Genomic DNA, 1,120,000 nt, shown 5'->3' with positions numbered 1-1,120,000 from the left:
TCCTAATGCTGTGTTGAAGGAGACAGCACTATTAAAAGTCAGGAAAATCAGCCGGGCGGTGGTGGCGCACACCTTTAATCCCAGCACTCGGGAGGCAGAGGCAGGCGGATCTCTGTGAGTTCGAGGCCAGCCTGGGCTACCAAGTGAGTTCCAGGAAAAGGCGCAAAGCTACACAGAGAAACCCTGTCTCGAAAAACCAAAAAAAAAAAAAAAAGTCAGGAAAATGAACAGAGAGTGTGGAGAGAGAGAATGCAGTGTGGCGATGGCCCTAAGGGTAACCTTCAGTGTGCTATCTTTTTTTTTGGGGGGGGGGGGCGGTTTCGAGACAGGGTTTCTCTGTGTAGCTTTGCGCCTTTCCTGGAACTCACTCTGTAGCCCAGGCTGGCCTCGAACTCACAGAGATCCGCCTGCCTCTGCCTCCCGAGTGCTGGGATTAAAGGCGTGTGCCACCACCCCCCGGCTCAGTGTGTTATCTTACATACTTCAGTAAACCGAGTGCAGGAGAGGGTGCAGGAGAGCAATGCACTGCGAGAGCAATCGGATGTTACCGAACGAGGTTTTCACAGTGCGCTTGCGCCAGACCTTTCTTTGTTTTCTAGACTTACACCAGATCCTGTTGCAACTTCATTTCAACAGAAGAGATGGTTTCCCTGTATTTAAAAAAATGTAAATATTTTAACATTGCACAATATTTTTAGTCAGTTTTAAAAGAATGAAGATGCACTACAAATTTTAGTTTTCTGTGTAAAATATTATGTTAGTTTAAAATATTTAAGAAATTGAGATTCCTCTCCCCCACTTTTAATAAACCTGTTTCTTCTTTTGCCTTTCTCTTGGTGTTTTGAGACAGAGTCTTGCTGCATATCCCAAATTGACCTCAAACTTAACAATTCTCCTACTTCAACCTTCCATGTGTTTGTATTTCATGCTTATGCCACTGGTTCAGCTACCTACATGCTTTTTTATTAAGACAATACAGTAAATATTAGTAATAGTTACCTGATTTCACCTGATGACATACCTATACAAAATGTAAGAATTTGTGCATTTTTTAATTAAGTGTGTGTGTGTGTGTGTGTGTGTGTGTGTGTGTGTGTATGTATGTATGTATGTATGGTAGTGGGGGTTTCTATGTGTACATGGGCTCGTGTGTGTTTGGGTGTGTATGTACATGTGTGGGTGGAGGCCAGAGACAAACTTGGGTATCATTCCCCAGGAACTAGCCACCTTTTTAAAGATAGTGTCTCTCACTGGCCTGGAACTTGCCAAGGAAGTTAGGCTAACCAGACCAGCAAGTCCCAGGAGTCTGCCAGTCTCTGCCTCCCTGGAGATGGGATTACAAGTGAAAACTACTATGCCTGAGATTTTTTAAAATGGGTTCCGGGCATCAAACACAGGTCCTTGTGGGGCAAGGAAAATATTTTACCAACTAAACTGTATTCCCAGGCACCACTAATTGCTTTTGTGTTTAGTTAATAAAACAGCTTTCTAGTAACTGACTTGATTAGCCAATTGCTTTGGATCAATTCTTTTTTTTTTTTTTTTTTTTTTTCGTTTTTCGAGACAGGGTTTCTCTGTGTAGCTTTGCGCCTTTCCTGGAACTCACTTGGTAGCCCAGGCTGGCCTTGAACTCACAGAGATCCGCCTGGCTCTGCCTTCCAAGTGCTGGGATTAAAGGCATGCACCACCACCGCCCGGCTGGATCAATTCTAATAAGGGGGCTGGTACTTTTAAATCTTTAGTATTGACTGCCAACATTCTAGGAAGCTTAACACCCTCTATGTAATCTAGCAATCTTACATTCTAAATGTCTTTGTATATTTCCTTTTGCTGTCGCAAAATACTTGAGCTAGGTATTGGCTCACTGTTCTGGAGGCTGGAAGCAAAAACCACAGTATCAGCTTCTGTTCAACAAGTGAGGTCCTTTCCTGCTGCAACATCACATGTAGCAGAGACACCATTCTCCCAGATTAAATCATTCTATTGTAACCTGCAGTCAGAATTCCAGTTTACCAAACCAATTCTTGAGTTCTCTGGAAGGGTAAACAAGTAATAGAGGAAAGGGGAGTAGTCTACCCTAGTCTTCAAAGAGCCAGAAATGAGAAAGCGACAAGTTGATGGAAGAGAACTGCATCCAGTGAGAAGCCCAGGAGAGAATGTGGGAGTTAGTTGTATAATTAAGGTGGTACCTAAAATCCGGGGAAGCAGGGGGCCTAGCAGATGTTAGGGCAACTGTCTGTCCTCTGGGGGATAAATCAGTCTCACTTCGTACCCTGAAAATTTTTTCAACTGATTAAAGAGTTCAATATAAAAACCAAAATTCTTCATGCAAAAGTACTGGAATAAATAGTGATGTGCTGATCTTCATGAAGAGGGAAACTCAATTGAGAAATGCCTTCATGGGACTGGCCTGTTGGCAAGTCTGTGGGGGCATTTTCTTGATTAATGATTGATGTGGGAGAGGCCATCCCACTCTGGGCAGTGCCACCCTGAGCAGGTGGTCTTTGGTAGTATATGAAAGCAGGCTGAGCAAGCCATAAAGAACAAGCCAGGAATCAGTGTTTCTCTGTGGCTTCTGCTTCAGTTCTTGCTCAAGGTCCCTACCTTGACTTTCCTCAGTGAAGGATTGTGATCAGGACACGTAAGCCAAGTTGCTATTGGTCATGGTCTTTATCACAGCAATAGGAAGTAACTGAGACAATTAGAGACTGTATTTAATGTCTTTGAAGACTTTGAAATGGGACAAAAGATGAAGGAATCAAAGTTTATGACTTGGGTAGAAGTTTATTTGTCTGATTCTATAAAAATGTCTATCAACATAACAAAACACATACGCACATGAGTAGTATCCCTAAGACATGTGACCAGGAGAGATGCTCATTGCAGCCATACATTAGGGATAAAAAGTTGATTAGATTGCCTCTCAGCCATAGCACTCTATGCTTCTGTGATACCTAGGAGGCTCAAGATCCAAATGGAAAGGTCTCTGTCCATCTATCCATTCAACAGGTTGATGAGAACCTAATACATAACCCTTCTTGCCATACATAGTTGCTGAAGATTAAACTATGAATTAGACACAGTGAATTCTTGGTAAGCTGGCTATTTGGGAAGACAGATCCTATCATCAGTTACTGTGGTAAGAACACAATGCAGAACAGAGCCCCAAGAGATCAGTCAGTCTTGGAACTGAGCACCATGTGTTATTCTGCATGTGTCTTTGATGTGTCTTTTAATCAACCATTACAAGCAGCAGTTTTGACAAATAAGGGTTGTCTTTGACTTACAAAGTGTATAAAACTCTTTTAAAACATTGTCAATTGTAGGGGCCATGGAAGTCTTTGTGTTCACAAGCATGCATTAGGGTAACCTGCAACATTAAGCACACAGAGCTGTTCCTTCAAGAGAAGAAATGCAAAACCTATTTTCTGCCCAGAAGGTTGAAATGGATGTCCTTTCTAGCCTGGTGACTTTTGTGCAATCTGTGTAGCCAGACACTTTCCTAAACTGGATCTTCTGAGACCCTTCTCAGAAACCTGTTTTTCTCAGTCAATCTATAGAAGCTATCTTTATGGAAGGTATCACATGTACTTTACAAAGAGTTTCAATGTAGTCACGTCGGATCTCATTTAGCTTACTTTCCTCCTTGGAGAGATTTAGGTCTGCTTTGTTGTGTACATGAGATTGAGTTAATCATCGCAAGAATAGTTTTCACCAGTTGTGCTGAGCTTAAATACTCCTAAAACAAATGACTCATGTTCAGACCCCCCAAGTTTGAACCAACTCCAGCTATTTAGTTGTGTTGCCTCGAACTTCTTTCTTTCCTCTGGTAGCTTGTCTCTCTGCTGCCTGTGAAGGTCACAGAGGCCCCCACAATTAATGATTTGATAAATGAGGTTGTCTGCAAGTTGACTGGTACTTTATGCTCAGCACATTTATCTAGGACAGCTCAAAGATGACTCACAGAAAGAACACACTTGTGTACTTGGTCACCAGTCAAGAATGTCACCTTTCAGCACTCTGGAGGCTACAAGTCCCATCTAGAGACCATCAAGGTATTTTGTTCATGCACTGTCTTCATTTCATAAGCTGTGCCTCATGTGTGTGCATGCACGAACAGCATGATCGGTCCATTTTGAGTGAACACCTTCCCTTGGGTAGAAAGCAGCATCCTTTGGGACTAAGGCGGTGTATTTGCCTTTCAAGGGTATGCAAAGTCCCAAAGATTTCTCGCCTTGAAACAAATGACATGAAATTCAAGGGACAAGAAGGGAAATAGTAGGACGGGAATAGTGTGGGTGTTTGGAGATAAATATGGTTAAAACACCTTACCCACATCTGTCATAATGAGACACACTATTTTGTGCAATCAATATACACTAACTTAAGAAAGAATTTGGATCTTACTTGTTTTTCAGGCCCTAGTCTTCCCTTTTCTCTTAGATGTTAAGAAACATTGCCCTGGATATAGGCAATCTTGTTTCCAGTTACACAGGAAACCATTGTCTTCCTGAGCAGTTCAACCACAATTCTGTTGTCATGACAAATCAAACCCTTGGAAGCCCTCTTTGTCAGCTACGTTTTTGGAAAAAAATAAACTGAAATCTGCATCGCGTGACAAGCCCCAATGAAACAACAACAAAAAAAAGTGATTGTTTAGTTTATACTGCTAAAAATCCCACCAATCCAGAAATCAACTTGTTTGTATAAGAAAGGTACCCCTCCCCTAAGAAAGACACCTGTCTCCTTGGCCTTTACCTTCAGCTTTGAGAACAGAACTTCCTAGTCCTCTGGGGGAGATTTCACTTCATCTTGATTAAGAATATTGGCAAAGATTCTAAAAGGAAGGTATAGATCATATGGCATGGTACTTATGTACCAGAAATTATTTAAGCTTCATAGAAGCTTGTTTTCTTCTCTCATCCAGCTAATGAGTTGGATATAGCATGTCCTCACTGTATAGATGATGAAACCAATAAATAGATGTTACACAAGTTGTCAATGGTCCCACAAGGCAGCATTCATCCCAGAGAGTCTGCTCCTCCTTCTGTGTGCCGACACTGCCTGCAACCTCACACAGCAAAGGGAGGAAGAGACCTTTCCAAATGTGTCAGGACAACTCTAGTTGACTAAGCTTTGCTACAGGTCTTGGAGGTCACTGCCCAGATCCATTTGTCAATGTTTCTGCATCTTGGAAACTGCTAGCAGCTGGAGACAGGGATGAGTAGAGCAGACATTGCTGGCAGAAAGCATTTTAACAAGGAAAAGGCAGGATGAGGACTCCAAGCATAAAAGCCAGGTTCTGTGAAACACAGATTCAAAGAACAAAGGAAATGGTCCATCACAGAGCACAATCCCAGAGCCATGGAAATGAAGACTGTGGCCCAATATATTATAATGCTTCATCAAATCCCAACATCTTACAGACTTCATGGGCCTGTGAATACATGAGACTCACTAGTCAAATGTTGGTGATCTAACCAGTACCAGGATGATAAAATAATTTGGCATGATTTGGTGTAGGGAACAGAGGAAGGCTTGAGTGAGTGAAGTCTGGAGTGAATGTGTATTTTGACATGGGCAATGCATGGTAGGGGACACCCAAGGCCTCTCGGAAACATGAGAAATCAGAAAAGCTGTTACCCGTATGCTCCAGGCTCAAGAGAAACTGCAAGGCATTTCCTCAGGATCTCTGGGTTGAGTGTTTAGGAAGACTGGTCAGTGTGTACAAAGACTCGCAACTGCAGCTTCCTCCTCCCCAATGTTTACAGCCTGACACTGCTCACCCACAGAGACCTCCTACTCTGGGATTAGCTATCCCCTCCCCCTGTACGAACCTTATAAACAGGCTGTGGTTCCAAGCTGGAACAGTAGTGGTTAGAGAACCAGCAACACCCACCCCCATCCCAGTTTCACTGTCCATGTGTCTGTGTATCTGTTTTCATTCCCTAGCCACCGCTAGCTGGGGTTCTGGGGGCCAAGCCAGTAGGATGGCAGCAATTCCACAGTAGGGTTCATTGTGTCAAGGAAACATACTACAGTCATAGTGCAATTCTAAAAGGGCAAGAGACAAAGAATTCCGGCTAGTGAAGCAGATGTGCAGTCCTCAGAGCAGCAGAGGTTGTGTTTGCAAGATGGAATGGGTGAGCCGGATGCTTTGGTTCTTCGGAAAGTGTCCACCCTGATCCAGTCATGGCACAGTCATTTCTAGCTCAAAGATTTATGGGCTAATATAGAAGATTGCCAAGGGGTTATTACTGAAGGCTCTCTCTTTGACAACCTACCATGTTGCCTGGCAACAATTTCCTTGTTGATTTCATATCTCTTCTTATCATTGTTTCTGTAACTTCGGCAAATCTATCCCTATTCTGTTCCCTCCCACATGAAATGAAGTTCCTTTATATTCTGGGATTGCCAGGCAGCAGGAGAAAATGATGGATTCATCAGGCTTAATTGTGACATGAAAAGCCAGATACTTAGCTATTATTGTAGCCTCAACTTCCGTTTGAGTTTAAAGCAATTCTCACAGCTCCCATTGACTATTAAAGCACCACCTGCAAAGCCTGTGACAGCAATCACAGTCAGGATAGAAGAAAGCAGGATGTGAAATCTCAGCGTTCAGATTCATGTGCTGGGAGGATTTGGCCAGAACTAGACTACCTGCAGGGCAGGGGAGGTCTGATCTTTGAACAACATAAAGCAGGAAGACATGGGTCCTTTTTCTAGCAGTCAAAATGCTGGAAGAGTCTTAAGTAGATCAGGAGAAATTGGAGGACTGTATCCTGACAGAAGTCAGGTTCATTTAAGCCAAGAGGAATTTTGTTTTCATGTGTCTATGTTTGTGGTCTGAGTGCCTGTATGTATGTGTGGGTACACATGTGGTGTGGGTGCAGGTACATGTGTGTGGAGGCCCAAGGTGTCTTCCTTGATTACTCTACCTTATATATCAAGGCAGAGTCTCTCACTAAGCCAGCAGCATGCCATTTCAGCTGGTATAGCTAGCCGATTTGCTCCTGGAATCACCAGCTAGGTTTACCAATGGTTGCCATACCTACCCAGCTTGTACATGGGTTCTTGGGCTCTGGAACACCAGTCCTCACACTTGCTTGGCAAGGACTTTGTCCTCTGGCCTTTTCCTATGCCTCCAAAAGAGAGTTGGACAATTAATTATTCCTTGTGGGTCTTGGAGCTTCTATGCTCTGAGGTCTCCGGCAAATGCCTAAAACTCTGTAGCCAAGCTGCATCCATTACCTTCGAATTTTATATACTTGTAGTTTGAAGATGAAATGTTTGGAACATTTGTCCCCAGTGAATGGTGCCATTTTGGCAGGTTGTAGAGACTTTAGAAAGTAGGTCCTAATGGCAGAAGTCAGTCACTGGGGGTGGGCAAATGAATGCGCAGCTCCTGGTTCCTGTGGAGCTGGCTGGTTTCTGTTTCGTGGTCTTCTGGGACATGACCAGCCTCCACCCCGTTTCCTTTCTATGCTATGGGCTGCTCCGCCATGCCTTCCCTGCCATGATGGCTCCAAAAAGCTTCTCTCCCTGAAAATGATTTGGCATAGCAATGCGAAAGTAACCAATATAGGCCTTTTTACAATAAAAAAAAAAAATGCTTGCTGTGAAAATAATCTTTAGTTGCCATTTACATCGTAGTGACAATCAGTCATTTCTATGTTTGTGAGGACGAAGAATACAAGTCCAATGTTTGACAAAAGAGGAATCCCGAGGGCTCTGGGCTCAGGAGAAAGGACAAAACGATGCCTGACTTGGACACCCTTACTGTACTATGACTTTTCTTTTTTTCTTTTTTCTTTTTTTCTTTCTTTCTTTCTTTCTTTCTTTCTTTCTTTCTTTCTTTCTTTCTTTCTTTCTTTCTTTCTTTCTTTCTCTCTCTCTTTCTTTCTCTCTCTCTCTCTCTTTCTTTCTTTCTTTCTTTCTTTCTTTCTTTCTTTCTTTCTTCTTTCTTTCTTTTTTTTTTGTTTTTTGTTTTTTTGTTTTTTGAGACAGGGTTTCTCTGTGTAGCTTTGTACCTTTCCTGGAACTTACTCTGTACCCCAGGTTGGCCTTGAACTCACAGAGATCCGCCTGCCTCTGCCTCCTGGGTGCTGGGATCAAAGGCGTGCACCACCACCCACCAGCTGTACTATGACTTTTATAACACTGAATCCACAGATAACAATTACAGATGTATCTTGGTTTCTCCTTCTTTCTCAACAGCATTACCATTTTCATCATCCAAAGAGCTGTAATTATAGATCCTTAGGGGGGGCTTATTAAAATCTATGCAATAATGGAGATTCAAAATACATTGAGACAAAACCGATAAAAATGAAAGGAGAAGTTGGCGAATCTACTATTATAGTTAGAGATCATGGCACATGTGTCTGGGGAGACAGGACTTTTGAAATGGACTGACTTTTTAAAGAGGATGCTTGAGTTGGGTGGAGAACTGCAGGATAGTTCTTCAGGGGACCTTGGACCAATATAGTCCCTTACCTACTTCTTATTCTTAAAAACCTGCATTCCCAAGGATATTAGGAGTACAAGAGCCCGAGAAAGAGGACTTTTTTCTAGAAATCAGCTGTCTTTCTGTGCTTTAGTTCAGCTTGTCAATTAGCCCTGGGAAAATAAAGCCCGGGATAGTAGCATACTTTCTGGTCTCTCTCCATGGTGGTACAAAGAAGGCTTTCATGGTAGAAAATCCATCCACTCACGCATTCCTTAGCCTTGGGGCTCAGTTCCAAGGGCACCCTGGGCTTCCACTGTCTCATGTTGCCTGTCTGTAACTCACTGCCTGTGAGTATGTTTATCTTACTAGACACAGGTAAGTGGAAGCCAGTGCACAGTAAGATGGCTTCACAAAACCTTTCTAGACCTGTTTCCAGCAAAGATGTAGAAACTGAGGGAACTAGACTGAAGGTCATGGGAGTTGGATTAAGTATAGAGTGGAGGGGCCAACTTTGTTACTCGCATGCTTATCAAAGTGTCCTGACTCATCACAGTCTCTCTTCCACAATTCACTTTAAAAAATGTGCTGGTGTTGTGCTTGCAGACAGTGTTAAGCAATTAATTCAGTGAGGGCTTGATGTTCCTAAGACTGCATAATTGGAAGAAGTTATGATCAAATGTATCATCTGTCAAACTGTAATTCTGATCTTTTTATCTCCACCATGGTCAAGTTGCTGTCACATTGCAGGAATTAGATTAAGTGACTCAGATGTTCCTTTCCTGTCCTATGATGATATGTCCTGTGGCTGAATCAGAGATTGTCACCCAGCTCCACATATTTATGTTTTAAAACACAAGGAAAGCAAACCTCAGACGGACATCACGGAATGAACGTTTGACACACCCTGGCTTTGCAGGTGTCAGAACAACTACTCCTGGACAGGTCCGAGCACAGCAAAGCAATGGCAGTCACTTCTATAAATATTCAGGACCACAGAGAAACACCTTTACTATGACCACCAAGCTTACTACACAGGGGACTTTGAGTTCTATGACAAATACTTTCTCTGTACCCTGGCATTTTGTAAGTCAGTTAGTGCATGTCACATACAGCTGTGGTGATGTAGATTCTCATGTGGCGCCAGATGTAGATGTAACCAATCATCTCATCTCCCACATTGCCATGGTCTAGCTCCATCATGCACCCCACCTCACTTGTGTTTTTGATGCAGCTACAGCTGAGAAACGTACTGCACTGCCTGGGATACAAAATACACGGCTTGCTTAGTGACAGGACACGTTTGTTTTGAGACAGGGTCTCTCTCACAAAATGAAGGAGTTGATTCCCAGATATAGTATCTGGGAATAGCAAAGGGTATAGTATAATAATACCAGCAATGTGGTAGACTTTTAAAGTCATTATCAGAAGTAATACAGCCAGCCATGATGATAATTTCACCTCTCAAAAGGCTAAGGCAAGATGCTCAGTGCTGCAAGGTGAGTTCCTGTAAATTTCAATCTTCAGTGATGAGTTTCCACTGCAGTTAAGTTCTGCAGATGAAGAAGGTGAAAAATAAAGATGATTACCTTGAGCATGAAATGGCCCAGCTAGGATTTGTATTCTAGTAGACTCACTCCTGGCCCATGCTCCTCACTGTGCATGGATGGCTGGGCTGCCGACAGAACCTTGGGGATGGGGGCAGAGGGCAAGGCGGGGCAGGGGGAGTGTGCAAAGGCCTCCATTCGTCCATTCTACAAAGTCTGGCTTGTAGGCTGTCCATCTTATCACAGCCTATGTGGGTGTCACAGCAGGAGCTGTGCAGAACATGAACTGTGTGCCCCCTGGTGGCTCTGACTGCAGCTGTCAAAAGTCACATGAAGACTGCTCTAGGCTGTGGAAAATCATGAGGGGAAATAAGAAAAATCAAACCATGAAACAGGTGATGTAGGTTCCCAACTTTCACACACACACATGCATTTGAAAAGTACCCAGAGGACATACATATTCACAATAGTTACCACTGAGGCAAACTGTTCCCTCCTCTCTTTTATTTTTGCAGTGATCAAATATTGCTTTTGTAATCAGAGAAATAGGCTCTATTTAAAGATGTCACTTTATTTATCATGTTGATCATAAACACTGAAAGCAACCTTGGCCTGAATTGGTCACTGGCAGGTGAACTGGGCTGAGGTGCAGCTTCCAGAAGAGTTTGTCCAGCCTCCACCTGACTCCCGCCGGGAAAGCAGCCTTGAGGACTACATCTACATAGACCCCAGGGAAACATTATCCATTCATTTTCTTATTTACCAAGTATGTACTTTCACATCCTATATGCTAAGCTTGGTGGAAATACAAGAAGAAATCAAAGGCAGGGTGTAGTAGGTAGCCATTCTAGCTTTGATCTGGAAGTTTCAACCCCCACTGAGGCTTTGGTAACTGTCATGCCTACAAGGTGGGGCCAAGAGAGGACCCTGAAGACCCGAGATCCAATGCGCTGCTCTCTTGGTTCCTGGAGCCAGGATGCTGGAGGTAGACCGAGCAGAATTCTCCAGAGAACACTGCCGGACTGCGCCACACCTTTCCCAGACCCTGTAAACTATCCCTTCACTTGTAAGTTATCCCACAAAATAAACCTCCCTTTTAACTACATGGAGTGGCCTTAATAATTTCACCAATAGCAGGGCCCATTCAGGACCTACACAAGCTTTCTGTTTCCTCCTGTCTTCCTTAGTTACAAGTTCAGTTTGGCTGCTGTTGAGGGTGTGACATCTCTCTTGGGTGTGTTTAAAGCTTGTAACAAGTGGTCAAGAAGCGACCAACTTGCATGTGTGGTTTACATCTGGTATTTTACTGTTCAGATTTTTTTTCTAGTCGCTGAGGTGTGCAGGAAGTCTTCTCTAAGACAGCAGTTGTATTCTCCACATCTCCCTTCAGCCCCACCCCTACCGCCACCCCATGCCTGTGATGTGCATGTGGTGGGGTGCACATGCAAATGCGTGTACGTGCACGTGGAGACCTGAAGTTGATGTCAGATATCTTCCTTGGTTACTCTCTACTTTATGGGGCAGTTTCTCAACTGAACCCAGAAGTTGCCAATTCTGGTCAATCTAGCCAGCTTGTCCCTGGGTCCCATCTCTGTCTCCTCAGTGTTTGGATTGTAGGTGGCCATCACACCTGCCTGGTGTGGCTCTTTCAGTGAGGTCTAGGGATCTGAAGTGCAGCCATGTTTGTCAGAGAACAGCTTTGTGAAGTTGCTTCTCTCCTTCCCCCTTTCCATGGTATGGGAATTGGAGTTAGAATGGCCCCCATAGGCTCGTATATTTGAACACCTGGTTCCCAGTTGGTGGCACTGTTAGGGGCATATTTAGGAGGTATGGCCTTGTTAAAGAAGTATGTGACTGCAAGTGGGCTTTGAGTTTATTACTTGAATTTCTTTTTCATTTATGTGTATAAGTGTTTTGCCTGCATGTATGTCTGTGTATTGTGTGCATACAAGACCCATGGAGGTCAGAAGAAGGCTTCAAATCTTTCTGGGATTGTGAACCACCAGGTAGGCGCTAGGAATCAAACTTGGGGCTTCTGCAAGAGCAGCCAGTGTTTTTAACTGCTGGACTCACACCATTTCCAGTTGCTCTCTCTACTCCTGCTTGTGGCTTGAAGATGTGAGCCTCCAGCTTCTTGTTCCAGAAGCCATGTTCTGCCCTTGCAATCAGGAACTCTCATTCCTCTGGAACTATAAGCCAAAATAAACTCCTTTTTTTTTTTTTTTTAAGTTGCCTTGGCCATGGTGCTATCATAACAGAAAAGTAACGTAGGTTCTAGGGATTGAACCCAGGTCTCCAGGCTTGTATGGAGCTGTTATCTGCTGAGTCATCACACGCACTACTCGTACCCAGAACACTGTGCTTTCTAATGCAGTATTAATAAAAGCTGGGTTCTCATTTAGAATTGACAAAATGCCCTAGTTTGAAGATGTGTATCTTGAAAAGATGAGTGATTATTTTTCTTACAGCAGCTGGAGAGGTTCTCTGCAAGTCATTTATATAACATCATTGAATCTTAGTATGCTATACCAGGGTAAACAAAACCTAACAGACCTGGGATGTAAGGAACGAACTGAACTGTTCGGTGCTTCCCATTGCCATTTTAGAATCTCAGCATGACCTTAACACATGGCAGCAACACAGAGGAGCTGCCTCCAGTTGGCAAATGTCCTGACTCCCTTATACACTGAGTCTTACTGAATTTTCCTTGGTATGGGCTATACTATCCCATTCATGTGTGCTGTGGTACATGGTGTCTTGGACAGTGAAGATCTGCCTTTAAAAAACGGGCTTTCCTATTTTAAGATTCGTTGAATTAACAAAAAGCACTTCCCAACTTCCACATGACTTTACAAATGAGGACTGGAACCACGTCTGTTTTACACACTATGATGTCTTCTGTTGAATGACTAGTAAAATGATCTTGGACAGTACTATGGTCTGAAAGCTTGAAGAACAGTGTTCAAGGATCTCAGTGGTATTTCAAGAAACATATCAGAGGGAATGGGAGACTCATTTTGAATGGAACCACTTTTAGGTTCCATGACAAATATACTTCTTAGCTCCAAGTGACTTCATTTCCATGTTTAGAGAATGCAAACCAATGAAGCACTGAGTAGTGAATCCTAGTGAAATATCAGTAAAGCTGATGCATTAGTCCCGCATGAATTTCAGATTTTCCCGCGCTTCATCAAAATTATAAAAATCTTGCATACTTCCCTAGAAAAAACAAGGTAAATGCCAGGCGTGGTAGTGCACGCCTTTAATCCTAACACTTGGGAAGCAGAGGCAGGTGAATCTCTGTGAGTTCAAGGCCAGCTTGTTCTACAGATTGAGTTCCAGGATAGCCAGAGTTACACAGGGAATCCTTGTCTGGAAAAACAAAAACAAACACAGACAAACAAACAATAAACCAGGAAAAGAAAAATGCACTAAACAGGGGAGTTAGTTGCCACATGATGTTATGGGTCAGAAAGATGATGGGAAAATTCAATGAAGAAAGCCAGGAACCTGCTTATTCTCCAAAGAAGTTGTCTCAAAGTCTTGGGGTCGTCATTCACAAGGAGTTGAGTCGGGGCAATCTCTTCCTACTCCACGCCACTGTGGGACATCTGAAATGGAAAACTCCAAACACAGCCGACAGTTTGAGTCCTGTTTAGTCACCAGAGGACACACCTGACTGATGCTGTCTCCCTGCTTGTTACTCAGCATGCAGGGAGCTGAACCTTCACCCACAGGCAGATAACAAAGGGGGCCCCCACTATCTAAGTGGAAATCCCCAAGGACTGACTTCCAGGGTTCTCAACAGAGAGCCTGAACAGGAACAAAACCGACATACTGCCCTTCCATCCGTATTCAGAGCTTCCAATTTCATGCTTGACATGAGGACAGGAAAGTGACACAAGAGACCAAAACAAAGGAAAAGGAAAAGGAAAAAATTAATCTTAGGGAGTTCAGCAATCATCAAACAAGTAATACAATAAATACAGGCTTCTGGGGTGTCAGGGGGAAGACAGGATAGAGAAAAGAATGAGAAGAGGGAGGTGGAAAGGAAAGTACTTAAGAGAAAAACAGGCACTGGGAAATTTAAGACAGGATGGCGGCAATGAAAGAGTAAAAACTATAGAGGTGAAGAATTTTCCCAGAAACTAGAGTAAGAATGAAAAATGAACAGGGGTGGGATCAGAGTGGAGGACAGTAGAGTACATCCCTCCCCAGTAAACTCCCCAGTGGTACTCCAGCTAAATCTACTCACCTCCCCACCCTGTCCAGCTCATTCCTGATTTACTTTTCTATGTAACACAATACTAGCTTTTCACTCAACAAATGCAAGACTGTCTCTTTCATTCACTGGTATTTCTAAGATCAACGAGACCGCTTAGTGTAAAACAGGCAATATTTAATGAATTAGACAGAGAAAGGTCCCTAAAAGTGTAAGACAGGAATTTCCATCTAGAAAGGTCCTACCAAATGCACACAAAAACTATTGAAAACTTTTTACACACCAGAAACAGAAGATTCTAGAAGCTTTGTTTACAAAACAAGGATACCAGATCAGAATGTCCTCAGACTTCTAAGTAACACATGGGAAAGTAGAAGACAATGGACAACTACTTCCTCACCTAGCATGTATTCCCAGTCAAACCGTCAGACAAGTCTAAATGTAGACTATAAGCATCACTTGCAGTCTTTAAGGGTCTACACTAGCTCTTCTCAGCACCCTTCAATGATAAAGCTACTGAAGGAAGTATGCCACCTGAGCAAGAATGAAGTCTCTGCCTTTCTAGGTTGATAAAACTAGATATCCTGGCAGTGAGACATTGTGCAGAAAACAGTTATTCTCACCAGGAAGGCAGAGACACTCTCAGGATGACAGGTGACATCAACTCTCAATTGCCTAAGGAATCTCTAGGAGACATTACATTAAAGGAGTAAGAAGAGACCCACTAACTCCTGTGGAAATGTACAAACTGGTCCTCAAAAAGTTTGAGAAAATTTAGCATCCAGCCAAATCTAGTGATAGTGACATAACTTCAGGAAACACAAAAAATAAACTGTATTTACAAACAGAGCCACATGTAAATAAGGACTACTAGTCTTGGGAAAATACTTGTTGCAGAATTTGTTTAACTATGCAAAGATGTGTTGCATTTGTTTATGTAAAGACATGTTGTATTTGTTTATGTTGCGGAATGTTTAACTATGTGAAGATGTGCTGCGTTGGTTTATGCTGTAGAATATTTATCTACATAAAGATGTGTTGCATTTGTTTAATTATGTAAATATATGTTGCTGCTTTACCCTGCCTGCCTAAGGCACCTGTTTGGTCTAATAAAAAGCTGAACAAGCCACCTATAGCGAGGGAGGAGGTATGGGCATGACTTCTGGAGAGGGAGAGTAAGTAGGAAGAGGAATTTAGGCTGAGGAGAGAAAGAAAAGGAGACAACAGGGAGACATCAGGGGCCAGATAGACTCAGGAAGCAGGAAAGTGGGACATACACAATGAAAGGAAAATAAAAAGCCCCAAGGCAAAACACAGAAACAGGTTAAATTAAGTTAATTTAGCTAGTGGGACAAGCCTAAGCTAAGGCTGAGCATTCATAATTAATAATAAGCCTCAGTGTGTTTATTTGGGGGTTGGAGGCCCAAAGAAAAATTCCAACTACAAGTACTGCAGTCTTTCATAGGCCACTTAAAGCTACACAGGTACAGTCCTTTAAAACAAACACACACAAGAGCTGGGTGTAGTGGCACACACCCGTATAATCCTAGCACCAGAGGAGCTCAGTGAGGAGGACTACAAGTTGAAGGGCAGCCTGGGCTACACAGTGAGACCCTGAATGAAAAACAAAAAATCCAATTTTCAGAAAAATTCCCTGCCTTCTCAATCTTCTGGTGTTTTCTCATTCACAGTATCCAGTTCTTGGAAATGAGATGGTGGCAGACGCTGGTGCCACCAACCCAAGGAGGAGAACATTGGAGAATTGAAGAGTACTTTGAAATAGTTTTATTGGCTCATAAGACCTTTGCATATAAAAAAAATACCCAAATCACTATGCAGTATTAAATCACAATTACATTTTCTTTTACCAATTGAAACTACCCAGAATATACATTTTTAAAAGAAAAAAAAAAAGCCTACTGAACAGAATTTTGAAATGACATTATGACTTAAATACTATGACAAAATAGATAATTCCTTAAAACATTAATTGCACAAAGCTGCCAGGTATTTTCATAAGCATAATCATTGCACAGAGTGCAAATGAACACAATTTCAATGGTACACATTTAGCTGAAGTAACCACCTCCACCTATGGAACTCTTAATATCTGGCATAAAATGTTGGTCTGTTTTAACTTTTCCCAGGCAACCGTCTCCAAGATCCAGTGACTTCTGGCCTTCCTCAAGGTACAAGCATCTTATTCATGGCCTAAAAGTCAACACCGCCTCTGCTTGAAGAAGTCAATTCCTCTCAGTTCCTCAGGCAGGTAGTCCTGGTCCACAGGCTCGCTGTACATAGGGTTGTACTTGTAGCCTTTGCCATAACCCAAATCCTTCATCAGCCTGGTGGGTGCATTCCTCAGGTGCAGGGGTACGGGAGGCAGGGGCCCCTGATGATTCCGCAGACAGGCTTTCACATTGTTGTAGGCACTGTACACCTCAATGGATTTGGGGGCTCTGGCAAAATAGACCACACACTGGGCCAGAAGCACCTAGGACACAGAAGGGCATGTCACCAAGAAGATACCATCAAGTTTATGTTTAGCAAAGTACTTTATGCTCTCACCTAGTTAATTCTTCAGAGATTCCCATGTTTGGTTGTTTGTTTTTAGATAATTTTTATAGCCCCACCTCCTTTCACTTAGTCTGGACAATTAATAACAAATGGAGAAAAAGTCCTATGATGTGAGAGGGAAGCTAGACCAGTGGTTCTCATTTAACCTAAGAACTTCTCACTAAATCAAGTATTTCTTAAGCCCTGATTCATAAAACAGTTGACTGGGAAAGATGTCCTGCATGGAGGTGAACCTTTAATTTCCTGTCCCCAGAAAGCCTGGAACACTTCTGAGCCGCAGGACTCCTGAGGACAGTTTGAAAACACGGTCTTGTTTCAAGTGATAGTTCTATAATCTCAGTCATTCAGGAGGCTGAGGCAGGACGGTCTCAGGTTCAAGGCCTACCTGGGCTAGGGAATGGGTTAAGGACTATTTTGAGCAACTTATAAGACCTGTTTGAAAAAGTTAAAATAGAGTTGTGGATATAGCACAGTGGTAGAGTATTTGACTAGCACGTATGCATTCTGGGTCCAAGCCCCAATGTTACAAAGCCAAAATCAAACCACAACTTCATTGATAGGAAGTTCTCATGTCTCTAGGAGGCTAAGAAAACAAACAAACATAACCAAGTTTAAAAGCTAAGCAGCTTGCTCAGTGGGCCTAACACACCAGTGATGAAGGCAGAACTTACATTCAGATCCACAAAGGACAGGACAGATTTGCAAAGAACTGAGCTGGTATCTTACCTCACACTCGGGCATGCCTATAAAGTGACAGCCTTGGTAGGCAGCAACTGCTTGTGCTAATGCTGATGGATCTGCCAGACCTGTCATGCATAAAGAGACAAAGTAAAGTGTAAGTCACAGCACACCGTTGATCCGACCTGTCAGGGCAACAACTACTGCATGCAGGCTTCGGAACAGGACACACAGCACAATTACACCAATTCATCTCTGATATCCAACCACATTAAGCAAGAACTATTTATTGAGTTATTGTTGGTGTCAAAAATGGCCTCTTGTGGATAAATATATTCTAGTAGGAAAAACAAGAGACTACATATGACAAACAGAAGGTGCAAAGGCCATGAAGGCATTCACAACATTTTATGAAAATATAAAGTCTACAAGATTAAGAAAACAAAATCTTTCCTGATCTCTGCCTTGAATGGTGTCCAGAATCTCCCATTTCTACCTCAAGAACTATCCAATGAAAACCTTAACATTTGGCTCCAAAGCAAACCAGAAAATATCTCTTGCATTTCGATATTCTGAATGATCTTGAAAAACCATTCCTGAAGAAGAAACAGAAATGGTGACTCTATGAACACCATCAAAGCACATGCACATGAAGATACAGACCACTGAGCTCATGACAAATCTTCCTTTTCCTACCTATTCTGCATGATTACATGACTTTCTTGGTCCAAGAGTAACCACACATCTCCTCTCAAATCCCCCACCCCTAAAGACTCTCCTCCACTCACCAATGTCCTCGCTGGCAAACCTCACAAGCCTCCTGGCCACGTAGAGTGGGTCCTCCCCTCCCTCCAGCATCCGTGCCAGCCAGTACAGGGAGGCGTTCTGGTCAGAGCCACGCATAGCCTTGTGCAGGGCAGAGATGCAGTTGTAGTGCTCTTCTCCTGCACAGAGAGAGAGAGCACTGTCACGTGGCTGCCTTGTGTGCCTACCTGGCCTACAAAGCAGACTCAAACAGGCCCCAGGTACGCTGGGGAAGGCAGGCATGACAGCTGCCCTCCAGCCATATTCAGTGAGGTGAAACCTGGATTAATGAGCCCCAGAGGAGCTCACTCAGGGTCCCATGACTGTTTCCTAGCCAGGTCTTGTTCAGAGGAGAAACTCCTGATGACTGCACACACTGGGGACACACAGATACAGCTGGCAAAGGGAAGGGAGAAGACAGGCATTGTCAAGAGTGGTCTCTACCACAGAGGATTACCAGAGACCAGAGAGGTCAGAGAGAAACTCAGTCATGGTTCCATCTTCTGTCCTCATAGTCTATTTGAGTAAAACCAACCGGGCCTGCTCATAGGCATCAGAAAGGAGGCAAAGCGGGAGGGACAGCTATTAAAGCCCATTTGTTCCTCAGTGTCACTGCCAGCTGACACCCTGGTATCTAAAGCTCATGGTCATGAAACCACAGACTGTGTGGGGACACTTGTGAGGCAGGATCTGAGGAGACTGGCAGATGAACTAATGGTTCTTATCCTGAAAGTATTGTAGTTCCATCTTAACCACTGGCTTCAGTCCATCCTTAATCCTCGATTCACAAGCAAATCAACAAAATGTATTTTAGAAAAAGCACTTAAGTACAAGGAAATTAAAGATAACAGTTGTCAAAAATAAGCGGTGCTCTCTAGACATGTTCCCGTGTCTTTCTGACCATCCTGTAAGCTTAAGGACACGACACCTGAGAAGGCAAAGAATACTGGGCCTACAGAGAAACACCTGCTTTGTGGTCAGTATGAGCTACAACAATGCGACTGTGTTCTGGTGGGCACAGCACTCTGGCTCCAGGAACAAATCCCAGCAGCTGCTAAGATGACATTTGGTCTTCAAATAGAATGACAAGAAACTGGCCTACCAAAGGGAGAATAGCTGCTAGGCTGATTGCAGGGCCCCCAAACTCCAACTCCCAAGGAAACCCAAGCCAGATCAATGGCAGGAGCCCCGTTACTAAACTTTCATGAATAAGCAGTGTCCCCTCCTGGGGCTTCTTCGATCAAGAGAGCCATGGACCCTGTCTGGACTGAAGTGTCCTAGATAATCTAGATGGTTTGGGTCCCTTTCTGCCTCTCTGGTTTAGATGCTCCAAACCCTGAGCCCTCTGTAGGGCAGGGCCCAGGGTTGGGAAGGGATAGGAAAAACCTCTAGTCCGCGACCTTATCTGTCAATCCTATATTCTCTAACACAAAGTTACTCATCTTTACTGGGTTAACACGAGAGGTAATCCAACTGGTACAGTGAACCAAAGAACAGGCTCTAGCCTTAGGTAGTTTAGACTTGAACCTCAAACTCTCTATCAATGCAGACGTTGGGAAGTTTCCATGCTTCAGGGTTCTCACTGGGTAAAATGGGGTTGTTTCAAACACACAGACAGGCCTTGTACAGAGCAAGCACTACAGAAGAACTAACTATACCTGCTAGTGTCAATTACTAGCTTACACTAGTAATAACTCCACTTTGCTTTTATTATATACTGCTTGATAGTTGGAGATTTTATATTATTAATCTAGAAGCATTAGGTCAATGCAGGGCAGACCCTTTGTTATCACTCAGAAATTTTTTCACTCTGATATAGAGACATTTGAACTACTTGCTGGGTCATACTAGTGGGCAACTGTGTTGTGACATAAAAAGAAATAATAAAAAAAGTCTTCTAATGGTAGGATTTTTTTTGTTGCTTTTTTTGTTTGTTTTGTCATCAGTTATAAAAAAGCTCTGAGTCTAAGCTAACACATTTCTAGGGCAATGGTTCTACAGTTCTTATTTATGGAGTAACTTGTAAAAGCACATTTCTTGAGAATGTAAATTATGTGTGTCCGATAATCTCACATAGAGCAGACATGCTGGCATTAGTGGGCAGTGTGAGCACACTGGTATTAGAAGGGCATGATGTATGGGGTCCTCAAGGCTGTGCTACCAGATAGCTTCCACTGCCTTCAGCTCCTCCTGGAACAGCGAAGAGCTAGAAAGAAGATGATCCCTCATACACAACTCCCTAGGGCTAAACACCTCCAAGAGTGACTTCTTTCAGTAACATGGTCTAGGTAGAGAGCCTCCACCATGAGGCTAGCATGGAGGCATATGCAGGCAGTAAGCAAGCACATCTTGGGAAGTACATAAAATTGGATTTGAGGATCAGTTTTTAGCACATGCTTTATGAACGGAAAAATTTTATGTAAAGTAGGGATAATATTAATAAGCTACCTTCTAAGGTTGTTTTGGAAATCTAAAAAAGAAAAAACTGTAAAGCACTCAAAGATCATTCATAAACGTTCTATGGACTTTAACCAGTGGCCTGATAAATATAAGATGGTTCAGTCAAAGGAAAGGCTCTTCTGGGACACTCACAAGGGGCGATAAGGCCATTGCTACTGAGCCTCCTAAAAAGGCTAAAAGCAAAGTGTGGAGCTATGCCTAGATGTTTTACTTCTCTGCTTTTCAAGAGCTGACAAGACATTCAAGGGAGAGCATGGGAAAAGGCCCCCGGCTGAGGCCACACCCAGCACAGCACAGGTGGGACAGGGGTGTTCAATGCGTTCTTAGCACCATTTTCACCACCCAGTACTATCAGCTGGGGTGCTTTGGTCACTCAGAAGTGCAGCAAGCCAGCTCACTCATGAGAAGCAGTGGCCAGGACCAGAATCATTCTCCAGGCCCTCCCCAATTCTCTAGCCAATCAAGAGAATTCTCATCATCAAGAAATACCAGAATGAAGGCATAGTCAATGTGAGACCTGGAAGGTTCAATTATCAACATCTTTTTTCTGGCAGGACTTTTAAAGACATGGACGTAGTTATGCAATACAATACTATTCAGAGTCACACAAATGTTCTAGAATAGGGGTCTGCCTAATCTACAGTAATCCATCTTCATTCTACCTTTCATAAAAAAGTTACAAATATGCTGTGCTTATGATATTTAATATTGCCAGTTCACAGACTAAATAAGAGCTGGGATATCTACCATCTATAAGCATGTTTCTACACAAATACCTAGTACACACTGTAAAATTAAAAATGTTGAGGCTACTACAAAACAAAACTATCAAAATCCTTGTAAACTTATCTTTTAGACTGAAAATGGAAGATTTTAACTCTCAAATAAATCAGTAAGTCTTTACTCACTTACTGTATTTGTAAATGATCACAAGAACCACTGTCAACTGAATTCACGTGCTTTTCAAATTGCTATATTCTACCAAGTGCCACCAGACAGCAAGGAAAATCTCTATCTAACAGCCTTACAAGATGAAGCCTCCAACTCCAACTAACTTTTTTTTTTTTTTTTTTTTTTTTCAAGACAGGGTTTCTCTGTGTAGTTTTGGCACCTGTCCTGGATCTTGCTCTGTAGACCAGGTTAGCCTCGAACTCACAGAGATCTGCCTGGCTCTGTCTCCCAAGTGCTGGGATTAAAGGCGTGCACCACCACTGCCCAGCGAAGCCTCCAACTTCAAAACCCAAGCTCTTCTTATTCTTATCAAAGCAGCTTGTTTTATGCCTGTTTTCAAAGGTCAGCCCCGTGTGTGAGGCTTACTTCTATTACAATATGCAGATCAAATTAGGAATCTAGGGTATGCTTTGGAGCTGGCTGAAGGTTAGAGGCTGGAAATGAACCATGGGCAGACACTTGTCCCCAAGTTCTACATTTCCCCTATCTCAATTCCTCACCTGCACGGTCATATAAAATGTGAGACCGCTGTAGGCCTTCTTTCACATCATTCTCAGTGATCAGAACTCGGCTAGGAGAATAGGTTTGACCACTCTTCTTACAGAACATCTTCCTAGAGCTCAACCTAGCCAGCACTGCCAGTTGGAGTCCATTCAAGCCAGTCCGTGCATCTCCATCACTGAGGTAAGCCAGAGTGTCCACTGCTTTATCTTCTATGAAAACAGAAGGCCTGCAATAGAAATCAGTGTTCATTAGCAACACATTCAAGTCATACCTCATTTTGTAGCACATCTTAATTAAACTTTAACTTCAGTAAGCATTCCAGTTCAAAGGTTTTGCTACTTATTCTGAATTCATATTATTAACCTAGATAACTAAGCATTTTTAGACTAAGGACTGACCAGATTTTCTAAGTCCTGAGGGTATGTCAGTACACTTGACCAGACATGAGCTACAGGGTATCTCACTCTATCTCATAAGGTGAGGCTTGATATCATATTCTATCTTATGAGCCACAGAAGACCTCACTGTTCCTTTATACAAGCTTGTACAAGGTAGGACAAAAATACTATGCAAAGTCACTGTTGACAAGTGGGTTGTCTGTTTTTAGCCTATAGAACAGTGAAATCTACTAGATATGCTAGTACCTCATGATAGTATATGGAAAGCCTATTTCAAGGGTAAATCACATCCGATGACACAGGAACACACAGATCACCTTCCAGACAGGGTAACAGCATCATAGTAGATTACTCTCTAATCAGAAAGCCCAAATCCCTCATTTTACAAACAAGGATCTCAATTGCTCTGGCACAACAGACCAAGGATCAGGTCTTTGGAATTTGGGCTGTGGCATTCCTGGATGGCTGCATATCACTTTCTGTGGGTACCAATCATACAAAATCTGCCCAGTGTAGTGAAGAGCAGCAAGTATTTCACTCTCCTGGGAACTGCTTAGAAGACTCTCCCAGAATTTGAGTAAGCCACCTAACCTGTTAGGACTGAAATTCACACTAACATTTATTAATTTACACATTTTTTTCTGTTTTTTTTTTTTTTTTTTTTTTTTTTTTTTTTGAGGCAGGGTCTCTCTATGTAGACCAATGTAGCCTTAACTTTAGCAAATGCCTACCTGTTTCCCAGTGCTGGGATTACAGGCTTCTGTCATACAGTCTGGACACAATCACACTTCTAAGTTCAGACATGCATAAGGAAAGTCAAACAATGATTATTTTTCAAGCCTGATTTAGTAAACTTTCTCTTCCCAATCTAGTTAGCCATCTAACACATTTCATTATTTAGGATACTTCTGATGAGTGGATAGTTGTATTTTTTGAAGGAAAAATATGCTTTTTAAAATTTACAGTACATCCTTGTCATTTCTTCAGTTGACATTATTTCTAGTAACAAGTCCCGACCACAGCTGACCAAACTAGTTACCTGGAAAACAGTGCACAGTGAATGGGCTGGGCTGAGAAAAGGTCTTGAATGGGAAGAGGGGATTCTGCTTGTCTGCTGCGGTCAACATAGAGTTTATTACTATCTACCCATCCACAAAAGTGACCTGCCAATCTCCATTTCATTCAGGGAAAGATATATGTTTGATGTTTTAGAAACAGCCTCATGGGAGGGAGATAGGAAAACTAGAATCAACCAAAAAACTCACCAAAATTTACTTGTAAAAAGCCATAATGAAACTTAATCCTTTGTACAGTATTAAAAATAATTTTTAAAATAGGACATTCTTCTCTTTACCAAAGGTGTCCCAGATTTCATTAGGTGTCTTAGGGTTTCTACTGCTGGGATTAAACACCATGACCAAATGCAACTTGAGGAAGAAAGGGTTTGTTTCATCTTATACTTCTAAGTAACAGTCCATCACTAAGGGAAGGAAGGATGGGATCTCAAGGCAGGAACTGAAACAGAGGCCATGAAAGAATACTGCTTACTCGCTTGCTCTCCATGATTTCCTCAGCCTGCTGTCTTATACAACTGAGAACCACCAGCCCAAGGGTGGCATTGCACTCCATGGGCTGTGCCCTCCCACATCTATCATTAATCAAGAAAATCTATAGACTTGCCTAGAGGCACGCACTTTCTCCATCCCTGTGCCCAAATGACTCTAGTATGTCAAGCAGACAAAAAAAGTAAGGGCACTACAGTTCTCATATGTAGCTTGCTAATACTACTTTCTTCTCATACTCTTAAGGACCACCTAAGCCCCATAGCCCTAGTGACTGGCCTTCTTCCTTTCTAAAGGCAGTTCCAGTCAGTAGACACTTCACCAGGAGATTCAACACACATCTATCCTACACCCATTAGCATTCTGTAGAGTCTAGGAAACATTTCTCAGCAGCAGAAGGGATTTTCTGGAAGATGAACTAAAAGAAAATCAGTAGACACACACTAAAGAGGACATGTAAAGTAAGGACCAGAATCAGAGGGGTGTAGCCCATTATGCCTGAGTGGGAAGGGCATGCTAAAGAAGTAAGGGCTGGGAGGAACAAAGTCACCTAACTACCTCCTTTCTGCCTTTGAACTAAAAAGCAATGCCTTCCATCTCCCAGGAAATCTTCCTAGCAACACAAAAAGTGGGGGCTGTCAAGCATGAGGCGTGCTGTTGATCACCACTTTCACCTCAGCATTCCCAATAAACACTGAGTGCAATGTTTCAGAAGGTCATTTTTTGAAATTATGTTTATTATCATACAAAGCAGCAGAAGTGGGGCTCTGTCCTTCTGTTGCAGTCCCAATGCCTGGTAGATATCAGGCATTCAGTGTTGTATAATGAGTGGACTAATTTAGCTTTCTAACCATCTCATGGTAAGACACTCATTTCTTAAAAAAAAATATGAAATCTTATTTTCTTATTAAAAAATAAGATTCCTATTTCCATAAACTAGAGATAACAATTACATTGTCATTTGTTAATTTTCTTTTATGATTCAACTAGCCATTAACAGTATAGCTAATTTTTAAAACAAAATTGGGATTATACTGTATAGTTTTATATTTTTCAGATAAATAGCTGCTCAGACCTCACTTCTAAAGCAAAAACATATTATATTAAACCTCCAAAAAGTCAAAGGGATAGAAACCACACATTGGCAGACTATTTTAAAATTAGCACTGTGGTATATGCCCCTCTCATGAGTGTGTCCTTTATTGTTTCAGATTTATCAACAGCACACTGACTAAGGCTTCGAGAGTGGACATGGGGTTTATTCTCCTGGGAAAATTAGGACCCTTCCTTAGACATCTGAACTCTTAACCAAAGTGTATGTGTGTGGACATATGTGTTGGTGCATGTGGAAGCCTGAGGTTGATACCCAGTATATTCCTCAATTGCTATCCACCTTATATACTGAATCCAGAGTTTGCCTATGGGGCTAATCTAGCTAGCTGACATTACAGTCAAGAGCACCACACCAGGTTCTAAAGTATAGGTCATTCTGCTATTACAGTTTGGAGTCACAAGAGTCATCACTCCTTCATCCATTTAGATATGATTCATATTCACAACGCCCTCCGTCTGTCCAGAGTATTTTAGAAACAAAATAAATCTGTCAGCAACTCTGTCCAAATAATAAAAAGGGGGCTGTGCTGATGACACTCACTGGTCATAAGCAAATCACAAAATGAAAAATCTCCTCTCAAGAATACTGTGCAGGAAGTTCTAAGGTTCTACCCACAACTTAGCTACGCCCTGAATTCCTGCTTTTATAAGCTTTGAAGAGTAATAATAACATAAAGTGTATTAAAATACTCTGGGAGCAGTGATATAGCTCAGCAGGTAAAGGTGGATGGTGTATGTGCAAGCCTGGAGACCTGAGTTCAATTCTGAGAACCTACATAAAGGAGGAGCTCCATGATTAACAGGCACTTGTGTGTGCGTTCACACACACACGATTAATAAAAAATTTAGGGGCTAGAGAAATGGCTCAGTGGCCATGAGCATATAATATTCTTGCAGAGGACCCAAGTTTGGTTCCTTGAACTAATGTGGTATAGCTCATAACTCCTTTCAGTCTTGCTCTCAGGGGATCCAACACCCAGTTCTGGCCTCTTATAGCACCTGCATACATCCACAATGCACAAGCCTACATAGTGACACATTAAAAAAAAAAAACCTTTAAATAATCAAAAAATATAATACCCTGTGACTGAATGAGACAAGGAGACAATTTATACTATGAATGATAAAACAGGAGCCAGTGAAATGGCTTAGTGGGCAAAGGTGCTTGCTGCCAAGCCAAATGGTCTGAGAGTTCAATTCCTGGAACTCACATGGAAGAAGAGAACTGACTCTCAGAACTTGCCTTTTGTCCTTCATACATATATACATCACACACACACACACACACACACACACACACACACACACACACACACACACGGGGGCAGGGGGATAAGATGGGAATGATTTCAATTTGGAAAGAAGCTTCAAATATTAGAGAATTATGGGTAAAATCTACTTTAGGAAAAGGCTGACCAAAATTTCATAGCATCCTGGAATAAAATAATAAACAGTAAGTTATACTGTAAAGTAATAAACAGGGGCTGGTAGGATGCCTTAGTCAGTAAAGGCTTTTGCTTAAGCCTAAGTTCAGTTCCCCGAACCCACATGGTGAAAAGAGAGATGAGATAGAAGTTGTCTTTTAACCTCCACATACACTTCATGGTATGCATGCACTAAAACCCACACACAAAATAAATGTAAAGCAAAATAATGAAAAATAAATAATATGGCCATGTATGGTAGCCCATGACTTTAGTCCCAGCACCCAGGAGGCAGAGGCCAGTAGCTCTGCGTTCAAGACCAGCCTGGCCTACACAGCAAGTTCCACGACAGCCAGGGTAATATAGTGAGACCTTGTCTTCTTTTTTAAACAAACAAACAAACAACAACAAAACATAATAAACGCTCTGTAATAAGAAAAAATTGGCTAAAACAAATGCATTGGAAAATACATTCTTGGTTAACAAGACACAGAAGTAAAACAAAATTAGAACCAAGCTTCTCCAATTGGAGAACAAGCTTTGATCTTAGTTGAAAACGCCTTCCTCTTTTCTAGAGGCCTGAACTCTTTTCGCATGTTAGTTTTTGTTTGGGGGTTTGTTTGTTTGTTTGTTTCCAACACATGATACTGGAAAGTGAAATTCCTTGTGACTTCATGGGAGAACCAAAAACAGCCTGGTTCATGTAACACAAAGAGGCCAGAGCTGACATACCTGTAAAAGCGCAGTAAGTGGCACTCCTATGGTGGTGTAAGCAACAGTTAGCTGTGAGGTTGAACTTAGGCCCACTCAACAGGAGAGAAATCATGCCTGGCACTAGAAATCTAGCCACCTTCCTCGTACTAGTGAGACCACAGATCTTAGAAGATAATCTACTACTGCCACTTTGCAAAACCAGCATATCTTACTACATTTTAAATCTTATCCCTATACCCACAAACAAATGCAGCTATCATGCCTCATCCAAGAAGTTTCTCTTTACAGCAAAGGGAGACCATCATAGAAAACCACAACTATACACAAATGCAGAGATCGACAGATCACGGGGAACCCAACCCCACTGGATACATCTAGATCACAACTCTTGCATATAGACTCAGGGAACATCACATTGGACAGGGAGGTTTATTGCAAGGGCCAAAACACCAGTAAATCTGCTGTAAAATATTATTTCCTAGAAACTGCTGCATAAACAAGACCTGGACAATGGTAGTATCAACAGGCATGCTAACCTAGAAGGGAGAAAATTTCACAGGGTCCCACCCCTACACCACAAACTGTATGACTACTGGAGAGGGAGAATTAGCCTCTGGGAGGGAGGGGCTACAGGGAGGAAAGGAAGGGAGAAAGCAATGCAATTCTATTACAAATGTATTAAAAAGAGAAAATACAATGTATTCTATACTCATAATTTACTCTAGTTGGTATCTTCTACTGCAGTGTTTGACTACCTTTCTTTTGCTCTTTGGTGGTAGAAAACATGTCAAAGGCAAACAAAATAATTAAAAAAGTAAAACTTGCTAGGAGCGGTAACTCAGTGGTAGAGCATGAGTTCCTGTTAGTAGGCGTGGGAGTGTGAGAAGGGGAATAAACAGCATTTATATAGCTCTCTTGCTTGGGGGCCATGAGGCTACCTTGTTTGGAATTCCTGGATTATAGAGAAGAACCACAACTCAGGCACAGCAGTCTACACAAGGATAGACAACTTGTTCACCTTCCACCCTGCTCTTAAAACCCTGCCTAGCTAGACAATCAGGTAGCCATTCTGGTTTATCATCTCATCCTCTTCATCTCCACAGGGATGCACTCTATCTGGTTCACAAACAACTGCTTCTTCAGGTGTTCTGCATATACACAAGTCCTGTGATCTTTACAGTCTTTATCAGCAGCAAGCAGAGTAGGGTAACAGCAGTAGTTTATACTCTCATTCTCAACAGATCAAGATCACCAACCATAAACTACACTCAGCCCTCGCTTTCCTCCAAAATTAACCCACCACACAGGTAACACACTTCATTTTTTGCGTCATATAATCAGAACGTGTTTGCTATTCAACACCTTGTATCCAGAATGTGTTTGTAATCCTAGCATGTGGGAAGTAGAAAGCTCTACAGATCAAGTTCAAGGCTAACCTGGTTGCATGAGACTCTGTCTCAAAAACAAACAAACAAACAAACAAACAAAAACCCCAAATTTAGATAGATGACAGACAGACAGACAGAATGAACCTCCTTCCCTTTTTGAGATAGAGTCAAATGTAACACAAGCTAGCCTTGAATGAGACAGCCTAGGATGACTCTGAACCTCACATCAATCTTTTTTTTTTTTTTTTTTTTTTTTTTTTTTTTTGGTTTTTCGAGACAGGGTTTCTCTGTGTAGCTTTGCGCCTTTCCTGGAGCTCACTTGGTAGCCCAGGCTGGCCTCGAACTCACAGAGATCCACCTGGCTCTGCCTCCCGAGTGCTGGGATTAAAGGCGTGCGCCACCAACGCCCGGCCCTCACATCAATCTTGTCTCCACCTCCTAAGTGCTGGATTATAGACATATGTCATCATGCCATTTTTGCAGTGCTAGAGACCAAACCTAGGACCTCCTGCATGCTAGGAAAGCATTCTCCAATTAAGCTACATTCCCAGTCCCAAGAGAATAATGACTTAATATTTTTCTATTGTTGTTACTCAGCATGTAAGTTTCAATTGTTGTATCCTTTGTTTGTACTGTTTTAGACAAACAAGTACATTGATCTCATTATTAGCAAAAGAGCTTTAATTTTTAGTGGAAAATTACATGTACACTAAACAACTGTTTTATAATAATTTTAGCTGGGTGTAGTGGTACATGCCTTTAATCCCAGCACTACAGAGGTAGGTGAAACTCTATATTTGAGACTAGCCTGGTCTACAGAGTGAGTTCCAGGATAACCAGGGTTACAAAGAGAAACCCTGTCGAGAAAAACAAAAAATAAACAATAAAAAAGTTGTGAATTATCACCAAAGTTTGATTTGCATACTTGTCTTATATACTTGGGGTCATATCAGTTATTGGATGACAAGGGTCTCTAGTGTACAAAGTTTAAGGAACTCTCTTGTACACATGACCATAGCAGAGTCTTCTGGCTTTTATCACACTACATGCTCTCTACAGGCACAGGAATGTACTTTTCAGCACTCAGCCAGTATCTAGGATATGCAGGACTTTCAATGCCTCAGGAATGCTGGGATTAAAGGCCTAAGGAATTTTTTTTACAGAGCATGCAGGCTGGGGTGGAGATGGGTGGAGCTTAGTGGCTAAGCTTATGAAAAGACCTGGGTGTGAACCCCAGCACCAAAACAAGCAAGAAACTGAATACTTCTGTCCTACTGTAATGGGGATGCACATGTATACAGTGTGTGAGAGAAACAACACCCAGAGTAGTCCTAGACACTGTACTCGTCATCTCACACAGCCTTCAACAGTCTAGAATTTCTCTAGTTTCTATCTAGAGCACCAAAATACAACATATCAACACAATGCACACTCACTCTTCCCAGAGAGGAACCAATGACTGGGGTCAGAGTCTTCTCTTCTAGCTAGATCAGTGTAACCAAATCTGATTAGTGTGTTTAAGAATGAACACACAGTTGACACCAGTTAACAGAGATGTGAAAGTAAAATTTTATCCTCAATAACTGAAAGACAACATATTTTATTCTCGTGGTCCCAGTACTGGAGTCACTAAGCCGTCACGGTCAGCTTTCTTACTATATTACCTATATTACTACAAAAAGAGAAAAAAAAAGGGCTGTAGTTCCTATCATTGGACATCTGCTGCATAAACTTTGACCTCTCGTGGCTTTATTTAGAGAGTAAGCTGATGGGTGGGGGCATCCTCCCAGCTCCATTTTTGTGTAATTGACAGTTGATCTCTTACCACCATGGCCATTGCTAACTGAACATTCTCATTCATTCATTAAAAGTAGTTAGGGGCCAGAGAGATGGTTCAGTAGGGAGAGGTGCTTGCTGTGTGCCTGATGGCCTGAGTTTGATCCCCAGATCTGACAGTAAGAGGAAACAATGGGAAAGTTGTCTTTGAACCCTACACAAGTGCAATGGGATACATTTGTTCAGTCTCCCCTCCCTGGGTCCACACCACATGCACATACACAAACCACACATGTTTACAATTACACAAAACAAACATGCAATTAAAAACTGTAAGTGCTGTAAAGTGACTTAAAAGGTTCTGGGAAATAAAGAATTTGGTACAGAGGACTATTTATTACATAGGGGCTTGGGTGGCTTCTCTAGGCTGCCAGTAGGCAGATCAATTTCAGATGCAGCCTACAAAGTGGTACACACCTTGCAGAGAACCTAACAGTAATAACAAAACCATTTAAACTCTGTCTGTTCTTTTATTATGACTATGTGCTGACTGCTGTAAACAATGCCAGCAATAAAATACTCTCTGGCAAAATGAAAAAAAAAATTATTCTTGGCAATTGAGGTGGCAGCTACTTATTTCAGGAAGTCATCTAAAATATGTTTCTTTTTCTGTGACCTATGACATCTCCTAACTTGTCAAAAATGATAGCAAGTCGGCCAATGAATGGAATTAAGGCTAATACTTATTTTACTGTGCTTATAGCATATAAAAAAGGATATTTTCATTAAAGCAAAAGGTTCTCATACCTGGACAACAATCTCCCATGAAGGACTACACCAAAAAGTAACCATATGGCTCATAATAAAAGCTAGGATTTATTCACACCCTAACCAGACACCAAGGATGCAAAATATGCTTGACAGGGTGCTGGGGCTATAAACAAGACAATCTTCTGTTTTCTTAGCATTGCTAGGAAGGTGGAGGACAGAAACAAGCAAGAATGAAAAGAAGCCATAACTGGGATCAACTCTAAATGAATGACAGAGGAAAACATAAGAAAAACGTGTTGGATATGGGAGGTTTGCACTGACTGTGATACAATTTTAGCAGGTTAAGAGTGGCTGACTTATTCTGTATCTGACTCCTAAGTTTAGTAACTATATGAAATTTGAATTATTCTGCTGGATCTTCTCACACTTCATGTGCCTGCAGATCGACTAGAAATCTCTTAAAGCACAGACACCCTCCTCATGAGGATGAGATCCACAGTTCTACTGACCTCATTTCAATCATGGCAAAGCAATGCGTGGAAAACCTTGAAGAACTTGGAATGACACGAAATAAAAATGACCCCAAATAAGCAGGACATAACACTGCATACACATTACAACAACCAGCACACAGGATAATAATAGTTTCCTACAGCTTAGGTAATTTTCTTTTCTTCCCTTTTTCCTTTTCAATTTGTCTTTACCACATGCTGACATGAGTCTAAATTTGCCCCCACAGATTCTCTGCATTCTCAAATTCAATCAGTCTTTGACTGAAAAAGAGGGTTTTTTTTTAAATGCATTTTTACAAACATGTGCAGATCTTTTCCCCTTTGTCACTAGCTCCTAAACAATAGAGAACGACAGCTATTCAAATGGCATTTATATTGTATTAGGCGTTATAATCTAGGGAGGGTAGAAGCATAGCTCAGTTGTATAACATTTGTCTGTCATGAGCAGGTATTGAGTTGACTGCAAAAAAAATTAAAAAACTAAAAACAATCTAATCAGAATTTAAAGTACATGAGAATGGGAGAAAATGTGTGTAGATTGAATGCAAACACTGCATCTTTTTATGTAAAGTATGCAAGTACGTGATATTAATTTGTAAAGGGTCCTGGGACCAATCCCCTCTCAGGGACTGAGGAGACTATACTGGATACAATGACCTGAGAACTACAAAAGCCCAGCCCACAAGGACTCCTGATAGAGCACAATAGGCTCAGAACAGCAGGCCCCACACTTTTTTTCTGCCACAGTCCTAATGGCCATTCCACCACAACTATACTCTGTAATAAAGCAACCTCATTCTGCCCAGGGATCCTCGGCCTTCAAGGTTTTCATGAGGCATGGTGGTGGCATTCTTCCTACATGTAAGACAGGAGCAAATGGAGAGTCCAGACACAGAGAGAACTGCTGAAACCCAAAACCTGAATACTTTAATCCTCACTGAAAAGTGGCCCCAGAACTTGGCCTTGGAGCAAGCACAAGCAGCTGTTTGGTCCATGGCATGAGGAGGTGGGCAACAGCCTCTCCTCAGACCACATTATGTTCCACCGCATTATTTCAGCCAGCACATAACCAAGGACTTCTGAAGAACATTTCTAACAATAAAGAAAACCTCTGATCCTAAAACTCAAATGGATTAACCATGACAAACGCTACAGGGTGGTCATGACGCAGAGTTAAGGAACAAAAGGGATGAGACAGCCTCTTATTTGTCACTTTCAATTAACTTCCTTACTTTCATGGAAATGAGTTTTGGAGTATGCAAAATGCTGTAAGTCATTGTATGATTAGATCTACATTAACTTCCCCCAATACTCTGAAAAACACACTGTGGGGCAAAAAGAAATCAGAATCTAATACAAATCTCCAAAGGTTTGTAAATTAATTCTAGAAGTATGTATCTATTGCCTCTATTTAATAAGTGGCTAGGAGTCTTTAAAATAAGGTTTCCTATAGTCTTTCTACAACATTAAAGCTCAAAGAGATGTAGACATACCTATCAGTAGCCATAAGATGCACCTAAGAAGGGAAGCCTGAGGGAGGTCTTGAGGGCAGGAGTAAACACTTTCCTCCTTTATTTTCCTTACTGGCAGGACAGTTCTTCTCTGCCACCACCGCTCCACTGGCTGAGGCCCAGCCCTCTTTGGCCCTCTGCCAAGAGATTCTCAGGGAGGTGTGGGCGTCCAGGAGCTGCACACAATCTACTTACTCAGAGCTGCAGTTGCTGCTGTGGCTCAGAGGGTCAGTAGGACGGCTAGAGTCGAGGACATGGATTCCCAGTGAGTTGATAGCTCTCATTAAAATAGTCACCATTGCCTCTACTGGAAGCTTCTCAAGAACAATCACCCGACAACGGCTCAGAAGAGCGGCATTGACCTGGAAGGAAGGGTTCTCCGTGGTTGCACCAATCAGTGTGATCGTCCCACATTCCACGTGAGGAAGGAAAGTGTCCTAATCATGGGAGGAAAAGAGAAGACAGTGATTCTACCTAACAGCCATGTGCAGAATCCTAGGTAAGTTATCTATTCACTCTTTCATTTTCCTAATTTTACCTTTTCAGTATACTCCTCAGATATAGCAGATCAATTTCAAGAATACGCCTCTTGATTAATATGTGTAAAGCTCAACTTTGGGGTACAGTGTCTGAGCCTGGTCTTTGCTGGAAGAGTATGATAGAATACCTACCTTTAAGTACAGTTCTAACAATTTCAACATAAACTACTTCTTCGCTTAGAAAAGCACCTTCTACCCAATGATGAACTAGTACACTGTGTGTATACTTGTACATCAGCTGTTTACAGAAGACCAGTGTTAGTATTTCTAAAATGTTCTTCCCCTACAAGTATTCAACCATTCTGTTACTGTTCTTAACAAACTGGTGAAGAGACAACCACCAGAGTCTGTCTAAATGGGAAATGCCAAGTCAATGGTCCCATATGAAACCCTGAAGCCAACACCAGGCAGGACGCAAAAGTGTCATTTTACTCAGAACGATTCAAACCAGGAGAAAGAAGCTTTACTAGTTTTGTGGAATATTTCTAACTGCAGTTAAAAAGCTGCAACAATGCAAAGCAAAGAAAAAAGTACGCCTGAACAATTTTTTCCTATTTAGGTAATTCAAAACAAAGCTTTACATAAAAACAAATTGTATCATTTTATTTCTAAAGGCCTTAAAATAAACATTTAGAACATTATCGTATAATATTTATCTTGACAAGAGCTAGAAGGCACAGAAAACAGAAAATAATTTTGAACATAAAAATACTGGGGAGAAATAAAACCACGAATTGGGGTGGGGTGGGGTATAAGAGCCAGATTCTAGGGTTTTCATAAGCTTGATAAGTGCTTTATACTCTAGATTGTTCAACTGGTCACATTGTCTTTTTAAAAGTTGGAAACCGGATCAAAAGATCCTTTTCTTACACGGACAGTTCAGAGATAAAGCAATCATCTCATTTATCAGAGGGGGAAAGCATTCTCTTGTCATCTAAAAATACTACAAAAAAAAATAAAAATTAAAAAAAAATGGAGACATAGGCTTGATGGGTGACAAGCCTCTGTGTCTTGAAGACAGCTAACATCTGTTGCATTTGTATACTGCTTTATACTTTCCAGAGTGATCTTACATTCTATGTATCCTCGTTTATACACATAACTTCTGAAAAATAGTAAAAAATTAACATACCTGCTGAGATTTATTGAACCGATGAATCTCATCAATAAAAAGGATGGTTTTCCTTTTGAAAAAGCTCTTTTCATTCTGAGCCTGCTTTATGACATCTCGCACGTCATTTGTCTTGGCATTTGTTGCAGACAAGGTCACAAACCTTATGCTGTGTTTCTTGCTGTTGTTGGCTATGATGTGAGCCAAGGTGGTCTAGAAAAGGATGACATACAGAGTTTGAAAAACTCGCCAGACAGACTGGGCAGCATGCTTAGGTACCACAAGCAGCACCCTGAGTACTTAACCAGCTACAGTGAACATGGAGGAAGGCTGAAGTACAAAGACTACAAAATTTACAATAAAAATAGGAAGATGGTTAATTCTGACCGCCCCCCCCTCTCCCAACAACTCCTTTTGATTCTTTTTTGGTAGACTCTTTTAAGATCTTATGAATCCCAATAAAGAATAGCAGTCTTGATTTAGCAAAGCCAGGGTGACAGCTGTGACCTCTCACCAAAGAGAAAATTCTTTCTCCTTTGGCCAAGAGTATAATGTTGAAGGCCCCAGGATAAGAGTTGATCCCCAAACCAAGCTCAACTGGGAAGGCAGCAGATTAGCTGAGAAAAGCAAAATGAATGGTTCCTGAGGGCAAGGACAAGCAGCTAGCAAGTGAGACACCACACGCCATTCTGAATGTCCACTCTAGGAGGAAATTAAAAGCAGCAATTTGATCTTATTAATAGTTACCAGAAAACAAAGGAAAGACTGAAGAAAATCTCTTCATTCAGTACCTGGCACTTAATGGGTGCTCAATAAAAATGTATTTGCCATTATTATTAATACCACTGTTAGCAATTCAGTATTAAATATGGGAATTTTTAGGTTGCTTACTGAATGACAAACTGTTCCTGAACAGAAAGGTGGCGCTTTTTTTCTCAAAGTTGTACAGCTGAGTGTCATTAGACACTGGCTGCTTGGTAACAAATCCCAGCTTACCTGTGCCTTTTGGAATTCGGCTCCCATGTCATACAGGCTTATGACTATCAACAACGGCCTCATTGGGCAGACTTGGCCCAGTACATCTCTTGCATTCAATCCTGCATGACTCACCTCTCATCTCCCTGCAGACTTTTCTAAAGCCTACAAGCATCAATAGCTGAATAGTCACTCTCATGTTGTCACACAGATGTCAGAAGGACCACTAATGCCACTGACCACGCCCCTAAACAGAGTAACCAATCTGGGACGAGTAGGCAAGGTGCCAACAACTAAACAATCAGCATTGTATTTTGGAGGCTGGCAGTGTAGCTCAATGATGGAGTACAGTGCAAGGGTCGGAGCTTTAAAAAAAATGTTATCTGAGGTACATCTGATTTATGCTTCACCAACGCGAACATGAGTACAAGAAAGGCACAAAAGAAATGATGTATTCCAGAAAATAAAAAGGTGTGGTTGAGAGATGAACTGCAAAGAAAAACAGGATACATATCACGAATGTGCCTGTGTATGAAGCAGCCTGACCCTCCAATCAAGAAGCGTTCTTGCCATTCAATCCTGGGCTCATTCTTGACTGTCTTTTGGACCGGACACCCTATGAACAGGATTGACAGTTCATCACATTTTCTTAAGTATTCTTTCAGTGACCTGTTCTTTATACCCATGACACCCTAGCCAATTTCCTCTGGCTGTGGTAAGGACACGAAAGCATCAATGCTTTCCTAAAGTGGAAAGCAGTATGAGAAAGTTATGGAAATGCCTGTTGAAACGCTGCACAGAAGAGCGATTTCTGTTAGCTCCAAAAACCAGTCAGAATAAACCAACTAGTGAGAAGGAAAGGAAGTATGACAGAAAAAATTTAATTACTTTTCCACAACAAATGGAGTGTACAAAATATTTCTTCCTCAATTTTTGCGGCATGCCCTTTGCTTGGAATTAGGTCACTAAAAATCAGGGATGTGGGGGTACGTAGGAACACAGCCCGAATCTCAGTCCTCATCTTTGCATCTTGGTTAAGAAATTCACGCATTTTCCTTTGGAAAACGCCCAACAAGGAGGTCCTGGGAAACTGGGTGAATGACACACTTGCTTTCTCATTACAAACTCGGCTCACGCACCGGGACCGCGCCCCCCAGGCCTCCCTTTCCAGAGGAGGGATCGGGAATTCTGAGGACCGCACCCGGCTCCGAACACCTCCTAACACCTCGGCGGCCCTCGGCAGGAGTGGCACTCACCTTGCCGCAGCCCGGCGGGCCCCACAGGATGAGCGAGGGGATCTCGTTGGTCTCCAGCAGCGAGCGGAGCAGAGTCTCCTGCCCCACGGCCCGACTCTGCCCGATGTAGTCCTGCAGCGTGTCGGGACGCATCTTGTCTGCCAGCGGCTTGCCCTCCAGCATCTGTCGGATCTCCTCGGCCGCCAGCGCCCGGGGATGCGAGCGGCCCGCGCTGACTCCGAACGATGCATCGGCGGCGTCCGCGTCCCAGTGCCCGGGGTCCTCCTCGCCGTCCACGTCCGCGTCGCCATCGCCGTCCACCCCCGCCTCCTCCTCCTCCGGAGCCTCCGCCTCGTCCCAGCTGTGCGGAGACGCACTGCCCGCCGCGGCGGCGGCCGCTGGCCTCTTCCCCAAGCCCTTCCTGCTGGGGCTGCTGGAGCGGGCCACGGGGAAGTCGGGGATGAGGCGCGCGCCGCTGGGCGTGGGCGGTGCGTCGTAGCTCTCACGGCTCTCGGTCTCGCCGCCGTCATCGCCCTCCTCGCCCTCGCCCTCGCTGCTCTCGGCCGCCGTCGGGGTGGCGGGCTGCTTCAGCGCCGAGCTCTCCGACAGCCGCCGCCGCTTGGCGCCGGGCGGCGAGGGCCCCTTAGCCCGCTCCCCGGCACGGTGCGGCCCGGCCGCGGGCTCCGCGTGCCCCGCGGGGTGCAGCAGCAGGCAGCGGTCCAGGTGCGAGTTGATGTGCGCGGCGGGCATCATCTGCTGGCACACGGGGCACTGCACCTGGTGCAGCTGCGACAGGAAGGGGTCGTCTTCCGGCCCGCTCACCTCCATGGTGGCCGCTGCCCTCCCCGGCGCCCGCACGGCTGCACCTGCCCCTGAGAATGCCGACGCCCGCCGCTAGGCCCCGTGCCGCGCGACCCTCGCACGGGGAGGCAGCAGGACGCGCGCGGGCCGAGGGAGGGCGCCGCTCATGCCTCACGTCCCGAGCTCCCGCGTCAACCCGCCCTCGGCCGGCAGCTGGCAACGCCTCGCGCGTCCTGTCGGGAAGTGTAGTCCAAAAGCGGGCAGCATACCCTCGCCACCGGTTGCCCCTATCGCCGCCGGCAATTTCTCGCATTGCGCTCTGGGAAATGTAGTTCACGGGCGCTTGAACGGGTCTCTCGTCTTCTTCCGTCCCTGGGAATGGCCTTTCTGAGGCGTTGCCTGGACAGGCGTGATACGCGTGCGCACGCCTGCTCAGTGCCGGAAACAGCGGTCTTCCGCCCTTCGAGGGGTGCAAAAGCGGAGAGGAACTTGGGAACTTAATTGGCTTTCCAGGATTTTGGCCTTGTGGGTGCGAAAACAGAGGTGCTGTAGTCAGGAAGAATTATTTGTAATAAAACAGAAACGGAGTAGAAATATGTCAAACGTGCCTAGAAAACTGGAGAAAGGACCTCGACTGGAAAAAACACAAGCGGCTACAGAGTGCACAAAAAAGTTCAACTCAGAAGGCACCTCAAAGAAACTGCAAAAAAAAAAAAAAAAAAAAAAAAAGTTTCCCTCCCTTGTCCCCTTTATTTTTTTTTTAACCTATGAACCTGTCACCCAAAGTACTTGCTTAAGAGTTACCTCATTGCTGATACAATAGCTGTAAACTGACAAGCATTTTGTTCTCATAAAATGATGGTAGGCATCCCTTAAAGGTGAGTACCAGCAGACGGAAGCGGGAAAGGAGTACCATAGACATTTATAAAATACTCGCTGGGTGCGGTGGTGCATACCTTTAACACCAGTACAAAGGAGACACAGACAGGTGGGTCTCTGAGTTTGAGGCTAGCCTAGTCTACCTATTGAGTACCAAGCCAGCCGGGGCTACATAATGAGGTCCTGTCTCAAAATTTTATTTGTACTTTTATTAAAAAAAAAAAAAAAAAGCAACATTGATGTGTTAGTCTACATCTATGTATTACTGCTTATGGTTTTATGCTTTTCTGTAAACCCCTTTAAAAGATGCAAAATGGGCTGGAAGAGGTGGCTTAGTAGTTAAAATCCCTTGCTGCTCTTGCAGAGGTCCCTCAAAGTTTGCAGCGCATACTTGGTGGCTTCCAGCTGTTAACCCCAGTCCCAGAGGATCTGACTCCTTGTGGCCTCTAGGGGCACTGCACCTACGTGGTGCACAGCCGTCCAGGCAGGCAAAACACCCTTACATATAAAAATATTAAATCTTTAAAAGATACAAATGCAGATTGTGAGGACAGAGTCTTGTTAAGTCGCTACGGCTGGAGTTCTCAATCTCTCCAATACCTGGGGTCACCGGAAGTATCAAATTTTCATTATTGTATTGTTGATAATCAGAAGTTAAATGTATTAAAGGAAAATGAAGACTTTTATGAACTTTGACAAAAACTGAATTTTTATTTCATCTACTACCCAACAGTATACCACTGAGAGTTCTATAGGAACTCTTTTTTACTCACTGTTCTCCCACTGAAGGTTTAATTATCTTAGTCTATGAAGTAAACTGGCAATAGCTAATGTGAGATGAAATTACAAATTCTGTTACATACAAAAGATGTAATAACATTAAACTCAAAGAGGAACAAAATGGCTGGCTCCTACTGGAAGAAGTGGGGTTTCTGGGGTGAAGGAAGGTGGCCCAATCTCTGGGAGGCACCCCTTTTTAAAATGTCATTGTTTTGTGGTAGAGATTGAAGCCAGGGCCTTGTGCATAGTAACCATGTGCTCTACCCTATCTTCAGCCTGTTCCTTCTGCACATGCCATTTGTTTACATATAGGAATGAGGTCATTCTCCAGGTTCCACCTCTATCTCTAGCCTCTCTCGATCTATGTACCTACCTATTATCTGTCTGTCTATCTATCTATCTATCTATCTATCTATCTATCTATCTATCTATCTATCTATCTATCTATCTATCTATCTATCTATCTATGTACCTATTTATCTATCTAACTTACTCCTGAAGACAAGAATAGAGTTGAGCCATTTGAATGTACTATGAGGTTAAAATGTATTAGATTTAATTTCAAGTTATCTGGAATCGAGTGAGTCACATGTGGCCCTGGGCAAAGCTACTTAACTTCTGGTCCTGTTTCCAAATTGAGGAAGAGTAAGGACCTCACCATCCATCGTGAGAACTGAATGAAAGTAAAATTAGTATAATGCCCCTGCATTTCTTCCCAAACCTTATCTTTTTGAAGTTCAAGGTTTTCTCCACTAGATGGCGATGGTACAAAAATTAACCATACCAGCAAGCACTTGAAAAAAAAAGTCACTCTTAATTTTGTATTGCTTAGCCAAACTTAGTTTGTTTTTGAATCAGCATAAATTCACATACTCGTAAACTCTGTTGTAAAATTACAGAAAATGAAATCTACTCAAACCAAAACCCTAGAATTGGATTTTCTCCTCTAGGACTTCACTGATGGTTTTTTTTTTTTTTGCTGTCCTTGAGTGCTTACTCTGTGCTGTGTAAACCATCTTCATTCTCCTGCCTCAGATTCAGAGTGGGAACCACGGGGTCCTCAGAGGCTGGAATAAGACCTTCTAATCCAGATGTTCAATGAACACAATCATAGTGATACCCTGACCACAATGCTAAAACATAGGTATACTGCGAGCCTCCCCAGGAACATAGGTGTACTGCGAACCCCCTCAGGAACATAGGTGTACTGCGAGCCTCCTCAGGAACATAGGTGTACTGCGAGCCTCCTCAGGAACATAGGTGTACCTCGAATCTCCTCAGGAACATAGGTGTACTGCGAGCCTCCCCAGGAACATAGGTGTACTGCGAGGCCCCTCAGGAACATAGGTGTACTTCGAGCCTCCCCAGGAACATAGGTGTACTGCAAGCCTCCCCAGGAACATAAGTGTACTGCGAGCCTCCTCAGGAACATAGTTGTACTTCGAGCCTCCTCAGGAACATAGGTGTACTGCGAGCCTCCTCAGGAACATAGGTGTACTGCGAGCCTCCTCAGGAACATAGGTGTACTTCGAGCCTCCTCAGGAACATAGGTGTACCTCGAATCTCCTCAGGAACATAGGTGTACTGCAAGCCTCCTCAGGAACATAGATAGGTGTACTTTGAGCCTCCCCAGGAACATAGGTGTACTTTGAGCCTCCCCAGGAACATAGGTGTACTGTGAGCCTCCTCAGGAACATAGATAGGTGTATTTCAAGCCTCCTCAGGAACATAGGTGTACTGCGAGCCTCCTCAGGAACATAGGTGTACTGCGAGGCTCCTCAGGAATAGAGGTGTACTGCAAACCTCCTCAGAGGGCTGCTGAACCTCTGAACGTTGTTTCACACCCTCATGTCCATATTCGAGTCTAGTTAATCCCATGAGGCAAGCATCTCAGCCGTCTTTAGTCACCTTTGTCAAAGCTAGCCCTCTGGTCATTTGCTGTTATTGCTCCATGATCCCCCTTCCTTATTACTCAAAGCGCACCTTTCTTTTTTCTGCATTCTCTTGGTTCTGTGCCACATCGATTATTCTTGGTACTGCAAAGAGGACTTCTAAATTCTCTTTCCTTACCTTTATTGATATAAAAAAGTATGGATTTTTAAAAGTTAGTTTCTTCCATACCTGCAACCTCCTGGTAGTTTTAAGTGCTTTTAGGTTGACATGAGTAAAACCAGCCCACTGTCTCATGCACATATAAGCCAAGGTTGTGGCGTCAGAGGTTTGTGAAACAGAAGGAGCTTCTTTCTGTTGAAGACTGACACTGACCCAGGAAGCATGTTCAGATTTATCATGCATTTGTTGGCATCAATCCAGTTCATAGGGAGAAACTGCTTACTAACAGGATGGTAAGAAGTCGACTGTTTAAGTGTCTTGCGCCCAGGCATAGACAGACAGTCATGCCTTGTTCCAGATCGCATGTTTTGCATACTCCTTTCCGTGAGAAGTATCTGGTTTTGTGTGAATGGTGAGTTTGGAACAGCAGAGGGCATCAGCTGAATGAGCAGTTTCCTTCTACACACGCTCCACTAGGGGATAGCTAGCTCATGTTTTTGCTGGTTTCTGGCAGGTTCTAGAGGTAGTCCCTGCAAAACAACTTCAAAGAGCTATGTTTACTTTATACCTAGTCTCTAGCCAATTTCATTTGTAGCACAGAAAAAAAATGTATCTGATCTTCTTCCAGCTGGCACAGATCTTCCATAACTGGGGTTTTCCTGAGTGATAGATAAGGTGCCTGTGTTGTCCAAACAGGGCAATGTCCAGTGTTCCTTAGGGATGGAATTTGGACAGTGACTTAACCAAGTTTGCCTATAGGATGAACCTCCAAAAAAAAACAAAAAAAACAATGGATTCTTGGTGGTGAACACACTGAAGTGAGGGAGTGTGCCACACCTTTGTAAGCAGAAGAGGGGGCATGGAGCACTAGGCCTGGCCCCCAGGCCATGCTGCTAGAGTTTGGAACTGGGTATCCCCCAAAGCCTCGTGTGCTAAAGCCTTATTTGCCAACCTGTGGCACTACTGGGAGATGGTATAACCTTTCTGAGATGAGTCCTAAGGAAGTTAGGTCACTGGATAGGTGTCTTGGAGATGGTATAACCTTTCTGAGATGAGTCCTAGAGGAAGTTAGATCACTGGATGGGTGTCTTTGAAGAGGATATTGGAATCCTAGCCCCTTCCTGTTGCCTTCCTTGCTTCCTGGCTGCTACGAGGCAGCTCTCTCCTCTTTATTTTTCTACCCTGGTATTCTATTGCCTCACCACAGGCCCAAAGACAACGGGGTCAGCTGATTCTGGTAGACCCTGGAAAACTCGAGTCCTGATAGCCTTTCCTTCTTTAAAGTCGTCTCAATCATTTAGTAACAGCGATGGAATGAAGAACGGACAGACACATGGACAGTGTAGCTGGGATAAAGTGGGAGTTTCTTTTAACTCTATGCCCTACAACCTGAAATGTCAGCATGTTTATTATGTACATTCCAGAATGGGTGGTGGTGCCAGGAGGTGTTAGCCTGGGTAGGAGGTCTCAGGAACCCAGCCATCTCAGGCCATAAACACCAGAGAAGAGAAAGCTGAAGTTGCTAGTCTCTGCACACACAGACCAATTGTTCTTAAGTACTCAAACTTGAACTCCCGAGGAGAGCTTTGCCGCCCATGTTGGGCCTGGCCCACATGAGGAACCACCTTTGCCAAGACTCTGAAGTCCTTGTCAGGGTTGTTCCCATTGTCAATAATACACAGGACTTTAACACTCAGGGCTTTCCCCTCTCCCTAACACACTCCCTGTTTCAGTCTCCTTTATAATGAAACTTGAATCACTTAACTATAGCTTTTCTTTTCAGTGAGTTCTGCTAAGTTTTCTCCTTAACTATACCACATTTGAACCTTACCAGTCAGAAATGAAAGTAGTTTTTAGGATGTCAGTTTAGTGGGAGCCATTGTGTGGAGAACATTGCTTTTAACCAGTAGAGGATGTACCAACTGAGCAGTTTAGTGTCAGAACTTAATTGCAGAATATGCAGCTGGTATCGGGATAATTCTTTTTGGGTTTTCCATTCTAATACTAAATGTTGTCAAGTTATTGGAGACAGCATGTCTCTTTATCTTATGAACGTTTGACAACATTCTATATTAATCCCTACTATAAGCAACAAAACTATTAAAGCCACCTTCTTAACTATGATTTTTTTTGCTTCAACCAGCAGCTGTTGTGATGTTTAATGATCAGAACGGCGCAGGGTTCCCCTAGGTTTGGAACCCGTTACCTCTCTGCATAGAGTGCTACTTTGGCATCTCCCTGGCCCCAGGCCGTTTTGTTGCTCTTTGCCATAGGCTTAGTTGACCCTGACTGTCCCTCATAGCAGTTACCTGGCAGTATCCCAACTGCCAGTTTCTATGTCTGTTTCCACTCCTCCTGCCAACCTCCACCAGAGGGTAAAGTTCTTCCCCTTGCCAGCTCAGTGCCAAGTACTGGGCCTCATATGCTGTGGGCTGTGCTGGAACAGAATCAGCGGGTGAAAGCATCTGGGCAGGCCTAATGTGTAGGCTTAACTCATTTTGCCCAAGGCTAATGTTTGGAACATTCTGTTTCTCCTGGGAAAACCACCTGACTGAGGTTTTTAAATAAGTAAAAGTCAGATGAAGACTTACTGCTGATTTAGATATGCAGAGAACTCTTACAAAGAAAAAGGAAAAAAAAACATTTTCAGAGGAGAGATTAAAATAGTCATCTAGGAAGAATGAAGAGATAAATCTAGAAAGAAAAAACAGGTTTTTTTGAGAGCAGTGAGATTGATAAAAGAGATGCGGTGGATATGCCATACATTTGTTTTTTTCTCCTCCTTTACTGAATTGGATTGGAAGTCCAATGGCAAGAGGGCTGAAGGTCAGAGATGAGCAAAACTTTGATGGAAACAGGGTTCCCCCCCCCCCAAGATCTGGAAGGACCAAAGCACCCATATTCCCAGCTTTGGCTCAGGGAAGACCTGCTCGAAGCACCTACAACATAGACCTTGGGGTTGTGTGTTGGGTACCTCAGCAGAGCTAATAGTAAAATCCTTATCAGTGGCTTTACTGACGGACTGATTGTAGACACAGTGGAGCCTTTGAGGAACTTCTGGAAACAAGTAGAGGATATACCAGGCTCTGCTGAGTGCCTGCTGGGATGAATGGTAAAGAAAAGGGAAGAATTTAAGAGACATTCCCTTAAAAGTATTTGGAATTTATTTGGAGATCAGTAATTGGTGCTGCCAATATTTAATCATCCAGAAGAAAGGGGAAAAAAGAAATGAACGTTGGCTTGTACCTGATCCCACATGACAAACAAGGAATTCAAAGTAGAATTCAAAATTGGTTTCACTGTAATGGTGGATTCTGTAAAGCGTCTACACGTCTTCATGTCTTTATGTAGATGGTTTATTAGAGTGGACATAAGCAGTGCTGATCATAAAATAAGTTAAATTTGACTTTATTAAAATGTAAATGTAGTTGTTGAAAAGACATTTTTGGATGCTGGGCAGAATGACTCACATCTGTAATCTCTGCAATCGAGAGGCAGAGACCAGATAATCTCTACAAATGTAAAGCCAGCTTAGGGTACAATCTTTTTTTTAATAAAAAAAAACTTTAGGAAAATGAAACTACAGTCTACATGTGAGAAAAATGAGAAAGTAGATTTGTGTTCTTAATATGAAAAGAGATCTCACTACAATAGCAAAACAAGATAATTCCATTGTAGATGAGTAAAAGTTCCAAGACAAGATATTTGAATAATCAAATATATAAAATTTTAATATAAAATTAAACACAAATTAAAACCACAACCGATGTCACCCCATCCCAACCAGAATGGCAGAAACAAAAACTACTGACAATATTACATTTCAGCGAAGAAAATAAATACTAAATGTCAGACTATTTCTACTCGATGTTTTAACTATAAGCACTATGATGTAAGAAAAAGAGAAAGCAATAAAAGGGTTGGGACTGTACCAGAGGAGTGGCACATCTATATTTGTAGGTTGTATACACCAAAAATTATGTATAGAAAATTATTCTGAGTGATATCAGTTTAACAAGTTATCTGCTTAAAATATTAAATGTTGTAAATAGGCATAGGTAGAAAGAAGCCTAAAAACAAAGCATGAAGTAGCATCACAAATATGAATTACCTAAGAATAAATCTGATGAAAGATATGAAGAGGTGGTTTTCTTCCTCCAGAAGAGGGAAGCTGTATAATAGACATGAAGGAAAGTGTAAAGGAGTGTGATAAATGAAGTAATATTCCATATTTGCAGCTCCTAACACCCTTTAGTGTAAGATATAAATCATTGCCAGACTCATTTATAGATTCAGTTCGATCCCAGTCTATAGGCTGTAGGTGAACTTTTCTTTCCCAGCCACCAGTCCCAAGTAACCACAGAGACTTATATTAATTACAAATGCTTGGCCAATTAGCTCAGGCCTGTTACGAGATAACTGTTACATTTAAATTAACCCATATTTCTTATCTATGCTTTGCCATGTAGCTTGGTACCTTTTCTAACTAAGTACAGTATGTCCATCTTACTTCTCTCTGCGTCTGCTGGCAACTCCTCTTCTATGCCATTCTTATTCCCATAATTCTCAGTTTGGTTCTCCCACCTAGCTTTATCCTGTTCAGCTATTGGCCAGTCAGCTTCTTTATTAAACCAATCACAGTGACATATCACACAGTGTAAAGGAATATTCCACACTAGGCCACATGTATGTGTGTGTGTGTGTGTGTGTGTGTGTGTGTGTGTGTGTGTGTGTGTGTAAACTAACAAGCTGATTCTACAAAATTTTTTTTTTTTTTTTTTTTTTTTTTTGGTTTTTCAAGACAGGGTTTCTCTGTGTAGCTTTGCGCCTTTCCTGGGACTCACTTGGTAGTCCGGGCTGGCCTCGAACTCACAGAGATCTGCCTGGCTCTGCCTCCCGAGTGCTGGGATTAAAGGCGTGCGCCACCACCGCCCGGCTATTCTACAAATATTTTAAATATGCTAACAATAGCTAAGACATCCTCAGCGGGTGGAGGAGCTTGCCAAAAGACAACCCCAAAGTTTACAGCTATTACTACAGGAAGGAGACTGTCTTAAAAATTAGTGAAAAAAGGATAGATTTTTCCATAAGAGATACTGAAAGAATGTATGGAAATAGTGGACCTACTATAGTTCATAACAAATTTCTATATGGGAAGTTCAAATTATGAAGCATTTAGAAAATAAAATACTGTAGTGATATTTTGTTGTACTCGAATAAAATTTGCCTCAAGATCAGAGGTCAGAGCCAGTCACTAGATTAAACATAGAGGTCAGGCAGTGGTGGCACACATCTTTAATCCTAGCACTGGGGAGGCAGAGATTGCGATTGGTCTGAATCTCTGTGAGTTCAAGGCCACACTGGGCTACATGAGATTGATCCAGTCTAGGAGAGAAATAGAGCCAGGCAGTGGTGGCACACACCTTTAACCTCAGTATTTGGGAAGCACACACGTCATTAATCCCAGCACTAGGAAGGTTGAGATAGGAAGTGAAATGGCTGGGTGGAGAAAGGCATAGAAGGCATGAGGAGACAGGAACTAGAGGCCCTTTCAGCTGAGACTCAGAGGCATTCAGTCTGAGGATTCCTGGAGACAGGATCTCGTCTCCTTTTCGGCCTGACGATTTGGTAATGGTAAGAAGGTTCTCTAGTGGCTTGTTTCCTCTCATCTTTCAGCACTTACCCCAATATCTGTCTCCATGTTTTTATTATAAGACCATTTAGGATTCATGCAGGAAAATACAACAATATCAAACACAATGTAAATTTATTTATAAATAAAATGTAATATATCAAACATAATATTTAACACATATTTGAAAATTCCTACATAGTGATAAAAATAATAGGAAATTTATCAAAGCATGAGATTAAAACCCTTACATGTGCACTTAATGGAAGCAAAACTTGCATATATATGTATATATAATATATGTACATATATGAGAACTTCAACCATTTAGTCATTGGAGACATACAATTTAAATGTTTAAAATGCTATATTGTTACATGGTCACTAAATTAGCAAAAAGTGTTAAAAGCAGAGCAAAGAAACATTACTGGGGCGCTAGTGGGAATATGTTGGTACTTATATTTATATGCACTGTAGTGTTCATAACAGCCCCAAACCAAAAACATCCACAAATCAAGTACTAGTATAACAAGAACATAAATTGTATAGTTTTGCAATATAATGTTACCTAAGTAAAACTAGTGGACACAAAAGTATAGTAAGCCAGAGAAAGATGATTTGATTGAAAAATGATGCAAAAGACTATAAACAGTATGGTTACATTCACACACAAATCCTGAACTACCATAAAGTTATATGTTTACAATGCACATGTAGGTGGTAAAACTATGAAGAAAACACAATTATCATCTAAAACCTCAGATTAGAAGTTAGTTGGAGAGGAGGTAAAGGAGTGAGGTGTAGGAGTGTCACCTGGTGGTGGCTTTGTGAGTGGTCATTATTCTTTTTAAGCTATACTTACAGTTCTTTTGTGTTTTCTATGGGTAACAGCCTGGTGAAAGGAGAAAAATATTTTACAGGTACACTGTGGAATAATAAAATACTCAAAAATATTTTGCCTTCTAGAATCTAGATTAAATTTTTAGCTGGTACCCTTTGTTTGGGGGGATTTAGTAACATTAATAGCAATAATAGTACCAATAATAACCTTAAAAGTTGCCATCTGTCAAGTCCCTGTGATGCATTAATCACTTTCACCTCATTTCTCACCCCTCATCTCTGTGGGTAAATGTTATTTATTATTCTCATTTAACTGTGAGAAGAACCAAAGTTTAGGACAACCACACAGCCACTCTGAATATACACAGTGAATGAACCTCAACTTCAAACCTCAGCTCACTCTCTGTAACGCCAAGGGTTTCCACTAGGCTGGTTTTTTTTATTGTGGTATTTACCATTCATTTAAGTGGAATTTCATTCATATTAAAAAAAAAATAGGGGCTGGAGAGATGGCTCAGAGGTTAAGAGCACTGACTGCTCTTCCAGAGGTCCTGAGTTCAATTCCCAGCACCCACATGGTGGCTCACAACCATCTGTAATGAGATCTGGTGCCCTCTTCTGGCCTGCAGTCATACATGCTGTATACATAATAAATAAATAAATAAAATTATCTTCCATTAAAAAAAAGAAAATAAAGAAAATAAATGCTTACAGACCAATGAGTAACTTTAGAAAAGCATAGATCATATCTGTTGCAACAATCTTGTCTGACATTTTTCTATTCCTTTTCTCTGTATAGTATCACTTACTTAATATTTATTGGCAGTGTATCTTTTTATGCATAAAAATTAGGAATGTTGATGGGCATAGTTGTGATGTCTTTAACCCCAGCACTTTGGAGGCAGAGGCAGGTGGATCTCTGTGAGTTTGAGACCAGCCTGGTTTACATAGTGAGTTCTAGGACAGCCAAAGCTACATAGTGAGACTTGTCTCCAACAAAATAAAACGAACAAAAATTTGGAACCTGCTGCAAATACTGTTCTAGAATATTTCATTTTTCTCCCAACTTGACCACTACATTTATTTTTATATGGGTAAATATGACTAATGAAATGTTTCTTTTTCTCATGGAGATACTATCCTATTTAAATAACTCTTATATTTACATTTGATTTTAATGTTTTATTGCAATGTATTATTATCATCATTATTATTGGCAATGCTGGAGATTGAATACCAGAGACAGATACTCTGACCACTGAGCTACATCTTTACCCCCTAATTAATGTTTTAAATATAAAAAAAAGTCACTATGGATAATATCTTGGTAAATCTACTCCTTTGAAATAAAACTCTTGAAAATACATTGATGTGTTCCAAGGGTGTGCTCAAGGTGCGTTTCATAATGGTTAGTTGAACTTTCATTTCCAACCAAGTGTGTGAGAGTAGGAGCATCCACCCCACCTTGCCCAGCTTCCTTCACAGTGACCATTTGTTCTGGGTGAGAACTGGGTTGGCAGTTCAGTCTCATATTGACTACAATGTGTCTTTTCAGACCACTGAAGAATTTACACGCAAATTCTTCAATACTTTTGAACACAGAACAAAAACTAGCAACGTACTCTGAACTATTCTGTAGTTGCCCAGTTTTCTTTTACCTTTCACAGTAAATAACACATCCCAGTTGTAGGTGAGGTCTTCACAGGTCTCCCCATCAGCCATTACTGTGCCCTGGACTGCAGGGTTTTTTCTTGTGGAAAATTTCTCCCCTGAGTCTTGCCCTCTGGGAGAAGTTCGCCAGCTTTGGTGAGAGCATGACTTGAGGTTTGCACTTCTGTAATTTCATGCCTCGTTGCTATCATAAGCTGCTTCTAGCTCCTGAAATCCTCTTTCAATTTAGAAGGTAGAAAAGCATGTCAACATAAATACGCTGTTCTCCCAATTCCTAAAACTAGAAAACGATGATTCATGCCATGGGATGGGAGTTTCATGAGTGGGCAGCAGCCTCCTAGATGCCCTCTGCTTGTTTAGAATGGATAGTCTCAGCAGTGGTATGAAATTTACCTTGTCGAAAGCATCTTGCTTTCTTCTTGCCTACTTAGGCTTAAAGAACCAACGGGAGGGAAATACACATGGGGGATGTGGAAAGAGGCAGGAAGACTCCCGCAGTGTTGGGGTGGAATTATAAATATGTGTGCATTAGCATGTAATATAAAACAGTAATTATTTTCACTGTTATGGCCAGAAGCAGTGACACCACAGTAGCAAGGTGCATCCCTGTTCCCAGTTCTTGATTTTTAAAGAGCATCTTCATGACTTGGTTTTGATTTTGAAATGTCTTTCTTCTTTAAAAAGAACCAGAGTTCCTCGAAGGAATGGAAAATTCCAGAAATAGAGTGAAAATGTGGAGGAAGTAAAGAGTAATCAAAAATAATATTGGTGTATCAAAAGTACACAACACCTAACGCAGATGCTCTCATTGACCAAGTATGCAACAATTGTAGCATCAAAATGAAGAGTTAAGGTGGTTTTTCCTTCCTTCCTTCCTTCCTTCCTTCCTTCCTTCCTTCCTTCCTTCCTTCCTTCCTTCCTTCCTTCCTTCCTTCCTCCTTTCTTTCCTTCCTTCTTTCTTTCTTTCTTTCTTTCTTTCTTTCTTTCTTTCTTTCTTTCTTTCTTTCCTTCTTTTCTTTTCTTTCTTTCTTTCGTGCGTGCGTGCGTGCGTGCGTGTGTGTGTGTGTGTGTGTGTGTGTGTGTGTGTGTTTGGTTTTGTTTGGCTTCACCTTGTACTGACACTTAAAAGGGACAGATGCAGGTTCAGGATGGAAGCATTGTGATTTAAAAGAATGCCAGTTAGGGAGAATGGGAGAAATGGTAGGCTCAGAAAATCACTATTACATAATCGCCATTGTAATCCACCCAGTCAAGAATAGATACTAAAGACCTAGGCATTGCTGGAACACAGAATACTCACAGAGTTTCATAATTTACATATCATTTAGAAAGAGATAAATATAACTTTTACGTTAGAGAAATCTGGTGGATACCACCATAATCAGATCATCAAAGTTACCTTTACTAACTAATGATGGCACAGGTTGACATTGTGTGCCACCTGTTTGGATATCCTGAGAAAAATACAATATTTCTTTGGCTTTCTTGCCATAAATCTAACTTGGTTCCATGAAGACACAATTAGGCATTTCAAACTGATAATTTATGAAGCCATATTTGTCTGGAGTTTTCACAAACAACAATTTCACATAGAATAAAAGGAAAAAAGAATGGGGTGACTGCTTCCTAAATAGAGAAAGGAGGATTTTTAAAAAGACTTTAGAGAGAATGCGCTATGGGATATTTGATGGACAGGGTCCATCACATGACAGGTCATGTGAGAAAGGTCTTCCTTCTGAGGACACATGCTCGTGCATGTAGGGATGAAGTGCCGTAGAAACTGCAGCCTCTAGAAAGGAGACAGAAACAGCAGATATGGAAAGCACTGACGCTCAGTGACAATAAGAAAATAGTATATAGCTATTTGCTGTACCCTTCTTGTAATGCCTCTGCAGGTTTCAACTTTAAAATTTATCCATTTTTACTGTGCTGGGGGAATTGAACGCAGGACCTCATGCACCTTAGCCAAGCACTTTCCTACTGAGCTACATCCTCCTACTGAGCTACATCCTTAGTTTCTAGGTTTTGCTTTCTGGTTTTTTTTTTTTTTTTTTTTTTTTAAGATTAGGAAGCAAAGACATACAACAAAATGGTATAAAAGTCATATAAAGCTTTGGAAACTTTCACCAGTTTATTTATGAGCATGATGCATTTTGTTTCTAATGAAATATTTTCTAAACATCATCCCAGTGATAGGCATTTGAATCCCTAAAAAATAAAATGGCACATAATTAAAAGAACAACTAACCCTACCACTGGAGGAATAAACAGTTTTTAGTCTGTTTAAAAAATTAATTTTAAATGATCCCATTTATGTTTTTATGTAGTTTTGTAACACCTCTTTTGTTTTCATGTTTTAAACAGTAAAAGGAACACAGAAAATTTATTACATGCCTAAGAAATATGAGTTTGTTTCTGTGTCAGGGCCACATATATGCCAGCAGGAACTCCACCACTGAACTCTGCCCACGGCCTGCCTGGGAGTTTTAGACTCCTTGGTTTTTGTTACAAAATATTTAGCTACTTACTCACTGTCACTTGGAAAATTGAAAGGTCCAATATCAAATGGACTGTAAACAAGTCTGGACATTTGGTCACATCATTACCCTCTTGGCTGGAAGTATCCTGTCTCCAAGGAGACAATAAGTGGTAGGAGCTAACTTCATATAAGCACGCATTCTTTATTAATTACAAAATCTCATGTTAACGTGGTATTTGTACTAGAGGGAAAACAGGAGACTCTTAACTCTCACTCACTCATGTGTTTCCTTTCTTCAGCCCCAGGTGACCCAGTACTGTGGGTTTAATTTATGCCTCCCTGGATCCCAGCCTTGGTCACTTGGAACAACTAGCTCCACACTGCCCAGGAGCACTCACCCTCCCACTTCTTTTCACAAGATTAGCTTTAATGAATCATATTAAAACCGAATTTTCTTTTTTCTTAGTGACATTAGTAAAGTATACTTTGCAGATCATAAGAGTTACTTAAGTATACAATTCAACCGTATTTTTTTTTGTTTTTTTTTTTTTGTTTTTTTTTTTTTTTGAGACAGGGTTTCTCCATGTAGTTTTGGTGCCTGTCCTGGATCTCACTCTGTAGACCAGGCTAGCCTTGAACTCACAGAGATCCGCCTGGCTCTGCCTCCCGAGTGCTGGGATTAAAGATGTGTGCCACCACCGCTCAGCTAACAATTCAACGGTGTTGGTGTTTTAAGACATTTGGTAAGTTGTCTAACCATTATCACCACCATGCACCATCCAGTGAGATCTCATGTACAGCTAATTCCTATAGACTGGTTTTTTTTGTTGTTGTTGTTTTAATAAGATACCATAGTATGTGGCCTTTGTCTTTTTTCATTTAGCACCATATTTTAGTCCATTCGTGTCAATAGCAAGCATCCATATTTTGTTTCTGACTAGTATTCCATTTGCATGGACATACCACTTCGTAATCTCCCTTCATCAAACTAACTAATGGACATTTGGGTTGTTTCTAATTGTGCCCATTGTGTGTATTGCACCTTCCAACATGTGTGTGCAAGGGTTGCATGTTCTTGCATTTTCATTTCTCTTCCCTGTGTACCCAGAAGTACTAGACTTACAGAAAACAACTTAAACTGATACTCCACTTTCAAATGTATCTGTGCCATTTTCCGTGCCTACCCCTAGTCTGACGAGAGCGCCCCTTTCTTCCCATCCTTGCCGTGTTCACTTCCTCTACCTCTTTAACACTTTCCCAGTGGACGCAAATGTTATTTTTTTTTGTGATTTGAATTTTCATCTTCCTGATGACTGATTCTTAGTATTTCTGTATTTATTTTCTGCCCGTCTACTCAAATCCTTTGTCCACTATTAAAACTGGGATGTATGTCATCCAATTAGTGAGTTGTAGCAATCTTCTGTGTGTTCTGGATATGAGCCCTTTATCAAATCTGTGCTATCAAAACATCTTCTCCAGGCCGTAGCCAGTCTTTTAATTTTTCTAATGCTGTATTTTAAAGAGCAAACCCTGAATTTTGACGGAGTGCAATTTATCAATTCCTGTATTTAGGTTCATATTCTCTGGTGCTTTATGAAGGTGTAAAATGTAATTGTTAGGCAGCTGGAATGAGGTAGTCTTTCATCTGAATTTTGATATCTATGACAATTGCTCCATGTTTGTGTGTAGAAGGCTTGTTTTTCTGGAGACATTCAGAAAGCTGTGTATAAAGAGAAACTATCAACATTTCCTGGCTTGCTTTGAATACCAAGCAGAAGGTGAGCTGTCAATGATGCCAGTTCATGTGGCTCTTCAGATTTCAATCTCTTCCTTGGATAGTGCAAATGTTGCCTAAAAAATTAAGGAATTCTGTTCTTTATTCTTGAGAATTTCATACATGTATACAATGAAGTATATCCATCCCCATTTCCCTCCTTCAACTCTTCCATGTCTCCCTCCCAACTTCATTTCCTCCTAAAAAGAATGATTTTCCCTCCCCTAGCAGCGATCAACTGCTCATAAGGGGTGAGGCATAGAGAACAACACCCTCTTGGCTGGTTTGATCTTGTGCAGGTCTTGTGCAGGTAACTACACCTGCAGTGAATTCATAAGTGTAAGCCATGTGACGTCTAGAAGACAGCACACTACAGCACTCCTCTGTGCCCTCCAGCTCTTACAATGCCCTTTCTTTACTGATGATCCCTGACAATTGGAAGTGACATAGTGGGGGAGGTGGTGGTGTGGATAAATATATCCCAGTCAGTGATGAGCACTCAGTTACCCAGTGAGCTTTGTACCAGTCATAGTAAGAGTTACCCAGTGTCCTTTGTACCAGTCATAGTAAGAGTTACCCAGTGAGCTTTGTACTAGTCATAGTAAGAGTTACCCAGTGTCCTTTGTACCAGTCATAGTAAGAGTTACCTAGTGAGCTCTGGATAACTCTTACCACAACTGGTGCAATTCTCGTAACAAATAACTGTGCCCCAAATCAAATAGAACACTTAAATTTCCTAAAGGAAGTTAAATTGATTGATGTGCTCGATTTTGATTCTTGCCCTCAGACTAAGGGAGTGGTCAAAGCTTACAGAGAAAGCCGAGTAGCAAACCTCCACCTACCCGGTCAGTATGAAGAAAAAAAAAACTAGCATGGAAGAGAGATTTCTACTCAGAAACTTTATGAGCAGCCCAGATGGATATTCTGCAATGCCCATCTACTGTCTTTCCTTTACACACTGTGTCTAATTCATCACAAATCCCGATATGTGAAATGTGGAAGCATGCATGGGATTCTAGAACCAAAAAAAAAGTTTTAGAGGAAAAATGAAGAAAATTAACTATTGGATTTTGTTAAGAGTGGTGTATCTGCTGGTCCTGGCTTTCTCGTGCTGTGGCTAGGAGCCAAGGAGATAGGAATTCTGACTTCATTTTCATGGTTTGACTGGAGGCTGTGACTACGTACATCTTCCTTATTCTGAGAAGGATTTGCCTTTGCCAGCATTTGTACACAGCGTTATCACACCTGCAAAAGTTGATAACCTGAAATCGGTTCAGCCTTTTGAGAATACTTTATTGAATAATGCATCTTCTTGAAGAACTATGTTTTGGAATCCTAGAAAAATAGCAACAGTTCTGCTTTTCAAATAAGATTCTGCTAGAGTCCTCCAAATGCTACTTAAAATGGAAAACACCCATTTTTGTCTTGACTGGAAAACATTGATCTACATTTTTAAAAAAAAGAAGACGAAGAAAGAAAGAAAAAGCAAGGGTGCCCGAGGCTGTGGTGGCAATAGGTCTCAGAGGAATTGGTAAAGGGTGACAGCTGTCTGGGTCACGAGCAATTAGAGAGCCGTCTATAATGTCAGTTTTAGTTTGTCGGCAATGTAAACTTTATATCAAGAAAATATATCTAGGAACAGCAGAACTAGGAAGGTGGTTGCTTTCTTGATGAATCAGGAAAAGTCATGGTGTCACTCATAAGGACAGTTGGTGAGAATTCCACCTCTGTTCTTTGTACCTACCTGGATATGTGTGCCTTTGACCTTCCCCCTAAACTAGGGGGAGTTAGAGACCTTTTAAATACAATTAAGTATTGAATAAACAATGCTTGCTAAATGCATTCAGAAGGCACCATATTACATTTGGATCTCTCCATAATCATCAAAACAAATGTGTATGTAACTGTGGGCTCCCATACCTTGCATCCTGGTTGCTGCAATCAGGTCTGAGAGGACACAAATCCAGCCCTGTAATTACAAGGGAACTGAGAGAGGATGGTAAAGGTGATATTTCATCCTGCGTTCTCAATTCATCATCTCCCTACCTGACCTTTGAAATGGAGCCATCAGCTTTGAAAGGCCTGGCATCTAAAATTAATATTCTTCCCCATCTGACTAAGGAAGCAACAGCTGAGCAACATGAGATCAAGGAGCATATTAGTTTAAACAGGGGCTCAGGGTGGCATTTGAGAGAAGCTACTTCCTCCGGTGGAGACACTTGTCTCTCCAGATGACTTCTTCCCACTGAGAGTGAAGTCTCTTACCGGAGAGTTCTACAGTCGATCGGAGTCTGCAGATTCCTGTTCTCTGCTGGGAAGAATCCTCCTCTTGTGAAGTGATTCAGACTCCAGGATGTCCTCCTACAGACGGTATCACTCGGGCTGATTGTCACTGCCCCTCCAATCCCCCTTTTCTCTCTATGTCGCTCTAAACAACAAGGGGTTTGAAACTTCAGACAGAGTCAATGCTTAGTGTTTCTTTATGGAATGATTATGTGTTAAACCCAAACTTTTGTTTTAATATGTTAATTTTATGACTTTCAGTATGGCCTGCGATTCAACATTATATCTATCGACAGTTCACCATTAAATAGACATGCACCTGTTCTTATTTTTATAATTTTTTTCAGAGAAGTTTACAAAATAATAATAATGATCTATAGTGTATCTGTAGAGTTCTGGTTGACGTTATTTGCATTTTAATTTTTTTGAACCTAAGTACTTTAGGCAATATATAGGATTTTGTAGAGTATTATATTTGAAATACTTTATAACTCTAGTAGATTATTTTAATCTATGAATTGTAAAAATGAAAGGTGAAGTTTCACTGGCAGAATTAGAAATGATTTTGAAATAGAGAAAATGAAGCAAATTTCAGAGAATTTCCAGCAGGGGGCCTCGGGGACTAGCCACAGGAAAGCACAAATTCAAATTTTCCTTAATCTTTCTCTCCCTGGATAGCCAAGTACTGTGTGAATATGTAGATGCATTCATGTGCCTAGGATTAAGTGTTATTTTGCAGTGTGTGCGTTACCTAATTTGAATGGGGAGTATTTCAGAGAGAGCACGCAGAGCCGAGCTCTCGGGGCACAGCTGTTAGTAAAGGTTCAGTGAGAGGTGTGGGGCTGCATTCTTCATCCGAAACGAGTTTCTTTTGAAAGATCCCTACCAAATGTCTGAAGATGTGGGCGGGGGCCTTGCGGTGTGATTCAAAGGTAGGGGTGCTTGCCTAACATGTGTGGGTTATTAGGCTCAATCCCCAGCACTGAATAACTTAGAGACTGAGGTGCAGGCAGATAATTGCTGGGGTGGAGACACTGCCCAAAAGGAGGTACAATTTCAGAGAAGAGGCAGGAGCCCCTCTTCCTGGACAAGCCTTTCCTGCAGGACTGTGAGGAGCAAGCCTTCCAATGCCAGTCAAAAACCCCACTCCTCAAATTGTGTTTTAACCCATCACTTGATATGGTGGAGGGGTTTGAAATTTGCCCCTTATCTCCCACAGCTTGGCTAATTTCAGTCTGTGAAGAAAAAAAATCTGGTAATGACTAGACACCTAGAAAAAAACACATGCTCACAGCACGGGAGTATGAAACTCAAAGCAGGGTGCATAGTGGTCTTTTATTGAGAGCCCGAAGGGACAGAGTGTGGACTCCTGGGGTGAAAGGAAGTGGGAAGTCTCTGGAATGTCGAAGGAGGGGCGAACAGACACCAAGGATGTGAATGAAATCTTTCAGGTGGCAGCCACCTGTGGTCATCTCTGCAGGGCAGGTGACAGACCCTCCTGTCTCATCTTCCTGTAGGTGACTCAGTCTTTCTTGGGTTCTAGAAAAGGGGGGGGGTATATTAGATAGAAATACCTCTATTTCATTTATTACTTTTTAATGTAGATGGATATAAAACTTCCTTTTTCAAAAGGATTTTCCCAGCCATTCCTGTGTGTACAAAGGTCTGTGGTTTCTTTAATCAACGTGAAATACGTCGCATAAACATAACTGGGGTCAGATGTCTTACTTTCTCTCCATGTATGTCTTGTTTAATTCAGTGAAGGATGGACATAGTCACCTGGGAGGGTGCTTCTTACTATTTAACTTTGTGGGAAAATGTAAAAATAAAAGTTTCTCAATGGACAAAGTTTCACTGTGCATATCGGCGTTGCTCCTGATTTTGGAAGTTGATAGTGAGTAAATGACTCCAACTTTTCTTGTTTCCTTCTTTTATAGTCAAGAGAAAGGAGTGCTGAGAAGTCAGGACTGTGTCCTGCTTTACAAGTCGGAGACCGAGGGAGATGAGAACTCCACCCCTGACAGCAGCCTGCTCAGACTCACCACCAGCATGCTGAAGGTCAAGAGGCTGGAAGAGATCAGCTCCTGCCACAGCAGCAACCCCCTGGAGAAAGTGGCCTTCTTCCAGTGCATGGAAGAGGTGGAGAAGGTGAAATGCTTTCTGGAGGAGAATTCTAGTGAGCTGGATCTGCAAGCTGGAGACCATGAGGTAATCACATCCGCCCTCATCTCACGGCTAATGCTCTTTACGGGACCCCCTTCAAGTTCAGTGTTGTCACGTATGTGTAGAACCGAGGAAGCCTGAGAGCAGACACATTTCCATTCCCTTCTCCGAGGATGATGTGTAAACTCTACACTTGAGCTGGGTTGTTAGAACAGAAGCCTTTGAATGTGTATTTTACCTGCAGTGGCTGAGAAACTTTGAAGTGAGTTTCTGGGGACTGGGAGTGTAGCTCAGTGGTAAAGGGTTTGCAGAGCATGCCGGAGACCCTGGGTTCCATATCATCACCCCTCTCAACCAAATATACATGTACACATACGCACATACTTAGGGAATATGCTTTGGAAACACACTTTAGAGAAGGATCATTGAAAATATGTGTTTGGGCTGAAAACTCAGAGAAGCACCCTGGGAAGACAACTGTACAATTTGCAATTTCCAATTTCCCAAAGACCCTGAGCTCTGTGAGAGGTAGAGTTATTGACAGCAAAGTCCAGAGAAGGGGCATCATTTCTTGCCGACAGCATGATGGTATAAACCTGCGCCCACTCTGCTGAACCAGAGCTCTGAGATGCACCAAATTCAAACACAGAGTTGCCTAATCTGATCAAGGAGATGATAGGTATTATGAGAGTAAGTTGGTTAATATATCCAGCACTGCTACCACAATACTGAGAAGACCCCTCACTCCCACCCACACCCATGCCTTGCCAGGGACCTCCACTCAAGTAAAGGGGCATATCCTTGACTATACTGTAGAAAGGAATTTCAAGATGATTAGGGAGAAACAAAGTTGGCAGCTTTATTAAATAAGTGAAAAGAGCTAGTATGTGTGTGGGCATCGGTGTGTGTGTGTGTGTGTGTGTGTGTGTGTGTGTGTGTGTGTGTGTGAGAGAGAGAGAGAGAGAGAGAGAGAGAGAGAGAGAGAGAGAGAGAGAGCGAGAGCGAGAGAGCTGGGGGGGGAACAGTACATTTCAAGACATGGGTGTCCATGCACAATGTCCTCATATATGAGTCTGTGGATTTCTAAGTTACATTGTTCAAAGGCGTGGGCTACAGAGATGGCTGAGTAGGTAAAAGTGCTGACCATGCAAGCCTGGTGGCCAGAGTTAGAATCCAGGAACCCACAAGAAGGTGGACAGAGGAATTGAGTCCACAGAACTGTCTTCTAACCCCCACACATGTGTGGTCGCACATGAGCTGCACCCCATCTCTCTCACACACATAATAAATAGAAGAAACTTAAAGTATTGATTTACAACAGGTTTAAAGATTAAGCAAAATTTAAAAGTTAAGTAAAAACTATAGCGGCTAGAGGGAAGCTCCATGGCTCAGAGCACATACTGACTTTGAAAAGGATATGAATTTGGTTCTCAACCCCCACAAAAGATAGCTCCCAACAGTCTGTGACTCCAGCTCCAGGGGACCAAACATCTCTGGCCTCCATAGACACAGCACTCCAGTGGACTCACCCTCCATCTCAGGTACATAATAAAAATGAGCTGGTTTACTTACTTTTTCTTAGAGAATTTCCTTTTGCAAATGAAATTGTAAGGTTGTTTTACAATGTGTACTGTATAGATTTGGAGTGAGAGGAACGCTAATATGGTAAAACTCACGGCCCTAAACTCCTGGGCTCAAGCTATCCTCCTGCCACAGCCTCCCAGATATCTGGAACTATCTAGGTGCATGCAACCACCCCATTACTTAGATCCAGAAGAAGAAATTGTCATAGGCAAAATATAAGTGAGATATGAAAGACACCCTTGCAAGGACCGCTAATAGCACAAACAGACAGAATTTATTTTCTCCTCATGAATTTCTGAAGGAAACAGAAAAACACTCATCTTTCATCACTTTGCACAACAGAAATCAACTAATGGTTTACATGGATTTGATTGTCAAGTACATTTGTTCTCATAATTCTGTGATATAATTTTGTTGCTGTTGTTGTTTGGATTTTTTTTTTCCAGAGAGGGCCTTGTGTAGCCCAGGCAGTCCTTGAACTCCATGTGTAGCTTAGGATGACCTTGAATTTCTGATCCTCCTGACTCTACCTTCTATGTACTAAGATAACATGTGTGTGCCACTGTGCCAAGGTTATGTGATAAAAAATTTTAATTAACTGCCTTTAAAGTGTGAGGTAATGGTGAGTTGGACTATAAGCTTTCTTAGGAAGAATTACTTTTATGATTACCAACTGTTTTAGAAAGTTCCAAATCTAATTTGGAAGTTTTATATTTTGGGGTTTGTAGGGGAAAGATTGAGTCTGCAGAGACCCTAAAGGAAGTAGGCAAACACTTTGTGGCCGGGCCTTTCTGGCTTCCATGCTACAGTTGACACCATCAAAGGTAGAAACCAGCGACAAGGAGTGCCATATGTCCCGTTCAGTTTTTTATTTATAAATAGAGAGGCCCAGGGATGTCAGCAGTCAGGACCCCTGTTCATCTCTGGCCCTGTGGAGAATGGACAGGTACAGGTGTCGGCGGCGGCTCAGAGTTCTTTCTATGGTTTGCAAAGCCCAACCTGTGGTGGCAGCACAGCCAGCAGGCCTGGCAGCTGCCAGGTAGAGAGGCCACCTCAGCAGCTGGGGTGTGTGGACACAGCTGGGCTGCCAGGGCTCTCTCCATCTTCTGCAGGGCTGCAGCAGACCTCTACCGCGTCACTCTTTTCTCTCCTGGGACCATTAAAAAGGCCTGTCCACTTTCTCACTTGACTCTCGTCTCCCCCTTCCCATTCTCTTTCTGAGAAGATTAGGGCCACTAATGGTAGAAACATTTGCTAGCTGCACTGAAAGGCAATTTTCACTGGATTTCAGACACTCTGGGGATGCAGCTTTGTTCTGGAAGCTTGGAATACAGTTTCCAAAAGCAACTTTATCTGCTCTCAGTCCCCAGAGCAGAAGAACTGTATATAAATTTAACAGCCTGTATTTGTTAAAATAGTTCAGTGAAACTTGGATGCTTTTTTCTTTTCCGGCTCTTAAGCGGGATTTTCTATTTCATTTGTTTTCCCTGCGCTGAGTTTATTTTAAACTATCTTTCTCTTCCTCTAGTTTTTTTTTTTAAAGGTGGATTGTTAAATACTTCATATTCTACTCCTCTGTATGTGAAACATTTAATTTATTTTATAATTTTAACTTTGTTCCTTTAATTTTTCTTTATTTCCATGTGGTTCTGTTTTCTAATGTCCTTTTCCCTTAAATAATACTGTGGATTTTAAAAGGTTTATGACTTAAAGGGGAGATTCATGGGCTTGCTTTTATGTTCTCCTTTTCCATGCCATATCTCAAAATTAAAGCCTTTGAAGGGTGGCATAGGCCTCTCCCCAAGCAAGGAGCTGGCAATAGATAGGAAGTGACAGTCACCTGTCCTAAGAATAAGGCCATAGCTCAACCTCCCTCCCCCCAGATGTTCTTCCTCTTCTTCCTTTATACCACACTTGTAAGCTCTCCAATTCTTCAGCTCAGTCTCAACCTCCACTGGGCCTTAAATCTGTGCATCACCAACACCCTATAGTCATCACTTCTGGGTCCCCTCCAAACTGACTCCCCACCAGCACGATTATCTTACCTGCAAGATTTCACACAAGGATTCTCCTCTCCTCTCTAAAATGCTCAGTACGAAGCCTATATTTTATATTTGCCCCTGGGCCATGTCCTTGTCCCAGCCTCCCCCTCCCCCATGAGGACATCTGCAACACTCTTTCAAAAGATCACGCATATATGGAAATCAAATAAATGGATGAATAAAGTATGTTTTCAGCAGATAACCACGTACCACAATACGCTAGATCTAAACTTGTCCAACATATACATTGAAATCAAGCAGAACTTAGCAAAGAGTTGATCTGAGTGAGGAGCCTAATAGCCACCATGTACATACTATGATGTTATAAATGCTAAATAGTTCTCACAACTATAATTGTAATTACTTTGATATAATTAAATGCAGAGTTTTAATCAAATTATTATAGCCATACTTTGGTGCTATGGACACAACACAATTTCAAGGATATGCTATACCCCCAACCCATACAAGGATATGCTGTGTCCCCTGTGCCATAGTTCTACATTTTATACCCAAGATGATTTATGCTCATCTCCCTTGGTTTTCCCCACCTTCCTGTGTGATCCTATTTCCTGTCATTTCCCATGAAGGCTTGGTCCCAAGTACAAAAACTAAGAGGGATTAGAGTATGGATGGTCCTTTTACAAAAATATGTCTTTGTGGACCACTCCTCCAGAATTGTGCTTATAGGGCTGAGTTGAGGTGGATTACTTCTGAATCTACACTCATCATGATTTGTATGGAAAAGTCTCCTTTAGTAAGCTCCAGGTTTCAGGGCTGGGAATGTACTACAGTTGATGGAATGCTTCTTTAGCATGCAAGAAGCCTGAGTTTGAGCAGCAGCACCACATAAACTGGGCATGATGACCCACTCTGTGCCTGTAATGCTAGCATTTGGGAGGTAGAAGCAGGAGGATCAGAAGCTGAAGATCATTCTTAGCTACACAGAAAGTCTGAGGCCAGCCTGGGTTGCCTGAGACCTTATCTCAAACACAAAAGACAAAAAACACAACAAAACAAAAACAAAAACTCAAAATACAATACTACTACCAACAAAAACAGGTTCAATTCTTCCCCGGTACCATCTAGAGGAGAGATTAGGATGGCCCAAACAGACACAGGGTCTCACGGTCCCTGGGGTGCTTCAGTGCCTCTCTCAGATATTCAAAGACTGAACCAAACCAAACTATTTCTTAGCCGGATGGGCAAAAGACAAGAGAGGGTTGGGTAAAGCATGGGTGTCTCTGTTTTGATTGATGCCATTTCCTGACAGCTGATGTGAAATTTTACCACCAGCCGTATTAACAATGACTGTTCTTAGATCTCAAAATAGCATAGTCAAGGATGAAGGTTTTTAATTTTTGAAGTTACATTCTTCCACTCCTTTTTTTTTTTTCTCCTTGCCCCAAAACGGCAAGAGAAAGCTTCCTAGCTGGCGTTGGCCCAGCAGAGGCAGCTGATACCAGTTATGACGCAGCTACTAGTCCTTGACCAGGGGACAAACACATGTGTGTCAGTATAAATTATTGCCAGCGATCCCTCTCAGCCCCTGCACCTGTCTCGGATCTGTCACAAAGAGCCATCATCTGTTTCCTTTTAAAGAAGCAGAGTATTAGTTGGTCGTGTAACCAGAGATGCCCAGTGTAGGACTGCACAAAAAAAAATCCCATTGCAGTCCACAATGCCCACTCCTCAGAGCAGAGCAGGGAGCACAGGGAACTTGAAAAGTGGTTTGCTAGATCAGGGCAGGGAAGGTACCTACAAAGCCAGGGACTTCGCAGCTGCTCCCAGGCAATGGACTCCATACTTCAAAGAAAAGACTTCTGGATTGTAGGTAGCGTGTGCCTTCTGTCGTCTTCAGTCTTCTGGCGCCTGTTTCGGTCAGTGGTGACATGGGGAGGCCCCAAGCAGGCCCCTGCACTTGAGGATGCTCAGGTAGTGAAATCCTCTTGAATGAGGGCAGATTCATTTTGCAATTCTTTTTGAACATCTCCAGCTCAGAAGCGGTGCTCACCAAAGGCAGTTGGTCCATGCCTTGCTGGATCCTTGCCCAGGACTACTGTCTTAGGAGGGGCTGGGATAATAATAGTGACATGTGGCACCTTTCATCATTTCTAGCAATTGGGCCAACTTTCGGGGAATCTTGAAGCAGCTGTATCAGGAATTAATTTAAGTTGGTGATCTGTTTGGGGTAGGAGAGTTAAAAATAATGTTGGCATCACTTCATTTTTTTGGTCCTTTTTATATGTCGTGGTTATAAAAGAAAAACATAGATTTGTCCTGTTCATAGGAAATCTGTTGTAGGCTCAGCAACGAAGGGTGCTGAGTACTTGAATTGTCTCCTCTCATGCTTTGGGCTGCTGCTGATACGGTTTTTCATCAAACACAGAAGCCATTTCTACAATGGAATTCTGTGGGCAAAATACAGTTCTGGAAGAGAAGTAGTTCTCAGTCTGAAGAGTGTAGTACTTTCTGAGAGGTGTTCATTTCCAGGAAAACAGCTTTCTCCGTGTGCTTGATTACTTTATTCATTATCATCTGCTAAGTCGCTTTCAAACACTTCAGCCAGTCTAGCAAACACCCCAGAAGACCATGAGGGGCAGCACTCTTCTCGGAAGGCAGGCTGGCCGCAGTGTTCCTCAGCACCTTTATTCTCCTCCAACACTCCCCCCATTGACCTCTTCCATGAAATGTTATTTCTTTTCCTTCCTTAATTCTTTTCTGAATGGCTGGAGAGGGGGCTCAGTTGGGGAAGTACTTGCATTGCAAGTGAAAGGGCATGAGTTTGACCCCAGAACCCATGTGAAAGTATCGGGCATGGTGACCCATTTTTAACCTCGATGCTGGATCTCAGTGCTTACTGGCCAGCCAGTCCAGCCTAATAAGTGAAGTCCAGGTCACTAAGAGACCTTGTTTCAGAAGGAGGTAGGTGGTGCTCCTGAGAACAACATCTAACCCCCAATCCCCCAACACACACACACTTACATAAAATTGTTTGTGTGCATACAGTACTAGGCATCAATCTCAAAGCCTTGAAGTTCCCAGGTAAGTGTTGCTGGGCCACATTCCAGCCCTTCCCATGAAATTTATTTCTACAAATACCCTGTTTGATGTATATATCCTTGATGCATTATATGTGTGCTCATCCTGTGCATATATAAAGAGTAAGGTTTTCTTCATCTCTTCTCCCCAGAGAGCCAAAGCCCCACTCGGGTGCTCTTGCTGTACTGGCAATACATGATTTACAGTTTAAAAAATTTCCAGGAGAGGTGGTTTGATAGCGGTACATACATGCATGTCTTACATCTTATCCTATGAGAACCACAAGTTCTGGTTCTTGGTGGTTTTCAGATGATACAGCTCTATGTTTCCCCAATGCCTGAGCCTTTCCTGGAGTCCTTGCTGCATGGACACTTCTGTGATTATCAAGTTCATGTTCAAATGAACAGCCAAATCTTGGAATAATTTATTAAGTTACTTTATCTATCTTAGTTGAGAACAAAGTAAAATTAGTGGGAGAAAAACAGCAACAGAAACAAAACAAAACAAAACAAACCTGAAGCATATAAAAACCTGTCTTTAGGCTAGTCCTAACATCATGGTTGTCTGTCTATTCAGACCCAGTCACTGGTACCCAAGCATTAATCATGTCTGGCTGTTTAATATATATTTTTATGGGAACTATCAGGAGCACTACATTTCTTTCATGAGAAATGCTATGAGAGATTTCAGCTTCTGTGTGGAAAGGAATGGTATTCTCTGAAGCTCTGGGATGAGCACTACTGGTATTTCTACCTCTGGTATCTGACAATGAAAAGGTTAACAAGCATTTAGAAGTACCACATATATTCTTTTAAAGGTTCTTATAGCTTTTTAACTGTAAAGAAAAGCTCATTTATGTCAGATTTACAACATAACTATCATCTTTTTCATCACTAATGATCATTTATAATGCTGACAACTGATTATCTTTGAAATTTGTCCAAGCACAACAGTTTAGAGATTAGCTTTCTCAGGGATGCCAGAGAATCCATTTGTAATGTTAATATGTTGTCTGCAGTCAAGAGGTAAAGGCTTTCTGATGCACTGTGTATAGATGCCTGCTCTTGTATAGTTCTATATACCTTTGAATATACAGATGAGTAACCTTACTGTGTATGTTGTTTCGGTGTTTCTGAATAATCAAAATTATGATAATTTTATATCATTTCTGTTAGTTGTTTTAATATGAAGAAAGTATCTTTATTTTCTACCAAAGTTAAAACAACAGATTCAATATATATAATTGCTCCTAGTTATGTCTATGTTTCTAGGTAAGACAATGCTTAACACATGTCTTAATGAAATTCCTAAATATAATTTACTGAACTGTGTTCCCATCCATTTCCTCAAACAATTATGGTCGTAAAATGTCCATTTATCTATTAGCATTACCCAGACCTCCATTTTTCAGACTATCTTCATGACTTTCACTGTACAATTGACCCTCTGTATCCATGAATTACACATCTGTGGATTCAGCTAGCCATGGAGAAAACATTATGTCTGTACTGAACATCTGCAGACATTTTTCCTCATAATTATTCCCTAAATAATAGAGAATAACAGCTATCAGCATTCACACTGTGTTAAGAATTATAAGTAAGCCAGAGATGATTTAAAACATAGGAGAAGAGGTGCATGGTCATATGTAAACCTTGTGCCATTTTATATAAAAGGCTAAAAGACTTGGGAGGGCTTCCGGGAACAGATCTCCCAAGCATACATGCCAAAAGATATTCTTTCACGTTACTTTTATTTTTATTAATATGCCAATCCATTTAAAACATTTTTAGCAAAAGCAAAATTGCAAGTGTGCTAAGTATAGATTTTTCAAATGCACAGCAACACACACACAACATAAATTTTAAAATGATTTGTTAGTGCATGACCTCAGAGAACCTAGAAATCTCTCACAACTAAGGTGGTCCCTGGGGCACCTGCAAAAGGAACTCTTTCCAGATCTTTGCCCAGAGGCATTTATTCCTCATTTTCTGTTTAACATGTGGTAACAAAGTCCAAGGACCGAGGCAAGCAAGTAACAGAGAGTCTTCTTTCTAGAGAAAAGGGGCAATTGTAAGAGGCCTTTAGTATAGAACATTGATGCTGGGAAAGCTTGCTTAGGGTTTTTATGTGGCTGCATGTCTAGTGTCCCCAAATTGCCACTCCCAAATTCCCATAAGAAAGTAGAACCTGTAACCAGGGCTTACGTTTGGATCCTTAATTTGAAGATTGACTCTGAGGAACAGGCCTGGAACCTCTGTGTATGACATAGTGAAAGGAGGAAGCTCCAGCATGGCGCTGACTGCTGTATGCAGGGCTCATAGTTTTGTGCCCCTGTTGTAGGACTGAAGGCCACCTGGCTCTGGCTCTTTTGCTAAGTTTAACAGGACCTATGGCATCTTCAGTTGCCTCTGGGTAAACATGATTCACCTGGTGTTCTCTCAGTGAACTCTAGGAAGTGGCAAGCTGCCGTAACTTGGAGGGGAACAGGAAGAGACCCTATTTAGTTGCCTCAACAACAGCTGGAGCAAAAGGTAGACCAGACTGTGTAAAGAACAGAGAGAGGAACCCTTTCAAATACACTGAAGTTTCAAAGTTTAGCCTCTGAGGTGTGGCAATCAAGACAGTGTTCTTTTGCTCACTTGGGGATTGATTTTTGTTGTTGTTACCAGCTCATTTTTGTTTTACCAGTTTCCTGCTTGCAGTGTTACGAGCTCATTTTTGGTATTGTTGACTTATCTGAGGGAAAATTGCTCAATTTACGATGAAAGTCATGAGGATAAGGCTTCATTGGAGACTGTGGTTGAGCATAAGGGAGACAGTGCATGGCTTTGGGTCCCAGGATTGCTTCTTGAGACTTGGGAAACAAAGCTTTTATATACATGCAGCCTTGTGGTGCATGCCTTTAATTCCATTACACAGGAGGCAGAGGCAGGCAGATCCGTGAGTTGGAGGCCAGCCCGAGTTACATGGTTACACCCTGTCTCAAAATAAATAGTTCATACTTTAAGCCCTCAAAGGGTGGGCTTACCAGGTACACTGTTCACTGTTGCACAGAATCCCAGGATATCGGCATACCTCATCAATTCTTTCTGTCCACATATGGTTTTGCATTTGATGTAGACATAATGTTCATGAATATTGGGTCTTCCTGCACCAGGCTCACAAACAGTGGTAGAGGTGCTTACCATCGCTCCCCACAGCTCTCTGGGGGTATTTGTTATGAGGAGAGAGTCAGCTTCCTGAACCTAGTGGAAGCTGCTTTCTGGAAGGAGCCAAGTTTCAGCGGGAGTCTTCGGTGGGCATCAGGGCCTCCCCTGCTCTGTCTCAGAGGCGCACACCAGTATTTCTGCAGATAGCTGGCGTCAGTTAATCTGCTGCACTGGTTGGTTTTACCTGTCAGGGTGCCACAACATGGAATCGCCTGGGAAGAGAATCTTAAAAAGGGATCATCTAGATCAGATTGGCCTGTGGGTGTGTCCTTAGGGGGTTATCTTGACTGTTAATTGCATATGAGAGGGACCCTAGACTGTGTAAGAGTGAAGAGCACTAGCTGAGGATAAGTAGCAAGCAAGTGCTCACTTATTTTCTGTTCATTCTTGACTGCCAATGTGATGTGACTAGCTGCTCAGTTTCTTGCCTTGACTTCCCCAACGACAGATGTAAGCTGGGATTGTCAACAGGATAATCCCCTCCTGTCGCTTGAGTTTTCCACCTCGCCCACAGTCCGGACAAATCTCTGTCACCCACCAGTCCCACAGCCGCTCAGACCCAACCAAATAAACACAGACACTTATATTGCTTGCAAACTGCATGGCCGTGGCAGGCTTCCTGCTAACTGTCCTTATCTTGCTAACTGTGCTTTTATCTTAAATTGATCCATTTCCATACATCTATACCTTGCCATGTAGCTGGTGGCTTACTGGCGTCTTCACATGCTGCTGGTCATGGCGGCGGCTGCAGCCTCTCTGGTCATGGCGGCGGCTGCAGCCTCTCTGGTCATTGCGGCGGCTGCAGCGTCTCCTTCTGCCTTTCTGTCCTTTTATCCTGCCTAGCCACGGCCGATCAGGTTTTATTTATTAACCAATCAGAGCAACTTGACATACAGACCATCCCCCAGCACAGCCAAGTGCAGACCATCTCAAACACCTGCACTCAGGCCCATGGTCCTAATCATCCTCTATACGGACCTGCTGGGTAACGCCACAAAGAACCTGAGAATGGGCTCCCACAGGACATACAGAACATCCCACAGCACTTCCCCTTTCTTTTTTTTTTTTTTTTAAAAGGAAGGTTTTAACTTTTACACATCTCCAAAGTCAGCTTGGTATATTTGGGAATTTGGGCGTAGCTTCTCTTAACTACTTCCTGCTGGAGGGGGGCGCTGTATCTTATGGGGATGCAAAGAAAATTTTAGGATCATGGAGTAGTCCGTGAGACCGTATTGTCTGAGCCAGTTGCCTTGAAACGATTCTGGATGTTGGATCATCTGGGCCATGGTGTCATCGGAGACCTTTCAGGTGGTCTTGGCTGGTCAAACCTGATGTATCTTAATCTGGAACAAATCCATAGCCTCTGGCTTTCTGTAGAGACAAAAACAGAGTCTCCTTTCCAAAGTAACACATCCTTATATCCAAATTTTAAAGTCAAGATATCTTTAATATATACATATTGGTTTAACTCAACATCTTTTACGATCAAATGTTTTTCTGCAGTTAAAAATCCCAAAGACAATATAATCCAAACTCTCTGTGTGATATCCATCTTTACATGGCTTATTTTTTATATTACTTTTACTTTCTCTTTAACGACTTTATTTTTTTAAACTTTCTATTTCTTTATATAACTGTCTATGTTCCTTTTCCTCTCTCTTCCAAGCCCCAGGAACCCGCCAGTAACTCAAACCGGCGGCTGCCGCTCATTTGAGAGAGAGAATTAGGAACTGTGGGGCGTTTACCGACGTCACCGTTCCTGGAGAACTTACCGACGTCACCGCTCCGTGTGTTGAGTTCTGAATCCTCTTTACCACGCGAGGATTCTTCTCAGATCACACTTTATTGGAGCGCCTCTTGGTTAAGGGACTTTGTCTTTAGTATTTTTTTTTTTTTCATAACACCGGCCTTTATCCCTGTTCATTTGTCCTTTTTCTTTAGTCCCTTTTTTTTTCTTCTTTTTTTCTTTAACCCTTTTTTTCTTTAGCCCTTTTTTTCTTTAGCCCTTTTTTTCTTTAGCCCCACGTTGGGCGCCAAATGTAGCTTGATTTTTTCGCCTTGCCCACAGTCAGGACAAATCTCTGTCACCCGCCAGTCCCACAGCCGCTCAGACCCAACCAAATAAACACAGACACTTATATTGCTTGCAAACTGCATGGCCGTGGCAGGCTTCCTGCTAACTGTCCTTATCTTGCTAACTGTGCTTTTATCTTAAATTGATCCATTTCCATACATCTATACCTTGCCATGTAGCTGGTGGCTTACTGGCGTCTTCACATGCTGCTGGTCATGGCGGCGGCTGCAGCCTCTCTGGTCATGGCGGCGGCTGCAGCCTCTCTGGTCATTGCGGCGGCTGCAGCGTCTCCTTCTGCCTTTCTGTCCTTTTATCCTGCCTAGCCACGGCCGATCAGGTTTTATTTATTAACCAATCAGAGCAACTTGACATACAGACCATCCCCCAGCACAGCCAAGTGCAGACCATCTCAAACACCTGCACTCAGGCCCATGGTCCTAATCATCCTCTATACGGACCTGCTGGGTAACGCCACAAAGAACCTGAGAATGGGCTCCCACAGGACATACAGAACATCCCACAGCACCCTCCCTCCCCTGTGTTGCTTTTTGTTGGTGTATTTGTCTCATCAACGGAAATGAAGGATGGCTGACCACTGTCCACATGCAGTCAGAGGTGAACTCAGAGTGGCCCCTCAAAACCAGTGCCGAGGATTGCCCTGAGGACAGAGACAGTTTCCAGTTTAAACCACTCCAGGGACATTCTTCATGTTCTTTGAATAGCAGTGTGTGTCTGTCCCTTTCTGTCATACTGGCATACTCTTAGGGTAAAATAAAGGAGCATGCATATATGAAGATGCTTTGTAAAATGTGAAGGCTGTCACTGTTACTATTTACAGTGCATTGCTTTCTTAACATCTGGGCCTCACACCCTTATGTCTTTGTACTGGCTGCTTTTGTGTGCCAACTTGACACAAGCTAGAGTCATCAGAGAGGAAGGAGCTTCAGATGAGGAAATGCTTCCACGGGATCCAGCTGTAAGGCATTTTCTCAGCTAGTGATCAATGGGGGAGGGTCCAGCCCATTGTGGGTGGGGCCAACCCTGCACTGATGGTCTTGGGTTCTACAAGAAATCAGGCTGAGCAAGCCATGGGAAGCAAGCCAGTAAGTAGCACCCCTCCTTGGCCTCTGCATCAGCTCCTGACTCCAAGATCCTGTCCTGTTTGAGTTCCTGTCCTGACTTCCTTCCAAAAAATGCTTTCCTCCCCAGCTTGCTTTTTGGTCATGGTGTTTTGTTGCAGCAAAAGAAACCCTAACTAAGACAGTCTTCTTAACACATGGACATGGCCTTAAGCATGGAGACCTTAAGCCTCTGTATGTATCTGCCTCCTAGTATTTATTTTAATAATTTTCTCAACCTTGTCTACTGTTTTTCAGAGAGAAAAGTCACTCGATTTATGAGTCCATTTTATGGAATTAAGATGATATATGCTTTTTAAAATATATGCTCATAAATCTTCAGTATTAGTCCATAGCTCGTGGCTTCACCTAGTTGGAGGTTCTGCTGCTTGCAGATTATGGTGGCACTCTTTGGTAATTTTTTTTTGTATGTGTTGGTGCAGACACCCTAGAGCACTGTACTGTGGTTGTGACTCAAAGATTGGAACTTGGTATACAGTTTTATGGTCAAACATGTGCCTACGATGCATAAGGCTTTCGATTTGACATTTGACAGACAGACAGACAGACAGACAGACACACACACACACACACACACACACACACACACACACACACAGACTTAAAGCATAGATCCTTGGAGGCTGGCTTATCCAAATCTTTGAAAAGAGGGTTCAACAAATGGACTTGTCCATGATTCCTGACAATGAGGGAGGACTCTTTCTTTCTGAGTTCTCTCCAGGCTGATCTTCTGTACTGCCAGAGCCGGCATTTTTTTTTTCAGAATTCTTGTCTCTGTTAGGGGGTCCGTCCCCCCCTTGCCGCCTCTCCGACTGCCCACATTGGATCTACAGATCAAGATCTGGCTCAGTTTCTTGAGTCCTGCAGGCCCTCCTCCAGCTGGTAAACCACCAGCCAGGCCCTGGCTCTAGCTTGTCACTAAGTGTCACTGGTGCTTAATTTCCAAGGGTCCCAGCACCACACCCATTCTCTGAATGCCTCAGCATGGGAGCTGGAAGCCTGAACAGCAGGGGGTGAGTCCAGAGACTTCTGCTATAACAGGTGTGGGGTTAATGATCTTGTCAGTGGCCCAGGCATCAGGAAATTCTAAAAAAGGAAATAACTAGGCTGGAAGCCAGTAGTGAGTGCACTCACATTCTAACTTGACTGTTACCTTCCAGTATTTGTATTCCACACATGAACAAGCTAGGCCCATCCCTACCTTTTCTATGTAGCTTAATGCTCATATTAATGAAATTAGGATAAGGGGTAGGCATAAAAATGAATGTAAACCTTTAATTCACAAATGTATCTAATCCACCCATACCAGAGTCTGTTATTTAAATAAATAAGTCTAATTCATTTAAACCATTACGTATAGATTTTATATTACTTAAAAAGCAACTATTACCAAGCTAAAAAGGTACTGTGTTGGCTATGCTTAGATGCCAATAAAAGTTGTCAAACACATGAAAAATACATGAAACTCGCTGACCAAAGCAATTTCATTTGCTCATGGGCCCTGATCATCTCAAAAAGAGACAGAAGCTGGCAAAACAAGACAGTTCCTTTAAGTGTTTAACAGGCCTAGATTCCGTTTGTGCATTCTTTTCCTTTTAGTAGAGATGTTTGGTTAGGGGTCCCGTTGAGATGACTTGGCAGGCCTTAGTATTCAGAAACATAAGAACTGATGGCAGTAGGTCTCATTTAGTTCTGAGGTTTCTAGAACAAGCATATTACACTAATACATTATCCCTCCCCAGGGCTGGGGATGCAACCAGCCCATGGTGGCTCTCATTCTGTGCACAGGTGCTGTACCCCACTCCAATTTTTATGTTCTTAGGGTTGTGTTTGCTGATTACCTACTTAGGATCAATGCCTTTAACCTGGTTGTAGTTCTGTATTTACCCAGGCATTTTATTGTAAACAGTCCTCCTTGCTGTGTGTCTACTTGTTCTAAGAACTTTATAAACAGGGTGTAGCTCAGGGCCTTGCCTAGCACTGTAAAGCCTTGGGCTCAGTCTCTAGTAATGTAACAGCAAAAACTCTGTGACAACCTGAGGAGACAGATCCTTCCCTGATTGGTCACTGGCATTGATGCTACATGTTCCAGGCACTGTGCTAAGGATTTCCCACACAGTGTATGGCACCTGTCACAGTAGCCTCACGAAGCTCTTTGTCTACAGGCAAATAAGACTTACTGAGACTAGGAGCTTGACCAAAGTGATACAGCTGCATGCATACTACGGTCTTTCTTTCTGAATAGATTCATTTGCTCAACATTTAAAACCAGTTATATGGCTTAATTGCAGAAATTTTTACTAGTGTTTCTTAAAAAAAAAAGTAATTTGCTTCTTAGAGAAGTTTTGGGTTCTGAGCAAAACCAAGAGAAAGCTAGAGTTATGCATACATAACACATCTCCTATAGTTACAGAGCTCTGCATATATAGTCCATCTCCCACAGCACAGATCTATGCGCAACTCCTCTAGCATAACCGTGCTTTTGTTCTAACAAACAAACCTTCACTGATATTCTATACTCTATACTGAGGCTCATCTCTAGTGTTGTACAGTCTGTAGGTTTGAACAAATGTAAAATTTCAGGGATACACCATTATAGTAATTTAATTAAAACAAAAAGACGTTAAGTATTTGTAGACAAACAGGATTTTCTAAATCCTCATATGATCTGAAGTATTTTTCCAATTTAATGACTGTTTCAACTGTTTGCTTTTCAAATACAAATACAGGGAACAAGCAGGTAGGTTTTAAATGTCCACATTGCCAACCAGCAAACCCAGGGTCTTGTTCGCAAATGTAAGGTAACAGCGACCTCCAGTGGTAAAAAGTTGAAAAGGCTCGTGTGGGTATAAGGACCTTTCAGGCTTTTCGGGTTTTTCCTGGCGCTGAGAATGGAACCCAGGGACTTTTGCATGCTTGGCAAGTGCTTTACCACTGTGCTGCACCCCAGGCCAGGGTATCTGCAGTTGTTCAAACCAATGCTAGGACTTTCTCAACCCTGCTTGAGAAAAGACGTAGTATCCTGCCTCTGATTTGTTTAAGTATGCATAGTAAGGTTAAATTATAACCTAATACCACCAGCTCTTTAATACTTTATTGCTTTTTTTGTGAATAGCTCCTATGAATTCAGTACATTGTTAACCCAACATAAGTCTTGACTATCAGATGCAACTGACATTTCACCAAATCCAGCTTTAGGAAGGCAGATAGTCCCAGAATATTCTACTTCTCTCTTTATAGCATGGCTTGGTGTTTTCTGCTTGCAGCCTTGCCTATTTGTATTTCACTTTACCATGATTGCAGGGTGAGGCATTTTCACTTTGCAATACAGACTGACAGATGTATGACCACATATTTGAATTTCATTTGGCCTCTTGCTACCTCTGTGACACTGAGCATGTTCCGTAGACCCTTTCAGTGACCTTCAATGCCTGAGATTAATACTACTGGCCTCACAGAGACTTTGCCTAGTGCAGTTTGCACAGAGCTTGTCACAGAGAACACAAGAAGCTCAGGAAAGAAACAGTACACTTCCCTTGTGTGTAGACTGGACACAGGACCTCACACAAACCCTGTCTACCACTTAGCTCTGCCCTGGGCCCAGCTTTCCCTAACCAGGAGCCGCCAGGCCATTCCTCACCTGGATGCATCTTCTCTGGGTCCTGTTCTCTTTCCTGCTCAGAGCCCCACATTTACTTTCTGGGAAGACATTGCTCCTTTCATGTCTTTTCACGTTTCACTGCTTTCTGTGGATGGAGGTTTCTGGGTGTCTGAGGCATCTAGGCTATGATCTTTAGCCATCTTGATACTGCAGTCACGCTTGGCTTTTCTCATCCCCACCATCACACCCTATCAGACATCAGCACAGGCTGTGATTTATTGAAATATGCCTTGCATTTTCTTCATCCCTACTGGAGTGATGACAAAATGAGTTCTTTTGCCCCACCGTCATGTAAGGATGTATACAGAAGAGTTGCTATCAGACACCATGAAGAGGGAAAAAGGAGTTCCGACAGGAATGAACGGGTCCGCAGTACCAAGGTCATGTGACTATGCAAATACTGTGTGATGGGATCCTGCTATCTGACTGCATAAGAATCAAGCAACATGGGCTCCACAGACCTGAGGCGAGGCAGAAACCATTGTTTTACTGGCTACCCACTACTAAATATCCCTCAGGAGCCAGGAAGTGAACACCTAGGTCAAGCCTGGTGCAGATTGTTTATAGAAATCATCAGCTCTGAAATTTTGACAGTTAGTATTGTCAGTCTAACAAAAGGAACAAAAGAGATCCTTTTGGTGTCTAGAATCTTGTCTTTTCAAGTGATGCAGAGCTGTACCCAACATGAACCTAGCTGGCAGATGCAGAAAAGCTCTGTTCTTCACTCTCTGCTCTTTGTTCCCTGAGAACTGTCATGAGTCCCCAGCTCAGGAGCCCAGTTACTAACATGGCATTGTATTCTAATGAAATTTTCTGGGAATAAATTGAAGATTGGAAAGTCAACAGCCATAGCTCTTAATTTGGTCAAGCATGTCCAATAGAATATTAAATCCCAGCCTTGCCTCGTGTTCTGTGAAGCCTACACTGTTCGATTCTTACATATCAAATGATAGGATCCCACCACACAGCATTTACTTCTTGCTTTTGGTTTTATAAAGATACATTCACATGAATGGAATTAGTTCTAGTTTAACATTTTATTCATGCTGACTCCTATTACAGTCCATAAAATATTTATAAATGAAACTCATTAAAGTTTATTTTCAATTATTCTACTTCAGTATTGTTTCCCAACTCATAATTAAGAGCTTAGGGAGCTGTAAGATGGATGTGGGGGTTCATTTCTTGATTCTGGCATCCTTTGTACCTAAATTCATACCCCTGGGGTCTGTCTGCTCAATAGCTGTATGATATTATTCATTCAATTTTTCTTTGTCTCGGTTCTTGGGACATCACATTGGTGAAATAATGTCAATTTTGTCAAATTATTTGGGGGAAGAATTATATAAGTCAGTGGCTTGGTACCTGGTACAGAGATGCAACCTCCACATTGACCCCTGTTCCCACTGCCTGGTTATACTCCACACCTTTGGTCATTTTCTCCCCTTGAGACAGCTTCTGAAATCCTTGAAGACCAGATTCAAATCTTATCACCGTTCTAATCAACTTGAGTCCCGTCACCTTTCATATACACTGTTTTAGCACCCCATGCCAAGTGTGTGGAATCTTTGGGTGTCCTTTATGGCCATTATTGTGTTGCAGGTAAACTCTTCCATGCCCAGAAAGCTAGAGTTCTCTCTCTCCATGGGGATTATTCCCTATTTGTTTATTTTTGTAGCATATCCTTCAATGATATAAGTCCATTTGCATTTGTGTACTGTTTATACCATTTAGGTTTAATTTCTTTTTTCAAGTTTTAGAAGTGAAGGTGATTGATACCCTTACTCAAATATTTAGACAAAGTAATGAGTATGGTCAGTCAGGGTATTTGAAAAACTTTGGGTTTGCCTATTTTTTTCCCCAAGATCTTCAAAGAGGATACACTAGAGTGAATTTTAATATGGTCAGTGTGGCCTGACATACCCTGACTATCAATATCAGCAATAAGAAAGATACCTGTTGTCCCAGGTGCCTCTGTCCCTGCTGAAAAAGGAGGCAATCTATTTCTCCTCAGTCAAAATGTGTTACTCTGCAGTGGTATGAGCACATTGGAAATTGTTTCTAACAACAGCAGTAAGGCATTGCCCAGGTTCTGGTGTCCCTTTTAGACTCAATCTAGAAAGATTAACCCAACTTAAATTGTTTTATAGGTTCTACTCTAGCAGTTATTATTTTATGGTGATGTAAAAATGGCCATTCACCACACACTAGAATCTCATTTCTCACCCCCCAATGCCTGCCAGCCAGTGTTGGTGTGACCAGGGGACTTGCTCCAGGTAGAAGCTCTCAGGCCCACCCTATGTGATCTTACCTAGGTGAATGTTACTGTTTGAAAAGCACCAGAACATTAATTACTTCCTGCAATTGAAAAATGAGAGATTAAGTTTTTTTTCCCATGAAAAAATGAAATGTGATACTAGTAAAGTTGTGCATATATGCTTATTCTTATCTAGGTGATAGATGCCTGTATATTCACATTTATATATCCACATATGTATATTAAGTATATGTATTTATAGTGATGTGTATATGTGTGTGTGTATGTGTGTGTGTGTGTGTGTGTGTGTGCGTGCGCGCGTGCGCGCGCGCGCGCGTGCTCCCAAGCTTCTCTCAGGCTAGTCCTTGAGAACTAGGCAATATCCTTTCTTGAACATTTTAAGAGCATATTTTCCTTGATAAAATAAATATGTCTATTAATAGTTGTTTCCATTAGATTTCCCAGGCAGACAAAACACAGAACTTGTCCCTCAGCCAGTCAGATAAGCTGGGGTGAGGGGACATGTGAATGGCAGCACACCCTGCCTTCCCTGGAAGGGTCACATTCATCCCCAGGGAGGTGGTCTGGACATTAAGTCCTTTACCCATTTGAAAAGAGGCGATTGTGTGACAGGACACCAAGGGACTGTGCATCATGGAAATTCCTTGGTCTGCCCTTGTCAGCAAGGCAGCAGGTGGTTTAATTGAAAGCCGTGTGTGTGCTGGGTAAAAGAACGGGCTGTGAGATTCCCTGTTGTCATCGAGTCACTCCTGCCAGTCACTCCTGCCAGGTGCTCGCTGGCAGGCTTTGTGAACCTAAGTGCCTGAGGCAAGGAGCCGCTGGATCTCGCTGCATTCTGTCAAGGCTAAAGTTAGGTTTGCAGTTCCTAGGGTCACATGGAAAGGTCAATAGTGTCTGGAGCTTAGGGCTCCATCTGGGCTTTGCTACTTTGTTAGCTCAGCACCTTGACTTCTAGTGCATTATGTGACACCCTGGTATTTGTTATGTGTTGGGGGAAGAGCCACTGGAAATAAGCATCCCTTGGGAACTCCTAGGCCCCACAAGAATCCTTCAGCAAAAACTGCTAGAGTGGGACTTAGGAGTCCATGTCTTTAATAACCCCAAGGTTCTAATGAAGAGCGCTGTTAGCGCTCTTCTTGGGCAGTCATTGGCTCACTATCCAGATTCCTCTCTTTTTCCCTTTATGCTTATGGCTGACAACTAAAAAGATATTATGTGACTTCTGGGGATTTGTGAGGCTATAAAAACCATTAAATTTTAAAATATTGACCTCTGCCTGGGCCAACTACTCATTAACCCTGCCTCCTTTTATTGAGTTAGTCTTTTGGCTACTTAGGTGTCTTTGCAGAGTGAAGCTGAGAACGAACATACCTTAGATCGCTTGAGGAAATGCTATAGGCCTATGAGCCAATTGGGTTTCTTCTCCCTTCTGCTGCTTACTTGGTTTCTGTGGTCTTTGTTTACAGGGGCTGTGACATGGGCACCTTCGGGGACTGGAGTTTTCACACACTAACTTTCCTTTTTCTGGCTTGGTGCTGGACATGGAATTCAGGACCTCACCGAGCCACATTGCAGCCCATGTCTCCCACCTGTGTGTGAGTTACATCAACACTGGAATAAGAGACATCCATGGGGTTAAGAGTTGGGTTAACTCACTGCCTATTGGATGAGATGGCTTTCTTTAACAGAAGGCTAGCTTCTTCTGAGGTTTAGTATAAGGGTATTAACAGGTAGTTGTGGTAGCAAAAGTGATAAGTGCAGTAAGTTAAAAATAATTCTGAAGAAGAATATAGGCTATGGTGGACTTGACGAAGACTAGAAAATCCCTTTGCTCTAGGTGGAAGCAGGCAGAAGGCATCTTCCTGAACAATTATGAAGCAGTCCATCTTTCTGACATCTATTGAGGACCGACTAAAATCCAACTCCACAGCATTAGCTTAAATTGCATCTGGAAATAGACTCAGAGAGCAGACAGGGACAGAGGTCAAGGAAGGCTTCGTGTCTGGGAGGAAGAGCCAAGACTGGGTGGAGGGAAGCCCAAACTTTATGCAACATGGGTCACTCCCAGGAGAACTGAGGCACCAGCCCAGTCCCTTTGGCCTTTCTTGCAAGACACTCTAGACTTTCAGTTTTAGCATTGGTAGAAGATTGCAGTCTCCTGAGATGTTGACCTGACACTTTCCTGGACCCATCAGCTTGGCAGGCCTCAAGTCTCGCTTAGCACACATAGCATAGCATCTCATTCCTGGTGTCGTTTGAGAACTGGCTGATGAATTCTGTGAAGATCAGGCTCTTCTTGGGCAGGCCCTGTGTTTGTATGTGGGGTCCAGGTTTCAGATTCTATAAGCTAAAACACAAAGATCTATTCTACTCTGCATAAGCTGATTCAGAAGGCTTCTTCATTAAGTGCTTCCTGTATACCCAGATATTCACAATGATCTTAGAGGAGGCCAAAGTAACAGGATTTCCTGTGCCTACCATGACTAGCTATGGAACCAGCTTTCTGTGTAGATACAGAAGCACAAGTTAATGCTTTTGCTCTCATCTAGACTTCTGTGGAGGATAAACAGAAACTATGTGTCAAACGGTTAGCCCTGTGTCTCACATAAAGTCAGCACTCAGCAAATGCTAGCTAAAATAATTACTGATATTATTGTTAATGCTACTCTAGAAAGTTATTATTTTGTTGAGGTTGAAAGGACTGATTATATAAATCAGGATGAAAACAAGACAGAAATTTGAGCATGTGTTTTGGATCCAGTAACCCCTCCGGGTGTGTCCTGTACCCCTCTGGGTGTGTCCTGTAACCCTCCAGGTATGTCCCACAGATGCAGTCAAACTGGCTGGGCCAGGGTGACTTCTGAGACTGCTAGGAGAATTTTTTGTGTTCACTTATGTGTTTGTAAAGTGAAATGCCCTCACATCCCATCAGCCTGATTGCCTGTTGACCTAACCACTATACAATGGGACAACATTGTGACTGTCTTTTATTAACTTCTTTTTGCTGCTACTTCATTTTCTTTACCAATAATCTCAAAATGCCAACTTCAGAACCAACTCTCTGGGTCCTTTGGAATAGAAGATAAATGGAGCATATACTTTAGTTAGAATGCCCCCCAACACACACATACACACACACACACACACACACACACACACACACACACACACACACACACATACACATGCGTGCACTGATGTGTTGCCTGGGCATGGTGGTACAGGCCTTTAATCCCAGCACTCAGGAGGCAGAGGCAAGTAGATTGCTGTGATTTTGAGAACACCCTGGCCTATATAGTGAGTTTCAAGACAGTGAAGTTATGTAGAGGGATCCTGTTTCAACCCCTCACCTCTCCAAAAAACATATGTTAAAGGCATAAAATTACTCCTGCTGGATGTTGGGTGGTGGTGGTGGTGGTGGTGGTGGTGGTGGTGGTGGTGGTGTGTGCAAGAGAGAGGAGGAAGGAGGGAAAGAGGAGAGAGAGGGAGAGTAGGAGAGGGGGAAGGGGGAGAGAAAGAGACTTATGGGAGGTAGTGGACCTTCAGGAGGTGGGCTTGGCACTATGGGAAGTGGCGGATCTTTAGGAATGGGGCCCATTAGGTAGCATTCAGGACATTAGGAACATGTACTTTGAAGGCATAGAGTGACCCTAGTTTCTTCCTATTTCTAGTTTTCACTTCTATGGCCATTTTGCTCTGCCACACATTTCTACCGTGGTGTATTATGTCACCACAGACCCCAAAAGACCAGGACTGATCATTCATGTCTTGGAACCTTAAACACTGTGAGTTCACCTCAAATACTTCTCTTTATAAAGGTTGGTTGTCTTGGGTATGTATAGAAATGGAGAGCTAACACAGCATAGAAAGCTGGAGTCACAGGGAAGGACATTGATTTCCTTCATGAGGATTTACTAGGAATGATGGATGGATTAATGAAAAGGTTGGATACACAGTGGTGAATAAAAGAACCAGCCTAACCAACCACACCCCACCCTGGTCAGGTGATAGAGAAGGTTGCCGAGGGTTAAGGTAAGAGCAGGCGCAGGAGAAGTCGACAGCAGGGGATTTAACCTAACCCATAGGATTAGAATGGCTTCCTGAGAAAGTGTAGTTTCAACTGGCTCCGAAGAACGGCCAGGTTAACCCAGTGTGGCCTAGAGCAGGTCCGCCATGAAGACTCCATGGAGAGTTACAGAGCATAGGGCAGAGCGTAGAGTGGTTGGGGACGGTCACAGCTAGGGCCAGTGGTTGGGGGCCTTTTCAGGCCTGCCTTCCTGGAGTCTCCAGAGAGTGGAACACCAAGGTGACACAGTTTCCTTTCTTCAGGCATGGCCTGTAGCCTGTAATATTCTTCCCATATTTTGGTTACCGTTAAAAGTTAATTCTGGCAATCCCATAGCTCATTCCTGGGACCTCTTTGAAATAAAATTATACGTGGTGCCATTTCCCTTCCTCCTGAAATTCCTGTTGCTATATTTTTAGTACATTTCGGGGGGAGTAAAAAGCATCACTTACTCCTCGTTTTCCATACAACTGCTCCTGATGACTACCTTCTTTTAAAGAGGTTTTCAAAGGCTCTGCAGCCTGAATTAACTTCTCTGTGAGAAAAGGTCTTTTGTGGTTTATAAATTTTAATGCAGGATACTAACTGCCAGGATATTCTTGGACCACAACCAGGGCTTTAAGCAGCCTCCTGTAGCAGCTGAAATGAGGCCAGCCTGACCTGCACCTGGACATAGGGTCCTTTCATCCTTCACGTTCAAAGTCAGGAGACCTCCTGGTCTCGACCTTCGGACAGCAAGACTTTCCTTTTAAAATCCATTTCCTGGAAATAGGTCTTTGCTGTGCTGATGGATAATTTTTCACTTCTTATTTTCTTAAGGTACATAAATTCTTCTTTTTCTTCTTGCAAATAAGTGAAAATAAGGTATGGGGGTCCAGGGTCTTCTCCATACGAAACAGCATAAACCATTGCTGTCCTAGATTTTTAAATTCTTCATTAGCAACAGGGGATTCCTACACTGCCCTATTCATTCCCTATTCCTCTTCAAACACTGAACTTATTATTTTGATCAAAAGTGCTGAGTAAGAGAATGTTGCTGAAAATTACCCTCTTAAGTGAATGCCTGAGCCTTTAACCACACAGGGACCTGTTCTGCTCCCATGGCTATTTAGAGGCCCTTAATCAATGTGGCAGTGAAGAAAAACAAGGTGTTTTGAGACTTAGTGCCTGCCTTGTGCTTTATGCATCCTCTTTCTTCCCCAATACCAGGAAATTCTCTTGGAATAGAGAGCCACTCTAAGCCAGCCAAGTGCATTTTTGCAAAATTTTAAAAGACGCTCCCTCCGGGACTGTAGATAGACAAGGACATCCTTCTACGTGCACTGTAGACTCATCTTGGCCAGCTGACATTCTCTTCTTTGGGCTTAGCCAAGGGAGCACAAGCTGGCTCATAGCAAATTTGACTCTCTGGAGAGCAGCTGTGTTCAGTGTGTGAACTATGCACTACGGGTGGCCATCTCTCTGGACAATCCCCGCTGCTCGGCCTTAGCCAGCTGCCCATTGATTGCTGTTGAGCTGCTGATACTAGTCAGCGGGATGGATAGTGGGGTATGGGTAAGACAGCTGCTTTCTGGGTGGAGGTGTGACGATTTCTTGAGCTCAGTGGTTCGGCTGGGGGAAAAACAGCCTAAATGACCTTTTGTGGTTATATAAATGAAAAAAAAAAAAATCACAGAAGCCATTGCAGAGCCTTTGAAAACCTCACAGAAGTGTCCTCTGTGTTTGTCAAAAATTCCCCTCCCAGTGATTTCGGTATGTAAATGCTAAAGAAAGCCCCTGAGAAGGAGCCTCCTAGAAAGAAATAAAATGTGACCATTACCTCCTCCAAAATGAGGGTAAGGCTTACATAAGCACATTTGAAGAACTGATTTCTATGTGAGCACAGATGGTAGACATCAACAGGAAGTGGGGACATCCTGGGGACCACTGCATTGCATGGAGGAAAAGCAGCCACCAGAGATTTCATTATTATACTGGGCACTGGGGTTGCAAATACAAGGCAAAGGTCCCCAAATGCCAGTACTGATGGGCACAATTACTGTTCTTCAGCTTCTTTCTTTCAGCTACTTAGTGTCAGACCTGAGTGGATTCAGTCCAAGTAAGACTGAGGTCTCAGGGAGTCAACTCGTTGGGAACAGAGTTAACAACTGCTTTGAAAAACAAGAGAAAGCACACGTGAAGCTGCGTGATTTCCATGTCAGGGACAAAAAGGCCTACCAGGTGCCAAGGAATTTTTGGTTTCTATGGCAACGAGAACAGAAGTCCATTCTGTGAGCCCCCAACTGGTTCTTAGCCTGCGCCTCCCCTGGAGTGCTCATGCCCAGGAAGCCAGAGGAGCAAGCAGGAAGAGAGAGGTCTCAGATAGGAAAGAATGCAGAGCTCCAATGCAGATGGCCTAAAACATGGGAGGGCAGATGGGCTTAGGCCACAGGGAACTGATTAAGGAACTTTCAACTTTCAAAGGCCAGGCCTTACCAAAGTGTTTGATTTTGTTTCCAAGCTCTTTCTTTGGATAATAAATAAAGGATGAGTTAAATAAAAGATGTAAAGCTGACCCTCTGGAGGGGAACCAACCCCTTCCCATTCTGCAAAAAATGGCCAGGTTTCACTGCACTGCTATGACCACCATGAAAGACACTTAAAAGCAAAGTGCACACTCAATACTCAAAAATACTCAAAAGCAAAGTGTACACTCAATACTCAAAAATACTCAAAAGCAAAGTGCACACTCAATACTCAAAAATACTCAAAAGCAAAGTGCACACTCAATACTCAAAAATACTCAAAAGCAAAGTGCACACTCAATACTCAAAAATACTCAAAAGCAGTGGGATTTGCTGCTTGAATGTTCACCCCCACCCAGCACTAGAGAAGGAACCCAGGGCCTTTAAGTGTTAGGCAAGTGCTTTACCATTGAGCCATGCTCCTCAGTTCTTGAAACAGTTGTTTAAAAAGATATAGCTCTCCTACTTAGCACTGCCTGGCCTCAGCTACATTACTTAGCCTTTCAAGTGTATAATGTAGGGTGTGTGCTTGGTATGTATGAGGCAGAGGCAGACATTAATTAAGGACTGTTCAGATCAGAGCAAGCCGATCCTAATGATAGTTATTAATAGTGATCATAATGAGATAAGAACTAACCCTTTCAAAATACATCAAGCATTCCTGACCTAGGCAATAAAAGTCTATGATCTTTATGTTCAAATACAACTCTGGGTTCTTAAGTGTTCTGAAAGCTTAAATCACTGATATTGAAAAAAAAGAATGTTTATTTATCCTTTCAGAATTTCATGCCATATTTTTAATCATATTCATTTTCCTTCCCCATTCTTCCCAGATTTTCTCCCACCTCCCTACCCACCAAACTTTAGAGTCTCTCTCTTTCTCTCTCTAAAATATGGCATGCTTCATGAATTTGGGTGTCATCCTTGCACGTGGGCCATGCTAATCTTTTCTGTATGGTTTCAATTTTAGTATATGTGCTGCTGAAGGGAACAAAGGATCACTGGCTTTTCTTTTCTGGGAAAGAACACTGTGCCTGGAAGTTAGCTTCCATCTCTCTCACCTGGAGTACAGATGGGGCTTGGGACATGAGGGTCTCTAGTGTCTCTTGTTCTACAGTTGGCATCAGCCCTCCTGCCCACCATCTTCCTACTCTTCTGCCCACCATCTTCCTACTCTTCTCAACTTCCGAGAAGTTTGTGAGACTTTCCAGAGACTCCTTTGTTTCCAGAAGGCAGAATCTTAGAATGGTAGAGATTTCTCATGCTCGAAGCTGTGCAGCGGCTTGGTTTTGTTTTGGCAGGCAACAGCCTTTGAGTTTTACTTAATGGAGCCCATTCTTTAAGACTCAGGAAGACAGACAAAGAACAGAAAGCAAGTCCCAGGTGCCCTTGGGTCCTGCCCTTGCTGCCAGCACCTCTGCTGTATGCACAGAGAGAGGCCTTTGCAAGGACCACCTTTTAGATCACATTCTAAGATGTCCGCAATTTGAGTGCATTAGCTACCACAAAATGGGTCTTTCCTGCTGGGAGGTAATCATACCATGTGGAGGTATTTACTTGGTAATTTATTGAGCCAGAGTTGTTGGTTAAGTGTAGACAGAGCTGACAATCAGGGGGCTACTTTGGTTTGTGGTTTCTTTGAATCATTCCAACTTTTCTCTGTGCTTCCTCATCTTTGGTGAAAAACCAGCAACTCTGGGCATGGCTTTTGTCTTCTCTGCATTTGAGCAGTTTTCTCATGGGTGGAAAGGAGAGCACACCAGAGTTAAGCAAACACCTATCCCTGGAGATCTGGTTTTGTGCTAAATGCCGGCCTCCCTTCTAAAAACTCTTAAGACCATTTCTTGGAGAAATGGATATGGCTTTGTGTGCCCAGATCCCCTTCTCTCTTCTTACCCACTCAATCTTCTTCTTTTTTTTTTTTTTATTATGTCTATCTAACCCAAATGAAATTGTGTCAGCAGAGAGTCTCAATACTACTATTGGACTTTCATATGCAAGGCATTATTTCCTAAATATATTCAATATGTGGACAAGGTTTTTTTTTTTTTTTTTTTTTTTTTTTTTTTTTTTTTTTTTTTTTTTTTTTTTTTTTTTTTACAAGTATTCTGATGCTCCTGCCCATATGAGGCATTTGGTAGTATGTGCAGCTGAAAAAGCAATAAGTAAGCCAAGAGAAAGAGGTGACACCCTGGGATAGCCTGCTTCTTGGGAGACGCCCTCAAATCAATGTTTTAAAGATAAGAGACCAGGAATGTTCACTTTGGTATATAAAAACAGACCTTCCAAATACTGAGATAATTATATCCCAGAGTAGGCTTCTGAAGTAAGAAGCCCATGGCTAGATAACCACCTGCCAGGCTTATCATAAAAGGTCAAATGCTCTATATACACATGGAGCTTCTGTACTATAGAATTATTGAAAACAGTAAATCCAGACAAACTGAATTCTAATGATATGCACTGCCAAACACATAAATTTATTTAAATATGCTCTGCCTATCAAGATTTAACGTAAAAGAGAAGTTCAACATCTTACTTACCTACAACGCACTTTCAGTAGAGTTTCAATATGCTTGAGTTTTGTGTTTCCTGTGTTATTGGAATATGAGGCTCTCCCCATCTCATGTTCTTTATTACCAGTAAAACATTTGATAATTTTCTCGTCATGTGGTGTGAGATTTGTATCCTGCTTAAAACATTAGACTTTGTAGGCTTCCACTATTAACTCCATCGTTACAGAATAGATTCCTCAAGATACCCAATAAATGATAAGCTTTGGAGTAGGTTCAAGTGTCTTGAGCTTTTGGGCAACAGATTGAAAAGAAAACAAGAAAGTCAAAGGATGGATTTCTTGGTGTGTAGCCAGATGTCACTATAGCTAATACTTGAGATAATCAATCTACAGGAGGAAAGGGTTACCTGAGGGTCAGTTTTTGATGGCAGCCCATTGACTGAGCTGACTCAGTGCTTTTAGGCCCCTGGTAGAGTAGCAGCACATCACAGTAGAAGTGTATAGCAAACCAAATCATTCACCCTGTGGTCAATAAATAAAAGAGAGTGAGGAGGGGTTGAGAGTCCCACACTCCCCTCTAGGACTTATCTCCCCATCCACCACCACCCATGTCTTCCCACTAGGTCCTCCCTCTTAAAGGCTCTACTGCTTCCCAGTGGTACCACCCTGGAAGCCAAGCCTTGAATACTTCATATCCCAACTCTAGTACATGTTCTTTTCTAAACAATTTCCCTCTGGCTTTCATTTACTTTTCATAGATCATATCCTAAGCATGGACTGACCAAAGACTTGTAATTACTTTTCTATGTGAGCTAGGTCTTGATTTCTCCTTAGTGGGATCAAAATCAGAGGTGCCATTTTATAGCTCCTGTATCTTGGGCCTTCTAGGATTCCTGTCCCTGTCCAAATCAAGCCCCTATGACTCCTTAGATTGGGGATGACTAAGCAGTTACAAGAATGTCCAGTATGTGGATAGTTCATCTGAGGTAGATGCTGGGCAAAAAGAAATGTCACTTTTGGTTATAGGAAGAGGACAATGTTTTGTTTAAAGTGCTCAGTCCACAAATCCAGTGTGAAGGGTGGCAGCAACTGATCACAGTAAGACTTCTATGAGTGTTAGAAGCCTAATGAAGGGCATCCCTCTAGCCAGAGATGACTGGAGCCAAAATGATCCACAGCTTGGCCATCTCCCCCTAAGCTCTCAATGAATATCAAAAGCCCAATTCTGAGTTTCTGAGGCTCTCCAACTAGACCATAAATGAAGAAGAAACATGGAACAACAAATACAGACCCAGTACTGCCATTAAGGACTGGAGAACCTTACGTGACCCAGGGCAAAGGATGTCACTTAGCTATTTTGAGAAACCTTTGCATCTTCCATATTTCTACACAGTTGATTGCTGGATTTCTTGAGCAAATTTGTCTCAAATTAGACCTGTAAAGCAAACTTTCCTCCATGTTTTGGGAGGATAGGAAATAGAAGAGATACGTTTCAAATCTTTCTTAACCACTTTAGCAATTGTTAGCATTCACATAGCTTTTTAAAAATTAAGGAAAGGGCCTGGAGAGGTGACTCAGTGGTTAAGAGCATTTTTTGTTCTTACAGAGGACCCAGGCTCAATTCTAAGAATCCACACAGTAGCTCACAAACATTTGTTACTCTAGTTCCAAAAGGACCAATATTCTCTTCTGTGGACCCCAGGCATGCATGTGGTATACATTCATATATGCAGACAAGACTTTTACATACATAAAATCTAAAATAAAATGAAAGAAGTATAAATATAAGAAGCTTCTATTTTAATGAAGAAATGCTAATTATTGAGATGATATAGCAATGAATGTCATACTAAATTTAAGAAAATCCATTTATATAATATTCAGTGTTTAATATTGTTATGTATATTTATTTTTGGTATAGTTATTATATAGTTATGTGATATGAAGATTCATATAGTTCTAAATAGTTTTCATGAGTATAGCAATCCATATTTCTCTTCCCATTTCTTCTTCACCAAAGGTGAACATTTTCATTTAATTTATTCATTCTTTTGGTACTTGCCTTGTATATCCAAATAGTAAGTGTGTGTTCTTTTTTATTTTCATATTTTTTTTTAAAAAAGACTTCTTTAAAAAAGGAAATAAGAATTATATCTCTCCCACCTTCCACCTACAACACACTCCTCATACACACAGCTTCTATCTCCAACACACACATACACACACAAACACATACACACTTATACTGTTCTTCTTAGTTCTGTTCTCCCAACATGGTATCATTAAAATTTTTAGTTAAATAGAGTTGCTCTGGAAAAATCCTACTCCTGGCTGATAGCAAGGTGGAACATTATCATAACTTTACTCTTTTCTAAACTGTTTCCCTCACCCTGGAGTTATTGGTTGTCTTGATCTAAAACTTTTTTTTGATTAGTAAAAAAGTATTATTATCTCAAAACTGAGCTATTCACTAATTATCTAAATCATTTCTACACACATTTAGATGTATTAGTCTACAAACTTTATGTTCTTGGAGAAAATTCTCCAGATCATTTCTGGTCAGTCTTGACTTTATCCCATTGTACCCAAAGCCCAGCTGGAATGGTAGGAGGCTGTCTGTCCTCCGCAATGGACAGACAGCCTCTGTTGTATTTTTTTTTTAACTTCTCATTTAAGTGGACTATAACTCCCACTTGCTTCCTGAGATGTGATGGAGAGCTGTAAATTCTTTTGAGACCTTATGTTTCTGAGTGTCTTTTAACTTGGGTGGTAGACTTATGAAGGTTCAATATAGAACTTAAATTGCTTCTCAACCTTTTCTCTGTTCTGCTTGAGATTTAGCTTCCTTGGCAATGTTTGCTTCCAAAATTCCACTGGTGTTACCTCCTCTGTCTTTTGACTACGTGTGTGTTTGCCATGCTCCAATCTCTTTACTGCGGTTTGACTGACATCTGAGGAAGCAGCAAGGCACAGTCTTCCCCTTCCCCCAACTCCACCTCCTCCTCCTCTCTTCTCTCCCTTCCTTCTTTCTCCCTAACATGCATTCCATGTACTAGCCTGTTTGTGTGAAGCTGGCTGGACTAGTTTCCCCACACGTGGGTGGACATAACTCAAGAGTGCTTGATAGAAAAGGTGAAGAGGTGAATTTCACTGGGAGTCCTCCTGGATGGACCATGTTAGCAGCATTGAGACCTTCCTATTCATTCCAAAGGGACCGAATACCTTTTAAACAACCCAAATCCCTAGTGTGAGGACTTCTGGCATCATTGTTAGATACCCAGGACAACTTCACATAGACATTGCTCCTTCACAGCTAGAGATAATGGACTCGGTTAAAGTTTATCTTTGTCTTATTTGACAAGAAGAAAATTCGGTTTTAAAATAGCCTTGTAGGTGTGGGTGTAGGTGTGGTTCAGTGATAGGACATGTTATCTAATACAGGAAAGGCCTTGGACTCTATTCCCAGCATTGAAAACAAAACTAATGGACAAGCTTACAAAATGGTTGCTAACACAGGTAAGAGAAAACCCTAGTGGTTATTACTGGAACCTTTGTGGGTAGAAAAAACAACTAGTTTTTTCCATTACAAATGCTGCCTGATGATGTGAACTTGATGTTCCACACGCTTGACCCACAGTTTGGTAATTTTCAAATAGACTTCTCATCTATTTGAACTCGGAATTGTTTTGGCTTATCCTTATGAAAATGGTGGCAAGACAAATTGTGATAGATCAGATGTCAGTTATAACTAATAAACTACTAAGCACAGGCCAGATGATGCTGCAGATTCTCACAGCCAGTTAATACTGACTTATTAGCACTGTCCATTCAGTATTTGGACAGACCGTTATTGTGTATTTTATTGCTTCAAACTGATTTTCCTGTGGCATTGTCACCCCTTTTGATTCCTTCAGGACTGTTAGGGAACATGAAGGCAAATTATGACTCTGCCTGCCAGGTCACGGTGTTGACGTTTGTTTTTCCCACATGCTGCCCATCGGTCTTCCTCCCTCCCTCCCTCCCTTTCCACTTCCTTCTCCTTCTCCTCTATCCTGGATAAAAATTCAGTGTGCTTTTTGTACGTGTGAAGCTGGCGGGAATGTTTTTCCCCATGTGTGGGTGGATGTAACTCAAGAATGTAGCCTGAGATTTAGCTGCACATCCTGCCCTTTGAAGAGACTTTCTGTGAAGAATGCTGATGTTTCCTGGGAAGCCAGGAGACTTGCGCTCAGAGGCAGACCCTATTTTTGTACGGACTACCACAGCAGTCAGAGGGTGTCAGAAGGATGAAAGAACACCCTATTGTGATTCTAGAGACTGGCCTTGGAAAGTCGCTCAGAGACCAGAGAAGATTGGCTTTTCAGCTTATCAAAAGTTAAAATGACCAACCAGCGCTCTCCGCCCCTCCCTCCCCCCCATCCTTCTTTATGTAAGAAGGAGAAACATTCACAGACCCCCCCCCTTCTTTATGTAAGAAGAAACATTCACAGACTCCCTCATAGTGGCATCTGTGCTTCTGTTATTTCTTGTTGAAGAAAGCAAAAACATGGCAAATGGTTATTTTTATTCATTATTCTTTCAAGTAAATGTGATTCTTACTAACCACATAGGTATAAGTGCCATGGAATGACCCAGCAATCAGACATTTAGTGTATCAGCTGTGGATTGTATGCATCTTCTAGCAGAGCCCTAACTATGGCAGATCACATATGTGAGATTTTGAGCCCTGTAACCAAGAATCCTGGTTAGAGAGTTTAGAGCCCAAATCTTAGACTCAACTCATATGGGTCCAAAGTAATTTCTGAGTTCCTGTTGCCGTACTGTGCTTCCCACAGCTTGAAAATGATAAGTCAATAGAAGAGCAGACAGTTCTCTGCGGAAGATTCGCATTCAGTTATGCTTCTTTTATTAGCTTCCCCCTATCTATCTGCAGCAGAACCTGAAGGACATAGCTTCATAGATATCTGTGTGGACAGAAGAGGGGAGGGAGAGGATTGGCACAGATTCCTAGCAGTCTTTGGCTTGTCTGATTGACAGACAATGCTGGCATGTGTCTAGGCTCGTGTGCACAGCAGAGTCTTGGTGTGTGAGACCACAGGACTCCTCACATCTACAACACTCCATGGCTCTGGGAGAAATCTTAGGGTATGGGGTTCAAGGTACTTCTCAAAGCAGGCAGTTGAAGATAGCAGTGAAGAACACTAAATGGGGAGTCAGATGTGGATCTGAGTCCCAGCTATTCATCAAGCAAGTTGCTGACTCCTCAGCAGCTATTTCCCCTAGGAGAAGAGAAATATCCATTGAGTATTCCTTATCTGAAAGCGGGGATTGGACGTGTTTTATATTCTGAAATATTTGCATTTAATAATTACATACTTGGAGACGGGGCTGAAGTCTAATGAAACCCATGTATGTTATAGAGGCACCTTACATACATACATTGACTGTCATCTTACACAGTGGTTTTAGTATGTCATATGAGGCCGAGTGTGGTGTTTTTACTTGTAGTATTCTATGGTATTCCAGAAATTTCAAGTTTTGGATAACTTTGCAGGCTTATAGTATAGTTTGTCTACTGTTTTATTATTTTTTTTAAAGGAAATGTCTTAATTCAGAGTCTCAAACACATCCATCCTCAATCCATAAGACCTCCAAGTTGAGTAGTCCAAGACTGTAGTCTAACTTCCAATTTAGGAGTGGGGACATACAACCTGCAAGATCCCCACCTCTCAATCCTACTTAGTAGCTACTTGGGGTGGCACAAGGTCACAGGCCCTCTGTCAGCCACCAATACCCACAGCAGGTGTCAATTAGATTTCAGAGGTGTGAGGCAGCCTGTGCCCTGGAGGTCTGCTTAGGGACTGGCCTTACAGTTCAGGGTTTTCACTTTTTATACTAGCTCATTTACAGATGTTTGATCAGGTGTGAATTTCTACCAAAAAGACTGTAAAAAAGAAATTTAACACGTGAGCCTGAAATGCCTTACGAAGGGTCAGACTTTACAGGAATTACCACTGGACTTTTAAAATCTGAACAAAGTTGTTTTCTTTTTCATTTCCTTGTGCTGCACTTGGCAGGAAGGTTCAGAAGTTCACAGTGGCCACACTGGCTACTGTCACAGAGCCTCTGCTCCTCTTTTCTCCTTCTTTACCTTGCAGTTGCCCAGTGGTCTTGACCATCTATCTGATACTTCTTTCAGTTCCAAGCCTCGGGAATTAAGGACCGTGCAGAAGAGATTCCCTGCTCTTCCGCTGTGACACCTGTCTCTTACCATTATAACATCAGAGGTCTGGCGAGCTTATCATTTGCTGATCCAGTTCTGAGTGCTTCCCATGCAGTCACCCATTAGGCAGTTATGAAAACCATAGCCTGCCTACGATTGTGTGCTAAGAAATAATCAGGTCAGGATTTGAACCTAGGTTCTTAACCAACTATAGAGCACATATGGCAACCATTTTAATAAATGTGTCAGTTTCCCCCACAAAAGGTCCCACTCTGTAGCACAGGCTGGCATTGAACTCATGGTAATCCAGCCCCTTAAATGCTGGGATTACAGGTGTGCCTTACCACATCCACCAATTTTCAGCATCTTTCAGGGCACAGTTCAGGCTATATAGTTGCACCCACTGACGTCAGCTATCTCCAGACACCCACTGACACCAGCATCCCCAGAACTCTTTCATCTTCATAAACTGAAAGTACATCCATTAAACACATGTTACCTTCCTAGCCCTGGGAAAGTCTTGCTATCTTCTCCATCTTGTGAATATATCTATTCCAAGTTTTCCTGCAAGCACAATTACATACTCTTTATCCTTTTTTTTTTTTTTTTTTTTTTTTGGTTTTTCGAGACAGGGTTTCTCTGTGTAGCTTTGCGCCTTTCCTGGAACTCACTTGGTAGCCCAGGCTGGCCTCGAACTCATAGAGATCTGCCTGGCTCTGCCGCCCGAGTGCTGGGATTAAAGGCGGGGGCCACCACCGCCCGGCTCTTTATCCTTTTTTTGATTGATGGGTTTGACTGAGAACGATGTTCTTCAGGTTTGTCTGTGCAGAAGCATGTTAGAATGTCCTTCCTTCCTTAATGCTGCTAAATATTACATTGTAAGCACTTACCACATGCTGTTTACTCTTTCTCTGTCCCTAGATCTTTGGGTTCTACCTTTTGGCTGTTGTATGTGAGCAGTGTTGCTGTGGACACAGGTGTGCTTCTAGCCCCATGTGATGACCAGATTTATGTCAACTTGACTTGAGCTAGAGTCATTTTGGAAGAGGGGACCTTAACTGAGAAAATGCCCCCATGAGATTGGCCTCTGGGCAGCCTATGGTGCATATTTTGATTGATAATTGATGTGGTAAGGGCCAACTCATTGTGAACAGTACCACCCCTGGGTTGGTTGCCCTGGGTGCTGTAAGAAGTCAAGAAAGTCATAAGGAAAAAGCAAGCAAATAGCATTCTTCCATGGCTTCTTCAGTTCATGCCTCCAGGTTCCTACCCTGACTTCCTTTGATGATGGACTGTGATGTGGAAATATAAGCAAAATAAGCCTTTTTCTTCCCAATTTGCATTTGGGCATGGTGTTTTATCACAGCAATAGAAATTCTAAGATACCCTGCTTTCCATTCTTGTATGTATAGACCCAGAAGTCCCTGAAGTGCAATTGCTGGATCACATGGAAGTGTTATGTTCTCTCTTTTGAGGGATTTCCACATGCTTGATCATAGCATGGAACCATTTTACATTCCTGTTAACATTGCACAAAGGTTGCAGTTTTTCTACTTCCTTAGTCATATCCCATTTTTGACAATAGCCATTGTTGTAGAATGCACCTCATCATGGTTGGGTATATATTATTTTTCACACAAGCAAAAAGTCATTCTTTACCCTGACTTTGGATGGGAGTACCCACCACCTATGCTTTGAAGAAAAATTTAAAAGCCATATCTGCCACTGAATGGCAACCCAGGACACATTTGACAGCCTATACTTAAGCTAAAGAGGGATGTGACCTTTAACAGGTACTGGCTGCACCACCAGCCCTTGCTGTTCCTTACTGATATCCCAGGAGTATCTGGGCTGTGAATCCTGTCCTGACTCCTTGGGTGGGGAATGTGCTGCCTAACACATTACTAGGGGCAGCTTTCTGTGGCTGTTATGTAAACAGGGCAGTGTCTTTCCACGTGTAAGGGTCAAGCATGGACACTACTCCAATTTCAGCAGAGGTGACAAGGACTCAACACTGAGATCCACACATGGAGAACCTTCTATTTTAGCAGTAGTCAGAGTATCAATGCACTGCTATGTTTGTGTAGAACTTGAAAACGCTTGGTCAAGGAAAAACTAAATTGAGTGACCATTTCCTTATTTGCCTTTTTCTACACTTTCACATGTACACTGTACATTATTCTCACAACGGACAGAGGCAGATGTTGTTTATGCCTTGCTCAAGGGCACATGGTTGGTGAGAAGACGTGGGATCAGAGCCTATGTGTTATTCAGTTTTCTAACACTGTGAGAAAGTTCTGGAGATATTGGTGTATCAGGAGGGAACATTTATTTTGGTTCATGATGTCAGAGGTTTCAGTCCATGGTTGTGTGGCTCCATTGCCTTTGGGCCTAAGGCAAGGAAGACCATCATGGTGGGAAGTAAGTTATAAAGAAGCTTGTTCATCTAATGGTGACCAGAAAGTAAGAAGAGAAAGGATGATGAGTTCCCATTATCTCCTTCAAGGGCACAGCTATAATAACCTAACTCCCTCACACTAGGCTCTACTTCCTGAAGGTTCCACTCTCTCCCAGTGCTATCAGCTGCTGTCCAGACTTCTTACACATGGGTCTTTGGACAATGTTTATTCAGACCACAATGTCTGGCGTCCAGCTCCAAGTCAGTCTTTGGTTTTGACAGAAATGATCCCATGGAGTGAACACTTGATGGATTCGAGTAGCTTGCCTTCTTCAGGACTTTTCTGGGCTTGAGACAAGTTACTCTGTTGTGTGGTACAGAGAGTGTTCACCTATGCCTTAGTGTTTTGAAGTTCAGTGTAGGAGTTCAGCTCGGTGAGGACAGGCATATCTCAAGGGGTTTTCTTAGCCACCAAATCCCCCTGCAAACAATTATTGTTTAATTTGGTTGAGTCTCTTCTGTTTGTCTTAAATTTATTTATTTTGGTGTGTGTGTGTGTATGTGTGTGTGTGTGTGTGTGTGTGTGTGTGTGTGTGTGTGTGTGTGAATTTGTATGTGCTCATGTGTATAAACATGCATGAAGATGCCAGATGTCAATCTTGAGTATTGTTCCTCGGGAGCCATCCATCTTGTTCTTTGAGACAGGGTCTCTCGTTGGCCTGGAGCTCGCTGATTAGGCTGGACTGACTGGCCAGCAGGCCCTAAGGACCTACCTCTTTCTCTGCTTCTCCAACACTGGGATTTCAAGTGCACACCACTATACTCAACTTTCTAAAAGAATTTTATTTCTTTATTTTAGTTTTGGGGGGTATTGTATGTCAACAGTGTAGGTGTAGAGGGCGGAGAACAGCTTGTAGGAATTTGTCCTCTCGTTTTACCGTGTGGGTCTCAGACGTCAAACTCAGGTTGTCAGGCTCTACAGCAAACACTTTTACCTGCCAAGCAAGTTTGTCAGCAGCATTCCCACCATGTCTTTCAGTGGTGGGTACTGGGGTCACAGATATGTGCTACTGTGTCCAGCTTTGACATGGGTGCTGGAAATCTGAACTCGGGTCCTCGTATTTGCATGGCAGGCATTTTACTGATGGAGACGTCTCTGCAGCCCCGACCTTGGAGTCTCAGGTGAAATTTCTTTACACACCAGGCTCTGTCTTGCTCAAAACTCCATAATTTCACAAATAAGTCGTAAATGAAAGATGATTTACTTTAGTTCATAGTTTTGGGGGTTTTACTCTAGGGTCAGGCAGCTCCACTGCTTTGGGGGCTTTGGGGGGCAACATATGGCAAAGAGCCTGTAGTAGAATGAACTTCATCTTATGCAGTTTGGAAACAGAGAGAGAGGGAAGGGCTGACACCCTACAATCCCTTTGAGGATATAATTCTAGTGATCCAAGATGTCTCACTAAAACCTCAGGTCTTAACAGTTCCACTACCTCCTAACAGTGCCAGTTCAAGACATGACCTGTAAAGAACATTGCAGATCCAAATTATAGCAACAAGCTAATTTAGAGCATGAGATGTTGATGTAAGATGATGTTTTCTTTTTCTAATACATAGAGTTCGAAATCCTTGGCTTTGGAAATATGACTCGGTAGGTAAGAGCACTATCTGGGCTAGTGTGAGTGCTCGAGTTCAAATCCCCAGCACTCATGTCAAAAACTAAGTGTAGCCACACTTGAGCTTTTAGTCTCAGCATCATACAAGGTGGAGAAAGGAACATTGCTGGGGCTGCTGGCTGCCAGCTTAGCTCCAAGTTCATTTAAAGACCCCGTCTCAAAGGAATAAGGTGGCCAGAACAGGATATCTGATGTCCCCTGACCTCTGTGTACACACACACACACACACACACACACACACACACACACACACACACACACATACACACACACACACACACACACACACACACACACACACAAACTATTCTTCTATTGTTTTAGAAGAATAAAGATATGTCTTGAAATGATTGGGGTAGAGCTGAAGGCTGGATGACTTTACTGAGAGGAGTGAGAATAAATGTACTTGATGTTCATAGATGCCAAGAAGACTAGTAGACAAGAGAACTGTCAGGGCATTTTGATGGCCAATGTAAGGAGATGTCAAAAAGGACAGAGATAGGCATCCCGAGCAGGAGGCAGGCCACAGCAGCTGTGGTGAACAAGTCTAAGCATCTTCTAAGAGAAGGGACACAGCCTCAGCTTTAATAGCTGCATGATTTATAAATAAATGCTAAATTTGCTAGATTTTGTTTTTATAAGATTCCATATCAGAGTCGCTCATTAAGAAAGAGACCCCATGATTTCAAGGTTTCAAGTCACGCAGGATAATGTATATATCCCAGAAGATGAATGCAGCTCTTCCTGTAATGTAAAGACTCTACGTGGAAGTACCCACTTCCTCTATGGGAGCCACAACTTGTAGTTATAAGGTGGAGTGCCAAGTAACAAGCTAAGAGATGAAGTGGGTTAGGACGTAGAGTCTCAGCTGACCCAGAGCAGCAGCCCTTGTCAGTAGCCGTGAGGATCCTAAAGCACTGGGTGGTTATCATGGCCTATGTCAAGGTAAATATACATTTTTTTGGTGTTGTGTAATCCCTTTGGTTAGGTGATTCATTTCATCCTTCTCACACAATCAAGATGGCAAAGATGATTATATTGTGGGGCAAACCTGCAAAGGTAAACTCTGACAAGCAAAGGTCAACTCTTGTATACTCTGAAATCACTCACAAAACCATTGCAGAAAAGGGAAACCATATGTAATGATGAAAGGCTAAGTTTTAAAAGTGGGGTTTTTATTAAGGAATATTACTCATAAGCACACATAAATTTTCTTTATTACATGTGTATGAGAGAGTATGTATGTGTGTGTATAAATTTGTGTGTGTATGTGTGTGTGTGTGTGTGTGTGTGTGTGTGTGTGTGTGTGTGTAGGACAGAGGACAACTCTCAGGAGTTTGTTCTCTCCTTTCATTGTGGGTTTGAGGGATCAGCCACGTTTTTAATATTTCTAAATACAAATATGTTTGTAGATGCACTGTCAGATTTCCCAGTTTTTTTTTTATTTTGAGCTAGTGTGATTATTTTCATGAATTTAACAGGGAATTTCTCTTTAACATTGCTTATTATTCGAGTGAAACATCGTTTAGAGAAAGTATGTCTCAATATAAAGCTGAGATTATTGCTATCAAAATTCCTATTTCTAAATGTTAATAAATTGGATCTTTTAGAAGGAAAAGGTTATGTTCACTCTATGAAAGTGAATTTGGTTGAACTGGTACTAATAGAAGCAATATTTTAATAAAAACATAATGCATTTAAATGGAGTGCAATTTCATTAAAAATAAATATCCATTTTGTATAATAAACCATCCTTGGTTATTTAATCATTTGAAAAAATACAGATTTTAGAATTTCGAGTTGAAGGTTGTTTTTTGTTTTTTTGTTTTGTTTTGGCAGCTGGAATCCCTGTTTTTATAATGTTAATTTGACTTTGACGTTTATTGTCTTAATAATTTTAGTAGAGAAAAATTTCAAGTGATATAAACTAAAAGTAGAATTCATAAAATGTTCTCAACATGTTTATAGCATTTACCTGGAACCTGAGCGTGCTCCTTTTCACACTAGATTACTAGTCTATTAGACAGGAGAACTTCATGCCAATACCTTTAATTTTGTTGGAGTGAATAAAAAATGAACAGCATTGTAATTACACAAAAAGCATTTTCCATGTTCAACTTTGATGGATATTGTTACAGTGAGTTACATATTGTGCACATCTGCTCCACCAATAATGAGATCAGTTTGAGAAGTATATCAGTACAGAACTGAGTCACATCAAAATGAAAATCTTTATTAGTGATTGTTCAATGACAAATTGAACTGATCTCATTATACGTATATTGTAAGTATATTTGGACTGCCACTTAAATTTTAATATGAAAATAAGGATATATGATCAGAATATCTGGGGAAAGTTATTTGTATGTTTTAAAGAAGTTTCTCATTTCACAATTTAGATTTCCTTTACGCAATTTGCTGAACTATCTCAGGCTGTGATTGTGACGCGTAAAAAGGTTTAGTAATTGGAAGAGAGCACACGCCTACGGTCCTGTGTTGTCTCATGCAGCATTTGCTCGTGATATGTGCTTCAGGTGGTTGCGTTTGTGCACTTCTGTAGGGCAGTGTTCACCAAGAAGAAAAAGTTGATTAAGCAGTCGGGCACACACAGCTGCATGTAGTAAACACAGATGGAGCATGGCTTTCTATGGGACTTCTAACTGGAAACAGACTTTCGTTCTGTTCTTGGAATACCCAGAATTGAACTTTCCATCTGCGATTGTGGTGTGCTGCCAAGGCCAGCTGTCACCTCGTTGTAAGCATTTATTTATTGGGGCTCTCAGTGTAGGGGAAGAAGAGCAAATCTGCATTCGTTTGCTTCCTAGGAGCACATGCCCTGCCCAACACATCTTTTCTTCTCCTCTGGAGAGATCTGCGTGGAGACTACCACTGCCAAGGAGGGAAGGTATCCTTCACAGTTTGCAAGCACTGCTCAGGCTGAGGCTGAGTTCAGGAATTTTCTTGATACCACAGGACTGCTAAGTTAGATCACGTATACCCTCTCCTCAGCCCATGTGCAAACGCTAGGCTTTACAACAAATGGGATGCTGAGTTTGTGTACTCCATTCACCCTGAGAGCCACAGGTGGAGACACTTGGGAAACTTGGTCGACTGAGTCCAGCAGAATTCTAGTTGATGTCCCAGATGCAGTGAGAGAGCCTGATCTTAAAGCCCAAATAGAGCTTATGCCTTCTGAGAAGCAGACATGAACTACCAATGCGAAGAAAATAAGTATAGACTGCTTTCCCCCCATGAGCTACAGAGACATTCTTAAGGAGGAACCCCGGCACTGGGAAGCCATCTTCACAATGGAGGGCAGCTTCGAGGAGTGAAGGTACTTGGCAAAGCACCTGAGAAGTGGTTTCTCGTGTCAGAAGCTCCAGGCTGGGCTCCTTGATGGTGTCAAGCTTTCCTCCAGTTTCTCTGTCATTCTGTGATTTTATAAAGCTGAAGGTACAGTAGATAGCATATGTGATATATAGTTAGGCTACCTATTTAATTGACAGTAAAAATGTTGTCAAGACCACCTCGACCCAGGGCAGGTCTTACTATGTTGTCTAGGCTAGGCCAGTCCTGAACTGCTGGGCGAAAGTGACCCTGCTTCAGCTTCATAGACAGCTAGGTCAATCAATATAGTGTTCCCATGCTTAGATGGGAAGGACTTTAACAGTAATATGTAAAGGCATTTATTCTATACCTGAGTCAATGTCAGGCATCAAAGTTTCATCAAATATTTCAAAGGAAATAGCTGCTGCTTGCTCTTGCCTTCTGGAAAAATTAGATTCCAAAGTTAGAATACAGTGAACAGTGGCTGTGGCAATGACTAACTCCAACCTCTCCTTTCTCATTGAAAGTATCCATGAAGTGTCTCTGTGCTAATGTGTTAAAGAAGCTACATGTTGAAGAAGTTACAGCCAGTGCAGCGATGTGAATAACAGATCTTAACTATGCACATTAAACAAATGAACATTTGTAGTGCGTGTTCTGATTTTGATTAGGAATAAGACATTTGTTGAGAAAGTGGTTAAATGGTAAATGACTTTAAAAAACCACACTAGGAATAGAGTTCCAGATGTGAGTGGTGACATTTGCAGTCCTCTAAAGGTCCAAGAAGACTATAGTTTTTCATAGAGGTACAGACTGGCAATTTTCCCTACATGAAAGTACTTTGGGGCACTAGAGGACTCTGGGAGCTGGATATCAGGGTCTGCTGCTGAAGGAGAACAGTAAAGTGTATCCTATTGCAAGCTCTCAAGAAACGTTTATCCAGGCATTCAATATGCTCAGTCACTGCCTGGAATTCATCTCTTCCAAGTTGCTAATGAATGAAGCAGTCAATCAATGCTTGTCTGGCACATGCTGGAGACCAAGTTAGATGTCAGAGATACTGAGATGCCTAGGCAGGGTCAAATATGCAAACCAATACTTCCAACATGGTCTGATGTTACACATGTGTGAGGTTCATGGCCAACCAAGGTAGAGAATGAGGATGTGGGAGAAGCATTTTTGAGAAAGAATCTACAAAGGAACACTTTGCCAAATTAGGTCTTGAATAATGCATGAAAGTCTACATGCTTTTTTCGTAGTATGGTTTCTGCACCACTTGCATCAGAACCACTTGCAAACTTGTGAGGGATGTCCTTAGACTCTAAGCCAGATTAAGACTATCAGAAGGGAGGAGATTTATAAATTTTAGGACCATTGCCCCAAGCTCTAAGATTGAAAAAATGCATTGATAGTAACCCTCTATTTCACTTACTATCCATTACACTCTTGATTTTCAAAGTCTTCTTTTCACTGTCCCATTGCCAGTTAACTTACAAAACTAGCAAAGGGATAGCAAGAATCACCTGCTTTTTATTGAAAATCACATGGCCAGCAGCCCACTTTTATGACCAGGTTATTTCAAATTCTATTGCTCTTTCCTGGTCAGTATTGTTTACTTATAGGGATTCAGCAGAACTCAACTGTCAGAACACACTACATTACAGTACAGTTCTGGAGGCCCCCAACATGCCTAATACTGACCCTCTGGTTATTGGTTATATGAAGGTCCCAGCAGGAAGAGAGAGGGGCTCCTGGAAGTCTTAGGACATTCCTAAGTAATCACTATTTATTTAGCAATCACTATAGAGGTTTTTCTGTGCTGAGAACCAGTAAGGTACCAGGGCACCAGCTGAATAATTCTTTGATGTCCACAACAAAACCAAAAGCAATGAGACAAAAAGATGAAGCACGCAGTAAGGTATTTACGCTCATCATGAACTGAGGATTCAAACATACCAAGCACAGCTAGCCTGGTGGTGCGTGTTTGCAGTCCCAGCACTTGGGAAGCAGAGTTAGGGATAATCCTGAGTTCAAGGTCAACCTGGGTTATACAAGAAGACTTTGTCTCAAAACTGGAACAAATGTAACAACCAACAAATAAATAAAAAGCTTAAAAATAGAAATAGACAAGTATAGATTATTAAAAGGTATATATTTTTGTGTAATTTTAAATTTTATTTATTTTAGTAAAGTCATTTGACATAATAATTATGTATTTTTATGGGACACAAATTGATTTTCAATCTATATATCCATACCATAGGAAGATTTCATTAAAGCTTATTAGCATATCCATTACTGTATCGACAACTTCCCTTTTTTTGTGTATGTGGAGGGGATGTTTAAAACCTATTCTTTTCACTGTTTTGAAGTATGCAATACAAAGTTAGTTCTAGTCACCATCTGATGAAACAGTTCACCAACACCTACTCTTCTGGCTGGCAGAATTGAAACGTTAAACTTTTGAATACTGTCTCCCCATAGGAACTGGGTGAAAAAGAATTACTTTTTATCCCTTTATGTTAATAGTCACCTTTTAAATGAAAACAAAACAAAACAAAACAAAACAAGTTAAAACACTTGTCTTCCTCATAACTGTATTCTTTGCACTGGGGGAGCCAAACAGGATACACAGACTTGCTTTCTGCATACAGGGGTTCCTGCACTTGTAGTTTCAACCAACTGAATATTTGAGCATGTACAGACGTCATTATTTCCTAAGTGTGGAGTATAACAACCATTCATACAGCATCACACTGCACTGAGCATCATTAGGAAGCTATTGATAATTGGAAGCATGTGGAATATGTGCCATTTCCATGTTGGTGCTACACCATTTTATGCAAGAAACCTAAGCATCTGTGGATTTAGTGTCAACGGAGATCCTGGGGCCAGTCTCCTTCAGATACCCTGCCGGCTGTATTTCCTGTTCTTTGGAATTCACTATTCCATGGTTGCACCGGTCTTAATGTTTCTTTTCTCTGAGGGCCAAGCCTGACCATTCTGTAGATCCCAGAAATTAGTAGGAAGTTCTAGGAATGGTATATGAACCATAAATTGTCTTTTCCCAGCTCCTGCTGGGAGTCCCAGTCATTGTCAGAGTCTGGACACTCTAAGAACCTTATTGAAGTCATTCCCAGTGGTGGGTTCTCAAAAGTGACTCCCTTTGAGGCCAGCAAACAGACAGATCAATGTTGTCGGCCACTTTCTGTTCCTCACTGTCTTTGCTCTGAGCTCATGAGGTAAGAGCTTAATTAGCTGGTGAGGCAGCTAATGGATGCAACATTAAATAGACTTATAAGGCAATCACAAATATTTGTGTAATTTTCACACCAGTTCATTGTATGGATTTTCTTGTCCCATATCCTCAAATTTTAATGTGCATAGGAATTATCTGAGGACTGGTTGAAATGCAGATTCTAGGTAGTGAGGGAGGGTCTGAGGTTCTGCCTGCCTGCCTTCATTCCTTCCTACCTTCCTTCCTTCCCTTCTTTCTTGTGCTGGTGACTGGACCCAGAGGCATGCACGCCAACCACCCACTGTCCCTCTGAGCTGCTCTCCCAGCCCTTGTGTGCATTTCTAAGAGGCTTTCAGGTACTGCTACTGCTACCAGTCCCCAGACCTGTCTTGAATAGAAGGGGCCAGACAACTAAAGGTTTAGTGTACTTAGAACCAATTGGGTTTTAAAAATATTTGTTTATTTACTTAATGCTACGTGCACGCTATGGCATGTGTATGATCAGAAGACGTTGAGGAGTTAGCGCTCGCCTTCCACTATGTGGATTCCCGGGATTCCACTCAAATTGTTTGGGTTTACCAGCATAGCCATCTTACCACCCCCATCCCACCCCAACTAGTTTTTCTCTAGGGTTCATATTACATGTACCAAGTTTAGGGACATTTTGAAGAGCTTTGTAGCTTCTCATTGCTTTAAAATTGTAACCTTCTAAAAGTCATTCTGCTTCATAGTGTACTGTAGTGTTTCCTACTTGGGGGGAACAAGCATAAAGCAAGTCACTAGGAGCTTAAGTACTTTACCCAGTTAGTCTAAGTTTAGCTCTCCGAGGTCCCTACCACCCAAATGACTACACATCCCCTTACCCTAAGAGACACTGTTCTAGCCAGGCATTGCCAGCACGGGACACGACAGAGGGGGATAGCGCTGACAGGACACATGGTTGGGGCAGGAGACAGGAGATGAGGGCATAAAAGTGAGTCTAAAAGAAAATGCATGCTGAGAACACCAAGTGAAATGAATGCTCTTAAAACTGTCTTCAGTAAAAGAAATCAAAAGGTTTATTGGGTGATGAAAAAACACTGTAAACTTCATGTACAAATCTTCCAAGATCTAGTCTTGTGTAGTATAAAAGGAATTTTATGTGTAGGACTCAATTTAACCAGATGACTGTAAAGGAGCAATGATTCCATGTGAATTTGGTTTTTCATTCTCCGACTCATGTTCACAATTTCTTAAAAGTGGCACTCCTGTTTTTAACATGCTCAAGTGTTTTCCTGCTGCAGAGTCCTGAGGTGGCCAAAGGCCACCATGGCTTATGGTTTCTAGATTTACTTTTATATAAAGATCAATAAGTAATTCTGTGCCTTGTCAGATGGTGTTTCTCCCTATCAGCTTGAGTCTTGACCTGGCTACTTAAAACATGACCAAGAAACAAGCAGAGGGTCTTTGGACAAAGGACCAGAAGTGTGGTTAGGGATAATGGCTTTTTTATTTTACAGTTCTCCTTGGGTACTCCATAGGTCACTTTTGCAAGGGGTGTTGGGATCCCCAGGGTCATGCTTTAGACTGCTTGGCAGCTAGTTTTGTATACCTGGGTCAAGGGTGAGAACGAGGCAGTGGTTTGTAGATACTCTGCCATGGATGAGATCAAAGGTGCATGCAGGTTTTGTGGGACTGAGGAATCAGCACTTGACAAGCAAAAAGGACCGACCCAAACCAACACAGGTGGTGACTGCAAAGGTTGTGGTATGCTACAATCACACTACTGTGAGTGGGGTTAGGAGGACCTCCAGGTTCCACCCCCTTTGCTACCACTTCTATTCAAATCTTCAGGAGCATTCACAGAATATTTGTCATTGAAGAATATGTGGAGCAAAAGAAGGCAGATGTGGAGGTAGGGTGGCAGGTGGGTCAACAGGTTCGGAAAAGTCATTGTCTTGGGAAAAGAGCAAAGTCAGCGTGCCATCTGGGGAAGGAGGGAAGTAGAAAGAAATGTAAGGTGCTGAGAAATGACCCAGCGGTTAAAAGCACTGGCTGTTCTTCCAGAAGTCCTGGGTTCAGTTCTCAGCACCTACATGAGACTTACAATATAACTCCATTTCCAAAGGACCCAACACCCTCTTCTGGCCTTCTCAGATTCTAGGAACACTTGTAGTACACGCACATACACAGAAGCAAAACGCTTACATAATTAAGTAAAATAGGTAAAGTTTTAAAAAGGAATATGAATCTTTTATAAGGTATCTTAGCCTGGTTCAGCTCAGCCATCTGGTATAAGATGAAGCAAAATAAGATATGCATGACAGAGTACCCAGTGGGACTAAACATTAGGGAAAACATATAATTTTCTTTTTTTAAACTGCTTTTTCTAACATTGACAGAGATAGGCTGGGTCACAGCATGGAAGGGAGCATTCACAGTTGTGACCCATAGCCTGTACCTTAATAATGTTGGGGTAGACACTGGGGGTCCACACTCTGTCTTCTGTGGCCAGCCTAGGTCACTGGTCTTCTAGAATTCTTTCAGACATACCATCTATGTGGGCCTTGGGTTTTGGGTTTGCTTAGCATGCATGAGGTCCTAGGTTCAACCCTCAATTAAAAGAGAAAAGGCCTTTGTCAGCCAGCAAGGACTGACCCAAGAGGATGATTGGAAAAACATGGTACTGTACTGGCTTTTTCTGCTGGAGAAGGCTGAGGGACGCAGCAGTTTGCTCTTCAAGATTAGAACAACAAGAACCCAGCAGTCCACCTTATATGTTCATGTATCCTTCATTTGACAGATGGTCTAATTAGACTTCGCTGAACTGGCGGCTTTAGCATCAGACCCCTGAAGTCCAGTTTTCATGGTTCTGAATGAAGTACTGTTCACAGATTTGTGGACACGTCCCAAGGCTTTCATTTTCTGGGCAGGGTTATTTACTCAGGTGACTGATCCTGCTTGATGTCATCCACAGCTCAGGGAGGAGCTGCCCGCTCAGTTCTGAGGTCAAGGCCAACACTTTCCTTCCTGGTTTCGGTCCATGGGACCCCGTCCTAGCTTATCCCATGCCAATGCCCACAACACAGACTGTACTGTGTGAGAATTCTTCCTGTCTGACCAGCGACCCAGGGTGTTTTCTCTGTGTTTAGAGCGCAGGGAATTGGAGAGCATCTGCAGATGAAGAAAAATAGGTCTGTTTGCAAATGATCTCTAAGATTAATCTTTCATCAGGCTGGTGAGATGTCGCAGCAGATAAAGATATTTGCTGCCACGCCTGGTTCTCTGTACTCAGTTTCCAGCACCCACACGGTGGAAGGAGAGAATCAACTCCAGCAAGCTGTCCTCTCACTGCCACACTCTGCTGTGGCACACTCACTCTAAACAAATAAGAAATAGACACAAGATGTTACAATTAATGTTTTATATTCAAATAGGGAGACGTAAGTCACTATTTCTTCTAAAATCCTTTCTGTTTGTATTCTGTCAGGAATTATTTCTTCTCATTGCTCCCATTAAGAACCTAGTTAAAATTTAACAAAGTCATTTTAAATTGTTATAATTTTGTTTTTATATTACTAGACATTAGGTTAAAATGACCGGAAAGTGTTCACCATGGCATTACCACAGCGATGAGACACAAAGCCACTATTCAGGGAGCAGGTTTGGTTCTGTTCCATGTGTGATGTTATGAATTTACTGTTCTGAAGCAGCTCTAATCCCCAAATGCAAGGATGTGATTATCACGTAACATTTTGTTCTGAAGTGAAGCAAGGGGTATGCGCATTGGTGGCAGGGATGCATGGGCAATGGTCCTCAGGGAAACCTTGCTTTCCTGTGAGGAGCCTAATGGCAGAACACGCCCACACTAGAAGAACCATTTCTGCAGGCACGTCCTCCCTTCAGCGCACATTGCTTTCCTGAGCAGTTTTTTAGAGCCCCAAATTCTCCTGTTCAAGTGCTAGAGGACCAAAAATAGAGCGAAGGCTCCATATACCAGTCGGAGGACAGATGTGTCCCTCAGTGGCACAATGACACAAGAACTGACTGCAGGATTGTTGAAGTCTAGTGAAGTTTCACTTTCCCTGTCACTGGTCAGGTGAAGTCCATTTTTTAATTGATTTCTAAAGGATTGTTTTTATTGAATGGGTATGAAAGAGGGAACAGGCAAAGTTGGACTTGTGGGTTAATTTCCCACCCAGTTATCTCACCGCTTCCAGGAGAGTCGAGGTGTGGCTCAAAGTGGGTTTGAAGTACAGGACAGAAAGGAACTCCTGCCCTGGCAGTGGATGCTACTACCGCACATGGTTGGATCCTTTGGCAAGTCAAATTCTAGAGGTGACATGGGTGTAAAGTGTGTGATGAGCAATGAAAGCAGGTGTTTGAGCGATGAATCCTGACCTCATATAGAGAGTTTATTGTAGAAAAAACACCTGGTAAGAAATTAACCGAGAGTTCTAATTATGTGCTTGTTCTTGAACCAGCTAATTAGAATGTTTTCCCCCTCCAAAACAGACAATTAAGAAAAATCAGAATATGGTTGAAATAGTGTTGCCTAGTACGCTACCTTGCTTTCTGTTATGTGTGATAAATACCAAGACCAAAATGTGCCTTGGGGAAGAAAGGGTTTATTTGGCTTACATTTCCTGATTGCAGTAGGTCCTGGAGGGAACCGGGACAGGAACGCAAGAGAAGCAGAGGAAGGAACCATGGAAGAACGCTGCTTCCTGGCTGGCTCTCCATGGCTTGCTCTCCTTGGCTTGCTCTCCATGTCTTGCTCAGCTTTCTTATACCACCCAGGACCATCTGGGTGGTATTGCCCACAGTGGGCTGGGCACTCCCACATCAATCATTAGTCCAGAAAATGTCCCACAGACATGCCTCAGGCCAATCTACTGGAGGCAGTTCCTCAATTGAGATTCCTTCTTCTGGGTGATTAGTTTGTGTCAAGCTGATAAAAACTAACCAGCATGCTTAAAAAACTGGGTCTCTGAAATATTTGATTTTGCATAGTTATCAGTAAAAGGTTAGCCCACTCTAAAATATTCACCAATTATATACATTGATAATGTGTGTGCATACTTATTTTTAGAAAAAACATTATAGTAACACATAAATTATGTTTGCCTAATTTTATTAATATATATCTTAAGATATGTAAAATATAAAAAAAGAATTGTTACAAAAGGAATTGGCAGGCACTGGCAAAGGTATCCATATGCAAATTCATACATATTTTTTATTTTATTTATTTATTTATTTTGGTTTTCCCAGACAGGGTTTCTCCATGTAGTTTTGGTGCCTGTCCTGGATCTTGCTCTGTAGACCAGGCTGACCTTGAACCCACAGCTCTGCCTCCTGAGTGTTGGGATTAAAGGTGTGCACCCCCATTGCCCAGCCATACATATTTTTTAAATGAATGAATAGACAAATCTATTTTTTGTCCATCTCAGCCAGAACTGTGAATGCAGCAGAGAAGCACATCCCTCTTTGCAGGATGATGGGAATGGTTTTATGAATTTCTTCTTTAACAGTATTGATCCTGACTTCTATATTCATAGAAAACAAATGTCATTTTTGGATGACAGGTAAAATGTGTCCATAGATCTGTGTCCTGTTGTATGAACTTCTATGGAGGAATTGAAATGCAAAGTGAAATGCAGAATAAAGGTTCACATGGTTGCTACATAGGGAGAGAAAAGGAAAAAATACTAGTTCTGTTTATTAGAGACACTTCAGTTCCTCTAGATGTCAGTATTACATAGGGAAATAAAACTATAAATAGCCTGTGGCAATGAATGGCGGTCTTGCATTATTTAAATGGTAAAACACATGCGACTCATAATTACAAAAAGGAAGAGCAGCCCTGCTTGGTGACTGGCTCCTGTGTCTTCAGCACTGACAGTTTCCATGCTTGGCCAGGCCAACCTCTGAATGAAGAATGTGGACACCTCACGCTCACCTTTGCCAGGATACTCGTGGCCCGGACTGGTTCCACAGAGTTCTGTGGCCAGACTCTCACTTTTACATATTCTGATGGGCTGAACTAAATGAACACACACCAGGTTTTATCGTTATCCAGTTCACTTTGCTCTTACTGTCGTGTCTCTGCCACACAGGATGAATCCCAAAGCATGGTGCCTGCTAATACACCAGACATTTTCATTTCAGAAGGGAAATTACCAAGAGACAAATATAAAACGCCATCAACACAATTTGTTCAACTGCCTTACTTGACTAACTTGAATATAGACTTTTCAGGTTAAAATGAAATGATCTCTTTCTCCCCTCTTCCATGTTAATTCTAATCTTTTAGCTAACGAACACATGTGTCTTCCTTGCTGTGTTAATGCTTTTTTTTACACTCCCTGCTCTTGCTTTTCTTATTCTATGATGCATACTCTTCAGTAGATCCCAATATTAACTATCCAGGTTGGCTAAAATCCCTTTCTATACCAGGAAAATAGTACAGAGCATGCTGCCACTTAGAGAAGAGACCAAACAGAGAAATGAATTAGAATCCTGACTTCCTTATAAAAATGTGGTTGATGGTCAGCCTCTCTCAAAGGATTCCTGTGAATCACCAGTGAGTTAACCATGCAGAGTACACTGAAGAATTTCTAGTAGACTTGTCTGTGCTCAGTACATGTAGCCATCATTGTTATTCTCATTCTTATCTCCATCATCATGAACACACTATTATCATCATCATCTTCCCTGTTATCACCATCATTACAGCACCATGACCACACTACCATCATCATCATCACTACATGATGTCTCTAGTCTAAGTACCATGGTCATAATAAACCCAACACCTAGTAGGAAACAAACTGACCAAAACAGTTCAGTGAAGTGTTACAGGGAGCACTGGTATTGGCCTAAGTGCCAAGTTCTGTGCCCACATGCAGAAGTAGCAACTGGCTTTGCCTAAGGAAATGGAACATTCTTTACTGCCATCTCTGTACTTGCACATAAAAGTGAGAGGCTTCCTATAGCTTTGCTCTCCACCCTTGGCTTCCTATAGATGTAATACATGCGACTCTGTGTGGTGAGGCGCCCATCTGGAAAAAGGAAGCATTTTCATAAGGGTATTTGCAATTTGTCTTAGGCACAACAGTGTGCACTTATGTGATACTTCATATTTGCAAACCCCTTTGAGTTCTGCTCCAAAGAGTGGGGAGACTGATTTTTCTGTGGCTTCTTCATATGACTTTATCAATTTACAATGTATAACTTAGAATTTGTGTGGGCTAGCTAATCTTTACCTTTCACACCGTGTATGAAGAGTTTGTTATGCTAATCTGGGGAAACTAGTATTGTGCGAACATGTAACTGTTTGGGAGGAAGGCATTCTAGGGAAAGGAAGAAGCAGTTGTTAAGCTAACTGCCTTCATCTCCTCCAGGTAGTTCAGAAAGCTCATTCACATGTGTTCTCTGATTTTTCTTCAGTTGATATGTGAACCAAATCAAAACAACTAAAACGGAGGTCAAGAGCAGCTTACAAGTTAGCCGTACCCATCAATGAGATCTTGCAGATGGGTTACCTTCCACACCATGACAGAATTTGTTGGAAAATAGTGAGCTCAGCCAGCGGTGGTGGCGTACACCTTTAGTTCCAGCACTCAGGAGGCAGAGGCAGGCAGATCTCTATGAGTTTGAGGCCAGCCTGGTCTGCAGAGTGAGTTTCACAACAGGCTCCAAAGCTACACAGAGAAACCGTGTCAAAGAAAGGAAGAAAGAAAGAAAGAAAGAAAGAAAGAAAGAAAGAAAGAAAGGAAGGAAGGAAGGAAGGAAGGAAGGAAGGAAGGAAGGAAGGAAGGAAGGAAGGAAGGAAGGAAGGAAGGAAGGAAGGAAGAAAGAAAAGAGAAAAGAGCTCATTTTGTTTTGTTTGATATTGCTGTCTATACAGAGTGTCATTAGTTCAGACTATTTTTCAGGTTATATGACTATCAATTTCTGTGTCTTTCCCCATGTTTGAATTACATAGTATAATAGTTTCAGCTTGGGACAATTTTTGCCCTTACTTCTGAGGAAATTTAGTAATCTTTGGAGACATTTTGCTTTACTAACATTATTTTTAATTGGCAACATTTCAGATAGACAAGAATAGGGCTGAGATTTTTATTTTGCACAGCAGGGTAAATATAGTCAGCAATAATGTATTATGCACTGTAAACTGAGAAATTAAATTTCAAATGTCTGGAGTCATTTTTTGGTTATCACAGCTGGAAGGCAGGCTTCTCCTGGCACTGGTGGGGAGAGGCCTGGTATAATGCTTAAACATCATGTCATGCTGTGATGCTCTTTACATGAAGAATTGAATAGCCCATGTCAGTAGCGCTGAGGCTAAGCAGTGTGTATACTGTAGGTAACCTTAATTGCTTGATTGTATTCCCACAGGCTGAGGAAAATGTGTGGTCCAACCCTGCGCTGAATGAAAGGACAGTTGTCAAAGGTGGAAAGACATCAGCACTCACAGGTAACAACATCCTTAGGAGACTCAGTGGTTATGGAGAGACTCTGCTGTTTCTCTTATTTGGAGAAAATCACACATTCCTAAATCCTGTGGGGAAGAGGGCTGTTTTCTTGATATTTTTATCTGATTGGCTTTGGACTTGCCAGCGATAGATAAGAAAATCTTGACACACAGTTTTCAGTCAGGGGGCATATTTCATTCTGCCTTGCTTTTGAAAACTTAAATCTGTTGTTAAAAAGAAGCCAAACTAGAGATGCCATTGAATGAAGCCAAAATTAAAGTGGTCATGTGAATTCTTCATTAAAATGTTTTGTGTTCTGTGGCTTCTAGAGAGACCAGACCAGAAAGACCACTTCTCCTCCGAGAAAGAAAAGGTTACCAAACTCAACAGGAAAAATGCTGAGAAGACCAACACTTCTGAAGGCCAGAGGAGTTATACCATATGTCATAAGGAAAGACAAGACGAGGCAGACTTTGTTCCAAGGAATTCCACAGAGATAAGAGAGAATGCAGGTGGAAAAGATGGTCCATGCATAGAAAATCTGGAGAGACAAGAAAGCAGCATCCTGGGAGATAAGCGAGACACTGAGGATAAAAATGGATGTCCATCTTTCAAAGGAGGGAAAGATGAGCTTCCTTCTACGGAAGATACCAGAGGGTTAGCAGCTGAGAAGAGAGTTTCAATAGCTGGGAGTGAAACCGTGCTGGGCAAACACTCAACTGAAAATCAGCACATGGATGAAATGAATGGCGGCCCATCCCACAAAAGGTAGTGTTACAGTTCTACATATCCACAGCTCCTGTCTCCTGAAGGCCTTTGTGCTGTGGTATGGGAGGCCATTTTGGAAGAAAAATGAAAATGTTTTTAAAGGCAATGTTTAGAATGCACTCCTATCTTATATTGATTTTTCATGACTACATTTTCCTATTATTCTGCTATTCCTCTTTCTTCTTGCCAATATTTTCAGTTATTTCCTCCCTGCCTCCCTCCCTCTCTCCCTGGCTCTCTCCCCAACTATCCATCTATCCCTCCCTCCCCCTTTCAGTTCCTTTTCCCTTTCCTTCTTTCTTTACTTCCCTCCACTGGGGATGGAGCTCAGAGCCTTGTTCAAGCTAAGTCTACACTTCCTCCCTGATCCCCATTTGATTGTGTCTAAGTCTTAACACCAACATTAAGATCACGAATTTTGATATCTTCAATAATCAATACTACTTAAAGAACAAGTAAAAAGATTTATTGTTTAGCAATGAAAACATATCCTTTCTAAGGCTAAGAAATAATGATTATGTTGAGTTGTAAATTAAAAACCCAAATCTGAAGGAGTTGACCTAATTCATTATAACTAAGTTTCTTAATTAAAATTAAAATGAAGAAGTGTCATGTACAAATTCAGGAATTTTTGTATCCAATTAAAGTTGGCTGCCTTAAGTATGGTATTTGTTTGGAGCAAAGGGTATCCAAACACCTCTGATGTCTTTTGGGGGTCTTTAAGATATAATTGTTTCTTAGCTTTAATGTAGTACATTTTAAATTAATCTTGAAGAAATCTAATTCCTATATATTAAACACTAGTCATTATTGAAGTCCATCATGACAAATTGTGCTTAAGAAGACCAGCAGCTGCTAAAATATGCCAATTAAGCCAATTCTTCCACCAATGATGGTTCTTCTGTGGCTGTCAATCTTTAAAGAGCTACTGCTTCTTTCCTATAATTTATCTCTTCTGATAATCTAGTTAGGTTTCATAAATGACCACTTTTGGTTTCACAGTGAGGTCCTTGGAAGACTCTCTGTGTCTAGTAATCTACTTAGATTTGATGTCCTCAACTGCTGGACTGGTCACCTCTGTGTCACAGAGTGCATCCTCTTTGCCAAACACCATCCTAAGGAAGTCCCAGTCCTAAGAATTTTGACAATCTGAACATTTTTTTTTCCTTGAAACATTGAGAGTTGCAAATGGATTTTATTTTCCAGGTGCATCAGTAATATAAAGGCCATTTCCATGCCAGGAATCCTGGGAAATTCAGTAACAGGATCCACTTTTCAGAATGCTGAACAGACAGAGTCTGCGGGCAGCAGTAAGCGCAGAGTGGCAGAGGAGTGTTTCCTAAGTGAGGACAAGAAGAAGAGCAGAATGGATGTAGTGAGTATGGGGGAAGAGCCCACAGTTACAACAGAGGAAACCAGACAAGCCAGGAGCCTGGATGATAGACCTCAAGATGGAAAAACCACCTCTAGACAGCAAGACCTGGCAGTCTCACTGGGTAGGAAATGTTCTATGTTCTGGACTTTCAAAGCTTCCTAACTGTCCCCAGCAAGCATTCCAAATGAATTTCTCTTATCCTAACAGCTTTAAGAAGACACATGCCATATTAATACTATTAGTGTGTTTAACCTGAATACTCTTTGTGCAGGCAAAGGAAACAGTCCTGTCTGTCTGTCTGTCTATCTATCTATCTATCTATCTATCTATCTATCTATCTATCTATCTACCTACCTACCTATCTACTTATCTCTCTATTATCAACTATTTATTTTAGGTGTGTGTGAATATGTGTATAGTATATGTGTGATGCCGATAAACATGTGTGCTCAGGGTGTACACCTGTACATGTGTGGAGGCCATAGGAGGACACCAAATGTTCTGCTTTATCATTTTCCACCATATTCCTTTGAGACTGGAGCTAGGCTGGTGGCCTCAACATTGGGATTACAGGCGCAATACTAGACTTTTTACATAGGTCCTAGGGATTCAAACTCATGTCTTTAGGCTTGCACACAAAGCACTTTTACCCAGCCTGAACAAAATCTGAAGCAGTGAATGCTTCCTGAAGAAATCTCTCCTTTTTTATTTCAAAGTATTTTTATGACATGAGAGGTGAATATTTACATAAATTAGATTCAAAGATATTTGTGTTATCTGAATATAAAAATGCTAAATTAATTAAACAAAATTAATATTACTATTTGATAGTATACCTAGAACAAGCTAAATGATCAGGAAATATATATATTGGAAAAATGCCAAATTTAAAAATCATAGCTGTTTTGGAGCCAGTCAGTGGTGGTGGCCCACACCTTTAACCCCAGCACTCAGGAGCAGAGAAAGGCAGATCTCTGAGTTTGAGTCAGCTTGTCTACAGAGTGAGTTCCAGGACAGTCAAGGTTACACAGAGAAGCCCTGTCTCAAATAAACCAATAAATGAATACATAAAAAAATAAAGAACATAGCTGTTTCCACTCCCCTCTCTTTGTACCCTTGCTTTATGTGTACAGTAGCTGTTTTAATAAGTAAATGAAGATGAACAAATTCATGGACAGCAATGGCCATGGGAAAATATGAAGACCATTAGGAGAATTATTATTGAGTAGCTCTGCATGTTAGGATTCATGCTGATGTGGACTATCACTTAAATATATAAGATGGAAGGTGGAAAATGGGAGAAATTGAATAGCTAGCATATAACTTACATAGTTTTATTGGGTGTTTTATTTCCATTCAGCCATGAAAAAATCATCTCTGTACTTTAAATGACTCTGAAATAAAGCCTAAAACATTTTACACAGTAGTATACAACATCAAATATTTCAATGACACAAAGAAATAATTCATGTTTCTTCTTTTTATCTCTGCTTTAGTCAAAATATGGATAATACAGGATCAGATTCCAAAAAGACAAATCAATTAATTTCTCATGGTTAAATGAAAAATGGTTTCAGGCTTGCAAGCATTAAGAAAAATGTGCTGGAGACAAACCAAGACTCCCGTCCATGCTAGGAAAGCACTTTCCCACTGTGCTTCAGCTCTAGCCCTGAAAGTGTTTGATTGTCTTGGGATGGCAGACTTTCCTCTGCCTTGCATTGTCTAGAAGTTACCCTAAAGAGTTTGTGAATAACATTGTCTCTCAGAGACACCTGATAAGATGGCCATGAGTCACAGACCATTCCTACGTGAAATGGAAATGTGTATTAGGCTCATCGGGAAGAAGCCAGGATTATATTTCAGTTTTGCATGAGCTGATTTTTACTATGAGATGTGCTGCTTGATGATGGAAGGAGGTCAGACTCCTTGATGGACAGCCCTTTTCTTCTCCTCTTATAGATGATGTCCCTGCTCCTGCAGCCCCATTTGACCATCGGATCGTAATGGCCAAACACTCTGCAGTGGACAGTCTGTTCACCGTGAGCAAATCTGAGATCCTAGGAGGGTGAGTGAGGCTCAGTTTGAACAACGTCTCAGTAAAAGTAGAGAATCTTCCCAAGGCAGGGCCTAAGAAATGTTCTCTGGTCCTGACTCAAGAACTGCAAACACTAAAAAACAAACATTTTAAGAGGTTTTAACCATTTTTTGAAAATTGTCACTTGTCCCAGATGGTTGACATGGTAGCTATACTTTGCATTTAGCATCTGTTTTATTTACTATGTCATAATATCCGAGAGTAGGAAAAACCCAATGAGTCAGCAGAAGAAGGTCCAAAGGCAGGTTTAACCCTTAGGAGGTGAAATGCAGGAGTGCATGCCATCTATGTATTTCCAGGGGCGTGGATTTCATCTTTCCACCACTCTTGCTGGTTTTCCATTCCTGCTGTTATAGCTTTCATTGCTGTTTCCATTTCAGTTGATTGCTTTCCTCACTGAGGAACTCATCTGAGTGTCATCTAGGTGCACTGTCTGTTAAAGAAGGAAGATTAGAGTCCATTGGGGCAGGGTTACACTGGGGGACCTTTTCCTTTCCTGCTTCAGCCACCATCTCCCAATGACTTCCTGTAACTCAAAGCCTGCCTAACAGGATTTACTGCCATCCCCACGTTTATGTAATGTAGTGGAAAACAGCAATTATATACGCAACCAACACGTGGAGGATACGCATGATGCCTCAGTGTGGTTGCCTCAGGATGCTAAGGGGTAATCAGTGAATTTTGTAAAGTCTTGTCCTCTCCTTACCATTCCATATTCCCTTGCCCTCTGCCATGTAGAAACACCTGAACTTCTTCCTTGGCAGCTGATCTTGGAGAATTCCCTCCGGGCCTGTGGGGATAGAATGAGGGAGAAATGAGGATTCAGAACCCCAAGTGTAAGACTGAAGTGTTTGGGTCTTCAGGGACTTCAGTGGCAAACCAGCAACTATACCTCTGAAGGAGAACAGTTATTTGCAGAAGAAACTTTGAAATAATTCCCAGGGTTTGTCCTGCTTTGGGGGACAAGTTTTGTCAGTGGCTCCTTTTAAAGTTCTCCTCTGCCTCTTTGGGCATAGTTGGATTTGAGGTCTGATATTGCTTGTTATGGACTCCCCTCAACATTGGTGGCCATGCTGTGCCCACCCAAAACCAAAAATGGTTAGAGGAGCATAATTAGGTGTGCATTGTTTCAAGATGTGGCATGGCCACCAAGCACATGTTGCCTATGAGTGGTAAGGAGTTATGCAGTAGCTTATCTTTTTCTTGGAGGAGATACTGAAACAGGCCAAATACCATGGAATTCTTGGCTGTTTTTCTAGGTTTGTCTCCTGCACTGTGGCATTAGGGTATTTATATATCAGGCTCATCATTTAGGTTAAGACTCTCCCCCAATGTGTGTAAGAGCTCAGCTACTAGGCGGCATTATTGGGGGATGGTGGAGTCCTTAGGAGGTGGAGCATAGCTGAATGAAATTAGGTCACTAGGAGTATGTCCTTGAAGGGAATAGTGGAACCTCAGTGGCTTCTCATCCTCTCCTACCCTTTGCTTCCCAGCTGCCATGGAGTGAGCAGCTCTCCTCTCACCATGATATGCTGTGCTGTCCATGCCCAAAGCAACAGGGCCAGTTGACCATAGGCCGAACCCTCTGAAACCCTGAGTCAAAACCAACCTTGAACCTTTAGGTTATCTCATGGATTCCATTCATACAAGGGAATCTGATGAACACAATACCTCATGTCTGTGTTTAGCTAGCATGAGGATACCAGTTTGGTGTTCCAGCATGGATCCTATGAAGTGGCCTCAGTATCAAGGTCCTTCCAGAACGAGACATGTGAGAGCCTCAGCATGGACATATATCATTGGAGACAGACAGTGAGGACATCACTGCTGACCAGACAGTTCTAAGATTAGTGCTAATGATGGAAAAAGACATTTTTTTAAAATCACAGTGACATGTGTGTTCATGTGTGCCAACACAGAGGGCCTCTAGAGTGGATGTTGGAATTGAAGTAGCCACTTATAAATATTTATAGTAGTACAGAGTAATTCTCCAAGATCCACCTACTTCTGTGGTGGTTGGGCTGCTACGACTCCTGTACACATCAAGCATGGTCACCCTCATATCTGCAGGGAACAGGAATGTGGTCTTTTCTGGTTTACTGTGTTGTTAAGGGACCTTCCCTGTCACTTTCTTCCATGATAGCCACCAATACACAGAGCAGAGATATTTGTCCTGACTTACTTTATTAAATAAGCATTAAGGGAAGCAAATCAACTTGCTTATGTGTGTGCATTTCTGAATATGATTATGTGAGAAGTGTTAGTATTCTGTTTCCTATTATACTGAATTACTGAGGCTGGGTACTGCATAATAGATATAGGTTAAGTTAATCTACAGTCCTGGAGAGTCAGGAGCATGGTACCAGTATCCACTTGACTGTGGTGAAAAATCCTTTGACTGCATCACATCATAGTGGATCACATCATGGAGAGTGAGAGAGAGAGCTAGAAAGGAGGAGGGAGAGGAAGAGAGGAGACAGAGACAGAAGGGGGAGAGAGAGGAGAGAGAGAAGGAAGGTGATAAGGTTTGCTTTATAACTACTCTTTCTTGAGAACTAATTAGGGCCCAATAAGAACTACACCAATTCATTCTGAAGACCTCTAATGACACAGTTACTTACCACCAGGTCCCAACTTTTAAAGGCTCTATACAACTACCAACACCACCTTCGTTCTGATGACTTGGTTCCTACCGCTTAAACCTGTGGGGACACACTTAAATGATATGCATAGCAGCAACTGTCTTATTAAAGTATTAAGCTGATATCTAAGCTAATCTAAATGTCTTCATTGGGTCTCTTTGGGCACAACATATACTTTTGATTTTATGTATCTACGTGCAATGTTATTGTTATTTTATTTAAATGCAGTTTCTAGAACATTTTTTTATACACCTGACCCACAGGTTGTATTGTTCATATGCTTTCAAATTCCGATTTTCTACATTCATATGCATTCAGAAAGATTCTATGGTATCTACAATAGCGTTTTTCAAGTTTTAGTATGCTTATGAATCAGCTAAAAGTGCAGACTCCGGGACTTCACCTTCCTGCCTGCGTAGGGCAGATGCAAGGTCCAGGAAACTATTCTTTTTGCCCCAGAAGTTATTTTTAATGTCTATGCTAAACAAATAACATTTAAACACAGGATAAGGCTATCAGATATTTATCTAAGTAAAACACACAGAGATATATTAACAATTCAAATTCTAAAATTAACCATCTTCAAAGAAAAAAAATCTTGATTAAAATTTTCAAGTTTAATTATTCCTCTTTAAAAATTTCATTTTAGCCGGGCGGTGGTGGCGCACGCCTTTAATCCCAGCACTCGGGAGGCAGAGGCAGGCGGATCTCTGTGAGTTCGAGGCCAGCCTGGGCTACCAAGTGAGCTCCAGGAAAGGCACAAAGCTACGCAGAGAAACCCTGTCTCGAAAAACCAAAAAAAAAAAAAAAAAAAAAAAAAATTTCATTTTATAATGGACAAAATAGATCAAAATTACCTTTCAAAATTGAAGTATGGCTTAAAACTAATCAACTACTTCAACACCATAATGTACAAATGCAACTTAGATGTCACTCTGTTTTAAACACTGTCATTAATTCAAAATTCAAGTGAAACCTTGGGTACATCTACAGGAGACACTGACCGTATTCCTCTGCCCTAACCAGAAATAAGTATTAGCAGACCGCTGAGGCAAATTAACTTCTAGGATTTAGGTCAAGATGACAGACATGAGTATAATTCAAGACATAAGATTTTCAGGCCCCCCCCATTCCTTTCACATAGTAGAGCTCTGTAGTGGACAGTGTTTCCGACTTGGAGGAATAACAAAAGACAAACACAACTTCCTAGGGGGATATAGGTGATCCACAGAACTCACCTTGGCCAATGCCGTTCCTGATGCTGAGACACACTTGCAAGTTTGCTCACTCAAGAGACAAATGCCTGGGAACTCGTGCTGTCCACCTGGCAGGGACTGATGTGGGGCCCTGCAGACGACAGTGCCTCACTGAACTGTCTGTTCTTTGGCAGGGGGCGTTTCGGCCAGGTTCACAAGTGTGAAGAGAAAGCAACGGGCCTGAAGCTGGCTGCTAAAATCATTAAGATTAGAGGTGCAAAGGACAAGGTAAAGGCCATTGGAGGTGCATCTCCTCTCCCTCTGGGCCAGTCTCCACCACACTAGTTGACTCTTTCCTTCTCCTCAGGAGGATGTGAAGAACGAGATTAGCATCATGAACCAGCTGGACCATGTGAACCTCATTCAGCTCTATGATGCCTTTGAGACCAAGCATGACATCATCCTCGTCATGGAGTAGTAGGTGTCCTCTCCCTCCCACCCATGTTCACACACCTTCTGCACAGTGCTCATGACTCAGCCGGAACCATGGGCAGTGCACCATTGGATCTGAGTTGCAGGAGACACGAGATCTTGCCAGAGTTGGAAGGGAAACTGTTTCTAAGTGCAATCTCCCAGCATGACTCACAGATCAGGTGCAGCAATACAAAACAGATGCAGCCTGTATCAAAATAGATGCAGTTCTGTTGTTCCAAATCAAGGTTGGATTTTATCCTGTGCAACCTAGAGGAACATGGTTTGTGAACTTCGACTCCTTCAACAGTGATTTCCCTTACCCTCAGGAGTATGTTCTAAATAAAACATTTAGTGGATGCCTAAAAGTGGAATGGTACTCACCCTACAGGCACTTAAATGCCCATGGTAAAGATTAACTTCTCAGTTAACAGCTCATAGTGAAAGAAAGTGATTATAACAATACATCAAACAAAAATTATGTGACTGTAGTCTCCATCTCAGAATATCTTGCACTGTACCAATCACAGGTGACCGTGAGTAGCTAAAACCGAGCAAAATGAAGCTGTGGATGAGGGGTGGTTAAGCATTCAAGAGCACAAAACACATGCCAAGCCCCTGATGCTAGGCCAAACAGCTTCATTTCAGAATCACTTATGTAAAAACTCAATCAGCTCAGGTGGTAGAGTGTCTACTTAGCATGTGTGATGCCCTGGTTTTTATCCAAAGTCCTACAGAGTCCTACACCAGCACACTTACCACAAAACTCAAGCAGTTCTAATAGTTAACAGACACTGAAAGTTTCTTTTGTTTGCCATGGTGAATAAGGCATTTGGAAAACTACTGTGTCCAGCACTGGCCACATAGAAGCCCTTTGCCATTACACTTAATCTAAGAACTCAAAAGGTGAAACCTTGACTCACTTTCTGTTCACACTGGAATCCAACCTCAGTGTGTCCTTGGGTTCTCTTCACCACTATCTGTTAAGTGTTACACATGCACTCAGCCACCAATGACAGGGACTTTGGGACTTCAGATGTGTGACACTGAAGGTCTATACATAAGGTATACTGAAGGTGTCCACCATAAGCATCATGTAACCCATACAGCAAAGAAGGCAAGGAAACACCTGTTGTGAGAGCTAGAAAAACTTGGGCAGCAACTTAGCACAGGAAAAACACATGGTGTTCATGGAGTCAGGACTGAAAGTTCCACCTCTTCCCTCCGCAGTGTGGAGGGTGGGGAGCTGTTTGATCGCATCATTGATGAAAACTGCACCTTGACAGAGCTGGACACCATCCTGTTCATGAAGCAGATCTGTGAGGGGATCAGGTACATGCACCAGATGTATATCCTCCACTTGGATCTCAAGGTAGGGCATGATTTTCATGCTGTGAAATGCAAAGCCTCCTTAGCTCTTCCCCCATGGTCAGGGGACCTGTGAAATATTATGTACCAACCTTGGAAAGTTGTGTTGTCTCTGGTCATGTTTTCAGGAATTAATAAAAATCTGGATTTTTTTCCTTTTTTTTTTTTTTTTTTTTGAGAGGTGTCTTGCTTCTTTACCTAGCCCAGCCATGAACTTCTGAGCTCAAGCTATCCTATCAAAGTCAGACTCCTCATTTGGTGGGAGAGACTCATGTCACACCACCTAGCAAAATCCAGATTTTCATCTCATTCTTAACAACTGTCACCACTTTCGGGGACTAATATTTGCATGCCCATCTTTAGAATCTTTTGTTGAGATTATTATAAATTGTCTCTATTAAATCAACACAGGAGGTCGTTTCCCTAAAAGTGTAGAATTAAAGACAGCACCATTCCCACAATATTCCTGCCATCTCCTTACTATCAGATTACATGGTGAGAGTATTTTGGTCTTTAATTCCAAAGTTATAGTTACCATTTCAGCTCTTAAGAATCCCCAGTAGCCTCTTGAATTCTTCTAGGAAACTCCGGTTTGGGATTTGCTTTCCTGTAGGTTTGCTAAAACACCAAGTAGAAGCCATGGAGAACGGAACGCAGGGCAGCTGGAGGGTGGGGATGCAATGCCAAAGAGAAGCGAGGGTACTTGTTCACAGAGCAGAAGCCATGAGGGAATCCAGTTCATTTCCTTCCTCCTCTTTATCTCTCTCTCTCATTATGAAGTCTCCAGAACTGGACTGCCCATCACATGAGATAAGACCAACGAAAGACTGGACCCTACCTAATAAGCCTGATCCAGTCTACGTTAGAGTTACTATCATAAAGTGCATCTTCTTGTGTGGCTTGATCATTTCCTCATTTCCCTGTTTGCACAGCATGACAGTGAGATAAATTGTGTATTCTATGTAACATACCATATATTGTAAGTCTCCAGGGAAGGTACAGCTGAATAAATCTGGCCTCCTTAAATAGGTTTCCATGGGCCTCTCTTCCTACAACTTGGCTTCCCTTGCTGTCTTGATTTATGTGCCTTGCCTTTCCCATTCACTGTTGCACAGGAGGAGGAAGGGGGGGAAGTGGGACATAAAACGACCAAGTCAGAGGTTAAAAATCATTAGCAAAGTCCTTGGCCACGGACTGAATATGATAACGCGCATTTTCAAGGAGCACTTTTGTTCACTGTAGATATTCTACAGATATCCCTAAAGAGATTTGATTGGCAGCTGGAGCCAGGAGCTGACGTATCATAAGTCAAATGATTCCGTCTGTGGCTTTGTAACACTGATTGAAGACTTGCAATGGGCAGTTTTAGTTATGGCTTATATATAAAGATAATAATAAAGGTGACAGCTGGATGGGTCACGAAGGACCAGATTTTTTTTCAGAGAGCTCCTTGGAAGACAAAAGACTGGTGACATTGAGTGTGCATCACTGCAGGGAGTCAAGAGGTGACTCTAAAGTATTCTTTTTCATCATTTTATTTTCTGAAAATCTTAGATGATGGGCAGTCTTAGTTTTAGTATCATAGAATTTTTTTTGAAGTGTCCTCTGTTTATATTCTGCAAAAGAATTTTCAGGATACAATGGTATTCTTTGATAATAGGACAGCCTTTACTTGTTCAACCCATTATTTAAGCATGACTCCAAATGCTCTAGTACAGCACCCACCTCTGTGTAAAGTGGCTTTTATTCTCAGACATCTGTTTTAGAGACATTTTAGGAAAGGGCTTCCAAAGATATTATACACAACCAAATGGGCGATTAGATATTGATATGAAGATACTACATCATTTCACGAAGTGTGTCTGGGTTTCTGCCTCTCTTGGACCTCCTTTCCACCAGACAGGATGTGGAAGGAGGTGTGGTCCATATAAAAGATGGGGATGGAATCCTGGGTACCTGGCAACTTCGCTATGCCCAGCTCTTAGTGGAGTTGAAATTAGAATTTAAGAGTTCTTGGCTCTTCTTTGAAAATGCTATTTCTTTTTTTTTAATGGATGACCTTGGCTTTAAATGAAATTACTTATTTTTCCCAGACTTAAGGTTTTCTATCCCAATAAATATAGCTACATCAGCAGGACATTCCAGGGACACCGAGAAGTAGTGCTATAGCTTGACTTTGTTCCCCTCCCCCAAGCCTGTCAGATTAGCAGGCCAAGTTTTACAAGCATCTAACTCCAAGGGAACACTTAGTCAAGGATTTTAAGCACTGAAACCGAGCTCAGCAAAACCTTGCAATTTTGGAGATGAAGAATGAGTAGGAGACAAAAGCCTCCCTTTAGCATGCGACTTTCCCATAGACAAAGCACACGGGAAAAGTCTGGAGGTCAAAAATGTTCGCACTGTATTGCGTATTCAGCGTGGTTGTTTAAGTGAATCAGGCCATTTCTCTTGGAACTCGTAAATCTTGAGGGAAATATTCCTCCAAGAAGGAAATATACTTAATACTTTAACAGGAGGAGGGCTCTGTCAATTCTGAGCTGGCCTCCACCAGCCAGTTTGGAAAGTGCTGGAACAGCCTCCCCTCTCTGTCTCTCCTCTAGAAGGCCCATGCCTGAACTCATGCATTATGGCAATCCCTAAAACCATGAAGAGGGACAGGCAGGGTAATGCAAGGTTGGCAGGCTACCCACAACCTCATCCACCACATAATTAGAGAAGAAAATACCCACACAGACAAGCCAGCCCCCAAGTGAAAGGCCTGATATGTTTTTCCTGAGCATCTTGTATTTTTAGTTGTGGTTCAAGGACAATTTGAGTGAAAGATGGTTGTTTTCATTGCTAATGTGTCTCTTTCTCTGGCAGCCTGAGAACATCCTGTGTGTGAATCGGGATGCTAAGCAAATAAAAATTATTGATTTTGGATTGGCCAGAAGGTATGTCCATTTAGATGTAAGTACAGGGATAGAGGTACGGGATGGGAGCTTCATTCTTTACAAAGACTATCTGACATGCCCCAGATCTCATGCCTTCATTGAGAGTTAATTTAATGAAAATTACTTTTACCCTAACCCTGTTAAAGTTAAGATTTGAACATTGAGAAGTTTCTATAACACAGGTAATGGAAAATGAAAAGTAGAAACTTAGTCCAGTGAAGTTTATTAACTTATAATAAATTAGTTTAGAATTTGTGTTTATCATAATTTTTATATTCCATTTATAAAGAGAATATTTACTTTAAAATGTTAGTAGTTTAAACAAGGCATAGAGGGTTCTGATTTCTTAGGGAAACAAATAGTTTATATGGGTGTATTAACAGCTCAGCACACTAATACACAGAAAACAGATGCTGTGGATTATTACAGCATCTTGTCAGTTTGGAAGGGGTTGTTCTGGCTATGTGCATGTGAAGGGACTGTATCAGGGTATTTGTCACGACCCTATTCAGATGTTCCAGTTATTCAGAGAGGGTTTTCTTACAACAGTTTCAGAATATTAAGGTTTTATAGGATTTATTTTTACTTTTGAACCCCTGGAATATCAGTCAGTTTTTGACACTACCACAGATAGGCAATTTCTGGCAAAAGTTAATTTATTTTTATTTGCTGCATAACTGAAGGTGGTTTGGCCTTATAGATGGTGTCTGTTTTCAATGAAGTTCATTAGTTTTGATTTTGGATTGACATGGCCCCCCTCCCTTCTTGTTCCTCAATTTCAGATACAAACCCAGAGAGAAGCTGAAGGTGAATTTTGGAACCCCAGAATTTCTTGCCCCTGAAGTTGTGAACTATGATTTTGTTTCCTTTCCTACGGATATGTGGAGTGTGGGCGTCATCACATACATGCTGTGAGCACCTCTTCCATCTCTCACACACTCTTCCTGTAATCTGTGAATATTCTAGGAAGCCTCACTAGAATCAAAGCCTTGACCCAGGTCTTCTAGAATAACATAGTGCCATCTCCTATTGCTTAGGTTCTGTTGAGTCTTACAAGTGAAAGGAGTGAATTCCTTTCCCCACTGTATCTGAAAGAAAAAAAAAAAGACATGAATGTCTTCTTCACAGGTCCCTTTGAGTCCCAGGTTACCAAGAGCCCTAAACACTGTTTGTTTGTTTGCTTGCTTGCTTGTTTGTTTGTTTGTTTTATAAAAATCCTAGTTATTGATCTCTTTGGGTCAGTGTACACTGATCTGCTTGGATTGCACCTCAGCAATGATATTCTGGGGTTTACCTTCTGAGTATGTGACAGTACCTTGTCTTGCCAGCTGTAAAATACTTGAAAAAAAATCTTGTTTTATTTTGAGCTTTAAAGTATAGCTATAACCTTCAATGCTGCAGTCGCTTAACTGGTAGTTTGGATGAGAGACATAGGCATGGTCCTGGCTGCAATGACGTATTATATACTTATAGTTTATTGATATTTTCCTGCTTTTATTTTTAAATGGAAAAACTAAAATGTATCCTATCTATAAGAGATTCAAAGACTGTTTTAAAAAATACTTACCCTGAATTCTGTGTCTTGTAGACTCAGTGGCTTATCCCCTTTTTTGGGCGATAATGATGCAGAGACGCTGACCAATATCCTGGCATGCAGGTGGGACTTAGAAGATGAAGAATTTCAGGACATCTCAGAGGAGGCCAAGGAGTTCATCTCTAAGCTCCTAATTAAGGAGAAGAGGTAAGCCAAGTTCATCTCGTGTTGTAGGAGGAGTAGGGATGATTAGGTGTAGAGTGAACCATGGAGTTAGTAGATTCCATCCTCTCAGTGACATCCATAATGCCTGTGCAGACTCTGAATGCAATGAGGTTTGAATCCTTGACCCAATCTGTTAGTGACTAGGACTGTTTCAGTCATGAGGCTGGATGGGACTGAAAATTTTGTCTCTTTCTGACTTTTGTAATCAAGTTCCGTCAGTCAAGCCCTTCTGGTCGACCTCAGGTGACCTACCGTTGATCCCTTTCATGTCTATCAACAGTTATAGGCCAGACAGTGTCATCTGTGTTTTTGGACATTATTTCTTTTAACCACAGCTCTTAATTTCCAGAGGGAGAAGTTTCTATTGTGACTACTTTATGATGAGACAGTATGTAGTTACTCTATGATAACACTGCTAGGAAGGGGCAGAAATGACACTAAATATGAGTTGATCTTCCTCCAAGCTTACACTCTAGGCTGTCATATAGCTTTATCTTTTCCTCTCATGCAAAAAAATTAATTTAAATTTTAGTGGACGAACGAGTATGATATTAAAGTATAGGGGCTTGAGTTTAGAGTGACAGAATGAGAAGGTCACTTTAGATGGCTTTACATATGAATTATATGACAATAGATCACATTTAAACTCTTCAGAGCCAATAACAGCTGCTTTAGTGTCCTTGTAGCATTTAGGCCCACTAGTAAACATGATTGTGAAGGAATAGGGACGAGGATCTTATGGAGAGTAGGAGAAACAACCTAGGTAATGGCTAATGGTGTTAGGTGAGGGATTTTTTCACTTAAGCACTTAACTGGCCATCTATTGCTAGGAAATATTCCAAGGCTGGCCTGGAACTCAGTTTGTACAGCAGGCTGGCTTCAAACTCATAAAGATCTGCCTGCATCTATCTTCCAGGTGCTGAGATTAAAGGCATGCACCATCATGTCTGGCAAGATTGGTCTTCTTAGAAAGAAATGATACAAACCAGTTGATAAAATAATGAGGCCAGTTCTGAGTCTCTGGAGCAGTGGTTCTCAACCTTTCTAATGCAGCAACTTTTGTTGCTCAAATTTTAAAAGGTCTTTTAATTAAAAACCCTGAGCCACATATTGGGGTAAATGCTGAAAGATCAGAGAGACAAAGGAACAAGCCACTGCCACTTGTCACCTCACCAACTCCATGAATTCTCTGACTGAAATCCTCTGAGTCTTCACCCGAAAGACTCAAGTCGAAAAAGTCTGTTGTTCTTGTCTCCTCACACCTTACATACCTTTCTCCACCCAGCCATATAATTTCCTGTCTCAACTTTCCTAGTGCTGGGATTAAAGGCATGTGATTCCCAGTACTGGGATTAAAGCTGTGTGCCACCCCTGCTTGGCTCTGTTTTCTTTCCTAGCCTGAGTCAATCTCATATACTCCAGGAAGGCTTTGAACTTACAGAGATTCAGACAGATTTCTGCCTCCCAAGTGCTAGGATTAAAGGTGTGTGCCACCACTGCCTGGCCTCTATGTTTAATCTAGTGGCTTGTTCTGTTCTCTGATCTTCAGGCAAATTTTATTAGGATATACAATATATCACCACATTTCCCCCTTTTTTGTCTAAAATAATAAAAGAAGATTATAACTAATATAAGAAAAACTATGTACAATAAGTATATACAATATATACAGTCAATCATTAAATTAACAATGTCCAGTCCATTAACATTTGACAGATTAAGAGAAAATACTCCATTATATATCCTATTTTGGTGAGTCCAAAATGTTGTACCTAATTCAGGTTCTATCCTAACTTGTATTCCCAACCGGATACTATCTTTTGATGTCTTTCAAACTTATATACTTTACACCTTTTTAGTGAGTTTCTTTTCTGAGTTTGTTAACAAGGAAAACTATAACTATAATGATCTAGTCTTCAACTACCTCAGAGACCCAAGAAGGAAATAATAATACCTAAGTAATCAGGAAATGCAAGCAAGCAATTTCCAAAAAATGTGAGAAATGACAGAAACAGCTGGCTGGCTGTCACCCAAGGTTCCTCTGCAACATTGAGGCATCCATCTTGAGCCTATAAGCCTAGCATATCTGATGGATTCATCTGTGAGGCAGGATTTTCTAAAGGGCTTTGCTATCTTGTCTTGGCAAGGTTTGGCAGCCTTTTTGTGTGTGTGTGTCCTGCTTGTCCATTTGAACAGCATACTGTCAGCAGTTAAGGTAAGGGCACTTTCTTGCCCAGTGGCTAACTTTTGCCACAAAGAAAGTAAACTCTATATGGAGTTTCTTTGATGCCCATCATCTTCTCTGAAGTATATTGGTGCTGTCAGGAGTAGACATGTCTCTTAGTCATAAAAAAATCTATTTTATTAAAACATCATAAATGCCATATTCTGTAGATCTCTGAAGTGTTTGAAGATGACCTGCCTATCTAAAATATGTTTCTGTTTGACCTTAAAAACATACCTAATATGACTTACAAGTTTGATTGTAATGACTAACTACTAACTTGCATTTCTTTATTTCTTAATTAGTTGGTAATAATAACTTTAGAGGACTAGCAATTTGCATTACATTGTTAAATGAACTGTATAGGCACAATACCTTGAACAAGATTAGAAGTATATGTACAGTATTTTCTAACAAAATTAATCTCAACTTTGTATCAATATACAAAATTTGTTTATAATATACAAAAATCCAATCCAATGTAAATATTTAAAACTAGTAGTTGCTTTTTAAAAGTAGATTCAATAATCTACCTTTTTATCTCATATATTCCTGTTTATTTCTTTCCAGAGTAGATTTAATAATCTACCTTTTTAATCTCATATCCATATTCTTTTTTTTCTTTTCAGAGTAGATTCAATAATCTATCCTTTTATCCTATCATTTCTATATCTTTTTTCAGAGTAGGTTCAATAATCTACCTTTTATCATATCTCTCTATATATCTATATATTCTTTTTTCTTTTTTTTTAAATAAAAACCCTGAATTTAATCTCCTTTGTTTTAGCTTTTTTCCTGACTATTAACAATTAACAACTTGTAACCAACAATTCTAAACAATGACAATTATCTATAACCCATTGAAAGGCCAAAAGCCACCCACCCCACCTCTTGGCAATGTGGGCATTGTGTTCTGAAAATTACTTTCTGCTCTCTGGGGGCAAAGGCATCTTTAAGGGATCCTGAAAAGAAAAATTTTGTGTTAATTGTCAAGTCCTGGGAGAGGTAGCTATATCATTTGTTGTCCAGTTGCATAATGGAAAAGTGCAGGGCTTGTCTCAAGTTCTGGTTAGAGTAGTCTGTTAGGTTGAATCATCTCAGCTAGCCATCTTGAAATTGTCCTGAGCAGTTTGTAGTCCAAAGCTGATCTTTAGGTGGTGTTTGTCAGATTGGTGGCATTATCATAATCCTGATGAAATCATTGTTGTGGGGTCCTATCATCTTTTCAGAGACTTCACCCTTTAATATAACTCCTCATGTTATAGTGACCCCAACCATAAGATTATTCTCATTGCTACTTCATAACTGTAATTTTGCTACTTTTGTTATTTGTTATTATGCAAATAATAATTTTGTTAATGAATTGTAATGTAAATAATTTTGGAGATAGAGGTTTGCCAAAGGGGTTGCGACCCACAGATTGAGAACCACTGCTCTAAAGAATGAAGTGACTTAGCTGAATAAAAGCATCAGTCTGAGAGGAGGGGCAATTTAGAGAGTTAATTTATTTGTCCTTGACTTTTAGGCACAATAACAGCCAAGGTTGTTAGTGTTCCACATTTATGGATCCTAAGCAATATAGAGGTGTAAAAATGCCAGCTTTTTTAAACTTTGGAGGATGAAGAACTCTACATTTACTGTGCACTGTGTGTGTGTGTGTGTGTGTGTGTGTGTGTGTGTGTGTGTGTGTATGTGTGTGTGTGTGTGTTATGTGTGTTTTTAACTCCTGGATACTCCTGAGTTATGTGGAGATAATCACTAAATTTTCATGTAAGGAAAATGAGGTTGAGAGCAATGGAGTCACATGTACAGAACAGATCCAGAAGCAGGTTTTCTGGACTCAGGCGTCTTGAGTCCTGCCTACTCCCACAGTCTGGGGACTCGTTAGTATCCAAGAAGTATCAGATAACATTTTGACACATGAGCACCTAACTTAGTCTTCAAATCAACACTTGGATGAAGCTCAGGCCAAATATCACTGAGTTCAAATAAGTATCCGGGGCACAAAAATGAACATGAAATATTATTAAAAGTCAGTTATGAGTACAGTCTTAATAACTTAATAGATTTCAAACATTTTTCATTGGAGTGCAGAAATAATCATCTTTCAGCACGATCCTGTTGGAGTGGTCAAGGGACCCAATAGCAAAATCCTTAGGATCCTAAATAGAACCATGTGAGGTTGGTGGAGCTGAGGCGTTTTTAATAACTTCTGCATGTTCAGGGTCCTGTAACAGTGATTTTTCCTCAATAACTTCATTGTAAGTGAAGACTTGCACTTCAATATTTGGCATCTAATAAAGTAATCCTCCATACTGAAGCTTCATGACTGCTCGAAACTATTTGATGTTTTTCAGAAGTTGCACTCATAGTTTTTAATCTGAAAGGTTATTTTAATGTGATATTTATCAGTACACCAAGTGAGTTTATAAAGTTTAGAGTTAGGATGTAATATGACCTTTATTAATCTTCATGTTATTTTTTTGAAAATTTGTAAACCTTTTTTTTAATCTCCAAAAGAATATAGTTTCTGTATAAAGTAATCTAATATATTCTATTATGATTATGATAACTCTCCCTGTTCTAAACTCTCCAATATTCCTTCATTCAAAAGTTAGAAGCCATATTCAAAAGATTTCCCATGCAAGCTGCTTCTGTATTCATTGAGAACTACTGTAGCATTTTATTCTTATAATTAGGAAACATGCATTTATTTCTCAATGATCTATTAAGAGTTCAACTTAAAAAGCTCAGATGTCATATCACAGAATAGTTACTTATATTTGAAAAAGTATTCAATTATTAATAAGAATTTGATCATTGTCTTGTTTTTTATTACCAATGTTGTTTCTGCGGTTAGAGCTGATAGTCACCTCTGAACATTTTCATACCACACAATTCCAGAAGACAGGCTTCAGTGTGAGTTAGCCACTCTACCAAAGCCTGTGACGAGAGCCAGAGGTAGATTGCTGATGCGGTCGTCATTTGGCGTGCTCCTCTAACCTGTTCTGAATTCCCCTTCAGCTGGAGGATAAGTGCCAGCGAAGCTCTCAAGCACCCCTGGCTGTCAGACCACAGGCTCCACTCCAGACTGAGTGCACAGGTGACCCGGCTTCCTGTTTCCGTTTGTCTGCTTCATCAAATTCTACGGTCAACTCGGCCTTGAGTGAGATTTCTCATAGTGTCTTTGCTCACAGTTTCACATCTTGTGCTAGAAATAAATTGCTTCAAGTATTTTAATTGACATTAATGTTATATTTTATATATGTTTCATAGATTGTCTTTAGCATTATGAAATCATTGTATCTGTTGTAAAATGTATTGCACCACAGACTCACACACATATATAGATATATGGCCTGAGATTTATAAAAACAGTTTGGAGAAGATATGCTAATATACTTTTAGGAGAATGCTCTCCCTAAAACAAAATTCATAATTCTAAATTCTCTGTTTACCTTGTATACTTTATTCTCCTCTGGGTACCAGATCTTCTAATGCTCAGCTTTGGTATGAGCATATGTTTTAGCATATGTTCAAGAGATTTTTATTAGAGTACTTACTGAGGGTAATTGAGTCCATACTATTCTAATTTCTCTTAGGGTGAAATCTCTCTCTGCTCCCATCACCTTAGTTTTTGCATTCCGACTCCCTCATCTTCTTTTTGGTAGAGATTTCATGCATTCATGAGTCTTCTTAACCTTACGTCAAACTCATCTTCATCTTACTTCACTAACAACTATTCTTCCAGCAAAGAACATCCATTATATGGCAGCAATCAGCTCATGAGCATCTCCTTTTTCCTTCCTGTCTCAGTTCCCCCATCTCATATTTCATTAATCTCCAAGTTCTATACCTTGTATGTTCTAATTGAATTAGGAATCTCTCCAGCTCTCTCCATCCCATGTTGCCCTGGCCTGGGACCTGCTCCCTGAATTGCTACAGTAGCCTCCTGACTGTTTCTCTGCCTCATTTGCTTTTTTTCTCCCAAATAACCATGGATTTTTGAGATAACACGAAAGCAGATGCATTAAGTAACTTGACGCTTAGGCTTAACTGGGATAGAGGAACATGGAGACAGTTAGCAACCCCACCTTCAGCTTCCAGCTTATATGGATGTCTCTGATGGGTGCATTGGTTGGGTAGCTGGTGCCAGCCTGGGACAGTACACACTCTCCACACTTCCATTTATTCCTGCTCTTCTCTTCATCATCCCCACTCCCTGGGGTTTGGAAAGGAACTTCTCTCTGACCAGCAAACCTTGGAATGACTCTACTCCAGGTTCTCACTTTTTCCACAGCCAGTTTTTATTGAAATTAAATCTACATCTAAATTCAGCATCAGTACTGAGTTTTATTTGTGTCTGAATATACCTTTCCTTGATAATTGGTACTGATGCCAAATAAAAATAGACTTATTACCTAGCCAGTACCTCACCCAGACTGCATAAACTGCTTATTAGGATGACCAGCCTATTTTGAGCCCACTTTCCACCAATGTATTTTTAACCAGGAGTCTAAATACACTTTGACATGTCAGGACAATATAGAAACCACAGCAAGGAATTAATGACATTATACAGACTAAAAAGTGTTTTAAAATACTTTAAATCATGTGAGCACAACTACAAAAATCAGCTTTTTGTTATCCCACCCAACCTGCAATACCTGAAGCAAATTGATATCATAAGAAAATAATTTTTAAAATCTCCATGCATAAGTCTAGTCATTATTAAAGTGATACTTATGTGGAACTGACTCTAACTGCTTTACAAAGATTAACACATGCAACCTCATGCTGCCCTCATGAACCTGGCATTATTACTATTGCCCACTTTGTAGATGAGAACACTGAGGTGGGGGCAGGGAAGCATTGGAGTATGGGCAAAGCTTTATCACGCTCCTGATGGATGGGGAGGGGCTTGGAGCTTATTTCCAGACCCAGTCTAGTACTATATATGTTTGGTGTTCCCGGGTGCCTAAATACGACCAGTGCATTTTATTTTTCAATAAAATACAGGTTAAGCATCCCTTACTTACAATGCTTGGGACCAGAAATATTTCAGATATTGGATCTCTTCAAATTTTGGAATATTTGCATATAAATAATGAGATATCTTAAGAATGGGCCCCCGATCTTAGCATGGAGTTCCCTTGTTTCATGTACACCTTATGCATACCGTCTTCAGGAAGTAGTGTACAGTGTTTTCAGTGCCCTGCATTTTGCCTGTTAGCACAGAAAGTCAGGTGTGGCCTTTTCTACTTACAGAGCCATGTTGGAACTCAAAAAGTTTTAGGTTTTGAAGCATTTCAAATTTCAGATTTTTGGATTAGGGATACTAAACTGTGTTGAGACTAAACTTTTGCAGATTTACTTTTGAAATAATCTGTATCTTATATGTTCTCTAAAATAAGAATTTACATTGTATTAAAATATTAATTCTGATCCCAAACTACCATTTGACCTAACTTTTATTTTAAAGTATTTTATGTTTTCTTATTTATCTATTTTAATTGTTTTATGTTTGAAAGCTCTTAACTAGCTTTTGATCAGTTGAAACATACCCATCTTCTCTTAAGAAGCTTGTTTTTCCTCTCTTAGAAATTAAAGCTTGGGAATTCTCTGCTTTCTGTCTTAGACTTTAAGGGACACACTGCTCTGTCTTATATCCCCAACAATACACCACACATCCTCATCAGAAACAACCCTCTCATCTATCAGAACTCAGTAGGTACCTCCTACAAAATTCCTCAGTGCTCTGGAGCCAGAAGAAAGAAATGTGAGCAAGGATGATGTAGCTTCCTTTCTCCTGGAACAAAACTTCCTTCTCTCTTTCTTCCTGTTTTCAGGACTGCCCACTTTGTGCCTGCTCTTCTCCCAGTGAACAAAAACAGACTGTAGGCCAATACTCACTGCCATTCATACTCTACCAAAGGATTTCCTTACTTCCAATGTCTCTGTTAGTCATCTTTTCATCACTATAACAAATATACAAGATGATGAAGTTCTTGTGCTAAGTTTTCTTATTTTACATCACAATAATAATCTCATTACTATTGCTCCCGTGGAGATGTAGAACAAGACAGTTCGCTGTGGCCAAGAAGAGAAAAACAGCGAGAACAGGCTTGGGTCCTATTGCCCCCATCAAGGTCATGCCCCCAGGGACCTTTTAGAGGTTCCACCACCTCCAAGTAGCACCACAGGCTGGAGATTAACCTTTTATTTAGCACATGGGCTTGAGGGTGGGACAGCTAAAATCCAAACTGTGTCATGACAATCCCCAATCAGAAAGTCTTCGGACATCTCCCACTGTTCACACCAAGACACCAGACCAGCAGCCTCAGCTATTCTAATACATCCTAAACTCTAGTCCTGTCTCAATTGCTCTTTATCACCTAGAATCCTGTTGACTAAAGCTGATGTTCAATGCCACCTCCTTTACAATGGCTGTAGGATCCCCATCTGAGACCTTGTCTGTCTTCTTAAATCTTCCCATGCCCCTTAACTACACTGACCGGAAGCAGCCATGCCCTTTAGCAGTCATAGTCCCAGTGTCGTGAGTACTGGCTCTTTTGCTTTGCCACAGTGGGCTTTGAGCAAATATACATTTGCAACTTAGATACAGTGAGGGAGGAAGTGGGTTGACGTGGCTTCGGTGGAGGGAAGGGAATCGATGACAGGATGTCACAGTACAAGGGAGGGGGAATGGGTATGTCTATCAGAAGGCTGCTGACAATTTTATCCTCTTGGATGTCTCTAGAAGATCACCACAAACCCAGTAGTAAATTATCAGTTCTTCACATGCTGTCCTATTGTAAGTCAGAACCTGATTAAACCTGTTCTAATCCTTCCCCCACTGTCTCTGTTTCCCTAGAAGAACTCTAACTCTGGTGCTCAGAACCTCATGACCAAATAACTCACGAAGAAGCTTATTCAAAAGGTTGGTCTCAAGTTTCCCCCACCTCCTGCCATGGGAACACATTTGCTTGGGGATAACTAACTGGGATTTGCACCCCAGGAAAACCAGATTCCAGTCATCATGAAAATGTACTTCTCTGGTCTTGGGACTGTTTGCTGAGTGGTGTCTGTGTATTGCTTGCGTGGATGGGGTAGGAGAGAAATGGGGTGTTTCTTGTACAGACATTGAGTGACGCAGGCCGTGTTTGGGCTGGTGGGTAGAAGAAAGCTCCAATCAGATTATTGTGTTTTCTTCTTTCCAGCTTTATCATGTCATGGGGAAGAAGTGCAGTTCCCTATTGTGTGCATTGTAGGTAGTCCACTGCCCCAGTTTGCAGAGTGGTCGCACTGAGATAACACAGACAGAGCCCTAAAACTTCTTAGCTCAATGGGCTCCAGGCTTTGCACAGAAATTGTCTCAGGTTACCCTTATAGTTGTGATACCTGGGAAAATGAAAGAGCTCACCCAAGGCTTTGCAGACTTTACCTGCAAACAGTGGAGTGAGATACCCCATTATTCTAGAAGCTAACACCCACACCCACAACACAGCAGCTGCCCCTGACCCTGGCTGTGCTTCTGACCCCAAGAAACTCACGCATGGGTTCTCTGCCCCATGTTCAGTTCCTTTGGATCGTTAAGGGATAGTTTGGGGGGCATGCCTTCTTTTATACCAATAATAAATTCAAGGCATGTTCTAGAGAAGACAGAACACAAGAGAGACTTAGAAATCCCGACATTCAGCGCTTAGAAAGGGCTACCTCCCTAATCTTACAAAGTCCATGGTCATTCTTGCAACTAAATTTTAACAACTGCACAGGGCTTACATTTTTGCAGCGGGCAACTGGTCTTTCTCCCCCCACCCCCACCTCCCTTTTCATCTTGTGGTGCCTGGGACCAATCCAGAGCTTTATGTATGCTAAGCAAGCGCTCTAACCTTGAGCCATAAACTCCAGCTCTAACTGGTTTTAATCTTTCATTCTGATCTGTACTTTTTCTGGGCCCAGGGTTTCTGCTTGTCTGTCTGCCAGGATATAGTCTTTTAAGTGGCCTTGAATCTTTTAGAGAATAAGATGGAGAGGGAAATAAATCAGTATATCATAGTCAAAGGCTCAAACCAGGGTTTGGAAAGCACGTAGCCTTCTTCGTCAGGGTTATTTAAAAGTCTTTCATTTATTTAGAAATCTATGAAGAGTCAAGGAGAAGGTTTGGGCTTTGTGTTTACAGGACCATGCTTGCTCGTCAGAAACTGTAAGGGCACTCAAGGGAGAGGAGGTGGAGGAAGGGAGCTCTTTTAGGCCCACAGGAGCCCTGGGCCTAAGCGACAGCACTCAGCCACAGGCGGCACTGGGAGCTGTGAACAGCCAGGGCTCCAGGCAAGCAGGCCAATCCCCATCTCCCTTCTCCCCCACCCCTTCCTTTAGAAGCAGCTTTGTCCCCAGCCACCACAAACCCCCAGGCTTTGCCACAAACCACCTTCCCACAGAGAGCACTGGAGTCACTCTTGAGGCCTGGTGGGAATGAGTGCTCTGGGTGACAGGAGGTTGCATTCCCAAGGCGGGCCTGTCGCCAGGGTCTGTGGGGGGAGAATGAAGAGGAAATGGCAGTGGGAGGAGGTGAAGTCCTTCCATGCCAAAGCTGTCACTTTGAACCCAGGGTGATGGAAGACAGTGCAGCCCATGTAGGGGCGGAAACGGAAGCATGGAGCTGGTCACACCATACCCATATCGCTGGGTAGGCTCAGCTGGAATTGCTGAGCTCAGACAGGTTGGCTTCCTGACGGTCTGGCGCTGCTTGCCTCTCTTCCCTGGGTTCCTCTAGCCCCTTTGGCCTTCGAGGCTCCTTGCAGGCCAGCAGGAATGATTTCAGATCTACACGATCTTCCTGCTTCATTATTTGCTTTCCTCCTTTTAGTCTCAATTGTAGGGGTAGAATCCAGCCTTATGCTTAATGTGCATGGGGTCTCCTGCTTGCCTGGAGCCCTGGCTGTTCACAGCTCCCAGTGCTGGCTGTGGCTGAGTGCTGTCGCTTAGGCCCAGGGCTCCTGTGGGCCTAAAAGAGCTCCCTTCCTCCACCTCCTCTCACTTGAGTGCCCTTACAGTTTCTGACGAGCAAGCATGGTCCTGTAAACACAAAGCCCAAACCTTCTCCTTGACTCTTCATAGATTTCTAAATAAATGAAAGACTTTTAAATAACCCTGACGAAGAAGGCATGTGCCACTATTTTTAAATTAAAAACTAAATGTAAGTATTAACTCAGGATGGCAAACTCCAGACCAGCCTGGCCTACAGAATGAGTTCAAAGTCAGACCAGACAACTTACTAAAGCCTGTCTCAAATTTTAAAATTATAAAAGAGAGCTGAGGCTACAACTCCCTGGCAGAGTGCTCACTCAGTATATGCAGAGCCCTAGGGTGACAGGAGACACCAATTCTCTTTATCACACACACACACAAATGTGTGTGTGTGTGTGTGTGTGTGTGTGTGTGTGTGTGTGTGTGTGTGTGTGTGAATGTAGGCAACTATCAACACTGAGCAAACCCACTTGAGAAGATGAGTGAGGCTTTGGGAAGATCTTATACATGAAACTAAGTTTGAGATGAATATTTTAAAAAATTTGGTGGTTAAAGATTATTCTTGTGGAAAAGAAAGAGATGTAGGTTCTATGAATAAGGCACAATTCACAATGTAAATTGAGGAATATAAGTCTCCTTCAATCTGTTAGAGGTTTCCAGATGCACCAATAAAACACTTAGAACCAGCCTGGTAGCTTTCTGTCCATTGTTTCCAACTTTAAGTCTTCTCCCATCTATGAGGCATAAAAATTGAGATGTTGCTTAGAAAGGAGTCTGGGCCGTAACAATGTACAAATCTCAATCAGAAGTGAGAATATGGTCAGCTCTTATCTTCATGCAGCTCTTATCTTTGGATCCATTCAGCTGTAGACAGAAAATATTTAGAGGAAAAAAATTGTAGGGAAAAAATGGGGAACTCGTCATTGTTCCCTAAACAATGAGACATAATTATTCACAAAGCCTTATACTGCTGGCATTATTAGTCACCCAGACATGATTTCAGACACGTGAAAAGCGGTATGTGGGTTTTACACAAATTTTATGTTACCTTATTTTAGCTTCTGTGGATCCTGGCATCTGTGGGAGGGTCAGTGGAACCACCCCCCACAGATACTGGGGGACCGAATCCCCTGCCTAGCCCAAATTCTCACTTTGACGCTGAAATCAGGTTGACTGTGGACTGATGACAACGGCCTAGGAGAGGCCGAGCTTCAGATGAAACAAAGAGGGCCTTGTCTTTCAGTATTGCGAATAATGTTAAAATGCTCAAAGGGACTTAAAAAAAAAAAAAAAAAACCAACCAGTCCTGGTGAGCGGTGGAATCTGTCAAACGTTTTCCTTCTGTCTCACACACATACACACATACATTATGAAAAATCATCTGTGGTTTTCCTAAGGGGCACCACCGACTAATTACAATTTTAAAGTCCTGCTGAATTAACAAGATTGGTATTTTGTTTGCTTTGCAGGAAAACTGCTGCGGTTGCTGCTGCTTTGAGAAGGCTTCTGGAAAAATCAGCAGTTCTGGTGCCTTGACCCCTGTGATGACTGGCAGCCATAGCACGGGCAGCCTTGAATTTGAACTTGGAGAGGCTTTTCTGTGCTCAGCGGGTGACCCAGGGCCATTCCCTAGGGGCTCAGGCAGATGCCCACATCCCACTTAGTACACAGAGGGGAAGCTGTTTCTCTGACTTCTTGGCTTCTTGTGTTTCGATGTTTGTTTTTAGTTTTGGATGTTAGCGGGGCAGCGGGTATGCTAGGCTATTTCTCAGACTACCAGGGCAGTGCTTGAGATCTAAAACTCTGGAGGATGTATTTGGAGAGAGAAAATGCCTTCCAGTCATTGCCCTGTGCTCCTCAAGGGGGCAATTACATCACCAGGAAAATTCTAAGGTTTGGACACTTTGATTTGCATTTCTATGTGGTCTGAAATGGGATGAATTCAACAGATAATTAGTTTGCTGGAACGTAAGGCCTCTATGGCAAGAGACTTCACACATGGCACCTTCCATGTATTCTTAACTCTCTCCCAAGTGCAGCAGTTTCTACCCAGTGCCTGATTCCATGTTCAGATTCATACCACACCTTTCCACAGAGTGCGCTTTGCTCTGGTCTAACGGGCAAGTTCATTCCTATTAAACATGGTGGTTTGGGGAGGTGATGCAAGGATATCTCTTTGTGGTTAGTCCTTAAAATGACAACCTTCAAAAGACAAGAGCTTCCTTCACGGCCTAGGTGTCACCAGTAGGAGATAGATCTGTGCATCCTGGGGAAGGGCAAGGCTCGGTGTCCAGTGCTGGTGACTAGAAAGTGGTTCTCCAGCTTCTGGGTAAACTGAAGCATTTAGAAGACCAATAATCATAGTTATTCAAATTCACAACTTGCAAATTCTCACAGGCATCAACAGTTGTGAGATGATAAGGCAAAACTGATTTCTGGTTGAAAACTTTTTTTTTTTTTTTTTTTTTTTTTTTTGAGACAGGGTCTCCTTATGTAGCCTTGGCTGGCCTGCACCCTGCTATGTTAACTAGGCTGGCTTCAAACTCATAGCTGTCCACTTGTATCTACTCCAGAGTTGTGGGATTAAAGGTACATACCATCATGCCTGGCATTGGATGCAAACTTCTTATTTCCTAGCTCATGGGCCATTTGCTGTCAGATATTTCATAAGGAACATGAGCATGAGTGTAGGTGACATTTAGGGTATAGAAAGCTTTGGGGCTATAGACAGCAAAATGGGCAGTATTTCCGTATGAAGACAAAACTTTGCAAAGCTCCCTGAAATCCCACTGCACACTCAACCTCTCCTTTCCAAAGTGCTGTTGTGTTTAGCTCAGCAAAAATGATGCCCCCATTTTTAGCCATAATTTGATGTCACCATTGCAATGGGTAAGAATGACCTAGTGACCCTGTCATTGAGGGCCAACTTAAGGTACATGGCTAATCACTAAACTCTCACAGCCATACATTTGTCTACCAATAAATAATGCCTCCTTATAGTATTTGCGTTCCCAACTCTGAAGTAAATGAGAAATAGGTGCCGTTCAGTGAAGGCCAGTACTATTTGTTGTGCTAGTTGTAAAAATCTGCTCCTCTCAGCCAGTGTTCTCATGCTGTGACATGTCTTCCTTCGGCCCGTGCATTCACCCAAGGTTGGTTTCTCATATCCCTATTAAGCTTAAACTCTTTCTTTCTTTCTTTCTTTCTTTCTTTCTTTCTTTCTTTCTTTCTTTCTTTCTTTCTTTCTTTCTTTCTTTCTTTCTTTCCTTCCTTCCTTCCTTCCTTCCTTCCTTCCTTCCTTCCTTCCTTCCTTCTCTCCTTCCCTCCCTCCTTCCTTCTTTCCTTCCTTCCTCCCTCCCTCCCTCCCTCCTTTTCTTCTGCTTCTTCTCTTCTTTTTAAAAAGAAAACACACACACACACACACACACACACACACACACGGACAGGTTGGGGGAGCTCTGACATCAATGTTCTATTACTGTGCTGTGCTTAGCTGATACTGTCCACTGAGTGTGGAAAAAATACAAGCCAGTGCATTCATTAATCCTCCTTGACCACAGCAGGCTGGCATTCACTCAAATGCTAAATGGGACACAAGGGTCTGGTTGGAAAGCCTGAATGGAAGGGCATTTTCAGTTCTAGGCATGGGACTCTCCTCCAGCTGAGGACAGAGATCTTCTGCAAGACATCAGCTTTTGTACGAACTCATCTTGGCAAATACTTGGTCCTGCCACATGTGAAAGGGACAGCTTAGGTCACATGCAGGCATGATTTTCTGGCCACCTGAATCTACATAATGACCCCACAATTAATGGGTATGATTTCTTTAGCTTTTGTTTTTCAGGTTTAGAAAGGAGGCTGCCGAGAGGGGCTTTTTGGATGTGCAGTTAGGCTTGGCCATTTGGATAGGAAGGTGGGTAGTCCCATGACAACAGCAGCATTCTATAGCCAAGTTCAGTCACCAAGTTGATGATTACAGACTGAGTTAGAGTGGTGCAGGAGATGGTGAGTCTGGCTTTGCCTGTCCCCTTGACCCACACCCACACGAGGCTGCTCCAGTAAGAGCCTGTAACTGGTTAGATGTCAGCTGTGGTGGGAAAGGCTTCGCAAAGCTGGGGACTCAAGCCAGATGTCAGTGTGGACTCAGAAGTAGAGTCTGGCTCTCCATCAACTTTTCCAAGAGGCTATCAGGATTTTGAGGGGGCTGTCTCCCATCCTCTTCATGAACAGGAGGGCTTCGCTCACCTCCCTCTGATGCTTGGAGAAGCTGTTTTCTTGAGCACATGGGGTCACAAGGCAGCAGCGGGCGTTTCCTGCTGTTCAGAGAGAGACAGCCTACAAATAACTTTGAAGTGAGTCCATATTCGGAATTTGGAAGACATCAACACTTACCCAAAATCAGCTGATATTTAAGAACAAGTAGGAGAGGGCTTGTGCCTCCATTTGCTCCATAAAAACCTTTGGAAGAAATTCTTCGCTGAGATAGCTTAGGGCAAAGCTTTGCAGGTTAAATTAGGTAACACATATGCACCGAGACCCATTAGTTTATTTGTGGTGGCTTTTTGTCCAAGTGATATTAATTTATTTTGTTTCTTTAAGAATGTAAATAGGCATGTATACTTTGATGTTCTGAAGAACATGTGAGTGATTATGGAAATTAACATTGTCAATTTTCTTCTTGCTTTGGAATCCAAATATGGATTTTATATTAAGGAAATGAAAACTATGCTCTTAATTCATTCCTTCTCCTCCCCCTGTACCCTACTGATCCCCATTATTCCCTCACCAGGGCAATGGGGTGCCAATGTGCATACATGTGCTTGTTTAGTTTGGGCTGGGGGCCAGCTCATTTGGGAAATTTATTTATAAAAGCAGAAGCAAGAGGGGGAGGCAGGCAGGGGCCTGTGGGCTGCAGTGGTTAGGCTAGGCTCTGCCATCCCTGTGGGCCTCACTGGCTGAAGCTCACTGTTCAGTGTCTCCAGAGCTCAGATACTGTGTTTGCTTTTTAATTTTTTTCTTCACTTATTTCTCCTTTTCTTTAGTTAGGATTAAGTCGCTCTTTTTCATTATGATATTTGTCTAAGAGCCAGCCAGCCTGTCTGCCTGCCTTTCCCTCCCTCCCTCCCTCCCTCCCTCCCTCCCTCCCTCCCTCCCTCCCTCCCTCTCTCCCTCTTTCATGCTAGAAATGAACCCCAGGACCTTTCACATGCTAGGCACATGCTGTACCACTGAACTGCACATTAACTCCTCCGTGACCTTTTGAGATGAAAATTTATTTTCCAAATGACAAAGTGTCTCCAGTGCCACAGGAAAGTAGATAAGTGACACATTCAGTGCTGGCTTCTAGATGCAGATCATGTCTGTGCAGCTTGAAGTCTGCAGTTTCTCAAATTAGAAGTCCTCCACATGTCTTCTTGCTCCATTTGGACTACCCGTTCAAAACAATAGCAGACACCTAACCCTGAGTGGAGAAGCTAGACATGTGTGCATGTGGCTGTCACCCTTGCTGACAAAGTCTGTGTGTCCTGAAGAGGTTCATTCACGCAGATCAGAACTGAAGTGAATGGTGTGGTAACTTCACATGTCATGTATACTTTTTATTTCTAAGTGTAGTAGGAACATTTGGTTGTATTTCTTTGCCTTAAGAAGGTGTACTTTAAGTCATATATATGTATTATATTAAAGAACAAAATGGATCTTATTTATCTTTGTTAATGATCTAAATTATTCAATAAAGAAGCTTTGGCAAATGCAACACAAATCCTGTCCTTTTTGATGGTCTGATGATACATAGCATTAAGATCTCTAAGGTACCCTAAAGGAGCTTCATATTTATAGGGGCTCCAGAACCATCTGTGTGACTAGCAGACACCCACAGGAGGAAAGTAGCTGTCCCACTTTGTCATGATTGTTCCAACGTTCAGCTCTTTTTCCTATTGCTCCAAAAATATTAACCAACATTATATATTGTGTGTGTGTGTGTGTGTGTGTGTGTGTGTTTGTGTGGTCTAGGGCCAGAAAGAGTGGAGTAGAGCTGTCCAATCTCTTTAACACAGCTTCATAACCCCTCATCATCTGCTAGTGAGAACTCCACACCATGGGACCTCAGTGCCGAGTGGCTGCCCTGCCATAGGCTACAATATTGTCTCTTGGGGTTGAGTGTCCACTCTGGAGATATAACTGTTCAGCTCCCAAATCTGTGTGCACAGCTGGAGCTATACCGGAACTGGTTGAGGCCTGCAGCGATGTGCTCTTGGGCTGTCCCTACCCATGCTGACATGCGTTTTCTAGTTCCTCTGTTGGAGGTGGGAAGAGGAAGCTTGCTTTTCACCACAGTAATTGCACTCCCTTCAGGAATCCAGTCTCTCCGGCCTGAACCTTTAGGTGAGGCACCGGACTTGTTCCCCACCGGAAGGAAGCCACATTCCCTCACCACATCAGTGTTTATGGACCTACTCTTTCTCAGAATTAATTTCCCAGTGTACAGTCTCAAGGACCTACCACTTGGGGCTGAGGGCCAGTCAACCCCTGTTCTCTTTTGTCCCTCTCCCAGGATGAACTGGAGAAGACAGGTTTGTCTCTCTCAGCATGCTACAGAAGGAGACTATCAGACCCTTCCTGCTTCCCTTTCCACTCCCTACCAGGAAAGTGGGGCACCATTCTGCCCTCATGACCCTAGTTCTGAGAAGATGGTGTCCTCCTGCCAGTAACATCTTTCCATACCTCCTAATGTAGGTGTCCTCCTTATTTTCAGCTTTCTGTGAACATCACTCAGTATAAATACAGTCTCCTACAAGAGTTATCTTTGTATTTAGCTGGCTCATGGGTCCCTCATTGATCACTGTTATTTCTGGAAACATCCAAAATATTCTTATATGGGTGGATTTAGGTACCACCATGTCAGGGAGACTGGCCTCCTGTGCTAGAACAGTACAGTAAATCACCTTTGCAGCTGCACTGGTCCTTCTCAACACAACTGCCTAGACAGTGGTGCTGCCACTAAGCATCCCTCCAGCAGAGACAAGTCGTCATTGCAAACTTCTCTGATGCAACTAAAAGCTCCCTGCAGTCAGAAGCCAGTGAAGGTGATAAACAGATCCTCCCCCTCATCCCCACAACCTGTCTTCTAGGTAGGATCCGATACAAGGATAACAAGGTTTGGGCTGAATGAGGAGACACATGCACATGGTGACTAGCAAGTACACGTATGGACAGACAAACTGATATGTTAGTCTGGAAAGGCCCACACGTTTTAGCCTCTTAGGGCCTTTGGAGGTACTCTGTATGGAGGGTTCAGCCAACACCAATATGACAATATCTGCCCCTAGTGAAGTTACAGTCATGATGGAAGCTTGGTTCATTCAACTGGATCAGGTGACAGCATCCTTAATGAGTGGGCAAACTAAGGTGCAATGGAATTAGAAAGTCTGAGAACCACCCTTAAGAGCATAGGCTTCTGGGCTTTTGAATTCTTTGTTACTTAGCATTAGATTGCCCAGGAGGAGCATGGAGCATGCCTGTGGTCCCAGCTGCTTAAGAGGCTAAGGCTAGATGATCAATCATATGAACCTAAGAGTTGATGAGTAAGATTATGAATTATATTCCTACTATATTATAGTCTCATTCCTCATGTAAAGGTGGAAATATATGTGCTGCATTTCTGGCCAGTCCACATATTAGATGCTACCCACTTCACCAATTAAAAATAATTGCAATATCCATTATGCTAATTAAAAAGCTTCTGTTATTGAACAAATAAATATAGGGAAAGAAGACAGGAATTCTAATTTTAAACTCTCCCTCCTAGCTTCTGGGTTACAGTCTTGATTAAGTCAATATTTTCTGGATCTTACTTCACTTCTGTATGAGCATTTTGTAAGACATCACAGAAAAATTCACTCTACTTGGCTACAAAATCTCACATAATCCTTCCTGGAAAAATCCTTTTTTAGCTTCTTCCCTTAGTTTTCTATTGAGTAGGCTGAGGGACACACAAGTCCCTAGGAGTGGACTCCTCCTCCCTGTGTTCCCCTGAAGGCACTCTCTGCTCCAAAATGCTGGTGACGTGAAGTCCCCTCCCGCCCCCCCAGCACAGCACATCATCCCAGAACCCTTGCTGGGGCTAACCCACATTCCCAGCAGAACAGCCTTGCTGTGCCTCACTCCCTTTTAAAGGAAATCCTACAATGTCTGTCGCGAGTTGAAATAGCAATGGCGAAGTTCCCTCTGAAAGTCACCATCTGCCTCCCTCTGCCGCGTGCACACATCTCACCTATTCACCCCAACTTTATCATTGGGAAGCACTAGCTGGAGCATCCTGGAGAGATTCAGGTTTCATTTCCTGTCTCCTGGGCTTCTCTCTTTTTCTCCTTGAGTTCTCCACATTGAGGATTGTTTTATTTTACTTTTTCACAGTGTTGGGGATCCACTGATTTATTTATTTATTTTTAAAGTCTAAAGATTAGAAATTGTGCATGTATTAGTGTCATTTTAAGATCTTCCTGTGTCCATGTGATAGCTTTCCCACATCATCTGTGGCATTTCCCTCACTCCTTCAACCTAAAGCTATATTAAAGCCACAGCTTTCTAGGCCTCTGATGGGCCATGCTATGGCAACTTTTCATGGTTGGCCTTCATGGGTGGAATGTTTTAGACATTATAATGTAGATTCATCTGCCTTTAGAACACATAAGCACTGAAGGATTAGGTCATGGTGGTGGTGTTATTCTTTATTATAGCCATGGACAGAAAAGCCATGACTGGGGCTGGAGGATTTATTTCTCAATGTTTCAGTGAAGAGCTGACAAACTGATACCAACCATGGCAGAAGCCTCAGTCCCTTACCATGGAGACTTTCCCACAGGGCTGATCCTGTGATGGCAGGCCTCTCAGAGTGATAATCAGAATTTCCACAATGCCCTTTAGTGTGGAAGGAAATGGAATAGGAAATGAAAGCCATGATGAGCATTTTGAAGGCGGTCATCATTCCACCCTCCAGATCCCCAATGAGACACAATCCTACCACTCAAAACATTTTCCCACTTCAGTGCCTCTCAAAGTCAAGTTCCTCAAGGCATCAGCTCAAAGTCAAGAATATCATCTTCCAAGTCTAGTCTCACTGATGATGCATTTTCTCGAGGAAAGTTCTTTAAAGTACAGTCTGTCCAAGTTCCAATAAGAGAACTAAAGAGGAGAGTTATTCTTCCCCTCCACAGACACCTGATAGACAGTGATGGACAGGTCAAGACAGAGAGAGGAGGAAAGGAATCATCTGAGTCACTGGTCCAGAGCAGCTGTGTAGTTGAACATATATAATGGGAGGCTCTTGTTTTGGATTCAAGTTTACTCAGTCCCGGGCCTGAGTTCCATAGACCTTGGCTCCACCTTCCGGGCTTTGGTTCCATTCTGAAAGTCATTCTCATCCACTCTCAGGATGGTGAGTGTGCGTGTGCAATCATGCATGTCTCTCAGCCTAGCTCTGTTCTGCGCAAGTTTGAGAGTGCGGAGGCCATGTTGCTCTTGAGTTCTATCTGCTACTTCAGTCTAAGCAGATGATACTTTCGATGATACGTTCTTCCTAAAAACTCTATAATTTCCTATGAATGTTGAGACCGACTCCATTAGACAAAGTCTGTACCTGCAAGTCCTTCCAGAAAAGCTCCTCTCTAGTTTGATTTTTTGGTAAACCTCTGGAAGCTCTACTGTTTGATAGAACATAGTCCTTGGCATTTCTTAGGAAGGTCTTGGGAAAAACTTTTAAGTTCCTGCTTGGGTCATCCCTTTTTACCAGTGTGCCTGGATTTGATATTTGCTGAAAAGCCCTTTCTTTGTATTCCTTCTTTCCCTCCCTCCCTCCCTCCCTCCCTCCCTCCCTCCCTCCCTCCCTCCCTTTCTCCCTCCTCTCTCCCTCCCTTCCTCCCTCCCTCCCTCCCTCCCTCCCTCCCTCCCTTTCTCCCTCCTCCCTCCCTCCCTCCCTCCCTCCCTCCTTCCCTCCCTCCCTCCCTCCCTTCCTTCCTCCCTCCCTCTTCTCTCCCTCCCTCCCTCCTCTCTCTTTCCCTTCCTCCCTCCTCCCTCCCTTTCTCCCTCCTTCCTCCCTCCCTCCTTCCCTTTCTCCCTCTCTCCTTTTTTAAGGAAGAAAAAGTTTGTTTCAGCTCACAGTTCAAGGTTACATCCATCATGGTAGGGTTTGGTACTGCAGCATACAGTTTTCACGGCTGGGTGATACCACTGATGGTTTTTCTACCCCAGTGGCCTGCCTGCAGAGCACTCTGACACTATGAAATCTAACCAGCCTGAAGAAAATTCTCAGGTCAGTTCCAGCTAGAGTTTTCTACGTTCCGCTACCAAAGTGTGTTGTGTTGTGGTGATGTATTGTGTACCCTAATAAAATTTGCCTGAAGATTAGAGAACAGAACAAGCCACCAGATTAAACATAGAGGTCAGGCAGTGGTGGCACACATCTTTAATCCTAGCACTGGGGAGGCAGAGATCCCACTGGATCTCTGTGAGTTCCGGGCCACAATGGGCTACATGAGATTGATCCAGTCTAGGAGAGGAACAGAGCCAGGAAGTGGTGGCACACACCTTTAATCCCAGTACTTGGGAAGCACACACACCTTAATGGTTGGACATAGAAAGGTATATAAGGCATGAGGAGACAGGAACTAAGGCCTTTTCAGGCTGAGGAGTCCTAGAGGTAAGACGTGGCAGTGGCTTGTTCCTTTGTCTCTCTGATCTTTAGGCAAATTTTATTAGGGTACACAATATATCACCACTTTATGTCTTCAGCAATATGGTCTTACTGTCTAGCTCTTGTGGGTATCGACAATAACTTTTGTTTTTGGGGGCCTCTGAGATCTTTCTGATGAATGTGGAAGGCACTTCACACCTGGCAGTGAGATTTTCATTTAATAACCCAAGTTTTCTAGGGGAAGAACAATTTATCCACTCAGGATAACTCTTCAATCTCCTTTTTAGAAAAATTATATTTTAAAGGCAGCTTATAAAATAGTAGGTTTTCACACATCTTAGGTTCGGTTGACCTGTTTCTAATCCCTCCTTTCCCATGTCCCGCTACCTCCCCCGCAGCTTAAACCTCCAGCTGTGTCCCAAAGTCTGCTCCCTCTCCTTTCATAGCACATGTGTTCTACTATTCTCTCATCTCTTCAAACATCTTCCCTTCTCCTCCTCACAGGCCGTTTCTAACTCTCTGAGCTCTACCTATACTCTAAACTAAACACACAATTTACCTCACTCCAAACTAAACACATATTTTTTCCTTCCTTCCTTCCTTCCTTCCTTCCTTCCTTCCTTCCTTCCTTCCTTCCTTCCTTCCTTCCTTCCTTCCTTCCTTCCTTCCTTTCTTTCTTTCTTTCTTTCTTTCTTTCTTTCTTTCTTTCTTTCTTTCTTTCTTCTTTTTTGAGACAAGGTTTCTCTGTGCAACCCTAGACCAGGCTGGCCTCAAACTCACCGAGCTCTGCCTACCTCTGCCTCCTGGGTGCTGAGATTAAGGGCGTGTGCCACAATTCTAAAATTCAAAACTAGGATCCACATATGAGAGAACATGGGATATTTGTTTTCCTGGATCTAGATTACCTCAGCATAATATTTTTTAATTCCATCCATTTCCCCACAAATTTCACTTTATACCTGCTTTTTTCCAAGGTCCATTTGCTTGGAATACCCTTTTCCATCCTTTCTTCCTGATAGTATCTGTCTTCTGTGACATGATATGTTTCTTGCAGACAACAAGTAAGTGGCTCATTCTTTTTGATCCAATCTTCTCGTCGGCATCTTTCGATTGGCTAATTGAGCCATTACTACTCAGGGTTATTTTTAAAATTTATATATTGATTTCTGCTGTTTTATTGACTTTGTAGTCTTTTTTTTTTTCTCTTCTTCTCTTGCTTAGTATTATTCTAGCATGGTTTACTCTTTTCTGTGGCCTTATGGTTGGATTTAGTTTTCTCTTTAGTCAGAAAAGTGCCTATAAGTATCTTCTGCAGAGATGGCTTAGTGCTCATAAATTCCTTTAGTCTATTTTTGCCATTGAAAGTTTTTCTTTTAATTTTCCCTTCAATTATGACAGATAGTTTTGCTGGGTATAATATTCTGGGCTGACAGCTGTTATCTTTCAGAACTTGATATATGCCATTCCAGGCTTTTAATGTCTCAGTTGAATAATCTAATTGTGACAACAATGTCTTTATTATGGCATGCTGTTTATCTCTTGCTGCTTTTAAAGGACTCACTCTGTTTTGTGTATTTACTGTTTTAATTATAACATGACCAGAGAGGTTTTTTTTGTTTTTTTTTTTCCTGTGTTTTGTTTTGCTTTTCTGGTTTTGACTATTTGGTGTTCTAAATGCCTCCTCCTGGATTAGCATCTTGTTTCCTAACTCTGGGAAATCTTCAGTCAAGATTCTTTTGGAAATGTTTCCTATGCCTTTAGAATGTGATTCTTCTCCTGTCCACATAATGAGCAAAACTGGTCTTGTCAGGGTGTCATGTATGGAATTCCCACTGCACCTTCTTGTTAGTTTATCTCTGTCCTTGTTGGATTGTCCCAGTTCCTCCACCTTGTCTCCAAGCTCAGATACATTGCCCTCTTCTTCAGTGTCTTTTGCTTAGACGTTCTACAGCATCTATTTAATTTACTGGATTTATTTCCCATGTTTCAAATTGGTTTGTCTTTAGTATTTCCATCTCTTTGTTGAATGCCTGTTTCATATTATCTATCATCTTATTTCACTCAGCTGTTTGTGTCTTTGAACATATAATCAGTATTTTGGATTAACTAGGATTTCATCTAATTCACTCTTAGTAGGTATCATTGTTATAGGATTAATAGTTTTTGGAGGATTTTTTTTGTGTGTGTGTGTGTGTGTGTGTGTGTGTGTGTTTTCCTTGTATGTATTTCTTATGTTACTGCATTGGGATTTACAAATCTGTGTAAATCTTTGCTTGGTTCATTTTTAAAATCATCCATATTCTTTCAGTTGAAGTATTCGCAATGTTCAAGTGGGACTTGGATATGATAGCATTGATTGCAGTTTAGAAAATAGTTGCCCAAATTAAGAGGCTTGGGTGCCCACTGGTGTAAACTGTATGTTATTCCCTGAGTAGGATATTAATTGGGATTCGACCACAGCTGCTTGATGTTACTAACATGCAATTTTCACACTAACCAATTGACAACAATGACCCTTTGACTTCAGTAACCATTGCAGGGTAAACAACCAAGGGGTGTTTGAGGTATATCTTGGTTTTAGTTAATAAAATTAGGACTGACAAGGATTAGTTATTAGATTGGCTTTGGGGGAAAAAAACCAAAACACCTCAGGGTGGTTAAAGTAGCTAGGAGGGGAAAGGTGACATACTATTAGGGTCCACATATTTTAGAAACTGTTAAAGCTATGGAAGGTCGTAATTAAGATGTAGAAGGATGGGGCAGGTAAAGATGAGGGAAAGAAGAGAAGAAATAGGAATGAAAGGGGAGAAGACGAGGCGTGGCTGAAGCATAGTAAAGAATGCCTTATAGTAGAGCGTGCAGAGATACAAACAGCAGTCCTAAAACCTAAATGAACAATGTTCAAAAAGGAGCAAAACCACAAGACATATTTGCAAAAGTAGAGATCAATTTGTGGAGAAGATAAGAAATAAAGAACACTAATGGAAGGAATTGCTGGCACAGCTGTGCTGAATCGGAAGATGATGTTCTTCCATCCCTCTGCTTCTAGTACGTTCTCCGTGACCTGGTGTTCTCGGGGTTCTGGCCTGTGGGGGGAGGGAGGTTACACCTTTTCTGGCAATTTGCTTGACTCCTACATGCCAGTGTTTCTAGTCCTGCAGATCTGGTGTCGATGAAAAGCCACATTCCCTGCAAGCCTGGGCTCCAGTATCACAGCATTACCACTCGCTTCCCTGAAGAGAGATCCCTCCAGCTTAATAAATTGGTTCACAGACCGTGTCTCTTGCATAAGATCAATCGTATCAGGTACTATCTTTGCTGTTCTCTTTCTCTGAGTTTCAGTGGTGAGGCTCCCTAGTCCACCATCTTACCCAGAAGTCCTCTATGTCAGCATCTTAAATGTTAAGGAGGTCCCTTTTCCTAGGTGTTAACATCGTTTGACGCCTGAAGTTGGAATTTCTGAAATTTTTCTCTCTTTTTTGTTGTTTATTGTAAGAGGCAAGAAGAACTCGGGAGTGTTTTCTGTGTTTCCCGGAAACCTCAGCTAGATCATGCAGCCCAGGAGCTCCCCATTATTGCAAAGACAGCCTGTTTCTTTGAACTTTCCAGGAGTGCACAACAGATCTCCTGTCTCCAAGTTCAAAGGGAATTTTCTTCACTGTCCTTAACATCCTCACAGTCTTCTCAAACATTGCTAGGATTTCATGAAACACTCTTTTAGGTTCTTCCAGCTCTAAATACTTTCCTCAGCATCTTTACAGCTTCTTCACATGGCTCTTAATACCAAGAACTCTTTGGGGTTTAACATGAAGTACTAAACTTGCACACTTGCACAGTACTTGACCAGTACTTGCATAGTACTCACCCTCCCTAGCACAGTACCTCACACTGTCAACACCAGGGCAGTAGGATTCATTGTAATTCTAAAGTCGTATGCGTCTTCTCTTTCTTCGAATAATTTTTTATGAACTTTAAAAAAGAAAACAAAGCTAGTCTTGTCTACCTGATGAACACTGAAGTCCGCCGTTTCCCACTCCTGCACAGTCCTGGCATTACCATGACATGCTCTCCGTGTCGGAGTTATCATTTGTTTTCTAACTGTATTAATTTTTTTCCCTTCTACCTATCCTCAGTACTTCAGGAGTTGAGGCCTTACTTTTGGCGTATTGATTCTTTTCTCCAGTTCTAAGCAGAGACAGTCCCTGAGCACATAGGTCCTTATTTGGCTGGCTTTTGGTGAGGCACAGTTCAACACTACTGTAAGACATAGCGGATAAAGTTCCAGAATTATTTAAAGTCGCATTTTCTTTTGCTTTAGACCTCCACTTTGTTTCCTTTCTATGTCCCATCCGGAGGCTGATGGCAAGAGGATAAACTGTTATAAAGTTAACTTTCCCTAAGTAAGAATTAGGCTCCATGCTCATAATTTTAAATATTTTCTTTATATGTATGCTTAAATATGTCAATGTGAGAGAAAATAACCCAACAAAGTTATTCAGAATTCTTGCTAATTAATGTCTGAACTTTTCCCCTTCAATTATTTCACACACCTGTTCACTGTAAATTTCTTCATCCATTTTTATATCATATTAGAGTTGCTCAGAACTTGGATACACACCTGAAGTTTTTCTGAATTTTAATTATTTTCAAATTAATTTTACTATTCTGGATAATTTTGAAATTACCCATATGTTTAATAAAATTGTACTTTATATTTCAAAATTAATATTTTCTAAGTTTTCAAAAGATAGCATATGGTCTGCTTTTATGAATGTGTTTCAAAAACTTGTTTAAAATTCCTTTCACTCTGAGCCTTCTGATTTGTCCCAAATCTTATCATCCAATGAATAACTCAGCAGCCAGTTTCTCGGGCAATCGCTCACAGATTTCCATAGTGAAATACATATTCATGCCAAGCCCACCTCTGCCAAGTTTACATCAGCCGGGTTCCTGCTTGGGTCACTGTTTTCTTGTGGCGGTTTTCAGTTTCCTTCTGTGGTACTCTTCAGTGGTCTCTTGCTGCAGAAAGTGCTGCTTTGCAAACTTGATATCCACACGGGTCTCCGAGTATCACCTGCTGCTTAGTGGGAGCCCTTGACAACACTGAGACCTTGGTCATGCCACAGGGAGGAGCAGATTCGATAATGATCAGATTCCTTCCTCCTCAGGCTTTGCTCCTGCTGGACCAATCTGTGTGGACTTCTCAAAACAGAGAAGAGGGCACCAGGTTCATGTCGGCAGACTAAGGCTTCCACCTGCTCACAGTGAACAGTGTTTATCCTGTATGTAATCATTTGTAAAACATAATAACCAGCTATTTTCATTTGTTATTGGTAGTTATTCAGTATGATGTCATAGAGCCAACTAGGAGGATAAAAGTTAAACAGATGTATATGGTATATGAACTTCTGCACTTTAAAAATAATCACTTCATTTGACATATTCACCTGCACACAAGTACGCACATTCACAGAGTTGTAATAGACCATGGTAGAAAAATAAAATGAACACACAATGGAACTTCATTTGATCGATATAAACCTGACCTGCAGAACCAAACTCCTAAGCCAGTTCTTATCTCTCACCATTGTAACTCCCTTTTACTGTGAAGCAGATAGAATAATGACCATTGGATGCCATGGCCACATAAAGTAACCGGAGAGTTACTGAAGGCACACTCCTTTGATACATGCCTAAAGCTCACACATCTGAGTGACTGTGATCCTCCAGCATCATCCTCTGTATCCAGGGTACTTTCTCAACTGTTTTCTTTGCTTGCATTATGTTTGAAATGACTCCAGAAATTTCCCTCCATCTCACATCGTCAAGGCGATGTGAAATCAGATAAGCTTTGCATGTGTTAAGGTCAGTGTGGGCCATGTTCTGCTTGGAGTCTTTCGAGCATCTTGATGCTTTTCATCAAATTTGAAAGCTTTCAGCCACTCCTTTGATATTAGTTTTGCTCTTCTCTCTCGTCCATCTAAAGATCCCCTTGGCAGGTTGATGCCATCCCACAGATAATCAAGGCTCTGCTCTTTCTTTATTCACTTCCGTCTCTGTCTTGTAGACTGCACAACCTCGTTTGATTTATTTTATGGACCATTGATACTTTATCCAGCTAATCCAAATTCATTTTGGAATCCCTCTGGTAAAATTTTCACTTCAGTTATTTTGCTTGGTCAGGTATTGAATCACTAATTAAAATGAAGTTCTATTGATATTTTTATTTGTTGATATATCACTTTCATACGTAATTTTGTTGGGCATTGTTTCTTTGAAAATATTTGAAGTAACTCTTTAAAAGGCTTTTTATGCCTGGCATGTGGTGCAGGGCCATAATGGCAGCGCTTGAAAGGTGGAGGCAGGGGGATTGCTACAAGTTTAGTACTGACTACACAGTGACTTTTAGGTAAGCTGGGCTGCACACCAAGATCCTGTTTCCATAAAAGTCCTGTGATAAGTCTCAAAATCAGACTCCTTGGACAGTGCTGGGCATTGCCAACTGACCACGTTTCTACTGGACAGTGCCTGTCCTTCATGTGGGCCACACTTGCTGTTTTCAGACAGTGTCTCAGAGATTTTGCTTTCAGGAAAACTGGACATTTAAAGGTAATAAAATGTGGCTGCTCTAAAAATCAGACTCCTCCCTCCCCAGGCCCTGCTCTGTCTTCTGTTGAGGATAATGTCTGTCTGATCATTATTTTGTACTGATTATGTAAAGTGTGTATTCCCTGTCATTTGTGACCTCTTAAGTCTCTGCTCAGCCGCCTTAACCGGTGGTCAAATTAAAGATTTGAGGAAGATATTTTCAAAGAATAATTGGAAATAAATTTTAAAGATAGCGATCAGATAGACAATTAATTAATTTTTTAGGTAAGTCTACTTTTTGCTAAAAAGCTTCCTCTGGATTGGGCCACATCCTAAATGCAACAGTAATTTAGAACTCTGCCTTGATCTTCATTTCCTATTTTCACAAAGCTCAAAGCCAGAGATGAGCAGTTGTCTTTCTTGGACATTTCATGGAGACAGCCTGGACAGTATGTGACAATACTTTCTAAAATCTCATTTAAACATCCAGTCTTCCAATTTTTCCTTTACGGTGTTTGGACAGTCTCTTGTTTTGCTCCAGCTGGTAACCCCACCTCAGGCAAACGATAGCCACTGACCATTGTCAGCAGATGACAGGACACAGGACAGCACACGGACCCCTCCTTCAGTGGGCTGTCAGGTTGGTTTAAACCATAATAATCTCTGCACACAGGAACGTCCCCCCAGATTGCCAGTTAGATGTGACTGTGACGGTGCCCTCAGGATGGAAGTCTGCAGGACTGTCACACATCCATCGAACCTTGTCTGGAGCCCGCTCAGCTGCTGGATTTCAAGACCACTGTATGAGCGCCTTCTCTCTGTTATGGGCTCCTGACAAGAAGAAAACTTCAACAGGGAGGTGGTATTTTCAGCTCATGGTAGAGGTGCAGTCCACTATGGCAGGGATGTCACAGCAGCAGGAGCTTGAGGCAGCTGGTCACACTGTATTTGCAGTCAGGAAACAGTGATGAAGGCCCGTAGTCTTCTCACAGCAGTACACAGACGAACACCCCCGTGCAGCAGCTTTGCAGATAAAGCCATGGCTACGTTGACGCCTTCATGTCTATGATCCTTTGGTGGCAGACTAGTGTCACTGAGTTTTGTACTCTGCTATCCCAAGTTAAAGTGAAGTCTCAATGTACTCACTCAGAGAGGCAGGTCGGCCCAATGAGAAACTAGTCAGGGAGTACTGGAGCATGTTTACTTGTGTGAAAAGTCTTCTGGTACCCATTGTTCATAGTTATCACAACTAACTGAGCTTACACTTTGTGTCTGGCACTGTGCTGAGGTTATTATCTTATTCAGGCTTCACAGCTATCCATACACTGCTAGGACGTTGAGATAAACCAGTGGTTCTCAACCTGTGGGTCATGACCCCTTTGCCAAGCCTCTGTCTCCAAAAATATTTACATTTTGATACATAAAAGTAGCAAAATTACAGTTATGAAGTAGCAACAAAAGTAATTTTATGGTTGGGGGTCACCACAATGTAAGGAAGAGTATTAAAGTGTCACAGCATTAGGAAGATTGAGAATCACTACTATAAACCATTTTTGTTTTTCAGCTAGGGAAACTAGGCCTTATATAGCTAGGTAACATTTAGGTCATTTGGTTAGGAAGTGGTCAAATTGAAGTTCACCTTCTGGGCTTTCCAAACTGAATTCTACCACACGACTGCCATAGCCTATCCACAGGCACACGATAAACATTAGCATGTGTGTGCTGAGCTGGCAAATATGGCGTCAAAGCATTGTAGAGAGGAGAGACTCAGGAAAGAATGAATCCATTTGATCAAATTTAGACAACGTTCCATTGTGAAGAATCTTCCCAGGGGTTCCTGAGAAGATGGTCCTCCGACATGTGATGGCATGTCAGCTGTGGTCATCACGGCAGCCAGCACCATTGTGGTTCTTCCTGATGTGTTAAGTGGTAGCATGCTTCTGTTCTCTGCAGACTCACACACACTTGCCTCCCTACACAGTGTGCCGCCCATGGAGGGTTAGGTGCACATGGGTTCATACATGAGACATCACAGACCAGCAATGCTGGCTAAGGATGGAAATTGCTCTCTCTCTCTCTCTCTCTCTCTCTCTCTCTCTCTCTCTCTCTCTCTCTCTCTCTCCCTCTCCCTCTCCCTCTCCCTCTCCCTCTCCCTCTCCCTCTCCCTCTCCCTCTCTCTCTCCTCTCTCTCTCTCTCTCTCTCTCTCTCTCTCTCTCTCTCTCTCTCTCTCACACACACACACACACACACACACACACACACACACACACACACACACACACACACACACACACGACTTCCTGCCTGCTTGCTCTTCTTACAGAAGGCCATGATTCTAACCAGAAAGACAAGGATGTACATTTGGGAGAATAACTCAGCATCTTTCCCAGGTCAGGCCCATGTTGACCTGGTGGCTACTGGTTGTGAACACATTTGTGAGCTTACCGTGGAAGATGCTTTGTGTCTGTTGTCCTCTGTAAAGTCCATCTGTCCCATTACTTCTATCCTTTGACTCCTAGTCCAAGGCTTTGTTCCTGTCTGTCAGCCATTCTGGAGCTGTTTAGATCAGTGCAGGCTTTTTGTTGAGTACCGGTTCCTCCTGAGGATAGGCTGGCCTGGCACTTAGCCACGGTGCTCAGCCAGGTTCTGGAAGTTCTGAGGCAGACAAGCACCACCACTGAGAAGGGGTTTTGTTCTGAAGAGCCTATTTACCATCTCTCCCCTTTCTCCCCATTGCCCTTCTAGGACTGCCTGGGGTTTTGAGTCTCCTCTGCTGGGAGGAGCTGGCAAGAGTGTGTTCCCAGATAAAAGCTTCTCAAAGAATGAGACCTTGACTCTCAACTTCAGCCGGAGTGACCTCCCCTGAACAGGAGGGGCACATTCAACTGATATTTTGAAACATGGCAGAAATAGGATGAGCCTTCCCTGCCAAAAGTTTAAAGAGCACGGACTCCCCCTGTGGCCTTTTGGAAGCGGCTGGTCACCTTTGAAGCTCTGGTTACAGGCCAGTGTATTGTGAACAACTCCAGGGTGAGGCTCGGGAATCAGATGGTCCAAAGTGCAGCTTTCCTGCCATGTAGATCTGTGGCCTTCACTGTAGATGCAAGGCACAGGGGCAGGAAGTGTGCTCTGGAGGACCTGGCCAAGGTTAAAACTAAGCCACTGAACTGTCTGCCCCTGTTCCTTTAGGACATGGCTTGGTGTAAGCCTCAGGCTGAGAGCATATAGTAATGATCTGGTACCTCCTTTTATCCTAGCATTAAGGAGACTCACATGCTGGATTGCCACCATAAAGCTTAACGGCCAGTAGCAACCCATAGAAGTCTTCATGCTCACCCTACTGCCTCCTAGCAGCACTCAAGGGGCTTGAAAGCAGCTCAGAATGAACTGCCCTGCTCTGTAGTTTCTCTAGGGCTGATATATTTGTGCATCTTTAATCATAAAAATTGCCCCTGATGGCTTTCTTCCCTGGGCTCTGAGGCTGAGAAGTGGCCCACCCTCCTACTCACCTGGTTTCTGTGTGGCCGACTCGAGGAGCTCTAAACATGCACAGACAGATGCCTTAGCGATCTCCCTTCAGCCCCAGGATCTTTCATAAATCCCAGATGGTACCTCTGTTCATGTGCACACAGCCCCATAGTAGAGACCCTCCACCAGTGGGAGTTAGGAGCTGGTGGAAGATGCCAAGTCCCTTGTCCTTTGGACAAAAGCATTGTTGCAGTTTGGATCTGGAACGACTCCCAAAGACCTGGGTCAGAGGCTGGGATCCCAGCTCAGTGTCATCGTGACAGGACGGAACCTTAAAGATGGGCCTAGTGGGAAGCCTTCTGATGATTGAAAGTGTGCCCTTGAAGGGACTCCTGAGACCCAAGCCCTTCCTTTTTTCGTTTTTCTTCCCATCTGCCATGAGGCGAGAATAGATGCTCTGCCATGTGCTTCCTCTGTGATATGCTGATTCCCACAGCCCAAGAGCAACTGGCCATAGACTGGCATTCCAAAACTTCGAGTCGCCACCCTACATTTTCCTCACAAGGTCATTATTTCAGGCATCCATGCCATAACTGGACCCAGTTTCTGATGCATGTTTTTCACCGTTCCTCAGCAGGTCACTTGAGGGCCAGCCCGGTTGCCCACCGTCACCCAGCCACAGTCTCTGCTGACTTTTCTTACCGTTCAGTCTCCTGTCTCAGGGCCTCGCCTTGCTTTCTGGAATTGCTTTCCCAGCAAACCACCTGCACCAGAAGCACATTCCAGACTCCACTCTCAGAACAGTTCAAACTCAAATAGACACCAACTTGATGCCCTGGGCTACCATACAAACTACCAGCTGGTAGAGTTACTTCAGCTCACCCTCTACCACACACACGAGAGGAGAAAAGATACGTGGTTCTTTGGACATGAACCAACCCTGACCTTCAGTTTTAATGTGATCGTAGGATGAATGTTGCTTCTCCACTTTTCCCTGCCATGGATGTCCCAGGCTCTAATTTCTGTATTCAGAACTCTCTCATGCAAGGCTGGAGTCAACCAAACCGATGGCTAGGGCTCCCTGAGAACAGTGTTTATACACCTCCTTGTCATCAACCTCTGCTCCCCAAGCTGTGTCCCAAAGAGTGGCTTCCCTGCTGGCTCTTCTGCAAAGAGAGGCTGTGACTCACTCTTATTCTGCTAACCTGGGAAACAAACTTTCTCAAGAGGGCCCACTGAGTCCCCCTTCTAACTGCAGCCAAGTGCCGCAGAAGTGAGCGACACTGGTCACAGGTAGCTGAGGAGCAACAAGTGTTGGCCACTCCAGGGCAAATGCCACCGTGATAGTATTAAAAAGAGGTGGGATTGGGAAGAAATGACTTATCCTAGCTTTCCTGAGTCATTATTTTCATGTCCTGGAGGTCAGATATTCGAAGCACACACACTCTACACTTGTCACATACCGTAGGGACAGTGGGATGAAGGTTGGTAGTTTCATACAGCTATCTATACATTCAAGATATGGGATGTTTCCATGACTCCAAAACTTTCTAGCATCCCTTTGAAGGCGATCCTCTCTCCTGATCACCAGGCACCAGTCCCTGGAAATCATGGACTGCCCTGAGCAACTAGTTTTGCCTTTCCTGGACTTTTCCATGAGGGCATCAAGCGATGTGTGTTCATTTGCCTGCCCCCCTTCACACTGTCAGCACGGTGTTGGGCTCTACATGCCCTGTGCCTTCCCCTCGCTCAGCAGTGTTCGGGGCTTTGGCTGCCCAGACTGCCTATTCATTGATCAATGACTCAGCTGACCCGTTCCTGGTTGTATCTGTCTGGTAGGGCCAGGAACAGTGGCACTGGAGTCTGTGTGGACATGTGACTCGTTTCTCCTAGGAAATCAAATATGTGTGGACTCCTGGGGCAGATGTCAGTGCATTTGCCCTATTACCATGAGGTTTTCCGAAGTGTTTGTACCAATCCACTCTTCTGTCAGTAGACTGTAGGAGTTCCCATCACCCCTCAAAGCCACAGCCACGTGGCGGGAGCCAGTGCTGTCTCCACATGCTTTACATTTACATTTCTCTGATGCATGGTACATTGAACAGCTTTGCATATGATTATTGTTCAGCTAAAACTGCTGCTAAGCAATATCCTAAAATACCCTCAAGGGATGCATCCACCCCTAGGGTGGATCTAATTACCCCTGACTTACAGATAAAGATCTGAGCTCTTTAGTAGGGGCTAATGACAGAACCACATTGCTTTTTGCAGAACTGGGGTTAAGACAGGACATTGTTCCCACCTTCTTAAAGGGCCTCGCAGGTAGAGATTATCAGTGACCTCAGATTGAGGCAGGCTGGTGGCAGATTCTGACTTGTCTATTTTGTCATTATTTGACATCAGCTGTCTGACATTGCCCCTCGAATCAGCTAAGCCCTCCGCTGTTTCTAGTAGACTTAACAGATGGTGTCATCACATGCGCAGTTAGCAAGCCTGACAGTTACTTTGCTGTGAGGCTTTCCCTCCACTGATGTGGTCGGATTGGGGTTTGTAGGAAGGAAGCCTCTCCTTTGCCGTCCTGAACCCGGGAGCGCGTGAAAAGAGCCTCGTGTTGCTCAGCTCCCGTCTCCAATCCGTTGATGTCCCAGATGCTTTCTACCCAGTTGAGTTGTTCTTTTAACTAGATGCTTAGACTCCCGTGGGTGTAAATGTCTACCCAGATCTGTAAGCAGAGAAGTAAGACGGGACCTTAGGGGAACTGGAACCCCGAGGGGGTTAGCAATAAGGTAGGAATGCACATGAGAGGCAAAGGGAGGTGAAATGAAATCAAATACAGACGCTATTGGGCTTCCCAGGAGACAATCCCCAGGAGGCAGAGGCCAGTTCAATTCCTTGTTGGGGAACTAGAGTTAATGAAAAGAATCGCGTCTTTCTGAATTATTATCACCTATGTTTGCCAGTTTAGCAACCTTGTCTATTTCCATGTAGTTTTTCAAAGAAATACTCAAAAGTTAGGAAAAAAGACCCATAGACATATTTCTAGGAGGAGTATAAAAGGGAGGATCTGGGGACTGACTAGTCTTAGGAAAAAAGGTTTTCAACTAGTGAAGGGAAACCTCAACTTCCAGGACCTTAATGGAGAGGGAGACTCAAATAATGGTGTGATAGAAGAGAAGGGCTGCTGCCCTGGTGGTGTGTGTATGCATATGGATGCACACATATGAATGAGTACACCCATGTGTGCACACACACAGGGTATACCTGCATATGTACACGCATGTGTATGGACTCGTGTGCGTGAGCATGTAGAACATGCTTGTGTGCAAAGGTACCATGTGTGTGTGTGTGTGTGTGTGTGTGTGTGTGTGTGTGTGTGTGGTGGGGGGTGAGAAGTGTGTATATGGTGGATATATAAATGATGTTCGGGGTTCATGTGTTGAGTGTGAGGAGGGGGTGTCAGTGGGAAGATTCCAGCAAGGGCATCTCTTTGGTTCTTATTGGTCCTTTGCTCTTTGGGGCAAGTTAATTGTCTTCAAGCCCTGACTGTTTTGAATGAGGACAGAAAAAGGGCGTTCTAAGGCACTGTGACTGAGGAATGAGCCTCTGAGTGAGGAGGGGTACACAGGACTCCCCTTCGGGCCTTCACACCTGTGTTAATGATTTTTGTGCTTCTCCTTAGGACTACCATTTCACCAGAGACCAGCACTCACTGCCAAAGCTCTTCTTCCTCCTCCTCCTTTTTTCAGGCTTTAATTTTTAAAATTATTGAGTGATCTTTTATTTTTATGTGTGTATGGTTGTGTGAGCTTATGTGCCCCATAAGCTTGCAGGATCCTGTGGGGCAGAGGAGGGCACTGGAGCCCTTGGAATGGGGGTTAGACAATTGTGAACTGCCATAGGGGTTCCGGGAATTGAACCCCAGTCCTCTGGAAGAGCAGCCAGTGCTCTTAAGCCCACAGCCACCTCTCCAGTCCCTCCAGCATCTTTGAAGTACCCGTTGCGATACGAAATGGTCGCAGTCTGAGTTGCCGGGATTGCCGTCAACTTGGTCTGACCGTGACACCTTGGCTGTACTTACACGCATTGCGATACCACATTGGCTGGACCCGGTGGCTCAGACTTGTAATCCCAGCTACATGGGAGGCTCATGAGGGAGGAGGATGACAAGTTCAAGGTCTGCCTGGGCTTTAAATGAACTCAAGCAACTGAATGAGACCCTGTCTAACAACAACAAAAACACAAAAACGGGCTGGGGATATAGCCTAGTATCGAGGTACTCTGGGTACTAGAAAAAAAGGAAAGATCTAGAAAAACCACACTGGACCCGACCCTGTGTTTGTGCAGATTTGTGTCAGTTAAAAATAAAAGTAACTAAAACCATGATGAACTTTCGCTACCAGCATGCTCAATTAGAGCAGCCCCCAGCTCTGTGCGCCACAGCCTGCAAAGTAGCCCTCTCCACCCACAGTACAACCCGTAGCGAGGCCGGCCAGTTTTAGCACATCACCCTAGCTGCTCGGAACTGAGCCATGGATGGTGCAGCTTGGTATGCAGCTTTGAGAATCTGTTCAGGCCATTTTCCCATGTAGCCAAGGGTGGAGACAGAAGGTGGAGACAGAAGTCCCCGGGCCACAGAATCTGGGGGAAACGCCACCAACACTAAGACAACAAGGTGGGCTTCTGCCAGAAATTCTCACTGTTAACACTCAGGCATTTTGGATAGCTCCATTGTCCCCGGCAAAATGATAAGCACAACTGGGGCTCCCCCGTCCCCCAGCATTTGAAATGCTCACCACACACGTGTTTGATACTTACAACCCTTTGGGTAAGTGAAGAATGGATGTGGAGCCTTTCATTTAGAAACTGGAAGTAAGATGACTACTAGGATGTGAAAAACAAGTGGTTACTTCAGACCGCCTTTGTTTTAAATATTCAAACGCCCAACAGGCAGAGATGGCAAGCTTCCATGGGAAAGTCTGCCCGTCTTCCAGCCACAGCAATAGTCTGGGGTTTTTGTTCTCTGGTACATACAATAAAAGCACTTTAGATTCAAGTAAAATCCGGTGATAAAATGCTGGTTTAGTCACTTAGTGGTGTTGCAGTCACCCACTCGCACAGAAACTGTCTGTGAGAGCCCATCATTGGCTGTAAACAGGCTATATTTAGATGACTTCCCATCCCGTCTCCTTCCCAGACCTGGCCAGGGCTATGGTGGCTTCCCACTCAGTCATTTTTGTCCTTTGGGTCTTGTTCCCTCATAATCCAGGGTTTCTCACTTTTCCCAGGCTCCATGGAAACCACTGTGTGGTTGGACATCGGCATAGTGCCCCACCCAATCAGGACGGCTACCAGACCATGGGCAGCCCTGGCCACAAGGAGGGTGACTTTATGATGTTGGGGATGTGTGGTCCAGTCTGGCTGCTGCTCACCCTCCAGATGCCACCCAGGCACTAGGTCATGAGGACTCTGAGGTTCCCCAAAGTCTGAGTGTCCTGCTTCCAGCTCCTAGCCTACTTTTCGGTGGCGAGGTCTGGGGTGCAGCAGTAGAAGGAAGAAGAAATAATGGGGAGTTCCGGAGGAGGCTGAGTCTCATCGTGAGCTGGCTTTCAGTAGATCATGACTAATTACACCCACTACTGTATTGCTTTCTGTTCTGAGACACCACAGCGAGACATTGCCTTTTTGTAAAGCTCCCAGGCAGAGTGTGATTGTCACATCAATCAGAAGCGGGCAGCTGAACCACCTTGAGATGGTTGTGATAAAAAAAAAAAAATCCATTTGGCCGAGGGCAGGAGTCTGCTATGAGAAGTAGCATGACCATTCTAGTTTGGGGAAATAGATGCAGAATTGAGTGCAGGGACTTGAACAGATGTCTACATTTATTTCCACAACTGTGTTATTTACAGTCACTTGAAGGGGGAAAACAACATCCACTGACAGGCAGCTGGAGGAGCAAATATGACGAATCTCCGCAGTGGGATACCCTTCAGCCTCAAATAGGAGAGAAACTGTGACGCGAGCTATGTGGATGGGGCTGGCGACTTAAGGCTACACGAAACACGCCAGTTGTGAAGGGGCAAGTATTGTTATTCCACTTCAGTGGGGAGCTCAGCGCAGTTCATTCACGAGGACAGAACGTAGAATGTCGGATGCTGAGGGCTGGGAGTCAGTTCTGGTCAGAGATGAGGACAAAAACCCAGGGGCCAGACGGCAGTGACGCTGGCACACATGTGAATGTTCTTTTGACAGTAACTGCCCCTAGGAATGGTTAAGCGGACAACTTTGTACTAGATATATTTTCCTACCATTACAAAAAGGAGATGCCTTAAAACCAGCGGACACTTGTTTCAATGGTAGAGGAATCACCACTCGCCCCATTCCACCTAAGGGAGCCCTACTCTGGGGCCACCAAGTGCCAGGTCAGTGGTGGGGAAGGGCTGAGGTTTCAGAACATGGTGTGGCGTCCACACACATTCCTCATTTTATTCCTTTCCTTTCCTGAGTTGTGTTATTTATTACTTCATTCCAAAACATCACTTGTCTGGGTCTGGAGAGATCTCAGTGGTTAAGAGCACCTCTAGCAGAGGACCCGTGTTCAGTTCCCAGCATCCATGTGGTAGCTCACAGCTGTTGGTAACTCCAGCTCCAAGGGATCTGATACCTTCTCCTGGTCTCACTGGGTAATAGATGCACATATGGTGTATAGCCACACACGTAGACAAAACCCTTGTACACATAAAATACAAATAAATAAATCTTTAAAAATTCATCAGCAATGAAACATCACTTGTTTTCAAAACTAACACTTCTACTGATCAGGCAATTATACCCCCCCACACACACACACAAAGGACAGCCATAATGAAGCTGTGCTGTGTTATGATTGTTTTGAGACAGGCTTCAGGCAGCCCAGACTGGCTTGAACTCTCCATGTAGCAGTGACTGTGAACTCTGGATCCCCAGGCTTCCACCTCCAATTGCTGGGGTGACAGGCCTTTGCCACTTCCCCCCAGTTTTGGAGTTCTGTCACGAATATACAGTATTTTTCTACTTCATTTATAAGTTGGCGTTTATGAAGCATTCCTTGGAAGAAACTCTGAGGGCTTTTTAAAGAATCCATCTTACCCATCGTTTCCACACAAAAGTGTGGCGGGATGACAGTCAGGAATCTTTTAGTTTATGAAGAAATAGTGAGTTAAGTAGCCAAGATATACTTAACTTGCTTAGAGGGAAAAATACCTACAGGAATATGCTGTTCTGGACTCCAGTCCTCCACCTAATTCCCAGGTTCACTTATGGGTTTCTTCCCACCCTAGGTTGGAGGAGTTTACACTGAGCCATTGAAACTTTAAAGGGACGGCCTGGGAAATAGGCTTCACCACACATACATGTCCGGCTACCAATGACTGTTCTGACTGGACCTAGAGGGAGGTACTGAAGCCAGGTTTTTGGTTCATGGAGAACCTAAATTATAAGTTTATAGAGTACACAATGTGAAAACTAAACACAAAAACTTACAATAATGGAACATGGCATTTTTGCCTAATGCAAGAAAGAAAAAACAAACTGTTATACTCTAAAACAATGGGATTTTTACATGGGTTTTCTCCTTTGAGTCTTTGTGGCTTCAGCACTTCCTGGGGGAGTTCTTTACATTGCTCAATTAGGATTTTTTTGGGATTAGTGGGAAAGCTTAGTACAGAGACTCTGGAGTGCAGCCTGCATTCTTTGGGCGTCCTCCTCAAATTAACCACCAGAGGGCAGTGTTGTCATTCACTAGCACCCTGGGCCCCGCCCCCTTGGGGGCTGGCAAGCTCTTTCCAGCCTCTAGTGCTTATAGTATTTTGTGTTATTATTTTTTGATTTATAAAGCGCCATTCCTCAGCAGATTTCTCCTCCCCCCTCCCCCGCCCAGTTTCAGAGAACCTTGCAGAAGCAATCATGAGTAAGAAGTACAAGCCCCTCAAAGCATACGGTGGTGGACTGATGGGAGTGTTCAAGTGGATACACACAAAACAAACAAACAAACCAACCTGGGGTACAGGACCTGGCCCGAGTAGGGAGGCTTCCTCAGCAAGCAGGGAAAACGACTGTACCCAGTCGGGCCCTTGCACAAATGTGTTTCCACAAGAGAGGGAAGATCGACTTTGAACTTCAACAATCCATGCCCATGGAATGCCCATGCAGCCAAGACCTTCTGGGGCAGAATCAACCTTGGTATTTGGTCCAGCCCTGCCCCTGGCTTCAGACCACTGTGCTCCTCGTGACTTAGGAAAGGATGTAAATGAACCCAGTGGACCCACCAACAGCAAGCCCGAGGAGGGCTGGAAGTGCTGAGTCCTGAGGGCCCGGGGGTAGGGTGTGTTACCAATGGGTCTTTTTAAGGATAGCCAAAAGAGATTATAGCCTGCCATGGGGCACTGGAAAAGAGCAGTCATTAGTGGGGCAAATCAGAGACGCCTAGGTAGATGGGATAATAAAAATGAACAAGCTGATCAAAACAGCACATCGAGTCAACAGATACCAGGAGACGGTAGAGCTGGCCAGCTGCTGTGCCCAGCCAGGAAGATCAGGGCCCCTCCAAAGCTATTCGCCCCAAGCCTCCTAGCTCCACAACCAGGCTGCCACATTTCATTTTCATTTTTGGCAGTTTTCACAACCCTCCACCAAAGTGGGTGTTAGCTTCATTGTTTTCCAGATGAAAAAACAACAAAACAAAACTGTAGGTCAGATGTTCAAGGCTACACAGCCCAACAAGATAAATACAGGAGCTGGGCACTCACTCCCACTGGCTCCAAAACACCAGTTTCTGGCAAGTGTTTTGCTGGCTTCTCAGGCAAGGCTCGGTGACTAAGCGCCCAAGCGTGAGACACAAGAAGGATGTTCACCTTTATCTCATGACAATTCTTGCCAGCAGAGAGGAGGAGGAGGGATGGCTAGTGCTGGCCTTGTCTGTTCTTCTTGCTGTCCCAGCCCAAGGGTGACAGGCGGCCCAGATGGCACTGGTCTCTCTACGGTGGCCTGGGTTGCACTCTGCTCTTGTTCTTCTATCTCTGCTCAAGAAGCAGGGGGAGGTGGGAGAAGTCACAGCCCAGAGGGACAAGGAGAAGACCTTGTCTGAGTACACAGCCACAGACTAGTCAGAACAAGCCTCAGACATGACATAGGACATTGTCAGCCAGGGCCAGCAGGTGGCATGTAAACTGGGTTCGAGAAGGGGGCAAATCATGGCTATGTGGAAAAAAAAAAACCCAAACCTTCGATGTGAGCCATGTAAAATATTTTCTTTTATTATTGAAACAAGACCAGTGTTTCGCAGAGGACTGAGAAATCTCTCTCTACTACAAAATTGTGAGACGTGGTGGGAAAAGTCACCGAGAATGGTTGATGGTATAAAACGTGACTGGGTTCCTGTGGGGTGATGATACAAAGAAGGACGAGGATGACGGAGCTCCCAGAGAAGTAAGTTTCAGGGAGAGGGTGTGGAACTGGTGCCAGTGCGCCCCTCCACTCCGCTGGGATTTGGGAACGGATGACACCCGACCGAGGCTCCCAAGTCCTCTCAGGAATCTAATCTAAGGACGGGAAAGCTAGTCAAGGAGCTTTGCCACCAGCTAGCCTGACAACTTTCTAAAAATTGGATCCCAAAGAATGGAAGGTGGGGGCGTGGCCGAGAAAATAAAAAACAAAGGAAGGCGCCGTGGGTAGGGAGCTCAGCCGTGTGTGTGGCTGAGCTGGCGTTTCCATGGTGGGCCCGGGTTTCGGTTGTGTAACCGCCGGCCAACTGTCATCCCTCAACAATGAAGCCCTGGTGAGGGCTCACTAGCCTATTTTTGTATAACACATTTGTGGACTCCATTCAAAAGCTCTGTGGTGCCAAGATAAAATAAAGACGGGGTTGAGTCACAACCACCTGGCTCTGCCCTTGGTGGGTGGTACTGGCAGGGCAAGATGGCCTGGAGTGGCATGTGGGGGTATGTGCTTGTGACTTGGGTTGGCTTCCATGCTAAAACCTAGATGTGTGGAAACAACGTCCTCTGTCAGTGCCCATAGGGCCCTGGCACCCTTGCAGCCCATGTCAGAACATTAGGAAGTGGCACCAAACTCATCAGCTCTCATTTTCCTGGGGTTGTCTGCCTTGAGAGAAGCAGCGCGTCTGTGGAAAGTGAGTCTCCCCTGAGGACTTGGCTTGGAGGGTTTAAAACCTTCACCGCTTTCTGAACCTACTTCTAGATGTCTGGCATATAAATTATTGACTTTTCGCTTCAGATAATCCAAGGAGATAAATACTATTGCATCTATTCTGCAGATGTGGAAACTGAGGTCCTCAGTAGCTTTATGGCTCATGCAGGTCACAGCTGATGGGGTAGGTTTGGAATCTGAAAGTCAGGTTTCTGGTTCACAGCATTTCCATCCTCCTCCTCATTCCCATGTTTTCTTCTCATTAAAAATTACGTCATAGATTTGATAAAATAAAGTGGAAACTCAACCCAAACGCCATCCTCTGTGGAAAAATCAGGGATGAAAAATGAGCTTGCACATGCTGGTATTCCAAGCACTTGGAAAGCTGAGGCAGAAGGTTGTGAGTTCAAAGACAGCCTTGGCCTCAAAATAAATAAATAGATAGATGATAGATAGATAGATAGATAGATAGATAGATAGATAGATAAACAGATAGACAGCCAGCCAGATGAATGATGGGAAAAGAAAATAAACATATAAGAGAAAAAAGAAAGACTAGGGCAAGACTTTATCAGTTATAATTAACAAACAGCTCCACACTGCCTTGGTGAGGTGTCCATTCCTCTTCCTTAAGGAGTGTCAGTAAACAAACCAACCCGCAGGCATCTGAGGGCAGAGCTGAGTGGCTTGACAATACTTGGCATCCAGAGCCTCAGTGAAAGTGACTTTGTTTTTATTAGTGAGCAAAGTGTGTTGTGTTATGATTTACTTTTCTGAGTCAGAGGAGAGACCCAAACAATTATTTGGCTGTGGAGTATTTGTGAGGTCCCAGTGGAAGAGGCTATGATTTGATTTTTAACACACATTGACTAATGGCTTAATAATCTGAAAGAGAACTGACAGAACCCTGATAATAGAAGATGAATTTGGGTTGCAAGATCTGAAAATTCTGATCTCCAGGGAGGTGAGTAGATTAAAGATGGGACAGTTGCTTCTTGGTATTGTATGTGTCAGGAAAGAGGGCTTGCTGAAGAACGAACATACCCCAAGGTCTCAGTTACACAAGAAAGGGGTCCTTCTTGTGCGTAGTGATGCACACCTACACTTCCTGCAGCTGGGAGATGATGAAGGTGGGAGAGTCAGAAGTTCAGATTCTTCAACTGTGTAGCAAGTTCAAGGCCAGTCAAAGAGACTGTCTCAAAAAGCCAAAATCAATCAATCAAGTATAAGTGTACTTCTTGCTCATTAAAGGCAAAGTCAGGCTGCTCTCCAGGACAGCTCTGATCTACCCATAGCCTTGACGTTTGGAACACGTGGCTCCCAAGGTCACCAAGGCAAGGAAGAGAGACCCAGAGGACAAGTGGCAGCTTTTATGATCATAGCCTGATGCCAAGATTGAGTTTGTGAACTGCCCAAGAAGGACAGGAGTCAGTGGGGGCTGCTGAGCCAGCCTTCAGCACGTGCTTTAAGTGAGTTCTTCATTTTCTCTAGGGTGTATTGGCACAATTTGGGGTAATGGTTCTGGAAGTTTGGAATCAGAACTGCATTCTGTGTTGGGAAAGCTCATCAGTGGTCTTAGGATACACTCTGAGTCAGACTGGTATCACAGGCAGATCCCTAATTACATCTTTTAACAAACAATGCCACATTCACAAGTTAAGGTGAAAGCATGTTTTGGGTGGGGAAGGCATTATCTAACCCAACACAAACACCATTTGGGAAGGACAAATATTACCATCATGTCATATATGGCCCAGACAGTTATTACAACAGAACTAAGCTTTTTTGATAAAACTGGACCCTTCTTTGGGTCCCTTTTTAGCCACACATATTTACGTGTTTCCTAGTAGATCACAACCCCCTGCTTAGTTAGTTAGGCATCTTTCCAGCCCACATCTTTGTATTTTCGTCTCAGCTTATATTTTCCATAATTGAAGCTTAGGAATGGTTTGTCTTTTAAAAATTTGCATAATTGGCATCTCGTTAAAGTATTATTTAAGACTATTTTGCATAGTCAGCATTTCATTGGCAAATGGAAAATCACAAACTATTCACTCTGATGAATATACTGTATTATATCATATGAGTATGCTAAGTGCTGTTTATGAAATCCATTGACAATTTAGATTGTCTTCAGATATTTTCCTTACAGACTCTAGTAGGGCTCTTCAGAGAAAGAGAACCAATAGGCCATATAGAGACCTTAAGCTATCTGTATCTCTCTATCTAACATGGACAAAATAGAGGGAAGAAGAATGAAGAAAAGAGTGGGGGGGGTGGAGGGAAGAAGAGAAGAAGGAAGGATGAGAGACAAGTGTGTCCCATCTTCACATGCTGCAGCTTAGACCTCAATCTTCCTGTGGATCCATATGTTAAAGGCTTGGTCCTGACCCATGCTGTCCCTGGGAGGTGGTGGGGCTTTTAAAAGTGAACCTAGGATATTGGGAATGTGCCCTTGAAGAGGATTGCAGGGTCTGCTGCCTCCCTCCTCTGTCTTTTGATTCTTCAGCCATCCCCACCCTGGTGTTCTGTCTTCCCACAATTCCAACAGCAGCAGGAGCAGGGTCAATAGACCTTGGACTGCAGCTTCTTTCAAAACTATGGACCAAAGCAGGACGCTCCTTCAAAGATCTATAACTATCTCACTCTATGTAGCATCCACCGTGTTTAGTTTATCATCTCAGCTGCCTTGTCAGGGTGAGAGAAGGCTGCTGGCACATTTAGAGGAGATTCAGCATACCCGCAAGGGCTCCAGTCAGCTCACTGCCGCACCCACTACGTCTTACAGGCTCACTCACATTTTGTAGGTTCAAACTCAAATAAACAGTAGCTCTCTGGTCCCCTAATCCATTTTCAGGACCCCTTGCCACCCATGGACATTTCATGAATTGTTCCGGCGTCTATGTTACTACTCAGAGATGGATGCCTTGCTTTCTTCCCAGTACCTGTCTGCATTTCCATTTCTCCTTTGCAATGCCCTCTGCAATAATCCCAACACTGGAGTGTCTCAGCCTTGGCGTTCTTGGCAACTGGGGACAGAGAAGCTTTGTGGAAGGGTTGACCTATGCACTAGAGGATGAGTGTCCATGACTCTATGTAGCAGGAATCTTAAAAGTTCTTATTAATAAAATCAAACCCGAGGCCAGTTATTGGGGTGAATACTGAAAGGTCAGAGAGACAGAACTAGCCACAGCTTTCTCACCTCGCCGGATCCTCAGTTGGTTCTTGTCTCCTCAGACTGGAGGCCTCTGAGTCCTCATCCGGAATGAATCTCAGCTGAATTACTGCTCAAAAGCCTGAATGCTTAACCAGCCAAATTCTTAACCAGCCAAAAGCCTCTAGTTTCTGGTCCTTACGCCTTATATATCTTTCTGCTTTCTACCACCACTCCCTGGGATTAAAGGCTGGCTTTCTGGGATTAAAGGCATGTCACCATGCTTGGCTATTTCCAATGTGGCCTTGAACTCACAGAGATCCAGAGGGATTTCTATCTCTGGAATGCTAGGATTAAAGGTGTGAGTGCCACCATTTTCTAGCCTTTGTATCTAGTGGCTGTCTGTTCTCTGACCCCAGATAAATTTATTAGAGTACACAATATTTTGGGGAACACAGTACCACCACAACTCTACCCACTAGATGCAGGAGTACTCACCCCTTTTTTTGTGACAATTACAAATGTCCACAAACGTTGTCAAATACATCCAGGCTGGCCAAATCACCCACAGTGAAAACCAGAGACAATGGAAACTCTGAAATACAGAAATGGTGGCAGATGCTCCCAGGAAAACCCCCTTTGGGACATGCTGGTGGGGGGAGGCAGGAAGGAAGGGAGGGAGGGAGGGAGAGGGGGAGGAGGAGATGTGTAAAAGCATTCCCACCACCTGGTGTCCTCTCTAGCAGCACCTGCTTTCTGGTTGATCTTAAGGCTTAGGTTCTGACCAGAGTTCTCTGCCTGAATGTAAAGGGAAATAATAACTTCATGAGCAAGACAAATCAAGAGTAAATATAGAAAGAATCTGTCTTTTATTTTGATGGCAGGAAGTGATAGTAACCTAACAGGGAGTTTTGCTTAAATTTTCTGTCTCCTTAATTGAATTTTCTCCCTTGCTTTCACAGCGGGGACTAAGCTAGCAGATGTTATTATTGCACCCTGCCTTTTGATGTTAAGGGAACTTTAAGGCAACCAAGATAAATAAGAATAAGAGTCATCCTTTATTTATAGGTCAGGTATCTGTCAGTCACTGCAATGTAAGGCAAAGATCTCAGAAGAAGCCAAGATGTTCTGCAGTTCCCAAGATGCACAGCATGGAGTACCTTCACAGGGAATTGTGGCTGTGCTCACAGAGAACTTCATCCAGTCAGACGTGGAGTTCCGCTACTGGCTGTCCATGCAGCAATTCAGGAAATAGTGACTGTCACTGCAAGTGGAGAAAAAGGATTGCTTACACCCTGCAGAGAGAAGATGAGTAACAAACAACAAGAAACCAAGAGCAGTAAGACAGTAGTATCTTAAGACCTCACAAGCCTTAGAAGCTTGAGGTTCCTTAGTCTACGCGATAAATAGCCATAGGTATTCCACTCTTCCCCTGAAAAACATTACAGTAGAACAGAGCACTGGACACATATAAAGATGGTACGGAGTCATCAAGACAGGTTAATTTACATAAAATTAATTATCCCTTATACCAAGGCAGTGTTAAAGCATCTTAAATATAACTGACTCAAGAACAGTGTAATGGCTGGACAACACAACTGTACTTCTTGAGGCTAGGGAGATGGCTCCATGGATAATGTGTTTGCTACACAAGCATGAAGACCTCAGTTTGGATTCCCAGGACCCATGTAAAGAGGCAGGTTTACTAGTGTGCAATTATAATCCCAGTGCTGAGAAGGGAGAGACAGGATCACAGGGGCTTTCTGGACAGTTTGACCAAATCATCAAGCTGCAGTTCAATGAGAGACTATTTCTCACTAAGCAAGGTGGAAGGAGCTGGAGAAAGACATACAACATTGACTTCTGGGCTCCATATGCATGTGCACAGGTATACACACACACACACACACACACACACACACACACACACACACACTTCATGCCACTGGCCTGTAGAATTAAAAATGAACAGGAATTGTCTTCTTTCATTATTAGGATTGAATCCAGGGCCCTGTGTACTAGGCAAGAACTCTCTGTTGAGCTCAATTTCCTAGCTTGTTTTTTATTTTGGGGGGGACAGGGTCTTACTAAGTTGCCTAAGCTGGCCTTGAACTTTCTGTGTACCACAGCCTGACCTGAGATTCTTTCATTTTGGGGCGGGAGGAGGGTAATTTATGATTTTATAATTCTTTAAAAATATTTCAATTATTCTTTGGAAATTTCATAAATATATTTTTCTCATATTGACCCCATTACCATCTCCTCCCAGATCTACATCCAACCCCCACCAACCCAATTTTGTGTCCTCTTTTTTAAACACAGGGAGACCAATTTGTTCTGCCCAAAAACTCTTGGGTGTGATATCTACCCTGGAGCTTGGTTGACCTACCAGGAGCCACACCCATAAAGAAAATTGACTCACCTTCTCTCCACAGATATCAATTGCTGATAGCTCTCAGGGAGGGGTGTGACTTTGCATTAACCTCTCCTCCATGCTGGGATTTTGCCTGGCTTGAACTTGGGTAGGTTTTGAACATGCTGTGAAATTGCTGTGAGTTCATGTGTGTCCAGTAGAAGCAGTCATTCACCATCTCTGGCTCTTATAGTTTCTCCACTCCCTCTTCAGTGATGATTTCTGAGCCTTTGGGAAAGGAGTTTGATATAGAGGTTCCACTTCAGTCTGAGCACTCTGCAGTCTCTTAAGTTGTATATGTTATTAATTGTATGTCTCTGTATTAACTGCCATCTACTACAGGAAGAAGCTTAGGTTGAGAGATATGCTACTCTATGGCTATAACAATAAGCCAGTTTATATAACCACTTAGCAGAATAATAGTAGTTGATTCTCCCTTACTACTTGCTGGCCACAGGTTCTTGGTCCCAGGAACAGTGCCAGGTATGGGTTCCATCCTGTGAAGCAAGCCTTCAATCCAATCGGAAAGTGTTTGGTTGCTCTAACAACATTTGTACCACTGCTGCACTAGTGGGTGTATCTTGCCAGGCCAATCATTATTGTAGTTCACAGTGTTTGTAGCTGGGTCAGACTGTTGATCACTTCCCCCCTCTGATAATAATATTCATAGAACTTTCCAGAACTATGACACCTAGCCAATAGAAATAAAACTTCTATGGCCTGGAATGATTTTATCTCCCTGCTTTAGCCTCCCAACTGTCTGGGATCATAGGCAGGTATCATTCTGCACAGCTGTTTTGAATTTATCATAGTTTAAAAACTTTAATTTCTAAGATAGTTGAGGGTTTCCCAATGTATCCGGTGTGGTGGTGGTGGTGGGGGGTAAATATAACCCAAATGGTTAAAGTAAAAAATAAATGTGCTGAGTTGGAGGTGTAGGTCAGTGGGAGAACATGTGCTTAGCATAAGATTGAGTTTAATCCCCAGCACCAAAAATAAATAAATAAGCTATGCTATCGAGTAAATGGGTGAAACTAGCAAAAAAAATCACCCTGATTGAGGTATTTCAGACCCAGAAAGACAAATATGGTATGTATTCACTTACATATGGATAGTAGCTGTTAAGTTAATGATAACCAAGTTATAATCCATAGAACCACAGAGGTTAGGTATAGAGTAAAGGACTAGAAGGTACATATAGATCTTATTAAAAAAGGGAAATAGAATATATGGATGGATGGAAGGGTCCTGGTATGGGAAGATCAAGGGCAGAGGGTGAGAGAGGGAATATGGGGAGAGATAGCTAAAATTAAGGGCTATCTGAAGAGTAGTATGGAAGCCTAATACAATAGAAGTTTCCTAAAATATACACATATATGAAGGCAATCTAAATGATATTGCCAAATAATGAAGAGACAGGGTTCCAACTGGCCATTTCTTGCCACCAAATGAAGCAGCCAGTACCAGAAATGGGTTATATCTTGTTGGCCAAAGGAGTCCCATGGGAATCCCCAAACAACACAAGCTGTTGCCAAGGCTATAGGTTGTTCTCAACAAACTGACAAGCAGGCCCTATTGCTAAAAACAACATTTACACAACTCACTGAACATGGAGAAGTTGAGCTGGAGTCTTCACCCCACATTCTAGTGTCTTTGGTACAGGAAGGCATTCTGCATGCTACCAAAAGAGAAACATAAACACCAATCCAGCCACAAACTTTTTGATCTACAATGGCGTCCTGCCTGCAAGATATTCTAGGGCAACGGTGTCCCAAAGCTTGCAGGAGTAACCAACCAATATTTGATTTGATGTAAGGCCCACTCCACAAGATGGAACCCACACCCAACACTGCTTGGGTGACCAGAAACTTGATAGTCCAGAGACTAAGGGTGAAACCAAATACCACTGTTCTGAAAAAAAATAAAAAGTAGCAATAAAGTGATTCCTAATGACACTCTGGTATACTCATAGTTCAATGCCTTGCTCAGCCGTCATCAGAGAAGCTTCCTCCTGCAGTAGATAGTAACAAATACAGAGACCCACAACTGGACAATGTGGGGAGAGTGAAAGACCTTGGAACACTCAGCCTCAAATGGGATGTCTCCATGAAATCCCTCCCCTCAGAGCTCAGGGAACCCTGAAGAAGGTGAAGCAGAAAGTATCTAAGAGCCAGAGGGGACAGAGGACACCAAGAACAAAAGGCCTTCTAAATCAACATGAGCAAAGCTCATATGAACTCACAGAGACTGAAGCAGCATGCACAGGGCCTGCACAGGTCTGTACCAGGTCTTCTGGGTGTATATTATGGCTTCCAGTTTAGTGTTTTTATGGGATTCCTGAGTGTGCAAACAATCTGATTCTTGTGTCTTCTCTTGTGCTCTTTTCCTTCTCTTTGATTGTCTTGTCCAACCCCAATGTGATGGTTTTTGTTTTATCTTACCATAGTTTCTTATCATCTCTCAGAAGCCTATTTTTTTTTTCTAATGAGAGATAGAAAGGGAGTGGATCTGGATAGGAGGGGATGTGGGGAGGAACTGGGAGGAATAGAGTCAAGGGAAATTGTCATCAGGATATATGATGTGAGAAAAAAAAACTATTTCCAATAAAAAGCAAAATATAAAATAAAACACCATGATTAAGGCAAAAATAAGCAACAAAAAATAAGCTGCTTAAAGGGTTAAAAAGGATTGCCTTGATGGCTCTCTCAGTAAGTCTTTATAAAAGCAACGTAGTGAGTGAAATGCCACTGGAATTTATTCAAAACTAGTAAATAATCATATTCTAATGAAAAGAATGAGATGTCATGATTTTGGGGGCCTGGGTTTTATTTTTAACTCTGACAATGAAATATGACTACAAATCTAGTGGTTTGGTAATGGAACTTTCCCATACTCTGAGGCTGGCTCCTCTGATGAGTGTTGGCGAAGGGTTTCCACATGAGCAGTGAGAGCTGATGGATGAAGACATCCACTGTCTCAGCTGATAACAACGAACAGATTCCTGGTGGCACGAACTGGGCAGAGTGTCCATCGCTCATCTCTGGATTCAGAGGCATGCCTGGAGAGACTTACTAGCAGTCATAATGGTCAGGCTTTAGGCGCTGACTCACATAAACCCACACCACCGCCATGTTCCCAAGACCACACTGTCTTGGTACATTGTCAAGTGTGCAGGTATGTCTCAGTGTCCTGTCAAGTGAGAAAGTTGCTCATGTCCACTTTCTGAACCTGAGCCCTGACAGGGTATTTCCCTTGACAGTTCTGTGTTCCCTGGCAGAGCTGGAAGAGAACTGCATAAGGGGCATAGATCATTGGCCAAGACATACACTGTGTTTGGAAATGTACTTGGTTTGTACAGATGACCTTTCTGAGTGCTAACAGTTTGTTTGTTTGTTTGTTTGTTTGTTTGTTTGTTTTTAAGACAGAAAGGTTTGCATTAGAATTCTTCTTTTTTTCCCCTTAAAGATTTGAGAACCCTAATGTTCTTCTAATGATTTTAAAATGCATTTGATCTGATTGAAGGCAAACAGATTTATTCAAAACCTTTCATTTCCATCACACACAAATCTCCAAGCACATTTCTCAGCTAGGACAAGGGGAGTTGTGAGAATAAGCAGACGTCCCCCACTCAGTGGACACACAGTCTTTGGGGCAGAGTTTGAACATATCAACTGTCAGTCCACTGGGAAGCTCTGGGCAGCCAACTGGGGTGCCATTCTCTGAAGAAAGGAAGTTTTTTTTTTTCTAAATCGTTTCCATAGGAGAGAACTAACCACACCAATTTTTGCTTCAGACTTTCTAGACTGTTTCTCCAAGTCTATGGAGGCTTTTCAAACCAGTTCCAAACATTCTTGTCAAGTTGAAATGGCTCCGACTCTCTCGTCCAAGGGCAGAGACATATTTGAATGAATAGGGTGTGAGGTAGTTTTCTGAGAGTTGTTTGGATTTCAGGAAGTGAGCAAGATAAGCTGAATGGCCTTTCCTGCTCTGACTCTAAAGAGAAAGAGAAAAAAAGTCTTGTCCGTGCCCAAAGATACTTGAGACAAACCACTGACATTTCCTAAGTTCAAAAGCACAGAAAATCTAAGGAAAAGGGAAAATCAGAGCTAGAGGTCCGGGATGCGGTAGAGACATAGCAAAAGAGCCACACAGATCGTGACAAGTGAGGACAACCATGCAGCTCCTGAGGGTGTGTTCGGTGCTGTTTGTTTTTGTGTGGCGCCTGTGCAGTGAGAGGAAATGGTGGACACCTGCGGGTCTGCCTGGCTTCCCTTCCCTTCCCGTGCGGTTCAGTCAGGAAGAGAAGTCATTTGGTGGCACTGATAGACCATTCCGCAGAAAAGTTCTACGTGGCAAAATAGATGGTGTGGAGCCAGGGTGTGTATTTGCTTTTCTTGACTTTATTTATTTATTTAAAACAAGTAAAGAGAGGCAGCCTGGTGTCCCCTCCATTGTAGGACAAACCAACATGTGAAGGAGGGTTTATATGCAGACCTCTTTGGATGTCCTAGCTCTAAGCCAAGCTGCTGAGCAAGAAGAAGGGAGCTGTACTCTGACCTCTCAGGAGCTAGGCTTTTCAAACAGAAACTCAGGCATTCCAGGTTCCAGTAAGTACTCACTCTTACCCTCCAGAGGAACACTGTGGCCTGCAGCATACCTGGGATAGAATGATGTGATCCGGAAACTTGTTTGACACTGGGGATGGGTGCAGGGAGCGTGGGTTCCTGATGACTCCCACAAACAACGTTTGCATATGCTTCAAAGGAGAACTGCTTTCAGTTTCATGCCTTCTGACCTTGGGCGCACCGGGGACAGAGTGACAGAACACCAGTGGGGTATGAAACTGCACTGTTTCTCATTGTCCTTGAAGGAGGAGCTAGCTAGAGTTGGACCCCAAGAGTCTTCTAATGACCATTTATAGAAAAAAAGAGCCCAAACCCCAGCTTTTCCTTTTCACTGTATCCTACACAAACTGCAATATCCATAACAGAAAACGTTCCAGGGCTGAGAATATTGCTCAGTTGTAAAGCACTTGTTCAACGTTTGTGAGGCCCTGGGTAAAAACAACCAACCAATCAACCAACCAAAGCATTCCATTTCTCACAAGAAGTGTTCAAACACTGATGCATGTACTGTTTGACTGGACTTGATTCACAAAGCACGTAGGGCCTGGGATCCCGATCTGGTTTGTTCCGGGAAATTCATTTTTTCTGGGTCAGCCAGTGAAGGGCAAGCACTCCATACACAGCTCTGTCCATCTCTATTTGCAGTTATTGACTATGAGGGAGACTCCGATCGCTGAGCCTAGTTTTCTCATCGCTAAATTCAAAAGGGCTTATCCGATCTCTGCATCAGACATAAAGCCTATGTAGAGAATCTGGTGAAATGCCCAAGCACTGAGGCTTGCTTCTAGTCAGATACTCCAAATACAGTCTTTCTGTCCCTTTTCTGAAGAGAGGCTGCTGTGGAGAATGGCTGACAAAGCCGGTGACAGGAGGGACTGTTACCTCTCGGTATAGACTCATAGACAACTGGGGGATACACAGTTCCCAGCCACCACCTCACTAAGACTCTTACAGATTAGTCCCTGCTCTATCAGCTGAGCAGTTTCCAGGAGCTCCGTGATGAAGTTCTCTTTGAAACTGGCCCGCCCAGGACAGATGTGGGAGGGCCAGCGTAGCAGTTGGACAAGCACAGGAGTGTCTGCCTCTCACCCGAGTTCACGGGTCTAAGCTTGGTCTATTCCAGAACATTCCATCCTTTCCCCCAGAGAATGGAATCACACTGTCTTATCTCTTAAGACCCAAGGGCTTGTAGTGGCACCTAAACATACTGTTGGGCCACATCCAAATGTCTGTTACTCTGGTGCCTGCAGGTGGTGTGCAAGCTCCTCTGTCCTTTCTCTGGTCCTGCCTCATCTCTACCCCTTAGCTTTCTCCCCACCTCTCCACAGCAACTTCTGCGACATTCCTTTCTTCACTCATGAATCCCAAAAGAGCAACCGGATTACTGTCTAATGTTAGAGAAGCCTGTGGAGACCATCCTCCCTACAAGGGAGATTAGAGCGACATTTGCCGAGGTCCCTCCCTGCATCAGTCTCGAATGTACCTTTCTTCCCATGTACTGGTTCATCTGAGATGTGAGACCCCAGCTGCCCACACAGCACCCAGGGGAGAGGCTCTCTGGCTGCCTTCCTGGAGGGGTCACCTATCTGAGTCCTTCCTTGTTATGGGAGGAAAAGCACCTGCCAGTGCCTGCGGCCACTTGATCCCAGCTTCACAGCACCCTGTGGGTGGGGAGAAGGCTAGAAGGGGGAGCCAGCTGGTGAAGGCGCCAGGCTTTGCCTTTTTCCCTAGTCACTAAGCAATTCTCTCATCCCTGCAGGCACTTTACTGCTGAGATTCAGGGCGAAGGTATTTGAAGTCATGCCAGTAAAAGCTCTGGAAACAGGGATGGGAGCTTGTGCTGGAAGCCAGGACAGAGCCCCATGCTGATTCCCTATTCCTCTTATTTATTTGCATGATCTGAGCTAATTTCTCAGCTGTAATCTACACCACCCACCACCTAGGAACTTCCCAGAAGTGTCCAGCAGGGGAGGGGCGGGAATGAGAAAGAATGTACCCCACTCTTAGGCAGTGTCCATGTTGCCTAAAGACTATTCCCAGATTCTCACAGCTGATTTAAAATAAGGAAAATATGTTGGCAACAAATAATCAATGGAGGATGCCCCAATTTTATAAGAGGACAGAGATAGGACCTTATCAGAGAGTGAGTGCCACACACAGGGACCCAGTTCTTAGGTTCTTACTTACATTCTGGTCATTTTTCCTTGGATTTGTTTGCATTCGTTCTGATCTGTAAAAGTTATTGGGGCTTGAGGTGTCGCTTCCTGGTAAGGCATGTGCCCAGCTTGTGCAACGCGCTCTGTGCTCCATTTCAAATACTGAAAAGAAAAAAAGTTTAGAAAACTTAAATGCATGTTGCTAAGTGAAAGAATCTGGCCTGATATGGCCATACTATGTAATTCCAACAAAAATATCACCCTGGAAAAGACAAAAGGAAGGAAATAGTGAAAAATAAAAAGGAGAGACCGAGACAGAGACAGAGGCGGGGGGGGGGGGGGGGGGGGGGCTTAAGCAGCTACTCAGAGTGAAACTACTCAGTGTGACCCTATTGTAACTGACACACGCCACTATGCATTTGTCCAAATCCGAGCGCCTACAACACCCAGAGTGAATGCTTATGTAAACTCTGGTGAGCTTGGTGACGATGATATATCTATGTAGACTCATCAGTGGAGAGCTACCCACATCTCTGCGAGTAGCTTTCTATATTGTATGTAGACACCAAGCCGTTTGGCTATTACAGACTTAATCACCAAAAACTTGTTAAATACATATTATTTTACCTTAAAACATGCAAGGGATTTTTTTTAGACTTAAAGAAGTAAAATTATTCTCCTGTCCCGCTGCTTTTTATCGTATGTGTATCAAGGGTAGAAAGAATCAGAGTGAATAAGACTGAAGGGAAAGACTCACACAATGGCCCAGGTCTCCATGGGACACTGGGCCAGGATCCTAGAAGGACACCAAAATCCACACATGCCCAAGTCCCATGTGTGAAATAAATAAATGTTTGCACAGAACCCACCCAGAGCTTTCTCTGCACTTTAAATCATGTCTAGCTGACTCACAATATATAGTACCAGGAACATTAATCTTGTTATACTGGATTATTTAAGGAACAATGAAGATAAGTCTGCACATGTCCAGTAAAAGCTAAATGTTTCCTTTCAAATATTGTGTATCACTGGTTGGTCTAAGCGGAGGATTTAGAACCTGAAGGTTAGGAGGGCTGAGTATGCCGGCAAAGCGGCTAATGGGCATGTGCTGTGGAGTGATGGATGGCCCAGCCTTCCTAACTCGAAGGGACACATGTGCAGGCCTGGATTTCTGCAGCTCACAGAGTCCACAGCATGGCAGGGCTGGGCTTTTGTTCTGAGTAAAAGCTGAGGTCAAGATGTGGGCTGAGCTGAGTCCTTTGGAGGCTCTGGGGAAAGCATCTTTCCATTACGCTATGGACATTACATTTCCTTTACACTGTGGACAGAACCCAGTGCCTGTCGTTGTAGAACTGAAGGTCCCATTTCCCCAGTAGTCATCGTGTTGCTCCTCCGTGACTTGTGTTAGTTCCTTTGTGGCACTGTGTGAATCCCTAATAGCTTCCAAGAGGGAAACCGTACCTGGGCTCAGGTTCAGTCCATCACGGTGGGAAGGCGTGTTCATCATTGTGGGAGCACATAGCAGAGGCCCCTCGCATCAAACTGGGCTAGGAAGCAGGGAGTGGCCATGGTTAGGGGCTGGGTACTATCTTCAAGGATCACTCCTGGTGACTTACTAGTACCCTCCAGGCCCCGCCTCCTAAAGGTTTCACAGTCTGCTCAAATAGCATGACCAGCTGTGAACAAGCATTCAGAACGTCAACCTCTGGAGAATATTGCAGATTTAAACCATGGCTGATCATTTTTGTAACACTCCCTCGTGTGTGTGTGTGTGTGTGTGTGTGTGTGTGTGTGTGTGTGTGTAAGTAATGTGCATGAATATGTGTTTGCATTATGTAATTGCACAAATGTGATGTACATGCATTTGTATGCACATACAAGAGTGGGGACCTAAGGCTGATGTCACATGCCTTTCCATATCACTCTCCACCTTGAACAATGAGGCAGGGTCTCTCCCTGAACCTGGAGCCCACCCTACTTTGGCTACCCAGCTGGGCTTGGCCACCATTCCATCCAGCTTTTTCTGGATGTGTTCTGGGGATTTGAATTCTGGTCCTCATGCTTTTCTGACAACTGCTTACCCCTCTAAGACATCTCCCTCCATCTTCTAAGGATGAGTTGGCTTTTCCTCTGTATCTTTTGTCTTTGAGCCTTTCCAGCTAGGGTCTCTTAACCAGATTCAAAGGATGCAGGTAATCCAGTCAGGTCCACAGGCAATTTTTCTGTTTTAAGGTGAAGTGGTTCTGGACCATAACAACATCTGTAACAACCCTTCATAGCAGTACTTTGTGTTGAACTGAGTGACAGGGAGACGTATGTAGAGCATGGCCAGATTTCTGCCTGCCATAGTAGCCTTTGAAATGTGTGAGGCTATTGGGTGAGTAGCTTTGGGGTCTTCCCATCCTGTTCTTGCTCTTCCCACTTGGATGGCATGCTTGGCCTCTGTGCTTTGCTACTGCAGACAGCCCTGAAGCCACAACAGCTACACCTCCAAGGCCTAGCAGGAGAGCTGTGGAGTCTGTCTCTCTTCCCAGGCAGTGTGAACTTGGGCCAAGACCACCAGCACAGGTGGTAATTGTGACAATTTTCTTTGAGATCAGATTACTGGCTGACCCCACCCCCTCCTGTCATGCTCAACCCCCACCCTTCCTCAGATGGAAATGATTTGTGGACCTTAAGTAAGTGTGCTCTAGAGGCAGAGCCCTTCCTAGGTACTTTCAAACACCATTTGGCTTGGTCCCCCCCATTCTCCAGACATGTAGCACATGTTGGTGATGCTGGTTATGACTGCTCTGATATAATAGCTCAGAGGTGCGCATCTTTCTAATGGTCGGTACAAAGAGAAAGGGAAGTGTGTCGATTACCAAAACTGTGATTTGGGTTAGGGGCATTAACTAAAGTTTGCTTTTGTTCTCTGAGGAGAAAGACTATGCTAATTGTAAAAACGTGGCAGATTATTCTGCCTAAAATGCTGTAAAGGATTAAAGACCATTTCTAGGTAATCCACTCACTAGGTATCAACCTTTTCCTTACTGGATGGAGTGCTTCCTGCTTGCTCCCCATCACTCCCATGCCAAGAAGGGGCTTCTTCCACCTGACTCCAGAGTAGCTTTTGTGAATGAAACTGTCTCCTGCTATCAGTGAACTTTCCAGAAATGGGGCCCATGGTGGCTGTTGTGTCCTTCTCTTCTCTCCACTTGAGCAGCGAGCATCTGCACCAAGTCTGTTGTTTGGGGTAGAGGTCAGGCTCTGCAGGAACAAATCTTACCACTTGAGATCTGCAGTCTTTGCAAAACTGTCATTTAAGAGACTGGCATACCATAGAGAGGACAAAGCATGTGTTCTTGCCCCATTGTCCTGGGGGAATACAGAGCCTTTGGAAATGAATCCTTGTGTCAAAGTCACTGTATCATGCTACACACTTGCTAGAATCCCTCCAAATGCTATCCATACAGCCTGTCTGAACACATTCACCAATCTTTGTATATTATGTAGTGCTAGGTTATGGTTAAAGTCTTTGACTTGTTCCTTTAGAGTTTTTTCTGTTTTAAGGTGAAATCTTGGGAAATCTTCCTTGTTCAGACTTAAGAATAGTGGTTTTATTTCTCTCTCTCTCTCTCTCTCTCTCTCTCTCTCTCTCTCTCTCTCTCTCTCTCTCTCTCTCTCTGTGTGTGTGTGTGTGTGTGTAGTGCTAAGGACTCAACTCAGGGTTTTCCATGTGATAGGCAGATGCTTTACTATAAAGCTTCATGCTCATCCCTGTATTTTGACTCTTTTTAGTCAGATTATTGTCAGCTAAGAAGGCTACAGACTCCACTATCCTTTACACTGCAAAGAGCAATCTATTGCTCCTTTGGAGACTCTGAGATTCTACTAGATTTGGGACAGTTTGAAAAAAAACAATATACTACTTTTAGAGCAATTTTAAGATAGACAGAAGGGTTTGCTGGAAGGTAATGGGAGTTCTCACACACCCTCTGCTCTGCCCCCACAAATTCCCTCTGCTAATACATTTTCATTAGTGTATCTTATTTGTTACAGTTGAGAAGGTCTATGGTTTGGATTTTAAGTGTTCCTGAAAGGCCCATGTAGTAAAGGCTTGGTTCCCAGCTTGGCACTGTTGGCTGTTATGGGACCTTTAAGGGGCGGAGTCTACTGGGAGATTTTAAGGAACTGAAGCTTGTGGCTTTACGATGGGTTCTGATATCCTGGTCTCTTCCTTTTCTTTTTTTCTTCCCAGAAGCAGGCTGCTCTGCTGCACACCCCCAACCATGGTATTCTTCCCTGCCAAAGTCACAGAGACAATTAAACGTGGCCTAGAACCTGCAAAACCATGAGCCCCTACAAACCCTTTCTCGTATCAGTTGGTTCAACAATGCAAGGCTGGCTAACACAAGGATCAGGTGTTGATGCACCATTGTTAACTGCTCTGGGCTTCTCTCTTTGGTTCATTCTCCATGTTGTAACTCTATCAGGTCTGATAAATGTGTGGTGTCTTGTAGGATACTGCCCTGGACCGTCTGCTATGTTCACAGACTCATCCTTCCCTCTCCCGAAACCCTTGCCATCGCTGACAGTTTTCCTGCTTTTATACTTTGGTGTTTCCCAGAATGTTTCATGGTTGGGATCACTTTGTGTGCAGCATTTCCAGTTTTGCACCGTTCACCTAGTAACATACAGCAAATGCTTGACATAATCAGAAGATTATTGTCTGTCACTTAGGTGACTGTATTAGTCTCCTTTCTGCTGCTGCAACAAAACTCCCTGACAAAAGCAACTTAAGGAAGGAAGGATTCATTCTGGATTCACAGTTCCCCAGCAAGCACAGTCCATCATGATGGGGAAGACATGGCAGCAGGAATGTTAGGCCAGGTGGGCAGTCCAGAAGCTGGCTGCTCACATGTCATCTGTACACAGAAAGCAGAGAAAGAACAGGAAGTGAGGACAGGGTATCTAACATCAAAACCTGTCTCTGGCAATGTACTTTCTCCACCAAAGCTCCACCTCCAAAGGCTCCATAACCTTCCCAAATGGCCTCACCAAGTGTTCAAACATTGAGCCTACAGGGGATGTTTTATATCCAAGCCACAACAGTGACCAAATGGATTCTACATGTACTTTCGTTAACCGAGACAAACACTACCATTTGTAGGAAAAGGACGATTTTCTTCACATTTCGGTAATCTTGGTTGAATGTATGTCACACGCATGCTGCATTTGTCTACAACTGGTCAAGCCAGCAACTTTCTCAGAAATAGGAAAATTCAGTGTCATGACCATTACGAGAGCACCCTTACCAGCTTTCTTCAACATTCTGGACCTTTCTGTACGACAGGCAGAGCATTTAACATCTCACAGGTGTGTTCTGCACACTCACAGTTACACCTTCCTTCTCCCCTTCCCCACAGAGGAAGAAATGGAGGCTTACCAACGCCACCTATCAGCAGGTGGCAGTGTTGGGCTTGGGACCCAAGTTAGTCTTTGATCAGTGTCTATAGACTTAACCACTTCGCCTCTCATCAAAGGTGTAGAAGAAATATTACTTTGCATAGCTTCAAATGGAGCCAAGGAATTCCCTAAGCATGGGCGGTCTTCAGCTCACTGTGGGATTCTAGCAAACTCCACCATGTGTATCATGCCTAGACCCTCTCCACTACAACAGACCATTTCTCCCAGCTTCTGTGTTTGGCACAGTTTTGCTGCACAAAGTATACAATGATATTAAATAACTGGAGAGAACAAAGGATGAGAAAGTCCCCAGACTTACTTCCTCTGGATTTCAACTCCAGTTAAAATGCCTGAGGGTGACAGTGCCCTGATTACCTTTAGACTCCCCAAATGCCCACATTCTCCAGGGCCAAACAGAGCACAATGGTCTTTAAATGTCAAGTGTCCTCAAATTGAACTTTGTCCTTTATAAGCGCTGCTTGTTTAACAGGGTTTTCTTTTTCATGGCTTCAGCTCTGAGCTAAAGCCAGAGACCTTCATGCATTCATTTCTTTATCAGACATGCCTCGAAACCCATCCTTGTATCATATAGGGAACAACGAACATTAGTAATCAAATAACAGAAATCAAGGCTCCAAGTGCTATAGTGGAAGTCACCATGGGCACAACAAGGCAATGCAGCAGGGATTAATAAATTCTGCTTGTGGGTCATGGAAGGATGCACCCAGGAGATGTTGCTTGGACTGATATTAAACGGGTATGATAGGGATGCATCAATGAAGAGTGGTGGAGAATAATAGCTGGTCCTTCATATCTTTGGGTCTGCACAAATGTAGCACAGAAAATATTTCCCAGCCAGACATTGCATCTTCGCTGAGCATGTACAAAACTTTCCTTGCCTTTATTCCCTACATAATGCAGTAGGATTAATTATACAATATTCACAATGTGTTAGTTATTACAAGTCTTCCAGAGATGGTTTTAAAGATACAGGAATAGATGGTGGGTTATATAAAACACCATTGCATTTTGTGTAGGGGATAGGCATAGCCTGATATTCTGAATTCTCTGATCCTCTGAGGATACAAAGGGACAGCTGTTTGTGCGATGCATATAGGGGTGGGGGAATAGTGGCACATTTGGTGATTATGGCACTGTTGGCATACCTGAAACCTGTGATTTGAAAGGGGAATGGGGGTGTGGGATTGGACACCAGATAGACAAGGATAGAAAAGGTTTAGCTCTTAGACATGTAAGACATGAACTTGAGAAAGCACAGCATTTGTATATGTAAACGTTAACTTCCACCTGGGATGTTTTCTACATTTTAAAAATACTCCTTCTCAATTCCTATTATTGTCCTGATAACATCATCGAATTCTTCAGTGATGTTGTGTTTATATGATCACATTTGTTGTTGTTGTTTTGACCACATTCTCCCAAAAGTGCTATTTTCCCTATAGATGCAGGAAGTTCAGTTTTGAAAGAAAAAAAAAAAACCCATAGCTTTGAAAACAAAGCATTTCCTCTGCTGAATTCAGAGCCCAGGAAAGTCTGACATGAGTCATTGGTCCCAGGCACATCCTGCTCTGCCACTAACTACAGCACAGCCCCAGCCAGTCACCTGAGCCTTCTGGGCCCCAACTGCTCCAGTCAGAAAATTGTAGGGTGGGGCAGATTGCCATTCACATCTCTTTCAGATCTTCCACGGAAGTGGAAGTGTGGCTTTACCACACTTACTGACCTATACACTAACTACCCTCGAGGACAGACTGCCGTTTTGACTGCATAGGGTTTTTGTTGTGTGCCAATCTTCCACCTATCTCAGCTGGAGCCCATTAGTGTGAAGCTAACTCCCAGGTCCCAGGCATCATAGCTACCAAAGGGAAACCACACTAATGCGGTTAAACCCCAATAGCTTCCAATGGTTCATGAGAAATCTGTCTCCTTTGGTTGAGGGCACGCAGCACAAGGGTGATGTGTTCCCATTTTTTTTTCTTAAGTAAAAATGCTCTATTTTGCGTGCCTGTCAAAATAGCATCTCACTCGATTCGCAGGGAGTTACATGAAGTGTATGCAAGAAGCACTGGTAGGTCTAGATTTTCCCAGAGGGCTTTAAAGAGCAGCAGAGGGGCTGCCGTAGAACCTAGATGCGGGTGGGTGCTCTCTCTCTCTCTCTTCATTTCTCTCAGCCCCTTTAGTTTCTCAATGTCAGTAATAAGCCTCCTATGACATAGTTTCCTATAGTTATGCTGAAACATCAAGAGTCTGGTGTCCAAGTTCATTTACCACCCAGACGGAGTGGAGACGAGCTTCAGCCACAGTGAAGAGCTGTCTATACTTTTATGGAACACACATACTCAATGATGGCAGGGGTAGAATAGAGAAACTTGAACCTGTGAAAAACATTGTGTGTGTGTGTGTGTGTGTGTGTGTGTGTGTGTGTGTGTGTGTGTGTGTGTGTGTGTGTTTACATGAGCACATGTGTAGGAGTCAGTTCTCTCCTTCCACCACATGGACTCCAGGGATTGAACTCAGGTAATCTGGCTTGGTGGGAGTGTTCTCAACCTGCTCAACCACCTTATTGCCTACTCTTCCCCCCTTTTATATAAGGTAAAAACCAAGGGACCACATAGACTTTGATCAATATTTTGATTTTGTGATTGTTAATACTGAGAAAGCTTTTTGCATAAATAAATAGTATGAAATAGTAGAAGTAAATTTAGCACTTCAAACAGCAACTTTGAAAACTATCCAAACACAATAATACTATTGTAAAAAAACAAACAAACACACAAACAAAAACCTTCAAACCAAAGAAAACCATTGCCAACTAAATGTAGATTCCACCCATGCCATGCCACCCCTGTCACAGCCCAGTGTTATCTTCCACAGTGTTGTGGGAAGCTCTTGATTGTGACAGAGTTCTCCTTCCACGGTGTGCGGTATGAATGACTTGGACATCTGAGCCTTGACACTGCAGTGTCTATAAGAAATAGTATTTCAGGGGCTGGGGTGGTATCTCAGTGTGTCTGGTGCTTACCACCAAGATGTGAAGACCCCAGTTCAAATTCTAACATCTACCCAAAAAAGGCTGAACACAGTGCTGCACACCTGTAATCCCTGTGCTCGGGGAGGGGGGAGCTTGTAGCTGGAGCCCTGGCAGTCCGACAGCCCACTTATAAAATAAACACACAGGCGCTTATATTATTTAAACTGTTAGGCCTAATGGCTCAGGCTTCTAGCTATCTAGTTCTTACATCTTAAATTAATCCATTTCTATAAATCTATACCTTGCTACATGGCTCATGGATTACTGGCATCTTCACATGCTGCTTGTCATGCCAGTGTCTGGCAGTGTCTCCCTCCTCAGCCTTCCAGTTCCCAGAATCCTCTCAATTCTCTTCTCTGTTACTCCCACCTATACTTCCTGCCTGGCCACTGGCCAATCAGTGTTTTATTTATTGACCAATCAGAGCAATTTGACACACAGACCACCCCATAGCAGGAGCTAGATCGCTGGGATTCACTGGCCAGCTCTCCTAGCTTAATCAGTGAGTGTCAGGTACTCATGGGGACCCTGTCTCAAACACTCAAAGTGGATAGTTTCTGAGGAACAATATCCAAAGTTGACTTCTGGCCTACATGCACATAACCAGCCCCACCTACACAGATATACACACACTCACACACACTCACATATGCACACTCACACATACGTGTGCATGAACATGTACATACATCAGCACCTGTACACATACAAATACAAAAGAAATAATATTATTTTTTTAAATAGGTTCTTTTTTTTAAAGATTTATTTATTTATTATGTATACAGCATGTATGACCAGAAGAGGGCACCAGACCTTATTACAGATGGTTGTGAGCCACAATGTGGTTGCTGGGAATTGAACTCAGGACTTCTGGAAGAGCAGTCAGTACTCTTAACCTCTAAGCCATTTCTCCAGCCCAGAAATAATATTCTTATAATAACAAAACACAATAGTGCATTTTTCATATCTTGAGACATTATAATATATCTTGATACAATCCAAGGTCACACTAGCTTGATACTTTCAAGCTGAAGAATGGTATTAGGAAACTATTCAGTATCTGTTTTACATAATTAAAATACTGTATTTCTATAAGAGCAGAACTCTGTATGTATAGTAAAAGCACCAGCATTCATAGTCTACAGAAATCTTGAATCAGGGCCAAAGTATTGCAAAAAAGCTTTACTGGCAATGCTGTGTGTGTGCATGAGCAGTGCAGTGTGCACACACTGTGTGCTGGCAATGCTGGTGTGTGGGCCTGAGCAGTGCAGTGTGCACACACTGTATACTGGCAATGCTGGTGTGTGGGCCTGAGCAGTGCAGTGTGCACACACTGTATACTGGCAATGCTGGCATGTGAGCATGAGCAGTGCAGTGTGCACACACTGTATACTGGCAGTGCTGGTGTGTGGGCATGAGCAGTGTGGTGTCCACACACTGTTTGCTGGCAATGCTGGTGTGTGGGCCTGAGCAGTGCAGTGTGCACACACTGTATACTGGCAGTGCTGGTGTGTGGGCATGAGCAGTGTGGTGTCCACACACTGTTTGCTGGCAATGCTGGTGTGTGGGCCTGAGCAGTGCAGTGTGCACACACTGTATACTGGCAATGCTGGTGTGTGGGCCTGAGCAGTGCAGTGTGCACATGCTGCATGCTGGCAATGCTGGTGTGCAGGTGTGAGCAGTGCACTGTGCGCACACTGTATGTTCAGAATCAAGGATACAGAGAAGCGGTGCTACACACCCTGGGCAGGTGGTACAGAAATATCCGGGATTAGTTATGCTTTTGATTTGGAATTAATTTTGGGTCCTGGGTTCAGAAACGTTTGACTGATGCTACGTTTTTGTCCCCCAAATTCAGTGATGTGATTCTCACATAGGGTTGTGACCCACAGTTTAAGAAGCGTGGAACTAAACTCACGATAGATGCCTTGGGGTTTGTAGCAGTTTGAACCTCCAGGCTCATGCTTTGAATCCTCAGCCTGAGGTGTCATTTTGAAGGCTGTGGAGCCTTTAGGAGGTAGGTGGCCTTGGTGGGCATGAGCTCCCTGTGGTTAGGTCTTTCCCAGTTATACAAGCTTCTAGTTCTGTCCTGGACCCTGCCTCTTGTCCATGCATTCCTTCCCTGCAACAACTGACTGAAATCACAAACCGGAGTAAACTCTTCTCTCCTCAGGTTGCTGTTGTTGGGCATTTTGTCACAGAGATGGGAAACACAATGAAGAACAGTGGCTTCTGGCTTTTTCTTGACTTTCATTCTTTTGAATCTGTGTTACTGTATTTTTTAAGAGAAAAATCTTAAGTCTTTTCATAAAATGTTCACCTCTTCAAATCTTAAATCAGTACTTAGTACATTGGTAAACATCATAGCTCTTCCTGTGGCTTCAGGGGCCGTTTCATCCCTTGTTTCTTATTTTTCTTAACTGGAAATGGGAACACAGCTAGACCTCATTAAGTCAGAGATGGACTGGTTTACCATGAGTAGAAGGCAGAATAAGGACCCAAAGATGTTCATTCATTTCTTAGTCCCTACAGCCTGTGAGCATGACCCCCGATATGGCAAAGGAGGATTTGAAGCTGTAAAAATAAGACACTAGGGCTGTGGAGCTGATCCTGGGTCCTGACATTTCGGGATCCTCATAAGGGTCTTATGAGGGAGAAACAGAACATGACATGACATAGGGAGTAGAGGAGGAATTATGGGATGTGACAACTCAGATTGCTGATTTTGGCCCTGAGTTTTGATGAAGTAAACCACAAGCAAAAGACACTTGTATGTTTAGAAAACGTTGAAAATGTGAAGTGGATTCTTCCCAAGGCAACACTATTCTGTGAACACCTTTGCTGTGGCCCAATGATACTTGCTGTGGACTACTGACCTCCATAGCAGTGACACAGTAGTCTTGGATTGCTCCAAGTCCTCATGCTTGTGAGAGTTTGTTACAATAATAAGAAAACATACACAGACTGTTCTCTCATTGCGGGTCTAGTACTAATCATAAAATATTGTTTTCTTTCAGTATCTATGAGGCATGGCATCCAGGATCCTTTACAGGTACCAAAGTCCATGGATCCACAATTCCCTTCTAAAACTGTATTTGCATATAACCTACACGCATCTTCCTGTGTATTATTTCTGTGTCATTTTGTTTATAGGATAAGGGATATCTTCCCTTTGTATGGGAGCCTAACAATGTATATCCCCCTTTAAAACAAATGTGGCTTGCGCTTCTCCACATGTATCATCTTTAGCATCTACCGCCCCCCCTCCCCCCCTCCCCGCCCCCACTCCACTCTATCTGTGCTGGGTGTCATCTGTTGTATGGGAAACCCCCTATCTGGAGCCATCTATCTTGCCATATGATCTTCCTCAATTCCTCAATTTTTATTTTTATTATTATTGTTGTTGCTGTTGTTACTGTGTGTGCATTGATGGTGTGTGTGTGTGTGTGTGTGTGTGTGTGTGTGTGTGTGTGTGTATTGGGGAGTCACATATATCACAGAACTCGTGTTAGAGGACAACTTTGTGAAGTCAGTTCTCTCCTTCCATCTTGATTTTGATTCCTAGAACTAAACTCAGGTCGCCAGGCTTGGGTAGCAGGTGCCTTTACTTGTTGAGCTATTGTGGCCCCTCCTCAGTTTTATGTTTAAGGTCTATTGTCTTCAAAAATACTACCAAAGATAAACCTACATTTGACCTCACTCTATACCCCGAAATTTTCTCATGTCCCAGTTCCATATTAGTTCAAACAAAACTTATTTCTAAGGTCATTTATTCCTGTGCCAGCTCAAGAAAATTGTCCTTAACATCACTGCATAAAAATCAGATAGGTGTTGGCATCTTGTCTATGACTGGAGTGGCCTTGTTCAGTCCATTTCCCATGGTTTAGGTCACCTATAGATGACATTAAATGGAAAATTTCAGAAAAAGCAATTCAAATGTCTTAATTTTTATGTGACCTTTTGGTCACTTAGTAGCTGGCTCAGTTACCAGCTCATCTACCATGGTGTTGCAGATCTATGTTAAAGCAACCATTATTTCCCTTAGGAGTAAGCTTCAAGTGTAAGAGTGACGAGTCTAGCAGCTTGCATACAACAAAGAGAAGGTTTAATGTGTTCTCTTTGAGTAAAAGGTGATGATTTACCCTAGGTTTCTGCAAACAGGAGCAAATGTCTCTCACAGAGTTTGATACAGTCTGCAATGTAGGCGTCCCTAAGGATCTTGGAGTGATCCTCAAGGCCCCAAGAGTAAGGCGGATGACTACACTTAATTTCTCCTTTTGTCTCCCTGAGTCTGGTTTCCACTTGCCCCACCCCCATTAGATCATCAGGTCTGCTTGAGGATGGGAGTGGTAGTGCCTTATGTTGTTCCAGATTTCCCGTGTCATGCTATGTTCATCATAAATTTATCAAACAGTAAATTGACAACTCCCAAGGAAAGAGACATGGTATGTTCATTCACCACTGTACCATGTACGCAGCACCTGTCACAGTGAAAGCTCATGATACAGTGCCTGAGTCAATGAATGACTAGAAACAATACTGCAACATGATAATTCAAGCATGTAAAAAAAGAGAGAATAATCAGGGCACATAACTGAGTTCTAAGTTGAAATACACAAGATGTCAAAGAAATCCTATTTCATCAAAAACACAGCTAAATAAACAAAGTATCACTGGGTTATAAGCAAAAGGATTAAATATCTATGAACCCAAACTGATAATAAACAAATGATTGAATAAATAATTGGTAAAGAATACAAACCTTTTGTATGGAAAATATCAAGTAATTTGTAGAGATACTCTGCCCTAAAGGAGGGAGAACCTAACTCCCCACAATAAATTTGGGCTCAGATAGCACACACACTTACTTCCAAAATTACAGAAACTGGATTGGGGATGGGCAGAGCAAAAATCTTTCCTCAAGGAAGATATATTTGCAGAATAAGTTATTAGAAAAATAGTGTGGGATCGAAGTGTATATATACCTAAATATTAGTAGATATTTATAAATTTCCTGTAAAAGTTGAACTCAACACATTTCCTATGATATTTTAGAAATGACTGTCTTACTCCCTCGTCATTATGTTATTTTTCTAAGAATAAGTTGCAGCTGGAAAATGGAACTTAGGAATAGTTTTGATCATATCATGTATTTAATTTTCTAGTCTGTACAGTTTGGATCTGTAGTGTCCCTAAGACTCACCTGTTAAACTTTTGACCCTCTCCGCCCTTCCGGCTCATGGTGAGGTGATGGAACTTTTAGAGCTCCGTGGAAGGAAGCTAGGTTATTGGGGGTGTTTGAATGAGGGGGTACTGGCACTCCAGCCCTTTCTATTTCCTTCTTCTCTTCTTGAGCACCCTGAGGTGAGCATCTTTCTCTGTCATGTGCTCTGCCTTGATGACCTACTTCCCCAAAGACCCAAAGGCATTATTAAAGTCAAGTGGGAGAATGGCCAGCCTGATGCTACTGAAATCATGAGGTAAAGATAAATCTTCCCTCTTTTCAAGTTGGTGGATCTCAGGCATTTGTTGGTGATTAAAAACTGCTTACCAGGTATCATTCTCCCAGTAATCTGCAGAGAATTGATCCTTTTCTTGCTGACTTGTGGGACCTATCGGGAATTAGGCAAGCCACCCCTTCCACTCTGAATGAATTGATAGTGCTGTCCTCATTTGGCTTATGGAGATTACTATAATGTGGATTTGGACTGACTCTTAACTGACTATATTTTGAATTTCCTTGAGGATTCTGTTCTGTAGATTAGATGTTGGTGGCTTATACTCTTTCATCCTCTGGGATGACTTGTATATTGACATATAAAAAAAATGTGAAGCTCAGTGACAGCATGCTTGCCTAGTACCTGCAAGGCTCTGGGACTGCTGGGATTGTTCTATAGGTCGAATATATGCTGCTACTGGTGTGTATGTGTGTGTGTGTGTGTGTGTGTGTGTGTGTGTGTGTGTGTGGTGGGGTATGTGTGATTTGATTCTTTCTTTTGTTAACAAATGAATACGGTTTCCCCTAATTTGGAAGAATCTCTATGTAACACTTGTAATATTTTCCACCAGTAATTCAAATAAAATAATATTCAACATTTTTTCTGCATAAACCAATTTTTATCATCCTGGCAAAATAAAAAATTTGCTAAGTAAAGAAAAGTGATACACAAAACATTGATATATAATTTTAATGTATTTTGGTCCAAAGAAGAAAACCAAGACATTAGAATTCATTAAAGCTTTACTGAAAACATATAGGGATGACCATTGACTTGGAATTGTTTGACTTAAATTTTCTAATTTTTATGGTAATGCCAACCAAGGTAATAAACTGTGCTGTGAACTTTGAGCCTTTACAAATCAGGTAAATGATAAGCATCCAATCCTCCCTTCCAGTGAGCTGCAACTCCCAGTCAGTCCCACAGTCCCTAGCAGAAGCCACTAGTAGACACACTGTGGCATCACTAGGTCAGGATACTCAATGAGCTAGGTACAGTAAAGGCATTTCCATTTATGATATTACAATGGAAGATGAGTTCCTTGTTGTGTAACCCCCACCACCAGTCAAGGGATATTCACATCGGCCTTCTGGCTTTCAGTCCCCAGGCCACTGCTAGCAAAGCTGCCCTGAGTTGTAAAACAATGTCAGGCAGAGCCCCCATCCCAGAATTCTGCAAGCACATCTCTCAACAGCAAGGGTCCTGGTTGCTGGACACTGGAAAGGGAAAGTTAGGGAGAGACTCTATGTCACATCCTACCACACCTGTTCATTCATGCTTTCTGCTCGCATCTAGGAGCCTCAGAGAAGCCCATGTGACCTTATCCATGGAGGCTTAGTGGAGCAGCATTCTGCTCCCCGAGGGAAGAGGTTACAAGGTTAACATTTTGAATGATTCTCTGTTGTTAAAAATGTGTGGTTTATCACAACCCTAAAAAATGCCAATGACCAGGATTATCCCATTTCTCCTTTCCTGTGTGCCTTCAATTAGCTGAATGAAAGCAAACCCATGGCTTTGGAACACAACTAGCTGAAGCAAAGTGACGCACACTTCAGCGAGATGAAAGAGTGGAACCCAGAAGCCTAATTAAAAGCAACTGAGAGACCAATATTCGATCCAGAGTTTACTCACCTGAAAAAATAAACCAAGAGCCCTGGCAAGGCTGTACTGGAGGATTGTGGGAGAAAGGCTGAGAGGTTCATGAGGTCAGAGGAAGGCCTGGCTTGGAGGACACAGAACCTTACTATTCCTTCACTCTTGGAGTCAGAGGAAGGTCAGCCAGAGCCTCAGCCAGGACTGCGCTGGGACTTAGAGGCAGTTGCCATGAATGAGAGAAGAGGCCTTTGCCCTATGTGACAAGGACAGTATCTGTCCATCTTCCAATGATTCGCCTTTTACAACCTATCAAAAAGTACGGTTATTTAGACAGCATGTGCCCCTTTAATTTCCAAGCTTCCTTTTCATTTTATGCCCCCTCATTTCCTCGTTGCTACCACAACACATTACCTGTCTTAACTTCAGAGCATTTTTGGATATTCAGCATATAGACTGTTTTTGATGGCACGAGCTATCAAGGACTAACTGAAAGAATTAGCCTCCTTTACCAAAAGGAAAATTCTCTTGGTTTTGAGATAAATCAAGGCCCAAGGTCAGTCAAGAGAGGAAAAAAATAAATGAGTCCCTCTTTCATACACTGCATATTTTTAACCTACAAATCAGCTCTCCAAAGCAGAATGCTGGCAAATAAAAATGGTTCCGTGATCCTTCTAAATGTAACTGCCATCTTGTCCAAGATTTTATTTGGAGTCAAGAGAAACGACTTAAGCTAATTTTTTTGGCCCTTAACTGCTGGGGCAGGGAGGGGGGGCTCCATTCTTTTTCTTTCCAAGTTTGATATTCATTACCTCGGTTAGGGTGGGAGGTAGGGAATGTGGAAAGATGTATATGGTGTCTCTGAACAAATGCATGGGTTTCATTACTACAAATAACTGAAATGACATTCCCTCACTTGGAACAGTCTGCTCAGGAAGCAGACATGGGATGCTTCCAGCTCTGCAGGGTCACAGTTTGCTCTTCTGGGCCACAGGCTTTGTCAGACAGACTTCTGTCTTCCCCAGACTATTGACACAGAGTGGACTTAAGAAGTGACAGTCCACTAAGAAGAGCTCACACTGGCATGACTGCTGTCTCTGAAGAAATTGGAGAGCACCAGGTACCTCATATCCATGAGGCCTTTGGTGCCACCATGGGCCACAGACATCAACGTAGATCCGGGCTGTGGCAGACCCAGACGTGGTCCTCAGCAGCAGTCCAGCCTTGGATCACTTGGCTGGTGTCTGCAGAGAGGTTTTTTTTGGGGGGAGGTACTGAGGTCATGACCCTTAACTGAAAGCAATTTGCCTTGCAGGGACATGCTTATGGCAACCCAAGAGCATTCACTCTTGTTCCTAGAGTTCTGCTCCCTCAGCTTTCCTACCAATAAATAAAATCTACTGTAGTAGGCCATGGATTTGGATGGCACTCTTGTCCTGGACCCAACACCCCAAACCAATATGGAGCTGTTTGTACTAAAGGCAACTCATTCCTTCAGGAATGTTTCTGGCAGGTTCAGCAACAGAGATTTAGTCCATTATAAGGGTTGGCTGATTCGAATAAGATTGTGGCATTGTAACCAATTAAACTGTCCTTTTGCCCGATTCCATTTTTCTGTCTATAAATACTGCCTGACCGCATAGCAAGCCAGAATGTTCTGGTTCTGACAGCTGCCCAATTCACAATGCCTGATCACTTCAAGCATCTTTTGCAGGTGTGGGGTGGGGTGGGGGTGGGGTCTTGTTTTGTTTTTGTTTTATTTTTCTCAAACACAGTCAAATTTAAATCTCTCGAAGGTCTTTCCTCTGACTCTCTTCTACCCTGCCTCCCACCTCCTTCCCTTCCTTCTGTTTCTGTCTTTCCTGGCCTCTTGCTACAGTTGGACAGGTGCCCAGTAAGCTCACATGTTCAAGGTTTGGCTTCTAGGGTGCTGTTACTGGGAGGCCGTGAAACCTTTAGCTGGCCCACCTCAAGGTCCTTGTGTCACTGGGGGTGTGCCCTTGAAGGACTATGGGGCCCCCTTACTTTCCCATTTGCTCTCTGGTCATAACGTGAGAGGTTTGGTCTGACGTGTACTCCCTCCATAATGTGCTACCCCAGATCCGAAGCAATGGGGTAACCAATCACAGACTGGGGCCCCAAATTAACCTTTTCTCTTTGCAAGTTGGTTATCTCAGGTACTTCATCACAGTGATGGAAACCGACTAACACGCATTAGTTATTTCCCACCAAGAAACTCAGGTAGTGTGACGCTCACTTGCTGCTATCCAGAATGCCTGCTTTCTAAGATGGTTGTTTGTTCTTGCTCATTCTGGACTCCTCACAGAGATTTAACCCATCATATTTCTCAGTCCAGCCAGCACTAGCCTCTTTGCCTGGCTCTTCTTGTTCCTTCTATTCCCTATTCCCAGCTATTTTCCCACTCATATCTTTGGGCACAGTGTAAGACTTTGACAGAGTCTATAAGAATTAAATAAATTGTACAGCAGGGGTGATTAAATGACATGAAAATGGCAGAGTGGTTAAAAAATAGCTTTGCACTTGGATCTAAGTCACAATAAAAGGAGTTATTTTCAATCCAGTCCTCTAAGGGATAGTGTTCCATGAGGGCCATCAGAGCATGCATATACATAACTTTAGCTTTAGGATATAGGGCTTGCCAGAGAGGATCTTGGGTAGCTGAGCTCTGACTCAACAGCACCAATCAGTTCGCACTAGTCTAGGGAATACAATGAGACCTTCCTTTAAAGATATGGCCATAATGCTACCTTAGGTACAGGAACACAGAGCAAGGAGCATTCTCAGCTACAGCAGGTGCAAAAATGGTCCAAGTCCAACCTAATAATTGTTGTGTCACAGGTGCTTTATGAAACTTGGAAGAAGCAACAGGTGAAGATGGACTAAATGATAGACAGGGCACAACACCCAGGAGTTTTCTTCCAAAAGGATTCAGCCAACTGTGGCCTGTGCCAACTCTGCCCCACAATCCCTTGCGAGGGGGATTGTCCTTGGCTACTTTCAAATGGAAGAGTTGACTGGTGCAGCAGAGATGACCTGGTCCTGCAGAGCTCAAGATATTTATTCTTTGTCCCCCATACAGGAAGTTTGCTGACTCTTAGCCTAGAAGGGGACACAGAACAACTACTTCTTTTTAAGAACTAGATGACACAGTTACAGCAGAAATATAATAATGGTGAAGCATCATTGCAAGAGTGAATTATTTTTTGTGTGTGTATGTATGTATGTATGTGATATTTAATAACCCAGTACCTGAGCATCTCAGACCACATAATTCATTCTTGACAAATGATTTTTCACACAATTTCTGTGGAGGCACTCAAGGTTCTCAAAGCCTGCCTTTTCATCATTGAGAAAATCAAACAGAAAGAATTGGAGTTTAAAAGAACCTGAGAGTCCTCCATGTACCCTCTACCAACGGGCCTCCCTTCACCACAGAATGGCAGAATGTGGGACTTAGCTGTGAAGCTGTGAGGTGAAATCCAAGCTCAAGCTTGCAGACTTCTGCTCTCACATCCTCTACACCCTCAGCTCAGATTCCTTTAGGAGTCCAGGCTAATGACCTGTGAATCCAGATGCGTCACTCCCTAAGCCAACTATACAACACACCTGGCTTACAGTTCCCACTAAAATTCCTTTTCTCACCAAGGTCCTCTAAAAAAAAGAAAGAGCCAGAAATATTTATTAAGGCACCCAAGAAAAAAAGAGCAAAAAATTCACTGGCAGAAGACGCAGATCTGCAAGTTTCCTTTTTAACAATAAAACCAGTAACTGAATCCTTCTCAACCTTATTTTCCCAAACTTTTCAAGGAGAGTGGTTGATACCCCATAGCACCATAGAGCTATTTAAAGTGTAGATGTGTGTATGTTTCATTCGGGGTATTGATAGACTCCAGAAAGCTAGAAATGGACCATTGGTGTGTGTGTGTGTGTGTGTGTGTGTGTGTGTGTGTGTGTGTGTGTGTGTTGGGTGGGGGGAGTTGGAGGAAAGACCTTAATGGAGGGAGATAATAGAGTACAGGAGATATGAAAGGGGAATGGAGGACTAGGGTGAGGGAGGCTTAGAAGGGGAGAGGGATGGAGGGGGGCAGAGGAGCAGGTTGGGGGAGGGATAACTAACACTAAGGAGATTTGAAACAGCCATATGAAAACTTGAGTGTGTGTGTGTGTGTGTGTGTGTGTGTGTGTGTGTGTGTGTGTGAGAGAGAGAGAGAGAGAGAGAGAGAGAGAGAGAGAGAGAGAGAGAGAGAGAGAGAGAGAGAGAGAGACTTACTATGTAGCAGGGCTAGGCAGGAACTTGCTATGTAGATAAGACTGGCCTAAAATTCATAGAGATTCGCCTGTCTCTGCTTTTCATGTGCTGGGATTAAAGGCACGTGGCACCATGCCTGGCTGGAAACTTACTATTTTACAATGTTCTACATACACATATGCATACATATACATAATACATACACACATATAAATATACATACATACATATGTACATGTACATATATGTATATGCATGTATGTATTCCTTAGGAAAACAAAACAAAGCACACATATACATATATGTATACATTCAGCTTCTAACTTCACTGAATTCCCTGTCTCAGTAGAGCCTGTTCCCACATAGCAAGAATGTCACCAGGCTATGATCTTCCTGACTTCAAAATTCTGAGAACCTGTAGTGTTCTGACTTTTATTCTACATGTGAAGAGAGGGGTATGACAATGAATATGATAACATTAGCAGTATGTTATAAGGTAGCTCAGAGGTGGGTTCCTGCTAGGAAGCCACACACATCCACCATGGTGCCCAGAGACACACCAGACACACAGCCACCATGGTGCCCACAGACACACCATACATACAGCCACCATGGTGCAAATGGACACACTATACACACAGCCACCATGGTGCCCATGGACACACAGCCACCATGGTGCCCACAGACACACCAGACACACATCCACCATGGTGCAAACGGACACACTATACACACAGCCATCATGGTGCAAACCGACACACTATACACAGTCACCATGATGCCCACAGACACACAGCCACCATGGTGCCCACAGACACACCAGACACACATCTACCATGGTGCAAACGGACACACTATACACACAGCCATCATGGTGCAAACCGACACACTATACACACAGCCACCATGGTGCCCATGGACACACCATACACACAGCCACCATGGTGCCCACAGACACACAGCCACCATGGTGCCCACAGACACACCAGACACATAGCCACCATGGTGCAAATGGACACACTATACACACAGCCACCATGGTGCAAACCGACACACTATACACATGGCTGCCGTGGTGCCCAGGGACACGCCATCCACACAGCCATTGCTGCTGCTTGCCTGTGCAGCTGAGCACTTGTGAAAAAGTTGTTCCTTTTTTTCCTAAGAGATGCACATAATTGACTGATAACATTTCTATTTAATTAAAGAAAAAAGTAGACATCAGGATCAGCCCTTCAGTGTGCATCAGCTATGGAGGATACGGACACACACACACACACACACACACACACACATACACCCCCCCCCCCAATAAGCCCTTTCCCAACCAATTGGATAGAACACAGTCCCTGCTAAGATGGGGTCCTAGGCACTTATGAAGGTTTGGTGAACCTTCGTCAATCATGGTGAAGCCTAGAGTAGAGTCTGCATCTACCACAGTGTGTGGGCCGGGTGGTGTCTACTAACCTCAGGGCATCTCCCATTGGGTAACTGGAGTGTTTGTGTTTCCAAAACAGCTAGCTCAAAGGATACTGAAAGAATCTCTGTCCACACTGACAGGCCCAGTTTCTTCATTATTCTGACAGAAACCAGAAGGCCAATGTGAGTTTCTCTGAGTCAGAGCATGCTGGGAATAGCACTGAGGCTCTCGCTAGTGTAGAATGAAATCAGTTTCCGAGCCTGACACATAACTGGCCCCTTTGTGGACTTTTTGATCCACTCTAATTCTCTAATGTGTGTCTTAGAATATTTTGGATTTTGCTTTATTTTCTTAAGACTGTAAAGGACCTCCTTATGTTTCCATTCACTTTATTTTAACAGCATTTTTTTCTCTTAATGATTTTTTTTTCTGGAGCTATTTCTATGTGAAGGAAGTGTGGTTTTGTATTTGGAGGAAGCCATGTGTCTGTGGCCTGTTTTCTTTGACTGGTAGCAGAGTTTCGAATAGAAAACGGCTTCACACACTAAGAAGTCTGGGTTGGGGCTATGGGTTCAGTGGTTCCCTAGTCCCTCCCCCACCCACACCCTCACCAAGAAAGGCCTAGCTCTATCAGAAGCTGTACAGGAGATTGCATTTGTCCAACACGACCCTTTCTACACTTGCAATAAACTAACTGTTGTGTAATTCAAGTATGACAACATGTCCACAGCCATGCAGTCATCTAATAAAGCCTGGCTGGTGTCTCAGTCTGTTTCTGTTGCTGTAACAGAACACCCAAGACTTGGTAATTCAGGATGAACACTCCCCCCCCCCCCTCATACTTTTATAGGCTGAGAAATCTAAGATCCAGTCACCACCATCTGGCAAGGACCTTTTTGCTGTATCCTCCTACAACACAGGGCAAAAAGGCAAAAGGGACCAACTCTCCTTTTACAACAGCAGAATTCCACCCTGGAGGGTGGAGCCTTGAAGACCTAATCATGCCTTGAAAGCCTCACCTCCTAATACTGTTACCATTTCAACATGCGACCGAATTTCAACATGCGTTTAGAGCAGACAAACATACTAATCACAGCAGCCAGCTTCACAGGTGAATGATCTGGACAGCTACCTGATGAAGGTCCCAGCTCAGAAGGGAATTTATGTTTGCCTGCATGTCAGGAGAGGGCATCAGATCTCATTACGGACGGTTGGGAGCCACCACATTGTTGCTGGAAATTGAACTGAAGACCTCTGGAAGAGCAACCTGTGCTCTTAACTGCTGAGCCATCTCTCCAGTCCCCAGAAGGGAATTTATGATGGCTAATCTTGTCAGTTCAACCCTATCTGGAATCTTTTTAGAAAGAAGTCTTTGGGTATGCCTGTGAAAATATTCAAATCGAGTTCCCAGAGACAGGAAGATACATCTCAACTGTGGGCAGACCCCTGCAAGCTAGGATCCTTAACAGAGTGAGGAGGAGAAAGTGAACTGAGCACCCTAGCATTTGCCTCCTGGACTTCACCATTAAGAACTTTATTCTGACTATGAGAAAATAAACCTTTCTTTTCTTCAGCTTTCTTCACTTTAGGTATTTTGTTACATCACCACCACCAACAAAGTTACTACAGAATCATTCTGGGTTAAATTCTATTGTCATTGCCTTGAAATCATTAACATTTTTAAACAAAGGGCCCTGTAAATGATGTATCCAGCCCTGGCCTGAGTCTCAGATAAATTCTTCCCTATGTTCCAAGCCCCACCCCTTGGGGACAGTTGCTGCTGACTGGCTGTTGATGAAGCTCATGATGGTATTGTCATCTAGACATGGTTCGGCAAATCCATAGGGCTAAGAGTATTATCTCAACAAAGTGAATTCTGGGAATGGAGATGAGCACTGTTTCAGGTTGGGTTCTCAGGAAGCTGCCTCTGAGGCAGAACTGCTGGCCTATGCACCTGTCACCAGGAAAGTGGTTAGACTAACCCATACTGCATTCCAAGCTGATACAGCCCTCAGTGATCACAGCCCATCTATCTGACATAGGCTATGCCTGAAAGGGGGGATGGTCCTTAGCAAGATGGCCTTTTCAGTGTGGGGAAGTGGTTCTTGGTCAGGATGATTTTTGACCCTAGAGGACATTTAGAAATGACTGTGGTTATTACAACCAAGAGGAGGGCATCTAATAGCTAGAAGCTAAGGGTATTATAAATACTACAATGCACAGAACAGCTTCCCAAAGTGCAGAAGGAACAGCCCCAAAGGCCAGTATTGTATGATGAGGAATCTCTACCTAAGGCAAGTCCCAGGGAAGTCAAAATCTTGGCTATCTGTAGACAGGTTGCCAGAACTCAGGAAAATGTACTGTTAGGGGCTGAATCTAGAATGTCCCAAAAGGCCCATGTGCTAAAGCCCTGGTCCCCAAGGTTGTGGGAGTTCCTTTAACACATAAGCCCTAGTGAAAGTAATTTGGAGGGGATGTTAGGACCAGATCCCCTTTTCCTTCTCTTTCTTGGCTTCCTGAAGGTGAATGAGGAGTTAAATTCTGCATTCCTGCCACAGGATTCTGCTTCTCACAGGCCCAAAGAAAAGGGCCAACAGATCATGGATTAAAGCCTTTAAAACAGATTTCTCACATTTAAAAAATAAGTTAATTAAATCAGGTATTTGATTATAGTGCCATAAAGCTAACACACACCTTGTAGATGCTAAGTGGCCTTGGGGAGGAAACTCAGTCCATCAGAACAACCTATGTGGCTAGGCCTCATTTCCTCCTAGAGAATGAAAGAACAATTTTTGCATAGGCCTGGTGGGCCTCCTTGCCTAAAACTTATGAGAGGAAGTTAGTATAGAAAAAAATGACAGCCAAGACTGATACCAAAGGACAGAAGACAGAAATTGCTGTTGATTCTAGATTCCCATGCTGGTTTTGATGTTATTAGTTATTAGCACTCTCTCTCAATGCCAGGCCTGGTGTGGGGCTCTAGTGTCTCTGAGACCCACATACAGACTTTACCTTCCCTGAACAAATATCAGTAGCATCTGAACTTCAGCAGAAGCTGGGGGTGGGGTGCTGTGCACCATGGGGTTCCAGCAGTGACTGAGGGAGAAGGCCTGCTGTAACCCCGAGGTTGGCATCTTGCTGGCACCTGCTTACGAGACTCCCTGAGCCCTCTAGCCTTGCTCACATCTTATCCCTAAGATGCCACTCTCATGTTACTATGGATAGCTTAGGCGGGCTCCTCCAACTTCACAACTTGGAGGATCTGATGGAACTCAGATGTGAGGGGCAGTTTAGGCTTTGAGGTTACCCGGTGACACACCTCAGGCACTGTCTCTCTACCAGGTAAGCTAGTAGCTGACAAGGAGCAGTTTTTCCATGATGTGTGTAATTCTCTTCAGATGACCCTGCTCCAAAGGCCTGGGGGAATACATGGCAAATTTCCTGCTGGGGCTGGTCACACAGACCACAGAAGATGTATCCCACCACAGGACTCTGGAAGCTGATGGTGAATTTGACAGTGTTCTCAGCAGCAAGGCCACTACCTTGCACCATAGCCTACTTTGTCTAGCACTTCAGGTGGCAGCCTCTTTGTTTCACTTGATGTAGTGGATTGAATTATATTCCTCTAAGACAGTGGTCTCAACTTTCCTAATGCTGTGACCCTTTAATACAGTGACCCCCCAACCATAAAATTATTTCATTGCTACTTTATAACTGTAATTTGCTACAGTTATGAATTGTAATGTAAATATGCAATATGTAGGCTATCCGATATGCAACCCCCCAAATGGTCACATTCCACAGGTTGAAAACTGCTACTCTAAAAGATGTGTCTAGGTCCTAACCTCTGGCACCTATGAACTCAACTTTACTTTGATATAACTGAGGATCTTGAAATGTGTTTGTTTTATATTTGGGCTGTTGTATTAATTACTTGCTGTGATAAAATACCATGACTGTGGTGATATTTTATTTGTGCTCTAATAAGTAAAGCTTACATGGAGTTCAGAGGAATTCACTATATTAAATATATAGGTCAGGCAGTTGTAGCACATGCCTTTAATCTTAGCATTTGGGAGGCAGAGATTCATCCAGATCTCTGTGAGTTCAAAGCCACACTGGGGACAGAGCCAGGTGTGGTAGTACACACCATTAATCCCAGCACTAAACACAGAGATCTAGAGGTCTGGACAGAAAGACAGGAAGTGATAGAGCTGGCCAGAGAGAGGAAGTAAGATGGCAGGGCACAGAAAGGTTTATAGGTGTGAGTATACAGGAAGTGGCTCTCTCTGGAGGCTGAAGAGTTGGTAAGGTGAGGTTGGCTGTGGCTTGTCCTATTCCTCTGATCTTTCAGTTTTCATCCCAATATACAGCTCCAGGTTTAGTAGTTTGTCTTATACATGACCAAGGAATGTATAGAAGGAAGGGTTTATTTTGGCCTTACAGTTTCAGAGGGTCACAGTCCATGGTGGCAGAGCAGAGGTAGCAGGAGGGAGGCAGCTGAAGCAGTGGCTGAGAACTCACATCTTGAACAACAAGCAGAAACAGAGTATAACAGGCATGGCTTGTGGCTTTTGAAACCTCAAAGCCCACCCCTAGTGACACATCTCCTTCAACACAGTCACATTTCCTAATTCTTCCCAAACAGTTCCACAAACTGAGGATCAAGTATTCACACATATGAATCTGTGGGGACCATTCTCATTCAAACCACCACAGCTGGGTCCTGAATCCAATGGCAAATGCCCTAAACCAAGGGGAAGATTGGAAACATACAAAAGTACATGAGGCCGGGCAGTGGTGGTGCACACCTTTAATCCCAGCACTTGGGAGGCAGAGCCAGGCGGATCTCTGTGAGTTCAAGGCCAGCCTGGTCTACAGAATGAGATCCAGGACAGGCACCAAACTACACAGAGAAACCCTGTCTCAAAAAAAAAAAAAAAAAAAAGTACATGTGAAAGGTTGTCACATGAAGACAGAGACTGGAGTGAGCTGCCATAAGCCAAGGAGACACAGACAACAGAAAGAAGAGTATTTTCCTAGAGCCTTTCCTAGCAGCCAACATCTGGATTTAGACTTCTGGCCTCCATAGCTCTGAGAGAACTGTTTATGTTTCAAGCTACTTAATTGCTAGTATCAATTTGTTTCAGTAGCCCCAGGAAATAGTATATTTATAATTCCCAACTTATAATGGCACAACAAATGCATTTTCAATTTATGAAGGTACATTCAGTAGAAACAGAGCTTCAGATTTGGAATTTGTTTCTTTCCCAAGTACCTGATTCTTTCTGGTCAGAGGCAGGTGATATCTCAGGTGGCCCCAGTGTGGTGAGTAGAGGCCACCTCAACCACAGTGTGCTGTTGTAAGCTATGGTGATGGGTAGATTAGGGGGACTCAATGCCCCTTTGACTTGTAATATTTTCACCTCAGTATAGGTTGGTCATCTAGGAGCATCTGTATCATAGGCCAGGCATGGCACCTGCTATCTCCAATACCTCTCAGACATTGTCTCTCCTTCTTCATGGTAGGAGATGTAACAAGCGATATGTTCCTAACTCTGGAACAGTCCCACGAGACACCAGACCCCTGCATCTCTGAAGCCTTTTTGATGATGTGGTAGACGTTAAATCATCTCAGAGCTCATGTCCCACACTTTGCCATGTGTATGTCCGACCAGAGCCCCCAGTAGATTACGCTGTAATTAACAGGGATCCTCAACATAGTGGGCGATGTGACATCCCACAGGCATCCAAGTAGTCTAGCTTTCACCAGATTCTGTATTACAGGGCAGGGCAGATGAGTGGTTATGGCTTTGGGCAGAGTTGTCCATATATAATGCTATCTGTTCAAGGTAGCTGTGGTTGTCTTCCTTTATACAGAGAGATGCATTTCAGTGCATATTGTCCACCTGCTTTTTAAAAAGGCCACAGCTGATGAAGCAACTACAATCGAGACAATGATTTTGAACTTTACCCTTTGAAGATCCTTGTGACCCTGGGCAGCAATGCTGGTTGGTGAAATGGGAATGTGAATGGGGTCACCAACCCTATGTCCTTCATGTTTTAAAGGATGACCTTCATTTCTGCTGTTTCTATAGAATGCAATATTACTTTACTGATATTTACTGATATGCGTTGTGGGGGCGGGCAGTTTCTGAGGCTTCTACATGGCTTTCCCCATGACAGATCTGACTTCAATGACCAATGGCACATTTTAGAGATAGGAAAATAAACTGGTGATCAAACCTGTTGGTTCTAATGCTACCATCAGGAATGGAGACAATGATTTCCAGTGGGTCTTGTGCACATGTATGCATGTGAACATGTATGCACATTTGTGTGAATTTGTGAAGCCAGAAGACAAGCTCTAGTGCCATTCCTCAGGCACCATCCATAGTTTTATTTCAGACAGGGTTTCTCACTGGGCTGGAAATTGCCACAGAGTTTAGGCTGGCCGGTCATTAAGCTCCAAGTGGGCACCAGCGTGCCTGGCTTTAAAGTCAGGCCCTCCTCCTTGAGAGGCAAGCACCTCACTGAGATCGCTAACTTCCCGGCCTTCTTTAGTTGTGTTTTTTTTTTTTTTTTTTTTTTTAACCTACTTTAGGCCTAATCCAATGACCCACATCTAGTAGCTGGAGAAGGGGGATGGCTGCCTGGGTCTCAGGCTTGTTCACTGTCATTACATTGGAGACTAGAAGGAGACAGAGCCGGGATTTGGTGTAGATAATTGCTGAATTGTGGGGTAATCTTTGTAGCTGTGCCCAGATCCTGTACAATGGTTCGCTTTAGAGATAGGAAAATAAAGAAGAAATGAGGAGTAAGTCGGGAGAGATAGCATCGGTGCCCGGGGGCTTGACTGAGACAGTGCTAGGGCAGCAGGGACTCGGCTGAGCCCCAGACCGGGGAAGCAGGAGGGATTTGCAGGCCCTGTCTGCGTGTCTTTCCATTTTGTTTTAAGGCACAACACGATAAAAGAGCCTCTCAGTGTTCTGGCTCGCTTTTCCTGTCCTTAATTCCTTTTTATTGGTTTCTCCTTCAACTTTATACCTTTAGTTTAGTTTTGTTTGATGAAAAGTGGTTTTGGAATTATAGATCAGAAATGGAGAGATTCTTTATGTGTTTTTTTCCTGGACCCAATAAAACCGTGAGCCAGCTGCTGCCAAGTGCTGTGGTTTGGGGTCTCTCCTGCCATCTTGAGTATTTTCTCATGTGGGGTCTGAAATCCCGAGTCTAGGACCCGTTGTTACTCTATTGGCTTTCCTGTCATCTAGTTTATAAATTCCATGAAATAAAATCACATTTTCCTATCCTTCATTGACATGTTTGATTAAATAACGGTGACCTCCCACTACCTCTCTGGGTAAGTGACCACATCCTCTGTATCTCAGGGCTCATGTTCATTATTATAGATAATGAGGTACCCCTTCCTCCCTCCTTCATGTACATGAGTGATGAGAAGTTTATACTTTTAACTACTTACTCAGCTCCCAATATTTCCTAAGAGTATCCTGTTCCCCACCTCTCTCTCTCTCTCTCTCTCTCTCTCTCTCTGTGTGTGTGTGTGTGTGTGTGTGTGTGTGTATGTGTGTGTCTGTGTGTCTATATATGTGTGTGGTTGGAGTTACCAGCCAGAACAGGACACAATAGAAAGATATCATTATCTTTATCCTTCAAGAACATATGATTTAGTGGGGTAGACAAGATGGCCATGTTAAATAAAGCAAACAGAGAAGGAAAAGCTGAAATGAGAGAATAAGAAAAGCTACAACAGTCACTGACAATGAGTATTTGTTGAGCAATTAAGAGCTAGCTGCCAGGCACTGTCTAAAGCACATTGTGTGCGATAGCCTATGAAGTATTTCTTTCATTAAGTTAGGAACTGTGATTGGCCCCGCTTCCCAGGTTAGATGATGGAGGCTCTGAAATTTTAAATGACTTGGCCCAAATTGTATAGCCCCTGCAAACTGGTGACATCTTGTTCTGGAGTCTGAGCTTGTACACACAGCCAGGCTACTGCCGTGTGTTTGACAGGTTATCAGAGAGGTACAGGGAAAGAGGACTCAAAATGCTGAGCCAGGCCTTGAAAAATACTCAGAAATCAAAGGTACAAAGTCGGGGCATCTCAGCAGACAGGAGGAAGATGGGGTACACATGTCACAAAAAGGAACACATGCCGAGAACAGCTTCACAGGGCCTAGGCACAGGAACTGGCAAGGCATATCGCAGGTCCCAGGTCTTTGGTTTTTAACGTCTAGTGGCACCCCGCAGGCCTGGGCCAGTACTAACCTGGGGGAGACTGGGACCTACAGCATGAATATGTGAAATCTCCCAGTTTATTCCAATTTCCCCTTTTTGAAATTCCTTTTCTTTTACAGTAACTTTAATTTTAGTCATGTTTCTGAGCAATGGCTTTGAGATCATGACTCAGAAGTCAGAAAAAGAGACATCAGGAGATTGATCACCAAGAGGGCTAGACACAGACTCAGTGGGGAGAAAGGGAAAATCAAAGGTTCTGCTTGGGCGTCTGGAAGTGTGGCCCTGCTGGCAGAATTAGGAAAAGGAGACAGTTTGGGGGTAGAGGATCTCATTCTTGGATAATTTAAGTCAAGGGGAGCCATCTAGACAACAGCTGGAGATACAGTGGGAGGCTCTGCTGCTGAGACAGATGTGTATTTTCCTTTCTATTTCCAAGGAGTCCTGCACCACCACGCCTACATCCTCTCTTTAAAAAACAAATCTTTCTCTTACGTATGGCTACCAGACTTTTCTAGAAACTTTCAGACGCTTGTGGTCCCGCCTCTATATCTTTGTCTCTATCACAAGCCCAGCAAATCTGCCCCTGGGGGAAGGCAGTCGGGATTCCTGGCCATCCCTGGGAGAGAGAATGGCTCATTATCAGTGGTCTGTTGAACTCCGGCTGTCTTCACAGAGGGGGCTCTGACTTCAGTTAGGCCACGGTGATGCACTGTCCCAGCAGGGCTGGCTGCCAGAATCAGAGCAGAAACATACAGTGACAGTTTCTTTTCACAGATAATATCATGTGTGTGTGTGGCTGCTGACTGGAAATGTGGATCCTGTCAGGACCAGCGAACTCACTCTGAAAACACAGCCGCAATGTGTGACTGTCCAGGCTGGTGCTAGCCAGAGGTCAGGACCCAAGCCCTGTGGCAATGGGAGCTGTGAGTGCACTGACTGAAATATGGACCCTGTCAGCAACACTTCATCCCCTCAGCCTCCATCCCCATGAAGCCTGGAAGACTCCATGAAAGTCTTTCAGTACTGAGATACATTTCCTGTGTTCCAGAGTCTCCTACTGACCTCCCCAGCCCTGGAAAGGCTTGGATCACACCTCTAAAAGTGGCTTGGGAAAATATAGTGTTTAACAAAAATTATGAAAGCCGATTGTTTCAACTAGGTTCCTGCACCGGGTCCAGCAGACCAGACCCTAACCAAAATGGAGTCTTTCTTGTTAAATGCCATGTAAGTGAATTGAAACTTAAAGGAAGCAGAGGGGTCTGTTTCAACTCAATGGAAAATGTAACCCCAAGTAACCTGGTCTTATACACCAACAGGCTGTGTGTGTTTCTAGTGCTCTGTTTTCATAATCTCCCATCACAAAAGCCACTATTCTGCCACACCATGTGGAACTTTGTATTCTATTTTTTCTTATACTAGAGGCTTCTATGGTTCATAAATATCAAATTAAACAACAACTAGATTTACAAAATAGCTTTTTTTTTTTGACTTTGACAATGGGCACACGAAAGCTTTGTGTACTCGCTAAATAAGCACAGAAGAGAGAACTTCGGCCCATCTCTGGATTCCCTTTTCTGCCACTTCCACAAACCCCTTTAAAAGAATCTGGAATTGGGGCTAATTATTCCCTCCAGGCTACAGCTCACTGGTGCAGTGGCCATGCCTGTCTCCCCCTTCACAGTGCTGTGCCTTCTCCCTGCCAGGTTATTTATAAATGGCAAACACCCTTCATCACGAACTCCTCAGAAGCATGACTTTAGAAAGTGCTCCAAGAACAGCTGATGTCTTCTCTTCAAGAGGCAGCTCTAGATTTCAGCGAGCCGAAATGGGTTGTTCCCAGGGACCTCCTTGGTCACTTTTCTTCTCACCTATCACAATATTAGACAAGGTGACCTCCAAAGTTCTCTCAAAATCTCAAATTACATTATTTCTGTACCAACTGGGCCTTAAGTGAGCCTTAATCAAAGCATATTTTACACTTGCTAATGCTCAGAGCTGCCAATGGTAGTGGAGGCCCTTGAACTCTAATAGGCTGCACATTCATTGGAAGATTCTAGAAATTTGCCTAGCAATGTGAATTTAAAATAAATTAAGTGGTACATATATTTCTACCTTGTAAGAATCTATCCTAAATTCCCTCTTCCTGCTCACTACTTGTTGCCACCCTCATTGAGGCACCTTGTTCTATAAGATCATGATGCCCTCTCTCTTGTGCACCCTGCCTGTGGCTTTTTCCAGGTATCTACCACTGATCTGTTAGAATCTACTAGTGAATACTTACTAGAATCAACTTGTTATCCTTTAGATCTAACCAGTTAGAACCCATTAGACTCAGTCAATGACTTTACAGAATCAATCAGTGATGACCTACTAGACTCAATCAGTGATGATCTTCTAGATTCATCCATTGACCTATTAGACTCAACCAGTGACCAACCAGAATCAAACCGTGACACAGTAGAACTGACTGTTGATGTGACACAGTAGAACTGACTGACTTGACGAAGTGGTGTTAACAGATGATCTAGAGCAGAGGTTTTCAACCTTCCTAATGCTGTGACCCTTTAACACAGTTTCTTATGTTGTGGTGACTCTCCCTCAACCATAAAATGATTTTGTTGCTGCTTCATAACTGTATTTTTACTACTGTTATAAATTATAATGTAAATATCTGATAAAGAGGATATCTGATATGTGACCCCATAGTGGGGTCGCAACCCACAGGTGAGAACCACTCACTGGTCTAGAGGTTCCCATGGCTAGAGATTCAGTTACTGACCTTGACCAGACCACAGACCTCATGTCAAACACAGATGTGAATCAGGAAATCACACAGACTTCTGTGTCTCTACTGCCATTGAGACAGTCATCTCCAGCTTTCTGGAAGAAGCCAGTGAGACCAGAGATGGTTATACTACAGGCTCCATGAGCTAAGATTTTAACCAGACCGGCACCTCAATGGAAAGGAGTAAGCATAGCTCAGTGTAATCTTAAAATAAAACTCAGTTTCCACTATCCCCAAGCTCTCCTCCACTTCCTGAGAACACTTGATTTTTGAACAAGCCTACCATTAGCCTTCTGGATATTGTGCGGTTATAGAAAATGATGTAAGTCTGAGATGCTCCCAGCAAAGGAGAAAGAGTGAGGAATGAGGAAGTGGTCCTGGGAAGGGACTGTTGTATATTGTGCATTAATGGGACTAGCATTTCTGAGCTATGCTCTGACCTTGTATGGGCTCAATAAATAAATAAATGTTCATTGGCATAAGAAAAGAATCTATCCTACAGAAATAAACGGAAGTACAGATAAGGTACATGTATATTTATGATACATTCTGTCTCTACAGAGAATTAGAAGTAATTTAATATCCAAAATGGGGTAGTGGTTAAGTCAAGACACACAAATACAATGTAAAATCAACGCTGTAAGAGAATATTTATAAGAAACACACTTATGTTCTATGTTAAATACAGTATATAAAAGTAAATTTATAGTAGTCCTTATGTTTAGAAAAAAGATGAATAATATAAATGTGAACTTCAAATAACTGAAAATAAATGCTAAAGAACTCACTTGAGTTTAAAAAATTCTTCAGAGGGGCTGGAGAGATGACTCTAGGCTAAGAGCAGTGCCTGTCCTTCCAAAGGATCCTGGCTTGCTTCCCAGCATCAACATGGTGGCTCACAACTGTCTGTAACCCCAGTCCCAGGGGGTCCAGCGCCCTCTTTTGGCCTCATGGGCACTGTACACATGTGGCACACATGTACATGCAGACATACACACACACACACACATATAAAATAAATACACAACTTTTGTAAAATTTTTCATGATTAATTTTTTTAATCTAATTAACATGCCCATTTTATACTTTAAAAAGTAGAACAAATGTGACTCTCTAGAACTTTACCTCAGGAATATTTGTATTTTTCCCCAGTCCACTCTCTAAGTACAACTAAAACCGCTGGGCACTTTGTATAAAACAAATACGAAAACTTGAAGGGCATGGAGAAGGAAGCGTACCACCGCTAAGCATCGAGGAGTACCCCAGCAGTGAGTTTCAACAGGCAGCGAGGGGTGGGGGTGGGGGGGACACACACGACAAGACAGGGACGATTAACAAAACCTGTGCTCTCATGGCCAAAGGACCAGGGATAGAGCAGATTGGCCGGCCAGAGCTCAACAGCAAGAGCTTTATACCTGCCAAACACCACAGCAGAGAGCATTGGCTCCACCCACACACCTGCCAAACACCTCAGCAGAGAGCATTGGCTCCACCCACACAACAGCCAAACACCTCAGCAGAGAGCATTGGCTCCACCCACACACCTGCCAAACACCTCAGCAGAGAGCATTGGCTCCACCCACACAACAGCCAAACACCTCAGCAGAGAGCATTGGCTCCACCCACACAACAGCCAAACACCACAGCAGAGAGCACTGGCTCCACCCACACAACAGCCAAACACCTCAGCAGAGCATTGGCTCCACCCACATAACAGCCAAACACCTCAGCAGAGAGCATTGGCTCCACCCACATAACAGCCAAACACCACAGCAGAGAGCATTGGCTCCACCCACATAACAGCCAAACACCACAGCAGAGAGCATTGGCTCCACCCACATAACAGCCAAACACCACAGCAGAGAGCATTGGCTCCACCCACATAACAGCCAAACACCACAGCAGAGAGCATTGGCTCCACCCACACAACAGCCAAACACCACAGCAGAGAGCATTAGCTCCACCCACACAGCAACAACCAACTAGGAAGCTTGTGAAGTTAGAAGCCCAGCTCTCCCCCGGAGTGCTGTGAGGAGAGAATGGGTGAGTGGGGAGCCGTTTCTCTGTACATGCTGGGTGATGATTCTTCCCACACTCGGCTTTCCAAGGGTCAGTGGATAGCCCACAGGGAACTGGACTTTCGGCCCTCTCTGCCCCAAGTAAAGCAGAGTAACAGAAGCCAGCTACAGCAGCAGGCTTAAGAGGCAAGATCCCATAGTTGAATGCTCAAAGTGTCCAGTAAAAAAAGAAAAGAAAATCACTCATCATGCTAAGAACCAGGAAACCCACCATTTGAATGGAAAAAACAATCAATAGATGCCCACACTGAGATTGTGAAGATGCCAGATGGTCTGATAAAAATTTTAAAGTCAGCAACAAATATTTCAATAGTAGTTCAGTTCTAAGCACCCTTGAAACATTTTTAAGTCTTGGAAAAGAATAGAAAGTGATTTATTTTTGTTGTTTGTTTGTTTTGTTTGATACAAAGCAGACTCAAACAAACGTAAGAACTAAAAAACCACCAATAACCTAAAATTTAAAACTCAGTGGGAGGTTTTGGTAGAGTGGAGAAGAGAGAAAACGGAGTGAAGTTGAAGACTGAATGGTAGACGTTTACCACATTGAACATTAGAAAGAAAACAAACTCAAGAGGAACATTACTGTCTTGGTTGTTACCTTGCCTGGACTCGGAACTGCCTTGGGCTGGTGAAAGACACTTGGGTGTTTCAGAGAGGATGACAGGAGGTACAGTTACTGAGAGGGACAGGCCGCCTGCCCGTGGTGGAGACAGCTCCTTCTGGTGGGTGGCCCTGATAAGAAGAGGCCTGAGGAAAAGGGAACATGTCTGCTCCTGCCTTCTTTGCTCCTAGTGAGAGTGTCGGTCACTGCTGCTGCTGCAATCCTCGGCCACAGCAGACTCCAACTTCTTTTCAATCAACACAGAGACTCATAGCTGGTCCACAGGCAGAGAATAAGAGACTGAGAAGTGCTCAGCTCTAACTTGGGCATCCCTATCACATCCGGTGCCTGCCAAGGATGTGGCAAAGGTGGTCAGGAGATGACAGAAGCCAAAGGTAGTGGACTTCTGCAGAACATGGTAGAGCTGCTGGACATATGAACTTACGGCGGCTGTGACTGACTGCATGCGTAAGACCCGCACGAGATAGAGCCAGAGAAAAATAACACCATGAAGAGGGGAGGGGCACCACCCGCGCCAAGGAGCTATTGCAGCTGATGGCTCCTGGGAGAGGGAGAGTCCATTTTCTTCAGGGATGCAGCCCATGCTCTAGTGGATGGTACTACATCCATGTACTTACAGGTGGCACTGAGGAGATTCGGTGGATATTTTCAAAGAACCTTATGAAGTTGGGAGGAAAAAGAGGGGAGGAGGATGAGGAGAAATGAGGGAGGAGGAAATGGGGACTGGAGTTGATAGTAAAAACATATATGTACATGTGGAATTCTCAAACAATGAAGAATATATTTTTAATTATTTTTTACATTTTACATATGGAAATTGAAAAAACAAGACCTTTGAAAACTACTTGGGAAACAAAATTTTGTTATCAAATGAAAAGAACAAAAATAAACAAACAAAAGCAAGGACTGGGAATATAGCTCCGTTGTAGACTGCTTGTCTAGTGTGTGTAAGGTCCTGGGTTGACTCTTCAACACTGAAAAAAGAAAAGTAAACCAAAACCAACAGCAACAACAACAAAAAAAAACAACCAACAACTATCTGGCTCTTGGGGGGAGCATTGGCAGCTCAGATCGAAACTTTCATTTAAGCCACACATGTATATTTATACACAGTCCTGCTTGTATTACAGGTATTTGGGGGCAGATCATTGATAGTATGACTCCTTACTACTTTTCAGACATCCTTATTGTTATTTTACCCTCCTCCTTTCCTTCTGTATTATTTCCCTCCATATCCCTAGAGTTCTCATTTTCCCATTTTTCCAACCAGATCACTCATATCCTGCCATTCTTTCTATTGCTCCCCTAATCCCAGACCCCCAAATGGTCCTTTTTTACTTTACTGGTTTCTGCAGTTACTCCAGGATATGTACTCAAATCTGTAATTTGAAGCTAGGAGCATTATAGTAGAGAACATGGGATATTTGCCTTTCTGAGTTTGCGTTTTCTCACTGAGTTCGATCCTTTTTAGTTCCATCCCCTTGCCCACAGATTTCACTTCTCTTTAGAGCTCAATATTATTCCATAGTGTGTATGTACCACGTTTTCATTATTTGTCTGTTAGATGGAGGACATTTAGGTTGTTTCCATTCCCTAGCTATTGTGAACAGGACAGCAATGAACACGGTTGAGCAAATAAATACCTACAGAGTGAGTGGGACATCGAGTCCTCTGGGCATATGCCAAGGAGTGGTGTAGCTGAGTCATTTGGTAAATTTATTTTTAGCTTTTTGAGAATTCTCCACACTGATGTCCAGAGTGGCTATGGCAGTTTTCAATTGCACTAACGATGAATTAGAGTACAGTGAAATCTCAAGGTTGTTTTGATTTGCATTTCCCTATTTTCTAGGGAAACAAACCTAGTTTTAGACATTTCTTAGATTTTTATTGTCTTCTGAGAAATGCTCTGTTCAGGCTCCAAGTCCATATTTTGAAGTTTTGGTTCTTTACTTCTTTATATATTCTGGATATTAATCCTGTGTCAGACACACAGCTAGAAAAGGTTTTCTCCCGTTCTGTGGGCTTCCTCTTCACCAGTCTGAGTGTTTATTTAGCTGTGCAGAAGCTTTTTAGCTTTATGAAGCTGTATTTGTCAGTTGTTGGCCTTAGTTCTTGGGCAAATGGAGTCCTCTTCAGGAAGTCCATCTAGGGTGCTGCTTATGTTGTTTTTCCAGCAGTTTCAGTGTGTCGAGTTTCACATTTAGGTCCTCGATCCATTAGGAGTTGATTGTTGTACAATAATACAGGTCTAATTTGATTTTTCTGCATATGGACATCCAGATTTCCTGGAATCATTTGTTAAAGATGATTTCTTTTTTTCCAGCATATGCTGTTTTTTGGAGCATCTTTGTTGAATATTAAATGGCTGAAATTATATGTACTTGTGTTTGGGTCTATGATTTTGTTCCACTGGTCTATATACCTCTTTTTGTGTCAGTACTAAATTGTTTATATTACTGTGGACCTGTGATATATATCATAGGATCTGGAATGGTAACTGCACTGTAATTTTTGCTCAGAATTATTTTGAGTTTTCAGGGTCTTTTGTGGTTCCATATGAATTTTAGGGTATTTTTTCTGTTTCTTGAAGATTTACATTAAATCTGTAAATAGCTTTTGGTAAAATGGCCATCTTCACAATATTAATTCTACCAATCCATTAGCATGGGATGTCTTTCCATTTTCTAGTATCTTTATTCCTTTCTTCAGAGGTTTAAAGTTTTAATTGTAGAGGTTCTTCATTTCTTTGGTTAAAGTTTCCTAGATGTTTTATTTTCTTTGAAACTATTGTAAATAGGAGTATGCCCTTCTCTGTATATTAGTTATTGGTATATAAAAAGGGTGTTGATTTGTGCAAGTAGGTTCTGTATCCTGCCACACTGCTGCTAGGCATGAGAAGCTCTCTTTTGAGTTGTTGCTCAAGGTGATCCAAAAGTCTTCCAAAACATTATTGGCTATTTCTACTGACCTTGGTTGCCACCCAGAAATAGAAGGCAAGCCTCTATTGTCAAGGATACACTTAGGGCACAGAGCCCAGAGGTGTCTGAGCTGAATCTGACCTGAGGGCCTCCTCCCTGAAGGCTCACTTTTGGGATATGAGAAGGTGCCATGCAAGCTTCCCATTGAAGGAAGCAAACAACAGTCCTGCCCAGCTCTAACGCCTGTGAACTGCAGCAATTACCAAGATGGCACAACTACTCTAAAGGTGCAGTAGTGCCACACACACCTTCACAGCTCTGTGACTGGACTTAAGTGTCAGAAAGAGGAGAGCCATTTCTGTTACTGGAAATCTAGCCAACTACCCAGGGCTAGTAAAGTCATGGATCTCGGAGGAAAACTGACAACTTTCACTCCACGAAACCATCATAGTCTCAAACTACATTCTAAATATTTGTCCTTATACCTATAGATGAGTGTAGTCCTTACCCCTCATTGAGGAAGCTTCCTTTTGCAACAGATGGAGACTATGTATACAGAGAACCACAACCAGTCAAAATGGAGAGTAGTGGAGCCCAGTCCCAGTGGATCTATCTACTATCCAACTCCCACACCTACGGCCCGGAAATCATAGTGGAAAAGGGGGCAGAAGATAAGAGACAGAAGACCACGGGGTTTGCTGTGAGACTTTGCCTCCTAGGAAAGTCAGAAGCTATATTCATAGGGCTCACCAACATGGCTGCCTAAAAATGAGCTGAATCATGCTAAAGTGATTAGGGCAAAGTTGTGTGTGTGTGTGTGTGTGTGTGTGTGTGTGTGTGTGTGTGTGTGTGTGTGTGTAACAACATTTTTTTAAAGGAGGCCATAAAATTGAAAGAGAGCAGGGAGGGATATATGGAAGGGCTTGGAAGGAGGAAAGGGAAGGGTAAAATGATATAATTATACTATAATCTCAAAAAAGAAAAGAAATAATGAAAAATGAACAACAAAACCAAGAGAGTATAGTATCCTAACACATGCACCAAACAATATTACTGCAAAATATATAAAGAAAAAGTAAATTTATAAATAGAATTGATAGATAAAAATAATAGATAAATAGAAAATTCCAGTTATAATTAGAAATTTCAATAATGTTTCTCTCAACCATTGGTGAAGCAACTAGATAAAATGTTATCAAGGACACAGCAAACCTCCATGACAGCATCAAACAAGAGTGTCTAATAGACATGAATAGAACAATAGCAGAATGCAGGGAAGCATCCATACATTATAATCCATACAGTAGAACACATTATTGGCCCAAACCAAAAATACCTCAGGAATTATTTAAGTGTTTTAAGTCATATAGATTACATTTTCTACAACAGTAGAATTAAACTATAGTTTTATGACAGAAGGATAGCAAAAAAAAATTACCCAAGCATTTAGAAACTAAACAACATATATTTAAACAATATGTAAGTTAAAGAGGAAATGTCAAGGAAATTGAAAAAATATATTGAACTGAAAATTTAACACATCAAAATCCACAGGGTAGTGCTCAAGCATTGTGATGCCAGGGAAATTTCCATCCTTAAACGTTCAAATAGAAAAATAAGAAAAGGCTTCAGGTCAACAGTATGAGCTCCACCGTAAAAATGAACATAAAAATTAGGGGGGAAAGGCAAGAGTATCAAGCAACAAAATTTAAAAATCAGTTGATAAAATGGATTCTGTGGGAGAAAAGATTAACAAAGTTGACAGCCTGCTTCAAAGTTTCAGTGAAAGAAGAAAGACATCGTTGTGAAAACCAGAAATGGCATGGGTCATCTCGAGAGAGCCTGGAGATGCTAGCAGGGCAAGGAAGCAATGCTACACAAAACAGGAGTTTGCCAACTCAAATAGACCAAGTGAAAACCACAACTTTCCACAACTCGCCCAAAACAAAATACATTCTATGAATAGGCAAATCACCAGCAAAATTGAATTCGACTTTTAAAGACCCAAAAGTGAAATCTCAATGCCCATCTGTTTTATTAGGGAATCCTACTACATGTGCACAGAGTTGACATTAATTCTGTGCAGTCCCTTTCAGAAAATATAAGTGAAAGAAACTTTTCCCAAATAGGTATTATATTTAGTTGATCTAGTATGTGGCCTTTGTGTGTGCTAGGAATGGATTCTACCATTCAGCCACATCTCCATACTATCACAAGTAGTTTTATAAAAGTAATATTACTCTGATTAAAAATTCAGGAAAAGATAACACAAGAAGCCCCAGAAAAGGAAAGACCAGTATAGATACAAAATCCATTAATAAAATAATAGCAAATAAAGTTTGGTAACACATTAAAAATATACATCATGACCAAGTAAGGTTTATTTTAGTGGTACAAGCCTATTAAGTATTCAAAAAATGAATCAATATGAAATTCCATATTAACTTGCTTTAAAAATACATAATTAGTTAGATAAATTAATACCAAATTAATTAGAGAAAAGATGTTTGAAAAACTTCCAAACCCACTCATAAAAAGTATGAACATAGAACTTCTTCAACTTTTAAAACGATATTTCATTGTTTTATCATATGAGTGTTTTGCCTGCATGAATATCTATGTGTGTGCCTGTTGTCCTCAGAGGCCAGAAGAGGCTGTTGGATTCCCCTGGAACTTGCAGGTACAACCAGTTGTGAGCCACCTTGTACGTGCTAGAACAGCAGCCAGTACTCTTAATTTCTGAGCCATCTCTCCAGCCCAGAGAACTTCTTCAAGTTGATAAAGAAAATCTACATAAAGCCTCTGGTTAACAGTACACTTAATAGTAATCGTCTTCATGCTTCCACCCTACCATTAGAAATAAGGCAACTCTCCCTCAACATAGTACTAAAACTTTTATCCAGTGAAATAAAGCAAGAAAGTCAAACAAAATGAATACAGATCACAGTGGAAGAAGTAAAATTATTGCTATTTGTAGATGATATGATGATCCATGTGAAAAATTCCAAGGTAGCTATAAAAACTCCTAAATTAATAGTATTAACAGTAAGCTAACAAATCCAGGAATGCTATATGACTTATAAAAATCAACTGAATTTCTATTTACTAGTCAAGAACATATAAAAAACAAATGTAAAATACAGCACAATTATAATCACCAAAAATAAGAACTACCTCAATGAAAATGTAAGAAGCTGTGTGGAACTTGCACATGGAAAACTACAAGCTTATAATGAAAGAAATAAAAGGCAATCTAAATAAATGTGAAGATAGGCCCCATGTTAACAGAGTGGAAGAACCAGCACAATTAAGATGCATAATTTAGATTGATATGCCCGTTATGGTAGACAAAAGTTATTTTTTAAATCTAGCTCATAATTCCAGAAGCCTGTAAATATTCCCTCCTACAGCAAAATATGCTTGTCATGTGTGATTAAACTAAGTGTATTAGATAGAGAGATCCTGCATTAACTTCTCCTGAAGAGATATGAACAACTGTCTGTTCACTACAGAAGAACACCAGATGACAGAGCAAAATCAGTACAGTTTCACCAAAGTACAACTTGAGATATCAATGAATTCATTGAGCTTTACAAAGCATGAGCAAACAGTTACAGGGAACAGGAGTAACCCTCCCATCCCCCCAAACAACTCCATCACTGCAAAGTCCCACCCCATGATGGATTACCTCATGGAAGCAGCATTATGGAGTTCCACTCTCAATTAACCTCCTGCTTCCTATATATTCCAGCATCTCCCAAGATTCCTTATGTCTAAAGGAGGGAGTAAGAGTTGGAATCCAAGGTGAGTCTCATGGTTCTCTTTAATGAGTGTTCATAGGACATTACCATTACCATAGATCTGGCTACTATTGTATTTTTCTGCTTTAGCTGCCAAGGCTGTCAGGGCAAAGTCCCAGATGAGGAAAAAAACAATAACAAAAACAAAAAAAACAGCTGACATACAACGATGTCATTCATCGTTTGTGTGTGTGCGTGCACATGCATTGGCTTGAAATATATTCATTTGTGTCCTTCTAAGATGTCAGAGGGATATTTGACACAGATCCTCAACACCGTCCTATTGTCTTAATTTAAAATGGATCAGAAACCCAAACGAAAACAATTCAAAATTCTAAAACTTCCAGAAGAAAATTTGATCTTGACTTAATGACAAGTTTTCAGTTACCCCATCAAGAGCATGATCTGTGAAATAAAATCATGTTCAATTGATTTTGTTTAAATTAAAATTCTTCTTCAAAAGATGGTCTTGATATGTGGGGAAAAGAGAGCCTTCATTCATAGTTAATGGAATTGAAAGCTGGTATACCCACTCTGGATATCAATGATCTAACAATAAGCTTGCCTGAAGATCAGAGTGTGGAGCTAAGCTACTTGTTATCTACAGAGGCCAGGCAGTGGTGGCACACACCTTTGATCCCAGCTCTTGGGATCTCACACTTTTAATCCCAGCACTAGGGAGGTGGAGACAGAAAGTGAAATGGCTGGGTGGAAAAGAAATATAAGACAGGAGGAGACAGGGGCTCAGTCCCTTTTCAGCTGAGGAGTTGGTGAGGTGAGAGGTGGCTGTGGCTTGTTCCTTTGTCTGTCTGATCTTTCAGAATTTACCCTGATATCTGGCTCTGGGTTTTTATTAAGATCAATTAGGATTCATACTACAATAACCCATCTGCTTGTCCACAGCATTTATTTTGCCCATTTTTTGTTTTGTTTTCTTAGAGTATGTGGGGTATCTGTCCCTCATCTCTTCTTAAACGAAGAAAATGAACTGAAAATATTAGTAAATTCTTCTACCACTAAGCTCATTGAGAACAAAATATATGGGCATATCTCTATTGCCCTGGGGCACAGGAAAATATCAGAAGTCTTATTCTTAATTCCCCGAAGTTGAAGGAAGATGTCCAGTAAGTAGATGAATGAGTAAACGAACTGGTGTTTTGTTCTAGCTTGCTTCCTGTCACTGTGATAAAACATTGCTGAGAATCCACCTGGTGGGGGGAAACTGAAACAGGAACCACCGGAGGAACACCGATGACTCACTTCTTTTTTCTGGGTTTCTCAGCTATCTTTCTCAGATAACCCAGGACCAACTGCCCAGGGATAGTGTTGGGGAATATTATTTTAAGGTGTGTTACTTTTATGTTGCATTTGTTTAACTCTGTGAAGCCGTGTTACTGTGCCTGTGTAAAATACCTAATGGTTTAATAAAGAACTGAACAGCCAATAGCAAGGCAGGAGAACAGAGAGGTGGGGCTGGCAGGCAGGGAGAATATACAGAAGGAGAAATGTGGGAGGAAAGAAGTAAGCAGAGAAGGAGGAGGACTCATGGGCCAGCCACTCAGCTACACAGCAAATCACAGAGTAAGAAACAAAGAAAAAACCCAGAGACAAAAGGTAGATGGGATAATTTAAGTTAAGAAAAGTTGGCTAGAAACAAGCCAAGCTAAGGGTGGGCAATCATAATTAAGAATAAGCCTCCAGGTGTGATTTATTTGGGAGCTGGGTGGTGGGCCCCCAAAAGAGTAAAACACAACTAACAACAGGATAGCACTACTCATCGTGGCTAAACCCTCCTGCATCGATTTTCAATCAAGAAAATGTCCCACAGACATACCCACAGGCCAAGCCGATGGAGGCAATTCTTCAATTGTGATTCCATCTTCCCAGATGCCTCTTGTTTGTGTCAAGTTGAGAAAAGCTAACATGTACTCAACTCTACCCAGTCCAGAATGATACCATGGAACTCATCATCATACCACACTTCTAGCCAGAATCTCAGACAATCTTACCCATTACCCTGAGACTGGCTGCAGAATCTACGGTTAGTCTAACTGAGACTTAACTATCTGAGCTTTCTTACAGAACCCAGCAGAGATACCAGCACCCCTGAACAGTAGAAAGCAATTCTAAGAAAATGGCGTCCCTTTCTCTCAAAGGTTTTGTGTTTCTCAGGGTTATGGATGATGGTTATAGGTTTGAGGGTGGAAGAAAATACTAGATTCAGTATTCTCCTTAAGAAAATAAAAAGTGTCTCAAAAAACAGAAAAGAAAAGAAAAGAAAAAGTGGAATGGATAAGTATAAGATATTATGGTAGATTATTGTATATAATAGTAAACAAATTTAGTAAAATAGCAGCCTTAGATAATTTGCACTGTTATGGATTCTTGCATATTGATACAAATGTAAACTATTTTTATATTCCTGTTTAAGATAATTTGTATATTGATACAAATACAGAACTATATTTGTTGTAGTATACTTAGATTTCTACTCTTATTTGAAATACTTTGTATATTGATACAAATGTAAATTTATATCTGTCATACTATATGTATGTTCTACCTCTGTTTAGGATATTTTGTATATTGATATATATATTTAGGGTTATTATCATATTGCACTATACATTCTTACCTCTGTTAAAGATATTTTGTGTATTGTCACAATTTTTAAGTCATTGTCCTTTTACCATACATTTGTTTATAGACTGTTTATCTTGTTTACATGAAGCCTTAGTCCTTAGGTTATTTAGGTAGATAAGACTTACAGATTTATAGTCACCTATGCTTGTCATCTCTCTAGTTATGTTAGTTAGGTTATCCAGATTTACAGATACATAGGTCAGATGGACAGGTAATCTTCAAACACTTCATGGACCTAGAGAATATGGAATTTCAATAACTTAGAATTCTGTTGACATAAGACACAATTGATCCTGGCAGCACCAATTTGATCCCGAGAGAATGTTGGGCTTATAAGACATTTCCATTTGGAAGTTTGTCTTCTTCTTGGCACAAAATGGCCTACTGGGCAAAGAACTGCCCTTGCCTCAACTGCTGACAGTATGAATGCTGTCCTTTCTGGACAAGTGGGACACAAGGAAAAGTGACTACTGAACTCTGCCAAGACAGGGTAAGATGGTCTTTCAGAATTCCTGCTTCTGAAAATGATCTGTCAGATACTCTAGGCCTGTAGCCAATTTGAATGCACCAATGATGTTGACTGTCCAGGCTGCCAGCTGTCTCTGTCTACTCTCGAAAGACTCCTGAAAGTTGCTTGTGTTCTTTTCCCATTTCTCAGTTATTTTTATATTCCTTCTCAGTCTTTGTTTATTTGTTTTTTTGAGACAGGGTTTCTCTTTGTAGCTTTGTGCCTTTCCTGGAACTCACTTGGTAGTCCAGGCTAGCCTCAAACTCATGGAGATCTGCCTGGTTCTGCCTCCCGAGTGCTGGGATTAAAGGTGCCTGGCTACCTTCCCATGTCTTTGATGGGATTGAAGACTTAACAATTACAGTTGCAATCTTCTATCTTAGCTAGAACATATTAAGTATTAGATTCAGGCTCTTCAGGATAATGCACCTTTTGGAATAATCTCTGTAATGTTTCATTTACCCATGCTCCAGACTTCTCTGGATTTTGGTATGTGTCTCTTGTTTGATATTGTTTGTGTTGGTTGTAGTTCCATCTTGCCTAGGTCATTATCCCTTATCCCTCCTGGACAATATTTGATAATCATTCCTATTGTATATAGTTTTGTATTAGGTTAGAACTTTCTTATTTAGACAAAAGAGGGAGATGTAGTGGGTAGCTGTTCCAGCTTTGACCTGGAAGTACTACCCCCATTGAGGCTTCCAGTAACTGTCACACCTATGAGGTGGGGCTAAGACAGGAGCCCTTAAGACCTGAGATCTGGATGTGTGGCTCTCTTGGTTCCTGTATCCTGGATGCTGGAGGTAGACCAAGCAGAGTTCTCCAGAGAACACCACTGGACTGCACCTCACCTCTCCCGGAACCTGTAACCTATTCCTTTACTTGTAAGTTACCCCACAAAATAAACCTTCCTTTTAACTACGTGAAATTGCCTTAATACTTCCACCAATACTAACCAACACATGAGTTCTGTCAATGGGACACTCTTAAGTGATTTAGAGAGGGCAGGGATAGTGATGGAGAGATGCAGCAGCCAAAAGTACTGGCTGTTCTTCCAGAGGACCCAAATTCAGTTCCTAGCATCCATGTTGTGTGGCTCCTGACTGCCTCTGACTCCAGATCTAAGGGGATCAGACTCCTTTTGGCCTCCACAGGCACCCTTGCATACATAGGAGGCATCCACACTGATATGCATAGATATACATGAAAGTAATGAAAGTGAATCTTAAGAGAAAGAGAAACCTAAAATGCTGATTTCTGAATAAAAGAAGCCAATCTTAAAAGACTGCCTATTATGATTCCCTTTATATAACATTTTAGAAAAAGATAAAACCACAAAAGTGATGAACAAATCCATGGTTTAGGGTAAAGGAATATCTAAGTAGATTAAACAAAATTTTTTAGAGTTAAGACATTTTTATAGTGGACAATGATACTATGTCTTTGTCAAAACTTACTAGACCAGACAAAGATTTTCTTTGGTCAATAAAATAATGCTGGATGTTATACTTAGCAGAAAGAATGCACCTTAATGCATAAGAATTTTTAAAAATAGGTTTAAAGAGCCTTTGAGGGAATATAGGCTACAACCAAACAGTCTGAGAAAATGTATGAAACTTCACTGAGAAGTCTAAAGGAGAAGGATGCTGGTCTAAGCAACACATAACAAGTGGACAACCAAAGGTAAATTAATATGTATGTGCCTTATACTCTGGCTGACAGCGTTGTTTCTGTGAAGATGTGTTAGCTGGTCTAAAACTGCATGCATTCTGGAAAAGAACAATTAAAATAGGTGATGAATGTTGGAAGTGGACATATTGTTGGAGGTTGTAGACAATAATGAGGAAAGGTCAGAATGATGTATATAGTAACAGACTGAAGCTAGAGACGCTGATACAAACCCATGGTTGCTTGATAAACATACAGATGATAGACTGAGAAATGTCTCTGCATGTCTGCACATACAGAGGCTTTCTTGTTCTGTTAGCTAAGAATGCCCAGAAGCTATGATACAAGAAACAACTCTAGCACCCAGATCTATTCTCTAGTTAATGTGTCCTTGTCACAGAGAATAGGAGTCAGATAGCTTCCTATTTTAGGAAGTTAGATCAAGGATAAGGGCCCAGTAGAGAAGAAGTCTTTACAAACTGGCAGAGCTGGTTTCTCAGTGAGTTTTACACAGGCAGGAGCCTAAAACTAATCTCAGGAGACCTCTGCAGACAAGCTGAACTGGCTTCTGGCTTAACTCTACACAGATCCTGAATGCAGAAGCTGGACCCAGAACCTGAATTAGCTGAACTTAGCTCAGAAGTTGTAAGTTCAGCTCAGACACCTTCCTTCTGCATATGAATACTGGAGCACAGCCTCAATAAAATGCCCTTTCTGTAAATTTAGCTCAGAAGCCATGGATTTTAAAAGGCACTGGCTCACTATAATAAGATGTCTAACCTGACCACAGCTCTTGCCCTCCTTGGCTTCATGGTTCTTCTTCCACTTGGAAATTCTTAATGGGTTTTTCTCCCATCAGGTGGGTTTTTCCTGGTTTGATGCTCTCCTACTTTGTCTCCCACCCAACCAAGTTCCTGACACCCATTCAGGTCAGAAGAAAAGAAGCCTCTTGTGGGGAGTGAGTGGACTCCTGTAAGAACAACAGGACTTGGGGGTGGCCATGTCAAGGACTCCAGTGTCTCAGACTCATGGGAATGGCAAGGCCTTTTCCTGGTTTGAGTACAGGTATAGGCAGTGTGTGCAGAAAATATCAATCACAATGTCTTAGTCACTGTTCTGTTGCTGTGAAGAGACCCCATGGCCTCTGAAACTCTTATAAAAGAGAACATTTTTCTGGGGCTTGCTTACAGCCCAGAGGGTCACTATCATCATGGCAGGGAGCTTGGCACTGAAGCAGTAGACAGGAGCTACATCCTGAACTGCAAGCAGAGAGGCAGGCAGGGATGAGGGTAGGGGAGTAGGGGTGGGAGAGGGAGAGAGAGAGATTGGACCTGGTATGGGCTTTTGAAACCTCAATGTCCACTCCCAGTGACACAGTTCCTCTAACAAGGCGACACCTCCTAATGCTTGTCAAATAGTGCTACGCCCTGATGACTAAGCAGTCAAGTATATGAGCCTATGGGGACCATTCTTATTCAAAGCACAACACAGGTTCTCCCTCTGGGGACTGCTGTGGACGACTACTTCCTGACAGAGACCCCCTACCAAGAATAACCACCCTTTCCTCTTCTGGCTATATATAATAAACTCCCTGACAGAGATCCTCTACCAGGATTAGCTCACCTCCCCGTCACACAGCAGGATATAATAAACTCCGAGTTGGTGCCTCGTCATCAGAGCTCATGACTCACCTGACCCCAGCCTTTGTGTGCCTGTACCTGCTGTTTCTTCCTTCCCTGTTATCCCAGCCAGGTCAATGCAGATTCATGCAGGTCGCTGCAGCCTTTCCATACAGGAGACCCAAGTTAATCAGGCTGGCTCAATTCAGATTTCTATGGTAGCAATTCAGATTGCTGTGGTAGAACATCGTGTCCAGAAGCAATTTGGGAAGGAAAAGATTTATTTCAACTCATACTTCCACATCATAGTTCATCACTGAAGGAAGTTGAGACAGGAAACTCAAGCAGTGTAGGAACCTGAAGGCAGGGCCTGAAGCAGAAAGCCATGGGGGAGTGCTGCTTACGGGCTTGATCTTTCTTCGTTTGCTGCCAGCTCAGAGTTGGCCCCATCCACAATAGGCTGGGACTTCCCACATCAATCACTAATTAAGAAAATGCACAACAGACTGGCCTACAGGCAAATCTTATGGAGGCATGTTCTCAGTTGAGAGTTCCTCTCTTGCCAAATGACTCTAGCTTAAACTAGCCAAGACACAGGTTCAGATACTGGACATAAGGTTACCCAGCTGAACACCCAGGCTAGAAACTAAACTTTGATCCCTTCTCTTGCTGTATGTAGGAAGCTGCTTCTACCTCAACAAAACTTTGTGTGTATCCCCCCTGCCCCTGTCCTTGTTTGTGATCATAATACAGTAAACCTGAGAGCCACTGGCTCAGACTGGCTTGGGTGGTTTGTTGTAGAATATTACTTTAAGATGTGTTACTTTTGTTTATGTTGCATTTGTTTAACTCTGTGAAGCTGAGTTACTTTGCCTGTCTAAAACGCCCAATGGTCTAATAAAGAACTGAACCGCCAATAGCAAGGCAAGAGGAAGGATAGGCAGGACTGGCAGCCAGAGAGAATAAATAGGAGGAGAAATCTGGAAAGAGGATAGATCTAGGAGCGAGATAAGGAGAAGGACATCAGGGGCCAGCTACCCAGCTATACAATAGGAAACAGAGTAAGAAAGAAAGGTATACAAAAAATTGAGAAAGGTAAAAGCCCAGAGGCAAAAGACAGGTGGATTAATTTAAAGTTAAGAAAAGCTGGCAAGAAACAAGCCAAGCTGAGTTTGAGCATTTATAATTAAGAGTAAGCCTCCATGTGTGTTTTATTTGGGAGCTGGGTGACGGGCCACCCACAAGAGCAAAACCCAGCAGCAACAGTGGTTGTTGAGTTTCCTGCACCCTAGTTCTCTGGGCAACCTGAACCAAGAAATAGGCTATTTCATTCTCAGAGAACCCTACAGCACTTGGAAAAGTAGCTGGTCCTAGGGTTGGGGCAGGAAATATTTAAGATGATCTTGGCTCTGTACTGTCTTGGAAACTTGTACATTCAAGTCTATTCTGTAATAAAAAAGTAAAAAATAAAAATTAATTTTTTAAAGCAGTAAACTATCCTTTTAAGAGCTAGTATTTATATCAAAGATCTGCAAATAAGATTATTGTTATTAAGTTAGTCATAGACATATATTTTATATAAGGTAACAAAATATGTATGTTTTTAATGTCCATTTTGAGCCTGTCTCCAAGTTCAAACATTATGCTAAGTAAGAAATAATCCTTATCCTCGGTAAATTCACATATCCTTGATCTTGTGACCAGATGTCTGCATCTCTGGATGCTCACAGTTAAAGAACTCATAACCTTCTTCATTGCCAAGTCTTAGGCCTGTGACCCAGCTCTTAGGACCTATGTAGCACGCTAAGCCTGGTATTTATGGGGGTTTTGTTTGTTTATTTGGTTTTGCTTTTGAACTATTGGTTGGTATTACACATTTTTTAAAATTTATTGAAAAAAAAAAAAAAAACAGCCAAAACTTTAGTAATGTAAGCCCATCTAGTGCTCTTAGCATCCCACCCAGTAACCCAGAAAGCCGTAGGAACTTTCCTCAAGAGCCTCTCCGAGCTACCATTGCCCCTGGATTTCTGTCAGTGTGGTCTTTCTTCTATGTTCTTGGTCTGCTCAAGACTGAGAGCAGCGGTCAGGCTAGTGCCTGTTGTGTGATTGTCTCCCCGGCACTATGCAGTTTCAGATCAGGGAGCTTATCTACTTTACTTAGCATTGCATTGCAAATGCCCAGCACAGAGCCCAAGGGGCAATAGGCACTCAGTCCCTGCCCTGCGACATTTCCACCATCCGATTACACCCCTGTGCATCAGAGCGCACACAGTCTGGAGTGAGAAGGAAGAGAATACAAAAATGACTTTCATTGGGTGGAAAAGCAAAGAAACAGTTTGAAAACAAAAACAAGCACGCCAGAGAGCTGGGAACCGTTGAGGTTTGAGTGAGAAATGTCCCTCTTAAGTTCTGGCATATAAACACGTGGTCTTTAGCTGGCAATGCTGTTTGGGAAGCTTATGGACCCTTTAGGAGTGGAGTCTTGGAGGAGGAAGTACATCACTAGGGCACGCTTTGAGCCTGGGCTCACTAGGTGTGCATTCTCTTTCTCTGATTCATGTGTGTGGATAAAATATTATCAAACTGCCCAATATCTCCCAGGCCGGCCTCAGGCTACCATGCTCTCCCTAACTTCAATTGTCAGACAATTGTATCACCACAACAGAAAAGTAACGAATATAGGAGTATGTCACCAAATTTCTTCCTTCTTTAAAGTATGTAGCTGTTATATAGAACATCCTGGGAGATACTTCAGGGTATCAACACATAGCCACTGCATCTAGAACCTCAGGCACCTGCTTTTGTTTCTGGTGCAAGTGCTGGTCTGTCTACTGGGGGCTTGTGTTGTAACATTTGATCCACCACCATGTAACCGGAGTAGAAAAGTATCTCACTGCAGAACCACAAACCAGCGCTGACACACATCATCCTTTATACAAAGGGCACATGTGCCTGAGCTCCTGCAGGCGGCTACCGGGCTTCCGCCACCTTTCAGAGCCTGGACCACTTCCCTGAGCCCCCTTTAAGCCCAGGTAAAAGCTCTAAATAATGTAGTCCCTTTTGTCCTTTCAATTTACTGACGGCACTATTAATATTAATTAGTGCTAAAATGGAAGCAGCAAACAGTCAGTTTGTGGCTTCCCACGTCACTCATTTTCTGTCTCTTATTTGGGCCACACATGTGGGTGGAAAGGACTTTTGCTTCAGGAATTAGTTAAAAATAAAAAGGATCATTTTGCATCCCACAAAGAAAAGCAGTTGCCTGTCTGCCCCAACAATCACCTCATACATTCCCATTGCCGTCTGCTGGAATCACAGGCGATTTCGATCCTGCCAATTGGCAACTGTGGATTGCATTTTTAACTCACTGGGGAGTGAAGCAAGGAAAACATTTTTGTAAGGCTGTTTAAAAATTATTTGCAAGGGAAACAATTTGAAAAAAATGTGTGGCCATTTTCTTGATGTTGAAGAAATGCTATATCCAAAGTCCAATTCCAGTGGGCCAATTTTCTTCTGTGAGATTTATGAAGCAAAGGCTGCCAAGCAGACAGAAATCTAAATAGTAACATGTTTCCCTCTAACAAGACTCTAACTTAATAAGAATAATACGCAAACTACCCAGACAGTTTTATAGCACTCCGGTCACAGTATCCCACTTTCCCTTTGGAGCCCTAGGGATGACAAATACGCTCTTGTATGTCACCACCAGCAGCCGCCTGGTAACTGGCTGTCAGGATGGCCCTGGCTGGCCTTTCAATCTCCCAAAATTAATTGGGAATTTCATTTCTCAATGAGCACGATTATGCCACATCTCTAGGCAATGCAATGTTTCTACTACTCCAAAGTCCCCTCTTGGTCTTGGCAGATGGCAAGTTTGAGAGTCATTCCCTGATTTTACCCAACACACAGCAGATCATCTGCAGACTCTTACAGTAAAGTCATACATGGCTTTTCTTTTTACTGTCTTTGGGGGGGGGCGGAAGAGGGGGTTGGGGGTGGGGGGGGGGAGGATGACATAGTATCTAAACCGAGCCGAGACCCTTCATAAAATCACAGACTAGGGTGTTTCAGTATACATCAATATTCTAATCTGTTACTGTGTTTGACTTTGCCCCTAAGATTGGTTTACATTTTGAGAATGAGCATTTGATGCATGGTTCACACAAATCAATGTGAGAAGAGTCCCTGTTACAAGGACTCTGTTGGCATTCACACTTGCAGCTGAGTTAGTCTGTTTGGAGCTTTGATTCAACCCTGCATTGACTCATTCTTGGGCTGTGGCTTCTGCAGGACTGGCATGCATGCTGCTCTCCTCTGCACACCGGGCAGACACCAACCTGTTGCAGCATTATTTCCTGGTGAGAGCAAGCATGGCTTCAGAAGCCCTCTCGGCACAGTGTTCTTTAGAAACATCAGCAATCCATTAAGTGAGCTCGGCATTGCCACATACCCACTGCTTTCCAGTCTATTTACTTAGATAATTCAAGCAAATTACTCCTTAAAACAGTTTGGGGAAAGCAACTTTGTACTCCATTAGGTAAAACAAAACAAAACACCCAAATCTGAGTGTCTGCGTGTCTTCTGCTCTTGCTCCTTCCCAGTGGGCTTCATTTGAGCCGCTAATGTTACTTGCTATTTGTGGGAGAGTCGTTTGCCTTTTCTGCCAAGTAGATTCCCTGCAGTTCAGGGATACTAGGCTCTGTCCCCAGCTCCAGGCACAGGCTGGGAACATTGCTAATGCCCTGGGGATGGGCAGTGACTGAACCAGCGAGAGGGTCTGATGCCAGCGCGGCAGCTGCAGTCCAGAGTCTCTGCAAGAACAGCTACAGGCTTTCAAGAGTCCAGGACACTCTTATATCCTTCTATCCATGGGACAAAACCAGGCATGGCCAAAGGCACAAGTGGGGGCCAGGGCTCCTAGCATTTTAATTGCAATTAGAACCACGAGGCAGCTATCAAAGTGCATTTGCTAAGCCAAAGTTTATCCAAACCCTGGGAATGCCTCAGTCAGCAAAACTGGACAGGAAACCCTCCCGAGAACAAGCTGTCTCAGAAGATTTCCGTTACCTGCTGCTTCTAGTCCGACTGAAAATACCTCCAGGGCAGCCTTTTGCATGGCGGTTTGGCACCTCTCCCCCCCAGATGGAGCCCAGAAGTGCAAAAGTGCACAGAAATCAAATGTCCTGGGAGGGGAGTTGATTAAATGTTTTCAAACCTCAAAAAAGAAGAGAAATGAAAAAAAGATCAGTTCAGGTAGAGTTCAAGTTGGGGGGTCAAGCTAGGGGGACCCCTGGGGCTCTTTTGTAGTGAGGCCATTAACCGACTCCTTGAAATTGGACCCTGGAGAGCAGACCACGGGTGGCACCGCTAGTCCACAGCATCGCCATCTTTGTTTTGTGTGGTCTGTTTGTCACCGAAGGAGCCCAGAATCCGCCCGTACTCTGCACTCTGCCTTCTAAAGGGAAACGTGAGCCATGGCACAGAGGAATCGAGCGAGCATCCATTCTGAGTCAGACGCTGTTTCTATTTTCCACGTTTCCTCCAAAAGAACTTCAGAATAACCAACTGCTGCAGAGACTGGCCTTTCCTGCGGAGACTGCTTTGCTTCAAGCTGCCTTTTTCCACCGCCTTTAGCCGTCCGGTGATACCCTCCCAAGATGCTGATGATGGTGCTGGCGAAACAAATGAGCAAAACAAAAACAAACAAACAAAAGCTCAGCCTGGGCCGGGCGTGGTGGCGCACGCCTTTAATCCCAGCACTCGGGAGGCAGAGCCAGGCGGATCTCTGTGAGTTCGAGGCCAGCCTGGGCTACCAAGTGAGCTCCAGGAAAGGCGCAAAGCTACACAGAGAAACCCTGTCTCGAAAAAACCAAAAAAAAAAAAAAAAAAAAAAAAAAAGCTCAGCCTGTGTGTGTTTGATACTAAACGCTTCCACGATTTTGGCCAGTGCCGAGGCCTTTCCAGATGTCTGCGGTGGCTGCTTCCAGGATGCACTGCTGTTTTTCTGAAGAGGAAACTTGCTTCGTTTTCATTTGGGTACAAGAACAATTCGTGAAGAGACTGCCACAGACAGTGAACTGCCGCCTCCCCCCCAGAGCTCTCCCTGGGCCTCCCAGCCTCACCCTGTGGAACTGGCTACCCTTGCTAAACTTTGTCTTTAGTGACCTTTATTTTCTATGCTGCTAGCCATCAAAAGCAGGGCCCACAGGATGGAAAACATCCTAGGCATGTGTTCAATCACCAATCTATAGCCCCAGACTATACTGATTATTATTTACAGAAGAAGGCTAATATCCCCTTCAACTGAAAGAAAACAAAATCACAGTATGTCAGAACATCTACAGATAACTAGATAGCAGTCTATTATAACTGCTAACCACTGAGAAAACAGCTATAGATAACATTAAACAAATGGTGTGACCGTGTTACAATAAAACTTTATTTATAAAAACAGGCATGGGCCATCAGTTGTTTGCTTATCCCTGCTTTAGATTCAACCATTTTCCCCCCTTTCTTTTTCTTTTCATTTTCAGTGTTGAGAGTTTAACTAGGAGAAGGTTCTCTTCACCTCTGGCCCTAGATCAACTTCTGTTTATTCATCTGACACTTGATTTTGATAAAAGAATACTAACCATGATGATAAACTATAGTTTAGGTTGCCCAGGTGTCATATAAACACACATAATTATTTTAGATTTAGTTGTTTGTATTTAAGGGAATTTTCTTTGTAACATGCAGATGTTTCAGCCTAGCCCACCCTACTGAACAGGCCCCTCATATCGTCACTCAGCACAATGACAAGAGCTTGCTCAAGCTTTGACCTTGAAAGTAAACATCAGAAGTGTGTAAGCACTTCTCATCCAAAGTCAGAAGACATTTCAGTTGGAATGGTTCACAATCAGTCCTGTCTCTCACTTAGAAACTTTCCTTCTCCATGTATTCAGTTGTGACATAAGACTTTTTTCTATGTCCAGACCTGCCAGCTCTGAGCCTAGTCCAAGGACCCCGACCAGGTCTATCTGTGCCCAGAACCACAGCCCCCACCCCAAGAGATGAGATACAAGAGGTCAACCAGAGGTCACCTCTTCTCATCACATCAGAACATGTGCAGAAGCTATCTGATTGCACAGTTGGTTCCATTAGGTTAACATGTGCACATTCAGCCACACAGGTGAAATTGATTTATGCCAGGCTGCAGAGGCCAGGGGCTGCCCACCATGTGGGAAGACTAGGATTCTTCTGACTTGGAAATTGTGAGAAATTCAATTTGAATGTGCACCCTTTTCACCCCTGAGGCAAGCCTGAGGCCACCTGAATCAAAACCAGATGGTTTCTCAGGCCTAAAGATAACAAATAGCCGTTCAGAGTCCTGTCGGCAGAGGACCACCAGAGCAAGGGCCAGCCAGACATGCAGCTGGCTGGTTTCTAGAACTCTGCTGCGATGCATATTAATGTTCAGCAGATCTGGAGTGGAGCCTCAGCCCTCCCGCTACCCCCAGTGCCTAAGAACGTCCCATCATTGTAAACTGGTTATTTGAGACTGTTCAAGTGAAGCATGGAACCCCTGTGCGCAGAGTCCCACTTCCTTTACCATCTGCCCCGTGCAGGGACTGGTTTGCTTTGGCAGAGCAAGCAGGTGCCCTCCCAGCTCTGAGATCTGAGCTCCATCAGTCAGGACGCAGCGGTGACCCAAAGTCTTGGGTGGCCGCCTTCACACACACACTTCCTGTCAGCTGATCCATCTGCCACCCACACACTGAATGTCCTGAGCTCAGAGATTCCTGAAGGAGGGGGCAGCCCACTCACAACCCCAGCCTGGCCCATTGGAATTCCCAGAGCAGCTAACAAATAAAGCTCTGCCTTTCCACAAACAAGGGAGGTGAGATTTTAACATGAAGCCTGTGAAATGTGAGCTTCGAGCTGATCATTGAAATGGGGCCTTATAAACAAAGGATGGCAGTGTCTAGAAGTTTCTTCCAAAATCACCTTTAAAAAGAAAGAGGGAATCATATAGGATGTTTTCTCAGTAGCTGGGTTTATTTGGGGACCCCGATCACATGGGCATCACCAAAATAGACCCTTCTTCCTCCCAGCATACTATCACTCCCAGCAGACTATCATTACATTTCTTTGTGTCATACCAGAGACTCAGGAGAGCCCCAAGAAGCTCCATGTGTCACCAACCCCATCTCCACTGTGTAAAAACAAAGCGGAGGAAGCCCGCAGGAATTTGGGGGGCTTGGATTCTTTATCTACTCAAAGCATAAGTCATTCATTTGGGTACTCAAGGCATAAATCATGCGTTCAGATTACATCCCCCGGTGGACTTGCAACTATTTTCCTCATGTTGCCCAGGCTCTGACCTTGGTCTCAACACTGAAAGGAACCGTGAAATTCCCGCTGACTTCAGGGCCAGTGCATGCCAAGCTGTGGACCTGGTGCAGGCATAGGTGCCAGGGCCTCTTAGCCAGCACAACCTGCCTGACCCAGGCACCTGCCGTTTACTCCCCAAGAGAGGAAAGCACAGACTCGGTGGGGCTTGGTCCTCCTTGCATTACCTCTTGTCTCATAGCAAGAAGTAAACGCAGGTGGCGCATGCATCACATCGCTTACCTGTAGTGCCAGGAATGCAAATACTGTGGCATCTGGAGTGGAGAGGGGGAAGGCCTGTGTGCAAGCATCCCCTCTGAAGACAAGGCTCCCAGAGAGCTGTGCCTAAAGTCAGGGTCTCACCGACACTAAAATAGAAATAAACCAGATGTCTGCCTCAGATTCTTACTGAATCCCTTCAAGTCAGCCCGGGAAAGAGGGCTGTCACAGTTGCTACTGCATACAAAGGATCCCTGAGAGGGGTAAAAAACTTGAGGGGCAGACAAGAAAAGCTCTGTGTTCTGGGAAACAGGAGATGTAGATCCTTAGTACAGACTTCCTGGGTCTCTTTGGCATATGGCGCTTGTTTTCACAAGTACTATGTCCCTAGCACTTTGTTAGTGAGTTATGTACATTGTTTCGATGCTCACAGCAGCTTTTATTGTATGCACTTGTGTGAGACTAACAGACGTACAGAAAGTGTTTGGGCTATGATGGGGAGCTCATCTACACAGATGGTGGAGTTGGTGGGGGACCCTTAATCTTGTCCACAACTGTGTCCCTCAGGCATCATCATGGCAGACAGCTAGCTACCTCCTAGGCAGCCATATTTGCTGGCCTAGTTTTCTTTGATGCAATTATAGGAGAAGCTCAAGATGTTGATCTGAGAGAAATGTGGCTACCGTGCCCAGTAGAGACAATAGTCACTGCCAGAATAACCACATGAGTGCTAGGAAGCAGATACACGTGCCGATACACATGTATGCACATACTACATACACATGTGTATATATACTTCAAGTGCTTACACATGTGGATGAGTTGAAACTATCACTTTAACAGTCTAAGGGATCAGGAAGGAAGGAAAGGAGGTAGATACTGAAACAATGGCTCCCCATATTAGTCAGATTTTACTGCTATCCCATAACAGGAAAACTTACAAAGAGTTTATTTGGGCTCACAGTTCCAGAGGGTTAGAGTCCATGATGGCTGAGCTGAGTCAGCAGGCACCGTGGCTGGAACAGCAAACTGAGAGCTGACATCATGAACTGCAAGCAGGAAACAGAGCAACCTGAGAATAGCGAGAGACTTTTAAACCTCAGAGCCCATCGTCAGTGAAGTACTTCCTTCAGCAAGGCTGCACTACCTACACCTACCCAAAGAGCACCACCAACTGCAGACCAAGTATTCAAACATCTGAGCCTATTATGGGAGCATCCCCCTCCACCCTCTACCTTCCCACACACGTTTGTCTGCACCACACCTAGTTCTTCAAGGTGGTGCCAGGGGAAAGTCACAAGAGTGTTGGGAATGAGTTTATGCTCTGAATGCTGTGTTCCTGGACAGTGCTGATTTGAGATCAAAGGGGAGTAGCCAAGATGGTTGTGCCCAAGAGAGGGGACAGGACTGGGTTCTGTCAAGGAGGGAGTATGTGTGTACCTGTGACTGTAGGTAGCTGCCAAGGCCTCTGTGGGATTGCTGGTGAGAAACAGCCAAGGGGCAAACAGGGTTGGCAATGCCAGAGGTCTGAGGATGCACCCTGAGTTAAGATGGAATCCACATCTCAGGCAAACTACAAGGTGAGTGTAGTTTATGATGAGTCCAATCTCAGAGTATTCAGTCCAGATGCTCAAAACTCGCCACGGGAGCAGAATATGTTTGAGTTCTTTTTCTAAAATCTCCATGTGGTGTGTGTGTGTGTGTGTGTGTGTGTGTGTGTGTGTGTGTGTGTGTGTCTTGGGGTGCACATGGAGCTAAAGTGTGAGATGGGAACAAATAGGAAGCAAGAAAGAGCCCGCAGTTGTTGACCGTGGTTATCCCGATACCATAGTTGAATAAAACCTCAGAGGGTGGGAAATCTACTCAAATCATCAAATCAGAGCCTCTTGTCATAGTGCTGAGCCCTGGGCAAACACTTTAAAGTCCCTGCTGCACCTGATTCCACTGTGCAACTTATAAAGACCTATCGCATAGCCTGGTGAATGTGAATGGTGTATCGGGTAAGCGTATTTAAGCCAGCGTTAGATGGAGAAAAGATGGTAAGTCTCAGAACTGACCTGGAAAACCTGATCCAGCAAACAAAATCCTATTTGAACAATTAGTATTGGCAGTATTTTTGTTCTCTCTCTCTCTCTCTATCTCTCTCTCTCTCTCTCTCTCTCTCTCTCTCTCTCTCTCTCTCTCTCTCTCTCTCTCTCTCTCTCTCTCTCTCTCTCTCTCTCTCTCTCTCTCTCTCTCTCTCTCTCTCTCTCTCTCTCCATGTGTTAGTTGGCCATAATTATGTGCACTATTAAAATAACCTTCTGAATAACTGTCAGTGTTGGTACCCACCCTGTTCCAGCGGCAGAGGGTGCCTGTGGACCTACGGCAAGAAGCAAGGACAAATGATTACTCCTGTAGCTTATTTTTGCATTTTGAAAGAAACAGAGAAAGGGTGGATGAGAGGGAAAAGAGATTCCTCTAAAGAAGCTTGGACCAAGAGATATCTAAAAAGCTACAAATAGCAAAAGCATGAGCCCTAATGTTGGTAGCAGATGCCATAGAACTTCTGAAGTCACCAGCTCTAGAACCCCCTAGAAACCCATAGAAAAGATTTTAAGAGGCGATTCCCACACAAAGAAAAAAATAAAAAGACAATGAGCTATAAAGACAAAGATAACAAAGATTTTTAATTGCTTTCTTCTACTAATCATCTGTGCATCTATCATCTATCTATCTATCTGTCTATCTATCTATCTATCTATCTATCTATCTATCTATCTATCTATCTAAATCACAACATATATGGTACACCTTACACATAAACAATACAACGTATTTTAAAAAGGAAAATCAGAGTGGCTGCTTCTGCCCATGCTGTCCGTGGAGCAGGTCTGGTGTGGACTGCTTAGAATGTCTGCTCTAGGCTGGACACCAAGCAGCCAACCTGTTTTCACATTATTTGAAACCTTCTCATCAGGTGTAGTTTGGAGAGATGATATCAGTCAGTCAGAAAGGCTTTTGGGTCTGTTTCCTTCATATCTGACCTGTGCAAGACTGGATGGGCCAGCTCAGTCGGTAGGACCAGCAGTGAGGAGACATGGAACAGTGTCCTTGTCCATCAGGAAACATTTATACAGTCCTTCACAGCTGAGCACAGTCCGAATTGCAAGGCTTTGCTCCCAAACTATTTTAAAGATTTTGGTGGGCAAAATTACAGTAGAAATTTAACAAACAGTCCCACATGAGCTGTCTCTATACCAAATATGTTTTGATGTAGATAAAATCAGGCTTCAGAAAAATGGAAGCTTTTATTGGCAATTCACATGTATTTTCTAAGCTGCATCGGAAGTTTGGGCTTCTGAGTTGGGGATCTGGGTTTTCTATCAAAGAGCCGATCCTCTCATAGCTCCATGTACAGCAATCCAGAGCAGAGATGGGGGCTTGTTTGTTTGTTTGTTTTTTGATTTTGTACCTATTTTCTTCACATTTTCTGTATACCCTCCCTTTATACTTTAAAAGAAGTATTGATGAGGAAAAGTGCCCATTTTAAAATTAGGTCAGAGTTTGAACATTTCAAGTGTAATAAAAAATAGTAGAGAGTCTGTATTTTTAATTTTTAAACTATTTATTTATCATCATGTGTGTGTTGAGGGACAGGCACCATGGTCTTTGTATGGTGGTCAGAAGTTGACTCTGTGGAACCAATGCTCTCATTCCACCTTTATGTGGGTTTCAGGGATCAAACTCAGCTTGTCATTCTTGGTACAAGTGTCTTTAGCCACTGGGCTATTTCGTTGGCACTGTAATTTTAATTTTAAATCCAAATCTGTTGTTGTCCATTGCAGAAAAAAAAAAACCAGCTTTATCCCTAATGTGACTGTCAACCGCCTTAGTCCCTTTTTATAAACAGGACCTGCTTACCTACACATGTGGGTATACACAAGTTCAATTGTAAAACTGATTCATTTACTGTCGTGATATCTCTATGAGGGGAAGGGGGAGATCAGATCATAATTCATTTTAGGATGCAACAGAAAGCAAGGCTGATTAATTAGTTGACTAGTTCACAGAGGACCTTGAGGATGCTAACAGAGCCTGTTAGTAACCAATAAACTAGCACCATGACTTTGAGCAACTTCCTTAACCCAAGCCTAGCAATTTCAGCAACAAATTGAAATAATATAGCCATAGTTAATGTGCTGCCTGTCAAAAGAAATGATGGTTGGAAAAATGTTTTGTGAAATCTAAATTACTACCCACTTCTGTATATAATTCCACACTATAACTGTGTGTTTTATTACTAGACATTTTCTACGTGTTATATATATGTATACATATATACCAATGCATTCTTACTAAAATTGAGGCTAAGCCACCTCATTTCATAAAGATAAGGTGTATTTTCTGACTTTTGCCAAAAGGAAGATTTTTGCCCTTGGCACAGTGGAACTGCATTCATTTTAAAAAGAGATTTCTTAATGTGATTCTCATTTAACTCCTGTCTCCAAGCCCAAGCTCCAGATACAAAAGTTCTCCATAAGGAACAAGCACCTTTTGTGATCCTGAAGAGGCTTCATATTTAAAGGTGTGTAGGATGGAGACCAATCTGATGGCTGAAACATAAATTACTTTCTCTTTCAAGGAATATATGGCTCATGTCCTTTTTATTTTTTGGCTTCAGAGACAAACACTGGAGATGTGCACTCCCCTTAAATTTTAAGACACCTAAAGAAAGACACTCAGTGATTTCACAGGCCTGAAGCCAAGGCTTCTAGGCTCCCTAGGGCCAGTGCTGTTGGATAACCATCTCAAAGGTGGCAGGAGGAAAAGCTCACCAGCACTTTCATCAAGGTCACCAGAAGCCACAAGTGCCATGTTGGGCTTTGGAAAGCCGCTTCTACTTTCTAGGAAGGCATTCCAAGAATATAATCCAAATATGGGCAAGGCTCACACACAAGGATGTGAATCAGACTATGTTCAGAGTACCAACAGAAGGTTGTTGTCACATATTTTTGCATGCATATGTACAGTCATTGACACAGTATTTTCAAAGTATGTTCATTAGGGTTGGAAAAGACCATGCCACAATGTCTGATAAAAGCTACCAAGTGTATAATCAAGAATGTAAGGATTCTGGTTTTATAAGCGTAGATGTGCACGGGAAAATACAAAGACTGAAAGAGGGTAGTTCAATGTTAATTCTTCAAAGGTGTGTGTGGGGGGGGATAGGAGAAGACCTGGAGATAGCTCCATTGGTCATATGCTTGCCTTGTAAGCATGAAGGCCTGAGTTTAGTCCCCAGAACTCATGTTAAAAAAAAAAAGCAAGGTATAGTGACACATACTTGTAATTCCAACACTCAGGAAGAAGAGATGGGTGAATCCCCAAGGCTCTCTGGATAGCCAGCCCTGGCTTACTTCATGAGTTCCAGGCCAGTGAGAGACTCAGTGTCACTAAGATGGTGCCCAAAGCTGACCTCTGGCTTTCACACTCCCTCCCAAAAGAGTATTCACATTTTCATATAATATGCACAGCCTCCTCCAAAAGAAGTGTGGGATAAGAGATTATGCTGCTGAAAATATATTTTAAAATATAAGCATGGTGGCTCATGCTTATAAACCTAGCTCTCAGGAGAAAAGAGAATTGGAAGTTCAAGGCCAACTTGGGCTACATAGCAAGACTCTTTCAAAAAAAAAAAAAAAAGGAAAGGAAATCAGAAAGGAAAGGAGAGGATGCTGGGAAGAAAGGAAGAAAATACAGCTGGTGATAATAATCATGGCCACTTTCTGATGATGTATTTGAGGAAATTCAATGCTATTCTATGTTATATAGCTTTTCTATGATAATCATATGTTCTAATGGGGGGTGTTATTTTTGTCAAGAAGTTCTTTCAAAACTGTAGATTTTGTCTTGCTCAACAAGGAATCTGTGAAACATAAGAATTTACTTTGTCAACATTGTCATACCTTTCCATAGATTTTGTTCTTTTCGGTGCTTGGGAATGAACCAGTAGTCTCAACCAACTAGACAGACACTTAGTCTCAGAGCTATTTTCCTAGACCAGGCACTCTTCAGGGACCAAGTTACTAGTCATCTTCTGAACCACACGCTGTTCTGTGACTAGGCTGTGGCCGTTTCAAAAGGACTCAACTTCACAAGCAAAGCAAGTAAAGGGACTTGAGAAGATAAATCCATTTTGTTTGTTGGTCCAGAAAATACTTTTAGTGTTTTTATTTTTATGTTTAACCGTTCATTTTGGAAGCATGAACTTGAGAGAGAAAGCGAAAGAGATAGACAGACTAAGACAGAGGCAGAGAGAAAGAGAGAGAGAGAGTTCATGGCTTCCTGCTGCTTCTCAAATGGTAGGGAAGCATTATACCGCTGAGTTACATCCCAATCATCTTGCCTTCCTTTTTCTTCTTGTTTGAAACAGGGCCTCACTATGGAGCCTTTGCCTGCAGAGTGCTGGGATAACAGGCATCCATCACCATGGGTGGTGGTGCTCTTTCTTTTGGAGACTGTGTCTTGCTAAATGGTTCTTAGAAGTGACAGTTTGCATTTCTGCACAGACTAGCACAGCTCTTGATAGATGACCTTGATATCTGAAATTCAGAATGTATTTCCTGAGCATGTTCTGCATGCCACACAGCATGGTGGGAACCTTGGCTGTGGGAGAGAGGTAGGAGACAACAAGCAAGACTGGTATTTGAGAGATAACCACAGAAAGGAGGAGACAGTAGGGTTCCACCCCTCTGCTGGCCTTTGCCACTGTGAATTTCTGCACCTTAGCCACTCTCCTTTTTTAAATATTTTAGGTAAATTCTACATGTACCCTACCCAATAAAATGTAACAAACATTTCTCTTCTGTTTGTAAATCACATAAAATGTCTATGGTCAAGAGAACACACGGGAGATCAGAGACCATTGCTTCCTCTAGTCTCCTCTCTGGCATATATAGAAAGCTGTATCCATGTGGTGGTTTGAGTAAGAATGTCCCCCATAGTCTTATATATTTGAATGCTTAGTTACCACGGAGTGGCACTACTAGGGAAGGATTAGGAGTTATGGCCTTATTGGAGAAAGTGTATCACTGGGGGGTGGGATTTGAGGTTTCAAAGGCCAAGCCAGGCCCAGTGGCTCTCTCTCTTCCTGCTGCTTGTGGATCCAAATAGAGAATTCTCAGCTACTTCTCTAACATGTCTGCCTGTGTGCTGCCATGCTTCCTGCCATGTTGAAAATGGACTAAACCTCTGAAACCATAAGAAAGTCCCAATCAAATGCTTCCTTTTTATGAGTTGCCATGGTCATGGTACGTCTCTTCATAGCAATAGAACACTGACTAAGGCAATCCAGTCAGCACATATTATTCTATTAATAAAGCATCAGCACTAGAGTATTCAGGACCACCCAGGAATTAGAGTATTGTGTTTACTCCAAAGAGCACACAATTATTAGCTTGTAGTTTTCCCTGGTACTCCCATTCCATGATACTTTGAGGTCATCTTTGATTCTTGGGATTCAGAACCAACATCCTATATAGTGTTTAAAATGTATCAATAACAAAATCCTCTCCTCAACTTATTACCAGTTTAAAAGACTCTCAATTAGTTTTCAGTAACGTAGCAAAGCTAGGAAAATCTGTGGGGTGAACTCCTAAAATACATACTACATCCACCAAGAAAATGTTCTTTAAATTCCTTGTATATACTAAATATTTTTCATGTAGGCACAATGTAAATACTTATATGTATGTTCAATATACTTAAAAATGTACCTATAACATGTATTCAGTATAGGTAACACTGTACAAAGCATTATAGTATATGTCTGAATGCATGTATCATGTATGTATATAGATACTATATCTAGCGATATACAAAACACATGTAGAATGCATGCACATATGTGCAGTGGTTGTAAAGTGCCTGTAACCTAGCTGCTTCAGCTTTTAAATGTACAAACTCTTGGGAGCCTCCTAGGTCTGGGAAGAGGGGCCTCCAGGTGTTGCTATTACTACCAGCCGATGAGCTGCATTTTAAGCAGCAAGGATCTTTAGATTAATTTTATAAAGAGAAGTCAGAGCATTGGAGAAAAGTTCTGAGCTGTCAAAAATAAAGATGTTCTCTTGTAGAGCATAAAAACGCGCCTTGGGGAATACTCCGGGATGCACATGGGAATTTTGTCTTTGGAAGGCTGTGCAAGGTTGAGTCACGGTTCCGGGGCATGTGAGTCTGGCACACTACAAAAGCCCTTGGGGCTGGGGGTTGCCATGAGTAAGGGATGCTTTGGCAGCTCAGTGCCTTGCAGGTAGGGTGTGGAAGTAACATGCCTTCAAACACACAGGCCCACTGAGATATGAAGTGTACAAAATAAATGTCAGATGATATTATCATCATCACTGTTTTGCACAATGTACTGGGTCCTGTGTTAGTGGGTGTGAATATAAAAGACAAACTATTCCTACTCTAGAAAACACTGGGTGGCACTGGAGATCTTTACCAAGGACTTAGTGTGGCAAAGGCTTTGACCACAATGCGAGCTTTTACTTCCTTCTTATCATCAAGCAGAGCGTGAATGAATTTGTTTGTTTTATCATCAGTCTTAAACAGACTGGCTGGTGTCTGTTCCAACCCCCATTTAGATTTCTTAACCATCCATCTGTCTGTTTACCTAGTTATTATCTATTTATTCATATATGTGGGGATATGTATATATGTATGTATGTATTCATTTTGTTCTACATTTACAGTTTCCATGAGGTTGAAATTTCTTGTTCCTTACAGCTGCATGTGGCTCCTGGTGTTTTATTTTATTCTGCTGTTTCCATCTGTATTGTGGGTTGATCTTGGACAGTGAGCAGGGACACAACTTTCCACTTGTGGTATATACTGATCTCTCTTCATGCTTGTTGACTACTATCAATAGCAACAGTGTTTGCTCAAGAGTGGGAAGTTTGTTTTTATTTGTTTGGGTCTGTGATGGAAACTCTTTGGGGGGGATGGAATTACCTTGTTCTTGACAGAAACTTTGTACTTTATCTGATTGGATATGTCTAGAGAACTGTAGAGAAGAAACCGGGCTTCAAAGCCCACTTTGTTATCAGTAGACTTGGTTGGGATGAAAGTGAATAGAGAAGCCCAGATCAAATGTTTGTAGCAGCTAGCTGATTGTAAGGCCAAGTGCGGGCTTCAGTATGTTACTCCTTGTCGTCTACTACATATCCAACAGCTGGTTACTGACTACCTACCAGGAACAAGGATCTTGGTCACTGTGGTGAAATATGCAATACCTCAACCCATGGACATCTGTTATGGTATGTGAACATGCACTGAAACTGGAATGTCTGTCCCAATGTACATGTGCCTAATGTGCATCTGTGGGTGTGGATGCCTGTTTATGAAATTGCCCATGCATGTAAGCGAGGAGTAAGCTCACAGGTTTGAGGTGCAGACTTCTATAAAACACTACACTAGAGAACAGCAGAGGTGAGGCTAGAGCACAAGGTTTGGAAGATAAAGGCTGCTCTTGGGAGTGACACCCACACCAGGACTTGAAGGACAGGATGAACGGGAATATACTTCAGACAATGCATAGGAGGAACAAAAGTGTTTTACCAGAGGAAACTTTGTATCCCAGGCCCAAGAAGAGACTGTTTTTGAATGAATAGAGCTGTGAGTGTGGTTCAGGAAACCTGTGAGGGTCAACATGGGGGAGACAAACAGAGAGGGACCAGGCTGAAGGATGCCCCAGGAGCTCACAGCATGTTTCAGAATTCACCTGCAGCTAGGACAGTAACTCCTGCAAGGCTCTTCTTCTGTGCTTTGTTTCCTGGCAGAACCTGAAAATCTTCAAACTTGTCTCCACCCCACTTCTTCCTCCTCCTTGGTGTAAACATTGCCTAAGACACAAAAAGATCTAATTGTGGCAGGTGTGAGACAGAGGAGGAGGGGTGGCCTTTCCCTACACTGAAGCCATAGGCTCTTTGCAAACAATGATTGTTTCTATTTTCACCTTATGAAACATCTAAGCAAAGCTGTGGTTGCAATTGGATAGCATTGCTCCTGCTGGCATGCACAAGGCCCCAAGTTCAATCCCCAGCACCAGAAAAATAAATACATAAGGCATAAAACATCCATGCAGGATGAGACATCGGAACAAGTGTTTTAATAGATACCACACTCCAGAGCTGTTGCAAGCATACAAGGCCACTTTTGTGTAGCCACCAGTTTAGACCATAAAGTAATGGATAGAAAAGGCCTGATGGGGCTGTTTGGGCGGGTTTTCAAATAGTCCGCCTCCTATGAACACATGAGTGATGCAGGGATGTAAACGTGATGAAAGAGCCCCCAGGACAGCCTCAGGAGTGACCCCACCGAGGGGACCTAGGGCAGGGGTGCTCAGCATCCCGGCATCTACTAAATTTAACACGACTTGCCAAGTAAAAGTCATTATTGAGAAAATGTAGAAGTCCAGCCAAGAGCTTGGGTGATGGAAAATTAAATATAGTTGAGACATAAAATTTTACAATACAGGGATTGTAGGGCGATTGGATGTCTTTCATAGTTTAAGAATGCAGTTCAATGGACCATCTCTCAGCATTATCCTGAAAACTTATACTTTTGATTAAAACCATAAAATCTATCTTAGAGGTCCAGGAAAGAGTGAACATACCTTAAACCCAAACATTCTACCACCTGGACGGCCAGTAGTCTCATTTTCCTTCCATCTTAATTTAATTAAGGCAACCATGGCCAAGCTGGAATTCTTGTATGTGAACTTTGTGTAGGAAATTCAAAGAAATCTGAGACTTTTCAAGATTATTTAAGAGTTTACACATAGGATCGTTTTCAGGGGTTACAAGCCAGCCCCAAATTTAGCCCAAGGCTTGGAAAAATGACCCGCAATCTGCCCTGGTGCTGCTTATCTGGAGGGGTGAAGGTTGTGTGGGGACACCAGCTCGGCTGTGAGTTGTCCTACAACCATCAGGCACTGGTGTGGAGGAGCTGGCAGTGGGGAGGGAGGTCAGCTAGAGCCAGGCTGGATTGGAGTCCTGGCCATGGTCCTGCCCAGCTGTTGTTCAGTTCATTTCTACCTTGTCTGCTTCATTTACATCCACTTTCCCAACTCAGCCAGAATCACACGTTCTCATGTAATTGTACTGGCCTCGATGATGAGAGCATGGTGAGGTTTGGAATTACTAATGCCAAGATCTGTCACACTGGCGAGCATTGTGTGCCGTGAACAAGAAGCCCAGAGGAATAGAAAAGTAATAAAATAATAATCATGGTTATGAGGTGTTTAGCAAATCCAAATTTCCATGAGATGAAAAATAATAAAAAACCCTTCTCAAGATATGTCTATCCTAATAGGAAGGAATCTCATGCTATTAAATCAGTTGATTCCATTTCAAGTGTGTTTATCACCATCTTCTTACACCTGAGGAGCTTCAAAAAAAAAAAAAAAAACAAAACAAAACACAGGAGTAAAAAGATGAGTCACACATAGTCACATGTTCAGTCCTTCTTCCTTTCTCACATGAACACAATGGCAACATAGCCATGGAAATGGAAATTTTCAGTTGCTCTCCAACTCTGAGCCAAAGACTATCTAGACCCCGAGGCTATAAAGTTTATTGGGACAAATATTAGAAGCTCATCCCCAGGACCTTACAGCTACATGACTATTGCCTTTGCCATTTTAAGAGTACATGAACTCTCGGGACTGAAAAAGCCATCCTGTAGAACCAACACAAAGGTCTGAAAGTTGTTAACACTTAGTCTAGCTTTTGGGAATCTGACTGAAAAGAGCAAATCAAATAGAAAAGTCAAAGAAATACAGAAAAATCTTCAGCCGCTTCTGAGTGTTGAATCTGAGGTCTAAAACATACACCCAGGTCAGCCACTTTGATCTTCCAAGGCTAGCTGCTTCCATGCTCTAAATTAGGCTGCAGGATTTAGCAAACAACAACAGCAAAGGCGAAAGCAAGAAATGCAGCTAAATTTCAATTCCAAACCAAGTTCCTCATCCAGAATTCAAATTCAACTGAGTGTCCTGTATGGAATCCACAAACCCTAATTACAATCGACCCTCCACAGGAAGAGAACACTGAGTTGTGGAGGGATTATGTTGCATTTGCTGGGGCAAGCTCTCCGCTGGAAGCTTCTCAGTGTCGCTCTACTAACTTAGTCTTGCTCTCTGATATTTTAATTTCATTCACTTTTGATATAAGCCAAAACTGTGTGCATGTTTCTGTGAGGATGTTGGTAGCCTGTCAGGGTTTTTTCCTACCAACCCCATAGTCCTTTATCGGTTCATTTGGCCTCTGTCAAACTGTTCATTTCTTCATTGCTTGAAAAAAACTGTTGCTGTGTGTGAAATCAGTGAACTAGTGGTACATGGGAAATGATGCAGTCCATAGAACACTCTGTGAAAAACCACTTGACAATGGACTAAATTTGTCTGCCAAAGAGTGACCCAGAAAGGGAAGAAGAGCATTAGGGGATGTTCTGCTGAGGGTTTGGGACTACAGCACATATGCTTTCAGATCCAACCTCTACTCAGATTCAGGTTAGTTAGAGCTATTGATTTGCTCACCTGTATTTGAACACCCATGTGGGAAGCACCACACTAGCCACACTAAAGATCTGAAACAGTGGTTCTCAACCTGTGGGTCTTGACCCTTTGGAGTTCAAATGACCCTTTCACAGGGGTCACATATCAGACCATTATATTATAATTCACAACAGTAACGGAATTACAGTTATGAAGTAGCAAAGAAAATAGCTTTAGAGTTGAAGGTCACCACAACGTGAGGAACTATATTAAAGGGTCGCAACATTAGGAAGGTCGAGAACCACTGCTCTGGAGAGATTGGCACTTGCTTTTGTGGAGCAATGGGTCAGAGCCATGATGAAGCCCTATGGCTGTCAACCTTGTGTGGATACTCTAAACTTAGTTAAATAAAAGTCACACGTGGGGCCAGGAGTGTAGCTCAGTGGTAATACACTTACCTACTACATACCAGGCCCCTGGATTCAGCATGACAAGAATAAAATTCAATAAATGAACAAACAAGCAAATTACAAGCCTCTCTAGTCCCATTTCAAGTACTCAATGTCTGGTCATGTGGTGCTAATGGTAGCGTAAGTTATATAAAACTTCCCAGAGTGTCACAGACCTGTGGAACAGCAGGTTTGTGAGGAAAACAAATCTGGAATGATTGGGCTTTCAATTTCATTAGTTGTCATAATTAATTATGTTGCCTGGCATAAAATGGCCATTCAAGAAGTTGTGTGACAGAATAGTCAGGGCAGCCTCTTTGGAGAAGGGATCTTTGATGAGAAATGGGAATGATGGGTAGAAAGTCACACACAATAGCTAATGAGCACAGAGAACTGTCCAAGGAGAGAGGCCAGAATGTGCTAATGTCCTGGGGTTTGGCAGAAGAGAAACATTGGAAGAATAGACAGAAAAGAGAGGGAGAAGAGGAGAGAGATACAGGGGAAGGTTAGGAAATGAGCCCAGAGGGTGAGGTGAAGACCCAGTCTTCAGCTGAAGAGTGACTTACTGAGATCTATGCTTACAGCACTGCTTTTGCCTACATGGAAGTCAGAAGGGTGTGGGTGCCAAGGTCCAGTGAGACAGGTCACGTAGTTTGTTAAGAGTCCTGGTCTGCAGGGCTGACAGCAAATACCACCAACCTGGGGGTTAAACACAAAAATGTGTTTCCTTCCTTGCTGTTCTGGAAACCTAAGTTTAATATCAAGGCACGTGCAGAGCTGGTTTGTATTGAGTATTGAGGCCTCCCACATTGGCTTGCAGATATCTTCTCCCTGAATCTTCACATTATGTGAATGTGTGTGTGTGTGTGTGTGTGTGTGTGTGTGTGTGTGTGTGTGTGTGTGTGTGTGTGTTCTTACAAGGACACTCATCAGATTAGAATTAGGACCCACTCTAAAATTAATTATCAAAGATATCTCTTATTTATAAATAAGAATACACTGTAAGGTCTTTGGAACCTTAGGATACGATTTTGGTACAATTTTTCAACTTCCAACCAGTGTTAGAGGCAACCAAGCATGAAGATCTAGGGGCACCACTAAAACACACAGGACAGAAAAACCTCTGCTTGGCAGGTTCTGGCTCAAATATGTATAAAGAGTTCTATGAAGAGAACAGGGTTCACAGAAGCTATTGCTTATCAGAAGCACGGGATGTTGTAAATTCCAGCTGTCTGGTGTGGTGCTAAGCTGTCTGGTGTGGTTAGGTGAATCTCAGTGCAGTTAGCTCTAAGAAACTTGCTCAACTCTCCTGTCCCACCTCCCATTGACTCTTTCTCTTTCTCTGGAAATGACTCACACACGTTTAGGAACATCATAGTACTCTAGGATTCTACTTGGCTTTGGGCTGTACATACAGCCTCCTAACAATGCACTTGGCAACCTATGAGCCTTACTTGCATGTAGTATAAGCAAACACCCTTCTCTGAAGAATACATCTAATAACTTGTTGGTAAGTTGGATCTCCTCCCCTCCACACCAGGCTGCACATATGCCTGCTTTACACAATGAAAAGAAGTTACTACCCCTAGCAACCCCCATGCTTAAACCAAGGGAGACAGGCTGATCTGGTCTAGACTGGTTTGGGGAATATGCATAATAAAGCAAACTGTGTCCTCTGAGTGAACTTACAGGGACAAATGCCTATTTACATTTAATGCCTGCACATAGCTGGGCATGTATATAATTAAAATCAATTGCCTCATGGACACACATAAGGAACAAAGGCTTATGTAATCCAAGCCTGTCAATTGAAACAGAACCACCAGGCTAGACCCCTTAACAACCAAATCCCTCCTTCTCTTGAACCCCATAAAAGGAAGCCCTAAACACTAATCAGGACCCCTCACTCATGTGGCTTGCTGATGCTCTCCACAGTATATGGGACTCTTGTAGCCAGAAGTTTCTCTGGTCCTGCCTTGCCCACAATCCTGCAGCTGCTTATGAAATAATCACTCAGAGGCTTATGTTAATTATGAACTGTATGGTCTATGGCTTCAGCTTCTTGCTAGATAGCCCTTTCATCTTAACCCATTTCTATAAATCTATATGTTGCCACGTGGCCATGGCATTACCTGTCTGCTGGCATCCTGTTGCTCCTTCAGCAGTGAGCAGTGTCTCCCATGACTCTACCTTTCTTTGTCTCATCTTCAGTTTAAAGGTACCACCTAACCTTATCTTGCCCTGCCATAGGCCAATGCAGCTTTATTTATTATCCAATGAGAGCCACACATATTCACAGCATGCAGAAAGACATCCCACAGCAGACCTGTATGATCACTTTGCTTTGAGTAAACTTGGAGTAAAGTTTTCAGACAACTTGTAATCAGTCCTTACTTTGTTTGGTTCTTTGATAAGAGGCCACCAGCCCAGACACCTCCAGCCTAGATCATGACCACCAATAATAGAATAGACTTTTCAGTCCTGATCCTCAAGTCATTTGTGCCTGGCTTAGCCACCACCTCCTCTGGGAGGTGACAATGCTTTTCAAGAAGGTGAAAGTGTCTCTTACCCCAACTATTGTCTGCCTGACCTGGGGCAGTAGCCAGTGCTGCCCAGTCCACGACCTCTGGGTGGAGCCTACAGGAGCTGCATCACAGCACCTCCTAAGAAGTGGGGAGACACCAGTGTAATCAATCATTTCATAAGCCTGACTATCAGGAACAGCCAACTAGAAAAATCCCAAAGGAAAAAAAATCTGAAACTGACAAAAATATTTTTAAAACTGAAAAGTTCAAGTAGTAAGAAAAGTTAACAGAAACATGACTTTGAAAGCGTATAACTCAGAAAGAAAATTACATCTCAGACAGCTATGTTTCTAAGTACTGTTCTGAGCACTTTACCTGCATCATATCGTTACTGCAACACACAGGAAGGGATGTTAAGACACATTTAACTAATGAGGGCACTGGGGAAACAATGCGTTCATGTTCACACTGTGTTGTGTGATTCCAAAACTGTATTTTTAAATGCTGTACTGCAAAAGCCAAACAGCAACAAACAAACAAACCCAACGGTAAAAAGCCCCACGCTACAGATAAAAGATAGAGGAGTTAGCCTGCAACATCAGCAGAAGTTCTGAAGGGACTCCGTTGTCACCCATCTCTCTCAGTGTTAGCTGGTGGCTCTCAGCCCAGTGAGAATGAAGAGAAACAGCTTTTGACGCTCTACAGTGTCTCCTCCTGCAAAAGTGAGGGATTCCATAGGTTTATCAGGCAGGACAAGGAGAAATTTTTATTTCTACTCCTGTAAGATTCCTAATTAGGAATTATTCCTACAACTGGTAGGAATTTTAGGTTTCTTCAGTACATTTTCTCTCTACAGTGTGTGTGTGTGTGTGTGTGTGTGTGTGTGTGTGTGTGTGTGTGTGTGTGAGAGAGAGAGAGAGAGAGAGAGAGAGGAAGCATGCATGCACATGTGTTTGTGTATGTATAAATGTATAGAGAGAGGAGGCTAGAGGTTGGTGTCATGGCTCTCCCTCCATCTATCACTCTTCATATTGTTATCATCATCATTATATTATATTTTATTTATTTTTAGACAAGATCTCTCACTGAACCTGGAGCTGGCTAGTTTGATTGAACTGACTGGTGAGCAAGCCCAGGTATAACCCCGTCTCTGCCCGCCCAGTGCTGGGATTGCAGGCACATGCTGTCTCACTTAGACTCTACAGGGCTGCTGGAGATTTGAACTCCCGTCCTCATACTTGGCTGCAAACTCTTTATTGACTAAGCCACTTCCCCAGCCCCTGTTTAATGCATTTCAACTGATGGTGTTCTCAATGTAGGGTGAGTTTATTGAATTATAAATCTATGAATATAACCCCAGTCAAGGTAAGCCAAGGAACACTTGTATATAAAACCTGTTTAGGAAATATCACAAAGAAGACAATGCATCAAGATGAGAAGTTCCCCAAATTTTGATAGCATTGTTTTTATTCACTCATTCATTATTAAACATTTTTAGAATGTTTATTGTGTTTCAGGCTTTATTTCAGCACATGTGGAATAGCAATGCACAAAACAGACAAAAATCTCTGCCCTGGGCCTTATATTCCAGCAGGAGAAAGTTAGACAGTAACTCCTTAGTAACTGCTAAAGCACTGGTTCTCAACTTGTGGGTCGTGACCCATCTAGGGGTCAAATGACCCTTTCACAGGAGTCACCAAAGGCCATTGGAAAACACAGATATTTACATTGCTATTCATAACAGTAGCACAAAATTACAGTTATGAAGTAGAAACAAAAATAATTTTGTGGTTGGGGGGTCAGCACAGCATGAGGAACTGTGTTAAAGGTCACAGCATTAGGAAGGCCGAGAACCACTGTGCTAGAGGAAAGTGTGCTAAGAATCATAAATAGAGCAGGCGGATGATTTGTGACACGTGGCTTTTTGAGAAGCTGAGGTCTGATCAAATCCTGGATGGGAGTGTCAGCCTAAACAACAAAGAGGGAAGGTTTCTAAGGCTGGAGAGTTTAACATCTCGGGGGGGGGGGGGGGGGGGGCGGGGGGGGGGCGGGGGGGGGGGACATCATAGCTCAGTAAAGTGTGAGCACATTCAAATGTGGTGAGGCAAGCAGAAGGCTTTAGAGGCAAAATGAGGAGAGTGTTATAAGCTATTTTGAGTCAATTACTCTTGGCTACAAGGCCACACAAAGCTCCTGCCAGCCCAAGGGCAAACCGGTGGTTGCTGTGTAGAAGTCCTCAGGAAGTGCTTTTGTGCAAAGCTGGTGTGATTCTGGAAGAATCTTTTGTAATAGTTCTTGTTATCAGGTTTGCATAGTAACATGAATTTTTTAGCTTCATTATTTTCTTCATTCCTACTTAACACAAATGACATCCTTTCAATTCCAGTGATTTTCACAGATGTTATGGTGTTACAGATGTGGGTCTTGGACAAAGAACATTCCAGGCAGCAACCCTGAGATGCAGAATGCCTAGTTAGTTAAAGGAGAGCAAGAAGGCCATGCACAGTATCTGCACAGAGGTAATAAGGATGCATCAGATTACCTGGAGCTCTGGGACACTTCTTTCGGCCTAGGGGCAGGGTTTGAGCAGAGTGGTATGGGCCACATTCCAGTGGGACTGAGAGATCCATCATAATGTTAAGAAAACACAGGGGCAAGGGTAGCAGCATGCCCACCATTTGGGAAGTCCATGGAGGGATCCAGAAAAGAAAGCCAGCAGTGATTCCCATGGTGTGGAGTCATGTGTCCTGGACAAAAGTTAGAGCCTACAGCAACACCAGGTTTATATTCATGGTTGTGGTGATATTGTGTTCCCCAATATATTGTGCACCCTAATAAACTTATCTGGGGTCAGAGAACAGAACAGCCACTAGATATAGAGGCCAGAAAATGGTGGCACACACACCTTTAATCCTAGCATTCTGAAGGCAGAGATCTATCTGGATCTCTGTGAGTTCAAAGCCACACTGGAAACAGCTAGGCATGGTGACTCACGTCTTTAATCCCAGGAAGTGATGGCAGGAAGCAGAAAGGTATATAAGGCATGAAAACCAGGAACTAGAGCCTGGTTAAGCTTTCAGGCTTTTGAGCAGCAGTTCAGCTGAGATCCATTTGGATGAGGACACAGAGGCTTCTTCCAGTTTGAGGAAATGAGATCAGCTGAGGATTGGCTAGGTGAGGTTAGCTGTGGCTGGTTCTGTCTCTCTGATCTTTCAGCGTTCACCCCAATACCTAGCTCCAGGTTTGTTTTCATTAATAAGACCTTTTAGGATTTGTATTACACATGGTAGAGACTGGTTTATTATTTAATTTTGTGTATAGTTGTCTCTCAGCGTCTTTAGAGGATTGGTTCATAGATCTTTGGTACACAAATCCTCATGTGCTCAAATGTCTTCTACAAGATGGTGTGTCATTTACATAGAATCTATGTATATTTTCTCATGTATTTTAAGGTTTAAAACATTTCTCTATTATTTCTAAAACCTAATACAATGTAAGTGCTATAGAAACAGAAATTATATTTGCTTATTTGAAGATCCTGTTTCAAAGGAAACAAATACTTTTTATATTGTTGTGTTTTGAGACAGGGTCTTGTATAGAACACAGGATGGCTTCAAATTCACAATTCTGCTTCTATTCTCAAAGTGCTGAGATTCAGGGCATGTGCTATCATCACACTTTGATATGCTGTGGGTTTTGTTTGTTTTGCATTGTTTTCAAGAAAACAATGAAAGAAAGATTCTATGTTTAATACATGGAAAAATTTACAAGCAACTTTGACCCATTGTTGGTTGAATTAAAAATAGCTATTAAATGTATAGCTATTGAGAGCCAATTATGTATGTTTCTCATTTAATGACTGTATTAGCTATATGAGGGAAAGACTATTATCTCATTTTATAAATTCACAAATGGGCTTTCAGAGTACAAATGACTAAATAATGGAATGCTATTCATGCTCACATCTTACTCGGTGTCTTTATTTAAACTTATTTTTTATCCATAAGTGTAGAATATAGCATAAAATGGAATTTACCAGCTTCACCATTTTCAAGTTTAGACATGGTAAGTCCTATTTACATGCCAGCTCAGCCATTGCTACCTTCCATCTTCAGAACCTTTTCGTATTCCCAAACATAAATTCTGCACCCATTAAACAGCATCTTTCCAGTTTAATTGTTTGAAAAATATTGATATATTATTTTACATTTACAAAAACAAAGTCGCCTATCTGTACCCACTTACTCAGAAGATAACTCAACATTGGATGAGGTTAAGGTAGTTTTTGCAACGTGGTTAGTAGTCTTTTAAATTTTAAATCTTAGTAAGTTATATACCAGGAGAATCATCTTTCTGAATGATGGGATAAAATAAAAGGAAAAGCTGCTGTGAAAGGTAGTCATATTTCCTCTCAGTAACAAAACGCTCCTTTTTGTTGTTGTTGTTGTTGTTGTTGTTGAGGCCCTGGAGATTCAGAGGACAAGACACAGGAGTCTAGAAAACCAGACATTGCAGAACAAATCAGAGTCAAGTTAAGCCAACTTTTCATATGTTTACATAGCCATTCCCACAGTGTTGGGTCTGGGCTGTCTGTCACATCTCACCAGCCACAGTGCAACTTGCTCTCCAAAGACTCAAAGAGCCACAGTCTTGGTTTTCCCTTGCCATGGACTCACTTCAGACCTTCCTGAGAGGGTCAAGCCGCCTTCCTAAAGACCTACTTGACTTTAGGGTGTTCTTATATGGGGGAGAGGTAGGAGTTTTTGCACAGCAAAATAAAAAGTCTTCCCAGAAACCCCAGCTAGAAACACAATAAATGGGAAGGCAAGAAGGCTCTGCAGATAAAGGCACCTGCCTCCAAGCCTGACAATCTGAGTTTGCTCCATTGGACCCATACGGTAGAAGGAGAGAACCAATTCCCACAAGCTTTCATCTGTCCTACACATGTGAACCACGTATGGTGAATGTGCATGCACATGAGTATGTGCACACATACCACTCTTACGTGCATGCACACACAAAAAATTAAATAGCTAAAATGTAATGAAAATTTAAAAGAAGATCTAAAGTAATCAAGAATACCAACTGGGTACACCTATCATCCTAGCACTAAAAAGTGTGTGTGTGTGTGTGTGTGTGTGTGTGTGTGTGTGTGTGTGTGTGTGTAGGGGAAGAAGAGTACAACAGTACAGGCAGTTGAGAGACTGTATGGCTTCTGCGTACTTTCCCACAAGGATACTTTAATTACCACTCTCAATGCCTCATTATTACTATCTGACTTCAATGAGCTAATTTGAGTATAAAAATCTGTAAGACAAGAAAAACACAAATTAAAAATGCTTTAGTTCTGACGCAGAACTAAAGTTTGGTGAGTCTGTATGTTGAAGTGAAGCACAAGATAGAACAGCTTGAAGTGCTGTGTTCTATTTCTACTATGAAGGGAGAGGAACAGCTGCCTGTTGACCTTACCCTGAAGCTGTCGGGACAGAACATAATGAAATGTGGGATTTACACAGAGAGAAACTCGGGGGAAACTTCAGTTCCCATCAAGTATCTTGGTAAACACCACTTCCTTGCTAGGCAAATGCTCATATTTTTCTAAACATGCTAGCCTTTCAGTTTGGCCAGAACATAGATATTCAGCCTTGTTTATCTCTGTAAATACCTCTGTACTGAGCCAAACAGCTGATAATTTATTAAACAATAACCATCAAGCATTGTTATTTTTTTTTAATGTGTTAACTCATTTTGTCCCCATAACAACTGTAGGAAGCGAGTGTTGTTACCCACTGTGGCAGTTACTAAGCCATTATAAAATCAACTCTGAAAACCATCAAGAACCTTGGAAATGTTAAAAATAAGTATGTGAAGCTGGTCAGAAAACACCACGCATTGCATGACTGCACTTGTACTGAGGATGAAATGTCAGAAAGAGGCAAATCTATAGAGGCAGAAAGAGACTGGCGGGTGCCAGGGACTGGGAGAGAATGGAATGAAGAGTGACTGCTAGTGGGTTCAGGGTTTCTTTTGGGAATGATTAAAATAGTTGTGGTGATAGTTGTGTGACTGTGAATATACTAAGAACTATTGAACTGTACACTTTAAATGTCCCAATTATGGGTTTGTGATCACTTACAGATACCAAGATAGTAGCGGCTTGCTATATTTCCCCAAAGTTCATACATTAAAAGCTGGGTCCTCAGCTTGGTCCTTCTGGGAGGTTGTAGAATCTTTAAGGATTAGGGCCTGATAGGAGGAATTTAGGTCATTGTGGGATGTGCTTTCAGTGGGGAGACTAGTATGATGCTCCTCTCCCTGACCTCTTGTGATCCCAGCCATGAGGTAAGTAGATTCTGCCATGTGATGGCACTCTGCAATATGTCCAAACCGACAGAGCCAACCAGTCATGGCCTGATACCTTCAAAACTGAGAGCTAAAATAAATGTCTCTTTTTTAGTTGATTTAATTCAGTTTTTGTAACAGTGACAGTTGACTACCACACAGCTACATGTATCTTTATTTTGCAAATATTTTATACAAGTTTTTATTGACTAAAGTAGAAGAAAACTGTATTCAGGGTCATGAAAACTGTTATAAGGACCATGACAACAGGGTCCTGCTGCAAAGAGGCTCTACTGACTCAAGTTCCCTGTCTGGACACCCCACTGGCTGGGGCTGCTCATGCAGACCAGGCCACCATTTGCCACCTCTCTTTGACTAGAACCAGGTCTCGACAATGGGCTTCCTCCTGCAGCTTTGCAGTCCACACCAGCATGGTCCCCAACATCACAACTGTGGGATACATGGAGTTCAATGTTGTCTGGATGGCCACTAGCTGTGTATTTTGTGAATCTTGATGCTATTTCATCTTTATTAGAGACACTTTTCTTTGAAGCCTGCAAATTTTCTTCAGGGAAGCAGTCAATGGCAAAGTCTCAATAGACAGTACCCAAGTTTCCTATGCCACTTCTTCCAACCTCTGTGCTGACACAAATAAAGACTTCAGCCCAAATGTGGTGTAATCCACTGAGGAAAGGCTTCTCCACAGAGGAGGTGACCTCTGCATGCTTCCCACCGCTCGCTGTTGAAATGATGGGATCAGTCATTATGTGTTGCAGGACTGTGCCAAGAGTAGATTTGTCCTTTGGGCAACCGAGATGAATAATTGGAAGATAGGTCTTTCAACTGGCTCTTGCGCTGCCTGATAGTCATCCTCCTGCATCTGATCTTTTGAGGGTGAACATGTCTGAAGGGCAGGCTCATTTCCCCTTGTCCTTGCAGACAGAGAGAAGGTGGCAGGGGCTTTGGTGAAGAGGGAAGCATAACTTTCAGATGGAGGGGCCGATTTGCTTGGGTCATGCTATCCTCTTTGTGTGCCTAGCATTTGAACAGACAGCAGGATGCCTTCATTGCATTTCTGGCCTTGAACCAGACCAATGACTCATTGCAATGAACAGTTGCAAGCAAAGCTGTTTGGGCAAAGGGGTATTCTGCATGATGCACCACAGCTCCCAATGCCAACATGATGAGGGGAAAGGAGGAGCAAAGTGGCACACACATGGCGGAACTGAAGACAAGACAGCTGGGACTAGGTGAGAGAACGCTGTGGCCAATAGAGGAGCAGATCATTACCAAGAGGGTTGGGGAGATGGTTTTGTTTTTGTTTTTTTCTTTGGGGGCAGGAGTATCTTAGGATTTCTATTGTTCTGAAGAGACACCATGACCACAGCAACTTTTTAAAAGAAAGACATTTAATTGAGGTGGCAGCTTACAGTTTCAGAGGTTTAGTCCATTATCATGGCAGCATGGTGACATGCAGGCAGACATGGTGCTGGAGAATTCTACATCTTGATCCAAGACAACAGGAAGCGGTCTGTCCACCACATACTTGCTCATCGTAGGAGCACCTGCCCAGCCCATGCTGCATGGCAGTGGGATGGGGCTCTGGTCGTCTTCCCGTCCTGGGCGATTCTACATTGACAATTCAAGTTGACAATTCAAACTAATCATTACAACTCTCAATTGGGAACTTCTGCATCTATGTTCACCAGAGAGATTGGTCTATAATTTTCTTTTTGTTGTGTCTTTATCTGATGCAGCTATCAGCATAATGTGGGCTTTGAAAAAAGCATTTGGAAGCATCACTGCATTTCCTATTTTATGGAATAATTTGAGAAACATCAGTTTTAGTTCTTCTTTAAAGGTCTGGTAAAATTCTGTAGTGAATCCATTTGGACCAGGACATTTATTGGTGAGGAGGGTTTTTCTTTTTTGTTGTGGTTTTTTTTTTTTCTTCTGTTTCAATATCATTGCTTGTGATGGTTCTGTTTAAACTTTAAAATCTTAGCTTAACTTTGGTAGGTCAAATGCTTTTATAATTTCGCCCATTTCTTTGAGGCTTTCTGATAGGTAGAATATAGGTTTTTGACATATGTCTTTATGATCATCAGACTTCATCTATATCTGTTGTAAATTCTCCCTTTTCTTATCTAATCTTATTGAGTTTTTTCTCTTTTTCTTTTGGTGAAGTTGGCTAAGAGTTCACCAGTCTTGTCTGTTTGTTCACCTCAAAAAACCCAATTCTTCATTTTATTGATTTTTTTAAAAAATCTTTTTATTGATTCTTTGTGGATTACACACCATGCACCCCAATCCCACTCATCTCATTGCCCCTTAGTATCTGCCCTCTGCCCTTGCAACCTCTCCCCCCAAATTAAATTAAATTAAAATCTCATTGTGGAAGCTGTAGTGTGTCACAGTGAGTCACACAGTATACCCTTTAGTCCATACATCTTTACTTGCAAATGTCTTTTGGAATGAGTCATTGGTCCAGTTCTTTGGGTTCTGCTACACTATCGACACTGGGCCCTCACTGGGACTCCTTTTGGATATCCTGTTGTCCTGTGTCATGGAGATCCTGAAGCTTTGGATCTTCAGAACCAGCCCCTTCACATGTTACAGCAGTTGATAAATGGGGTGGATGTTGGGGTGAGCCAACTTGTAACCCTTAATTTGTAGTGGGTGGTAGCTGAGTTGGTCAGCCAACCATCTTTCCTGTATCTTCACTTCCAGGGCAAACTCTCCAGTATGCCCCAGCTAGCTCATCCAATGCCACAGGGGTGGGGCCCTGGAGGCTGGTTCACCAGCACCCACATCCAGCTCTACCAGGAAAGGTAGAGGGCCTGTTCTCCCAAGTGCTGCAGCTGGTGAGGGGGCAGGGCCAGCTCTCCCACTCTCATGTCTCTGAGAACAAGCTCTCCTGCCTGCCTCAGGTGGTGAGGGGTGGGAGAAGGAGGGTATTTTCCCCTTGCCCATGCCATCATATGGCAGACAAGGGGGAGGGGGGAGGGGTCAGATTTCTCACTCTCATGCCCTTGTGTGGTGGTATTGTGTTCCCCAAAATATTGTGCACTCTAACAAACTTATCTGGGGTCAGAGAACAGAACAGCCACAATATTAAACATAGAGGTTAGGCAGCGGTAGCACATGCCTTTAATCCTATCACTTGGGAGGCAGAGATCCATCTGGATCTCTGTGAGTTTAAAGCCACACTAGAAACAGCCAGGCATGGTGACTCATGCCTTTAATCCCAGGAAGTGATGGCAGAAAGGTATATAAGGCATGAAAACCAGGAACTAAGCTGGTTAAGCTTTTAGGCTTTGGAGCAGCACAGTTCAGCTGAGAGGCATCCAGTCTGAGGAAACAGGATCAGCTGAGGAACTGGCCAGGAAACTGGCCTCAGGTTTGTTTTTATTAATAAGACTTGTTAAGATTCCTGCTACACTCTTGGGGCCAGCTCACCTGTACCCCTGCAACAGGGTTGGCTATACTGCCCAGGTGAGATTCAAGGCCCTCTCTCCAGAGTACTGCAGCCTGTGAGGGGCAGGACCAGCTCTCCTGCTCTCATGACCTCAGGGCCTGTTCTCCCACTTACCAGATTTTACTGATTTATTATTATTATTATTATTACTTATTTCTATTTCATTGATGTCCCCCCCCATGTTGATTATTTCCTTCTGTCTACTTTATTTTTTTTTTTTTTTTTTTTTTTTTTTTTTTTTGGTTTTTTTTCGAGACAGGGTTTCTCTGTGTAGCTTTGCGCCTTTTCCTGGAACTCACTTGGTAGTCCAGGCTGGCCTCGAACTCACAGAGATCCGCCTGCCTCTGCCTCCCGAGTGCTGGGATTAAAGGCGTGAGCCACCACCGCCCGGCTCCTTCTGTCTACTTTAGATTTAATTTTTCCCAAGGCCTTGAGTTATTTATTTGAGATTACTCTGACCTTGTAATATAGGCACTTAGAACTAAAAACCTCATTCTTAGTACTGTCTTCACTATATTCCACAGATTTTGATATATTTTTAATTTTTTTCATTCCTTCTAGTAATAGTTTGATTTACTTATTGACTTCTTCAGTGACCCAGTTGTTGTTCAATAATGTTTTGTTGAGACTCCATGAGTTCATGTATTTTCTGTGGTTTCTTTCACTGCTGATTTCTGGCTTTGTACCATTGTGGTCAAATAGGAATGCAGATATTTTTTTTAATCTTTCTGTGTTTGTTGGAACTAGATTTGTGTACTAATATGTCATCAATTTCAGAGTGTATCCATATACTGCTGAAAATAATGTATATTCTGTAGTGTTTGGATTAAACATTCTGTAGATACCTTAAGTCTATTTCATCTATGGTGCCATTTAGCTCTACTGTTGGTTCATTTTTCACCTAGATGACCTATTTATTAAAGAGCAGGTTATTGAAGGTACCTAATATTACTGTGTTGGGGTTAATGTGTGACTTTATATCTAGTAGTATTTATGTTATGAAATTAAGTACACTTGTGTTCAGTGTATATATAATTAGAATGGTTATGTCATCTTGTCTGGTTGTTATCCTAATCAGTATGCAGTAAACTTTTTTGTCTCTTCTGATATGTGTTGGCTTGAATCCTATTTTGTAAGTTATAAGAATAATGATTCCTACTTGATCTTGGTTCCATCTACTTACAATATATTTAACCCCTCTCCAAGCTAAGATGGTGTCTATCTTTGCTGTTGAGGTGTGTTTCTTGCAGGAAGCAAAAAATGGACTCTTGTTTTCTGATCCAATCTACCCATCTGTGCCTTTTGATGGGAGAGTTGAGACCAATGATACTCAGAGTTATAATAGAAAGGTGTGTTTTAATTCCTGTCATTTGTTGATTTTGCAATTTTGGTGTTTTTCTTAGTTTTCATTTGTTTAACTAATGTCTTGATTCCGTTTATTATTTTATCTGTAGTTTTGGTGTGTTTACCATTTTCTTTCATTCAAAATATTCCCTCTAGTATCCTTTGTAGAGCTGGCTTATTGGATATAAACTGCTTCAAGTTGTTTTGTCTTGGGAAGTTTTGATTTTTCCTTTCATTATGACTAATAGTTTTGAGGAATATAGTATTCTGGGTGGTAATCAACAGTCCTTTAGGACTTGAAGTACATTGCTTCAAGATATTCTGGATTTTTAAATTTTCCATTGAGAAGTCAGCTGATGATCCTATTTTTATGTGTGACATAGGCTTCTTCTTTTTCAGCCTAGCTATCTATCTATCTGTTTAGTGTTTCAACTGTAATATTGCTTGAGGAGTTGCCTTACTTATCCTGTCTATTTGGTATTACCATATGCCTTTTGTACCTGGATAGCTATCTTTTCCCCCAGATTTTGAGAATTTTTTCTATTTTTTAAAAATTAAGATTAATTCTTTTGATTCTTTTCCTTCTATATGAATAATTTGTAAATTTCATCTTTTCATAGTACTTCACTGATCTTATATGTTCTATTCATAAATTTGAAAACTTGTCATTGATTTTAATTGAACAATCTTATTCCTCTCTTTTACCCAAAAGCCTTGATGTTCTATCATCTACAGGACTCAATCTATTGGTAAGGCTTTCCATTGAAGTTTTTATTTGGTTTATTGAGTTTTTCTTCTCAGGTATCATTTCAGTTTGTTTTTTTAAAAACAGTATTTCTGTCTTTTCATTGAATTCTATTTTCATGTTTTGAACTGGCTTCTTTACTTAATTCATCTATTTATGTTTTCTTGGAATTCATTTAGGAGATGATTTGCATCTTCTAGATTCATTCATGCATTTGTTTTTGTTCTCTTTGAATCTTTGGACATATTTAGTGTAATGAATATCTAAATTGTTCTAGTATAATAAAAACTTGGGAGTCAGAAATTGAGATAAAGACATGATAAATCTAAGGACAGCAGAGAATAGATTGGCTGACCCTCTCTCCATGTCTTTCCAGAATCCTGGAATTCTCCACCCCTGGGAAATCCCTCTTCTCTTTTCCTGTCCCTCTATAGTAAACTTCTTTTGTCCTCCAAGAACTCTGTGGCTAATCCTGGTCAGCCAATTGCTGATTCCATCCTTTGATTCAAGGTGACTTTATTGGTACAGTGAAATGGCTGTACAAACCTTTCTCCCATAACATTTCCTTCCTTTTTTCTAAATAAAAAGAAAAGGTTTTAACTCTAACATAGTAAAACTATATACAATAAGAGTAATTATCAAGTAAGAAATACATTTACAATGTCCAGTCAATTAGTATTTGTCAAATTCAGAGAACATGTTCCATTATTTATCCTATTTTGATGAATTCAAAGCTCTGTATCTAATTTACCTTCTATCATAAATAAGGACAACTATAACTATAATTATTTAGTCTCACACTCCATCGAAGATCCCAGATATAATATTACCTGAGTAAACAGAAAATGCAGATCAAGCAAGTTCCAAAACTATAGAAAGGACAGAGACATCTGGCTGCCTGGACAGTCACCCAAGTTTCCTCTGCAACATCTTCAGCCTACAGGCCTAAAATATCTGGCAGACTTTTCTATGAAGCAGGAATTTTGAAGGATCATTCTAACCTTGTTTTGGCAAAGTTCAGCAGTCACTTTCCTCTGTGTTCTGCAGAATATCTGGCAGACTTTTCTATGAAGCAGGAATTTTGAAGGACTTTTTCACCTTGTTTTGGCAAAGTTCAGCAGTCACTTTCCTTTGTGTCCTGCATGTTAGGTTTGGATAGCATATTATCAGCACTCAAGGCAAAGGCAGTTTCTTACCCAAGTGGCTATCTTTGCCACATTGAAAGCAAACTCCATATAGAGGTTCTTTGATGACCATCTGAAGTAGATTGGTGTGGCCAGAAGCAGGCATATCTCACTGTCATAAAAAGATTAGGTTAATAAAACATTTTAAATGCCATATTCTGTAGATCTTTGAAATCTTTGAAGAGCATCTATCTAAAACATATCTGTTTAACCTTGAAAACATACCTAATATGACTGCAAGTTTGATTATTATAGATGACTAACTACTAACCTGCTTTTCTTAATGATACATTACATTTTTAAATAACCTGCATAAGCACAATACCCAAAACAAGAGTAGAAACACACTTACAGTATAACAAAAATAACTTTAAATTTGTATCACTATGCCAAAATCTATACCAATGTAAAATATTTGAGGTTAAAGTTGTCTTTTTATACTATATTTTTCTATTCCCCGTTAAATGATGCCAAGCATCCATAACCAAAAACCACCCAACCCACCTCTTGAGAATGTGGGCATTATGTTCTCTAGACTGCTTTCTGTTGTCTTGGGGTGATGGCATCTTTAGGGGACCTGAGAAAATTGGGATAATGGTCAAGTCCTGGAAGAGCTAGCTGCATCATTTGTTGTCCAGTCTCCATGTAATGGGAAAATGTAAAGATCTGAAGTTCTTGTGAGAGTAGTGTGTGACCATCTCAGCTAGCAGCTTTAAAGATGTTTTGGATACAGAATTTTGAAGAAACTGTAACAGGGACTTTCTGAGAGGCTAGATCACCTGGGATGCTTGTTTTTATTGATGTCTGGTCCTTTTTTTTTAACACAAACTTTTAAAGGTAACATATATCTGTATTAACACAAGTATGGAATGTGCAGTGTGCACAAATCAATTAAAGATGATTTTTTGTTTTATTTTTTGTTTGAGTAGGTAAAAGGCAACTGTTAACTTTATAAATGTTTAGACTGTATAACCAAATATAACATAAATCTATATCCATGCCATATGAAAGGATGACATATAATAATAACCCATGAGGGACCAACAAGATTTATCATATCTCATCCAGTCTCAGAGATGTTCTCATATCAAAGGATCATCTTATACATCACCTGTCTTGTAGGTATTTTTCTTTGTTTGTTTGTTCCTTCTTTTATGTTTGTAACCAAGATTTTCAGGAAGTCGATGTAGCAGGAATATTAGAGAGTCTTATTAATAAAACAAACCCAGAGCCAAGTATTGGGGTGAAGCTGGAAGATCAGAGAGACAGAACAAGCCACAGCTAACCTCACCTGGCCAACTTCTCAGCTGGTCTTGTTTCCTCAGACTGGAAGCCTCTGTGTCCTCATATCCAAATGGCTCTCAGATGAACTGTGCTGCTAGAAGCCTGAAAGCTTAACCAGCCAAATGCTTAACCAGGCCAAAATGCTTCTAGTTTCTGGTCCTCACGCCTTACATACCTTTATGCTTTCTACCATCACTCCCTAGGATAAAGGCTTGCTTCCTGGGATTAAAGGCATGAGTCACCATGCTTGGCTGTATCCTTGAATACATGGATTTCTGCCTCTGGAATGCTAGGATTAAAGGCATGTCCTACTACTGCCTATCCTCTGTGTTTAATATTGTGGCACTTTAATGTTTTCTTCCAGGACTTTATTGTTTTCTTGGAGGGCTTTATTGTTTTCTTCTAATTTGTTTGCCCTTTCCTCTAGTTGTTTACAGCGTTCTTCCAATTTTCTTGTCTTTTCCTCTACACAAGCCTCTACCTTCTTCATGAAGTTACTCATAAGGCTACTTTCTTCTGCTTCTTCCAATTTTTGGTGTTCAGGTCTAGATGTTGGAGGCGAGCTAGGTTCTGGTGATGCTGTATTGCTCTTCATTTTGCTGTATGTACTTCTGCCTTGACGTCTGCCCATCTCCTTGTGGTTCCTTCTTGGTCTTATCAGTGTACTTGTTTCACAAAGAGCTGACAGACTCAGGAAGACTCTCTCTCTTGTCCAAAAGGGAGTTCTCTTGTCCAACTCTTTGGTCCAGAAGGGAAGTCAGGGGCAAACTCTGGTCCAGAATGGCAGTCGGGGACAGGCTGGGAGCTGGGGGCCGGTCTCTAAGTCTCAGGAAGTGGCTGGGGTCTTGGGCAAATGGGCGTGGGAGCAGGGCGCGGAGATTGCAGGGGCTTCCGGGGGGGCTGGAAGACATGCAAATTAATACCGCTGTACTCCTTTTATGACTGAACCTTGGCCTATATTACTATTTTTAAAATATAGAAATTAAGTATGAAGAAGTTAATCAACTTGGCCCAAGTCATAGAGCCATGGAATAGCAAACCTAGGGTAGTATGATTCTAGGAGCTTTCAACCATAATACATAAAGACTAAGACTCTAAATTAACTGGTCACTGCACGTGGAAAATGTCACAGAAACCAGAAAAATAGCACCTTTTCCCCTAAAGATAAAGGCTGCCTTTTCTTACCTACTCTTTGTCTTTATAGGTATTTGTAACCCACACCAGTCCAATTTCTCTGAGAAGCAGAACATCTGAGGCAAGCCAATGAGGTAAATTTTACTAACATTTCTTACTAAAAGAGTACCACTTCTAGACCAGCTTGAGAACTCCAGCATGCTTGGTCAATCTTCAAGCCACAGATTTGGGAAAACACAGGCTTGGCAATGCCATCATGTTGAGACCACAGGGGTTGTGGCTTGAGGTTACGTTTGCTACAGCAGATTTCCTGGAAGGCAATATCTGAGTACTGTTTCACCATGGCTGCCACAATAATACATTTCTACATTGACATCTGAGGAATAGCTACTCATGGTTCCTGTGAATTTTCCCTCACTGAAGTATGATGCCTATCCTTTTGTATTGACTTAACAGAGCCACAGGTACCTAGATAAACATTTTTGTGTGTCTGTGGGATTAGCATTTGAGTAAGTTGATCAGTAGACTGACTTCCTCAAGGTACCCAATGGTCTGAATAGAACAAAAGGTAAGAGGAACAATTCACTCCTTTTTGTCCTGCCTCACTGTAGTTAGAAATTTTCCTGTGTCCCACCTGGTCCGCAGCTGCTTGGACCCAAATAATCACACACAGGCTAATATTATTTTTAAACTATGGCCATGGCAAGCTTCTTGCTATCTAGTTCTTATATCTTTTTTTTTTTTTTTTTTTTGGTTTTTTTTTTTTTTGGTTTTTTGAGACAGGGTTTCTCTGTGTAGCTTTGCGCCTTTCCTGGGACTCACTTGGTAGACCAGGCTGGCCTCGAACTCACAGAGATCCGCCTGGCTCAGCCTCCCGAGTGCTGGGATTAAAGGCGTGCGCCACCACCGCCCGGCTAGTTCTTATATCTTAAATTAAACCATTTGTATTAATTTATAAGTTGCCACATATTCCGTGGCTTTACTTATGTCCCATTACATGTTGCTCCTTGGGCAGCTCACTGGTGTCTCTCCCTACCTTCTTCCTGTCTCTCTCTTTGAATTTCCTCCTGCTTCTAAGTTGCCTTGCCATAAGCCAAATGGCTTTATTTATCAACCAATCAGAGAACACATATTTGCAGAGTACAGAACTTCTAAGCCTCCATACTTACAAAAGTTGACCCCCTTATTATTTGCCCATCTCTCTGTCTATCTGTCTACTTGACTATCTGTCTATCTATCTATCTATCTATCTATCTATCTATCTATCTATCTATCTATCTATCTATCTACCTACCTACCTATCCATCCATCCATCCATCCATCCATCCATCCATCCATCCATCCATCCATCTATCCATTCATCCATTGTAGTTTAATGAGAATTGTCTCCCAAGGCTCAAGCACCTGGTCTCCATTTGGTGATGCTGTTTGAGGAGGTGGTGCCAGATGAAATATGGCACTGGGGCCATGGTTTGAGGGTTCATAGCATGGCCTCATTTGTATTGGAGTTCTTCTTTGTGTTTGTGATTAAAGATGTGGCCTCTTAGCTTCCTGCTCCGGTTGCTATGCCTTCTGCTATCTGCCAGCTGCCAAACCTCTCCATTATGATGGACTCTTATCCCTCTGGAACCAAGCGAAAATTAACTTGTCTTAAATGTTCCACAATCTTCCATAATTACCACTGCTTGCTAGGAAACAAGCATTCAAAACATGAACCTGTGGGAGACATTGCAGATTCAAGCCCTAGAAAGGAGTTAATGATTTGGTGCTTACACTGTTCTGAAGGAAGGCACTCTGCAGTTCCGTTCTCCCTCTGAATTCATGCTTCAGGTTGATCTTTAAAAGACTATTGCAGTACTTTATGAGGCTCGCTGCTTCTGAATCCCCTAATAGTAAGTGCTAGAACCAGTAGATGCGTTTGTGCCTCCTTCCTCTGAAGTACATTCTGAGTCAATGCTCAGTGCATATGCCTGTGCTTCTATGAGGCAACCATTCTTCAAGAACCTGGAGAGTGATTTTTACTGAGACTCAGAGGGCAGGGACAGCAACCCATGCCTGGAAGGGGCATTCACCCTTAGAGAGACAAACTAAAGGCTCTTCCAGGAAAAAAGAGGACCTGTATTAATTTTTCTCATTGTGCTGATGAAAATACCTGACAAAAAACAATGTAAAAAAAGGAAAGGATTTCATTTTAGCACACAGTTTGGGGGTATTGCTTATCATGCTGTAGAAGGCATGGCAGCAAGAACGTGAAGCAGCAGGTCCCATTATGTCCACAGATGTGAAGCAGAGAAAAAATGATGCTAGCACTCAGTTTGCTTCTCCTGTTTTATTCAGTCCAAGGACTGAAGTTTATAGTCTGGTACTACCCACATTCAGGATGGGTCTTCCCTCATCCATCAAACCTTTTGACGGATGCTCTCATAATCATGCACAGAGCTTTATTTCTTAAATAAATATATTTTTAGTTATTATTTATTTATTTATGTTTATCTGTATGCACATACACATGGCACAGCCTGTGTGTGGAAGTCAAGGACAATTTGTAGGAGTTGGTTTTCTCTTTCCACCAGGTAGTTCCTGGGGATTGAATTCACGTTGTCAGGCTTGGCAGCAAACATTTAGAACTGCTGAGCCATCTCACTGGTTCCTCTTAAGTGACTCTAAATCTAGTCAATTTGGCAATGAAAATTAGCCGTCAAAGAATCTGATGTGGATTTCACCACCAAGACACCAAGGGATCTCCTAGAGACAGAGAATCATATTGAGGACACTGAATAGCTCTCCTTACTGAGGGCTATTGGACATCAAGAGATAACAGTAGCTGGGCTGGCCTTGTTAAGGGAAAACATTAGCCCTTAAGGCTGCTATGGCTACTCCATCCATGTACTTGAAGGAGATCAATAGCAAAGGCTGGCCAACCTCAACTAGATGAGGGATTTAGCTACTGCTTTAGAGTATGGTTCATGATGGACAACAACACAGGTTATAAAACTGTCATTGTTTGAATCTGACCTTGACATCTATAGTTGGAATCAGACCTCTTTGTCTATGGTCTTAACCTCTCTTTCCATGTTTTCATTCAGCTGGTAAAGCCATTTGTCACTATATATTCCTACCTTAGGCCACAGAAAATGGATAAACAGGGATGCCGCTCACAATTCAGTGTGCTGGGGAACTAACTGCACTCACTTCTGTCCCACTCCCGAAAGTAACTACAGTGCAACCATTGTTCAATGTTTATTTATTGCTTATCATGTTGAATTTTGTATGTGATCCTCATCCAGCTGGTCTCAGAGGAGACATATCACCTATAGACAGGAGCTGAAAGATGAGTTATATGAATTAAGTGACTATGGTTAGTGATAGATGGATATGGCTACCTATTCATGCAACTTTTCATTCTTTTATCATGCTCAGCATTGGATCCCAGATGTGCCATCCCTATCCAGTGATGGAGAGCTGCTCTAAGCCCAGCCAACACCATGACTAAGTGGTTCCGATGATAGTAGATAGTGACCAGCCACTTATGGCAAAGTCTCTTAACAATACTAGGTCCTGGTTAGCTGGTAAAAGCTACCTTTCACCAAGTATTCAATGCCATGCTACATATATGGTTGGCACAACTTCACTCAGGACCTTTGAGAAATAGTCTGATATTTCTACTGGGGTTCAACATAAATTCCCACTGTATGCATACAGTCTCACCGACATCTAATATACTCCAATGTCTAGATGATTTCTCCATGCTCTAGTCATATTACAGGTATCTCTTAAAGCTAGCAGCCTTTCATGCTAGCCAGTGCTGGGCCAAAGCACAGCCTTGTTGTGCAAAGGTACCTGAAGAACTCAGAGGCCCACCATACAGTGTGCTCCCTCCTTTGTGGTTAGAATACACGAGGCAATCACTTATTGGTTCCTTTGGAGAAGGTATCTTGGTATCTTACTGAATCCTGGACTTCTAAACATTTACTCACCAGTCAATCTTGAGTCTTTAGGTGATTTAGTCTCTACCTTTTGAAGCATGTATATTAAGTCTTCCACTAAATTTGCCTCTAAGCCCCTGGCCCTTAGTGAGAGCATGCAGTTATCAACTGAATGAATCAGTATAACATTTTTCAGAATATCTGATATCTTTAATTCCTTGGCTTAGCAGAGGAAAATAACTAAAACTGTAAATGTACACTCATGTATATGTCACATAACTACAAATGTTGCAGGTCCATTATTTTGAATGGAAATAGAAAGCACTCCCCAACTCAGTATCAAGTCCCTGAGGCCTTATACACCTCTCCCAGCAACAGTACCACATCTGACCTAAGGACAGCATTTGTGAATGAAGCTTCTACTTCACTTAGCTTAGGGAATCTCCATAATACAGAAGAAGTAGGAAATATGTGCAAGGTTACATGGGAACTTACAGGGCCAGAATGACGACTGTGTACAGAAACATACAGAGCTGCTTGTAGATGGTAACACTTTAAGTTTCCTCCTCTTTGTTCATTGGGTGGGGTCCTGCATCAGTTCCTGGTGAGGGCATTCTTCCATTAGGTCTTGCTACTCGTGTGGTACCAACTACCTACCAACTAGTTTTCTCTGCCTTTTCAGCGGAACAGTTGGCCTGTATACATTCAGTTGCAGAGTTGCCTTGATAAAAACCATATGAAAATACCACAAAGCCAGAATACTGCTGCATAAAGGGTATTTTGTCATAAACCACAGTTTTAACATTTTAAAACTATCTTTTCCTAAGACATAGTCATTCAAGCAAGACTACACAATTCCACTCCATTCATTGTGATAGCTCTAATCCAAGAGTCAAGATGCTCGTGTGACATTTGATACCAGTCACAACTTTGAAGAGGAGAAAGGAGACAAACTTAGAACAGACGACTTCTGGGGTCAGGTTAGCACCAACCCTGAGGCGGTTCAGAGTCAGGGGCCTCACTATTTGCAGAAAAGATCCATCACCTTTATCTTCGTGATGCCTCAATTAAATAAAGGCCCTGAGAGAGGGAGAGAGCCACCTCATATTCCGATCCTTCCTTTATCATATTTCACAAACTCCACCTCATCATCCAAAATGCCCACTCATTCCCCTGCCAAGGAGAGAATTATTAGGTGCCAGCACATTCAGTAGATTTGATTGCACTCGAAAATGTTCATTTACTGTAGCAGGCTCATTATTCTAAAACTGTAATTGGAACCCAGACTGTTATGACCTCAGGAAATAGGATGTAGCAAAGCTATGCAGAAATATTAACTTTGCTGCGAAGCAGGGTAGCCCTTTCCTCAGGGAAAGTAGAAGACCTCACCCCACCCCACCCCCATCACCCTGCCTTTGTGTCCCTTCAGGAACGCACAGATGGGTGGATCTGAGGAACTTCAGACCACTTCTAATAAAAACCTGCAGTCTACTCCCTAAAAAATAGAATTTCTACTGCCCTAGAGAATGTGTTCTAGAGGCCATTAGCCTTTGGAGTAGATAACCAGACATGGAAAACTTTGGGAATGTGACATGAGAGCTGAGTGGACCAAATGTTGTGATGAAAAATGCCAAAAACATTTCAAAAGTCCAAGACAAACTGAAGGAGGAAAGGTAAAAACCAAAGCCAAATAGTTTATAAAAAGCAAGATGATGAGGGTCTGTCCAGTTCTGACATCCTACTTCATGATGCTTATTATGTTTTTGAAAATTGTTAATTAAATGGAGCTTAATTTATATTTATAACACACTGTGCACCAAATAGTCAGTGAAGAAATCTGGCTGGAGATTAATGGTTTAGACTGTAAACTCTTCAGCAAGTGGGTTTAAAATAATTAGATGTTATCCCAAGTAAGTGAACAAGGTCCAGGCTAAGCTGGGCCTTTACATTTAAGCCTCGAAATAGCTGTGTCTTAGAGACCCCATTTGAATTTGGTTTCCCTTTTTGGCATCAAGTTTTATGGCCACATGTGACTTTATAAGAAGGACATCATTATATGCGCTCACATGTACATATGAGCCATATTTGAATTTTCTAATTCCAGCCTGAACAAAGGCTAGTTTGTAGTATAACAAGACATATTTACTAGAATTAAAATGGCAGACTTATTGTAAGTTTTATAACATTAAAAATGCACTGGGAATATTTTAGACCCCAAATAATTTATAGTGCTTAATATTTCTCAGTTGGGTTAAAAATACAAAACCAAGAACTAACTTCCAATAGAAAACTGAGCTTAGGATACGATCAGATAGTTCATAGGAAAATAGAATATGTGAAATGTGGAAAAAAATCTTAATTGTATCTATTATAAAAGAAATGAAAATTAAGCCTAGAGTGAAGTGTCACTTTTCATAGCGGGTTGGCGAAATCTTATAAGCTACTGAGCTGTGGATACTTTGCACTGGGAAAATGCCCACTCATGAACAGCACCGTGGGAGTGCAAAGGGTACAGCCCTGGTCAAGGTTTATGTGACAATAGCTATCAAAATTACAAATGTATTCACCCTCTCTCCTCCTTTCTGTAACTTTACAGATAAACTTGCACATGTGCACAGTAATATAAATGTAAATAACTCAGTGTTATATTATAATAACAAAGAGCGAAAGCAACCCAAATTTCCCTCCGTGTGGAATGCAGGTTTGTTGTGCTTGGTTTTTGTGTTTGTTTGTTTGTTTTTTACTTTTTTAATGAAGAGGGTAGTCAGCTGCCCATTGCTGTGAAAAGTACTGGAGGGGATCATCATAAGCTGTGGGTCACAGTTCCTCCTGGCTCAGTCCATGGTTAGTCAATTCCTTTGTACCGGGGCCAGATGCCAAGCAAAACATCATGGTGAAGTGTGTGTGTGAAGCCAAGCTGCTCATTGTATGGTAGCCAGGAAGGAGAGAGGTGCAGGAGAGGCTGGAGTCCAGAGCCATGGCACCAATAACCTATCCACTAGGCCCTATCTGTCGAAGGTTTCGATGCCTCCTACCAATGCCACCAGCTGGGGACCATGCCTTTACATCTGAGCCTTTGAGGGACATTTATGATCCAAACCATCGCAGACTCTTTATACATGGTTATGGTAATATGGCCAGACACACAATTTTGTAGGAAATGCAAAGTGAAGGAAAAAATTGATAATATTATTCCTTTTGTGTGAAACTGAAAAGAGAGATAGGAATGTATACTTGTATTTACTGATGGTGCTGGCTAGTTTTTTGTTAACTTGGCATAAGCCAGGGTCATCTGGGAAGAAGGGATGTGGTGATATTGTAATCCAAGAAATAAAGCTTGCCTGAAGATCAGAGAACAGAGCCAGCCACAGAGTTAAACATAGAGGTCAGGCAGTGGTGGCACACACCTTTAATCCTAGCACTTGGAAGGTAGAGATCTGTCTGGATCTCTGTGAGTTCAAGGCCACACTGGGCTACATGAGATTGATTCAGTCAGTCTAGGAGAGAAACAAAGCCAGGCAGTGGTAGTAGCATACAGCTTTAATCCCAGTACTGGGAAGGTTGAGATAGGAAGTGAAATGGCTGGGCAGAGAAAGGCATAGAAGGCGTGAGGAGACAGGAACTAGAGCCCTTTCAGCTGAGGACTCAGAGGCATTCAATCTGAGGATTTGTGGAGACAGGATCAGCTGAGGAGTTGCAGAGGTAAAAGTGGCTTGTTCCTTTGTCTCTCTGATCTTTCAGCATTTACCCCAATATCTGGCTCCAGGTCATTATAAGACCATTTAGGATTTGTGAAACAAAGGAACTTCAATTAGGAAAATGCATCCATTAGATTGGCTCATAGGCAAATCTGTGGGGCATTTTCTTGATCAGTGATTGCTGTGGAAGGGCCCAGCCCATTGTGAGTGGTGCGGGTTCTGAGGTATATAAGAAAGCACTCTGAGCAAATAAAGTAAGCAGCCAGTAAGTAAAGGAGCAAGCCAGTAAGCAGCATTCTTCTATGGTTTCTGCCTCAGTTCCTGCCTTGAGTTCCTTCCCTGAGTTCCTTCAGTGACTGTAATGAGGAAGCATAGGTAAAACAAACCCTCTTCTTCCTAAGTTGTTTTTGGCCATGGTGTTTTATCACAATAGAAAGCTAACTAAAACACTGATATTTATATTTAAAAAGTTTTGATAAAACACAGAAAATATGTGTGTATAGTAACTGAATGATACTTAGAAAAGGTAGGCAGAGAGGGTTTGACATAGCTTTTGATACATCTTTGTTTAATCTTGAAATCCATGGGGATGTGCCATTAATGAAAAGTTGAAAAATTAAAATATATTAAAGAATATAATTGACTTCTAAAATAAAATATCTGGAGGATGTAATGATGGCCAGTCAGTTAAGCACTTGCTGCACAAGAATGAAGTCCTAAGTATAGACACTGTCCTGGTTGATGTTTCCACTTGACACAAACTGGAGCTATCTGGGAGGAGGAATCTTGATTGATATAATGCTTCCATCAGCTTGCCTGTCGTCAAGTCTGTAGGGCATTTTCTTGATTAATGATTGATGTGGGAAGGCCCAGAACCATGGGGTACAGTGCTACCCTTGGACAGGTGGTCCTGAGTTATATAAAAAAGCAGAGCTAAGAAAGCCACGAGGAGTTACATTCCTCCGCGACCTCTGCTTCCCACCTGCCTCCTGGTTCCTGCCTTGAGTTCCTGTCCTGACTTCCCTCAGCAATGGAGTACAACCTAAGAATTTTAAGCTGAAATAAACACTTTCCTTCCCAAGTTGCTTTTGGCCATATGTTGGGAGGCCTTCTTGGTCAGAAGTTGCAGTCTACCATGTCCTGACAGCTCTCTCCAAGGTCAGCAATATGGAGACTCCCTCCCTAGCAAGACTTCTTGCTCTGTACCTACCCTTATGATGGAGGATGGACCTTATCTGAAAGCTGTCCCTAAGCCTGGATGCCTAATTTATCCCTACTGTGACCTTGGCATAGTTCCCTGCTAGAGCTCCGCCCCTGCTTCCCATATGATAACTATGACTTGTACTAGGAGCTTTATGATAGGACCGTGCTGTTTAATGCAAATTAGGTGATGCCCCAGCCTTTGTATCCCTCTCCCTTTCTGGAATAAAGTGGAGCTGTAACACTTAAACTCCATGGGAAGCTGTCTCCTTAGACTCACAAGTCATCTGACCCTACTCACTCGCTTCTGCTTCCTCTGCCCCGTGCAGACTGATGGCCAGTGATTGAAAGAGAACCACAGTGGTGCTTTATCACAGTAGCAGAAGCCGTGACTAAGGCAGACTCGCAGTACCTGTGCAAAAATCTGGACACCGGAGTGCATACCTGTAATCTTAGCACTGGGAAGAAGGACATAGGCAGATCCCGGGAGCTTGCTAGCCAGCCAGCCTAGTCAAATGAGTGAGCTCTGGTGGCCCTTTCCTGATCAAAACATCGTGTCTTGATGCCTGACCATGCTTAAACAAGCGACCAAACTTACCCTCTCTCAGTCTGGTTCTACTGCTACAGTGACCCAAGAGTTACCAAAGTGACTGGAATTATATCACCAGGTACTGGCAATAATTTGGACGTCTGTCTTTCCTAATTTAGTATCTTGCTAAAATTCCCAAAATATAGGGGCTGGCGAGATAACTCCGCAGTTAAGAGCATTTGCTACTCTTTCAGAGGGCCCAGGTTTGGTTCTTAGCACCCATGGTAGCACACAACTGCCTAGTTACAAGTGTTCAGACACCATCTTTGTATCCCTGGAGGCACTAGAAACACACATGATACACAGACATACATTCAGGCAAAACATTTATGCACATAAAATAAATCTTTTTTAATTTCCAAAAGAAAATTTTTAACAGTTAACAACTCATTTTAAAATATCAAAGCATATATAATGTTAGTTGCTTCTGCATTAAAAAAATACCTTAAGCTATTTTCCTTATCAAGGCCTTTGTAACCCAGTAATCATAAAGGTCATGATACTAATTTTGGTCAAAATCTACAATGACCTGGTATTATCTAAAAATCTCCAGAACCTGTATTTTTACACTGATACTGCCATGTCTTAGGATGAAATGTTGTAACGTTCAAAGGTTGGCCTTGTACCTCTGTGCGACATGGCAGGACCAAGAAGCTGCTCTAGATCATCCAATCTGGAAGGATGGGGACAATGGTCACACTTGGGTTTTGTTGCCTTTTCAAGAGCAAATGGCACTGAGTGTGACAGGAAAAATAAAAGAATAATGGCAAACTCTAGAATGCACATGCTGAGGGGCTACAGGCCAGAGGCGCCAGTGTGGGCTCTTCCCTGCCCCTGGCAGTTCAAACCTAATCACAAGTGACCCAAGGGTCCTCACGTTCCAAGAGCCGCCAGTCACTAGAGGGCAGGAGGAAAGAGGTCTATTCCTTGAATAGAATGTTTCTTTAAGGGGCGGGCATCCAAACACAGACAAAGGCAGAGGGGGAGAGGGTTGAGAGCAGCAGAGGAGGAGACAGAGGAAGGAAATGAGAGAGAGAGAGAGAGAGAGAGAGAGAGAGAGAGAGAGAGAGAGAGAGAGAGAGAGAGAGAGAGAAGACATGAGGGAGGTAGAGCATGGGAGAGTGAAAATTTCATGTGTAGTTGGAGGATCAGCTTGGGGTAATCAGCTTTTTTATATCTACGTATTTAGTTTTGATTTAATTTGTTTGGATATATATGTCAAATATATTCATAAGATACATTTTTTTCCCAAACAGTTGCTGATACTTAAATGAAATCGATTTTTCTGAGGCTTGGGAAAGTATACCATATAGCAGGGATTTCAGACCTGTCACCACAGGTATGACAGAACCAGAGTTTTGTCTCTCCATGGGCTTGCATGTTTCATGTTTTAAAACAGCTGTGGAGAAAAACAAAAATATGCCCTTGAACATAGGTGCTTAAAGTGGGGAATCTTAGACTTCACAAAGGAATCCACTTTAAAACAGCGGAGCTTAGCCGGGCGGTGGTGGCGCACGCCTTTAATCCCAGCACTCGGGAGGCAGAGGCAGGCGGATCTCTGTGAGTTCGAGGCCAGCCTGGGCTACCAAGTGAGTTCCAGGAAAGGCGCAAAGCTACACAAGAGAAACCCTGTCTCGGAAAAAAAAAAAAAAAGAAGAAAAAAAAAAAACAGCGGAGCTTACAATCCAATTACATTACAATTACAATTATAATGGTTGTGAGTATACAGCACCACATGTTAGAAAAACCCACAGGAGATGCATAAAACAATATACAGAAGTTCACTGTGAGCAGGAGAGTTGTACCATGTTAAATCTCATGCGGGCACATCTCGTGTGTACATGCACACAGTAGACAACAGAAGACCTAAGCAACCAATAATGAGGTAGCTCTTATTGCTGTGTATCAAACTCTTTGTTATAATTTAAAAAGGGAAATATGTCTTGTGGTTGTCTTGCAGTATAATTAGACACCAGTAATAAAAATAGAAACTAAAAACTGCTATTTAGAAGTGAACCTACTATTTAGAACTATTTTAAAGATTTTCTTAATTCTTCAACCACTGAAAAATCAAACCCAAAATCATAGGATATTTAGAAAACTATGTTGATGAATGTTTATATGTTCAGTTTAGTTGGTCACCATCTTCAATAATAATCAATATACAAATGTAAACTAATGTTTAAAAGTAAAAAAAGGTTAATGAAAACAAGATGGGTCATGACTTATGGAGCATAATTAATTCAATGATCAAAGAAAATGTGTATTTTGCTACTTGTATAGTTAAAAATAAAGTATAAAAGCTGAGGAAGCTACACATATACTTAAGAACCTGGAAAATAACAGAATGGGCCAAAAGAAATGAGAAAGTGTGTGTTTCTATGGATGGACTTGGACAGTCATCAACTCAGCTTGTCTCCAGGGTGTGTAACGTGACCATGAGCTCATGATGGAGGTCTTGGATGCAGAAGCCAGGGGACAATGATGTAGAGACTCATTTTTCATGGTAAATGCTTGTGAAGTTTTTGAATATTTGACAAATCTGTGCATAATCTTTCATTGTGAATAAAAACCTAAGCACCTGCCTCTTTTGTTCTTTGTTCTCTGAGAAGTCAAGGGACAAAGGCTTTAGAGACAATGCGAAGAAAGATACATCACATGAAGTACTGGAGATGGGGAAACCCAGAATTATATTCTACATATACTACCCAGTCCCTGTGTATTTAGCCAGCGTTTTATAGTGTGTCATATGCTACACATACATAACCTTTTCTAGCTGCTCCAAAGCCCTTTGAGTTTGATATTTGAATATTTCATTTCATAAATATTTGGTCCTTCAAAGACTCAATAGAAAGCTGTCATGTCTATGGTGAGCTTCATCTGCCTCTCTGTCAGCACAGACTATCATTCTTAGGCAGAAGTCTAGAACTGAGGCACAGGAGGTTGTCTTCTGCTATCAGTCAAGCATGTGGAGGGTCCATGCACCAGCAGCATGCTTGAAGCCTAGGTGACAAGCCAAGCTAAAGTAAATGTGGACTGAGCCAGAGCCCAATCCAACCTTGGTACTCCAAAGGCCAAGTTTGCTGAGTAAGAATGGTCACAGGGCATGATGGCATGGTCTTTTCATGGTGGGCACCTTGGGCTTTGGAGCCTCAGGACACCTCAAGAATTCTGTTCCTTAAGGAGAACACAGCCACAGAACAGCCACAAGAGGTGGGGGGAGTACTCCCTATGGATGATACAACCATTCCCTACTCAGAACAGGTAGGAGAGTAATCACCATGAGGGATAAGGACCATGCACTCTCAGGATAGGCAAGGGAGTGTTCCCTATGGAGGACACAGCCACAGTATACTTATCACAGGTAGAAGGATGCCCCCATGGGAGACATAGCCACAGCACACCCACAACAGGCAGATGTCAAGGGTCTTCAGATCTAGTCTAGGGATGAGCATCCTGTTTCAGTTTCTACCACCTTCTGTACCTCACTGGTGCTTCCTCTTCCTCAAACTCACCCGGACTCCAACCTCAAGGACACAGAACTGACCAAGAAGGAAGAGGAATAAATCTGGGAAGGTGATTAACACAGCTTTTCTCACCCCGTAGGTGTATCTCGATCATTCAGCAGTTATATCACTTCTAGGCTTCTCTTCTACTGCATGTTCACAAGATACTGATGGGGCTCACTGTCTTGTGGGTAAGAACAGTCTAGGAAGTTAAAGTGAGCTATAGAAGACTACTGTGTTTTTATGAGAGAAAAAACCACTCCAGAATATCCCCTACATAAGTAGAAATTCAAAAGGAAACAGTCCAGACATTTTCTTCGGTAGTTTTGCTTGGAGTCCTGATGAAGTCAGCACTGAAAACACAAAGCCAAATGCACTCCAAAGACAAACTCTACCATTGTAAACCAGGATTACAACCATCCATGCAGGGCCATAGGCAGAGGGATGTAATCAAATCATATCTGCCAAAGTGTTTGTCCAACTAAAATGACCGAGGCAAACGTAAGGTCATGCTATTTGCTTATCTAATCTAGCGAACTACTTAATGTATGCTCTTCCCAGACAAGCTTTTAGCAAGTACCTACCATGGTCAAAGACTCTAGTAACACAAGCTTTAGAAGTCCAGTCAGTCTGGCGGTCAGAAAATCCACCAGTGAGCCAAATCGTTCTTACCATTTTATATAGATTTTTAATCTAAAGAAAAATAGTCATTCATGACTTATAAAAATTATGCAAAATACAAATTTTATGTCCATAAACAAGTGTTTCCTTGGAACACAGAGTCTATGAGTTCACTGTTGACTATTGCAGTTTGGAGCTGTAACCACAGGGTTGAGCCATCAGGACCAACACTGAGTGCCTTAAAGACAAAAATAGTTATTAACTGCCCCTTTACAGAAAAAAATATATTGCTGAGTAGAAGACCAAACATGAAACAAATGCCTTCAGCAAGTATGAGTTAAGTTTATTTATGAACGACAGGGAAAGAAAACTCCAGGACTGTAAAAAAACAAAACTACATGTGGGAGGTAAAGGGGCTAAGCAAGGGGAGCTGGGAATGGGGTTTGTCTTTTAAGAATGTACTGAAGGTGTATGTTCCTATAATCTGAGCTACTCAGAAAACTGAGTCTGGAGGATTGCCTGCCAGCCTGGGCAGCACAGTGAGACTCTGGCTCAAAATAAGTAAATGAAAAAATAAACCAAGTAAAACAAAAACAAAACAAATGTGGTCTGCGGAATGTACACAGCTGCGGGACTTCCTCAGAGTAACTTTCCAAGGTGATGCTGGTTTATCCAGGTCCTACCAAAGAGTCACTGTTCTCTGGGTGTGCACTTGCTATACTGCAGGGTGAATAGATGTCTAGACGTTTTTGAGACACTGTATATGACTGCATCATTCAGAAATAGAAGCCATTCCAATGTATGGATATATCAATGGGATGTCATCAAGCACACTGACAAGTCACAGATGCAAGAAGGAAATTTGTTATTGGGGGGTATTCAAAGATGAAGAATAACCAAAAGAATTGGGTAGGAAATGGCCCATCACTGCATGAAAACTCCAGGATTGTAAAAAAACAAAAAACAAAAGCCATCTCTCACTCAGGGAAGGACTGTGATTAGAAACTGAAATCCATGATTAAGGGCAGGAGAGAACAGTGAACCTATCCAATATCATGGCAAAGAGCAGGTTGCCAGGGGACGTCTCAGAATACACACCTCCTGAGGCAGGCTGGATACAGGAAACTCATGTCTTTCTCCTATACCAATCATGACGTGAGGAAGGCCACTTATTTGTAATGAGCCAACAGTTCTGACAATGTATTCTGTGAGACAGCTTGATGCTGAGCTGGTGACATTGTGTTCTACATGTGTTCAGCACACTCCATGGAGACAGATGCTGGTAGAAGGATGGTCTCTGATGGGCACGGGGGAGGATTCTCAAAGAATGTCAGAAGGAAAAGGACATTTGACCGGCACACCAGATTCACAGAAAACCCTGCCTCAGGGTAGGGAACTGTAAGGGCAGTGTAGGTCCTATTGAAAGGCTCTGGGGAAGCCTTCTCTTACCTAAGCTCCAAAGGGCTAGCCTTACACACCCACTTCCCTGCCTTTGGTTACTGTAAAGGGAGCTGAGTTACAGACACGCATCAAAGGAGCCACGCCATGACCATGCCCCAGCACTTCCTCTCAAAACCATTCTTATTCATCTCCCCAACTCCATGACAGCAAAGAGCTGTGGAATCTTCACCCAGTGCCCCAGTTCATTTCTATTCCCCAGAAGCTGTGCTTGATTTCACCGTTAATCCTATGACACCTAGCTGGGAGTTACATAGGAACCTTGACCAGACTTGGTCCTTAACTAAAACAAACCTAGTCTATAGTGTTTCACAGATGCAAAGGGCTTACATATGCAGCTTTATTATAATGCTGCAGAGAATATTTATTCCCATTTTATGGATGAGACAACTGAGGCACAGGCAGGCAAAATTATTTGACCCAGAAGCTGTGACTAGTAAATGGTGGAGTCAAGACATGCCTGACTCTTCAGAAGCCAAGTCCTCAGCAGTCCACAGTCCCAGGCTGTCCAGACACACACTAGGAAAAAACAAAATCACTGCATGAATCCAGTGCATTCCACAACAGTGACTCTTAGGATTTATGTTAGTCCTGCTTGTCTGTGGTTTGACTTCCATTTCAATTACCTGAGGTCAAGTGGAGCTTAAAAATGTCACATAGAAAAATCCCCCAAATGCATAATTTATAACTTTTAAATGGATTTTTATTAACACTACAGCATATTATAATTTATAATAATCATTTTATCATTAGTTGCTGTTGTTAATCTCTTACCATAACCAATTTACAAACTGAGTTTTAGGCTTTAAGTGTGTATAGGTGATAGAATTCCTAGCCACTCCCCCATGACTACGCATGCACTGGCAAGACAGTCCATCATCCCAGGGCCTTATGTCTAATGTAATCCGTGTGCTGTGTGATCACGTAATCTATGCAGATGTATGGCATAGCCATGTAAGCCCATATGTGCATGTGCAGAGGGAGGGGCACCCATAAAATCGGGTCCCACATGCCCCTCCCCTCTCTCCCTGCATGATCTTTCCATAGGCCTAAGCACATCCCTTCTGTTCCCCTTCCCCTAATAAACTCTTAAAGTGGGTTTTGTTGTGCCTCATGGCTTTTCTCGAATGGTAAACAGCATCTCTTAGTGAATAACATTGTGCCATATAATAAATAACAATGGGGGGGAGGGGTCCCAACATCTGTCTATAGCGCTTGCTCTCTACAATCCACAGTCCCAGGCATATGCTGAGAGTCCTGAAATCATCACCCACAACAATGGCAGACAACTGCAATTCCATGTGCCCACCCTCAAAGAACTGCTGTGTCCTTTAAAGGGAGTTATGATGAACACATTGAGTATGGTCCCGTTGACTTAGAAAGTCTTGTGCACAGACATTGCCCACCCATTCCCTTTGTCACTTTTCACTTCCTACACCTGAATGTTCAGTGTCACTGGATGGAAAGACGTTCACTGTTTTCAGTTTCCTCTAGTGCCTGAGAATGACAGAACCCCAGTGTTCTGAGGGGTAGACAGTGTCAGTTTGAATGATCTGCTGGCTAGGGAGCTACCTAATGTGAACTTGTGAGCCACTCACAATTTTCCTTGGAAATAATCTGCATTGAATGAGTCATCAATTTTATCTTTCACTTAAGAAATTCCATTAGGAGCTCTAGACTCTGAAGTAATGTAACTATTTTAAAGTTGCCTTTTTCCTAAACGCCAAATGCTTTCTGAGGGTCAAAGGTAACTTAAATGCCTCAAGTGAGCAGTGCTGGGACGGTGTATTGAGTACACACTACAGAGAGGCACCAGGAAGCATTTCCAATAATTGAACACAAGGCCACATTAAGATCCATGTTTGCAAATGGGAAGCCAGAAGTCTGGAGTTTAATGTTAAGAATTTGCCCAAGAGTACCTAACTAAAAAGCGGTGGAGCTGGCCTCACAGTGCTCTGCCTGATGTGGACACTTGCAGAAGAAAGGCCAACTCTGCTCCACCTGCATCAGGGTGTCACTCTTCCCAAGCAAGGCTCCCAGTCTCCCTTGTTCTTTCTTGCTGTCTATATAGAAGGTAGGTACTCACTATTCTCTTGCCTTGGTTTCTTTTGAGTCCACTCAATGAAAACCACTCTCAATAAAGACCTAGTATCCTGACCCCCCTGTCTGAGGGCCCCCCCAAACAGTTCAAGCCAAACAACCATCTTCCATATCCAGAGGGCCTAGTCCAGTTCTATGGGTGCTCCATAGCCACTAGTCTACAGTTCATGGGCTTCCACTAGTGTGGCCGGTCATCTCTGCACATCTTCCCATCATGATCTCGACATCCCCCGCCTGCAGAATCTCTCCTCGCTCTCATCAATTGGATTCCTGGAGCTCAGCCTGGTGCCTGGCCGTGAATCTCTGCATCTGCCTCCATCAGTCACTGGACAAAGGCTCTGTGATGGTGGTTAGGGTATTCACTAGACTGGTCACCAGAGTAGACCAGTCCAGGCACCCTCTAGACCACTACCAGCACTCCCAGGTGGGGTCATCCTTGTGGGTCCCTGCACCCCGGCACCCTGCCTCTTCCTATTCCCATGATGTCCTCATCTATCATGGTATCTCTCTCCCTGCCCTCCCATTCTGTCCCTGTTCCAGCTCGACCATCCCATTTCCCTCCCCATGATTTGGGGGATGTGGGGATGTGGGGTGGCTTGGGAGGGAGGGCTGGGGGTAGAAGGAGGGAGGAGATGGGATCGATGGGTGGTATGTAGAGTGAGTAGAAAATTTTTTAGTAAAGAAAAATGAAAAAAAAAAGAAGAAAAGACCTAGTAAACTCACTGAAGGATCAAAAGTGCCCAAAGAAGCTTAATGTGTGCTGTCTGTCAGGAGGACAAAGTCTTTGGCCGACAGACATCAAAGGCATGGGTCAGTATGATTGGGATTTCAGGCTTCAGTGAGCCAAGGAGAAAATATTTTGAAAGGCAAGAAGGTCCAAAGTCACATCATTAGCCAATTCCCACAGAGACACACCCATTCTGAGTGTCATTTCTCTACCTTACTTCCCTGTGCTGCTGAAGTGTGAGGTGTGTACAAGGCTCCTTCCTGTGGGCTGGAGAGCTGAGCTGTTTTTATTCAAACAAACAAACCACCACTACATACACACACTACACACACACACACTCACACACACACACACACACACACACACACACAAATCCTTGGTGGTATTCATCACAAACTGAATATTGTTCTAAGCACCTTACAAACGTTGATCCACATTCTTCATACTGCTGTGCTCATTTCACAGAGAGGATAAATAACTTGCCAATGGGATGGAGGTAGTGGAAAGAAATCCAAGCCCAGTATATGCCCTTGTTCTGATATTCAGAGACAAGACTAACTGATGGGTTTTCTAGCCTGAGGGTTGTTTTCACATGAAAGAATGAAAGAGAACCGCTGGCAGGGGAGGAGAATCAATGTTGATACTAACTCACTAACCCCAATAAGGGCTGAAGACCATAATTATATGCTGAAATTTCTAATATTAAAACCACAGAGTGAATTCAATGAGCTGACAACTTAGTCCTCGAACCCTGAGGCTCATGAGACACTGTACGTACAGAAGATACATTATAATGAATATGAACATTATATGATATGTACATATTTAAAAATGGTGTGTGGTCTCTCTGTTTGAGGACAGCAAAAGGCTGGACAAAATAAGCCACTCTAAATATCAAAAGAAAAGAGAAATCGGAGGAAACACACAAGTCACTTGGACTGTGTGGAATGCCATAGGCCTGGCAACAGCGCTGTCCTTGGGAGTGGTTCAAGGAGGAGAAATCTGAAGGAAGTCTGAAGGACGGAAGTCTGTTTGGTCCTTGGCTACACCTCCCCATCTGTCCATGACAGGAAGACCATTTTCTGCATCACCAGTTTCTGGTGCATGTTTACTTCAATTGTGGAGAGCTCTTGAGAAGCAGTTAGAGAAGTGAGTGCTTGTAAAGGTAAGTCTGTAGGCTGCGGCATAGATTTTATTTACAATTTCCCATGACAGTTTTAATCCTATTGGCCCTCCTTACCTTACTCTTCAGAGAATTTTTATCCACGAAGCATAGTAAATTGTCCATCCTTGAAACACGAGATAGTTTTGTGACTCTGAAAGCATTATGGAAATTATAAATGATAAGGACACTCTGAGCCAAATTTAAGTTTTATGTGACTCTTCATGATGGGAGTCTGACCCTTTGAGAGTTACAAATGTTCTTGAGACAGAGAAGATCTGATGTGCAGAAGCCAGCATGCACTAAATCATATCGTGGTACAATTATCTCCCAGCAAAAATCCATGAATTGAAGGTCGAGCTGTGGGTTGAGAGGATGGTTAGGGAAACAGGGTCCCTCTTGTTAAAACAAAGCAATTAGTTTAATATATACTGTAGGGAAAGGAGAGAGGGAAGGGAAATTCCCCTTGTCAAATGTCAAACATTTAGAATACTGCTTAAAGCAAAAGTAATAAGGCTCTCTTCATGAAAAAAAATTGGCCATACACCATGTCTAAATGCAAACATGTGTGTTCTTTATGTCCTTAATTCATTTCAACTTCTGTTAACTGGGAATATTTTTATGTGCATTCTCAGCCCTCCCCCTTCTCACTAGAACAAAAATGTGTCAGAGGGCAGGGGCAGGAATGGTGCCCACGGTCTCAAGTACATTTAGTTACCGTAAAATATTTAACAACTCTAGTATGGCTAAGCACCACCAAGCAGCTAAACAAACTTGAACTTAGAGTTCAGAGGCCAGAGCACGGGGTGGGGAGCTTTGGTGTCCTGCTGCTAATTCCTCTCTTAGAGACACATTACTAATGGTGTGCTAGTGTTTCTGACTCCGTTCCTGGAGATCAAGAACCAAATCTTCACTTCTCGAGGTTTGAGCACTTCCTAACGGGGCACTTCCGTGAGAGTTTTAGTCCTTTTTGTCACCTGGAGAGATTTTTTTTGGTTTTGGGTTGTGTGTGTATGTGTGTGTGTGTGTGTGTGTGTGTGTGTGTGTGTGTGTGTGTGTGTGTGGTTTTTGCTTTTTTTTTTTTTTGACAGTCTTACCATGTAGCCTTGGCTGGCCTGGAACTTGCCTAGACTGGCTGCAAACTCACAAGGATCCATCTGCCTCTGAATTCCCAAGTGTTGGGATTAAAGACATGTACCAGAATGCCTGCTAGCCTGTGGAGGTTTTGTTGTTTGTTTGTTTGTTTTAAATCAACCATGAGAACAAATTACTCAGATTCAATTAGTTCCATAGTCTATGGGTTCTTATAGAAAAAAAATCAAAAATAAATTTCTATCTGTTACATGAAACAATAAGAATGAGTTTCAAAAATAATTATACTGCAATAAAGAGGTCTTACCCAAATGAGTATCTACTCAATTTATCTAAAATTTTAGAACAGGTGAAATAATCTATATTTGAAAAATCCAAACAAAGAAGTTCATAACAATAGGTTGATCTGGTTATAATGAGGAGAGATTCATGGGGACGGGCCACAGGGAATATTCTGGGGTGACAGATGGCAATGTTTTATATCTTGTTAAGAATTTGGGTTACATATTTTTCAACATTCTGCAAATATACACTTAGAATGTACATTGCACTTTATCTTAATTTTACGTCCAAAGAGAAAAACTGCAAAACTCCAGTTAATGATGATCTTAAGGAGAAATGTATTGATATCTGAATTTACTATTAGATGCATCCATAAATAAGATGGCTTGAGGGCAGAGAGAGAGATGAGATAATACAAGCACAGCAGAATATGAATAGCGGATATATGCCTTTCTATTAAACCCTTTCAACGGTGTCCTGCTAAAGTGAAATTCCCCATAATGGCAAGTTACAGTGCAAAGCAGAGAAGCACTCAGAGCCATTTGGCCAGGGCCACAGACCAAAGTTCAGACTGTCTCAGACAAACTGAACACAGCGCTATCCTAGATGTGGGAAATCCTGCTTCTGTATTTAAACATTCCTCACGGCCACTCTCAGGAGACTAACATACACATTTCCTCTAGGTTATCTAAATATCTATCCAAATCCACCACAAAGTAGTAGGTTGGAGAGATGTCTCGGTGGTTTAAAAAAAAAAAAAAGCACTGACTGCTGCACTTCCAGAGGACCTGGGTTCTATTCTCAGCACCCACAGGATGGCTTATAATAGTCTATAACTTCAGTTCTAGGGGATCTGACTCCCTTTTCTGGCCTTGCAGATACAGACAAGCAGGCAAAACACCAACATACATGAAATAATATGGTATGTTTTTAAAGTTCTCATGATGACAGGCACTCCCTCATCCAGTATAGAAGCTGGAGAATTTGTGCAGCAAAGGGTGCTGTGAGATGTGAGTGGATGTCTAAAAGTTAAATGTCTGGGAAGTCTCTGGAAGAGGAAAGATTCAGTCCTTTGCCCCCTTTTAGCCTTCTGGTTCTCTTTCATTCTTTCATCTCCTTTTCTCCTAGAACACAAATGCAGCACATGGAAATACAGCATCCATCTTGTAAGCGTAAGGGTGAAACTTCCACACCAGTGATGATAACAGAGCAGGAAGATGGGTAGATAAAGCAAGTATCAGGTCTCTTTCAACTACACTAAAATTTCGTGTTATGTGACTCAAATAGATTATTACATAAATATCTTCAGGTTTTGTTACATTCAAGAAAATATATTCTCCAACTAATATTCAGGATATCTTAAATATGCTCTCAATTTTTAAAATTGTAATGTATGTTGACTTGTGCAATTCATGGGTTGAAATTTTAACTAGGAAGGAGGAAACATGGAATCCCACAGCACTAAACAAAAAGAGGGGGTCATGATATCAAGTGTGGGGAGATGATTAAAAGCAAACCAATGTATGTCTTACTGTTTCTCCACGTCACTCCTGTGACTTTACATCTCTGCGACAGATGCATGACAGAAGGGAAGGAAGATGTATTCTGGCCCGTGGCTTCAGAGGTCTCAGTTGTCTTGGCAAGGGAGGCACTGTGGGACAGCTCAGTTCATGGCAGCAGGAACATATGGTAGAGTCTGTTCACATTACTGTGGACCAGGAAGCCAAGAACAAGGTAGACACCAGGGGCAGATACAGCCTTCAAAGACCTGATGTTCACTATCTATTTCTGACAGCCAGGCTCCAACTCCGGAAGGGTCCACAGCCTCCCAAAATAACATCACAGGCAGAGGAAGAAGCTCTCAAAATAGAAGGCTGTGGTGCGGGGACACACACACACACACACACACACACACACACACATTTCCGATTCAAACCCTAACACTTGTTTAGCATTTTTGCATCAACCCTGGTTAAAACAAACATAAAAGACAGGCTTGAAAAAGAAATAAATTAACCCAAGAGAGGCCAGGAATGGGTTATAAAATGAACAGGGAAAATCATTAGTAAATAGCTAACTCCAGGATTCTATTAGTTGTATATATGGATATACATGAAATCCCAAGAGGGATTCTTTTTAAATTTATTTTTATTATTTTAAATTATGTGTATATATGTACTTATGGGTATGTACATGTGAGTGCAGGTGCTTGTAGAGAGCAGAGCATTTGGGTCTCCCTGGAACTGTAGTTATAAGCAGCTGTGAGCTACCTGATGTAGGTGTTGGGAATTAAACTCAGGTCCTCTGGAAGAGTAATATGCTGTGGGATGTTCTGTATGTTAAATGTGTTGCTCTGATTGGTTAATAAATAAAACACTGATTGGCCAGTAGCCAGGCAGGAAGTATAGGCGGGACAAGGAGAGAGGAGAATTCTGGGAAGTGGAAGGCTGAGGCAGAGAGACACTGCCAGACACTGCCATGAAAAGCAAGATGTAAGGTACTGGTAAGCCATGAGCTATGTGGCAACTTATAGATTAATAGAAATGGGTTAATTTAAGATATAAGAACAGCTAGCTAGAAGCCTACCGCAGCCATACAGTTTATAGGTAATATAAGTCTCTGTGTGTTTACTTGGTTGGGTCTGAGTGGCTGTGGGACTGATGGGTGAGAGAGATTTGTCCTGACTGTGGGCCAGGCAGGACCAGAAAAACTCTAGCTACAGTTGTATGTGCTTTAAACTGCAAAGCCATTTCACCAACCCTATGGAGAATTCTTATATACCAACTTCCAATTCCACTATCCGTGCCTAGTAACTGTATCTGGTAACCAGAACCAGTTGTATGGGATCTGGAGGTAAAAACATGCTGCACCCATTGATATCTTGATGACAAAGATGTCAAGCCCGTTGCATCCAGAGCTGACCTCACCAGGATGAGGCAAATGAGGACATTCAGGTGATTCTGCAGGCGTGGCCTCTGCTCTCTAAACGCAAGCTCTTTGGCTAGGTTTAAGAGCAATCATTTGAGCAAAATGAGATCTCACTCTATGAAAACAGAAGAGATAGAGATCTTTACCGTTCATGTTTCCCAGAAACTGCTGGCTCCCTGCCCACAGCATATATAAAACTCTGATCTGCTCATGTCTTTAAGAGTGATGACTTCACTGAGTGCTGGTATGCAGGACACTTTAGATAAGTCTTTCAGCATCTTGAGATTAAGCATGGCGTCGTTCTGAGATTGCTTAAAGCTGTCATCAAGATAGGTGGCAACACTTGGCAGGGTATGGGCAGAGCATGCCAGGCAATGGTGGCATCCTGGAATCCACATGGAGTATGTCACTGGGCACTTGCTTATTATACAAACTGAAAATGTTATACAGATTCTCCAAAGTCAAACTTTACCACTTTGACAACAGAAGTGAGAGGCCTGTGAGGTCATGAATCTAGAAGTCACATTCAGTCAAGAGCAAAAGATGGCATATTTTCATGGCCAAACCTGTTTTATGCCCAGAAAGGATTTTTTTTAATGTATTAGTGAAAATTCCTTTGTATAGATGGAAAATCGCCATACAAACACCAATGGTGTCATTTTATGGTAATTGTTTTGGTTTTGAAAACAGCAGCTGTTTTAACAACAGGAAACTGTGTTGTTTGGGGTTTAAAATTCCTGCCCTCCCTTAGTCACATACAAGGTTTATAAGAAGCCACTTTGTTTCAGTCTGTGGTGGGTGCATGTGCAATGGGTAGCCACAGACAATCATAATCAAACTGGAAATTCCCGTTACCTAGTGATATCAGAGCTGCCACAGTGATGTGGTCTAATTCGTTCCTCTTGTGTGTGGTAACACAGGTGTGAACACACTGCAATCAGCATCACAAAGGCACAGCCATAGGATTGCACAGCATGACACTTGATAACGATAATGAAAAAATACACAGTCAGTTCATGAGACTGTACTACCTGTCCTTTCCACAATGTTTTAGAATGTGCTCCTTTTGCTTAGAAAGATAGATAGCTGCAAAGCCAGTGTGGCACCAGCAGTTGCCTCAGCCATCTCTTGTTTACTGTGTCTCTTTATATTATTTCCTTTTGCTATTTTGTTCATTATAGCCCTAGAAGGCTAGAATAGGCTGTAGTCTGTGTGTGTGTGTGTGTGTGTGTGTGTGTGTGTGTGTGTGTGTGTGTGTGTGTGTGTGTGTGTTTCATACAGCCTAGGTATGTCTATGTCTATCATCTAGGTTTGTGTGAGTATGGTTCGCACCACAGCAAAGGCTCCTAGCAGCAGATTTCTCAGGGCACATCCCATCACTAAGTGATACATGACTGCATTTACCCTCAATTTAGTCATTCCCAGCAATTTTACAAGGGCTCTAACTCTACTAACTTAGTGGGCACGGAGCTTCAATTGTTGGATAGCTACATAATCATCACCTCAGATTCAAGTGTGGGAAGCTGAACTCAGCACAATGCAATCATCTGGGCATGTAGTCCTTGACACAGTTACTTCCTTCCACTGATGTCCAGCATCGTTTAGACATGGCTTGTTACCTACATCACCCACAGCAACACTGTTGCTTTGATGCCTATTTTAGTGAGGTATGAATATATACAAAAAACCAATTTATATTAGAAAAACCATAGATATTGTTTTGGTAGAATGCCTTAAGATGCAAACTGAGTTCTGTGAACCAAATGATGAAACAGATGCACAACAGACTCAGGAAAGTTTTTCCCCACAGTTCTCTTCCTTTTAATATTCCAGTCAGACATCAGTCTCTGTTGTGGGACATTTTCATCGAATCCTGACACTCCTAAGACTGCCCAATAAAGTTATACCTTGAATCAAGGGGTGGAGCCAGCAACTAGCTGACTGGAATTGGTCATAGAGAAGCCAGCAATTTGGGTAGAGAAGACTCACAGGAAGGAAAGGGCAGGGATGGCAATTTGGCTTCCTTAGGTCCTGAGAAGAGGGAAGAGATGAGTCTCCAGCAGTGTCTCCAGCCAAAAAGCAAAGTCATTAGTTGCTACTCAGCCTCTCTGAGCTAGCAGGTTTTCACCCCAGCCTTTGACTTCTGAATGTTATTGATAAATAGAACAATAGAGACTTAATTTGTGGCAGCAGCAGAGCCAGGGCTGTGGGACCAGAAGCTTCACCAGGCCTGAGTGGCTGGTGGGGCACTGACTGAGGGGCCATTGGCCACTCCCCCACTCACACCCCACAGAGAAAAATTTAAGTATCAATAGATTCATGTGCAGCTGCTAAGCCGACAGAAAAAAAATCAAGTCTCCCCACAGCTTCTCTCCCAGTTCTCTCCAAATTACTCCATGCCAAGATTAATTGATTAATCAATAAATTCCTTTGGTCCGTCTCTTCCTTTCTCTTTTCCTATTGCTCTGTGAATATCAACCAGCTCCTTCCAGATGCTCCATCACTCTCCCATGACTTTATCTCTGTCCAGTAAATACTAGCAAGAGGGGTAGGCCAAGACAGAAGCCCCTCACTGAGAGTCAGAAAATTCAAATATGTATTAATGATTTTTCCAATCATATCTATGTTGATGGGGATAAAGACTGTGCTGTCACAAAGCAACAAAGTGTCATTGTGATCAATGTGTTATTGGGGCCATTGCGTCATGTACAAATATCGCACAATGCACTTACAAAAGCCTCTATCCTACACACTTGGGTTATGTGGTATAATTGTGCATGTAGATAGTCATTGGCTAAAGTAACCATATAAATATTCAAAAAGTCTCCTTAGCCAAATTCCAACCTCTTTTCTAGGCTAAGAATAGAGCAAGATGGATATAGACTGGATCCAATTCCTACTGACTTCCTCTCCTGCCTTCTTCCCACAGAACTGGCTACAGGGAGATAAATGGGAAATGTTCTTTGCTCTATCTTCCTAACCCAAAGCTATGAACAACCAGCCTCAACATCAGGAACAAGGTGGAATCACAGACTGAAGCATGGCAGTGATGATCAGGTCCATCCTTAACTCTGAATTGTCCATCTGCTAACTGGAAATGACTTGCTTCTATCCTCACATGTAACGCAGAGATGCAAAGATTTTTCTTGAAGACGGTTCACAGCTGGGATATAATGCATGTGTTACTGGACTAAAGGGGGTCTCTTCCACAGAATCCTTTAAGTCAGTAATGTGAAGTCATCTTCATGTTCTCATTCCCCCATCTTCCTCAGTCTGAACAGTGTGGATATGCAACAAAGGATATGCTGGAGTACCACATTTTTATTTTCATAAGAGAAAGACAAATTGTTGCTTTCTGTGCTAAAAATGCCAGGGTGAGGTGGTAGGCATTTGATACTGTGGTCCCCTCCTGTTACACATTGGCCAGGGGTCAACTGCCCTGAGTTGACTCGCCAGCATTTTGTCTCATTATGTACTGTGGAGCAGCCAACTGATCCACACCCTCCTAATCTTTCTGTCATTAGTGATTGGCCCTCATTCTGGCAGGTTTCTGGCTTGAAACTGAACACTTGTGACAAGTTCTACAAAGATGAGAATTTAGCCAAGGGGCTCTTTCGTCAATTAAGACATTTCATCCCACAATTGCCACCAGGGGCTTTCCAGGGCTCATGAGGTTCCCACTGCTGTCTGGATTTCAAGAATGAAAAGAAAAATGTGAGCCCTTCTGAAGGCCTTCATTCCATCACAGGGAAAGGGGCGCCTCACCCTCTCACTTAAACGCTCGCTAGGAAGGAGACATCCACACGAGAAACACTTCCCCATGAGTGACTGTCCACTGGTGACTGTCTAGTAACTTGAATTATCTAGACAGCCAAAGAAAATAAATCAGACCTGAGATACCACTTTGGGTCTGAATTATCCAAACTGGCTGTCTAACCGGGCTGCTAATTCAGACAGGTCCTAATTCACAGGAAAATTGCTGACGTTTCTGCCACAGATGTTGAAAGTCGGCCTCGAGTTTCTCCATATTATGTTACACAGTGACTGTACAGACATGCTCTTAAGTACAATATACTTCTTATATGGTGATGTGTATGTGGTTTAAAGTCAATGGAAGCCTGGAGTGATCCTCTGGCTTGTTTGTTTGTTTGTTTGTTTGTTTGTTTACTGTTGCTGTTGCAGCCCAATTCACAATTAGTCGTTTGGTGTAAAACACCAGGCTTTACTCTGATTGGCACTTTTAAAACGTGCTTGTTTTTCTCAGGTCATATTTCCTTTTTAGATGATTTAGGAATTTTAATAAACTGTAATCCAAAAGCGCTCAAAATGTTCTCTGTGGTCTTCTGGGAAGAAGAGTCATCGATGAACCCAGGGCTGAAGCTGAATTATGTTTGAAAATGTAAAGGCCGAGCTGTCAGGTCAGTCCTTGGAGCCAGAGTGGCTGATTTACAGTATCGCCCAATTCCCCACGGATGTATAATCACTTCTTGTTCCCACTGCCTTTGGAAATTTTGTGTAACTTAAGAATTTTAATGCAGATGTAGAGTACGAAGCAAACATCGGCAAACACAAATCTAGCTTTGCCCCGAGCTCCAACTTCCACTCAGGGTGTATAGCTCCAGAGAGGGAACCTTCCTTCTCCAGCATGCTGAGGAAACCAGACACTTGACAATAAATTTGGCTTCTTTCACTAAATTTGTTCCCAAAGTTTCAGGTAGGTTATGTGAACGACATTGGTGAAAAACAATAGAAATCTTAAAGAGCCAGCAGAGCTGGCTCTGAGGTGAATTATCTTGAATTCCAAGACATTTCAAGAGCTGGGGTTTGCGCAAAGCAGTCCTTAAAACCAGTGCCCTCCAAGCTCAGGAGACAGCTTCTGTCAGTGTGTTCTCAGGTAAGGCCCAATCGTACCAAGAACCGCCCCCCCCCCAAAAAAAAACCCAAACTGAAACAGGGTCACCAAAGAGGAGCAGAGGGAAAGTCAGCTGGAGATTCTCATGCAGAATGTATACATGCCTGCCTTTGTCTTGTGATTGAAATGGTGGAAACTGTGAATTAAAAGGTCTGGGTAAATGTTCAAAGTTAATATCTACAGAATCAAATGTTATCAATGATTTTACAGGCTCACTTGCTAGTGACTTTTTAAAATACAGCTGTTTCCTTCTCTCTCTCTCTCTCTCTCTCTCTCTCTCTCTCTCTCTCTCTCTCTCTCTCTCTTTCCTGTCTGACTTTTTCTTTTTCCTAAATTGGACAAACCACAATGGGTAAGTGTGGTCAGAGACCGAATGGTCAGTCCTTTCCTAGGCACAGTGATCACAAAATGCCATTAACAATCTCCTGCTCAGCTATGATCTCACTTACTATTTACTCTTCCAATCTGAAAATACAGGGTGCAAAACCAGGAACTGTCTGTGCCTGTGTGGGACTTACAGTCCCAGGGTGGAGACAGTCATTCCATATGACAGGAACAGAGTTAAATTACAGTTGTGAAAGGGACTTCAAAGAAGAACAGGGAGCACCAAGGTCTTCCAGCGTGGAATTTGGCCCATTGGCAAAATCAAGAATTGACTCCCCTGCTGAGCCTGCAGAGCGAGCAGGGATGGGATTCAATTAGGTAAAGCTAGGAGGAAATCACTGTCCAGGCACAGATGAATATTTGAGAAGGGCCTCATCAGAGGGTGAGGCTGGGGCGGGTATGACATTCAACTGGGAGGGTTAAAACGCCTACGAGGTGACTGCAAAGAAGCCAGGGTCTTAAGCCACAGGAACACCATGTTCTCCCAAGGACAAACGAGAGCAGGCCACTGGTGGTTTTGAGTGCGTGTACAGTTGTTTTACTGAGACATTAGTCACAAACAGAAATGGTATAAGCCTGTGATTACCATTTGGATATAAAGAGTTTTCCTCAGATGTCTAATGGAGCGAAGGGCTGATCCCCAAGCAAAATAACAGCATGACACTCTTTTGTGAGATTCTGGAATCTGTCCAAAGTAGGTCATAGCTAGAGGTAATAAGTCACTTCAGGCATGCTTTTAGGGACTGTATCTTTTTCTAGGTCCCTTTTTCCTTCTGTTTCCTGTCCACTGTAATGTCAAGAATCTCCCCCGCCACATGGTCCTGTATGCCACTGTGGTATTCTTGCCAATACATGGGTTAAAGCAATCAGGTACTGAATCCTGTAAAAGCATAAGCTGAAATAACTCCTTTCTTTAAGTTACTCATGCCAGGTACTTTCTCATAGCATCCAGACAAGCAATTAGTGTGCATATGGTGTACAGTGCGATAGATATTTCAACAAACAGAGATAATATGAAATAATTATGACCATCTAGTGTTGTGTTTTAAGATCATTGGGAATTATCCAAACCTTTGGGCTTGAGTAGGGAGAGTGAAGTCAATTATACTGAGGTAGAATTCCCAACATTCTAGACTGGAGAGTTGGGGGTCCTGGGAGAAAGGTTGAGGAAGAGAGAGGGGGTGGGGAGTGATATGGAAGGGCAAGGCAGAGTAGGGCCATAGAAGGAGTAAATTCAGGTTGAGAAGAGATGAGGAGAGGTGAAAGAGAATAGAGGAAGGTGTAAGGGGTGAGGAGAAAGAGAGCTGTCCAGAGATACAGAGGGGTGAGGAAGGAAGAAGTGGAAGAGAGTGTAAAAAGATGAGGAAGGCTAAAGAGGGAAGGGGAGAGTAAACAATGGAGCGGAGGGGTGAGAAGGGAAGAAGGGTGGAGGGGTGAGGGAGTAGAGGGGTAGTGGAGAAGGATAGAACAAGGGCAGGGACAAGAGGCAGGGAGGATGGAAGGGTCAAAACGTCTGCTTGCTTTCACCCTATGTGGAATGGGAGATGCATCCTCTTTAAGACAATGAACCCAGCAAGCTCTGGGCTCCTAAGGAGAGTTGATTAGAATGTGCACAGATGGAAATACATAGCTGAAGTTTTCTCTGATCCTGCCAAACCCCACAGACCCCACAGCCACTTATAATCACTCAAAAGCTTATATTAGTTAAAACTGGTCAGCTATTAGCTCAGGCCTACCACTGACTAGCTCTTACACTTAAACTCAGCCCATTTCTGTTAATCTATATGTTGCCATATGTTCTGTGGCTTTGTCTGGGTGTTGTTACATGCTGCTCCCTGGACGGTGGGCTGGTGTCTCCCATTCAGCCTTCCTCTTCTCAGAATTCTCCTCATCTGTTTATTCTACCTATACTTCCTGCTTGGCTACTGGCCAATCAGCATTTTATTTATCAACCAATCAGAGCGACACATTCACAGCATACAGAGTGATATCCACAGCAGAAATATACCTCCTGACAGTATCTCAAAGATAAGCCAAGTGGCTTGAGTCTTAGTGGGGAGGTCCAGGCCAAGAGATACAGGGCGAGTCTTAAACTTGCAGAGGTGAAGCACAACTATAACCCGGATTGCCAATCTTTCTACCTGCCGTAAGGAGGAGGGAGCAAAGCCTTAAATGGCAGAGCCACTCACACCCTGCCTATGGCTTGAAGAGGTGACATACTCCCTAAGGCCAAGTGTGCACCCCTCAACCCATCATTTCATTAGGACTCCCAAGGGCCATGGGCTGGGAAAATCTACCTCTGCTTTCACACTAAAAAATTTCCCTTAGAAAAAAGATTCATTATTTTTATTTTATGCATATGAATGTTTTGCTTGCATATATGTCTGTGTACCACATATATGCTCAAAGACACCAAAAGAGGACATTAGGTTGCCTGGAAATGGAGTTACAGATGGTTGTGAGCTACCAGGTGAGAACTAAAAATGGAATTTGGGTCCTCTGAGAGAGCACTTAACCACTGAGCCATCTCCCCAGTCCCTAAAAATCATTTTCTTGTTCCTGGTTAGGAACAGGAATTAAGACCTTTCAGTCCAGAAAGTCATCCTATGTTGATCTCTTCCACAGAATATTGCTGAGTTCTTGCCCTTCAAGTGGCTGGGATGGTAGGCACGTAGCCCCGACTTATTTGGACTCTTTTACCCTCCCTCTCTATTTCTGTAGAACACAGATCTTAGCAGCTGGGTCCACAGGATAGGATTTTTTAATTGCATGTTTGAGTGCATCTGGTAGGTTTACCTATAAATTCCTATTATTTATTGCTATATTAAGGGAAACCATTATTATTGATATAGTTCTCAAATCTTTATTTCTGTAGCTTTCTTAATGTCTATTTCTTCTTGAAATGATCTGATATTCTTATCATTTGCATCCTTCCTGTAGGTACATGTAAGACGACCAGAGGGCTTGGGCTGTCTTATATCACCATGGGATTAAAAGATTGAAGCTTGGGCTCAGTGAGATGGGTTACCATCTAAAGCCAAGCCTGACTCACACGGAGGGAGGAGAGAAAGGACTCCTGCAAATTTTCCTCTGACCTACACACACACACACACACACACACACACACACACACACACACACACACACTGTGGCTCATACACCCTCACTTCTGCCCAATAAAATAAATAAATAAATCTAAGCTTTTGTTTGTTGGTTTGTTTGTTTGTTTGTTTGTTTTTAAAGCTGGACTGGGAAGAAGGCTCAGTAGGTAAAGTGTTTGCTGTGTAAGACCTAAATTTGGGTCCCCAGTGAGCACACACACACACACACACACACACACACACACACACACACACACACACACACACTCATGAATGTGGCCTTTGAAGTAAAAAAAAAAAAAAACAGTAGTTAGACATACCTTCAGCTGTGTCCTTGAACATATATTTAACCTCCTTCACATAGTCCTTAGTAAAACCCAACCTCAGAGGACATTAAAATCCAGGAAAGCACCTCTTATACCGTAGGTGCACTGTTAATTTTCCATTGGTCCTTTTTCCTTTTTTAAAAATTCATTTACTTTCATTTTATGTGCATTGGTGTCTTGCCTGCAGGTAAGACTGCATGAGAATGTCAGATCTTGGAGTTACAGACTGTTAGCTGCCATGTGGGTGCTGGGATTTGAACCTGAGTCCTTTGGGAGAGCAGTCAGCAGTCAGTGACCTTAACAGCTGAGCCATCTTTCCATCCCCCTTTTTCCTTCTTTTTTCTGCTCTTCCCCAGTTTCCTTTTATGGTGTGTGTGTGTGTGTGTGTGTGTGTGTGTGTGTGTGTGTGTGTGTGTGTGTGTCCTACACAGAAAAATGTTTCTCAATGTTAGAGACCCTGGGAAGTGTCAGTCTCCATGAGTTCCTGACTACTGACCACAATTTCTACACACAGTATGCTCAACACCCTAAGAGAGTTCATGAACCCCACAAGGCTCCCTGGGCAATTCCAGATCATAAAAACATAAACGATTAGACAGCTTTCAGAAAATCATTTCTAAATGTCTTTAACTCCCCAGAAATATTGCACCCTGACCGCACACCCTTCTTCCTTGTGGTGTCTTAGACCCACAGCTGGCCCCGCTAAGCCACCCGATACCAGGCCTACAGCAGGGTGCAGCATCCAAGCCAAAGCCTTCGGCACCCGATGCTCCCATTGAACCTACCCTGAGCTCCGTCTCCTGCTTCCTTCCTCTTCTCTGAAAGCCTCTGCCCCTTCTCTGAAAACCTGTCCAGACAGTTGAATGATCGCCCTGCTCCAAGGATGCTCTAGCCTTCATGTTCCTGGCTGATGGCCAAGCTCTTTATGACTCTGACCCAGCGTAAATAGGCACAAACCCATGGGCAGGATGGTTATTTTTGGAAAGGCAATGATGTTTGCTCTGGGGGAAGAAAAAAGCCACCAGGCGAGGAGTGAGAAATACTTTTCTCTTTGCTCAACGATCACTGTTTTGGGGGTGATATGGCAAGAGCCAAACATTTAGGTGATTTTCTTTTCAAAGGGTCAACTCATGAAACTTGCACAGGGACTGTGTTGTGCATTTCTCAGTCCCCAGGGGGTGGATGAGAGGGTTGATGATGATGGTTTATGGTTGTCTTCCAAACTTCACATGTTGGTGCCTAAACCCATATTCACATGTTAAAGGTATGTGTGAAGTGACTGGATCCAGAAGACTGCCCTCACGAAGAGATTCTTAATCCACTTGTAGATCAAGAGGTTGGTGAATTATCAAGGCAGTGACTTTATCATCAAAGTGAGCTCCCATGGCACACCTGCTCCTGGCTGTGTGATGTCCCATCATGCTATGACCCAGATGCAGAGCTCTCACCAGATGCTGCCCATGACCTAACTTAGAGGAACAAAAGGAGGTCACTAAGACCACCAGGGATGTAGAGCTGTCCTTTGTTTTTTTTCTTATTAATGTATTATTTTATTGATTCTTGAGGAATTTCATATCATGTGCCCCACTCCCACTCATTTCCCAGTCGCTCTGTACCCACCCTCTACCCTTGTAGTGTCCCCCTGCCAAAGGAAAACTTTTTAGGAAATAATAAAATAATAAAAATAAGATAAAATGAAAAATAAGAATATTAATTTAAAAACAAAAAAGCAAGCAAGCAAACAACAACAGAACCCTCTCTACTCCTCCATCTTTCCTGCCTCTCCATCACCTCTTTGTCTTAGTGGCATCAGGAGCTGCTGTGTATCATACAGTATATCCTTTTGTCCAAACAGCTTTACTTGCAAAGGTTTATTGTGCAATGTGTTGTGGGTCAGGTTCAAGGCCTCTGGCTTCTGGTACACCATCACTGGTGAGGTACTGGACCCTCACCCAAACTCCTCTCAGATACCCTGCTGTTGCTCTGAGTCACGGAGATCCTGTGCCTATGGTTCTGCCAGACCAGTCTCTTCATGCACTCCAGCAGGCCACCGATGGGGTAAACGTTGGGAAGTGCCAATTCAAAGCCCTGGATGTATGTCTGAGTGGTAGTTGAGTTGGTCTGACCCCTGAATGGGCTGCTGGGACCAACCCCCTCAGGTGAGGAGCAGAGCCAGCTCTCCCATGCTGGGGTCATTGGGGTTCACTATCCCAGGGTTGGTGAGGGGCAGGGTTAGCTCTCCTGTGGTGGGCAGCTCTCCCTGGGCCAGTGAGGGGCAGAACCAGCTGCACAACCCTCTCACCTCAACACATGATCCAACATATGGTTCCGCACATGGTTCGTATGGGCTCCTGTGGCCACAGGGGCAATAGACATCAACACAGATCCCAGCTGAGGCGGGGCCATAGACTTCGACATGTCCAGCAGCAGCAGCTTGGGCCCAGATGTCACCATGGCCCCAGTGACAGCACAGGCCTCTCAGATTGGCATGGGCCCAGAAGCAGCATGGTCCCTGGACTCCAACATGGCCCCAGGTGGTAGCTCAGACCCCAGGCAGTTTCCTGGCTTTTGATGGAAACAGGGGAATTGTCCTTTTTTATGATTCGGATACAAAGTGGGAGCCTGGTTGAAAGAAGTTGATCACCAGGGACATGACTTTAAATATTATACATATTTAACTCTTTGTCTCCCTGTTTCCAGTCCACTGTGAGATGAGTACCCCTTCCATATGCTCTCATTGTCATGATACATGGAGCCACGTGATCACAGACAGAATCCTCTGGACAAACAAGGACAAAAAGAAATCTTTCTCCCATTAAGTTGTCCTTTCAGACATTTTGGTCACAGCTACATGAAAGCAAGTAGCACATTCCCCTTCACTTTGTTCTTCAGAGTCAAAGAAAATTTAGGCACTGTGGCCAGCTTCTTCTGGTAGGCTGGAGACTCGCCTAAGCTCCCCACCCTTCTGCCTGGGCCCCCAAGTGGTCTGCTCTATAACTGACCTTCCCATGTAGATGAAACTCATGTTTTTGTCTCTCCAAGGGGATTGTCTGTATATTTCTGTGTCATGGTGATCTGTCATCTTCAACATCTATCTACTCCCTAATAAGAATGAAAAGTGCTTACTGGGTGCAGAGTGCTAGTTAGGAAAGTTAGACAATGGTGCTGGGTGCAGAGTACTAGTTAGGAAAGATAGATAGTCAATGGTGCAGAGTGCTAGTTAGGGAAGATAGACGATGGTGCTGGGTGCAGAGTGCTAGTTAGGGAAGACAGATGATGGTGCTGATGGTTACACCACATTATAAGTATCTTTAGTGTCGCTCAGAACCTAATACAATTAGCAAAAGAAAATGGTTAAGATGATAAATTCTATGCTGTGTATGTTAATTTGCCTGATTATGGTTTTGATCTTATTTATTGATATGAAAAATATTTAAGACTCAAGAACAGGGTTGGGGATTTAGCTCAGTGGTAGAGTGCTTACCTAACAAGCACAGGGCCCTGGGTCCTCACCTCTGAGAAAAAAAGAAAGCCAGGCGGTGGTGGCATACACCTTTAATCCTAGCACTTGGGAGGCAGAGCCAGATGGATCTCTGTTGAGTTCAAGGCCAGCCTGGACTACCAAGTGAGTTCCAGGAAAGGTGCAAAGCTACACAGAGAAACCCTGTCTCGAAAAGCCAAAAAAAAAAAAAAACTCAAGAGCAAACATTTTAGATCCCCACCAAAGTATTCCTGCTACATTTCAGGACATACTGTTCCGACTTGATGTTGACACTTCTGTTACATACATGTATCCATTAAAACCAACCACCCCATGGACTCATCTGCATCTTCTCCCATGAAGGGATATGTATGCAATGCCTTCCCTGGGGTAGGCATTGTGAAATGACAATGAAGAATGACCCACGGAACCGGAGGAATAAAAGAGAAGGTCCTTGTACAAGGCGTGGAGCTAGCATTTATAAGAGAACTCCAGTTAACTTAAGTCCAATCCCCAGGACTTCTACTACAGACACATTCTTATCAGATGCTTCAGAGCTTATAACATTGTTCAGACTTCTCCGGAGGCTGCTTAAACTTGTTATTTGCAGCTCAGAAATCCTCCAGAAGCCATTAGCCTGTATTAGTTTAAGGCCACTAAATTCTTTCCTAATGACAGACCCATTCAAAGTGGCTGGTTCAAGAGATGTACAGCTAACTTTACATTGGGGATGTTTTGTGGGCAAACTAGCCCTGGTCCTGCCTTCCTTAAGTGCCTCTTTAAATCACCCAGAAGGACTTATCCTGGAGACTCCTGGGAAAGAATGCTGGTTACATCAGCCAATGGCAGTGCTTTTCAGTCTTCCTCTGCTTCAGAACTCCCAATGGCATTCCTGGGACAAGCTGCCTGCTGTTGAATTGTGGCAGCTTAGGACTGTCGTCACTAAAGACAACAGGTTATATTATATCTGAAAACCATCTGCCAAACACTTGGCAACCATGGAAAAATTATCATAGCCACTTCTCCCTGGGGTGGCCTAAATTCTTGAATAAACTATTGCTTCTGAACAGAACATCATCAAGTGAGAATAAGCCACATATTCTTTTTTGTAATTCCCATTTATGCCATACAAATTGCAAATGCAGAACAAAATATACCCATTAAAGAGGTGGAAAACTGAGGCCCAATGTGCAAGGCATTCACCCAAACTCAGAGCTCTTAACTCAGACACATATATTTGAAGGTTCTTTGGGGACTTTACTAACCTGTGATTTCTCAGGGCCACTCTGTGCTTTCCTGGTCAGCTTTTGATTGTGCTGCATTTCTGAGACCAGCCAGCATTTAAGTTTTGCACGGAGTGATAGGGAAATATTGAAGTGTGAGGACTTTGCTCTTGGACCCAGAGGCAAGTGCCTAATGCCACTCCATGAGTCAGAAAATAAAACATCATTTTCACATCAATCTCCCTCAGTGAAAACAGTTTCCAGGACTATTGTTCAGAGAGTACTTCCCATGTACCAAGCAAGCACTGCTCCAACATGTCACCTGCATCATCTCACTTCATCCTTGTGATCACTTGTGAGGTGGACGTGATCATCACACTACTGAACGTGGAAAGCAAGGCACAGAGAGGTTATGCAGCCCTTGTAGCCCGAATTCAGCCATATCTCAATCATAGATGTGTGGGTTTGGAGCAAGCACAGATTGGGTTACATCCTGCTGAATCCATGCATGTGGATAGCACTGTTCACTTAAAAAGCATATCACATACATTCAGCCTACCCAGCGTCCCGGCTTAGCTGAGTCTGTTGTAATTATACTTACAAATCATTTAGCACAACACCCACTATAAAGCAAGGTATCAGATACCACACATGACTCACTGAACGCTGCGCTGCACTGGAGGTAAAAAGCAAGGACTGTATGAGTTAGCCTTTGTACCATTGTGAGACAGGAAATTCTTAAATAATGGGGCTGGAGCAACGGCTCAGCAGTTTGGAGCACTGGGTACACTTCCAGAAGACCCAGGTTCGATTCCTAGCACTCATGTGATAGCCAACAGTCACTTGTAACTCTAGTTCCAGAGGATTCAAAGCCCACTGTGGCCTCTTCAGGCAATGAACACATGGTGCAAAGACATACATGTAGGAAAAACACCTATACACATAAAATTACATTACATACATTAGTCGTAAGTATCTCGGTGTTCTTAACCACTGTTGGAGTTTATCACTATTAAGACTTCTGTTTTATTTAAAAAACCAACATCTTCTGCAAACATCATTATAAAAACATCTGTTCACCCTCTTCACAATATCCTCATTAGTCATACATTAGTTATACATTATACAACAGATTTCTTGAGAAACCCATATCTGCCCTTGGGAGTATACAACTGTCCTTCTACAAATGTTTCTCTCTCTAACTATTATTGCCGAGGCTTAAGTCATATTAAAGCATTTTCTTAATAAACCCCAGCTTTTCTCTACTAAACAAGTAAAAAATAAACAAGTTAGATAGAGTACATACACACACACACACACACACACACACACACACACACACACACACACTTCCTACCCAGAAGGATGAGGAAAGAATGTGATGCATGTTCCTTTGTGTTTTGACAGCATGCAGATATGTCTTGGTGAGAACACATCAGACTAGTATCCGCGTCAATTTTCAGGCTTTATGAGACAACTCAAGTCTCAGTTAGTCATTGCTGAGATGGAGACAAATAGATCTGGGGTGTCTTTCTTAGGCTTGTTACTCTTTAAACTATGGTTAATTCTTTCCTCTTTCCGCTTGGCTAGCATCAACTTTTGCCGTGAGTCTCAGCCCAACTGTTCCTTCTAGCCTCTTGAGGTCAGGTCAGAGCTATCAGTTATAGGAAATGAAAAACAGATTGTCCATGAGCAAAGATAATAAGAGAAATGCTTGAGAATACTGGAGGTGTGGAGGGTAACCAGTCCTCTATTAAATCCTTCAAAGAAGATGACTAATTCATGTGCCTTTGTATTCTTGGCACTGTGGCACAGTCACCAGCATTGGAAACATAAGGATGGCCTGAGCACATGGGTGAGGCATGAACAGAGATCCCAGTTGCTTGTCATGTCCTAGGTTGCATCTACAGTGGCATGGAGAGTCTGATTCTTTATCTTCTGTGTCTGCTTTTGGACAGAATAATGGAGAGTGAAAAGCGTGTGATATGAGACTCATCTGGGGTTGTCAGGTCCCCTGAGACTCAAACAGAACTGGCAAGGCCCCAGTCCCACATCCTGTGAGAAGCCCACAGCCCTGCCCCAAATGCTGCAGAGTCTGTGGAATGACATTCCCATGGTCCTCTCTTGCTCAAATTTCCTGTCCTGTTGATCTCCCTATCTTATCCTTAGCTCACCTTCTGCCAGTGTTTTCTCCTCTTTGCACTGTCTCAGCCTAGAACTGTCCAAACCTTTGCTCAGTTTCACCAAACTCCATTCACACTAGTCAATGGGTATGGAAAAGACTGGATCAAGAGGACTAGAGGCAGCTATTTGTCTTGTGACATTTTGTTATGGCTCTAATGAGCAGGCAAGTCCAGAGAAGTTATACATCTTCTTCCATTGTTACGCCAATAAATATTTCCTTGAATGACTTTTCCCTCTATCATCCCTGGTCTGCCCATTGGAAATGTTTTCAGCATCTCACATTTTTCTGTACATTGTTGATGCCTAACCACAGCATTCATTCACTTCTCATACAAGACATTTTCTTTGTCTCTGAATCATACCCTGACCTGTGGGCCATATCCTCATCTTTATAAACCAGCATGCCTACCTAGACACACTCTTAAGAAGATGTCTGCAGTTGATTCTTAAGAAACAATGTCCCCAGCCAACTCCAGCAGGAATACAGTGGGGAGGATTGTTAGTGGAGTGAATGAATATACTGTGAAAAAAATACTGTCAGTTATCTGGCATGTGATGGTCATAAGAAAGTGCTGAGTCCAACATGCTCCTACTACCTTCATGGAAAACATGATGCTGAATGAGACTTGAGGACAGCAAATCTCCACTCTGGCCCCACCAGCAATCTGAGGATCGGTGTATTAGCAGGCTCTCACTATATTGCCTACATTATAGCCAAAGGCCTTGTTTCTTTTTTGAAGAATCCCCATTTTGTGCAGTGATCCATTCCATCTATGATGATATCATCTCTTATCCCAATACTATAATCTAAATGTGTGTGTCCCTCTAGAACTCATGTGTTGAAACCAGTCCTCACTATGATGGTCTTAAGAGTCAGAGCTTTGAAAGTGAGCATACCATGATCGATCATGGAGCCTCAAACAGAGTATTTGTGACTTTGATAAAAGTTACAAAAAATTCTTCATCCCTTCAAGCACACATGAGTGCAGGGAAAAGTTAGCCATTTTTGAAGGAAGGAAGCAAGCTCCTCACATCAGCTCAGACATCAAATCTGCTGTACCTGGTTCATGAAATCTAGAGTTCCAATGTGAGTGATAAGCCTGTTGTTTATAATCTGCCTGGTTTGTGATATTTTGCTACATCTGACCAAATGGACTAAGATACTGTATTAGTTACTTTTCTGTTGAAATACCATGACCAAGGAACTTACAAAAGGAAGAGTTTATTTGGACATATGGTTTCAGAGAGAGGTGTCCATCACAATAGAGAGGGCAGCAAGAAGCAGGCTCAGAAGCTGGAGTGGAATGCTGAGCACTTTCTTCTTGAATCACAAGCAGGGAGCAGACAGAGCACTTGGAATGGCACAGTGCTTTGAAACTTCAAGGTACACCCCCAGTGACATACTTTCTCCATCAAGGCCACCCCTCCTAAACCTACCCAAACAGTACCACAAACCAGGGACCAAGTATTCATTCTCTTTCAAACCATTACAGCTACCCAGGAAATATTCTGATCCATTGTAACCTATTTTGTTTGTCCCATTTCTCCAGGAAGATAATTGGTACATAGATACACAGCAAGAATCCAGAGAAGGTGAGTCTTGGTGATGCCCCCTTCTCTTTTGGACACATCCTCTCTCTGGTGGGTGCTAGTCTGTACAGCCTCCATGCAGCTGGCCAGTTGGTGGCAGGACAGACCGGAGGGGAACCTAGGTCTCCAATGAAATTAATGAGCTGCTGTTCATGAGACTGTAAGTGCTCAAGCTGTTCAATCTGGTTTGAACCAGAACTTAATGTTGTTTATCATCAAAAAACAATTCAATACATCCAGAGCACAGGATTGCTTCTACAAAATATGGATTAGATTGGATCTGTGCCTCTCCAGGAGCAGTGGGGATGTTTTTGGTTCCCACAATAATTAGAGGGAATATCTCTTATGAAGTATAAGACTATTATAAAAAATATTATTGCACATTCTACAAGATTCTAGAATGTTCTGCAATACAATTCTGATGGTAAAATCTTGATTATAACAATGTATATGTCTAGAATTTAATTCCATTTACAATAAATATATGATAGCAACCCCTTATCTGAAGTTTAGTTTTCCATGGCTTCAGTTGCCCAAATTAACCACAGTATGAAAATATTAAGTGGAAGATTCTAGAAATAAACAACTCCTAAGTTTTGAACAATTTTATTATAATATATCATTATAATTATTCTAAAATTGATGTGCCTAAAGTAATGGAATATATATGTAATATGTATATATTGGAATATATATATACATATATACAATATATATAATGTAATATATTGGAAAAATATAGTGTATAAAGGGGTGGGCACTTAATTTCAGGCATCCAGTGAAGGCTTTGGAACATGTCCTTTGCAGATAACGAGGGACTAGAAGCAGCATCAACTGTCTGAGCACAGGTTTACTCCACGGGTATCACAACACCTGGGGACACTTCTTCTTTCCTTGCTGGAGTGGTCCCAGCACGTGTGTGCTCTTGAGAAGCTGTTCGGCAGACTGCACATCGCTGGATGTGCAGCAACCCCTGTGCAGCTGTTCCCTTCATCATTGCAATCCAGATGTCTCCACAAACACCCACCTGACTTCACAGTGTCTCCTGGTAAATAACTACTGAGCAGCTGATAACTGACAATTATGTTGATTTTCAAAATCTGTCCTCAGGTGGACTACATCATCTATTCATTTCTTCTGTGGGACGTCTCAGGTTGCTTTCAAAAGACAGCGGTGGTGGTGATGGTCCTAAAGGTGTGTATGTGTACAAACCATTTAAATCCTACCTGAGTCACCCACTCCCATCACACTGCCATAGTGTGCCAGGAAGAGCCTTGGGTCTGACAAAGTTCACAGCCACTTGGTGAGGTCTTTTCCAAATCCAAAAAGTCCACCAATTCCACTACTGTTATCTGAAGAATCTTGAGGCAGTACCTACAAACAGGTAAGCAATTAGCCAAGGTTATGTATGCATAGAGCGTACAAGTTGGCATCTTCTTCTGGTTTAAACTTCTATTCGACTTTGATACATAAGAGGTTCCATGATAGCCACAGCCTGACATGAATGACTGATCATTCCTGTGCAAGTAGACAGAGCATCCTCTTGATTTGTCAAGGACAGTTTTTAAGAAATCCAAGTATGAAATCACTTTCAACTCACTCCATGCCATTCACAGGTCTGAACCTCTCCATGCCATTCCCTGGCCTGGACCCCTCCATTCCATGCCATTCCAAGGCCTGAACCCCTCCATTCCATGCCATTCCAAGGCCTGAACCCCTCCATGCCATTCCCAGGCCTGGACCCCTCCAGGCCATTTCCAGGCCTGGACCCCTCCAGGCCATTCCCAGGTCTGATGCCACTCAGTTTGTAAACTCTGTTATTCCTGAATGTTGTTTGCACTTAAAGAATGGTACATACTAGACTCACTGATCCAAGAGATGATTGCCTGCATCTTTCCCACCTCCACATTGAGTAGCCTTTTATTGGTAGCATGAAATCATCTGTGGAGGGAGTTTAACACCACAGGAATGGCCAGACATTACATACTGGGACTTTCTACTCCTGGATAACTGGTTATTAAGCACAAAGTGCACACGGTGTCCAGAGCACAGGTGACACTTCTGATAATTTGTTCTCTTGGATGTGCCCAGATTTTGCACACATAGGCATCTAAGGTGGCAGACTCCTGTTCTGAAAATGGCACACTAACTATATATTTCTCTGAAGACTAAGAGTCTGCCTCTCTGTTACCAGACTATATCCTACAATATCATTTTCAGGAGGAGGTAAAAGATTTCCAGAAGGTGGTAGGAAGGTAGGTTCATGAATAGGTGAGTAGCAGGGAGGTGGAAATGTGGGCAATCTGTGTTGTGGGAGTGTGCCTGAATGTGATGTGTGTGCATGTGTAAGTAAGTGTGCATGTGTGAGTGTGAGTGAGTGTGTGTGTGCGTGCGTGCGTGCGTGTGTGTGTGTGTGTGTGTGTGTGTGTGTGTGTATGTGGGGGTGGGGTGGGAGGATGTATGGTACATGTAGTAGGTGCACGTGTGTGCATGTGTGAAAGCTGGCTAGAAATCAAAGCTAACAAACGTTGGCTCCAGCTAACAGGTCTAACACAAATGGGCCAATTGCTGGAAGTTCATTAGCACTCTCTTACTGAATGGGGCTTGGCAGTGAGCTTGTTTTCCACTGGCATGAGGCATTAAGAAAGAAACTGCCAGCATGTGTTTTAGCCAACCAGATTGTGATCAGCATGCCCCACCTGAATCTCATGCCAACCCAGCCTTTGCAATTAACACCTGGAAATCTCCAGTACTGGTTGGAAAGCAGATAAAAAAGACTCAGGGTTGGGGAAAACATGTGAAGGGGCTGGTCCAGGCCTTGAGCTCACTAACAGACTTCAATGGCAGCCCTGTAATGTAAGTAAACCTCATCTCATGAGACAGGGAAGGATGTCCTGAGCAAGAATCGCCCTGACAAGCATAGGTTCTCTAGCATCTTAGGACATCCCCAGCCAAGAGGATGCTGTAGGAGATCTCCAGGCATCTGGGGCTTTGACATAAGTGTGTGAAAGAGGAAGTGTGTGAGCATGTTTCCTACAGCCACTCTGAACGATTCTCTGCACTCTTTACTTAGCTGCTGTCTCCAGCCTCCCTCAAGCACACAGTTGATTCAGCATCAACAGTGTCCTCTGGTTCTATCCATTCCACTTTCAAACCCATTCCTCGAATAAGGTCCTAGGCCCACTGTCTCTCCCTGTGAATCTCAAGTCCGCATACATCCAGTCAGAAGGGATACTGGTCAGAACGGAATGGCTGGAGTGTCCTTCATCAGGTACACCAAGAATAAAACAAAAATAAAAAGCAAAAAACACCCAAACTGGTTATTTGTTAGGCAAAAAGAAGACCTCAAAAATTCCAAAGTAGCAAGTTGTGTTTATTTTCTATCATGATAATATATAATTATATTGTAACATATATTACAATTTTAAGATCTATTTATTTCGTTTTATGTGTGGTGTCAATGCCTGCATGTACATGTACACCATGTGCATACATGCCTCTAGCTTGCAGAGGATGGAAGAGGGTGTCAGATTTCCTCAAACTGGAGTTGGAGGTGACTGTGAGCTGCCTGAACTGGGTGTTAGGAACTAAACCCAGGTCTTCTGCAAGAGCAGCAAGTGCTCTTAACCACCAAGTCCTCTCTCCAGTCCCTATCATGGTGTTTTTATAAAATAAAATCATCATAACTTGCACAAAATAAACCCAGCAGAGATTTTTAACATCTTTAACCAATGCAGTAACCAATAAGATGCTATTTACAACTGTTGAAAATAGAATTTAACAAGGATGGAAGAGAAAGGGAAGAGAGCAGGAGAAGGGAGAGGGGGAAGGAGGGTTAAGAGAGGTTAAGGCAAGGCGCTGTCTTGCAAGTGTGATAATCCCCAGTAACCTTCCTGTCCCTTGCTCTCAACCCTGTTCACTCCAACAAAACAAAACAGCAAAATCTTCATTTATGGGGGCAACATTCCAGTTAAACACACTCAATGAATTCAATAAATTTGCAAATAGATGCAAAATCTGCCAGTTCTGCAGACAGACGTAATCAACATTTCTATCATCAAGAATTATTCACTATTATTGACTTCTTTAATTAGAGACTCCTAAAACTAGTTCAATTAGTCAAAACTCAGAACTAATCTGAAAAGATGCCCTACAAAGGGCATCTAGAACTTATTTGCCTATTTCAAACTTGTCAATTTTTTTTCCATTTTGTGTGTGGATGTCTCTTATTTTTATTAAATGTATGCATCCTTGGACAAAAGCTACTTGTTGTTGGAGCAAGAAATAACTCAACAATAACTTTTTAACTAATTTTGATTTTATACAAAAAAAAATTAGGGAAACATGTTTACAAAAAAAAGGATGAAATTACATCATTTACAGAAAATGTGAATAGAACTGGAGGTCATCGTATCAAGCAAGATAAGCCTGCCTCAGGAAGACAAGTGTCTCCTGTGTTATCACATGCCAAAACTAGATTTAATATGTATACAGAAACCAGGCATGGTGGTACACACCTGGCATCCTAGAAGTTGGGAGACAGAAACAGGAGAATTCCCACAAGTTTGAAGCTGGTCTACATAGTGAGTTCCAGGTTTACCAGAGCTACATAGTAAAACCCTGGGTCAAAACCTAACAGACAAATGCTTAAATCCATTTGTGAGGGTGTGCGTGTACATCCGTTCGTGTGTGTGTGTGTGTGTGTGTGTGTGTGTGTGTGTGTGTGTGTGTGTGCGCGCGCGCATGCGCGCGCACGCGCGCGCGCGCATGATGAAACCAGAAAGGGAACCATGTTGGGGAAGAAGAAGTCTAAAGGGAGGGGAAGAACAAGGGATGGTAATAGGGGAAAGAAAGATAAATATTACGTATTTTTATCATATATGTGGACCTTATATTTAAATCTACCAGTTAATATAGCATGAAAGTTATGGGAGCAAGGAACCAGGGGAGAGGACAAGGAAGGCTGATGAGCAGGTGAATATGAGAAAAGTACAATGATGTGCATGTATGAAAATGTCATCATGAATCCCATTAACTTTAACTACAACAAATTAATAAGGAAAAATAAAGAAACCCAGTTGCCATAAACAAATCATAGTAAATGAGGGATCTGCTGAAGCAATTGTACTCGATTCCTTGACATTCTGATTGTATGCCAAAAACTACATCATGATCCATAATAGAAATTACCTAATGATCCATCACCTGTCAATCTAGATTTTCACTAAACTAATTAGATTTTATGAAAAGCAAGGAATTAGAAATAATCTGCTTGTTAACCTTATCTGAGTCATTACTTTCTCAATAATGTTTTGGTGCCCCTGGGACATGTTACCCCAGCACAGTGTTCCATACCTAAAATGGAGTCTGACTTCTGTGAACTGGTTTTATCCATTCAAGTGTCTGTCTTTCTTGCTATCTCCCTGTGCCTGGCACATAGGATTAAAGCAAAATCCTAACAGGAATCAAAATCGAATACAGAAGAGCTGTCAAGAATAGGCTTACATTAAAACAAACAAGGCTCGAGTTTCAGGTCCTTAGCTCATGGGCTTCCTCCTGTGTCCATGCTGGATGCCAGAGGAAAGGGTCCGTGGGAGCTTTACTTGAGAGGTCCTTAACACCATGCCCATATGTTCAGAGATTATCAAAATAAGTTATAAAAATTATAAAAGCAAGATCCTTTAACACCAATGATCTGAGGTCTTCGAGGAGGTTCCTGCTGCCTCTTGAAGTTCAAGAAGACATATGCCTGTCCCTCGTGGACAGATACGTTTATGTGATTATTGCTACTTATCCCACTACAGGGATGGTGTCTAAGAATGTCCTCGTGGTGCACCATCTGGCCATCCAGTAGGAAAGCCTGAAGATTAAGGAGCACAGAAGAAAGCAGATGTTGCAGCATCCAGCTGTGCCTGGTGGAGAAGCAAGTGGCACCAGCAGATGCAGATTAAACACTAGCTGAAGGTCTTTTTCCAGTCATCACTTATACCAAATTGTACGCAGGCTTGTAAGCATCTTGTCACAACAAAACTTCTTTGTGTCTTCTTTTTTCTTTTTCAGTGGAGTGACATATTTGATAAGTTGTGGATACAGTCTTACAATGTAGAAAGAGGAAGCATCCGAGATTTCTTTAATTTTCTTTAATTACCTACATATGTGGAGGTAAGTGCAGAAAGGTACAGGTATCTGAAGAGTGCCAGAAGAGAATCAGATCCTGTGAAGCTGGAGTTAAGGGTAGTTCCCACATGGGTGCTGGGAACCAAACTTGGATCCTCTGAGAAAGCAGTATGTGCTCTTAACTATTGAACCATTTCTCCAATCCCAAGAGGAAACACTTAAATAAGCGAAGCATTGATTTGGATAAATATGAAGTGTCTTCTTTTATCAAGCCTAAGTGCAATGGAATTAAGAGTCAGCGTGGACAAGACATGATAGAGTGACTGGAGATTATTCTAATGCACATAACTGAATATTAAACAAAGAATATTCAGAACATGCAAAATATTTTTGCCAAGATGAACAGATTCTGAGTCAAAATTGTGAACAGGCCAATGGGAATTTAATCAATAGAATTAAGAATTGTACAGCCAATCTGTCTTGTTGATTTGAGACAAATTAATTACATTAATGAAAATAGTATCAAGGAATTAAGTAAGCATTATAGGAGTTTACTGTTTTGGGCTTAAACTCCTTTCCTGAGTATTAGCAGGCAAAGAGAGAGACAGAGACAGAGAGACAGAGAGAAAGAAAGAAAGAAAGAAAGAAAGAAAGAAAGAAAGAAAGAAAGAAAGAAAGGAAGGAAGGAAGGAAGGAAGGAAGGAAGGAAGGAAGGAAGGAAGGAAGGAAGGAAGGAAGGAAGGAAGGAAGGAAGAAAAAGAAAGGAGGAGAGAGAGAGAGAGAGAGAGAGAGAGAGAGAGAGAGAGAGAGAGAGAGAGAGAGAGAGAGAGATTTTCAATAAAATTCCAGGACACCTAGTTGAAACTAAGCTGTGTATATGAAATTCAGAGAATTATAGGTAACAACTGAATTTCCCAAGCATGCCAGTTTCAATCAGCATGTTAATGAAGTACTCCTGCTTGAATCCTTATACAAGAGAAGTGGCCTGTCAGAAGTTAACTAGTCAGTATTTTCTCTGTGAGTCTTCAGGCCCCAGCCCTTCAAGGAAAGCACTGAGATGATCTACAAGTGGAGACCCACAGAGGCTTCCTAGGGAGAACTTACTCAGGGTCTGAGAATCTGAGCTTGCTTTACCCAGCGGGGCTGCACAATGGGATGATTTGACCATGGGCATGGTTACCAGGTGTTTGGAAGGGTCTACACTTGGCTGTACAGTGTGCTTTGATCTAGCAAAGGGGAGGTCTTTTGCCTGCCCCTTGGCATTGTTATAAAAAGCCCTTTTGAATAAACAAAATGGCTGTTGGGTATTGACCCAGGTCCTCCCGTAGCTGTCCCATGTCTCTTTCTTCTCGTCTCCATTTTCATTCTATTTTATGTTCTTATCCCTCTCTCCTCCACCTAAGAACCCTTCAAAAGCTGGGATCTGGACTCCCACACTACACATCTTTGTTTTTGTCTCCACTTTCTTCAGTTTCTCTTGCTTATAAAACCAAACTCATAGGCCACATCAGAACACATTCTGTTTTGTAAATCAATGCCCCCTGATTCTAGAATTGGAAATATATCCAATTAAGCTCTTCAAATGTTTTTATACTTGTCTTTGGGTAAAGTTCCAAAGTTTTGTGATAAGAAGCTATTAGTAGAAGAAAATAGATAAATACATTTCACTAACCTGAAAGTTTTTGATAGATGTTTCCCCAAAATTTGACAATAGTCATAAACTGTTATATAATCAGAATTGAGTTGAAACCTAAAAGTTGTTTTTTCTAAATATTAAATAACAAAAATTAATTTTACATCAACCACCCTAAAAGAATTTCTGATTTATCTTTCTATTATCTCTGTATAAGATGTACTAACAACTGATGAGTGTAACACAAATTGTTAGAAGGTCTTATTAATAAAATCAAACCTGGAGCCAGGTATTGGGGTGAACACTGAAAGATCAAACAGAACCAGCCACAGCCACCTCACCTCGCAATTTTTCAGCTGATCCTGTTTCCTCAGACTGGAAACCTCTGAGTCTTCACCGAATGGATCTCAGCTGAACTGCTCTAAAGCCTGAAAGCTTAACCAGCTCTAGTTTCTGGTTTTCATGCCTTATACAACTTTCTGCTTTCTGCCATCACTTCCTGGGATTAAAGATGTGAGTCACCATGCCTGGCTGTTTCCAGTGTGGCTTGGAACTCACAGAGATCCAGATGGATCTCTGCCTCCCAAGTGATAGGATTAAAGGCATGTGTGCCACCATTTTCTGGTCTCTATGTCTATCTAGTGGCTGTTCTGTTCTCCGATCCCAGATAAGTTTATTAGGCTGCACAATATTTTGGGGAACACAATACCACCCCACATTTTGAGTAATCTAATCTCAGTTAGCTGAAATGCAGGCGTTGAAAAGTTAACTATAGTATCAGGTGTGATAACCTTTAATCCTAGCAGAAGCAGAGGCAGCAGATCTTTGAGAGTTTGAGGCCAGCCTGGTCTACATAAGAAGCTCCTGGCCAGCCAGAGCTACATAGAGAGACCCTGTTTAAAAAGAAATGAGAACAAAAAAAGAGAACTCTAGAATGAAAAACTGATTAGTCAAGGTCTTTATCTCAGTCAGTTCTGACAAAAATATATATAGTCAAATGTTAACTTTGAGCTTCATGGTGGAGCTTGTGCTTACAAATGTAAATACTGGGAACTGGGGTTGACAAGAAAAAAAACCATTGGGGGAGTGAGGGGACACAAAATGATTTGTGACCCAGATCTAAAGCAGATGATCACCATTTGTCATTAATAGCTAGAGTTTAACTGTGTGTTCCAAGACCTGATAAACCTATTTGCCATAGAAACATAAGTGTTCTTAACTTCTTGAAAATTGTTATAATGGTATTTGGGAACCTATTAAATGTTTCATAAATCATTAAAATTCTCTGAATATAGCATTAAAAGGTAGCTGATCTCCTAAATCTAGCCTCGTAGAAAGACCATAATCATCTAAGATGTTCTGCTGAAAACACAAACTAGTTCTGTAAAACAGAATTCATTGGAATGTAAAATAACTTTTTGTTAAGTTACAAAATGTATTATTGGCTATATAGATTTTGATAAAGATTTTCCTCCAAAACAGATTCTAGAGATATATTAAATGTATCCATTTTTAATAATAAAGAATAACAGAAATAAGAGGATAAAAGTATTTTATGTTAATCAAATTAGTATAACTAAAATTATTTTATTGGATTACTGATATGGGTTCTTTTCCAGGGACACCTTTTTTAAAATTTCCTTGAAAACTTTGTAAAATGAGTCTTAATCATATTCACCCTCTGTCCTTCCCTTCATCCACAACTCCTCCTATATTCATTCTTCTTACCTTTCCACCCAACTTCGTAGCCTTCCCTACTCGCCCAACAAAGGCCAATTTGTGATACCCAAATATTCTTGGATGTGTGGCCTTCCACTGGAACATGGTTGACTTGACAAGTGCTACATTCTTAGAGAAAACGGAGTCTTCCTTTCTTAGCTGTAAACAACTGCCGATCAGTCCTAGACTAGGGGCTAGACCTTCCTGCCCAGTCCTCCTTTTCATGCTAGGATTTGGTCTGGCATGGGCTTGCACAGATCTTGTGCATACTGTCACAACTACTGTGAGATTATATGGGAAACTGCCCCGCTGTGTCCAAAAGACTCTGCTCCCTTGTAGGAATCCACCACCTCTGGCTCTTACATTCTTTCCACCCCTTCTTCAGCAATGATCCCCGAGGCTTTAGAGAAGGGAATACCAAATGTATGTATCCTTTAGGGATTTTCTAGGAGTATTCATATATGCAATTGCTTTTTTATGAGACTTTTTTATTATGACTTTGTTACATATAAAATGATGGATATAAAGGCCAATGAGATAGTGCAGAATATAAAGGCACTTGTTCTTGGACCTGAATTCAATCCTCAAGACTCACATAATGGATGGGAAACTTACTCTCACAAGTTGTCACCTCTCCTCTGACCTCCACATGCACACTATACACACACACACACACACACACACACACACACACACACACACACACACTGTTCTTTTTAAAAGATCAATAAATATGTTTGTCAAAGATCTCTTGTTAAATTTCCTTGTCATAATGAGAATTTCAGGAGATTTAGCTCCTAAAGACATTAACTTTAGGATCTGGGTGAGCTATTCTGCTACTCCAAGTGGAATAGAAAAAGGGATCACACGACTGAGTCTTATTCAAAAGAGAATGTGATTAATATCTTGTATTTAAAAGATAACTAAATTGTTAAGATGAGCATTTTGTTAAATCCTCAGAAAAAAAATTTTTCCTTAGAAAAATTTGAAACTGCTTTTTGCTAGGTAAATTTAAAAGTTGAATTTTTAGGGCTGGCCTATACTGAGAGACAGTATTACATGGCTTCTGTCTGGGTTTTGATGCCTATGAAACATATGTGTACTTCATCAATGTTGAGATGGGTTAATTTTGCTTCTAGAATGAGAAAGTTTTCATTCAACATCAATCCATTGCTAATTATATATTTTTATAATAAATGTTATGAAATTACATATATTACTTGTGGGCGCCATGGGCCCTGGCCCCCGACTGGGAGTGGCTGCGGCCTTGCTTGCTTGACCTTGATCAGAATTCCTCCCTATTCGGATTCCCTGCCGGTATCCACCCTTCTGAATGCTTAAGGGAAGTTCCTTGTGTCCTCCCTATTCGGATTCCCTGCCGGTATCCACCCTTCTGAATGCTTGAGGGAAGTTCCTTGTTGTGTATCCTGCATTTTGGGCGTTTACTAACATTGAGTCTGGAATGTAGACCATTGACAGCGAACTTCTGCCCTCCGGGGGTTCCTCCATTTGTGCTGTAAGCCTGTACGTATTTAAGGTTTCTCCCCTCTTTCAATAAACGGCATTCGACATCCAATCGTACGAATGACTCGCTGTCTTTTGTCTCTATTTTTTAATCCGCAGCCCTTCGCTCAGACATGGTGAACGGTTAGCGGTGACGCGGGCGTTACCGCTACAATTACTATTTAATCTGGTGTGTACAACACATAATAAAATTATCAAACTAAAACTCCTATTCACAAAAAGGCAAGATTAGATTTAGAGCCCTTCTTGTATTCATTAGCTTGTTCAGTTCAATATTTATGCTTGCAGCATATTTTCTTATAGACTATGTAATATAATGCAGCATAAATGCTGACAGCTGCAACATAGCAAAATAGCATTTGAAACTTGGATATTTCTTTTCTTCTTGCTTTTTAGATGCTATGTTTAAATAAATGGATACACAATGATTATATCCTTAAGTGATATTCACAATTTGTCTGGAGTATAGATATAAATTTATATGAGGCTTATAAAACTGCATCTTATAAGAAAAGATTTATAGGTAATTAAGTTGACCTTAACAAAATGTTTGTAAGGCTATTTTTTAATGCTTTGTATTCAAAGCAATTATACTTTGTTAGACTGTTGGCCTGCTCTTAGTAAAATTTTAAAAGGGTTACCTTTCAAAACCCAGAATTTAATGTTTGATGTTTCCAGCTTTGCTTTGTTTTTTGTTTTGTTTTGTTTGTTTTGGCAGAATTTTAACAGTACTAGGGTTCACTGGAGTTTATATTTTAATGACTATGTGATAGATCTGGCTAAATAGGACTGTCACATGAATGAGAAATACTTACAAAAGAGGCGATAGGTATATTTTTGGTCATTGCTACTCTCAAAAAAATTTGTAACAAATGTTTCAAAATTGAGTTTATGGGATTATTCTAAGACCAAAATGTATCACAGGGATGTAAAACAAAAACTAACTGGGTGTCTAAAGCAACACTGTTATAGAATATTATTTCAACTAGGCAAAGATGTGTTACCTTTGTTTCTGCTGAAGAATATGACTTGAACTGTGTACAGGTGTGTTACCTTTGCTTCTGCTGTGTTTGTTGAACTATGGAAAGATGCGTTGCATTTGTTTCACCTTGCCTGCCTAAGGCACCGATTGGCCTAATAAAGAGCTGAACAGCCAATTGCTAGGCAGCAGACAGGCTAGGCAGGGCTGGCAGGCCAAGAAAAAGAGGAGAAATCTAGGCTTGAGAGAGGAAAGAAGAACAAGAGAGGGGAGGAGAGAATGAGGGACATGCCGGGGCAAGCAGGCAGGCAGATGCCAGCCAGCCAGGCATAGAGAAGCCGTGAAAGTAAGATCTACAGGAGTGAGAAAGGTCAGAAGCCCTGAGGCAAAAGGTAGATAAAGAGAAACAGGTTAATTTAAGTCAAAAGAGTTAGCCAGAAACGTGCCTAAGGTAGGCCAAACTTTCAAAACTAATAATAAGTCTCTGTCATGATTGGGGAGCTGGTTGGTGACCCAAAAGAAAACGCCTGGTACAACACTGCTTTATTTAAAACGTTTCACTTTCTCATTTTTTTTTATAATTGATTTATTTTCTTTTATATCTATGAGTGTTTTGCCTGCATGTATGTAAGTGTTCCACATGTGTGCCTGGTGCCTGCGGAGGCCAGGAAAGAGCATCATCAGAGCCTCTGGAACTGGAGTTAAAACTGGCTGTGAGCGGCCAGGCACCCTGTAATACCCAGCTGTTTTCGTGAGCTCTGAGCTCTGAAATTGTGAGAAGAGTCCCTGGCCCCGAGTGAGCGCTCCTGAGTGAGGGACCATGGCAAATGGACACAAGGAAATTACACCACTCCCACACTTTCTTGTGATGCAGGTAGTGTGCCAAGAGCTTCCTCACAGAGATGACCAAGAGCAAAAAGCAGTCCTAGTGCCCTGTATCGCCCACGCGTTCCCACGCGTGCACTGCTGACTCAGCTATACCGACTCTCCCATGTATTTTTCATCAAAGTTTCTCCAAAAGGCTGTGTAAAATCTTTTCTTCAGCATTTTCTTTGCAACTCAGAGGAAGAGGAACATGAAGGACACAACCCCAGGGCCCTGGCCCGGGGCCTCAGCAGGGTGCCGCACCGGCCAGAGGATGACAGATGTTACTTCTTCCCTGTGTGCTAGGGAGGCTGCTCTGGCCTCTTTCTGCCAAGTTAGGAAAACAGGGGCAGCTGCCAAGACAAACAACGGAGGTATGAGAGTTAACAGCCTGGGCGCACTGCGGTGTGAAGCGGACCCATGAAACGAGACATCAAGGATGCTGCTTGGAATAGCTTGAATGTCGAACATTCTTTCCCAGTGGAAGGACAGAGGGAGGGCTGCACACAGGAGTGTGGGAGACAGACCCTCGGCTGGACACAGAAAGGACCTCAAGGTGTCCCCGGGGTTGAAGGGGGGAGGGGTCAGGAGACAGTGCCCACTCTCACCCACCTTGTGTTCAGTACTCCCGCCATCCCCATCAAAAATAACATGGCTATTAAAAGGGCCTATCAAAAGAGCCCTTGTAGTTTATAATCACTTTCATCTGGCTTAGGGAAACACAGCATAAAATGTGTGTCTGGCAACTGCTGGGGCCAGGGAGCCGGGTTTATGTTAGCCAGGGCTGAGGACATTGGTGCGGCTGACAGGCGAGGCAGACGATGGTTTATGGTCTTTAATGCCTGTGCTGACATAGAGGATCGGGACAAGATTTATTTTATGCTCGGGCCATCACAGAACCCTGACAAGCAGTCATTACAAGCCAGATGACAACTGGAATGTGGTAATCACTTGACGGAATATTTATTTGGTTTTTAAAGTTTTTGGATGAATCTGGTTTTCAGAGAGTGAGAGACCACTATTAAGTCAGACTATGCCATTATTACATCCAAACCATTATACATTCTCTAGCCAATTATGTAATCCTATATGGAAAACATAACCAGAAGTAGGAAAAGCCCTGAGACCTGAGGGCTCGTTATTATAGGCCTCACCACCATAACTTCATTTGTGGTTACTACACACCCTAAATATTATTAATGGGCCAAGAGAACCCAATACTTGTAAAGTCTGGTCAGTATCATTAAATCCACGGCCCACTGTGACAGTGAATTTGATGGAGTGGCACTATGCATTAGATTACTTTTCTTCTGACTCCTTCTACTACACTTTAGGTGATAAAGTAGGGAAAATCAGGCTGGACAGTTTTATTAAGTCCATTGTCAGCCTCAAGATTTCAACTCAGTTTTTGCAAACACATCCCCTTTCACATGAAGCCACCCAAAATGTTAAATATTTCTGTCTCACATGCCTACATGTGACATTTTTAATGTTTCATGCTTCATTCAGATAAGTAAAAGAGATCAGACACACTAACGGGTACGCCACTATTCTTATAACATATGGCATAATGCTTCCTGGGTAATCTTTGGTTCAGTCCAAAGCAGTTAACAATCCTGTTTTTCTCTTCTTCGCAGGACCCTATGCAAGCATATTTCAGTACTCATTTTTCTCCCCAGGAAAACCCATCATTTTCCCCAAAGCGCCAGAAACAAGGCTGGTCTCATTTATGCCTCTCCACCCTGACGGTGGCTGCCATGCACCCCTCTGCCCCCACCTCACCCATGGTCCTATGTCTAACTTGTCGGCTGAGCGCCCACCAGGCTCTAGAAGACGTCAAAGCTGATGCCTGTCTCTTCAGGCATGTCCACGGTGTAAAAATTCACTGAGCTGTTTGCTTCTATTGGGCATATTTCTGAGTTTAATTTATACCCCCAAGAGAATAATTCATGTTTTCAATGCACGTGAACCATAACCATGGAAGTGCCCTCGCCATCTCTTCCTTGTTTGTAAGGACGAGGACGAGACGAGATAAGCAATGTCCCGCCATGCTCACTGGGATGTTGGCAACGCGGCTGCAGGTTGTCACCTCAAAGAGAACGGGTGTGAGGGAGACCCAGGGGCTGGAATCCCATCACCCATCCCTTCTCTGCTGTTTCCAGTTCCTGTCTCCTACTCATACATCAGCTCTTGAGGCTGGAGATGTGTCTCAGTGGTACAGCTCCTGTCTAGCATGTGTGAAGCCCTAGATTTGGTTGCACCAGTCTCCAAAACCGCACACAAACATACACACACACACACACATACACAAACACACACACACACAAACAGGCACACACACACACACATGCACATAAACACACACACAAACACATACACACACAAACATGCACATAAACACATACACACACACACATACACACAAACATATAAACACACATCCCAAATACACTTACTCATTGAATCTTCTCAGCTCATCACCTCTTTGCCCATTCTCTGTTCAATTTCTACTTCTTCCTGTTTTAAATTTTGTTACATTTGTGCTTAACAAACTTCAAGAAAGGGAAAAAAATAAATTGTATTGCTATGTACTTTTCCCTTGGGTAAACCTATCCAAGGAATTAATTCTGGTGTTTTGTTTTGATTTTGAATTTTGGTTGTTGGATTTTTGAGACAGGGTCTCTGAAACTTAACAGGTAGACCAGGCTGGCCTCAAACTCATAGAAATCCTCCTGCCTCTGCCTCTAGAGTGCTGGGATTAAAGCTAGTGCCACCACACCCAGCCTTCATTCAGTTTCTCTCTCTCTCTCTCTCTCTCTCTCTCTCTCTCTCTCTCTCTCTCTCTCTCTCTCTCTCTCTTCATTCAGTTTCTCTCTCTCTCTCTCTCTCTCTCTCTCTCTCTCTCTCTCTCTCTCTCTCTCTCTCTCTCTCTCTCATTATATAGCCCAGGCTGGCCTTAAACTAGTGATCCTTTGGTCTTGGCCTTGGCCCCTCAATTATGGGATTACAGGTGTGTGCCACCATGTTTTGCCACCTGGCAAAATATTTCTAAGACGGCTTCTAAAGATGAAGAGTTGGGTAAGCTCAGCCCCACTTTGTTCTCCAGTTACATCCATGGGCCTCCTGAGTCAAGATGCAGGTGTTGCCAGAGCCCTCAGGCCCAGGGTTTTTGACCAGCAGGCTGAGTCTGCATATACCTTCTGTTTTGGTCCCTGTAGACCTGCTCTGTGGCCTTCTCAATGCCACCCAGGCCTTGGGTGCTAACTCTATCCCCTCCCTGCCTCCCAGCTGGATCTGGAATGGAGGATGAAGTTAGGCTATTTATCCTCAGCACCTTTCCTGGGGGCTGTTTGACAGGTTTCCATGGCTTAGATATGGTTCCTCCCCTGAGCGTTCATGATGGGATGCTTGGTCCTCAAGTATTGGGGATGGTATAGAGCCTTTGAGGGGTTCAGCCTGTAAGCTTTTGGGACAGCTATCTTTGGGAGGGATTAATGTAGATCCCATAAGACTCATGACCTTTCACAGGGCAAATTATTTGAAGAGTGAGCACACCCCTGAATTGCTCTCTTACTCTCTATTTGAAGTGTGATCTTTCCTCTCCCACCTGCTCCCAGCAGGATGCCATCCACAGCAGTTAGGAACTTGCCAGGGACTGAATCAGTAAGGCTGTCCAATCAATATTGTCCTTCTAGCCTTCAAAACTGTGACCTGAACAAACCCCTTTCTTATCTTTAAAAAGTGAGCCTGCTTCAGGTATTTCATTACAGTTACAAAAATTGGTCTGGGATCCTTAAACTGAGGTGGCAGTTCTTCTCAAGCTATAACCACAGTGCCCCTTGTCCTCGCTACCCTATACTCTACTGCCACCTTTATCAATAATCATCTCATTAACTTCCCATCAAGTTATTAACCTTGGGGCACATCATAATTTCCTGTGGTGACCCAAATTGATATGGGGTCCAAAAAACAGCTCTGATCAAGCTCGGCCCACAGACTGAATTTCCCCTAGGCTCAGGAGGATGTTTATGACAACAAGAAAGAACCTGTGCTGCCCTTCCAAGTGTCTATTCAAAGTCTATCTATCTAAGGGTTGTTCCAGAATGCTTTTGTCCAAGCCCTTGACAGTGCACCTCACTGTTCTGGTGTGCCTACACTGCACTAATGGGTGCTATTGGCCTGGCTGTGAGGTAGAAGAAGGTGGGCTGACCCACAGACTCCCAAACAGAGGATGCATACTCTGTCTCCTCAAGTGAGTAGCTGTGTAGGTTTTCAAACAGGGATTTCTCTATGTCAACAGCACCAGACCGACAAACAGATGTTCTTAGCACCCTCCAAGCTGCTCATGTCCCTAGTCACACTACTGCCAACAGTACCCTAAAGTGTGCCTTCAGCCAAGGTTGTTTTTCTGGCTTTGTGGTTTATGCGCAAGCATTGAGCCTTTTGTGTTTTGCTGTTTGATCACATTGTGACTGTGGCAGTCATTGACAGTGATGTGTTGCTTGCTAACATGGCTGTGCAGCATTCCACGGACATATCACAGTATCATTATCTGTCATAGTCTAGAACATGTGGGATCTTTCTATGCTGGGGGCTATAAAAAAGTGTGTTGTTGTGATTAAAAAAAAACTCTTCCATGTGTTTTTTTTTTGTTGTTGGTTTCAGAACTTCTGTTGTGAGCATGTGCTGGACTATTTAAACGCAGGTGATGGGAGATCCCAACAATTTTCTGAATGACTGTAGTACCTTTTATCCTCAGCAGACTTAGGGTTTTAGTAACTTCCTAAATATATGCATGTATTAAATCCCTTTTGTTGGAATTCTGGGCCAAAGAAAGGTCCTGGTTTAAGTCTCTTATGCAAAGGCTTTTCCAGGGCCCTGGGCACGCTGGTGAGAACTCTCAAACAAACATGGCAGGCAAGTCATCATGGTCTTGGAGCAGTGCACCCGTCCCTCTCCACTCCTTCCCTTTCTAGCCTATGCTCCATGCTCCCCAGACTACCCGTGCTCCCCAGACTGCCTGTGCTCCCCAGACTCCCCGTGCTCCCTGTGCTCCCTCTGCTCCCCGTGCTCCCATGCTCCCCAGACTGCCCGTGCTCCCCGTGCTCCCTCTGCTCTCCGTGCTCCCATGCTCCCCAGATGGCCCATGCTCCCCGTGCTCCTTCTGCTCCCCGTGCTCCCCAGACTCCCCATGCTCCCTGTGCTCCCCGTGCTCCCCATGCTCCCCGTGCCCCCCTGCTCCCCGTGCTCCCCCTGCTCTCCGTGCTCCCCATGCTCCCTGTGCTCCCCTGCTCCCGTGCTCCCCATGCTCCCCTGCTCCCCGTGCTCCCCATGCTCCCCGTGCTCCCCATGCTCCCCAGACTCCCCGTGCTCCCCATGCTCCCTCTGCTCCCCATGCTCCCCGTGCTCCCCAGACTGCCCGTGCTCCCCATGCTCCCCTCCAACTAGCACTGTTTGGGGGTAGACTAACAACTTGGAGAAGAGAGGGAGAAATGAAGCATAGAGCAAAGCTGAGTGTAGACTTTTGGGAGTGAGTTGGAAAACAACGGAAGGAAAAGCAGATTAATCTAGTCCTTAAGACTGGCGCTCTTTGTAGCATCCAGCTGGGGTGAGGAGTGGGTGTGCAGTGTTCTTCCAGAATGAGCTGCCTTTTGCTTTCATCATCTGCCAGGAACGACACATTTGTTCCCATTGGAATGGGTGTATAGGGAAATGTTTTTGGATAAGAAATAATAAATGAAAAACAACTGTAGAGCCCCTTCCCAACACACACACACACACACACACACACACACACACACACACACACACACACAATTTTCAACAAGATGTTTAAATGCTACTGGAATCTAACTAGTATGGAGTCTCTGTGTTTGGTTTTAGAGCATAGATAACTTAATAAGTTCCCTTCACATTTATTCACAGCTCTAGACCCCTATATTAATTGCTGTGAGCTGCACTATCAGATTACCTCACAGTGTGGTTTCAAAGAATGATCATTTATTCTTTCAGCTTCCTTATAACCAGAACTCTGAATCCAAGTGGAGAGTGGACTGGTCCCTTCAGGATCTTCCAGAGCTGATTAACTCTATGCCCCTTGCCCAGCTTCTGGCAGTTACTAGCAATCCCTGCCATTCTTGGCTTGTAGGAAGGTTACACCAATCTCACTCTTTCCTCCCATGATGCTCTGCCTGTGTGTGTGTCTGTGTTCAAATTCCCCTTTCATAAGGACACCAGGTATGTTGGGCTTTGGTTCCACCCTTCTCCCACATGACCACACCTTGATTTAATTGCATTTTAAAAGACCTTATTTCCAAATGTTCTGTGAACATGAATTTGTAGAAGATATATTTCAAATTAACCTAACACTTACATTATTCTCGCCCCCAAACAAATGTTTTCCTTGGGATCATCACTCCTGCTGTTGGGATGGGAACCCAGATGGATGTAATGAGGCTTGAGGTGGAACCAGAAGGTGAACTGGGGGTGGAAGAGAGAACTTTTGACCCTCCTGTGATACACAGAGCCCTACCGTTGCTACTTAGGAGACAGGAGATGAAGGGAGGGAGTAAATACAGAGAGCAGCTTCAGGTAACACCGGTCAAGGTCCTACACAACAATAAACCTAGGAAGGGAAGTGCCCAGGAGAGAAGATAGTCTCTCCTCATACCCAGGGAGAAACAGGGGCTTCCCACATTTTAGTGGTTCATCAGCACTTGCTAATGACTCAGTTCCAGACAACACAGAGCACTCAACCCAACAAAGCAGAAAATCTGTGGAGACACAGTCTTATCCACAGAGATTGTGCATGCTTTTATTTTCTCAGGAAGTTTCTCTCTTTTTATCAGAATATTTGTATAGCTGGAAATCTGCAGATCTAGGAATGGTCCAGCTACCATCAGATTATCCACTGCATTCTCTCAGCTTCTATTGAATGTCAACCATCATCTAGGACAGCAGAGCTGCAAAGCCTGGTGATATTCATGTAACTCCTTCGCTGTGGGATGTCTTTCTGTATGCTGTGAATGTGTTGCTCTGATTGGTTGATAAATAAAATGCTGATTGGCCAGTAGCCAGGCAGGAAGTATAGGTGGGATAAGCAGACAAGGAGAGTTCTGGGAAGAGGAAGGCTGAGTCAGGAGTCATCAACTAGACACAGAGGAAGCAAGATGTCAATGCAGAACTGAGAAAAGGTACCAAGTCACATGGCTAAACATAGATAAGAATTATGGGTTGATTTAAGTGTAAGACCTAGTCAGTAATAAGCCTGAGCTAATGGCCAAGCAATTATAAATAATATAAGCCTCTGTGTATTTATTTGGGTCTAAGTAGCTGTGGGACTGGGCAGGACACAGGAAAATTTTCAGCTCCACTCCTTTGGTTCACAGTAAAACAAATGAAACTTTAAAGTCAACAACTATTGAGGCCAATAAGGAGGACATGAGTCTCAGTTGATCATGTACATTATCATTCTACTAAAAGAATGTCATTCATTAGTACAGCACATGCTTATCATACATGAGGCCCTGAGTTCTACTTCTAGCACCAAAAAAGAATAAAAAACAAACACCAACACAATAACAAAAACAAAAGGCAGTCAGCTCTGATCACTGACTAAAAAAAAGCTTATCACATGTGCACTCAGAAATGCCCATATGTGCTCTATAATTTTGAGTGCTATATTTTAATATTAGGTATGAGTAGGAACTTCAAATTTGTGTAGCTTTGCGCCTTTCCTGGAACTCGCTTTGGAGACTAGGCTGGCCTCGAACTCACAGAAATCTGCCTACCTCTGCCTCCCGAGCGCTGGGATTAAAGGCGTGCGCCGCCGCCGCCGCCGCCGCCGCCGCCGCCGCCGCCGCCGCTTGGCAGCATAATTTGTTAAGGAATAGTTTTACAATATATGAGTCAAAGTCAGAGTAGCCCTGATGCCCAGGTAGGCCAAGACTGCCTCCTCAGTAGCTCAGAAAAGGGGCCCTTGAAACCAGAGTTGTTTCTGCAAGGATTGCACATTTCAAATACAGCTCCTGCCCTATGAAGATGTGATCTGGATCCATGCTGAGCCTCAGGCTTGCTGGTTCTACAGGGTGTTCTTGGGGCTCTGACATCCAAGACAGGGTCACAGAAACATCCAGAAAGTAAAAACTGAGGGAAAAAACAAAACAAAACAGGACATCAGATTGTTCTGAAAATACCATGCATCTGTCACTAATTTTGTGATGACATTGAAGCTGACCTGAATGGAGCTCCTCATATCAGTCCATAAGCAAGAAGGAGGGCATGTCATTACAGAACCTTCTGAGAGCCCACAGGAGGTTCATCAGATGTTTGTACACTATTGGAAGCCTTAGTGTTGATTTAAACAACAGTCCAAGACATGGATGTGGGGACCTTTTATTCCCAAGCCCTAGATTCACCTCATCTAAGAGATCTTTTACCATGAGACATGTGTGGTCTCTCACCCACCGGAGATACTATGCATCCAGGACCTCCACCGCAGTCCACTGATAAACGTTCATGGGGTCGGCAGCTGGATCACGGTTTTTAATTAGCTTTTTCTTTCTATTAAACTCACAAATTCACTTCATGAAAGTGTTATTTAATTTCAATACAGTGTCACTATTTCAAGCAGATATTCCCAGCCACGTGTTAGGTGATAAATAATGACATAGTACCAAGTTCTGTATTTATGCTATTAATACATAATTAATAGTTACACAGTTAATGCAGTCATGGAAAAAGAGTGAACAGACCCATTTAAGTTAAAAACTTAACAAGCTTCTCAGTGGTAGAAACACATCTAAAATTAAAACTAATGAGCTTAAGTAATCATTGGTTTTGCGAATGTTCTACATGTCCAGGCTGTCAGGCATAATTTTCCTTTTAAGATTTATTTTATGGCTACACTTATAACTTACGGGTAGAGAACCTGTCTAATCTGCACAAGGCTCTGGGTTTGATTCACAGGATTAGAGAGGGAGGAGGTAAGGAAGAAGGTGTTGCCCCACGTTGAAGAGAAACAAGAAGTAGGTAAGAGCTACAGCTTGAAATAACGGAGGAATAATGGGAGATTTGAAGAGAGGGTGTGTACTTGTCGCCAGGTAGTGGGGATATAAAATAAATGCAAATATAATTTTTACATGCTATTTTCAAATGCCAAATAATTAATAAACTATGATCAGTGGAGAAACAAAAATTTGTAGAACAAATAATGAATGAATGACTGAATGAATGAGTAAAAGTTGCTTAGAACAAGATCATTCCTGTGTGTGAAGTGCTAGGGCTCAAACTGGAGGCAGTGAGAGTGCTAGGCAAATGCTTGACCAGCGAGCCACACCCCCAGGCCTTTATTTTAAAATATAACTCTCTGAAAGTAAAGCATTAAACTTGAAACAAATTCCGCCTGGAAACAGAAGACTTTGGCAAGCTCTGTGATCTTCAGAGAATTCTCTGCGTGCTCCGAAGCCATGAGAAAACCATTTCTGAATCAGCTTCAGTGAATCTTGCTGCCTCTCGCCCAGACGCACTTTCTCTTTGTCTCTTCCTCTTGTGGAGGTAACAGTGAACATCTCATCAGAGTCAAAATGACTTGCCTTCAGTGCCAGTCAGAAAAGCCTGTAAGACACAACTCACCTGTATTATGAAGAAAACTCAAACAAGATACAATTCTTCCTTGCATCTACAATATGGAGTTTTGTTCTAAAGAGGGGCGAAATGCCTATCCACAGAATCTATTCTCCATGCCTTGCCTTGGGCTGAGGCTTTGTGCCCTACGGATGTAACTGGAGCAAGCCTGCCCTATCCTTAGCTGTAGGCAGCAAAAACAGCCCTCACCAGACAGCCAGAGAAGGTCTACAGGGCTGGCTGCACACATGAAGAGCTGTGGACACTATCCTCTACTTAGGGACCAAAAAATGACTTGTTTCCCCAGGAAGAGAACATGGGGAGAAAATCTGATTTGATACAAGCATTTTTAGTGTGTCAGAAAGATGCAGGAAGCTATGAGATTTCCAGAGATTGTCCATTGCCAAGGAGCACCTTAATTCCACTGTGCATACACACACAAAGACACACACACATGCACATACACATGGTCCTGTACATGCACTGCCCTGCTCCCTTCTAATGGATGGGGGTTGCCTTACATATGAAACTTGTATATCTCACAGCATTTGTTCCTTTGAGGGCAGGTGAATTGTCACACAGGGTGTAGAGAAGCCACAGCGAAAGACCAATCAAACACAAATTACTCCTTACTGAATAGATAGTGTGGTGCACACAAGTTTGGATCCAGCCTGGGCTACATGTTGAGCCCTTGTCTCATAAAACAAAAACACAGAGACTTGGGCGGGCAGTGGGGGAGTGGGGTGGGGGTAAGGCTTGGATTCTACCATCTACCTTTTCATCCTGCCCGCAGCACTTCTTGCATCTCACCCGAGACTTTCCTGAGATGTTCAACCCTCAGAAGAGCAAGCCAGTGATTTGTCATTGATGTGTGTTTGTGTGTGTGTGTGGTGTGCTAGCATGTGAGAGGGTTGTGTGACAGATGCCCATGAGGACCGAGTTGAGACTACAAGACTTGTTTTCCCCTCTCACTCAGGCTAGAACTGAATTCAGGAGCATGTGCCAAGCCACGCTGTCCTCTGTAATAATAAGTGCCACATCTACTTCAGGCTGAGGTTCTGGGAAAGAGGCAGCTGGGAACAGAGAACCGGCTCAACATTCCCCAACCCAGGCCAGGGCCCTGCTCCACACAGCTCCCTGGAGAACACTTGTTTACTTGCGGTTCACATCTCTTGGTTTGCTACTTTTACTCCAAATCAGAGAAAAGGACAAAAGGCAGCAAACGTGATGCACATTCTTGCCATATTTCTCATCCATTAAGAACTCTAGAGTGTCAGTACTCTTGTGGGAAAGCCTCTCCTCCAGAGACCTCCCCCCACCGTGCCCCCTGCCACCACCGATTTCCTAATTACTGTGGTCTGGAGGGTTTTGACTCAGTCGTAGATAAGGTCATCATTCTTGGCTGTTTGCTGGGCAAGTTCAAATTCTTCTCAGGTTCACATCAATCATTCCCACAGACAATCAAAACATTGCACATAAAAGAACATGTCATCTTTGGTCTGGGTGTGCAAGGCTTCTGTCTGTGGAAATGCCTGTGTCTCAGACCCCTCCATCTCCCTACCCTCCGCTCCCTCTCTCCTCCTACCTCCAGTTTGCTCTTCTCCTCTCTCTCTCTCTCTCTCTCTCTCTCTCTCTCTCTCTCTCTCTCTCTCACCTCATTTCCTCTCCTCAATCTTCTGGCCTTTCTCATTTTTTCTTCTCCCCCACATCTCCGTCTCTCTCCTCCTTGTCTTCCTTCCTTCCTCTCCCCTCTCCCCTTTTCCCTCTTCTATCATGTCTCTCTCCATCTGTCTTTCTTTCTCTTCTCTCTCTCTCTCTCTCTCTCTCTCTCTCTCTCTCTCTCTCTCTCTCCTCATTTCCTCTCCTCAATCTTCTGGCCTTTCTCATTTTTTCTTCTCCCCCACATCTCCGTCTCTCTCCTCCTTGTCTTCCTCTCCCCTCTCCCCTTTTCCCTCTTCTATCATGTCTCTCTCCATCTGTCTTTCTTTCTCTTCTCTCTTCCATTTCCATTTCTGTGCATCTCCCCACCTCTGTGTGTCTCTCTTACCCCATTTCTTTCTCCTCTCTCTTCACTCCTACTTCTTGCCATCTCCTTTTCCCCTGCTCCCCCTCTTTCTCTCTCTCTCTCCTCCCTCTTTTTTCCCTGTGTCTGTTTTCTCCCTCGCCTCTCTTCCCCTCCCCATTCCCCAAACCTGAATCCTGCCCTCACCACTACTGCAGGGCAGCCCCCAACACTGAGCTTCCGACCCAAGTGCCCTGTTCACCAAGCAGAAACCACAGAATGGAGAACAATTAGAGCAGATACGATCCAGTGATCAAATATAGCTAATTTGTATCCATAATTCTTGGGAGTTACTCGCTCTGCTTCAATTTAGAAGATAGCTTCCAGACCACATGGTCCTTTCCCATAGGGGCTGCCTTTTTTGCTTTTAATTATTGAGTTTTAAGAATTCCTGCTGTAATTTGGGGTTAGCTTATAATTCTTGAAGAAGAAGAAAAAAATCTAGTCCATAAATCCTGCTGCATTCAATCACTTCCAATAATAGGCTTCTGTGGTCAAATTCACCATCAATTAGCTGTGTTCTTCACAGAGAGGGTAAGCCCAGGAGAGGCACTAGAGACACTGAGCCCATATCCTTAAATGGTGGTGTGTGGTGGGGGGCTGGAAAATCCTTGGCAAAGAGCCTTGGCTGCATAAAATATATAAGAAGAGCCTCAAAAATAGAATGTGTGGTGAGGGAAAATGAACTCTGAATACCAAGATATCCCCCTCCCATCTTAAGATATTCCAAGGGTTCCTCTGGTCAATGGGAGTTGGCAGTTGGGTAATATTGTCAATATATTTTTTTTCTTTAATGAATTCTAAGGCTTCCCCTGCCTGTAGCTAATTGATCCTGGAGCAAGAAGGCAGGGTGAACCCTCAGTCCCACCAGGTGTAAGTAGTAAAGGGGATTCTGAGCCACCAACGTTGGAGGCAAAGGTAGGAAAACCTGAGACCCTCACAAGACACCAGAAGACTTCACCCTCTCAGCCACACACTCTCAACAACCGACATCTGGGAACCAGCCTTGCACTGCACCTACTTGTTTTTATTTCCCGTACTCTGATGCTTCCAGACACAGGACTTTACTGACCTTGGTGTGTTCCCACCCCAAAACTGTGAGCTAACTCTAACTTTTTGGAGGTAGTGAGAACAGGAGCCCACGTTCACACACAACCAACTAACAGAGAGCCCATACCCTAAACACGTCCTTTATTGGGTGCCACACCCTGAGATACTATCTACCTGTCCTAACCAGTATTTGGCCCTGGGTCCCAAATCACTCAAACTGGCACCCAGGCCTTGTCTACTGTCTCATCTGTTCCTTCCCACAGAAGCAATCTCTTTCTGCAACCCCCCCTTGACTCCCCTGATCCCTTACATGGTACGACCTCATTTTGGGAACTGAGACCAATAATCAGCTCTACAAAGGCAATCATTTCCTGACCCATTGGCCTCGCTGCCCTTGAATGATGACTAAAGTCACATTTGAAAACACAGGTGTTTCCGAGCCACACACACCAGTGACCCAGGAATTCACTTCTCAGGAAGAGCAAGTCCACCTTCCAGCAAACTGACCAGAAGAAAGGGGGTAAGAAAGGACAATAAGATATCTTCAAAGAATAAATATAGCTATTTTATATACATGCATAAAATAGCATCCCTAATTCTGAATGTTTTCTGTTACATTTTCGATAATGTACATATTGTAAGAACCCATCATAGATAAAGGGGCCATCCACAGATCTCTGTGAGAACATTAGGAAGGCTTTTCTGGAAAGCTGTTGGGCAAAAGTGTGATGTGTATGCGTGTGTGTGCATGTTCATGTATATGTGTGTGTGGGTGCACATGTTTGTGTGGGCACATGGAGGCCAGAGGTGGATGTCAGGTGTCTTTTTCAACTACTTCCCACCTTTTTTTTTTTTTTTTTACATATTCTTTGAGTTTTTATTTTGTTTTTGTTGTTGTTTTGTTTTGAGACAGGCTTTCTTACTGAACTTGGAGTTTACAAATTCAGCTAGACTGGCTGGCCAGCAAGCCCCAGGGACTCTCCCATCACTACCTTCCTAGTGCTAGCTTGCCCCACCATGCCAAGCTTTTAACATGGGTGCTGGGGATCTGAACTCAGGTCCTGGTTCTCAGGCAGCACTTTACCCACTCTGTCAGTACCTCCCTAGCTCCTGGCACAAGTAAAGACTTCAAAGGGCCGTAACCTTTGATCTAGAAATTTGCCCTTTGATAATATTTCTTAAAGGAAAACTAAAGTACTTAGCAACACGATTGTCCTGGAAGTGTAGCTTGCAACTGATGAAGTGAGAGAGTTGAGATGGCAAGTAAGCAGCTAATAACAGGAAACTCAGAAAGCGATGGCAGCAGAGACGATGGGATGCTGTCGTTCCATTAAAATGTGTTAATGTTTAGTTACTACAGAGAAACCTTTATAAACTAATGGGATCAATGACCACAGCCACGTGAGCCTGGGAATACGATTCTTCAGCTAAAATGCTGGCTGAGCAAATGGGAGGACAGGAGTTTGGAGACCCAGGAGCCACATAAAAGCTGGGTGGCCATGTTGGCCCACCTACAATCCTAGCGCATCCATGGGAGGCAGAGGAGGAACATTACCTGAGCAAACTAGCTAGCCAGAACAGCCAATATGAGCACTAGTGGGTGAGAGACTCTGTCTCAATGTATAAGATGGGGATTGATTAAGGAAGACACCTACCAAGAATCTCTGCCTCCAAATGCACACGCATCCACACACTCGCACCCACATACATGCAAACACACATACACATATATGCATGCATGTGTATCACACACATACACACACACACACACACACACACACACACACACACACACACACACGAGAAAAGAACCATGTATAAGGCAGAGAATCCCAAGTGAAGAGGTATAGAACTTGTCACTGTGCATTGTGACAAGTGGAAAAGCAGGTAGGTATCAGTCAATAACACCCTGAATGCCTTAAGAGCACAAACCTCCAACCTGTGACAATGCCTGTGTGGGATGACACCATCACCCAGGTCTCTAAAAGGCTATCAGGACACTAGGGACAGACATATCACTCACAACAGGGTAGACAATGCTTATCTTTGGGTGATGAAATCATGCTGCTTTTAAAATTATTTTCTCCGTTTTATTTGCTTGTCTGACATGTCTATAATGACCATACCTCTTCTACACAAAGCAAAATGTTTAAGACATACTTTTAAAGTCATGCTCAGATTCCTAAAGGTCAGGTGGGTATAAATGAGCCTACCTTGCCTCACAATAACACAGTCATTCCCACTTATCCAAGAGGGCTCTGTTTCCAGACCCACGGTGTATTCCTGAAACCACAAGTACTGTATTTTATGCACAAATGTCGATGTAGACTTTCAGGGTTATACCGAGAAGAAATGCCTTACAGCTTCTCTCTGGCATATACAAACACCCAGTTCTGCCACTCTTACACTTTGATCCATCACCTACGCCCAAGCAGTGCAACACTATGACAGTTAATCAGGCATTCAAGACGATATCACGTGACTAACGGATGGGGAGCATCTACAGCAAGGATACACTGCACAAGGGATGTTTGTGTCCAGATGCAGAACACGACAGAGTGGGATTTTCATAACACTACTCAAAAGTAGCAAATCACTTAAATCTTATGAATTGTTTACTTCTGAAATTTTCTGTTTTATATTTCCAGACTGCTGTTGACCATGGGTAACAGGATCCCAGGAAAGCAACCTACACCGAAGAATGGGGCAGTGTGGTGAGAGCATCTGCTCTTTGGAAGTAAGACAGTCCCCCAGCAGGGTGGCCTTGTACTTGTTGAACAGCCCAGAGCTGTGCAGCAGAGATGCACAGCTGGAGGCTGGGAGGAACACCAAACTGACCGAAAACAAGCAACTGAGTTACTAGAAAATGAACCGCTTGTCTCTTATCAAACTGCCACTCTCTCTGTTCACTACAACCCAGCAACCGGATGGGGGCTCTCACCTGGCAGGCAGAGGCTGGGTGCTGAGGGCAGAGAAGTGGACAGGACGCAGATTCCATCTGTCTGGACAGACGCTAAACTGCAGCATGTTCTCACCAGGTGAGGCAGAAATGACAGAAGTTCACGGAGAGATGGAAGAAGGGAGGACCAGATCCAACAAAAGGTTAAATTCCACCAGCTGCTATGAAAGTTAACCAGCCTGAGCCCTCCTAGAGGCCACCACTCAGACAATGTAAGATAATCCTACTCCGTGAGCAACTTTCAGACAAATCTGCTCACTGCATCACAAACTGTAGCCAAGACACCCTCGTTACTCAAATCACGGGTGGCATTGCAGGTCTCAGGAAAATGTAATGGCAGTTCAGAAATAGAGCTTCAGTGAAGGAGACCTGTGTTGGGGAATATTATTTTAAGGTGTGTGGCTTCTGTTTGTGTTGCATCTGTTTACCTCTGTGAAGCCGTGTTACTGTGCCTGTCTAAAACACCTGATGGTCTAATAAAGAACTGAACAGCCAATAGCAAGGCAGGAGAAAAGATAGGCGGGGCTGGCAGGCAGAGAGAATATACAGAAAGAGAACTCTGGGAAGAACAGGATGAAGGAAAAGTAGCCAGAGAAGGAAAAGGACTCCAGGGGCCAGCCACCCAGCTTCCTAGCTATACAAGCCACGGAATAAGAGTAAGACTTACAGAAGTAAGAGAACAAGAAAAGCCCAGAGACAAAAGGTAGATGAGATAAATTAAGTTAAGGAAAGCTGGCAAGAAACAAGCCAAGCCGAGGCTGGGCATTCATAATTAAGAATAAGCATCTGTGTGTGATTTATTTGGGAGCTGGGTGATGCCCCCCCAAAAGAGTAAATCTAAACAACAGACCTGTGAGCTCAGGCTTTTTAAATGAGAGTTTTGACCAGTGCCCCAAGGAGTAACTAAAATCAGGCCACATAGTGGCAAAGTATTCCAAACTCAGAAGTAATTGTGAGCTAAGGTCTCAGAGAGCAGGAAAGAGTTGCAAGCACACATTAGAGCACATCTAAGTTCACAATCAATACCTGAAATACCACGGGCTTGGATCAGTTAACTGGCTACTAGGAACCACCTCCTCTCAAGATTTCAGGAATTCAGAAATTTGATTTTGACCTCATAAATTACAGAACCTGGAGTTATGCTCAAAAACTGTATCTTTGTGCCCATGTGGCTGTTTCCATGCAGCGTGGCCTTTTGTTTCATGTATAACTTCTTTTTATTTTTTATTATCCTGCACCTCAAATGTGGATTCTTATGTAGCTTGTAGACCTCCATAATGAAATTGTTTCTTCTTCCCAAATATGCTGTTCTTTTCAGTGAGTTCAGATATTAGAATTCCCAATGTCTCTAGGTAATGGGGAAAATTGCTTGGTTTAAAGTTAAACAGGAGAAAGAATTTCTGGAAAGAAATATTACTAACTACTGAAGAGGAATGCCTGTCAAGGGTGCCTTTTCACACGGGAGAAAGGGCCTGGGTTCTCAAGTGAGGAGACAGGCCTCTTGACTCATCTTTCTATTCCACAGCTCCAGCAAGCATTTGGTGATCAAGCTGTGATGCAAGCCTTTCAAATGATCCCCCAATTTGTTTCTCTCCTTCGTGTTGTTAGTCTTGAGGAGGAATGAGTATTAAAGATAAGCCAGGTTTTGAACGAGAGTTGGAAACAAGTGTGACCAGTCACTGTCACCCTGCAAGGAGTCCTCTTCAGTAAGCAGCATTCTCTACTCATGTCCTGCCCCATCCACCCACCTCCAAGAAAATGCATCCAGAGGACAGTCCAAGAAAATGCATCCAGAGGACAGTACGGCCGGGCGGTGGTGGCGCACGCCTTTAATCCCAGCACTCAGGAGGCAGAGCCAGGCGGATCTCTGTGAGTTCGAGGCCAACCTGGGCTATCAAGTGAGTTCCAGGAAAGGCGCAAAGCTACACAGAGAAACCCTGTCTCGAAAAACCAAAAACAAACAAACAAACAGAGGACAGTACGTTCATGTAGGGCCCTGCAGGTCTATCCAGGTCCACAGTGCACCAGAAGCTGATTACATGCATACCCACACTGACAGCTACTCTCTCTGCGGGACTGCAGGAGTCCCAGTCTCCAGAAGCTGACACTCTGCTCAACTAGCTACAAACTGAGGCCATGTGCAAACCAATAGATTGTGGGTAGTCCCTGTCTTTATCCATAAAAATGAAAACTGGCAAATAGATGGCATGCTATCCCTTCCCATTTCCATGTCCACAGAGACATTAATCTACCTCTTGTGAGATCGATTGTGAACTCAGAATCCTTTTCAACCCAGGGCTGTGTACAGTCACTACCAGACAACTCAATTGGCTTCTTTTTTAATTGAAAAAATTATCTGTGGGTTGAGGATCTAACTTAATGGTAAAGTTCTTTCCTAGAATGCACTTGGTTCTGGATTTTATCCACAGCACTGAAAACTAAAATAAAAAATAATAGGCATTTAATCCTGGGAGGAAGCTTCCTCCCAGATCTAAGGATCTATTACTGTATTAGAGGATTGTAATAACAATATACCATTAAGAATGGTCTGACAGACCAAATGAGATGTCCATCTGTCTGTTGTTAACATTAAGCAAAGGTTTTTTTTTTTTTTTTTTTTGGTTTTTTCGAGACAGGGTTTCTCTGTGTAGCTTTGCGCCTTTCCTGGGACTCACTTGGTAGCCCAGGCTGGCCTTGAACTCACAGAGATCTGCCTGGCTCTGCCTCCCAAGTGCTGGGACTAAAGGCGTGCGCCACCACCGCCCGGCTTCTTTTTTTTTAAAATTGTATATTTTTATGAGGTACATAATAGTTATTCAATGTATATATACCATGCATAATAATCAAATTAGATAATAAGCATTTCTGTCCTTCCAGTCATCGGTTGTCTTGGGAATTTCCTGGTCCTTTTTTTTTTTTTTTTTTTTTTTTTTTTTTTTTGAGACAGGGTTTCTCTGTGTAGCTTTTCCCTGGAACTCACTCTGTAGAGCAGGCTGGCCTCGAACTCACAGAGATCTGCCTGGCTCTACCTCACAAGTACTGGGATTAAAGGCATATGCCACCACTGCCCGACATTCTGGTCCTCTTTTATAGTCATTTAGAAATACAGCATAGATATTTTCACTAATAGTTGCCCTGCTAAAGTTAGCCAGGAATGACTTCTCTATTTTTGATGCTCCTCTCTGGCCTTCCTTCCACCCACCCTCACTTTATGCTTCCCACTCTCTAGTGACTGTGGGTATATGTAGTTGAATGATAGAACACTTGCTTTGCAAGCACAAAGCCCTGAATTTGATCACACACAGAGGGAACAAGGGGTGGGGGAGAAGATTGGAAGGAAGCAAGAGAAAGAAATTATCAAATTCCTGTGATGTTTTGTTAAGCCAACTCTAAATTCAGTGCTAAAACCCCATGATGTTTAGTCAGGACAGTAGCACTTCCTCAGTAACATACTTTGAACTTGTTCCCAAATAACATGTGTCATACCAGGCACAGTGGGACCTGTAGCACCAGTCTCTACCCCTGTGGAGGGACATGGGTCCCTCCTGTAAAGTATCATTTCATTGCTCAAGTGGCCATATCTGATCATAGCATGCAAGATCTATTTCTTCTTCCTGATGTCAATTTTTCAAAATCTAGAATGTTTCATCGGTCAGATAATTAAATGGATCTAGTAAGCCCAATCGCATGCTGTAAAGGAGATAATCCCAAACAGCAGGAACCGCATAACTTGCTGGTTGGAACATTAGACTGAGGGGTTCCCAACCTTAGAAGCATAGAATGTGCTGTTTGCCCATCAAGTCACAGGTACTGATACTTCCCCTGGTTGCACAGGCCTGAAAGCTCTGAGGAGAGAGACTCTACTGACCCCATCTCTAAATCCTGGAGCCTGGGATAGCACTCAAACAACAGCTGGCCCTTTCTGAGTGACTGGTCCTATCAACTGTTTCTCCAGGAAGCAGCCTTGGGAGGATGGAGATGCTTTAGAAAGTGGCCTGCATTCTATCTGAGATGTGTATTCCCCACTGCTAAGCAGTGAAAAGATCCCAAGGACCCTTTATTTCTCAGGACACTTTTTCTGGAAATATGAGCCCGAATATTGCTTCCAGGCTTGACTACAGTTTCTATTAGGCTGGTCCAATTTACTGCCTCTCCAGTGGGTACTTGATGTCCAGAGGCATGGGGGAGGGTTGAAGAATCAACATCAGATGTGAGGACCATCCCAATCTTGGCCCTTGGGCAAAACACATCAACTTGAAATGGCAAAACCCCCAAGAAAGTTCATTAGAACATCTGGCACCTTATCAGGGATTTATCAAGCTTTCCCTGCGTTGATCCAAACTCTGGTTTAATGAAAATCGCCTGTTGATGGACAATGAATGCCAAAAATGTTTCCTTTTCTTCCTTCTCCCTTCTGCTCCTCCTTCTCTCCCTCCCTCCCCAGCTTGCTCTGCTGTAAATGTTAACTCTAAAATAGTGAAGAAGCTTCATATTTCTAGGCCTGCTATAGACACTGTTTTTATCGAACATTTGTGCTTAGGTTAACCACTCTGTGTCAACATAAAGTAAGTGTCATGGACATCCATCATCCCAGCGTGAGATGGGGAATTACGTGAGGTTGAATTACCCTCAACTTTTGCAACTGGATTTCTTGGCCAAGACAACATAACCTTTTGGTCTTAATTTGTATAAAGTAAGAAAGATTTTCATATGTTTTACTGAATTTTAAGCTGGTAACTTAAACCACTCACATATTTCAATGAACTAATTGTTATTCCACTCTATTTGTGTGTGAGATGATTTAGCTCTAGAAGCTGCAATTATAAAATTAAAATAAAGAACTATATTTCAACGGAGTACTGCCCATCCACACAAATCAACAACCTTTGTTCACAGCCTGGGGGCAGAGGGTAACAGTCTTTGAAGCATCAAAATGTCCTCCCCATATGACAACCACATGCTCCTTTATTCCTAGCTCTGCTCTACCCCATTCATATGCCTCAATTTTTGTGATTCTTTCGTTCATATGAATAAGTTAGGTTACAATGGCATCCACCGAGACAAAGAAGAGGAGGTACAGTCGGAGACTAAATAAGGCACAAAAAGACTTCAGGACCAGAATTCTTGAAGGTCTAAAATGGTCTAAGGATGGAAACTCAAGAGCCCCAGTGGTCTGGAAAACATGAAAGATGCCAGAGTCTGGAAAGAGCAGTTAAAAGCCTAGGTCCTGGAAAACTGATGGGTGAGATTAGCAGATGGGAAAGATGAGTGGGCCAAAACCCACTCTGCTGGATCCTGCGAAAGTGGTGGCTACCTGCCATTGTACATGTTTCCAAACCCGTAGACTGCACAGTATCAAAAGCAAACCCTAATGCAAACCGTGGACTCCAGGGGATAATGCCATGTCAATGTAGGGTCATCAGTGGTAATAAATGTGCTGGCCTGGTTGGGGTGCTGGAAGCAGGAGGCTGTGCACAGTGAGGCGTGGAAATGCTTTGTACTTGCAGCTCAGGTTTGCTGTGAACCGCAACTGCCCTAAAAACTTATTTTTACAATCTAGTATAACCACTAGATTTTAAACAGAGATCATCTAAAATCATAGAACAGGTATAAGTTTGTCTAGAGATATGGTATCACCTATACACTATAAGATGTCCCTTTAGCAACAGAAAACTGGAGCTCATCGGTGACTTCATGTATTTACTCAACAAGTGTAAGAAAAAGCCAACCAGTCAAATAAGAATGTCCATTGAATTTAAAAGCCAAGATAAAGTTTAGGAACATTAGATATGCCTTTTGCATGGTCTAAGTATGAAAAGACCTTTAGAAGTGATAAATGCCCACAAGATAAACAGGGAGGCTCAGCCTAACCACCCTGAAGTCTGTAATGAATTTCACTGCCACCTAGCTCTGCTGAGTGCAAGAGACAGGGACCAAGGCAGAGGATCAAAATACATGTGCAAAGGATGTTGTGTTCTGAAGTATGACAAAAGAGCGGGGCCTCCATTCATGCTCAAGGAGCAGAGAATGTATGTACCTTGCCCACTCAGCCTACAGAAGAGAGGTGTGATACTGATAGTTCTCATTGTCTCAGATTTCCATCCTGTCACTTAGCCCCATGTAAATTCTAGGCTGCCTTTATTTCATTTCTTTCCTTACTTTTAACCTTATTTTTTAAATTCACTGGCAGTATATTCACATTATAAAACCTTCAAATGCTATGAAGTGAATATCCCACCCAAGCTTCCCACAGCTCCCCCACCTGAACACTGCTGCCTGAGAACCAACGCCTACACACCTTCCCTCGGGGGCCTTCACTCAAGGGCCAGAAGTGGCTAATTTAAAAACCATAGGAGTTATAAATTAAAAGAAAGATATTGACCAAAGGCAGTTCAGGGGCCTCCTCTGGGTCCCTGATGCAAACAGAACAGCAGTAGCACAATTAAAGAACATGGCTGGGACCATGCCAGAGGTGAGCCCGGATAGGACATGAGAATGGCAGTAAGGGGTGGCATGTGACAATGGATTCATGACTGTGTCTTCGTGAATCCTATGTCTTAAAGAAACAATATGAAACCATAATGTAACTACATAAACCTTGGGATTGGTTTCAAAACGACACCTTGCAGGGGAGAGTGGGTAGAAAGGAGACTGGGACAGGGCTGAGCACGGATGCGTGGAGAATGGTCCTTGACGATGCCTGGAGAATCACTCGAGCTTTGCTCTTGCATGTACTTGGAATTTTCCATGACAGAATTTCAAGAAGAAAAGAGCCCGCAGCTCTGCCTGTTTCCCTGGCCCCACCTTGAATTCTTGCTGTCCTCAGGACCCATTAAGTCCAGGACAGTTGAGAAGTCTGAGGACTGGTGATAAGTTCGGCAGATGGAACTGAGAAGGGACACAGGGAGTCTAGGTGACACTGGTATGTAACCTGACGGCTCTGCCAAGTCGAGTGCTGGACCCTGGTGGGAACTGTGAGTCACATCCTTGCAGTGACAGCCTGGAGGCTCCTGTCATCGGTGGGTGGGATAAATCCCCACGTCCTGACTTAATTTGAAACATCTACACGCATCTCCGCCCCATTGTGAAGAGGTGGAAAGGTGGGGGCTCTAGAACAGCCCGGCAGGCGCTGCAAACGCTCAGGGTAACTCTGCCTGGAATGCGGCGACCGGACAGGCAACTCTGAAGCAGATGTGGCTGGGAAGGGCCCGGGACTTTGCCCAGGAGTGAGCAGATGAGTGGAATATTTACTTTGAAAAGCAGCCTCTGTGGATGGGAAATGATTAATTCAACCATGAGGAATTCAGAATCCTACAGGGTGATGCCCTCAGGAAGAGAGGGCCCCTGTGAGAGGAGATGATTGAGACAGCTCTGCGGTGTGCAGGCACACTGAAGTCCCTTCCTTCCCACACTCACGGGACCTGGACCATGTGTCTCAATAGAGAAAAGCTGTGGCGAAAAGGGAGCGATGCTCCACTCACCTACTTTGAGGAAAGTATCAAGGGACAATTTCCAAGAGATTGAAAGTCTACAGGGGGGAAGGAAATAGCTGGAATTTCTGTTAAGGGGTTTCAATTAAAGCTTAATATCTGCAATATTAATCTCCAATTAAGGTTTAATATCCAGACTATCTAAAGAATTCCTACATCACGTCAAAAAAGACAACCCAATTTCTGAGATAGACAAAGGTCTCGGATGTGTCTTCAAGGAAAATACACAAATGCCCATTTTGCATGTGAAATTATGCCAGCGTCTTGGGTCACCAGGGACGTGTGAATGAAAGCCACAAGGACATATCACTTTATATCCTCTGAGATGACTGCAATAATATTGTTTTAAACGTGGAAAACGAGCACTGGTGAGGATGTGGAGAAATCAGAGCCCTCACACGTGACTGGAAGGAGCTTGGGACGGCACAGCTGCTGTGGGAACTGTATAGCCATTCCCCAGAAACCTAAACATAGAATTACCATGTGGACTCTGAGGCCCTGAAAGCTAGGACTTGGAAAGATAATTGTCTATCAGTCTCAACACCGCGTGGCCATTGACAAATGAGTGGGTAAACAAGCTGCAGAGCGCATGTCTGATGAAATACTATTCAATCATTAAAAAACAATGAATTTTGATAGTCCGTGTGGATGAAACCTGAAAACATGAAGCTAAGAAACCAAACATAAAAAAATACAAGTGATATGTGGCTCCTCTTCCAAAAACTACTAACACAGGAAAACATGCAGATAGAAAGTAAAGGCTGGGTTTTGGTGGTGCTGCACGCCTTTAATCCCAGTCCTCAGGAGGCAGAGGCAGGCAGATCTCTGTGAGTTCGAGGCCTGCCTGGTCTACAGAGCAAGTTCCAGGACAGCCAAGGCTACACAAAGAGACCCTGTCTCAAAAAACAAACCAAAAGAAAGATTTCAAATGGACTAGGAAAGGGTTAAGCAGAGCCTGTTTGTGATTATGAAAAATCTATTAAAATGGAAATGATGGTGGTGGCTGTACAACATTATAAACATAACTAATGCCACAGGACTGTACACCTCAAGATTGCTAAAATGGAACATTCTGTTATATATATTTTACTGTATTTTAAAAATACCGATTTTTTTTTAAAAATTGTACACTTAAAAGTAGGCAGACTTTACAAGATGTCACTTGTATCTCAATAAAGCTGACAACTTTTTTTTCTGAAACAGGGTTTCTCTGTGTAGACTTGGCTGTCCTGGAACTCACTCTGTAGACCAGGCTATCCTCAAGCTCACAGAGACCCGCCTGCCTCTGCCTCCCAAGTGCTGGAATGAAAGGCGTGCGCCACCAGTGCCCAAAGCTGACAACTTTACAAGTAACAGAAGCACTTGCTGCTTGTCTGATATCCATCAAGGCTGTGGCTGCAGGAAGGAGTGGGGGAGTCATAAACAATTCCTGCCTGGGTAGCTCCCCTGTGTTCAGGTCATAGCCACTGTTTCCTCATCCTGAAGCCTTTCAAGGCCCTAGGCCCAGTTAGCTGATATTTCCCCATGCTCCCACCTTCCACACAACTCGGAACACTCTTGTGTCTCTCTTTGGTCTACGGAGGCCTGGAGGACAGGGACACATGCCCATCCCTTTATTTCTTGGCACAGCAGCAGGCACACAATAAGCTTCCATGCATTTGATGAACGAATAAATGAGGACAACACTCACTCTGAAGGAGGACAGGTGTCACTGCATTTTCCTTAGGGAATGATGCAAGTGTGCCCTGGACCTGCACAACTAAGAGGCATCGAATTAAAACACCCTATGTTTCTGCCCATTTGGTAGACCCCACATGGGCTCTCACTCCCTTCGGACCGTCACAGGTTGTGCCTACCTTAGCTTTCAAATCACTAAAGACACTCCTCCAGGGTCCTGCAAACAATTCTCCATCTGTCACCACGGGCCAGGTTCCACCACACCCCCAGGACAGATTAGAGATGCTGTTCTCCGGCATGGCCTCTCTGTCACACTGTGCATGTGTGTATAGTGGGCAGTACAAAGGGAGGGGGCTAGCTTCTGATTCCTTTTCTTCCTTTATCACACTAACCTCTTCAAGATGCCTTGTCCATGATGTCAGTCAAAACCACAGAAATAAAATGCAGAGCATGGTGGAGTATATCTCAGCATTGGGGAAGATGAGGCTGGAAGATCATGAGTTTGAGTTACAGTGAGACCTTGTTTCAAAACAAAAAAAATATATATTAATTATAATGAAGAGGGAAGCAAGGAATGAAGGAAGGGAGTCAGGGAGGAAACAATATTTTCTAATTTTCCATTTTCTGAATATTACAGTTGGACATGAAAGGCAACATTGGTGAATGTCATCATCTCCCTGCAATGTGAGAGGTCCTTTTCATAGGCTATGAACTATACATCAGACAGCTTTCCAAATCAAAGACGCTTAACAATAATGACTTATCAACACTCGTCTAATTCCTACTCTAATCTGAAATCTACCCTAAGATTGCCCCGGGAGTCACAGGGCCCAACCAAGTCCACTGTGCACCTCTCCATGCGTGCTAATATGGAAACTACAGGCAGCTAAACATTTATTGTTTTCTCTTTAGTCAATGAGTATGTGTTGGCAATTTTTTATTGCATAATAAAGCCAGCAGAAAATGAACTCGCTCCAGTGTGTCCCCACTCTTGAAAACCACGGTGCCTCCCTCCCTTGCCCTCTTCTTCATCTGGCATCCTGCCTTGACCTTAGCTCGCTGTTCAGTGGAGCGATGGCCACAGCCTCGGGCAGTGAGCTTCCGCTGGGCCAGGGTGTCCTGCTGTCTGCCCATTTGGGGATCCACATGGTATGGACAGACTCTGGGATCAGTTTGCACCCCAAGGGGAGTTGGCCTCTGTGGATATTGCTTTTATAGACTCTGCTTGTTTCTGACTCTGTTTTTTTTTTTTTTTATGACATTCCTTTGCAATTCTAGCAGCTGTTTTGTCAAGAGTCTTAATAAAGTTTGAACTGCTAAGCGAGCTTTATGGAAATTGGTCACAGAAGCATATGCGGTACCTTTGGAGAAGCAGAGGCTAAACTGCCCCTGGGCTGCGGTGACAAAACAAGCCAGCAGTGTAGGGGAAAGACGAGGCTTGGCAATGGATTCTAACCGGGTTTCCCAGCTAGATTTCTCAAAGCCTGCTGCCCACCAAACTATTGGTTCCTTTACGTCTGTGTACCACAGCTTTTCGGAAGTGTTTGTCTACACAGCCTCGCCCAGGAAGACACTTGGATGGCCTTTAAAGCATCACATCTGCTTTGCTTGGCTCCTGTCTCATGCTTCCTCCCCTTGTACGTCAACGCTCAGGAGACTCAAACAGACACACAGCAGAATTCGAGTCTAGAAGAGATAAAAAATGCCTGCAATGCCATCAGCGTCTTCCTTTAATGAAGTATACTAAAATGTCACTCCGTGTCATTCAGTCCACCCATCTGGCTGTGGCCACAGCCTGTTCCAACTCTGACCTCCGTCTGATACCCCCGAGCTGTAATACACCCAAGCTGGAATTCTCCCCTTCCAACCTCACACACTACCATGGCGAAGAATGATTCACCAACAGACCCGAAATAATTGCTCATCTTTCTTGGGTGTGACTTCACACATTTTCTTGAATGAAACAGACTTAGAGAGCAGTAAGCTCCGGCAGGTAGCCCACCTCCCAAATCCTTCCTCATAACAAGATGTGGATGGGACACTTTGGGAACTCATTTTGCTACCAACACTAACTAAAATCGGAACTAGTTATCTAGCAGTGCGACACTAGAAGAAATAAGAGACCCTAGAACAAAAGGCTTTAGATATGCAAAATGCAACATGGGATTTGGAGGCCTTTAAAGGCCACACTTCTCTACAGATGGGTGTTTACTCGGCGTCACGGTTAGAATACTAGGTGACCCAAGAGGCCAGCCTAAGTGGTAGTCACCCTGGGAAGGAGGCACTGCTCCCAGACTTCAGTGACTATAAAATAAACAGAGGTTTCTGCCCTGCCAAATGGACTGGGTAGAGGGCACAGCAGATGCTTAGATGTAGCAGGATCTGAGTAAGCACTCATCCAGCTCCAGGACTGGCTGCTAGGAATCGCCTTGGGTCTTTCCTTTTCTCTGTCATAACCTGCTGCAGCATAAAGAAGGAGAACAAACAAGATAAGAACCTCACATCCTTCGTGATAATGCCATGCTGAAACTCCCTAGATGATTTGCAGTACCTTTCTTAATCCCCATCCAGAGTCAATGTACAGCTCATTTTGTTTTGCTTTTTAGAAAACTAATGGTCCAAGCCCAACCCATCACCTCTGTTGATGTTCTCACACCTGTGCTTCCAACAGCCAGGGGAATCACCTCTAGTTGGACAGACGTGCTTAAACACCTGGCCACGGCTTTCTCTGCCCGCACACACAAAAGCATGCATTCCCCATAGCAGACAGTGGAGGGCGATGTTGTACCAATGTGTTTCCACACATCAACCTCCCGGGGAAACTTCCTTTCCAAGGGAAAAGGGCTCTTTCCCACAGTAATACGAACATGATGAAGGATAATGAAAACAATAACTACACCAACATATTTTCCCCAGAAGTTCTTTTTATTTGTTCAGAGTGTGAATGTAGGACCCTTTAACTGTGAGAAACCGAGATAAATGAATGGCTTTCCGAAAAGGGTGGAAAGCATCAAAAATACTTTCAAGAAGGACTTCGTGGACTTTGTAACTTGATGATTTTGACTACTGTACATTAGAGGCCTCATTACAAACCATTGTTCAGAAGTTTAAAGATAATATAACAGCAATACAATATAGAAACATTCAGATTAACATCTGGCCGCAATCAGCCCGGTGTAACGAGACTCGCCGACTGCATTTCTCCGGGCACAAACCTGGCAAGAATGACAGAAGGATACACTTCTAAACCGAGAGCTGTGGCGGCTGAATGCTATTTTCAACTGCTACATACAACTTAAGATCCGAGCTAGCCACTACGCCGTTCCCTCCCCGAAGCCGAGACTCCGAAGACCCAATTGAATTCCTGCCTTTCCCGTTCCCAGAGCAAACTCTCTTCGGCTTGACAGGGCTCCTTTGTAGTCCCTCGCTAGTCTGCTTGGATACTGCTCCACACCGCACAGGTAACTCAATAAATCAATTTAAGAAGCACAGGCAAGTTTACGGCATGCTCAGAATATTCTAGAAGTAGAAGCAGAGAAAGCTGGCTTTAATTCAAGCACACTTTCATAATTCCTAGGAGGGTTGCCAGAGAGAACAGAGGACAGGCACTTCAATTTGGTTTTCAGATAAATAAGATAGTTTGGGTAGAAGTAGGTCCCCCGAAACATGTGAGCCCCACTTACGCTTTAAAAGTGTCTGTTGTTTATCTGGAACTCAGATTTAATTGTGCTTCCTGTGGAAAGAAGGGCACTCTTAGACAGGAGGAATACACAAATGGAGTTCACAGTCTGTGGTGTGTGAAAATGGAAAGAGAAGTCTGTGAATTTACATGCATTTTAAAAAATGCCTGCCGTTCAGGTTTGGGGAGAGACGGGAGACAGGTCTTTTTTCCCTTCATTACTCAGAGAGTATGCTGCTGCCAAGAGCCTGATGGAGATAATTTGGCTGATTTAATATTTGTGATGGTTTGAATGCAAAATGCCTCCCCCCCCCCAACCCCAGGCTGGGTTTTGCATGTTTGTTCCCTCCTGGCAATATCGCAGTGCTATTTAAGGAGGCTGCGGAATATTTAGGAGGTGCATCCTAGCCAGCAGACGTAGGTTACTAGGAGTAGGCCTTGACATGTTATACCTGGACTGTAGTTTCTGCTTCATTGTCTACGTCCTGCTCCACTAGAGTGATGAGTAGCTTCTGCCACAGCTTTCACGGCCACGAACTGAGCTGCTCCACAGCGTGGAACAGGAGCTGTTCCACACCTTCCCTGTGCTGGACTTAAATCTACTGAACCTATTCATCGAATAAACCACTCATCCCTTAAGTTAGTACGGCCAGGGGCTGTGGTCATCATCATGCTGAAGTAACTAATAATTCTGTTTAATGGACAACTAGCTTAGGGAACCACGTCTGTGGGAACCATGGCTGACAGCTAACAACAGGTTTCAGCCCAAGTCACAGAATGAAAATAAAGGACCTGGCTGTCCTTCCACCAAACGTAGGCAGCAGAGCAAATAGCCCACCTCAAAAAACAGCTAACGTGGCATCTGCTACTCACGAACTTCGCTTCTATCTTAACAGGACAAAAAAATCCGGCCTACGCCCAACAGTCAAGTGACTTGAAGAATGTTCCATAAGGCTTTCAGACGACAGGTAGCAAACAAAAGGCAACCTGACCTGCATGGCACCACCCTCTGCCCCACCCTACCCAAATGTCATATTTCTCCTTGATATGAAAGCTGACAGAAGGGAACCTTTGTATGCTATTGGTGAGCTTGTATCTGGTATAACCATTCAGCCTAAAGGTTCCTAAGAACTAAAGGGTAGAGTAACCCTATGGTCCAGCAATACTCTTCCGCTTATGCATCCAAGGGGACCACAGTCAGTGTGTCTGCTATCTTCGCTCTGTATTCCCTACAGCATAGTCCAAAGTAGCCACGAGATGAACCGAACCTACCTAAGTGTCTATTGACAGGTGGCTAGATAAAGAACATGTGTGTGTGTGTGTGTGTGTGTGTGTGTGTGTGTGTGTGTGTGTGTGTATCTCACTATCCATTACCCTTAAACATTTCTGTCATATATAGCAACATGAATGAACCTGGGGCATTATGTCAACTAAAATAAACCAAGTACAAAAGAGATCCACTGTTTAGTATCAGTAACAGCTAAACTCATGGCAGAGAGCATAATGGATGGCTGATAGCGATGGGGGAGGCAAGGAGGGGTAGGGAGCCAATAGTTGCAGGGGGCAATTCTCAGACAAAAGGAACAGAATTGTGAGGTCTGTGGCCCAGTATGATAGTTATAGTTATGAAAACATGTTGCATACTTCAAAATTACTGAGTATGTGAGTAAAGTATATGTTAATTGTCTTGACTTAATAACATACCTCACCCTGGACAATGTAAATATATATATATATATATATATATATATATATTCAATTTAAAATTTTTAAGTGAATAAAATTTTTTTTTTTTTTTTTTTTTTTTTTTTTGGTTTTTCGAGACAGGGTTTCTCTTGTGTAGCTTTGCGCCTCTCCTGGAACTCACTTGGTAGACCAGGCTGGCCTCGAACTCACAGAGATCCGCCTGGCTCTGCCTCCCGAGTGCTGGGATTAAAGGCGTGCGCCACCACCGCCCGGCAGTGAATAAAATTTTAAAACTCTGGAAACTAATAGAAAAATGAAATTCTATTCTAAAATTTTAAAATTAAGCAAACAGACAAAATGTTAGACTTTGCTTTATCCTTTTTTTTTTTAATCTTTGTAGTCCTGGGAACTGAATACTCCTTGCAATGAGGAACATGAAAGTTTCTTCCAGAAGTTCGCCTTCTGGCTCCCTCACTTAACTCAGTGTCTGTCCTATTTACCCTGAAGCAGAATGCTCCCAGCACCCCCAAACCCAGCTCCCAGCCCCAGGTTGCTGGACAGAAATTGCCATTTAGACTTCATCCGAAGCTTGAGAAGCTGTGGGCTTCCTTTCCTAAGGAATTAAGTGGTCTGCGCACTGTAGCGACTCCTCTTTCCCAGGATAATCCATCAAAAACATGGCCTAAGTCACGATAATACCAAGGCCCCAGTTTTCAAAGTCAGACATGAAATTATATCTCAGTGACTTCCTTTGACCCAAAAGAAAAATACAAACTGGCCTTCCTTAGCTCGCCATGTTAATGACAAAGGAAGACCGTTGGAAACACCAAGCCCACTAAGGCTGTTTTCAACTTTCCCCTCCTCGCTCTGGAGGCCTGCTGAGCTCCACTCTTTGTTTAAATCATCAGCTCCAGTGACCTTGCTCTCCATATTTATTATGCTTCAGATGAACTAATATCATAGGCGTTCCTATTTCTTAAATTCCAGGCTCCTATAAAATATACAGTGAATCTATCACTACCTCAAATGTGCTCACTACTTTGAAATCGTCCGTGAGCTAGCTCCAAATCGTCCCATTCTGAGCAACAAAGACCAGCTCTTCCATTTGTTTTGGGGAGTGCTATCTTCTTTAAGTGTACAGCTCAGATTTATGTTTTCTTTTTATTAGAATTTTCTGTATTTCTTATGCCTTGCCTGGACAATCCTCCATGGAAAACAGAGCTGTTTTAGGGCAAATGCTGGTATCATGGGTTTTCACTTTAAAGCACAGGGTCTTTGTGAATAAAAGGGAAGGTTTTTCTTAGTACTTCAGAGCTCAACAGTAACAGCAACAACACACTTGTTCTAGAATTTTAGTAATATATTTTAGCGTATTTGTATAATAATGATGATAACTTCAGTTTTAACTGTTCACAATTAAAACATCTATGATTATGTTGGGCTCAATATTGCTTAAAATAAGATGACCTAGTCTTTGCAACTCTTTCTCTTTTAAAGAGGCTATAACATTATAGTAGAAATATACTTTATTTGCTTAGATAAATACAATTTAAACACAGGTATTATAGTAACATGATAATTGCTAGCAATACTAAAGCTAGTTGAAATTAAATAGTCATATTTTGCGCATTAAGATTGACAGAGAAGAATATTGGATAAACCATTTATTTCTAAACCATCCAAACTATAGGATCTCTTTAAGACTAAATGGAGTCAGAGACTTTGAAATTATGATTAGTGTTACAAGGAGCCAGTTATCAAAACATACATCGACTCAGAACCTTTATCTATTGCTACTCTTAAGGAAGGGACCTTTCCTAGATAGTTTGTCCCTAAAGAAAATGCTCCCTGGATTTCTGAAAGCACACTATTGTGCTGGTGTACTATGTGTTTATCTTGACAGACAGAAAAGAGGAGAGTTTTTCACCACCACCCTCAAAAAAAAAAAAAACAACTTTTACTCCTTCTGGAGAAAGCATTGCTTCTGTTGATTTTGAGAGTTTTAAAATGTAGAGAAAGGTATTAGCCACCAAAGTGCCATGTGGAAAGAAGTTTATTCTACTTTTATTAATGTCGAAAGGATAAGAATGAATTAGAATAAACCCACATTATTTTTCTATATTTGGGTGGAAAAAATAATTTCAATTCTGAGCTGATTTTTTTTCCCCTCTTGAAGACACCAGTTGCTATCACAGAGCAGTGGATCTGTACTAACTGAAAGTCAGTATTGACCCTGAATCCACAGACCTGCTGAGAACCACAGGTACATGTCTCCTTTGCTCACCATTCATTTATCCAATGACGTACAGTCCCAACATCCTCCATCTTAGGAGGCAGCGATTTGAAAATGAATGGCCTCAACTTGAGCTTACACACCCACTAAAGAGACCACAAATGTTCTAAGTGATTTGAAGAAGTAAGCAATTCTACATGTTCGGAAACACCTAGAATCTAGAGAAAGTGTGATCCACCCTGTGGCTAAGACTCAGAAGCTACAGAGTGTGGAACAGTGTTTCCATAGCCCAGGACAAGACGCAAATTCAGAATTTTAAGTATGGTTTCCACCACATGTTATTGTTTGTTTTCGTGTCATTGTTAATTAAAAAGCAACAATAAATTCAGCCATCCAGTACTGGGGACAATCATGTTACTGAAAAGAAACACCGTGTCAAGTGACAAGGACTCTGAACCCCTCACACTGTGTGGCACAGTCTCCCTTCCAGGGGATACACAAACCCAACTGCCGGCCTCGGCCATCCACAAGTGGGTTAACAAATATACCTTAAAACCGAAATTCAAATGACAGCTTTGAACCGTCCGTAAAGGAATGGTTGAGGATTCCTTGGTGGAGGCCAGACTCCACTTTGAACTTAATTAAGAATTTCAACCATTCTAAGTAAAAATATGAGTTCCCAAATGGGGAGAGCCGCAGCTGCAGTTTCCAAGGCGGTTGCTCCTCTTGTTTTCTCTCCAGCCTTAGCCTCAGACAAGGCTTGTAAAGGTTCACCTCCACATCCCTGAGGCTGTGGGAGGACCCGCAGCTTTGGCAGGCCAGTGGCTCACTGAAAGTCACTCTGCACTAGCACTCCATTTATTTCTGAAATGCTGGCAAAGCTGAAAGAGCCTTCAATCCCACAAGGGGCAACATTTCTCTTCAGAAAAACTGTCAGCACAGGTAAAACAGCTGTGTGCAAATTAAGAGAAATTAGCTATTGCATCAAATTCCTGTAGTTGGGGATGATTTTCATTGACATAAACATACTGTATTCTAAAGTCATAAAAAGTAGTGTTTCCCAAATGAGATCCAGGGATACCAATGATAGCACGTGTGTGATCTATGGCCCATCTGAGAACGAAGCAGGGGAAATCACATCATCTCTAACTATCTGACTGTTCCCACTCTCGGTAACGGGGGTACCCCAGCTCTGGCAATTAAGTGGTGGGAGGAAGGTCACCCCAGGTGGAGATATGAGGACAGATTATATGCTTCTGACCCCCAGAAGGGAGCTGATATCTTACATGTCCCAAAGGTTGGCCTTGCCAAACACACAAGACAGTCTCCATCTCCTCTGTGATTTACTAGCTGCTAAGAGCATGGATGCTGTGAGACGATTTTGAAACATATGTGCAAGTATTATAAGAAGTCTGGGACAAGCAATGGGCCAAGACAGAAAGAAAATGCGGTAAAACTTTATTTGTAGGTCTAGATTTTAAACTTGGCTACTGTCTGTACGAAAACAAGGACAAGGCATGTTTGGTGCCACAGGGTGAACTACAGGAGAAGTAATTAGAAAAAAGGACAAATACAGTGGGAAAACTGAAGAGAGGAGACTAGGGGACTGGGGTGTATACCTCCCTGTCAATCAGGGCATCTCAAGGTCCTGGACTGGGAGTTAACTATGCTCATCTCTCAAGTGATGCATAGCAATTCCTTTTTGATACTGCGTTCTGTAAGTTCCTACAGCATGGAATGTCTTACAGTTCTTTCTGATGGACTATTCAGGGCATATGTCAGTTTTGTAAGGGCTGACTGGAGCCAGTTTGTCACAGTGGATTGCTTAATTTTCAGGAATTTACAAATAAGTTTCCTAAAGCAGTTATTATTACAATTAAATAAGCTATATTAAAAACAAGTAATAAGCCTATCCAGTGATGTTTTATTTTAGTTATTATTTTTTCAGCCTAATCTTTCATTTTTACCCTGTGTTCATAATTGCTTGTTGTATTATTTTAATAATGGTTTCCCTAACATCTGTCACATGATCCAGAATTTGTGTCATCTCATTAGCATCTGTGGATCACCTTTCACCACTTGAGACTTCTGTTTTAGTCTTCCTATGCCAATGGTTGTATCCTAGACATTCCTGGCTCCTGTGGATGAGACGCAGGATCTTACACGACTCCTGTGGAAAACACTGGCATTCTTGTTCTAGGAAATAGTCAGATCTACATAGGTGCAGGCCTAAGTTCTAAACCACAGTCCTCAGTCCATGGCTTGGAGGTCAGCTCAGTTTGCAAGGCCTTGCAGTATGAGGTGGATGTGTCCTCCTTGTGTGGCACACAGTGGCTCACCTCTGATGTAGACTGTGACCTGAACTTGAGTTCTCAAAATTCCGTGTGCTGATTAGAATCAGATCGTACTCTGCAAAACTCAGGGGCAAACCTAGAATCTATTCATAAACAGTACGACAGGGTGGCTTTCCCGGACTGCTCTCCTGGGTTCTCTCGAGTCTTCTCCAATTCTCCAGAGCTTTTTGATCTGAACTTTAGTTACCCCACTGGATTGAGCTCTTCCACAGCTGCACCCACATACTGGACCAAACTGGAAGAGAGCTGGAAGGCAAACAGTAAGGTAGTAGTCATGCTGTGTCCATGCTTTTCCCCATCTACTTCCCACTTAAGACCCCCCGGAGAGCCTCACATCTCGGCCCTAGCTCCACAGCCACATTCAGTGAGGGCAGGAAGGAGTCTACAGCTCTACATCCAGGCTCTCTGCCATCTCCTGTCCTCCTGAAAGACGCTGTCAGCTATTCTGTTTTCATAAACCCCCATTTTTTTCTAATGACTCCTTCAAGTTTGTCCTTTCCCAGGTTCCTCTGTGTCACAGTCTCATCCCTCTGGATTTTATCCAAATTTGAAGGATTTTAGGCTATTGTCTCCCTCAGTCCAGATACTGTTAACCTATTAAAGCAGTTGAGCATATGTTAGTTTAGCCAGTAACTGTGTTTCCTTATTCGCTTGAACTAAAATTTTAGGAACCCTGTGTCTTTTGCATATGAATATCAGATCTTTGTTACACTATTGCATTTGACCATTTTCTCTCCATTGCAGGAATTTTGGAACTGTTAACATTCACTTCTGGCAGCAGTTGGTCATTTTTGCATACTGATGTCATTGGGAATGCTGACACTGTCGTGTGCTTTGTGAGCTATCTGGGTCTTATGTAGCAAACAGAAGCCAGCCTCTGTATTCTAAGAAAACTGGGGGGTGAAAAGAGGTGGAGAAGGCAGCACCCCTCTTTGCATACTGACTTTGCTCAGCCCCTTCAACACATCCCATGCTCTCCCTGAACAAATCTAATTCCCAGAGCACCTCTCCTTTGTCAAACTGGGGGTGCGAGTTTCAACGCATGAAGAGCATAAGAAGGTTTTCCAAAGCCTAACAGGTGGGCTCCGGACAGTTGTATAGAGCTCTAGCCCACTCAGAAACTGAATCTGAGATACAGTCTTGGGACAACTTCCTGTGAAGGATATCAGATAGCCAAATGGCGTCAAAAGAGGAAAGCTAGCAGACAAGAAGACATGTGAAGAGAAAGAAAGGAAACAGATTGTGACCCAGCAGAACCCACCCCTGCCTGCATCAGCCTAGGCCCTGGTGAGGCCAACCGGTACTGTTGTCCAACAGAGCTGGGGTCCTTCTAACACCACATACAGCATAACCAACAGTGTCTCATGGATTTCTTTGTTAGAGATAATTAACTGGGGGAAAAAATGATGACTATTCCAGAAAAAAAAATCACTGAAAATATAGAGGAGAAAATCATGGATCAATAAGCCAGAGCCTGATAAAGAAAATGTTTCTAGTCCTGGGGAGAATGGAAGAAAACATCTTTTATAGAAAACTTCAATCACATACAAAAACATGACATAATAACCCCCAACAGGCTTCAATAACAATTAGCTGGTGACCAAGCTAGTTCTGCCTAGACCCTCCCTTCCTGGGGCCACCCACAACCTTACTCCACTAAATAGTTTAGAAGCAAAATCCAGATCTGGAAACATCTCCTTTATAAACCTTGAAGTAGTATGTGGGGGAGGGGGGAGTCTGCTCTAAGAAGCTACATCTGTACTCCAAGGAAAAACAAAACGAGAAAAATCAAAGTAAAGCCATAGTTGGGGGGGCGGGGTGCTGGAGGGAGTGAAATCAGGTGAAGAAGAAACAGATCCATCCCTAGGAATTATCCTCAGAATCTTGTTTTACATGTTTAAGGAAGACAGAAGAGCCCATTGTTATTTTTTTTTATACTGAAGAAAGCATACACCAGAAACCATGAGGCTCATTGGGGAACAAGACTCACTCTAAAGGGAAGTCTCCCCACCCCATTTGGTGGAACATGAAAGAAACATATCTGAGCTGCATTGGTCCATGGTGGCAACACTTTTTAAAATATATGGGCCATGACCATATTTTTAGGGTTTGTATTTATTTTGCTTCATTCCACAAGATGTAAACTGGGATATTCAGTTATAAACGAGCATTTTATTACTTCTGGGTAATTCCCCAAGAGAGAAAAACAAAGTACTTTCCCTCCAAAAAAAAAGTGATAAATATTTAATGAGACTTCTAGACCTTTTCCCACGTATAGACGTGGCTTTAGAATATTTTTATAAGCATCTGATATCTTCCACCTGAATTTAGCTGATGAATCAAAGTCCAGGTATGTATACTGAAAGAGGCGACATGCTTGTGGCATCCATGTCTGGATTTCTTCTTTAGTAAAAGGAATCCTGTCCAGTGTGTATCCTGTCATTAGAAGGTTTGTGAGTTGCCCCAAAAAGCACCAACTAGGAAACTATGGGTGAGGATTTGCACCACCAGGGTTAGCTAAATTACTAGCTACTTGAAAGGAAAAGTGTGTCTATTTTCCCTGGTCCACACAGACACATCCACATACACTGTCCATAAAGGGGCTTCTAACATCAGGTTGTTTTAAGACTCAGCTACTTCCTGAGAAGTGTGGGAAAAACCAGAAATAAATACGACAATGGGTCTTTGAATGTGCAAAGATTTCCAAGCAAAAGAAGCAATCTGGCCCAGCCTGTAGGATTTCATCAAAGCTTAGTCCCTTTCTTAATGGGTCCTAGAGCCAGGGGCCAGACCCCAGACCAGCCAATCCCACTCATTCACTCTCAAGTCACCTCCAGGAGTGTGGTTGGTAAAAGCTGCAGTTGTGAGCACCTGTGTGCAAATGTGCACTCTGCGTGCAGAGCATGGTCTCCCCCTCCCCCTTTTATTTCCTGTTATGGTGTTTTCTGCTGCCTCATTTTTATACCTCTGGTTTTCATTAAATAAAAGTCAGGAGTAGAAGACTGTAAATCTCTTTATGTTGTACGCAGCTCCAGGGCAGCAGGTCCTCACCCCTGCCTAAGGACCTCACTGCCAAAGCCAGGATTCCAGCCCTGGGGGAGGGAGGGAAGGAGGGAGGCAGTGGGGTGGGAAGGGGGCCTTCTTGTCTAGGGACTGTGAACCTGAGTATGGTTTCTCTTCTGGGTTTGTTTGCTCAGCTGGAGAGACACGCTCTGCTCCAGGACTACCAGAGCTTGTGGAAAACAGCTTCCTCCAAGACCCGACAATCCATTTTAAAGCAGTTTGGAGCTAAGAGGGAAGCTGGCTTGACATCCCATCCTCCACTTTCCTGTTTTGTTTTGTTTTTTATTCATACATGGAAATCTGAGCCTTGTAAACAGTTAATGTTTCACACCCCATCTACAGTACAATCCACCAAAGCACGGGGACTCTCTAGAGCCTTCCCACCTCAGTTATGGATGTCTTCCCACTGATCTCCTTGTTACTCCATCATCTGCTTTTCTTCTCTAATACATGCAACCACCACTGTCCACATCCCAAGGGAAACCAATGTGTGTCATCTTTACAATGTCATGCTGTTGCCCCAGGCTCAGTATAGCACTTGGAAGGTCTGGGGCCCATGGACACTCAAATGAGGATTTTACCCATCATTCTTTGTAAATGGAGTAGTGAAAGTTGATTTTCCAGAGCCTTGCCAGTGACTTTCAAGGACAGACTCAAGGGCAATGGAGAAGAAACCCTGCCATTGTTGGGCCTAGTTCCTTATCTCTCAACTGGAAGTGGTCCTAGGGCTTAAGTGTGCAGACACTCAGGTCCTTTTCCCTGAACATAGAAAGGGCACCTCAGAATAAAGGCAATGACTGATCAGAGATGACACTCAGAAGCTTCACACAGCTACTAAGTAGGGGAGGGTCAGAGGGACCAGTTCCAAATGCCTTCAAGGTCTCCAGCTGTGGTTTATATTCCACAGAGACAAAGCTTGCTAACCTTCAGGTGTCTCCAGTGAGGAGGCAAACCCTGCCCCATTGACCAGTAGCCCCAGCCTGAAGGCAGGGCCGAGAGGAAGACATGTACTCAGAGTCCATAATGTGAGCATTCCAGGGGGCCTTTTCCTAGGCTAGAAATGGAGGAGAGGAAAGCCTCTGAGCCTTACGTTCTCAAGGACCAGGAAAATGTCTCCAGGTAAAAAAGAAAGAAGAAAAGAGGAGAAGAGAGCAAAGGGAGGAAAAGGGAGTGCCAACAGGCGACACACGGGAGGGCAGGGAGATGTTCTTCGACCTTGCATTGCCATAACTCTAGCTTCTAATTTCTAGTTGTCAGGATTCATCTCCTACAATATAGAAGCCGAAGGGAACACATACTCATCTTGAGAAAGACCCCACAGCATCTCCAGATGTTTTAGGTTATCCTGCGGGGAGGAGAAAAGCCTAGGCTGAGAGAAGTAAATATGTTCATTCCCTGAAAGGAGGAAGGTCACCAAGTGGGAACGGCGTCTACGCCTTTGGAAGTATCACGTTTCTACTGAGGAGCCAGGAATAAGATATCACTTGTTAACTCTGCTAATCCAGTAAGTAGACATCGGACAACTGAGCCATTATTTGGCGCTCTCTGCTCAGCATCCCCTGACAAGGAAACAATGTCCTGCTGAGGTTAGGTGTGGTGTGTGCTAAGATGAAATAAAACTTTCAGCAGCTTTAGAAGAGGCTGATTTTTATTTTAGAGAGCAGAACACACTGAATCAGTAAGAGAGAAACTGGTCTCCCATCCCCTTCTCAGGAAATACATTAGGAAATTACTGGATGGTTTATTTGGTGGGTGGCGATTTTTATCAAATCTACCCCCCAGAACATAGTATGCATAGTGTGTGTGTGTGTGTGTGTGTGTGTGTGTGTGTGTGTGTGTGTGTGTGTATCTGTCTGTCTGTCTGTCTGTCTGTCTGTCTGTCTGCCCATGTCTGTGTGTCTCTCTGTGTTGTAGTTTTTCTCCCTAACAAAATGTCTCAGAATTATGGACCCACTCTTTAAACTAAAAGGGTGTTTCTGTCCTAGGTTCTCATTCTACTGATATGAAAACCCAAAACCTGGGCAGGGGCCAGGAACACATGAGCGTGCAATTTCATGTAGCGGCATAGCCAGAACTGGAAATATGGCAGTGTTTAGTAACACCAGACACCAGCTGAGAAACACAGTAAGACCAGTAACAGAGACACAGGGGCGGCACCCTGGCCACCTCAGAATTCTGCCCATTGCCTCTTCTCATCTAGGCTTTGGATTCAGGGAAGCTGCTCTTTCTTTTCTCCAAGAAACCCTTCACAAAGTTTAAAAAAAAAAAAAACACGATAAAGTTTGAACAGCATTGAAGGATGAGGGACAGGAGGTGGGAGCCAGAGCCCTGGGCCAGATCCCATGTGGAGTAAGAGGGCTACGTGAGCTGAAGTTCCTGGAAACCTGAGCCCTCTGTAACACGGTTCTGCATGACTTACAGGTGATTCACACACTGGTCAGAGCTGGCTGGCTCTACTATCCTTCCTCATTCCCACAACACAGGACAGGGCATGGCAGGTAAAGACAGAGGGCGAATTCAAAGCACAGGTTCAATGGCTCCTTTCTTTGGGGCCTGATCCCCTGACAATGACTGGCTTACTAGGAAGTATGAGGCTGACAAGAGAGACAAGCTGACAGATGGAGTGAATCAAAGGTTAAACCACAATCAAGAAGCCAGGAGGAGGCCCAGAAGACCATGGAGTATTTGCCAGCTTTGTGGCATCCCTAATCTTCTCTTTCCATGGGGTTCCTGACAGACATGTGTTATTCTGCCCAGCCCAAAGTCTTTCTTCTGCAAACAGTACTTCACTTCTCCTCCCTACACCAGGCTCAGGTATTTTGAGGGCTGGTTGGACACCCAGCTCATGGGATTTGGAACACATACTGGATCACCAGAGCATTCCATCTGCCTGGCCTCAATGATGGGCTTAGGGTGAGTTAATTGGCCAACCCAAGTCTAAGAGACTCTCTCCAGGGAAGTTTACAGGAAAGAAATTTCTGCCAGCCATGAAGGTAATGTGAGCCCACAGCACTCGATCTGAGCACAAAGCCAGGAAGTACAAAGGCCAAACTGAGGTACAGAGGGCAGAGGAACAGAGAAAGGACATGTCTAAATGACTTTGTTAAAGCCTGTTATGGTTCAAATGTGTCTCCCAAAAGTTTGCATACTGCAAACTTAATCCCCAATATAATTCTAAATGAATGTGTTCATGGCATACAAAGTCTGGGGCCCTTGGGAGGTGGTTAGAAATAAGCAAAGTCATGAGAGTAGCGATGCATCCCATTAGTGGCCATCTAAGATGAGGAGAGAACACATGAGTATACCTGCTTTCTCCATGGAATGCCTTCCACATGTTATGATGCAACAAGAAGGCTTTAGCAGACTCCGATGCCACGCTCTTGAACTTCCCAGATGCCAGAGCCATTCTATTCTATTTGTGTGCGTGTTTATGCATGCAAGTGTGTCATATATATGTATTCATGTTGATGTGTACACATGCATGTTGAAACCAAAGCATGATGTTGGGTTGTAGCTGGAGAGTTTCTCTCCAGCTCCTGCCAAACCCTGGCAGTCCGGCAGCCCACATATAAAATAAACACACAGACTCTGATATTATTTAAACTGTTTGGTTGGGCGCCATTTGTAGCTGGAGTTTTCTCCAGTCCTGCCTGGCCCAAGGTCAGCACAAATCTCTCTCACCTGCCAGTCCTGCAGCCGCTTAGACCCAACCAAGTAAACACACAGAGACTTATATTGCTTACAAACTGTATGGCCACAGCAGGCTTCTTGTTATCTAGTTCTTATATCTTAAATTAACCCATTTCTATAAATCTATACCTTGCCACATGGCTCGTGGCTTACCAGTATCTTACATGTTGGTACTCATGGCAGCAGCTGGCAGCGTCTCTTGACTCAGCCTTCCTGTTCCCAGAATTCTCTTCTCTGCTTGCCCCGCTTATACTTCCTCGCTGGCTACTGGCCAGTCAGCATTTTATTTATGCAGAGTGATATCCACAGCATTGGGTATCTTCCTCAATCATTCTCCAGCTTTTTTTTTTTTTTTTTTTTTTTTTGAGACAAGATCTCTCATTGAACCTGTTGCTCACTGATTGGTTAGGATGACTAGCCAATGAACTCCAGGGATCTACCTCTCTCTAGTCCCTGGCTCTAAGGTTACAGAAAGGGGACCTCCACACACAGTTTTTACATGGTCACTGAGAATCCAAACTCAGATATTCATATTTTACTGACTGAGAAATCTCCCCAGCCCTAAAATTCTATTCTTTATTAGTCACCTAGTCTCAAGTGTTTTGTTATAGTGACAGAAAACAAAAAGAAGTCTTTGGATTCATTGTAACCAAGAGCAAATTTAATATATTCAATGTATTTCTTTCCTCCTTTCTTTCTTTCTTTCTTTTTCTTTCTTTCTTTCTGTCTTTTTCTTTCTTTCTTTTTTAATGTCTGTGTTTCTTTCCTTCTTTCTTCCTTTTCTTTTCTTAACTCCATAGTAACATTCTTTCAGTTAACCAAACTAATTAAGGTGCCATAATGTAACATTCACACATATCTGTGGAAAAGGACAGGAAGCATCTGAAGCAATTTCAAATCTTCTTAGATGAGTAGAGAATGTTAAACCTAATTCCATCCAACACCAGAGGGGCTGCCCCTTGCTAAAGCTGTCCACAGCCTTGCTTGGAAGGGCCCTACTTAAAGGTGAAGACATAGTAACAGGCTCCAGTGTGTCCCGGCTTTCAGTGAAGCATGAACTGTGCTGTGGCAGTACATACACAGAGTATGACAGCAGGTCAGAGGAAGACTACTTCACTGAGCCTGATAGAAAAGGCAGAACTCACAGACCAGTTGCTAGATATGGAGAAGAAATGGGAGGACTTTGGGAGGAGAGGGACTTGAGGGCTCAGAGCAATGCTAGGTTCTGAGCTGTCCATAGGATATCTGAATGGTAGTGTCCCAGTGGCAAGTTCACACTCTGCTCTGAGAGCAAGGTGGAACTGTAAGACGGGAATGTCAAATTTGGAATGAATGCTATCTGGGTAATAAGCAGCTAAGACTACTGCAGAGGCGGGTGATGTTAGCCAGAGAAAAGAATGGGAGAGAAAGACTACAGAGAACGTCCTTGCAGGGCAAGCACATTTATAGATCATGACTGGAGAGCAGGAGCCAGGGTTTAAAAAGAAAAAAGAATAGTAAAGAGACAGACAGAGGGAGAGATGGAGATGAAGAGGCGGGGCAGGGTGGGGGAAGAGGAGGGAAGAGGAAGGAAGGCAGTAGGAAATATCAGTGAAGACAAGAAAACAGAGAACTTTCAAAGATGAAATCCATTGGCAAAATCAAGAGCCACAGAAATGTCATGGAGTAGGAACACTGGGCCATGCCCTGTGTCAGTGACCTTCTGACTAGCCTTTCCTCAGCATGATGATGCAATCACCTATACTGAATATAGAGAGCTGGGCCCCTCCAGAAATCCACTGCCTCTCCCAATACCACAATCTCTCTCTTTCCCTCTCTCCCTCTTCCTCTTCTCTCCGCCTCTCTCCTCCTTCCCCCTCTTCTCTCCTATGTCCTCTCCCTGCTTCGTGGTGAACATCTTTCTGACCCCCACTGTGGCACACTTCATCTTTGAGGCAGCACCTACTACATTGAAGGAAATAGTTCTTCAAACATTTTCCTCTCTCATATCTTACTAGATATGAGCCCTCCAGGTCAGGATTCTATATTGGTCATTGTTTTCTTTTAAGCTGTTGGATTTCAATATAATTTACCAGTAGTAAAATGCACCATGCAAATCTATTTTTTCATAGGTCCAGTTAAACACATTTCTAGGAACTCACATTCCTACCCTGATCCTTCTTAGTCAATACGATTAGGGATTTTTAATTTTTGAGCCATCTAAAAGACTTCCAGATGCTGGTATACAGATAGCATGACTGTATGCAGCTCTTGAGGTGAAAATGGAAATAAATGGGAGATATTCAATATGAAGCCAAGGCAACTTGGGCAGAGGAGGGTAAAACTAGGCAATCATTGCAGATTGGGTTTTCCTACTTTTAAACTTACATCTATGGAATCAGAGACTCTGAGGCCTTTTTAGATATCAACTTTCACTCAGCATTGTCATACCACCATCTATTCCTCACACTGCATGCACTGAGTGCGTCATCGTTTATACATCCTCTCTTTCGAAGGTAGAGTGTGGCTGCAAAGAATAATGCTGCTATAACCACTCTGGTCCATTCTTTGCAGCAGGGATAGAATTCACTGTGGGAAATTCAAGGTCAGGAATTCAAGTCCTAATGCTATCTTGGATCTTTTAATCTCAACAAACTCTAGTCCTGTACACAGGGCCAATTGACTACATACCTAATAAGTCTAATTGCCCTTGAAGTTGTAAACAATTTCCCAAGTTCTCTCATAGGAACTTATGATGATGTCCAATGGTGTCTTGCAGCATCACCATCAAGTGTTTTCTGGTTACTTCTTGAATAGAGTATTAAAATTTAAAGATAAATAGGTCAAATTTTAAATAAATCATAATACAAGGGCTTAGAATATAACTTAGTAGTGGGTTACTTGATTAGCATGTACAAGGCCCCGAGTTTGACCCCTAGAACTGCCAAAATGAAACAAAATAGTCATATATAAACTCAAATTGGTTGAAGTACACACACACACACACACACACACACACACACACACACACACTCAACAAATATCCTACCCAGACCCTGTAATGAATAACTCAAACATGAAGCACTCCTTTTCCAGGTCTCAGAAAGACCTGAAGGGAAGATGAGGCTGGCCAAAAAAGTGATGGGACTCATAGCCCTCCCTGGAAGGACGTCTGGGTTAATGCAACTACTTTTGCACACACACACAAATATGTCCAAGCCAAGGCCTTGGCAAATGCCTTGGGAGTAAGAGTAACCTGACAACCAACACGTCAGATTCTGTTTTGCTTGTGAGTAGCTGCTCCAGTTTTCACTGGCTGGAAGTAAATACTGCAGGGCTACAAGGAAAGCCTGAGACGTCTCCGGGACAGCTTCTCTCAGACACCACGGTTTGAAGTTACTGCCACTCCCTCCTTTTTAAGAACAGACTCTGACCACAAGTTTGGCCTGGGTTTGTGAGAAAAGACGTGACATGTACCTGAAAGAGAGGATAAGAGGAACTGCACACGATGTGACTTCTGGTTTGGACCCAAGCCTCTTCCTTCATCCCATCTCACGGCTCTCGCACCTGCCCAGCCCAGCACCCTGGGGCACGGCTCCGATCCAAAGGGATTTATGGGTGTTTTTCTAAGTCTGTTCACCCTCCTTGGAAACCATCCTGAGGGGGGAAGTAAGCCCCTGAATATTTAGCTTATAATGTTGATACAAAGTAATTAGAGAAATAATTTACCCAGTGGGGTGCTGATGAATTCAGGGTCATTCATCCTTGGTGGCTGGCAGATGTGGCTAAGAAATAGAGGACAAGTTTGAAAGAAAACAAAAGAGCACAAAGAGAGGTTAGGCCATGTGGGCTGGGGTCGGTCTCCAGAGGGAACAGATGCAGGTGTCTCTCAACACCCAACGAGTCTCATTCATTGCTAGCTAAACACAGCAGCACACTCATTTACTCCACCATCTCACACTGATAACATACTGGGATTTCAGAAGAAGATGGCCTGAAAAGTGCATTCTGGGAAACAAAGACACTGTTTGTTCCTGTGGCAGAAGACTCTGAGGAAGCAGTGACACGGGGACAGTCAATGGGCAGCTTGCTGGTGTTGGGGACCAGCTTTCTAAAGGTCTCTTCTCTCACAGGCTAAAGCCTATGTGAGGGCTCAGAGACACGATTCACAATTCCAGGGACACCATTTGCATAGGGTTCTCCTGGGTACTGGAATGAGCTTGAATATTATCACTGTGGTTGTGTTTTCTTACTGGACACTGCTGGATTTTAAGCTGTTTATTTCAATGCCTGGGTAAATTTATTCAGATGTTTCAGAGTCACAATGCCTATGACTTAGAGCTTTGAACATACGCGCACAATTAAGCTTGCAAAGAGAGGGCCTGGAAATGCTACAGAAGCCTAAGGAATGTTTACCCACCAAATAGAACCCCCAGCACATCCCCGCTGCCCGCACCAGCCTCCTTCTCTATGCACCTGGAATTCCAGACAGTCCATAGACCACTGTTCACTGCTTGGCTAGAAAGAGAAGGTGTAGGTCCAAGTCAATCAACATTCCCCCCAAAAGGCAAGCACACAGACTGCTAAGAAGTAGACGATGAGTAAATAATTTTGTACTTGAAGCTATTATGACCCTCAGTCATAAGCCCAAGGTCTAGTTTCTGAAGAATTGACCTTATTCTAACTTGAACACTTGGTTCTGAGCACCACTTTCCCTTTCTTGCTCCGGCCCAATGCCAGTTCTCTTTGTCCCCATCCATCACTTTGCAGGAACCGCTCTACTCAAGCTCATTATTGGCCTTCCCATGGTTAAATTCCGAGGCCAGTTTTCAGACTCTCATGTGATTGTTAGCAGCTTCATCCATCACCCACCACTCTTTTCTCCGTGCTTCACTTTCTTCCTTTGGGATTCAAGATGCTACATGCTGTCCTGTTTCCCTTCCCTCCCGTTCCAGTCTCCTCTGCTTGCTCTCCTCTACCCTCTGACCTCATATGGAGCTTCCCAAGGACACAGCTCTGTCCTTTCCTATCCCTCAGATCTATATTTGTGCTCCAGATCTCTAATAGCCCCTCAGCAACCTATCCCAAAGACCCCATAGATGTCTAATGAACATCTCACCTCCCCTGTGTCTAAAACCAGACGCATGGGTTTCGTTCTCCCAATATCAGCCTCCCGTCTCAGTTGATGACGTCCATCTCTAGAGTTTCCACACTTCTTTCTCTTATATATTCCATCCTATCCAGCTGGGGATTCTGTTGGCTCTGCTTTCCAAACTGAGCACTCTGTTCTAAGTACCAAAGCTTAATCTGGCCTCTCTCACTTTCATAGTGCAGCCTTCCTGGGTCATGAGTCCATCACTCATGCCTTGAACTATTTCTCCTTCTTCATAGCCTTCATCACCTACTAATAGACCATATAATCTACTCATTTATTGTGTTAATTACCTGTCTTCTTTCTCTGGAAGTTGAGCTGAAAGGGCCTGGGTCTTTGTCTTTTTTTGCTCCCCATTGTTCCCCAAACACCTAGAGCAGTTCTGAATGCCATGCATGCTCAATCGTCTTGAACAGAGGCAGTCTTCTTTTCTTTTCATAATTTCAAAATGCAGACTATGCCTCACCACAGTTAAGGAATGGGACTCTGGGGATGAGCATGGGAAACTGCACTGTGAACAAGCCCTCCAGCTAATGTATATGCAGGGGCACAGCAGGCAGTCAGACTTCAAGGTGGTAGTTTTCCAATTTTTTTTCTGCTCCAAAACCCTGTCTTCAATTCATAACAGATAACCACAAGCATTTAAGAAAAAAGAGGAGGGGAGTAGACAGGACCAGAAGGATTACTCTTTTAAACTACACACCCTCCTGTGTGACCTCGGAGGGACAGGGCTGGCCTCCCCAAGGTAGCCCCAGACCTGCCTCTTTTAGGAAGCTTTTTATTGACTTTACTGTTTCTAACTCATTGTATCCTTCAAAATGCCTCTCCTTGAAAGTGTGAAATGCAGACTTCCCATGTGCAAACAACTTTCTACTCTCCCACTCTCACCCCCACCCAGGCACACAAGTCTCTCCTGTGATCTGACCATCCTAGTCTGTTGTCAGCCCTGGCCACACAGACCTTGCTGTCCCGGACTGTGCCAATCCCACTTACCACTCTGATTATCTTTTCTCTGTTATGCTTCCTCAATCTACTGAATGTTACTAAGGAAAATGACAGCCACAGCCGTTATGAACTCATGTTTTTCAGTCTTTATGGGAAATAGGACTGCACAATAACCATATCTGGCCAGTGTCCCTGCCTTCCTCCACCCACAAAGTTCACTCCTACTCTTTTGGGTGTATACTATTTTCACACTGATGACTAAGATCATGAGCAATGGCTAAGATGTTAAACATTCTCAATGTAAATGAGAAACCTATTAATTCTGTACAATCAAATCAACAGGTAAATTTATAGCCTGAAGTGGAAGTTTATGTAACTGCCTATGCAGACTTGGATTTCTGATATGTATCATCAAAACATCAAGTGGCTCTCAGTATTGTTTTAATAAGTGTTGTAAATGTGGACTTATAAACGGAAGAATGCTAATAAACTGAAGGGGGAATGGTGGTGTTCTGGTTTAGCCTGATATAACCTCTGGAACTGAACAAAACTATGCGGACTGGGGACAGGGCAGGTTGGCCGGGAAGGAGGTGGCCGACTCAGCAAGAACACAAAGGACGTGCTTGGCTCCCAGATCCAACTTCTGCTGAGTTATGGCTGCAGTTTTGCCTTTGTGGTTGGGTTGTGATGCCCTGGTCCTCTCAGCAAAGCCCTCACTTGCCCAGGATTCAGCTACAGTGTACTTCTCTTTTCTAGCTAGGATGGACATGCGCCTTTGTTTGCTTCAGACTGCCCCAGTATGAAGATGGAGAAAGAACCCTCTCATTCTTCAAAGCGTCTTAATTTTAGATAATAAACTATTTGACTATCCTACTTATGACCAAAAAATCCCAGCCAATGTACAAATCACTCTTCTCAATCTCTTGAACAGAAACATCTCCTCAAATTCTTCAAGGAAACTGTAGCTCATGCCCTTACCACAGACAGCCTTAAATTCATGGGGCTCCTACTTAGAAAGACCTTCCTTTATAAGATTTCCTAAGTTGGGGCACAACACCAAGGACCATGCTGCAAAATAGCCTGAAGCTCATGCTGGAGATGCCTACTAAAGAGATTGCTTCTGGGCATCCGATATTGTTTCTCTCCTGAAGACATCCTGGTCAAGAACAGGGGCCATGGGCTTGATGAGCAGGGATATGGTTCAAGATGGATTTAGAACGTACAGCCCACTGGTGCTTTTGGTTGTGGAGGATAAGAGGTTAAAAAGAAAGAAAGAAAGAAAAGTTGAAATGATTTTAGGCGTTGGCTCAGTAAGGAAGTACTTGTTGTGCAAACACAAGGACCCCAATTCAAATCTCTAGCACCCACAGAAAAGCTGAGCATGGCTGGGCATGTCTGCAGCCCCACCATGGGAGTGCTGGAGAGAGAGAGAGAGAGAGAGAGAGAGAGAGAGAGAGAGAGAGAGAGAGAGAGAGAGAGAGATCCTAAGAGCTCTCTAGTCAGCCAAATTAGTCTAAAATGAGAGCTTTGTGTTAAACAGAAAATCCTATCTCAAAGCAATAAGGCCAAAAGTGACAAAGGAAGATGCCCCATGTCGTTTCTGGCCTCCACCTGTGTGTACATGGGCTCACATACCCACACACTCACATGCGTGTACCACACAGGTTCAACACATGCACACACACACACACACACACACACACACACACACACACACCATACACATACCCAAAAAAAAATTACATTAAATTTGGGCTTTGGTATTGATGTCATTTACTGACATTAGGGAGGAACTGACTAAGGAAATGTCATCAGAAATTCTACTGTGGTCACCTTTGACTGAAAACAACTATATGATTTCCAAATGGAGCTATTTCCCAGGTTGTTGGAGTTTGTTGGCTGAGTGGAGACAGATATTTGAGAGAGAGAGAGAGGGAGAGATGGAGAAATAAAGATTCAGCTGCAGGTAAAATCTACAATCTACAAAAATGGGGCAATCACCTAAGTATCTACAAATCTAGAAACACGGAGGACCCAGGATCACAAGCATAGCATGCCCACCAAAGGTGTGTAAGTAGCAAGCAAAGGTTAAAAACTGTGGTCAGTGAAGGGAAAGAAAACCAGAATACCCTGTAAAAACCAAGCCAGTTCCGAAGTGGAGAAAAGATTAATTGTGCCCAATGTCTAGTGGTTGTTAGACATGGCAGAACTTACTTTGAAATGAGTGCAGGAGACCTGTCACTTCAAGGAAAAGTGTAGTGATGTATGCAGTGATGGAATATGATCCTTTGAGCAAAACTTAGAATTTTGAAAATCTTATATCCACCACCATAAGCCCAAGGGGCCTGACAGCTTAGTAGTTCTTTTACTTTCATTTTTTATTACTTTTTTATTCTTATTCTTTAATTTTTTTTTTTTTTTTAGATAGTGCCTCACTCTTAGCCCAAATATCCTGGAACTCACTGTATAGCTTGTCTGGCTTCAAACTCAGACTCTTTTTTTGTCTCAGCCTCCTGAGTACTAGGATCTTCAGGGATGAGCCAACATGGCTGGCAGAAATCTGAGAATTGTTTATAAGGGGATTGGCGGTGATACTAGGAATGTGGCATGTTAGTTTCACAAGGGAAACATTCAGCATCTTGAAAGTGTGAAAACTACTGTGAAACATTTTCAGGGTGGCCAGTAAGTACTATTACTGAATCATATGTGGCTAATACCACCAGACATACAGACCAAAGCAATGTAGCAAAATACCAAATGTTGCGTTAGATTCAACTTCGCAAATAACCTTTAAAAAATTATAATTTGTGTTAGGCATGGTAGGACATGCTTGTAATCTTAGCACTTGAGAGGCAGAGGCAGAAAATTTGCTATGAGTTTGAAGCCAGCCTGGGAATAAATATAGTAATATCTTGTGTCAAAACAAACAAAAGGTATCATTTGTTTATTTTCTTAATTTATCAATTCAACAGTTTTGTTTATATAGATACTATGTTTTGGTCATACTGATGCCTAAACTCTCTCTTCTCTCCTTCCCCGCACCACAACCCTCCCACAAAGTCCTCCATCCCACCCACTTTCATGTCCTTTTGGTTTTACTTTTGTGATCTGCTGGTTTTGACCAGAACCATTCACTTAGGTATGAATACAAAGGTATTAACTAGAGCATGAATAACTCTTTAGTAGCTATATCACTGAAAGCAATGACTAATTATGCCCCCAGCACCCTGGGGAGAGAAGGGGAAGACCCCTGTATGGCTGAATCTTTGTGGGTTCAGTCTTTCTCAGGCCTTATGCAGGCAATCACAGATATGATCTTGAGTGTCACACCACCATGACATGCCCAAAAGACTGAATTTCATGGCCCTCCTTCCACTCTTAGGCTCTTCTATTTTTCCCACCCTCTCTTCTACAGTGTTCCTTGAGCCTTGAAATGGGTGATATGAATGGTCCATTTAGGAACGAGCACCTGATAGTCACTTGTTTTCAGCATCCTCAGCAGCCACAAATCTCTACATTAACTACTGTTTGCTTTGACTAAGACTGACGACAGTATTAGTCTACGGAGATGAATGTAAGTATTTAGCAGGAAGTCTGATAATGTGTCCCATTCAGCAAAAACAAGAGTATTAGGCTCAGCTTTATTACCCATGACTTCCTCAGTCACAGGCCTTTGATGAAGTTCACTGTATCGGGTATGAACTCCTTCCTTGCCCATACGCAATCCCATCAGTCGGTTACTCTCCCTTAACAGTTATGCCATTATTGCACCAGTCAGCACACTTTGCCTGGCAATTTGGCATTGTAGCATGCAAGGTCTGGCATACCACCCCTACCTAATCTGTCATGTGGTGGCCTGGGTGAGAGAAAGGTGCCCTCCCCCCCTCACCCATTACCACCTGTGGCAGGTGAGAGAGCCAGCCTTGAGGTCATATGAGTGAGAGAACTAGCCCTGCCTCTCACCAGCTGCAACACACAGGAGAACAGGGCCCTGGGCAGCACACCGACGCTGACCCTTTTGTCCAGGGCACAGGTGAGCCAGCCCTGAGGGTATGAGAGCAGGAAGGCTGACTCCCCCCTCCCCCTCATTTGCCCCTACAACAATCCCAAGAGAGGGCCCTGCACCTCACCTGGGTAAAACAGTAGAGCCGGCCCTGGTGGTGTGAGTGTGGGTGACCCAGATCTGAGGACCTGAGAGCAGGAGAACTGGCCCCACTCCTTGCTACAGGCTGCATTGGGTGAGCTAGGCTATCAGTTGGCCCACCCCAACATCTGCCTCATCTATGAACTACTGGAGGAAGTGAATGAACCTATAGATCCAAAACAGCAGGATCTCCATGACACAGAACAACAGGATATCTAAGAGGAGACCCAGTGAGAGCTCGTTATCAGTGGCAGTGGCACAGCTGGAGCTGGAGACCCTGAGCCAGACCAAGGGCTCATGGCAACCAACACCTGAGAGTAAAAGATGGAAGGACTAAAGGGGACTCAGCAGGCCACGCTGCAGCTCCCAAGACAAGATACTTCTCCCCTTTTGTTTGTTTGTTTGTGTTTTTTATTTGTTTGGTTTGGTTTGGTTTTTGGTTTTCTTTTAAAATGGGTTTTATTTTAGGGGTGAGATTGCAAGGGCAGAGGGTGGATGTAAAGGGAAAGGGAGATAAGTGGGATCAGAATGCATGATGTGAAATCCACAAAGAATCAATAAAAGTTAAAAATAAATAAATAAAAAGAACTGGTCTAGAAAAGTTTGTTGTGGCCACAGAAAACGGACTCAGCTATTACTCCACAAGATCACTTTACAAGATCTCTGATGTGGAAACAAGACTATTTTTCCCCAGACGTTTCCCTGGCCCTGGAGTCACATCCCAACTCCCCGTCCCCGAGGAGGTCCACTCACCCAAGGCACCTTTCCTGAGCAGTCACCAGGCGGTCACTGTGACTGTGCCTTTCCTTCTTTGGGGGCAGCCCTCTCTGGAATGAACAGTATATATTTACAGAGAAAAAAAAATGACAGTATGCTTTCTGTGAATAGCTACATCATTTTTATTCCACTTCCTGTTTCCATCATTTAGAGTATTTATAAAGTTTTCCATTTGATCCCTTTTTTGGACAGACTGTTCATTTGGAAAAAGTGAAAGGATGAAAGGGTGGCTGATTGAAGCAGAGCACCCAGGACCTGGGGCTACCCACAACCTCTTCGGCACTGCCTTCCTGCCCGCCTGCCCGCCCGAGGGCACAAGGGGCCACATCTAGGATGGGCTCCAGAACCAGACTGGGAAGCAGCACAGACAGTATCTACTGCACGGAACTGGCATCAGACCTGCACAGCGCACACAGCATTCAACACAGAATGTCAGCTTTCCTAGAACTCACCAGCAGCCATTACACACTCTCTCTCTCTCTCTCTCTCTCTCTCTCTCTCTCTCTCTCTCTCTCTCTCTCTCTCTGTGTGTGTGTGTGTGTGTGTGTGTGTGTGTGTGTGTGTGTGTGTGTGTGCACATACACACATGTAAAGGGTAAAAGAAGCAATTGCCCAGAAAACAGAGTTATCACAGACAGATCAAATAGCTCTTTGGTTTCTGTCTTAGAGGAATCCAGAAAGGGAAGGCCTTTTAAAGGCTGCCTCCAGATAGTCTCTCGTGAGACTTTATTAGTAGAAACCAAACCCAAATAACACAAGCAGTGAGGTGAAAGGCATAGAATGAGGGTGCTTGTCCCAGAGACGTTTCCAGCGGTCTGTTTCTCAGGGCATGGTGACTTTCTGTGCCTGGAACAAATGATTCAGCACATTTCCCAGAATGGTTTTTCAAGCTTGTTCCTTTGCTGGGTGGGAGACGTAACCCGTCCATTTATAACATGTTAATTTCAGGGCAGAGTGAAAGCCACAGATCCATAGCTCCAAAGCTAGCCCAGAACCAAAATAGAACACAGGTTGTGAGCTTTCCTGTGTGGAGTCCCCCACCCCCACCCCCCCAACCATCCCCACCACCTTCACCACCCCCACCACCCCCATCTGCTGCTGTAGAGCTTCCTCTACCGTCTGTGTTCCTCAGAGGAAAACGCCTGATTTCTTTGGAATCTCTCTGTTACATTGTGGGCCACATCTTGACATCTTGGTTTCTTTCTTTTTTCTTTTTTTGCTTATGTCTAATCTGTCTGACCTTTAGGGGAAAAATAAATACCTCTAGACTTGGCTCCCAAAGCAGTCACCACAGAACAAATGCCGGGAGTGCCCAAGTTAAGTCATGCAAGGCTGAGGCACTCTCTTGTTCAAAGTGTTTTTCCCTTAAAAACCCCTCTCCAGTCATGGCTTGCATCACAGGGATCAGAAAAGGATGGCTTTCCCAGACAGCTCGGAGAAGGGAGTGAGTCCCTGTGGCAAGTGCATCCATCCCATGGCGTTGAAGCCATGGGTGGCACTATAGACTGCCTCCCAAACACAAGAAGTGGGAGGCATGGGCACTGTGGTTTGGCTGTATTTTGTTCTCCAAGAGCTGATGTGCTGGAAGATTGGACTCCACTGAGGTGCTGTTGAGTGGTTCTGAAGGTGGCTTCCTGAACCTCACCTTGGGAAGGGATCAAAGCTTTTGAGGGAATGTGTCAGGCCTTGTGGGAGTGGATTATTTCATCAGTGTGGATTGGTAAAAGCCAAGTTCAATGGTCTTAAATCTCGTGTCTTCTCACATGCATTCCCCCCTCCCCCCATGCTCCTATTTAGTCCTGTGTTGCGGCACATCCAGGGCACCCTCACCGCACGCTTCTAGACTTTCCAGGACAGTGAGCCAGTGAGACCTCATTTCCTTCTTCATTGCCCAGTCTCGGTGCTGTCTCAGGGGCAGCTCTCAAAAGGATCAGCAACCCCTGCAAACCTAGGCTCTCTTAGAGTGCAGAAGTAGCCAGGGTGGCATTAGGCAGGACTTCCTGAGCCACGAAGAAACAGCTGTTCATGTGAATTCAGGTAATTCAACAGAAAACACGTGGGAAGTATGCTCTTCTTGAGATTTTTATTTAAATGACTGTATAAAAATCGCAGCAAGGTAGTCAGCCTTATTAAGTAACTGAACCATTTGTCATGGTAAAGGAATGGGAATTGGGAGTTAGCGTACTTCTCTACATTTCATTCAAGGGAGAAAGATGAGGAAAAACACATAATATATCTTAGGAACAGTAATGTCCTGTTATTGTTAAAAACTGCTGGGACCTCATTAGAGCCTATGAAAACATCCTCTGTGAGTGCTGAACTGCATAAATCTTCAATAGCCAAAAATGAAAGTAGGCAAGAGAGGGGAGAAAAAAGGGAAAGAGAAAGAGGAAAAGAAAACACAGCTAGAATCACCATCTACCTGCTAGTTTTCTGAACCAGTGGCTTCCAGGTTTGCCTGCCAAGTTGCTTCCCAAGATGACTTTCAATTCAGTGGTTTGATACAGTTGATCAGATTAGTAAATGCACAGGACAGGTCTTTTTTCTTCATTGTTCACACCACAGCCTCTCAGGGATCCTAGTCCTTCCTTGAGATTGCTTTTGATAAACTTCATCCTGAGACTAAAGTTGAGCCGATTTTTTAAAAGATTTATTTTTATTTTGTGTATGTATATGTGTATCTCTGTGTCTATATGTGAAACACGTGCTGTCTAGTGCCTGCAGAGACCAGAAGAGGGGAGTCAGATCCCCTGAAACTGGAGCTAGAGACAACTGTGAGCTGTCAATATAAGTGCTGGGAACTCCACCAGGATCCCCTCTAAGAGCAGCAAGTGCTCTTAACCCTGAGTCATCTTTCCAGCCCAAGCCAATTCTATAAAATTGAGCAAATTACCTAAACAAGGTCCCTAAAGCCGGTTACTGGCACACAGCCAAGAAACCTCCTTTTGGCCAAATACATTTACAAGACTATAGTGAATGTACAGTTCATTTTTTTTCTTGTGGAATTTAAGAATGGTCACAGGTAATAAGTAATTGTGTCTTCTTTAGAAGCCAACAAGGATTACAGCTTCAGCAAGGAGCTACAGGGAACCAGCAGAACCTTCATGGAAATGACACAAGGAGAAAGTTATCAATGAAAAAAGGAATCTCTCAATGAAAACATGGCCATTGTTCAACAAATACCATCCTTTTCTCTGTACGAGAGATCAGTTGGGCCCTCATTGGGCACATATATACAATACTGAATTTTCAATGTCATTATCACATGCATAAAATATGTTCATCTGGTCTCTACATTTTACTGACCATTAATTTCAAGAAACTTAAGTTTCTCTGAGTACTTATACAGTTTTCCTAAACTTTAATGTTAAAGGAAAATTATTAAATCACCATTACAATACGAGACTGTAAGGAGAGGCATGGAACTCAGTGGTAGAGCACTCCCTCCATGTCCAAGACCTTGTGCTGAGAATATTAACAACAATTATGAATTTAACAAATTTGAATTTCTGTTTATCTAAACATTTATTTCTATTTTAAAGTTAAGTGAATATTTCAAGGATTTAATAGGTATGAGTCTTTAGTATGTTTAAAAAAATTGTCAAAATGCATCAGTATATTTACACATTAACTAGTCCACTAAAAACTAATTCCTTGGCTTAAGTTTACTCTCCAGTTTTCTTGTTTGTATTCTAATTTCTGTCTAGAATACAAATTTCATCTATTTAGCCAAGAAAGCCAGGCTGTCTTATGTTAGATTTGATTGCAGATATGAGCATTGGGACCAAAGATAAAATTAGGCAATTTTTAAGAAAATTGTTGCCAAGTCACTTCTTTAGATCGCTTGAGACCTCTTTACTTAATCCATTAATATAGTTTTGAATTCCATTGGTTTTGAAAAATGAAATGTGTTTTGACCCTTTATGATCATAATCACCTTTTTATCAATACCAAGATAATGATTGTTCAGCAGTTTTTCCCTATCCAGCACAAGCTTTGCTCTGGTTTGAATATGGGACATGCTCCCAAATTTGGGTTCAGGTGTTAAAGGCTCTCTGATCCCAGTGTGGTACCATTAGGAGGTTGTGAGGCATGGAGTGAGTGTGTGCTGTTGACATGGGCACAGCCATATTAAGGACCTAAATGCTTCTGACCCAGAGGAGAGGTAAACCCTTACCCAGGTGAGGCAGAGAGGGATGCCAAAGCCGCCTCTAGTCAAGTGCAAATGTTGCCATTGTATGTAGAAACTATCAACCACAGCTTTCTCCTCTGGGGTGACTGCAGCCAGAGACTGACCTCCTATAGAGACTCCCTCCCCAACAGGATTAGCTAACCTACTTCCTGTATTCAGCTGTATGCCACAAGGCTGCCTCCTCCACACAGGTGGGCGAAATAAATGCACTGAAGCTCTGGGTTGCTGATGCAGTTGGTGGTGTCCATCAGAAAAAGTATAGCCCACTGGATCCCAGCTCTTCTGTACATATGCCTGTCTTTCTGTAGTGTCTGTCCTTTCTTCATTCCCTCGCCACCCTTCTGCTGTGGGATGGTCTGTGTGTCAAATTGTTCTGATTGGTCAATAAATAAAACACTGGTTGGCCAGTAGCTAGGCAGGAAGTATAGGCGGGACTAACAGAGAGGAGAAAAGAAAGAACAGGAAGGCAGAAGGAGTCACTGCCAGCCGCTGCCATGACAAACAGAATGTGAAAATGCTGGTAAGCCACGAGCCTCGTGGCAAGGTATAGATTTATGGAAATGGATTAATTTAAGCTATAAGAACAGTTAGCAAAAAGCCTGCCATGGCCATACAGTTTGTAAGCAATATAAGTCTCTGCGTCTACTTGGTTGGGTCTGGGTGGCTGTGGGAATGACGGGTGACAAAGATTTGTCCTGACTGTGGGCAAGGCAGGAAAACTCTAGCTACACCCTTCTCTGGTTTCCAGGAACAAGCGTCACAGGATGCAGCAAAAGGAACTGTGGGCTCTGGGCATGCAAAGCCTCAAGACAGGTGTTCAGGTCATTGGGAATATGTCTATGAAGGGAATCACAAATTCCTGGTCTCCTCCTTCTTACTTCCTAGTTTATGAATGGATGAGTTTACTTTGTGTCTTACTGTTGCCATGATAGGCTGCCTCAACAAAAGCCCAAAGCAAAGGGGCTGCTCCATCATGGACTGGGAGCTCCAGAGAATGAGCCAAACAAACCTTCACACGTTTTGAGTCAGCTGCCTTGAGTAATTTTCGTGACAGTGGTGTAAAGGCTACTCAGACATGCTCGTTTCTCAACTCCTCTTATACTCACACCCTGGTCTAATATACCTAGGTCTAAAATTTTTGGTTTATTTGGTTACTGAAAATTGTACTTCTTTTTTTGCAACTATTAAAATCTGTAATGTTGGCATAAAAACATCAACGAAAACCCAATAGCAATTTTTCATCTATTTTTGTGTAGAAGCAGCTGAGAGGGCACACTTCAGTGAGATCCTTCACACCTTTAAAACCCCAGATCTGCATGTTTTCCTCCATCTTCCTCTTTATTGGAAAACTTGATGAAATAAGTGCAACATGGAAACAAGCAGACATTCCTCCAAGAAATGGTAAAGAACTATATTAGTTTTCCTGTTACTGTAACAAAAACACCCCAGCAAAAGCAAGTTAGGAAGAAAGGGGTTTATTTCAGCTCACAGTTTAATGGTGCGGTTCACCATGGTGTGGAAGTTATGGCAGTGAGAACTTGAGGTGTCTGGTCACACCACATTCACAATCGGGAGGCCAAGAGTAATGAAAGTTCATGTTCAGCTCACTTTCCCTTTTCCAGTCAGTCTAGAACCGTAGACCAGAGAATGGTGTCCCCACAGTCAAGATGGGTCTTCCCACTTCAATTAACCTCATACCAGTAATCCCTCACAGGCATGCCCAGAGCCTGGTCTTCTAGGTGATTCTAAAGAACCCAGGAGGATGATCTATATTGTCTGTGCTTTCTTTGAAGCTTAACTTTGCAGTGTTCATGAAAAAATGAATAAAAAACTTGGTCATAATTATGAAGCTTTGCTATCATTTATCTCAGTATTTCAGCACAGTAGTTTTCCGAGCACAGTACCAGTCTGGCAGCATCGCCTGGAAACCTGGAAGAAATTAAAACTGCCAGCTAGGGAGTTACTAGCGGCTCAGTTACTAATGTACCTGCTGCTCAAGGTAAGGACCTGAGTTCGTATCTTCAAAGACTATGTAAAAGCTAGATGTGGTGGTATTCACCTGTAACTTCGGCGCTGGAGAAACAGAGACAGGAGACTCTCTGGAGCTTATAGGCCAGCTATCTTAGCTAAATCAGTAAGTTATTTGCTCATCGAGAGAACCTGTCTCAAAAAGTAAGGTGGAAATTGGCAAGGTGGCTCACTGGGTAAAGGTACAAGCCACATGAGTCTGGTAAACTGAGTTCAATTCCAGTAGCTCACGTAACTGTGGAAGGAGAGAACCGGCTCCACAAAGTTGTTCACTGCTCTTCTCACACACACATACCCTGGCATTATTCCTACATACATATCATATATGTACATATATCATACATCCAGCACATATAGTCAATAATAATAAATTAACATTAACATTTAAAAGTTGTAGAATAAATGAGGAAGATATCTGATGTGAACCTCTGACCTCTATATGTACACATATGCATATTCATATGCACCCACATGCATGTGTGTACACACATATATGTATATAAACCCCACAAATAAATAGATAAATAAATGATTCTCCTGTTCCTATCTCAAAACTGAATGAAAGACAAGTTCTGAGAGCAGGATGCAGTGGTCTGTGTCCTGGCAAGTCCAGCTGCATTGCCATGTGACTCTGGCACAGGATAAAGTGCGATGACCCTAGGGAACTTCAACCTTTCAATAACCTCCTTGGTCATAAAGAGGTTTCCCAAAAAAATTTTTTTTTTTTTTTTTGGTATTTCGAGACAGGGTTTCTCTGTGTAGTTTTGCTCCTTTCCTGGAACTCACTTGGTAGTCCAGGCTGGCCTCGAACTCACAGAGATCCGCCTGGCTCTGCTTCCCCGGTGCTGGGATTAAAGGCGTGCGCCACCACCGCCCGGCTGGTTTCCCAAATTTTAAGTTCACTCGTTTTTTAAGGTAGAATCAGCAGGAATAAGCTTGTCATGCTGGTAAAGAATCTGTTCTAAGAGACATGTTAGCCCACAGCTAAGAGTATAGTTCTCCAGTCACGTCACAGGAGAGGGATGCAGAGGAGGAAAACAACACTCTAGCAGCCAAATTACAACTTGTATCAAGAAACATGAGTCAAGCCGGGCGGTGGTGGCGCACGCCTTTAATCCCAGCACTCGGGAGGCAGAGGCAGGTGGATCTCTGTGAGTTCGAGGCCAGCCTGCTCTACAAAGGGAGTTCCAGGAAAGGCACAAAGCTACACATAGAAACCCTGTCTCGAAAAACCAAAAAAAAAAAAAAAGAAAAAAGAAAAAAAGAAACATGAGTCATGGGGCTGGGGACGTGCCTCAGTGTAGAGTGCTTGCTCAGCATGTGCAAGGCCCGGGTTCAATCCCCAGATCTGGAAGTAAAGAAGAGATGAGGGAGGGAGAAAGATGGGCAAGAAGGGAGAGAGGGAAGGAGAGAGGGGAGGAGGGAGGGGAGGAGGGAGGGGAGGAGGGAGGGATAAGGTGAGTCGTTAGAGAAGCTGCATGGAGAGAGGAGGCCGAGCTTTTGTGCGAATGGCCAAGAGTTGTAACAGTACAAAGACGGTCTGTCTGCACAGGGCCTTCAGCTGCCCTCTCCTCGCCTCTTCTAAAAAGTGGCCACGCTGCTGGGGGCAATTCTCAAAGTTGCAGAGGAGAGCTACCATGAATTCTTGATTTGCAGTCTTGGTTGGATCAAGAGTAAGTTCTCTTATTTCCTGTTTGTCCTTAGTCTGGTGGTCCCCTGCTCTCCAGAGGAGTTCTTTCATGTGATCTTAACTGACCAAAACTCATCACACAGCCCCTCTTACTTTGAAGACTAAAAGAAGCCACTCAGTCCGGATCACCTTTTATGGATTAGCAGAGCCTCCCCTGATCCACCTGAGGAAATACCCTTGGCCTTATCACCCCTCTCTCCTTGTTCTTCACTGTATCCAAGTAAACTCACTTCCAACCATGTATCAGTAGATTGGCAAATCACTCTTGTTTTAACTATTTATTTGACTATTCAATTATTAAATTTCTTTATTGTATCTCATATGCATGTGTGTGTACCTGAGCATGCATAACGGTACCATGTCCATATGTGAACCCTCAGAGGTCAGAGGAGGACTTTGGAACTGGAGTTACTGAAAGCTGGTTTTTCTAAAGACAGTGAGAATTTTTAACTGTTGAACCATCTCTCCATGCCCAGATCCTTCTGGTTTTAAGTTGAAACCATCCTTTGCCCCATATTTCCTGGAACTACTTGTTAGTCTTATATGAAACCAATGTGGGCAGGCAAAGTAGCGTATAGATATAATCCTAGCACTCCAGAGGCTGAGGCAGCAAGGTTGGAAGATGGCGAACTTCTGAGGCCTGCCTGGCCTATATAAGAGCATGTCAACAACAAACAGACAAAACCGCACCCTAGGAGTCTGTATGTTAAGTCTCCTAAATGTCTACCCACTCACTCTGACTTAGTGCGTGGTCTGATCACTGGAAAGGAAGACTAAGCAAACGCAGTTCCTCCCCTCATATGAGGTCATGAGAACATGGAACCAGAGTCTTCCTTGAGCCATTGATGTGTTTTATTCCTTCTTTTCCACAGCAACACTCTGAGCTTTGAAGCCTCTCAGCTTTGTCCTGGAGGCCTGAGGAAGGATGGGGCGGGGGTCTCCCTCCTTTGAGTCTAAGCTTTGGGCTTCTATTGCTGTCTCCTCCTCACAGATTCACTCACCTAGGGTTGCCGCAAGAGAGAGGAAAGGCCAGGCAGAAGTTCTAACTGGCAGGCAGTGTATGCATCTACAACAGTGCTCCTCCATCCACAAGAGATAGCCGAAAAGACCCCAGGGGATGCCGGAAACCATGGATAGACCAGAGTCTCTGTAGCTATAATTTTCTGTGCATACAACCAATGAGAATTGAATTCAGCAAGTGAGTGTGGAAAAGCATCAACAGCAATAATCATCAAGTAGAACAATTATAATTGTATTAAGAGTCAAGGTAAATCTTAATCTTATTGGACCACAGTTAGCCATGGATAGCTGAAACTACAAAGAATAAAACCATGGATGAGGGGAGGCCATGGTAGCGGTCCCTGTAAAACTATAGGGTCAGAATTCAGCTGCTCCTCAGGCCACAGTACCTGCAGCAACCCTTCCCTTTTACAGACTGATGAGCACCTACAGAGACATTGCCTGTGAATCTCCAGCGAGCAGGTTTCCAGGTGCCAGGCTTCCTCAAGGGAAATGAATTTACATTAAAGAAAGTGTACATCCTGCTTCCATCATTTTTTCTGCCTCCTGCAAGAATCCCTCCTGGGACGGAGAGAGTTCTGCTCTGCAATCACCTCCATTCTCAGAAATGTATGAGAAGAGACTCCCATTTCAGCCATGTGGGCCCCAATTTCCTGTCTTTAGAGTCCCCACCATGCTGCCTATCTCTGGTGCTGGGGCCTGAACTCTTTCCATATCCCCCACCATGCTGTTCTTTGTCTGCCTGTGGCATTAATAACTCTCCTAGTAAACTCCATACCCCCCCCAATGATTCAGCTCAGTGTGCTTCTCAAATGTCCATCAGAGACCTTCCAGTGTCTGGTCTTTGGACATGCAAAACTGTCTTTCTTAGTGTTTGTTTGTGGATGCTAGTCCTACAGCTGTGTGCCTGTCACAGACTCTTGAGTCATGCTTCCTTGAACCACTTTGTATTCCTGATGTTGCAATCAACAGAGATCATCTTGTCTCTCTATTGGGATCTCCCACCCTGCAGGTGGTCCTCTCATGTAAAGCCCACTTCATTATGACTGTAGACATTTATCTCCATCTATATGGAGGTCTTAGAACCCCTAAATGACCCACCCCCCATTCATAAAAGGAAAATAAATGAAGCCCGGATAAATATAAACCAAAAGAAAATAAACATTTTAATGAATCAACGTGCTGGCAATAAAGTGAGGAGTCTATCTCACTTTGAAACTTGGAATCATCCTGGAGTTTCCAGTTTCAAAGTAAGGCACAGAGCCTGGGAACCACAAAAAGCAACCAAGATCCAAACCCTTCATCTGAAGCTATGTACTGAACTCTGATGACCTTTCCTTTCCATCTGAGAGCTACACAGTGACATGAGAAACAGGAAATTAAGCCTTGAGCCCACCCAAGGTGAAGAGACTGTCACATAGAGTGAAGTCTTTGAGGTCACAGCTTTCTATGCAGAGACCAGGAACAAACCCAGCCAAGAGACGGAAGTTAAAAACAGGCCTGTCTTAACTACAATCCCCTCTCATACACAGATGCATTGATATGTTAAACATAGACAATTTTAACTCAATCTGCCCTTAAATCCGCCATGCCCCTAGGCAACTGGTATCCCCACACCCAATAATAAATTCCCATAGACTCTCAAAAAGAACCCAACTTCAATACAAGTCTCAAAAAATCCCCACAAAGTTTCCAGGAACTTAAACACAGAAGGGAACATGGTACTGTTAAATTGAATTAAGTTTGGCTAAAAGGCACTTCCACCTATATTTTAATTTTAGCCTAAAGGTTTCTCTGCGCATCCTGCACTGAAACTTAGCATGTAATGAGTTTTCATTAAAGAGTAAGAGGACTGTGCCCAGACTACAAGTAGATGCAGTTGAGCCTCGGCCAATCAGAGCTGCCGAACTGCTAGCCAATCATAGTCTGAAGGCTGCCATGTACAACAAATGCTAACTACAGCCAGTCAGGCTGTTTCTGTATGATTTCTTTCTCTGGCTATAAAGAAGCATGCACATAGAGTGAAGTGGAGCATTCTGAGCTATTTTCTATCCGAACTGCTGTATTCATAAAGCATTTCCTTGCATAAATAAGTTCTACTAAATTTAATTTACCTGATTTTTAAATTTTTATGTGTATGCATATGTAATATATCTATGTATGTGTGTGTTTTTAGTGTGCACATGTGTGTAGAGGCCAGGGATTGATATTTGGGTATCTTCCTCAATTACTCTCCACTTTGTATTTTGAGGCAGGGTCTCTCACTTGAAGCCAGACAGAGCTCACCACTCAACTGGTTTAGCTGGCCCGTCTTTCTCTTGGGAATTCTGTCTCAGCCTTCCAAGTGCTAGAACTACAGCGGCTCTTATGTGGGTGCTGAGGATCTGGATCATGAATGATCTTCACACTTAAACACTTTACCTGCTAAGCTATCTCCACAGCCCCCTGAAACCTTAATTTTTAATATCGTCATAATCAGTACCAGAACACACATATAAAACACATTCACATAGACACACACATTGCAGACTGAGGCCACTGGAAGGAGTCCAGAGGCCAAAACTTGGAATGTCAGATGTTTGTTAAGATCAACAACTCTGAAAGGAAGAGAGAGGAAGCAAGACTAAGCAGAAGAAGACGAACCTCAATGAAGCTTTAGCAAATCCATGCAGCCCAACAGTGAGGAACACTGTCTGTGGGATGTCCACCATTGGGCCAAAATGGCCTTGAGAGGCTCACCTAGGCCCTGCTGGCAAGCTGCCTTGAATATGACCAAAGCAAAGGGTGTTTGCTGACCTCCTTTCTCTCTACTGCTAGGCATCAAATTCATCCTTATGTAGGTGGTGTGCCTCTGTGTCTGATAGAGGAATGATAGACAAATAGCAAGATCAGTCAGGCAAAGATTTTAAGTATAAAGTCACAAGAAAGGACACAAAATAAAACTTAACAAATCTGCTATTCTTATTCAATGTTTTGGAAGTGAACAAGTACACTTTTATATAAAGTTTGGAGAGCTGGGGTGATAGGTAGAAAGAAAAGACCAAAACCTTCAAAGGAGCTGAGTGTGGTGGCACATGCCTGTCATCACAGCACGCAAGAGGCCAAGGAAAGGTTCCAAGTTCTCAACCAGCTTGAGGCACACAGTGAGTCCTACACCAGCCAGGCTTCCATTGGGAGACCCTTCTCAAAACCCAAACCCAAACAAAGCAAATAAAATCATAAAGGGAAGAAATTATACGGAAGTTTAACTTACCAACAATAATCAAAGCCAAGAATGAGGGAGGATTCTTCTCAGTACGCTGAGAGGAAATTACTGTCATATTTATCCAAATCCTTTTTCAGGAATGAAAAGAGGACAAACTTTTCAAACACATTATTCTAGAGAAAATTTTCACTCTGACGTACCCTTACAAGAAGAAACCTGAAAGAACGCAGAAACACACTATCAGATGAAAGAAAGCAACCAATTTTAGAACCTTAAAATTCAGAACTTATTTTTTACCAAAGAACTTCTTGAAGGGAGTGCAAAAAACAAGGGAAGGGTTGGAAGAACACTCACAGCCTACGCAGCTCATAAAGCTTGGGGACCAAGTGCCCCACTACTGATAAGAACAAAACAACACAGCTCAAAAGTAGGCAAATGACTTGAGCAGAACAGAAAATTCAAATGGGCAATGAACATATTTTCAGCTACTCAAACTTAGGAGTAATACAGGACACGAAAACTAAAAACACAACAAGATACCACTCTAGTTTGTCACACTTGTTTGGTTTGGTGACAGCAGATGTTGGCTGTGGGGAAAGCAGCTGGGTCTTCACATACTGTTGTAGAGAGTGTGAGCTAAGAACAGAGATGCTGTAGATGAGAAGGAAGGGATCTTTTCAGGTTGGGAAGTTTGATTCAGTCTTTTTGAAAAACTTTAGCTGAGGTTGAAAACTGAGATGGAGTTGGTCACACCAAGTAATTCTAGGAAGAGAACAATTTGTGAAAAAAAAAAACCCAAATGGTAAATGTCTTGGCATGTTTGAGGAATTGAATGCCAGCCATTGTGGCTGAGGCAGAAGGAGTAAGGAACACATGGCCAGAACAGCACAGGATTAGACTAGAGAGGCAGGCAGGGTCAGTCATGGTCATGATTTTTTCAGACTGTTCTACAAAATTTTATTATAATCCCCAAACCAACGAGAAGCCATTCAAAGAAGTGACATTATCATATTTATGTTTTCCAAAGATCACTCTGGTCAACAAGAGAAAAATGAGTTGCATGTGTGTGAATATGTATGTGTGTTCGTGTGTATGTGTGTGTGTGTGTGTGTGTGTGTGTGTGTGTATAAGAGTAAACATAGAAAAATTACCTTCTGCCTTTTTGAAATAATCCAACACATCAGTAATGGTGGCACAGTCTACAGGAGAGGGGGCTGATTATGAATGTTCGGAACATTGTTAGCTGGCCTTGGGGGTTTGTTTATGATAGTGAGGGAAGAAAACTTAAAGAAATACTCCACCAGTGTCAAGAGTCTGGCTTATGAAGCCAATGGTGTTGTGTTTCCATCCACTAAGATGAGAAGCAGTGAAAGATGAGGCTGAGTTCAGTTCAAAAGTTGTTGATTCTGTGATGCTGAATAGCTATTTAGATGCTTCTTTCCGGTGTGTTTGATGGGTAAATTTAGAGTCACTGGTGTCCTGGCACTGCTTACACTGATTCATGGGGCCAGTTGCCTACTCTTCCTAATTCTGCATGCAGGTTATCACCTGAGTCCACAGATCCTGGGGAGAGATTATTTACACCCTGGAATTTGGCAAATGCGATAACTCACAGAGGTGTGATTCCTTCTCCTCTGGAGGGCGATTTGCTACATGTTGACCAGCACACCAGTCTGGAAGCAGAGATACAGGTTTGGGTGTCACTGGGCAGCAGCTGGAAGTTCTCAGCTGTGCTTCATTAAGTAGGAACTCATTTTTCACACAGAGCTGAAGGTCTTAGCACGGAGTTTGCTCATGCCCGCCCCATAAAGCTGCCTCTTATTGACACATGAATGGCTGCCAGACTCTCGGGACAGGTTGGGAATAATTTTATTAGAAAAGAAGGAAAAAAGAAATGTTTGTCAAAGAAACTCAGTTCTCCTCCTGTTTGGGGCCTTGGTGAAGTGACAGGAATGAGAAACAGTGTTAGGGGTTTACGTGCAAGTTTCATTTACTGCCTTTGGAACCATTTGTCCTTGCATCTCTCGGAGCCCTGTGGCCTGGTGCCAGTCCTGCCTGCGCACCAGCACCAGGTGGCAGACCTCGTGCACACCTAGCCCCACCTGACCTTCTGTCCAGGCATAAGCAAGCAGACACAAGCGAAAAGCTCTGCCAGCGGCCTTCTTTCCACCCACAGAACTGTGCTCCTCCAGAAGCACATGGAAGCTGAGTTTAAGAAAATACAGTGGTCAAGGTGTCGGACAACTGGAGCAAGACGTGTGGCTAGTACTGCTGGAAGGAGGGCACCCCCCCCCCCCCGGGCCTGGGGAAGCACCAGACCTACGTGGTCTAGGAGCAGCAGTCCCACCCCCACGTGCCTCTCTGGAGCCAGCAGCTAGAATAATGGACAAGAGTATTTTCCTCCAGCTTAGGGTTTTACACTTCTTCAAGCGTTTTCCCATTTGTTTTTTCCATTAGCGCTATGGGATAAGCACAAGTAGCAGTATGGCCCCCTGTCTTACAAATGTGGTAGCTAAGATCCAGAAAGTCTTATGAGTGCTCCATTCCAGCCCCTTTCGGTTAACGTGGACCACCCAGCAACACTGCACTAGGACTGGGTAAAATTCACCCCAAGTATTTTCCATTCATCTTCTCTCCAACATCTTACTGTTGGCATCTCTGGTTTCCTAACCTCTCTAATTTCCCCTCCCTTCTGTTAGTTCCAGGAAATGGCTTATATATTTGCACACACAATGTAATGTATCATTCTATATGTAATTGTGTCTATTAGTTACAGTATACATTTCACCTGGTGAAACATCTGAACACACAGGCCGTTTTTCAATCAATTCCTAAGTAGAGTTCCAAGCAATGGCCATCCATTTTCATGTGTACCCTTCAAAGCGTTTTGAGGGCTGAGGTGATGGCTCCATGAATAAAGCAGTTGCCACACAAGTGCTAGTACTGGTGTTCAGATCCCAGTAGAAACATACATGCTCAGGCTGTCATAGCATCCTGCTCGTAATCCCGGGATGTGGGAGCTGGGGACAGGGGGTCACACAACAAACTGACTATCTAGCCCACCTGAGGAGCTCTGGTTTCAAGTGGAGACTTTTCCTCAGCACATGAGATGGAGGACAATTGAAGAAGATCGCAGATGTTATCCTCTGGCCTCCACACACAGATATGGATAGCTGCAAGAGCACCTGTTCACACAATACCTCCACGTGTGCAAACACTAATACACACATGCACATACACTGCTACACACTCACATGCCAAAAGAATGTTTAGGTATGTCTATTCTGAGTATAAAAGTAACATATGTGTTCATATAACACAATTAAGGAAGTCAGGAATAAGTCATCATCCATAATTAATATACTAACAAAATATTAGGTGTGATAGGAACATCATGCGGATAAATATATAGCCTACCAAGATGGTAATTTTATTGGAAGAAGAGTGATTTGAGTATATAAGCAACAGTATTTTCATGTCTGACAAGTATTTATGTACAGGTATCCATATACATAATATATATATATATATATATATATATATATATATATATATATATATATATATATAGTAAGACAGTCTCACCCAGATGTAGCAAGTTTTCTTGGACTGCCAGACCCAAATCATGATATGGAGACTTAATATTAATTATGAATGTTCAGCCTTAGCTTAGGCTTGCTTCTAGCTAGCTTTTTTTTCTTTAACTTAAACTAAGCCATTTCTATTAAACTATGTGCTGTCCTGAATCTTGTTCACCTCATCTACATACTGTCCATCTTGCCTTCCTGTTTCCTCCGTATCTGGCTGACTGGCTCCCGGCTGGCTGGCTGGCTGCCTCCCCTTTTTCTCTCTGCCCACCAGCCTGCCTACCCCTTCTCTGTCTAGTTAATGGCTGTTTAGCTTTTTATTAGACCAATCAGGTGCCTGTGGCAGGCAAGGTGAAACAGCAACACATCTTTACATAGTTAAACAAATGCAGCCTAAACAAAAGCAACATATCTTTACATAATTAAACAATTATTCTCCAACACAAACAAATGTAACAAATTTTTACTTAGTTAAACAAATATTTTATCTTACAACACCCAGACACTTCCCTTAAATCTTAGGTGGAGCCCTGGGAGGTAGTAATGGTGTTGTAAAATGTACAGTGACTATGGTATTCATTTTCTAAGAAGTCCTCAATCATGCTTGTCTCTTGTTATTCACATTCTTGTGAAGTTTCCTGCCATATTGAGCAGGGATGACCTGTATAAACAACAGGATATTTCCAGAAAAGCATGATTCCTAAGGTCATATAATGAGAACATGAGGTATCTTCCTTGATCATTTCTGGACAGCTCACCATAAGGGAAATCAGTGCCATGCTGAGAAGACATTCATAAAGATCCATAGACAGTGTGACAAAGAGAAAAGCTAAGAGTGTCATCTTAAATGGAGACCCTCCAGCTCTTGTCCCGTCTGGAGATGACCGTAGCCCCAATTGACCATTTCGCATTCACCTCAGGGAAGAATATGACTTTACCCAGCCACACCACTTTTCATTCCTGATTCATAGAAGACAAATCAAGACAAAGTTGATTGTTGGGGCTAGAGAGATTAATGGCAAAGAACACTGCCTGCTCTTCCAGAGGATCCAAGTTCAGTTCCCAGCATCCACATGGCAGCTCACAACTGTCTGTAATGATGACAAAATCCAGTGAAAGTAAGAGATGTCAGGGGCAGATAGGAAAACAAGAAATCTGGCTACCAGGTGGACCTAACCAGCACCTGACTGGCCTGACATTCAGAGAGATACAGGCTGCAGGATCTCTTTGCCATATCTCTGGAACCCAATACCTAGGTGTTATCTTGTTTTTTGACATACTTCAGGACCTAGGAAACTCCCTAGGTCTTCTGGGAGGCTCTCCTGGCTCTATCACAGGGTCACATACTAGGCACACCAGGCCTATCTGCAGCTATTTTTTCCAAAGAATACAAGAGAGCCTGATCTAGAAGCTAAACCTACCCAGAATATCCTACCAAACAACCAAGCATCTGGAGCTATGGGGGAGGCAAGGCAACTGCACAATGAAAAAACGCCTACACCAGCCCTCATCTGGCCTCAGAGGCCTTCACCAGTCAGGGTCCTCACAGTCCCTAGTAGGCCTCCAGAGAAACCCAAGCGTGTCTCAGACTCCTCAAAGCCTGCCACCCTTAGGACTGACCTTTTTCGGGTCTACCTAGAGTTCGTGTCCCTGCTCTCTTCCTCTCTGAGCATCTCTACAAATGCACACAGAAGCAACTTAGGGAAGGAAAGACTCATTTTGGCTCATGGTTTAAGGGAACACAGTCAATTGTGGCCGCTCAGTTGGTTCATCTTTGGCAGCAAGAGCTTGTGATACAATAAGTTCATATCTCAGTGGATCAGGAAACAGAGGGAATAGAAGCAGGGCCAAGTTATAACCCTCAAGACCCACCCCTAGTAGCCTACAGCTGCCAGCTAGATCCTACATCCAAATATTCTACCACCTCCCAAGCTAGCCTTACCAGTTGGGGACCAAGTATTCAAATACATGAGGCTGTGGGGAATATTCCATATTCAAACCACAACAAACAAACCACCATCGCTTTCTCATCCTTCAGGTCTACACCGCAGTTAAGCTCTCTTGTAGAACGTTCTGAAGACTTTAAGGATCTGTTTTTGTGCCTGATGTCTACCCTGGTGGTACTCCTGCTGTCAAGGCTTCCTCTCTGTTACACCAGCATATAACAGAGTACATACACTTATGACTGTGCTCATTCAGGCCTCTCTCCATAGTGCCCCATGATGGTACCTACCACCTAATATATACTCACAAAGTACCACCGGTTAAATGAATAAATATGCAGATAAATGTCTGTCCTTATACTCATTTGGAAAGCAAAACAAAATGTGTGAATGGTGTAGTTTGCTCAGCTGATGAGCCAGTGAAGGGAAAGCAAGGCAAGGACTCCCAAGCTCTTCCTTATTCGGAACACCCAGAGGTAGATCTCAATGGATAGGCTGCTCTGTAAGCATTGGAAACCCCTGTCCTTGGAAGAGGCCAGGGGTAGCAATAACTCATACAGAACATCCTGCCATCTGTCTATTACGATTGCTTAAGAAGTCAAAGAGAAGAGTACCAAGTCTTGAACTTTTTTGCTTTCCTTTGGAAACAATATGACAGACCAGGACTGGACTCTTTGACGAACTCCAGCACCAACAGATTCTCCCCAGCAGAGCGTCGGCGCTCAGCTACTGCATGACCCACCTGCAGACACAGCCCTGGGTAGTCAAACGGGCTGGGTGACACACCAGAGAATGATTAGCAGACAGATGCTGAAGCAGCTGGCCCTCCGGATGATTGGAGGCATGAGTGAGTACGCGTGCTGTAGCAGAGGCCTGTGGCTGGATGCCAAGGACTCCTACTTCATGTATCACGTGTCTGGTTGAAGACAAGGGGAAGAATGTCTTCCAGAAATCTCCGTCACCCGACATCTGGTTTAGTGCTCTTTGCTGCAGCCCAAATAAAGTGACTTGCTACTTTTAAATCAGGTCAAAGTAAGTAGAAGGGAAAGATGTTGTAATAAGAAGACTTCATTCCATCTGGTAAACCAGAAAAAGGGCAAGGAAATGGGGAAGCCTTAGTAACAGGAGCCGGGCTTGAATGGGCAGCCTGCAGTCCATTCAGGGGGAGTAAATAGCGAAACCGCCTCTGCAACAGCTTGTCTGCCGAGGTACTGAGCAGAGAGGGAAGCAACTCCACGCTCTCAAGTTTGTTGCACTGGAATTTGCTATTATTTGGAAGCAAAGCAAGAGGCCGTCTGTGGTTCTTCAATACAGGCTTGTTACCAAAGCACATGGTGTTAGACCACTGGCTGCAGCTGTCCCTGGTTAAGCAAAAGGCTCTAACAGTAGTTGGATGTCCTCACACATTTACATATATTCACTATTGTGATATTTGTGACAAAGATCTAAGGAGGTATTGTCATGTCTACTTCATGCCTTAGAATTAAGTCCACACAACTAACTAGTACATTTCCAAGCCAAGAACCAAACCCAAGGCCCCACCCTTCTCTCTAGAGTCCATATCGCCTTCTGGTTCCACCAACACATCATCATCTTATGCCACTTTTCACACAGGGCTGTGTGACTTTGGTTTCTAGCTCCAACTGGGATTCCACTGGACCCCCTGGATCCCAGTCACAGCAGGCTGTGGCTGGACCATTCCCAGCAAGAATAAGCCTCCAAGCTAACTGTGCTTCAATTCACCATCCTGTCTTCTGTGCTATTGGGATTTAGTATATTTTCCACATGGAGCATCAAGGTAACTACATAAAACTCACACTCACTTATCCTTTTTTTTTTTTTTTTTTCAAATTTGAAAAACCCAATTCCCCATCTACTCACAGAGCCTTGTCTGGAATTAACCAGACAGTGATCTCCTTACATTATAGAGTGGGTGTGGAGTTAAGGACGTGAATTGAATTTACAGTGGTAGCCTTTTCTTGCCAGGAAACTCATCCAACCGAGGTTGGAAAACCAATCCTCAAATCTTGGGTATTAATTGGACCCTTGGCCAAAGCAATCATTCTATCAGCCAATTAAGGTCCTTGGAGCAAGAGTGCACTGTCATCCAGAGCCAGCCCCAAGCCCTCGACTTTGCCCCTTTGTCTCCAGTGACTTCAGTTTCCTCTCTTCAGTCCATTGGCAAAAATTAAAGAGTGGTTAAAGCTGCCCAGGACCCAGCTACCCAAGAATATTTTTTTTTAAAAAGAAGCCACAGCTAGTTTTGTTGAAAGTTGTGAAATGTTTGTGAGTGTTCGAGGCTCCTAAAAGAGTTTGTGTTCTTCTAGGACAGGACAAAGAAAAATGGGGAGACCAAGGGGTAGGGATTTCAGAGGCCAGTTGATGGGCTGAAATAACATAGACATGATAGATTTTCAGATCCCTCTTTCCAAGCTGGAGACGGACCTTGGGTCTTCCTGTCTGCTAAGGGAGTGATTGACCACTGAGCCACACTTCTTCTCCCTCTTTCTTTCCATTTCAGAGTAGGTATCAGGGCCTATAATCTTGCTGTTTCCAGTCTCTTGTGGCTGGCAAGCTCCAAAGACATATTTCCAACAATGTTGATCATCTCTCATTGAAAAGACATGAAGGAATGCTCTATCATCCTCTAGCCACAGATTAAAATCCAGACTCCATCATGTTCTGGTTATAAAACCCTGAGCAAGGAAATTAAATTCTCCAAACTCCCATGCTCTGAACTTCAGGTTGCCAAAAGGTTTAAATGAAAACGACTTGACACATTTAACATATATAACTTATATACGCAATAAAGTTAGTAGCTATTATTCTCTTACAGCCATTTTTCTAAATCCTCCCAAACACAGACTCTTCTCTATTAAAAAGAAGTCATAAAGCAGGCATTTCTATGAGCTCCACCATAGGATAATTGCTTTCTAACTTAGAGCAGTACAGTTTCAAATTAGCATGAAGAAGAGCAAGGGGCACTTCTGTGGGAGACACTCTGCAGAGCTTCATAGTATGGATCTCAATCTCCAGCTACTCCCCACTGGGTTTCCCCCGAGAATTTTTATGTGACCCCATGCTATACAATTATATAAAATAAAATATAAACCAAATATTTTATGACAGTAAATCACTAAGAAATTAAAATAATTTTGGTATGCATGTGATTTTTACCATCTATTAAAGATGAAAGCAATTTTTCATATGACGGAAATAGAGCTGTTTATTTTTATACAAAAGATGAAGTGTTAGTTGAATATTTGATGGTGCAGGATGCAGAGAATCTTCAACAGTTTTCGTCACTGATCAAATTTGGATTTTTTAAAAATCATTAGTGCTGAGAAAATGTTATCTAACTTAAATATATAATATTAAATAAATATGAACTATGTTTAGGGTCATTTAAGAAATTGCCAGAATTCTGTTTTAATTCCAAGCCAAAATTAATTTAGCAGGTTTTTTTTTACTGAAACTTAAGTAAGCAAATTAAACAATTTCTAAAATCAAATTTTCCAACATAATACAATCCAAAGATATAATAATTTTATACTTACATGTTGAGAGATGATGTTAGAAAATATTTTAAATGTCTTTTCTGTAATTAAGTCATTGTGTTTCTATAAGAGCAGACAACTTTGTACATACAGTAAAGCACTCAATTCATAATATACAATCACAAATCTGAGTCACAGTGTTCCAAGCACTTCGGTGTTGTGTGGTATGGCATGTGCGAAACAAAGTGCATGTGCTGTCCATTTTGAACCAAGACTGCAGTGAAGTCATACATGCAACATGGGCAAGCATTGCCAGAAGCACCTTGAATTCATTTTAGATCATTGCCCGATCAGATGTAAAAGGCTGCTATGTAGACATTCACCTACAGGTACATGAATCAGGAAGTCTCTTTTGATATATGGCCAGAGAAGTAGAGCAGTAATGCAATCATAATGGTTTTGGCCAAAGAGACCATGCTCATTTGGAGTACTCCAGTCATTGAGGGGAAAGTGAAAGCTTTTTATGGATTTTATTATCTGAGAAATGGCTTCAAGCCCCAAGAGCATCTGAAACATTGAAATGATTTCCCAATAGCATACAATCCATATGGCAGCCAGATGCAATATTCACCAGTAGATAATAGGACTGGCCTGACATGAAGCTAGGGGAATGGTCCCCAGATGATGATTATCAACACAAGGCTCACTGGAGCAAGGAGCCATGAGCTGGCTAAATGATGGCACCATTGGCCAATGCGTCAGTGTGGTCTGGGTATCTGGAACAAAGTTGGGTGCATGCAGAAGCACAGAAATATTTTGTTTAGACTTTTCTGACATTGTCTCTGAGGGCTATCCAAAATTTTGGATGGTTGACTTTGCCCAAGAATAACTGAACAGCTACCACCATGAAAATTCATAAAATAACCTTGGAGTTCTTCACTTCTGAATCAAACATGAAGATTCTCATGAAGAATAATCATCTCTGACCATTTCACCCATGTTCTCTTCCTTGCATCTGCCCTGACCATTGATCTGATCAATATTGACAACATAATTTATTTACTATGATGTCAAAGGCACATGCCAAAAATTTCAAGGATTTTATCAGGAAAGAGAAATTTTTCTTCAAGGCAAAGAGATCTGACAAAGGAGACTGCAAATTATAAACTCAAGTGATGGGGAGTTTGTATGTGTGCCAGGCATGACCCTGAGCGAGTTCTCTAACTATATCTGCCATGTACAGCCTCTCATAACTATTGGCCAGTTCTGTAGCCAAACTAGGATCCCCCCAGTACCTGATTTACCACTGAAGAGACTCCCAAGGGACTCTGAATCCCTGTCACATCTACTTCACCCCAATCTTAGGAATGGTCCATGTGACATCTGTGGCCTCAATACATACCCAGATATCTAAGGCAGGATTTTGTTCCAGGAGACATTCATTCAGAGTATCTAAAATTTAGAACCATAACTGTTAAGTTTAAAACCTGTTGTATTTACAAGATGATAATTCATTAATTCCTTTAGTAGTAGAGAAATAATAACATTAATAAGATAAAAACATTAATATGTTGATCCTCTCCTATACCCACAGTGTCAATGTCTGTGAGTGGATGTCTTCGTTTTCTTTTTCTTTCTGTTGCTGTGGTAAATACCACAACCAAAAGCAAGTTAGAGAGGAAAGGGTTTGTTGGCTTACACTTCTATGTCACACAGTCCATCACTGAGGGACGTTAGGGCAAGGACTCAAACAGAAGCAGAGGCAGGAGAAAGGCTGCTTACTGGCTTGCTTTCCGTGGCTTGCTCAGTTTACCTTTCTCACATAACCCACACCCATTTGCCAAGAGCTGACACTGCTCACAGTGGGCAGGGCCCTCCCACATCAATCATTAATCAAGAAAATACCCCCATAGACTTGCCCAGTCTAACAGAGACATCTCAGTTGAGATTCCCTCTTCTCAGACAACTCCAGTTTGTGTCAAGTTGACGCTATGAGGCAATCAAAACAACACAAAGTCATGATGTCTGCTTGGTGCTGGCTACACTCATCTCCACATTATTGCCTAGACATCTCACATCCTTCCTATTCAGAGCACAACCTGGACCCAGGTACCAGGACTGAGAAGAAGAGCAGAGGAAAGTGATTATCATCTCTATGGCTACTATCCAACAGTGGGTCCTAAGAGCTCTACTATACCCAAATTCATCTTTTATCTTTTCTGAAATCCTTTGGGCCTCAGCAGATGGACCCAATTTTCCATTAAAAACAAAAAGCAAAAACAAACAACAAAAACAAACCCCTAAGATTAAGAACATGCCAACTTCTTTGCCCCAACACAAAAGCATGTGCCGTATACCCCATGGAAGAGAGAAAGCTGCCTCTAAAGATATCCCAAGGTCATTCCAGGTCATCTAAGACAGCCTGCAATGGGCCTTTTGCCTCAGGACTCTCCCTTGGGAGTGGTGCTCATTTCTCAGTCTGTGGCACTTCCTTCCTCCCTTCTGGAGCCTTTTGAGGACACTCCATGGAAGGTAAGTTTCCTTTTCACTGAGAGATTCTTGAGAGTAAGGATAGAACATGGAAGGACTCTGCAATGATAGCCCCTGATACACAGAGCCCCAGCCCCTCAAACCACTTCCTACCATAGGATCAGATGTGATTCAGAAGCACAGAAGTGTGCCTGGGCCTGGCCAGATGCAAATGTTGCCCTTCCTGGCATCTCTTCCTGCACTTAACTCCCTCCTCCCTTACAGGCATCCTCTCTCTTCCCCAGTCCAAAGCAAAGGACTGGGCAGTGCCCTCATCATTGACATGAGCTCATCTGTCCTGGAGAACACTCACAGTGCAGTGACCACTGTTAGAGTGTGGCGAGAATTGGGCAAGAGACCTGATGCTGTCATCCTGGTTTCCCTCATTCTGTGGCTGGAAATTCTAGAGAGTGATTACTCCATGAGACCATGCATTATCAAAAGTGCTACAATAATGCTCAAAAGCAAGGCGGAGCAAGTGAGAAAAGCATACTTTCTTTTATGCACGTTCCTTCAAAGCTTTCCTGTTCTATTCACATCACCATCCATTTGCTAGACAAGGATGAATAGTCCTATGATAAACTAAACCCAGGAGGACATTAGAGGTGGTAAGGTATTGAGAGATAAGGGGAGAGGGGGAGAGCTCAGGGACAGGTGAGCGTTGATCTGTAGTACTCCAGGGTGTTAGCTTAGGGGATTTGAGGTGGCTTCTTAATCTTCATTGGAATAAGAAGTAATAAAATAGAAGCAGACTGCATTGTGTGGCTTTTGCTTTTCTGATTTTGTTACTGTCTTGTTTACTTTTAAGTCCAAAGGATACACTTGAAAATAGTGATCCATAAACAGTGTCATCAGGGGACAGTAAATGGATCTGACTCACACTGTTTCCTCGTCTTTGAGGCATTGACAGCTGACACAAACAGCATTGAAGAACACCCCAAAATGATGCAGACAAATATATTTTAATGTATGGACATATACAAATATGAAAGATTATCTCAAATTGAGAATGGCTAGAATTTATTGGGTTTTTCTTTTTTTCAGTTAGTCGATAAAGTTTTTCAGAGTAAATGGGATAAATATGCTGTTTTACTTTTTAAAAACATGATCTCACTATGTATCCCTGACTGGCTTGGAACTTACTATGTAGAATAGCCTGACCTTGAACTCACTGAGACCTGCCTGCTTTTGCCTCCTGAGTGCTGGGATTGCAAGTGTGAGCCACTGTGACTTGGCAGATATGAATAATTAAAGAAATGAGTAGGTTTTAAAAAAACAGAAATATAGCAAAAGGGTAATAAATGAAGGTATTAAGATAGCATATAAAGATGGGTAGATAGATCAAAGACATGCATAGATAGATGATAGCTAGATGATGGATAGATAGATAGATAGATAGATAGATAGATAGATAGATAGATACATACATACATACATACATACATAAATGAGCTTCCTATAAGCTACTATGATAGTGTGAATATAAAATGTCATTTATTGGCTCACATTTTAAATACTTGTTCCCCAGATGGTAGGGCAGTTTAGGAGGCTGAGGAAACTTTAGGAGGTGGGGCCTAGCTTTAGGAAGTAGCTCACTGGTACTTTATTCTGTGGTTCCTTTTGTGTTGCTTCTTGTCACCATGAAATGAGTAGATGTTCTCTACCACATGCTTCTCTACATACTATCCTTCCCAAGCACGTGGAACCCCACAACACAGGCTGAACCCTTTAAAGCCAGGAGCCAAGATAAAGACTTTCTCCCCTTAAGTTGTCGGGTATTTTGGTGGCAATGCTGAGTAGTTAACACAGCCACCAGAACCAAGTAAATACTTGTTGTTTCACACAGCAGAAATCTGTTGTCTCTGATCACAGAAGTCAGAAATCAACTCGTCCAGCAGAGCCTTTACTGCCTCAGGAGCCTCAGGAAAAGTCTGTCCTTTCCCATTGTTTGGTGCATGTAGCTCCGGGTGTTTCTTGGCTTGAGGCTACATTACCCCCATCTGCCTGTGGTGGTCGTGTGGCCTCCTCTGTGTCTGTCTGTCCCTTCTCGGCAAATCTCTTACAAGGAATTTGTCATGAGATTTAAGGCCTATCCACTTCATCCAGAATGATGTCATCTCCAGACCTATCACTTGATTCTATCTGCAAAGACCCTTTGGTCACATTTACAGGCTCCAGGGATCAAGGACTTATGGATCTTTTTTCAACTGTGTGGGGATGTGGGGGTGGGGGGCCATTCGGCACATTCCAGGTAGACAAACAATAACAGATAGGCCTTCTGCATATATATTATGTTTTATTAAATTTCTCCCAGTGTCCAGTTTTACTTTTCTTCCCCTTAGTTCGGTCACCGTTGCAACCTAAGCACCTGCAAGTCCCTCGTACTCGCTTTGCCGTATCACGTTGGGTCACAAGCTCACGAAAGACTACATTTGTAAAAAGATAATTGCCAAAGCAGATGCCAGAACTTCAGTAAGACACCCTATAATTCAAATCATGAGCCCCACAGGCTGCATTTTAAGAAGGCCAGTCCTATAATAACCGTATTGTGTGTAGCTCCCCATGGCCTTCCACATGCATAGGTACACAAAGGCCCCGTCACCTGAAAGCAGCTGACACTCTAGAACGTGCCCAAGAGGACGTCCAGAGAGTGCTTGCTTGAAATGTTTTTCTGCCGAGAAATAGTCTCCATGCCCACGTCCCCAAGTCCGTGTGGTCCCTGTCACATAAGGTATGTCTGTGGAAAAGAGATATTTTGAAAGAGTATTCACCTTTCTTTAATCTGATATTTCTCATTGCTGAGAGTTCCAAGAAGAAAAAGTTGCTTGTACCAGTGAGGAGGGAAAAACTAAAGATTTCTTTCCTGCTTAACTTCCCAAATGCCAAGATCAGAAAGAGTGCCTTTGGTTCTCTTTGCCTTCCTGATTAGTCGGAGTGGGTATTTGCATCTGGATTAAATAGTGGCCCAGTTGGCATACACTGTACCTTGCCCCGAAGAGAGGAAAGAATGTGAAACGGCTGAAAAAGAAAAAGGAAAGTGTTGTGTATTTTTTTTTTAGTTTCTAGCAGGAAGATATTTAAATATACAGTAGTCAGGCATAACAAGTATGTTTCTCATTTTAATCAATCAAACATTGCTCATTTGTAACATCACATTTTTCTTCCTTTTGGCAAAAATTCTGTGATTCTGCCGATAAGACAGCAAATAATTCCTGTTTATATATTGCCACCAGCCAGCCACATTCCCGCCAGTGTGCCAAAATTCGAGAGAAATTACCATTTTTATTTTCCTAAGGAATTAATTCAGCCACTGTACAACATCTGTTTAGCCACGTTGCATGGAACACGTTTGGCCCTGCGACAGAGGTGGACCTTCCACGGCCCCTCGCCTCTAGGACTCTTTCTGGCATCCGGCTTGTGTTTGCTTGGTAGGAAAAGTTTCTGTTTTATTTTATTTTCATTTTATGCAAATGCTTTGGGTTTCCCCAGATGAACTGCACATTTTTATTCAATATGCATGTGCGCATCTCTAAGTGTGTGTGTGTGCGCGCGCGTGCGCGCGCGCGTGCGTGCGTGCATGCATGTGTGTGTGTGTGTGTGTGTGTGTGTATAATTAAGGCCTCATGCAGTTCTATATTTACTTCTATACTGACTGATATGACCATAAAGAGTAAGGAAATGTCTCATTTCCCAAGTGAAGCACTTTTATTTCTCTGAGGAGTTCCTGACTATTAATACAAGAAAATATTTTTATTACAAGAATCTTTGCAGTGTCTCAACATTTCTTCACTTTCTCTTCTGTGTTTCTGTTGAAAGTGTCTTTATTTAAAAAAAAAAAGCTTGTAGTAAGACATTCCTTTGACTAAAAATTCCATTAATAGGTCAGAACTATGTAGGAAATAAAGTGAGCTAGGACTACTGTTATTCACTTATACTTACAGTTTAATACCATATTATTAAATTTTCAGTTCCTATTAGTAAAATGGCATTTATATCCTGTTCAACTGACTGAATAAAAAAACTCCATTCCTTAAAATCACAATACCCAAATGCAGAATAAACTATAATGCTAAATTGCTTCTATTACCGAACAAAAATATAAAGCATAATATAAATGGCAAAATTTTCAGAAAACAGCTGGAAAATATTGTTCTCTCGACAGAAGTTACTTTAATTGTGAAATAATTCCCAAGCCAAGATATCAGCATTTAAATTCTTTGTCTGTCCCCTGGGTACTACTTTATGATTTTATGTTTAGCTAATAAAGGTTACTTCAGTTGTTTATTGACAGTTATGACTGTCAGTTACCAAACCAATAAAATGCATGAACTCTACTATTTGTCACAAGAAAACTGTGTGGCTTTATGGACATATATGGTACTTTTTCTGTGCACTTTATAGGTTTTGTAACCAATACTAAGGCTCTAAATATCTGAAACAGTGTCTGCCCTGAAGGCACCATTTCCCAGCTGTTACATTAAACTTAGTTACTACTTAATTGTAAGATGTTTTAATTTAATAAGTTTTATGGCTGTGCATTTAATTAGTATTCTACTCAGTCATCCAATTTTGTATGTGCTAGGTGCCAGGTGTTATGTGAGATCTAGGGGCTGAGTAAGATCCTCCCAGTTAAGGAAGACTCTGACTTCCCGGTCTTGCCCGATATTGACTTTCGAAGGTTCCAGATGCTTTCAGATACTGAAATCGGAGTAGGGGTAATGACCATTGCTTAAATGAATTAAGTTTGGCCCAAAGCTGCCTCTATATATGCAACCTGATTTGTCATGTAAACAGACTGTAACTTACTCTTACAATAAGTACCTGAGTCTAAATCACAAGCAAACAACTGTTTAAACTATGTTCAAATGAGGTCCACATGAGCTGTAAGAAATTAGCTTGTTTGCGTCTCACTTCCATTTTCTCTGGCTATAAATAGATGTCACTGTGGTGAAAGAGGGCTTTCTGATCCATTTTTGGTTTAGATTTCTGTCTGCTTCTAGAACCCATAACAAAGTCAATTAGATATCCAAACGTGGGTTGGCTGTAATTTTTTCATAATGCACGTGCCTTCCAGCTTTACCCTAATGATCATTTCAAGCAGGATCTCTTTACCATGGAGAGCACAAACGTCAATCATCATAAGATGAGGAAAGTAACAATAAGATTTGCAGAGCACCATATTGTTTAATTTTATTGGATTAGAATTACATTCTAGTGGACAGAAGGCAGCAGTGTTCGCAGCTGAGCGTGCATGCATTGTGCACATTCATCATAGCATCATCGGAACTGCCTCAGTGCTACTCAGATGCAGATGAGACATATTTACTTGCAATATATATGGTTCTTATTATTCAAGGTGCATGGAATTATTGACCCACTTCCCCTAGAGGGAAAATAACTAATAACCCTGGCTTATATGAAAATCTGATGCTCAAGTACTGTCTATAAAATAGCACGGCACTTGATTATAACCTATACCCTTCCTCTCTGGGGATTTTAGTCATCTCTAGAAGGCTTAAAGATCTAATACAATGGAAATGTTGTGTATATAGTTGTTGTGTTACATGGATCATGGAATAATGACAAGAAAAAGGAATCTCCACATTTTCAGCACATGCAATTTTTTTTTTCAAAATAGTTTCCACCCATGCTTGGTTAGATACACAAGCATGTGGAATCTTCAGACACAGGGTTGGATTCCTACATTCCTCTGGCTATGTATTTCTAAACTGACTAAGATAGAGCCTTGATGTTTGTGTGTTTCTGTTCAAAGATTTCTTTCCTTTCTTCATATGCAGTGATTTGCTGACACTGAATTCATAGCCAGCTGCATCCTAACTCACGCCTGAGAAGAGAGTGTCTCACACACACCACTCTTCCATTAGACACATCACACTTCTCACACCGAGAAACAAGACGGCCCTTCAGCACGGTGCTCACTGGTCATGTTACACAGCAAAACCACCACAAAATACAAATAAATAAATAATAAATAAATGCCAAGAAAAGGCCATGTGTGTACAGTGTGAAAATGAAAACAAAAATGTGGGATCTTGGCCAGCCTCAGTTAGGCCTATGCATGGCCACATGGCTCTGAGTGAGCCCCAGGGTGCTGCTGCAGGAATTGATTTGGGATTACTTTCTTTTCTTTTAATCAAATGGGCAACATTGCAAACATGGAGCATAATGAAGATCCAGTGTGCATGAGACATGAATACATTTCAAGCTTTTCATTCAGAAAATGTAGACAGATTATCAGTTCTCTCTCTCTCTCTCTCTCTCTCTCTCTCTCTCTCTCTCTCTCTCTCTCTCTCTCTCTCTTTCTCCTCCTGGAAATGAAACCCAGGTCCTCACAAGCTAAGCAAAGCTCTGAGCTTTATACTCCTTCATCTTTGCATTACCTCTATAACCAATACATTTCAGGAGATGATGCCCCTGAAGACTGCTTTCCAGATAACATGAAGACTAGCACACAGCCTACCTGGTGTATACACCACCGATGACCTGAGATTTGTCCTGTCTGTTTATTTGAGCATCAATAATGAACAAAGCCATGATGAAATTTTTATAATACACAGGAAACATAGTGAAAAAATAATTTATTGGATAACATACCCATAAAAGATAAGTCCAGAGACTGGAGGAATGGACCAGTATTTAAGAGGACCTGATTTCAGTTCCCAGAACCTACACTGGGCAACTTACAGTCTTCTATAACTCCAGCTCCAGAGGTTCTAATGCCCTCTTCAGATACACACACACACACACACACACACACACACACACACACACACACACACGTAAATAAAAAATAAGAATAAAGATAAACCCTTTATGTTGGAAAATAAATGAATTAATAAGTGAAAAAGTCAGGCTGGGGATGTAGCTCAATGGTAGACAACTTGTTGAGAGAGAGAGAGAGAGAGAGAGAGAGAGAGAGAGAGAGAGAGAGAGAGAGATTTATCGATGGTATGTAAATTTTATTTAGTATCATTAGAGTGTTGCATGAGCTCAGAATAACACCATCAGCCAATGACTTTGAAAGGTCTTTTGGTGACCCCAGACAAGGCAACTTCTATAGAACTGACCAAAAAAGGTTGGCTAAGGAAGTACCCTGGCTAGAAACATCAGGAGTGAATTCAACCAAAATCTAGCTAGAACAGAAAAAGTGCTCTTAAGAAGTTTTATAATGTTAAGCAAAATCCTCTTTAACTTAGAATCCGAAATGCCATCTGTCCACACTAAAAGCAAAATCAATCGTGATAAAAATGTGTACAAGGAAATCTTTCCTTTTGAAAAAAGAAACCAAGCTTTTTATATTTTAGATTTGTTTATTATCTTTTCTTCCCCCCCCCCCCCAAATCTCACAGCACGGTAACTACTCCAACCACTAAATGTGAAAAATAATTTCTACGCAGCTTTGTTTTCAAGCCTGCGTTCCTAAAATAAGTACAGAAATTACGACAGCAGTCATGCGAGTGTGGATTCTGATGAGCACGTACCTGGGCAGACCCGCGGAGACAGGACTTGGTGCCCTGCCTACTTCTGCTCGCTCGCCCCCACGGCCAGAGAACGCAAGTGTTGCTGACCAATTTTCCCCGATTCGTGGTCATCGTCTGCCTCATTCCTGGAACAGGACCGTCTTGCAAAGTCTGCCACGGTCATTCAGACGTGGCAGCTAATCACTCCCTACTCGGCACTGCCTGAACCACTAGCTACTTTTCCCAACTTTTGATTCCACCCCAGTGGAAGAGCATGAACGGGAGAAGGGCTCGTGAGCAGCCATTGTCTGTCCCTGATGAGTGAGGAGTGACAGGGGTGATTAGAATAGGTCAGGAATCCAGCGAGAGGAGATTAGGAAGCCAGGACCTAAACCAGAGGGTGACCACAGGCTAAAACCTTTTCTCAAGACACCAAGGTCAAAAGCATGGGGAGCACGGTGGAGAGAAGTAAGCCAGGATCGAATTCGAGCTGCTAGCTTTGTCCCTCATCAGCCTGGCGTTGGCTCGCTTCCTGGACCACACATACCACCCATCTTCATTTCTGGCAGCTGACGTTGTCTGCAACAAGGCATTCCTAAAAACGGCATAATCCCAGAATGCCTTTTGTGTACGGGATGATATTCAACACAGTCCCTGTCTCTTACTCCATGTAAGTAAAGGCATATTAAGCTTCTCATTGTAACACAAAGCAGTATCTTGTGCTTTCATAAACAGTGTTTTTTGCCTGGTTAATTTCAGTGTTACCCATTCATTCAATGGATGCGTGGTTTCATTTCTAAAAAGAAGGAATTATAAGGGAGAAGCCAGACTTGAGCGGGCCTGGCTGTCAAGCTTAGGATCGCCATCTAAAGATTAATGTTCCCCTGACCATTGCTGTTAATAATGAGGTAGAGACCATTTTATTCATCCTATTGGCTTACACTCCTTAGGGATTTTTGTATCCTACTCTTGGAAACCACGATGTCCAAACCATGATCTCCTTATTCAAAAAACTTAAATTTACTTTATTTCACATCAAGGAAACTTTCCCTACCAAATTAGACTGACATACATCCATATACAATTACTAGACATTACCGGTGCTACAAACGCCAGTGAAGTTTGGAGTTAGATCCTTTTCTAACTCGAAGAGGATCATACTTGCTTTCCTCCTGCATGCATTTCTTCCATATTCCATCTACATCACCTCCCAAATCAGAGTGAGTGTGTGCAACTTACATCTCATCTGCCAACGCCTTTCTGACCATGCACGTGTAAAATATGTGTATATGTTAAGATCTGCCTTCCTTTATCATCAATCCTCTGTCCCTAACTTGATGGATTCCTTAATGGGGCTCAAGTACTCCTCTCCATACATGTATATGCATGGGATGCGTGTCTACATGCACACACATGATTTCATGACACATATTTTGAGTTCTATTGCATTTGCTTACCCTGAAGGCTCACCAGCCTGGAGCTGTGTCACATTCTTCCTGCTTTCTCCTGGCTAAGGCTACTGGGAAAGCCATTCACACCAGCTCTGTGTTTGGAGAGGGGAATAAGATACTATGATTCCATTTCAACAGAGCATGGCCAGAACAGACACAAATTACCCAGAGTGTAGAATGGCCCCTGGCCAGGGAGGTGCCTGCACAAATGGAGAGCAGTGCTCTAACTGCCTCAGTCCTTTTCGGGACCTCCCCCTCTCCCTTCTCACTGTAGTTAGCTTTCCCCTGATGCCGCCTGCCTGCCTTGCTTCAGTTCTGAGGTACAGTTTAGTGGAGTTCCCTCTCCTAGCGTGAGCAAGGCTCTAGCACAATTCCTGCCACTTCCAAGAAGAGAAGGAGGAAGAAGAGGAAACAGCAGCAAGGCAGAAGATGGGCTCATCACTGCACCATCGATTCCTTTATTTAAATAGCACTACGGAGTGCTTACTATGCACCAGGTAGGCTCTAGTCACAGCAAGTGAGCAAAATGAACACGGCCCCTGCCTTCATGACACCAACAGTTCCATATGGAAGACAGGCACTGAAAAGTATTACCACCACCTAACTGGTATGCCGGCATTAAGACCCACAGAGAGCATTAGGAGAGTTACATACTTTGTTTCCTAAAGCTCTTGCCTGAAACCTTCCTGGCAACTGAGACACAAAATATTCCAAGTTACTGAAGTACCTAAGATGTTTAGCACTTAGGAATCATTGCTTCTGGTCTTGTATTGAACTCTGGGGGTATTTAGAATTCAGTCTTTCACTGACATAATTAGTAGTAATGCTTTGTACACCCACAGAGCCTTCGAGCTTCGAAGCAAGATCTTGTAAGGAGGCAAACATTTTATACATTTGGTTTCCATTTTTTGGAACTGAACAGAATACAAACTACAGAGATCTTCACAATATCCCATGAGATGGACATACTGGGACTATTTTCATTTTCCTTTAAATTGTATCTTTGTGTGAGTGGTGCGTGGGTATGTGTGTGTGTGTGTTATACACATACCATAGCACACACATGGAGGTCAGAGGACAATTTGTGGAAGTCTGTTGTCTCCTTCCACCAGATAAGACCTGGGAATTGAACTCAGGTTATCAATCTTGGCAGCAAGTACCCTTACTTACTGAGACATCTCAGCACCTCACCCACATATGCTATTTTCTAGATAAGGAAACGGTCATTTCTCAGTGAGGTGACCAGCTCAAGTCTACACAGCGAGGAGGTGGTGCCTGGCAGCCTTCCCTCTCCTCTAATGCTGTTTGCATTGGATTCTATTGGAGTGACTTCCTTTTTGCACCCTTGTTTTAATTGATTAAAAAAAAAAAACAGAACAAAACATACACATTAAGGATTGCTGTGTGGTGTTGCATGTATGTGCACATTGTGAAATGCTTAAATCGAAGTGTACATATCTAGTGCCTCAAAGGCTCATCATTTCTTGTGTTGGACTATGCATTGTCATCTGTCAGTGCTCTGCTCTTTAGTGAAATGTCAGGCCCATTTCTCTTCCATAACTGTAACTCCGTCCCTTGATCAGCATTTCCCTGCTCCACCTCCCTTCTCTCCCCAGGCTCTGGGAAACACCTTTCTACCCTTAGGTGCTGTGAGAGCCATCATTTTATAATCAAGATATGGATAAGATTGTGTGATGTTTGTCTTTATGTGCTTAGCTTACTTCTTGTAAAATAAGAGTTCCAGTTCCACCCATGTTGCCACAAATGACAGGATTCCACCCTTTTGTGGCTGAATAGTATTCCACTGTGCATGGGCACATTTTCTGCCCTCATGAGATGAACCTGAGCAAGCAAAAATTGAACACACATGTTAATTTGTGGGCAGTGAAATGTAAATTTGATGTTTACATTGCTGATTATGTGCCTTCCATGGGCATATACCTATCTATCTGTACTATCACAGATGAGTTCATGTCTCCCCATTTTCCCTCACTACTCCTTTTTGTTTTTGTTTTTGTTTTTTGCAGTGCCTTTACATGGTTGTGGATTGAGCCCAGGGCCTCGTGCATACTGAGCTTTACCACTGACCTACACCCTCACCCTAGACACTTCATTCAGTGCATATACATTGTTCTACAACCTTATTCATAGTGTGCCATCTGCATCTACATAAGCAAATCTGCTTCAGTTGTAACCATAGTACAGCCAAACCACGAGTTAACCAACCTCCTAGTTGTTTATTTTTTTAATTACATTTATTTATGTGGATAGGAGGGGATATGAGTATACTGTGCATGTGTGGAGGTCAGAAGACAGCTTGCAGGAATGAGTTCTCTCCTCCCTTCATGTGGGTCTTGGGGATGAAACCCAGGTTCATTAGGTTTTGCATCAAGCACCTTTTCCAGCACAGTCAGTTCACCTTCTTTAACAGCCCCCTATCAATGGGCATTAAAATTCTGTGCTTTATTATCAAAATGCTACACTAAATACTATTCTACATCCACTGGTAATTAAAGTTGACATAGTTGTGTTGACTAATTTTTATGTCAACTTGACACAAGCTAGAGTCATCTGGGAAGAAGGAATATTAATCAAGAAAATGCTTCCATAGGCTTGGCCTGTTGGCAAGTCTGTAGGATGTATTCTTGATTGATGACTGATGTGGGAATGTCCAGTTCACTATGGGCAGTGCCACTCTGGGCAAATAATCCTAGATGGTATAAGACAGAAGGTTGAGGAAACCACGAAGGACAAGGCAGTAAGCAGCACTCCCCTACAGCCTCTGCTTCTGTCCCTGCCTCCATGTTCCTTCTTTGAGTTCCTGCCCTGACTTCCTGGATGATGGCCTGTAACCTGTAATCTGAAATAAACCTTTTCCTCCTCTAGTTGCTTTTGGTCAGAGTGTTTTACACAGCAAACATAAACAATAGTCTTCAAGCTGGGCCTAGACACATGCCACCATTCCTAGTACTAGGGAGGCTGAAAAGAAAATTGAATTTGAGGTCATCCCAGGTTACATAGTGAAGCCTGAAGAGGCAGCTACAGACAGTGCTACCCCACCCCCGCTTGACTTTCTCCCTTCATCAGTCCCATCCTTCATCAGTTCCATCCTTCCTCAGCTTAGCACCTAAGACCTGCAGTGTTCTGTTCTTATGGTCTTAATTTCTTGGTTAAAAGGCTTTGTGGCATGAAGATGGTTTTTGTTTTGTGAAGTGAGTATTTAAGTCACCATGACATCTTGCTGCCTTGTGGGTTTTTCTGTTGTTTGTTTGTTGTTGCAAATCATCCCCAAATGCATGAGTAGAGCTGAAAGTTATATTAAAGCCTAACACTGAAGTCAAGGGCCCGTTTAAAACAAAGTCAAGAAAGAAGAACAACAAAATCCTGAGCAAAAAGTCCCAGAACCTTTCACTCACTTAGATTATGCAGGTGAACACTGCAATAGAAAATGCAGCGTTAGCACGGGAAAAGCTAGGACTCTCACAGGCCAGCAGAGTGTACACATGAATTTCCGAGGCACCTCTTGTAGGCTATATCCTGAGTATTAGTGTAAATAACTTTGCAGGGGGTTACTTAAGTGGTTCTACCACCTCTTTTAGTGTATTTGTCATAGTTCTCTAAAGGCACACACTCATGTCATATATGTATATGAATATACTTGATTTATTAGAGTATCCTATAGGCTGTGGCCTGGGTAGTCCAATAATGACTGTCTCTAGACAGGAAAGCCAAAAATCCAGTAATTGATCAGTCCAAGAGACTGTATGTCTCAGCAGTCCAAGTCTGGTGCTGGAATCCATGAGGATTCCTAGAGAGCTGCTGGTCTTCAGTCTGTTGGAAGGCCCTGATGCTTAAGGCCACAGTCTATCATGTCCAGACAGCTCCCCAAGCTCCGCACACAATGGAAGATAATTGGGTGTCGTGCTCTCGTCTGTATGATGGGACTGTGCTGCCAAATGCAAATGAAGCATGTGATGAGCACCCGTTAGGTGACACCCCAGCTGCTGACCCCATCCTATATACTCCCCTCACTTTGGAATAAAGTCGAGCTATCTCACTGAATCTGACTCCCAGAAGGTTATTTCCATCATACCCAGAGCCAGCCAAGCCCTGCTGACCACCTCTGCTCCCTTTATCCTTGTAGCCTTGTGGCCAACAGACCATGAGAAAAAGAGAGACCCCACATAATCTAAGTTGAAATGCTGAAAAAGTAGGTTCTAATCCCAGTAAAGAAATGCCTCAGGATTGGGATAGATGAACTTGCCAGAGATAGTGAGGGAAAGCAGGCAAAAAAAGCAAACGCTTCCTTTTTCCACATCCCTTTATATGGGCTGTGACAACCAGGTGTGGTCCAGACTTGGGGTGGTCTTCCTGTCTCAATCCAATCAAGAAAGTCCCATGGGACATGTCCAGATGCTTGGGTTTTAGTTGATTCCAGTTGTAGTCAAGTTGAAAACCAAGATTAACAACTACCTTTTCTCTACCTCAGAGAGTGACTGGGGAAATCTAATAAAATTGTATATCTATTGTTTATTTGTTCTCATTAATCATAATCATTATCAACTTGTAGTGAGTCAGATCATTTCTGCAGCAGCACATTCAACACCTATAGCTTACATTGTCTGTACTTCCCTATGTCCTGGTGGCAACCAGCCTTAAGGACTGACAAAGATCTATGGCTTAGAAAACTATTGGTTGGTTTGCATGTGTCTGTAAAAAATTCCCTAGGATTAGAAAGGCCCTTTTATTCCTTTGTCACAGTTCTGCTCATCTTTAACCACCTCCACACATTTACTATTTCCTCCTAATCCTGCCTTCTCCAAGTCTTCTAGCATAGCGTGTAGGTGCTTAAAATGCATTGCAAGAAGGGTGGACAGTCTTGCTTAAGTACCCTATGTCCCTACCAGCATAAAGAAAAAATGCTAAAGGAATTCGTTGGTGCAGAGCTGTTAAGAATTACAACCCTTTGCTTAGCTGCCCTTCACAACAGAATTTATCAAAAGAATGGTCTGGTGAATGGGAGACAAAGAAACACAAGCTGGCCTGGGGCCCCAGGCTGGAAGAAGACAGGGTTGCCCAGCACCTTGTAGCTCTATTGTGGTGAGCAAATACAGGGTGGAGTATGGAAAGAGGCAGATCTGAAGAGGCAAAGGTGGTAAGGAGTGGGATGTGGTGGGTGGCCTGCTTGCCACCCAGGGCCATGGCGATATCCTGGTCTGGGCTGCTGCTGCCCTACTTGCCTGCCATGTGATGGCATGGGCGAGGGAAAGATGATGACCTCCCTCCCTCACCCCTTGCCACCTGTGGCAGGCATGAGAACTAACCCAGCCTTCATCAGCTGCAACACTTAGGAGAGCAGGCCCTGCACCACTCCTGGACAGCACTGTAGAATTGACCATGTCAGGGGTATAGGTGACCCTGCCCTGAAAATGTGGGCATGGGAGACCCGGCCCCACCCCTCTTCTGCCAAATGGCAGCATGAACGAGGGAGAGATGCCCCTCCCAATCCCTTATCACCTGTAGCAGGTGGGAAAGCTGGCCCTGAGATCATGAGAACCAGTGAGTTGGCCCAGCACTTCACCTGAGCAACACAGAAATTCTGACCAGTGTGTGAGTAAGCGGGGCCCGAGGGTGTGAGGTAGGAGAGCTGGCCCCACTACTCATCTGTCATGTGGTGGTGTGGGCAAGGGAAAGGTGCTCCCCTTGCCCCACGCTCCTTGCCAAGCTACAGCAGGCAGGAGAGCTGGCCCTGCCCTTCACTGGCTACAGCACTCGGGAAAGCAGGTCCTGCACCTCCCCTGGGCAGCACAGTAGTGCTGGCCCTGCTGGTGGGGGCACAGGTGAGCCTGCCCTGAGGTCATGAGAGTGGGAGAGCTGGCTGTGCGCCCCTGGTCTGCCATGTGGTGGTGAGGGCGAGGGAAAGATGCCTTCCCTCCCAGCAACCTTGCGATGAACACTCATAAGTAAAGACATAAGGACCAAAGGATATGCTATGTGACTCACTGTGCCACTCTACAGTTTCCCCGCGACAAGATTTTTCTTTTTCTTTTTTTTTTTTTATTTTCTTGTAAATTTAATTTTGTTTTATCTTGGGGAGATGGAGTTGCAAGGGCAGAGGGCAGATATGAAGGGATCAGGAGATGGGTGAGATCAGGATGCTTGATGTGAAATACACAAAGGAATCAATAAAATGTTCTTTTTTAGAGGAATTACATACATTTAAAAGAGGTCTTCTTTGTGAGGGCATTGTGAAAAACACAGGGACAATTGTAGTATCAGATTATTAAGACCAGCACTGGAAAGAATAGATCAGAGGTCAAGCTTGGAAAGGGCTACCTACACTGATCTATTCTAACACAGTGTAAAGGCGCTCAACGTCCCATAGTAACTTACTTGTTAAATTGTTGTATTATGGTTTGAATGTGAAATGCTACACACATCCTCATGTGTCTGAATATTTGGTGCTGGGCTGATGGTGCTGTTTTGGGAGGCTGCAGAACCTTTTGCCCCTGGCCTAGAGGGCACAAATATAGCTTTTAGAGTTAGGCTTGTGGTTTATAAAACAGCTCTGCTTCTGACCTAAACTCTTGTCTCCTGATCCACTGAGATGTGAGTAATCAAATGCATGTTCCCACTGCCACAGACGGGATGTGCCTGCCACCATGCCTTCCCCGCCATGGCGGACAGACTGTGCATCCTTTCAAACTTTGAACCAGAACAGGTCCTTCTCCCCTTAACTTGTTTCTTAGCAGGTATTTGGCACCGCAACAAGAAAGGTAACTAATGCGGGCCTTTGCTCGGACTTGACATCTTTGTCATTTTGATAATGGTCGTTCTAGTCGATCATCACACCACAGACGTGTGCTGGAATACCACATTGTGCTTTACAAGCATGTGTAGTCATTATGTGTTTGTTAAAATGGAAAACAGCCAGGTACCCATGCTTCTAGCCACTGAGGCAGGGCATTCACTTGAGCCCTGGAGTTTGATAGCAGCCTGGGGTATATAGGGCAACAATGTCATAGGAATGAAATGGGCAGAGGGGACACAGAAAGACAGACAGAGAAACAAATAGACAGACACACACAGAAAGACAGACAGTCAGACAGAGAGACAGAGACAGAGAAACAAATAGACAGACACACAGAGAGAGATAGACAGACAGGTGATAGAAAGACAGACAGACTCTGGTCTCATTTCCCAAGACAGAAAGACAGGTAGACATATGTGAAATGTGAATTACAAAGAGGAGCCCTCTTGAGCAGGTAAAGCCTTCCTCACATCTCAGAAGTTCCTGTGCCTGCGTTCTCCATGTGACAGGATGGCCTTGAGAAGATTCACTGAGTCAGTGCACACAAAGTACTCAGAGCGGCACCAGGCCCAGAGTAAATGCTCAATAAATATGCATATGGTCACTGCATTGTTGTTGTTATTGTTATTAATTACTAAGGTTAACCATGTGAGGCCTCTTTGAAACCCTGACTGTGGTATGTGTTCTGAACATTCTTTTTGGTGGCAAATATTTTTTGAATCAACAAATGAACTGGCTGCCCCTAGGGCATGCTATTTTTACTGTTTTAAAAAATGGCCTTGCTCACTGTTCCGTGGGTGGGTGGGCAGCTGTTTGCAATTACAGCCATACATGTGGTCCTCAGGTACGCCAGGGCTGGGGAGTCTGGCTTCAGGCAGCTCACCGCCGCATCCCGCTCACAAGCCAAACCACACCAAATGGAAATGTACTAAAAGAGATGGGCAGAGTGAAACGCTTTCTGAAAAACAGAAAAGTGAGTCATGCTCATAAAATACCGTTGCCGTGGAAATTCTTTACACACACTGGTCCTTGGGGTGGGGGAAGGTTTCCGTGGACTGGTTTTTGGCCTTTGTCGAGAAGGTTGGTATTCTCACAATGGCTTCTCACTTCTTTATGGGTTACTCCAGAAGACTGCGTGGTGGTAAAAGAAAAGACCTTCTCCATTCTGAGGTTGCATGAAGAAACTCTCCTTGTTTGATGCCTGCAAATCCCGGAGCATAGGCCTGTGCCTAGGGGCCTGGAGGGTATCAGCCACTGCTGATGGATGGATGGTTTGGGTTTTCGCTTTCTTTGTTTTAGAATCATGAGGCAAATAGTTACACGAGAGATTTCAGGCACTGTTCTTGTTGCTGCAGAAGTTTCTGGAACATGGCAGCAGTAATTTGGAGAACTGCAAATCACCTGGCTGTGTCTTTCCTAAGAGCTCTGTTGTCTCCCTTCATCTGGGGTGTGTGTGTGTGTGTGTGTGTGTGTGTGTGTGTGTGTGTGTGTGTGTGTTGAATGTGTAGTATATGTATGTGTTGGTTATTATAGTGTCGCTTGTGATATATATATATATATATATATATATATATATATATATATATATACATACAGGGGGACGAGGATGTTGAGTATATGTGGCATGACATGTATGTATATTGATTGTATATGAATTGGGTGTATTATGTGTTCTAGGTATATGTGTTTGGTTTGTAATGAGAATGAAGAGGTGTGTGTGTGTGTGTGTGTGTGTGTGTGTGTGTGTGTGTGTGTGTGTGTGTGTCTAAAGGGCACCAAGATCCTAGCTTGGAAATATTTCTATCCCCAACCAGTAAATCCTTCTATTACCTTCTACAGTCACTGCCTGAGTCAAATTTTATACTCACACACAATTCAGAGAAGGCTCTCCACCCAGCTAATGACCCATATCTCAAGGATAATAACATACACATCTCAACCAGATGTTGCCGACTATGGTGCCTGCACTTTCTATGATGCTATATTGTGGCTGTAACATACCACGACAGTACGTTTTCATGTTTTTACTGCTCCTTTCTCATTTGTCCGTGTTTACCAGCCCAGAACACAGGAGGGAACATCCAGAAAAGGAGGCAAGCAGGGAAGTGCTAAGGTTTGAATCTGGATCGTCCTCTGTGGACTCTCGCTCATCCTTCGAAGAGGGAGAAGCAGTCTTGGGAGCTTGTGGAACCTTCTGGAAGTTAGGCCTACCAGTGGGTCTTTGAAGGTTAGCAGCCTGGCTAGATCCCAGCCGCTCTGTTCTCTGTGAAGTGAACATGCTCCCAACACTGCTGTCCCCAGACCATGGGCTCCACTGTGTCCTCCCCACCATGACGGACTGAATATTCCGAAGCCCCGAGCTAATGTCAAACTTTCCTACCTGACATTTCTCCTGTTAGGTACTTTTGTCACAGCGATGTGAAGGGAACCCTTAGAGGAAGCGAGGGAGGTCAAGTGGAAAGGGGAGCAGAGATGACGCACGCGCGCACGCACGCACGAGACAGGGACAGGGAGAGAGAGGGCTGGGCAGGCACTGCTTGGCTGGCATTGTGGGTCTGGCACGTGCTTCTGAGGACCAACGCCCTCCAGCCACCCGGAAACTGAGAACAATTGCCTGAGTGTACCCAAGGATAAGTGAATTAATGGTTCCAGAACTGTCATCGCCCCCTCACTCACGCGTTCTCACCTGTGATATGTTGGCTGGCTCAGGTTTTCAAGTTCAAAGCCAGCTTTGTATATCTATTCCCTTGTGGAACGTGTTGAATGTTCCCCACATGCACACTTCTACATAATTGTTGCATGTTCTTAAGCTTAATGAGAATAACATAATATTCATGTAAGGAAACCCCAGGTGTTCTGGAACAGTGGTCTCTCAGAGAAGCATGGCGAGGAGGCAGGGACACAATCGCCAGATGCAGTCCTCCAGACCCGCACCCAAACCTTCCTTTAACCAATTTTAAGCCTCCCTTTAACATATTTTCCTTGAGATGAGCCAAAACAAGTGATTATTATTGCCACACAGTTGACTGGCATAAATAACAGTAACATGCAACTGGAAGGCTTTTGTAGTTCAGTTGCCTTACCCATAAAAGGCTGCACTAAATAAACTTCTAACCTCTGTCCCACTTGTCTAAGGATTGCGAACATGCTCAAAAGACTCATTCACAAATTGTTTCAACTACAAGGATCTTAGTGATCGTCTGCTGCAAACACCTCAGGCCCCAGTGCATGAAATGACCTGTCTGGGGCCTTGGCGTGTTACAGAGAACTGATTAGAAACAGAATTGTGTCCTCAGCACTCAGCTTCCCCAGAACACATTCAGGATGAGAATACCAGGGGGCTAAAAGCCAGCTGGCTCGGGATTGTCTTTTGTGAGGAGGTGGTTAACACAGACTTCATCTAATGAGGGACTTCTAAGTGGACCAGTTTGCAAACACCTACTCCCAATACATCCTTGTGCCAACTCTGGGAAAGAGGCTGCTTGGTTTGTCTTGAGCAAAGATGCCCAAGGCCATTAACCAAAATTTGCCCAAGAGGGACTTATTTATAATGCACTGTCTTGAAAATAACCCCTTTGCAGAATAGCATACCCTTTCCCACATTCATCTGAGGCCATCAGAATCTAACTGGGACTAATACAAAAAGGAGAGAACACATTAAGGAACATTCTGGAATTAGAAGTTAGGTATTTTGAAACTCCTTTGGAATCTACATATGTGAGTTTGTCTTGCCCAGAAATGAGAGCAAAGTCGCCTTCTTTGTGGGGACGGTGAAACAGGCCAGTATATCACAAGCTCTGAGCATAAGAGAGTTTGGCAGGTCCAGACTACCTGTCTACTCTTTTTACTTTTTGAGATTATGTGGGAACAAACTGGATGGGAAAATGCACGTCTTCCCATCCTCACTGAAAATGTGGCATAGAATTGAATGCCAGGGTACCACAAACAAGGACAACCCCAGAGATGATATCCAGACAATTTAACCTGAACCCCAGGCAAACAACAAAACACAGTTTGCAGGTCACTCACATGTATATATCCAAAATATCTGTAGATGTTCTTTTTTTCTCATCCTCAAAAGTTTCAGTAATGTGCTTGAACACAGGCTCTTGCCTGGAACTCCTTCCCACCTCCATGCTAATTGCCACAGCTCAGATTTGTTTGAGGAAGCTACTTGAAGCAGGAATGGGTTATTCTGGCTGACAGTCTGAGGGGCACAGTCAATTGTGGAGGGGAAGGCATAGAGACAGAAGTGTGAGGCTGCATGCTGTCATCCCAGTGGTTCAAGAAGCAGAATGAATACCTGTTCCATGCCAGCTTTCTCCTTTCTCTCTTTTATCCTATCTGGGCCTCCAGCCCATTGGATGATGCCACCCACATACAGGGCGTGTCTTTCCTCTTCTGTTAATCCTTTCTGGAAACACCCTCTAGACACAGTCAAGGGTGTGTCTAACTATTTTTTAGGTGATTGTCAGTCAAATTAACGATGAAGGTTAACCATCACACTTCCAAAATTCTCTCTCTCTCTCTCTCTCTCTCTCTCTCTCTCTCTCTCTCTCTCTCTCTCTCAATACCCTAGGTTCCCAGTAAGGATGGTCTCATGGTGTCCCTCATACCCCAGCACACAGTAAAGCCATTCACATTGCTAGACTTACAGGATGGTAGGAAGCAGGTCTGTCCTGTTCACAACTGTCCCCACCCAACCAGTGCACCTGGCACAAGACTCAACACATGGGAAATAGTTGCTTTGTATTTGTTGGATATGGATAAAGAGGGAGGTGCATGTTCTTTCTAGGGCCAGAGGTCACAACCAAATTCAATCTAAATATCCCTTCTCTGAAATAGGAGACCAGAGGCTGCAAATTTGGGGATTAGAGGCTTTGGGAATATTTGTATGCACTTTTCACTTAAGAACCCCTCATCTAAAATTTCAAATCCAAGACTTTAGGAGCCTCATCTTAATCAAAAAAGATATCAAATATTAGAGAAACATTTTCTTTTTTATTTAGTTTATTTTACATTTTTAGTTTTTGAGATTATAATATAATTACAGTATTTCTCCCTTCCCTTTTACCCTACAAACCCTTCTATATATACACCTCTTTGCTCACTTTCAAATTCATGGCCTCTTTTTTCATCGATTGTTATTACATGCATATATGTATATACATATATATTCCTAAATATAACATGATCAATTATGAAATGTTACTTTATGTTTTCAGGGACTACCATCTGTATTGGATAACCAGTTGGAGTGCTCTTTCCTGGGGAAGGCCATTTCAGTACTTTACTAAAACAGCATAATGCCTAACAACAATCTAAACATTTGTCCTTGTACCCACAGATAAGTAAGTGTAGTACTCGCCCCTCATTAAAGAAACTTCTCTTTGTAACAGATAGAGACCACTACAGAAAACCACAACCAATCAAGATGCAGAATTGTGGAGCCCTATTCCGATGGATACATCTACAGAGCATTCCCACAACTAAGGCTCAGAGAACATCGTGGAAGAGGGGGCAGGAAGATTGTGAGACCCAGAACAGGGAGTTTGCTGTGAGATTGTGTCTCCCAGTAATGTCAGAAGCTATACCCAAAAAGTCTCATCAATGTGACTGTCTAAACATAAGCTCAACATTTTCTTCTTTAAAAGTTTATCTAGAAGTATTTCAACAAAATCTCCATACATACTGTGGACCCTTATTACCTCAAAAGGCTCCACTGAAGTTGAAAACCAGGTCTCAGCTGGAAAACTCCTTCAAATGCACCATGGGTTGCCTGGCAGGTAGTCCATTCCTGTTACCCAGTACTCCATAGTCTGGGGCCAGAGAAACAAGCTGGGTCTGCATAGCAAGAGCCTGTATCAAAAATAAAAAGGTAAGGGTAGAGAGATGGTTCAATGTTTTGGACCATTTGCTGATCTTAAACCAGAGTGTAGTTCCTAGCACCTACAGCTCCTAACAGTCTGCAACTCCAGTTCCAGAAGATCTAATGCTTTCTTCTGGCCTCCCTGGGCACCAGGAACATACATGATACACATACATACATGCAGGCACACACTCATACACATAAAATATTTTTAAATAAAAAAGGGGCTGTGAGCACTGCACAGTGATTGCTTGGCATTTGCAGTGCAAAGGCATGATTCAAGTCCAGTACCCCCACCATCAAAACCAGCTTCAGCCTATCAGACAGCCAACTTCTTCTGGTTGGTTTTATTGTTTCATCAACATTTTTTTTACAAGTTCTATGTTTTAATTAACACACACAGTCTCCAAGGGTGTTTTGGAGGAAAAAAAAACAATAGTAGATTTCTGAGCTGGGATACACACACTTGCTCCACAAGTAAACTGGCTTCAGTGGTATGTTTGGAATCTAGTTGTTGAAGGCCTCAACATTGCCTCAAAGTTATCAACATCTTGGAGGTGTGATGCTTGCTACTGTAGAGTCCTTGAAATAGTCTTTGTCAAAGGAAGAAAGTTTCTTTTTTTCAGTGGTGGGAATAGAACCCAGGACCTCAAGCATGCTAGGCAAATGCCCCACCACTGAGCAATACTCCAAACACTGTTTTTACTTTTCTTTTGATCTTGTTCTCCAACTCTGGGGGCTGTCAACGCTTAGGCAAAACCATCAGTGTGTTCCATTCCAGAGCTGGACTCCTGTAGACCCCCATCTGAAACAAGCAAGGCTGGGCAGCTGTTTAAGGAGACTTTGTGGGGGAATATTCCCCTCCTTTTGGAAAGAATCCCTTTCTCCCTCCATCAGATGTGATGGCAGCTGTCACTGTCATTAATATCAGGGTCTCTCAAAGTCAGCTCTACTGATGCACAGGTCATTATTATGCATGCTCCTGCATGCTGAAGGTTACTGAATGATACCCCATCCTCTCAGCAGCTATGACAACCAAAAATGTCTCTTAAACATTGTCAAATACCCTCTGGGAAGCCTAAGCTGATAACTGCTTTATCTTAAAGCCAATGCCAATTGACATTTCTGTATTGGCGACATATAGAGACCAGTGACAAATACCTGCATGATGCCCTTTATCTCTTAGGACACCTTTAATTACATTTATTTTACCTGGAAACACATGAGTTACCATGTGATGCTTTGATACATGTTTGCATTGCACAGTATTTAAACCAGGTTCAAAACAGCTTTATCTGCACTTCTTTTCTGAGTACATCTTAGAGAACATTCCATATCAACAATTACCCCATTTGTCATAGCTAAAAGCAATTAGCATATAAGGTATGCCCAGTTGTTGGCTATTATACGTTTTGTAAATATGCTTGAGTACGTATAAATATACCCACTTAAAACATCCCTGAGATGGAATTTGTGGGTCAATGAGTTTATACTTCTGACAGATAAGAAGAAACTCTCCTCTCTTATATGAGTCTTATAACTGATTTATATCTCCTCCAACAATATAAGAGACTTCCTATGGTTTTGCTTTTTCTCCAACAAGCTATGTCAATTTGTTTATGTGGTAGCCAGGATTAGGTGTCTTCTATTGCTCTCTGCTTTCTTCTTCTTTTTAAATATTTACTTATTTAACTTTATGAATATATGTATGTGCCTGAGTGTATGTATATACACCACATGTGTGCAGGAGCCATGGATATCAAAAGAAGAAATGGATCTCCCCCTGGAACTGGGGTTAAAGATGGCTTTGAGCTACTATGTGGGTGCTAGGAATGGAACCCAGGTCCTCTGCAAGAGCCATCTCTCCAGACTCTAACTTGGTTTTTGCAACATGTCTTTCACTGAATGTAGAGCTTACCATTTCAGCCAGGTTGTCTGTCTAGTAAGCAGCCAGGACTCCACCATCTCCACCCTTACCCTAGTACCACAGGGTCAGTATTTTTATGTGTGTCCCGGGGATCTGAACTTGGGTCATCCTGCTTGCACTTTACTGCTGAGCCATCTTCCCACCCCCTCAGTGCTTTAATCCTTTGTCCAACAGATGGAATAGGTGCTTCTGGGGAAATATGAAGGGGAGCAGAATAAATAAAACAAGATTAGTCATGAGTTGAAAACGCTGAAGATAGGGGAATTCGTTATGATAGTCTGCTTTAGCATACGTAGCTTTAAAGTTTTCTAAAGAAAATACTTACTAAATGAGTCTTTGTTTTTTCTCTGCTGGATCCTGTGCGGTCATCCTTTCTCCATTTTCACTTTGTTGTTGAAACTTTCCTATTGGCTCCAACGGTTTCAATGCTGGAATTAGCTGTTTGCTTTTGAAAGAATTTCTAAATATTTTCCTAGTCAGCCATTTACCTTTTGAGCTGTCTGAATTACTTTTATGTTTTACTTTGATAATCTTTATTTTACAGCTTTTTATCTTTTTGTCAGAACTAGAAAGACCTCAATTCCAATATTATTTTTTAGATTTTAAAGATTTTTTTTTATGTGTGTGAGTATTTTGCTTAAATGTTTGTCCATGCACCACGTGTGTGCCTGGTGCCTGCAGAAATCAGAAGAGAGCATCGAATCCCCTGGAACAAGAGTTATGAATGGTTGTGAGCAGCCATGTGAGTGCTGGGAATTGAACCTGGGCCCTCTGCAAGAACAACTGAGTCATCTCCCCAGGCCCAATATTATCTTTTGAATTCTTTTCTATTCTCACACAGTACTGATTTTTGTTTTTGCCATTTACAGTGAACATTTTGATTGATTTACAAGCTAGATGGAGCCAATATTTGAGGCAAGGACCCAGTTTTATTCAGTTTTCCCGTGGGCTCAACCTCATTTGTTATTTGACCCATTGATTCTTCATTGACTTCATGTCCCTTTTATCGCATCCTGAGTCTCTGTAGGTATGAGGTGTTACTCATGAGTCAATGTTCCCTCTGTTACTGGGATGGTTAAAACTCACAACTTTTTCTCCTTATCTAACTGTATTGGTTAGTGTCGCAAAAGAAGATTGAGCAGTCTGTGAAATGAGCATGCTGAAGTTCATATGCTGGGCCAGTGAAATGATTCAGTAGGTAAAGGTGCTTGCTGCTGAACAACACAAGCCTGATGACCTAGAACACAAGAGAAGGGAAGAAATGACTCCACAAAGTTGTCCTCTGGCTTCCACACATGCCATGGCACATTCTCTCTCTCTCTCTCTCTCTCTCTCTCTCTCTCTCTCTCTCTCTCTCTCTCTCTCTCTCTCTCTCTCTCTCTCTCACACACACACACACACACACACACATAACATAATGCACACACAAACAATAATAATGTTAAGGATATGCATGGGTAACGTGCAGACCTATGTATGTACCTAACTTTGGTGAGAATACTTTGTGTTTTCCACTAAGTGTGCCACTAGTTTGAGGCTGAAGTTTGCATGTTTTAGTTTAAGGATATGGTCGAGTATTCCTAACTTCTGAAACAATGCCCAAACCTCAGAGACTTCAAGTGTACTCACTTTGGGCCATGCCAGGTACAGGAGACTTTTCATCCATGCAGTCGTGTGCTCTTGTCTGCCATCTCTACTGCCCAAAGGCTGCCCCAATTCTTCACCTGTGACTGACAAGAAAGGAAGAGAACATGCAGACAACTGTGCTGGAGATGTCCTGAAACCCAGGTCAGTAGCGTTTCTTTGTGGAAGTGTCTGTCTGCAAAAGAAGTCAATGTTTGTGCCCAGGAAGGTCAGAGAATGCCTTCCACATCCATTGTTCTAATTATTTTCTGCCCTTATATCTACATATTTATACAATATTTATAAAATATTTAAAAAATATTATTTTTATAAATAATAAATATATTATTTATTGCATCTGTTGGGACTGTAGTGATAGAAAATCTGAATATCCCATCTTATTTATCTCAAAGTTGCATGTATTCTATACAGAGGAGAAGCTCTGCTTGTCCTGGTCACTCAGACTGATGGAAGAACCATCTGACAAACGTATCCATGGTAATTATGACAGGTGCTACAATTTGGATGTGGTTTCTGCCCCAAGGTTTATGTGTTGGAAGCACATGATGCAGTGACTTCGGGAAATGGTGGGGATCTTTAAAAGGTGAATTCTAGTAAAAGGGGATTGCATCATGATGTTGTCACTTTAAGATGGGATTAATGTTAATATCTTGGAGTAAGTTAGTTCCCTGAAGAGAGTGGATTGCTATGAAGCAAGTGTGATTTCCCTTCCTTTCTCACTCTTCCTTTTTGGACACATGAGCCCTCCCTTTTGTAGATGACCACTTCTCTATCTGCTTGTCTATCATGGTGTGGCACAGCCAGGGGAGGCTTCCAGGATGCTGGTGTCATACTGCTTAAATCCTCCAGACATAAGAATCATGAGGCAGATAAAGGTCTTATTTTGTAGGTTACTCAGCCTTAGGGGACTTGGTTACAACAACGCAAAATAGACAGATTCAGATGGTGAGTAAAAGGCTTAAAAGCCAGCTACCATACTGCATTGGCCAAGCAAGTTGCCTGGCCATAGCTAAAAGGACAAGGAAATGCTATTATGTTAGATGCTTTGATACAGAGGTAACCATAAATAAGTTAATTGTGGAGTTATCTATCTCCTTACACATACATAAAAATGTAACTATGTTCCAGAGTCTGTCTCACATCTAGTCTAAAGCTGCTTCTATAAGCATAGAAATGCACTAATATAGTTGGAAAACACTGACATCATTCCAAGAATAGGCTAAGGGTTGGGAGATTGTCAAATCCAAGGGTTGAGGGACTGAAGAGATGTCTCAGTGGCTACTGCTCTTGCAGAGAGCCAATACCCAAGTTGGGTGGCTCACAATTGCTTATAAATTCCAGTTCCAGGGAATCTGACACCTCCAGCCTCTTTAGGCATTAACACTTACATGTACTTACACACACACACACACACACACACACACACACACACACACACACATTTTAAAATATTAAAAAAAATATTTTTTGAAAACCTAAAAATCAAAGCAGGGGCTGAGGGGCTGGAGAGATCTATAGCAGTTAAGAGCACTTTTTTTCACTTGCAGAGGACTTGGGTTTGGTTCCCAGCATCCACATCAGGTAGGTCACAACTGCTTATAATTCCATTCCCAGGGGCTCCAGTTCTATCTTCTGGCCTCCACATGTACTGCACCCATGTTGTGCACACACAGATAAACAGGCAGGCATACAAATATACACTTAAATAGAAATAAAATTTAAAGGGGTGGGTGCTGGAGTGATGGCTCAATGGTTAAGAGCATGGCCATTCTCACAGAGGACCAGAGTTGAATTCCCAGCGCCCATGTTGGGTCACCTGTAAATTGAGCTCCAGGAGAATTAGATACCTCTGGCCTCTAGACACCAGCTTTTATAAGCACATAGTCCCAGACACACATTTAGACACATGATTAAAAATAATAAAGTAAAAATTTAAAAACTAAGATGTCATTAAAAACCTTTACAGCTTGGTTGGCTCAAGGCTATATATTCATCCCACCAGCCACTAAACAGCAGAGCCTGTCTGGAAAGGGCATGTCTATATTTGCTTATTGTAAGGCTAACAAATTGGTCCTTAAACAGGACTAGATCATTTCATAAGTCTCCGTTCTGGGGACTAGAGCATAGTGGGAGCAATGGTTTTAATTTCATGGGGACTGCATTAAATACCGCAGAGATGACAAGGCTAAACTCTGTTAGCAAAGGTCACGTTTTTGTGGAGATTAACTTTTTGGTTGTTTTTAGTTTTGTGAGCTTGGGTCTCACTATGTAGCCCTGGCTGTCCTGGCACTCACTACGAAGACCAAACTAGCCTTCAACTCACAGACATGGTCCTGCCTCTGCCTCCCAAGGGCTGAGATTAAAGGAGTGTACCACTATGCCTGGCTAGAAACTAATTTTAAAAAACTCTTTTAGTAACTGTAACCACTTAATTACGATTTCAATAGACCTTTCTTAAATTTTAGAAATACAGTATTTTCTTTTTGAACCAGCATTTGCAAAGTGTTACAAGAATAAGACATATATTCTAGGGACAAAATCAGTGAGTCCAAAATGAATTATATGATGGACATAATTATGAATTATATCCTTATTGTGTAAAACTGCTAGAGAAGATAAATAATTTGTTTTCCACCCAATCATTATTCACAAGTGCATATGCCATCCAGTAGGTCAGTGTGAAACCGGAGTTAGAAGTGCAGTTTGGGATGCATGATTTTCCAGGGTTTGTGAAGTGTGCAAACTGGGGGTGTTGCAGAATAATTATCTGTGCTCAATCAACAGCCTCCCCAACAGTTTGTATCCTCAAAAAGATGTTTGGAGCAGATGATCCGAGGAGTCTGCTTTTGGAGGGTGGAGGAAAGGTTCCTTTTGGAGTTCAGGCGTGCCCCAAGCCCCGCGCGCCCGCCCCCCCGCGCCTCTTTCTGGCTTTACAAAACCTTTGTGCCCTCCCCTGTTGGCACTGTCTGACAGTGTTTACTAAGAACAGCCAGTATACCAGATCCACCGCCAGGTCACGGCAATACAAAGCAGCCACAAACCCGAGCCCTGTCTTGGAAGAAGTCACGCTGCTGCGGTGAAGAAATGGATGAGAAATCGAGTGCAGCAGGCGAGAACTGCTTCACTTTCCAGATTAAATCAGACCCTGCTCAAGCCTCCACCTGCAGGCTGGCGGGAATTCCAGATCACAAACATACACCTTCTTGTTCTGCTAAATTATCTAAGGATCCTGAAGCCTTTTCCCAAGGAGGGACGCCCTCGTGGTCGCTTCCCAGGGAGGAACAGACTGCCCATTGGTCGCCCAGTCTGATCTGGTTTTCTGCTAATCCATGCCTAAGCAAGTGGGGTCCTTCCAAAGAGAACTGCTCTTTGCTCATCAGGGTTCTGCTGCAGGTTTCTACACCCTCTGCCCCCCGCAGCATGGGTACCCATCCATCACCAGCCTCACGAGCTATGGCTTTAGACACTCACTTCTTCCCGACTCCTTGCATGTTCTTAGAGTGTTTCACTTCCTCCAGACACAGCTCTGGCGCCTTCATGGAATCACAATGACCCATCCTCCTTCCAGACCCGAGGGCTTCTCCAGTGGAATAGTTATTTTCCTGTTTAGCCCCTGACATACAAAGGCTTTATGTTTTCTGTTTTCCATGAACTGCTGCCGTGACAAACCCTGGTCTGTGAACTACCTGGCAAGCAGGAGGTCCTCTTCCCAGATGTTCCAGCAGCTCATTTTGTGGTCTTGAACCTGGGCCACCACTTGCTGTTGTGAAAGTTGTACATTGCACAACTTCAAGACAAGGAATCCTGGGTCAGAGGACAGATGCACACAAATTACACAAAGAAACCGATGGTTTACCAGAATGACTGTGACAGTTTTCAGACCTATGAGCAATGCCCTGTCTCTACACATCCTTGTCAACTCTTGAGTCATCTGTCCTTCTGAATGTTGCTATTCAGATGGGTAGGAAGTGGCTTCCATCACTATGACTTCTGGACCACTGCTGATACAGGGATCTTGCTATCTATAATCTGTCTTGGTCACGAATTGCTACGGGAAGAATGTTTGTGACCTACCATAACTCCTAAGTTGGAATTCCAATCAAGCAATGGTCATAAGAGGTGAGGCCTTCAGGGGATGACTAGTCATGAGGGCGATCCCTCATGATGAAAGTAGTGCCCGTATTTACTGAACAAGATTCATTCCCCATGTGGGGACACAAGACAAGCGTCTGTAAACCAAGATGACAGCCCTCACCAGAATCCAACCATGCTGGTGCTCTGCTCTCTGACTTCCAGCCCTGAGAAGCATGGGAAATAGACATGTATTGTTTATAAGCTACCTATTCTATAATAACTAGAGGGCTCTAAGCTTTGGTGAGTACTCCACCAACAATGACAATTATGTGGAGTATGTTAAGGATAATGAAAAATAGATTATTCATCCCCTCCCCAATTATCATGTCTTTCAAAACCCTTAGACTGCTTCATCCACTTGGCCCTAAAAACCACTCTGTGGAACTCATAGCACATCATGTTCCTTCCTGTGGGCTGGTGAGGTGCACACTGCATGTAGGCAGGTTTGGGGCTTGAGATTTGCACTGAATTCAGCAACACTATCACTTGAACTAATTGTTTATCCATATTATACACTTTTTCTTATCCTGCACTTACATTCTCATTTAATAAGTATTTATGGAATAGCAGGCTTTCTTCTACATGCAGAAGATAGCAAAGGATGGGGTCTCTAGGAACTCCTTCCTCTAGAGGAGAAGTGAATGTAACTTTAAAATGCCATCACATTCTAGACATGCCCAGAGGTCAGAGTGTTGGAACCATGCTCTTTTTCTAGGACCCAAGGACAAAGCTCCCCGTCCAACTGTGCAGTCCCTTGCCATGATGCAGGAGGGATGAGTGGCATCTTCATGGATGGGACTTAACAGAGTCATGGGCAGCTGAGTGGAGCTGCCCAGCCTAACCTGGTAGGAGCCAGGACTTAGGGACACAGTGGTACCCACTCCTTCATATTCTGAACCTCTAGCCTCTGCCAAGCATGTAGTTCATTACTAATGGGAAACATGGCAGAGACTTGCAACTCTCCTTGATCAGCAGAAGGATGAACCTACCTTGTACCCTGTGCCAGCTCCTCTGCTCACAGATGGTATCCTCTCTCTATGTCCTCACATGGACATCCCTCTGCCTGTGTCTAAGTGCTGTCCCCTCTTCATATAAGAACATAAATCCTAGTGGATTGGGGCCCATCCTCATGGCTTCAGTATAATTTGGTTTCCTTGGTAAAGATCCTGTCTCCAAATATGACCACATAGAATGTGACAGGCTAACACAATCCAGTCTTTGTCAGGGAGAAAGCACAGAAGCACATCATCCAACCATCAAGCCTGCATCCTGCACAGATGAGGGAGCAGTGGCCAGCAGATAAACGTCCAACCCAGCAGCATTGTTGGACACGGAGCTGGCTTGAGTTTTATCAGCTTTGACTCCCCTCTGCCTTTCTCTGTTGGCAAAGGTGATAGCCCAGAGCCATGGAGTAGCCATGGCAATGGAGTAGGGTACCTATACCACCACGTGATGCCAATAAAGCAAACCTGGTGATGACAGCAACCAAAGCAGGTTCTGAAGTCAAGGGAATGTGTTCCTCTGTGACTCAGAAGATCAGTCACTATTTCCTCTCCTCCCAATTCCATAAGAGAGAATTAAGTGGAACATTTTATTAAGTGTTTTCTCATATTTCATAGAAGGACTGGATCAATTTCATGTACAAAAAAGCACAGTAAAACTAAAGTGTGGGGTTGTGAAAGGAAATAAAATTGAGTGATAGAATGCTGACATTATTAAAAGCACAGCTAGTGAGCATCCTTGCAGAGTGCAAAGACTCTCTTTGGAGACATGGAAGATCTGGCCTGATATATGGTAGAGAAGCCTTAACAAGTCCAGAGGCCTAGACAGTCAGCCAAGTCCAGTGTTCCCAGGGAAGGGACAAACCCAGGTATCACAGAAAGCACATTACAGAGTATGATTAGATCAAATAATTAAAGCACTCATCAATACCCTCAGTATTTGTAAAATAAAATCGACTGTATGAATATCCTATTGAGTATGATATACACGGGCCAAATCTTGACACTTGCTTTGCAACTGAATAGTACAATTTAGTAGCATGTCTTGGAAGTCAAGAAAACAAGTGAGTAAAGATGCCTTTGTTTATCTCCCAAAACTCAACAATAGCAAATCATTCAGAAGTGGCACAGACGTGATTGAACATTTCTCCAAAGGTACAGAATTAGCTATTAAGTGCATGGCACAAAACTTACCATAATTATTACCAGGATATTATTTTTCAAAAAGAATGTATGTGGCTGTCTGATGGCTATTCTTGGTGTCAACTTGACTACATCTTGAGTTAACTAAAACTCAAGTAGCTGGGTACACTTTAGGAGGGATTTTTCTTAATTAAATCTTTTGAAGTAAGAAGAACCACCTTTAATCTGGATCTTTTGAGATGGGAAGATCCACCTTAAAGCTGGGCCACAACTTCTGACAGCAGCTTATATAAAGGACATGGAAGAAGGCAGCTCTTCGCTCTTTGCCTGCTTGCCCATGCTCTCGCTGGCAGTTTTATTCCTTCAATGGTATTGGGGCATACTTCTTTGGAATTCCAGTGTATACTGGAGACCAGTCGAGATATCAAACCTCATGGACTGAACAACTACTGGATTCTTGAACCTTCCCTTGGTAGACATCCATTTTCAGACTACTGGACCACAGCCTATAAGCTGCTCTAATATATCTCCTTTTGATAGATAAATAGATTGATGGATGGATACATAGATAGATAGATAGATAGATAGATAGATAGATAGATAGATAGATAGATAGATATTCATCTTATCAGTTCTGTTCTTCTAGAGAACCCTGACTAATAAAGGCTGGGATATATAGCTCCATGGTAGAACATGGCCTTAGCATGGAAAAAAAAAAACCCTAGGTTTTTTCCTAAGACGGCGCGCGCGTGCACGCACACACACACACACACACACACACACACACACACACACACACACACAGGAGACTAGCATATGTTATAGAGATATGGAGAAATGAAGGGCTTGTGCACTGTCTGTAGTGATGTGAGATGGTACAGTTGCAGCTGCAGGGCATGCATATAAATAGATGATTCCCCAAAAGGCTACACACAAAATTACTACAAATAATTGAAAGCAGACATTTATATAGACAAGTGTACACCCATACCCATAGCAGTGTTAGTCATAACGGACAAAAAGGTGTAAGCAATTCCTGTCCATCCACAGATGAGTAAACAGAACGTGGCATCTGTGGAATATTACTCAGCCACAAATAGAAATGATGTTCTGGCACATGTAGCAATATGAGCTCTGCAGTTATTATGCTAAGAAAAAGAAGCTAACCACAAAGGACAAATACTGCCTAATTCTACTTCTGTAAGGAACACAGAATAGAAAAATCTTTCTGACAAAAAATAGTGTAGTAGTTTCTACAGACTGAGGAAGGGGACTGTGGAGTTCGCGTTTGGGAGGTACAAAGTTTCAGCTGGAAAAATAAAAATATAAAAGCCCTGAAATGAGGGGAGAGGGATGTGCCTCAAACAGCAACATGAAGTGCTTGATGCTACTGAACTGACACCCTAAAAGGGTTAAAATGAGGAATTTTGTGTGGTTTACATGTTTGAAATCGGTTTTAAAGTCACTCTGGTTGTTTTGTGAAGAGAAGCTGGCAGGTGGAGAGTAGAGGGTTGGCCAAGATATGACCACAGTAACTAAGGCCGGAGCATGGTGAAGAGAGAAGGTGAGGATATCTGTGGCACTGGCCAGAGCATGGTGAAGAGAGAAGGTGAGGGTATCTGTGGCACTGGCCAGAGCATGGTGAAGACGAGAAGGTGAGGATATCTGTGGCACTGGCCAGAGCATGGTGAAGAGAGAAGGTGAGGATATCTGTGGCACTGGCCAGAGCATGGTGAAGAGAGAAGGTGAGGATATCTGTGGCACTGGCCAGAGCATGGTGAAGAGAGAAGGTGAGGGTATCTGTGGCACTGGCCAGAGCATGGTGAAGAGAGAAGGTGAGGGTATCTGTGGCACTGGCCAGAGCATGGTGAAGAGAGAAGGTGAGGGTATCTGTGGCACTGGCCAGAGCATGGTGAAGAGAGAAGGTGAGGGTATCTGTGGCACCAAGGTTTGGGTTTGCCCCACAGTTCCCACTTGATATCATCAGTTTCCAAAACCTTGTGTTCTGTTCAGTAACACTAAGAACCTATTTCCTGTTGTCATAAACTACAAAGAGGGGTGAACACTTGTCTGTGGACAACTCTGTGGTTGTTTGTTTTGACTCTTTGGCTCTTTGCAGGGGCCCGCCACCCAGCTCCCAAATAAATCACATGGAGTCTTAGTCTTTCTTATGAATGCCTAGCCTTAGCTTGGCTTGTTTCTAGCCAGCTTTTCTTAACTTAAATTATTCCATCTACCTTTTGCCTCTGGGATTTTTACCTTTCTCTATTCTATATTCCTTTCTTGACTTCTTACTCCTTGGCTTGCTGTGTAGCTGAGTAGCGGGCCCCTGATGTATCTCCTTCTTTTTCTTGCTCCTCAATCCCCTTTTCTCCTATTTATTCTCTCTGTGTGCCAGCCCTGCCTAGTTCTCTCCGTCTAGCTGTTGGCCATTCAGCTCTTTATTAGACCAATCAGGTATTTTAGACAGGCATAGTAACACAGTTTCACAGAGTTAAATAAACGCAACATAAAAGAATGAAACTCATCTTTGCATCATTAAACAAACGTTCTACAGCAGAAACAAATGTAATGCATTTTAAAATAATATTCCACAACACAGTCCACCTAGTCTAATCATTGTTTTGAAGAATTCGATATTAATCTTTATCATTAAAGCACATTTTCTGGAGGAAGAAAGAACTCCTGAACACATTGAAAAGGTTGAGGGGGAGGCACAGCTGGCTACCCATTAGTTCATTCACATGAACTCACTGTGAAAATATTGTGGCCCAAATTCTTTAGGTTTGCCTAAAAACAACCCCAGGAATCTAACAAAGCATGGTATTTCTCCACACTGAAAAAAGTCCTGGGAAGTGGCCCCCAAAGAAAGCCAAGCTGATGAAACACCAGTCTGTTCTCAAAAGAGAATTCAAAATGCCCCTCAAGAAGCTGAGCACAGTGGTGCACATCTGTATCCCAGCAACTGGGAGAATGAGACAAGATGAAGGCAAGTTCTAGAAAAGTCTGGACTGTATAGCAAGACCCTGTCTCAAAATATATATATATAAAACCACCAACACTTTCTTCCTTTTAACCATTGTACTTTTTATTCTACATATTTAACACATTTTACCATAATATAAGTTCATGATAAGCACACAGAATGGCGAGCCACTGAACAAGTCAGTGGTTGAACAAGTGAATGGGTCAAAAACTAAATGGTTAAGAGAATTCGCTGTGGGGTCATTTGGCAAAGGGTTGTTAAAAAAAAGCATAGTGTTTGGTAATAGTGGGCTTTACATGCATGAAGTCCTTGTTTCCCTTGGCACCAGTAATAAGTAAATAGTAGAAAGCATGAGGCATTATTCAGGAGCCTGAGCTTTTACTAATTTACCTCATTTTCCTCACTTATCAGCAGCTTCACAACCTCTACCCCCTTCAGATCTAACAACTATATGCAGCACTCATATCTAATCATAAGTTCAACCTTTGATGAACACCCAGTTTGAAATCACAGACTGTTGATTTATTTTGTATATTTTATACATCAGCATGCAATATAATATGTATGATGGTAGCAGTATAAACTTTTAAAATGTATAGACCTAAAGGATTGTTTTGAAATACTATGGGGCACTTAGAAATTGCAAATCTGCATTCCTAGGGACACAGGAGGCTGAGGCAGAAGGATTATGGGCTCAGGAGTGGAAGGCCAGCCTGGGCTACGTAGTGAAACCCCATCACAAAAACTAAGATAAGAAAGGGCTGAATACAGGCAATGATCATGAACTATAAAAGAGGATGGAATGCTAATTGTTTTTCTAGTACTAATTCTGTCATGACGTTTTGGTTTTGACAGTTGCTGTGGAATAAGCCTTTTGTACACTGTAAACATTTATCACTGAAATTGGTTTAGTAAAACACTGATTAGCCAGTAGCTAGGCAGGAAGTATAGGCAGGGCAACCAAACTAAGAATACTAGGAAGAGGAAGGGCAGAGTCAGGAGTTGCCAGCAGACACAGAGGAAGCAAAATGAGAATGCTGTACAGAAAAAGGGTACTAAGCTACATTGCTAAACATAGATAAGAATTATGGGTTAATTTATGTATAATAGCTAGTTAGTAATAAGCCTGAGCTACCAGCTGAGCATTTATAATTAATATAAACATCTGAGTAATTATTTGGAAACAGCTGTGGGGTGGGGCAGGATGGAGAAAAGCCTCTGTTTACAGATGGCAAACAAATTATAAAAATAAACTCAATAGAAAAGGTATAAAATCCAGTTTGAAGCTCCACAGCTTCCATTTGAAATAGCTACTCTTAACTGTATGAAAGTTCACTGAGTTGTATAGTCTTTGTATCTGGCTAATTTCAATGTATGGTTATTTTTTATTTGTAACTTGTTTACAATAAGTTTTTTTTTTAATTAAGAATATGGTGGCATGCACTTCAGACACAAGACCTGGAGGGCCTGAGCTAGATATAACTTGGAAGCCTTACCTTTGAAGACAACTTTCATGGTATCTGAAGGTACGCAAGCTGCCAAGGGAGAGAAACAACCAATAGTCCTACCCAACTCCAATACATATGAACCACAGCAATGATCGGCATTGGCACAATAACCCTAAGGGTGCAATAGTGGCACTCATATCTTAGTGGTAACCAGTGGCCTTTTAATCTCACTTAAGAGCCACTCAAAGGGAGGGAAACCATGCTCAGTGCTGGAAACGCTAAGTGGACTGTGTGTGTGTGTGTATATATATATATTATACACAATACAATATATATATATATACAATATACACAATCAGTTAAAGAAAAAGAAGCTATAATTTCTAGAAGGAGGTGGGCATCAAAGGAATTAAAAGGAAGAAAGGGAAGGGGGAAATTTTGGACTTCTATTTTAATTTTTAAAAATCTAAAAATTTAATGAAAAGGAATATGGTATACTAATATATTAACCATAAAGACAAACATTAAAACATTTTAATTCAATTATTCCTAAATAAGAATACTCATCCCATTTGGACCTGAAACTCAAGTATCTGCTGCCGATATAAACCATCATCCTGTAAACATACTTTGAAGCTGGAGCCAGCCTACTTCCTCAGCCAGGCAGGCATCCTCTGTTTCCCTGACAAAATGAGGTGAGCTGGGGTGCCATTATGGTGAGCACCATCTTCTAGAGGTCATAGTCTGGAAGCAGTGAACAAAGAGACTGTGCCTTAACTACAGAGAAAGCCTGGCAGCCCTTCACGAGCCTTGAAACACATAGTCAAAAGAGACGAGCACTGAGAATCTCTTGTGCAGCCTTAGGGACAGGAACAGAATATTTTCAACCAAAATACGACATTTTGAGTGCCTTTAACCACACTCACAGTTATTGGCACTCAGCATTCAATATTATAAAATTTATTTGGAAGTCTGAACCTATAATTAATAGGGTTTTATGCTATGTTGCTTTTAGGGCTTTATAATCATCACTCGAGTGGGGGTTGTTTCATTTTTTTAAACTTGAAATGCTGAACTTCTGTCTATGAGTAATCTCGTGTCTCTGGGACCTATAGGCTGCACTTCAAGTTATGTACACTGGAGAACTTCCCTTTGTTTTTGGTAAGGAAATCTACAGGTACAGTTCACACACACGTTTAGAATTCTGTAAGTCATCTCTCCCAACACCGTTGTTGATGCCTGTTTTCAGGTCTGCGTTTCTGTGGTGTGTACAGGGGTGTATGAGGCTGAGGACAGAGCCAAGAGCTTCTTGGATGTTAGACAAGTGATCTGCCTCTGAACTACTCCTCAAACCCAGCACTGCTTCTTAAAGGGTTTCAAAGTCCTTTGCAGCTGTTACAGCTGCAGAGATGTTGCTCACATATAGTTTCCCAGGCCGTTCCCATTGTTCACGAACACTGTGTTCAAAGATTAGAGCAAATGTCAAGTGTGATCACACTCCAGAAAAAGCAGGAAAAACATTCAGTTCAACTGGCTATTCTGAATCAAAGGTGGTTCAAACATATGTGTGGGAAGAAAATGTCCGTAAAGAGTATACACAGATAAAAAGCCCAGTGTCTTTTATGATTAAACCACTGTCAACACTGTGTATCAATGCTGGACGTAAAGGCATCAGCCACCACAGCCCTCACTCACTTGAATCCCCTCTACCGAACATTTAGTGAATCCTGCCTCCGTGACAGAAGTTTTGTTGGTTAGTATGTTTCGCCTTTTTCTTCCTGTGTTTCTACTCAGTGTGTTCTTTTAAATGAACGGTCAGGCAGTCGTGAGTGCCCACAGTCCCAGTTCCACTGGATGACCCCATCAGCCCAAGGCCACCAAGCCAGCCTGGCCAGCCAAACTGGACCTTGTTTCTTTCAAAGAGACGGGGAGGGGGGTCAGGGTGTAGAAGAGGGAGAATGAAGGAAAATTAAAACATTAGCACTGTCAAGATTCATATCCAGTAAGCTTAAACATGAGTACACCAGAAACAAATGTTCTGTGGATGTGCGTTGTAAACATGCTTTCACAAGTGTGAAAACAACGGTCTAGCATAAGGCGTAATTCCGTGAACACTATTGACACAGAAAATAAAAGAGTTTAAATTTTGGAATGACAGTTTACGCCATCCTGCCAAGTGACTCTGTTTTACCACATTTCTGTGACATTTACAAAACAGCCTTCCTTGGTGCGGCCAGCAGGTGGCAGTGTTGACTGCATACCTGGGGCTGGAATTTATTGTTTCAAACGAGTAATTCCCAAGAAATACAAATGAGTTCATCTTATCTGTGTTTTGAAACTTTCAAAGATATTATTCCATCATATCAGAGACTACTGTGAACTCCCTTTGTAAAGCCTGATGATCCATCTATTTCCCTTGGCTCTGGGCACGACATTGAAGTGATGGGACATGTTTGGTTTCCAAACCCTAGTTAAATGGATAGACACTTTATCTCTTCCACAGCCAGCAAAGCACCACTGTTTACCTTGCCCAGGACAGAACCTCAGGACTGCATGGGAACTTTCCTAAAAGCAAAACACTGAGCAGCATATGGATATGAAGCATTTGGACCTCCACTGGTTGAAACAGTACCTATGGCTTCAGGACTATGTATGTACATGGCATACCCATTACAGTAATTCAAATCAGGACCTCCCCCCACCCCCCAGCCCCCAACCCCCCGCTTCCCCAGAATTCTCTATCATTGTATTTTTATTTGATAGCTCTTTATCTATGTTTTTCTTTGTTTTGTTTTTCTTTGCTTACTAGATGGAACAATCTCAGACATCATGACTTTGAATCACACCCACAAGATAACCCCAGGCTCATCATATTGTCAAAGACACATATAAATGAAAATACTATTGTATCATAGGGATAAAGTTTACTCAACTTTTCCCCCTGAGACAGGGTTTCTCTGCGTAGTCCTGGCTATCCCAGAACTCATTCTGTAGACCAGGCTGGCCTCAAACTCACAGGTATCCACCGTGTCTGCCTCCATGCCACCACCTGGCTTACTTGCTCTTTTTTACTCACACAGTTTTCACTTTGCCTCACCACTCCCCTCAAAAGGCATTGCTGAGTTATTTACCTTCTCTTATATAGCCAGTTGGCAGACTTTTCTTAATGGGTTAAATAGTAAACATTTTGGGCTTTGGGAACCAGGAGGCAGAGTGGATGCTTACACTCAAGGATGTGAAAATCATTCTTAGCTTGTGAACAATGTAACACCCAGAGACAGTTCTCAGGGATAAGTTTTCCAAATAACTTAAAGAGAATAAGAAGCCATGAGATGTCCAGACAAGTTCCTCACTTAACTTGGCTCAATATATATATATATATATATATATATATATATATATATATATATATATATATATTATGTGTGTGTGTGTGTACTGGGGGTTGAACTCAGGGCCTCATGCATGCTAAACACATACTCCACAATGGGCTGCATAACCAGCTCAAGCTCCTCTGTTTTTCAAATGCATGTCATCATTAAAAACCGCAAAAGGGTGGGGGATGCCTCAGTTGATAAAGAGCTTGCTGTGAAAGCAAGAAGACCTGAGTTCATGTCCCAAGAACCCATGCAAAAGCGGGGGCATGGCAGTGTGAGTCCATAATCTCAGCACCAGGAGGCAGAGACTGACAGGTCTCTGGGTTTCATTAGCAAGCTACTGTAGCTGAGTCAGTGAACTTTGGGCTCTGTGAGAGACCTTGTCTAGGTAGAAAATGACTGAGGAAGACACTCAAGTTGACCTCTGACCTCCACACACGTATGCACACATACACAAACATATATACATGAATAAATAAATAAGCAGATGTAGGTGCTAACGTCACATGATCTCATCTATGTGTGGGTAATCTGAAGAAGGTGATGTCACAGAAGTTGACTGGCATGGTGGATAAAGGGCAAAGGGTGGGAAGAGTAGGAAGGAGGAAAGGTCCATCAATGGGGACCAAGTTGTAGTTAAAGAAGTGAAGTGAGTTCTGAGTGCTAAGAGAGCCAAAAGAAAAGAATTTGAATGTTTTGACCATAAAGAAATGATCATATGAATACTATCTAATATATACATGTATCAAAACATCTTGTAGTACTCTGTAAATACATACATTTTTATGTGGCATTTAAAATAAAACATTTAATTTTTTTTTAAAAGAAATAGAATTCCTAGATCCCAAGTCAGGCTGGTCCTTGGCACACATTGTGGTGCCCCCGAGCTGGCCAGGAGCAGGAATGGCTAGAGAAGTGAGAGCCAGAAACACTCCCACTTGGAAAGTCATAATGCTGGGCCCAGCAGACACCTTCAGGAAATGCCTTGCAACAGCTTTAAAACTTAGTGCTGATGACCCAAGCCTTTCCTTTTCCTTTTGTTTTTTGTTTGTTTGTTTTGTTTTGTTTTTTAGTTGTAAATCCTTGACTGATAGCTCAGGCTTATTATTAACTAGCTCTTACATTTTGAAGTTAACCTATATTCCTTATTTATGCTCTGCCACATGGTGGTACCTTTATTACCATGGCACGTCGTCTCCTGCTCCCTCTGTGTCTGGCTGGTGACTCCTGACTCCACCCTTCTCTTTCCCAGCAGTCTCAATTTGGCTTTCCCGCCTAACTTTATCCTGTTCAGCTATAGACCATTCAGCTTCTTATTAAACCAATCACAGTGACAAATCTTCACAGTGTACAAAAGTATTATTCCACAGCATTTTGCCCTTTTTGTCAAATTAAAAAGGGAGGTTTAAACTTTAACATAATAAGATTACATACAACAAAACAGTTATTAAGTAAAAATTACAGTTACAATATCCAGTCCATTTGTATTTAGCAAAACTAGAGGAAAATACACTATTATCTATCTTATCTTGGTGAGTCTAATGTTGTAGATGTAATTCTGAATGGTCTTATTAAATAAGAAACACAGAGCTAAATGCAGAGTTAAAAGCCCAGAGACCAAGCAGCAGCCAAGAGCTAAGACCACCTTCTTACCCCTCACTGTCGCTGCTGTCCTTCCCCTGAGAAAGAGGCCTACTTCCTGTGTGTCTGTATTTTTATTGACTTTCTGTTCTGCCTTCTCATTGGTTCTAAACCCAACCACATGACTTGTTTGTCACTGCCTGTTTACACAGACCTCCAGGTCTTTGTGGTTGGTACCGAGATTAAAGGCATGTGTTGCCAAGCTGGCTGTGTCCTTGAACACACAGACTTTGCCTGCCGTGTGATCAGATTAAGGGTGTGTGCTACCACTGCCAGACTTCTGCTAAATGGCTTTCTATTAGCTCTGACCCCCATGCAACTTTATTTATTAACATACAAATAAAATCACATTTCAGCACAAATAAAATATCACCATACCTAATTTTCTTTCTACCATAACTAAGGAAAACTATAAGTTTAACTTTAACTCCATCAAAGACCCCAGAAGGAAGAAATGTTACCCAATGACAAAAAAAGCCTTTGCCTTTGTGCGAACACCTTTTCCCTTTAGTGTCATGGGCACAGTGGACTCTCCAGAAGGGGCCTCACTATCTTGCAGAACTGGGCTATATAAAATGTCAGCCCTCCTGCGGCTCAGACACAGGAGCACGGGGCCCACTGGGCTGCTGTCCCTTCCTCCTGTAGACTGGAGGGAATGAGGAGCCTTTGCTGAACCAAATGACGGTGCACGTTGAGGTTTCAAGGTCTCTCCTTCCTGTCACCAGTGGCAGAGGATGGTTAACAAAGCTGTTAGTGGGAAAGGAATGACATGAGACAAAAGACCCACTCCATGACTATTTTCTTTGACTCTGAGTTATAGTTAAAATATTCTCAGAATTTGCTTTTAAGCAATGAGGATGGACTGGGGATGTGGCTTGGGACATGGGGATGGGTGAATATGAGAACAGTCTAGGCTTCACAGAAAGTTCAAGGCCATTCAGGTCTGCTGAGTTCAATATCCAAAATTCCACATGTGCACCGTGACATACACAAAACAAATAGATAAATGTAAAAATAACAATAATAAAAGAAAACTCGGGCTGGGGATGTAGCTCAGTGGAGAACACTTGCCTAGCATGTGGAAAGCCTAAGTTCAATCAGAAGAAAGCAGAGGAAGCTGAGGAAACAAAGTCAGACATCTGCACAGAATTAAATTGAAGCATCAGGCTTGGGGCAACCACCTCCTGGTAGAGTACCTGATCAGTGAGCACAAGGCCCAGGTTCAATCATAATACCCAAACAAATAACTATATAGCACATGAAATAAAGTGATAGAAGCCTTGGAGGAACCAGATGTCTCTAGCCTGGATTCTGTCCCAATGTCAACAAGAGTCCAGTCCCTTGAACTTGCAAAGCCTCATGCATTTAACATATAGACATAGCAAAATACTGTGCGTCTACTGAGTCACAGCAGCCAACTATGTTTTAAAATGTAGGGTTTCTACATTATGGAGCACCCTGTGACCCATAAACCACATTTTTATGGTGGTGCTTACTCAGGTGTTTTCAGGCTGCTTGAAATGTATCACTGTTGGATCTCCCATCACAATTCCTGCGGGTCTGGATTCCAGGATGCCGGGTAGGTCATGACACCCCATGACACCCCATGACCCATGACTGTACCTACCTACTCCTGAAAGATGTTGACACTTGTTTCTTTATTTTATACTATCTAAATTCCAACTGCCCATATGAAAGCAAATCCCAAAATTTTACCTAAAAGCAAGCTGACTTCTCGAAGGCAAAGAAAACATTTTCTCCCCAGCAAGTGCCACCAAACAAAATCACCAGTGGCCCCTTAGAATTCACTCTCATTGCCTTTTATTGAATTTTTTCATACAATATATTTTGATCATGTTTCTCCTCCCCTAGGTCCTCCCAGATCTCCCCCGCGCCCAACTTCACATGTTTTTTATCTCTCTCAAAATAGGAAATTGAACAAACAAAAACCAGTAAGCCAAAATAAAACAACAAGAAGTACACACATATCAAAAAACAAAAAAAGAAAAAACCCAAAACCTGCCATTTGTTCTGTGTTGCTCAACTACTCTTGGGCTTTACAGCCTTCCCTGGCATGTGTTGACATTCCAGCAACACTCCACGGGAGAAAACGGATTCTTCCATTTGCCAGCAGGGATCAATGGCCAAAAGCTTCTTGATTAGGAGGAGTTGGACCTTGTTGGGCCCAGTGTCCGCTTCCCCCTCTCAGAGCCGAGACCCTGTCTAGCTTGAACCTATGCAGGTTTTATGTATACTGCCACAGTCTCTGTGAGTTCATGTGTGCACAGTCCTGTTGGTTCTGGAAGTTACTGCTTCCTTGGGGTCATTTATCGCCTCTGGATTTTACAGTCTTTCTACTTTCTCCACATAGATCGCTGAGAGGAGGGGTTTGATGAAGACATCCCATTTAGGACACCGTGCTTACAGTTACTCACTCTTTGCACATGGGCCCTTTGTGGGTTATTGTGCTAAAGACTTCCATTAATTTGCATGCAGAGAATGGCACTGCACAGCTTCTGGGGAAGTTCCTTTAAGCCATGCACCCTAGCCAGGGGCAGGGCCAATTAGATCCCATAGAGCAAAGTCTTTAGCTGAAGCTGGCCTGAATCAGATGTCTCCTTTTGGGCCATACGGTTTTAAGAAGTGGACCTGAATGTTCTAACTGGCCCTCTCTGAGATGGAGAGGGTGTGGACTATGAAAGAAAGGTAGAGAGATGGGTAGAGATAAGAGAACTTGTGGGTACAATGTAAATTAGTGCAGCCACTCTGGGAACAGCGCAGAAGTTCCTCAAAGAACAAATAGCCAACTGTACAGCTAGTGGGTATACACCTGAAGGAGTCCAAGTCAGCATACACAGAGGTACTGCACATGCATACACTGCAGCACAAATGCAGCCAGGATGCTCATCAACAGATAAATGATTGAAGAAAATGTATGCATATACAAAATGGGGTTCTATTCAGCCCTAAAGAATAACAAAATTATGTCCTTTGCAGGAAAATGGACAGAATTGGAGATCACTATGCTAATCAAAATAAGCCAGATGAAGAAACACAAATATCACATGTCTTTGCTAACACATGACAGATTTAAAATAATATCTTAAATCACTCTCTCCCTCCCTCTTTCACACACACACACACACACACACACACACACACACACACATGTTACTTGGTATAGTGGCTCACGTTTATAATTGGAGGCTGAGTCAAGAGAATTATTGCAAGCTCAAGGCTAACCTGGGCTACATAGTAAATTTCAACTCATCATAGGGTACAGTGTGAGATCTTGTTTTACAAAACAAAACGTGTGTGTGTGTGTGTGTGTGTGTGTGTGTGTGTGTGTGTGTGTGTGATGTTGGGTCAGTCTCTTTTCCAGTTTAAGACATCTACAAGTGTCTTTATCCATAGGTGTGGCCTGGGGACTGGCCCCTAGCAGTTTGATCTGCAATTCCACAATTTACTTTGGATCTAGTCTTATTTTTGTTCTAAAGCTCTTTCAACATGCTGTACCTCAGCCAGGGTTAGAGCTGAGCTAACAGGACTTGCTCCCATTCTACTTTCTGTTTTCAAATTAGGTCTCCATGTCAAGTTCAACTCCATAGACAAAATGAGATGTAAGGGCTGCAGCCAGGTCAGTCCCTTCTTTAATCTGCCTCATTGTTCAGAGAAATCTCTAGTTCTCACCAAACGTCTCTCATCTTGTTTGTTTTTTTGTTTGTTTTTCTGATCAGATTGGCTTACTCTTGGGTTTACTGTGGAAAGATGGATCCTCTGGGCTTCCTTCTGTGTCTGACCATTTGGCCTCCATCCATGTCTAATTTTATATCAACCTTGACACAAGCTGAAGTCACCTGAGAGGGGACAACCACAATTGAGAAAATGTCACAATAAGCTCAAGCTGCAGGCAAGCCTATTGGACATTTTTCTTAATTAGTGATTGATGGGGGAGGGCCCAGCCCATTGTGAGCAGTGCCATCCCTGGGCTGGTGGTCCTGGGTTCTACAAGAAAGCAGACTGGGTAATCCCTGAGGAGCAAGCCAGTAAGTAGCACCTGTCTATGGCCTCTGCATCAGCTCCTGCCTCCAGGTTCCTGCCCTGTTGGAGTTCCTGCCCTGGCGTCCTTCCGTGATAGACTATGGATATAAAAAAGTAAGTCAAATAAGCCCTTTCCTCCCCGACTTGCTTTTGGTCATGGTGTTTCATCATAGCAACAGTAACCCTAACTAGGAAAACCTCTATCATCAAGATTTAACACCTGAGGTTCCAACCAACATGTGTTCAACACATGTGTGAGTTAGGTAACCCTGGATCCTATACCTCCAAAGAACTCTAAATTCACCTATGACTGACTATGTACCAGTAATTTAGGTGGGCAGGTGAATTATAGCTTTTAATTCAGTTCAGGCCCCAGGGTTTTACTTTTGTGGGGATCAAACTTAGGGCCTACCATATGCTAGGTAAGAACTCTACCACTGGGCAACACTCCCAGCAAGACCCCACATTTACATTTTAGTGTTGCCTGAATCCTGGCTTGTGAGGGTAGATAAAGTTTTAGGCAAGTTGTATTTTGAGGCTTTAAAATGCAGTGAATAGAACATCTAGAAAAGATTTTTTTAAAAAGTGTGGGCCAGGGGAAGATGAGGGAAGATGTGCACAGGGCTATGAGGGAGAAAGACCTAGATATAGAAGGCAATGGAGATTGATTTCCTAGGGGAAAATATCCAGCTTTTTCTTGCTAACATTTGTCAAATTGCTCATTAGCGTCAGCCAAAGAACCTTTTAGTGCAGTGATTTCTGAATTAGGATGCTGTTTTGAGGCCTTGGCATACTAATCAAAAACTGCTGCCCATTGGCCCCATATTATCCCCTTCTTCTCAGATGAACAATCTTTTCCAATAAAATATCCCTCAGTGTATCTACTGAACGTCCAAATTAGTGGTGAAGCCAGGACACTTAAAATGATAGGCAGGGGCTGATGAGCTGGTTCAGTGAGTAAATACGCTTGCTGTCCAGCTCAGTGAGCTGAGTTCAATCCCCAGGACCCACAAGGTAGGAGAGAACTTTGGTGGCCACATAGGCCATGGATATCACACAGACCTCTGGCTAAGGTAGGACCTCAGACCCAGACATGGATCTCAGCAGTAGCCCCCTCCCCCCAATGTCACTATGGCTCCAGATGGCAACATGGGCCACTCAGATAAGTATGGCACAGCTGATGCATGGTTCTCAGACACCAGCATGGCCTCAGGTGGCAGGCCAGACCCTGGACATCCACACAGTCTTTGGTGACAACAAGAACAACAGACATCAACACAGACCATGACTGCCGTATGGCTATGGACCCGGATATTACATGGCACTGGGTGACAGTGCAGGCCACTCAGATCAGCATAGCCTCTATGGTGGCACAGCCCTCAGACACCTGCATGGTCACAGGTGGTGGCCCCGCCCCCAGGTAGCCTTTGGTGGGAACACGGGCTGTGGATGTCAACACAGACCCTGGCTGGGGTGGGACCACAGACCCAGACATGGCCCTTGGCAGCAGCCCAGGTCTGGATGTCACCATGGCCCCAGGTGGCAAGCAGGCCTCCCACATCAGCCTGTTCTTCACTGCCTTTGCTTCTTCAGATCTGCTTCTCTTTCCCTTCCATTTTCCCACCATACGCTTACGGCATATCATAATGGCGCCTAACCATCGTGGCGGCAGGGAGCCTGTGACTGTCTTCCGCCTGCCTGGGCCATGAGGACACAGGTGGGCCTGCCAAGGCAACTCTTAGAAAGGAAAGCGTTTAATAATCATCATGGCAGGGAAGCATGGCAACACATAGGCAGGCATGGTACTGGAGACGTAGTTGAGAGCTACATCCAGATCCACAGGCAGCAGATAGAGAGGGGAGGGAAGAGGAGGGGAGGGGAGGGGAAGGGAGGGGAGGGGAGGGGAGGGGGAGAGAGAGAGAGAGAGAGAGAGAGAGAGGGAGAGAGAGAGAGAGAGAGAGAGAAGAGAGGAAGGGAGGGAGGGAGGGAGGGAGGGAGGGAGGGAGAGAGAGAGAGAGAGAGAGAGAGAGAGAGAGAGAGAGAGAGAGAGAGAGAGAGAGAGAGAGAGATTGAGAACTGGGCCTGGTGTGGGCTTTTGAAACCTCAAATCCCACACCTCCTCCAACCAGGACACACTTCCTTTAACAATGCCACACGTCCTAATTCTTCTGAACTGTTCACCACCTAGGGACCAAGCATTCAAATTTATGAACCTATGAGGAGCAGGGCATTCTCATTCAAACTCACAGTTGGAGAAACTGGACCATTGCCCTATAATCTGTCCAAACTACAATATAGCAAGAGGTCTCTCTAATGCCCTGCCCTCACCCCAACTCCTTCACTTTAGGGGCTTCAACATCTCTCATGCTTTTGGAGTCTACGGAACATCCTAAGGGCCATTAATTCCCCATACACTAGGTATGCACATCTTCTACCCTATACTTGCCATTAAGGCATAGGGTTCTTGGCCACATACTTGGTTATTGTGTATGTAAAATTCTCACAGACCCTCAGCCAATGGTCCTCCATACTCAGATGTTCAACTGTTCCCAGAGATGTTAAAAATACCACCTACAAATAGCGTGGCCATGTGGGCCTTCTTGATAAAATGCAAATTATAACTACAGAACCTTCTGGCATATCACACCTGTCCTAAGTGCCATATGTCACATGCTTGTGGAGGTCACTCTGTGGGGGCTCACAGAAATTTCCTAGTGAGATCTGAGCTTGCTTTACCCAGCAGGGCTGCATTAGGGAATGGCTTGACCACTTGTGTGGTTACCAGGTATTTGGAAGGGTCTGTACTTGGCTGTGCTAGGGGGAGGTCTTTTGGCCCACCCCTTGGCATTTCTATAAAAAGCCTTTTTGAAGAAACAGAAGGGCCAGTGGATACTGATCCAGGTCCTTCCAAAGCTACCCTGTGTTTCTGTCTGTCTTCTCCACACGATCTTTCTATCTAAATATTTCTTATCCCTCTCTCCTCAAGAGTACCCTGCAAAAAAGTGGGAGCCGTGCCCCCACATCACTCCAGATCCTTTAACCATCATCTACCCTTGGTTAACATCACCATCACATATTATAAATCCCACAGCAACTGCTGCTTCTATCCCCTTTCCTAGGATGGCCCTAATAAAGGTTATGACTTCGTTTACAATTGAGTTGCATATGTCTTGATATCTACATTTATTTTTAAGAGAATAAGTTCTAGCAGAAGCAGCCAGAGGTGGGAAAAATTCTCCCCTTGGCACCTGGTTCTCAGTACTAGCAACTGACATAGATAGTTTAAGATTTCCTCATAAATCCAATCCAAATTATATAACACTCCCTAGCTCTCTCTCTTTCCCTCTCTCTGTATCTCTCTCCCTCTCTGTGTCTTTCTCTAATCCCCCTATGTGTGTTTAGTTTATTCTTAAAATTTAAAATATTTCATAGATGTAAAAAAATATAGTCTCTGGAATCTCTGACTTAAAATTGTATTGAGGGCATCACTGTGACTTTTATATAATCATTTTTATAAATGTTATATGTATATTTTAATGAATGGCTATAAAACCCTAAAGATTGCACACAAAAGCCAGCATGGTAGCTCAGTGGATAAAGGTGTCAAGCTTGACAACATGAGTTTGGTGTCCAGAATCCACAGGGTAGAAAAAAAAACTGACTTCTGCTTGTTGTCCTCTGACCTTAACATGCTTGCCACAGTTTGTGAATGCCCAAATCATGTGTGCATCTATACACACACACACACACACACACACACACACACACACACACACACACACACACACTTGCAATAAACACAAAAACTCCATTAAAATAATTCAAAGAGTTAATGAATGAATTCAGCCAAGCAACAGGTATAAAATCAACACACCAAAATCTGCTGTGTTTCTGAACATTAACAATGAACAGTCTGAAAAGAAAATCAAGAAGACAACACCATTTACATAGCATCCAAAAGAAAAAAAAAAGAGTTGAGCGTGAACCAAAAAGTAAAAGACTGCTATACTTACAAATGCAAAACACTGTAGAATAAAGGAAGACAAACATACGGAAGGACCTCCCTGTTCACAGACTGAAAGATTTAATGTTGCTGGGGCAGGGATAGCACCCACCATTGTTTAATTAGCATACTTTTATGGTGTACATTTTACCACAGCAATAGTGATAGAAGAAAATCATTGTGTTCACCACAGATGAGAAAACTGACACTGGTCTGTGAAAGTGCAAAGTGAGATGAACAGATGAGGGGGGCTGCCCCCAGCTACTAAAATGAGGAGGGCTTTGCTACGGTGACCATGGGAAAGGGGAGCCAATAGTCCCAGCAAGGAAGCCCAATGTCTATTTTACAGAGAATGGAAACCTGTTCCATTTCACAATGGATGAAAATTAATCTCTCTTATAAAACTAGGGCATACTAAAGATGAAATTAATTATTTAATGGCAAAATTTGTTTCATTCTAAATCCTTTTGGGAAAAAAATAAGCAGTGTCCCTGGGCGACCCATGTACAAGTGTGTAATATATAGTTCATTCTGAGTGTGTACTCTTCACATTCCCTGAAGTCTTGTTTATTTTGCCTACTGAATCTATGAAAATATAGGAATCAAAGTGTTTGCTGTATTTTAAAAAATAGTATTAAATTTAGATTAGGAAGAGATTCATAAGGCCCATATATATGAAAGATACTCTTTATAATCATTTATTCTAACCCAATTCCCTACATAAAAGTATTTACTCATATCCCTATTTTTACTTTCAAATGCAACCCTTGGAAGGTGTGTGTATGTGTGTGTGTGTGTGTGTGTGTGTGTGTGTGTGTGTGTGTGTGTGTTGTCTGTGACTGATACTTTCCATCATTTTCATTTTAAATATTTAAAACCACCTAAGCCTGGACACACCTAGACATAAACTTTCTAAATAACACAAATTGTGTTCCAACGTAAGCGTGAAACAGACTTTTCAGGAACAGACATCTAGTACAGAAGCATCTAGTCGATGACCCTTTGACCTCCATTACCAAGCTCTAAATCCCCTCATGAATAATATAATAAATTCCCTCAATGAAATATGCAGCTTGGGGTTGTAAGACGACATGGTGCCAACACCCATAACAGGTCAGTTAGACACTCCAGGGAACCATTTGGGGAAAGCTGAAAAACAGCTATCAGAAAAGGAACATGCCCTCCAGACATCTGGGGGAAAGGCCACATTGCCTAGGGCGGCAGCAGCAATCGCAGAAAGAGAAGCCACAAAATCCCTCTCTGTCCCTCTCCTTGGCACTTGGTGTTTAGCGCTGGCAACTGACAGAGCAGGCTCAAGACAATTATTTCAAAAAGACTTCTCATTGCAGCTCATGAGCCCAAGAGCATCTGTGTATCTTGTTCTTGGGCAACTCAGACCAAGTGGAATGTGACTATGTGCTGAAACCTGACAGACAAAACACTGAGACTGTAGGAGAACAACCAATTATGTCTAAATCGCATTCTGCGAGCGGAAAATCTGGTTGAAGTACAATATTTTCACACGGACTCCAAGCAGTGCAGAGGACATTGGCAAGAGCTGCAGAGGGCCAGAGGCAGCATGAACAGCTGGAGCCCTGAAACGATTTGAAAAGGTGTGGCCAGATCTAGACTCCATGTGTGAAACAGTCATTGGACCTGGACAAAATCTGTAATCTGAGTATCCAAAGGAAGGCTTAGATGGAAGAACAGGATTGCCCAATACAGAACACCTCTTGGGGCAGGGAAGGAACACAAGAGAATCCATGTGAAAGCCAACAATCGGGCCAGCTAGTTTTCATAACCTGTATCTCCACTGAGCTCTCTTTCCTTCGGTATCTATGCCATCAGGGTTTAATGCCCAAGGTCACGTTTGCAGGCCATCTTGGCCCTGCTTTGTTCGTGCCCTATTTTACTAAACTTCCTTCCCAAGGGGAGATGCAATCAGTATCTACCTCATCTCCTAAGGTTTCAATGAAAAACCAGGGCACAGTAGCACTGATGCTCACTCTGAAGAACCAATGAGTTTATTGGACTCCCTGATAGACCACAGGTGAAGTGTTACATACAAAGGTATCCAGTTCCCACCCCTACACACACCAGTGTATCACACGTGGAAAGCCTTTACCAAGCAGGGATGAGGGCTTCCATGTGGAGGCATAGAGTTGCCTCCCTCTTTCAGTCATCTGTTGTCCCCCGCTTCCTGCCAATAAACTCTAGCTCCTGAAGGCTCCTGCAAATAAGGCAGAGTTGCATACAATGCTCCATTCTCCATGAGTACAAGTTTCCTTGTCCTCTTGGTTCTTGGTATCCCTACAGTTCCCCTCTCTTATTTATATAATCCAGCACTTTCTCTCTGTCTTCCCACTGCTAGTCAATAGTCTTTTTATTAATATTTTTTAAAATGTTGTGTATATGGGTGTTTTGCTAGTGTATATATCTGTGTACCACATGCATGCTTGATGTTTCTCATTCTATTTGGTGCTTTTTTAAATGTTTACTTGGTCACTTTGGATGGATTTCACTTCTCTGCATTCATAAATCTTATTTAAAAACCTGTGCCTATGATTGTTGTACAATCTGTACCTGACCATTTTGCCACTTAAATGTTTCATCAGCCCGTTTGTTTCTGTCATACTTCTGCCAATGACACATTGTATTAGTTAGGATTCTATAGAGTAACAGAACTTATAGAATGAATATATATACGTGTGTGTATACATATATACATATGTATGTATTTATAGTTATAGATGAGATAGATAGACAGACAGATGATTTATTAGAATGACTTACAGTCTGTGGTCTAGCTAATCTAACAATGGCTGGCTATGAATGGAAAGTCCAATAGTTGAGCAGTCCACAAGGCTGAATGTCTCAGGTGATCTTCAGTATTTACTGGAATCCTGAAGAAGGCTCTAATACCAGTGAAGGAAAGAACTTCCTGGCAAGATCAGAGCAGGCAGATAAAGAACAAAAGTGTGCTTCTTCTACGTCCTTATATAGGCTGCCAGCAGAAGGCATGGCCCAGATTAGATCTGGATTAAAGATCTGGATTAAAGGTGTGTCTTCTTGCCTCAAGATCCTGTAGCTGGAGTTTTCCTGTGTCCACCTGGCTCCTACAGCCACTCAGACCCAAGTGAACACACAGAGATTTATATTGCTTATAACCTGTATGGTCATGGCAGGCTATCTAGTTCTTATATCTTAAATTAACCCATTTCTATTAATCTATAAGTTGCCACGTGGCTTGTGGCTTACCAGTACTTTACATCTTGCTTCCTCTGTGTCTGGCTGGTGACTCCTGACTCAGCCTTCTTGTTCCCAGAATTCTTCTCTCTGTTTGTCCCGCCTATACTTCCTGTCTGGCAACTGGCCAATCAGCACTTTATTTATTAACCAATCAGAGCAACACATTCACAGCATACAGAGTGATATCCACAGCAAGATCTAAATTAAAGGTGAGTCTTTTCACATCTCAAAAGATCTGTATTAAAGGTGTGTTTCCCTACCTCAAAGATCTGAATTAGATGTAGTCAAGTTGACAACCAAGAATAAGCCATCACACACACTGTACACATGATTTTGTTTGTTTGTTTGTGACATTATTTCACTCTGCTGGTCTCAAAATCCTGAGCAACGACCATCTACCTCACCCTTCTCAGCAGTTGGCATACAATGGTGTGTCTGACTTTAAAAAAAAATGTGCTAAGAATTATCCATGAAAATAATGTGGGGAGACATTTTGAGGCCTAAAATGAAGTCATCTCTATACAGTGCCAGGTTCCTAGCGGCCCCAAAGTCTATAGCATTCATAAAAGAATGTTATTGGATTGTATATTACATGCAATGAATTGTGCATGCTTTCATTATAGATCAGTGACTTTTGACAAATGCTCGCAACTGTGGAACTACCACCACTGTCACGTATGCAACATTTTCTCTTGGAAATCTCTCTTGTTCCTCAACCTTTAGCCACCAACAATGCCTAGACTGCTTTCTGATATCATAGATGATTTTAGAAGGATCTAGAATTGCAAGAATAGAGTTATGTAGTTTGTGCTCTTTGTGTCCACTTACATGTATATTTTTTGTGGTACAGCCAAGTTATTATATGTATCAGTATTTGTTCATCTTACTCCTGAGAAATTATTCATAATATAAACACACAAAAATTTAGGTACCCACTCACCAGTTCATGCATATTTGATTTGTCTAGGCATTGGTGATGATGAGTGGGACTTTTGTTTCTCCTAGGGATAGAATTGCTGTGTCAAGTAATAGGTACAGTATTAACTTTATAAGAAACCATCAAAGTGTCTTTCAAAGTATACCAAGATTACTGGTTTGGTGTTTTTGTTGTTGGGTTTTTTGTTTGTGTATGTGTTTTTGTTTGTTTGGTTGGTTGGTTTTTGTTTTTAAGAACTATGACCCCACTGTATTTGGTCAGGTTAACCTCAAATGCCAGAGCTCAATGGATCTCATCCTCCCAAGTAGATAAGATGACATACGAAATCAAATACCTAGCTTCAAGATAATACACACACACACACACACACACACACACACACACACACACACATCTCAACTCTAGGCTGCTGGTAAGTTTGACACGTATACTGCAGCCTTGAGAAGGAGGAGTTGCAGTTATTGCTCATACTATTCTCCCTACCACAGGACCTCTGCTCCCCTTATGGGTCTTGTCTTAGTCAGTGTTCTATGGCTGTGAAGAGACACCATGACCACAGCAGCTCTTATAAAGAAAGTACTTAATTAGGGCTGGCTTACACTTTCAGAGGTTCAGTCCATTATCACCGTGGCAGGGAGTGTGGTGGCATGCAGGCAGACTGGAGAAGGAGCTGAGAGTTCTATGTCCAGTCCTACCTCTAGGATCTATCCTGTGATACAATAGTACAAAATAAAAAGACATTGCACAAAATGATTCCAAGCTGGAATATTGTAATACCAAAAATGAAACATAATGAAATACTATGTACTTGATACTCAAAGGGAACTAGAAGCATCATGGTGGCTAGGAACTGAATATATGAGTTTCACCCAAATTTGAGTTAAAGCTTTAACTTCTGATGTGGTATTTGGAGAAGGCACATTTGGGAGTTAATCAGGTTCAGAGGAGGTAATGAGGGATGGGACCCCAGTTGGGAAATATAACCTAATAAAAAGAGAATGAGAAATCAGCTTCTTTCTCCACACCATATGAAGATATATCTAGATGATACCTCACAATATCCTCTATACGGAGGCAGACCTTCATGAAAACTGAATCTGCCAGCACCTTATCTTGGACTTGTAGCCTCCGAACTATGAGAAACAAATGGGTATTATGTAAGCCACTCAGTCTATAGCATTTTCTTATAACAGTCTGTCTCAGTTACATTTCTGTTGCCCTGACAAAAAAATCAACTTAAAGGAGAAGGGTTTTGTTTTGGCTCACACTCCTGGGTATAGTCCTTCATAGTATCCTGGGGAGTCATGGCAGCAGGAACTTGAGGAAGCTGGTCACATATGGTGATATATTGTGTACCCCAATATATTGTGTACCCTAATAAATTTATCTGGGAATCAGAGGACAGAGCCAGCCACTAGATTAGACATAGAGGCAAGACAGCAGTGGTACACACCCTTAATCCTATCACTCGGGAGGCAGAGATCTGTCTGGATTTCTGTGAGTTCAAGGCCACACTGGAAACAGAGCCAGGCAGTGATGGCACATGCCTTTAATCCCAGCACTAGGAACGAAGGAAGATGGCAGGGCACAGAAAGGTATATAAGGAATGAGTAAACAGGAAGTTTTGCTCTGGAGGCTGAGGAGTTGGTAAGGTAGATTGACTGTGGCATGTTCTGTTTCTCTGATCTTTCAGCCTTCACCCCAGTATTTGGCTCCACCCATATAGAAGTCATGAGTAGGCAGAGTGGTTCCTTAGCAGCTTTTGCACTCCTCAATATTAGACAGTAGAGGGCAGAGGCAGCAGGTAAGACCAGCAACAGCTTGTGTTCTCTAATGTTACAGTCCTCCTGGAGCCTCAGGTATTGGGGCCCTCAACTCTGCAAGAACTACACCTCTGCATAGCCCTCAGAGGCTGAGATTCCTCAGTTTGTAGCAGCCGAAGGCACTGTAGCGTTCAGATAAGCCCAGATATCAGCATTCCCCAGCCTTTGACAGCAGCCAGTGTCACGGTTCCATATGTTGTCTTTGCCCAGTAGAAAGAACCAAAGTCCATTGGGAAGTTGGGTGATATCCTGGCTTCCTCTTGCAAAGTGGGAGGTTTCTCACATTTCCACCCTATGGCTAATATTTTCTGGTAGCAATAAAATTGAATTTCACACTTTTATTTTTCCAATAGTCTATGCCAGTATGCAGGCAGAAACACACCCTGGTATTCAAATAAAGTAACTTCTGGGGTGGAAAATGGCAAGCCAGCCTTATCCCATAAAACTGCAGAACTGATTTAAAACTGGTATAGGAACTAAAGAACTCCAGCATAAGAAATAGAGGGGAAATAGTAAAACCAACATTTCAAGGGCCAAAGATACATGACATTTTTGCTGGGATGTCCATAGGATGGATGCTTTAGGAATACTAAGTTGCAGATGAAGTAGAACCAGGTTGCTTGTGTACAAAGTCTTGTGTGCTTTTAATGGATTCTTGCCATCTCTGTGTTTTTTGCTTTTGGAAAAGAAATACTCAACCCTGAGGTTCTTTTGGTAATAAGACCTTTCCAAAGGGCTCTGTTCTATAGCACTCAATAAATCTTTTGAAACAGTAAAACTAAAGGCAAAATTTTTTGAATGCCCCCAGAACAATATCCTGTCTCACAAGTATTAATACTTAACAAAGAGAATTCTTTTTTAAACTTACACACAACTCAGCTTAGACTGGCGACTTTTAACACTTCAGACCCCCCTAAGGAAAGTCAGTATTCTCAACAGGCTGATAATTAGGCTATTATGACAGTCTGGCCCTTGAGTCAGGAGTAACTTTCTGCTATCAACAACTTCAACAACTTGGTGAAGAGTAGGATATAAGAAATAAGAAAGTGAGGGGGAGGAAGGAAGGGAAGGAAGAAGGGGGGGAGGGAGGGAGGGAGGGAGGGAGGGAGGAATATTCCAATCCATTTGGGAATGCAAAATCATTATTCTGGGCAAAGATAAGATATCCAGCTTTTGAAAGTTTACATTTGAATAAAGCTTTTGAGAAACTGAACATTATGTCCTCTTTATGAAGAATATATCTTGTTTTGCTTTTAGAGACCGAGGTCTCATTGTGCTTCCCAGGTTGGTCTCCAAATCTCAGGTTCAAGAGATGGCTCACTTTGGCCTCCTTTAGCTGGCACCAGATGCTTTGCTTTGCATTCTTAGAGCGTCATTAAATTACGTTGCTTCCTTAAAACCTTGAGTTTACAGATCTCTGAGATCTAAGCCACGCTTCTGTGGAGAATCATTCAGATCTTCACACTTGCTATAAAAATTATCTTAAGGTGAAAATATATAGAGCCCCAAAAATGCAGAAAGAATCTTATCTGAACCTCACTTTTCCAACTGCAGCAGACCCTTTGAAAAACACCACCACCATTAACCCCCATTCTCAGGGAATTCCCTGTGAAATCAGCCACGATGAAAGATTGTCCACGAGATTAGCATAAAAAAGCCCAATAGCATTTTCCATGCTTCTGGTTGAAAGTACCCAATCCCCATCTCCACCCCCATGCCCTCTTTACCAAGAATTTTCTCTGGCTATTTACATGCATGTGTAAGTCAATTTTGTCTTTTTTTTTTTCATCCTTTTAATACGTATATTGTCAGTTAACTCGCTGACCCCTGACCTTACTAACTTAAAATGATTGTGAAGAAGATTTTCTCTAATAACACAAGCCTCTGAGACATGATCTGGAAGGCAGAAACAGCAGAATATGCATGTGTAAAGATATAAAACCAATGAACCTGTCCAGGCTAAAATACAGTAAGTGAACAGCTTTGGCCTGATAGGAATAATGTTTCTGGTTTTTGTTGTTTAGGGGGTTGTTTATTTTCTGTATGTTTGCTTGTTTTGTTTTGCATTTTCTCCTGTTCTTTGCCTTTTAAGAATTGTTCTAAGCCAGTTCTGAAGCTTGCTGTGGGAGGATTATGAAACCTGATCAGTTAGTGTTCAGTGAATCCAGTTAAGGGGCAATTAATGAGCCCCTCCTTGGTTTCAGGTCTTGAGATAGGTGACCAGAAATCCAGACAGGAAAAGATGGTTTCTTTAGTGATTATCAGGCCAATCTTCCCTAGATATGCCCACACAGGCATGCGGGAGGGTTTTGGTAGTCCTAGAGAGCTCTTACTCCTACCAAGTTGCTAATCAAGACTAACAAGGAAATTGGGGGTGGGGAGGGGGCACAGGAAAAGAGGTGCAAATGGCATAGCACTGGGTTAGGACACTTAGAACAGAGTTGGGCGGCCACTATCATTCAGGCAGCAAACACCACAGCTGAGTCTTTGAATGAGGCTGCAAATATTCCTGCTCCTCCATTTGAGTTGACCCTTTAATACTCTACTGTTAACCTCTACTGACCTTCTGAACAAAGAACTCTTTCCCCCAAGGTACCCAGAGGCTAAGCCCATCCAAATCCCTTGCTAAACAACCCAGCTTTTGCCAGCACCGATCATAACACTTTGGTTCTCTCTCCATTAAATCCACACAGAACTAACTGAGAGAGCTCAGCCACCTCAGCTAAGGAGAGAAAAAACACAAGGTAGCTGGATTACAGTTGTGGATAAGCACCCGATGACAGAGATTTACATGAACTCAGAAGGAAAAGCAAAGATGAGTGTTTAAAAACCCAGCCAACACTGGAGGCCACAGGACAAACAGTGCATGCTTTGGTGGCAGAAGGAAGATGGCAGTTGTCTTCTAAGTTCCTGATGTGGGGTTTCAACGTCTTCGGTGATGGTATCGGCTGTTTTGGTGAACTGCCTGAATGGCACCTGGGCAGCAGGCACAACAGCTACCCAGACAAGACTGCTGAGGGTTAATGGGGGAATGTCTTTTTTTATGATGTGAAAATACGTTGCTCTGATTGGTTGATAAATAAAATGCTGATTGGCCAGTATCCTGGCAGGAAATATAGGTGGGATAAGCAGACAGGAGATTTTGGGAAGTGGAAGGCTCAATCAGGAGACGTCAGCCCACTGTCCAGGGAACAGCATATAATAGTACACAGATAAAGCCATGGAACATGTGGCAACATATAGATGAACAGAAATGGGCTGAGTTTAAGTGTAAGAGCTAGTCAATAGTAAGCCTGAAATAATGGCTGAGAAGTTTTAATAAATATAAACCTCTGTGTGTATACTTGGGTCTGAGCGGTTGTGGACCAGGCAGAACACAGAAAAACTTTCAGCTACAGAGGGTAATTTCTCGTGATTCTATCACACGTGGTCATCTTGTAGGACTTCAGGAAAGGGGAAGCTTGAGTTTTTGGTGCTAAAAAAGAGAAGGGAAGAGAAAAACTGGAAATGTCAGTCTGGAGAGTTGTAGCCAGATACTGGAAACTGAAATTCAAGCAAGATCCAGCCCACCTTACAGCTAGATAACAACAGTGAACAGCACTAGAATCCAGTGAGAGGTGCTCTATAATCTCTGCTAAAGGTCATCTTACTGTCTGTAGTCATGATTACCCTCAGTTCTACCAAAGGTAACCATGAAACAGGCACTTACAAACTGCCTTTGCCAAATCCTCCTCCACGCTGCATAGGGATGCTCACCACCCAGAGTGTGGCTACCTAGCCTGGCTAATCCTGCTTCTAGCTGGAGACACAAAGGAATGGCATGGCCCTAAACCTGTAGTCACCTTGGATTCCAGGAACAGTAGAACCTCGTAGGGCACAACTCCACCCCATTGTGAGGACAACCATCAGTGAGGGTGAGGCTGCACCCTGGACTCATTTGTTGTGTTCTGGCAACCAGATTGATCTCTCCCATAAGAGCAATAAGGATTTCCCCAGACCACCTGGCAGAATCAGAACTGAGACAAGGATCAGCGCACCTTGACCAGGATTGCTTAATTATACACACCTCTTCCTCCTTGCCCCATTTTTCCCTCTAAACTTGCACTTCATATCAGCTCCCTGAAGATAAACTTAGGGTCACAAGACCCCTTTGTCTCTTCTCTGTGTGTTGTGCAAACCTTCTCTCTCAGCTCTTCACTGTTACTCATCTTGCCTTAATCGCCAAATTGGTATGGGTGGCCAATTCTACCTGCTAAGGCTGCTAGAGCCTAACATAAGATTCTAGGTACAATTGGAGTAAGATTTATTTATGTGCAAAGCTGATTTAGTTCTGTTAAATATGACCCCATGTGCCAGGCATATGTTATAAACCTGTAATGTAATCTCAGGAGTCAGAGAGCAAACAGAAAGATTACAAGTTAGAGGCCAGCCTGGGCTAAATAAGATCAAATAGCTTGAGAGAAAAGGTTTCCTTGAATCTGAAGAGCAAAACACTACAGAGACACCAATGTTTCAAGCCAAAGTCATAAGAAATTATCATCTGCCACAAGTTTATGTAGTTGCAGACAACTGATTCTTCCTCAGCTTGATTTTGAGTTAGCAGTTTATAACAGTTTCCACTCAAGTTCTAGAAATTCTTGCCCAGTTGTTCTAGTCAGTTCTCTATCCCTGTGACAAAATACCTGAGATAATCAACTAATAATTATTATATCAGTATCACCTACTATACAAATATAGCACTAAAAAGATAAAATGTCATTGCTACTGCACAGTGCTACCTGTGCATAATAAAACTCAACTCTGTGCTTGAAAACATGAGACACAGTCTCTGAGATTTTATCAATGAAGACTTCATCCTAGGGAATGCAATGTGAATTTTCTGGAGATATTTTTAGCAGAGCAGAGTGAAAATCAGAATTTGGTATATGAACAAAGAGAGGAAGGTATGTCTTTCATTAATCAAATCAGTTTTGGGTTAAAAAGTTATTTTTCATGATGGGTATTGAACCTAGAGGTATATGCATACTAAGCCTCTATGTATCCACAAAGTGTCAGCCCCCAAAAGGTTATTTTCAGCAAGGCACAATGCCACACACCTGCTATTCTGGCACTAGGGAAGCAGAGGCAGGAGACCCTTGAAAGTAGTGGTGGTAGAAAGGTTATGGAAGGGATGGGTAGAGAATAGGGGAGATAGTGGGCAGAGGAGGAAGATTAACCAAAATTAAGGAAATGTAAAAAAGCCACATGGTTGCCAGCCACCATCTCAGGACAACCTGGGAATTCAGTAAATGCTCCGAGGAAAGTCGAAGAGCCTTGGGTTCAGTCTCCATTTCTTTTCCTATAAGTATGAACATCTACCCTGAGATCTTGGTGTGAAACAAGGGTAGCTGTGGCAGCTTTTCCACTTTTGTTTGTTTTTGTTTTGAGACAGGCTCTCACTATGTAACTCTGTCTGCCCTGGAACTCACTATGTAGACCAGGCTAGCCTCACACTCACAGAGATCCACCTGCCTCTGCCTCCTATATGCTAAATTTAAAGAATTGCACTACTATACCCTGCTAGCTTTTCTTCTTCTTAGTTCTAATTTTCTCTTCAACCCCTCTGCCTGAAGTCTTCTTTTCTTTCTCAATACAGAAATTTTTTAATGTCCCGAGGAGGGAAAAAAAATGGTTGCATAATGTCAGCTCAGTTGATTGTATGATTCTCTTTTCTCCAGGGCTTTGTCCTTTTAATTTTGTTTAGCTCAGCAGTTCTTTGATGCCTTTGAAAAAATATACACAAACATAAATGTACATAAACCTTTAAATGTACACTAAAACTTTATCTCTAACTTTATCCTTGTATTTTCAAAAAGCCATATATCCTGTCTCCTGCTGAACGTCAGCATTTCACAAAAATCTTCATAAAATACCAGCAAACTAAACTCAACAGGACGTCAGGATTAGACACTATGACCAAGTGCCACTTGCCCCTGGAATGTGACATGACTGTGCCGAAGCAAATCCATCAGTGTGAAGCACCACCCCAGACAGAACTGAAGGTGAAATCTCTCACTTTTAGGAGATCACTCACCAGGATCAGAGAGCACTAAACACAGTCAAATATTCACACAAAACAAACGCTAACCACACAGTAGAAAGAGAAGCAATTTTCTAAACATAATGAAAGATATTTATGAAAAGACCACAGATAACATCATATTCAATGCTCTGGGCAGCGGGGATGGGGGTGGGAGTGACATCCTTTCCTCTCAAAGCCATTCTTGTTATTTCTGTTCAATATGGTACTGGATATACTAGCCAAAGCAAGGCGGGTGGGGTGGATTAAAGGTATCCAAAAAGAAGAAAACAGTAAAATTATCTCATTTACAAATGACATTATCTTATCTGTTAAAAATAAAACCTAAAGACTATAAAAATGGTTGTTAGAATCAGCAAAGTCACTGAAATTGAAAAATACAAAATCAACACACAAAGCTCAAAGCTCAACCACATTGTTTTTACACCAGTAACAAACCATCCGAAAAGAAATCAAGAAACAACCTTTTTTTTTTTTTTTTTTTTTTTTTGGTTTTTTGAGACAGGGTTTCTCTGTGCAGTTTTGGTGCCTGTCCTGTAACTCACTCTGTAGACCAGGCTGGCCTCGAACTCACAGAGATCTACATGCCTCTGCCTCCCGAGTGCTGGAATTAAAGGCGTGCACCACCACTGCCCAGCTTCAAGAAACAACTTTATGGTGGCTTCAAAAGGCAGAAAAAAATTGAACTGTTAGAATTAAAACACAAAACCTTAGGAGCCGGGAGCTAACTTGGGAGGATCTTGGTATTGGCCTTGGCCATGGCTTTTTGTATATGACACCAACAGCTCAGGCCACAGAAGCAAAACGGTTAGACCCGAGCAGAGCTGCATGGAATGAAAGCCCTTTGGGGCAGTAAGCAGCTGATTTGGGGGCAGGAGAGCATTTACAAAGCATATGTCTGATACAAGCTTAGCATCCAGGACACACACACATACACACACACACACACACACACACACACACACACACACACTCAAAACCGCCTCACAGAGCTCAGTAGCAAAAAGAAAAAAATACCCTGATTTAAAATTAGTAAAAAACTTTAAGAAAAGAGCCATGTGTTGTAGCACATGCCTTTAATCCTAGCACTTGGGAGGCAGAGGCAGGTGGAAATAGGTGGATCTCTGCAAGTTTGAAGCCAGCTTAATCTTTATAGCCAGTTCTAGACCAAGGATACATAGTGAGGCCCTTTCTAAAAGAAAGCAAGAAAGAAGGAGAAGACAGAGGAGAGAGGAGAGAGGGGGGTCGTGTTTGTTTTTACTCCTTTGGGGGACCTGCCACTCAGTTCCCAAATAAATCACACATGGAGACTTATTCTTACTTATAAATGGCTGGCCTTAGCTTGACTTGTTTCTAGCCAGCTTTCCTTAATTTATCCCATCTGCCTTTTGCCTCTGGGCTTTTCCTGTTCTCTTAATTATATAATTTTACTTTTACTCCATGGTTTGCTGTGTAGCTGGGTGGCTGGCCCCTGGAGTCCTCCTTCTTCTTTCTCGTTCCTCCTTCCCTCCAGATTTCTCCTTCTATTTATTCTCTCTGTCTGCCAGCCCCCACCCATTTCCTTTTTCCTGCCTTGCTATTGTCTATTCAGCTCTTTATTAGACCATCAGGTGTTTTACACAGGCACAGTAACACAACTTCACAGAGTTAAACAAATGCAACATAAACAAAAGTAACACATCTTAAAATAATATTCCCCAACAGGGAGGGAGGAAAAAAGGAAGGAAGGAAGGAAGGAAGGAAGGAAGGAAGGAAGGAAGGAAGGAAGGAAGGAAGGCAGGAAGGAAGGAAGGAAGGAAGGAAGGAAGGAAGGAAGGAAGGAAGGGTAGAAATGTGTCAGAGAACACACAAAAAGGATGCTCTCTGGCCCTGCCTTTCACCTGCCATACGGTTGTGTGGGCAGGGCAGAGATGCCCTCCTCCCACTTCACTGCCTGTGGCAGGTGGGAGAGCTGGCCCTAAGGCCATAAGAGCAGGGGAGCTGTCCCTGCTTCTCACCAGTTGCAGCTCAGGAGAGTGGCCCCTACACCTCGCCTAGGCAACACACTAGAGTTGGCCCTGAAGGTATAGGTATGGGAGATCTGACCCTGAGGACATGAAAGCAGTACCGGTCCTGCCCCTTGCTCATCGCAGCAAAGGGTGAAATTGCCAAGGAAATGCAGGAGAGCCCATCCTGGTGGTGAAGACAAGGGAGAGCTGGCAGGCTGACCAACGCTGAAACTACCCAGGCCCAGAACCAGGGTTATGGGTTGACCCACTCCAATATCCACCCCATTTATGATCTGCTAGAGCAGGTGAAGGGACCAGATATGCAGACCCAAAGCTGCAGGATCTCCACAACACAGGGCAACACCAGGATAATCTAGAGTCCCAGTGACGGCCCAGCATTGAGAGTGTACCAGAAACCAGAGGCCTTGAACCAGACCAATGACTCTGCAATGAACACTTGCAAGTAAAGATATATGGATAAAAGAGTTTACTACATGACTCACTGTGTCACACTACAGCTTCCATGATGAAATTTCTTTTCCTTTTTTCCTTTATTTTCTCTGAAATTTTATTTTATTTTGTTTTATTTTGAAGGGTTGGTTGCAAGGGCAGAGGATGATACAAAGGGATGGCAATGAGTGGGATAGAGATGCATGATGTGAAAGACACAAAGAATAAATAAAAAGAAAGTTTAGTAAAAAAAATTTTGTACAAAAAAAATGAATGCTCAACTTCAACTTCACCAGTCATCAGGATATGCAAATCAAACTGACCATTAGGGAACTTAGACCTATTAGGATGGTTTTGTAAAAAGCCACAAGATGACAAGTATAGGAAGGATACAGACAAAAAGTCACACCACTGCTGGAAAGACCACAAGCCAGGCCTGTGACACAGCATAGAGCCCCCTGCAAAACTGAAAAGTGAACCTGCCTTGTGAGCCATGGCATTTCTGGATATATGCCCTAAGAAATTAAATTGGTATCTTTAAAATTTTTTTTTTAATTTTGTGTGTGTGTATGTGTGTGTGTGTGTGTGTGTGTGTGTGCCCCGCACCCATGTGCCCACAGAGGCAAGAAGAGGGTGATGCCAGATTTCTTAGAGTCAGAGTTACAAGCAGTTGTGAGCCAGACATGGGGACTGGAAACCAAATTCAGGCCTTTTGTAAGCACAGCAACTATTCTAAACCATTGAGCCATCTCTCCAGCCCTCAACCCATTATTTCAAAGAGATATCTTCATTCTCATATTCACTGTAGCTTTATTCACAAAACCCAAGACACCTCTGTCCTTTGGTGGGTAGACAGAGAAAATGTTATGTATGTATATAATAGGACATTATTCAGCCCTAGAAGAGATCATCTTGTCATTTGTGGTAACAGGTGAACCTCGAGCACACCAAGTGTAACAAGCGAGGGACATGAAGAAAACTAGTACATGGTCTCACTGACATGTGCTGCCCCAAACCAATTAAATAGGGTGGAGCTGGGAGATGGAGCAGTGGCTGAGAGTGAATGCTCCTAATTAGTGGGGACCTGAGTTACAGTTCCCAAGACTCACGTGGTCTAATCCTCAGAGCTGGGGGATTAATAAATCAATACTGCACTGTATTCACACTGGAAATTACTAAAAGAGAGCAGATCTCAGGCACTTGCTCTACAAACCGAAGGGAATGATGGGTAAAGACACTTGCTCTGCAAGCCTAGAGACCTGAGTTAAATCCCAGGGACGCATATAAAGGTGGAAGGAAAGAATGGATTCCACAAGTTGTCCACTGACCTCCACATGAGTTGTGCCCCCCCCCCCCAGTAATAAAAAGTAGTTTTTAAAAAGTAAATTGATTTGCTTGCATGTAGAAAGCATTCAGAGTTCATGGAAACACTGTACTTGGTACCTTAAATAGAGAAAATTTAGAAACAATTATCTCCGTGTACTTTCACCTCCAAATCAGAAGTTTTTCTTATCTAACCTCACCTGATTTCCTTAATCCTTTTACTACTTAACCAGGCTGAGCTTTGGTTTCCTCCCCTGTAAGACGGATCTTAGTACTTCCCATGCGGTGATTGTGAGGACAAGAAGCCACACAAAACACCTACGACACGACCTGCTGCACCGTGTGACCCAACCACTGGCAGCTGCCTGTATTTTCCTGGTGGTCTGGTCACTCACCGAGGTTCACGGGAATTTGCGTTGCTCTGTGTCCCTCCTTGTGTACATTCAGTTAAGACCATACTCCTCATGCCACTCGGTTACCAACTCAAACTGTAAAATCGTACTGACCTCACTCTACTTGTGACCCCGGGTCTCACACAGTTTGTTATTATTATTATTAAACAGTCAAATAGCAAAGTTAGAAGAGTTTTAAAGCCAACATTGCAGCCATACTTGGTACCTGGGCTCTGCTGTGGTCATGACACGACCCTTGCTTTCTCTCCTCTGTCTTTCTTTTTTGCACGTGTTATGTGTTTGTGGTGTGTGTCCCGGCCAGCGGGATCTTCAGCAGAGACCCTAGAAGGGGGAATAGTGAATGAAGGGACAGGAGACACAAAGAATTGACAGTAAGACAGTATTCTAATCAAGCTGCAAAATTTTATTTTTCTCAGGTGGGTTTTATAGAAGCAGACCAGGAAACTTTCTTTGGGAAAAGATCAGGGGACTGTTGAGTTGCCAAGCAACCCAACCAAGCAACCTAACCACAAAACATTGTTACTAATGGTCACTGTAGCAGAAAGATAAGGAAATTAAGTTATTTTCTAATAACTCAGGACTTGTCCAGCCATTTCAAAAGTTTCTGGTTAGTGGCTCAATACTGGACAACAGAAACTTAACTCAGGCAGGCAATATGGCATGGCTCTTAAAATTGTCCTCGGCATGTGTGTGTGCATGCGTGTATAATGCTCACATGTATGAGTACATCTACATGTGTTAGTATGTGTGCACATGTCTGTGTATACAGGCCAGATGTCACATGTCTTCCTCAGTCCCCTTCCACTTTATATATTGAGTCAGGGAGAGTACACCATGTTGACTAGTCTAGCTAACCAACTTGCTCTGAGGATCTGCTGTCTCTGTCTCCCAAGTGCTAGGAATAGAGGTGTTGACCATGCCCACCTGGCATTTGGGTGGGTGCTAGGGACCCAAACTCTGGTCCTAACACACACCAAAAATGCTTTACTCACAGAGCAATGTACCCAAGTCCCCTTTCCACTTCTTCATCCTTCTGTCCATCTCATTTTGAATAAATTTCAAAGTAGATTGCAGGTACTGATGCATTCTCAACATTTCAAAATGCAGATCTTTAACTGAGTTCTATATTTGTTTGTAGTGTTTCTGCTATGTTAAATTTACATATAATATAATTCAAATCTTATTGTAGACAAAATTCTAAATGGTCTTATAATTAAGAATCACAGAGTCAAATACAGGGGTGAAAGCTGTAGAGATCAGAGAAATAGTGAGAGCCACCAGCTAACCTTAGCTCACCACAGTTGTAGCTTCCCAAGCGAAACAGCTTCTTCCTGTCTAACCTGTGCCTTTATTGTCTTGCTGTTCTGCCTTCTCATTGGCTCTTAGCCCAGCCACCTCACTTCCTCATCACTACCTGTCTGTAATGACCTCCAGGTCTCTATGGTTGGTACTGGGATTAAAGGTGTGTGTCACCATGCTTGGCTGTGTCCTTGAATATAACATCACCTGACTTTTGTTTATGCCTGGCTATCTGTGTCCTCTGATTTCCAGGCAAACTTTATTTATTAACATACAAATAAAATATCACCACATCATTACTCCCCCCCCACATGTATATATATATATATATATATATATATATATATATATATATATATATATCCACTGATGTTTACAAACAAGCTCTGTGGCTCCAAATCCTTATTAAGGTACCTGGGGCTGGTGGGGTGGCACAGAGGTAGAACACATGGTTAGCATGTGTCTTAATTAGGGTTTCTATTGCTGTGAAGAGATACCATGACCACAGCAACTTTTAGAAGGAAATGTTTAACTGAGGTGGCAGTTTATAGTTTCTGAGGTTTAGTCCACTATCATCACGGCAGGTAACATGGCGGCATACAGGCAGATATAGTGCTGGCTACATCTTGATCAGGCAACAGGAAATGGACTGTCACACTGAGTGAAGCTTAAGCAAAAAGAGACCTCAAAACCTGTTCCCATGGTGACACACTTCCTTCCACAACTACTCCAACAAGGCTACACCACCTCCTAATAGTGCCACTCCCTTTGGGGTTACAAGGGCCAATTACATTCAAACTACCACAGCATTCCTGAGGCCCTGGGATCAATCCCTAGCACCACTGAAACATAAATAAAAAATTTAAAGGCAAGAATATATTACCATTGTCCTCAACTGTTCCCATCTCTGCTTTCTCAACCTTTTCTACTCAGAGTAATCCTTGTTCTGATTTCTTTCCACCATCAATAGTTTTTGTCAGGCCCTTGTTAATAACTGTTAAGTAGTCTTCTCACAGGATTGCTGTGGATATTGCTCTATATAAATAAAACACTGATGGCCAGTGACCAGGCAGGAAGTAGGTTGCCAGGCAGGAAGTAGGTGGGGCAAGGAGAGAGGAGAATTCTGGGAAGAGGAAGGCTGAGGGGGGAGACATTGCAGCCACCGCCAGGACAAGCAGCATGTAAAGACTCTGGTAAGCCACCAGCCACATGGCAAGGTATAGATTTAAAAAAATGGGTTAACTTAAGATAAAAGAACAGTTAGCAAGAAGCCTGCCACAGCCATACAGTTTATAAGTGATATAAGCATCTGAGTGATTATTTTATAAGTGGATTGTGGGACTGCGGGGCTTTGGGAACCTGGAGAGAAGCTCTCCAGCAACACAGGATCTCCTGCATTAACTAGAATTATATTTCAGCCACTATAATTTATCCCTCTCCCATATGCTAAAATAATCGACCACATGGCTTTGTTCTACCACCATACCACCTGTGGTACTTCACCAACTCCACTGTTTATGAAGTCCAAGGCACCAGCATTTAAGACTTTTCCATTTGTTGAGTACTCCAGATGGAAGGAGGGCTTTGCACATACTAGGTAAGAACTTTTCTTCTGAACTACTTTCTTGGCCCTAAGACCTTCCTAACATGGCCCCACCATCCTGAAGCGTAAAACTCTGAACCCCTCTCAAGGCACTACACACTCCCTTGGGTTTAGTTAGTGCAAGAAAAACTGGACTATAGTCACTTTGAAAGCCAAAGTCGTGTCCTAAGCATCGTTTATGACCACTGTATGGAAGAGGATGCCTTTCCTTGCACCTAATTGGCAGCCCATCAATACTCATGGAGTGAGGTGATGAGAAATGCTAAAAAGGGAAAGAATGAGTCTGTGACTCTGGCACTGCTGTGGCCTGAGTGTGGTTTAGTCATATTCCCTGTGCCTGTCTCATAAGAATGTGATGAGGTAGACATGCAGCCAGCTCCCCTGAGGACCTCATAAGATTCAGGGATCAGAAAGGAGAAGAATGTGTAAAGAGTTGGTGGACTAGAAGAAGAATTCCTTGAAATTTTTTATTAGGATTATAAAGGATAATTTTATGCCAGTGACAAGAGGACCTGAATATTTTCTAAGTTAGTTATTGCGCTGTTCAATCAACAACTAATTTTCTAGATGCAAAAACAGCTGAGTGTAGCAGAGTCCAACTTCAGCTGTGTGTGGAAGCATCTGGGAGCTTTAACATCTTATTGGTGCCCAGACCAGCCCCCAAGGTTCCAGATCCATTTATCTGGCCCAGCCCAGGCATTGGTGTATTTTTAAAGTTCCCCAGATGATTCAAATGTGTCGTTACCACTGCTAGAGGAATGATTCTTTATAGAGACGAGACCTAACCTTGTAGCTGTGATAAGTGCACAAGCAGGTTTATTGCCTCCACCCTCCCTTCAGAGACCAAACAGGGAAGGAAAGAGAAGATTCACGCCAAAAGGGGGAGTTCATTTTATCCACTCCTGGCAGTGAATGGCATGCACACAGCACACAGAGAAGGATTCAGGCAACAGTAACAGCTTCTTGCAAAGCAGAGCCCTTATCCTCAGAGCCAGAGGAGGGGCAGGTAAGCAGATAACTGAAACACCACCACAAGAGGCTCCTGTAATTCCCATTGTGTCACACTGTCCTAGATCTGAGCAGCACCTCAGGCAAAAATGACCACTAAACTTCTAAAACTAACTAAGCTGAAGATAAATAATACGTGCTTTTAGATATAAAGGATTTGAACAAATCAGCCAAAGTATATCAGAGCTCCCCAAACTTTTCAGCTTATAGCAGAAGTGGAATAATCAGTCCTTGGCATCAATGGGAGTGGTTAAGGGAGTTGGATCCAAGACCCCTCAGATATCAGGACCCACAGATACTCAAGTCCCTTGTGTAAAATGGTACAGTACTGACGGACCCACGCACATCTTCCTATGAAGTCCTCCCTAGATCGCTTACAGTGCCGATACAATAAACGCTTGTAAATAGTTGTAAAGGCATGTTTACAGAAGAACAAGAAAAACAACAGTGAGTTAAAGATGCATTTTTTTTTCTCCAATGTTTTGTAGTCTTTGCTAGTTGAGTCTGTTGATGTGGAACCCAAACTGAGCTCACTGAGTTTTCCCATATATTAGGCAAACTGGAGGGGACGGTGAAGGACACTTGTGTGGACAACTATCAAAGTTTTAATGAAAAAAATGGATCTGGGCTTGGTGACATGAGCCTGTAATCCCTGTGCCTGGAATGCTGAAACCTGAGGATGGCAAGTTTCATGCCAGCTGGACTATATAATGAGACCAGAGACGTGCGGGGAGCTTTCTCTATTCGGTAGTGTTTATTTTTTTGTGAAGGGCTCTTGCCCTCCCCAGTCATATCTGTGGCCTCATCAGTTTCGCGTGTCCAAAGACCAGAGACTGAAAGGCCTCAGATGGGCATTTGAGAGGAACGTTGCCATGAATCATTGGAGTATGGGGCTTACTAGGAGAGTTATTAATCCTGTCACTGGGCTTCATCCTGGTCCTTCCTGTATCAGCCACTCTATTTCATTTCACGTGTACTTTTTCTTTGTTTGGACTGTTATGAAATTGCCTTATACAATGGGCTTTTAATTTACATGCTTTAGCCCCCAAACTACCAAAAGTTGGGTAAAGCACCCTGAAATTAGGCACTAAATATTCAAGGAGGATAAAGGAAGTCAGATAAAAAAGTAGTGGGAGGGACAATGCAGACCAGATTCCTGGAGAGTCATGGGCCGTGACAGGTGACACAGATGTCATGAAGAAGGGCTGGAGTGGAGCTTAGCATGTGTGAGGCCCTGGGTTTGAGCTCAAGTTCCACAAACAAGTAACAAACAAGCAACCCAAAATGACAGAGTTCTCAGAGTTTAGAGGCTCATGACAAGGCCAAGGCTGTGAGAGTTGAGCTGTGACAGCAGATGACAGCACTAGTGGACATATCTGATGTGAAATATCTATACATTTCTGTATCAAAATAATTAGAACCAAATATATCCATAACTAAGAGAGGCTGCTTGGCCCTTACCCAGTACTTCCTGTCTCATGGGGAGAGCACGTTCTCAGTCTGAAATAGTATGGTCCACAGAGAAGATCAATTGGCATTTAAATGCCACCCCCCACTACCAAAGCTTTAACCACAAGATGCTACTCTGAAGATTGCAGGCAACTCAGTGAGCGAAAATCAATGCCAACAATGCCAACTCAAACCCAAACTCTTTATGATAATATGGCTGACTGGTATTAGAGACAGATACAGCTAAGAATCTGATAACAATATACAGAAATGTAACAAGATAATGTACTAATATTATTTTTGATGTTTAGATAATGAACACAAATAAATTTTTGAAAAATTGCCACAAGCTATACAAACAAATGTTCCTTTTTTAAAATCACTGCTTGGCTTCATATTTCATCTCCAGGGCCCACCTCTTGTAACCATGTCTTAATAATCTGGCAGTATTCCATCTTAAAATTTTATTTTATCTTACTTGGTTTCTTTTTACAGTGCTAAGGATCCACCGCAGGGCCTTGTGTATACTGCAGAGTTACAACCCAGAACCCCTCTTGACAGCTTAGATTTCAGAGACCCTGATTGCATCTTGCCCTTTTTATTTAGGTCTGGCATTTGCTGTCTGTTCTGGTGGCCTGACTCCTCCCCTTAGCTCTTCAAGGACCTTAGCTGGTCCTATGAACCACTCCCTGGCCCTTTTCTCCTGCCTGAAAACGGAGAAAAATAGAATTGCCCCCACAAACGATGGGTTTCCAATAAAAACACAGCTACATGTGGTTAATAGAGAAGCTGGTTTGGCCTTCCTTGTAACAGTGGAGTCAAGGTGACGTAATCAGGTCTCAGGTTGGGCGAGCTGTGCAATCATAGACAGCAGGGCCACAGGCCTGAGTAGTAAGTATGCTCTCATTTTCCCTGTTATGTCTGGTCATTTCCCTCGAAAGCCTCAGTGTACCTGCTGCAGTCTTCGATGAAAAAGGAATGTTAGGGCTGGTGAGATGGCTCAGCCAGTAAGACATTCACCGCAGGGCCCAAAAAACTTCATTCCGTCTTTGGAAAAAGAGAAATGACTGCTATAAGTTGTCCTCTGACATCCACGCACATATCACAGTGTATGCATGCGCAAACACACACACACACACACACACACACACACACACACAGTCAAAAGAAAATCGAATGTTCCAAGAGAGTGTTCAGTTAAGTGCATGAGACACTGCCCACACTTGGTGTCAGGGGGTAGTGTGACCCAGGTGGGAAACAGGAGGGGTGGAACCTATGGCAAAGGCTGACGGGGACCAGACATGGAAGGTGCAGGGTATTTTGAAGATTTCTTTGGAGAGAACTCCTGTAATAATGTGAACACCATGCTGTCTCCATGTGGTAATGCAGGGCTGAGAACTCTCCTGAAATCCAGAGAGAAGGTCTTTGGTGGAATGTGTTCCTTTACAGTCTAGATGACATGAAGGACGGGCCTCAGGCTTGTGACCAGCTGTTCCTCAAGAGAGATGCCAGGGTCAGGTCCATACTGCCTTAAGGCTCATGAGATTCTTTCAGGATGGAGCTTGAGTGAGAGGACACACAGAGTAGGTTCAAGGCTTATGAAAGAGTTAGCCACGGACCCTGACTTAGGTCCATCCCAAGGTTGGCCACAAGGAGAAGGGATGGTTTTGTGATTGCAAGTTTTCTCTTATGCAGACAATAGTCTTGGGGGAAGGGTATAATCCAAAGGTACAATACATACTCAGCATTCACGAAACCTTGGATCTGGGTCCCAGCCCTGGGGAAAAAAATCTCTCAGGTGATTAGTTGTATGAGATCAACTTATTTTCCAAGAGAAACCTTTGCTAGTGGAAAATTTTATTTTAGACAAAAACTTATTTGTACAAAAGTTAGCTTCCCAGAGCTATGTCCAAAGCTACTCAAATTCACCAAGTTTAAATAATTAATGTGCCCCAAAGGTCTATTTTGGGGTGTCATATCCAGATCTTCTGAGTTGTGTTTTCTGGTGTACCAAATCTCAAGGTTAGCATTACCCAGCTCCAATGGTACCCAATCTGCACAGATACTCATGGAAATCCACTGCGAAGGCTGAATTAATAAAATCTTTAATCAAAATTTTAATCTATGCCGGGCGGTGGTGGCGCACGCCTTTAATCCTAGCACTCGGGAGTCAGAGCCAGGTGGATCTCGGTGAGTTCGAGGCCAGCCTGGGCTACCAAGTGAGTTCCAGGGAAAGGCACAAAGCTACACAGAGAAACCCTGTCTCGAAAAACCAAAAAAAAAAAAAAATTAATCTAATTCTCTTTGTCTTTCTTGAACTTCAGCAAAAATAAAAAAGCTTGCCATTTTTCATAAAAACTGACTGAACTTTAGGAGAACAGTAAAGAAATATTACTCTTGGCATGCAACTTCTAAAAATGTTTAAGAGCAGCATTTGAGTGTCTTTAGATTTGTTTTTTTGTTTTGTTATTAATTTAATTTTTTATTTTTATATTTGAGACAGTCTCTCATTTTGTAGCCCAGTTTGGCCCAGCTTGATATTCTCTCTCTGTCTCTGTCTCTTTTTCTCTGTGTCTGTCTGTCTTCTTTCTGTGTGTGTCTTTGTCTTTCTCTTTCTGAGACAAGATCTCCTCTATCCCAAGCTGGCCTCAACTTCAGAACTGATATTACATGTGTTACTGTTACACCCAGTTTATTTGGTGATAGGGACTGAACTCAGGGCTTTACGCATGCTAGACAAGCACTCTGTCATCCTTAGCCCATGGATCTTTCTTTTATTTTTACAGTAGTTTTGACGACTAGTCTCTGACTTATACCCAGAGATGAATACTGAATACAATAAGCTGGGAAGGGCTTCCAGGAATATGGAGTGAGAAAGGACATTCCTGACCTTGAATGTCATAGTCCAAATGGATTAATCGTTAAGCTACCCTCACAAAAAACAACTAATAGGAGAACAGCACTATCTGTTTCCCATCAAGTTTCAATTCAGCAAGCATTAGCTGGGAATCTACAGATGTGTTCTGGGCATGTTTGCAGATTTAAGGTGTACAGTCCCCAGGAGCTGGACCCCAGGTTCTCTACTTCTGTCAGTGGTATAAATGCATGCCTCTGTCTTGGTTGAGCAGACCCCAGGGACTCTTCTGTAGCAAACACAGTTTCTGGTGCTTACTTGCCTAAGAACTTTGAATCATGATAAAGAGAAAGGCAATTAGGGAGGTGTAAATTTTTTCCTAAAATGACTGAGACTTTCCATTCACTTTGAATTCTCCCTACTTTTCTAACAGCCTTTTGTTTTCCTTTTCCTCCTAAAATCTCTAAGGTTTATATTGGACCCTAGAGATGTTCATATAAACTTTGTTTAGCTCTCCAGGGTAGGTGAGTGCAGTGCACACTATTGCGAGTAGATGCTTTGGAACTTCTCCCTTTTGTATATTCTCATCACCTTTTATATCCATTAGCTCTCTTTATGTGAGGTTGGTTTTGTTACAGGGTTTTATTTTTATTCTATTTATTTATTTATTTTGGTTTTTCAAGACACTGTTTCTTTGTGTAGCCTTGGCTGTACTGGAACTATCTCTAGACCAAGCTGGCCTTGAACTCCTAGAGATCTATCTCCAGAGTGCTGGGATTAAAGGCATACACCACCACCACCCAGCTGTTATAGGACTTTAAAAAGTCATTACCTTTGTACAATTACAATAACCATTCTTAGCACCAGAAACACAAATTAAAGCAAGACTGTAAAACTTTCATTTTTTTTCATATTTTAGATGAGATTTATTTCAATGTTATTAATTTAGAAATATTATTTATTTGAAATTTTGTCACTTCGATGCATGAACTTTCTCCCAAGCAGGTTTTTTTTTTAATTTTTTCAAGATTGTCTCATTAGATATGTGATTAAGAAGTAAGAAAAGTTGCAGTAACATTTTTACTTCAGGATCTCAAGAAATGATTTGTAATGTTTTGTCCACTTTTTGCCTTGATTTGATTTAAATTCATGCCAACTAAAACTGAAATCAAGTTGGTGACCAATATGAGTAGTATAGTATTTGCTAGTGTGCATATAACCTGGGTTCACTCCCAGCAGTGAAAAAAAGCAACAACCAAACACAAAAACCAAACCAAAACTGAATAGAAACTTGGCTTTATCAGAAGATATCATATTTTTCAATCATAAATTTCAGCTAGAAAGGAAGGTTTGTGGGAGGTAAGCCCCAGAAATCATGTGAAAATACCCTTATATAAAGGCCAGTCCATTTTGTTTTCTTAAAAAAAATCTTTTGAATTTACATTTTGTTTGTCTAGCAAAAAGTTTAGAATTTTTTGAGCACTTAACAACAATATATCTTATAAACATGTAGGCTTTTTTAAAAAATCCTTCTTTACCCAAAACAATTTTATAACTTTTATATAGCTTTTTCTTACTTATATATAGTGGTTCCTTTTTTGTATTATTTTTCTTTATAAAACTTAGAAAACATTGTTTAATAAAGCAGCTATAATCTAAATGAGAACCAGGAAGCTACAACTGAAACATAGGAATCATACATATAATATCTTAAAATCTTAGATACCTATGAATAACTATAGATAAGATTTGTTTTACATCCTTTAAACAAACTATTTGTTGAAGAGTTAAGTCTTATTATAATAGGCATTTAAAAACTGTCATTGCTTTAAGATGCACTGCCCCCCCTTTTTTTTTAATGCAGAACACACCCAAAAAAGCAGGGCAGAAGTCAAGATACACCTGTTTCCACCTGTCTTCAATCTCCTTTCTTTTGGGTCATTTGGTCATTTGTTTACCTTTTGTCTTAGTTATGGTTTCTATTGCTGTGATGAAGAGATATCATGACCATCTTAGAAAGGAGAAACATTTAATTGGGATGGCTTACATTTTGAGAGGTTTAGTCCATTATCATCACAGTTCAACATGGTGGCATTCAGGCAGATATGGTATTGGAGAAGGAGCTGAGAGTCCTACATCTTTACCCACTGGCAACAGGAAGTAGTCTGTCTCACTGGGTGTGTCTTGAGCATTATATGAGAACACAGTGACACCAGTGACACACTTCCTCCAACAGGACCATACCTACTCCAACAAGGCTGCACCTCCTAATAGTGCCACTCCCTTTGGGGGCCATTTTCTTTAAAACCACCACACTTTGTAATTTATTTTCCCAAATACACATAAAAGAGAAGTTTTATTTTTATGCAATGAGACACATTAAGATGGTCTGATGGCTTTGTAAATCTTTAAGCAGGTTTTCTTCTTCTTCTTTTTTGCTTTTTTTGAGACAGGGTTTCTCTGTGTAGTTTTGGTGCCTGTCCTGGCTCTTGCTCCATAGACCAGGCTGGTCTCAAACTCACAGAGATCCTCCTGGCTCTGCCTCCCGAGTGCTGGGATTAAAGGCGTGCACCACCACCACCCGGCTAAGCAGGTTTTCAAAATGAATACTTTCCCCACTAGTTTCAAATTGTTAGAGTTGTATTTACCTCAACTTGACAAATATAAGAACCTGTAACACCTGTTTTTCAAAAGAGCAATAGTAAAAAAGAATAACTGTATTAGTATACATGACATGATTATATACATACACACATCTTAATATTAGGCATAGTATTCAAGAACTTAAAATGTGTAAATAAAATGGTCACAGATTTTGTTAATTCTGTCTTTGTATGAGAGATGACAAAGATAAGTATGTGAAAACTTGCTATGAGCACATACAACATACAGTATACTTCTTAGTAAGATAAAGTCCAAAGTTCACAGCTTTATGTTTCTTAGAGGTAAGAAAGAGTTTATGAGAGGAAAACAATGGAGGCTCAAACTCCTCAGATTATTATCATTCCCCGTTTAAGAATAAACCACCCAAGTCACCTTTACAAATGGGGATTTTAAAAAATAACTTTTCATTTATTTGTTGAAAATTTACTGTACAATGTGTTTTTTATCCTATCCATCTACCATTACTCTCCCAACTTCATGTCCTCCTTTATAAAATTAATAGCCCCCTAAGTTCAGATGGTGCTTCCAATACGCACATGAGTGTGGAGCCATCCATTAGGACATGGGTGCCTACCAGGAGCCATATCTCCAAAGGAGAGTGACTCTCCCTTTCTCAGCAACCATCAGCTGTATAGCTCTATCCCCCATTCACACTGGAAATATGACTGGCTTGATCCTGTGTTCTCAATTCAACATAAACTCCAAAACAGGAAGCAATCAAACCAACTGATAGTAGCAATTTTAATGATAAGATAGCTTCAACCAGCTCATTGGCTCAGAGAGGACTTTCAGAAATACAGACTTTTAATCCTAGCACTCGGGAGGCAGAGTTAGAGGAATCTCTGAGTTCAAGGCCAGCCTGGTCTACAGAGTGAGTTCCAGAATAGCCAGGGCTACACAGAGAAATACTGTCTCGAAAAACCAACCAACCAACCAAACAAACAAACAAAGGAACAGAGTTGTAAGACCTGATAGTGTGTCATTATTTTTGTTTTTTTTTTCCCAGAAGCAATAAATAGGAAATATCAGGACTATTTAAGACTATTCAAGAAAAAATAGTTCGTATAAATTAGAAATAATAAAAAAATGTAAGCACTCTGTGTCAAAAACTTTAAGTGGTGGGAAGCAATTTTATAAATATTTATATAAATGTTATATTATCCCATTAAATTAATGTTATTTTTGCTATGAAAAAATTCCTAATTGAATGAGTTTAGTATGATGATTCTGCTTTCCTCTCTTTTTTTTGGGGGGGGGTGGGATGGGGGAGAAGAGCAGGAGAGAACTGGGCAAGGAACTCAGAACTTGAATATATTGGGCAAGTGCTAAACTGTTAGGCCAAGATTCTGTTTTTTTTAGGATTCTGCAAATTAATAGCAGAGATATTACAAAAAATAAGAGATACCATGGCAAATGGTAAGTACTTGATACAACTTTTATTTTAAACTTAGTGTTGGAAAGGGGTAGGCAACTAATTAAGGCAATGAAAAAAATCTTATAAAATTCATTATAAATTATAATTTAAGATAAATGAAGGTAAAATATTGAATCAACGTGGAAAGGACAAACCAATCAATACATGGCTTTGAGATCTTTGTCAATTCAAGAACATTATGTTTTATATAAAAATAAAACACAAGAAAAGGTTGGAGGACAGTCATTAAATTTTCCTTGAGGAGTATGTTTTTAAACAACTTACTAGAAAGTAAACAAACTGAAAATCAACTTAATATGAGTGAATATTTGTAACATAGACAATGACATGTATCATACTCAAAATACTCTAAATGCTACAAAAACATCAAGCCACCCAATAGAAAAATAGACAAAATACATAAGGCAATTTCAGAGAAAATAAAATAAAATTGGAGAGATAGCCATTAGAAGGACACGACAACTTCACAAGTCATCAAAAACATGCAAATTTTAATGAACTACCACTCTTAGCCATCTGGTCCTAAAAAATTCCAGTAGGATCTTCCACATTGGGAATGGTCTAACACATCATGTATTTTACAGTAGGTCACTGGGAGATATATCTGAAGGTTAAACTCAGTCCCATTTCCAGCCAAATGCTCTGACACCTGGTTTCCTGAGATGGGAGTTGTTCGAATTGTTTGCTCTGGGTGGAAGCACACACCACAAGTACCTTATTTGAAGGGAGTTGGCAGAATTCAGCCTGGCATGCTTTTAGGTCAGAAGAAACCCAGCATATGGCAAACAAACCATAATTATTTGTTGACTTCAAGCAGGTTTATTCTGCAAATGACAAGGCGTGGTTTTGTTTTAAAATAGACATGGGTTGGGTTTTATTCTTGGCACTGCCATTTATTTGCTAAGAAACCTTTAAACAAGTGACCCAACTTGCCTGTGCTCAAACTTCCTTATCGAGAAAATGGAGATACTTCCTACTCCTTAAGGTTGTGAGGAATACTGAACAATATATGCAGTGTTCCATGCAGTGGCTGCTATGCTCTAAGTGATCAGTACGGAGTCATTTTTATTCTCTCCCTTGGGATTTTCTTGGCAATCCAAGAAAAATTTCCTTTCTTCAGAATGCCATACCCAGTTCTTTTTAAGCTTCTCTTTCTTTCTCATCTGAATTTAAATATCAAACCTGATTTGATATTTAAATCTAGCCTTCTTAGATCTGCCTTTGGGCTCTTCTCTATTATCTTGCCAACATTGTTCATTAGAATCTTTTAAATGAAGTTGATGTTCATTACTGTATCAATCTTTTTATAAGTTTGCCATTTTTGAGTTAAATTAAATGATCCAAAATATACATTCAAGTCCCTAGCTACTGGTACCCATAAATGTGGCTTTATTTGGAAACTGAGATATTATGAACTTAAGATGAGATCACACTAGATTACCAGAGACCCCCAAACCAATATGAATAGTGTCCTGTGTCCTGATATAAAGAGGGAAATCTAAACATACAAAAAGAACACCTTGTGATGTCAAGGGCAGAGAATGGGGTCACATGTTTAACAAGCCAACTGAAGCAAGGTTACCAGCAAGAAACAAATACTAGGAGACTTCAGTAGAGCCTACAGGGAGACTGCTACCTTGTAGGACTTATTACTTAATAATAAGTACTTAATTTGGGACTTATAGTCCATACTTTTCTGTTTCAATTCAGCAAGTTGGTTAAAGCAATCCTATGAGGTTAATTCTCTGCCCCACAAATGGTCATTTGACTTTAATTTTGGATTTGCCAATAATTTGTTAAATAGATCATTTGGTTTGGACCTGAAAGGTCCCCCACATGCTCATGTGTTTGAACACTTGCACTCCAGCGTTGGAGAGAAGGGCTTAGCCAGATGAAGTGAGTCACTGGGAGATACATCTGAAGGCTATACTCAGTCTTGCTTCTGCCCCAAACTCTCTGGCACCTGGCCTCCCTAGACAAGAGATGTTGCAGCCCTGAACTTCACTGTGCCTTTGCGGTCAGGATAGAATGGACTCCTTCACACTCTGAGCCAAAATAAAGCTTTCCCCTTGCTCCTCTTAAGTTACTTCTCTGGGTGTTTGATCACAGTAAAAAGTAACTAATACAGATAGAGACAACACCAGGTTTTGGATAATTATGGATGAATCGCTTACAACAGAATACTGACTTTGTCCACTTCAAGCCACATCTAGAAAAGGAGAATACATAGAAACATCAGCCTTTGGAAGGCCACCTACCATTCGGGAAGTCTAAAGGTCATGGGACTCCTACACTATGAGAAAGCCCAGAATAGCCATCTGGAGAGAAACATCTATCCTTGGGGAAAACAGAGTAGAGTTCTTTCTCAACTCTCTACTTTGGGAAGGGGTTAAGTATATTACAGGCCTGCAGAGGACACTACAAGCTGCCATGAGACAACAGATGGGAAATACCCACGGTAGGCAGTCTTGTCTGCAGAGTGGCTTTATTAGCCCTTTCTTTCTAAAAGGTCCCCTGGACCTGGGACCTCCTGGGACAGCACTAGTATTTTTCTTTTCAAACACATTACATTCTACAAGGCAATTCAAGTGTGCTGAAGAGAGGAACAGGTTGTCTAGATGCTTCTCTTTAGAATTTAAAACACGGTGCCAAAGGACTAGAGAGACAGGGCAAAGATAACAGGTTCTTCCTGCTCTGTGACACTGAACAGCAAAGCAAACTTAAAGAGAAGCCGAGCCATCTTTGTGGGAAATCATTATTGGGACAACTTTATGACATCCTTGCCTCCCACATGCCCCTTAAACATTAGGAAGACATCATAGTGTTACGGGGATCAGCTGGTTCCTCTTGCAATTTCTTGGTCTTATAGACAAAATAACTTAAGAATGGATTAGAGAGATAATTTTATTGGAGTTTGAGCAGAAAAAAACAACAGGGCCATCAGTATGGAATCTTAGCTATAGATGGACTTTTTTTGTTGAAATGTTGTCTCCCTAAAAATGACACGGAGACTTATTATTAATTTTGAAAGCTTGGCCAACAGCTTAGGCTTGTTTCTAACTAGATCTTATAATGTGAATTAACCCATTTGTGTTAATTTACTTTCTGCCTCATGGCTTTATTACCTCATCTCCATAGTACCCATCCTGTTTGCTATGCTTCTTCTGGTGACCCTACCTTCTTCTTCTCAGCATCCTCTCTGCTCTAAAAATCCTGCCTAGCTATTGGCCATTCAGCTTTTTATTAAACCGATCAGAGTGACACATCTTCACACTATACAAAAAGATTATTCCACATTTCTCCCTTTTTGTCTAAATAAATAGGAAAGGTTTTTTAACTCTAACAAATTAAAACTATATATAATAAGAATAATTATCAAGTAAGAATTACATTTACAATGCCCAGTTTATTTGTATTTGGCATATTCAGAGAAAATATTCTATTATCTATCTTATCTTGGTGAATTTAAAGTATTATACCTAAACCATTTTATTATAACATGTATTACCAACTTAGAACTATCTTTTTAGATATCAAAACATTTTTTCTTTCTTTCTTTTTTTTTTTTTTTTTTTTTTTGGTTTTTTGAGACAGGGTTTCTCTGTGTAGTTTTGGTGCCTGTCCTGGATCTCATCTCGCTCTGTAGACCAGGCTGGCCTTGAACTTACAGAGATCCACCTGCCTCTTCCTCCCAAGTGCTGGGATTAAAGGCGTGTGCCACCACCGCCCGACTCAAAACATTTTCTTAGGTAAACCATTTAAGCTTTTATGTCTCTCAACCTTATAAACTTTACATCTCCTTGTAAATTTCTTTTCTGAATTTGTTTAATAAGGAAAACTGTAAAACTATATTTAGTCTTCAATCTCTATCAAAGACCCAAGAAGGAAAAATATTATTTGAGTGAACAGGAAGTGCAGAGAAAGCAACTTCCAAAATGATAGAAATGACTTCCTAAAGTATCTAAGCTGGTTTAATTCAGCAGTCCCTTCCACAGTCCAATGTCTCTCAGTAGCTTGTTGTCTGTTTATTAGTATTCAAAAAATTCAAAATTAACAAAGCACCATATACAGTCCAAACTCCCTGTATTATAATATTTCCCATCCTTATGTGGCTTATTCCTTTTTTTTTAATTACTTTACCTCTCTCTTTAAAGAATTTATTATTTTTAAACCCTTTCTTTTTATGACTATCTATACCTTTTTTCTTTTTTTTTCTTAAGCCTACTCACATTGTTAAACATACTGTAACCTCTTTAGTGGATTTTTTCCATCTGAACCTGCTTTACTGCATATCTGTAACATTTTCTGTCTGCATGAGCAAAACCTTAAACCACTGTCTAGTTTAGTTCATGGCACTCTGGCAGCTCAAGCCTGTGGGCAGTGGCCAGGAGTCATGTCTCTGGATTGTGGCCTGCATGAGAAACTGTGGGACTAGGAAGCTGAATTTGGCTCCATTTTTTGTGTGTTTGAAACCTTTTTTAAAGCTTTCTCAGGTCTTAGGTGGATATACATGCCTCACATTGGATGCCATTTGTAGTCAGACTTTTTCATCTGCACTAAGACCCAGTGTAGCCTACTTCTTCAGCCTCCTGATCAAGGAGGCTGATTTCTCTTTGCTGTTGCAGCAGCGCACTGGCAGTAGCTTGTCTAGTCCCTGGAAATCTGCCATTTAGAGTCCAGCTGGGATCTATATTTTTTTTTTCAAGTTTTTCCTGGGCAAATTCACACAAGTTTTCCAAGTCTAGCTATCTCAAAGTGTCAGCTCCCTTAGATAGCTGGATAGTGTTGGAGGCACGTGTCTAGGAATGAGAAAATATATAATATAAACAATGTGTCAAAATTAAAATAAAAAAATCAATCAAATAGACAAACAAAACCCCAAAACCTGCCATTGAAGTCTGATATAAAAATGCATTAAATTTACCACTTGGCAATACAATCCATGCTGGAGTCTCCTCCGGATCTCCCATTTCCACTATCCCATTAGGCATTCAAGGAGGTGCAATACAAAGAGAAAGGAGAAAAAACAAAACAAAACTGGGAGAAGCAGATTGGGACATGTGACCAAATATCTGTGTTCCAGGAGATTTTAAGGGTCATGTGATCCTCTGAGAGCTCACTGGTACCACGAAATTTGACGGTTCATTTTGGTTCATGCCATGTGGCACATTAGCCAAGATGAAAGTGAAGTCACATGGTCAACACCAGCTTGATGATGTCACTAACCAAGATGAAAGCCAGGTCACAGCCACATGTGCTGTCTCATCCTCATGTTGACATAACTCTGTACCATTTTCTTCTTTAGAAAGGGGGTAATTGCCTACATTTAACCTGTGAGATGCATGGGCCCCACAAGGACTTGTGCTTGTGAAAGATGGGCTCATTTTATCAGGGAATGGGGCTTACTGTAAGTTAAAGGTAACCCTGTTGCTTGGTAGCCATCTCAGCTGGTGACCTCAAGATGGAAATGTCCAAGTTATTGTTCTGTTTTTCTTTTTATGACTCCAAAACTTTTTCTAGAACTCATTAATCCAAATGGCTATCTTTGTTCAAGAACTTTCAGTTATACAGGAACCCCAGACCCTATAGACACAACTTTTGGACACTGCCTTCTTGGTGTTCAACAACCAAGATTAATGGACCAACCATTACCATGACCACTTTACAGGACTCAAAGTACCCAACAAAACAGACAAAAGGAAAACAAAAGGCATCCTTAGAGCATCCCCAAGACTTAACCTTGTTCTCTATGAAGATAGAGATTTAAAACGTTTTACCTTGTTGATGTCATTGTGTCGTATGAACAGCAAGGTACAGATGATCCAGAAGTTGACTGGAAACCTCCTAGAACAACAGTGGGACCTCATTCCCACTAGTCTAAAGTTAACCATCCCAACCTTAGGAGGTATGATATGCTACTTTGTTATATGTTGTCCTTCCCTATACTATTGATAGGCATTATAGGTAAAAGGAATATCCCTATGGGCCCTTTCTAATAGTGTCTGCTGTCTAAAAGGGGTAGAATAATGGAAATCAAAGATGTAAGGCCTGGATAGAGGTTTAGACAAAATGGCATAGGTGTGGCTATAAAGAATGACTTAGTGAAGATGACAGCTACTGCATATCTGGGGAACCATAGCAAACAATGAACACATTATATAACTGAGGATATAGCCAGTTTTTTGTTGTTGTTCTTTTGTTTTTGTTTTTTTTGTTGTTGTTGTGGTTTTTCAAGACAGGGTTTCTCTGTGTGTAGTTTTGGTGCCTATCCTGGATCTCGCTCTGTAGACCAGGCTGGCCTCGAAAACACAGAAATCAGCCTGGCTCTGCCTCCCAAGTGCTGGGATTAAAGGTGTGCACCACCACCACTCAGCTGCAAGATGCTAGTTTTGTGTGACTTCTGTATAAATGTCTTTGAGATCTTTGCTCAGGATGAATAAAGCATGCTGCATCTGCCTGTGGCTCCACTAATCTTTAATTTCCCAGCATCTCCAACCCTTCTTCCCTGGATCCAGAACTTGAGCTTGTCTTATGGTTACTTGTCAATAATTCTCTTTCGAAATGGCCTGGTCAGTGATTGATAACACTCTTACCTAGAGAGAGCAGGAGATTCCCTTACTCAGGGAAAACCAAAGGCCTCTTATGATGAAGAGAAACTTCTGTTTTACAACCACAAGAGAACATCCTGAAACCAAAAGGTGGAGAAAACCACAGCGCACCTGAAGATAATATATACCTTAGGTCCCTTCATGCAATTGCTTGCAGACCTCACTATTAAGCCCACCTGGTTTTGGGGTTTCTTTTCCATCTATCTCCCATTTTTGGGGGTGCTGGCAAAACCTCAACCTCAACCTGCTTGCCCTGGCACTCAGCATGTTCATTCTTTGACGAAGCCTCCTGGCCAGGCAGATGCTCTGACTCCCATTACTAAGCCATCTTGCTTCCTTATTGTCATTCTTAGAAAGCATGACCTTGTCTCTTCCCCTTCTTCATCTTCTTCCTGGTAGCTGCCAAAATTTTTAGCTTGTCTATCTTGTGATATTTTTTCTCTCAAATTCCAATTAATATTGTCCTCAAGTTTCCTTCTGAGTCTGATTTTCAATTCTTTTCATCTAGAAGACTAAGAGCACCCTGTGTTCCTGTATTCAAAAGGACCCTGTGTTCCCCAGTAATGACACTAAGCTGAGGATGTTTGCGCATAAGCAGGTGAGAGGGACTCACCAGGCAGAGAAATTTCCTCCATTATGTCTCTGTGGCTAGGGATGTACCATTGTTACACTCACCTCCCTCTTTGACAAGGAGAATGGACTTATCCTGATGACTTTAGTCTCATCACTATTCCCATCCTCATTGTTCTTTCCCCAAATCCTTGCCAAATACCCTTCCTTTGGAGTCCAGATGTATCAAGTGATGTCCCAGTGATCATTTGTTACCAAGGTCACCTCATCAGGACTACAATTGACATTGATTTCGTCACCACTGTCTCCACTGGTGCCAGTGACTGAAGGTCATGTCCCCACCATCATTTACTGCTGTTCAGTAAAGTTTCCAGAGAACCATTTGCTTTTTCACAGCTCACATTTGCTCTGAGAATTGAGTTAAGTCACCCTAAAACTGTGTCTGAGGATTGTGTCATGGTTCTACTGTTATATCAAAAAAGAGTTATTTCACTAAGGATTAGGGTGCAATGAAGCACAATTCAGCACCCTTTTGTTCAAAAGTGAGTTTCCAAAAACATGACTCCCAGAAGTTGAAACTCTCTATGATGGATGAGTGAGTTTTAAACAACAACAACAACATAAAACAAAACAAAACAAAACAAAACCACACTACAGGGACTGGAGAGAGGTCAGTGGTTAAAAAATGTCCTGCTCTTGCAGAGGACCCAGGTTCAGTTCTGTCACCTGCAGAGTGGCTCACAACTTCATATGTCTCTAGTTCAAGGGAATCTGGTGTCCTCTTATGACCTCTGAGGGCTCCTGCACACATGTGGTACATATAAACCCAGGAAGGCAAGTACACATGCATATAAAATAAATAAGTAATTAAATCTTCAAACAAAAGAATTATATAAAACATTTAAAAATTATTAGGATTGAAGTTCTTTTTAACTGATCATCCAAAGAGGTCTATCAGATTCTGTAGTGCATAGGATTCAAGGTGCTTCCTGTTGTAGAATATTATTTTTAAGACATGTTACAGTTGTTTGTACTGTGGAACATTTGTTTAATGATACAAAGATGTGTTGCATTCCTAGATGTTGCATTTGTTTAACTCTGTGAAGCTGTGTTACTTTGCCTGTCTAAAACACCTGATGGGCTAATAAAGTGAGGCCAATAGTGAGGCAGGAGAAAGGGTAGGCAGGGCTGGCAGGCAGAGAGGATAAATAGAAGGACAAATCTGGGAGGAAAAGAAGAAAGTCCAAGAAAACAAGAAGAGGAAGATGTGAGGTGTCAGCCACCCAGCCACCCAGCCACCCAGCCACCCAGCCACCCAGCCACCCAGCCACCCAGCCACCCAGCCAGCCATGGAGTAAGAGTGAAAGTAAGATATATAGAAGAAAAGGAAAAAGCCCAGAGGCAAGAGATAGAGGGAATAATTTAAAATTAAGAAAAGTTGGCAAGAAACAAGCTAAGCTAAGGCCAGGCATTTATAAATAATAATAAATCTCTGTGTGTAACTTATTTAGGAGCTGGGTGGCAGGCCCCCCAAAAGAGTAAAGAGCAAAAACAATCAACAACAGCTTTCCTTTATAATCCTAGCTGCAGATTAGGACACATTCAATACCTTTACTGGGCATCAAATACAAGAAGGAAGAGTGGAAGCCATTACATGGTACAGTGGACCACAACAGAAAGAGCTTGATATTTATGAAAGCATCTTGAACATGTTAAACATGTTAGTACAAAATGCTGAGGTCTCTCTGGTAGGAGGGAACTCAGAATTTAAAATGAGACCGATATCTTAACCTTGAGGCAGTTTTGAAATATTACAGGGATCAGACTAGTAGCCAGGTCCTGGCAAGTTTCCACAGGCGGTCTAGGGTGTTTTATTACCTCATCTAATTTAAAGAACAATGTATTACTTCATCTCTAGTGTTTTATGTTATTGGAGATCCACTTTTATTGGGCAGGGTTTTAATTAATGGCACAAAGGGAGGTGTGGACATGGATATATTCTCAAATTCTGCAAGGAGAATGTTGAAAATAGGAGCCAAAAAAGACTTAACACATCATATGGTTTTCTCCTCTGGGTTTTTTGCCATGGATGGAAAAATGAGGCTGAGCTTTGCCAGATCATATTCAAGTTGAACAGTGCAGCAATGACTCTTAAGGAGCTGCTCATGTGCACTGATAAACTGAGATTAGAAGGGGAAATCTTTCCAAATTCATTTACTTTGAAAATTATTGATTCATTTTTTTTAATTTTCAATTAGATGAAAATGAAGAGGCAAAAGACAAAATGAGTTTAGGCACAACACATGCTTGCAGGAGATAGACACATGGAGGCATATGGTCTGGATCTTGTACTTTCAATAGTAATTTGCCTGAAGTTAGAAGTCTACCCAACAAAAATCTGTATGAATGATCATGTAAGATAGAGGTCTCCCTTCTTTTTATTAACACTCGGAGGTGTGGTGGCATGTGTCGAACGTCCAAGCAGCTTGGGAGACTGAGACAGGAGGATCACTTGTGTTCAGGAGTTTAAGACCAGATCACATTTCAAAAAATAAAAATTAATTTAAAACAAACACAGTATCAAAAATAGTACTTAAGTGTGTAACTCCATTAGTGGACTGGTATATCCCTAAGTCAAGATGATGGATCTGAGGAAGTCCTCAGAATTTCAGGGCTATCTCACTGCCTTCCAATTTTGCTTGTAACCTGCTGCTTGTGCTATGTTCTCTATGGAAGAGTGATGTAATATAATTTTATTCAAGTAGAAGAGCAGATATTTTGTTGTCTCATGCCCAGGTTGATCTTAGATGATTGTTTTTAATCTCAAAATCTAGCTCTTATATCCTGTTTCTGCCTATACTAGAAAACTGGCATAATCCTGAAGGGGAAGGAAGGTAAATGGAAATGGTATCTGCATCTCCCCTGCAGGCTACCTCTTGCTTTAGTTCTCCCATCTCAATGAAACTCACACAGAATCTGACCATGTCATTGATCTTTTAGTCATAGTTAAGACAGTCAAGTCTGGACTTTAAGTCTTTTGTACCACCATGCCAATCAGGGCTCAAAGTCTGACACATAGACTGCTACAGATAGAGGTATTTCCAGCAGAAAGGGATTGTATTAGCAATGGGCTCTCTAAAGATGAATTAGAGTGGCTTATAACTGATTGGAGCTACACAGTCCCAATGTCTGTCTTTACAATGCAGAGGCTGAAAAGCCAGTAGCTGCTCACTCCATGAAGCTGAATGTCTCAGCAGTTTTACTCCTGCTTTCCTGGAGAAGCTGTCTCCTGGCTGCAGCAGCAGAAGAAATAGTAGCAGCGACTGCAACCGTGGGGCGGATACACTCACCAGCAAGAAGCAAAGGCAGGCAAGCAAGCAACAGGGGATTTTCCATAGACTTCTTTATACCTAGGTTGTGCTTGGAAGGCATCACCCACTATGGGGGAGTGTCTTCTCTGTTGATCCTTCTTGGAAAATCTGAGTACCTTGACTGGGCCCAGGTAGGTGAAAGATACCCACAGGCCAGCCTGGGACCTTACAGTCTGGTTGGGTAGGTCCCATTATGATGGACACATATATGGTAGAGAATCGGAGAGAAAGGTAAGCAGAAAGTTCATGTGCTGTGGGAAGAGGCAGACCGGAAGAAGTGAAGGTGATGGGGAGCAGGCTGATGTGAGAAGCCTGCTTGCCACCCGACACCAGAGTGACATCCGGGCCCATGCTGCTGCCCAGGGCCATGTCTGGGTCCATGGTGCCATTGTGGCCAGGGTCTGTGTTGACATCCATGGACCCATGTTGCCACCAAAAGCCACAAGGGGTCTGGGCCACCACCTGTGACCGTGTTGGAGTCCAAAGGCCATGCTGCCACCTGGGGTCGTACTGATATGGATGGCTTGTGCTGCTACCCAGGGCCATGGTGACATCCTGGCCTGAGCTGCCAGGGTCTGTGTTGATGTTCATGGTCTGTGTTATAACAGGGGGCCATAGGAACCATGTGTGTTGAATTCTGAGGGCTGGGCTGAGCCGGCCCTGCCCTTCACTGGCCCTGCCTCTCCCTGGACACTGCAGCCGGACAGCTTCTTCCCCTCACTGGGGAGGGATGGCTCCATCCCTTACCACAGGTGTGTGAGAGTTGGTCCCAAAGGCAGGAGACCTGGCTGCGCCCCTCACCTGACGGGGGTGATCCTAGCTGCCCAGACTGACAAACACAGCTACCACCCACACCCACATCCTGGGTCTTGGGTTGGCCCACCCTAACATCTACACTACCTATGACCTGCAGGAGCACATGAGTGAAGGGACTGGCCCTGCAGAAGGATAGCTGATTGCTGCAGGGTCTCCCTGACTCAGGGCAACAGCAGGATGTCCAAGAGGACTTTTGGTGAGGGTCCAGTGATGATGGTGTATGAGAGGCCCTGAACAAGACCAATGACTCACTGCAATGGACAAAAGTGTATGCTGTATGACACACCACAACTCCCAATGCCACTATGTTGCAAGCTATTTCTTTACACTGTGTGAAGATGTGTCACTGTGATTGGTTTTGTAAGTGCTGAATGGCCAATAGTGAGGCAGGCAGCTCTTAGACAGGACTTCTGGGGACATAGAGGACTCTGGGAAGAAGAAAGGGGAGATACCGGCAGACTCGCAGAGCACGTCGGACATGTCATACTCAGGGGAGGTAACTGAGGCATGTTGCAGAACATAGATTAAAATTATGGGTTAATTAGGCTATAGGAACTAGTCCGGAAAAAAAAAAAAAAGCCTAAGTTAAGGCCAAGCTTTCATAACTAATAAGAAGTCTCCATGTTGTTATTCGCAGGCTGGTAGTCCTGATGAGAGAGCTCACAACACTGCTAGGACAAAGGGAGAGGTGTTGGATATGTGGGGAAAAACAGAGGAGTGAGGTGGCTGTTTTTGTTTGTTTGTTTAATTTGTTTTTTGTTTGTTTTGGTTTTCTTTTGGAGGGGGTCACTGCAGGGGTGAGGGGTGGATATAGAGGGACTGGGAGGTGAGTAGGATTGGGATGTATGATGTGAAATTCCCAAAGAATCAATAAAGAATTATATATATATATATATATATATATATATATATATATATATGTTAAAAATCTGAGTATCTGATTTAAATCCCATTGAATTGATAAGATTAAACCATGGCAGGGATATAATACAGTAAATTCTGTGGTTACAGAATCCTTGCAAGAAAACAGCTCAGTTAAAAATGAAATGTAGTTGAGCAGTGGTGGCATACTCCTTTAATCCCAGCACTGAGGAGGCAGAGGCAGGTAGATCTCTGTGAGTTCGAGGCCAGCCTGGTCTACTACGTAGTGAGTTCCAGAATGGTGTGGCCAGGGCTGTTATACAGAGAAACCCTGTCTTGAGCGCCCACCCCCCAAAAAAAAGAAGAAAGAAAAAATGTAATTACCATAGGATTTAGTAATTCTATCCTGTGTGAAACGAACTTACTTTCACACAGAAACCAATACATAAATGGTTGTAGCAGCTTCATTTATAAGAGCCTCAGTATGGACATAGTCCAGAAATAATTCAGTAGATGAGTAGTTAGACAAACTATGTTATATCCATATGATAGGGTATTACATTACAATAAAAACTAATGAACTATTGTTGCATTAACTTTTCTTGAGAAGACATGACTAAACAAACATGGGTTCAACACAGACAAGGCACAACAACAGACCAAAATATTATTCCATCCAAGTCTTGCTTGGTAAACTAAAGAGTTTATTTAAAGTTACTTACAGGAACATAGGGAAAGGGTTTCCTAGAGGAACATGGAAGACTTACAGGCACCTACATTACTGAAGAAAAGCCACCATCCCACTCCCATGATCATCAGTGGCTTATGTATTTTGAGAAGGGTTGAAGACTCAGGTGTCTAGCATGCTGCCTCAGTGCCCTTTGTGCTGTCACATGTGAGTTTTCTCTCCCCTTCACAAGGGACTATTAATGGACAATCTTGTGAGGGTTTCTTGCTAACAGGGAGAGGGGGCAGAGTTCCACAGCCACTATTAATAAACATAACAATGGGGAACCCTGAGTGAAAAAGCTAATCCCCAAAGACTATAAGATCCATTTATAATAAATAATCTCCCAATAATAAAATTTTAGAAATGGAGAACGTATGAGCAATTTACTAGTTAGAGACGGGGGTGGGAGGGAAGTGGTGTGGCCATGAAAAGTTAACAGGAAGCATTGATTGGGGAGTAGAACTGTTTAGTGTCTTACTGTAGTAGTGGCCACTGTACAAATGAAAAACTGTGTTGTTTTTCATTATCTAAGGGAGATTAGTTCCAGGATACCCCTACATCCCAACTAGTCCCCTCCAAATATCAAAGTCCACAGATGATCAAGTCTTTTGTATAAAGTGGTGTAGTGTTTATAATATAAACTATGCATATCCTCCAGTATCCTTTACAGCATCTTTAGATGACTTATAATACCTAATACATCACAAATGTGGTGTAAGTAGTTGTTACACTGTGTTACTTAAGGGATAACAAATGGAGAATTGTTTATATATGTTCTTTATAGATATAAGCATTGCATTAGTCAGGGACTTCTAGAGGAACAGAACCAGTAGAATGGATATATATGATGGAAAGAGATTTATTACATTGACTTATATGACCGAGACTAGTAGTCCAAGAATGGTCATCTGAATGCTGGATAGGATGAGAACCTGATAGCTGTTTAGTCCTTGAAGGTGGATACCTCAGCAATCTCAATCGAAGGGTTTGAGGATTCCTGGAGAACTGCCAGTCTATCATCCACACTGGAGGGCTGAACCTGGGTTCTGATATCTGCAAAAGATGGCATCAGCAGAGGCAGCAAAAACAAGATAGATGCACTCACCAGCAATAAGGGAAGGCAGTCAGGCAAAGTAGCACTGCTTTTTCCACGGAGTTCTTTAAGTCTGGATGACTGCTGGAAGGTGCCACACACTAACAGGGAGGGTCTTCTCTCTTCATCTAACCTTTCTGGGAAATACCCCCATAGACCAGCCTATAAGAAAGTCTTTTAGAAGGTGACAATTAAGATTAATCATCACAGGATTGGCTAGTTGGCTCAACAGATAAAGACCTTTGTTGCCAAGCCTGACAACTTGAGTTCAATCCCTGGATTTTACACAGTAGAAGGAAACAACTGACTTCTATAACTTGTCCTCTGACCTCTACAAGAGAACAACATATCCACAGCCTCCCCCCCCCCCCACCCCCGCCAAACAAATATATGTAATTAAAAGAAGATTGACTGTCACAAGCATTGTAGTCTTAACTTCATGGTACATGGCACAAATTTGGTTGGGTAGATGGATGCAGAATGAATGTATACAGGGGATGGATGAACAGTGTTGATATTTTGGGTCAGCTGGGCTGTACACTGTAGGATGCTCAGCAATAGACCTGTTCTTTAATTACTAAATAACAGTTGTGCAGTTCCAGTGTTACAGTAAAAAACATCTTCAGGCATTGTCAAATGTTCTTCAGGTTACAAAATCTCCCATGGTTGAGAATTACTATGCTAGACTAACACACTTTCCCTCTGGCTAATGGAATCTCACGTTGTTCAGATTCTGTGCTGACTGTGCACATTCCCCTAAGGCCACTGGGAAAATCACAACAATGATGTTCAGCTGTCTTCCATACTTCCAAACCAAACCAACAAGAAACGCCCCCCCCCCGTCTGTTATGAGATATATTGTGTCCCTCTATTAATTTATATTTTGAAGTGTTAGACTTCACTGCCTCAAAATTGAGTCTTTAAAAAAGCAGTTGGTGGGCTAGTTCAGTGGATAGAGTATTTGCCTAGTATGCACAATGTCCTGGGTTCAATCCCCAGGACCACATAAACCACATAATCTGAGCACTCCAGAGGTAGAGCCAGGAGGATAGAAACTCAAAGTCATTCTCAGCCATACAATGAATTGCAGGATGGTCCTGGGCCACATGAGACCTTGTTTCAAAGCAAAAAAACGAACAAAACCAAGAAATAAACCCAAAGCCACAAAACAAAACAAAAAACTTAAAAAAAAATACATAAAATGAAAAAGTAATTGGAGAAAGGATCCTTTTTATTTTTAATCATTCCATTTGTTACTTTTAAAAATGTGTGAGTATGTGTCAGGGTCAGAGGACAGCTTGCAGTACCTGGATCTTTTCTCCCACTATGTGGGTCTGGGTGATTGGGTTCAGGAAGGCAGACATGGTGGCAGGTGCCTTTACCTCCCAAGCCGTCTTCCTGGCTGGGAAACAGGGTCTTTAATAAGGTAATTAAGGTAAAATGAGGTCATTAGGGTAGTCCCTAATCAAATATAACCAACATGCTTACAATAGGAAATTGAAACACAAGTACATACAGAGGAAGAGCACCATGGGACATGCAAGGGAACAAATTCAAGCAAAGGAGACAGGCCTCAGAAGAAATCAACCCTTGATCTTCAACTTCACCATTCCAGAATGGTAATAAAGTTTGCTTGTTTAAGCTACCCAGTTTGTTCTTCATCTCAATTATTTTGTAAATATTTTCTTTACTATTTTCTGCATTTTCAGGCTCTATAAATACTGGTTTTATTTCTTCACTTTGTAGTGTTTGGGATCAGACCCAGAGGCTCACACATTAGGCAAGTGATCTACAACTAAGCCACACCCCAGCACATCCAATACAAGTTTGATTTTCATGATTTCTTCTTTTGTTACATTTCTTACTGGGCAGATTAATTTCTAGTATTCATATGTATGACACAATGTGTCTGAGCTACAAGACAAATGGGAAACATCTTCCCTAAATGTCAGTTTTCGTCTGCAAGTTCTAAAGTGTTGAATTATTTCTCCTTGCATTGCAACGTATTTACATAAAAAATCTTTAAAAATCATCTAGATTTCAGACATTTCTTGCTTTAATGAATATGTTTTCCAAACTTCTGGGCTATTTTCCATATAGAATGCACCAGAGAAAAGGCAAAATACTAAACCAGACAAGACTATGTATAAAGACAGAACGTTCCTGAGGAGCTTGGGCACCCTGGTCTTGGGACTGCAGGTTTGCATTATACCCATCACGTTCTATTGAGCACTGTCCTGGTAGCTCATTTTGAAAGTGGAAAGACGATTTGATGATATTTATTGGAGAGACAAGCAAGGCAGTGGGGGTGTGTTTCTTTCCCTCACTGTCCTATGTCTGAGTCCTTTGCCAGACCTTTCTGTCAAAGTTTATCTACCAAATGGAAGCAAATTGAACAGACACAGCAGGAACCCCACCTCATGAAATTTGTCACGTACAGGTTTACTGACCTGTGCATTTTTTGTCAATTGTTTCCTTATGCAGGTCGGGTGGGGCCAGAAACTTTTCTGCTAAGAACTGCCAGCTCTTGAAGTAAATACTGTTCCTTGAGTGGAGTTATTGGGAACCCCCAAACTAGTTCCAAACTTTAGGAAAGTGCCAGAAGATACCCAGATACCCAGGTTAGGGTTAAGGTTAGTCATTCCCCATATCTATAACCCCACTTAGGAGCCTTGAAATGCTAGTGCCCTCAAGGTATGTAAAATGGACTTCTCACAGAGACACTGCAGTAGGGTTCCAGAAATTATTTAATAAGGTCGATGACCCCAGGCTTGTGATGCCTTGGAGCAGAGCTTTTTCCTACCGAAAAGGTCAGCTTGTCATTCCTCCTGGAATCCTCGGACGATATCAGGATTCCCGGAGACCAAGGCCCAGGCAGGCAGCACCCTCCTACCCGGTCACAGTCCGGCATCCTTCCTCTTCCAGGAGCCGGACGCCCTCAGGCCCCGCCTCCTAGAGGGGCGTGGCTGAGCGCGGAGACCCCGGTGGGGGCGGGGCCGCAGGGGGCGCCGCTGACGCGTCGCGGCTGGGACGAGTGACGCGGCGCCAGCCAGGCCGCAGCCCGGCTCCCGCCGCCCGCCCCGGCCGGGCCGGCCCGCCCCTCGCTCCACGCCCGGCCTCCCGCGCGCCCTGTCAGACTGTGGCGGCCGCTGCAGCTCGGGGAGGCGACTGGCGCGCGCACCCACGTCTCTGCCGGCCCGCCGCCCGTTCCACTCCGCCTTCCTCTCAGCGGCACGCTCACCCGCCCGCGGCGACAGACATGGCTCACGCGCCCGCTAGCTGCCCGAGCTTCAGGGGCTCCGGGGACGGCGAGATGGGCAAGCCCAGGAAGGTGGCGCTCATCACGGGCATCACCGGCCAGGTGAGTGCGGGGCGGGGACGAGCGGCCTCTGGCCGCGGGGCACGTGGGCCGCCTCCCCGCGCAGGGCGGCCGGGCCACGGGGAACTGCCCTCGGCGCATCCCGGAAGGTGTGCGCCGCCGCCGCTGCGGGGAGAGCCGGCTTCAGCTGGGGCGGCGTGTCTTGCTTGCTCTGCTAGCTCTTGGGGGGTGTGTGAGCTTGTGCTGCGCACAGGAGCCCTGGGGCTCACCTGTGACTGTAACTGTGGCGTTTCTTCCACCGAGCCCAAGAGTGGGCTTGGAAGGCATTTCGTACTTTGCAGATCCTGGTGCCAGGAAGGAAAAGGGCCAGTGATCTGTCAACATGGGTGTGGAGTCGCTTTGCTCAACCACGCTCACCTGCTCACCTGCTCACCTGCTGTGTTTGGGGCACCAGCGGCTGCTGTGTTTGGGGCACCCCTTACCAGAGCTTCAAGTGGAAAAGAGACAATAGGAGTTACAGATTATTTTTATTCTTAATGTTTACACACTTTCCCCTCCCCCTTACAAACTCGTGAGAGTCAGGTTTTCACACATTTTGGGGCGTAGCCTGATGACAGACTGGTCCCAAAGTTTCTGATTCCAGAGACCAGCGTTTCTAATTCCAAAACCATGAACTCCATGGGTGAGTTAATTAGGCTGTGCCGTCTTGGATGTTGGGACCCCATGTGGACTGCTGAACTTGACTGATTTACAATAGTCATCTCCTGGAGGTGTTGCAACAGGTAGGGCCAACCACTGCCTTATCAAACCGTGCAGTCTGGGAATCAGTGGTATTGAAGTAATGTCTTCCGATGGCAGGCAAAGTCATTCTAAAACGAAGATGATAATCGTAGCCAATATGCACCACACCTGCATACTTACTATATCGTAGTCACTTTTTACATACTGACTCAATATTAGTTTCCACAACAAAGTCCCTTATTTCCATTTTTAGATGTAGAATTTGAGGCCTAGGAGTTTGAATTTTCTGAGGCCCAATAGGTAAGAAGTGTCTTATTGGAGCTGCACCTGGTCTCAAAGTTGTCTAGTATTATAAAGAGCAGATACATAGTCCCCTAACATTAGACTGTTTCAATACTGGATACTGGTTATTTTTTTCAGTTATTATTGAATCTTGTTTAAAGTACTTATAATGAATAAATGTTTAGAAACTAGTAAGATAGAAGGGTAGGAAAAAGATTAAAGGTTGATGAAGAAAACCTCGAGCTCTACTATTGAACTCTCCCCCGAGATGTTCACTGTCTTCTTTAATGCTAGAGATCTCTTGCACATGATTCTTTTTCCAAGTTCTCAGACTGATTCTTTTTTTTTTTTTTTTTTTTTGGTTTTTCGAGACAGGGTTTCTCTGTGTAGCTTTGCGCCTTTCCTGGAACTCGCTTTGGAGACCAGGCTGGCCTCGAACTCACAGAGATCCGCCTGCCTCTGCCTCCCGAGTGCTGGGATTAAAGGCGTGCGCCACCACCGCCCGGCTCAGACTGATTCTTAAGCTCAGATGTTTACTATATTCAGTAGACTTTTATTTAGTATTGTCCAGAAATTCATTAAGATGCTGTGTGCCACAGTAGTATAGCTTGTATCAATTTAAGTGGCCAGCATTTTGAATCGGTGCAGCTTAGAAGTGGAATCTTATTAAATAGTTGAAAACTGTTGTTTGGTAGATTGTTCATGGAGAGGGAGGCCTAGAACTAACCCCTCCCCACTCCCCCTTCCCTACCCCAAGCAAGAGTTCTCCTGGAGCACTGTGCTCAACATATCACTTCCTGACCAGAAGTTTTTGGTTTCTCACTTCATTTCAAACTCCAGACACCTGCTTTGCTCTCAGGTTTGAAAATCAGATCCTTCTGAGCTCTACTCTGCTGCCCATCACTTCCTGCCACATGTCTCTCATTTTTTCCTTGCTTGGTGTTACCTAGGCTTCCTGGTGTACCTGTAACACTGTACCAAATTCTGTGGTGACCACAGCTGTTTGTTGATGAATTGAATGCTCTTCTGTTCCTCTGCCTTATTTTCTAGGATAGTGAGTCTCACCTTGAGTTCTGAGGACCCTTGAAGGACTCTGACATTAATCCAAGGACCCATACCTTTTTTACATGTTCTTTATAATATTGGCTGGGAACTTACTGAGCTACTCACTCTTGTAGGCATTCTGTATCTCCTTACCCAGGAGACAGGAGTAGCTTGTATTTAGCTGGCTGGCTGGCACTGAGTGGCCAGGAAGGCTTGGAAGTAGTGTTTTTAATGCCCCCTCCCCGGGTTTCTCCTGCAGGCTTTTCTGCTGAATCAAGTAAGATTGTGTCCTTTTGCTCATATACCTAATGAACATCAGAGCTGAAATCTTCAAGAGACACTCCATTGCTCTAAGCCAGCTTGTTATATTATCTTTAGTAAGTCACATACATTTACATCGGGGGGGGGGGGTAGTTGAGTCAAGTGGCCCTGCCCTGGCACTTGGGGTTTCATATGAAGGTCTTAAATGGGTCCCAGATTCCTACTTGAGAGTGTAGACAGGCAAGGTATCTTGTTGGCTCTATTTGTAGTCTTACTCTCCAGCATCTTATTCTGGCTCTCCCCTCCTCTCTATTCTTGACTCAGTCTCCTTTTCCAAAGTGTGCACCTTATTGTATCACCTTCAGAGAAAGCCAGGCTCTGGCTTTGCCCTGCTGTTCAGGCTCTCTGCCAGCCATTCCCAAAGCTTGCCCCCATTGTCTAACAATGTTTGCTCATGGAAATGAACTTGTTGTTCTTTGAGTATTATTGCCGTGTACTTACCTCATTGGAGCCATTATTTGAATGGGTAAGTCCTGTTCTTTTGGTCTTGACTAGATGCTTCAGTGTTCTCACACTAATCCTGCCAAATAGAGCCACACAAGGAACTTTCCTGTTGGTTCTATAGATAATTTACATGTTTGTACAGCTTCAAGACAGGAATCTCATTTTCACCCTATTACCTCCCACATGGCTTCTAGTGGGCCTCGAAAAATGTTGACTTACTTTCCCCATTAACAGAAAACATCCTTAAATGTGTATCTGCAGTATGAAGGTTTGTTTTGAGGCTGCTGGTGGCATGAAGATCTGTAGGATATGTTCTGTACCTACTAAGATCTCTGAGGAGCTGAAGACAATGCTCATGAGAAAACAGCACCCATAAAACAGTATTACATAAGATTGTAAGGGAATTTACAGTATGAGTGAGTACTCCCTTTGACACAAGCTAGTGTTGTTTGGGGGAGGGACCTCAGCTGAGACAGTACCTCCACCAGATTGTTTATAGGCAAGTTTTTAAGGCTTTCTCTTGATTAGTGATTGATGTGGGCAGGCCCAACCCACAGTGGGAGTGGTGCTACCCCTGGGTCAGGTGGTCCTGAGTTGTATAAGAAAGCAGGCTTAGCAAGAAAGAAGGGTAAGCATTCCTCCATGGCTTCTGCCTCAGTTTCTGCCTCTAGGTTCCCGCCCTGACTTCCCTCAATGTTGGGTTATGACCTGAGAATTGTAAGATGCAATAAACCCTCTCCTCTCCGAGTTGCTTCTGGTCATGGTGTTTATCACAGCAATAGATTCCCTAAGACATCCCTCCAACCCTTCAGGAGAAGGAATTCAGTACCAGAAACAGAGGAGACTAGGTAAGCAGCAGATACAGGTGTGAAAAAAGGGGAGTTGGGGCCAATGGGTGTGTTTCAAAAATTACACTACTTCTAAAATTATACCACTTCTTTTTTTTTTTTTTTTTGGTTTTTCGAGACAGGGTTTCTCTGCGTAGCTTTGCGCCTTTCCTGGAGCTCACTTGGTAGCCCAGGCTGGCCTCGAACTCACAGAGATCCGCCTGGCTCTGCCTCCCGAGTGCTGGGATTAAAGGCGTGCGCCACCACCGCCCGGCTAAAATTATACCACTTCTAAAAAAGATTTTTTTCTTCCTTCCTTCCTTTCCTTCTTTCTTTCTTTTTTCTTTTTGGTGTACTGAGTTAAAACTAAGGCCTTATTCATTAGCACACACTTCACTACTACCCCTCCCCCTCAGCACTTCCAAAAAATATTTTAAGGTGATTTCAATCAAATATACATCACTGGACCCATCAGACAAAAGGAAGAACTGAGGCTGCAGCTTGGTGCTAATTGTGCATGGTTAGTATGCATCAAGCCCTGGCTTTACTCTTGTGCATGAAAACAAAAAAACACCCTCAAAATCAAATAAAAAGACCAGGAACCTTCAGGAGAATGAGGGAAATAATATGCCAAATCCAGGGCTGAGGACAGTGGCCCTCAGTGGAGTAGAATTTATCTTTGAGCTTCTTGAAAGTCACTTCAGAACTGGCAGGCAAGAGATCTGATGATATCATGTTCTTAGTTTTTTTCCTCTTTTCACTCCCAGGCTGACCCCAAACTCTTAAGTTGTCCTGTTTCAGCACCACTGGCAGTGTTGTAATTACAGGCATCTGTAGTATGTCTGGCATAGTAGACAGTCTTTATTTACTTAGTTAAAATTATTTACTTATTTATGTGTATGCTTGTGTCCCTGTGTGATTTTTATGTATACTATGTATGTTCAGGAACTTGCAGAGGCCAGAGAAGGTGTTAGATGCCTGGAACTAGAGTTAGAAGTGGTTGTAAGCCCCCATATGAGTGTTAGAATTGCAAGAGCAGTAACACTGAGTTATTTCTTCTTACCTCATGGTAGCTTTTAGAAGAAGATAGAAATGCCTTCTGACAAGACTCTATAACTCTTGAAGGGAAGGTAAAAACACTTTTTGCTGAAGTCTTAGAGAACTGAGTGGCTAGAATATATGTAGCTTATCCCCTTTCAAATATCTGTTGTCTTGGGCAGTTCTCTACCAGGAGAGCAGCAAGTTAGAACATTACTTTGTGTGTTCTTGGGTAAAGAGAGCCTTATCCTGAGAATAGCAGTGTGTTTGATAGTATTGTTAATATTAATGTTTAAATATAAAAGCTTTGACATGGTGAGGTCCCTTGTACATTGTAGCAAGCCTCTGAGAGTTTAAGGAGGTGGTTGAGATCTGCCTAAGCCTAAGAGGAATACTAATTCAAGGTTCCAGGAATCCATACTGAGAAGCATTGAAAACAGTACATCTGTCTTAGTTACTTTTTTATTGTTGTGCTAAAACACCATGACCAGGGCACCTTGAAGTGCTGTGGGATGTTCTGTATGGCAAATGTGTTGCTCTGATTGGTCAATAAATAAAACACTTATAGGCCAGTGGCTAGGCAGGAAGTATAGTTAGTGTGGGACTAACAGAGTGGAGAAAAGAAAGAACAGGAAGGCAGAAGGAGTCACTGCCAGCCGCCACCAGGACAAGCAGCATGTGAAGATGCCGTTAAGCCATGAGCCACGTGGCAAGTTATAGATTTATGGAAATGGATTAATTTAAGCTATAAGAACAGTTAGCAAGAAGCCTGCCACGGCCATACAGTTTGTAAGTAATATAAGTCTCTGTGTTTACTTGGTTGGGTCTGAGCGGCTGTGGGACTGGCGGGTGACAAAGATTTGTCCTGACTGTGGGCAAGGCAGGAAAACGCTAGCTACATTGAAGAAAGCATTTAATCTGGGGCTTATAGTTTCAGAGGGTGAGAGTCCATGGTAACAGAGTAAAGACATGGTGGCAGGAACAGTTAAGAGCTTACATCTGATCAGTTAAGTTGGAGGTGGAGGGAGAGAGGGAGGGATGGAAAGAAGGAGGGAGGGAGGGAGGGAGAGAGAGAGAGAGACAGAGAGAGAGAGACAGAGAGAGACTAACTGAAACCAACTGAGAATAGCATGGAATTTTGAAGCCTCAAAGCCTGTCCCCAGAGATACACCTTCTCCACCAATGAGGTCACACCTCCTAATCCTTCCCAAATAGTTCTGCCAACTGTGGACCAAGTATTCAAACATATAAGCCTATGTGGGCCATTCTCGTTCACTGTCTGTCTGTAAACAGTAGACTACCTAGTTATGGTCAAGAGCTGGTAACTTGTCTATACAATGATGCCAGGAAATATAGATGAGTGTTGCATTGATAGAGTAGGCTGTTTGATGTAAAGTTAGGTTATTCAAGCCATGTAAATTTGTCTCAAATGTATTAGATGGCCTTGATTTTTATTTTCAGTAGTTTCCTAAGTTGAGTATAGGCATGAAATTATTAGGGTATACAAGAGAATTTGATAGCACACAACTGATGAACAAGTTCACATTTAGGGAAAAATGACTGTAAACTTAAAGGACTTATACACATTTAAGGGAAAAATGACATGTCCAGTTTTGCATGTATGCTAACCTCAGAATTAATTCTCCCCCTCTCAGCCTGAGCTGGGGATGTAACTCATTTGGGAGAGTATTTGCTTAGTATGCAGGGAACCCTGGGTTAAATTTCTAGATGGCTCATGCTGTAATCTTTTCACTTGAGAGATGGTGGCAGGAGGACCATAAGCTCAAGGTCATTCTCCTCTACATAGTGAGTTCAAGGCTGGCCTGAGCCACTGGAGACCCTGTCTATAAACAAACAAACATTACTTGGTTTACATTTTTGGACTTTAGATCTAGAGATAAATTATTACAGTCACAGAAGAGGGAAGAAGACTGAGAATGTGATATTCATAGGTCACATGCAAGTTGTGTTAGCACTGGGATTTGAACCTCAGACTCCTGCATGCTAGGGTGTTGGTTTTCTGTTGTCTTAAGCCTCTGACTAACATTGTTCCCCACTAATACTGAGAAAGAGATAGTTCTGTGAACCACAGAAATTGGAGTGAAGAGTTGTATTAGTAAAATGTATATTACAATATTTTATAAATTTTTATAATGAAGATATGAATAAGTAGTGAACTATTTTAATATTCAAGGAAAAACTACATATCATTTAAAATCTTATTTTAACGACATATTTGTAGTTTTAAAGGTTGAAGAATGTAGAGTATTTAGAAATGTTTAGGATTTAAGCTATACAAAACCTAAATTAAGATATGCAGTCCAAAGAAAGGGACCTGAGACCACATTTCTTTGGAACACTCAGGTGTTCATTGCTTATACATGGCCTTGTTTGGTGGTTTGTGGACAGTGCCTTAGAGCGTTTTTTTTGCCTAGACCCTCTTTGGCAGTAGCTTCCTCTATATTTGATCTCAGAACTCCACAGTTGAAAATAAGGTCAAGTTTTATGAGTTAGTATGTTTTACTAGTTTCTGACTTGATTTCACAGATTATAAAAGGCACTGTCTTGGTTACTATTCTTTTGCTGTGAAGAGAATCCATGACCAAGCAAACTCTATAAAGGAAAGCATTTAATTGGTGACTTGCTTATAGTTATCATCATGACAGGGAACGTGATAGGAAGCATGGCAGTAGGCAGGTGTGGTGCTGGAGGAGTAGCTAAAACCTACATCCTGATCTATAGGGAGAGAGGGAGAGAGAAAGAGAAGGGGAGAGGTCGATCCTGATGTAGACTTTTAAAACCTCAAAGCCCATCCCCAGTGACATACTTCCTCCAACAAGGCCACACCTACTTTAATAAGGCTATACCTCCCAATCCTTCTCAAATAGTGCCACTCCCCAGTGACTAAGCATTCAAATATATGAGCCTATGTGGGCCATTCTTATTCAGACCATGACAGTCACTATTTTAGCTGTCCTTCGGATCCTGAGTAGCTTTCTTTCTGTTATAAAGTCCACAATATGCCTATTTAATGCACTCCTATATTTGTGTGCATGTGTTAGTACTGGGGGAGGGGTACTGGGAATAGAGCATTCTCACTAAGCTATGGTTCTGGCTCTTGCCTATCCTTTGAAACAGACTCTAAATCTTTTTATTAGACAAAAACCATCACTAGGTGTGTAGGCAAACCAGAATTATTTGGCTATGATTCCTTGGCAGAAATTGTATATGAAGAGTGAGGCATACAGTTTACCTGTCAGTATTATGGATGCTTGATAGGTAATTATTTGGGCAAGGGTTCAGGAGAATAGTCATAGACAGTAGTGTGATTATGGAGGATGAACACTTTGTATAGATTCTTACATGACCACAGATGGTTACCTAGTTTTAGAAACTATGTTTGCTTGTCTTAAGAAATTTCTTTAAAGGACAGGGTTTCACTCTGCAATACAAGCTGACCTATACTTTACTATGTAGCCTAGACTGGCCTTAAATTCATAGTAGTCTTTCTGCTCTGGCTTCCTGAGTGCACACGTTTGGTTTAAAATAAGTCTGTAAATCTGGAAGTGCTCTTTATGCTTGTTGGGTGACGTTACAATGATCAACTAGTACAGAAAGCTGCAGTAAAGGTAGGCCAGGAAAATGGAATACTTTGATTTCTGAAAGGCATGATGAAGCTCTGCCATTTTTCTTGGTTTCCCTTTGAGGGCTCTAAAGGTAAAGAGATAAAAATGGTGTCTTAGTTAGTGTTTCTATTGCTGTGAAGAGACATCATGACCATGGCAACTTTTATAAAGGAAAAACAGAGCCGGGCGGTGGTGGCGCACGTCTTTAATCCCAGCACTCGGGAGGCAGAGGCAGGCGGATCTCTGTGAGTTCGAGGCCAGCCTGGGCTACCAAGTGAGTTCCAGGAAAGGCGCAAAGCTACACAGAGAAACCCTGTCTCGAAAAACCAAAAAAAAAAAAAAAAAAAAAAAAAAAAAAAGGAAAAACATTTAACTGGAGTGGCTTATGTTTTCAGTCCATTATCACCATGGTGTGACATGGTGGTGTGCAGGTAGGTAGACATAGTACTGGAGAAGGAACTGAGAGTCCTACATCTTTACCTGCAGGCAACAGGAAGTGTTCTGAGACACTGGACATATCTTGAGCATAGGAGACTGTTGCTAGAGTTCTCCTGGCTGGCCCACAGTCAGGACAAATCTCTCTCACCCGCCAGTCCTGCAGCCGCTCATAACCAACTGAGTGAACACACAGAGACTTACATTGCTTACAAACTGTATGGCCGTGGCTCAGGCTTCTAGCTATCTAGTTCTTACATCTTAAATTAACCCATTTCTATAAATCTATACCTTGCCACATGGCTTGTGGCTTACCAGTATCTTACATGTTGGTGGTACTCATGGCAGCGGCTGGCAGCGTCTCCTGACTCTCTGTCTTCCTGTTCCCAGAATTCTCCTCTCTCCTTGTCCTGCCTATACTTCCTGTCTGGCTACTGGCCAATCTGCATTTTATTTATACAGAGCGATATCCACAGCAGGAGACCTCAAAGCCCACCCCACAGTGACACACTTTCTCCAACAATGCTACACCTACTCCAACAAAGCCTCACCTGCTAAAGATCTTATTGGGGCCAATTACATTCAAACTACCACAAATGGTAATGGTGAGGAGTCTTTCCTCACCTATAAACTTCTTATTGTTGAAATTCAAGAGCAGTAGCCAATAATGAAATCCATTATTATTATTTTTGGGGGTGGGATAGTTATAACCAGAAGTGGGGTTGGCAATAGGCAATTCATGTGATTCTCAAAGATAGTTAATACCTGGGCTGCACCTCAGAAGTACATTGTTGAAGGGAATTTACACCTGGAGAGTGCTGTGAGTTCTGAGAGCATATGTGTTCAGGTCAGCATCCAGTGTGGTGGAGGGACAAAAATACTTGATTGTATGGCCATTACAAGTTGTTCCTAGCCTGCTTCCACTTGCATAATGATGGGAGTGTTGCAGTTCCCATGCTAGGCACTTGTTTTTTTTTTTTTTTTTTTTTTTTTTTTTTTTTTGTTTTGTTTTTTTTTTTTTTTGAGACAGGGTTTCTCTGTGTAGCTTTGCGCCTTTCCTGGAGCTCACTTGGTAGCCCAGGCTGGCCTCGAACTCACAGAGATCCGCCTGGCTCTGCCTCCCGAGTGCTGGGATTAAAGGCGTGCGCCACCAACGCCCGGCTTAGGCACTTGTTTTTAAGCTTTACATTTGGCCTATTCACGTTTTCTTTTTCTTTCTCTTAAATAAACACCAATTTACAGTCCCTTCCATGATTAATTTATCATTTCTTATAGAAGGGATTACATTCTAGTGCAGATATCCTATGCTTGGTTATTAGTAGTTAGTAGTAATGATTAATCCATTCAACACATGTTTGAGTGCTAACTATGTGTCATGTACTGGGCTTATAATAGATGACAACAGATTAAAGTTGCCATTTTTGAAATTGATGTAATTAGTAGTGATGTAATAAATATGATTATAATAATGAACATGTGTTGAGCATTTACTTTATGCTAGGCACTGTTCAAAGTGATTTACATTTTGATCAAAATACATTAATTGTTAAAGCAACAGGACACTTATTAACCTTAAGGGGGACAGAGGTTAAGATTACTGCCCAAATGTCATTGAGTCAGTTTGCAAAGTCAGATTTCAAGTAGAAATTTCAATACTTCTATTTTCTACTAGGTTTAGAATTAGTATCAATAAATAAATTCTAAGTATAGATAACTAAATTGTAACATTGTATATCAAATTTAAGTATTTTTAAATCTCCTTTTGAGATTGGGGTTATGTAGTTCAGGCTGGCATCAAACTCACTATGTAGCCAAGGATGACCTTGAATTCCTCATCCTCCTGCCTCTGGTTCCCCTTCTCTTTCCCAGTGCTTGTCTATGGTTTATGTAGTGTTAGAGATCAAACCAAGCATACTGTGCATTGTAGGCAAGCACTATTGTGGACTAAGCTACATTCCCAACCTCTAAGAGTCTTTATCACATATAGATTGGCAGATGATAGTACTAAATAAACCTGATCATTTATTGGATTATATGTCTCCATTTAATTTTATTTATTTATTTATTTATTTATTTATTTATTTATTTATTTATTTATTTATTTTATAGATGTTTGAGTTATGTGAGTTAATTCTTTGGAGTGAACATGTTGATATAAACTCTGAAGACTGAGATTGTTGCAGAGTGGAATAGAATGAGTTAGGTTCCAAGGCCAACTTGAACTTGAATTGCTGTGTTACTACTACTAGGCTACATAGCTTTGGGTAAGTTGGCTACATAGTAGGAGTCTTTGCTTTAATGTGAGAATGGGTCTGTCTTTCCAGAGATAACAAGAACTGTTTTCTTGCTGCTAGGCCAGCTGACTTGTGTCCACTGTGTTTTGTGGACTGAATGTGCAAAGCAGATCTTGTCTTATCTTCTTATAAGAGGATTTCCAGCAGTAAGTCCCACTCTAAATCTCCTTGCTGGGATTTACAGTCCTCTGATGAAAGGTTTGTCATAATTGGAGATGAAAGGGATGTCTTGAGCATTGCCTTGCTTTTATCAAAGACTGATGTGTCATTACATTACATGTAATGAAGTGCTGTGTATGGAGAGTCCGAGGCTGGGTTTTAACTCCAGTTAATTGTGTGGCCTTACAGTTTCCTCAGTTAATTTCTTAGCCTGTAATGTGAAAAGTTACCATGTGATTCTAGTCTGTTCCTAGTATAAAGTGCTCTGACTTTATCATGGTATACAGACTGCAGTTCTGTGTAAAATTAAGAAAATAGATATTTTTATATTTATCAGTGCAGTCATTTAATATCAGTTTCAAAGATAAGGCCAACAGGAGAATTTTAAAAATGGAATCAGTGAACTATTTATTGCATTTATACTTAAGTGTGTAAACTAAGAAGAAATCACATAAGCATTGTGTTTGGCCAGAATTTGTTAGTGAGGCTCAAGTAAAATTTCTGAACTATTCATCTTTGTAGAATGTACCAAATCAACAAAGTGTATGTGTTTTGGGTGTGTGTGTGTGAAGGAGGATTTTCAAAATTTCCTTTTATCTCTTTTTCTATGAATTATTAAAAATACATAAACATTTGTTTGAACCTCAGGTTCATATAGTTGAGAGTTTTAGTTTAGCAAATATTTATGGAGATGCACTGTGTGCAGAGCTAGGTGCTAGGGATGTCGCAATGGACAAAATAAGTGTAATTTTATTTCCGAGGAGTTGATAGACTAATGGGATAGCTGTTAGATGAATAATTTTATTGCTATGCTAGTAAGAAATTAATTACTGTATTACAAGAAGACCTGCCCTTAAAAATCTTGTAAAATACTATTAATGCAACAGGCTAATTGAGCATCTCCACTGAGGTATCCTACTGAAAGTCTGTTTTCACTTTTCTTCTTTAAAGAAGGCTTTCATTAAGTTGCCCAGGCAAACATTGAACTTGCTACCTGGGGGTTGAACTCAGGTTGACAGGCTTGGTAACAAGCACCTTTACCCACTGAACCATCTTTCCAGGCCAATATTTATTTATACACTTATTTAACTATGGTAAATTAGAATTTTGTAGGTATAGTCAGGTGCTGGTAGAATTTCTCAGTGATCAATACTGATAAATGGAGGCCCCTTTATTGACTTATAGTGGACTCTTTTAATATGTAATCATGGTTGGAAGAGACCTATAGGTCAGAGCATAGGTCAAATATGGAACATGCTTCTGCTTGAGTGGAGTTATTCAAAGGAGAAAAGTAACAGGAACCTTGTTTGTCAAGAGTTGTTGGAATTCTGATATTTTTCCACAACTGCAGACTAACAAGGTAACCTACAGTTCTATGCATGATGACAGAAAACATCAGGGTCAGAGACAAATGACATTATTTCTTATTGCCCTTTAGGTAGTATGAATTCATATCTCTGCAGTTGTTTTCATAGCATTCTCCTGCTTTGCTTCTAAGACCCATCAGGGTGGCATGGTGAGCTTAGGTGAACAGTGCCCATTCTTTGGTTTTGCACCACAGTTGAGAAAATCTGAGGTTAGCAAACTCCCAATTGTATGATTATTATGATATGGGATCTTGTTATGTTTCCCAGATTGTCTTGAACTAGTAGAAACAAGTGGCCCTATGTATTTTGAGTTACTGGTATGTGTTTCCATATGCAGCTAGAAAACCCTAATCTTATTCAGGGAGTCTGCTGGTGTGCTGGTTGGTTTTTTTTTTTTTTTTTTTTTTTTTTTTTTTTTTTTTTTTTTTTTGTCAACTTGATACAAACTAGCGTCATCTTGGGAGAAGGAACCTCAGTTGTAAAAATGCCTCAGTCAGGTTGGCTAATAGACAAGTGTGTGGACATTTTCTTGGTTAATGATTGTTGTGGGAGAGTCTAGCCTGGTCAGGGGGTCCTCAGGTGTATGAAAAAGCAGGTTGAGCAAGTTATGAAGAACAAGTTAGTAAGTGTCATTCCTCCTTGGTTATACTTCATTTCTTGCTTCCAGGTTCTTGCCCTGCCTCCCTTTCATGATGGACTGTAAGATGTAAGATGAAATAAACCCTGTACTTCTCATGTTGCTTTAGGTCATGATGTTTTATCACAGCAACAGAAATCAGACAGCTAGTAAACCTGTTCAGTATTTGCCTGAAGGAAACATTAACTTTATTATTTTGGATAGAACAGAAATCTCTCCGCTCCAGAGACAGACATTAACTCTATTTTAAAGGCTATCAGCTTTATAAGTGTTCTTGAGGAGATGGTACAGAACAAAAGTGACCAGTGCTTTTGCTTATGAAACATGCAGAAAAGGAGATTCCCTTTTGTCCTGCCTAGTTTTATGTCTATTTGACACAAACTGGAGTCATCTGAAAGGAGGGAACCTCAATTGAGAAAATACCTTTATAGGATCCAGCTATAAGGCATTTTCTTAATTAGTGATCACTGGGGGAGGGCCCAGCCCATTGTGGGTGGAGTCATCCCTGCACTGGTGGTCCTGAGTTCTATAAGAAAGCAGACTGAGCAAACCATGGGGAGGAAGTCAGTAAGCAGCACTCTTCCATGGCCCCTGCATCAGCTCCTGCCTCCAGGTTCCTGCCTTGTTTGAGTTCCTGTGCTGACTTCCTTCAGTGAAGAACTGCAATGTGGAAGTGCAATCCAAATAAACTCTGTTCTCCCCAAGTTGCTTTTGGTCATAGTGTTTCATCACTGTAATAGGAACCCAAAGTATGACACCCTTGGGGAACTGCCTTTCCTGACTCATTGTGTTACAAGATTCCCAGCTCAACAGTGTAACTCAGCCTTTTATGGGTCTCTGTAGGACACGTGGGTGCTTTCTTTTTCTTCTCCTTTGAAGAACAGAATGCTAAGATCTGGACTTAGGTGCTTAGTGTTTTTCCCCTCTTACGTGCTGGTGACTGCACTTGGGGCCTTGCATGTGTTAGGAATGCTCTGCTTTGTTGAGGCAGCCCTCAATCCAGATGCTTAGTGTGGACTGGATGCACCTTTTCCTCTATGTAGAAGAGTGGATACTACACTAGGCTTTCCTGTGGTGAAATATTTACTGTTTAATCTGACACATTAGTCTCTGTGGTTTGATGTGTTGTATCCCCCAGTATACTGTGTCTCCCATTAAAATTTTTCTGGAGATCAGAGGAAAAGGCCAGCCATTATATAGAAGTCAAGCAATGGTAGCACATGCTACCCTGTCCCTTGGCAGGCAGGGATCTGTCTGGATTTCTGTGAGTTTAAGGCCACACTGGAGAACAGAGCCAGGCATAGTGACACACACCTTTAATCCCAGCACCAACTATAGAGGTCTGGAGGTCTGTACAGATAGACAGGAAATGACAGAGCTGGGCAGGAAGAGGAAGTGATGTAGTTGGGCTGAGAGAGCAAATGAGAACAGAACAGAAAGGCGTATAGGGGTGGGCAGACAGGAAGTAGCTTGCTTTGGAAGCTACGGAGTTGGTGAGGTGAGGTTAGCTGTGGCTTTTCCTATTCCTCTGATCTCTCTTAGGCTTTAACCCCAATTTCTGGCTCCGAGTCTTTTTATTAATAAGACCATTTAACAATTCGTCTACAGAATCTTCTTATATAAGAACCTTTGTCATTACTTTCCTTGAATGGTATCCTAGTTGTGTGTGTCAGCTAAACCTTAGATATAACCTCATATTTCAACCCCAGGAGAAAGGAAAGCATGCTATAAAATGTTTTAAATGTATTCACTAAATAATTCCTCTTGCTACTTAAAAAAGTTTTATTTATTATTTTTAATTATTATGTTATTTATTATTATGTGTATGATTGTTTTGCCTTTATGTATGTCTGGGTATCACATGCATGCCTAATACTTACAGTGACCAGAAGAGTTAGTGGACTTACAATAGTTGATAGCTACCATGTGGATGCTGGTTATCAATCCTGGGTCCTCTGTAAGATCAAGAAGTTCTCTGAACCACTGAGTCACCTCTCCAGCCCCTCTTGCTGTTTTCTTTAAGAAGCATGTCTAATTTAAACTCTTACTTTAATTTTTCATGTCACTGATAATATTTTTTGAGAATGTTTGCCTTGTTTTTACTCTATGCTAATAGGTTCTGCCCTCAATGTAAGAAAACAGATCTTTCTAGATTTTCTTAAGAGTCCTTTCAATTATGTTTTGATCTTTATGAGTTTTGATGTGGTCTTGAATATGGTCTAGAAACATTCCAGTGTAGTCTAGCTTACACATTTTATTCAAAGGAGTCTGCTATGGGACCCATGGGATGTTTTTCTAGGCCTGGGGATGTAGCACAGTGGTAGAGTATTGCTTGGCACACATGAGGCCCTGGATTCAATTTATATAGAGCCACCAAAGAAACCTCTTCCAAATGTACAAATCAATAACAAAAACCAAAGCAAAGGTGTGCTTTCCTTAGGTAAGAAGAAGAAGAAAGATTGTGAAGGGAGAGTCAAAAGGACTACTTGCCCACTGAATTCAATAGAGGGAAGGAAGGGCTTTTCCTTACCCTTGTGTTGGTATCTAGCACAAGTGACTTTCAGGTTGTCAGTGTCAGAGAAGAAGGACCGTTTTACTACTGTCTTCTTAGCACAGTGCTTAGAATATGGTAGGTCCCAAATAAGTGCTTGGTCAATACTCTGGAGTTACTATGACCTCTATCAAACTGTGGAAAAAATGTACTGGGTGAAAGAGGACTGCGATTGTAGGCATCATACTTTAGAAGGGAATGGATAATTAGAACTCCTGGGCCAAATATAATTGTCATGCATTTTTTCAAATACTTGTGTTGGAGCATAGCCGTGCTTGTTTGTTTCAGTAGTTTCTGTTTCCGCGAAGTTGAATAGCTACAGCAGAGACAGTGGCTTCCAAGGCCTCAAGTATTTACAATATGGCTCACTACTGAAGCCTTTTGCCAAATGTACTGTAGAGCTAGGTTCCTCAAGAAAATGAGAAAGTAGGGAATAATATGGAACCAGGGAGGCATGAATGTTTATGGTTTTTTTGTGGGGGGGTGGGAAATAAATAATAATATAAATTTACTATTAGTCAGGCATTTAGTATATTTATCACGATCATGTTGTACAAACCACTATCACTGTTTAGTTCCATAATATTTTCTATAACTCTGAAATGTAACCTCATTCTCATGGATTATATGATATATGGTCTTTGTGTATAGCTTCTTTCACTGAGGCAAATTGTCTTGTCTTGTCTTCTGTTGCTATAGAAGTACAACTTGAGACCAGATACCTGCCAAAAGGAAAGACATTTATTTTGGCTTATAGTTTTAGACTGGGAAGTGTAGGATTTTCATTTTGTAAGGGCCATATGCTGCTGCTTTAATTCACTGAGGAAAGTAGGCTTGTGTGGATAGGAGAGATCACATGGCAACAGAGGAAGCAAGAAAAAGTTCATCTCTGTTTATAATAATGTAATGACTAGTTTAGTTCTCTGAAATCAAGGTGGCACTTATCTACCATGAAGACTGTGCCACTACAACCCAGACATTGCCTATTTAACTCTACTTTCCATACTGCCATACTGAAGAATTAGGATCCAGTATAATTTTGGGTGGCACTGAACAATAGCAGTTATGTGTAACCCTAAGTTTTCTCAGGTCCCGAGTTCCTTCGGTCCCACTCAGCCCCGCTGTCCCTCAGCTGCTTTTAAAACAATCATTCAGAGGCTTAATATTATTTACAAACTGTATGGCCTATGGCAGGCCTCTTGCTAGCTAGCTCTTATATCTTAAGTTAACCCATTTCTATTAATCTATGTCTTGCCACATGTTCCATGGCTTTACTGGTCTGCTGGCATGTTGTTCCTTGGGCGGCAGGCTGGTGTCTCTTTAGACTCTGCCTTTCTCTTTCCTGTCTCTCTCCTTGGATTTATCGGCTCCTATAGTTATGTGTTTATGTTGTAGCATGGGTCAGAACTTCATTTTTTTTAATGGCTAAATAGTATCCCATTGTAGACATGCCACATCTTGTTTATTGTTGATGGTTATGTGGGTTGTTGTTCACCATTGGCACTTGAGAATAATGATGCATGAAATCTCCTGTACAAGTACCTGTTTGAGTACCTGCTTTCAGTTCTTGTTGGAAGAATTGCAGGACAGAGTTGTAAGGGGACTTAATGTTACAGGTGCTTCACACACCATCAGAAGAACTAAGCCTGGAAAGCGTCTTTTGATTTGGCATCTAGGAAGTTATTGGGTATTTCAGTCGACTTGAGGGAACAACAGCCAGAGTATAGTTAGTGCACGCAGGTCTTGGCTCTGTTTGTGAGATTTGGCTGAGAAGGGCAGGACAGTTGCTCTTCTGTGGTGATATATCATGTACCCAAATAAAATTTGCTTGAAGATCAGATAACAGAACAAGCCACTAGATTAAACATGGAGGCCAGGCAGTGGTGGCACACACCTTTAATCCTAGCACTAGGGAGGCAGAGATCCGTCTGGATCTCTGAGTTCAAAGGCCCCTTGGACTACATGAGATTGATTCAGTCTGGGAGAGAAAACAGAGCCAGGCAATGGTGGCACACACCTTTAATCCCTATACTGGGAAGCACACATGCCTTTAATCTCAGGAAGTGGTGGCTGGGCAGAGAAAGTTATAAGGCATGAGGGGACAGGAACTAAAGGCTTTTCGGCAGAAGTGTCCCTTTCAGCTGAGGCTTGTTCGGCTAAAGCCCTTTTGGCTGTAGCTCTTTCAGGCTGAGGAGTTGGTGAGGTAAGAGGTGGTGATTATGGCTTGCTCTGCTTCTTTGATCTTTCAGCTTTCACCCCAATATCAGGCTCTAGGTTTTTTATGATAAGACCTTTAGAAATTTATGTTACGTCTTCTGTTGAGGACATTGAATTCTACCAAAGGGAGTTCTTTTTTGCTTTAGTCAGAGTCTTTGTGTGTAGCCCTGGCTGATCTTGAATTCTCAATCTCCCTATTTACACCTCCTCAGTTCTGGGGTTAGAGGTGTGTGCTAGCGTATCTGACCCTTAGGAACACTTTGTATATATCATGACATGAGGAAAAACATTTCTTTGCAGTGAGAGAAACAAGAGGAGGGAAGGATGCTGGAGGTCTGGAGGCTCCATCTCTGCAGCAGTGCTGTTCCTTGTGGGTTACTCTGCTCAAGCTTGTGGGCATCCTTCTGGTTGTGAAGCCTCTGTGTCAGCTCTTCAGCCTGCATGTTGGCTTTCATGAATTTCTTTTCTAATTCATTTTGAAGTAGATTTGTTTGTATTGCTTCCCAGTAAATTCTTTGACTGAGGTAGGGAGAAAAGTGATGGCCTCTAATAGTGGCTGGCTGTTGAGAAGGAGATTGGAAACTGGTTTCTAGATCTTTCAAGAACACACGGAAGTGGACTAGACCATAAAGGGAGGTTGGGATTTGATTAGCATGGGCCACTAAATTTCATGGGTGCTGATGTTCTTGGGGTCTGATGTCTCAGAAGTGGTCTGTAGTACTAGGGATAAGATTTTTTTGAGACATAGACTTTTGTATCTGAGAGAATGAGAATGGAGGAATAGGAATCCTGAATGTCAATAGCTTCCACTTTTTATATAGGCAGGTTTTAAAAAACTTGAATTTGATACATAGTGGCAAAGTTTGAAATAATTGAAAATAACAACTTTAAGAAGGACAGATTATTATCTGCTGTCAGTCATTTGGTTAAAGGATATTTTATTTACTAAAGTGTAATGAGGACATGCTGTCAAGCATGTATGACCACTAGGTTATTCTTTTAGTTATATAAGTTACTTTAATATCCATTTTCCCATTTTTTCAAAGAACAGATTAGAAATATGTCATGGATTCACCATTAGTCTGTAAAGTTTGGGAATCATCTCAATGGTAGTTTACTGAGAAAAAAATGTAAGAAAAAAATCGCTTGGCTGATTCTTAGAACTCTAATAAAGATTTCTTTTTCTTTCTTTTTTTTTTTTCTTTTTTTGGTTTTTTCGAGACAGGGTTTCTCTGTGTAGCTTTGCGCCTTTCCTGGAGCTCACTTGGTAGCCCAGGCTGGCCTCGAACTCACAAAGATCCGCCTGCCTCTGCCTCCCGAGTGCTGGGATTAAAGGCGTGCGCCACCACGCCCGGCTTAATAAAGATTTCTTAGAGGTAGGGAACATGTCTCAAATCTCTGGTGACATTGTATTAGACTATAATAAAATAGAGTAGAGTCCAGTACTGGGTACTGGGTCTGACTGGAAGGGCACTGTTTGTACTATATAAAACTTCATCCTTCCTGTAGATTATTTGACATTGAGCACTATACAAGGTGCTTGGGAAACATTAGGTAGCTCATTATGTGAGTTTCATTTTTTCCCCTTTGTCATGCTGAGTAGACTCTACAAGAAGAACATAAAGCTAGTAGAGTCAGGCACCCCATCGAGTCCTTCCAATTCTGATTCTGCAGCCATGCTAAGTATATAAATATTCATCGAAGGATAATGCAAACCATTGTGTTGTCAGTATCTTGAAACTGAAGTAAAGCTTTAGGGTGCTTCTAGGAAGTGGCACATCTTGTAATTTTGACCAGTGGCTTTTGTCCCACCACATTTTAAAAAATCATGTTGATATAGATATTCAGTTGATTTTATTAGATAACCCTTGGGCATATGCTCTGTGTATTCTGGCTTTAAATATGTTTGGAGATGCAGTAGGACAAGTATTAGAATCCCTTTTCTTCTTTCGGCTTTTCAGTAGATTATAATATACCAAGTCATATTAGTTTTCAGTTTCTTTTCTCATCTGTTTTTGCTGTTTTGACTAGCTTAGGGAATTGTGAGTTATTTTAACTTGTACAGAGTTTTCTGTCCATCTAGCTGACTTTTAATCTTTATTGATGCTGAACATGTAGGTTTTAGCCGCTTTAAGCATAATCACAAATTTGTACATTTGCCAGACTTAAGAGAATTTTGGCTTTAATAACTAATAACTAGAGAACATTTTAAAAGAAATTCTTTAATCTAGGCCAGGGAAATGATTGGAAGCCATGCTGGAAACCTTAGGAGGCTTACAGTGTACAGTGGTTAGTAGGGTGCTTAAAGTTGAGTCTAGGAAACCTGAAATTATTGTTTTGCTTTCTGAAAAGTGCAGATCACTTAGCCTTTATGAGAGTTTTGTTTTTCTCCCATAATCTCTTTAAATATACATTTCAGGAAATATATATCTATATCTATATCTATATCTATATCTATATATCTATCTCTCTCTCTATATATATATATATTACATCTAATTTTCTTTTAGCTTTTTTAAGGTTACAATTTATAGTATGTATAATGTAATTTAAAGTTTAGTAGGACATTGAGTGATGTGAATCATAGTTAATGCTTTGGTTTGGGAGAGATTTCAGGAATGAATCTTCTGATGGGACCCTGAAGAGGAAGTGAGTCATTGGCTCTACTGAGGAGGCAGATGAAGGCTGTCATGGGAGAAGCAGCAGTTTTTTTGCAGGACCATCATGGTCTGAGGTTGCCATTCATGGACTGTAGGAAGGAATAAACCTTGGGGGTTACAGAGTAGAGCCCATAAAGAGCAACAGGGGTGCTGTGTAGTTCTCTTCAGGTAGAACAGCGAAGCATGCTTTGAAAGGTTATTTTTGTAATGTGACAGGGTTTTTGTTTTTCTAAAGATTATTTTTACTTATGTTTAAGTGTCTGTGTGAATATATGCTGGTACTGGCAGAGACCAGAAAAGGGCATCAGAATCCCTGGAGCTAGAAGTAGAGGTTGTTGTGAGCTGCATGATGTGGGTAATGGGGATGGAACTCAGGTTTTCTAGGAGGGCAGCAGAGCTCTAACTGCTGAGCCTCCTCTTAAATCTCAATAGTTATTTTACCCCCCCTGTGTGTGTGTGTGTGTGTGTGTGTGTGTGTGTGTGTGTGTATGTGTGTGTAGGTAGGTGTGTCAGTGCCAAGGTATGCATTTGATGCATTTGGAGATTGGAGGACAACCTGGTGGTATCAGTTCTCTTCTTCCACCTTTATGTGGGTTCTGGGGGTGAAACTCAGGTTGTCAGGCTATGTGACAATTGTTTATTTGCTTAGTTATCTTTCCAGGCCTATAATTTAACATTTTTTGTGTTCTATTTAATTATAAGAAGATTATGTTAAGATAATAGGCAAAGGATCTGTTTCTGGTGTTTAAACCCTTTTTCTAAGAGAAATCATAAGAGAACCAGAAGAATGTGTGATCCTTGACTCAGTGTTTTCTGAGTACCTTGAACAAATTTCTGAATCTCTATACACCATCCTTTATCTGTGCCAGGAAGTAAATAAAACCTTATCTCTACCAGGAAGTGAAAGTATAACACGTAATTGTAACTAGAAAATGGGAACATTATTACCTGCCATTTTGAGTTTTCTAGTGTCCTAGGCTTTCTATATACTACCCTTTGACATCCCCTTTTTCCTTCAGTTCACAATTATTTTTCTAAGTATTTTTGTTCCACAGTTAACTGAATACATAGATGTAGAAGCCATAGCTAGAGATGACTACTTGTATTTGATTTGCATCTGAACCTGGCATTGGATACTAGGAACCATACCCAGGTCCTCTGTAAGAGCAACAAGTGGTCTTAACCATTGAGCTAGCTCTCTGTATCTTTTTTTTTGGGAGGGGGTACTTTTGCCCATTTAATGAAGGGCTCACCATGCTGGGCATAGTGGTAAATGCCTATAATCCTAACACTTGGGGGATTGAGGCCAAAAGAACTCCAGTATGAAGCTGAATGACATTTATGTTGACATACTCTTGCTGCTTGTATCAAAGTAAAGCCAAGATCTCTTAGGCAGGTGTCTGTCATGCTTATTTCTATAGGAAAAGTTAGTGGAGGTAAATTGTACTTTGCTGAGACTGATACATATATTTTCTCCAGGTTTGGCACTGAAAGGGAAGTCTGAGGAATTACCCGTTTTACTTTTGCTTCATATTTCACAATATGGACTCCGCACAGACCTGGGCCAAGTGCTAACAAAGGTTTTGCACAGCTCTGTCTTGGTTCCAATTATGGGCATCTATCCATTTCCCACCTTGCCTATGAATGGAGTGCAGAACTGAGAAAATAAAAACTGGGGAATCTTGCGTCAATCATATAGTGGCCTGATGTTCTTTGCAACAAGGCGCTCGTGTGTGTGTGTGTGTGTGTGTGTGTGTGTGTGTGTGTGTCTGTCTGTCTGTCTGTGTGTGTGTGTGTCTGTGTCTGTCCTAAGGGGATCTGGTCCTATCTTTTCACCTGCTTGTGTAACCAATAAGATTCAGCTGTCATTGTGATCCAAATGGCCGTGGAATCCCAAGGCAGTAGTAGTCCTGTCCTACTCACCTCGGCCTTTCAGCTACAGTGTGACTAATAATCACCTGCTTACTCTTTCCATCTAGTCCCATCATGAGTATTTTCTGCTGAGCTGAGTTTCCTCTTATTTTCTCTTTGGGAATTACTAAAGTTCTCACCAGAATCAGCTGTTTCTCAAGATTTGTAACTAATTCCTAAAGAGCATTTTGCTTTTCTTTTTGGCAATTTGACTGTTGACTCTAGTCCTTTCCAGAGAAAAAGTCACTCTTTGCTGAAGAAGTAGGTACTATTACTGGCCTGGAATTGAAAATATGTTTTGAAGTAGGTCTGGAATATCTTCCAAGTGCTCCTTCTAGTGTCAGCAAGCACTGATGAAAGCAAGACACCACAGGGCACGGAATGCTCGTGGCCCAGGAGCCAGGGAAATCTCACCCAGAGAGCTTCCTCCTAACACTGCTGTGGATGGTTGAGTTCAAATGTTCCTTGTTTTTGATGGCTTAATGTTAATTCAAGTGAGATGATGTTATTTAGGACCGTTACTGGTTCATTATTTTTTGACATTTTATATACCCAAATGCTTTAAAACAAATTCCTGAAGACCAAATTACCAGATGTTCATATTTTGTTTCTCCAATTTTTGGTAAAGAAGATACTTCTGTTGTTGGGAACATTGTTCTGGTATATTTCTTCGTTTAAGTTAGTACTTTGTAATTACTGTTTTAGCATGTTTGATTAAATTTAATTATATCACCTAGTAATGCCAGAATTTAGCTGTATTTTTCTTCTTTTAGATAGTTACAGGTTGAAATTGGACTCTCAGGTTCACATACCAATCATGATTTCATAGTTCTGTGGTTCTGACAGATTTCCTCTCTTCCTGGGACAGAGTCTCTGATGGCCCACGTCACCACCCTTAAACTAGTCATGCAACCAACTCAGGCTGAACTTGAACTTTCCGAATTTGTGAACTGCATTTCTGGTCTCCAGGGGAGGAGATCCTAAACTTCCCTAGAAATCACGATTCTGCATCCAAGCTCAGTTTGATATAAAATCAAATATAAGTAGTCCTCTCTAGTTGTGTCTTCTACATCTGTGTCTTCAGTTAACCATGGAACAAAAGTACTTAGAAAAATTATATCTGTCCTGAATGTCAAAGTTTTTCCTTATCCCTACAAAAGGTAACATGATTGTTGAGGCAGCATTTGTTTTGAAGTAGGCATTGTAAATAAACTGAAGCTAGATTTAAAGTATGCAGGAAGATGTGCTCAGCTTATGTAGATACTACACCATTTTATATAAGGGGATCGAGAGAGAGAGAGAGAGAGAGAGAGAGAGAGAGAGAGAGAGAGAGAGAGAGAGAGAGAGAGAGAGCGCACACACACACACACACACACACATATATTTGCATATATACATACACACATACATACATACACATCTGTGGAGTGTCTTGGAACAAATCCCCTATGGATAACAAAGGATGCTCTGTGTAATTGGCTAGTTCCTATGTATTGAAAACTAGGGACCCTTTATCCCAGGAGGGTTGAGGAGGGAGAGATTCACAAGGTTCTATCTTGATTTCTCTGTTGATTTTTATGTTCTTGAAAATGGGCCTTGTGTTATATAACCACAGTAACATTTTGGAAAGCTTTAGTAAAGAGTAAAAATATAAATCATGTAACCACTAACCTGTCAGTATTGTTCTTCCATTGCTTACAGAATACTATGTTGTCTCCCTTACTAATTATTATTTTTTCTTTTCCTTTGTGGTCCCCACTTTGCTGTTTCTCTTTTTCAGTCTCCTTTTCCCTTTCAGGTTAGGCTTTCAGGGGTTGGAGTGGGAATAGCTTATCATCTGGGGGTGAAGTTTACATGCCAAGAAGCAGCAGTGACTGGAGAGCTGTAGTGGAAGCCTTGCCTTCCTGGGGTCCAGGTGTGATTGCCAGTGGGTGGTCATCATGCTTCAGAAGAGCTTATGGAACAAACACTGGGATTTTATTTTAATAGCTCAGGAAGGAACATATGTGGTGTTTGTAGGTCAGGGTCCAGATGGAAACTGACACTTTCGTATCAGCCTTGAATCATTTCCTTATTCTGTTCTGTATTAGGGTTTTGCAACCATTCCCTTGTGGTCCCAGATTCCTGGACAATTGCAGGCGTTTTCTAACTTCTTTGTGCTGTGATATTGATCATCAGTGTTGGTTTAAGGCAAATATTGATCTGGGTGCAAGCTGTAAAATCTAAACATTAGCAGATGAGTCATCATTTGCACATAATACCCATTAAAATGAACGTCAGAAGGGGGTTGCAGTGTAGGAGCAGGAGAAAGTACAAGTTGTAATGGCAGTTTGCTCTGTGCCTGTCTTTAACAAAACCAGTGGGACAAGAGTAGTCCTTAACTCCATGATTGAAGTTGTATGGATACATGTGCATGGAAGTCTTTTCTTTGTCAGCTCTTAGACTTGAGGAATTGAGGGAATTGTTAACTCCCCTGTCTTAGTTTTCTTTCTTTTTTTTTTTTTGAAAATGTATTTTATGGTAGGAGTTAAAGGTCATAGTCTGGCACACATTACTACTTAATGATGATTTACTTTGAATTATTTTGGATGTTAGTTTACCCTGATCCACAGTTCTTTTCCTGAAGACATGGTTGTAATTTCAGAGGAAGATCCAACTACTTTTTCTTTGCATATCCAGTTAAATATGCTTTTATGCAGGCTGCAGTGTTAGTCAGCAAATGCTAGACTATAGCTTTATTCTTTTTTTTTTTTTTTTGTTTTTTCGAGACAGGGTTTCTCTGTGTAGCTTTGCGCCTTTCCTGGAGCTCACTTGGTAGCCCAGGCTGGCCTCGAACTCACAGAGATCCGCCTGCCTCTGCCTCCCAAGTGCTGGGATTAAAGGCGTGCGCCACCACGCCCGGCAGCTTTATTCTTTATCACCATTTCTTCTGTGACACAGTACCAAACTTGTATGCAGAGTAATTCTCACTGTTGATCCCTTTGCCTCATAACTATAAGCATATATAAAATAATTAAAAACTAGTCAATAAGTTCTTTTGAGAATAATTTCTTTTATAGAACATAAACTGAGTTCTTTAAGTTTGAAATAATTTGGTTGCAAATTGAAATAGTTTCCAAATTCTTGACACATTGGTAGGATTCCCAATATCCTAAATCAAATGAAAGTGCCAAGTTGTCTAAGTCTGATGCCCAGAGGTCAGTGTTGCACTGGTGGTCAGTATTGTAATTAGAGATCTCTATCCTAAAAGTGGAACTAAAATAGAATTCAGTGGTTCAGCATTTGTGTCAATACGATGAGTTGTGATGACATCTACACAAGGCTATATCCTTAGCTTTATTTCACACCCTACTGTCTGTAATCACAGTAACTACTTCCTTATATCTCACTGTGTTTGGTTACATTTCCCATCACATCCTATAGTGTTATCATACAGGATTATCGGTTACATTTCATGCTGAAACAGTAACTTGTATCTTACTTGTTGTGTTACACCTCTAGACATTGCTGGACATTTTTTCCCCTTGATTGTCCATTCCTGACTGGCTTACCCTCCATCTCATTGTCTGCTTTCAGCTTGGGTTTGAAGGTGGGCACACTCCCATGTCCTATTCCTAGCCCCATGCTCTACTTTGTTTCTGTATGGATAGTTGTAGCCTTGTGAATACCTCAGAATCGCCTGTAGTCTGAGTTTGTTTCTGAGTTCAAGACCCTTAATTGAAATGCCTCAATGTAACTATGAAGATATTTCTTGCTCTACAAATCAGTCCTTCAATTCCCTATTCTCCCCATCCATCTTAATGCAGAGTAACATCATTATCCAGCCATAGTGAAAAATCCTGGAGTCCTTTTCTTTCTCTACCTTTTGTGTCTTGTCAACAAGTCCTATTCATTTTATCCTGCTGATGTTGCTCTGGCAGTTGCTTCATTGCTGGTCTTTTTAGTCCCAATCAGTTTCTTTATCCCATCCTGGTTATTACAGTCACCATTTATCTGGTCACTCTTTATTTAGCCTTTTTCTCTATTCATTTGCCGATAGATTTCTAGCTGAAATGACATCTGATCATGTCATTCCTTTGCCTAAAGCTCCTTCTCTGGGAGGGAAGCTCAGGTCCTTTGTTTATTGTGTGTGCCCTTTGTAATCTAGCCACTTTTTACTACTGACAATGTCTTGAACTCAGAATGTCAGTTCTCCAGAGAAACAGAACTAGTAGACTATGTACGTCCAGAAAGAGACATGTTTATTTTAAGGGATTGGTTTCTGTCTTAGAGGTAAGGGGAGGGAGGGCTGGATGGTGTGTTATAGACCCAGAGAGGAGTTGATGGGGCAGTTCCCTGTTTCTCTAGAAACCTTCCTTCTCCAGTTAAAGCCTTTTACTTGAGGCAGTGTGCTGATGTAAATGTTAATGTATCCAAACAAACAAACAAACAAACAAAAAAACCCCAAAACCTTCCCACCAGCATCTGGGCTTGTGTTGAACCAATGGTCTGGGTATGGTAGCCTAGCTAAGTTGACATACAGAGTTAACCATTGCAGGGTTTTCCTCCACTTGGCCTGTGTCCAAGTTGCCCCGAGAATTACTGTGATATCCTCTGGCCACCTGGAAACCTGCCACTTATCTTTGCCTGCCTTGACCTTTCCAAGCAGTATAGAATTTCCTTTTTCTGTTCTAATTGACTGGAAGTTACCTCTATTACAGCAGCTGCCTTGTTGTAATCATTGTTTCCTTGCCTATAGTCCCTCACATTACACATGCCTCAAGGGGGAATCTTTTGTTCTGTTTACATTCACTTTGCAGCAAGCAGAGTGGGATGCAAGATGCTTGTATAATAAGTGAGTGAATGAGTGAGTGAGTGAGTGAGTGAGAGTGAATGAATGGAGACTTGAGATTCGAAAGGCCTGAGGCAGGCTGTGAGAATGGAAGCTGTAGAGGAGTAAGGCAGTGGTTTTGGAGTCATCTTGGAATTGAGGTACAGAGTGAGCTGCAGGATTCATGGGAGCCCAAGTAGATAGATTCCCAAAGAAATAACTGTGTTTGCATTAGAAAGGATAGGAATGAACCTGAGAAGCTCTGAACTGGGTCCCAGAACATACTTCTTCCAGAAGTGCTGGTCTGGTGACTTCGAGAGAATTCAGGCCCTTTGGTGCTGTGATTGATTCCCTGACTCCAAGCTCGGTGTTAGGTATTTTGTGCTCATCAGCCACTGCAGAAACTTGCCCTTCTGTTGTTTTCCTTACCCTGGAGGATAACACAGGTGGACCTGGACATTTGCATTTCCTGTTTACCAAAGCCTGAGCTAATATGGCTCTTCAGCTTTCACTTTCTAGTTTTGTCCTTAATTATGGAACAGCCTTTTAAAAGGGCAGAACCAGATTCCTGTTTGCTGTACTGATAGTGGCTATGGTCTGAGCTTTCTTTTCCTTCCTCATAGCATAATAAGAAAATAATTTGGTTTGTTTGTTTCTTTGGTATTTCTATAATGTGAATAAGTTTCTAGTTTTTCCTCTCATACTATAAACTTCAACAATTGTGTTACTGAGAAAACAGTTTAGATGATACAGTTCATTTTTGTTGAATTTAATTTTTGAGAATTTCATATGTGAATATTGTGTTTACATCATTCCCACCTTCTTTCTCCTCCCTTCAATTCCTTCTATGTTTTTCCCACTCCTCAAAATCACAGATCCTATTCATTAGTTGTTACGTATGTAAGTTTGGAAGTTTATAAATACAATCTTCTTAGTCCCTTTTATGGATTGAACTCAGAGCTTCATACATGCTAACGTGCTCTTCCATGGAGGTATATCTCCTAACCCTCAGGAGTTACAATCTTTATGATGATTTCACAGCTTTTATTTCCTTGTCAAATATAAATTTTGAGGCAGGCATTTTCAGAGAACATGCAAATTCTTTGAGGTGGTCTTCTTGGAAATGGTCACTATTTGGACCCATGTTTCATTTAAGTTTGGGAGGATGTTAAATTGTCAACATGTTCATATGTATACTTATTTAAATCCTGGAGGAAGCCCTTGAACTCCAACTTTCCCAAGTAGAAAATAACTAAAACTAGAGCCACTTAAGAAATTAGTAGTTGAGGTTTTGCTATTTTATAATTGAATCCATATGCCTTAAAAATCCATGCTTGGGCTATAGGCCTTTTCTTTATCACTCAGAAAATGTCACTTCTAGTTGGCTTTTTAATCACTTGAATTAAAGAAAGCAGTAACAAAGCTTCTCAATGAAAAATAAGTAGGCACCAGAACATTAACCCCCACATAGCTTCACTATATTTACTTAATAGTGTGAGTTGTATTGTAATTCAAAAGGGATGGGTTAAATTATTGCCCATTGTTGAAACTTCAGTTAAATATTAGGTGATTTTACTGAGAAAAGTGACAGGAAAGTTACAGTTTGGTATGTATATGTATTGGGGTTTACAGGGCTTAATTGTGGTTCCACTTTGGCTCACCTAAATCATGAGAAGCCTGAGCTTGGTAGCCTTTTTTTTTTTTTTTTTTTTTAGATTATGTATTTCTTGCGCTTTAGAAATCTGTAGTGATTTTCTGACCCTACAGCATGGGTTATTGTGGGATGCTAACATGAAAGCACCTTTCCTTTCCAGCCTGTCTTGACTCTTGGGAGCTTTACAACTTTTCCCTTTGCAGCTTTTAGTGGTAGGGGCCCTCACTAAAGAGGGTAGCATTGCTTATTTGATATATATATCAAATATATATATATATATATATATATATATATATATATATATATATCTCAGACAAATACTACTGTTGAATTGACTTGGTTTAAAGTTTAAAATGAAAATTAAAGAACTGTGAGAGAAATAGTAATGGAAAGTATTTTAGTAACACATTAAAAACAAGCAAGTCATTTGAAAAATAGGTACATTGTTAAGCTTTTTTTTTTTTCTTTTTGCTCTGGAATAAAACTACTTTCCCAAATAGTGTTTCTCATATATCCACTATAGGCAGAAACACACATGATGGTAATGGTCTCAGGAATTTACTACTTTGGAAAGGGTCATTGCAAATGCATTCTAAAGAGACACTTGCCTCTCATTGCTGTGGGATGGCCTTTCTGTATGCTGTGAATATGTGTTGCTACTATTGCTTAATAAAGAAGCTGTTCTGGCCTATGGCAACACAGGATATAGCTAGGCAGGAAATCCAAGAGAGATACAGTGAGAAGAAAGGGGAATTGGGAAGATGCTATGAACCACCAGGGGAGCAAGATGTAATAGAATACAGGTAAAGCCATGAGACACATGGTGATGCATAGATTAATAGAAATGGGTCAGTTTAAGATGTAATAGCTAGCTAGTAATAAGCCTGAGTGATAGACCAAACAGTTTGTAATTAATATAAGCCTCTGTTAGTTTTTTTGGGACTGAATGGCGGCGGGACATAGGAAAACTAAAGGCTACAATTGGCCCCCAGACATTTGGCAAGAATTATCACATAAAACCTAAGAGCTTAAAATAAAAGTTTCTAAAATGGAGCCAAGAGCAGCTTCCTAGTTGATATTGCTCATTACAGGCAGCAGTATAGAGACCCATTCAATGGCTGTGGTGGGCTTCAGCAGCAACTTGACAGACTTTCGAGGTCTCTCACTGGCCCGCAATACAAAGAGGCTTCTCCCAGCCACTGCCTGTGGGCTTAGGGGCACATCCATGGGCTCAAAAACACAAGCATCCTACTTAATACTTCTTCCCAGAATTGGGGAGGTAAACCTGACTTGTTGGTACCTGTGTAATGTTGAAAAGCCAAGTGGGGTGGAGCCAGCAGCCAGGGCCACTGCTTCAGTACTAGCCACACAGATTAGCAGTTTAAAAACTCTCCTTTTTACAAAGGATTAAAGATACACAATAAAACAGATTCAGATGGAAAAAAAACTCTAAACAGTTACAATATGTTTAAAAATATATGTAGGCTTAGAAGAGAAAAGAAAAAGGATATAGAAAGTCCTTAAAAAAAGAAATAGAATTTTTAAAAAAGCTACATAAAGATGGAAAATACACAGAGAGTCTAAATACTGTATATTATTATGTTGTCTTTGGGATTTTTTAACTGCAGAGAGACATTTGAATATAGGGGCTGCTAAGTTAAACCAACATATACATCTTGAAAAGTATCCTGACTTCAAAATTTGGGTCTAAGGATATGTTGTTTTGGAAAAGAGGTTCTGTTTTTGTTTCCACAGAAGATAGATGAGAAGCTGTGGATTCCTTTCAGGTTAATATGGTTCCATCAAGGAAGACCCCCTGAGAGGTCTCCAATGAGATCTATGGCCCAGATGATCCAACATCCAGAACAGTTTCAAGGCTATGAGATGATCCAGCCCCACAGACTACTCCAGCCAGGACTTGACCATAATCTTAATTTTTTTCAGGGTCCCCAGATGATTCTCAGCAACCTCAATCAGCAGGAAGTAGTCTAGAGAACTATACCCATATTCCTAAAAATAAATTATGAATGTTTGTCATTGTTTAGGGGGTTGGTTACAAGTTGTTATGGATAATGGTCAGAAAAGAAGCTAAACCAAGTAGATTAGATTCAGGGATATTTTTTTTTTTTTCGAGACAGGGTTTCTCTGTGTAGCTTTGCGCCTTTCCTGGAACTCGCTTTGGAGACCAGGCTGGCCTCAAATTCACAAAGATCCGCCTGCCTCTGCCTCCCAAGTGCTGGGATTAAAGGCGTGCACCACCACCACCTGGCAGATTCAGGGATCTTATTCTGAAAAGAAAAGTGGGGGGATATAGAAATGATAGGAAAAAAGGGTAGATTATTGAATCTACTTTAATACAAAACCAACTATTACTTTTACATATTTTACATCAATATAGATTTTAGTTTATTATATAAATTTACAAATTTTGCCGGGCGGTGGTGGCGCACGCCTTTAATCCTAGCACTCGGGAGGCAGAGCCAGGCGGATCTCTGTGAGTTCGAGGCCAGCCTGGGCTACCAAGTGAGCTCCAGGAAAGGCGCAAAGCTACACAGAGAAACCCTGTCTCGGAAAACCAAAAAAAAAAAAAAAAAAAAAAAAATTTACAAATTTTATTGTATGTATATTTCTACTCTTGTTTAAGGTATTATGTTTATACGGCCCATTTAAAAATGTAATATAGTTAAAATACAAATTAATAGTCATCTATAGTAGTCAAACTTATAGTCATGTTAATTAGGTTTTCTAGATATACAGAGATTTATTTCAGATAGATATGTAATCTTCAGACAATTCAAAGACTTACAGATTATGGTATTTAAAATGTTTTAAGAACTTAGACTTTTTTAGACAGTTAGACAACTTATGCTCCTGGCAGCACTCATTACTTTAGAGGATGATGGGCATAGAAGAAACTCATTATGGAGTTTGCTTACAACATGGAAAAGGCTAGCCATTTGGGCAAGAAACTGCTCTTGCTTGGACTGCTTGATAAACTGGACACACAGGAGCCATAGGAAGGTGACCACTGAACTTTGCCAAAACAAGGAGAGATTGTAGATGTAACCAAATGTCTTATTAAATAAGAAACACAGAACCAATGTAAAAGAGAAAGCCAAGAGGTCAGAGCTCAGAGCTCAGAGCTAAAATCTTACCTTTCCTCCTGTGTGCTCCTAGCTTCCCGAAAGAGAGCTACTTCCTGTGTGTATGTCTTTTCATAGTCTTTTTTGTTCTGCCTTCTCATTGGTTGTAAACCCAAACACGTGACTACCTTGTCACTGTCTGTATGTACAGCCCCCCAGGTCTTAAAGGCATATGTCTCCAATGCTGGCTGTATCCCTGAACACACAGAGATCTACCTAGCTCTTCTACTAAGTGCTGGGATTAAAGGCGTGTGCCACCACCGCCACACTCTTGCTATGGCTCTAATAGCTCTGACCCCGGGCAACTTTATTTATTAACATACAATCAAAACCACATTTCAGTACAGTTAGAATACCACCACAGGAGATGGTCCTTCAGGTTCCTACTTCACAGAAGAAACTGCCAGACATTCTGCAGGACACAGAGAAAAGTGACTGATGAATTTTGCCAATAGGTGGAATAGTCTTTCAAACTTCTTGCTCCACTGAAAAATATACCAAAGACTCTAGGCTCTAGGCTGAAGATAGATGCCCCGATGTTCAGAGGAACTTTGGGTGTCTGTCCAGGCAGCCAGATGTCTCTGTCATTTTTAGAATTTTGGAAGTTGCTTGCAATGTACTTCCTATTTACTCAGATAATATTATATCCTTCTGGGGTCTTTGATGGAGTTGAAGACTAAATATAATTACAGTTTTCCTTGGTTATGATAAAAGGTAAATTCAATATGAAACTTTAGACTCACAGATATAGGATAGGTAATAGAGTAATTAATTTTGCCAGATACTAATAGACTAGATGTTGTAACTGAAATTCTTGCTTGATAACTGTTTTGTTATATGTAATTTTACTATGTTAAAGTTAAAACCTTCCTTTTTGATTAGACAGAAAAGGGGAAGTGCTGTGGGATGGTCTTTATGTACAGTGTGAGTATGTGCTTCTATTATTGGTTAATAAAGAAGATGTTTTGGCCTATGGCAACACAGGCTATAGTGAGGCAGGAAATGTAAGACAGATACAGTGAGAAGAAAGGCAGAGTCGGGGAGATGCTGCAAGCCATCAGGGGAGCAAGATGTAATAGAACACAGGTAAAGCCACGAGACATGTGGGGATGCATAGATTAATTGAAGTGGGTTAATTTAAGATGTAATATCTAGCTAGCAATAAGCCTGAGTGATAGACCAAACAGTTTGTAATTAATATTAAGTCTCTGAGTGATTATTTTATAAAAATGGCTGCTGCTCAGGCAGGACTATACGGGACTGAGAAACTTGAGTCTACATGTCATTTTTTTCTTGCATGTGTGAGAAAAACATAAATAGATGAATTAGATATTGGAAAATACGGTGGCATTTTATTTGTACTGAAATGTGATTTTAATTGTATGTTAATAAATAAAGTTGCCTGGGGGTCAGAGCTATTAGAGCCATAGCAAAAGCTAGGCATTTGTGGCTCATGCCTTAAATCCCAGCACTTGGAAGGCAGACAGAGCTAGGTAGATCTCTGTGTGTTCAAGGATACAGCCAGCATTGGAGACACAGGCCTTTAATCTCAATACCATAGAAGACCTGGAAGTCTCTACAGACAGGCAGTGATGAGGCAGTCATGTGTTTGGGTTTACAACCAATGAGAAGGCAGAACAGAACGACTATATAAAGACAAACACACATGGAATAGGTCTCTTTTGGAGAGGTCTCTTAGCTAAAGAGGTTAGCTGCAGCAGGTGGTAAGGCTCTTAGCTCTGATCTCTTGGCTTTCTTCTTTGAATTGGTTCTGTGTTTCTTATTTAATAAGATGGTTGGCTACATCTACAGGAAACCACATGTATTATTGAAAAGCACAAGAGGTGGAAGTATTTCTAAGTGCAATATATAACTAGTTAGCTTTTGTCACCTTGATCTACTTGCTGAACAGAAACAACTGAATAAGGAGGACTTATTTTTTTGAACATGTTTGAGGGTTCAGGCCATCAAGATGGAGAAGGCATGGTGAAGCATCAGTTCACATCATGGTGGTTCAGGAAGCAGAAAGTGAGTCAGGAAGTGGCCAAGAGTATGTCTTCTAAGGCTCTATCCCACACAGTGATCTACTTCCCTCAAAGCTTCACTGCTTAAAGTTTCCAAAACATCTCCAAATAGTGCTACTCACCTGAGGATGAAATACTCAAAATTATGAGCCTATGAGGGAAATTTTATAGTCAAATCTTATTATCAGTGATGAGGATGCAGGAGAAAGCCACCTCTGCCATATCATATCATGGTCATGTTGCTTTCTGTCTCTCTTTGGAATTATAAAACTTCTCAAATATTCTCTGGTGACTTCTTTTCATATTTTATCAGTATATATTGAACAACCTGCCATTTCCCAACTTTTCCATTTAAGAGTCACTCTTGGGTTAGAGCTGGGAGTTGGACTAGGGTGAAATGGTTAAACATAATGGGGATTTTGTTAGAAAGCCTCATAGTCAACAAACCCTGACTAATAATTTGTGTTATAATGGCTAAATTTCTTGAGCATTTTCCATATGTCAGGCTGCATTCTAAGTTCCTTGTTAGTATAATTTCTTTAATCTTTTTCCTACTGTACTAAAATAGGTACCAAAACAGAGACAAGTAGGAGTGAGTTTGGCTAGCTTTGAATCACAGACCTGAGATTCTAATCATAAACTCTGATTCTAGAGTTTATATCCCCAAAGGGCAGCCCATAGAAAATAGAAAGTATGCTCAATTGGTAAGTAGAAAACTCAATTATATGAAACTCTTGTTTCTTTATAATGATTGCCCTTTTCACTAATTTATGATATGCCATGCTATAAACTATGTTTTCGTGTGCTACTGGGTTATTGGGCTCTTTTGTTTTACCTTCATGAATATGAGTGATGGTGGTAGCATTTACTGAGGCTTTGAGCTTCGTGATCACTTGTTTTTGCTGAAGTCATTTGAGCTGCATTAAACACTGCGATAAATCATGTAAATAATGTGATAGTATGCCCATGGTAGGGTTTTCCCCAGGCTTTAATTTACTGTGTCCTTTTTTAAAACTACCCATCCTGTTTTGGAAATTTCAATAATTGCATGCTTCATTTTTCTAAATAATGTTTTTATTTCTTTTATAATAGTTGTATTTACTCCCCTCCTGTGTGTGTGTGTATGTGTGTGTGTGTGTGTGTGTGTGTGTGTGTGTGTGTGTGATGCTGCCACAGAGCTTGTGTACAGACTTTCAAGAGTAAGTTCTCTTTTGACTAAGGTTGTCAGGCTTGAATGGTAAGCTCTTTTACTCTCTGAGCCATTTTGCCAGGACTAATGTAGTTTTTCTTTAATCTCTTAACCATGTGTTATTATTGTGTGTGTGAAATATACATTAGATATGGAATACAAATCATGTCTTTTATCCTTTTCCTTAGTACCTGCAGTCTTTTAGATCACAGGTATGTTGGTTTCTGCTTTGTGAAATCTTGGTCTTTACTAATGGACAGCTCTCTGCTGTGTAGGACTGCTCCCCCTAGAGGGGGAAGATGAGCAAGCTAGACAATTTAGAGATTAGTCACAAGTCTGAGGAAACAAACGTTAAGGTCTTGTTCTGTGGCCCAGACTTTTTGATTTTCTTTACTTGGATAATATTCCTTCATGTAGTCCTCTGGCTCATTGTGAGGCTACCAATGTTTCTTTATAATTACAATAAAAACAAACCAGAAGCCTTCCTGTCATATAATAGCTCTAAATTTCTGCTATCATTTAAAATACCAAGTGTTTATTTTAACACCAGAAAATTAGGAAGTAATATCAAGAGTAGATTATTGTATAAGATAAAACATTGAGTTGTTGGCTAACTTATCTTCATTTATTTCTATAATGTACTGGTACTCATTTGGAGAAAGAGAAACATTATTAACAATGGGGAGATGGAGGTCTACAATAGAAATCTTGGAGCAATAGAAGTGGCTTCTTCACTAAGTTTGAGACAAAGTTGAGTAAGATTCCCATTCTTGCCTTGGAGACTGGCTCAGTTTAGCATTGATGCCTGCAGCAGTTGCTGGGTCATTGACAACAGCAGATAGTCTCACCACAACGGTTATACCCTCATTTCTCCTTAAAGAGGAGGATAATGAGGATTCTGAGACATGTTTCATAACTTTCTTACAGTAGTCCAGGCTGAAGGATTCAGTGATATTTAAGAACAATGTGAAGAAGTGTAAAACATGATCTAAAATTATAGCTTTTAAGTTTCTACATCTTAAACATACTTTTTGGTTTTTCAAGACAGAGTTTCTCTGTGTAGCTTTGCACCTTTCCTGGAACTCACTTTGGAGACCAGGCCTTGAACTCACAGAGATCCACCTGCCTCTGCCTCCCGAGTGCTGGTATTAAAGGCATGCACCACCACTGCCTGGCTGGACACACTATTTTCTAGTGTGCTTTTATTTCCCTTTGGGTAATTGAGCTAAACCATGCTCTTTCACAGGTTAGCTCCCATAAATTTATGGCAAAATGTTTTGATTAATATGTAGAGAGTTCCTTCTAAGCATCCAAGATCAGTGTACCAAAATCTACCGGTACCACCTTTACATGGTCCGGCAAAGTTCTAGGAAAGTTGTATGGACCCCATGTATTATGCAATGACTCTGTGTGACGGTTAAGTGTATGCATTGGGAATCAGGAATAGTAGCTGATATTTAAAGCTCTGCCACTGATTTGGTAATTATTCTTAAGTAAATTGTTTAACCTTTCTTTGTGACAGTTTTGTCATTCTGAAATCTGGACTACTGAGTGCAAATAAGCTAACCATGTTCATTCCTGATGCCCTGGAGACAGAACTGGCTTCCTGAAAATGGCCAGTGAATCCTTAATGATCTGGGAAAGGGAGTGTCTGTCTTTCTTGCCTCACTTCTTCTGCCCGAGCATTTTGCATGCCTGAACTATTACTGCCTCATAGCAAGCACATATGTATTCAACTTTCTGGTTCTTCAAATCCTATTTAATTAATTATTTAAATATTTAATTTATGCATAGGTATGTGTATCTATGTGTGTGTGTGTGTGTGTGTGTGTGTGTGTGTGTGTGTGTGTGTGTGTGTGCTGGGTGTGAGTGTGGGTGAACACAGAGGCCAAAAGAGGATGTTAGATCCCCTGCAGCTGGAATTATAGGCAGTTTGAGCTGCCCATAGTAGGTGCCAAGTCATTTGGAAGAACATCTAGAAGAACTCCTACCCACTGACTTTTCTCTCCAACCCTAGGAATCTCATTTTAGAAAAATAGTGCTCACTTTTGCCTCCCATGAGGAATTTATTGATGTAACAACTCCTCATAGTCCTTAGAAAATTTCCTGTGGCACTGTTAATCTTGTAGTTTTCTCAGGAGAGCTCTTTAGGGGAAAAAGGGCTCTATGTGAGACTTGGTTTTATTTTTATACTATGATGATATACTAAAAGCTCTTGGAGATATAGTCACCTCTCTAACAAATATTTATTGAGATTTGCTAGGTACTAAAAAAGTTCCAAGAATAATGGTGACAAATCAAGAGATAATTTAAATAAAAAACATTTAAATAAAAATTTGTAAGTTTTATTGTAATTCTAAGCCCTGAGCTTAGAGGGAATAAGCTCAGTATTTTGTTCTCCTTTGACATGGACAACCAGTTCGTTGCTTACTGTTCTAGTTAGGGTTACTATTGCCGTGATGAAACACCATGACCAAAAGCAACTTGGGGAGAACAGGTTTATTTCACTCACAGTTCCATATAACAGTTCATCATCAAAAGCAGTGAGGGCAGGAACTTACACAGGGCAGGAACCTAGAGGCAGAAGCTGATGCAGAGGCCATGGAGGGTTGCTGGTTACTGGCTTACTTTACTTGGCTTGATCGGCCTGCTTTCTTATAGAATCTAGGACCTACATCTACAGTGGGCTGAGCCCTTCAACATCAATCACTAATTAAGAAAATGCTCTACAGGTTTGCATGCAGCCCCACATTGTGGAGTCATTTTCTTTCTTTTTTCTTTATTTATTTTACAATACTATTCAGTTCTACATAATAGCCACAGATTCCCTTGTTCTCTCCCTTCCTGCCCCATTCCCCTTCCCCCCAGCACACCCCCCCATTCCCACCTCCTCCAGATCAAGGTCTCCCCCGAGGACTGGGATCGACCTGATAGACTCAGTCCAGGCAGGTCCAGTCCCCTCCTCCCAGATTGATCCAAGCGTCCCTGCATAAGTCCCAGGTTTCAAACAGCTAACTCATGCAACGAGCCCAGGACCTGGTACCACTGCCTAGATGCCTCCTAAACAGATCAAGCCAATCGACTGTCTCACCTATTCAGAGGGCCTGATCCAGTTGGGGGCCCCTCAGCCTTTGGTTCATAGTTCATGTGTTTCCATTCATTTGGTTATTTGTCCCTGTGCTTTATCCAACCTTGGTTTCAACAATTCTCGCTCACTAATTCTCTTTCTCACTAATTAGACTCCCAGTGCTCCACCAGGGGCTTAGCCGTGGATATCTGCATCCAGATTCCTCAGTCCTTGGATGGGGTTTATGGCACAACTATTAGGGTTTTTGGCCATCCCATCACCAGAGTAGGTCAGTCCCGGCTGTCTCTCGACCATTGCCAGCAGTCTTTTGTGGGGGTATCTTTGTGGATTTCTGTGGGCCTCTTTTGCTCTTTGTTTCTTCCTTTTCTCATATGGTCTTCATTTACCATGGTCTCCTATTCCTTGTTCTCCCTCTCTTTTCTTGATCCAGCTAGGATCTCCCGCTCTCTTTCCCTCGACCCTCGCCATTCATTGCTCCCACTCATGTCCAGGCTGTTCATGTACATATCATCCATTTCTCCATGTCTTTCTTGGGGTCCCATTTTCCAGGTAGCCTCACTGGTGATGTGAGTAGCAGTCCAGTCATCCTTGTTCCACATCTAGCATCTTCCTATGAGTGAGTACATACCATATTTGTCTTTCTGAGTCTGGGTTACCTCACTCAGGATGATTTTTTTTCTAGATCCATCCATTTGTCTACAAACCTCATGATGTCATTGTTTTTCTCTGCTGAGTAGTATTCCATTGTGTATATGTGCCACAATTTATTTATCCATTCTTCAGTTGAAGGGCATCTAGGTTGTTTTCAGGTTTTAGCTATTACAAACAATGCTGATATGAACATAGCTGAGCAAGTGCTCTTGTGGTATGATTGCCACAACAGTGGAGTCATTTTCTTAATTGAGGTTTCTCCTTCAGATGATTTTAGCTTGTGCCAAGTTGAGATAAAACCACCCAGCATTCTTACTGTTTGTGTTTTTAATCCTGTAAGCACAATTCTTCTTCTTCTTACTGTAATCATCATCATCATCATCATCATCATCATCAATAATCAATCATCATTTGGGAGTCTGATCATACTTAGTTAAAAGATGGCATTTTTCAGTTTCTTGAGTAGTTACTGTAATTCTGTGACTGAATTCTGGCTAATGAGTAGAAGAGAAAGTACTTTGTAAAACTTCTAGAAAAGGATGTTAGGAGATTTGCTTTCTTTTATTTTTCTCTTTCTTGCTACCTGGCATATGGTTGTGATGTATGGAGCACAGGCTTAGATACTATGAGGCTGGAAATATAGAAGGATAGTCACTGATAATTGTTGACCTCAGGGATCAACAGGTCTGTTTGATTGCAGATTTATTTATATGGCTTGGATTTAGTTCTTCTACGTAACTCTACCTACCTTTACAAGATCAGACTCTTATTTCCTTTTCGTCCCTTTCTCCCACCCTCTCTCCCTTCTCCCTCTCTCCTTCCCTCTTTGTTGTTTCTTCTTCCTCCTCCTCTTCTTCTCCTCTTCCTCCTCCTCCTCTTTCTAGTCCTCCTTCTCTCCCTCCCCCTCCTCCTCCTTCCCCTTCCTTTTCCTTTTCTTCTTCTTCCTCCTCCATCTATTTATTTATTTATTTGTTTGTTTGTTTTTAAACAGGATCTTTCCATGCAGCCCTAGCTCATAGCTGTTCTGGAACTCACTAGGTAAACCAAGCAGGCCTTGATCTCACAGAAGTCCGCCTGCTTCTGCCTCCCAAGTGCTAGGAGTAGAGGTACCACCATGTGGAGTGATGCAGAGCCCCTGTTTTCCTGGTTCTCTCTAACCTCAGTGCATGACTGAATGCTTTCAGTCAGCTAATTCTGTGAGAGAGGTTTCCTAATGTCTGTCTGTTCTTTCTGATCTTGGTGTTTTGGTAGTGTCATTCCAGATTGCAGGTAAGGAAGTGTTCAGATTAAAATTGGACTGTCAGCTGAACTGCTCCTAAACAAATGTTCTGGAAAATACTATAAAACAGTGCCTTCTAAGCTGTAATCTCCAGATCAGCAACACTGGATGAAGCCTAGGGATGTCTTAGGAATTTCAAGCCTGTTTTCTAAACATAGTGAATCAGAACTCAGTGTGGCGAACATAATTTGTATTTTTTTTTTTCTGAGACAGGGTTTCCCTGTGTAGCTTTGCGCCTTTCCTGGGACTCACTTGGTAGCCCAGGCTGGCCTCGAACTCACAGAGATCCGCCTGGCTCTGCCTCCCGAGTGCTGGGATTAGAGGCGTGCGCCACCACCGCCCGGCCAATAATTTGTATTTTAATCAGTGATTTTTATATAGGCTAAAGTTTAATGACCAACTGTTGTGAGGCAGAGATGTAGATTATTGGTAGAGCATTTGCCTAGCACAAGACAGGCTCAGTTTCTAGCACTGCAAAAACAAGCAAAGAAACAAATAAAACTGTCATTTTCACCACCACCACCACCACCACCACCACCACCACCACCACCACCACCACCACCACCACCACCACCGAAAATATGAAATGGACATGGCCAGAGAATGGTGGGTGGGTAGTTTTGAAGTTGCTGAGAATGATTACTCAATTGTGTTTAACTTCTTTTTTTCTCCATATTTAATACTAAACAGATGAATGAGCACTTCAGAAAAATGGAAAAATTCATGCAAAAGGTTAAGTATACTTGCCAGGCCATAGGAGCACATCTCAGTGTCTCTGGAGGCACCTCTGAAATTTGTCAGTTAATGTGGCCATTAAGAGGAAAACCTAGAACCATTTAGAATCAAAAGCAAGAACACTTTGTTTCAAAAGGAAACACTGATAATGTATTTGTGTAATTTGTGCTTTTAGTGTTCCTCTGTATGACTGTAAAACTATTACAACGGAAGTGGACAAATTGCTTGAAAAAGACAGACTACTCAAATTGATTCACAATGAATAGAACACATGTGCTGTAGTTTACCTATTGAAGAAATTGATGTCATCAAAAACCTGTCTCACACATATAGAAGAGCCCAATGAACAAATAAACAGTCCCACACTGGAAGGCTTCTACTGAATGATGACAAAGGAGTCAGACTCAGGAATTGAGAATAGCAGGTGTAGAAGCACCAGCCTAAAAACCTGCTTGGTAAGGTGTCAATGTTTAGGCTACATTGTCAAGAACCCATGAAAATTTGGTGAGCTGTTTGAGCATTATTCGCAAGCACAATTTAATTAAGTTAGAAGAGATTTGTGGCCTGATTCATGACCCAGCAACTCTCCTTCACTGTGTGCGTGGTGGGCTGTAGAGGGCAACAGTGGACAGATGCTTTTAGAATGCTTTGGTAAATTGGACCTGGAGGCATCCCTGATTTGGGATATACCTCTGAGCCAGGAGCCTAAAGGTAGCCAGGAAACTGATGTTGAATGCATGATGGGAAATTAATACATGATGTATCCTAGAACTTGGAGAATATTGTGAAGGATAAAGCCATTCAAATAGTTGAGGGCCTAGTTTTGTAGTTGTCTGATGCTGATGCAACTACAAAATTCCTTAGGAATATGTCATTCCAGTTAAGAAGATTTTGATGGTCAGATAGTACAAAGATATTCATTCTCAAGGCAAGTTGTACCTATAAGGAAAAGGCAAAATGCAGGTCTTTTTTTTTTTAATTTAAGAAATTTTTTATTCATTTTACATACCAATCACAGGTCCCCCTCTTCCCTCCTCCTGCCCCTCCAGCCTCCCCCTCCAACCCACCCCCGATTCCCTCCTACAAGAAGGTAAGGCCTCCCATGGTACATTCAGCAAAGCCTGGTACATTCAGCTGAGGCAGGTCCAAGCCCCTCCTCTTGCCTCAAGGCTGTTTAAGGTGTCCCACCATAGGTATTAGGCTCCAAAAAGCCAGCTCATGCACCAGGGATGGATCCTGATCCTACTGCCAGGAGGCCCCTTAAGCAGATCAAGCTACACAACTGTCTTGTTTATGCAGAGGGCCTAGTCCAGTCCTGTGGAGGCTCCACAGATGTTGGTCTAAATTTCATGAGTTCCCACTCATTTGGTTTGGTTGTCTCTGTAGGTTCCCCCATCATGTTCTTGATGCCCCTTGCTCATAGAATCCTTCTTCTCTCTGGATTCCTGGAGCTTGGCCTGGTGTTTGGCTGTAGATCTCTGCATCAAAATGCAGGTCTTGATTGATTCACAATAGTTTTATCTTAGTAATAATTTTTATTTTTATAAAAACATTTGCCTTCTGAAGAAGTTATGCGATCACTTAAAGTTGTTTTGTTTCTTCTGTTGTGAAGATGTTTTCCCCCGATACCTCCACCCCAAACTTCTGCCTAACCACATGGTTTTATACTGAAGTATACCTATCTACTAAGAAAACATGGCAAAGGCCCTAGGGTCAGCCTCAGCCATTTACAGTTCTGTGCTATCAAAATTAGAAGCTATTGTAAAAGCACACTTCTTTTTAAAGTTAACCACTTTCTCCCTATCATTATAGAAAACATTTTTTAAAAAATCTTTAGAAGTCTTGACGTAAAAAGCAAAAACTTTACTTAAATGTCACAGTAGTATTCATACTTAGCTTTCACAGTGGACCCACTGTCCCATTCTTAAGAAACTTGGCACTTTGTCTAAGAGTAAGTCAATAACAGGAACTTAATCATAAATGCCCTGGTTTCCTGCGAATATATGCCTCTCAGCTGCGGACTCTCACTAGGCACAAGTTTAAATAACAGCTGGCTGCAGGGCCTGACAGGGAAGGCAGTATTATTCTCAAATTGAGGAATTGTTTTTCATAAATTCTTTTCTTATATATTCTTTTCCAATTTTACCATCATTTTTCATTTTAATATTGAACAAATGTCTTCATAGTGACAGGAAAAACTATATTGAATCAATAAATGTTAACTGTCTTCCAGCCCCCAGTGGCCTAAAATAGCTCTACTACGTAAGTATCAGCCTTTTATTAATTGGACAGGCCTTCAAAAATGAGAGAAAGTAATTTATGTTGGCAATTTGATTAACAGGCTTCCTATGAACACACATTCCTATAAAGTTAACAAGTATGAACCATTCACTACACACAAGAACAGTTAATAGAAACCTTTCAAATGAAAATAGAGTGTAATTCCCATGGTAAATGGGGTGCTCAGCCCTCCTTCAGGCACCTTTGTTACTTGACTCAGGTGACTTTCTCCAGACCCTGTCAAGTGTGAGAGGGCGGGATTGCTTCTCCTGTGTGTGTGTGTGTGTGTGTGTGTGTGCGCGCGTGTGCGTGTGTAGGTGTGTGTCGAACTTTATTTCCATCTCTGCTACCAGCTAGTTGGCCCAGTCTGGAATGAAGGACACAGCTTATCTTTCTTAGATCTGTAGGAGTTTTAGAGCCGAAGTAGCCTATTTTATTCAGATATATCTCCTCCTGGACCCTCTGCCCATGCCAGAAAGTACCAGAACATAAGCCAAAGGGTCAGTCTCAGAGCTGCAGCTTCTGTGACTGTTCCTAGTTACCTATTCCTAGATTCCTGGGCTAAGGCAAACAGATATTCAGAAGTTGTAGAAGTGTTTGAGTTGAAACTAAACATTCAAGTACACTTAGTATTTGGAGAGTATTGTTTGTTGGGGGGAATGGTAAGTAGTGGGGGAGGGAGAGAAGAAGCTTGGTAATAGTATTACATGACAGTTACGGTCACTTCTAAATTCCGTAGAGCCAGCCAGCTAGGTGCAACTCTTACTTTGTCATAATGTGATTATTTATTATAAGGTTATATGTGTTTACATCATTATTGTGAATGACAATAATAATGGTTGAATGAGGTAGCATTGGAAAAATACTGTTGAGCACAAACAGATGTTATAATTTTTTCCCTTCTAAAACTTGTTTCTGTAAGCTTATAATAGCTTTACATTTTTTCATCTCTTTTCATTCTTAAAATACGTTAAGTATCATCAGTGTTGTCTCAAACCATCTTAGTCTTGTTACGGAACTTTGTGTCATTACATTGAGCTAAACAGTTGAAGATTCATGGGATGAATTTGGTCCCAGTACATTTATCACATAAAGCTAAATCATTTCAGCCTTTAGCTTTAAAAGGCACCCAAGAAGCCCTGAAGAGCTTTGCCTTCTCCCTCATAGGTACATTTATCTATTCTATTAGTTCAAATTATGTTTTTGCTTGAAGTATTTGAGGAATGGTTATATAAGATCAGCATTGCTTAATAGGCACACCAGAAGTTAGGCAGAATATTTAAAGGGCTTGTTTATGCTGAAAGGAAATTATTGTTGAAATTGGGAGAGGCTGTTCATGTGTGCATGTATGAGGGTGGAGAAGTCTATAGGAAATCTCGACCTTATGGTCAGCTTTAAAAATATGCCCACCAAATAAATTTATTAAATACAATCACCACTAGGCTGAGATTATTTGTATTTGTTCTTTACAGCATATAATAGAGTATAGCATATGAACTCACCATATTCAACATTGTAGATCCATAACCTTGACAGTGTATATGCAATTTGATACTAAGTTCAGAGAGATAGTTGCTACTGTGCTCATTTCTTTACTAATTAATTTGCCCAGTTGTAATTAAGGATGATGTGGTGGTGGGCTGTGGCCACGCTGCTACTGGCCTGATGATGAGGTCACAGAATCCATCCTAAGATTATGGAACTGCTGAGGCTCAAGGACTCCACATACAGCATCAGACTCTTGAGCTATAGGTGTCACTTTCCATACTTAGAATACATTGTGATTTTTGTTTTTAGTTCTTGCCCCAATGTTGCTACATTCAATCACACATTCTATGGTTGTGTATATCAATCACTGGGGAAGCACCAAAGAGCTGTACCCTCTCCCTCATGGGTACATGTATCTGTTGTAAGAATCCATGCTGCCTCCCCTTTTTTTTTTTTTTGCTTGATGTATTTGAAGATCTGTCATTAATGCAGTTCTCCTTTAGGAAAAGTCTTTTTGATTAAGTCACCATCTGATTTGTTTAAAATGCTGTGTTCTTAAATTCCCATAATAGTCTTTGTTTGGAAATCTTCTCAGATATTAATTAGCCACACCGTTCTGTGCTTGCATTGCATATCTAAGGCTATTTTGGTTGATTGTGACAGAACATAATAGTCTAATCTATTCATTCAGGTTTTAGACTCCTGGAAATTTCTATCATGTGAAAATTAGTTACTAACTCCCAAGAAAACCATAAAATCACCTGGTAATGAGAAGTGCTATATGCCTCAAGTACTCCAGTGCCCTGCCCTTACCTCTATAGACTCTCTCAACACAGTGATTAGTGTGGCTTTTAAGTTGTAAGCTGGGTCATATCCTTCCTCCCCAAACTTCCAGTGACTTCATAACTCATCCAGAAGGAGCCAAGACTTTCCTCTGGTCTACTGAAACCCTCTAGCTACTTGTTCTTGTCACATCATTGTCCTTCCTAAGTGTAGGGATGTGATGTGTTTACTGATAGAATTTCTATAGCCTACAATAGCACTTGACACACAGTAAACGTGCAATAAATACTTGTCTATCTAATAAATGAGTAGAGCCATTTGTACTGGCCTTAGGCTTCTAAATGGCTGACCCCCACTCCCCAATATCATATATGATCTCAGTGCTTTCAGTCTGTCATGGTTGGAATAGCGTTTGCTATTTACTGTTTGGCTTAGGCTTTTTACCATTTATCTTTTAGGATTCTATTTGTTTGTTTTTGATAGATATTTTCTGCATCTGCTCTGGACTGGGTGCTAATTCTAGGCATGGCTAAACAGTTGTTAGGAAGTGATAAAAGCATCCCTGTTCAGGAGTTTGTTCTTAAATGAAGAATAATAAAATAAGTGAGGTTAATTTCAATAAATGGTAAGTCCATGAAAATAATTTTGTGAATAGAAATTGATTTGGCTTGGAGCCAGGGAATTGCATTAGGTTATTAGAAGGAGATTTAAAAATTTAATTTTATTTTGTGTGTATGAGTGTTTTACCTGCATGCATGTCTGTGCAGCACTTGCATGCCTGGTGCCCTCAGAGGCCACAAGAGGGCATTAAATCCTCTGGAACTGGAGTCACATTTGGTTGTGACTGGGTGCTGGGACTAGAACCCAGTCCTAAGTGATCTTAAGCACCCAGCCATCTCTCCAGCTCCAGAAGAAGTCTTTTGAAAAAGATGTCATAGGAAATGAAAGTGAAGACAAGGGATAGCAGTCTAGAGGACATGTATCAGGCAGCAGATTGTGTTCTAGGAAGGCTCACACTGCTGCAGTGTTTAGAGAAGGGAGGGAAGGAGGGAGGCACGGAGGGAGGGAGAGGAGAAAGTAAGCAGGAGACTTTTTTTTGTGTTTGATTTTATAGACAAGTATTTACATTTTTACACTTGATTTACAATTTATAGAGATCTCTGTCTCCCTGGGAGTTCTTATGTCAGAGAATAAATTTACTTTGGGTTCCTATTAAGAGCTAACAGATTTTAGTATAATACTTTATTTTTATTGTCATTCATGAAATTAAAATTATTTTTTAATGAATGGCTTTTAGGAGAATGTTGGTTGTTGAATAAACAACAGTATGTGTTAAGAATATAAAAGTTAAAACACAAAGTAAATAGTCTATCTTTTTTTAACCATTATGTTAAATAAGAAATGAACAGTGTTAGATTATAAAGTCTTTATGAAGAAGGAAAGTATATTTTCAAATATTATGGAGTAGGAAGATGAATAGATGGCTTGAAATTGGAGATTCAGGCTGGTAAGATGGCTCAGGGGGTAAAGCACACACACACACACACACACACACACACACACACACACACACACACGATGTATAGAAAACCAAGTGCTTTACAGAAATTAGTGATTCAGCTTTGTGAATAAAGATACTGTTTTCTCACCAGTGTATGGATCTTTGTAGGAAAAGCAAAACCATTATCAAGCCTGAGTTAATGACTTCCCTTTTCTGTCTCTCATTCTAAGGTAGTCCTAGGGATGGGTCTGTCTTTGGCTTACTCCTGGTCTCAAACTCTGCCCCCAGTGGTCTCTTTCTTTAGCGAATTTCATAAACTATCACATACTTACATACTTAGAGCTCTGGAGTGTGTGTGTGTGTGTGTGTGTGTGCGCGCACGCGCGCACACACACACACACACACATTGTTTCCAGGTTATAGACGGGCAAGGGTGGTTAGAAAGGTTACTCTGTGCAGCATTTCTTTGATAAATGACACTATTGTCATCTGGACCCAGGCCTTCTGATTCAGGTGTATAATACCTTCCATTAGAATTTGTGTTGTTTCTGGATCACGGCTTGAGAAAGTGACACTCCAGAGTGATCTCCCACTTGTGAGAAGGCAGTGGCCCTTCACCTATGTAGGTGACTGTGCTTGGCTATTCATACTGTCCTTTAGACTTTATGACAGCATTGATCTCCTAACTCTGGCTGTCAAGGAGCACCTATGAATAGGAAGTGTGACAAAATTCAGCCATGCCATCCTGATAGAGTACTTCCAGGAAGTAGGATGCTTAGAGTTTCACTGGGGTAAATGTCAAGTGTCCATCACACATCTGATATGCTGACAGCAAAGCCAGAGCTTCTCTAGCAACAGTGTTCCCTTGTGAAGGGAAACAGTGCAGAGCCAAACAGGCCTTTTACTGGAAATGTCTTCATTTTTATAGACCTGGCCCCTGAAGTGGTCAGGTTTAGCAACTTTGGAGACCACACAGGGAGTAGAGCTGCAGGAACAGCTGGCAACAAAGACCCCTCCTTCCAGCCAAATGGTCTTTCCCTGAAACTGTCTGCTTTCTTCAGGAAACGAGTCTTTTAATAGCAGTCTACCCTGCACTGAGGACCTGGGCTAGGCGATGAATAGAGAGGCATCCTATGAAGACTTCTTTCCATTCAGCATTTCCACTCAATGAGCTATGTGGTCTTTGAATCTCAGGGATGAGTCAGGAATGTGGAGTGCTTTGAGAGGAGCCTGGAGGGAAGCCTTTGGCATCTGTGCCTGGTACACATCCCAGTACATCCAGAGGTGGGAGTAGAGCCTATAATGGTTATGTGAGCTTCCTAATTGCATTTCTTTAATGTGGAGTTTATTGATTCCACACTGAAGAGGAATGAGGAAGTTGCAGGAGGCTATAGACTGCTGCTAAACTTCACGTATTTAATAGTTCAAAGGTTTACCTTGTCCTTGGCTTTTTAAAAGAATGTTTTTTAAGCATGTATTAATTATACATAATAATAGGTTTCATAATGGCATTTTTATACATGTACATAATTTATTTCAATCATATCAATCCCATTTTTCTTACTCTTTGGTCTCCTTTCCTACTCCTGCTAATTCCATTCATTTTCCTAATTATCTCCCTTATTTCGTGTGTGTGTGTGTGTGTGTGTGTGTGTGTGTGTGTGTATGTGTGTGTGTGTATGAATTTCATTAGGGTTGCTTGCAGAGCATGTGTACCTTACCAGTGGCTGTACTACTGAATACAATACCTATCCCTTATCAGTCTTTACATTTGTGCAAATCTTCAGAGAGGAATAGAGACATAAATTCACTTCTTCCATAATCTTAATTTTAATCTTAATCTTGTGTAGATACTCATAACTACTGTGAGCTCTCAATAGTGCAATAGGCAGGGCTGGAGAGGTGGCTCAGTGGTTAACAGCCCTTGCTGCTCTTGCAGAAGACCCATGTTCAGTTCTTGGCACCTACATCTAGTGGCTCATGACTGGCTGTAACTCCAGTTCTAAGAGATCTAATGACTTAATGGCTTCTTCTGGCTTCTTTGTACATGTAGTGCACATTTCACACACACACACGCACACACACACACACACACACACACACACACACGTATGCACGTGTGCAACCTTATAGCTGGAAGTCAGTGTTTCACACTTTTCCCACCTCCTCCAGCTCGTATATTCTTTTCACTCCACTTTCCTTGTTGATCCCTGTGCATTGGAGGACATGATATAGATGTGCCATTTATGGCTGGACATTCAACAGCCCTTTCGCTTCAATGCTCTGACTAGTCATGAGTCCCTGCAGTTACCACTGACCACTGTGAAAAGAAGCTTCTCTACCAAAGCTGAAACCTTAGCACTATTCTGTGGTCACAGACAGTTATTTAGAAGATAGTTTGACAGACACATTGTGTTCATTTAGCAAAAAAATGGTGAGTAGCTTTCTTATTGGAGACTGTGACCTCCTCAGCCACAGACTTTTGACTGGGTTTGTAGTAGTATTCTTGAATTCCTTCTTGTGGATTGGACATCAGATACAGTTAGAAAGCAGTTATTTTTTTTTTTTTTTTTTTTTTTTGAGACAGGGTTTCTCTGTGTAGCTTTGCGCCTTTCCTGGAGCTCACTTGGTAGCCCAGGCTGGCCTCGAACTCACAGAGATCCGCCTGGCTCTGCCTCCCGAGTGCTGGGATTAAAGGCGTGCGCCACCAACGCCCGGCAGAAAGCAGTTATTATACCTACATAACAGACTTGACACTGTTGTACCAGTGGACTTGTCTTGCCTAGGCATCCTTGGATTATTTTAGGAAATCAAATTTTATATTAGCATTATTGGAATTGTTGTGTCTTATATAAGGCACCCCAGCTATTAGGCTAGTTAAGTTTGAAGACAAATGGATAAAGGCTTGCTTTAAACCCATTTCTGTTCCTGTAAAGGGTTGATTGATCAAGTAGACCCAGAACTCCATGTTGTGTGTGTGTGTGTGTGTGTGTGTGTGTGTGTGTGTGTGTGTGTGTGTGTGAGAGAGAGAGAGAGAGAGAGAGAGAGAGAGAGAGAGAGAGAGAGAGAGAGAGAGATTGATTGATTGATTGATTTTTGCTGTTATTTAGGTGGTCTTGAGATTTTGGGGTCAGGCAATCAATATTCCTGTTTTAGCCTGTTTTAGTAGTCGTGTCTACAGGCAAATTGCCCCTGTGCCCAGAAAGTTACAGAGATTGGTGTACTACCTACTTCTGTGTTGTTGAAAGGACCATCACCTTTTGAAGTTAAATTAGCCGTGTTCTGAGCTTCCTGGAACTAGGCAAAAAATAGATAATCCACAGGCAATCCTATGGTGTTTTGTATATTTATTCATTTTTTGAGTTTGTTTAGATTCATGTTGAGAAATATAACACAACTTGGAGAAGCCTAGTGTAGATTTTTGGAGAATTCCTTTCCTGCTTAGCAGGGCACTCTTAGTGCTTCTGCATGCTGTTGGGCTTATGCTGCTCACCTTTTAGTGAATGGGAATCTTCCTTGTGTGGTTGACACTGAAGGCATCATGCTTGTGTACAGCTCCGGGTATTTACCGGTGCTATAGGAAAACAGACCACCAGGTGGCTCCAGTATATAGCGTCTGCAGTGTTTAAGCCTTGATAATTAAGTTTTGCAGTTGCTAGGCTTCAGAGAGGGCATTTGATATGAGCCATTGTAAAGTTTATTTACATTTCCACATAGTCCCAGAATGCTATGGCAGAAGGTTGATTGATCTGTATCATCACTGACTAACATTTACAAGTTTTTTTTTTCTTTTTTTGACACAGACACTTCTATTAGAATAATAGAACAGATTGGACTTTTTTTTCCCCTGAGATAAGTACTAAATTGTCATCTTTGAATGTCATGATAGTTTACTTATATATTTATGACTTATTTTGACCTATACTTTCCACATTTATAGATTTTTTTTCTTTTTTCCTTCCCTGTATTGGGATTTGAATTTAGGACTTTGTACATATGGGCAAGCAGTCTTCACTGAGCTAAATCTCTAGCCCTAAGAATGCTTTGTCAGTGTAAACTAAGAGTTGGTGTATATTATATAATTTCTATACATATGTTCTTTAGAAAATAAAGAAGGTACATTATAGTTAGGAAATTAGCATGTCAGTTTTATAGATTTATTATGCTTTCTAAAGGATTAAATATTCAAATTTTATCCCATGGAAAGTTTCTATATTATGTCAGGAGAAAGTCTGAAAAAAAGTTTTTACTTTGTTTTAGCACATGTATACATTAAAGTTCAAGTATGTTACCCACTCCCCTTAGCAAGCCAAGACAGAGTCATTTTGGTTTTCATATTTTTTATTTCTTAACTTCAGAATTCCTGGAATAAGTTTTTCTTTTATAAGCTTAAAGCCTATTGGAAATACCTTCTCAAAAATTTGATGTCCACTTTCCTGTTTATTTAGGCCATAATTTTTAGGCAGAATTATTAGATTTTACCACTTCTGCTGCAGAATAGGAAAGGTCCTTTTTCTTTGTATGAATTACAGGTAAATTTTTTGTTGAAAAACTCTTTCCTGTCAACCCTATGTAAGTATAACTATTTTATAAATGAAACTAAGGTCTTTACTGATATTATTAAAAATAATGTTTTCTTTTGCTTCATAGTGAATGTTGATAATTCCAGAGATAGTTTAAGACATGACTGTGGCTAGCAGCATGATGTTTATTAAACATAGCTACTGTACTTGGCAGAAGCAATGATACTGTGTCTAAAAGTCTTTACATATTCAGTTGTCTATGCTCATATTCCCCTTTTGTGCATGGTTAGTCAAGTAGTAACTAAGAAATTGAAACAATGGATCTTTGTTAAGGTCTTTATTCTTGCCAGGGAAATTAATGTGGTTTTAAAGAACTGTTCTGGTTGTGAACTGTGTAAAGGAAACTGTTCGAATTTTCTCTTTTCTCCATGATTAGGAAAATATAACAACCAAAAAGTGTATTTGTGGTTAACACTTTTCAATCCTAGTGACCTTGGTTTGTTATAAAAATGGAACCATTTTGTTATAAAGGAATTAGGTTGTGGAACATGTTGATTGATAAGGATGAGAATAAAATTAGTAGAAAATGCTTCAAGGTAGAATTTAATGTTATTGTGTTTGTGTATTGGGTTTAAACTACAAGTGTGTATGTGTGTTTTATTAAGTGTGTTCAGACTGGGGTATAGCACAGTGGCACACTTCTTACATTGCATGTGAGAGGTGGTGGGTCTGACTCTCAGTACTATGCAGAGGTCAACAGTGACATCATTCTATGAGGATTTAACTTTGATCTTTAAGAATCATTTTAATGTGGTCATTTCCCACAACTTAAAAGTCTTACATCTTTAATATTTTTTCGCATTGTTGTAATGTTATTTCTTGTTGCATTAAAGTTCTTTTCAGTTTTAGTTGGTATATCACTTCAGAGATTACTGTGAACTTAAAATTTAAGATATTAAATAAAAAGAATTCAAGTGTGTAGAATATAGAGGAACCTTGATTGGTAGGTCCTCCTCTACCTCTTCAGTCCAAACTGCTGACAAAACTGATTAGGTCAGGATTTCCTGGGACATGGGAACCAGGGAACCAAGTAACTTGATTTGTATCATGATGAATTAAGAAAGACAGGTGATATTTATAAAGGTCTCCTCCCAGCCCCCTAGAAATTTACTAAGCTTCCATTATTCTGCTGTTCATGTGGCCACTTTGTGGGAATCTGCCACTTTTCCAGTTATAGAATGGAATTTGTAGGTAGTATCTTCTTTTCAGGGTTGAGAACTGAGCCTTGTGCTTGCTAGGCAAGTGCTGTACCTCGGAGCTAAATCCCCAACTCCTAGATAATATCCTTTGACTGTACATTATTAAAAAAAAACTGTTTAATGCTTTTATTACACAAAAAGAAAAAAAAAAGTCTTTGGCCCAGAGCACTTGCATTTCAAATATTGATGTGCAGTATGTTGCCATCCTGGAGCATTTCGGTAATATGCTTGAAGGCTGGTAGCTCCTCATCTAGCACTAGTGGTATGTTGGTTGTGTCATAATTTTTTCTAAATAAACTATTTTTTATGTGTATGAATGCTTTGCCTGCGTGGGTGTATATGTACTGTGTGCCTGCAAGGGCCAGAAGAGTGTTGTGCTGGATCTCTTGGGATTAGAATTACTGATAGGGGTGAGCTATCCTGTGGGTGCTGGGAATTGAACCTGGTCCTTTGCAAGAGCAACAGGTGTTCTTAACTACTGAGATATCTCTCCACCTTGTGTCATCATTTTGAAAATATGTTTATTTTACATCCTGGCTGTAGTTTCCCCTCTCTCCTTTCCTCCCAGTCTCCTCCTTTCTGCCCCCCCCCCCCCCGCCCCCCAATACAATCCTCCTCTGTTTCTGTTCAGGAAAGGACAGGTCTCCCATGAGCATCAACAAAACATGGTATATCAAGTTGCAGTAAGACTAAGTACCTCCCCTTGTATTAAGGCTGGGCAAGGTGACCCAGTATGAGGAGTAGGGTCCCAAAAGCCAGTAAAAGAGTCAGACACAGCCCCTGTTCCCACTGTTAGGAGTCCCACAAGAGAATCAAGCTACACAGTTGTAACATATATGCAGAGTGCCTATGTCAGTCTCATGCAGGCTTCCTGGTTGTTGGTTCAGTTTCTGTGAGCCACTATGAGCCCAGGTTAGTTGATTCTGTGGATTTTCTTGTGGTGTCCTTGACCCCTCTGACTCCTACAATCCTTTCTCCCCCTCTTCTGTGGGATTCCTTAAGCTTTGCGTAATGTATGGCTGTGGATCTGCATCTATTTCCATCACTTGCTGGATGAAGCTTCTCTGATGACACTTGGGCTAGACATCAATCTATGAGTATAGCAGAATATTGCTAGGCATCATTACATTGATACTTTTTTCCCTTCCAGTCATGTTTGGTTCTATCCTAGGTCTCTGGGTCACCTAGCCTGTAGGTCCTGGTGCTCCAGGCAGTGTTAGGGGTGACCTTACTCTCCTGGCATGGGTTTCAAGCTAGTTGTGTCATCATTTTTGAGATGGTCAATTTGTAATAAAATACTGCTCACTTTTTTTTTTAAAGTCACATGCTTTGCAATACTTCAGGTCGATATAAAAACCAAGTTAGGGTCTATCTTCAGACAAATATAAATACATACTTTTACCCATATAAATTTCAGCAAGACTTTAGAAAATTATAATGAATTCTGGATAGCCTTAGGCTGTCCTGGATGTCATGAGACCTATATCATTCCTGATCTCCATCCATCAGTACAATTAGCATCTCAGTGATGTGACAGTCATGGCTGCACAGATCCCTAGACCCTCCTTTCAGTGCTGGGAATGACGGCTGCTAGAGCCAGTGTTTAAGTGAATTACTCAGCTGTGCTCCTTTCAGCAGCAAGTCAAGAGCTTTCCCTGAGGCTGCAGAGGAAGAGTAAGTTGCACATGTTTTCTCGTCTGAGGACATCATCTTTGTGTGAGAAAACAGCAGCATGTGCAGCAGGTCAGAGGCCCCAAGGTCACCTGGGCCCAAGAAGAATTCAGGAAAACATAATCTTCTGTCATTCAAACATGACCCGCTTTTCACTTGTCTTTACATTCTCCCTTCTATTTTGATAGCCCTTTGGAGTCTTGGCCAAGAGGACAGTGCCCTCAGGAAGCATCGGGTAGGAATTCTACCTTGCCCTTCATAACAAGGGAAACCTTGAACAGAAACATAGCTTCCGAATCCATTTTGTTCTCATCTCTGAAAATGAAGCCCACAAAACAACACACAACTGAAAACTGAGTTTTGTGTCATGGGTAGTGGTGCCTGAAGGTTTGCCTTTTATCCTTCCTTTCCCTCTCACAGTGGATTGGAGAATAATTTGAGTATTACCTAACTTTTTTAAAAAAAGGAAAGCAGGCAAGCCCCAGATGGGGTTAAGGTTCCTCTGATAACTGTACTGTCTTTGCTCTTTGATGAAAAATATTTAGAAAAAGCATAATTTTTGTGGTTTGCAGTGTTAGGTTTCCATTCCACATGTGTCCCCTCTTCCTCTATCTCTTTTTCTCCAGAAATAAATTATTAATGAAAGCATTTTACAGTTGTAATGAAAGTTGCACAATGATTTTTTTTATTGGCTTTCTTGACTTCTATGCCCTTACCTCTATGAGAGGAAAAGGAGAGAGGAATTATGGGAGGCCTGGGAGCCAGGAGCTGACTTGACTGCATGCAGAGGTTGTTGGTATCTGTAAAGCATTCCTCCTTGATACCACAAACCATCCCATTGCTGGCTGAGCATCATAATTTCCATCCAAAGTACTGCTTGCTGGCTACTGTAAGCAGCCTAGTCATTTTGGAATCGTGAGTTGTCCTGGTAACAAAAAAATTCAGCAGAACTGTCTCTGTTGTTGAAGTAGTTGGAAACTTCAGCCATCAATAATCTAGAAGCATATCAAAGCCATTCCCCACAACCAGTGGAATATAGACTGAGAAATAATTATTTTAAAATGTGAAGTATGTTTCAAGACTTCCAGAGAGGTGTAGTTTCACATTCTGCAAATTCCATCAAAGTGAATATGCTTTGTAAGTGTATTCTGATGGCAAAGGCTGCATATTCCAAACTACAGTATGAGCAGACAGTAACAGCAGTGGCTTGCTCTTGGCTTCTTGGGCTCCATCCTAGATCTACTTATGATTTCTTAGGGTAGGACCTGGGAGATCTTTGCCTTAAATAGATTCCTCAGTTGGTTCACTACTTGGTTAGACTAGCTTGTCAGCTGTCCTCTGGGATCCTCTTGCCTCTGCTTCTTAGCACTGGGATTATGGGGACATTTGGGATCTGAACTCAAGTCCATGTGGTTTTCAGGCAAGCACTTTATCCACTGAGCCATTTTCCTAAGTCCTGATTTTGAGTTATAAATTTTTCTGTGCAAGACATGGAAACTATCTCAATATGAAAGAATGACATTTAGTAAATTCCGTGTATTCATTCTTTTCCCTTCCTCCTCTCTCCCCCTCTCCCATCCCTCCCTCCATGCCTCCCAATGTCCCTCTCCCACTTCTCCCTCTATATATACCTTTATGCTTTATATCTCTCTGTTTTTTCTCTTGTGAGCAGGATAATGCTGGCCTGAAACTTGTTATATGTCTCTAGGTGACCTTGAATTTGTGATGCTTATGCCTCATCCTCTCAGTTTTTGTTTCTTAAAAAGCTCATTCACAAACATGTACTCATATCACTTTTGAAATCTTTTGAAGTGCTAGTATGTTAGTCCATATTTTGTTGAAATTTAGTACTCTGAGCCTCTGATATTTAATCACAGAGTAGATGCTTGTCTTAGGGTTTTTAATTGCTGTGAAGAGACACCATAACCACGGCAACTCTTATAAATGAAAACATTTAATTGGGGTTGTGTCTTACAGTTTCAGAGGCTCAGTTCATTATCATCATGGAGGGGAGCATGGTGGCATGCAGTCAGACATGTTGCTGGAGAAGTAACTGAGATTTCTACATCTTACATGCTACAGGAAGTCAACCGAGACAATGGGTGATATCCTGAGCATAGGAAACCTCAAAGCCCACCCCCACAGTGACACACTTCCTCCAACAAGGTCATACTTCACTCCAACAAAACAACACCTACTAATAGTGCCACTCCCCATGAGAGTATGGGGCCAATTACATTCAAACAACCACAATGATTAATGAAGAAGTACAATTATTGAATAAGAGAAACCACCCACTGTCATGAGACTAGTTAGAGTTATCTTGGAGCCTGCAATTCATTTAGTATATAATATAGTTCTAAGGCTGCCTCCTCCCAACCATGATTTATTCAGATCTGAGGTGGCAATCCTAATTTGGACATTTGCTAGCTCTATAAGATGTGTGTCCTTTCTTGGAAATATCAACCTTCTCTTCCTGGATCTTAGGATGTGGGGAAATGTTACCTGGTTTCTGACACATTCAGGTGCTTGAGCTCCATAACTCATAAAAATAATATAATATAATGTTATCCTATACTCATTATGTAATTTATCTGTTTTATAATACCAACATCTATGACTTATTTCCCCTTGAAAACTGTCATTTCAATAGGTCACTGTGATGGCTAATATCACTTGTTAACAGTGATGGGGTCTAGAATTACCTAGAGATAGGCCTTGAGGCATTTCTGTAGGGGATTATCTCCAGAAGGTTAACTGAAGTCAGAAGACCCATCCACTGTGGGTGGCACTGATTCCTGGGCTGGGATTCTGGACTGTATAAAGGAGAAAGTGAGCTGAGCATAAGCATCCATTGCTTTCTACTTCTTGACTGTGGATGCATTTGGCCAACTTCTAGTACTTGCTGCTGTGAGTCCCCTGCCATGACGACTATAACCTTACACTATGAGCCAGAATAAATCCTTTCTCCCTTAAGTTGCTTTTGTCAGGGAATTTTATCATAGCAATAAGAAAAGCATCTAAGAGAGTCACGTAGATATTTCCTTTATTTTTAATTTTCAGAATTGCTAGCCAAGATATCTTCCCTTAATATGTGTAAAATAGAACTTTCCATTTGTCCTTTTTGTAACTTAATTTAATGTCTAGTCAGTTAGAATTAAATTATCTAAGAAAAAATGGATGCATTTAAACTGTCTTATGTGTCTCTATTGTCTACTTTTTGAACCCTTCTAAATTCCTGGCTTTATGTCCTTGCTTGCCCTCTTCCCTTCCATGCCCTATGAAAACACAAGCATCTGGTGTGTGTTACATTATCAGTTCACCATCTGGGTGCAGGTGCCTGAAAACTGGTCATTCTGATGTAGGGATTGTCTTTTTGATTAATGTTTTCAGCCCTTCCTTCTTATTTTTATTCAGAGCGTCTTGTCATAATTTCTCGTTTTGTACTCTAACTCCCAGAATATCTTTCTGTGAGTCATTCCCTCTCTTCTCCTTTTGGAAAATAATTATTGGTATAGAGTAGGCAGGAAGATTTTTGTGTAGTAAAAATTGCATTAAAGCTATATGTTTTCTCTTGTCTATATTAGACTGTATTTCCTAACTATTAATAAATGGCAGACTTGTTTTGGAAATAACCTACAACCCTGTATTTTAATTTTAGGCTAGTATTATAAAATTTCTAATATATTTCATTTAAAATTAGTGACTAATTTTACTGTTTTTACAGTTGAGAATGTGGCTGTGTGTACTGGAATTTTAGTGTTTCTTAGTTTCTTGGTAGATTATCACTTTAAAAAAATGTTCTGTGGGTGCTTAAAAGTGAGGTGTGTGTGTGTGTGTGTGTGTGTGTATACATGCATGTGTGCATGTGGATTATAATTGTGATTTGTAAGGTTTCCCTATGAACACATCAGACTGAAAGATGTGTGATCTTCTGAATCTAGGAGATTTGGGAGGTTCTCATGCTCTTCTAATAAAGCTTTTCTTTTTATCCTTTTAATTCTTTCAGTACACAGATATGTCAAACAGAAATTCATAGTTATTATGTCTTAATTATCATTCCATATAATACTTTTACTTTGAATTCTACTGTGTCTTATGTTAATATTGTCACTCCTTGTTTTTGTTGTTATCTGTTTGTAGATACCTGATGTTGTTATTTTCAGAGTTGGTATCTTACCTTTTCCTCTCAATTTTAGAGATTTGCCCTTAATGAAGAGGTAAATATTAATTATGTCCATCATTATAGATAAGCATGGACATATTTCTGCCTTCTTAGTTTTGCTAATTCATGAAATGTATTCTTGACTAGTGTAGGGGTAGGTAGACCTGCTTTTTGTTATATGTTGTCATTTTTTTTTTTTTTATCAAAACAAAGGACAATTTTTATATGTTCAAATCAACATTTTCAATAGGCTTTTGAAAAAGCGTCTTGCTATGTAATCCAGGCTGGCGTTGAATTTCCCATTTAACATCAAGCAGCCCACAAACATGTAGTTATCCTTATCCTCTTGCCTCATGTTCCTCCATCCCCACTAATTCCTGGTTTTTTATTTTTATTTTTTTTATTATTATTATTATTTTATAACACCATTCAGTTCAACATAATAGCCACAGAATCCCCTGTTCTCCCCCTCTCGCCCACCCCTCCCCCCAGCCCACCCCCCATTCCCACCTCCTCCAGATCAAGGTCTCCCCCGAGGACCGGGGTTGACCTGGTAGACTCAGTCCAGGCAGGTCCATTCCCCCCTCCCAGACCGAGCCAAGTGTCCCTGCATAAGTCCCAGGATTCAAACAGCCAACTCATGCAACGAGCCCAGGACCTGGCACCAATGCACAGCTGCCTCCCAAACAGATCAAGCCAAATGACTGTCTCACCCGTTCAGGTGGCCTGATCCAGTTGGGGGCCCCTCAGCCTTTGGTTCATAGATCCTGTGCTTCCATTCATTTGGTTATTTGTCCCGGTGCTTTATCCAACCTTGGCTTCAACAATTCTCGCTCATATAAATCCTCTTCTTACTCACTAATTAGACTCCCAGTGCTCCACCAGGGGACCAGCCGTGGATGTCTGCCTTCAGATTCCTCAGTCCTTGGATGGGGTTTATGGCACCACTATTTGGGTGTCTGGCCATCCCATCACCAGAGTAGGTCAGTTCCTGCCGTCTCGCGACCATTGCCAGCAGTCTTTTGAGGGGGTATCTTTGTGGATCTCCGTGGGCCTCCCTAGCTCTCTGCTTCCTCCCCTTCTCACCTTCTCATGTGGTCTTCATTTACCATGGTCTCCTATTCCTTGTTCTCCCTCTCTTTTCTTGATCCAGCTAGGATCTCCCACTCTTTCCCTCGACTGTCGCCCTTCATTGTTCCCACTCATGACCAGGCTATTCATGTAGATCTTGTCCATTTCTCCGTGTCTTTTTTTGGGGTCCCGTTTTCCAGGTAGCCTCACTGGTGATGTGAGTAGCAGTCTAGTCATCCTTGTTCCACATCTAGCATCTTCCTATGAGTGAGTACATACCATATTTGTCTTTCTGAGTCTGGGTTACCTCACTCAGGATGATTTTTTCTAGATCCATCCATTTGCCTGCAAACCGTGTGATGTCGTTGTTTTTCTCTGCTGAGTAGTATTCCATTGTGTATATGTGCCACAATTTATTTATCCATTCTTCAGTTGAAGGGCATCTAGGTTGTTTCCAGGTTTTGGCTATTACAAACAATGCTGATATGAACATAGCTGAGCAAGTGCTCTTGTGGTATGATTGAGCATTTCTTGGGTATATGCCCAGGAGTGGTATAGCTGGATCTTGGGGGAGATTGATTCCCAATTTTCTAAGAAAGCGCCATATTGATTTCCAAAGTGGTTGTACAAGCTTGCATTCCCACCAGCAGTGGAGGAGAGTTCCCCTAGTTCCACATCCTCTCCAGCATAAAGTGTCTTCAGTGTTTTTGATCTTAGCCACTCTGACAGGCGTAAGGTGGTATCTCAGAGTTGTCTTGATTTGCATTTCCCTGATGATTAGGGAAGTTGAGCAATTCCTTAAATGTCTTTCAGCCATTTGGGATTCCTCTGTTGAGAATTCTCTGTTTAGTTCTAAAGCCCATTTCTCAATTGGACTGTTGGTCCTTTTGATGTCTAATTTCTTGAGTTCCTTATATATTCTGGATATCAGTCCTCTGTCAGATGTGGGGTTGGTGAAGATCTTTTCCCATTCTGTAAGCTGTCGCTTTGCCTTGTTGACCGTATCCTTTGCTCTACAAAAGCTTCTCAGTTTCAAGAGGTCCCATTGATTGATTGTTTGTCTCAGTGTCTGCGCTACTGGTGTTATATTTAGGAAGTGATCTCCTATGCCAAGGCGTTCAAGACTATTTCCTACTTTTTCTTCTAGCAGGTTCAGAGTAGCTGGATTTATGTTGAGGTCTTTGATCCACTTGGACTTAAGTTTTGTGCACGGTGACAGATATGGATCTATTTGCAGCCTTCTACACGCTGATATCCAGTTATGCCAGCACCATTTGCTGAAGATGCTTTCTTTTTTCCATTGTACACTTTTGGCTTCTTTGTCAAAAATTATATGTCCATAGGTGTGTGGGTTAATGTAAGGGTCTTCAATTCGATTCCATTGGTCCACATGTCGGTTTTTATGCCAATACCAGGCTGTTTTTATTACTGTAGCTCTATAGTAGAGCTTGAAGTCGGGGATTGTGATGCCTCCAGAAGTTGTTTTATTGTACAGGTTTCTTTTAGCTATCCTGGGTTTTTTGTTTTTCCATATGAAGTTGAGTATTGTTCTTTCCAGATCTGTGAAGAATTGTGTTGGTATTTTGATGGGGATTGCATTGAATCTGTAAATTGCTTTTGGTAAGATTGCCATTTTTACTATGTTAACCCTGCCTATCCATGAGCATGGGAGATCTTTCCATTTTCTGAGATCTTCTTCAATTTCTTTTTTCAGGGACTTAAAGTTCTTGTCATATAGGTCCTTCACTTGCTTGGTTAGTGTTACCCCAAGGTATTTTATGTCATTTTTGGCTATTGTAAAGGGTGATGTATCTCTAATTGCCTTCTCAGCTTCTTTGTCCATTGTATATAGGAGGGCTACTGATTTTTTTGAGTTGATTTTGTATCCTGCTATGTTGCTGAAGGTGTTTATAAGCTTTATCAATTCCTGGGTGGAATCTTTGGGGTCACTCAAGTATACTATCATGTCGTCTGCAAATAGGGAAAGCTTGACTTCTTCCTTTCCAATTTGAATCCCCTTAATCTCCTTATGTTGTCTTATTGCTCTGGCTAGAACTTCAAGTACTATATTGAATAAGTATGGGGAGAGTGGACAGCCTTGTCTCGTTCCTGATTTTAGTGGAATTGCTTTGAGTTTCTCTCCATTTAATTTGATGTTGGCTGTTGGTTTGCTATATATTGCCTTTATTATGTTTAGGTATGTTCCCTGTATTCCTGATCGCTCCAAGACTTTTATCATGAAGGGGTGTTGGATTTTGTCAAATGCCTTTTCTGCATCTAGTGAGATGATCATGTGGTTTTTTTCTTTGAGTTTGTTTATATGGTGTATTACATTAATGGACTTTCGTATGTTGAACCACCCTTGCATCCCTGGGATGAAGCCTACTTGATCATGGTGGATAATTGTTCTGATGTGTTCTTGGAGTCTGTTTGCCAGTATTTTATTGAGTATTTTTGCATCAATGTTCATGAGGGAGATCGGTCTGTAGTTCTCTTTCTTTGTTGCATCCTTGTTTGGTTTAGGAATCAGGGTAATTGTAGCCTCATAGAAGGAGTTTGGTAATGTTCCTTCTGTTTCTATTATGTGGAACAATTTAGAGAGTATTGGTATTAACTCTTCTTTGAAGATCTGGTAGAATTCTGCGCTGAAACCATCTGGTCCTGGGCTTTTTTTGGTTGGGAGACCTTTAATGACTGTTTCTATTTCCTTAGGGGTTATTGGACTATTTAAATAGTTTATCTGGTCTTGATTAAACTTAGGTATGTGGTATCTATCCAGAAAAATGTCCATTTCTTTTAGGTTTTCCAGTTTTGTGGAGTAGAGGTTTTTGAAATATGACCTTATAATTCTCTGGATTTCCTCAATGTCTGTTGTTATGTCCCCCTTTTCATTTCTGATTTTGTTGATTTGGATTCTCTCTCTCTGTCTTTTGGTTAGTTTGGATAAGGGCTTGTCTATCTTGTTGATTTTCTCAAAGAACCAACTCTTTGTTTCATTAATTTTTTGTATTATTCTCTTAGTTTCTAATTTATTAATTTCACCTCTCACTTTGATAATTTCCTGGCGTCTATTCTTCCTGGGAGACTTTGCTTCTTCTTGTTCTAGAGCTTTCAGATGTGCTGTTAATTCACTAGTGTGCGATTTCTCCAACTTCTTTATGTGGGCATTTAGTGCTATGAATTTCCCTCTTAACACTGCTTTCATAGTGTCCCATAAGTTTGGGTATGTGGTGTCTTCATTTTCATTGATCTCTAGGAAGTCTTTAATTTCTTTCTTTATTTCTTCCTTAACCCATTGGTGATTCAGTTGAGCATTATTCAGTTTCCATGAGGTTGTAGGTTTTCTGTAGTTTTTGTTGTTGTTGAAATCTAGCTTTAAACCATGGTGATCTGATAGAACACAGGAGGTTATTCTGATTGTTTTGTATCTGTTGAGATTTGCTTTGTGGCCAAGTATGTGGTCGATTTTAGAGAAAGTTCCATGGGGTGCTGAGAAGAAAGTATATTCTTTCTTGTTAGGATGGAATGTTCTGTAGATATCTATTAGGTCCAATTGGGTCATGACATCGGTTAAGTCCTTTATTTCTCTGTTAAGTTTCGATTTGGGAGATCTGTCCAGTGGTGAAAGTGGGGTGTTGAGATCTCCCACTATTAATGCGTGGGGTTTTATATGTGGTTTAAGCTTTAGTAATGTTTCTTTTACATATGTGGGTGCCCTTATGTTTGGGGCATATATGTTCAGAATTGAAACTTCATCTTGGTCGATCTTTCCTGTGACGAGGATGTAATGTCCTTCTTGATCTCTTTTGATTGATTTTAGTTTGAAGTCTATTTTGTTGGATATCAGGATGGCTACCCCTGCTTGTTTCTTAAGACCATTTGATTGAAAAGTCTTTTCCCAGCCTTTTATTCTTAGGTAGTGTCTATCTTTGAATTTGAGATGTGTTTCTTGTATGCAGCAGAAGGATGGGTCCTGCTTTCGTATCCATTCTGTAAGTCTATGTCTTTTTATAGGTGAATTAAGTCCGTTGATATTAAGGGATATTAATGACCAGTGATTCTTCATCTCTGTTATTTTTGGTGGTAGTGTGTGTGTACTTCTCTTCTTTGGGGTTTGCTGTTGTGGCTTTATCTATTGCCTGTGTTTTCAAGTGTGTATCTGACTTCCCTCGGTTGGAATTTTCCTTCTAGTGCTTTCTGTAGGGCTGGGTTTGTGGATAGGTATTGTTTAAATCTGGCTTTGTCTTCGAATGTCTTGTTCCTTCCGTCTATGATGATTGAAAGTTTTGCTGGGTATATTAGTCTGGGCTGACATCCATGGTCTCTTAGTGTCTGCATTACATCTGTCCAGGTCCTTCTGGCTTTCAAAGTCTCCATTGAGAAATCGGGTGTTATTCTGATGGGTTTACCTTTATAGGTCACTTGGCCTTTTTCCTTGGCTGCTCTTAATATTCTTTCTTTATTCTGTACATTTAGTTGTTTAATTATTATGTGTCGAGGGGACTTTTTTTGGGGGTCTAGTCTGTTTGGTGTTCTATAGGCTTCTTGTATCTTCATAGGCATTTCCTTCTTTAAGTTGGGAAAGTTTTCTTCTATAATTTTGTTGAATATATTTTCTGTGCCTTTGAGTTGGTATTCTTCACCTTCTTCTATCCCTATAATTCGTAGGTTTGGTCTTTTTATGGTGTCCCAGATTTCTTGGACATTTTGGTTCATGACTTTGTTGGCTTTAGTGTTTCCTTCGACTGATGGAACTATTTCTTCTACTGTATCTTCAATGCCAGAAATCCTCTCTTCCATCTCTTGCATTCTGTTGGTTATACTTGCATCCGAAGTTCCTGATCTTTTACTCAGGTTTTCTATTTCCAGCATTCCCTCTGTTTGTGTCTTTTTCATTTTTTCAATTTCCCTTTTCAGATCTTGGACTGTTGCCTTTGTTTGTTTCATTGCTTTTTCATGATTTTCTTTCAGTGCTTTATTGTTTTCTTCCAGGATTTTAATGTTTTCTTCCAGGACTTTATTGTTTTCTTGGAGGGCTTTATTGTTTTCTTCTAATTTGTTTGCCCTTTCCTCTAGTTGTTTACAGCGTTCTTCCAATTTTCTTGTCTTTTCCTCTACACAAGCCTCTACCTTCTTCATGAAGTTACTCATAAGGCTACTTTCTTCTGCTTCTTCCAATTTTTGGTGTTCAGGTCTAGATGTTGGAGGCGAGCTAGGTTCTGGTGATGCTGTATTGCTCTTCATTTTGCTGTATGTACTTCTGCTTTGACGTCTGCCCATCTCCTTGTGATTCCTTCTTGGTCTTATCAGTGGACTTGTTTCACAAAGAGCTGACAGACTCAGGAAGACTCTCTCTCTTGTCCAAAAGGGAGTTCTCTTGTCCAACTCTCTGGTCCAGAAGGGAAGTCGTCGGGGGCCTGGACTATTAATTTAACTATATAAAGGTGTGTTACATTTGTTTATGTTGCATTTGTTTAACAATGTGAAGATATGTTGCTTTCCTGCCTAAGGCACCTGGCTTATCTAATGAAAAGCTGAATGGCCACTAGATAGGAAGTAGAGGGATAGGCGGGGCTGTCCAGCAGAGAGAATAAGTAGGAGGAGAAAAGAGAGAAGGGAGAAGAGAATGAGGGAGAAAAAGAGGGAGACACCTGGAGCCAGGCAGCTGCCAGCTAGTCAGACACAGAGTAGGACATACAGAATGAAAGAAAGGTAAAAAGAATGAGGCAATATGTAGATGAAGACCAACAGGTTAAGTTATAAAATCTACTGGGATAAGCATAAGATAAGGCTGAGTATTCATAACTAATATTAAGTCTCTGTGTCATGATTTGGGAGCCCAAAAGAAAGCCTGCTACACTTTTTAAGGCTTTTTGAAAGGGTATTTTTTCAACTGAACTTCTAACTTTTTAAAAGGTTTATTTATTATTATTTTTATTCATGTATATGTGTGTATGTCTGTGTAAGTGAATGCTGTGAGTGTGCAGGTGCCTGCAGAGGCCGGGAGAGGGCACTGGATCCTTGGGAGCTGGTGTTACACATTTTGAGCTGCCTGTATGTGGCTTACTGGGAACTGAACTTGGGTCCCCTGGAAGAACACCAAGCACTTTCAACTACTGAGCCATTTCTTTAGCTCTTTGTTAATTTTTACAACACATTACATTTGTAGTAACTCTTTCCACCAAGTTCCTTAGCATGTCTTCTGTCTTTTAACTTGGCCTTTGTTTATGTTGGATAAGTTGAACAGTGTTTATGGGTTATCCTAGATATGAAATAGCGAGTAAACTCCACTTTTATCTCCAGATACTATATAGATTGTGAAGTATAAAACAAAATCTACAGATCTGAATCTCAGTATGCTTTTTCAATTATTCTTTCAGTCTATCTTATAGTTTTTAATATTTATGGTATAATCCTTATTATATTCATATATATTGTCAATATAATGTATTGAGATATCATTTAAATTGTGAATGAATATTTTTGTCTTTTTCTTGACTGTAAATGCTCAGGAATGTATAGAAATTGAGAACATTTTTTCCTTTAAATATTCAGTGGATTTCCTTTTAACAATTTTGATTTTTTAATTCTTGTATTAAACTTATATTTAGAAATCGAGTCTTTATTCCATTTTTGGAGTTTCTTTTAAAATAAGCAGTTGATGTATTTTGGCTAGTATTTGAAGAATGTAATGGACTCATTCAACTTAAGAAAGAACATCAAGGAAAAGAAAAGGCATAGTAGAAGTCAAATTTTGTCATTTATGTGATAAAGGCATAGTTATCAATTTTTTAAGACTGTCTTCTGTGAAATCAGCACATAAATACACTGTATTAATTACTTAATACTTATTTGTAATTCCATCTTACAGTTAATGTTTATTATGTGAAGCCTCTAGTTCCACACTCTGAGGCTTATATTTCATTAGCAGTAAGGAGGTCTTTGTTTTGCTCCCAAGTTCTTCTAACTGTGGTTCTCAGACTTGAAATGATAAAGATACAATGTCCAGGTGTAAAGTAAGATTTGATTGTTGATACTTTTATGATAAATAGCTTACATTACATATCTACTCTGTGCAGTTTGTAGAAACTCAGAGAGGGGATATTGGAAAGAATTGAAACATGACTGTTTCTCATAAATCTTATGTTTTGAAAAACGGAGGAAAGGGGAAAGGAATTAGAAAAATAAAAGATAAAGACTCAGAAAAATTGGTCTTTACTCTGGAGATTTGAAGTGATGCTCATGACATAGAGCCACAGCTTTATTTGGTCACTTGCTTTAGTATTGTTCACATTTCCTGTGAGTAAATCTTCAAAATTGATGAGACCTTATAAATATTCTAAACAAAGTTCTTTAGACTCCCAGCTAATCATTTGTCAACTTAAAAAGTTCTTCTAACCGCCCACAGTGTGGATGGAGAAACACAAAGACAGAATATACTTCTCAAGGTATTAAGAGATTGATGAAAAGACCAGGTTGTGAAATTTGGTATGGTTGGATGTTGCAGCCCACGAAGTACATGCAACCTGTGGTGGGACCAAGGAGATAAGAACTGCTAGGGAGTTCTTCGAGGACTGAACTCTCCAGGCTGCTAGCTTGGTGTAGACACTCGTGATGGAAATTTGAAGTAGCCATATGGTTTCAGCCTTTCAATTGCAATATAGGTGATTTTATTCTTGTTCATTGTTAGGACGGTTACTGTCATTGGGGTGTATACCATCATTCATTATTCTACACTAGTTTCTAAGCTAAATGTCACCAATCTTAAATTGACATCTGAAGAGGTTGCTCAGGCTCTTCTTTGATAGTTTGACATCTGCACAGTAGTGCTGGGATCAGTGAGACAATTAGAGATAGAGGAGGGTGCTGTTCCTCATATTAAAAACAATCATTTTGAAATTGTGATAGAGCAGAGAAGGTGATAGAAAGGAGTGTTTCTGGCACACAGGATGATAGGAGCAAGAGACATTGCAGTGGCTCCAGAGTCGGGAGACCAGGAGGGTCCTCAGCCTCCTACGAAGCAGTGTGGATAGAACTGGTATTTCCTGTAACCAGCACCTTCTCTTAGAAGGTCTGAAACTTGTGGGTTCCAAATCAGATTTTGAAGTCAGCTACAAGGGAGATGTATAGAGGATATGTTTACTTTTTATTTGTTGGAATGTTATGAAAACCTGGTATGTTTGATTCTGTTATTTGAACCAGCAATAATTTTACTAGTACTATGACTATTTTAGGTATGAAGTTTAAAATTCCAACCTTGAACACATGAAACTGGAAAAATAAAAACCCAAATCTGCTCTTTTATGTTAGTAATAAATTTCTGCTTTTCTAACCAGACTAGTAGTTTCACATTCCAAACGTATAAGAAAAAAAAATGATGGGAAGAAAATGTTGAGGACAGATACCTACTGTTTGATTTAGCTATAGAAAGCCACACTCTTGATTTATGGCAGCCTAGCATTTTGTTTCATGGGAGGAGAGTTTAAGAACCACTGAATCTGCCAAGTCAGTACCTTTTTGCTAATGCAAAAGTGGCTCTCTATACTGTGGCTGACTTAGGATTCTAGAGACATGCAGTTGTAGGGCGTATGTAGGACTGGACCCCAGGTACTTACACTGTGATCAGGTATTCTTTTTGTTTGTTAGAAAATTGGCTGAGTTTTTATTTCTTAAATGGCTTCTGAAATGTATATCCTGGTATGGCTCAGGAACCAATTTAGTCTCAAGAGATTTTGTTTATGAACACAGTGACCTTATCAGGCATAGACAATTTCCTGTGTCATTAAGATGTTCCTTGGCAGAATATTATTTTTCTTGGTGAACATATCATGGTATAAAACACACACAGAGCCAGATCTTTTTCCGAGTGAATTAGCTGTATTGTCATTTATCTGTGGCAGATCTTGTTTTTGAGTTTACTGACAGCTACTCCTGTAGTTAGTGACTTGCTTGAATGAGGTCTTGGCTTTCTCTACTTTTATTCTGACTTTTAGCAGCCTTAGTTACAGCCAGGAAGTCCTCTGAAGCTAACCTTTAAGCTCTATTTGTATTTCAGGGACAGTTTAGGAAACACTAACTCTACCTAAAACAGGAGTGCTTGGTTTTCCTATGGAATAGTAAAGATCTCATTTGTAGTATTGTGTATGTTCTTGTTCTGTCCTAGGACACTAGGTCTGAGGGGTGTGATGAAAATCATGGGTTAAAACTGTATTTCTATGTTCTCAAGAGCACCCTAATAGGAAAAATAAAATAAAAAACAAAAACCCAACTCAAAACAGGCAAAACAACCCCAAACCTCCTTTGAAGCTTCCTGGGGGGTCCACCTGTTGCTTATATGGAAATCTTATCTGGAAATGGGTACCATGGCTTCTCACATCACTTTGTTGCCATGTAAATAGATTGTTTCATCAATAACTGAAACTAAAACATACACAGAATTAAATGTAAGTTATTTAAAATTAATTTAGCATAATACTTTTGACAAATATTTATTTAAAATGTTTCAAAGGAAGTTTTTTTTTTTTAATTCAGGTTACATGATGAACTAGAAGTATATATTTGGAGAACTTAATTGTAATTTTTCTTTTTTTTGTAATTTCAGTTTCACCAGTGTTCTTCATATGCTTATTCCAGTAGCTGCAACTGAATTACAGGTTTTGTTTTTTTAATAGTTTTTCCCCTATGATTTGAAAAACCATCTTTGTGGAATTATTATTATTATTATTATTATTATTATTATTATTATTTTTAAAATAATTAATGTCATAGGAGGTGTTTTGAATCTTTGTCCTCTCTAGCTTATAATTGATTCTCTTCCTTCTTTTCTTTTTTCATTGATCTCCCTCCTTGTAAGACTAACTTTTGTGATTCCCAGTGTAAGCAGGCATGTTTGTGAAAAGTAACTAAAGGTTTTCAGTGTCATTACCTCCGGTCTTATAAGGAATGAGTTATCAAACACATAGTTTATGCCAGTTGAGAAAAAAGAAAAAAAAAACAAAACACTGTAGTGTATCTAGGTGTTCTGGCTTGAACCTTTAAAGGAGGCCTAAGTGGAGGTTTTAGGAATGAAGGTAATCAGTCACAAAATTTCCAAAGCTGCTCTCTGGCCTTTTCTCCTTTTCCCCTAATACTGAGGGAAATCATAACCACTTAGTAGTAATCAAATGGTTACCAAGTATCCAAAGCAGTTTATACTATGTAAACCATTTGGATTTGTGCCTCTTACTGAGGTTTGGAAGTTTCTGTACTGAGGTTCTCTGGACATTATCACGTCCATATAACTGATGAAGGGGCACACCATTTTATTTTGACGTTGAGATGTTATTTGCTATAGTTGATGGGAAATTTTTGCTTCACATTTTTTTTTCATTTTTTCAGGTGAAACCAAATATTCCAGGAAATATTTATGTTTTACTTTTGTGTTATAGATTTTACCATTTTCTAGAAAGCGTTTTTTTCTCTTAATTTAAAGAATCATTACCTGGTTGTGGGGCTTGGTATTTGAATTTAAACCGAACTAGATTTTTGGCTTCTGTTCTCTCTCTCTCTCTCTCTCTCTCTCTCTCTCTCTCTCTCTCTCTCTCTCTCTCTCTCTCTCTCTCTCTCTCTCTCTGTGTGTGTGTTTAACATTGCTGACATATGAAGGGAAAATAAAAGTGGAACCAGAAAGGTGATGAAAAGGCCACTGTGGGAGTTGAACAAGAAAGAATGGTGCTTTCATGAGGAGGGAAGTATTGATGTGGTTTTGGGGCCTGAGGTTTGTTTTTATTTCAGCCACTATCGTTGAGACAATAGTGAATCAAAAAGTCAAAACTATATTGGCAGGCAAGTTTTAATGCACATTTCCAAACAGAGATGTCTCTCTAAGATACACAGGGAAGGCTAACATAGACTGCCCATATTTGTTCTGCTTCTCATTTTACCCTTGAGGAATGAAAGAATCCCGTGGAATGCTGCCAGCATTAGTTTAGGCTGAAACATATAATTGTATTGGGTAATAAAGGAATTTAAAAATTCCTGTTGTTTTTCCTGTGGCTTTCTTTCACAAATCAGACTAATGGTGAAATACTTTTGCAAGTGTCCTCATTCATCTCCGACTGATGTAAGAAGCCTAGTGCCTTGTGGTTTCTTTTTTTTTTTTTTTTTTTTTTTTTCTTTTTGGTTTTTTCGAGACAGGGTTTCTCTTGTGTAGCTTTGCGCCTTTCCTGGAACTCACTTGGTAGCCCAGGCTGGCCTCGAACTCACAGAGATCCGCCTGCCTCTGCCTCCCGAGTGCTGGGATTAAAGGCGTGCGCCACCACCGCCCGGCGCCTTGTGGTTTCTTAATTACTGAAGCCCTAATTTCTTTGGCAAGTCTTTCCTCTGTGTGTAGATTTTCCTTTTGGCAGCAAAAATGTTTACTCACATGCCATGATGAGCACTAGCATTCCTGGTCTGGTAGAGGTAACACCTGTACACTGATGGATTAGCTACAAGGGAGATAATCTTTTCTATACAGGTCAGCAGACTAGCTGCCATTGGTCACTGGACTGAGCTATTGATTTCTGACCTTATGTCTAGGATCACATAGAATGCATCTGAACCTCGAAGTTTTCATTCCACCACAGAAGTCATAGCATCATGACCACACTCAACAAGCCAAGGAATTTGAATGCACTTGAGTGTTTTAGAAGAGTGTTTTTTAGAACCTTGCTGTCCAAATAGATGAACAGTATCCCTCGAGAGCCAGTGAAACCCAGAATCTCTGTTCTGGCTTGGTCATGTGCTCTGGAATGTGTTCAGGTAATAAAGAAGCCATGCTATGTTGTCCTGTGGGTAGCAGTGGAGGTTGTTGTGTGTCTGCTAGTCATTGCAGCCTTCTTCATCAGAGCTAAACCACCTTGGAGTGTAAAGACCAGTAGTTCGTTATCTGCATAGTTGGACCAAAGTGATTTGACTTGCTGTTGCTGTGTTTCTCTGATAGTCATTTGGTGATCAGGTTTTATTCTGTTCTGTAGCATTAATAGAGAAAACTCACGGCATTTGGTTCTTTTATTTCAAATCCTGAATGATTTTTATTTTCTATTTTGACAGGATATTGAAGGAAGTATGAGCCATTTGGTGTGTATAAAGAAAATAAAAGCATATTGATAATTGAAATTGAAAATAATAATTGAAAAATCTCTCAAGCTGAGAGACAATAATTTATCCTAAATAATACATGTATGTTTTTGCATATTGGCAGTTTCACTCATAGTCTCTGTTTTTATTGATGTTAGGATATAAAGAAAATAATTTACAGGCTGTATAGTGAAATTTAAAAATACTAGATTTAAAAAAAACTGAAGTACTAATGCAATTTATTTGTATTTTCATATTTACCAAAGAAATATTCTAAGGCTAAACTTTAAAGGTCAATAATTTTCAGGTTTCTTGTGAAAGCCAGTAATTGTTTTTGTGTTTGAATCTCATTTGTTTACTCACTTATCTCACTTCTTATTTATTGATCATTGCAGTGGTCTAATTCTGTGAAGTACAGATCTTCATTAGTTTATCATTTGTTTGATGAGAACATTTTAAATTCTCAGTAATGATATGTGTCACCACTGGAATTTTTTTTTTTGAGTGACTGGTAGTCTCTAGTTTTGTGTTTTCCCTTGAAATGATGACATACAGCTAATATGTATGGTACTTTTAGGTACTGTATATTTAATTTTCTAAACCATGAGCCAGAAACTGATTATTAACTGAAAAGATTTGAAGTAAGAGAACACTATGCTGTTTATTTAGAAATTTCTTAACTGCTGGCAAAGCTGGTAACTCTCCCACCTTTTAAGTATCTTACCTTTCTTGATTTGTTAAAAAAAAAGAAAATTAAAAACCACACCAAGACTCATATAATAAATGCCAGAAATAATAATGGGTGATTCAAAATTTCTTTTGTTATTTGTACTTTTATGTTTCAGTGTGATTTTATAAGTAGGTTAAAGCATATTTTCACATTATGACCTTTATATGTGATTTTATCTATATAATTTTAATAGACATTTGTGGAATATGGAGAACTGATTCTTCAGACATTGTTTCCTGTTCGTCATTAGAAGAATGACCAACAGCAGAATGGAACTGCTGAGTAAGCAGGGATTGGCGTTAGGATACTTTTGCCTTTAATTTTTCTTAAGCATATGGTAGCCAAAGGGCTCCATTAAGATGGAACTCTTATGGACACAATTCCTGAATTTAAAAAATCTTAAACAGTTATGTACCTGTTATCTAGTGGTTGGGACACACTAATCTTTTCTTGTCAGTCATATGCAATTAGGTTAAAAGGTTGTACTGTCATATATTGGTGGTAAGAAAGTAAAATACATTATCTTTAAAAAAGAAAAACCATTTGTAAGACAGGTCAAAAATTTTTTTGAGCATTTTGCCATAAGGTGTGGCCCCAAAAGACATCCTCCCAGATGGTAATTACCTTTCATGTCAGGCTGTAGATCTACTTCCGTTTTGAAAACTGTCCAACTTTCTGGCTCCTTTGTTATCTGTCAGGTTAGGAGGAAAAAAATTCATTGTCCTTTCTGCAGCCAGTTCCTGTGGTGTTTTGTCTATTAAATATAGTTAATGGAAAACAATGAAGGTAGGAAGGATGAACTTGGCTGTAGGTCAGTGGTTCTCAACCTGTGGGGTTGAGTGACCCTTTCACAGGGGTTGCCTAGGACCACTGGAAAACACAGATATCTATATTACAATAATAACAGTAGTAAAATTACAGTTGTGAAGTAGCAACTAAGTAATTTTACAGTTGGGGGTCATCACAACATGAGGAACTGTATTAAAAGTGTTACAGCATAAGCAAGGTTGAGAGCCACTGCTATAGGTAATCTTTGATTTGTAAGAAAAAAAATTTCCTTATTATGATAATTTTGTTCTGTGACCGTGGGTATGCAAAGGCTCATTTAAAGGGCTTAGCATCTTTCTTTGTTGTCAACCTTTATCAAGAGCTTATGAAAGAAAGGAAGGAAAGCATCTTTCAAAGGAGAGTCTTGGGAAAGTTTTATGAAACATTTATACAGTTGTCTTCTGGCTTCTGTAGGTGATATATCCATGTGGTACACTCATGCACATAAAATAAAAAATCAAAGTATGACTATATTCATTATAAATAAAAAATAAATATCGTGTAATATTTGATTATCATCCCTAAGACTTCTAGGTCTATCCATATGAAATATACTTTTGAACTTTGGGAATTTCCTTGTGATTAGATTTTTTTTTTTTGGTTTTGTTTTTTGGTTTTTCGAGACAGGGTTTCTCTGCGTAGTTTTGCGCCTTTCCTAGAGCTCACTTGGTAGCCCAGGCTGGCCTTGAACTCACAAGAGATCCGCCTGGCTCTGCCTCCCGAGTGCTGGGATTAAAGGCGTGCGCCACCACCACCCGGCGTGATTAGATTTTTAATATACTATTCTAAGCTAAATCTTAGTTGTCATTGTTCATCTCTTCAGTAAGAGGCTTTTATTGAACTTGCCTATAGGCAAATAAAAATCAACAAAGCATTGGTTTAAGTTATTGGCTCAAGTCCTTGATGATAAATACTTTGAAAAATATTCAACTTTTACCTCGATCATTTATATAACTGCATTTTATGCATATATTTATTGGTTTAATTAATGCTCTAATATTCTGAAAAGTAAAGTTTATAGTACAAGTTTTGGGTGGCACCAGACAGTGACTGTCTGGAAGCAAGTGGTATAAGCTTAGGTGGAAAAATCTTTTACTGGATTTGAGTTGGAAAAGAGTTGGTGCATACTTGTGGTCATTGCCCTTCTTTCTTGCTTTATGTGCCAACATCTGAAGTAGAGATCTTAACCACTTCCCACAATCTTAATTTAATTTTGAATATGAGTGCCTTTTGGACATTAGTTTTTGTGTATAAATATAAATTATTAACAACAATCTGAATAGGAAGGAATTTAGTATGTTATTTTGATATTGAATAGAATTCCTGAAATTGAGGTAAAAGAATCCCCAAGTAGCATTGTTTTATGTATTCACAAACCATTTTCGTTTTAGCTCCATGAAAATGTTGACTGTGCCTACAGCTTAAAAGAGATTCCTATTTTTTCCCACATTTGTGTATAAAGTCTACTATGAAATATCAAAGTCTTAATTTAAGATTTCAAGAATAGAGGTGTGACTTGGGATTGTATGCATCACTAGGAAACATAATTAGGACCGTTTACCTATGTAAACATTAAATGTAGCCTTAAGACATCTTTTTCTACATTTTACATAAAAGTGTAAGACCAAATAGGTAAAAACTGAAAATGTTTTATAAACCGGAGGTGTGATGGCATATGCCTGTGATCCCAGCACCTGGACAGTGAATGCAGACTTGTGGGTTCAAGGTCTACTTGCATTATGTTGCATGTAAGACTTCCCTACTTCCTGTGTCTCTCTACCTCCTGCAGGGGAGGTTCCTCTTGTCACATTTACCTTAAAATGAATTTTCATTTTTTTAAAAAAAACTTTTGTCACTGTGTGAAAAGTATGCTACTTCATTTTGATTTATATTTATTTCATTTTAAGTAGAAATTAGAACTTTGAATATATATATTTACAAGTCCATTTCTATATAAACCATTAACTTCATCAACTGCCATTTGCTTATTATCAGTTGCCTTGTTTATTGTTTTGATGATACTTTCCTTGTTTACATGGACATTAATTTTCCCAATTGTGACTTGCTTTTTAAGTTTTCAGGGTCTTTTGTTTTGTTTTTGGCTGTATAGAAATTTTTAGTTTTCTTGTAATTAGTTAAATCATCAGTCTATTTGCTTCTTCTAATATCTGGATTTTGATATTTGATTAAAATATCCTCTGCTTTAAAATTATTTTTTCATATGTCCATTTGTTTACTAGCATCTTGCTTATTTCATTTTTTCTTTTTAAAATTTTTTATTTTTATTTATGTGTATGCATATGTGTGAGTTTTCCACATGGGTATAGGTGACTGGTTGGCCAGATGGGGAGTGAGCTGGATTTACATGTGGTTGTGAGCCACCTGATATGGGTGCTGGGAACCAAACTTGGTTTTCTAGAAGAGCTGCAAGTGCTCTTAACTGCTGAGCCATTTCTTTAGCCCATTTTTAACCTGTATTCTCTCTAAAATTCATTTTGATGTGATAAATGAATTTGATATATTTCCAAAACTACATTTCCAGCGTCATTTATTGAATAATCTAGTTTTTCATGTTGACTAGAAGATGATATCCATGTTATATGACATTCTTGTACGTATTTGTGACTCTGTCTAGGATTTGATTGAATTATTGATGTTTTTGTTATGATAACATATTTTTATAGCATGTAATATTCCTCACTCACATAATTCCATCTCCTATTCATCCTTTTTCCCAGAATTTTCAGGTTATTCTTGCCTGTTTATATGACTAGTACATCTAATCTTGTCATTTTCTTTCTGCCCTCTCAATCAATAATTGAATGTTAATTAGAGTGCAGTGTGTATCTTCATAATGTTAAGTCTTCGAAGGACAAATGTTATATCACAATGTTGTTATATATTTTCTGTTTGAAGTTCTTTAAAAGCTTTATTACATGTGAGAATAATTTAAGAAAATTTTCTTTTTTTTTTTTGGTTAGGGTTCCTACTAATATCTTGCTTTCTCTGTTTTTATATACCCAGATTTCATTTATATTATAAAAGGGTTCTTTCCACCAGTGTACTTAAATGATGATACTACTTTTCAGTTGAAAGCACTTGATTTTTAAGTAACAGTTTTATAGTTAATTAACTATTCTAACAATGTAAAAAAAATTATGGACTTAGGCATTTGCATTACATTGTTTTCATACTAAAGAAATATATATGACATTGATTAATAAGCTTCTGTCTCACATTTAGTTATGACAGGGTTCCTTCTAGAAGATGTGAACTTTAGCTTGAAGACATTATAGTTAAATAAATGCCGATTTGAATTCCTGTTTCTCAAAATTATTTGTGAAGTCCTGTGACATTTTAAGGAGTACATATAAAATTAGTAGTTATATATTTATTTCAATTTATCATGGAAAAAATTTGTTTACTCCATTTCTATCTTCTGCTTATGGTTGATACTTAAAATGAGGTTAAATGAATTGATTAAAGAAAAGTTTAAAAGCAGTATAAAAGTTTCTAAAACTCTAAATTGTTTTAAATATGGAAAATCTATACATATGTAAGTATATATGTTTTTAGGGTTCAAGAGTTGTTTATATATATATTTCCTTAGAAGCAGTGCTTAGAAAATAATAATACAATATTGAATATTCTTATGAATAAACAGTTATACTAAGAACATCTTTTTGTCACCTCACTAATTTGTTATGGAAATTATTACTGCTATCTCAAATGAATTATGTAGTTTATTTGTATCTGATTATGCAGCTGGCCAATGGGTTTCTAACAAATTTATTGAAACTGTTATACACTTAAAAATTCATTTTGATTGACTCACTTTTTTTTTTTTTTTTTTTTTTTTTTTTTTTTTTTTTTGGTTTTTTGAGACAGAGTTTCTCCGTGTAGTTTTTGGTTCCTGTCCTAGATCTTGCTCTATAGACTAGGCTGGCCTCGAACTCACAAAGATCCGCCTGCCTCTGGAGTGTTAGGATTAAAGGTGTGCGCCACAGCTGCTCAGCTTTGACTTGTGTTTATAGATACTATATGACCATAATACTTGCTTTCGGGGATATTCAATGAAGTGACATTAAGTAGATATTTATTTAAAAATTGTGTGTGTGTGTGTGTGTGTGTGTGTGTGTGTGTGTATGTGTGTGTGTGTGTGTACATGTAGTCATACACATATGACTTGGAGAACATGTTTTTTGCCTTAGGATTTGGTGATAAAATTCAGGTTATTGGGCTTGCATGGGAAGCGCCTTTACCTACTGAGGCATCTTGCTGGCTCAAATTTTTTATTTTTATTTTTAAGTGTGTGTGTGTGTGTGTGTGTGTGTATGAATGAACATATGAGTGCAGGTGCTTTCAGAGGCCACAGGAGGGTGTCAGATCCACTAGAGCTAGAGCTTCAGAGGTTGTGAGCTGTTCAACATTGCTGCTGGCAACCAAACGAGTCCTCTGCAAGTGCTGTAAGCATCCTTAACCACTGAGCCATCTCCTCATTGCCTCCAGAGTCAAATAACTTTACCTTTATTATACCTAGACAAATGCATGCAAATGTGTCGCCTTAGTACCTTTGGGGATGCTGTAGCAGTTCAGGTATCTCTAAATGAAGTTTGCAAATGTCATGTAGTCTAGTCATATTCATATTCAACATTTTCGAACTAATTATGAACTCTGAATTTATTATTGTCAATGTACATTTTTGTGGACTAGAAAGAGATAGCCTATATATTAAGTATTACATAATGAGAGAGGTAGTGATAACACTTAGAAATTTTAGTCAAGCAAAAAGCTTTTCAAATTTACTTAGTAGTTAGAATTAGAACTTAGTTTGTTGCCAATATCTACGAAATTGCAAAAACATCCAGTCCATTGAAGATACTTTAGTTTCAAGTATTATCATTTCTTAATCCAGAATAATTGCTTGCTTATGATAGGTGGAAACAATTTCAAAGGCCAGTTTAGAATTGTATGCCTTAATTTTGTAGATTTAAATGGAAGCCAAAAGAGTAGATTTTCCCAGAGACAGAACAGTAAATGGTAAAAACCAGTCTGTTATTGGACTTTCCACTCTTGAAACTCTGGAGACAGCTTTGTAGAAGTTTGAGAAATGGGCTTAAGAACCAGAAGCATCACACTCACTGATAATTTTCAGTATATTTCAACCTTGATTAGAAGTTATTGTTTGTGGTCATCCTTGTCAGTTCCCAGTAGCACTAATGTGTATGTACGTGTTTCCAAATGGAAATCATTTTTCAAGTCTTTATATTTTCTTATATAGAAAACATTTTGAAAGAAATGATAAATTACAAACTGTAAGAATACTGTGGCCTCTCAGTATTTGTCTCGAGCACATTGTTATTACTGTGATAGAATTTAGGACACACACACACACACACACACACACACACACACACACACACACGGTAAAGGAAGATAGTCTTAAAAACATTTCTCTTTCACTTCTCGTATATAAGGTAATTTCAAGACAGATTGGAAAATAGAAGAAGAGGCAAAAGAATCTCCCATGGCCCAAGCCTTGGGACTCAGTTCATGCCCACAGCTGTATTTGGGGTCTGTTGTGTCTTGAGTCTCCCCACAGCTTGTAAAGGTGGTTAAAAATAGTCTCAGTTGGGTTCTGTTGACCAGCAAATACGGAAAGCTGGAGGCATGTTGGTGAAATATACTTCAAAGTAATTTATTTTGACACGTTTAAAAGGCTTCTTTGTAAATGTACTTTTAAATAGTAGTTCTGTTTCCTTGAATCCACGCAAAAGCATAAAATAGGCTGCATTCAGGAGAACTGGCGTGGGAATATTTTCAGTTCAGTTACTGCTTGTGTTGGGACAGCTGCTCTACTTGTGCACTGCCCAGTTTCTTTTAAAGGTCCTAAATTCAGGTGGCTAGACCAGCTTTTTGTGGTAGGATTTTACACAATCCTTACATGCATGTTTATTGTGTGCCTGTTCACAGGAGTGTTGTGGTTAAATTATCCACCTATTAGGTTTAAATAGGAGGATATACGTATAAATGAACCAATATTTGCTAGTGTTTTTTTTTTTTTTAAGATACATCTTGTTCTCTTTGCTCTGTTTCTAAAATTTCAAATTATTTCCGTTTGCATGGTTAACAGTGGAACCCAGATGATGCAGATGCTGAACAGGCATTTGGCCACTGAGCAATACCTACACTCCAGATCTCATTGTATTACTACTGGTTTATTCCCAATTGATAAGAAACTATCTACCTTTTCTCTTTTAATTATTCAAATACAGACTGTCTAGGCAAGCATAAGAACAATTGTGGTTCTGTTTTTTCCCGTTGTTTTATATTGCTTTGGTTTTGGTTTTCCTATTGGTTAAATAATGTCATTAAGTTGACCTCTAGGGCTTCTCCAGGTGTCTTTTTGTGAATCATAACCCCACTGTTGATAGTGCAGCAGCATCTGGGTCTGGGATGTGCTGAGTTTCAATGAGTGCAGAAGAGCAATCAGTTAAGAGCAAATCACCTTTGTGCTTTCTACAGTATTCTGCTTATCCATATGTGGTGATCCCAGGGCTAGTCAGCTTTGAGAATTTTGCTCTTTAACTGCTACTTCTTTTCACACAGTGGAGCAACCCACCATGAGGTGATGTTTTGGTGCATCCATGCTGTCAGTACTATTAGTTTTCTTAGTTATGAGCCCAAACCCATAGGCCAGAGGAGGCTTTTAAGTCTCATGTTTATACTTTGCTGCCCTACTTAGGATTTCGAAGTACATGTTGAATCACTGAAAGACCCATTAACTGGAGGTTTTCAGACTACAAATCTGTATTTACCACACTCGGCTTAGTCACACCAGCATTGACTTTTTTTGGATCAGCCCTTCTAGCAAGGAACTTAAGGTTTTACTACTCCAAAAATGCTTTCGAAAGTTATTTACCCTCTTGCTCACTCAGCATCTGACAAAAATGTGAAAACACTTCCAGGAATAGTAAAATTTTGTTTCTGAACCCTAGCTTGAGACAGGGAGTTTTAAGTCCATGGTACGGGTGCTCCACTTGAGAATGTCTAGCATATAGCAACTTTTATATGGAATTGGGCACCAGATTCTTTTACATTGGCTATTCTAGCATATTTCAAATTGAATTTGTGTTTAAATATTTAAAAAAAAAAACCTGTCATCATCACATCTGTTTTATTATGCTTAAAATGTAGCTAATTTTAGTTTCTAAGTTGCTGACTTACTTAGCGTGATCAGGGGGGATTGCTGTAAAGTTACAACATTTACTAGACTTGGATACATTTTTATATTTTTTGGAGAATCCTAGAGAAAAACTCTGTTTTTAGTATGAATTGTTTTGTAAGGATCTCATTAAGAAGTGAAACCCTGTTTATGAATAAGATGATTGCCATTCTCTTGATGGATGATGATGGCATATGGGTGGGTGGGGGCAAATTGATAAATGTAGTGGGTGCAGCATGATGATCTGGGAATGATGCAGAGGTTTCCAGTGTCTTCACGCCAGACTAGAGGTAATTAATGTCAAAGTTCCAAAATTATAGCAATCTAATGTCTAGGGTTTTCTTCCCCATTTGGAGTATTATCAAAATATCCTTCTGGAACAAGTCACTGGAAACTTTAAGTTCAGAGTCTCATGCATCTCTTTTGGGCTGGCAACCAGTATCACGTACCACTGAAATTAGGGACTCTCAACGTGTGCGTGAGATTGAGGAGAAGTGGGTATTGCTTTCCCACTATTGGCAGAGCCTGCCATGTCAGAGGTTTCAGTGATTACCGTTTTGATTGTCTTCATGATTTTTTAGATCATCACTTTCACATTTTAGGCAAATGGTTACTTTTTCTTTAGTCTTCATCAAAACTGAACAGTTTTCTAGATAGTTCTGTTTTTCTCTTCAGTCTAGGTGACACACTTGGGAAGAACAAGTCAAATAGGATCCTATTTTTTTTTTTTTTTTTTGCTTTCAGTTCTTCAGTGCTAGTTTATACTTCACAACATCTGTCAGCAGCTTCTGCTTTTAGGTCTTTCTGTTCTTGGGGTGCATCATTTCCTGTATGAAGAGTTTATCTTTCCTCCTTTCTGTTAACTAAGTGTCTTTACATCTTCACAAGATCAGCTCATCATCTTTGAGAGTCTTAATTGTTATTGTGAGTTTTGGCAGATATTGCCTAACAGCTAAGTCTATTTCTGTTTTATGTTTAGGAAGAAATTAGTTAGTTACACTTTGCAAGAACAGCCTATTAACTTTAGATGTTATTCTCAGAATAAAGACACTTGTCTTACCTATGGAGGAACCTATTATACAGTTAAGAACCAAGAAAAAACTGATATTCTCTTAGAGAGCAATTTGAGGAAGGAATTAAAAATGATTGTTTAAGGGAAGAAGTATATTATTGTGGATTACCTGAAGAAGCCATGAAGCTTGACCTTTTTAGATATTATTGTAGAATTTCAGAGCTTCATATCTAGAGATTATTTCACTTAATTAAATTCTTGCCTTACTTAACTAGAGGTAACCTACTAAGTTGATGATTTTTCCTTTCTCATACATTTTTCATTGCTACCATCCTTGTTTAGGAACTTAACCACCTTCATGTTTCTTGGACCTGTAGCCTATATCTTAAGGTATGAACAACATCAATGCTGGCAAATAAATAACTGTTGTCTTATAAAGCGGTTTTCCCAAGTTACAGTCCACAAGAATATGTCCTCTGGTTTGGCTGTATCACTGCTCTGTAGAGAAATAAAAAGGGAACTGTTTGTGAAGAAAAGAGCCAAGTGTATGTTACTGCCTTGCTTTATAATAGCCTGTTCTTGAGTATGTTAGGTAACTTTGTGAAATCTCCATTAATCTTTTCTAAGGTCACCACCTGTACTCCTTAGCTACCTCTACCTAGACCCCAGCTCTTAAACCTTTCACCACTGGTATACTGAGGACTAAGCTTCCATCAAATGAACTGTTTGGGACACATTCATATCTAAGCCACATCCAAAGCATGACACTGAGCATCTTTCACAGGATTAACAGAGATCTGTGTTTCATCTCAAATGGCATATTTACTTGTATATTTGTAAGTATTTTTATTGTGTTTTTTTAAAATTGATTTTAGGACTTCTTATGTATTCAAGGCATTGAATGGTCCTGTTGTGGGTATACCTAGACTCCATTAAATAAACTCTTTTTTTTTTTTTTGGTTTAATTCATTTTAATGTTTTAATGCTTTTTTTCATTTTTCTTTATTAAAAAATTTTCTATTTACTCCACATATTATCCACAGATCCCCCCCTCCTCATACCTCCCAGCCCTCTTTCCCAAGGCACCCCGCATCCCCACATCTCCCCAATCGAGGTCTCCCATGGGGAGTCAGCAGAGCGCAGCACACTGAGCCTAGGCAGGTCCAAGCCCCTTCCCACTGGACCAAGGCTGTGCAAGGTGTCACACCACAGACACCATGTTCTAGAAGCCTGCCCCTGAACCAGGGACAGATTCCGATCCCCCAGCCTGGGTGCCCCCCAAACAGTTTAAGCCAAACAACTGTCTTCTGTATCCAGAGGGCCTAGTCCAGTCCCATGGGGGCTCCTCAGCCACCAGTCCACAGTTCATGGGCTTCCACTAGTATGGCCAGTCATCTCTATAGGTCCTCCCATCATGATCTTGACGTCCCTTGCCTGCAGTATCTCTCCTCTCTCTCATCAATTGGATTCCCAGAGCTCAGCCTGGTGCCTGGCCGTGGATCTCTGTGTCTGCCTCCATCAGTCACTGGACAAAGGCTCTATGATGACAGCTAGGTTATTTGCTAGGCTTGTCACTAGAGTAGACCAGTCCAGGCACCCTCTGGACCACTGCCAGCAGCAGACCAAGGTGGGGTCAACCATGTGGGTTCCTGAGAGCCTCCCCAGCACCCTGCCTCTTCCTATTCCCATGATGTCCTCATCTATCATGGTGTCTTCCTCTCTGCCCTTCTACTCTGTCTCTGTTCCACCTTGACCCTCCCATTTCCCTATGTTCTCATCCCCGACTCCTTGCCCTCTGCCACCCCGCACACCCAGTCCACCCATGTAGATCTCATCCACTTCTCCTTCACAGGGACATCCATGTGTCCCTCCTAGGGTCTTTCCCTGTTAGCTAGCCTCTCTGGAGTTGTTGGTTGCAGTCTGGCCATCCCTTCCCTCACATTTAGTATCCACTTATGAGTGAGTACATACTATGTTTGTCCTTCTGCATCTGGGTTACCTCACTCAAGATGATATTTTCTAGTTCCATCTATTTGCCTGCAAATTTCATGATATCATTTACTCCATTGTGTATATGTGCCATATTTTCTTTATCCATTCTTCAGTTGAGGGGCATCTAGGTTGTTTTGAAGTTCTTGCTATTATGAATAATGTTGATATGAACATAGCTGAGCATGTGTCCTTGTGGTAAAATTGAGCATTCCTTGGCTATATGCCCAAGAGTGGTATAACTGGGTCTTGAGGAAGACTTATTCCCAATTTTCTGAGAAACCGCCATACTGATTTCCATAGTGGTTGTACAAGTTTGCATTCCTACCAACAGTGGAGGAGTATTCCCCTTGCTCCACATCCTCTCTAACATAATCTGTCTTCAGTGTTTTTGATCTTAGCCATTCTGACAGATGTAAGATGGTATCTCAGAGTTTTTTTGATTTGCATTTCCCTGATAGCTAAAGATGTTGAGCAATTCCTTAAATGCATTTTAGCCATTTGAGATTCTTCTGTTAAGCATTCTCTGTTAAGCTCTGTAGCCCATTTTTAAATTGTATTGTTCAGTATTTTGATGTCTAGCTTTTTGAGTTCTTTATATATTTTGGAGATCAGCCCTTTGTCAGATGTAGGTAGATCTTTTCCCATTCTGTAGGCTGTCATTTGGTCTTATTGACCATGTCCTTTGCTCTACAAAAGCTTCTCAGTTTCAGGAGGTCCCATTTATTAATTGTGTCTGTGTTACTGGTGTTATATTTAGGAAGTGGTCTCCTGTGCCAATTAGTTTCAGACTACTTCCTACTTTCTCTTCTATCAAGTTCAGTGTAACTGGATTTATGTTTAGGTCTTTGATCCACTTGGACTTGAGTTTTGTGCATGGCGACAGATATGAATCTATTTGCAATCTTCTGCATGTTGACATCCAATTATGCCAGCACCATTTGTTGAAGATGCTTTCTTTTTTCCATTGTACAGTTTTGGCTTCTTTGTTGAAAATCATATGTTTATAGGTGTGTGGATTAATGTCAGGGTCTTCAGTTCAATTTCATTGGTCCACATGTCGGTTTTTATGCCAGTACCAAGCTGTTTTTATTACTATAGCTCTACAGTAGAGCTTGAGGTCAGGGATCATGGTGCCTCCAAAGGTTGCTTTATTACACAGGATTCTTTTAGCTATCCTAGGTTTTTTGTTATTTCATATAAAGTTAAGTATTGTTTTTTCCAAGTCTGTTAAGAATTGTGTTGGGATTTTGATGGGGATTGCATTTAATCTGTAGATTGCTTTTGGTAAGATTGCCATTTTTACTGTGTTGATTCTACCTATCCATGAGCCTGGGAGATCTTTCCATTTTCTGGTATCTTCTTCAATTTCTTTTTTCAGAGACTTAAAGTTCTTATCATACAGGTCTTTCACTTGCTTAGTTAGAGTTACCCCAAGGTATTTTATATTATTTGTTGCTATTGTAAAGGGTGATATTTCTCTGATTTCTTTCTCAGCCCCTTTTTCATTTGTATATAGGAGGGCTACTGATTTTTTTGAGTTAATCTTGTATCCTGACACCTTACTGAAGGAGTTTTATCAGCTGTAGGAGTTGCCTGGTAGAATTTTTGGGGTCACTTATGTATACTATCATATCTCTGCAAATAATGAAAGTTTGACTTCTTCCTTTCCAATTTGTATCCCCTTGATCTCCTTATGTTGTCTTATTGCTCGAGCTAGAACTTCAAGTACTATATTGAATAAGTATGGGGAGAGTGGACAGCCTTATCTTGTTCCTGATTTTAGTGGAATCATTTTGAGTTTCTCTCCATTTAATTTGATGTTGGCTGTTGGCTTGCTGTCAATTGCTTTTTATTATGTTAAGGTATATTCCTTCTATTGCTGATCTCTCTAGAACCTTTATCATTAAGGGGTGTTGGATTTTGTCAAAGCCTTTTTCAGCATCCAATAAGATGATCATGTGGTTTTTTTTCTTTCAGTTTGTTTTTATGGGTTATTACATTGACAGATTTTTATATGTTGAACCATCCTTGCATCCCTGAAGCCTACTTGGTCATGGTGGATAATTTTTTTGATGTGTTCCTGGATTCGGTTAGCCAGTATTTTATTGAGTATTTTTTCGTCAAAGTTCGTGAGGGAGATTGGTCTGTAATTCTCTTTCCTTGTTGCATCTTTGTGTGGTTTGGGTATCAGGGTAACTGTAGCCTCATAAAAAGAATTGGGTACACATCTAGCATCTTCCTATGAGTGAGTACATACCATATTTGTCTTTCTGAGTCTGGATTACCTCACTCAGGATGATTTTTTCTAGATCCATCCATTTGCCTGCAAACCTCATGATGTCATTGTTTTTCTCTGCTGAGTAGTATTCCATTGTGTATATGTGCCACAATTTATTTATCCATTCTTCAGTTGAAGGGCATCTAGGTTGTTTCCAGGTTTTGGCTATTACAAACAATGCTGATATGAACATAGCTGAGCAAGTGCTCTTGTGGTATGATTGAACATTTCTTGGGTATATGCCCAGGAGTGGTATAGCTGGATCTTGGGGGAGATTGATTCCCAATTTTCTAAGAAAGCGCCATATTGATTTCCAAAGTGGTTGTACAAGCTTGCATTCCCACCAGCAGATGCTAGATGTGGAACAAGGATGACTGGACTGCTACTCACATCACCTGTGAGGCTACCTGGAAAACGGGACCCCAAGAAAGACACGGAGAGATGGATGAGATCTACATGAGCAGCCTGGACATGAGTGGGAGCAATGAAGGGCGAGCGTCAAGGGAAAGAGAGCGGGAGATCCTAGCTGGATCAAGAAAAGAGAGGGAGAACAAGCAATAGGAGACCATGGTAAATGAAGACCACATGAGAAGGGGAGGAAGCAGAGAGCTAGGGAGGCCCACGGAGATCCACAAAGATACCCCCGCAAAAGACTGCTGGCAATGGTCGAGAGACGGCCAGGACTGACCTACTCTGGTGATGGGATGGCCAAACACCCTAATAGTTGTGCCATAAACCCCATCCAAGGACTGAGGAATCTGGATGCAAACATCCATGGCTGGGCCCTTGGTGGAGCGCTGGGAGTCTAATTAGTGAGAAAGAGGAGGGTTTATATGAGCGAGAATTGTTGAAGCCAAGGTTGGATAAAGCACAGGGACAAATAACCAAATGAATGGAAGCACATGAACTATGAACCAAAGTCTGAGGGGCCCCCAACTGGATCAGGCCCTCTGAATGGGTGAGACAGTCATTTGGCTTGATCTGTTTGGGAGGCAGCTGTGCGGTGGTGTCGGGTCCTGGGCTCGTTGCATGAGTTGGCTGTTTGAATCCTGGGACTTATGCAGGGACGCTTGGCTCCATCTGGGAGAGGGGGACTGGACCTGCCTGGACTGAGTCTATCAGGTCGATCCCGGTCTTGGGGGAGACCTTGATCTGGAGGAGGTGAGAATGGGGGGTGAGCTGGGGGAGGGGGAGGGGGGCGGGAGGGGGAGAGCAGGGGCTATTATGTGGAACTGAATGGTGTTGTAAAATAAAATAAAAAAAAAGAATTTGGTAATGTTCCTTCTGTTTCTATGGTGTGGAACAATTTGAAGAGTATTAGTATTAGCTCTTCTTTGAAGATCTGGTAGAATTCTGCACTGAAACCATCTGGTTCTGGGCTTTTCTTTGGTTGGGAGACTTTTAATGACCGTTTCTATTTCCTTAGGGGTTATTGATATATTTAAATAGTTTATCTGGTCTTGATTTAACTTTGGTATGGGGTACCTATCCAGAAAATTTTCCGTTTCTTTCATATTTTTCAATTTTGTGGAGTACAGTTTTTTGAAGTATGACCTGATGATTCTCTGGATTTTCCCATTGTCTATTGTTTTTTTTTTTTTTTTGGTTTTTTGAGACAGGGTTTCTCTGTGTAGCTTTGTGCCTTTCCTGGAGCTCACTTGGTAGCCCAGGCTGGCCTGGAACTCACAGAGATCCGCCTGGCTCTGCCTCCCGAGTGCTGGGATTAAAGGCGTGCGCCACCAACGCCCGGCCCCATTGTCTATTGTTATGTCCCTCTTTTAATTTTTGATTTTGTTAATTTGGATGCTCTCTCTCTCTGCTTTTTGGTTAATTTGGATAAGGGCTTATCTATCTTGTTGATTTTCTCAAAGAGCCAACTCTTTGTTTCATTGATACTTTGTATTGTTTTCTTTGTTTCTATTTTATTGTTTTCAGCCCTCAATTTGATTATTTCCTGGTGTCTGCTTCTCCTGGATGAGTTTGCTGCTTCTTGTTCTAGAGCTTTCAGTTGTGCTGTTAAGTCACTAGTGTGAGATTTCTCCAACTTCTTTATGTGAGCATTTAGAGCTATGAATTTTCCTTTTAGCACTGCTTTCATGGTGTCCCATAAGTTTGGGTATGTTGTACATTTGTTTTCACTGAATTCTAGGAAATCTTTAATTTCGTTCTTTATTTCTTTCTTGACCCATTGGTGATTCAATTGGGCATTATTCAGTTTCCATGAGATTGTAGGCTTTCTGTAATTTTTTTTTTTGTTGTTGAAATCTAACTTTAAGTCATGGTGGTCTGATAAGACACAGGAGGTTATTTCAATTTATTTGTATCTGTTGAGATTGAGTAAATACTGACTGTTCAGTTCGTATTACTGCTGACAGTTGTTGCATCTATTGATAGAAATGACTCTCATCTTTTGCTCTGCATCCAGAATACTTGTTGAGACATTAGCAGATGTCTGACACATGAGTGAGCAGAATAATAAATGTGGCAGAAGGATTAGAACCAGGATCTGAAATGCTCATATTAAAATGACTATTTTCATTAGCTTAGGATTTTGAGAATGAGGAAATAGTTAATTGAGAACCATAACTCTGTAACTCCTTTACTATAAAGAATTGTGATCTCTTCACATGAGCCCATGCTTCCAAAACTATTGTTTGAGAAGCCTAGCTCACCCAACCGGCAACAAGACCATCATATACTAAGCACTTGCAGTTATTGAATGTCCTCCTTTCCTCCCTCCCTCCCTCCCTCCCTCCCTCCCTCCCTCCCTCCCTCCCTCCCTCTCTCCCTTGTGCTGCTGTTGAAACCAGTCTTTACATGTAGTATGCAAGTGTCTATCACTGAGTGACACTTCTGGCCTCCATTTGATTCCTATTTAAGTATCATTGGAAAGGACATTTAATTGGAGGGAAAACAAAATTAAACAAAAAAATAGATAAGAAAAAAAGAAAAGAAAGCCTTTAATATAGGTGATAGAAATCAGGTAGATTGTTAGTAAGGAGTAGAGAGGCCTGCTGCAGCCTGGGTGATAGAGGCAGGAAGATCCTGGGCTTTGTCCTGGGCAATATGGATGTGCTGGGGGATGTCTTTCTGTATGCTGTGAATATATGTTGTCCCATTGGTTAATAAATAAGGTGCTTTGGCCTATGACAAAGCAGCTTAGAGGCACACAGGAAGTCCAAGGAGAGAGACAAGAAGGAGAAAGGCAGAGTCTAGGGAGATGCTAGTTACCACTGAAGGAGAAGCAACATGCCAGCAGACCGGTAAAGCCACGGAACATGTGGCAAAACATAGATTAATAAAAATAGATTAATTTAAGATATAAGAGCTAGCTAGCAAGAGGTCTGCCATAGGCCATACAGTTTGTAAATAATATTAAGTCTCTGAGTGATTATTTTATAAATGGCTGTGGGACTGTGGGTGAGAGAGATTTGTCCTGATCGCGGTCCAGTCAGGACTACATTTGGAATGGATATAGCAATGAGTCCGAGAGTACCTTACAAGTGGTATTAGCCTCTGTGGTCCTGAAGATAAAGCACCACCAGTGCTCAAGTTAAGAATTTGAGTTCTCAGCCGGGCGGTGGTGGCGCACACCTTTAATCCCAGCACTCGGGAGGCAGAGCCAGGCGGATCTCTGTGAGTTCGAGGCCAGCCTGGGCTACCAAGTGAGTTCCAGGAAAAGGCGCAAAGCTACACAGAGAAACCCTGTCTCGAAAAACCAAAAAAAAAAAAAAAAAAAAAAGAATTTGAGTTCTCATATTGTAGACAAGGAGGCCAAGTGATTGATAATACAGTTTTGATATTAAGTTTATATCATTAGACTATTGGTGCAGCTGCTTGGAGACCTAGGACTTATGAGTTTGGAAATGTGAGGGCATTGAAATTTAGTTGTGATTAGTGAATACATTGCAAGCCAGTGGCATATCAGTCATAATATAGTAGTTATGGGTATAGTATAATATACCCATTTAATATAGTAGTTATGGGTATGTGAATCTTACAACTTAGCAGGGAAAGCAAATAGTTCATTTTGCTACCATAGGTTAAAACAGCCTATTATTACAGTGGTTGTGGTGAAAGTCCAGTGTGCTTTGCAGGCTTCCCAAAGCTGGGATTTCACTTGGCTGGAGTAGAAGGGAGGGGTTTCTGCAGAGCTGAAGATTAAAACAGCACCTAGAATATATAAGGTGTACTGAGCGAGTGCCTAGGACAGGGCAGTCAGGAGAGCTGAGGATAAAGAACAGCCTGTATGACTCTTAGCAGGCCCAGACTGGAGACCTCAAAGAAGGCTGGGATGGTAGGCAGTAGAATACCAGAGAGGACTGCCACTCCAAATCCTGTGGTTCCTGACAGTGACTGACTAGTGGTTCATAGAGTAGAGATTCTTTTCTTTGAGCTGCCCTACCTCCCACCCTACCTGGCCATCTGGTGGCCACTCTTACTTTTTTTGGGCCTTTGTTAGTTTGCTAGGACTTCCTTGACAAGGTACTGTGGACAGGATATGTAAACATAGTTATTGTATGTCTGGAGGCTGGAAGAGTAATGAGGCCTGTTATTCTCTTGGGCAGTTTGCTGGCCGTCTGTAGCATTTTGGCTTGTACAATAACCCTGACCTCTGCCTTTATTTTCAAGTGGAGTTTTCTTACATGTATCCAAATTCCTCCATTTTATAATGAGAACAATCATATTGATTAGTTGCTTACTCTGCTCCAGTATGGTTTTATCCTGACTAATTTCATTTGCATTGAACTAATTTCCAAGACAGTTACTTTCCAAGATATTGGTTGAATTAGAATTTTATCATGTGAACTTGGAGAAGACAAAACTCAAACTATTACTGTTACTATTTCTAACTGGATCTCTCCTCTCTTCTTACTCTCTCTCCCCCTCCCCTCTTCTCCTCTTTCTCTTTTCTTTCTTTCCTTTCTAATAGGAACATGAACTTCCTTTTCTGTTGTCTTGAGGGCCAGGATGAAAGCAAAATTGAAGTGGCTTACAGTAAACATGAAGACAATCTTAGATAACCTGTTTTTGCTTAAATGATGTAGTTCATCTTCACCTTATAAGAAAATAAAGTGCTTATTTTGGTAATTAACCTATAAGATGATTGCTCCTAAATGGATGTGATTAGCCTGAAAATGAGTAAGACCTAGATTTATGCTGAAGGGTAGGGAGAGGGGAGAAGAAGGGAGAGAACATGGCGGGGTGGGGGTAGGTAGAAGGAGAGAGACAGGGGAAGAGTGTGATAATATGAACAGGAGAGCACATCTAACTCAAACAAAGTAGATTTCCTGGCATGTAATTATTGTTTGCAGGAGGAGATGAAACCTCAGTCTTGAAGATTTGGGTGTCACAGTGTATGGCTGTTAGCCCTTTGTGTTCAGAAGCACAGTATTTAGAGAGTGGCTTCTATCCTACCTTGTCATCCTTGTTTTCCATACTGTGTTTTACCAAGCTGGGGAACCTGTTGTCTATTCAAATAAACAGTTTTACATGGGGCTATTTTTCTCCTTTCTTCTGTAATCCAGCCTGCTCAGAAGACATTCACTTCCAGGTCAATGTTAACAGTTTTATGAAGGCTAAAATTCAGCTGATAGGCATCCTGAGTAGGCATGTATGCTAGCAGCTATTCCGAAGAATCCATGCCTGAGCTGCACAGATTTGTTAGTATTTTGAAGTTCGCCCCTAGAATTGTTTTATTCAGTTATTATTCTAGCTCTGCTTGTGGGCATGATAAACAGGTGTGTGGCCAGTTCGGAAGGCTGAATCTTAGAATTAGAAGGCAGAATCTTAGAATTGGAGGAAGTGCATCAGTTGTTAGGATCATTTTCCTACCTGGGGTGGAGTTTTTCCTCCTACACACTAGCAGCTTGCTTGCCAGTTTCCACAAGGGTCATTCAGATCAATAAGGAGCTGCTTACTGTCAGTTCATATTGGCATATTTCATTCCCCTTGACTGTTTCAAGTTTGGCTTCTGTTGACCTCTTTGGGGTTCATTTTCTCAGTTACGTGCTAGCACTTCACTTCCATGAACCTATTGCCTTTTTGCCTGCCATTTGGATATTGTTCTCCAGGAACAGTACTCTCTTGCTGTTTCCTGTCATTTCTCAATTGTTACCATGTGAAGCCTCTTTAGCTTGTTGGGAAGAACAACCATGCCCAAGAGTTTCTATAGGGCACCGTGCTTACTGTTCTCTGGTTGCCTGCCAGGCGAGCTCCCAAATTATATTTTCCAAGCAGCTATTCTATTGTGTGGGGTACCTAGATTCAGATCACAGGCCAGAGTCTCCTTGTCTTATGAGCAGCTTCTTGCAACATTTTCTAGAAGGAAAATTATTCCAGGAGGACTATTAGAAACTAATAAGTGATGGCTTCTACCATCTACCCTTTCATTCAAGGAAGTAGGGATTCTATGCTAAATGCTTTTTAGGAGGCTAGGTAGAGAGTTTGAATAGTGCTTAGTGAGTCCCTGTTCCTCTTTTGCTGTCTCATGCTTTCTTTTTGACATGAAGATAATGAGACCATTATGCTAAGGTAGTAGTGTGAGAATTATTAATTTATGTAAATTTCTGAGCCCTTATAACTAACTATACTAACAGCTAAATGGTAGCCAGAAGCCATGTGGTTATTAAACAACTACTATTTGGATAAAACACTGAGGAAATAAAGTTTTAAAATGGTAGTAATGACAAATATGTCTTTGTTAAAGGCATAACTGGTTTTGGAATGACTGGTTGATATTTAATATATTTCACAAACACACCATGCTGATCTTGGTGTTTAATTTATTCTTAAATATGTTAACTGATGCATTTGTGTTGGCATTAATTAATTTGAATATTAATTATATTAACATGTAGTGTGGTCATTGGCATATTTAATACATACTGACCCACAATGAACATGAGCATTATCACTTGATTAAATTTAGATGTTTAGGGCTGGTGAGATGATTCAGTGAGAAAACACTTGCTGCACATGCCTGGGGACCTCAGCTGAATCCCTGGATCCTACATAAAGGTGGAAGGAGAGAACTGACTCCAGAGTTACCCTTTGATCTACACATGCACACACACACACACACACACACACACACACACACACACACACACCATGGCACATGTGCCCTCCTCCATCATACACATGCACATGTGCACACACACAATAATAAATGAAAAAAATAAATTTACATGTCTATTAAGAATTATTACTAAGTTACCCTTAGCTAAAATAATGAAGGTCAAATTTCTAAATTTAAATTAGTTAGTAGGCATACTAACACCACTGCTTCAAAAATGTACAAATAATCACCAAAGTTGGGGAGAAAAAAAGAGTTTCAACATGAATGACACTTGTGCTTTGCTATGCCAAAGCGAAAGTAGACTGTGTGTGAAAAATATTTTGAAGAAAATTTAACATTTCTAGCAATCTTTTAGTGGATTTGGTCAGAAGTTTCCTCTCAAACGTTAAAAAACAGACAATGTAATTAATTGCCTGAAATCAGTATTTAATGCCCAGTAAATTTTAAATTTTTAACCAAAAATTTAACAAAGTCATATCTTTGGCCATCTAGAGAATATATTGGACTTATACACAAAAGAAATCATTTTTAGGTGGAGAGATGGCAAAAATATTTTAGTTACTGAAATTTTAATAGAAAATTATAACTAGATTTCTGCATCTACTTCCATCAGTTACTGGAGAAAGGCTCTATGATGACAGTTAGGATATTCACCAATCTGATTACTGGGGTAAGTCAGTTCAGGCACCCTCTTCATTATTGCTAGTAGTATAAGCTGGGGTCTACAGCCAAACACCAGGCCAAGCTCCAGGAGTCCAGTAGAAGAGAGAGAAGAGGGATTCTATGAGCAAGGGACATCAAGATCTGATGGTGATACCTACAGAGACAACCAAACCAAACTTGTGGGAACTCATGAAATTTCGATCAACAACTGTGTACCTTGCATGGGACTGGACTAAGCCCTCTGCATAGCGAGACAGTTGTGTAGCATGATCTGCTTAAGGGGCCCCCTGGCAGTAGGATCAGAATCCATCCCTGGTACATGAGCAGGCCTTTTGGAGCCCACTTCTATGATGGGACACCTTGAACAATTTGAGCCAGGGAGAGGGGCTTGGACCTGCCTCTACTAAATGTACCTCCCCATGGGAGGCCTTATCTTGTTGTAGGAGGGAATGGGGGATGGGTTGGGAGCAGTGGGAGGCTGGAGGGGCAGGAGGAGGGAAGAGGGAAATCTTTGGTATGTAAAATGAATAAAAAAAAATTTCTTAATAAAAAAAAATCTTAAAAAAAAGAAAATTTTAAGTAAAGACAAAAAGCTTTACGGTAGGTGGAACATTTCTCTTCTACCTGCCTGTTCCCAAATACCCAGCAGCCATTTCCCAAATAATTTGACTTGGGGGCTTAATATTACTAATAACTGCTTGGCCGTTAGCCCGGGCTTATTGCTAACTAGCTCTTACATTTAAATTAACACATAATTCTTATGTTTAGCCTCTTGGCTTAGTACCTTTTTTTAGTATGGCATTCTCATCTTGCTTCCTTTGTGTCTGGCTGGTGACTCCTGTCTCTGCACTTCCTCTTCCCAGAATTCTCTTAGTCTACTTGCCCTGCCTATACTTCCTGCCAGAGTTTTATTAAACCAATTTGAGTAATCAATCTATACAATGTACAAGAGCATTATTATCCTATAGTAGCTTACTACATAAACATTTAAACATCTTTAACTAAACTAACCAGGCACTGCACACATAGTCTACAGATATACATGCAGGCAAAACACCCAAACACATAAAATAAAAATAAAGATAAAAGTTAAAAAATACATTTAATGCAAGCTCAATAATTCTTGTGCTAAATCTGAATTAACATCAAATTCAAAATTATATTTACATAAGTTGGAAAGCATTCTCATATATATCAGTATTGACAGTGTTATTTAATTTTTTTCTAGATTCTATAGTGAAATGATATAATAGTATTTAAAAAAATGTATTGAAACAATAGAAATATGTGCAAAAATCACAGTATTGACTTCTACCATGAAAAACTTCAATTTCACAATAAATTCTCTTACTTGCTTAATAAGGGCACAAATTAGCTTTTCCTTCTTAAAAGTTTTAAATTTAGCTCATTAAAAACAGTATGATCTGAGTGCAAAATTCAAACTGCCGTGTTTTTTCTGTAAGCACTGAATATTTTGCAAACATTCCTTTCGTTAAAAAAAAAATGATCATGTGTTGGGGCACATACTACACTACAAGTTGTAAAACCACCCACAACTCCACCAATGAATGTAGGCAAAGAATACAAATTACTTTTGTCCTTATCTTCTGTTTCTTTCAACAGACCTACAAACTGTCAGTAATACATTGATTTGCACATGTAGGCTGAATAACTTTAATTGTATCTAAGACAACTTCATATTTGCTATTGAAAATATTGATACATTAATGAAAAACATGTCTGATTTTAATATTTACATTTAAAAATGTAAATATTTAGAATAATATAGTGAAACTACTAATATGACAAAATTTTTGATACCCATCTGATATTCTTTGATATCTACATTCAAAAGTATCTATGCTATGAATCTGATACTCTGAGCCACAAATTCACTTTCCATATACATTTTTAAGCCCTATGCAGCAGTGTGTCTTAAGTATTAACGTATAGTATCAACCAGCTCCTCTAGAGCTAAAGTACTTACAGCTGTTCAGATTTCAAGTAACTGACCTTTCACACTGTTAGAAAGCTCTTATAATTCTAGCAACTGTTTAAAATTTAAAGTTCCAGGAGATCTGAAATCCTCACACCAATGTTCATAAAATGAAATTAAATAAATTATTAGAAAAACAATAATAACAATCCACCAAGTCATGTGAAACTTAAAGAAAAATGACTTTTTGATGCACAATTCAGTTGTTTTTTTTTTAATTTAATCATTGACTGGGAGGCTTAAAGTGCTATGAAATCTTATTCTGGTTGAAATATTTTGATTTTGACTAAGGCAGAAATATTGTGGAAGCTATGTTGTGGTTAGGATGAGATAACTTGGTTTGCATTTTGCTAAGTGTTTTTCTTTATGACCTTGAACAAGGGATTTACTTTTTATGAACTTTAATTTTTGTTTTCAAAGTTTTATTAAATGTATTGATTGTGTGTTATGTGTGTGGGTATGGCAGAGGTCAGAAGACAACTTGTGGGAGATGGTTCTCTCCTAATTCTATGTGGGCTCTAGGAATCAAACTCAGGTCTCAAGTTTGACAAGTGCCTTTAATTGCTAAACTGTCTCACTGGTTCAGATTTCAGCTTTTCAAATGTGGTAAAATGAGGATATCTCAACTACTGAAAAAGATGCTGTTAAATATATGTGAGAAAGTTGCATAGAGTACTTAGCAACTGTAGTAATTATAATATTTTAGATAGAAACAATAAATAGCTCAATACTGTATAATGAAAGCTACAATACTAAATACTAAACATGTATACTGTAATATGAAGTTGAATAAATCATACCTATAAGGCTAGGTAGTTTAGATATGTGATCTAAACCTATAAAATGTAGTCATATCCTAAATGTCCTGCAAGAGAGATTAGCTGGGAAGCAGAAGCAGTGGCTAGATATTTAAGTTTTTTTTTTTGTTGTTGTTTGTTTGTTTTGTTTTTGTTCGTTTTGTTTTTCGAGACAGGGTTTCTCTGTGTAGCCTTGCACCTTTCCTGGAACTCACTTGGTAGCCCAGGCTGGCCTCAAACTCACAGAAATCCGCCTGGCTCTGCCTCCCAAGTGCTGGGATTAAAGACGACGTGCGCCACCACCACCTGGCTGATATTTAAGTATTATGAGATTAGACTCAAAGGTATGTGCAAATCAGAGACACTTGCTCTTTAGCTTCAACACTGATTTTAAACTCTTCCACTCAGCTCAAGTCTCTGGGCTGCTGGGAAATATAGAGCTCAGTACTACTGAGATCCTCATATGGATGGTGTCCAGTCCCTGCTGGGAACTACATTCTCTGTCCCCCATCCCCACCCCATAGCTCCATCACACATTCTTCAAAATGTGTGGTAGAATCTACTATAACCTAACACATAAATACCCAAATTGAATTTTATCAGCTGAACTCGTCTCAGAACTCTGCTTCCAAAGAAATCAACATTCTTTGTTCTTAGATTTGTTTGTTCTTTGATTTCATTGTACCCTTGATATAGAACATCTCATCTGTTCTTGTTAGCATTAGTTTTATCAACTGAAGCTTTCTGGGTGGATACTAACACATTTCTGCATTACACTTACATACACATAATTGAATGTCACCTGTCTTTAAGTGTTCTTATTTAATTTTATTAATTTATTTTATTTGTGGGTTTTTTTTTTTTGTTTTGTTTTGTTTTTTGTTTTTTTTTTGAGGCAGGATTTCTCTGTGTGACAGCCCTGGCTGACCTGGAACTCACTCCGTAGACCAGGCTCTCCTCAAACTCACAGAGAACTACCTGCCTCTGTCTACCTAGTGTTGGGATTAAAGGAATGCACCACCACATCTGGCTTTTTAAATTATTTTTTTTTAATTTATTTTTTGGTTTTTCGAGACAGGGTTTCTCTGTGTAGCTTTGCGCCTCTCCTGGAACTCACTTGGTAGCCCAGGCTGGCCTCGAACTCACAGAGATCCGCCTGGCTCTGCCTCCCAAGTGCTGGGATTAAAGGCGTGCGTAAACGATTTTTAATTTGCTTAAAGCATAACGTGTCTTCTTTATTTGTTTTTGAACCTAGAGTTTTCCATATGTCAATAAGCAAGTGCTTTATTGCTGAGCTATGTCTTCAACTCCACAAACCATAGTTATTAATTTATATCTTTCTTTATTGATTTTATATTTTCTACATAGCAAATATTCCATCAGAATAGAGCAGATCTGAAGTATATTAGGGAGCCAGAAACTGACATTTATATCATGATCTGTATATATTTTAAGAGCAATTTTAACTGGATTAAACAAATTAATTATAGGTTTCAAATAAATCAGTTAAAAAGAACAATAATATTACAAATAAACCCTGTTGGAAGCAATAGTGACATTTTAGCAACAATCTTTTTAAAAATATGTGCAGCAAAATGGGGAAAGATAATCATTAGTGTTCATCTTGTTACTCTAGTGACTTTTAGATGCCATAAGCAAACAAAACTTTTGTTTTGCTTTTCTTCCAATGCTATGACACAAATCATAAAAAGAAGCACATAAGAAGACATTAATAAATCAAGTAAATACTAAATAATATTTCTCTTCAATATGAAATATTTTTTTGTGTAAGTTTCAGGGTTTTCATTCCTCATGATTTAGAGCATTGGACAGAGGCCGCTTTCCTTTCCTTAAAAGACCTGCAAACATTCATTTTTTCTGTAAAGCACTTGAGTTATTATCACTGAAGAAACAGCCTTGTATTATATGGACAGTCACTTTGAAAGATAGTGAGGAAAGCAAAAGAAAGGGAAAGGAATTTAATTTGTAAAATTTGTACAGATTTTGTTTTTGTATAGTTGAAGCTGTGTACTATATAGTTATGCATGAAGTTTACTGGCAATTTATTATTGGCATTCCTGTAACCTCATAAAAGCCCTTGTCAGTGTGTCTAGAGTGCTGATATATAGAAACTTTCAGCAACTATATTGTTCCAAATTTGAAAGAAGGTATTCACATAAGCACTGAACTAGCCTATTAGGTGGATATGCCTCTTGTATTCCCTTTGTTTTTTCTTTTTTCCTTCTGTCCCTGATTTCATGCTCAGGTGGGGTGATTGATTCTTCAGGGTACTGTGCCATCCAGTGTAGAAGATAGCTTTTCTTTTATCCATAAAACTTTCCCCATCCCTGTTCATGACTCAAACATATACCACACTTTTCAGATATCTCTACAGGTTACTGCTTATTATTTCCATCCTATCCACGTTTGAGTGTGGTGATGTGTGTGAAAGCTGGAGGACCGAGTCAGTTTTGAAGCATTATGCTATCTAGGCCAGGAAATGCCTGGCTACTCAGATACTTCACAGAGCAATAGACCAGGAATTGAATCTCTTATTTCCTTCCTGTCCTTCTCCATTTCATTATACCCATGGCCTCAAGTGGGTGTTTGAGGATATCCATTAATTGTACAGGAGTCTGTTCTATGTTAGTTTGAGGTTCTCTCTCCCTATGTGTGTCAAGTTGACACTCAAGATTGACAATCACACTATTAAACCTTAAACATATTAGTTTGAATTTGCCTTGTTTTTCTCTCTTTAAGTGATGGTAATCAGAGTGGTGGCATTATAGAAATTTTGTTTGAATATAAACAGTGACTAGAGGAGGAACATGTCAAGCACAGTGACATGCATCTTCCAAGGCTTGTGTAAGTGTTCACTATTATGTCTGTTACTGTGTGTGGAGCCAGAGGTGGCTCAGCAGATAGAGAGGAGCTTGCATAAAGGCCTCATGGCCTGAATTTGATCCTTGGATCCCACAAAGTGGTAGGAAAGAACTGACTCTTGAGGGTGATTTTTCGACCTCCACATCTGCACCATGGCACACACATGCACACATACATAATGACATTTAAAAACAAACAAACACATCAACATGAATGGCAGGAATGGGGGCAGGGATTCAGAGATATAAGGAGGAAAAATAGGTTCAAAGTGAAGGAACTTACATAAAAAGGAACAACAGTTGGTAGCGGATTCTGCGGCAGTGAAAGCTGGACTACCCAGCTCATATGGATGTTGTTAGCAAGTGCCTTTAGTTTTGCTTTTGATACCTTTCAAACTTTTCTTGGACTGTGTAGGAGCTTTGGTGTGTTTTGTCTTTCTCCTAATCATTAAATGATTAAAATTTATCTTGTTTTTTTTTTTAAAGGCTTCCTCTCTACCTCCTTGTTTTTCCTCCTTTAATCCCATTTTCTTTAAGCTTACTGATTTACAGAAAGTTATTTTAGTCTGTTGGAATTAATGTTTTTATGTTTATACAAAATATGCGTGGAGTTCACATTTGGTATTTGTTTTCTTGTTAACTCACTGAAGTAAAGATGTATAATAATCATTTGCAATTTAGAAGGAACATATGTGCCCTACTACATTGTTAGTGTATTTATTGACCAAAACCCTGTTAAATCATTTCAGTTTTTGACTGGTTCCTATGGTAGCTAAAAATTAGATACATTCATGTTTTGTAGATACTTTTAAAATAAACTGATTGATAAAAAGGAAAGAAAGTGTTAGGAAAATAGATTAAAAGATAAAAAAATAAGAACAGTTTGCCCGAATAAATGATATGCAATGTCACTACCACAAAAACTCTTCTGTCTTTGTTCTTAGCTATCGTTATTTTAATATTCTTATGTCCAGATTGCTTCTGTACATTTCACACTCTTAAAAACATACACGTTTTTGATTACTATAAATTTTTTGTTATAAATAAAGACAATATTTTTTCTTATAAAAGTATGATATATTCATTGGAAAGAAATAGAAAAGATAGATAAAAATAACCTGCTGTGGGATGTTCTGTATGGCAAATGTGTTACTTTGATTGGTCAATAAATAAAACACTGATTGGCCAGTGGCTAGGCAGGAAGTATAGGCGGGACTAACAGAGAGGAGAAAAGAAAGAACAGGAAGGCAGAAGGAGACACTGCCAGCCGCCACCAGGACAAGCAGCATGTGAAGATGCAGGTAAGCTACGAGCCACGTGGCAATTTATTGATTTATGGAAATGGATTAATTTAAGCTATAAGAACAGTTAGCAAGAAGCCTGCCATGGCCATACAGTTTGTAAGCAATATAAGTCTCTGTGTTTACTTGGTTGGGTCTGAGCGGCTGTGGGACTGGCGGGTGACAGAGATTTGTCCTGACTGTGGGCCAGACAGGACTGGAGAAAACTCCAGCTACAATAGCCATTCACATTCTCATCCCCTGGGGCAGTAATCATTAATATTTAGAATAGTGTTTTGATTTTGATTTATTTCCTTAACTATGTACATAAGTGTGGAAATTTAACAAGTGTCATTGGTTGGGAGACCAGAGCTGGCTTTGGGGGGGCTTACCAAAGGATTAAATTTACCATTTTTAGGTGTTAATACATGAGTTCTGACAGCTTATCTGATAGACACCACTAAAATCAAGGCATGTTTCATCAGTAATTGGATCACCTTAAAAGTCTCTGCATGCTCTTTTGGTGGCAAGCATAGTTTTTTTCTTAGTAGTTTTTTTTTTTCCCCCGAGACAGGGTTTCTTTGTGTAACTTTGCGCCTTTCCTGGAATTCACTTAGTAGCCCAGGCTGGCCTCGAACTCACAGAGAATTGCCTGGCTCTGCCTCCCACGTGCTGGGATTAAAGGCGTGCGCCACCACTGCCTGGCCTTCTTAACAGTTTTTTAATTTTAATTAAAGTATAATTACATAATTTCTCCCTTCCCTTTCCTTCCCTTCTATTTTTCCCATTCTTCCCCCAACTCTCTTTCAAACTTATTACCTTTTTTCTTTATTGTTGTTATGCTCACATATATTCTATTTATATAAATATATGTGTATGTATGTATGTATAGACACATAAATATATAAATACAACCTACTGATTCCATTTAGTGTTGCTTGTATGTATGTGATTTCAAGGCTGACCACTTGGTATCTCTGGGGAAGACTAATTCTCCTCTCAGCAGACATTAATTGCCTATATGTCTTTGTCTAGGGATAGTGCCCTTTGAGATTCTCTCATGTTAGTGTGTCTATTGTGTTGTCATTATTTGGATCTTGTTTAGGCAGCTGTACTGTTGCTGTATGCTGGTTGTAATGTCTCTGTCATTCCTATAAGACACCATATCTCGGCAGATATCCTAGTCCTCTAACTCATACAGTGTTTCATCTCCCTCAAAAGTTATGATGTTGAACTTTGTTTCCAATTTTGTGCTTGCACATGTGCATGGGTGAGCATACACACACACACACACACACACACACACACACACACACACACACACACACACACACGCACCACATATGGGAAATAAAGAAAAACAATGACATAAAGGATTACTTTTTTAAAAGGTGTTTGCTATTTGATAGATGCAAATATTAGGTATAATTGGTGCTTTCCCCTTTGTGTTCTAAATACTGGGTTATGGTAGACAGTATAAGTTGACTGGCAGTAATTTTCATCTTTCTGGAAATTGAGTATTAATATTAACCTTGCAGTCACCACCTATCACTAGGAAGCCAGGACTTGGCTGCAGAGCCATTCTTCCTTCTTAGCATGTATGAGCTGCTGAGCACCTGCCTAGAGGGCACTTTTCCTGCTAGAGAAAGGAAGGTGGCTACAGAAGGTCTTGGCTGGGCATAGTCAGCTCTTTTGTTCAGAGGTAGTTAACTATCATTTTTAATTGCTATCATTCTCTCTACAAGGAAGTAAGTGGAAATGAAAATCTAGTCTTTGATGATAGCATCTTGTGTGGAGAAATAATTTTGAATTTTAAAGACTACTAGATGGGAATACATGTTTGAAGTATCTTTCTCTTATCCAGTCAGTTATTGTATTCATCATTATTGATTTTGTTCTTGTTCTTCATGCAGTAATGTGTTAGACTAAGTATCTTATGTGCTCTGCTGTACTTAGTAGTGTATTGTTTTCCTTTTGCAGAGTTAAGTTCTGAGTTTTGTTTTATTGAGACAGGGTTTTATGAGTAGTCCAGGCTACCTCTTGAAGTCTTTTTGCCTCAGTCTTCTGAGTGCTGGGGTGACAGGTGTACACCTTCATGCTAAATTGTTTAGATTTTAGTGCAGAATTCTGAGATCTGGGATTCTAGAGACTTGCTTTTATTATTATTTTCTGGTATGTGAGGGCATGCAGGTTCTACTCTCCCAGTGTTTGACTTTAAATACTTCATTGCTTGGAATCTCAATTTCCTGATCTGTAAAATGAGAGTGTTAGATTAATTGGTCCCTATGGTCTTTTGAATCTTGAGTTTGACATAGATATTATCCAGTGATTTGCTACAAACATGATCCAGGTGTCAATACTTGTTAAATATATTCTATTCCTGCATGCTTCATAACCCACTGATTAAATAACTGGAAAATTCCATTCTCATTTAAAACAGCATTCTTCCCTAATAATTGATGTTATATAGTTCTTATTGTAAGTACAGAGTACCTTGGTATTGTAGTAGTGATTAGATGAAAAGATGCTTTTGGGGTGTGTGTGTCTATTATTGTTGTTGTTGCTTGAGACTGTCTTACAGTGTAGCCCAGGCTGTCCTGTAATATACTTGGTAGCCCAGGCTGACTTCAGACTCTTGGAAAACCTCATCAAAAGATGTTTCTTTTATAATAATTAAAATACATGGAGGGAAAGAGAATAAGCTATGTAGACACGCGCTTCTCTTCATGCCTATGTTGTATTCTGTCTCCTACTAGGAGTGTCAACCTTTCGATACTGTCACTTTCCATTCTCGGAGTTCATGATTGAGAACCATTTGCATTTTATTTATTTATTTATTTATTTTATTTTATTTTATTTTATTTTTTGGTTTTTCGAGACAGGGTTTCTCTGTGTAGCTTTGCGCCTTTCCTGGAGCTCACTTGGTAGCCCAGGCTGGCCTCGAACTCACAGAGATCCGCCTGGCTCTGCCTCCCGAGTGCTGGGATTAAAGGCGTGTGCCACCACTGCCCGGCCATTTGCAATTTAATTACAAGAAAGTCATAAATTATATGTCATTATGTTTTAAGAAATTTTTATATTGTTTTAAGCTACATTCATAGTTATCCTCAGCCTCATGCAGTTCTTGGGCAGCAGCAGATAAGACATGCCAGAGTGAGACTGATCTTTTTCAGTGGTGTGGTTTCTTCCATCTCACTCTTTCAAAGCTGCTCTCAAATGGTGCGTAAAGGGAAGAAGCCATGTGAGTTCACATGAATTCCAGAGGGAACAAGCTCTCCTGCACATGTCAGAACTATGTTTTCCCTTTTCATTTGTTCATATTGGCTGCAAATACATTGGTAGAAAACAGAAAAGAAACACTAGCATCTTGGTTATAGGATGGTAGCACTTGTTTATTTGTCTGTCCATTGAGTTTGAAGTTCTGTTAGTACTTTCCCAGTCCTTTCCCATCTATGGCTATTGATAGAAGGGGATAAACTTCTCTGTGTTTGTAGATCTAGAGTTTTCCATAGTTTTCATATAATAGTTGAAATATGATTCTAATGATTTCTAGAATAATGGTTAAGTTTTATGTGGCTCTCTGTGGGATATTTCTCAGTGCCCCATGGAAACTGTCCATTTTATAAATACATGATAGATATGAGGCACACAGAAACCTGGGCTTTTTTGGATCCTGTAAAGAGGCATTATTCCTCCCATATGTATTTACCACCAAAGCAGTCCCTTTCTACATAGCACTGTGCTGCCTTGTGGGCATGTATATGCCTAGAGCCAAGACCTGGGAAATCGCAAGCACCCATCTTTTCTTTCTTTTCTGATCTCTGGAGTATTCTAAAATTACAGGATTTCTCTGTGTATGGGTCACTTGATTAAAACTGGAAGCACTGTTTAATTTATAAAACATCCTGTAATGGAAAAGGGCCAAATCAAGTTAGTGTGAAAATGAACCCTTTAATGGTCTTTCACTACTTGTTGGGGTTTGACAAGTTTTGGTAGCTCCCAGGGAGAATAGTGAGGAAGATTGTTTTCTACTTCAGATAATGAAAGAGTTGGATTCTAGTTTTGGTTTCATCTATAACTAGTTGTGTGATGTTATGCTACATCTTGGTCACCTGAGATACCAAATGGCTATTTATGCTCCTCGCCAAGTTCTTGCATGAGAGAAAAGCAGAAAGTGTTTTTTGAAAATAGTAAACCACAGTGATTGTCTCAATTGGTCTGGAATTTCATATAAAATAGATACGGCCAATAACCATATGAAGAATTAAATTTTAAAAAGTTGCAGTTGGGGCATTTTCTCTCCAATTAAAATGCCTTTTTAAAAATGAATTTTGAATCTGCCTGGAATTTACACCGGTCCTAGCAAATGAGCAGATCTATCCCGTTTCCTTTGGCTTCAGGAGTCAACTGTCAGGACTTAATGTTTCTTTCAGGTTCTTGGTGTGACATTTTAGTCATTAGTCTGATTGGAGCATTCTCTATCAGCCATCCTGCTGGTTTGGCTGCATGCTCAGATACCATGTCTCCTTGGAGTCCCCGAGGGCCAGTGGGGAGGATGAGGGGGAGGCCAGCTGAGCTCCTGGGCCAGAGACCAAGAGCCCTTGCTGGGCTTGTTTCCCACTCATTGTGCAGCCTGGGCCCTATCACTGGAGGGGCCTGGCAAGGAAATGAGGAGGAAGTGAGTGCCACTGCTGGTTCAGAATGTTCCAGTGTGGTTGGAAAGTTTGAGGAGCAGCCTGGGTGAGAAGAACAAGACCTTATTGACAGGGTTAGTCCTGGTCAGGTCTGTTTCACATCAGCTTTCTGAATAATCACAGCTCTCCCTACCCAGGGAGGTCCAGAACAGTCACCACTACTCCCCAACCCCTCCCCCTCCCACACACATTATGTATGAGTATGGTAGAACATAAAACATTCTGTTTTATTCCATGTGGATAAAGTGAGGAAAGTGTAGTGTTGGCTGCTTCAAGGCAACAATACTGTAAAAAAAAGCAAGTCTGCTTTCTAGAAATCTTTAGTCTAATTATTATCATTGCAGTTATTTTCTTTAATACTGCTTTGTTATCTGTTGATTCACAGGACTACTGCCCCCTAAAAAAACAAAGAACAACAACAACAACAAAACCAAGTCCTTCTATTGATCGTATAGGCCCGCTTGGCTTATCCTGGCTTGAATCAGTCAGCCTTGTGATTTGATTTAGCTAACACCTAAATATGTGTAAAACCTATACACATTGTAAGATTGAGATGAAAAGGCCAAAACTCTCTTCTCCACAGTAGTCTATAAACCAGAATATTTATGTCAAGAAGTCAGAAGAAAATGTGCTGGAGTTTTTAATGGACCACAGAATGTGCCCTTTGTATGACTGGCCTTGCCATTCTGCATGAATTCATGAAGGACTTCTGCATTAATGTTGTGAACACTCGCTCGGCAGCCCTGTCATTGTCAGGACTCATAGGGTGTCTCTAGTTCCAACTTTAGGTCAGATCATGACAATACTAAGATTTGCTTCATTTTTCCCCCTGGAATATCTGGTAGGGATTTCTGAACATCTAAGGGATAGTTTAAGCTTTTTCAAACTTATGGAACCTAAGAAAGCTCAAATACTCCAGCTGCTTTTCAGAACACAAATTTGTGTTAATTGGAGCCTTAGTTTTACATTTAAGTCTGAGTTTCATAGAAGGGACTCTCCATTGTGGCAGAAAGCTGCAGACTAATTATGGGATTGGCTATAAAATGTAAGACCAACTCCTTTTTTTCTGAGAGATGCTAGGACTCCTCAAATAGTAATAGTTCAACTTTTGGCCTCAGACTAATTTAATTAGATATCTGTCATACTTTTTTTCTCTTAAGGTGACATGCAATTATTTAACTAAAAACTTCCATCTAGAAATTTCTAAAACAATTATTATTACCAGTTGAGACTGTCAATGTGTATTTAGGTAGCTCCTTCTTAAGGCAGGATTCTCTGCATGTTTTAAGATAAATTCATATGAAGTATTTATTATTTTATCAAAGAAGTAACAGTTTCCTCTTTATAAGTTTGTGTATATGCACACATATATGGTAAAAACAGTTTTAATTGAACCTCATCCCATAAACCCTGTAATCCCTCTATGCCTCAATTTCTCTAAAGTGAGTAGCTTTCTACAGGCCTAGGGTTTAGTACCTAACTGGTCCCTGAAATCTCTTGGAGGTGCTCACCCTACTGCATAGCACTTCTAGTCTTCTCCACAATTCTGTGTACTCATTCTCAGGAATGTCAACACCTTGTGCTCTCTGCCTGCTTTTGAACTTTCCAGTTTTCTTTTTAAATATCATCCATACCAGAATTTATTGCATTCCTCTGGCACCAAGGCATTTTGCTTTGCTAACATATTCGCATATTTCATATAGCCTATAAGTGGCAAAACTTGAACCCAAATCCATGTGATTCTGAAACTTTGTGCTGTCTCTGTTGCTCTGATTGTTTGCTTGGATTTTGATTTCTTCCTGTCTTCAGTGATGCCTACATGAGTTACTGTCTGCTCTGTTAATAGTTGAATAGCATTTGGTATTTGTTGTCATCATCAGTTTTGTTTTTATTTTTATTTTTTGGTTGTTATGATTTTTATTCTGTTCAACTTGCCTTTCCAGTGATAGTGTAGATCACAATTCTCTACCAGCCACCATTGGTCTAACACTTCTCAATTTTCCCTCTCTTTTCAGGATGGCTCGTACTTGGCAGAATTCCTGCTTGAGAAAGGATATGAGGTGAGTGATTCAGTACTCCTGGGGTTGCCGTGGACTGCTAGGATGCAGCTGCTTTGCTTCCTCTCTGTGTGCTTTCCACGGAAACTCTTGATATCAAATCAGAATCCAAGCACGACTCTGCCGTGGCGCCGGTGATGCTGCCAGCTCATTGTGCTGCCTATCTGCTGGTGAGCACATGGGGTTCAGCTGTTCTGCATGTCTCCCTTGTTCTCTGATAAAGCAGCAGCCTGCACGAGCCTGACTGTAAGAGTGTTAGGGTTAATTTATGATGTAATGTTCTACATTAAAAAGTTCCACTCATGGTGAAGTCACTTAATTTGGAAATTGCGCAGAGCAATAAAAACTAAGCTGATCTTTGGCAAGCTTGCATGAAAGATTTACACCTGGAGGTGTTTGCTTTCTAACAGGCAGCTGTATATTTTATGGAAGATGAATCTGTGTGATTCATGGTTGGTGCTATTATCATTGTGTTTTGTTCTTCAACATTAGAAATAAGGAACTTGTATTAAATCTGATGTAGTTTAGCAAATACTTTTAAGAAGCTTTTTCGGATGTACTTATGTATAAATTCAGGATCTGTTGAGGATAAAAACATATATGCTGACCCATATCCTGGCCTGATTTTGCAATGTTTGTATTAATAGTTTTACATTTTCTCTTTACATTCATTAGTTGTAGCGATGTTGTATAAAAACGTGGAGTTGGACAAATGGAAAAGAACTGCAAAGAATTTGGCTTGTTAACAGGACTTGACAAAAATGGGATTAGTTTTCTTACTGTAAGTCAATATTTTCTGATAGCTTTGACTATAATAAGTCATAGCAGTGCTTAGAACCTTCTCTTTTCTTCTATAGTAGTTCCATATCTTACAGTATCAAAGGAAGACAATTGGAATTATGGGAGTACCTATTTACACATATGTCTATAGGAACAGATTGCTATAGTAATCGAGAGACTATTCAACAAAACAAAGCATTTTAGATCAGGTCATAAGTAGTACAGAAGTATTGCTTTCAGGAAAAAGCTGTTGTCTAGTTAAGCTGCTAATGTTAATAAATAACAGAAAGATATGTTAGAGATACATCTGAAGTGCTATACAAATATGTAGGACCTGCTGTTAAGAGAAGAGATGTATGGTAGCTAGTGATGGGAGTGAGTTGCCAGGCAATCAGGATAAGAAGCTTTGTAAGCCAAGCCTTACTATTGAAGATGGAAGTGATATGTTGAGTGATAATCTAATCAGAAGGGTGTTGAGATATACTTTGAGGTGGACCTGTGGAACTAGGAGTAGAAATGAAGTTGAAAATAATAGTCAGTGACTGAATATAGCCTGGAGACAAGAAAGTGTGTGTGTGTGTGTGTGTGTGTGTGTGTGTGTGTGTGTGTGTGTGTGTGTGTGTGTCTGTTTGCTGCTATAGTGCGTGGACTAGTGGATGGGCAGGCCTTGGGGCTAGTCAGGTTGTGTAGGCATTAATCATTTGCAGGCAGGAAGGCTGTACATGTGTTGCTGTTAGTGCTATTGAAGAAGGCAGGGAAGACTGGCATGGAGAAGTAAAGTTCTATTCAGGTGGCTCATTGAGGAATTATCAGGCTTCAGAGGACAGGGAGGATGCAAGATTTGCAAATAGATGCCTCGTGAGCTGTAAATGTTTTAATTCTATTAGCATTTGAAGTTAAAAGAGCAGATTTGATTCTTTTAGATAAAGACAGCAGAAGACTTATGATCGGTAATTCAGTAGCAAGGGACAAGACAGGGCACAGAAGACAAGCAGAAACTCTTCCACACAGTGTGGTAAGTGTGAGCTGTGTGGGTGGTAAGAGTAAAGGGCTTTTGTGTGTACTGTATTAATTTCAGTGGGCTGCTCTCCTCAATTTTAAGAGATGATTGATATTATTGTAGAATGATCTAGTAAGAGGAGTCTGATGATGAAACAGGCTTTATGTTCTTATGATTAGGTCACGGTAAACATTACAGTGATTAAAAATAGAAAACATTGGAAAATTTCTAGGATTATCAGCTGCAGTTCTTGGTTATTCAAGACCATAATCTGTTTAGTATTAGAACATGTATAGTTGAATGACTGGGGACATGTCTGACCACATCTGAATCCAGAGGTCAGTGACAGCAATTTGCATGAATACAGAATTGTACCTCAATGGACTGTCAACCTTTAATGTGGATACCCACCTCAGGTTGTGTTAGAGGTTGGCTCAGATGTTTGGGGTTGTCCTTTCTTACATGTCCCTGGGTATTGTTGATGCTGTCTCCCTGTGAACAGATAGGATACCACTGTATAAAGGACCACATGAAGTCTAAGGAATGACTTGACTTGGTGAACCAGTGCAGCCTTACTTCCCAACTACTTATGGATTTTTTTTTACATTACAATTTTTTACTTTGCATGCATATGTGTATACACACACACACACACACACACACACACACACACGTCAGAAGACAACTTGTGGCAGCTAATTCTGTTTTCTGGGGGGTTGAACTCAGGTCATCAGGCTTGGCAGCACATATTTTTATGTGCTAAGCCATCTTGCTGGCTTTACCCTCTGAACTACTTTGACTCCATTCAGATTCAGTTACTATTCAGAAATACCAGGAAACTTAGAAATAACTAGAAACAACATAGGATTGGTAGCAAAGTGTGGGCCAGGAGCAGGTCAGCACTGTAAGAGGCATGATGCTGTAACTGCTTTGTTCTTCTGCTAGAAGAGGCTGACTTTGATTTGCTGTCAGTGGCACAGTTAGTTTGGCATAGAGAAGGAGGTCAGTAGAGGAGCACAGCCAGGTCAGTGGGGAAAATAACACAGTTAATTAAGCTCCTTTGCTTTTACTGTACTTAAAAAACAATGAAAAATTACAACAGGCATAGAAAACTATCAAAGAACAACATGTATGTAAAGGAATATCACTTTTATTTTTTTTGAATTGCTGGGGACTAAGAAGTTTATTAGAATTATTAAAGCCAAGAACAGACAGAGGGGTAGTAGCATGACAGGGACTCCAAGGAGAGTTCAGACCCCAGCACCAGACACAGAGAAGCTGGGTTTCAAGAGAATCAGATCCTCAGGGATAGCATTTATTAACAGAATGCTGAGTAAGATTTAATTACTACTCTGTCCAGATACCTTTAGATTCCTGAAGTTTGGAACATGTTTAATGTGGTTGCTGAAACTTCTGCATCTGATTATATTCTGAATGAGCCCTAACATAAAAAAGTAAAATACAGTTATCTTTTGTTATTATGCAAGGGGATTGGTTCCAGGAGCATTTGCACATATCAAAGTCTCATGACACTCAATTTATATATATAAAGTGTTATTTGTGTATTGCCTATATATATATTCTTTTGTATTCTTTAAATCATCACTAGGATAGTTATTATACCCAATACAATGTAAACATTCTATAATATAGGACACATGGACGTAGCTGCAGTTTGTTAAATCCATGGTTGCAGAGCCTGTGGATATTGAGGGTCATCAATATGCTTTATCTCTACCTCAGTTCTTACTGAGAAGATACTCAGAATAGTAGTTTTTATTGTTGCTTGGTTTTTACTCAGGATTAAAACAATTAAAAAAAGTGATGACATTCATACTTGTGTATTGTTTTTATTTTTTATAGTTAACATTATTGTTCTTATTATTTGGAGAAAAGGTCTTGCTGAATAACCCTGGCTTGCTTGGAATTCATGATGCTCCTGTCTCTACTTACCATGTTTTGGGATTATAGGCATATGCCACCATGTCTGATTCTCTTGTTCATTCTTTAATATCTGTAGATGTCTTCATAGTGAGGAGAATCAATAATTTATAGGCTTTATAGACAGTTACCCTGAAGAAACCTTATATACCTTATATATACTATAGATATTCTATGGCTTACTAAAGCTTTTTTTTCCATTTACTTTTATTCCTTATTGACTACCACATATCAAGGAGCTTAATAAGCAGTCTAGTCCTCATAGCATTCAGCCCTGGGGCTTGGCTACTGGGTGGCTTATCTCTAAATCCTCTGTTCTTGTTGGCTCTGTATCCTCAAGTCCAGTTTCTTGACCCATCTAAGACTTTGTTTCTTCCCTTTTTTTCTTCTTTGGTCTTTCTTCCTTCCTTCCTTCCTTCCTTCCTTCCTTCCTTCCTTCCTTCCTTCCTTCCTTCCTTCCTTCCTTCCTTTCTTTCTTTCTTTCTTTCTCTTCTTTCCTTTCATCCTTTCTCACCCTTTCTTTCTTTCTTTCTTTCTTTCTTTCTTTCTTTCTTTCTTTCTTTCTTTCTTTCTTTCTTTCTTTCTTTCTTTCTTTCTTTCTTTCTTTCTTCCTTCCTTCCTTCCTTCCTTCCTTCCTTCCTTCCTTCCTTCCTTCCTTCCTTCCTTCCTTCCTTCCTTCCTTTCATTCATTAATCTATAAGTAGAGATGATGAGCACATCTGTCTATGGTCCAAGATTCTTTGGAGGATGGAGTGAGAGAGCATGTATGAAACACTTAGCTGTGGTGGTATTGTGTTCCCCAAAATATTGTGTACCTTAATAAACTTATCTGGGGTCAGAGAACAGAAAAGCCACTAGTTAGGCAGTGATAGCACACGCCTTTAATCCTAGCATTCCAGAGGCAGAAATCCATCTGGGATCTCTGTGAGTTCAAGGCCACATTGGAAACAGCTAGGCATGGTGACTCAAGCCTTTAATCCCAGGAAGCAAGCCTTTAGTCCTAGGGAGTGATGGTAGAAAGCAGAAAGGTATATAAGGCGTGAGGACCAGGAACTAGAAGCATTTGGCTGGTTAGGCATTTGGCTGGTTAGGCATTTGGCTGGTTAGGCATTTGGCTGGTTAAGCATGTGGCTGGTTAAGCATTTGGCTGGTTAAGCATTTGGCTGGTTAAGCTTTCAGGCTTTGAAGCAGCATACTTCAGCTGGGATTCATTCTGGATGAGGACTCAGAGGCTTCCAATCTGAGGAAACAGGACCAGCTGAGGAACTGGTGAGGCGAGATAGCTGTGGCTTGTTCTGTCTCTCTGACCTTCCAGTATTCACCCCAATAACCGGCCTCGGGTTTGATTTTATTAATAAGAACTTTTAAGATTCCATCTACACTTAGCCAGTGAAGCTGTGTGAGACACAGGGTACCTCTTGATACAGGAGTGGCAGAGAGAGTGAGTTGTGGCAGGTCAGGGACACATGTTGTAGAATGCACTATAGTCTAACTCATGATTTACAACATTGAAAGCAGGCATGTTCTCTTGTGCATTCCCTCACATTTTCAGGGAAAAAGAATGATCTAAATAGGAGTGAAACCTACCATGGAAGTACATTCAGGCTTCAAGTACCTTCTCAGCACCACAGTTTTAGATAGCTGACAACATGAGGTAACCACTACAGTGTGTGCTCACATTGCACAGAGGAAAATGGAGATTCAAAGACTAATACTAAAAAAGACCAAGTTGAACTCTTCAAAAGCTAACATGTATCTATGAATATAAGGTAATCTCTTTTTAATAACCTTTCAACAGCAACACAGCATATCAGAATTTAAAATAAAGAATGGGTACATTGTGGGTTTCCCTTCCAGGAAAGAAACTATGACCACCTCTCCTGAGATGGAATATCAAAGCAGAAAAGAGACTAAATTCAAACACTGGTGATTCGTGTGGGAAGTGTTTTAAAGTGTGGACTTCTTTCTGTTCCTTCCTTGATCTGTGAGCCTTTTTTTTTTTTTTTAATTTCAGAAGCTTGGTACTTTGATTAGGAAAAAAAAGGCATTTCTTCATATAGATTTCATTTTCAAACTGCAGCTTATACTGGCACTATAAAACAAGTGTGCCCTTTGAACTGCTGTGGTGCAAAGTAGGCCTGTCAGGCAGTGTTCTCACTTCAAGCATGGTGATTGTAACGATTTGCCTTACCACCAGTAAAGGCCAGTGTCTGCTGTGTAAATATCAGCTGCTGATACAATCTAGGTGATCCATACTCCAGAGATGAATGGCACTAACCATCCTCCTCCAAGAACAATTTAGACAATGGCGAATTTGGAGACCAGTGGTGTGAATCACCTCTCTTCTCAATAAGTAATGAGAAAGCTTTTCTTTGTTTTAGCATCTACTTTGAACTCAACATTTTGAAATCAAACCATCTTTGTTTTGATATTGAGAGAACCTGAAATTTTCCTCTTTGACAGTTGACTGAGGCATGAGATTTGTGTGTTAAAACATCCTCTTCCACTAAAGAACTTAGATATTTCTAGCTAGCACAATTAATAACAGTACTGATTAAGTTTATGTAAAGGTCACTTGGCTTGTTTATTTTCTCTGTTTGCTTTTCTAATCCACATCTCCTTTTCTCCCATATCTTGAGAAAGCACCTACTTATTTCTCTCTGTAAAGGGAAAGCTGCTAATCTCAAGTTCTTAACTAGATTCTGCAGTTTGCACACATTTTGGCTTGTCTTAATGTTTGTATGTCACCTGCCTCAAATGCAGACAGACTGAGCTTTCATTAGTTCTTAGAATAATACCTGCTGTCATGGATTAAATATTTGGCAACTCTTTCTTCCTTTGTACACACTTGCCAAATTTGGGAGTAAGTGGAAATTCAAACACACTTTTTTTTTCACTAGAGAAAAACAAAATAAAAACAAAAACTAGTGCTTATTGATTGCTTTTGTAGGTGTGGCATTAAAGCCATTGCTTTTATTTGCTCTGGCTTGGTGTACAAGTCTGTTAAGATTGCGGAATATTCTTATCAAAACCTTGCAAGTTTGTATGTTTAGGGCATTTCTCTGTGCTTTTGCTTATTGGAATATGTGATTTTTCTAGAATTTAGTAATTAAGGATGCACAAATAATAATTATATCTTAATTATCAAATAAGTTACATTTTTAGAACAAGGAAAATTTCTACTGATTACTTATATTGGAGAAATTTGAATATTAGGAATAACTTTGGTGTAAACACCAAGTTTCTTATGTTTTAGTATATATGTAAAGTTGTCTCTTACTTAAAAATAATCATTAATTTTGTAGATCAGTTTGACTTTACAATCCAATAGCAACTTACAAAATTGGAGACCATAAAATACAATTAATTATAAGCTTAATAATAATACAGTTCTATTTAATGCTTCCTAAATTTTAATGTTTGCTTACTAAAATGTCAGCCAAGTTTACAACATTTCTAAGGTATTTTCTTATTTACTAACTTTTCTTGGGTTTTGTTCTTTTGGAAAATGGTATTGATGAGTGATTTTCTCTTGGCAAAAGCAGTTACCTAACATAATTATTAATTGTGGGCATGCCATATCCTTAGCAGAAGTCAGTTTCTTGTGTATGCCATATAAAATGGCAATGACATTTCTTTCTGTTTGAAAGAAAGCCTTATGTGTTTATAATTCCCCTTTGCACTTGGAATGTTTGAGTCATGCCAGGGATTAATTTTGGTTTGAAATAGACAGAAAACGATTGAGTTAAAATATAGAAGTGTATTCAGCTGTAAATGAATCTACCCAACATTAGAAAGAACACTTCTAAAATAAGTCAAGGATTAAAACTGCCACCAGTGCAACTGGAACTCCGGCAGTTGGTGACATAAGCTGGTGTTGGCATTGGCAGCACAGAGGGAGAAATCTTGACACAAGGAGGAAGTGGGACCAAGTGTGGAGCAATTTCTGTCATGTGTCAGACACAGTGGTCTTTTCTTTAGTATCATACAGGTATGCTCTGCTGTTTAGTGACTTTATCCTTTTATACTGACCATGGCCATATCAAGATTTTTTTTAAAGTCTTAATTTTTTTAACCTTTGAGTCTTTTATGTCTTAAGTTTATTAATATATAATCTTTTCCTTAATCTTTATAGTTTGGCTTTCCAACTTTTTTACACAGCCTCACAATAGCAACTGCTCTCTGATTGTGTCTGTGCCTCCAGAAGTTGCTATAACACCGTGAAATAGCACTGGGAACTCAGGGTAACTGTGGAAACCTTATGCTCTGTGTTAAATAGGTCAAGTCAGTTTCACAGCTGCAGCCTTAAGTTTGACTTCACTTTCAAATCAGAGATATTTTTGTCATCAGTATGACTGTGCATGTTTAGAAGACAAACTTGAGTATCTGCAACTATGTATGAAGCCTTGTAATTATTTAATGACTTACATGAGATTGACACTACAAACCCTGGATATGGTCAGAAGCAGTGTGCTGGTAGCACACAGGCAGTAGTTAGGCAGAAAGTAAACAGTGGAGCTATTTCTCATAATTTAAAAAGTCTATTGACAAGTACTATTTATACTTTTTTTAGAACCATACATTAGCAAATGCACTTCTGAATTGCTTATTAATCATTTTATATTTATAATTTATGTTTGTCTTTCTATACTTAAAACTCAGGTCCATGGAATTGTACGGCGATCCAGTTCGTTTAATACAGGTCGAATTGAACATTTATATAAGAATCCACAGGCTCATATTGAAGGAAGTAAGTAATTTTCTTTCTCTAATTTTTTTCTGTTGCTTCCTATTTTTAGAAAAGATATTTAGCCCATCTAGTCACAATTATTCACCCAGGAATTACTGCAGTAAATAACACCTGACCTGCAATCTAGGGAAACCTTTCTTGTGGCTGCCCTAGGCTTAGTGTCTTCTTTGGTTTGATTATACGAGAGTGATATTCAGTAGATGGCTGTAAGAGAAATAGGCAAGACATAATTTTGATCAGCCTTCTTCAGGTCAGATGTCCCTGCTTCTTCGAGTAACAGCAGTTCTGTATTAAAGGAGTATTCTTGTTTTTTATATTTTGTTTAATTTATTCAAGTTAACTGACCTTTGTATATTGACTTTTTTGAAGATTTAATCATATGTTTTCTTCTAAGAGTTTTATGGTTTTTTATTAAATTTTAAAAATATTATTTAAAAAATTGTTTAATTTATTTTGACCATATTCTTTCCTTCTTCCACATCCTCCCAGATCCTCCCTACCCATGTAATTAATATACATTGAATTTTTAAAATAATTCTTAAATATGCTTTCAAATCTTGATGGTGATTCAAATTATATTTAAATTGCTTTAAAGATCAATATCAGGATTTACTGGCCTTTTTTACTTTTGTTGCTCTTAATTTGTCTGTGAAGAGCAGCATCCTTCAGACAGCATATCACATCACAGTATTTTCTTATTTTAGCTCCTCACTCAGGTGGTTAAAGAGACTATTTTGTACATGGAGACACAGAGAGATTGTGACTTTATCAAGGTCACATGCAGCGATCAGCCTAGAGCACAGGGCTTTCAAGTCTCTGTGTTACTTAGTGTTTCTGGTCATCAAGGATGCTACAGTGGGATTGTAACCCCAAAATGATTTAGGTTTTATGTGTGAAAAGAGTCAAAGGTTGGGTTACTTTTATGTATTGGTATCATCAGGAAGGTGATCCAGTTGTTCATAGAAAAGGCTTTCCACCTAATGTTTAAGCTACTTGTATATCTTCCTGGAATTTACTATATGTTGAACTCTAATACAAAATGCTAGGAACCTGAGAATTTTAGATTTGGATTCTTTGTTCATATTTATAATAAGATGACTTATAAATAGGACCCAAGTATTCACATAAAATTTATAATGTTTCATATGTATTATATACATAATTTATACAATTTTTAAATTATTTTGTGCACAAACAGTCTTCCAGGTATGTATTTCCATTTGTGGCATTACATTGTCAGTATTTCAAAAATTTTAGAATTTGGAATCACATCACATTTTGAAATTTCAGATGAGAAGTACTCAATATATATTATTTTTTTGTGCACAATGATACCACCATTGTATCTAGATGTAGACTAACCTGGAAAACTGCTCATATTTTTAGAATAATGAAATCAGTATAAGAATCAGCTTCAATGTATGGATTTGAATAGATTGATTGTCCATTAAGTAGTTATGTTACTACCACAGGAATATCATAGCCAACTTAATGACTTAACTCTGTAAGGTACTTAAAAATTACAAGATAGTATCTGTGGTTTTAGTTTTGTTTTGTTTGTTTTTTATTCTTTACTCTTTGGGGGGCCTGCCACCTAGCTCCCAAATAAATCACATGGAGGCTTATTATTACTTATGAATGCCCAGCCTTATCTTGGCCAGCTTTTCTTAAGTTATTCTGTCTACCTTTTGCCTCTGGGCTTTTATCTTTCTCTATTCTGTATACCTTTCTTTACTTCTTACTCTGTGGCTTTCTTTGTAGCTGGGTGGCTGGCTCATGATGTCTTCCTCTTCTTCTTTTCTTGTTTCTCTTTCTCCCAGATTTCTCCTTCCATTTATTCTTTCTGTCTGCCAGCCCTGCTTATCTTTTTTCTCTGCCTAGCTATTGGCCACTCAGCTCTTTATTAGACCAATCAGGTGTTTTAGAAAGAGAAAGTAACACAGCTTCACAGAGTTAAACAAATGCAACATAAAGGAATGCAACACACTTTGCATCATTAAACAAATGTTCCACAGCATAAACAAATGTAACACATCTTAAAATAATATTCCTTGCCACAGCAAATATCTAAACAAAATTACTCAAAAAGAGGTGTCTTCTCTTTTATCAGGGTGTTGTAAATTTCTTTAGAGAGTATATATATATATATATATATATATATATTATTCTAGGGTCATATTTGTCCATATTTTACTTTTATATAATATTTGTTTTAAATTCTTACAGCCCTATGATAATTGTCTAATATGTTCAGGATATTACCATTTTTTAAACAAGTACATATGAATTTACTATTATAAATCCACACAGACCTATCTTTATACATTATGTGTTTCTTAAAGATAAAAGTTATACTTTGACACTCAAGAGCCATCAAATACAATGTTTTTGTTTTGTGTTGGTGGAAGGGGATTGGTACACACAGCAGGATCTTGCTAAGTAGTTCAGGCTAACCTCAAACTCAAGGTCCTCTGTCTCGTGGTCCAAGTACTAGGATTGCAGGGATGGGATGTCACACCTGGGAACATTTCCAGTTTGACCTTTATTTTCATACATGAATAATGTGTATTTCAGCTTTGATATTGAAATATTTTTCATGTTATCTCATATCTGATGATCTTTTTCTAAATCCTAAAGACATGAAGTTGCACTATGGTGACCTCACTGACAGCACCTGCCTTGTGAAAATCATCAATGAAGTCAAACCTACAGAGATCTACAATCTTGGTGCCCAGAGCCATGTCAAGGTAAGCTCATCTCATTGCCATGGCTTCTTTGGCTGTGTCCTTGTAGTATTCTCATGCACTCACGTATATTGTTTCTCAATACAATAACAACTACTAGTCCTTATCAAGTTTAGTCTTCAGTATTAGTTTGGGAATTCATCCTAATAAAAAAAACATAATTTTTAAGCTGAGGTTTCTGTTACTCAACAGTTCAATGAAATCTTTGCATTCATTTTAGGTTGTTCCCTATAATCAAGAGCCCCTGCTCAGACATTTCATATCATTCTGTGAGAGAAGTATTTGTTAAGATGTTAGAATGAGTAGCTTATTAAAATCTTTATTTTAATGTTAATTTCTGGTAGTGGCTATATGCCTGGGTTGATGGATAGTTTTGTGTTGTAATATAGTCCTAAATGATATTATTTGGGTTGCAATCATATGTCAAAGTTAGCTTAATTTGTGTGTGTGTGTGTGAATTGTGAAAAGAGCCTTTTTTTTTTTTTTTGCCATTCCCTCTTATTGTGACACTCTTAATGTTGGTTTCTTCTGTGTATTCATACTATTGTGTGCTCTGCCCATCTTTCTTTAGTTGTCTGTCTTGAACAAGTCATAGTAAACTTGAGAAGCTCTTCCCAGCCTTCCAGCTTCTGCTTGACTCAGGTTTTTTGTGACTGTGCCCTGATGCTTCCTTGGGAGAATGAAATTTGAAACCAGGCTTGATTCATTCTATTTAGGTACCTATTCAATCAAGTGGTTAGTAGAGCTTGGAAATAAAAAACAAATGGCTCTAAATTTTAAGAAAATCCATAAATATCTATCCAAGTTTTTTCTCTGTTTACAAAACAAGTACAACAATTTTATTGGAGTATTTAAGGTGTTTTCATGTTTCTCTACATTTTTCAGTTTTGTACAGAATGGGGGCAATATGCCTGCTTTCTACACCTTTGCTGTTTAAGGCAGGAATTAGGACCTGATTTAATGAACAATGGAATAAGCCTAGTCCTAAAACAGCAAATTTTAAAAATTGAGGGTTAATCCTTGAGTTGCAGAATCCTTGGATTCAAAAATTAAGAGCATTGATTTCTCTTGCAGTGAGTGTACTTGGATTTGATACCCAGCACCCACATGGTGGCTTACAAACATCTGTAACTCCAATCTTAGGATATCCAATACTCTCTTCTGACCTCTTGATGCACCAGAAACACATATAATCGACATAGGCAAAACAGTCATACATATAAAATAAATGCATCTTAAAAATAAAAACAAATGAATGAATTTCAAAAAACAAAAAAATAATGAATTGTATTGATGATTTATTATTATTATCATTATTTTAAATTTGAGATTGGTCCATTTTTCTCTGAGATATACCTGAAGATTTACAAAGACTTTCTTATCTACCTATACTATTTAGAAAAACACATGTCAGAGCTACATTCTTTGCCCTCTTGATTTCTTAATCTATCAGTCATTCTGTGTTATATGTGGGCTTAAAATCTGGCCTTTGGAAGCAGGAGGGTCTTTATATTCTGCAGCTGGAGCTGCTGTTTTCCTAGGAATTTTCAGTGTTTGTTTCTCCATAGTGAAGGCCTGTCTTAGGATTCTGTGTTTGAGAGATTATCCTATTTTATCCAGAGGAGTATTAGTTCTATCTTTTCAGGAATAAAGGTCTCTTTCCCCCTAAATGAAGCAGTTAGCTTATCTTCCATACTTCTTTTGATATTCTGATCACCACAAAAGTATATTCCAGATCACCATTTCATTTTTTAATTTTCCTAAGTTTCAAATTTTTTCTTATTTGATTGTAAATGGTTTATAACCTCTAGAAGCCATATACTAGCATGATGAGAAGATGGAGAAACTCTTATGCTTATTTACAGTCACCTTCTCCCTATCATCTTTGTATCAAATGTAATTGTCTTTTTCCTTCCTCCAAAATATTTAAAAATTTCTTCAATATGTTATATTTTCTTGAGTAGTAGTGAGCACAATAGTGTCTGAATATCATTCTAGAGTGATTGTAGTATAAAAAATTATAAGCAGAGACAGTTGATTTGATTTGTTCTAAATTAGTACAAAGTAAATTTATCTGGTTTTATGGTATTTTAGCTATTTTTTTAAGGGTCAGTTAATTTCCAGGAATGGTACTTAATTAGAATTTTAAAAAATTATGTATTTATTTATGTGTGAGGCATGTATATGTGTGTTGTGTGAACTTATATATGCCGCAGTGCATGTGTGGAAGACAGAAGACAATTTTCAGTAGTTGGATCTCTCCTTCTACCATGTGGGTTCTGAGGATCAAACTCGGGTCATCAGGGTGGGCAGCAAGTGGTTTTACACACTGAGTCATTTCAGGCCTAAGAATTTTGGTTTTTAAAATAATTTAATCTTTCAACAGATATTTGTTGTGCATATACTTCATACAAAGTATGGTATAGTAGAGAACAGAGAGATGTATGAAATCCACTTGTGCTGTTGAGGGATGCAGCTTAGTAGGGGTGATTGGTGCAAGTATCAGAAGCTTACACAGTGGCTTTGAGTCTGTAGTGCCAGGTGAGAGAGAACTCAGTCTGAGGGACTGGATGGCATCAAGGAGGAAAGGGAGAGCACTAGCTCTGGTCTTAAGGTATATGGATAGTATTTATGGATAAAGTAGGAAGTAGAGAGTTGTATGGAGGTAATAACAGAAAGCCAAGAGTCAGAAGGGAGGGAATTTTGGCCATGAATACTGAAAAGAAGTGTGAAAGTAGAGTGGGCCAGGAGCTGGGCTATGCCAGGCAGCTTCTCTGTGTGTAGAACAAAGAACACTTCTTTAGACTTGAATGTTAGAGGCTAGAATCTACAGGCAAGGTTTCAAAGATTTAGATACTACATTGGTCTGGTGACATCATAAAGGGGATAAGGCTAGAACATAGAACAGATCATCTAGCGGGATGGGCGGACTCTTCTATGTTCTCTAGAGAGGAGGCAAAGTACTAGTGCTCAGAGGCCAGATAGTCGATGTGAGAGATTTTACTGTCAGTACTTGAAGAACACTTGGAGGAAACACACTGTGGGACTTGATAGTCTGTTGGGTTGTAAATTCAGCTCTCACAGTTCTTAAGATGGTGGCTGGTGGCTGGAGAAAAGGAGATAGAAGACTGTAAGGAACTTGCCCTGTAGAGGGAATGGGAAGGCAAAGTAGGATAGCAGGAATCAAGGAGACAAGAGGCAGTGGGTAGAAAGAATTATGTTAAAAATGTAGACTTTCCTAGGAAGAAGGGGATAAAGGATAAGGAAGAGATCAGTGGCCTTTGCCATAATGTTGAAGATCCACTTGTAATGTTGCTTGTTAGTTAGGTCCTCGTGCATAGTAGATGAGTGTTCTGTTACTAAGCCATACCCCATATCTGAATAAGGACTTTGAAAAAGAGCATCTGAAGTAGTGGTAGTAGGAGTGAACAGATTAATGCAGGGGTTTTAGTAGTTGAGTTACTAGGGAACTGTAAAGTGAATGGATTATTTTCAAGGAATTTCCTGGTGGAAGGAAGAGAGAATAAGTTAGTAAAGCTTATATTGGTGTCCCCTCAAAATTGCTAGGCCTCGTCTTTGATTTCTGAAGTCTGTGGTGAAGATGAGAACTTTGATTTTTAGAAATTTCCAGTTAGTCCTAAGCCTAGTCTTGTGGCCACAAAATGTGGAAACATTTCTCTAGCATTTCAGGTGTCTTGGTTCATTCATATAGTTGCCTTAAATGCATTCATCTTAGACTTTCTTCTTTTAATGTATCAGCTTCTGAGTCAGTTGTCAAATAGTTCTGCTAATCACCAGTTCATGACAATGTGAGACTTTGTAGCCTAAAAGACACCTACAATCAGAATGGGGAGAGGCTGGAGTGAATCTGGTGTACCCCAGTTCTTCTCACTCAGAAGCCTTTTTTCCAAGTAGTATGCAGCCAATGAGAACTGATATTTCACAGAATCCTTCTTATATTTAGAGATGAAGCATGAATACAGTCCATGTCTTTTAGCTCACACTTTTTATACCCCTGGGCTGTGAGTTAAAGACAAGTTGATTCTCAGCCATGGGTAGTAGACACTGAAAATGGGGTTGTCCAAGGCCCTAGTGTAAACAAACAGCTCACCTAGCTCACCAGTATGCTACTTTGTCCTTTGATCACTCTAAGCTACATTTCACATTTCAGATTTTAGTCTGTTTTGTTATTATCAAGGGATTAAAATATTTAATTTGTTATGAATTCTCCATGTTAATCTATGTTAATATCTTTACAGTATTTCCTGTGTTCACAAAAAAATTTTAAATAAAAATTTGTTTCTGACTGGAGTAATGCTTTTAGTAAAATTAAAATAAAGTAACATACTATTTTGTAATATTTTGAAGGATGGTTCTCATATTAGCACATTTTGTATTTAATTTTGAATTCCTGACTTCTAGACTGGGCATTGTTTGTGTTGGACTCATGTTGTACAGAATAAACTCTTCTATCACTCACACTTCTAGTTAATTTGATGTGGGCCATGGTATGCTAAAAGTAAGGAAAATAAAATAATAGGAAGCTGGTCTGGCTTCCTGTAGGAAACCAATGAAGATGAAATTGCTTCTTGGAATGAGCCTATAGCAGTCTGGGAAATACTGACTGAAGACATTTTTCTGAATCATAAACAGTAAAATTATGACTCATGAAGTAGTTCATTGAAAGGCTGATTGGATCTTACGTGGGAGAAAGTGAGAGATGACTGCAATGAACCAGTTATTAAAAGCAGTTAAACCTAGCATGATGACATCATCCCAATAGGAACAAATGATATAATTTATAGTCCTGCCCATCTTGAGAGAAAAAAATATGTTTTAGGAACTTTTTTTTGAGTTTTTTTTCTTAATTCCTTGTGAATAATAGTGTTTTTTATCTGTTCAGCATTTCTTATAATTATACTTTAGGAATTTGTTTACTTTTTTGCAGAGCTTCTTTGATGATCTTGCATCATTCCTATAGTCATAGGATTGATGAGATCTTTCCACAGTGAACCTAGTCCAGTGTGGATTGCATTTACCTCACAATGTCATGCTGGAATTGGAAAATTATTCAGTCAAAAGGCAGTCATGAACTTGAGAAATAATTTAATATGACTTTCAGTTTTACAAATGAGGTCATCTGCCCAAATTGTACATTTGGTTACTGCCAAATCCAGAATGAGAACTTGGGTCTTCATATTATATAATTTAAAGACCAATAAAGAAAACAATTATCTCTCCCAGTGGTAATTCTGACATAAAGTAGTCTTCATAAAGTAATGTCTTCCCCCACATTGCTGCGTTTTTTCTTGTGTGAATTTCTTCCCCTGTGTCTGTGGTATAAATATTTTTCTCATTTTAGTTTTGAGAAGGATTTTTCAAATTTCCTTTCAGTGCTAAAGATCATTATTATTATCTCCCTCAAACTTTCTCTTCTTCAACATGACTAACTCCATAGTTTGCATTCCTCATCTAATCCTTGATCGTTTTTATTGTCCCTCCTAGTTCTCTGAGTTACTGTTTGGTTTCCTTCTACAACAGGAAAGAGACCCGATTGCTTTGGTTGAAGAGGGTAAGTTAGAACAGACCAGGTGGGTGTGAGCTGCTATTTCCTTTCCATACTTGTGAAGATCAGCTGGTATATGCTAAATGGAGAAGCCCAAAGGGAATGATCCTGTGTAGGCTCAGGAAGCTAGTCATGAAGCAGAATTGCTTGTGAGCCAAGGTGCTAGTTGTAGTAGTGGCCAGTCCCTATGTCAGAATCAGGGAGAGATAAGATAGAAAACCAAGTCCAGCAAATGAAATGAGGAATAAAAACAGGTATGGGAATTACACTGGTAGACCCTGAGAAAGGGCCCAAGCAACGTAATTCAACAAACTAAAGAATTGTCATCCATTTCCTGGAGGTGCTGAGTTGCAATTTACAGCTTGGTAACTAATTGCTGTATTTACCCCAGAAAGCACGAATCCCTTGGGAGAAGGAACAAGTAGCATGCTGCTCAGAGAGAATTCCTTATGGTGGGAAAGGAAGGTTTACATGGTTAGTATATGGCTGACCTAATTATAACACAAAACAAAACTGTAGCAACATGGCCCTTTTTTGTACAGTTATTGCAGAGCAGGGGGTAGACCATTAAACCTCCACAACCAACATCAGAAAGGGACTGCTTTTCTGTGTTGTTACTCATTCATTTATTTGTTTTGGACTCTGGAGGCCTAGCAGGGAGGTGTGAGCAGGAAAATGAGTAGACAGGGAACGTTGCTATTGTGGTTAGAAGAAACATCCTTAAATGTGAGTCAGGGCCTGGCCCCGTGGCCCACACAGTTGCATGGTAGAGTTCATTATGTCACTGTGGATGAATGTGGTCATCTATCTCTCTTCACTAGTGGTTGCCTTATACTAGAATCAGTGCAGGGTGCATGGTGGTGGTGGGCAGTTGGGATAGGAATTAAATGTAATAGTGCCTTGGGGTATTCTCATGATAACTGTGTTATAGGAAAAGGATCTTAAACCAGGGTTTACACTAGAGTTCCCTGGACGCATTCTGGAACTTCACATGCAATGGCCTGCCATATCTCTCCCAAGACTGGCCTTCAAGGTTTTCCATTATTTCAAGTCCTGGTCATATCATAAACTGACTGGTGTTTTTGTTTTGTTTGTTTCGTTTTCGAGACAGGGTTTCTCTGCATTATTTTGGTGCCTCTCCTGAATCTCGCTCTATAGACCAGGCTGGCCTTGAACTCACAGAGATCTGCCTGGCTGTGCTTTCAGAGTGCTGGGATTAAACGTGTGTACCACCGCCACCCGGTGGGGCTTCTTAAGTCTGATTTCTCCAGTGAGCTACTTACCTTAGATTGTAGTCTCTTCTGTCATTGTTCTTGTGTGAAATTTGTTCTTGCACTGGACTATAACACTCCTTAGATACCATCTGCCTCAGTTTCTTGACTATACCAAAACTATTGAAAGCTCATCTTGATGCCAGGAGCCCTGCTCACCCTGTTTGCAGTATGCACCATCATCTTCAGTGAGTAGGTCAGAAAAGAATGCTTTGGGCAAGGAGGAAAGGAAATGCAAATTGCCTATTCTTCCACCTCCCTACCCCCAATCTCCCTGTGCTCTCTGTTCACAGTTCAGGTTAACATGAGTCAGATTATCTGGAGAAGTGGATGGAGCTAAAATTCCATGGTCAACATGCTAGTCAGTGCTGCTTCTGCCTGGGATGAGGGTTGTGGTTTGCTTTAGCTGAATTTTGAAATGATAGGCAAGACTGTTTTCCTTGGTCAAATGCCTATAGTTCCTGTGCTGAACATAGGCTTGTATAGCATATTCTAAAAGGGGAAATGATGTATGGGGCTCTTTGTTTTTTATTACATGGGCCATAGAATTCTGAGGTGGCATGGCTCTTGGCAATAACCCAGGTCATGCCCTTGTTTCACAAGTGCCTCCCTGAAATTGCCCATTGATGGGCAGCTAAACTCTGTCTAGCCTTGAACCTAGGCTGATTCCAGTCTGCTTTCTTGTGCTACTAAGCTGAGATGACCAAAGATGGGGGTAGGATACGGGTGCCATTGAACTATGACAGAAGTCTGACTTCTGTTGTCCTTCCTATCATTTACTATGAAAAATGAAGGTTCAGTGTAATAGGTTGAGTTAAGACATTTTTCCTTGCTGGAGGGAACTGTTTATAATTAATCCCATATGAGTGGTATTTTTATAACTAGGAAGCTCTTTGAATACAATGTAGGGTGCTACATGAGCACACCAACAATACTAAAACAAATTAGTGTATAGGGAAAGTAGGAACATACAGAATTAACTAATCTGAAATGGTCACATTTTGTTTGCTTATTGATATATATATATATATATATATAAATTAAAACTGTTAAGACTCTGAAGATAACTTATTTTGCTTAATATTTCCTGAATTAATAAATATGTATTATTTGAGGAAATTGTTATATACAGTTCTTGAATGTGCTCAGAGCAGCAAAATTAATCCTCCAGTTTGTTAGCACATTGTGCATTTTGGAATAACTCAGAAGCCTAAGGAGCACAAAGCTATCATTTGATAGAGAGCCATCAGTACAGTCTTGAGAACATTAAGTGTTTGTGCTGTTTTTCATCTAGACTGCTATGCATGTGTGATGCTTGAGTGTCTGTTTCTCAAAAATGTGATTCCTTTACAGAGGAAGTAAGTAGGTAACATGAACAACATCTCTGTGGTAGGTGGCAAACCTCTGATATGACCAAGGACAGTTGCCTTTTGTTTGTTTTTGTTCTGCAGCCTCCATTTCTTTCTGAATAGTTGTTGCCTCCTCTTCTTTTGCATAGGCACAGTCCCTGTGATATTTAAAAATACTTGGTAATCACTTTATTATAAGGAAAGCTTGTGATAAGTACACCTTTTCATTTTATAATTTAACATTTGTGTTTACACTAAATACACTTTAATATTATGAATATGGCTAATCAGTTTCATGATCCCTAGGATGAAATTTGTCCTTTTAAAATCCTGTATTCATGAGGATAGGTAGGCGTGTTCACTGTTGGTGGGGGTCTCTGTGTGTCATCTGGCTCACATTTTTCTTGGAAGCCTGTTATAGATTTAAGCAATTGAATTCAAATCTAAAACCACTTAAAAAGTCCTTTATAGTCCATTAAGAATTTTTATGGGAGAGAACACTCTATGAAAGTTCTCCTTTCCCTGTTCAAACAGATTGTTCTGTTTTATTAGATCTAGGTGGTATTGTAATTTTGATAACAGCTAATAATGTTTGGAATTTTGTATATAATTAATAGACCACACAAAGGTGTATTTGTTAGCCTTTCCAACCTTATATTTACAGTAGTAGTTTTTTACTAAATAAAATATAAAGCGGTATTTCAATGCAGTTTATTCATATTAAGCTAAAATTAATTAAAACAGCTAAATGTTCATGTTTATCTTAATGTCCATGTCTAAGTAAATTCATAAATACTCATAGGATATTTTAAGTCACTAGTAAATGTATTGTGAGTGAAATAAATTTGTCTTTTACTTTTATGTTGAATGAAAAGAGATTTTAGGATTCCTATTTAGATGAATATACAAATAATAATACTATTTAATATTTGAAGGCAGATGTGTTTTCCTTCCTCTCAGATTGGTGAACATAGTTGAGAAATTAAGTTCTTTTTTAAAAGACCTAATAAAACTTGATTTTAAGCACGATTCTTATTTCATCATTTTAGTACGTGTAGTGTTTATTTATTTTGTTAAAGTTGGGTCTTTAAAATTGGGATAAAAAGATAAAATGAAACCTTTTCTAACTCAAATAAACTTAATGCATAAGTACTTGTTTTTTAGTTTCTATGTAAATCATTAATTGATACTTTATCAGTACTAGCAATAAGGAAACTTTTAATATATTACAGGGTGTGTACTTTTAAAATCATTAATATCAAAGATTAATAGACAATTATTTTTAAATAATAGCAACCTATGTGTCTTTGGCATGTTTATTTTACAATATACAGTTAGTTAGAATTGCTTTATTTATAAGACTCTATGAAGTCTTGCTTGGTCTATTGTAGCTGTTAAGTTCATCATTAGAACTTGAGAACTCTTTAGAAAATGGTGCATTTCAAAGATGAGCTAGCTTTCGCATGGGTATAGTACTGATGCAGAAGATGCAGTTTTACAGGGATGGGGTGCGAGGGTTGGAAGCAGCACAGTTAGGGCTTTTCATAGTTTAGTGCCTCCGGGCCAGTGCCCCCCTCCCTGCTGCTCTTCTCTTTTAGTAATATCAACAAACCAGAGCTCCAGATCCTAAAGGACACTCTTCAGGACCATCCCTTGTTCTCTCAGTTACCTTTCTTTCCTGTGGTTGGGTTGGTGGAGAGGATATTTTTGTTTATGTTCCAACTCCTGTTAGCTCACTCTGGAGTGAGAGTCTGTTGTGCATTTTGTAAGATCATTCGCAGCCAGGCTGAGAGATTCTGGTGTAGAACCTCCGTCTTCTCTGGAGAGAAGCATTTCAGTGTTGATTAGCAGGAAAATGATTATTACACCACAGTATTTGTTTTTAAATCACAAGAGAAAATGCTACTTTCCTTTTTACTTTATATTAAATATTATAAAATGTTTGTCACTTGGCAAGATAATTAAATGGCAATTTTTGTAAAATTAACTTATTTTATTGAAATGATTTACTTAAGTGTCTTCAATATCTCAATCTTTTACTTTTATTCTTTTCAATTGTTAATCCTTTAAACATTACTGCATTAATGAAAACTTATCAGTGTCTGTAATGGGAGAAATACTATGGGCTATGATAAAAATATTAGGTTAAATGGTGTGCTTTTATAAGCCAGTTTTAATGAATTTGCTTCACAGAGGAAGTCATAGGAATTCCCAGCAAGCTTTTTCACATGGGTAGGAAGGCAGCTTATTTGACTCTTTTTTATCTGGATGAGAAACAGAATTCCTTTGGGGACCCAAGAAAAGTTCCTGTAGCATGGACGATTGTTATGCTTTTTTATACACATAGATGGCAGCAAAGTGTCACAGACAAAGGAGGTCAGCCTTGTCTTTAGAATGAAAGATGAGTGACAATACAAACTGATTTCCATCAGCTTAGCTCTCCGGGTTCTTTCTGTAAGTAAATCTAAAATAAGAAAGAAAGCTACCATTGATAACAAGGAAGTATAGCAGGATGGAGGAAGCTGTGGGGGAACTATAATACACTGAATTTCTGGACAGATCCCAGGTGGGAAATCTTAATCCTTTCAGGTATGTCTTCTATTGTAAGATGACTGGAAGAGCTATGATATTGTGCATGTCAAAATAAAAAGACAGAGAGGGCAGAGTGGTGTAAGGGAAGAGGGAAGTAAAAGAGAAACTTTAAGAAGGTCTCAGCGGCGAGCAATGGCCTGCTGCCTGTGAGTACTGTGGAGCTTGGCCTGCATGGCTCCTTTTTAGTTAAGCAAGTTACAAAGAGGAAATGTCAGTCCACGAATCAGGCAAACATTCCATGGGAACATTTGCTCAAATGTCAGCATTTTAGAAAATAGAACTGCAGTCTATTATGGCCCAGTCTCCAGGCTGGATTTTCTATTAAATACACAAGTACAAATGTGTTTGCTCAGAACACGTTCTCAATTAACAAGTCATTTTATGCCTTAATTAGCATTCCTACATAATGGCATAATCACTGTAGAGGATGACAGTCATCATTATAATTAATATTTAATATGTGTCTGGTTCTGACGACTTTTCTGTGCGTTCTCACAAACTTCTAGGTAATTTTCAAGTTTTAGAATTGTGTTTAGTAAAATCACAGACATGGGTAGACATGAGAAGCTGAGGAAGTGGAAGCATGCTTATTAGAGACTGCAGTCTGGAAATAGAAGAGCAGTTTTTTACAAGTCCTGAACAATTGAATCGCGGTGGTCTCTTGCTGCTTACCAACACTGCTCAAGAAATGGCATTGTTATTCAGGAAAACATTTTCCCCACCCTTATTTATTTTTTATTATTTTTTAATCTCCTCAGGTGACTTAGTATCATAGACTAATCTCTGTGTCACAAAATTGATTCTAAAGGTGTGTTTAACAACTTGCCTAAATGCAGTATCTGGCAAGTCTCTCTTGTGACAGCAACTTATTCCTCACATTATTATTTTCCTAGTAAATTTGATATCTTAACAACCCCTTCCCTCATTTCTGAGTTCAAAAAGTAACACTTAATATAATTTATTTCTCATAGTTAATAAAGGCTTACTTGGGAGTATTGCCGTTCACCGTCTATCTGCCTCAGCCGAATGAGGTCAGGAGGGAATGTGGTGGGCAGGGTGAAGGTGCTTTCCAGCATCACTTTGCTAGGGACTTTAATGGCCTCAATGGGGCTTTAATGATGCATAAAACATATTTTGGCTGCTGCTTATTACTTATTAATAATTAAATGAATTTTCTTTGCCATGTATTGGTAAGAAATGATACGTATCTAGGTAGTTTTTCTCTCAAACTATCTACTGTGTTAACTTTAATATGTGTGCACAGAAGGTCTATGTTGCTGTTTTTAGCATGGCTACATGAACATAAAAACTATACACATTTTGATTTATGTACATATAATTATTTGATAATTTTAATTAATTTAGTAAAATTTAATAAGGTGAACTTTCCTCACCCTACATGTTTAAAAACCAATATATAAGTTGTTTGGATTCAATTATATACAAATTCTTTGGTAAGTTGTTGCTGAAATGGCAAATATTTGTTAATGAGCTTTAGATTACCTCATGCTACTTGAAAAATAACTTTTAATCAGAATATAATATGATTTATAGGTAACTGTTACATGTTTAGCCTGTTTGGCAGACATTAGGTTAAGACTATATGCTTTTTTTTTAAAGTAGGATGATATCTTATGTATTATTTATTTGACCTTTTCTTTGCCACGGTTTTCATAAAAAGGACAGGATTGCAACACCACTTCCTCGAACTCCTTGGTTTCAAAAGACTCATGTCTCACACAGCCAAATATGAGTGATTTGTATTGCTTACTAACAAACGAACATTGTTCTCTACTTAAAAAGAAACTGCTGGTTTTATTAATGTTATTATTGGTATATTAATTTTTCCTGATAATACTTTATGTTTTATATGATCAGTTAAGTGCTGAATAATTAATAGAACATTTTAAATTACTTATAATCTCTTAAATCATTTTTTAAAAGGATACATTTTTATAAGTAACTTTTGATTCTTTTTTCAAACTAATGTTTTATATGAGTTATAGAGGAAGATTTCACATTAAATTTGTTTACATGAGTAAACATTACTATATCATAGATATTTAAAAATGTTTTATAACATTATAGCTGAAGTAATCTTTGTTTTACTTGATTTTTTAAATTATGTCGACATTAATATTTTTAATGAAGTAGTATTCCAATTGATATTAAAATGAAGTGCACTCTATTGTTTGAGTTATGCTGCAAGAATATTTAAATACCATTCTTAGCTTTTTTGTCCTTGTTTTACTCCAGATGTGTTCTGTTATCTGATATAAAATAGTTGGAAATGATAAACACTTTTTAAAATAAATCAATAGATGAGGAGGGGTTATAATCATAAATTGTCATTTTTTCATAGGTTCACTATCTTTCATCAAGTACTGGTGAGCAGTGGAAAAAGAAAATATGAATATTATAGAGTTCAATTTTGGACCCAAATTGAATTTCCTTTTTTCTTTTTTATGTGATCCAGAGCACCAAACACCCACATTTACAAGTGTCTTGCCAGTGTTTATATTCTTTGAGGAGTGATTTCACAAAGAATGTGCCCTTTCATCGTGAGAGATTCTTCCGTACTTCAGCACATACTCTCCTGCTTACCCCCTCATTTTCTTACTGAGGATTCTGTCAGGTCAAAGCATCTTATATTATTGTGAGTCTTGATGGTGAAACTTTATTGGCCCAAGACTCAGAGACTGATCCATAAAACAGATGCAGGTTTCCAAAATGTGAAATACTAGCTTGTCATTTTTATTCTTTAGACGCTTTCGTAGATTTTTCTTTTTAAGTGTATGTGCTGTGAAGCATATCTGGGTAGTATTTGTAGGTATACCATTGTGGAAAAAATGTGTTTTAATGGACAGCATAGACATCCTAGTTAAACACTTAAATCTGGTTAGAGATCTTAGTCAGAAACTAGTAAAAATATCCTTTATAATGTAGCATCAATTAAATACTAAATATTACTTATAGTAAAATCTTTTCAGTAAAATTTAAAACTCATTCTTTTAGAGGAACTCCTAATGTTAGCACACATGCTCATGTAGATTTAATAGAAATTGTTCATATTATTTTTATTTTCATTCATATTAAAATTGAAAATAGCAGATAGTTTTAACCCATTTGTTTTATTTTCTTGCATTCATAAATAAAATACTAGTATGTTTGATTTTTTTTTTTTTTTTAGTAAATTTAATTATTGGGCAAGAGTTAGATTTTTTTACTTACATGTGAGTAAGGCAGCCATAAAGGCTGAGGTTTCATGCTTTGATGTACTACTACTCAGGGATATTTCTTTTGCTTTCTGAAGGAGTCTTGAGCACAGCTCAGCATATGATGTCTTGTGCACTACTCTGTTCTGGGCTCGAATTTCTAAAATACTAGCTCTGTGGACCAAAAGCTACACATAGCATTTTGACTTCTCATTGATACAGACTTTGTTGCTGTCATGTACTTCCTTACTCAATGTACTAATTTTTTTCTTTACTCTTCCATCTGCATTAGTGAAACTTAAACTAAAGACATATGTTTGCTGCTACATATCAAATCTCTCACTGGATAATCTGTAGTTTATTTAAATTCTACTGATTGTAGGCCTTTACAAATAGAGCTTTATAAAATGAAGTAAAATAATTTCTTGGATATGAACATATCTTAATGAAACATCAATATATGATAAAAATATTGATTATTGTACCTTTTAGAACATTAGAGAAACTAAATATGACTAACATCTGAAAACTCATAGTTATCTATTAGGAATTCATCATAAATCTCCAAGATAACTTCAAAATTGACATATGAACTGAGAGTTTCATTGTAATAACAGTTTATATACATTTATCTAACATGGTTTGATAATAAAATCCTTTAGTTCAGGCCTTATTGACATACAGCTGCCATTGATATACTGAAATACAAAACTTTCTAAATGTTAGAATAGGATTTGTGTGTGTTTGTGTGTGTGTGTGTGTGTGTGTGTGTGTGTGTGTGTGTGAGACGAGATGAAAAACAAGAGAATTATACTTGTCAATTTTTATATGATGTAAAGTAAGATTGAATAAAACATAGCCTTCACTGGATTCACTTTCCTCATCTGTGAAATGGGGTGTGAATGGAGAAGAGTTTCATCACATGTTCTACATTATCTGTTTAAAAGTCAAGTTCTGTCATTCTTTTATTATCTGCTTAAATTGCATTATATTTTTTAGTATAAATTATTTTATGGTCTAATCTAAGTATAAATAAGACCTAAGGATAAAAGATTCAATCTCTTTTTAAAAAATAATATTTGAAGGAAGAATCTCCTGACAGAGTTTAGTATAAAGCGATTTTATCTAGAAATACTTAATTTTATTTTAAAAGTAGGCTTATATATTTTTAAATATATATGCAGGATAATGGAAACTATGAGATTGGAAAAAGCATCATGCTTCATTTTTTTTTTCAGAAAATATAGATTTGAATGCTTCATGAGCATCAGCAACACATTTACTATTGAAATATATTTTAAGAGGAAATTAGCTTATAAATATTTTCTATAAAATAAAAATTTATGTGAATTGTCTTCTGAGTACTACTTGCTGATTTTTCTTTAAGAAAATAAGCATATGTGCATTTCCATAAATTTATTTAGTCATATGAGTAAATTGAAGTGTCAGTGTTAATTTGTTTCTACATTTATCTTTAATATCTGTATATTGGGGAGTATTCTAGATAATGTATTGTGGCCCAACTTTGGTCATGAGGGAAAATCAGAAACAAATAAATAATCAAACTGTTTTCATGCTCCAATTAAGGAGGTTGTGGTTATAGAAACAAAACCTTGAAATATTGTAGATAACTTTTATTCAAGTGCAGTTTTCCAGAAGTTTCTACATCACGAATTATTAATGCATTTTTAAAGAATAAATAAATCTGTGTGATTACTTAGTTTAATACTAAGTACATATTTTATTTGTAGAATTATACGATAACGTCGGGACTTTACTGAATGTCTGCTCAATGAGAGTTTGTAATGTGTATTGGTTGATCTTAGAGAGCAAACTGCAAAATATAAAAATATTTTTAAAGGTTATTTTGTAAACCACCCCGCCCCCTGAAGATGCTAAGAATTAAAGTTTTAATTCTGTTGGTTTGGCCTGGTTGATTGGCTTATGATGCTGAGGATCAAACCCAGGGTTTTGTACATGGTAAGCAAGCACTCTATCCCCAAGGTAAATCATTGATTTCTTTTTTAAATGAAGAAGTATTATTGATTCCTATGTTTATAAAAGATACAAATACATCAATTAATAACAGTTTCTTTCTTACTATATCTCTTTTTAGACTTTGTATTCCAAAATAAAAGTTTCCAACATTCAATACATAAATTGAATTATTTATAAATTATGCAAATTCTGTTTCCAACTTGGCATCATTTCATACGGTCAAGGTGGCAAACTTGTCCTTAAGTTTTTAAAATCTTATCAATATTATTCTCTAGTTAATCTTGGCTCTAATTTAGGCATTCTTAAGATATTTGCTGCTGTGCACTGTGTTTAAGTTTCCTTATAAATGTCTTGTGGAAATTTTAAAGTTTATTTATGGATTGCTCTAAGTACAACTCAAAAATTAGATATTCCCCTTCCTGCCTTTTCTGAAATTTTCTTAAGGAGTTAAAATATTTTAAACTAAAGCTTTAAATTATATACAAATTGTCAGCTTGGTCTTTGTTCTTTGCTGTCCACAACAAAAGCTAAAACAATCTTAACAAGATTACTTTCTTTGTCACTGAAAATTCATTATATTCAAGAGCAACTATAAAAATAAACCATTAAATAACTGTTGTATAATTTCTTTTATAGTTTAGCTTTTTATAAATAAAAACACATAAGTGTTTACTCAGCTTTTCTGGGAGTTTTTAATACTTTTGTTGTTTTCTTCTTGTATAAAAAGCTGTCATTTATATCTGAAAATAGTCATCTGCTATAATTAATGCTAATAGTTTATTTTTTTGATGTACTTCTTTTATCATTACCCTATACTGGTGACTACCTACAGACAACTGGAATCTCCTAGTCTAATTCCTTCATCTTGTGTGTTAAGTGACTGAATCACAAGGATATTAAGTTCCTCCTTTTGAGTGGCCCTAGGTCAAACAGCCTGGATATGTGGGGCTGCACTGTGGTTAGAGTTAAGGCTTGCTTTCTTACTCTTCATTCAGAGCTAAATCTTCTCTACTGATGGCCTCTCACTTGCTTTGTCAAAGTATGACATGGATGGATTGTTTGGAATTCTTTCAAAGCCGTTCCTGTGTAATAATGATGGCAGCAATTTCAAGCATTTGTCAGGGGCCACTAATACATGTTGTGACAGCAGTTTAAGGGGGAAGAGGGGGATTTATTACTAATAAAACATTAAAACCTTATATTTAAAGCCAAACATAATTTACATGCAGTTTCACCCCTCATCCAGTCACCTGTCTGTCTGTGATTTAAGCTGTTGCCCCTTTCTCTTCTCAGAAGCATTCATTCTTCTGTGGCTGCCCCTGGGACTCTCCCCCAGCAGATAGGTGGTAGCTGAGTCTTTGGAGGGCTTTGACTAGAACCATCTGTTCTGCTCTCCCCAGGAACAATGGTCTCGGCCCTCTTCCTTGGGAGCTCATGTATACAATTATTTGTAATAGTAAAATATTGAAACAGACTTTTGAGATTCCAAAACATCCAGTAATCTGTATCAGTCTCTGATATTTGGATGTTGGGTAATCTTACATGTTTTGTTCTTGTTGTTTTTGTTCATTTATTACCTATAACTTGCAAACTTAATGGTTCTTCTTTTTTTTTCCAATTAAAATTATTTTCTTCATCTTTGCAAAGTGTAATATTACTAAGATTTTACTTATTATTAAGTATACTATTAATACATAAAATATATATCTGTGTTTAGTAACTATGTTTTGAAAAAGACAACTTGCTTAGCTCATATGTATATTTCTTAATATTATAATTGACAACACTAACTCAAATAGGCTCTAGATGTGCATATGCACAGACACAGCTGAAATACAAAGTTGATACCAGATTCTGATGACATGGTCATTATGACTTGTTGGGGTTTGATGAGACAGATATATGCTTTAGTACTATTGCCTCTCTGAACTGGGAATCCCTCCCTGTTTGTCACAGGTCAAGGTTTTCTTTGTTCCTAGGCTAGTTTGTGTATGTGTGTGTAGGTCCTATCGTCCCCTCCTCTCTTCTTCCCTCTCTACATTACTCCTAGAATTACCAATTATTACACAAATTTACATTAAGAGAAACCATTGAAATGCTTTTCAGTAGTAAGCATGTACTGCTCTTCATGTTTGGGATCTGACCTACTATCAGTGGTTACTCAACTTGTCATTTTCCTTAAAATGGCAAACCATGGCCATAGCTGTTTACTATGTCAGCTAACAACACATTTCTTAGTTCCGAAGCACACAGTGAATGGTTCCTTGCTTGGGTTGTGCTTGAACAGTGCTCAAATTTATAAATATGTTTTTTCTTCAACAAAACAAAATTCTAGAGATAAAAAGAGTATATTCATTTAGAAATTATAAAATATATATTATTTCTCTAAAAGAATCAGTATGCCCTGCTTTAAGATAACTGGATGTGTAAATACCTTAATTTAGAAAACAAATTAGAGAATGACTATTTTATTCATTTCAGAATTTCTGTGTCGTTTCAATATTAGCACTTAGTCCTTACTAAACCAGAAGAGTAATATATAATGCTGCTTAGCATGTCTTTGATTAATAATGGGGTTGAACTTACTTTACAGATTATTCATTGTCCTGTTGTATCTTTTTGTGACATGTATTTCTCTAGCCTCTGCCTAATCAGTTTTTCAGCTTTTTTAATTTGCTGATTTGTAGGAATCCCTATTAATCTTTTATCAGTTATATGTGTTGTAAGTACATTCCTTTACTTTGCCAGGTCTATGCTAGCTTTGTGGTATCCTTCACACAACATAAATCTTAAGTTTTGTTGAGGTTGACTCCCCTTTTATAGGTCTATCAGTGATGTATTTTAGAAATCCTCTTGTATAGCATACTTTTCACAATGCTGAGAACATTTCAATGCTGTAAAAAGTTGTCATCTGGCACATTTAATATATTATTGAAAGGATATATACATTAAATTGAATTAGTCTAAGTGTTCTTCTAAGTTTCCTTTAAATCTATAATTTATTATATTACAGATAGATTGAAGATAATGTTCCAGGTAGTATAAAATGTCACATTGGTTAATAGCACCCTGTATTTTAGACATTCTGTGACATCATTGATTCTCAGCTGCATCATTGTTTGAAAGCTTTCTGATGAAACTGTGATAAAATTCTTTGTTACCACTTTGATGCTTTCTTACTGATGGATTCATGCAGCTCTATCAAAATGTTGATTGTATCATGATTTATTCTTGTATGCACATCTCAAAAATAAGAAAAATTAAATTTTTAAAATTTGTTTGGTATTGAGTAATTTAGGGCTTTGTGTTTGCAACACACATAAGCTACCACTGAGTACTATCTTCAGCTCTTGTATTTTTTTTTTTACAACAAAGTATAGAAGTGTAGGTATTCTGCTGGTGACAGCTGGCTGCTTCTTAATACTAAATTTGTTCTCACTTTATTTTAGTTCTTGACTATATGTGGTAACATTGAATTGTAGTGCCATTAAGAGTAAGATACATAGTACAGTATGTGCCATTACACTACAGTAACAGAAGTCTTAACAGCAGTGATTTATGTCCATAAATTGTTAAGCAGTAACATCTGTGGAACTACTGCCACTTGAGTAATCATGACTGTAAGGTACTACATGAGTTCAGCTATGTCAAAGTTGAGGAAAAAACCTCGCTTGGGATTGATGGCCTCCTGCATTGTATTGTTAGTCTAGGCACATATATTTGTTGTTTGAGGAACAGTACCATTTGTTCTAAGTCTTCCCTATTACCAGAAGTACCTACTTGTTTGATTTGTAAAGAGAAAATCCCAAATGGAATCCCCTTTTGTCTCTCATATTCGTATACCTGTACCTCCCATATTGTACATTGTTGGCTGAATAGTCATAGACGCTAATAACCAGAAATGTTTCCCAGGCATTCGGTTCTTACTCCCCACCCCCACACACCTTTTTTTTTTCCCCAGTAAAACAGTCGTCTTCTGTAGAACTGCTGGCTCCTTTGAGTCATTTCAGTTCCTGCTTGTGTGGGCTTCTCCACTTGCGAAGCTGATGGTCTTTGTCCATAGTCCCTCTGTGTTGGATTACTTTCTTGCTAGGAAGGCTGTTTTTTTTTTTTTTTTTTTTTTTTTTTGGTTTTTTCGAGACAGGGTTTCTCTTGTGTAGCTTTGCGCCTTTCCTGGAACTCACTTGGTAGCCCAGGCTGGCCTCGAACTCACAGAGATCCGCCTGGCTCTGCCTCCCGAGTGCTGGGATTAAAGGCGTGCGCCACCACCGCCCGGCAAGGGAAGGCTGTTTTTATATTGAGCTGAGATATGCTTCTTTCTCATCTCTTTTCCATTGATCCCAGCTCTACCTCCCTGCCTTCTGAACTACACCACATCTGCTTGCCCGTCTCCAGCACAGCTACTTTACTTAAGATCTTGAATATATCCTGAAATCTGTTCTTTCCCCAATTGTTTGGTGTATGGGCGAAGTGTAGAGTAGTACAATGGCACCTGGTAACCAGATATTTTGTTGTTACCATTTGGTAGGTGTAACTTTAATTTTATTTTTGGTCTGTTAGCGAGCATCCAGTATAATCAAAGTCACCCCAGGCATTAATGCTTTCTTATGCCAGTGTTGCTCTCTGTTGTTGCATCCTTGTGGCACCTGTAAGGACAGAACAAAAATAAAAACAAATGAAAACAATAACAACAGAAGTTTCTTGAAAACTGGTTTCACATTTCTTTCTTTTTGTATCGTATCTTCTAAAAATTTTAAATGAAAATTTGTTTCTAAATTACAGAAATAATATGACATTATATTTTGGGGAAAAGTTACCTAGAATCTTAACAGTAGGACCTATGCCTTGCTGGTGAGGTTTTGTTTTGCTGTTTTTCTTTTAGTGTTTTTCAAATATTTTTGAAATATATGAATTCATAATACTTATTTTTCAATAATTAAGATTTTATTAGAAATTTTACAATAAGTCATTTTATTGACTGCATAATTTTACATGAGTCATTCACCTTGAAGTATTGTTCAGAATAATGAATTTTAACTTTGTTTATATTGAACATTATAATTAAAATGTTTTCTTAAAGATTATTTTTTTATTTTGATTCTTCTTTCTGATTATATGAAATAAGTACAGTTAAAGGTGGTAATTAGTCCATCTAGTATCCATGGATTATCTTGGGTCTGTGCTGACATATGGAATGCTTTATATATTTCATTTTAAGAGATACCCCCTTTGTTTTCTTAAAATTGTTGTTCTTGTTTTATAGAAAGTTGAAGTGTTGCAGAAAAATTTGGCCTATTTGTAACTTTTCCTATGTTTCTGTGTTGTTTTAAACATGGAAAAGAGTGTGTTATGATCCTTTTCAATAAGAAAAATTTAACATGCAACAGTAATGGCAGAAACTGAGTTTGTTTGCACATATTTCTTAGTCCGTTGTGTTATACCTCAAAAGTCTGGTCATGTCAGCGGTGTTAACTTATTTGCGGACACTACAGGTTTTTGTTTGTTTTGTTTTGTCTTCTATACTGTTTCAACAAAGAGTTCAAGATTTACCACAGAAAATACAATAATGACCATAACTATAATCATTTATAATCATAACTATCAGCTTTATATCTACAATCCCTCAAATTTTCTGGTACTTTCAAATTATCTTTCCTTATCTACCAGTCTGCCTTGTTCATAATATTATCCATATTGCTGTTTGGTTAAAGCCACTCAGCCCCTAATGTGTCTCATTTATACCTTGGAGTTTCTGGATGAAATTTCATTTTTACTTTGGAGACAGATGCATTAGATTTTAGTCTTTTCTGCTTCTAAGAGAAAGCTCAAGTATGTTTTTAGGGATACCAGAGGTAAGACATCACTGTGTGCATTTATCTTACTTGCTAATGCTTTAGAAGCTCAGAGTCTCAAAATGTGAACAGGCCTGACTCTGCATCTGATACTTGAATGCTTGTCTTTCAATTAGTGTTTATGACAGGACAGGCACCAAGTTATACCAGGCTTTTCATAGATGCCAAGAATGTTAAGATTGTAATGGCCTTTGCCTTATCACACCTTAATGCCTGCCATCACTGTAATGGGAGAAAACAAAAAGCACTGTGTGATATGCAGTTAGAAGGTGATTAGTTCTAAGGATGAGAGAGAGATAAGAAAAGGGGGAATTTATAAGGATATTTTCAGATTTGACTCTGTTTTAGCTAGAATGATTGAAGTTATGTTTTTCCAGGGGTCAACAAAGGAGAGAGGAACAGAGGGAGCAGCCTGTCTGAGACAGGACTGTTTGATGATATGTAGATACTTCATAAGGATTAGCAAGTATACCCGGGGAGCTAATTTAAACTTATCTATTATGGCCGCTTGTCATGGCAGTTTATTCTATTCTCAAACAAACATAGATAAAAAATACATACTTCTCTCTCTAGCATGTTTACTATCCTTATTTCTATTCTCTTCTCCAACTCACCTACCTTGGGAATTCATGTGAAACAAATTTAATTATGCGGTTACATTTCTACTCTTAAAATATTTGGAAAGGGCAGTTTTCCTATGTAGACAGCCTGCTCCCCAACTCTGGCACTGCCTGACCATTTCTGTTCAAAGCCTTGCAGTCCTGTTTTTCTGAGCTTATTGTGATTGTTACAGATTTAAAGACCTAGTTCTTATCTGTTGAGCATATTTCTTGCCTTCATCAGGAGTAATGCTCAGAGTGAATACTTTACATAGATGTAGTTTGACTAGCATGTAAACAAGAGTATCATTCTCTTTGTTCTTTTTATCAAGCTGTTGTCTTTCAGACTGTGGTGGTAAAGCCCTGTTAGGTTTCAGTGACCATTCCAAGCTGCCCTCTTGTATTTCCAGTCACATTAACTGTACTTAAACTGTACTTGTATCCTGTTGTTACCTGACATTTAGTGAATTCCTGGGAGTCCAAAGAAAACTGGAGAAAATTTGAGTACCTTATAATGGAAAATGCAAGAACTAAATTCATTTCCCCTGGAGTTTTAATGTGTTTTGATCTATTGAACTTGTTAAATGCATGAGCCTGTGTTTTATATAGCTAATGGTATTTTGGATCTCCTTTTGATATGTGTTGGTTTCACATCCATCCAAACATCTGGTGTGGATATTTTAGACCACATTGGGTTTTCTATCAGCATGCTTTAAAAGTAAGCAATTCAGCTAAACATTATGAAGTCTTCTATACTATAAACCAAGGAGCAATTTAGTTGGCAATCCAAAAGTGGAATGTAGAATGAAAATGAAATGAGATAAATTCCCCCTAGAGGCAGTCCACATTGTACACCCTGTAGGGATGAATGCTGATATTGTACATAAAGTGTGCTTTTATAAAAGCTTAGAATTTCCAAATATTTATCATGGCAGTATTTTATACTTAAATCCCATAATGAATATAGTGTCATTTTCTCTTAGTTCTGATAGTTTGAACTAATAAGTGATGAGACCTTGAAACTTTAGCTAATTCCTTTGATACTCTAAAACATGTATTATACTTTGGTTATGAGGGGTTGTTCAAATTATTTTATGCTATTATAAACATAGTAAGAGCTCAAATGTTTTAAAATATTTGTTTTAATTTGAAGTGCTATCAGTATAAATCAAAGTGCCATTCTAAAAACTAGGGCTTTATGCTACCATGATTAAGTCTGAGAAACAAGGGTTGTTTTTGTTGTTTTAGTTTGTGATTGGAATCCTCAAAAGCAATGAAAGTGCTTCATTTGATGTTTCTAAGTTTTATAAATCTGTTGCTATTTATTAAAATAGAATGTTACTTTGGAAATTAAGAGATTTATTGATATTTAGAATGTACATCATTGCAAGTATATTTTCTGTATATTTGCTGGCCTAATAGTAGAACAGTTCTCAGTGGCAAAGCTGCTTTACAACCATCAGAAGAATATGCTACTCTTAGTTTTGTAGATATTTATTTTTTTAAGTACAAAATTTTCTTGTACTTGTTCACTACTTATTTTCCAACACATTTGAGACTGGGTATTTCCTTAGTTGACTACAGTGCTTTGTGCATAGAAATTTAAATTTATTGTTTTGTTTTATAGTGAAGAATAATATGTGTGATTGTTTGGATCAAGTCATCCTTTGAAAGCAATGAATACAGCTATGAAATTCTTAACAGTCCCTCTAAGGTAATTAGAGAACTAAGCTGGGCATATGCTTGCTGTGAGTTACATAGCAAGACCCTGTCTCAAACAAAACACAACAAAAACTCTAACAAATAACTGCAGACTAAAGAGATTGAAAGTTGTTATCTTCAAATACTAACGGGATAGTAGAGGAGATAAGTCATCTACTGTAGGCTGTTTAAATCATGGGGCATTTGTCCTTTGTGACAAAGGGAACATCATTTTTGGCAGTCCTGTTTGATGAAAGGGGAAAACAAAATCAGGTTTTAGGGAAAATTAGATTTAAGCCCTCTCATCACCCTTAGGGAGCCACAGGAACACTTGCTTTTGTGCTAGCAGAGTTGAGGTACAGAGAATTTCTGAGATGGTGTGACTGTGTGTAAGCCTTCAGCCTATTGAGCGCTAAACACCCTTTCCTTGGGACTCTGTAAACCTTTAAGCCTAGGATTTAGTTACAGGCCTTTAGGAATTTGTAGAGCCACTTGGTTCCTGACAGAAGCTAACAGAATTTTCTCTGAACAGAATTGCTAGCAATTATATCCAAGAGTAATTTTTAAAAGGCCATGAGCAGTACATAGCAAAAAATAACAAGGCACTCAAGAAAAAGTAGTTTCTAGTAAGCGTGCTCTTCTATCTTCTTTCTGCTCCTATGTTTTCATTTTCTATTCTCTTTGCTACTACTTGCTCACTCTTTTTCAGTTTAATAGCTGTTCAATGAAATTTCATTGGAAATCATTTTACTTTTCAATGCTCTTTTACTGTTAGTTCCTTCCGCATAATTTTTGTATATTTGGTATTGGGTCTTTCTGGTTGATATAGTTTTTATTCCTAATTCCTAATTTTTTCTTCCTAAATTCATTAGTAAATCTAGTGCAGGGCAAGTAAGTTGTTTCAGTCTTTTGGGGGTTTCTTTTTGAATGTTCCTAAGTGTGACACTTGATAAACTTGCTTTTGGGGTGTGGTTGAAAACCATTTGTGAATGTGATTCATTTCCATACTAGTTTACTAGAAATTTCACCTGTAGGTTATTTGGTGATTGAGAGCTTTTTAAAACTTGGTTTTGGAAGTAGGGCCAGCCCTGACACACTTATTGTCACACTGTGGGCTGTCCTTTGATCTACTCATTTTTCCATGTGCCACCATTGTCTTAGGGCTACTCATCTCATCAGCATTCTTCTCAGCAATGGGATGAAATGAAGAGGTAGTGCCAACAGCCCCAACAGAAGTTCTCAACCTCTGTTGTGGGTCTCCATCCCTGTGGGGAGTGGAATGACCCTTTAACAGAGGCCATCAAGCAGATACCCTGCTTATCAGATATGTACATTATGATTCATAACAGTAGCAAAATTATAGTTATGAAATGGCAATGAAAATAATTTTATGGTTCGGGGTCACCCTAGCATGAGGAATTGCATTAAAGAGTCACAGCATTGGGAAAATGAGAACCACTAGTAATGGATGGCATAAGGCTTGGATTTTCTTCTCTTATCTGGTGAAATTTCCCAGTATTAAAATCAAATATGTATTCAGAAATGGCCCGTTTTAGAGGAACTATGTTATCTCTAGAACTGATAAATACATACTTTATTTTATGTAAACCAAAGATAAAAATCCTTAGATTTACACAAAAGAGAAAGCATGAAATTATTTTTCATAACCCAAAGTCTTCAACTTTGGGAATGTTGAGGCTGGAAAAATGAGTTTTTGACCTAGGTAACACTTATGATGATAGAAATCATCTACATTTCAAAAAAGAAAAAGAAAAAGAAAAAGAAAAAGAAAAAAGAGATCCTGTCTTTTAAAATCTTATATTAATCCAGGCACAGTGGTGCATACCTTTAATGCCAGCACTTGGGAGGCAGAGGCCGAGGCAGGTGGATCTCTATGAGTTCCAGGATAGCCTAGTCTATATAGTGAGACCTAGGACAGCCAATGCTAAATAGTGAGACCCTATCTGAAACAAAACAAAACCAACAAACAAAAAGAATAAAATCTTTATATTAATTCTATGATATGGGCAAAATTGATTCTCATTATTGCAATTTTATAGGCAATGTGATGTATAGCCAACCTTTGTTTTTGTAAATATCCTTTATGTTGTTTTTTTTAATGCTTTTATTGAACATGCACCATCTCTATCACACCAATATAGTCTCATCAATCCTGCACTAAAAAAAATTCTGTTACCATACCTAATGTAGCCTTATACCCTTAGTATACAATGGCCTTTTATTCAATGGTGATCTCATTTGCAAATCTGTATTTCATGATGTGATATTTTTTATTGTTTTTTACTTCTCATTTATTCTCCTTTCTAGACATTTCTCATTCATAGAGTCTCTGGGTAGATTTTATTTCTTAGCAGAGAATTTGAATGGATGATACCTGAACTAGTCAATCAATCAATCAATCAATCAATCAATCAATTAATCAGCTTTTCTTTTTTTCCTTAGATGAATTTATTAGTGTTAGAGAAGCATAAATGAATCATAGATTGCTGTACCATTAAAAAGTCCCAACTACCTTCCCACCAAGCTCCTCTCAATTTATTTTACTTTGTAGCCGTAAGTTTTCTTTGGTCCCACCTAGCCCCACAGTCCTGAAGCCACTTATCAAATGATAATTTAGAGGCTCATGTTAACTGCCAAATTGTATGGCCTATGGCAGGCTTCTTGCTAGCTAGCTCTTATTACTTAACTCATTTCTGTTAATCTATAAGTTGCCATGTGGTTGTGGTATTACTGATCTGCTGACATCTTGCTGCTCCTTTGGGGGTGGCTGGCATCTCTCCCTCCTCTCCTTTCTTTTCTCTGTATATCTGCTTAGATTTCCCGCCTGCCCCTAAGCTGCCTTGCCATAGGCCAAAGCAGCTTGTTTATCAACCAATGAGAGCAACACATATTCACAGTATACAGAAAGATATCCCACAGCATTACTTTATTTATATCATTATTTTATTTTACTTGACTTTTTAAAAAAAAATAGTGGGGTCTCAATCATGTAGCCTAGAAAGTCTTTGAAATCATCTGATCCTTCTGCCTGGGATTATAGGTATGTGCCCCAATGCCCACCTCCAGAATTAATTTCTAAGTCCATAGATGTTCAGTTCCTGTAGGGTTAGTAAAAACAAAGCTTTACTCAATTGTAAATAAACATGTCAATAGAGTTTATTCAATAATAGCAATTAAGCATTCATGAACATTAAACTTGTAAAATATGGTAATTAGTCAATCTTGATTATAGATACTTCATTTAAGATAATATTTTGATCAAAAAAACTTCTTTGATGATGATACAGCTTATGGACATATAGACATAGCCTGTTAGGTTTAGGATAACGATCAGTCTTATACTTATTTTGGCAGGAAAAAGGTAACCCTCAGGGAATCTTAGCTTTGGTTATGAGTAAGTGCTAATACCTGTAGTTAAGCCAGCAAAGTATTTCTGAAGTTCCTACTGTATGGAGATATGCAGAGATGTCATTAAAAATGAGAAGAAGGGATGAAATGATGGGGCTACATATATAGTCAACCTCTTTTAGAGGGAGAGATTATCAGTTAGATTAAAATTTATGCTAAGTTGAATTCATAAAATAATTCATAGGTACCCCCAAACCATTTATTCTACTAATGTTAGACCAACTTCCTGCTCTTCAGATTACTATTGATACTGGTAACTTGTCACATTTGCAAGGCCAAATTATACAACTCAAGGAAATAAATCTACATTTAGGATGATGGGAAGACACATCGTCACACAGTATTTCACAACAGACTGGACTATGACTTTTTTTTTATTGTCCTTGTAATCTGTCTTGCCAGAACTTCTGAAGATCCCCAAATCAGTCCATACTGGCAATAGTATGGATTTTGTGTGAAGAACAATTTAACCCACATTCCTATATTGGGATTGGAAAAGCCTCTGTGAACTCGGATCCTCATAAATTACATCTGTGGTTATAATTCTTTAGTACTTTAGTTAAACATTTCAACAAGTTTTTATGTTAATATTTTATTTGGAGCAATGTTGTGGTTTTTTAAAGTAATTTCTCTTATGGAAGCTCCCGAGTCTATGAAGGACATGGATATATATTTCAGAGCCTTTGTTGTTGTTAATTGTACCTGACAGGAGCAAACACATGGCAATAATAATGTATTAGAAAAACCATTATGGTATACCCTAAAATTCTCTTTTAAAGCCCGCGAGTGCTCTGAAATACACATTGCCACATCTTCATTATGTCATTTTTATGCCAGTACATATCCCAGAAGCGAATAAAACCCACTTAACTGATGTACACAGGCACAATGTATATTAATAGCTTTTTGTAAAATTTCTGTTATTTGAATCAAACTGTATAGAGGCTATGAGCAGCACTTTCTACTAGTGAAGAAGTTTCACAGCCCCTTGGGTGACTACTAAGTATCACTTTTGGATAGGAATGGCAGCATGCTATTGATTCTTAGTAAGCCATTTCCTTCTGACTTCAGTGGAGACACTACCTTGCCAGTGAGCTTTGAAAGGTCCTGAGTCACAGTCAAGTATTTGCATTTTATTAGAATCAGAACCCAAGATATGTGGACCATCATCTTCTTTGAGTTATGTCTTAGAACAAAAGAAGTTTTACTGTTTGTAGAAGGATGAAAAGTGGAATAGTCACTTGTGTAGGGTTTTCACGGATTCTGCTGCTCCTGAGAATATCAGGGCACGTGCTCACGGATTCAAGATGCATAATGGCAGGGCAGATAAGATTTAAGGTTCTTTTAGACTTTTGATTAGTGAAATGATCTTCTTGGTGTCATATTAAGAAGCAGAGGCCTATTATGTTTTAGACAGTGCCAATTTTCATGTATATAGACCACCAAACACAAAGAGAGCAGGAATAGCATACCATTGAGCCTTGCACTTAGAGTCATTCTCTGTGCTGAATTACATGTATATTTTATTAGTTGGGAGACAAGTTCAGAGAGCTTTTATGTTTTGAGACCAGAAAATTAATGAATGAGCAGAGAGCTTAAACTTGAATATGTCATTATTTGACCCTGACGATATCTAGGTTTTTTTCTTCTGATGAGATTTCAAAAAAGTAAGAAGTTTAAAAAAGGCTGTGACCATTTGAATGTTGTTAGGTAAGGTGCATAGACAGTTATTTGAGGAAAAGAGTTTCCTAATTGAAGATGGAATGCCTTATTCAGAATTACTTGACAAAGTAAGAAAACAAATTTGATTAAAATACTATGTTAGAAAGTTCTAGGTGGTTCAGAAAAACAAAACTGGTCAAGTAATGAAAACAATATGACCATGCAATGTATGTTCAGGGAAGGGGGTAGAATGAGAAGAAGGTGTCATGAGGATGGATCTCATGTTTAGACATTTCTAAACTATGGTTTTACAAATTAAAGCCTGAGCATTGGCCAAACACTGTTACAGAAAAGGAACACTTTGGAATGGTACTGTACTTTGCTTGTTACTTTCCTATAAAAGTAGGGATAACACTGAAAAAAACAAGAGTGGCTGAATTTCCTTTTACTGACTGCTGGATTTGCTCGTAGACTTGTATGACTAATTCCAGAGGTGATTCTTTCCTTTTAGTAATGTTAAAAAGTCTCTGAAGCAGAGGATAGCCCTTTTGGTTTGTTCAAACTCTATGGAAGCTAACACTCATTAAAAAGTTGAACTGAAGAATTTTATTTGGATTATTTTATTACAGCTACTATTTGAAAAAATGAAGGGTAATTGGCCAATGTAGAATCTGGGAGCTATTTTAGAGATTGGAAAATTGGATCTCCATCTGCCACTTGAATAAATAAGCAACCTCTCAGATGTGAGCCCAACCAGTCGATGTGAAAGGTCTGTTTATGGGACTGCCTGTGATCATTGGCTTATGATCTTTATGATTTAGACAATCATTTGTTCCCCATCCTCAAACTTGTCAAATCCAGAAATTCATTGTCAATGCATTATAGATGTTGGTGTTTTGAAAGAAAAATCATGTAAGAAAACTATCCATGAGTGTAAAAGGAAAAGCTTAGTCACATGTAGGACCAAACGTAGCCTTTATAATTTTACCTGAGGACTATAACTAGAAAAGTGTCACCTGCATTTATCTAAAATATATTGTGCTTTATTCTTTGCACATAGGTGATATTTAATTAAGTGTTAATTTAGTCTTTTCTACCCATAACTACCCTTAAGACACAATTATGACTGAGTGACTTATAATTTATTATATTTTGAATATTGTTTATTTTAGGTCTCCTGTTTCAGTTCAAGTCAAGAATCATTTCTATTAAGGTGGGATATTTGAAATATCTATCTTCCAAATAACTTGTGTGTTTTGATAATAATATACTTCCACTTGGATGCATCTGTTAGGGATCAATAGCAAATGATAAATATGTTATAATTTTAAAATTGCTTTATAGACTTGCCTACAAAACTATTGTTACTTTAAGAATACTCATATGTCATGAAGACATGTGAGAAACTAAAGACTTTATGTAAAATTAAGGTAGATTTTGCTTTTTGAAGCCACAGGCATGGCCTTCATCTCCTAGCCGATGGAAGGTATCTAGGCCATTTTTTTTCAAAACACTTAGAACTAACCAAAATATCAGAAGAACTATTTGTTTGGTACTCTGAAGACATATTTTAGTTGCACTTAATTTGATCTGATTCTTCTTGTTTACGTACTTGATTTTGACCTTTTCTTCCTATTTGATTTAATTCTGTAATATAAACCATTAGAACAACTCAGGTTGTTTTAGAATTAGTACTTTCATTGAGATGTCATAAATACTTGAAGAATTATAGATTATTTAATGCTAGATCCTACTTTTGCCAATTAACTTTGATGGGAGATTTTCTATTGTCTTGGGAGATCTGGTCTTGATTTAGGCTTCAGCCATATGGATGAGATTTTAAGGAAGAGTGATTATGGAAGATATTAGCATTTATTAAGTGCTGTGGGACGGTCTATATGTCAAATTGCTCTGATTGGTCAATAAATAAAACACTGGTTGGCCAGTGGCCAGGCAGGAAGTAGGTGGGACAAGGAGAGAGGAGAATTCTGGGAAGCAGAAGGCTGAGGCGGAGAGACACTGCAGCCACCGCCATGACCAGCAGCATGTGAAGATGCCGGTAAGCCACCAGCCACGTGGCAAGGTATAGATTTATAGAAATGGATTAATTTAAGCTATAAAAACAGTTAGCAAGAAGCCTGCCACGGCCATACAGTTTATAAGTGATATAAGCGTCTGAGTGATTATTTTATAAGTGGATTGTGGGATTGTGGGGCTTGGTGGAACCTGGAGAGAAGCCCTCCAGCAACAAATGGCGCCCAACGTGTTGGCAAAAGTTTCTACCTAAAACCTGAGAAAAGATTCTAAAACGGAGCTAAAAACAGCTTCCTAATTGTCTCTCTCAAATGAGCAGCAGCTGCCGGTTTGAGTTCCTGGCGGGTTCCTAGCATGCAAGCTCGATCTGCAGTATGACGGGAATGAGGCCTCTGCAAGTGGCACATTAAGCTGCGTGGTGGATTTAGCCTTTGCTAGTACAAAACAAAAAGAGGTTTCTGGGCTACATGCTGCTTGGATAAAAGCACAGACCCACGATGGCTCCCAGAGCTGGTGGAAAACGTACCACTGCCATTTTGGGAAGCTGAAGTGGGCGGAGCCAGCAGCCACAGCGCCGTTTCAGGCTTAGAAGGCTGCAGTTTGAAGCAATAGGCTCAAGGTAATATAAAAAATAAGCCACATACAGATGGCTACCACACAGAGAATCTGGATTATGTTCTCTTTGATATTTGTAACTGAAGAAAAACATTTGATTGCAAAAGCTGTTGAGTTATGCCAAAATGTGTATTTTAAAGGTACCTTAACTTCAAAATTTGGATGTAAGGATATGTTGCTTTGGAAAAAAGGCTCTGCTTTTGTTTCTACAGAAAGCCAGAGGCTATGGATTTGTTCCAGATTAAGATACATCAGGTTTGACCAGCCAAGACCACCTGAAAGGTCTCTGATGACACCATGGCCCAGATGATCCAACATCCAGAATCGTTTCAAGGCAACTGGCTCAGACAATACAGCCTCACGGACTATTCCATGATCCTAAAATTTTCTTTGTGTCCCCATAAGATACAGCGCCCCCCTCCAGCAGGAAGTAGTAAGAGAAGCTACGCCCAAATTCCCAAATATACCAAGCTGACTTTGGAGATGTGTAAAAGTTAAAACCTTCCTTTTAAAAAAAAGAAAGGGGAAGTGCTGTGGGACGGTCTATATGTCAAATTGCTCTGATTGGTCAATAAATAAAACACTGGTTGGCCAGTGGCCAGGCAGGAAGTAGGTGGGACAAGGAGAGAGGAGAATTCTGGGAAGCAGAAGGCTGAGGCGGAGAGACACTGCAGCCACTGCCATGACCAGCAGCATGTGAAGATGCCGGTAAGCCACCAGCCACGTGGCAAGGTATAGATTTATAGAAATGGATTAATTTAAGCTATAAAAACAGTTAGCAAGAAGCCTGCCACGGCCATACAGTTTGTAAGCAATATAAGTCTCTGTGTTTACTTGGTTGGTCTGAGCGGCTGTGGGACTGGCGGGTGACAGAGATTTGTCCTGACTGTGGGCAAGGCGGAAAACTCAAGCTACAATTAAGTGCCTGACATTGTGCTGAAGTCTTTATGTTTTTGAGACATCTCATCTTATATTAATGAAAAACACAGTTCCTGGTTTCTAACTCCACTCTCTGATTTACCCTTAGAGCCTGGATTTGCCAGGTAATTTGGAGAAAATCTACTTTTTTAATGGTGAATCGTTGCTAGTAGTGATTGTTAGAAAATAATTATACCTCTAAAACGATACCTTGTTATAAAGGATAGTCAGGTTAGAAGTCTTTACCAGGAAGCAAATTGGACAGTTGTGTCTTTGAACCATATTGCAGCATTTTTTGTACATTTGACGAAGTCTCATACTACACATCCCCGAATGACTGGAATTCTCGATTCTCCTCAATCACTGTATTGAATGTGTGGATTATAGGTGTGTACTACCATTCCCTGTGGGCCTCAGGCATATTATTTGTCAAAATAGGATGTTGAATGAGATCAATGCTTTCAGACTTTAAAATAAAACAGTAATTCCCCATCTGCATCTCCATTGTGGTCACAAGGAATGTATTTTAAGCATATGTGTATTGAAAACAAAAGGCTTATAAAACAATATTTGAAGTTACAATGTACAATGTACTCTTTCCTTTTAAGTGTCATTTAGTAGATTGATTTCATAGCCTATAACTATCACTTTTTTGATTTGGCAACCCTGAGTTAAATGTTCCTATTGATTATCTTTTCAGCTTTTGTAATTAAAATAAATATTAAATATTTTTGCTTACAAAGAGCAAATTGAGGTTTTAGCAATGATGAATTGTAAACCTCATTGAAGTGAGGAGGGCAGCCATGAGAGCCTATATTCTGAGATAGATGGGTCAGCTGTGAAGGGACTACTATGATTTCTGTCATGCCAGGTCATGAGCCATCAACAGCAGACAGTGACAGATTCCTGTCTTTGTTGGCTTTGCTTTGCTCTGGCAGGCTCTCATTCTTTGACACTGAAGTCATCAAACCTCAAAAAGTGGAATTGAAATAGCAGATTGACTAGGAAAAGGAGAAAGCTGTGGCTTTAGTGTATGCTACCTGTCTTTTACTGATTATGGAAAGAATTTGAAGAGCACTAGGGGTTTTAGAGATTGCAACCTGCCATTAATGCTAATCAGAGGAATACCTGTTGGAATTGCATAAATTGTCTGTGTTTCATTGTGTATGAATGTATATAGAATATGGAGAACCTATCATTAGCATTTACCACATTACTTTTGTCCATTGTGAATGCTAGTGTTTGTATATTGGCTTCTTCAGGGGTGGGAAAGAGCATCCAGGTTTCTGTTATGTTAGACATGAGATTGTTTTCCCTGTGGCTCTATTTGTCTCCTGTATTTATGGCTAGGGTAAGGTTGAGCAGGACACTGGGCCAGTTACACAGCTGGCTTATGAAGCCAGTACTCTTTCAAGTAGTTATACTTGTATAATGTGAGTGGCTCTAGGAAGCTTATCTTTGTGGGTATATGATGCCATTTTGTTTGGCTTAGGATAGAGGAATTCTGAGGGATAAGCATATCAGTTTGAAACTTCCAGAGACCTCACTGAATAGAGAGAAATGGTGCGAAGTTTTCATTTTGAACATCATCTTGGAAAAGGCAGAGGCTTTGCTGAAATGCTCATTGCTGAGCCTGGCAGCATGTGCCTTGGGAATGCATAGATAGTCTTACAGGTAAAGGGCAATTACTAGCATCTTTGACACTGAAGAGAAGAGGAGCTACAGAGCTAGAGGAGTCCAGACTGTAGGAGAACAGAGGCCTCTGGACAGACAAGCAGCTTCCAGGCAGTTTGGAAGAAGAATCTCAAATATAGTCGTTGATGCCACAGTGGCCCTGTGAAGTCCTTCATGCATGACTGGGGCAGTCAGGGTAAGTGATGGTCATCCTGCTGAGCTACTCAGTGAAGAAAGGTGACAGCTTGCTGGGCTAGAGTTCTGCCAATGTGCATGATGCATGCCATCAGAGGATGCATGCCATCAGAGGAAAGCCTTGTTCCTAGGACATTCCTGTCTGCAGTTTGCATTGCTGTTTTCCTCAGAAGCCCCCAGTTTACCATTATTTTTACCTTTCTTCAGAGGGAAGTTTTAAAAACACAAGTATCTCTGAGATCTGATAGTGTTTAACACATATTGTAAAAGAAGCTGTAGTATTATTGAAATACAGTATAAATGTATATGGCTTCATACAGTAACCATGTGAAGTGCCTTAATGTTACAGAAAATTGAAGCTCCTGTTATTTGGTTGATCCACATGAAATCTCTTTTTTTCTACTATTCTTCACTGCTTCATGGGTATTATTTATTCAATTATAAAAACTCACTAGATGGGGACAGGCAGTGGTGGCACACGTCTTTATTTCCAGCATTTGGGAGGCAGAGGTAAGTGGATCTCTATGAGTTTGAGGTCAACGTGGTCTACAAAGTGAGTTCCAGGACTGCCAGGGCTACACAGAGAAACTCTGACTCAAAAAACCAAAACCAAACCAAACCAAACAACTGACGTGTATAGTACTAAAAGATGTTGTACCATATATAATAGCATATTCTAACAAAAACAGGAAACATGAAGATCAAAATGAATATTTTATCATCCATATATAAATATAGACATACTTATTGAAGGTAGATATTCACACATTTTTATAGGTTTTTCATAAAAATAATTTCAACACTTTTCTTCCCACCCTGTGTGTGGGAGGGCGCTTCATTATTTCTGAGGGAAGAGTTGTTTCAATGTTCCTAATAGATGCTAAGCTTATTTAATAAGCAAAGTTTATATTTTTATAATTTTTAAAGAAATAAAATTTGTGAGATTAGAATCTTAAGTATGGTTTGACAAATAACAGTTGTAAATCAGCCTTCTAACCAGAAATGGCATTTTTTTTTTTAGCAATAAACAGGGTACTTTCCCAGACACCTGCTGAGTGACTTCTATCTGCAGACAAATGTTCTGCCTATCTAGAATCCCTCAATAGTGGAGAGTAATAGGTATGTTCAGAGAACTTGCCCCACCCTCAAATCTAGTACTTTCCTCTGAATTACTTTCAGCACAAAGTGATTATGGAAGTTAGCATGAATAGTGGCAGATAGGGTTTATATTAATTTTACCTGTGCACTGCCTTATAATTTAAGCATTTTACTGTTGAAAACAAAACCATTAGATGTATTTCTAAGGAAGTATCATAGAGGCTCAAATGGGTTAAAAGAAATATAAATACATGTATTCAGGCTATCCAAACCCATGGGTCAGGATGTATCTCCCAGGTACTGCTCCAATGCCTCTTTGGATGCCACTGTGCTTCCCGCCATGATGATCCCAATCCATCCATCAAAGGTCAGCTTCAGTTAATTTTTACAGCCAGGAAATTGTAGTTGTGTCTGGATTTGATCAGCTATAGAAATTTCAAATATTTATTGAAATAGCATCCAGAGTAGGAAAATAGGGATCACATTAGAGCACAGTGGATAAGAAAGGGAAAATGTTGTTCTAGCAGCTTACAGATACTTCATTGTATTTGCCTCTGCTACAGTCCAGTGCAATGATCTTTGAAAGAATGATGCCTGTTGTTCTTGGCATTTATTGATTTTGTTCCACACAGTGTGAGGGAGCTATTGCTTGTACTAAAATGATGAAATTTGAGAGAAGATTGGTTTTGGATGATTTCCAGTATCTTTCCTTAAACTTCAGTTTGCAGGAATTAGTTATTCAAATACTAACTACAGCTTCACAATCTATTCCCTGCCACTATGAAAGCAGAACTCACAGGCTATACTCCTAGGTCTTGGAGAGAATTGACAATTTCAATGTTTTAGATAGCAACATTACTTCTATTTCACCAATTTTATTTAAACAAATAGCTACGTAACTTACCTTAGGTACAATAATGCTCTGTGGGTACATTCATCCCAATGAGTCATAAGAAGTGGCTCATGAAACTTTGAAGAACTGAAGTGTCAGGGTTGGAAGCTGTCTTACTATTCTAATGCTGTGAAAAGACACCATTACCAAGGGAGATCTTATAAAAGAAAGTAACTGGGGGCTTGCTTACAGTTTCAGAGATTTAGTCCATAATCATCATGGCAGGGAGCATGCTGGCACTGGGGCAGTACCTGAGAGCTACATCCTGATCCATAGGCAGAGAGAGACCCTAGGCTTGACATGGGCTGTTAAACCCCCAAAAGCTACTCCCAGTGATATACTTCTTCCAACAAGGACACACCTAATTCTTTTTAAATAGTGCAGCTTCTTAGTGACTAAACATTCAAATATATGAGCCTATGGGGGCCATTCTTATTCAATCCACCACAGAGGCTAAATCTGTTTCTCCCATATCCTTTTAGATCTCTAACATTGGGGGATCTAAATTGTAGAGACTGCATACTTGTTTTTAAGATAAGTTATTTATTTAAACAATAAATTGACAGTAACTTTCTCATAGCATAAGTGAAGGAAAAGTCCACAGTCTAACACAAGAAATATATCCATAACCAAACATACACAGACACACTCAGCACACAGCCTCCTGCTTGACATGAACCTTCTGACTTATTTGTTGATTTCATCAATAAAGAGTTCTACAGTCAGCAGCAGACTTAACTGTCACTTGTGCCTAATTCTTTTTCTCTGTGGCCTTAATGGAATCATATGCATTTCAGAAATGAAAATGAGCCCTGGGTGTTTGATGTGGACTGCCCAGTGTCACATTAGGGTGTCTCATGTAAGGTAAGAAACAGAGGCATATGTCATTTAGTTTTCTCCCTCCCTCAATGTTTACAAGTTGATGGGTTAAAGTTTTAATTTTTATAAATACAAGGTTATCTTTTATCCTTGTTTTTCTTAGCCAGTTCAGTTTAATTGAAGATGGGATTCCCATTCTCTGCTGGAGATCCAGTCTCTACTACATCATTTGTATCCTATGTTCATTTTGTTATTCCTTGAGTTCCTATTAATTGTGAGGTGTTTGGGTGGGTTATGCACATTTGTATGACATTGTTTTTGTCCTTAAGAAATTCATTACCCATTCAGGGCAGATGGATTCAAGGAAAGGGATTATTAAGTGCTTTATTCATTCTGGCTTTTGTTGCTCTTATAAATAAAAGGATCCTTAAAATTTGTTAGTTAAGGTCAATTCACCTGAATAAGAGACCAAAAGGAAAATGAAGTGTAGAAAAAAAATGAGTAAATAAGACAGCTGATATTCCTATGTTCTATAACCTCAAAGATTCTAATTTAGCTATTGGAGCCAGTTGAAACAGGAATTTAGGGTTGGCCTTTTTTAATTCTGGTTTTGACGCAGCTAACTTCTGGAGTGTGGGGTTGGTGGGACACACCCCCTAGGAAACTCAGATTTTTTTTTGGAGCAGCTATAAATAATTGGACAGTGGACAAAGCAATTCATTGGAAAAAATATAGGGTTCTGTAACTTGACTTGAGAGTAATCTGTTTTGTTGTTCTGGAGTGAGGCCATGGCTTCCATGGGTAAGTAAGAATGAGGAAGCATTACCTAAGAGTAACTATGTTGTGTGCTTATAGGAGATGATAGAAGTTGAGCCAGTCAAGTGTTCACATTCAGGCAGTGTCCAATAAGATGCTGTCATGTAGTGCTTTTGCTGCTAGGAATCCCTTGGACACACTTGCATTCAGAAATCAAGACTTCAGAGAAAGCAGAGTATATATGTAAGAAAGGATGGTGGAGAAGCAAATAATTGTGGGATCTCAGGAGCCAAGATTTGTAGACGAATTTCTAAACAGTCTTATTAAATAAGAAACACAGAGCCAAATACAGGGATGAAAGCCATAGAGATCAGGGTGATAGCCACCAACTAACCCATGCCGATGTAGCTTCCAAAGAAAACCGAACTGAACCAGCTTCTTCCTGTCTAACCTGAACCTTTATTGCCTTGCTGTTCTGCCTTCTCATTGGCTCTAAGCCCAGCCACATCACTTCCTCATCACTGCCTATCTATACAGACCTCCAGGTCTCTATGGTTGGTACTGGGATTAAAGGAGTGTGTCACCATGCTTGGCTGTGTCCTTGAACACACAGAGAGACTCTGCCTGCATGTGATCAGATTAAGGGCGTGTGCTACCACCACCTGACTTTTATTTACTACTGGCTATGACCTCTGATCTCCAGGCAAACTTTATTTATTAATATACAAATAAAATATCACCACAAAGATTGACTTTAAAATGTTGATGAGGGCAAGAGCATTGCCACTGGCTAATGGCTGCCTATTAGTCCCAGCTGTTTCCAGAGCCTAGTTTGGGATCATGTGCCTTTCATTCTATAGTGATGTTAGTATTGATGTTGTGATAAACATAATGATGAAAGTGACTTCAGTTGGTGTATTTGAGTACTGTCACAGTCTTAGCTTAGTCTTTTATTCAATTAAATTGCTATATCATAAAGGATAAACTTGTGGGTGGAATTTTCCCATCCCGGGAGCTGCTTCTAAATTATCATGCAGAAACGTATATTAATTGTAAATGATTGGCCAACAGCTCAGGCTTATTACTAACTAGCTCTTACAACTTAACCCATTTCTATTAATCTATGTGTTTCCTGGAGGCTCGTGGCTCTTACCTCTATCCCATTTTGTTTGTCTGCCTCGTTCTCCATCTGGCTGGTAACTCTAGACTCTGCCCTTCTTCCTCTTCTCTTTCTCAGTTTGGCTCAAATGTCTAACTTTATTCTGTTCAGCTATTGGCCAGTTAGCTTGGTTATTAAACCAGTCATGGCAACATATATTCACACAGTGTAAAGGAATATTTCACAGCACATACTACATCATGATTTGCTTTTCAAAAATATTTTGATAGTTTTTAAAATACATAATAAATTACATTTGTAATTTCATACCATTTATTTATACTTTGAACAACAACAAAACAAAACAAAGAACCTGTACTCTGAAAACCTTTACATAGGCTTCCTAGATTAGCAAAGATGTCACATAAGCAAAATGTCAGCTAGCACTGAGGAGGAAATGTTCAACAAAGAACAAATATGTTTCAAATGTGTAAGTAGGGTTGGTTAACCAACCTTTCCTCTTTCTTCCCCCTCTATTTGGATTTCTTATAAACTTTTCTTGATCTTGTTATTTCTTATTCTTATTTCAAATATACTTTATTAGATTTTGACACTTAAGTTTTAAAAATCTAGCATACTAAATTAGTTCCAAAGCCTAAATTACCTTTTAGTATCAATATGGTATAAAAATATAATTTATAACAGGATCTGTTTTTTTGGGTGATAGGAAATATTCTTTGTATTTTGAAAATCACTTTATTTATGCCAGTTGCTATTGTTTTAAATTTGTGGGATATTTTTTCCATATGGTCTATAATTAATTATTCATTCCTTATATCTTTATTTGTATATCATCTGTGTATATAACTTGTTTATCACCTGTATATGTAGTAGACTAATACATAGGTTAATTCATCACTAGTTCTGACCAGTAATGTTAGAGGCATTAACAAGTTTTATTCATTGCTGCTCTGTTAAAGCACTTGGCCTATTTCTAACCTTCAAACAGTCTTCCCTGGGGTTCTCTAAGCACATTTGACATGCAACAAAAGTGACTTTTGTCTTGTTATAGAAGTAGGCCAAATTGCTTGACATAAAGACAGGTGAGACATTATTTAGAGCTGTTGAAATATTGGGTTCCACAAGTGCTTTATTCCCTCAAAATTGTGTTTTGACTTTCATGTTTCAAACAGCCATTGTGGCATAGAGCTCCTTTATTGAGTTTGGAATATGTCTGCAAGAGCTGACCTTATAGAGTGCAGCTGCAGGATTATCAATTTCTTCATCATTTCATATATCCTATTTATTGGTTTGATTATACTATTGGTTTTATTGTTAGCTTTTATTATTTTTTATTTCTTTGTATACATAGTATCCCATTATGAGAAGTGTAACTGTGTTTTTGGTAATTAATATTTGTGGGTTTTTATTCTTGGTCTTTTAAGTTTTAAAATAGATTTTTTAAATTATAAATTCCCATCCCTAGCTTGACTTGTTTCTTGCCAGCTTTTCTTAGCTTTAATTATCCCATTTATCTTTTGCCTCTGGGCTTTTGCCTTTCTCTATTTTTGTGTGTCATTCTTTCTTACTCCATTGCTAGTTGTGTAGCTGGCTGGCTGGCCCCTGGAGTCCTCCTTATCTAGCTCCTAGATCTCTGTTCTCCCAGATTTCTCCTTCTATATATTCTCTCTACCTGCCAGCCTCACCTATCCTTTCTCCTACCGTGCTAGTGGCTATTCAACTCCTTATTAGACCATGAAGTGTTTTAGACAGACCAGTAACACATCTTCACAGAGTTAAACAAGTGCAACTAAACAAAATTAACACAATAATACTCTACAACATATTCTCATTTTTGTCTAAATAAAAAGAAAAGTTTTGACTTTAGCATAGTATAACTACATATAACAAAAAACAGTTATCAAGTAAGAATTAATTTACAATATTGGAAGATAGGATAGATAATGCATTATTTTCTTGAATATGCTAACTCCCAATGGACATACTGTAAATTAAATTGATTTTTTAAACATTACTTGCAAACTAAAAGCTGCAACAACCTCCACTACTTTAGGTGATTTAACTCTTGAAAAAATTAAAGATTTTCTTCATAGTATATACTTTACATAAGAAATAACAGAATAAACTGTTACAGCACAAAGTGATGCAAAAACTACTAGGCTAATCTCAGCTCTGTGACATATTAAAGTATTCCACATGGGGAGTGATTTATGTTCTTTCAGATGAAAACATACTTATTTAGTATCTTTTAAATTACAAGGACTATGCCAGGATTTGGGGAGGTAGCAGGTTCTCTGTTGTCCTGCACTTGGGTGTCATAGCTTTTGCTTTTGGCTTTTAGGGCAAATGCTATATTTATAGGAGCTGACCGCACCCCCCCCCCCAAAAAAAAAGCAGACTGATAGTAAGAGCTGTAATTTATTGAAAGTTAAATGTTCTGTTTCTGATACCTCTGATTCTTCAAGTGAGAAGGAACTTCAAGTTAATACATGAACTAAGGCTGAAGAAATTATTCAATTTGTCTCAAATTTATGCAGCAAATTAAAAATTTTCCGTGCTATTTGTTGCCAGTTCTTTCTGTTATGACTCATCTTTCAGTGTAGGTTTTAGAACAGTGTTGTTAATGTTTTAGGATTAAGTGAACACTATAACGAGAATCTTGGTGCTTTGGTTGTTCAACAAAGAAATTGATTATTTTTATAATTTGATTCTTAGCTTATAAAAATAAACAATGAAAATGATTATCCTTGAAATTATACCATATATATTTATAATGTGATTTATTCATGTATACACTAAGATTTTTCTTATTTTAGTGCAAAATAATAATATATCTCTCATTAATTCCTACAACCTTCAGAAAAACCTACTTCAATCACAGTGTTCCCCAGTGTACAGAACTCTTTCTCTCATTTTTCATCATAATCAAGCAAATATTCTAGGTAAACAATATAATAATACCTAATATATTTATAATTTTGTTTTTTAATTATAGTTCTGTGAAATTTCTAATGCATAGATACAGATGGTTCTCTGATTCTGTGGTTCTGCATTTCTGGATTCAACCAAAGAATGAAAGTAATTGAAAAAAAAAAGTTGCATTTTCTTTTTATTCATCCCTAGTCGATTCACTATAATACACCTTTACATTTGTATTGCATTAGGTATTATAAGTAACTTAGTGCTAAGTTATGAAATAAGTATGTATGTGTGCCTGTGTGAATTATTGCACATCACCTATGTGCAAATGTTGTGACGGCCAGAAGAGGGCACTAGATCCCTGGGAACTAGAGTAACAAATGATTGTGAGGAGACATATGGGTGCTGGGAACCAAGCCTGGGTCCTCTGCAAGAACAGCAACAGCCTTTAACAGAACTATCCCTGCAGCCCCCTGAGATTTTTTATAGATTATTTTTATTCTTGAGAATTTCATACATGTATATGGTATATTTTGATCATATTTGCTTCCACCTGCATTCCTATAATTCCTCCCAGGTTTATTCCTCCACATACTCCCAGCTTTGTATTCTTCCATCAAGTCTAATGTATGGTGTCTATATACTCACAGGTATGGAGTCAGCCACTGGATTATGGACTACCTTCCATGGGGCATACCTGTAAAGAAAACTGACTCTTTCTCGCCTAGAAGCTGACCGTAGCTCCTAAGCTAGGGTGTTGCTTTTAAGCCACTTACTCTTCCACCATGTTGATTGACTTGGTTTTGTGTAGATCTTGTTGCAGGTAACTACATCTGCTGTGAACTCGAGCGTGGTAGTCCTGTAATGCCAACAAGACACTGCTTTTCTCTAGTCCTTCTTGACAGATGGCTATTGGAGGCAAGGGATGTGATATAAGTATCCCGTTTGTGGCTGTGTACTTCACTTGACAATTATTCTCTATACTTTGATTAGTTGTAAGTTTCTCTGTACAAAAAATAAATACTTCTTTGAAGAGCTATGAGAGCTTTAGTAATCTTTGGAGATAGAGATAAGATTTTAGTGGATAATTTGATACTATGTCTGTTTAACAAAATATTAGTAAGTTTGCCCTTGGGACCTGTGAGCTTCCCAACTATGGATTCTTTACCAGATTTAGAGTACCAAGCACATGTCTTCTATTCTTGAGAGGATCATAAGTCCTATAAGTGCCAGGAATGTGATAGCTCCCCTCAAATTGTTAGTCAAGGGTATCCTGAAGACCCCTGAAACAATACAGACTATTGCCATTGCCCTTGGTTTTCCAACATCCACACTTTAATCACATGGCATGAAGAAATAAGTTGGTAATGACCAAGATGCTCCCTCCTTGCTTGATATCTTTTATGATACTGGAAGATGTTTTATGCAGGATACTGGAGGTCGGTGAATTCATCAACATTCTTACTGAGCTGTGAACCTCATGAGCTACAATAGTGATCGAATGGCAAGATATGTCATCATGAGTTCAATAATGACTAGAATGTTTGGGGAGGGGGAAACCAACCACTTCTGAGAAGAAGTGTTTTTTTTTTTTAAGTTTGCAGTAAGCAGTGTATAGGTTATTTGTAAGTTCTTCACTTTTTATATAAAACAGTTAAACATTCAAGAGTTTAGGCATCTTAAAGAGGTCTTGTAACCAATACCTTTGGAACAAACGGGTGCTATATACTTATTGAGGGGGAAAAGAGACACAGAAAAGGGCTGTTGCACTTGCTATGTGGACCTCCCCAATGCCTCATCCAGGTCATGAGGAAGACTCTTCTCTCAGGCCCCCTCCTTTGACCACAGATGGGAAATTGCTCCAAGGCCAATGCAGGGAATATTGCTAGTGGTGCTTTCTTTGGTTTCTTATGCTGATCTGTGCATAACTGTGGTCAAGAATGATTAACATATAGTTCTCCATTTTACTCAGCTGCCAAACTTTTAGCAGTAGGAAATAATCTAAGCCAACAACCTTGCAGTGGTTTAAGATTTCAGGTTTTAAAGTCAGAACTCATAGCTATAAAAGCAGCTGAAAAGTTTTTAATGTATTGCAAAGACGAAGAATGACTTATGAAATATTTTAAGTCTGCATACATCCTTTCCTCATCTGTCCTTTTGTCTTTTTTATCTGTTCTTATGTTAAGGATTTTTAATGCCCCAAATGAGTTATAGGCAATTTCAAAAAATTATTTTAAATCTTTATTTTGATTAGTAAATAATGTCATTTTTACTCTCTAGAATAGCATATTATACTTGCAAATAGGTTTTAGTCAAAACAACTTATGTAAAAAAAAAAAGTTTTCCTTTACTTCCAAAATATCTTGCAGACTTCTAGTTTCTTGTTTTGGAGGCTTGAGTTTCAATTATATGAGGTGTAAGGAGTGGAGGGTGAATAGAAGAGTAGTGGATAAGAATCTGGTCCATTCTGTTGTCAGAGTTTGCAGGGCCTGGCTGCACTCTTAGTTATTGCTCCTTCCTGTTCCACCTTAAGGTGCATGCCATCTTGGCTTTCCTGCTGACTTTGGGACTATGGGCCTTGCTTCTGTCCAAGGGCCTTTTTTTCCTGGTAATTTAGAGGTTTGCTTCTCCCTTCCTGTTTTGCTTTGTTTCCTCCAGAATTTACCTATTCATTGAGGCCTCATTACCATGTACAGCTTACATTATGGCAGTTACCACTTTCTAGCCCCTTTCTCCATAGCCTTTGGCACTACCCAATATATTCCATATATTTCGTGTCTATGTTTACTGTCCGTTCCCATTGAAGGACAGACCCATGAAGGCAGAAATTTGTCTCTGGAGCCACTTCTTGAATAAATGTCCTGGTCTGGGGTAGTGAGGGTCTCTGGTTAGTGGTCAGGTAATAATTGTTTGAGTGAATGGATGAAGAGATTTTTATACTCACATAATTTAGAAACTGCTTACAGATATGCAGAATCTTATTTCTGGTGAGGAAGATTCAAACCAAGTTAAGGCTAGTATTATTTTCAGCTGTCGGTTTGTTGTCATCATCATCATTTGTTCTTTTTTTAATACATTTGAAGAGATGCTGATGGGCAGCCATAGTTGCAGCCGCTCTCAATTCTTTTTTATAGAATCATGTAATATACAATAAATTAAGTAAAGTTGATAAAAAAAAAACAGAACCCAACCAAAATAGAGACATTGAATTACAGAGGCCCATGACAAAGTCTCTGGAATCAGATTGCCTCTTTAAATTCTGTCTCATCATATTCTGTCTCTGTGACCTTCCCTTTTTGAACCTCAATTTCTTTATCTCTAAAGTGGAGAAATAATATTGATCTTACAGGACTTTTTGAGAGTGAAATGAGCTCTCAGTATCCTCACCCCATTCCCCAAAACCTCCAATAGATGCCTTAAAGTGCAGTTAGTATTGTATATGTTGTGTTTGTTCTTGGATGCCTATAATAAAGCATAATTTCTGAGTTGGACACAGTGTGAGATTAACAATAACATAATGAAGTAGAATTGTAACATACTGCAAAACTTTTATTTGAATCTCAGTATTTCCTATTTTTACTGTAGTCACTTTTCTTTTTGTGGTGTCCTACAGTGGCTATATGATGGCATGAAGTGGGGTAAAGGACATTGCCAGTATGAAATAGCATTAGGTTACCAGCTTAAGTGTTAATGGAACACCAGCACCTCAATACCCGAGGAGTATAACTGAAAGTAAGGATCACATGTACATGTAGATGTAGATGCTGGTCAAATGCATATTCCCAGAAGCATGGAGAGGGTTTGGATAAAATTTCAGTATCCTACCCAAAATACTCTGAAATTTAAAACTTATGAATTGTTTATTTCTAGAATTTTCCTTCTAATATATTTTGGACTGGTAACTGAAATTTTAGAGGAGGCAAAGTCTAGTGTATAGCACTTCACTTCTTTGACTCTAAATTGTACATGCTACCAGATCTATGTACTGAGGAGGAGACATAATTGATAGAATGTACTTGTTCACTCAGCAAGGCTTTTTCTTACTGTGTGAAACTCACACTAAGGAGTTTTGAAATTATTGATGTCTTAGGTTCATTTATTTTATAAACTACAAATTATGAGACAGTCTTCTGTTGATAAAGAGAGTGCCTGAGCTGCTTCTTTAAACTTAATGACTGTGATAATAATTATAATTTTAAACAACTAAAGCTCAGAGGCATATGCCCATAATTCCAGCACTTTGTAGGTGGAAGCCTGAGGGTCAGAAGTTTAGTGTCAGCTCAGCAGCATAAGGAGTTAGAGGCAAGCCTGGGATATATGAAACTCTGAAAAGCAAATAAATAAATGAACAAACAGCTCAAACAATCTAAATTTACACCTTCAAACTATTAAGAATTTCTTATGTGGTGGATACAGCTAAGTATTCAGTTTACATAATATTAATATAAGTTTTAAGTAGTTATTTTGAGGCAGCTAGAAAAATTCTGGACTAGTATTCAAACACATTGAGCTTCAAAACTCAGTGTACCAATCACTATGTTGTACTGAACTTATTATTTAATCCATAGATATATGTGTAATACACAGGGACTTATTTTAAGATAAATTAGCAAGAACTATACAAACAGAGGGAAATCCAAGCTCATATTTACTCCATGAACAGTGTAGTCATTTGTGCAAAATTGTGATATATGAAATTAAGAGAGGTGTAATCCTGAAGGAGGAAAGTAATTTGACATCCTTACAGCAGGATCTCGTCAGTCTAATACCAGAGGCATTGTACCCAGATGTGATAACATATTTGAACACTGTGGATGCCATGCAGTGAACAGCAGGCTAAGAATAGCTGTCAGTTTTGATTACTTAAAGTGATATATCCAGGTATGGTTATCTTTGTATTTATCCTTCTTGGGACTTGATGATCTTTATTAATTAAAAGTAGTAACTTTGTCATATATGGGAAATTTCTTTCTTTTGTCTTATTTCTTCTTCCTGAAACCCAACTATAGAAATGGTTTAATGTTGCCTTACAGATCCCTAAAATCTTTTTTCTTTTTCATATTTTTTCTGTTACTCAGATTTTATAACTTTCATTGCTGTAGCTATCTTCCTTAGTCATATGAATCTGGTACTAATTTCATTTGCTGTGTAATAAAACCTATTCAGTTACAGGTTTTTTTTTTTTTTCTTTCTGTGACAAAATCTTGCTGTGTAATCCAGCCTGGCCTCAAACTCATGAGCTTCTTGTTTCCACCTCCTGGGGCTAATCCAAGTAAAATGATGAACACAGATTACCACATCCCTTCTAGAATTCTTTTATCTGTTTTCTTATTTATGCCATTTTTATTTCATTCAGGTTTAGCATACGTTTAAAAAATTCTTGACTAAAATTAAAGTAGCTGCTTTGAAGTCCCTTTGTGGAAAATGACCCTTTTCTCCTAGTTTCTCTTCTTCTGTGTACATTGCCTACTCTCCTCAACCTCTGAATTGCTATCACTTGAGACTGAAAACCATTACTTCAATTTGGAAAGTCCTCTTGGGGGATATATTTTAAGTTGACAGAGATTGCCAAGCAAGGCTCTACTGGAAAATGCAAGAATGGACAATAGTGGTACTACTGTCTGCTCGGTTTCTCTAGCACATTTCAATGAAGGGATTTTTAAAGGACACTCAATGATGTACCTCACTCTCAGGAACCTTTTTTTCCCTGAGGATGATAACAGACTATATGACTAGTAATTTCTGAGAGTTGACCAGGAAACCCTTTGGGAACTTATTGTAGCTGTGAACTTAGATGTTAAAAGTTAGAGACAGTGCAAGGCCTCTGCCAGTAATCAAGGATCCCCCTCCTGGGGATGTTTGTAAGACCTTCAATACCAATAACTCCCGATAAGAGAATTCTGTGAATGATTAGAGTACAATACAGTCTAAAACATTATTCTCTGTCCTTGGTTATCTTAAAAATCTCCACAGTAAGTTTGCTTCACTGAGATGTCCTCTGTGATCATGGTAATTTCTCCCTCTTCCCCATCTAGCTCACTGGTAAAATTACATTGATTGATCCAGGTTATGGGGGATACTGCCAGAGTTGTGTGCTCAGAAGTCTTAGTGTTCACTGTGCAAGACAGTTATCCAATGGGTTGTATCAAATGTCAGTTGCAATAAGACTATAATCTAGTGTGTGAATTGGTTATTGGTTATAGCATATATTCAGGGTGCTTCTCATGTTTTACTGTCTAGAATTAAAAAAAAAACCTAAAAGTGGAATATATATTTGGCACTGACAGATTTCTTGTTATTAATTTGTGCATTTGAGCTTATGTGTTTTACACAGTTATAGGTTTATATAAAATATATACATATATGTAAGAAAAAATATTTTTACTTGAATGTAAAACTAACCACATTTAATGTAAGGTTTGGGTTGGATATGGTAAATACTTTTAGTTTTATGACCACTGTTCATTTTTCTTTATCATTGTCCTGTCAACAATTATGGAAAACCTGTCAAAAGTAAGCCTAACTTTTATTTATTCAGGTAATATACATATATGAATCCCAAAGTTCAGTTTAGTTTCTGGGCAGGAATGATGTGCCAATTCAGTAAGCATTGTAGAGGGAGTTTTATGGATAATAAGTAGTTTCTGAATATTGTTGTCCTTTAGAGTTGAATAATGACCATTTCCATGATAGTCTCATTATTCCAGATAAAGATCAAAATAAAATTGTACTGAACATATGTACTCTTTGTCAGTTCAAGCATTTAAATCATAGAAATTTTATTCAGATTGGTTTATTTTTTTCCTTGGGTTTGTAATTTTAAGTAGGAAGCTACCTTAATATCTGCTAAGATTTTATTTGTATATATTATGTATAATAATGAGTTGTATTATTACCTTTCCAGTCATGTGTGTAATGTATTTTGCTCATATTCGCCCTCCATTACCCTCCCTGTGCTTATTCCTTATAGTCTTTCTTCTATTTGCTTTTCTGAGGGAGGGCAATGAGTTTAACTAGGGATACTCACAGGAGCATGGGTGAGAGGTTATTTATAAATGCATATGCACCTTACCAGTAGCTAGACTACTCCCTCTCCAGCAACCATTAAATACCTATAGATCCTGGGGCTTCTGACACCCTTCCTGTTTCCAACTACTAACTGCCTATGTGTCCAAAGGGAGAGGTGAGGGCCTTGTGAAACTCCCTCTCTAATATTTTTAATGTCTATATATCCTGAGGAATTGGGGGGCCTTTGAACCCCTATCTGACAGTATTTTGATGGGCTCAGTTTTGTTCAGGTCTTGTGCAAATAAGAAAATCTCCTGTCATTTAAGAATGCAGCATTCATGTCACCCCTAGAAAACACTATTCCATAACACTCTCCCTTTTCCTCTGTCTCTTAATATTCTCTCTGCATCCTCTTCCTCAGGGTTCATTGAGTGTTGGAGGTGGTGATCTATATGTTTAATTTGGAGCTGAACATTCACTGGGCCCTTATTCTCAGCACCCTGAGTAGTTATGAATCTGTAATAACCATTTCTCATTGTAAAAATAAGCTTCTCTGATCAAAGCCGAAAGCAGCACTAATCATTGTGCACAAAAATGAATATTTTGAAGGTATGTTGATAGGAAAATCATGTCAATTTAAGAAAACAACCATAGTGATGTTTCCCTCAAGCCTGTTACTTCCCTAGCCAGAGGCTTTTGACTAGGTTTACAAAAATATATGGAGCCACCCTTGAATAAAATATTTAAAAAGTTGTTGGCTACCCTCTAACAGTCATGCCACTTTTGCATCAGTGGATAGATAGATCTTGTCCAGCAGGTGGATGGTATAGCAAGCAGGGTCCACAGCTTGGTAAAACTGTTCATGACAGTTCTCTCACCAGTATCCCGTATAGTACCTTCCAGGAAAGCTAGCTAGGGATGATGTTTCCAGCTCAGTTCCAGCTTGATTTTTCTCTGTCCTACAAATAAAACATGTAGTGTTGTCAGCAGTGGGGTCTTACGATCTAGTTCTGGTGGGCAAGCAGCTGCAGTGGCCATAGCCTCTGTTGTGTAGGAGATTCAGGGGCTTCCATACCCAACAACTTGTAGGTAGTTTGGCCACTCCTGGTGTTTAGACTTGCATTTAATAACATTATAATTTCTGGGAGAAGCTTTATCCACTCACACATTGTTCTTCTCTTTAAACTATTTTTAAATTAACTTTAGTAGTGTTTTGAATGAACTGCCGTTTTCACTCATGTCTAGTGGTGCTGTTGTGAGTGCTTATAAACAGAGTTGTTGAAATAAAAAAACACACACAAAAACAAAATAATTCTATTTGAATTTTAAAATATTTATATTTATTTCAGTTTCTGTGTATGTGTACAAACTTATGTTTTGAATTCAGTCACAGTGTGCCATGACATTCACATGGATGTTAGGGAACAACTTTTGTTGGTGGTGAATGGCTTCTGTGTTTTGAAGCAAGGTCTCTTTGGGTATTTTCTGCTATGTCTACTGGACTAATTGGCTTTCCAAGTTTGCAGAGATTCCCCTGTCTCTGCCTCTTATTTCTCCACAGGGACACTGAAGTTACAGATGCATGTACTGAGTTCAGCTTTCATAAACTGAAATTGGCTTTTATTTTAGAGAACAATTAAGAATTCTGTTATAACATTTAAGATGACTGCAGAAAAGGTCTGAGCTCCTGCTACTTGCCAAAAAACAGAGCCACAGTTTGCCTTTTGATTTTTTTTTTAATGCAAAGAGAAAGAAATTTAAGCTCCAGGATCTGATTTTTTGATATCACTATTGAGATTACTAGTCACACTGAAATTTTATCCTGAAATAAGGAAGAGTAACAACAGTGACACCTAAATTCTAGATGAGGAGAATTAAAAAAAAAAGAGCCTACAATCTCAAATGGAAGAATGAATGAAAAAACATTAAGAAGCAACATATAAAAAGTAGGTCTAATTTAAAGTATGGCTATTGATTGATGGTGCAAATCCAAAAAGGAAGAAATAACTGTCCAGTAATAGAATGAGGGGATCAAATATCTTGATATCAAGTATAGATTTTACAAAAACCTTTTTTAAAAAAAGATTTATTTTTTGTATATTGAGTGTTTGCCTTAATGTATGTATGTGCACCATGTGTGTGCCTGGTGCTTGTGGAGGTCAGAAGACATAGGAGTTATGAATGGTTGTAAGCCACCATGTGGGTGCAGGGACCTGAACTTGGGCTCTCTATAAGAACAGCAAGTGTTCTTAACTGCTGACCCATATCTTTAGCTCTAAGTAGCTATTTTTAAATCTATGAATTTAGCTATTTAAATATTTATTTAAATAAAAAATTTAACATTCAAGATTATGATTAAGTTAAAGAGATACTCATGAAATTGGTAATACGAACTAGTATACAAACAAGTACAAACATCATTAATTGCAAGAAAAGCATTCAGAGTTCACACAGAAGTTTTCTTTGCCACCTTTTCTAAAATTAGAAACCATTTTCTCATGATTTCCTCTTTAAAGAATTAATGCACTGAGTAGGGTGTTTGGCCCCAATTTTAGTGATATTCTGTGATTAGTATGAATTGTCAATTTGTCATAATTTGAATCATGGGGGGGGCACTGTCATAATTTGAATGGGGTGGGGCTCTGCCATCTTTTTGGGCAGTGTTTATAAACCTGTGGGTCTTGACCTCTGTGTAGTAGAATGATTCTTTCACAGGAGTCACATACCAGATATCCTATTTATCAGATTGTTGCATTACAATTCAAAACAGTAGCATAATTACAATTATGAGGTAGTAATAAAATCATTTTACGCTTGGGACTCACCACAACATAAGGAACTGTATTAAAGATTGTAGCATTAGGAAGGTTGAGAACTACTGTTCTTGGGAATTGCCTTCATTGCCCTTTCACTGGTTGGTTCTACATAGAGACAGACAAGCTGCTTCAGCTGAGAGGGACCTTCCTGTTTTTTCTGTTTGGTTTTCAATACAAGAAGCATAATTGTGGTAGGACATTCTCAGTCCAGTCTGGAACCTTTGATTTTACCTCACAGAATCCTCTACAAGCGTTCCTGGTTTCCCTTAAAAGTTAGTGCATATCTCTTCTAGAAAACAATATATGAATATTAACTACAAAGATATTGGTATTCATGTGTTTGTTATAAATAATAGTCCTTCCTGATAGCAAGCTAAGTTGAGCACCTAAGTAGTTCCTGGTATATGTTCTGAATACCAAACCACCTCTAATTTCACTTAGTCACTGATTCTTTCTTTAAAAAGATTCTTGCTTATAAAATTATATATCCTATAATGGATTTCTGTCAAGTAGATACTAAATACAGGACTTGACATTCCTTAGCATTGATTCCTTCTTTCAGTTTTGCCTGCCCTCCTCCAACAGTCTCTGTACTTTTTTTTTTTTCCGAGACAAGGTTTCTCTGTGTAGCTTTGCACCTTTTCTGGAACTCACTTGGTAGCCCAGGCTGGCCTCGAACTCACAGAGATCCGCCTGGCTCTGCCTCCTAAGTGCTGGGATTAAAGGCGTGCACTACCACCGCCAGGCTCAGTCTTTGTACTGTTCTGTGGATGATGATGTGCCTTAGTCTGTGTTGTGCTGCTGTAACAGAATACCACAGCATGTGTAAATCACAAAAAATAGTTTATTTAGCTCATAGTTTTGGAGGCTAGAAAGTCTAGGATTCAGGACCTGCAACTAGGAAGGACCTTCTTGCTATGTTGTAATGTGGTAAAGGGAATCTTAGAGAGCTTTTGCTTTTGTAACAAATCACTGTTTTGCTAACTTAAGTAGCATTAAAGGACATTGATCCATTTTGTTAACTCATTCCCCTTTCTTTATTTCTTAAGGTCACAACTTCCAATATCATATCAATGGCAACTGAATTTCAACATGAATTTTCTAGATGAACTTCAAACTATAGCTTGAGCCACCGGATTCATAGAAAGTCTACTGTTAGAATTTGAGCTCTCTAGTCCAAAAATCTAAAAGAGGGGCACATTTTTAATGGAAAATATTCATTAAGGTTAGTGTGGAATGATGTTGCCCAAGTAGTTGAAATTCCAAATTAACCATAGTTTTCTAACTTCAAGTTTCATTTTGTTAATAAAAATTTAGAGAAAAGTTTTTTGTCCCATGGTACTTTGCAGCTAGTGATCTGCTGAGCATTTTCAGGGGTAGTGTTTTTTTTTTAATACTTTACATCAAGGGGGAGTTTGAATTGGGAAGAATGCTTTTGAGAAAAAAGGATGTAAAGAAAGGTTTCATGTACTTTTAATGTATATGTGTATATATTGTTTTGACATATCAAAGAATTGGTCTTACTGCTAGCTAAAGGAACACTGAAGCAGGCAGGTCCACTGGAGACTCCGGACCAGGAGTGAATGCCAAATGAACACGATGTGAAAGCACAGGCTCCCAAACAAGCCAACATTCATTCCTGGGAGTGGGTCCTTCTGGCAGCCTTTCCAGCTTTTGCCAGTATAGCTTGCTTATCAAAGCACTTTATCAGTGGGGAAGGGATGTGGGTTAACCACTTCACTTAGCTTTAGCTTCCCAGCTCACAATCTGTCAGCAAACAGCTGCTTTTCAACATGTACGCCCTGTACTGTGCAGCTGATGCCTGGCTGGGGACAAAGCCAGCTTTGTGTCAGGAAGGGGGCAGGAAGGAGCCGACCTTCAATGAAAAGTGGCTAAGCCCAACTTCAAACTTTAATTTATAAAGGTTCTTTGGTGAGCTCTGCATACCCTCTTTTTTTTTTCCCCAAGGTTCAAGGTTAACTTTAAAAGCATGGCTTACTGAGACAGGTAGACTATAGATATATTGTGGAAGGCGTGGTCCAGCTTTATCTATAAGCCATGGCTGTGCTGCCTGCCTTCTTTCCACCATGTCTCCCTTTCTCATCATTCCTCTGTTCTCTTGTTTTCATGTACTGTTGTCTTTCTGTCTTCACTTCAATCTACTTAGAAATAATGTGTAAGTTACCAACAATGTTTAGATGGTAGTTAAAAAAAAAGCCTAGTTTCAGTGTCTATAAATTCACAAGAGCAACAGAACTGATCCTAATCAATGCATTCACTATGTTAAATCACTAATTTGTAGGATTTTCTAGAAACCTAACAAACACGATATAATTGAATGACGTGGTAGACATTGATGTCATTGATGCATAGTTTTCTTCTCAGGGTGCAATGTAGAGTTACATCTCAGATTAGAATTCACTTACCTACACCATGGTTTATTTTCAGTTCATGCATGCCTGGAAGTAGTGTCAGGATGCCACCTGTCTATTCTAGGAATAGAATGAGCAGAATCCCATGCTCAACTGAATAAGGAAGGTCATACATCTTGAGCCAGCATATTTCAAAAGGAAAATTTTATCCAAAAGCTTGTAGCCATAACATAGCACTTTTCTGGCTAATTCCACAGAACAGAACAGTCTAGTTTGCCTCCCTCTTGGGCTATTTGTTGTTTTCAGATTGGATTTTCATCTCTTTCCTACCTTTTTGTTACATAAAAAACAACATTCAGAAAGCATAAGCTGAAAAGACTTAGTGATTTTAAGTTGAAGTGGCCTGAGCAAGTTTATACCAGAGTACAAACTTTTTTAAGCATTGGCTCATTTCCTGGCTCTGTCAATGGTGATGCCTTTGTTAGAAAAATCGTGTGTGATCCAGTGTAGCTATCAAAGGTTTTTTTTTTCTTTCCCCTCACCAGTTCAGGTTGCTCCTACTGCAGTGTCTGATTATCTCCAGAAAATAATTCCATGAAGGATGAGTAGAAACTGAGGCAACTAGTTGATACTTACTGGCTCAAGATATGTACTGTAAGCTGAGCTGTATTCATTAAACTATAATGTTTATGTGGCACATTTCACTGTACAAATTAGTGTACAGGAGACTCTGAAGTCTTTCAAGAAAGCAGCGTAGTTCCCCTTATTTACAGCTTGTTTTCCCCATAGAATCCTGAAGGTTAGGATAACTGTTTGCCTTTCGTATATCTAATATTTACTTCTGGACATTTATAAAATGAGAATTATCATTAAGAAGTATACATAATCCTATTGTTTAACATTCCTTTTGCATTTTGCCTGATACAAGGCTCTTTGGAATGGACAAATACTTTGTGGGACAGCTAATACCTAGGCCTAGAAGGCCTTTCTATCAAAGAGGTGAGATATGGCTTAGATTTCTTAGTACCAATAGGTAGTGAGGCTCTGGAAAAAAATGTTTTTGTTTTCAGTTAGCAAGCTTCAGAAAGAATCAATAAACTAGTTTATTCCTGGGATGTATGTTTATGAACACAGATTCATAGTCTTGTGTTGATGTATTTAGATGGTTATCCAGCCAAGACATAATTTATCAACACCTTGTTATCTTAAATACTTTACTTAGCAGGGTCATAAATCCTCCTTAAAGGGACTTTATTTTGCCACTTAATTAAGTCTCCCTGGTTTCCTTCATTGACTTTAAAAGGGAGTTCAGGGTTGACTAAATTTTCATTAGGCACTCAATTTCTTAACTATTAAAGTCAGGAAAGAATACTGTCATCTAAATCATCATGGCATATTAAACTGAAGGCTGAGACCAACCACAGGCCAACCTTGTCAATAATGGGGTGATTTCCTAGAGAAGACTGTGAAATCCTCATTTTCTCTACCATACTGTGTTACTTTCTTTTCTTAAAAAAACCCAGTCATGTAAGCCTGTAGTGATAATGTTGACAGAAGTATGAACTCTGACTTAGTGTAAAATGTTGTGATGCGTGTGACAGGGATAACAGAAGTAAATAAGGTATTTTAATGGAACCACTGAAACCAGAAATATGTGCAATAGAAATCAAGGCCCCAGTAAGCTTGTGATCTATGAGGGAAGAACAGTAGGTGATGCCTTGGTAGATAGAGGAAGGCAATGTGGTGATTCCTTGGTTGGGTAGGGCCAAAAGAATGGATAAACTTTGAGATTTGGAAAATTAAGAGAAATATGTCCAGGTAAGAAAGAAGATTTGACTCCTGAGGAGAGAGCCTTTGATAACCAGTGGTGTTTCATCCTGAGGTCCCCATGTCCTCCAGTCTGTGTGAGGACACCTGAGAGCATACATCTGTTACAGACATGAATTCTAGGGTGTTTCCATGCTATATAAGTAAGGGTTTTCCCCCCACAGGTTCCTGAACATAGTGTAACTGATGATATAGCAGGGAGTCTAGAGGGACACAGTGAAGATAGAGTGGGTTCCACAAGTTATCAAGGACCTTTTTCCATCTGTCCATGCTCAGCTTATGTGCTCTTGTCCTCATATAGTCAAAGTGGGTGCACCAGCCCAGATGTCATGTTCAGCTTCCAGGCAGGAGATGAGCTTGGTTGAACTTTTACACCTGCTTTTGAATTTGGCCTCTTTAATATCATATATAATGTAGGTTTGGGGAAGTTATACTATTTACATGTGAAAATTTAAAGATGAAAAGGACACATATTGGGTCTACAGTGGTAGCTTGGAGGTAGAGAATGTGATTAGTATGTGACATTCTATCTCCTCAAAGACAAATTATGCCTTACTATTGTGTGATAAATTTTTTACTTTTCATCCTCTCTGAATGTTTTCTCACAACTTCTCAGGCCACTCTGTTCTGGAATGGTGCTGATCTAGGCCCATAGGCAACATGCAGCACAGGTTCCGTGATGGAAGTTACATTGATTACCTTTTGTCTAGACAGCTCATATTAATGAAATTATTCAGTATTTAATTTGTGACTGATAATTGTTATGTTTTTAAAGAGCTGCAATAAAAACAATAACAAAGATGGTATGTAATTTTGAAAACCTTAAGATTTTTACTGTCTGAACAAAAAATGTTTGCTGGCCTTTTTTTAAATTACAAAAGTTGTATTTATTATTCAAAGTTTAACTAATAAAATTAAAATAAAGAACTTAAAAAAAAATCACATGTACCCTCATACCATCCAATAATTTCCACAATTTTATGCCTTACTTTTATAATTTTTTATACATCTAATATGTGTGTGTGTTTTCTATAAGTAAAATCATTGAACTTCTTAAATGTTCATACTAGTTTTCAAATCTTCAGTAGATTTCACTGTCGTAATTTTAAAGGTTATATTTTTATCATATTTTTTCCTTTTATTGAAAATGGATTTTTTCTCACATATATATCCTGATTATGGTTCCTCTCCCTCTACTCCTCTCAGTTCCTTTCCACCTCCCCTCCAGATTCATCCCCTTTCTGCCTCTCATTAGAAAATTAGCAGGCTTCTATGGGACAATATTAAAATACAATAAGATAAAACAAAAACTAATACACCAGAATTGGACAAAACAAACAATCAGAAGGAAAAGAGCCCAAAAGGCACAAGAAAGAGAGACCCCCTTGTTAATACACTCAGGAAACCCATAAACCACTAATCTGCAAGCCATAATATATATATGCAAATGACACTCTTTTTGCCTCTTGTTCTGCAGTTTCCTGAGCTCTGAGGGGACAGATTTGCTGGAGACATCCCATTTAGGCCGAGTGTTCCAAGGTCTCTCACTCTTTGCATTATGTCTGGTTGTGGGTCTCTGTCCCCATCTATTGCAGGAGGAAGCTTCTCTGATGATGGCTGAGCAAGGCACTGATCTCTGAGTTTAGCAAAACCTCATTAGGAGTCATTTTATTGCTACTTTCTGAGGGGGGTGGGCTTTACCCTAGTTCCCTGGGCTATCTAGTCTCAGGTTCTTGGTCACCCAAGCAGTGTCAGGTATGGGTTCCATCCCCTGGTTGTTTGGTCTTAAACCCCAGATAAATGTACAAATGACTAACTGAGGTGCCTATTTATCATATCAAAGCAGACCTGGCAGCCAGGTTCCCCCAGCACCCCTCAGTCCCTACCTGTTACAGGTTATGGCTGGCATACCCCACTCCCTATCTTAAACTTCTCCAGCCCAGGGACTCGTCTGTCCTTCCTTATATAATCTAGGCATTTTGGTTAAGTAGCCCCTTTTTATTTAGTCTCCACTTTCCTTGCTTTCCCCCTCTTTTCACATGGCCTGGCTTAGGGTCGTGTTCACTCTGGACTCTCCCAGATGTTCCTGCCTCTGGCTGTGTTCTCCCTTTTATCTGCTGTAAACTTCTTCTTTCATTATGTCTAGGAGCAGTCATGTCCTTCCTTTTTCTTTTTTTCATTCAGTCGAATGGGCCATAAGTCAAGTCAGACATTGGTTGGTCACTCCCACAAGCTTTGTGCCACCATTGCCCTAGCATATTTTGCAGGCAGGACAGCATTACAGATGAGAGGCCTTGTGGCTGGGCTGATGTATACGTTTCTCTTTTGATAGCCTGCAGAGTACCTTCCAGTACCAAAGATACTAGAACATAGGGGTGATGGTTCTGTGTAGGCACCAGTTCAACCTCTCCATGTTCAGTGAGTTGTGTGGATATTGTCTTCAGCAATGGGGCCTTGCTGTCAGTTTGTGGAGAGCAACCTATAGTTTTGGCAACAGCCTGGGCTGTCTGTGGATTTCCATGGGACCCCTTTGGCCAACAACTCAGTTAGATGTAATCCAATCCTGGTATTGGAAGCTTCATTAGGTGACAAGGGATGTCCAGTTGGATTTTTTGTCTACCCAGTATTTGGCAATTTTATTTAGATTTCCTTCGTATTTGCATATATTGTAGGAAGCTTCTACTCTATTAGGTTTCCACACTACCTCTCAAGTGGATCTTAATTTTAACTGTCTCTCCTGCATTTGATATTTGTTGGGGAGGGTCTTGGTCCTGCCACAAATGAATGTACCAGGTTTAGCTGGCCCCCCATAGGAGAACTTACCCTGTTGGAGGAGAGGAGGGGTGGGTGGGAAAGGTGGGGGGTAGTGAGAGGAGGGATGAGAGGGGGAATCTGTGGTTGGTATAAAAATGAATAAAAAAAATTAAAAATGTAATTAAAATTTTCTTTGATATTTTTATATGTGAATACTGCATTTACATCATTTCTACTCCACCTCCCCTACCTCTCAAATTATATTCTATTAGTTTTACACACACACACATACACGCACACACACAGTGTGTGCGTGTATGTGTGTGTGTGTATGTATATGTATATGTGTGTATGTATATGTGTGTATATACACACATACATATACATATCTCCTCGTAAGTCCAGTTAGTGTTGCTGTGTGTCTGTGTTTAGGATTAATTGCTTGGGACTGGATAGTGTGTCAGGGGGACTCATTCTTGGGACAGACTGCTTCTTCCTTGTTAGAAGCTGTTAATTGCCTATTGCTCTTCATCTAGGGATAGGATATTGTGAGATTCCCCCATATATGCTGGCATATTAACTGGTATTGTCTTTGTGAAGGTATTGTTAGGTGATCATATTTTTTTTTTTATTTTATTGTGTGCACCTTCTCTGTCATATATTTCCTGACACTGTCTTGTAGCAGAGATCCTGGGCCTCTTAAAATCTTTTGCCTATTACAATCTTTTTTCCTCCTTTTTTGTAATGTTTCTTGGTCCTTACATAGAAGGGTTGTGTTTTAGATGTACCGATTGGGGATGGCTTCCCTATCATCAGTTGTTATCTGCATTTTGATGAGTTACGACTTTCTGCAATGGTGTCTGCTGCAAAAGGAAGCTTCTTTTTATGAAGTGAAACCTACACTTGTCTGCTGATATAAAGATAAATATTTAGAATGCAGTTAGGAATTATACTGGTTTAGTGAAGTGCAATAGTATGGTCTCTTCTAGGGTCCCTGGTCTCAGCAGCCATAGGCAGTGGGGGAGGTTTATAGTACTGGCCATGAATTCCCTACTATTGAGTGGACCTCAAGTCCAAATAGATGGTTGTGAGTTATCCCCAAGATAAGAGTACTACTATTGCACTCAGGGTCATCTTGCCATTCTCGTCATTGTTGTGGTTTGTAGCCATTACAGCTGGGTATGGCTGTTGATTGCTTTTTCCTCATGGTAGCTCTCATAGCACTTCCAGATACTAAGAGAGCTACCTGTCAAGGACAAGGCTTTCAGGTCAGTTTCAGCGGAATTCCTCTAAGTCCTGTATCCAAAGTATGTAGTGACTTGAGTATGTGGGTCTTACTCTGGTTCTGGGAGAAAACCACGGACAGCAGCAATGACATCTATTATTTGGGGCATCTCTTCAACAGTACTGACCAGAAACTTGAAGGCAAGATTCTCATGCCTGATATTGGGGTTTGGAGTGTTATCACCTGACTAATAATAACTTCACTGAAAATTGAAAATACATGTATATACATGTATAATATGGACATCTATATGTGTGCATATACATGTATACACACACACACACACACACACACACACACACACACACACACACCTTACTATGCTTTTGATTACTGTGGTAAACACCATGACCAAAAGCAACTTGACAAAAAGAATTTATCCTTCACTTCCAGGTAACAGTCCCTCATTGTTGGAAGTCAGGGCAGGAGCTCAGGCAGGAAGGAACTGAAGCAGAGACCATGGAGGAATGCTGCTTACTAGCTTGTTCTCATGGCTCACTTAGCTTCATTTTTTTTATAAAGCCATGGCTCTCTGCCCAGGGATGACACCAAACACAGTGAGCTGGGTCCTCCCACATCAGTCATTAATCAAGAAAATGCCTCACATGCTTGCCTACAAGCCAGTCTGCTGGAGGTATTTTGTCTTTTGAGGTTCTCTCCTTCCAGTTGATTCCAGCTTATGTCAGGTTGACAAAAAACCTAATCAGCAGATATATGTATTTTTTAGGAAACACAAAAGAGTGTGCTTCACAAGTTTTCAAAAGGTCAGTGCTCATTTTTTTTTGTTTCAGACATTTTTTTCTTTATTTTGGGATGATGTGTTGAGCTTGGTATCACTCTATAGCCTAGGTTGGCCTGGAATTCGTTATGTAAACCTGATGGCTAGGCCTTATATTCAAGTCAGTTCAATTGCATTACCCTTCTGAGTGCCAGGATTACAAGTTTGAACCATCACATCTGGATAGAATGTGCCTTTGAGTAATGTATTCTTACATACATGTATATGAATAGACAAGCTCCATGAGTCCAGTAGAAGAGAGAGAAGATGAATTCTATGAGCAAGAGGCATCAAGATCTGATGGGGGAACCTACAGAGACATTCAAACCAAACTAGTGGGAACTCATGAACTTTAGACCAACAGCTGTGGAGCCTCCATGGGACTGGACCAGGCTGTCTGCATAAGCGAAACAGTTGTGTATTTTGGTCTTCTTAAGGGGCCTCCTGGCAATAGGATCAGGATCCATCCCTGGTTTCATGAGCTGGCTTTTTGAAGCCCATTGCCTATGGTGGGATACCTTGCACAGCCTTGATGGGGGGGGGGGGGTAGGACACGGGGAGGGGGTGTGTTTGGACCTGACTGAACTGAATGTACCAGGCTTTGCTGAGTCACCATGGGAAGCCTTACCTTGTTGGAGGAGGGAATGGGAGGTGGGTTGGGGGAGGGAGCCTGGGGGACTAGAGGAGGGAAGAGAGGGGGATCTGTGGTTGGTATGTAAAATGAATAAAAATTTCTTAATAAAACGAGAGACAAAAAATGAATAGACACAGATTTGAATATATTTTGTATACTCGAATTCAAGAATTAAGTTGTATTTGGTAAAAATTAATATACAGCTTTTATGACTGCATTCTGCTTCAGATTAATGACTGTGGAACATTTGCTAGTAGATAGGCCTTTTTAGATTCACCTTGACATTTGTCAAAAAAAAAAAAAACAAAAACTTCTTCTCAATCTCAGGGCTTCTTAAAGAGACTCATTAGAAGCAGAACCCAGGGATCTGTATTTGATTAAGTTTGCCTAGAGATTCTGATACGTGACTTGGTTTTGGAGTCACCCCTTTGTACATTTGACTTTGAGGTATCCTGTCTAGGCTCATCGTGGTATAAATGATACAATAAAAACTGGAGCAATGAATGCTGATGATTAAGCTCCAAAGGAATTAACTTCCAGAAGGGTACATTTTGTTTATACATTTATTCTTATGGGTCAGCATTGTTACCCTTTCCTTCGAGGGATGCAAATACCAAAGAACAGAGAAGGTTAATCAGAGTTTGCTCTATACCTTATGGCTCGAAATGTTTACCTTCTTCAGAAAGTCTGAAAAGTTTTCCTTGGGCGCTATAACAAAAATAATTAGTGCCTTCCCTCGGATAATTTCATAGTTGTTGAGGGTATCATTGCTCCCATTTATTAGTTTAAATATAGTATAACTGACTTTAGGAACCACTTTATTTATTACAGGATGCTTGGTTTTGTTATCTTTCAGCAGTTATTGTTGTTGATTAATAAGATATCAAATCCTTGATTTAATGTTTATATAATTATCATCCCATTGGTTTAAACTACAAATTAAGGAAATAAATATCAACTTAGGAATTCTAGGAACTAAAAATTCAGAATTCTAAAGACCTCAGTCTTTTCCTGAATGATAGTTCATTTTTCTGTTCACATGATTTAATATACATTTATCTTTGAATAAATACCTGTAAATTAGTTTAACCATGGGTTTTATTTTATTTAATCATTTATGATTTTTAAGTCAGAATTCTTAAAAATGAGATTGCAGGGCCTAGCAACTGGTTTCATTGCTGTTACTGTGGTCGTGACATTTTCGGTTAACCCTGGGACAGTGCTAGTTATTTCTACAGGGAAGAAATTAGCAAAAGATGAGAAGGCTGCAATAAAGGAGATGGATGAGAAACATAGGGAACTCCATGCCAAACTTCAGTGATTTGAGAATGGAACTACCAGAAGAGTAACTGGCAAATGAACTCAGATTGCAAATATACAAACATGGGATGAGAATATCTTTAAAAGGTGTCTTAATTAGGATTTCTGTTGCTGCAATGAAACACCATGACCAAAATACAAGTTGAGGAAAGGATTTATTAGGCTTACACTTCCAGATCATTGTCCATCATTGTAGAAAGTCAGAACAGAAACTCAAGCAGGGCTGGATTTTGGGGCAGTAGCTGATGGAGAGGACATGGAGGAGTGCTGCTTACTGGCTTGCTTTCCCTGACTCACTCAGCCTCCTTTCTGAAAGAACCCAGGACTACCAGCCCAAGGATGGCACCACCCACCATAGGCTGTGCCTTCCCCATTGATCACCAAATGAGAAAATGCCTTACAGCTGGATTTCTTGAAGGCATTTCCTCAACTGAGGCTCCTTCCTCTCTGGTGACTAGTTTATGTCAAGTTGACATAAACACAGCCAGTACAAAGGATTTCTGTTTAGTTAGTTAACAATCACTTTTTTTTTGGGGGGGGGGTTGAGACAGGGTTTCTCTGTGTAGCTTTTGAGTCTGTCCTGTATCTCGATCTGTAGACCAGGCTGGCCTAGAACTCAGAGATCTGCCTGCCTCTGCCTGCCAAGTGCTGGGATTAAAGGTGTGGGCCACCTCCACCCAGCCAACATCACATATTTGTAATGGTCAAACTTGTTCTCATAAATACACACGGCTGGACATTGCCATTCCCAATCTTAAAATTAGACAAATGTCATATATATGTAGGTCTGGTGTAAAACTTAGAACTTAGCTTGAATAATTAAAATAATTTATGCTTAATATTCAAGTATATCCATCACAAACATTCCACAATAGAATATGATGACCACCCTCATTTTGTAGTTAAAGATGCTTTTTTATATACCTTGAGTCTTACACATAATATACCTTTTTTTATGAAGTAAAACATTTTTAAGCTGAAAAGGAAAAAGTCCCAAAAGAAAAATTGGTGTTTTTTTTTACAGTGTTACTGTTGTATAAGAATCAATAAATTGATAGGAAACCAGTTAGAAGAACCATATTAAATCTAGAAATAGGACTTGTGTTAAGTTTTACCACGACTTTGGGGAAGATACATCAGCTAACTGAATTAGTTTTGTGTCAGTTAGTGAAAACATTGCAACTGCCATTTATGCTGTTGGCTCAGTCAGATGCCTTGTGAGCAAGTCCCTGTCTTTCCCTTTGCCTGTGTCTATATGTTTATTTTCATCATCTTTTTAGGGAAGAAATTATTTGTTCATGAATGAATGTATGTATGTATATGTTTGTATCCAATAACTGAAAGTAATACCTGGTAAGCATACAGTTAATTTTTAATGAATGAATGAGTGGATTCCAGAGCTTCTTTCAAAATGATTAAAGAGCCTTAGTGATTATTAGGATACAGTAAGATAAGGGAAAATATGTTTCGTATTGGTGAGGAAGAAAGTGAGGAAGTGGGAAAGTATAGGTAGTGAAATAAGATGGTGCCAAGAACAAGATTGGTAAAGATGACATCCATGTAATTTTGTGGATACTTGGGGAGGAGTGAAGATTTGGCCCAGCATATTCCAGCTGTTATGTTATGATATGTCCTCCATATCACAAGGGTAAAAAGAAAATTGGGTTTACTGCCTCTTATTGCATCTTTAACCTGGATTGCTCTCCTTTTAAATGTTTAGCATAGGTCACTGAAATTTAGAGGCATTGCTATGCGTCCTGGATACCACCAGCCCCAGAAACAGTTCAGTGGTTATACACTAGTGGCACCAATCAGAGATGAAGGGCAACTGAGCATCATCTCTGAGCATCATATCTGCTGGGATTTTATTTGGTTCTTTAGAGACAGACCCTCACATCTGTCATCTTTACTCACTTCTTACGGATCTTTATATATGCACATTTTCAGTAAACGTTCTGGATTATATAATTATATTTTTCTCATATTTTTCTCCCTCCTCTATTTTGTACTGAACACATACACTACCCTTACTCCTAGCCCTGCACTTCTGTACTTCCAATGTTGTTTAACAGAAAGAATTAGGCAGTGATAAAAATGGCTGATAATTAATTCATAAAATATTTCACTAATATGATAATCTATTTATGAACTCTACAGAGGCCAGATAAAGGTGACTATGGCCAGAAATCAAAAGCACACCATGAACCTCTGTGTGCTGCAGTCTGCTTGTAGACTGCTGTTCACTTCCCTGGCTTCTCTGCCAACCCACCAGTACTTCCAGCTTGGCTCTATGCCTCTGCTTTCTTTATTCTTTACCCATCATCCTAATTGCTTTCTTCTTTATCATTTTCAAGGTATTCAACTGTCATATTCCAAAGGAGATATGTTTTGACATCCCTCCTAAATTTGTTCCATCTTTCATTCCAACGCATGCTTCCACGTGGTGATTTTTCCAGATACCCAGTACTAAGTTAAGCTGTTCACTTGCTTATCCTAGTGAGTGCCTTTCCCTTCTGTTAATTCTAGTAAGGTGGGTATTTTTATCTGTTGGTTTACTTCAATAGCATCACTCTTTATAATTCTGGAACATACACAAGGGTGGGGGAATGGACTGAGTGAGTGACTGTCAGATGTGGAGCCTAGTGACCTTCCTGAGTGCAGGCGCCCATGGAGAGGAAGAAGCTTTCTAGTTCTCTGTCTTTCTGTGGAGCTTATTAGAAAAGCAAAGTTATAGGCCTCACCAACATCTGCTACATCAGGAGCTGCATTTTAACAGGAGGTTGCTTTATGCACATTAGAGCAGAGAACATCGAGTTTAGCATAGCCTGCACCTGGCCTGTTTCACTTACTTATGTTACATGCTTCGCCCCATAGGCATTTGAATTTTCGACCCTGGCACTGGGAGTAATATGATCATTTTTACGTGTGAGAGAGCTGACACAGTAATAATTGATTTTGTTTATAATAAAGCAATTGGAAAAATTAGGTTATTTTATTCAAGTTGAGTCCTAACAATAATACTCATGTCTTAGGCTTTCCATATCTTAGTAAAATGTGCACTGTGCTTTGACTTAAAGTATATTCACATTTTAGTGAACCACTTTATAGAAGTTTTACTATGTTTGTCTAGTGCACATGGTCTTGTTTTGAGCCAATACATATTTTGGCAAGTGTACTGTTTTGTAAATGTACATATATTACCTGCACTATCAGAAAGTAAGAGTTGCAAAGGAATGATTATAGTAAGTCTTACAAATTTTCTTGGTATACATGTCATTGATCCCCAGAGAGAAGTTAGATCCCCAAGACTTACAGTGGTCATATCAGTTGTACAAATTGTTTGCTGCAAACCCTTGGGAAATTTAAGACAAGAAGGCATTTTATGTATTTTATATATGTAGTAAGGTTCATGTAAAACAGAAAATGGGCCACTTGAAATTGTGTGCCCCTCTAAACCTCTCCCTACAATTTCTCAGATTGTAAAATAAGAACACCAAAAGACATTCCAGGTGCTTTATGGGCACCAAATTAACATTTGCCTCAGTTGCCTTTTTTCTTAGCTTTCTCACTTTAGAAACTCAACACAGCTATTCTCACACTGTATCTTCAACATACTTAAAAAAATGAGCATACGTTTATTCTTGTTCGCTTCCATTTTTGAAGTGATCTTTTAAAGGAGGCCAGATGAAAGGTTTGGGATCTCATGGAAGAGAGAGACAACAACCCACAGAGATGGCCTCTGGCCCCTGCACATGGGACACTATGGAAGTGACATGGCTCTGTCTGAATGTTCATATGGGTACACGTCTCCTTCAGCTACCTGTCTGCACTGTTCCCATAGTCCATTATCCTTGCCGTCTCACAGGGAGAAGTCTTCTAGTAGAGGTTGTGATTAGGACCAGGGTAAAATTTCTCTCAGAGCACACTATGTAGAGTAGTATTTTCTATACCCTCCATACGTAACTTGAAATATCCTTAAATTTAATATTTAATGGAAATCACCTATTTAAAAGTGATGCTATCCCAGTTATAGGTAAATGTTTTGAGGTGGGCTTTCTGTGTTTGGACTGTCACAGAGAAGCATTGTGAGTTTATCTGCATAGCTGTTTTATAACACAACCCAAGTTGACCCCAGATCCTACCAGGAATACAATTGAAATTATTTTATAATACAAGCCATGCTTGATATGAGTCTTTTTAGGATGAATAGTCTTCCAGAATTATAAAGTTCTCCATGGACACTGAGGAGTGCAAAGAACCATTGCTCTTCATCAAAGAGGCACTTTTTAGGAATTGCCAGTACTCTGCACAGAATCTAGTGGGTTTTTGCCAGCCTCACAATTTACCTGTTCTGGCGTATTTTCAGTTGAGGTAGTAAGTCATGATGCAGTGAGAGGAAATGAAGGGACTCGGGCAAGGCAGGTTAGTAGAGTGGACAGTCATCTCCAGAGCAATTAAATAAAGATGAGAACTTATTGTAGTTGAAGAACATCTGAGGAAATTGTATGTATGCAAGAGGAAGAGATACAGACACACAGAGGTGGGAGAAGCCAAAAGGTAATTGGTAAAATTAAATGAGTATTTTCTCAGGTATCAGATTTATTCTGTTTTTAACCTAAGTAAAGTGCTTTACAGTTCATAGTTAATATTTTTTTAATTAGTGTAAGAGTCTTAGGGAATCTCTGTCTTCTTATTCCCCATGGTTTAAAAAAATGCACAGCAAAGCCATTTATCTTGCATAATTATCCTCATAAACTTTAAAGTATGCCTCTCTCCAAAACATTATTGGCGTTGATCCTGGCATGCAGTCATCACAGCAGTAATTACAGCTCTTAAATGGAATATAGTCCTCAGTATTTACTAGCCCCTGTTATGAAGACATAAATCATTTAATAAAACGGTGAGTGGACACATTGCTTGTCGTTTTGTTTATTTTAGGCATGCTCTGCCGGTCTTCTGCATGAAAGCTTAAGCCGTCTGGGGCTGGTTTTGTGGACTGTGCTTATCATTGACAGAAAGCAGTGTGTGTGCATCCTGCAGACCCATTTCCTTATTTAAAGTGGGCATCCTTCCTCCACTGAGATGTGCTTCCTTTTTCATTACAGGACTGGAGACGAAGCCTTTGTAAGCCCTTAAAGGCACATCCCTTCCAAATGACCTTTTGTCCTGAATGGCTAAGATGTATTGTTCAGTCCACTCAGAATTGCATGGGGTATCCTAGGAATTTTTGTTTTGGTTAATTAAATTTGGAAATGTGTCATTTTTCCAATTATAAAGCATAAATGAAAGTCCAATGAAATTGATTTTGGTGTTCTGGTGGAGGAGATAATCATAGGGATAAATGATTTGGGATATAAAACTATGTTTACCTTTTCTCCACTCAGAAACCTGAAACATGTTTAACTTCAATTAAGTGATCTTTTCCTCTTGAAAGGTGTTCTATATCCACATAATAATGCTAAGCAAGCTAATCTCATTAATTGTGTCAAAGTCTTTTATACTTTAAAATTGCTAAAACAGAAATAAAAAACAAAGTATATTGAAATACTTAAGATGTTTTCCTATAAGTTAGAATTTTTGAGGTAGGCTTTTTATAATAGCTGCCTTAAAGCATGCCCTTTCCCAGAAATTTGTATTTCTTTAACTATTTGAAGCTTTTAAAACCTTAGTTCAGAGAACCATAAATACTAGACTTTTGGTGAGACTGCAATGTAGAAAAGGATTCTAGTGCTAGTTTCATGTGCCCTGCTGTGATAGAAAGCAATGTGATTGCCACAGCAGAATTGTAGTGTTCTTCTAGATACGTTTCTATTTTCTAGACAATTTCTGGACCTTATACTTTTCATTTTAATTCCATCTTTAGTAAGATAACTTTATTTGTAAACTATATAAAGTGTACACAATACCCTCTTTATCTGTTGATTATACTGTTTTCTATTTTTTCCTTCCACCTTTTGTATGGGTTCTGGGGATTGAGCTCAGGTCCTCAAGCCTGTGTGCAAGCACCTCTACTACTGAGCTATATTGGCAGCCCTCACAATCCTATTTCTTGATAACATCTCAGAATGAGTATAAAGCTTTTCATGAAGGCAGTGTTCAATAAAATAATTAAGACATGCAATTTGTGTTACAAAGCAACTAATTTAGCCATGTAAATTAATAGGCACTATTTCATTTACCTACCTGAAGCTCATTTTGCCATGCTTTCAAACTAGTCACTGGGAAAAGTTCCTAGGAAATATTGAAAGTGCTATTGAGCAGGAAAGGAAATGTTAATGCTAAAATTGCATGTTTTGCTTATGGTATGTACAAATTCTACAAAGACAAATATGATATTTGCAATAAGCTTGCATCTGTAGAAAATGAGAGAAAATAAAACTGGCCTCTCAGGTGCTGATGATTTTTTAAAATAATGTACTTCTTTGCTAAGCACAAAGATCTGTGGCTTAAACTTTGTCTTGCTTTTAAATTATAAATCCCTCTTTACTTGACTTTCATATTTGAAGAAGATCACCTTATTCTTATTTTCATTAACTCATGGTGCATACTGAAGGTGTTAGTACAGGGCTGGGAAAGCAGAACAGATGGGACCCAGGATGGGGAGGGAAGGTGAATGCCTGGGAATTAAGGCCCTATGGAGCCTTTTGCGTGTGAGTGAGAAAACATAGGACACTTTCTACACCTTGAGATAAAGAGAGCCACTTGTTCATCAACCCCAGGGTGTCTGTGACCCAGGACCAGGTGGTGGCTCTTTGACTTTTCTTTGCTTTTTAAACAGTTTTTAGTGGGCAACCATTGAACTAAATTTCTGAATTTTAAGCCTTTCATATTTAAAATATAACAAACTAAGGATTTGATCAGAATGTACTGAGATCTTCAGATTAATTTAAAGTATTCATTTGTTGTCAAAATTATGGAGAATATGTAAATATTTTTAGGTCTTTCTTACAAACAGTACATCATCTTAGGGTCAGGGGATCTTGATAATTTAACATATGACTAGTCAAGTTCTTTAATTTCTGGAGTTCATTGTGCATTTCTTGTGTAAGTTTCTGAAGAGTCAGAAAGAACTGGCCCATTTTCAATTTAACTGCTTCAGATGGAAACATACACAGATTATCAGAGAACATCTTGAACGAGAGGTAAAGCTATAAGCAGTAGAATGTATTTTCTCTTCATCATTTGTACAGAATGTCAGTTACATTTGCTTGGTTAATAGTGGCATCTGTCAAGTTATGTCAACGTTTGATTTGAATGTTTTCAAGTACAAAAAGAAGTTCTCGTGTTGGATGTAGTGTGGGGTGGATGTCTCTATTAAGAGTTGTAAATTTTATTTCTAAAAGGCTCTAAACCAAAATCACCACAGAATTGCCATATCCTGGCCATCCACTAGGCACTCAGGAAGTAGTTATTGGATGTGCACATATCATTCAGATTCAGAGAACCAAGCTGGTTCTTCAAGTTTTTCAGTTCTTTCAATATTTTTATGCCAGACTTTATGGATTAACAGCATTAAATACAAGTGGAAAGAAATTACATTTCTTTCTTTCTTTCTTTCTTTCTTTCTTTCTTTCTTTCTTTCTTTCTTTCTTTCTTTCTTTCTTTCTTTCTTTCTCTCTCTCTTTCTCTCTTTCTCTCTCTCTCTCTCTCTCTCTCTCTCTCTCTCTCTCTCTCTCTCTTTCTTTCCTTTCTTCCCTCCCTCCCTCCCTCCTTTTTTTTTTTTTTTTTTTTTTTTGGTTCTTTTGAGACAGGGTTTCTGTGTGTGGTTTGGGTGCCTGTCCTGGATGTCACTCTGTAGACCAGGCTGGCCTCAAACTCATAGAGATCCGCCTGCCTCCTGAGTGCTGGGATTAAAGGCATGTGCCACAGCCATCCGGCCGAAACTACATTTCTTTTGAAAATAAAAAGCAACTTTAATATCTTCTAATTTCCTTGAGCTATTTTATTCTATTTTTTGTCTCACAAATGCAATGATTATTTGTTTTAATATGTTTCTAAACATTCTTTTTCTTGTCAATACTGAATATTTGTTGCATTTGTTTTTCATTTGTTTGTCTGTTTGAGAGCAGGTTTCACTCTGTCATCCAGGCTAGTCTGGAACTCATTCTGTAACCAAAACTAACTTGCAGCTGGAAGATTTCCTGTGTCCTGCCTGGCCCACAGTTGGGACAAATCTCTCACCCACAGTTCCGCAGCCTTTTATAAAATAATTGCACAGAGTCTTAATATTATTACTGAAGCAGCAGCCTTGGCTGCTGACTCTGCCCATCTTAGCTTTTCCACATGGTGGAGATAATTCACCACCAGCTGGGATCCATGCTGCCCACTGACTCTGGGAGGCAGTGGGTCTGTGCTTCTATTAAAGCAGGTGTAGCCCAGAAACCCTTTTTTTTTTTTTTTTTTTTTGTCTGTACTAGCAAAGGTTAAATCCACCACACAGCATAATTGTGCAGCTTGGAGATGCCTCTGTGTACTACTGTGTTGGGAATTTGCCATGCTGAAGGTCAAGCTGGGGTGCCATGATCCCACCATAGAGTAGCTCAGGCCTGTAGGCTGCGGCTGGCCTGAGAGAGACAACAACTAGGAAGTTGTTTTTAACTCCATTTTAGAATCTTCTTGAAAATTTTCCCGTGTCCCACCTGGTCCACAGTCAGAACAAATCTCTCACCCACAGTCCCGCAGCCTTTTATAAAATAATTACACAGAGGCTTAATAATAATTATAACTGTTTGGCTGTTTGCTCAGGCTTATTACTGACTAGCTCTTAAACTTAAACTCAGCCCATTTCTGTTAATCTATATGTCACCACGTGTTCTGTGGCTTTACCTGTTGTGTGCCATTACGTGCTGCTCCCTGAATAGCGGGCTGGCATCTCCTGACTCAGCCTTCCTCTTCTCAGAATTCTCCTTGTCTGCTTATCCTGCCTATACTTCCTGCCTTGCTACTGGCCAATCAGTGTTTTATTAAAACAGTGTACAAAAGCATTATCCCATAGCACTTACTCAAACTGACTGAAATCCTCTTGCTTTAACCTCTTGAGCTGGGATTAGAGGTATACAACACAACACCAGATTAGATCTTCAGTTTAAACCAAAAGAGTATTGGTATTGGAAAATCAGCTTTTAAATAGTTGCTTGAGGTTTGTTGCTTTTAATTTTTTTTTTGAATTTCACCTCAATAGTTCCAGCATTCTTATACTATGCACTCAAAAAATAGTATTCTCAAATAACTTTGATATTTTAATAATTTTAACTGTTATTATCCTAATAATTGTTTATTTCAAACTCAATTTTATTCTAAGTTTTATAATGAGTAATTTTTTTATTTATTATTGTTTTCTTACATATCCAACCTGCCTATTTTAATATTGTTAGTTTGTATTTTCTGCTTTTTCTTTGCATCTTATTTTTTTTCCCTTGGCTACTTTAAATTTTATGTCTCACCTCTCAGCTTCTAGCTCATAATTTATAATGTAAATTCTTCTTTATACTTAATTTTAACATCATTAAGTTTAAATAACTATAATAGTGTTCTACTCAGAATGCTTGAACTCTGAGCTACCACCATGTTTCAGTATGCTTACCAGTGATACAAGTCTTCCATCTGTCTGTTTTCCAGATTAAGTGTTTTTGTTGTGCTTCATTTTCAGCATGGCTGGTAATTACCATGATTGCATGTAGCCACCAGTTTACTCATTATTACTTCTTCCATTCAGTTCTTTCTTTTTAGTTAGGATCTCTTGTATTCAAGTCTGTTCTTTATGCTGATTTCTTTGATGTATCAGAATTATAGACTCTGCTTTTGTCTAAAAATATCTTTATGTTCCTATAATCTTGAAATGGTGTTTTTGGCTAGTTGAAAAATTCTAAGTTGTCAGTATTTTTTTAGCAGTATGAGAATATTCTATCTCTTGCATTTTTGCTACTGGTATAATTATTATTCTTTATAAATAATCTATTCTCCTTTAAAGACTTTTTTTTTACTTTTTAAAAATCTGAGTATAAATATATATTTGTGGTAGTGCAATTTGCCTGTGAGTTGACAGTAGTTTTCAGTATGGTGTTAAGTGAAAGCCAAATCAGCTATTAACAATGTCTCCAATACCTCTAGGGGCACAGCTTCTTAATCCTTACTAAGATTATAGGACCTTCACCCAAATGTATGGACTTCCTTAATAGTAAGACCTAGGATCTGTGTATTAAAGGAAATAAATTTTAGAAAACAATTATAAATAATTTTAAGAATCATATGAAGTTAAAAAGTTTTTATTCTTTAACAGTTTCATCCATCTGCATGATGCAGTCTGATTATTCTTCACTTCATACTCATTTATCCCCTCCTCCCCAAGTCAACTCCCTCCCCTTCCCACAAATCCCTACCTCACATTCATGTCTTTTTGTTTGGTGCCCCACTGAGTTCACACTGTCATGTGAACATAGATGTGGAACTATCCATCAGAGCATGGTAGACCTACTAATGATAAATTAAAGGCAATAATCCTCTTCCTCAGAAGCCACTTTGATAGCTCTGTTGCTAGACTGTTTTGTTCAGGCTCAGTATAGTATATCATCAAAGTCTTACATTCTTCCTGCTGTCTCTTCCTTGGTGTCACCTGTTGCTTAGAAGGGGTGGTGTAGATGTCTGATTTAGGACTGAGCACTTAACAGTCATTTGTCTTGAACATATGAGTCTCTGTATTCATATCTAAACTGCAGAAGAAAGCTTCTCTGGTCAAGACTGAGAGCAGCATTTGTCTATGGGTATGATGATAATAAATATTTAGAAGGTAGTTTGACTCCTTGCCCAGTTTCGCAAACAACAGTAGTAACTTCCCCTAGGGCCTGTGACCTCCATATCCATGAGTTCTTGAGCATGTTTGTAGTACCAGGCATGAATTCCCTCTTGTGAAGTTGAATGGTTGTTACTGTCACAATAGTCTCATCACTATCAAGTCTGTGGGCATATCTTAATTGGAAGGTTGTTAGTGTAGCACACCGGATCCACAGCTGAGTCAAGTTCTTCATGACAGTTCTTCAAGCAGCCTGGTTGACAACTTCTAGTACTGTGAAAGCTAGCCAGCAAGGAGGAAGTATCCAGCTTGCTTCCTGCTCAGTTCCAGATGATTTCTCCATACCCTGAAACTAAAGCTTATGATGTATCTATCTGTCTTACAGTCTGCTTCTGGTGAGCAGCCAACAGCAATAGCAATAGACCATGTGGATATAGATTTTAAGGGACAAGTCTCTAAGTGGTTCTCAACCTTCCTAATATTGTAACTCTTTAATACAGTTCCTCATGTCGTGGTGACCCCAACCATAAACTTATTTCATTGCCGCTTTATAATTGTAATTTTGCTAATATTATGAATCATAATGTGAAATTTGATATGTGGGATATCTGTTAGGCAACTCTTAAAGGGGTTGAGACCACAGGTTGAGAAATACTGGTCTAAGTAGTTACATAGTTTTAAACTTGTTAGTACTTTGGGTTTTTCTTTTTGTGTGTTCTAAAGTTTTAATTTATATGTTTAGGATACTTAACTTTCACTGATTCTAACATTACTACATATAAAGTAAAATCTTAATATCTTCTTGAAACTATGTATCTTCAATTTAGTCAGATACACAGTTAAGAGAATGAAATTTGAAAGTACAAAATTTAGTTTAAATTTCTTCCTCTGTGGTATGCTATAAAAATATTGTGTAGCTAAGAAGTTCAATTTAATACTGTTAATTAAGTTTTACTGTGTGTTGTCTGTTATTACCAGTCTGTTATTATCACTGTGGTAAGTGATTTTTATTTATGATTTCTCCTCCTTTTCTTTAAAATATTTGTTTAGAAATATTTCATACAAAAATATTTTATTTATGTTATTTCCACTTCTCAATTTCCTTGAGCCCTTTTAATGTTGGGGTTGTTCTTCTGTAGACATGGTAGATATGTTTAGGGCTGACCACTGGGGTGTGCAAGCAGTTTATCCCTAGAGAAAACGGATTCTCTCTCTCTCAGTGGCCATTGATAGTGTGTGGCTCTTCATCTAGGAGTGGGGTCTTGTGAAATTTCCCCTGTCCATGTTGGCATGTCAACTGGTGTTGTACTGTGCAGGTCTTGTTTAGTAACCATATCGTTGAGATTTCATGAGTACAACATCCCTCTAATGTCTAGAAGATACTATCTTACAGCAGATATCCTGGTCCTCTGGCTATTAGAATCTTTCCATCCCTTCTTTCATGATATTCCTGAGCCTTAGCTATACAGGTTGACTTGTGGATGTACCAGTTAGAGCTGGGCACCCCGCAGTCACTTACTCTGCATTTTGACCAGCTGTGGATCTCTGTAGTAGCCTCCGTCTGTTGCAGTATTACACTTTTAAAAATTACTGACACCTGGGGCTGGAGAGATGACTCAGTGCTTAAGAGCTTTTGATTCTGTTATGGAGGACCCAGGTTCCATTTCTGATATCCACATGGAGGCTCAAAACTGTCTGTAACTTCACTTACAGGGCTTCTGATGTCCCTTTCTGGCCTCTGTAGCCACTGCACTCTCTGGCGTTCATATATACATGCAGACAAACAGTTTTACACATAAAATGATAATCAAAAGTCTTTTAATAATTATTGAATCCTTATTTTATGTATTAGAAAGCACCATTATGCTACTTTTTACCTTTTACAAATGTAAAATAATAATAGAAAAATGTCACAGAATTGTCAGTTGTCCTTAAAGACCTGGATGGAAGCCAATCAGGTGTCACTGTTCTTGGGCTTATGTCCTACCCCCATTCATCCCCTTTTAGTACTGTGGAGACACAGCCATCCAGTTTGTCTGCTGTAAGACCCTCACTCACCACACAGTGAGTCTGTTTTTAAGCTTTGCTCCATGTTGGTGCCTTTGCTCCCTGTTCTTGTGATGCTATGTCTGCCTGAGGTTGCTGTGGCTTCCATGTGTTGTTTCTGCTAGTGTCTGTAGTGAGGTTTTATAAAGCTTAGTTAGGTTTCAACTGAAAGCCTTTCTTCAACAGCAGGCTCAGCCTTTCTTGTCCTTGGGCTTAATAGAGTTACTCAAAGGGCATTTGATACTAGCAATTTCATAATTGTTGAGAAAGAAACAGTGGCCAACTCTTAGTGAGACGACCGTTTGGCAACTTCCAAATCTAGACTGTCCTCCAAGGAAATTTGGTTTTCAGCTGGTCGCAAGTACATTGTAATTGTTACCTTATCTGGTGGCACAAAAGATTCTGTGGTATGGTGGAGTAGCATTTCTATTAGTAGGTGAAGATGAGAACTTTGGGGGGCCATTGTTATTAATGGATATAGCTGCATGCCCAATGAATCCAGATGTATGTTTTAAAAATGGTGTCTACAAGCTAGACCTTTAATCCCAGCACTCCTGAGTCAGGGGCAGGTGGATCTCCATGAGTGAGAGGCCATTCAGGTCTACAAAGTGGGCTCCAGGATAGCAAGTGCTGTTACACAAAGAGACCTTGTCTCAACAAACAAACAAACAAGCAAACAAACAAACAAACAAACAAAAATTGTAATCTACAATGAATTGGGAACTACCTTAGCTTTATCTAGGAATTTGAGTTTTATAAGTTGAAGTAAAGAGAAAACCAAAGATGAAGGAAAATATTAATATTTTGCTTGGTCATATTAATTTTTTGCTGTTTTTTTTACCTTGTATCTTTAATTCCATGTTTCTGGTTGATAATGATTGAGTCCATATACTTTTAGACTAAGCTTTTAAATATTCATTTCATGCTTCTTGTAGTTTGGAAAAAGGTAAGTAAATTAGTTAATTGACTATTTTTATTAAAGCCACTACAACTTGGGTCTCAGCTGTTGGTGACTTGACCACAGTTTTTTATTTCAGAGTTAGCTGTTATATATCCATTTTTCTCTGTTGAGTTCCCAAATTTTATTCTCAGTAGATGAAGAAGATCAGCATTTGGTTCTTTGCAGTGTCTGATTATAAATAGACCAGAAACTAGCAACAAGCTGGGCTGCTGTTTCACTAATGGCCCTTTTTCAAATACTTAAAAGCAAATGATTCATCAAATAGAATCACTGCAAGCAGAAACATGCCGATTTGTAGAATTTGACTCCTCCTAATCAGAGTGAAGCAACAGGATGCAGAGTTCCTGCTCTGCACCTGATTAAAGCCAAATGCAGGAGGAGCAGCTGCAGCAGGAGGAAGCCTTGGACTGTCTCAGTTGGGGGCAGAACAGCCACAGAAACTTAGAGGAAAATGGCTTTAAAAATACTTTCTACATGTGTTTTATTTTCCAGATATGCTTAGTAGATAAGCACATATTCAGTCCTAGGGTTAGGGTGGCTTTTTTCTCAAAGCGACACAACATGTACTATTTAAGGAAAACAATAAATCTATTGATGTATGATTTAAGCAAAATTTCTTCCTGTAGATGTGTTATTTTTGGATAATGCTTTATTATCCTAATCTCACTGGATTGTCCCTTTAGGCATTTATTGAAACTTTTAAAACAACCAATCTCTTGACTTTTATTAAATATTAATAGTTTTCACCTTTAAATATCTATTAAGCATTTTTTGCTAATATGGGCTTTCTGATTATGATTTTTAAAAACATCTGGATTCATTGTAGTGTTTTCCTACACTGCAGTAAAGCATTGTGAAAATGTACTATTGCTATTTTAACACTTCTGTAAAGCTTTCAGAGCTAAAGTTCTGCTTCCCTATACATCAATTTTTGGTTTTTAAATGGAAGCTTCCTGCTTCTCCTATTTAAAGTGTAGGTTTGAGGAACTATTAAAAAGTTTGAAATTTTTATACTGGTTGCTATATATTTCTGTTTTGTTTTTGTATGATTTTGATAACTGATCTATACATTACTTTTTTATTCTTAACTGTAAGCTTTATGTATATGTATTGACTTATGAATAGTGTCTTTAATTCTCATGGTTTTATATGGACTTGATTATTCCTATAGGTAATCTTCTTGAGAGTGTCATTTTCTTTCAATAGATATCACAAATCTCTGTTGAATTAATTGTATAAATAAGCTTATAAGACTCTATAGCAGTTTTCTGTACTTTGCTAATTAAGATTTTTAAATTGAACATGTAATTTCAGCTATCAAGATCCACAAAGCATCATAGGAAAGGGAACTAAATACCCATATCACAGTGAACAAATGAAAAAGTCCTGGACAAAATACTGAGAAACTGAATCCAGTAACAAAAAGGAACATATTTTTTGAACAAATGAGGTTTATATCAGTAATGAAAGCTTTATTTCACATTTAAAATGGGCTAATATAGTACACCATGTTTGTAGAAAAAAAATAATTGAAACTTTATAATAATTTTAGAAGACAGAAAAAACCCTGAAATTTCAAAAAATAAATAATCCACATCTGTGTCATTATTTGATATTCAACACACTAGTGCCAGAAAAGAATTTCCTTAACTTATAAAAGAAAGCTACAAAATCCCTATTCTTGACATCTGATTTAATAGTAACTTATCAACCAGATGCTTTTCCCTTGTACTAAGGAGCAAAAGAAGTCTGTGGCTCCTCTCTTTTCTTCTCTGTGGAGGTTCTAGTCTAGGTTACTAGGTAACAGAAAGAAGTAGGGGGCATGCACATTAGAAGCAGAACTACCTTTAAATGGTGGTGACATGATCTTGTATTATATATTATATATAGATGACAAGAAGGAGTAGAATAGAAGCTGTTTCTACTGATAAGTGAGTTCAGCCAAAGCTAAAAATGTAAGGTAAAAATCATTTGTGTTTCTTACCATTGTCAATGGACAACAAGTGCATAAAACCAACAGGGAAATGCAAAAGAAATCACAAGAAGATACCTGCGGTCATGCCTACTAGGACTACTGTAATGGAAAGACCAATGTGGAAAGAAAGTACTACACTTCTGTACTTCCAGTATGAATGTAAGCACTTTGGAATCACTGTCATTTTGATGGCTCTTCAAAAGGTTAAATGTTACCATGTGACATTTTTCTCCTGGTTATATACATCAAAAAAATTGTACATGAATTTTGTTGTTGTTTTGGTTTTTCAACACAGAGTTTCTCTGTGTAGCTTTGGTGCCTGTCTTGGATCTTGCTGTGTAGACCAGGCTGGCCTTGAACTCATAGAGATCTGCCTGGCTCTGCCTCCCAAGTGCTGGGATTAAAGGTGTGTGCCACTGCCACCTGGCTTAATTTTGTGATTTTTTTTTAACATGGATGTTCTTACTGACTATAAAGAATATGCATAGTAGCTAGAAGATAAAAACAAGCTAAGTGCTTATCTGCAGACAGATATACCAATATAAATGTGTATATATGTACAACAAAATATTATTGAGCCACCAAAGGGTGGTAGAGCATGTATTTATGATACAGCTTGGATATACCTTGAAAACATCGTAAATAACTCGGCCTCAACTTCTGCAGCTTGGTGTGCAAGGTATTACACTGTTGCTGTTTTTGCATCAGCTATTACGCCTTGTGTCTTCTGCTTCCTTATTTGTGTTATTAGCTCAACCTATACTACTAAAAGTGGGCAAGGAAAGGCCACTTGAAAGAAGCATTTCCATTTGCTTAATATTGTCTCCCAACTCACCAAATGAACTAAACAGCCTGCTTGTGCAGCCAGAGAAGGCATGTTCGCACCAATAACAGCAACCCTTTTAGGCAAATGAAGGTTTGTATTTGTACCAGCCATAGCAGAACAAATTGGGGTCCTTTTTACACCAGTCATGGCCTTGTCCCCTTTGCATGAGTTATAGCAGCTCTTCTGTCAGGCCACCAGAGGAAGAGCTCACCCTCTTGCCTTTGTGACATGGTTAAAAGGTTATTTAGAGTTCACCCAGGCTTGCAATAGGAAAACATTTAGTACAAACTAAAACTGTCTGGCTACACCTTCAGCGATAAGAGCAAGCAGGAAAGTCATATAGTTTCCTTCAGTTGTTTGTTGGGTATTCGAAATGTCCATTGCTGGTATATGAGTAACCAGAAAGCTGAAAATCCTTTTGTTCAAGACAGATCAAAAAGGAAAGAATCTAAAGGCTGGGAATTAGGGAGTCAAATTCCCATTTTGCACATATACCACTATTTCTCTATTTAACTGCAATTGGCCATATTTGTTGCTCACTTTTGGCTGATTATTGATGTTTCTAAAATAATTTTTTTTGGTTTGTTTTTGGTGTGTGTGTGTGTGTGTGTGTGTGTGTGTGTGTGTGTGTGTGTGTGTGTGTCTGTCTGTCTGTCTGTCTGTATGTATGTGTGTAGGTTTCCTGCTAAGGACCTAAGAGCATAATTGTTAGATTGTGTGGAGAGAGGGTTTATCTCTGTGAGAAACTGCCAACCACTACTTGGGATGTTTTTAAATCCAGGTTTGCTATTAAGATAATTCTGGCTTCCTAGAGTGAGTGAGGAGGGTTTTCTCTGCTTTTACTGTCTGGATAGGCACTGCAGGAACACTTAGATTTTCTTCTTTAAGTGTGGTGGAGTAAACCATTGAAAACCTCCAGTTCTGGACTCTCCTTTGATTAGACTGGCTAGTGGTTTATCAGCTTTACTGATTTTTCTGCCCAATAGAGCCAACTGTTGTTTTCATCTCTTCATTTCTTCAGTTCCACTGATTTCTGTTCTTTCTCTCTCTCTCTCTCTCTCTCTCTCTCTCTCTCTCTCTCTCTCTCTCTCTCTCTCTCTTTCCTTTGTTTTCATTCCTTTGATTGCTCTCATTTACTAAGGTTGAATCTTAAATAAATAATTTCTGCTGTTTCTTCTGTTGTAATATTTGTTCAGTGCTACAAAATTTCCTCTAAGTACTGCTCTTTTTAATTCCATAAATTTTAGAAAGGTTTACTATATCTCTCACTGGGTATGCTCATGTGCCACATGTGGGTTTTCTTGGGGGCCAGAAGAGGGCATCAGAACCCTGGAGTGCAGTTACAATCTCCTATTCTGAGTGCTGGGAACTGAACCCAGGTACTCTGCAAGAGCAGCAAGTGCTTTTAACTGCTGAGTCATCTCTACTGTCCCTGCCTCCACATATGTCTCTGCAGCACATGCATGCAGTGCCCATGGAGACCAAAAGAGCATTTGATCTCCTAGGACTGAGTTATACATGGTTGTGAGTTGCCATATAGGTACTAGGAATTGAACCTGTGCTCTCTGGAAGAAAAGAAAGTGCTCTTATCAATGGAGTCATCTCTCCAGCTGCCCTTCATAAATTGTTTTCATTTTCATTAACATTGTTTTCCTTTTCATTAGGTCAAAATACTTTAAATGCTCTTGATTTTTCCCCCCTTGGTCCACTTGTTATTTATAAATGTGCTATTAAATTTTCAGGTATTTTCTAAATGTGTTCCATCATGGTTTAAGAGCATAGTTTAATCTTTATCTTAAAAACTGTTAAGCTATTAAATGGCCTTAGATATGGTTTTTCTTAACAAACATTTCATGAATATTTGAAGAGACAGTGATTCCTGCTTGTCAGGTAAGGCAATATGTAAGTGTCAATTAGGTCTCGTTTGTTGATTGGCAATGTTCACTTCCAATATATCCTTAATCCTTAGTGAATTTCTGTTGCTTGCCTTGCAAATTACTGAACAGAAAGGTAATGAATTTGCTTATTTTTCTGCTTATCGTCTATTCCTGTCTAATGAGTTTGCTGCATTTTCGCATACTTCCTAAGGATTCTTGGAGCATTAGCACTTTCCTACTACCTGATGCCCTCGCTATCCCTAAAAATTTTTGTTTTGTCAAAGATAAATATACTTACTATAACTTTCTCTTGCTTAGTGTTAACATAATATATTCTCTTTATTTTTTAATTTGAACTACCTGTGCCTTTATATTTTAAAATGATATGTTTTTTTCTTGTGTGTATTTATTTATTTTAGTGTGCATGTGTGCTCTTGTTTGGGTACTGTGGCACACATATAAAGGTCAGAGAACTTGAAAGAATTCTGTCCTTCTCTATGTAGGTCCCAGGGAATGAACTCAGATTTTCAGTCTTGGCAACTGGCACCTGTACCAACTCATCTGTCTCCTGGCCCTGAATTGAGTTTCTTACAGCTTACATAGAGTTTTGTGCTGGTTCCTTTCTTCTGTCATTCTCTGCATTTTAATTGGTCTATCTAACCATCCACATTTAAAGTGGCACATTGGATTGTTATCTGTTGTGTTTGTATTGGAATTCTATTTCTTCGATTACACTGTTTCTTGCTTCCCCCTCCACTTGTCTTCTTGGGTTTTCCTTAAGCCATGATTCCATTTTAAAACACTTTAAAAGTTGCTCTAAGATACCCAGCATAAGGCTACAGGTAATCTAAGTCCACTCTTAATTACGATACTACTTCATAAGTGAGATGAGTGTCTCATAACAGAATGTTTCCATTTCTCCCACTTTAGAACATACTCCCTTTGTCTGCATACTGTAACACATAACCACCCAGCACATTGTTGTTTTTTTTCTGTGAACGATTACTTATTACATCAATTAAGAATAAGAAAATGCTCTCTTTACCTTCATTTATTTTATCTCTGGTTTCCTTGTAGCTCAGGGGATCTGATTTCCTGAGAAGCAGTTTAGATGTCATGAGGAAATAAATGTTAGTGCCTGGAAGTTTTGAGTTGCCACTTTGAGAATCCTTCTCTCCTCCCAACTTCATAACTCCTTGCCTACTCCAGAAATTTCATTTAAGGTAATTTTATATATCCTTAGTCAGAGTAAAGCCCTTTTATTATTTTGTTCTTATATGTTAAATTTTTCTTGGATCCTTCTTCCAACCTTTTCTTACCTTATTTGGGTTGAACTGGGTGTTTTTTAAAGCATTCTCTTTGCTTCAGCCCTCATGATTGTAGAGCAAACACTTTAAAGCACTGAGCTATCTTGTCAGCGTGTGTGTGTGTGTGTGTGTGTGTGTGTGTGTGTGTGTGTGTGTGTGTGTGTTAGGACATATGACTTATATTGTGGTGTTATGGTTTATATGTCCTTCCTCTCTCACCTGCTTTCATACTTCTGTGGAGCAATCCTAGGCTTTAATGTAGAGTTTCTACTAGATAGAAAGAAAGGGATACATGTGAAGATTCTTTTCATTTTCTTTTAAAATCCCTTTGTTAGGATCTGTCTCCTTCATAAATCGTTCTTTATTTCAGAGTGTAGGATGTGAGGAAATGGCTCCATGCGTAAAGTGCTTGCTGAGTAAGTATGGGGACCTGAGTTTGGATCCCTGTAAGCCTATAAAAGTTGAATGTGTTAGTAAATATCTTTAACCCTAGTGCTGGGGGCAGAGAGAGGCAGATGCCAGGGGCTTACTAGTCACCGTGCTGAGCCGAAATGGTGAGCTTCCAGGTTCAGTGCAAGACCCTATCTCACAAGAGTAAAGTGGGGCTGGAGAGAAGAAGGCCAGGGAGTTAAAAGCACTTGCTGCTCTGGCTGAGGGCATGGATTTGGTTCCCAGGACCCACATCAGGTGGCTCACAACTGCCTGTCACTCCAGTTTCGGTGATCTGATATCTTCTGTTCTCTCCAGGTACCAGCATGCATATGGTATACATATGTACTCACAAACCGTCCACACACTGAACCAGTTAAAAAAAATTAAAGTGAAGAACAGTAGAGAAAGACACCTGAACTAGGGCACTCTGGTCTTCTGTGCTCACATGTGGGCTGGTGTACCTGCACACACACACATGTACTTGCACATAAAATTTAAAAAATACAAAAAATAGATTTCCTTTAGAATATTAGAGCCATGAAGTCCACTGAACCCTCCATACCTGGGAACTCTTCGCTATTTAACTCTAATACAAAAAGGAAAACAGCTTTGTAAAGAGCTTCCAATGTAAGACCTACATATTCTTAGAGATCCTGTTTTCTGGTTGACTGTTCCTGTGATTGTATTTACTTGCATATTAGTCATGAACTATTATGGCTTAAATGTTCTTAGCATGCTTTTCTTCTGCTGCATGTCATAATTAATGTACATACTCACCTTAGTCTTACTTCTCACTAGAACAAAAACTTCCCTAATGTGATTCTTAAGACTATTCAGGGAACTAGAGAGAGATTTTATCAGTTATGAGATATTCCTGCTTTTTCAGAGGACTGGAGTTTAATTCCCAACACATACGGCTTTAACGCTAACCTCAGGAGACTTGGCTTCTGCCAATACCAGCCCTCATGAGTACACACACACACACACACACACACACACACACACACACACACACACACAAATAACAAATTAAATTTTAAAAAATCATTCAGCATATTTCAGCAGTACTAGCTGAGGTGACAACAGCTCTTTTCTGTCTCTTTAAGTTTTATAGCTGGTATTTCCTCTTAATTGTGATGTATATTTGGATAGAATCTGTGAGTCATGGTAAGCTGTGGTTTCTGCACCACAGCTGAGTTTTGGAGTGACCATGGATAACGTATATGAAATCTTTCTATGTTAAAAAGTGGAATTTTGGAAATGTAGACATTTGACAGGGGAAAAGGCTGTCCTTTATATCTAGTTTATATTTACATAGTCATGTACTCTCGTGGTTACACACAGTGATTTACTAGAAAATTGTTTATAGAGGGTAGTATACAGGATTGAGAGGCCACTGTGATTGGGTCTAAAGATACTCTAGAACAGACTCCACAACTCCTTTAAAAGCATGCCTTATAGGGAAGGTTCACAGGTCTTGGGTTGTGTCTGGTTTCATTAGACATTAGTCATGTGTACTAGAAACTCTGGAGATCCCTCTTGAATTTTTAGTTGCATTAATAAAGTAACTTTAAATGGACTCAACTGGAAGCTTGTGGATAAGTTTTTTACAGTTTAAGAGAAAAGAAGAGGCAGGCAAGTTGTAAATCTCAGCAACCACCAGGAAGAGGAGGGATATGTAGGAGAGGAAGAGAGAACTCCATGCCTCCGAGTTGGGACAGCTTTGTCAGCGGTGGAGGTCAGCAAGCATCCACATGGCAGTGGGCAACTGCATGGCTAAAGATGGTAGCTTCAGAGGAAGAATGAGAAAGCCCAAGGTGCCGAAGAAGACATGTCTAGCCTTTGGCCAGTATCTGAAAGAAATAAGAAAAGATGAAAATGCACAGGCTTAACAGAACTGCATTGCATTACTCTTTATGCAACAGTACCAAGAGAGTGGTTTCTGGGAAGGAAAAGTACAGTATCTCATTGAGAGGATAATTATTTCTCCTATCTTTTTACCATGACTTTGGGAGAATAAGCCTTTTCGAGGTATGATTTCTTGGCCAGATGCTTGACAGGCCCAGCTACATTAACTCTTAAGGAAGGAGGCAATGGTATACAATATTCTAATCTTTGGAACAGATTAGAATGCCATTTTTACATTTTGGACCAAAGGTATATTCCATGTTTTTTGAGTGGGAGGAAATAACCATCCTAAGCAGCTTTCAAGACTACCATAAGTAATAACAAGACCTAAGGTCTTTGAGATTTGAATCTATTGGTTCTGAAATTTGGCCATATGTTTAGAAGTAATGTTTGTATGGCCTCCACCTCATGTAAGTATTGGGAAGCTAGATATATAACTCTTTGAGAAATACCCTTGTATGATTTCATTGAATATCAGTTAGGAAATAGAGAGTGTAGAGTCCTCAAAATGTGTGAGTGTACCTTCAGGGATGTTTAGAAAATATGACTGGTCAATCAAGAATTTGAACGAATACACACTACACCATTTTCCTCTTTTAGTATAGGATATTGATGCCCACCTTATTTGAACTATTATAAGAATTAAAAGAAATTCTGGATACAGCATAATGAGTGTAATGGTAGTACTTACTACTATTTCCTGTTTTTATTTTTGCAAATTGGGTTATGAATCAACCAACTTGCTTTTCATATGGTAATTAGTAAAGTAGATAAGGAGAAGGGAACAAACAGCTTTAAACTTCAAAAGAAAAAGTCAGGCCTTTTATGAAAAGAAAAATATCTTAAGGTAATTTAAGAACACAGTGAATACACTATCAATATATGTAATATTTTTGAATGTGAAAGATTAAAAACTAGAAATAGCAATATCCTAGCATGGATCAGAGTCTAGAGGCCACTTGCTGTGATTCCTAGATTCTTGTATCCCAGAACAAAGAATTGGACAAAGAACACATGGATAATGATAGAAATAGAGACAATTTATTCTAAGGAAGTGGGCAGAGAGCTGGGAAAAGTTGGAAACTCAAGAGCTTGGAGTATGGGAGTAGTGACCCTTTATGAGCCATCTCCAGAATTTGCATATTTCATATTTCATGTTCTTACATGTAGCCCTGGGTTGGGAAAGGTTTCTAGTCTCTTCTGCCAGTTGACTTCTTTCATATGTTAATGTTTATGTCTATTTTCTTCATTTTACTAGCCTGTGACACTAAGAGCAAATCCATGAACCTAAAGGCTTGAATTTTAAATAGATTTTTTCAATGCAAATAACCAGAGAGAGAATGTTCTCTAGAGATTTCTGTAGTTAGAACTGTACAATAATGTTATTTTTTAATTATAGGAAAGCTCAGAGTGTGTTAGGCTGGTTACTTACTTTAGTTATTTGATCATTTAGAAGGGCACTTTATATTCCTCAACACTACCTACCAATGGCCTCCCTTTCCCAAAGCAGCAAACAAGCAGGTTCTCAAGGGTGTGACTTCATGGCAGTGGAGGCACTTCTTTTTATTTCATGCCTCGTAATTATTAAAGCATGAGAGGTTTATGAAATCACTTTACCCCGTCAGAACCTGCTCAGATCAGTTTGGAAGTTTTCAAGTCATTTGATATTTTCTATTGTGTGTTTAGGGGAACATGGAGTACTTTGTGTGAAAATTATTCTTCTTCCTCCTCCTCCTGTTCTTCCTCCTCTTCCACCTCTTCGTATTTCTATAAAAAATAAGAGTTTTTTTTTTTATTCAATATATTCTGACTAAGGATTCTCCTCCTACTCTTCCCTTCTAGATCCACAACCTTTCTGTCTACCCTTTAAAAACAAACATGTAAGCATTGCATCTCAGATGGAAAGAGATCCTGGCAGTCGAGAGCCAAGCCCCTTACAGCCCTGCCGCAGGGGAAAGTTTCCCCAGTGTGACAACTCTGCTTGGCAGGGGAGGGTCCCATATGAAGTTACTACAGCTCTGCTCAGGTCCCCCAGAGTGTAACAACTCTGCTCAGCTAAGGAGAAGTTACCCCAGCATAAGTGTTGTACTTCTGCTCTGTCCAGCAAAAGATAACTACTTTCAATCCCCTTGCGTTTGGACAAGCACAGATTGGCTAGATTTCATGCTCAGGGATTGGTTGGTTTTCCTGCTCAGGGATTGAGTGGTTTTGTGCTCAGCTGGTCGTGGGCAGATTTGGCTCTGGTTTTAGGGCCAAACTGTTCCTTTCACTGGTCCTTTTTTGCCTTTTGACTCTAGTTTCATGGTCAGGGTGTGTTTCTTTCACTGGCTCTTGTTCCAGAGCCAAAGTGTGTTTCTTTGGCTCTGGATTCAGGGTCAGGATGGGTTTCTTTGGTTTGGTTTCAGGGCTAACGTGTTTCTTTCACAGGCTCTGATTTCATACTCTACAAAATAGGTATCTAAGAAATAATAATAAAATAAAAAACAAACAAATTGGAATAGGGCAAAACAAACAGAAGAAAAAGCAGAAAAAAGACATATAGACAACACACACACACACACAGAAAAGAGAGAGAGAGAGAGAGAGAGAGAGAGAGAGAGAGAGAGAGAGAGAGAGAGAGAGAGAGAGAGATTGGAATCCCATAAAATCACAACACTAGAAGCCATAAAATATACTCAAAGGACATTTTTAGAGATTTGTTGTCTCAAATGTCAAGTCAGGCATTTTTTTTTTAACCTTATGGTCCTATACCACTTTTTCTTAACTCGGGGAAAATTGTAAGGTGAGTAATTATATAGCTGATTACTGTTTTCCTCCTATATAGAATGTATTTCTTTATATTACCTGAAACACTTTTGGGGGGGGGGGTTAAACAAAAGAAAAGATACTTGAAATTATTAAGGTCAGACATAATAGAATGATGCGATGATGTTGAAAGATGTTTGTTCTTAGGAAATATAGAGTATATATACATAAAATAGAAAATTATAATGTATTTATGTTTAGGTTTTCATATCAATACATACAATTCCTATTTAAGGTAGCTGTTAAGAAATATGTTACTATAAGCATAAATTTATAACCTAAGGCTTTTTTTTCCCTAAGTAAACAGTGGGTTTCATGGTTTTCATATTTTTGTCTGTGCACCTAGGTAAATGGAGCAATAGACAAGTAGGTGGAGGGAAATGAAGGGCATGCCTGCCTATGGCAGTGGTGACAGTTGTGCTAGAGACATGCATCAGAAAATTTCTCGTGTATTCATTCAGTGGTAGCCATGTGGAGAATTCTGTGGTGATAAAATCAGAGTGTCTTTGATAGGAAGAGAAGTAGATGACAGCTTGAGTTGTATCCAGAAACCAGAGGAAGGGGAGGTTCTATTGTTAGGGGAAGTAGTCAAATGCAGTCCAAGGAAACACCCTGTGGTGTTAGGGGATCCAGTTCAGAAGCCCTGAATTTAAGTGGAGGCCAGTTGGTGTATCTCTGTGGTTTTCCATGAGGTTGAGTACTGCTTGGGAATGGAGAAGACAAATGTCGAGGTTTAAACTGGATTAACATGAGACCATGAGGTGAAATAGTCCTGGTAGAGTAAGGAAGCTGGCATACCTAATGTGTGCAGGCTGCTTTTTTTTCTTTTTTCTTTTTTTTAATATATCAAGATTTCTGATTGAAAAGAAGCCAGCCAAAACTAAAACTGTTAAACCAGCATTCACATGTCAAAATACCAGGTGATTTAGGATGTAACTGTATTCTCTGTCTGTTCCCGGACACATAAATTTGTCTCTGCCTTTATCCTTTACAGAGTTGAAATCATAAAGAAGCAGTTGTTTTATGAGAAGTAAGTGGCCATTACAGACTGGCTCTGACAAGAATTTTCTTACCTCTAGCTTAGACTGTACATATGAACCCCTGTGTCCTAGTGGTACCTAACATCTTGCATGAGGCCTTGTATTTTGATGTAATTTAAAACCTTATTAATCCTAGCCCCATTGAGTCAGGATTTGAGCTATTCCAGACACACTCTTTATTAGAACCCAGCATAACATTCTCTGAAAAAAGTACCACTAAGAAAACTAATGGTGCAAACAAGATTTTAGGGAGAGTGTTCAAACTACTTAACATAGGACTTTGTTGATAAGTACCCTAAAGTACTTAAGTACTAGAGAATGCTCACTTACTTATAAACTATGTATTCATTACAAATCACACTTATCCAGTTGTGAAATGTATGGATTGATAAAAATATAATATTTTATTAGTTTAATTCTAGTTTCTGTTTTATAGATGGGTTTCATCAGCTAATGTCAAACATTAGCTCATATAGTTTTTCTCAAGAGCAACATTAAGTTCAGACATAAGAAACCCACTGAAAACTTTCTTAAAGGAGTGTCTGCTTGACCACCTGCTACTTTGCCCTGCAGTCTTTATTTCTGTCTCTCCTATTCCCACACAGGATAGGAAAGCCAGGGAATAAAGTATTCAGGATTTCTTTTAGGTGCCTAGCTGACTTATCAGACATGTACAATATTATATCTTACAGTCCAGAACACTTTAGCTGATAAGAATAGAGGACTGACCCCCAGAGGATAAAATCTGTATCAGGTCTTCTGTGTCTGTTAGACAACCTTGGTATATAAGGACTTAAGACATGAAATTTAATTTTTTAAGTCTGTGTTTAGTTACAAAATTTTTAAAGATGGCTAAATTCTCTAATTAACTAAAACTATTAAACCAGCATTCACATGTCAAAATACCAGGTGATTTAGGATGTAACTGTATTCTCTGTCTGTTCCCGGACAGAGAATTCTAAGTTAAAGTAATCACTAGATGGATAGTTTTTGATTAGGTATAATATATATTGGCCATTCCTCTGTCCTCTCCCCTGTCTCTTCACTTCCCTTTGTTCTTCCTCACTTCATCCCTCTGTTTCTTTCTTGTCTCTCTTTCCCTGTGCTTGAGATTGTTCCCAGGTAGTGAACATGCTAGACCAGTGCTCTAGCACTAAAATGGAACTCCCACCCTTCAGCATGTCATAACAACAAATGGTGTAGGAGTCTACATGCTAAAGCACAAGTATGTTTTTATCTGTGCCAGAAACTTAGGGCCTAATAACTGTCTTACATATTTACAGCATTGGAAAGGGGGTCATAATAAATAGCATTTGAGTACAATAGCAGTTTAAAATGATGATCCCTGGCTCTGCTCTGGGGCAGTGCTTTGAAAAGTATTGATTATCCCTGACCTTTGAAAAGTGTTGGTTATTCCTGAAGTAATTTTATCTTTCCACATTGTCTTACTTAGATTTCTATTGCTATGATAAAACACTATGACCAAAAGCAAATTGAGAAAGAAACGGTTTACTTGGCTTAGCTATCTCAGGTCACACTAATACTGAGGAAGCCAAGACAGGAACTTGGAGACAGGAACTGAAACAGATGTCATGGAGGAGTGCTGCTTATGACTTGCTCCCCATGGCTTGCTCAGTCTGCTTTCCTATACAGTCTAGGGCACCTGACCGGGGATGGCACAGCCCATTGTAGGCAGGTTTCTCCCACATCAATCACAGTCGTGAAAATGCCCCACTGTTCTGCCCACATGCTAATCTGATAGAGACATTTTCTAAATTGAAGTTTCCTAATTTGTGTCAAGTTGACCAAAAATGAACCAAAACACACATCACAAGACAAATTAGAAACTGCAACACCTTGTTAAATTCTATTGTTCTCCATTCTGCCTGCTTGGAGATTATAAAGAAAATACTTTTGGTTAGGGAAGAGAAAAGCTCCTCGATGCAGCTCCTTATTTCTAGGAGGTCTTGTTCATCAAGTGTCTTTGGAATCTGCTGCTGCTGCCTCTTTGAGATTCCTACTTTAATGTTCTCTTGGGTGTTGTTTAAATGACAACTGCATTCTAAATTTGCTGACCAGAATGCTTACATTGGGCATGAACTCTGCATGACTTTGATTTGTTGACATTTTAAGTAAATTATTTTGTTTATGGCTTTTCAGTTTGCAAAATTGAAATTTTATATAACATCCCCTTACCTCAGAGGCATGTTAAAGATATTAACAGCATGTCAGCTGTGGCTTAGTAAGGTTCGATGCTCATGAGTAAGCATCCTTGGCATCCATTATCACTGTTCTTGAGTTTCTCCTACACCCAGGTTCTTATGGTACAGAATAAACCATACCAAGGTTGGACTGGAATTTTTACTCTGAGGTTCCTCTACAAACATGTAGTAGATGGTTTTATGCTAACCAGAGTTCTACATGTTCTGACAAGAATTAGGAGTTTAAATGTATTCTCACCCTTCCCATCCCCTACTTTAGGTAGTTATATAATCAGTTCTAGGAAATTCCAACTCTGCAAAATAACCTATATAACAAGAACTTCCGTATACCTTGGTGAGAGCAATAGATTTTTCTGGCATTATTTTGAAGTACCAATTTGTGAAAACAAAAACACTGTATTGAGTTTGAGATTCATTTTAGGCATAGTACTTTAAAGGTACTAGTCATCAAGCACGTGTTGGATTTAATTTTATTTTCTAAGCATGATGTTGATAATTTCTGTAAATAGGTAAAAAGCCTCTCCTTGATATGGAACCTGTGATGCTTAGCTCTGATATGGTTTAAACTTAAGAAATAAAGCTGCATGGCCAGCACCTTCTTCATGTATATAATATTAGTAGGGATTAGGGTTTTTATAATAATTTTTTTTCAGTTGAAAGCATACATAGTAGTAATATTGAAAGAACTATTTGGAGGTTGATTGTCTAATTTTAATGGGATAGAAAGCTGACTGAAGTACTTGATGTAAACCCATGATGGGAAACCACTTCACATTCACTGTAATAGAGGTAGATTCAGAAGTTGTGAAGTCACATTGTATTGGTAAACTAGAGAGCTGGAACTTCATATTCTGCTGCTGAGAATGCTAAGTCACACTGGCAGTCTTGGAAACAGCAGCTTCTCAAATCATTTAATAAAAAACTATCATATGCTCTGACAATTCCACTTTTAGGTATTTTACCAGAAGAAATGAACAGTATAGGCTCTTCCACAACCTTGGACAAAAATATTTATAGCAGTGTTATTCTTAGCAACTAAAAGAGGGGAAAAACCCAAATGTCCTTCACCTGATAGATGGATAAATGAAATGTGTTACATATTGGTATACAGTTGAATATTTTGTTCTTAAAAGGGAATGAAGAACCATTTCATGCTGTAATGCTGGTAAAACTTTAAAACAAAAGAAGGCAGTCACAGATGGGCATATGTACATGTTATGTTGAATACAGGTAAGTAGAGGCATAAAGTAGATAAGTGGTTGTTTAAGGTAGGAGGAAGCATGGGAGCAGAGTTTAGGAGGAATCGCTAGTAGGTGGATTATTACAGGTTCTCTAACAGTGCTTGAGGCCTGTCCAATGTCCTGAGAAGAGATGGGTCCCTCTCACTGTCTCAATCCCAGACATTTCCGCTTCTGTCTTTGTGTCCATCCCTGCAGCCAGTGTGAGGGCATAGTGGAAAAGCAGCCCTGGCTTACTAGAGGCCCTGTAAGAACCCTGTGAGGTGGCCACATGTACCTGGTGGAAGATAAGGACCGAGTCTAATCAGGAAGCATAGCTTTCATTAAGATTCTTTTCCAGACTTTACATCTCTGGGATTACTAATATGGCTAGGTATACTTTTTTATTTTTTGTTTTGCTTTCTTTGTATAATAGAGTCTTATTATTCTCTTTTGAAGATAATTTTAGCAATGAAGCAAATACTATGTATCCTATAAAAAGAACTGTTACATAAAAATAAAATATGCCAGGGATTTTATAACAGATTTAAATATTTACAAATAAAATATTAATGTATATATAACACTTAAACTTTTGTGTATATAAACAAAAAGCACAGTTATTTTTTCATTCTTGATAGTTTTGTCCTTTATATTTCCACAATACAAATTCTCAGTAGCTCAGACTGATCTTGAACTCCATGAACTTTTACTTCCAGAGTGGTGGGATGAGAGGTGTGCACTATTATGCTGATTTTATATTGTGCTAGAGTTGGTACCTAAATCCTTGTGCATGTTGCACAAATATTATCCAAATGAACCGTGTCCCCAGTTTGTTTGGTCCTGTAATTCAAAATGCATTTCTGAGGACTGGTGATCTCCTGTTGTACTTCAACAAGCTCTTTTTAAGTATTCCTAAATGGGGACCTCTAGGGTGTGTGCTGTAGCCTTTCATTGTTTTCCAAACTGAGATTTGATACTGTGTTGTAAACAGAGGGGGCAGACAGTCCTCAGCACTCTGCATGCTCTTCCTTCCCTTCTTTGAATCTAGGATCAGGCCCTGGTTTCCTGCCCTAGCTTTGCAGGACTTCATAGGGTTTGTCCTGCTCCTTGTCACCTGTTCCTTTCACGTCTTAGAGACTTCATTGTGTAGCTGTTCTAGCCTGGCTTCCAATGCCCCAAAGAGCTTGTCTACTCTTAGATACTCTCTTTCCTCTCTTGAGCTCTCTGTTCATGACTCAGGTACTGCCGATCTTGTCTGCCCTTCAGTAACTGGGATCTCGGCTCTTAACCACTGAGTAATCTCTCCAGCTCATGCAGACCACATTTTTAAGCATTACATTATATTACATTTTATAAATGCATTTTTCCTGGTTAATGCACGTTTCTTGAATGACACTTTTTAGATGTTGATAATGCTACTTTTACTTTATTTTTATTGGCATTTGATTGTTTTTAATCTTTCTGTATCATATTATTTCCTGTGTGTGCCAAGAAAGTAGTATATAATTATTTTTCTTTAATACCTAATGCATGTTTGTGTCTTACAAAAATGAAGCCCTTATATATATTTAAAACATTGATATATTTGTTCTAATTCCTGTTACTGCATTTATTAGTTGTAAAATTATATTTTACTTTTGTTCCTTTTTTACTTGTTTCCTTTGATATTAAAGATCTAGTTTTATTTCTTTTTTAGTGTTTTGTGATTTTCTAATTTTTGAGACAGCTTATTATTCTGCAGGCCAGGCTGATTTGGGACTCACTATGTAGCCAGGATTGTTCATACCTACAGCCATTTTCTTACCACAACCTCCCAAGTGATGAGATTATAAAGGCCTGTACTATTTCTCCTAGATTTTACATCTATTTTCTTAAGATATATTTCCTCCAGTTCTAGAGGTCTGCATTCCTATTGTACTTGGTTGGTGGTTTTTCATAGCAATATTTGACGTTTATTTTCAGAACTTTATCAGTTCCCCCAACTTACCATTGTCAAGATGAAGGAAACCCTGGGCTTGATTTTGCTAGTTTTCCGGCTTCTACTGGAATCCTAATGTGTACAAAGTATTTATGTGTTAATTATTCTATATGCATTTTCTCTTTTATTTCAAATACCACCTCTAAATCCACAACTACTTTATTGCATAGTCTAAACTAATTATACTTTTATTACCTTAATTGCTTACTACTCATTATATAATAATTTGCTTGGATTTTCTTTTTGCTATAGTCCTTCCCACATAATATTTTGCATTTTTTGGCATAATGTCTGAGTCTGTTTTCATAGTTAATGTCATGCTTTGTTTCAATTCAGATTTTTTCCCTGCCCTCAAGAATTTTTTTTTTTAATTTTGTAATTTGATTTAATGTTACATAACAGCCACGGATTCCCCGCCCTCCCCCCAGCCCACGCCCCATTCCCATCTCCTCCAGGGCAAGGATTCCCCTGGGGATTCAGCTCAGCCTGCTAGATTCAGTCAAGGCAGGTCCAGTCCCCTCCTCCCTACACCCAGGCTGAGCAAAGTGTCCCTGCATAGGCTCCAGGTTCCAAACAACCTGGGGTCTATGCCCTCAAGAATTGTATAATGAACACTCTCTTCCAGCAGTTCCAGTTGTCTTTTCCCTCCCCATCACATATCTGCTGCCCTGCCCTGGTCACCCCTCCCTGGCTTCTTAGGTACTGTGGGACTTCTCTCATGAGCCCCAAGTTTAGAAATGTTTCCTGGAGTTTGGAGCTGAGGCATGATGCTTTCTCCTCTGATCCTCTCTGGGCCCTTGATCCACAGCAGCATTCTGAAGAGTTGATGATTCCTTGCCTGTGTCTGCCCAGCTCCAGAGTCTGTGTTTTCCTGGATATAATGGTGCTTGCATCTTGTCTCTTCTTTCATTCTCTACCTAGAAATTCTGAGATATAACTTAAGTAAGAATTTGATTCCCCTGCATGTTCTGTACTTTCCCTGGAGCCTCCAGTGAGCACATTTCTTCCACTGTAAGGTCTTAGTTTCTGAGTTTGTGGTGGCCCTTTTTTGTTCTTTATTCTGTGTCCTGGTCCAGTGGCTTTTGAGATCTCCCTGAGGATTCTCTACTCATTCACTTGTTTCCTTTCCCATTCAAGATACTGTTTCTCCTCTTTTGTGCAGGGATCCTGCATGCCCTACCCATCTTTACAAAGTGGGTGTGAACTGACTGGAATTGGGAGATGGGAAGAGTCCCTCCACAACAGAAGTAGAAGTCTTTTTACTTTGTCCCACAAATGGTCAGTGAGGATCAGGTCACTAGAACTTGACAGGCCAAGAGATGACATTATTTGTTCATTTGTCCTTTCCAGATATATTAGTGATAGCTCCTAGATTGTGCTAAGGATACAACTTGGCTGAGGCTTTCTTAGGCTTGTACATTATTCTAGAACAGTGGTTCTCAACCTTCCTAATGTTTCAACCCTTTAATACAGTTCCTTATATTGTGGTGACCCCTACAACCATAAAATTATTTTTGTTGATATTTCATGACTATAATTTTGCTACTCTTATAAATCATAATGTAAATATATGTGTTTTCTGATGGTCTTTGGTGACCCCCATGAAAGGGTCATTAGATTTCCAAAGAGGTCATGACCCACAGGTTGAGAACCACTATTCTAGGGGCTTTTGGAGGAATGCTTTAGCATCTGTCTGTGTAATGTGAACACCAGCTCAGCACTGGTTATTTTTACCAAATCAGGCTTCCTGTCCTACAGAATGTCTTCAGTTTTCTTTGTTGGAATGTGCCCTTCTCTGCTTTCTCCATAGTGATGCTACTAAAAATTTCCTTACTTTTTTGTGACTGTAGCAATTTCAGTTGATATTTAAAGTAGGTGGGACAAATACATGTAGCCACTGTTTCTTCCTGAAGGCAACCGTCTGTGTCTCTGGGTATGGCTTTTTCCTTGTGCTCTTTCCCTGCCTGGCCAGGATAGGTAGTCCAGTAATAAGACTCAGCTTCAGCACAGTCCTATGTGAGGTTCTAGACTTCCCATGACATATTGACCTGCTTAACTTTCATCTCTATGCTTATCTTTAGTCTCTAGTTCTTGCACCTAAATAGATTTTGGTAATTTTTCTTTACACATATATGTCCCAAATGTACTATATGTTCCTTAATATAAAAATTTTTGCTTCATTAATGTCTTTCTGTTTCCAGACGCTTCACAGTGCCTCTATGTTTAGTGCTACATACTTGTTTATTGAAAAGTTACTTGTTGCTTACTTTTGACACCGTGGAAATTATAAGCTTATAAATTATGAGTCTAGTGTGTCATTTCCTTTTTGGGAAAGCTGAAACACCCTGAATTGTTTTCAGAAATGAAGATTAATCATCTAAGAGTATAATCCTCCACTTCTGCAGACCATCTTCATACCATGATTGAATCTATATTACTTTTAATTGAAGAGAAAAGTTGAAAGCTATGAGTGTGTAGATCTGCATATTTGGGGATAAGACAATCTCTGTGGTGTGTGTGTGTGTGTGTAAAAATAACAATAAAGTGGTGTATTTGAGAACCAAAGACTCCATGTGTAAACTGAAGGAAGATGGAAATTGTTCAGATTCCTGAGTGTCCATATACTGATAAACCAGCTCTGACATTCCTTCTGTAAGCTTCCCACAGTCATGGCAGTAGAGCACCTGCTGTCACGGATCATGTTCAAGGTTGCTGCCTGCTCTTCCTTGAGACACTAAAAAATGTTTTTAGGCTAAGATTTTTAGGTTGTTTCTTAGTTTTGTTTCTTATTACTGTGATGAAATACCCCAAGAAGAGCAACTTAAGGGAGAAATAATTTATTTCACTCATAATTCCAGGTTACAGTACATCACAGTGTTGAGGTGGCAGGAACTTGAGGCAGTCAGTCCCAGTCAAGAGCAAGGGGCAGTGAATTAAAACATCCAGGCCTGTGTTCACTTCACTTTTTATGTAGTTCAAAAGAACTTCAAGCTCAGGGAATGTTGCACCTGACACTGGACAGTTCTTCCTATCTGAAATAAGATAATGAAATTACTCACTCATAGCCTTGCCTAAAGGTCCTGCTCCTAGGTGGTTCTATGTTCTGTGAAGTTGACAAGTAAAAGCAGCCATCATATGTTATATTCTACCCAGCTAAAGGACAGTTGTGAGATGAGAGTTGTAGATGATGGGAGAGGAGTGGTTAATTTCTCATTGCTGTGATGCAGTGCCTTACAGAAACAATTCAAGGAAGGAGAGATGTATTCGGTCTCCCAGTTTCATGGTGGCAGGAGTGTAAGGTGGTTGTCTCACATCCTACCAGATCAGGAAACAGAGTGCTCAGACTTGAAGCAGAGTTGTGATAGAGCCTGCAATACACACTCTCCCAGTGATCCATTTCCTGCAGCAAGGCTCTGCCTCCTATAGAGTCCATACTTCCCAAAGCAATCCACCAACTCGGAGCCTGGTGTTGAAATACATAAGCCTATGGGATGTTTGATATCCAAATCATAGTTGGGGCAGAAATTATTAGCAATATGTGTTCTCATTACAGTGACCTTAGTCCCAGTGGGACTAAATATGAATAGCTGCAGTGCCTTTTCTGACATGGCAAGTTAAGCTGATCTTACAATGAAGGAATCACAGAAGATTGAGCTCTGAGCCTTAGGCTTAATGAATCTTCTAGCATTAATTTTAATGAAACTCTGAAAACATGTGTAAGTAGTTTCCGGTAATGTTTGAGAGTGAAGAATAAAGAAATGATGAAAAATAGTTCTGGAGTAATGTATACAGAAGCACCTGTCTTCCATAGCCTCTTAATTTATGTGATGATAAACCTCCACCTTCTGTAATAATAAGGAATTGGAATTTGAGGTACTTCTGAGTTGTCTGATATGGGTACTGGGACTAGAATTGAGGTCTTCTGGAAGAACAGAATACATCCTTAAACACTGACCATCTCCCCAGTTGATATTTGATTATTTTCAACTATATGTTTGTATGTCTGCCTTTGTTGGGGAATATGCACTTGAGTGCAGGTTGCCTGAAGAAACAAATGGGGCAGATCACCTGGAACTGGAGTTACAGGTAGTTGGAAGCCACCCAATTTGAGTGTTGGAAACTGAAATGGGGTTCTATAGAAGATCAGAATACACTCTTATTTATGTATTTATGTATTTATTTATTTATTTATTATTGTTATTATTATTATTTTGGTTTTTCGAGACAGGGTTTCTCCATGCATTTTTGGTGCCAGTCCTGGGTCTTGCTCTGTAGACTGGGCTGGTCTCGAGCTCACAGAGATCTGCCTAGCTCTGCCTCCCGAGAGCTGGGATTAAAGGCATGTGCCACCACCACCTGGCTCAGAACACAATCTTAACTGAGCTGAATCATCTCTTCAGCCCAAGATTATTCTTCTCAAAGCATTTGATAATGCTAGAACGTGAATGGTGGGCCGGCTAAAGGAAAAGAAGTGGGGTTTCCTAGTGTACCCTTGAAGACTGTGTATATATGAGAGAAGAGGCTGGGAATCGGGCAAAGAAATGTCTTCCCTACTGAGAAACAGGGATATTCTCCTATGATTGGGGGCAGGAAGGAGGAAAGGGAATTTTTGTGTGTGTGTGAAGGAAGTGAGTCTTTTGCTGGGTATGTAGTGAGATAGTCTGCTGGAAAAATGAGATAAATTGGAAAGCTGATAAGAATGGTGAGTGGCATGATAGGAAACTCAAAAATGAGCTTCGTAGGATGATAGAAAGAGGTTCTGGTCTATAACTCAGTGGTAAAGCAATTGGATAGCCGATGAGGCTCTGAGTTCCACCCCCCAGCTTGAGGCATGGGAGGACAAAAGTGATGAGACTAGATGGCACATGGACTACTACTGACATTGGCATCTATAAGTCTACAATAAACTTAGGCTCATTCTTAGACAGTGAAGAAATTAGAGTATGGAAAAAGGCATAATTAGTTGGTGCAGATGCTGGGATTTGTTTTGTGTCTGGTGTCAGTAAAATACAGACATCTTCTGAGCAAAAGGTTAAATCCATGGGGGATTTTCCTCACCAAGAATGTGGTATACAGATATCTCAGTGGAATGCCAAAGGCAGAGAGACTCGGCAGGCAAAGATCATCATCTTAGTGGTTGATGGTCCTTAAATACTTAACTGTGGGAAACATTCATGGTAGCATTGTAGGGTAAGAAATTTGAATATCTCCCTTTTACATTGAAAGTATCTGAAGCATGGGAAGGTTCTGTGTTCAAGATAGCTCCAGATTATGTCTTCACCCATTACTGTGGATACACCCCTGGTCATGGGAATTGGGGTCAGCTTGGGCAAAGACTTTTCCGTCGGAAGCAACTGTGGAGCCTAGATGGGTATACTCAGGATACTGGAATCAGAGTAGGGAGTGAAAGGGAGCAAGTTCTGCCATTGTTTTATCTCCCTTGGTTTAGAAAGCAGCACCCCCAGTTTAGTGGCCAGCATGCTGCCTTGCCATATTCTTGAGATACAGTTTGTATTGTATGAGAAAATGGAGGGACCCCTCAGGGCTCAGGGAGCCTCACAGAAGAGAAGAAAGAAAGAATATAAGAGCCAGAGGGGATGGAAGACACCAAGAAAACAACGCCCTCTAAATCGATGCAATTAAAGGTCATATGGACTCACAGAAATAGGGACAGTATGCACAGGGCCTGCATATGTATGCAGCAGATTCTTTGTGTATGTATTATGGCTTCCAATATAGTATTTTTATGGGACTCCTGAGTATGCAAACAATTGGGTCTCTGATTCTTGTGCCTTCTCTTGGGCTCTTTTCCTTCTCTTTGTTTTTCTTGCCCAACTCTGTTGTGATAGTTTTTGTTTTATATTATATTTTATTTTGTTATATTTTATTATTATCATCCCTTAGAAACTTTTTTGCTTTCTAATGAGAGACAGAAAGGAAGTAGATACGGATGGAAGGGAATGTGGCAAGGAACTGGGAGGAATAGAGGCAGGGGCATCCATAATCATGATATGTGAGAAGGGGGATCTATTTTCAATAAAAGTGGAAAAAGAAAATGAAAGGAGATATTTCTTAAGACCAAGAACATACATTGGTGGGTTGGAGATGTGATTGAGGGTAGAACACTTGTTTAGCATATACCAGTCTATCTCCAGTGCAGGTTTTGTTTGTTCTCTCTCTCTCTCTCTCTCTCTCTCTCTCTCTCTCTCTCTCTCTCTCTCTCTCTCTCTCTCTCTCTCTCTCTCCCATGATGAAACTGATGTTCCTTTCTTCAGCTTTCTAAATAATAAACTAGATGACTACCTCTCTGTGTAACCTTCATCCCCCAGTACTACGGACCTGCTGAGGTTTTTACAGGAGTCCCTGTTTCTTAACAACTGAATGGACAGAGAAGGGACGATCTGAACATCTAGTGTAAAGATTTCAAAGTTTACCTCAATGTTAATATAAAGTGCCAGCAGCTTCTAGACAAAGAATTGACAGACATTTCTGAATGCTATGCTGAGGAAAGATCGAGGATTTGGGTATGTTTAGGAGTAGCTTGTATATGCTGCCACAATCCAAAGCCAGTATGGTAGCACAAGACTGTAATCCTAGCACTCACTTGGAGATAGATAGAGGTAGGAGGATCAGAGTTCAAGGGCTTTCCTTGCTACATAACTAGTTTAAGATCAGCCTGTTGTGCATGGAACCCTGCCTCAAAAACAACAACAACAACAACAACAACAAAAGCAGAAACCAGCCAACCAACAAACCCCTGCCATTAGTGTGATGAACTTCATAGCAGCAAGTTAATAAGTTGGCCCCTCCTTCTAGGTAATGCTTTCTGTCATATGCTGTGCCTGAATGAAAGGCTTTTGTTCGTTTTCTATGCAAGGATATTTATATGTAGTTAAGCTCTGATACCGATTGATTCACAAGACAGGAATATGGCATTTGTCATGATTTATAGAACAAGCAGGGGTCAAGGTGTGAAGTCAGAGAAGAAACAACTGTTTGGTACACAGCCCTGGGTCCCTGTTGAGCCCCTGTATTCAGCTCCATTTTCTAACTTATTTTGCATGTATTGATATTCAGTTATTTTTCTCTTAGGTAGAGTATGGACTGTGTCATATTTGTGTAGCACTAATTGTTAGAGGGTTTTATTAATAAAAAAAAAAAACACAGGAGCCACATATTGGGGTGAATGCTGAAAGATCAGAGAGACAGAACAGGCCACAGCTAACCTCACCTTGCCAACTTCTCAGCCGATCCTATTTCCTGAGACTGGAAGTCTGAGTCCTCATCCAAATGGATCTCAGCTGAACTGCTGCTCAAAAGCTAAAAGCTTAAAAAGGCTCTAGTTCCTGGTCCTTACTCCTTATATATCTTTCTGCTTCCTGCCATCACTCCCTGGGATTAAAGGCGTGTCACCATGCCTGGCTGTTTCCAGTGTGGCTTTGAACTCACAGAGATGGATCTCTGTCTCCAGAATGCTAGGATTAAAGGTGTGTGCTACTGCTGCCTAAACCTATGTTTAATATAGTGGCTTTTCTGTTCTGTGAAAGACAAGTTTATTGGAGTCCACAGTATATCAACCACATATATGGCCACAGGAAAATGCGCAGAAGATTTCTGTTGTAGGAAGCAGGGCAACAAGTAGGGATGTGACTACATGGGCCTTCTTCCTCTGTCTTGTTTAAAAAACTCTCTGCAGGGCAGATCTGTTGCCAGGACCTAATCATCCTTTTCTCACTAATACAGAGCCATAAGTATGTAGTGATTCCAAACCTTGCATCTCTGCTGTAACCCATAAAAATTACATGTGTTTGAACCAAAATGACCTAGCTATATCATCTTCACTTAGCACTGGACACCATGCCCAGCTCCACCATCAAACCTTTCTTTCTTTATTTTTTGTGCATGTTTGGGCACATGTGTGCCACTGCCCGCACATGGAGATCACAGTGTCCATATGTAGAAGCCAGAGAATAATCTGTGGCAGTTGGTTACCTCTACTATGAGTCTCACAGATTGAATTCAGGTCCTCAGGTTTGGTGGGATGAACCTTTACTTGCTGAACCATCTCACTGGTCCATATGCAGGCATTGATTCTTGCATATTTTCTACCACTCTTGGCATAAGACTGAACAGAATATAAGAAACCATATGTAATGCATACAACATTTTAACTCATGTCTTGTTATACTTTTATCTTAAAACCAAGAAAGAAAGAAATAACTGTATACATTAGATTTTCAAATTCTTTAATTTTGCTGATTTGTTTTGCTTGTGTATTTTTTGTTTGTTTTCAAGACAGGGTTTCTCTGTGTAGTTTTGGTGTCTGTCCTGGATCTCACTCTGTAGACCAGGCTGGCCTCAAACTTACAGAGATCTGCCTGGCAAGTGCTGGTATTAAAGGCATGCACCACCACCGCCCAGCATGTTTTGCATATATTTGGAAGAATTCTTCATATATGCACTGGCATATTTGGGATTTCTGTTTCCTATCTTGCTTCCTTGTTTGCCCAAATCATCCTGAACAGTTCTACTTATATTTGAATGACCACAAGAGTGTCAATTTTGGACATTTGTGGTTATAATTCTTCACTGGAAAGTATGGTACTTCCATGGATTATTTTCTCATAGAATTTTACCCCCTCTAAAATGTAATTGTTCTTTGTGTTTCTTTTAGTGTTCTGTTTGTCACAAAGAACCTTCTTTATCTTTACTTATATAGTAAAGATTTCTGTACGTTTAACGTTTTTTCCCTGCTTGCAAGGCTGTGGGGATATGCTGAGGCCTGAGCCAAGCATGCTGTGGCTCTGAGGACAGATCTCAGCTTCAGGGCATACTTACCCTTGCCAGGCAGGAGTACATAGGGAGCCACTAGGTCTGTATGTACTGTGTCATGGTTCAGCACAGAGCTTGGCATGCACTCAGTATGGGAGAAAGCTCATAAATCTTTTTGCTGTCTCAATGTTATTGATGTTTATAATCATAGCCTTGACATACTAAGAATCATCATGTTTTGCTATTTCTGCTGCTTTAAATAATAGTGAGAATTTTAGAAATATAAACATCAAAAGATCTCAATATTATGACCTTCAAATATCTGGAAAATCAATTCATTTTCTGCCAAAATAAGTGTTTCTAGTTACTGGAGAGCTGACTGTATTGTGGATATCTCATCCTTTTAGACTCTGGGGGGACGAAGAGGGACCTCCCCAAGCTTGGTAAGTAGCTATTATCCACTGCACCTGTCCAGCCCCCCTTTTCTCCGTGGAAGCCAGTGTCCTGCTCTGTCTTTCATTTTTTCTTTCCAGTTCCGTGTGAAAAATCCTGGAGGAAGTGATACCACACTTTTTCTGGGCACCCAGGGTGTTTCTATTATTCACAAATACTAAACAGTCTCTTGGATTCTTTCATACTTACAGTGAGTTTCCTTTCTCTCTGATTTTAAAGACAAAGCTTCCCTCTGGAATGAAGGTAAAGTCTATAAAAACAAAGCCTTTCTTCTTTTGGGACCTCTTAGACCCTCTTGACCCTAAACAAGCCTTGGTTCTCTCTCTTTTTTTTCTCTCTAACGTGACCACTCAGCAACCTCTCCATCCTGTGTAGGAGCTTGCACAGCCTTTTTACACAATGCCTTTGCTCTGCCTCCCCCCAGCACCTCACAGGTTCTGTAGCCTCAGGGTTCTAGCTATCCAGCTCCATTTACTTCTTTTTCCTCTTTTGTTACAAAATGCTTCTAGAAAAACACTGTCTTAACCAACATATTTTAACTGGTAGAAATTTCTAAGCTCCCATATCTCTGTCATACATCATGCAAATCTGTCACATGAAGTAAACTTTCCTAAATATTTTTCTCTTTATTGTCAGGAATATAAGAAAATCCAGAACATCTGCCTGTCTACTCTGACACTTCACTCATCATGTGAGGAAGACCCCTTAGTCTCTTGAGCTCCCTGGGCTGTCCTTATGGCTGATATTGTCGGCATTGTTTATCTCAAGTGAGGCTGTGAGGCTCTGCTTCAGAGCTTTCTTTTGGTGCATGTGTGTTCTGCACCTGGATTATTCTTTCTCTTCCATGCTGCTTATATCCGATTTCACAGAAAACCTAGGCCACCAGTTATCTGTGTCTAGCTCATTGTAGGAAATGTGCATTAGTAGAAATGTTAGTGGAAGAGATGTGTACCGGAGTGTGTAAAGTGGCAGTGATTCTGCTGTTTCCTTTTTATTGTTTTTCTCTCATGTTAATTCCAGCTCTACTACCTATTAATGATGACCAGAGGCAAGCTTCTTCATTACTAAGTTTTGGTTTTTGCAGTTATAAAATAGATATAATAGTAGTCCTGAAGTGGTAGAGTGCTTATGAAAAATGTGGCCCAGGGCCCAGCCTATAGCTATGAGTGCTTATAGTGACTCAGGCTCTACTACTACTCTTGTTTCTGTGCTTTATACATTTCTATTATTATGTTTAATTTTTATACTAGTGAATTTTCATTTCACTTCAAAGTATAACCCCATATTCCCTACTCTTTCTTGCCTTATTTTTCTAGATACTACACATTATTGCCAAATTTACTATGAATTCTTATCTTTGTATTGTTCATTTTTTTCTCACTCTAGAACATATCTCTAGAGGACCATGACTTCTGCTTTCGGCCTTTTGATGTGCCTAGATGCCTAGACCAATGTCATGACATTGGGAATTTCACTATAAATTTTATTGAGTGAACAAGAGTAACTCTTACCTGGATGTGGTTGCTCAGACATGCCCAGCACTCATAAGGTAGAAGCAGGATGATTGCTGCAAGTTTGAGACCACTGTGGTCTACATAATAAGTTTGAGATCTCAAAACAAAAGAAAAGAAACCAACAAAACCACAAAAAAAAAAGAACAAAACAGAATTATTAAAGACTGTCAAGTGATAGTTTTGCAGATGTTGATAATCAGAATAAAAAGCAAAGTAACATGAGGAAAAAAATCCCATACTAACCAAAGATACTACAACTCTCAGTGGGTTTTCAGTTTTGAGTGTAGGTATGAAAATAGGAAGAAAAAAAAAGTGGGAAAGACTTAAAGAATTCTGCTCAGACTTGGTGTCCTAGATTCCCTTGACAGATAAGGGAAATGCAAATGGGCTCCTTCCCAGTCTTGGTAACATTCTCTGGTGAATTCTGTGTCCCTCAGCTGCTAAGCAGCAGTAGAGCTTCCAGCACTGCCAAATCTGGCTGTGAGAGCAGAGCACCAAGCAGAACATGCCACTGTGGAAAATACATGGCTTCACACAGCAAAAAAAGCCGTCTGGGCACAATGATGCTTTGTTATACTTTCCCACTGTGAGATAAGGAGACTAGTGTTGGGTAACTCTTTTGAAGAACTGATGTTTTGTGTGTTCACATCATTCTTAAACTGCCTTCACTCTTACTCCTAAAGCTAAAAAAAGTGTGTGGATAGTAAATTGAGCATGCACTTTATGATATATAGCATTAGCCAAATATCTAAGATAACTCCATCATAGACCATTAAGTTAATAACAACAAATGGGGAAATAAACAAAACTAGAAGCAAGATTCAAGTTTGGGAGTAGAGATTTATTCATTTTGAGTGTGGTGGCCTCATGTCATTTTTACACTGTTTTACGTTGCAGTGTTCAGTTATGTAAAGTCTTCCCCCTCTAAAGAAGTTTGCTGATAGCACACTGTGGTTATATAGTGTCACATTCATTCTTATCAGAGTAAGGGAGCTCTGTATGTTTTCTCTATATGTTTTCTCTACGCATCAAGGAAGTGAAAGTCCAGACTTCATAGAAAAAATAAACAAAATAAGTGGTTGAAACTATGTAATATAAGTTCTGGGTCCTTGTTGAAGGCAAGTTAGAAGACTCAGTTTGTCTCTGCTGAGTCTGACCGTGTGTGGGCCTGTGTGTATGCTGTATGCATTTTATACCAGTCATACTGCAATGCCACTTGCCTGGGTAGTTAATCTGGAAAAAAAGCAAGAGTATCCTGTATTAGGGAAAGAGGGTTGTAAGCTCTCTTTTGACCGTAGTAAACTCTCAGGGAAGGCCATTTTCTTAGTCATGATGAACAGTCACAGATTGCCTATGCTTTAATAAATCTTGAAAGAAAACAAGGTTCTTATAAATAAATGTTGAAACTTGAAATTGTAGGCACTTACTCATTTTCTAGGATCGTTTTTCATGCTGTCATAAATATGCCACTGTACCAGGCTGAGCACCATGAAGTCCCGGAAGAACAAAGTGATTCCATTTAGAATGTGGAAATGTGCCCATTTCTCAAATGCCAAGAGATCACTTGAAGCCAGGTGCAAATTCTAACTTGCCTATCTTCTTCACAGAAGGTTTCAAGACTGGTAAATTTTGGCAGCCTTTCTCAAAGACCAACCCCAGTTTGCATAGCCCATCTCTTTCTGTTTGATGACCACTTACCCTTCCTCTCTTTGTTCCCTTTTCAGCAAACTTTGTAAGCTTGGACTTGCATTCCTGATGCTTTTGCTGGAAGCCTTGGGTCAGAAGAGCGCAGGAGTCTTTGGCATCTTTTCTTGATGAGAGACTGCTGCGTGTCTTTTGTGGTCACGTCCCATTCTTCAGTTCTAATAACTTGAGCCTTGCTGATTGTATGTTTTGTTTCTAATAATTGTTTTTGATTCTTTAAGAGATCTGTTCTTTTTTTCCTCTTCATTTTGGTCTGTTTTAAACATGGTTTCCAGTCCGCTGTGGTGTTGCATTCCTTAATCATAGCACCTGGAAGGCAGAAGCTGGCAGATCTCTGTGAGTTTCTTCTATATCAACTCTTAATTAGAGAGCTTACTGATTATTGTTCTTAACATTGATGTTCACTTTTTAAAACTGTGTGTTGAGAATGTTACTCTCTGGGAGATCACTTGCCTTGCAAGAACAAGGCCCTGGATTAGAGATAGTCATCACCAAAAGGAAAAGAAAAAGAATTATGAGTTTGTATCCAGCAGAATTCCTTCCTCCACCCAACTCCACCTATATTGTCAATGGTTCTGTAGATTTTAAATGTATACCTAGCATCTAGGAGTCTGGCCACACCCACTTTGTACTGTGTGCATCCAGCTTAAGACTAGGCATTTGGAACAGACTCTCACCTGAAACTTTGTCTAAGGATACTTGTCTCTGTGTTTTTGTTGTTGTTGTTGTTGTTGTTGTTGTTGTTGTTGTTGGTGGTGGTGGTGGTGGTGGTGGTGGTGTGTATGTATGTTTGTGTGTATATGTATGTGTGAATGTATGCTTTGTGGTGGTGGTGGTAGTATGTGTGCATTTAAAACACTTAGGTTTATATTAAAGCAAACAGTGTATGTCTATATTCCTCGCTGTTCTAGAGGCTAAGGCAGAAGGATCATTTGAACCCAGGAGATCCAGCACTGCCTGAGCAGTATCACTGGGCTCCTATCCAACCAATAAATAAATAAATCCAAACACTCATAGCTGTTCTTCCTTTGTGCATTGGAAGGTCTGCTTCAGCCATTAATGGCAGCATTAAGCCTTGCACTTGTGCTTTGATTCTTGATACACACCTTGGTTAATTCCTGTCCAGATTCTAACATGTTTGAAGCTTTATGTTTTCTTAGCTTCTGCTGTTTTGGGTCAGGCCTACACAGCCATTTCTTTTTAACTTTCTCCATTTAAGTTTCATCACTGTTGTGCTTAAGAATGGCAGTGTTGGGGGGTTATGGCCGTAAAGCAACATATTTCTCATGCTGATTTCATTACTTAAACTGAGGTGATTGAATTTTATCTGGAAGCTCTGAGGGACCAAGACATTTTTAGAAAAGTGGAATTCAGTGAGATTTTTAGAATTTAGAATAATGATTTTAGAATCGGGGGTGATGCATTATAGAAAGGCCAGGCAGATGTCAGGTAACATTCTGCTTCTAAGGAAGAGGGCAGTGAACTACCCAAGGTGTGAAATAAATGTATGAATGGATACAGGATATTATTCTTAGAAGCAGCAGTGGAAGACTGGGCAATGTGGTAGTGATGACTGAAGATCTTCTCTGGACCCTCAGGGTAGGGATTTTGCTCTTATTGCTTCAGTTCCTGGTTATTTTATATGTCAAAGGTTAATTGTCCTTGTCTCTCCCAATCATCAAATGAATACTGGCTAGAAACTTACCTGGTATTTTCAGGGTTATAGAAAATCAGTCGTGGAGATGACTTTAATAATTAGGAAAAGAGAAATTGAGGCTTAATAAGAATGATTTCTTGGCCAGGCAGTGGTGGTGCACGCCTTTAATCCCAGCACTCTGGAGGCAGAGCCAGGCAGATCTTTGTGAGTTCAAGGCCAGCCTGGTCTACAGAGGGAGATCCAGGAAAGGCACAGAGCTACACAGAGAAAACCTATCTTGAAAAACCAAAAAAAAAAAAAAAAAAAGAATGATTTCTTTGCCAGGCAGGTCTCAGATTCAAGATTGGGAAAACGAGGACCAGAGCCCTAGAAGTTTGATGACCACAAATAAATAACTTTGTTTCGCATTCATTAGTCACATACACAGCATCGTTTCCCTTACCCAAAGGAGTTATTGCCATAGCCAATTAGTGGGTTTTGCCCATAAGAAATTCCAGTTTCTAATGCTCTGTAGGACTTTTTGTTGTTTTGTTTTCCATTTTTTGTAAAACTTTTAATTTAGTGATTGTTTTCTCTTCTTTTGCAATTAATTTTTTCTTTCATTCCCTATTTGCCTACTGTGATGTAAGTATAAAGTCATTCTCTTCCCACCTTCAGGAGGAGTCTGTTTGTCTCATATCAGTTCACAGATCCCAAGATATAGACATTGGCCAACCTTTTAGTGTTATAATCACAAGCAATATGTACAAGAAAGTAAGACTTGTGTTATTCAAAATGACCTGTTTTCCCATAAAATCTAGAGTCTGGGTTACTATCAGTTTCATTGTAGGGAGAACACAACACAAGACACATTCAGATACAACATGTGGCTGAGTTTGGTAGTGCATACACAGACCTGTAATCCCAGCAGATTAAATGTAGAGCATAGCCAGAGGGAGAGACATCTGAGAAAGTCCAGAGTGAACATGATCCTGAGGGTAGGGGATATGGGGAGGGCAGTAGACCAAAAGGCCAGGAGGGTAAAGGGTAAACCAAAAGGCCAGAAAAACAAATTGCTGGATTATATAGGGAAGGACACCTGGGGAAAGAACAGCTCAGAACCTGGGGCTGGAGTTTAGGGTAGGAGGCAGGATATGCCAGCTAGAAGGACCCTGTAACAGGTAGGGACTGATTGATGCTGGGAGAACCTGGCAACCAGGTCTGCTTTGATATGTTAAATAGGCACCTCAGTTAGCCATTTGTTCTGGGTTTGAGATCTCACACCAGGATGAGTCCAGTCATTACTTTTCCTACTCTATTTTAAATATGAATGTATAAAAAAATTAAAAAAAAAATAGACACTATTTTGAAGTGTCACCATGTTTCATGATTTTCATCTCACCTCATGTGGTCTTGAGTATTCTATTTCTTTTTCTTTCTTCCTCCCTCCCTCCCTCCCTCCTTCCCTCCCTCCCTCCCTCCCTCCCTCCCTCTTTTCTTTCTTTCTTTCTTTCTTTCTTTCTTTCTTTCTTTCTTTCTTTCTTTCTTTCTTTCGTTCGTTCGTTCGTTCGTTTTTTGAGACAGGGTTTCTTTGTGTAGTTTTGGTGCCTGTTCTGGATCTGATCTCCTTCTGTAGACCAGGCTGGCCTCAAACTCACTGAGATCCGCCTGGCTCTGCCAAATGCTGGGATTAAAGGCATGCACCACCTCTGCCTGGCAGAGTATTCTATTTCTAATGCAGCTTTACATATTTTTGAAAAATCAAGGGACATTGAGAAATTTATACTGTAAACTCTTTTTTCCCAGAAATTTTGCAACACTTGAAATGAAGACAATTCCTAAACCACCACTAATAGGATCTACTTTTTCTGTTCCACCTTTCCAGCATGCAGGATTTTATTCTCATTTTACTTCTATCTGTGGGTCATGATTTGGCTGGGATTAGGAGTGCAGTTTTGCAGCAAGCATCTTGTCTGCTATTGGCAGTTAGATAAAAAGGAGTGGGGGATGTTCTCTTAGGTCACACTGACAGTAATTGCTTTCTTGGATATGGTATTTGTCAGACCTCTGATAATTTGGGTTAATTATATCCACAGTTTCCCCCATCTCCCCTTGTCCATGTGCTCCTTAGCTTTTAAAGATTATTGAAATAGTAGCAATATACTTTTATTCCTAAAAAGCCTCTTGACTTTCTGCCACAGTGTTATCTTTATTTATCAGTGCTCTCCGTTTGGAACTAAAGAGGTTGAAACACAGCAGATGCATTCTTGTCATCATTGCTGAGATGAACCTTTCTTTCTTTTAAACAGTCCTATAATTAAATATAGAATAGCCACTGCTCCCTCACTAGATCAAGAATGGAGTACTGAACTCCATTCTAACTGATGCATACTTGTACAAACCAGTTGCTAGTTGAAAAGTCCTTAAACTAAGTTACTGTCTTACCTACTAGTGTGGCTCCACATCTGTTTATACAGTCCCTGCCCCCGACACACATACATGTGTGGATACTTGAAACCCCACTGCAGAGACTGTGGGCCAAATGGTAAAGTCTCAGACTCATTAATCTTTGCATAAATTATCATTTTTTTGTTCAGTTATTTTATCTATTGACTTAGAAAATCTGGAGCTCGAGTTACAGACAGTTGTGAGTAACCTGATGTGGGTGCTGAGAACAGAGCTTTGGTTCTATGCAAGAGCAACAAGTGATCATAATCACTGAACTTCTTCCACAAATATTTTTAACCATTTAGTTTAATATTTTAAGACCCTTCATTAAGAATTCATGATTACTGTTAAAACTTTGTTATCCAGTCTATACCATTCAATGTCTGCTAGCTGAGAGTTTGGAATGCTAGCTCACCTCAGTTAATGATTAAAATTCTTCATAGGACTAAACTACAAATTTAAAAATGAATATCAGAGATAATTTGTTCACACCTAAATTTGTATGTACAACTCTAGTGTCACATTAATGTTTTAGTGTACTTACATTACTTTCGATACTTTGTCATTAGACTAGATATCCACTAAATGGATTTGTACCATAGATCAATAGAGTGTGGGATAATAATACACTTAGATTTTGGTGGTCAGAATTGATGGTAGTGTTGAGAGCTTGTGAGTATAACTTGTGCCAACGGATAGGGATGCAGGTATATTCCAAAGATTGCTTTCTTTAAACATCTTCTAAAATAATGAAATTCTGTTGTTCCTACTCAAAAGGAGGCAATCATTTTTTTTTAAACTTCCTTTGCTATAGACTTTAGCAATATGGTGAGACACAGTCCTATTCTTTTTTTTTTTTTTTTTTGGGGGGGGGGGGTTTCGAGACAGGGTTTCTCTGTGTAGCTTTGCGCCTTTCCTGGAGCTCACTTGGTAGCCCAGGCTGGCCTCGAACTCACAGAGATCCGCCTGGCTCTGCCTCCCGAGTGCTGGGATTAAAGGCGTGCGCCACCACCGCCCGGCAACACAGTCTTATTCTTACAATATTTGTTATGGTACCAAGTGAAACATAAATAAATAAAGTCATAGGAAAATGACATTATTAACATTAAACATGTTAATAGTACATTTTTTAAAAGCAAGGTAATAATGCAATAATGTCCATGATACATTAGAGAGTATCCACATATTGGTGTAATTATTTTGGCCACTCCACGTAGTTAAAAGGATATTTATTTAATGGCGTAACTCACAAATTAAGTAATGGGTAGGTCGCAGGGTCTGGGGAAGGTGTATTGCAATCCAGCGGTGTTCTCTGGAGCTCTGCACAGTCCACCTTTCACCGTTCAGCTTCCCGGTGCACAGAGAGAGCGCTGCTGGCCCATCCAGCTCTTGGGTCCCCAGGCGCCTCCCCTTGCCCGGCCTCGTAGGCGTGACAGTTGCCAGAGTCTCAATGGGGGTTGGAACTTCCAGATCCAAGCTGGAATGGCTACCCACTACATCCACATCCAACAGTGGACCTAATCTCCACCGGAGCTTCAAAGCAAGGAGTACTGTGACTGGTACTCAGGACACTTCTAGCAACTGTCCCATCACCTTCAATGGCTCTTAGGAAACAGTCAAGCTATTGAGAAGTGTGGCATGCATTTGCAATTGAAGGAAACTCTAAACTTTCATATAGAACTTAGTGAAAATTAAGATATATACTTGGATTGATTGATTGATTGATTGATTGATTCGTTGTTGTTGTTGTTCAAACTGTATGCCTTCCTGAATTTATCCACAGACCTTGAAGATCCTTGGTTAGATTCAATATAATTCATTTTGTTAGGTAACTTGGCATTGTGAGATATTTGATCGCACTGTGAAACCCTGAGACTGTTTTAATAAAATCAATCTTGAATCAGGGAGCAGAACCAGAAAAATAGTTGACAGAAATTAGCTATAGAGATTGCAGAGGATCCAGGAATATGAACAGAGAGATGCACAGGAAAGAGTAGGGAGAGACTTGGGAGTATTGTGGTCCTTTTGGTTTGGGGTGGCTGGAGAGCTGGACATCCAACTAAAAAGGAAGGCCAGCTGATTGCTTCTTGGTCTCTTTGAGATAACAGGTTTTCACCCCAATATCTGACTCCCAAGTCTTTATTGATAAATAGAATGATAGAGACTTAGTTAAAAACAATTTGGCTCATTATTTCTGCAGATCTACAAAATAATTTCTGTGAGGTTTGCTGTAAAGAAACTGGATAGTTTCTTCAAGTATTGTTTTCTCATACAGAAATCATGATAGATTTTCTACCTCATAAGCCACTATAAAAAACATCACAGAAGGGATGTCTAATTTTAATCATTGAAATTTCAAATTTATGTCTCTTTCTTTTTCTTCTCCTCCCACTCTTTCCATGTAGCTATGGCTGGCATCAAACTCTTGCCCCTCCTGCCTTAGCCTCCAAGTATTGAGATTACAAGTGTATACCACTACATGTGTCTCACAAAATAGTGGTTTTAGTTTAGTATTTATTTTATAATAATTTTAATTAAAACAAAGCCTGGTTAATTTATATTTTACTTGCAAAAGCAATTCAGGACAGATTTTAGGGAATAGACTGAATATTATTGGAGAATACAAAAGGAGCTGGGATTCATGACTCAAGCATTAGCACTGAAGTGGAAAAGAAAAACACCAACATTTTAGAAATGAAGATTCCCAAACATCGCCTCATGGGGCCACTGATCTTCCTTATGTTAGTAATAGTAAGGGACCACAATGAAATTGGCTTGCTTCCCCAGAAGAAGGTGAACCCCTCATAGGATGCTCAGACTTTGCAATGTAATAAAAAGTACGGCATCCTATGTTCTTTGACTCTTTTTTTTTTAATTTTATAATTTAATTTAATTTTATATATCAGCCACGGATTCCCCTGTCCTCCCCCCCTCCCGCCCCCCTTCCCCCCAGCCCATCCCCCATTTCCATCTCCTCCAGGGTAAAGACTCCCCTCAACCTGGTAGATTCAGTCCAGGCAGGTCCAGTCCCCTCCTTTCAGGCTGAGCAAAGTATCCCTGCATAAGCCCCAGGTTCCAAACAGCCAGCTCATGCAGCAAGGACAGGTCCTGGTCCCACTGCCTGGGGGTCTCCCAAACAGTTCAAGCTATTCAACTGTCTCACTTATCCAGAGGGCCTGATCCAGTTGGGGACTCCTCAGCTATTGGTTCACAGTTCATCTGTTTCCATTAGTTTGGCTATTTGTCCCTGTGCTTTTTCCAACCTTGGTCTCAACAATTCTTGCTCATACAGACTCTCCTCTTTCTCACCAATTGGATTTCTGGAGCTCCACCTGGGGCCTGGCCGTGGATCTCTGCATCTGCTTCCATCAGTCATTGGATGAGATTTCTATCATGACAGTTAGGGTGTTTGGCCATCCTATCACCAGAGTAGGTCATTTTGGGCTTTCTCTGGACTACTGTCTATTGTGGAGGTATCTTTGTGGATTTCTGGGGACCTCTCTAGCACTTTGCTTCTTCCTATTTTCATGTGGTCTTCATTTATCATGGTCTCTTATTGCTTGTTCTCCCTCTCTGTTCTTGATCCAGCTGGGATCTCCCACTCCCCTAAGCTCTTTTTCCCTCGAACCTTGCCCTTCAATACCCCCACTCACATCCAGGTTGTTCATGTAGATCTCATCTATTTCTCTGTTGTTGGGCAATCCCTGTGTCTTTCTTAGGGTCCTCTTGACTAGGTAGCCTCCCTGAAGTTGTGAGTAGCAGTCTAGTCATCTTTGTTTTACATCTAGTATCCTCCTATGAGTGAGTACATACTATGTTTGTCTTTCTGAGTCTGGGTTACCTCACTCAGGATGATTTGCCCGCAAACCTCATGATGTCATTGTTTTTCTCTGCTGAGTAGTACTCCATTGTGTATATGTACCACATTTTATTTATCCATTCTTCAGTTGAAGGGCATCTGTTCTTTGCCTCTTATTGGTACCTTTCAGTATGCTTTTATTTGCAAAAATGTAAATTTATGAAATCATTTTTTATTGAACAGATATTTTGGTGCCTTGTTTACTAAGCATTCCAAGGTGTTGGGAATGGAACAGGTAGAAAAAGGCAGTGGAGGAGTGTTGCCTCATAGCCTTTAGAGCATTGTACATTGTAGGGTTTTTAACCTTGTCCAATGTAAGTCCCATGAAAACCCTTAATTGATGTATATCTTAATTTACCTTTGAGTTTATAAAGCTGAACAAAGATTTCACTTCTGTTTCTGGCTGGAATTTTTAACATATGAATGTATTTCTGACTTGTAATTATAAATGTTTTTAAACAAAACTGTAACTGCAACAAGGTAAGAAAAATATTCAAAATTGTGTGTGGATGCAGCCCTTGATCCTGGCTTGGAGAATTTCACTGTAGGCTCAGAGCACAGCACACAGTGGCTAAGCCATGTTCAACTGGTACTGTCTTCTGCTCAGCCATAGCCATGGCTGTCTCCCTAGAGCCCTTGGTAAGCTGTAGACGTATAGACTGAATGCGCATTATAGTATATACTCACATATATGTAAACTCAGGACTCTCCAGTCCTGAAACATAGTCACTACTGAAACATACATGGCCAATGTGCTTTTTCCTCGTGCTGCTCATTCTTAATCCACAACCCGAACCCCACACATCACTGCTGCTACTAGAACAACTTGCACCTCATATTCACTTCCTCATGGCTCTTTCCTCCATGAGCTTCTCTTTGATTTTCTTTTTAAGTCTCAGAGTGCCATGACCACACTTTGTAACCTCACCAATGAGTCCCTACAGTATCCTTTTGTATCTTTTCCTGCTTACTCATCTACACCCACAAAAGAACAAGCAGAATAGCAGGAGGCAGGGTTCTGCTTTCCTACCCTGTGTTTCCCATAACCAGACCTCATTCCCCCACAGAGTCAGACCCACACCTGCTTGACTCTACCAGCCCCGGCAAAAGATTGGTTCCAGCTATTAAGTACAAGCTAGCTATCCCTACTGACTCCTGTTTACTAGGAACAACTAACTCAAGATGGAAAGCAATGTTTTATTGTTGCTCTCTTTGATTCATAACTTTCTCTGGCAGAGGAGCTGTAAACAGTGCACACTGCAACTACTTGTGTGGTCTGAGACGTTTTCTGCACAAGGCGTCTTGAGCTTCTCTTGAAACTTTTGTTAGAGGAAGCATTTTTCTTGTCTCTTGGCTTTGTTTTACTACATTTAGTTCTTTCACAGACAAATCACTTTCTTTGAGATGACATGGAATCAGGAAATTTCAAGTAGTTCATTGAGGTGTGTGTGCCCACATGTGTGCATGTATGTCATCCTCAGACATTCTCCACCTCTCACTGAACCTGGAGCTCACTGGTTCTGCTGGACTTGCTAGCCAGAAAGCTGGAAGAATCCTCTTTCTCTACCACTACAATGCTGGTATTACAGGCATAAGGCTACTGAACTCAGACTTTTTATGTGGGTGCTGGAGCTAGAGCTTGGGTTCATATGGTTGCACAGCAAATATTTTACCCAATGAGCCATCTTCTGATTGAGACATTTAAAGTGGAAGTTGCTCCATATGTGGTTTGTTCTGTTATTAGTTGTGTAATGATGTCATTTTGGTCAAGTACTTCAGGCTTAAAAGCTTCTTACTCATTTTAGTATGATTTCCTAGTAGCCTCTATATAGCAGGTGCTCATCTGTGTAGTAGAAACTACCAGAAAAGGAAACAGCAGCAGAGCTGTCTTTAGGAGGCCTGCAGGCCAGGCTGTTCAAGGAGGCCAGGGTCCAATGGAGTGACTGCTCCAAGTCACAGTGCTCTGGAACTGGTGGGGTGAACTCAGCTATTCCAGGTGACCAGATTCAGAAAGGGATCTAGGAAGACAAGAAGGGAGGACTGAGCAGAAGGCAGAGATCACACTGACTTGAGGTAGATACCTCTAGGTAGGCCAGAGGGAGTCAAACTAGGGAGCTGTGGGGTTAGAAGGAGCTGAAGAGGCAAACAACAAATGTGTCTGTCTACAGAGTCTACCATATTGCCATCTTCTGGTTGAGGGGCCTGGAAGGTTAATCCTTATTCATCATTTTTTTTACATAGTTCTTTCTTGTTTCAATGAAAATTTCTTTCCTATTGAACTTGCTCAATTTCCTTTACTCCTAGTTTTTGTGTCTTAATTTTTATACTTGTGAATTTGATGTTTACATATGTCATTAATTTACATAGTCTTCAAGTACTGTGCAGATATGAGATATTGCAGATAGAAGTCTGTCATCATGGAGCTTACATGTACACAGCTAGGTAATAAATAAGCAGACAGATAAAAGAGTGCAAAGAAGAAGAAATAATAATGTAGATAAATATAGAGGGGATTGGTGCTGGCTTCCTTTAGAGCAGTGGTTCTCAACCCTTTGTGAGGAGGGGGTTACATATCATATATCCTGCCTATCAGATGTTTACATTATAATTCATAACAGTAGCAAAATTAGTCATGGAATAGCAACAGAAAAAATGTTATGATTGGGGGGTCATCACAAGATGAAGAACTGTATTAAAGGGTCACAGTCTGAGAAGGTGGAGGACCACTGCAGTAGAGGGCTTAAGAGAGCTGAAGGTTAGTGACAGGGGAGCAGAAGGTTAGAGAGGGTGCCTCCATCCACTGGAGAGATGGCAGAGGAAAGACTTCAAGTGGATCAGGCTAGTCTCGATGTGAGAACAGCAAGATGACCAGAGAGGCCCGGATGAGCAGGGAGGGAATCATCTGAATTGGTTGGGACCACTGTGTCAGTTTCCATGAAGAGAACATTGTGGAGCTAGGGTGAAGTGGTGAGGAGGCTTAGATCTCTGTGAACTATGAAGGGAAGGAATAGTTGGGTGAGTCCTAAGTGTTGTTTTAGATAGATGCCATTTATATGGAGAGAGGGACAGAGGGACAAGAGCTTTGGGAGGAACATCTTGATTTCAGTTTAACTGAGGTGGTTTTCGGCAGACAGTAAGCAGAGCAAAACTTAGGACTTTGGAGTTGTGTGCATATTGATGGTGAGATGGTTATTGACCTGCCTAAGGTGTGGGTAAAAGGAGAAAAGCCACCTCTCCCAAACATGCACACTAATCCCTGGGCCTGGAGCAGAGATGTCCTGAACCTGGTAGAACAACATCACAAACTGGAGAGTTGCCACCAATGGAGTGTGAAGAGATCTGGAAGAACATGAGGTTCAGAAGCAGGTGAAGAGCTGTTCTGGAGAGGGAGTTAGGGCAGTGTTTGGTAGACTTGGGCTTTTCCCCTACATTGTTTTCTATCATAGCAGTCTGCTTAAGTGTTTTCTTTAGCATGTGAAGTAAGACGCTGCTCACTGAGTCACCATGCCTCTGAAAAATAAAGCTCTTTTTTTTATGACTGTAGTCAACATTTAGAATATGTATGTTTTACTTTACAGTGATGCAAAAATATAAGCATTCAGTAGAATCTGAACTTTAAATGTTGAGTTTAGGTCTTCACTGAGCTAGTAATATAGGTCCTGCATCCTATGTCTCAAGCACAGGGGGCCCTAAAATCTCCAGAGGAAACCATTTGCTGAGCTAGAATGTGCAGTAGGTATGGCAGATTATCTGCACTTTCAGTTGATAGTGTGTTTCAAGGGTGAGTTGGTCATCAAATTCTAAGTCCTGGAGCATCAGTGTTGAGAATATAGGAAAGTATAACTACAGTTTTAATTCAGAGGTCAGAAAACTCTTCCTATAATGGGCCAGATAATACTCTCAGGTTGTGGGAATTCCATTCTATGGAACAAATTCATTCAGCCCAGTGATTGTAGCATGAAAACAACTGTGAAAAACATGAAAAAGAGTGAATGTGGCTGTGTCCTATAAAACTTTATTTCATAGTGGGCAGCTGGCCAGATTTCGCCCATGGGCTGTAACTCTCCAGACCTCTAATGTTTTGAGAATCATACATTTAACCTTTCAAAGTTGAAGCTATAAAGTACTGTTTTGACTGGCATGGACATTTAATTTGTTACTTTATGTGAAAAGTACTTTTTAAACAATTGTCTTTTTTATAAACTAATCTTATTATACAAAATTTTGACTACCAAATGTATGCATTCTTTTTCATGGAGTCACATGAAAAAAAATGTTTCCAAATTGCTGTCAGGCAGCCATCCTTCCCCATCATCCCCTGCAGCATAGGCTACTGTCATCCTAACTGCAGTGGATACTTTTCCATGAGCATGTTTTCTGAATGGTGTCCCACTGCTTCTTTCAAGTAGAACAGTTTCCTTCCTGTACTCCAGAGTCTGCAGGGACTCTTGGTTCACTGAGAATAGAACACATGTGCCGTGTTCTCTATGTTACATTTACCACGCCACTCTCTGCTTGCTGTCCCCTTCCTGTTTCAGATGAAGTGCTTACCTGTTCTTCTACCTGAATCATGTGTTCATTCAAACTGCTTAGAATGATGTCTGCCCCACACTGAGGACTTAAATAACACAGTTATTGTTTTAATAGAGCCGTTGACACTCCTGTCCTGAGGCCTTTTCAGTGTGTGTTCCCATCAACACAGGGCCAGGGCTTTTCCTAAGAACAAAGCCCTCTGTGTACAGACTATTCTGCAGAAACATAATAGCCTTTTCAAAATACGGTGTTTGGACATTTGGATCTGCAAGTAATGATTTTGGACCCTCAATTATACACAAAATTAATTCAAAATAATTATAGAAATAAGTGTAAGGGACTAATTTATAAACATAGAATAGAACATATGGGTACACATTCATTTTTAGCTTATGCAAATTATTCCTAAATATAACATAAAAAGCATACATAACAAAGAAAAACAGATAAATTAGACATTTTTTGTTCATAGGCTACTTTAAAACTATGAGAAGGGAACTACCAGGATATGAAGAGTTTTCAGGTTATGTATCTGTCAGGGGACTTGTGCCCGAATGTTGAAGAGACCATCACAGCCCAGTAAGAAAATGATAAGGAGCCCAGCTTTAAAAAATGGGCAAAGGATTCAACATACACACATGGTCATTAGGTGCGTGAGAAGATCCTCAATGTCCTTAATCCCAGAAAATGCATATCAAGACCACAGTGAGAAAGCACTTTAGACCACAATCATGACTATAACCTAAGACCACAAAACTTGTTGGTTAGGATGTGAGGAGATCTGAACCCTTATCTGTATTAGTGAATGAGAGTATGAAATGATGCAGCAACTTTTGAAAAACATAAACATGGTGTGGCCACATTCCCCAGCACCTGTACACCTAGGTAACTGTATCTAAGATAGGTGAAAACAGTAAGAGAAGGAAGCTAGTTGCAGAAGCCCACATACTTTGTAATCTCATTCTTGAGAAATATGTACAGTAGGTAAATGGATAAAGGAAAAAGAAGAGTGATCAGTGACTGTTCAGGACTGAGTGGGAGCTGGGAGCTGAGGAATGACTACTGATAGCTACAGAGTGTTTTGAGAGTGATAAAAATGTTCTGAAGTAAGATGGTAATTATGATTGCATAATGCTGTGAATTATGAAAACTATTAAATTGTAAACTTTAAAATGGCAAGTTTTATAGTATCTCTATAAACTACTTTATAGTACATTTTATATATCTCTATAAAGTATTATTTAAATAGAATAAAATGGACTGAGAATGGTGGTGCATACTTTTAATCTCAGCACTTGGAGGCAGGGGCAGGTGGACTTATGTGAATTTGGGGCTTGCCTAGTCTACATATAGTAATCCAGGTCAGCCAGGGCTATTTAGTGAGACCCTGACAAAATAAATTAAAAAATAATAAAATAAAATGCTGGAAAAATGTCTCAATTTGTAAGAGTGCTTGCTTTGCAAGCAAGAGGACCTCAGTTCAAATGTCCTGCATCTATGTAAAAGCTAGGTATGGTCATGTATACCTGTAATACTAGTGTTGTGGAAAAGGGATCAACAGATTTTGCTAGTCAGTAGACCTAGTTCCATACACGAGTTTCAGGTGTACTCTGTCTCAGAAAGTAAGGTGGGTAGCCATAGGGGAAGACACATAGCATCCTCTTTAGGCCTCTACCTGGTGTCTGCACCCATATGTGTGCACACAACAGGCACATACACAATGGGTATAAAATGGCCTTACTTTTACTTCTGTGGCTTTTTAAACATTGTGAATGAAATACACAGTTTTTCTTTTTAATTTCCTGGCTACCCCCAAAGCTTTACATACAGCCCCAGGTAATATGCATGTAGTAAATTGGAGTCCTTAAGGAGCAGTTGATCAGCTTCTTGACAGTGTCATATACCCATATATACCATGGCTTCTGTCCAAGGGGTACCTACTGGCCAGGAAATAATGAAAGCCAATGGTCTTACTTACCCTATTGAGAGGTTTTTCATACTACAATGATATGTCAGTGATAAGGTTTTCATCTCATTATTTTAAAAGATTTAAAATAAGTTTAAATTACTTATCATGTGTGGAAGTTATGTAAGAAATAAACCTAGAAATCACATGTTCCTAGGTTGGGGTTTTTTGTTTGCTTTTCTGTTTTTAATCAGCTTGACACAGACTACAGTTATCTGAGAAAAGGAACCCAAATTGAGAAAATGCCTCCATAAGATTGCTTATAGATAAATCAGTAATATTGTTAACTTGATTAATGATTGATGTGGGCTAGCCTAGCTCACTGTGGGCAGTGCCAACTCTGGACTTTTGATCCTGTGTTATATAAGAAAGCAGAATAAGTAAGACTTAGACATCAAGCCAGTAAGCAGCATTCCTCTGTGGCTTCTAACTCAGCTCCCACTTCTAGGTTCCTGCCTTGAGTTCCTAGCTTGATTTTCCTCTATGATGGGCTGTGATTGGAATGTGTGAGCCAGATAAACTCTCTCCTTCCCAGGTTGCTTTTAGTTATATTCTTTACCACAAAGATAGAAACCTAACTGAGAACATACCTGTTTCCTTTTAAAAACTATTTTGAAAAACTGGAATATGTTGAATTACATCTCAGTACCCTCATTGAAATCAGTTCATATACACATTAGCAATTTGCTACAACCACTGTCATTGTGCTGTTTAATAAATAAAATTATATACTTCATAAATACTATCGTTATTCTTGTGCCCTTATTTTTTTTAAAAAGAGTCCTTTTAAAAGTCAACTATGGTATAAAGTACATGTTCTCAGAGTTTGGTACACAAACATCAACTAGGGCCCATTCAAACCATGAATTTTTTTAGACCCCTAAGAATTTGGTTTAAACTGAATTTTTAATGAATACTTTTTGAAGAAGAGAGCATTGCCCCATCATGCAAAGCACCTCAGGGATCCAGCTGGAATGCTGAGGAAACACAAGGTGTTAAATTGTCACAAGTGCTGAATGGATATTGACATAGTCTTCAGCTGTTTGATACTGGAAGAACATTATCTCCACATTGGAAATTCTCTTAGGAAATTAACACTTACTGTCTTCTAAACAGCATAAAATCCCAGGATGTGAAACTGTTGTGTTGTGATATTGTGTTCCCCGAAATATTGTGCACGCTAATAAACTTATCTGGGGTCAGAGAACAGAACAGCCACAATATTAAACATAGAGGATAGGCAGTGGTAGCACACGCCTTTAATCCTAGCATTCCAGAGGCAGAGATCTACCTGAATCTCTGTGTGTTCAAGGATACAGCCAAGCATGGTGACTCACTCCTTTAATCCCAGAAAGTGAGCCTTTAATCCCAGGGAGTGATGGCAGAAAGCGGAAAGGTATATAAGGCAGGAAGACCAGAAACTAGAAGCTTTTGGCTGGTTAAGCTTTTGGGCTTTTGAGCAGCACAGTTCAGCTGAGATTCATTCTGGATGAGGACTTCCAGAATTCCTCAGGCTTCCAGTCTGAGGAAACAAGATCAGCTGAGGAATTGGCAAGGTGAGGAAGCTGTGGCTTGTTCTGTTTCTCTGATCTTCCAGCTTTCACCCCAATACCTGGCTCTAGGTTTGTTTTTTATTAATAAGACCATTTAAGATTCCTCCTACACTGTTGTGCATATCACCCTAGCCAGTATCCCTCACTGATGGCCTTTAGTGCAGCTCATCTTTGTCTTCTCTTTCCAGATTTCCTTTGACTTAGCAGAGTACACTGCAGATGTCGATGGAGTTGGCACCTTGCGACTTCTGGATGCAATCAAAACTTGTGGCCTTATAAATTCTGTGAAGTTCTACCAGGCCTCGACAAGTGAACTGTATGGAAAAGTGCAGGAAATACCCCAGAAGGAGACCACACCTTTCTATCCGAGGTCACCCTATGGTAAGGACACATGTGTCCAGCTGCATGAAATGCTCTCTGCAGGTGTGGGGATGTTTCTGGTTTCATTCTGCACATGTGTCATAACTGAAGCCATTTGGGTGTGAGATTGACATTTAGATAGACTAATGTGACTGGACTTGTTGGGAAACATACCGTATGCATTCTTGCCATTGTCTCTGGGTGAATTAGCATCTCATTCACCAGTCCTTGTTTATCCAACCTTTCTACACAAATCACTTTAAATGGAAATTAGACCCAATATGACTCTTTTCCCAAGCTGCTTAGAGATTTGCTGGAGCAACGAGCTTTTGTGTTTACTTGTTTGTTTTGTAATTTTCCCTATGAAAATTTCTTGGAGCTCAAACCTAGGAGAAAAAGACAGACTTATATGTACCATATTTGTAAAGAAGATATTCATGAAAGACATATATGATAACATTTTATTTTATTTTATTTTATTTTATTTATTTTTGGTTTTTCGAGACAGGGTTTCTCTGTGCCATTTTGGTGCCTGTCTTAGATCTCACTCTGTAGACCAGGCTGGTCTGGAACTCACAGAGATCTGCCTGGCTCTGCCTCCCGAGTGCTGGCATTAAAGGCGTGTGCCACTGCCGCCCGGCAATAACATTTTAAAATAGTTTGAATATTAAGATCCCCAATATTTTTTATCTCATTATCTAAAAGTGTGTATGTATGCATGTGCGCAAGTATGCATGCTCATACACACATATGGGGAGGTGGGAACAGAGACAGACAGTGACAGACACAGTGAAAGAGACAGAGGTAAGAAAGATGAACTTTATATATTGTATAGTATAGTTGAATAAATTGAGATGCTTTAGGAATTAATTATGAATGTTATAAAGTAAGGAATTTTATTTCTAAATGCACATGATTAGTTGGCACACAGTGTTTTGGCTTGGTATTCATATTAGTCATTTTGATGCATTATAAATAATATTTTGTCAGTTATTACTGTTTAAGGTGAATGAAAAGCATGGTCCTTTAGACTAAACTTTGTCTTTAAAAAATTATTCCAACAGGAGCAGCCAAACTCTATGCCTATTGGATCGTGGTGAACTTTCGTGAGGCATATAATCTCTTTGCAGTGAATGGCATTCTCTTCAATCATGAGAGTCCTAGAAGAGGTCAGTGAATACATTACCAAAGGAAAATTTAACGTTAACAACAGAAAAGGGTATATGTATATTCTGTTGATGTTCTATAGATTGAAAAAGTTTACGTCTACTTCTGTTGTAAATGTCTGTGGTAAATGAAAAAATATAAATCCAGCTTTAATTTATAAGAACTTTTTAAAGTTCTATGTCAAGCTGGACTGTGTACCAAATTTACTAGTTTCATTAGTAGTTTTTAAACCAAGAACTGGGAAATTTCTGTGTAAATGCAAAGAATGAGAGATAAAGTGCTGGTGGTTTCTATCATTCATTATTGTTTACTTAGACTCAACCAGTTGAAAAGTATCTTCTCTTTAAATTCCATTAGAAAGACATCAGAAATTATCATTTCTAGAATGTATTCTAAAATCAATTTGAAGTAAGTTCTTAAGTATTATTCGTTTTGTTTGTTTGTTTTCCCGAAAACCGTATTTGCTTGCATGGGCTTAGTTATCATTGAGACTATTGGCAATATAATTTCTCTGTTTACAATATTAGGTTTTAAGTAAGAAAATGTATATCCCCACCATTACTTCTGATTTAATGAAACATGAGATGTATTAGCCAAGCTAGGTGAGTTCTGATGGGACTAGAACCCACAATATCATTCTTTACAAAGTAAAACTAATTTGTATAATCTAAATCAAAAATATTTTATTAAGTTTAATGGCCATTTAGTCTTAGAGTGTGAGAAAGAATAAGAAGCTCAATATTATAAGTTGCTTCTTGCCCAACAACCAGTAATACTTGTAACTACTTCAGTGAAATTTTATGTGACTATATACTCACCTAATTAAATCAACAAGTCATAGAGAATGATTAAAGTGACATGTTTATTAAGGTATCTTTAGCATCACATATTTATTTTATAATTGCCCAAGTTAACAATTCTATGATGGGCTGTTAAGGTACGGATGCCAACCTGTCATCTCTGATGTGTCTCTCTCTGTCTCTGTCTTTCTGTCTCTCTCTGTCACACACACACACACACACACACACACACCCCATATCTTCATATCTTTAATTAGTGTTCTGGGTATTTCTGATAAGGGGAAGTGGAAAGATAGAAGGGTTTTATTTTTCCCTTGCAGCATCTGGTGTGTACAGCAGCGTAGGGTGGGGTGTTGGACCACTTTAGGAATCTACTCGGTAATGGAAATCCTGTCTCTTTTCTCACAAACATGCTTGTGTATTTTTATTGTGTTTCTGTATTTTTTTTCTCTTCAACCTGACCCATTCCTCCTACACTCCACAAAAAATGTAAAAGTTAATTGCTGTAAGTCAGGTTAAGAGAGGAAAGTGTTCTTAGATTATACAGTAAAAAGATAATTTAAATGTCATGTCTCTGCTAGTCCTCTATTTGTACCCTATAATTGAAGCCTTTTTCATCATTATTGTTTATTTCCTGAATTTTAAAAGATAAATATTTATGAATTTTGAGGAAAAATTTAAAATGTTGAGGTAAAAAAAAAAAATTTTCCCCTCATTTATATTGTTTCCTATCACCAGAGCTACTATTAATATTCACAGAGATGCCCTTCATGCTTTCAGACCTGCAAAGATAGTTATCCTTTATGTCATTCTGCATCTTGGGTGTGTAGTAGATAGCTGTTCTGTGTATGACCTTGAAGCACTGTCTCTAGGGATGCAACAGGTAACTGGTCTACTTGCCTATGGCCTTGAAGTACATGCCTTTGGGGCATGTCCTCTTGGCTACCCTTAAGACATGAGATGCAAGTAGGCACTCTCCTCTTCATTCCCTCATGGGACTTGGATGCAGGACTGACTCAGACGGCCAGAACATTGTGAGACTTTGTCCCAGCATTCCAGAACCTGTGACAGTTCTGTTCTGTACAATGAGTTTTTCTCCCCTAATAAATTCCTTTGCCCTCTAAGCAGACTCCATGCATTTCTTGCATTATGGGTGTCTGTTAAATATTTCTTAGACTTGATCTTGGGCATCGTGATAGCTTAGCAGGGGAAGGCTCTTGCTTTAGAAACCTTAAGACCTGAGTTTGATCCATCTGATATACCTTGATGAGCATTATACACTTTTAAAATTCTTACTATGTACAGCTACAGCTTAGGATGGTACTGAAGGTGACTTCATTCATTCATTCCCACAGTGGAAGTGGAGACCTCACCTTCAAAAATTGTCCTCCAACCACCTGTGCTATGACATACTTGTGTCTGCCTGTGCATATATACACAGACACAGATAGACAGACACACACACAGACTGAAATAAAAATTACCAAAAAAGTTATCACATTAAGATTATTAAATTAAATAAAACTTGACCTTGTTGTATATGCCATTTTATTGCTTTATTACATATACAGAAATCAGTGGTATTCCATTTTTAAACTCAATTTATATAATCAAATTATAAAAAGTAGAAATATGAATATATGTTAATACTAGCTTTGATAAAACTTCTGAAATCTAATATATACAGCATTTTTAAAACTTGAAAATTAAAATAAATGTAATTAATATGAAAGTAATTGTTTTAAAGATTAAGCATTGTTTTCAGAGGAGACATTTGTGCTAGACTGAACCTATCTTAGATGAGGACTATACTGTGTTTTTATATCTCTAGCATCTGAAGACATACCATTGTGCTAATAGGCATTAGGTAAATATTTTTACAGAAAGAATGAGTATCTGCTATTTCAATAAAACTTTACTGACTTAAATTTAGAATATCAGAATTAGAAAACAGTAAAAAAATTATACGATTTTTAATGAATGTTGTTTTAATGGTTCCACACATATAGTAATTAAAGCTAACACAAACCATTCATATTAATGATTCAGTCTGATATACCTTGATGAGCATTATACACTTTTAAAATTCTCACTATGTACAGCCACGGCTTAGGATGGTACTGAAGGTGACTTCATTTTAGCTTTGCACCCTACTACTACCACAGAGAACACGCACTTTTCCCTTGATGGATCAGTGGAAAACATTGATCTAATCCACAATACAGTCACAAGTCCACATTAATATAACTCAAGCTGATTATTTGGGGAGAGAAATAAATTTTTCTTGCACTGAAAATAACTGGCAACCTCTTTTGATTGCACAAATAATGTTTTACAGTAGTTTATGACTAGAAAAGATGTGGAAGAACTAATTTTTTATGTAAAACTTTTCTAGACCAGACTTGGCAAACTGTGGCTCATGAACCAAATCCAGTTTTTTCACGTGTGTGTGTGTGTGTGTGTGTGTGTTTATGTGTGTAAATAAAGTTTAGTTAGAATACAACTATGCTCCTAAGTTTACGTGGCTATATTCACACCCTAGAATCCTGTATCCTGAAATTACTAAATATTTACTATCTAGGCCTTTAAGGAATATCTAATGGACATCCAAAAAACTTGTAATGGGGTTTCTCCCAAATAGCAAATTGGTTTTCTAGGGGTTAGTGTCCGAGAGTCAGTCATGTTCAGTAGCCCTACTGTGCTGGGCAGGTAATATTTGGTTGGAACTCTGATGTCCTTTCCTACTGTACTAAAGAGGCATTGTGCACTAAAGAAAAGTTAATCATCATCAGTGTGAGACCCAAACAAGCTTTCAGCTGACCAAGACCTGCCCACTATAGCAGCCACCTCCTAAGTTTTGACATTGTCTCATTCTAATTTCATTATATGTCTTTTCTCCATCTCAGCTTTCTAGTTCTGTTTTCTTTTTTTTAGTGCTGTATTTAAAAACACATTTGTGTTGTGAGAACTTTACTATAAATCTACAGACAGAATCATTGGTGGTTATATAAGACAAATACTTGGAAATAATTGCTAGGGAATAAACCCAATGATCTACCAGCTCTTTCCATTAGGAACAAGTATGTTTATGTTGCTCATATGTAGCACCTACTACAAGCCAGTGAGTAATGGGTAAGATCTCAGCATTGTAGGTCCATAAGACATGAAAATGTATTAGCTTGTTCTGTGATCAATTCTTACTATGTGCTATATACTGATATAAATATTAATGGGGTTTTCTTATTAATAAGTATCCAAATTTAAAAATAAATATACTATTGCTTAATTTATTTCATACATTATTCAAATGTGCTTATATATTTGAAAAACATTTCCCTCTCACATGATTTTATCACACTTGAAATCTTGTATCAACCTTCTTCTTGCAGTGTAAATATGCATTTCTATATATTACATTTGAATTAATACACTATACCCTTTGCCATGGGTATGACTGCAATGACCTCCTTTCTTCTGAAGATGCAAATTTACTTATTCTTTGGGAAAAAGGATTGTTTATTCTCTAAGCTATTTAATTTCTAGAAGAAAATTGATATGCAAAATTTTATCTTTATCCTTAGATTTCTTTTAATAGAGTTAGTAAAACTTTGATGCCATAAGGATATTATTTATATAGCCTAAAGCCTGAGGAAAATATGAAAAGATTCTTTGCTTTATTAAAGTATCTCATACATAATGATACTTGAATTTTTTTCAAATACACTATTTACCATTGGCTCCATCACCATCAGCAATCCCTACCTGGTCTCACTTCACCATATGGCCCATGGTGATTTCAAATATGAGATCTTTCTGCCTCGGCCTTCCAAGTGCTAGAATTGCAGGTGTGTTCCACCATATCTGCAAATTACTCTTATATTTGAGACTAATCTGCAAATTAAAACATTATAATGTAGTCTGCTTTGTAAATCTAGGAATAATATTTACATTTGCTTTTATTATTAATTGCATGAGAAGGTAAAATAAAAATTTGTCACCTATGTCTTGCAATCAGTCCACTATATTTTAATTGGTACATCTGTAAAATACTTTGGCATGTCATGATTACAGATTTGTCGATTTATAAATAATATTAACAGAAATTTATTCCAAATAAAATAAAATGTATTTATGTTAACATTAGGAAAAACCAAAACCAAATATATCCTACATCCAAGTTCAAAAGGTTGAACAATTAAATGATTAAGTTAAACTTGATTTCCTAACTCTGGTGATTATGCTATCATAATTAAAGGGTGAAATTAATGTGATATTGAATGCTCTTGGTTTTGTTTTCAAGGTGACTATAGAATTAGAGACTTGGATTTCCTGCAGTTAAGGAGTGGCTGAATCTTTAGTAAGACTGGCCAGGGTCCAGTCTGGGAAATGTTTGGTTAGGCCAGGTGTGTGCCTAGTAAACATTGCTCACTGTTCAGTGTGGCTAGACTAGGCTCCCAATCTGGAGACATCAGTTCTGTAAGGTGTGGGAAGTATATTTCAGTTCAGCTGTTTGATGAGGATGTGTTTCTTATGCTGACTCACAGTCTTTTATCAGTTGGAAAGTCTGGGCATGGTAGTGGTAGCTGCTTCTAGAGAAGACAGTAGACTGAGGAGGTGAAGTTGGAGTTTATGTACCTAACGCCTAACAGTGATTTACTCCATCCCTGGCCTGAGTAAAAATTAGGTTCCATGTGTATGGCATGCTTTTTCTATTCTCCTCCCACTCTTTCTTTACTATAAATGCTTAAGAACAGGGCATTTGGAAACTAGTGGAAATATAGGAACTGTGGACCAATAGCTGAGGAGCCCCCATAGAGGACTAGGCCCTCTGGATAAGTGAGACAGTTGATGAGCTTGAACTCTTTAGGGGGCCCCCAGGCAGTGAGACTGGGACCTGTCCTTAGTGCATGAGCCCGTTTTTTGGAACCTAGTGCTTATGCTAAGACACTTTGCTCAGCCTTGGTGCAGGGAGGAGGGGACTAGACCTGCCTCAATTGAATGTACCAGGCTCTGCTGATTCCCCAGGGGAGACCTTACCTTGGAGGAGGTGGAAATGGGGGGTAGGTTGAGGTGAAGGATGGGGGATGGGAGGAGGGAGGACAGGGGAATCGTGGTTGATATGTAAAACAAATAGAAAATCTCTTAATTAAAAAAAAAAAAGAAAACAAAAAAGAACAGGGCATTTGGAGCTACGCGTATAGCTCAATGGCAGAGCACTTGCCTAGCTAGCATGCATGTGTTCTTGGGTTCTAGTTTTACAGAAACCAACAATAGGACATTTGCTCAGTTATGGTAAAACATTCTCTGTTCTCAGAAAGTTTCAAGTTTTCATTCCCCTTCCATGTCTGTTAGAACAATAATGTATTACATGTGTAACACAGCTTTCTTCTCTGGTTGTCATCTTTAAAGATGATAGCAATTGTGTCTTTCTTTAGAATTCCTTGGTTTCCCTAGAATTTCCCTAAATTGTTGAAGCCTGGTGTGTACCACCAAAAGGTGTTTTGTGCTCATCTTATTGTGTATTTCCTCACTTATCTTTACTGAGCTGAGGAATCAGTAGTTTGTTTTCCATCATCATCTTGTTCGGCAAGTACTAGAACAGTGAAAAATACTAGCCCATTAGTTGACTTAAGAATCACTGATTTGTGTTTTAACACTCAAAGAGTTCTTTTGGAGATATTTTGGCTACTTCGTTTAACATATATATTTTATACATACATATATATATGGGAAGATTCATGTATACTTCTATTTTTCTAACTTTTATAACTAAAATTACACAATAACTCTTTTGAAAGAACTAGGAAATAGACAGCTCTCCCAAAATACTCTCAGAATTTATGGGAGAATGACATTTACAGATCATCCATCCTGTTTTTTCACGAATGAAAGAACTAAGGTCGTAAATCTAAAAAATGTCAGCTGAAGCTGAAAATGAACCTGGAAGAGGAGAGCCATATGAACCTTGTTTAGGTATGGAATCTGTATATAAAAAAAAATTAAAAATCTATGTGAATGTATGTATGCATGCATACAAGAGGGTATATGTATGCATGGCACATGTGTGGAAGTCAAGCATATAACTGATTGTTGGTCCTCAAGCACCTTCCACCTTTTGTTTGAGACAGTCTGTCATTGGCCTGCAGCATTGCATTCCTGGTGCCCTCAGAGTTCAGAAGAGCGTGTTTCTCTGGAACTGGAACTACATAAGCTTGTCAGCCACTATGTGGATTCTAGGAACTAAAACTTAACCACTCTTAACCACTGGACCATCTCTCCAGCCCATAAATCATTATTTTTAATAAAATAAAAATGTGATATGAAACAAATGCTTAGAGTATCAATAAAAGAAATAAAACTAATAAAATGCATTAAGAATCATGAGGCAATACTTAGTTTATAAAGTACTTAAGATAATTAGCAGTTTAGGACTACCCACAAATGGATGGTGTGCTGCCACTGTTTGGATTTTGAGCCATTTTTAGATGATATAGCACATTCCTCTAAATATGGGCTTCATAAGAAATCATATATATCTGTCTAAACACAGTATTCACCTCAGTGACATTTTAAGGTTCGTGAACTTGTGGCTTTTAGTGGTAGTCTTGAGCATTTGTTTAGTTGCCAAGTATCTGTTTTGTAAAATGTCTATTATCATAAATTAATCTTCAGAATTTTTAAGCTACCATTCCGGTACAAAATTAATTATGTAAGTTATAATAAATCTTAAAATAATTTCCTTTTCTGTTCTAAAATGTATTGGTTATTTTTAGCTTTAAAGATCAGTTTTATACTGTTGGTGAATCTATGGGAATGAGTTTGGGAGAGTGATTTTGTCCTCCAGGAGAACATGTCCAGTGTCTGCAGGTATTTCAGATTGTCACAACTGCATGATACTTGCTAAATAAGTAGATGATGGCAACTCTGCAGAACATCCTAAAGTACATAAGAGAGTCCCTCATAGCAAAAAAAAAAAAAAAAAAGCAGCAAAACCACCCAATAAAATAGCAGTTGAGTTGAACATAAGAAACCAATGCCCTACAGCTTCACTTAAGAAAGTCTTCTTGGAGAAACTATCTGAATGTCATTTATAACAGTATAGAGTTGGATGCCTTTAGTCTCAGCCCTCTAGAGGCAGAGGCAGGCAGATCTCTGTGAGTTCAAGGTGAGCTTGATCTACAAAGTGAGTTCCAGACCAGCAAGGGCTACATAGCAAGACCCTGACTCAAAACAAAGATACAAAACATAAGATACTGTTTTTCTTTGAACACTGCTTTCACTGTGTAGAAATCTTTTATGGAGCTATAGCAAGTATTTAACATTCTTGTTTCTGTAGCTGCATATGAGACTCTTCTGGCCATGGGACCCTGAGTCATCCATGACAGAGCAGGTTCAGGAAAGCAGTCAGCAGAGTTGTAATTTCTTTACTTTGTCCTACCCTTTCAAGATTGAGCTCTCACTTTAGCCACCTGGTGCACCCATAAGACGTGCCCCTCCCCTTATCTTCAGTTGTTACCTTCAACAAGAAAAAAAATCTCTCTGTATTTGTTATTAAAGCAGGTTGCAGGTAATCCTTGACTACACAAAATTACAGCAATAAAGTGTGGAAGGTTTCCTATAAATGAGAGTTTTCCTCAAAATTTTTAGAATTCATGACCAATTTCGTGCTTTGGGAGATAACACAATGCATAAATGCAGGGTGTTAGAAAGCACCCTGTCTCCTCATGTGAATAATACTGTGGAGTAGAATACTCCACAGAATTACAATTTGCAAATTACAGTTGTACTGGTATAGTAATACCAAGGAACAAGCAAACCAGTGTCACCAGCTCCATATTTTCTTTGTGCTTTTATCAAAGGTGCTTTGTAATTTCTTTTATAGATGAGTATCAGAACCTTAACTCACTGGTGGAGCGGGAACAATGGCTACCCATTTGGAAATCAGGAGATGAAGTAATCTCCTATTGGAGTTCCATGTGACTTTAATAGATTTTAACAACCATTTTGCCTGTTCACAAGTAGTTAATTGTTGGCTACTAACCTTGCCTTTCCAGTTGGAGTACAAAATGATATCATCTCATTTGCCATTGTGTATGTGTGGACTGTGATAGTTCACAGATGACATGGACCTTTGGGGATTATAGTGCTGTCTGGCCCATCTTATTCTCTGTGGATAGATGCAGTATAATTGCTTAGCCATGAAACGCTTCTGAAGCGATCCTTGTTTTACTGGAAGTGGTTATTACCATCCAACAAAATATTCCCTCCCACTAAGTAAGATGCTATTTATATGGTTGTCTAATTGAATCAAAGGTGTTTTTCTCCATAATGTTTCATGATTTATATGTAACATTTGTTTGAAACCAAACTGTTAACTGATGTCACACCTTTCTGCAGCATGGCTAGGCAGTTTTACTCAGGCTACTTGAAAGTTCTATCTCTGACAAGTTACTCATTCAGACCTCGGTTTCCTCATTTGCACATGGAAAGGATGACGATTCCTGGCAGGGACATTGTGAGGGTCATTTGCCTTATCAGTTCACTGTGCAGGTAATAAGGGAGGATATAGGAAAAAGCTTAACACCATGCCTTGTACATGGGAGCATTCTTTGCTTGCTTTCACTTTTTCTTTTCTGTTCTTTTCTTTTCTTTTTTATTTGTTCATTTTCTACTATGTTCAGCAATGACTTGGAGAGTGTTAGTTTCTTTTCTCTTCTGCTTTCAAGGTAAAACTCTGTCAGACTCAGCTCTGTGGTGGGATTCTAGTTATTCTTGAGTAAGAATAGGACAGTAAGGAATGAAGGCAGTAAAATCCACGACTACAGGATTTGCTGAATTAGTGTGGTCAGGAGGCATTTATGAATTCCAAAAAGATAAAAATGGAAGTGGTGTTGGAGAATCACTCTCATTGTGGTAAAAACCATTTGTACAGGGGTTTCTGATAAGCCAATTTTATTTAAACTAGGAAAGTGAAAACCAAAATACAACAGAATTAAGGAATAATGGACAGATACCAAAACTATCTATGAAAGATCATTTAGGAAGTTTCTAAATATTGTTTAGAACCATTCATGTACTTTTATTAATGACGCTATGAAAATCATTTGTAAAGAACACAAAGCTTTATTTAAAAAATACAATCAAGAAAAGAGAAATACCACTTTGCCTTTTGAATATACCATTGAGAAGCATGTAGATATACATTTTTGTAATTGTGCAGTGCTGGATATGGACTCTAGGGCCTTACACATGCTAAACACTACCATGGAACCGTGTCTCAGGCCCATGGTTATGATTTAAATTACAAGCTATATGACTTTTAAAATTTGTTTTTGAGATTATAAGGTAATTACATCATTTTATACCCCACCCACTCTTTCAAAATTGTGGTCTCTTTTTCTTTAATTGTTGTTATGTATGTGTATGTTCCTAAATATATAAATACAACCTGCTCAGTCCGTATAATGTTACTTCTATGTACATGTTTTTGGATAACCAGTTGGTGTTCTTTTCCCAGGGGAAGACTTTCTCCAGCTCTCAGCATTCCTTAGTTGTCTGTAGTTCTTTATGTAGTATTGAGGCCCCTCATGGGTGTTCCTCTTCCTATGTTAGCATGTAAGTTGGTGCTGTTTTTGTTCTAAGTCATTTTTAGATAGCCATGTTGGTGAGATTTCATGGGTGTAGCTTTTGATATTTCTAGGAGACACAATCTCACAGAAAACTCCCAGTTCCTCTAGCCCTTAAAATCTTTTGTCCTCTCTTTTGTAATCATCCCTGAGGCTTAGGTGCAGGAGTTGTGTTGTAGATGTTTCATTTTGAACTGGGCTCTATAACTCTGCATTTTGATTGGTTGTGGTTTTCTTTAATGATTGCTGTCTGTTACAAAGAAAAGTTTCCTTGATGAGGAGTGAGAGACACTCTTATCTGTGGATTTAAGGACAAATATTTAGAATATAATTAGGTATTATTCTAGTTTAGTAAAATAGTACTTCAGATTTTCCTCCAAGATCCATGACTTCACTAGCCCTGGATCGTTGGTTGGGTTTCCAGTACCAGGCATAATTTCCCTCATATTGAGGGGTCTTAAATCCAATTAGAGAGCTATTCTTTACTGCCACAGTTTGCTTGCCACTACTTCACTTTTAGGATTATTATGCCATACTGGTCATCATTGTGGTTCGTAGGTGTCATAGCTAGGTAGGACTATTGGTTGTTTCCTTCCTTTGGAAGCTTGCATGGTGTCTTCTGGTACTATGAAAGTCTCTCCTCAAGGAAGTGGCTTTTAGGTCAGTTCTAGCTCAGGGGCCTATGGACTCTGTGTCTGAAGTTCATGTTGTCTTCAGCAGAAGGGACTTCTGCCTCTGTAGGGCAACCAAGGGCAATAGCAATAGCATATAATGTTTGGGAGTCTCTTGAACAATCATTACAAACCACTCAAAAGAGGGCTTCTCATGCCTGCTAATGTTTTTAATTGTTGTTATTACATGGTCTGTGACTCTTAGAGGAAGCAGTCGACCTAGATGGGAAACTTTTATTTAAATTATATAGGTGTGTGTGTGTGTGTGTGTGTGTGTGTGTGTGTGTGTGTGTGTTAATAGTATAATTCTTTATGACTCGTTCAGAAATCCTTACTGTTCTTTTACCCTCCCACCTCCTTCTTCAGTATTTCTCTCCTTCCCTCTCCCTAACTAGAGTCCCTTATCCCTGTTTTACCCATCTCCCCCTTCACTTGTACACTGCTATTCTACATTGTCTTTTGAATCAAAATGCCATATTGGATTCTCTTTTCAAAATTTAGAGTCTGAGCTTTCCTTTTCAGTGTTTGCTGTGGAACTTCATCCTTGTCTACCATTTCTTGGGTGCTGAGTAGAGCACCGTGGACTTCAAGTATTCCTGACCCTTGCTCTACCACTGAGCCACTCCCTTAGCCCTCCTCCCTCCAATTCCTCAGGTGGAGACACAGACCTAGTCACCTGCTCTGATTTAGTCAGGCCCTACCTCTTATTAAAGGAGTGCCTTTATATTCATTTCTCAGCCTCTTGAGCTAATGGTTTACTCACCTGTGAAACTGGATGATAATAGACTTCACTTAGGGTTGTTATGGGCATTAAAGGAAATAGTGTAAGTGAAGCTATTAACAGATTATCATTACTATGACCACTGCTAGTTTCCTACCTAGAGAAATAGACTCAGTTTGTATCTCCTCACAATTGAACATATAATAATAGTAAAGCAGAATAATATAGGTTCGAATATATTGCAGTAGTAGGTACTTGCCTATCAAGCTCAAGGCCCTAGGTTCCAATACCAGTACCAAAAAATAAATTAAATACAAACCAATAAGTAGGAATAATAAATAGGGAAATGAATAAGGGAATAAATAGAATAAATAGTTTAATTTGTTTTGCCTGGGCAAAGCATGAAACTTTGAGAGCTTCTTTAGTGGTAATTAAATAGCGAAGATGTAAGAAAGTAGTGAATGGATATCATGCTAAAAAAATGGTCTGTGCTTCTGTCATGTGGGTGAGGCATATTTAATTTCCAGGTATTGTTTTGTAGATATTCTTCATGTGGGCTGATCCTAATGATTGGTGAATTTTTTTGATGTTTAGGAATTTATTTTAATGGTAAATTAATTTTATGATAATAAAACAATTTTTTATCTTAGAGCCTCTGTCCAGCCACCTGTTGGAATTTTTTTATTCTGAAATAGAACCAAAATGCTAAAACAGAGTATCCCTGAGGATCCCTAACTTGTGGGGGTGCCATTGAGGAGGTGACCTCTCAATAGTAATGTTGTCCAAACAATATGAGCATAATGACACCAGCTGACTTCCAACACAGATGGGGAAAATCCACATGGTCTCACTTGTAGATGAAGAGCTACATGTGGCCAGTGGCTACTGAAAGAGGGAGTATTAAGTTTCCTGTAGGGACAAGCCTCCCTTCTAGGTTGTCCAATCTAAGCAGTCAGCCTTGGGCATGTTATACTTATTGGAGCAATGCTAACTAAACCTACTGAGTTATATATATGTGTGTGTGTGTGTATGTGTACACATATATGTATATATACATTCATGAATATGTATATACATGCAACAATAATAATTAAAGAGATCATAACTTTGAGAGGGGGAGAAATTACAGTATAGATGTGGCCTGTCCCTTCTATTACACTTTGTTTCCCTATGTGAGCTTCCCTGTTTTTGTCCGATTTAGATTTGCCAAACCTTAAAATGTGCTGGCATATTTTCTGTAGTCAGAGTCTTCCTGTGTCCCATTGGGTCCGCAGCCACTCAGACCCAGGTAAACACACAGAGGCTTATATTAATTAAAACTGTTTGGCTACTAGCTAAGGCCTACCACTGACTAGTCTTGAACTCAGCCCATTTCTGTTAATCTATATGTTGCCACATGTTCTATGGTTTTACCTGTGTGCCATTACATGCCACTCCCTGGATGGTGGGCTGGCGTCTCCTAACTCAGCCTTCCTCTTTCCAGAATTCTCCTTATCTGCTTATCCTGCCTATAATTCCTACCTGGCTACTGGCCAATCAGCTTTTTACTAAACCAGTGTACAAAAGCATTATCCCATAGCAATTTTCACTAATTAACATTAGTTAAAAAGTAAGTATAGAAACAAATCAGTCTTTCACCTCAATTTTGTTACATAGTTGACATAGGAACTAGGCTTAAGCTATCAAAGGACTAGGTTTGTCTGTCAGTGGTCAAAAGCTTTGTCTCATGGTACTTGGTTTATAGAGACTATCCTAAGTATCTCAATGTTATCTCCAAGTAGATCCTTTCATATTCTAGAACTCTTTAAATCATAAATTTATGTGATTACCAAATCTGCTTTCTTGTGATATTCTTAGTAGTGTTTATTCTGATTTGATGATTATCAAATCACAGACATAGCTTTCATGCAGATCAAGTACCAGCTGGAAGAGTTGTGTTCAGACTCTAAAATTCAGTGCTAGGTTCACAAAATAGGTAAGAAGGAAGGAGGGGGACATTTGTTTTCTTGTGTGTTATGTTCCGTATTAGTTAGCTTTCTTATTTCTGTGACTAAAATACCTGAGGCAACAACTTAAAGGAACAGATTTATTTTGGTTCATTATTTTGGGCATTCAGTTCATGGTTGCTTGTCCCATGTGCTTTGGCTTCAGGCACAAGTATATGGAAGGAAAGGCAGACAGCAGATGGAATCATGGGAAAGGGGCAGGACAAGGTAGAGCCACTAGGGACACAGCCTCAGTGACCTACTTCTTCCAGCTAGTCCCTACCTCCCAAAGTCCCCACCACCTCCCAAAACAGCACCAGCAGCTGGAACCCAAGTGTTTACCACATGAGGCGTGTGATGGTTTGCATTCAAACCATTGCATAGCATAATGGTGGGTTGTCCTAAAACCATTTACAGATGTTTTTGTTTTATTCTTTTAGTTTTGTTTGCTCCTTAAGCCTTCCCTTTTACTCACTTGTTACAGCTCCTGCTACGGCTTTGGCCATACTCATTTGTACCATCCTGTACATTCCTCTCTCCTTAGGACTTTGAATAGGAAGCCCAAAGGAATGGGTACCTCAAGAAGGAGTAGATGATCTTATAAGAAAAAGACTATGTGATCAGTAGGAATATCAAAAATTCCCTTCCTCTTGCTTTTGTTCTCTGATCATTTATACACACACACATACAGACACAACACAAACACACACATGCACGTGCGCGCGCGTGCGCGCGCGCACACACACACACACACACACACACACACACACACACACACACACACACACACACATTCCCGTATGAACAATTTACTGACCCATGCATAATACTTAGTGGTCAGCCTTTATTTCTAATCATTCTTGCTGGTAGAACCAAGCCCTCTTAAAAACTCATTGTCTGAGTAAACTTACTAGCAACAGTGACTACAGAGGATACAATGTTGCTTACTTTCCTCAAGAGAAAAACTGCCCTCTGTACTCATTTGACTTCAGGATTTTGCATGCATTTGCTTCTCTGAGACAGGAAAGAACAATAAAACCATATCAAAAGAGCTAAGTAAGATTATTGTGGAAGGAGACACAGTTGCTCATTTTATAGACATTTGTCCTAATTTCATATCAGATGAGAAATTTGAATCAAAGGCCTTTTGAAGATTTTCTTACTTTGCAGTCTTCATGCTGGGATGGCTGTAAGCCAATGCTGGTTTTTTAGAGTTACTTTGAACATGAAATTCACATAAAGTGGCCCTGCTTTACTTCTTAAATGTCACTACACTTCTGAACTGGGATGGAAGCTGATATAAAATTTTAGCCAAAGAGTTTTAAGTTTGAGCACTGTCAGCTAAATATATAAACACTGTCATTCTGTGAAATAGCTGTATGAATTCTAAAATAAACCTCAAATATATAATGATATGTGGTAAGTAAGTTGTTTAATGCTAATGTCATTTCTGAAAAAAAGAGTTGATTCACAAGATATTTGTATCTCTGTGTTAATCCCAGGAGCTTTTGACTCCTAGGTATATTGAATGTGCTTATGAAGAAGTATTCCTTCTTTTTTTAGGTTGTTCCCAAGTTCTTCCAGTGGGGAGCAAGGTCTTGTGTAGAGATCTCCACACATAGGAAGGCAGACCGTAAATTTACATGTGTTCAATATGGACACAAGCTGCCTGGTATAGCCAGGTAATTTCTTTGTCATTACCTGACATCAGTGGCCATCCCTTGATGTGTTGAAGTGTGCATGGCCTTGAGAAACAAGCATATCCCATTCAGAGTTTAAGTATGCCTGATTAATTTGGAACTTTCACAGAAGAAATAATCAGGCACATGGTATGTTGTTTTTATAAAGAGATTTGTTGCTATTTAAACCACTTAATAGCTCTGAATCCTCTCCTGAATTTCTCTCCTTCCTAAAGATCTATCCTTCCATTTGTCATGTGTTGGGAACCATGCCAGACACCCTTGAAAGTGACAAATATAATAGTTGTCATTAAAAATTTGTAGTTGGTACAAGAAAACTAAAGCTTGGTGGTATATATTAAGAGCATGTAATCTTTGCAATGGCTGAGGAGGACAAAGCAAAAGCAGCTCTATCCCTTGTGGGAGAGCTCGGGATACCCACAGAGATGACAGCTGAAGTGTCCAGCAGTAAGGGACACACTGTGGACGGGAGAGCTCGGGATACCCACAGAGATGACAGCTGAAGTGTCCAGCAGTAAGGGGCACAGTGTGAACGGGAGAGCTCGGGAGACCCACAGAGATGATAACTGCAGTGTCCAGCAGTAAGGGGCACAGTGTGAACGGGAGAGCTCGGGAGACCCACAGAGATGACAACTGCAGTGTCCAGCAGTAAGGGGCACAGTGTGGACAGGAGAGCTCGGGATACCCACAGAGATGACAGCTGAAGTGTCCGGCAGTAAGGGACACAGTGTGGACATAAATTGTCCTGCCAATAGAAGGGCATGTCTAGAAGAGGAGAGACTTTTTCTTGCTAAGGGATCTGCAAACAAAGACATGGCTGGCATATCTGTGTCATTTGGCACAACTGTTAAAGGGGCACATGATAAGGAGGAGACACTGGGTAGGTGACAGGTGACAGATCACATGGGACTATTCTGGCCTCTGTAACCACTCAAGAAAGAGTATTATAGCTGAATTTATATTTAGAAAATATGAATTTTTAGTAGTGATTTAGAAGAAAGAAATGCAGGGGCAAGAGAAGCACCTAATAGCAATGGCAGGAATCCCAAGAGGAAAAATGTTCAAGGTTTGGGCCAGATGGAATTGCCCCTCAAGTTTAGACTTCTGATTTTTCCAAGACTCTGGCTTTAGAAATAAAAAAACTCATGTTAGGTTTATGGAAAATAACTAAGTATAGACAAACGGGTTTATATGGACTTTTTTTGTTTTGTTTGTTTTTCAAGACAGGGTTTCCTTGTGTAGTTTTGGTGCCTGTCATGGATCTCGCTCTGTAGACCAGGCTGGCTTTGAACTCACAGAGATCTGCATGGCTCTGCCTCCTGAGTGCTGGGATTAAAGGTGTGCGCCACCACTGCCTGGTTTGAATGGATGTTTTTCAAGTGTAACAATGGCATTAAGGTTAGCTAGAGCCAGAAACTTGAGTGTTGTCTGCTGGGTTGTTGTTCTTATGTCTTTGTTTGCATGTGCGCGTACGTGTGTGTGTGTGTGTGTGTGTGTGTGTGTGTGTGTGTGTGTGTGTGTGTGTGGTTTTAATCCTGGCCTCAATTTTTCCAAGCAGTCTGTTTCTATGAAGCCAAAGCTAGGGTCACCAACACCTTCGTATTCTTCATTGCAGAAGGAAATGGTTTCTTTTAATGCTCTTTGAGGAAGACCCAAGGAAAGTTCATACAGGTCCTGCCTTGGCTGCAGCTGCTCTCTTAGGCACATAGCAGGAAAGAGGATTCTTTGGGCCAACACAAGTAGGCTTTCCCTCTGGAATAAAATTTGGTGCAGTCAGATTGATAGAGTGAAGCCAACCCCCCAGTGCTAGGCAAAAAGGGAAAGAGTACAGTAATGCCCTGAGGTGCAATATGTAAACTAGTTAACTGCTCTGATTGTGGCCTGCTAGAAGGTGTAGAGAAGAGCTGCTTAATTAAGAGGGGTCGAGAAGTGCAGCAGTCACAATGCAGAGAAATCCTGTAATAGGGAAAGGGAGTATTTTAGACTTGAAGAGCAACTAGAAGCCTTCAGTCATTATTTGTGCACAGCATACCTGCATGTGTTATTCTGTCTGCCTTTTTAGGTGCCGAGAAACGAACTGTCCACAGAGCCTTCCTTCTCTCCCAGCTCCCTTCTTGACTCTCTGATGCCAAGGGTTTTCAGTTTGCCCAGTTCAGTTTCTTCCTCATCACTAGGTCTTCCCTTTCAGCATGCAAACATGTTACTTTCTCTCCCTTTCTGAAAACCATCACCCACTTTCCTGCCTTGCAGAAAAAGCTTCCAGGAAAGTGTCTGCCTATGCTGATTGTCTCTGAGATATTTCTATTCTAGATTGCTATTCTTTCCCCATCCCCACACAGTGGATGTTGGAGATGGAACACAGGACCTTAAACATTAACTAAGCAGGCTCTCCTGGTCACATCCCAGACCTCTTCATCTTGTCTTCAGGCCTGAGTCACCTTTGGGCTGCTGTACCTGTGGTCACTTCACCATCTGATTTTTTTCATTACATAGAAGCTTCTTGGGCACTCCCTGGACACAGGATTTGTAGACTTTCTTCCTCCTCTGTCTGACCCTAAATGGGTCAGTGTCAATGAACTTGGTTTGTGGATAATTTGTTTTATTGTTCACTTCCCTCTTGGTGGTCTCAGCCAGTCTCCAGACTTGAAATGGATGGTTCCCAAATGTGTGCTGTTGGCTGCCACCCCCTCACAGAGCCAGACTAGGAGTCACACTAATTTAGAGATGAAAATTCACCCTGTGTAGTCATAATTTTAAGATGCCATATTCATCAGCTCTCTAAGAGCTTGATTAGTGCATAAAATGAATGGAATGACTTGAAATGACAGCGTATCTGTGGTTGAGGTTGCTTTTATATGTAAACTTGTTTTGACTGCTTAGGATTTATTTGTCAGGAATTTTCTGTTTGACTAAGGTGATGATTTTGTCTCCTTGGAGAATATGGCAACTTTGTAGAATCCTTGGTTGTTTCAGCTGAAGGTATAAAACCTAAATTAGGATGTACAGGATAGTCCCCTAAAAGGAGTTATCTGGCCCCAAGGTCAACAATACCCAAGTTAAGAAACTCTTAAACAAGAGTTTATGAATTTAAGTTATCTATCTGTGGAAATGCACTGAAAATTTGATGAAAATAGCAAAATTCTTTGAACAACACTTTAAGCGCATGTTTATAAGTGCTTGCCAAAAGATAGTACCCCTCCTAAAAAATGCATAATGTGAATTGTCCTCTTTCAAGCCTGGGATTCTTTGAAACATGCCCACTGGATTGTGAGTACCTGCAGTTAAATAGTGTTGCTCTTGGCAAGGCTTGGTGAGCAAACTGAGGTATGGTCTCTCTGATCTCAGTAGTGTGCTCAATCAGCCATGACCTTCTCAGTGCCTCTTCTTTCTACACCCTGTCTACACTGAGCCACAGCCCAGGCAGTTCTCAGTGGGGTGGCCAGAGATTACCACAGGGGAAACTCAGAGCCCCAACCAGATGTTCACCTGGGGTTCAGGATGAATTGGAGTGACTTCTTGTTTGCAAACTTTGTACTTTATGTAGCTTCAGAAAACTTTTAAATGAAGTATTGGACAATGGAATAAAATTTTTATGAGAGAAAGTACTGTTTCTTCAAATACGATTTGTATGGTGACAGAAAATTTTACAAATACATGAATGTACCCATGTGCACATGCAGTCTTATCTATATATTCATATTCACATAGCAAATACTACAATATACTCGTAATTGTGATCCTTCTTGGGGGATAAATTGGCCAATTTTAGGACTGTGAAGACAGACCTTTGAAATGCAGTCATTTTGATTAGCATGCTAAGTATAAGAATTATCACAATTCTTCCATTATTTTTAGGGAGTTAGCATAGAGTGTCTTGCATCAGATTATGGCTTTAAAAAATATCTCTATGGAAATAGAATGTTGTAAATATATTGTGATTTAACAGCTGATATTAAATAAACTTTTTATTAAAAATAAACCTTGGAAATAAAAACATTACATATCAAAATTAACATGACCCAAAGCATATACAACTTAATGGACTTTATGCAGTTAGAATTACATTTAGAACTGAAGCTGTGAAACTTCATGTTCAGTTTTACACTTTTAGTTCCCAATATATTTTCTGTACTTATCCACCACCAAAACCAAAGGGGGAAAAAGTATGCCAGAACTAGAGCTAGAACAATTAGCCTTATATCACAGTGGTTTCTTAGTTTCTGTCCATAAGCTGCTTTAGGTCTTTACTTATTGCCGTATGTTTATCCTTTCTTGTCCTCTTCTTCATGTTACACTGTACCCACGTGCACATTTGTCTACATATATACATGAAGAATATCAAATTCATTGATTTCAGTAAGTATACTATTCATATCTGAAAGGCAATCCAGTACCTCTGTTTAATACTAGTCACTTAAGTGATGGGTTTTTATTAATTTCGTCACTTCTTTCCCCTCTGATTTTGTCTTAAAAGGTATGTGACTACAAGGATATTATGTTGATGTACCCAATGACATCATACTAGAAAGTTTAGATTATTGAGGATTATGTATATATGTATCTCACTTGCACATGTATATACATTGATGTCAAGATCAGACATAGGAACAAAGCCAGGAAACTAGAAGTTTGCTGTGGCTCAGGATCTGACCCACTTTCTGATGTGTTGGTGATGGCTTAGCTTCACAGCCATCTACTCATCTGTTGTCACAGGAATGAGGCAGTGTCCAGGGTAGAACGACAGTCAACATGACCTTTAGCTCAGAACCTCATAAGGTGCAAAGTATAGTTGCCTGGACTGTAAAAAATTGTAAGTAATTGCAATGATAAGTTTTGCTATTATAATTAATGGTATAGACAAAAATTGTAAGTAATGGTATAGACAAGAAAAAGTGAAACAAATTTTAGCTTTGCACATGGGTTTTATGTTCTTGTATATGGGTCTAGCATATAAAAACATAGAAAACAGTTTTCTAAAACCACCAAAGTGAAAATAAAAGTAAATAAATGTATGAGAGGTGGCATGACATTCTTAAACCATCCAGAACTACAGGGCAGGTCATCTTACTGGAGATCTATCTTCCTGTAATTTCCTTTCTGTTGGCAGGCAGGGAGCTCCAGGACATCAACATGGCATTTCATTTCATACTTTCACTGCTATAAGACAGTGCTCATATGCTTCAGCAATACTCACATGTGGCAATGGATAGAAGAGCAGAACCCTGTGTGGGAGTTAAAGATGGACATGAGACTCTGTATTAGTTTCACCTGGGTTGTATAGAAAGTGAACACTGACTTTTGTAGAAAGACCCATCATTCTTCTAATCTCCTCTGGTCTTTCAGATTACAGTTGCTAAATAGGAAGTCTTACTGAGGGCACAAGACAGTAGCCTACCATTAGGCAAAGTCAGCAGCAATAGCAAATAAATCAGACTAGTTTGAGGTACTAAAATTCTGTCATCCAACTACAAAGCAGGATGATGTCCCCGCCCCCAAATCAGGAGTCCTTAAATCTTCTTAATTTACTGTTTTATCTGAAGTGATTTGGCTCTAAAAGCGTTGATGGAAATTCAAAAACTTCACATCAGCTGCCTTTCCTCCACTGCTATGGAGGTCATATAAAGACAGATGAAAGAGAAAGAAAAAAGTTAAAATTTATACTAAACATAGCCAAGTCATCAAGCATTATATAGCAGAAGTGATATTCATAGATATGGCCTTTGAAATATAACTCTTACTTGGTCCTATGTGCCTATTGTGATCCCAACTTGAAGTTGAGGCAGGTGAGAACTTCCAATGCCTGCTTAGAGTAGAGCTGCTTAAAACATGTCTCCATTCTTGACCCTTATTACCAGTTTTGTCAATTGCCATGGAAAAACTGACAGCAATTTCTTTTGTTATCAGGTTGTTTTGAGATAGGTCTCTTATGTTCAAGCGGGCCTCAAATGTCAATCTTCTTCCCCCACCTCTTGAGAGCTGGGATGTTAACTGTGTATCACTTTCCCATGAGATGCTTGGGGTGTGTAAACATTTGGTTTTCCGTGGTATGCTCATTGAGCTTTTCATGATACATGATACACGATCACTGTGAATGTTTAGAACTTGTGTTTGAACTTGTAGTCTATATCCTTGCCAAAGTTTAGAAAACCTATTTAGAAAGATTCCCCCTTGTTTCTATGGCAGTTTCTTCAGAAACGAAAACTTTTTGTCATATTTGCTTCCATTTTCTGTCTACAGAAACATAGAAACAGAAGAACAGAAGCAAAGTTCCTGACACATGATGTTACTTACCATGTATTTAAACTGCATGAAGCCATTAATCAGTGCTTTCTGATAACCTTACCTGGATTTAGTGCCCTCTTTATGATAGGAAGAAACCTGGCACACACCATCCCAGTTGTTCAGGAACCTGACACAGGAGCATCTCTTGAGCCCAGGGCATGGGGCCAACCTGGTCAACAAAGTTTTCCTACTCTCTCAATCTCTTTCAGTCTCTCTCACCCTCTCTCAATATCTCCATCCCCTTGCCTTCCTCCCTCCCTCCTTCCTCCTCCCTCTTACCCTCTCCCCATATAAATATAAATATAGATATAATTTTTGCTTTATATATATTAAATTTTATATATATGTGGTCTTACTATATAGCCCAGTGTAGCCTGGAACTCATGATCCTCCTGTCCCAGTCTCCCTAATGGTCATAGTACATGTCTGTACCACCATATACAACTTGAAGCAAAAAAGAGACTCCATCTCTTAAATAAGTAAAGAAGAAATAATAAAGTAAAGGTGGATGGAAGTTATCATTAAGAAACAGGAAATTAAAACAATTTCAATACTTTTGTCAATTTTTGGTACATTTTATCCAAACATTTCAAAATATTTGTACAAAATTCAGAAGTCCATTTTTGTAGATGACATTTACATGAAATTGGAAAATGACCTTACAGTAAGTTTGGTACAGAGAAACTCTTGACTTGGAACTGTATCATACTTTATTTTTGGTTGGATGTGCAGGTTTCTGGATGAGAGTGAGCACCACTTATTTTGTTAAGAGAAAGGCAGTCCAAAGAAATTCCTGTTGGGTTTCCTGTAACTAGTTTTACCCTGTGAACGGTTACTTTCCTCCCTCTTCCCATGGGCCCTAAGATAGCCTTATTAATAGAAATATATGATGTTTGTGTTTAAAAAAAATCAGGGTGGTCTTAGATGTCTGTCTTCCATTCTGGCATTTCCCTTTATACAACCCTTTAGAATTTTCTGTTTAAAAACTGGCATTCCAATAGCTTTTCTTTGGCCTAAAGCCTGGGTTACACATTGAAACAGCAAATTAGGAATGTTAAGACATCCTCCAAAGAAGAAATGTTTGTTATGAAAGTAGAGCTGATATGACACTTAGAATTAGAGCTTCTTAACTTGTCTAAATGACAGCTAATGATCGTTCTTCTATTTATATTATTATTTTTAGTGGGGAGATGGGATGAAAGAAATGCCTAGAGGCTGATATTGGGTTTGGTTCACCAATCTGTTAAATGTCAAATGTACTCTACAGATAATACATCTTTTGTCTCTTTATAGGAGCTAATTTTGTTACTCGAAAAATTAGCCGGTCAGTAGCTAAGATTTACCTTGGACAACTGGAATGTTTCAGTTTGGGAAATCTGGACGCAAAACGAGACTGGGGCCATGCCAAGGACTATGTCGAGGTAGGAACTAACTCATTACATGAGAACTGCCTGTATCAGTTGATCCTTTAAATGCCAGGCCTGCAGTGAGAAGCTTGACCTAGAATTGGTCAGATATAAGTTTCTGCTGACACAAATATGGTGAGTTTTGCAACTCTGGGGGAAAGGTACCCTGACTACTTGGGGAGTCAAGCAACTCCTTGAGCTCCTAGGACAGCTCAGCCCTGGAGGTATCCTGGATACCTGGAGCTGCTGCAATGAGACAGCTCAACCCTGGAAGGGAAGGTATTCTGACTGCTTGGGAGAGTCAGTCCTGGAGCTGCTAGGACAGCTCAGCAGGGAAAGGTAACTTGACTGGGAGTCCGGCTATATCTGGTGTGGTGGGGGATGGTCTCCCTGCAGGATATAGCAATCCTGCTCCTCTCCTGCAGAGCCGCTATAGCTGAGCTTTGCTCTGCCCCCACTTCAGGGGGCTTCCTAGCAGAGGTATGCTTCTTCTCTGGCCTACCATGTTGCTTCTTTTTGCTTCATACTGCAAAAGGGAAAACCCCTGTAGAAATGTAGCAATCTCCTCTGGCTCTGGAGAAAAGTGTTACGTTTTCAGCTCCCCCTTGCTCAATCCACTATGGGATGTCTCAGTAAGGTTCTTCTCTGTGCCCGTGAATGAAGGTCTTCACCCAAAACTCTTGAGAAAGACATTTATTTGGGAAGGAGGAGTCCCAGAGAGTGGCTACCTCTATCAGGATGGATAGAACAGCCCACAATTGACCAGACAGGGTAGTTTATATAGGATCTCTTGGGGGCAGAGTCACTAAGGGATTGGTTAGTTTTTTCCACTCAGGGATTGGTCAGTTTTGTGGGCTCGGGCAGAGGTGGCCCTGATTTCAGAGCCAAACTGTGTTTCTTTCACCAGCCTTTCTTAGCTTTTTTACTCTAATTCTAAGGCCAGGGCACATTTCTTTCACTGGCTCTGATTCTAGGGACCAAGAGTATTTCTTTGGTACTAGTTTCAGAGTCAGGGCATGTTTCCTTGGTTCTGGGTTTGGGGATAAAGTGTTCAATTCTCTGGCTCAGGGCCCAAACCCAGGCTGTGTTTCTTTCCCTGCTTCTGGGCTCAAGGGCCAGGGTGCTACTTTCCTGCTCTGTGATTGGTTGGTTTCACAGGTCAGTTGGCCAGGGGCAGAGATGCCTCTGATATGAGCCAAACTGTGTTTCTTTCCCTGGCTATAGGTTCTAGGGCCAGGGTGGGTTTCTTTAGCCAGACTGTTTTCCCTACAAATATGGTTAAACATGTTAAACTGTTTAAGGCTGCACAGCTCAGAAGCATTGATTGGGCATGCTGAATGTTACTTAACAAGGAAATCTTTCCCAATTTCCTTTTTATTTGATTGAAACAAAAGTGCTGGCCAGTACTTTGAATGATGGATGTGTAAGTTGGTGTTTATAACGTTGGAAGGTTATTCTTCACTTTCTAAAGTTTTTATCCTACCTGACTTGTTTCATATTTCCCTCTTTTCCCACCCCAGCATTCACAATACCACCAGTTCTCAAATCTTCAACAAATAATATCCAGTCTTGGTTTATTTGATCTCAAGTGTTAGTGTGCAGTCTCTAAAGTTCCTTTCAGAGAACTGGTGTTATGGAGCCTTAGGTTCCATGCTAAGGAATCCGGTTATGAGCCCACAGACTTCTTGCTGTTGCACACCACTGAGCTTTACCCATCATGATACTGTGGCAGAATAATATAGTATAGTTACAAAGTTTACTGTGGTATAGTTAAAGGTTAGAATTCCTATAGTTAAGCTTAGCTTTTATTCACTGAGTTACATGAAAATAGTGTAGTTTTCTTTTTTCTTTTTTGTCTTTTAAGTCAGTTTTCCTTTGCTCTGATTACCATGCTTTTAAATATCCATTGCTGGAGAAGTTGAAACCTTAAATGGAGGCAAGTTTTTTTTTTTTTTAACAATAAGCTTGTTATTTTCTCAATAATAGTCATGGTGTTTAGACTTCTGCTATTCATCTGCATATACTTAGAAATTCTGAGAACACTATGTCTAAACTCACTTGCTTCAGGACCCAAATAGACTGAATTACATTCAATTTATTATTTTTTTGTTTTGAGCAGAGAGAGAGAGGAGAGAGAGAGAGACTGCATTTAGAACTCAGAAATTGAGATGAATATATGTAAACCTTTGCAATAGGAGTGAAAAATGACATTTTTAATTAAACAAAAAAATCCAATATAAAGCAATGTCACTGTTAAATATGCACATAAGTGATGAGAGAAGCTTGTTAGAACCAGTGGCCTTGTGTCTTTCTCACACTTGAAAGGATCAAGTATCACTTCTAAGAGGTACAGCCATCTCATCACACAAAGGTCTGTGTGTATTCATATAAAAATTAAAAACTCATAAACATTTTGGCTTAAATACTTTTAGAAGGTTGTCTAAAATGAAGTCACTGTTATAAGTGCTTGACAAGATGGTGTAGTACAATATGCCACAAAGCCAAAATATGAAAAGATACACCTGAGATTATGGTGATTAGGTCTTTTAATAAAAATGGGAAAGTGTCACATGGCACACAACCCAGTCACTCATACACAGTAAGGCCTTGTACTTGACAGCTCAGGCTTTTTTGTTCTACAAGACAAGTGGTTTTATGTATGGAGGATTCTACTGGGGCTCCAATAGTAACATATGTTGCCGATGTCAGAAACTTGTTTTATAGTTCTCATTTATATGTTCTTAAATAAATCTAAATTACTTGGTTCCTGAGAAAAGCAATACCATTATTTAAAATTTTGTAGTTTGCTACATTTTATTTAAAGAAACAGTGTCATTTCTTTTGGTTCAAAGTTTATTAAAATGAGATAACTTTAGAGACTTGCAATTACAATGTTTTAGCCAAAATTAAAGGCAACAGTAATAAAACTACAGAGAAGCATGGCTTGTTTAAGAAACATGTGCTTCTTGACAGGTGATCATCCTATTGGCAGGTATAAATCAGAAAGATCATGCTGGTGTCTCATTTACACATATTAATTGCACACCATGCCTCTCATATAAACATAAAACTGTTGGTAAATCTAGAGGTTTTACATTCAGGTGCAGAGAACAGTTACTGTCTTGCATCAACATGGTAGGTCCCAACAGTGAAGTGAACTGCTGCTCGGCTCACACCAGTTATACCTCAATTGACTCATCTGTGAAAAGGATGTGACAGCTCTAAAAAATACTAGCTACAGTGTTGGGAATATGATACATACTCCCTTTGTCTCATAAGCATTTTTATATCAATTTATAGTCATTTCCTGTTGCTGGATCTGATTCATTAACATCTCCTTTACAGTCTTGTTCCTTAGATCAAAATTCTTTAGAAATAATATAAGTGGACAAAATGCATTTCAACTTGAAAAATAAATGTTAAAACTTCATTAAATTATGATCTATTCAGAATAAACAAATTGTTACAACTTTTCCAGTGTCTTTTCATAAACTTTTTAAAGTGTGCAGAATGCTGTCTACCCTTATTCCATAATTAACACCACATACTACAGCATTTTAAAAAGTATTATTTACTAATTACCATAGTGCTAATAGCTGGAAGTTTGAATCTTAATTTATGCAAACATAAGCTATCAATATTTCATATTTCTCATAAAACATAGTTAGATTCCTGAAACTTTCCACATGTTTTTATTTTCTTTACTATTTCTCTGGGCTGGTGTTACCTGCATAGCTTAGGGATTGACCTGACTAAGCTGAGATTCATGAAGAAAGGGCAGACACACAGACACATGTACAGAAAAGCTGAGATTGGATGGGCTGTGCACTCTGATGGAAAGAAACCAACAGTCTGGAAATTCATCATGTTTGTTTTAAACGTCTAAATTGAAGAGGCAGGTTTATGGTATTAATAAGGATGTGGGTTATTACATACAGCTGAATAAGGAGGTGGGTTTCGCTAATCTTGCTAGAGAGGTCTCTGTACGGGAGCAAACCAGTCTGTAAATATCTAGAAAGAAGAAACTGGGGGAGTTGCAGTTGGCATTTTCCCAGTTAACATTTTTCACACACAACTGTCAACATTTCAACAACACAGATTGGGGATGGTATTGCCATTCCCATGTGTCTGAAACATTGGAGTACTTAACATGACAGTGCTCCCATCAACAGAACATACTCACTCAGGACTATCTGTTCCCCAAACTGAGCCCTTTGTATGTTTTCATGTTTGCTCTCCTTCATGAACACATAGTGAGTGTGACAGTGTACTGGTCATGGACACTGTATTCAAGCCAACTCTCATTGTCAATGCTGTAGCAAAGATGGTGGAATATAGTCAAAGAAGGAGCCATTGAGTTCATTTCCTTCAACATAGACTCAATTGACAAATGCCATGGTCACAATTCTAATTGCCACTAATCACAATTTCCTATGCTTCCTTTAAAGCCACATAAAACTGAAAAGAAAGCTATAATATACATAGTTAAAACTTTTTTTTATATTAGAATGATTGCCTCAAATATATGACATCTTACTGTGCTGTATGACCAGCGTAATTTGAGGCAGGGACCCAAGCTTTCTTTACCTAGTAACCCTCTAAACAAACGAACAAAAAGCAAGTATAGATGCCTAATAATATGCTATAAAGTGGTGCCATGTGCTTACGTAAACATTTTGATAACAGTTTGATTAATAAGTTCTGATAGTGGTCCATATTGATAAAATTTTCTGGAACATAATTCTAGCCAGAAAATACTGGATACCTCATTGGCAGGAAGTATCCAGAAGTATGTTCTTAGCACAAGATAGTTCCTTTCCCTTGAGTGGTACTACTTTTCCAGAACCCAACAAAAGACATTTTCAAGTTGTCTTTCTAGAAATGTTTGGTTTGTTAGAAAAAACATAGAAACCATACTATTCTTCTAAATACAGATATGTTCTTGGGGTATTTTTCAAAGACTGCATTTAATAGCTCCTTGTGTGCAGTTCGAAGGTTTCATTTTCTAATGGAAGGCATATGTGTGTGTATACAGAAAATGGTATATGTATGTATGTGTGTATATGTTTATATACATTAGTGTATGTATACAGAGTATGGTATATATAGTGTGTATATATGGTGTGTTTGTGTGTATATATGTATATGTAATATGTATGTGTATATACAGAGTATGCTGTATATGGTGTGTGTGTTTGTGTGCATGTGTATTTATGTGTGTGTGTGTGCAGAGTATAGTGTATATAGTATGTGTGTATAGTATGTGTATGTGTTGTGTGTGTATACAGCATATGGTATATGTCTTTAAATATGTGTGTGTATATATACAGAGTATGGTCTATGTAGTATGTGTATATATGTTGTATGTGTGTATTATATATAGTGTGTTTATATATGCAAAGTATTGTGTATATAGTGTGTGTGAGTTTGTGTGCATGTGTATTATGGTGTATATATAGTATATATGTATAGTATATATATGTATATATGTGGTATGTGTGTGTAAAGAGTATGGTATGTGTATAGTGTATTTGGGTATAGTGTGTTTTTGTGTGTTTATATGTGTTGCTAGGGGTGGAACTTTGCTCCTGATGGGCTAGTGCTCAATAACTCAGCTACATTCTAGTGTGTGGAAAAAACTTTAAAATTTTCAATGTAGTATGTTTTTAGGTTGGAAATAATGGCCTAGGATTAGCTCTGCTCCCAAATCAAAAAGCATAGGCCCCATCTAGTTATAGTCTTGGTGAAAGACACTTGTCCTTCTGAATTTCTTACCTAAATTATTCACCATGTGACTGTGGGATGAATGTATTTTTATCTGATTTTAAACATATAAAATTAAGCACATGACAATACATTTAAAAACCAGGACTCAGGATAAGTCTCCTTGATAAAGTGCTGCTATGTAACCAGGGTTCAGAATCCCTAGAATCCACATAAAAGCCAGGCAGGATTGGCATCTGCCTATAATCACAACTGTTGAATTCAATACCTGATGTCAACGTCTGGCCTCCACACACATCTGTACACATATACAGATACGTTTGAACATGCTACACACTTACCACAATGCATATACAAATACAGATGCATTAGAAACTTTAAAAAGCAGTTCTTGAAGTATGTGTCTGGGTGTCCATGTATACACATGTGAGTGTTGGGGGATAGAAAAGCACATGGAATGGAGTTGCCAGTTCTGTAGGCACAGAGCCTATGGACATGAGTTAGGAAACTCTAAGTGACATTTATAGTTCTCATGAGTATCATTTAACATTACTTGTTCTCTGCCCTCTAGCCATTCCCATTGATGAGACAAGTTGTCATACCATTACACATGGGCCTGACCTGTTATACTAAAGAGAACTGTGGTTCTGGTCCTTAATATTAATCTCCAGAAAAAGAGTGTTAAAAGTTCTTTTTACACTTAGATGATATAGTCACATTCCCTGTGTACAGGGGATTTCTCCACTTCCTCTTCCCAGCTTCCACTGGCCTTCATCTCTCTCCTAGGTCCCTATTCCCAGTTTCATTCACCTGATATCTAATTCCTCCCATGAATGAATGAAAGCTCCTTAATTTTAATAGAAGGTTATTTGTACAACGTAGATGGAATTTTTAAAATTTTTTTATTCATTTTACTTACCAACCACATTTTTCTTTCTGACTCTTCCTCCCACCCATCCATCCCACACTTCCCTCTAACTCACCCCCATCCTCTCCTCCAAAAGGGTAAAGCTTCCTCCCATGGGGAGTCAACAAAGCTTGGTACATAAAGTTGAGGCAGGACTAAGTACCACCCCCCCACCCCACCCCACCCCCCGCTGCCACATCAAGGCTGAGCAAGGCATCCAACAACAGGTAATGGGCTCAATAAAGCTAGCTCATGCACCAGGGACAGATCCTGATCCCACTGTCAGGCGCCCCTCAAACAGACCAAACTATACAACTCTCTCCCACATGCAGAGGGCCTAGTTCGGTCCCATGCAGGCTCCACAGCTGTCGGTCTAGAGTTTGTGAGTTCTTAAGAACTTGGTTCAGTTGTCTCTGGAGGGTTTCATGATCTTGCTCATATAATCCCTCTTCCCTCTCTTTGACTGGACTCTGAGCTCGGCCTGGTGCCTGGCTGTGGATCTGTATATCTGCTTCTATATGGAATATCTTCGTCACATAGGATAGCACCTAAGCTCGCAGATAGTTTTGCTTATGAAAATAACCAAATATTAGCTTTTAGTGCTTAAGTTTTGCACTAATGCATTGTGGAAAGGGGAAAATGTAATTGCAGTCAACACTGTCTTTTATATTCATGTGCTTGTGTATGTGTGGATGTGTATACATGCTATAAATGAGTCTCTGTAAATTACTTTTCTCTCTCCTCTCATTTTCTCTCCCTTTCCCTTTTCTTTCTCTCTATTTCTTATTCTCTCTTCCTTCTCTGCACCCCCCAACAAAAACTAAAAGGCAAAATCCCTGTTTTAAATTCATTGTCAGGCATAATTTGGCTTTATTCTAATTATGGTCACCTTTATTGCAGGAAATCATTTACCTAAATTACATGGTGTGTCCTCATGGAGCCTGGCAGGGAGGCTTGGGGATCTGCCCTGTTGCTTTCTGTACCACTAGAGTGCCCACACTGGGCCCAGGATCCCGGGGTTGGCCTCAGGGGACCCTTTAATACAAACAGTTAATTGTGCCCTTTTATCCAAACCCACAAAACCAAAATGTTCTAAGCCGAACATTCCCTTAAATAAAGAAACATATTTTATTTTTTGCTCCTATTTACTCCACACTAGGAAACATTTCTTCTGCTTTTTCTTTTCAGTGGGATCATAACAACAGCATTGTTACTGGTGGTTGGGGTCTGGGCGAGATTTCTAGGTTCCTGGCCTCTTCTTTAAAGAATTGAAATAAAGGCTAACACAAATTGCAGTAAAGGCTGACACAGATTGCAGTGTAACAGTGAGAATTTATTCAGAGCAAAGCTATAGAATTCATGTCTGGCTATACTGCAAGGTCAGGGCCACAAGAATGAAGATACTCAAGGACCCTAATTATTGTTTGGGGCATATTGTTTTTTAAAAAGTAGTTGTTACTAAGGACATAATCCAATTGATTCTCTGGACTGACAGGTGATCATGTAAACCTTTGCTTATTTGCACATTCTTTCTCCATATTGAATCTTGTTTTGACCATATGCATGCCCAATTATGCATAAGCATAAGATGTTCAATAATACATTATCCCTAAAGGTTTGCTTGAGGTCACAGTTGTCTTTCATAGGCCTAGGACTATGTATTGTTTCTCAGGGAACTCTTAAGGTAGGGCCTCAATCTTTCTCATCTTTATTTTGAATCCCAACTTCATTTGAAACCCAACTTGCCTAGTACAGAACATTCCAGTAAATATGTGATTATTTCCTTCTAAATTGACACCCCTTTTAAATTTTATAAAAATGATATATACATATGAGGTGTGTGTTATTGTAGGTTATTTTTTTTATTCTAAGGTATTTCTCACTCGCTGAACATGATTTGAACACATTTTCGTTGATGAGTATGATGGATTTTCAGGATTCCAGCAAAATGTGTTCAAGGACCTGCTGTAAAAAAAAATGCCCTTTTAACTATATGCTCTTATGCTGTGCCAGCTTCTTCTAACAGTAGAAAATTAGAATTTAGGTTCAACTATTAAGACTATATTCCTATTTTTAATATGTTATCTGAGTTGACAAAAAATATAAAAATGAAAGTTCTACTGGCCTTGATTTACAAAAGTAAAATAAATTTAAAAAAAAATAGCACTTACTTATGAAACCAGCATCTCCTGTATCTGATAATGTGGCATGAGGCACTTCAGAACCCTCCTTACTGATGGGCTAGCCCAGCTCCTCAAGGTCTCATTTACTTGAGAGTCCCTCTAAGTAGATACAGATTTCTGTTGCAGGTTACTGAAAATCTTTAGAGTTTTGTGTTTCTCCCTTTCTCATCTTTTATTAACTCCCACAGACAAGATTTGAGAGCAGGCCACCTTCCAGTAAGGTACTTTGTTTTTAAACAAACATAACTTTGTACTTACAGATCCTTGTGTATGAGGTACTTGGGATGGACTCCAGGGCCTTGCTGTGCTTGAGTATGCACTGGAAATTAGAGCTACTTCCCTGGAACCCTAGAGATTTCTTTTTCAGACTTACTTCACAGGAGGGGTCAAAAAGCAAAGCAGGATATACAGGAAGAAGAAAGGAGAGCACTCTGCAGTATTGGATGAGGTTTTTGGTGGGTGTGACCTCATTTCCTGCTGGTTGCTTGACTCCTACACATTGAGAAGACCAATCTCACATCCTCCGGGAGCCTCTGACTCACAGAACATAATGATGGTGGCTGGGCACCTGTGTTGGAGGAGACAGCAGGCATTCCAGGCAGATGACTGTGGCCTCCCACCTCAAGCCACCAAGCGCATGGCACTGTAATACCTACCTCCTATTCACCAGAAAAAGATAAACATTAGGTTCCCAGTAGTTTCAGGGTGTTTTTTTCTTTCTTCATACAATGTCTCCTTTATGTCAGTAACGAGTTGCTGATTGTAACTCTATCTTATATTTCAAGTTTAAACATAAATATAGGACATTCTCTTCAGATCTTTTCATAAACTCAGAAAGAATATTGTACTCCTGGATTTTAATATTCTGTGATTTACATTTTTGCATTTGCTTTCTCCCAAGAAACCTTTGACTCTGCCTAGGACAGGGCCGCCTGGGAAAAGGCTGGTGCTTTGAGAAGTTGCCGTTTCTTCACTCAAGTCCTTGCTTAGTGCCTGTGCTGGCGTTCATTCCCAACTCCTGACTCTTAGTTCTTGGTTTCCAGGTCCAGTTTGGGTATCTGAGCTATCTTTGTAAGATTTCAAAGCTTCTTTTTACTGACTTTAAATATTTATTTATTTGTTTGAGTGTTTGCCTGCATGGATATGTGCATCACGTGTGTGTCTAGTGCCTGCAATGACTAGAAGAAGGGGTTACTCCCCTAGACCTTGCCATTTGGTTTCTGGAAGCTAAACCTAAGTCCTCTGCAAGAGCAGCAACTGCTCTTAACCATTTAACCATGTCTCCAGCATACTTCACTGACTTTAAGTGGAGGCCATTGCACAATTGTATACCTTTTATTAGGTGTACAAATAATTATAGTAATTTTTAAAATTGCCTGTTTTGTCTGACCTTCTAAGTTCTCCTCTTATTCAATTCCAACATGAGAAGTGGAATGAGAACCACTGAAATATTTAAAGAGACAGAAGTTACAAGGCAACGTCCTACATTCTAAACAGGAGATTTCCTCTTCAGTATTAGCTTAATAGTTGTACAATCATATAATTTGAGGAAGATATCACCTCTGTGCAGGAAATACAAGTTTTACAGAACTCATTTTTTTTTTTTTTTTTTTTTTTTTTTTTGGTTTTTCGAGACAGGGTTTCTCTGTGTAGCTTTGCGTCTTTCCTGGAGCTCACTTGGGAGCCCAGGCTGGCCTCGAACTCACAGAGATCCGCCTGGCTCTGCCTCCCGAGTGCTGGGATTAAAGGCGTGCGCCACCACCGCCCGGCTAACAGAACTCATTTTATTTGATTGTTATCTTTAAAAAGCAAAACAAAACAAAACCACTAAAGAAGGTTCAAGAAGTGCCAGGGTGGTTTAAATTCCATTGCCTTTTGTCAGTGGAGCTGAAAGTTACACTGAGGTTAACTGTCTGTCAGGGCCTTTGGGAAACAGCATCCTTGACTGGCTTAGGCTGGTGAGTCATCTATTAAAATTATCCCTGATGAATTACAGGGTTTCTGGCTTTAGTATGTATGGCATACTAAATAGCATAGGACTCTAGGATCGTAGAAGTCTAATGAGGCTCAAAGAAAGCAGAGTGGCTTAGACATTATATTGGGATCTCTCCTAACTCCTTAGACCCTGACTTTTCTCTGTCCTTAGTTGTTCTTTCCTTCCTGTGTCTAAATCATTTTCTCTTTCTGACTCCCTTCATTCCTTCCTTTCCTTGCTTTTCCCTCCCTCCCTGACTCTTGAGTGTTAGGCCCTGCTCTCCTAGCAGGATATCTATGACAGGAAAGACAGTGATTTGAATGTAAGCCTCCTTACCCCATACCTTGGTGATTCAGCAGACCATAAGCAGCATGCAAAGCATTGTATTATATACAGGTGCTCATTTCTTTCTTTCTCCTGAAGCTGTGCTTTCCATGTAGAATGAAATTAAAGTACCCACGAGAATAAAAGGCTAGACTACACAAGTCAGAGTTGGATAGATAAGTCTACTCAAAAGTCTTTTCTGACAGTTTTCATACCTGCAGGAACCTGGGGTTTTCAGCACAGCTCTTGAACTTTTCAGAGGTTGTTAGGCAGCCAATTCTGAGCAGCAGAGAATTCCTTCCCACTCCTGCATTTGTGAACAACTCTAGTTCTTACTGTCTTTGCTTTTCAGAAAACACCTTTTGTTGTTGGGGATTTAGCTCAGTGGTAGAAGGATTGCCTAGCAATCTCAGTGCCCTTGGTTTGCTCCTCAGGTCCAAGGTGTATATGTTGGGAAGGAGAGGGGGAGCACCCTTCCCAGATCTGAGCTACCATTAAGTTAAAATATTTACTCAGCTTTTCATGACCTTAAAAATGTTACTGGTTACTGTTCACTGTGTAAATTACTAAAGTACTTTACCATTTTAAATTTGTTTTCACAAAAGTCTTGTAAGATACTGTCCTTCTTTCCCACTCAAGCCCAGAACTAAGACACAGAACAGAAGTCACTAGGTAGCCCCTTTCTGTGCGTCATACAGTAGATCTTTCTGAACTCTGTCTGCCCTTTCCTGGATATGTTCTCACACCTGCTGCCGTGTCATCTTTCCAATGCAGATGCATCTTGGCATTCTGGGTCCTGGACCAGGACCACCATGATTCTTTGGAGTTCTGTTCCAGCTACCCCAGCCTTTCTGCTTCCTTGAATGGGGCTGTACACATGGACTCTGTGGACTCCTTGGACTGTCACTGTGCCCTACTATTAGTGTTTTCTTAAGGTTCTGGCATATCTCAGGGTTAGCCCTGAGCTGCCTCTTGATCTTTCTTAGAAATAGACCTCTTTTCATCCTGCTCCCCTAACTTACCCAAGCAACTCACTGTTTCCTCACTGGTCTTCTGGCTAATCCTCATTTTTATTTACCCAGTGCCCTCATAGTACCCTGGTATTCTGCTCATTTATTAATGACTGCCCGATTAAGTCAACAGCTCCCTACCAGATCAGCCTCATGGGTTTGTTTTAATTCAGACACCAAAGAAGACTTGTATATTGTCTCCCAGCCTCCTCTGCTAACAGTATAGATTTTCATTATTCAGAGCTACTATTGGTTTACAATAAAACAGAGTTTCACAGTCTGATGTTTCCAATGGCCATTCAGACTGGTTGTCACGATTGCCTCATATGTTAGTAGATGCATGCATGATCTCCAAGGGTTGGCAATTAGTGGCCGGCACATGCCTCAGAGATGCCAGAGCAGAGTGTTTGGAATCATTCCAAGCCTTCTGTGAGCCCAGGCAGACAGTAACTCTTGTTGTCCTATGCACTTTCCACCTGGGCCTGGTAGTCAGATGTGGCCAGGGTTAGGGCAACAAAGGACACAGAGCTCTAACTGCCTGTTCAAGGATTTCACATGGATGTGTTATGCCAATCTGCTGGAGGGGCATCTAGGCAGCCAGGTGTTATGCTCCACAGATCTAATTGAAGAGATGAGATGAGTGCTTTCCAAGAGATACAGGGAGTTTGTACACACAAAACCAAGTGTCCTAGAAGATACTTGCCCAAGTTCAAGTACCTTGTATGGCACAGGTATAGACTAGGGGAGCCTTGTGCATATGCTTTTCCTCCCAAGAAACCAGCTTAGATTTCTGTTCGGGTGTGGTCTTGCTTATAGACTTTATGTAGTGGGAAATAATCACACTTTACACAGTGTGAAAGAAGTCAGAGTACACACTGTAGTTAACCGCAGACTATATTTAAAGGTTCACCTTGCAGAAACTCAAGTGTTCTATTCCTACCATTCATGTCCAGCAGCCTCATTTTTAACTCCAGCTTCAGGAAATCCAGTGCCTCTGACCTGTGGAGACACCAGCACACATGTGCACTCACCCACACACAGTATTATCACACACTAGCACAGAATTTCTAAAAATTAAAAAGAAAATATTATTTAATTATTGATTTATGTTTAGGAGTGGGGCTGAAGAGTTGGCTCAGTGGTTAAGAGTCCCTTCTGCTTTTGCAGAGGGCTCTAGTTCAGTTCTCAGCACTCATGTCAGGTAGCTTACAGCCACCTGTAACTCCAGCTTCTGGAGATTTGATAGTCTTCTAGACCTAGAGGGCACCTGCAGCCATGGGCATATACCCACAGACAGACACATATACTTAATCTAAAATAATAAAAATAAGTCTTTAAAGACTCACCTAAAAAATGTTTTCAGGACATTTGCAGATGTCCAGTCATATAAGCTTCAATTCATTGCAGCAATACCCACATAGCATCATCAGTAGCTTTTTTCTATCAGAACCACAGACCTATTTATGGGATTAACCTACTGTATAACTTCTTCTCTTAACATGTATTTATCAATGTAGATTGTAATATAATGCCAAACCCACTGTACTTCATTTATATACATCTCCTTCTAGATTTCTGTTTTACTCTCTCTGCATTTTTGTATTTGACCTATTAGTACTTTTTCGGATTTATACAGGGGGGAAATGCTCTCTCAGCAGAACCATCTGGCTTGTTTCCTGTTCCTGTGCTGCTTTGTGTACTTTTGCAAGGCCACCCTGCGGCTTTCTGAGAGCTGGTGTTACACTGGTGGTCTTGCAGCTCAACTGCAGTGATGGGAACTTACACTACAGGTTCCTTTAAAGTCTGATATTTCCAAGGCGGAAATTGTCATTCTTCACATAGTATTCTGTTTTTCCCCTGTAGCTAGAATATTGTCTTTTCAGAAAGAATTACACTGTTTTTTCTGTTCTTTAAGGGAGAAGATTTCTGCTAGAATATATATTATCTTTTTAATATTTATCCTAATTATACATATGTGTGTATGTTGTGTCTGTCTATCTGTGGGTATGTGCACACATGTGCAGGTCTCCAGAGACCAGAGGTATGGGATCCCCCAGGAACTGGAGTTACAGACTGTTGTAAGCTCCCCAGTATGCGTACTGGGAACAGAACTAGGGCCCATTAGCAACAAAGGCTGGAATTAAAAATGAATAATAAAAAATTTGCAAATTATATAATGAAAGGATTCTACAGAGTCTACATTCTATACGACAAGTAAGATAAACCTAATTTTCAAATACAGTTTGTGCGCCTGCAGAGATGGCATGGCTGTTAAGAGTGCTGGCTGCTGTTCTAGAAGACAGGAGTTTGGTTCCCAAAAACCATGTTGGGCAATCACAACTGTCTAACTGCAGTTCTAAAAAACCTGATGCCCTTTCCTGGCTTTGCAGGTACCCACACATATGTGTATACTCACATGAAGACACACATACATATAAATCCTTTTTAAAAGCAGTTTGTAATGTTGCTTTGGCCCTTCATTTCTCACAGAAAAGATAAATGGATCATTTGACTTATTTCCAAAAAAGTGTAACCACAGATTACAAGTCTATAATTTTATGTTGTGATGTTCCACAGATACTGAATTTTTCTGACCCTTGTTTTCCATTTTATGAAATGCTGTATTTTAATATAGCATCTTTGTTTTACAAACAAACACAAAGAATTTTTTTTTCTCTCTTCTGCCCTCCCCTCCCTGATTCATAACAAACACACTCTAGAGTTCACATTTAGATCAGTATTGGGTAGGGAGGTTTTGGGGGTTTTGTTGTTGTTGTTGTTCTTTTTTTCTAATTTAACTTTTTATTTATCCTTCGTGAATTTCACATTATGAATCTCGATCCACTCATCTCCCTATCCCTTCGCATCCACCCTCTGCCCTTGCAAATTCTCCCACCTCACAATAAAAATAAATAAATAAATAAATAAATAAATAAATAAATAAATAAATAAAATTTAAAAGAAAAGAAAAAAAGAAAATGGAAGCTGGTAGTGTAACACAGTGAGGCACGCAATATACCCTTTAGTCCATAAATCTTACTTTCAAGTGTCATTGCAATGAGTCATTGGTCTGGTTCAAGGCCGCTGGTTTCTGCCACATTATCGATACTGGGACCTCACTGGTACTCTTCTTGGATATCCTCTTACTGTCCTGAGTCGTCGAGGTCCTGCAGCTTTGAATCTGCAGGACCAGCCCCTTCATGTGCTTCAACATATCTTAGAAGGGGTAGATGTTGGGGTGGCCAACTCATAGCCCTGGTTCTGGGCCTGGGTGGTTGCTGGGTTGGTTAGCCCACCAGCTCTCTCATCCTCACCACCAGGGTGAACTCCCCAGCACCACCCTGGCTAGCTCACCCTATGCAGTAAGCAGCAAGAGTCAGGGCCAGTTCTGCTCTCACACCCTTGGGCTGGCTCACTAACACCAAACCACCAGAGCCAGCTCTATTATGTTGCCCAGGTGAGGTGCAGGGACCACTCTTCTGAGTGTTGCAGCTAGTGAGAGACAGGGCCAGCTTTTTTGTTTGCTTGACCTCAGGGCCATCTCTCCTAACTGCCACAGGCTGTGTAGGAAGGAAGGTCTCCCCCATATCACTGAGTCACCATCAACAGAGTCAACTCCACTGTGCTGCCTGCTTGAGATGCAGGACCCGCTTTTCTGAGCGCCACAGCTGGTGAGAGGCAGGGCCAACTCTCTAGCCTGCACAGGTGGTGAGGAGCAAGGTGGGGAGGGCATCTTTCCCTCATTCTTGCCACCACATGGCAGATGAGGGGTTCTGGGCCAGCTCTCCCACTCTCAAAACCTCAGGCAGGCTCACCCATCCACCGCACCCCACCCCCCACCCTCACCCCAGCCAATCAATCAGCTCTACTGTGCTGCCCATGCAAGGTACAGGGCCTGCTTGTGCTTTCCAGAATGCTGCAGCAGGTGAGGTGCCAGGCCAGCTCTCCCCTTCTCATGACCTCAGGTCTACCTCTCCCATCTGCTGCAGGCTGTGGTGGGAGATCTCTCCCTTGCTCACTCAACTGTAGGGCAGATGAGGGGTTATTCTTTTTGTTGTTTTTCTTGCTGGGAATGGAACCTAGGACGCTGGGCACACTAGACCAAGTGTTCTATCTCCAACCTAAATCCCCAGCGAAGAGTGTGTTTTACAACTTTTGTACTTAAAGTTGGGCAAGATAATGAATGCATAGTGTTTGCCCCAGTGCCTGTCACATAGGAAGATCTATAAAATGGAGGTCTTCTACAGCCTGTAAGTAGATCTTTGCTTTTAACAATAGGAATGATAAGTGCCAAAGTGATAGGCTTTTCTTAAATTATTTTATTTTATAATTAATTAAATTTTACATATCAGTCATGGATTCCCCTGTCCTCCTTCTTCCCACCCACCCCCAGGCTCCCCCCGCCCCGAACCCACTCCCCATTCCCACCTCCTCCAAGGCAAGGTCTCCCCTGAGGATTCAGCTCAGCCTGGTAGATTCAGTTGAGGCAGGTCCAGTCCCCTCCTCCCTATACCAAGACTGAGCAAAATGTCTCAGCACAGGCCCTAGGTTCCAAAAAGCCAGCTCAGGTCCTGGTCCCAATGCCTGAGGGGGGCTCCTAAACAGTTCAAGCTCATCAACTGTCTCACTTATCCAGAGGGCCTGCTCCAGTTCCATGGGGGCTCCTCAGCTATTGGTTCACAGTTCATGTGTTTCCACTAGTTTGGCTAGTTGTCCCTGTGCTTTTTCCAATCATGGTCTCAATATATCTTGCTCATATAATCCCTCCTCTCTCTCGCCGATTGGACTCCTTTGAAAGCTCTTATTCTACCCAGAATGGTGCTTAAGACTATTTAAATATAACCTTACACTTGTACATTTTTAGAGAAAATTTTAGGAGGTAGAATCTTTGAAATAAATTTGGTATCAAAGGATTCAGTTTTTTGAGGTATTGTTTCTCCTGTAGCCTAATTAGTCTGTGATGCTGTGAAGATTCTACTTAATCCTAGTGCTGCTTGGAGGTGGGCAAGGTTGGAAAAGATGCTCAGATTTAATTTTAAGAGGGAAGAAGAAAGTTAAAAATCAAAGTCAATAAAAGTTAATGAGGAACATTAAAATGTTTTAATGGTTCAGTTCATGTTGCAAGTCAGAATAGTACATGCCATTATTATATGCACGTGGCAACATCCTCTTTGGCTACAATTTTTTCCCCTTGAACATAAGCCAGTGTGGTATAGAAGACATATCATGTGCTTATGGTTTCTGTTCATACTTTTAACAAATTTCATATATTTTAAAGAGGAGAAAAGAACTAGCAAAAGGGAGTTAAAATAGGAAGGTATGCTTACTCTTCTATTTCCCAGATATAACACAAATCAGGATATAAAACATAGTTATCAGCTAAGTGACCACTTCTGTCTCTTTGTGCTTAAATTTTTGCTTTGGGATGGGAAACATTCTTCAAACCCAGAGGGTATACCTAGTATGTCAGGTTTTTGTTTGTTTGATTGTTTTTGTTGTTGTTGTTTTATGTGTTTGTTTTGAGAATTCCTTTTTAGTTGTAGGTATTAGGAGAAGTGGCCTGACTCAGCATCTTGTGTTAATGGTCCAAAGAAAAAACAACTCATGTTTTGCCTGCTGTTCTCTGTGAGATGTTAACATGCTTGCAGAAAAGATTCCTTTTAGAAATGCTACCCTCTTATAGTCTACTCTCCTATGGTCAACATCAAGTGTAAGTGTACAGTTCTTGCTAATTTCTTTGCTTAAAAACTGTCCCAGACCCCATTTGCCTCTGACTGTCCAGGCTATGGGAGGATATCTCATATAAGATCCCTTTAGAGAGGAGTTTCAGTGACTAAGATATAGAAGTAAGTCAAATCAGCTATGTACAACATAGAAGCGTTGTAAACCATTTCCAAGGAATAGAGCAGAGAAAGTGCCTTTTGTCATTCAATTGATCAGTTGATTTCCAAATGCAGATTTTTGGGTTTTTTTTTTTCTTTTTTCTTTTTTTTTTGGGATGGATGCTGGAGAAGAAACCCAGGGCCTCCCATGTGGGAAGTAAATGCTATACCATTAAATTACATTGTAGCTAGAGTTTTCCTGCCTTGCCCACAGTCAGGACAAATCTCTGTCACCCGCCAGTCCCACAGCCGCTCAGACCCAACCAAGCAAACACAGAGACTTATATTGCTTACAAACTGTATGGCCGTGGCAGGCCTCCTGTTAACTGTTCCTTTATCTTAAAGTAACGCATTTCTACAAATCTATACCTTGCCACGCGGCTCGTGGCTTACCAGCATCTTCACATGCTGCTTGTCCTGGCAGTGGCTGGCAGCGTCTCCTTCTGCCTTCCTGTTCTTTTATTTCTCCTCTCTGTTAGTCTCGCCTATACTTCCTGCCTAGCCACGACCAATCAGGTTTTATTTATTGACCAATCAGAGCAACTTGACATACAGACCATCCCCCAGTACAGCCAAGTGCAGACCATCTCAGACACCTGCACTCAGGCCCATGGTCGTAATCATCCTCTATGCAAACCTGCTGGGTAACGCCACAAGGAACCCAAGAAGGGCTCCCACAGGGCATACATTAACATCCCACAGCATTACATCCCTAGTCATCTGTTTTTCTTGAAAGCATCAAGCCATCTTTGAGAGGTCACATACATTGGCAAGAAGCACCACCTCAGAATTCTAAGTTATCAAAACATTTAAATGTCATATTCTCTAGGTCTATGAAGGATTTGAAGATTACCTATCCATCTGACATATGTTTCTGTAAGTCCAGAGAACCTAAGTAACATAACTATAGAAATGACAAGCATGGGTGACTATTGATCTGTAAGTCTTCTCTGCCTAAATAACCTAAGGACTAAGGTTTCACATTAACAAAGTAAACAGTCTATAAACAGATGTACTTTATAAGGACAATGACCTCAAAATTGTGACAATATACAAAATATCTTAAATGGAGGTAAAAATGTATAGTGCAATATGCAATATAACAACAATAGCCTTAATATGTATCAATATACAAAATATCCTGAACAGAGGTAGGACATACATACAGTATGACAAATATAATTTTACATTTGTATCAATATACAAAATATTGTGAACAGGAGTATTAATATATGTACAGTACAACAATAAGGAAGGGACCCTCTCTCCTCTCATTTTAGGAGGTTACGTACAATGGCAAGAAGCACCACCTCCTTCATCCCTCTAGCCCATGGTCATGGGAAGAGCAAATACCATTACACCATCTTTTCTATAGCAAACCTTTAAAGTTAATACTTAACTGTTCTAAAGAAAAACTGCTATATTTCCCAGCAGGGATCAACCTCATCATGTGGTTGCTTGTTTTTGTTTTTTAGGTGTTTAGGTGAATGTAATTAAGCACATACTTCCATAAATTATCTCTATGTAGAACCTTAATCTTTTATTTTAGTACCTGTTCTCTTCTGGAACTGTAAATATAGAGGTGCCATTGGTTGTGTGGGCTGCTTGTGTGCTGTAATGAGGAGTACCCCTCCAGCAGGATTTGGGGTACTCAGTTTTCTGCTGCCATTCATTCTGCTTAAAAAAAAAAAAAAAAAAAAAAAAAAGAACTTTGATTCAGCCCTCTTCAGAGTTAGGTGCTAGGCTTCTGTGTAATTTTAGATTCATAGTCTAAAAGTGTGATTTCGGCTTAAGAGACAGCCTTTCCATGTAGGCATTATAAAATAAATGATGTTTTTAAATAACTATTACAGATTATAGTACTCTTTGCTACAGAGTAGTATAGCTGAAGTTTTCCTGTGGCCTGTGGTCAGGACAGATCTCTCTCACCTGTTGGTCCTGCAGCTGCTCAGACCCAAGTAAACACACACAGGCTTATATTAATTGAAACTGCTCAGCCATTAGCTCAGGCCTACCACTGACTAGCTCTTACACTTGAACTCAGCCCATTTCTGTTAATCTGTATGTCGCCACGTGTTTCGTGGCTTTACCTGTGTGCTGCTCCCTGGATGGTGGGATGGCGTCTCTTGACTCAGCCTTCTTCTTCCCAGAATTATTCTTGTCTGCTTATCCTGTGTATACTTCCTGCCTGGCTACTAGCCAATCAGCATTTTATTTATCAACCAATCTGAGCAACACATATTCACAGCATACAGAGCAATATCACCCATCAGAGTATATTTTTATATTCTAACATTGTACAACTCCTGAGTGACAAAGAATTTATATAGCCTGATACCATCTCCCCTCATCCACTCCCACAACTTTCATCAGTTATTCTGGGCTATTGAAAGCTGACATCTATTTTTGTTTCCATCACTGGATGAAAGATGTTAATTAACGTACTCTCTGATAGAAATATAATTTAAGCAACATATGTAAGATACATAATTTTACATTCTAGCTGTATAGAATATGTAGGTAATGCTACATATTCTAGCCATGTGGTAACTCAGCAGTAAAATACATACTTAGCCTTTTGAAGGCCCAAGGTTTGAACTCTAGCAATAATAATTAGTAGTATTAGTACTAAAAAAGAAAACCTTCTGGCAACCACATTAAAATACTAAATATAAAAAATGGGCCAGGGAAATGGCTCAAGAGTTAGAGCATGTGTGGTTCTTGCAGAGGACCTTAGTTTGATTCCCAGTATTTGCATCGAGCACCTCCCAACTGCCTGTAACTCCAACTCCAGGGGAATCTGACATGCCTCTGACCTCCTCAGAGGTCATGTGCAGGGGACACACACACACACACACACACACACACACACACACACACACACACACCCTACACATGTAAATATTATTAAAAATATTTTTTAAATCATGAAAACATGACATTAATGGTACTGCTATATTTAACTCAACCAACCCCAGATATTATTTAAATAAGTAATGGATATTTTTAAATTATTGAGAAATTTTATATATATTTTTTGTTTTAAGTGTTGAAACTTTAGTAAAATTTAACAATGTATAGCTCATTTCCACCAGAAACCAACATACTTAGGGTGCGTTATGAGACAATACCTGTCATCATGAGTGCTGGATATTTGTTTACTTAAGAGTTTTTTTTCTGACAGGTCGAATACTAGATTGTGTACTTTGTCCTTTTCTCTTTGGTCTCAGTGATTCTCACCTCGTCTCCATTGATCAGCTGATGGACCCCAACCATACCAACTTTATCTCCTGTGGAGCACTTAGAAGTTTTTCCAGTCTCTTCAAGGAGAATGTTTAGGAAGTGTAGGAGTTGCTCTGGCCAGTATCACAGGCAGTTAATAGCCTCAGCCTTCTAGACTACCTATTGTCTGTGGGTAAAAGCAGTCACTGGGGAATCTCCAAGACAGCAGTTTACAGCTTCCAGCAAGACCTTTAAGGTCATTAGGAGCAAGCAGTTTTCTGAATTCTTAAATATGTTTGTATGTATATGTCTATGTAGATATATGCACGTGAGAGCAAGTATCTTTGGGGACAAGAGTGTATTAGATTCCCTAGACCTGGAGTTACAGGCAATTGTGAGCCATCCTGTGTGAGTTGCTGGGAACTGAGCCCAGGTCCCATGCAACAGCAGTAAGGCTCTCTTAACCACTGAGTTACCTCTCTAACCCTGAGTTTTTAAGTAAAGGACCTAAGAAAACATCTAGTTGCTGACATAGAATCAACTGTAAGAACAACTGTATGTTTTATTCTTTGGACTGTTCTTTCTGGTGAAATAGAACAGCTGTATGTTTTAGTCTTTGGACTGTTCTTTCTGGTGTCAAATAGACTGAGTGGCTTATTCTCATAGGAGGCTTTTATGCAACACCTTTCTCCCTGGTTTTTGTACTCCATTTGAAGACTGCCACACAGTACTGCTTGCAGAAGCCCTCTTTGGTACAAAGGACCTTTACCAAGACTTCTGTTCATTTTGTTCTTAATGACATTTTTACAAGCATTTATAACTTTACTGGTGTGTCACACATCTAAGTTTTCAGTGTAGTTCTGGTGTCCTTTCCATTTACTCAGCCTCATCCTTTCAATGTTCTCCAGGCACTTTTCTACACAGGGAGGCACATGTTGTCACTTCTGTGGGTCTAACATGCCTTCCCCTCATGGCTAACCTAAATATGAGGTAAATCTAAGGTTTTTAGCCCAGGACACCTGATTTCTACTATAATCTTCAGTTAACTTCAAATTTTGAAGAACAGGGTGTGATAGATATTCTTAAGTGTCTAACTGTCTGTATGCAAGCATCATGAAGAAGTCTATGCTTCTTTAGGACTTCAGGAAGAGTATAGTGCCACAGTGATAATTAGAAGAGACTGGAAATGATGAAATAAGGCAGACTGGAACACTAAGCTTTGCATGTTTCTACATGTTTGTGAGCTGTGCTGATGAAATGAAGGTAGCACTACTTTTATTGAAGTAATGTCAAAATTCAAGTTATATGGGTCTCAAAGAAATATCTTGTGGATATATATATATATAATTTCTTAGAGAAGTCTAGGACAAAACCGGTCCACATTTTTAAACTATGTTAGGTTAAACTTTTAAGTTTAAAAAAAATGTGAGATACTTTTAAAAGCAATGTGAGGCTTAAGCTACAGCATTGTGGTAGCATGTGTGTCTAGCACATCAGAGGCCTTGGGTCTCATCATACACACACACACACACACACACACACACACACACACACACACACACACCTACCTTACTTGTGAATTGTTTTACATATAGATATATATTTTACTCTTTTGCACCCCCATTTGACCTAAAAATTTGACTTGTACTTTTGTAAATGTATGCCAGTTTCCTGGAGGTTCAGAAAGCATCTTTTATGATAGGCCCATGATTGACTTGCTTAGTAATGCTCAACAAGTCACTGGCATTTGCTTTATGGAACAACTGGTCTGTTTACTTGGGGAAAGAAATATACCATAGGAAAGTTCAAACTTTCCCTCTGAATATTCCTAATAATTGAGTATGCTGAAGTTAAGGAAGAATAGGTTAACAGGAGAAAAGGCAGCCAAATTTATTAATATGCTTGGAAGCCATATAAAACATGAAACTCAGTGAACTGCAGATGGTTGAAGCTTAAACAGTACAGGAAGAGGAGGACTCTGTCAGCACTGTGAGGTGGGACATATGTTTTAGGGAAGGTGAGTAGTGAGCCTGGGGAAAAGCCAAGGCTGGGAGAACGCTATTCTGGGCTCTGAGGTGATGTTTGAATTTCTTACTCTGGTGTATCTGACTATAGGTAGACAAACAAAAACCTTTCAGAGAAAAAAATTTCTTTCCTAGTATTTGCTGCTCCAGGGCATTCTCGGTTAGAAGTCCAAAGCATTGCATCTAGAGGTTTCCTTTTTGAGTTCCAGAAAGTATGTCCTAAAGGGAGTATTCATATGTTTTAAAGATGTCTTTGAAGTGGGACAATTCTAGGAGTATTCATGTCATATCTCTTGGATTGTTCATGTATAAACCTATGGTAGATATTGATTTTTGAATTATTTAAAGCTCCCTTTAAAGTATTTTTAGTAACTGATCTGTATTTGTGGATCACATCATATTGTTTGGTTTCAGGTTTTGGTTTGGATTCAGCATTGAAGACTTGTGCACTGGAGTGTGCACTTCATTAGCTAGCACTCAGCCTCTATTATCTAGCCCCTCTTTGTTCTGTGAAACTTTTAAGTTATCTAAGTTGTGTGGGTTCATACTAAAGTAGACATTTGTACACACACGCATGCACGCATGCGCACGCGCGCATACACACACACACACACACACACACACACACACACACACACACACACACACACACACATAGAGGCAGGGGTTGGAGGGCTCCATGGTTCCCTTTAACCTTTAAGCCTTTCACCAAATAAGGAGAGAAAATACACATAGGAAACAGAGTGTGTACTTGCAGACACAAACATGGGTAGCACTGTCCTTAGACTTCAGTCTCCTGTCTGTAGACTAGTAGGAAATTGGGGATTCCAGCAAAAGTCAGCCTCACAGATAAAGAAGTGTGTACTAGAGACTCATGCTTCTCTGAGGACTGAGGCCCAGCTCAGGAATTCACTGCTGCCTTCAAGTTTCTTCACAGAGATACCTTGCACAGTTGCATAGATACCCTGTGGAGTCATTCTCAGACACTAACACTCATACCTGAGGGCTATGAATTGGCACCACATCAGAAACATAGGTGCTTTGAGTCCTCCCTCCTAATGTGGTAGCCTGGATCCTTAGCACTAGCAGAGCCCTGTGTGAAGGGTAGAAGAGGCTTTACAGACCTTTCCTTAAGTCCTCCCAGCACCTCTGCAGAATATGTATTTGATCCCCACTTTGTTTTTGAAGAATCAAAGGCTCATCTTGGTTAAAGAAACAATTTAGGACACATGTGGTACCCATGAAAGGATTTAGTTATACTGCTTTCTCTTATGCTGTTAGCCATGTTGCCTCCTCCATTTCTTCTGCCTCTGTATCCTTTCTCAGCCTCCCCTTTTCTCTTATAACCCATTTTTCCCACCATTGGCTCACTTTGAGGGAACTTAACTTTGCTTCTAAGGATTTTTGGCACTGTCTTCCATTAGCCATGTGCTCTTTGCAGAAATGGAGACGGGCCTATTCCATATACACCTATCACAGGGACAGGTGGGCTTTATTAACAAAGATGCTGTAATAAAGAACACTGAAGCTCATTATCTAGGCATTATCTAGGCCCTGGAAGCTGCAGAGAGCCATCAATGAACATTACTCTGAGAGTACTATGGTCCAATTATGGGTAAGGAGGTATCACCATTCTGGAAGGCCTTGTTCAATGATGGGGCACTGGGCACAGGTCATTGTTAAGGCCTCAGCCTGGAAATATATCCAGAATGGAATTCCTTAGTTAAGTCCACTAATTTTTTGTCTTTGTTTAATCAAATAACCCTGCCTTCTTTTGACTTAGGCTGACTCCCTGAGGAAAGGATCTCTGAGGTAAAAAGCAAGAAGCCTTGGTCATCCTGATGATAGCAAATGAGAGTTTCACATCTCACCAATTCTCAGCAAGAAGGGCCCACCCAGCCTTCCAAAATGCAAATGAGGGCTCTGATGTAAACTCACTTCAGGGCAGTTCTTTTTCCAGAGAAAGGCTGGGCATCCTATATTGAACCTGTCAGTCAACAATTGCAGAGATCATTATTTTCTTACCATTGATTACATTTATTCTATTCTGTGCATGGCCGTGTTATTGAAGTCTTAGGTTTTAAAATACAGCTTTCTTCGAGGCCATTTTCCTCCACCCCTAGTGCCCTACCGCCCTAGGAAGTCTGGAGGTCTTGTCCTGACATCACGTGCTCGACAATCAACAGCGCTTTTCTGTTCTGAGCCTGCCCTCCTCCCCAAAGCTGAAATAAATCAAAGTTGGTTGAGACTCAGTCGTAATAAATCAAGACCTGTCCAAAGCTGGAGCCTGCCCAGTCAAAATGTCATACTGTGGCTTTCACTGAGGATTAATTAAAGGCCTGATATAAAGCCCAGATGTGCTGCAGGAGAGCAGCCGGCTGCCTGGTGGCCATGTCTCCCATGTTCCTGCCCACCCAAGAACATGGAAGAGGCAGATAGAAAGGCATTCAGGATTGGGAGGGTACAAAAAGGGAGGCACCCATCAGCGCATTTGAATGGACTTTATCTAGTATGCAGAAAATAGGATTTTCCAAAGAAGCAAAATAATAAAATAAAGGCCTTTAGGCTATGTACACTCAATGCTTAAAAGGAGAGAGTAATAGATTAGAACTCTTGTTTTAATAAAGGAGACTGAAGAACAAGAACCAAATAAATGTTTCATTACTGTAAAACTAATGTTCTGAGATTGATGTGTGATTTGTACAGATGTACATTTCATTGACAAAGGACACTGTGTAGGTTAGGCTTTTTCATTCGTTTCTGTGTTGTTTTCACAGGAAGCTCACTTTGATAAGGGGAGGGGGATTCAGGCTGTTAATTTCTCCTAGTTCTTCCCAGGTCTACATCATTCCACATAACTATCCATAAAGGCAGTTCATTAAGTTCCTATTAGAAGAACGAAGATGAAAATGTGTTCAGTCTGAGCTATTTCTCCATATGTACACAGTACTGCATTGATACAGAAATGAAAAATAATTTATTCAAAATCACATGTAATTACCATGCTGTTGTATGGCTTTACACTTAAGACTTACCACTATTGGTTAGAAATTTGATTCAGAAGTTGTAAGGAATGCATCAAAGATATGAACAGACTTTCTGTGGTGATATGTACAGTTGCTGAACACTGAATATCACCTGCTTAGAAACCATAGATAACACAAAGTAAATCTACTGATAACTATGAAGACTTTGCCAGATGGTTTCTTAGGAGAAATAAGATTCTTTGTGACTAGAACCTACAATTTAAAAAACATATTGTTATGTCAACATTACTCATTATCAGTAGAAATTCAACTTACCCCCCACCCACAAAAACAGATCTGCTCTTGGTGTTACATTGACATTTAAACTACAGAAATGATCTTAAGGAATCTTAAGGAATTGTGTGGAGGCTTTGTTAGTCTTTTAGACTTCTTCAGTCGAAGGTGACCATGTATAGCATCTTGGCAGTTTTGTTTCATATAATCGCTCACATATTGAGGTTGAGTCAGAGCTCTATAGTTTCAGCACTTTCCCAAATATTCTACATATTCTTCTGATTACTGAAGACTGGTGGATCATTCACGATTGTTAAGGATCTAACAGCATGATATTTTTTCTAAAGTCTCTCTTCAAGGGTTCTTGTTTTAATTATCTAGAAAAAGCAATTTACTACAGACGTGCATTTCCATTAGTCTAGATATTAATATATTCAGAAGGATTACCATTTCATGCTTTATTGCTTTAGTCAATAAATACCTTACATTTATCAATGCCTTTTAATCTATATTTTAATTTAAGTGAAGTTGGAAAGCCTATGGCGAGTGAAAACTGCATTTTAGGAATTAAGAAATATAGAGAAATAAGCTGTGTGCATTGTCCATTTTAAATGCCCTTGCTTGTTCAATCCTCAATATATGGGCGATAATTATTCACTTCTAGAACTTGGGCCACTTATCACTGGCAAAGGGACTGGTGTATTTTTTAGATATTCTCACCACTAGATTATTCTTTCATATTAATTTTTGGGGATATTTCCATCTTTAGGTAAAATTATCCTTTGCCAAAGTTCCCTAGTTCCACAGTGCTCCTTCCTCTTCACATTATTGTCCATGTGGACTTAGTAGCATTATTAATCACTTAGTTGTTCATTAATCTGCTAACCCAGCTGAATCCTCGAGAGACAGGGTATTCTTCATGTGTGTCTCTGTGGCATTTAAAGTACACAGGACAATGGAATGGGCAAAGGCAGACTTCTACTCTTTTGAGCTAATGAGGGACAGTTTGGGGTGTCATTGTCTCGGCATACTGAGGCACCACAGATTTCTCTGACAGCCTCTAAAACTATCTTATAAAAGGAGCAACAAAATTTATAGTCTATAAAATATTTTGGAAGATATGTTAGCTCTTTTATTTGGTTGACCATTAACCTGTGTAACCACCAATAATGATCCTCAGCTGATCTGAAGGAAATGGTGGCATAGTTCCTAGAATTGTCTTTTCATTATGTACTCTTTTTTTTTTTTTTTTTTTTAAAATATTTTGTAATCATGGTTAGGGGAAAAGCTGAGTTTACTTACCTTGGATCCTACAACTCTGTCCTTTGACTCAACAGGAAAGCAGTTTTATTCTGCTGCTGATAGGTTTCTTCTCTCTTTTTATGTATGTATGTATGTATGTATGTATATATGTATGTATGTATGTATGTATGTATGTATGTATGTGTATGCAGAGGCCAGAGCTTCTTCCACCTCTGTCTGTCTTATTCACTTGAGACAGGGTCTCTTGGTGAACCTAAAGCTCACCATTTCAGCTAAGCTGGCTGGCCAGTGAGCTTTCAATACCTGCCTGTCCCTTTCCCCAGTGCTGGGGTTACAAGTACACAAAGCCATGTGTTGCTTTTGCATGGTGCTGGGGATTTGAACTCTGGTTGGTGTTCATGCTTACATGGCAAGTACTCTTACCTGTTGATCCATTTTTCCAGCCCTTATTTCTGTTTTTGATGTTTACTGGAAAAAACATTTTTGTTGGCAGCAAATGTTTAAGGAAATGGTTGACTCCCTAGCATGACATTGGGTTAGTACAGGTTTTTGACACAGCTGCATATTTAAACTCTCTGCAGGTGACATCCTACTCTTTCATTTTCACAGTGTAACATTTTTGTCTAGAAATTAAATCATAAACTTCTGTGATAGCATGGAAATAAAGACCAAAAAAAAGAAAGATTTATTCAGTTATACAGCCAGAACTACGAGAGGACCTTTGTCCTTCTAGCTGGATCTTCATTGTTCTCTTCTACTATTCCAGACTCCCTTATCATATATTACATATGATATCACATATTAGCTGAAAAAATGAGTAGAAGTTGGCCTTAAACCTCATGCTTCATTTCTGAAAATGCATCATCATATGCTCATGATACGACTATCTTCTTATTTGCATTATATTCTAATATGACAACTCAGAAACTTCATAATTTATGAAATTTGACATACTGTACTAGAATGTCAGCTATTCAATTTTTTTTCCTTCACAGAATATTTTTGATGCTATTTGCTATAAACTTTACATGGTAGTCATTAAATTTTCAGTGTCTGCTTGAAAACTGCGTGTTCTTAGGTGGCCATCCACCTTGTGTTGGAACCCTGAGGAGACTACTCATACCTCCAGGCTTTCCCTTTATCTACTGGGCCAGTAGCCCTGGATGTTGAATAGGCCTTTTAGCAATTTTTTTTGGCCCCAGTATGGCTCCCTGCTTCTCAACACTCTCCTTTCTAGGAAAAGGACACTATAGGTAGAGAACAGAGGGGTTGTTCACTGCTAGGTACAAATGTGTAGGTGGGTAGGGGGGCCTTTCTTCTGTGGCTGACCATAGAACACCTGACGTGGGTCTCCTCGTGGCTTTAGAGACGTGACTCCTTTCACCTCTTCCTCACCGCTAAGCCCAACTGATGTTGTCTTTAACAAGATGAGGTCATGCTTTCAGAGCAGTGTGAGCTCCAGTTCTAGTGAGGTTTGAAGGGATTGAGTCTGGGCTTTGAAATGTAATATTTTTTATAGTAAACTTATTAAAGTTCTGTTTTCTTCCATCATTTCCTGAAATGGCCTGAGGGTTTTCTCTCATGGTTTAGTGTAGCTTTAGTATGCTTCTTGGTGACCTGCTTGCCTTTTTAGTGAAGCTATTCCTTAATCTTGTGCATCGCCTTTATTCTACTTAACTTGAGCATTGGAACAATGGTTCTCTATCCTTCCTTTCCATGTAGCCAGAACATGTGATGACATTTTAAAAAGTTTTCTCCTAATCATAAAGTCAGATGCTATTAAGTATGCCAGCACATCTGTATCAAACCAAACCATTCAAAAAGCAAAAAGCATAGTTATCATTTCTATCTGACACAACACACTTAAGTAAAACTACAGCTTAAAAAGGAAAAATGCCAGTAATGACTGTTTACTATGTGCTTGACCCGTTTGCCTCTCACTACACAGAGACGTTGGGTAGAAGAACCGAGGAAGAGAGGGAGAGTCAAAATGGAGGCAGGCAAGCTTTCCTTCTAATTTCCAATTCCCCTTTCCGGTCTCTTGGTAACAACAGCATTCGTGAAGGTGTGAAGGTTCATGAAGCATGTGTATATACATTCTCTCAGCCCTTTTCTTTCATGGCATTTATCCCAATTGTAATTGACTCATTTGTATAATCAGCCTTGCTCTTTTCTATCTGCTGTATCAGATACACTAGAACAGCAGCTGAATCTGCCCTGTTTGTCCAACAGTCCAACTGGCATGCTACAGTGCAGACTAGCATAAAGTTTCTTAACTCAATAGACAATGGAGTTTGAGTCTGCAGCAGCCCCTTCTTTAGTGTTATTATTTGAAGAAAGGCAGTCTGATTCTAGTGATTTTTCTCACTGAAATTCTGAATGCCTGTATTTTTCTTCAGGAAATAGCATCAAACATGCAAAGCCAGAGCCACAAAGGAGTTTTTAGCTAGTGTTCATGGTAAACTTTGTGTGTCAAAACAGATTTCACAGCAGTCAGCCTAGGTTGAACCAATATAATTGTTAAAGGAGAGATTTGGGTAAATTGCAATCATTAAAAATTTGAAGTCCACACATACATACTTATTCCTATTATAAAAAAATAATTTACTCACTTTAGGTACATTTTATATGTTTCAGTTTTCCATTGACGTTTGAGTGGTCAAAAGTTCATTTTTTTCCAAAGCTTCCATTTTTTTTTTTAATGCTGGCATTTGGCTTTACTTGTTTTTAATGATTAGAGTGCTTCTTTTTTCATTGTATTCTGAAAACTATAATTGCCATTTTTTAGTCAGTATATGCATTTTCACTCTAAACATTTTAATCATACCTGCAAAATCTAAAACAATTGTTGAGTCGCTCATTCTGAGGTGATAATAGTGTTCTAAACTGAGAATACTATAGAAAAGGTATGTATGTGCTAGTCAGGGAGGCATGGCAGCAGGTAGCTGGAACAGGAAACTGAGAGATCACATCTTTTTTTTTTTTCATTTTTCTTTATTAAGAAATTTTCTACTCACTCTGCATACCACCCACAGATCCCATCTCCTCCCTCCTCCCACCATCCAGCCCTCCCTCCCAAGACACCCCATATCCCCACATCCCCCAGTTCAAGGTCTCCCATGGAGAGTCAGCAGAGCCTGGCACACTGAGCCTAGGCAGATCCAAGCCCCTCCCCACTACACCAAGGCTGCCCAAGGTATCACACCACCTGCACTGGGCTCCTAAAAGCCTGCCTATGCACCAAGGATGGATCTCAATCCCCCTGTCTAGGTGCCCCCCAAACAGTCCGAGCCAAACAATCATCTTACATATCCAGAGGGCCTAGTCAAGTCCCATGAGGCCACACAGCCAATAGTCTACAGTTCATGGGCCAGTATGGCGAGTCAGAGAGATCACATCTTTAAGCACATGCAGAATGCAAGGACTGAGGGAGAATACAAATGAACTGGAAGTAAGAACTCTCAAAACTCACATGTAGTGAGATCCTTTCTCTAGAAGGCTGCACCTCAGCCGGGCGGTGGTGGTGCACGCCTTTAATCCCAGCACTCGGGAGGCAGAGCCAGGCCGATCTCTATGAGTTTGAGGCCAGCCTGGGCTACCAAGTGAGTTCCAGGAAAGGTGCAAAGCTACACAGAGAAACCCTGTCTCGAAAAACCAAAAAAAAAAAGAAGAAGAAGAAGAAGAAGAAGAAGAAGAAGAAGAAGAAGAAGAAGAAGAAGAAGAAGAAGAAGAAGAAGAAGAAGAAGAAGAAGGCTGCACCTCTTAAAGGCTTCATAACCTCTTCACAAACAGTACCACCTAAGGACTGCCTGTTCAAGTACCTGAGTCTGTGGAGCATATTCCTCATCCAGACCACCACAGCTCCACTTCCAGAAACACGCAAATGCCATCTTCCTGTTTATCCCTGTGACTATCAGTTATGACTGGGACATGGACTTCTAACCCTATATCTCAGAGTTAGGTTAGGTGTTTGATGGTTAGAGTGATTGTAGACAAAACTTTTGATGACACAGAACCCATGCCATTACCTGAAGTGTAACCCTGGTCCTTTCATTCCCCATTTCAGATTTCCTCACATTGCTGCCTAGTTCAGATGGTACCAGGCATCATACAGATTCCTTCATGCCCCAGTTCTGCTTCAGTTTCCCCGCAGCCCTTGACATCTCCCTTTCATGCCTCCTCCTCACAGCACAGATGCACTTAACATGCTGGAAAGTCCAGAGGGTTTGTTAACATCTGCCTCTCCTGCATGGTGCTCCAGTTTCGAGTCACCTCCTCCTTCATCCTGCTTGTCCACTCTTTGTCCCCTTACACATTAACTTCTTAGTATGGGAACCCGGTTCTTCTCTCTGGTTATCTTCCTTACTGAGTTTTCAGTAATGACCTCTCTTCTCCAAAGGGAGTAGTTTTCACCTCCTGGGAATATCCAGCAAAGTGAGGAGACACCTTTGCTTTTTATTTTTGCTTGTGCAGTGATTGGGGTGGGGGTGGGTGTAAAGGCATCTAGTATGTAGAAGCCAAACATGTGTCTAAGCATCCTCCAAACACAGGACAGGAAAGAATGATCTAACTCAAAGTGCCTAGTTTGAGAGATTATACTTAACTTCTGCTCCTTAGGAAACTCTTTTAGCCCAAGCTCTTTCCTTCCCCAGCTCTGCTGTGCCTTAGTGTGGCTCATGAGAAATTTCTTTCTGATACATAGTTTTACTCTTCCATATCCCTTACAGGTTGTGGGTTTTTGTTGTTGTTTTTTTTTTAATGATTTTTTGTTGTTGTTGTTTTGTTTTGTTTGTTTGTTTGTTTGAGACAGGGTTTCTCTGTGGTGTTTTAGTGCCTGTCCTGGAACTCCCTCTGTAGTCCAGGCTGGCCTTGAACTCACACAGATCCGCCTGGCTCTGCTTCCTGTGTGCTGGGATTAAAGGCGTGTGCCACCACTGCCTAGCTGGTGCAAAGTTTTAATTTCAGCAGTGGAAATTGAGTTTGGACTGCTGCAAGATCAAGGCCAACCTGGTATAACTGAAAACCTAGCTCAAATCTGAGTGAGACTGAGAGGGAACAAGCAGCATTCACGATATTTAACACCATTGCCACTCTCTTCCATTGTTGTTTTGCTATTACTAAATGTTTTAATAGAAAAATTAGGTGAATACTTAAGGAAGGAAATATATTCTACTACAACTGGATTGTTTCATTTAATTTTTTGAGAAATGGTCTCTCTACATAGCCCTGGCTGTCTCACTGTGTAGACTAGGCTAGCCTTAAACTGACAGAGATCTACCTGCTGCTCCTTCAGGAGGGCTGGGGTTAAAGACATGTAGTGATAACTGGCCCCAGATTATTTTAGTAGAACAATATATCAATAATGCAATATAAAATACCTAACACAAAATATGCATGCTTTCCATAGACAATACAAAAACAGAAACCTTTTACTTGTAATTTTAGTGTATTCCCTTTGGCTTTTCTCTGAAAGGAAGAGCAGATTAGAAGTTTGAGTAAAATATTACAATCACTTAAAGCATTAAGTTCTTAAATTGATCAATAATTTTTCAAGAATGTGATAGATCAAAAATTTTTCAATTTATTGAATTAAAATGACACATTTAAAATGAAAAGTCATGTTTATTTTTTTTTCAGGTATCCTGTGATTAGTTAACTACATATTTTTAATCAGCTCTGGTGACTTCTTGTCTCTCGGTGTATACTGACTTTCCCAATGATGCCATTTGCAGTGCGATAACCCCCTTCCTACCCAGTCTTACCTGACTCAGGAGCACCTCCTTCTAGGAGCTTCCTTTGGGCAAGAAATAAACCCAAAGGTCTGTGTTTTGTAAAAAGGTTCGTGGCAGGTTATGCATTTTTCAGTGTGTTTTTTAAGGGCTTGGCTGAGCTAATTTAATTTCTTATGTTCATTAATTCCTCTCCTTCCACCTCCACCCCCCTCTGAATAAACGGCCCTTCACACAAATCCAATTTACTTTCAATACACCTTATTCACAGTGCCTTTTATTGCAAGCTGCATTCCGGCCAGCTGTAAGGTTGCCTGGCTGCCTCAGGTTTCCTGATTTAGCTCTGGGAATGATTTCAGCATGGCAAAACTGTTTCACTGGCCAATTTGGAAAACAGGATTCAATTTGTGAGGAAAGCCCAAGATGGCAACTGAGAATGAAAAAGGATGGAACAAGTTTGGAAGGGAGGCTGTCAGCGAAAAGATGAAGACCTTCACGGTTCTCTTCGGGGTATAGCTTTCCTTTCCCCCCACTGGCCTTCTGCATTCTCTCTCCAACCAGGTAGGTGGGTGGGGAGGAGGGACTAAGCAGAACCAGTGTCTGGCCTTGCACTCTCATTGCCTCCCTGGGATTGAGCAGCTCTGGTTTTTCCCAGGACTCAAGAAACCAGGGCTAATGTGGAACCCACAGGGAGCTGAAGGGAGAGGAACCCCGGTGTCAGGGTGGAGCTCAGTGCAGAAGTACAGTTGCATTTTCTTACGTAGAAACCTGCGGGAAGCAGCAGTTAGGCAGCTGTAGCTGTGACTGAGAGACTGGGACTCTAAGCAAGTGGCTGACCAAAGGGGGCCGAGGTCAGCTATGTATAGTAAGAAATAGCAACACTTCCTTTGGCAAACTCCACTGAGGCCAAAGGCACTCTGCTAAATTAGGGGCTGTCTATTGGATCCAAAAGTTATTTTAAGTGATTCACATAGGGTGCTAAAAAGCTAGTTCAAGATATTTCTTATAGACTTTAGTACTGATATATTATGCAAATGCATACCAGCAGATTCTGGATTCCCATGGCAAATTATTTTCTAGTCTCCAGAAGACATCACCTAGATAAAGGTTGTCTGGGTGTTGTGGCTTTGTTCTCTGAGTGTATACTGTTTCTTAAAAGAAGTAAATGTAATTTCACTTTAATAACAGATTTTTTTTGCATTTCTACTGCATTCATTCTATTTTACAGGATTTGTAGTATCACAATGAGCAAATTTTTCTTCAGAAAATGCTAAATATTTGAATAATTTCAAAAGTCTAGTAACTTTAGAAAGGTAATCACTGACTATAATACACCATGTTCAGCTCTATTATTGAGGAATTGGTCCAGCATATTGGTAATAATCTGAGTTTCTAGAGCATGTAGAAGGGTACTGACATTGCCAAGTAAGCTACAAACTCCAATGATGTCTCAGTTCTTGTCAGTCACCTACTATCCTTGCCCACTGCTTCTCAAATGTCTAGTATGCATAGCAGTGACTGGATACTACATTAAAACACTGTTTTGGGTCCTCAGCCCAGGCTTTCTCATGTGGTAGGTTTGAGTGGGACCCAAGAATCTGCGTTCATAACAAGTTCCCTGGCCATGAACTTGTTGCCTCTTGACTGCTTCAATATCAGGATGACAGTTCTAGCTTATCTTTAGCCTGAACCACAATTACGAAGAGGCAAGAAAGTTGTAAAGCTCAGCCTCTGGCTACTAGGAAGTGGATAGTTGTTTTAAAATAGTAACACAGACAACGTTCCTGGTACCAGCTTCTATATATCCCTCATTCCTGCTCCTTGGATTCCTGGTAGCTTAGGAGACTAGGTTAGATAGTAGGTTTGTTTCCCAGCTTTTCTGACAATGCATGAGTGAGATTTGGATTAAGTAAAGTGGAGCTAAGAGTGGAAACGACATAGGAAACAGCTTGTAGAATAGAAAGCACATGGTTTGACAAGTGCTTTCATATGGGAAGGAAAGGAAAGAGTTAGAGATGACTTCACATGTAAGACCAGGAAAATGGGGAGCAGTGCCATTAAAGAAATACAGAAGCTGGCTTTGGGAAAAGAAGTAATATTGATTTTTAACATATTAAACTGTATATTTATGCTTGATTAATTTTCTACAAGGATACCAAGATAATGAGAGTCATGAGGGAAAGAACCTTATACCAAGCACAAAACCTTAACTCTGGGTGCAAAACATCTCATGGCCCCAAAAAAACTCTATCACTTCTAGAAGACAACACAGGGAAGAGTCTTCCTAAGGCAGTGCCTTCTTCTATATCCCCATGCAAAAAAAGAAATGGTAGATATATTCTACATCCCAAAGTTTAAAACTGTTAAATCTCATAGGGATACCATCAACAAAGTAAAAAGGCAACCAACAGAGTGGGAGAAAATATTTGCAAAATGTGTACGTAGTAAGGGACTTTGTAGAATATAGCTCAATGATGAAAAGGCAAGTAATGTGATCAAAATTAGTCCAAAGGCCTGAATAGACAGGCCTGGGAGATTGTCTACTTTCTGGAGACACTTGAGCCTTAATTTAGAGGCTAATCTTTGCAACTTTCTTGCCTCTTCATAATTGTGATTCAGGCTGAAGATGAACCAGAACTGTTGTCCTGAAAATGAAGCAGTCAAGAAACAGCAACCACATGGCCAGGGGAACTTGTTATGAATGCAGATTCTTGGGTCCCACTCAAGCCTACTACATGGGAAAGCCTGGGCTGAGGACCCAAAACAGTGTTTTAATGCAGTGTCCAGGTCACTGCTATGCATGTTAGACATTTGAGAAGCAATAGGAAAGGATAGCAGTAGAGGCATTGTGGAAGTTTGAATGTAATTGGCCCCCATAATCTCATAGGGAGTGGCACTACTAGGAGATGTGGCTTTGTTGGAGTGGGTATAGCCTTGTTGGAGGAACTGTTTCACTGTGGGGGGTGGGCTTTGAGGTTTCCTATGCTCAGGATACTGCCCAATGTCCCAGTCGACTTCCTATTGTCTGTAAAATGTAGAAAGCTCAGCTATTTCTCTAGCACCACGTCTGCTTGCATGACACCATGCTTCCCGCCATTATGATAATGGACTGAACCTTGGAAACTATAAACAATCCCCAATAAAATGTTTTCCTTTATAAGAGTTGCCATCGTGTTTTTTTTTGTTTGTTTGTTTGTTTTTGTTTTTGTTTTTCTGAGACAGGGTTTCTTTGTGTAGCTTTATGTCTTTCCTGGATCTTGCTCAGTAGACCAGGCTGGCCTCGAACTCACAGCACCTGTGTGGCCTGGGCAGGCATCTCCATGACAGGTAAGGTGACCTGCTGACGTCCCACGCAACCTAAGTCAGAAGCTCATTTTCTAGTAAAAGTGGGACCTGTAGGGCCCTGGCCCCTGTTTTGGGTAACTGTTGCCTTGCTTGCTGACCTTGACCTTGATATCTTCCCTATGCTAATTCCCTTCCGGGTTCCACCCTCCTAAATGCTTAAGGGAAGTTCCTTGTCTGTGTATACTGCATAATGGCCGTTAACAGTTTAGATGCAAGATTGTAAAACATCTGTAGCGAATTTCTGCCCTCTGGGGTTCTCCCATTGTGCTGTAAGCCTGTATTGAAGACCTCCTCCCTCCTTCAATAAATGGCATTCATCAAAAAATTAAAATAAATAAATAAATAAATAAATAAATAAATAAATAAATAAATAAATAAATAAATAAAAGAGTTGCCATGGTCATGGTGTCTCTTCACAGCAGTAGAAACCCTAACTAAGACAGGCATCAAGAGCCTAGATCAGTGATTCCCAACTTGACTTCCTAATGCTTCACTCTTACAGTTCCTTGTGTTGTAGTGACCTGCCCCCAACTATAAAATTATTTCATTGCTACTTCATAACTGTAATTTTGGTACTGTTATGAATCATAATGTAAATAATATATAGGATATTTGATATGTGAACCCCCCAGGGGGGTCACAACCCACAGGTTGAGAACCACTGGCCTAGAAAACTTCACCATGGTATGAAGGTTACCTGATAATATTAACATCTCTTCTACATGCTCAGGTCATTAGGAAGATATTCACATGACTATTGTGCATAAAAGATGTACATAATTAGTGGTTAAGGGATGGAAATTATAACCATGGTGAAATACCTTGTATTACCACTAGAATGGCCATGAGCATATATTAGGAAAGTAAAACAGTTCAGTCATTTTGTAAAATAGCTTGGTATTTTCTTAAAGTGTTTATTATACGTGATAAAATTAAGAGAAATGAAAACATATTTATACACAAACTTGTGGAGGGATGTGTATAGCAACATTGTCTTCAATGATTCAAAAGTAGAACATTGGTTGGGATAGTATCTATCAACTCCTAAATAGATAAGCAAATGTACTATGTATATACAATGGCATATTATTAAGCCATGAAAAAAAAATGAAGTACTGATGCAAGGGACAACATGAATAAGACTCATAAATAGCCTTTGTAAGAGAAAATTGACCCCCAGACAGCAACACATATCCTCCCATTTATGTGAACAGTCTGGAATTAGTAAATCCGTATATTTCTACAGAAAGTAGATTAATAACTACTAAAGTTATAGGATTAGGGATAGAGAATGGCTGCCAGTAAGTACAAAATTTCCCTGGGAATAATGATATGTCCCAAGATTGAATTAGTATGATTGTACAATTCTATGACTATTCCAACATCTACTGAATTAGATACAATTAAATGGGTGAATATTTATGGTCTGTAAATGATATACCTATGAATATGCTTTAGAAAGCATTATACATATGAATCTCAAATGACAGTATTCTGTGGTGAGTGAAATTTAGTGTATGTTTGGAAGTTAGGAAGCATGTGTGGTTCTCTGCTTCTGCCATAAGTAAGACTGTGGGGGGAATGATGTGCCCATGAGGAACATAGAAAACTGAAGGTATTTGAATGCAAACCTGGGAACACAACTCTTTTTTTAAGGATCAGGAAGAATTCAGATGGACACCTCTCTCAGAGTAAGGAGATAGCCATGATGGCACAAAACTGTGGAAGTGAAGGAGAGGTAAACTGATAAAAAGTGCAGGCTTGAAGAAGCGGCTTGAAATCACAGTGGCACCATTCAGTCGGGTGACATTTGGAAGGTGATAATCAAGTTTTAGTGATTGTGTGCAATCTGAGTGAAGGCTTAAGGAAATTGCAGAGCTTTTCAGAGGTTAGCCAGAAAAAGAAAAAGTTACTGAAGGTTAAAGAAGTTTTATATTGTTGATATGTTACATAGGAAGGACAAACATTTAGATTTGGAGAAAGGTTAGAGCCAGCAGAGTGGTGATTGAAAACAAAGTAGAGCACAGGGAAACTGAAATAATACTAAGAATCCAAGTGTTGGGAACATTTAGTGCCTTGGACATGCCTTCAAATACCCTTTTTTTTTTTCCCCCTTTATGGATGCAGGGGGAAAAAATAGTGTAAACTTGGGTTGCCTTTCCTAGTGTAAAATATACTCACATATGTTGAAATTTTAACTGTGTAAAATGCCCCCATATCTGAGGCCTGCCTGGCACCTGGGGTTTCACTGAGACTCCTTTTGTCATCATTTTGTGAACTTCTACAGACATGTGCTCTCGCTACTTGTACATCTACTTGTAAGGTTTCTGTTGGGATTCCTATGAAGAATATTAACAAATTACACAGCCATTAAGGAATTGGTACTGAATAAGGCCTTAGAATGGACTCTTTTCTGAATTCCATCCCAGGGCAAGTGTCTTCCCATGCTCTGTCCATTTTATCTTCTGAAATGAGCTTGATAGAGGTATGGGCCTCAAGTGCCTATTAAGATGGATGAATGAGAACATGCATTAGTGCATAGTCTATTGTCCTCTAAGTTTATTTAGCAATTTAAATTAATAGCAGCTGCTTCCATTACTATTGAGAGTAAAAATGCTAACAATTGAAGAAAAAAAAAAGGAAGATTTCTGCCAGCTGCTGATGAGAACTACCAGTAAGAATGAGGGCTACTGACTTCATCATTGACACTAAATAAAGCCACACCATGATAGACTTACAGCTTGCTAAGAACCACATCTCATTTGTTATTACAATGGCTAGACAGTGTTGCTTGCCTCCATCATTGAGAATCCAATCCTCTTTCCTTAATCACTAACATTGATAAATGAAACAAGTACAGCTTCTGATCATGATTTTTTAAGTATAAATAAAATGAAGTAACTAGTAGTTACATACTACAAGCTTTGTGGGCTGTGAAATGCCCTAACAAGTAATCTAATCATACATTTTCTTATTTAAGATAATACTAATGAAGAAACTGTCAGATTTATAGGCCTCTATAAATGAAATGTCTTACTATAAAGCCTCTTTGTGTTCACAGAAATAGAGTTTCTAATTTGTGTTTACCTTTCCATCTCTGATACGTGATGAAGGTACTTGATTTATTGCAGAATAAAATCTGTGCCAATTCTGGTCATTATCATTTTTCCATTGATATTTTAGTGCTTGTTACAGTAAAATTCCAACAGAATTACACAACTGAGAAAGAATGATTTGATAGGTCCTAAAAGTGTATACTCTAATGGATTTCTGATGGAGATTGAACTTGATGGCAGTATGTTACGTTCTTGAAGCTGGAAATTAATGTTATATTTTTAGGGGACATTCTTGGCATTGATTTTACTGTTTTAGAGAAGGAATATCGTAACTTTTCTTTTTTTCTCAGACAAATGACCAAGTAAGAATTTTTTAGTATAAATTACAGAAATATTCAGTTTGAATCGCATGCTGTGATTCCCAGTCCAGTGACTTAGTTTCAGCGTGCCCTTGGCATTTCTATAGACAGCAATACTGAGAGCAGTATGGGGACCACACATGCTCTGTGCCAGTGCAGCCCAAGCTCCAGAAGTCTCCATTTTTTTGGAGACGTGGAGCAAGAGAAAAAAGTGACACTGGCCCCTCTTCTTGTACTGTGTTCATCTTTGTGTCTCAGACAACCCCTACCTATAGTGCAAGGGCAAAGTCTTTACTTTCCAGACCCATAGAAGAGCAAGGCTGCATGGGGAGGTAGTAATATAGAACAAGAAGGACAAAGCCATTTCAGGGAATCAGCCAGCCAGGGACTGACAGCGTTTACTTGTCCTAGGACACGGACAACTTTACCAGTCCCAAAGCAATGGTGATATGACCTCACACTTCCCATATGACCTTTACACACCAAACCTTTATGTTTCTACACTATGAAAACAGTGCTATGTCCTGTCACCTTTGTAGTCTCCAGTCAGTGTCAGTTTAGATATATTCCACCATTTCTCCTATTTTTGGTATGAGAAGTGACATGAGATCCAGATTAAGCACTTTTCTTCTTTCCTTGGCTTCACAGACACATTTATTTGATATATGGCAAAGATAAACAGCAGAACTAGAGAGTGAATGGGAGAATCCACTTATTCTAAGATAGCTTTCCTTATTCAACTTCAAAATGAGAAATAATTATGTTTATCTCTATGGCATGGTGATAACTAGACTGTAAATTAATTTTCATGTAGGTTTTTCTAATAAATTTTAGTTTTACACTTTCCAGAACCAGAAGTCCAGCATGGCATCTTGAGGTCAAGTGCTCTGAGCTTTCTGACCCTGCTTCTTTACAACAAGGGCTGTATCCCCTCAAATCCATAAATTATTTGAAACATCCTTTTAACTTCTCAGAGGAAAGGTGCCAGATTGCTTAAACAGGTTTCTGTTTTATCAGAGTACTGCATCCATTTTTCAGTCATTTCAGTTTGGTTTCCTCCAATAGTTAAGTCAGCATTTCAGAAATAAACATTGAGCAATGAGTTGATGGATGAGGGCTACAACTTTGTGACTTAGATAAATTTTGAGCATCTGCTAGTAAATGACTTTCTTCTCTTCAAGCACTGTAGTTTAGCAAAGTGATTAGCTCTGCAGTCCAGCAGCTTGGTGCATTGTAGCTGAACGCACTAAATGAGTAAATCCTTGTTAACTGGAACATTCATAATTAACTCCTTTTCAAATATACTACCAACAGATTATGCTCCCTGAAAAGCAAGTAAAATGCCTTCAGGGCCTGAGGGTGATTATGAACTTTCACAAAAGAACATGACACTAACATCAACCAGTGGGTTATTTGCATTCCACTGAGTCAGTTATCATTTACTGGCTGAGGGTTCTGGTGTCTGGTCTGTGGACTGCATTATGTTATCCTCAAAAATAAATGCTAGTATCTTTAATGTTGTCACATTCCCTACCATATTTGGTAAATTGAACTAGCTTGGCCCCTTGGTAGAATTTCCATTTGGGTTAAGACATCACTGACCACCATTCTTATTTGTAGACTGTCCCTGGGAGACACTGTAGCATTAACTCCCCACGATATTTGCTATTTATACTTTTAAAAATGTGATTGTTTGAATTGTATATATTGCCCTCATATGTGATGCTTCCCCTTATTGGATGTTTTGATCTGTGGGTCGTTCTCCCAAGGGACATGTAAGTTTCATGAATAGTTATATTGATCAGAAGCTTTTCACATAAATTTTTGACATGGTGCTTGTCCAAGTTGATGGGGAAAGTAAGGTATATGAAGTGGAATGAAGATGATTAAGTAAGTATTCAAGTGCCTATATATGATATGTATGTAATAATACAAAAAATATTACACATGATTAGAGTTCTGTTTCTTTGAGACTCTGTAATTCCATTAAATAAAAATCTTTGTTAACTGAAAACTGTAGATTAAATATTGCATACATGGCCATGTTTCATTAATTCTGAATGAGCAGTCCTTAAAACTAGGAAAGAATTGGAAAATATTTTAAGTGATTATATGATTTGTCTTTAAATTTTATTTGGTTAATAATGTAGAATATAAGCGGCAGACTCAGTGGCTCAATGGTTAAGCACACATACTGCTTTCAGAGGACCCAAGTTGTTCTGAGGACCAACATCAGGTGGCTCACAGACTCCCTGTAACTCCAGTTCCAAGGGTTTCTGATACCCTTGCCTCTGTGGACACCTGCTCTTATATGTACATACCCATATACAGACACATCCCTATAATTTAAAACAATAAAACAATTGGGATTTCTAAATGCATTCTTAGACATCATCTTATAATATCTTCAAAAGAATGCCAGAACAAATAAACAATAAAGTAAATTTAAAAATAAGTAATTAAAAATAATGTGACAAAATATATGTAGTCACCATTTGTAAGTATTTTATATTTAGATCAAATAACATTGAAATTTCAATATTGGTATATTAATGATGAAATTTTGAAAATTACTTGGATCACTATAAAAAAATCTGTATTCTTTTTAAGTCCAAGAAACAGTCTCTGGATGTCAGAGACTGTCTTGCAGAGTTAATTCTGCTTCTTAACTGTCTGTGTGCAAGTTAATGACTCTCCTAAATTCTCTTAGTAAATAAGGTTTTCTAAGAGCCCTTCTAGCCCTCAGAGTCTACTGTTTTATAATGTATGATGAAATTTATTTCTACCTAAATTGGTCTCTAAAATACATATTTTCCTTATTAGCAGCTTTTAAAATTCATTGATTAATGTGTAAACATAGTTTAGATCATTGGAGAGGTACGGCCTTGGAATATAGTTGAATAATAGAATACTTGCCTAGCGTGCATGAGGCTAGGTTTGATCCCAAGAAATGAAAAAATTAAAGTACAACATAAAGTTGTCATAAGAAATTAAGATCTTAAACAAAATAATCGGGTATTATTATGTGCCTTCTCAGGTGAAAGATTAGATAGTTATAATCATCATTTTCCTTAATCACAATAAAAGGTAAATAAGATATCAAACTTTAGACTCATAAATATAGGATAGATGATAGAGTATTTTCTTTAATCTTGCCAAATATAAATAGACTAGATATTGTAACTGTATTTCTTGCTTGATAACTGTTCTATTATATGTAATTTTACTATGTTAAAGTTAAAACCTTCCTTTTTGATTAAACAATAAAGGGGAAGTGCTGTGGAATGTCTTTCTGAATGCTGTGAATGTGTGTTGTTCTGACTGGTTGACAAATAAAGCTGCATTGGACTATGGCATGGCAGGATAAGGTTAGGTACTACATTCAAACTAAAGATGAGATGAAGAAGGGTGGAGTCAGGAGAGACGCCAGCCGTCAAAAGAACAACAAGATGCCAGCAGACCAGTAATGCCAGGGCCACGTGGCAACATATAGATTAATAGGTATGGGTTGATTTAAGATGAAAGAGCTAGTTAGCAAGAAGCCTGAGCCACAGACCATACAGTTTATAATTAATATAAGCCTCTGTGTGTTTACTTGGGACCAAGCGGCTGTGGGACCAGGTGGGACACAGAGAAACTTCCGTATATACAAGAACACACACAAAAAAAGAATATTCTTTTACCTTAAAAATTAGTCTACAGAAAAGCAAAATCATTACTGAAGTACATTTCAGGGATAGAAAAATGGGAAATTTTAGAAATGTGTGCCTTTCTGTTTGGTAAATTAGTGAGTTAAAAACCAGGCAGGAGGAAAGAGGAAGAACATTAAGAAATAATAAAGACCAGTTGGGAAAGCTGCCTCTTCCCAATAAAAGAAATCTACGACAAATCAACTTGAGACACACACCAGAACATACAAGAATCAAAAAAGGAAATGAAATAGAGAAGTTATTCAATACCAGTGTCTTAACCCATTTATAACCAGACTTGTCTTGAAAATAAGCATACAAAAGAAAGGAGAAGAGAGTAAACTAGAGTGGAGAGAGCACAGAGAAGAGGATCCAAAGCTTAAGTAAAAGTTGGGATGGCAATGAGAGTGCATTTATGGCAAAATGGGAGAATCCATAGGCACTTGTGGGCCAGCTAATCAGGTATGCACAGCAGTTAACAACAGAGTCCCTGCTCCAAACAAAGAGGAAGGTGAATGAAACCTGAGGCTGTGAGTAGTTGTCTCATAAACATGAAAATGTGCATACACACACATGCACACACACAGGCACACTTCAAAAGACAGATTGGAAATTCAAATGACTTATTTTTTAAGAAAAAATAAAAGTTGGAGGCAGGTCCAAGAAAAGTGACTTGAACAACTGCTTAAGGTACATCATGCCTTGCAATCTTGCAAGGGCAATATTGATAGAGTCAAATAAATATCCCTTAAGGAATAATACACTCCACATAAAACTGCTAAAAATGTAATGGCAGTTAAAGGTAGGTAAACAAGACAGATGAAACTATCAAAACATTGCTCTTTTCAGCAAACCTCTCCTCTCACACCCCAGGTTTTGAGCAGACTTGCAAATCAGCTCAGAAATCCTATGGAGTTTACTGGAAATAACAGGATTCAGATTACATAAATGACCAAGAGTGATGGCTTTCCTGCAAGATGCACAGCAGGACGAAACAAAAGATAATCACTCAAGATCTGGCATGTTGGCCAACAGTCAAAGAAGGATCTGATAAGAGTTACTGGTTGAAGAAGGCAGACAAATCCTCCCAGATACAGACAGCAGGGCAACTCAAAGTTTCCCAAGTCATTGAAAAGGTTAAAGGCTTTTCCTCCAGACTAGCTCCTATGCCAGTGAACCTTTGTGGACAAACGATAATAAAAATGATTATTTTTGAATATACATACAAGCAGGGTTATTTTGGGTTAAGTGTTTTATTTTTAGAACTACTTTTCTAAGTCAACCAAAGAAGGCATTTGGCTTAAATACATGGTGTGGCATTTTCAAACTAGAACATACAGTTTATACTGTCTAAATTGGGCTTTTTTTTTTTTTTTCAGGCAAAGGGGGCTGAGAATTCTTTGCAACCTTTGGTCCCTTAGTGGTTGTGTTTTCATTTAATATTTTCCAAAATAAGCTCTTACTCTGCAACTTAAGCATCTCCCTGGAACTTGTGGTTATCTTACCTCTGCTTCCCTTCATTCTTTTGAACTGAACACAGGAAGAACTTGGGCCAGGTGCTTCTGACACAGGGCCGTAATGCATTTTAACCATTTTTTAAAAATGCAAATGCAAGCATAAAATTTCTTAGAAATACTAATATTGGTAACAATAAATGTATACAAGGATATTCATACATGTGTACGCACATATAAATACATACATGCACATTCAAGTATGAAGAACAGACTGGAAATAAAACAAAGTCCTTGACATCAGAGGTGCTCTTAGGTCAGGGCAAATTAAGGTATTTTCTTCAAAGTAGATAGAATAATGACTCAAAATTCTTTAAAAACAAGAGATTTGAAAAGTGATGGACTTCACATACAGACATAAGAGTAGAAGAACTCAAAGTTCAGCACTAAGAAGGGTTGGTCCATCAGCAATATCTAGCAGAGAGTGTGTGACCAAGATATAGGTCCTCCTCATCCTCCCCTCCTCTCCTATCTCTTTATCCTCGTTTTAAGCAACATTTAAACCACATCATGTTTAACCAGATTAGACTTTAAAAGTTGATATGAGTTTACTTTCACTTCAGTAAAGACCTGAGAAGGTACATAATAATACCTGATTAAATGGAAAATACAAGCGAGCAATTTCTAAAATTCTTGCAAGAATAGACAGAGACAGCTGGCAGCCTGGACAGTCACCTAAAGTTTCTCATCATCATTGGGACATCCAATTTGGCTACAGGCCTAGAATATTTGACAGATCATTTTCAGAAACAGGAATTTAAAAAGACCATCTTACCCTCTCTTGGCAAGGTTCAGTGGTTGCTTTTACTTGTGTCCTGCTCATCCAGAAAGGACAGCATTCATACTGTCAGCAGTCTAGGCAAGGGCAGTTCTTTGCCCAGTAGGCCATTTTGTGCCAAGAAGAGGACAAACTTTCAAACAGAAATGTCTTAGAATCCCAACATTCTCTCGAGATCACATGGGTGCTGCCAGGAGCAATCCTGTCTCACATCAACAGAATCCTAAGTTAATCAAAACATTTAAATGCCAAATTCTCTAGGTCTGTGAAGGATTTGAAGATTACCTATGCATCTAACATATGTTTCTGTAAGTCCGGAGAACCTAAGTAACATAACTATAGAAATGACAAGCATGGGTGACTATATATCTGTAAGTCTTCTCTACCTAAATAACCTAAGGACTAAGGCTTCACATTAACAAAGTAAACAGTCTGTAAACAGATGTACTGTATAAGGACAATGACCTCAAAATTGTGACAATATACAAAATATCTTAAATGGAGGTAGAAAAGTATAGTGCAATATGCAAATGACAATAGCCTTAATATGTATCAATATACAAAATATTTCAAACAGGAGTAGAAATAGATGAACAATACAACAAATACAATTTTGCCAGCCTGCCGCTTAAGGAGCAACAAGATACCTACCAGCAGATCAGTAATGTCATAGCCATGTGGTAACATATATATTATAGAAATGGATTGAGCTAAGTTATAAGAGCTAGCTAGCAGGAAGCCTAACCCATAGGCCATATAATTTGCAATTCATATTAAGCCTCTGAGTGATTATTTTATAAGCAGCTGGGGGACTGTGGAGCCAGATGGGACCAGAGAAAATTACAGCTACATTTGGTGGCCAATGCGGGGCACGAACCCAGGATCCTGTGGTTGAGAGTCTCATGCTCTACCGACTGAGCTAGCAGGGTGAGACCTGAGAAACATGGGCTCACCGAGCCAGGTGAGACTGGAGAAACTTATATCTACATTCTTGTCCTTGGTTTCTGCTCCTATATTTCATCAATAATTTATATCTGTTTCCTAAATATATACCTTCACCTAATAGTGATATATAATTATTTCAGTGTTCACATGAATCCAACATAGGTGAGAATAAGTAGTACTTATCTAGACCTAAGTCACTATCAGCATTTGGAAACTGAGTGCTTCTGGGCTTACAGACATGGACCACACTGGCCTTCATTTTTTTGTATTATAAAAATGTTATTTTTGGCTTCTTTGGGATGTGAAGTCATTTGAATCCAACTTGAAGCCTTAATAGGCCAGTGCCATTTATCTGTTCTTCATTCTAAAGTTACCTAGAATTCTGAGAATTGCCATGGTCCTTCTTTTGGCCTTCTTTGCATCTTTTTAATAGCAAAGAAGTCCTTCTCACTTATATCTAAATATTTTTTAAGTTTCTTGGGCCCAATTTCTACTTAAATAAAAAGTAACTAGTTAATTGTTTTCTGCATCTACAGTGAAATGTGAAAAATAATCTTTAAAAATTTTTCTGCTTTTTCATTATCCACAATTTCTTATGCTCATTTATTCAGCAGATATTTCTTAAATACCAGCTATTTGTTAAGACTTTCGCATAATGCACTAGAGAAATATAGTGAAAGGAATGCTGAGGAGACTCTGACCCCTGACTACATGGGGCACAGTGTGTAAGAAAGGAGTATGCTCATTGATGCCAGCTGTATGCACTGGTGAGCTGGTAACTGAAACCTTGTTCTATTGTGAAAAGGCTGCTTATGTGAAGCCTTTCTCTTATTGGTCTACTGGAGAGCCCATGAGGAAAGCAGCACCTTTTTAAGGCTTAGTAAATTTTGTTCACAAGTGCTATTTTCATTTACCTGATAGTTTTACCTAGTTCTTCGCAGGATTTTTCTAGAAAATATACTTTGTAAATGCCTCAATTCATATTTCTGTGTATTAAATAACTTCCATTTAAATCATTAACATATGCATCTCAGACTTCTATATGTGTACCTTTCCATTTTTCCACAAGCGAAGTTCCATATAGGCAGTAGAAATGTTCTATCCTAGCCCCACAGAACTAAAAGTCATGTGTCTCTGTCTGTGCACTTCTTGGGGAAAATTTGTGGAGCCAAGAATTCCTCCATGGCTGCTCCTTCGGTTTCTGAAGGTTAACATGTCACATAATTCCTGAGAAATTTGTGGTAGTGAAAGGGGGAGACACATGCCTAGGGAATCGATTAATTCTCATTGCTTTGCAAGGAAAGTTTAAGGATTTTTCAAAGAGATGGGAACAAGAAGGTAGCCAGTCACATGACCAGAAGAACTGGACAGAGGAGAGAGATGGTTGACTACCTACCTGTAAACTTTTGCTCTAAATGACAGGAGATTTTTTTCTTTTTTTACTTAAAAAATTTCCAGTTGATACAGTTACACTGTCCAAACAATGTATCACTCAGAATACATGAAGGCCCCTAAAAGCCCTATCACATACACCATAGTCATAGTAGAGCTGCATCATGCTGTCTGGGCAAGCAAACAATGTAGTTGCCAAGTATTTTAGCCCATGAGTCATTCTGAGTGTATTGCTCGTGACCTGTACTGGGTCTGTCTTACTTGTGTGCCTACCTACCCCAGTGAGCTTTACAATGTCAGTAGGAAAGTAAGGGTTTTGACAGAAAAAGGCATACCTTCAACCTTTCTGTTTTTTATTAGGCCCCTTTTATTTTTCCCACAGGTAGCTCCTCTGAACATCTGGGATCCTATTGTAAAGTGAGACCACATTTTTGTACCTCTGGCTGTGAGACTTCAGAATCCTCCAAACTCAGACCTCCCCACAAGTGGCCTTGCTAGTCAGCCCCAGCAGCATGACTTTCCTTAAAGATACGCAGGGAAAGAGAAGACTGGTCCTGTGGCCATCAGCTTTGAGAAACCTCCGCCAGATCTGACACTCTGTTGTCTCTTTGAGGACTATGGCTATGAAACATGTTAGGAGAAGGACTCTGTGACACTGAGGCCTTCAGACATAGATGCCACCAGGACATCTTTCCCACCAAGACCCTTGGGTCTGGTGTGCCCACTCTAGGAACATGTGAAACTGCACAGAGACCTTTTCACATCAGAAAACTAATCATTTTTATTTATTTGCCCTTACAGTATATTCCCAAAAATGTTTGGTGAGTGAGCAAACCAAAATACCTTTCGGAAGCTAGCATTTGTGTTGTGAGTTGGTTTCCAGAAGGCATCTCCTTTCATCAGTCCTCATAGTGACACTCACTGGTTTTATAGACAATGGTAAGAAAGGGAGACAGCATAGAAGCTCAGCTTTGGGAGCCAGGCGTGACCTTGATCATCTGGTCTCCTTCAGCCTCTTACGCATCCTACCAGCTCAATTCCTCAGCAACTGAGGAAAAAAAAAAAAAAAAAACTGAGTCAAATTTGTTTCTCTAACAAATTGCCTCATAGATTTCCATCTGTGCTGAAAATTACATCCTCACATAAAAGAATGTGTAAATCAGCAAACATCCCTCTTACATTTCATTGCAAGACCACCTTCTTTTTACCACTTCAGCTCTGAGCCCAACAGACACCACAGCTGGAAATTTTCCTTAACACTGCTAGCATAGATTCTCTTTCTTTAGAAAGAAGAGAGAGAGAGAGAGAGAGAGAGAGAGAGAGAGAGAGAGAGAGAGAGAGAGAGAGAGAGAGAGGAAAAGCAAGGAAGGAGGGAAGGAAGGAAGAAAAGAAAAGAAAAAAACATGAAGACACAGAGCTGGACATGGGTCAGAGATGAAGAGCACACATTACTATTTAGAGGACCAGAGTTCTGTTCCCAGAACCCACATCAGGTAGCTCACAACTCTCTATACTCCAGATCAACAGGGATCTGATGCCTCTGGCCTTTGTGAGCACCTTTATTCACATGCGCATATGTACACCCAGACAAACACAGATGCATATAGTTTTAAATTAATAAAAATCTTTTTAATGAGTGTTAAAAAGTATGGATGCTTACATACATTAAAACAAAATTATATACCATTCTCTTTTATTTACTTGGTGTTTTATTGAAGTTCTTTCATTTGAATGTGGTGGCAGATAAATTCAATATCATTAGATTTCAAATAATCTTTAACATAAATGCTTAAGTTGGGGTTGCTCCCCACTCAATAGGTGAGGATAGGACAGACTCCCAGTCAAGATTTGCAAACCCCAGTAGAGAGCCTGTGCTCCCTGCCCATTCCGCTTATGCAGGAGACCTGACCTGTTTGTCACCAGCCAGATGCCACTGTGGGTGTCATCATGTGTTATTCTTAGTTTGAGAAAATTTGACTTTGGAAAGTTTACTTTAACATACTATTTGACCAATAGAAGTTGTGAAAACATTTGGCAACAATGTAAGAAGAAAATACTGAAAGCAGTGTGCCAAAATACTGAAAGCAGTGTGCCACAGAAGATGGTGATTTTCAGCATGGATGATAGCAAGACTGCTAGAACATGCTTTCTTAGGTTTGCACCTGCCTGTGAAGTTCTGGTGCATAAAAGTTTAAAATAGAGAATGGGTTCTGTCATTGTGAATATATATTAATTAAGCAACTAAAAGTATTCTATAATATAGCATTTGCATACATTTTAAACATTTCTAATTCATTATTCAAAGATTTTTTTTGTGTGTACATCTTTCCAGTCTTTGAGTGTATGATTAGAAAAAAATGCTACTTTATAAAGTACATTTGATTATATAAGTTTTTTCAAATATTTTCTATAAAATTTGGGTCACAACCATTAAGATTGATTATTCTCTTAAGCAAATTAAAATATATTAACTTAAAAGCAGTTCTGTGAAGAGAACTTTACTGAAATCCTTACACAGTTTTTAGAAGTCAGTGAATTTGTATTTTGCTTTCAATACTAGGGATCAAACTAAAGACCTTCTACTACTGAGCTGTACCACCAGTTCCTCTCATGGGTATTTATATGGCCATGCCTAGCTAGCCTCCTAATATGTTGCTTTTCTAAAGACTTGATGACATCTCCCCTTTTGGAGGGGCCAGGATGGGTATGGAGATAGGGACCTACTGTGTATCCCAGGTGACTGATACACTTGCAGTGATCTTTCTCCTTCAGACTCTTTAGTGATGAAATTGTAGAAGTGAGATACCAACTCTCGATATATCCTGCTTTTGTGGTTGGGAATTAATACTCATAATAATTGCAGATTGTTTTCAGTTATTGAAGTGTAGAAAGTAACATGAATTTATTTTATTACAAAGGACATGCCATTCCTTTATGGTCCCAACACAATGCCTTGTTATTAAAAATACTATAAACAAGACTGTCTGTACCCAGGCTATTATTAATACAGATTATAGGGTTATCCTTTTTGCCAAAAAGAATTGAGCTGGAGATGTAAAAATGTAAATCACAACTGAAAGGAAACATCCACTTCTCCACTGTGGTGGAGTAACACCTATTGGTTTTCACATTTTTAAAATTTATTTTTCATGTCAGCAAACTAACAAGCCTGAAACTCCATCAAGCCAAAATGAAAAATTAAGTCTAAAATCTACTAACTGCTGGCAGTAGAGGCTATTTGAGGTATCACATCTCTGAGCTTTCTGTCTTAGAGTGTCTACCACCCTGTTATAGTGGTCACCTTTCTTCTACAAACTGTAATTACAATGTGGCTGCAGTAATTTCTGGACCATGAAAGTACAGTCATGGGTAGCTTCATATGACTGAAGTGGACATCTAGTATAAGAGGCTTTAATGGGCTCTTGTTGATGCAATTTTGGAAAAGGTTGACACTTGTCTTAGTAAATCATGGCTTCATCTAAACAAGGTAGGGTGTCAGGTTTTTCTGCTGTCACCAACTTCTATCCACTAAGCTTATCTTTCATCACACAAGCCTCACCAAGATGCTTGAATCCACATATACAGAGTAGGCCCTTTACCACTCAAAGTATGTGATCGCTTTCTACTTAGAAAACTTTGTAAGTTGTTCTCAGTCCTCTCTCTTGGTTCTGCTTTCTTCAGAAAGTTTTTACTGAGTGTTGTAGGCAATGAGAAAGTTCCCAAGTGAGGGTGATGCTGTTTCATTTCTCCCTGTCTACACTTGGGGTGTGTACCCGGTATCCAGGGAAAAGTAGCCCTATATAGGCATCCTTCTGGGCTTGGTTGGCACTGGAGTGAAGGATGTGGATGGAGGCTCATCTCAAGTGAACATTTTCTTTAGGAAAACTGTAGTGTGTGTGTGTGGGGGGGGGGAGTGTCTAACTGCATTCACCCTGTGATGTGCAGCGTTAATGTTGTGGTAGTCATGACCCTTAGGCCTAGAACAGACACCCTTTGATCTTCAAAGCATCTTCTTAACATTCAGTTCCTTAATTCTGACACCTTGTGAGGTAGGTTTTTACTGCCTTTGCTTTGCCTATAAAGACAGTGACAGACACTGCCTGGGAGATAGTGGAGTAGGTGACTTTCTGTGGGTATAGCCCTCATTGTCCTGGTATCTCTTTTTTCTCTGAAACAACTCACACAGAGCCACTGAAGTCAAAAGTTTACTGGTTTCCAGAAATGTCTGGGATGCAATAATCCCACACCACTTGTTGCTCTTGGAAATACTGAGCATCCCGGCTCTGCAGTCCTGGGGCTGCTTACAGCAGCAAAGCATAGCCTGCAAACACGTAAACAGCTGTTAGGGTGGCAGAGGCGAGTGTAACAGAATAGGCTGCCAAATTCTTGACTGCCATATGTGCTGTGTAATGCTTGTCATCTCAAACGAGTCATTAAAAGGTTTCGCCTTAATGGGGCTTTGAAGTGCCTGGACAGCTTGAGCGCATCTATAAATTGCCACAAACAGCCCTCTGACTGAGTTAGCTAATTGCTTGCTCTTTGACTTATTAGGATCAACTGAGTTAAATAATTTGTCACATGTGTGGCTCGTAATAAATAATGTGACTAGCCAGTTTGTGAGCTGTTTCGGTGATATATTGTACCCCTTTTGGATGTTGTCACATGTAGCTAGCAAATGTGGGCTATTTTATCCTCAGAACTATCACACCCCCCAAAAAAGAGTAAATTTTGAAGGAGCAATGGGGGAAATTTTTCAAAGGAGTCTGGTTACAAACAAATGTATTCACTTCTTCAACTTTTCCATAAAGCATTAATCATCATTTCCTCTGAATATTAGGCAAATATGTCACATGTCATGCAAGTTATAGGCAAAGAAATTTAAATAATAAGTATTGAATTCTTACATATAATGTAGCCTGGGTTATTATAGATAAAATATTAAAATATTATCTATTTCTCTACCATCCAGCCTAGGAGATGTCCCCAGGTTAGCCCACATCTGCAGTTAGGCCATCATTCATGTTTGATTGTTGTGAGGGCATTGTTGTCCACAGGTTGAAGGAAGAAGCTGGTAATGGGAGGGCCTAGTGATTTGAAAGTAGGATCTGGGGAAGGTGACTACTTAATCCTAAGAGAAGGAATGCTTGCCTAGAAGGAGCTAGAATGATATGTGTCATTTGTCCAACAATCTTAGTCTAGAGCATGAAAGGTGCCAGCACCTCAGTGCCACTGACTTCAATATCAGTAGAATGATAATGTCCCCATTCAAAGAAATAAGGGAGGAAGGGAGGGCATGGTGATATATTTATTGTGTCCCCCAATATATTATGTATCCTGATAAAACTTATCTGGACTCAAAGAACAGAACAGCCACTAGAGTAGACATAGAGGCCAGACGGTGGTGGCACACGCCTTCAATCCTACCATTCCAGAGGCAGAGATCCATCCAGATCTCTGTGAGTTCAAGGCCACACTAGGAACACAGCCAGGTGTGGTGGCACATGCCTTTAATCCCAGTACTTGAGATCTCCTGTCTTGCTTGGGAAGACACGTGCCTTTAATATCAAGACATGATGGTAGGAAGTAGAAAGGTATATAAAGTGTGAGGACCAAGAACTAGAGCCTTTTAAGCTTTTAGGCTTTTAGCAGCAGTTCAGCTGAAACCCATTCGGGTGAGGACTCAGAGGCTTTCATTCTGAGCAAACAAATCAGCTGAAGAGTTGGTGAGGTGAGGTTGGCTGTGACTTGTTCTGTTTCTCTGATCTTTCAGATTTCACCCCAATATCTAACTCCAGGTTTTTTATTAATAAGACCATTTAGCAATTTGTCTTACAGGAGGAGGAGGAAGGGAGGAAGGAAGGACAAAAGAAAGGAAGGAGGGGGGAGAAATCATGTCATATTGTTATTCTCAATCTGGACTATGTTCACATGCAAGGATACATAAAATGACTTTATTATTAGCCACAGCAGGTAAGAACAGCAATTGCCTTGTGTTTAGCATAGTGTGTCTTAAGAAAAGTTGACTAGGATTTTCCTTTAGAAATTGGTAGATGAACCTTTTACAATTTCATAAAGTGGTGATTTCTATAACAAAGAAGGAAAAGGCAGTGTACAACTTACCAAAAATTTCATCAGCCTTTCATTTCATAACTATTTGTGATTTTCAACTGAAGCAATAGTAGCTGCAACTAATACTTTCTAATGGTATGGTTTAAAAAATTAAAATACTGCATTCTCACTTTAAAATTAATAGAGTTCTCTATTTTCTCTAACAACCTATTCTTTGAATGTATTCACATAGGGTTTTAATATATCACTATGCTTGCACATTATCACTGAGACAACAAGCAATAAAAGTGCCAGAAAGCCTCAAACAGTGAGGCCCCAGAAGTCACAAACAGGTCCCAGCTGGAAGAACCCAAAGCACTCTGCCTATTCCTCTTCCTGGCCAGCCTTTTCTGCTAACTCTCCTGTGGATGCTGTTGGTGATTAGATAATGGTTTGTGTATGGGATGTGAACAGGGCTCTGGTTGTATGTATCCCTTTGGGAAAGGAGTACCCCTTCATTCATTCAAACCAAATTGTTTCAGATGCAATGTAGTGAATATCTGCAACAACCCAGACTTCCCTCCAACATATGGGAAATGTGACTTGTTAGTTCTCTGGTTGCTATTATCTTTATTTCTATTTATAAGTTATTTATCAAAATGCACCATTTCTACATTATCAAGAAGTTATAATTTTAAACTTTTTATTTTAAATTATTTCACTAATGATGTGTATTTTGCATCTGTCTTGAATGTAATTCCTAAATGACTTTTTAAATGTGTATCTATGTCTTGCATGTAAGGAAAACAATTACACTACTATAGAAATACATGTAAGGAAGAATATATTTAGAAATACATATGTGAAGGCAATTATCAGTGAACTATTTTCTTCCTTCAAATGACAAACTGTGGAGACTATGCTCATATCCAGCCTGAGGTTCCTCAGATCACCATCAAAGAACCTCTGTGGTAGTTTGTCTTGAAATGCTCTGTAACTGAGCTCCACATAAGTTTGGGGAGTGGGCTTGGGATTGTGGATTGACTGAACTGGAATATGTTCTGCTTCTAAGGGCTGAGTAGGTAAAGTTTGTTGAAGACTGGAGCTCTGTGAAGTACCCATCCCTGGCTTGTGTGCTGGCAGAGCTAATGGAGGATATGTCTGAGTTTTCTTAAAAGGTCATCCAACTCCGAAGAACAAGGAGGGACCGAGAGAAACTAGGTGTGTTTTACTGCTACTTCTAAAGGGAAAACTGCTCTAAGTAACTACTGAATTAAAGTAGAGTTGAAAATCTCCAAACTCAAGTACCAAAGACTGTATAGTACTTTGAAAGAGTAATGTACCCTTATAGGCTCTGACATTTGAACACTCAATCACCATTCATTGGTACTGTTTGGGGAGGTTTAGGAGATGCGGTCTTGCTGGAGGAAAGAAATCACTGGGTGAGGGGGGACGTGGGGGGGCTTTGCAGTTTCAAAGTCTCTCACCATTTTAGTCTGTCTATTTCCTCTGTCTACCCCTGTCTCTCTCTGTCTCTCTGTCTCTGTCTCTGTCTCTGTCTCTGTCTCGCTCTCTCTCTGTGTGTGTGTGCGCACGCGCGCGCGCACACGCTGTCCTCCCCTCCCTCCCTCCACTTCATACTTGCAGTTTAGAAATTTGGGCATGCAGCTTCCTGCCTCATCCACCATGCTTCTGTTCTACTATCATAGCCTCTTATTCCCTGAACCATAAGCCAAAATAAACTCTTTCTTCCTTGACATGGTGTTTTATCCCAGCAACAAAAAAGTAACTAATACAAGCAGTATGTCTGGCAACATCACAGTCATGTCTGCATGTTGTGGCCTCATTCTCTGCTCTACATAGAAAAGCAGACAGCAATCCTTTGGTATGTGTCCCATGGCCCAGACCCATGCTATGAAGGAAAGTTCCTCTGCAGGGCACACCACTGCTCCCACCCATGGGGTTTCTCCATGTGCTTGTGACAACAAAACATCCCAAGCAGATTCAACAGCAACAGAATCTCATGTCCTAGGTGCCCCACAATGTGAGAGGGAAGGCACCCACTATACATGTTTCTTTCCAGTGTTGTGCTACCCAACTGGATTAAATGCTGCTTGTTTTTCTGTAGGTTTGCAGCCTTTTCTCCCTGTTCTGCAACATTGAAGATAGTTTCGTGTGTAAGCACTTTCGTTATCCAGTCTCCTCTCCCTTGGTTTCCAAGTGTGTGCTGTCCCCAACTGTGTCAGTCACTCTCTGAACCCCAGACAGACCAGGCCTTCGCCAATGGGGCGGGGTCTGGCAACCCTTCAGCTTGTGCCAAAAACCATCTGATGTCACTGCTGTGAAATGCCACGGTGACTGCCCACTGCCTTCTTAAACCCTGATTCTGCCTCTTAATAAGATCCTCATAGAGAGTCTTTCTTGTGAGCTCACCCTAGGCCGTAATGGATGTCTGTGTCTCTAATTTAGGAAGGTGATTTCAGGAACACAACAAAATCGCAATGAATGAAAGATTACGCCTCTAGGAGCACACTTTTGGAAACTACCAGTTGTGTTATCATTGTCCCTGTAAGATTTCGCATACTCTTTGTCAGAGAAAAGCATTTCTGAAGAACTGGTGTTGTTTTTTAGCCCAACAGTGTACACTGCATAACGCAGCAGTCTCTGCCTTGCTTGCCCCGCCTTCCTAGCCACTCAGACTTCACTCACAAGCCCCAACGAAAAAACCTCTCGGATCCCTATTTCTATTTCCCCTTCACACTTTAGATTTTCTCTTGAGGTAAGATTGTAAGATACCATATTTTTAGATAGGAAGTAGATATAAATTCCAAATGGCCATATAAAATATATGAACATTTAAAACATAAAATATGTACAGAATCTAATTTTGATTTCAGGTAATATGCAAATTTTTATAGGATTCTGAGTTGTCAAACTTCAACTTAATGTTGAGCCTCTGAATTTTCAGTCATATTTTGCATGTTCTAGAGCTACTAAAGATTTATTATAACTGTCATAACACAACATACAGTAAAGATGCCTAAATTTGAATTTAGGGATCTGGGAGTAAATCTTCACTCTGATACTTTTGATACCACAGAGACAAATTTTCATCTATAAAATTCATAATGAATCTTAAAAATCATTAAATAGAATAAAGACAATAGAAATGGCACCTTAGTGTTCTCAAAATGGTGGCTTTCAATGCCCTCCCATTAATCCTGACTCTAAGTTGAGTAAAATGCTTCATAAATTATCATTAAATGAGGAAACAAGGCACACTCCACACAAGTCACAGCTGTCTTCCTGGGCATGGAGAATTGCCCCATATTTACTTTCTCAGTGGAGAAAAACTTTCAGTTTCCCTGATTAGCCAGGGTTGATCGTCTACTGAAGGCTGAATAGGTGCTGAGAGGGAAGTGTGTTTTAGACCGTCCTTCCTTTGATCTTTCTGCAGATGAGAGGCATATCTGCAGGTAATGAGGTGTTGGGATTTTATACCTCGAAAACATCTATGCTTTAATATTACTATTCCAAAGTGTGTGCTTTCTTAATAAATGCACTTCTCATCCTTATTCAGTTCTTATTCTAACTTGTTTTCTCAGGATTTTGATTCGTGGGCTAATATTTATGTCATCCTAGTCATCCTTATGAATAGTTCACAATTACTCAATGAATGGAGATTTGTGGATCTGTAGTCAGTCTTCCTATGTGATACACAGAGAGCTCTCAGGGCTTGGGACATTAGGGTGAAAATGTGTCTTGGTGCCACCATATCCACTGTGTGCTAGAGTCTAGATGGATGGATTCCAGATTGATCCTTCTGATTTATGTGTATATTTGCCTGCAAATACAATCAGATATGTCAGATACAATCTTATGGATATTTTGTCAAACTCATACTTGCAGTACCTTATAGTAGTGTAAATGTTTTGATTAACATTTCCAAAAACAAAATGCCTTTTTTCTTTATAGAAAAGCAATTTCTAAGACCACTTTTATTTAACCAAATTAGACTATTCTTTAAGAAAATGTAGTTATTGGAGCTGGAGAGATGGTTCAGCAGTGAAGAGCACTTGTTTTTAAAAGGACTTGGGTTTTGTACCCAGCACCCACATGGTCGCTCACAATCATTTGTAAACTCCAAATCTAGGGGCTCTGACACCCTCTTTTGGCCTCTGTGGTCACTGTACACACATGGTTCATAGACATACATGTAGGCAAAACAGAAACATAAGGTAAATGTTTTTTACATGCACATAAAATAAAAATAAATAAATCTTCAAAAATGCAGTTAGGTGAACCTTTCAACATTAAACATTGTCAAAACTTATGACCATTCAAATTCAAAGTTATTTCTGCATTTATTGATGAACTCACCAGAATTAATATCTAAAGAAAGGTAAGAATCTCTGTGGATTGTTGTAGTAAAGTTGTAAGTGTGGATACATAGATTAATACAATTTGTCAGGAGCTGAATTTTGCATAATTATGAAAACACTGGTTCATTTATTTTTTGTTGACTGAAAAGTAAATAAAACAGTTACTGTATTAGAAAGCAAGAAGCTTGTCTATGTTGTGAATGGGTAAGTGTCATGTGAATTGGGTGATTTTTCATCCTTGAGAGGCCATGAACAAGTCACTGCTCTGCTGGGCCAGCCATGGTGGCAGGTGCCCTCAGGAGCTCCTTCGTCTGTGGTAGGCCTGCACCCTCCTGGGATGAAGCTGCCCTAGCATGACTCCATACTCTTAGACACTTTTACTTAATGAATGCATTTTATTGTATTACCTTTCCTGAAATTAAAAACAAAGCAAAAATATACTTTTTTAATTACAAATTTTAAAACATCATTGTATTCTTTATCTTGATCTCAGAAGGTTTTGTTGTTGTACTTTGAGGAGCTCTTCAGATCTGAGACTTCCCCCCTTCACACGTGGAAAGACAAACGATTAGCTGCAGTTAGCTCATACTTCTGACTACCTGCTTTCTGTATAGCACTCAGTAGCTCCAACCACTTAACATTTTTAAGGCTTTCCCCCTCTGTAATGTAAACTCTGTGACGCTCAGACCTTTTAAAAATGTGTGCCCTTCACTAAGTGAGTTTAAAACAATACCCATCTTTGTTCTCTGTAGCACTGCAGATTCATGTGTACACACACATGCATAGTCTAATATTTATCTGGTCTGGAAGAAGCATTAATCTCTAATTACTATATAAACATTTTAAACAGGTGTGGAATAACTGCACTCTCAAAAATGCTGTGTTTATCTCCTACATGCCTGATGGCATAGGCCTCTGCCTGACAGCTTTCACCTCCCTGCACTGGCGGTGGATAAAGGGCAAAGAAATGCCCCAAATCCCACATGAATCAGAAATTTCTGGTTATAAATTATGCACCATCATAACATCCTTTACCACAGATTGCTAGCCAGGAATTGAGTTTGGGCTAGTTTGCACCATATATATATTTTTTTCTGTGTTGGTTGGGAGTGAAGTAAGATGGGTAAGGAGTTGTGCATACATCCCTGCGCATTTTCTCTTCCTGTGGAGTGCACTCTCTCAGCCGCCCTTTCCTGGGGCTGTGCACCACGGAGTGTGTGGTGTGAGAAGATATAAGACAGCATTTTTCTAGCTGCTGTAAGAACAATGAGGGCTCTGTGAACAAGACCTCAGCTGCTGCAGACGGCCTCTCTGGGTGGAATGGCGACGGAGACCAGGTTCAAAGCCATTGGCCTCCCAGTGCTTTAACTCACTGCTTTATTTTCTTCTCTAACCACTCTTTTTTTCTTCCTTCCTTTCTCCCTCCCTCCCTTCCTTCTTTCCTTCCTTTTTTCCTTAAGCCTTCTGAGGTCTCTTGTTTGGTAGAAAGCTGAGCAGTAACTTTCTATAATTAGATTAGAGTTAATCAAATGAAGACTGGGATATGTTTTAATGTCCTTTATTCTCCTCCTCTTCTTCACCATGGATTTCATCACTCTGACTTATTTTGTTGTGAAGTTTCACCCCAGGTTTTCCCTTTTGGAAAACTAGAGGCCAACAGATGTTTTCAGCAGCTTCCTTTATTAGATATTACACAAAGTTGTGTCATTTCTCTTGTGCTTTTGCAGCTATTGCAAATCCACCAGGCTGGAGATGCAGATGTAAAAGAAAAGGCTCTCTAGTCAAGGACAAAGTGAGAGACAAGGAACTCTGAAAAAAAATCCTCATTGGAAGCACTTCTTTCCAAAAGCATTGCATGTGAGTGAATAGAGCCAGCTGACTAAGAGGGGAAATTTTGGTCAATTTAACATAACAAGGCTGAGCAGAGCAAGCCTGGAGTATGAATGGTGAAATGCCCATGACACAACAGTAAAAATGATTCTTGTTAAATACTTTACATCTTCTCTATTATGTTTCCCATGTGAAATGTAAAAACACAACAAAGGAATCAATTCTAAACCACATTGCTCTAAACCCCAGACACATGTTGACATGGACTGTGCTCAATGTCTTTTTGTGCATCTTGTCTGCAGGGAACTGGCAACCTAGCAGCATCAGAGTGTGCAGCAGCTTAGTTTTTGACAAGCTCTGTTCTTCTTGGGATGAGGGGAGATCAGGTTTCCAATTTGTTAAGCTAAAGGCAGTGCAGTGGTACGCTGACAGGTCTGGTTCTGATTTTTAAGTGGTGTTAAAAAGGTCAGGGTTCACATTTTTCCCATTTTATCCTGAGTTCATCACCAGCAAATCTACTTTTGCCGCATTAAATGAACGAAAACCAGAAATGTTTTTCCCTCCTGCATAGGAACTACACTCCTCACCACTGAAAAGTTCTCATCATTTTAAGCTCCGTGCCACAGGGTTAGTTACTGAATAGTTGAAATGTCTAATTAACATTTCTTTTTTGTTTGTTTGTTTGTTTTGTTGCTAGGTTTCCGATTTTTTGTTGTTGTGTACTTGTTTGTTTGTTTGTTTTTGAGACAGGATTTCTCTGTTGTAGCCCTGGCTGTCCTGGAATTCATTCTGTAGGCTAGACTAGCCTAAAATACAGAGATCTGCCTACCTCTGCCTCCTGATAAAAAAAAAAAGGATGCACCATCACTGCCTGGCTTAACATTTCTTATTATAGTAATAATAATTTTAATCTTTGGAATTAATAATTGAGTGGGGTTTAATTTATTTTCCTTTTGTCATGGTTATTCTAATATACATCTGTTTTAAAAACATACTTCTGAGAACTACGTTTGTTACAATATATGGTAAAATACTTTTATCTTGTTTTCTAACATAAGCATCAATAATAGCTCCCCAAATTGATACTTTGAAAAAAATTGAACCAAGTGTCATTTTTATAAAGTAATACCAATAAATAATGATAAAAACCCTACAGAAATGTTTCCTCTCTTTGAATTCCATCTTGAACTGATGACAAACTAGAAAATGCAATTCTTAAGTTGTAAAACGTGACTTAATGTTTTTATAAATAAAATGTTATGACCTACTCCTCTTGGATAATTTAATTATTTCAGTTGAAAGTGGCCACCTTTTCCCCACTGCTGGTTTGTTAGCTAATTTGTTCAAAATGGATTAGAATCTGTTAAATGACACATGCTAGAAAATACAGTTTATGAGATAGATTCATAATTCTTACATTTATTCATAAAAACATATTTATAATGGTGACAAATGTAGTGATTTATAGATTATGTAAATACTACACTGATTTGATTATACTCATCTCTGAAGACATCAATTTCTAGTTCTTTAGTGTTTAAATGTGGATTTATTAGATTAAAAGAAGCACTTGAGAGGTATTAGAATCTTTAAGTTATTAGTAATAAATAAAACATCTTATTCCTGTGCCATTTAAAAAAAAAACAGACAGACAAACAGGACAGCCAGGTGCCTCATATAAATTTAGAAGTGTTCAATAAATGTACTAGAAAGTTGTTTTGTATCCTATTTACACTGGAATCATGAGATACACACACACACATACACACACACACTGTTTCTATGTTTTGAAGTGCTGTATGAGGATATAGTATGTGGCCGTGTTACATGAACCATTCGTTTTTCAGCTGGAGCCATTTCCAACCCCACTCCCCTTACACATTAAAGTGTACTTAAGCTGGGAGAGTATACTCTCTAAAGTGAAACCTTTAAACATTTTCCTTTTTACTTGCTGGAATTTTTTCTTATGAAGAATTTCCCTCTACATGTTAAAAAACCAAGCAGAACACTAGGTTATGTATGAGTTTTAACACCTCCTGGGCTAATCTGTGCATCACCTAGTGAAGATCTTGGGAACTTCCTTAGTCTCTAAAGGTACTCAATGCCTGCAAAGCAGGAGACAGTGTGCAGGAGAGGCTTGCTGAAATCGTTTCTTCCCTGTCTGAGTAACATGTTCAAAAGGAAAATAATGTAGCTAAGTTTGATTTCTGAGTAGTACCACCTCTAGTGAATTAGCTGTGCCTGCAGTAGTCGCATTTCTAGCTGCAGGGAGTGTGCTCCCTGTGTAAGTTGTTTACACAGGCATTTCATTTGGAAGAGATAAATGCCTGGAAAGACTCTCAACAGTGTATTATAAACACTATGTCTAAGATTTATAACTTGCTTTCCACCTGGAGGTTTTCATGTTATAGCTATTATTTTATCCCAAAGAAGAGTATACCTCACTGGGACAAAATAATAATAAATTCAGAATTTTCACCTAGGGAAATATTATATGAGTAGAATGCTAGGTGTTTTCAAGTTAATTTGACTAGGTTGTCAATCCTGGGTATTGCTGCATGCAGCTGGGAGACATTCCTTGGCAGAGACTAGTCAGTGCAAGCTCTAGCAAGCTGTGGAAATTTATCAGTTACTGAATCCTTTATGGCAGAGTTTAATGTCTGTTAACCTATTGTTACTAATTCAGAAAATTCTGGAGATAGCTTGGAATGCTGTACCTGTCCCTTGTGGAGCTGGGCTGTCTGGCAGATGTATCTGGTGAGGTTGTTGCACTGGAGCCACAACTATGCCAGCAGAGCCTTCATCATCCCTTGTTCAGGGTGAGTTTATGTAAAGGGAGAATCATTATTTTAGTTTAAAAGGTTTAAAAAAATTCCTATTCTGGTTCTAATGGATCACCAACAGCCTGTGAAATATGCAAATGAAATTAAATCATCTCATAAACTGTTATTATTGGTGTGACTTATGATGAGTCCTGTGGAGTCCTGGTGCTGTTGTAACTGTACTTTTATCATCGTCGTCGTCTATCTCTTTGTTCAAATTATTTTCTGTAAATGTCTTTAAATGCTCAAAAATTTAATGTACCTAAAATGGAGATGGTTAGGAAGGTGGTAGAAATGACTCTTCTTCCTGAGGGGAGGTGGGGGATAGAGGGGAGAATGGGACAGAAGAGGAGGTATGTATTGTGTTTGTGTGTGTGCATGGAGGATAGAGGTCAACATCTGGTGTCTTGCTCCACCATTCTCCATGTTTGCTTACTGCTAGCCTCGCTCCAGAGCAACCCAGGGATCCTCCTGAGCCCTGGGAATTACAGGCTTTTTCCATGAGTGCTGGGGTCTGAATTCAGGGCCTCGTGCTTGCACGGCAAGTACCGTATAAACAGGCCATCTGCCCAGCCCTGCAGCTCTTACTTTAGCAAAGATAACTCGTGTTATAATCTATAATAACGAAATAATATAATATGAGGGACAGTGTGTTTAAAAGACCCTTGGCTAACCTATCCTTGGGGACTGGTGTAATGGGTTCAAATTGTCTATAATATACAGAAGGGAGCAAAACAGTAAGTTGGGGATTTGAGAGAGAGCAAGACATCTTTTAGCCAATCAGCTGACTCCAGTTCCTTTGTGATTCTTGGGATACCCCCTCCTTTTTTTTTTTTTTTTTCCCCTTACAGAGAAAGCAATAATGACTTTTTGTCACTGGCATCTATGCTTCATGCCTTGAGATCCAAGAATTTCTGTCAGAATGGTCTGAAACTTCCTTGGGAACATTTTCCTCTAAAATGCAGGACCATGACACCCAGTGTCAGCTGTGTAATCACATAAAATCTCAGATGTATGATGCCAGAGTGAACCTTGCTGGTTCTTTAGACCCTGACCTCCTCATACTGCTTGCTTTTTTGTTTAAATACATCAGATCTCTGTGCACACTCGTGTGCATGTGCGTGTGTGTGTGTGTGTGTGTGTGTGTGTGTGTGTGTGTGTGTTCCCACAATGACCACTTCATACCATAAATGTGAGCCCAGCAGCTCAGAGGCATCTGGTTTCCCGCTCCTTTGCATCCTGAGGGTATCTTCACCTTAGGCTTTTTTCCCTCCAGATGATTCATAAATCTTTTCTCTGGTGACATAGCTCAAAACCAGACGTCTTATTTGGTTTAACAGTACAGTAACTAGAAGACAGAGCAAAGGCGGATCTTGTTTCTGTAAATTACAGTCTTGAATTGAGAAGCATGATATTTCATTGCCTTGTCAGTGGGCTCTGGGCCAAGATGTGTACATGTGTGTCTACTGCTAACTGACTGACAGTTAGCAGCATAGGATGAGGGAAGGCGCCTTGCCTTGTGCAGGAATCACAGTAAAATCAGAAATGCTCAGATTCTTATTTTCTTCCAATTGTGGTTGGTTGCTGTATAATTCAGCATGTTGGAGAACTCCTTAAGCTTTCTAAAATTACCTTTGGATTTTTCCTTCCCCATCAAATTACAAAATTCAAACCTGAGGCCCTCTTCTTCTTCATAGTTGACAACATGAGACTTTCTCTCCTGTCCCTATTTTTGGCCTCATACATATGTTGGTGAAAACTGTCAGCTCTTTCCTTTTTAAGGCCAGGTTTATTAAGGTGTAACCCATATGCAGTTAAATTCACCCTTTGAGCCAGTAGCTTTATATGTTTAGTTTTCATTTTATTTTAATTTGATTTAAACTTTATTATTTCTTAAGTTGCAAATTGAAATAAAGCAAGCAAACAAACAAACATAAACTTATATACAGAGATTAACCTGACCCAGAGCCTATGCAACTCAGTGAGTTTCTATACAGGTCAAGCAGCCATTTGGAGTGGAAGTTGTGGAGCTTCACACTGGAGTTTATACTTCCACTCTCAAGTATAATTTTATGCACTTATCCACCACCAAAAATGAAAAGTCCATGACAGATTTAAAACTAGACAGCAATTAGCTTTATAGCCTCTTTTATAATTTATATTCAATACCTGCATTCAACCCTTCCTCATCCCTTAGCCTTCCTTGGTCTCTTTTCTACATTTTATACTGTACCCAAATGCACATTTATTTATACATAAACATGTATTATAGGCTAGCATCCATATATGAGGGAGAATATGTTTCTGAGACTGTGTAACCTCACTTAATATTCTATATATTATAAGTCCATCCATTTCCCCACAAATTTTGTGTTTTAATTTTTCTTTAGAGCTGAATAGTATTTAGTATATATATATATATATATATATATATATATATATATATATATATATATATATGTGTGTGTGTGTGTGTGTATATATATTCATATATATGAATGTATATATGAATAGTGTTATGAATAATATGTATATATACCAAATTTTGATTAGTCAGCTGTTGATAGACAACAAAGTTTATTCCATTTCTTTGTTAAAGTAAAAAAAAAGCAGCAATAAACATGGGAAGGTATTTTTTATTGTCATATAGTTGTATAACCATCAACATAAATAAGATATAAAACATCCCATCACCCTCATCATCCCTCAACCCTGACCACTTTACAGTCCATTTCTGACGTATCAATTTCTAGTCTATGGTTTTTCCTTTTACAGAAATGTTATAGAAATGAAAATGTACAGTAGGTGGCTTCTACAGGCTATTGTCCTCTTAGCATGTGCATCTGAGATTCATCCAGGTTGCTATATCACTAGCTCATTCCTTTAGTTCTATTAAGGACAGTGGTGGCTGGGAAGATGGGGCAGCAGTTAAGAGTATTTGCTTCTCTTCCAGAGGAACTGGGTTCGTTTTCACACACCCCATCACCATTCACAAACATCTATAACTCTAGTTCCTGGATATTTTCTAGCCTCCACAGGCACCAGTCACTCATGTGACACTTGTACATACATTCAAGCAAACACTCATGCACATGAAATAAATAAGAAATCTTAAAAAAATAGCTAGTCTTATAACCATTTTAACTGAAAAAGTGAAATGATTATATCAAATTTTATTCTATTTCAAATTTATTTTCCCAACACTTTTTAATATATGTAATCAAAATTTGTGTTCCATTGATTAGTTTTAGACTTGAATCCTTTTACTTAACACTGTTGTTTTTTAAAGATTGTTGTTGTTTTTTATTCCTTTTTCCTCAGTTTCTTTTTCTTGGCACATAGAAGTCTAGGACAGTCTTCATGCCAAAGTAGAGGGTCTGTCTGGATTGTAAATGTCTAATCCAGTCAGGTTAAAATAGGATTTCCCTCTCCCTTAACTGTTTTACTTAAGTTTTCTTTCCTTAAAATAAGGTATGAATTAATGAGCTTGGTATATAGCTCAGCAGTAAAGTATGTGCTCAGTGTGCACAAAGCCCTGGGTTCCATCCCAAGCACTGCAAAAATATAAAATAAAATGAAGACAGGATATATCTGAAGTTTTTTAATAAATAAATCATAATAAAAATAATTTAAACTCAGCATGATGGTTGTCTGTTTGCCGTCTAGTGTTATGATTGAGTTCAAATGTGGCTTGTCATGATGCTGTAGGAATCACATGGGCAGGCCCAGGCTCTGTGGCTTGTATGTGCCTCTGTCTCTTAGTGACTTCAGATGCCTCCCAGATCTTTCATAAGGCTTTTGTCTTTTGGTGGGCCGCTTAGAAAGAAGTGCTTTAAGATCATTTCTCTTCAACCTAAAGAATCAAAAATAAGAGCCATGCCTTGTGGGTGATATCTATAATCCCAGGTGTAGAGGTTAAGGCAAAAGAATCCTAAATTTAAGGCCAGCCTGGGCTGCAGAAGAGACCCCTTCTCCATAAAGGAAAAATAATCTAATGTGAGTTTAGAAATTAGTATTATAAAGAGGCCTAAACTTGTCTGTTGGTGGCTTCTTATACTTAAACTGCTAGTTTCTTTTTTCCAAATTAAATTTATTGAAAGTTTTAGCTGGTGTACTATATTACAGATTAGTTTAATTTAACCTTGTTCCTAAGAAATGCTTTGTTTTATCTGTTCTGTGTCATGAAGGACATTTCCATAGATACTTTGTAGGGGGTTATTGACCAAGCAGGAACATTTGAAGACCAGGTGTTTGTCAGCAGCCCTAAAACAGCACATGGTTCCTAATCAGAATCCTTTTTTGCTAAGGTATCAATGTCTATGGCCAGTCTCCTATATAAATGCAGTGCCTAACTGACAACAAGAATTATGTGATAGCATGCTTGGCAATTAGTCTCTTCTAGGAAACCAGGGCTTCCCTGAAGTGTTTTAGCACAAAGGACTTAATACTGTGCTCTTGAAGTGCAAACCCATAGAGCTGGTATTTGAGAACTTGATCCCAGTGCTTCTGATTTCATCCAGGTCCCATGCAAACAAAATAAATCACTGAGATATAGAGAACATTTCCTCCCTTTAATGTCACCTGCAAATGCTTGTGAATAATCTAAACCCATTAAAATTCTGTTTTTAAAAGTTGGATAGGGGAAGGAGAAATGGCTCAGGACTGCTCCTGCGGAGGACCTGAGTTCTGTTGACAGCACCCTCATCAGACAGCTGATAGCCGTCTGTAGCTCCAGGGAATGCAACAGGCTCTTGTGGATTCTGAGGACACCTGCATGTACACGCATGTACACACACACACACACACACACACACACACACACACACACACACACACACATTCATTTTAAAATAAAATACAACGTTAAAGAAGGTTAGATGAATTTTAACCTCTCATACAGACAGTAAGAAAAAAAAATGTCATCTTTTTTGAGTTCTCCTGAGGTCAGCTGATGATTCTTCCTATCAGTGATCCCAGAAGTCTGTGGAATGTCAGTGTCTCCTTCATCTTACCATGAGGAGAGCTGTAGAAACTCCACACCCATTGTCCCAGGGTGTCAGAAATAAACATTTCAGATTTTCTCTTGCCCCTGTTCAGTACATTTCTTTGCCTCCTTTATCACTGCTTTTTAGTACCATACAGTGCTCTTCTCAGCAAAAAATAAAACCAAATTAAGTAACTGGAAATAAGTAAAACCTTAACCAAATACTAGTGTGAAGTTGTAGAAAAAAATGGAAATGTAATGACAAGCAATGCATTGTTATTGAAAGGATTTGGGGGAAAAGCCTCTTTCACTTTGCTGGTCCTGTTAGGAAGCTTGGCCTCTGGTAGAAAGCCATACAGCTGCACACAATATAAAGTCAGGCTAACAACATATTTGGTGCGTTTATAACTTCCCTGGGGCATTTTAACATTAAAAATAGTGGTTGTTAACCCAGTCCATCTGAACTTAACATGTGAGCTTACTTTGCAAGAAATGAGGGGTAACATATAAGTTTTTTCTCTAGATTTTATTATTTTTTAGAGATTTTACATTATATTTTCTTTTTTGTTTTTATATTCAATTATTTGAAGTTGTGGGGTAATGGATAAGATTCTTAATGCTCAGCTCCATAAATTTACTTTTTATACAATGTGATATAGATCTTCATAAATTTAGGGGGTACTTTGCTCTTCTAAAGGGTGACAGTGATCTTTATAAACATGTACACTAGATTTTTACCTGGTGTGCTCCGGGAGTTATGAGCACATGGAGTGGATGGTCAGTATGGTCTTCACCTTTGGCTTGGTTTGATGTACGTTCAGGATGAGCATTGATTCCTTAGTGTATTTTGATTAAAGTCACAGAAATACATTTCTAGCAGCAGTGGCAACTACTAGACTGTTAAATGGTTGTAACTGTATTTATGACTTTAATTAATAAAGACAAGGAATCCACACACATGGACCATGGATAAGTCCTACTATAAAATGTAATGAATAACACTAATACATCTTATCCCCTGTAATAAAGAAAAGCAGAAACATCAATTCTTGAGTTGTTCAGATGCTTGTATTTCTATTGAAGTTCTCAAACCCATACAAAGGAATATGATATATTTATGAGGCATGCTCATAGAAAAAAACTTAGGAGACCTTTGAAAATTAGCTCATACTATGACCTTAAAATCAACCAGCCACTGCCAGAGTTCTAATTTCCAAGATTCAAAGAGCTGAGGTTACTGGAATAGGCATCAGCCCAGGCCCAGGGTAAGCATGGCAGAGTCTACTCTCCTACATCACTGCATTGGAAAATACTGCCTGAACAATCCTGTGCTTCCCTTATGATGACATGACCTACACTTAACTTAGAGACCATCTCATTTTCAAAATTCAGAAATAGAAGACCTAGTTGGTTGCACTAGAGTGAAGTTAGGAAAATGTTTTCTTTGTGCTGTGTCTAAGAGTCTGTTCCCACCAGATTTTATAAGAGAGAAATGGAGTCAATGTTTTCTAAGAAGTCTTGGGGCATATTAGTCAAGAGCCATGTATCTAGTCTCTCTACAAGCAGGTTGTATACTTCTGTGCTGTAACATTGGCCTGGTGATTTATAAAGGTTTTCATTAAGCAGCTGTATTCACCAAAATCAGTGGGTAAAAATAGTTAAGAAATTTTAAACAAATGTTCAGCATCATCATGTCATCTATGTTTGGTTCATGGTAATCCTAGCTGTGAAATATAAAACTAACTCCAAGACAATCTTCTGATTACAGAGAAATTTAGCTATCCCTAAATGTTAAGATGATCGTTGTTCAGCCATGTAAAATTCTAGGGGCTGTTGACATGATTGTGGGAATAATTTAAAGTTGAGAGACTAGATATAGATACATAGATACACAATGTAGTTATGAGTAGGTGTTTACAAATGCAGGGTCCCACCTCCCAAATCCATGTATACATATGTTTGCCTGGATATGTTACATTGTAGTAGTATGTAGGAAAAAGGATAGATGATATTGTGCCTAAAAAACTGTTTAAAACCTGAATTTAAAATCCATTTTCAAATGTTCCTATTTCTGGAAGACTAAATTTATGTGTACTTTTCCTGAAAAATACTGTTTACATATCAATTTGCTAGTTGTTCCCTGCTAGTTAGACTATATGTGGTTAAAGTAAAAGTGATATTTATTTTTATTCCATTTAAACCTGTGACAGTGTGTAGATGACAAAGTAATTAACATTGTTCTAACACTCTTGGTATATGAAGTTAACCTTCTGTGAATTTTAAGCTTCTGATTCACTAGCCTAGATCTATATCATGTGTACTACTGACTAGACAGTCCCTGCCAGCTGCCAGTTTCTTACTATATCCCTTCTTTAATATGGAAGCCTTCTTTCCCTGTAATGGTCCATTGCAGGGTCACTAAGACTTGCTCCTTGGTTCATGGTTTGAGCAATATTGGCACTGATGTCCAAGAACAGAATGGGGACTTTGCTTTAATGTTTTCACTTGTGCTGGTCCTGTGTCTTCTCTATGGTAGGTTATTGAAGCTCATAGAGCCACCCAAGATCTTGCCTGACACAAAGTAGAGCACCACCTGGTCCCTGGAACAGACATGTAAAACACCAAATTTCAGATGAGTCTTTCATACATGAGCCAAGGAGGAACTCAAGGTATTTAAAGGCCAAATAGGTATCTGCTGTGAATGAGGACTTCAACTTTTTCAGACACACTCTGGCCGCTCAGCCTTTCGCCTTTCGCTAAAAAAAAGTAGCCATAGCATACAGGCACTATTGCTCATCTTCTCTTTCATTTTCCTAGTCATCTCTGTGCTTTAAAAGGAAGTATGACAAAAGAAATAATCCAGGTAAAACTAATCTGAGGCTTCCAAGTCTCCTTTCCTAAACTTAAATGGAAAGGAAGCAAAATGAAGGAGCATTCCCAGACAGTAGGCAGGGGGCTGATTTGAACATGGCTTATAGCACCCACTTGAGCACCATGCAGCCGCTGGTGAAGTGAGCACAAATGTCTCCAGATATTGCCATATGTCCCCCTGGAGGAAATCTCTCCTAGTTGAGAACCACTTGTTGAAAAAGAATGAACATTATTGTTCAGATTAATGCTGCAAGATAATTCTTTCTTTGTCACTAGACTGTTGTATTTGGGTGTTTATAACCACAATATCAGAGAATTTAAGTCTGAAATACTGATTTGGTAATGGTATTTTGCCCTTGAAATCTGTAAAGTAATGCCATTAGGATATACTCAATTTGATCGGCACACACACACACAGAGTCATCATTCCCTTAAGTGTAAAATGATATACATTATAAATAAGACTTTTAAGAAGAACGTGTTTTCTAGTTTTACACACTGAAGTAAGTTCTGCCACCAAATTTTCCTGGGTGTGAAGTTTTACAACTGAGATATTAATCCTTGAAAAGAGATTTTATATATATATAATGGAAATGCTGACACAACCTTAGCACTCTACTCCAAATGGCATCATTATATTATTCCTCTCTTGACCGTGTCCATGCTCTAAGAACAGAGGTGGCATTGTCTGCCTCTGAATAGTGCTAAAGGACTGAGGTGGAGAAAAATTTTGGCACTGATATCAGAGTAGGGGAAATAACTGAAAATAAAAAATACACCTTGCATGCATGACTCATTCATTCAACTCAAGGGATTTTGTAAAAGGAATAAGTAGGTTTGATCCACATGGGACTTATATGTTTCACCACCTATGTGTAAATCAAGCCGATAATAATGATGTTTAGGTATATGTTTCAAATTAACTGAATTTTTAACTACTTTAAACCCATTGTCCAATTATGAATATTCTATTTAGTAAACTAATCACTGCTTTGTTCAGTCACTTAATATGCGAAATTTAGTCTGCTTGGTAGCTCTAAATGGGTACTCTGGAAAGCCTGAATTCATGTTTTTTGTTTTTCTTCAAATAAGTGCATGAAAACACACACACAAGCACCCCATTTAATCTTGAGCCAAGCTTTTACAAAAAGGCCTGATTCTTTGTGCTTGGTATTGGTATTATTGCATATATCTTAGGAACTTCTCCGTTTTCTGTATATACTTGATGAAGAGGAATGGAAATGAAAGGAATTTTCACAAGGCACCTACCTACATTTCTCTCCCCTCCCAACACAATAAAAATTCTCTAAGTGATAAACAAACTGTCCTACTGTTTCAATTTCCCGTGCCCTTCTACCTTTCCCAGCAACAAGAAAAACAACAACTAAGAGAGTAGCTAGGAGGGAAAAACAATGAAAGCATGGAATTTGCAGGCAAATGGATGGAACTAGAAAAAATCATCCTGAGTGAGGTAACCCAAACCCAGAAAGACAGTCATGGTATGTACTCACTCATAAGTGGATTCTAGATATAAAATAAAGGACAATCAGACCACAACCCATAGAACCATGAAGGCTATATATATAGCATGGAGGTCCCTAGGACGACTGTGGCTTATAATAAATTTCGGTTTTACTCAATTATTGAAAAAAAAATAGCCAAATGAATGGAAACACATGAACTATGAACCAAAGGCTGAGGGCCCCCCAGCTGGATCAGGCCCTCTGAATAGGTGAGACAGTTGATTGGCTTGACAGTTTGGGAGGCAACTAGGCAGTGGGACCAAGTCCTGTGCTCATTGCATGAGTTGGCTGTTTGAAACCTGGAGCTTATGCAGGGACACTTGGCTCAGTCTGGGAGGAAGGGACTGGACCTGCCTGGACTGAGTCTACCAGGTTGATTGAAGTCCTTGGGGGAGGATTTGCCCTGGAGGAGGTGGGAATGGGGGGTGGGCTGGGGGTAAGGGGAGAGAGTGGGAGGGGGGAGAATAGGGGAACCCGTGGCTGATATGTAGAACTGAATGGTATTGTAAAATAAAATAAATAAAATTAAAAAAAAAAAAAGAAAAAAGAAACTGAAAAAAAAAAGAGAGTAGCTAGGTAAAATATCCAAGAGAAAAATAATAAAGAAAATAAGAGAAAGATACTAAATTATCAAAGCAAGAGCAATGCTGACAGAGTTTTAGTGAATCTCAGTGGTAAAGTGGTGGACTGGAGCAGAGCTCAGTGGTTGATCCCAGGAAGGGATGGAGGGAGGAAAGAAGGCAGGCTGATGGCAAAATGTATATATATTTGGTTTTTCGAGACAGGGTTTCTCTGTGCAGCATTGGCTGTCCTGGAGCTTACTTTCTAGACCAAACTGGTCTCAAACTCACAGAGATCCCCCTGCCTCTGCCTCCCAAGTGCTACTATGCCCATCTGGCTGTATTTTTTAATAATTTTATGTATGTAACTGTTTTGTCTGCTTGTAAGTATGTATACCACTTGTGTGCAGTGCCAACAGAGGCCCAAAGAGGGCATTGGATCTCATTGAACTGGAGTTAAGGGTGGTTATGAGCTGCTGTGTGGGTGCTGGTAACTGAACCTGTCCTCTGGAAGAGCAGCTGGTATTCATAACTGCTAAGTCATCTCTCCAATCCAGAGAACTATACCTTTTAATAAAAAAAAAAAAAGTAAAAGCTTGTAGAAAATAAAAGAAGTGGTGAAATAGTTCTTTTAAACTGGTTTGCTGTCTGTCATAGGGCAGGAAGTGTTTCACTTTGTAGAATGAAAAGGAGACCAAAGGTTCCTGTGTATTTTGACCCTGAGGGGATATAGCTCAGTTGGTAGAGAGCTTGTCCAATATTACAAAGCTCTGGGTTTGATCCCATGCCTCTCTGTATTAATTGGCTATACTGACTCTCACCTCTAACCCCAATATCAGGAGTTTAAGCCATCTTCCACTGAGGCTAGTATGGGCTACTTGAGACTTTGCCTTAAAACAAAAGAAAACAAAACAACAACAATAAAGAAAACCTCTTGAGTTCAGTCCTGATCAAGAAAGCCTCTTATTGTTATGATTTATTTAAAAACAAAAGCCTTCTAAGGACATTTTGAGAGCTCTTGAAGCTTTAGCTTCCAGAAAAGATGGGATAAGAAGTATAGACATGTGGTTTTGGGTTCTACCTCCCTCCAGGGCTGTGGTATCATTAACCATAAGGGGAGGATGCATGTGGCCCAGAGCAAAGTAAAAAGGGCTAGCTAGGAAGGCACATCCCTATCTTTCTCCTAGGTGCCCTGGAGGGAGCTGTTATTCAGCTTCTGTTATCTGCAGAGCAAAGAGATGGTTCTTCCTTGGGTTAGAAACTACCCAGGATGGAGAGCATACATATGTTGCTTTGGTGTGCGGTCTGTTCAGTAGCCTGATGTTTGCTCATTTAAAAGAATTAATTCTTCCCAATTAAGAAGGTATTATAGACATCAAAAGCATTTCATGGTGTGTGATGCTTCCTAGTTGCAGGATTTTTTTTTTTTTTGTCTTTCCTTTTGGGGAGCAGTGAGGGGTGGGGAGCTGATTCTGCAATCGTAAAGGTCATTTGAGGGCTTCATGCACAGTGGACAAACATTCTACCCCTGAGTTGTTCCCCTGGCCCAACATTAATTGCCTTTTTAGTTCTTTTTAAAAGAAAATGCAGTTTCATGGTGAAATGATATGAGCAAACATCTAAAACTTTCTTATTTCAATAAATACCTGTTTTCTTGGTTTTAAAACTGTCCACATTGATGGTAAGTGAAAGGTTAGAAGACAGTTAATTATAGTTAGTCACTCATCCTTGTTCTTATTGTTTAGAACAGACATGCAGGTTTTCAAAATATCTTAACGAAAATGTCTTATGCTCCATTCCTATTTTTCTTTTCCTTTTCTTTCTTTCTCTCTTTTTTTTTTTTTTTTTTAAAAAAAGGATTTTCTGATGTGTAAGAAAGAGTGATTGATGGGACATCCCTGTCCACAACTCTCCTGGTAAATCTCTCAAAGTCCTTAACCTTGTGCAGCCTGCTGGATAGAGCATTTGCTGTTGTTTATAGTCTCTTATCCCTGAGATTGGCTTTCCATGTAATAAAGTACTAAAAATCTCGTCAAGTAGGATCAACTTGGGTGTTCTGCGGTTTGCATGGTGGTGGTTCTGCCTAATTCCCACAGCAGAGAGGGGAGTGTGAGAGAGCATCACATCCTAGAGAACAAAAGTCAGCGGGTTGCCAGCTGAGCAAGCCCGCCCTGTGCACAGGTTTGAGTAACAGCAATATTTCTCAAAGGGAGGGCAGTGACACCAGCAGGGTTGGTCTTAGGAAGCAGTTGCAGGTCTGGATCCAATAATGTATCATTGACTGCGTCTGGAATAGATCGCTGGATAAATTGAGTGAACTCTTACCCTGCTGGGAGCTTTCTGCTGTGTGCTCTGTGCTTATTAGCCTCCTAGCCCTCATTTGACCCTGTTCACTTTTTGAATTAATGCATCTCCAATTCCCTAATCTAGCCTTGAAAAAAAATCTCATGTTTCTTTGTTTCCACCCAATTTGAGGAAATAGCTGAAGAGTTTTCAACTATTTACCCAGAGGCAAAATTAACAGGTGCATTCAGGGTTATTGTAAAGCTCATCAAATACCCTGAAGGCCTGGCCCATTTCCAGTTGTGATAAACAAGCCAGCATTGTAAATTAATTGAGAATTTTCAAAGATAAGAAGCAGTATTTGGTGGCTGAGATAAAGTTTTACCATGAGCAGGCAGAGGAGCTTCGCTGCCACAAGTATTTTAACACTTATGTCCTTGGTAATGAGTTTGTAATGAACACAACTGGGGTAATGGACACCGTCTGGGAATGTATAGTATCTGATAGCCACTTGGCACAGGAAGAACTATTCAGGAGGCTGCCATCTGCTTGCTGACAGCCCATGCCACTATTTGGAAGTAGCCCCTAGGAGGACCAGGACCTACAAGAAGGGGAGCAGCATTGAAGTGCACCAGGAGGAAGGGGATGGATCTGATATTCCACACATGAACACAGAGGGTCATATATGGGGAAACAAATGGTGTCTTATATGCAGGCAAAGTCTTTGGGCACAAAAGCTCTTTAAGACTTAACTTCCTTCTTAAGAAAAATGAACTCATATTTTGCAAAGAACATCTACTTTTTCTGAGCAATTCTAGCTCTATGAAAATGTTTTGAAAAGTTCTTTGTTAGGCAGAGAGAAAAGATTGCAAAACTATGTTATAATAATCTGTGTGTGGTTTATATAATATATCAAGGAGCTTCCATCTCATCTATTGCTTATCTTTATATAATAGGGTAATTCTTGTAGTATACTCTTTAGAATGAACAGAAAAGATTAGGAAAATCAAATTCAAGGGAAAATAACAACAGTAATTCTATGATTTACTTTGCAATGACTGTTTTATTCTGTATAACTTGAGACATTTATTGGAGATGCAGAAGCTGGTTACAAACAAAAAGACTTCATGTGTTCCTATCAACAAATTTCTGAGTCTAGAGAATAGTAGAAATAATAATATTGTTCCATTCTTTACCCTGTGTCAGCTCCTATATGAAAGGTTGACATAGACATTGAGTCATTAATTTACTTGTTTCATGCATGGTCTACACATTGGCACATATAGCTTAGAGATATGTGACTATAAAATCATATAGCCTATATACTTACATGGGTCATATTCTTTTATGAGCACCAAGGCTTGTATTAGAAGTTTTTTTTTTTTCTGAAATTCACCATTTTTCTATCTATTTGCTAAGTATTAAGAATCAAACATAGGACCTTCAATTTACCTGATAGCAAATGCTCACTGAGTATTTGCTTAACAATTCAATCAAAATTTAAGCAAATCACTTGAATAAAGAGCCATGCTTTACCCTAACCTACAAATCTAGGCAAGGCACTCTGCTGGATACATGGTAGAGAGTAAGTAATAGAACTAGAAGAGAGAGCACTTTCTTAAACTGCATAAATAAATGACCAAAAGTGGAGAGTAGTCAGTGTCAAGAGCAGTACTTAGGATATCAAAGTTAGAATAAAGTGCTTCCCAATTTAAAGTGGAGAGTGAGTTGTGTGCCCTTAAAATTCTGGGTTCAAGAACTGTTGAGCGGAGGCAGAGAGAGTAGGAGGGTGGTGAAAAGAGATTGCAAGATGGAACACACATACAAGCCTCATGTCCTTAACGGAAGCAGTCAGTATGAGATGATGAAACGGCAAGAGATATTGGTGCTCGATACAGAGAATTGAAGCACAGGTAAGAAGACTTCATGTCACCCCACAGTCATTGAGGAGCTATGCATATTAGACATTGACATGATTTGCAGTGTACTTCAAGAAGATTAAACCAACAGCAGTGCCTGGACCACCCACTTCCTTCCATCTCCCAGCCTAGGGACTCATTTCACTTCTCAGAGAAGCTTCCCCAACACAAGGTGTGGCTTAATGCCCTCCCTGTCTATGTCTATGGTATCTTTATGTCTCTTCTATAAATCTTGCCTCACACTTTCCTTCCTCTAAAGCATTGACCTTCCCATAGAACTGTGTACTCTGGGAACAGGGTTCACATCTGTCTAAACAGCAAGTGGCACAGACCAGAAGCTCAGCCTTCATTGACAGAGATGTTGCATAAAATGCATCAAGTAATTGATTAGTGCAGGGTGGAAGGAATGAATTAACAATGACTCTGGGATTTGAAGCTATCCTTACAGGAGGCAGGCAGTGCATTAGAAATATTCCTGTCTAAGAAATACATGGATTGACACATGTTCAACATAAAGAGGTCATATTCTGTACTGGATATACTGAGGTTGATATGTTGATTGGGATTTTGTGGAGAGAGAGAAGAAGGGTGGAAAATGTAGACAAGAACTCAGAATGTGAGAGTTAGCTAAGGTAATGTTTAAAACCACAAGCTAGGTGCTGGAGAGATGCCTCGGAGGTTAAGGACATGTACACTTACAGAGGGCCAGAGTATGCACATCAGCTGGCTAACAACAACCTGTAACTATAGCTCCAGAAGGATCCAATGCCTCTGACCTCCACGGACACCTGCACTCCCATGATCATACCCTCACATATGCAAAATGAAAATAATAAACTTAAAAAGACACAAGTTATCTATATAGCTTCTGTTTTCTTGATGTCCTGAGTATTTTCCACAATGAAGATGTCACCATAGCTCCTGTCGCCTTTCCTGCCATCTTCTAGATGCCTCCAAAAGCATTTTAGCCCCTCTCCAGTGAATGTATCATGATGTTCTGGTGTGTATGCCTAATGTGTCATGAATGAATCCTACTGGTTTTCTTGTGTGTCTTCATTATTAAAAAGGGTTCTTTGCATTTGCATTGTTTTGCCACTATCTATCCTCTTGTTTTAGTAGAGTCCACACTGATGAATCTGATACATCCTGGAAGGCAGAGCTGTGAAAGTCCCAAGTGTTTGAAAGTGTATGCAGCCATGCTGTGTGATGGTGTGCACTTGGTTCCACACACACTTCCAGCTTCCTGTCTTCACCCAGAATGTCTCCCCTTCATGCTTGGCCTGGCCTAGTCCCTCTTCCGTATTACAAGTTGCATTTTTTTTCTTCATAAAGGAAATAAGGTTTGCAGTCATGAATTTTAGAGTATGCAGAGAATTTCTGCTTCCTAAACCATCCCCCTGTCACCTTCAACTTAACTTGCCCCTCTCTTCTGTCCTGTACAGAGAGAAATGTTCAAAATGACTTACTTTTAAAGTAAGTTATGTCTTGTTTTACTCCATTGTTGTAGTTTTGTTTCTTTTGCTTGGATTTGATAATTATGTGACATTATAAATCATGGTGTTTGGAATATATGCCGAGTGTCCATCTTCTGTTATCAAGGAAAACATGGGTGAGTGGCTCTCCCACTGAATTTATAGTTCTTGCTGTCATGAATATCTGTACACTCATACTGAAGATAAAGCTTACTGACACGGTGAGAAAAAAGTTACTTAAATAACTGAAGACTGTGTCTAGCCAGCAGACAGCACAGCTCCCTGCAGTCTATGCATACATAGTGTCTCTCTTCTCCCTTTTCTGAAAGAACCAGAAAGGCCCATGGTATAAGACATAGCAGTGTAAGAGGCCACCTTGTTATTTGCCAGGCTGACTTTAGCCATTAAACCTTTGGCATTGGAGAGAGCCCCTTTACAGCCTAGTCTCTAGTATTGTAGCTTTCCCTCCCTGACTGTTCATTGATGTGACTCTTTTCTAATTCAGAAATCCATATAGCCATGGCAGGGCTGATAACTGTCTCTGTTGACCCACATGGGGATTGTCTGCTTTGTTCATGAATAGACATGTCTACTGGAAGCTAGCATCTCCTGCCATTTCGAGGATCCGCCTTGGGTATGGGAGCATCAGCTTATGTCTTCTACGACTCAAACAGACTTTAGCAATACAAGAGGATTGGCTATTTTGTTAAAACCCTGAAACATAAGCCTCTATATCTTATTGCAGCATCTGAAAGCAAAACTTGGGTTCCCCCTTAGAAGTTATGGTATATTTAGCTTCCTTCAAGTGCAAGAATATATTATGGCCAGAACTCTGACCTTAATCATATGATATATATTACCTCATATGACATCTGGAGTTGGACTTGTCTTTCCTGTTGGGTGATCTAGAGCTATGTAGGACCCAGGCTGTCTCTTTTCTCTACTGTTTACAATGTGGTCCTTGTTGTGGCCATAGGCCAGCTGGCTGTATAGTGAGAATCATACTCTTTCTCTGAAAGAGCAGGCGGATCTGGCCTGGTTTTCCCCATAGTCCATACAGACGTGTTCTTCCAGCTCCCTGGCTAGAGTTGGGTCACTTACTAGTCATAGTGATGGGATTGTTCCCATGTTTCCAGACTAGACCGGTGAGCAGCCCCTGTGAGGCATGAGGATAAGAATGACTACTCAGGCTGGATCTCCTTTAGAAAGAAGGGGGTGGAATATACCCAGGCCACCTTAACACAGTGACTACAAAAGACTTCTAAAAAGAAGTTTGCATGCTACCTTTTCAAAAATAGGAGCAGGAAAGGAAGCAACCTTAGTTCTATTGTACACAAAGTTCAGAAGTTTGAAGTAGAAAGTTCTTTTGAAGAGAAACCTAAGCATTCGCTGTAGAGAATAGTTAGAATGGGAGATAAGCCTGAGAAAGGGCCTGTGTGTGTCACACCCAAATGTGAACACCACTCCTGGGAGTATTCAGACCAGATAGGAGGAAGTTCCTGAATTAGCACAATGGAAACTGGAGGAAGTGGCATTTAGGGCAATCTTGTGAGGTAGCTGCAGGACTTCCTGGGCAGTGGGATAAGAGCAAGGGTGGAGAAGGAGGTAAATGATGGCTTAGAATCAGGCCTTAGTCCTCAGCCACTGAAAATACCTGAGTCAGGTCATATCTCAGGCTTCCTCCCTCTCTGTACCTTATATCTGCATGATCATGGAGAAAATCCTGTGGTAGCAACATTGCAGCTAAAGTAGGGACACATATGCAAAGTAGTAACTTGAATTTTATTTTCTTATTAATAGTTTCACCCTAACCTGTTTGAGGAAGTGTTTAATGACTAATAGAACTTGTTTGGGAAGTAAAAAGCAATTCATTTAAAAATTGATTGGATGATTTTTAATCAGCTGTAATATTGATTTTAAGTAAGAGTTGGTATTTTCAGAAACCTCAACATTTGATTATCAGCTACTTGTTAATTTTTGAGTTCCATACTAAGTTTCATTTTTTGGTTAGAATTTCAAAGAAAGCATACTATTTTCTAGTATCGTGTTTCTTAAAATGACTGAAATATACTTAGTCGGCCTCCTGCCTGCGTGAAGTTCACCTTTGAACTAAGGCCAAGCAAGGAACGCCTTGAAATATTTCAGGATGTTCTGAAAGCAGGGGATTATAGGAGACTGGAGTCCGTTTTCTTTTTAGCACTTCCAGCGTGTTAGCACTCCCCAAAGACAAATTCTATGACTTAGCAGCCTTGTCTTTTTACTGCATAGGGACTTTTCCCATTATTAAGACCTTACTTTCTAACACTTGAAAAAGAAACCCATAGAATTTAAAATGTGTCATTGTTGAGTTTCTGATACCTAAATTCTGTGTGTTGTTTTCCAGTGTGTCATCCTTATGAAAGAAATTTGACTCATAATTTTAGTCCCTGCTAGTTAGTTGAACTATACATACAGTATGGTGGGATGACACAGTAGTTCACCACACCAAAGAATAACTGGTAGCCACGAGAGTGTCTTAGTTAGGGTTTCTACTGCTGTGATAAAACACCATGACCAAAAGCAACTTGGGGAGGAAAGGGTTTATTACAAATCTCAGAGCACACTCTATCACTGAGGGAAGTAAGAACAAGAACTTATGGCTGGAATCTGGAGGCAGGAACTAAAGCAGAAGCCATAGAGGAATGATGCTTACTAGCTTGCTCTCATGGCTTGCTCAAGCTGCTTTCCCATACATCCCAGGACCACCTGCCCAGGATGATACTACCCACAATGGACTGGACACCCCCACTTCAATTAGTAATTAGAAAATGCCCCACAAGCTTGCCTACAGACCAGTCTTAAGGTAACATTTTCTCAGTTAAGATTCCATCTTCCTAAATATGTCTAGGCTTGCATAACCATCTCATCCAGAAAGCACCAGACAGCTACTGAAGTAGTTCACCCAACCCAAATAACTCACTGCAGTTCCAGTCAGCAACACACATATTGCCACTAGTTTACAGGGTTCTATTTTCTTTTTAAAGTCCAGTTGACTCACATGCAGGTTTTGGCTCCCTCCAGGAAGTAGGCTTTTGGATCAGCTGACCCTCAGCACGTAGAAACTCCATTTGTGTTCTTTGTGGCAGTGCCACTGACCCAGACAAGCTTTAAAGTAGCCAAAACCTACCATCTGGCTTCAATTTAGATTCAGCTATGGCCCCTTATTAGCAGCACACACATCTCTTCTTCCCTTCCTTATACCAGGTCAGGGCTATAGAATGGTATCTGGATACGTGCTTCTATTTTTCTGACTCTAATACTTTCTCACTTCTTTCTGCTTGCAAACAACCTATTGGACATTTCTTGTTGGTGTACTTGGCATTTTAAAGCTGTTTTCATGGCTACTGTGCTTATTTCATACCTATTTAAAAAGTTATTCGAAATCATTGAGAGCAGGTGGGGTGCCTTCCAAGTGTGACGCCTTGCAGCATGTCAGCGGAACAGCATCCAGCATCCATTTCTCTTTTTAAACTGGATATTTCTAATGAGGGCCTTTCCCTCACCCCTCCCCATTTTGATTAAAATTTATTTAGAAAATTCTAACATGGGAAGAAGGCTTACTTTATTATAGATATTGTAGGAGTTTTACATGAATGTAGAAATAAACAATTACTTCCTGGAAATGCTTTCAATGGGGCATCCTGCTGCCTAGGAAAACTCTAGGCAATTTAAAAAGTGTAGCTCTCAAACAAAAAAAATAGTTACAAATGCATCCTTTCTTGCCTGAGTTGAAATGGCATAGGTCCTAAGGTTCCTCACCAGGCTCAATGGGCTGCCAAGAACTCCTAAAGCAGCAAATCTGCTCCACCTGCCCTGTGCTGCAGACTCTTCCTGTGGTCTCCACAGCTAGTCCTTTCTTCCATGGACAGAGCCAGGCAGCCAGTGCTTTCAGCTTTGCCTCATGGAACTCCTTGTGGAACAACACGATTTTATGTCCAGTTCCAGCATTAGTTACAACAGTGCATATGACTTGGAATTGACCAGAGTGGTCAGAATGATGGATCTGGGATATACTTGAAGGGATAATTGTACACAACCATTTTAAAAGCTGGTAAATATTTAAGGGTCAGAGGTTAAATGTTAAAGCCACCGCACTTGGGCTCAGCTCCATAAAGTATCAAGAATGACTGCTAATTAAATACAGGGTATATTTCACCAAAGGGAAATAAATTTGACAGCTAACAACCAATACTGGATTACCACCTTATAGAGGTTAGGGATCATGCTAGTAATTGTAGGTGGTTTTCAGTGTTTAACCCGGTACTAATCGAGAGGATGATTGCTTACAGTTACAGATTACCATGCTACACAAAGTTAAGTCTCGTGAACCAAAAGTATTACCAAAAGGCAAACATATTATCCAGTTCCCCTGCTCACTTTTTGTTTAAAAATAAATGCTTGTGCCTGTTAGCAAATCTCAGAAACAAATGCAGTCAGAGTATACCCACTTTTTCTTTTCTTTTTTTTGACCTGAAAACACAGTGATTAATAATTGCCAAGTGAAGCCATAACCAAGCTTGATTTTAAATGAATTGGACTTCCAAACCAATACAGCAACTTGATGTAACAGAAAAAAATAGCTTTAAAAAGGTCTAAGCATCTCTTTCCTGGTCACACACTTGTCATTATATGTAGGTACTACAGCATTTATGTAGGATCAGCATTCCTAGAGGGATATGTAATTTGGACGCTGCTTTGGATGCCCCACCTCAGGGAAGAAGCTATGATGAGATATACTTTATGAACACTAAGTAAACAGAGTAATTGTAATATTTTAATAGCTGTGTTTACATGCAGATCTTGAGATTATTGCTGCATTAGGTGATTTATGGGGCTATATTAAGTAAATCACACTTGGACTGCTATTCCAAAGATTGAGTCACCAAATGCTGCCTTTGCCCCCTTCCTCTTTCTTAGGGAGAGAAAGAAAGGGAATGAATCCCTTTCTCCCCGCCTCAGCTTTAATGCAGAAACCATTCTATGTAAATGAGCATGCTATTTTGCTTTTGCAAAATGCTTTTTGATATTCTATTTCTCTGAAGAAAAATTATCAAGCCCTGAATTTTACAGAGATAAATTAATGGGGTGGAGGGAGCTAAAGACATCCCTTGTACTCTGGTTTCTTCAGGCTGAACTAATTGCTACATAATCTTTACTTGAGGTATTCACTAAATCAATTAAGTTGTTAGGAATAATTTCAGTAATTCTAGTGTTTGAGAGAACTACATGGCAAATAGGATTCCCCTTAATTAAACTTTTAAATTCAGAGCCTTATCTAAGTCTGGAGCCAAGTACTCTGTTTTAAGTCTATCTGTATTCATTTAACTGTAAAGAGAATTTTTAAAAATATGTCTGGCTCTAAGTAATTAGTTTGCAAATTTGTAACATGAGATGTTGGAGGAGCCTTGTTGGAAAAGAGAGCAGAGCCTCCTCCCTTTTCATTTTATTACCTTTTCCTGAGTCTGGAGGCTTCTTGCAAGGACTAAACATTCCTGTTAAGTTCAGTCGTGGGAGGTTTGCACTTCTAGCATGCATTGCCTCCAGACTGGCACCTGCCCCTAACCCTTACTCGCTTTTTTCATTGTGTTTATCAGTCACTTCAGAGAACTTGTGGAGCAAGTGAACCTGGGGCTCTCAGCCCCGCCCCCTCTGTGAGCCCTGGATGTCCTTCCTCTGAGCAGTGTACCCAGACTTGCAGATCCTATGTAGAGCTCTGGGAAAATGCAAAGTCCCAGTGTGAATGCATCCTGGGCCTCTTCCCCATCACTGGGGAAGGAACTCGGCCAGGAAGGCTTCATTAGCCTGAAAAACTTGAGAGTTCAGCCTTAGCTTTAACTCTTTGGCTCCTCTGCAGTATTCCACTGAGCAGGTGTGAGCATCTCCTTCAAAAGCTAAAGTCCTTTCCTTAATCTGTATTGCTTGGCTCCTACAGAGAATTTTCTCAGTATCTTTCTTCAGCATACAAGGGTTAATCCTACTGCATTCCTGCCTTTAGAAAGCCAGGTTTGTGTCCAGGGATTCCCAGGCCAGTTTTCACTTTGAGTAATACTATTAAACAAATGACAGATTAAGAAGCCAAAGCATTGCATTTTCCTGGAATCTGAATCTTGAATAAAATGCCATATTTGGAGTGTTTCCATTCCACATTTATATAATTTTATGGTAGCAAACAATATGCTGCAAAGAAATAAGTACCACCTTTTCACAATAAAAGGTCTTTCTCTTCCCCACTTGAATATACAAATATACTAAACATTTGACAATCTTCTGTTTTCCAAGTTTATCTTAATCTGAACAAGTGGTGTGTCTAAGTAAACTGAAAGTCATTTCCCTAAGGTGCACTATTTCTACTTATTTTAATGTTATTTAAAATTTATTTTAAAAGACTTTAAATACCACAGTAGAACATTCTGAATGTTAAACCTGTTATGAACATAATCACAAGAGTTAGAGGAAATTGAACAAATAAAATATGAAGACCTTCACTTCCTCTAGATGATTTTTTAGTCTTTTCTCAGACTTTCTCTATTGTAAACTTAAGACAAAGCCTTATCAGCAAGTAGCATAGAGTTGCAGCTGGATCCCATTAAATCCCTCTGTCAAGCTATTCTTCTTCATTACCTTCCTCCTGACAGCACATGCTCTGCACAGAAAATGTAACTTTGTGATAGAGATTTATGTAATTCAGGTGTCCTCAATTCTGAAGGAAAGCTTGGCTTAGAAGAATGAGGGATTTGCAAAAGACCATAGAATTTTGTAAGAGAAGGAAAGGAGGATTCTAAAATCTTCGGTGAAGAAGCAAAATTTAATGTAACCAGTTCATCAAACACTTTTACCCAGTCTCCCTTTCAGAAACGACTTTCAAAATGAGACTGTTTTTCTGCAAACTGAAAGAACTGGTAGGTTGCATTTCTGCTTAAAGACATGAACAGCAGTATTTTCCAAGTGTTTTTCCTAGAAACATAATAGAAAATGCTGTGCTGGGTACCTGACCAGAAATACGGGTCAGCATAAGAAAGAACTGAGACCTTTCAGTTTATTAACACAGCACTGCAGTGGATAAGCTGATGGTAATTTTTGTAGCGCCTCAGCAAGCACTTCTTAGGCTTCTGCCTCCCTTTATATGTCAAATCAGAGTCCAGGCTTAAACATTGTTTTCAACAACATAACAAACCACTGGGGAAAGAGATTTGAATCTGTTCAGTCTGATAAGACATTGAAATTGTTTTTTTTTAAAAATGCATAAAAGATAAAGCAAATGAAGTAACCCTGGCCCTCTTGAACATTAAATTGGTAGCATCATCTTCCTGTATATAATACTTTTTACTATATTACCAATTGCTGCTTTAAAATATTGTCACAGTCAATGGCACTTATTAAAATTTTATTCATGAGTCTTCATCAACTATTCAAATGATATTTCTGCCCCCAACCTGTACTTATTATTTAAATAAGAATTTTTTTGGGGGGGAGTGGCGGGTTCAAGACAGGGTTTCTTTGTGTAGTCTTGGATGTCCTAGAACTAGCTGTGTAGACCAGGCTGGCCTTGAACTCACAGAGATCCTCCTGCCTCAGCATGTGCCACCACCACCCAGCTAAGAATATTTTTTAATATAAAAAATATATAATAGATCTTCTAAACTAAATGGTTACAAGCCTAATTTAGTAATTCAAATGAGAACATTAGGGTTTTTTAAGGTTTTGTTTTACTAGCTCACAGTTTCATTATCTCCTGATTTGGCTTATTTTTTTATTATTATTACTACTGTTTTTGTTTGTTTGTTAGTTAAGACAGAAACTTATACTGTAGCTCAGGCTGGCTTAGAACTCACTCTATGTAACCAGATTGGCCTAGAACTCATGGCAGTCTTCTTGACTCAGCCTTCTAAGTGCTGGGATTATAGGCATGAACTATTATGTTTGCCTGATATATCCCCTTATTTCAACTTTGTTTCACATTATTTTCTGTAAAAGCAAAGCAAAATTTTGAATAACCACTCCCCACAGGTTAAAAGTTTACTTCTACAACTCTAAGAATAGAAAATGTAGAGCACTGCCCTGCATTCGTCCCTACCTCAGCCTTAGCTGCTTCTGCCCTGTCCCAGGCCATCTTGTCCCTGTATGTTCTTCATCTGGCTGACTCTTCCTATTCTCCGGCCAGCATAGACTCATGTCTTCAAGAAGACACTATGACAGACTCTCCTCCTAGCACTGCTGCTCTGGTGGTTCGCTGCTCTGGCGGTGAGCACTTAACCCTGGCCTACTGTCCCCTCCCTCCCCTCACTTTCTCTCCCAGTCCTCTTATTAAGTAAAAGATGCATGCTTTTAGCCATAGTAGAGCATGCCTTTGGGACTTGGCAGGAATATGGAGACAGGCAGATCTCTTGTGAGTTCCAGATCAGCTAGAGTCACATGGTGATACCCTGTCTCCTGTCTCAAAAAGAGATAGATAATACATGTATACATACATACTTTATTAAACTCAAGAGTGTTAGGAGCTGTCACCTCTTGCAAAGTTGTGTGCTGGCTCATCCACTCCTCCTAGCAGACCTGTGAGGTAGGGGGTCTTCATATGTATGAAACTGAGAAAGGAGTTGCCAGGAAAATACAGGCAGCAAATGGCAACTTCTATATTTGAACTCAGTACTTCTGACTCAAAGCCCCGATATCTTAAACAGCTTTAAATGTTTCACCAGCTTGCTGCAGGACATCTGAACGCAGGCAGCTTTTATTTGGGTCCTCAAGATACACTACTTATACAGCTTTGAAGCCTCCTATACATGGTGGTGGTTACTATCTACCTTTTCCACTTGATATCTAGTGGACTGGTGAAAACTGCAAAACAGGATACAGCAACATTTATGACAGATAGATAGATGACAAAGTTTGTTATGGAACAAACTTAAAATCTCAGAACACTAAATACAGGCTTTGAATGACAGCTGCAGACCAGAATCAGAGCAAGATTTAAAAACCCAAGGCCCTTTTCTGGGTTTTTCTTTTCCTTTTTTTCTAGCCATGAGAAGAGGAGCCCATCCCCATCAATAGAAAGCTAATGTCTAAGTTAAAAATTTTAAATGATGACATATTTATAATGTGGTTTCTTACAGCTGTCAAAATGTAAAAGGATATTCATGAAACAAACTCCTTTCAGAGATGATAAATTGAAATGGCAAGGTTGGGATAGCGTGCAGATTGCATAGTGCCAAACAGGGAGAAGAGGAAGAATTAAACTCTGGCTGCTTGGTTGCAGCAGGAAGAGAAGCAATCAGGAGAGTCCCAAGGACATGCCTTGTTAATTTTTGAAGTTTTAACCATATGAATGCAACATCTGGTTTTTTAAAAAATAGTTATTTAGTAATTATTGCATGTGATATAACTGAATTAATTGCTTTTCAATTAGTTTGCTTTAAGAATAGTGTCCTATGTTCAGATCGGAAGTGTGCTGTTACTTAAACCAAATCTTATAAAAGCACAGTAAATAAAGGGTTTTGTTGTGTTCTGTTCCTTAATGAAAGAGGGAGTTGCTGCCTCTCACTTAGATGTCATTCACTAAGACAAGATGGATCCCAACTGGAGCCACTGGACAGAAGATGTATCATGGTGCCTGTGACATTCAGTAACCCCTGGCACCCTGGGACCTCAGAGCAATTGCTCATAAGTTCAGCATTGTAGGTCTGGTTCTGCTCTGCCATATGGAAATTAGTACCTTAAAATAGCACAGCCTTTCTACTGGGAGCATTTGAAATGGAATCTCTTTTACATTTAAGTGCTTTTATACCTTCAGTAGTCCCTTAATAAAACCTTGAACAATAGCTTGTATTTGTGTGCTAATTGATGAAATCAGGACAAGGTGGTTTAATTTCAAATTATTCAAAACATTTTGACCTTCGGTTCTGTAACTTTCCTGATTTCCATTTTAACACACACACACACAGAGAGAGAGAGAGAGGGGGGGGGTGCTCTGTGAACTGCTGTTTGGTATAGAACTTGATATGTAGGCCAGGCTAACCTTGAACTCAGATTGTTCTGCCTGTGCCTCATGAGTGCTGGAGTCAAAGGTGTGCACCACTATACCCAGTTTTAACCACTATGTTTTAAAATACTATTCCTTGCTAAGTTAGCTAAATAAAGCTAATTAAATAAAAATTTTTATTATAAATTTAGCCAAGATCTAACCTCTGCCTTATTAATTCAGTTGTTGGTATGCATACATCTTCCTTTATGAATAAGCAGGAATACTGGGGTTGTTCTCAGGATTAGCTAGAATATACATATTGTGATTTTCAGGGCAACATATTTCCTGTTTAGAAACTGGCTAGAAATAGAGAAAAGCTCACCCATAGCTGCAAATTTTACTTTGTTTACTTAAGGAACAACTCAGTTTTGGTGTTAATTTCAGTATCCGTAAATTATCTTACCCTAGAATTGTGAAAAATTTTCAATTCACCACCCTTTCATCTGATGAAAATTATTCTTTAAACAACCTTGGCTATAGTTTCAAACTTTGCTGGGAGAACTAGGCTATCCAAAATATGTGCGGGGGTTAAGATTTGTTTTCTGCACAAAGATTTTTCCTGAGTCTAGACATTTCTTTCTTGAGTAATTTACCATTTAATTACATTGTGTTATGTTCTTTCAGGAAGGGGAGGGGAAGGGAAAGGAAGAAAAAAAAAGAAAGTTTTTTTAGGGTTCAGGACATTCAGGATTTAGATTTCACCTTATAAAGTTTTATTACAGTATCCTCCTCCCCTCTCTGTGCCATGAAATAGTGAATCACTCCTGCTGGTCTCCAAGGACAGTTGCCTTTCTCATGTTTTATCCTGACACCTCGGAGATGAGCTTTCCATCTGAAGGAAGGGAGGACATTTCATGCATCTAGTGTTATTCTGGGGCCTCCCCTTTTCTAAGAGTCTCATACATGGAGTTTTGATAGTGAAGCCCAGCGGGTGGTGACATTTGATCAATTCCCCTGCTGATTAATGTGCCTGAGGGTCCATGCCACCCTTTGCCCCCTTCCAGTTTCTTTGCTATATTTAAAAAAAAAAAAAAAAGTCGCTTTCATAGGCTGCTGTGCTGCCCGGCAGCTGGGCACAGGGCCAGCGGCGCCAGCAATTTTCCGTCCTTTGTATGAGTGATCAGAGGCCAACCCGAAGCAACTGACAGTGGTTGTACTCAGCCCTGCTAATGATCTTCAGTAGCAGAAGACTTCCTTCCTCCTGTGGCCTGAACGTTCTGCTAGGGAAATGTGTGATTTGGAAGGTCGCCACAGAGACAGTCTGACAAAGTTCATTGTATGCTTCACACCTCCTGGTCTATAGCAGGCCATGCTCTGCTCAAAGGGGGAGGAGGAAAAATTCACTTTCGAGTTAAAGGCTTTCTGCAAATGTACACTCTGCAATGCAATATACTCCCGTGGTTAGTTCCCCTACCCCCCAAATGTTTACAGTCAAGCCAACCATCAGATAGCAGATACTTTTTAAGCTCAGGTAGTCTTTGGCTTTCTCCACCTTCACCTTTCCCTTTTGCTTTTTCATCTTGAACATTTGGTTAGTCCTCAGCAGTCTATTGTTACTGTGTAGCAATGCTCATTCAGCAGCCATTCCACAACTGGCCTCTGTGTGTCTGCTTTTCCTTAAGACAGAAAAAAAGACAAGATGAAACTCAATGGAATCTCTGACCCTCATTTATTTCTAGCCCAACTGGATAAGTACTAATCATCAAGTACTTCTCACATTTTCCAGCTTCCTTGTAACTGTTTATTTGTTGTGTGACAGATCAGCTGTGACAATGAAGAATTATTTTGAAAATTCATGAAGAGATAGAAACAGAGCAGGTATAGAAACAGAGCAGGTAAAAGTTGCTGCAACTACCGCCTAAGCCTTATGTCCTGATCATGTAGACCCTAGTGTACACAAGAAACAGCCTGCTACAGATGGGACGTTTGGCTTTGCAGTTGCTGCCTTGCCCTGGTCATTTTTAGACCAGTGATTCCTCGGCAGGCTAGAATAAAAGACTGTGTTTTACTACCCCTAATGGCCTAACATTCTATAAAGGTTGTTTTTAGCTTATTAAGTGGTGTTTGTCCTAAAAGCTGCCTCTGGGACTTTCCCATCTCTGATAATCCTTTAGCTGAGTACTTCATAATCATACCAAGCATTTTGACATTAAAACTAGTCTCTGTTTGGCATTTCATACTGCCCATTCCACTAAGAGAAATTAATTATTGTGATTTCTCATTTTACTGGAGAGACTGAGAAATGGACCACTGTTAAGCAGCACATGAAGTTTTCATGGTGGTATCATCCAACCAAGGAGCAAAAGGATTCAACCACTGATTTATCCTTTGGTTTCAGAAGTATAACTTGAAGAAGCCTAACGGTTCATTTTGGAGCATCAAGTTCTTGTTCAGGGGGCCAGTGTGGCCAATGGTGTGATTTAGAGGGAGGAAGCCATTAACTTCTTCTAATCCTATAATTGTATGGCTTTTGTAGCCTATCAGGATAGAATTAACAAATGGCCTCAACACAGTAACAGCTGGGTCATCTGCTTTGGAAACATGAAACCAGCTCTGCATTGGCAAAATAAAGTCAACAGGATTATATTTATGTTTGTGGAGTTGCTTTTGAAGAACAATTTAAAATGAATGATAATGTCCTGTCATTTTCTAGATTTGAGTGTGTGGGGGGGTACTTTTTATGGAGTGTTTGTATAAATTACCCCATATCAGTGTAAAAGTTACATATATCAAAGACACCATAGCACTGGTGCTTAATTCTGAATCAATATCAGACAATATTATTATATTGCTGATAATTTTCAGGTACAGATTACTGAAAAGATTCCAAGTATATTTTATAGTGCTCTGTGTCCTAGGCAAATATGACTATCCAAGAGTTCCTGTTAGCTGTTTGTTGCTGTTGTTGTTTTATTTAATAGAGAACATTTTTAATTTGGGGGGTTGGAAAATACCAATTTCTTGGATTGTTTTCTTGCCCATCTGTTCTTTCTCAGTCCTAATCTCTGTGATATGCCAGGCACTGTGACTGATTATCATCTGTGTGATTGCCTATGTGGATACATACCTAAATGGACACATTCCCTCATGTTAACGTGTTTAGAGTGGTGGTTTTCAATGTGGTGCAATGTGTACAGATATTTTATTGTTATTAATGGGGAGAGTCACATTACCTATACAGAGTAGAGGCTACTAAGACATCCAGAATGTGTAAGATGAAGACTAGGGGTATAGTTCTGTGGTAAGGTGTTTGCCTAGTATGTGAGAGGCCCTAGCACAAAAAAGACACATACATGTACTCTCTCTCGCTCTGTCTCTCTTTCTCTCTTTCTCTTTTTCTCTCTCTCTCTCTCTCTCTCTCTCTCTCTCTCTCTCTCTCTCTCACACACACACACACACACACACAACACACACACACACACACACCCCTACACCCCTAAAAGTGATTTAATTTAAAATTCTAGTAGCATCAAGGTTGCACTAAATAGAACAACACCAGATGATGTGATTTCTGTATTTGCCCTGTTTCAGATGGTGGCCATTGGCCACATGAAGAATTTGAACACTTCAGATTTGTATATTGTAACCACCTAGTTGGATTTTTAAGTTTACTTAATCTAGTTTTAAATTTAAAGCTGTATTGAAAATTTAAAAAGTACTAAATGGCTATCATGTTGGACAGTCCAACTCTAAAAGAAAGGATTAATAGTTTCAACAATGATCACAGTTCCCTGGAAGATAATTCTTAAAGCCAAAAGCTGAGTGAGAAGATACAATGGTGTGCATATGCATGTGTATGCAGAGAGAGACCAAACAACCTGAGTTGGAGCTGGGAAAAGTGTTTTAGAGACAGTATCCAGGCTATGATTTTTTATAAGATTTTATAATATAATTACATCATTTCCCCCTTCAGGGGGTGGTTATTGGAGTATTGAAGTGTTAAGCACCATTTGTGACTCTATCTAAAGTAACTTAGAATATGATGTGACATGACTCCCTCACTTTCCCAGAGAGAATATTCATTCACTAAATAGTAAAATTAGGTGGCACTGAGGAGATAGATCAGTTAGTAAAGTGCTTGTCATGCAAGCATGTAAACCTGAATTTGATCCACGAACCTACTTAAAATCCAGTCATGGTGACATATGCTGTTCTCCTAGCATTAGGGTGATGAGGACCTATAGATCCCTGAGTCTCACTGGCCAGCTAGCCTCGCCAACTCAGTCAGTTCTAGTCTAGTCAGAGGCTGTCTCAAAACAAAAACAAAACCCACCAAGGTAGGTAGATGGCTCTTGAGAAATGATATATGAGTTTATACACCGGCTTCCACATGCGTATGCAACCACATCCAAATCCACACATATATATATATGCACATGAAGAAATAGAACGGAGGGGCAGCATTGGTAAGTAACCATTTAAAGAAGTGTTTACTCATGATACATTTTCAACATGATTATATAGACATTTAAAATCACACACATGTAGGGGTAGAGTGATGGCTAGGCAGTTAAGAGCACTGGCTGCTCTTACAGAGAACCCTGGTTCAATTCCCAGCGCCCACATGGCAACTCACAACTGTCTGTAACTCCAGTTCCAGGGGATCTGGCATCCTCACACAGACATACATGCAGGCAAAACACCAATGTACATAAAATAAAATGATAAATAAATAAATTATTAAATCACACATATGTGTACATATACATGGTTGGATATATATTTGTTGAGAAATATGTATTCCATATTTTTTCTCAGTTTTCATTTTCTGAAGCAGGTTTTCCCTAGTTCTCTGGTGTCACCTCTACTGTCACCATTCATCCCCTGAAGTTACCTGCAAGTTTTGCAAGAACATATCTCCTAAGGTCATCTAAGTTATTTGAGAAACACTAATTTTAAACTTGTACCTGGTTTAATCTTTGGAGAGTTTGGTCTATAGTCTAAGCAATCCTGTACAACATTGATTTAGGTAATTTTTCCTCTTGTTCCCCCTGCACACTACATTTTAATCTTATCTTTGAGAGACTTCACACTATTTAATATCTGCAGTTATAAGATCTTTGTAGTATCTACTACATCTTTTGATAAATTTCTTGGCCTCTTTTGTTACAAGTTGTATGACTCACTTATACACTGGCATTTAAAATTAACATTCAAAAAGTTTTCCGATGTTTGAAAGCTCCATAAAAAACACCTTGCTATTCCAAAAGAAATAATGAAGAGGATGTGAAAGATCTTTTGTAAATGAGATAGGATTCCAGTTAGGAAGTGGGATCAATGCATGCTTTGATTTCTAAATCCATAGGCTCCACTCAAAACACTAAAGGAATAAAAACTTTCTATACTTATAATATCAAAAAGAAGTTATTAAAATGGACAGGGATTTCATCCATTTGTTCAAAAAAGAGCAATTCAGTTATTTTAATGGACTAAACAAAGATTAGGCTGTGATTTAAAACAGCACTTGTCAAGCTTTCCCACTTCATAGTTGCTGTTCAGACAGCACTGAGATTTTGTATACTGAGGAAGTTCCCAGGTGAAGGTGGAAGATAAAGAAAGATAGAGGATCTCAGAGCAAAGAGGGTAAAACCATCATAGTCCACTACCAAAACTAAGTGTTTGGTCTCATGATAGATAGCTGACCCTACTCACACTGCCAAAGTACAACTTCATACATAGGTCTGCAGTTTACCTCACCCCTCGTTTCAATTCTTATTAATATCCGTAGAGAGATTCAACAGAACATAATCTTCATTACACAGAATTAGATACTATAAAAGCAACATTCAAAGGACAAGAGAGAGTGCTTGGATAGTAAAACATATAATTGCTAAAATAAATATTTCCATAGAAACATGGGTAGATAGAGCTAAAACTATGCTAGGACATAAAAAAGACACATAAAAATGGAGGGTAAAGATAAGTGCATAGCAAATAAATCAAAGTGGCTCAAATTTCTGACCAAAAGTCATAGAAGGAAAACCCCAGAAACATTTGAAAGGGCCTGTGAAAGCTGATGAAGATGAATGAGGCTAGTCCTTCTATACAGTCGGTCACTATGTATAACAAAAAGGTCAGGAAGATAAAACACAGGCAATATCCAACCAAACAAGAAACAGACCAACATGGATGTTTCTTCTTACTAACAACAGAAGCTAATGATCAATTGAAAAGGCCTTCAGAATTCTGAAAGAAAAATTAAAATTTTGTCCACGTATAAAACTTATATTTGATCAAACTTTCTTTATCCAACCACTGTTGGTTAGTAAGTAGGTCAGTATTAGTTTTAAGATATATTTCTGAAAGTTAAACATAAAGCTCATAGAGATGTAAAAAGCAGGAATGGTACAGCACAGGATCCAGGAAAGAGAAGCCAGAGGTTGAGACCTGTAATTGAAGGATATGGATCAGAAACCATTTTACAGAGCATTTTGAAGCTTCTATAGGGCTTTGATTGTACAAATAGGACTTTAGAATTGAAAATGCAGTTAAGTATTATATATAATATAAAGTGAGGTTGTTTTAACTGCCTCATTAATTTGGAGTTCAAGAATACCTATCTTTACAGTACCTGTAGTTAAAAGTTTTCTCCAGTCCCACCCAGCCCTGTGGTCCCACAACCACTTAAAAAATAATCACTGAAAAGCTTAATATTATTTACAAACTGTATGGCCAATGGCTTAAGTTTCTTGCTAGCTAGCTCTATAATCTTAAGTTAGCCCATTTCTATTAATCTATGTTTTGCCACATGACTGTGGCATTACCAGTCTGTTAGCATTTGCTCCTTGGGTGGCAGGCTGGTGTCTCACCTACCTCTGCCTTTCTTCTTCCTGTCTCTCTCTTGCATTTCCCACCTAAGTATAACCTGACTTGCCATAGGCCAGAGCAGCTTCTTTATAAATCAATCAAAGCAGCACATATTTGCAGCATACAGAAAGATCATCCCACAGCAAGTACCTGCTAATAATTTGCTGATGGTGTTCACAATTTAGTAATGTGAACAATGATGCATGCCAACAACACAGTTGTAGCATTCCATAAATCTTAGAAGTTTGCATTTGCATGAAAACAGTTAGCTAATGTAAATTATGTACTTGTGTGTCAGTATACATCTCATAACCCCACAAGCAGAAACTCTTACTCCTTTCAACACATACTCTTAAGTAGCTTGCTAATTAAACTTGTTCTTTTTACAGAATAGCTTAATAGGGCCGGTTTTTTAATGTATTTGTTCACCGTATTTCAAACTTGAAGTTTTATATTGCATTTGGTTTGCTACATTATCATAAAGATTAAAAAAGTTTTTTTTATAAACTTTATAAATGCTATACACTCTGAATGTGTTCTTGAAATACTCAGGATGTTTTGAAGCATATCATACAAGTTAAACTTCCATCAGGAATATTTTCAGCGAATGCTTTGCTTTGGTACATGGAAAGAAGACCCAAAGACATGTCCTTAGTGCATCTCTGAAATGGTGACTGATCTCATGCACAGATTTACTTATTTACAGCTAAAGGATTTAATGGGAAAAAAGGTTTTAAAGCTCTTATGTGGTTTCTCTCCTACCCTTTACCCCTTTACCCTCTAACAACTTGTGACTCACAAAAGTGTAATTTCAGAAAAAGCAACCACATATTTAGCAAGCATATACACTGACATCTTAAATCATATCTGAGAGGTGAAAGACAGCAAATGCCTAGTACTCCATTCAATTCAGTCAAATCATTGCTGAGAATGAGTATGTTAATAATAACTAAAAATACTGAGTATTTGAAACATGGCAGGCACTTAACATGCTTTAAGTCCATTTAATCCTCCCATCCTTACTCTTTTATCTGTGTTTGGAAGGGAAGTCCTGAGTGTGGGCAATTTAAATATTTACAAGTGGCTATTTAGGTAGTTTATACTGGTTGGGGGAATCTGATCTTAATTCAATACCTAAACTTTTACTGCAAGCACTTTGCTGTCCTGAGAGCCTCACAGGGGAGACAAACAGAAGGATATACAGGCATATGAAATGTGAAAGTATGGTGTTATTTTTCTGCGATGCAGCAAGAATTGTGGAATGACAGCATTTTAAAAGGTGGGGATATATGCAGGCATATGAATAGTTAATTGCAACAGATTGAAGCTCAGGCCACAGATGAAAGTAAGAATGATGTAGAAAGTATAGGACTATACATGAATCCCTTAACTGTGCACACAGCCCAGGAACTTTAGTCCAATAGCATGGAGATGTATTAGTTTGCAGAGTATGTAATACAAATTTTCCCTGAGCAGCAGTGACTTCCCTAGACAGTGATTTAACAGGAAATGTCACCATAGAGAGAAGTCCAAGGGTCCTGAACTAAAGAAGTGGCAATGAAAGTAGATGAGAATGGTGAATCAAGATGAGTTGTTGAATGTAGCAGGAATCTTAGAGACTCTTATTAATAAAATCAAACCCGGGGCCAGCTATTGGGGTGAAATACTGGATGGTCAGAGAGACAGAACAAGCCACAGCTAACCTCACCTGGCCAACTTCTCAGCTTGTCTTGTTTCCTCAGACGGGAAGCCTCTGTGTCCTCATATCCGAATGGCTCTCAGTTGAACTATACTGCTAGAAGTCTGAAAGCTTAACCAGCCAAATGCTTTTAGTTTCTGGTCCTCATGCCTTATATACCTTTCTGCTTTCTACCACCACTCCCTGGGATTAAAGACTTGCTTTCTGAGATTAAAGGCGTGAGTCACCATGCTTGGCTCTATCCTTGAACACATAGATTTCTGCCTCTGGAATGCTAGGATTAAGGGGTGTGCTACCACTGCATATCCTAAATATATCTAGTGGCTTTTCTGCTCTCTGACCCCAGATAAGTTTATTAGGGTACACAATATTTTGCGGAACACAATACTACCACAGTTGGATGAAGGAAAAAAGAGAATCACATATTCAAATGGTAACTTCAAATATGAGGCAGAGCGGAGGTGATTTTTCTCAGGAAGACAATAGAAAAGCATGCACTTGAAATATGTTGATGCTCGGAACACTCAAGTGAATATGTTTGAAAAGTCATTCTGGGTCTAGAGAGATGGCTCAGTGGTTAAGAGCACATGCTGTCATTGGAAAAGGACCCAAATTTGAATCCCAGACCTATGTGGCAGCTCATAACTATCAATTAATTCCAGCTCTAGAGGATCTGATGCCCTCTTCTGGCCTACAAGTGCACCTGTACTCACATGCACATATCACCCCACCCTACCTCACCCAGAGACAGACAGACAGACAGACAGACAGACACACACACACACACACACACACACACACACCACATATCACTAAAAATATGAGTAATTTTTAAGACATGCCATTTTGTTGTGGGAAGGGGGTAAGCAACTTAGGGGTGTTTTGTTTTATGAGTCAAGCAACTTTCAAAGGCGTTTTTAGATTCTTATTTGAAAATGTACATTTAATAATAGATTTTTGACAGGTTTGACCTGTACTCACATGCACATATCACCCCACCCTACCTCACCCAGAGACAGACAGACACACACACACACACACACACACACACACACACACACACATTCGTATTCTGATGGACTCCCTGAATCTCTCCATAGACTGCCTGTGCCTAGGCTAAACATTCTTGAGGCAAACTGGGGATGGTGGCACACACAAATGTAATCCCAGCTCTTAGAAGACCGAGACAGGAGGATCACCGGTTGTAGACCAGCCTGAACTACAGAGTTAGACTCTGTCTCAAATGAACAAACCAAAAGATCTAGAAACACAAATATCTGAAGACATACTAGTTGGTGACTTCACTAGAAAACAGGATGTGAGAGGAAAAGGAAGAGCAGTATGGTCACAAGTTTGGAGAGCTAAACTGGTAGGGACCAGGAAGGGAGAGGGTGAATCTTGAGTTGGGCAGGGCCTTAGAGACCAGGTTCTCTCCCAGAAAGGCTGTGGTCAGCTGTTTCATCAGGAAGATGATTTCTGAAAACCTATAGACCTGATGAGTAGACTCCTGTTCATATTGTCATTCCAACTTTTATACAGTTATGTGAGAAGATGCCAGATTTTAAACTATAATGACAAACTAGATATTTGTTATCAATTTGATATCCAATTATACAGTGTCTATTTCTTTATAATAACCTCTGACCCAAGGAAAAGATCAACAAAATTACTGTACTGCTTAAAACTCTAGAGGTTATAAAATTTAGGTAATGTTTTTTATGCAAACATAGCTTTTGCGAATAGGTGGATTTTGTTTATAAATACACTTTTCTAAGTTTTTTTTTTACATTTCTATATCTGTACTAAATCTTTTTAATAAGTTTCAAATTTAAAAGGCACAAAAGGCTATTGAAACTGAGAGGATATTTAGAAAAGTGGAAATCCTGACATATAATGACACATAGTAGTATTTTCACTAGGTCAGAACTAGGTTGAAGTATATTTGCTGACATTTTATAATTTAGAAAAAAACTTATGTCTTCTTCCAAATTTCTCTTTGTAGGGGAATATTTTAGCATAAAAAATATGTGACACTTTATATTTCAGTAATTTTACAAGGGTAGACTATTTCAAAAATAGCAATACTTAAGAGGTTAAAATATTTAAATGTCTTTTTACTAAAGTCAGAATATATATGTAATCTGACTTCATATAAAAAACAGAAAACTCTCGGAGGATGTAAATATATTTCAAACATAAGCCAGGTGTGGTAGCACATGCCTGTAACTCTAGCCCTTGAGGGAGACTCAGGCAAAAGCATTGAGATTTCAGGGTCAGCCTAGGTTACAGAAAATTTGAATTAGAAGTCATCCTAGATTATATATATTACATTGCTTAAAAATTAATAAATAATTAAATAAATAAATAAAACATTCTTCTCTTTTCAGTTTGTACATTCATCATGGCATTTTAACAGCTAATCTACTAAGTTTTGTTTTGTTTTGAAGTGCTGGGGATTGAACCCAGAGCCTTGCACATACTAGACAAGTGCTTTCTTGGTAAACTATATATCCTTAACAGATGATCTCACTTCTTCTTTCCTCTCTTCTGCCTGCCAGAACTTTAAATTCTCAAGATTTTTTTTTGTAGTTTTCTTGTTTATTTTATAGCTTTTTATTTTTCTTCAAGAGTCATAGATTATTGACCAGCCACATTCTAGCAAAAGACACAAAATTGAAGACGAGCCAGAGGCAGTCAGTGTCCGTGCCGCATCTGCTGACTGCCTCTGCAAGTGGCCACAGGACACTTGAGGACTTGCCCAGTGTAATTGGTGTCCAATGGCTGTGAAATAAAGATTTTTTTTTAAGTAATCTTGCTCATCTAGAAATAGCTTAATACTTTTCTGTAATTATCTAATGAAACAAAATAAATTAACAAATAAAGCATGGTATGTTTCCATGATTTCTTTCTTCTTAAATTTGTCAAATTATTACTGATTTTGAAGTATTTTTAAATGTATTTCCCCCGCATTTTCATCTTAAACTTACTTCCTGTGAAAATAATCAGAGCACTGTCAAGACTACCAGGAATAGTTTAAAACCTTAGCCCGCTGCTTCTAAGAATGAGTTTCTTAATGTCTTTAGGCTTTGCCAAGCCATCACACATTTTAGAATGTATCTTGAATGCATCCATGTTAAGGAATTTTGTAATATTGATATTTAGTGTGGAAACATACAAGTTAAGCCAAAAGCTGGTCTTTTCTTCATCTGTCCTGCTCGGTGGAGAGTGGCACCATTTTATTACACAGGCCTCAGTGAACAAGCAGTCGGTTGTCACGGCCGTCTGTTTCCTGGTAGTTTACACACCAGAAGCTGAAATCTGAGAACGGCACTTGAAGGAAAACAAAGAGCTTTACAGTATTTTTTTTTTCTTTTCAGGAAAACACACAGAAGCTAATTTTAGCTTCTTGATCAAATTGACCCAGCCTTTAACCCTGGCAAACGTTACCACAACACACTTCCAATAGACAATAGTTTGCATACCAGCATCACACTGGAAACAGATGTGCATGCAGAACTGGCCTCTTTTTTCCCCTCCAAGACTGAGCTTGCCACTGTAGTGAAATCTGAAAGGCCTTCCTTCCTAATTGGGGAACAAACCAGGTCTTCTTTCAAATTTCAGACTACAAACTTCTATGATTTCTTAAGAAAAATTGTGTTATGTTATAGTTATGTTTTGACAGAGTTTTGAAATGCCATTTACTAAAGAAACATCTCTGTCTTCAGCGTGATTTTTAAAAGGAAAGAAAGGACAAAATTGTTTGCAGCCGGGCTGTCTGTGAGTGATGGTTACACACTTTATGCATTAAGGCATTTGGAATATGGATGATCACTTCTTTTACTTTTTCACCAACTCTCCTATAGTTTATATATACCAGGATTTCATCTGAAGAAACTCTAGTCTCCTCTTCACTCCTGTCCATCTTGGCCTGCTAGAGCTGCTTGCCTGAAGCCAGCGGCGGCAGCTCTGCCAGAGCCCAGGACTTTCTAGTGCTGAAACTGGCTTCCTAGCTCTAAAAGAGCCAGGGGTAGGGGTGGGGGATTCATAGTTGAGGATGATTTAACTCCGGCTCTTCTTGAACCTCTGGGAAGATCTGCTTTCTCCTGACATCCTAGGGAGTCTGCAGTTTTGCCAGGGGACAAGAAGCAAACACTCTTCTGTTCCTCCAGCAATGAAAAAGAATGTTTCCATCCTGTTTACTGTAATGATTATTTCTCTCAGGATTGCCTTGCTGTCTGAGATAGCAATAATTGGGTATAATGTATGTATCCATATATAGTCTACAAATGTAAATCATAATTGGTAGCTTTTTATAAACACTTTTCACAAGGTTTTTTTGTTTTGTTTTAAATTCCTGTATGAAACATATTGGCTCCACAACTTTCCAATGTTGCACAAGTTAAAGGCAAATGAGTCTGAGCTTAAATTTATACCCAAGTGTGCAAAGCCACTAAAGAACTGTGCACCCTCTGTCCTCATAGGGGTGTAGGAAGAGAGACTTTTAACTGATGACTCGTATTAATGAAACAGTGATTTGAGAGACTGCATGTTTCCAAATTTCAGACTTCATAATTACAGAACATTGTGCATATTATGTTGTTTATCAAAATCTTAGACATAAAATGAAATTATTCTCCAGTGGGCACAAATAAATTGCTTACCTGTAAACATTTCTTTCTCCTTGAAACATCAAGAACTTTGCTTATCCCTGTAGATTGCTTGTTTACCCTAAATTTTAAATAGAATTGTGGAAGTCTTAGCTGGAATTACAGTACAGCTATAATGGGGTTTCTTGTACATGCAGTTGCACAAAGCAACTAATTACATATTGAATGTATTAAATAAAAATTCAAACTTTATGGGGAACATAAGCAGTAATTGAGATACACACAAAAATTTTATTTCTTATACTTGCAAATTAATATCTAATAGCTACCCTTGAACTTTGTGAAGGGAATTTAAACTATTTTCCTGGAATTTTTGTTTGACTGCCAAAGGGTAAAATTCTCACTAGATTTTGATTGTGAAATCCAATGCTTTCTGTGTGCGTGTTTCTATTACCACAGGATTTGCTATCTGTATTTTTCTTTTTCATAATAAATTTTGTCTTTTCTTTCAATAACACATGACAGATAACTACCCTAAATACTTTCCCCACTTAGAATTTTTTGCTAAATATATTTCAAGATTTCAAGCTTCATTTTATTGATGCTGAGTCAAAAATCTACAGCTTATGTACTTTAATAATTAAAAACATGCACTCTCATAAAATAATGGTTTTGTGATCAAAGAACTTTCATATTTGCTCCAGACAGAAGTTTTTATGTGCTGCCTCTATTTATTGTTTCACAGATTACCAAAATAAATACTCAAGTTTACAGTCTTAATTTCTGTTTAGCATGAAGCATCCTAATCTATATTTGCCCTCCTTTATTTTCACTATTACAGTGGAGTGATGATATTATTATCCATATTGCATTCATTTCTTATAGTTTGACTCTATGGGAAGCCTAGTCCCTAGTACAGATGTGTAAATGGGCATGAAGAAATGTCCTTTTAACAAGAAATCTCTTTCCACATTACCATCCTGATATAGCAAGTTACAACCAGAGACTTTTCACAAATGCTGTGAAGTGCATTGACTAGATCCAGCTTGAGTTTATGCAAAGAATGACTACCAGTAGTTGCACTGTAGAATACTGGGTCTTTACTGTGCTAAAGTTGCTTCTCTTAATAGCTCTGTAAAACAGGAGGTTAGATCCCTAGTTGGAGACACAGAGCAATAAAGTGATTCACCTAAGGCCATGTAAGTAATACATCACTGATCTAGGATTGAAGCCCAGGTTCTTCACCTGTCTCCAAAATGCAAAAACAAAAACAAACAAATAAAAAACAACAACAAAGTACCACTTACTTGATATTATGTGTACATTTGTGTATGTTTGCATATACATTTATATAGGTATATTACTTGTATTAGTGTTTTTACTACAAATAGCCAGCATTTCTTCTCTCATTTCTCTGATGGAAAATAATTCTTACTTTGAGAAAATCTGACTTTGAGTCATTCAAGCAATCTGTCATTGATACTCTAGTTTTTTCAAATGTTTGCCTTGGCAAACGTATTTTAATAGGCCTACTTAGGTTCTGTAGAAATGTACCAGATCTAGAGATACTTTTGTATTTGGTATTCTGAGTACTCATTACTGTGTTTATGCCACAGGTAGGCACGCATCCATGTGCATTCACATGTTGTATTTATACTCGGTAGATTTCTGTTTGCCTGGTGGTTATGATGTGTATTTTTAAGGCTAACACCATATTTCTGAAATCTAGTACATTATTTTGTTTTTCTGTTTTCAGAGTCCTAGTTTTAAATTTCTCTTTGTAGTTCTGTTTTTAAAATCGAGAAAGAAACAAAGTAAATCCTTCTATTATAATGTTCTCTACCAGACAGGCTTTCTGTTTTTCCTGCTAACAATACTTGTCCCATCTTCCTGAGGTGCAATCACCTTGACACTTTGGAAGAAGCAGGATGAACAAGCTCCCCACAGACCCAAGGTGCCCCACTACCCTGGCCACGTTAAGAGCTGTTTGACCTCACAAGGACATAAGCAATTAAATCATTTGATCTGCTGCAGAGTAAATAGCATACTGAGCACTTGTTTGTACTTTTATATGTTTTTATGGTTAATGTTTTCAGTGACCCATGTTATAAAGTAAACCATAACTACTTCTATAAGCATGTTACAGTACTAAAGCAAGACTGTATATTCCCAGATATTTATATCATTTCACTCAAGCCCTCAGAGTTAAAACTTTTGGGGGAAGAAAAAAGATTTCTTCCCAAACATTTCAGTCAGAAACTCAATTTCATACCCTTGGCAGTCTTATGTATAGGTTTTCTTACATGATTGTTGAATAACATGTTATTATACAAGGGGGAAGAATAGTTCTGTTGTTGGCTGTATTACATTTTGTGGTGAAATTGGAGAAAACAAATCATTAAGGAAGTCTATTTTGGTTCAAGACATTACACACTTATGACGAGTCTGTTTTTTAACCTTGCCAAGTTGAAAGAAAATGCAGACCCATTTGTATTAGAACAGGAAAGCATGTTCTAGATTGCAATCTGTCAGTAGCACCATGTGTTGGGGGTGGGAAAATATGAAAGTGGGTAGTGGATTAAGTATACATACATACATGCCAGCTAATGTAGAGTTATGCTGCTTTTCTTAGATATGGTCACTACTAATTTACTAATTACTAATTTTCTAGATACTGCTTCATAAGAAAGTAAAAACGTTTTCTTCATGAAATGTTCAACTCTTATAACCCCCACCTCTGGGCTTGTTTCCCTCTGGCATTTCCCCCAGTTTTCTAAAACTCTATCACTTTCTCTCTTCAGAAACTGTCAAAGAATGCCTTATGGTCAACAGACAAAAAGAAAAACTTCTACAACTTAAAACAAACAGCAACAACTTTAAAAAATGTTTATATGCCTGCTATTTTCAAGCAGAAAGGAACGAAAAGAGCAGGTGCTAGTGACACACGCCTTTAATCCCAGCACTTGGGAGGCAGAGGCAGGCAGGTCTCTGTGAGTTTGAGGCCAGCCTGATCTACAGAGTGAGTTCCAGGACAGCCAAGGCTACACAGAAAAACCTTGACTCAGAAAACAAAAGGAAGGGAGGGAGGAAAAAGGGAGGGAGGGAGAGAGGGAGGAAGGAGGAGGGAGGGAGGGAGGGAGGGAGGGAGGGAGGGAGGGAGGGAGGGAGGGAGGAAGGAAGGAAGGAAGGAAGGAAGGAAGGAAGGAAGGAAGGAAGGAAGGAAGGAAAAGAAATACATAGAGTTCAGACATCATTTGGGTAAACCCAACATTAGTTGAAACAGGCAGAGTAAGCTCATTAACTCTTAATATAATTCTGTGACCTTTGGTGAATTATAAAAGGAATATTAAAGAGTTATTCATAGTAAAATTATAAAAAAGTAGAATATATGCCAAAATGCTTTACAGTATATTCTGAATTATCAGTTAACGGTTTACCATATTACTTGTCTTGATTATATATGTATTTTAGAGGCAAGTTCTGTCCCAGACCCCACTGGTAGGTGAGGAGCTATTGGCAGTTGATGGCTACTGGGAGAAAGTTGTTTTGCTTTAGGAAAATGGCCTTCGTTAGGTTACCCATACTCTGATAGATAGTCACACGCCCACATCCATGCCCATATAGGCAGCTCTAGTTAGACTTTCTGGGTTTAATGAACAAATTTAAGTTGAAAGAGGTGTTGAGATGGGGGTCCTGGAGGAGTTTTCGGGGGAGGAGTTGATATGATTAAAAAATATTGCATTCAAATATGAAATTCTCAAAGAATGGGAAAAAAAACGTGGTTGGAAAAAAGAAGAAACAAGTGCTATAATTGGATGTGAATATATATAGCTGTGTTGCTTTGTGGGGCCACTGTGGTGATCAGGGAGTCCTGAGATTTGGAATGAGACAAAATTGGAGTCTGGTCCTTATTTGGCATGATCTAAGATAGCTAACTAAGCTCTCTGGGCCTAGTTTCCTTGTCTAAGTCATAAAACTGTTTGCCTAAGATGATACAATGATGAAAAGAGATGATAGCCACTGCTGCTGGTACATGGCAGATCTCATTCAGATGTCACCTAGGACTTTCCTAAGAACAAGGAAGCTCTTCTAAATACTGATCAAAATGGATGAATTAACCAATTAACTAATTAATAAATGATTACTGTTCCTCTAACTCCCCATCCTTCCCAATCATCCTATCAGATCAGGGCCAAGAGCGCAAGCCCCAACCACAGTGACTCAGTTCCCCTTGGGTATATCATGAAGAACACTCTCGCCTCCCTTCCTCCCTCCCTTCTTGACTGCCTCCTTCCCTTCAGTGGTTTAACCCAGAGTTTGCACACATGTGAAGTATATACCCTAACACAGACTCTCAACCCTAGCTTCTGGGACTCACACATTTCTTATTGTTGACAGAAAGGACTCTTAGGGAGCATGACTTGTCAGAAATGAGAAATATATTGGTATCCCAGAGGAAGATTTTTTTTTCATCCAAAGTTCTTGCTTTTCCCCTTTGCTCTGTAATACTTCCTTAGCCCAAGTTTTCCTGTAGAAGAAACTGGAAAAGTGAAAACAAAGCTAGAGATCACAATAAGGTCTACAATAGGCCAGGACCTTCAAAATGACTGGCATCAGCACAGCCAGCTATTGTAGGACATATTTTCACTGCCCTGCTACTGGACTTCCTTTTTATCTAGAATTAAAAAGGAAAAGAAAAAGGGGATTTGGAAGACTCATTCTGTGTGACTAGGAATCAGTTTATTTTAAAAATCTTACTTGAGCACCCTTACTGGTTCTTTTTAATAAAAGATGTTTGAAAGTGTGTGACTCATCACAAAGAAAAACAAATTCAAATTCTTTTCCTTTTGGTTTCCCAAAGATATGGATTATTCCTTGCCCTCAATAACTATGGAGAAGGTCAACTCTTAGGGGAACATAGAGCCATTGCCCGTGTCCAGGTATTGGCTCATATGTGGTCAGAAAATAAAACCATGAACTGCCTTCTGTTGGAAGTGGCAGGAAGAGTGAAAGCCCTGGTATTTTCTACCATAACTCTTCTGCAGACATGAAGAAGCTACTAATGTTGGGCTTTGTGGATCCATCACCTAGTCTGTTTCATTTGTGCTTAATACCTCATTAAAGCAAAATAGTGATACGTAGTCTCATGTCCAAGGTGAACTACTGAATTACTGGCAAAAAATCTATACATCAGGAAGAAAATATCTTAAATGAAGTATTTTCCCATACAAAGGGGTGCCAGGTTTCTGTATGAAAGTAATATACTATCTTCACGAGGAATTGAAGACAACAGAATTTATTTAACATTAAAGAGGAAATTTTTTTAAGCAATTGTAGCACGTGTTTAGAAAGCGGCATTTTATAACATATATTCTGTCTTTTAATTTGGGGTGTTATATTGCATATCTATACTGTCCCCAAATATTGCCTAGTGTTTTTGTTTTGTTTTTCCTACATTTAATATAAACAAATTCTTTTCTTAGTACAGATAATTTGAATTTAGAATCCTTCATTCTATTATTTTAATTGGAAAAATACCAGAATATTTTAGAAAAATCATGAAATAAACAACAGTAATTTATTGATTGTGTTTAACAAAGTTTAGACGCCGAAACAGAACATTTGCTTTGTGCATATGATTTTTGGGGAAAATAGATTAGATGCCTCAGAAGTTCAGTAGAATTTAAATGTGAATGTATAACTTTAAATTATCATAAACCAAATATGCATATCACACTCATATACTATTACTTCATAAAAAAGCAAAAAGTACCTGCAGATGAAATTTGTTCTTCTACCTCATAGTTCTTTTGAACTATGTACATTACATTGCTTCCTCATATTGTCTTAGTTATTTGAGTCTTCATAATATCCCACACATGTTTAAATTGCTCTTTCACCTCATGGCACATCCACAAACATAGAGGATACAGCTTGGGTGGTCCCAAGTGCTCCAAAAGCAGCTGCACTCATTTTTTCTCTGGGTACTCTTATCTTGGGCATTAAATGTTAAAAACATTCTTAGACTTCTCATAAGGTCCCAATAGACTTTAAGGTCCCCAAATGTACATGTCCTTAGGAAGTAGGAGGCAGATCTCATAGCTATGGTCCCTGGGCTGTGGGAGGCTTCTTCCTGTTGCAGAGGCTCCTGTCTTGCTGCAGGAGGAGGAATGTTTCCCAGCTCTGCTTGCTGCAAGCTTTCTGTGGATGCTACAGCTTTACTTGAGCTGTTAGGCCAGCACTGACACTCTGATCTGGCTTAAAATCACACCATCAATCTTAGTTTTTCTAGTTAACATGTCAGAATCTGCTGAAATGAAAATGGAAACAGAAATGGTGAATAGGCTTCACTTTGCCTTGGAGCTCTGTTTCATTCTGGGATTACAGTGCTGCTTCCATCATACTCAATTTTATAATTTGCATTTATTTCCTTCTGTGAAACTAAATGTTGCTATTCGTGTTAAACAGAGTGTGCTATTCTATGATTTCCTCCCAATATTTCATTTTGCAATGATAAAACAACAGATTCTGTATTTATTTGAATTATGCTAAGAAAATTCTAGGGGTGAGGAAGATTGTGTTAAACCATACATGCAGAGCATGAATTACTAGAGCCCTGATTACTACAGGAAAAGAAAATTGTTTCTTCTCTCCTTGGAAGATTGGCAGTGTCTCCTGGGGAATGTTGTAATCATTGGAAAGATGCTCATTTTAAACCTCCGGAGTGTTCTTTGCATTCTCAGCCATAACATTATTAGCTATCAAGAACTAATAACTCCCGGTGCTCTGCTTTAGGCATTTTATGATTCTCACTATCTCCTGGAACACCATGTAAAGTTTTCAAAGCAAAAGGAAACCCAAATCAGCCTGTACTGTTTCTTAGATGAAGTTACACATGGCTTAAAGATAACAGTTTGCTAAATAGCTTCCTCTGGCTATTGAGTTCCAGGTTTCACTTCTGATCCTTCTGATTCTAAGAACCTTTGCAAGGAGTCGCTTTTAGAAGAACATCATCATTATTTTTCCCAAGATTCCTGTACTTATTGTTAATCTCATTGCTGAAGCATAGTTGTAAAGACTTATATAAAAAAGAACTTTGAGAAGACTCTAACAAAATAGAAAAATAGAGTTGTGTTCCCAGTGTGTTTTTTGTTGTTGTTGTTGGTGGTGGTGGTTGGTTGGTTTTTGTTTGTTTGTTTTGTTTTGTTTGCATCAAACTGTGACATTTTCCCCCCACTAACAGCAGTCTGCTTTCCTCCCTTTGAGTCCTATAATGTATGCCAACATATCTCAAAGTTCTGAGCTGTGTGGGTTCCTCTGTGCTGGTTTGTGGACTGCATGTTAGCCACTGAGGAAGAGGGCTGCACACCATCTGTCCTCCAGTCCCATGCCTCAGGCTGACTATGGCCTCTCTGTGCCCCAGGCTTTCTCTGCTCGTCTTCCCCTTCTTTTTTCCCCTACCTCTTCATATTATCTCTCATATTTTCTTTCTGGAATTCCTCAGTGCTTTTACAGCTGCCAATGTTGGGATCCTCTAGTTTTCTTTCTTTTTCTCATGATATCTTTAGCTACAGAAAGGATAGAATCCTCTGTCTCATCATCTGGTTCTGATTTGTTGACTCAAATCCTCTTCTTATGTGATCTTTCCATCATTCTCCTGCCTGTGTTTTACAGCCTCTTTGCTTGTGAACAACTCTTCAGTATGCAAGTTTCTCTGCTAAACTGCTTCTTACACCATTCAAAACTGACTCTCCCCTCCACTGTGCTACCATAGCATGCATGCAGATGCTTCTAGCATCCATCAAACAGAGGTTGTAATTCTTGACTCTTCTCAGCTATGGCTCCCACCATAGTAGAAAGATAATTCTGTTTGTATATATTTAGTCCTGTGCTTGTAATACAATAGTTACACTGTAATCATTCATGAATGAATGTCAAAGCTTCTAATTTTGAAGTATAGAAGCAGAGCATTTTAAAATTAGGTACTTAATTTCCAACAGATCCAGATTAGCTATCCAAGGATGATAATTCCATGAAAAAAAAAGTCCTTACTTCAGTCAATTACCAAACTCACACAGAGAATAACAACAGAATAGGAATAGTAGATGAGGGTAGTACCATCATTAAATGCAGAGTGCCCACTGTGTGGTGTTGTAAGAGAATGGATAGTCTTCCAGCGTGGCAGGAGGGTGTGCATGAAGTTGTTATAAGAGTTTGTACCAAGCAAGACACCAATTTCCAGTAATCCTTCAAAAGCATTGTCATCTTCTTTTGAAACAAAGCTTAGGGAGTTGGAGAGATAGCTCAACAGTTAAGAGTACTGGCTGCTTTTTCAGAGGACCTGGGTTCAATTCTCAACACCCATCTGGCAGCTCAATATTGTCTGTAGCTCCAGTTTCAGAGGATCCAACACCCTCACAAAGACATACATGCAGGCCAAACACCAATGTCCATAAAATAGAAATAAATAAATCATTTTTTTAAAAAAAGTTTGACCAAGATGTTTTTAATTATAAAATAATTTCATGTGTTAAAGATATACTAGAATATTAGAATAGGACCCATGACACATACCTGTAATACCTGCACATGAAGGACAAGCAGGAAGAGTATAAGTTTGAGGCCACCCTGGGCTACAAAGCATGATCCTTTTTCAAAAGCTCCAGAGAATAATGAATGAAAGAATCATTTTAATTGAAACCAAGACTAATTTATTTTCATTTACTTAAGATGTATTGCATCACCCACTTTGCAAGAGTCCACGCAGACAGTTCTGCATAGCACCTAGTTGATGCTGCTTAGTATGATGTGCTTGTCGCATCATAACAAATAGTAGAAACAGTCTCAGAACTGTGTTCTTAAAGAATTTCTATGAACAAGCACAAATTTCTCTTTGATGAAGGTAAAACATATTTAAAATACTTAACATCTTAACCACAGAGAGAAATGGATTTACCTAACATTGTTTTTGCAGCCATTCTAAGCAATCAGTACAGCAAAAGAAGGTTTTAAAATCTTTCCTCTCAACAAATGATGAATTTGTCAAGGCTCTACTCCATTTTATGCAAATGTTCACCAAACCATTGCAAATCATTCTGCAGAAATTGAGGGGAAGGAGAAGGGAAGTATGCGATGGAGAGACTTTGAACGTATGCAATATCATGATTGCTTCAGAGATATATTTAGAGTTTCCATGATCATTCTTCTTAAAGGTAAAGATGCCTAATTTTAAACATTAAATGATGTCCTGAAGAAATTAGCCACATCACAGAAGGAATAATCCCTCTAAATTCAGTCCAACCTTGTCAATGGACTGCCTGTTTCAAGGTAAGGCCGACCCCTACTTGGCTAAGGAGTCCCCCCTGATTTGTTTCTCCCTTCACACACACACCTTTCTGCCCCCCTCCCCTTCCTATCTCTTAGTAGTCTCTTGCTGCCACTTACACCCAGTCTGTCCCACTGCTCCTCTGCTTTGCCCGTTTCTCCCCTCCTGTCCTACACGCCTGTTTCCTGCTGCGATCTTAGGTTCCTCTTGAATGCTGCCTGCCATACCACAGGGACCTGCCCTTTGAGTGCACATGGGACATATGTTACAGCCAGTTCTTTCTTCAGAATGTCCACTGGTAGGGAACAGGGCATGCCCTATTAATTTACCATATTGTCCTGACCTAGGTGCTGTCATATAGCAAATGCTCCATATATCTTTGCTACATAAGAGGAAGAATTCCTGATTGCATTTAGAAGGGATTACAGTATTTAAAAATCACAGTTCTGGATTTATCTTTGGGATAGTGAGATACCCAATGTTTACTTTCTGATATTTTCTGTGAATTTTCAAACTGTGGGCCTTATTTCAAGTCTGGGCCTACTTTCCCCACTTTGAAGCTATCAGGTGAGTTCAGTCATTGTAGCACATTCCCACCAAGTGACATAAATCTTCCCTGCATGGTTGCCCCATCACTTTCCTTGCTCTAAAATATCACTTCTTAGGGTTCTGTATTCTTCACTGGTCCCCTTCCTTGCTATGTCTGTCATTTACACATGTGCTTGGCTGGTTCCTGTTACTTGGCCTACAAATCTGTCCTATGTCATCTCCTTTGAGTAATTTATAACCTCTATAAAATCCACAAAGAGGCACTTTTTTACATTTTGAGTAATGGCAAGAAAAAATTGCCCTGGGAATCAAAAATCCAATGAGTCATAGATTATTTTGTTATTTATGATGAGAGAGTGGTCATTGACAATATTTGGCAATTTTACAGCTATGAACCTAGGCTATTGTGCTTTAGAATGTAATTTATTAAGCAAATAAAAGTTGCACTGGTAATGGTCCTGTTAAATCTTGGGAAGCATTGAGCTCCAGACCCCATACAGCTGTAGAAGTTTCATACTACTCACATACATCTCATATGTCTGGACACTAATATTTTACACTTACTTCATGGTTTTATTTGTTCAGTTGCCTTTATATTTTTGATTGGATTCTAACCAACCATTTTCATTTAAGATGTCATCAACTTTGAGTAGTGAGGGAGGAGCCTGAAGAAAATGAAATTAATATACATTTTTTAAAAACATAAATCCCTCTTTCTCAGATATGACATTTAGTTAATCCACGCTATAAAGAAATACCAGATGTGTTTGTGGAAAACACTGGTTTAAAGGCATCTAAGGGAAATAAAGACAAGGACCTAAAAGCTGTTAAGTTACCCAATGGAGAGGCATAGTAAATACAGTTAGATATGGATGTATAGTTTGTGTGTGGTTACTTAGACAAGAGTATGCATGCACCAGTACAAGTATAAGTGAGCACACTTACAATTTCACTTGAAACTTTCATCTCTGTCACTATGTGGTAAGCTCGACTTCAGCTTAATAATTGATAGCATTCTAGCCATCCTTACATTTAGTGTGTATGGAAAAAAAGGAAATCTTGAAATTCTCAACAAAGTTAGTTAATCTTTTTCTAAATAGTAACATTGGGCAGCACTTACTAGTTCTTGTATTTTTAAAGTTAGAAATTTATCTGCTTTGGGATAATTATTCTTCATATATGTCTAAGAGCACTGAGCATTAGACTTGATAAGTTATTTCAAACTTAACCAGTTTGAAATGCTCTCAAAAAGTTGAGTCCGAGCTTCCCACTTTCTCCTAAATGACTAAGATGAAAGCTTCTTCCTATTTGCTTTTTAAAACTGATCCATCAAAGTTGAATATACATATGGGGTACCATGTGATGTTACCCTGCATCCTCCTCTTTATCAACTGTGTGCAGATTTCCTAACAGAGACAGCGCCACGAACATGCCTGAGCACATGAGCAAGTTACTCTGCTGCTAACACTTGATTCTACTTCTTAGGACAAATGGCAGTCCTTATTCAGAAAATTATTGGCCCTTTAGCTTTTTCTTATCAATACCTAGTTTTTATGTAGTCTAGAAAACAGTGTTGTTCTCTTCTAGTTGTGGTAGTATTTTCTAGTCACTGAGCTGTCTGTTCACTTTCTTTATGTTTTCTTCTCATGAACATTTTTTAGTGTCAGAAAGTCAGTTCGTCTTTTTTTTTTTTCCTTTGTGATCCTTCCTAAGAAATCCTGGGTTTGCTTGCAGTCATGAGAAGCTACTCTGTTTCCTTGAGAAGCTATGATTTACCATGGCCATGTATGTCTGTGATCTACGTCAAGTTAATTTTATGCATAGTGAAGTGGGCCAGCATTCTTCCAGCCAGTTGCTCTAGAACCTGACTGGAAATATTTTCTCTTCCACCAGTGAATGACTTTGACACCTTTGCTTAATTAAAAATTAGAATAAATACAGATGTGCTAAGCACTGTGGTAGACACCTGTAATCACAGCACTGAAGAGGCTGAAGCAGGAGTATTGTGAGTTATAGACTAGTTTGGGCTATGTGAGACCCCCATATCTCAAAAAAGAAAAAATAGAATAGTTAGATTTTTAAGACTCTTTCCTTGATGCCTGCTATCTTTTTGTGTACTCTAATATATTGCTAAAAGAAGTATGAGAAGTGGACTCAGCCCTTTGTGGAATTTACAGTACCTGGACCTTTGTTTAAGGCTGAAGCAGGGAAGGAGGCCAGATAAAAAGCAGTCCTGAATCCAGAAGTCCCAGGATCATGCTTGGAGAAGCACTACCTGGCACTGTTAGAATGCCTAATGGGAACTTCATATAGCAGCTGGACAGAATACCTGTGACCCCATAAAGACAGCACATATATGGGGCCTGACAGCACATCCAAACAGATTTTTAATGTCTGCTTCTCCTACTCAAAGAATCAGCGTATCTTAAAACATTTAAGTAATATAGAATACATAGTAGGAAATGGCACATAAATATTAATTCACAAAAATTAATACATTATAAGATAAATTTATAAAATATTGAACATCTGAAAGAGCTAAACAAATACGTTACATATATAGAACTTGTTATAAAGATGACTGGTCAAAATGCAGGGAAAACTGATGATGGGGTACCCACTCTCATTTACAACACAACACCTACATCTAAGACTTGGGTAACATTATCGAAGAGTTAGTGGGAAGAACATCAGGGCCAGAGGATGGGGACATCTGCTGTGAAATAGTGTCTTCTACATATGATAGGGAAGCTACACCCATGAAATTTCAAAAATACAGTCACCTAAACAAGACCTGCACAGTAGCAATACCAGTTGACATGCCAGTGTGGATGAGGAAAATCTCACAATCTTCATTCCCAAATGAAGAGCTACATGAAATTAATGGCTGCTGAAATGGGAGAATCAGTCTTCCTCAGGGATATGACCCTTGGTAGGTTATCCAGTCTTAAGAAAGTATATATTTGAGCAATACTAAATGGGCTCAGCAGGTGTGTGCGTGCTTCTGCTTGTGTGTATGTGTAACAATAACTGAAGAAGAGGCCATGTATTTGAAAGGGGGCATGGGAAGAGTTGCAGGGGAAGAAGAGGATGGAAGTACTGTAAATACAGTATTCAGATATGAAATTCTCAAAAAATTAATTTAAAATAAAAAGACAATATAAAGATAGAGCTCTAAGTTTTGTGTGATTGAAGACAGACCTATCACCTCACAAATAAGATGAAATGGGGGCAAATTGGCCCTTCCTGATAAGTACTAAGATACCTGTCTTCATTTTGCTTTGAGATACAAAGCCATTGGGCCTATTTAGAAGGTTGAATACAAGATAACTGGTGCCTTGTTTAGTGTTTTCTCTCAAACAAAAGCTTTAGTGTTATTGAAGCACTTGGAAACTGTTCTGCTAAGTTACTAAAGTTCTGTGCCTTAAAGTCTAACAGAGTGCTAAGGAGATATTAAGGCAAGCCAGGGAGATGGCTCACTGGGTAAAACATGGCAACCATAGTTAGATGTTAGGATTCCACACAGGGAAGGAGAGGGCTGACTCATTCAAGTTATCCTCTGACTGTGATACATTCTTTTTCCATGCACGTGAGCCCCCCAACCCCCACACACAAATTTAAAGTATAATAAAAAATGTTTAAATAAGATATTCTGGTAACATTTCAGCTATGGTTGGAAATAAGCAGATGATAGTAAGCATTTTTAAAGTTTTAAAACACAAAATAGATAAAACATGCATGGCATGTAAAAAACAAATTCCATAATTTGAAGTGAAAGCATATATGGAGATAAAGAAGAGTTTTAGTACTCTGTGGTAGAAGAAGCACCTTTCAGCCTGCTGGCAACATCTGAGAGGAACAGTATGCTCTGAAGGTCGGATTCCCTAGCAAAATTGGCATAAAAGCTGTGGTCTCCACACACAATCCCAGAAGTATCAAAGAGGAAAGCGGAGAGTAGCAAGGTGTAGAGGTGTTGAGACCAAGTTCCAGTGGTGATGTCAAACCTCAGACTAGGCCAAGGTGCTCCTGGTGTGGCAGGGGCCTTGGGCCACTAGTTGGATGTGATTTCAGACTGAAGGGCAGTGCAGGGTGTTACAAAGGCTTCTGTTAGAACCATGTAGGGTGTGATAGGTTAAACCCTCCAAGGAGCTTATACTCACTGGCAAGCTGTAAGGAGAGTTTTCTTGTTCCTGCTTCTTCAGAGCAAATGAATCAAACTGACCATAAAGCAGTTACACAATGAAGACTGTAAAACAAACAAACAAACAAACAAAAATAACAAGCTCTCTCCAATCCAGTAGTGGTCTATATGTGGGGGATCTGGCTTGTTCTGGTAAACAACCACATTTCATTTATCCTTTCACTGAAACCCCCTAGGATTTTGGCAACTCTTTCATAGTGCCTCCTCACACTCAGAACCACTGAAGGACACGTGAGCTAAAAGCATGGAGAAGAATGTGCTGGTGAATTCACTCCCCCAGTCGCAGCACAGCCACTGTATCCTGTGCTTCAGCGTGTGCAGGGTTAGATTTTCTTATGAATGCCCCTCCACTCTCTCCCACCTCATTTCCCTTCCGTGTAACCAAATCCGCCCAGCAACTGGAGGCCCAAACAATCTTGTTAACTTAAAAGTTTTCCTGCAGATTTATTGACCCGGTAGAGTTAAACAGAGTAAGTGTTGATCAACACCTCACAGGTATTTCTTTAATTATTGGACTGGCATCTCTGGGGCCTAATAAAAATTTGCAGTGAGAGTTAGTAATAAAGTGACTATTTTATTTATTTGTGGGGGAGGAAGCTTTTTAGTTTTTCTAAAAGAAACCTCTACTTCTTCCCATAAATTGTAGCTGTACCCTTGATAACACCATGGCTGAACAATAAGGTCTCCAGGACTGCTCACTGAAAGAGATTAAACTATAATTAAACTACACTATGAATAAAGGAGAGTTGGGGGGTAAAAAGAGGAAAAAAAACTGTGGTTTTCATAAAGCAGAAAAGACGTACATGGACTGGTGTTTACAGCCCAGAAACTTTTTTTCCCTTCTTGACTACAAAACAGTCTTATTTTTAGCCAGCCAAGGTTTTGCAAGAATGCCGTATCAGTCCCACAGTTCTGTGCTTTGAAATAATTGCACCAAGCTGGTCCCAAATCAGCAGTAACTGACTGCAAGGCAGGAGGGAAACATTGCTCAAATGCACAGTGCTGATGAAATTTGCCATAACACTATGAATTATGTCGGCTGCCTTTGTGAGGTTCCACATAATGGGAAAAAAGAAGTTAACTAGATCTTAATTGAACGTACAGCTATATAATATCCTTTTGTTTAGGCTCAAAAATGGATTTTTTTAAACCTTCTTATCAGTGCAGCTATTAAATATTGTGGCTCTCCAGCTATCAGTCTCCGATCAGCACAGTTAGTGCATTTTACCTTCCAAGGAAGTGCACTTTGAGCCAGCTGGAGCACGAGAAATGGAGGAGCTGGAGAAAGTCATAATTGAAACAGGCGACTGCACAGTACAGACAGGAAATAAAAGGAAGACTGGCCCTCCAACGGATTAAATTAGATGTTTCAGATTCAGACAGTATCAGGAAAAAAGAAGACTTATGTGAGAGGGGGGAAAGGTAACAGTAAGTTCATTCAGTTGAGCCCCCTCCTCCTCACACTACATATGTTTTTGCTGGAATCTCACTGTGCCGCCCTGTAGAGCAGCCTCTGCGCTGCCTTGATGCTGCCAAACAACAGTGAACAGGTCCCTGCCTTAATGTCACACTATCCTCTCCCTCCTGCCTGCCCTCTCCTTAGAGGCCTTTGGGATTCTATTTCCATAAATTAGGCATGAAATTATGTTGGGCTGAGGATACATGATTTCAGCTGTTTCATAGCTAGAAAAGAAAATCTTTTAGACCTAAAGCAAAAACATTTTTTAAATATACTTCCTGCCTATTAGTTTGAGACATGCCTATTATAGAGAATGCATACTTTGTAGGAACTTTCTTCTTTCCTTTTGATCTCATGGAATTCTGTCTTGTCCTTCAGTTCAGGTAACATTTACTGAGTACCAACTGTATACAAGACCTGACTAAGTAGCATCTTTGTATTTGAACACCAAATACAGCAGTACTGACTTATGTGCAGTTCACATTCCTAAGTGAAGACTTGTGTTTCAGAGGCTTTTACACAGCAGACTTTATTTTGCATTGGAATCAGCTACTGAAACTGGTTCAGCATTTTCTTGTTTCTCTTTCCTTGTGTGCTTCTGCATCTTTGCTTTTCTATCTAAGCAAATACAGTAACTATTTAACAAGATTTGTTTTAAATATCCAGTTCTGAGTTTGTTGCTGGAAGTAGCTGAGACACTGTCTTTTAAGGTGAGTACGCATATCAGTGTTATAGGACCTAGTGCCCCTAATAAGGGAGGGCAGATAGCAATAGACAAGGACCTTGCTCTGAGATGGATATGAACACATGGATGGATAGGAAATGAATGTAGAATTCAGTAAGCTCAGAAATCTCATCTTTCTTCATTGTCTTTTCAAAGCTAATAAACAGTGTTACTCCAGAAAGTAGATTGAGTTTTGTTGTAAAGATAGAGGACTCTTTTCTCCCTTCTGTGACTTTCTGAGAGCACATACCACAGTGTTATTGGAGCGTGGCCCTTCTGCATGGGGCTGACATGGAGGCAGGCCTCCTTTGCTCAGGTGTGGTGGCTGTTTAGCTTCTTGAATTGAGCCCTGAGAAAATTCCCATGCAGACATCTGCTTCATTTGCCCTGTTTGCTGATGAGGGTGAAGTGGGACTGGGGCCGCAGCATTGAGTAGGTTTCACATGGAAAATATTGTGGGTTGCTTCCACTCCAGCTGGACAGCTTTATACAGCTATAAACCTTTATTGCTGCATTAAGTTCTGTTCAAAGGGTATGAATCTCTGATACTCATGGTCCAACAAAACTGTTACCAATTATCTACTGAACAGCTACCAGGATCAGCAACGTGGACAACAGCAACAACAAAATGTATGTACTGAGCATTCTCCAGCAAGACAGCATTCACATTCTTATGAGCTTGCCTTTATAAATCTAAAAAGAAGCTAAAAATTCACCCTAAACACCATCTTGCATTGCTACCTCACAGAGCATACTTTTCTGTTCTTGAAAAGTAATTTCAACATAAATCTCAAAGAATGAGGGAATTTTACAGAGAACCCTGTTTTCTGAAACTGTGAACATTGTTCCCATCACTGGCCAGTGTTGAGCCATTCCCAAGAGCACAAGGAAGCAGATTGTGTCTTCAAAGTGTCACTTTCAGGAGCAAGTGTGGAGCAGCAACTGCCGGCTGCTGAGAACTATTACCTCTGGAGCTCTAAGCCCAGAAGTGCACTTGAGGATTTGTAATCCTCAGAGCTCTCTTCCTCTGTTCTTCCCAAGAGTTGCCTCTAGTAACAGAATGTCCTTTGGTGGGCTTGGTCCTTGGATGCCCAGACCAATGACTGCATTCAAATTCAGAATTACATCTATTTATTTCATTGCTGTGAACTGGCTGTGACTGTTTACTCCTCCAGAAGAGCTGATTTCAGTGCAGTACCCTGAAGAAATTAATAATAGTAAAATCTGCAGAACTTTGTGCCATTTGCTTATAATGGTACCTCTTTGGGGCCTCACAGTAGCCCTCCTGAAAAAAGTTGCTGTTATTATCCACTTTTACAGATGAGTCAACTGAGACTCAGAGGCTTTGGGAAAGGACTGGTATTGTGATCTGCGTTGTGAATACAAACCTGGGGTTGCTGGAATTCACACCCAGGGCCCTCAGAACCAGAAGGCTCATTATTTCTGGGTATCACATTACTTAAATTGGACCCCTTTACTTTGATGATGAAGACCTTGATGTTCAGAGGGAATGGTTTCTAAAAATAAACACTGAGTGAGAGTAAAGGAGAGGGTGAAGGCAGCTCCAAGATGACTCCATGATCATTCTCCTGTTCTTCTCTCTTCCAGAGCTAACCTGGGGAGCTCCAGGTGTAATTTTTAGTTTTAAAAACAAATGGGGGCATGCATGACCTAGCAGAACCTGTGGATAATCTGAATTAATCTCCAGCCCATGTAAATGTGAGGACATAGCAATGTTTCTATCTATTCAGAGAGGGTGTCCTCTAGTTAGCACATATAGGCATAGATGCTTGAAGGTGGTTTGGTAGTTCTCATCCTGAACTTCCCACGTGCCTGACACTTACGTTAATTAATAGTTATTAATGCATAGAATATGCAGTTCTCCAGAACCATCTTTCTAGAGTCTTTTCTCTGGGTCTAATCCTCTTCCTCCTTAACATCTTGCCAGTTTGCCTTCCTCTCCTTAACCTCCTAGGGTCTTAGGGTCAGTGAAATGGCTGAGCAAATAAAAGTATCTGCTACCAAGCCTGAAGACCCAAGTTTTATCCCCAGAAACAACAAGGTGGACGGAGATAAGTAAATCCTTAAGTTGTCCTCTGACCACTCACTGCACATGTGCTATGTATGCCAGGTGTGTACACATAAACATATACATATTCATAAAATAAATAAAGAAAAATGAAAGTATGGCTTGATTATAATTTTCCTACTGTGTTGGTTTGAATGATAATGGCCCCTATAGTCTATGTTTGAATACTTGGTCCCTAGTGTGTGAAATTGTTTGGAAAGGATTAGGAGGTGGGGGTCTTTTTGGAGGAGGTGTGTCACAGGGGACAGGCTTTGTGCTTTCAAAAGATACATGAAACACTGGGAAGTTGAACTGGTGCCTAACTAGAAGCTTCACCACTATTGATTATCATTTATGGTGCTGGAAAATACTCACACACTGCTGGGGCAGGGGGCAGTAATCTATATCACTCAGCTACAAACCTTGCAAGATACACAGGTGCAATAGTGGCACAAATGTTAGGGAGTCACCAACCACTTTTTAAATTGTATTTAAATGGAACCCATAGCTGACCCTGCTAAAGTGACCAAAACCTGAGAATAGATTGCTCAGGGGCCTATGAGAAAACCTTATACTATTATTCTGCTAAAGAAAGAGCAACAAAATGATGTCGGATGACATACCGCTGTATCTGTAGATCAGTGCCTTGCCCAGTTGATATCAGAGAAGCTTCTTCTTGTAGTAGATGGAAATTAACACAAATACCCACAACTGGACAATATGCAGTGACTAAGAGACTTTGGAGCACTTAGTCCTAAATGGGATGTCTTCATTGAACCCCTCTCCTCAAGGTTAGGGATCTATGTGAAAAAAGGAGGTGGAAAGTTTATAATGGCAGAAGGCAATGGATGACTCCAAGGCCAGTGTCATCCAGATACCACAGAACTGATGCACATATGAACTCACAGAGACTGTGTAGCAAGCACAAGACCTGTACAGGTCAAGCCAGTCAGGTCCTAGCACTGAGAGGGGGTAATGTACATTCGGTCCCACCTCTGATCAAGAAGATTTTTGCAATTGATAGCCACTGGCAAAGGAGAAGTAAGTTTTCTACAATGGAGTAACACTGGTTATATCAACACATGCCAGGGCAGGACCATGCACAGGATTAGTTGGCCAGCACAAAACAAACTCCATAATATTTTTGTGAATTTTTTGTTTCACTCATTTTGGCATATTTTTATCTTAATATCTTTTGCTTGTTTGTTTTGATTTTCATTTCCATGGGGGTTTTGTTTTTTATTTTTATTTTTTTGTTTTTGTTTTTGAGAGAGAGCAGGAACAAAGTTGGATACATAGGGAGGTGGAGAGGATCTGGGAAGAGTTTGGGGAAGGATAAAAACATAATCAAAATATATTACATGAATAAAATTTAATCAGAAAAATAATAACAATACAAAAAGACTCATACCATTCCCACTATGTTCTCTGTCTCTTCCTCCTTCTTGTGGATAGAGATGTGAACTCTCAGCTGATATTCAAACCACCTGCTGTCATGCCTTCACTGTGACATCATAAGACTCTATTCCTCTGGAACATAAGCCCAATTAAACTTTTACAAGTTGCTTTGGTCAAGGTGTTTTATCAGAGCCATAGAAATATCTACTTTAAAAAGAAATGTTCCTGGGATGGTGAGATGGCTCAGTAGATAAAGGCACTGCCATCAAGCCTGATAGCCTGAGTTCAATCCCTGACCCCACATACTGGAATGAGAGCACTGAGTCCTGCAAGTTATCCTCTGACTTCCACAAACATGCTGCGGCATATGTACAATATACACACACATACAATAAATAAATATATAAATAACTTTATTTTTTTAATATTCTGATCGAAGTTATCACAATTTCAAGACAAAATCAGATCCCTTCCCCTTACCACTCTAGCTCTACTTTGTCCTGCAAGATATCCTGGGGGTTGGTAGGAGTGAAAGTTTAGGGATTTTAATTTAGAAGATAGGTAGTGGCCACCGAATGTCTCTGGTGGCTCATGGAATGTTACCAGCCTGAATACTGTATGTATGACAAAAGTAAGTTTTCTAAGCAGGTTCTGCTTCTTGCCAGACAAAACTCATGTGGCTACTTAAGAAGCATGTTTTGAAGCAAGCAAAGTTCAGGTTTGTGTTGCTATTGATGTGTCATAGCCTGTAGTTCACACTCAAAGTGTTGGTGTCAATAAAACTTACTCCCCAAAAGCATCAACTGCCAAAACAACAACAACAAATGAACTCCAATGGCACAGAATGTTCTAGCAAGCAGAACTTTATAATACCCTCTCTGTTTGATTCTTACATGACATTTATCGGGAGGATTCCAAATGCAGAACACACTCAAAGAAAGGAGTAGTAGATGTTTTGAGCTGCTAGAGGAGGAATATTCTGCTGCTTCTAATAAGAGGCCTATACACTCCTCACTACATTTCAACTCTAGTATAGCCAGGTACCCTCACAGAGGCCAAGGGCCTGCACAGGACTTCTGGTTCTGCAGACTTAGGTCTTATACATGAACAAAGAGCAAAAAGACTGTCTTTGTACTTCGTTTTAAATATGGTTGCTTTTATAATTTCCATTATAATCACTTACCATATGGAAGTGAGTTTTTCCATGGAGCATCTACAGCTCTAAATCTTTTCCCTAAAGACGAGAGAGAGAGAGAGAGAGAGAGAGAGAGAGAGAGAGAGAGAGAGAGAGAGAGAGGTGCAATTAGAAATAAAACAATAAATTAAGATTTAGGCAAGGCCGAGCTCCTTTACTATGAAATAATAGTTATAGAAATTTAGAAATTTCTGGAACTACAGAAAGAATGTTTGTCTGACGGTAGTACAGATGGAGTGGAACCAGAGCTGAAATGTAGCAGCATGGTCTTCTTTAGCTGCTTTGTTCAGAAGCTGCCTCATTCCAGAAGGACTTATGAATGTGTAAAACCAAGAAATAACTGTGACATTCCTAACATTAGAACCAGAAAAATGAGTTAGAGACAAAATTGAAACAGAAAAACCCCAGTGTCCTGGCTGTCACCAGAACATAAGATTCCTGGTCTCTTAGCAAATCTGTCCTGGTGTGTGCTAAGGCATGATCTTCTAGTCATGGAGAAGTCCCCACTCTAGCCTTCCCTGATGCTCTTTGGAGTCATTGTCCTTTAGAGCATAAACCTGGGAACCAGACTTCCCACGTACAGTTACTGGTTCTGCAACTTCCTAGCTTGAAATGCCAGGTAGGTCTGAGTTCTTTGTGCTTCTGTTTTCTGCATTTGTAAAGTGAGATAGTACTTATTTCACATGACCTAGAGTTGATACCATTCACTAGACACAGATCAGATTTCTCAACTTCATAGATGGTTTAATGTCTTAAGTCAGATTTCATCTTATGAACTTATGTCAAGGAAGTGTTTATAAAACCTTCCTATTCTGGTTCACATTTATTTAAAAGGGAATTTATGAGTTTACCCGAATTTCTTGTAACTGTTCTGAAGTCATCTAGAACTCTCAGATTTAGGTTTACTCGTATCTGTATCCCTTGAATTGTCTCTTGTTTCCTAAAACCATCTTGAAGTAGATAAATACATCATTTTATCAAGATTTTTAAGACTAGTATAGATCATAGGATACCTAAGAATTACCAAGAAATTTTCCCACAATTCTCTCAAAAGAGACTTCAGGAAATCATGAGGATATACATGAAAAAAAATGGAAGAAAGGCCTGATGCTTAAAGATACGAGGATTATAGAAAATATTGAGGACTGAAAGCATCTTATAAGAGCTCCCAGAGAGATCTGAGCATGCTGATACACACCTGAAAACCTTAAACTTGGGTAGAGGCATGAGAATAAGGAGTTGAAGGTCATCTTTGCTACATAAGGAGTTCAAGGCTACATGAGAGCCTGGGCTACATGAAAGTATGTCTCAAAAACAAAGAAACCAATAATAATAATAATAATAATAATAATAATAATAATAATAATAATAATAATAAATGGGAGGGACTGGACAAATGGCTCACTAGGTAAGCCTGTTGACCTGATTTGGAGTTTGATCTCCAAAACTCACATGAAGATTAAATAAGAGAACTGACTCCCAAAATTGTCTTTTGACCTCCATACATACACTGTGGTACATGCAGTCCACATACACATCATTTATACACCTACAATAATAATAAATACAATTTAAAATATTTTAAATCACAAAGACTTTTATGGAAAAAAGGAAATTATTAAATGAATTTTAAAGAAAATTTCCCAGATTATGAATAAATATTATATTCTTTTTGTTAATAAGGACTATGAATCTTGAGATCATAGTAGCTAGGGAATGTCCAGTTAAGTGGATGAACACATATTTCTTAGCTAATAACATACTGTGAAATTTACCATTAGAATTAAACAGAAAAATCCTAAAATTCCTAGAAATCTTATACCAGAAAAATGATGAAGAGCAAATATAACATTGTTTCATTGAATGAGAAGTCAATAAAACAAAATCATCTAAATTTTGGCAATAATTTTTAATCTGAAATTCTAAACTGATATTTGCAAGTATGAATCATTTTAAAGTGATAATATTCCTTATACTTTTCTGAAAAAGCTACTCAAGGATATACAACACTAAACAAGGGAATATACAAGTAAAAAAATGAAGGTATAATAACCAGGAATAGCTGAAATAACTCATAGAGAGGGAAACTCTGAGAATGACATTAAAGAGAATTCCAAGAAGGCAAAAGCTTCAGGCCTAGGTCAGATATTTAGTATTAAAAGTAGAGCGCTTGTTATCTCTAGGAGATTAAAAATAATAATAAAATGATTTTCTGATGATTTAAGGACACAGAAGGTTATGTAGAAATGTGTTTTATAGCAAATTAGAAGGTATGAGAAAACTGATGTAGAGGAAAACTAAAATTGAAAAAAAAAATCCCTACCATTCTAAGAGTGATGGAAATAGGAATAGGTTTTTCAAATGAAAGAAAAATATTATGATATGTTATGTGATTTGGGAGTAAGCAATACTTAGAAATTAAAAGTTGCTACTCTGAATATAGACTTAGCCAAAAATGAGAATAAGAGAGAAGTACATTTTAAAGGATAGAGATACATGTATATGCTAAAAAAAAAATCTTAATGTTTCAGTAGGAAGATAATAGTTAGTGTATAAATAAATTTATCAGGACAAATAGAGTAGATATGTTGTATAGCAAAATTATGTTACAGGGGGACTCTTGAAAGTTATACCCGGTTAAAAAACAAAACAAAACAAACAAAAAAACAAAGAAAAGGGGATCACTGTTTTTTCTTAAGGTTTAGCACTATTGACTTTTATGGTAGTTATATGTAATGTTTTAGTTAGGTTAAAAATTAATTTTAAAACAAATATAACTAGACTATGGTAGCATATACTATATTATTATAAAATGTACTATAATTCTAAACTCAGTTAATACAATATAATGACATAGACAGCAGCAAAGAAAACGTAATTTTAATTTTCACCTTTACTAAACCACTAAGATGTACATTTTATTCTAGGAAGAATTATACTTATTTATTTATTTATTTGGTTGGTTGGTTATTTTTTGTTTGTTTGTTTGTTTTTTGTTTTTTGTTTTTTCGAGACGGGGTTTCTCTGTGTAGTTTTGGTGCCTGTCCTGGGTCTCACTCTGTAGACCAAGCTGGCCTCAAACTCACAGAGATCTGCCTGGCTCAGCTTCCCAAGTGCTAGGATTAAAGTTATATGCCAACGCCGCCCACCTAATTTATTTTATTAAAAGAAAGAAGGGCATTGACTTCTCATTACTGCTGTAATTAATTGCCTTAAACATAGTGATTTGAAATATCATTGTTGTTGATGTATTTGTATTTCTCCTCCAGATTCATGTAGTAAAGCCTTCACTCTCAATCAAACAGCATTTGGAGATGGATCCTTTAAGAAATCAGTACATTTAAATGAATTCATGAAGGTGGGGCCTTTGTAATGAGATTAATGGCCTTGTCAGAAGCCTTCAGAGACATTTAAAGACATACCTCATGAGGACACAAAGAAGGCTATGTACCAAGAAGAGAGCTTTTACTGGAAATCCACCATGACAGCTAGCAGTGTGATCTTGAAATGTTAGCCTGTGAAGCAGTGAAAAACTAATTTTTGGATAACTTCTACCAAGCTACTCAATATATAAGCTCTTTTGTTTGGGCAACTCAAGCAGTCTAAGAGAAACACAGAGCTAGGGATATGGCTCCATGGTGGAGTACATGCCTACCATGTGATGTCCAGGTGCTAGGGATGATCTGTAGCACCAACAGAATCACCACCCACCCTTACAAACAGACTCATCAGCTTGCGGTGATGAAAGTTCGAAGTTCAAATTGATCTCGCAAGCTTACACCAAAGTCTGTAGCAGAGCTAGTTACACTCTGGAGGTTCTAGGGGAGACTGTTTCCTTGTCTTTTCCAGTATATCCTTCACCCTCTGCTTCAGTTATTACTTGTCTTTTCTGCCCTGGTGACCCTCCCAAGTTTCTGATAACATTGGGTCTTCCAGGACAATTAGGATCATTTCTCCTACTCAAAATCCTTCCTCACTTCTACAAATCCCCTTTAGTCACGTAAAGTAACATTCTCGCGAGTTTGAGAATTAAAGTGCAAAGCAGTTGAGGGACCATATTCATCCGCCATAAGAGGTGAAAGCGGGGCAGCAGCAGGATGTGTGCTTAGGATTGTTGTCCATGAATTGAAAATTCCTTTAAAACTACACACAGCCCTTGCTGCCTGTAAATACACATGAAAACTCAGATTTAATTATAGTCAGACTTTCTCTTAGAATGGTACCCCCCAAATAATGACTAGAGACTTATTATTAATTATGAAAGCTTGGCCTTTAGCTTGTTTGTTCCTAACTAGCTCTTATAACTTAAATTAATCTTTTTCTATTAATGTACATTCTATCTCATGGCCTTTTACCTCTCCTCCACTTGTATGTCTGACTCTCTCCATGTCTCTCTGGTGTTTCTCCCCTTCCTCTGATTCTTCTCCAGTTCCTCTCTCTCCCCAGAAGTCCCACCTGTTCTCTCCTGCCTAACTTTTGGCCTTTAAGCTCTTTATTAAACCAGTCAGAAGGCACCTTTCACACAATGTGAGCAAATATCCTACAACATTTAATTTTGGCTATAACTACTATTGAAAACTTGGATACTTTGGAAAATTTGAAAAATTCATAGAAAATATGACTTATAAAGTTGTCTCCTTTCAAACAGGTAGATAAGCCAATGTTGTTTTGTTTTGTTTTGTGTTTTGTTTATTTGGTTTTTTTTTTTTTTACTTTGTAACCTGGATCAAACTTGGGGAGTTTATTCCCAACAAATTTAAACACAGTATAATTTGGGGAAAAGTTTCCTGGTGTAATACAATCCCCAGTGCACAAAGAAGTGTAATTACAACAAAACTTAACTCAGGCTACAGAGTACATGTCATTTCTTCCAAGAAGATGGGTTCTAGAGATAGGCTACCTGTTCTAGCTTAAGGGCCTAAGGAAGGGTATGGTCCAGACTGGGTCATACAGATAATGTAGAGGTCATTTGGGCTATTAGCCACCTCTGGTCCTGGTTATAGGAGCTTGAGGGAGCCTCTGGCTATACAGATAATGTAAGGGTCATTTAGACCATTAGCTATCTCAGTCCTTGTTGTGGGAGCTTGGTGAAGCCCCTGGCTGTAACAGTCATTTAGATTACTAGCCACTTCCGGTCCTGATTGTAAGAGCTTGATATGGCCTGGCCAAACAGATAATATAGATCACTAGGCTGTTAATTTCCAATTCCCAGCTTTCTGGATGGAGGAACAGGTTTTCCATCTTTCCCATTAGAAAGACAGTCCTGTGTGCTGAACATTCATGGTATCCTTTGAGATCTGTGGGTACAAGGACCTTCATGTTGTGCTTCCAACACCCAATCCTTTTCCTCCCACAGTGTGCACATAGGCTTCCTCCTAGACAAGCCAATGTCCTCCTCCTCCTCCTCCTCCTCCTCCTCCTCCTCCTCCTCCTCCTCATCCTCCTCCTCCTCCTCTGTTTTGCCTCCCACTACCCTAGCCTGGGGCACCAGTAAGTATCTGTATTTCAGTCCTCTGGGCATGCTCTGCTTTAAAACCGTGGCAGCCACCAAAACCTTAAGTGAAGGGGTTTATAAGCATGTGTACCACAAGAAAGACATTTCAAGTAATATTCTCTTTTCTCTAGTCAAGCATTTGGAGCAGCTTTTGGATTTTATTTATTTCTGTTCTAGGTCTAAATGCTCTTTTTGGTATCCAGGAAAATAACTTTACCTGCCCCACCAAATAAGAATGTTCAGCTGTCTAGGTTTTGTTCTTCCATTTTCATATATCTGTAATGAGAGACTTTACATGTTAATTGTCCTACAAAAAAAGTCAAACCAATTAATGTAAAAATAGGCAACTTAAAGCCAAGTGACTATTTCATGGCCTGTTTTTCCCATTCTTTTGAGTGAACTCCCAATTCATGCAGCCAGGTCAGAGCACCAATGAGAAGGGGCCTCTTGTGCTCAAAGATGGACTTATCGCATGGTTAGCAGCTGGGATTTACATGGAGGCTCATTAAATAAAACAGCAGTGGCGGCTCCCTCCTGCTGAGTACACTTGGAGGTACAGTACCTGAGCTCTCACAGTCCTTGCTGCTCTTTGCTACTTTTGTTTTATGCCTTTCCCATTTTTCTGTCTGTTCTTGACATTTTCTGACCTCACAGTACTTTTATTATTATTTTTATTGCAACTATAACAATGATAACTTAAGGGTCTGATTTATATGATGGCAACTTGGCCAGGGGGAGACTAAAGCCTGCCCCAAAAAATGCAGTAAATGTTCAAGTCTATTAGCCTTTTGTTTTTATTAAGTGGGAAACTTCTATTTTGTTTTGCCCAAGTGAGTGTGGAGAGTCATGAGTAACTGCAGGATTGCATTTGCTAGTGGTTCTGTCACTATGAGTGAGTGGTAGAGGAGAGGGAAGACTGTAGTGTGTCAGTTCAGGCCTCATAAACACCATAGTCAGTCAGCTCCCTGATTGTATTTCTGTTTCTGAGGAATAATAGTCATCCTTTCCTTTGTTTTATTTTTCAGTGGAATTATTTTAAAATTATTCTAAAAAGTAAATGCATAAATTATTGGCCTATTGTCTTAATTGTGATAATTCTACATGTAATGTCTCATTTGGAATATATCAGTCCTACTGTCACAGTAGAAGGCAGGAGAAGGGTTTGTGAGTGCTATTACGATCTTCTACTGACCTCAGTCCATAGGAAGCGCACTACTTGGCTCAAACATAGACAGCACCTGGGTAGAACACGTTCTCACAGGTAAAGGCCAGAATTGAGGTTGCTCATCTCAAGAGATGGCTTAGGAAACTGGGATTCTGAGGTCCTACTCCTCCCCAGGAAGCTTTGACAATGTGACCTCACAGCATGTGCATAAGCATCCCATTCCCAGAGGTAGAGCCCCACTCTTGCCCTTGCCTTCTGGCCCAGGTTTCTCACAGGTGTTAGCCCACAGCAGACTTGCCCTCCTAGAATCTCTGTCTCAACCATGCTCATTAAATGCTTATTGTGATGGACATTGCCACTTCCATTCTTCTAGATAGTAGTTACCAACTTTATAATGGCTTTGATTCAAAGAACATTGGTAAACCAAGTTGAATTTCAGTTTTGCTGCATTGCTAAACTTTTTTTTTTTGTTTTGTTTTGCTACTAAAATAACATCATTTTGTGCAGGATATATGGCTTTGACAGTTTAATATCTAAGATCTAGATCTTCATTCTCCAAATGCTCAGTCTGCACAATGGCATCATGCAGAAATAGTAGCACACTGGTTGAGTTTGGTGGTGATCTGGAAAAATAGTAGCACACTGTTTGTTTGAGTGGGTGTTTTCCCTTTACCATTTTCATATTTGCTACATCACTCTTGATGAAATACTTGAACTGTCTTACTTATGCATTAGTATGTGCATTTAACTTTGTTTCCAGGAACAAAGGACATTTCCACCAAGGGTATTTCATCCTTGCATGGGAGTAAGTGGGTCCTGGATGGTGAGTAGAGATTAGAGCCCTTCTGAAACCCACCATGTATATAGCTTGGTCCAGTTATTGGCACAAGTGATAGTTCTGACAATTGTCATAGCCATCTCCACAGTCCAATTTGTTCTGAAACCCCTTCCAAAGTGTCTTTCCACTGGCTAGGTTAGGGTGACTAATTATGGTGAGACAAGATCATAAGAAGTGGTGCAAGCCCCAGCTGATCTGTTCCCATGGGGATCTAGACACCTATCAAATGATGTATCTTAGGTTAACCCAGAAAAAGAGAGAGAGAGAGAGAGAAAGAGAGATACATGGAAAGGAGAGAGAGAGAGAGAGAGAGAGAGAGAGAGAGAGAGAGAGAGAGAGAGAGAGAGAGAGATACATGGAAAGGAGCTAGGGCCCACAGCAGACAGTCAATTGACCTCCACATAAATATAAGCTATTTTTCCAAAGAATCAGACCCACCACTGGCCTCAGCATCTTCCAAGTCAGGCCTTATATAATAACTGTGTCCAAACTGCCAACAGAAAGAATTCATGGACATGGAAACAGCTATTTTTGGAAACTAAATTTTGAGGAAAATTTTTTTTCTGTTATACGATAATAGTTTACCAGATCATCATTTCTATAGACTATTTCCAATAAGTGAATAAGGTTCAGATCTAAACCTCACCACACTTGCACACTTATCACACCATGGCCCCATATGCCCTCCATTAGTGAAAATGTTGGTGGCACACACTCTCACCCAGGATGCCAAGCTTGAGCCACTTCAACGTGAAGCTAGTGAATTTTATCTCCTTTCTAATGATAAAGCACCCAAGAATGTCAGGATTAAGACTCTGGGAAATTCAAGGTAAACATTGTTTTTCCCTATCTGAGGAAGATGAAAACAGGCTTGTACTCTGTTATAATTTGCTTTTCTGTTGATTTGATAAACACCATGATCAAAAAGCAAATTTGGGGAAAGGGTTTATTTTATCACACTTCTAGCTCATGATCCATCATTGAAGGAGTCAGGCTGGGAACTCAAGCAGGAACAGCCCAGGAACCATGGAGGAAAGGTGCTCAGAGGCTCACTCCTGGATCTCATTCTGCTACCTTTCTTATATAGCCCAGGCCCACCTGCCTAGGGATGAGATGGCCCATAGTGGGCTGGGCCCTCCGATGTCAGTTATCAGTCAAGAAAATACCATCAAAGACATGCTTACAGGACAGTCTGGTGGGAGCAGTTCTTAAATTTAGGTTCCTTCCTCCCAGATATGCCAAGTTGTCAGTCAAGATTAATCATCACAGGCTTTGCTGTCCATGATCCATGCTCCTTTGTGCTGTTCCCTCAGAAGTATTTCCTGGTGCCTAGTTAGACCAGAATAGAATCGGTCATTTCCAATCTTTCTTCTCCCTCTCTTTTCCTATTCATTGATTAGAAATGAAAGTCTCTGAGCCCCTAGGGGTAGAAAGATTCACAGGTTTAAAGGACTCTGACCTCTGAATCAGCACATGGAATACTCTCTTTAAATATCCACCTGAGAAGCTGAATAGTTGGGTCAGTGGTTAAGGCACTTGTTGCTCTTGCAGGGACCTGGGTTCAGTTCCTAGGATCTACATGAGGGCTCACAGCCATCTAGATTTCCAGTCCATCGGGGAATCTGACAGTCTCTATTGACCTTCCTATGAAGGTCTTTCTTTCCTTTGCACTATACATGCATATGGTGCAAAGACATGGATACAGACAAAAAAAATAATTAAAAATATATGTGACTCCAGCTGAAGCAAGAGCAAGAATAGAGAGTGCATGCCTTTTGGTGGGACTACCTTCAAGCTCTAGCACTGTACTCAGAGCCACTTTTCACTGTTGAGCACTTGAAATAAGGCCAGTCTGGCATAGTCTTGTGACATGTCCCTCATTTTTTTTTAATGTGGCTACTAATGTCACATATATAGCTAACTAACTGCATGTGTGGTAAACAAGGTCATGACAAGGTAGAGATTTCAGGGTTCCTCTGTTATAGCAGAATATAATCTTAGCAAATGAATTGGTTCATTGATGTATGATCTCACTGACCAGTTCTTCTGGGCATGACTTCTTAAGCTTTTCCAATTGTAGCCCCTTCTTGCCCACAGAACATATTTATGGTCCTTAGTATATAGGAATATAAAATAGGTATGCAATTCAGACATTGATATTAATTCATAAAGAAATTAATTTTAAAATAATTGCTTAGTATACATATAATTTTACTGTGTGTTAAAGATCAAATCAAATTTAAATATTATTGAGACATATGTGAGACATATTTTACATAAGGAATTAAATCTTGCCTGAATATTTGATACTATAGGACACGGCATCTTCAATGCTTTTCAGAGTTGATCAGTATTCTGATTTTATAATAGTCAGTACGGAAAGTACCACTTCCTGTAGAGATACAATACAAAATGCAAAAATATGTGTGAGAACATTTCAGAAATTATTTGCAACTTTGTCCTTATCTCAAGTCAAAATTTATTTAACCATTTTTTTGAAATCACAAATCAATAATTCAAACATTCTAACAATACAATCTAAAGATGTGCTGACTGTAGACTTACACTCTGAAGAATGAGAATAAGAAAATAATACAAATTTTTTTTTCTCATAAACCATTCTGTCATGTCATTCAATGCCAAGGAACACTTCCTGAAACTTCTCAGCTCACATTTGTACTTTTTATAGAAACAGAATGGTTGGATCCCATAATAGCATCTGATTGTATGTAACTTATGATTCATCTGATAAAACTGTTTTGTCTTGCTACTTGTCAGCATTTTTCTTAGTCCACTAACTGTAGTTCTGGGTTTTTTTCTTTTTAATTTCATGTTGAAGATTTATTAAGAGTACAAATAAAAACATCATTCAGTCTTATTTTTCAATTATAAACCATCTGGATTTGCTATAGCCAAACAAGGAGCTTCATGAATTATTTCCTTAATCCTGCTTGTCTAATATAGGTCCCTGCTAGGAAACCATGAGCTGATGTTTTAGGGATCAGAGATATCACTGCAGCTTTATCTAGCACATTTTTATTTCTATCCTTGCCCTGTGAGGCTGCAAAGTCATCCTCTGTGCTTTTTCTAAGAGATAAATTATCAGTATAATACAGATTATTTTTATACCAAACATAGTGTTGAAACCTTTTCCCTCTTAGTGCTTTCTGAGTAGTAATGTTCAAGGAGGATTTCAGGTTTAATTTGTTAAATTGTTGACATCTGCAAAGGTGTATTTGTAGTAAATCAGAAAATAGAATAAGTCATGAAGTACAAAGAAAACCCAGCTGCCCTGTGTCCTAGTCAGGTTTCTCATCCAAAAGAGGCCTGAGCCTGATTCTGTGGAAGCAGATACAAGTCACAGGACAGAGCCTTGTGTCTAAGAGTTCCTCTTCAGCAGTCTACCTCCTGATAAGCCTTTCATTTTTTAAATTGTTTAAGGCATCTCTGCTCAGGCAGACTGTGCTCTGGCCTCAGGCAGTCCTGCAGCCCTTTTGTCTGCTCTGACACTGGTCTCTGCTCTGCTTTCAACACCAGATAGACCTAGGATCAGGAAGACATGCAACATCCTGGCCATGGCTAGAGAGGGATTGTGAGCATGTACAAATGAACTGTCAAATGTCATGCTAAGAAATCCTTTTTAAAAGGGCAGTTATGCATAGCCCACCGGTAACATACAAGGTATACTTCTAGGGGCTGGTAGTAGAATATTTGCCCACCAGGAGTAGGGACCTGGATTTGATCCCTAGCACCACCAAAAACAAAAGGAAAGAAAAAAGAAGATAATCTGTTTCTTATTACAACAGATTTAACTTCACGCTGTCTTGTGGTTGTTAGGGTTTAGGTCTTAGTTTTTTTGTTTGCTTGGTTGGTTTGGTTTGCTTTAATTTTTGGTTTTTCGAGATACGAGTTCTCTGTGTAGCCCTAGCTGTACTAGAAATCCTTCTGTAGACCAGGCTAGCCTCCATCTCAGAGATCCACCTGCCACTGTCTCCGGAGTGCTGGGATTAAAGGATCTAAATCCTAACAACCTACCCTACCATCAGAACTCAAGGACTGGAAAGGGCAAGACCTTATGATTTACCCGAACTAACCTTAACGTAGTACATCTTTATTTGTCACAAATAAACGAAAAGCCTGTGGCCTTTTGGTGTAAATCTGGTCTCATTGGTATGCTGGAATAAACTGCATTGTCAGAGAGTCTATACCTAATATTTTCAAATTTTCTCTGCTATGTGTTAAAATTCCCAGGTTTTTTAAAAAAGATTTATTTTCATTTTAATATATATGAATGTTTTCCTGCATGTGTGTGTGTGCACCACTTGTGTGCCTGTTACCCATGGAGGCCAGAAGAGGGACTCAAATACCCTGAAACTGGAGTGACAGATGCTTGTGAGCTGCCATGTGCCTGCTGGGAGTCAAGCCTGAGTCCTCTGCAAGAATAGCCAGTGCTCTTAACCTGGAGCCATCTCTCCAGTCCCCAGCTTGCCAGCTCTTAAAACAGCTAAATTGTATCTAGTCCAGCAGCATGGTCATTTTCTTTGTGAACCAGCTCTTCCCAAGGAATAGGAATAATGAGTATCTTACTTATGGAGTTGATCATGCGGGAGACGAAACATTGCCCCATCTTCAGGGAGTATGCAGTCTCCTGGGGCATGCCTAGGTGTGTAGACAAAGAAGACATCAGCATTTCCAGCCTCAGGCACCTCAGAAGGAAGACCACACACAGACAAGATAACTCCACTAGCAAGCTGTTTAAAATTCAGCTTCCCGGGCACTTCCTTTTGCTCTTCCTGACAGAATAGCACCTCTCTCAGGCTTGCACTGAATATAGTAAAATATCTTGTGGGTAAGGGTGCATCAACCACACTGTAGGAATTTAGTAAAAGTGTTTTATAAGTATTCATTTTATTATGATCTATGTTGCCATCTCATCCCTATTTATCCCTTCCTAATAATTTCTAATATTTGCTTTTGTCAAGATTTAGACTGAACAAGTACTAAGATTCAGACACAGAGCTTTAAGGCATTTCTGTCCAAAATCTCCTGGTGAAGACCTTTCATCCCCTTGTGGGTGATGCAAAGATTGTGTTTGATGTGGTCCCATTTACTCTAAATGTGGATTTTTATTGGTCCTAGCCAATAAAAATCTAAATTTAGAATAATTGTTAGGACCAATAAAAGTCAGGAACTTAAAAGAAACTATTAGGAGATTAAGGTTCTGGAGCTTTTGGTGGCCTCTGATGAGATAGTAAATAAGTTTCTGTAAGAAAAAGTTAATGTTCTCAAAGTTTGAGCTTCCCTAAGAGCTGGGGAAAGTGTTTCTTAGTAATCACCTAGGTTCGGTATGGAGCCTACAGTACTTGTTTTCTCTTAAACTATATGTTAATTGAGTCTCCCTAGAATTTTCTTTTGGACTAAGTTGGAATGAGGAAGTTAATAAGTGAATCAGGTCAAATCCTGTGTGTGGACTAAAGAGGCTGAGTTCTCTCCCCAACCCCTTGAAGTTTCAATAGAATTCCATTGAATTAATTTTACTCATAATAAAATCCATGGTGTTTCAAGGCTGCTTCAAGATTCAGAGCCTCTTGATCCAAGCACAACAGCCTGTTGGTGTGCAGTCTGTTGAACTTGGCAGCTAGGCCCAGGGGCTGGGATTCCTATTTGAAGTTAGCCTATTACACTGTGCTCATCAGTATTTCAGGACAGCTGGGATTCTCTGAAAATCAACTTTTGGGGGCGAGGGGGAAATTAGCTTGAAAGGATTGTGCCACTTTTAAATTGTTATTCCTACAATCTAAAGTTGTAAAAAGGCCCCAGGACCATTAAGAATATTTGAATCTGGTGACTCATCTTCCAGTACTAAGTTGAAAGGAAAGGAAATTCTAACCAGCAGGGTTCATTCTTGAGGAGAATCACAGCAGGATGTTATTCCTTGACAATTCAGTAGGCTTATCCACCAAGTGATTTACATGAGGGGACCAGGGGGACATTATCCTAGGAAAAAAGTTGGCCTGGAACAGTAGAAGGAGCCTGTTCTGGAGTTGGCCTCTAGCCACAGCACTGAATCCACCTGAGGTCAAGTGGGCAATACCCTCTAGGGAATAGGTGGGAGGTAGGACAAAGCCAGTCCTGAGTGCAAAACAGGGCGGCTCTTACCCAGGCCTCAGTAACACAGCACCAGGAACCACTCTAGAGAGAACAAACAACCAGGAAGTTCACCAACAGCAACAGAGCCCACACTGAGCTTTGTCACTTAACCCAGAACCTGAGTCAGCACAAGGCACCTCCAAGGAAGGCCATGAAACCAGAGTGCTAGGCAGGCCCAAAGAACCCTCTGTTGGAGACCCACCGCTAATCCGAAAGCAGGAGACCACTTGCTTTTTATTGGTTAGCAGAGAGCTTTTTTCTTTTGTTTTTTTTTTTTTTGTTTGTTTGTTTGTTTGTTTGATTTGATTTGATTTAAAAAAAAAAAAAAAAAAAACAGGGTCGCTCTATACAGCTCTGACTATCCTAGAACTCACTATGTAGACCAGGCTGACCTAACACAGACATCTGCCTGCCTCTGCCTCCAGAGTGTTGAAATTGAAGGCTTGCACCACCAACTTGGCCAGAAAGCTTTTTCTAACCAACAGGTTTTTTGTGTTCCCTCTCTGAGTCCTGCTTCCTGCAGGCCTGTGATTTCCCACTGTGGGCAGTGTTTGTCAACATGGGGATTTTCTGATGCAGATCAGTGTTTGTCTACCTACAACTCACTTCCTACCGAAGTGCTCTAGTTAAAGATGTAAGGGGAAAGAAGAATCTGGTTCTAGGTTTGTTTGGTTAGTTGGTTGGTTTGGTTTTAAGTTTGATTCCTTGACGTGAGAGTTCAAAACGCATACATGACAAAAAATGTGGGTAAATTGTACTACATCAAAATGTGTAGAACCCAGTAAACCTTCCAGACTGTGCATATAAAAGATGTCTTCAGTTTATTCAGCGTCTACAATTAAAGGACACTTCACCTGAGCAAATACTGATGCATGTGACATGGCAAGCCCTTCTCTGGGTCTGTCATCCTATCAATTGTCAGACATACATGTAACATGCAGCCGTGGAGGAGATAGTGAACTGTTCCATGTTGATACCAAAATATAGGCAGAGGGGAGGAGTGGTCTTCTGTTCTTCTCAAGCAGATAACAGGAAGGCTCCATACTAGGACTCTCCACTTCTCAGAATGGGGAGCAGCGAGGAAATAATACCACTGACAGTCAAAGCTCCTGGGTGTGATGAATAAGCTAAATATTACTGGGATTCTCCAGGCAGAGGGGGCACCTCTCTGGTCCTCCAACTCACAAGCCAACGGGGATACTTCCCAGGAGCCTCAGCACCACCTCAGCCTCTCATGCATGTTGATGGCCATAGCAGTTGTTGCCATTTATAGGAAGTAGGCTGTATTTCCCACCATGCTAAACAGTATGATTTAATCCTAACAGTAACCTGGGGCACTCTTTCCCCCTTTCTGCAAGTGAGGAGACCAGCACACAGAGAAGTAAGCAATTAGTCCAAATTCACATGTCTACAAGGATTAGAATGCACTATTTAGAAAATAGAACTTGTGTTCACATATGAAGTTAAAAAAAAAAACCTCTTTCTTCCACACCAGCAACAGGCCACAAATGGAGGAGTATATTAAACATAATTCTGTTTTTACATTTGGCCCCTATCCCCACCTCTCCTAAAGATCTGATGATTTCTCACGGGTGGAGAAGTGACTTACCCGATAAGACCACCAGATGCTCTTCCAGAGCACCAGGATTCAATTCCCAGAACCCACATAGTGGTTTCTCACAGCCATCCATAACTGCAGTTCCAGGACACCTAACACCCTCTTCTGGCCTCCAGCCTCCGAGGGCACCAGAAATGCAAGTGGTGCACAGACATACATGCAGGCAAAACACCCATAAATGTGAAATTAAAATAAATATGTCATATGGATAGATACATACATACATACATACATACATACATACATACATACATACATACATAGAAACACACACACACACACACACACACACACACACACACACACACACATACACTTCTTTCTCTTTGGCCCCTGGCTTACAGGAATTGAATTGCTAGAGGGTTTTGTGCTCATATGAAACTCAAAAGTTGTGGTCACAAGACATAAGGTGGACTCTGGGGAAGGGTAATTTTTCCAGCAACTTTGGTACCAGGATGATGTGTCTTTTGATGTTTTAACTCCTCTATGGAGTTTCAAGCAATGAAAATACAGAGACTTAGTTTAATTAAATCTATGACCCTCAACAAATTAAAAAAGAAATTGAACTTGGCTAGTTGTGTTTTCATTATATGTCTCTTAGAGGAAGATTTGCAAATTTGCCCAACCTCTGCTTAGATACTGTTCTGGGGACAGACAACAAAAGAGTATTTTCTGGATATTTCCTGTCGGGGATATTCCTTTTTACAGAGATGTGTGCATGAGATGAGGGAGGGTGTCTGCAAAGGTCAGGTGTGTAGCAAGCTTTCTTGTCGAACTATCTTTGGACCACCAGCCCACAAATAATAACCTGGAGACAACTTATTAATTATGAAAGCCTGGCCTTAGCGTAGGCTTTTCCCCAACTAGCTCTTATTACTTAATTAATCCATATTTTTTTAATCTACGTTCTTCAAGGTGGCACAGCTGACTTGCTCTGAGTCTGCTGGAGAAATCACGGGCCTGAATTCCTCCTCCTCTTCATCTCTCTCCCAAGAAATCCCACCTATCTCTCCTGCTTAGCTACTGGCCATTCAGCTCTTTATTAAACTAAGCACAGTGACACAGCTTCACACAGTATAAATAAATAATCAGCAACACAGGAGCATCATCTCTCACTAGAAAACTACAGACTCAGTCAAGATCTTTCCTACTTAAGTCTTCGTTTCTAGAAACTTCTCAAGTCACTCACAGTCCCAATTAACCAAAAGGTACCTTTCTCTGTGGTCAGTTCTGAAGAGGAGCTAGAGAAAGAGGCCCTGTTGAATCTCAGGCTGTTAATTCCCCAGCAGTGTGAACTCTAGCCTCAGAGAGGTCATCTGGAAGCCACAAGGACACTTGGAACTCCAAAAGCATGCTGATTGTCCTTATCAGGGTGCAGTGTCATGGGGACTGGTTAAAAGGCTCAGGGCTCCAGGGCTCAGATAGAAGTTCTGGGGGCTTCGAGACTCTGAAGCTTCCCAGAAGTAACCTCTTGGGTTTAACTAGAAAACCTGGGGCATGACCACAGAGAGAAGTGTTAGAAAGGGTGACCCACAACCAAGTTGTGGAGACTGACAGTGGTGACCGCCTCTGTTCTCATTTGTAAACAGACTGAAGCCCTTTGCCCCTTAGATCCCATGAGCACCGCTCCTCACCCCTGCATCCCACCGGGCCTGGTCCAGGGAACAGCTCGGGAGGCAGTGCCAGCTCTGCAAGGTGACTGGCAGGCCTTTGAAGGGCCACGCTCTGGCAATGGGAAACCAGAACTGGGAGGGCAGCGGGGGTGTTGGGGTTGGAAAAACATTTGTGACTCTTTTTCTGCTGTAAGGGTGGGGGGGGAGAAAGAAAGAAAAGAAAACTCAGAGAGCAGACAGAGCTCCAAGTGTGGAGCTGGTAGAGCCCAGGCCCTAAGTGGTCTGAGCTGCCTATGTGAGCAGGCTTTTTCCTGTTGCCAGGAAGGGAAAGTTCCCTCCAGTGACAGACAAAAGTAATAGATTTGGGGCAAGTCTAGGCCTTCAGAGGTTATAGTGAAAATTAATGGAGGGCCACATTAACTAATGTTACTCTAATCCTGCAGTTTGGGGCACTGGGCTGAATTTCTGTTTTACGGCATGTTTTACAAACTAACCTGCTTTAGATCTTGGCCTACTCCAGGCTGGAGGGAGCTCTAGGTCAGGAAACCTGCCCCCTCTTGCATTCCACAGTTGCTCCACCACCCCTCTGTGTGGTGCCTGCTGCTTCGCTCTGCAGCCATCTCCCCTGAACCTTTCACATCAGCTCATTTATCTTTCAGGTGTTATAATAATTGACTTCAATCAGTATTCCATTATCCTAAACAGGCAATTATCCACATTGTCACTTTTGCATTTGCTCTTTTGACCCAGGGGTCATAGAGGCCCTAGTGTAACAGAATCCAGCAAAATTATTCCCTTACCTGTCATATAAATAGTCATCCCAGCAAAATGAGACCCAAGGGGGCTTTTCGAGAGGTGTTGAGAAGGCCAGTCTAACTCGATCCTTTATTCCGCTCTTTAAGGAATGCAGTACTGTTTTGGCACTCTATCAAAATAAAACAAAGTTCCATTTTTCAGCTTCTTTTTTTAATGCATGCACCTCTGAGCTTACAAATGCTTCTTTGTGGTCCTCTTTATTGAAATTTCCATTCAGCTCTTCCATCTGTTAGCTGTGTTTACCTCTATTTCTAGGGAAAGAATTCAGCATTTCACCTTTATTTGGGGTGTAAGGTCATAAAACTGTCTGGATTATTTCAGCTATATTTATGCCAAGCTTAATATTGCTTCTTTAACAGGGTTAGCGCTTTTAATTCCCAGGTTCGTTATTCCCCATGTGCAGGCTAAAGAGAACAGATTGTAGCTTATAACAAGGAAGGCATGTTGTACCCTCTTGTTATCCCTCCTCCATCTTCCCAAAGAAGAATGTCCCACAAATGTGAGCTTCACCCAGAGAACACCAAATTAAACTTTGGTTTTGTCTGCTGCCCATGGCTGCTGAATGTACTTTATTGTCCTCCAGGAGGAGGGGCATACTACATGTCATTCTTCATTTCCTAGAAATATCAATGTCACTAATTTGACTCTCAGGTCTTGAGAAACTTCTGAGAGTAGTGGTGTTACAGCACTGTTGAAGTGGAAGCACTCAGGCGGAGCTGACACGTGTGTGGACTTGAATTTCTCAAAACAAAGCTCCTTCTTCCTTCAACAATGAACTGAATGTACACCAAGAAGAAATACAAAAAATATTATAAAATAAAAATACAACCAGCTCTCTTTGTAGAATTTCTCACATTAAAAACCAAAGATTCACACCTTCCCTGTGGCAGTGTGAGCTTTGTTAATAGAGTGCTATAAATAGGAATCAGATCCCTAGGTTGGATAGAAGCTACCCTGTGATGTTAGCACAGTGATGCGTCTGACCTCTGCTTCTACTGCATCTCATGGGAACAGTGCCACCTCTTCAGTGCTGGTGTGAGGACTTGGATGTGTGGGAAAGCTGTGTGGTACCTAGCTAGCACCTGATGGGCATCCACCCAGCAGTAGATTCATGCCAAATCCTGCCAGGTAAGAGATGCCTAGAACTCATTTCTAAAGCCATTTGTTTTCATACGAGTGGTTGTCTGACACCTCATCGCCTGTGACCTATCACTGGAGCACTGCCCTCTGATGTACCAGTTATTTCTGCTGCTGCTGAGGTTGGAGTCATGTCTTCCACGACTTGGAAGGAAACACATCAGTCTTTACCCACCTATCCCAGGGCTTCCTGGGTTTGCAGTCTCTCTCTCTGGCAGACTTGTTGAATGCCAAGGAGGTGGACATCAAGCAGTCTTTTGGCACCTAGCTCAGTGAAGGTCTGAGGCAGAGCCTGAGTTGTTAGTATTTGACTTTTGAGTGGCAACAATACCGCACCATAGACAAGCACTGTAATATTCTGCAGATTCTGTGTGCAGTGTCATGAGAGCAGAAACACTTGAGGTTAAATTGCAATTCTTTGTACTTTACCATCATTTATTTAAAGAAATAGCAGTTGCATCATGACTTTCCAACCTCAAAAGAAAATAAAGAAGAGGAATTTATTTATTGCTCTCCCAAAAATGGTAAAGACAGGTCTGTACCCTGTGTCCCTGGAGTATGGTTAGTTCCAGGCCTTGAATGGTTCCAGTTTTCTGTGTAGCAAAGGATAAAGGGACTGGGCCTCATAGTTCAGCCAGTCTCCATTAGTCCAGGGTGGTAACAAGGAAGAGGTGCAGCAAGCACAGAAAGGCAGGTGATAAAATAGGCACTCTAACACTCAGAAGACTCTGACCATAAAACCCCACTTACCTTCCAAGTCGGCATTTGTTTTTCTTTTGCACTACATAGAAAAGAAATGCTTTTTAATAGAACATTTAGAGAAGTTGAAAGAAAAAATAACCATCTTTGGAAAAGCCATCTATTGCTCATGCTTTTTTAAAATCATAAGATGATTTCTTCATCCCAGAGATCTAACCCAGGACCTTGATCATGCTTTGCAAACACTAGATTACCCCCACCCAGCCCTTCCCTGTATTCAATTTTATTAATCCATAATGAATGTGTGTTTAATGTATGTGTGTGTGTGTATGTGTGTGTGTATGAAAGAGAGAGAGAGAGAGAGAGAGAGAGAGAGAGAGAGAGAGAGAGAGTGAGTGTGTGTGTGTGTGTTTGTAAGTAGCTATTTTTGCACGGGGTTCAAAATAATGTTTGGACCCTGCTAGCATAAGACCTGGAACCTGGACTTGTCCACATAGATGTCTATCTTATAGACAATTCAGTTTGTATACTTGGGATAATTTTCTAGCAAGCAGAATAATTATTATAAGTCAGCATATTCATATAATTTTTCAATAGCGTAATAGGAGAATTCTCTTTTTTTCTAATGCAAGCAAACACCTAATTTTTGTTAGTAGCCACCCTATGTAATAGGTGATGGTTGTATGATGATTATCATTGACACTGCCATTGTCCTGGCCCTTCCTCTATCTCTAAAGACATGAGGTTGAGTTGAGAATAAAGATGACTCAGGAGGTCTCACTGGAGTTACCCATAAAACTCCCCACCTTGGAAATGAAGGGATGACTCAGTGTCTAAGAGCACTCACCTCCTGCTCTTAAAGAGAACCAGGGTTCAATTTCCAGCATTCACATAGCAGATCACAACCATTTGTAACTCCATTCCCAGGGAATTTGACACTCTCTTGGTCTCAGGCACCAGGCATACAGGCAAACACTCACTATATTGAAATAAGTTAATCTAAAGAATATATTTTAAAACATGCACTCACATTAGCAGAATATGCCCAAGCTATTCTATGGATGAATGGACCAATATGAAGAATTCCTGGGACCCTGGAACTTACTGCTACTTTTCTCAATGGTCTTTATATATTATTATGTTTATCTGTACTACATTTGATCTTTGGGGAAAGCCTGTGGTGGATAGTCTTTTTGTCAACTTAATACAAGCTCGGGTCAATTGACAAGACAGAACCTCAGTTAAGGATGCCTGGAAGACAGTGTATCAAAAGCAGTTAAATCTTCTGGTCTGCTTAGCTGGGATCCAGGCACATCACTTTGAAGCCTATGCACATAGAGCTATTCACAGATGGTCTGATGCCTCAGTCTAGCAATCCAGGGACAGAAAAGAGGTAGTCCCTTGTTACACTCTCCATGGAGCTGTGAAATGAGATGAAAGAAACTGACTTATTCCTAACCAAAAAAAGTCTGTGTTGCTTACACTTAAGGGATCTACATCCCTGCTTCAATCAGAGTGGTAGGTAGAGAAAGGTCACTGCAGTAAGGAAGGGACTTGTTTCTTGGCTTGTATTGAAACCAGAGTGTTGTGCATAGTAGTTTAAAAAGCAGTGTAGCTCTGAGCTAACCTCCCACCCACTCCAATTTTGCTGCTTTACAAGCACAAAGGAGAATTTGAAAAGAGAGCCTGGTCATTTTTCTCTTTGAATGGAGTCATGTTTACCCTGATACAAGTTTCTGAACAGGAACTTGCTGCACATATGTTTTCAATGTGACCGTGGCCTGAAACTTCTTTCCTAGCTAATGGTTAGATGGAAGGGCAGAATGTGTGCACTGGTGCACATGCTTGTCTGTGTCGGCACATTTACACACAGTCATCATTTGAAGATGCTGATAGACCCTAATCCACTTTAATAATGTAGTGAGAGATTGCATCATTGCTTTGTTTTACAAAATATGAAAACTATCTGCAGCTGTGAAGGAATAATCGACATAATTCATCCAAGAGGCTGCCTCTCTTACTTGTGGGATATAGTCCATATCTCATATCAACTCACTGATGCAGGAAGATCACATGATAGATGATGTAAAACAAGCATGTCATTTCCACAGCAGGGTAGGTTAAACCCCGTGGCATCTGAGTGATGAGGCACAAGTGAGTTGGAAAGACAATATATCTCTCCACACCAGATAATATACTGTCCTTCATTCTGTGACTATGTGTGTATTATTGAGACAGCTAAGAGAAAAGCTAAAGGATTTGTAAGTCTTCAGGTTTTGATTTTCTGTTATAAGATCTTTCCTGTAGCATAGACAGTGCACTTTGGGAATTTTGAAGAAAACAACAATGGCTATAGCATTCTACTTTCAAGATTTCCTTTACTTGATTGTCCGATGTTATCCTAATATTGATCTCATATAGTTTTGTAACTTCTGTGCTCTAAATTAAAGCTACTACTCAGAAATTCAGTTTTTCTCCTTTGTGTCCAAAAATGTATAGTATAGAATTAGTTGAGCTTTTGACCTACTGGTAAATATTTGAAATCTGTGCTCATAAACTGTGAAGGGATTTGATGAGCTTCAAAAACAAGCCTACATCCTGTGATGTTAATCTCTCTCTGTTTCCCAAGGAGATTGAATTCTTGGCTATCCCCACACTCTCTTAACAAGAATGGAGTAGTTGGAACTCATGTGTCAGGTGCTACTCAGGAGAACTGAGCCATCCCTCCAGTAGATACCAGACTGTCCAATGCATATCCAGTTGGTATCTGGCCTGTGCCATAGTGAAATACTCACTTTCCTTGCCACATGGTAAATCTGGTATATCATATATGTTAAGATTTCCTTCTGTACACATGTAAGAAGTAACCTCCTTTCTCCGTCTTTATCACTCTGCTAATTGTTCCCAGATACTGAAACCCTTTCATGAAACACTTAATGCAAATACATACTTTATGCCTAACAGTTTGATAACACTGAGAATTGTGCACCCGGAGTGTTGATTAATAATTTTGTTCAAAGACTGGAGCTTCACTTGAGGCATTGTTACTGGATTAAATGGTGATGTTTTCTAAGAATGTCAAAACTATTGAGGAGACCATAGTTAATCCAGATCAACAAGCTAGTCCCCTCACCTTAACTTTTCTTGAGTTTATAACAGAGCCCGAGTTCTCTGACTTCTCTGAACACAAATATAGCATCCTCCTCTCACCCATACTCTATTTTCCTCTGCAGTTTAGGGTTATCAGGCATTGCCATTTACAAAGAAAGAAGAATGTTACTTTTTAATGTGAGTCCCAGCTAGTGACAACTAAAAATTCCTTGTGCAATATTTTCACTTTTTATTTCCCTCTGAAAATGTATCCAAAGTTTATAAGAAATATCAGATTGGAGTATGCAGATAATGTGTTCAATAAACTCCCCCTTCCAGAAACCAGCTGTTAGAACCTGCAGAAGAGAACAGACAAAATGATGACTATTTGGGCCTTTGGTTATATCATCAGTCCTGCGGAGCTGTCCTCTCCACAAACTCCTGACTATGTCCAAATGCTATAAACTGTCCTCAGAACTGAGTAGACAACACAGTGAATGCCAGTAGAGGTGCAGCCCTCCCAATGAGTGTCCTCGTCCACTGAGTCTCCGCTCCATGGCCAAGTGTGACTTACCAGGTGTCTAACTGTCTCTTGGTGGGCACTCCTGGGGCTTATCCACTGAAATTCTGAAATGCCTGCTGCACTTAAAGTTGTCTTTTTAATTTACATATGTAGTCAAACTATCATCTGTCTCATTTCTTACTGGAGCTGGAAAGAAGAACTCAGGAAGCTATGTACATCAGATTACCTTGACGTGTGCCTACAAAGACTTCCTAATCATAAAGAGCTGTTTTTTCTTGTCCTTAGTATGTTCCATTCATTGTCTTCTTTTCCTTGTGACTCTAACTAAAAGTAGCTCGTGGTTCTAGGGAGTCTTAAGAGAGCAATATGCTATAACTATACTATATTCTATGTAGTTTGGTAGGAGAACAGCATCAACTGTGAGCTATAGTAACTAATTTCAGTGATCTGCTATTATATGCCAGCCACCATTATAGAAACTTTACATTCTTTTTATATTTTTTTACAAATAAACCTATAAAAGAGGCATTATTAGCCTTACTTTATAAGTGAGATGATTTGTTCAGCATCCCCATCACTAAGTTACAAAGCTGGGATCCAAACCTGGATCCACAGCTTTGACCTTCCTTGTGTCTCCTCTGTCTTTTAGGAAGAGCAGACAGCCATCCTCAGTGGCTACAGTTGAAAGTGAACATGGCATCTTTAACTGTCTAGAACAGTGGTTCTTAACCTGTGGGTCCCAATCCCTTTCGAGTCACCACAACAACTATATTAAAGGGTTGCAGCATTATGAAGGTTGAGAACCACTGTTCTAGTAGCTACTGTTCTCTTGCATAGTTGTACATTCAGGGGTCTTAGCTCCAAAAGAATACTGTGTTTTTAGGGAGGAGCAGAAGCTTTTTACCATATAAAATATAATAAATAATTGCATTTTAAAAGTGACCTTGACTTATAAATATGTCACTTTAACTTAATTTTAGTTTATATAATATATGAAACTAATAAAGGATACTTGAGTAACTTATTTTTCATAGAACAAACATTCCTCATATTGTCTGAAAATGAGGAGGAAAGCCCATGTCAAAGTTTGTATCAAACTGCCAGGTTGAGCACTCAGGAAGACTCACTCAGCACTGTGGCACTTCTGTTTCTTACTAAATTTTTAAGAAACATTATCAGATCAGTTGACTGGTTGCTTTTGCTTAGTCTGATTAAATGATCCTCTGTGCTCATCAAGAAGACACAGTGAATGATTACAGTTAAGACTCTGACATCTTGCTTTCACTTCTCTAGTAGAAAATTTTGCTTTACTACTCAGTAGTTGGCTCTCAAAACAGGAAGGCAAGTTTGACTTCATAAACCCAACAACTAACATTTACCCAGTGCCTTCCCTGACAAAGCAAGCACTGTTCCTCCACTGTCTTCCCCTGTGCTGGAGGTCATATCCCAACTTCCAGATCTGTGAGGAGGAAGCTGCCATCCCATAACCACTCTGGGCAGGCATGTGGACAGTGTCTCCACTATGAGCCTGTACGTGTCCCACAATCAAATCTCCGCCTACAAGACTACCTCTCATACTCCTTTGAACCCTCATAGCTTTTAGTACCTTAAAGTGGTCTTCAGCAAAGCCCAGTGGAAGTTATAGTTGTATTTCCATAATTCAGAAATTTATAACACAGGTTCTAAAGAGATCAGTCAACCCATGAAATGTTACACAGGAACATACCCATGCATCCACACATTCATGTCATCTTCATGAAAGAGGGAATTTTACTTTCCCTGTTCTCAAAGGGATCCATGACATAGTAGAGTTAATAACTGCTTTTAAAAATTAAGCAGATAGCTATGAAATGCTTGAAGATTTTATTTAGTATTCTTAACAAAATTGAAGTCATTAGGAATTTAGATTTAACTTGACTGTTATCTGAGCTAATGAGTTTTGGTTTGTTCGAGATGAAAACAAAGTTGAAGCTTTACCTTCAGTCATCCTGTTGGGTAATTAAGTAATTAATGGAACAGTTCTGTGACCAAGGGTTTCAGAGTTACACATTTTCAAAATAGCCATGATGGGGAGGGTATTTTGTTAGAAGGACTAACAGTCAACCCCATCCCTGCATTTCCTGGATTGTTTTGATTTCTGCAGTGTGTGTTTAACTTGTACTTTATATGAGAAATAAGTCATCACAAGCTCAAACACCCATTTCTTCCTTGAATTGAAGGAGTTTCCTAACTCACTTTTTGAAATTTGACATCCAGACAGTTTAATTTTATTTACCCGCAGGTTAGACTGTATACCTCTACTATACTCATGATTCTGGAAGAAAGGTCAATTTCCTCTTTATTTTCACCTACTTGCTGCTGGTATGTAGTATGTGTTGCTTCATGTTAGTCATCATGAAGTCTTAGTTGGCATAGTACACAGAATCACCAAGTCAAAATAGAGAACTTTTCTAGGAACTAATTATACCAGTAGATAGCTAACTTAAAGTATGATGTTGTAACAAACCATTTTTATCATTGCACATTTTGCTGCCTACAGGAAGTAAAACAATTCAAGTCAGCCACTTCTCTCAACCTGTACATACTGCATTTTATCTCTTACAGTGTCAAGCAATAATTGAAAGAATCCAAAATGGAAAATGTTGAGGCTAGAGAGATGATTCAGCAGTAAAGAGTGCCTGATGCTGCTGCAGATCTGAGTTCAGATGCTAGCTCCTGTGTCAAGTGGCTCATAATTGCTTGTAACTCCAATTCCACAGGATCCAGTTCTCTTTTTCTGGTCCCCATGGGTACCCACTCTTATCTGTGCATGCCCACTTATAGACACACACATGTACAAACATGTATGTTTTTAAATGGAAAATGTCTAAAACTACAAAATTGAGAAATCCAAGCATATCTCTTTTAGTCTATAAAGTGTCAATAGGTAAATAATACTTATAAATTCAATTTTCACAAATTACAGTTATTCAAAAGAAACAAAAAAATTATTGCCATGCAAGGTTTTTTTCAGCCAGTTCAAAAATGTGCTGTTGTCATCACATTTTTAATATAATATTAATGTTTGAGAATTTCATACATGCATACAGTGTATTTTGTTTATATTCACTCCCTGCTTTTCCCACATCTACCTTCATCCTAACTTATTATCTTCCTTTTTCTGCCTTCTGTTTCCAGTTTGTGCTGCTCATATATGTATGGCCATGAGGCCATTCTTTGGAGAGTGGTTAGACTACTAGAAAACAAAGCAAAACATAAGTGAGATAGTAGCTAAAGAGCATCTCTTCATTAGAGAATTAATAGACATAGCATTTCCTTAATAGATGAAAATCCAAGATATGTAGTCAAATTTGTATTCTTCAGCATTTTATCTCTCAGATCTTGTAGACTCGTGCTACTTCAGAAATTAAAACTTTTACAATGCAGAATGGTCAAGCCCAGCCGCAACAGATACATCTACAACATAACTCCTGCACCTAAGGCTTAGGGACCATTTCAAAAGAAGGATGGAAAGATTAGAAGAACCAGAGGAACAACGAGTTTGGTATGAGACTGTGTCTCTTGGAAATGTCAGTAGCTATACCCATGAAGTCAAATCAACATGGCTGCCTAAACATGACCTGAACAAGGATGATACCAGTAGACATAACAAATGCAGAAAGGGGAAAATTCATGAGATCTCAACCCCAAACTAAGAACTGCAGGCAACTGAGGAATGCTGAGAGCAGAAGAAATAGTCTTCCCTTCCAATACCAAATGATGAGGCCTAAAAGTATATACATACAAGTAATGTTATATGGACTGAGCAGGTTGTATTTATATATTTAGGAATGTACACAGACACATAAAATAACAATAAAAGAAAAAGAGGCCATGGATTCAAAATAGAACAAAGAAGAGTATATAGAAGGGTTTGGAGGGAAGAAAAGGAAAGGGAAATGATATAAATATTTTAATTATTCCAAAAAATTTAAATATAACTTATAAAATTGTAGAAGCAAGTGATGAAACCACTAGGTTTATACATACCTCATTGTGTTGTCATTTTAAATATTTACAACATATTCTTTCAAATGTTTCTAGATTTAACAGAAAGCATTTCCCATGACATTTTATGCCTTACCAAATTGACATTAAATATTCCTATGTTTACACACATACATATAATTAATGACTCATATTACCTATGAAAGTTTACTGGTTTTGTGATTTTAAAGATACTTAAAAACCAAAGTAATGAAATGTTTATTTTTTTACCTCTGTATCTTGTGCTTCATAAAGTAACACACAAACAAGTAATATATCTATTTTAATACTAGTATATTCACTTTATAACTCTATTACAAAGCCAAGGTTTGGCCACCAGTGGTCAATGCATATATCACATGGATGGCATTGCAATCAATGAACTGTCACAGGAAAGTCAAAATATAAACAGCCAGCATTGCTACAGCAGCTTAAAGCTGGGATTAACTTGGATCACCTAGTCTTCTGCTTTTAATGAAATTCCCTCCCTTGTATTTTCATGTTTGGGAGAGAGTCCAAAGTTATCTCATGCTAATTTAGTTAGGCAGTGCCCTCCGGGGATGTCACAGGCTTCCCTGACCTCTCCAGAGGAGATGCAGTGAAGGGATGAGGAGAATTAAACATTCCTAAGAAATTGGAAAGCAGCAACCCCCCAGAGAGTTTGCAAAGAAACTAGCTCCAGACTCAGCTGCCAGAGCCTCAAGTCACCTTTTCAGCACTTACTTGACGTCTCTCTCAGTCCCATCTGGCTTGACTCAGAGGTCAGCCAGGGGACTAGGGAGAAGTGGCAGCTCAGAGAAGAATTCAAGGGAGGTCCAGCTGAGGCACATTCTGTTTTTGTCTTTTGCTATTATCTGAAGTACATTCAAAAAGATGGACAGAGTACCGTTAAGTCCTGGCTGACTGCATCTCGGGAAGATATCCACTGCAGGTGGTATCCCGACACATCTCAGACCCACTGGTTTTGTGCAAAAGTGAGAAATCACTTCTCAAAGAAAGGCAGTTTGTTCAGTAGAAAAAGTTAGCAGAGAGTCTGAGATGTGAGACATAATTATACTATGCCATTTCTTCATTGGCTTCCATTGTGATTCTGAAGGCATTCTTTCTTCACCATTTGATTTAGGAGAGGGCTTCCAAGTCAGGTATATATTTTGACACCGAGTTCTCCAGCAGTACCATTCCCATTAAGCTTAAGTTTCTTTCTTCTTCTTTTTTTTTTCTGGAGCCAAGGACTGAACCCAGGGCCTTGCACTTGCTAGGCAAGCGCTCTACCACTGAGCTAAATCCCCAACCCAAGCTTAAGTTTCTAACTTCTGGTTTCTCTGTCCAAAGAGAGAGAGTAGGAGGAGGGGGAGAGAGAGAGAGAGCCATCACAGTAATCATACCATCACAAAGTCAAGCATCCTGATCCTGTGCCCAAGGCGGGAGTGGTTTTCTTTACAAAGACAAAAGTCATTCTCTGCTTCATACACTCACCTCCCATTTCATATAGTTTTCAAAAAGCATAGCCATCTGACCAGAGAGAGAATGTGTACAGTTGGGGGCTAAAGTCAAGAAGCTAATGGGGGGGGGGACCAGGCATATTTCAAAGGAGCCAGTACAAAGGCTTCCTTCCATACCTCAGCCTTTGACATTAGAAATAGCTTTGGACAGGAAGAAAGAAGAGCTCTGAATGGAATCTCAAAGCAGCCTTCCCAAGGCCTCTAGCTTTCCTGCTATCTCCAGGCCCTATCCCCAGGGTGAGAAGGAGTTAAAGGGCTCTGGGAGCCCTCACCCCCATCAGGGAGTGTCTCTGGGCACCAGAGAGAATCTGGCACAGGATGTGTTTTCATGGAACTGCTTATCAAAAACTAAGCTTCTGCTGTTTCGTTTCGACGAGTAGATGGGGTGGAAAACTGGCCGAGGGAGCAGGAAATTTGCCTTGTGTTCCTGCTCAGTCACCATGTGACCCTGTTGCAGGTCAGACTTCTAAGCATGTCTCAGTTTCTCCATCTGTAAACTTAAACAATGGATTGAACCTTACTTGATTTTCTTACAAGAGTATTGGGGAAAAAACTGATTATTCTCACCAGAGCTATGGCAAAAGAACATTTAGGAAGCTTAGCCTTGTTCTAGCCTGGGTTCAGGCTGCCCAGTTGCCCTCTTATTTGTTTGAAAAGTTTTCAGACCACAGCCTTCAATGCCTATTAATGGCTTGTATTCCTGCCTAACCTTGTTAACACTGTCCCAGCTCTAGGAAGACAGTGGAGGAGCTAAGAGGCCTTTTGCCAAAATAAACAGTAAAGCTTGGAAACACTTAGGCCAAGATAATTAGGAAAATGGTGTTGAATAAAGGATGGCATTAGGGTTCTGGTATGCTTACATTACAGTCTGGTTCCAAACAGCACAATCTGCATCTTGTGATCAGTTTTTAAAGGTTTTGTTTGTTTGTTTTATTTTGGTTTGGTTTAATTTGATATCTGCCTTTTAAGGGATTTGATTTGTTTACATCTTTTACTCACCTTTCTGTTTAGACTCTACTTACAGATTTTTCTTCTGCACTGAGAAGTCAAGGTGGAAATTTAACTTTTTTAAAATCTAAATTATTGTTTAGAAATGCTGTTTAACAGAAGAATGGCATTTATCAACAATAATGCAGCTCACCATTGAATAACCAAGACTACCCACTTGGAAACCTCTCCCTATATAATACAAACTTACTGCCTTGAAATAGCAGAAACCTACATATAAGACTTACACACACACACACACACACACACACACACACACACACACACACACACACATTGCCAGAGGTTTGTGGGTTTTTTTTAAAGTTTGACCCTACCCTACACATTTTGGACAGGGAGTCAGAAATTCCTAAGGATGAAATGTTGAAGGCCCAGATTCTGTTCTAAAATGCATTTTAAAAGAATTACCACTCTGAAAAATACTGTGTTTCTGTGTTTGGTATGATAACATCCCAGGGAATTATCACATCATAGCTTGAGGATCATTATGGAACACTGATCTTTCATATAGTCACCCAGGAATTCTCTCCAGTAATACTATTATTTATAATAGCAATAATATTTGGTAGATCACAAAGTGCTCTGCATATATTATTGGATAGGATATCTAAAGCCCTCTAACCTGTATGAGAAAATCGTGGTTGAAATAAGTTAAGGATGTAGTCTAAAGCAACAAGCCTACCTAGCCACAAACCTAGCTGAATTCTTTCCACAACATAATGGGGAAACTGTCCCTTCATGCCCATTCATTCTCCTATAAAAATACTCCATTTGGATAGATGAACACACCCACATGCCTCACCTCTTGTCTCTGTGGTCATTTCAGTTCACACCTCCTATACATCTTTTGGGTGTTTTTGTTTGTTTGTTTTTTTCTGGGAGTTGTTAAATACACATGCATATATGAGTGAATGTATGAGGGGAGCAGAGGTCAACTGTGGGTGTCTTGCCTCAAGAATCACCTATCTACCTTTCTTTTTGAGGCAGAGTCTCTCCCTGAACCTAGAGCTCACTGTTCTACTAGGTGAGCTGACAGTGAACCTTGGGGATTCTCTAGTCTCTGCCCCCACCCCCAGCACTTCCATTACAAGCATATGCCACTACCATTTCTGGCTTTTCACGTTGGTGTTGGCAAAAGAACTCAGGTCCTCAAATAAGCCATCTTCCCAAATCCACAGTTTTGTTTTGAGTTCATATTTTTACATTTCTGCTCTCAAGTCTTTCCACAGGTGTAAAGAGTACTTTCTATCTTGTATAAAAGTACATATGTTTTGGCAGAAAAGCTTCCTATGCTGCTGGCACTGCTTTTATTGTTGAGAACAAGATTAATTCTTCACTCTTAACCTCCACCTTCATGGTTGTACTCTAAGAAATAGAGAAAGACAAGAATAGTCAGGACTAGAGTGCCTCTCCTCTTTGTTGGCTCCTAGAGACCCTCCAATTGGCAGGGGGCTGCAGGGGCAATGCCAGCAGGTATCACTGCCTCCTCCTGGTGTGCATCCTTTTGAGCCCTATAGTAACTTGCACTGCATATTTCTGAGCAAATGGTTAGTCCCTGCCCCTTTCCATGGTGGTCCTATCAAAGTTCCAATCTAACACTAAGTGGGAGACAGCAATGTGTCCTAAAGACAAAAACTGGTGCCTACTGCCTTGCACATCTTGGAGCCATCATGATACCAACTGGAATGTCCTGTTGTCCCCATTGATTACCCCAAAGCAAACATGCAGTTTGTTGTACTAATAGAAACACAATACTTGGGCTTTATTCTGCTTTTTTTTTTTAATTCCTGTTTTTCCTGGAGTGTGTTACACACAGTGCAATCTATGTGAAAAAAAATAGAAAGGAAGGAGCAATTGTGGCGCTGTCACTTAATCAAGCTTGTTTGTTCTCACACTGACCCCACTCTCTAATATCTGTACACTCAGTCTGTAACCCAGCTGGATAGCAAAAAGAACGCCCTGAAGGGGGCATTTCTCACCAGACAGTCAGATTACTCTCAGGGAGACTCTGGGGCTTTATTTCTGTGTCTTTGGAGGATTGATTTACTGGAAGTTTATCTGCAAGACTTAATTCGCTGATTCTTCAGCCTAATTGCACCATCCTCTTACTTCACTTAAAACCAGATTTATTCTTATTGCAGCTCAGAGGATGCACTCTAGAGGATAGAACCTCGGAGCTACTAAGTTGAGAAGAGACAGCTGCTTTGTATTCTGAATGACCCATACTCCACCTTAGAGTGTTTCAAAGCAGGCCCAGCAGCCCTCCTCACCCTCACCTGCCTTGTTTTTCCCTCTCCTGCCTCAGAACAAAGTTTATCCTAACAGTAGGGTGTGTAGTGTGATTACCACACGTGTCTAGCTCACTGGCAGGAGCAGTATGCCAATGGTCTGGAGACATGTAGACTACTACAAAATTGTTAGCTTTTAAAAATATTGATTTTTAATTTTCTAGACTAGTAAGTAGATTGTCTTTGATGACATTCTTTAATAAAGTGATCAGTATTCCCTAGGATCTCAAAGCAAAAACTAAAATCTAGAGAAATGGCATTAAAATTTAGTTTGAAACCTGACAGTTTGAGGGTTTCTGAAAGCTTTCCTCCAAAGTACAATGCAGTGAAAACACCATCTAGTTCTTTGAGAGCAGTGAGTGCTGCTGGGCACAGAGCATGCCACTGGAAGACTGAACATAGCCCAGCTCCCCAGGAAGGTTCAGATCATAGTTAGTATCTGCCTTTCATAAACACTACTCAAAGTGCTCTTTCTCTGAAGGTTGGAGACTGAGAGAATGAAGCACACATCCTCTCCAGGCCAAGAGTTGCGTCATTAGCCCTGTGTGATCAATAAGTACATTGTGGTGGTGATTTCATAGCTGATTAACTGATGTGTCTACAAGCCAACACTTGACTTGAAAGGCTGGTCTGGCTGCTCACTGTGTGAGCGTGGCCTTCACTAGCCTGCCTGGCAGCCAGCTCTTAGCTGCACTGTCCCAACCACAGCCTGGGTACAGCCCTCAGTTTCATCGTGAGTAACCCATCAGCCAGAGCCTGCACTTCTGTGAAAGAATGGGCATTTTGTCTTTTCAGTCAATACCAAACAACAAGATAATTAGTATTAGGGAGGAGAAAAAAAATGAATAGAAACTACTTCCAATACCTGAGTGTGGACACTTCACCTTTGATAATTGAGATAAATGGGAACAGCAACAGTGAGTGTGTGACAACATAGAAAGGTTAACTTGATAGAAACTACCAGTGTGTCTCTGTCACTACTGAAAGGCAGGGTTCCTTGACTTTTCTTGAATTGATTTCCATTGTGTTGCCTTTGATTTATGTCAAGATCTTAGAGCTCCATCTTAGAGTTTTTGCATTCTTCTTACTGACTTTCTGTTTCATTTTTAAGAAAGTGAAGGTTTTAGTTTTTTGTTTGTTTTTTCCTCTGGTATTTAATATCACCAGTTGTGGGGTAAATAAATCATCATATACTTGAGGGAAAAAGTGGGAGGAAAACCAAATGTGAGATTTCCCAACTGGAGCGTCTCTGTTTAATTTTGCCTCCAGCCAACACCTGATGATCTGTAATAAAGCACTATGCAAATACTTTCATATATTAAAAGAACAATATTTTGACACTCATCGACACAAGCAAAAAATACAACACTAAAATAGTGTTCAAGAAAACAATGAAGATATTGTTCATTCATTCACATGAAATGAATGCTAAAAGTTTATTATATTAACAGAAAAGAGTCCTCTTAGACCTTAGTCTTTAACATTTGCCTAGGTTACATTACTTAACATATTATACAGTAATGGATTTTTTGTTATCAATATTGAGCAATCACTGATGCTGATCAAACTTGAAATTTTTGTCACCAAAAAATAAGTAGTAATTTTCTGTGGTCTGTTAAATTATAGATTTCTTTAAAGACCCCTTAAAAATACTTTTAGCTATCTCAAAGTTTTCAAATACTTGAGCACATATTTTGATAATGCTAATTTGTCATAGGCTTGCTTTTCTAGATTTTGTATAGTTATGTATGCTTAAAATTTTTTAAAGTCTTCCATGACCCTTTGTGTATGTTTTAATAATTGTGCTTGTAGAACAAAATTTTTGTTTGTATTTTAAGTATTGAAGAACAAAATTGGCTGTTTTGGTCTTTAGCTTTGTTTAGTTTAGTGTGGATTTGCTTTTATTGAGGGAGAGATGTGTGTGTGTGTGTGTGTGTGTGTGTGTGTGTGTGTGTGTGTGTGGTGAATGATGGGTAATTTCTCCTGAGTCATTGTACTCACACAAAACTGTTATGATCAATATTTTCTTAAATGTTATGGCTTCCCTTTTTTATCTGTGTTGATCAAAAACATTGCAGAGCCAGCATCTAGGAATCTCTGTAACAGACACTTGAGGAGCACAGGTTAAACCAAGGCAGGTAGAGCAATTTGACCACTCATAAGAACAGAACTCCTCTACTGATTATAGAGGGCACTTTTAAATTTAGCAAATAAAATGACAACTATTCTATACAAGCACATTTTTAAGAGTACTGATAGAAGAGCGATTTTCAACTGGACACTGACTTTTGTAATTGGGCTCTCTGGGGATACATATTTGAAGAGTTTCCATGAATAAGTCAAATGGGATACTAGGTTCCCAGTTACTAGAATGGTGGTCAGCCTTGCTCAGTATTGCTGTTATTGCTACACAAGAGCCAAAGGATGGTCACAGAAGTAGCACACTGATGAGCAACACCCCTGTTCTCATGCTGATCCCTCCTCCATGGCAGGGTGCACTTGGGTTGCCACTAGGCACGTGGTGCTTCCCCACTGAGTCCTCCATTCACCCCTTAGAACAGAGATACATGTCTTTTCCCTAGGCTTGCAAGTCCATAACTCATGCTTGGCCTCTAGCTGTCTTCATTGAGTTTGTTGGCACACAGAACAGAAACCAATTCAATTAAAGCAGAAGGAGATCTGTCGTAGGAGCCTTGTGTATACTTCTCAGGCTCAGAAAGTAAGACTTACTTTGTTCAATGCTTCTGACCTCTTCTCTCATTCTCCATATTCTGACTCCTCTACTCTTAATATGTTTCCTCCTTTGTGCTGGGCTCACATCGCCTGGGCAAGCCTTCCCTCTGCATCAGATGGAGCAGGCTCCAGAAGCCTCAGTAGACTACCCTGTTGGCTTGGTTCAATGTCTATGTCTGATTCAGGCATCTTTGACAGTATGATTGATCCAGACTTGTCAGGTCTCCATCCATTATAAGGAGGTCGGTCAGTCAGGAAGCACAGTAACAAGTCACCTGGTTCAGTGACAGTTGCCTTTGATTCACCTTTAGCTGGAGTGGTGGGTGAGGCCAGTCTTACTTATTGGGAGGAAAGCTTTATTTAGAAATGAGCCATGACTGCTGGCTCACAGACACCTCAAGGAGTTTATGTCTTTTCTCTGTCAGTTTTGAAAGTCCCCAACCCAGACACAGCATCTATTCTCTCTGTCCCTTCCTAGAACATCTCCAGAGCCTAGCATCTAGGAGGCAGTCTGTACGTGTTTTAACTGCTTGATCTGCTGTCTGGGTCAGCCTGCGACAGTGGGTCACCTGCCTTGTGCTTTAATATAGTGCAGCAGAGAGCACTTGAGGGAGCTGGAGCTCCAGCGGCAGCTCTGCACTGAAGTGGGTGTGTGACTGTAGGCGAGCCACTAATCTCTCTGGTTTCAGTTGCTTCATCTTTAGAGTGAGTTGAATTGAATGAGAACAGCTCTGAGGCCCCTTCCAGCTATAAAATTCTGTGGCTCTGACTAACTGACTTGGGATTTAACTCACCCCACCCTATAGGCTGTCCTTCCCTTTTCCATTTATGGGTACAAGAGTTTTGTCATGGGTATGGACCAGTCATTCTCCCAAGCTACATAATCATTGTCATCACCCTTCTGATAATGAATAATAGGATTGTGTGTGGTGTTTTTTAGCACGTCCTATGTCTTGGGCACACTTGCAGATACTTTAGATGTTATCTAATTTATTCTTAAAACAACCCCATGATATAGGATACTCTTTAATTGAGTATCAGGTTAGCTTACCAGCAGTTCCATGTAAGCAGCAGGCTGGAAATGAATCCCCGGTAGGCTGGTGCTAAGTAGAGCTCCAGGTATATTCAGAGCAGCACTCCAGCTTCCCCATGAACTTGTTGCATAGGCATGCATGCTCTCTGGAGCCATCCTGGCCTTTCTGTTAGAATCTCTTGGGCTAAAGAGGGCCAGCAATTTCCTTTTGTCTTCCAGATGATTCTGATGTATGCTAAAATTTGAGAATTCTTGCCACCTTTATCACATTTCACCAAACCCAGAAATGTTCTTTTGAGTGTTTATCACAGGTATTCTCGCAGGAAATAGGGTATATGCTATCCTTGCCAATGTCTGGGTAATTGAGGCAGGCACTCAAATGCCACTGCCAATAAAGGTGAACCTGGATGTGCTTTTTTTTTTTTTTTTTAAAGCTCATTTACTTTTCTAGTTTAACATGACTAATGAAATGGGTGCAGAAGTCAGGGTATGGACACAGTGCGTGCAGATGAGGGAGAGGTGAAATTATTTCTCCTGAAGTGTTCTTCCTCCACAAGTGTAGTCTCTCAGCAAGATTGTGTAGGCAGGATTGAGGTAGTATATCATGTAGTAGGCTAACCCTCTTTTCTTAATCTGAAGCCTGTTCTTTGCCTTGCACTGCCCATAATGGCATGCCCTCATGTGGCCACAGAGCTCTTCTGATTTGAGATATGCTATAAGTGCAAAGATTTAAAAAATAGTACAGGTATGTGAAATACCTGGATAATGTTTATATCAGGATAAAACACTAATTATACTGGGTTAAATAAAACATTAAAACTAACTTCTTCTCTTGCTTTTGTAATGTGTCAGAAAATTTTAAACCCTTTATATTTGGGCTGATCCTGCCCTGTATATTAGCACATGGAATAGCAGTTATTTAATGGAGAGGAGACTCCCATGGCAACACCAGGACCTACTATTGAAAGGAATGTAGAGCCAGTCCAGAATTTAGATTATCAAGGTTGTACTCAGGTGGTTTGGACAGGCTTGATGAGTATGGTCATTGAAAGGCAAATGGATTAGAAGAGGTTTGCATAGCACAGTCAGGAGCTAAAAGCAAGGAGGTGGCCAATCAGGTGCTCCTAAGGGTAAAGAAACTTCCTCTACCATTCTTAGAGCTTCTGTATTGTCCTGCTGAGGCAGACACTAATTCTAGAACGGCTTACCTGAGTATTTGAGTGGGAGCAGGTAATTGGAAACACCTGGCTGAGGTAGGTGGCTGGGTGTGCTCCAGGAAACAACTACTTCTGGGAAGTATGTTGTGACAGTAGTAACGTTGGGGCCAAGTTAGAACACTTGTCAAATTATAGTGACCTGAAAGTGAGCTTCTACATCCCAGATGTCAGTCTTTAAATTATTATTGCATCATATAAACCAATAATTGGACAATTTAAGGAAATATGCAAAGAAACTGAAAGTGTAGAACCAGGAATGGTGGTGCATTCCTGTGATGTCATCAGGAGGCATAACAGGACTCTTTCCAATACCATGATAGCCTGGGCTACAAGGAGAGTTTCAGGCCATCCTGAGACCCTGTCTCAAACAAATACACACAGATGTAGGAATTTTCCTCAATACCTAAACATTCATCTGGCATTACAGCCCTCACACAATATCCTTTTATGATAGGCTCCTTTAGAAATAGATATAATAACCCCACCCATCCTGCACATCATTTTTCAGTATGACTATATCCATAAGAAGAGAAATCCTATTTCCCCTATGTTTGATAGTGGACTCTAATCAAAAGCTTGCTTAGAAAGTGATAGCAGCTAATAGGTTTGCTACCCTGTCCCCTGAGAGTAAGTTTCTCCCCTGAATTGAAGAAGTGTAGCAGTAGATATATTGACAAAGCAACTCCTGAGCAGTTTCACTGGTCTCAGAGAAGCCAGAGAAGTCTTGCACACCCAAGCCAGGGCAGGAAAGTTTTATAGATTGTAGGCAAGGGGTGATGATGTATCCTCGACAAGCTGGGTTCATGCCCAAGTGTGGTCAAAAGCTGAGTGTTTAGATGGGGGTGTGGGGGCCTGGCAGCAACAGGGAAGGAAGCCGCAGTAGTCCCAAGAATTTGGAACTAAGCTTTTGGTGCTTTTCCTTTGTTCCGACTCTCTGAGTGGGCAGGGTTTGGAGAAAGAGAGAAAGACAAGAATAGAGCTTCCCGGACCATGCAAGGACAGGCTGGAGGTTCCAACTGAACATTGGCTTCCAGGACAAGCCTTTTAAGGCCTTCAGCTCTGTTCACCTTTGTGGGAACAAATACCATGTAAAGAAGCTTGAGCCAGGGTAATAAATGATGGGAGACCATGTCAGTAAAGAAAGACCATGAGGAGTCCTGAATGTAGGCAAGACTAAGCATCAAAGTCAAGGAGGGAAGCCATCACCATTCCATAGTCTAGCCTGATCCACATAGGAGGATCACCAGGAATCAAGATGAGCCATGTCCTCTGAACTCTCCACAAGTTCCAAGCAACAAAAAACTGTAGTCACTATGTTTTGGAATGGTTTAAGCAATAAATTAATCAATTTAACATTTATTTTCATGTTTATTTTTTCCGCTCAGGTTCTTTTATACATCACTTTTTTAAACCTGAAAAGTTTTAATTAAAAACACCATAGAAATACTCGGATTCTTAACTATGTATGTATTAATATTATCTTAGTTGCTCTTATAGTTAAGACTTGTCCACTGACAGTAAACCAAAAGTATTTTAAAGATATTGTTAATCCCACTGGGCAAGAATAAGACCACTACCACGATTGTTGAGCCAGATTTGAAACAAGCTTTATTAGATACTAGCCAGGACAATGGACACTGGCTAGGTCCATACCTGGGATTCCCAGAGTTTGAATTAAATTATAAATCCTGAATTACATTAGTGAAGGGCTTATAAAGGTAAACCCCACAAGGCTGTGTCCTTCCAGCCTTTGTCCAATCATAGGCAAGCATATATCCTGACAAACTTCCTGCCTGTGTACTTCCTCCAAGCACACCCCACCAAGGTTTTTTACAGAAGTGAAAACAGTAACTTGTTATCTTACATGAACACCACCTCCTAGCACTCCAGGAAATTATCTGTCCTTGGAAAAATAGGGCTTATAGGTTGGAGGCATTTTTGTTTTATAGATCTCTTAAGCACAGTAATTTAAACTTAAAATATAATGTTAATCCTCACAATGTTTTTCTAGATATGTGCAAAGTATTTTAATTAATATATTTATTCTTACAATGTATTTTTATACTATTCATCCTTTGTGTCCTTTTTTGTTTTTGATGACCTACTAAGTCCAATTTATGCTGCCCATATTCTCCTAGCTATGGAGTCACCACAATAGGACATGGTGGATCACACCCTTAAAGTAAACTGACTCTCCTTCCCTCAGAAGCCATCAGTTGCCAGTAACTTCTTAGTTAGGGATAGGGGCTAATGGGAGCCATTCCCCTCTCTGTGCTGGAATGTTGACTGGCTTGATCTTGTACAGGCAGCACATCTGCTGTGAGTTCATGAGCGCAGCATCCTGTCATGTCCAGAACACAATGCTTCACTTCAGTCCTCCCTAACCTCTGGCTCTTACAATCTTTTCACCCTACCTTCCTTGACAGTCCCTCAAGCAGGAGTTGGGGAAATGATAGAGATACCTTATTTGTGGCTGAACATTGCACTGACATTTACGCTCTGTAGTTTGGTCAGTTGGGAATTTCTGCACTATCCAATGTCTACTGCACAAAGAAACTTCTCTAATGAGATATGAAAGCTGCAATAATCTAAAAATATAGATATATGAATTTAGAAAGCAGTTTGATACTATTTCCACTTAGCAAAATAACATTAGTAGGTTTACCCATAGGGCCTGTGAACTTTGCAACCATAGATTCTTGGCCATATTTATAGTACCAGGAATATTTTGTCTGTGGAATAGGCATCAAACCCAATCAGAATGTGCCAATATCTGTGCCAATATCATACTTATCTTGCCACAGTCCGTCATTATTGTAGGTCACAGGATTCACAGATAGGTAAGACTGATGATGACATCCTCCCCATCCCCAATAGCCTACACAGGATCTGCTGGAACCATGAAAGCTAGCAAGCAGGGAGGATTCTCCCTGGTTGGTACCATGTAATTTCTCAATGTCCCATGACCAAAGTAGTAGTTGGTGTCTTCAGCAAGAGGGTCTTACTACCAAGTTCCAGTGGGCAACTAAGAGCAATGAGAATAATCTGTATTGTTTGGGAGATCTCCAGAATACCCCTAACCAATAACTCAAGGGGAGTATCCCACATATAACACTGGTCTTTTTATTTGACAACCTATAGCTTTTGAGAGTACTATCTTTCATATATTATTTACAACTTTGATGTAGCTGAGATTGATCTTCAATTCCTGATCCTTCTGCCTCTGCCTTTCAACTACTAGAATTACAAATGTGAGCCACCCACCTGTTTTAAAATAACAAAGGATAATTCTTTATACACTCATTCATGGCTATGGATGTTGAACATTATATCCAGTTTGATATATAGCCCTAATCCTTTGAGGCATTATGCTTTAACAATGAATGTAAAGAAAGAAATATATTTAATTGACTGGACTATTTGGATTCAGTATTCTCTCATTTAAACATTCTCAAATGAAGAACAACAAAAGCTGTGTAAGAAACAGTAAGCCAGCTTTGTTTTAACAGTGAAATTGGCCATAACTTGAATTACAAGGTGCTATTGAATGTGGAGCAGATGCCATCAAATTTAGTGGGAAACACATACACACATACACACACACAAATACACACACGGAGTCTGTCCACTAAGTGCTGTTACCTGAGAACAAACATTTGCATATAAGCAAATATATACCATATTTATCATTCTGGGTCTGGGTTACCTTACTCTGGATGATTTTTTTTTTAGTTTCATTCATTTGCCTATAAATTTCATGATGTCATTTTTTAACAGCTGAGTAATACTCCATTGTGTAAATGTACTACATTTTCTTTAACCATTCTTATGTTGAGAGACAACTAGGTTGTTTCCAACTTCTGGCTCTTATGAATAGAGCAGCAATGAACATGGTTGAGCAAGTGTCCTTGTGGAACAGTGAAGTGCTCTTTGGGTATATGCACAAGAGTGGTGTACCTGGATCTCGAGTAGATTAAGTCCCATCTTTCCAAGGAACTGCCATATTGATTTCCACAGTGGCTGTGCAAGTTTGCACTCCCACTAGTGATGGAGGAGTGTTTCCCTTGCTCCACATCCTCAACAGGATAAGCTGTCACTTGTGTTACTGATCTTAGCCATTCTGACAGATGTAAGATGAAATCTAAAAGTAGTATTGATTTGCAATCCCATGATGACTAAAGATATTAGACATTTCTTAAAGTGTTCTCAGCCATTTGAGTTTCATCTGTTGAGAGTTTTCTATTTAGGTCTGTATCCCCATTTTAAAAAAAATTGGATTATTTGAGGTATTTGATATCTAATTTCTTGAGTTTTTTTATATTTTATAAATCTTTATTGACAAATAATTCACATAATATACAATTTGCCTGTTTGCACAATTTGATAGACTTTAGTCCAGCATCCTCATAGGGCCATGACACCATCACCACTTTCTATTTTAGAACATCTCTGTCTACAATTTCATGTATACATATAATGTATGGTGGTTACATTCCACCTTATTTTTTTAATGAACCTAATATTTGCAATTGTAACTGTTTTTAAGTTCACAATTCAGTGGCATGAATTACATTCAAGATATTAATTATACTCATGATATTCATTAATTACACTCATGATATTAATTATATTTGTGGCATTCATTGATTACATTCACAGTATTCATTAAATAACTATATTTATGATATTCACTAGTTACATTAATTGTATTGATTTTTTACATTCATGATATTATGTCCTGATACAACTGTTTGTTTGTGGGGCTTTTCCCTCACACAAAACAGAAACTCTGTATTTAGGAAATCATTGCTCTCTATTCCTTTCTTCTCCATCTTGAGATAATGTCTAATCTTTCTGTCTCTATGGATTCGTATATTCTATATATTTTATTTTTAATTATAATCTGTTTTTATGTTCAAGCTATCTGTATTATTTCTCCTGCAGTTGTGCATAAAATGTTTTTACATTTAAAAAAGGGCAAATACTATAGAATTGTATTACATGAAATATATTGAATTTCTTGAGTTCTTTATATATTTTGGCTATTAATCTTCTTTTGGATATGGAGTTGGTAAAAATCGTTCCCACTCTGTCAGCTGCCACTGAATAACAGTATGCTTTGCCTTACAGAGATGTTTCAATTCATGAGGTTCCATTTATTAATTGTTGATCTTAAGAATTTCTTATCTATTAGTTCTTCCTGCTCAGTAACTGTATCTTTAAAATACATCTTTATCTCTAAAGAACCTTCACTCAATGGCATCTGTATACATGTCACTGGTTTTGCCCATGAATAAATTAAGAGGGCCATCATGTGAGTGTAGCTAGAGTTTTCCTGCCTTGCCCACGGTCAGGAAAAATTTCTGTCACCCGCCAGTCCCACAGCCGCTCAGACCCAACCAAGTAAACACAGAGACTTATATTGCTTACAAACTGTATGGCCGTGGCAGGCTTCTTGCTAATTGTTCTTATATCTTAAATTAATCCATTTCCATAAATCTATACCCTGCCAGATGGCTTGTGGCTTACCGGCATCTTCGCATGCTGCTTGTCATGGCTGCGGCTGGCAGTGACTCCTTCCGCCTTCCTGTTCTCTCAATTCTCCTCTCTGTTAGTCCCGCCTATACTTCCTACCTGGCCACTGGCCAATCAGTGCAATTTATTGACCAATCAGAGCAATTTGACATACAGACCATCCCACTGCATTTCAGGCTTTATTTTTATACTTCATCCTTTTTTTAACATAGTTTTATTTGTCTTAATTGGGTTATTGGACTGTTTTTCTCAGAAATGTCAAAGAGCTAGGCAGTGGCACATGCCTGCAATTTCACAACACTTGAGAGGCAGAAGCAAGAAGGATCAGGAGTTCATGGCCAGTTTCAGCTACATAGTAAGTTTGAGGCCGGCTTGAACTTCATGAGAGCCTATCTTAATGCAAAACAAACAAAATCATAGTAGACAGACCTTCCTGAGCTAATCCTGAGACTTACCTCTGTGAGTTACACAGAGCCTAAGGCTTGGCCTACCTTAATCCATTGAGGTGCCAACCCAGACTGTGGCTATCAGGCTGTCATGAAGAAAACTTCTACAGAGTAAAGGGTAACTATAAAATAGACATGAGAGGAGTCCCATGTGGCATCCTTCGTTACAAACTTTACTTTTACTTTGTTCAAATTCACCATTTTTGGGGTGGGGGGTGGTTCAAGACAGGATTTCTCTGTGTTGACCTGGCTGTCCTGGAACTCCCTCTGTAGACCAGGCTTGGCCTCAAACTCAAAGATCCACCTGCCTCTGCCCCTTGAGTGGTGAGATTAAAGGCAGGCACCACCACTGCCCAGAAAATTCACCTTTTCTTAATTATTGTTTTACCATAGATTTTTGTTTCCTTGGTTGGTAAATTAGTCAGTTAGTTTGGTTTGATTTTTTTCTTACTGAAGATTAAACCCATGATCCTGTACTTGGTGTTCAAATGCTCTATACCGAGCTATGTCTCCAGCCTGGATTGTTTGTATTAGAATTATTTCCTAGATTTTTCTCCCCTGTATTATGTGCATATATCCATATAATTATTGGTTTTTATGACAATTATCACATAAATACACACATAATAAATTTTAAAAATAGCTCATAGGCATGAAAATGCCCAGCTTAACAAAGCAGCAGTCAAATGCACATAGTTAAACATCACCTTGATTAACCAATCTTGTTATTCATGGTGCCAACTCAGTTAATCAGTGTCCGTGGCTTGGATACTGAACTGGAGATTAATGGCAAAGTGGAAGCAATTGTAGGATCCAGATTTTTAAGACAAACACACATCATACCCCAAAAGGCATGCATGGAATCAGTGTAGTCAGTCGTCTGTGGTGATGTACTTTCAGTGTTCTCCTTCACTGGGCCACTGTGAGCAGCCACTGGAGCTGGCCATTTACTTATCAGGGAAGACTGGCCTCTTACCAGGGCCCCCTGAACCTCTTGTAGTCACATTTATCATTGAAGAGCTGCACAGAAGACTATGAAAGGGTGTTTTTGTCTGAAACTTTCAAATGTAAAGTTTTTTATTTTTCTAAATTATTTTGTAAAATAGATAGGTTAACTATATAGTTGCAAGAAAGCATATTACCATAGCTACACTCCTCTCAACTTGGCTTTCAAATGTCAATTGTACAGCATCAGATTTCCCTTAACCTCATGGGCCTTGAATGCAAACTAAATTGAGATGTGACTTGAAAACTGTATTGTTTTCTTGCCACTGAAGGACATTTTCATAGGGAAGAATCTTACTCTGGTACATCCCTTATGTGATTTGCTTTCCTCCCTGTGCAATGGATAAAAAAACAGGTGTGTGTGTGTGTGTGTGTGTGTGTGTGTGTGTGTGTGTGCGCGCGCGCGCGCGCACATACACACATGCCCATGCATGTGTGCACATGACCATGCATGTATGTGGGGGCTGGTGATCAGGTCAAAAATGAAAGTAAATAAGTATCTGAGGAAGTGACTAAGTCAGTCACATCCTTAAATGGCATCAGAAGAATGTCAGATAACTCCTGCTTTTCTTCTGATTCCATGAGAGACAGAAAAGAACACTGACCTCTAAAACACATAACCTCATAACTGCTTCTGCCTTCAAAAGCCAAAACTAGGTGGTGATTTGCTCATAGCCCATGGCCCATTATGTCATGGGTCGTGTGGTCCCACATGTGAACAGGAAGGTGAGAAGGGGTGAACTCTCGCCTTGGTTGTGCCATCCATCAGAGAACAAATGGAGCAGATCCATGTGTGCAGCTGAATACGGAGGTGAGGGCCATGTCCTCCTCACACAGGGGCCTTTGTCTCCCGGACATGATCTGGCATTAGGAGGGGATGCACTGGGCCTCGACTTTGTAGCAAATTACTAACCCATTATCACACTAGAACATAGGATCGTTTATCTTCTAATCCAGAGTGTCACCTGTTCTTCATTTACCAGTCAATAATCATTAATTATGCTCTGTGGAAATTTAAACAAAGCTCATTCCCTCTGTTAGAAACCAGTAAACTCTTTAGCAATAACAAATAGATCTGGAATTGTATATCCTTTCCCTCTCCATTCCCAGACTAGAGTCTGGCACAGTATGAACTGTAGAGGAAATGCCTAGAAATTGATAGGTCAAAGGCCCCAAATAGTCTGATGGAAAGAAAAGAGCAGACTCTTGCCTCTGACGCCCTTGAAAGCTAGAGGCTCCCACTGGTCTCCATTTCTTCCAGGAACTTACAAGTCCTAAGGACCTGGCCTTGCCTCATGTAGACAGACCTACAGCAACCAGAAGCCACTCTTGTCCTTTTATTTCTACTAAGCTTTTGTTTCCTTTCACATGAAAAAAAAAAGAAAGAAAGAAACCCACAGGAGATTTGAAGAAAAAAAAATCAGCTTAGTGGTCCTGAAATTTATATGAAAATGTTATTTTTAGAATGGAAATCTGAGTGAAACATACTTGATTATATTTACCTTGTTCACACCTAATCCCTTAGACAAATGTTTGAACAAATTCTAGCTAGAAACATAATTTTTCCTAAAACTCTAGAAATAGTTTGACAAAAGCCAAAACCTGTGTGTCTGTGTGTGTGTGTGTGTGTGTGTGTGTGCATGTATGCATATGCATACATATGTGTGCCTTGACATGCTTCAGGCTTTCATCCAATCAAGGGAGGTAAAAGGGTTGCCTTAGTTTGGGAAGGGCACCAAGGGGCAGTTTGGGACCAGGTAGGGCACAGTGCTTTGTGTGGTTGGTTCACATGAGACAACAAGATCTCATCCCAGCAACTAAACTCAGGACCTTGGTCCAGAACATGGGAGCAGAGGTCAACTTCCTGAGACAGATTAAGAGAGATTATACATTCCAGGTTAGGAGGCACATGATCAACCAGAGCCTACAAGGAGCCCCAGGCCTGTAGCTCATATGTGAATACCAGCTACACCCATGTTTTAAAAAAATGTTTTGGTTTTTGTTGTTGTTGTTGTGTTTTGGTGTGTGTGCGTGCGTGCGTGCGTGCGTGCGTGCGTGCGTGCGTGTGTGTGTGTGTGTGTGTGTACATGGGTGCAGGTGCTCATGGAAGATAGGTCAGATCCCTGGAGCACTGGAGCAGGCAGTCGGCACTACCTGATGTGAGTGCTGGGAATCAAATTCCTGTCTGTTTTCTGGGAGAGCAGTGAGTAGTCTGAAACACTGAGTCAATTCTCCAGCCCCATAATCTATATCTCTCAATTTTATTTATTTATTTTATATGTTATTATGTGTATATATGTATATATAAACTATACCTGTATAATTGATATATAATTCTAAACTGTGGAAACAGTAGGCGTACATGATACTGGTAAATGCTTTTCTAAGCAAATAGAGTTGATTGTGACAGTTTCTCCTAGTCTATGGTTCAAAATGCTGCTTCATTTGTGCCAACTTCTCTGACTCTCAGTGTGTAAATTTCTGTCACACTCTGAAGGTTGAACAACCAGTGTTGACAACTTGTTAAAATGCTAGTCGTTTCTATTGTGTGACTCTGTTAACTACGTGTCTTTTTTACTGCTAAGCTTTCCACTTCATTGTTGAGAAATGGGCTTGGTTCTACTTTTGAGGACTTTTAAAAGACTTTTTTCTTGTCTGCCATCTGTGACATGAAGGACAGTTAAACAATGCCTCTGGGATTATTCTCGCATTGATATTCCATACAAAGGTTATTCACTGGATATTGATAAACATTTTCCCCTTAAGTTGTGGTCTGGAGACCTGCTGTGTAGCAGTCTCCTGGTCTGCTGAAGATAAAGATTCCTCAAGTCCATGACTGAGCCAAGTGTTCATACTAAGATGTTCTCCAAATTTTTCTGATGTACATCAAATTATGAGAGCCATCTTCACTAATTAGAATACTGCATTAAGTTCACACTCATTTTCTAACTCTCATACTCATTTTCTAACTCTAACTTCCATATCCAATCATGTGCTTTGATAATATTACATTCCCACAGTGATCACGAAGTAACTCTCACGTGATTTTACTTCTTTCTTTCTAGGCTATGTGGCTGATGTTGCAAAATGATGAGCCAGAGGACTTTGTCATAGCTACTGGGGAAGTTCATAGTGTCCGCGAATTTGTTGAGAAATCGTTCATGCACATCGGAAAAACCATTGTGTAAGTACACCTGCTGGGTGCTTGCTGCTTGCTCACCAGGTATTTGCTGCTCATGCCCTTCCACTTGATTCTGCTTCCCATCTCCCTCTCTCAGTCTCCTGCAAAGCAATATCGGAGATCCTTTGTGAGTCTCACATCCAACTCCAGTTAGCGTGTCAAGTCTTTATCAGCTTCTATACCAGTTTTCTCAGGATTTACTTTTATTTTTTAATTTTTAACATATTTTTAACTTAAAATTTATAGTAAAGTAATTTCTGTGTTGTATAATGAATTTACTACAGCTAACTGTATCCTTTTATGACACCAGAGTGAAAACATTGCTCAATATTTTTCAGTACTTTCATATATACATACATATGTGTATATATGAACACATACACAAAGTGGTTTTTTGACACAATATTTCTCTAGTGTAGCTCTGGCTATCCTGGAACTTTGTCTGTAGACCAGGCTAGCCTCAAACTCAGAGATCCACCTGCCTCCACCCTGAGTGCTGGGATTAAAAGTGTGTGCCACCACCACCCAGCTTATATTTTAAAAAACAGAAACCACAGAAAATTTAGAAAAGAGTTTGTGTGTTATACTTTTCTTTTCCCTGAGCCATTAAGAGTAACTGTGACAATATTTCTGTCATCCTGTACTTGTTTGTATACCCTACAAACAGCAACTTTCTCTTATCTAAATGCAGTAAGCCATCCATCCCTGGAAACAGAAACTGATACATTGCTGCTGTCCAGCCTTCGGATCCCACCTGTGTCCCAGGACAGGTGTCCTCATGCTGTCCTTCATACAAGCTCACCCAGTGCAACATACGCACTACTCATGCTTGTGGCGTCTCACAAAAGTTTATTGGAATATGAAAACAATTGTGATAAATCACTGCAGAGAATTCTTTTTCCAGTTTAATTATAATATCCAGTTTGATGACATTTATTATATTCACAGTGTTATATGACCATCACCACTATTCATTTCCAAACTTTTCCATCACACTAGGCAATAAAAACAGTAACTCCTCCTTTCATTCTCCTACCTGGTCATTTCTACTCTATGAATTTGCTTGTTCTAGGTAGCTCCTGGCAGTGTAATCTTTCACATGTGGGTTTTTTTTTTTTTGTCTATCTCTTTTACTTATCATAATGCTTTAAAAATTCATACATGTGGTAACATTCATTTCTTTTTTTTAAAGACTGATAAGCAGCTGGATGTGGTGATATAACCCTATAATCCCTAAACTCAGGAAGCTGCCAGGAATACTAGGAGTGGAAAGCCAGTCTGAACTACATATCTAACAAGATCATTTTTCTTAAAGACAGAAAGGCTGAATAATTTTTTATTGTGGCTGTATGTCATATTTTATTAATCCATTTCTGTGTTGCTTGGACATCTGAGTTGTTTCTACCTTGTAAACTATTGCCAATAACACTGATATGAATATGAATTCACCAATGCCTACATTGGTCCTGCCTCTGGTTCTTTTGTGTGTTATATTTGAGTGTAGAATTTGTATGTCATATGGTAATTACATTTAATTTCTTAAGGTTCAGATAAACTATTTTCCAAGATTCTTTTTTAAAATAGAAAAAGATTATGATTTCTGGCCATGATGAAATAAAAGAAACTAGACTTAAACTTTTATTTTTATTTATTTATTGGTTTTGTTTGTTTGTTTTTGTTTTTGAGACGGACAGTTTTCTCTTCAGAGCTATATCTGTCCTGGGACCTTCTGTAATGATCAGGATGGCCTTGAACTCACAGAGATTCACCTGCCTCTGCTTCCCAGAGTGTTGAAATTAAAGGTGTGCACCCCCATGCCTGGCTATACTTGACCTTTTAACTTAACTGATAAACTAGATAAAATACATGAAAAAGTTGTTTTAGGCATTGGACAAAGATAATACAGGACTATGGTCCCTAATACAATATCAGGATCGAGTTCTGAATTGCCCTGACCCTTTTCCTGGGATCATAGTGAGCCCCATATATACTGAGAGTCTGAAGGACCTAGTATTTGTGGTCCAGAGCTTTAGAAAGATGGGATTTATTTTTTTAAAAAAAAAAAGCTTCAGAAATCTTGGTAGATTTCTAAATGGTTTTGTTACTGAGTTGATGTACTTTTTAAAGATTATATTTTACTTTTTAATTATGTGTGTGGGTCGGGGGAGTTGTGCATGTGACTACAGATGCTCTCAGAATCCAGAAAAGGTCATTGGATCTTCTGGATCTGGAATTACAGGCAGTTGTGAGCTTCCTGATATGGGTGCTGAGAACCAAACTCAGGTCTTCTACAAGAGCTGAACATGATCTTAGCCACTGAGCCTTCACTCCAGCTCTGGCTTATGAATTCTCAGGTTTGATAGTTGTAGTAGTATCCTCGTTAGTGCCTTGATGCTCGAGTTTTGTTATGGTACCTTCTCAAATAGCAAATATATTTTTGTAGTTTAATTTATCACTTTATGTCATTTACGTTGTGTACATGTTCTTATTGAATGTATAGGTCAATATGGGAAAAAAAGGTGAAGACTTCTTATGCCAGGAAAGGCAAGGATGATTTTTTTTTTTTATGGAGGTTGGAGTGTTATGTCAGTGGTACTGCTTGCCAGCTGTGTATGAGACCTAAGTTTAATCCCAGCACTAAAAGAGAAAACTGTGGTTTTCATAAAATCAGCGGTATGATTTTAAATCTCTGCTCTTTGAATGTGACCACTAACAAAAAATCGAGGTCATAGTCTGGAAGAAAAGGAATATATATATATATATATATATATATATATATATATATATATATAATGTTTTAATACATATATATATAATTTTTAACTTCAATAATTCAACAATAAGAATATAAAGCAAACCCGATATTGTGGTGCACAACTATAGTCCCAAACCTAGAAGTCTGAGGCACAAAGATCTGTTCAAGACCTTGTCTCCAAAGAGAGAGGGAAAATACACTAAAAAATGAGCAGATTTTTGAATGATGCCTCTGCAAGAAAAAAACTGATCAGAGTGATTGGGTATTTGAGCAAAGCACATTGAAATGACAAACTAATACCCAAATTCTCCTTTTAGAATGGCCAGAATACAAAAACTAACCACGCTAAGTGTTGATAAAGATATGAAGTAGTGAAAATAACAATACTGTGCAATCACTTTGAGAAATAGTTTTGATTTCTTATAAAATCTAACTAGTATTTACTATGCCACCAGCAATACTTGATGTTTTTTGGAGAATATTGGAAATATATACATAGCAACTTATAATGAATATGCATAGCAGTGTTATTTCTAATGACACATTATTTCCCCCAATATCTAATCAACCAATATGTAGATAATCAAATGTAACACAATTCAGTGAAGAAAAGCTGTAAATCATTGATATATGTAATAATATCAATGAATCATTAAAAATTTTAATTATGCCTAAATGAAAGAATAAGATACAAGGAGGCATGTACTATATTATTTAAATAATACTAGATTATTAAAATGATGTCCTAAGAGAGATGAATTGGTATGTCGGAAAACCAAGCAGTGTTTGCTCAAGCATGACTACTGGATAAATGGTCATCTCTCACACCAAATGACAGCCTAGGAAACACATGTCTAAAGATGGCGTGAGTGACTGGGAATCTTCTGGGTGTTAAGAATCTTGATTGTGGTGGTAGTTACAGGAGTACATGAATTTTTTCAGAACTCATCAGACTCCATATCTGTTATACATTTTGACCTGTAAATTATAACTCAATCTAATTGATTTTATATAAATAGAAGATAAGAAACTTCTAAGACATCATTGTGGAAATGTTTAAGTTAATTTTTTTGTAACTATTGATAATCATGCTGTGGGAACACAAATCTGATAAAACATGGCTATGGTGACATTCAGTGAAAAAATAAGCCAGGATGCAGGTTTAGGTGTAATTTGTATACCCTTCACATGTGCATATGACAGATCATAAGAAAATGTGTCAGGCTTTGAGGATGGTTTCTATTTGGTGGCACCCTGGGTGGCTTTTAGCTTTCTGCCCTATACTTTTCTTTTTTGACATTTTTTCTTAGATCCATTTCATTTTATGTGTATGGATGTTCTGCCTGTATGTATAGATGTGCACCACAGGTGTGCCTGGTGCCTATAGAGGTCAGAAGACAATGTTAGATTCTCTGGAACTTGGGTTACAGGTGGTTGTGAGCCACCATATAGGTTCTGGGTACTAAACACCCATCTTCTGCAAGAGCATCAAATGCTCTTAACCACTGATCCATCTTTCCCGACTTCCCCCTACCTACCATACATTTCTCTGTTTCCCAAATACTATAACTAACTTGTATGCTGTTGTGGTAAAAAGTCATTTTAAACACCTTTTAATTGAGGACAGGCTTACAAATATATCTCCCACTAAGACATTTTCCTGAAAAATGCAGGAAAACTTCCCTTCTGCTCTGGAAATGACACCTGAATACAGGCATCACTGGTCTTCTGCCTGCAGACTTGTGGGCTCAGTGCTTATCTCTTGACATCACATTGTTTTTCCCAAAATAGGATGCTATTCTAAGGTCTAGTTTATTTAGAAAAAAAAACAACTGTGTGTGGCAAGCCACTCAAGGAGAACTACCAGAACATATTCAAAAGTTAAAGAAGTTTTTATCTTAGTTTTACCCAGTATCTTCTAAGCTTGGTATATATATATATTTACTGTCTTAGATGTAGGACCCAGCACCTTGTATATGCAACAAACACACTCTGCTCCCAAGCCTAGTCTTCAGAGTTATATTAAAACACTACACAAGCAACAGTATCCACTGGGGACTGACCTCCTGTGGGGTCATGTGACTCCTTACCATCCTCCTAGGATGAGCCTTGTCAGTAAAGGCTTCTGTTCGGCAGAGAAAACCAGGTATGGTAGCATAGTCAGCACCAGAAGACTCTACTGGAAATTCCTGGCACTGAATTCCTAGGGATAGATATTTTCTGTCTCATCAATAGAGTTGAGAGTCTAGAAACACATTTCCCCAACATATGTTCTTTAAGCAGGAGAAAAAAAATCCCACATTTGACTTCTTAACCTCACAGGAGGAGTTACTTTGAACACAACTATCCTAAAAACATTGTTTAAAATTAACCACCATATTGTCTGGTGAGATGACCAATAGGCAAATGCACCTGTGGCCAAGCTTGACGACCTTATTTCAGTTCCTGCAGACTCATGTGATAGAAGGAAAAATAACTCCTGAAAACTGTCATCTGACTTCTACATAGGTGCCCCCCCCAAACATACATAATAAAATTTCTGTCAGGTTATGTGTATGTGTATAAAAACTAAATGAACTTTTAGTTTGGACTGCAATCTTATCCCAGTATGTATCTTTTATATGTGTGTAAATATCTAGAATCCCTCCAGAGAAGTGCCCAAAATTCTAGTCTTGGGAGTTTCAAATAAGTGACAGTCGACCTGTAGTTTGCCTAAAATATATGAACTTATATCTCAAGCTCACACAGTAAAGCTATTTATCTACAACTTATTTTTTACTGTGTGTTTTTCCAGTCTCTGTCCTCTGGAACTCCCTGGGCCCCATGCATCAGCATACCAATCCCAGGGAAAGCATAGGCACCTGTTCATAGCTGTATACTGTAGCCATAGCTGGGAACTTCTAAAGAAGCAGCTAGCCTTTCGTGGGAACAGTGTCCATATACTAAAAAAATAAAAATCTAGGAAAAACTAAATAAAGCAAGCTCACTAGGGTCTAAGCAAATCTTAGATGGCTGTTTTGAATGATTTGAGAAACATGCTCTTAAAAAGGACTTCAGGAATGCAGTGTCTCCCTTATCTGTATTATCAATAGCTGAGTTTCGCTAAGTGACAATCAACTACAGTCTGAAGTAGTAAGTGAAAATTTCCAGACAGACAATTCAGAAGTGTAAGTAGCATGATGAAATCTCACTCAGTACATGTCCTGACCAGACATAGATCATCTTTGTCCGGTGTATCTGCACTTTCTGTACTCTCCCATCTAGTCATATAATAGCTACAGCTAGTTATCCGATTAACTGCCATATTCAAGTAACCCCTCTTTTACTTAATAATGGCTCTAAAGTGCAAGAGTGATAATGCTGGCAATTTTATTATAGAATATTATTATATATGTTCTATTTTATTCAATAGTTGTCAGCCTCTTATTACACCTAACAAGCCTTATCAAAACAGTCTTCTGCGTTCAGTGCAGTCCGTGGCTGCAGGCTTCTTAGGCAGTCTTAGAATGTGTCCCCAAAGGTTCGGGAGACTGCTATACATACTTCTTTCTCCAAAGAATACTAAATTTATCTCATGGCCTGATCAGTTGCATTTGAAAGCTCATCCCTATCTGTATATATGTGATGTAAACTAGGGTTAAGTCAGGCATAGTGCCAATTTCCTGGGCTGGAATTCCAGATTAATGACTTTCTAGGACAGCTCTTTTTCTTCCCTGTCTTCGTTTTCCCAACTGTAACACAGAGCTACTAAGAGTCTACCACAGAGATGAGGTAAAGAAGGAACATGTTAATAGCATCTGCCAGTGCTTGACCAAGCTTAAGCATAAGCATCTGCTGTTAATGACTGAAAAGGACAGTTGTGGTCTTGTGATCGTCTGTAGGCAAGTCCCCATAGCCAAAGTATGGGACTGGATCCCAGGCTTTGTCCTGTGGTCCAGGGAGGAAGTCTGTGATGGACAGCTCTGTGGAGAGTCAGTAGTTAGAATGTGAGGGGAACATAACCTTTGCCAGTAGCAGGGTCCTGTTCCTAAAGGAAGACTTCAAGGTATGGGGTAGACAAAGGCTGCATGTACACACAGGTTAGTTCCAAAACTAGGGTACTGTTTGAAAGAGGATCAAAGCTAGGCAAGAAGTTCAGTGCCCTTCCAGTTGAGAGTGGAAAAGCCAGGATCTGACTGTGCAGTTTCTGATTCAAAAGGCACTTCGAGGGGCTTGCACGATAGGTAAGCATTGGTAGGTGTAGCGCTTTTCTAGCATGGAAGGCCCTGGGTTGGATACTTCGCAACACACACACACACACACACACACACACACACACACACACACACACACTCAGGACATATACATACATGCACATGCACTCATACACACACTATGCATGCTCATACACATACATATACATGCATATGCATGCTCACATATACACATACACACATATACCACATTCATGCACATATATACACATATACACCATGCATTCATATACACCTGCATGCACACACACCACACACATGCACACATATACACATGCACATACATAATACATGACATAATCACATACATACATACATACAGTCACACACATGTACATACAGCTACCACAGATGCACCCTGATTTACTTGCACTTTTCATCCTTCCTGGCCACATCCTTTTATAATCTTATAGAGTACTTCTGAGTTTTTCAAAGACTTAGCAATGTTACTGACAGGGCAGTGGTGCTGGACTTATATACCTCTGGGGCAGGGAGCCCCAGCTGAATACAGAGAGAACAAAGAAGCTATACTTGCTTTGGAGGCTTTCAAGAGCCTGAATTATGAATAAATAAAGTAAGACCTAAAAGGGTTTGTGAAGGGCAGTTTTCCCTGAGTAGTTTAATCTTAAGGTTTTTTTTTTTTTTTTACTAGAAGCAAATCCCCTAACCCTCAACACCTTTCCCAAGTTGCTCAGCTCCTCCCTGCCCTCTTGGGTCTGTGGCTGGAAGGAGTTGATCAGCATCTGTCTCATAGCCTCCATGCTCACAGCAGCTGCCATGGTAGTCATTCTGTCAATATTTAATTGAGCACAAATGAATGTTCCCCAAAGCCAGCCTGGGCCAGAAGTCCTTCCAGCATTGCCCATCATTACTCTAATTTCTCTAGGTTCATGGTTAGCATGATTCACTCTGGCATGGTGGTAAGATTATAGGAGGACACCATGCTACCTCCCTAGGAGCTCTGCAAGCTGCCCTATTAAGAAGGGTAGATAAGAATTTGAGTTCGATTCCAGGCATGGATAAGGAGGGATAGGATTGACTCAAAAGACAGAATCAACAGAATTTGATGAGACACAGGATAATAACCAAAGGTTCTAGTCTCTTCAGTGCTGCCATTAACAGGAAAGCCTTTATCTTCATGGATTTTGCTTTCTGAGCCTCCTGTGCTTGTGGGCAGCTGTTCTCTTAGAGTCTAGACTCTTTCTGCAACCTCATCAGACAGGACTCCTCCTTATCAGTTGCACCAATCAATATCTGCAACATTCTTACTTGAACTGTTTTAAGATCTGTTGTCCCTTCCCAGTCACTCTACTGTTTTTGAAAATAGTTACAGTAATGTTCACTGAAAGGCTTCACTGTTATGTGAATCTGTATTAATTACTTATTTGGTTGCTCTAACAAATTACCTGACAGGAATAAAGAGAGAAGGATTTGTTTGGGTTTGTAGTTTCAAAGGGTTCAGGCCATGCACACATGCGCCTATGTGCTTGGTCAGAACATCATAATAGATGGAGCATGTGCCAGAAGAGACTTATTCATTTAATGGTGAACCAGAGAGCAGAGAACAGAGCAGGAGGTGATCAGGGATAATATTCCAACCCAGAACCTACCACCAGTAACCTACTCCCTCCATGTAGACCCAACCTCCCTAAATTTCCTGAACCTCCCAAGGTGGGTATTTCTGACTCAAACCATACCCCATCTGTAACACGAATCTTAAAAGGTCTTACTAATAAAATACTCAGGAGCCAGATATTGGGGTGAACACTGAAAGATCAGAGAAACAGAACCAGTCACAGCTAACCTTATTTCTCCAATTCCTCGACTGATCTCACTTCCTCAAACTGGAAGCCTCTGTGTCCTCATCCAAATGGATCTCAGCTGAATTGCTACTCAAAAGCCTAAAAGCTTAACAGCTCCTAGTTCCTGGTCCTCATGCTTTATATACCTTTCTGCCTCCTGCCATCACTTCCTGGGATTAAAGGTGTGTGTCACCATGCCTGGTTGTTTCCAGTGTGGCTTTGAACTCACAGAGATCCAGATGGATCTCTGCCTCTGGAATGCTAGGATTCAAGGCGTGTGTGCTACCATTGCCTAACCTCTATGTTTAATATTGTGGTTGTTCTGTTCTCTGACCCCCAGATTAGTTTATTAGGGTGCACTATATTGGGGAACACAATATCACCGCATTTCCCCTTTTTTGTCTAAAATAATAAAAGCTTATAACTAACACAAAAATACTATATCCAAAAGTATATATAATATATACAGTCAAGAATTACATTAACAATGTCTAATCCATTAACATTTGACAGATTCAGACAAAAAACTCCATTATATACATTAACAATGTCTAGTCCATTAACATTTGACAAATTCAGATAAAAAATTTTCATTACTTCTCCTATTTAAAACAAGTAGTTCCTTTTTAAAATAGATTCAATAATCTACCTTTTATCTTATATCCATACCCATCCATACATTTAGAATCACATACGTATTTCCATATTTCTATTTGAGTAATTTTTGTTTGAACTTACCAGAAAACAGGTAATTAATTTGAGTTTGATACTAGAATGTATCCTGGTAAAATTTATGATTCTGATAATTTCATGTAGATGTTTGTACTGGGAACCTTATGGAAGCACCAGCCTTCTAGGAGTATTGCAGGGGGCGGAGAAGGGTGTATGATAGGAGCTCTGTTTACTGTTGTTTCTTATTATCCTGTCAATCTGTTACTAAGTAATGGGGAAAGGAAACATTTTGCTCCTGTGACTGAGATGATAGGATAAAAAGCAAATACTTGACTGATTTTCTGTTGTTAATTTTTTTGTTCTTAGAAAAAAAATGTAAGGATATCCTGTAGCATGTGAAAACCAAGGTCTGCTGATGCCGTATAGATGTTGTGCTCAATGTAGATTGCCAGTTTAAAAAAAAAGAACAAAATCATCATACATTAAAAAAGAAATCTATTTCTCAGACTCTTCTAAGATAGGAAGTTGTGTTGTGTGCTTGTACATGCAAGGCCATATTCCCTGTGGACAGAACTTCTAGACACTGGCCTGTAGAGGAGGATACTGTGGGTATTTAAGGAGGCAAATCAAAGCTTGAAGGTTCCAGGTACAAGTCTAGAGCTCCTGTGTCCCGTTGGCTACCATGAGGCTTTCCTCAAGTTTACTGAGCCTGTAACTGTTCTCTTGCACTTTAAGAACAAAGCCTGTGTTGACTCCCCAAGGGAGGCCTTACTCTCTGTGAGGAGGGGATGGGGGTGGGATGGGTGTGGGGGAGAGCAAGAGAAGGCGAAGGAGGGGGAACAGAGGTTGGTATGTAAAAGGAAAGAAAAAATTTTATATAAAAAAAGAACACATCCTTTTAACTATTAGTTACTGGTGAGCAGTACTCTTGCACCCCAGGCTTTCAAGGGCTCTACCTAGGGCAGTCAAAAAGAAAATCACCGTGGCTATGCATTTCCCTGGGTACCTTCAATGGTGGCTTTTAGGCCATCCAGTTTAGAGCTCTCTGGGAGCTTAGATCCTTCCTCAACAGCTTGCTAGCTCTTTGCTCTGTACTGTCTAATTGTAGAGTGTGGGACTGTGACAGAAATGCAGTTGACCTCATTCATCATTGCTCAGAAACTGCTGTTAGAACTAGAACCTATCTTATGGAGAACTGCCAACTCTGAGGATTCTGAAGTTCTCTACAGAGACTCGAGACTTCAAACGTGTCTGCTCTATTAAGCTTTCATGTAAGCCCCAAGTTGTTATTGAAAGCAGTTCCCATCCCTCCCCTTCAACTTCCTCTCTCTTCTTTAACTTCTCCCCTGCTGTCCTGTCTCCTCCTTCTGGAGTCTAGGTCCTCCTGTTGTTTATTTCTATAAATCGCTAAGTTCCTTGGAGTTTTATCCCATTAAAATGTGGTCACTGGTGTATCTAAGGTCTGGTTTGAGCCTTAGGTGATGGGTGCACTACTTAGGCAACTCTAATTCTAGTCCCTGTTCTGTTGCTTCTGTTCATTAGGTAGAAGGTCAGTTCTGGATGAATCTAGCAGGTCCAGAAGTAACTGACTCCCTAACTCTCAGTACCTACCTACCACATGGTGATAACTCAGTGCCTATATCCTTACCCTCCTCATTTTCTCTCAGAGCCATGTTCCTCAAGGAGAATCTGATTTTTTTTGTCCCTGATAAGAGTATACTCTAACTGGGTGACAGTTAATAGGAACACATAGTTTATAAATGTGAACATATTGATGTGGCCTTATGTAAAAATGCCCTACATCAATCCTGAAGTCAGGGCAACATGATCAAGATGAGAGGGATCTATGCAGAATGATAGAATGAACCCAACCCTTGCCCAAATGGGAGATGTGGATGGTAGTTGAGATGAGGGAAAGCAGCCCAGGTGGGTGGGTCACATGAGAAATGCATGATAACATATGCCAGTGAACTATGTGTTTGCCAGGCAAGCTGGTAAGCTGGGTGGACCAGCTTGACCACATGGGCATACAAAGAGCTACCCATCCCTACAGTCCCCTCTCTCTTCCCAGCTACTACCCACACATCTCTTGGCTCTTAGCTCAGACGTCTTCCTTTGCCAACACTCTTACCTCAGCCAGCTCTGCCAGGGGCCTTTCCTGGGTCTTGACAGTGTCCTGTCTGTCTCCTGCCATCATTCACTGAGGAGATTTGTGACAGTAAACTCTAAGCTCCTGAAAGACAGGTCCCAGGTCTAGTACCTGGCTTAGCAAAGTGACTGGGGCACAGATTTATAGAGGCAGGAGGAGGGAGGACAGACAGACTTAGAGGGTTGTATGCATAGAAGTCACTAAAGGCCAGTGCTGTGGCTGAGAGCATTCCTTCTCCCAGTCCTGTAGTAAGATGGACATTTTTCTTTTTCTTATAAAGCATAATAGTTCTCCTTATACCCTTTTTTGGTGGGTAGTAATACCCCCCCCCAAATAAAAGATAGTAAGTAAAAGTGAAGCAAAGAGCCAGAGCTTGTTCATCAGTCCTTCAGTGCTGAAGCACTCAGAATTCTCTCTCTCACTGCCAGTTTAAGCTGAGGAGAATCATCCCTGGTCTCAAGTTCTTTTCATCTCTTGCCTTTCCTTTCTGTGGGCACTCACCTTTCTGCATATACCAGGACACTGGGCCTGCACTCCTCTAACCCCTACTGCCCTTCCTTCACTTCCCCTCTACCTTGATAATAGGTAGTCTAAAATTCCTCTTCCACTTCCTTTCAAAACCTCAGCATACTATGCCAACAGCTTTTCTACCAGTCCCACATTCTCTTGCATATTTGGCCATTGGCAGTTAACACTGCTGACCACCCACTAGCAGATGCCTTTCACTGCTAGTTTCTGAGGCCACACTCAACCATAGGCCTGCCTCCTCCAGGCAGCTCCTCCCCAGGCTTCTCACAAACTCAGCTGACCACCTACAGGACATTTCTTAGGTACTACAGCTGCCAGCATGTTGATGTTTCCAAAGGCATTAGCCTTCCTTGTGTCAGAGGCAAAGTTACAGGAGACCTAGGAAGAAGTCACATTTGTAAGGAAGGCATGGAACAGAAAGCCTGTGCCTGGAGCAAAGTTCTGGCTAGGCCAGGATGAAGCTCATCGTAGATCATTCTATAATGTCTTCATCTGCCATGCAAAGGGGCTGCCAGGAAGAGCTGACCTATCATGGCCCAAGACTTGTCAAGATCATTATTTGTTTATGGTTTTCTTACTTCAACTTACCAATTGTTTGTTGTTTTTTGTTTGTTTGTTTGCTTTGTTTTTAATCACATAACTTAATCTCCATTCTTTCTACAGCAATTGTCACAATCAATATCATTCTCTCTCTTTCTATCTCCATCTGCCCAACCAGCCCCATGTGTTATGTTGCTGGGGAACTCTTTCAGTCTTTCTGCTGGAAATGTGTCTTGTTCTGCTTTGGTAAATTGTCTTGATTTATTGCAAGGTAATTATTTACTTCATTTACTATTTTTCTTTGTATATTAAAATCCTATTGTGCCTTTTCACTCTTTCAGCTGGTTATCATGGCCTTTATATCTATGCTTTTAAATGACTTGTGATTCTGGGTCTTGATTTTTTCCCTTCTAGGCATTATCTGTTGTCTATTCTTGTCCAATGTGATAGCATTGTTCTCTTTTCCTACACATGCTGCAAACTCCCATTTTTGTACTACTCTATTATTATATTTTCATTTTTATTAGCTCAATATTCTGTGTTTTCATGACTGAAACTTCCAGAAAACTTTGACCACTTTTACTTTTATGAACAATTATTATTTGTTTACCATACCGCTCTTAGATGTATTTTGTCTTTTTTGGTTCATTTTCTATGTGTTTATCATTCACTTCACCCTAAACATTTCCCTAGCTTTCTAAATCACCTAACAAGGTTTTCGGATCACCCATATTAGACTGTTTGTCATGTTTTCCTCAAGTGCAAAACCTTCTGGTTTGACTCAGTCTAGACTGTCAGAAGTATTGTTATCCATAATCTTTCTTCACACCCATCTAAAGGACTCACATGTTTTCTCTTAAGTTGGAACCTCTGTTTGCTGACACCATTTTCAAAACTCTGGTGTATCTCAAAATATCCTTTAGTCTGTCCTCAGAATTATCATGTGCCCATTCATGTTTCCGGAGTAGAAATACTGTTGTTTCAGAACTTGGAAAGCACTCCCCCATTGCTTTTGTGTATGCAGTGTTAAGCTGAGCCTCCAGGAGCCATCTGACTCCCAGCTTTGTCTCGTCGTGTGGAAAGGTGGTTGTAGTCTTCCCTTGGTCTCAGTGCTCTGAAACTCCATGGAAGGTGGGTCTACACCACCTATGGTGTGAGCCACCTTTTGTCTACAAATGCATGTGCTTCTGCTCTGGTTCATTTTCTTGATTTAGCTTAAGATAATTCACTTTACTCTGTTTTTCTGATTTTTCTTCCTAGACATCCTATTATACTGGGCTCCTGAGTGGTCTTCAAATTCTCCTTACTTCCTTCTTCCTTAAGATAATTTGCCATGCTCTATTTCTTATGTACTGTCTTTCTGACAATCTATTATACTGGCTCCTGTGCACTCTAGAATTTTTTTGACTCCTTCTGCCTTTTCACGTCTATATCTTTTTGTACTATTTTCTGGGAAATCTCTTCAAATTTATCTTCAACATCTTTTCAATTTTGAGTTCCTGTGTTTCTTATTCAAGTTCTAAAATCTATTATGTTTCAGGTTGTCCTTTTTAAAATTACTTTATTTATGTATTTTTATCTTACATGCACATTTATCTGTGTGAGGGTGTCAGATCCCATGGAACAGGAGTTGCAGACAGTTATGAGCTGCCATGTGGGTGCTGGGAATTGAACCAGGGTCCTCTGGAAGAGCAGACAGTGCTCTTAACCACTGAGCCATCTTGACAGCCCTCAAGTTGTCCTTTTTTAAAATATAGTAGTTTATGATATATCTTATCTTTGCTATATCTCTGAGAATATGGATGGTAGTATATGTGAAAGTTTTGTTTTGTTTTTCACATCTACTTGTTCTATTTCCTCAAAAGTTTGTTTTTGGTTTTCTTTGTTTTTTTTTTTTTATTTGTTGTTGTTGTTGTTTGGCCTTTCTCATATATGGCTTTTCTCACTTATCTGGTCTGATAATCCTTGGTTTTCTGGTTATGTTTGAAAATTGGGGCCTACGAAGCTAATTGGGAGCTTTGACGACATATTTAGAACTTACCCGTAGTTGTCTGTGTCACTATGAGGTTACCTGACAGGACCATTTAGGTATAAACTCTCTGATGTCCAGGGGACACCTCCCAGTCTACCCTTTGAAAGGAAGTAGACCTGACTGCCACCTGCTGGAACATGGACAGGAATCTCAGCCCTCAGCATTCACTGAATTTTCTCAGTTTTCAGAGTCTGGACCTACCCTTCCCTGAACCTGTGACCTTCAGTCCTTCTTCACCAGTCTGGGTGAGGCAGTTGCCCACTGAGGAAGAAAGGGGGGATGAGGAGCCAGCTCTGCTTCCTAAGCATGCTGGGGTTCATTTGCAGCTCTCCCATTGTGGCTTCTACTGAATCTTCTAACAGTCATCCATTTGTCTTCTAGCTTCCAAAACTGGATTCTTCTAGTATCTTCCCTTATGAATTTACTGATTTTTGAAAGGAACCTGTGGGATGAACAGACCATCATCCCTCTTCAGATTCTGGAAAGTCTTCCAGGATCCTTCTGTGTCGTTTCCTAAACTAAGCACTGCTTCCTCCTTCTCTAGCCACATGAAACAGCCTGTCTGGGAGCTAAATATTGAGTTCCTGGGACTTTTCAGTCACTAAGAGAAGTGTTGCCTTTCCAGTCAACAGATGCAGTAGTCCTAAAACTGATTTCTTGGCTGGGCAGTGGTGGTGCACGCCTTTAATCCCAGCACTCGGGAGGCAGAGGCAGGCGGATCTCTGTGAGTTCAAGGCCAGCCTGGTATCCAAAGCGAGTTCCAGGAAAGGCGCAAAGCTACACAGAGAAACCCTGTCTCAAAAAAACAAAAAAAAAAAAAAAAAAAATTTCTTTGCTCTTGTTACCTCAACAGGACTCCTGGTTAAATAGATTTCTTTTCTTGTTGTGCTGAGGATGGAACCCAGGACCTTGAACATGAAATGCAAGTGCTATACCCCTGGGCTACAAGAAATCCTTAGCCCCATATGTTAGTAGTTTTTTATGTTTATTTTTAGCATCTATTATACATAGTTATATACTGATGGGTGTCATTGTGACATTTTTATACACAGGTATAGTGTGTTGTTTTGTTTTGTTTTTTACCATATTCACCCCCATTACCTTTGGTTGTTCTCCTGACAGTCTTGCTGACCCCCTTCCTCTTCTTATCTAGTCTCTCCTTCTGGTTTTGTGTGTGTGTGTGTATGTGTGTGTGTGTGTGTGTGTGTGTGTGTGTGTGAGAGAGAGAGAGAGAGAGAGAGAGAGAGAGAGAGAGAGAGAGAGAGAGAATGGTTTTCATTAGAGCTGCTTACAGGAACATGGGTATGGATTTATTTACAGGAAAATGGGTACCTTTCCAGTGTTTTACCACAGAAGAAAATAAATTTTAATAGAACCTCATCTTCTTCATTGGAGTAGTTTAGTTACTCTTCTTGCTTTCTGTTTTGTTTTGTTTTTCCAATGCTTTTTAGGAACTGACAATTTAGTTTTAAAATTGAATTATACAGGATCCCTACCTAAGGAGCTGCCAATCTAAATTAGTGGGTAGTAATTCCTGTTAATTACCTGAATCTTCTACTCCCTGTCCAGACATGGTCATTTCGTTGACACTGAAGTTCTGCTTTGAGTTACAGCCTCGCTTGTTAGGACAAGTTAGCTATTACTGTTCATGTGTTAACACAAGTGTTTCTTGTATTGTAACTGAATGAAACTTCTGCTTACTGCCCTCATGAAGATCTAGTGCAAGTGAGAAGGTGGTTTCTTTGAACTCATTCTGCTGTGACCCATTTCATGGTCTCTATTTGATTTTTCAGTATGGCTGAATCAATTATGAAGGGCAAGACTGTTTTGACTGTAGTCAACAGTTGGAAGCCCAGCCTACAGTATTCAGACAGCTACAAGAAAGGCTTGTTGGGTTCTTGGATCCAAAAGTGTCAAAGTCACATTAACCCTAAGTCTGTCTATAGACTTCCACTTAATAAGCTCCTAGGAAGAGGACTACCTTTCCTTGAACCTTACCCCTTTGGACTAGTGTTACAAATCTCTGCTTCCCGAGTGATAGGATTAATGATGTATGCCACCACTACCTGACCTGTATGTCTAATCTAGTGGCTGGCTGTGTCTTCTGATCCTCAGACAACTTTATTAGGGTACACAATATATCACCACATATGGGTTTTTACAGATTCAAAGCGTGGTTTAGGAGAAAAGATGGTGATGTGGAAGAAACAGGGTCAGGAGGAGTATACATATTAAGTCAGTTTGCTTGTTATAGATTAAATGCTTAGCTACAAATAGGGAAAATGTCATGTTTATTGTTTCTGTTTGTGCTTTGGCTCAGCTGGAGATGCTTTCCTGGAAGAATCTGTCTGTTAGAACTGTGTCTCTTTGTACAGTATGAAATGTGGACAAAAGTTTAGTTAGAAAATGCCTAGTAAGTAGAACATGTTCTTTTGTTTACTGAAAGCCTAAGCAATGAGAAGATTCTACTAAAATAATCAACTTTGGAGTTAAATTCTGATTCCCCAAAATTATGACAACTAATATCCTCTTTTGTAGTAGATATTAGTCAAAATGTGAGGTCTATTCAAGAGAGATAGTGAGGTTTGTCAGTATACTTCAGACCATCTCACCGTAAGATACCTTTTCTGCCCAGAACACCTACACATTATCTTGATATGAGTTTTCCAAACAAATTCCTTCAAAATTTTCTACTCTGCTACTTGTCAAATTATCTACCCAACATTAAGAAGTTAAGCCTAATAAGTAGATTACCAAATGCTTCTGTTTTGGTTGATCAAGATAAAATTTATGGGAAGTGACTGCTTATATAGTTTATATAGTTCAACATAGTGTACTATTATTCTCTGTGTCATGGGATGGTTTTTATATCTGCCTTGAGTGCACTGGGAAATTCAGAAGACCAGCAACCTGAATAGTCCTTCAATAGACAAATAATTCCCCTCTGCTGCTAAGAGGTGACTTGACAAAATAGTCGTATAATAATCAAAAATAAACTTTATGAGCCCAGTCTATATTCAACCTGTTTTGAAATATCACCTTCTTCAGTATTTAATGTTCATTTTCAGAGGTATCTGTGACATATCCAAGTAACCATTGAATGTTCTGTTCCTTCCTTTGGCCCTTTCTGTGAGTGATCTGGGGAGCACACAAAATTGTCCTGTGTTCAGGGTAAAGCATTCTAAGGATAAACACTGAAATCAAACTTAGTCAGATTTTTTTCATTTCTTGTCTTTCCTTGCCAAAAAAGAAAAAAAAAATGTAAAAAAACAACTCAAACTATATTGTATTCTTTTATTGGGACATTAGATTATAGAGAACCCAAGGTCAGCAGTAAATCAAGGACTTTCTCTTCCTTTCTTCTCTTTTCTGAGGCGGTCACTGTATTGCCCTTGAATTTAAGATCTCCTGATTCAGGACCCTGCCTCCCAAATAGCTGGAGTTAACAGATGTGCACCACCAGGCCCAAGTCTAGTTGCTCCACTTATGAAAACTGAGAACATAAAGCAGATAAGTAGTTTCCTATGAGAATCTGCTCTTGGAACCTGGAAGCTTATGGTACCATGAGTGTCATGGTGGATCCTTCTTGTTGTCAGCCTCTAATGTTTAGTGAGGCAAGTTCAGTCTAGGAACATCTAGTCAAGTCAGGAAGATCATGCTAGAGGACAAGAAAGGAACAACTAGTTGTATACTTTGGAGAGGCTCCTCATTCATGATGGAGTGATGAGGTCTCCTTCACAGACACTTAATGTGGGGATGAACCCTATGGCCAGCAATGTTTGGAACTTCTCACCAGATAGGGTAGACTGGACTGATACTAACTGTGCCTAAAATATGAAAGAAAAGAAAAATAAAGGGGGAAATAAATGACAATAATTAATTCATAATAATTGGCTACAAAGAATAATTTTGAAAAATATGAAAAAATGTCTTTGAGAACCCTAAAAGTTATCCAGTTCCTTTATTTTCCTCATCTATTTATATCTAAAGTCTCTGTTCTGAATTCATCTTGATTTTTCTTTAAAAGGAAGGAGGGAGTGGTGAAACTTCCTTTCAAACAAATACAGAAAGTTTTGAAAGCCACAATTGCTCTAATAACAAGGCTGAGGGCAGGCCTGCCCCTGCTGTTAATGCGCTTATGCCCTCCTGCAGGGAGAAGACATGCAAGCCATCCTGAGCACCACAGTGTGGCCACATGCTACCAAGCAATTAAGAACTGATTGTTTGTCTTCTTTGCAGGTGGGAAGGAAAGAATGAAAATGAAGTGGGCAGATGTAAAGAGACCGGCAAAGTTCATGTGACTGTGGATCTGAAATACTACCGACCAACTGAAGTGGTAAGGACTCCCTCACCACTCAATGTGTGACCACACTTGGCCAGCTGGCTGGGAAAATGCCCTCATGGAATGCCTGCTGCCAACCTTCAAAGCTCTCTAACACACCTCTCTGGCATACGCCACAGGGCACTTCCCAAACGAGAACAGGGAGAATTAAGTTTGAGATACCATTCTCACCACAAAAATCCATTGCTCTATAAAGGAGAACAAGAGTAAAACACACCCAGGAAAATAGTTGATTCCAGAAATGGGGATTATAGTTTGGACTATCTCATCTCATTGGTCTGGTCTGAGGAATGATCTCTGATACCCACAAGATGTCTGCTTTACCAAGCCCTAGACTTGCAGAGTTTCTAGGGCCAGAGGCCATTTTTACCTGACACCTGTCTTGCTAGCCATGTGTGTACACTCTCAGACAAATCACTAACATGCTTATGCATCTGGCACACAGTCATGTGTGCACAAGTCATGAAAGACCTCCCCTACACTATAAGGCTCAGCTCAGATACCATCTTTTTCAGGGATCCTTTGCTAACCAATATTCTACACCACTAACATTTCTCCCTTGTCTCTGTAATTACCTTGCACACTCTAGGACAGTGTTTTTCAGCCTTCCTGATGCTGCGACCCTTTAATACAGCTCCTCATGTTGTGGTGACCCCCAACCATAAAATTATTTTCATTGTTGCTCCATAACTGTAATTTTGCTACTGTTATGAATCATAATATAAACATTGATGTTTTCCAGTGGTCCTAGACAATCCTGGTGAAAGGGTCATTGACCCCAAAGGGGTAGTGGCCTGCCAGTTGAGAACCATTGCTCTAGGACCTGTTATAATCATTTGTTTTCATGTTTTCCTTCCTTTGCCAGACTGAAGTCTTTGAGGATAGAGACTTTGGGGAGGAAAAAAGGCAAAAGTCTAACAAGACAGTTGTTTAATACAGTAGGTGGACAGATAAAATTTTTAAATAGAGAAGTTCACATATTAGGAAATAACTTAGGGACCAGGGAAATGGACCAATGTATAAAACCACTTGCTGCCAAGGCTAATGACCTGAATTTGATCCCCAGAACCCACATGGTAGGAGGAGAGAACCAACTCCTGACAATTGTCCTCTGACTTCCAGAGGCATGTGCTGCACAACATGCACACACATACACAATAATTTTTAAAAAGGGAAATAGATTGTTTGTGTCAATAGTATATCCTGTACATCTTCCTGTTCTAAGTTTATATAAATGTATAACTTGGTATCACTGCTTTGAGGTAATCCATGCTCATGATGATGACAGAACTAAAGATGTTTCAAATGAATCTCTAAAGATAGTGGAAAGCAGTGTCTTCAGAGAGGTCAGGTCGTGTACCATGAGTGGCTATGGAATAGATCCTTTAGAACCTTTTTTCTCTGGGTTGTGAACCAAATTCTGATGTGTCATACATCCTTCAGAGACAGGGAAAAGCCAGTGAAGACACATTGAAAGTGAAATGTATGGTTACTGGCCACTCTTTGAACTGTGTTGTTTTATGTTGCCCCCACCCAAAAAAGGGGGCGCTGTGTTCAGTGTGTGCCTCTTACACACAGAAAGAAATCCATACAAAGGAAGGGAACCGTGTCTTAGGAGAGGTAGGGCTGTTCAGTCCTGCATTGTCCCCCACAGGGTGTGGCCAAGCTTTGTCACAGAGAATGATTGTTCTTAGCTAATGGTGAGTGGGTGTGCCTAGGAGAGGATGTGCCTGTCCCTGGGGGAGGAAGATACTAGCCATGCTCCTGCTGACACGGCAAAGACCTCCTCTAAAGCCCCAGCCCTCCGCCACTGGCTCCCCTGTCCTGAAGGGCTGCAAGGGCATCGTTTCTCTAAAACACTTCACAAGTCATACAGAGGGACACATTTCTCTTCTCACAAATAAAGATGGTCACTTCAGAGTGGAAACTTAACCATACTGGCAAAAACTTGTGTTCTGACAACCGCTTAAACATGGCTCTTTCTCTGACACAAAAATAGTTTCAAAAACTAGGAAGTCATTAAGAATGGCTTGTCTGTCATTCTCATTTAGGCAAGGTGTGGGATTGATAAGGACCCAGAACAAAAGAATTTGTAGAACAGGAAGAGGACCCTCTGACTAACAAGACTGCTCTTGAATCCCCACCGACCCCCTTTCCGGCCCCACTGCATCGCTCCCTTCCATTCTCTGTTCATTCAAATGCTGTCATCATACCTGTTCTGCAGCTCTCCTGACACCAGCATTGTCTGAAGAACGTACGAGTGGTGTCTGGTTTCGTGTGCGCTCCTGCTGCCCCCTTTCCCTTGGCTGGTTCTCCCACAGAGTCCCTTCACTACAGCGTTATAGATTTTATTCTGTTTCGTCTTTCTGCACCACACTTCACTCACCACACTTCACCCTCATATTCAGTTGGGCATGCTTTCCTTCCATAGTGAAACTAAACTTTTAACCCCATTCCTCAAAACAAGTTCTCTGAAACTTGGATCAACTGAAGTGACAGGCTTTCTGTGGAGCTGCCTCCAGGGTGACAGTGTTCTTCCAGTTGAAAGGTGACTACATTATAAACAAGCTTTTTACAAATGTGAAGCCCTGTCAGCCATAAGAATTCATTTCCTTTGAGTCCTGAGAAGCACTAAGTCCCTCAGAGGCTGGCAGCTAGACCCAGCAGAGACATGAAATGAGCAGACTCTACGAGGGAAAGGAAGAACATCAGTTCTTCAGTCCATAGCCCTTTCCTTCTCAGTCTCAAGCTATCCTGTATAGCCCCGAGGCTTCTTGGTAGGCTTCTTGGTATTCTTTTCACATGTTCGAAAACTTACCAAAATTTGTTCTCATCAGCTTTGGTCATCTGTCCCCAAGGCTCTTTATCATGTACAAGTACTCAGAGCCAAAGCATAACCTAGGGCTGCGAATGTAGCTCAGTGATAGATACTTGTCTAGCATTTACAAGGCCCTAGGTTCAGTGACTAGCGCCCTCCAAAGAACTAACATTTTAATGCATTCATTCATTCATTCAATGTTTTAAAAGCGTAGACTATATCTTCTTAAAGGGAATTGGTTCTAGAATGACTGAAAAAGAAATAAAATAAAGAAAAAATTTAAAACAAGACAAGAAATAATAAGGACACATACACATACATCTTAGAACAGTGATCTCTTAAAGCAACAAAAACAGAAAATAGAGTATTATGCTGTTGTTTTTCTAAATTAGCTTCAGCCTGGTCTTAAGAAGGCCCTTTCCTTGCCAGGCGGTGGTGGCACACACCTTTAATCCCAGCACTCGGGAGGCAGAGGCAGGCGGATCTCTGTGAGTTCGAGGCCAGCCTGGTCTACAAAGTGAGTTCCAGGAAAGATGTAAAGCTACACAGAGAAACCCTGTCTTGAGAAAAAAAAAAAAAAAAAGCCCTTTCCTTAGCCAAGTGGTGTTGATTGCCTTTAATCCCAGCACTCTGAAGGCCAAGGCAGACAGATCTCTATGAGTTCAAGGCCAGCCTGGTCTACAGAGTAAGTTTCAGGATAGTCAAGGCTACACAGAGAAATCCTGTCCTGGAAATTCCCCCCACCCCAACAGTCCTGCCTAAAAAAAAAGGCCCTTTCCTCAGCAAAGGTAGATATTAACCTAAGAGGCCACTGGTGAGCCCATATAGGGCACAGATCCACATGTGCCAATGATTATTCTCCTCATTGATTGTAGTATCACAGAACCTTAAACCTTGCTTCTGCCTTAGCATGAAGGGTATAGAACGTTTTTTCTTCTGGATAAAGGACTCCAACTTGTGATTAGAGCTGAATGGAGTCATGTCTTTTGGTACTCTACCTATGAGGCTTTATGGCTCCTTTGGGTACTGAGGAGTTTTGCTACCACAGAAAGCTTAGGCTGGGAAATTAAGCTTTCTACTTCCCACTGCCTCTGAGTTCCAGAGGATTAGGTGATGACAATATGGATGCCTGAGTTCTGTGATACTTGAGACTACTGCCTTGGGCAGGATGATAGCTCAGTGGTAAATCCCTTTCCTGCATGTGCAAAGCTCCATTTTCCATCCCCAGACCTGTAAAACAAAACAAAATAAAACACTCCTGCCTTACATGTAATTTCCTTACAGGCACTTAGTGACACACAGATTTATTACACAATACACTCATTTCTGGTTTTATTATTTTTATTTTTTGTGTATGGGTGTTTTGTGTGAATGTATGTCTGTGTACCACATGGTGCCCATGGAGGTCATAAGAAAAGGAAGAATCTCCTGAAACAGGAATTATAGTCAGATGTGAGCTGCCATGTGGGTGCTAGGAGTCAAACCCAGATCCTCTGGAGGAATAGCAAGTACTCTTAACCACAGACCCATCTCTGCAGCCCCAGTGTGTTTATTTTTGGGAGAAAGCAATATTCTATTAAATGTGGGCCTTTGGCCAGACTGTCTGCATTTCACACCTGTCAGTTACTAGATTTATATATATAAAACCTTAGGCAAGTTACTTACTTAATTTATCAGTGTTTCTGCTTCTTCACTGTGAAAAACAGGATTAATTATAGGATTTCTTTAAAAGAATTATATGAGGATAAAAGGAATCAAAGTGTCTGACAAACAATAAGTATCTGCTGTACTGGTCGCATTCGTTTCTTATTTATTCATTCCCTAAATATTTACCCCACACTCGTGGACTCTGATACTGCACTGGTGAACAGACTGACTTGCCCTCAGTAAATGGGGTAGATATGTAGATGGCATCAGTCTGAAACAGTAGGCTGTCACAATCAAAAACCTGTACAGATCAATCATAGGAGTATAGCATGGGTCATCAAGGCCTCAGTTACTGTGTGTGTGTGTGTGTGTGTGTGTGTGTGTGTGTGTGTTATATAAAGTATATATTAAATTATATATTTAAATATCAATGCTTTTTTTTCTCTCTTGGTTTTTTACCCTTTCATTTTTTCTTAACATTCAGTAACTATTCAGTGTTATAGACATGTCAAAGAAATATGAGTAATTGATATTGTCTTAATACTTACAGAACCACAAAGATGTCTTCTTTTTCTTTGAAAAATTTTAAGTTGAAAAACTCCAAAAGGATAGATTATCTAGTATCCATACTTTTGTGCTAGATTTTAACAACATCAAATGACCAGGCCAATGCATAAAAAAGAAAAAAAGTATTTTGTTTTGTTTTCAGTGAAAGTAGCTGAAATCCATTTTTCTTTTTCCTTTTTTTTTTTCCTACAGAAAACTTAAGGAAATGAGTCAACGAACCAAAAATCAAGTATTTTTCTTTAAAAAAGAAAAAGAAAAATATCTTAGCTTAAACTCTGCTGACATTTATTAGCATTTTTCTCTCACAATATCACTAGATTTAACTTGCATTTTTCTTCCCATTGTGTTTTTATGTCCTTGGTTATGATTAGTTTTCATTTTATTTAGACGTCTTAAATTAATTTCTAATTGCTTTAGATATTGAGAAAAAAATCCATGGATTAATATATAAAACTAAGAAGGCAGTAACTTCAAAGCTGTCCATCAGGCCAGCTAGCTTTCCTCCGGTGAAAGCATGTGGTCTGTTCCTAATCAAATTACCATATGCTTGCCGAGTTGTCCCCTCTGCCCCCCATAAACTTTTCCTAATATTTTTCTGTAAATGATGTTAAGCTAAATGGCCTATAATTGCTTGTTCTATCTCATAGCCTTGTTTAGAATAATGGTATGTAACCCTTTCCAGACCTCAGGAATCCGATCTGTCGTCAGAGGATGTGTATAAGTAGCAGTTCAGCGTCCCTCCATTCTGTCTCTAAGTACCTGGGGTAAAAAGCTCTGTGTTCACCCAGCTGGCCTTTTGTCCTGAAACTCCCCTTCCCTCCACTGCTGTTCTCACCACCTTCTCACACTTGGCTCTTAGGGCAGGAAATGAGATCCCTCTGTGCTGTCCCTCGATCCAGCCCTGGTGGTGGTCAGCCCATGGCTTAGGTCCTGATCCTGTGACCTTAAAGTTCTCATGCCCCTTCCACTCCTGCTTGCTTTTGTTCCTTGCTCTGACTGGTGAGAGCTGAGGTCAGAGGAGGCATAGAGACCTGATTATGGGCTAGTGCGTCTCTTCCGGCACTGCCAGACCTGTAAAAGAAGTTAGGCTGCTGGTTCTGGAAGGTCCTTTGCAGTTTTAACATCTTGCCATGTTCTACTTTCCTACTACATGAGCATGGTGGTTGGAATGCTGTCAGTAGTGCCCAATCATAATGCTTCCTCTCCTGAATTATTCTTGGGCTTCTCACTGCTTGATTTTATAAATAGTTTATATCTCTAAATCACTGTTTATTTTTTTTAAGCCTCCCTCTTAGGCTCCTCATTCTAATCTTTATATCCTTCCTTAATCACATTGCCCTTTCCTGCCCCTTTCCTTCCTTGGACTTAACCAAAAGAGCTTTAAATTTCAGTCTCCTCAGTTGATTCTCAAATATTCCACTGTGTGTTTTCTATTCTTCATAAAATCACATTGAAAACCCTTGGGGGAATATACCTTTTCTCCTGAAGCCTGTGATCATTCCCTGGCAGCTGCCCCCCTTGAGAGCAATTCATATCTAATGAAATAGCAATTATAATTGTGTACAGAGTATAGTGTCCTCAGCTTTTCTTCTGCCTCTTAGATATTTTTCTTAAATTGTCATTAAAGACTCAAAAATCTATCTATACAGATATATACATTCCATTACTTAATTTGGTTTTGATTTATCCTTAAGCTTAGCTGGTATCCTTATTGTCAATTCTTTTATGACTTGCATCACTAGAGAACTTCTCTGGAATCTCTGTCCCTTTACACACACACACACACACACACACACACACACACACACACACACACACACACATCTAGGTAATTTATAATCCTAATACTGACAGCTTCACATCTAAAAATAATTTCCAGAATGTGTTTTAGCATTTGCCAGTTTACTGCAGGGAGAACAGTTAGCCTGAGCTAGGCTCCTGCTTAGACTGGCTTTGATGTGTTATTCGGCTCTCAGTTTCTGTCACAAACACGGGGGCGGAGGGGAAATCAGTTTAAAGGGGGAGAGATTATTCTGTCCCATGGTTTCAGCCCATCGCTGGCTCACTCTGTTTCTGAGTTGGTGGTGAAGCAAAGCACTGTTGCAAAGGTTGAGCTAAAGTGGAGCTGTTCTCCACATTGCAGCCAGGCAGAGAGGAAGGGAAGAAAGAAGAGGGCGCAGAAGAGGGCAGGGACACAGTAGGTCACAAGGGACCTGCCTCCCTTAACTAACCCCCAGCACCCAATAATGCCATGAATCGACCAGTGAAAGAATCAGTTGATTAGATGGGAGACCTCTTCAGATCCAGTTAGCTCTCAGTGGTTGAATCATCTAGTATGGATGTCTTGGAACAAAAGCCTTTTGAAGAACACTTCATAGGCCACCTATAGCATATGAATCACCTAGAGTGCTGCAATTTCCTATGAGAGATCAGTCTGTGGCCAGGTAATTACCTGTACCATTTTTCTCATCCCAGCAATTATTCTGAAATTTAAACACACACACACACACACACACACACACACACACACACACACACACACACACCATTTGCTAGCCTTTAAAATCAACAATGTTCTTTTCCTCTAAATTAACTAATCAAAAAACAAAAAAAAAAAAAAAAAAAAAACTCTGTTCATACAGGGTTTTTCCCCCTCTGTGTAGCCTTGGCTGTCCTAGAACTCACTATGTAGACCAGGCTAGCCTCAAACTCAGAGATCCGCCTGCCTTTGCCTCCTGAGTGCTGGGATTAAAGGCATGCACCACCACCACCACCACCACCACCACCACCACCACCACCACCACCACCACCACCCAGCTCATAGAGGATTTTTAAGGAATATTGTTTGCAGTACTGCAGTATTCTTCTCTCACACTATCTCCTTTATGCTTCCAATAAGGTTATTATTTTGTTGTTGCTGTTGTTGTTTTGGTTTGTTGTTGTTGTTGTTGTTTTTGAAACAGGATTTCTCTGTATAGCTGTGGCTTCCCTGAAACTTACTCTGTAGACCCGGCTGGCCTTGAATTTAGAGAGCAGCCTGACTCTGCCTCCAGAATTCTGGGATTAAGGACATGTGCCACCACCACCAAGCTATGGTAATTATTCCTTACCAAATGTAATTTCCTCATGTCATATTCTTCCTTTTGGGAACATTTTTTATTTAATATTCATTTGTTTATGTGTGTATATATGGGTGTTTTATCTGCCCGTACACCTGCAAACCAGAAGAAGGCATGGGATCCCATGGGACTACAGTTATACATGGTTGTGAGCTGCCATGTGGATGCTGGGAATTGAACTCAGGGCCTATGGAAGAGCACCCAGTGCTCTTAACTGCTGAACCATCTCTCCAGGTCCAACTTGGAAACAGTTTTGCTGTCCAGGTATCAACTGTCCTGAGTCTACTAAATATAGCCTATGTTTCTCCTTTGGGCTCTACTCTATTTTTTCTCTGGATGCTTTCTCTTGCCTTACTCCTTGAACCCTTGATTCAGGAGTCTGGTTTCTCCATTTACTGTTACACCTACTAGCAAAGTTGAGATGTTGTCTGGCTAATTTTCCATAATGATCTGAGGTGAAATATCCACAAATGATTATTCCTTGACATAGCTCTGATCTGCCTCATAGACAAGAGTACTCAACATATGGTTCCATTGACCTCTGTTCAGGGATAAGCATTGTCCTTGACAGCAAAATTGAGTTTATGTGTTTTGTCATGCAAATAAATGGCTAGTTTCCTGGCTGAGTCAGGTGTGTGTGTGCCCTGCTTCATGAAAACTGGTGTAAGGATGCTAGACTAAAAGCCTAGCCAAGAGTAAATGTGAGTGGAGTACAGGGAGTCAAATGTGTCTTAGGCTTTGGTGTGCATTGCAGGAATCCTGTAGATTTTTTAAAATATTTAATTTTATATGTATGGGTGTTTTGCCTACATGTGTGCTCAGTACCCTCAGAGGCCAGAAGAGGGCATTGGATCCCCTGGGACTAGAGTTATAGGTGACTGTGAGCTGCCATGTGGGTGCTGGGAATGGAAACTTGGTCTGCTGAAAGAGTCATCAGTACTCTTAATCACTGAGCCATCTCTCCAGTCTCCCCTGGAGACATTTTAAATACCATTCTGATTTATCTTCACAGTTTCTCAATATTACATCAGTGTATAAAAATGCAGTATGCTGTATATGATTGAGGTCTTATAGATCCAGTGGAAAGAGTGTTTATTAAATTCCTAGCATGGAAACTAGTTATAATTGTAACATCCTGAAGCCAAACAGCAGAAACTGCCCAGCTCCAAGGAAAGATTAACAAGCTTTCACTGACATAGAGGAATGGAAGTGAGAAAAACAGGCCATTACAAAGATGAGGCTATGGGATTAGAGATCAGATGGGACAGCAGCATGTGGAAACGCAGGCTGAGCAGAGAGAGACACCAGAACCAGAGAATGGCAGAGGAGGGGACAGTGCAGATAAGAGTTCAAGAAGACAGGCTTGCAGGGGGAGTGGCTTTGTCACATTCATGGTGCCTTGAGGATATGTGGTACTAGGGTCAGTTGCGCAAGAGGCATGAGTGGAAGCCATAAGATGACCTCTCAAAAAGAGCATTTCTGGAAGATGAGGGAAGAAGAGTGCACACAGGGAGTTAGTCTCAAATCTAGGCAGATCTGAAGTCCAGGAAGTGAGTCTTTAATCCCAGCACTCAAGAAGCTGAGGCAGGTAGATCTCTGTGAGTTTGAGGCCAGCCTGGTTTACATAGCTAGTTCCAGGACAACCAGGGTTATGTAGACCCTTGTTGTAGTCGAAAGTTTTCTCTGGTCCCATCTGGCTTCATGGTCCTGTGTTCCTCTAGTCCCTCATGGTCTTGCTGTCCTGCAGCCACTTACAAAATAATCACTCAGAAGCTTATATTAATTATAACTGCTCAGCCATTAGTTCAGGCTTATTACTGACTAGCTCTTACACTTAAATTAACACATAATTCTTATCTGTGTTTAGCCAGTAGCTTGATACCTTTTCTCAGTTCTGCCTTGTCATCTTGCTTCCTCTGTGTCTGGCTGGTGACTCCTGACTCTGCCCTTCATCCTAGCATTCTCCTCCTCTGCTCGCACCACCTATACTTCTTGCCTGGCTACTGGCCTATCAGCATTTTATCCACACACACACATCACACACACACACACACACACACACACACACACACACACACACACACACACACACCATTTGTATCCCAGATCCATAGGCTCAGACAAAACTGCCTGCCATTCTCTGCCTTTAGGCACAAGTGCTAAAACGAGTTTCTGTTAGCTGACAGGTGGGGACAATAACCCAGCTCAGGCAAACTGAGTTCCACAGGTAAACAGGCACACAATTATTGTATACATTGCCTAGAATTTGAGGTGAAAGTGTTTTAGAGTTCTGAAAGTAAAAGGGCTGTATAAATATTAGCTTCTTGTGCTCTGTATTGTCTTTTTTATTAGTCTACTTGTTAATAATTATCCTCATCATCATTTAGTCTTGTGAGTTCAGTAGTTATCAAAAGACACAGTCTGGAACCTGGTCTTCAACTCCTGAGATTTTCTTTTTTTTTTTTTTCTTCTGAGACTCAACAGGTTTTTAATTGTGATCCCTTATAATCAAGAAACACATTACATATGTCCAACATGGAATGGCAGTTTTCACCCAGTACCCTCTAATACTAACACAGAGCATGATCATAGCACAATTATCAAAACAAGAAACTTGTACACTAAACTAAGCTACAAAACTTATTTCCAGTCAAGCTATTTTCCCTGGCATTGTATATAGTTGTCATGTCTCCCTGAGATTTTCTTTTAAGTACTTGTTTTGTACTTAGACAATGTAATATAGGGGGAAAATAACAGCTACTTAGTACTGACAGATCTATGCTTCTTGATTCAGGGGTAAGAAGAGGGTCATGGTAAATGGTAGGATCATGTTGGACTGTTAATCCTTTTCTGATTCTGCCTACATTGTGTATTTCTGAACTTTGTGAAAGGTGCTAAGATTACATTCTTCTGCTGCTCCTATAGCCTTTATGTCCCCATCAGGTGAAAGCAATCACCCAGGACATTTGACTGACATCCACTCAGTATTTAACTTATAACTACCCCTTCATTTATGGCTCATCAGTGTCCCAAAAGCATGTCTGTACTTGTGCCTTAAGGATGTCCCTTCAGTTATCCAAAAATCAGGGTTTGGTTTCCTATTGCTGTAACAAATTACAAGAACTTCTAAACTCTGTTAGCATGAACTCTTACCTTTTTACAGAGGGTGGACAGAAATCCATAACTTGGCTAAAGTCAGCTTGTTGACAAGGTCGTGTTCCTTCTAGAAAGTCAATGGGAGGTTTTTGTTCATTACTAGGATGGTTATTAGTTGTTCAAAAAGCCTGTCAGAAATCACTTTGAGGAGGAAGTGACAGTGGCTCATTGTCCATTGATTGATTCATGGCATCTACTTTTGCACATACAAATGGTAACAGACCTTCGTGAAGTCAGAGGGAGATACCTCTAAAACCCTAGGACTAACTTGCTGTTGAAAGAGAAATTGAAAGTACATTTGATGAATTTTCTATCTAAGGAGAGTTAGAAGTCAGGAAGGCTGCTTCCAGTTGGGTAGGGGATGCCATTTTTATACACCAGCAGTTAGATGAAGGCTGACAGGAACCCTTAAAAAGGAGGCCAGTCACCACATCACCCCTTCTACCCTTGCCTAACTTCCTGCCTGGCCTAAAGCAAGTCCTCTGTCTGCACCTCTGGCCAGTAGAGCCTTCTAGACATCCCTCCCTTTCTTTTGCACCTCCCTCTCTTCCTGTATTCTCTTTCCTTGCCTTAACCTCCTTCTGTTCTTCCCTCCACTTCATGCTGAGTCTTCAAGCGAGCCATGTGCCCTTCTTAGGCTGTCCACAGCAGAGCTGCTGCTCAGACCAGCAGCCTCTCGATAACTGCCATCTGACCCTGATGTGCTCACATCCAGAGAGCGTCCCCTCACTGTCCCATTAAGTTAGTTAAACACTTCTGTGTTTGAGACAGATTGTTAAACAGTTCCCAGCTGTTCTACAAATTCAAAGGCAGAGTGAAGAGAACCTTCCTTGCATGTGAGAACTGTTTATATCATAAGCATCAGTCCTTAATAGTCCTTTCAAGAAAATCATGCTAAAGACGCTTTGAATTTTCTTTTTTATATATTCCTTGGTGTCATAATAAAAAGTTTCCCTCTCTTACAGGGATTTTTGTTGAGAACAAATTTTGATTCCAGGTGAGAATTTCTTAGTGATGTTAGAAGATGGTTTGCATTTTAAAGCCAGATTGTTGCCATTCTATTTTAAGAATAGGTGAGACAAAAGTGTTTTTAACATCATCACCTGCTGGAACTTGGGGACTATGTAAGTTTTCTCTGAGACAAATTGATAAGAGTTATTTGTTTCTGAATGAGTCTTCATTTTAGATCATTAGAAAGTACTGTAGTTCCTTACTGGAACTGTATTTGAAAGAAAATATAGTGGTAATTTGAATATATCTTATTTGTTTGTATTGTAAATATATAATATATGTCTCAACACCTTTTTTCCCAATTTTCATATTTTAGTAGATCTTCTAAAGGCTTCTGGCCTCTCTTTACTTCTGTTCTCCCCCCCCCAACATAGCAGTGGATATATTGACCTATGACCTCAGTGGACACATTGTAGAAGTGAGGGAATAATTTGTTTTGAGATACTGTACAAATGTCAGCCCCTTGGTGAGGCTCTCACTACCTGAGGCAAAATCAGCTGACCCCTTTGTAGAGCGCTTGCCAGTCATACTAGGATGTGTCATTTTAGCCTGGGAGGAGAATGACAGTGATAACCTTGATGAAATAATGTGTGCACATCAACAGAGAGCCACTCTCATGGTTTCCAGTCAGCTCCACTATCACCAAAATCACTCAAAACAGTATATTAAATTATAATGAAACTCTAAATATCAGAAGGAAGAGGAAAATTCTTCTGGGTTTCTATTTGATATTCTGTTGTAAAATGACTGCCAAAGTTCATTTAGAGATTACATGTATATACACACATCCAACCTTTAAAATATCCTGATTCTGTCTGCTGTGGAATAATCCTCCCAAATTGGTTTAATAAAACGCTGATTGGCCAGTAGCCAGGCAAGAAGAATAGGCGGGGCAACCAAACTAAGGATGATGAGAAGGAGAAGGGCGGAGTCAGAGAGTAGCTGGCAAATGCAGAAAAGAAAGATGAGAATGTCATACTGAGAAAAGGTACCAAGCCATGTGGCTAAACATAGATAAGAATTATGGGGGTTGGGGATTTAGCTCAGTGGTAGAGTACTTGCCTAGCAAGTGCAAGGCCCTGAGTTTGATCCTCAGCTCCGAAAAGAATTATGGGTTAATTTAAGTGTAAGAGTTAGCTAGTAACAAGCCTGAGCTATCAACCAAGCATTTATAATTTATATTAAGCCTTTGAGTCAATTATTTGGGAAGCAACTGCTAGATATTTGGGACAGGTAGGTGGAAGAAAAACATCTGATTATATCTGTCTTTAAACTTTTCTACCTATATATACTTCTCTGGTAGTTCTTTCATTTTGCAATCCTTACCTTCTAGCATTTTTTTACAGATATTCTCTTCATTTTTCTTTTTATATTCTAAAATTCTGGCCTTCATGAGTAATTTCCCTACACTCATCCTTGCAGTTTTCTCTTTTTATTTATTCCAGTCATCTCACAGAAGCTCAACCTAAGTTTATTTTTGGTTCTTCATAGGAAGACCTAGTGGTGGCAATAGTGAAGCCAGCCCTACCCTATAATTTCATCAGAGCAAGGTGCCTCTGCACCCACAGTATGAGGACAGAGTGAACAGTCTGACAAGGTCTTTGAAGATTAAGGCTACTAGACCAGTAATATCATACATACAAAAGGCATCTTAAGTGACTTCTATTTAAAGACAGTATCCTGCCAAAAATGTTAATTTACAGTGAAAGCACAAAGAAATAGCCCTGTTGGATCTACTGATCAGATGAGTGGAGGGGATATGGATCAAAACAGTTAATAATTTTTCTTTTGGTTCCTTGTGTTTCATGCTGCCAGGTATGTCTATCTATTTTACACAACATGTGTTAGTGTGTGAGTATGGGGCATAGGGAAGGCCAGTGATCCAATCCTGTTTTCCTGTTGGAGAGATAAAATACTGTCTTGGTGAATCAGCACCTCCCACTTGTCTTAAATGTGGGATGGTTGCTTGTGCCAATGCATTGTCTTCTCATTCAGCTGGTGAGGAGGGGAGTGGGAGGTAGCCACAGGGAGGAGACTCTGAACAAACAGCCCAAGCCCTGGATCCCATTGTGGGTGGGTGGTGGGTGCCGGGAGCAACCAGGGTTTGTGACCAGTTGTCACATGTGGTGCTGAGCAACCACTAAGTGATTCCAGAAAGGAGGTGAAAAGATAACACAGGAATCCACTGGAGAAGTAGGACATTCCAGTCTGTGCAGAGAGCAGTGGCTAAGGCAGTGTTTCTAATCATGGTTTCATTTAACTCACCTAGGAAAAAACTAATACCCACCCCATTGTTCAGATTTATCTGTAAAACAATATGGAGTCAGTTGCTTATCCATTGAGAGTGCTCACAATGAGTCTACCATGTCCTTCCAACTTCTCAGTCTCATGTCAATGGACTGGCTGTGTGTAGTCTATGTTTACAAAATTATGTTTTTGAAGAAGCATAAATTCAATGGTATAGTTTTTAAACAGCTCTACATATCTGCTCTGCGTCCCCATTCTCTAATGAACATTTGTCAGGCTTTCTCTTTACCTCTCCCCCAACTAAATAATATTTATATTGTTCTTCTACCAACCTTTGTTGAAATCTAAACTTAACAAAAACTTTTGCTTACTATAAATAACTTCCTTTCCTTTTCTGTGTGTGTGTGTGTGTGTGTGTGTGTGTGTGTGAGAGAGAGAGAGAGAGAGAGAGAGAGAGAGAAACTATTTTTCTGAAAGAATTCAACTCTTCTGTTTTCCTGCTCTGTCTTTATGGTTTTGTTAGCCAGTTTAACTTTATTTCTGATCCCCTTTGGCACCATCATGTGTTGATAAGTAAGTCAACATGTATTCTGCTTATTCTATCTGTTTGAGTAAGAGTTTACACCCCAACCTTTCTGGGAAGGTATGCTAAGACTGTGTTTACTTGTTTGGGTTTTTTATGTGAACCATTGACAGTACTGTTGGTTTATTCATCTGAAGGAAATAGTGAAAGATACTGTGGTCAAGGGTTGAGAAGGAAGGCAACACTGTAAAGTTCTGTGTTCGGTTCCCTGTATCTTCAACTTCATACATCATCTCAGTCACCCAGCATTTAAATGAAGAAGATCATTCTAAATTTCACAGAAACAGGGAAATGTGTTGAGATCACATGATCAAAGATATTATTAAAAATTATTGTGATTCTATCAAAGATAAGAACTCATCAAAGGCATCTGAATTAATCTACCTAAATTATCAATCATCTTTTCTATCTGTCAGGAGCTTCAAACCTCTAATCTCTTTTTCTCTCTTGATCCTGGAGTCTGTTTCCAAGTGTAAGAGAGGGTTAAAGAGGAGGTCCCTGTCATGGGATGTATCAGGTATTAAAGCTCAGGTGAGGACTTAGACAAGATTTACAGGGTGTATTCTGTTGACTGTGCCGCAAAGCAGGCATCAGATAGCCAGCACATCTTGTCAGCCTCAGATGCTCACAGTGGCATTTTCCGTGTCAGAAAAAGCTCTTTACACAGCTAATCCCATGTAGCCAACAGTGACTTCAATCTACACTTCCCCAAAACTGGCAGAAAAGATGGCTCTCCAGAAGTTCCCCAAGTAACTTCCAATGCAAGAAGGGGAGTGACAGGCAGCTTGCTGCCTCAGAGGCAGATAGACTGATCCTGTAGAGATATACAAGGTGATCCACAAACTGTACCTACACTTACTATTGTAGCTAGAGTTTTTCTGCCTTGCCCACAGTCAGGACAAATCTTTGTCAACCACCAGTCCCACAGCCGCTCAGACCCAACCAAGTAAACACAGAGACTTATATTGCTTACAAACTGTATGGCCGTGGCAGGCTTCTTGCTAACTGTTCTTATAGCTTAAATTAATCCATTTCCATAAATCTATACCTTGCCACGTAGCTTGTGGCTTACCGGCATCTTCACATGCTGCTTGTCATGGCTGCGGCTGGCAGTGTCTCCCTCCACCTTCCTGTTCTCTCAGTTCTCCTCTCTGTTAGTCCTGCCTATACTTCCTGCCTGGCCACTGGCCAATCAGTGTTTTATTTATTGACCAATCAGAGCAATTTGACACACAGATCATCCCACAGCATACTATGTGTGGGAAAATGCTAAGGGACACCTCAACACCATGGGCCACATACACAGCAAGTTCAGTGTGAACAGGGCCAAGATAGGTTTCTCTTTTATTTCCTACCAGTGTGTTTCATTGTGACTTAAAGTTAGAGCCACTGTAAATATAGTCCTAGTGTTTCCCATGAGTTCTTAGAAGATGACCCAGGGCCCATTTCTCCTCAGACAATACTATTAACTTAAGTAGAATCACTGCCATATTTTGTAAAGGGTCACCACCTTAGTCAATAGTTCTTAAGTGGTCCCTCAGATTCAGATGGAAAGCTGTTAAATATATGCTTTGCCAGGGTTTGTCCTCGCAACAGTAAGGCAATAACTTTGACAACCCAAGACCACAAGAGTCTGAGCAGCCAACTTAAAGGCCATCCAAGCATCTGCTGTTGAGCTGTGTGCCCTTGATCTGCATTCAGAGCAATAGAGATGACTTAGTTGTCCCTGATACTTTTCAGTTCTACTAACTTCATTTAAATTAAGATTAAAAACTGCTTCTGTCTGGAGAAAATGCTTACAATTGAGCCTTGTGTGTCTCACAGTGGGGGTTTTCATTCCTTCCAGTCCCCCATGCTTAGAAAATCAGATCGCAGGGCCACCTAAGGCCCCTCTCTTCTCCAGTCCCAAGATTTTGTCTTAGAATACTCTTTCATAGATTTTCGTGTTTTATAAATTTATATTTTTGCTGATCTTACTTATACTTGTATCACTTCTGGTCTGTGGCCAGCCCTTCTCAAGTTTGTAGTTAAACCCTCTATAAGCTCATATGACTGATGTAGAAGAGCTTAGTGTTGTCCCCTCCTAATTGAACAAAAGGTGTATGCCCAACAGAGCTTGCATGTTGGACCTCACTTCCTGTTACTGAATCACTTACCAATTAAAACTAAACTGATAGTCAAATTTTGGAAGTCCATTGGCAGTCTTGGGTCTCTCTGCTCCAGCCCCTCTCATAGTCCAAGGGCATCAGAGCTAAGGAGAAGCTCAGGGAACTAGCATGTTTTGAAGATGTGTGTAGGCTACTCTGTGGTAAGGCCACATGCAGCGGCCCCTAATAGGCTTCAGCTCTATTAGACTGAGACCATGACCATATTTACACCACAACAGGTGAAGCAGAGATGGCCACTAGGTATCTAAGTCTGAATGAATGCCATTGATACACATAGAAAAGAAAATTAGGAATCAGCTGTCTATGTATCGAGGCATCTGATCTGTGAGACAGATGGACTCTACCAAGTCTGCAAGTAGACCTACTGGGTTCCTCAGCCAGCCTGTGGGGAAGTGTCCTAGGAATGTGCTCAGGCTCCTCTTATGTGGTAAACAGTTGTAGCACAAATTCTAATTGGTCTTAATAATAAAAACCCAGAGTCAGATATCAGGGTAAATGCTGAAAGATCAAAGAAGTAAAGGAACCAGCCACCAGAGAGACTTCTTACCTCTACAGAATCCTCAAACTGAAAGGGGGTCAAGCTCCTGTCTCCTCCTGCCTTATATTACTGTCTCCATCTCCCTAGTGCTGGGATTAAAGACGTGAGCTTCCCATATGCTGGGATCAAAGGCATGAGATCCCAAGTGCTAGGATTAAAGGCATGAGCCTCCACTGCCTGGCTCTGTTTCTCTTTTAGACTAGATTAGTCTCATGTAGCCCAGGGTGGCTTTGAACTACTGATCCTCCTGCTTCCTCCTCCCAAGTGCTGGAATTAAAGGTGTGTGCCACTACTGCCTGGCCTCTATGGTTAACTAGTGGCTAGCTCCACCCTCTGATCTCCAGGCAAGCACAAACAAAATATCACCACAGACAGTAGAATAGAAGCTGAGCATTCTAAAACACAGGCAAGGTGACAAGCAGGGTGCAGGTGACCAGAGCTTCTACAAGAGGGCTGATGAACTGTGATTCTTTCTTGGGATATATCCAACTTAAAAGGAGCCCTGGCTTCAGAGACTCAAGCAGAGTAAGGGTAGTTTTTAAGACCTGAAATCATTTGCATGAAGCTTACTTGTTAGGTTTGGGATTTCGTGTAATCTTTTTTTTTTTTTTTTTTTTTTTTTTTTGGTTTTTCGAGACAGGGTTTCTCTGCGTAGCTTTGCGCCTTTCCTGGAGCTCACTTGGTAGCCCAGGCTGGCCTCGAACTCACAGAGATCCGCCTGGCTCTGCCTCCCGAGTGCTGGGATTAAAGGCGTGCGCCACCACCGCCCGGCTCGTGTAATCTTTTTATATACAGATGTAATTTTTATTGACCGTTTCCAGAAATGAATGTGCAGTTAAGCAAGAGCTGCTGCACAAGGCAGCAAAGTCTTAGGCTTTGTCTCAGCTGAGCCAGACAGAGTCACAGCCAGGGAGAGGAGAGAGATCATCGCTCTCTCCCAAATTCTCATGTGCCTATTTTGATGTAATTTTTAGATTTATTATTTTATATATATTGTGTGTGTGTGTTGCCTTCATGTATGCCTATGTATTGTGTGTGCATGCCTAGTGCCCATGGAGGTTGGAAGAGGATATCAGATCCCCTAGAACTGGAGTTGCTGTTGGTTGTGAGCCACTGTGTGGGTGTTGAGTCCTCTTAATTTCTAAGCCATCTATCTCTCCAGCCCCTTAAGCTTCTATTTTGGAGCATGCCTCTCAGTTCCAATCTAAATTCTACTTAGAGCATTTTTTCGTGGTCACCTCCTTTTCTTTTCTTTTCTTTTCTTTTCTTTTTTCTTTTCTTTTCTTTTCTTTTCTTTTCTTCTGTAATGTGAAAAAGCAGCTGATTCACTAGCTGTGTGTGCATAGCCAGCAAATTAAGTTCTTGCTTTAGAAAATAGAGAGGCCAGGGCCTTGGCCATGTCACTTGTCATTTCTTTTCTGTTGATCAGCTGAAAATATGAGTAAAATGAAACTGTTCCCTTGGCTTCTGAGGGCAGACAGTCAAGATCCTTATAGCTGGTGGCTTGTGCTTCATTTCCCTACCTTCTTGCAGCATAGAGCTTCCCTATGATTTCCTAACTCGGACCTAAGAGCATTGTCTTTACTCTCTTCATTTCAGATGAGGAAACTGGTCCAACAATGGGCCAAATGACTTTTCCAAGGATGTACTGTATGATACAGTCATCTGCCAGGCTATCCTTCACCATCACTCCCTTCTTCCAAGACCATGTTATCCAGGCTGCCTAAAATCGTTGTTCTTCAATCAGACCACAACCCATAGAACCATGGAGGCTATATATATAGCATGGAGGTCCCTAGGACGACCGTGGCTTATAATAAATTTCGGTTTTACTCAATTATTGAAAAAAATAGCCAAATGAATGGAAACACATGAACTATGAACCAAAGGCTGAGGGGCCCCCAGCTGGATCAGGCCCTCTGAATAGGTGAGACAGTTGATTGGCTTGATCTGTTTGGGAGGCAATTAGGCAGTGGGACCAAGTCCTGTGCTCATTGCATGAGTTGGCTGTTTGAAACCTGGAGCTTATGCATGGACGCTTGGCTCAGTCTGGGAGGAGGGGACTGGACCTGCCTGGACTGTGTCTACCAGGTTGATTGCAGTCCTCAGGGGAGGATTTGCCCTGGAAGAGGTGGGAATGGGGGGTAGGCTGGGGGTAAGGGGAGGGAGTGGGAGTGGGGAGAATAGGGGAACCCATGGCTGATATGTAGAACTGAATGGTATTATAAAATAAAATAAAATAAAATATCTTTGTTCTTCTACCCCTTAGGCCTTCAGGAATAAATTCTCCCCACCACCGCCCACCCTTTTCTCAGTTCTTCTGGCTAGGACCTCATAAGCACTAAGGAGATGGGTGCTGCTTTCCTACTTCTCTGAAGACTGACTGCCCTGTCTTGCTCAGTCTCTGGGGCACCTACTTAGTAGACTGAAACTACCATACTCAGCCCTAACTCCAACTACCTGTGCAGTTGGAGATCCCAGCTGGCCAGGTGTCTGCCAGCAGCAGCACAGGCACCAAGCCTGGAGCCTCTGAAGAATTTTCTGAGAGTGGAAAGTGTCAAGGCCCAACAATGGCTCTTTGTCCTTTCTATGTGTGACTGACACATTCTCTTACTGAGCAGAGCTACATCTGAGTTACAATGAAAGAAAAGCCCAGGGCCAGTGAGATGGCTCAGCAGATAAAGGTGATTGCCACCTAGCCTGCCAACTTCTGACCTCCATGTAGAGAACATGGCACATATGTGTGTGTGCATGCACCACACACACTCAAATAAATAAAATGTGAGAAAATCTTAATTAGATAAAAACTAAAAGGAAACCAGATCGGTGGGACATAGAATATGACTATATGACCAGAACATACACTGGCCCTTTGAGTTTCCAGTGCCCACGAGATTTGATCAAGGCCGATCTATTATCACTGTCTTTCTTTAATGTGCCCTTGGGATTTCTAGCATAGATCCTGAACTTTCAATTTAGAATATTCTAGGGCTCAGTTATAGAGCACTGGCCCAGCATGCTTACAGCCCTGGGCTGACCACTAACAGTGCCAAAAACAAAAACACAAGAAAGGAATACTCATCTAGTGAGACAGTGTGAAGAAAACCCAAATACGCTTTGCCAAGTTCTAAAGCCTTACCCAACTTTGATCTGATATTACAGCCTCCTCTAGGGTGCCGCCTTCAACCCTAAACTGTGATGCTAACATGCTCTTTCATGCCGCAGTGACTTGCTTATCTTGGTGCAGAGGAGATTCAGACCCATGTATGTGGTATGTTCATCTGTGAGTCTATTCCTAGATTGACAAGGCCCCAGGAGGGTTCTGATTGCAAGCCCGTCCCACCATCCCTCCTTTACCCTTGTCTGCCCTGTAGTTTCTCTGAACACGCTTCACTGCTTGAAGGGAATGCTGCCCTGCAGAGGAGTGACACCTCCCGTGTCAGGAAAGGTGAAGTCTTCTAGCTGTCCCCTCCTAGCTTTGAGATACGTAAAGATCCATGTTTTCCTTCACATGCATTTCTAAAAATGGTGACGAAATGGCTCCTTTCTTGTCTTTCTGTCATTAGGAGGGTGTGGATGCTCATCTGATACTGATAGAGATGCCTCATCTCTATGCCATTAAAGTTGAATGAGTAGTACATCTCTTTATTCTCTTTTCACCATTTATATCTTATACTACTTATTAAAAATGTTTGGCCGGGCGGTGGTGGCGCACGCCTTTAATCCCAGCACTCGGGAGGCAGAGCCAGGCGGATCTCTGTGAGTTCGAGGGCAGCCTGGACTACCAAGTGAGTTCCAGGAAAGGTGCAAAGCTACGCAGAGAAACCCTGTCTCGAAAAACCAAAAAAAAAAAAAAAAAAAAAATGTTTAATAGTACTTAATTATCCATGTAGGCTATAAGAGAAGTCTAGTATGGGAACAACTTTTGAACTTAAAAACATTTTTCTTCTGGGAATTTTGTTTTAATGACATTAGCACCACAGCACTTCCAATGAAAATCTGTTTTCCTAATAAAATATTTAAAATATGGACAAAAATATTTTATCTGCACTTAGTTACTGTATATGAAATTATTTTCCATATAAGTATATGTTTTCAGTTCCACCTCTGAATACTAATGGCATGTGTCTCTCAGGAAGAGTGGAGACAGAAGACAGGAAGCCAGCAGTGTGTTCCCAGCATATATGGCAAGCCTATGCAAGGACTGCCCTGGGGGAGACAAAGACACCTTCCCCAGCAAAGGGTAGCAAAGCTCTGAAGCAGGGCCTTTGACAGAATTATCCTCTAGTTTCTTCTCTCACTTTGTGCGTCTTCAATTTGTCATTAAGCTTTCCCAACCAAAAAGTATTTTTAAACCATATGTAAATAGTTGGATAGACAGATGAATATTTATTAAAAATCAGAATCTTTTCAGCCCATTTTTACCTTAAAACCTTACAACTTGATTTTGTTTCTTTAAAGTCACATAAGTATGGTTAGCAGAGACGTGGTTCTGGTGGGTACCGTGGAGATGTAATTTTAATTCCTTCTATTCCCAACCAATAATAATATTGAAATTTTGAGTAAACAACATTTGAGAGGTACTGAAATTCAAGATCCACTTAACTGCTAAAATACTACTCTGTTATCCACAAACCACCAGTTGTAAGTGGTTCCATGCCCAGTTCAGTTGACAGCAAGGGAATTTGGAAAGTTACAAGCTAGGAACCAGTGAGAGATGCCAAGTGCTTCCTCGCCTTCCCCTAAAGTATTGGCATGAGCATTTGCCTTTAAAGTAATTTCCTTTGATTTTTGAGATCTGTTGGACGACATGATGTCCAGCCACAGGGATCATTAAGCATAATGCTTCCCTTTAGTGCTAATGTGCTGGATGAAAAAGGGTACAACAGATATACAGTAGTATGGCCAAATTGTGTGAGAAATCCTGTATACAGGTGGGGTATCATGGTCAGACACATCCCTCAATATCCCCAGAGGAGGAACCTTATTCCTGTAGAACTATCAGTGTCTTTGGTGTTTAGAAGATAGGCCTCCACGGGGTCTCTCCTATCTTTCTGTGTTTTCCAGATGTTACTGGTGAATGAAAATGACTTTGAAAACATGTAGTCCCTTAGTGAGACACTATGCTATTCTTATCAGTTAGTTATTCTATCTTTCAAAAGCTCCAGATTAGAACAAAAAATAGGCAGGAAAACCTGACTGCATCCCTTGCCTTTCCTTCCCTTCATCAATCTTTCCTCTAACCTGAACCTTCATCTTTTGCCCTTTTGTCACTCATACTCATTGCTCTTTGCCTCTCATTTTTGTACCAGCCTCCAACTCTGACTCTGCCCTAAACCTTCCACAGACCCATCAGCCTGAGGCTGCCAGCATACCCACAAACTGACCCTGTTCTCCATTGCCCAATACCCACAGATGTGCTGTGCTTTCTATCACTGTCTGGCTCTAGCTGTGGACGATATGGTGGTGCCTGCTACCTCCCAGAACCTCCATTTCATCCTCATTTCTATTCTCCTTATGTCCAGCCCCTCTCTAGAAACTGTTGCAATTTCCTAGGAATGAGGTAAACATTTCAATCCCATGAGACTTGTGCATATAGCTCATGCCTTCTGTAGACCTCAGCCATGATTCCAAGGTACTTAAGAGTAACATATTTTCTCATAGTTCATTTGACTACAAAACATCTGACACAAGACTATTCATTCACTGTTTTGTATCACTTTGTTACATTTTGAGACCGGTCTCCCTTGTAGTCTTTGTTGCTTTAAACTTGCTATATAGACCAGGTTAGCTTCAAACTCATAAAGATATTTATGCCTCTGCCTCCAGGTACTGGGATTAAAGGCATGTGCCACCATTCCTAGCAACTATCTTTTTATCATTCCATGTTAAGAATGCATACATCTTGCTGAAGGATGATCATAGGTTTGAATTTAAGGTATCACCAAGGCACTTCTGGGTTGTTAAGATGGGATTAGAGTAAACAAAAAATAACCACCTGGATATTGAAAGTGGAAGGGAGACCTAGTCGGATGTAGCCTAGGACTAGTGTAGGCCAAGAATGTCCATGCACATGGCACAGTGAAGCCTAAGCTTCACTGACTACCTGAGCTTTTTGCAGCCCCAGCACTGCAGTTCCAAATGTTCTGGAGATCTTACATGGAGTCTGAGAGCCAGTGTCCCAGTTGCTGTTTTTACATGCTTTTCCACTGTGTTTCCAGCGTCATGCCTGGCATGTGACAGCCTATCAAAACCTACTAATGGAATTAAACTTTGCTATTCAATCTTTGTTCTTCGGTGGGGTTTAGTATTCTTTATAGGACTAGCACCTCATCATCCAAAGTCACAGATAAGGACAGAGGAAACATCTTTATGGTATGTGTCCACATCAGTGATCCTAAACCCACTTCATGATCCAGTTCTAAAGGGACCTTTTAGGGCAAACAAAGGTACAATTGCCCATCTCCTAAAAGCAGTAGAACAAGAGCTGCCGTAATCAGGTATCTAGAATATTAGTCCCAAAGCAAGCCCCAGCAGGCAGGAACTGTGCTAAAGTTAATTACTTCCTGCATGTTTACTTTTCTCTTCAGATGTTGGAAACGACTATGAAAAATCCAGTATGCTGCATTTACTGAGCATGTATTGCATCCTAGGCATTGTTTGCTCACTTCATCTGTGTGTGTGTGTGTGTGTGTGTGTGTGTGTGTGTGTGTGTGTGTAGATGCACTCACCTGTGTGTAGGGGGCAGAGGTCAACTTTGGGTTTTCTGTTGCTTTCTATTTTATTTTATTTTTTATTCAAGGAGATAAAGCCCACCATTTCAGCTAGACTAACTGCTAGTGAGTTCCTAGGTTCTGTTTATCCCTACCTCCCAGCACTGGATTTATAGACAGGTACCACAGAGCCCAGCTTTTACATGAGACCTGAGGATCTGAACTCAGGTCCTCATGGTTGCAAGAATTTACCCACTGAGGCTTTTCTCTAGTCCATTCATTTCATACCTTCAATAACATTGCCTCATTCACTTGTCCAGGTCCTCTTCTGTGGTGTGCCTCTGTTTTCCTGAAGTTTCTCTCTACTTAGTCATATGGCTTTTATCTTCTTTCTTCAACAGGCAATCTTAACTCAGACTGTACCGACCTTCCTTCTGCACATGCTCATTCTCTCCTAGCATCTCCATTCCTTGACCTATTCCGTTCTGCCTCACACATGGAGTCTGCATTGTTTTGACAGCCTTCAGAACCCCCATAATTCTTCCAAGTGCCATACCTCCTCTCTACCAGGCAGGGCTTTCCCTTTAGCCTGTGACTCTTCTGTTCTTATACTAGAGCTGGTATACCTTCTATAACCTTCATTCTCTTTTGGATCATGCTGTTATCTTTATAGCCAGCATCACAAAATTCAATCCTTGAAGACAGCTTTATGCTATTGATGAGTGCTATCATCAATATTAATCTTGTTCCCTTACAAAAATGATAACTTGTTACAGTCAAGAACTGTATCTTGTTTTGCTATTATATTTTCCTCAATATCTGGCAATACAGCAGACAACTGACACTTAATGAAGTCTGTGAATGATAATCCTAAGAAAGCCAGGCTGCATAGACTTTGAGAAACATGTTTCTGGCCTGTGATGACTATATCTTTGAATTCATTTTTAAAGAAGCCCATATCAAAGGTGTGAAAAGAGAAGTGTGTGGAGGAGTACCAGAAAAACCCTGGGTTCCTCAGTAGTCAGTATGCTCCCTGTGGACCAAGTGCTTACTGAAGTTCCCCATAGTATACATAAACCTTAGGCTATTTCCACAGCATTGTGATGCTCAAAGGCAGACCATGACCATGTGTGCACCCTGCTGTTGTAGGCTGGTGGAGATGTTGAGAACAGTGGCCAGCATCCTGCCCCACAACTTCACTGTAGAATGGGGAAGGTTATTGTTTATATAAAATACTGGGGTGAGGGACTGTTTTATGTAAAAAATGCAGATGGGCTGTGAATTGAACTCAGGGTCTTGTGCATACTAACAATACAATCTATCATTGACCTATACCCCCAGCTCACAAAATAGTTTTTAATAAAATTCTACTCAGAAAAGACTGGGCAATTTCCAAAAGCAACTTTTAATTTCTTTCTTTTTTTCTTCTCTAGTGAAAATCTCTATATGAGCTGCCAGCTACTTTGGAGTGACAGGGCATGTCTGGATATATTGTATTATATTCAGAAGAGGAGCTGGTGAAGATAAAAAGGGTGAACTCAGTAAAAATATTCACACACTAGTAGCTAAAGCATCTGCCTTTCTAGGGGCAGCAAGTGAGGCAGAGGCAGGGAAAGAAAGAGGATGTAAAGTGCACCTTCCAGTGCCTCTGTGCTCCCACCCCAGCTCTGTCATTTCACAGCACATGCCTAACTAGGGAACCCACTACACGTATACCAGCCACTTGAGCTTAAGAGAGAGTCCAGCATCCTCACTCGAGGTGTGTGGCTGCATCTTTATCTCCATGAGGGCGTCAGTTGGCACTTGAGCGCCTCCTTAGATGTATGGGCTTCAGTCCAAATGCATTAAGAAATCCTCCTTGGATGGTAATCTGGAGCACAAAAACCTGCAGTCATAAATCAACACAATGGATTGCCTCGCTGCTTAATGTGGAGTAGGGCAGAGTTGTCCCAGAGCTAAAGCCACTTCCCCAGGTCGGAGGGAAACTCGTTCTCTGCACCTCGCCGTTGATGCCTCTTAGCACTTAGCTTAAATGCCTGCAAAATCTTTTCCGCAGAAATGTTTAAGGTTCCTCAGCATTCAACAACATACCCAGAAACAGGTGTAATGTATTGGGCTCTTGAATGGGCAGAGAGTTTTTAATCAATCAAGTTTGATATAGAAGAGCAGATAATTTTTAATAACTCAGTCTTAGCTCTGCCACCGTTACTGTGTTTCTTTAAGCCTTACTCTGACTCTAGAACTAAGCCATGCTGAGAGTCTCTGTTGTTCACAAGACTTCTTTTATTCTACAATGAGTAGGGGATGAGCGGCACCTGTTTCTTACAGGAGGTCGGTCTTATGCTCCTGTTATCAAAGTCAGATTGTGTCCGATTTCCTTAGAAATAGGCCAGTTTGACTTGTGTTGTTGTGGCTCCCTGCTTCGGAATCTATTTGGTTTGAAAGGGTCATTTAGAATTCAGGGCTTCTCACACTGCTCAGAGAGCTTGGATGTGTAATATCTCTAACATCCAATCTGCCTGTCATGAATCAGCTTATAGCCACATTGGAAAACCTTTTCCTCTTTATCTATATATGATATGAAAATTACTCTACGGGCCTTAGGTTTGATGCCCTAGTATGACAAAATAAAATTCAATAAATTAGTTCGGTTTTAATTCTGTGGTTGACAGAAATACTCATCAGTGATAGGGTGTGTATCATTTAAAATTGTGCAGAATCATGTTTAAGTTTGAACTCTACAGGGAGACAGGAGAGATGGTTCAGACAACTGGGCCTTCTGTTCTGGAAGTGTGTGACCAGGCCATAAAGGACAGTGAGACAGACACACACACACATCAGGAAAGGATGGAGATTTTGTAGTTTTCATTTCATTTACTTTGAGAAGAGAACATTGTATGTATACAGTGAAACAGTCAAGAAATGCAGCTGTAGTTTTACTAATATAGATTAAGTAACAAATAAGAATCAGTTGGTTAATTATAAATCAAGTTCACCACAAGTCCAGTTTGCACTTTTGAGAATAAGGATGTTCTCCTGGGAGAGGAAAGAATGACAGAAACAAAGAAGAGGGAGAAGACTAGCAGGGATAGGATGATGAACCTGGTACAGACAGACCTCCAGCCATTGTACAGGGGATTACCTCATGCTTCTTCAGCAGACTTCTGAGGAGTACCAGGTCTGGGCCATAGCACTGGCCCCAGACTGAGCTGGGGTTTTATGTACTTTGCTATTCTGATTTATGAATGGGGTAAATTACCATTGACCCCTCTTGACTCCCTCTACTTTCCATCAATTACCTTTCAAAGTACAGTCGGGATCTCAGATTTCCAGAAAGAAATCTGAGATGGATCTTTGAATCCCACATTTCTGTGCCTGATAAAGTGTTGCTCAGGTTGGCATCATAGCCCCAGGAGTAATGAGGACCTCATAATGTGTGGCTCCTTTGCCCCCACTCCCTGCCACCTCAGTCCATCCTGTGTATGGTGCCTACATTAGAAAGCACAGCTGAAGTCTTCAGTAAACCAGAATCAGGCACAATCGCCCTATATACCCATCTTCCCCCAATCCTTATCCCCATACCCAGGTCATCTCTGATCCCATCCTCTTTTATCCAGCCACAAGTATTTAAAGTGTAATGTGGACTCCTCCCTGAGTGGCTTCTGATTCTTCTCAGAGTTATCCACCAAGGGTAAACTCATGCTACAGGCTTCCCATTCCCTCTTCCTTAAAAGGGTGTAAGGAGGTCATTTGAGTTGACTCTAAATTCAGTTTCTTGTGATGCCTCCTGTGACTATAACAATGGAATTAAGAAACCACAGGTTTTTTTTTTCCAGCAAGCAGAATAATGCAATTTGGAACAATTTTAAAAGTTCCCATAAAAGTAGTTTAATACACTGGGGCTAGAGAGATGGCTCAGGGGTTAAGAGCATTGGCTGCTCTTCCAGAGGTCCCAGGTTCAATTCCCAGCAATGACATGGCAGCTCATAATTGTCTGTAACTCCTGTTCTAGGGGATCCTACATCCTCACACAAACATAGATGCAGGAAAAACACCAATGTACATAAAATACAAATAAATAAATTATTTTTTACAAAGTAGTTGAATACACAAATGAGAAGTTTTTAAAAAAATAATTTTAAAATTTTTCTTATACAAATACATTAGGAAGAATGTTCAGAATTGCCATTTAAGAAATGCTTCTTTTCTTGATGGTTCTGTTATTATTAAACATGTAGTATTTCAAATAAAACAACAGCTTCTTCCTCAGAGTCTGAATAGAGGAAGAAAAATGGCCAAGTTGGGGCTGCTTCATGTTTCTGCAAGCTTATGTGTTTAAGGAAAGGGTCCCCATAAAGAGTGCTGAATTATCCAACTTTTATAGATTTCCGCAAAAGTTTATGTAACCTGGTGTGAGGCCCTACCTGGTGGCTTCAGTCCTGCTACCACTGTGCATGAGGAAGTAGCTATGCTTCAGAGCCACAGCAGGAAGAAAACTGGACCTGTTAGGTGCTGCAGCAGATCTCTGTGGTGAACAGACCAGTGTCTCCACCCTACAGACATCTCCACCCTAATCTAAGAGCTGGGATGTTACCTTGCATGGTAAAGACAGTAGACTCCTGGGTGGTATCTTGTGAGGGATCTCAAGCCAGGAGATGGTTCTGGATATTCAAGTGGCCCTGGTTATAATGTGGCCCCATCCCTTTGTCTAGTTTCACTCCCCCTGCTCTCAGCCACTCATAATCCAAAAGTATTAAATGGAAAATTTGAGAAATAGATATCATATAACTTACAGTGCATTGTTAGGACTGTTCTGCTGCATTATTGGATTTGTTCTCTTTCACTGTGTATAAGCAGAATTATATCATAAGCTAGGTGTAATTCCAGCATTCAAGAGTTAGAAGCAGAAAGAGCACCAGCTTGAGGACAGCATGAGCTGAGACCATGCCTCAAAAATAAAATAGAAATGAAAACAAGCTTTGTCACAGACATGCATGAGTAGGCAACGCTTAAAAAGTATAGGGCTCAGTTCCATCCATGGATTCTGGCATCCACTGAGGCCTTTGAACTTGTGATAAAGGGTACTTCAGTAGCCATAGGGACCTTTTATGAAGCAGCCACGAGAGTCAAGTCAGAAAAGATAAGAGGTCAGAAGCAGTGGTCTCAGTGACGTGAAAGGTGCTAAGAAATGGGCAGCCTCGGGAAACAGAAGGTGAGAGAACAGATTCTTCTAGAGCCTTCCTCAGGCCAGTCCTACCCACACCTATGACTAACCATAAGAGCCAACAGTCTCAGTAATCGGTTAGGGCTGGCAGCCGTGATGAGATAGCCCCTGTCCACTCCCTGCCAGCAGTACTTCTAGCCCAGTCCATCTCATGCCTCCGACTGCCCCACCCTCAAGTCCTGCAGGTCCTTCTAGCTGCTTTTCTTTTTCTCTACCCTCATTTTCTCTGCTCTTCTTCCTTTTTTAAATATTTATTTGATTATGTATGTGTGCCTGAGTGTGTGCCACATCTGTACACAGAGGCCAGAAGAAGGTGTTGGATCCCATGAAACTAGAGTTGCAGGCAGTTATGAGCCATCTGATGTGGGTGCTGAGAACCTAGCTCAGGTCCCCTGCACAAGCAGCAAGTGTATTAACCACCAAGCCATCTTTCCAGTTCCTCTTTGGTGTTTTTGTTGTTGTTGTTGTTTTAAGTTTTTCAGACAGAGTTTCTCTGTGTAGTTTTTGGTGCCTGTCCTGGATCTTGCTCTGTAGCCCAGGCTGGCCTCGAACTCACAGAGATCCGCCTGGCTCTGCCTCCCAAGTGCTGGGATTAAAGGCGTGCGCCATCCCTGCCCAGTCTCTTTGATGTTCTTTTTCTTCTCTCAGGCATTTTTCATCCTGAAACACTGTCTTCTTTTTCTACATTCCCTTTTTTCTCTGACCAGTTACTTGATAGGAGATCTATTCAGAATACCACACTCAACCAGTTAACCAGTTAGCCAGTCTGAGCACATACTGTTTAATCTGTACACAGATTAGCAGGTCATGTCAAGCAGACGAGAGCCTATCACATATTTCTACTTTTGTAATATTTCTTGAGTGTGTGTGTGTGTGTGTGTGTGTGTGTGTGTGTGTGTGTGTGTAGAGGGCAGAAGTTAACCTTTCTGTGTTTTCTGTAGAAGCCATCCACTTTTCTTTTCTTTTTCCTTTTTTTTTTTTTTTTTTTTTTTTTTTTGGTTTTGCTTTGTTTTCACACACGGTCTCTCATTGGCACCTGCAGCTTGCTGCTTAGGCTGGACTCAGCAGCTGGTAAGCTCCAGGGATCTATCTTTCCTTGACTGTCTAGTGCTGGGATTACAAGTATATGCCGCTATGCCAGCTCTTTTTTTTTTTTTTTTTAACTTGGGTGCTGGGGATCCAGACTCAGGATGCTTGTATGCCGAGCACTTATTGACTGAGCTGTCTCCTTACCTCTAACTCTGTAACACTTCTAATAGTTGAGCCTTTTTTTGTTTGTTTCCATGTAAGTTTTCTTCAGGATACTATTGTTATGAACATATACATAAAATCTTCTGGCTACATGTCCATAATACTTTTGGAATCTCCTTTGGCATTCATAGTCCTGAAAAGGAACTTAACTGTTCCTTTCCAAGGAAATACACATCTCTCCCAACAAAGAAAAAGGAAAGGAAGGAGGGAAGGAAGAAACCAGACCTAGAGTGTCCTAACAGGCATGTCCAGCCACTGCTGACCTCTGTCTAGATGTATGGGGTCATGCATATACAGAGCAATGGCTCAAAGGCTCCACTACCACCTGTCTTAATGCCAGACTCCTGGCACCAAGTGCTTTTTCTCTTCCATCTCAATTTTCTAGACTTGATTTAAAGCAGAAGCCTGAGTAAGCCATCTCCAGAACTTCTCATATTCATGTCTTTAAAGTCTTCAGAGATGAAAGGATGCCACCACAAACTGCTCTGTTCCTCCTGGAAACAGAAGACAGACCCTGCTAAATTTATGTGCAGTGAAGGAAAGACCATTCCTTATGTCCCTGATTATGTATTTGTAGTGCATAGGGCACAGCCCTTCTGAGAAACCAAGTTGCATTTTAAAGATTTGGGTTCCAATTTCCTAGGTGTCACTACCCATTCCAGGCCTCATCTCTAGGAATATTTCACATGCATATCTTATATAAACAGTATATATATGTGTGTGTGTGTGTGTGTGTGTGTGTGTGTGTGTGTGTGTGTGTGTGTGTGTGTGTGTCTATATACACAGGACTAAATTATACATTAGCCAAGATAAACCACTTGCCAAAGCCTTAATCTCCCCAGGAGGGAGCAAGCCAAGCACCAGCTTGAAGAAAGGAACCCCAACTCTGTCAGGCTAGGAGAAGCCCCTCTTCCCGTTCTGTCTCCACTCTTAGTTCACATGTGGCCACAGACACTGTAGCGTTCATGATTTGCCCCCTGAAGATGCCTTTATTGTGGGCATGTTGCTTTCTATTGATGGTTGACGTTTGACACACCCCAGTCATACTGAATTCCTGGGGAGGAAGGGAGCCAGAATGTGTTGCTTGCCTCCTGCAAGTGTGTCTGAGCAATCAGACCTAGAAACCAAGAACATGGGTGGAGGGGAAAACCTCCTTATCAGTGGCTATGGATTCCGTTCTACTTGGTGGCTGCTCTGATTTCTACCTCTACTCCATATCAGCACTTCTGAACTTGATCTACCCATATACCCACAGCCTTTGCAGTTCCCAAACCCTGGTTTTCCTAATGATTTGGGTGATACTTCTACAATTGACTGGACCTAGTGACCACACTTTGAAAACCACAAGTTTAAAGAATTTGGGGTTTAATGGTCCAAGACTTCTTCATTTTTCTATATTAAAGAAAATCTTGGTTCTTATCTTTATATATTTACTTTTTTAAATGCTTGTTCTTCCACCACTCCTATTCTTTAATGGAAAGAAAGCCATTCTTGGGCAGAATATCAGCTTGTCTGGGCTTTGGTCCTGACACTTCCAGCTGTTAACTGTATAATGTACATCCAGCCACCTTTGTATATGTGCTGGAATTTGAACACCAGCTAGCTTATGCTTATTATGGACTCTGCCATTGAGCTATACCTGAATCATCTTTTACCTCTGTACTTAACTTTCCTCATCTGTGAGATGAGCACAAAAAGTTCCTATCCCACCTTACTCCTCAGCTTGTCTTATGGGAGAATAGAAATGAGGCTTGTGAAATTGTCAGGAACCTGTCAAAGCACTCTCCCAGTCACTCAGTTATTAAACCTCCTGCTATTCCCAGTGGAAGGTTTGGCTCAAGTGGAGGAGAAACAACATAGTTAATGCAGCCAAAATTAACAAAGAACAGGAGAAATGTCTCAGGGAGAGAGAACGCTCTTTAACTATTCTTTTTGGGTTTTCGAGATAAGATTTCTCTGTGTAGCCCTGGCAGTCCTGGAACTCACTCTGTAGACCAGGCTGGCCTTGAACTCACAGAGATCTGCCTGCTTCTGCCTCCTGAATACTGGGATTAAAGGCGTGCACCACCATTGCCCCGATACGTTTAACTATTCTTAACAAATATCTAGTACTTGTGTGGCCCATCCCCAAGTAGCACATCTGTAGCTGGAGCGCTTTTCTCTCCGGGTCCCACCGGGTCCCACCAAGTCCTGCCAGTCCCAGAGCCCACTTTTAAAAATAAACACACAGACACTTACATTATTTAAACTGCTTGGCCATTAGCTCAGGCCTATCATTGTCTAGCTCTTACTCTTATATTTAGCCCATTTCTATTAATCTATACTTTGCCACGTGGCTCATGGCTTACTGGTACCTTACATCTTGCTTGTCCTGGTGGTGGCTCCAGGCAGTCTCCCTCTCTGCCTTCCTGTTCCCTCAATTCTCCTCTCTGTTAGTCCCATCTATACTTCCTGTCTGGCTACTGGCCAATCAGTGTTTATTTATACAGAGCGATATCCACAGCACACATCAGTCAGATCAGGCTTAGGGAAAGTGGCTAGAGTTCTCTTACACAGGTTAGAAGTATGTGGTAGAAAGCTAGGCATGTGCTTCCTTGGAGTCAGAACTCTTTAACATATTTGTTACACTCATTTTCTTTGTGGTAAGAGCATTAGGAGCCCTAGAATGCAAGACCAAGATCACTGGACAAAGCCACCCTCCTGCATGCTTTTTTCTCTCTTCCATTTTCTTTGTGTATATTGTCTTGGCACCCCTGTTGCTCACCTAGCACTCTGGTTTTTTTCATAAAAGCTTCCACTTGGAAAATACATTTTATGTTATGGTCACATTCAGCCTACTTCCAGACCATAGGCTGCCTCAGCACTGTGTTTGTTTCATCATGATAAGGCTCTAAATATGTACCAGAGCAGACCTGGATCCCAGGACAGGAGGTACAAGAGTATCAGAGGAACAGAAAAAGTCCTCTGGTGATTTTGCTAAGAACTACTCCCCTCCATTTGTCATGGCCACATATGTGGATGTTCATATCAAGAAAGGTCTGTTGGGCATCACTACCAGTATGTTAGAGGGCTTTCCATGATTACCAATATCTAACCTTCTGAAAATGTCTTCTCTGTGTGCCACAGTCACCCCTGTCATCCCTTACTCTTCTGAAACAAGCCACATAAGCAAAGCATTCATGTTAAATACAGTGCCTTGTTAGACCCAGTCAGAGCACACTTTGTATTAAAGTATCTGCCATTCTACAGAGTGAAATTACCAATGGACTAACACATTTCATATTCTATTTCAAAACATCCATTGGCTCAGAAATTCTACAGAAGAGTCAGAAATTCATATAAACTCTTAAAAATGTACATCCTTTGTCAGAAGTCAAGGCCATAAACAGTAGTCAGGCTTCAGCATCAACACTCTTGTGATATTAGGTGATGAGCTGATCTAGAAGCTTCATTGTCTTTAATCCTACAAATGACCTTCAAGAAAAGTTTTATTTTTAAAAATTAGCTCATTGAAAAAGTATGAATCTGTTCATACTTTATATGTAAGGGACAGAATATCTGCAAACAACCAAAAGAAATCCTATTGGAAGCAGCATTTTCCTCTGTGTACAGTGAAGACATTCTGTATTTCAAAAGCATTAACTACACCTATGAAGCAGAGCTGACCTTACCATACTAAACCTGTACAGGAATCTAGAAAAGCAATAGTTAAGAGTTAAAAAGTTAAAAGGCAATTAAGAGCATACACCACTCCTGAAGATGACCCAGGTTTGGTTCCAGCACCCACATGACAACTCACAACTGTCTTAACTCCAGTTCTAGGCAATCTAATGTCCTCTTCTGACCTCTGAGGGCTCCAGGCATGCACATGGCGCACATACATATATTTAGGCAAAACACTCATATACATAAAACTAAATAAATCTTCTTAAAAAAAAAAATAGGCTCAGTTGTTAAAAGATCTTACAACACTTCTGTAAGTTCATAGAACACTCATGGCATATTGTTCATTCACTAAATCAGGGGCAGAAGAGAAATTCCATTCAGCAATATCCAGTGCTCCTAACTCCTAGGGTACTCTCAGAAGCCTATATGTACACTCATATGTGCATGCATAGGGTAATGTGCTACATCAAATACTTGGCACAAACATTTACTTGTTCTGTGACTTTTTACACATCAGCTTTCACCATGAACTTCAGTTTCTACTTGTATAACATAGAGAATGTAATGCCTATCTTTGAGAATCAGCTATGATAATGGCATATAATAGGTACTTAGCAAATAGTAGTGTAACAGTTCATTGACTTTAATATGCAAATATTCTCTTTTTAACAGCCCTAAAATTGAGATCCTTACAAAAGTTGATGATGACTACTACATTGTATCATAGTTTAATGGACAGGTTCCCCCCCCTTGGGGGTAAATAATAAAATAATATTACCTCTGAAATTCAGTGGCAGCTGAGAGTTGAATAAAAGTGATCACTGTCCTGTCCTATCATCTGAGAAGGTACCATACACGTAAGTGATGATGATGGTGATGTGCTATTATTCTAATAACTGTGGGTATATGTATGCATATGTATGTGTTTGTGTGTTTGCATGTGTGTGTACATGCACAAAATGTTGGGGAGTGTGTGTGTGTGTGTGTGTGTGTGTGTGTGTGTGCGCGCGTGCCCGCCCTAGATGTTTTCTTTGATGCTTTAAGGAGGTACAGGGGATAGGAACACAGGCTTTGGAATCTGACTAACCAAATTTCTACTCTGACCCCTGTCACTAGCTATATAATCTTGATCGAGTTATATGGCCTTATAAGTATTTGCTTTATAATACTGTTCTAACAAACTGACATAGTATATGTAAAACAGCATCACTGTGGGGTGGTACATAGCACAAGATCAGTAAATCATAGGGACACAGACTAGTAAACAGGCTTGCTAGTAATAGAGAATTATCCTTTGCCATTTAATTTAATTTTCCTGAAAGACACAAAAGTAATCCAGAGTCAGCCCTCGCCAAATTGATGAACACATTGAATGTTAGCCATGATTAAGCTAAGATGGATGACAGGGACTGGGTTTACCTACTGCTTGAAGAAAACAGAGCAAACAGTACAAAACATATGAGAAAATCAGTTTCCATATATTACATGTTAGACTTCAGAATATAAGGTTGTCTTAAAAATGTGGGGAAAATAAAATAAGGCTTTCATTTGGCCAAGCCCCACTGTGGGAGAGTTCTAAGATGTAGCATGGGGCAAGAGTCAGGCAGTGCCAGCAGATCCCCTACTTTGAGAGGGCAGAGTAAAAGTTCAGGATGGAAAACAAGGAGAAGGAAAGATGGCAAAACAAATAGGAAGAAAGGGCCTTGGCTGAAGAGCTGCCCAACTGTGTAGACCTTCTCACTTCTACCGAGCACACTGATCAACATGGAAGTGTAAGGACCAATCTGAGGCTAAGGGGAACCTCCCAAAGAGATTATCAAGAACAGCACTGAGTGTTCACACTGGGCTGGGGATGCTGCTTGATCCTACCAGCCAGACTGGAAAAGCTAAGGGCTTGCACAGAGGAATGAGAAGGGTGGGGAGGGTCTCTCCTCTGTAGTGAGGATTTATAATCAAGGCGGGGCAAAACTCTTTCCCTTCCTAACAAGTCATGAAAAGAAGCACCAAAAGTACCTAGCTTTCAAGTAACTTCACTGTTTCTCAAAACAAAGTTCAAGGATATAGAAATGCAAAAGTATGTACTGCCCTGAATGACAAAGTTTATAATTTATAATATCCAATCAAAAAATGCTACACTTAGTCAGATATGGTGGCAGATTCGTGTAATCCCAGCACTTGAGAGGCAAAAGCAAAGGATTACTGTATGTTCAAGACCAGCCTGGTCTACATAGTGAGTTCCAAGATAGCTGGGACCCTGTCTTCAAAAAGAGTACTGTTCAAAGAAAATTACTTATACTTACAAAAAAAAGTAGAAAATATACTCTTTAATAAATATGAAAAGAACCAATCAAAACTAACCTAGAACTGACACAGATGTTAGAAAGATGTGCAGTGATGTTGAACCAGTTTTCAGGAGCCCTGATGTATATGTTAAAGTCAATAAAAGCAAGAATGAACTTACAACTGGCAGAAAAAGTCTGGAAAATGGTAGTCAGGGTATATTGAACAGTGCAAAGAAAAAACTAGTGAGTTAGTGACAAAATGGTAACCTTAATGCACATACAGTTACAGTACCTACAAAAGATGGGAGACAATGTAAGATATTTTAAGAAATAATAACAACAGTTTTTCCAACTTTTATGAAAAGTATAAACACACAAATCCTAGAATAAAAAGGAAAAAAACCTAAGCCCAAGCAACATGAGGAAAACTGCCTTGTGATCAAACAGCATAAATGGGACACTAAAGAGAGAAATGCTAAATGCAGCCAGTTTGAAAAGAGCAATACTCAATATTCAACTGCAGTGAAAAAGAGGACTCTTTAATGCATGTAACAGTACACCCTACTAAAGATGAGTAGAACAAACTTAAAAGCTTAACTATGCCATACAAACGTGTGTATGTTTAGGGGTGCTAGGATGAAGTCAGGGCTTTGCATGAGCCAAGAAAACCAGACTGAGCTACATCCCAGTTTCTAAGCCTGATTTTCAGTTGATATGTAGACTCACCATTAAAGCAGTTCCCAAGGAGATAGTCCTGAAATATCTGGAACCAAGACTGGTATAACCTTAGGCTTCCAAGATGATTTCACAGTTCATTTGTATATGTAAATATATGCCCAGTTTTATTTTGTGTAACAAGAGCAGTCTTATTATTTGTGGCTAGGCTTTGAATATTCCTACAAGCATTTCAACTAGGTCTCTATGCTGTTGAAAGCTAATTTGAATATTCATTTAAGATTAAGTCAAGTTATAGTCCATTTGACTCAAGAAAATCATGGCTCTTGCTCATTAGAATTTTTTAGGTAACATTTATGAAGTGCCTGCTTGTTTGATTCTACAATATAGATAAACCTGTGCTCTAGGATCTAGTGCTACCAGGTATTCCTCAAGTCAGACTTGTGAGTGACAGAATGACAGGTTGGGCAAAAGCCCTGGGAAGGGAAATCATAAAGGAAACAAAAGCCGAGGGAAAAGACTTGTGTCATACACTGTCTGCACCCAGGGAGCTTTGGGTTCACTGCTCAGGAATGCCCAGAACATAACCGCCCTGAATACCCAGTTGCTTATGTTTAGCTTTGAATTTCAATTTTGCTTGGGTTGTAATTCAGGAGGAGTGTCCCTCAATTGCTCCATTGCTAGATGACATTAGTCATAAGGTATGTCGTTCAGAAAATAAAGTTATTTTACAATACCTAGTGAAAGCTTTCTGCTAGTCATTGAGAAGTGGTTTTAAAGGCCTGCACTTAAGTAATTTTATGAGCTCTCCTGGCTCATGTTTGTAGTATTGGGCGTGGACAAAGTGAGATGATGAAGAAGAGCAAGCGGTCATGAGTCCTTCTGTGATCATTTGAAATACCGGCCACCCCACAGGCCACGCTGGCTAAAAAATGTGTCTGGCACAATAAGAGTTCAGTACTACTTGCTTGGCTCATGCAATACCCTGAGTTCATCCTACACCCCCCCCCAAACACACACACACACACACACACACACACACACACACACACACACACACACACACCAGTTTTATATGGCATAGTCACAGTACTCTTACATTTGTTCTGGTCATCAACTCTACTAGGGCATATTATTACAAGCTTTAAAGCAGTGGTTCTCAACACATAGATCATGACCCCTCTAGGTATCAAATGACCCTTTTACAGGGGTCACCTAAGATCATAGAAAAATATAGATATTTACATTATAATTCATAACAGTAGTGAAATTTCAGTTATGAAGTAGCAATGAAAATAATTTATGGTTGGGGGTCACCACAACATGAGGAACTGTATTAAAGGTTCACAGCATTAGAAAGGTTGAGAACCACTGCTTTAAAGAGTCCTTATTGCAGTTCATGTGTTGAGTATTGACAGAAATTCCCCAAAACTTGCCTGTCCATATAGTAGGCTGTTGGAGCTAATGGTGACATAAAAGTTATAAATGCATCCCTTCTAACAAGATCACAGTATAAGAAATAGTCTATATACACACAAATGCACATTCTCTAATGTGGTTCATGTTATCTTCCAGGTAAATGACAATATTTTAAATTCTTGTCATTTATTTCCTTCCCTCCCCAAACTTGTATGAATATGTGGAGAGGTGACTTGTTTACCTGAAAAACTCTGTTTCTTGAAAAAAAAATGCCAAATGCCGCCGAAGGTACCAACTCAAAAGTCTATATATATCCCAAGAGTATTAGTGACTGTGTTTATAAGATTGTAGCTTTTTCCTATCTTTATGCCTAGTAAGACTGTGACAGTGATATCACTAAGCTGTAAATGGAGTGTAAGGTTCCTGGCCAGCCTCTGTTCAGTAGGAGATGCTCAACAGGCTCTGTGGACTTGTGGCTCAGCAGCCACCTGTGTGCTTTGAATAGGACAGGTTTCAGTAAAGATTCACATAGGCACCATGAGAAACAGAAACTTAAATGGCACAGGAAACTGATAAACTTGACTGCTAGAGATAGAGCCAAGTAAGACAGAGTTCAAGAGCTTTGTAGACAGGCCTGTGTCAGATTGAATCTGCACTGTGGGGTAAGGCAAACCTTGCAGAGTCCCTGAGACTATTAGAAGTGATATGCCTGAGGAGTAGCGAGTTTCCAGAACATGTGATTGTCTTTTACTGAACCCCAGTCAACTCTGAGTCCTCCTCCCCTTTACACTCTTAAGGTTATCCATCAGCAAACTCTACCCTTTCTCTTTAGAAACAAATCCAGAAGCGAGGCTTTTTTTTCCCTCCTCCAGCCTTGCTAGATGGAGCTGCCATCCCATCTTCCTGGACTTTCCTGGGAGTATCCTCACTGCCCTCCTTCCCTCTGACAGCTCATTTTTAAGGCAGCAGCCAGAATAATGCTTTTAGAATAAAAAGAGACCTTAGTACCCCTCTCTGCAGACCTTCCTGTGGCTTCCTGTCTCCCAGAAAGGAATCCCACAAAGGTCAGTGTTGCCAAGGCTACCTAGCCTCCAGGACTGAGCCTAGCCCCTGCCCTCTCACCCCACTGGCCTCTCTCCACCCACTCTGACCCCTCTCCACCCACTCTGACCCTTCACTTGCCTCAGGCACATGCTTTTCCTCCAGAAGGCTGGAAGCAGTACTGCTCCTCACCCCTCAGTCTGTGTCAGAAGCCTCAACGGGGCAGTCTCCCTATGTCACACCTGCATCCACCATGGGCATCACCCTTTCCCGGGAAGATAACTGCTACATGTCAGCACCCTGCCTAATGTGTTCATGAGGTCTGAGTTGGTTCCTGGGATAAGGTGGTGTTTCACCTTATCCAAGGTTAACACTGACCCTACACATTACTGGGAAAGAGGCCTGGAATGCAGTGGGAAGAGTTCAGGCCTGAAATTCACAACACCTGGGGTTGAATCCAAGCCCTGACCTTGATACTCAGCACCTGTCTGACCTTAGACAACACCAAGACCTAGTAATAGACATGTTCTCCTTCCCTGAAGTTGGAGCCTGAGCAGATTCTGGCACAAAAATGCATTGAGCCTATGAAAGGCAGGAGAGTCTATGGCATGACTAGCTAGCTGTTCACTACTTGGGGAAGGACTTGATAGCATAAGATGTTCAGTTTTCTGTTGTGGAGGAAATTTCTGCTCCTGAGGGTAGGGATATGCACAAGATACCTCTGGAGCCTACAAGTGGGGCAGCCTCCATCCTGGAGCACACTGTAGCTATGCTGCTAAAACTGGGAGCATAGTTCCTATCCTGCCTGTGATTCCAAAGTTTTAATCTTTCTTTATTTAAATATTTGAGATGAAGAAAATAAAATGCCTTAATATTTCAACAAATGCCCATAGCTCTCAAACTAAATTTAAGTTCTGCCAATTTCAGTAATCTGAAAAAAATAATGTCTTTCTTTTATATTATAGAAAAATACAGCTTTATTCTTTGAGAATTTCACTCTTGCATGCAATGTAGTAATCTCATTTTTTAAAAAGTGTTTAATGCATCCTGTGGTGATAACACTTACTGATCCATTATTTTAATTTTCCAGTACTTCATGATGACCTTAGCAGTACCAGCTCTGAAACACTGGTCAAACTGATGTCAGAGCAGCCTAGGTCAGCATGTGTATGATCTTACCTGGAACTGCCATAGCAAATATGCCAAAATGTTTTTCCTTCTAGGAAAGAGGGGGTCATTTCACCAGTCCATCCAATAGTCTTAGGACACAAATTCAAAGCAACATGGAGGCTCTGTTTATCTCAAACTTTATGTACAGATACCTTACTAAGTGGCTTCATTGTACACATACAGCTAGTGTGTCTCATCAGTGGGGCAGTAGAAAGCTTCATATCTAACAGAGTCCAAGGAAAAAACATTTTGCAGAGACAAAGAGGCAGAGTGTTACGGAGCCTGTTGACACTCACTCATCAGCTTCTACTCTAGAAGTCTTTCCAGCTGATCTTCCAGCAAGAGCCTTGTAATTATGCAGCCACGCACTTGTTTCTGGGTGTGGCTTCCCTGATTGCATACTTAAGTACAGATTACAAATATTTGGCAGGATTCCTCCCTCTGTGGGAACTAGGCAAGTCATAACGCCATGAGCACTCTACGCTGTTGTGCAGGAAGGAGGCCGCGTCATCTCGGGTTTCAGAGTGCAGAGCTTGAGAAACTCAACTCAGCCCTCAGCTTTCAGCTTCTGCCTGCAGCCAGGAAAGGCTTTGTAATAAGAGTGACTGATGCCTCTTCCTCCACCACCTCCACACAATACCAAGGCAGACCAGAACCCTCCAGAGAGTTTCCAGTATAGATTGGCTTTGTGGCTTAAAAATGACTATGTCCTCTGCCTTAAGGCGTCGTCACTGGACATGGGAGAGAAATCTAGGTTCATTTCTATCCTTGTACCAAAAAAGACTTCAATATGTAGTGTCTAGCAATGTGCCGAAGTCTGTCATTGATTGTTAGCACTTAAAAAACTACTGAAGCCAAGAAACATTGAGTGAAATGGCCATTTTCTTTTCTGTTGAGATTTAGTGCCTGAAATTGCCACCTGGCCCTTCGAGTACCTCTTCATGTTCTTTATACAGTTTTCTCAGGTGAATGTCACACCCTCAATCCCACTGTCACTGCAGGTCAAAGAGTGGATATCTGTGCACCATGACATAAGCATGCAGATATGAGTGGGTAACATCTCAGTATATAGGCCACCTTTAAGTCTGAAAATGTCAACAGCTTTGAAATGTCAACATAAAGGAGATAAAGAATACACTGTCAGATAGCATTTTAATACATTTTAATAATGACAAGTTTTTTACTTTATTAAAATCATGTAGCAAAACAAAAACCACATTGTTTATATAACTAAAACTTGAGTAATAACAACACTTTGCATCCCTATATCCCCCTTTATCTAAGTGTGTGTCTGTGTTTGGGGGGAGTTACATATGGTAATTAGGCTCCATGACTCTGGCTTAGGTTGGGGTTGTTTTTACTTTCATGTAAATAATTTTTAAGGCAGTTTTGTGTCTGAAGTGCTTCTACGACATTAACAGCATATAGACTTAAGAACAGTGTGGCTTCAGTAACAGGTGACTTTAGCTCAGGCACAGGCCTGTGATCTCAGTGACTACCAGCTAGAAGTTGATTGGCAGTTTACCAAGTATATTCAATTGGTACCGGGTACAGGAGTTGGTTTAACCCTCACGTCTTTGGGTATAACTAACTTAAAATTAAGCCACCCACTTTCAGTGCACACTTTAGGGAGTTTAGCAAGGTTATGTTTGCCTAACCTCATTGCACACCTTCTCCTGTCCTTACCACGGTGAGGCAGAGCATTTCCTCTCTTTCTGCAGCAGTGGCTTCCCCAGTTCAGCCATCTGAGAATATCATAGGGACAGAATCATTGGGCCTGTGTCTTCTGTCTTTCTTGCGTGTTTCTTGCATGTTCTGTGTTTCATGCTTGTTTCTTTGAGAGTCACCTTGTATTTACATATGTGGTTAAATGCTGTTTGCATACTCACAACCTGAAGGTTGGGGGGCTGTTTTCTTTTGGGATCTGAGCATTGGTGCTGTGAATATTCACATGCAAGGCTTGTGCTAACATGTGTTTTCATTCCTCTGGTGTAAATACTTGTGGATGGGATTGCTGGTATGCACACACAGGAAGGATATTTGTCACTTGGTAAGAAGAGTCTGCCCAAACATTTCCCAAAGTGACTTTGCCCTTTCCCACTCCCGCCAGCAACATGAGACTTTCCCCTGCCTCACATCCTAGTATTTACAGGTTACTTCGGGAGTCATCTCAGCGGCACTACAAGGTTCAGTAGTGTTCTTAGTGTTCCCATTTTGCAGAAAAGGGAATTAAAGGATAGGTGACTGGTGAAATATCTAGCTAAAAGATGGGTAAAGTCAGTTTTATCTACTGACTGTCAAAACCCACTATTTTAGAACCAAAAGTACTGCACTTTAATGTAGAACAGTTTCATTGATAATCTAGAGTATTTAGGATATAATTTGATTAGTTACATGTAAAAAGCCAAGTGCTTACTAACCTCACCTCGTAATGTATAGGTACAAAGGAACCACAAGGTAAATTTAGAGATAAGAGAGACAAAATATCTCTCCTATATTAAGGTTTTATTCTAAACATCACGTCATTTCAATATGATCACAACCCTCCTTCCACAAAAGCAATGAAAATAACCAACCACATTATAATTGCTGAATTTATGAGAAAATCCAGCACCAGAGCCAGGATACCTGGGCTTCAGACATCAACAAAGTTACTCAGTTAAGTTGTGATTGGGCTTAAGGGAGAGATCCTTAAGCCTTTAAAACTAAAGACCCCAGTGTGGTAGATGTGTGCTCTAGGAGCCAGTTCAGAAGCCATGGGAAACTGATACAGGCAGTTCCGGGCACTCTCCTCACTCCAGCAGAGCCACATGTATATGTGGGTGTTTCCTCCTTTTTGAAATCCATGCAGAGCCCCATGTTGGGGAGCTCTGGGACCAACTTGGACAATAGGGGAGCTACCTTTAATTGAACTTAAGTGCCTGCAAATTTCACACACTCTCCATATTTCAACACTGAGCGCACATTTCCTGGCCGAGTTGTCGCCGCCTGGCCTAGGTCAGAGAAGATTGACAGCTGGCAAAGAGACTAAAGCAGCCCAAGGGCACCCCGCAGAACCTCTGTCGTGTCTCTGCTTGACCAGTGGAGAGCAGTGAGAGGACAGCTAAGTGGGGTGGGGGGTGGGGACGGCGCAAAGGGGCACCTGCTTGGCTCTCAGGACTGTCATCGTTCTGCTAAAGGTGTGGCATGGTGCTGAGTGTGAGAAGGGCTGTCGGACAAGCTCTTGTCCTCTTTGCTTTGTGGTTGTCTTAGAATAAAACTGTAGAGTTGGGCCATGGAGATGGCTTAGCGAGTAAAGGCCCTTGGAACCAGGCCTGATGACCTGAGTTCAGTCCCTGGAACCCACATGGTGGAAGGAAAAAACTGACTCCAGCAAGTTTTCCTCTGCTTGAACACACCAACACCTGACCACCATACACCACACACACACACACACACACACACACACACACACACACACACACACACACATATACAATTTTTAAACACCTTTATAAAGTAGTGATTAAGAAAAGGAATAAATTATAAACTAAAATTAATGAATCTCATCAAATTACAGCTGCATCTACTTGGGAAGTTAAGATGTAAATATTTAGCCAACAAAATATTTGAAAGAAAGAATATTAAATGTAGGTGAAAAAATACAAAAGCTGAGACACTTGTAGGTGAAAGGATCCTGGCTTGAAGACAGACAGTCCATAACGTTCACACACAGACAAGCTAACTGACTGGTCAGTCCATTGGCTGGTTGGTTGGTATGTTTGTTTTTAGAAACTTATAGAATTTTCTGTATTTACCCTTTATTGTGATCATTCAGATCAGAAAATCTGGTGGGATTTGATGTTCCCTCTATAGCCTGGTTTGCTGTGGGACCTGGTGCCACCCACTGTCTGCTGACTGCCTCTCCGGCAATGATAGGCCTCTCCTGTGCGTGCCCCTGCTGCCACCTGGGCCTCTGCACCTGGCACGCACTCTGTTTTCCAGCTTTCTCCTGAACACAAAATCTTCCATCATTTCTAACAACTTCAGTTCTGAACCCCGAAGGCTGCTTTCTTCCTGTGCTACTTTTGGATATGTGTACAAAAGCACAGCAGATTGAGAAATAAGCAAGTTACCCAGCCATGTGACAGGATTTACAGTGTGATGTCACATAATCCAGTCAGGCAGAAGCTTTTGCTACAGTCTAACAGGTACCGGCAAGTCTGGGTGGCAGGAAGCTATCAAAAGGCAGATGCTCAGACACAGCTCAGACACAGTCCCCTCCTGCATGGACCACTTATGCCCATAACATATGTATGTGTGAGAACTGTGTATATTTGTGTATAAGTATGTATGTATATGAATATGTATGTTGCTTCTTCTCATTCTAAGGACACATCAGGATGTGTTGAATCAAATTATCTGTGAATTCCACATGTGACTTTTCTTAGGGAACATCATCCAGGGTAATTGGTCATAGTGTGAATCCTGTCCGAGGGTCGCTCTACCAGTGCCAGGAGCAACTACAGACTCTTCAGCTGTCCTCCTGGCACCAGACACTGGCATAAGCACACCTATGTGCAGGCTGTCTGGAATTGGCCTGATATCCTAAGAAAGACATAGTTCTTAGAGAAGCCATTGTGTGGCTCTGGCATATGAATGTGTGCCATCAGCGAAGCCTTGCCACTAGAGCCCCTTTATTTAACACAAGAGTAACAAGGACCTGGTCAGTGTGACATGGCTTGAGGTGGGTCACCTTCCAAGAGAGGGAGCCCAGAAGGCAGGCATCGAGTACAGTTTGTGAAACCAAGGCACAGGGCAGGTCAAAAATGACCTCCAACCCAAGGCTTATGTCCTACGGTACTGAAAAAGTGGGATGACCGAGAGGGGACGTAGCAATCCAGGCACAAGGGTGCTGATAGTTGTGGTTAGGACTTTAGGACATTTGGCTCCTGGTACACTTCAAGCAATATTCACTGACACTTTCCCAGCCATTCTGCCCATTAACTGTACTGTCAGAATCATGTCTTATCTTTTTGGAAGATACCAGAAGAAGACAGACTGATGAAGGGTACAAAGATGGGTGATAGCTTCCAAGAAATGCCTCATCAGTGGAAGTTGCCTCTGAGGCCTGATGACAGTGGGCCCCAATGTTAAATATAATATATTCTCCTAGGCAGCAGAATCCCCTCTTTGTGACTAAAACATAATCTACAAAGTAGGCTTCATTTCACCATACAACACTGCGCCTAAAGTGTGAAATTATAGACTAGCTGAGATTAATGATCAGGGTAGCAGGATTTTGTGCAATGTGTCTATGGGTTGTCCATGCTATGTCATCTAAGAACAATATATTCCATTGTCAATCTTTTATTTTGTTTTCTTTCTTTTTTTCCCCTCTCTTGTCTCCAGGAGACCAATTAATTGTTCAAAGGTAATATACAGAGGAGATTTCAAGAGCGTTTACTTTGGCACAGTCTGTGCCCCTTTGTGGTCTGGCTGACAATAAAGCTAGAATTTGTTTTGTAATGACGGTTCCAGTTGGACTGGAATTCCTTTGAAGTTCCTGCAGTTTGCTGTTGGGAGAGCTCAAGATATTATTTGACTGCAATAAAACACCCTCTGTGCGTTATCAAAATATGGTGAAGATTGAACTGTAGCAACTCACAGTGACTGAATTCCCTTTGGGGATGTCCACCATGAGTGGAGCCTGCAGCACAGATGATCTGCATTTCTCCCCATCCATTTAGAGTATAATCCTCACTGGGATCCTTTCATGGATCTGAGCCTCCCGCAAGGTCAGTACCAGCCAGTATGGGAACAGAGATCAGATTTGAAGAGTGGCATTAGCCAGGGCACACTCACCTTGCCTGGTAATTATGAGAGAGTCCTATGCCAGTTGTTCTAAAGGTTCGGCTTCTCTTGCATCAGCTGACCTAAATTATTTAATGATGTTGTCACCTCTAAATAAATATAGTCATTGTCCTGATCTCTATTTATATTTTAAAACTCTTTCCCACCACCCCCACAGCCTGGAACAATCCATGTATCACAGTAGAACAGGGTGTCAGAGGCCTGTGTACACCAGTTTAGAGTCAGAGCTAAAGTGGAACTTCACACAAGGTGCTGCTTCTCTGATGTACAGTGCTCCCAAGGAAGTATTTGGGAAGCACCATCTTAAGCTTCCAAAAAAGAGCCACAGCAAATCCATGCCTTAGAAAGAGAATAATCTGTGTGTATGTGCGCATGTCGATGTGTGCATTAGGTCACATTAATCTGAGGAGCTCTTCTCAGTGAGGGTCATTTTAGCAAATGGCACTCCTTTAGTCTGTGTTTTTCACTGATGTCATACCCTGGTACCAGAATATGTTACAGTTCCAACTTTCCTTTAAAAAGTAACTCCTGCCTTCAGAGAGTTAGCAACTGTGCTGTATTCCACTGCATGTGTAAATAAGAAGACTTAGGGCCTGTTTGTGGTGTGTGTGTGTGTGTGTGTGTGTGTGTGTGTGTGTGTGTGTGTGTGTGTGTGTGTGTGTGTCTCACTAGGTTGGAGGACAGCCTGTGGGAGTCGGTCCCCTTCTTCCACTATGTGGGCTCTAACAATTCAAGTTGTCTGCATTGGCAGCAAGCACTTTCTCCTGCTGAGCCGTCCAGCTAGCCCATGTTCAGGTTTATTAATGATGGATTCCACATGATCAAGAGAAATACCTGAAAGTGTACTTTGACACAGGGAAACTCCTCCTGATAGGAATTACAAAAGCATCATATAGAAAAAATAATTAGAAAATTCATTTTAGTTCTTTACCTGCAACTGAAACTGAAGTTAAAATGCTGTATAAACCCTGCCTACTTTCTCTTCCTGTCCCTGTCTTGTATGTTACTTTTGATTCATAACAAAATCAGCCTTCCTTTATTATTCCTGTATCATAATTTGTATATATGTGTGCTTGTCCAAGTTGCACTAAGTTAAGGACAAAATGTTGCTAAAAGTCCTCTGAGCACACTTCAGGTTTCATTCAGTTCAACACAATGAGGACAGGAAGCCATCACTATATCCTCAGCAAAGGAAGAAAGTGAAGCAACTGAAAGTTGGCAAGCCTTTCTGGAAGCATTAGAAAATCAAGGTTGCCGAACAAGCCACTGCCCCCCAGTTGGAGAAATGTGTGAACAGAGAGAGTAGAGCTTACCCAAGGCAGAAGCTAGTGTTGAAGTCAGCAGGAGACCCTGAAGGCCAGAGACAAAGGCTGTGGACCATGCAGACTAACAGTTCAAGCTCTCGCAAGGTTGGGCCTACACTTTCACCAGTTTTACTTCCTACCAGTTTCTCAAAATAAAGGTCAGTGGGGAAAAAAATCTTCTCATGCTTTTGGCAGGAAGAGAAGGAAAGTAACCCTTTTTTAAAAACAGTCACAACACCTTAACAACAGCTTTCCCTGCAGGAGAGATCCACCACAGCCTAAATGACCTGAAGGAAGGCAAACATCAACTTCAGCCTTATTCCAGACTCTGTTGAGGAAAGAGAAATCCAAGAGAAGGGTGATGAGGACAAAAGCAAAGACACTAAGACAGCGTGACCTCTGTCACTGCTGCGTCCAGCGGCCAACACAGCCTGACTCCTGGCCCTCACACTAACCCACCAGTATAGCCAGTGTCTTCATTCAAATACACCATTCTGCCTTCTAACTATTGGGCATGTTCAAAGGCAGTAAACACAGTATGAAGAGGCAGAGTGAGCATCAGAAACAGATTCACCTAGAAATGAATCATCGAATCTGGACCTTAAAATGTTGCTGTGGGGCGTTGGTGGCCCACGCCTTTAATCCCAGCACTCGGGAGGCAGAGGCAGGTGGATCTCTGTGAGTTCGAGGCCAGCCTGGGCTACCAAGTGAGTTCCAGGAAAGGCGCAAAGCTACACAGAGAAACCCTGTGTCTCAAAAAACCAAAAAAAAAAAAAAAAATGTTGCTGTGATTATATACTAAGTACTCTGTGGCTAAAAAGAGGGGCAGGAGAACAGTGTGCAGGAACAGGTGGGTAATGTAGGCAGAAATTTGGGAGCTCAGAGAGCTAGCATCAAAAAGAGATGTCCGAATTAAAAACCACGGCAGCAAAAGTGAAAAGTGCCCCAGGTGGGCTCATGAGGACATCAGACACTGCCAGAAACAGAGAGAGACTAAAGGCCTGTGCATAGAAACGCCTGGTATTTCAAAGCAAGCAGAAGGAACAGAACAGAAATAATCAGAGAGACTAGAATATTTGCAAGAGGTGTAACACACACACATAGTGGGAATGCCAGACCAAGCAAAGAAGGAAATGGAAGAAATAATGAAGGGGAAAAGCAGCTGATATATTTTCATGTGCATGTTATTTGTTTTAAAGAACCCACTTTATTTTTGGTTTTAAAACTTTTTCCTTTTTTTAAATTTGTTGTTGTTTTGTTTTATTGAGACAAGGTTTCTCTGTGTAAACCAGGTGGGCCTGCCTCTGCCTCCCAAATGTTAATATTAAAAGCATGTGCTATTACACCTGACTGATCTTTTTGTTTAATACAGTGTATTTTGATTATATTCTTTCCCCTTCCCCAGACCAAAAAAAAAAAAAAAAAAAAAAGGAAGAACAAAACAGGAAGGCACACAGAAGAACCACATAACCACATAATTCACTTTGTGTTGGCCAACTGCCTCTGGGCACAGGGCCTATCCTGGAGTGTGGTTGATATACCAAGCGACACTCCACTGGTGAAAACTGATTTTCCCTTTCCCAGCTAGTCTCAATTGCAAATACTTTCTTCAAGTTTGTCTGAAAAACCCCCACTTTAAATTAAACTAAAAGAAAAACGAAGAGTAAAGGGGTAGAGAACACTGTATACATAAATGCTCACACTCATCAAAAGAAAACTGGAATGGTTCATTTTACACAGGGCCACTAACTAACAAAAGAAGTGTTTGATAAAAAGAGGGAAATTACATAGTGATAAAGAAGTAAATTTTCCAAGGAAACATACAGTTATTCCACAAAGTACACAAGGGGAAAATGCATAGAGCCACAGGGGAAGTAGATAAATCCTCTATTACAGTTGTACATGTCAATACCCGTCTACAAGAAATGGACAGATCCATCCATCAGGCATAAATGGTAAGGATAAAGTATATCAGTAATCATTCAAAGGGGGTCTACTTGACATTTATAGAATAGTTTAATCGACAAAGCTAAAATTACATTATTTTCAAGCTCACATGAAATTTTCACTAGGGTCATAAAATGAACCTAAGAAATTTAAAGACTAGACATCAGTTGACCTATGCTATCAAACAACAGTAGAATAAAACTACAAATCAATAAATAGACATGGAAAATTTTAAAAATTCATTAAATAACCAGATCAAGGGAATATCAAGAGACATAATCAGTTTCTACAATATTTTAAAGGAGACTAACCAAAATATTTTTATTTAAATTTTTTTCATTTTACATACCAACCCCTCCCTTTCCTTCTCCTCCCTCCCCACTTCCCCCATCCCCCATCCACTCATAGGGAGAAAGGCCTCCCTTGAAGAGTCAACACAGGCTGGCATACCAAGTTGAGGCAGGACCAAGCCCCTCCCCCACTGCATCCAGGATGAGCAAAGTATCCCATCATCCGGAATGGGTCCAAAAAGCCAATTCATGTATCCAAGATAAGTCCTGGTCCCACTGCCAGGGGCTCCACAGACAGATCAAGCCATACAACTGTCACCCACATTCAGAGGGCCTAGTTTGGTCCCATGCAGGTTCCCCAGCTGTCAGTCCAGAGTCTGTGAGCTCCCACTAGCTCGGGTTAGCTGTCTCTGTGGTTTTTCCCATCATGGTCTTGACCCCCCTTGCTCCTATAATCCCTCCTCCCTCTCTTCAGCTGAACTCCAGGAGCTCAGCCCAGTACTTAGCTGTGGGTCTCTGCATCTGCTTCCATCAGTTAATGGATGTAGGTTCTACAATGGCAATTAGGGTAGTCACCAATCTGATTACAGGGGAAGGCTAGTTCAGGTACCCTCTCCACTATTGCTAGGAGTCTTAGCTGGGGTCATCCTTGTGGGTTCCTGAAGATTTCCCTAGCATCAGGGTGTAGCAGGAATCTTAAAAGTACTTATTAATAAAATCAAACCCGAGGCCAGTTATTGGGGTCAATGCTGGTAGATCAGAGAGACAGAACAAGCCACAGCTATCTCACCTTGCCAGTTCCTCAGCTGGTCCTGTTTCCTCAGACTGGAAGCTTCTGTGTCCTCATCCCAATGGCTCTCAGCTGAACTGCTGCTTCAAAGCTTGAATGCTTAACCAGCCAAAAACTTCTAGTTTCTGGTCCTCACGCCTTATATATCTTTCTGCTTTCTACCACCACTCCCTGGGATTAAAGGCTGGCTTTCTGGGATTAAAGGCATGTGTCACCATGCTTGGCTATTTCCAATGTGGCCTTAAACTCACAGAGATCCAGAGGGATTTCTATCTCTGGAATGCTAGGATTAAAGGTGTGAGTGCCACCATTTTCTAGCCTTTGTATCTAGTGGCTGTCTGTTCTCTGACCCCAGATAAATTTATTAGAGTACACAATATTTTGGGGAACACAATACCACTACACCAGGGACTAACCAAAATTTATGAAATACTGCAAAAGCAATAGACATACCCTGTCAAAAGTCACATATGAAATAGATCATTTGAATAAGCCTGTATTCAGAAAAGGCACTGAATTGAGAATAGATAACCTTACAACAAAGAAAGCAACAGGCTAAATGACTTCACTGCTGAATTCTACCAGGTGTTTGAAACAGAAATTGTGCCCATTCTCTACAATGTCTCTCAGAAAATAGAAATATTGAGAAACATCCTAAGTTGTTGTAATCTAGTACCAAACCAAAGAACAAAAGGAAAATTTTAGTCGATACCTATCATAAACATAGATGCAAACTTTTCAAACTGAATTTAGCAAATCAAATACAACTACATATAGGAAAAAAATTATATACCATAATATAGCAGAGTTTCCAGGTATAAAGGCCCTCATTGGAAAACCAGTGTAAAACATCACATCAGTAGGTTAAAGAAGAAAAATCATATGCAAAGAGAATATGCAAAGCATTTGACTAAATCAGCTATTTAATCATAATTTTTTTAAGTCTCATAAAGTTAGAAATGTAAGATGCCTCCCTTAACATCATGAAAAGTATCTACAAACATACAGCTAACACTTGCCACCACCACCCCGACAGCCTGAGTTCAATCCCCAGGACTCACTTGGTAGAAGGAGAGAACAGACTTCCCACAAGTTGTTCTCTGACCTCCCCAAGCATGTGCATGTATACACACACACACACACACACACACACACACACACACACACACACACACACTAATGTAAAAACATTAAACTTAAATTTTAAATGATTAGGAATAGGGCAAGGATGTTCCTTCTCACCACTAGTATTCAGCATTGCAGTAGAAGTCATTGGTAATATTGTAGCCTAACAAAAAGGAATAAACAATAGCCTGGCATGGTGGAACACTCTTTTAATCCCAGCACTCAGGAGGTAGAGGTAGGCAGATCTCTGTGAGTTCAAGGCCAGCCTGGTCTACAGAGCAAGTTCCAGGACAGCCAAGGCTATTAAACAGAGAAACCTTGTCTGGGCAGAGAGGGGGAAGAAATAAACAACATACAGACTGAGATGGAAGAAATAACAGTCTCTGTTCACAGATGGCATGAAGGTCTGTATAGGAAATCTTTTTTATATGATTTTTTAAATTTTATTTACATTGGTATTTTGCCTATATATATGTCTGTGTGAGGATGTCACAATTACAGGCAGTTGTGAGATGCCATGTAGGTGCTAGTTGAACTTGGGTCCTCTGGAAGAACAGCCAGAAAGAACTCTTAACTTCTGAATCCTCTCTCCAGCCCCTGTATAGGAAATCTTAAAGAATTAAACAAAAATTCATGGAATTATTATAGGGAATTTTAGCAAGGTTACAGGGTACAGGGTTGATATGTACACATCACTTATTTTCCTGTATTCCAGCAATGAACAAATGCAAATTAAAATGTGAAACATCATTTACATTAACACTATTAATGAAGAAATACTTATATCAAAGTTGACAAAGTATGTATAAGGTATATATAAGGTGATATACAGTACTCTAATGGAGTTAAAGATGATCTAAATAAAAGGAGAGACATTCTATAACAATGATAGAAAAACTAAGTATTAATAACATATTGATGAGACTTTTCCAAACTTGAGCTGTAGATTTAATTAAGTCCTGATCAAAATCCTCAAAATAACTTGTGGATATTAATAACTGATAACAATTTAAATAGAAAGTCATAAATCTCAAGACAATTAACACAATACTGAAGAGCAAAGTCAGAAACTGACACTACTTGACTTCAAGACTTATCATAAAACCAAAATGATCAGGACAAGTTGGTACTGGTAAAGCACAGATGAATAAAGAATGAATAGAAACCTAGATTCATACAAACCCACCCAGCTGAACTTTGACAAAGGAGAAAAGGTCACTGACTAGGAAAAGAATAGGCAGTCATTTGAATGATTTGTACTAGACCATTTGGACATTCACATGCAAATAATGAATGCAGACACAGTCCTTATGTTGTTTATAAAACTGAAGATGTATCATAGGTCTTAATATAAAATGTGCAAATATGAAGCTTCTAGAAGATATCATAGGAGCAAAATCTAGGTACCTGGGTTTTGCTAGTGATTTTTCATAGCACAAAAAAACACTGTTCCTGAAAGAAAGGGATGAGAAGTAGAAAGTCTGTGAATTTTAAAATCCAGAATACTTAACACTACCAATACTCTAGGGAAGATGTGGGGCAGTAAGTACTCTGTTTACTGCAGCTGACAAATGCAGATGGTGCAGCCACTTTGTTGAAAAGCTAAATGTTTTATCATTCAAAACACAATTGCCCTGATAGGTTGATGTCCAATTACATTAAAACTAATCTCCATGTAAAAATCTACAGGTGACCTTTATAGCAACTTTATTTAAAATTGACAAGTACTGAAGCCATGAGGGTCTTCTTCTGTGACTAAGTGGACAAACTGTGTTCCTACAAAGGAATGCTATTCATTGATAAGCAAATAAGATCAGGGCAAGGACATGGCCTTACAACCTGTAATCCTAGCACTTTGGAGGCAGAGACAGAGGGATCACAGGTTTGAAGCCAGCCTGGGCTACATGGTAATCCCTATCTCAAACAAATAAAAACAATCTAGTTTCTAATTATTAAGTATAATGTTAGCTGAAGCTGTTTTATTGATGTTTTTCAAGTTTGCTGAGAATATTTTAAAATTACAGATGAGTTTTGTCAAAAGCTTTATGTACATTATTTATCCACATAATTCTTTAGACTGCTAATGTGATGTATTGCACTAATTGATTGAGTTGTCAACCATTAAAAGAAGAAACCATGGGAGAACATTAAATGCATATTACTAAGAAGGCTGTATACTGTATGATGTCAACTGTATGAAAGGCAAAACTAGAGAGAATAAAAACCTAATGATTGCCCAGATCCTGGGGAGGGAAGGCAAGACGAACAAGCAGAGCACAGGGCCATCTGGGGCAGTGGCACTGTTCTATGTAAGTCATGACATCATATGTGATCAAAACTCACAGAACTGTGCAGTACAAGGGGAACCTGTGTAGCCATGGACTTAGTTAAAAGAATGCACCAGTATTGGTCCAGCAATTGTAGCAGACACACTACAATGCAAGGTGTTAATTATACTGGGAATTGTGCAGGACAAGGGGAAGGGAATGCACAAGGACTGTGCTTTCTGTGTAGTTTTTCGATTGTATTTCTGTTGTGTGGAAGTATAGAGGTGAGCAACAGCTTTGTAGAGTCAGCTCTCTCCCACCACCTTTAAGGGGGTTCTGGGGGTCAAACCAGGTTGCCAGGCTTACATGGCAAGCAAGCACCTTTGCCTTCACTGAATCATCTTGCCAGCCCTCTATTCCCTCTATGTATTTTTATAAAGCTAAAAATTTAGTTATGCTTTAAAAATTGGTTAATCACTGTGATAAGATAAATGAGGAGAATTTAAATAGAGAATCATCATGACAGTGAAATAATAGGAAAGGGAGAATGGATCTGGTGAGACCACTTGGCATCATCATTCTAGGGATCCAGTAAGTGTGGGTCTGTAGAGGCTTCATTATGCCAAGGGTTAGCAGACTGGATGGCCCGAGAAAAGGAAACTAAAGTCAGTGTTAATGGAACTGGAGAGTCGTTCTTTCCCCTCACCGAATCCTGAATTTCATTTGTTTTCACCAAAGTTCAAGCCAGTGGTAGGTCTGCTTGATCTTCTGCCAGCTGCAGTTGGTTGATGAATGGCTTGTTCTGTGCTGCATGTAAAAACATGGACTGAGGAATTGGGTGGTACTTAAGGATCCCTGCTGAAATGGGGTTACCGGGTAAGTGGAGCAGGCAATGTTGTCTTCCTTGTGCATACAGAATGGATAGAAGAAATCCTCTGCAGCACAGTTGCAACTCCAACTTCCAAGCAACATAGCACAGAAAGCATCATTGGGAAATTTCCTTAAAAAGGATCCTAAGAGGGCAACATGAGACAGGCCATGTAACTTGTAAAAAAAAAAAAAAAAAAAAAGGCCCAAGATGTGCACCCCAGTGTTCAGGTGCTCTGGAGGTGCCATTTTAGTAGAAGGGATCCTGCCTTCCGGGAATGTACTACCTCACCTGCTGGCAATGAATGCATTCCTTTCTTTAGTCCCAGGTGCCCTCTCTGACCTCACTTTTGGACTCCTTATCTCCCAAGATCAGATTTTGTTTACTAAGGAGACCAGCTGTCATGAGTGTACTGTGTCAGAAATGGTAGTATTTTATATAATTTTAGACTTTATTATAGTTACAGTAAATTTACAAACTATCAAATTCACTGGCTCTATATCACCAAGTACTCCTGATTTGGTTTGATAGCAATGGCCATTGGCAATCAGTAAGGTTTTTTTCATTTCGGTCTTAATTACTAGTATTTTCAGATCATACATTATATTCACGCTGTGTGTGTGTGTGTGTGTGTGTGTGTGTGTGTGTGTTACAGAATGGCTAAGGAAGGGTTAAAGAAGCTGCACAGTTCAGAGGGGCTAACTTGAAGTCAAAAGTAAATTCCCTAGGATTGTAGAGGGCCAGAAACTAAGTCTTACAAACTATAGGCACAGAAGTATTCAAAACAGTTGTCAGATACTGGCAAGCAGTGTCAAGTGTCAGTTTGAAGTAAGCTGAGTATCATAGGCAGGAGAAACTGTTCACAAGCTAGAGCCTAAAGACAAAGACATAGGTCCTTCAATGTGGCAATTTTACTGATGAAGGCTCATGATAAGTGACCAGGTGGCAGGTCAGTGCGCTTGCCACATCTCAGTCTTGATGTTTGTTTTATACTCCTAGGTGAGAGTGTTACATCTGGTGCGATTGATACATTCATGTTTTTAATATGATTTAATATATTCATGGGCGTCATTGTTGGCACAAAGAAATTATTGGTGTGTGCCTCCTGTTGTGCTGATAGATGGTGATTGTTTACTTGGGTCAATCAGATACAGCATTTGTTCTTGGCACTTACTTTTAAAATGGAGTAACTCAGGTCAAAGCTATTAGATACAACATCAAGTGACTCAAAGCAAGGTCAGTGTGTTCTCACCAGCCATTATGAATGCCTCCTTTTACACTTTACCTGTAGGGTAGATATTGTGGCAGAGAATGTCTGACTTGGAATTGAAAAATTCAGGGAGACTCGGTGTCTAAGAATTACCACTACTGCAGAAACTACAAAACGCTGCTTGCTTTCCTGCTTGCTTACACACACCCTCATGAGTTGCTCACGAACGGCTTTCCATCACCTTTCTCTTTTCTCTTACTTTTTGCCACTTTCCCTTATTTTCCACTCGATTTTTGTCCCTGCAGCTCATCCCCCTTCGCCTCCCAGTTCTCCTCTGTCTTTTGTTGTCCTATCTACCTTGTCATTCATACATCATGACTTGGCCGCTGATCCTTTTATTATCTGGGAAAGCCTAGTATAACAATGGCTTCAAGTTAGCTAATACTATGCAAATTAACCCACACACATCATTGTCAAGCCAGAACATGGTTATATGGAGGACTCTAATGCAGGAAAAACTGTTTCTATAGAAATACAATTAAGAGTATATGGTTTTAGATCTGTAACCTTGTCAATTGTTTTAATTTATCATGTACTAATTTAGGAATTAACATAACACTTGACAGCAATAATTCAGTACTTTCATATAGTTCTTTGTGGATTACACTTATATACAATTGTGATGACATGCTCTTCATCAGTACCCTCTGGTGTGTGTTGGTGGGTGGTGTTAGTGTTCCAGGCCTGATTCTACAGGGAAGGCATTCACTTTCTGGTCATTGTGGTGCTTCAAATAGAAGAATGGCCCCACAGGAAAGCTGCCTGCACTTGCTTGCTTACTCCAAACAGAGCATGAATAAAAAGCAGCCTTTTAAACACATGTGCCAACATGCATATATCTGTAACCTCCGTACAGAGTGACAAGCCTGTCTGCCATCAGGCTCAGGCAAGCTGGCAATTCTGTTGGTCACAAGTCGATGAGAAAAGCAAGCTCAGGGTGGCTGATTGACACCTTGGAGCAGTCATGATGCTTGGGGGGCCTTCACAGGTTCCTGTGGTTTGTAGGAGAGCAAATATCTGCCTTATGAAACCCCTATCTCCCCCACCCATGCGCCATCACTCGATCACTGCTGAGAGGTGAGCAACATGGAAATGAGCTGCATCGTCTAGAATTTCAAAAAGCCCTGTAGCTATGTGGTGACAGCAGAGCTCTGAGCAAGAGCCCGCCCAGCAGCACGAGGGAAAGATGAACAACTTGTAAGAGGTGTGGCTCATTGCATCCCGCCTCAAAGCAAGAGTCTTCATGTTTTCAGAGTGAAGATGCATTGTTTTAAGATGTACTAGGTACTTACCCCAGGCATTGGTTTGACCTGCAGATGACTTCAGCTTTTGGAATTGTGGAATGTAGAATGAAAACTAAAAATATAGCTGTAGACAAAAGACACAAGAGATGGTTATCTCCAATGCTAGTGAACTGTTCCCTGGAGAAAACTGTCTTGCAGGATAGCTTTATTAGCTCTTCCTTATCATACCACCTAGAAGATATCCTAATTTTTATGTTAATATAATTTTTCTCTCACTTATCCCAGTGTAAAGAAACTGACTTGATTTAAAAGTATTTGTTAAAACATCCTTAGGCTGGGACGATAACTTAGTGAAGTGCTTGCCATGTAAATATGAGGACCTGAATTCAATCCTCGGAACCCATGCAAAAAAATCCAAGCATGGTGGGATACCATTATAGGTCCAACACTGGGGTGCTCTGTCCAGGCAGTTTAGCCTAATGGAAGAGGTCCAAGCCAAGTGAAAGACCTTGTTTCAAAAAAACAAAGTAGAAGGAACCTAAGGAATGGCACCTTAAGTTGACTTCTGGCCTCATATTGTGTAAGTGTACCTTTGTGTGAGTGCAAACTTATGCTTATATGTCCTCATGCATACATGTAAACACATTACACACACACACACACACACACACACACACACAGGAAAAACCTAAGCTGAGGTTATTGTTCAGAGTAGATCATTTACTTCCTATCATGTGCAAAGCCCTGGGTTCCATCCCAACACTACCAAAGAAAAAGAAGTCTTTATTAATATACGTTAGAAATACAAGTTCCATATTCCAGCTTGAATTACCATTCAGTAGAAAAGCTTTATCTTCTTATCAGAAAATCTGTATGTGCAGTCTTCTCAATGTTAGATTACATGAAATAAATTGAAACAACATTTTTTTTTTTCAGATAGGCACTATACATTCCGGGGGATCTCAAGTACTAGGCCAGCCTAGGCTACAGAGCAAGATCGTGCATCAGTATTGACCAGCCTGGCATAGGTATCCCCTCCCTCTTTAGAGATTAGAATAACTGTTTTGTTTTTTGAAAAAAGATCTCACTAGGTAGCCCAAGTTGTCCTTGAACATACATACTGCCCGAGCCTCACAAGTGTTGGTATAACAGGTATGTGCAACTGCACTTACTTTACAATGCCTCTCGTCAGACAAGACATGGTGATTTCTTAGACCTCAGTATCCCATGTTAAGTCTATGGAAAGTTGCTCATGACTTAGAACAATGTGGACTTAAATTAGAACTATCATTCTCTCAAGTCTGTGATTCTTCCTTATTCCTGTATGTCTGAGGTTTGACAGAATTCCTCTTATTTTCTTGGGTCTACTTTTTTGTATGTGTGATTTTGAGATAAGAGTCTCACTGTGTAGTTCTGGCTGTCCTGGAAATCACTTTTGTAGACCAGATTGGCCTTAAACTTACAGAGATACACCTGGCTCTGCCTCCTAAGTGCTGGGATTAAAGGCCTGTGCCAGTATTGCCCGGCTATGAGTTCATACTTTTACACTTGTTTAACTTGGCAAAATTTAGAGGATGTATTGCTTCTTGAATTACATATCTTTTTTACATGTTCCAATTATCATTACTTCTAAATTTATAGCATTTTCCCCATTAATGGAAAGTACTGTGTTTCAATATTTGGATTCCTCCCCAACTCATACGTCTCTTAAAATATTTACATCATGTTCTACTTATTTTCTAGAATTTCACATTTATAACACAAAGATTTTTTTTTTTCCAAACTGGTGTTTTAAAAATAATTTTCGCCGGGCGATGGTGGAGCACACTTGTAATCCCAGCTCTAGGGAGACAGAGGCAGGCAGATCTCCGTGAGTTCAAGGCCAGCCTGGTCTACAAAGCCACTTCTAGGACAGCCATACCGGGTACATAGAGAAACCCTGTGTTGAGAAACTAAAAAAAGAAAAAAAAGAAAAGAAAAAGAAAAAAAGGTGTATATATGTATATGTACATATATAATAAAGAATTTATCTATTTATAAAATATAATAATTTTCATAGAGCACTGGAGAGATGGCTTAGCAGTTAAGAGCACTTGCTGATCTTGCAGAGGGCCTGGGTTCAATTCTCAGCACCCACATGTAGCTCGCAAGCATCTGTAACTACAGTTTCAGGGACTCTGATTGCCTCTTGTGGTCTTCATAGGCAACAAGCACACATGTAGTGCACATACATACATGTACGCACAACACTCATGCACATCAATCAATAGATATTTTTAAGTTTATAATTCTTGTAAAAGTAAACTTTGAAATAAATAGGACACTATCTGTCACACTCAGCAGTGTCCTATTTTAGTGCATTGACAAAAGGTGGTAGATAGTATCCTGCTTGTTTCAAAGCGAAGCCATAAGTGACTAAATATTTTTTTATATAAAGCAAACACCAAAAAAGTAAATAGGCACTCTAAGTTTGGACTTAACGCTTTGAAATAACTTTACATTAAAGGTTTGTGGAGGTGGAGGAGGTGGTAGTGGTGGTGGGTGGGTGTATGTATGTGTGTAATTCATGCCTATATGTGGGCATGTGTAGGATAGATATTAATATAGGATGTCCCCCCCCTATCTCTCTCCACTTTACAATTTTTATTTAAGTATTTTATACCTGAGTACACTGTGCTTCCATCCTCCCCATCTTCCTCCCCACTCCAACACTTCTAGTATTCCAAGACTTAGGTATAGGGATTGATTGTGTTGCAGATGTCCCTTCGGGAGCTGGGCACCCCACAGTCACTTGTTCTCTGCATTCTGAATAGTTGATTCCACCTTGTTCTTTGAGACAGGATCTGTTACTGAACCCTGAGTTCACCAATTTACTAGACTGGCTGGCCTGTGGGCCTCTGGGATCCTGTCTTTGCCTTCTGATGCTGAGATTATAAGCATTTAAGGCCATACTAGACTTTTTGTGAGTGCCTAGAATCCAAACTTAGGTCCTTATGCTTGTGCATCAAGTTCTTGATGGAGTACTAGGCCATCCCCCAAGCTCCCCATTGAAGTATATTAATTTATAAATCAATACAGTCTAAAAATCTTAGGAAACCTCTAAGTTTCTTTTACTTAAAAACTTCTATGGGCTCAGAGTATAGCTCAGTGGTAAAATGCTAACCTAGCATGCATCAGGCCCTGGATTTGGTGCCCATTACCAAAGAGAAAAAAAGATAAATATTAACACATAAATAACCAGTCACTTCCTGCCTTCATCCATCCCAGAGCATATGTATAGATTAGACACTATAGAGTCAATCCCGTGCAATGTGGGGGGAAAGTATTATAATTTCATCTAAGATACATAAATAGGAAGAGTTCCAGCCTTCATTACAAAGCAAGTTAACAAGGACAGTGAATATGTTTCACTCCTCTAAAGGTCCCAGTTACATTTTCAATAGCTACCTTAGAGTACACATTAGAGAAAGGAGAAAGTAATTAAAATGCATTTTTAAAAATGAAAAAGTGTTTCAGACCACCTTCTACCCACTTGTAGGCTGCCATTATACCAACTAGTCCCCAGAAAGGACTGTCACCATCAATTTTTCATTTTTAAAGGATTCTAATTCTTTCAGCATGTTCATATGGTTTTATAAAGCCCCAGATGCCCAGCAAATCCCCTTGGTGTTGTAAGACAAGATTGCTGTTAAAAAATGTTTAGGCTTAGTCAGCTTCTTCTTGCTGCTGACTACATGAGGGGCTCTGGGAAATAGTGTTTATACTAAGCTCAAATTGATAGGGCAAGTTTAATGCAATTGGGTCAAAGGTACAACTGCTTAGCTGGTCTCATCAACCACTCAGGTTTCGGCATGGGTTTATAAGGAGAGGTCTGTAGTGATAACATCTGGCTGCTTGAGTTTGACTGTGTTTTGCCTGCCATGATTGAAGGGAATTTAATGGTGAGGAGGGGGAAACCTAGGGCAATTTCGTTCTTGAGTTATGGTTCCAGATAGAAAAGGCAAAACAGCAGACTTTGATCCACTCAGATCTGGCCATGTAGCAGTTTGTTGATGAGATGTGTTTCTTCCAGCTCCACCCCCTCCCTTACAGACAGCCAGCCATCCCTGCTAGGACGGGGCAGAGCTGTTGTGGGTATAGCTGCCACCAAGCTCCTGCTAGCCTTACTCAAATTCCTCTTTCACACTCATTGCTCCTTAGGGACTCAGAGGTTACTTATGCTCAGTAGAAGTCACAGCATTGCTTCTTAGAATGCTCTATAAATATCATTGAGCAGCTGAAAGAGGTGATTACATTGGATTGCTAGACAGAGAATGAATAAATGGCTGGTGTCTGGCTGAGTTCATGTTGTCAAAGAAAAGGAGCTTAGAAGTTAGCTCCACCACTCCCATTAGCTTATTTAGTGCCAGGGATACAAGGACACTGCGGCCTCGACAACTAAAAATATAAATAAATGTATCATAAATCTTCTGTAGATGTTTAAAGAATTCTGAACTTTTACTTTGGAGTCATTGAATGTCTCCATAACTTTTTAAGTCTGCAAGAACATTCTTGTAAAATAAGGAAATAGACAAACATATTAGTTAGTTTTTCATCACTGTGACCACAATACCCAACAGAAACAATTTGAAGGAGGAAAGATTTATTTGGGTCCACAGTTTCAGAGAGTTTCAGTCCAAGGCTGGGAAAACAGAGCAGAGCAGTTCAGTTCATGGAGTCAGAGGCTTATGGTGGAAGCTTTTCACATCAAAGCCCTACTTTTAGTAATTTATCTCTGCTAGCCAGTCCTTACTTCCTAACCTCCTAAAGGCTCCATAGCTTCCAAGATTAGCACCAACTAGGGAACATGCATTCAAAACATGAACCTGTGAGGGACTTCAGATTCAAACCATACAGCATGCAAAGACGAACCAGTTCACTAACTCTGAGCATGTAATGTATCTACTCCAAACAGGAGAGGAAGCCCAGCCTGCCTGACCGTCATGTGAGATAGATGGAGCAGAGGAGACAGGCAGGCATTGTGCTGAGGTTGTGGGGACTTTGAGATAAACTTTGACTGTCCCATCTAGTACCTAACAACTTTCAGTCTCTTGACTCACAGGGCATTTGTTCTCAGACCTATTACAGAGGATAAGTGTTCAGTCCATATGCCAGCTACATACTTGTCCCTGAGGATAGGAGAGACAATAGTGATATATGTGAAAGCTCTCCATAAGCTTGAAGCCCTGCCTGCATGGTGTCAGTGGAGCTGCTCCATTGACAATCCATGTGACTGAACCTCGTTAGTATGTCAGAGGTCACTAGCTCCTCCAAGACAGCAGAGTTGTAAATGCTGTCCCCATATGGGAACTTTCTGCCTATTGTAGTCCTTAAACTAACTGGACATACTAAATCCAAGCATACCAAACAAATCTGCTAAGGTGCTGTTTAAATGAGGCATATTCAGGGAAATGTCGCCATAGTCTAGGATGCTATTTAGAAATTAGGGACTTCTTCACAGAGCATGCTGAACACCACATTTAAAACGTGGGCCCATGTGTATACAAATTCTGGGTTTTAGGGCTACATAACCATTGTATAAACAAGACAAATGTATATCCTTCTCCATCCCGTTGCCTGTTACAGCAACAATATATGGCCACCAGGGAGAAGAAGGGAAGCCCACCCCTCATACTGACAAAGTTTCCTGAAACACCCTAATACTCATTCCTACCTCTAAGGAATCTTAGCAAGTCCTTAATAATGTCACCTAAGCCTTTGTTGCTGGTACACTAACAAAGAAGGACTGTTTTTCCTTCACTCTTAAATTAATATTTTACTCTTACTTTCAGGGTTACCTAAAGTCATAGTGGTTATTCATTTTGTACCATTAAACACATGCACAACCTTACACAGCAGTCAAAGATAAGCTGCCAGCTGCCTGTTTCATGAATTGGGCCTGTCCAAGGGTGTTAGAGACGTGCAAAGCCAACTGTGTGTACAGAAGGATATATATATTTACATAGCATATGGGTCATGGGGTACAGGATTGTGATGCATACTACTGAAGTAAAATACATTAATTCCATATTGAAGACAATTTTAACTTAAGTTTTAGAATGTTTTTACTGTCTTATACCCTTGCTATCAATGAGATATCATGAAAAATCTCTTCCTGACTGTAAAGTGTTTATTACTATAAAATAACCAGAATCTTCCTAATTAAATATTAAGTTTAAACATTAAATATTCGCATCCTGACCCAATTGTGAGTCTGGAAACACAGTTGCAAAAAGAGTAATTTATATAAGGTTCAAATACTCCAATATGGCAGAGCACGTTTTTTGTGGTTATTGGTTTTTTGTTTGTTTGTTTGTTTTGTCTTGTTTTTTTTTTTGTGTGTGTGTGTGTGTGTGTGTGTGTGTTCTCTGTGAGTATATGTGTGGTGTGGGCGTGGATGTGGAAGTCAGAGGACAGCTTGCAGGAGTCTGTCCTCTCATTTTACCGTGTGAGTTCTAGAGAGCATCAGGCTTGGCAGCAAGCGCCTTTACCCTCTGAGCCCTCTGCGGCCTGCAGATCCCTTCTGAGCAAGCAGTTAAAGCTCTTGTCTTGGAAAGTCCCACTCCCAGACACAGCCACTCCCCTCATTCATCTCAGTTCTCATGGAGCTGAATGCCATGTAAGAACCCCACACACCCTGACGCTTGTTCACACAGCACAGTGGGGTCATAGGAGAGCAAGCACTTGAAGCAGGAACCCTGAGGACCAAGAAAACCCATGATGATCTAAAAATCTCATGGCCAGAAGGCCAGTGCAGACTTTGACTGGTTTTTCACTGAGTAGAGTCTTATCCTGTAAAAAAAATTCTGAAGCTCCTTTAAGCTTGTTTGGGGAAAAAGAATAAGTAACATTTCAGAATTAATTTGATAGATCACCTAGATAAAATTAACTGGGTTACTTTCTTTTCTTTTTTAGTACTTTTTTTAGTTGGTATACAAAATAACGGTTCCATTATGACATTTTCATGCATATAATTGTGCTTTGTTCATATCCCCCACACACACTACCTTCCCTTTCCTTTCTTTCTCCTCCTTCTCACTTATCCCTTCCTGGGCCAAAAAAAGAAAACAAACCTCTGCTTCCATGATAGATAGATAGATAGATAGATAGATAGATAGATAGATAGATAGATAGATAGATAGATAGATAGATGATAGATAGATAGATAGATAGATAGATAGATAGATAGATAGATAGATAGATAGACAGACACAAACAGTGATATGTTATCATTCTTGCTGTTACCTGTTTTTCTTATTACAAACAACTTTTACCATAAATTAATGCAAAAAAAACTATAGTGGGTAGTATATGCTGTTTCTTTGTAGGTTAGATACAAGCATTTATCTACCAAGTTCTTCTGCTTACTATGTGTTAGCACTGCTCCAGACTGAGGCTTGCAAAGTTCCTCACCTTTAGGATGCTTATAGCCTGAAGGGACAGCAGATACCATGTAACATATCTAGTTGAAGTATGCTCTGTAAAGAACAATGAATTGGAGTAAATAGTGATGAAGGAAGGCCTCTCTAATAATGAGATGATGTAGTAGATCTATGAGGGACGTGAAGGAGCAAGCCACTCCCCTCTCCAAAGGGAGGGATGTTCCAAAGAGGACAGTGTAAAGGCCCTGGGGCAAGTGTGTACTTTTTTCTCAAGTGAAGGAAACTGCAGCTGGGCCAGTGTGCTTGGCATGACAAACAGGGAAGTAGTGGGTATAAAGAGAGGAGCCATAGACCACTCACATTAGACACTTTGGGCCCTGTCACAGGGTTGCTGTCACAGGAGTGCCACCTTGGGAAGCTGCAGGGATGAAAAGGAAGCTCGCTTTGCAATACTGTCCTAGAAGAGATGGGATCTTTGGGAAATTTCCAAGACAGGCAGTGCGGGTGTGCTGTGGTGCTAAGCTGTAGCGGAGCAACTACCTCTGGAGCCAACACCCTCAGCCTACTTCCTAGTGCTCCAACTATAGGATTCTCATGAGCTCTTTCTTGGCCAGTACTTCCCAGAAGCCTCAGCAAAGATTGCAAAGTTGATAGAGTTGAAATTCTCCCCCTTCCTTTCTTAGGACACACTCTAGAAAAGCTATGAGATGCTAAGTCAAGCTGCAATCTGATCACAGATCTCATGTCCAAGCAGTAAATTCCACGTTGTTGTTTTTCAAGACAAGGTCTCTACGTAGCCCTGGCTGTCTTGCAACTTGCTCTGTAGACCAGGCTGGCCTTGAACTTAGAGATCTGCCTGCCTCTGCTGGAATCAAAAGCATGTGTCACCATGCCCAGCTTTGAGCAGTAAATTATATGAATACAGATTCTTTAGTTTTGACATCTCCCTAAAGGACATCAGAGAAAGGCTGGTTTTGAAAGAAGGGCATTAAAGCTTCCTTACAATATCCAGAAAAGGGGAAATAGGAAGATATTATTAAAAGAAATGGAAGCCAGTATCCTCTGACAGTTTCTTAGGGGGATTTACACAAGCTTTGCTCTGAATCTTCACTCATTCATTAATTCCATAAACCTCTCTCTCCAGAGCAGCCAGTGGCCTTCAACATCCAGCCAGCGTGCATGTTAGGCAGTAGTAAATAACAAATCTTGTGCTGCCTGTCCCCCAGGAGCCAACAGGGGAAACACTGGAATAAAAAGTCTAGATGTTTTCCCTGTCGGGACAGTCTGAGTATATTAACATAAACCAGTTATTGTGACATCACCATCCACATCACTACTCCTGAAGTGTTCCATTGAGTTATACTGAGAGCATTAGATAGTCCTAAGAATAAATGTACCAGAAACCTAGTGATACAGACACCCTATCCCTCCCACAGCCCTCTCCCTGCCCCAGCTCTGTCCTCAGACCAACCGTGGTGATTTTAAAATGAGTTTAGCCCCTGAATGCCAGGTTGCCAGTCATCCACAGCCACAGCTGCCACCATGCTTATGGCTGCTCCTAAGTTCACACCTCCCAACTCTCCCCTCCCTGTCTCCAAGAGCCTGAGCCATGACAGCTGGACTTGATTCTAATGCTATGTGAGCGTTGGTCGCTATTCTTCTCAAGTCTACGAGAAGTCTATGGTGAGATTCACCTGGTAGAGCAAGTGTCAAGTGCCTGCTACACAGAAGGCACCGAATGTGCTACTTCTGTCCTTCCCCTCTCTTGCTCTCCCAAGTCCCCTCCGGTCACCCAGGTTACCACCCCAAACACTAGCACCTAAGTTTCTAGAGCAGGTCTTTGTGCCAGCCCACACTCTGGCCGACACCACCTCTCAGCAATGCCTTCAGTTCCTCAGTGTGGGTTTCTGGTGGTTTCGTTGTGGTTTGCTTTAGTTTTGATGACTGTCAGATAATGAACTTCTCTGGCCCATGTTTCCTCTTTTTCTCTATGTTCTCCTTCCTTACTCACAACACTCTTGAGCCCTAACATCTGGTAATCCAGCTGCTGGACCTGCCTGGGCCTTCCTTTTCTTCTTGTTGGGGAAGCTCCGCACATTCTAAAGATAGCTAGTGTCCTTAGCAAGCTCATTCTTATAACAGCCACTCCCTGGACTACTGACCAGTACATTAATCTGTAATTAGAATAATCTGCTTATGAGTATTCTGCTTTACCCAGTTATTTCCAAATACCATGAACATAGAACTTTGGGTTTTCGGTAACAGAATGCTGGGGCACACACACTCAGACCATAGCTTGGATGTGGAGGTTGTTTGCTGACACAGGTGCTATCTGTCACGATCCTCATCACAATTCTCCCAGGTTGAAATGAGGCTGGGTGGAGTGGGACAAGGACTGCCAGCACCTGAGGACTTGCCCCCTCCCACAGCATGCCAGTGAGTGTCCTGCCTGTGGCCACAGGCTCACCTGCTCTGGGCAGCTGAACAAGTGAGCCTGCTGACCCCACCATCACACAGCGCTATGTGCAGTGGATCAGGTGCTTCTAATTTACATTCCCAGACCCACTCCGGGTTTGTTGTGTGGCCTCAAGCAAGCCACTTAACCTGTCTGCTTCCTTATATGTCAAATAGAGATAATAATACTTAACGACATCACAGGGGTGTAGTGTATATTAATTAATTAATGTTTGTAAAGGGCTTTGAAGACGCGGAGCTGCCTAAGTGTTTAAGTATTCTGATGATAGTCCTTGCTTATGATTAGAGCCTTCCCAGGTTCCTGGACCATCACTCACTGATTACAACCAGGATCTAATAGCACCTGCTGTGCAATCCATGCAGAGCTCTACGGCATTGCCCCTGAGAATTGAATCTAAATGGACTTATAATTTGAAAAAGATGTTGTTCAGCCTGTCCCAAACTCTGAGCAAGTTATGGAGCTTGCTAGCAATTTTCCAGAAGCCAGGAGGACTGCATAGAGGCATTGGCTGTAAATGGCACTCGCTGTAATTGCTTTCATCTTTTATGTGGTGCTACTCAGATAGAGATTGAAAACTGCTTGCTGGGACTTGTGGTCTCCTCAGGCCATATCTCAAGGTCACAGTGGGGGAAAATAGAGGCCATATGGTGTGACCAGCACTGATTTATATACAAATACATGAAATCTGCTAGAAAGAATGAAAGCCCTAATGTGCTTGTCTTCTGAGCAGCTCTCTGAGAGATTCCAGGTGCTGTGTGAATATTCTTGACCACTCCTCCTGTGTGGCCACATCTGTCTTCAGAGCAGGGTTTGGTTTGGATTTTAGATGTACAGCAACATCCTCTATAATGTCATACTGCCCATATTTCACAAATCAAGTAAGTGGTTTGGATTCAGGTACTAGATGGCTAATGATCAGAATAAAAAATACCCATTCCCAAATGTTTTTAGAGTTTGCACTATTACTCATGTGATCTAGGAAGTGATCAAAATCAAAATCCGCCCAGCATTGGCACATTTGATCACACTTTGTCTTAGGACTCTAACCAAAGACATGCTCCTCAGACATTCTTCTTGATGACATGAGTTTTCATTTCTTTTCTGCAGGATTGGGGACGTTGTGTATGTTAATTAATGTTTGTAAAGAACTTTAAAGATGCAGAGCTGCCTGAGTTTTCCAGATTTGTAAAGCTAAAATGGCCTCCTCAATTTTTCTTGGTACTTTACTTGCTCTCCAATATGTGATGCTTTAAACCTATCGATGGTATCAGTAAGGCCTGCAGGATGGTTCAGTGGGTAAAGTTGCATGACCCAGAACCCAGAAAAAAGATAACCAGCTTCATAAAGTTGTCCTCTGACCTGCACACACGCACAATTTTGAAATAAAGAATTAAAATTTTAGGATTGTAAGACTCCTGCAACAGCTTCAGGCCTAGTTTTACCATAAAGGGCTTTTCCAGCCCCATTAGGACCTCTTAGAATGTAATCAGCACATGGACAGGTGGCTTGTTGAAGCCTGCTGCATGCTTATCATCCAGAGGTGATTAGCAGAGGCTTGCTTTGGGGGCAGTCTGCAGCAAGGGAGCTAGAGCTCATGTGTGAACAAGTGAGCACATCATTTTCTTCAAGGTGCTTAGACACCTGCTTTGAAAACATGGCAAGTCCTTTGAGATGGGGAGTAGTAATGAGACACTCATGCAGAGCTTGCAGCCAAGCTAATTCATTCCAAATTGACCCAGGCTGGAAAGACTTCTTCTCATAGGGCACCTCAGAGTACCCAATTTTTTATTTTATTTTATTTAAATTTATTTATTTATTATGTATATAGTGTTCTGCCTACATGCATGCTTGCAGGCCAGAAGAGGGCACCAGATCTCATTACAGATGGTTGTGAGCCACCATGTGGTTGCTGGGAATTGAACTCAGGACCTCTGGAAGAACAACCAATGCTCTTAACCGCTGAGCCATCTCACCAGCCCCCCAGAGTACCCAATTTAACACTCCCTTTTCTGGACAACATGTTAACTTGTTAGGAAAATAAGCTGGATTTTAAATGTGTGTTACATTTTAAACTGAAAGTGCAGGTTATGTAATAATTATGATGATCTTTTTGCTGGAAGCTGAAGTTTTTTTAAGGTAACCTGGAATTTATTGTAATAAATGTTGGAGTGAAATATATCCACGACCCTATATCCATTTGTTGTGCCTAGAAGCTTTATGGTATTGGAGGGGATCAGAGAGGGTGGAGCCTACTCTTGTTGCCATTAGTCACACCTCCCCTTTGACCACCCCTTGGCTTCAGCCACCTTGTTACCACTTTCTTGCTCTGTATCCACCCCTGTTGTCCCCTACTTTGTCTCAGCAGGCACACTGAATGTAGTTCATGGGTACAACTATAGTTGTACATGTAGTTGAACATTCGTTCATGTTCAGAGCCAGGTACCAGGCTTCAATGGAAAGGAACATCAAAGTGTGATGCTCATGATTCCATCCCTCACAAGAAAGCCATGGCCCAGGAGATATGCTTTAGTTAGAAAACTTTGCTCAAGGATCTTATTGGGGTGGGTATTCTAAAATTAACTTACTGACGATCTTACTAGGATAAGTATTCTAAAATTAACTTACAAAGATGATTGCAAAAACGTTACTAAAGACCATTGAATTGCATGATTGAATGTATGAGCTCTATGATATATAAAATATGCAACATGAAGTTGGGGAGAAAACAGAAAATCCTAAGATTCCCCAGTGTGGGATCTTCTCCAGTCCTTCCAACCTAGCTGGGAGCATTTCCAGCTCCCTCCACTAACAGGAATGTTCACACATCTCTACAGCCATGTCTGATTTGTGCCCTAGAAGTGAAGAACTCCTCATTAGCTCACCAGGTGGCACTTCATACCCTCAGAAGGCTGTTTTTAGTGGTTGCTTGTGTTTTCTTTTCTTTTTCTTTTTTTTTTTTTTTTTTGGTTTTTCAAGACAGGGTTTCTCTGTGTAGCTTTGCACCTTTCCTGGAACTCGCTTTGTAGACCAGGCTGGCCTCGAACTCACAGAGATCCACCTGCCTCTGCCTCCCGAGTGCTGGGACTAAAGGCGTGCGCCACCACCGCCCGGCTGTGTTTTCTATTAAACTAAAACCTACCTGCATTTACCAACTGTCTGCATTTACCTACCCCAAGCTAGCCATTGCCTCTCCCTTGGCAATCCTACCTAGGGACATCTTCTCTAAGCAAACCTGTATCTCCCTTTTCCTTGAGTGACAACTTGTGTAAGCAAAGCACCATGCCTCACGATGCTCCAAGCCTGGTGTCTCAGTACCTCATGTCTGAGAGAAAGGCTGAGGTACATAAATTCAAGCATTTTTTTCCCATTGTGTTTGTATGCGGTGATAGGAGTTGAACCTAGCTTCATTCGTGCCAAATGCCTATTCTACCACTGAAATATATCCCCAACCATTAAAAAAAATTTAAGAGAAGTTGCTATTGTTGTTCATGCTCAGTAACTGTCATCTGGATGAGTATGATGTCATGAACAGATGAAGTATTGGACTGAAACAGGAAACTCGTCATCCACCTGTCCCGTCATACATATGCCGTGTCTCCCCTTTATGCAGGCACCTGTATGTCTGGGCTCTGCTGGCCGGGCTCGATGGCCAGCAGTTGGTGGAACTCTGAGCTTCAGTGAACAGTTGAATGAAATGTGACTTGACAAATGGTAGTTTCAGCTTGAAAACAATGTCATTAAAGAAGCAACTGCCAGATAAAAATCAGTATTTCACTCAACCCCCTACAAGGAAATAGTGCCATATTCACTTTCACCATGAAGGTTCATAGTCTGAATAAAGTTAGTTCGCGACGGACTGTACAAACGGAAGAGAGGCAAGGGTGAGGCCGGGCTGAGGAGAGGCACAGCCTTTTTAAGTCTGCTGTCCCAGGACTCACCACTAACTGCAAAATGAGGGAAAGTGTTAGTGATTGGGGGGAGGGTCTAGAATTCCTTTAGTTACAGGGATTTTTTTTCTTTAGACATAATGAATAAAATTAATGCACAAGAATTTTGCTTAACTCTCCCAGGAGAAAGACAGAGGGAGGGATAGGAATGCGTGAGTGCAGCCTGCCCTGGCTGTCATTTGGGATGGAAATGCCTTACCTCCCTCCACCATGTGCTGATGGAATTCTGAGGACAGGAAGTCTGGTCTCGCTTCACAAACCTGGGCAGTGAAAAAGCCGTGTGAATACCAGTTAATAAATGCCTAGGTCTGTTTTTAACAGTGGAGGGTATCAGTGTCCTGCTTGAAAGCATTCCTAAGCTAGCCAGTGTTATAAAATAATAGAGAAGTCTGACATCTTTATTGTGGCATAAGTTACTGTATAGCAGTTATCTACTAGTTCATCTGGTTTTTATGATCCCTGAGGTAACTGTCATGCAGATTCCACCAGCCATACTTGTCCACAGCTCAGCTTCTCATTTCAGCACCTGCCTAAGTGTATAAGCACCATACTCAGTGCTGAAACTAATAGGCTGTCTGCAGTATGTGCACATGCCCGAGCATACACACACACACACACACACACACACACACACACACACACACACACCTGCACTATATCTTTCTCACTCCCAGCTCTGGGAAACACCCATGAAGCAGTTACTGTGTTATGCCCTTGAGACCCAGTATGATGGGCTTCATGCTCATCAGAAATCCAGGGGCTTCAAAGATCTCTGTGAGTACTTCCCGGTCAGACACCATGAATCACTCAAGAGAACCAGACCCCCAGGTAATTGACATCCATACTGTCTGAAGCAAACCTTCTTAGGAACCCCTCACTCAGGGCCCCCTCTGCAGCAGGAAGGAGGCTGTGAAATGCTGCACCTGTGCCTACTATCACACACACACACACACACACACACACACACACACACACACACACGTACGTTTCCAGCATGGGACAGGGGAAGCTACACTTCAGTCTCTCCTTGTGACTCCTGTAAGTCACTGTAAAGATGGCTTCCATAAAGGCCTCTTCAGCCCTACTCCAACACAGGGTGCATGGTGTACATTCAGTCCTTTTGCTCAGAGAGTCTCATTTATGCAGTGTGTATCCATCCAGGAACCCAACCTAGATCTATCTGGAAGAGTTAACTTGACCTTCCAAACATAAAGTCATCCCTTCCTTGACACCTGCAATGGCTCACTGTTTGCCTGTGGCACCCCTCCTGAGCCTGAGTTTGTGATTGGCTCACTGTTTGCCTGTGGCACCCATCCTGAGCCTGAGTTTGTGATTGGCTCACTGTTTGCCTGTGGCACCCATCCTGAGCCTGAGTTTGTGATTGGCTCACTGTTTGCAAGTGGCACCCCTCCTGAGCCTGAGTTTGTGATTGGCTCACTGTTTGCCAGTGGCACCCCTCCTGAGCCTGAGTTTGTGATTGGCTCACTGTTTGCCTGTGGCACCCCTCCTGAGCCTGAGTTTGTGATTGGCTCACTGTTTGCCAGTGGCACCCCTCCTGAGCCTGAGTTTGTGTTTTGTGGTATTAAATCTGGGTGGGGAATAAAGTAAAAGAAAATAGTGATACTTTAAACATTTTTCATAAGGAATAAATTAGGGAGAAGAGAAAGTTACGGTATAATTTAGCAATTGAAATAATAACTAATTCTGGCACTCACCACTCTTCTTCTGAATTGTACAGTTGTACAGTTCTTTTGCTGTTGAACTCTTTATTTCACATATGATGCTTACCTCCAAAGCCAATGCTCAAGAGCAAAACCAAGTTCCTAGAGATAGTAATAACCCCTTTTCTAGAGTGTGGAGCAACAATGGCATGAAACCACAGACTTGCAGATATGTGTTTTCTATTACAGAAAGTTTTATTTCACCTCACTTGAAAGCAGCCAAATAGTCTTGAAAATAATTTTATTAATTACAATAACTGCCACAAATAAATGAAAATAGTGTACAGTATCTATGCAGACATTGTGCTAGAGGTGAACTGCATCCAGCCACCTGCTCTATCTATCATCTACGTAACTTTGGTCAAATGACCTCTGTCTCTTAATTTTTGCATCTACACCATGGGCAGTATACATAACATGAAGATGTGACCCTGCCTCTGAGAACACTGTCATTAACATATATGAAACACCATGGGCATATCAAAACCTGGCTTGTTGCATCTGGGAATGTATACAGAGGTCATGATGTCCCTCGTTCTTGTTTTACACAAAGACACAAAATATTATAGGATTTCAGAGCTGAAACGATGGCTCAGTGTTGAAGAGCACTGACTGCTCTCCCAAAGCACCTGGGTTCAGTTCCCAGCACCCACACAGTAGCAGACAACTGTCAGGAACTCCAGTCCCAGAAAATCTGATACCATCTTCTCATGCCATGAGTACCAGGTTTACAAGTGGTACACAGACATACATGCAGGCAAAATTCCATACCCATAAAATAAATTTTTTTAATTAAAATGATAGGATTTCATTCTATACCCAAAAATCATATAAATATTTTACATGAATAAGGCTTTTTTTAAGTTAAAAGAAGGATATATGCATATGAATAGCCCTAGAAACTTAAGACAAAAATAGTCAGGGGGCTGAAGAACTATCTCAGAAATTAAGAGCATATACTGCTCTTACAGAGGACCTATGTCTAGCATCCAGATCAGGTAGGTCACAACCACATGCAACTACAGCTCCAAGGGATCTGCTCCTCTCTTTTGGCTTTGCAGATGCCTGCACTCATGAGCACATACACCCTCTTCCCTCTTGCACATTCACATGATTAAAAATAAAATAAATACTTTTAAATGGACAGAATCCAAGTGTTCATATCTATAGACTTGCCTTTTTAAAAATCAGTTTATTGAGTTCCCTTGATGTAACTATTACTGCACTAGATTGTAATAGGAGAAAGTGTACATAACATAAAATCCATCATTATCATCTTTAAGTGTACAGGTCAGGGACCTCAAGTGCATATCACTATTTTTCAACCATCAATACCATCTTTCCACAGAGTTCTTCTCATCTTACAAAAGTGAAACTATGTAACCATAAAACTCTTAACTCCCTGTCCCCTCATCTCAAGTCTAAAAACCTCCACCCATTCTACTCTGTCTCTACAAATCTGGGTATTCTAGGAATGTCATATCAGTGGAGTCAGATGAGTACGAGTCCATTTGTGACTGGCTTATCTCATTTAACATCACCTTCCCAGGGTTCATCCATGTGACCTGTGTCTGAATCTTTATCGTTTTAAATCTGACTTTTGTTCCATTTTTGGTGTGTGTGTGTGTGTGTGTCTACACATGTTCTCTTTACCCATTCAATCATTGATGGACACATGGGGTGGGTTTTCTTCATATTCAGACTATTTGAATAAAACTGTTATAAGTATGAATATTTTTATAACTATAAATAATGGTTTCAAATACCTCCTTTGGACTATGCTTTTAATTCTTTGAGTTATCAATGCAAAAATAAATAAAAAATATACTTAATATTATATATATATATATATATATATATATATATATATATATATGTTTTATTCCTTGAAGAACTGCCATACTGTTGTGCATAGTGGCTCCACAACTTCCATTCCCAACAGCAGCACAAAGATTCTCATTTCCCCTATCATTGCCAACTCTTACTGGTGGTGGTGGTTGTTTTTATAGTAGCTGTTCTATCCTGTTTAAAGTTGCGTCTCACTGTAATGTCTGGGTTTGGGTTTCCCTAATGAGTAGCAATATTGAACATGTTTTCCTGTCATTGTCTATCTGCATGTCTTTAGAGAAATGCCTATTTAAGGCCTTTGCCCACTTTTAATTGGGTTGTTCTGTGATGTTTTCTAATTGTAGGGGTTATTAATATATTGGGGATATCATTTTCAAAGATTTTCTTTTGTAGTTGGACTTCCTTTGGCCCAACAACTCCAAAATAATGACCTGGAGACTTCTTATTAATTATAAAGACGTGGCCTTAGCTTAAGCTTGTTCTCAACCAGCTCTTAAAACTTAAATTAACCCGTTTGTATTCTGTGTTCTGCCATGTGGCTCATTATCTCTTCTCCATACTGTACTTCTGACATGCTCCATGTCTCTCTGGAGAATCCCTCCTCTCTTCTTCCAGTAGTTCCTATCTCTGCCTGGAAGTCCCACCTGCCCTTTCCTGCCTAGCTATTGGTCATTCAGCTTTTTATTAAACCAGTCACAGCAATACATCTTTACACAGTGTACAAATATCTTGAAACATACTTTTGTTCTCTAAGTTTCTCTTTTCATTCTATTGACTATTTGACATAGTTCACAATATGTATTTAACTTTTGTGTCCAGACTTTTAAAGGTATATCTAAAAAATCATTGCTAAGATTGGTTTTATGAAGCTTCCTTGACATGACCACTTCTAAAGGTTTTTTTAATTTGAGGTCTTGTGTTTAGATCTTTGATCCACTTTGATTTTACATCTGGTGTAATGTAAGTGTCCAGCTTCACTCTTTTGAAGATAGATATGCTTTCTCCCCCTGAATGGCCTAGGCCCTGATGTCATTTGTGAGATTTCACAAGCCTCTCCATTCTGTCCACATATGTCCATGTCTTTCTACCAGTGCTGCTCTGTTTCTATTGCTTTGTCATTGAAATAGTTTTTTAAATCAGGATGCTTGAGGCCTTCAACTTTGTTCTGTTTGTTAAGACTATTTTGTGGATTCCTTTGGGATTCCACATAAAATTTAGATGAATTCTATTTACTTCCAGGGTTTTGATAGGGATATGCTGAATCAATAGATCACCTGAGGTGATGATCTTCCTACTCCCAACAGTAGTAAGCCTTTTGATCCATAAACACATGGTGACTTACCATTTATATTTGTCTCTTACATGTGGTTTTGTTGTTGTTACATGTGTTTTTTGAAGTCCTGTTGTAAGTATAGCACCATCATTGGTCATGTTAAAAAAATGTAGTATTTGCCCTATATTAGCTATTGTCCAGCATATTCAGTCTGTCTCGACCTCTGTGTGACACTGTACTCATGATGGCCAAGAACTTTCATCATTTAGATATATTACTTGAGGACTTGTAGTCAAATTCAGTGGTAGAATTACCTAGTATACCTAAGGTCCTGGGTTGGATCCCCAACACTACAAAACAGAAACAAGACCAGATTTGCTCTTAAAGGAAGATGGCATACCTGCTAAATGCCGAGCCTGGTTTTCATTTCATGAACGGTCCAAGAAAACCACCAGCAGTCTTCCTCACAGAACTAGCCATGACTCCCCCAGGCCATGCAGTATTAGTCCAGTTCATTCATTCATTCCTTTGTGGGTTCATCTAATAAGAACAGTCATTGTGAGACAATAAAAAAGAGCATTTTCCTGTGTGCTTGCTGATCAAATGGGAAGGGAGACAGGTGGGAAAATCTTGATGCATTGCTAGTGCTGCCTGGTCAGTCATGGGCTATGGCATGCATGGCTCATACCTTGGCTTTAAATGGATACCACTTTAACGGGGCACCTGATAGAGCACTCTTTTAAAGAAATTAATTAGCATAGAACTCCTGGCTGCTCTCTTGAGACATATCCAGGTCAAGGGAGGTCTGATGGAGCTCTATGCAGAGTAGGTGCATTCGGCATTTGTCAGCATGTGGCATTCAGCAGTTGCCACCATTACTGAGAGCAGGCTGCAGAGACAGAGGAGGAAGAGGGTCTGATTTCAGATCAGCATTGCTAGGAGAGGCCTCGGGCATTAAATTCAATTTTGCCACTTTCCAGATAAAGCAAATGAGACCCACAGAATCTGTGAATTGCCTACAGTTGGCCAGATATGTGGTCACTCAGGAAATTACTTTCAGAAAGGGAAGAATCCACAATCTGGGAGACATACTCTAAAGTTCCAGTCTGCTGCTTTCAGTGCATTTAGAAAACTCTGTGTCACTCAGCACCAAATACCCATATAAAGGAACAAGACATGTTAAATTTTTTTAAAGGGGCCACTGTGAACATGAAATCTGGGAGACATCTTTGAAGCACAATAAAAAACTTTTTATTAGGATGCAGTAAATGTTTCTTCAGAAATGAAGATGAGACCATTTTGAAAGAACCTTGGGAACTGGCTTTGGGTTTAAAAATGAGTTGGAATGTAGCAAAATAAGAAAAAAAAGGCCTTTTGACTCGTAAGAAAGACATAGTAAATAGTAATTAGGGCAGGGACATTTGAACCTGTGTACTTACACCTCAAGTGGCATGCTTTCTGTTGCAAGATACAGTAAATACATTATAGGTTCTACAGGAGCCAAGTTTCATGTGCATGTGACTAGGAAAACTAAAGCTTGAGATTGAATGTCCTCTGAGGGGGCTAGACCCACACTTTTAATGCTCTTGACATATGTAAAATATATTAAATTTAGAGTTAAGAAATTATTAGACCTGTTGGTGGAGGTATGGGTGAGGCAGCCCCAAAGTTGAGAGCATGGGAGAACTGTCCCCACTGCTCCTCTGTCCTGTCGGCAGTGTGAGCTGGGGAGAGCTGTACCCACCTTCAACCCCTCCATGCCTCCTTACAAGCCACAGCATTCAGGAAAGCAGGCTCTGCTCCTTGCCTGGGCAACACAGGAGAGCTGACTGTTGGTGGAGGGCCAGGTGAGCTGAACTTGAGGGTGTGAGAGTGGGATTTCTGGCCACATCCCCTCGTCTGCCATGTCGTAGTGAGGGCGAGGGAGAAGAGCCACAGAAGGCTAACTAGACCCTCCAACAGTAGTGGGTTTCTTTCTTCTTGTACTTCCTGAGAGTACACAGCCAAACTACTCAAAAGCAGAGCCTCAATGGCTAGAAAGGGTTAATGTGACACACACACCCATGAACCCAGACTCTGGCAGCTGTCTGCATGCAACTTGAAGCCTCTCATGCAAAGGGTATTCTGGGGAAAGTATCACAGCCGCCTTTTTAAAATCAGAAATTTATACTTTCAGAGTTTTAGATTTTTTTCCTTACAATAAGCTCGTGCTGCTCTTTCCCCCAGGTTCTGGTAGGGTCACATTCACAGCCATTGTCATGAAGTAAAGAGCAGTTCAGATTCGAGCAGAGGCTGGAGACTGGCTGCTGTTTAGATTCATTATCAGTAAGTCCCCTACAACAGCTAGCAGAAAAGCTGGTCAACACTGCGTAGGCCTAGGACCACCATAGTGGCTTTACATTGAGACCAGGAAAATGCAGCTAGTTTACAAAGGGGATTTTATTTAAAATTTGTTCATAGTTACACTTTATTATTTCAGAGATGTAATTAGCTAACTGACCTGTGAGTTGAAATATTACGAAGCTTAACAGATCTGATAGCTCTCTAAGCAAAACACCATACGTTTTATTGAGGTGGGAGAAACCATGTTTTTCCTTGTTTACAGAAAAACTTAATTGTTAATTCCTACCATGTGTTCAAGGTTCTGCCTTAGAGTGAAAGCAGAATGTAGGGCCTGGCAAAACTGCTGTCGTGATCCTTCTCACACGGGCTGTGTGACTGGTGCTAGTTGTAGAATTGAGAGTCAGACCTCATGGAGCAGCCCTTGGAGCAATGTAAAAATACTCTTAAGAGCCTCCTGTGAGCCAGGTGTCAGTGGCGCACGCCTTTAATCCCAGCACTTGGGAGGCAGAGACAGCCAGATCTCTGTGAGTTTGAGGCCAGCCTGGTCTACAGAGAGAGATCCAAGACAGGCACCAAAACTACACAGAGAAACCCTGTCTTGAAAAACCAAAAGAGAGAGAGAGAGAGAGAGAGAGAGAGAGAGAGAGAGAGAGAGAGAGAGAGAGAGAGAGAGACTCTTGTGATCCCAAATAAGTGGACAACTCAGTCAGATCTTGGGACACTGGAAAAGGTTCCTTCCTAATGAGGTCAGTGTTGAATGTCCGGATGTGAAATTCCATACAGCCTTACTTCCCTTTAGACTGCCACATAGACCATCGCAACACTTAAGTTGTTGCTCCCAAGAACTGCAGTAGGAGATCTTGAAAAGAGGGTGCCACAAACTACTGCCCAACACATGGAATTGAAGGTCACATAAGCAGAACATGTATGTGGGGTTCCCTTTAGGAAGTGCGGGCCCAGCTCTGAATGGATAATAAATAAGAGAGAGTGCTTCTTTCTACCATTGGAGCCCTGCAGTTTAGGCCACCTGCCTTATAAAGGTAGCGGGGTAAGCCCAGGCATGGGGAGAGCAGGTCACTTGGGCTCCAGTACTCCAGGAGATGGTGGCATCAAGCTGTCCCTGGACAGATTGAACCATGATGGTAGGTATAGATGGAGAGAGTCTAAGAGTATGTCTCTCTCCATCCTGACCTAAGAAAGTTCCAAACTTCATCAGGACTTGGCCCAGATAACCCCTTCTCTAAAGAAGGACACCCATCCCCTGCAGAAGACGCCCTCCTCTGCACATACTGTCCCCTTAGTCTGTTCAGTCACTCGTCATTAGCATCTCATTACAATGGGTTGTTGTTGTTGACAGGTGTCTGTTCCCTGCTCTGTACATCAGGAAATAATGTTCTTGATGCTTTTCGACTTTCAGCCTGCCAATGACACTGTTCTTTTCAGCCTGCAGAGGATGCTATTTCTGAAGTTTATTTTTTGATTGTAGTTTCTTTCTTTTTTTGGTTTTTTTTTGGGTTTCTCTGTGTAGCTTTGCGCCTTTCCTGGAACTCACTTGGTAGTCCAGGCTGGCCTTGAACTCACAGAGATCCACCTTCCTCTGCCTCCCGAGTGCTGGGATTAAAGGCGTGCGCCACCACCGCCCGGCTCGATTGTAGTTTCTAAAGTTCAGATGGAACACTGACTGAATTCCTGTCTCCACATACATGTAGAAACCCATGTCTTTCCAGAACCTGAAAATTGCTTGACTCCGCCAATGTCCTGGCCCTTGCTCTGTACCTCCCATACCTCCCATTTTCCAGGTTGCACACACAAGTGAAGAGCTCTGGACGGTGAAAGGTTGGGTCCAGGGCCTACATCTCAGCTGTTATCCCATTCTAGCTGTATGCACTTGCTGGCCCGGCCTGTTCGGCAAGTTCCGTGCTCAATGTTTCTTGCAGAATATTGATCTTTCTCTGCCATCTGCCCAGCTTTCTGACTAGCTCTTGTCACCTTTACTTAGAGCAGTTCAGTACATTCTTCCTTAAACTCCTGCCCAGCCAAGCCAGAAAGGGGTCAGAAGACCTAACCTCTCCATCCCAAGGGATCCAGCTGAGAGAGGCTGAGAGCAACAGGTTCCTCAGACCTAGTGTGCACCAGTCTCTCCACTACAATCGGCTAAATGCGTCCAGCTCCCAGAACTTGGAATGCTGCTCCTGAGAGTGTCATAAGCATAGGGGTTGGAACCCTCAGAAGGTGCTAGATCCTGATTAACCCATCTCATCAGGAATGCAGGATATGGTGTGGAAGGAAATGAAAATAACCTGGGAAAGAAAGTTGGGATCAAGTTGTCAGAAATTTAAAGTCAGGGTAAGAGTCTGGATTGTATTTGCCGGGAAATCAAGGTTCCTGGGTGGGGAATCAGAAAGACTATGAGATGGGCAGTCTCAGACAGTCAAGCCCTCAAGCAGTGGATATGAAAGAGAATTTTGTGTTGTTTTGTGCACACTTGAGGGCTTGGGCCACCATGACAACAAAAAGAGAAGAAAGGAGGGTCTGGGGGTAAAAAAAAAAAATGCTAAGAAAGTATATAGCAAGACACAAGAGGAGCTAAGTTGGCCATTGGTTTTAAGTCTAGGTGTTGGATGTGGGCATAAATGTTAACAAAGCATTAGAGGAAAGAGCTAGCATGTTTACTTTGAAGAAATACTGTCATCAGTTTTAATACTGTCATCCCTTTATCTAGTCAGCAAATTGCAGTTAAATGCCTGTTGTGTATAAAGCTTTGCCTGAGGATAGAGGGATACAAAACATGAACAGTGTAGCTTCACAGTTTATAGTCTTGGCTAGCCAATAACAAAGCAGCAAATAAGTGACAAAATGATTTCCAATACTACAGAAGTTTTCTGGAGATGTGGAGCCACTATGAGAGCAGTGGGGTTATATCCTACACGAAGGCCTCCATAGACATCTGGACTTTGGGGTGCCATGTCTTTGAATGCAGCTGGGAAGCAAGAAAAGAATGCAGGCCTGGCACTAGGAGAAATGAGGCTGAAGGCAGAGATGGTGGTGTTCCCAGGAGATGAAAGAGCTGAAGCCATTGATAGAAAGTGTTCCCTTAAGACTTTCCACCATCCGCAAACAGAGCTGTGGGCTTGGAGAATAAGTGAAAAGGGGGAGCAGTGAGAAAACTGGGGATACCAGTCAGGGCAGCTCAGGAAATGCTGGGAAAGCAGAGAGCCTAGAGATCTCGAGACACTTGGGATCCTGGACATCAGGCAAGGAGGCTTGGGAACAAGAAGGTGCCCACTTCCAGAGTGCCTGGAACTTGCTTGGTGACTTCTAGAACTGCTGCTTACAGGAGGTGGAGCCAGACACCAGCAGTCACTAGAAACTCACTGTACACTCTGCCCTCCTGAGCTCTCAGTCACTTTGAGGAAGCAAAGGCAGAAGAGGACAGTGGAGTATTCATATCACCACTTGTCCCCACTCATGAGCTGTGACAGAACAAGGCCTCACATTCCTCATCTACAACAATGAGGCAACAGCCAGTGTCACAGACAGCTAGAAGAACTAGCTGGTGCAGAGACGCAGAGCATAGGATACAGGTGTGGTGGAACTATGAAGGGGATCCTGGGAGAGTTTCACAGAAAGACAACCTTGGTCGCCTTGAGCCTTCACTTAGTTCCCTGCTCTGTTTCCTGTCAGGGTACATAGGGCCTCAGAGCTCTTACCTGAGATGCTGGGGTAAAAGTAGTAATGTCGAATAGGTTCCAACTCCTATCACCACACCCGAGATTCTCAGGGATTGATTCCAACATGAACTTGACCTCCTAGAATGGGCAGAATGTAAACAAGGAACCTAGAAAACGGGGTAGAAATACAAGGTAGTCAGGAAGGCAAGTGCAAAGGACACCTAGTGGCAGTGTCCCCAAGCCCATCAGGAGCCATCTTAGCTGTTCTCTATCATATATCAGGCCTGTTGCAAAAGGCAAAGGCAACAAGGCTGGGACCATGTTGAGGTAGATCTATATGCAGGCAGAGCATCGGGGCAGCAGCTGCTCACAGGCCTGGAAGCACAGCACAGCAGTGGCTGCCAGAACAGAGTGGCCACAGGCCATAGTCACAGTCTACCTATTCTCTCAGGTGTGATGAGGGTAAGAGTGCCTGACTAGAGGCTGTATCCAGAGGCTGAACTGGCGGAACAGACAACCTGATGCCTACCCAGGAATGAGCCACAGGTGCTGCTGGGGAGAACTGGTCCTTGAAGCTCCATCTCCCAAGAGTGCTTTCTGTGTTTTTCCGGTGTTTTTCTCCTTCCCTTTCAGTCAATATTTTAAAAAGATTTTGAAAACCTAACTTTCTTCATTTATGTCAAGGAGACCATAGAGGAATAAGTAATGTAGGAATCCCTGGAAGTTGGGGCAACTGAACAAGAGACTTTGGGGTGAGGGAGAAGCTAAGCTGTGGTAAGGTCTCCATTTGCTTCTGGATATATGGATTTCATTCTAATTTTTATTTTATCTCACGTGTTTTGTGTCTGTGCACAATGTGCATGCATGTCTGGTGCCCAAGTAGGCCAGAAGACGGTGTCAGATCTTCTGGAACTGGAATTAAATGGCCATGAGCCACTAGATGGGTGCTGGGACTTGAACCCCAGGTACTCAGAAAGAACAGCCAGTGTTCCCAACTGCTGAGCCATCTCTCCAACACTGTATTTCATTTTAAAGAGGATTCTCTTTTCCCTATAATACATATGTATACCTCCAAATAGGCTCAAAACTGAGTAAGGTACTACCCTGCCCTCATAAAGCAGCTAACCTAAGGATGCTCTTCCTGAGGCCCTCAGAGACTATGATTCATTCAGCCTAGCTGAGGACCTCACCCCCACTACCAGCAGCTATGGGGCATCCCTGATGCTCCAGTTATAAATGTGGATCATGCCGTGAGACCTCATTCTCCAGCAGAGACAAAAAGCAGAATGACCTTAACTACGAAACTAGAAAGGAGACCATGAGAAGGGAAAGATGTCGAAGAAGGGTTTCATGAGACATGAAAGCAAAAAAAAAAAAATACTGGGATAAAAGAATATAAGGGATATGGCAAGGGAACAGGGGAAAGAGGGGAATTGACAAACACAGATCTTGTTTTAAAATGCCATAATGAGAGGAGATGGGCATGGCAATCCCTGCTTTAATCTCAGCACTCGGGAGGCAGAGGCAGGTACATCTCTGTGAGTTTGAGACCAGCATGGTCTACATAGCAAGTTTCAGGCCAGTCAGGGCTACATAGTGAGACCTTGTCTCGGGAAAAAAGAAAAATACAATAATGAAACTTAATACTTTGAATGCTGATTTAAATAAATACATAAGTAATACATGTGAAATTTAAAAAAATCACACACCAAAATTAACCAGACCCAAAGTCTGTATAACTCAGTGAACTATTATACAGTTAGAATAAGTATGTTTTTATTTATCTGCAAGTTTTTTATAATAAAGTTTATAGAATTTAAAAATAAAAATTGTAATAAAAATTAAAACTTAAAAGCAAAGCGGGAGGGAGATAGGAGACAGAGGAAAACTGTCCAAGAGAAACAAGCCATTGAGTGCTTAGCTGCTGAAGTGTGATTGATGCTCAGGGTTGCTCACCTACCTGGAAGGGTAATGGACTGTTCTCACATTCACCTTCTGTGCCTGCTTAGAAGCTCCGTCTTTGCCCATTGGGAAGTTGAGTCACCTGGAAAGGATCAAAGTGGCCCTTCAGGTTCTGCCACTTCTAGAGTCCAGCAGGTCCTTTCCTTGCCGGACACCACCCTGACTTTTTGAGAGGTATTTTCTTCCTATAAGAAAAGAGAAATCTTTTTCTTGAAAGACCTGCTCTATCTGTGACCTGGGTGTGGTCTCCTGTGGCATTCTCTGCATTCCATCTGTTAGCTGAGCATATTCCCTCCATTTTCCTTTGCTAAAGTGGTAGCATGGAATGAGTTGCCCCTGAGAAACATGAAAACATCACCCCCTGACTTATGCCCCTAATGAATTATGGGATATACAGAAATGAGTGAGAATTGGGTGAACCCTGTGACTCCTCAGTTTTTCCAGGATTTGGAACTCCATACAGACAGAATACTGTCTTAGGGCCCCAGGTCTCCTAAAATGAGTTCAACCACAAGGATTCTTCACATTGGCCCCCAAGACCACCTACAAGCAGCGTATGACAAGTGTCTAGAGAAAGAAATTTATTCCAAAGTGTTTGAGGGGATAATGTTTGTTTGGGGTTTTCTTTGGGGGGGGTGTTTTATTTTTGTCTTTATTTGGTGCATGCGTGAGTGCTTGCATGCATGCATGTGTGTGTAGTGTGTGTGTGTGTGTGTGTGTGTGTGTGTGTGCTTACCCTTGCATGTATATATTTATGCCAGAAGTTGTCATCAGATGTCTTGCCCTATTGCTTTCCACTTTATTTTTGAGACAGTCTTTCACTGAACCTGGAGCGTACTAACTATAATGGCCAATTCAGCTGTGTCTGGGGATCTGAACTCCATTCCTCAAGCTTGTGCTCCAAGCACTTTTCCTACTGAGTCATTCCCTCAGCCTGTATTTTTATATTTTTTGTTTTTTGAGACAAAGTCACTGGCCCAGAACGTTCAGTGTGAACTAGGCTGGCATCCTACTCAATATCCTCCTGCCTCTGCCTCATTAGAGTTGGGATAGCAGGTATGGAGCAGCACCATACCCAGCTCACAGATCTTTCTTGGCAAAGCCATAAATCACTACCTCACCCTGGAGTCACCATCACCCATAACATCTTCCTCATCAGAGTCTCAGCACTCTGAAATTCAATGTTTCTGATTCTCAGTCCCCACCCTCAGGGCCCAGCCCAAGGGGCTTCCTCCCTAGGTGCATGTCATGTTCTTACACGGAAGTTCTACCATCCTGTCCACCAAGACTCTGCTTCCTCATCACCTAGGCAGCATTCCTGACCACCATGATTTAATTTTCCTTGCAGTACTTAGTCCTACCCAGTTCCTCTTTGCTTGTGAAGTGACACTATAAAGGTCATGAGCCACCTGCTGGCTAAGCAGTCCAGTGCCATGGGGATGTCAAAATGCATTCACAGTAGATAGACCGCACCCTGAGACAGCCCACCCTACAGCTCATAAGAATTATACTGACTACCTAGTTGCCTACAGGCATGGCCCTGTTGACTTGGCTTTCTCTGTTGAGTATATAGCAGGGAAGGAGGTGGGACTGGGTGTAGGCATGGGAGATGGCTGAGGCTAGAACTGGAGACACGGGGGTGGGGATGACTGGATATGTGGCCTCACACTGTGGCAAGTGCTTAACAAGTCAACATCCATGCCATGAAATGGGTAGTGGAACAAATGAGTTAAATCTACAGTGAAGGGTGAATCTAGAATTTCAAACAAAGTCTCTTTGATCCCAAGTCAGTAGACTTTTATAGTGTTAAAGTATGAGTAGGAAGAGGATTCCAGCTTAGAGGAATTCTCTATATGTGAATATCTATAGGGGCTGCAGCTTGCTAGAACTGCAGGGCTTACATAGAGAGACATTCGAAGCTAGCATCACAAACCAGCTTTGAAGGCCTGAGTGTCATTCCAAGAGAGTTAGTTTGATTCTCTTGGCTCTGGTAAAGCCATAAAGATATATGCATACAGTAGCTGATATTTGAGTATCTGCTCACATCAGCCACTTGTGTTATCTTGCCTCTTTATCATAAGCACATATTATATTATAGGCCCATTGAGAGTCAGGTCATCCAGAAAATGCTAGAAAGAACTAGAATTCCACTTAGAAAGATCTAGCAACAAAGTCCATGCTGAGTTAGTGCTAATTGTTGTGGATCTGAGGTCCACTCTACCCTGTGCCACCCCCAGGCCTTACAGCAATTCCTAGAAGATTCTCAGACCCTTCTTGGACCTTGAATTACATTCTTGCACCTAGATACCTTATCCTTGTCCTCCTGACTCATGCTTATACCTCACTGCCCTCTTGGGACCTAGGAAATGTTTTTTCTGAGTGCCCCCACTGCATTAGTCTGTGTACCCTTTCTCTATTTCCATTTCCCATGAAGGGACCTAAATCCTGGAAGCTTCCTGGAGGGAGTCCTTGACATGTTATGCCATTGTTTATTTTTGCATGTGCTTCAGTAAGTAGCTTGATGAACACAGGGTACTTTTATTGTCTACTACAGAGTCCATGTACCCTCTTCACGTTGAAACCCTGCCCTGCATGCCAGAGTCATTCTGGCTTTATCACCCTGCTCCTTTCCTTGCCCAGAGTAGGACACTTGTAACTTATTACCATCTGCTTGTTAGTCTCCATCATTGACGTTGAGCTCCTTAGACTCACATATCCATGGCCACTGGGTGCATAAATGAATGGATGAATGAATGAATGAATGTTGCAAATGTTGCCAGGATTCAATGAGAAAATAGATTGGGAGGTCCTTTGTGGTAATTGTTGCTGTCACTATAGAGTAGTGATAATTTAAGGCAACCCCTTCTTTCTAAATCTGAATTCTCAGTGGCCACGCTAAAAAATCAAGTTGCTTTTGCTGAAGCTTTGAGCTATCTTGCATTCTCCAGACTTGCTCTGCCACTGCCTAGGTACACAGACCCTGACAATGCAGTCTCCTTCATTCTATAGACCCCGAAAACTGTAAAAGTCTGCATCCTCAGGAGCAATTTATTTCTGTTAGGAGTGGTCATGGTAATTGCATAAATAAGATCCAGGCCATTTGCTTTAGTTCTTGTGTTGAAGTCTTTTCAATGAAAAGGGTGCTCTGATGGAGTTGGGTTCCAAGACTTTCCCAAGCCCTTTAAGGCTGGGGGGGAAATGAAATCATTTTTTTTCTTTTGAGATCCCAAGCTTTCTTCAAGCTCTTCTTCAAGACACTGCTTTCAGCCCTGTATGTCATAATAGCCCAACCTTGCTTTCTCCCTAAGATTTCCATCTCCATTAGGGACCTATTCTAATTGATACAAGTGGCTTACTAGCAGCCATAGTTTTTCTGGACTGTGGAGTGAAAACCTATTCATTTTATGTTTGTCTTTTTATTTTTAGTGTTGAGAATTCAGCTTTTACTCCCTAAGCAAGTTTTTTGTCCCTGGGCTATATCCTCAGACCTTGCTTTTTTGAGACAGGGTCTTACTGCATGGCCCAAGCTTGCCTGCAATTCTCTGTATAGCCCATTTTAACCTCAAACTCAGTCTTCCTACCCCTATCTTCTAAGTGCTGGGATTATAGGTGTATATCACAATAGCTCTATCTGGGTCTTTAGAAAGTTCTTTTTCAGGGTACATAATTTGTCCTCACTCACAGCTTCTATGTGGGGAGTGAACACACGACTCTGTGTACTATTCTCAACTGTCCCAGAAAGAAGATTCCTGAGAGACATGATAGAGACTAGCAGACCCAACCCTTGCAGTCATTCAGGCCTGGATTTGAGTCCAGGCCCCATTCCAAGTCGCAATGAGCAAGTTATCTAATTTGCTGGGCCTGTTTCCTTACCTTCCATGTAGGACTCTTAGCAGGGATAAAAAACATGGAGTATGCAATGGGTTGGGTAGATAGAACCAAAGAGAAGTTCAATAAATTAGTATTGACTCTAAATGGTCCCTGATTCCCTTACTACTAAACCAGGCTAGAACCCATCTTGAGCCACCACCCTCTGCTTACAATGTTCTAAGTTCACTCTGACTTCCCTGGTCACTCTGACTCAGACTCTGTTCTGGGAACTGACCAGTCCAGCAGATGGAAGAAAATGAGGCCTGCTGCATGAAATCCTAGCCACTGTGGGGTTTCAACTGACAATAGTAGATGGGGATCGATACCAACCCCGTGTGTTAGAGAGGGATCTGAGAGCAGGCAATGCAGGGGAAGCAGGCCAAGAGCATGCAGTTGAGGGCATTACCCTTCCTCATGTGGCCCTAGGTAGATGTGGATGGTCTGGGAAGGCCTACTAAAGGCCTGATGGAGCAGTTTTAAAAAAAACAAAAAAACTAAACTTGCTAAGGTATAATGGTAGGCACGGAGGCTTCCTGTGTGCCCATGATTGATGTGGCTGCTGTGTCAAACTGGAGCTCAGCACCCCAACCACAGACAGCTCATCCTTCCTAAGGAGCCACACTAATCCCTGGCCAGAGAGATGTTCCCTCTGAGTCCTTAAATCTGGGCATGGTCTTTGTGTTGCAGCACTTGCTGAGTTATCATTGAAAGTAACATCTGTGCCACCTTCAATTCCAAACTAGCCTTTGTGGCCTTGGGTAAATCATTACAGCAGCTTTCCTTCCCAAAACTCAAGACCCCAAGACTTCCATAGCCTACCTTGCTCTGTGTAGATAGGCCAACTTTTTTCACCAACAGGCCTCTGGAAAGTGGATGTGGTCAGAATTTAAGAACCGTGCTAGGCTCTTTCCTGAGTTTATTTGCAGAGCACATCATATGTATCAGAGACAAGAAGCTCCTGCTTGGTAGTTTTGCCAACTAACTAATCAAGAGAATCACTATGGAGCTGGCCCTTTCTTGAATGCATAGCCTGTGCAATGAGGAACCCATTTGTCCTTTTATATCCTCTGACATTTGGCAGGAAGAGATCTCTGCCCCATCATCTCTTAGCCCCCCTTGTCATTAGGAACATGATACAGTGGCACACTACTCTGGAAATATTCTGTGGGTAAAGCGTCTTGAGATTAAAAAGGCTAACTGCAGAGTTGTGTCCTAAAGACAGGCGTAGAGCTTAGTATCTCCACAGTAGAGCACTTGTATAGCATGCAAGAGGTTTTCAGATCATCCCCAGCACAGCAGAAAATAACAATCATAATTAAATCAATAAAGGCAGAACAGAGAACAGGTCATTGGTACAATACAGGATGTATGGCAGCCATGCTCCTCAGAGATGGCAGTGGATTATGTAACAAGGCATGATTTTTTTTTTATACTTTCATAGTCAATAATTTCTCACATCTGGACTGAGCTGTCATTTCCAAAGTACATTCACATACACTGAAGTGCTGTTTTCATCAAGCTGGCAGACTATGATCCCAACTTATTTGGTCTGTAGACAGGAAGCCACACTCCATCACAGGCTGTCATTTAGATCAGACCCTAGGCCTTGTCAGCAAGGCCAGCACTGAGGGCAAACAAAGCACCTGCCAAGGGCGACTGTGCAGGGTGTCACACTTGGAGTCCCCACCAAAGCTTTCATCAAAGCCAGCCTGATTATTTTCCACTGCATTTTCCTGAAAGGATGTTATGATTTTCTAGATGTTTGGTGGCTGGCGATAAATCAGGCTTTTATGATGTCATGTGAAAGGCCACCTCTCGGACTTCCTCTTGCCGCAAGTGGAGAATAAAAGTAGGACGTGTTGGTAGAGCACAGTAGACACAGCTTGGCTTAACCCTTTCCTCACTTGTCTACCAGCTCAGCTCACAGAAGAAGATCAGTTCCTTTCACATGAGTAGCCAGGCTTCATGGAAGTAGAGTTGCTCTCCGGGTGATAAGTAGACTCAAGGGCTTTGGCATCATATCAAGTCGTGACCAAAAAGTGCCTCCCATGGAGTATGACAGAAAGGGTTATCAACAGCTTAACAAATGTAATCTTTAGAGAGCTCCGGTTTTGTAATGCTGGAAATAAGAAGTTACCTTGAAGCAGAGATACTCATAAAGCTAGTGAGGCTATAATGGAATGTCTCATAGCATTATAAATCCATAAATGCCTTTGAGAGAATGGGAGGGTTCTGATTAAGTCAGGATCCAGGATCCTTGTTCCCTCATCTGCATCCCATCAATCCATAAGTCTTCTGTGTTCTACTTCCCCAGTTATCTTTCCATGGCCACACTCTACCACAACTGCCATCTAGGAAACCCATCTTTTACCACTGTGGCCTGGTCATCTTAACTGGTCTCCTCTCCTGTCTTTGACCTCTCTCATCTAGGACAAAATACACAGATGTCTCTGAAAACCTCTAGTGCTTAAACTCTTCAGGACCCAGAGCAAAGTCCAGATTCACTGCTATCATTGCTAGGATGGTAAAGGACTGCTTCTCTGGTCTTTCAAAGATACACATATACTCACACAAACACATAAACCATATGGTGAAAAGTCATTACCACCCTGAGAGCTGGTCAGGGAGATGGCTCCTTAACTACCTAGGAGTATTCAGGGCTCCTGCTTTCCACTAGCCAGAAAGGAAGTGAAGGGTGGAGTCATCTCAGCCCTCCAAAGCTCTTGCTGTCCTCATTTGGCCAGGAGAAGGGCAGCCTTGCTAACACACACTCCAGGGGGTATCTGAGCACAGCAGCCAGGTCCCTAGCCTCCCACAGCCATCTGGGTATCATGCTGAGTCTTCACTGCAGTAGTCAGGCCCTGGCCCCTACAGAGTAGTTAGGCTATAAAGATCAAAGAGTAGCTGACTGGAAGAGGCAGAAGGACATGCATTTAGTACAGAGAGAAAAAGCAACTCTTCCATAAATCAGTATGAACAGCTAGAAGTCAGTGTCATACTTTTGAAAATCCCCACCACCACCACCCCCCAAAAAAATTCACGCTTCTGCCTAAATCACTTAAGTCAGCCAGTTTTTTAACCATGGCCCATGGGGCTTAGACTCTAAGGGACAGCCAGGTGTGGTTCAGAGAATAAAGCCTTGGCACAACATGGCTTCTGTAGAGGAAGGTCTGGGATCCATGACAAGTCTTTTTAACCTTCTATAGCCTCACCATGAGCTGCCTTTCCCTTGTTCATGTGTCTACAAGAAACAGACTGGTCTGTACTCCTCAGAGCTAGAGCGCTTCTCCCTAAAGTATTTCTTATTGATGGTGACCCCAAAGAGGTCCTCTTACCCCGATTTTCTTACCATTCAGGTCTCTGATCAAATGTTACTCTTTAGAATGTCCCTTAGCCATGGGGGTTGTCCCGCTCTTGTCAAGTCCACACCTCTACAGCCTTGTCATCACACTCCCCATTAACTGATATCCTCTTGCCATCTCCCCAACCCAGCACAGGTGCCATGACAGCCAAGGCCTTGTCTCAGCCACAGTCGCTCCCCAGTGCCTGGCAGAATCAGTGTCTGGTAATAGACCACGAAGTTGCAGAATGTGGGCAATTGGAGAAAACAGAGTGCAAAATCCTGGGTAGAACTGTTCAGCAAAGACCCCAAGCCTAACAATGAAACAAGGACTGGGTGTCTCTGGAGTGGAATACTTGCTTCCCTAGCGTGAATGAGGCCCTCGGCTTGATCTCCAGCACTTCAAGGGGAGAAATCTGGTACAATCAGCTGTTTATATGTAACCTTGGAGTCTTACAGCCATCCTGTAGCATAGACAATGTTTATCTCAGTTTTATAGATTTAGAACCTAATACTCAGAGATGCTCAGAAACAGCTGAGTTCATTGAGCCTTGGACAGGAGTCCAGTTCCCTCCAGTGATATCTCTGTGTTCTTAATAATGTTTAAGAACTTTTTTTTTTGAGATAAAATTTATCGTGAAATGCATAGATGTTAACTGCAGTTGGATAAATTCTGAAAAAAGCATGGGTTCCTGTAACATGCTTCTGTCCACCTAGGGAACATTCATTTAATCCCCCCCCACCCCACCCCCAAGGTCTCCTTCTGCATCTTGCTACTCAGAATCCTCCCTTTGACCACCACTCGTGTTCATCACCGTGGCTGAGTTTGTTCTCTAACAGCATGTTCATTGAGTTACACAGTGGCTGCATTTCTGTCAACCTCTAGTCACCATGGGCATATACTGACATCATCATATGCTGACACATTAGAAGGCTCTTTGCCTCTCACATTAATGTGGCTTAAGTACACTGTTTTCCTTGGAGGGCTTGGTCCTTTGAACATTGTGACTGCTAGACTGCGAATCAGAAATGCTGCCTTCTAGTCCAAGCCTCTGCCACTAGATGGCTTCATGACATCTGTCTGAACTATCTCTACAGATAGACATAGGGATTCTGTTCTCAAGGAAAAATGAAAGGAAGAGTAACAGGTGGCCATGCAAGATAGATCCCTACAGCCTGCTGAATGTTTCTTAGCCTTGATGGTGGGGAAACAACCAAAGAGGAAGTCCAACTGTGAAAAACCTAAGGATCTGTCTAATGCTCATCTTTCTTCTGTGCCCCTTTAGAAACACACAAATGCCAGGTAGTTGTTGAAGTTTTTCCTCAAGAAGCTCCTTGAGGAAGCGGCCAAATGCAAGGTCTTGTGTGCTAGTCACCCTAGTCTATGCCACTAACCCTCGAGTATCCTAAGAAGTTGCTGGGGAAGTGAGGCTGGAACATGTGGCCACAGCCCTCTAAGTCATTTCCATCTAGTTTAGTGGAAAGGGGGAGGAGGCAAAAGGTGGGTAGATAGGTAAGTTACTGAAGAGAGATTTCTTGAATTTGAAGACCTCAGTATACTACATAAGTTGAGAAACACCTGAAGGAAAAACAACCCCATTTTTACTCTAGGGAGATTTGTATTAGTTACAATGTTCTTTCTGGTATGTGTTCAAAATAAGGATAGGGATTTTCTCTAAGATGATAGATTGCTTAACAAACAAGAAGGAAGCAAGCTTAAGGAAAATTGCCTTTGTCTGGTGCAATCCGGGATGCCCCATGGCCTCAGTTGCCTTTCTGGATAAGAGGGTGCGGGCTCAAGATAAGCTGGATAACAGAGTTGGGCTTTTAGCTCCAAGACACTTTGTAGAGAACTTTCATCTCTAGGAAGAGGCCTCTGAAGCAGATATAAAATCTCCTGAGTTGCATCTTGAGTGTGGCTGTCTTCAAGTTTAATTAGCTGAACTCTGCAAAGTGCTTTGAGGGCAGAAAGTGCTAAGTGGCAAAAGAAATGCAGCCTGCATCTTCTGTCCAGAGCGCCACTTGCCAATTATGTCACAACAGTCCCTAATCGGTCCACTTAGAGGTGCTTTATCTCCTTTCCTCGGGGTTTGCACCACCTCTTACTAGCATGGGCAGATCTTTACACCCCAGATCCAGTTATTAACAGTAGCCAGTAATTTTCAAAGAAGATGGTGCTGACTTTGAAGCCTGGAATGCTGAGGTCACTAACAATCTTATCTCCCTGTCATTAAGTGGCCCTTACATTATAAGTGTGAATCACCAGCACCCCCACCACCACCCCCATCAGCTGGCTAGGATGAACTTTAGTGAAGGAATTAGGATCAGAGGGCTCCAGTTCTAGTAAATCATTCAATTCACTTTCCCCTGTATTCATGCTACTGTAAGCACTAGGCTTCAAAACCCCATGTTAACAGGGGAAAAAAATTTGTTCCATGACTACAACTGTCGACATAGAACAGGTACAGAAGGGTCATAAATCTGGATGTTGCAACGTGACCTCCTCAGAGGTAACCTGTTCAACCTCTACCTGTAAACATACAACTCTCCCAAGCTATTGGGCATTGCTTCTTAGAAAGGCTTTCCTTTGTTTGCTCATTCAGATGGGCCTGGTGGAATGGGCTAAGCCTGGGTCCCATAAGTTTATACAGGCTGGTAAGAGTGTTCCTGGGTTGCTTCCCATTTCTGTGCCTCAGTCAAAGCTCTGTAGTGGGTAGGTGATGGGTAATGGGCAGACAGGCAGTAGTGGAGAATTCCAAGCTACTAAGGGTCATGCTACAGTTTGGTTAGTGTGAATTCTGTGGTGCGTGTGATCTAGTCCACAGAGGAGAATGGACATCTACCCATGTCTCAAGCATGTTGGCCGAGATAACTTTCTCAAGACTCATTAAAACTCTAAAGGAAAATTAATAATCTGAGAGCCCATACCCCCCCCCAATATCCCTCAGCATCCTCAGAGAATTGGCTCCAGGACCCCCTTTTACACTAAAATCCTCAGATAACTTAAGACCCTGTATAAGATGATTTGCAGACCTATGCATGTCCTCCCACACTCAGTGAATCATCCTAGGAAACTTGGTGTCTAACACAGTGCAGATGCCTCAGCAGGTGTTAGGATCCCTAGGCAACAGTAAAAAACATGGCATCTGCACATCTTCAGGACAGGTATTTCTCTTTCTGTTATTTTTGATCAATGGCTACTTGATTCTGTGTTTGCAAAGTCCACAGATTTGGAGGACCAGTGATAAATACGTTGTCTGTGTAATTTGTAGAGCCTTTTGCCTAACTGTATTTCTCTACTTATGCTATTTTTTTTAAATATAATGGAAAAGATGTGTGTATGTCATGATATCTTGATGGATAGACACATTGGGAAGAAGACATATCCTCATCTACTTTCTAGAAAGTTCTAGACAGTGGTAGCCTTTTTTTTTTAATGTGTGAGGCCCACATGTAAATGGATATTTCTTTTCCTTTGTTTAGTACCTTTTAGTAGCTGCTGCATAGTCTCTCACAGAAAAGTGGGATCAGTGAAGGGACCATAGGCTCTTAAAGATCCAGTAAAAGGAGGCACCATCCAGAACAGGCAGCATGTCTAATAGGTTCTTGAGTGAGCCCCCCAGTAGAATGCACAATGGTAAGTGCTCAGCTCCAAGCAGTGGTTTCAGTCCAAGGCCATGCGGGACTGCCCAAAGCCAATGAGCCTGGAGTGTCCTTTGTGCAGAGACTAGGAACAGCTTTTGCAGGCCTGCTCTTCTGCTTCATGTCCCATGCTGTGCTACATTCTGCAGTGGTGCTTAGTGAGGCTGGCTAAGCAGTTATCAGTTTAGCTCTGGGGCACTCTGTCAGCGCTGCTGGATGGACAGTCCCCTGAGCCCACTTCCTGAACAGACGAGACAACCTGCTGTTTTCTCCTTGTCTCTTATCGCCCCATGTCATTAAAGGAGAGGCCTGGCGGTTGACTCCAATCTCTGCTATTCTAAAGCAGTCCGGGGAGGAGAGGGAAATGCCAGCCTCCTCGTTGTACTGCTCTGAGGTTAGCTCTCTCCTTGGGTAGGATTAAACCCTGGGTAAAGTCCAGCGTGTGAGAGCTAGAACTACAGGGGCCGTCCAGAAGAGCATTGCAGGCTGGAGGATTGGGGGGCAGGGGAGTGGGGGACTCCTCAGGCTTCCTTCTCCCCTTTCCTCCAGCCTCCCTCCCTGCCTGTCTAGAGTCTTGATTGGGATGTGCAGTACAACTTCAAAGGCTTCCCAGAGGTTCTGTTGTTTTGTTTTGTTTTTAGCAGTTCTGTGTTTCCCAAGAGAAGCTTTACCCTAGGAGGGAAGCTTGCCTCCTCACTCTATTAGCATAAAGTCAGATCAAGGACCTAACTCATTGGCATTCTTCTATTCCCTTGGAACCTAAGCTAGTCTTCAATTTCACTTTTCTAAGAAAAGCAGGAAGGGAAAATGAGTATTTTTGTGCCACTCAGAGCCCCATGTCTTAAATTCCTGAAGATGTTTAGCCAAGGTTTCCATCGTGCTAGGTTTTCCTTAGTCACACCCCTGTCTATGCACCTTCTTGTCTGTAGCACTCAAACATCAGTCTTTCAATATGTACATTGGAAATTTCTGCCAAGAGCCCTTATGTTCTTCAAGTCTCTCTGCCCCTCCAGATGTTCCTTCAAACCTTACCACAAACCTGCCGAGGAAACCCAATCCAACTTGTAATTCAATCTAAATGTTATAATTTCCCCAAATCAAACTTAGAGGAAGGGGAAAAAAAGAAGTGAGGGTGTGAGCTTGGAGTCGTCCTGCGTGATCCAGTTTAGTGTACCGAAGGGACTTAATGTGTATAAGAACAATCAAAATCACATTAGGAGAAGAAAAGTAACCTGTGTGGTTGAAATGTGTCTCGTTATCTCGACAGCAATGCACAGGGAGCCCAGAGATCTTCACAAAAGTGGCCTCTAATTAGAGGAGACAATAATGGCAGGGTAAACCCTCCTTTGCTGGATTGTGTTAACTGCTGTGGGCTCAGGAACTGGCCTAATGACTTCCCCGGGACTTGGTCTGGCGCTTTATCTATCTATCCACTCTAGCAAGACTGAGGGCCAGGAAAGCCTGAGATTTTGTTGCAACAAAGCACACCCTTCTCTCAGGCTGATGCCTGCATCTCCAGTGTGGTGAAGGCCACTATGTCTGGGTGATCCAGCTGCAGGTCAACTCTTGGGGGCAAAGGAGCTGGGATCTGCGGGAGAGAGCTGTCTGCAGTGTTCCCGTTCCTCGGGCTGTTTAGCTGCTGTAAAATGCTTAGTTAAGCATAATTGAATCTGACAATAATAAATTACATATTGAAACGGTATAGTTCTCCTAAGGAATAACAGTGAAAATGGCAAGACACCAGAAGCCAGATTTAGGAAATGTCATATTCACATTAAAATGCTTAGAATTTTTTTAGACCTTCGTTGCCTTTGTTTGTTTGTTTTTTGTTTGTTCAGAAAAACTCCAGACCACCCAGTTCATGAAGTTCTTTCTAGAAATCCTATAGAAACTCTACATAAAATCATTACTTTAATTCCAGTGTTGCCTCCGTTGTCATGGTGGCTATAAGCCTGTGAAGAACCAAATAATTCAAAATGTAGAGCAGTATACATAAACTCATTCTTTTCACTTGTCATTAGGAGCTGCTTGGCCCTGTTGGAGGAGTTTTGTGGAAGTTCAAATGTCTTAAAAGACTTACACATGAAAGGAGTGCCTTTCACCCCACAGCCGTGTGTGAGCACAGCAGCTCTGGGCTTCCCTGTAGGAGTCCAGCTCCCAACCCTGACTTCGCTGCAGGTCAGAGGAAATGATGTTTAAAGGAGCATTTCCTTTCTGCCCTCCTGTCCAGCACTGTATGCCTTCACACGCGGCCCTTACCATGCCACCCCTGAAGTGTGCCCGAGCCAGGACTCTTGCGAACGGAACAAACTATTCGCCAGATCCCATGGTAGAAAATAAGACCTTTCTTTTCTTTCCCTTTCTATTTATTTTATTTAATTAATTTATTTATTTTTGTGAGACAGGGTTTCTCTGTGTAGCTCTGGCTGGCCTGGAACTCTGTTCTGTAGATCAGAGATCCTCCTGCCTCTGCCTCGGAGTGCTGAGATTAAAGACGTGCAGCACAGCACCGCCCGCCACCCCACCCCCCTTAGTAAGTTGTTTCCCTGAGGACAGTGATGCACAAAGCTCACTGGGTTGATAGGGTGAAGGAGACTCAATGGTAGAGCACTTGCCTAACAGGGACAGAAACATTTTGACTAGCCCATGTGTTGACTTGGTGGCCGCTGGCAAGAAGAGCCACTGTTTGTTCTAAGAGGACCACATGCTCTCCCCTCCCAAGGCCTCTTGATCGAATTAGCTTTCAGGGAGACAGAGCTTTGGCAGAAGGCTAACGAAGCTCCTAGGCTGCAGCCTAAGAGAGGGCTCAAAACTAAATTGGGAAGTTTAGCTGGGCCTGTCTCTGGTTTCAATGAAATACTTTTACAGTGTATTTAGTAGTGTCTGTTGCTAAGCTTTTGAAAACCATTTTTCTTTTTCCTTAATTGTAGTTGCCTGGTTGTTTTTATATTATGAGCTACTTGTAGAAAAATACAGGAAACATAATTACAATACAAAGCTCCCTTTCCCAAGCCTACTGAGATCATTTGAAACCAAACTGAGTTTTAGGGCTTTTTTTAACTGTATGTTCACAGCCATGAATTGTATCCATGCTGTGCTGGTTGATTTACAGCCAGTGGTATGTGATTCAACAGTAACCATGCTCTCCTAAAGCTGCTGTAGGATTGAGAGAGGGGCAGGCGGACATTGCTTCATGACTCCAAGCTACACAGCTTCCTCTGGGGAAGAAGAAGGAATATCTTGTGTGGCTCCTCCACTAAAAGAGAAGCATTGTAAAAGTATATACAAGTTTATTTAGGGAGAGTAAAGAGAAATAAATTACTTGGTTTGTTTTTCCACTTACATTGGCAGCTCCAGGTAGCACAGTGCTAAAAATGTTAATTACTAATTCTTGTATCCTACCTTTCCTGGGGAGTCTGGAAATGGGCTTTTAGGCCAGCAGAAATAACTTGCTTCACTTTGGTTAACACTCTGGGGAGGAAGTGGGTACTTCAGCATATTGTGAAATGCAGAGCCTTTGGGAATTTGATTTATTCAAGCCTAAAAAGCAATGATGGATGATTGAGAATGAGAATGTCCTCTCCTAGAGTAAAGACTCAGGCAGGGAAGTGGAATCCAGACCACCTTTGCCCAGAACGCCCAGGTGAGCACCCAGTGGGAAGCATAAATGACTTGTACCTAACACTCTGGCCTACTCATCTGAAGTTCAGAACAAAGTGACTTTGCCTGCCAAGTTCAGGAGAGGCCTTTACTGCAGCTTGGTTATCTGTGACTGTCATTCAGAGTCCACTTGTTATCTAATAATGTGCAGCTAAAATGGAGTATCTTCATGGAGTACTTACCACTATAAAATCTCCTTCTTCCTCCTGCCTTCCCAGTCAGTCCCTGGTTGTCTTGCCTCTCCGCACGTGCACCCGTGGATGCCCTCATATGATAGACCTAAGGGCTTTCTCTGTCTGTCCCTGCCTCCCGCCTTTCCTTCTTCTCTTCCCTCCAAACTCATCTTGAAATTCCCATCTGTCTTGAGATCTGCAGTAAAGAACTGTGTGAGAGCGGAGACAGGATTTCCATTTCTACCCTTTCTTGTATGTGGCCTTTCTTCCTTCCAAGGGAGCCTCTTGAATGAACAAAAGTGAACTTCTCTTGCTAGATTATCCAGGAAACTCGAGTACATTCATGTTTCCCTCCCCATAAAGTCAGAACTGAGCAAGCCGGCCAGGAGGCTTTCTATGTTGGGAAGGCCCAGTCCTGAGCTGAGACAGTGGTCAGCAGTCTCCTCTGAAAGTCAACCTTGACGGAGCAGCTGGAGGTGAGAGGAGCTAGAGAAAGAGCCTGGGGCTGACCAGAGGCACATGGTCTCAGAGGCACAGTGTTTGAGACTGAGATTTGCGTGTTCGTCCCATGAGTCGAGAAAGAAAATCACCATTTTCTAAGGAAGAAAGAGAAAAGTAGATTATAACAGATCCTCTATTGTGGTGGCGAAATGGAAGTTTCTGTTTAGGAGCTTGTGGGTGCACTGCTGGCTGGCAGAAAACTGTCTTCACCTTAGCAAAGCTGGAGCTGTGACGCTCTGCTCGGCAAGCTCCTTCCCTGGCCTGCCTGCCTGACCGCCTGGGCTGTCCCAAAAACCAGAGACCGGAGGCGGGGTTTTTGCTGACTTGGAATCCAGGAGACTCAGGGACCTGGCAAAGGCAGTATACTTAAGGCCAGACCTGGAGGAAGGTGGGTTCTAGGGACCGGACCCAGCAGAATGGCCTTTCTGCAGTGAACTTAGTCTCTTGGACATTCAGGCATGATTTACCCCTGGTCTTTGCCGAGAAGTGCAGTAATTCTAAACAGTTTTCCCAGTAGCTCTCCAGACAACTTAATATCTTAAAAAAACAAAACAAACAAGCAAAAAAACCCAAAACAAAAAACAAACAAAAAAAACCCAAAACAAAAAGAAAAAAAAAAACATACCATCAGAGTCACTAGGACAAGGTAGGGCTAGGGGGTGGGCAGGAGTTGGAGAATGCTCACTCACTCACAAAGTCCTGCTTAAACTGGACCTTCCGTACCTGATGAGACAGATTGGGAAAGGGGTCGCAGCAGAGCACCCGCAAGCACAACTCATCTGCCCTGTCTCCACAGGACTTTCTGCAGGGAGACTGCTCCAAGGCGAAGCAGAAACTGAACTGGAAACCCCGTGTTGCCTTTGATGTAAGTTGTGTCTCTTTTAGCTGTGAGCCTTGCTGGCGGGCTGTGGTCAGGACTTTTCAGGGCCCTGGGAGGAGGTGTTGCTGGAGAGGGTGGCAGAAACGCCGCCCTCACCACCCACCCCGAATCTTGGGTCACAGGAGCTGGTGAAGGAGATGGTGCAGGCCGACGTGGAGCTCATGAGGACCAACCCCAATGCCTGAGCACCTCTGCAGAGATTCGCGAGGCGTGGCCTACCATGCAGAGCCAGCGAACCAGAGTCCAGCCACTCCTGCGACCATCGACCCTCGACCTCCTGTGTTGTCCCCACAGCTAAGAGCTGGGCCACAGGTTTGTAGGCACCAGGACAGGACACTCCAGAGCTAAGGCTGCTTTTGCTTTTGTCGAAGGCCCCACCCAATGAATGGTTTTGGGAAATCAAGAAGTTTTAATCACATACCCATTTTACTTGAAATTATATCACTAGACAACTTAAATTTTGGAGTCTTGAGATTGTTTGTCTCTTTTCTTATTAAAAGATCTTTCTATGAACCAGCACTAACAGAGTTACTTGTGTATGTATTCTCCAGATTTTAATGTAGGCACTTTGTGGCCCCAAACAATAACAAAATCCACAGCTGGGAATGAAGTATTCCTTGGTTCCTTTAGGAAAGCCCCTGTTGAGAAGACCCCTAGCCCGCGCTGCCCTCGGCAGAGCACCTGGCTAAGTCTGTCCTTGGACATACCTATCCCCCGCTGAATTGAAGCATTCATCCCCTGTTGGTCTCTGCTGACTTTAATTAGAACCACCAAGCTCTCACCCTCTCCGAAAAAGGCTCATGAAACAGGCTAACAGAAGAGACTTGGTGGTAAGTAAATATTGTTGGAACATTACATGTGAAAGCCCCTGGGCTACCCTAACCTAAGCCTCTTCTATGGTCTTTCGCACAATATTTATTCCCAACCTCTTCCCATTGGTACTAGGTCACTTTTTAAACTGAATTTTGACTCATTAATTCAATCCAGTGCCTAATATATACCAGACATTATGCTGATGCTTCAACCACATCAACATGAATTAGAGGTTATGATAAAGAGACTTAGAACCCAGTACCCAGCTTCACTGAGTTTATCATTTAGGTGTTAGAATTATGACCACAGCCTGCATTCTTGAGCTGTGTACTGCGCAGCTGCAGGTGACACTAAGTGTACAGAACACCCCCAGAGAGCAAGCAGGGATCTACTTGCAGGTATACACTCTGGCATGAAATAGTATTTTGGCCTAGAACAAATTAGGTCAGGACTCTTCTCCCCCTCACTCCCCTTCCAAGCAAAATAAAATAAAACTTCAGCGAATGGCATTCCAATCTTTGCACATGCATGAGACTGAGGGTGAACTATTTCCGAATGTCTTCACAGGCAGGTTTATGATCTGGGGGAGGACTAGGGCTCCAGGGCTGGTGCAGAGAGGGCTCTTTGTGAAGCTCTCTATGCTGTGAGAGCATGCTGGCTGGGGCAGCCTCAGCCCCCATGGAGCAGAAGTAGGGCAGCCAGGCTGGCCCACCCGGTTCTCAGAAGCCACCCCAAGAAGAGCCTGCTGTTTCTATTCCCAAATGGGATGCTACTAATTGGAAGCAGATGGTCTCTGGGAGGTGGGGCTTGTAGGACTAGGGAGGCTGTGGGCCATACACACATGCACTGTCACACATGGGCATGCATCGTCACCCACAACTTAAAACACACATCCACTCACATATACAGATTCACTCATAAACTTGCTGTCTCACACACCATCACACACAAATTCGTGCAAACATGCTCAGAAATCTACTGGCCCATCACAGTACTCTCAAGGCTCATGGCTAAGCACATGTTCCTTGGCCTTGATGCACAAGCCTTCCCTGACCACCTAAGTCCCCCATTCAACACCCAGGAAAAGCCATTCCAAAGACCTGCAGGCCTGCAGTGTTGAATTCAGTGTTTTGTGGCTTTCTAGCCCAAAGCCATAATGAGCTCCTTAGGGTGGACCAGGAGAAATCCTGGGCAGGAAGAAGGTCTGTGTGACTCCAGTGAAGCTAAATGGGCATGAGCATAGATTTCTGACAGAAGAAATGTTTTTAATGGCAACCAAGTCACTATTCATACCCTCTCCAACACTGTTGGGGGCTCCTTTGGGTTCTTGATGGTGTATGTTTAAAAGGAGAAAAACAGCATTTGCACTCCAGAATTCAACTTTCTGGGCTGAAAGAATTTCATGTAGGCATCTTCAAGACCTAATAAAAGGGTTTCCTCCCTCTTATCTTAATTTCAGTGATTTCTGTGTGTCCTTCACACTGCCCGCCCACCCCGCTCTGCAAGCATTGGGTATATACTTTAGGTACTATAACACCTCTCCAAGCTTGATACTGTTGCAAAAACTAAGAGAGTTATTAGTACTCTCAGTTATGCCAGAGGTAAGTCTACATTTGTTCTTCAGAGTAAGGTCAAGGGCTTGGGGACTAGGGCACCACTGGTTTAGTAGCCTTCAGACCTGCCTATGCTATATCTGCCCTTTGTCTCATTCTGAAACTGTGAGCTAGGCCTATCAGCTTCTGCAGCTGTCCAGGGAACAGGCAGGGTTGGGACTGCCAATCTGAAGGGAAGGTTGGGAAAGCTGTATTCCCATGGGAGAAGAACCAGAAGGGCACTTCAGTGAAGGGAAGGTGTGAGGTGAGGGCCACAGCCAGCAGAATTGCTCTGGGCTTCTTTTCATTGCCTGTAATCACCTTCACCAAAGCCAGTCTCAGAAGCCCGCGGAGAAGCTGTCAGGTGACAGGCTCCACATGAATGCCGTCTTCTCTGAGTTGTTCGAGCTGGCCCGGGAAGCAGCTCTGTAAACTTTCATTTTAAAACAATTCCCCGGGTACGGGGGATATGTCTGTGTGGGAGACTTGTCTAGCCCATAGGCTGCGGATTTATACGTGGCACCACTAAAGAAATAAAAGACCTTAAATATATCATTTAAAAACAACTTTTAGGTCCCACCACAAAAGGGGAAAAAGGCATTCAGGCACCTTCTTCATATTTGGGAGTTAAAACCGGGCAGTCTGTTTAGTTGTGTTCCAGTTAGTCCAACTTGACTTCCTCCGTGTCTTCAGATCTTTGCCTTAACTACTCAGCAGGCAGCAGGGGTGGGAAGAGCTTCCACCCGGGTTTTACACAAAGATTGTGTGTTCCTGGGTGCTTGTCTTACCAGAGATCAACATGTCCCAAGATGGCATCCGTACCTCCAAAAATTAGAGGTTTTCCTCATCGAGAGCACTGAAAACTTTCACAAGTAGCAATAACATCTGAGACACACTGCAGTTCTGGAAGCTAGGCCACCTCCACAGCCCTGCCTTCCCACGGTCCACAGTGTCTTCCGAGAGCACTGGAGACTAAGCCTTGATGATCCCTGCTCCCCTAGGCCGCCCATATGCTCATCTGGGCTACATGGAACAAGCATTCAGGGGGTGTGCCTGGCTATGGCCACTGGACCCTGAAGCCTTTGGCTGTCCTTACAGGGCGATGTTCTGCCCTTCCTTCCCCACCCCACCCTACAGGTTCTTCCCTCCAAATGTATTCAGAGTGGACTCTCTCCCAGAGACCCAGGAACTTTGCAAGGTCCCACCCCACCCACCCTCACTCAAGTACTTTCCTCTCCTCCACCAAAGGGTCTGCTCTGGGCACACAACCTTATCTCTCAGCCTGACCCCTTGCCCTGAGGCCTAATCCCCAAATGCCCATCTTCCAAGGTCAAGGGGTCATACACTGCCAGCCAATGCACAGCCCCAGCTGCCCCTCTGGCTTCTGAATTCTGGGGGCCAAGGCTCTAGAGTATGCAAGGGCTGGTGCACACCCATCTGTTTGCAGGTGGAGAACTGAGGTCTGCTGGTGCCCAAGGCTGGTCCTCTGCCGACCACCTCAGCTCACTGAGGTTCTGAGTCTCTTGGTTTCCTAGCTGTGACCTTGGAGGGGGACGGGGCGCGCAGCACTGGGTCTTCCAACCAAAGGTTCCCAGGGAGGCACCTGTCCAACCTCACCACCCACCACCCACCTTCCAACTCCACAGCCCCAGACCCAGCAGAGAGGAAACACTGTCCTTCAGAAGAAACGAGCCCTGACCGCTAAAATATTGCCCTGTCCTGGACACTGGAGAGAACCACAGCCTCCGGGTCGGGGCGAAGGCACAAAAGCTGGGAGGCTTTGGGAAGTCAACTGAAAACCGAGCAAGGCTCCACAAGACTGCTCCAAGGGAGGCACTGGGCCCAGACTGACCAGAGAGGAAGCAGCGCAGCCCGAGGTCGGGCTGCAGTGGCGGGCCATGGGCGAGGGAATGAATGTATATTTGGAAGGGGTCAGGACCTCGACTGGAGTCTGGCTTTTTATGGCGAGGAAGCTGACTGGGAAGGGCCTTCTGGCTTTCCTGTTGTGCCACTTTATCCCCCGCCCCCGCCCCTCCTGGCAGCGCTGCTTTGCAGAGCATGGTCGCCCCAGAGATGGGGGAGGCCTTTTTTCCCTGGCGTCCAGGTCTGCGACCAGGGACCGCAGGGTAGAGACTGTGTTCAGAGTCGGTAGGGCCTACCCTGGAACCAGCAGACAAATACAGGAAATGCCACACTCTCCCACTGTCACCAAATACATTTGCTGTAAATCACTTTCCTGCACCTCCCAGATAGTCTGGATGCTGAGCGTGATTGGTTCAAGGAGGCGGCGCGCAAGAGAGCCCTTTTGGGGTACAGGGACTTTCAATGTTGGACTTTTCTCAGAAAATCTAGCACCCATGCTGTCCTTTGCAAGACGTGCTTCTCCCCAAGGCTGTCTGCAGGACGCGTAAGAGGAAGGGTTGGCTGCTGTGCGCCTCTCTTGCCGTTACTAGTGTCCTGTAGATCGTACAATAAACTCGTCTTTAGAAGGCATCAGGGAAACCTCTGGCTCCTGGGCCACTGCTGCCCTGTGCCTTCTGGGGACGCCAGAAAATCTCCCAGGCGGGACTGAGCCTAACTTTGGGAACTGCTGCTCATACTGGCCTCCCTCCCGGGGCAGGCTTGCCAAGGCTCCTCCGAGCAGCTTGCCGCGCTGATTTTGCCCAACTCAGAGGTCAGTTTTCACCGCTCCTCTACCAGCAGATTTTTAAAGAATGCGATCGCCACACTGAAACTTGTACCATATCCCTGATGGTTTGCGGCCATTAAGGATCCGTGCACGGCAGGGGAACAACAATCCGGATTTGTTTTGTTGTTTGTTGCTTTTGTTTTGTTTTGATAATGACAGAAATTCGGAGGTCTTGCGAGTTACAGCCACACTAAACCCGTTGATTTTTCTGCATTTACCCTAGGGTAGAATATGGGAGCGTCTCTCTTTCTCTCCGTTTAAATCATTCCCAAAGCCCTCTAAATACTTCCATTTCCCAAACTCAAATTCCCGGGAACAAAGACACTCCCTTCAGTCTTCTAGGCTTCTTTAAGATAGAACACCAGGCCTTCACTGTCCAGCCCTGACTAGCCACCCACTGCTGATCTTGAGCTCACAAATTGCTCTTCCCGTGCCCACTCAGGTAAGTGACTCTATGTTCACTTAACGGCAAAAGACCGGCTTGCCGACAGTCCCCTTCTAAGGAGCCCCCTACAGAGGCAGCTGGAAGAAGTTGGAAATACTATTCCAAATGAAGCACTACCAGTCCATCTCCAGACACTAAGGCCCTTGGGCAGTGTAGAGCAAAAAGATGCTCTTTGGGAGAAGACAGAAAGAGGCTATAAGGAGAGCATAGAACCTCCAGAAGAACCCCAATGACCTTTTGAGTCACTCTCCAACTCAGGCCCAGAGATCCCGAGCTGGAAACAATGCCAGGCCCAATCTCTCAAGCTGCAGCACAAGACCTCCCCTCTTAGGGACAGCTCCAGCCCTCATGTATGTGGAAGGAAATTCCAGACCCTACTGCATTGCCTATAATACGCTCAATATGCTACAAATTTAAAACCAGTGAAGGAAAAAAATCAAGTAAACAACAAAAAACTAATATAAAACAGAGTTTCTTTGGAAGCAAGGTAAAATGGAAGAGGAGGCAATAAGGGTCTGAAGTTGAGCTCTCTGTGCCTTATTTTGGTTTCCAATAAGATGGATATGGTACATTTTGCTCAATTTTCCACCCCTAATCACGTTGAGAACCTTGGATGGGTTTGGGAGCTGGAAGTCATTTAATTGGGTATTGTTCTCCTTTCTCAACCTGACTCGGAAACAGCACCTGCCCATCCTGCTCTCCTCTGGCCCCAGCTCTATCCCATACCTGGACATTAACTAGGGTCATATCCAGCCCATCCCCCCTGGAAGTCTTAGTGAGCAGTGGGGCCACCGGAGATGGTGAAGGCTGAGAGTGGAGGCATCACATCCAGAGACCCTTCGGGGAGCCAGCGATTTTCAGTTCGGAAAGAGGAAGGATGGGATAGACTGACAAAAGGATAGTGACATATAGAAGAGAAGGCGTTGAAATAAAGGGGTGAGGAATTCAGCCCAGACAAGTTCCAGCTGTAATTGCAGAGCCTCCATAGCAAGGAAAACTGTTGGCCAGGGGTTGGGGGGGGGGGCTTGGGGCCATATTATCAACCCAGAGAGAGGAATCCAGGGCAGTAGGATTTCTGAAGCTGGCAACTGGTCCCTCTGGCAAATTTCTGTGGGTTTCCCTTCCTGCCAAGTGTCCACTATCTGAATAGATCAGATTTCACTTGCTTAGGGCCTTGAGCTTCTGGAACCCTCTTCTCTGCCCCTGGTCCTCCTGCAGTGGGATGAGGCCTCTGGCATGTCCCTTGGTCCCTTCCTCCCCAAGCCCCAATCTCTCTGACTGGCTCCACCACATCATAGTCTGTCCTGCCTAGCCAGCTTTATTACTTAGCTATCATCAATCTTACCCCTAACAGGCTATTTGTTTATACACTGGTGGGAAAAGCTAATGGCTTCATGAACCAGTCATGAGAGAGTAGACGGGAGTTAAAAATGAAGGCCGTATAATTCCACGCAGTATCCCATGGTGGGGGCTTGAGAGTATGGACCCAAAGGCTCTTCTCAATAATTCAAGAGGCAGGGAAGGGGAAAGAGAGAACCTGTTCTACCAACTATTCTTTCTTGGATGCCTCTGACAGCCTTGGAGGACCTGGTGTGTGTACCTACGGCCTGGTGAGTAAAGTTGCCTCTTGGCCTTCCAGGGCTGCCTGGCCAGGTGGCCTGAACCAGCAGAGTTTGGGGCCTCAGGGTTTTACACCACTTTGAACAAAACATATGGCCCTTTTCCCTAAAGACAGAGAATCCCAGTAACCAGGGTGGGAGGGGGAAAAAGGTGCCTTGTTCTTCACCTTTCAAAGTTAAGGAAGCCCAAAAGGGCTGCAAGACACTCGAGTGGCAGAAGGCAGCTAAGAGCTCACGGAGGGAGGACCAGCACAATCGAGCCGGATAACTCTGCAAGCATCTATTATTAATGACACAAACTGTGTGGAATGATAAATTGTAAAATGCATGGTTGTTTGCATGCAGCCTGTTGAAAAGGGCCTGCTAACTACACTATCTTGGAAAACAGCACGTGTTCCTACCACATGTAGGATGCCAAATGCAAGATTTTACATGGCACATACCACGCTGGCATTTGCCTATGAGTTGCTAAGAAAATAAATGTGCTCTGCTTCTCCTTTTGAGACAAAATACTAGCCTAACGATTTCTACAGAGACAATTTGCAAAATGAGCGGACTCATTTTATCACCTGGGTCCTGCGTGTCACCAAAAGGCTAATTTCCAAATGCGCTGGCTATCTGTTAACTATCAAGCAGTTTTTCTTACAAGACTTACAGAAAAACTGCAAACCAATCATACAAGCCACTAAGGAATAAGTAATTTTAGGTCAAAAAACAAAAGGATGGGAGAAATAGTTTCTTCCTCTTAAATAAGAGATGAGGGTCTGAAAGCAAGTGTATAGATAATAGAAAACATCACACGCATTTTTTAAAAAATCACGAGTAGGTCCTTCATCTCGCACATGACTCAGAACTACTATGGAGGCAACACTTGCATTAATAACAATGTGTGTATACTACAAACACCTTCCTAGACATACACATCTTCCATCCTTAATTTTTCAAACATCCAAACAGAAGAGGAGGAAGCTCTCCTTCCAGACATACAGAAATATCCGAGCTGCTGCGAGGGGCTGGAGCCACAAGCTCACACTAGAAACCTGCTCCTCCAGCTGCCTGGCCCCGAAAAGGAAGAGAGAGGGGCACCCACAGAACACCACTCCTAGGAGCTAGACCCGCTTTCCCTCACTGCACCCCAGTACGGCTGCAAGGGCCACAAAGCTCAGGGACAGCCAAGTTTTCCTTTGGTCGCCTGGGCCTGCCAGGACCGGGCTAGCTGCGGCCTAGACGTCTTCAGGGCCGCAAGGCCTAGGCGGTGTAGATGCCGAGGGTCGCGGGCTCTTAGACCCGAACTTACCGAACCCCGGCACATCCTCAGATGCCTGTAGCTCAAGTAATTCGTGTCCCTGCCACACTCTGCACTAGGTCACAGCGTGCGGACAAGGCCGCCTGTTGCAGATCGCTGCGGCGGGGCCGTAGCTGGTCAACGCAACTGGGCTCGTGTGCCTGCCTGCCGAGGCTGCGGGACACGCTGACACCCGTGAGCAATGAAGTGCCTGTGACCTTTCCACCCGCTCTGGGCTCCTAAACACACGTGTGTCTCCAAAACAAAGGCGGCGAGCGAGGAGGAAACAGGAGCGGCGAGGCCGCGCGCGCCAGCCACAGCCGCGGGGCGAGGAAGGAGCGGGCGCTGCCGGTACCCGGCGCCGAGGCCCTCGAGGCACTGTCCCGCCCCCGCGACCCCGGCCGCCCCGCGCTGCAGCCCCCGACCTCCTCTGGGCGCAGTCTTCTGGGCACCCTGACCCCACTGTGATTGACCCATCCAACGCCAGCGGGGGTGGGGGGGTCTCCCTTGACGCCATTTGCCCCGCAGACTACTTATTTCGGGAAGAGGCCGCCAAGACGCGAGCGGGAACCCGAGGGCGGCGGCGGCGGCGGGGCGGGGGCGCGCGGGGGAGGAGGAAGCCGCTGCGAACGCAAACAGAAGCCGGCCGCCGCAGCGGGTAATTACAGCTCATTAGCTCAGGAGCCTTCCCGGCCCCGAGCGGCGTCCTGGAGGCCGGCGTCGGGGCTGGACGCCACTCCGAAATGCACGGCCGCCCGGAGGGGCCCACAGGGAAAGCCGGAGGCCGATCGCGGGTCTCCACTCACCACCCCCAGTCCAAACGGATGGAACGGACATCCTGAGAACCGTCCTGCCTTCTCCGGTCCGGCCTTGGGTCACTCAGCCAAGGGGACAGGACCATCGGTCACCTGCTCGGGTCTCCCGCAGGCCTAGACAACCCAGCTCAGGGTGTATAATTCCCAGCTCCACGCTGGACTCCCCAAAGTAGAGTTGGGCTCCAACTCCTAGAGATTTGTAAACAGGCTCTACCTTCTTCTCTTCTTACCCCATCCCCTGGAAGGGGTAACCTGAGGAGGAGGGGGGCAGCCGAGGCACTCAAGGCTAGGACAGCCCAGAAAACACTTCAAGCAGCAGCGAGGCCAGCCCCAGCCGGCCTGCGGAGGAGACACCCTGCCAGCGCCACAGCAGCGAGCTTCCCTGGCTATTAGGTTACCGCTCTGAGCGGCGGGAACCGAGAGAATCAGAGGCCACGTAAGGCAGTTTTTGACTGAAATTAGAGTGTATTTATTTGCAGCAATCCTTTAACAATGATCAAATTTTGACAACAAGCAACAGCAATTACCGCTGAAGTGTCGCCTCTAGATAGGAGCGGCAGATAGGAACCTGCTTTATCTTGAAAACAAACTGAAGGCCTGAATGTCTGTAATCAAACCGCCATCTCCCCAAGTCTGATTGACAGGGCAGATCACCCTAAGATAATGAATTTATTACATTTCCTGGGTTATTTACAAAAGGAGGGGGAGGGCCAGTCCGGATTGCCCCCTAGGTTTAACTGTAAATTAACAAGAGAAATTGGTCTGAAAAGAAACCACCCTAGACTAATGTTCTTTCTGCCTTCTTACTCTTCCTTCTGGTGATTGCTGTAAATGTTCAAAAATAATTGTTCTAAAAACATATCTTCTAAAAGTTTCCCCAGGATTAAATATCCATTTCCAACCCACAGCATATTTATATTAAATCCTTCTGTGTGGTACATGAAGAATTGTAACTGTGGGTGAGTTATATACGTACATTTAAAAACTAGTTTATTTTTCCTCTTACAAAGGAATGAAATTAATAGAAAAAAATCTAATCTGCATCTGGCTCACAGGTATGTATAATACTCATTGCAATCTATGTGGGACATGAAAGCCAATACTTATCTGTGAGTATCTTGAGGCATCTCTGCGCACAGGTACCACTGTGCTAACAATGCTGCTGATTCATGGGCTTAAAAATTGCCAAATCATGTTTTGTAGTTACTGAGGAAAAGTATTTGTTCATATGCCAACTCAGATCTGTTTAGGAAATTATCTGTTTAATAGCCACAAAGCAAGCTCACTATATAGTACACTTTGCAGAAATGCTGTAGGGGGGAAAAAAACTTCTAAACAATAAAAAAAATGCTTTTAGCGAAATTTGACATGAACTAGAGGAGGTTTTCTCCACATTTCAGAGATCTGGCAGGGAATAGAGAACTCTACAATTTCTGCTCTGAAATCCTTTCTTTATATTAAAGCTGTACGAAAGTATCCAGACATATAGGTCTTATTCAAACTGAATGGCAATTTATTTATAAACAAACAATGGATATGATCAACAAAAAGAAAAGGATGAAAGAATGAGATTAATACAGTTTCCCTTTTTATAACGAGAGAAAAGGCACATTTTAAAGTTTCAGGCAATTTAACTTTAAAAGCTTTTGGAACACTTTCTTGGTGTTTGGTCCGTAACATCCAACTACAAATTAAAAATAAATTACTATGTTGCAATTTACATTTAAAAACAAGTCCATGAATAAAAAGAAAGCGATTTTCATAAACAGGGACTTTCCCCTTCTTTCGACATAGGATAAAATATTATCTTACAGGTGAGAGGCAAGGCAGAGGGACAAGACGAAGGAGCAGGGAAGTCTCTGAACGCAAGAGGAAACTTACGTGGTATCTGCAGTAAACTGACCTTTAATAAACCATGGTTTTGCTGTCTGTACAAAATAGTTTACCGTTTTGCTTACTTAGATAAGGCAAAGTGAATGAGGCTCTGCGTTAATCTTTTAGGAAAATAGGTTTTCTTTGAGCTAGTGCTGGTGAGTTGAATTTCGGGAGAGATTCTGTTCGCTGGTGTGATGAATTTTCTCAAGTTTTAAAATTTGTTTGTTTTTAGTTTCGATTTTGCATTGCTGGGTTCTTTTACTGTTCCTGCTCTGGGGTTCCATTCCGTTCGGCTCTGAGAGTTCCGGGGATGGGGGTCAGAATTTGCTACAGTCATAGACGAAAGCCCCCGACGTGCGGTACAGAGACTGGCTGGCAGGAAAAGCCATCTGACAGCTACTATTCCCATTCACCGGAGAGTTGTTCAACCCTATCCGCTGCGACTCGAACATCTCCCGCACCGAGTGGAAGTTCTGCTGCTGCCCAGGATAGCCCGCAGCCGCCGCGGCCGCCGCTGCGCTCGCCAAATGGCCCAGGTCTCCACCTGCCTGGTTCAGGTACCACGAGGTGAGCCGGCCTTGGTGGGCCGCTGGATGGTGGCTGGCCTCCTGGCCGCCCCCTCCGTGACTCAGGGACGAAGTGCTGCTGCTGGTGACTGGGGGCAGCGAGTAGTCAGGCAGGGGGTCGTCTACCGGCGCGCTGCCCGCGCCTCCCGGCGGGCCCTGCAAGTGGCCGGCGCGCTCGCCCGCCGCGTACAGGCTCATGGCCTGCAGGTTGCAGTGGTAGGTGCCTGCGCCCCCCGTGCCCCCCGCGCTGCCCCCGCCGCCGCCTCCGCCGCCTCCCGAGCTGCCCGCACTGGAGCTCTGGCTGCAGGGGGAGCTGTAGAGGGAGCTCTGGCCGGGCGAGTAGGCACCCAGCGCCAGCGGGGGCGCGATGCCGGCGCGCGAGGACGCGGCCGCCGAGGCCAGGAGGCCGGAGCCTAGCTCCGCGGCCGAGCCCTGGGGCGACCCCCGCAGCGACGTCATGATGTTGTCCACGCTGAAGCCCTGGCTGTGATGCGGCGGCGGCGCGGGCTGTGGAGGCGGCGCCGGTTCCGCAGTGTCCAGGCTGAGCGGCCGCGCCGACGGCAGGCTGCCCGGGGGGCTGCTCCCGCTCGACAGGCTGCTGCTGCTGCTGTCGGGGCTCTCGATTTTGGGCACCGTGGCGGCGCCGCCGCTGCCTAGGGCGGCAGCCGGGGACAGGGGCTGGGGCGGCGAGGGACACGTACCGTTCTCAGTCTTGATGTCCTGGATGCGCACGGGCGGCGGCTGCGGCCCGGGAGCGGAGCCCTCGGCCTGCTCCGGGGGCGCGGGCGCGGGCTGGCGGCCGGCCTGCGGCGGCGGCGGCGGTTCCTGGAGGTGCAGCCGGCCCTTCTCCTCCTTGTCCTTCACCGCGTCCTTCTTCTTGAAGCGTCGCCGCCGCCGCAGGAAGCTGCCGTTCTCGAACATGTTGTAGGAGTCCGGGTCCAGCGTCCAGTAGCTGCCTTTGCCTGGCTTCTTGTCGTCGCGGGGCACCTTGACGAAGCACTCGTTGAGCGAGAGGTTGTGGCGGATGCTGTTCTGCCAGCCCTGTTTATTGTCCCGGTAGAAGGGGAAGCGGTCCATGATAAACTGGTAGATGCCATTCAGGGTGATCTTCTTGTCCGGGGCATTCTGGATGGCCATGGTGATAAGAGCGATGTAGCTGTAGGGCGGCTTCACCATGTCCTTGGGCTGCGGCTGCGGCGTGTAAGGCCCGTAGGCACGCGCCATGCTGCCCGGGTACTGTTCAGCGTGCGCGGGGTGCGAGTACACGCTCATAGGGGCCGGCATGGCCGTGTAGGCGCCCCCGGCCGCCGCCGCCGCCGCGCGGTAGTAGCTCTGCTCGCCGCCGAGGTAGGGCACCACTCCCAGGGAGTTGGGGCTGGACACGGAGTAGCGCGCCTGCATGGCCCCGGCTCGCCGCCGCCCGGCGCAGCCCGCTTGCCCCCCACCCTCGCTCGGGCCGGGCCGCGTCGCACCGGCCGCCGAGTCCGAGTCCGAGTCCGAGTCGGAGTCCGAGTCCGGGCCGCGCCGAGCTGCTGCGGGCCCCGCCGGGCTGTGTCTGTCCCGGCCGCGACCGCCTCCTTGCGCCCGGGGCCGCTCGGCCTCTCCCTGCGCTCGCCTGGCGCCTCGCACCCCCCTCGGTTCCCGCGCGGGCAGCTAGGGAGGGTAGCTGCACAGGGAGGGGGGCGGACAAGAAGCAGCTAGCCGCCTCGGAGAAACGCGCAGAGAAACTTCCAGGCGCAGTCAGGGCAAAAAAAGAGACAAAAGTTTAAAAAAAAAAAAAATCCAAAAAAACAAGAAGGCGCCCGGCTCGCCACACTGCTTGCGCCTTCCAGGAGACACTGCTCGGGGCTGCTGGCGAAGGCGGCCAAATAACCAGGGGCGGGGGCAGCGCGCCGGCCGCCTTCCCGGGCCCCCGCGTCACCTTTTCTCAGTCTCTTGCGCCGGCCGCTTAAGGAAGCATTGGGAAAACTTCTGAACTTTTGAGCATCCGTCACCCAGGCGAGGACTTTTTTACGCAGTTACATTTTTTTTCCGGGCAGCGGAGCCCCGCCCCGCCACGGAGGCGGCAGCCAATGGGAGGCGAGAGCCGCCTCTGAATGAGCCAGAGGCCGAGCCCTGCCGGCCCGCTCCTGGCGGCTGGAGGACCGCGGGGCTGACCACACGCGCGCCGGCTGCCCGGGCCCGGCGCCCGCGCCCCTGCCCGCAGCTCGCGATCGGTTCTCCCACCGCACCCACCCACTCACTGCCCAACACTGCCCCTCACTCCCTGCCGTTCTTGGGGACTCTCATTGTTCCCGCGGACTTTCAGGGTCCTTGCGGGCCCCAGGACCCTTCTTGTGTCCACCGTTCCCAGGCCTCCACGGAGCCCTCGATTCTCCCCTGCACAGGATCTGCCTCAATCCTTAGCATGTCTGGCTGTCTCCAGCGCCCGGGTTTCTCCGGCTTTGCCAGCCCTCCGCCTATCCCCTGGGCTCTCCTTTCCGAACATCCTTCCCCCTGCTATATCATCCATCACACCCACATCCCATCCCATCCGTTCTCCGCCGGCAGGTTCTCCAGTCGGGCTCTAGGTTACGAAGGTTCAGTCACAGCCGCGGGGTTTCCAGTGAGGACGAAGATGGTATTTCGGTGCCTCACCCCACACCCTAGTCTCAGTAAGAGGAAGGGGTAGAAACCTCCTGAAACTTCAGACGTTTGTTAAGCTGATAGACTGTGTAGGCCACATTGAGGAGCCCGGAGTTCTTGGACGTTCCAGGGCTTAAAGGAGACGGAGAGTTCGGGCTACCACGACTCCAGAAAGTTTTCCCCGCAAACCACGCGCTGCCGCTCTGTCCTGCCCAGCACATTTTCGTTCAAAGGACCATTTAAGTTCAAAGGGCTCGGTGACATTAGTAGGCGCGTGATGATTAAAAAAAAAAAAAAAAAAGCCAGATAAATATGTCCCAGAGCTTAAGGCTTCTCCAAGCCGCTCTCCATCTCTACCCATCCCGGGGCAGCTGTCTCACAGAGATAGTCTATGTTGGGGGAAGTGCAGAATTGCACCTACAAGACAGCTCAAGATTCTGAACAGATAAGCCCAGGGAGATTCTTGATATCTGTAATTATACTTAAGGTCTACAGCCTCTGGGCGACTAGAAACGGGATGGGGAGACTTGAGAGGGGAAACGGAAGACCTGAGAGGACGGGCCTCCCTCTGACTGCAAAGCTACCCTGCATTTCAGCAACTGTTCCAGAAAAAAACTCGGGCACGGAGCGGACACCCGGTTGTTTACTAGAAGCAGGAGGATGACGGGTTTGAGAGCCTGTGAAGAGTATCCGTGACTTACTTTACACCTTGGTTCCTCTGATACTTAGTCATCTTCAACTCAAGGACTTAATAGGAGTCCCTTTTGGCTTGCCAGTTTGAATCCTCCTTCCCTCACTTCTACACACACACACACACACACACACACACACACACACACACACCACTGTAGCTGCCTTGATAGATGACAAGATGATTTATATAGTAGGAACAGCTCAGTGTTGCTTAAACATATATACCTACGTGTATATGTAATTTCAAAATGGGCATTTGTATCTGTATCAAGGGAAGAGGAAGACCTATGTTTCTAGAATACACACACACACACACACACACACACACACACACACACACACACGGGAGGCAGTTGTTTCCTAGCCTCCAGCACATTTGGGCTCACTTGAGACCCTGTTCCCAGAAGTTTGCAAGACCAAGGCACTGTTGGATTGGGAGGATTTCTCAGCGGAGGGGTCAGTAGTTGATTCCTACAGACACTTGGGTATGGAGAGAGTATGGTCAAAGTCCCCAGCCTTAAAAAATAAAGTCACCGACGTCCAGCTGTGGCTTTAAGTTCTGGGTCCGGCTGTAGCTGAAATACAATTAGAAAGTGATCATCCTGGACACCTTGGCATTTGGTTTTTAAAGTGTGTGTGTGTGTGTGTGTGTGTGTGTGTGTGTGTGTGTGTGTGTGTGCAACCAGCTGTGCGGGGCCATAAACGCAGATTTTAGCAACTTGTTTGTTTTCCGAATGTGGGGTTTCCACATTCCAGGGGGCGGGGTTCTGTAATAGACAATGTGCTGGACTACACTCCCCCCAGTCCCTGGTTGCTCCCCCCCATCCCCAGCACAGAGAAGTGTAAACAGTTTGTTCTGTAAACAACAAATCAAACACCCCTCCACCCCAACCCCCTCTCGCTTTGGGTATAAAAATTGCCATTGTGAAATTCGGATTTGGCATGCGGGGAGGCGGGGGTTGGGGTGGGGGGTGTTCGGTTTTACAAAGATCAACTTTCCATGGTTTGGCTCTGGATAATCGCCAGGAAAAGATATTTGCATTTGGTTTTTATGTGCTTACTCGGAAGCAAACCTCCAGTGAACGGTTTGATTGTATTTCAAGCACTCACTGTTTTATTATTGTCGTTGCTGGCTGTTGTTTGAACTCGAAGATGCAGTCTGGAGGGGTGGGGTACAAACCAAAGTTTTCATTTTCGAGTTGGAGTTTGGGTACCCCTTTTCTGTTGTCGCGCGGGTAGTCAGTCACTCTGCTGCCTCCCCTACAACCCGTGACTTGACTGGAAGAAATACCGCAGGACCCCTTGGGCATCTTTTTTGACACCTTGGGTACTGGCAGCTTGAAAGCCCCCACAGGCGACAGCAGTAATGAGTGTTTGGCGGGATGGTGGCTGGGGGCAGCCGACCCTCATTCCCCTCTCTGACCCGCCAGGAGAGGTTACAATTCCCTGGGCCCACCGAAGGGATCTTAGCTTTGGGAAGGAGGCATGACGTCACGGTAATGGTTAAAAAACAAGGCCTCTGTGGGCCCCTCCTGCACAAAAACACCGGGAAGCAGCGGGATGTGGCGAGAGCTCCTGGAATGCCCGGATTGGGGACGTGGTGACACCACAGGAATGGGGAGTGGGGCCAAGGGCCAGCAGCACCAAGGCGGGTCACCAGAACCTGGAAAAGCTATTTTCCGTCTTCTAGTTAAGGATTGGGGATTGGACTGGGGGCCGAGTGCAGAAACTCACTCCTGCAGGGTGTGAAGCTGTCCCGCTTGGGTTCCCTGGGAGGTACTCGGCAGGCCCCACTCAGTCCAGGCCGACCTATATGATTCCTTTGCCCGTTTTTTGGGAGTTTCTTTTCTTGGCTTCGGAGTTTAACCCTGGAAACCCAGGAGTGGGTACTGAGGGTCAGGACGCCTGTGTGCTGGTCCCAGCGGCCCTGCCCAGTCCGGAGTTGAGAGAGGGGGCAATTCTGCAGAGCTTCCTAGGGGGCTGGGGTCAGTAGAGACTGCATCCCCAGCCCCGCTGGAAGATGAAATGGGACATGGACAATTGTCCCAGGAGTGCGTATGGAAAACTTCCCACGAAGCTACCACGTACAGACAAGTAGGGCAAAGTACGTTTGGAGGTGTCTTTCAACTATTTAGAGAATTTCCTTAGTTCTCCATTTGGCCTTTTTCCTTACCCGGAGCCTGCGGGAGGGGAGGATGTCCTGGGGTCAAAGCCCGTTATTCGTTATCAAACTGTCAGGCGGCACGTAGAGTTTGTCATTAATGTGACTTTTCACCAGAGGGAGGAGGCAGGGGGTGGGGGCAACACCTGGGTGGCTGCGACTTCGCCGATGGACTTCCTCCCTAGGAGGCTTGACAGCAGAACGTCCGTTCTTAACGAGGTCTCTCTAATTCAACCCTTTCTTTGAATAATTCCTACAAGAAACGAAAACAGCGTTTATCTTTCGATTACTTCAAACACAAAATGCGTACGTACATCGCTTATCCGTATGGATGAATTAATCGGATAGCTGTCCATTTAGACGTGGCCCTCCACGGGAACTTTTTGCATGAGATAATTTAATGTCATCTTCTAAATCCTCAAGGTTAGTCTTCTTGGCCTTTCTAATTGCTTACAGGGAGAGAGAGAAAGAGAGCCAACACCTGTTCTTTAACCCCTGGGGTGGACCCGTTTGTCACCCCTCTGCGGGAAAGCGACACTTTCAGAGCGGTTCCTCGGTTCAGAGGGGAGTTGAACCATAAAGGGGCCACAAAGCATGGGAAAAATGAATCTTTAACTTTGGAGCCTGGTCACAAAAGACTCGGACCTTTCTTTGTCTAGGAAGAGGTAGATAAAGAGCTAAACTGTCACTTCTTAAAAAAAAAAAAGAAAGAAAGAAAGAAAGGAAGGAAGGAAGGAAGGAAGGAAGGAAGGAAGGAAGGAAGGAAGGAAGGAAGAAAAAAGAAAAGAAAGAAAGAAGAATAACGGTGGGCAATGGGAGAGGGTAGATTGTGTATGCCGGCAAATGCCCGCGCCTTGGTTCCTCATGATCCAGATTCCCAAAATATTCATGGATTCATGGTGGCAGCCAAACTTTAGGGCCCGAAAAGGAAGAGGCCCTTTCATTTCCTAACCTGGGCGTATCGCTGGTCATCAGTAAAATGCCAGCAGGTCCTCAGCCCCGGGAGATTCGCATTTTCAGAGACTGCCGGGTGCGAGCTGGCTTCGGCAGTGGGGCGAAGTCCAGCGCCTTCCCTGGGCCGCAGAGGAAAGTTTGCGCTCCAAGACCTGGACCATAAGTCTTGCGGTGAAATGCTGTGTTCAGAGATACTGACCCGCAAACGATTCGGGATGCCCAGGCCAGTGAAAATGACTGCACCTTGCAGACCTAGGGCTGGTCCCAGGTCACCTGCCCAACACCCAAGCACCAGTGCCACAGCGAGTCTTTCTTTCTGCCTCCCTGGGTGCCCTTCTCAGACTCTCCCAACCCGCTTGCAGTCTCCACTGGCCCGGGTTCTGGGACGCCCCCCATAGTGTATACTTCGCTGTACCCTGGAGCCAGGCGCCTTGGGGACCTCGAGCACTCAAGGAGGTCTGCCTCACAACCCTCATTTTCTGGGAGGCAGCCGCGGGGGCCCTGGGCTAAAGCTGGGTGTTTGCACCTCTTAAGGAACAACACACAAAAAAAGTTAGCATTTGACTCAGAGCGGCGAGTTTCGCTGGAGGTCGGACGCTCCCAGGCGATCTGAGATGGAATTGGTTGGCACGGGGGACCGCAGCTCCTTCCAGCCTCTGTATGCTTTCCACTGCCCGGGCGGCTAAGGCAAGAAAGGAGGGAAGGTGTGGAACCCCGGGCCACTGGGCAGCCCCGGGCCGGCGGAGCTCCCCGGCTGGGCGCGCGGATCTCTCGGCCAGTCCCTGGACTGGGGAGCAGCAAGCGCAGCCCCCGACACTACGCGTGCTCTGAGCGCCCCCTGCCGCCCGCGGCTTCACCTCCGCGTCTCCTCTGTGGTCTCCGGGCTCCCGAGGCCGGTCGAAGACGGTCCCTTCCTTTCCGGAGCCTCTCGGGGGAAGCGGGTTGACTGAGGACCTTGCGGCTGGAAGGAAGCCCCCACGGGCTCTGGTTTCTTGTTTTCGCAGGCAGCAATTCTCACTTCCCCAGAGACCCCCGGGACTAGCCCCATCCTGGTAAGCATCTCGCTAGGCATAGATTTGGGACGTTCTTCCTAGAGCCGGAAGTGACCTGAGATCGGGGGCTCTCAGCCACCGGCGACACATTCCTTCCAAGGGGCCCCTTTAAATTGATGTACACATTACAGAAAAAGCAAAGCCGCTTCACCGAGTGAATTACTTTCTGGGAGATGCCAAGGAATGCATTTACTGGCCGCCAGGTCTGCCAATAAAAGTTGCAAATGAAGGCTGCTGGTTTCCAGGAAAATGTACTTCTGTTTTTAAAACACTCCTTAGTCTTAATTACCAAAAACTGAACCTCCAAAGAACCGGTTTAAAAAACAGGACTAGTGAGTGGCAGTGATGGTGGCTGCTGGTGAGGTCTCACACCCCCGCATGCATTTACACACCCCAACTCGCGCGTGAGAACAGACCATGCACACCTACAGCCTTACCAATGCAGAGGCGCGCCAGTATTTACATACAGAGCAGACACAGACACAGGCTCCGCGCTGGCACCTGAGGAGGTATGCATTCGGATTAGCCAGTGCTGTTTAGTTTGGAAGTAAAGCTGTAAGAAAAGACAAACTACAGTAAATACGAAAGCAAGTGACCTCGGAATATTAGACAGAAATACATGTGCGCAAAGAAAGGAGGCGTTGACTCCATAGTACTTAGCTGTGGCTGCCACAATCCTTTTTCTTCTGCAAGATAGGGCAACAAATCGGGAATTGGTTTTTATCCCCTTTTGGTGTTGGGCGTTGAACCCAGGGCCTCTAGCACGCTGAGCCCTGGCTGCAACGGAGAGCTACACCCCAATTGCCCCCCCCCCCAAAATTACTTTTAGAAAAGGTCTCCTTTTGTTTGAGGTCACAAAGACCCCAGCTGGAATTAGAAAATCTCTCCACAAGAAGCAGCGATTTTTCCTGCCCAAAGGTTTGGGGCAGCACCACCAATGCTAATGAAAGGTGAACTTGTTCCATAGGCTGGTTCTTTCTTCTTAAGCACAGACACTAATAAGCGCACTAATAAGGATACTTAAGATGCTTGGAGCACTTATGTTGTCATCCTGCCAAGGGCTACAAATAAGCACTCCATTTAACCCTCCCAAGGACCCTGACATTGATGCTATTATCTGCATCTTACACGTGAGAAAGGGAAGCTTAAAGAGAATAAGCTGACAAAAGGATATATAACCTCCTGGTTTGACTCACTGTGTCTCGTTGGGCCTTTGGAATGCCACCTGTAAATACACAGTTTGTGTGCCAATGAGAGAGGGAAGTTTAAATGATTAAATGTCACAAACGGCAAATTTTACCTTTATTTCAGATGTCAATTGTAAAGTTCATTTCAGATCAACGATATATTTACTAAACAATTAGTCATCATGGATGTGGGGCATGATTTTTTTTTTCCCCCTTTGGCCTGATTCTAACAGCAGGGAACACAGCGGATACCCTTTTCAGGACTTCCCTGTGAGGCTCTATTAGTATCTCTATGGAAAGAACACCTACACATATCAATACTTAACATATTGTATATATGAAATGCACTGGACTGGAGCTGGGCTAGTTTATCTGCACATTTATACATGACTTCGGGGCTGCCCACATTGGGGACATGAGCTGGATAAACGCTGTAAAGTAAAAGTATGTTCATGTATAAATGTTTATATTAGTGACTGAACCCAGGACGGCACACAGCAGGCAAGTGTCTCACCACTAAGTTGTCCAGGCTGGCTTTGAACTCAAGATTCTCCTCCCTCAGCCTCCTGAACCTGGGTGAATAAATGCAAATCCTGCTTGCAGGTGAATTTTCTCCCTCCTTGGAAGCCATGTGGTGGCTCTCCATATTTGGTTTCTTCAAGGTTGTTTCTCCAGTGAGCCCAGCAAATGAAGAAGAGAGGAGCCCCCTCCCTCCACCTCTACGGTGTCTCTGTCTTCACACTTAGCTACAGCCCCTGATCCCAGGGACCAACCAGACAGGACCTTGCACCTAGGAAGCTGCAGACCCCCAAGGCAAGGTTGGGAGCTTTCTTCTCAGTCCTTGTTAAAAAATTCAAGCCAAGGGGGTTGGGAAGGCATGGCCTGCAATGGCTGAGGTTATCTATCTCTAGGGTCTCATGCCAGGGGCCCCCAAATCATCAAAGTCAGACTGCCGGAATCACAGGGAGGGAAACTGAGGCTTGGGAGAGTAAGCTGACTTGCGACAAGGCAGGGATCCTCTTACGTAGGACCGGCAAAAATCTAGTCCAGCCTTGCCACAGCGCATCACTGAGTTCCTCCACCTTAAATCCCACCAAGGCTCTAATGTCTAGTGCGGGTGACAATGTTAGGCTGCTTGGAGAAGAGAGTCGGAACAGCCATGGAGAAAGGTGGGCAGGAGAGAAGTGAGCTAGAGCCGCAAGGCCTTTCCTCAGAAATACTCCACTGCTCAACTGGGGTTTGGTCTGGGTCTGTAAGACTGAGCCAGCGATAGGGTGAAGATACCTGGGCCGAGGACTGAAAGGGGCCCTAAGACCTCAGGCAGGTCCAGGGCACCGTGCAAGGCTGGAGTGGAGGTGATGGGTCACCATTTAGCCAAAAGGGCAGAGGGGCTGTGCTTTCCCACGGACCAATATACACGTCAGGGGGTGGAGTGGCCACTACGGTGAGCCCAGAGGACCTGACAGGGCCCGTGAGCTCCAGTCCTGACTCGGTGTATTTCTTCACTGCTGGCCAGTACAGGTTGTAACCACTACCAAACCAGGCTGCCAGAGGAGCCTCCCCGAGTCCTTGCTGACTACTGTGACAGTCTGGGACTGCCCTGCTTCTCTTCAAGCCCAGCAGGCTGGCATCTGACTGCCTTTGTTTGCCACCCTTGGAGGAAGGTCCCTTTGCAGGCGGCGGCTGCGTTCACACAGGCCACAGGCATGCACTGGGAACCCCGAGCAGGACCTGTGTTTAGTCTACCTCGCTGATGTCCTTCCTGAACAGATGGGAAAAGGAAGCAAGTCTCTTAGCTATTCCTGCCTCACAGTACCCGTGCCCATCCATCATTTTCTCACTTACCGTCACAGGATGGCAAACTCCTGGCTGACTATTGGGCAGAGTGGGGGCTGGGTCACCAGGGAGCGGCCAGGCCGGCTAGGCGCTCTCTCCCTCCTTCCTTCCACACAAAGGTTTACATTATTGGCTACCCCTGTGATGAAACAGGCACCAGATTAGATAACGCTAAACATGCTTTCATAAGGTGCCAGGGTGGCCCACGAGACGAGCTCCCTCAGTTTGCCAGCGTGCATGCTACCACTCAGTTTGTTTTTAGGTAGTTAGCTCCTTTCACAGACAGACGACATAGAGGTACACCATGACTGCCCAAGGAGAAGACCACCATTGCCCAAAGCCAGAACAATTACTCACCCAAAAGGAGCAAGTTGGTATGAGCCGCTGACTTCTGGGAGCTGGCCTGGCAAGCCTGGTTGTTTTGCTTCTGTGTGTGGCAATTCCACACCGTGCCGGCTGCCCTAAGACACACAACATAGTAGTTTTCATTGTTTGTCTTTATGAGTATTTGCTATCAAAGATTATTTGTTAGACCTATTTGTTTTAGTAAGGAACGTGTCCAAAGGCAGGCTGACGAGGAGGCGCTGGGAAATGTTTTGGCAGTGGGCAGGGAAGGCCCGGGGAGCCAGCCCTCCTGACAGCAAGGCCAGGACGCTCACACATTTTGTTTAGATCAGTGCATTGTCTACTGTGTGCTGGAAGCAAGCTAGTTTTCTAGTAAACACCACGGTCGTTCATGCCAACTGCTTTTTCTTTTCTTTTCTTTTTTTTTTTTTTTCCTTCCTGGAATGGGCTCATTGATTCGCTCAGGTTCCACAATGCACTGTTCGCTCAGTTTTTAGTTTGTCTTTGGATATTTTAAGAGATTTGGATTGAATGTGCTTCAGTGGTGGAGATGTATGAGGCCCTGAATTCAGGTTCAACTCCCAGCATGTATATAGATGTGCATATTAGATATGATATTCTATGCACTGAGAAATCCATATGCAGGCGGGAAAAACTCGATGAGAATTAAAAAAAAAACACCCAACACGTTCTCTGGTAAGAGTTTGTCTGGTGGTAAAAACCTTTTGCCTAGCTTGTGTAAGGCCCTGGGTTCCATATGTAACACCACAAAACAGAAAAGAAAAAAAAAAAAATACCAGGTGGCGAATGCATTGTGCTAACAGTTTTTACTTGTAAATGGAAGTCGAAAATGAAACCTGCCTAGCTCTTTCTCCTGAGTTGAGTTTGGCAAATTCTGTGTTTCCCTGGTGATACACGTTTTTCTCTTCCTCGTTTCTTCTTTCTTGATGACTTGTACATCAGCATTCTGATGATATCTATACAGCCCTGCCGATTTCCAGGAGAATCAGTTATCAGATGGTGTTGACAGTCTGTTGTAAATCTCATAAAAGAAGAGTTGGAACTCATTTTGCAGCCCTGCCAGACATTTTCTGAGAAAGCATTTAGAACCCAGAAAGCATTCCGAAGCGGATCCAAGCGACATTAGACACAGGTCAAGCGCTGGCTTCAGAAGCGCTTGGTGCTGCTTTCCCGTCTCCCCCCCCCCCAAACAAATACCGTGTCTATATTTGGGGGGAAGAATGTTGGGTGAGTAACGTCCTCTTAGGAAAATGTACGGAGTTTTCTACGGCTTACTAGGTTGTGGTAACTACCCCCCACTGTGACCCATGTAATCCAGCTATTAACTACCATTTAAAAAATCTGCTAGGCAGATGTGGGGCTGCGGAAGGTGGGAAGGAAGGAGATCGGGGGCCAGAAAGATCGAGGGCGGTGGTCAGGTGGTCACAACACCGTCTAGAGGCGACAAAATATGGTGTGTATGCGCCAATACAAGCAGTGCTGATGTTTTTATGTGTCAAATTAACTAAAACAAAACAAAAATCAAATAAGGTCCACATTTCTGAAGGAAACATGACAGATACATTTTAATTTTTTCATGAACTCTGTGTGTGTGTGTGTGTGTGTGTGTGTGTGTGTGTGTGTGTGTGTATGTGTGTGTGTGTGTGTGTGGGGACATTTGCGGAGGCCAGAGGACACCTCTCCTGAGTTGATGCTCTGCTGTCATCGGGTGCCGGGGATGAACTTGGCCATCAGGCTTGGTGGCAGCAGGCACCTTTAGCATCTGCACGTCTTGCAGGCCCGGGTCTTTTGTGACGCCTGCTTCTCTTGCAGAATGAGGAGAATGGCGAGTCTCTCATAGTTTGAAGGATTTGTTAGTAGACAGCTGGGGTAGAATCTGGAAGGTGTATTTTAGGCTCTCCTACGTAGGAGTCCCCAGAACTGGGGACAGGGGACACAAGGTGTTCCCCTGCTTAGCTGAATTACTTTCCTGGGATAGTAGGGGGTTATTTTTTCAAGCGTGACTTCTCATCTTTCCTTGCTTTTGAGGGGTTGGGAATTGAATCCAGGCCCCAGGCTCTGTCCCTAGAACAGAAACATCCCCCCCCCCCCCGCCCCAACCCCCGCTGCTTTTTTTCTGTTTTCAAAAGCTCCATGATGTCTCTGGAACATCAGTGCAAGTTGTTTTTATGCTAACATTTTCATTTGTCAGAGACTCTGGGCCCTAAAAGGAAGGGAGACAAGAGGGAGGAGCCCTGCTTCCCATCCTTTCTGTGGCTAGCTGATCCTGTGTGCAGAGACCCAGCAAGATCCATGTCCACTGTCCTGGCCACTGTGACCTAAGCGTGGGATCCAGGGTATCCCTTGCTGTCAGGAGCTGGTGACACACCAGACAGACAGCAGATCTGTGGTCCCCCGTTGCCCTTGGAACTCAGGGTCTTACCTGGTAGAATTCGAGAAACCTCTGGGACATTTTCACTTCTGGGCAGGAGAATCCCTCACCGCAACATTCTGGATGATGTTGGAGCCCATGATCCACTCGTCCAGCAAGTGTGGGGCCACATTTTGGTACCATGACTTAGAGACTCCATCCGAAAGGCCTTCACCCCCTCTTGGGGAGAGTGTGGGTGTTCTTTATGAATAGTTTCCATCTGGGCACAGAGCTCCAAGAGCCTGGTCCAATTTCTGCCCACATGCAGCACATACTATGAAAGGCCATTTTCCTTTTTGAAGCAGGTCCAAAACAATAGGCACAATGAAGCACAGGCCGTCGCCTGTGGGGAAAGCAGCTTGTCCCAGGGATCCCAGTGGAACGAAGTGGTGGGCTGGTCAGGACAGATCTGACAGGAAAGGAACCCTTCCCCAGCTAAAGCACTAGTGACAGCGAGGTATCCCAGGGGCTCAGGCCACCTGTGGGTGACCACAGCCTTATCCTTTCCACTCCAAGGCCCTGGTGGCCAGGTGGGTAGAAGGCCCAGCATGAAGTGCTGAGCTGTGCCTCAGTTTACTTTGATATGTGTGTCTGACTGAAATCCTGAAGCGGGGAATTCGTGATACAGTCTCAGTAGAGAACATTCAAGAATAACCCTGAAAAGAGACATCGCAAAGACGGGAAATTTTAAAATAAAGATGATGGTGAACGAGAAAAGGTTCTGGATCACTCCAATTAGCCACTGAAATGTACTAGGAGCAGCTGGCTGTGTAAGGCTGGGGACCGTAGTCCTCTGCCTATCTTGGTGGCTGCTTAGATGTGTGGATGCATGTAAGTTCCCAGGACACACGATCGCCTTGTCTGCCGTAGCATGAGCTGGATGGCACACACACGAGGATTTTTTCTTTTCTTGCAGTGTTATAGAATGGAACCCAAGACCTCCACAAATGCTGGGCTCCAGCTACTTCCCAGCCATACACGGGAAACTTTTTTTTAACTGTTAACTAAAGAAATTTGAAGTCAACTATATGTGCATGAACAAAACCATTAGCTTCCTGGGACAGCAGAGAGTGAACTGCCCATTGTGAACTCCGGGCTGCTGCTAGGTTTCTTGAGGCAAAAACTGTCAAAATGCAAACGGCAGCTCTGAGTTTTCGCCCCTGGAAAACACTGCTTTGCTGCGTGTTGGTGTCGCTTGGCTGTTGATTACAAAGTAGGCCGATGGAATTTGGAGACTGATTGCAACTTGAGACACAAGATCCCATCTAGAGCCTTCCAGAAAGTCCCCCCATGAACAGGGAGTGAGGGCTGTGAAGAGAAAGAAACCAGTGTTGGTGTGGGAAGGAGAGGTGTGAATGGCCTGAAGTAATGTGGTGAGAGAGAGAGATAAAGCCGCCTAAGGCTCCCGCAGCCAGAGGAAAGCCTTGCTTACTCCCAACACCGGGCATTGGGTTTCACGGAAAGCCCTTTATCTCCCTGGGGTCTGATGTTATCGCGGCTTGAAAATGGTAAATCGTTTATATAACATTTGCTGCTTCACCGAAGGAAGGTGCAATGAATTCACCGAATGTGAGAGGGGATCAGGCCCAGGCTGCAGGACTCTGGGCTTCTGTCATTTGCAGGAATACTATCTGTTGGGCAGCAGAAAAGGGGGTTGGGGCTGTGGTAGAAGAGGGGGCAGCCTGGGGAGGCTGATTACCTAGGCTGTTCTTCTGGTTTTTCTGGGTTAGTGGTGTGTGTGTGTGTGTGTGTGTGTGTGTGTGTGTGTGTGTGTGTGTCTGTCCATGAGCTTGCAGCAGACGTGACTCTGGCTTCCTCAGGAGGAGAATTTTAATAAGACCCTGTCCCTTGGCAAGCTGATTGTTGGAGCTCTGCTGTGATGTTACAGGAAGGAGCCAGGGTTCTCACATGTCAGTCTTAAATCGAAGACTTATTCTGAGACCAGGAGGAGGGTAAAGAATCAAGAGGTTTGCCGGCCAAAACGACTTCTGCAGCCCTTTAGCATTTCGAGGGGGGGGGGGGGGAGTTCTTCGAAGAAGCCATTGCAGCTCATTTTTGACACACAGAATGCCGCCAGCACCATTTGGTTAGGGTTCTATGTTCCATGCTGCACACGCAGTTGCTGGAAATGTTGTCATGGGGAGGTTTTCTGCACTGTGTGTATGCTTATGGCTCGAAATAAACAGTTTGGAAGACGGGAACCAGTGATTTTATGTATGCTCCAACGGAAGTAATTTCTCACCTTTCCATCTCTCTTTTTGTTTCTTTCCCCAGGAATCCAGGCAGTGGGTGCTTTTTCCACTAACCTTCTATAGGGCCTGGGGTGGAGCTCTGGCGTCATCTAGTGGCAGGAAAGGAGCAGTGCATGTGGAAGCGTCGGAAAAGTCCAAGATGCCTCACACCTGGAGTTGAGTTGGCTGGGCAAAAAGAACTTTGTGCTGCCTGGCTGTTTGCAAGCCAAGTTTTCCCACTGGATCTAGGGTGGCAACATACTTCCTGGGCTTAAGGTTGGATCCTCAGAGAGAGTCTAGCCATCAGGATAACCGAACGCCATGGTATCCAAATGCGGTCTACTTTAGTGACTTGTTTCTCCAAGGTGGGCAAAACCAGTTCCAAATGAATCCCCATGCCCTGCTTCTGAACTTCTGTTTCCACGAGAGGCACCAGAGACTTGGAGGGTCGCAAAGCTGAGCATGCTGTCACAGGGCCTTTGGACTGGTGTCCCCTTGTAGTTCCCACCAGGCCACAGCATTTCCCACACTAATATCTGGCCCCTTAGCGCAGCAAGCTGTCCCTTTGGTAAGCTTCGGCAGGTGGAAGGAGATGGAATGTGGATGGGCAGAGCTTGTCCCTGTGCGCTGAAACAAACAAACAAACAAACAAACAAACAAACAAACAAACAGAAACACAGGCTGGTTCGGGCCAGGAGTGGGAAAGAGGTCCAAAGAGCAGGCTCAGGTAGATGAGCCTCAGGGGAGGCCGTGTTAGTGTCCTCTAAACCCACCCTTGTCCAGGCACCTGTGGGCACACGGACCCCAAGGCTCAGACCTTTCCAGGATGTCTTCCTGGGAAGGACTCTGTATGAAGAGGAGGGCATTTTCACTTCACACGGATGCCTGGACAGAGAGGGTGGGGACAGAGAGTCACTCATCCTGGCCAGGCTGTATCCCAGCCAGGGATGCGTCCGTCAATCTCAGGTCAGCTGGCTGATGTTTTCTGAGCATCCTAGCAGCTGTAAATTTACATGTGCCACCAAGAAATCCAGTAGAGTGACCACCGTTATTCCCATGAAGGCCACAAGTAGCCACCACGCTGACCACGTTTTCATCAACTTGATACAAGCTAGGGTTATTGTAGGAAGGGGAATTTTCAGTAGAAACTCATGCCTCCGACAGACTGGCCTATAGGCAAGCCTGTAGGGTATTTTCTTGATTAGTAGCTAACAAGGGAGGAGCCAGTCTGCTGTGGGTGGCACCACTCCCAGGCTGGTGGCCTCTGGGTGGTATAAGAAGGCAGGCTGAGCAAGCCATGGAGACCAAGTCAGCAAGCAGCACTCCTCCACGGTCTCTGCTTGAGTTCTTGCTTCCAGATTTCAGCTTTGACGTCCCTCAGTGACGGATCATGACGCGGGAGTTCTGAGATGAAGTAGGTTGCAGCCTTCCGTCTCCTAAGTTGACTTGGGTCAGTGTTTCATCGCAGCAATGGAAAACCGAACTAGCAGAGACACATGAGCAAACAAAACAGATGATGCCCAGAACTGTGGGAAGGGTACTTTCAGGCCCGAGTTGGTCTCCTCGGGGCCTCTTCAGTCTGGGTCCCCAGGAAGACTTCTTGAGCATCCCTGGTGTCAGGTGGTGGTGGCACTCAACCAGCTGTCTCCCCTTTTGTCCTCAGCACGGCCACACGGCACACAATATTGGACAGGAAAGAAACTTCTGCTTAGGTGGACAGGCAGAGAGAGGGCAGTGCCACCTTGGGGTGGCTGTCGTTTTGAAAATTGTTTATTGGCTGAGGGGTTGACAGAGCATGACTAATTTCATCCTCCCGTGAGAAGACCGACTTCCTCCCTCCCTCCAATCATCCCAGGATCCAGGGCCCCACGCACACAAGGACACTGCTCCACCACTGAGCCGCGCCCAGGCCAGAAGACCGGGATTTGGCTGGTTTCCAGGGTTCTGGGTTCCAGGGGTTTGCTTTGTCGTCCTGGTGATTGGTTGGGATTTTGTAAAACTCTGAATCTCAGATGAAGACAGGAGCCAGCTAGGTGGGTCTGCAGAACAACAGATCTGAGGTGGTGGCCTGAAGAATGTGACCAGGGCTGGGGCAGCTCCCCACTTAGGGGGCAGGTATCAGAACAAGGTGCCAGTGGCTTCCGCTGCCCAGCTGCCGAGGTTGGGGGGGTGCGCGTTCCATTAAAGGCCTTTGCGAGCAGCGCTGAGGAATGTGTGTGAACAAGTGGGGTGCCCTCTCCCTGGCTTGTGCTCCTCTCAGCCCAACCTGTTTGTTAGGAACCCCAGAAGCCTCACCCCCCAGTGGACGTCCCTCCAGCTTTCACGAGGCACCTTTATGACAGAGGAGGCAGGGCTGGCTTTACCTCCTCTTGCGTTTAGAAAGGGAAATTATTGAAGAGGAACCCCTTTCCCGGAGGATCTGGGAACCAGGGCCTGGCACAAGCTGGCGAGCGCTATCCCTGAGCCACAGCATAGCCCGCTTTGGACCCTGTCATCCATAACGCAACCTGCCCACTCTCTAGTGGAAACTTTCACCGTAAGTACATTCTCAAGTTTGGGTTTCAGCTCGACAGACCTGTAGCTTGCCAGATATATTAGGGCTCGTTTGTCCTCTTAATGGGGAGCATCTCCAACGAGAGAAGTTTGTCTCCCTGCAAACTTCCTTCAGGTCTGTTCCAGCCTGAGGGAAGAGAAGCAGCTGCAAGAAAACCTGTCCCTGGGCTAACCTATGCTTCTGACGGTTTCTTTTTAGGCAGTTAGGCTTTGTGCCTTTTTTTTCTTTTTAAAGATTTCTTTATTTTTATTTTATGTGTAGGAGTGTCTTGTCTATATGTATGCGAGTGCAGCCCATGTGTGCAGGTACCTGGGGAAATCAGAAGGTGTCAGATCCCCTGGAGCTGGAGTTACAGTGGTGAGTTACCAACCACCTACGGTGTGGGTGCCGGCGGGTCTAACCCGGCTCCCTCTGCAAGAGCACCAAACCATCTCTCCATCTCTCCCCGCCCCCAGGTATTTTTCAAAGACAGCAAAATGAAAATAACTTTAGAAAGCATGAACACACACAGAGACATGCACACACACGCGTGCACACTCACTCACATCTGCATTTGCCCCTAGGAGTCACACAAATGTTGCATGCTGCCCTCTTCCACAGAGGCAAGGACAGGGACATAAAGACTAATAAAGTCAGGGGAGAGGACGCTTCCTTTTCTGTCAGCCACGTCCCAGAGATCCGTTCCTGTTGCTAAAAGGGCAGAGGAGGGGCGGACACCTTCCAGCCCCTGCCAGAGTCCTCTCCCGACTCCCTTCTCTCCTGAACGGAAGTTGCATCCAGTGCTGCCCTGCAGCGGGCAGTTAGGACCCGCTCCAAGTGCTTACCTGGGACTTCCTTCCACAGGCATCAGGCCCTGGGTTTCTTTGGTTTGGCACATGTCCACAAACAGGCCTGGCAAGCCCAGTCGCCCAGTGCACCAGGCATCTGTGGGGTGGACGTAGCCTCTGCAGAGCTTCCAGAAAACTCACCCAAGGAGCAAAAGCTTCTCCTCATCCCTGTGAAGCCAGGGAGCCTGGGTTTGCATCTGTTTTCCTCTCGCCCATGGTGTGTTTGCACAAGCCTAGCAAACCTCTTGTGAATTACTTCACTCTTCACAAACACCCAGCCCTGCCTTCAAAATTGCCCTGGGATCTTTTCATCAGTTCAAAGGAAAAATGTGTTATTTCAATCTACTAATGTATCTCTTTAGAGCTGCGGAGCTATCACGTCATGTAATATGCACGCTGCACCTGGGGGCTGGGGGTGGAAACCTTATGCTGTGTGTGTGTGTGTGTGTGTGTGTGTGTGTGTGTGTGTGACGGATTTTCCAGCGAGTGTACTTAATAACCATGCTGACTTGGCTGTACCCTTCAGTTTTCAGGCTAAGTCTAGACACGGGCTTCTTTTCCTTCCTTTTTAAAGGCCGCGTAAGAACAGTATGGCTGGAGTCTTTCACTTTTTTCCTGTGCCAAGGAAGATGGACGCATAGAAGTGAACTTTCTTCTTTACCTACCATGGTACCTGTAAAATGCCAAGATGGCCAAACCACGGTGACAGGAGGTGTTCTTGACCTTGGTATTTGTCATTAGACAACACCTATGTCTAGGGTAGTGACCCTTTAATACAGTTCCTCATTTTGTGGTGACCCCAAGCATAAAATTATTTTGTTGCTACTTCATAACTGTAATTTTGCTACTGTTATGAATTATAATGTAAATATCTGATATTCAGGATATCTGATATGCAACCCCCCCAAAAGGGTCAAGACCCACAGCTGAGAAATACTGTCTTCGAGAGATCTCTTTGAAGTCAGCCAAAGCCATGCTCAATCAATAGCTGTGGATGGCACAGTGGAGATAAGCACATGGCATATGATTGTGTTTCTCATTAAGGACCAACCAGAGAAATTTTTCTTTAATTATTTATTCTTAGATAATCTCATGTAGCTCAGGCTGGTCTCAAACTTTCTATGTAGCTGAGGAGGACCTTAAACTCCTGATCCTCCTGCCTCTACCACCTACATGTTGAGACTATACATATATGCTGTCATAGCCAACTTCCAACTTCCAGAATTATTGAAAAGAGTGAAGTTACTGTGTGAAAAACATTGAATGAGGTTGCTTGAAATTCCATCTGTGCAGCCCCCCACTTCTCTGGGAGGCACATGTTCCAAGATGAGGGTACTGGAAAATGAGGACAAAGTCCACCCTGCCCATGCTGTCTCTTCCTGTGTGTGTTCTGATGATAAGTATTATACATTATAAATTAGCAACAGCAACTGATAATCAGCAGAACAATTATAACCCTGTGTGTGTAATAGAATTTTTTTAAAAAGATTTATTTATCGCCGGGTGGTGGTAGCATACGCCTTTAATCCCAGCACTTGGGAGGCAGAGACAGGTGGATTTCTGTGAGTTCGAGGCCAGCTTGGTCTACAGAGTGAGATCCAGGACAGGCATCGAAACTACGCAGAAAAACCGTGTCTCGAAAAACAAAAAAAACAAATAGATTTATTTATCACATAGTATTCTGCAAGCAGATATGCCTGCATGCCAGAAGACGGCACCAGATCTCATTATGGATGGTTGTGAGCCACCCTGTGGTTGCTGGGAATTGAACTCAGGATCTCTGGAAGAGCAGGTAGCGCTCTTAACCCCTGAGCCATCTCTCCAGCTCCTGTAATAGAATTTATAATATAATATAAATACAATATAAAGGCTCACACTTTAATCCCAGCACTAGTTAGGCAAAGGCAGATGGATCTCTGAGTTGAAGGCCAGCCTGGTCGATGGAGCAAGTTCCAGATTTAAGCCAGGGCTACACAGAGAAACCCTGTGTTGAAAAACCAACCAAGAAACCAAACAAAAAATGTTTAAAACTTATAAACTGGGAGCTGGAGAGATGTCTCAATGGTTAAGATCATCAGCTGCTTTTCTGGAGGACTCAGGCTTGATTCCCAGCACCCAGATGGCTGCTGTTCACAAGCATCTACCTGTAACTCCAGCTGTGGGGATCTGGCACCATTTTATAGTCTCCTTATATGGCGATACTTTATTTGTGCTGAAATGTGATTTATTTATATGTTAATAAATAAAGTTGCCTGGGGATCAGAGCTAAGAGCAAGCCATTTAGCAGAAGTCTGGCAATGGTGGCACACGCCCTTAATCTGATCACAAGGCAGGCAGAGTCTCTGTGTGTTCAAGGACACAGCCAAGCAGTGACCTGAACCTTTAATCTCAGTACAAACCACAGAGACCTGGAGGTCTGTATAGATAGGCAGTGATGAAGAAGTCATGTGGTTGGGTTTAGAACCAATGAGAAGGCAAAACAGAAAGGCTATAAGAAGATAGGACACAGGAAGAAGCTCTCTCAGGGGAAGGACGGCAGTGAGTGGTAAGATAAGGTAGCCTTAGCTCTTGGCTACTGCTCAATCTCTGGGCTTTTAACTCTTTATTTGGCTCTGTGTTTCTTATTTAACAAGACCATTTTGAATTACATCTATATCCTTGGGCATCAGATATGCACAGAGTACATAGTCATACACGTAGGCAAAACACCCAAATGCATAAAAACAAAACCCTTTACGTTTCATATCATCAGTAGTTGGCCATGGGAAACTGGAGCTGGAGAAAGTGCAATCACAAGTTGGGGTGTATTTGATTGTGCTCCTTAGGAGGTGCTGAGGCTGGAGCCAGGCCTGCCAACACGTGCTCCCCCACTGAGCTGTAGTTCAGCCTCCAGCACTGTGTTTCTGACCAGTACCTCTTGACTGAATGTGAGTCGGGGAAAGAACCCTCTCAGAGCTCCTCACCAGTGTGAGTGTGACTCTGCCTTCTAAGCTCCCTTCTAAGGAAACTGTCTTTGGCTGTTTCCACTAGGAATGGGACAGAACTGTGGAAGGATGGAGAAGGGAGCAGGCTGGTCACACTTCCAACTGACTGAAGACCCTATTGGAGCAGCACGTTGGCCTTTGTCCTCCACCAGAAATACCTTGCAGATGATGGATGGTGCTCTCCATCCAAAGGCTTTGCAGCGTGCTGTACCTACACTAAAGTGTAGCTTGCTGGCGTCCAATGCAGTGGTTCTCAACCTGTGGGTCGTGACCCTCTTGGGTCAAACACCCCTTTCACAAGGGTCACCTAAGACCATCAGAAAGCACAGATATTTACATTTTGATTCATAACAGTAGCAAAATTACAGTAATGAAGCAGCAACGAAAACACTCTATGGTTGGGGGGATCACCCCAATATGAGGAATTGTATTAAAGGTCTGCAGCATTAGGAAGGTTGGCACCCATGTGCTGGGCAGGCAAGCAGAGAAAACAGCTTAGTGACCCGGAACTGTACTTGGCTCGGGCCGTGTACTCCTGTGATAGTGTACCTTCTATTGCTGTGGTATTAAAGACCATGACCCAAAGCCCCTCAGGTTAGGAAAGGCTTATTTGGCTCATGCTTTCATATCATAGTTCACCTTTGAGGGAACTCAAAGCAGGAACTGGAGCAGAGGCCACAGAGAAACCCTGCTTACTGGGTGGCACTCACAAATTCTTCCTTTCTTCCCTTCTTCCCTTCTTCCCTTCCTTCCTTCCTTCCTTCCTTCCTTCCTTCCTTCCTTCCTTCCTTCCTTCCTTCCTTTCTTCCTTCCTCATTTATTTTTATTGTTATTTTTCAGACAAGGCCTCACTATGTAGGCCTGGCTATTCTCGAACTCACTATATAGACCAGGCTGGTCTCGAACCCACAGAGATCCACCTGCCTCTGCCTCCTGAGTGCTGGGATTAAAGGCATTGCTTGCTTCTTACACACCCTAGAACCACCTGCCCAGGGATGGCACTGCCCACAGTGGCTTGGCCCCTCCCATACCAGTCATTCATCAAGACAATGCCCGACAGACTTGCCTGCCAGCAGTGTGATGGAGGCGTTTTCTCCACTGACAGCCTCCTCTCAGCCTCTAGTTTGGGCCAAGTTGGCAAACAGCTAACCAGGCCAACACTTCTGAAAGTACACTGGTGATCCAGGACCCCCATCTGCACGGGGCTGCGCATACATTCCTCTCAGAACAATGGAATAAACCTCTCCTCCAATCCACTGTCACAAACTCCTTTTCATAGATATTTCTATTCAAACACATTTCAGAATATATCAGGGTATGGAAGGCAGGAGGCCAGTTTGGCTTAGACTGGTTTTGGGTGCATGTACAATAAGACACACTCTGTCCTCTGAGTGGCCTTTTGGGGGAATCCCCTGTTTCACCACCTTATTCCTATGCCTAATTGGGCATGGATATGATTCAAATCAGATGTATCATGGGAAGTGTTGTTGATTGTTTTCTTACTCTTTGTCTCTTTGGGGGGACTGCCACCCAGCTCCCAAATAAATCACACACAGGCTTATTCTTAATTATAAATGTCCAGCCTTAGCTTGGCTTGTTTCTAGCCAGCTTTCCTTAACTTTAAATTATTGTATCTACCTCTTGCCTCTGGGCTTTTCCTTTTCTATTCCTGCATATTCTTCTTTATTTCTTACTCCGTTGCCTGTTGTATAGCTGGGTAGCTGGCCCCTGATGTCCTTCTCCTTATCTCACTCCTAGATCTACCCTCTTTCCAGATTTCTCCTCCTATTTATTCTCTCTGGCTGCCAGTCCTGCCTATCCTTCCTCCTGCCTTGCTATTGGCGGTTCAGTTCTTTATTAGACCACTAGGCGTTTTAGACAGGTAAAGTAACTCAGCTTCATAGAGTTAAACAAATGCAACATAAACAAAAGTAATACACCTTAAAATAATATTCCCCAACAGGCAAGAAACATGAGCAACAAGCAAAGGCCTACATTATCCAAACCTATTGATCAAAATAAGACAACCACCCACACTACGCCCCATAGTAACCAAACTCCTCTCTCTTAACACCATAAAAAGAAGCCCCCCCAAAAATCGGGGCCATTGAGCACTCTCATCCCTGGGGGCTGCTATCATTCATGACAGCCTGTTTCACTTAAATAAGATGTCAAGAACCTGGCCACTCTCAATCCAGCCCTTAATTGCCAGTTACAAATTGAAACCCCAAAGTAGCAAATACAGGCCCCTTCTCAATTCAGGGTCACACTTTCCACTGTTTCAGTATTCCTTGGACAACCATACCCTGAAAAACTTAGTGGAAATTTCCAGACAAAAGCATTTCATAAGGTTTTAATAACATTTGTTACAATATATTCTTGTAAGCAGTCTGTTGTATTATTGGCCTTGTTTCTTACTACATCTAATTTGCATGTTGAGCTTTCTAAGCCATACCACATGTGCACAGTTTGATACTGGCTACACTTTCAGGTGTCTGGGAGGATTTGGGGTGCATCCCTGGGGATTCAGGGCACCTTCTCACAGAACAGTTGTTCCTAGGGGAGGTACAGTGTTAGGCTCCTTCGAGCACTTGCTCAGATTTTCATCAACCGATTCGAGTGTAACCCTGTCCTATGGGGCTTCATTTTGAAGACCTTGTCTTTGTTCGCTGTTTGCTCGCAGACATGGAACTCATAGCCGCAAGCTTTGTAAGTCATGCCTGGGTGCAGCTGGAGTTTTCTCTGGTCCTACCTGGCCTGTGGTCAGGACAAATCTCTCTCACCCACCAGTCCCACAGCTGCTCAGACTCAACTGAGTAAACACACAGAGACTTATATTGCTTACAAACTGTATGGCCGTGGCAGGCTTCTTGCTATCTAATTCTTCTATCTTAAATTAACCCATGCCTATTAGTCTATAAGTTGCCACATGGCTCGTGGCCTTCCAGTACCTTACATCTTGCTTGTCATGGCGGCGGCTGGCAGCGTCTCGTAGCGTCTCTCTCACTCAGCCTTCCACTTCCCAGAATTCTCCTCTCTCCTTGTCCCTCCTATACTTCCTGCCTGGCTACTGGCCAATCAGTGTTTTATTTATTAACCAATCAGAGCAACACATTTAACATACAGAACATCCCACAGCACCTGGGTGACATCCATCTTCTTTTGTCATAGAACACAAGGCTTTGCTGATGCTAACACCACCGAGTTGTTCTGGTTCTCTTGGTATGGTTTCTACAGCACACCAGTCTTCCCAAGGGCTCCCCCTTCCCCATGTGCTCACAGACATCAGGCAAGCTCCAGGAGTTCGGGGGCGGGGGGCGCTGTTGAAAGTGGCGGAGGCCCAACCAGAAGGGTAGAAGGTGAAAATAGGACCCAGGGCAGAAGCAGCCTGGACTTCCGTTTGTCTGAAAGCTGAAACATGAGGGCAGGGTGTGGCCGGTTCAGTTGGGGTCACATTCTGATAGCTTTAACTGTCCCATCGTATGTCCAAACCAACTGTGAACACAGAATAAACTCCAATTTCAGGTAAGAAATAAATTTTGGTGAATAAAAGATTCGTACACAAAACCCATGAGTAATGAAAACTGACAATATATTGGTAATGCCAACATGCATTTTGAAGGTTGGTTGATTGTGGATAATGGATATCATTTTTGTTTTCATTTATTTAATTTTATATCTTATCCAGTATAAAACATTTCTAAAAATTCACTGCATTTCCATAGGTTTTCCTCTAAAGATGCATTTTGGAAATAGCTCTTGTCCTGTCTCACCCTTGAATAGTGATGCCTCTCCCTGACTTAGCTTCCCACACGATCAAAACCTTCTGTAGGTCTGGGCATGACTGGTGCTAGTTTTAAGCCTCATTAACTTGTCACAATGACAGGGTTTAGGGCTGTCCTCAGGATGAGAATTTCATCATTAATGAACTGTGAAGGTGAGTGCCTCCATTAGGGGTAAGTAGTTACAAGGGTTTCTGACCTAGAGTATGCTGGTAAGAAAAGGTCTCTTTCAGGTATCTTTTTCATATTTTTATATTAAGAAACATTTACTGAAGTTTTTAAAGTGAAGCTATAAAGCTCCTATTCTATGGACCATCGTCTAGAGTGACTTCTGTGAAGTCCCAGAGAGAAGAGCTATGTCACCAGTGCAAAGTCAATCTCTCGCCAGTGGTATAGGCTTGAGCTGGGGATACTTATGAAAACTCACTTGGTCCCACATAGACGGGATGACTTCAGGTGATGGGGCCTGGCAGGGTACAGTGTGCACAGTGGTTATTAGTGAGCTTTCTGTCCCTGTAGCAGTTAGTTACCTAAGATGATGGACACCGAAAGCGATGGAGTTTATTTTGGCTTATGTTATTGGAGGTTCCAGTCTGCCACTGGTTGCCCCTGTTACTTTTGGAACTGTGGGGAGACAGAGGGTTATGGAGCAAAGCCATTCACTGTACAGCTGAGAACAGAAGGGGGTCTAGGGATCAGGGCTAGGCCCCCAATATCCCTTTTGAGAGTAAGCCTGTTCACAGTGCTGTTCTGAGGACCACGTGGCCTTTGAGGTCATTTGAGACCCAACACAAGGACTGTCTGTGCTGAGGCACTGCCTGTGTGGTGTGGGCTGGGGCGTGGCTCCCACAGAGAGACGCACAGGGACGGGTTGGGCAACAGGTCTCTGGAAATTGGAAACTTCTCTCCTCTCCTCTGGAGCAACCACACTGAGCCTCCCTCTGTTCTGCCAGGGAACGGCTTCCTGGTTCTGAGGCTCTCCTGTCTCACAGGTGATTTCACAAGAGGCTCATCAACAACCACTACTGAGCAGAAGCTGTGCTTGGCCGGGCTCATGCCAAGATTGGCCAGGGTCACGCCAAGAGCAGGGCTGCTGAGCTGCCACGATTAGGGACTCACAGTGACTTCCCTTTGATCTTGTTTTTCATGGCATTGATAATCATCTCAACCTCAGTTACCAAAAGCAAATATTTGGAGAGGTGCCTTGGCCAAAATTCACCTGTCTTTGAACCTCATTGAGCCAAAGTGGGATGGGTACCAGTTTCGTAGCCCCTGACCTAGCTCTCCTCTCTCCTTTGACCTTCCCAAGTTTGTTTATATATATATATATATATATATATATATATATATATATATATATATATATATATATATATATATATATGTGTGTGTGTGTGTGTGTGTGTGTGTGTGTGTGTGCATACATACATACATGCATACATATATATATATACATATATATACATCTATCTATATCTATATCTCTATATCTATCTATCTATCTACATCAATCTATCTATCTATATCTATCTATCTATATCTATCTATCTATCTATATCTATATCTATCTACATATATATATATATATATATATATATATATATATATATATATATTGGTTTTTTCAAGACAGGGTTTCTCTGTATAGTTTTGTAGTTTTGCGGCTTTCTTGGAACTCGCTCTGTAGACCAGGCTGGCCTCAAACTCACAGAGATCCTCCTGGCTCTGCCTCCTGAGTGCTGGGATTAAAGGCGTGCGCCACCACAGCCCGGCAGATAATAATATGTTTAAGAGCTGCCCTAAAGCGGGCTTTTTTGAGGGGAGGGAGTCCCCATTTAAAACACAAATATTTTAATTAATTATTTGAGAATTTCATACTATGTGTTTTAATCCTCCCAGATCCATCCCCCACCTCCCTACATCCCCACCTCCCTGGCCTTTTGCTTTAAACCCATCAAATTCAAGTTGGGCTGTCCACATACTCTTGATGTAGAGCCTATTCTGAAGCATGGTAGACCTACTAGGGGCCACACCCTTAAACTGTGACAGAGTCCTTTTCTAGGAAACCTTATGTTAGGGGTTGTCTGGTACAGTATACACAGGGTACATCAGGAAACTTGCCATCCTGTAAACAACAGAGATGATCAACATAGAAAGAGAAAAAGCTGAGTCCATAGGGTGTCATAAGCCTGTAAGTACAATGCTCAGGATGCTGAGGTAGGTTGGGGACCAGCAGATGATTAGTCTGATCTACATGGTGAGACCCTGTCTAGAGAGAGAGAGAGAGGTAGGGGGGAGGGAGAGAGGGAGGGAGGGAGGGAGGGAGGGAGGGAGGGAGGGAGGGAGGGAGGGAGGGAGGGAGGGAGGCTCCATCGACAAGCTTATACTTGCTGTATCAACACAAAGACCTGAGTTTAAACCTCTAAAACCCACATAAAAGTTAGGCATGGTCATGTGTGCACATGTGTCTGTAACCCCAGAACTATTGGGGTTGAGACAGGAGGATAGTTGCCAGCTTAGTTCTAGATCTAGTGAGACACTTTCTCCAAGGTAGAGAGTGATAGAATCAGACATCCCAAACGCTCCCCTGGGCTCTTTATGCAAGTATGGGCATGCATATCCCTTGATGTACACATAAACCATAGATTGACAGACAGACAGACACACACTCACATGCATGGAAAGATTATTTTGTCTCATGGTTTTGAAAGTTTCCATCCATGATTAAAAACCTTCTTTAATTTTTTTAAAAAAAATTTCTTTCCTTTCTTTTTTAAATTTTAATTTAATTTTTTTTTTGAGACAAGGTATCTCTAGCTGGCCTAGAACTCACCACATAGACTGTGTAGATCAGGCTAGTCTCAAAATCACAAAGACTCACCTGCCTGCCTGCCTCTGAATGTTCAGGGCTGGGATTATGGGCATGTACCATCAGCCCTGGTGGCCACAGATTCTTAATGTTCTTCTTTTAATTTGTGAGATGTGACCCTTTGTATCAGTTGTCTCTATATATGGAAAACTACAATAGTATTGTTATCAAATGTCTAGTGTGTGCCAGGCACGATGGTAGCTACTCAGGGGCCTTGTAGACGAGATGAACAAGATTTGTTTCTGTGCCCATGGAAACAAAGGGTTTGCACTTAGTAGTGACGATGATGGCTGCCTTCTCTCTGTGACCACTCTGCGCCATATGCGTGCACAGTGACTGTGATTCTCAAGCAGTGTCTGTAACAGAGAGTCTTTGAAAGGACTTGACTAGTTAAAAAGTGTAAAGCTCCCAGTGCAGTGTCAACACAAGACCGTGCTTTGGGAAATCCAGCTCCTGCAGCCATGACACAGGGAGGCACCTGAGTCTTTCTTAATTGCAGTTTTTGATGTGCTGGAATATTCGCCTTGCGTGTCTTTATGTGCACCATGCCCATGCTTGATGCCCCTGGCGGTCAAGGAGGGTATCAGATCCCCCAGCACTGGAGTTACAGGCAGTTATGAGCCTCTGTGTGGATGCTGGGAACCGAACCCTGTCCTCTGCAAGAGAAGCAAGTGTCTTCTCAAGCACTGGGCCACCTCTCCACTCCTGCATCTCTTCCTTACTCATCTTTGTCTCCAGAACAGGTGGTAGATTGAGCACATGAGGATGACTTAAGGAGTGAAGGGAAGTCACCTCCTCAGTAAAACAGGGCAGCCGTGGGCCGCTTTGGTCACTTGGGGAAGTGGGGGCGTCTGCAAGGTGAAGCAGAGAAAGGAGTCTGTCTGTGGCAGTCACCTTCTTGCTTTGCAGGCACACTCCAGTCACTCGCAGCTTGGCATCATGGAGAACGTCGAAAGTGGCCCCGTGGCCCCAGTTCACAGTCTTGGAAATGTTCTGGGCCGAAAGAGTCTAACCACGAACCATGTGGCACACTCTCCACGATGAGTGTTGTGGGAATGTGGGAAGAGTGACCGTGCAGGGGAGCGGGGAGGGGGGAGAGCGGGGAGGGGGAGGACTGGTGTGCACAGCCTTCCCTGTAGGCTCTGTTTACACTGCATTTACATAAAGGCCACTTCACACAATCTCACATGCATCTTCATGGGACATAATGGTACAGTCACCAAGCCGGGTGAGCCAGGTCCTCTGACTGCAGGGGACTAAGCCTGAGTGAAGACAGGAAACAGTGTTCCCTCTGTGAACAGGAGCAAACAGGTTTTCAGCAAGAAACTGAGGGGCCTCGCTTCCCACATCACTTATTCACTTGCTCATAACTCACTGCCAATTTTTCTTTTTCCTTTTTTTCTTGTTTTTTTTTTTTTTTTCGGGGCGGGGGGGGTGCTGGAATCGTTCTTGTCTGTTTCTAGGTCATGTCTGCCTAAAAGTAAGTTCCTGTAGATTTTCTACGAGAGTTATAAAGCCTTTCTTGAGTTGAGAAAAAATAATCTTCATTTAAGTTGGTGGTCTCAGATGATCATGAATTCAAAATCTGGCTTATTGCCAGGTGGTGGCGGTGGCAGTGAACGCCTTTAATCCCAGCACTTGGGAGGCAGAGACAGGCAGATCTCTGTGAGTTCAAGGCCAGCCTGGTCTACAGAGTGAGTTCCAGGACAGGCATCAAAACTATACAGAGAAACCCTGTCTTGAAAAACCAAAAAAAAAAAAAAAAAAAAAAACACAAAACAAAACCAAAAAAAAAAACAAAACCAAACCAAAGTCTAAATCTGGCTTATTAACTATGATATTCCTCCATCACTTACACACACACACACACACACACACACACACACACTCAGCCTACACTCATACAACTTACATAGGCTGGCTCACATGCTCATACAAACTCACCCAACACACGTGTGTACATGCACATTCTTAACTCCACTCACCTCCACTCACTCCCACTTTCACTCGTGGACACACCTGGAGCAGAGCTCACACTTCTCAGTTTGGCCACACATTCTTCTGTGGGCAGTAGACGATGGCTGTGTGGTTCTAAGAGGGAGAGAGGAGGTAAGTTGGAGGAATAGGGCTTGACTGCCTGTAGTAACTTCCCACACCAACAAAGACCATTCTTCCAGCTCCGGACAGGGAGGGGTGTTAAGTCTGAGTGGAAGAAAGGGCGGGAAGGACATGGTGGCAGCTGGGCCACATCCCACAACTCTGCTGTCCCTGGAAGAGGTGGACTCAGGATGAGGAAGCCAGCCTGTTTCATCAAGGATGTATGTTTCATGCTGGTGGGACCAGTGACCTTTGGAGGCAAAAGAAAGAGGAAAACATATGACCTGATCAGAGCAGAGGTTCCTGTAAGCAGCAACTGCCCTCTGTCACCTCCACCATTCCATACCTTCTGGGCCATGGGGACACAGCCGTCACCTCCACCTCTCCATACCTTATGGGCCATGGGGTCACAGCTGTCACCTCCACCTCTCCAGACCTTCTGGGCCATGGGGTCACAGCCTTCACCCCCACCACTCCATACCTTCTGGGCCATGGGGACACTGCATCACCTCCACCTCTTCATACCTTCTGGGCCGTGGGGACACAGCTGTCACCTCCACCTCTCCATACCTTCTGAGCCGTGGGGACACTGCATCACCTCCACCACTCCATACCTTCTGGGCCATGGACACTGCATCACCTCCACCACTCCATACCTTCTGAGCCGTGGGGACACTGCATCACCTCCATCTCTCCATACCTTCTGGGCCATGGACACTGCATCACCTCCACCTCTCCATACCTTCTGCAGTCTCCAGGACAGCGCCTTCATTTCTTCCCCATTTTATAACTAACCTGTAGCTCTCTTCAGATGGAGTCTGAACGATAAACACTAACATTACCTGATTTGGGAGAAACTGGCCTCTAATTAAAAAAGAAAAAAATTAAATCTTTCCTTGCCCTGGGTGGTTTTATTTTACAAAAGAAAAATAGACAAACGTAAGTCACAAAGAGGGATGAGGGGAAAAAATTTAGGAACATTGGTCTGTACCCTGACTGGGAGTGGAGAATTCAGAGAATGGCTTACCCCAGGCTGAACGAGGAAGAGCCAATCCCGGGGACTTTTCACAGCCACATTCTTGTGGGGCTCTGCATGGCAGTCAGCCAGCCACAGTCCCGAGTGAGTGGTCAGATGTGTGCTGCTAACTTCACCACACATCTGCAAAGGAGTTTCTCTTGTAGGCAGCCTGTGACCCCACGGCACCCCGAGAAATGCAGCTCCTGTCTGCAGACTGTCCGTTTTGTGGAGAAGGTGTTGCATTTTTTGTTCTCTCTAAAATTATGTCTCTGTGTCTTACTATAAATGTGATAGTCCACAGCAGGAGGTCCTGGAGTGAGGGGACACTCACAGCTTACCCCAGCTTCCTTCCCCATCATGTCACCTGTCTGGGAGGAGAGGGGTCCAGAGGCACTGTCTGCATGGGCAACTGGGGTCTGCGGAGCAGTGTGTTTTCAAGGCAGAACCTGGGAGAGGGCAGTGGGTTCCCAACAGGTGCCGAGTTCACCACATACCTTGCAGGCACTGGACACACACACACACACACACACACACACACACACACACACACACACACACACACATCTTTCTCAACAACAGAACTAGAATTGGAGTCAGCACATGTGGCTTTCTGCACGTGGGTGGCTCGGAGGGTGTGGATGTGTTCTGGGTGGGTCTCACAGGGAGCAATGCTTACCTCCTCCCTTCTTGGACAGCAGCCAGCCCTCCTGCACTGCTGATTTTCTCACCTCCATCTTTGTTTATGAATGATCTGGAGAGAGGATTCCCTTTGCCAGAGGTGAAGATCACTCAGAGGCATCTGACAGAAAAGTGATGCTGTTTCCACAAACAAACTCATGTGGCAAAGCCAATGGGATGCCGTGCAGAAAATCCAGCCCTGAATTTCTGAGTAGACCTCTCCCCGTGGTCCAGGTATTTTGCAAAATGAAGGGATTATAGGTTGGTGAAAAACCAACATTTGCTCAGGCAATTAATAAAATAACCTTCAAAGAAGGCATCATTAACATTTAATAAATCCCGCTGGGTGGTGGTGGGGCACACCTTTAATTCCAGCATTTGGGAGGCAGAGGCAGGCAGGTTTCTGTGAGTTTTAGGCCAGCCTGGTCTACAGCATGAGTTCCAGGAAAGCCAGGCGTACACAGAGAAGCCCTGTCTCAAAAAACCAAACCAAAACCAACAACAACAACAAAAAATCCTTATTTAAAAGTCAGAAAACACTCTTGGGGACCTCCTGTAAGTTCTATTTTCTCACCTGAAGAAGCGAACTACAGACATGACCTAAACAGGAAAAAGACAAAACAAGGTAGGGATCGAGATGCCTTCCCCCAGCCCAACCCCACCCTTAGCAGAATGTGTTGATCAGTAATGTAAGGGGTATGGAGGGAGCACACACATGGTTCCATTACAGGAAAAAAATCATATGAAAAAATTCATTTTTTCTATATATGTGAATGAATTTCTCAAAGAATGAATAAAATTATTAAAAGTAAATAAATACTAAAAATTCTAATTTTCCTGTATTTCATAACTACTGCAACCTTGATTCTTCATGTAACATTGGGTCCTCTTGCTATCTCCTTTGTACATAGGAACTTCACTTTTAAAGCTGCTGGGTTCTGTGGGGTGGAAATGCCGTCTATCTTATTTACTGATTTCCCTACAGACAGATTCTTATGTTGCTGCCAGTTTTTTTTTTTTTTTTTTTTTTTTAGGTAATAACGACTTAATAGATGTCATAGTACCTTTCTATTACTGTAAGAAGACACCATGACCAAAGAAACTCATAGAAGAAGGAGTTTTTGAAGCTTACAGTTTCAGGGGGTTAAAGGTCATGACCATCATGGTGTGGAGCATGGCAGCAAGCAGGTAGGAACAGCACTTGATCCACAGGTATGATGCTGAGAGAGAAAGCTAACTGGAAGTATCATGGGCTTTTGAAACCTCAAGTTCTACCCTCAGTGACACAACTCCTTCAACAAGGCCACACCCTGTAATCCTTCCCAAACAGTTCCACTGAGTTGCGCATTTATGTTCCTACATCACAGGACAACTGGCTGAAGGGCATGGAGCTGGAATCCAGCCTGCTCTTTGTCAGCCATGCCCATCAGAATGAGGCACATTTTTAACTGGGACACTTTGGCTCAGTTGAGCAGAGGCCTGTTAAAGGCAAATGTTGCTTTTACATCTATCTCCCAGAGCGTCAGTCTCCCTCTGATTTTTACACATCCAGCATTTAACTGATTTGGCTAGCACATCCACCACCGTGTTAGGCAGCCGCGGTGCTGCCGTAGATCCTTGTTTTTATTGCAGATGAGTCCACATCATGCATGTGCCAGAATTTCCCTTTTTAATTCTTTTAAAGGTCAGCACCTGGAATCTAAAAGGGCTTTGGTAGCCTCCCACCTCCAGTACACACAGCATTTCTCTTGGGCTGGATCCACTGAATCCCTGTGTTTTCTTGTCAGAAATTCCGTGTTTGAGTATTCTCAATATCCTGGTATCTTCATGCAACTTAGGCTTTACTTCACTCAATGGTGCACAGGGGAAAACGGCCCTGCCACACACTGGCTTGTTTCATGGCAGCCTGGAACCTGGATGGAAGCTTCCATGATACCAGAACTTTAGCATTTTGCACATCTGCAAAAGCAGCACCAGGTAATTAATGCTGCCAGCGTGGGATATAGTCTGACTTCTTCCTGCAAGAGCTGTTACGGCCTCTGTGTTCCTTCATTGTGGAATCTGAGAATGTTTCCTCGGGTGTGGCTTATTTTGAGGAAGGGACCCTTTCAGGGGCATTCTTAACTCAAGCTTCCTTCTTTCAAATACATTTGTATTTTATCACGTTGGAGCGTTTGGTAGATGGGATCTGGCCCTCAGAGCACCTCTCCCATTGTCCCCGTACAGAGCACAAGGTTTCTTTCTCTCTTTGAGACAGGGTTTCTCTATGGAGTCCCGGTTGTCCTGGAACTCACGGAGATCAGCTTGCTTGCTACAAGGTTGCTCCATAATGGCACAATCTCCTCACCAAGTTCAAGTGCTTTCTCTGCGCACACCAGCATTACCTGAATCTTTAAGCTCATTCTTGGCTTCCTTTACTTGCCAAATTGTGCATTTTCACTAATTTTTGCTCTCTTTCACTATAGATTTGGATAAAAGCAGTGACTTGTAACCATGCTCGGATAGTATGCTATGTTGAAACATACCTCTGTCGAACAATTTGTCCACTGCTTTTGAATTCGGATTCACTCACAATTTCAGTACATACACAACATATAGCTGGCTTATTTGCTAGAATGTAACACAAGTGGTTTGTGATGGAGTCCTTATTTCCTTCTGAAACACTATGAGCCAGACCTCGACTGCTTGCATTTTTTTCTCTGTGTCTCATTTTTTAAACTTTTACCAGAGTGGCCCATTAAACTCTGATTATTGTGTTTTAGAATTTTTCTAGTGCACATCTCAAAATTCTGTATATGGTTCTTGCAAACTAGTTCTGCTGGCCTATGAACCACATGGTCAGATTTATTACAGCAACTGCACTCCTTGTTACCTATTTTCCATGTTAGTTATTTTCCTTCTTGTGAGAAAATAGCTAATAGAAGCAACTCAAGGGGAAAGACTTATTTTGCTCACACTTAAGAAGGGACCCAGTCCATCATGTGTTGTGAGAATTCTGCCATTTGGTCCAATGACCAATTGAATAAAGCGGTTTGGCCCAATGGGCCTGGTGTTCTCCGAAGATGATCCCTTAAGAACCTATGGGGGAAGGGTCTCGCTGTCCCTTGGGCTGGTCAAGCAGGCAGCGAATAGTGGAGAAGCCTGCCTTGCAGTTTGGTTCCCATCCCCCTTGGGCAGAACTGCAGGACAGTGACAGCTGGATCAGCAGCAATGTCAACCTTGTTCTATGCCGGGAGTGTACCTTATTGATTTCACCTGTTAATACACCCACCCGATCCCGGACTTCCGTATCTCACTCTACTCGTGCAGGGGAGACACTGCAGTGGAACAGGAGGAGGTGCTTCACCTGTTGGGCTTCAACCACGGGCACGGAGGAGAGATGAATGCTGGAGCGACACTTCCTCTTCTTTCTTCCTACTTGTTCAGTCCAGGACACCAGCACACAGGATGGTGCTTCTCACCCTCAAGGTGGGTTGTTTCTCCTCAGTTAAACATCTCAGACACATTCTCAAAGATACACACAGAGACATCACCTAGCTATTTCTAAATCCAATCAAATCTACAATGAAAAGGAATCATCCCAACTGCCAACACCCAGAACCTCTTTCTACCTGTTTGAGGGGTGCCAGGGGCCATTTATGGTTTCGTCTTTACTCTCTCTGCAGTCTGCTTTCTTCTTTTTGCGCATTTCCACCTAGTTATAGCACCTAAGCAACAGAGCTTCATCTCTCACCTTTCTTCCAGTTTACAGAAATCAAGCCCTGTCTCCAGGGTCTTGCTTTTCCTCATCAGTAGGCTCATGAGACTGATCACGAGTGTGTAGCTGAAGCCTATCATATGCATTGCTTCTAACACTCATCGGTCCTATTTATTTCTCCATGCTCCATGTTTGTTTGTGTTGTTTTCACTTGAGTGAAACAGTGAACTGTCCTCTGAGACTTTATGATGTCCACATGTGCCTGCTAATGTTGTGATACCCCAAGATGCGGAAGTATTGGGTCAGAAGGTATGCATATTGGCATCGATATTGTCACTGTAGTTTAGGCCCTTTAGACTATAGTTGAGTTTCTGATGGTTCATGGTTCCTAAGTGATGATTCCAGGTAGCTCTGACTTCTAATCTTGAGCATCTTGACTCAAAGGCTGTCTCAGCTTCCATTTTCTGTGCCGTTTCTCCTTTTCTGGACATGGCTTTATCTAGTTTTGGGTCCCAAGAGCCCTCACACTTGCCTTCAGTCAAAAACCTCTGGGCATCAGAGAGACCATGGTGGTGTCAGTTGCTGAGCACGTAGGCAGTCACATATAAAGAATGGGATGCCTTGAGAAGACAGAGACAGCACATGTCAGAGCCGAAGTGTGTGAGACAGAGCTGTCATCAAGGATCTGATGTCAGGCTGAGCTCATCCATGGTGGCTAGCAGTCCTAATTACCCCAGTGTCCCATTGGTGGGCCAGCTTGGTTGAGAGTGGTTTCAGAGCTTTTCTGCCCACAGGTATCTACCTGAAGACCTTGGGACCCAGTCTCCATGAGCTGCCTAAGTATTACCTCCATTGTCTGGGGCCATAATGCTAGACTGTCATCTTTTTACTCTCATCTTCTAGGCACCAGCCTTTAACAACCCGTGGATCCTTCTTGTGGTCCTCAGATGACGTCTATTCAAGGGTTTCTTCAATATAAAGAATATTATATTCATCTCACAGTAGTCTTAGTGCCCATGAGTCACAGGCTCTTGGGACAGAATAGCAAAAGATCTGCATGTGGGGTAGCAGGAGGGAAGAGGCTGCCGGGGGAACACAGCTCAGGGAAGCACTGGCCACTGGAACCTTGCTGCTCTCTCTATCTGTACCCCTCTGGAGTTGGTCACCAGAGCTTCTATCCTGAGACTTAACGTCATGAGTGACGATGGATCATGAACACATCTGACATGAGCAACCTTTGAGGTTAAGTTCCAAAGCAGGGAAGTGGACACAGGTTTGGAAGATTTTAAGAATCATCATCACCTACAGTGTGATGTCCCTTTAGTGGCCCTCACTTTTACTAGTGAACTTGAGAAGGGCTCTTGGTGCGGGGGTTGTATGTCCCAGTTTCTATGACAACACTAGACATCTTTTCCTTCAGTTCTATGGCTGGAGGATTTTCTTCACACTGGTTTTATTTTAACACAGAAATGTAGCTTGGTGTTGGTCCTTATGGTGCAGTCCATCCTAGGAGATCTGCTGGAGGTTGTATTCAGGATCTTCTTAGATACCTGATATTCCTGACATTCAAGACTTCATATAAAGTAGTATAGTATTTGTAGATAAGCCACATACAGCCTCCTATCTGCTTCATGTCTAGCTGACTTGTAATACCTAACCCAATGTATCCATCATGTGGTAGCCATATTGTTTAGGAGTGATGAAAAGAAAATGCATGAAAGTTGTACTATTTGCCTTACATTTTCAATCTGTGGTTGGTTTCATTGGTGCTTGTAGAATCTTCAGATGAGGAAACTATGACTACAGGGGATTACCTCATATTATCAAACTTAAACAAACAAACAGGATTCTCCAGAGACTTCCTCAGCTGAAGAGAAGTTAAAATTTTTAAACTGTTCCAATTGTACCTAAAAGTCACTCCCGCCCACCATGAGATTGGCTTCAAAGCTAGAAAAGTGCAAGGCATTCTTCAGCTTTCTATACCTATTTTCGTTTGGCTTTCAAATTGAGATCTCATGCTCTGGCCTGTGTTGCCCTTGTCCCAACAGGCTATGAGGAAACTTGGGGAAGGGGAGGTCAAGGTAAAGAAGGTCTACAGTGACCTTCACAGCAGCTGTCGCTTCTCTAGGCCTCATGGCTCTTCATGTTCTGCAGAGCCATCCACATCTCAGGGCCACCGCTCTTCATCTGACCATAGTCCAAGATGGCCATGTCCAGCTGGTGGAACAGGACATGGGGAATTGCAGCATGGAAGGGAAGGAAGAAGAGAAAAAGAGAGATGGGCTGAAGGGAGGGCCGAGCACATCTTTCCCTTTCTAGGCTCTCTTCTCTGTCCCAGAGACTGCATTGGTCTGTGCGGACACCCTGCACAGCACCATGTCTCTAACAGATGCATGCATAATAATTCTGGTGCAGGGAGGCCATCATCCAAGGGCCCTGGCAGCTGAAGGTTAAATGTGTTTGTGGCCCTTTGCCCAAGAGTTTTGGTGAGGGCTGTCGCTGCCCAGGACCCACTCCTTGTTCCTGGGGGAGATCTTGTCATTATTTTTAGGTCCCCTGGCTCCAGTGACTTACAGCTGCTGCCCTCACTCAGTATTTAATGTCACTGACCTCTCCACCGCTCCAGCCTTCACAGCCTGTAACTCAGCTTTGTGGTTCCCTGCTGGACAGCTTCCAAGGTGTCAATGTTCCTCTGAACTTGGGGTGCTCCACACTATCTGCGGTCTTCTTACGGGGCTGAACCAAGGTTATGATCTGCAGAATAAAGGAAGCCTTGTTCCCTCTCAGGCCACAGTGTTTTGCTTCTTTGTATGCGCGGTGTGTGTCATTTCCCCCTGGAGTCCTGTTAGTGGCTGTGTGATATCACGGATTTAGAAGGACTGTCTGTTCGTGGATACACCTAGACCTTTCCTCTAGACACGCTGGCCTTTGTCATCCCCATTGCTTCTCGGCTGCAAAGATTAACCACTAACCTGCTGGCCTCTCTTCTTGTGGAGCTTTGATGTGCTGTGCTCAGGTCCTTTCTACACGCTGGTCAGTTTTCAGCCGGGGATTACGTACTTCAGAGCAAGGTTTCCTCACCTTCCGGGATTACCTAATGTACCTTCACGGCAGACAGAGTTCAGAGGGCTTGCTCTCTCTTGGTTCACATGAGGCAGGGCTGCCCAACGGCGCCATTTAAATTTCTCTTCAAGCTTTTCTCCAAGATGTTTTTCTGACCAGTTTTCTGCCTCTTGAAAATGACAAGGTGAAATAGAACTGTCTCAGAGCTGGAAGCCTGGTGTGTGTGTGTGTGTGTGTGTGTGTGTGTGTGTGTGTGTGTGTGTGTGAGAGAGAGAGAGAGAGAGAGAGAGAGAGAGAGAGAGAGAGAGAGAGAGAGAGAGAGAGAGAGAGAGACACTAACCTTAGGACCAGACCTCCAAGGTCAGAAGAGCTAGCCACACTCATGGTTGGTGGCCAGTGGACTAGACCAGAACAAGCATTGATGGCCATTCATCCAAATAGCTATTAAAGGTTCAGTGAATCTGGATATAAGTGAACCCCCAGGCATCTTCTTTCAATGTCCCACTCTCAATTTATGGAGAGGGAATTCATATGGCTTTTCCTGTAGATGGCCACAGAGCTTAAATTCATCATACCTCGCCCAGCCTTTGTGGAAAGGATTGTGGTCAAAATCTGACTCACTCATCAATGAATTTATGGTCTGTGCAGAGCCCATGTAAGAAATGGAAAGACTTACAACCAGCCTGTGACAGCAGCAGGATTTATTTGGTATGAGATGGTTACCATGGGGTGGGGAGGGGAGGACCTCCAGAAGTTTTTGGATACAGGGCTTTTGCAACTGTGAAAGTTTGGGTATGTAGCATTATTGTTTTTGGAGAGATGGTGGGATACCCTACTCGATGATCCATTATTCTTGGATGGATAACAAATTCCAGCAAAAAAAGTGAAGCAAACAGAGTGGTGGAATCTTACACTTATCCCACTGTGTCTCATCCCCAAACTCTGCCCTTGTCTCATTGATTTTACCTTGAGGTTCCTTGGTTTGAGTTTCTCTATATGTGCAATGAACCCCGAGTGTCAAATGCCACCCCGAGAGTTTACTTAGGATGCTCTGCACCCAAACAGCAAGCAGTAATGCTGACGACAGCCTCAGGCTGCTCTGAGCAAGATGTCCTTTGTGTTTATTCCTCTGTCTTTAAGACTCCTTGTTCCTCCTTTCCAGGGACATGAGCAGAATCCAAGGTTCTCTTCGTCCTTTGCATCGTTATTTCTTTAAAGACCACGACGTGAAAACACAACATTGGCTCTTGTTAATGTTTCCAAATGTCTGGCAAGGCAACTCAACTTTATGACCAAGTGTTCTTCTCTTTTTGGTGACCATTTTCCGATATTCTCCCTTACTTGGGACTGGGGACTCATCGCTGGAACCTTGTGAGCCCCACACTTCGTAGGAGGGCTGTGTCCTGGATAAGGGTATTGCCTCGGGCCAATGCCACAGGCGGGGCAGGCAGTTTTGCTACAGTCACTGGCCAAGTTGGCATTGCTACCTGTAATGGATATAAATAGCCATCCAGGGTCTTCCCTCAAGTTGAACAGAAGTGGGCGGGGCTTCTGCAACTGGGAGGATCCCGGACACCATCAACACACTGCTGCTTCAGTTCAGAGCTCTGGCTCTGAGCCTTCAGGTCTGAGCAGTGAGGGTCTTGGAAGAAGATTGAGTATCCTCTGTTCTCTAGGTTGGGTTTGCTGAAGAAGCCGGTAGGGGGAGCATCCGAGATGGGAGCCAGAGGGTGAGGGGGTGGAGGATGTGATGTGATGCAGGCCCTGGGGTCTTCCCTTCCCTCTTCACCTGTTGGTTTCTTTGTGCATGCTCAGAATGCATTTTAAAGGGCATCCTCTGTGGATTGTGAAGCATATTTAAATTTTTTTTGCACTTGCTTTGGGCTAATTGTAAATGTACTCCATTTGTCCAGGACCAGGTTCTGAAGCCCAGAAGCTTCTGGAGGCCTGCTTTGGTATCTGCATCGAGTGGTGAGGACCCTTAGCTAGGTGGCAGGGCTCTCAGACTCAGCAGATTGTGGTTGTGTGGGATGTTGGTCCAGTTCAGCTTTATCTGCAGCTGGCTGGGGAGGAGCAGAAAACCAGACTGTCTGAGTAAGGCCTTTGGGTGGAGGCCACTAACTCTTCTTCTTCTAGGGAAAAAAAAAGAATGTGATGTCAGGCAATAGCTGCTGCTTAAGCTGTGGTACCTGCCCCAGCCTCCCCACTTTCACAGATACCCACAGGAGCTCTATGGAGTCATTGTCTGCCAGTCCCTAACAGACTCCCAGGGGCCAGGATACATCACCTGGAGAAGAGACTTTGTATGGAAGCGGGTATTGGTGGCCACACATTCTGCTCCCTACTTTCTCAGGAATCAGAGAGCCTGGCTACAAGTTTGTGCTGTGAAACCTCCCCCCCCCCCCCCCCCCCCCCCCGCCGAGGTCACCTCCCCCATGGTCACAAAGACATAAGAAGAAGCTCCCACTTCTGCTCTGTGGGCCCTGATTTCCTCTCCTGAGAGTTCTCTGCCATGCTGTCCATCTCTGGTGTGGGGTCAGAACTCTCCTCAGAGCCCCAGCCTGTATCTTGTCTGTATGGCATTAATACATTAAAAAAATAAACTCTGTTCCAATGACAATTCATCCCAGTATCCCTCTTGAACTCCCAATCGATCGAAGACCTTTCAGAATCAAAGCAAGAAAAGGCTACAGGCGTGGCGGGTGACCCCGTCCAGTAGTAAAGTGCTTCCCTAGTGTGACAAGGTTGTTGCTGGAGGGCTTCTCTCCAGGTTCCCCAAGCCCCGCAGTCCCACAATCCACATATAAAATAATCACTCAGACGCTTATATCACTTATAAACTGTATGGCCATGGCAGGCTTTTTGCTAACTGTTCTTATATCTTAAATTAACCCATTTTTATAAATCTATACCTTGCCACGTGGCTGGTGGCTTACCAGCGTCTTCACATGCTGCTTGTCTTGGCGGTGGCTGCAGTCTCTCTCTTTAGCCTTCTGCTTCCCAGAATTCTCCTCTCTCCTTGTCCCACCTACTTCCTGCCTGGCAACCTACTTCCTGCCTGGTCACTGGCCATCATATCTATTATATATAGAGCAATATCCACAGCACAAGGTCCTAGAAGAACCACAGACAACAGTAACAAAAGCTAACTCTGAAAGCAAGCAAGGCCGGCTGAGGTCTGGGGTCTGTTTGCTTCCTCTTAGTTTTCCCTTGAATGCCTCCTGGTGCCAGCAACACACAGCGCATCAGCCGCTCCTCCTACATTACAAGGAGGGTTTTGTTTTGCTTTGGTGTTGTGCTGGGAATGGAACACAGGGCCTCAGACATGCTGGGAAAATGCCGAGCTACACCCCTGGCCCACGTTACTGAGACTTGAGTCACCCATGGCACTCAGCAAGCCACTGAGCCGTGACTGAGTCTGAGAGGTGGCTGTCTTTCTTGCCAACTTCTCTTTTGCTTATTTCCGGGACGGGATGTCCTGTAAGACACTGCACAGAGTGATCTTGACAAGGTGTGCATTGAAACGCCCCTGCTTGCTTTTACAATGACAGCATGCTAGCATTTAAACACTGCGAGCCCATCAAGGGAGAGTGAAATTCCAAGTGCAAACGCACTGTGGCTCTCATTAGGTAAATCACAAGTAGGCACCTACAGTCATGAGGTGGCTTAGTAATGGGTTGTGTGCCGAGGATGCTGTGGTCACGAGTCTTCATTGTGCCAGCACCAGATCACACCACGCAAAACCTCTGGTACATCTGAGCACATCCATGTCGTCACTTGTTGGCTATGGATCTAAATACACATGACCGAGCTCTGTAAGCGGCGGCATCATGGTACTAAGTGTGTGTGTGTGTGTGTGTGTGTGTGTGTGTGTGTGTGTGTGTGTGTGTGTCTCGCACACCGTCCAGTCTTCTTCAAGCTGAAGGGATCATTTGAGAAGTCACCAGCGTAAGAATCCCTTGACATGCGTCACTTAAGGGATGTCCCTCCCACTTCCTGACTGCGGACTGACCCATCCATGTCACCACCTCTGGTTGTACCTTGGATGGTTCTGTGGTAGAGGGGACCCTCGGCTCCTGAGCTGACCTCCAATACAACATTTCAGGAGCTTCTCACGGCACCTCTGAGTTTCCCAAACCCCGGACCTTGAACCCTCCGCACTGTGGGTCGTACTAAAAATTCAAAACAAATTTCCTTTTCCCACTGGGGCCAGCAGTTCAGAGAAAGCAGGCCTGGCAGGCACCCCCGGGCAGCCTCCTCCCTCCCTGGACCTCGCCCACCTCGCACCCGGAAGGCCTCTCCCAAAGTCTGTTGAAAAGCATTTCATCATCACACTGCCTCTCCATTGTGGGGAGCCGCAGCCACTTTCCCAGCTGAACAAGGGCAGCCTTTCTTTCCCAGGGGGGCTGACTGCAGACAGTGGAGGCTCTTGCCCCCCCCCCCCACACACACACACACTGGCTGAGGTCTGGGTGTGAAGAAACCAAAATAGAGCATCGAGGTTTACTGTCTTGGGAAAGAGAACTTTCTGGAATCCTTGCTTTGTGCAAAGGAGCCAATGGAGACCCAAACCCTCAGACTGCGGCTTGGTGGGCTGTGGGTGTGTTATTTATGACAGCCCTGGTCCATGGTGGCTGGTTCCTAGCTGGAGGACGGATGCGGATGCTTTGGGTCTTGGCTCTTAGATGGAGGAAGACACTGCTTGACTCTTCTCCTCTCCCAGGTAGAAATGGTGTCTCCCGAGAGTCCCACTGGAGGCTCCTGCTCCCTTCTTCCTGTTAGCTGCTCACAGCTTGGAACTGCCAAGAGCTGTCAGCCTCTGGATTTTCTACAAACCAGACTTGTGTTTTTAAGCCTCTCTCAGGGGAGCAAAGAGCCACAGTCTACATTAGCTGTCAGGTGACATGCTGGGTGGTTGACAAAGAGCCTGGGAACTGGGAGGCTGGAAGTTTTATTGTCCCAACTCTACTCCTTCAGCAAAGCCCTCTAGGGCTATTAAAGGCCTGGGTTCCCACACCTACCCACACCTACAGAGCCGGTGGGAGGGGAGGTCCAGAAGGGGTCGCAGCCCCAGAGGCCATCCCTGGCTCCAGGCTCCTGTGTGGTCGGCCGACCCCAGGGCAAGCACCGGGCAGTCATTTAGCTTTGCCCTGAGAAGCTGGGGGTTCATGTGGAGATGCGATCTGGGAGGGAGGATTAGGAGGAAGGGGGCGTTTATTGGTTTATTGAGCTGCTGACCTGGGACCATGATTAACACTTCCATGTGCAGGAGGGAGGGACCCACTGAGAGCAAATGTGAGCCAGTCTCTTGCAGTTTCCAGACACTTGAAAGACCCTGAGCCCGCGGTGCTGTGGGAAAGGCGGCTTGTTTTTTTTTTTTTTTTTTTTTTTTTTCTCTCTTTTTTTTCTTTTTTGTGGTGCTGGGATGGAACCTAGGGCCTTAGCTGGGCAGGTGTTGTCTCTAATCTCCAATTCACAGAGCAGAAACCAGAGACTGCAGGAGGGTTGTTCACGCTGGGCTCAGGGTCTTGGTGACTTGGCTCCAGGTTGTGACTTGGCTCCAGGTTCTTGCATTTTTCCCCCTATAACAGTTGCTTTTCTGAACCCCTTAAATCCAATCTTGATCTGATAGAAGAGCCTATTATTCACTATGGAAACGTTCACGTACAGTTGACACAGTGGCCATTTGGCCATGATGGGAAGGGCAGGCTTGGTTCATGTGCTAGGGCTGCTGATGCAGAGCCCTCCCGAGGGTCAAGGTGGGGAGCATTTCCCTAATAACCTGGATGCGTGGGAGAACCAGGAACTGGGTGACAAGGGAGGCTAGCTCACTCATGGTTACTCAGCACTGAAGACAAACTAGAATTGGGACAGCTGAGGAACCCCTTTGCTGTGGAACTGGAACTGTATTGACTGTGTCCCACCGAGGTCCCAAAATATCACATGGAAACTTCCAGAAATGAACAATTCATACATGGCATGTTATTCTGAATATTGTGATAAAGTCTTGTCCATTGGCTTCCTCGCTCCTAGGACTCCAATCAATCTTTAAAAAAATAAAATAAATTTTAGTGTATGTACATGTACTTTCCTGCATGCATACATGTGGACCACCTGTGTGCCAGTGCCCAGGGAAGCCAGAAGAGGCAGTGGGATCCCTGGAACTGGAGTTACAATAGTTGTCCGATGTGAGTGCTGGGAACCTGGGTCCTCGGCGAGAACAGTAAGTACTCTTAGCTGCCGAACCATCTCTCCGGCCCTCAGTCAACCTTCTGTCCAGCGTGTGTGTCTAGACTGAGAATATCACCCACTAATCACAGGTCCAAGGAAACGCCTCCACTCTCCCAAATTCTGATACCCCTACCAAAGGAAACATTTCCTCATCACTGTCAGCCGGGACAAATGGCTATCTGCGTGCTTATTAGCATACCAAAGCGCACAGGCCTCTAGACTCACTCAGTATCACATCTACCTGTGGCTCTTCTCAGCTCTTCCCATCTCTCCCCCTACCTTAAACTTCTCCAGTTCCTGGCCTTCCCTCCCGTAGCTCTTCTCACTCCCACATAACCCTGCCATTTCATGGATGCGCTCTCTCTTCTCTCTCTCTCTCTCTCTCTCTCTCTCTCTCTCTCTCTCTCTCTCTCTCTCTCTCTCTCTCTCTCCCCTCCCTCTTGGTTTCCTTTGCCCTCACCCTTTCCTCTCCCACTACCCCTCACGGTCATGTCCAGTCTACTGGCCGTGTTCAGTTTACTACTTCCTCTCCCTGATCTGGACTCTCTCAGATGCCTCTGACTGTACTCTCTCTCATATCTACAATAGGAACCTTCCCCTCAACCGTACCTTGAGATGTTCGTGTCCTTGCTTTATACATCTGGTGTGGAAACTTTTGCGTGGGGCATGAATGGACCCCTTTGGCCTCTCCTAATTCAACCAAGCTGCCGATTTGGCTCTCCTAAGGTAGGTGTGGGTCACTCGTTCCTGCTGGCTTCTGCACCCACCACATTTGACTCTAAATTCTAGAGGCTGTCTCTGCCGCTGCTTCTTCCCTCCTCCTGTGCCCTTCAATGTGATTCAGGGCATCTCCTGGTCACTCTGGCTCCAGGAGCCTGCTAGGCCCTCCCCAAAGGCTGTCTCTCCCTCTATCTGCTCTCTCCTACACTTACCTTTCTCTCTGGCACCCTTTCTTCCCTCCACAGGTTCTCAGCTTCCTCCTGGAGTTTCCTTGCCTCCCCCAGGAGCCGCCTGCTCCGTCCCTCTCTTTGGCTCACTGGAGCCTGAGTCCCAAAGCTTCCTTATGCCCTTCTGAGCCTCCATGATACTGTACTCCTCCATTTGGTAGAGTTCCTGTTTGTGACTCTTGTCGTGACCCCCCCTTCAACGACGACACCTACTCCCACCCCCCGCCCACTGCGCCCTTGTCTCTCAGCTCCCTTCTGCAGCTTATTGGGACCTGCCCTCTGGTGGACTTTGGCCTTTTCTTTTTTCCTCCTAATATTTAGAGATTTTATGAAAGCCTCGGCCTCAGTACAGTTCAATGGCCACAAAAATGGCACAATTGATTTTCAAATTCTTCCAGATTGTAACAACTTCTGCCACTGGACAAGCAAATGGTCCCCAAATTCTCTTATCTCTGAGCCTTTTCTACTTTTTACTTTGTGTGTGTGTGTGTGTGTGTGTGTGTGTGTGTGTGTGTGTGTGTGTGTAGATAGGGTTTCTCTGGATAGCCCTGGCTGCCTTAGAACTCACCTTGTAGACCAGACTGGCTTCGAACTCAGAGATCCACCTGTCTCTACCTCCCACGTACTGGGAGTAAAGACATGTGCCATCCTGACTACTTTCCACTAAAAATCTTTTATCTGTATGATTTCTTTGCTCTCTGCTCTAAAAATAAATCTCATAGGACTATTATATAAACTATCTCAGAATTTGTAAATTAGTTAGGTGTGATTAAAATCCATAAAATGTGTAACACAAAACTTAGCTTAAAGCTTGTAACAATAGGTTGACAGTTTAAAAGTCTATGCATAGGTAACCTGAATATGCTACAGCATACTATATATTGAGTGAGAAAAAAAAAGAAATGAAAAAGGAGAGGAGGGACATGATTGCTCCTGGGTATGGTGGAGGAGAAGATTTATTGTGGATAAAAGGGAGAGCACAGCCAGAGGCAGAGACATCTGGGAGAGTCCAGAGTGAACACAGCCCTGAGCTGGGCCATGTGAGGAGAGGAGGAGGGGAGAGCCAGGAGAGTAAAGGGTAGACAAAAAGGCTGGGTGACTAAATGGTTGGATTATACAGGGAAAGACAGCTGGTGCAAGGGTAGCCCAGCCCCTGGGCTGGAGAAGTTTAGGGTAGAGGGTGGAGAATGCCAGCCAGAAGGACCCTGTAACAGGTAGGGACTGAGGGATGCTGGGAAAACCTGGCGGCTAGGTCTGCTTTGGCATGTTACATAAGCACCTCAGTTAGCCATTTGTCCTGGGTTTGAGACCTAACATATATGTGATTCAATTCTTGTTTAGAAACATAGATTTACTGCAGCATATTGTATATGTAACTTGGATTCAACTCTTGTTTGAGGTAGGGAAAAAAAAAGGTTTGTGTGCTTGATGGCTCACCTAGGTAGGACTAACTAGCCACCACGCAACTTAGCTGAGGGAAGCAGCCATGTGAGCAGCAGCCATCTTTACTAAGGTCAAAGAGAGTGCATGCCCTGTAACTTCACCACTGTCTTGATTAAGATGATCACGTGGTATAAAACAATTAAGGAAACACTCATAAAGCTTCTTGGTTCTATTGAGCCTTTGCTTATCCTATCTCCTTACAGACTGAGGAGGGAGCAGCCGATCTCCAAGACAACTTGGATTAGAACGGTTTTTTGTATGATGATTTTTATCCTGGGAGTAAAAATTTTAGATAAGAAACAACAAATATTTGATTAATAAGGTATATTTGATAACTAAGGCTTACAAATTTCTAAGGTTATGAAGGTATACACAGGTGAACAGAAACTGACTTAGAGAAGCATATCTATCCACTTACATCTTTGCTGTGTTTAACACCAGGTTTCTAAAAATTTTAGATAAGAAACAACATATGTTTGATAAATAGGGTATGTTTGATAAATACGCTTTATAAATTCCCACGGCCTGCTTAGGTTAACAGTAGCTGACTTGGGGTATAGATCTAGCCTCTTTGTCCTTGCTAACTTGGTTAAGATTTAATTCTTTGAATAAACTGAGTCATATAAGAACTGATATTCTGTAATGGTACGCTATGAAATCAGGATCAGGAAACTAAGGTTCCCAGTCTTTCTGTGAACTGTATTTATGGTTTAAAGTTTTATTTTGATGCTAATTATCTTTAATTAAATCTTCAACTCAAATTTTTAAGACTCAAATTTAACAAATAAAACTGTAAAATCCTAATCTTATAAAAGCTACTAACTTGTTGTAAACTGTTAAAAATAATTATGGCATGCAAGCTAAGGGTCAGTTACCTTATAAATGATCAAATTCTTTAATATGCTTAGAACTATGTGTAACCAGAAGTTTTCCTATGTCCTACAACTGCTCGGTCCCAAGTAAACACACAGAGGCTTATATTAATTACAAACAGTTTAGCCTATGGCTCAGGCTTATTATTAACTAGCTCTTACAACTTAATTCAACCCATTTCTACTAATCTATGTTTTGCCACGTGGCTTTGTGGCACTACCTGTGTTCCATTACATCTTGCTCCCCGGATAGCGCTCATTGTCTCCTCTGACTCTGCCTTTCTTCTCCCTGTACCTTTCCTTGGACTACCTGCCTGGCTATAACCTGTCTTGCCATAGGCCATAGCAGCTTCTTTATTAACCAATGGTAGCAACACATATTCACAGCATACAGAAAAACCATCCCACAGCAACTATGTTCATAGTCATTCTAAGTACAAATGTAATTCATTTACAGAGACAAGCTTTATTTAGCTTCCTGTATAGGTTTTCAAGGTTAAGCCTGAAGTAACTAAAAACAAGTAAAGTTGTTTAAAATCAGGTATACTTAATAGATAGCCCTCAAAACTCTCCAGAGATCTGTTGACTATGACAATTACAGTGTTTAATGAAAACGCTTCCTATGATAGACAGAAATGCCAGATCCTTGAAGTAGCCCTAGGCTTTCCTCCAGAGAAGATGATGGGACACACATGAACTCCATCAAGAGCTTTCTTTGGATGTGGCAAAGCCAGCCACTGGCAAAGAACTGCCCCATGCCTTGCCTGCTGCCAAGCCCCTGCCAAAACTGGGGACAGTTTGGGGTTGACAGCCCTATCTGCCTCACCAAGGTAGGTCACTTTTCCCAAGTTCCTTGTCCAGAGGAAAATCTCTCAGACCTTTTGGGTCTGGCGGCCAAAGGCCAGTGCTGCTCTATGTGGAAGCTGAAGAGTTAATGTTGTCCTGTGTGACAGCTGACAACCAACAACCTCTGCCCCTGAGCCGTGGAGATCACCATGGAGGAGCCCAGGGTAACTGTCCAGGTGGTGGGCAAGTCTCTGTCATTCTAATGGATAAGAAGCCATTTGGATTATACTTTCTGCTCAAATTTATCCTTCTCGGATCTGTAATGGTGTTGATGCGTAGCTATAGCTTTATTATTTTAACAACAGCAAGCAACCGGCTCCTTATCACACAGCTGAAGCTGTCTGGTCTTTTTTTTTTTTTTTTTTTTTTCATATGTAAAATTCAGGCCTTGCCTTTTTCCCAGAACTTCTAGGTCTCCTGCTAAAAAAAAAAATCAGACAAACAACAATAATAAAACCAGACTCACAGATAGGCTTCACACTGATGGAGAGAAGCTCAGAAAACTGGTTTCAATGTGACTTTTCACTATTCCTTTATTTAAAGGAACTTGCTTTTCAATGACTGCCCTCAGCAATCAACAACCTGTGTTTCATGGTAAATGACTGAATGAGAAAATGAAAGTTTTAAAAGTATTTAAGTTGTGAGGAGCTAAGAAAGTATTTTAATGTGTGCAAATGCAAGTTGTAAAGTCCTGAGGAAGTGATGTAAGGTATGTGTCTTGACTACAACTTACATAAGCTGGAGTCATCTGAGAGGAGGGGGCCTCAATGGAGAAAATGCCTCTATAAAATCAGGCTGTAGGCAAGCCTGTAGGACATTTTCTTAATTAGTGATTGATGGGGGAGTTCTCAGCCCATTGTGGGTGGTGCCATTCCTGGGCTAGTGGTCCTGAGTTCTGTAAGAAAGCAGGCTGAGCAAGCCATGGAGAGCAAGCCAGTAAGCAGCTCCCCATGGCCTCTTCATCAGCTCCTGTCTCTAGGTTCCTGCCCTGTTTGAGTTCCTGTCTTGACTTCCTTTGATGATGATAGGGAAGCATAAGCCGAATAAACCCTTTCCTCCTCCGCTTGCTTTTTGGTCATGGTGTGTGGTGATATTTTTGTGTATGCTCTAACAAATAAAGCTTGCCCTAAGATCAGAGGACAAAGCCAGCCACTAGTTAGCCATAGAGTCTAGGCAGTGGTGGCACACACTTTTAATCCCAGCACTAGGGAGGTTGAGACAGGAAGTGATACGGCTGGGCAGAGAAAGGGATATAAGGCAGGAGGAGACAGAAGCTCAATCCCCTTTCGCCTGAGGAGTTGGTGAGGTGAGAGGTGGCTGTGGCTTTTTCCTTTGCCTCTCTGATCTTTCAACATTTACCCCGATATCTGGCTCCGGGTTTTTACTAAATGTTGTATTTTAATAACGGCGGGAAGGAGTCACATCATACAACAGGGCCCATGTAGGAAGTTTATTGAGGGAAGGGGAGAGAAGGGGCAGAGAAGAGGAGAGAGACTGGTCCCTGGGGATGAGAGTGAAGGAAGAGAAAGAGGGAGAGAGACGGGAGGTGTACAAGGCCCACCTTTTATAAGGAAGCATAGTGAATGCGCACGGGGGTGCTCTTAGTGGCTGCAGCTGAGGTATGTCCTGTCAGGACCCTAAGGGCAGGCCAGTACAGATGCCCAAATGCTGACACTAAGACCAATTAGGATTCGTGCTACAATGGTGTTTTGTCACAACAGTAGAAACCTTAACGAAGACAATATGTAAAAATCAGAAATGTTTCAGATTTCTTTAACTCTTGCTATGCTATAGTTATACTAAGACTTCAAAAGTTTAGAGGTTTTATCAATGTTTTAACATTAATCAATGGAGTTCTGATAAGCTATTAATATAGCCCCGCCCGGTAATGCACTGACTGCTATTATCATAGTCACAAGCTCAAAATTTCAATTTTCCTTTGATTGTTTTCTAAGAATAGACTTAAAAGTGCTTCTCACTGTGCTGAAAATATTTTTGTCCTATCTATCTATCTATCTATCTATCTATCTATCTATCTATCTATCTATCTATCTACCATCTATCTCTATCTATCTAGCTATCATCTTTCATCTATCTCTATCATCTATCAATCATCTATCATCTCTCTCTATTATCTATTTATCTATCATCTATCTATCTATCTATCTATCATCTATCTATCTATCTATCTATCTATCTATCTATCTATCTATCTATCTATCTATCTATCAAAACCCTTTAGACAGAGGAAAGAGTGTTCATGCTTTTAACTCAGAATCATTTTTTGCATGTCCAAGCTTTTGTTATAACTCAAAGCTGTGTGTCTACTCCAAATGTTTATAGACACTCATTAGCTGCTTTTTCTACAATGAGAATTTCAGTGCAGATTACAAACAGTGGTAATGCTAATACATTATAACTTCTATCTATTTTTATGAACTTAAAATAGTATATAAGTACCGCGCGCTAACCGATTGCGCCACTGGAGCTCCAAAGATAAACCCGCTGGCCCGTACGGGGATCGAACCCGTGACCTTGGCGTTATTAGCACCACGCTCTAACCAACTGAGCTAACCGGCCAGACTACTCTGGTGATGGGATGGCCAGACACCCAGATAGTGGTGCCATAAACCCCATCCAAGGACTGAGGAATCTGAAGGCAGACATCCACGGCTGGGCCCCTGGTGGAGCACTGGGAGTCTAATTAGTGAGTAAGAAGAGGATTTATATGAGCGAGAATTGTTGAAGCCAAGGTTGGATAAAGCACCGGGACAAATAACCAAATGAATGGAAGCACAGGATCTATGAACCAAAGGCTGAGGGGCCCCCAACTGGATCAGGCCACCTGAACGGGTGAGACAGTCATTTGGCTTGATCTGTTTGGGAGGCAGCTGTGCATTGGTGCCAGGTCCTGGGCTCGTTGCATGAGTTGGCTGTTTGAATCCTGGGACTTATGCAGGGACACTTGGCTCGGTCTGGGAGGGGGGAATGGACCTGCCTGGACTGAGTCTACCAGGTCAACCCCGGTCCTCGGGGGAGACCTTGATCTGGAGGAGGTGGGAATGGGGGGTGGGCTGGGGGGAGGGGTGGGCGAGAGGGGGAGAACAGGGGATTCTGTGGCTATTATGTTGAACTGAATGGTGTTGTAAAATAATAATAATAATAATAATAATAATAATAATAATAATAATAATAAAAAAACCAAAAAAAAATAGTATATAAGTTTTAGGGAGTCACGACTTGAATCTACTGGTCACAGAACTCCAGATAAGTTCTCCTGTCAATCAACAGCTGAAGCTTCCCAGCCTATGGGTGAGCTTTCCCTCTGTCTCCCCTCATCTTGGGATGTCTCCCCTCCCTGCAACTACCAGGACCACAGGACTGAAGTTTCAAGTATACACCCGAGATAAAGATTTTCCCATAAGCTCCTTAACTTTACCTCCAGTCCCTAGTCTGTGTCTGTCCCAGCAGATTTCTAATTAACTACAGACAGCAAACTACAGACATCCAAAACCCACCTGCAACATGCCAGCCCCTGTCATCCTTCAGAACCAGCAAGCCCTGAGAGCCAGTATAAACCGAATGCTTTTGGTGAGTTTTTGCCAGCCTGAGCCCGTTTGGACCAGCATTCCAGACTTCTCCAAAGTGGTCTGCACTTCGCTAGCCCCAGGTGGACCCACGGAACCTGGGCAGTGAGCAAAACCGAGGTCCCTAGCCTGCACCCCTCCCTGCTCCTGCCCTTTGACTGGCACCCCAGCTTTCCTAGGCTCTGACAATGACAGATTTCAGCTAAGAACAGTTATAGAAGAGATTATGTTGTCCCTTACCACCAACAAAAGGCTGGAATGTCAGATCCAAAGGAAGCCCCACTCCCCTAAATCCTGGGGCCTGTTCCCCTACCAAAGAGTCATTTCCTCATCACTGTCAGCGGGGACAAATGGCTATCTGCCCTGGTGCTTATTAGCATACCAAAGCGCACACTGGCCTCCCTCAGGATCACAAGTGCTTGTGGCTCTTCTCAGCTCTTTTTGCCCCATCCCCTACCCTAAGCTCCAATGCACAGGCTTCTCTTCCCGTTTCTTGTTCCTATGTAACCTGCCATTCAGCCAGGCAGTCTCTCTTTGTCTTCCTCTCTCTCTCCTCTCTCTCTCTCTCTCTCTCTCTCTCTCTCTCTCTCTCTCTCTCTCTCTCTCTCTCTCTCTCTCTCTCTCTCTCTCTCTCTCTCGCCCTCTCTCTTGGTCTCCTTTGCTCTCTCTCTCTCTCTCTCTCTCATCTCTCTCTCTCTCTCTCTCTCTCTCTCTCTCTCTCTCTCTCTCTCTCTCTCTCTCTCTCTCTCTCTCTCTCTCTCTGGCTCTCCCCAACCCCCTCTCATGGACTGGTTCAATCTCCTGGCCATGTTCCATTTACTGGTTTCTCTCCCTGCTCTGGACTCTTCCAGAGGCCTCTGGCTGTACTGACCCTGCTATCTACAATAAAAACCTCCCCCTCAACCATGTCTTAAAGCACCCTAGCCCTCGGTTTACACAGTTACCTATTTGAGTTGTCAGACAGACTGTGGAGGTGTCATAGTGATCATGTTCCAATAACTTATTTTCCTCCTTTATCTATTTTTTAAGTTTTTAATACAATATATTTTGATTGTATTTTTTCTTTCCCCCAACTATGTGCTCTCTCTCTCTCTCTCTCGTTCTTTCTCTTAAAAAAATACAAAACATAAAATCAGAACAAACAAAAAGAAATAAGACAAAAAAATGTCAAAACAAAACAAAATTTAAAAAATCCACAAAACATACCCCTTGGAGTTCATTTTGTGTGAACTCCTGGGAATGGGGTCTGTCTTTCCCTTTGGCAGTGGATATCAACTGCAAATAGTTTCTTGGCTCTGGGTGGGGCCTTGTGTTCAGTTTCCCATCTCTGCACTTTGAGCCCATCCGGCGTGAACCTGTTCAGGCTGCCGTGGGTTCATGTGCGCATCAATCCTGCTGTATCTGGAAAACGCCGTTTCCTTGGAGTCGTCCATCACCTTTGACTCTTACAGACTTCCTACCTCCTCTTCCACAGACTTCCCTGAGCCTTGAGAGACTTGGGAGCACTCAGTGCTGAATGAAATGTCATCATCAAACCAATAACTTCTTTTCCATAATGGTGATCCCAACTCACAGCGGCCAAAGAGAAGTCAGGAAGTTTTCCTTAACTAAAAAAAGATAAAAGCACAATAACATATTGAAAGGTAGCTTACATTCACATAGTTGTTTTAAATCATCGGCCACTGCTTTGGTTGTCTTATGTAGTACGTTATTACTGTTAAGCTTCATCATACACACACACACACACACACACACACACACACACACACACACACATATGGAAAGAGAGCTCAGCTACGTCCGTAGTTTCCATGACCCATTGGGTTCGGGACTGTATCCCTATTCGGTCGAGACAATGTTAGCACTTTATTCTGCCTTGTCTTGAAGCAGTGAGAAGTGCATAAAAGAGACAGGTTGGAGATGGTGGCTGTGGCTCCTCTTGCCCCTGAGGGTCTCAGAGCTGTGCAGCTCCTGGCTGTTGGCAGCCGGCAGGATGTAGGGTGTCTGCCAGTGTGGAGGAACACTGAGCTGTGGGTTTGTTCCCTGTCTCGTATATTTCCAGCCACATCTGCACCAGAAACAGCAGATGCGACCTTACAAGGCAATGCACTGGCTTGTCATGAATCCTGAGGCTGAGGTTTTTGTGGCTAGAGTTAGTGCTAGGCTGTGAGCCTCCGTGGAGTGGGAGTTTCCCTAGGAAGCCTGCTAGGGGCTTTCCGTGAGCAGGTCTGGTCCTGCCTTGCCCTCTGAGGAGACCGGCTTTTCACCCAGAGGTTGCCTCCTGGCAGGCAGCCTTGCCGGTCACATTCCTTCTGCAGACATGTTTAGTTGGATCCACTAGAATTTCCAAACATTCTGAGTCACTATTAAAAAAAAAAAACCTAGGACTTGAGTTTCTAGATTCTGTTCCAAACCTCAGAATATCAGACCTTACTGCACCTGCAGCCCACGTGATGGTGGCTGTGGGAAGCCCCTACCAGCCTGGAAGCGGGATCTACACATCTGTAGATACCATCAGACAGGAAGTGGGTGTGAGCACCAGCAGGCACAGTGCCCGCCCTCCCTACCTTTGCCTCCCCACCCATCTGTTTGAATCTAACACCCCCCCCTTCAATATTTTTGTTTTTGTTGTTTGGTTTCTGTTATTGCAATGCTGGGCTGAGAACCCAGGTCTCAGATGTGCTAGGTTAAGATGTTGCTACTGAGCTTCACCCAGCCCTGCATTTTAAAACGACACCTGTGGTTTATAAAACTCCATCATAATTTGCCTTCAATACCGTAGCACCCTGAGTGAGGGAGAGCATGCAGTATGGTGGTTCTGTTGTGAGGGGACCACAACACAATAAGTACACCATTCATCGGTCCCTTGTTGATTCTGTGACTGTTGATCCAGGGAGGTTTATGAGCTTTGAGACTGAGTACCACATGAGCCCCCTACCTCATCAGACCTTTTGGTATCTATAGCTGTTGGAACTGCTGCCACTCAGCGATGGCCTGAGGCCACATGGGGTAACTGCTCTAAGTCACTGAACACTGACCTGGGGATTCCCAGCATGGTGGCAAGTGGTCCTGGATCTTCCAGCATTGTACAACGTTGTAGTAATTTCCACCTGCCGATAATAATGATATATAAGAGGAGGAAACAAATTTGAGAACAGAACTGCTATGATTTGAACGTGACCCCCAAGTTCACATGCTAGAAATGCAACCCTCAAGTTTATATTTGGACATGAGACACCTGTGTGGGAACTAGAGTGAGATGGAGTCCTGAGGGAGGTGCCCAAGGTAGGATTGGTGCCTTGTAAAAAGAGGAGTAGAGATCTGGGTTTATCTACAACATCCTTCGGGTGTGCCTCATCCCCTGAGGGGTAGAACTCTGGGGTGTTCTTACAATACTTCCCCACATCCCTTGTCCCTAGGATTCCCTGGTGACTTGGTCCCATGTCTCAGGACCATCGCATCAGTCGGTCCCTTGCACTGTAACAGACATCCGAGATAACCAACTTATAAAATGGGAGTTTTCAGGAGATGATGGGTTGGCCTGTTGCTTTGGGGCATGTAGTGTGACATGTAGCAGGAACATTCGGGAAAGGAAGCTGCTCATGACTGAACTTGAGAAAGAAAGTAAGGGGCAGGGTCCCACTCCATGGACGTTCCTCCAAAGACCACCCAAATAGACCCGATCTCCTTAAACTTCCACATCGTCCTAACAGGACCACGAGTTAGAACTAAGGCTTTAAAGCAAACACACCACGCCCACAAGGGCCCTTGAGGGGCCTTTGAAGGGCAAACCATGGCACCACTACTGCAAGAGCAGAGAGTGAACATCCAATGTCTGCTGACAAGCACTGCTTGCTGGCTGGCGTCTGGCTTCTTCAGGAGAGCACGAGGCGTGCTTGCCATGGCTGCATCTGTCAGCTGCCTTTGAGGAGAGCTGAAAGCAGGACCTGCAGAAGTCATTTGCTGGGGCCGCAGCCGGCAGGCAGGGCAGGTTTCGGAGCACTGCACCGACCGCGGCTTTCTGCTCATGGCGGTGTCAGCACTGTGCCCAGGAGCTGTCAGGTGCCTCATCCTGCCAGATGTTATGTTTCTGCGGATAGATGCGGTGGCCATCCCTGCCCACTCGGTTGATGCCTGCTGAGTTAGAGAAGAGGCAACGGCTTGGTGAGTTCTTCAGGGTGGCACTGGGTGGTATTCTTAAAGGATCAGTCTGGAATCTGATTTTTCAGTCTTTCCCAGTGTCTGAAAACCATTTCATATCCTGCAACAAATCCCTGTCTGCTTCAACTAACTCTGCTGACTTCTGTTCTTTGCAGGCAAACCCGAGCAATAGACCACACAATCCTCTTCATTGTTCCTCTCCATATATATACTTCTCGGCCCACAAACCAAGTCACCACTCATGGATCTAGGATAGATTAGCCATTCCTCAGGGCCAAACCACAGGCTTTCCCTTCTTAAAAAAATCAACTTGAGAGTTACCCTCCACGAAGTCATTTAGATGGCTTCAAAAGCTCATCCCATTTCTTCCGAAGCCGTAGGCCAGACTGTCAGCAACAGCTCTGGGCCCTGAGAACATTAATCTTCTTCAGAACTGGATGCAGACATCTCCCCTGGGAGACATTTTTTTTTTTTTTTTTTTTTTTTACATCAAGTAAAAAGTACTTTGACCTTTACCAAGCAGACAGAGACATAAAAATGTGGGTTTAAGGCCAAGACGGTGACAGACGTGAATACCAATTTCTCTGGTCTTTCAAACAGCGTCTCTCCTCTCTTTCCTCATTTGCTCTGTCCCCGATCACTTGACAGCAGACTTAGACAGTAGTTTATCACATCAATGAGAAGACTCACTCAGATATAGTATCCAAATCTATGGGCAGAACACTTCCCTTTAGGAGGCCTCTGCCCCAGGGTGCTGAATTCTCAACAGCACACAGGTTCCCAAGAGTCCAGTAGTGCTAGGCCTTGCAGGTGGCATACAGCACCCCCTGTGGCTGAGTGCTGGCACTGCTCCTGGGCTGCGCTGGGGATCAT

General features: G+C 41.3%; 5 protein-coding genes, 3 long non-coding RNA genes and 2 other non-coding genes across 13 annotated transcripts; 3 read left to right on the top strand and 7 right to left on the bottom strand.

The window, feature by feature from the left end:
- Nucleotides 1-15,985: 15,985 nt before the first annotated feature.
- Nucleotides 15,986-38,244, bottom strand: Wrnip1 (WRN helicase interacting protein 1). Its single transcript, XM_076573127.1, has 7 exons — nucleotides 37,240-38,244; nucleotides 35,030-35,221; nucleotides 33,554-33,795; nucleotides 22,186-22,415; nucleotides 18,259-18,414; nucleotides 17,519-17,598; nucleotides 15,986-16,709 (listed from the first exon to the last, which is right to left on the bottom strand). Exons 1-7 carry the CDS (start codon nucleotides 38,044-38,046, stop codon nucleotides 16,434-16,436), a joined length of 1,983 nt encoding a protein of 660 aa, XP_076429242.1. The 5' UTR covers nucleotides 38,047-38,244; the 3' UTR covers nucleotides 15,986-16,433.
- A 523-nt stretch (nucleotides 38,245-38,767) lies between these two features.
- On the top strand, nucleotides 38,768-143,632 carry Mylk4 (myosin light chain kinase family member 4). Of its 3 annotated transcripts, none has more exons than XM_076573126.1 (15): nucleotides 38,768-38,880; nucleotides 58,347-58,617; nucleotides 111,934-112,012; nucleotides 112,340-112,778; nucleotides 113,985-114,274; nucleotides 116,113-116,218; nucleotides 120,281-120,374; nucleotides 120,454-120,563; nucleotides 121,788-121,929; nucleotides 124,788-124,858; nucleotides 125,641-125,769; nucleotides 126,447-126,599; nucleotides 131,866-131,944; nucleotides 135,716-135,781; nucleotides 139,341-143,632. In XM_076573126.1, the coding sequence occupies exons 2-14, from the start codon at nucleotides 58,459-58,461 to the stop codon at nucleotides 135,755-135,757; spliced, it is 1,893 nt and encodes a 630-aa protein (XP_076429241.1). In that variant the 5' UTR covers nucleotides 38,768-38,880; nucleotides 58,347-58,458; the 3' UTR covers nucleotides 135,758-135,781; nucleotides 139,341-143,632. The 3 variants fall into 3 exon arrangements, with proteins under 3 accessions (XP_076429241.1, XP_006972358.2, XP_006972357.2); XM_006972296.4 differs by lacking the exon at nucleotides 38,768-38,880 and adding an exon at nucleotides 56,288-56,496 and having other exon boundaries at nucleotides 135,719-135,781; XM_006972295.4 differs by lacking the exon at nucleotides 38,768-38,880 and adding an exon at nucleotides 56,289-56,496.
- On the bottom strand, nucleotides 85,062-85,166 carry LOC121829959 (U6 spliceosomal RNA). Its single transcript, XR_006072998.1, has one exon. It is a non-coding gene; the product is annotated as a U6 spliceosomal RNA (small nuclear RNA).
- A 29,378-nt stretch (nucleotides 143,633-173,010) lies between the features above and the next one.
- LOC143273194 (uncharacterized) lies at nucleotides 173,011-181,392 on the bottom strand. The gene is made up of 3 exons (XR_013051087.1): nucleotides 181,180-181,392; nucleotides 174,377-174,595; nucleotides 173,011-173,218 (listed from the first exon to the last, which is right to left on the bottom strand). It is a non-coding gene; the product is annotated as an uncharacterized LOC143273194 (long non-coding RNA).
- Nucleotides 181,393-225,837: 44,445 nt separating this feature from the next.
- LOC121829574 (uncharacterized) lies at nucleotides 225,838-272,655 on the top strand. The gene is made up of 3 exons (XR_006072510.2): nucleotides 225,838-226,021; nucleotides 269,006-269,069; nucleotides 272,356-272,655. It is a non-coding gene; the product is annotated as an uncharacterized LOC121829574 (long non-coding RNA).
- A 220,509-nt stretch (nucleotides 272,656-493,164) lies between these two features.
- Nucleotides 493,165-1,050,776, top strand: Gmds (GDP-mannose 4,6-dehydratase). 2 transcript variants are annotated; one of them, XM_042278318.2, is made up of 11 exons: nucleotides 493,165-493,457; nucleotides 600,856-600,900; nucleotides 609,281-609,368; nucleotides 612,006-612,115; nucleotides 735,193-735,385; nucleotides 736,429-736,533; nucleotides 759,610-759,737; nucleotides 930,088-930,206; nucleotides 949,174-949,270; nucleotides 1,050,174-1,050,242; nucleotides 1,050,380-1,050,776. In XM_042278318.2, the coding sequence occupies exons 1-11, from the start codon at nucleotides 493,356-493,358 to the stop codon at nucleotides 1,050,440-1,050,442; spliced, it is 1,119 nt and encodes a 372-aa protein (XP_042134252.1). In that variant the 5' UTR covers nucleotides 493,165-493,355; the 3' UTR covers nucleotides 1,050,443-1,050,776. The 2 variants fall into 2 exon arrangements, with proteins under 2 accessions (XP_042134252.1, XP_076429240.1); XM_076573125.1 differs by lacking the exon at nucleotides 493,165-493,457 and adding an exon at nucleotides 526,517-526,662.
- LOC143273452 (uncharacterized) lies at nucleotides 873,735-881,969 on the bottom strand. The gene is made up of 3 exons (XR_013051548.1): nucleotides 881,905-881,969; nucleotides 881,117-881,293; nucleotides 873,735-876,287 (listed from the first exon to the last, which is right to left on the bottom strand). It is a non-coding gene; the product is annotated as an uncharacterized LOC143273452 (long non-coding RNA).
- A 10,621-nt stretch (nucleotides 1,050,777-1,061,397) lies between the features above and the next one.
- Nucleotides 1,061,398-1,063,978, bottom strand: Foxc1 (forkhead box C1). The gene has a single exon (XM_042278317.2). The coding sequence runs from the start codon at nucleotides 1,063,355-1,063,357 to the stop codon at nucleotides 1,061,708-1,061,710; it is 1,650 nt and encodes a 549-aa protein (XP_042134251.2). The 5' UTR covers nucleotides 1,063,358-1,063,978; the 3' UTR covers nucleotides 1,061,398-1,061,707.
- A 3,401-nt stretch (nucleotides 1,063,979-1,067,379) lies between these two features.
- LOC121829570 (uncharacterized) lies at nucleotides 1,067,380-1,093,077 on the bottom strand. Its single transcript, XM_076573623.1, has 10 exons — nucleotides 1,092,931-1,093,077; nucleotides 1,091,382-1,091,480; nucleotides 1,091,280-1,091,338; nucleotides 1,075,312-1,075,420; nucleotides 1,072,474-1,072,548; nucleotides 1,070,638-1,070,666; nucleotides 1,069,879-1,069,942; nucleotides 1,069,247-1,069,350; nucleotides 1,068,388-1,069,071; nucleotides 1,067,380-1,067,688 (listed from the first exon to the last, which is right to left on the bottom strand). The coding sequence occupies exons 1-9, from the start codon at nucleotides 1,093,075-1,093,077 to the stop codon at nucleotides 1,068,642-1,068,644; spliced, it is 1,116 nt and encodes a 371-aa protein (XP_076429738.1). The 3' UTR covers nucleotides 1,067,380-1,067,688; nucleotides 1,068,388-1,068,641.
- A 20,808-nt stretch (nucleotides 1,093,078-1,113,885) lies between these two features.
- Nucleotides 1,113,886-1,113,959, bottom strand: Trnai-aau (transfer RNA isoleucine (anticodon AAU)). Its single transcript has one exon. It is a non-coding gene; the product is annotated as a tRNA-Ile (tRNA).
- Nucleotides 1,113,960-1,120,000: the final 6,041 nt, after the last annotated feature.

This window comes from Peromyscus maniculatus, chromosome 5 (assembly GCF_049852395.1).
Source record: "Peromyscus maniculatus bairdii isolate BWxNUB_F1_BW_parent chromosome 5, HU_Pman_BW_mat_3.1, whole genome shotgun sequence".
Classification (NCBI taxonomy): Eukaryota; Metazoa; Chordata; class Mammalia; order Rodentia; family Cricetidae; genus Peromyscus; species Peromyscus maniculatus.
Note: the sequence above shows the minus strand (reverse complement) of the source record. Positions and strands in the feature narration are given on the sequence as shown.

Coding starts and splice junctions, on each gene's coding strand:
- Wrnip1 (XM_076573127.1), bottom strand. CDS start 38,046: ATGGAGGTGAGCGGGCCGGAAGACGACCCCTTCCTGTCGCAGCTGCAC. Junction 35,222..37,239: donor GCCCGCCGGGCTGCGGCAAG/GTGAGTGCCACT, acceptor ATCCTTTTCTAG/ACCACCTTGGCTCACATCAT. Junction 33,796..35,029: donor GGTTCAATAAATCTCAGCAG/GTATGTTAATTT, acceptor TCCCATGATTAG/GACACTTTCCTTCCTCACGT.
- Mylk4 (XM_006972295.4), top strand. Junction 116,219..120,280: donor AAATCTGAGATCCTAGGAGG/GTGAGTGAGGCT, acceptor GTTCTTTGGCAG/GGGGCGTTTCGGCCAGGTTC. Junction 120,375..120,453: donor TTAGAGGTGCAAAGGACAAG/GTAAAGGCCATT, acceptor CCTTCTCCTCAG/GAGGATGTGAAGAACGAGAT.
- Gmds (XM_042278318.2), top strand. CDS start 493,356: ATGGCTCACGCGCCCGCTAGCTGCCCGAGCTTCAGGGGCTCCGGGGAC. Junction 930,207..949,173: donor CACATCGGAAAAACCATTGT/GTAAGTACACCT, acceptor TCTTCTTTGCAG/GTGGGAAGGAAAGAATGAAA. Junction 1,050,243..1,050,379: donor AACCCCGTGTTGCCTTTGAT/GTAAGTTGTGTC, acceptor CTTGGGTCACAG/GAGCTGGTGAAGGAGATGGT.
- Foxc1 (XM_042278317.2), bottom strand. CDS start 1,063,357: ATGCAGGCGCGCTACTCCGTGTCCAGCCCCAACTCCCTGGGAGTGGTG.
- LOC121829570 (XM_076573623.1), bottom strand. CDS start 1,093,077: ATGGCCCAGAAGGTATGGAGTGGTGGGGGTGAAGGCTGTGACCCCATG. Junction 1,072,549..1,075,311: donor ACATCATCCAGAATGTTGCG/GTGAGGGATTCT, acceptor GAGAGCGCCTAG/CCGGCCTGGCCGCTCCCTGG. Junction 1,069,943..1,070,637: donor CAAAGGCCCAACGAGACACA/GTGAGTCAAACC, acceptor ATACCTCCTCAG/GTGCCAGCGCGGAGCCTGTG.